This window comes from Triturus cristatus, chromosome 3_2 (assembly GCF_964204655.1).
Source record: "Triturus cristatus chromosome 3_2, aTriCri1.1, whole genome shotgun sequence".
Classification (NCBI taxonomy): Eukaryota; Metazoa; Chordata; class Amphibia; order Caudata; family Salamandridae; genus Triturus; species Triturus cristatus.
The window spans coordinates 611506817-612660249 of record NC_140584.1 but is presented as its reverse complement, the minus strand read 5'-3'; the positions used below and the strand labels follow the sequence as shown (position 1 = coordinate 612660249).

General features: G+C 45.5%; 2 protein-coding genes across 13 annotated transcripts; one reads left to right on the top strand and one right to left on the bottom strand.

Moving 5' to 3' along the window:
- Positions 1 to 282393: 282393 nt before the first annotated feature.
- On the top strand, positions 282394 to 328877 carry LOC146857823 (uncharacterized). Its single transcript, XM_085646849.1, has 7 exons — positions 282394 to 282453; positions 322529 to 322826; positions 322916 to 323446; positions 323922 to 324739; positions 325212 to 326093; positions 326287 to 326807; positions 328678 to 328877. Exons 3-6 carry the CDS (start codon positions 323400 to 323402, stop codon positions 326298 to 326300), a joined length of 1761 nt encoding a protein of 586 aa, XP_085502975.1. The 5' UTR covers positions 282394 to 282453; positions 322529 to 322826; positions 322916 to 323399; the 3' UTR covers positions 326301 to 326807; positions 328678 to 328877.
- A 39105-nt stretch (positions 328878 to 367982) lies between these two features.
- Positions 367983 to 1051409, bottom strand: LOC146857822 (4-galactosyl-N-acetylglucosaminide 3-alpha-L-fucosyltransferase FUT6-like). Of its 12 annotated transcripts, XM_085648492.1 has the most exons (6): positions 1050847 to 1051339; positions 1036652 to 1036819; positions 596226 to 596363; positions 470232 to 470371; positions 469871 to 469935; positions 367983 to 369742 (listed from the first exon to the last, which is right to left on the bottom strand). In XM_085648492.1, exon 6 carries the CDS (start codon positions 369732 to 369734, stop codon positions 368673 to 368675), a length of 1062 nt encoding a protein of 353 aa, XP_085504618.1. In that variant the 5' UTR covers positions 369735 to 369742; positions 469871 to 469935; positions 470232 to 470371; positions 596226 to 596363; positions 1036652 to 1036819; positions 1050847 to 1051339; the 3' UTR covers positions 367983 to 368672. The 12 variants fall into 12 exon arrangements, with proteins under 12 accessions (XP_085504618.1, XP_085504614.1, XP_085504615.1 ...); XM_085648488.1 differs by lacking the exons at positions 469871 to 469935; positions 470232 to 470371 and having other exon boundaries at positions 1050847 to 1051335; XM_085648489.1 differs by lacking the exons at positions 469871 to 469935; positions 470232 to 470371; positions 1036652 to 1036819 and having other exon boundaries at positions 1050847 to 1051335.
- Between the last annotated feature and the right edge of the window lie 102024 nt (positions 1051410 to 1153433).

Sequence of the window (1153433 nt, the reverse complement as noted above, 5' to 3'; positions counted from 1 at the left end):
TGTAGTTTTCTGCTGCTCGAGTAGATTTTTACTCGAGCTTCAGCTTTCTCAACGCGAACTGGTAGTTTCTCATCGCGAGCGGTCGCGAGCATACGTGACCACTCGCAATGAGAAACCTGACCTCCTCGCGTTGGGAATCTCGCCGGGAGGTTTATTTTCCATGCTCGCGATCGCCAACTTGCAGTTGCTGATCGCGAACAAGGAAAAAGTCTCGCCGGGATGTCATTTTGCTTGCTCGCGGTCGCCAACTTGATGTTGAGGACCGCGAGCAAGCAAAAAATGACCGCAGCACTACGCAACACTACGCTACGCGTGTTCGCACTGTGCTACGTGCAGTTCGCGTAGTGCGAAGTAGCGCGAACTTCGCAAACTACGCGAGCGTAGCGTAGTGCTTTGCCCAGGCTTAAAAAAGAGCCTCTACGGCTTGGACATCCACATCCCCCATAGAAACACGAAGCACATTGGGGACATTAATCACTTCCGTGGGACCATGAATTTGAAATTTAACAGCATCCCATACAATCCCATCCAACACAGGTCAGGCAGTAATGTTCACAAAAGTCTGGTCCCTTTTCATGATGTGCGAAGAGGAGTGGGGGGCCAAAGTTCCATCAATTAGTTTTATTGCAGATCTTTCGGTGAGATAGTGTCCATTTACCAGACGAAAAAATACCATCACAAATCCAATGGACATAAACAAAAAAATAGTTATGAGCACCAGCCAAATGTAAGTCCAAGGGGGAATTAAAGAATGTCATTTAAACCAAGCAGCAAAAATAGAAATTTTCGATGGGGCATTGGATATCATAGAGTTAGTGTCAAAGGAAAAACGAGACTGGTCAACTGCACTTGACTGTAAACCAGGCAACGACACATCTGTGGGATAAGTATACTCAGTATCTTCAGTAGGACCACCAGCCGGTGGAGGCAATAAAGGATTAGTAACTGTATGCATCTCAATGGCAATGTCAGGCCTGTTGGTAGCTGCCGGAGCCAAAACAGAATTTCTTAGCATAGCTGGACAAGAGACCGCTGGAGTCATACTAAGAAGAATCGGCCATTCTCTGTAGTTTGCCATTGTCAATGGAGATGTATCTGTTATCCTTGCGACCAGGAAGTGGAGGTAAAATGACTGTTCTTGTACCCTGCACGCCAAGCACTGGAACTGGAGCACGATAAGATGGGCCGAACTCCTTCTTGTTCTCCACCTTCTCATGGACCAGGCCACTAACTCGAGGTAGCCAGCCGACTACCGGAATCTGAAGAGCAGCATCAGTTGTGGAGGGCAAGTGTTCCTTTGCAAGACTGTCTCTGGTCTCTTGTAGATTCTGCAATACAGCACAGTGATCATCTACGTCAAAGGGTGCAGCTGACGCCGCCATGTCTAGACCATCAAGGTCCGGGACAAACATCTTTATGCCAACGAGCATTTTGTTTGGGGTCCGCCCACCCGGAGATTATTAAGTGCACGTTGCACGCTATACAGATGGGCCAACCAGTTTCTGCCAGTACCTAAAACCCTAGCTGTCAGGGATTGCTTTAAGTCACGGTTCATTCGCTCCACAACACTATTGCCCTCAGGCCAGTATGGAGACGAAAATTTGACTTGGACCCCCAAACTTCTCATGGATTCTTTGTATGCCATAGAGGTGAACACAGGACCTTGGTCAGAATGAAGGGTACCGCATGCGAAAATTCCCACAAAGACACGCATATCCCTGATGACAGTTCGAGCATCAGCACTCCGTTGTGGCCAGACCCAAAGAAAACGAGTGCAAGAATCCACCGCAACTAAGATGTACTTATACGCAGTATCATAGGAGAAAGGACCGCAGTGATCTAAATAAACGCACCCAAGTGGTTTATTAGATATGTACAACTGTGTTTGTGGTGGGCGCGCAGCAGTCGAAGGCTTAATCTGCTGGCAGATGTCACAATTAAGAACATAAGCACGAGTCTGTTTATACAATCCGCGCCACCATTAACGTTGTTGTAACAGAGTAACAGTCGCTGAAACGCCGGCATGTGCAGAAGCCATACCTTCGTGAGCCATTGTTATCAAGGAAAGTCTGCAGTCCGCGTTGGGAATCAATCTGTTACCAACGTCGTTAATTCTCACATAGGGAACTTTATCAGGACTTAAATGATAAGAGTATTTAGAAGGGAAACCTCGAGGGTAATCACTTTCTTTCCCTATTGCAGCAATAGCTGTCAAGATGTCATCATCAATCTTACTTTTGGATATTGTAACTGCTGCTACTAGATATGTTGCCACTGCTGTTTTCACTTCTTCATCAGCTAAGCTGTTACCAACAGCATGGACACCAACTCGCTGGTGCCCAAGAGTATGAATTACATTCACCAGAGGCAGATGCTGTTTAAGTTCTGCGACTCGAACCCAAAGCATTTTATGCTTGATTGTGCTACCTTTGGAATCACAATACTCATTCTAAGACCAAAAGAATAAATTGTCTTTGAAAGACTGAACACAGTAAAAAGAGTTACTCACTATAAGAGTAGTAACTCGAGGATCAGCAAACTCCAGTGCAAGCACCAGAGAACGTAGCTCTGACAACTGGGCGGTACAATCACCCAATGACTGCGTGTGCACGACATCAGATTTGAATTCACCATTCACGAAAGTACCAGCCACTATTGCGCAGGCCACTGAATAAGCATGCTTAGAGTCCGTCACCGGTTGCGCTGAACCGTCAGTGTAAATGACACAATGGCAATCCTCAAGCGGGCGCAAAGACAGAGGAGCTGGATGAATAAATTCATACTGCAAATACTCCTGAGTCTGCAATGAGGCATCAAAGATGTAAGTGACATCTGGCGATGTCAAGGAAGTGGCCCATTGTATCCAACGTGGATGCAAAGCTTTTGAATTAGGTACACTGGCTTTTGTTACTGCCTCTAGTGCAGGATACGGTGTGACAACCAACATGCGTTTCCCTTGCGACAGCGCTCTCTCCTTCAGAATCGCCATCTGTACTGCAGTCAAAACTTTCTCGATAGTGGAAAAGCACATTTCAGGCGAAGTGTACAAGTGTGATTTGTAAGCAATGGGGACTGTGTCGCCCTCATTGAACGTTAAGTACGTGAAACCCACTGCGCCAGGCACAATTCTTATTACCAGGTTAGTGTGGTTATCACGCGTCAGTAAGTATTTCGAAGAAAGAAGATCAGTCTGCAAAGATTGCAGGATAGCTGAATGTTCTGGCAGCCAGCTTGATTTGGAAACAGTATGTTGTGCCAAGGCATATAGCGGCTTGATACGCTGGGAATAATCGGGAATGTAAGTACGCCCGAAATTCTAAAAACCCAGCACAGATTGTAGTTTCTTCAGTGTCGTCGGAGCACGCAAACATGCGCACTTCTCCAGGAAGTGAGGTGCTAATCCTCGCCCTTCGTTGTTGAGTTCATAGCCCAAAAACAACACTGTATACTCTGCAATGTGTGACTTTGCAAAGTTGAATTTGTAACCGAAGTCTGCGAACATGACAATGATGCAGTCAACGCGACACAGATACGGCCATAATTCGTCGTCTGTGAGACAGATATCATCAACATACGAGTACGCTTCAGGCTCAATGCTTTCTAACAGAGAGACTACACGTGCGGCAAAGACACCTGGACTGTTTTTATAGCCCATGGCTAGTCTTTTAAACTGTTTTTGTTTGCCGCCTGACGTAAAGGCTGTCCATTGACTACTAATAGAGGACAGATTATGGCTATAAAAGCCATTGAGATGTCAAGTGTGGTCTTAAACCTTTTTCTCACAAGACTATCAACGAGGGCTGAACTGTGGGTATTCTGTATGGCACACGTCCGACAATGAGAGTTCAAATGTCGGTAATCCAATCCAATACAGATCTCTGTACTGGGGTGAATTGATGACATTGTTCTGCATTCTGTCCATCAATAGTTCTTTTTGCATTCGTCACCCTGAGTGGGACGGGTATGCTCAGACGTGAGTCCCGTGCTCTCCATGCCACTGGAATCAAGCTATCCTGGCTGAAAAGAGGTGAAACCCCAAAACCGGTCCTAGGATGCTTGTTTCCAGTCCAGGAAGGACCTGGCCTGGCAGTTTGGGCTGGACTGTTCCCATAGGGCACAGGGTCAAGACTTATTTGCATATGGCTGGGTCCAAACTGGAATGGCATGGTGAGCAAAAAAACAATGGATTTAGGCCCAGATCTCTGTACTGGGGTGAATGTATGACATTGTTCTGCATTTTGTCCATCAATAGTTCTTTTTGCATTCGTCACCCCGAGTGGTACGGGTATGCTCAGACATGAGTCCCGTGCTCTCCATGCCACTGAAATCAAGCTATCCGGGCTGAAGAGGGGTGAAACCCCGAAACCGGTCCTAGGATGCTTGTTTCCAGTCCAGGAAGGACCTGGCCTGGCAGTTCGGCCTGGACTGTTCCCATAGGACACAGGGTCAAGACTTATTTGCATATGGCTGGGTCCAAACTGGAATGGCATGGTGAGCAAAAAAACAATGGATTTAGGCCCAGATCTCTGTACTGGGGTGAATGTATGACATTGTTCTGCATTCTGTCCATCAATAGTTCTTTTTGCATTCGTCACCCTGAGTGGGACGGGTATGCTCAGACGTGAGTCCCGGGCTCTCCATGCCACTGAAATCAAGCTATCCTGGCTGAAGAGGGGTGAAACCCCGAAACCGGTCCTAGGATGCTTGTTTCCAGTCCAGGAAGGACCTGGCCTGGCAGTTCGGGCTGGACTGTTCCCATAGGGCACAGGGTCAAGACTTATTTGCATATGGCTGGGTCCAAACTGGAATGGCATGGTGAGCAAAAAAACAATGGATTTAGGCCCAGATCTCTGTACTGGGGTGAATGTATGACATTGTTCTGCATTCTGTCCATCAATAGTTCTTTTTGCATTCGTCACCCTGAGTGGGACGGGTATGCTCAGACGTGAGTCCCGGGCTCTCCATGCCACTGGAATCAAGCTATCCTGGCTGAAGAGAGGTGAAACCCCGAAACCGGTCCTATGATGCTTGTTTCCAGTCCAGGGAGGACCTGGCCTGGCAGTTCGGGCTGGACTGTTCCCATAGGGTACAGGGTCAGGACTGATTTGCATATGGCTGGGTCCAAACTGGAATGGCATGGTGAGCAAAAAAACGATGGATTTAGGCCCAGGTTTCTGTACTGGGGTGAATGTATGACATTGTTCTGCATTCTGTCCATCAATAGTTCTTTTTGCATTCGTCACCCCGAGTGGGACGGGTATGCTCAGACGTAAGTCCGGTGCTCTCCATGCCACTGAAATCAAGCTATCCTGGCTGAAGAGGGGTGGAACCCCGAAACCGGTCCTAGGATGCTTGTTTCCAGTCCAGGAAGGACCTGGCCTGGCAGTTCGGGCTGGACTGTTCCCATAGGGCACAGGGTCAAGACTTATTTGCATATGGCTGGGTCCAAACTGGAATGGCATGGTGAGCAAAAAAACAATGGATTTAGGCCCAGATCTCTGTACTGGGGTGAATGTATGACATTGTTCTGCATTTTGTCCATCAATAGTTATTTGTGCATTCGTCACCCCGAGTGGTACGGGTATGCTCAGACATGAGTCCCGTGCTCTCCATGCCACTGAAATCAAGCTATCCTGGCTGAAGAGGGGTAAAACCCCGAAACCGGTCCTAGGATGCTTGTTTCCAGTCCAGGAAGGACCTGGCCTGGCAGTTCGGGCTGGACTGTTCCCATAGGGCACAGGGTCAAGACTTATTTGCATATGGCTGGGTCCAAACTGGAATGGCATGGTGAGCAAAAAAACAATAGATTTAGGCCCAGATCTCTGTACTGGGGTGAATGTATGACATTGTTCTGCATTCTGTCCATCAATAGTTCTTTTTGCATTCGTCACCCTGAGTGGGACGGGTATGCTCAGACGTGAGTCCCGGGCTCTCCATGCCACTGGAATCAAGCCATCCTGGCTGAAGAGGGGTGAAACCCCGAAACCGGTCCTAGGATGCTTGTTTCAAGTTCAGGGAGGACCTGGCCTGGCAGTTCAGGCTGGACTGTTCCCATAGGGCTCCGGGTCAAGACTGATTTGCATATGGCGGGGTCCAAACTGGAATGGCATGGTGAGCAAAAAAATGATGGATTTAGGCCCAGATCTCTGTACTGGGGTGAATGTATGGCATTGTTCTGCATTCTGTCCATCAATAGTTCTTTTTGCACAGGTAATCCAAAACTAGGTGGTACGACCCATCAGGTTTGGTTACAGTGAATAAAGGATTATTCATGGGTGACACACATGTTTCAATAACACCTTGATATTCCAATTCTTCAAGGATTTCCGCGACGTGATATCTAGCTTCGCGGCGCATGGGATATTGGGGTTGCGGCTGGGGCATAGACCGTAATGGAATCTCGTGGCTTGGTGACAATTTATCCCACCCAACCTGAGTACGGTACAATGCCGGAGCTAGTACCTGAGCCCACTCTTCTGCAAATTTCTGTGCCTGATCCTTCGGCACGGTGTGCGCGAATTTATTTATTTATTTATTTATTTTTCACATTTATAAAGCGCACTGTTACCCAAAGGTGTCCTGGCGCTGATTGACAGTGAGTGTATGAAACAAGTTATTAGTGTGAGAAGAGCCACGTCTTTAAGGCCCTCCTGAAGGACAAGAGGTCCGGCAGTTGTCTAAGGTGCAGTGGCAGGGAATTCCATGCCTTAGCTGCACCTAGGGAGAAACTCCTCCCACCCCAGCGAGCTTTCCTGACTCTGGGGATGACTACCAGACCCTGCTCTGCTGACCTCAGCAGTCTTTTAGGTCTGTGCCATTGAAAAAGTTGAGAAATGCAGTGGGGTCCCAGGCCATGCAGGGCCTTGAATGCTATGCAAAGAGATTTGAAGATAATTCTCTTGCGAACTGGTAGCCAGTGTAGTTTTACCAGATCCTGTGACACTGAGGCAAATTTAGGTGTGCCTGTGATCAGTCGGGCTGCCGCATTCTGCAAAGTTTGGAGTTTGTTGAGAAGCCCCTGTTGGGCATTCAACAGTAAGCTGTTGCAGTAGTCTAGTCGTGACATCACTAGACCTATGACCACCGTCTTCTTGTATTCGTCAGCAAGAAAAGGCAAAACTTTCCGAATAGTTTTTAGGACGAAGTGAGTAGCTGAGGAGAGTGCATTGATTTGAGGTCTGAAGGACAGCAAATCGTCCATCAGAACGCCCAGATTTTTAACCTTCCAGACCGGGGCTGGGGGGGTGCCCATTTCCTCCGGCCACCAGCACGGGGACCAGAAGTTGTCTCTGGACCCAAAAAGCAACACTTCGGTTTTAGCTGAATTAAGTTTAAGGCAGTTTTGCGTCATCCAATTACTGACTTCCCGCATACAGCCTCTGAACCTTTCCGCGGTGCTGTCTGTTTCCCCCGGTAGTACTGAAACTACTATCTGAGTGTCATCCGCGTATGATGTTAACTTGAAGCCAAAAGATCTGATGACCGGTGCCAGGGTGGAGACGTATACATTAAAAAGGGTAGGGCTCAAGGAGGACCCCTGAGGGACTCCGCAGGGAAGCACGAAAGGGGTAGATTCATAGTCCCCCAGCGCCACCTTTTGAGTCCTGCTGGACAAAAAGGCATTCAAGATTTTGAGCGCATATCCTTGAATGCCACTAGCCCTGAGCCGGTCCACAAGTATCTTGTGGTGGACCGTATCAAAGGCTGCGGACAGGTCCAGCAGGATCAGGGCGGCTCTGCCTCCTGCATCCATCACTGTTCTTACGTCCTCTGCTGATTTGATCAATGCAGATTCGGTGCTATGGCCCGCCCGAAATCCATGTTGAGATGGATCCAGGCTCTGACCTGTCTTCAAGAAGGCGCTCAGCTGCGAGTTTAGGATACCCTCTAGGATTTTTGCTGGAAGTGGCAACCTGGCAATAGGCCGGTAGTTGTTCAAATCGGTCAGCTCCAGATTCGGTTTCTTCAACAAGGGAAGGATGGAAGCTTGTTTCCAACGTGAAGGGAACTCCCCCGTGTCCAGCATAGCATTGAACAGTGGAGTGAGGGCTGCTGCCACAGTCGATGAGGCAAGTTTGGCCACACTGGCTGGGCAGGGGTCATTAGGGGAGCCAGATTTTATCCGTTGAAGACGGTTTTTCACCTCCTCCTCCCTAATGGGGGAGAAGTTCAATAGCCTAGGTGAATTGCTATCTGCCTCTAAGTTGGTTTCTGGAGCGGCCATCTTGGCACGAGTGTCTAATGGAAGGAAGATGTTTTCTACCTTATTCTGAAAGAATTTCGCCAAGTCTTCACATAGTTTGCGACTGGGAGGTATCTCCACTGGTTTGGGGGCCGCCAGGGACGATACTGTGCGGAACAGTTCCCTGGAGGAATTACCGGCCTCCCTAATGCGTTTTGAAAAAAACTCATGTTTAGCTTCTTGTATCGCGAGTTTATACCTTTTCAACTCTGCGTTGAGAAGCTTCCTATCCTCCTCTTTATAATTCTTCCGCCAGAGTCTTTCCTGTTTTTTGCAAAGCATTTTATGGTCCCTGATATGTTCAGAGTACCACGGTGCCGAGGGGTTAGAGCGTGTGGAGTGATACGTTTTAGGAGGGGCTAGGTTAAGGCAGGCAGCCTCCAACCAGCTCGTATAGGCAGTGGCAGCATCTTCCAGGTTGACTGGGAGGGGCTCCATGGAGATTTTAAGCAAGTTTTCTAAGGCCTCTCCATCTATGGTTTTCCACCTCCTGATCACTCTGGGGGGGTTCAGGACTTTACTACATCTGGGAGGCGTGGCTAAGGTAATTTCAAATTGCACCACCGAATGATCAGACCAGGAAACCGGTTGAACTGCAATGAGTTCTAGGTTGGGAAGATTAGAAAAGATCCCATCTAAGGTGTGTCCTGCCCTGTGGGTCGAGCCGGTGACCCTTTGGTTCAGCTCCATACCGTGCATCAGTTCTATTAGGTCTCTTGTGTCCGAGTCAGAATCACACTCCAGATGAAAGTTAAAGTCTCCTAGCAGAGTAAAAGTCTTAGCGCACAGCGCTTCTTCTAACAGACCACTGAGTGCAGGGAGGAACGGGGCTTTGGGTCCTGGGGGCCTGTAGATCAAGCCACCCTTGAGAGTTTGATGGTTGGACAGAGTAAAGTTGTAAATAAGTGATTCGAATAAATCCGTAGTGGCCGACTGGAAGGATCCTCTGATCGAGTTGTGATAAATGATAACAAGACCTGCGAAGGATGGGAGGATTACCTCCTCCCCTCTAGGAGCGGCCAAAACTAAAGCCGGGGGCTAGTCTGCCTCTGCTAACAGAATGTTATATGTAGAGGTCAGATTTTCCCAGAAAATCCCTTTTATTGTACGTTGTATGTCACCTTCAATTAAAAGGACTGTGTCATATAGTCTGTCAGGGGGAGCCACTCTAATATCAGCAGTTTCTACAGTAATAAATGTGCTAGTTGCTGTCGCCTTCAGATATGGACGCAGTGCTTGCCGCACTACTGTAACCTCCGCTGTGCTGTCGAGCAGCGTTAGTGCCCATATTAGGTTCTGAAGCTGCGTTCTCACTATCTGTGGCATACCTCGCTGTTAGTGCAGCAACTTTCTTTCTCTGAAACGGTGGTCTTTGTCGTGCAAGTTCGTCCTGCTTGCCTTTACCGTCAGTTTGGCGGGGCTGCTCACATCCTTGTTGGGCACCCCGACCGTTGTCACATTCACCTCCACCGGACTGTGAGCCCGATGTTTCCTGTGAAGAACGAGGAGAACGTTGTTCTGGAACCTGAAATCTATCAGGAGACCTAATCCTAGTGCGATTGCGCAAATCATATGTGCATTCAGTAGTCGCTTGGACTGGCGACGCGGGACGAGACCCCTGTTTCTTAGTTTTCCAATTTTGTTTAGGAAAAGCTGGACGTTCGTCTTTAGAAGACGTCCCTGTCTTAATTTGCGGTTGCGTAGTTGTTGTCTGAACGAAAGGCTTAACCCCTAAACTATTGCGGCCAATGGTCTTATATGCCTCCGCAATAATCTTTGGTAACTGCCGGGGTTTATCGACGTCGTCGACGAGGCGCAGCGCATTTGACACTTGAAAGTTAACCGCATCTCCCTTGACGTTAGCAAAGATGAGCGTGGCAACTACGTCGAACACACCGACAAGCCTCATACCCAACTCGACTGCCGCCTCCGGACCGTGTTGATCCTGAACACGTTTCATCACGGAGGGCAGTACAGCCATAGACGGGGTGCCGAAGCACTTCGAGTAGACTGCTGCAAATACTTTACCCCAGTTATCACAATCAGCTACCTCTGGGACCAAGTCTTTCTGCAAACTAATGGTGAGAATCCCGTGTTTTTCCACAGGAGTAGAATTCGGAAAAACTGCTTCCAGCTGGTCAAATTTCTCAGCAAGCCAATAAGGCATATCGTCCTTATTTTGGGGGCGCTTGCCCATTACCGAATTAACCATGACGGGACTTATAGTAATCCTGGCCGGGCCAGCTGTTTGCCCCGCAACCACAGGTGCCCCTACCTGGACATTGCGTGAAACGTATTGCACTAAAGCCCAATGTACCGTAATCAGGGCGGTATGGAGTTGACGTAACTCATCCACCGTGGCTTGAAAATAACATGAATGTGGTGTAAACCCGGCCAATACTGGCCAAGTGGCCCCTGGAATGGACAAGGGACCCAAACGAACCGGTGTAAACGTGTGGGGGAGGGCGCCATTGAACCAAATACGATGCTGCCAAGCAGAAATTGGAATTTCATGTGTCCTATATGGCGTGTCATTTGCTGGGACGGCTGTAGGAGTGAATGAGTGAAACGTACCATCGTCTGCATTCACCTCAGGCAAAGTAACCCAAGAGTAAAATAGCTCATAGGGATACGATGCATGAGCACCCACTACAAAGATAATAGACATCCCATCGTCAGGCACCCCGAACTGCGTCAAATGACGGTGGAGAGGTGCGCGACTATGCGCTGCAATAGCGACTTCAGCCATAAGGACACAGAGAAGAAAAACAATCTATATGAACAGTAGCACAAAAAGAGTATAAGATAAAATGTAACCTTTTTAATTGTCAGGCTTGAGAGAACCTATATATTAACTATTTAGGTAGGTTTAAACCCTCACTTCCGCTAACCGGAAACAAGAGTGAGGGTATTGTGGACTAACATAAGCACTACTAAGGCGTCTCAATCATAAGACCAAACGTTAGGTGCGCCATGTTGCAGGGATTCTGCTCATGCACAGAACTATGCGCAGGAAACCAGGACCTCAGTGAATTGCGGTGTACCAAAAACTCACCTCAGTACCCAGAACCCCTATCCGACTAGCATCAGTGTCTCATTCGTTCTCCGTATCATCTCGAAGCTACCAATGATTAGACAACCCAGAACAAGCAACTTAGAGTACTCTCAGGAATGGTGGGAATCAGAAACACCTTTTCGTTAGTATTCTCGTATCAGTCCACAACAAGAGTAATCAGAGACACAGTAAAGTTTAAAATGTTTATTTTTAACTACGTGCCCTAAGGAGCAGTACTTTGGCTAACATAAGCAGACAAATGATTAAAAACAAAACCATCAGCATTGTTACAATACCATAGAAAATGAAGGGAGAAATCATGTTACAAATGATAGTGGAATATAGCCACCCTCCCTTCGCTAGTAAGCTAGTTTTAGAAACTAATAGAAGGTCTCTAGGCTTGAATGGGGAACCCCATACCGTAAATATCAGCTTAGGTGAATCACATCACAGGATCAGCTCTGCTCTGTGTGTGGAAAAGGTTTTCTCCAAGTGCCTGAATCATGCATGCAAATGCAATATTAAAGGCACCCGAGTTTCAGATATTTGCAGCTGTGCGTGTTATGGCTAGAGAGTGGGCTGATCAACATGAATTCAAAAGCATACATTGTTATTTGACCTTGACGGCTTCTGCACACAATGTTCAGAATAAGATCGCGGTGCACGTCTAGGGATATGAACAACAGACCGTTCTCATGTGAAGAAAAAGCAAGCAAGTAGTTTTTCTTGTAATAACAGCTACCTGCAGTGTCGTGTGCAAAAGCAGCAAAAGTGGCAAGATGGCGTTTTACATCTAAGACGCTTATGCTAACATAGCAATGTGTGTACATGGAACTCCGTCTCCACTACAAAACCAGGACCTCAGTGAATTGTGGTGTACCAAAAACTCACCTCAGTTCCTAGAACCCCTATCTGACTAGCATCAGTGTCTCATTCGTTCTCCGTATCATATCGAAGCTACCAATGATTAGACAACCCAGAACAAGCGACTTAGAGTACTCTCAGGAATGGTGGGAATCAAGAACACCTTTTCGTTATTATTTTCATATCAGTCCACAACATGAGTAATCAGAGACACAGAAAAGTTTAAAATGTTTATTTTTAACTACGTGCTCTAAGATGCAGTACTTTGGCTAACATAAGCAAACAAATTATTAGAAATAAAACCATCAGCATTGTTACAATACCATAAAAAACAAAGGGAGAAATCATATTACAATGATAGTGGAAACAGGTCCTATAATACCTTGTGTACCACCCACCCATGGCTAGTAAGCTAGTTTTATATAATAATAGAAGGTCTCTAGGTTTGAATGGGGAACCACATACCTCAAAGATCAGCTTAGGTGAATCAAATCACAAGATCAGCACTGCTCTCTGTGTGTGGAAAGGTTTTTTCCAAGTGTGTCAGAATCATGCATGCAAATGCAATATTAAAGGCACCCGAGTTTCAGATATTTGCAGCTGTGTGCTTGTTGTGTTCAGAGCGTGGGCCGATCAGCCTGAATTCAACAGCATACATTGTTATTTGACCTTGACGGTTCCTGCCTGCAGTGTTCAGACTAAGGCCGCGGTGCACGTCTAGGGATGTGAAAAACAGACCGTTCTCATGTGAAGAAAAAGCAAACAAGCAGTTTTACTTGCAATAACAACTACCTGTAGTGTTGTGTGCAAAAGCAGCAAAGTGGCAAGATGGCGTTAAAATGCTAATGCTAACATAGCAATATATGCAGAGAAAACCCTGTCTCAAGTACACCTCCATTTTATTAAGAAATATCTTCCCTAGTATCAATCAGGGTGTTAGACCTTTCAGTCTTTGGGTGGTCTTCACCTCACCTTTTTGTCTTCTTCCTCAATTTTTTCTGACCTTGTTTTTTCTGGCCTTAGGACTCTGAGCACGTTACCACTGCTAACCAGTGCTAAAGTGCATGTGCTCTCTTCTCTAAACATAGTAATATTTGCTCATACTCAATTGGCATATTTAATGTACTTATACGTCCCTAGTAAAGTGAACTACATGTGCCCAGGACCTGAAAATTAAATGCTACTAGTGGGCCTGCAGCACTGATTGCGCAACCCACTTAATAAGCCCTTTAAAGATGCCTCATGCATGAAATTGCAGAGCCTGTGAGTGTAGTTTAAACTACCATTTCAACCTGGCAAAATAAACATTTTGGTAGGCCCAAACCTTCCTTTTCAATAAATATAAGTCACTCCTAGGGTAAACCCTGGAAATCCCAGAGGGAAGGTGAAATGTATTTAAAAAGCAGGACTTTTACTTTTAAGTTTTGTATGTCCTGGTCCTGAAATACTCTAAAATTCATTTTTTACTATGGCAAGGTCTATATCTCCCATAGAATAACATTGGGATTACATTATTACATTTTATAAGTGTCATTTCCAAATAGGAAGATATAACTGGTTCAAGTTTGCTGTCCCTGGAATCCTAATTAAAAATCCTAACTTATGGTGAAGTCGGATTTTAAATGACAAGTTCTGAAAATGCCACTTGGAGAAAGTTGGTGTTTACTGTTTTTGTGTCTTAACCAGCTAGTTTCTAGTCACATGAGTGGGTGCAGTTGGCAGTTGGGCTTTGTGTATTCCTCAGACAGCCATACACAATGGGAGCTTAGGCATGACTGAGTGAGCCATCACTGGCAGAATCGGAGGGAGGACCTGGGCCCAGCTTCACATACACCTGAATAGGCTGTGTCCTGTATTCACACAAAGGGCTGCATGCCCCTTGTAGTTAGTCTGGTACCAGGTCAGGGAAGACAAGTTAACTGTGCTCTTCAAAGCCGGCCCAACTGTGTATTAAAGAAGGATCTAAGACAATACAACTTCAGTATACTTCTGGACCAGTGGATACTCTGCCATGAAGAAGGACTACTTTGCTGATGAAGGACCGCCACTCAGCTGGACAGCACTCTGCAGGACCCCTGCTCTGCTGTGCTGACCTGGTGTCTGCTGCCCTCTTGCCTCTCTGAGAAGGATTGGACCTTCATCTTTTGAACCCAAAGTGACTTGAAGCGCTAGTTAGCTGGCCGCCTGATCTGAAGTGTCAGAGACATAACAGGCTTACATCCACCTTGCACCAACACCTGGACTGTACCATCTGTGAGTCAACCTTGCCATGTGGTGCTACCCCAGTCCTGGACACTTGGAAGTGGGACTAAGGTGCTTGCCAGAGGAATCAATTAATCATATCTGCTCAGTGACGCATCCCCGAGCAGAACCAACACATCTCCTCAGCTGAGCAGCACATTCCTGATCAAAACTGACACATTGCTGCTGCTGCTGAGTGGATTGAACCAGTTGCAAAAACCTGCATTGCCCATCACAGTCCTTGGGAACTGACACATCACCCTGACAGCACAGCGCATCCACAGTCCAGTTCCTTGTATCCATCATTGATTGTATCCTCGACGCCGGATTCAGCATCGCAGCCTCACAGCTCCTTGGAACTGACTCATCGTCAGTTGTGCATCTCATCCCTGACGCCGGACTTTGCATCACAAGCTCTGTCGGACCAATGCATCGCTTTCGGCTGTGCTGCGGTTCTTCGATCCAGGTAATGCTCTGCAACCAGGATCTAGGTACTCTGTTCAGCTGGCCTAACTTGAATCCTGTAGCCGGCCCACACTCCTTCACAATCAGCCTGAACTTGTGACTTTGTCCTGATCCGTTGAGACCAGTTATACCCAATTGGCACTTTATGGCGCTATTTTCACTACAAACTTTAAAATTAAATATCTCCAGTTCTATAAATTGGATTTTTGTCATTTTTGTCTTGTTTTATTTATTAATCCGCTATTGACTACTTTTGTGGTGTCTTTTCACTGTTTTACTGTTTAAAGTGTTGAACAAATACTTTACACATTGACTCTAAGCTAAACCTGACTGCTCTGTGCCAAGCTACCAAGGGGGTGTGCACAGGTTAATTTAGGGTTTACTTGTACCTTACCCTGACAAGGACTTTGGTTGCTGCTTGACCAGGGCTTAAATCGTAATCAACCAAGAACCACATTTCTTTAATGGGGCAAAAATATCCATGGTTGTACCATCAAGCCTAGGCCCACCAGGTAGATGGGGAGGGGCCAAGAACGGAGTGACTAACGCAGGTTTGGCCAATTCGCCACTTCACCTTAGAATCAAAGAAGGGAATTCAGTGCTTTGAAAGGTTTCAATGAGGAAGGATCAACTATGCTCCCAAAGCCAATGTACAAAACATTCTGGACTTTAAAAGTAGGGCTGTCAAAGTAACAACCTCCCCATGGAGCCATTCAGCAATGGCATGCACACCACCCTAAGCATATATCCTTTTGAAAAAACAAGGTTGCCTCCTCTGCAGAGAAACCACATTGCTCCAAGTCAATGAGGCACCACATGCCGATCCTAGAGCTTTCATGAACACAGCTAATGCATTCTTAAAGTTATGGGGCCCGATTCACAGAACTAATTTAAGACAAAATCCTAAACTTACTACCATTTTCGTTTTCACAGAAGGCACTTACTCATTTTAGTATTCACAGAAGACACTTACTCACTTCAGTATTCACAGAAGTTAGGAGTCCTAACTTTAGGACTCCTAAATGCCTTCTGTGAATAACGAAATTCTTAAAATTAGGATTTTTCTCAGTTTAGGAGTCCTAAAGTTAGGAGTCCTAAATTTACTACTACTAAATTGAGAAAAATCCTAATTTTAAGACTTTCGGTATTCACAAAAGGCATTTAGGAGTCCTAAAGTTAGGAGTCCTAACTATACTACTACTAAACTGAGAAAAATCCTAATTTTAAGACTTTCGGTATTCACAGAATACATTTAGGAGTCCTAAAGTTAGGACTCCTAACTTCTGTGAATACCGAAATGAGTAAGGGCCTTCTGTGTATACCAAAATGAGTAAGTGCCTTCTGTGAATGCCAAAATAGTAGTAAGTTTAGGATTTTGTCTTAAGTCAGTTCTGTGAATCGGGCCCGTAGTCATTTAACTTGTGCTTTCTATAAAGCTTGGCATAACAATTTTGACATTTTGTAAAGCTCATGACAATGGTCATCATTAGTATCCAACTCAATATTGTGCTACTTATCAACCTCATATGGAGGAGATCTAGTAATTAAAGTTGTGATTAGGGGTGGGTGGTGAACTCCACTCCGCCGACAGAGTTCATGGAGCTTCGGCAACTCCACGCTCCGCATGGAGCTCGGTGTTCACCGGCGACCTCACCTATAATTTCTATCGTAGCCTCTAAAATGACTAAAGTTCAATACATGATGTCGCCATAAACGCACAACTGGCTGTTTCCCTAATAGATACTACAAGTGGGCCTTGCATACCTCTCTTCTCTTCTAGATTTTAAGGGTCTGGACTCCTGCTCTCCTGCTCTCCTGCTTTCCTCTTCCAAACTCACCTAGAAAACCTCTAGCTTAACCCCCATCTTGCAGCAGCCGGCAGCACTAGAACCTACATGGGAAGTGTGACAAAGTTCCATCCATATCAACCGACCTTCAGACACACACCTCTATGGCAACCATCTTGGAATAGAGTCAGATATTGACAAACCAAAGACAAATTATACAAACACCTCCAAATTAATACATATCAAGCAATTCTCATTGTCAATCCCATTAGTTTATTAGTTTATGAATATATTTTTCCAATTATGAGTAGCAGTGTTGAAAGTAAGTTGGAAATGTATTTATAAGTACAATGTTGTATTTTGTATTATGTGACTCAAGGTTACAAATGAATATTGCATTGATATTATGATTTGTTTATTCAAATATGTTTTGGTTTTCTGACACAAAACACTTGTAAAACGGTCTATTTAGAAGTTACACACCCAACCACTTCCTTCTTGTGGTTTGCTTTCCCAACAATTTTCATTCACGTAATGTAATGTTCAGCCGTTCAGCTCCTGTTTACCTTTATTTTATCGGTCATGAATTAGGGTGATGGGGGGGGGGCGTAGCCAGTGACCAACCAAGATGGCCGCATTGTAAGGAAGCCCGCCCAAACCCCCCAATATCTCAGTGAAAATATGTGCCGTAGCGCATCAAACGACAATCGGAGGGTCCGGTGATCCTGTAGAGCTGCTCGAGCTAATTTGAGACTTGTGCGTCCAATAGGGGCTGCCGGGCGATGACAGCGTGAGAAGCGTGCGCCGAGGGAGCGATGTGATCCAGCTCCTTAGCGACGCTAAAGGTCAGAGAGAGACCCACGTGGGAAAATAACAATATTTGTGCCGGTGGTGAGAGCAGACTAGTGGAGCTCACCGGAGGCATCGCCGGGCCGTGCTCACCGGAGGAGCCTGCTGGTCGGGCCCATTTGATTCAACGGGGGTCTGCAGGAGACCGCTGGAATGGAGGAAACAATCTGGCCTAAGGTGGTGAGTGATACACAGAAGACGCAGTCGGGAGCCGTCCGCGTCTTTTCTGAGCTGTGAGCATCGCTGAGCAACACTGGGGGCATTGAAATGGTGTGAAAGAGCTGCTTGTTCAGAACTGAACTGGCCTCCGCCACTGTAATCGCAGCAGTTGGGAGTTTCCCAGTGGCATGAAAAGCCACAGTGCTACGCCGACCAGCCCTTTGTGGGAACATGAGATGGACAGCTGAAAACTCAGAGAGCAGAGTAATCCAGAAATAGATCCCTCTAAGGCTGGATGTTTGCAGATAGTGGTCTGTCCACTGACTCAGACCCGGTGAGACAGGTTGAGACGGAGGCATAACGTGCAACATAGACCCTGGTGGTTGTGGTGTGGTGGCAGGAGGCCCTCTGAGGTGGCTGATAGCCGTGTCCAACCTAGCGTTATAAAGGTGACACGAACCCTGGCCAATGTGTGATAGAAAGGTCAATGGCAACCTACAAAGGCTCAAAGATGTCCCAGGTAGCAGAAGGGGGAAAACTGCATCCTAAATCAGGACCAAGTGAAAGTAGCCCCACGCTACAAGATTTGATGGTTGCCATTCAAGGAATTAGTTCAACGCTTGAAGGCAAGATTGACACTGTGTCCACAGAGGTTTCACTGATGCACGCTGACCTGCGGAACTTAGGACCCTGAGTTACAGCCACAGAGGAATCAATCACCGTGCTTAATACTACTACCAAAGACCTTGAGATACAGGTGAAACGGCTTCAGTCAACCGCAACTGCTCTTGAAGGATGATTGGAGGATTATGACGGTCGCGCACGCAAGAAGAACATTCGCATTTTGGGAGTACTGAAGAAGGCGGAGGGCCCGTCAACGGACCTATTTGTGGAAGAACTAATAACGCTGCTCCAACTATTTCACCGGGAGAGTGCCCACTGGGTGCCCGGGGGCACAGCCGCGACTGGGCGTACCCCCTCGCCCCATACTGGCGAGGAGCTTCAATTTTAGGATATTATACTACAGGCTGCCCGCTCCACATCCCCGCTTTGCTACGAGAATGCCACAATCACCCTCTTCCCAGACTTCACAGTTAAAGTCCAGAACCTATGGCGCTCATTCCTAGAGGTTTAGAGGCGGTTGCGTGAGAAATATCTAAAATACACAATGCTCTTTCCTGCCAAACTTCGAGTGGTGGTGGAGGGGAAGACGTGTTTTTTTGATGTGCCTTAGGAGGTGAGCGACTGGCTTAATGGATGGAGGAAACATGGAGACAACAAGAATCACTCCCACAGATGTAGGGAGGAGAAAAAGTTGCACCAGCCAGGACGAAATCACGATGAGAAGGTAGAGATTGCCAACAAGACGTCTATCGAAAGTCAACACCCACCTGACCCCAGGTTGCCGCAGGTGGGCGACGATACAGACAAACACTGACCTGCTGGTATGCACTATTATGGAGGGAAGTCTAAGATTAGACTTAAGAAATTCCCATCAGTACATGCGACGGGCATGGCTGAGAACTGCTAAGCCATACTGAAACGTGTATACTAGCGAACCTGGAACTGACGAAAGCGTGATGCTGGATACAATTTGGCACCAAATTGATCGTAACTATATGAGCATGTTGCAGACATTTATTACTTGTTCGGGGTGGAGTGCGCTCCCCCACTATTGTCGAATGGGGTTTAGGGATTATAGGCGCTCTGCAAAGTTTGGGAGGTGGGCAGTTCTGAGTCCACATTGCAGGGAGGGGGGTGGTGAGGGTTATTTTGTTCTTGGGAAATTTGTATCATTCAGACAGTGCAGACAGCTGAACGGGTCTTACGCCACAATAGTTCAATAGCCACGGTATACATCATTGTCTTACCTGATCTGGAAAAAGACTACAGACCTTAAACCGTTTGTTCCCCTTGGCCCGCTAGGAAACCGACCAACATATGCCATGGGATGGATCTGACCCCCACCACAGTTACATATAGCTTAGATGTAAGACAGTGCAAATAGAGGGGGGCATTTTGGTCAATTGATGATCCTCTCCTGGAATGTAAATGGTTTAGGAGACAAAATTAAGCCGGGAGTGGTGTTGCAATATATCAAACAATGAGCACCTGATATTGTCCTACTACAGGAAACCCATGTACAGGCCACATCTTACTGCACACTTAACAGATGGAGCTACAAACTAGTGGCACATGCAGGGTACACAAGAGGCTCAAGAGGGGTGGGCATTCTATTATGCAAATCTCTGCCACTTACGGTGCAGAAAGTGACGCAGGACCCACTAGGTAATTTTGTGACAATGTCGGAAGTTGGGATGGTAGGCTGCTGCATGTTGTCTTGCTCTATGTCCCCCGCGGCTGCACTCCTCTGTGCTGACTGATTTGGGTGCCCACCTAGTAAAAATTCAGCGGGGTGATGTGCTGATTGGGGAAGTCTATAATGCAGCACTGGGTGGGGAAGTAGATTGTTACCCGGCCAGGCACAGAGACAGTGCAGGTAAAGCACTGGCAGAGTTGCTATCAGCTATTGGCTTTATAGATGTGTGGCGTACATGTAATCCATCTACCCTACAGTATATTTTCCACTCGGGAGTGCATGGGAGCATGTCTTGAATTGACTAACTGTTTTGGTTGGCAGATCAACTGTTGCAATTTAAGGGATCCTCCTTCTTCCAAGGGGTATCTCCGATCACTCTCCAATCGCAGTGACCTATGGAGGCACTCCCCCAACTCGTAGACCCCATATGTCATTTAACCTATGGTTGCGTGTAACAAGAGGGAGAGAGAGGACTAGTTAGCTAGTCCGAGTCCCCGAGGGTTTATATGTGATTAAACAAAAAGGACTAGCTTAAGTTGACCAAAGTGTTACAGTACTCAAATTAGTTCTGTCACGGGCACCTTGTTGGCGTATTCATGAAGCCCTCACCCACCAACCTAGTTGGTGGCATGCTTCATCATCGGGCCCACCCAGTGACACCTAGTATGTCCCGGGTGTGCTACGCCGCCTGATTACAGCGGAGCTGGTATATTGCTGAGAGTGCAGTGAGGTTGGGTGAGTTGTGATTTAAAACGGCTTGGTGGTGGTCCCAGTACCCGAGGGTAAATTAAATTTTAATAACTGGGCCGTCACCAGCGGTTAAAAGTAAGGCTACAGGACGTGTGAGGGTGGCGAGTTACTGCCCCCTGCGTCCTTCAGATGGTCGACATGTTTCAGCCAGTGCCTTAGAGTGTTCTGGCTTTCCTCAGGACTGTTTTTTTAAAAAAGGTGTGGTGAAATAAAACAGACTTAGTGTTACCAGAGGACGGCGGCGGGACAACAGGTACAAGGCAGGCACTGACCAGACAGACTGGTCATCCCCTTACCGCTTCCCTCCAGGAAGCCTTGGCTAATAACCCAAAGCATATGCATGAGAAGGGAATCCCCCTCTCACATATAGAAAAACGCCTTAGTGAGTGTATCACATAGTCTGTACCACAACACTAAGTCTGTTTTATTTCACCACACCTTTTTAAAAAAAACGGTCCTGAGGAAAGCCAGAACACTCTAAGGCACTGGCTGAAACATGTCGACCATCTGAAGGACGCAGGGGGCAGTAACTCGCCACCCTCGTGCGTCCTGTAGCCTTACTTTTAACCGCTGGTGACGGCCCAGGTATTAAAATTTAATTTACCCTCGGGTACTGGGACCACCACCAAGCCGTTTTAAATCACAACTCACCCAACCTCACTGCACTCTCAGCAATATACCAGCTCCGCTGTAATCAGGCGTCGTAGCACACCCGGGACATACTAGGTGTTACTGGGTGGGCCCGATGATGAAGCATGCCACCAACTAGGTTGGTGGGTGAGGGCTTCATGAATACACCAACAAGTTGCCCGTGACAGAACTAATTTGAGTACTGTAACACTTTGTTCAACTTAAGCTAGTCCTTTTTGTTTAATCACATTTAACCTATGGTACCTTAAGATCCCAGATATCAGAGATGATTTATTGAAAACAACAACTAACTATTTTTAAGAAAATGTGGGGTCGGTCGATTTTCATCAAACTCTCTGGGAGGCCTTCAAGGCTATAATTAGGGGACAGGGTGTCTCCCTGGTTTCCGCACACAAGAAGGAAAAGGCAAGGCAGCTTATGGAAATAGAGGAAGCACTTTCACAGCTGGAGTCAGACATGCTGCATGCAGACACCTCTGGAAATACAGCATAAGCTGCAGCTTAAACGGAAGGAATACAGAGACATAGCCGATGACCAAGCTATAGCACTCTCCCGGATGACTTTGCACTGGCTATATGAAGTAGAGGATAGAGCAAGTAAACTACTGGCATGGCTAGACAGGTGGAAGCAGGCCTCACAATGGGTTTTGAGGTCACTTCCGTAGGGGAAGAGCAAATTAAAGACAGGAAGGGAATTGCTGATACTTTGCAGCATACTACCGACAACTGTATAAGTCCTCAGCTCGGACCACCCAAGCAGAGGTGAAGGAACTTTTAGACACCTTTAATATACCCTCCCTCGATAAGTCAGATAGGGATCTACCCACTTCTTCTGGCCCCAAATGCGAAGGCAGTCAGATGGACACTGCAGATCTTGCCAAACTTGCCAGGCAAGTGGCGAGAGAGGGAGAAAGGTCAAAGCTCCTCTCCAACCTTTTCCAGTTATTCGAACACCCTTTGAAAGGGTAGGGATGGACATTGTGGGGCCACTGGATCCCACGACAGCAGCCATGGGCAACAGGTACATACTGGTCTTGGTGGACCATGCCACCCGGTACCCGGAGGCAATCCCTTTCAGGACAACGATGGCACCAGTGGTGGGCCGGGCGTTAATGGGGATCTTTTCCCACGTGGGGTTCGACAGAGAGGTGGTTTCGGACAAGGGGACCAATTTCATATCCAAGTATATGACATCCATGTGGAAGGAGTGTGGTGTAATCTACAAGTTCACCACTCCTTACCACCCACAAGGTAACGGTCTGGTGGAGAGATTCAACCAGACCTTGAAGGGCATGATCAAGGGTCTAACAGAACCCATGAGGCATAAGTGAGATGTCCTCGTGTCATGTCTTCTCTTTGCATACAGGGAGGTGCCTCAGAAGTCTCTTGGGTTCAGTCCCTTTGAGCTCCTGTATGGCCACCCTGTCAGAGGACCTCTGAGTTTGGTGAAGGAAGGCTGGGAGGCAGCTCCCAGGAAAACTCCCCAGGATGTGTTTAGGTACATGCTGGCCTTCAGAACCCAAACTGCCCGCTTCAGGAAACTCGTGCAGGCGAACCTAGAAGCAAGCCAGGAAGAAATTAAGAAGTGGAATGACCAGAATGCCACTCTGGTCGAATTTCAACCTGGGCAAAAAGTGTGGGTCATGGCCCCCTTGGAACCTTGTGCCTTGCAGGACAAATGGACTGGACCATTTGAGGTGGTGGAGCGCAAAAGTAACATCACCTATCTGGTGGATTTGCAGACTCCAAGGAACCCTTTGAGGGTCCTCCACGGGAACCGCCTCAAGCCCCACTTCGAGAGGTCTGAAGTAAGCATGCTCTTGGCGACAGATGATGGGGTGGAAGAGGAGAGTGAGCCTCTCCCTGACCTTCTGTCTACCAAAGAGCACAATGGGTCTGTGGAAGGTGTGCTCCTCTCCCCTACACTGACCCCAGAACAGCAGGAGGACTGTCGCCAGTTGTTGGGACAGTTCGCCCCATTGTTCTCTCTGACCCCAGGTGTTACTCACTGGTGTACCCATGACATGGACAATGGTGACAGCCCTCCTGTGAAGCACAAAATGTACAGGTTGACTTACCGGGTCATGGCCAGCATCAAGGAGGAGGTCTCTAAGATGTTGGCGTTAGGGGTGATTGAACCCTCCAACAGTCCCTGGCCCAGCCACAGGAGGTGGAGCCAGCATTGTGGAAGGCAGGCACAGCCCTATTCAGACCCAGGTGCTACTCCTCCCACCCAACTACATGCAGATAGGTCTATTCAGCCCTGTGCTGACTCACCCTGTCTCCTGGAGTCTCCCTCAGCCCCTGTCACTCACAAAACAGACAGACAATACACAAGCTAGCAGAGGCAGGCTAGATGATGTGGTAAGAAAATACCTACTTTCTAAAAGTGGTATTTTCAAACACAGAATGTTAAAGCCATCTTCCCTAAAAAATGTATTTCATCATTCTGAGTTCAGGCATACTAAACTCGAATTTCTACCATGTTCCTTGGGTCAGTTAGGATTATAGGATGTTATAATCAAACTGCCCATTCTGGCCTATGGGGACAGGTAGCCTTGCAATAGTGAAAAACGAAGTAGGCTGTAATTCACTATCAGGACATGCCACACACACCAGGGCATGTCCTACCTTACACATACAATGCACCCTGCCCACAGGGGTACCTTGGGCCTACCTCAGGGGTGACTAACATGTAGGAAAGGGAAGGTTTAGGAACTGGCATGTGTGTGCGCTAGCCAAGTCGACATGGTAGCCCCAGGCTGCACACAGGCACTGCAATGGCAGGCTAGAGTTACACTTTACGGGCTGTTTGCATGGGTGGCACAATCCAGTGCTGCAGCCCACCAACAGCATTTGATTTATGGGCCCTGGCACTCGCAGTGCACTTTACTAGGGACTGACACATAAATCAAATAGGCCAATCATGGAAACACCAATCCATAACACATTTTACCGCAGGTGCACTTGCACTTTACCACTGATCAGCAGGGTGAAAAGTGCGCAGGATGATTACACCAGCTAAAAAAGAGTCAAACCGGGAGGTCAGAAAGCAAAAACTCTGGGGAAACACGCCAAAAGATGCTAAGTCTAACACCTGGCAACCTGCCTAGCTCTGATAATGCATAAACTGGTCCACCCTGACCAACAGTAGCGGATCGTGGAGGTGGGCCAGTGGGGTGGGGCGGGGAAGGAGCACGGTGGGGGGTAGTAAACTATGGAATACGGCAGAACGGAGGTAAGTAAACAAATAAATAAATAAAACACTTTTGTTTGCGCGCGCTGCATCTCATTTGGCAATGCAGCGTGCGCAATGAAATTTTTTTTAATGTATTTGTTTACTTACCGCTGTTCAGCCGTATGCCGTAGTTTACTACTCCCCACCCTGCTCCTCCCCCGCCCCGCCCCACTGCCCTGCAGCACTCCCTCCACGAGCCGCTACTGCTGACCAATCAGGATTGATGCCGGATAGTAACACTGTGCTCAACCTTAGGCGATTGCATGGCGTTTTGGGGAGGGCAGGGAACATTAGGGAAGAGGCAGTGGTAATATCACTAGATGCTAGGAAAGCATTCGACATGATAGAGTGGCCCTTCTTATTTGCCGTCCTTCAGCAGATGGGCTTTGAAGACAGATTTTTAGCGTGGATCAAACTCCTGTATTCTGAGCCCCTGGCACAGGTGACGGTAAATGGAGGTAGGTCATCCATATTTCAACTTTATAGTAAGGGTGGGCGCAGTGCTACGCTCCGGCCGCGGAGTGTGCGTAGCTTTTCCTACTTCACGATCCGCGAAGTAGGCGTAGGTCAGGCAGGCTACGCACACCCACGGCGGAGCGAGTTGCCCGCCACCCGCCTCCCTCCCGCCCGCTTTTAAAATGTAGTAAGAATGATCCTAAACTTTTAAAAAACAACCATAAAGTAATTTAAATAACTTACCTGAGCTGTGGCGTCCCGGGTCTCCCTCTTCCTTCTCTCGCCGACTTCTTCCTCACAAATGCGCATGCGCGGTCACCCGCGCATGTGCATTTGTCGCGACAAAATGTTGGCGCTCCCAGCTTTATATTTGTTTTACAAAATACACCGTATGTAGTGCCCCCAGGGTATTTTAAGCTGGTGGAGTTGGAATTGAGAGCACTCCTCTAGGATGGTGACAGGCAGTGGATCGCATCACACAAACTGATTAAGCGCTGGTATGATGGGGGGATTGCACTTCCGGCACTGCAGGCCTATTACTAAAACATGGACAGGTACAATATGAGCTCAGGGGGATATCTCAGAGCCCTCTATGGTGGTAAACAGGCTATGCCACCATACCCCCAACAGCATCCACGATCAAGATATGGCACGCCCCATTAAGGGCGTTGCGCTGGAAAGACAAGATAACCTTAGCTATTCCACTATGGGACGGGGGGGATTTGGGATTTCTGGGGCACCACCTTGGTTTTGATAAATGGGATACCATTGGCCTTTCCAGGGTGGTCGACCATTGGACGAAGGGGACAGTTAGACCCTTCGCTGACCTTCAAAAAGACTATGAATTAGCACCCAAAGAAGCCTTCCGATACCTTCAGGTCAGACATGCATTAAACCAGACAATCCCGAGAGGTGCAGAGCTTTAAGCCCCCTCCCCTTTGGAGGACAGACTCCTAGATGATTACCTTAATAAGAAAGCAATTTCACTAACTTACCGGAAGATATTAAACAACTCCCTGGATCGCTGGCAATATTAAGCTCAAGATGAGAGGACGATGTGGGTAGACTAGATGATGGGGATTGGCTGGAGGTGCTAGCGTCGCCCAGAGAGGTGGCGATCCAGCCTTGATTTAGACTGATTCAATTGAAACTGCTCCATAGGGCATACTATACATGTGCTACATTAGTCAAAATGAATAGGCTCGACTCCACACTCTGTCCTAAAAAATGCAACTAAGACGGTACCTTTCTACACTTATGGTGGGACTCTCCTATAATATGTGACTACTGGAATAAGATCGCCATGCACATGCAATGACTGTGTGGCTAGGATCTCGAGGCATCACAGCAAAAGTGCCTACTGAAAGTCTGGGGTACAACAGATCTAACAATGGGGGAGAAACTATGTGCCAAACTGGGCTTTATGAAAGCTAAGCGAAGGTGGGGGGTTGAGTCCAGTCCAACTTTTGACGAGTGGGCAAAAGACATGGATTGGTGCATGCAAGTGGAGAGAGCAGTTTACGAGAGTAGGGGGTGCCCACACAAATGGACAAAGATTTGGGGGAAGTGGAACGAGAGCAGGGGGATGCTTTGCCAACCAGTACGATCTGCAGCCTCAGCTGTGGATATTGAAGGGTGATGCTTGCATTGAGAAACAGAGTACTGTAGCTAAACTAGTAACTCAAAATGAATTGCATATTATAGGGCGTGAGACGCTTGTACTGCACTGTATGTATCATGACACTGGAAGAGATATGTTGATCGTCCTGTTTGCAATTGTCTTTTTGATGTATTGTTATGAAATAAAATCTTCTTTTTAAAATGAATCATGGTGATAGCAGGACTCTCTTGGTGGCAGTGCCAGCGACGCTAAAGCTCCTGTTGTATGCATTCTTCATAAGGTAACGGGGCAGGGTGGGGCTGTGGAATAAAAATGTCATGCCATTAGACCTGCTGTCTTGTGGTGTTAAAACTGACATAGCTCTGATTGCTCTCCAGCATCAGCTCCTTACTTGGGAAATGTTGCTTAAGGAGACTCCATGTTAACGAGCTCTGCTAATGGAGCACAAATACCTCACTAGTGCATTTTCAATTCACATAACAAATTGGATGTGAGTATAAGATTACCATTTTTTGCAAAAGAAAAGCCTAGGACTTGAGAATGCAGTCCTGATCACATAGATTTGGTATGCTTCTGAGGAAGAAGTTGTAAGGGAGGAGAATCTCTCATTTAGTGAATACTGGAACCTGCTGTTTGCAGGCAGGGGTGGGGGTAAAGGGGCTCACTGTAGAGTTGTTGCAGAATTTCATCTTGCCAAGAAGACTGAGGAAGACAGGTCCAATTCAAGCGCAGAATGGCTAACAAACAGGCCAGGCCCTGCTACACTGATTTTACTTCTGTAGCATGACTCAAAAGATTCCTCATTGTCAGTCCTAAACAATCTTTGCAGAGTGTGTCAATGGTATTTCCTCTTAATGGTGGTACCACAGATGGGAGTGAGGATATCAGAATTCACCGGACTAGGAAGGTAACAATGTCATTGAATAGCTGTTCATGGGCGATAAGGCCAAAAAGCATGAGTGGGGAAGGACAATTATGTACCATCATTAGTGAAGGAGACAGCCAGAGCCCTTGGATAAAAGAGGCAAGGAGCCTCTAAAAGTGAGAGGCCAGACACTTTTGCAATGGGATACACTGGGCTCTTGGGCCTAACAGTGGCTCTGAAGAATTTCTATAGGCTATCAAAAAGAAATTATTAGTAGCATGCCACTCCCTGGGGCAAGTTCAGAGCACTACGGTAGACTTTAATGGCAGTCATGTCAAAGCCCACTGGCGAAGAAAGAAGTGTTAAATCCCTGCCACAGCTAAGACAAAGATCTCCAGAACACTCCAAGCAGGTGACAGATACATTATGGTGACAAAGAAAAAGACAAAGCTGCATGAGAGAAGCTTGTTCACTAAAATAAATTCCAGACTGTGAAATTATCAGACATGGACCCAGGGCAAAGGAGAACCCCAGAGGAAAAGAATCCTATCAGAAGAAGAACTTCATTGCCCATGAATGAGTGCTAGTTGACTTGTGGACAGTTTGTATATATTTCCCAGACATGATGGTTGGGAAATATAATCCTAAGTTTAGACAAGTGACAGCTTTAGAAAGGCTAACCCGCTCCCAGGGTTAAAACTGGGAGCACTATCCCTAGAGGCAGACTCACCCAAAACGGAGCCCTCTTGGATTCAGAGGCTTTTTTTATATGTTGCTAAAGCCGAAGACAGAAAAGATGTATTTATTTATTTATAAATCATAATTTGTTGTTTTAAATCACGAGTGAATCATTTACCTTCTTGCTGTTTCCTGCCTGGCCTTACATCCGGCTTTCTTCCCCGGTCCATCGCGGGTCTTCAGTCCCGATTGAGTGGAGGGAAGTAGTCACGTCCGGTTGGCGGTCTAGTGCTCAGCTCGATTACATTATAAATATCCATGCAGAGCGGAGCGCGCAGCGAGCGCGCCGAAGGTGCGCCAACGGCAAGCCCGTCTGCGCCCGTCTGCGCCCGGAGCCAGAGATTCTGGCCAATTTCCCATAAACCACAGCCCTCCTTTGCAAGTAAGCTATACCAGACAAGAGCTTCTTAATTTGCAGACTAAGTACCCCTTATTTGTCAAACGGAGTCCTGGCCATGTATCGAAGGCTCGTTTTCTTGTCGAACATGCCAGTTTCAGGCATCCTCTATCTTTTCAGGTCGAGCTAGTAATTCTCCTGGGGACATCTCACAGAGGGGGTGGAAAAACCTGTTGTGTAACATTAGATCCATGCCCAAACATTCAACTGAGGTATGGGACCTTGTGTCCTCAGCTCAACCAGAACTGGGCTTTCTTACTGAAACTTGGCTAAAGCCCCACTCTGTGCGGCCATCACTTTAGGTATACCAGATGGATATAAAATGACTAGATTGGATAGGCCCAAAAAAACTGGGGTTGGTATCGCCATCGTTTATAAAGATGGAATTAACATCTCAGCCCTAGACCAACGTAGTGATGCCACTATGGAAGTGCTGGTCTTCAGGATAGATTCCCCCTTGCATGTTAGCTGGAAAGGGGCACTAATCTATCGCCCCCCAGGTCCCATAGCAAACTTTTTGTTGCAATTGGTCGTACTACTAACCCCCCACATGAATGTAGGTAATCATTTCCTACTATTAGGAGATTTTAATGTCCATAGTGAATGCCATGCCAATCTAGATGCTCAGACCCTCCTGGCGGATCTGTCTCTACTAGGCCTATCTCAGCTTAATGAAGGTCCAACTCATGTAGCTGGCCATACTTTGGACATTATATACTCAAATTCTTCTAAGTTCAAGTGCGAACCCCCCCCCACAACTTAAGTGGTCAGATCACTCAGCTATTGAATTTTATATTCAGGACCTTACAGATCCTAAAATCTCTAATTCAGCCACATCCTATTTGCGTATGCAGTGGCAGAAAGTCTCTGCTGAGAACTTACAAAATGTTTTCACGAGGCCCCATTATGCTGTATCTGACAATGTTGAGGAAGCATTATCTAAGTACAACTCGGCTATTGCAAAAGCCATTGACCACATTGCCCCTATGAAATCTTGTGTGAGCCGCCCTAATCACCCACAGGCTGTCTGGTTTACGGATCATTTGCGAGCTCAAAAACAACTCTGTAGAAACCTGGAAAGAATATGGCATACCACACATAATGAGATAGACACAGATCAATATCATTCCACTCTGACCAGCTATCACAGAAATATAAAGACTGCACGCAAAACACATATAACATCTCAGCTAACACGGGCTGGTAACTCTTCGAATACCTAGTATCGTATTCTCCAGCCTTTATCAACCACAAGGCATGTGAAAGCCTCGAGGCCCCCTCCCAACAGTTGTGCAATGATATCTCCCTCTATTTTACTCAAAAGATAGAGCTCATCTATGGTAAAATCACGGCAGCAGGCAATCTGCAGCAGAGCCCTATGAACTTGGACCAACCTATAGTGGCTAACCCTCAGTTACTAAAGAACTTCCCATCATCTCTTTGGCTGAGGTCGAAATACTGATCCATAAGATAAAGTCTGGATCCCCTTTCGACCATATCCCAGCCTAAGTTATTCCTTCTCTGGCTAAACAGCTTTTCCCCACGATACAACCTCTCATTAATCTCTCCCTTACAGAGGGTCAAGTCCCACAGGAGTGGAAGGTCGCCCAGGTTAGACCTATCCGTAAGAACTCTAAAACTCCGTGGACGGACCTTTCCAAACTTCGCCCCATCGCACTTCTTGCATTCTTGAGCAAACTACTGGAGAAACATGTTAAAACCCATCTTTCCAAATATGTCAAACTAACATGATGTTTAGATCATTCCCAGTCCGGTTTTAGGCCCAAATACAGCACCGAATCTGCATTACTTGCAGTTACAGATAACATCAGAATGTCCCTGGACAAGGGTCATTCTATGATTCTGGTGCTGTTGGACCTATCCGCAGCGTTCAACACAATTTCTCATAGTGTTTTGCTCAAAAGATTGGAAGAGGTGGGGCTAAGAGAATCAGCCTTGCTATGGATGAAGAGCTTTTTGTCTGATCGCTCTCAGGTTGTCAACCTCGGCTCGTATCGTTCGGCCCCCATGGAACTGACCAAGGGAGTACCTCAGGGCTCATGTTTGAGCCCAACATTGTTTAACATCTATGTTGCTCCCCTGGCCAATCTCCTGAGGACATATGGGTTCATTCCCATATCATTTGCTGACGATACTCAGTTTCTTTTCCCATTTAACAAATTTACGACTGCAGTCCAGCTGGCCTTCTCCAATGGGATGAGGGCCATATCTCAATGGATGGTAAATAATTTCTTACAATGTAACGTGGGAAAGACAGAGGTAATGCTCTTTGGAAAGGCCCCCCTTCTATGGTCACCTGATTGGTGGCCAACTAATCTGGGCCTTCATCCTGCTCCTAAGCTCATAGTTAAAAATCTGGGCTTTCGCCTAGATCAGGCCCTTAGCATGAAGGAGCATGTTGCCCAAACAGCTAGCTCCTTTTTTCATGCAATAGGCCTACTCCGCCGGGTCTTTCCTTTGCTCCCTGATTCTACCCACAAAACTCTACTCCAGGCCCTGGTATTAAGCCACCTGGACTATTGTAACAGCCTGCTGATCTCGGCCAATGATGCCTCACTCAGCAGACTGCAGGTAGTTCAGAATACGGCAGCACGGCTGGTACTGAATGTTCCGCCTAGGACCCCTTCCCACCCCCTCCTTGGAAAGCTGCACTGGTTTCCTATCCGCCAACGGATAGAATTTAAAACGTGCTGCACACTATCAAAAGGTATTGCGCAACCTGGGACCTTTATACCTTTCGGAGAAATTCCTGCCCTAAACGCCCACAAGATCTCTCCGTTCAAGTGTTAAACATCTTCTGGTGGTACCCCGTATAAAAAAGGTTAGACTAGGAGGAAAAGTTCTCTCCTACCTCGGCCCCTGCCTTTGGAATGAGCTCCCTCTCTCTCTCTCTCTAAGACAGTGCTCTGAACATCTGAAATTCAGAAAGTTGCTTAAGACCTTTCTATTTAGTGTCTGTTAATCCTGCCAGGATCCGATGCTTCTCCTCACAGTCTGCTTAAGCGCAGAGAAACCCCTCCGGCGGTCGATTCTGGCGCTATACAAACAAATAAATAAATAAATAAAGATGGTAGGTTTCTAAACCAGTCTGGGAGAATGCATAGAGTGAGGACGTCTTTTACTGCCAATATTCTCTCAGGTCTGATCTGTGTCAGTCAGCTTTAGGGTGTTGGGCAGGGATAGGGCCTCTTGTAATTTAACATGTCCCTGTTTGCCCTATTTTTTCTTCTCAGCAAATAGCTAGGAGAGGGCTGCTACTGTGTTTTAGCCTGTGATGTCTGCATGGATTCGTCTGCTGGCTGCAGCACTGGAGATAAACTGTGTAACCATTATGCATGGTTTTACTCCAGGGAAGGTTCATCTAGACGTTAGGAGAGACTTGATGGAGTGTTCCTGCTGGAGGGAAGGCAAGCAGCTCTTAGAAAATGTAATCCAATTGGTGTTGAGGACGGCCTGGAGCCATCCTTAGCCATGGTGGTTGTGTGCTGAGGATGGCTTCAGGCCATCCTGACTCCCACCTGTGTTCGAAGCGCCCCCCCCCCCAAAGCACCCCATGACATTGCTGCAGTGGGGTGGCAGTGGAAGCACTGCCACTGCCACCTCTAAACTCCCCCTCGGCGAGCTGATGAAGTCAACATGTGTATGGTGCACTGATGTCATCAGATGGTGCCAGGGACACGCACTGGAAGCTATTTGCTTCCAGTGCATTCAGGAGAGAGCACGTGTGAAGGTAAGTCCTTCTGTGGGGGGTTATAGAAAACACAGAGGGAGAAAAGAAAGAGTTTTGCTTTTCCCCTGTGTCTGTCTGTAGTGGAGTTCTGCTCCACGATCGCGGGTGAGGGTGCAGTCGTGGATCAGGAATCCACTCCACTAGACCACCATGGCTTTTTGTTGTTGGGGGTGTGGCATCTTGGGCAAGAGGGGGGCTTGGAGGGGCCATATTTCTTTTTATTCTGCCTCATGAGGGTAGATCAGCAGTTTGTAGGCTGATCTGCCCTTTGGGGAAGGGGGGAGCGGACGTCCACTAGACACCAGGGATTATGTCTACAAGGGGGAGCGACCACTTGGGCAAGGTTGCTCACCATGAGGAGAACATTTTTTTTATTCCGCCCAGCCGATCTGCCCTCTGGGGGGGAGGGCGGATACCCACTAGACATCAGGGAATAATATTTAAAAGGGAGTGACCCCTCAGGCATTGGTCTCTTCCCTTGGGTGGGCTACATATGTTAATATTCCACCCTCCCCAAGAGTAGATTGGCTATTTTTAGGCCGATCTTCCCCAGGGAAGGGGTGGGGGCAGAAGCCCACTAGACACCAGGGATTGCGTTGTGAAGGGGAGAGACCCTAGGGGACCATATTTTATTTTTATTCTGCCTCCCCCAAACCAGATTTGGCATTTTTGTAGGTCGATCTGCCCTCTTGGGGGGTAATGGAATCCCACTATACACCATGGATTTTGCATTAGAACGTCCCCTTGGACCTATTATTTCTGCAATCTGCCCTCCCCCTTGCGGGCAGATTTTTTGGGTTTTTGGTCTTTTCTGAGTGGTTTGGGCCTCAAGGTGGATGGAAACACTTGAGTCACCTTAGAAAAAGGTTCTGTATTTGGTGCAGGTATTTGCTTCTAGGATAAGGTTTGCTTCCATCTGGTGGTATTTTCCCCCCTTTTTCATGTCTGTTGTACATTGGAAATAGTGGCTCGCAAATTGCGAGTCACAAAAGACTCGCAATTTGCGAGGCGCTATTTCCACAGTCGTACATCTGGCCCTACATTTTTAATCTTTTCATCTAATGTGTATACTTAGCATGTTTGTATAATGTTTTTGACTGCTGTACTAATGTTTGAATCTTTATCTTTTTGTTTGATTGTCTTTCAAAGTAATGTATTGATTTGTGCATATTCTATACTGCATTGTGGTATGTGTAAAGTGTTTGTTTCCCATTCCAGTAGGACTTCTTTGGTGCATGCTGTGTTTGTATAGAGTATGTGCAGTTGATCCTCAGTCTTGTTGTCTCTGGCAAGTGAGTGGTATCGTTTTTGAGTATATAGATCTTTGTGTGCTTTGTACTGATTGACTTTTCATTCCAGATGACTATATTCCAGTAGTTTTACTTTCTGCTTGACTTATCTTTTGTGTTACTTTTATTAGCAAGGATAATGGCTAACCACAGGTTGACCTCTGAGCAGGTTGTTGGTTTGCTTTTGGAATCTTCCGAACCCTGGATCTGAGATTGACTTTGCATTTGAGGCAGAGGACGAAGTCCAAGATTCTGACAGTGAATTATCTGTCCAGGAGGGATCATTTGATAATGAAGCCACTATCAGTGAGGAGAAAGGGTCTCTTTTATAGGAGGACACTAGTATGCCGATACTGCAGCAAGAGGAATCTGGATTGCGGCCTAGGGCTAAAATGCTTCCTATTGACAGTGCTGAACTCTGGGTTGCCCCAAACATGGTGCAACCTGTGCTGCCTGCCTTTAGTGGTATTGCAGGGTGTAGAGTCAATATTTTAATCTTTTTGCCTACAAGTTTCTTTCAGTTGATTATGGACAATGTATTTTTGGATCATATTGTTGACAAGACTAATTTGTTTGCTGAACAGTATTTGAGGGACAACAGTGTCAGACTTAAGTCCCACTCTAGAGCTAGCTGGTGGACTCCCACAAACCTAGATGTGTTGAAGAAGTTCTGGGGTTTAACTTTTTTGATGGGATTGATAAGGAAGCCGTCGCTGTCTTTATATAAGTCTACTAGTTCCTTGATGGCAACTGCTATTTTTCCTGCAACCATGAGTTGTGATCGGTATTTGCTTCTGCTTCAGATACTGCATTTTGTTGATAATGCTTCAGCATTGACAGGGGATCACCCTGATTGGGACCTTCTCTACAAGATTCAGCCTATCATTGATCATTTTGTAGATCGTTTTCCAGAGATCTACATCCCAGGAAAAGAAATAGCTGTGGAGGAGTTTTGGTCCTGTTCAAGGGATGTTTGGTATTTAGGCACTTCCTTCCTAGCAAGAGGGTATGTTATACAGTTAAGATGTATATGCCGTCTTAGAGTGCACTGGATATGTCTATAATTTCAGGGTGTACACTGGTAGGGATTCTTCTATTGACACCCCACCGAACCCCCCTCCCCCCCCCCCCCCCGGTTGTCCGTCCACTTTTAGTCAGTGAGAAAATTGTGTTGGAACTTGTAGAGGACTTTTTAACAAAGGTCAGCTTTTATACATAAATAACTTCTACATTGGTGTGCAATTGTTCATGGAGTTGTTTAAAGCCAAAACGGTTGCAGGTGGCACAATCTGCTCTAACCATAAAGGTTACTCTAAAGAGATTGTATGTAAGAAATTTCCGAGGGATCAGTGCAGTGCCTTGTTTAGTGATGAACTTCTAGCTGTGAAATTCAGTCAGGAAAGATGTCCACATGCTGGCAACCATTTACGATGAAAGCACTTCACCTGTGACTGTTTTTTGTCAGATTGCTTAAGTGCGCAAACCTGTGTGATTTTAGACTACAATAAGAACATGGAGGGGTTTAGGTAGAGTAGATCAGAGCCTTATAGTGCTGTTCATAAGTCATACATTTGGTATAAGAAGTTGGCTGTTCATTTGTTTCATTTAGCAACCTTCAATGCTTTTGTTGTATTTAAGGATTGTTCTCCAGATTCAAAGATGACATTTGTTCAGTTTCAGCAGTCTGTAATACGCAGTGTTGTTGTAATTGAGCAGGCAAATGTTTCTAGAGTTGGAGTGGTGGAGGATGTGGCTAGATTGAAAGATAGCCACTTTCCTGACTAAATTTCTGCCACACTCAAAAAACTTTCCCTGTAAGAGATGTAGAGTCTGTGGCAAAAGAGGCATGCGAAACAAGAGTCGTATGTACTGCCCTGAGTGTCCTTCTAATCCTGGGCTATCTGTGCCCACATGTTTTTAATCACACCACGCTCAACTCAAGTATTGGGAGCAACTGTGAGAGCAAAAGTGAATTGATTGATCTGTATACATTTATATTTTTTGGTCAGTTTCACGGTTGGCATTTGCTTGATGTATTTAGTTAGACCTGTTATGTTTGTATCCATAGCAGGTTTTTCATCTCTTCCAAACTGGTTTGTGTTTTCTTGTTTGTTAAAAAAAGTTCTGAGGGAAGGGTGTGTAGACTGGTGCTTGTCTGGTGATGTGCATGGATTGGCGTATGGCTGGCGGTGTGTGCGTGTACTGGTGCTTGGCTGGCTCTGTGTGTAGATGCACTCGGTTGGCGGTGCAGACTGGTGCTTGGCTGACAGTGTGTGTGGACTGCTGCTTGGCTGGTGGTATGTGTAGATGGGCACTTGGGTGGTGGAGTATGTAGACTGGTGCTTGGAGTGGCACTTTGCTGGTGGTGTGCATGGACTGGCATTTTGTTGGCGGTGTGTGTGGCTGGCGGTGTGTGTGGTATGGAAATTGGCTGCCAATGTGTGTGTTATGACCAGCAGTAAGTCACTACACACACACACCGCCACCGAAGCACCAATCCACACATCCCATCAGTTTCTAGGTGGAGTGATTGCTGAGTCTGAACTGGCATTTGGCTGGTGGTGTGTGCTCTGGTGTTGTGTGTGGATGGCCTCCAGCTATTGATGTGAGAGCTGGCATTTCGCTGCCAGTGTGTGTGTGGTGACTTGCTGCTGGTCACTACACACACATTGCCAGACAAACCCCAGCCCATACACTCCGTCAGCTACTAGGCAGTGTGATTGCTGTGTCTGTTCTGTGGGCCTATGAAAGTGATCGGCACTTGAATGGCACTGTTTGTTGTAGTGAGTGTTGTAATGTGCAGGCCCCAAGGCTGGGGGGTGAATGGTTTTGTGTGTGTAATGCATGAACGATGTATGAATGGCCTGTAAAAGTGGTTGGTGCCTTGCCGTGGATTAAGCTCACAAGCTGTGAGTCATTGTTTCAGTATTCTGAACTTTCAATCATATTATTAGCAGTGAATTTCATTTTTGTGAAATCTTTTGTTAATAAAATTTGCATTTTTAACTTTTCACTCACCTTAGTGCCAAGTCTAACCAGCACGTGTGTGTACTTGAGGAGTAGACGGTTGTGCAGTAATATTTGTCTTTTTCATCTTTCCCTGCCAGATTGTACATTGTCTCTAGGGAAAATCTACCAACTCTAGATATTTTTGTAAACTAGACACCAGCAGGAGTCCAGGGCGGCTTGCAGGGATCCCTCAAAGTACTGGGATCTGCTGGGAGGATAATAATTCCTGCACCCAGAGTTCCCATATATCTCCTGATAGAAATGGCACCTGACCTGTATAGGTGTCCCTAGTACCCACAAAATGCCGGGGTCCAATTGCAGTGTGGCAACATCAACAAAAGGGATAGCTGCATTTTTTGGGTCTGGGTTTGGTGGCCACAGAGGAAAACCTACTCGCTCTCGCATTTCTGAAAACTAGAAACACAGGGGAGTACAGTACATTTTTTTCTTGGGAGAATTGGGGGAATGGTAGGTGGTAGGAAAGTAGTTGCTCCATGCAGATTCACAAACTTTCCATCATAGAAATGTGAGGAAAATTTGTTTTTAGTCAAAGTGAGGTTTGCAAAGACCTCCGAATAGGAAAATCTGGTGGCAGTCAAACAAGTCATCTCGCCCTAGATTTTCCAAGGTGTCTAGTTTTAAAAGATCTACAGGGTTTGCTAGGTTTCCATAGGCACTGGCTGAGCCAGGGCCCAAAATCTACAGATAGGCACATTACAAGAAAAGCGTCACTTTTCAGAGGAAAAGTGTGATGTGTCGATGTTGCGTTTTGGCGCCTTTCCTGTCGTGGGTACTAGACCTACTAACACAAATGAGTTTTTGTATCCATTTTTATTGGGAGACTTCGGGGAATAGTAGGTGGTAAGAAAGTAGTTGCTCCCTGCAGATTCCAGATTGAAGAACTCTCCATAACAGAAAAGTGAGGAATTTTTTTTTGTACTCAAAGTTTTAGGTTTGCAAGGGCTTCTGGGTAGGTATACCTGGTGGGAGCAACAAAAGTCATCCCACCCTGGTTTCTCATAGGTGTCTAGTTTTTAAAAATGTACAGGTTTGCTAGGTTTCCCTAGATGCCAGCTAAGCTAGGGCCCAAACTCCACAGCTAGCCACATTGGAAACAAGCATTTGCAATGCAATAGGTCTCGCATTTGTGAGAGTTTGAGCTATTTTTATTGTAGATGACATTGCCTTTTATTTATGTTTTGGTTTTTGAAACATAAATAAAAGCCATTGTCATTTACAATGCCAATAGGTCAAACTCGTGTAAATGCGAGACCTATTGCATTGCAATTGCTTGTTGTTACCGAAAAGCCCTTTCTACAGCGCATACTGGCTCTTTTAACGTTACTTACAAAAACAAACAAGTACAGGTAAAGCACGAGATGGCTTCGTGTTACCAAAAGCCCAATGCTCCAGGACTGGAATTATAATCAACATAGTGGCAGAACTTAAATCCCAATGGCAGGAGTTAGGAGAACACAATGAACATATTAACCAGTAATAATGTGCTAGAATCTGTTGGAGAAATATGGTTAAAGACCAGTGTGCACACTGATGAGAGGCATGTGAGTCTAGGACAGTGTCTCCTATGAAGGAGCAGTGAGGAACCTGAGTAACAGTCTATTAATCGTGCAGTTTTGCCATCTGCACTAGTCCTGTTATCATCTGCGCTATTCTTATTGTTGTCATCGGCACTAGTCTGGTTGTCATCGGCACTAGTCTGGTTGTCATCGGCACTAGTCTCATTGTTATCATCAGAGCTATTTCCTTTGTTGTCATTAGTGTTGTCATCAGCACTAGTCTCATGGTTATCATCAGCGCTATTCTCACTGTTCTCGTTAGCACTAGTCCCACTGTTATTAGCAGAGCTATAGTCATTGTTATCATCAGTGCTATTCTCACTGTTCTCGTTAGCACTAGTCCCACTGTTATCATCAAAGCTATAGTCATTGTTATCATCAGTGCTATTCTCATTGTTGTCATGGTCACTAGTCCCATTGTTATCATCAGTGCTATTCTCATTGTTGGCATCGGCACTAGTCCCATTGTTATCATCAGTGCTAATCTCATTGTTGTCTTGGGCAATAGTCCCATTGTTATCATCAGTGCTATTCTCATTGTTGGCATTGGCACTAGTCCCATTGCTATCATCAGAGTTATTCTCATTGCTATCATCACCACTAGTCCCGTTGTTATCATCAGGGCTATTCTCATTGTTGTCATGGGCACTAGTCCAATGGTTATCAGTGCTATTCTCATTGCTGTCATGAGCAATAGTCCCATTGTTATCATCAGTTCTATTCTCTTTGTTGGGATCAGCACTTGTCCCATTGTTATCATCGGTGCTAGACACATTGTTGGCATTGGCACTAGTCTCATTGTTATCATCAGTGCTATTCTCATTGTTGGCATTGGCACTAGTCCCATTGGTATCATCAGCGCTATTCTCATTAATGTCATGGGCACTAGTCCCATGGTAATCCATGCTATTCTCATTGTTGGTACCGGCACTAGTCCCATTGGTATCATCAGCGCTATTCTCATTGTTGGCATCTGCACTAGTCCCATTGGTATCATCAGCGCTATTCTCATTGTTTTCATGGGCACTAGTCCCATGATTACCAGTGCTATTCTCATTGTTGGCATCAGCACTAGTCCCATTGTTATCATCAGTGCTATTCTCATTGCTGTCATGAGCAATAGTCTCATTGTTATCATCAGTGCTATTCTCATTGTTGGCATCGGCACTAATCCCATTGTTATCATCAGTGCTTTTCTCATTGTTGGCATCGGCATTAGTCCCATTGGTATCATCAGCGCTATTCTCATTGTTGTCATGGGCACTAGTACCATGGTTATCAGTGCTATTCTCATTGTTAGCATCGGCACTAGTCCCATTGGTATCATCAGTGCTATTCTCATTGTTGGCATCGGCACTAGTCCCATTGGTATCATCAGCGCTATTCTCATTGTTGTTCATGGGCACTAGTCCCATTGGTATCATCACTGCTATTCTCATTGCTGTCATGAGCAATAGTCCCATTCTTATCATCACTGCTATTCTCTTTGTTGGCATCGACACTAGTCCCATTGTTATCATCAGAGCTATTCTCATTGTTGGCATCAGCACTAGTCTCATTGTTATCATCAGTGCTATTCTCATTGTTGTCATGGGCACTAGCCCCATTGGTATAATCAGCACTATTCTCATTGTTGTCATGGGCACTAGTCTCATGGTTATCAGTGCTATTCTCATTGTTGGAATCGGCACTAGTCCCATTGGTATCAACAGCGCTATTCTCATTGTTGGCATGAGCACTAGTCCCATTGTTATCATCAGTGCTATTCTCATTGTTGGTATGGGCACTAGTCCCATTGGTATCATCAGCGCTATTCTCATTGTTGTAATGGGCACAAGTCCCATGGTTATCAGACTATTCTCATTTTTGTCATGGGCACTAGTCCCATTGTCATCATCAGTGCTATTCTCATTGTTGTCATGGGCACTAGTCCCATGGTTATCAGTGCTATTCTCATTGTTGGCATTGTCACTAGTCCCATTGGTATCATCAGTGCTATTCTCATTGTTCGCATCGGCACTAGTCCCATTGGTATCATCAGCGCTATTCTCATTGTTGTCATGGGCACTAGTCCCATTGGTCTCATCAGCGCTATTCTCATTGGCATCGGCACTAGTCCCATTGGTATCATCGCGCTATTCTCATTGTTGTCATGGGCACTAGTCCCATTGGTATCATCAGTGCTATTCTCATTGTTGTCATGAGCATTAGTCCCATTGGTATAATCAGCGCTATTCTCATTGTTGCCATCGGCACTTGTCCGGTTATTATCATCAGCACTATTCTCATTGATGCCTTGGGCACTAGTCCCATTGGTATCATCAGCGCTATTCTCATTGTTGGCATTGGAATTTGTCCGATTGTTATCATCAGCGCTATTCTCATTGTTGCCATGGGCACTAGTCCCATTGGTATTATCAGCGCTATTATCATTGTTGGCCTGGGCACTAGTCCCATTGGTATCATCAGCGCTATTCTCATTGTCGGCATCAGCACTAGTCCCATTGGTATCATCAGTGCTATTCTCATTTCTGGCATTGGCACTAGTCCATGGTATCATAAGCATTGTTTTCATTGTTGTCAGGAGCACTAGTCCCATGGTTATCAGTGCTATTCTCATTGCTGTCATAAGCAATAGTCCCATTGTTATCATCAGTGCTATTCTCTTTGTTGGCATCGGCACTAGTCCTATTGTTATCATCAGTGCTATTCTCATTGTTGGCATCGTCACTAGTCTCATTGTTATCATCAGTGCTATTCTCATTGTTGTCATGGGCACTAGCCTCATTGGTATAATCAGCGCTATTCTCATTGTTGTCATGGGCACTAGTCCCATGGTTATCAATGCTATTCTCATTGTTGGCATCGGCACTAGTCACATTGGTATCATCAGCGCTATTCTCATTTTTAGCATCGGCACGAGTCTCATTGTTATCATCAGTGCTATTTTCATTGTTGGCATCGGCACTATTCCCGTTGGAACCATCAGTGCTATTCTCATTGTTGTCATGGGCACTAGTCCCATGGTTATCAACGCTATTCTCAATGTTGGCATCGGCACTAGTCCCATTGGTATCATCAGCGCTATTCTCATTGTTGGCATCAACACTAGTCTCATTGTTATCATCAGTGCTATTCTCATTGTTGTCATGGGCACTGGCCTCATTGGTATAATCAGCACTATTCTCATTTTTGTCATGGGCACTAGTCCCATGGTTATGAATGCTATTCTCATTGTTGTCATCGGCACTAGTCACATTGGTATCATCAGCGCTATTCTCATTTTTAGCATTGGCACTAGTCTCATTGTTATCATCAGTGCTATTTTCATTGTTGGCATCGGCACTATTCCCGTTGGAACCATCAGTGCTATTCTCATTGTTGTCATGGGCACTAGTCCCATGGTTATCAATGCTATTCTCATTGTTGGCATCGGCACTAGTCCCATTGGTATCATCAGCGCTATCCTCATTGTTGGCATCGGCACTAGTCTCATTGTTATCACTAGTGCTATTTTCATTGTTGTCATCGGCTCTAGTCCCATTGGTATCATCAGCGCTATTCTCATTGTTGTCATGGACACTAGTCCCCTGGTTACCAGTGCTATTCTCATAGTTGGCATCAGCACTAGTCCCATTTTATCATCAGTGCTATTCTCATTGTTGGCATCGACACTAGTCCCATGGTTATCAGTGCTATTCTCATTCATGTCATGAGCAATAGTCCCATTGTTATCATCAGTGCTATTCTCATTGTTAGCATCGGCACCAATCCCATTGTTATCATCAGTGCTTTTCTCATTGTTGGCATCGGCTCTAGTCCCATTGGTATCATCAGCGCTATTCTCATTGTTGTCATGGACACTAGTACCATGGTTATCAGTGCTATTCTCATTGTTAGCATCGGCACTAGTCCTAATGGTATCATCAGTGCTATTCTCATTGTTGGCATCGGCACTAGTCCCATTGGTATCATCAGCGCTATTCTCCTTGTTGTCATGGGCACTAGTCCCATTGGTATCATCAGTGCTATTCTCATTGTTGGCATGGGCACTAGTCCCATTGGTATCATCAGTGCTATTCTCATTGTTGTCATGGGCACTAGTCCCATGGTTATCAGTGCTATTCTCATTGCTGTCATGAGCAATAGTCCCATTCTTATCATCAGTGCTTTTCTCTTTGTTGGCATCGGCACTAGTCTCATTGTTATCATCAGTGCTATTCTCATTGTTGTCATGGGAACTAGCCCCATTGGAATAATCAGCGCTATTCTCATTGTTGTCATGGGCACTAGTCCCATGGTCATCAGTGCTATTCTCATTGTTGACATTGGCACTAGTCCCATTGGTATCATCAGCGCTATTCTGATTGTTGTCATCGGCACTAGTCTCATTGTTAGCATTAGTGCTATTTTCATTTTTGGCATCGGCACTAGTCCCGTTGGAATCATCAGTGCTATTCTCATTGTTGTCATGGGCACGAGTCCCATGATTATCAGTGCTATTCTCATTGTTGGCATCGGCACTAGTCCCATTGTTATCATCAGCGCTATTCTCATTGTTGTCATGGGCAGTAGTCGCATTGGTATCATCAGTGCTGTTCTCATTGTTGTCATGGGCACTGGTCCCATTGTTATCAACAGTGCTATTCTCATTGTTGTCATCGGCACTAGTCCCATTGGCATCATCAGTTCTATTCTCATTGTTGGCACCAGCAGTGGCACTAGTCCCATTGTTATCATCAGCACTATTCTCATTGTTCTCGTTAGCACTAGTCCCACTGTTATCATAAGAGCTATAGTCATTGTTATCATCAGTGCTATTCTCATTGTTGTCATGGACACTAGTCCCATGGTTATCAGTGCTATTCTCATTGTTGGCATTAGCACTAGTGCCATTGTTATCATCAGCGCTATTGTCATTGTTGTCATGAGCACTAGTCCCATGGTTACCAGTGCTATTCTCATTGTTGGCATCAGCACTAGTCCCATTGTTATCATCAGCGCTATTCTCATTGTTGGCATCAGCACTCGTCCCATTGTTATCATCAGAGCTATTCTCGTTGTTGTCAGGAACACTAGTCTCATTGTTATCATCAGCGCTATTCTCATTGTTGGCATAGGCACTAGTCCCATTGTTATCATCAGTGCTATTCTCATTGTTGGCATCGGCACTAGTCTCATTGTTATTATCAGTGCTATCCCCATTGTTGTCAGGAGCACTAGTCCCATTGTTATCATCAGCGTTATTCTCATTGTTGCCAGGGGCACTAGTCCCATTGTTATCATCAGCGCTATTCTCATTTTTGGCATTGGCACTAGTCCCATTGTTATAAACAGTGCTATTCTCATTGTTGGCATGGGCACTAGTCCCATTGTTATCATCAGCGCTATTCTCATTGTTGTCATGGGCACAAGTCCCATGATTATCAGTGCTATTCTCATTTTTGCCATGGGCACTAGTCCCATTGTCATCATCAGTGCTATTCTCATTGTTGTCATGGGCACTAGTCCCATAGTTATCAGTGCTATTCTCATTGTTGGCATCGTCACTAGTCTCATTGGTATCATTAGTGCTATTCTCATTGTTCGCTTCGGCACTAGTCCCATTGGTATCATCGCGCTATTCTCATTGTTGTCATGGGCACTAGTCCCATTGGTATCATCAGCGCTATTCTCATTGTTGGCATCTGCACTTGTCCGATTGTTATCATCAGCACTATTCTCATTGATGCCTTGGGCACTAGTCCCATTGGTATCATCAGCGCTATTCTCATTGTTGGCCTTGGCATTAGTCCCATTGGTATCATCAGCGCTATTATCATTGTTGGCCTGGGCACTAGTCCCATTGGTATCATCAGCGCTATTCTCATTGTCGGCATCAGCACTAGTCCCATTGGTATCATCAGTGCTATTCTCATTTCTGGCATTGGCACTAGTCCATGGTATCATAAGCATTGTTTTCATTGTTGTCAGGAGCACTAGTCCCATGGTTATCAGTGCTATTCTCATTGCTGTCATAAGCAATAGTCCCATTGTTATCATCAGTGCTATTCTCTTTGTTGGCATCGGCACTAGTCCTATTGTTATCATCAGTGCTATTCTCATTGTTGGCATCGTCACTAGTCTCATTGTTATCATCAGTGCTATTCTCATTGTTGTCATGGGCACTAGCCTCATTGGTATAATCAGCGCTATTCTCATTGTTGTCATGGGCACTAGTCCCATGGTTATCAATGCTATTCTCATTGTTGGCATCGGCACTAGTCACATTGGTATCATCAGCGCTATTCTCATTTTTAGCATCGGCACGAGTCTCATTGTTATCATCAGTGCTATTTTCATTGTTGGCATCGGCACTATTCCCGTTGGAACCATCAGTGCTATTCTCATTGTTGTCATGGGCACTAGTCCCATGGTTATCAACGCTATTCTCAATGTTGGCATCGGCACTAGTCCCATTGGTATCATCAGCGCTATTCTCATTGTTGGCATCAACACTAGTCTCATTGTTATCATCAGTGCTATTCTCATTGTTGTCATGGGCACTGGCCTCATTGGTATAATCAGCACTATTCTCATTTTTGTCATGGGCACTAGTCCCATGGTTATGAATGCTATTCTCATTGTTGTCATCGGCACTAGTCACATTGGTATCATCAGCGCTATTCTCATTTTTAGCATTGGCACTAGTCTCATTGTTATCATCAGTGCTATTTTCATTGTTGGCATCGGCACTATTCCCGTTGGAACCATCAGTGCTATTCTCATTGTTGTCATGGGCACTAGTCCCATGGTTATCAATGCTATTCTCATTGTTGGCATCGGCACTAGTCCCATTGGTATCATCAGCGCTATCCTCATTGTTGGCATCGGCACTAGTCTCATTGTTATCACTAGTGCTATTTTCATTGTTGTCATCGGCTCTAGTCCCATTGGTATCATCAGCGCTATTCTCATTGTTGTCATGGACACTAGTCCCCTGGTTACCAGTGCTATTCTCATAGTTGGCATCAGCACTAGTCCCATTTTATCATCAGTGCTATTCTCATTGTTGGCATCGACACTAGTCCCATGGTTATCAGTGCTATTCTCATTCATGTCATGAGCAATAGTCCCATTGTTATCATCAGTGCTATTCTCATTGTTAGCATCGGCACCAATCCCATTGTTATCATCAGTGCTTTTCTCATTGTTGGCATCGGCTCTAGTCCCATTGGTATCATCAGCGCTATTCTCATTGTTGTCATGGACACTAGTACCATGGTTATCAGTGCTATTCTCATTGTTAGCATCGGCACTAGTCCTAATGGTATCATCAGTGCTATTCTCATTGTTGGCATCGGCACTAGTCCCATTGGTATCATCAGCGCTATTCTCCTTGTTGTCATGGGCACTAGTCCCATTGGTATCATCAGTGCTATTCTCATTGTTGGCATGGGCACTAGTCCCATTGGTATCATCAGTGCTATTCTCATTGTTGTCATGGGCACTAGTCCCATGGTTATCAGTGCTATTCTCATTGCTGTCATGAGCAATAGTCCCATTCTTATCATCAGTGCTTTTCTCTTTGTTGGCATCGGCACTAGTCTCATTGTTATCATCAGTGCTATTCTCATTGTTGTCATGGGAACTAGCCCCATTGGAATAATCAGCGCTATTCTCATTGTTGTCATGGGCACTAGTCCCATGGTCATCAGTGCTATTCTCATTGTTGACATTGGCACTAGTCCCATTGGTATCATCAGCGCTATTCTGATTGTTGTCATCGGCACTAGTCTCATTGTTAGCATTAGTGCTATTTTCATTTTTGGCATCGGCACTAGTCCCGTTGGAATCATCAGTGCTATTCTCATTGTTGTCATGGGCACGAGTCCCATGATTATCAGTGCTATTCTCATTGTTGGCATCGGCACTAGTCCCATTGTTATCATCAGCGCTATTCTCATTGTTGTCATGGGCAGTAGTCGCATTGGTATCATCAGTGCTGTTCTCATTGTTGTCATGGGCACTGGTCCCATTGTTATCAACAGTGCTATTCTCATTGTTGTCATCGGCACTAGTCCCATTGGCATCATCAGTTCTATTCTCATTGTTGGCACCAGCAGTGGCACTAGTCCCATTGTTATCATCAGCACTATTCTCATTGTTCTCGTTAGCACTAGTCCCACTGTTATCATAAGAGCTATAGTCATTGTTATCATCAGTGCTATTCTCATTGTTGTCATGGACACTAGTCCCATGGTTATCAGTGCTATTCTCATTGTTGGCATTAGCACTAGTGCCATTGTTATCATCAGCGCTATTGTCATTGTTGTCATGAGCACTAGTCCCATGGTTACCAGTGCTATTCTCATTGTTGGCATCAGCACTAGTCCCATTGTTATCATCAGCGCTATTCTCATTGTTGGCATCAGCACTCGTCCCATTGTTATCATCAGAGCTATTCTCGTTGTTGTCAGGAACACTAGTCTCATTGTTATCATCAGCGCTATTCTCATTGTTGGCATAGGCACTAGTCCCATTGTTATCATCAGTGCTATTCTCATTGTTGGCATCGGCACTAGTCTCATTGTTATTATCAGTGCTATCCCCATTGTTGTCAGGAGCACTAGTCCCATTGTTATCATCAGCGTTATTCTCATTGTTGCCAGGGGCACTAGTCCCATTGTTATCATCAGCGCTATTCTCATTTTTGGCATTGGCACTAGTCCCATTGTTATAAACAGTGCTATTCTCATTGTTGGCATGGGCACTAGTCCCATTGTTATCATCAGCGCTATTCTCATTGTTGTCATGGGCACAAGTCCCATGATTATCAGTGCTATTCTCATTTTTGCCATGGGCACTAGTCCCATTGTCATCATCAGTGCTATTCTCATTGTTGTCATGGGCACTAGTCCCATAGTTATCAGTGCTATTCTCATTGTTGGCATCGTCACTAGTCTCATTGGTATCATTAGTGCTATTCTCATTGTTCGCTTCGGCACTAGTCCCATTGGTATCATCGCGCTATTCTCATTGTTGTCATGGGCACTAGTCCCATTGGTATCATCAGCGCTATTCTCATTGTTGGCATCTGCACTTGTCCGATTGTTATCATCAGCACTATTCTCATTGATGCCTTGGGCACTAGTCCCATTGGTATCATCAGCGCTATTCTCATTGTTGGCCTTGGCATTAGTCCCATTGGTATCATCAGCGCTATTCTCATTGTTGGCATTGGAATTTGTCCGATAGTTATCATCAGCGCTATTCTCATTTTTGCCAGGGGCACTAGTCCCATTGGTATCATCAGCGCTATTATCATTGTTGGCCTGGGCACTAGTCCCATTGGTATCATCAGCGCTATTCTCATTGTTGGCATCAGCACTAGTCCCATTGGTATCATCAGTGCTATTCTCATTTCTGGCATCGGCACTAGTCCATTGGTATCATCAGCGTTATTTTCATTGTTGTCAGGAGCACTAGTCCCATGGTTATTAGTGCTATTCTAATTGCAGTCATAAGCAATAGTCCCATTGTTATCATCAGTGCTATTCTCTTTGTTGGCATCGGTACTAGTCCTATTGTTATCATCAGTGCTATTCTAATTGTTGGCATCGGCACTAGTCTCATTGTTATCATCAGCGCTATTCTCATTGTTGTCATGGGCACTAGTCCCATGGTTATCAGTGCTATTCTCATTGTTGGCATCGGCACTAGTCCCATTGTTCTCATTAGTGCTATTCTCATTGTTGGCACCAGCAGTGGCACTAGTCCCATTGGTATCATCAGCACTATTCTCATTGTTCTCATTAGCACTAGTCCCACTGTTATCATAAGAGCTATAGTCATTGTTATCATCAGTGCTATTCTCATTGTTGTCATGGGCACTAGTCCCATGGTTATCAGTTCTATTCTCATTGTTGGCATCGGCACTAGTGCCGTTGTTAACATCAGCGCTATTCTCTTTGTTGTCATGAGCACTAGTCCAATGGTTATCAGTTCTATTCTCATTGTTGGCATCGGCACTAGTCCCATTGGTATCATCAGCGCTATTCTCATTGTTGTCATGGACACTAGTCCCATGGTTATCAGTGCTATTCTCATTGTTGACATCGGCACTAGTCCCATTGTTATCATCACTGCTATTGTCATCGGCACTAGTCACATTGCTATCATCAGTGCTATTTTCATTATTGTCATGGGCACTATTCCCATTGTTATCATCAGTGCCATTCTCATTGTTTTCAGGAGCACTAGTCCCATGGTTATCAGTGCTATTCTCATTGCTGTCATGAGCAATAGTCCCATTGTTATCATCAGTGCTATTCTCTTTGTTGGCATCGGCACTAGTGCCATTGTTATCATCAGTGCTATTCGCATTGTTGTCATCGGCACTAGTCCCATTGTTATGATCAGTTCTATTGTCATTGTTGGCACCAGCAGTGGCAGTAGTCCCATTGTTAACATCAGCACTATTCTCATTGGTCTTGTAAGCACTAGTACCACTGTTATCATAAGAGCTTTAGTCATTGTTATCATCAGCGCTATTCTCATTGTTGTCTTGAGCACTAGTCTCATGGTTATCAGTGCTATTCTCATTGTTGGCATCGGCACTAGTCCCATTGTTATTATCAGCGCTATTCTAATTGTTGGCATCGGCACTAGTCCCATTGTTATCATCAGTGCTATTCTCATTGTTGTCAGGAGCACTAGTCCCAATGTTATAATCAGCGCTATTCTCATTGTTGGCATAGGCACTAGTCCCATTAATTATCATCAGCGCTATTCTCATTGTTGTCATGGCACTAGTCCCATTGTTATTTTCAGCGCTATTCTCATTGTTGGCATCGGCACTAGTCCCATTGTTATCAACAGCGCTATTCTCATTGTTGGCATGAGCACTAGTCCCATTGTTATCATCAGCGCTATTCTCATTGTTGGTATGGGCACTAGTCCCATTGGTATCATCAGCGCTATTCTCATTGTTGTCATGGGCACAAGTCCCATGGTTATCAGACTATTCTCATTTTTGTCATGGGCACTAGTCCCATTGTCATCATCAGTGCTATTCTCATTGTTGTCATGGGCACTAGTCCCATGGTTATCAGTGCTATTCTCATTGTTGGCATCATCACTAGTCCCATTGGTATCATCAGTGCTATTCTCATTGTTCGCACCGGCACTAGTCCCATTGGTATCATCAGCGCTATTCTCATTGTTATCATGGGCACTAGTCCCATTGGTATCATCAGCGCTATTCTCATGGGCATCGGCACTAGTCCCATTGGTATCATCGCGCTATTCTCATTGTTGTCATGGGCACTAGTCCCATTGGTATCATCAGCGCTATTCTCATTGTTGTCATGAGCATTAGTCCCATTGGTATAATCAGCGCTATTCTCATTGTTGGCATCGGCACTTGTCCGATTATTATCATCAGCACTATTCTCATTGATGCCTTGGGCACTAGTCCCATTGGTATCATCAGCGCTATTCTCATTGTTGGCATTGGAATTTGTCCGATTGGTATAATCAGCGCTATTCTCATTGTTGGCATCGGCACTTGTCCGATTATTATCATCAGCACTATTCTCATTGATGCCTTGGGCACTAGTCCCATTGGTATTATCAGCGCTATTATCATTGTTGGCCTGGGCACTAGTCCCATTGGTATCATCAGCGCTATTCTCATTGTTGGCATCAGCACTAGTCCCATTGGTATCATCAGTGCTATTCTCATTTCTGGCATCGGCACTAGTCCATGGTATCATCAGCATTATTTTCATTGTTGTCAGGAGCACTAGTCCCATGGTTATCAGTGCTATTCTCATTGCTGTCATAAGCAATAGTCCCATTGTTATCATCAGTGCTATTCTCTTTGTTGGCATCGGCACTAGTCCTATTGTTATCATCAGTGCTATTCTCATTGTTGGCATCGTCACTAGTCTCATTGTTATCATCAGTGCTATTCTCATTGTTGTCATGGGCACTAGCCTCATTGGTATAATCAGCGCTATTCTCATTGTTGTCATGGGCACTAGTCCCATGGTTATTAATGCTATTCTCATTGTTGGCATCGGTACTAGTCACATTGGTATCATCAGCGCTATTCTCATTTTTAGCATCGGCACTAGTCTCATTGTTATCATCAGTGCTACTTTCATTGTTGGCATCGGCACTATTCCCGTTGGAACCATCAGTGCTATTCTCATTGTTGTCATGGGCACTAGTCCCATGGTTATCAATGCTATTCTCATTGTTGGCATCGGCACTAGTCCCATTGGTATTATCAGTGCTATTCTCATTGTTGGCATCGGCACTAGTCTCATTGTTATCGATAGTGCTATTCTCATTGTTGTCATGGGCACTAGCCTCATTGGTATAATCAGCGCTATTCTCATTGTTGTCATGGACACTAGTCCCCTGGTTACCAGTGCTATTCTCATAGTTGGCATCAGCACTAGTCCCATTTTATCATCAGTGCTATTCTCATTGTTGGCATCGACACTAGTCCCATGGTTATCAGTGCTATTCTCATTGATGTCATGAGCAATAGTCCCATTGTTATCATCAGTGCTATTCTCATTGTTAGCATCGGCACCAATCCCATTGTTATCATCAGTGCTTTTCTCATTGTTGGCATCGGCTCTAGTCCCATTGGTATCATCAGCGCTATTCTCATTGTTGTCATGGGCACTAGTACCATGGTTATCAGTGCTATTCTCATTGTTAGCATCGGCACTAGTCCCAATGGTATCATCAGTGCTATTCTCATTGTTGGCATCGGCACTAGTCCCATTGGTATCATCAGCGCTATTCTCCTTGTTGTCATGGGCACTAGTCCCATTGGTATCATCAGTGCTATTCTCATTGTTGGCATGGGCACTAGTCCCATTGGTATCATCAGTGCTATTCTCATTGTTGTCATGGGCACTAGTCCCATGGTTATCAGTGCTATTCTCATTGCTGTCATGAGCAATAGTCCCATTCTTATCATCAGTGCTTTTCTCTTTGTTGGCATCGGCACTAGTCTCATTGTTATCATCAGTGCTATTCTCATTGTTGTCATGGGAACTAGCCCCATTGGAATAATCAGCGCTATTCTCATTGTTGTCATGGGCACTAGTCCCATGGTCATCAGTGCTATTCTCATTGTTGGCATTGGCACTAGTCCCATTGGTATCATCAGCGCTATTCTGATTGTTGTCATCGGCACTAGTCTCATTGTTAGCATTAGTGCAATTTTCATTTTTGGCATCGGCACTAGTCCCGTTGGAATCATCAGTGCTATTCTCATTGTTGTCATGGGCACGAGTCCCATGATTATCAGTGCTATTCTCATTGTTGGCATCGGCACTAGTCCCATTGTTATCATCAGCGCTATTCTCATTGTTGTCATGGGCAGTAGTCGCATTGGTATCATCAGTGCTGTTCTCATTGTTGTCATGGGCACTGGTCCCATTGTTATCAACAGTGCTATTCTCATTGTTGTCATCGGCACTAGTCCCATTGGTATCATCAGTTCTATTCTCATTGTTGGCACCAACAGTGGCACTAGTCCCATTGTTATCATCAGCACTATTCTCATTGTTCTCGTTAGCACTAGTCCCACTGTTATCATAAGAGCTATAGTCATTGTTATCATCAGTGCTATTCTCATTGTTGTCATGGACACTAGTCCCATGGTTATCAGTGCTATTCTCATTGTTGGCATCAGCACTAGTGCCATTGTTATCATCAGCGCTATTGTCATTGTTGTCATGAGCACTAGTCCCATGGTTACCAGTGCTATTCTCATTGTTGGCATCGGCACTAGTCCCATTGTTATCATCAGCGCTATTCTCATTGTTGGCATCAGCACTCGTCCCATTGTTATCATCAGAGCTATTCTCGTTGTTGTCAGGAACACTAGTCTCATTGTTATCGTCAGCGCTATTCTCATTGTTGGCATAGGCACTAGTCCCATTGTTATCATCAGTGCTATTCTCATTGTTGGCATCGGCACTAGTCTCATTGTTATTATCAGTGCTATCCCCATTGTTGTCAGGAGCACTAGTCCCATTGTTATCATCAGCGTTATTCTCATTGTTGCCAGGGGCACTGGTCCCATTGTTATCATCAGCGCTATTCTCATTTTTGGCATTGGCACTAGTCCCATTGTTATAAACAGTGCTATTCTCATTGTTGGCATGGGCACTAGTCCCATTGTTATCATCAGCGCTATTCTCATTGTTGTCATGGGCACTAGTCCCATAGTTATCAGTGCTATTCTCATTGTTGGCATCGTCACTAGTCCCATTGGTATCATTAGTGCTATTCTCATTGTTCGCTTCGGCACTAGTCCCATTGGTATCATCAGCACTATTCTCATTGTTGTCATGGGCACTAGTCCCATTGGTATCATCAGCGATATTCTCATTGGCATCGGCACTAGTCCCATTGGTATCATCGCGCTATTCTCATTCTTGTCATGGGCACTAGTCCCATTGGTATCATCAGCGCTATTCTCATTGTTGGCATCTGCACTTGTCCGATTGTTATCATCAGTTCTATTCTCATTGTTGGCACCAACAGTGGCACTAGTCCCATTGTTATCATCAGCACTATTCTCATTGTTCTCGTTAGCACTAGTCCCACTGTTATCATAAGAGCTATAGTCATTGTTATCATCAGTGCTATTCTCATTGTTGTCATGGACACTAGTCCCATGGTTATCAGTGCTATTCTCATTGTTGGCATCAGCACTAGTGCCATTGTTATCATCAGCGCTATTGTCATTGTTGTCATGAGCACTAGTCCCATGGTTATCATCAGAGCTATTCTCGTTGTTGTCAGGAACACTAGTCTCATTGTTATCGTCAGCGCTATTCTCATTGTTGGCATAGGCACTAGTCTCATTGTTATTATCAGTGCTATCCCCATTGTTGTCAGGAGCACTAGTCCCATTGTTATCATCAGCGTTATTCTCATTGTTGCCAGGGGCACTGGTCCCATTGTTATCATCAGCGCTATTCTCATTTTTGGCATTGGCACTAGTCCCATTGTTATAAACAGTGCTATTCTCATTGTTGGCATGGGCACTAGTCCCATTGTTATCATCAGCGCTATTCTCATTGTTGTCATGGGCACTAGTCCCATAGTTATCAGTGCTATTCTCATTGTTGGCATCGTCACTAGTCCCATTGGTATCATTAGTGCTATTCTCATTGTTCGCTTCGGCACTAGTCCCATTGGTATCATCAGCACTATTCTCATTGTTGTCATGGGCACTAGTCCCATTGGTATCATCAGCGATATTCTCATTGGCATCGGCACTAGTCCCATTGGTATCATCGCGCTATTCTCATTCTTGTCATGGGCACTAGTCCCATTGGTATCATCAGCGCTATTCTCATTGTTGGCATCTGCACTTGTCCGATTGTTATCATCAGCACTATTCTCATTGATGCCTTGGGCACTAGTCCCATTGGTATCATCAGCGCTATTCTCATTGTTGGCCTTGGCATTAGTCCCATTGGTATCATCAGCGCTATTCTCATTGTTGGCATTGGAATTTGTCCGATTGTTATCATCAGCGCTATTCTCATTTTTGCCAGGGGCACTAGTCCCATTGGTATCATCAGCGCTATTATCATTGTTGGCCTGGGCACTAGTCCCATTGTTATCATCAGCGCTATTCTCATTGTTGGCATCAGCACTAGTCCCATTGGTATCATCAGTGCTATTCTCATTTCTGGCATCGGCACTAGTCCATTGGTATCATCAGCGTTATTTTCATTGTTGTCAGGAGCACTAGTCCCATGGTTATTAGTGCTATTCTAATTGCTGTCATAAGCAATAGTCCCATTGTTATCATCAGTGCTATTCTCTTTGTTGGCATCGGTACTAGTCCTATTGTTATCATCAGTGCTATTCTAATTGTTGGCATCGGCACTAGTCTCATTGTTATCATCAGTGCTATTCTCATTATTGTCATGGGCACTAGCCCCATTGGTATAATCAGTGCTATTCTCATTGTTGTCATGGGCACTAGTCACATGGTTATCAATGCTTTTGTCATTGTTGGCATCGGCACTAGTCCCATTGGTATCATCAGCGCTATTCTCATTGTTGGCATCGGCACTACTCTCATTGTTATCATAAGTGCTATTTTCATTGTTGACATCGGCACTAGTCCCGTTGGAATCATCAGTGCTATTCTCATTGTGTCATGGGCACTAGTCCCATGGTTATCAGTGCTATTCTCTTTGTTGGCATCGGCACTAGTCCCATTATTATCATCAGCGCTATTCTCGTTGTTGTCATGCGCACGAGTCCCATTGGTATTATCAGCGCTATTCTAATTTTTGGCATCGACACTAGTCTCATTGTTATCATCAGTGCTATTTTCATTGTTGGCATTGGCACTATTCCCGTTGGAACCATCAGTGCTATTCTCATTGTTGTCATGGGCACTAGTCCCATGGTTATCATTGCTATTCTCATTGTTGGCATCGGCACTAGTCCCATTGTTATCTTCAGCGCTATTCTCATTGTTGTCATGGGCACTAGTCCCATGGTTATCAGTGCTATTCTCATTGTTGGCATCGGCACTAGTCCCATTGTTCTCATTAGTGCTATTCTCATTGTTGGCACCAGCAGTGGCACTAGTCCCATTGTTATCATCAGCACTATTCTCATTGTTCTCATTAGCACTAGTCCCACTGTTATCATAAGAGCTATAGTCATTGTTATCATCAGTGCTATTCTCATTGTTGTCATGGGCACTAGTCCCATGGTTATCAGTTCTATTCTCATTGTTGGCATCGGCACTAGTGCCGTTGTTAACATCAGCGCTATTCTCTTTGTTGTCATGAGCACTAGTCCCATGGTTATCAGTTCTATTCTCATTGTTGGCATCGGCACTAGTCCCATTGGTATCATCAGCGCTATTCTCATTGTTGTCATGGGCACTAGTCCCATGGTTATCAGTGCTATTCTCATTGTTGACATCGGCACTAGTCCCATTGTTATCATCACTGCTATTGTCATCGGCACTAGTCACATTGCTATCATCAGTGCTATTTTCATTATTGTCATGGGCACTATTCCCATTGTTATCATCAGTGCCATTCTCATTGTTTTCAGGAGCACTAGTCCCATGGTTATCAGTGCTATTCTCATTGCTGTCATGAGCAATAGTCCCATTGTTATCATCAGTGCTATTCTCTTTGTTGGCATCGGCACTAGTCCCATTGTTATCATCAGTGCTATTCTCATTGTTGTCATCGGCACTAGTCCCATTGTTATGATCAGTTCTATTGTCATTGTTGGCACCAGCAGTGGCAGTAGTCCCATTGTTAACATCAGCACTATTCTCATTGGTCTTGTAAGCACTAGTACCACTGTTATCATAAGAGCTTTAGTCATTGTTATCATCAGCGCTATTCTCTTTGTTGTCTTGAGCACTAGTCTCATGGTTATCAGTGCTATTCTCATTGTTGGCATCGGCACTAGTCCCATTGTTATTATCAGCGCTATTCTAATTGTTGGCATCGGCACTAGTCCCATTGTTATCATCAGTGCTATTCTCATTGTTGTCAGGAGCACTAGTCCCAATGTTATCATCAGCGCTATTCTCATTGTTGGCATAGGCACTAGTCCCATTAATTATCATCAGCGCTATTCTCATTGTTGTCATGGCACTAGTCCCATTGTTATTTTCAGCGCTATTCTCATTGTTGGCATCGGCACTAGTCCCATTGTTATCAACAGCGCTATTCTCATTGTTGGGCTGAGCACTAGTCCCATTGTTATCATCAGCGCTATTCTCATTGTTGGTATGGGCACTAGTCCCATTGGTATCATCAGCGCTATTCTCATTGTTGTCATGGGCACAAGTCCCATGGTTATCAGACTATTCTCATTTTTGTCATGGGCACTAGTCCCATTGTCATCATCAGTGCTATTCTCATTGTTGTCATGGGCACTAGTCCCATGGTTATCAGTGCTATTCTCATTGTTGGCATCATCACTAGTCCCATTGGTATCATCAGTGCTATTCTCATTGTTCGCACCGGCACTAGTCCCATTGGTATCATCAGCGCTATGCTCATTGTTATCATGGGCACTAGTCCCATTGGTATCATCAGCGCTATTCTCATGGGCATCGGCACTAGTCCCATTGGTATCATCGCGCTATTCTCATTGTTGTCATGGGCACTAGTCCCATTGGTATCATCAGCGCTATTCTCATTGTTGTCATGATCATTAGTCCCATTGGTATAATCAGCGCTATTCTCATTGTTGGCATCGGCACTTGTCCGATTATTATCATCAGCACTATTCTCATTGATGCCTTGGGCACTAGTCCCATTGGTATCATCAGCGCTATTCTCATTGTTGGCATTGGAATTTGTCCGATTGTTATCATCAGCGCTATTCTCATTGTTGCCATGGGCACTAGTCCCATTGGTATTATCAACGCTATTATCATTGTTGGCCTGGGCACTAGTCCCATTGGTATCATCAGCGCTATTCTCATTGTTGGCATCAGCACTAGTCCCATTGGTATCATCAGTGCTATTCTCATTTCTGGCATCGGCACTAGTCCATGGTATCATCAGCATTATTTTCATTGTTGTCAGGAGCACTAGTCCCATGGTTATCAGTGCTATTCTCATTGCTGTCATAAGCAATAGTCCCATTGTTATCATCAGGGCTATTCTCTTTGTTGGCATCGGCACTAGTCCTATTGTTATCATCAGTGCTATTCTCATTGTTGGCATCGTCACTAGTCTCATTGTTATCATCAGTGCTATTCTCATTGTTGTCATGGGCACTAGCCTCATTGGTATAATCAGCGCTATTCTCATTGTTGTCATGGGCACTAGTCCCATGGTTATCAATGCTATTCTCATTGTTGGCATCGGTACTAGTCACATTGGTATCATCAGCGCTATTCTCATTTTTAGCATCGGCACTAGTCTCATTGTTATCATCAGTGCTACTTTCATTGTTGGCATCGGCACTATTCCCGTTGTAACCATCAGTGCTATTCTCATTGTTGTCATGGGCACTAGTCCCATGGTTATCAATGCTATTCTCATTGTTGGCATCGGCACTAGTCCCATTGGTATTATCAGTGCTATTCTCATTGTTGGCATCGGCACTAGTCTCATTGTTATCGATAGTGCTATTCTCATTGTTGTCATGGGCACTAGCCTCATTGGTATAATCAGCGCTATTCTCATTGTTGTCATGGACACTAGTCCCATGGTTACCAGTGCTATTCTCATTGTTGGCATCAGCACTAGTCCCATTTTATCATCAGTGCTATTCTCATTGTTGGCATCGACATTAGTCCCATGGTTATCAGTGCTATTCTCATTGATGTCATGAGCAATAGTCCCCTTGTTATCATCAGTGCTATTCTCATTGTTGGCATCGGCACTAATCCCATTGTTATCATCAGTGCTTTTCTCATTGTTGGCATCAGCTCTCGTCCCATTGATATCATCAGCGCTATTCTCATTGTTGTCATGGACACTAGTACCATGGTTATCAGTGCTATTCTCATTGTTAGCATCGGCACTAGTCCCAATGGTATTGTGGTAAATAAAATTCCTTTACCTGGACTTAATTTGATACAGAAACATAATAAAATAGCTCAGTAAAATGAGAGGCAGAATCCGTGGTATTAGAGGTTCGGAATGGGCTTTATTCCAATAATCGATTATAATCGGTTGCTCCAAGTTCCATCACCACGGGGGTTCAGGAAGTGAAGTACATACATTATTGACATGAAATGACTTTTATAGATCATACATTACAATGAAGCGAATGCAATAGGCGTAACAATTGATAAGGAAAATGACGATTTATCTGCGTAACCAAAAAATGGGTGTAATAAGGAGTAAAAAGGAACATAATTGGTTATGATGTCACATATAGGTGGATCTATAAGATAATACTTGGCATAGATGCGCGCGCAGCAACATGACGTGTAATTGACGTGTAACTAGGGGGTGAAGGGGACTTGACATTTAGCTCTACATGTGGAGACAAGAAGTCTGGGGAGTCAAGTCAACCTAATCCCAAATCATATCTAACATCCTATGTTTAAAGAACTATGTTATCCACGAAAGAAGGACTCTCGGACAGAATCTATTCTATACTGACTGTGCGTGCGTGTACAAGCGTCTAAGTGTCTACACTAAATGCGAGGGGGTAGAAATATTCCATGGTAACAGGGCTATGAATTACTTGCATGAGGACAGAGAAGCCGGGCCTTTTGCTTGGTAACTGGAAGAATGTTTACTTAAACTACTAGGCAGGAATGCATCGGCTGAGGGGGAAGCAGATAATTCGAAGGTGAAATACAGTTCTTGGCAGAGAATAGGCTGATGTCAGGCTTCGTGAGCCGCGCAGAGAATGAGACATAGTTCATGGTCACAGATGCAGGCTCAGACTGGAGCTTTCAGAGGCAGAAGGCAAGAAGAGTTTGATGACAGAATCAGGGCCTACTTGCCTGGACTGTAAAATGGCATAAGTGAACCATATAAAGCCGGTGGCCTTTCATACTTAGGAATGGAATATCTGGCCTATTCATGGCGGATCTGACAGAGGACATGTTGACGGTGGACGCACATGTATTTGCGTCTTCATAACTGGAACTGGAGGGAACATACATGTACTTGTGACCTGCACATAGAACCGTTGGGGTCCAAGATAGGGGACATAACTGACCAGAAAAATCCATATTTCCACATTCCCTCCTTGTCCCCTACTTGCCCGTTAAGAGATATCAATCTTCATCAATCCATTGATCTGTTCATATAACATCATTTGTTCTTCTTTCTTCTTCCGTGACGAATGAAAATCTTGATGTGGAATGCACGATGTGGCACACAGACCACAGATCGCTGGTCCACATTGTAGACATAGACAGCAACTGAATAGTATGAGAAGGCCAATACCTAGGAAGGATAAAACTCTCCATCCCCAGGCTGATATCACACTCCAAAACCAACTGGACCAAGTCCAAGTGCCTGGGTTCTGGTGTATCTGGTTTACAATCTTATGAAGGCGAGTTATGGCTTTATATACTGATGGCGAATTTTCTGGTATAAATACGCAGCAGCTTGATCCGATGACCCTACAAGCTCCGCCCCTATCAGCCAGGATGACGTCAAGGACAAGACGATTTTGAAGCACAACAATCCGCATAGCAGACTGCTCTTCTGTTAAATTGCCTAGGGCGGAAATAGTTTCATTCACTACTGCTTCAAGGGTTCTAGTTAATCTACGTATCAGTTTACTATTTGTAACAGTACCTATATAAGGAAAGAGACCTTTATTGAAATCTGTGTATTTTTCCCATGCTGTTTCAGTGTAATCGACAATTGGGAGATCTCTCCGCTCTCTGTTGTGTACTAAATGAATATTTCTGTAATAATCAGGAGGAGCTAGGAAAACAGGTGGCAAAAGGAATGCAATGTAGCAGGTACCATCCCAATCTTGAGGTAGACGCATATATGCGGTCTGACCACATATAAAGTAGGAGTGGCGATAAGCTCTAAATGAAGATTTGCCTTGATCACTGAATTCTACTGTAGTAGTGCATTTACTATGGCCCATATGTATGGAACCAACTTTTCTTACACATAATTCACCTTTTGCTGGGAATACTGACATAGTGGGTAAGACTAGTTCAACTTCGGATACGACATTTAGAATCATGAGATTAGGTGTAAAATTACCTAATCCATATACTTCATTTTCTAGATCAGTTCCTGTTCTTTTGGGGCGACCCTCCTTGTCAGGGTAGCAGACCTTGAGTAAAACTAGGTTCAGATTTCCCCATACCCACTGGTCTTGGTAAACGGCTGTATCTGAGTCTATGGAATTTATTAAACTAAACCATGCTCCACAGGAGCCATTATGTGTAAATGGGTGTGGAAAGAATGGCAGGACTCCTTCATAATTCTGATAGGGAGGGAGCCGACCACACACCCAACAATTGGTGGCATTACTAGTCTGATGGGAATGATGTAACATACTAATGAAAGTGTTATTGCGCAGCGCAAGTCTATAAGACAATTCATGCGGCGGTAGGTCACTAAAAGAATGTTCTGCGGTAACATTGTAAACGTTTCTGGCAATAGGGTAATATATGTGCAACAATATACTTGCAGTAATTATTAAAAGACTTAAGGAAAACAAGATTAATAATGTCACTATGCAATGGCTACGCAGTGATTTACAATACGCCTGTCGTTTCATCATTTTTCGCTACTGTCCATGATTCAGGTCTAGAGGATACATGTCAGAGACAAATTCAACCGCTTCACCTTGGAGAGGACTTAAACAATCAAATTGTCTGACGTTCTAGGCCTCAATTTTACTTTATAGAGTTCGGTTTTAGTCTTTTCAACCAAAGGAAGTTTTGAATCAGTCTGTGAGGGAGTGCAGGGCACAATGTCTATATCCGAGGATAGTCCATGAAATTTCTTGATATGACTTGAATGAATCCAGCCCTTGCGGCCCTCGATCTTCACGGCTGTCCTTGTGGTCAGCAAAACCAACTTGGGTGTCTTCCACCTGGGCTCCAGCTGAGTCTTTCGGTCGAAATTTCTCACAAATACGAGATCACCCGGAACTACATCATGGGGTTTCACCTCAGTATTGTCGGGAAAGGCTGCAGCTACCTGTGAACGACAAGATTGTAGTGCAGACATCAAGGAAGCCAAGTAATCTGTCAGCATATTACAGTCAACATCAGTTATTTTGCGTGGTATAGGCGTCCCCCACATATTTGGTGGTCTGCCAAAGATCACCTCATACGGGGATAGCCCTGTTCGAGAGTGTGCTATCATTCTCATGTAAAAGAGTGCAACTGGTAACGCTACTATCCAGTCGACACCTTTCTCTCTGCATATTTTGGACAACCTGATTTTCAGTATCTGATTATGTCTTTCTACGAGACCTGCTGCCTCGGGGTGTCGGACACAGTGGAATTTCCACTGATATCCTAACAGAAGTGACACGTGTTTCATTAATTCGGATGAGAACGGCTGGCCGTTATCTGAGTAGACAACACGTGGTAAACCGTATCGTGGGAAGAATTCTCGAACCAACTGTTTGGCAGTAGTCGGGGCAGTGTAATCTGAAACCGGGTACGCCTCCGTCCAACGGGACAGAGCGCAGACAACTACGAGAACATATTTGAATCCTCGACATCGTTCCATCTGGATATAATCCATCTGGAGCACTTCAAAAGGGTGATCAGGAGGATGAAATCCACCCTGTTCTACGGGAACGCTTTTTCCTGGGTTGAACTGGCAACAGATCATACAGGTACGGACTTTTTGTTTGGCTGCTGCTCGTAAATGTTTATTGAACCAAATGTGTTGAATGCTGTCTAGCATAGCTTTTTCTCCTAGATGTGCTGGACTATGTGTAGTGTTAATTATAACTTGGACCATTGAATCAGGAAGGAACCACACAGACTTTTCCTTCATCATCCATCCTTGGTCCGTTTGGATCCCTCCTAATTCAGTCCATTTCTTTATTTCGTCTGGTGTAGCATGTGTCTGTATGTCAATTACGTCAAGAGTAGGATCTTTAACTGTCATACACTGTGTCGGCATCGGGACTATTGTCTTTGTCATGTCGGGGGTTTGAGTTTGAGCAGTCTGTTTAGCTGTTCTGTCGGCTAGATCATTGCCTTGGGAAATGATATCAGTAACCTTCGTATGAGCCTTACATTTCATAATTGATATTGCAGTGGGTCGATGTATTGCATCTAATAAGGCATGAATGAGGGGTCCGTGCTGAATGTGGGCACCGTGGGAAGTTAAATAACCTCTCTCTCGCCACAGCACGCCGAAGTCATGTACAACTCCGAATGCATAACGTGAATCAGTGTATATGTTGACTTTTTTATTCGTGGCTTGAATACAGGCTTGTGTCAGAGCGATGAGCTCTGCGGCTTGAGCTGACAAAGTATTTATACGATTAGTTTCAATGACTTCAGTATCTGTTGTAACTGCGTAAGCGGCCACTAACTCTCCTGTACTTGTTCTCATACATGAACCATCTACATACAATGTCAGGTCTGGATCTGACAATGGGACATCGGTTAAGTCTTGTCTGGGTTTTGTCGTTATAGTAATAACTTCAATACAGTCATGAGCTAGTGGGTCTGTTCCGGTTACTGGCAAAAGTGTGGCAGGATTCAATGTGTTACAGCGTCTGATTTCTATATGTGGCTGAAACAATGTAAGTTCGTACCCTGTAAGTCGCGCTATAGTCAAGTGTTGTGTTTGCGTTCTATTTACAAGAACCTCAACTGCATGTGGTACTTGAACTGTCAATGGATGTCCTAACACTATGGCATCGCTTTGTCTGATTGCTAAAGCTGTCGCTGCTACTGATTTCAGGCATGCAGGCAAAGCCTGAGCTACGGGATCTAATGTACTAGAAAAATAAGCACATGGTTTGTGTGCTCCTGCTTGTTCCTGTGTGAGTACTGACAAAGCAGTACCTTCGCGTTCTGTAACAAAGAGTGTAAACTGTTTTCTGTAACATGGCGTTGCTAAAACAGGTGCTTGACATAAAACTTTCTTTAGGCTTTCAAAAGCTTGTGTATGTTCCTGAGTCCAAGGGAGAACAGTCGATGTGGCTGCCTCCTGTGTGGTTAACTGAATGAGTGGTTTTGCTAGAAATGCGTACTGAGGGATCCACTGCCTACAATATGAAGTGAGGCCTATGAAAGCCCGTACTTCCTTTTGTGTCTTGGGTATTGGCATGTTAGCTATTAACTGAATGCGGTCGGGTGTAAGCTGCCTTCCCTCCTTGGACAGCGAGTGTCCAAGATAAATAACTCGCTGGACACAGAATTGCAGCTTAGAAGGGGACACCTTGTGCCCCTTTTCGGCTAGAAATTGTAAAACTGTCAGTGATGCTTTTTCACATTCCGGTTCGCTTCTCGCGGTGATCAGCAGATCATCGACATATTGAAGCAGAGCAGTGTTAACTGGCATGTGGATACTGTCTAGTTCTCGTTTCAGTGCTTGGCTATAGATGCTGGGGCTTTCTGTAAATCCTTGAGGTGCGCGTGTGAATTTAAAGCTACGTCCATTTAAACTAAATCCGAACAAATATTGGCTAACCGGATCTATTGGGACGCTGAAAAAGGCATTCTTGAGATCAATTACAGTAAAGAATGTTGCTTCGGAATCAATAGCTGTCAGTAATGACGAGATATCTGGGACCACAGGGAATTGTGGCACAATGCATTTGTTTAACTCGCGCAGATCAATAACCAATCGATAGACTGGCGGGGCCTTTGGATCTGTTCGTTTAAGAATCGGAATTATCGGTGAATTACATACATTGGAGTCGGTTTCCACAACTACTCCTTGGGCAATGAGCTCGTCAATGATTTGTAGTAAAGCCACTACAGCATCTGGTGGTAACTTGTATTGTCGCATTCGTGGTAGTACCACTCCTGCCTTTAATGTGACTCGATATGGTGTAATATTCATACATCCAACATCAGTAGGGCCTTGTGCCCATAGATGTGTAGGTAAAGTCTGCAGTCGGGGATCCATGTCTCTAGACACATAGTGACCTTTAAAATCACGTAAAAACAACCTTACTCCTTCCGGAGAACAACATATTATGGCTCCTAGAGCTTTCAGCGTTTTTATTCCTAATAGATTTTCGGGACATGATTTAGTAAGCAATAAATCTGTAGTTCGGGTCAAAGGTCCTATCGTAAGTGGAAGAGGCTGTGACACTTCATTAACAATAGGCTTTCCTGAAAAACCAAGGGAAATATTCTGAGAGCCTGAGAGGGGTGCCCCTGGAACTTCACTACGTTTTATAGTTGTTCGACTTGCCCCTGTATCAAGTAAAAATTTTCTATCTTGGCCTAATAATTCACTATGTACATAAGGTCCTTCTTGATCTACAGGTATTTCAATAAGGGGTAAGTCAACTTCCCTCTCTAGGCTTTTTCATGCGTAACGCTGGTACTCAGGATATTCATACTGTGCGGTCTGATACATTTGTCGTGTTGTTGTCTGTGTGGCAGCAACAGGCAACGGTGGTGCAGCTGGCACAAACTGTATTGGCTGTTGTGCGGCTGGCATGGCCTGGGCATGCTGCAGAGCTCCTTGTTCATTCTGATCTTGTCTGAGTGGCCGTGGTCTTTCTTGTGTTTTACCTATGGCGATATTATGTTTTAAAACTGGACAGTCGTGTACGTAATGACCTGGCTTTTTACAATAATTGCATGTCCCTTTTACAGGTCCTGCTGAATCGGAATGTGTCATACCCTTTTTATGTCCTTCAGCTGGAACTGTCTGGGAAACTAGCATTTTCATGTTCGTGTCTTTCATGCGTCTGTGTTCATGTTCTTGTTCCTCTCTAATTCTATTGTGATGGTACTGTAACATTTGTAACATTTGTGATGGAGTGTTACCTTGCCAGGTACTCTCGAATTTTAATACTCTATTCTTTACTTGGGGCAGGGCATTTTCTACTAATTTTGTTACGAACAGATGTGGGTATGATTCGCTACTTGCTTTTATGCCACTATTTATACCAAAACATTTTTCAAATCGGGCATAGTAATCACTAGTGTCTTCATCTTGCTTCTGTTTACAGGCTGAAATTGTACCCCAATCTTCCTTTTTCGTAGTTAATAAACGTGGCAGTACCTGTACTAGTAAACCTGGTAATGCCTTAGTTTTATCCCCAAGTCCTGCTCCTGCAGTTCGGGCCTTTTCTTCTGCTTCTAACACTGACCATTCTATCTTTTGGTCTCCTACCTCCCACTCTTTTTCCTTGAGTTTCTCATAAATACCAGCAGGCATCAATACCTTTAATATTGTCATAATGTCGGGATAGGTATACTCTCCCATGAGTAACATGTCTTTAATTTCTCGGTGAAAACCCGCTGGGTCTTTGTCATGACTGGGTACCACTTTCTTCATTTGTAACAATTCTATTTTTGATATGGGCGTATATACAAATACGCGCTTAAACTCGTTGTCCTCGCCCTTTATTGGGTGTACTTCTCGTAAGGGATTCTGTCTATCCATGTGATACGTGGTTCTTTCCTTGACGGGCAATGAGACATGGTCTGAACATACAAAAAGAATATACTGCTTTCTTGATTCTAGAATTTCTTTAATTAATTTAGTACCTGAACCTCTCCATTTATTCATAAGCAATTCAGTCAATATGTCAGGTAAGGGACCAGGATCTGAATGTTGACTCCGATATAGTATAATGAGTTGTTGAATCATATAAATCCCAGCTAACCTCTGTTCATCTGGGGTGAGATTCAAAAATGTGCGTGCTACTGTATCATCACTATATTTTCCAGGACTGTCCACCCAATGGACAGCTGCCCTGGCTAAATCTTGTTCATCCATAGAATCGAGAAAATGATAACCCCTTCGTTCTCGGAGTAGTTTGTCGGCGACTTGGAACGAATGCTCGTTAGACCTTATATGGACTATGGGTGTTGGGAAACTCCTGTTATTGTCTGGACATATCGGACGTATCGGGTCAATAGGACATCTGTTACTATTACAAGATCTTCCTCTACCTACATAGGCTATAGTGTCTGACTGTCCTGTGGGCAGTCCTGATCCTTCCTCCTCGTTTTGTTCGAACTCGTCTACCTCTAATCTCTCTTCGTGTAGGCGTTCTTATTTCTTTACGGATCTTTCGGCACATGGCTATTATACAATTTTGCTTATCATGTCTCCCTTCTGATATATTCTGGCTCCATCTGGTAAGAATTTGCATTGCTTCCGGGTTTACCCCCGGTCGGTCTTGATTTCTGATCACACAATTTATGAGGAAACGTAACAGTTCCCCCTGTATCTCTACTTTCTGGTATTCCATAGCTCTGTTAATACATTCTGGATCTCGCCCTGTTTGGACAAAATGATATATTTTATCTAGATGCGCAGTCATTCCTGGTAACTTCCCTAAATACACTGCGGCTCGTCTGATACGCAATGATGCCAGGGTCATTTCGTCCTCTTTACCGGGCACAGGGTCATATCTACAATCTATAAGAAGTTCCTTCAGCGTACGGGCACTTATGAGTTTGGGTGTACGTGAATGTGCTGACTCTTGAAAAGTAAGTTTATTTATTCTGGGTGGCGTAGAAAAAATGTTACTAGCACCTCCCGTAGCCCCATCTGGGGTGTCGGGTGTGAAAGGATTCGTTGACCGTGACACAGCAACTATAGGTGTGGACACAGCTATAGAAGTAGCTGTAGGAACAGATGCAGAAACAGATGTGCTTGCCGGAACTTGTGACACGATCTGTTGCTGTAGGGATACGGGCACTGGATCTTGGCGTTGAACCTCCCTGATAGGCGGTCTATGTGGGGCAGAATTAGCATACTCGGGAGCTGCGTCATCTAAATATGAGGAAAGGAAAACATCTTCTGCGGTTCTAGGATGCCCCTTAGGATGTACCTTTATTGGAAATAATGGGGGCGGCAAGTCTTTCGGTATTTCTGGAGTAGCTTTAGATAATCCTTCGGCCAGAAGGGGGTACATACCATTCATAAGGGCATTTCTTTGCCTATCTACTTGTTCTGATTTCACTCGGATACCTTCCTCAATTAATGGATTCTCTCGAACTTTATTTGAACTCTCTTTATTCTTTTCTTCCTGTCTACGTGCTTTTTCTGTGCGTCTATGAGATTCTTTACGCCATAACTCAACAGCGTCTTTCTGTGACTGTCTGACTTTCCTTTTCCATAACTCTTCCTCGACTTTCATGATGCACTCTGTATCCCAGGTCCCCGCTGCGGGCCACCTCTGACTTTCTGGTAATCCCTTGGTGTAGTCTACCCATAAATCAAGAAATAATATAGCGTCTAAGCCATGTTTGTGATACATGAAGTGCCCTGGAGTATCCCTAGGAGGAATAGGAACGGCTTCTTCGAGTACCCCTTTTCTTGTAGTGATCTGTCTTAGTTTCGAAAAGAACGGCATATTGAGAACTGATCTGATACTTAATCTTGAACACACTTAGTACAAAAGCACAATAATGAACAACCATTCATACCACAATATGCAGGACGTTTTTAAACACATTAAACATTAAACATTAAACCTTTAACTGAAACAACAATGATGATCGTCTGCATAACTAATCACCAAGCTTAATTCTTGACAATAACTAGATACTTCGGAATACTTGATATACTGCTAAACAGTACAGATACACTGCTAAAACAGTGCAGACCGGATTTGTGTACCCAAACCCGTCTTGACCGGCACAACCTATGTGCACGTCAGAAATGCCTCCCCAGTAATGGTACTCACCGGGTAGCTTCGGAAACGGAAGGCCTCGGAAACTGGACTTGGACCGGACTGGACTCGACTCGACTCGTCGGAAACTGGACTCGACTTGGGACTTCGGAAACTGGTGGGCCTCTGTATACCTCGGATCTTGCTCTCTCAGCTAGGCTCTGGTCGGGATACTTCGCACTTCTCACCGCCTCGTCTGGGTGTTGATCGCAGCCTCAGTCGCCCCCGCTTGACCGGAGGGAGATACAGGAAATCCTGCTGGTACGCGTTATTGTCCGTCCAGCTGTGGCAGAAGACCGGGCCTGCAACTCACCGCCGGCGCGTGAGATGAGAAAGTGTCCCTATTCGGGCGCCATTCATGTGGTAAATAAAATTCCTTTACCTGGACTTAATTTGATACAGAAACATAATAAAATAGCTCAGTAAAATGAGAGGCAGAATCCGTGGTATTAGAGGTTCGGAATGGGCTTTATTCCAATAATCGATTATAATCGGTTGCTCCAAGTTCCATCACCACGGGGGTTCAGGAAGTGAAGTACATACATTATTGACATGAAATGACTTTTATAGATCATACATTACAATGAAGCGAATGCAATAGGCGTAACAATTGATAAGGAAAATGACGATTTATCTGCGTAACCAAAAAATGGGTGTAATAAGGAGTAAAAAGGAACATAATTGGTTATGATGTCACATATAGGTGGATCTATAAGATAATACTTGGCATAGATGCGCGCGCAGCAACATGACGTGTAATTGACGTGTAACTAGGGGGTGAAGGGGACTTGACATTTAGCTCTACATGTGGAGACAAGAAGTCTGGGGAGTCAAGTCAACCTAATCCCAAATCATATCTAACATCCTATGTTTAAAGAACTATGTTGTCCACGAAAGAAGGACTCTCGGACAGAATCTATTCTATACTGACTGTGCGTGCGTGTACAAGCGTCTAAGTGTCTACACTAAATGCGAGGGGGTAGAAATATTCCATGGTAACAGGGCTATGAATTACTTGCATGAGGACAGAGAAGCCGGGCCTTTTGCTTGGTAACTGGAAGAATGTTTACTTAAACTACTAGGCAGGAATGCATCGGCTGAGGGGGAAGCAGATAATTCGAAGGTGAAATACAGTTCTTGGCAGAGAATAGGCTGATGTCAGGCTTCGTGAGCCGCGCAGAGAATGAGACATAGTTCATGGTCACAGATGCAGGCTCAGACTGGAGCTTTCAGAGGCAGAAGGCAAGAAGAGTTTGATGACAGAATCAGGGCCTACTTGCCTGGACTGTAAAATGGCATAAGTGAACCATATAAAGCCGGTGGCCTTTCATACTTAGGAATGGAATATCTGGCCTATTCATGGCGGATCTGACAGAGGACATGTTGACGGTGGACGCACATGTATTCATAACTGGAACTGGAGGGAACATACATGTACTTGTGACCTGCACATAGAACCGTTGGGGTCCAAGATAGGGGACATAACTGACCAGAAAAATCCATATTTCCACAGTATCATCAGTGCTATTCTCATTGTTGGCATCGGCACTAGTCCCATTGGTATCATCAGCGCTATTCTCCTTGTTGTCATGGGCACTAGTCCCATTGGTATCATCAGTGCTATTCTCATTGTTGGCATGGGCACTAGTCCCATTGGTATCAGTAGTGCTATTCTCATTGTTGTCATGGGCACTAGTCCCATGGTTATCAGTGCTATTCTCATTGGTGTCATGAGCAATAGTCCCATTCTTATCATCAGTGCTTTTCTCTTTGTTGGCATCGGCACTAGTCTCATTGTTATCATCAGTGCTATTCTCATTGTTGTCATGGGCACTAGCCCCATTGGAATAATCAGCGCTATTCTCATTGTTGTCATGGGCACTAGTGCCATGGTCATCAGTGCTATTCCCATTGTTGGCATCGGCACTAGTCCCATTGGTATCATCAGCGCTATTCTGATTGTTGTCATCGGCACTAGTCTCATTGTCAGCATTAGTGCTATTTTCATTTTTGGCATCGGCACTAGTCCCATTGGAATCATCAGTGCTATTCTCATTGTTGTCATGGGCACGAGTCCCATGGTTATCAGTGCTATTCTCATTGTTGGCATCGGCACTAGTCCCATTGTTATCATCAGCGCTATTCTCATTGTTGTCATGGGCAGTAGTCGCATTGGTATCATCAGTGCTGTTCTCATTGTTGTCATGGGCACTGGTCCCATTTTTATCAACAGTACTATTCTCATTGTTGTCATCGGCACTAGTCCAATTGGTATCATCAGTTCTATTCTCATTGTTGGCACCAGCAGTGGCACTAGTCCCATTGTTATCATCAGCACTATTCTCATTGTTCTCGTTAGCAGTAGTCCCACTGTTATCATAAGAGCTATAGTCATTGTTATCATCAGTGCTATTTTCATTGTTGTCATGGGCACTAGTCCTATTGTTATCATCAGTGCTATTCTCATTTTTGGCATCGTCACTAGTCTTATTGTTATCATCAGTGCTATTCTCATTGTTGTCATGGGCAGTAGCCTCATTGGTATAATCAGCGCTATTCTCATTGTTGTCATGGGCACTAGTCCCATGGTTATCAATGCTATTCTCATTGTTGGCATCGGCACTAGTCACATTGGTATCATCAGCGCTATTCTCATTTTTAGCATCGGCACTAGTCTCATTGTTATCATCAGTGCTATTTTCATTGTTGGCATCGGCACTATTCCCGTTGGAACCGTCAGTGCTATTCTCATTGTTGTCATGGGCACTAGTACCATGGTTATCAACGCTATTCTCAATGTTGGCATCGGCACTAGTCCCATTGGTATCATCAGCGTTATTCTCATTGTTGGCATCGACACTAGTCTCATTGTTATCATCAGTGCTATTCTCATTGTTGTCATGGGCACTGGCCTCATTGGTATAATCAGCACTATTCTCATTTTTGTCATGGGCACTAGTCCCATGGTTATCAATGCTATTCTCATTGTTGTCATCGGCACTAGTCACATTGGTATCATCAGCGCTATTCTCATTTTTAGCATTGGCACTAGTCTCATTGTTATCATCAGTGCTATTTTCATTGTTGGCATCGGCACTATTCCCGTTGGAACCATCAGTGCTATTCTCATTGTTGTCATGGGCACTAGTCCCATGGTTATCAATGCTATTCTCATTGTTGGCATCGGCACTAGTCCCATTGGTATCATCAGCGCTATCCTCATTGTTGGCATCGGCACTAGTCTCATTGTTATCATTAGTGCTATTTTCATTGTTGTCATCGGCTCTAGTCCCATTGGTATCATCAGCGCTATTCTCATTGTTGTCATGGACACTAGTCCCCTGGTTACCAGTGCTATTCTCATAGTTGGCATCAGCACTAGTCCCATTTTATCATCAGTGCTAATCTCATTGTTGGCATCGACACTAGTCCCATGGTTATCAGTGCTATTCTCATTCATGTCATGAGCAATAGTCCCATTGTTATCATCAGTGCTATTCTCATTGTTAGCATCGGCACTAATCCCATTGTTATCATCAGTGCTTTTCTCATTGTTGGCATTGGCTCTAGTCCCATTGGTATCATCAGCACTATTCTCATTGTTGTCATGGACACTAGTACCATGGTTATCAGTGCTATTCTCATTGTTAGCATCGGCACTAGTCCCAATGGTATCATCAGTGCTATTGTGAGAGCACGTTCTGGTAGGAAGCGTGTCACTCGAATTGCACTCCGATGGAGAAATTAATCAAGCGAAGGTCGCTTTCTGTGTTTCATAGGTTTATTCAATTCACATGAATTTAATCATTCCGTTGAGGAAGTGTCGTTTTCACTGAAGATTATACATCACAAACGAGTATATTGAAATTCATAACTCGATGTAGCCCAATGCATTTCGGGCCAATACGGCCCTTCGTCAGGGGCAGCACTAAAAGGGAGGATACAAGGGAACAGCTTTTACTCAATATAATAATGTCATCAATCTAAAGAGCAAAGTGCAGGAAACATAAATTAACATTCCAAATTAACAAATTAGCTGTAAATAAAACAAGCAGGAGTGTGAGCAGGATTTGAAAAGTGTAATTGAAGTAAAACGATAGTGCATGGACAAATGCATTGTATTATGCCAAAGTTTTTTAAAAAATTATAAATAAACTAAAGTCACGAACGTGGGTGGTGAATCGTGTGAAACGAGTAAAGTGTTTAGAATGGATTGCATGAGGACGAAAGAGAAATGAGCATGAAACCGTGTAAATAAAATTAAACATCGTGAGCGAGAAACGTAGCAAGTGCACGTGATCAAATTAAGACGGGTGCAGAGATAGACCAACTATACGGAAATTACACGAGAGTGAAAGATGAAAGGTGATGGAAGAATTTAGGTGCCAGGTGAAAAAAAGAGCCAAAGGTATATAAGTTAACAATGTAGGCGCAGAACGACACGAATATAGAGAAGCGAGGCGGTGTCAGCGATAGCGTACACTACTTACGTGATGCTAAGTCGATCAGGGCAGAGCGGTCAAAGGTGCCGGTTTCTCAGCAAGTCAGTAGACTATGAAACGCGCGCGGTTTTAAAGGGTGTCAGGTGATCATTATCACTAATCAGATACTGGAGGCTTCATAGCCAATCGCGTGCATTAGTACTAGTCAATGTGTCATCCAACGTGTGAAAAGCCGATAGGTTAGTCATAGATGGTAGAGTCCAATCAAGACAGGAGAATACAAGCCTGTTACGAAGTAACGGCGACTGTGTAGCTGCGTGTAAGAAGTTACGTGAATAGTAGGAAGTGTGTATGGGATCAAAACGTGGTAGTGAAAAGTCAAAAAGGAATGTAGAAAATGAAAGAGTGAACAGACGCAAGTATATAAACAAGTGTAATCTTGAAAAAGGTGGTGAACCCAGTGGCGAAAAGAGTGATGGCAGTATGTTAATACAACTGGTAATAAAGTAATGTGAAGTAAATGTGTGAGAGTGTATGCGGGGTAAATACAGAAACCAAGTAAGAAAGTATAACACATAATACAATGGTAAATGCAAACACACAGTAATACAAAAGTAGACTGAAGGGTACTGGCAAACAATGCTAGTAAATGGTAATAACTAGTGCGATAAGTAACTGGCAAAATAAACAACTAGTGCGATAAGTAACTGGCAAAATAAACAACAAAGGTAGAACATCAGGGAATACAAGGTTATGGGGTCCCGGGTCTCATGGGTGTGTACCCATATGATTCATATCAAGGTGTATTCTGAAAACTGGAAAAAAAGTCAGAATCAAAGAGCATTACAAAAAGCAACCTAGATCATAACGATCATTGAGTCCTTTAGGATGAATCGAATCAAGTTTGTTAATCCAAAAAACTTCACGTTGTAATAGATGTTGGGTATTATTTCGTCCTTTTATGATCGGTACTTGTTCAAGAATCAAGAAGCGTAGTTGACAAATGTTATGTTGTAGACGATCAAAATGGTTAGCAATGGGAGATTTTGGATGGTGAGTACGTATATTGCTCTTGTGTTCGTTCAAACGAATACGTATTTTTCTCTCTGTTTTGCCAACGTAGACAAGCCCACAGGGGCATTTGAGTAAGTAAATAACGTTCTGTGTATTACACGTGGCTGTTACGGATAGGTTTATAGGAAAACCTTTGTGAGGGTGTGCAATCTTATTGCCCTTGATAATAGAGTTACAGTTTCCGCAGTTCAAGCAGGGGATGGTACCTTTGAAATCACTGGTATGGAGTTTTTTGGGCGTGGATAAAAGTTGTTTCAAATTTTGAGATCTTTGGTATGCAAATCTTGGTTGTGAATCAAAAATGTGTCGAAAGTCTGGTTCATTGCTCAATATCGGCCAATACCTTAACACGATTTTTTTGATTTGATGGCTTCTCGTTGAGAATTTAGAGATGAACACGGATCTAGTTTCTTGTTGGACCTGTAGTTTAGGTTGAAGCAAATCCTGTCTGGTAGGAATGTCAGCTTTAGTAATCGTACTTTCCAAGATCGTAAGTGGATAGTTGCGTTTTTTAAATTTGTCTATACAAGAGGTTTTGCTGGATTCGTGAAGTTCATCTGAGCTGGCAATTCTTTTGAGTCGTAGCAACTGTGAGTACGGTAGATGTTTTTTTAGAGAAGGCTGATGGAAACTGTCATAATGTAATAGGTTGTTCCTGTCGGTAGGTTTGGTGTATACTTGTGTGGTGAGTTGATTTCCAGTATTGGTTACAAGTGTATCCAAGAAAGTTACTGACTCATGACTGATGTTATGGGTGAATTCAATTCGGTGATCCACTGTGTTGAGAATTTCAATCAGTTGATCCAGAAGGGTAGTCGGTCCTTTCCAAATGATAAAGATATCATCTATGTATCTTTTGTAAAGAATCAAGTTATTTGTCCAGTCAGCGTTACAGTAAACTCAATTCATGAACCGGTGGGAAGATACTTGGATAAACATTTGCAACCATTAGTCCAATCGATGTCAACATACATCAAGGACACCACCGACTTCCTAAACATCATACAGTCAATACAGAATCAAATCACCCCTGACATCACATTGGCCACAATCGATGTAAAGTCATTATATACATCAATTCCGCATGACAAAGGACTCAAAGCCATTGAATCATTTTTACTTCAGACCGATAAACCCAACAACCTGAATATATTCCTCATGGAACTCATTCATTTTTCACTCTACCACAGTTACTTTGAATGGTCCGGAACTTACTATATGCAATGCTCGGGCACATCAATGGGCAATTGTGCAGCGCCTACGTACGCTAATCTCTACATGTACCGTTTCAAACTGGATCACATTCTCTGTAACGCTGACTGGACAAATAACTTGATTCTTTACAAAAGATACATAGATGATATCTTTATCATTTGGAAAGGACCGACTAGCCTTCTGGATCAACTGATTGAAATTCTCAACACAGTGGATCACCGAATTGAATTCACCCATAACATCAGTCATGAGTCAGTAACTTTCTTGGATACACTTGTAACCAATACTGGAAATCAACTCACCACACAAGTATACACCAAACCTACCGACAGGAACAACCTATTACATTATGACAGTTTCCATCAGCCTTCTCTAAAAAAACATCTACCGTACTCACAGTTGCTACGACTCAAAAGAATTGCCAGCTCAGATGAACTTTACGAATCCAGCAAAACCTCTTGTATAGACAAATTTAAAAAACGCAACTATCCACTTACGATCTTGGAAAGTGCGATTACCAAAGCTGACATTCCTACCAGACAGGATTTGCTTCAACCTAAACTACAGGTCCAACAAGAAACTAGATCCGTGTTCATCTCTAAATTCTCAACGAGAAGCCATCAAATCAAAAAAATCGTGTTAAGGTATTGGCCGATATTGAGCAATGAACCAGACTTTCGACACATTTTTGATTCACAACCAAGATTTGCATACCAAAGATCTCAAAATTTGAAACAACTTTTATCCACGCCCAAAAAACTCCATACCAGTGATTTCAAAGGTACCATCCCCTGCTTGAACTGCGGAAACTGTAACTCTATTATCAAGGGCAATAAGATTGCACACCCTCACAAAGGTTTTCCTATAAACCTATCCGTAACAGCCACGTGTAATACACAGAACGTTATCTACTTACTCAAATGCCCCTGTGGGCTTGTCTACGTTGGCAAAACAGAGAGAAAAATACGTATTCGTTTGAACGAACACAAGAGCAATATACGTACTCACCATCCAAAATCTCCCATTGCTAACCATTTTGATCGTCTACAACATAACATTTGTCAACTACGCTTCTTGATTCTCGAACAAGTACCGATCATAAAAGGACGAAATAATACCCAACATCTATTACAACGTCAAGTTTTTTGGATTAACAAACTTGATTCGATTCATCCTAAAGGACTCAATGATCGTTATGATCTAGGTTGCTTTTTGTAATGCTCTTTGATTCTGACTTTTTTTCCAGTTTTCAGAATACACCTTGATATGAATCATATGGGTACACACCCATGAGACCCGGGACCCCATAACCTTGTATTCCCTGATGTTCTACCTTTGTTGTTTATTTTGCCAGTTACTTATCGCACTAGTTGTTTATTTTGCCAGTTACTTATCGCACTAGTTATTACCATTTACTAGCATTGTTTGCCAGTACCCTTCAGTCTACTTTTGTATTACTGTGTGTTTGCATTTACCATTGTATTATGTGTTATACTTTCTTACTTGGTTTCTGTATTTACCCCGCATACACTCTCACACATTTACTTCACATTACTTTATTACCAGTTGTATTAACATACTGCCATCACTCTTTTCGCCACTGGGTTCACCACCTTTTTCAAGATTACACTTGTTTATATACTTGCGTCTGTTCACTCTTTCATTTTCTACATTCCTTTTTGACTTTTCACTACCACGTTTTGATCCCATACACACTTCCTACTATTCACGTAACTTCTTACACGCAGCTACACAGTCGCCGTTACTTCGTAACAGGCTTGTATTCTCCTGTCTTGATTGGACTCTACCATCTATGACTAACCTATCGGCTTTTCACACGTTGGATGACACATTGACTAGTACTAATGCACGCGATTGGCTATGAAGCCTCCAGTATCTGATTAGTGATAATGATCACCTGACACCCTTTAAAACCGCGCGCGTTTCATAGTCTACTGACTTGCTGAGAAACCGGCACCTTTGACCGCTCTGCCCTGATCGACTTAGCATCACGTAAGTAGTGTACGCTATCGCTGACACCGCCTCGCTTCTCTATATTCGTGTCGTTCTGCGCCTACATTGTTAACTTATATACCTTTGGCTCTTTTTTTCACCTGGCACCTAAATTCTTCCATCACCTTTCATCTTTCACTCTCGTGTAATTTCCGTATAGTTGGTCTATCTCTGCACCCGTCTTAATTTGATCACGTGCACTTGCTACGTTTCTCGCTCACGATGTTTAATTTTATTTACACGGTTTCATGCTCATTTCTCTTTCGTCCTCATGCAATCCATTCTAAACACTTTACTCGTTTCACACGATTCACCACCCACGTTCGTGACTTTAGTTTATTTATAATTTTTTAAAAAACTTTGGCATAATACAATGCATTTGTCCATGCACTATCGTTTTACTTCAATTACACTTTTCAAATCCTGCTCACACTCCTGCTTGTTTTATTTACAGCTAATTTGTTAATTTGGAATGTTAATTTATGTTTCCTGCACTTTGCTCTTTAGATTGATGACATTATTATATTGAGTAAAAGCTGTTCCCTTGTATCCTCCCTTTTAGTGCTGCCCCTGACGAAGGGCCGTATTGGCCCGAAATGCATTGGGCTACATCGAGTTATGAATTTCAATATACTCGTTTGTGATGTATAATCTTCAGTGAAAACGACACTTCCTCAACGGAATGATTAAATTCATGTGAATTGAATAAACCTATGAAACACAGAAAACGACCTTCGCTTGATTAATTTCTCCATCGGAGTGCAATTCGAGTGACACGCTTCCTACCAGAACGTGCTCTCACAGTATTCTTATCCCTACTCAGGGGGATCTACTCGTCTGCACCCATACCCTGTTTACAGAAAGTACACAGATTGAACACGAGTGCGCTTCCTCTCTCTTCATCATCAGTGCTATTCTCATTGTTGGCATCGGCACTAGTCCCATTGGTATCATCAGCGCTATTCTCCTTGTTGTCATGGGCACTAGTCCCATTGGTATCATCAGTGCTATTCTCATTGTTGTCATGGGCACTAGTCCCATGGTTATCAGTGCTATTCTCATTGCTGTCATGAGCAATAGTCCCATTCTTATCATCAGTGCTTTTCTCTTTGTTGGCATCGGCACTAGTCTCATTGTTATCATCAGTGCTATTCTCATTGTTGTCATGGGAACTAGCCCCATTGGAATAATCAGCGCTATTCTCATTGTTGTCATGGACACTAGTCCCATGGTCATCATTGCTATTCTCATTGTTGGCATCGGCACTAGTCCCATTGGTATCATCAGCGCTATTCTGATTGTTGTCGTCGGCACTAGTCTCATTGTTAGCATTAGTGCTATTTTCATTTTTGGCATCGGCACTAGTCCCGTTGGAATCATCAGTGCTATTCTCATTGTTGTCATGGGCACGAGTCCCATGGTTATCAGTGCTATTCTCATTGTTGGCATCGGCACTAGTCCCATTGTTTTCATCAGCGCTATTCTCATTGTTGTCATGGGCTGTAGTTGCATTGGTATCATCAGTGCTGTTCTCATTTTTGTCATGGGCACTGGTCCCATTGTTATCAACAGTGCTATTCTCATTGTTGTCATCGGCACTAGTCCCATTGGTATCATCAGTTCTATTCTCATTGTTGGCACCAGCAGTGGCACTAGTCCCATTGTTATCATCAGCACTTTTCTCATTGTTCTCGTTAGCACTAGTCCCACTGTTATCATAAGAGCTATAGTCATTGTTATCATCAGTGCTATTCTCATTGTTGTCATGGGCACTAGTCCCATGGTTATCAGTGCTATTCTCATTGTTGGCATCAGCACTAGTGCCATTGTTATCATCAGCGCTATTGTTATTGTTGTCATGAGCACTAGTCCCATGGTTACCAGTGCTATTCTCATTGTTGGCATCGGCACTAGTCCCATTGGTATCATCAGCGCTATCCTCATTGTTGGCATTGGCACTAGTCTCATTGTTATCATTAGTGCTATTTTCATTGTTGTCATCGGCTCTAGTCCCATTGGTATCATCAGCGCTATTCTCATTGTTGTCATGGACACTAGTCCCCTGGTTACCAGTGCTATTCTCATAGTTGGCATCAGCACTAGTCCCATTTTATCATCAGTGCTATTCTCATTGTTGGCATCGACACTAGTCCCATGGTTATCAGTGCTATTCTCATTCATGTCATGAGCAATAGTCCCATTGTTATCATCAGTGCTATTCTCATTGTTAGCATCGGCACTAATCCCATTGTTATCATCAGTGCTTTTCTCATTGTTGGCATCGGCTCTAGTCCCATTGGTATCATCAGCGCTATTCTCATTGTTGTCATGGACACTAGTACCATGGTTATCAGTGCTATTCTCATTGTTAGCATCGGCACTAGTCCCAATGGTATCATCAGTGCTATTCTCATTGTTGGCATCGGCACTAGTCCCATTGGTATCATCAGCGCTATTCTCCTTGTTGTCATGGGCACTAGTCCCATTGGTATCATCAGTGCTATTCTCATTGTTGGCATGGGCACTAGTCCCATTGGTATCATCAGTGCTATTCTCATTGTTGTCATGGGCACTAGTCCAATGGTTATCAGTGCTATTCTCATTGCTGTCATGAGCAATAGTCCCATTCTTATCATCAGTGCTTTTCTCTTTGTTGGCATCGGCACTAGTCTCATTGTTATCATCAGTGCTATTCTCATTGTTGTCATGGGCACTAGCCCCATTGGAATAATCAGCGCTATTCTCATTGTTGTCATGGGCACTAGTGCCATGGTCATCAGTGCTATTCCCATTGTTGGCATCGGCACTAGTCCCATTGGTATCATCAGCGCTATTCTGATTGTTGTCATCGGCACTAGTCTCATTGTTAGCATTAGTGCTATTTTCATTTTTGGCATCGGCACTAGTCCCGTTGGAATCATCAGTGCTATTCTCATTGTTGTCATGGGCACGAGTCCCATGGTTATCAGTGCTATTCTCATTGTTGGCATCGGCACTAGTCCCATTGTTATCATCAGCGCTATTCTCATTGTTGTCATGGGCAGTAGTCGCATTGGTATCATCAGTGCTGTTCTCATTGTTGTCATGGGCACTGGTCCCATTTTTATCAACAGTGCTATTCTCATTGCTGTCATCGGCACTAGTCCAATTGGTATCATCAGTTCTATTCTCATTGTTGGCACCAGCAGTGGCACTAGTCCCATTGTAATCATCAGCACTATTCTCATTGTTCTCGCTAGCACTAGTCCCACTGTTATCATAAGAGCTATAGTCATTGTTATCATCAGTGCTATTCTCATTGTTGTCATGGGCACTAGTCCTATTGTTATCATCAGTGCTATTCTCATTGTTGGCATCGTCACTAGTCTCATTGTTATCATCAGTGCTATTCTCATTGTTGTCATGGGCACTAGCCTCATTGGTATAATCAATGCTATTCTCATTGTTGTCATGGGCACTAGTCCCATGGTTATCAATGCTATTCTCATTGTTGGCATCGGCACTAGTCACATTGGTATCATCAGCGCTATTCTCATTGTTGGCATCGACACTAGTCTCATTGTTATCATCAGTGCTATTCTCATTGTTGTCATGGGCACTGGCCTCATTGGTATAATCAGCACTATTCTCATTTTTGTCATGGGCACTAGTCCCATGGTGTCAATGCTATTCTCATTGTTGTCATCGGCACTAGTCACATTGGTATCATCAGCGCTATTCTCATTTTTAGCATTGGCACTAGTCTCATTGTTATCATCAGTGCTATTTTCATTGTTGGCATCGGCACTATTCCCGTTGGAACCATCAGTGCTATTCTCATTGTTGTCATGGGCACTAGTCCCATGGTTATCAATGCTATTCTCATTGTTGGCATCGGCACTAGTCCCATTGGTATCATCAGCGCTATCCTCATTGTTGGCATCGGCACTAGTCTCATTGTTATCATTAGTGCTATTTTCATTGTTGTCATCGGCTCTAGTCCCATTGGCATCATCAGCGCTATTCTCATTGTTGTCATGGACACTAGTCCCCTGGTTACCAGTGCTATTCTCATAGTTGGCATCAGCACTAGTCCCATTTTATCATCAGTGCTATTCTCATTGTTGGCATCGACACTAGTCCCATGGTTATCAGTGCTATTCTCATTCATGTCATGAGCAATAGTTCCATTGTTATCATCAGTGCTATTCTCATTGTTAGCATCGGTACTAATCCCATTGTTATCATCAGTGCTTTTCTCATTGTTGGCATCGGCTGTAGTCCCATTGGTATCATCAGCGCTATTCTCATTGTTGTCATGGACACTAGTACCATGGTTATCAGTGCTATTCTCATTGTTAGCATCGGCACTAGTCCCAATGGTATCATCAGTACTATTCTCATTGTTGGCATCGGCACTAGTCCCATTGGTATCATCAGCGATATTCTCCTTGTTGTCATGGGCACTAGTCCCATTGGTATCATCAGTGCTATTCTCATTGTTGGCATGGGCACTAGTCCCATTGGTATCATCAGTGCTATTCTCATTGTTGTCATGGGCACTAGTCCCATGGTTATCAGTGCTATTCTCATTGCTGTCATGAGCAATAGTCCCATTCTTATCATCAGTGCTTTTCTCTTTTTTGGCATCGGCACTAGTCTCATTGTTATCATCAGTGCTATTCTCATTGTTGTCATGGGAACTAGCCCCATTGGAATAATCAGCGCTATTCTCATTGTTGTCATGGGCACTAGTCCCATGGTCATCATTGCTATTCTCATTGTTGGCATTGGCACTAGTCCCATTGGTATCATCAGCGCAATTCTGATTGTTGTCATCGGCACTAGTCTCATTGTTAGCATTAGTGCTATTTTCATTTTTGGCATCGGCACTAGTCCCGTTGGAATCATCAGTGCTATTCTCATTGTTGTCATGGGCACGAGTCCCATGGTTATCAGTGCTATTCTCATTGTTGGCATCGGCACTAGTCCCATTGTTATCATCAGCGCTATTCTCATTGTTGTCATGGGCAGTAGTGGCATTGGTATCATCAGTGCTGTTCTCATTGTTGTCATGGGCACTGGTCCCATTGTTATCAACAGTGCTATTCTCATTGTTGTCATCGGCACTAGTCCCATTGGTATCATCAGTTCTATTCTCATTGTTGGCACCAGCAGTGGCACTAGTCCCATTGTTATCATCAGCACTATTCTCATTGTTCTCATTAGCACTAGTCCCATTGTTATCATAAGAGCTATAGTCATTGTTATCATCAGTGCTATTCTCATTGTTGTCATGGGCACTAGTCCCATGGTTATCAGTTCTATTCTCATTGTTGGCATCAGCACTAGTGCCATTGTTATCATCAGCGCTATTGTCATTGTTGTCATGAGCACTAGTCCCATGGTTACCAGTACTATTCTCATTGTTGGCATCGGCACTAGTCCCATTGTTATCATCAGCGCTATTCTCATTGTTGGCATCGGCACTAGTCCCATTGTTATCATCAGAGCTATTCTCGTTGTTGTCAGGAACACTAGTCCCATTGTTATCATCAGCGCTATTCTCATTGTTGGCATAGGCACTAGTCACATTGTTATTATCAGTGCTATCCCCATTGTTGTCAGGAGCACTAGTCCCATTGTTATCATCAGCGTTATTCTCATTGTTGCCAGGGGCACTAGTCCCATTGTTATCATCAGCGCTATTCTCATTGTTGGCATCGGCACTAGTCCCATTGTTATAAACAGCGCTATTCTCATTGTTGGCATGGGCACTAGTCCCATTGTTATCATCAGCGCTATTCTCATTGTTGTCATGGGCACAAGTCCCATGATTATCAGTGCTATTCTCATTTTTGCCATGGGCACTAGTCCCATTGTCATCATCAGTGCTATTCTCATTGTTGTCATGGGCACTAGTCCCATAGTTATCAGTGCTATTCTCATTGTTGGCATCGTCACTAGTCCCATTGGTATCATTAGTGCTATTCTCATTGTTCGCTTCGGCACTAGTCCCATTGGTATCATCAGCACTATTCTCATTGTTGTCATGGGCACTAGTCCCATTGGTATCATCAGCGATATTCTCATTGGCATCGGCACTAGTCCCATTGGTATCATCGCGCTATTCTCATTGTTGTCATGGGCACTAGTCCCATTGGTATCATCAGCGCTATTCTCATTGTTGGCATCTGCACTTGTCCGATTGTTATCATCAGCACTATTCTCATTGATGCCTTGGGCACTAGTCCCATTGGTATCATCAGCGCTATTCTCATTGTTGGCCTGGGCATTAGTCCCATTGGTATCATCAGCGCTATTCTCATTGTTGGCATTGGAATTTGTCCAATTGTTATCATCAGCGCTATTCTCATTGTTGGCATCGGCTCTAGTCCCATTGGTATCATCAGCGCTATTCTCATTGTTGTCATGGACACTAGTACCATGGTTATCAGTGCTATTCTCATTGTTAGCATCGGCACTAGTCCCAATGGTATCATCAGTGCTATTCTCATTGTTGGCATCGGCACTAGTCCCATTGGTATCATCAGCGCTATTCTCCTTGTTGTCATGGGCACTAGTCCCATTGGTATCATCAGTGCTATTCTCATTGTTGGCATGGGCACTAGTCCCATTGGTATCATCAGTGCTATTCTCATTGTTGTCATGGGCACTAGTCCCATGGTTATCAGTGCTATTCTCATTGCTGTCATGAGCAATAGTCCCATTCTTATCATCAGTGCTTTTCTCTTTTTTGGCATCGGCACTAGTCTCATTGTTATCATCAGTGCTATTCTCATTGTTGTCATGGGAACTAGCCCCATTGGAATAATCAGCGCTATTCTCATTGTTGTCATGGGCACTAGTCTCATGGTCATCATTGCTATTCTCATTGTTGGCATTGGCACTAGTCCCATTGGTATCATCAGCGCAATTCTGATTGTTGTCATCGGCACTAGTCTCATTGTTAGCATTAGTGCTATTTTCATTTTTGGCATCGGCACTAGTCCCGTTGGAATCATCAGTGCTATTCTCATTGTTGTCATGGGCACGAGTCCCATGGTTATCAGTGCTATTCTCATTGTTGGCATCGGCACTAGTCCCATTGTTATCATCAGCGCTATTCTCATTGTTGTCATGGGCAGTAGTCGCATTGGTATCATCAGTGCTGTTCTCATTGTTGTCATGGGCACTGGTCCCATTGTTATCAACAGTGCTATTCTCATTGTTGTCATCGGCACTAGTCCCATTGGTATCATCAGTTCTATTCTCATTGTTGGCACCAGCAGTGGCACTAGTCCCATTGTTATCATCAGCACTATTCTCATTGTTCTCGTTAGCACTAGTCCCACTGTTATCATAAGAGCTATAGTCATTGTTATCATCAGTGCTATTCTCATTGTTGTCATGGGCACTAGTCCCATGGTTATCAGTGCTATTCTCATTGTTGGCATCAGCACTAGTGCCATTGTTATCATCAGCGCTATTGTCATTGTTGTCATGAGCACTAGTCCCATGGTTACCAGTACTATTCTCATTGTTGGCATCGGCACTAGTCCCATTGTTATCATCAGCGCTATTCTCATTGTTGGCATCGGCACTAGTCCCATTGTTATCATCAGAGCTATTCTCGTTGTTGTCAGGAACACTAGTCCCATTGTTATCATCAGCGCTATTCTCATTGTTGGCATAGGCACTAGTCCCATTGTTATCATCAGTGCTATTCTCATTGTTGGCATCGGCACTAGTCTCATTGTTATTATCAGTGCTATGCCCATTGTTGTCAGGAGCACTAGTCCCATTGTTATCATCAGCGTTATTCTCATTGTTGCCAGGGGCACTAGTCCCATTGTTATCATCAGCGCTATTCTCATTGTTGGCATCGGCACTAGTCCCATTGTTATAAACAGCGCTATTCTCATTGTTGGCATGGGCACTAGTCCCATTGTTATCATCAGCGCTATTCTCATTGTTGTCATGGGCACAAGTCCCATGATTATCAGTGCTATTCTCATTTTTGCCATGGGCACTAGTCCCATTGTCATCATCAGTGCTATTCTCATTGTTGTCATGGGCACTAGTACCATAGTTATCAGTGCTATTCTCATTGTTGGCATCGTCACTAGTCCCATTGGTATCATTAGTGCTATTCTCATTGTTCGCTTCGGCACTAGTCCCATTGGTATCATCAGCACTATTCTCATTGTTGTCATGGGCACTAGTCCCATTGGTATCATCAGCGATATTCTCATTGGCATCGGCACTAGTCCCATTGGTATCATCGCGCTATTCTCATTGTTGTCATGGGCACTAGTCCCATTGGTATCATCAGCGCTATTCTCATTGTTGGCATCTGCACTTGTCCGATTGTTATCATCAGCACTATTCTCATTGATGCCTTGGGCACTAGTCCCATTGGTATCATCAGCGCTATTCTCATTGTTGGCCTGGGCATTAGTCCCATTGGTATCATCAGCGCTATTCTCATTGTTGGCATTGGAATTTGTCCAATTGTTATCATCAGCGCTATTCTCATTGTTGGCATCGGCTCTAGTCCCATTGGTATCATCAGCGCTATTCTCATTGTTTTCATGGACACTAGTACCATGGTTATCAGTGCTATTCTCATTGTTAGCATCGGCACTAGTCCCAATGGTATCATCAGTGCTATTCTCATTGTTGGCATCGGCACTAGTCCCATTGGTATCATCAGCGCTATTCTCCTTGTTGTCATGGGCACTAGTCCCATTGGTATCATCAGTGCTATTCTCATTGTTGGCATGGGCACTAGTCCCATTGGTATCATCAGTGCTATTCTCATTGTTGTCATGGGCACTAGTCCCATGGTTATCAGTGCTATTCTCATTGCTGTCATGAGCAATAGTCCCATTCTTATCATCAGTGCTTTTCTCTTTTTTGGCATCGGCACTAGTCTCATTGTTATCATCAGTGCTATTCTCATTGTTGTCATGGGAACTAGCCCCATTGGAATAATCAGCGCTATTCTCATTGTTGTCATGGGCACTAGTCTCATGGTCATCATTGCTATTCTCATTGTTGGCATTGGCACTAGTCCCATTGGTATCATCAGCGCAATTCTGATTGTTGTCATCGGCACTAGTCTCATTGTTAGCATTAGTGCTATTTTCATTTTTGGCATCGGCACTAGTCCCGTTGGAATCATCAGTGCTATTCTCATTGTTGTCATGGGCACGAGTCCCATGGTTATCAGTGCTATTCTCATTGTTGGCATCGGCACTAGTCCCATTGTTATCATCAGCGCTATTCTCATTGTTGTCATGGGCAGTAGTCGCATTGGTATCATCAGTGCTGTTCTCATTGTTGTCATGGGCACTGGTCCCATTGTTATCAACAGTGCTATTCTCATTGTTGTCATCGGCACTAGTCCCATTGGTATCATCAGTTCTATTCTCATTGTTGGCACCAGCAGTGGCACTAGTCCCATTGTTATCATCAGCACTATTCTCATTGTTCTCGTTAGCACTAGTCCCACTGTTATCATAAGAGCTATAGTCATTGTTATCATCAGTGCTATTCTCATTGTTGTCATGGGCACTAGTCCCATGGTTATCAGTGCTATTCTCATTGTTGGCATCAGCACTAGTGCCATTGTTATCATCAGCGCTATTGTCATTGTTGTCATGAGCACTAGTCCCATGGTTACCAGTACTATTCTCATTGTTGGCATCGGCACTAGTCCCATTGTTATCATCAGCGCTATTCTCATTGTTGGCATCGGCACTAGTCCCATTGTTATCATCAGAGCTATTCTCGTTGTTGTCAGGAACACTAGTCCCATTGTTATCATCAGCGCTATTCTCATTGTTGGCATAGGCACTAGTCCCATTGTTATCATCAGTGCTATTCTCATTGTTGGCATCGGCACTAGTCTCATTGTTATTATCAGTGCTATCCCCATTGTTGTCAGGAGCACTAGTCCCATTGTTATCATCAGCGTTATTCTCATTGTTGCCAGGGGCACTAGTCCCATTGTTATCATCAGCGCTATTCTCATTGTTGGCATCGGCACTAGTCCCATTGTTATAAACAGCGCTATTCTCATTGTTGGCATGGGCACTAGTCCCATTGTTATCATCAGCGCTATTCTCATTGTTGTCATGGGCACAAGTCCCATGATTATCAGTGCTATTCTCATTTTTGCCATGGGCACTAGTCCCATTGTCATCATCAGTGCTATTCTCATTGTTGTCATGGGCACTAGTCCCATAGTTATCAGTGCTATTCTCATTGTTGGCATCGTCACTAGTCCCATTGGTATCATTAGTGCTATTCTCATTGTTCGCTTCGGCACTAGTCCCATTGGTATCATCAGCACTATTCTCATTGTTGTCATGGGCACTAGTCCCATTGGTATCATCAGCGATATTCTCATTGGCATCGGCACTAGTCCCATTGGTATCATCGCGCTATTCTCATTGTTGTCATGGGCACTAGTCCCATTGGTATCATCAGCGCTATTCTCATTGTTGGCATCTGCACTTGTCCGATTGTTATCATCAGCACTATTCTCATTGATGCCTTGGGCACTAGTCCCATTGGTATCATCAGCGCTATTCTCATTGTTGGCCTGGGCATTAGTCCCATTGGTATCATCAGCGCTATTCTCATTGTTGGCATTGGAATTTGTCCAATTGTTATCATCAGCGCTATTCTCATTGTTGGCATCGGCTCTAGTCCCATTGGTATCATCAGCGCTATTCTCATTGTTGTCATGGACACTAGTACCATGGTTATCAGTGCTATTCTCATTGTTAGCATCGGCACTAGTCCCAATGGTATCATCAGTGCTATTCTCATTGTTGGCATCGGCACTAGTCCCATTGGTATCATCAGCGCTATTCTCCTTGTTGTCATGGGCACTAGTCCCATTGGTATCATCAGTGCTATTCTCATTGTTGGCATGGGCACTAGTCCCATTGGTATCATCAGTGCTATTCTCATTGTTGTCATGGGCACTAGTCCCATGGTTATCAGTGCTATTCTCATTGCTGTCATGAGCAATAGTCCCATTCTTATCATCAGTGCTTTTCTCTTTTTTGGCATCGGCACTAGTCTCATTGTTATCATCAGTGCTATTCTCATTGTTGTCATGGGAACTAGCCCCATTGGAATAATCAGCGCTATTCTCATTGTTGTCATGGGCACTAGTCTCATGGTCATCATTGCTATTCTCATTGTTGGCATTGGCACTAGTCCCATTGGTATCATCAGCGCAATTCTGATTGTTGTCATCGGCACTAGTCTCATTGTTAGCATTAGTGCTATTTTCATTTTTGGCATCGGCACTAGTCCCGTTGGAATCATCAGTGCTATTCTCATTGTTGTCATGGGCACGAGTCCCATGGTTATCAGTGCTATTCTCATTGTTGGCATCGGCACTAGTCCCATTGTTATCATCAGCGCTATTCTCATTGTTGTCATGGGCAGTAGTCGCATTGGTATCATCAGTGCTGTTCTCATTGTTGTCATGGGCACTGGTCCCATTGTTATCAACAGTGCTATTCTCATTGTTGTCATCGGCACTAGTCCCATTGGTATCATCAGTTCTATTCTCATTGTTGGCACCAGCAGTGGCACTAGTCCCATTGTTATCATCAGCACTATTCTCATTGTTCTCGTTAGCACTAGTCCCACTGTTATCATAAGAGCTATAGTCATTGTTATCATCAGTGCTATTCTCATTGTTGTCATGGGCACTAGTCCCATGGTTATCAGTGCTATTCTCATTGTTGGCATCAGCACTAGTGCCATTGTTATCATCAGCGCTATTGTCATTGTTGTCATGAGCACTAGTCCCATGGTTACCAGTACTATTCTCATTGTTGGCATCGGCACTAGTCCCATTGTTATCATCAGCGCTATTCTCATTGTTGGCATCGGCACTAGTCCCATTGTTATCATCAGAGCTATTCTCGTTGTTGTCAGGAACACTAGTCCCATTGTTATCATCAGCGCTATTCTCATTGTTGGCATAGGCACTAGTCCCATTGTTATCATCAGTGCTATTCTCATTGTTGGCATCGGCACTAGTCTCATTGTTATTATCAGTGCTATCCCCATTGTTGTCAGGAGCACTAGTCCCATTGTTATCATCAGCGTTATTCTCATTGTTGCCAGGGGCACTAGTCCCATTGTTATCATCAGCGCTATTCTCATTGTTGGCATCGGCACTAGTCCCATTGTTATAAACAGCGCTATTCTCATTGTTGGCATGGGCACTAGTCCCATTGTTATCATCAGCGCTATTCTCATTGTTGTCATGGGCACAAGTCCCATGATTATCAGTGCTATTCTCATTTTTGCCATGGGCACTAGTCCCATTGTCATCATCAGTGCTATTCTCATTGTTGTCATGGGCACTAGTCCCATAGTTATCAGTGCTATTCTCATTGTTGGCATCGTCACTAGTCCCATTGGTATCATTAGTGCTATTCTCATTGTTCGCTTCGGCACTAGTCCCATTGGTATCATCAGCACTATTCTCATTGTTGTCATGGGCACTAGTCCCATTGGTATCATCAGCGATATTCTCATTGGCATCGGCACTAGTCCCATTGGTATCATCGCGCTATTCTCATTGTTGTCATGGGCACTAGTCCCATTGGTATCATCAGCGCTATTCTCATTGTTGGCATCTGCACTTGTCCGATTGTTATCATCAGCACTATTCTCACTGATGCCTTGGGCACTAGTCCCATTGGTATCATCAGCGCTATTCTCATTGTTGGCCTGGGCATTAGTCCCATTGGTATCATCAGCGCTATTCTCATTGTTGGCATTGGAATTTGTCCAATTGTTATCATCAGCGCTATTCTCATTGTTGGCATCGGCTCTAGTCCCATTGGTATCATCAGCGCTATTCTCATTGTTGTCATGGACACTAGTACCATGGTTATCAGTGCTATTCTCATTGTTAGCATCGGCACTAGTCCCAATGGTATCATCAGTGCTATTCTCATTGTTGGCATCGGCACTAGTCCCATTGGTATCATCAGCGCTATTCTCCTTGCTGTCATGGGCACTAGTCCCATTGGTATCATCAGTGCTATTCTCATTGTTGGCATGGGCACTAGTCCCATTGGTATCATCAGTGCTATTCTCATTGTTGTCATGGGCACTAGTCCCATGGTTATCAGTGCTATTCTCATTGCTGTCATGAGCAATAGTCCCATTCTTATCATCAGTGCTTTTCTCTTTTTTGGCATCGGCACTAGTCTCATTGTTATCATCAGTGCTATTCTCATTGTTGTCATGGGAACTAGCCCCATTGGAATAATCAGCGCTATTCTCATTGTTGTCATGGGCACTAGTCTCATGGTCATCATTGCTATTCTCATTGTTGGCATTGGCACTAGTCCCATTGGTATCATCAGCGCAATTCTGATTGTTGTCATCGGCACTAGTCTCATTGTTAGCATTAGTGCTATTTTCATTTTTGGCATCGGCACTAGTCCCGTTGGAATCATCAGTGCTATTCTCATTGTTGTCATGGGCACGAGTCCCATGGTTATCAGTGCTATTCTCATTGTTGGCATCGGCACTAGTCCCATTGTTATCATCAGCGCTATTCTCATTGTTGTCATGGGCAGTAGTCGCATTGGTATCATCAGTGCTGTTCTCATTGTTGTCATGGGCACTGGTCCCATTGTTATCAACAGTGCTATTCTCATTGTTGTCATCGGCACTAGTCCCATTGGTATCATCAGTTCTATTCTCATTGTTGGCACCAGCAGTGGCACTAGTCCCATTGTTATCATCAGCACTATTCTCATTGTTCTCGTTAGCACTAGTCCCACTGTTATCATAAGAGCTATAGTCATTGTTATCATCAGTGCTATTCTCATTGTTGTCATGGGCACTAGTCCCATGGTTATCAGTGCTATTCTCATTGTTGGCATCAGCACTAGTGCCATTGTTATCATCAGCGCTATTGTCATTGTTGTCATGAGCACTAGTCCCATGGTTACCAGTACTATTCTCATTGTTGGCATCGGCACTAGTCCCATTGTTATCATCAGCGCTATTCTCATTGTTGGCATCGGCACTAGTCCCATTGTTATCATCAGAGCTATTCTCGTTGTTGTCAGGAACACTAGTCCCATTGTTATCATCAGCGCTATTCTCATTGTTGGCATAGGCACTAGTCCCATTGTTATCATCAGTGCTATTCTCATTGTTGGCATCGGCACTAGTCTCATTGTTATTATCAGTGCTATCCCCATTGTTGTCAGGAGCACTAGTCCCATTGTTATCATCAGCGCTATTCTCATTGTTGGCATCGGCACTAGTCCCATTGTTATAAACAGCGCTATTCTCATTGTTGGCATGGGCACTAGTCCCATTGTTATCATCAGCGCTATTCTCATTGTTGTCATGGGCACAAGTCCCATGATTATCAGTGCTATTCTCATTTTTGCCATGGGCACTAGTCCCATTGTCATCATCAGTGCTATTCTCATTGTTGTCATGGGCACTAGTCCCATAGTTATCAGTGCTATTCTCATTGTTGGCATCGTCACTAGTCCCATTGGTATCATTAGTGCTATTCTCATTGTTCGCTTCGGCACTAGTCCCATTGGTATCATCAGCACTATTCTCATTGTTGTCATGGGCACTAGTCCCATTGGTATCATCAGCGATATTCTCATTGGCATCGGCACTAGTCCCATTGGTATCATCGCGCTATTCTCATTGTTGTCATGGGCACTAGTCCCATTGGTATCATCAGCGCTATTCTCATTGTTGGCATCTGCACTTGGCCGATTGTTATCATCAGCACTATTCTCATTGATGCCTTGGGCACTAGTCCCATTGGTATCATCAGCGCTATTCTCATTGTTGGCCTGGGCATTAGTCCCATTGGTATCATCAGCGCTATTCTCATTGTTGGCATTGGAATTGTCCAATTGTTATCATCAGCGCTATTCTCATTTTTGCCAGGGGCACTAGTCCCATTGGTATCATCAGCGCTATTATCATTGTTGGCCTGGGCACTAGTCCCATTGGTATCATCAGCGCTATTCTCATTCTTGGCATCAGCACTAGTCCCATTGGTATCATCAGTGCTATTCTCATTTCTGGCATCGGCACTAGTCCATTGGTATCATCAGCGTTATTTTCATTCTTGTCAGGAGCACTAGTCCCATGGTTATTAGTGCTATTCTAATTGCTGTCATAAGCAATAGTCCCATTGTTATCATCAGTGCTATTCTCTTTGTTGGCATCGGTACTAGTCCTATTGTTATCATCAGTGCTATTCTAATTGTTGGCATCGGCACTAGTCTCATTGTTATCATCAGTGCTATTCTCATTATTGTCATGGGCACTAGCCCCATTGGTATAATCAGTGCTATTCTCATTGTTGTCATGGGCACTAGTCACATGGTTATCAATGCTTTTGTCATTGTTGGCATCGGCACTAGTCCCATTGGTATCATCAGCGCTATTCTCATTGTTGGCATCGGAACTACTCTCATTGTTATCATTAGTGCTATTTTCATTGTTGACATCGGCACTAGTCCCGTTGGAATCATCAGTGCTATTCTCATTGTGTCATGGGCACTAGTCCCATGGTTATCAGTGCTATTCTCTTTGTTGGCATCGGCACTAGTCCCATTATTATCATCAGCGCTATTCTCGTTGTTGTCATGCGCACGAGTCCCATTGGTATTATCAGCGCTATTCTAATTTTTGGCATCGACACTAGTCTCATTGTTATCATCAGTGTTATTTTCATTGTTGGCATCGGCACTATTCCCGTTGGAACCATCAGTGCTATTCTCATTGTTGTCATGGGCACTAGTCCCATGGTTATCATTGCTATTCTCATTGTTGGCATCGGCACTAGTCCCATTGTTATCTTCAGCGCTATTCTCATTGTTGTCATGGGCACTAGTCCCATGGTTATCAGTGCTATTCTCATTGTTGGCATCGGCACTATTCCCATTGTTATCATCAGTGCTATTCTCATTGTTGGCACCAGCAGTGGCACTAGTCCCATTGTTATCATCAGCACTATTCTCATTGTTCTCGTTAGCACTAGTCCCACTGTTATCATAAGAGCTATAGTCATTGTTATCATCAGTGCTATTCTCATTGTTGTCATGGGCACTAGTCCCATGGTTATCAGTTCTATTCTCATTGTTGGCATCGGCACTAGTGCCGTTGTTAACATCAGTGCTATTCTCATTGTTGTCATGAGCACTAGTCCCATGGTTATCAGTTCTATTCTCATTGTTGGCATCGGCACTAGTCCCATTGGTATCATCAGCGCTATTCTCATTGTTGCCAAGGGCACTAGTCCCATGGTTATCAGTGCTATTCTCATTGTTGACATTGGCACTAGTCCCATTGTTATCATCACTGCTATTGTCATCGGCACTAGTCACATTGCTATCATCAGTGCTATTTTCATTATTGTCATGGGCACTATTCCCATTGTTATCATCAGTGCCATTCTCATTGTTTTCAGGAGCACTAGTCCCATGGTTATCAGTGCTATTCTCATTGCTGTCATGAGCAATAGTCCCATTGTTATCATCAGTGCTATTCTCTTTGTTGGCATCGGCACTAGTCCCATTGTTATCATCAGTGCTATTCTCATTGTTGTCATCGGCACTAGTCCCATTGTTATGATCAGTTCTATTGTCATTGTTGGCACCAGCAGTGGCAGTAGTCCCATTGTTAACATCAGCACTATTCTCATTGTTCTTGTAAGCACTAGTACCACTGTTATCATAAGAGCTTTAGTCATTTTTATCATCAGCGCTATTCTCATTGTTGTCATGAGCACTAGTCCCATGGTTATCAGTTCTATTCTCATTGTTGGCATCGGCACTAGTCCCATTGTTATTATCAGCGCTATTCTAATTGTTGGCATCGGCACTAGTCCCATTGTTATCATCAGTGCTATTCTCATTGTTGTCAGGAGCACTAGTCCCAATGTTATCATCAACGCTATTCTCATTGTTGGCATAGGCACTAGTCCCATTAATTATCATCAGCGCTATTCTCATTGTTGTCATGGCACTAGACCCATTGTTATCATCAGCGCTATTCTCATTGTTGGCATCGGCACTAGTCCCATTGTTATCAACAGCGCTATTCTCATTGTTGGCATGAGCACTAGTCCCATTGTTATCATCAGCGCTATTCTCATTGTTGGTTTTGGCACTAGTCCCATTGGTATCATCAGCGCTATTCTCATTGTTGTCATGGGCACAAGTCCCATGGTTATCAGACTATTCTCATTTTTGTCATGGGCGCTAGTCCCATTGTCATCATCAGTGCTATTCTCATTGTTGTCATGGGCACTAGTCCCATGGTTATCAGTGCTATTCTCATTGTTGGCCTCGTCACTAGTCCCATTGGTATCATCAGTGCTATTCTCATTGATCGCATTGGCACTAGTCCCATTGGTATCATCAGCGCTATTCTCATTGTTATCATGGGCACTAGTCCCATTGGTATCATCAGCGCTATTCTCATGGGCATCGGCACTAGTCCCATTGGTATCATCGCGCTATTCTCATTGTTGTCATGGGCACTAGTCCCATTGGTATCATCAGCGCTATTCTCATTGTTGTCATGAGCATTAGTCCCATTGGTATAATCAGCGCTATTCTCATTGTTGGCATCGGCACTTGTCCGATTATTATCATCAGCACTATTCTCATTGATGCCTTGGGCACTAGTCCCATTGGTATCATCAGCGCTATTCTCATTGTTGGCATTGGAATTTGTCCGATTGTTATCATCAGCGCTATTCTCATTGTTGCCATGGGCATTAGTCCCATTGGTATTATCAGCGCTATTATCATTGTTGGCCTGGGCACTAGTCCCATTGGTATCATCAGCGCTATTCTCATTGTTGGCATCAGCACTAGTCCCATTGGTATCATCAGTGCTATTCTCATTTCTGGCATCGGCACTAGTCCATGGTATCATAAGCATTATTTTCAATGTTGTCAGGATCACTAGTCCCATGGTTATCAGTGCTATTCTCATTGCTGTCATAAGCAATAGTCCCATTGTTATCATCAGTGCTATTCTCTTTGTTGGCATCAGCACTAGTCCTATTGTTATCATCAGTGCTATTCTCATTGTTGGCATCGTCACTAGTCTCATTGTTATCATCAGTGCTATTCTCATTGTTGTCATGGGCACTAGCCTCATTGGTATAATCAGTGCTATTCTCATTGTTGTCATGGGCACTAGTCCCATGGTTATCAATGCTATTCTCATTGTTGGCATCGGTACTAGTCACATTGGTATCATCAGCGCTATTCTCATTTTTAGCATCGGCACTAGTCTCATTGTTATCATCAGTGCTACTTTCATTGTTGGCATCGGCACTATTCCCGTTGGAACCATCAGTGCTATTCTCATTGTTGTCATGGGCACTAGTCCCATGGTTATCAATGCTATTCTCATTGTTGGCATCGGCACTAGTCCCATTGGTATTATCAGTGCTATTCTCATTGTTGGCATCGGCACTAGTCTCATTGTTATCGATAGTGCTATTCTCATTGTTGTCATGGGCACTAGCCTCATTAGTATAATCAGTGCTATTCTCATTGTTGTCATGGACACTAGTCCCATGGTTACCAGTGCTATTCTCATTGTTGGCATCAGCACTAGTCCCATTTTATCATCAGTGCTATTCTCATTGTTGGCATCGACACTAGTCCCATGGTTATCAGTGCTATTCTCATTGATGTCATGAGCAATAGTCCCCTTGTTATCATCAGTGCTATTCTCATTGTTGGCATCGGCACTAATCCCATTGTTATCATCAGTGCTTTTCTCATTGTTGGCATCGGCTCTCGTCCCATTGATATCATCAGCGCTATTCTCATTGTTGTCATGGACACTAGTACCATGGTTATCAGTGCTATTCTCATTGTTAGCATCGGCACTAGTCCCAATGGTATCATCAGTGCTATTCTCATTGTTGGCATCGGCACTAGTCCCATTGGTATCATCAGCGCTATTCTCCTTGTTGTCATGGGCACTAGTCCCATTGGTATCATCAGTGCTATTCTCATTGTTGGCATGGGCACTAGTCCCATTGGTATCAGTAGTGCTATTCTCATTGTTGTCATGGGCACTAGTCCCATGGTTATCAGTGCTATTCTCATTGCTGTCATGAGCAATAGTCCCATTCTTATCATCAGTGCTTTTCTCTTTGTTGGCATCTGCACTAGTCTCATTGTTATCATCAGTGCTATTCTCATTGTTGTCATGGGCACTAGCCCCATTGGAATAATCAGCTCTATTCTCATTGTTGTCATGGGCACTAGTGCCATGGTCATCAGTGCTATTCCCATTGTTGGCATCGGCACTAGTCCCATTGGTATCATCAGCGCTATTCTGATTGTTGTCATCGGCACTAGTCTCATTGTTAGCATTAGTGCTATTTTCATTTTTGGCATCGGCACTAGTCCCATTGGTATCATCAGCACTATTCTCATTGTTGTCAAGGGCACTAGTCCCATGGTTATCAGTGCTATTCTCATTGTTGACATTGGCACTAGTCCCATTGTTATCATCACTGCTATTGTCATCGGCACTAGTCACATTGCTATCATCAGTGCTATTTTCATTATTGTCATGGGCACTATTCCCATTGTTATCATCAGTGCCATTCTCATTGTTTTCAGGAGCACTAGTCCCATGGTTATCAGTGCTATTCTCATTGCTGTCATGAGCAATAGTCCCATTGTTATCATCAGTGCTATTCTCTTTGTTGGCATCGGCACTAGTCCCATTGTTATCATCAGTGCTATTCTCATTGTTGTCATCGGCACTAGTCCCATTGTTATGATCAGTTCTATTGTCATTGTTGGCACCAGCAGTGGCAGTAGTCCCATTGTTAACATCAGCACTATTCTCATTGTTCTTGTAAGCACTAGTACCACTGTTATCATAAGAGCTTTAGTCATTTTTATCATCAGCGCTATTCTCATTGTTGTCATGAGCACTAGTCCCATGGTTATCAGTTCTATTCTCATTGTTGGCATCGGCACTAGTCCCATTGTTATTATCAGCGCTATTCTAATTGTTGGCATCGGCACTAGTCCCATTGTTATCATCAGTGCTATTCTCATTGTTGTCAGGAGCACTAGTCCCAATGTTATCATCAACGCTATTCTCATTGTTGGCATAGGCACTAGTCCCATTAATTATCATCAGCGCTATTCTCATTGTTGTCATGGCACTAGTCCCATTGTTATCATCAGCGCTATTCTCATTGTTGGCATCGGCACTAGTCCCATTGTTATCAACAGCGCTATTCTCATTGTTGGCATGAGCACTAGTCCCATTGTTATCATCAGCGCTATTCTCATTGTTGGTATGGGCACTAGTCCCATTGGTATCATCAGCGCTATTCTCATTGTTGTCATGGGCACAAGTCCCATGGTTATCAGACTATTCTCATTTTTGTCATGGGCACTAGTCCCATTGTCATCATCAGTGCTATTCTCATTGTTGTCATGGGCACTAGTCCCATGGTTATCAGTGCTATTCTCATTGTTGGCATCGTCACTAGTCCCATTGGTATCATCAGTGCTATTCTCATTGTTCGCATTGGCACTAGTCACATTGGTATCATCAGCGCTATTCTCATTGTTATCATGGGCACTAGTCCCATTGGTATCATCAGCGCTATTCTCATGGGCATCGGCACTAGTCCCATTGGTATCATCGCGCTATTCTCATTGTTGTCATGGGCACTAGTCCCATTGGTATCATCAGCGCTATTCTCATTGTTGTCATGAGCATTAGTCCCATTGGTATAATCAGCGCTATTCTCATTGTTGGCATCGGCACTTGTCCGATTATTATCATCAGCACTATTCTCATTGATGCCTTGGGCACTAGTCCCATTGGTATCATCAGCGCTATTCTCATTGTTGGCATTGGAATTTGTCCGATTGTTATCATCAGCGCTATTCTCATTGTTGCCATGGGCATTAGTCCCATTGGTATTATCAGCGCTATTATCATTGTTGGCCTGGGCACTAGTCCCATTGGTATCATCAGCGATATTCTCATTGTTGGCATCAGCACTAGTCCCATTGGTATCATCAGTGCTATTCTCATTTCTGGCATCGGCACTAGTCCATGGTATCATAAGCATTATTTTCAATGTTGTCAGGATCACTAGTCCCATGGTTATCAGTGCTATTCTCATTGCTGTCATAAGCAATAGTCCCATTGTTATCATCAGTGCTATTCTCTTTGTTGGCATCGGCACTAGTCCTATTGTTATCATCAGTGCTATTCTCATTGTTGGCATCGTCACTAGTCTCATTGTTATCATCAGTGCTATTCTCATTGTTGTCATGGGCACTAGCCTCATTGGTATAATCAGTGCTATTCTCATTGTTGTCATGGGCACTAGTCCCATGGTTATCAATGCTATTCTCATTGTTGGCATCGGTACTAGTCACATTGGTATCATCAGCGCTATTCTCATTTTTAGCATCGGCACTAGTCTCATTGTTATCATCAGTGCTACTTTCATTGTTGGCATCGGCACTATTCCCGTTGGAACCATCAGTGCTATTCTCATTGTTGTCATGGGCACTAGTCCCATGGCTATTAATGCTATTCTCATTGTTGGCATCGGCACTAGTCCCATTGGTATTATCAGTGCTATTCTCATTGTTGGCATCGACACTAGTCTCATTGTTATCGATAGTGCTATTCTCATTGTTGTCATGGGCACTAGCCTCATTAGTATAATCAGCGCTATTCTCATTGTTGTCATGGACACTAGTCCCATGGTTACCAGTGCTATTCTCATTGTTGGCATCAGCACTAGTCCCATTTTATCATCAGTGCTATTCTCATTGTTGGCATCGACACTAATCCCATGGTTATCAGTGCTATTCTCATTGATGTCATGAGCAATAGTCCCCTTGTTATCATCAGTGCTATTCTCATTGTTGGCATCGGCACTAATCCCATTGTTATCATCAGTGCTTTTCTCATTGTTGGCATCGGCTCTCGTCCCATTGATATCATCAGCGCTATTCTCATTGTTGTCATGGACACTAGTACCATGGTTATCAGTGCTATTCTCATTGTTAGCATCGGCACTAGTCCCAATGGTATCATCAGTGCTATTCTCATTGTTGGCATCGGCACTAGTCCCATTGGTATCATCAGCGCTATTCTCCTTGTTGTCATTGGCACTAGTCCCATTGGTATCATCAGTGCTATTCTCATTGTTGGCATGGGCACTAGTCCCATTGGTATCAGTAGTGCTATTCTCATTGTTGTCATGGGCACTAGTCCCATGGTTATCAGTGCTATTCTCATTGCTGTCATGAGCAATAGTCCCATTCTTATCATCAGTGCTTTTCTCTTTGTTGGCATCGGCACTAGTCTCATTGCTATCATCAGTGCTATTCTCATTGTTGTCATGGGCACTAGCCCCATTGGAATAATCAGCGCTATTCTCATTGTTGTCATGGGCACTAGTGCCATGGTCATCAGTGCTATTCCCATTGTTGGCATCGGCACTAGTCCCATTGGTATCATCAGCGCTATTCTGATTGTTGTCATCGGCACTAGTCTCATTGTTAGCATTAGTGCTATTTTCATTTTTGGCATCGGCACTAGTCCCGTTGGAATCATCAGTGCTATTCTCATTGTTGTCATGGGCACGAGTCCCATGGTTATCAGTGCTATTCTCATTGTTGGCATCGGCACTAGTCCCATTGTTATCATCAGCGCTATTCTCATTGTTGTCATGGGCAGTAGTCACATTGGTATCATCAGTGCTGTTCTCATTGTTGTCATGGGCACTGGTCCCATTTTTATCAACAGTGCTATTCTCATTGTTGTCATCGGCACTAGTCCAATTGGTATCATCAGTTCTATTCTCATTGTTGGCACCAGCAGTGGCACTAGTCCCATTGTTATCATCATCACTATTCTCATTGTTCTCGTTAGCACTAATCCCACTGTTATCATAAGAGCTATAGTCATTGTTATCATCAGTGCTATTCTCATTGTTGTCATGGGCACTAGTCTCATGGTTATCAGTGCTATTCTCATTGTTGGCATCGGCTCTAGTGCCGTTGTTAACATCAGCGCTATTCTCATTGTTGTCATGAGCACTAGTCCAATGGTTATCAGTTCTATTCTCATTGTTGGCATCAGCACTAGTCCCATTGGTATCATCAGCGCTCTTCTCGTTGTTGTCATGGGCACTAGTCCCATGGTTATCAGTGCTATTCTCATTGTTGACATCGGCACTAGTCCCATTGTTATCATCAGTGCTATTGTCATTGTTGGCATCGGCACTAGTCACATTGCTATCATCATTGCTATTTTCATTATTGTCATGGGCACTATTCCCATTGTTATCATCAGTGCCATTCCCATTGTTTTCAGGAGCACTAGTCCCATGGTTATCAGTGCTATTCTCATTGCTGTCATGAGCAATAGTCCCATTGTTATCATCAGTGCTATTATCTTTGTTGGCATCGGCACTAGTCCCATTGTTATCATCAGTGCTATTCTCATTGTTGTCATTGGCACTAGTCCCATTGTTATGATCAGTTCTATTCTCATTGTTGTCATAGGCACTAGCCACATTGGTATAATCAGCGCTATTCTCATTGTTTACATCGACACTAGTCTTATTGTTATCATCAGTGCTATTTTCATTGTTGGCATCGGCACTAGTCACATTGCTATCATCAGTGCTATTTTCATTATTGTCATGGGCACTATTCCCATTGTTATCATCAGTGCCATTCTCATTGTTTTCAGGAGCACTAGTGCCATGGTTATCAGTGCTATTCTCATTGCTGTCATGAGCAATAGTCCCATTGTTATCATCAGTGCTATTCTCTTTGTTGGCTTCGGCACTAGTCCCATAGTTATCATCGGTGCTATTCTCATTGTTATCATCGGCACTAGTCCCATTGTTATCATCAGTGCTATTCTCATTGTTGGCACCAGCAGTGGCACTGGTCCCATTGTTATCATCAGCACTATTCTCTTTGTTCTCGTTAGCACTAGTCCCACTGTTATCATAAGAGCTATAGTCATTATTATCATCAGACCTATTCTCATTGTTGTCATGGGCACTAGTCCCATGGATATCAGTGCTATTTTCATTGTTGGCATCAGCACTAGTGCCATTGTTATCATCAGCGCTATTCTCATTGTTGTCATGAGCACTAGTCCCATGGTTATCAGTGCTATTCTCATTGTTGGAATCGGCACTAGTCCCATTGTTATCATCAGCGCTATTCTCATTGTTGGCATCGGCACTAGTCCCATTGTTATCATCAGTGCTATTCTCATTGTTGTCAGGAGCACTAGTCCCATTGTTATCATCAGCACTATTCTCATTGTTGTCATGGGCACTAGTCCCATTGTTATCATCAGCGCTATTCTCATTGTTGTCATGGGCACTAGTCCCATTGTTATCATCAGTGCTATTCTCATTGGTGGCATCGGCACTAGTCTCATTGTTATCATCAGTGCTATCCTCATTGTTGTCAGGAGCACTAGTCCCATTGTTATCATCAGCGCTATTCTCATTGTTGTCATGGGCACTAGTCCCATTGTTATCATCAGTGCTATTCTCATTGGTGGCATCGGCACTAGTCTCATTGTTATCATCAGTGCTATCCTCATTGTTGTCAGGAGCACTTGTCCCATTGTTATCATCAGCGCTATTCTCATTGTTGCCAGGGGCACTAGTCCCATTTTTATTATCAGCGCTATTCTCATTGTTGGCATCGGCACTAGTCCCATTGGTAGCATCAGCGCTATTCTCATTGTTGGCATCAGCACTAGTCCCATTGTTATCATCAGCGCTATTCTCATTGTTGGCATGGGCACTAGTCCCATTGTTATCATCAGAGCTATTCTTATTGCTGTCATGGGCACTAGTCCCATGGTTATCAGTGCTATTCTCATTGTTGGCATCGTCACTAGTCCCATTGGTATCATCAGTGCCATTCTCATTGTTCGCATAGGCACTAGTCCCATTGGAATCATCAGCGCTATTCCCATTGTTGTCATGGGCACTAGTCCCATTGGTATCATCAGCACTATTTTCATTGTTGGCATCGGCACTAGTCCCATTGGTATCATTGCGCTATTCTCATTGTTGTCATGGGCACTAGTCCCATTGGTATCATCAGCGCTATTCTCATTGTTGTCATGGGCATTAGTCCCATTGGTATCATCAGCGCTATTCTCATTGTTGGCATCAGCACTAGTCCCATTCGTATCATCAGCACTATTCTCATTTCTGGCATTCGATCCAGTCCGATTGGTATCATCTGCACTATTCTCATTATTGTCAGGAACACTAGTCCCATGGTTATCAGTGCTATTCTCATTGCTGTCATGAGCAATAGTCCCATTGTTATCATCAGTGCTATTCTCTTTGTTGGCATCGGCACTAGTCCCATTGTTATTATCAGTGGTATTCTCAATGTTGGCATCGGCACTAGTCTCATTGTTATCATCAGTGCTATTCTCATTGTTGTCATGGGCACTAGCCCCATTGGTATAATCAGCGCTATTCTCATTGTTGTCATGGGCACTAGTCCCATGGTTATCAGTGCTATTCTGATTGTTGGCATCGGCACTAGTCCCATGGTTATCAGTGCTATTCTCATTGTTGGCATCGGCACTAGTCCCTTTATTATCAACAGCGCTATTCTCATTGTTGGCATCGGCACTAGTCCCATGGATATCAGTGCTATTCTCATTGTTGGCATCGGCACTAGTCCCATTGTTATCATCAGCGCTATTCTCATTGTTGGCATTGGCATCAGTCCCTTTGTTATTATCAGCGTTATTCTCATTGTTGTCAATGGCACTAGTCCCATTGTTATCATCAGTGCTATTCTCATTGTTGGCATCGACACTAGTCTCATTGTTATCATCAGTGCTATCCTCATTGTTGTCAGGAGCACTAGTCCCATTGTTATCATCAGCGCTATTCTCATTGTTGTCAGGGGCACTAGTCCCATTGTTATTATCAGCACTATTCTCATTGTTGGCATCGACACTAGTCTCATTGTTATCATCAGTGCTATCCTCATTGTTGTCAGGAGCACTAGTCCCATTGTTTTCATCAGTGCTATTCTCATTGTTGGCATGGGCACTAGTCCCATTGTTATCATCAGCGCTATTCTCATTGTTGGCATGGGCACTAGTCCCATTGTTATAATCAGCGCTATTCTCATTGTTGGCATCGGCACTCGTCCCATTGGTATCATCAGCGCTATTCTCATTGTTGTCATGGGCACAAGTCCCATGGTTATCAGTGCTATTTTCATTGTTGTCATGGGCACTAGTCCCATTGGTATCATCAGCGTTATTCTCATTGTTGGCATCAGCACTAGTCCCATTGGTATCATTGCGCTATTCTCATTGTTGTCATGGGCACTAGTCCAATTGGTATCATCAGCACTATTCTCATTGTTGTCATGGGCATCAGTCCCATTGGTATCATCAGCGCTCTTCTCATTGTTGGCATCGGCATTTGTCCTATTGTTATCGTGAGCGCTATTCTCATTGTTGCCATGGGCACTAGTCCCATTGGAATCATCAGCGCAATTCTCATTATTGGCCTGGGAATTAGTCCCATTGGTATCATCAGCGCTATTCTCATTGTTGGCATTGCCACTTGTCCGATTGTTATCATCAGCGCTATTCTCATTGTTGCCATGGGCACTAGTCCCATTGGTATTATCAGCGGTATTCTCATTGTTGGCCTGGGCACTGGTCCCATTGGTATCATCAGCGCTATTCTCATTGTTGCCATGGGCACTAGTCCCATTGGTATTATCAGCGCTATTATCATTGTTGGCCTGGGCACTAGTCCCATTGGTATCATCAGCGCTATTCTCATTGTTGGCATCAGCACTAGTCCCATTGGTATCATCAGTGCTATTCTCATTTCTGGCATCGGCACTAGTCCATGGTATCATAAGCATTATTTTCATTGTTGTCAGGAGCACTAGTCCCATGGTTATCAGTGCTATTCTGATTGCTGTCATAAGCAATAGTCCCATTGTTATCATCTGTGCTATTCTCTTTGTTGGCATCGGCACTAGTCCTATTGTTATCATCAGTGCTATTCTCATTGTTGGCATCGTCACTAGTCTCATTGTTATCATCAGTGCTATTCTCATTGTTGTCATGGGCACTAGCCTCATTGGTATAATCAGCGCTATTCTCATTGTTGTCATGGGCACTAGTCCCATGGTTATCAATGCTATTCTCATTGTTGGCATCGGTACTAGTCCCATTGTTATCATCAGCGCTATTCTCATTGTTGGCATGGGCACTAGTCCCATTGTTATAATCAGCGCTATTCTCATTGTTGGCATCGGCACTCGTCCCATTGGTATCATCAGCTCTATTCTCATTGTTGTCATGGGCACAAGTCCCATGGTTATCAGTGCTATTCTCATTGTTGGCATCGGCACTAGTCCCATTGGTATCATTGCGCTATTCTCATTGTTGTCATGGGCACTAGTCCAATTGGTATCATCAGCACTATTCTCAATGTTGTCATGGGCATCAGTCCCATTGGTATCATCAGCGGTCTTCTCATTGTTGCCATGGGCACTAGTCCCATTGGAATCATCAGCGCAATTCTCATTGTTGGCCTGGGCATTAGTCCTATTGGTATCATCAGCGCTATTCTCATTGTTGGCATTGCCACTTGTCCGATTGTTATCATCAGCGCTATTCTCATTGTTGCCATGGGCACTAGTCCCATTGGTATCATCAGCGCTATTCTCATTGTTGGCCTGGGCACTAGTCCCATTGGTATCATCAGCGCTATTCTCATTGTTGCCATGGGCACTAGTCCCATTGGTATTTTCAGCGCTATTATCATTGTTGGCCTGGGCACTAGTCCCATTGGTATCATCAGCGCTATTCTCATTGTTGGCATCAGCACTAGTCCCATTGGTATCATCAGTGCTATTCTCATTTCTGGCATCAGCACTAGTCCATGGTATCATAAGCATAATTTTCATTGTTGTCAGGAGCACTAGTCCCATGGTTATCAGTGCTATTCTCATTGCTGTCATAAGCAAGAGTCCCATTGTTATCATCAGTGCTATTCTCTTTGTTGGCATCGGCACTAGTCCTATTGTTATCATCAGTGCTATTCTCATTGTTGGCATCGTCACTAGTCTCATTGTTATCATCAGTGCTATTCTCATTGTTGTCATGGGCACTAGCCTTATTGGTATAATCAGCGCTATTCTCATTGTTGTCATGGGCACTAGTCCCATGGTTATCAATGCTATTCTCATTGTTGGCATCGGTACTAGTCACATTGGTATCATCAGCGCTATTCTCATTTTTAGCATCGGCACTAGTCTCATTGTTATCATCAGTGCTATTTTCATTGTTGGCATCGGCACTATTCCCGTTGGAACCATCAGTGCTATTCTCATTCTTGTCATGGGCACTAGTCCCATGGTTATCAATGCTATTCTCATTGTTGGCATCGGCACTAGTCCCATTGGTATCATCAGCGCTATTCTCATTGTTGGCATCGACACTAGTCTCATTGTTATCATCAGTGCTATTCTCATTGTTGTCATGGGCACTAGCCTCATTGGTATAATCAGCGCTATTCGCATTGTTGTCATGGGCACTAGTCCCATGGTTATCAATGCTATTCTCATTGTTGGCATCGGCACTAGTCACATTGGTATCATCAGCGCTATTCTCATTTTTAGCATCGGCACTAGTCTCATTGTTATCATCAGTGCTATTTTCATTGTTGGCATCAGCACTATTCCCGTTGGAACCATCAGTGCTATTCTCATTGTTGTCATGGGCACTAGTCCCATGGTTATCAATGCTATTCTCATTGTTGGCATTGGCACTAGTCCCATTGGTATTATCAGCGCTATTCTCATTGTTGGCATCGGCACTAGTCTCATTGTTATCATTAGTGCTATTTTCATTGTTGTCATCGGCTCTAGTCCCATTGGTATCATCAGCGCTATTCTCATTGTTACCAGTGCTATTCTCATTGTTGGCATCAGCACTAGTCCCATTTTATCATCAGAGCTATTCTCATTGTTGGCATCAACACTAGTCCCATGGTTATCAGTGCTATTCTCATTGATGTCATGAGCAATAGTCCCATTGTTATCATCAGTGCTATTCTCATTGTTGGCATCGGCACTAATCCCATTGTTATCATCAGTGCTTTTCTCATTGTTGGCATCGGCTCTAGTCCCATTGGTATCATCAGCGCTATTCTCATTGTTGTCATGGACACTAGTACCATGGTTATCAGTGCTATTCTCATTGTTAGCATCGGCACTAGTCCCAATGGTATCATCAGTGCTATTGTCATTGTTGACATCGGCACTAGTCCCATTGGTATCATCAGCGCTATTCTCCTTGTTGTCATGGGCACTAGGCCCATTGGTATCATCAGTGCTATTCTCATTGTTGGCATGGGCACTAGTCCCATTGGTATCATCAGTGCTATTCTCATTGTTGTCATGGGCACTAGTCCCATGGTTATCAGTGCTATTCTCATTGCTGTCATGAGCAATAGTCCCATTCTTATCATCAGTGCTTTTCTCTTTGTTGGCATCGGCACTAGTCTCATTGTTATCATCAGTGCTATTCTCATTGTTGTCATGGGCACTAGCCCCATTGGAATAATCAGCGCTATTCTCATTGTTGTCATGGGCACTAGTCCCATGGTCATCAGTGCTATTCCCATTGTTGGCATCGGCATTAGTCCCATTGGTATCATCAGCGCTATTCTGATTGTTGTCATCGGCACTAGTCTCATTGTTAGCATTAGTGCTATTTTCATTTTTTGCATCGGCACTAGTCCCATTGGAATCATCAGTGCTATTCTCATTGTTGTCATGGGCACGAGTCCCATGGTTATCAGTGCTATTCTCATTGTTGGCATCGGCACTAGTCCCATTGTTATCATCAGCGCTATTCTCATTGTTGTCATGGGCAGTAGTCGCATTGGTATCATCAGTGCTGTTCTCATTGTTGTCATGGGCACTGGTCCCATTGTTATCAACAGTGCTATTCTCATTGTTGTCATCGGCACTAGTCCCATTGGTATCATCAGTTCTATTCTCATTGTTGGCACCAGCAGTGGCACTAGTCCCATTGTTATCATCAGCACTATTCTCATTGTTCTCGTTAGCACTAGTCCCACTGTTATCATAAGAGCTATAGTCATTGTAATCATCAGTGCTATTCTCATTGTTGTCATGGGCACTAGTCCCATGATTATCAGTGCTATTCTCATTGTTGGCATCGGCTCTAGTGCCGTTGTTAACATCAGCGCTATTCTCATTGTTGTCATGAGCACTAGTCCCATGGTTATCAGTTCTATTCTCATTGTTGGCATCGGCACTAGTCCCATTGGTATCATCAGCGCTCTTCTCATTGTTGTCATGGGCACTAGTCCCATGGTTATCAGTGCTATTCTCATTGTTGACATCGGCACTAGTCCCATTGTTATCATCAGTGCTATTGTCATTGTTGGCATCGGCACTAGTCACATTGCTATCATCATTGCTATTTTCATTATTGTCATGGGCACTATTCCCATTGTTATCATCAGTGCCATTCCCATTGTTTTCAGGAGCACTAGTCCCATGGTTATCAGTGCTATTCTCATTGCTGTCATGAGCAATAGTCCCATTGTTATCATCAGTGCTATTATCTTTGTTGGCATCGGCACTAGTCCCATTGTTATCATCAGTGCTATTCTCATTGTTGTCATTGGCACTAGTCCCATTGTTATGATCAGTTCTATTCTCATTGTTGTCATAGGCACTAGCCACATTGGTATAATCAGCGCTATTCTCATTGTTTACATCGACACTAGTCTTATTGTTATCATCAGTGCTATTTTCATTGTTGGCATCGGCACTAGTCACATTGCTATCATCAGTGCTATTTTCATTATTGTCATGGGCACTATTCCCATTGTTATCATCAGTGCCATTCTCATTGTTTTCAGGAGCACTAGTCCTATGGTTATCAGTGCTATTCTCATTGCTGTCATGAGCAATAGTCCCATTGTTATCATCAGTGCTATTCTCTTTGTTGGCTTCGGCACTAGTCCCATAGTTATCATCGGTGCTATTCTCATTGTTATCATCGGCACTAGTCCCATTGTTATCATCAGTGCTATTCTCATTGTTGGCACCAGCAGTGGCACTGGTCCCATTGTTATCATCAGCACTATTCTCTTTGTTCTCGTTAGCACTAGTCCCACTGTTATCATAAGAGCTATAGTCATTATTATCATCAGACCTATTCTCATTGTTGTCATGGGCACTAGTCCCATGGATATCAGTGCTATTTTCATTGTTGGCATCAGCACTAGTGCCATTGTTATCATCAGCGCTATTCTCATTGTTGTCATGAGCACTAGTCCCATGGTTATCAGTGCTATTCTCATTGTTGGAATCGGCACTAGTCCCATTGTTATCATCAGCGCTATTCTCATTGTTGGCATCGGCACTAGTCCCATTGTTATCATCAGTGCTATTCTCATTGTTGTCAGGAGCACTAGTCCCATTGTTATCATCAGCACTATTCTCATTGTTGTCATGGGCACTAGTCCCATTGTTATCATCAGCGCTATTCTCATTGTTGTCATGGGCACTAGTCCCATTGTTATCATCAGTGCTATTCTCATTGGTGGCATCGGCACTAGTCTCATTGTTATCATCAGTGCTATCCTCATTGTTGTCAGGAGCACTTGTCCCATTGTTATCATCAGCGCTATTCTCATTGTTGCCAGGGGCACTAGTCCCATTTTTATTATCAGCGCTATTCTCATTGTTGGCATCGGCACTAGTCCCATTGGTAGCATCAGCGCTATTCTCATTGTTGGCATCAGCACTAGTCCCATTGTTATCATCAGCGCTATTCTCATTGTTGGCATGGGCACTAGTCCCATGGTTATCAGTGCTATTCTCATTGTTGGCATCGTCACTAGTCCCATTGGTATCATCAGTGCCATTCTCATTGTTTGCATAGGCACTAGTCCCATTGGTATCATCAGCGCTATTCCCATTGTTGTCATGGGCACTAGTCCCATTGGTATCATCAGCACTATTTTCATTGTTGGCATCGGCACTAGTCCCATTGGTATCATTGCGCTATTCTCATTGTTGTCATGGGCACTAGTCCCATTGGTATCATCAGCACTATTCTCATTGTTGTCATGGGCATTAGTCCCATTGGTATCATCAGCGCTATTCTCATTGTTGGCATCAGCACTAGTCCCATTCGTATCATCAGCACTATTCTCATTTCTGGCATTCGATCCAGTCCGATTGGTATCATCTGCACTATTCTCATTATTGTCAGGAACACTAGTCCCATGGTTATCAGTGCTATTCTCATTGCTGTCATGAGCAATAGTCCCATTGTTATCATCAGTGCTATTCTCTTTGTTGGCATCGGCACTAGTCCCATTGTTATTATCAGTGGTATTCTCAATGTTGGCATCGGCACTAGTCTCATTGTTATCATCAGTGCTATTCTCATTGTTGTCATGGGCACTAGCCCCATTGGTATAATCAGCGCTATTCTCATTGTTGTCATGGGCACTAGTCCCATGGTTATCAGTGCTATTCTGATTGTTGGCATCGGCACTAGTCCCATTGGTATCATCAGCGCTATTCTCATTGTTGTCATCGGCACTAGTCTCATTGTTAGCATTAGTGCTATTTTCATTTTTGGCATCGGCACAAGTCCCATTGGAATCATCAGTGCTATTCTCATTGTTGTCATGGGCACGAGTCCCATGGTTATCAGTGCTATTCACATTGTTGGCATCGGCACTAATCCCATTGTTAATATCAGCGCTATTCTCATTGTTGGCATCGGCACTAGTCCCGTTGGAATCATCAGTGCTATTCTCATTGTTGGCATCGGCACTAGTCTCATTGGCATCATCAGCTCTATTCTCATTGTTGGCATCGGCACTACTCTCACTGTTATCATCAGTTCTATTCTCATTGTTGGCATCGGCACTAGTCCCATTGGTATCATCAGCGCTATTCTCATTGTTGGCATCGGCACTAGTCTCATTGTCTTCATCAGTGCTATTTTCATTGTTGGCATCGGCACTATTCCCGTTGGAATCATCAGTGCTATTCTCATTGTTGTCATGGGCACTAGTCCCATGGTTATCAGTGCTATTCTCATTGTTGGCATCGGCACTAGTCCCTTTAATATCATCAGCGCTATTCTCATTGTTGGCATCGGCACTAGTCCCATGGATATCAGTGCTATTCTCATTGTTGGCATCGGCACTAGTCCCATTGTTATCATCAGTGCTATTCTCATTGTTGGCATCGGCATCAGTCCCTTTGTTATTATCAGCGTTATTCTCATTGTTGTCAATGGCACTAGTCCCATTGTTATCATCAGTGCTATTCTCATTGTTGGCATCGACACTAGTCTCATTGTTATCATCAGTGCTATCCTCATTGTTGTCAGGAGCACTAGTCCCATTGTTATCATCAGCGCAATTCTCATTGTTGTCAGGGGCACTAGTCCCATTGTTATTATCAGCGCTATTCTCATTGTTGGCATCGGCACTTGTCCCATTGGTATCATCAGCGCTATTCTCATTGTTGGCATGGGCACTAGTCCCATTGTTTTCATCAGTGCTATTCTCATTGTTGGCATGGGCACTAGTCCCATTGTTATCATCAGCGCTATTCTCATTGTTGGCATGGGCACTAGTCCCATTGTTATAATCAGCGCTATTCTCATTGTTGGCATCGGCACTCGTCCCATTGGTATCATCAGCGCTATTCTCATTGTTGTCATGGGCACAAGTCCCATGGTTATCAGTGCTATTTTCATTGTTGTCATGGGCACTAGTCCCATTGGTATCATCAGCGTTATTCTCATTGTTGGCATCAGCACTAGTCCCATTGGTATCATTGCGCTATTCTCATTGTTGTCATGGGCACTAGTCCAATTGGTATCATCAGCACTATTCTCATTGTTGTCATGGGCATCAGTCCCATTGGTATCATCAGCGCTCTTCTCATTGTTGGCATCGGCACTTGTCCTATTGTTATCGTGAGCGCTATTCTCATTGTTGCCATGGGCACTAGTCCCATTGGAATCATCAGCGCAATTCTCATTATTGGCCTGGGAATTAGTCCCATTGGTATCATCAGCGCTATTCTCATTGTTGGCATTGCCACTTGTCCGATTGTTATCAGCGCTATTCTCATTGTTGCCATGGGCACTAGTCCCATTGGTATTATCAGCGCTATTCTCATTGTTGGCCTGGGCACTGGTCCCATTGGTATCATCAGCGCTATTCTCATTGTTGCCATGGGCACTAGTCCCATTGGTATTATCAGCGCTATTATCATTGTTGGCCTGGGCACTAGTCCCATTGGTATCATCAGCGCTATTCTCATTGTTGGCATCAGCACTAGTCCCATTGGTATCATCAGTGCTATTCTCATTTCTGGCATCGGCACTAGTCCATGGTATCATAAGCATTATTTTCATTGTTGTCAGGAGCACTAGTCCCATGGTTATCAGTGCTATTCTCATTGCTGTCATAAGCAATAGTCCCATTGTTATCATCAGTGCTATTCTCTTTGTTGGCATCGGCACTAGTCCTATTGTTATCATCAGTGCTATTCTCATTGTTGTCATGGGCACTAGCCTCATTGGTATAATCAGCGCTATTCTCATTGTTGTCATGGGCACTAGTCCCATGGTTATCAATGCTATTCTCATTGTTGGCATCGGTACTAGTCCCATTGTTATCATCAGCGCTATTCTCATTGTTGGCATGGGCACTAGTCCCATTGTTATAATCAGCGCTATTCTCATTGTTGGCATCGGCACTCGTCCCATTGGTATCATCAGCTCTATTCTCATTGTTGTCATGGGCACAAGTCCCATGGTTATCAGTGCTATTCTCATTGTTGGCATCGGCACTAGTCCCATGGTTATCAGTTCTATTCTCATTGTTGGCATCGGCACTAGTCCCATTGGTATCATCAGCGCTCTTCTCATTGTTGTCATGGGCACTAGTCCCATGGTTATCAGTGCTATTCTCATTGTTGACATCGGCACTAGTCCCATTGTTATCATCAGTGCTATTGTCATTGTTGGCATCGGCACTAGTCACATTGCTATCATCATTGCTATTTTCATTATTGTCATGGGCACTATTCCCATTGTTATCATCAGTGCCATTCCCATTGTTTTCAGGAGCACTAGTCCCATGGTTATCAGTGCTATTCTCATTGCTGTCATGAGCAATAGTCCCATTGTTATCATCAGTGCTATTATCTTTGTTGGCATCGGCACTAGTCCCATTGTTATCATCAGTGCTATTCTCATTGTTGTCATTGGCACTAGTCCCATTGTTATGATCAGTTCTATTCTCATTGTTGTCATAGGCACTAGCCACATTGGTATAATCAGCGCTATTCTCATTGTTTACATCGACACTAGTCTTATTGTTATCATCAGTGCTATTTTCATTGTTGGCATCGGCACTAGTCACATTGCTATCATCAGTGCTATTTTCATTATTGTCATGGGCACTATTCCCATTGTTATCATCAGTGCCATTCTCATTGTTTTCAGGAGCACTAGTCCTATGGTTATCAGTGCTATTCTCATTGCTGTCATGAGCAATAGTCCCATTGTTATCATCAGTGCTATTCTCTTTGTTGGCTTCGGCACTAGTCCCATAGTTATCATCGGTGCTATTCTCATTGTTATCATCGGCACTAGTCCCATTGTTATCATCAGTGCTATTCTCTTTGTTGGCACCAGCAGTGGCACTGGTCCCATTGTTATCATCAGCACTATTCTCTTTGTTCTCGTTAGCACTAGTCCCACTGTTATCATAAGAGCTATAGTCATTATTATCATCAGACCTATTCTCATTGTTGTCATGGGCACTAGTCCCATGGATATCAGTGCTATTTTCATTGTTGGCATCAGCACTAGTGCCATTGTTATCATCAGCGCTATTCTCATTGTTGTCATGAGCACTAGTCCCATGGTTATCAGTGCTATTCTCATTGTTGGAATCGGCACTAGTCCCATTGTTATCATCAGCGCTATTCTCATTGTTGGCATCGGCACTAGTCCCATTGTTATCATCAGTGCTATTCTCATTGTTGTCAGGAGCACTAGTCCCATTGTTATCATCAGCACTATTCTCATTGTTGTCATGGGCACTAGTCCCATTGTTATCATCAGCGCTATTCTCATTGTTGTCATGGGCACTAGTCCCATTGTTATCATCAGTGCTATTCTCATTGGTGGCATCGGCACTAGTCTCATTGTTATCATCAGTGCTATCCTCATTGTTGTCAGGAGCACTTGTCCCATTGTTATCATCAGCGCTATTCTCATTGTTGCCAGGGGCACTAGTCCCATTTTTATTATCAGCGCTATTCTCATTGTTGGCATCGGCACTAGTCCCATTGGTAGCATCAGCGCTATTCTCATTGTTGGCATCAGCACTAGTCCCATTGTTATCATCAGCGCTATTCTCATTGTTGGCATGGGCACTAGTCCCATGGTTATCAGAGCTATTCTCATTGTTGGCATCGTCACTAGTCCCATTGGTATCATCAGCGCTATTCCCATTGTTGTCATGGGCACTAGTCTCATTGGTATCATCAGCACTATTTTCATTGTTGTCATGGGCACTAGTCCCATTGGTATCATCAGCACTATTCTCATTGTTGTCATGGGCATTAGTCCCATTGGTATCATCAGCGCTATTCTCATTGTTGGCATCAGCACTAGTCCCATTCGTATCATCAGCACTATTCTCATTTCTGGCATTCGATCCAGTCCGATTGGTATCATCTGCACTATTCTCATTATTGTCAGGAACACTAGTCCCATGGTTATCAGTGCTATTCTCATTGCTGTCATGAGCAACAGTCCCATTGTTATCATCAGTGCTATTCTCTTTGTTGGCATCGGCACAAGTCCCATTGTTATTATCAGTGGTATTCTCAATGTTGGCATCGGCACTAGTCTCATTGTTATCATCAGTGCTATTCTCATTGTTGTCATGGGCACTAGCCCCATTGGTATAATCAGCGCTATTCTCATTGTTGTCATGGGCACTAGTCCCATGGTTATCAGTGCTATTCTGATTGTTGGCATCGGCACTAGTCCCATTGGTATCATCAGCGCTATTCTCATTGTTGTCATCGGCACTAGTCTCATTGTTAGCATTAGTGCTATTTTCATTTTTGGCATCGGCACAAGTCCCATTGGAATCATCAGTGCTATTCTCATTGTTGTCATGGGCACGAGTCCCATGGTTATCAGTGCTATTCACATTGTTGGCATCGGCACTAATCCCATTGTTAATATCAGCGCTATTCTCATTGTTGGCATCGGCACTAGTCCCGTTGGAATCATCAGTGCTATTCTCATTGTTGGCATCGGCACTAGTCTCATTGGCATCATCAGCTCTATTCTCATTGTTGGCATCGGCACTACTCTCACTGTTATCATCAGTTCTATTCTCATTGTTGGCATCGGCACTAGTCCCATTGGTATCATCAGCGCTATTCTCATTGTTGGCATCGGCACTAGTCTCATTGTCTTCATCAGTGCAATTTTCATTGTTGGCATCGGCACTATTCCCGTTGGAATCATCAGTGCTATTCTCATTGTTGTCATGGGCACTAGTCCCATGGTTATCAGTGCTATTCTCATTGTTGGCATCGGCACTAGTCCCTTTAATATCATCAGCGCTATTCTCATTGTTGGCATCGGCACTAGTCCCATGGATATCAGTGCTATTCTCATTGTTGGCATCGGCACTAGTCCCATTGTTATCATCAGTGCTATTCTCATTGTTGGCATCGGCATCAGTCCCTTTGTTATTATCAGCGTTATTCTCATTGTTGTCAATGGCACTAGTCCCATTGTTATCATCAGTGCTATTCTCATTGTTGGCATCGACACTAGTCTCATTGTTATCATCAGTGCTATCCTCATTGTTGTCAGGAGCACTAGTCCCATTGTTATCATCAGCGCTATTCTCATTGTTGTCAGGGGCACTAGTCCCATTGTTATTATCAGCGCTATTCTCATTGTTGGCATCGGCACTTGTCCCATTGGTATCATCAGCGCTATTCTCATTGTTGGCATGGGCACTAGTCCCATTGTTTTCATCAGTGCTATTCTCATTGTTGGCATGGGCACTAGTCCCATTGTTATCATCAGCGCTATTCTCATTGTTGGCATGGGCACTAGTCCCATTGTTATAATCAGCGCTATTCTCATTGTTGGCATCGGCACTCGTCCCATTGGTATCATCAGCGCTATTCTCATTGTTGTCATGGGCACAAGTCCCATGGTTATCAGTGCTATTTTCATTGTTGTCATGGGCACTAGTCCCATTGGTATCATCAGCGTTATTCTCATTGTTGGCATCAGCACTAGTCCCATTGGTATCATTGCGCTATTCTCATTGTTGTCATGGGCACTAGTCCAATTGGTATCATCAGCACTATTCTCATTGTTGTCATGGGCATCAGTCCCATTGGTATCATCAGCGCTCTTCTCATTGTTGGCATCGGCACTTGTCCTATTGTTATCGTGAGCGCTATTCTCATTGTTGCCATGGGCACTAGTCCCATTGGAATCATCAGCGCAATTCTCATTATTGGCCTGGGAATTAGTCCCATTGGTATCATCAGCGCTATTCTCATTGTTGGCATTGCCACTTGTCCGATTGTTATCATCAGCGCTATTCTCATTGTTGCCATGGGCACTAGTCCCATTGGTATTATCAGCGCTATTCTCATTGTTGGCCTGGGCACTGGTCCCATTGGTATCATCAGCGCTATTCTCATTGTTGCCATGGGCACTAGTCCCATTGGTATTATCAGCGCTATTATCATTGTTGGCCTGGGCACTAGTCCCATTGGTATCATCAGCGCTATTCTAATTGTTGGCATCAGCACTAGTCCCATTGGTATCATCAGTGCTATTCTCATTTCTGGCATCGGCACTAGTCCATGGTATCATAAGCATTATTTTCATTGTTGTCAGGAGCACTAGTCCCATGGTTATCAGTGCTATTCTCATTGCTGTCATAAGCAATAGTCCCATTGTTATCATCAGTGCTATTCTCTTTGTTGGCATCGGCACTAGTCCTATTGTTATCATCAGTGCTATTCTCATTGTTGGCACCGTCACTAGTCTCATTGTTATCATCAGTGCTATTCTCATTGTTGTCATGGGCACTAGCCTCATTGGTATAATCAGCGCTATTCTCATTGTTGTCATGGGCACTAGTCCCATGGTTATCAATGCTATTCTCATTGTTGGCATCGGTACTAGTCCCATTGTTATCATCAGCGCTATTCTCATTGTTGGCATGGGCACTAGTCCCATTGTTATAATCAGCGCTATTCTCATTGTTGGCATCGGCACTCGTCCCATTGGTATCATCAGCTCTATTCTCATTGTTGTCATGGGCACAAGTCCCACAAGTCCCATGGTTATCAGTGCTATTCTCATTGTTGGCATCGGCACTAGTCCCATTGGTATCATTGCGCTATTCTCATTGTTGTCATGGGCACTAGTCCAATTGGTATCATCAGCACTATTCTCATTGTTGTCATGGGCATCAGTCCCATTGGTATCATCAGCGGTCTTCTCATTGTTGCCATGGGCACTAGTCCCATTGGAATCATCAGCGCAATTCTCATTGTTGGCCTGGGCATTAGTCCTATTGGTATCATCAGCGCTATTCTCATTGTTGGCATTGCCACTTGTCCGATTGTTATCATCAGCGCTATTCTCATTGTTGCCATGGGCACTAGTCCCATTGGTATCATCAGCGCTATTCTCATTGTTGGCCTGGGCACTAGTCCCATTGGTATCATCAGCGCTATTCTCATTGTTGCCATGGGCACTAGTCCCATTGGTATTTTCAGCGCTATTATCATTGTTGGCCTGGGCACTAGTCCGATTGGTATCATCAGCGCTATTCTCATTGTTGGCATCAGCACTAGTCCCATTGGTATCATCAGTGCTATTCTCATTTCTGGCATCAGCCCTAGTCCATGGTATCATAAGCATAATTTTCATTGTTGTCAGGAGCACTAGTCCCATGGTTATCAGTGCTATTCTCATTGCTGTCATAAGCAAGAGTCCCATTGTTATCATCAGTGCTATTCTCTTTGTTGGCATCGGCACTAGTCCTATTGTTATCATCAGTGCTATTCTCATTGTTGGCATCGTCACTAGTCTCATTGTTATCATCAGTGCTATTCTCATTGTTGTCATGGGCACTAGCCTTATTGGTATAATCAGCGCTATTCTCATTGTTGTCATGGGCACTAGTCCCATGGTTATCAATGCTATTCTCATTGTTGGCATCGGTACTAGTCACATTGGTATCATCAGCGCTATTCTCATTTTTAGCATCGGCACTAGTCTCATTGTTATCATCAGTGCTATTTTCATTGTTGGCATCGGCACTATTCCCGTTGGAACCATCAGTGCTATTCTCATTCTTGTCATGGGCACTAGTCCCATGGTTATCAATGCTATTCTCATTGTTGGCATCGGCACTAGTCCCATTGGTATCATCAGCGCTATTCTCATTGTTGGCATCGACACTAGTCTCATTGTTATCATCAGTGCTATTCTCATTGTTGTCATGGGCACTAGCCTCATTGGTATAATCAGCGCTATTCTCATTGTTGTCATGGGCACTAGTCCCATGGTTATCAATGCTATTCTCATTGTTGGCATCGGCACTAGTCACATTGGTATCATCAGCGCTATTCTCATTTTTAGCATCGGCACTAGTCTCATTGTTATCATCAGTGCTATTTTCATTGTTGGCATGGGCACTAGTCCCATTGTTATCATCAGCGCTATTCTCATTGTTGCCAGGGGCACTAGTCCCATTTTTATTATCAGCGCTATTCTCATTGTTGGCATCGGCACTAGTCCCATTGGTAGCATCAGCGCTATTCTCATTGTTGGCATCAGCACTAGTCCCATTGTTATCATCAGCGCTATTCTCATTGTTGGCATGGGCACTAGTCCCATGGTTATCAGTGCTATTCTCATTGTTGGCATCGTCACTAGTCCCATTGGTATCATCAGCGCTATTCCCATTGTTGTCATGGGCACTAGTCTCATTGGTATCATCAGCACTATTTTCATTGTTGTCATGGGCACTAGTCCCATTGGTATCATCAGCACTATTCTCATTGTTGTCATGGGCATTAGTCCCATTGGTATCATCAGCGCTATTCTCATTGTTGGCATCAGCACTAGTCCCATTCGTATCATCAGCACTATTCTCATTTCTGGCATTCGATCCAGTCCGATTGGTATCATCTGCACTATTCTCATTATTGTCAGGAACACTAGTCCCATGGTTATCAGTGCTATTCTCATTGCTGTCATGAGCAACAGTCCCATTGTTATCATCAGTGCTATTCTCTTTGTTGGCATCGGCACAAGTCCCATTGTTATTATCAGTGGTATTCTCAATGTTGGCATCGGCACTAGTCTCATTGTTATCATCAGTGCTATTCTCATTGTTGTCATGGGCACTAGCCCCATTGGTATAATCAGCGCTATTCTCATTGTTGTCATGGGCACTAGTCCCATGGTTATCAGTGCTATTCTGATTGTTGGCATCGGCACTAGTCCCATTGGTATCATCAGCGCTATTCTCATTGTTGTCATCGGCACTAGTCTCATTGTTAGCATTAGTGCTATTTTCATTTTTGGCATCGGCACAAGTCCCATTGGAATCATCAGTGCTATTCTCATTGTTGTCATGGGCACGAGTCCCATGGTTATCAGTGCTATTCACATTGTTGGCATCGGCACTAATCCCATTGTTAATATCAGCGCTATTCTCATTGTTGGCATCGGCACTAGTCCCGTTGGAATCATCAGTGCTATTCTCATTGTTGGCATCGGCACTAGTCTCATTGGCATCATCAGCTCTATTCTCATTGTTGGCATCGGCACTACTCTCACTGTTATCATCAGTTCTATTCTCATTGTTGGCATCGGCACTAGTCCCATTGGTATCATCAGCGCTATTCTCATTGTTGGCATCGGCACTAGTCTCATTGTCTTCATCAGTGCTATTTTCATTGTTGGCATCGGCACTATTCCCGTTGGAATCATCAGTGCTATTCTCATTGTTGTCATGGGCACTAGTCCCATGGTTATCAGTGCTATTCTCATTGTTGGCATCGGCACTAGTCCCTTTAATATCATCAGCGCTATTCTCATTGTTGGCATCGGCACTAGTCCCATGGATATCAGTGCTATTCTCATTGTTGGCATCGGCACTAGTCCCATTGTTATCATCAGTGCTATTCTCATTGTTGGCATCGGCATCAGTCCCTTTGTTATTATCAGCGTTATTCTCATTGTTGTCAATGGCACTAGTCCCATTGTTATCATCAGTGCTATTCTCATTGTTGGCATCGACACTAGTCTCATTGTTATCATCAGTGCTATCCTCATTGTTGTCAGGAGCACTAGTCCCATTGTTATCATCAGCGCTATTCTCATTGTTGTCAGGGGCACTAGTCCCATTGTTATTATCAGCGCTATTCTCATTGTTGGCATCGGCACTTGTCCCATTGGTATCATCAGCGCTATTCTCATTGTTGGCATGGGCACTAGTCCCATTGTTTTCATCAGTGCTATTCTCATTGTTGGCATGGGCACTAGTCCCATTGTTATCATCAGCGCTATTCTCATTGTTGGCATGGGCACTAGTCCCATTGTTATAATCAGCGCTATTCTCATTGTTGGCATCGGCACTCGTCCCATTGGTATCATCAGCGCTATTCTCATTGTTGTCATGGGCACAAGTCCCATGGTTATCAGTGCTATTTTCATTGTTGTCATGGGCACTAGTCCCATTGGTATCATCAGCGTTATTCTCATTGTTGGCATCAGCACTAGTCCCATTGGTATCATTGCGCTATTCTCATTGTTGTCATGGGCACTAGTCCAATTGGTATCATCAGCACTATTCTCATTGTTGTCATGGGCATCAGTCCCATTGGTATCATCAGCGCTCTTCTCATTGTTGGCATCGGCACTTGTCCTATTGTTATCGTGAGCGCTATTCTCATTGTTGCCATGGGCACTAGTCCCATTGGAATCATCAGCGCAATTCTCATTATTGGCCTGGGAATTAGTCCCATTGGTATCATCAGCGCTATTCTCATTGTTGGCATTGCCACTTGTCCGATTGTTATCATCAGCGCTATTCTCATTGTTGCCATGGGCACTAGTCCCATTGGTATTATCAGCGCTATTCTCATTGTTGGCCTGGGCACTGGTCCCATTGGTATCATCAGCGCTATTCTCATTGTTGCCATGGGCACTAGTCCCATTGGTATTATCAGCGCTATTATCATTGTTGGCCTGGGCACTAGTCCCATTGGTATCATCAGCGCTATTCTCATTGTTGGCATCAGCACTAGTCCCATTGGTATCATCAGTGCTATTCTCATTTCTGGCATCGGCACTAGTCCATGGTATCATAAGCATTATTTTCATTGTTGTCAGGAGCACTAGTCCCATGGTTATCAGTGCTATTCTCATTGCTGTCATAAGCAATAGTCCCATTGTTATCATCAGTGCTATTCTCTTTGTTGGCATCGGCACTAGTCCTATTGTTATCATCAGTGCTATTCTCATTGTTGGCACCGTCACTAGTCTCATTGTTATCATCAGTGCTATTCTCATTGTTGTCATGGGCACTAGCCTCATTGGTATAATCAGCGCTATTCTCATTGTTGTCATGGGCACTAGTCCCATGGTTATCAATGCTATTCTCATTGTTGGCATCGGTACTAGTCCCATTGTTATCATCAGCGCTATTCTCATTGTTGGCATGGGCACTAGTCCCATTGTTATAATCAGCGCTATTCTCATTGTTGGCATCGGCACTCGTCCCATTGGTATCATCAGCTCTATTCTCATTGTTGTCATGGGCACAAGTCCCACAAGTCCCATGGTTATCAGTGCTATTCTCATTGTTGGCATCGGCACTAGTCCCATTGGTATCATTGCGCTATTCTCATTGTTGTCATGGGCACTAGTCCAATTGGTATCATCAGCACTATTCTCATTGTTGTCATGGGCATCAGTCCCATTGGTATCATCAGCGGTCTTCTCATTGCTGCCATGGGCACTAGTCCCATTGGAATCATCAGCGCAATTCTCATTGTTGGCCTGGGCATTAGTCCTATTGGTATCATCAGCGCTATTCTCATTGTTGGCATTGCCACTTGTCCGATTGTTATCATCAGCGCTATTCTCATTGTTGCCATGGGCACTAGTCCCATTGGTATCATCAGCGCTATTCTCATTGTTGGCCTGGGCACTAGTCCCATTGGTATCATCAGCGCTATTCTCATTGTTGCCATGGGCACTAGTCCCATTGGTATTTTCAGCGCTATTATCATTGTTGGCCTGGGCACTAGTCCGATTGGTATCATCAGCGCTATTCTCATTGTTGGCATCAGCACTAGTCCCATTGGTATCATCAGTGCTATTCTCATTTCTGGCATCAGCCCTAGTCCATGGTATCATAAGCATAATTTTCATTGTTGTCAGGAGCACTAGTCCCATGGTTATCAGTGCTATTCTCATTGCTGTCATAAGCAAGAGTCCCATTGTTATCATCAGTGCTATTCTCTTTGTTGGCATCGGCACTAGTCCTATTGTTATCATCAGTGCTATTCTCATTGTTGGCATCGTCACTAGTCTCATTGTTATCATCAGTGCTATTCTCATTGTTGTCATGGGCACTAGCCTTATTGGTATAATCAGCGCTATTCTCATTGTTGTCATGGGCACTAGTCCCATGGTTATCAATGCTATTCTCATTGTTGGCATCGGTACTAGTCACATTGGTATCATCAGCGCTATTCTCATTTTTAGCATCGGCACTAGTCTCATTGTTATCATCAGTGCTATTTTCATTGTTGGCATCGGCACTATTCCCGTTGGAACCATCAGTGCTATTCTCATTCTTGTCATGGGCACTAGTCCCATGGTTATCAATGCTATTCTCATTGTTGGCATCGGCACTAGTCCCATTGGTATCATCAGCGCTATTCTCATTGTTGGCATCGACACTAGTCTCATTGTTATCATCAGTGCTATTCTCATTGTTGTCATGGGCACTAGCCTCATTGGTATAATCAGCGCTATTCTCATTGTTGTCATGGGCACTAGTCCCATGGTTATCAATGCTATTCTCATTGTTGGCATCGGCACTAGTCACATTGGTATCATCAGCGCTATTCTCATTTTTAGCATCGGCACTAGTCTCATTGTTATCATCAGTGCTATTTTCATTGTTGGCATCGGCACTATTCCCGTTGGAACCATCAGTGCTATTCTCATTGTTGTCATGGGCACTAGTCCCATGGTTATCAATGCTATTCTCATTGTTGGCATTGGCACTAGTCCCATTGGTATTATCAGCGCTATTCTCATTGTTGGCATCGGCACTAGTCTCATTGTTATCATTAGTGCTATTTTTATTGTTGTCATCGGCTCTAGTCCCATTGGTATCATCAGCGCTATTCTCATTGTTGTCATGGACACTAGTCCCATGGTTACCAGTGCTATTCTCATTGTTGGCATCAGCACTAGTCCCATGTTATCATCAGAGCTATTCTCATTGTTGGCATCAACACTAGTCCCATGGTTATCAGTGCTATTCTCATTGATGTCATGAGCAATAGTCCCATTGTTATCATCAGTGCTATTCTCATTGTTGGCATCGGCACTAATCCCATTGTTATCATCAGTGCTTTTCTCATTGTTGGCATCGGCTCTAGTCCCATTGGTATCATCAGCGCTATTCTCATTGTTGTCATGGACACTAGTACCATGGTTATCAGTGCTATTCTCATTGTTAGCATCGGCACTAGTCCCAATGGTATCATCAGTGCTATTCTCATTGTTGACATCGGCACTAGTCCCATTGGTATCATCAGCGCTATTCTCCTTGTTGTCATGGGCACTAGGCCCATTGGTATCATCAGTGCTATTCTCATTGTTTGCATGGGCACTAGTCCCATTGGTATCATCAGTGCTATTCTCATTGTTGTCATGGGCACTAGTCCCATGGTTATCAGTGCTATTCTCATTGCTGTCATGAGCAATAGTCCCATTCTTATCATCAGTGCTTTTCTCTTTGTTGGCATCGGCACTAGTCTCATTGTTATCATCAGTGCTATTCTCATTGTTGTCATGGGCACTAGCCCCATTGGAATAATCAGCGCTATTCTCATTGTTGTCATGGGCACTAGTCCCATGGTCATCAGTGCTATTCCCATTGTTGGCATCGGCATTAGTCCCATTGGTATCATCAGCGCTATTCTGATTGTTGTCATCGGCACTAGTCTCATTGTTAGCATTAGTGCTATTTTCATTTTTTGCATCGGCACTAGTCCCATTGGAATCATCAGTGCTATTCTCATTGTTGTCATGGGCACGAGTCCCATGGTTATCAGTGCTATTCTCATTGTTGGCATCGGCACTAGTCCCATTGTTATCATCAGCGCTATTCTCATTGTTGTCATGGGCAGTAGTCGCATTGGTATCATCAGTGCTGTTCTCATTGTTGTCATGGGCACTGGTCCCATTGTTATCAACAGTGCTATTCTCATTGTTGTCATCGGCACTAGTCCCATTGGTATCATCAGTTCTATTCTCATTGTTGGCACCAGCAGTGGCACTAGTCCCATTGTTATCATCAGCACTATTCTCATTGTTCTCGTTAGCACTAGTCCCACTGTTATCATAAGAGCTATAGTCATTGTAATCATCAGTGCTATTCTCATTGTTGTCATGGGCACTAGTCCCATGATTATCAGTGCTATTCTCATTGTTGGCATCGGCTCTAGTGCCGTTGTTAACATCAGCGCTATTCTCATTGTTGTCATGAGCACTAGTCCCATGGTTATCAGTTCTATTCTCATTGTTGGCATCGGCACTAGTCCCATTGGTATCATCAGCGCTCTTCTCATTGTTGTCATGGGCACTAGTCCCATGGTTATCAGTGCTATTCTCATTGTTGACATCGGCACTAGTCCCATTGTTATCATCAGTGCTATTGTCATTGTTGGCATCGGCACTAGTCACATTGCTATCATCATTGCTATTTTCATTATTGTCATGGGCACTATTCCCATTGTTATCATCAGTGCCATTCCCATTGTTTTCAGGAGCACTAGTCCCATGGTTATCAGTGCTATTCTCATTGCTGTCATGAGCAATAGTCCCATTGTTATCATCAGTGCTATTATCTTTGTTGGCATCGGCACTAGTCCCATTGTTATCATCAGTGCTATTCTCATTGTTGTCATTGGCACTAGTCCCATTGTTATGATCAGTTCTATTCTCATTGTTGTCATAGGCACTAGCCACATTGGTATAATCAGCGCTATTCTCATTGTTTACATCGACACTAGTCTTATTGTTATCATCAGTGCTATTTTCATTGTTGGCATCGGCACTAGTCACATTGCTATCATCAGTGCTATTTTCATTATTGTCATGGGCACTATTCCCATTGTTATCATCAGTGCCATTCTCATTGTTTTCAGGAGCACTAGTCCCATGGTTATCAGTGCTATTCTCATTGCTGTCATGAGCAATAGTCCCATTGTTATCATCAGTGCTATTCTCTTTGTTGGCTTCGGCACTAGTCCCATAGTTATCATCGGTGCTATTCTCATTGTTATCATCGGCACTGGTCCCATTGTTATCATCAGCACTATTCTCTTTGTTCTCGTTAGCACTAGTCCCACTGTTATCATAAGAGCTATAGTCATTATTATCATCAGACCTATTCTCATTGTTGTCATGGGCACTAGTCCCATGGATATCAGTGCTATTTTCATTGTTGGCATCAGCACTAGTGCCATTGTTATCATCAGCGCTATTCTCATTGTTGTCATGAGCACTAGTCCCATGGTTATCAGTGCTATTCTCATTGTTGGAATCGGCACTAGTCCCATTGTTATCGTCAGCGCTATTCTCATTGTTGGCATCGGCACTAGTCCATTGTTATCATCAGTTCTATTCTCATTGTTGTCAGGAGCACTAGTCCCATTGTTATCATCAGCACTATTCTCATTGTTGTCATGGGCACTAGTCCCATTGTTATCATCAGCGCTATTCTCATTGTTGTCATGGGCACTAGTCCCATTGTTATCATCAGTGCTATTCTCATTGGTGGCATCGGCACTAGTCTCATTGTTATCATCAGTGCTATCCTCATTGTTGTCAGGAGCACTTGTCCCATTGTTATGATCATTTCTTTTCTCATTGTTGTCATGGGCACTAGCCCCATTGGTATAATCATCGCTATTCTCATTGTTGTCATGGACACTAGTCCCATGGTTACCAGTGCTATTCTCATTGTTGGCATCAGCACTAGTCCCATTTTATCATCCGTGCTATTCTCATTGTTGGCATCGACACTAGTCCCATGGTTATCAGTGCTATTCTCATTGATGTCATGAGCAATAGTCCCATTGTTATCATCAGTGCTATTCTCATTGTTGGCATCGGCACTAATCCCATTGTTATCATCAGTGCTTTTCTCATTGTTGGCATCGGCTCTCGTCCCATTGATATCATCAGCGCTATTCTCATTGTTGTCATGGACACTAGTACCATGGTTATCAGTGCTATTCTCATTGTTAGCATCGGCACTAGTCCCAATGGTATCATCAGTGCTATTCTCATTGTTGGCATCGGCACTAGTCCCATTGGTATCATCAGCGCTATTCTCCTTGTTGTCATGGGCACTAGTCCCATTGGTATCATCGTTGCTATTCTCATTGTTGGCATGGGCACTAGTCCCATTGGTATCAGTAGTGCTATTCTCATTGTTGTCATGGGCACTAGTCCCATGGTTATCAGTGATATTCTCATTGCTGTCATGAGCAATAGTCCCATTCTTATCATCAGTGCTTTTCTCTTTGTTGGCATCGGCACTAGTCTCATTGTTATCATCAGTGCTATTCTCATTGTTGTCATGGGCACTAGCCCCATTGGAATAATCAGCGCTATTCTCATTGTTGCCATGGGCACTAGTGCCATGGTCATCAGTGCTATTCCCATTGTTGGCATTGGCACTAGTCCCATTGGTATCATCAGCGATATTCTGATTGTTGTCATCGGCACTAGTCTCATTGTTAGCATTAGTGCTATTTTCATTTTTGGCATCGGCACTAGTCCCGTTGGAATCATCAGTGCAATTCTCATTGTTGTCATGGGCACGAGTCCCATGGTTATCAGTGCTATTCTCATTGTTGGCATCGGCACTAGTCCCATTGTTATCATCAGCGCTATTCTCATTGTTGTCATGGGCAGTAGTCGCATTGGTATCATCAGTGCTGTTCTCATTGTTGTCATGGGCACTGGTCCCATTTTTATCAACAGTGCTATTCTCATTGTTGTCATCGGCACTAGTCCAATTGGTATCATCAGTTCTATTCTCATTGTTGGCACCAGCAGTGGCACTAGTCCCATTGTTATCATCAGCACTATTCTCATTGTTCTCGTTAGCACTAGTCCCACTGTTATCATAAGAGCTATAGTCATTGTTATCATCAGTGCTATTCTCATTGTTGTCATGGGCACTAGTCCCATGGTTATCAGTGCTATTCTCATTGTTGGCATCGGCTCTAGTGCCGTTGTTAACATCAGCGCTATTCTCATTGTTGTCATGAGCACTAGTCCCATGGTTATCAGTTCTATTCTCATTGTTGGCATCGGCACTAGTCCCATTGGTAACATCAGCGCTCTTCTCATTGTTGTCATGGGCACTAGTCCCATGGTTATCAGTGCTATTCTCATTGTTGACATCGGCGCTAGTCCCATTGTTATCATCAGTGCTATTGTCATTGTTGGCATCGGCACTAGTCACATTGCTATCATCAGTGCTATTTTCATTATTGTCATGGGCACTATTCCCATTGTTATCATCAGTGCCATTCCCATTGTTTTCAGGAGCACTAGTCCCATGGTTATCAGTGCTATTCTCATTGCTGTCATGAGCAATAGTCCCATTGTTATCATCAGTGCTATTCTCTTTGTTGGCATCGGCACTAGTCCCATTGTTATCATCAGTGCTATTCTCATTGTTGTCATCGGCGCTAGTCCCATTGTTATGATCAGTTCTATTCTCATTGTTGTCATGGGCACTAGCCCCATTGGTATAATCAGCGCTATTCTCATTGTTTACATCAACACTAGTCTCATTGTTATCATCAGTGCTATTTTCATTGTTGGCATCGGCACTAGTCACATTGCTATCATCAGTGCTATTTTCATTATTGTCATGGGCACTATTCCAATTATTATCATCAGTGCCATTCTCTTTGTTTTCAGGAGCACTAGTCCCATGGTTATCAGTGCTATTCTCATTGCTGTCATGAGCAATAGTCCCATTGTTATCATCAGTGCTATTCTCTTTGTTGGCATCGGCACTAGTCCCATAGTTATCATCGGTGCTATTCTCATTGTTATCATCGGCACTAGTCCCATTGTTATCATCAGTGCTATTCTCATTGTTGGCACCAGCAGTGGCACTAGTCCCACTGTTATCATAAGAGCTATAGTCATTATTATCATCAGACCTATTCTCATTGTTGTCATGGGCACTAGTCCCATGGATATCAGTGCTATTTTCATTGTTGGCATCAGCACTAGTGCCATTGTTATCATCAGCGCTATTCTCATTGTTGTCATGAGCACTAGTCCCATGGTTATCAGTGCTATTCTCATTGTTGGCATCGGCACTAGTCCCATTGTTATCATCAGCACTATTCTCATTGTTGGCATCGGCACTAGTCCCATTGTTATCATCAGTGCTATTCTCATTGTTGTCAGGAGCACTAGTCCCATTGTTATCATCAGCACTATTCTCATTGTTGTCATGGGCACTAGTCCCATTGTTATCATCAGCGCTATTCTCATTGTTGTCATGGGCACTAGTCCCATTGTTATCATCAGTGCTATTCTCATTGGTGGCATCGGCACTAGTCTCATTGTTATCATCAGTGCTATCCTCATTGTTGTCAGGAGCACTTGTCCCATTGTTATCATCAGCGCTATTCTCATTGTTGCCAGGGGCACTAGTCCCATTTTTATTATCAGCACTATTCTCATTGTTGGCATCGGCACTAGTCCCATTGGTATCATTGCGCTATTCTCATTGTTGTCATGGGCACTAGTCCCATTGGTATCATCAGCGCTATTTTCATTGTTGGCATCGGCACTAGTCCCATTGGTATCATTGCACTATTCTCATTGTTGTCATGGGCACTAGTCCCATTGGTATCATCAGCGCTATTCTCATTGTTGTCATGGGCATTAGTCCCATTGGTATCATCAGCGCTATTCTCATTGTTGGCATCAGCACTAGTCCCATTCGTATCATCAGCACTATTCTCATTTCTGGCATTCGATCCAGTCCGATTGGTATCATCTGCACTATTCTCATTATTGTCAGGAACACTAGTCCCATGGTTATCAGTGCTATTCTCATTGCTGTCATGAGCAATAGTCCCATTGTTATCATCAGTGCTATTCTCTTTGTTGGCATCGGCACAAGTCTCATTGTTATCATCAGTGCTATTCACATTGTTGTCATGGGCACGAGCCCCATTGGTATAATCAGCGCTATTCTCATTGTTGTCATGGGCACTAGTCCCATGGTTATCAGTGCTATTCTGATTGTTGGCATCGGCTCTAGTCCCATTGGTATCATCAGCGCTATTCTCATTGTTGTCATCGGCACTAGTCTCATTGTTAGCATTAGTGCTATTTTCATTTTTGGCATCGGCACAAGTCCCGTTGGAATCATCAGTGCTATTCTCATTGTTGTCATGGGCACGAGTCCCATGGTTATCAGTGATATTCACATTGTTGGCATCGGCACTAATCCCATTGTTAATATCAGCGCTATTCTCATTGTTGGCATCGGCACTAGTCCCGTTGGAATCATCAGTGCTATTCTCATTGTTGGCATCGGCACTAGTCCCATTGGCATCATCAGCTCTATTCTCATTGTTGGCATCGGCACTACTCTCACTGTTATCATCAGTTCTATTCTCATTGTTGGCATCGGCACTAGTCCCATTGGTATCATCAGCGCTATTCTCATTGTTGGCATCGGCACTAGTCTCATTGTCTTCATCAGTGCTATCTTCATTGTTGGCATCGGCACTATTCCCGTTGGAATCATCAGTGCTATTCTCATTGTTGTCATGGGCACTAGTCCCATGGTTATCAGTGCTATTCTCATTGTTGGCATCGGCACTAGTCCCATTATTATCATCAGCGCTATTCTCATTGTTGGCATCGGCACGAGTCCCATGGATATCAGTGCTATTCTCATTGTTGGCATCGGCACTAGTCCCATTGTTATCATCAGCGCTATTCTCATTGTTGGCATCGGCATCAGTCCCTTTGTTATTATCAGCGTTATTCTCATTGTTGTCAATGGCACTAGTCCCATTGTTATCATCAGTGCTATTCTCATTGTTGGCATCGACCCTAGTCTCATTGTTATCATCAGTGCTATCCTCATTGTTGTCAGGAGCACTAGTCCCATTGTTATCATCAGCGCTATTCTCATTGTTGTCAGGGGCACTAGTCCCATTGTTATTATCAGCACTATTCTCATTGTTGGCATCGGCACTTGTCCCATTAGTATCATCAGCGCTATTCTCATTGTTGGCATGGGCACTAGTCCCATTGTTTTCATCAGTGCTATTCACATTGTTGGCATGGGCACTAGTCCCATTGTTATCATCAGCGCTATTCTCATTGTTGGCATGGGCACTAGTCCCATTGTTATAATCAGCGCTATTCTCATTGTTGGCATCGGCACTCGTCCCCATTGGTATCATCAGCGCTATTCTCATTGTTGTCATGGGCACAAGTCCCATGGTTATCAGTGCTATTCTCATTGTTGTCATGGGCACTAGTCCCATTGGTATCATCAGCGTTATTCTCATTGTTGGCATCGGCACTAGTCCCATTGGTATCATTGCGCTATTCTCATTGTTGTCATGGGCACTAGTCCAATTGGTATCATCAGCACTATTCTCATTGTTGTCATGGGCATCAGTCCCATTGGTATCATCAGCGCTCTTCTCATTGTTGGCATCGGCACTTGTCCTATTGTTATCGTGAGCGCTATTCTCATTGTTGCCATGGGCACTAGTCCCATTGGAATCATCAGCGCAATTCTCATTGTTGGCCTGGGAATTAGTCCCATTGGTATCATCAGCGCTATTCTCATTGTTGGCATTGCCACTTGTCCGATTGTTATCATCAGCGCTATTCTCATTGTTGCCATGGGCACTAGTCCCATTGGTATCATCAGCGCTATTCTCATTGTTGGCCTGGGCACTGGTCCCATTGGTATCATCAGCGCTATTCTCATTGTTGCCATGGGCACTAGTCTCATTGGTATTATCAGCGCTATTATCATTGTTGGCCTGGGCACTAGTCCCATTGGTATCATCAGCGCTATTCTCATTGTTGGCATCAGCACTAGTCCCATTGGTATCATCAGTGCTATTCTCATTTCTGGCATCGGCACTAGTCCATGGTATCATAAGCATTATTTTCATTGTTGTCAGGAGCACTAGTCCCATGGTTATCAGTGCTATTTTCATTGCTGTCATAAGCAATAGTCCCATTGTTATCATCAGTGCTATTCTCTTTGTTGGCATCGGCACTAGTCCTATTGTTATCATCAGTGCTATTCTCATTGTTGGCATCGTCACTAGTCTCATTGTTATTATCAGTGCTATTCTCATTGTTGTCATGGGCACTAGCCTCATTGGTATAATCAGCGCTATTCTCATTGTTGTCATGGGCACTAGTCCCATGGTTATCAATGCTATTCTCTTTGTTGGCATCGGTACTAGTCCCATTGTTATCATCAGGGCTATTCTCATTGTTGGCATGGGCACTAGTCCCATTGTTATAATCAGCGCTATTCTCATTGTTGGCATCGGCACTCGTCCCATTGGTATCATCAGCGCTATTCTCATTGTTGTCATGGGCACAAGTCCCATGGTTATCAGTGCTATTCTAATTGTTGGCATCAGCACTAGTCCCATTGGTATCATTGCGCTATTCTCATTGTTGTCATGGGCACTAGTCCAATTGGTATCATCAGCACTATTCTCATTGTTGTCATGGGCATCAGTCCCATTGGTATCATCAGCGGTCTTCTCATTGTTGGCATCGGCACTTGTCCGATTGTTATCGTGAGCGCTATTCTCATTGTTGCCATGGGCACTAGTTCCATTGGAATCATCAGCGCAATTCTCATTGTTGGCCTGGGCATTAGTCCCATTGGTATCATCAGCGCTATTCTCATTGTTGGCATTGCCACTTGTCCGATTGTTATCATCAGCGCTATTCTCATTGTTGCCATGAGCACTAGTCCCATTGGTATCATCAGCGCTATTCTCATTGTTGGCCTGGGCACTAGTCCCATTGGTATCATCAGCGCTATTCTCATTGTTGCCATGGGCACTAGTCCCATTGGTATTATCAGCCCTATTATCATTGTTGGCCTGGGCACTAGTCCCATTGGTATCATCAGCGCTATTCTCATTGTTGGCATCAGCACTAGTCCCATTGGTATCATCAGTGCTATTCTCATTGCTGGCATCGGCACTAGTCCATGGTATCATAAGCACAATTTTCATTGTTGTCAGGAGCACTAGTCCCATGGTTATCAGTGCTATTCTCATTGCTGTCATAAGCAAGAGTCCCATTGTTATCATCAGTGCTATTCTCTTTGTTGGCATCGGCACTAGTCCTATTGTTATCATCAGTGCTATTCTCATTGTTGGCATCGTCACTAGTCTCATTGTTATCATCAGTGCTATTCTTATTGTTGTCATGGGCACTAGCCTCATTGGTATAATCAGCGCTATTCTCATTGTTGTCATGGGCACTAGTCCCATGGTTATCAATGCTATTCTCATTGTTGGCATCGGTATTAGTCACATTGGTATCATCAGCGCTATTCTCATTTTTAGCATCGGCACTAGTCTCATTGTAATCATCAGTGCTATTTTCATTGTTGTCAGGGACACTAGTCCCATGGTTATCAATGCTATTCTCTTTGTTGGCATCGGCACTAGTCCCATTGTTATCATCAGCGCTATTCTCATTGTTGGCATCGACACTAGTCTCATTGTTATCATCAGTGCTATTCTCATTGTTGTCATGGGCACTAGCCTCATTGGTATAATCAGCGCTATTCTCATTGTTGTCATGGGCACTAGTCCCATGGTTATCAATGCTATTCTCATTGTTGGCATCGGCACTAGTCACATTGGTATCATCAGCGCTATTCTCATTTTTAGCATCGGCACTAGTCTCATTGTTATCATCAGTGCTATTTTCATTGTTGGCATCGGCACTATTCCCGTTGGACCCATCAGTTCTATTCTCATTGTTGTCATGGGCACTAGTCCCATGGTTATCAATGCTATTCTCATTGTTGGCATCGGCACTAGTCCCATTGGTATTATCAGCGCTATTCTCATTGTTGGCATCGGCACTAGTCTCATTGTTATCATTAGTGCTATTTTCATTGTTGTCATCGGTTCTAGTCCCATTGGTATCATCAGCGCTATTCTCATTGTTGTCATGGACACTAGTCCCATGGTTACCAGTGCTATTATCATTGTTGGCATCAGCACTAGTCCCATTTTATCATCAGTGCTATTCTCATTGTTGGCATCGACACTAGTCCCATGGTTATCAGTGCTATTCTCATTGATGTCATGAGCAATAGTCCCATTGTTATCATCAGTGCTATTCTCATTGTTGGCATCGGCACTAATCCCATTGTTATCATCAGTGCTTTTCTCATTGTTGGCATCGGCTCTAGTCCCATTGGTATCATCAGCGATATTCTCATTGTTGTCATGGACACTAGTACCATGGTTATCAGTGCTATTCTCATTGTTAGCATCGGCACTAGTCCCAATGGTATCATCATTGCTATTCTCACTGTTGGCATCGGCACTAGTCCCATTGGTATCATCAGCGCTATTCTCCTTGTTGTCATGGGCACTAGTCCCATTGGTATCATCAGTGCTATTCTCATTTTTGGCATGGGCACTAGTCCCATTGGTATCATCAGAGCTATTCTCATTGTTGTCATGGGCACTAGTCCCATGGTTATCAGTGCTATTCTCATTGCTGTCATGAGCAATAGTCCCATTCTTATCATCAGTGCTTTTCTCTTTGTTGGCATCGGCACTAGTCTCATTGTTATCATCAGTGCTATTCTCATTGTTGTCATGGGCACTAGCCCCATTGGAATAATCAGCGCTATTCTCATTGTTGTCATGGGCACTAGTCCCATGGTCATCAGTGCTATTCCCATTGTTGGCATCGGCACTAGTCCCATTGGTATCATCAGCGCTATTCTGATTGTTTTCATCGGCACTAGTCTCATTGTTAGCATTAGTGCTATTTTCATTTTTGGCATCAGCACTAGTCTCGTTGGAAACATCAGTGTTATTCTCATTGTTGTCATGGGCACGAGTCCCATGGTTATCAGTGCTATTCTCATTGTTGGCATCGGCACTAGTCCCATTGTTATCATCAGCGCTATTCTCATTGTTGTCATGGGCAGTAGTCGCATTGGTATCATCAGTGCTGTTCTCATTGTTGTCATGGGCACTGGTCCCATTGTTATCAACAGTGCTATTCTCATTGTTGTCATCGGCACTAGTCCCATTGGTATCATCAGTTCTATTCTCATTATTGGCACCAGCAGTGGCACCTGTCCCATTGTTGTCATCAGCACTATTCTCATTGTTCTCATTAGCACTAGTCCCACTGTGATCATAAGAGCTATAGTCATTGTTATCATCAGTGCTATTCTCATTGTTGTCATGGGCACTAGTCCCATGATTATCAGTGCTATTCTCATTGTTGGCATCGGCTCAAGTGCCGTTGTTAACATCAGCGCTATTCTCATTGTTGTCATGAGCACTAGTCCCATGGTTATCAGTCCTATTCTCATTGTTGGCATCGGCACTAGTCCCATTGGTATCATCAGCGCTCTTCTCATTGTTGTCATGGGCACTAGTCCCATGGTTATCAGTGCTATTCTCATTGTTGACATCGGCACTAGTCCCATTGTTATCATCAGTGCTATTGTCATTGTTGGCATCAGCACTAGTCACATTGCTATCATCAGTGCTATTTTCATTATTGTCATGGGCACTATTCCCATTGTTATCATCAGTGCCATTCTCATTGTTTTCAGGAGCACTAGTCCCATGGTTATCAGTGCTATTCTCATTGCTGTCATGAGCAATAGTCCCATTGTTATCATCAGTGCTATTCTCTTTGTTGGCATCGGCACTAGTCCCATTGTTATCATCAGTGCTATTCTCATTGTTGTCATCGGCACTAGTCCCATTGTTATGATCAGTTCTATTCTCATTGTTGTCATGGGCACTAGCCCCATTGGTATAATCAGCGCTATTCTCATTGTTTACATCAACACTAGTCTCATTGTTATCATTAGTGCTATTTTCATTGTTGGCATCGGCACTCGTCATATTGCTATCATCAGTGCTATTCTCATTGTTGGCACCAGCAGTGGCACTGGTCCCATTGTTATCATCACCACTATTCTCTTTGTTCTCGTTAGCACTAGTCCCACTGTTATCATAAGAGCTATAGTCATTATTATCATCAGACCTATTCTCATTGTTGTCATGGGCACTAGTCCCATGGATATCAGTGCTATTCTCATTGTTGGCATCAGCACTAGTGCCATTGTTATCATCAGCGCTATTCTCATTGTTGTCATAAGCACTAATCCCATGGTTATCAGTGCTATTCTCATTGTTGGCATCGGCACTAGTCCCATTGTTATCATCAGCGCTATTCTCATTGTTGGCATCGGCACTAGTCCCATTCTTATTATCAGTGCTATTCTCATTGTTGTCAGGAGCACTAGTCCCATTGTTATCATCAGCGCTATTCTCATTGTTGTCATGGGCACTAGTCCCATTGTTATCATCAGTGCTATTCTCATCGTTGGCATCGGCACTAGTCTCATTGTTATCATCAGTGCTATCCTCATTGTTGTCAGGAGCCTTTGTCCCATTGTTATCATCAGCGCTATTCTCATTGTTGCCAGGGGCACTAGTCCCATTTTTAGTATCAGCGCTATTCTCATTGTTGGCATCGGCATTAGTCCCATTGGTACCATCAGCGCTATTCTCATTGTTGGCATCAGCACTAGTCCCATTGTTATCATCAGCGCTATTCTCATTGTTGGCATGGGCACTAGCCCCATTGTTATCATCAGCGCTATTCTTATTGCTGTCATGGGCACTAGTCCCATGGTTATCAGTGCTATTCTCATTGTTGGCATCGTCACTAGTCCCATTGGTATCATCAGTGCCATTCTCATTGTTCGCATAGGCACTAGTCCGATTGGTATCATCAGCGCTATTCTCATTTTTGTCTCGGCACTAGTCCCATTGGTATCATCAGCGCTATTTTCATAGTTGGCATCGGCACTAGTCCCATTGGTATCATTGCGCTATTCTCATTGTTGTCATGGGCACTAGTCCAAATGGTATCATCAGTGCCATTCTCATTGTTTTCAGGAGCACTAGACCCATGGTTATCAGTGCTATTCTCATTGCTGTCATGAGCAATAGTCCCATTGTTATCATCAGTGCTATTCTCTTTGTTGGCATCCGCACTAGTCCCATTGTTATCATCAGTGCTATTCTCATTGTTGTCATCGGCACTAGTCCCATTGTTATGATCAGTTCTATTCTCATTGTTGTCATGGGCACTAGCCCCATTGGTATAATCAGCGCTATTCTCATTGTTTACATCGACACTAGTCTCATTGTTATCATCAGTGCTATTTTCATTGTTGGCATCGGCACTAGTCATATTGCTATCATCAGTGCTATTCTCATTGTTGGCACCAGCAGTGGCACTGGTCCCATTGTTATCATCACCACTATTCTCTTTGTTCTCGTTAGCACTAGTCCCACTGTTATCATAAGAGCTATAGTCATTATTATCATTAGACCTATTCTCAATGTTGTCATGGGCACTAGTCCCATGGATATCAGTGCTATTCTCATTGTTGGCATCGGCACTAGTCCCATTGTTATCATCAGCGCTATTCTCATTGTTGGCATCGGCATCAGTCCCTTTGTTATTATCAGCATTATTCTCATTGTTGTCAATGGCACTAGTCCCATTGTTATCATCAGTGCTATTCTCATTGTTGGCATCGACACTAGTCTCATTGTTATCATCAGTGCTATCCTCATTGTTGTCAGGAGCACTAGTCCCATTGTTATCATCAGCGCTATTCTCATTGTTGTCAGGGGCACTAGTCCCATTGTTATTATCAGCGCTATTCTCATTGTTGGCATCGGCACTTGTCCCATTGGTATCATCAGCGCTATTCTCATTGTTGGCATGGGCACTAGTCCCATTGTTTTCATCAGTGCTATTCTCATTGTTGGCATGGGCACTAGTCCCATTGTTATCATCAGCGCTATTCTCATTGTTGGCATGGGCACTAATCCATTTGTTATAATCAGCGCTATTCTCATTCTTGGCATCGGCACTCGTCCCATTGGTATCATCAGCGCTATTCTCATTGTTGTCATGGGCACAAGTCCCATGGTTATCAGTGCTATTTTCATTGTTGTCATGGGCACTAGTCACATTGGTATCATCAGCGTTATTCTCATTGTTGGCATCAGCACTAGTCCCATTGGTATCATTGCGCTATTCTCATTGTTGTCATGGGCACTAATCCAATTGGTATCATCAGCACTATTCTCATTGTTGTCATGGGCATCAGTCCCATTGGTATCATCAGCGCTCTTCTCATTGTTGGCATCGGCACTTGTCCTATTGTTATCGTGAGCGCTATTCTCATTGTTGCCATGGGCACTAGTCCCATTGGAATCATCAGCGCAATTCTCATTATTGGCCTGGGAATTAGTCCCATTGGTATCATCAGCGCTATTCTCATTGTTGGCATTGCCACTTGTCCGATTGTTATCATCAGCGCTATTCTCATTGTTGCCATGGGCACTAGTCCCATTGGTATTATCAGCGCTATTCTCATTGTTGGCCTGGGCACTGGTCCCATTGGTATCATCAGCGCTATTCTCATTGTTGCCATGGGCACTAGTCCCATTGGTATTATCAGCGCTATTATCATTGTTGGCCTGGGCACTAGTCCCATTGGTATCATCAGCGCTATTCTCATTGTTGGCATCAGCACTAGTCCCATTGGTATCATCAGTGCTATTCTCATTTCTGGCATCGGCACTAGTCCATGGTATCATAAGCATTATTTTCATTGTTGTCAGGAGCACTAGTCCCATGGTTATCAGTGCTATTCTCATTGCTCTCATAAGCAATAGTCCCATTGTTATCATCAGTGCTATTCTCTTTGTTGGCATCGGCACTAGTCCTATTGTTATCATCAGTGCTATTCTCATTGTTGGCATCGTCACTAGTCTCATTGTTATCATTAGTGCTATTCTCATTGTTGTCATGGGCACTAGCCTCATTGGTATAATCAGCGCTATTCTCATTGTTGTCATGGGCACTAGTCCCATGGTTATCAATGCTATTCTCATTGTTGGCATCGGTACTAGTCCCATTGTTATCATCAGCGCTATTCTCATTGTTGGCATGGGCACTAGTCCCATTGTTATAATCAGCGCTATTCTCATTGTTGGCATCGGCACTCGTCCCATTGGTATCATCAGCTCTATTCTCATTGTTGTCATGGGCACAAGTCCCATGGTTATCAGTGCTATTCTCATTGTTGGCATCGGCACTAGTCCCATTGGTATCATTGCGCTATTCTCATTGTTGTCATGGGCACTAGTCCAATTGGTATCATCAGCACTATTCTCATTGTTGTCATGGGCATCAGTCCCATTGGTATCATCAGCGGTCTTCTCATTGTTGCCATGGGCACTAGTCCCATTGGAATCATCAGCGCAATTCTCATTGTTGGCCTGGGCATTAGTCCTATTGGTATCATCAGCGCTATTCTCATTGTTGGCATTGCCACTTGTCCGATTGTTATCATCAGCGCTATTCTCATTGTTGCCATGGGCACTAGTGCCATTGGTATCATCAGCGCTATTCTCATTGTTGGCCTGGGCACTAGTCCCATTGGTATCATCAGCGCTATTCTCATTGTTGCCATGGGCACTAGTCCCACTGGTATTTTCAGCGCTATTATCATTGTTGGCCTGGGCACTAGTCCCATTGGTATCATCAGCGCTATTCTCATTGTTGGCATCAGCACTAGTCCCATTGGTATCATCAGTGCTATTCTCATTTCTGGCATCAGCACTAGTCCATGGTATCATAAGCATAATTTTCATTGTTGTCAGGAGCACTAGTCCCATGGTTATCAGTGCTATTCTCATTGCTGTCATAAGCAAGAGTCCCATTGTTATCATCAGTGCTATTCTCTATGTTGGCATCGGCACTAGTCCTATTGTTATCATCAGTGCTATTCTCATTGTTGGCATCGTCACTAGTCTCATTGTTATCATCAGTGCTATTCTCATTGTTGTCATGGGCACTAGCCTTATTGGTATAATCAGCGCTATTCTCATTGTTGTCATGGGCACTAGTCCCATGGTTATCAATGCTATTCTCATTGTTGGCATCGGTACTTGTCACATTGGTATCATCAGCGCTATTCTCATTTTTAGCATCGGCACTAGTCTCATTGTTATCATCAGTGCTATTTTCATTGTTGGCATCGGCAATATTCCCGTTGGAACCATCAGTGCTATTCTCATTCTTGTCATGGGCACTAGTCCCATGGTTATCAATGCTATTCTCATTGTTGGCATCGGCACTAGTCCCATTGGTATCATCAGCGCTATTCTCATTGTTGGCATCGACACTAGTCTCATTGTTATCATCAGTGCTATTCTCATTGTTGTCATGGGCACTAGCCTCATTGGTATAATCAGCGCTATTCTCATTGTTGTCATGGGCACTAGTCCCATGGTTATCAATGCTATTCTCATTGTTGGCATCGGCACTAGTCACATTGGTATCATCAGCGCTATTCTCATTTTTAGCATCGGCACTAGTCTCATTGTTTTCATCAGTGCTATTTTCATTGTTGGCATCGGCACTATTCCCGTTGGAACCATCAGTGCTATTCTCATTGTTGTCATGGGCACTAGTCCCATGGTTATCAATGCTATTCTCATTGTTGGCATTGGCACTAGTCCCATTGGTATTATCAGCGCTATTCTCATTGTTGGCATCGGCACTAGTCTCATTGTTATCATTAGTGCTATTTTCATTGTTGTCATCGGCTCTAGTCCCATTGGTATCATCAGCGCTATTCTCATTGTTGTCATGGACACTAGTCCCATGGTTACCAGTGCTATTCTCATTGTTGGCATCAGCACTAGTCCCATTTTATCATCAGAGCTATTCTCATTGTTGGCATCAACACTAGTCCCATGGTTATCAGTGCTATTCTCATTGATGTCATGAGCAATAGTCCCATTGTTATCATCAGTGCTATTCTCATTGTTGGCATCGGCACTAATCCCATTGTTATCATCAGTGCTTTTCTCATTGTTGGCATCGGCTCTAGTCCCATTGGTATCATCAGCGCTATTCTCATTGTTGTCATGGACACTAGTACCATGGTTATCAGTGCTATTCTCATTGTTAGCATCAGCACTAGTCCCAATGGTATCATCAGTGCTATTCTCATTGTTGACATCGGCACTAGTCCCATTGGTATCATCAGCGCTATTCTCCTTGTTGTCATGGGCACTAGGCCCATTGGTATCATCAGTGCTATTCTCATTGTTGGCATGGGCACTAGTCCCATTGGTATCATCAGTGCTATTCTCATTGTTGTCATGGGCACTAGTCCCATGGTTATCAGTGCTATTCTCATTGCTGTCATGAGCAATAGTCCCATTCTTATCATCAGTGCTTTTCTCTTTGTTGGCATCGGCACTAGTCTCATTGTTATCATCAGTGCTATTCTCATTGTTGTCATGGGCACTAGCCCCATTGGAATAATCAGCGCTATTCTCATTGTTGTCATGGGCACTAGTCCCATGGTCATCAGTGCTATTCCCATTGTTGGCATCGGCATTAGTCCCATTGGTATCATCAGCGCTATTCTGATTGTTGTCATCGGCACTAGTCTCATTGTTAGCATTAGTGCTATTTTCATTTTTTGCATCGGCACTAGTCCCATTGGAATCATCAGTGCTATTCTCATTGTTGTCATGGGCACGAGTCCCATGGTTATCAGTGCTATTCTCATTGTTGGCATCGGCAGTAGTCGCATTGGTATCATCAGTGCTGTTCTCATTGTTGTCATGGGCACTGGTCCCATTGTTATCAACAGTGCTATTCTCATTGTTGTCATCGGCACTAGTCCCATTGGTATCATCAGTTCTATTCTCATTGTTGGCACCAGCAGTGGCACTAGTCCCATTGTTATCATCAGCACTATTCTCATTGTTCTCGTTAGCACTAGTCCCACTGTTATCATAAGAGCTATAGTCATTGTAATCATCAGTGCTATTCTCATTGTTGTCATGGGCACTAGTCCCATGATTATCAGTGCTATTCTCATTGTTGGCATCGGCTCTAGTGCCGTTGTTAACATCAGCGCTATTCTCATTGTTGTCATGAGCACTAGTCCCATGGTTATCAGTTCTATTCTCATTGTTGGCATCGGCACTAGTCCCATTGGTATCATCAGCGCTCTTCTCATTGTTGTCATGGGCACTAGTCCCATGGTTATCAGTGCTATTCTCATTGTTGACATCGGCACTAGTCCCATTGTTATCATCAGTGCTATTGTCATTGTTGGCATCGGCACTAGTCACATTGCTATCATCATTGCTATTTTCATTATTGTCATGGGCACTATTCCAATTGTTATCATCAGTGCCATTCCCATTGTTTTCAGGAGCACTAGTCCCATGGTTATCAGTGCTATTCTCATTGCTGTCATGAGCAATAGTCCCATTGTTATCATCAGTGCTATTATCTTTGTTGGCATCGGCACTAGTCCCATTGTTATCATCAGTGCTATTCTCATTGTTGTCATTGGCACTAGTCCCATTGTTATGATCAGTTCTATTCTCATTGTTGTCATAGGCACTAGCCACATTGGTATAATCAGCGCTATTCTCATTGTTTACATCAACACTAGTCTTATTGTTATCATCAGTGCTATTTTCATTGTTGGCATCGGCACTAGTCACATTGCTATCATCAGTGCTATTTTCATTATTGTCATGGGCACTATTCCCATTGTTATCATCAGTGCCATTCTCATTGTTTTCAGGAGCACTAGTCCCATGGTTATCAGTGCTATTCTCATTGCTGTCATGAGCAATAGTCCCATTGTTATCATCAGTGCTATTCTCTTTGTTGGCTTCGGCACTAGTCCCATAGTTATCATCGGTGCTATTCTCATTGTTATCATCGGCACTAGTCCCATTGTTATCATCAGTGCTATTCTCATTGTTGGCACCAGCAGTGGCACTGGTCCCATTGTTATCATCAGCACTATTCTCTTTGTTCTCGTTAGCACTAGTCCCACTGTTATCATAAGAGCTATAGTCATTATTATCATCAGACCTATTCTCATTGTTGTCATGGGCACTAGTCCCATGGATATCAGTGCTATTTTCATTGTTGGCATCAGCACTAGTGCCATTGTTATCATCAGCGCTATTCTCATTGTTGTCATGAGCACTAGTCCCATGGTTATCAGTGCTATTCTCATTGTTGGAATCGGCACTAGTCCCATTGTTATCATCAGCGCTATTCTCATTGTTGGCATCGGCACTAGTCCCATTGTTATCATCAGTGCTATTCTCATTGTTGTCAGGAGCACTAGTCCCATTGTTATCATCAGCACTATTCTCATTGTTGTCATGGGCACTAGTCCCATTGTTATCATCAGCGCTATTCTCATTGTTGGCATCGGCACTAGTCCCATTGTTATCATCAGTGCTATTCTCATTGGTGGCATCGGCACTAGTCTCATTGTTATCATCAGTGCTATCCTCATTGTTGTCAGGAGCACTTGTCCCATTGTTATGATCATTTCTTTTCTCATTGTTGTCATGGGCACTAGCCCCATTGGTATAATCAGCGCTATTCTCATTGTTGTCATGGACACTAGTCCCATGGTTACCAGTGCTATTCTCATTGTTGGCATCAGCACTAGTCCCATTTTATCATCCGTGCTATTCTCATTGTTGGCATCGACACTAGTCCCATGGTTATCAGTGCTATTCTCATTGATGTCATGAGCAATAGCCCCATTGTTATCATCAGTGCTATTCTCATTGTTGGCATCGGCACTAATCCCATTGTTATCATCAGTGCTTTTCTCATTGTTGGCATCGGCTCTCGTCCCATTGATATCATCAGCGCTATTCTCATTGTTGTCATGGACACTAGTACCATGGTTATCAGTGCTATTCTCATTGTTAGCATCGGCACTAGTCCCAATGGTATCATCAGTGCTATTCTCATTGTTGGCATCGGCACTAGTCCCATTGGTATCATCAGCGCTATTCTCCTTGTTGTCATGGGCACTAGTCCCATTGGTATCATCATTGCTATTCTCATTGTTGGCATGGGCACTAGTCCCATTGGTATCAGTAGTGCTATTCTCATTGTTGTCATGGGCACTAGTCCCATGGTTATCAGTGCTATTCTCATTGCTGTCATGAGCAATAGTCCCATTCTTATCATCAGTGCTTTTCTCTTTGTTGGCATCGGCACTAGTCTCATTGTTATCATCAGTGCTATTCTCATTGTTGTCATGGGCACTAGCCCCATTGGAATAATCAGCGCTATTCTCATTGTTGCCATGGGCACTAATGCCATGGTCATCAGTGCTATTCCCATTGTTGGCATCGGCACTAGTCCCATTGGTATCATCAGCGATATTCTGATTGTTGTCATCAGCACTAGTCTCATTGTTAGCATTAGTGCTATTTTCATTTTTGGCATCGGCACTAGTCCCGTTGGAATCATCAGTGCAATTCTCATTGTTGTCATGGGCACGAGTCCTATGGTTATCAGTGCTATTCTCATTGTTGGCATCGGCACTAGTCCCATTGTTATCATCAGCGCTATTCTCATTGTTGTCATGGGCAGTAGTCGCATTGGTATCATCAGTGCTGTTCTCATTGTTGTCATGGGCACTGGTCCCATTTTTATCAACAGTGCTATTCTCATTGTTGTCATCGGCACTAGTCCAATTGGTATCATCAGTTCTATTCTCATTGTTGGCACCAGCAGTGGCACTAGTCCCATTGTTATCATCAGCACTATTCTCATTGTTCTCGTTAGCACTAGTCCCACTGTTATCATAAGAGCTATAGTCATTGTTATCATCAGTGCTATTCTCATTGTTGTCATGGGCACTAGTCCCATGGTTATCAGTGCTATTCTCATTGTTGGCATCGGCTCTAGTGCCGTTGTTAACATCAGCGCTATTCTCATTGTTGTCATGAGCACTAGTCCCATGGTTATCAGTTCTATTCTCATTGTTGGCATCGGCACTAGTCCCATTGGTAACATCAGCGCTCTTCTCATTGTTGTCATGGGCACTAGTCCCATGGTTATCAGTGCTATTCTCATTGTTGACATCGGCGCTAGTCCCATTGTTATCATCAGTGCTATTGTCATTGTTGGCATCGGCACTAGTCACATTGCTATCATCAGTGCTATTTTCATTATTGTCATGGGCACTATTCCCATTGTTATCATCAGTGCCATTCCCATTGTTTTCAGGAGCACTAGTCCCATGGTTATCAGTGCTATTCTCATTGCTGTCATGAGCAATAGTCCCATTGTTATCATCAGTGCTATTCTCTTTGTTGGCATCGGCACTAGTCCCATTGTTATCATCAGTGCTATTCTCATTGTTGTCATCGGCACTAGTCCCATTGTTATGATCAGTTCTATTCTCATTGTTGTTATGGGCACTAGCCCCATTGGTATAATCAGCGCTATTCTCATTGTTTACATCAACACTAGTCTCATTGTTATCATCAGTGCTATTTTCATTGTTGGCATCGGCACTAGTCACATTGCTATCATCAGTGCTATTTTCATTATTGTCATGGGCACTATTCCCATTATTATCATCAGTGCCATTCTCTTTGTTTTCAGGAGCACTAGTCCCATGGTTATCAGTGCTATTCTCATTGCTGTCATGAGCAATAGTCCCATTGTTATCATCAGTGCTATTCTCTTTGTTGGCATCGGCACTAGTCCCATAGTTATCATCGGTGCTATTCTCATTGTTATCATCGGCACTAGTCCCATTGTTATCATCAGTGCTATTCTCATTGTTGGCACCAGCAGTGGCACTGGTCCCATTGTTATCATCAGCACTATTCTCTTTGTTCTCGTTAGCACTAGTCCCACTGTTATCATAAGAGCTATAGTCATTATTATCATCAGACCTATTCTCATTGTTGTCATGGGCACTAGTCCCATGGATATCAGTGCTATTTTCATTGTTGGCATCAGCACTAGTGCCATTGTTATCATCAGCGCTATTCTCATTGTTGTCATGAGCACTAGTCCCATGGTTATCAGTGCTATTCTCATTGTTGGCATCGGCACTAGTCCCATTGTTATCATCAGCACTATTCTCATTGTTGGCATCGGCACTAGTCCCATTGTTATCATCAGTGCTATTCTCATTGTTGTCAGGAGCACTAGTCCCATTGTTATCATCAGCACTATTCTCATTGTTGTCATGGGCACTAGTCCCATTGTTATCATCAGCGCTATTCTCATTGTTGTCATGGGCACTAGTCCCATTGTTATCATCAGTGCTATTCTCATTGGTGGCATCGGCACTAGTCTCATTGTTATCATCAGTGCTATCCTCATTGTTGTCAGGAGCACTTGTCCCATTGTTATCATCAGCGCTATTCTCATTGTTGCCAGGGGCACTAGTCCCATTTTTATTATCAGCACTATTCTCATTGTTGGCATCGGCACTAGTCCCATTGGTATCATTGCGCTATTCTCATTGTTGTCATGGGCACTAGTCCCATTGGTATCATCAGCGCTATTTTCATTGTTGGCATCGGCACTAGTCCCATTGGTATCATTGCACTATTCTCATTGTTGTCATGGGCACTAGTCCCATTGGTATCATCAGCGCGATTCTCATTGTTGTCATGGGCATTAGTCCCATTGGTATCATCAGCGCTATTCTCATTGTTGGCATCAGCACTAGTCTCATTCGTATCATCAGCACTATTCTCATTTCTGGCATTCGATCCAGTCCGAGTGCTATCATCTGCACTATTCTCATTATTGTCAGGAACACTAGTCCCATGGTTATCAGTGCTATTCTCATTGCTGTCATGAGCAATAGTCCCATTGTTATCATCAGTGCTATTCTCTTTGTTGGCATCGGCACTAGTCCCATTGTTATCATCAGTGCCATTCTCATTGTTGGCATCGGCACTAGTCTCATTGTTATCATCAGTGCTATTCACATTGTTGTCATGGGCACTAGCCCCATTGGTATAATCAGCGCTATTCTCATTGTTGTCATGGGCACTAGTCCCATGGTTAGCAGTGCTATTCTGATTGTTGGCATCGGCTCTAGTCCCATTGGTATCATCAGCGCTATTCTCATTGTTGTCATCGGCACTAGTCTCATTGTTAGCATTAGTGCTATTTTCATTTTTGGCATCGGCACAAGTCCCGTTGGAATCATCAGTGCTATTCTCATTGTTGTCATGGGCACGAGTCCCATGGTTATCAGTGCTATTCACATTGTTGGCATCGGCACTAATCCCATTGTTAATATCAGCGCTATTCTCATTGTTGGCATCGGCACTAGTCCCGTTGGAATCATCAGTGCTATTCTCATTGTTGGCATCGGCACTAGTCCCATTGGCATCATCAGCTCTATTCTCATTGTTGGCATCGGCACTACTCTCACTGTTATCATCAGTTCTATTCTCATTGTTGGCATCGGCACTAGTCCCATTGGTATCATCAGCGCTATTCTCATTGTTGGCATCGGCACTAGTCTCATTGTCTTCATCAGTGCTATCTTCATTGTTGGCATCGGCACTATTCCCGTTGGAATCATCAGTGCTATTCTCATTGTTGTCATGGGCACTAGTCCCATGGTTATCAGTGCTATTCTCATTGTTGGCATCGGCACTAGTCCCATTATTATCATCAGCGCTATTCTCATTGTTGGCATCGGCACGAGTCCCATGGATATCAGTGCTATTCTCATTGTTGGCATCGGCACTAGTCCCATTGTTATCATCAGCGCTATTCTCATTGTTGGCATCGGCATCAGTCCCTTTGTTATTATCAGCGTTATTCTCATTGTTGTCAATGGCACTAGTCCCATTGTTATCATCAGTGCTATTCTCATTGTTGGCATCGACCCTAGTCTCATTGTTATCATCAGTGCTATCCTCATTGTTGTCAGGAGCACTAGTCCCATTGTTATCATCAGCGCTATTCTCATTGTTGTCAGGGGCACTAGTCCCATTGTTATTATCAGCACTATTCTCATTGTTGGCATCGGCACTTGTCCCATTAGTATCATCAGCGCTATTCTCATTGTTGGCTTCGGCACTAGTCCCATAGTTATCATCGGTGCTATTCTCATTGTTATCATCGGCACTAGTCCCATTGTTATCATCAGTGCTATTCTCATTGTTGGCACCAGCAGTGGCACTGGTCCCATTGTTATCATCAGCACTATTCTCTTTGTTCTCGTTAGCACTAGTCCCACTGTTATCATAAGAGCTATAGTCATTATTATCATCAGACCTATTCTCATTGTTGTCATGGGCACTAGTCCCATGGATATCAGTGCTATTTTCATTGTTGGCATCAGCACTAGTGCCATTGTTATCATCAGCGCTATTCTCATTGTTGTCATGAGCACTAGTCCCATGGTTATCAGTGCTATTCTCATTGTTGGAATCGGCACTAGTCCCATTGTTATCATCAGCGCTATTCTCATTGTTGGCATCGGCACTAGTCCCATTGTTATCATCAGTGCTATTCTCATTGTTGTCAGGAGCACTAGTCCCATTGTTATCATCAGCACTATTCTCATTGTTGTCATGGGCACTAGTCCCATTGTTATCATCAGCGCTATTCTCATTGTTGGCATCGGCACTAGTCCCATTGTTATCATCAGTGCTATTCTCATTGGTGGCATCGGCACTAGTCTCATTGTTATCATCAGTGCTATCCTCATTGTTGTCAGGAGCACTTGTCCCATTGTTATGATCATTTCTTTTCTCATTGTTGTCATGGGCACTAGCCCCATTGGTATAATCAGCGCTATTCTCATTGTTGTCATGGACACTAGTCCCATGGTTACCAGTGCTATTCTCATTGTTGGCATCAGCACTAGTCCCATTTTATCATCCGTGCTATTCTCATTGTTGGCATCGACACTAGTCCCATGGTTATCAGTGCTATTCTCATTGATGTCATGAGCAATAGTCCCATTGTTATCATCAGTGCTATTCTCATTGTTGGCATCGGCACTAATCCCATTGTTATCATCAGTGCTTTTCTCATTGTTGGCATCGGCTCTCGTCCCATTGATATCATCAGCGCTATTCTCATTGTTGTCATGGACACTAGTACCATGGTTATCAGTGCTATTCTCATTGTTAGCATCGGCACTAGTCCCAATGGTATCATCAGTGCTATTCTCATTGTTGGCATCGGCACTAGTCCCATTGGTATCATCAGCGCTATTCTCCTTGTTGTCATGGGCACTAGTCCCATTGGTATCATCATTGCTATTCTCATTGTTGGCATGGGCACTAGTCCCATTGGTATCAGTAGTGCTATTCTCATTGTTGTCATGGGCACTAGTCCCATGGTTATCAGTGCTATTCTCATTGCTGTCATGAGCAATAGTCCCATTCTTATCATCAGTGCTTTTCTCTTTGTTGGCATCGGCACTAGTCTCATTGTTATCATCAGTGCTATTCTCATTGTTGTCATGGGCACTAGCCCCATTGGAATAATCAGCGCTATTCTCATTGTTGCCATGGGCACTAATGCCATGGTCATCAGTGCTATTCCCATTGTTGGCATCGGCACTAGTCCCATTGGTATCATCAGCGATATTCTGATTGTTGTCATCGGCACTAGTCTCATTGTTAGCATTAGTGCTATTTTCATTTTTGGCATCGGCACTAGTCCCGTTGGAATCATCAGTGCAATTCTCATTGTTGTCATGGGCACGAGTCCTATGGTTATCAGTGCTATTCTCATTGTTGGCATCGGCACTAGTCCCATTGTTATCATCAGCGCTATTCTCATTGTTGTCATGGGCAGTAGTCGCATTGGTATCATCAGTGCTGTTCTCATTGTTGTCATGGGCACTGGTCCCATTTTTATCAACAGTGCTATTCTCATTGTTGTCATCGGCACTAGTCCAATTGGTATCATCAGTTCTATTCTCATTGTTGGCACCAGCAGTGGCACTAGTCCCATTGTTATCATCAGCACTATTCTCATTGTTCTCGTTAGCACTAGTCCCACTGTTATCATAAGAGCTATAGTCATTGTTATCATCAGTGCTATTCTCATTGTTGTCATGGGCACTAGTCCCATGGTTATCAGTGCTATTCTCATTGTTGGCATCGGCTCTAGTGCCGTTGTTAACATCAGCGCTATTCTCATTGTTGTCATGAGCACTAGTCCCATGGTTATCAGTTCTATTCTCATTGTTGGCATCGGCACTAGTCCCATTGGTAACATCAGCGCTCTTCTCATTGTTGTCATGGGCACTAGTCCCATGGTTATCAGTGCTATTCTCATTGTTGACATCGGCGCTAGTCCCATTGTTATCATCAGTGCTATTGTCATTGTTGGCATCGGCACTAGTCACATTGCTATCATCAGTGCTATTTTCATTATTGTCATGGGCACTATTCCCATTGTTATCATCAGTGCCATTCCCATTGTTTTCAGGAGCACTAGTCCCATGGTTATCAGTGCTATTCTCATTGCTGTCATGAGCAATAGTCCCATTGTTATCATCAGTGCTATTCTCTTTGTTGGCATCGGCACTAGTCCCATTGTTATCATCAGTGCTATTCTCATTGTTGTCATCGGCACTAGTCCCATTGTTATGATCAGTTCTATTCTCATTGTTGTTATGGGCACTAGCCCCATTGGTATAATCAGCGCTATTCTCATTGTTTACATCAACACTAGTCTCATTGTTATCATCAGTGCTATTTTCATTGTTGGCATCGGCACTAGTCACATTGCTATCATCAGTGCTATTTTCATTATTGTCATGGGCACTATTCCCATTATTATCATCAGTGCCATTCTCTTTGTTTTCAGGAGCACTAGTCCCATGGTTATCAGTGCTATTCTCATTGCTGTCATGAGCAATAGTCCCATTGTTATCATCAGTGCTATTCTCTTTGTTGGCATCGGCACTAGTCCCATAGTTATCATCGGTGCTATTCTCATTGTTATCATCGGCACTAGTCCCATTGTTATCATCAGTGCTATTCTCATTGTTGGCACCAGCAGTGGCACTGGTCCCATTGTTATCATCAGCACTATTCTCTTTGTTCTCGTTAGCACTAGTCCCACTGTTATCATAAGAGCTATAGTCATTATTATCATCAGACCTATTCTCATTGTTGTCATGGGCACTAGTCCCATGGATATCAGTGCTATTTTCATTGTTGGCATCAGCACTAGTGCCATTGTTATCATCAGCGCTATTCTCATTGTTGTCATGAGCACTAGTCCCATGGTTATCAGTGCTATTCTCATTGTTGGCATCGGCACTAGTCCCATTGTTATCATCAGCACTATTCTCATTGTTGGCATCGGCACTAGTCCCATTGTTATCATCAGTGCTATTCTCATTGTTGTCAGGAGCACTAGTCCCATTGTTATCATCAGCACTATTCTCATTGTTGTCATGGGCACTAGTCCCATTGTTATCATCAGCGCTATTCTCATTGTTGTCATGGGCACTAGTCCCATTGTTATCATCAGTGCTATTCTCATTGGTGGCATCGGCACTAGTCTCATTGTTATCATCAGTGCTATCCTCATTGTTGTCAGGAGCACTTGTCCCATTGTTATCATCAGCGCTATTCTCATTGTTGCCAGGGGCACTAGTCCCATTTTTATTATCAGCACTATTCTCATTGTTGGCATCGGCACTAGTCCCATTGGTATCATTGCGCTATTCTCATTGTTGTCATGGGCACTAGTCCCATTGGTATCATCAGCGCTATTTTCATTGTTGGCATCGGCACTAGTCCCATTGGTATCATTGCACTATTCTCATTGTTGTCATGGGCACTAGTCCCATTGGTATCATCAGCGCGATTCTCATTGTTGTCATGGGCATTAGTCCCATTGGTATCATCAGCGCTATTCTCATTGTTGGCATCAGCACTAGTCCCATTCGTATCATCAGCACTATTCTCATTTCTGGCATTCGATCCAGTCCGAGTGCTATCATCTGCACTATTCTCATTATTGTCAGGAACACTAGTCCCATGGTTATCAGTGCTATTCTCATTGCTGTCATGAGCAATAGTCCCATTGTTATCATCAGTGCTATTCTCTTTGTTGGCATCGGCACTAGTCCCATTGTTATCATCAGTGCCATTCTCATTGTTGGCATCGGCACTAGTCTCATTGTTATCATCAGTGCTATTCACATTGTTGTCATGGGCACTAGCCCCATTGGTATAATCAGCGCTATTCTCATTGTTGTCATGGGCACTAGTCCCATGGTTAGCAGTGCTATTCTGATTGTTGGCATCGGCTCTAGTCCCATTGGTATCATCAGCGCTATTCTCATTGTTGTCATCGGCACTAGTCTCATTGTTAGCATTAGTGCTATTTTCATTTTTGGCATCGGCACAAGTCCCGTTGGAATCATCAGTGCTATTCTCATTGTTGTCATGGGCACGAGTCCCATGGTTATCAGTGCTATTCACATTGTTGGCATCGGCACTAATCCCATTGTTAATATCAGCGCTATTCTCATTGTTGGCATCGGCACTAGTCCCGTTGGAATCATCAGTGCTATTCTCATTGTTGGCATCGGCACTAGTCCCATTGGCATCATCAGCTCTATTCTCATTGTTGGCATCGGCACTACTCTCACTGTTATCATCAGTTCTATTCTCATTGTTGGCATCGGCACTAGTCCCATTGGTATCATCAGCGCTATTCTCATTGTTGGCATCGGCACTAGTCTCATTGTCTTCATCAGTGCTATCTTCATTGTTGGCATCGGCACTATTCCCGTTGGAATCATCAGTGCTATTCTCATTGTTGTCATGGGCACTAGTCCCATGGTTATCAGTGCTATTCTCATTGTTGGCATCGGCACTAGTCCCATTATTATCATCAGCGCTATTCTCATTGTTGGCATCGGCACGAGTCCCATGGATATCAGTGCTATTCTCATTGTTGGCATCGGCACTAGTCCCATTGTTATCATCAGCGCTATTCTCATTGTTGGCATCGGCATCAGTCCCTTTGTTATTATCAGCGTTATTCTCATTGTTGTCAATGGCACTAGTCCCATTGTTATCATCAGTGCTATTCTCATTGTTGGCATCGACCCTAGTCTCATTGTTATCATCAGTGCTATCCTCATTGTTGTCAGGAGCACTAGTCCCATTGTTATCATCAGCGCTATTCTCATTGTTGTCAGGGGCACTAGTCCCATTGTTATTATCAGCACTATTCTCATTGTTGGCATCGGCACTTGTCCCATTAGTATCATCAGCGCTATTCTCATTGTTGGCATGGGCACTAGTCCCATTGTTTTCATCAGTGCTATTCACATTGTTGGCATGGGCACTAGTCCCATTGTTATCATCAGCGCTATTCTCATTGTTGGCATGGGCACTAGTCCCATTGTTATAATCAGCGCTATTCTCATTGTTGGCATCGGCACTCGTCCCCATTGGTATCATCAGCGCTATTCTCATTGTTGTCATGGGCACAAGTCCCATGGTTATCAGTGCTATTCTCATTGTTGTCATGGGCACTAGTCCCATTGGTATCATCAGCGTTATTCTCATTGTTGGCATCGGCACTAGTCCCATTGGTATCATTGCGCTATTCTCATTGTTGTCATGGGCACTAGTCCAATTGGTATCATCAGCACTATTCTCATTGTTGTCATGGGCATCAGTCCCATTGGTATCATCAGCGCTCTTCTCATTGTTGGCATCGGCACTTGTCCTATTGTTATCGTGAGCGCTATTCTTATTGTTGCCATGGGCACTAGTCCCATTGGAATCATCAGCGCAATTCTCATTGTTGGCCTGGGAATTAGTCCCATTGGTATCATCAGCGCTATTCTCATTGTTGGCATTGCCACTTGTCAGATTGTTATCATCAGCGCTATTCTCATTGTTGCCATGGGCACTAGTCCCATTGGTATCATCAGCGCTATTCTCATTGTTGGCCTGGGCACTGGTCCCATTGGTATCATCAGCGCTATTCTCATGGTTGCCATGGGCACTAGTCCCATTGGTATTATCAGCGCTATTATCATTGTTGGCCTGGGCACTAGTCCCATTGGTATCATCAGTGCTATTCTCATTGTTGGCATCAGCACTAGTCCCATTGGTACCATCAGTGCTATTCTCATTTCTGGCATCGGCACTAGTCCATGGTATCATAAGCATTATTTTCATTGTTGTCAGGAGCACTAGTCCCATGGTTATCAGTGCTATTTTCATTGCTGTCATAAGCAATAGTCCCATTGTTATCATCAGTGCTATTCTCTTTGTTGGCATCGGCACTAGTCCTATTGTTATCATCAGTGCTATTCTCATTGTTGGCATCGTCACTAGTCTCATTGTTATTATCAGTGCTATTCTCATTGTTGTCATGGGCACTAGCCTCATTGGTATAATCAGCGCTATTCTCATTGTTGTCATGGGCACTAGTCCCATGGTTATCAATGCTATTCTCTTTGTTGGCATCGGTACTAGTCCCATTGTTATCATCAGCGCTATTCTCATTGTTGGCATGGGCACTAGTCCCATTGTTATAATCAGCGCTATTCTCATTGTTGGCATCGGCACTCGTCCCATTGGTATCATCAGCGCTATTCTCATTGTTGTCATGGGCACAAGTCCCATGGTTATCAGTGCTATTCTAATTGTTGGCATCAGCACTAGTCCCATTGGTATCATTGCGCTATTCTCATTGTTGTCATGGGCACTAGTCCAATTGGTATCATCAGCACTATTCTCATTGTTGTCATGGGCATCAGTCCCATTGGTATCATCAGCGGTCTTCTCATTGTTGGCATCGGCACTTGTCCGATTGTTATCGTGAGCGCTATTCTCATTGTTGCCATGGGCACTAGTTCCATTGGAATCATCAGCGCAATTCTCATTGTTGGCCTGGGCATTAGTCCCATTGGTATCATCAGCGCTATTCTCATTGTTGGCATTGCCACTTGTCCGATTGTTATCATCAGCGCTATTCTCATTGTTGCCATGAGCACTAGTCCCATTGGTATCATCAGCGCTATTCTCATTGTTGGCCTGGGCACTAGTCCCATTGGTATCATCAGCGCTATTCTCATTGTTGCCATGGGCACTAGTCCCATTGGTATTATCAGCCCTATTATCATTGTTGGCCTGGGCACTAGTCCCATTGGTATCATCAGCGCTATTCTCATTGTTGGCATCAGCACTAGTCCCATTGGTATCATCAGTGCTATTCTCATTTCTGGCATCGGCACTAGTCCATGGTATCATAAGCACAATTTTCATTGTTGTCAGGAGCACTAGTCCCATGGTTATCAGTGCTATTCTCATTGCTGTCATAAGCAAGAGTCCCATTGTTATCATCAGTGCTATTCTCTTTGTTGGCATCGGCACTAGTCCTATTGTTATCATCAGTGCTATTCTCATTGTTGGCATCGTCACTAGTCTCATTGTTAACATCAGTGCTATTCTTATTGTTGTCATGGGCACTAGCCTCATTGGTATAATCAGCGCTATTCTCATTGTTGTCATGGGCTCTAGTCCCATGGTTATCAATGCTATTCTCATTGTTGGCATCGGTATTAGTCACATTGGTATCATCAGCGCTATTCTCATTTTTAGCATCGGCACTAGTCTCATTGTAATCATCAGTGCTATTTTCATTGTTGTCAGGGACACTAGTCCCATGGTTATCAATGCTATTCTCATTGTTGGCATCGGCACTAGTCCCATTGTTATCATCAGCGCTATTCTCATTGTTGGCATCGACACTAGTCTCATTGTTATCATCAGTGCTATTCTCATTGTTGTCATGGGCACTAACCTCATTGGTATAATCAGCGCTATTCTCATTGTTGTCATGGGCACTAGTCCCATGGTTATCAATGCTATTCTCATTGTTGGCATCGGCACTAGTCACATTGGTATCATCAGCGCTATTCTCATTTTTAGCATCGGCACTAGTCTCATTGTTATCATCAGTGCTATTTTCATTGTTGGCATCGGCACTATTCCCGTTGGAACCATCAGTTCTATTCTCATTGTTGTCATGGGCACTAGTCCCATGGTTATCAATGCTATTCTCATTGTTGGCATCGGCACTAGTCCCATTGGTATTATCAGCGCTATTCTCATTGTTGGCATCGGCACTAGTCTCATTGTTATCATTAGTGCTATTTTCATTGTTGTCATCGGTTCTAGTCCCATTGGTATCATCAGCGCTATTCTCATTGTTGTCATGGACACTAGTCCCATGGTTACCAGTGCTATTATCATTGTTGGCATCAGCACTAGTCCCATTTTATCATCAGTGCTATTCTCATTGTTGGCATCGACACTAGTCCCATGGTTATCAGTGCTATTCTCATTGATGTCATGAGCAATAGTCCCATTGTTATCATCAGTGCTATTCTCATTGTTGGCATCGGCACTAATCCCATTGTTATCATCAGTGCTTTTCTCATTGTTGGCATCGGCTCTAGTCCCATTGGTATCATCAGCGCTATTCTCATTGTTGTCATGGACACTAGTACCATGGTTATCAGTGCTATTCTCATTGTTAGCATCGGCACTAGTCCCAATGGTATCATCATTGCTATTCTCATTGTTGGCATCGGCACTAGTCCCATTGGTATCATCAGCGCTATTCTCCTTGTTGTCATGGGCACTAGTCCCATTGGTATCATCAGTGCTATTCTCATTGTTGGCATGGGCACTAGTCCCATTGGTATCATCAGAGCTATTCTCATTGTTGTCATGGGCACTAGTCCCATGGTTATCAGTGCTATTCTCATTGCTGTCATGAGCAATAGTCCCATTCTTATCATCAGTGCTTTTCTCTTTGTTGGCATCGGCACTAGTCTCATTGTTATCATCAGTGCTATTCTCATTGTTGTCATGGGCACTAGCCCCATTGGAATAATCAGCGCTATTCTCATTGTTGTCATGGGCACTAGTCCCATGGTCATCAGTGCTATTCCCATTGTTGGCATCGGCACTAGTCCCATTGGTATCATCAGCGCTATTCTGATTGTTGTCATCGGCACTAGTCTCATTGTTAGCATTAGTGCTATTTTCATTTTTGGCGTCAGCACTAGTCTCGTTGGAATCATCAGTGTTATTCTCATTGTTGTCATGGGCACGAGTCCCATGGTTATCAGTGCTATTCTCATTGTTGGCATCGGCACTAGTCCCATTGTTATCATCAGCGCTATTCTCATTGTTGTCATGGGCAGTAGTCGCATTGGTATCATCAGTGCTGTTCTCATTGTTGTCATGGGCACTGGTCCCATTGTTATCAACAGTGCTATTCTCATTGTTGTCATCGGCACTAGTCCCATTGGTATCATCAGTTCTATTCTCATTATTGGCACCAGCAGTGGCACCTGTCCCATTGTTGTCATCAGCACTATTCTCATTGTTCTCATTAGCACTAGTCCCACTGTGATCATAAGAGCTATAGTCATTGTTATCATCAGTGCTATTCTCATTGTTGTCATGGGCACTAGTCCCATGATTATCAGTGCTATTCTCATTGTTGGCATCGGCTCTAGTGCCGTTGTTAACATCAGCGCTATTCTCATTGTTGTCATGAGCACTAGTCCCATGGTTATCAGTCCTATTCTCATTGTTGGCATCGGCACTAGTCCCATTGGTATCATCAGCGCTCTTCTCATTGTTGTCATGGGCACTAGTCCCATGGTTATCAGTGCTATTCTCATTGTTGACATCGGCACTAGTCCCATTGTTATCATCAGTGCTATTGTCATTGTTGGCATCGGCACTAGTCACATTGCTATCATCAGTGCTATTTTCATTATTGTCATGGGCACTATTCCCATTGTTATCATCAGTGCCATTCTCATTGTTTTCAGGAGCACTAGTCCCATGGTTATCAGTGCTATTCTCATTGCTGTCATGAGCAATAGTCCCATTGTTATCATCAGTGCTATTCTCTTTGTTGGCATCGGCACTAGTCCCATTGTTATCATCAGTGCTATTCTCATTGTTGTCATCGGCACTAGTCCCATTGTTATGATCAGTTCTATTCTCATTGTTGTCATGGGCACTAGCCCCATTGGTATAATCAGCGCTATTCTCATTGTTTACATCAACACTAGTCTCATTGTTATCATTAGTGCTATTTTCATTGTTGGCATCGGCACTCGTCATATTGCTATCATCAGTGCTATTCTCATTGTTGGCACCAGCAGTGGCACTGGTCCCATTGTTATCATCACCACTATTCTCTTTGTTCTCGTTAGCACTAATCCCACTGTTATCATAAGAGCTATAGTCATTATTATCATCAGACCTATTCTCATTGTTGTCATGGGCACTAGTCCCATGGATATCAGTGCTATTCTCATTGTTGGCATCCGCACTAGTGCCATTGTTATCATCAGCGCTATTCTCATTGTTGTCATAAGCACTAGTCCCATGGTTATCAGTGCTATTCTCATTGTTGGCATCGGCACTAGTCCCATTGTTATCATCAGCGCTATTCTCATTGTTGGCATCGGCACTAGTCCCATTGTTATCATCAGTGCTATTCTCATTGTTGTCATGAGCACTAGTCCCATTGTTATCATCAGCGCTATTCTCATTGTTGTCATGGGCACTAGTCCCATTGTTATCATCAGTGCTATTCTCATTGGTGGCATCGGCACTAGTCTCATTGTTATCATCAGTGCTATCCTCATTGTTGTCAGGAGCCCTTGTCCCATTGTTATCATCAGCGCTATTCTCATTGTTGCCAGGGGCACTAGTCCCATTTTTAGTATCAGCGCTATTCTCATTGTTGGCATCGGCATTAGTCCCATTGGTACCATCAGCGCTATTCTCATTGTTGGCATCAGCACTAGTCCCATTGTTATCATCAGCGCTATTCTCATTGTTGGCATGGGCACTAGCCCCATTGTTATCATCAGCGCTATTCTTATTGCTGTCATGGGCACTAGTCCCATGGTTATCAGTGCTATTCTCATTGTTGGCATCGTCACTAGTCCCATTGGTATCATCAGTGCCATTCTCATTGTTCGCATAGGCACTAGTCCGATTGGTATCATCAGCGCTATTCTCATTGTTGTCATGGGCACTAGTCCCATTGGTATCATCAGCGCTATTTTCATTGTTGGCATCGGCACTAGTCCCATTGGTATCATTGCGCTATTCTCATTGTTGTCATGGGCACTAGTCCCATTGGTATCATCAGTGCCATTCTCATTGTTTTCAGGAGCACTAGACCCATGGTTATCAGTGCTATTCTCATTGCTGTCATGAGCAATAGTCCCATTGTTATCATCAGTGCTATTCTCTTTGTTGGCATCCGCACTAGTCCCATTGTTATCATCAGTGCTATTCTCATTGTTGTCATCGGCACTAGTCCCATTGTTATGATCAGTTCTATTCTCATTGTTGTCATGGGCACTAGCCCCATTGGTATAATCAGCGCTATTCTCATTGTTTACATCGACACTAGTCTCATTGTTATCATCAGTGCTATTTTCATTGTTGGCATCGGCACTAGTCATATTGCTATCATCAGTGCTATTCTCATTGTTGGCACCAGCAGTGGCACTGGTCCCATTGTTATCATCACCACTATTCTCTTTGTTCTCGTTAGCACTAGTCCCACTGTTATCATAAGAGCTATAGTCATTATTATCATTAGACCTATTCTCAATGTTGTCATGGGCACTAGTCCCATGGATATCAGTGCTATTCTCATTGTTGGCATCAGCACTAGTGCCATTGTTATCATCAGCGCTATTCTCATTGTTGTCATAAGCACTAGTCCCATGGTTATCAGTGCTATTCTCATTGTTGGCATCGGCACTAGTCCCATTGTTATCATCATCTCTATTCTCATTGTTGGCATCGGCACTAGTCCCATTGTTATCATCAGTGCTATTCTCATTGTTGTCACTAGCACTAGTCCCATTGTTATCATCAGCACTATTCTCATTGTTGTCATGGGCACTAGTTCCATTGTTATCATCAGCGCTATTCTCATTGTTGTCATGGGCACTAGTCCCATTGTTATCATCAGTGCTATTCTCATTGGTGGCATCGGCACTAGTCTCATTGTTATCATCAGTGCTATCCTCATTGTTGTCAGGAGCCCTTGTCCCATTGTTATCATCAGCGCTATTCTCATTGTTGCCAGGGGCACTATTCCCGTTGGAACCATCAGTGCTATTCTCATTCTTGTCATGGGCACTAGTCCCATGGTTATCAATGCTATTCTCATTGTTGGCATCGGCACTAGTCCCATTGGTATCATCAGCGCTATTCTCATTGTTGGCATCGACACTAGTCTCATTGTTATCATCAGTGCTATTCTCATTGTTGTCATGGGCACTAGCCTCATTGGTATAATCAGCGCTATTCTCATTGTTGTCATGGGCACTAGTCCCATGGTTATCAATGCTATTCTCATTGTTGGCATCGGCACTAGTCACATTGGTATCATCAGCGCTATTCTCATTTTTAGCATCGGCACTAGTCTCATTGTTATCATCAGTGCCATTTTCATTGTTGGCATCGGCACTATTCCCGTTGGAACCATCAGTGCTATTCTCATTGTTGTCATGGGCACTAGTCCCATGGTTATCAATGCTATTCTCATTGTTGGCATTGGCACTAGTCCCATTGGTATTATCAGCGCTATTCTCATTGTTGGCATCGGCACTAGTCTCATTGTTATCATTAGTGCTATTTTCATTGTTGTCATCGGCTCTAGTCCCATTGGTATCATCAGCGCTATTCTCATTGTTGTCATGGACACTAGTCCCATGGTTACCAGTGCTATTCTCATTGTTGGCATCAGCACTAGTCCCATTTTATCATCAGAGCTATTCTCATTGTTGGCATCAACACTAGTCCCATGGTTATCAGTGCTATTCTCATTGATGTCATGAGCAATAGTCCCATTGTTATCATCAGTGCTATTCTCATTGTTGGCATCGGCACTAATCCCATTGTTATCATCAGTGCTTTTCTCATTGTTGGCATCGGCTCTAGTCCCATTGGTATCATCAGCGCTATTCTCATTGTTGTCATGGACACTAGTACCATGGTTATCAGTGCTATTCTCATTGTTAGCATCAGCACTAGTCCCAATGGTATCATCAGTGCTATTCTCATTGTTGACATCGGCACTAGTCCCATTGGTATCATCAGCGCTATTCTCCTTGTTGTCATGGGCACTAGGCCCATTGGTATCATCAGTGCTATTCTCATTGTTGGCATGGGCACTAGTCCCATTGGTATCATCAGTGCTATTCTCATTGTTGTCATGGGCACTAGTCCCATGGTTATCAGTGCTATTCTCATTGCTGTCATGAGCAATAGTCCCATTCTTATCATCAGTGCTTTTCTCTTTGTTGGCATCGGCACTAGTCTCATTGTTATCATCAGTGCTATTCTCATTGTTGTCATGGGCACTAGCCCCATTGGAATAATCAGCGCTATTCTCATTGTTGTCATGGGCACTAGTCCCATGGTCATCAGTGCTATTCCCATTGTTGGCATCGGCATTAGTCCCATTGGTATCATCAGCGCTATTCTGATTGTTGTCATCGGCACTAGTCTCATTGTTAGCATTAGTGCTATTTTCATTTTTTGCATCGGCACTAGTCCCATTGGAATCATCAGTGCTATTCTCATTGTTGTCATGGGCACGAGTCCCATGGTTATCAGTGCTATTCTCATTGTTGGCATCGGCAGTAGTCGCATTGGTATCATCAGTGCTGTTCTCATTGTTGTCATGGGCACTGGTCCCATTGTTATCAACAGTGCTATTCTCATTGTTGTCATCGGCACTAGTCCCATTGGTATCATCAGTTCTATTCTCATTGTTGGCACCAGCAGTGGCACTAGTCCCATTGTTATCATCAGCACTATTCTCATTGTTCTCGTTAGCACTAGTCCCACTTTTATCATAAGAGCTATAGTCATTGTAATCATCAGTGCTATTCTCATTGTTGTCATGGGCACTAGTCCCATGATTATCAGTGCTATTCTCATTGTTGGCATCGGCTCTAGTGCCGTTGTTAACATCAGCGCTATTCTCATTGTTGTCATGAGCACTAGTCCCATGGTTATCAGTTCTATTCTCATTGTTGGCATCGGCACTAGTCCCATTGGTATCATCAGCGCTCTTCTCATTGTTGTCATGGGCACTAGTCCCATGGTTATCAGTGCTATTCTCATTGTTGACATCGGCACTAGTCCCATTGTTATCATCAGTGCTATTGTCATTGTTGGCATCGGCACTAGTCACATTGCTATCATCATTGCTATTTTCATTATTGTCATGGGCACTATTCCAATTGTTATCATCAGTGCCATTCCCATTGTTTTCAGGAGCACTAGTCCCATGGTTATCAGTGCTATTCTCATTGCTGTCATGAGCAATAGTCCCATTGTTATCATCAGTGCTATTATCTTTGTTGGCATCGGCACTAGTCCCATTGTTATCATCAGTGCTATTCTCATTGTTGTCATTGGCACTAGTCCCATTGTTATGATCAGTTCTATTCTCATTGTTGTCATAGGCACTAGCCACATTGGTATAATCAGCGCTATTCTCATTGTTTACATCGACACTAGTCTTATTGTTATCATCAGTGCTATTTTCATTGTTGGCATCGGCACTAGTCACATTGCTATCATCAGTGCTATTTTCATTATTGTCATGGGCACTATTCCCATTGTTATCATCAGTGCCATTCTCATTGTTTTCAGGAGCACTAGTCCCATGGTTATCAGTGCTATTCTCATTGCTGTCATGAGCAATAGTCCCATTGTTATCATCAGTGCTATTCTCTTTGTTGGCTTCGGCACTAGTCCCATAGTTATCATCGGTGCTATTCTCATTGTTATCATCGGCACTAGTCCCATTGTTATCATCAGTGCTATTCTCATTGTTGGCACCAGCAGTGGCACTGGTCCCATTGTTATCATCAGCACTATTCTCTTTGTTCTCGTTAGCACTAGTCCCACTGTTATCATAAGAGCTATAGTCATTATTATCATCAGACCTATTCTCATTGTTGTCATGGGCACTAGTCCCATGGATATCAGTGCTATTTTCATTGTTGGCATCAGCACTAGTGCCATTGTTATCATCAGCGCTATTCTCATTGTTGTCATGAGCACTAGTCCCATGGTTATCAGTGCTATTCTCATTGTTGGAATCGGCACTAGTCCCATTGTTATCATCAGCGCTATTCTCATTGTTGGCATCGGCACTAGTCCCATTGTTATCATCAGTGCTATTCTCATTGTTGTCAGGAGCACTAGTCCCATTGTTATCATCAGCACTATTCTCATTGTTCTCATGGGCACTAGTCCCATTGTTATCATCAGCGCTATTCTCATTGTTGGCATCGGCACTAGTCCCATTGTTATCATCAGTGCTATTCTCATTGGTGGCATCGGCACTAGTCTCATTGTTATCATCAGTGCTATCCTCATTGTTGTCAGGAGCACTTGTCCCATTGTTATGATCATTTCTTTTCTCATTGTTGTCATGGGCACTAGCCCCATTGGTATAATCAGCGCTATTCTCATTGTTGTCATGGACACTAGTCCCATGGTTACCAGTGCTATTCTCATTGTTGGCATCAGCACTAGTCCCATTTTATCATCCGTGCTATTCTCATTGTTGGCATCGACACTAGTCCCATGGTTATCAGTGCTATTCTCATTGATGTCATGAGCAATAGTCCCATTGTTATCATCAGTGCTATTCTCATTGTTGGCATCGGCACTAATCCCATTGTTATCATCAGTGCTTTTCTCATTGTTGGCATCGGCTCTCGTCCCATTGATATCATCAGCGCTATTCTCATTGTTGTCATGGACACTAGTACCATGGTTATCAGTGCTATTCTCATTGTTAGCATCGGCACTAGTCCCAATGGTATCATCAGTGCTATTCTCATTGTTGGCATCGGCACTAGTCCCATTGGTATCATCAGCGCTATTCTCCTTGTTGTCATGGGCACTAGTCCCATTGGTATCATCATTGCTATTCTCATTGTTGGCATGGGCACTAGTCCCATTGGTATCAGTAGTGCTATTCTCATTGTTGTCATGGGCACTAGTCCCATGGTTATCAGTGCTATTCTCATTGCTGTCATGAGCAATAGTCCCATTCTTATCATCAGTGCTTTTCTCTTTGTTGGCATCGGCACTAGTCTCATTGTTATCATCAGTGCTATTCTCATTGTTGTCATGGGCACTAGCCCCATTGGAATAATCAGCGCTATTCTCATTGTTGCCATGGGCACTAATGCCATGGTCATCAGTGCTATTCCCATTGTTGGCATCGGCACTAGTCCCATTGGTATCATCAGCGATATTCTGATTGTTGTCATCGGCACTAGTCTCATTGTTAGCATTAGTGCTATTTTCATTTTTGGCATCGGCACTAGTCCCGTTGGAATCATCAGTGCAATTCTCATTGTTGTCATGGGCACGAGTCCTATGGTTATCAGTGCTATTCTCATTGTTGGCATGGGCACTAGTCCCATTGTTATCATCAGCGCTATTCTCATTGTTGTCATGGGCAGTAGTCGCATTGGTATCATCAGTGCTGTTCTCATTGTTGTCATGGGCACTGGTCCCATTTTTATCAACAGTGCTATTCTCATTGTTGTCATCGGCACTAGTCCAATTGGTATCATCAGTTCTATTCTCATTGTTGGCACCAGCAGTGGCACTAGTCCCATTGTTATCATCAGCACTATTCTCATTGTTCTCGTTAGCACTAGTCCCACTGTTATCATAAGAGCTATAGTCATTGTTATCATCAGTGCTATTCTCATTGTTGTCATGGGCACTAGTCCCATGGTTATCAGTGCTATTCTCATTGTTGGCATCGGCTCTAGTGCCGTTGTTAACATCAGCGCTATTCTCATTGTTGTCATGAGCACTAGTCCCATGGTTATCAGTTCTATTCTCATTGTTGGCATCGGCACTAGTCCCATTGGTAACATCAGCGCTCTTCTCATTGTTGTCATGGGCACTAGTCCCATGGTTATCAGTGCTATTCTCATTGTTGACATCGGCGCTAGTCCCATTGTTATCATCAGTGCTATTGTCATTGTTGGCATCGGCACTAGTCACATTGCTATCATCAGTGCTATTTTCATTATTGTCATGGGCACTATTCCCATTGTTATCATCAGTGCCATTCCCATTGTTTTCAGGAGCACTAGTCCCATGGTTATCAGTGCTATTCTCATTGCTGTCATGAGCAATAGTCCCATTGTTATCATCAGTGCTATTCTCTTTGTTGGCATCGGCACTAGTCCCATTGTTATCATCAGTGCTATTCTCATTGTTGTCATCGGCACTAGTCCCATTGTTATCATCAGTTCTATTCTCATTGTTGTTATGGGCACTAGCCCCATTGGTATAATCAGCGCTATTCTCATTGTTTACATCAACACTAGTCTCATTGTTATCATCAGTGCTATTTTCATTGTTGGCATCGGCACTAGTCACATTGCTATCATCAGTGCTATTTTCATTATTGTCATGGGCACTATTCCCATTATTATCATCAGTGCCATTCTCTTTGTTTTCAGGAGCACTAGTCCCATGGTTATCAGTGCTATTCTCATTGCTGTCATGAGCAATAGTCCCATTGTTATCATCGGTGCTATTCTCTTTGTTGGCATCGGCACTAGTCCCATAGTTATCATCGGTGCTATTCTCATTGTTATCATCGGCACTAGTCCCATTGTTATCATCAGTGCTATTCTCATTGTTGGCACCAGCAGTGGCACTGGTCCCATTGTTATCATCAGCACTATTCTCTTTGTTCTCGTTAGCACTAGTCCCACTGTTATCATAAGAGCTATAGTCATTATTATCATCAGACCTATTCTCATTGTTGTCATGGGCACTAGTCCCATGGATATCAGTGCTATTTTCATTGTTGGCATCAGCACTAGTGCCATTGTTATCATCAGCGCTATTCTCATTGTTGTCATGAGCACTAGTCCCATGGTTATCAGTGCTATTCTCATTGTTGGCATCGGCACTAGTCCCATTGTTATCATCAGCACTATTCTCATTGTTGGCATCGGCACTAGTCCCATTGTTATCATCAGTGCTATTCTCATTGTTGTCAGGAGCACTAGTCCCATTGTTATCATCAGCACTATTCTCATTGTTGTCATGGGCACTAGTCCCATTGTTATCATCAGCGCTATTCTCATTGTTGTCATGGGCACTAGTCCCATTGTTATCATCAGTGCTATTCTCATTGGTGGCATCGGCACTAGTCTCATTGTTATCATCAGTGCTATCCTCATTGTTGTCAGGAGCACTTGTCCCATTGTTATCATCAGCGCTATTCTCATTGTTGCCAGGGGCACTAGTCCCATTTTTATTATCAGCACTATTCTCATTGTTGGCATCGGCACTAGTCCCATTGGTATCATTGCGCTATTCTCATTGTTGTCATGGGCACTAGTCCCATTGGTATCATCAGCGCTATTTTTATTGTTGACATCGGCACTAGTCCCATTGGTATCATTGCACTATTCTCATTGTTGTCATGGGCACTAGTCCCATTGGTATCATCAGCGCTATTCTCATTGTTGTCATGGGCATTAGTCCCATTGGTATCATCAGCGCTATTCTCATTGTTGGCATCAGCACTAGTCCCATTCGTATCATCAGCACTATTCTCATTTCTGGCATTCGATCCAGTCCGAGTGCTATCATCTGCACTATTCTCATTATTGTCAGGAACACTAGTCCCATGGTTATCAGTGCTATTCTCATTGCTGTCATGAGCAATAGTCCCATTGTTATCATCAGTGCTATTCTCTTTGTTGGCATCGGCACTAGTCCCATTGTTATCATCAGTGCCATTCTCATTGTTGGCATCGGCACTAGTCTCATTGTTATCATCAGTGCTATTCACATTGTTGTCATGGGCACTAGCCCCATTGGTATAATCAGCGCTATTCTCATTGTTGTCATGGGCACTAATCCCATGGTTATCAGTGCTATTCTGATTGTTGGCATCGGCTCTAGTCCCATTGGTATCATCAGCGCTATTCTCATTGTTGTCATCGGCACTAGTCTCATTGTTAGCATTAGTGCTATTTTCATTTTTGGCATCGGCACAAGTCCCGTTGGAATCATCAGTGCTATTCTCATTGTTGTCATGGGCACGAGTCCCATGGTTATCAGTGCTATTCACATTGTTGGCATCGGCACTAATCCCATTGTTAATATCAGCGCTATTCTCATTGTTGGCATCGGCACTAGTCCCGTTGGAATCATCAGTGCTATTCTCATTGTTGGCATCGGCACTAGTCCCATTGGCATCATCAGCTCTATTCTCATTGTTGGCATCGGCACTACTCTCACTGTTATCATCAGTTCTATTCTCATTGTTGGCATCGGCACTAGTCCCATTGGTATCATCAGCGCTATTCTCATTGTTGGCATCGGCACTAGTCTCATTGTCTTCATCAGTGCTATCTTCATTGTTGGCATCGGCACTATTCCCGTTGGAATCATCAGTGCTATTCTCATTGTTGTCATGGGCACTAGTCCCATGGTTATCAGTGCTATTCTCATTGTTGGCATCGGCACTAGTCCCATTATTATCATCAGCGCTATTCTCATTGTTGGCATCGGCACGAGTCCCATGGATATCAGTGCTATTCTCATTGTTGGCATCGGCACTAGTCCCATTGTTATCATCAGCGCTATTCTCATTGTTGGCATCGGCATCAGTCCCTTTGTTATTATCAGCGTTATTCTCATTGTTGTCAATGGCACTAGTCCCATTGTTATCATCAGTGCTATTCTCATTGTTGGCATCGACCCTAGTCTCATTGTTATCATCAGTGCTATCCTCATTGTTGTCAGGAGCACTAGTCCCATTGTTATCATCAGCGCTATTCTCATTGTTGTCAGGGGCACTAGTCCCATTGTTATTATCAGCACTATTCTCATTGTTGGCATCGGCACTTGTCCCATTAGTATCATCAGCGCTATTCTCATTGTTGGCATGGGCACTAGTCCCATTGTTTTCATCAGTGCTATTCACATTGTTGGCATGGGCACTAGTCCCATTGTTATCATCAGCGCTATTCTCATTGTTGGCATGGGCACTAGTCCCATTGTTATAATCAGCGCTATTCTCATTGTTGGCATCGGCACTCGTCCCCATTGGTATCATCAGCGCTATTCTCATTGTTGTCATGGGCACAAGTCCCATGGTTATCAGTGCTATTCTCATTGTTGTCATGGGCACTAGTCCCATTGGTATCATCAGCGTTATTCTCATTGTTGGCATCGGCACTAGTCCCATTGGTATCATTGCGCTATTCTCATTGTTGTCATGGGCACTAGTCCAATTGGTATCATCAGCACTATTCTCATTGTTGTCATGGGCATCAGTCCCATTGGTATCATCAGCGCTCTTCTCATTGTTGGCATCGGCACTTGTCCTATTGTTATCGTGAGCGCTATTCTTATTGTTGCCATGGGCACTAGTCCCATTGGAATCATCAGCGCAATTCTCATTGTTGGCCTGGGAATTAGTCCCATTGGTATCATCAGCGCTATTCTCATTGTTGGCATTGCCACTTGTCAGATTGTTATCATCAGCGCTATTCTCATTGTTGCCATGGGCACTAGTCCCATTGGTATTATCAGCGCTATTCTCATTGTTGGCCTGGGCACTGGTCCCATTGGTATCATCAGCGCTATTCTCATGGTTGCCATGGGCACTAGTCCCATTGGTATTATCAGCGCTATTATCATTGTTGGCCTGGGCACTAGTCCCATTGGTATCATCAGTGCTATTCTCATTGTTGGCATCAGCACTAGTCCCATTGGTACCATCAGTGCTATTCTCATTTCTGGCATCGGCACTAGTCCATGGTATCATAAGCATTATTTTCATTGTTGTCAGGAGCACTAGTCCCATGGTTATCAGTGCTATTTTCATTGCTGTCATAAGCAATAGTCCCATTGTTATCATCAGTGCTATTCTCTTTGTTGGCATCGGCACTAGTCCTATTGTTATCATCAGTGCTATTCTCATTGTTGGCATCGTCACTAGTCTCATTGTTATTATCAGTGCTATTCTCATTGTTGTCATGGGCACTAGCCTCATTGGTGTAATCAGCGCTATTCTCATTGTTGTCATGGGCACTAGTCCCATGGTTATCAATGCTATTCTCTTTGTTGGCATCGGTACTAGTCCCATTGTTATCATCAGCGCTATTCTCATTGTTGGCATGGGCACTAGTCCCATTGTTATAATCAGCGCTATTCTCATTGTTGGCATCGGCACTCGTCCCATTGGTATCATCAGCGCTATTCTCATTGTTGTCATGGGCACAAGTCCCATGGTTATCAGTGCTATTCTAATTGTTGGCATCAGCACTAGTCCCATTGGTATCATTGCGCTATTCTCATTGTTGTCATGGGCACTAGTCCAATTGGTATCATCAGCACTATTCTCATTGTTGTCATGGGCATCAGTCCCATTGGTATCATCAGCGGTCTTCTCATTGTTGGCATCGGCACTTGTCCGATTGTTATCGTGAGCGCTATTCTCATTGTTGCCATGGGCACTAGTTCCATTGGAATCATCAGCGCAATTCTCATTGTTGGCCTGGGCATTAGTCCCATTGGTATCATCAGCGCTATTCTCATTGTTGGCATTGCCACTTGTCCGATTGTTATCATCAGCGCTATTCTCATTGTTGCCATGAGCACTAGTCCCATTGGTATCATCAGCGCTATTCTCATTGTTGGCCTGGGCACTAGTCCCATTGGTATCATCAGCGCTATTCTCATTGTTGCCATGGGCACTAGTCCCATTGGTATTATCAGCCCTATTATCATTGTTGGCCTGGGCACTAGTCCCATTGGTATCATCAGCGCTATTCTCATTGTTGGCATCAGCACTAGTCCCATTGGTATCATCAGTGCTATTCTCATTTCTGGCATCGGCACTAGTCCATGGTATCATAAGCACAATTTTCATTGTTGTCAGGAGCACTAGTCCCATGGTTATCAGTGCTATTCTCATTGCTGTCATAAGCAAGAGTCCCATTGTTATCATCAGTGCTATTCTCTTTGTTGGCATCGGCACTAGTCCTATTGTTATCATCAGTGCTATTCTCATTGTTGGCATCGTCACTAGTCTCATTGTTAACATCAGTGCTATTCTTATTGTTGTCATGGGCACTAGCCTCATTGGTATAATCAGCGCTATTCTCATTGTTGTCATGGGCACTAGTCCCATGGTTATCAATGCTATTCTCATTGTTGGCATCGGTATTAGTCACATTGGTATCATCAGCGCTATTCTCATTTTTAGCATCGGCACTAGTCTCATTGTAATCATCAGTGCTATTTTCATTGTTGTCAGGGACACTAGTCCCATGGTTATCAATGCTATTCTCATTGTTGGCATCGGCACTAGTCCCATTGTTATCATCAGCGCTATTCTCATTGTTGGCATCGACACTAGTCTCATTGTTATCATCAGTGCTATTCTCATTGTTGTCATGGGCACTAACCTCATTGGTATAATCAGCGCTATTCTCATTGTTGTCATGGGCACTAGTCCCATGGTTATCAATGCTATTCTCATTGTTGGCATCGGCACTAGTCACATTGGTATCATCAGCGCTATTCTCATTTTTAGCATCGGCACTAGTCTCATTGTTATCATCAGTGCTATTTTCATTGTTGGCATCGGCACTATTCCCGTTGGAACCATCAGTTCTATTCTCATTGTTGTCATGGGCACTAGTCCCATGGTTATCAATGCTATTCTCATTGTTGGCATCGGCACTAGTCCCATTGGTATTATCAGCGCTATTCTCATTGTTGGCATCGGCACTAGTCTCATTGTTATCATTAGTGCTATTTTCATTGTTGTCATCGGTTCTAGTCCCATTGGTATCATCAGCGCTATTCTCATTGTTGTCATGGACACTAGTCCCATGGTTACCAGTGCTATTATCATTGTTGGCATCAGCACTAGTCCCATTTTATCATCAGTGCTATTCTCATTGTTGGCATCGACACTAGTCCCATGGTTATCAGTGCTATTCTCATTGATGTCATGAGCAATAGTCCCATTGTTATCATCAGTGCTATTCTCATTGTTGGCATCGGCACTAATCCCATTGTTATCATCAGTGCTTTTCTCATTGTTGGCATCGGCTCTAGTCCCATTGGTATCATCAGCGCTATTCTCATTGTTGTCATGGACACTAGTACCATGGTTATCAGTGCTATTCTCATTGTTAGCATCGGCACTAGTCCCAATGGTATCATCATTGCTATTCTCATTGTTGGCATCGGCACTAGTCCCATTGGTATCATCAGCGCTATTCTCCTTGTTGTCATGGGCACTAGTAACATTGGTATCATCAGTGCTATTCTCATTGTTGGCATGGGCACTAGTCCCATTGGTATCATCAGAGCTATTCTCATTGTTGTCATGGGCACTAGTCCCATGGTTATCAGTGCTATTCTCATTGCTGTCATGAGCAATAGTCCCATTCTTATCATCAGTGCTTTTCTCTTTGTTGGCATCGGCACTAGTCTCATTGTTATCATCAGTGCTATTCTCATTGTTGTCATGGGCACTAGCCCCATTGGAATAATCAGCGCTATTCTCATTGTTGTCATGGGCACTAGTCCCATGGTCATCAGTGCTATTCCCATTGTTGGCATCGGCACTAGTCCCATTGGTATCATCAGCGCTATTCTGATTGTTGTCATCGGCACTAGTCTCATTGTTAGCATTAGTGCTATTTTCATTTTTGGCGTCAGCACTAGTCTCGTTGGAATCATCAGTGTTATTCTCATTGTTGTCATGGGCACGAGTCCCATGGTTATCAGTGCTATTCTCATTGTTGGCATCGGCACTAGTCCCATTGTTATCATCAGCGCTATTCTCATTGTTGTCATGGGCAGTAGTCGCATTGGTATCATCAGTGCTGTTCACATTGTTGTCATGGGCACTGGTCCCATTGTTATCAACAGTGCTATTCTCATTGTTGTCATCGGCACTAGTCCCATTGGTATCATCAGTTCTATTCTCATTATTGGCACCAGCAGTGGCACCTGTCCCATTGTTGTCATCAGCACTATTCTCATTGTTCTCATTAGCACTAGTCCCACTGTGATCATAAGAGCTATAGTCATTGTTATCATCAGTGCTATTCTCATTGTTGTCATGGGCACTAGTCCCATGATTATCAGTGCTATTCTCATTGTTGGCATCGGCTCTAGTGCCGTTGTTAACATCAGCGCTATTCTCATTGTTGTCATGAGCACTAGTCCCATGGTTATCAGTCCTATTCTCATTGTTGGCATCGGCACTAGTCCCATTGGTATCATCAGCGCTCTTCTCATTGTTGTCATGGGCACTAGTCCCATGGTTATCAGTGCTATTCTCATTGTTGACATCGGCACTAGTCCCATTGTTATCATCAGTGCTATTGTCATTGTTGGCATCGGCACTAGTCACATTGCTATCATCAGTGCTATTTTCATTATTGTCATGGGCACTATTCCCATTGTTATCATCAGTGCCATTCTCATTGTTTTCAGGAGCACTAGTCCCATGGTTATCAGTGCTATTCTCATTGCTGTCATGAGCAATAGTCCCATTGTTATCATCAGTGCTATTCTCTTTGTTGGCATCGGCACTAGTCCCATTGTTATCATCAGTGCTATTCTCATTGTTGTCATCGGCACTAGTCCCATTGTTATGATCAGTTCTATTCTCATTGTTGTCATGGGCACTAGCCCCATTGGTATAATCAGCGCTATTCTCATTGTTTACATCAACACTAGTCTCATTGTTATCATTAGTGCTATTTTCATTGTTGGCATCGGCACTCGTCATATTGCTATCATCAGTGCTATTCTCATTGTTGGCACCAGCAGTGGCACTGGTCCCATTGTTATCATCACCACTATTCTCTTTGTTCTCGTTAGCACTAATCCCACTGTTATCATAAGAGCTATAGTCATTATTATCATCAGACCTATTCTCATTGTTGTCATGGGCACTAGTCCCATGGATATCAGTGCTATTCTCATTGTTGGCATCCGCACTAGTGCCATTGTTATCATCAGCGCTATTCTCATTGTTGTCATAAGCACTAGTCCCATGGTTATCAGTGCTATTCTCATTGTTGGCATCGGCACTAGTCCCATTGTTATCATCAGCGCTATTCTCATTGTTGGCATCGGCACTAGTCCCATTGTTATCATCAGTGCTATTCTCATTGTTGTCATGAGCACTAGTCCCATTGTTATCATCAGCGCTATTCTCATTGTTGTCATGGGCACTAGTCCTATTGTTATCATCAGTGCTATTCTCATTGGTGGCATCGGCACTAGTCTCATTGTTATCATCAGTGCTATCCTCATTGTTGTCAGGAGCCCTTGTCCCATTGTTATCATCAGCGCTATTCTCATTGTTGCCAGGGGCACTAGTCCCATTTTTAGTATCAGCGCTATTCTCATTGTTGGCATCGGCATTAGTCCCATTGGTACCATCAGCGCTATTCTCATTGTTGGCATCAGCACTAGTCCCATTGTTATCATCAGCGCTATTCTCATTGTTGGCATGGGCACTAGCCCCATTGTTATCATCAGCGCTATTCTTATTGCTGTCATGGGCACTAGTCCCATGGTTATCAGTGCTATTCTCATTGTTGGCATCGTCACTAGTCCCATTGGTATCATCAGTGCCATTCTCATTGTTCGCATAGGCACTAGTCCGATTGGTATCATCAGCGCTATTCTCATTGTTGTCATGGGCACTAGTCCCATTGGTATCATCAGCGCTATTTTCATTGTTGGCATCGGCACTAGTCCCATTGGTATCATTGCACTATTCTCATTGTTGTCATGGGCACTAGTCCCATTGGTATCATCAGTGCCATTCTCATTGTTTTCAGGAGCACTAGACCCATGGTTATCAGTGCTATTCTCATTGCTGTCATGAGCAATAGTCCCATTGTTATCATCAGTGCTATTCTCTTTGTTGGCATCCGCACTAGTCCCATTGTTATCATCAGTGCTATTCTCATTGTTGTCATCGGCACTAGTCCCATTGTTATGATCAGTTCTATTCTCATTGTTGTCATGGGCACTAGCCCCATTGGTATAATCAGCGCTATTCTCATTGTTTACATCGACACTAGTCTCATTGTTATCATCAGTGCTATTTTCATTGTTGGCATCGGCACTAGTCATATTGCTATCATCAGTGCTATTCTCATTGTTGGCACCAGCAGTGGCACTGGTCCCATTGTTATCATCACCACTATTCTCTTTGTTCTCGTTAGCACTAGTCCCACTGTTATCATAAGAGCTATAGTCATTATTATCATTAGACCTATTCTCAATGTTGTCATGGGCACTAGTCCCATGGATATCAGTGCTATTCTCATTGTTGGCATCAGCACTAGTGCCATTGTTATCATCAGCGCTATTCTCATTGTTGTCATAAGCACTAGTCCCATGGTTATCAGTGCTATTCTCATTGTTGGCATCGGCACTAGTCCCATTGTTATCATCAGCTCTATTCTCATTGTTGGCATCGGCACTAGTCCCATTGTTATCATCAGTGCTATTCTCATTGTTGTCACTAGCACTAGTCCCATTGTTATCATCAGCACTATTCTCATTGTTGTCATGGGCACTAGTTCCATTGTTATCATCAGCGCTATTCTCATTGTTGTCATGGGCACTAGTCCCATTGTTATCATCAGTGCTATTCTCATTGGTGGCATCGGCACTAGTCTCATTGTTATCATCAGTGCTATCCTCATTGTTGTCAGGAGCCCTTGTCCCATTGTTATCATCAGCGCTATTCTCATTGTTGCCAGGGGCACTAGTCCCATTTTTATTATCAGCGCTATTCTCATTGTTGGCATCGGCACTAGTCCCATTGGTACCATCAGCGCTATTCTCATTGTTGGCATCAGCACTAGTCCCATTGTTATCATCAGCGCTATTCTCATTGTTGGCATGGGCACTAGTCCCATTGTTATCATCAGCGCTATTCTTATTGCTGTCATGGGCACAAGTCCCATGGTTATCAGTGCTATTCTCATTGTTGGCATCGTCACTAGTCCCATTGGTATCATCAGTGCCATTCTCATTGTTCGCATAGGCACTAGTCCCATTGGTATCATCAGCTCTATTCTCATTGTTGTCATGGGCACTAGTCCCATTGGTATCATCAGCGCTATTTTCATTGTTGGCATGGGCACTAGTCCCATTGGTATCATTGCGCTATTCTCATTGTTGTCATGGGCACTAGTCCCATTGGTATCATCAGCGCTATTCTCATTGTTGTCATGGGCATTAGTCCCATTCGTATCATCAGCGCTATTCTCATTGTTGGCATCAGCACTGGTCCCATTCGTATCATCAGCGCTATTCTCATTTCTGGCATTCGATCCAGTCCGATTGGTATCATCTGTGCTATTCTCATTATTGTCAGGAACACTAGTCCCATGGTTATCAGTGCTATTCTCATTGCTGTCATGAGCAATAGTCCCATTGTTATCATCAGCGCTATTCTCATTTTTAGCATTGGCACTAGTCTCATTGTTATCATCAGTGCTATTTTCATTGTTGGCATCGGCACTATTCCCGTTGGAACCATCAGTGCTATTCTCATTGTTGTCATGGGCACTATTCCCATGGTTATCAATGCTATTCTCATTGTTGGCATCGGCACTAGTCCCATTGGTATCATCAGCGCTATCCTCATTGTTGGCATCGGCACTAGTCTCATTGTTATCATTAGTGCTATTTTCATTGTTGTCATCGGCTCTAGTCCCATTGGTATCATCAGCGCTATTCTCATTGTTGTCATGGACACTAGTCCCCTGGTTACCAGTGCTATTCTCATAGTTGGCATCAGCACTAGTCCCATTTTATCATCAGTGCTATTCTCATTGTTGGCATCGACACTAGTCCCATGGTTATCAGTGCTATTCTCATTCATGTCAGTGCTATTTTCATTGTTGGCATCGGCTCTAGTCCCATTGGTATCATCAGCGCTATTCTCATTGTTGTCATGGACACTAGTACCATGGTTATCAGTGCTATTCTCATTGTTAGCATCGGCACTAGTCCCAATGGTATCATCAGTGCTATTCTCATTGTTGGCATCGGCACTAGTCCCATAGGTATCATCAGCGCTATTCTCCTTGTTGTCATGGGCACTAGTCCCATTGGTATCATCAGTGCTATTCTCATTGTTGGCATGGGCACTAGTCCCATTGGTATCATCAGTGCTATTCTCATTGTTGTCATGGGCACTAGTCCCATGGTTATCAGTGCTATTCTCATTGTTGTCATGGGCACTAGTCCCATTGTTTTTTTTTTTTAAAAACCTTTATTACAATTTCGAAAAGATACAAGTATGGACCTACAACCAACAGGCCGGCCGCTAAACGCAGTGTAAACCTAGGCACGACTTAACATTCACATCAATAAAGCAACAAAAGAGTTACTAAAGTGCTAATCATCGCAGTCAGCCGCAGCCGCAGTCCATAAACAAACAGGAAAGGTTTCATATTTTTGAAAAACAGAAAACATCAAGCACACAAGGCAGAGGAAGTCAATAACAGGAACATGTGCTTCCCGTATCGAGGGAGAATACCAACCCGGGTAAACAGAGAGGGGGGGGAGGGGGGCAAGGCAGAAGAGACAAATTCGCGTGTCGCAGGAGCATACAGGAATGCGGGGGCTAGGGAGACAGAGCGGCATCCATTTCACGCGTCTGGGGCGGGGCGCAAATACCTCCACGATAGGTGTTCCAGGGACCCCACACCTTAATCCACTTCCCAGGCTTACCTCTCGCCACATACACCGTTTTCTCTCTAAACATACACCAGTCCATGTGTTCCTTCCACTCGGAGACCGTTGGCGGCCTCTGGGAGCCCCATAATTGTGCAATGTCACGCTTCGCTACCATATAGCCTAGAGTCACCCATTGCGTCTGCGTCACATTGTAATCAGTCGGCTCCCAAACATTCAGCAAACATCTTCGTGCCTCCGGCAACAAGGCAACATGCGTGACTTCTTCTAACACCACATGCACTCTGCACCAAAACCGAGTCACCTCCGGACACTCCCACAAGATATGGAGAAACGTCCCCAGTAGCCCACAGCCTCGCTTACACAAACCATCCACCGAATACCCCATGCGCATCAAACCAGGCCCCGTGATGTACACTCTATGTAGTATCTTAAGCTGGACGAACCGCAATCGGGCCGGGATAGCCACCTCTTTCGGGGAGGCCACCGCTGACACCCAATCCTCGTCGTCCAGCTCTAAACCGTCGGCAATCCATGTCTCCCGCAATGAGGCCAGCAAACCCATTCGATCATTGATAAGCTTTTTATAAATCAACGAAATGGTGCTATCCGGCACATAGCCGTCCAATACTCTGTCTTCCAACGGGGAATGCTCCGGAATAGCCGCCACGTCTGAAAACACGGAACACAAGGCATGATGAACTTGAACATACCGATAGTATTCCCTATCATTCAACTGGTATTCCGTTTTCAGCATGTCGAACGTCTTAAATTTCCCTTTCGTCCAGAGATCCCCTACCGTGCTGATACCAATCGTATCCCACTTCTCAAAGCCTTTCGTAGTATACAGATAACCCAAACGCTGGGACGCGTACAATGGCGTAGCCCGAGTCAAGCGATCCCTCCACCCCATCGCCGCATTTGCTGCATGCCAAACCTGCATCGCGACCCGCGTCGGGCCCGTCAACCGCGCATCAAGGAACCCCGAGTATAGTGCTCGATTATAGTCTCCGCCTGGCAGTAGCAATTTGTCCATCTCAAAAGCCGGGTTCAAAGCAGGGCCATACATCCCGTGATTGACGGCAGCCAACTGGGAGGCCCAGTAATATCGTTTAATGTCAGGGAGGGCGAACCCCCGTCATACCACGGTAGGGTCAGTTTGGCAAGAGCAATCCGCGGCCGCCCATCCCAAAACAATTGACGCTGGAGACACTCCACCTCCCGAAAATAACGGGCCGGCACTACGTCCATAGTGTTCTGCAGTGCGTACAAAAAGCGTGGTAGCGACATCATTTTGAACAATGCTGCCCGGCCGAGCGGCGAGAGCGGCAGCCGCCGCGGACCCGCCACATCCGCCCTTAGGCGCTGAAGGGGGGGGGAGAAGATTCCGCTCATACCGGGTCACCGGATTCAGGGTTATAAAAATACCCAAATACGTGAACGCCGACTCCGCAATCTGGATAGGGCACCCCTGCGGAAGGGGGGGGGCCTCCCCAGAGAGAACGTATACACAAGACTTGGCCCAGTTAATTACCAATCCGGAGTTGCGACCAAAGGAGCTCCACACATCCACCAATACAATGAGCGATTTGCACGGAGATGCAAGATACAAGAGGATATCGTCCGCGTATAGGGAAACACGATCCTCGTATTCCGGCGTCCATCTAAGGCCATGTATCGAGGGGTGCCACCGCAACCATTCCGCAAGGGGCTCCAAACAAAGCGCAAAGAGAAGAGGCGACAATGGACATCCCTGTCGGGTGCCCCTGCCCAGAACAAAGGGAGCCGACACCCGTCCGTTGACCACTACCTGTGCCAGTGGGTTGTCATAAAGCAATTTCACCCAACCGATAAACCCCGGGCCAAACCCAAACTTCGCCAATGCCGCCCAGATGTACGGCCATTCCAAGGTGTCAAACGCCATGGTAGCGTCCAAGGACGCCAAGATGGCCGGCTCACGAATGAATGGCGCGCGAGCAAGGACGCCATGCAGTCGCCGCAGGTTCAAAGCGGTATTGCGATGGGGTATGAAACCGGATTGATTCTGATGAATCAGGTCGCCCACAACCCGGATCAGACGATTGGCCAAAACCTTGGCGAGGATTTTGGGCTCCGCGTTTAACAAAGAGATAGGCCTGTAAGAAGTACACCGATCCCGCGGCTTCCCTTCCTTATGGATAACAACAATAGAAGCAAGACGTTGGTCAGAAGGGAGGGAGCCCGCCGCCTGAGCCTCAAGGAACATGTCCCGGAGATACGGGGCAATCGCATCTGGGCGCAGCTTATACAATTCGATGGGAAGTCCGTTAGGACCCATGGCCTTACCCGAGGCAATGGAACGAATGGCCAAAGCAATCTCATCTGGCGATAGGGCCGCATCCATCAATACTTTATCCTCATCAGATAGGGAAGGCAGAGTAATGTCTCGAAGCAGCAGTCGAGAGTCTTCCTCCGATCGCTCTGAGACCGGAGAGTAGACCCCGTGAAAATACTCCGCAAAGCAATCAACAATGTCACCGGGGTCCGTCACACGCACACCATCCACCCTCTCAATCTCTGGCACCACTCGACTCGCTCTCTCCTTCTTATCCAACCAGGCAATCAACTTCCCGGCCTTATCACCCATATTGTACAATCGCCCCTGTTGCTCCCTGCTCATACTCCTAGCAGATTCAGTAACCAGCGCCTTATAGTCGGCCTGCTTAAGCTCCAGCACATGCAATCTGTCATCCGTAATACCTTGCTCCAAATCACTCTCCAACTCAGAGATCTCATTTTCTAGCCGAACAACCTCCTGCGCCTCGCAGTTTTTGGTATGGGAAATGAGGGATAGGGCCTGGCCCCGGAGCACCGTCTTAAAGGCCTCCCAAAGGGAGATGGCGGAAGACACCGACCCCACGTTATCATTAAAATAATGTTCCAAAGACTTAACCAGGTCTGCACGAATCGTGGGGTTCCGGAGGTACCAGGGGTTGATCGGAGCCACCCTCCCCTCCGCCCCCAGGGCGATATCTAGGTGCAGCAAAAGGGGGGAGTGATCAGATATACCGCGCGCCAAATGTCGCACCTCTCCGACCATCCCCGCCTGGGCCGCAGGCACTAGCATATAGTCAAGCCTCGAAAGACTACCGTGGGCCCCGGAGTGGAAGGTATATTGCGCTTGTCCAGGGTGTTTCAACCGCCAGCAATCTATCAGTCCTAGGGTATCCAGAAAGCCCCCCAACCAGTTCTGGGCCCGAGGGAGGTCCCTAGGGGGGTATCGATCCTCAACTCCGGAAACCACCGCGTTAAAGTCCCCCCCCAGTACCAACACCCCCCCCCGGGAGCCTAAGCAGCAGGCGCCCCAAATCAGCATAGGTGGCCGTCTGCAGGCCCGGCGGCACGTAGACCGCGACCAGCAAAATCAACTTACCCTCCCACCTCCCCACCAGCGCAGTGTAGCGCCCTCTGTCGTCGTGGAGCACCTCATCCACCACCAGCGGGAGAGAGGTCCTGACTAAGATGCCCACTCCCCTCGAGCCAGAGGTGAAACCAGAATGGGCCAGGAGGCGATATCCTCGTCTGTTCATGGCATGAAAAGAGTTCCCTATGAGGTGCGTTTCCTGCAAGAACACAATGTCAGGTGAAATACGTTTCAAGAACTGCAGGAGTACCCCCCGCTTTATCCTGTCCCCCAGCCCATTCACATTCCAGGAAAGAAGTCTCAGTCCCCTACCCCCCATCCCTTCCAACACAAAATATCCCCCTCCCGGGGAGCACAATCATAGTAGCACAGCAAAAAATATTACCCCGCCTTGTGAAACAAACAAACAAACCCCAACCCCCCCCATCAACCCCAACAAAACTCCCCCCTCCCTGCACCCCTGCGTGAGCCCGAACAGCCCCCCCAACGTGCAGTGTGCCTGTCGCCCCAATATGAAAGAAAGGACAAGAAAAAACCCCAGAAGGAGGAAAGGGCCCCAGCAAGCCCCCCGCAACCTCCAAATACCACAGGGCAAAGGGTTACAAACTGGAGTCCAGTGCAGCCACAGGTGCAAAACGTTACCAATACAGTCCATCACCAGGATCACAGTTCCATTCCTACTCCGTCAAACCTTCTCCGCTCTCCGCCATCCGACCCTCCCGATCCCGACTCTTGGGCAGGGCATCCAGCCACTCTCCCACCGCCTCCGGCCGGTCGAAGAAGTGGGAGCGACCATCTAACTCGACCCGCAACCTAGCCGGGAATAGCATCGCATACTTGAACTCCATGTCTCTCAAGCGCCGTTTGATGGCCGAGAATCCCATCCGTTGCTTCTGAACCGCTTGCGTAAAGTCTGAGTAAAAGCTAACATTAGAGTTCTCAAATCGTAATGGCCCAGCCACCCTCGACGCCTGCAGGATAGCGTCTCTATCCCGAAAATTAAAAAGTCGGGCAATGATAGGCCGCGGGGGGGCACCCACCTTGGGCGCACCCCCAGGAATCCTGTGGGCCCGTTCCACAGCGAAGAACTTGCTCAGCCCTTTGGGTGCTAGATGAGTCACCACTAGATCCTCCACAAAAAGATCCACAGCAGACTCCTCCGATCGTTCGGGCACGCCGATAATGCGGACGTTATTCCGTCTGGCCCTGCCTTCGGAGTCCTCAAGGCGACGATCGGTCAGGTCACTGGCGAGCTGCAACCTCCGCACCGTCGTCTGCAAAGCGGCCACATCCACCGTTAGGCTCGACGCTGCTTGGGTCAATGAGTCGACCCGGTCATTGGTTTTCGACAGGTCCGCTCTAACCAGGGTGACATCAATCAGCACCGAGTCCAATTTGTTAGCCAGAGTATCCAATTGCTGGTTCACAGTCACCTTCATCTCCCCAATGGCCCCCATGACATCCAACAGGGTCAATTCGGATGATGCGCCCGAGGCCTCCTTGGGCGGCTCAGGCGATTTATGCGATCCACTAGGGGATCCCTTTGGCTGACTAGTCCCATTGTTATCATCAGCGCTATTCTCATTGTTGGCATCGGCACTAGTCCCATTGTTATCATCAGAGCTATTCTCGTTGTTGTCAGGAACACTAGTCCCATTGTTATCATCAGCGCTATTCTCATTGTTGGCATAGGCACTAGTCCCATTGTTATCATCAGTGCTATTCTCATTGTTGGCATCGGCACTAGTCTCATTGTTATTATCAGTGCTATCCCCATTGTTGTCAGGAGCACTAGTCCCATTGTTATCATCAGCGTTATTCTCATTGTTGCCAGGGGCACTAGTCCCATTGTTATCATCAGCGCTATTCTCATTGTTGGCATCGGCACAAGTCCCATGATTATCAGTGCTATTCTCATTTTTGTCATGGGCACTAGTCCCATTGTCATCATCAGTGCTATTCTCATTGTTGTCATGGGCACTAGTCCCATAGTTATCAGTGCTATTCTCATTGATGGCATCGTCACTAGTCCCATTGGTATCATTAGTGCTATTCTCATTGTTCGCTTCGGCACTAGTCCCATTGGTATCATCAGCACTATTCTCATTGTTGTCATGGGCACTAGTCCCATTGGTATCATCAGCGATATTCTCATTGGCATCGGCACTAGTCCCATTGGTATCATCGCGCTATTCTCATTGTTGTCATGGGCACTAGTCCCATTGGTATCATCAGCGCTATTCTCATTGTTGGCATCGGCACTTGTCCGATTGTTATCATCAGCACTATTCTCATTGATGCCTTGGGCACTAGTCCCATTGGTATCATCAGCGCTATTCTCATTGTTGGCCTGGGCATTAGTCCCATTGGTATCATCAGCGCTATTCTCATTGTTGGCATTGGAATTTGTCCGATTGTTATCATCAGCGCTATTCTCATTTTTGCCAGGGGCACTAGTCCCATTGGTATCATCAGCGCTATTATCATTGTTGGCCTGGGCACTAGTCCCATTGGTATCATCAGCGCTATTCGCATTGTTGGCATCAGCACTAGTCCCATTGGTATCATCAGTGCTATTCTCATTTCTGGCATCGACACTAGTCCATTGGTATCATCAGCGTTATTTTCATTGTTGTCAGGAGCACTAGTCCCATGGTTATTAGTGCTATTCTAATTGCTGTCATAAGCAATAGTCCCATTGTTATCATCAGTGCTATTCTCTTTGTTGGCATCGGTACTAGTCCTATTGTTATCATCAGTGCTATTCTAATTGTTGGCATCGGCACTAGTCTCATTGTTATCATCAGTGCTATTCTCATTATTGTCATGGGCACTAGCCCCATTGGTATAATCAGTGCTATTCTTATTGTTGTCATGGGCACTACTCACATGGTTATCAATGCTTTTCTCATTGTTGGCATCGGCACTAGTCCCATTGGTATCATCAGCGCTATTCTCATTGTTGGCATCGGCACTACTCTCATTGTTATCATTAGTGCTATTTTCATTGTTGACATCGGCACTAGTCCCGTTGGAATCATCAGTGCTATTCCCATTGTGTCATGGGCACTAGTCCCATGGTTATCAGTGCTATTATCTTTGTTGGCATCGGCACTAGTCCCATTATTATCATCAGCGCTATTCTCGTTGTTGTCATGCGCACGAGTCCCATTGGTATCATCAGCGATATTCTCATTTTTGGCATCGACACTAGTCTCATTGTTATCATCAGTGCTATTTTCATTGTTGGCATCGGCACTATTCCCGTTGGAACCATCAGTGCTATTCTCATTGTTGTCATGGGCACTAGTCCCATGGTTATCATTGCTATTCTCATTGTTGTCATGGGCACTAGTCCCATTGGTATCATCAGCGCTATTCTCATTGTTGGCATCGGCACTTGTCCGATTGTTATCATCAGCATTATTCTCATTGATGCCTTGGGCACTAGTCCCATTGGTATCATCAGCGCTATTCTCATTGTTGGCCTGGGCATTAGTCCCATTGGTATCATCAGCGCTATTCTCATTGTTGGCATTGGAATTTGTCCAATTGTTATCATCAGCGCTATTCTCATTTTTGCCAGGGGCACTAGTCCCATTGGTATCATCAGCGCTATTATCATTGTTGGCCTGGGCACTAGTCCCATTGGTATCATCAGCGCTATTCTTATTGTTGGCATCAGCACTAGTCCCATTGGTATCATCAGTGCTATTCTCATTTCTGGCATCGACACTAGTCCATTGGTATCATCAGCGTTATTTTCATTGTTGTCAGGAGCAATAGTCCCATGGTTATTAGTGCTATTCTAATTGCTGTCATAAGCAATAGTCCCATTGTTATCATCAGTGCTATTCTCTTTGTTGGCATCGGTACTAGTCCTATTGTTATCATCAGTGCTATTCTAATTGTTGGCATCGGCACTAGTCTCATTGTTATCATCAGTGCTATTCTCATTATTGTCATGGGCACTAGCCCCATTGGTATAATCAGTGCTATTCTCATTGTTGTCATGGGCACTAGTCACATGGTTATCAATGCTTTTCTCATTGTTGGCATCGGCACTAGTCCCATTGGTATCATCAGCGCTATTCTCATTGTTGGCATCGGCACTACTCTCATTGTTATCATTAGTGCTATTTTCATTGTTGACATCGGCACTAGTCCTGTTGAAATCATCAGTGCTATTCTCATTGTGTCATGGGCACTAGTCCCATGGTTATCAGTGCTATTCTCTTTGTTGGCATCGGCACTAGTCCCATTATTATCATCAGCGCTATTCTCGTTGTTGTCATGCGCACGAGTCCCATTGGTATCATCAGCGCTATTCTCATTTTTGGCATCGACACTAGTCTCATTGTTATCATCAGTGCTATTTTCATTGTTGGCATCGGCACTATTCCCGTTGGAACCATCAGTGCTATTCTCATTGTTGTCATGGGCACTAGTCCCATGGTTATCATTGCTATTCTCATTGTTGGCATCGGCACTAGTCCCATTGGTATCATCAGCGCTATTCTCATTGTTGGCATCGGCACTTGTCCGATTGTTATCATCAGCACTATTCTCATTGATGCCTTGGGCACTAGTCCCATTGGTATCATCAGCGCTATTCTCATTGTTGGCCTGGGCATTAGTCCCATTGGTATCATCAGCGCTATTCTCATTGTTGGCATTGGAATTTGTCCGATTGTTATCATCAGCGCTATTCTCATTTTTGCCAGGGGCACTAGTCCCATTGGTATCATCAGCGCTATTATCATTGTTGGCCTGGGCACTAGTCCCATTGGTATCATCAGCGCTATTCGCATTGTTGGCATCAGCACTAGTCCCATTGGTATCATCAGTGCTATTCTCATTTCTGGCATCGACACTAGTCCATTGGTATCATCAGCGTTATTTTCATTGTTGTCAGGAGCACTAGTCCCATGGTTATTAGTGCTATTCTAATTGCTGTCATAAGCAATAGTCCCATTGTTATCATCAGTGCTATTCTCTTTGTTGGCATCGGTACTAGTCCTATTGTTATCATCAGTGCTATTCTAATTGTTGGCATCGGCACTAGTCTCATTGTTATCATCAGTGCTATTCTCATTATTGTCATGGGCACTAGCCCCATTGGTATAATCAGTGCTATTCTTATTGTTGTCATGGGCACTAGTCACATGGTTATCAATGCTTTTCTCATTGTTGGCATCGGCACTAGTCCCATTGGTATCATCAGCGCTATTCTCATTGTTGGCATCGGCACTACTCTCATTGTTATCATTAGTGCTATTTTCATTGTTGACATCGGCACTAGTCCCGTTGGAATCATCAGTGCTATTCCCATTGTGTCATGGGCACTAGTCCCATGGTTATCAGTGCTATTATCTTTGTTGGCATCGGCACTAGTCCCATTATTATCATCAGCGCTATTCTCGTTGTTGTCATGCGCACGAGTCCCATTGGTATCATCAGCGATATTCTCATTTTTGGCATCGACACTAGTCTCATTGTTATCATCAGTGCTATTTTCATTGTTGGCATCGGCACTATTCCCGTTGGAACCATCAGTGCTATTCTCATTGTTGTCATGGGCACTAGTCCCATGGTTATCATTGCTATTCTCATTGTTGTCATGGGCACTAGTCCCATTGGTATCATCAGCGCTATTCTCATTGTTGGCATCGGCACTTGTCCGATTGTTATCATCAGCATTATTCTCATTGATGCCTTGGGCACTAGTCCCATTGGTATCATCAGCGCTATTCTCATTGTTGGCCTGGGCATTAGTCCCATTGGTATCATCAGCGCTATTCTCATTGTTGGCATTGGAATTTGTCCAATTGTTATCATCAGCGCTATTCTCATTTTTGCCAGGGGCACTAGTCCCATTGGTATCATCAGCGCTATTATCATTGTTGGCCTGGGCACTAGTCCCATTGGTATCATCAGCGCTATTCTTATTGTTGGCATCAGCACTAGTCCCATTGGTATCATCAGTGCTATTCTCATTTCTGGCATCGACACTAGTCCATTGGTATCATCAGCGTTATTTTCATTGTTGTCAGGAGCAATAGTCCCATGGTTATTAGTGCTATTCTAATTGCTGTCATAAGCAATAGTCCCATTGTTATCATCAGTGCTATTCTCTTTGTTGGCATCGGTACTAGTCCTATTGTTATCATCAGTGCTATTCTAATTGTTGGCATCGGCACTAGTCTCATTGTTATCATCAGTGCTATTCTCATTATTGTCATGGGCACTAGCCCCATTGGTATAATCAGTGCTATTCTCATTGTTGTCATGGGCACTAGTCACATGGTTATCAATGCTTTTCTCATTGTTGGCATCGGCACTAGTCCCATTGGTATCATCAGCGCTATTCTCATTGTTGGCATCGGCACTACTCTCATTGTTATCATTAGTGCTATTTTCATTGTTGACATCGGCACTAGTCCTGTTGAAATCATCAGTGCTATTCTCATTGTGTCATGGGCACTAGTCCCATGGTTATCAGTGCTATTCTCTTTGTTGGCATCGGCACTAGTCCCATTATTATCATCAGCGCTATTCTCGTTGTTGTCATGCGCACGAGTCCCATTGGTATCATCAGCGCTATTCTCATTTTTGGCATCGACACTAGTCTCATTGTTATCATCAGTGCTATTTTCATTGTTGGCATCGGCACTATTCCCGTTGGAACCATCAGTGCTATTCTCATTGTTGTCATGGGCACTAGTCCCATGGTTATCATTGCTATTCTCATTGTTGGCATCGGCACTAGTCCCATTGGTATCATCAGCGCTATTCTCATTGTTGGCATCGGCACTTGTCCGATTGTTATCATCAGCACTATTCTCATTGATGCCTTGGGCACTAGTCCCATTGGTATCATCAGCGCTATTCTCATTGTTGGCCTGGGCATTAGTCCCATTGGTATCATCAGCGCTATTCTCATTGTTGGCATTGGAATTTGTCCGATTGTTATCATCAGCGCTATTCTCATTTTTGCCAGGGGCACTAGTCCCATTGGTATCATCAGCGCTATTATCATTGTTGGCCTGGGCACTAGTCCCATTGGTATCATCAGCGCTATTCGCATTGTTGGCATCAGCACTAGTCCCATTGGTATCATCAGTGCTATTCTCATTTCTGGCATCGACACTAGTCCATTGGTATCATCAGCGTTATTTTCATTGTTGTCAGGAGCACTAGTCCCATGGTTATTAGTGCTATTCTAATTGCTGTCATAAGCAATAGTCCCATTGTTATCATCAGTGCTATTCTCTTTGTTGGCATCGGTACTAGTCCTATTGTTATCATCAGTGCTATTCTAATTGTTGGCATCGGCACTAGTCTCATTGTTATCATCAGTGCTATTCTCATTATTGTCATGGGCACTAGCCCCATTGGTATAACCAGTGCTATTCTTATTGTTGTCATGGGCACTAGTCACATGGTTATCAATGCTTTTCTCATTGTTGGCATCGGCACTAGTCCCATTGGTATCATCAGCGCTATTCTCATTGTTGGCATCGGCACTACTCTCATTGTTATCATTAGTGCTATTTTCATTGTTGACATCGGCACTAGTCCCGTTGGAATCATCAGTGCTATTCCCATTGTGTCATGGGCACTAGTCCCATGGTTATCAGTGCTATTCTCTTTGTTGGCATCGGCACTAGTCCCATTATTATCATCAGCGCTATTCTCGTTGTTGTCATGCGCACGAGTCCCATTGGTATCATCAGCGATATTCTCATTTTTGGCATCGACACTAGTCTCATTGTTATCATCAGTGCTATTTTCATTGTTGGCATCGGCACTATTCCCGTTGGAACCATCAGTGCTATTCTCATTGTTGTCATGGGCACTAGTCCCATGGTTATCATTGCTATTCTCATTGTTGTCATGGGCACTAGTCCCATTGGTATCATCAGCGCTATTCTCATTGTTGGCATCGGCACTTGCCCGATTGTTATCATCAGCACTATTCTCATTGATGCCTTGGGCACTAGTCCCATTGGTATCATCAGCGCTATTCTCATTGTTGGCCTGGGCATTAGTCCCATTGGTATCATCAGCGCTATTCTCATTGTTGGCATTGGAATTTGTCCGATTGTTATCATCAGCGCTATTCTCATTTTTGCCAGGGGCACTAGTCCCATTGGTATCATCAGCGCTATTATCATTGTTGGCCTGGGCACTAGTCCCATTGGTATCATCAGCGCTATTCTTATTGTTGGCATCAGCACTAGTCCCATTGGTATCATCAGTGCTATTCTCATTTCTGGCATCGACACTAGTCCATTGGTATCATCAGCGTTATTTTCATTGTTGTCAGGAGCAATAGTCCCATGGTTATTAGTGCTATTCTAATTGCTGTCATAAGCAATAGTCCCATTGTTATCATCAGTGCTATTCTCTTTGTTGGCATCGGTACTAGTCCTATTGTTATCATCAGTGCTATTCTAATTGTTGGCATCGGCACTAGTCTCATTGTTATCATCAGTGCTATTCTCATTATTGTCATGGGCACTAGCCCCATTGGTATAATCAGTGCTATTCTCATTGTTGTCATGGGCACTAGTCACATGGTTATCAATGCTTTTCTCATTGTTGGCATCGGCACTAGTCCCATTGGTATCATCAGCGCTATTCTCATTGTTGGCATCGGCACTACTCTCATTGTTATCATTAGTGCTATTTTCATTGTTGACATCGGCACTAGTCCTGTTGAAATCATCAGTGCTATTCTCATTGTGTCATGGGCACTAGTCCCATGGTTATCAGTGCTATTCTCTTTGTTGGCATCGGCACTAGTCCCATTATTATCATCAGCGCTATTCTCGTTGTTGTCATGCGCACGAGTCCCATTGGTATCATCAGCGCTATTCTCATTTTTGGCATCGACACTAGTCTCATTGTTATCATCAGTGCTATTTTCATTGTTGGCATCGGCACTATTCCCGTTGGAACCATCAGTGCTATTCTCATTGTTGTCATGGGCACTAGTCCCATGGTTATCATTGCTATTCTCATTGTTGGCATTGGCACTAGTCCCATTGTTATCATCAGCGCTATTCTCATTGTTGGCATCGGCACTAGTCCCATTGTTATCATCAGAGCTATTCTCGTTGTTGTCAGGAACACTAGTCCCATTGTTATCATCAGCGCTATTCTCATTGTTGGCATAGGCACTAGTCCCATTGTTATCATCAGTGCTATTCTCATTGTTGGCATCGGCACTAGTCTCATTGTTATTATCAGTGCTATCCCCATTGTTGTCAGGAGCACTAGTCCCATTGTTATCATCAGCGTTATTCTCATTGTTGCCAGGGGCACTAATCCCATTGTTATCATCAGCGCTATTCTCATTGTTGGCATGGGCACTAGTCCCATTGTTATCATCAGCGCTATTCTCATTGTTGTCATGGGCACAAGTCCCATGATTATCAGTGCTATTCTCATTTTTGTCATGGGTACTAGTCCCATTGTCATCATCAGTGCTATTCTCATTGTTGTCATGGGCACTAGTCCCATAGTTATCAGTGCTATTCTCATTGATGGCATCGTCACTAGTCCCATTGGTATCATTAGTGCTATTCTCATTGTTCGCTTCGGCACTAGTCCCATTGGTATCATCAGCACTATTCTCATTGTTGTCATGGGCACTAGTCCCATTGGTATCATCAGCGATATTCTCATTGGCATCGGCACTAGTCCCATTGGTATCATCGCGCTATTCTCATTGTTGTCATGGGCACTAGTCCCATTGGTATCATCAGCGCTATTCTCATTGTTGGCATCGGCACTTGTCCGATTGTTATCATCAGCACTATTCTCATTGATGCCTTGGGCACTAGTCCCATTGGTATCATCAGCGCTATTCTCATTGTTGGCCTGGGCATTAGTCCCATTGGTATCATCAGCGCTATTCTCATTGTTGGCATTGGAATTTGTCCGATTGTTATCATCAGCGCTATTCTCATTTTTGCCAGGGGCACTAGTCCCATTGGTATCATCAGCGCTATTATCATTGTTGGCCTGGGCACTAGTCCCATTGGTATCATCAGCGCTATTCTCATTGTTGGCATCAGCACTAGTCCCATTGGTATCATCAGTGCTATTCTCATTTCTGGCATCGACACTAGTCCATTGGTATCATCAGCGTTATTTTCATTGTTGTCAGGAGCACTAGTCCCATGGTTATTAGTGCTATTCTAATTGCTGTCATAAGCAATAGTCCCATTGTTATCATCAGTGCTATTCTCTTTGTTGGCATCGGTACTAGTCCTATTGTTATCATCAGTGCTATTCTAATTGTTGGCATCGGCACTAGTCTCATTGTTATCATCAGTGCTATTCTCATTATTGTCATGGGCACTAGCCCCATTGGTATAATCAGTGCTATTCTTATTGTTGTCATGGGCACTAGTCACATGGTTATCAATGCTTTTCTCATTGTTGGCATCGGCACTAGTCCCATTGGTATCATCAGCGCTATTCTCATTGTTGGCATCGGCACTACTCTCATTGTTATCATTAGTGCTATTTTCATTGTTGACATCGGCACTAGTCCCGTTGGAATCATCAGTGCTATTCCCATTGTGTCATGGGCACTAGTCCCATGGTTATCAGTGCTATTCTCTTTGTTGGCATCGGCACTAGTCCCATTATTATCATCAGCGCTATTCTCGTTGTTGTCATGCGCACGAGTCCCATTGGTATCATCAGCGCTATTCTCATTTTTGGCATCGACACTAGTCTCATTGTTATCATCAGTGCTATTTTCATTGTTGGCATCGGCACTATTCCCGTTGGAACCATCAGTGCTATTCTCATTGTTGTCATGGGCACTAGTCCCATGGTTATCATTGCTATTCTCATTGTTGTCATGGGCACTAGTCCCATTGGTATCATCAGCGCTATTCTCATTGTTGGCATCGGCACTTGTCCGATTGTTATCATCAGCACGATTTCCATTGATGCCTTGGGCACTAGTCCCATTGGTATCATCAGCGCTATTCTCATTGTTGGCCTGGGCATTAGTCCCATTGGTATCATCAGCGCTATTCTCATTGTTGGCATTGGAATTTGTCCGATTGTTATCATCAGCGCTATTCTCATTTTTGCCAGGGGCACTAGTCCCATTGGTATCATCAGCGCTATTATCATTGTTGGCCTGGGCACTAGTCCCATTGGTATCATCAGCGCTATTCTTATTGTTGGCATCAGCACTAGTCCCATTGGTATCATCAGTGCTATTCTCATTTCTGGCATCGACACTAGTCCATTGGTATCATCAGCGTTATTTTCATTGTTGTCAGGAGCACTAGTCCCATGGTTATTAGTGCTATTCTAATTGCTGTCATAAGCAATAGTCCCATTGTTATCATCAGTGCTATTCTCTTTGTTGGCATCGGTACTAGTCCTATTGTTATCATCAGTGCTATTCTAATTGTTGGCATCGGCACTAGTCTCATTGTTATCATCAGTGCTATTCTCATTATTGTCATGGGTACTAGCCCCATTGGTATAATCAGTGCTATTCTCATTGTTGTCATGGGCACTAGTCACATGGTTATCAATGCTTTTCTCATTGTTGGCATCGGCACTAGTCCCATTGGTATCATCAGCGCTATTCTCATTGTTGGCATCGGCACTACTCTCATTGTTATCATTAGTGCTATTTTCATTGTTGACATCGGCACTAGTCCTGTTGAAATCATCAGTGCTATTCTCATTGTGTCATGGGCACTAGTCCCATGGTTATCAGAGCTATTCTCTTTGTTGGCATCGGCACTAGTCCCATTATTATCATCAGCGCTATTCTCGTTGTTGTCATGCGCACGAGTCCCATTGGTATCATCAGCGCTATTCTCATTTTTGGCATCGACACTAGTCTCATTGTTATCATCAGTGCTATTTTCATTGTTGGCATCGGCACTATTCCCATTGGAACCATCAGTGCTATTCTCATTGTTGTCATGGGCACTAGTCCCATGGTTATCATTGCTATTCTCATTGTTGGCATCGGCACTAGTCCCATTGTTATCATCAGCGCTATTCTCATTGTTGTCATGGGCACTAGTCCCATGGTTATCAGTGCTATTCTCATTGTTGGCATCGGCACTAGTCCCATTGTTATCATCAGTGCTATTCTCATTGTTGGCACCAGCAGTGGCACTAGTCCCATTGTTATCATCAGCACTATTCTCATTGTTCTCGTTAGCACTAGTCCCACTGTTATCATAAGAGCTATAGTCATTGTTATCATCAGTGCTATTCTCATTGTTGTCATGGGCACTAGTCCCATGGTTATCAGTTCTATTCTCATTGTTGGCATCGGCACTAGTGCCGTTGTTAACATCAGCGCTATTCTCATTGTTGTCATGAGCACTAGTCCCATGGTTATCAGTTCTATTCTCATTGTTGGCATCGGCACTAGTCCCATTGGTATCATCAGCGCTATTCTCATTGTTGTCATGGGCACTAGTCCCATGGTTATCAGTGCTATTCTCATTTTTGTCATGGGCACTAGTCCCATTGTCATCATCAGTGCTATTCTCATTGTTGTCATGGGCACTAGTCCCATAGTTATCAGTGCTATTCTCATTGTTGGCATCGTCACTAGTCCCATTGGTATCATTAGTGCTATTCTCATTGTTCGCTTCGGCACTAGTCCCATTGGTATCATCAGCACTATTCTCATTGTTGTCATGGGCACTAGTCCCATAGGTATCATCAGCGATATTCTCATTGGCATCGGCACTAGTCCCATTGGTATCATCGCGCTATTCTCATTGTTGTCATGGGCACTAGTCCCATTGGTATCATCAGCGCTATTCTCATTGTTGGCATCGGCACTTGTCCGATTGTTATCATCAGCACTATTCTCATTGATGCCTTGGGCACTAGTCCCATTGGTATCATCAGCGCTATTCTCATTGTTGGCCTGGGCATTATTCCAATTGGTATCATCAGCGCTATTCTCATTGTTGGCATTGGAATTTGTCCGATTGTTATCATCAGCGCTATTCTCATTTTTGCCAGGGGCACTAGTCCCATTGGTATCATCAGCGCTTTTATCATTGTTGGCCTGGGCACTAGTCCCATTGGTATCATCAGCGCTATTCTCATTGTTGGCATCAGCACTAGTCCCATTGGTATCATCAGTGCTATTCTCATTTCTGGCATCGGCACTAGTCCATTGGTATCATCAGCGTTATTTTCATTGTTGTCAGGAGCACTAGTCCCATGGTTATTAGTGCTATTCTAATTGCTGTCATAAGCAATAGTCCCATTGTTATCATCAGTGCTATTCTCTTTGTTGGCATCGGTAGTAGTCCTATTGTTATCATCAGTGCTATTCTAATTGTTGGCATCGGCACTAGTCTCATTGTTATCATCAGTGCTATTCTCATTTTTGTCATGGGCACTAGCCCCATTGGTATAATCAGTGCTATTCTCATTGTTGTCATGGGCACTAGTCACATGGTTATCAATGCTTTTCTCATTGTTGGCATCGGCACTAGTCCCATTGGTATCATCAGCGCTATTCTCATTGTTGGCATCGGCACTACTCTCATTGTTATCATTAGTGCTATTTTCATTGTTGACATCGGCACTTGTCCCGTTGGAATCATCAGTGCTATTCTCATTGTTGTCATGGGCACTAGTCCCATGGTTATCAGTGCTATTCTCATTTTTGTCATGGGCACTAGTCCCATTGTCATCATCAGTGCTATTCTCATTGTTGTCATGGGCACTGGTCCCATAGTTATCAGTGCTATTCTCATTGTTGGCATCGTCACTAGTCCCATTGGTATCATTAGTGCTATTCTCATTGTTCGCTTCGGCACTAGTCCCATTGGTATCATCAGCGCTATTCTCGTTGTTGTCATGAGCACGAGCCCCATTGGTATCATCAGCGCTATTCTCATTTTTGGCATCGACACTAGTCTCATTGTTATCATCAGTGCTATTTTCATTGTTGGCATCGGCACTATTCCCGTTGGAACCATCAGTGCTATTCTCATTGTTGTCATGGGCACTAGTCCCATGGTTATCATTGCTATTCTCATTGTTGGCATCGGCACTAGTCCCATTGTTATCATCAGCGCTATTCTCATTGTTGTCATGGGCACTAGTCCCATGGTTATCAGTGCTATTCTCATTGTTGGCATCGGCACTAGTCCCATTGTTATCATCAGTGCTATTCTCATTGTTGGCACCAGCAGTGGCACTAGTCCCATTGTTATCATCAGCACTATTCTCATTGTTCTCGTTAGCACTAGTCCCACTGTTATCATAAGAGCTATAGTCATTGTTATCATCAGTGCTATTCTCATTGTTGTCATGGGCACTAGTCCCATGGTTATCAGTTCTATTCTCATTGTTGGCATCGGCACTAGTGCCGTTGTTAACATCAGCGCTATTCTCATTGTTGTCATGAGCACTAGTCCCATGGTTATCAGTTCTATTCTCATTGTTGGCATCGGCACTAGTCCCATTGGTATCATCAGCGCTATTCTCATTGTTGTCATGGGCACTAGTCCCATGGTTATCAGTGCTATTCTCATTGTTGACATCGGCACTAGTCCCATTGTTATCATCACTGCTATTGTCATTGTTGGCATCGGCACTAGTCACATTGCTATCATCAGTGCTATTTTCATTATTGTCATGGGCACTATTCCCATTGTTATCATCAGTGCCATTCTCATTGTTTTCAGGAGCACTAGTCCCATGGTTATCAGTGCTATTCTCATTGCTGTCATGAGCAATAGTCCCATTGTTATCATCAGTGCTATTCTCTTTGTTGGCATCGGCACTAGTCCCATTGTTATCATCAGTGCTATTCTCATTGTTGTCATCGGCACTAGTCCCATTGTTATGATCAGTTCTATTGTCATTGTTGGCACCAGCAGTGGCAGTAGTCCCATTGTTATCATCAGCACTATTCTCATTGTTCTTGTAAGCACTAGTACCACTGTTATCATAACAGCTTTAGTCATTGTTATCATCAGCGCTATTCTCATTGTTGTCATGAGCACTAGTCCCATGGTTATCAGTTCTATTCTCATTGTTGGCATCGGCACTAGTCCCATTGTTATTATCAGCGCTATTCTAATTGTTGGCATCGGCACTAGTCCCATTGTTATCATCAGTGCTATTCTCATTGTTGTCAGGAGCACTAGTCCCAATGTTATCATCAACGCTATTCTCATTGTTGGCATAGGCACTAGTCCCATTAATTATCATCAGCGCTATTCTCATTGTTGTCATGGCACTAGTCCCATTGTTATCATCAGCGCTATTCTCATTGTTGGCATCGGCACTAGTCCCATTGTTATCAACAGCGCTATTCTCATTGTTGGCATGAGCACTAGTCCCATTGTTATCATCAGCGCTTTTCTCATTGTTGGTATGGGCACTAGTCCCATTGGTATCATCAGCGCTATTCTCATTGTTGTCATGGGCACACGTCCCATGGTTATCAGACTATTCTCATTTTTGTCATGGGCACTAGTCCCATTGTCATCATCAGTGCTATTCTCATTGTTGTCATGGACACTAGTCCCATGGTTATCAGTGCTATTCTCATTGTTGGCATCGTCACTAGTCCCATTGGTATCATCAGTGCTATTCTAATTGTTCGCATCGGCACTAGTCCCATTGGTATCATCAGTGCTATTCTCATTGTTATCATGGGCACTAGTCCCATTGGTATCATCAGCGCTATTCTCATGGGCATCGGCACTAGTCCCATTGGTATCATCGCACGATCCTCATTGTTGTCATGGGCACTAGTCCCATTGGTATCATCAGCGCTATTCTCATTGTTGTCATGAGCATTAGTCCCATTGGTATAATCAGCGCTATTCTCATTGTTGGCATCGGCACTTGTCCGATTATTATCATCAGCACTATTCTCATTGATGCCTTGGGCACTAGTCCCATTGGTATCATCAGCGCTCATCTCATTGTTGGCATTGGAATTTGTCCGATTGTTATCATCAGCGCTATTCTCATTGTTGCCATGGGCACTAGACCCATTGGTATTATCAGCGCTATTATCATTGTTGGCCTGGGCACTAGTCCCATTGGTATCATCAGCGCTATTCTCATTGTTGGCATCAGCACTAGTCCCATTGGTATCATCAGTGCTATTCTCATTTCTGGCATCAGCACTAGTCCATGCTATCATAAGCATTATTTTCATTGTTGTCAGGAGCACTAGTCCCATGGTTATCAGTGCTATTCTCATTGCTGTCATAAGCAATAGTCCCATTGTTATCATCAGTGCTATTCTCTTTGTTGGCATCGGCACTAGTCCTATTGTTATCATCAGTGCTATTCTCATTGTTGGCATCGTCACTAGTCTCATTGTTATCATCAGTGCTATTCTCATTGTTGTCATGGGCACTAGCCTCATTGGTATAATCAGCGCTATTCTCATTGTTGTCATGGGCACTAGTCCCATGGTTATCAATGCTATTCTCATTGTTGGCATCGGTACTAGTCACATTGGTATCATCAGCGCTATTCTCATTTTTAGCATCGGCACTAGTCTCATTGTGATCATCAGTGCTATTTTCATTGTTGGCATCGGCACTATTCCCGTTGGAACCATCAGTGCTATTCTCATTGTTGTCATGGGCACTAGTCCCATGGTTATCAATGCTATTCTCATTGTTGGCATCGGCACTAGTCCCATTGGTATTATCAGTGCTATTCTCATTGTTGGCATCGGCACTAGTCTCATTGTTATCGATAGTGCTCTTCTCATTGTTGTCATGGGCACTAGCCTCATTGGTATAATCAGCGCTATTCTCATTGTTGTCATGGACACTAGTCCCATGGTTACCAGTGCTACTCTCATTGTTGGCATCAGCACTAGTCCCATTTTATCATCAGTGCTATTCTCATTGTTGGCATCGACACTAGTCCCATGGTTATCAGTGCTATTCTCATTGAGGTCATGAGCAATAGTCCCATTGTTATCATCAGTGCTATTCTCATTGTTGGCATCGGCACTAATCCCATTGTTATCATCAGTGCTTTTCTCATTGTTGGCATCGGCTCTCGTCCCATTGGTATCATCAGCGCTATTCTCATTGTTGTCATGGACACTAGTACCATGGTTATCAGTGCTATTCTCATTGTTAGCATCGGCACTAGTCCCAATGGTATCATCAGTGCTATTCTCATTGTTGGCATCGGCACTAGTCCCATTGGTATCATCAGCGCTATTCTCCTTGTTGTCATGGGCACTAGTCCCATTGGTATCATCAGTGCTATTCTCATTGTTGGCATGGGCACTAGTCCCATTGGTATCATCAGTGCTATTCTCATTGTTGTCATGGGCACTAGTCCCATGGTTATCAGTGCTATTCTCATTGCTGTCATGAGCAATAGTCCCATTCTTATCATCAGTGCTTTTCTCTTTGTTGGCATCGGCACTAGTCTCATTGTTATCATCAGTGCTATTCTCATTGTTGTCATGGGCACTAGCCCCATTGGAATAATCAGCGCTATTCTCATTGTTGTCATGGGCACTAGTCCCATGGTCATCAGTGCTATTCCCATTGTTGGCATCGGCACTAGTCCCATTGGTATCATCAGCGCTATTCTGATTGTTGTCATCGGCACTAGTCTCATTGTTAGCATTAGTGCTATTTTCATTTTTGGCATCGGCACTAGTCCCGTTGGAATCATCAGTGCTATTCTCATTGTTGTCATGGGCACGAGTCCCATGGTTATCAGTGCTATTCTCATTGTTGGCATCGGCACTAGTCCCATTGTTATCATCAGCGCTATTCTCATTGTTGTCATGGGCAGTAGTCGCATTTGTATCATCAGCGCTGTTCTCATTGTTGTCATGGGCACTGGTCCCATTTTTATCAACAGTGCTATTCTCATTGTTGTCATCGGCACTAGTCCAATTGGTATCATCAGTTCTATTCTCATTGTTGGCACCAGCAGTGGCACTAGTCCCATTGTTATCATCAGCACTATTCTCATTGTTCTCGTTAGCACTAGTCCCACTGTTATCATAAGAGTGTCATGCCCCGGGACTCGAACTCTGATCCACAGACGAACCAGTATTTAAGGAGGCTAGGCGCTTACGATCGCGCATAGCGTTCTAGCTTAGTTGCCTGGTTTGGTCCGAGTGTTGAATGCCTGACTTCCGGAAAGATTGTTTCCTGTTTCCGGAGTAGCGTGAACCCTTGCGGGTTCCTTCCGAGCGGTTTTGGCGTGTTTGCAAGACGCCAAAGAATTGCCGTTGCGAGCTCTCCTGTTTCACCTTGGAGCTCGCTTGTGTGTTGTCATTGTTTGTCGTCCATCCCGGGGCAGCGTCATTTCGCGTGAGTGCACGCCCTTTCCCTATCCCAGTGCTGCCCCTCAGTCGCAGCGCGAGCACCTTGGTGGCGGAAGTATATATATATATAGTGTGCTTATTTTTCTTTAACTGTGTCCTCCCCCACTCTGTCCATACGTCTTGTTTCTACATAGTTTTGAGGGTTCAGTTATCCCTTGCACCTTCCGTTCCCTCACTCGACCGTCAATTTCCTTGTTTCCCTTTCTAATGGGAATTTCGCATTCCAACTGCATCTGGAGATCCACGAAGTCCCACAGCAGTCACTCCCATATCTCACAACCCTGATCTATTCCTCCTCCTTAATAAAGGCGGGATTATTCTCCTCTGAGACTGGAAGTTTCACTATACAAGGGGGCTGCTAGCGTGAACCACGAAGTAAGAGCCGATGCACGACTGAAACACGGTAACAGCGCAATGCGCTCCATTTTCTTATGTGTTTACAGTTACCTTAAGTATGAGTGGAACTAATAGTTATCGCCTGCTGCTTTCCCATTAGGTCGTAGCCTACATCCAAATAAGTTCCATTGTACCTGTCATTGGTAAATACCAGGAAGGGGAGTTGGAGTGGTTTCCATGAGTGAGTGAAGGACCTATAGAAGCTCTGATGTTATTGATGTTACCATTACATAATCTCCTCTGACTTATTGCTTATGTGATTTAGGAAAACTGGTCATTCTACACCTGTCCTCTCCTGTGTACCTGGTATTTCCAATAGTGGTGATTCCCCTTCCTGCAAAGAACTCCAGACCCCAGTGGTAGGTGGCTTGCTGGTGTTCATGGTTTACTGTTTATGTGCCAGAAAGAAGAGTGATTAGGTTTTTCTATTACAGTGTGTATCCGGAAAAAACCTACCTCCTTGGATCCTCCTCAACACCTCTGAAGTCACACCCTCCTTCCCTTGTTTTGTTACCCTGTTTTCCCCTGGCGTGTCATCCGGTTCTCTAGGGTCTGATAGAGACGGAAGGCCGCAGGGGAAGACAGAGATATACTCTTCAGGTTCCTGACGCTCCTGCAGAAGATTCTGAGCACCCTTACAGAACGCTAAGCCTTAAACAGTGTGTTCTGCCCGAGCGTCATGGATTTGGGTACAGTAACGTTGGCTGATGTAGCCAATATGATAGGCAATTTGCAAGGCGAAACCCAGGCCTTAGCAGCACGAGTAGATGCCCTGCAGGGCCTACAAAGAGCAGGGTCCTCAGGAGAGAGAAGTACTGGCCAACAACCAGTTATCCATGTAACTACCCCCCAGTCCATTCCCCTAGCCCCGCCGGAGCGTTTTGCAGGAGACGCGGCCCGATGTGCCGCTTTCCTGAGTCAATGTCAACTACACTTCTCGTGCAAGGCGGCCTGTTTTCCCTCAGATCAATCTAGGGTGGCGTTCGCCATATCTTATTTAAGTGGGTCCGCTGCTGATTGGGCTATACCCTTAGTGGAAAGAGACGATCCTCTACTATATAATTATGGAGCCTTTAGGAGGGAGTTCCGTAAACTGTTCGATAGACATGTGTACACCCACGCGGCTGATACAGAGTTGTTAGCCTTGAAGCAGGGTAGTCATGATTTGGTTCAGTATATCTCTTCCTTTAGGAGACTAGTGGTAGAGGCCAACTGGCCGGAAGAAAAACGCGGTACACTCTTCTACAGGGGTTTGCGGGACGAATTAAAGGACGCCTTATCCCAAATAGTAGATTTACCTGAATCTTGTCCTGACCTAATTGACTTAGTGATTCGAATTGATCATAGGTTAAGAGAGCGAAAAAACGAAAAGGGAAAAGGGGAACCGCGATATGGACTGTTCAAGGAGAAAAAGAGTGAGCTGCCAAAGTCCGTGGATGAGAGCGAGCCTATGCAAATAGGGATGGTGCGGGGCCCTTTGACGCACGAAGAAAGGCAGAGAAGAAGGGCCGAGAAACTGTGCATGTACTGCGGTAAAACCGGTCATTTTGTAAGAGTTTGTCCTGTCAAGCCGAGCCCTGTTAACCGACAGGGAAACTAGAAAGTCCGGGGTCCTTCGAGACCAGGCTCCCGGGCAGTTCAGGTTGTACGGTCTCCCCCGCTGATCACGACTTGTCTGCCACGGCACATTTCTATGTTTCCGCTTATATCGCACTTGAACAGCAGGGATTACACGTAAGAATCATGATTGATTCTGGAGCATCAGGGAATTATATGGATGAAGAATGGGCCCGTAACAACCTAATACCCTGTGTAAAGAAAGAGGTCTCCAATAGGGTCTCCACTATTGATGGCAGGCCGCTTGTCTCGGGGCCGGTGACCCATCAAACAGAGCAGTTACACATGAGTATAGGACCTCAGCATCAGGAAGACCTGTCCTTTGATCTGATACATTCACCACCCTGATCCTGCCCTGCCTTTTATTGTGGAGGTTGATGCTTCTCAAGTGGCCGTGGGGGGAGTTCTCAGCCAAAGAGACCCTGTTAGTGGCCTTAATCACCCAGTGGCCTATTTTTCACACAAATTCACCCCGGCGGAATACAATTACGCGGTAGGAGAAAAGGAGCTTCTCGCTATAAAAAGGGCTTTTGAGGAATGGCGTCAGTATTTGTTGGGGGCTAGGCATCAAACAACAGTCCTGACAGATCACCGCAACCTCCAATATTTGAAGTCCGCCAAAGCCTTGTCCTTGCGACAAATACGGTGGTCACAGTTCTTTTGCGAGTATGACTTCTGTATCCACTACCGTCCAGGGCGGAAGAACGGGAAAGCTGATACCTTGTCTCGCTTAGGGTTTGATCACCCCGAAGTACCTTTGGAAGCCCTGACTATTGTTCCCAAGGAAGCCATTCTAGGTGGGGTTCTCTCTGAAGAAATGTTTCTCACCCAGGTTAGGCAGAGCCAGTCATCAGCAGAAATGGGGGGTGTTGTGGGTTCTCAGACCACTACCATTCAGAACGGTTACGTATGTGTACAAGGGGGAATAGTTTTACCCACTAGGGAACTACAGCAACAGGTGTTGGATTGGTACCACTCCCATACATTGGCAGGCCACCCAGGGATTAAGAAGACTACTCAGGCAGTGCGAGAGCGATTCTGGTGGCCGCGCATGCTGAATGACATTGTTACGTATGTTAAGACGTGTCATGTATGTGCCCAGTCCAAAGTCTCCCGCCAAAACCCAGTGGGCTTACTCCTGCCTCTCCCTGCTCCGCCGGGACCCTGGCATACTGTATCCCTTGATTTTGTTGTCGAGTTGCCTGTGACCCAAAACCAGAATACTACCTTGCTAGTGGTGGTGGATATGTTTACAAAAACTGCTCATTTTGTACCCTTGAGGGGGTTGCCTACTGCCAGTGAACTAGCTTCAGTGTTCTTACGAGAGATCGTCCGTCTACATGGAATTCCCTCCGTACTGGTGTCTGATAGGGGGGCCCAGTTTGTGTCCCGGTTTTGGAAATGTTTGTGCTCCTTGCTTGGTATAGATGTCAGGTTGTCCTCCAGTCATCACCCCCAATCCGACGGGCAGACTGAGAGGGTTAACCAATGCTTCGAACAGTACATGAGAACACAGGCCCTGCAGAAACCTGTAGAATGGGATGAATGGGTGTGGGTGGCAGAAATTGCGTATAACAACAGCCCCCATTCCTCTACAGGCTACTCACCCTTCTATAGTTCTCACGGATTCCATCCCAAGTTGTTACCTACTGGAGTGTCCCAGGAAGGCCCTACCCCGGCGGCCAATGAGTTTCTCTCACGGCTACGAGAAATCCATAGTTGCACCCTGGAGAATCTGGAAGCCGCAAAGATAGCGTATAAGGAGGGGGCTGATCTTCACAGACGGTTAGAACCTATCTATGAACCGGGGGATAAGGTGTGGCTTTCCACCAAACATCTGGCACTCCGTGGTCCACGCAAGTTCAACCCTACCTACATAGGCCCCTATAAGGTGCATAGTGTGATCAATCCAGTGGCTGTGAAACTGGAATTACCTGCCTCTTTCAAGATACATCCAGTGTTCCACGTCTCCCTGGTAAAGCCTGTGGAATCTGGCACTCGACTCCCGCGTCGTCCGACTCCAGTCTCTCTTTCAGATCCCTCTGAGTATGAATTAGAATCCATAGTGGATTCGCGATTGGTGAAGAATACACTCCAGTACCTCATACATTGGAAGGGATATGGAGTGGAGGAACGTACGTGGGAGCCGGTCTCTAATGTACACGCCCCTCGCCTTGTACGCCTGTTTCACCTGAAGCATCCTGACAAACCCAAGATGGGGGGGGCCGTTGTGGGGGGAGTGTGCTGTCATGCCCCGGGACTCGAACTGTGATCCACAGACGAACCAGTAATTAAGGAGGCTAGGCAATTACGATTGCGCTTAGCGTTCTAGCTTAGTTGCCTGGTTTGGTCCGAGTGTTGAATGCCTGACTTCCGGAAAGATTGTTTCCTGTTTCCGGAGTAGCGTGAACCCTTGCAGGTTCCTTCCGAGCGGTTTTGGCGTGTTTGCAAGACGCCAAAGAATTGCCGTTGCGAGCTCTCCTGTTTCACCTTGGAGCTCGCTTGTGTGTTGTCATTGTTTGTCGTCCATCCCGGGGCAGCGTCATTTCGCGTGAGTGCACGCCCTTTCCCTATCCCAGTGCTGCCCCTCAGTCGCAGCGCGAGCACCTTGGTGGCGGTAGGATATATATATATAGTGTGCTTATTTTTCTTTAACTGTGTCCTCCCCCACTCTGTCCATACGTCTTGTTTCTACATAGTTTTGAGGGTTCAGTTATCCCTTGCACCTTTCGTTCCCTCACTCAACCGTCAATTTCCTTGTTTCCCTTTCTAATGGGAATTTCGCATTCCAACTGCAAGTAAGAGCCGATGCACGACTGAAACACGGTAACAGCGCAATGCGCTCCATTTTCTTATGTGTTTACAGTTACCTTAAGTATGAGTGGAACTAATAGTTATCGCCTGCTGCTTTCCCATTAGGTCGTAGCCTACATCCAAATAAGTTCCATTGTACCTGTCATTGGTAAATGCCAGGAAGGGGAGTTGGAGTGGTTTCCATGAGTGAGTGAAGGACCTATAGAAGCTCTGATGTTATTGATGTTACCATTACATAATCTCCTTTGACTTATTGCTTATGTGATTTAGGAAAACTGGTCATTCTACACCTGTCCTCTACTGTGTACCTGGTATTTCCAATAGTGGTGATTCCCCTTCCTGCAAAGAACTCCAGACCCCAGTGGTAGGTGGCTTGCTGGTGTTTATGGTTTGCTGTTTATGTGCCAGAAAGAAGAGTGATTAGGTTTTTCTATTACAGTGTGTATCCGGAAAAAACCTACCTCCTTGGATCCTCCTCAACACCTCTGAAGTCACACCCTCCTTCCCTTGTTTTGTTACCCTGTTTTCCCCTGGCGTGTCATCCGGTTCTCTAGGGTCTGATAGAGACGGAAGGCCGCAGGGGAAGACAGAGATATACTCTTCAGGTTCCTGACGCTCCTGCAGAAGATTCTGAGCACCCTTACAAAGAGCTATAGTCATTGTTATCATCAGTGCTATTCTCATTGTTGTCATGGGCACTAGTCCCATGGTTATCAGTGCTATTCTCATTGTTGGCATCGGCTCTAGTGCCATTGTTAACATCAGCGCTATTCTCATTGTTGTCATGAGCACTAGTCCCATGGTTATCAGTTCTATTCTCATTGTTGGCATCGGCACTAGTCCCATTGGTATCATCAGCGCTCTTCTCATCGTTGTCATGGGCAGTAGTCCCATGGTTATCAGTGCTATTCTCATTGTTGACATCGGCACTAGTCCCATTGTTATCATCAGTGCTATTGTCATTGTTGGCATCGGCACTAGTCACATTGCTATCATCAGTGCTATTTTCATTATTGTCATGGGCACTATTCCCATTGTTATCATCAGTGCCATTCTCATTGTTTTCAGAAGCACTAGTCCCATGGTTATCAGTGCTATTCTCATTGCTGTCATGAGCAATAGTCCCATTGTTATCATCAGTGCTATTCTCTTTGTTGGCATCGGCACTAGTCCCATTGTTATCATCAGTGCTATTCTCATTGTTGTCATCGGCACTAGTCCCATTGTTATGATCAGTTCTATTCTCATTGTTGTCATGGGCACTAGCCCCATTGGTATAATCAGCGCTATTCTCATTGTTTACATCGACACTAGTCTCATTGTTATCATCAGCGCTATTTTCATTGTTGGCATCGGCACTAGTCACATTGCTATCATCAGTGCTATTTTCATTATTGTCATGGGCACTATTCCCATTGTTATCATCAGTGCCATTCTCATTGTTTTCAGGAGCACTAGTCCTATGGTTATCACTGCTATTCTCATTGCTGTCATGAGCAATAGTCCCATTGTTATCATCAGTGCTATTCTCTTTGTTGGCATCGGCACTAGTCCCATAGTTATCATCGGTGCTATTCTCATTGTTATCATCGGCACTAGTCCCATTGTTATCATCAGTGCTATTCTCATTGTTGGCACCAGCTGTGGCACTGGTCCCATTGTTATCATCAGCACTATTCTCTTTGTTCTCGTTAGCACTAGTCCCACTGTTATCATAAGAGCTATAGTCATTATTATCATCAGACCTATTCTCATTGTTGTCATGGGCACTAGTCCCATGGATATCAGTGCTATTCTCATTGTTGGCATCAGCACTAGTGCCATTGTTATCATCAGCGCTATTCTCATTGTTGTCATGAGCACTAGTCCCATGGTTATCAGTGCTATTCTCATTGTTGGCATCGGCACTAGTCCCATTGTTATCATCAGCGCTATTCTCATTGTTGGCATCGGCACTAGTCCCATTGTTATCATCAGTGCTATTCTCATTGTTGTCAGGAGCACTAGTCCCATTGTTATCATCAGCACTATTCTCATTGTTGTCATGGGCACTAGTCCCATTGTTATCATCAGCGCTATTCTCATTGTTGTCATGGGCACTAGTCCCATTGTTATCATCAGTGCTATTCTCATTGTTGGCATCGGCACTAGTCCCATTGGTAGCATCAGCGCTATTCTCATTGTTGGCATCAGCACTAGTCCCATTGTTATCATCAGCGCTATTCTCATTGTTGGCATGGGCACTAGTCCCATTGTTATCATCAGCGCTATTCTTATTGCTGTCATGGGCACTAGTCCCATGGTTATCAGTGCTATTCTCATTGTTGGCATCGTCACTAGTCCCATTGGTATCATCAGTGCCATTCTCATTGTTCGCATAGGCACTAGTCCCATTGGTATCATCAGCGCTATTCTCATTGTTGTCATGGGCACTAGTCCCATTGGTATCATCACTGCTATTTTCATTGTTGGCATCGGCACTAGTCCCATTGGTATCATTGCGCTATTCTCATTGTTGTCATGGGCACTAGTCCCATTGGTATCATCAGCGCTATTCTCATTGTTGTCATGGGCATTAGTCCCATTGGTATCATCAGCGCTATTCTCATTGTTGGCATCAGCACTAGTCCCATTCGTATCATCAGCGCTATTCTCATTTCTGGCATTCGATCCAGTCCGATTGGTGTCATCAGCGCTATTCTCACTGTTGTCATGGGCACTAATCCCATGGATATCAGTGCTATTCTCATTGTTGGCATCGGCACCAGTCCCATTGTTATCTTCAGCGCTATTCTCATTGTTGGCGTTGGCACTGGTCCCATTGTTATCATCAGCGTTAATTTTTATTGTTGTCATTGGCACTAGTCCCATTGTTATCATCCGTGCTATTCTCATTGTTGTCATTGGCACTAGTCCCATTGTTATCATCAGTGCTATTCTCATTGTTGGCAATTGCACGAGTCTCATTGTTATCATCAGTGCTATCCTCATTGTTGTCAGAAGCACTAGTCCCATTGTTATCATCAACGCTGTTCTCATTGTTGCTAGGGGCCCTAGTCCCATTGTTATTATCAGCGCTATTCTCATTGTTGGCATCGGCACTAATCCCATTCTTATCATCAGCTGTATTCTCATTGTTGGCATCGGCACTAGTCCCATTGTTATCATCAGTGCTATTCTCATTGTTGTCATGGGCACTAGTCCCATTGTTATCATCAGCGCTATTCTCATTGTTGGCCTGGGCATTAGTCCCATTGGTATCATCAGCGCTATTCTCATTGTTGGCATTGCCACTTGTCAGATTGTTATCATCAGCGCTATTCTCATTGTTGCCATGGGCACTAATCCCATTGGTATCATCAGTGCTATTCTCATTGTTGGCCTGGGCACTAATCCCATTGGTATCATCAGCGCTATTCTCATTGTTGGCATCAGCACTAGTCCCATTCGTATTATCAGCTCTATTCTCATTTCTGGCATCGGCACTAGTCCAATTGGTATCATCAGCGCTATTCTCATTGTTGTCAGGAACACTAGTCCCATGGTTATCAGTGCCTTCTCATTGCTGTCATGAGCAATAGTCCCATTGTTATCATCAGTGCTATTCTCTTTGTTGGCATCGGCACTAGTCCCATTGTTATCATCAGTGCTATTCTCATTGTTGGCATCGGCACTAGTCTCATTGTTATCATCAGTGCTATTCTCATTGTTGTCATGGGCACTGGCCCCATTGGTATAATCAGCGCTATTTTCATTGTTGTCAAGGGCACTAGTCCCATGGTTATCAAAGCTATTCTCATTGTTAGCATCAGCACTAGTCCCATTGGTATCATCAGTGCTATTTTCATTATTTGCATCGGCACTATTCCCGTTGGAATCATGAGTGCTATTCTCATTGTTGTCATGGGCACTAGTCCCATGGTTATCAGTGCTATTCTCATTGTTGGCATCGGCACTAGTCCCATTGGTATCATCAGCGCTATTCTCATTGTTGGCATGAGCACTAGTCCCATTCGTATTATCAGCTCTATTCTCATTTCTGGCATCGGCACTAGTCCCATTGGTATCATCAGCGCTATTCTCATTGTTGTCAGGAACACTAGTCCCATGGTTATCAGTGCTATTCTCATTGCTGTCATGAGCGATAGTCCCATTGTTATCATCAGTGCTATTCTCTTTGTTGGCATCAGCACTAGTCCCATTGTTATCATCAGTGCTATTCTCATTGTTGGCATTGGCACTAGTCTCATTGTTATCATCAGTGCTATTCTCATTGTTGTCATGGGCACTAGCCCCATTGGTATAATCAGAGCTATTTTCATTGTTGTCAAGGGCACTAGTCCCATGGTTATCAAAGCTATTCTCATTGTTGGCATCAGCACTAGTCCCATTGGTAACATCAGTGCTATTTTCATTATTTGCATCGGCACTATTCCCGTTGGAATCATCAGTCCTATTCTCATTGTTGTCATGGGCACTAGTCCCATGGTTATCAGTGCTATTCTCATTGTTGGCATCGGCACTAGTCCCATTGTTATCATCAGCGCTATTCTCATTGTTGTCATGGGCACTAATCCCATGGATATCAGTGCTATTCTCATTGTTGGCATCGGCACCAGTCCCATTGTTATCTTCAGCGCTATTCTCATTGTTGGCGTCGGCACTGGTCCCATTATTATCATCAGCGTTAATTTTTATTGTTGTCATTGGAACTAGTCCCATTGTTATCATCCGTGCTATTCTCATTGTTGTCATTGGCACTAGTCCCATTGTTATCATCAGTGCTATTCTCATTGTTGGCAACGGCATGAGTCTCTTTGTTATCATCAGTGCTATCCTCATTGTTGTCAGAAGCACTAGTCCCATTGTTATCATCAGTGCTATTCTCATTGTTGCTAGGGGCCCTAGTCCCATTGTTATTATCAGCGCTATTCTCATTGTTGGCATCGGCACTAGTCCCATTCTTATCATCAGCTGTATTCTCATTGTTGGCATCGGCACTAGTCCCATTGTTATCATCAGCGCTATTCTCATTGTTGTCATGGGCACTAGTTCCATTGTTATCATCAGTGCTATTCTCATTGTTGTCATGGGCAGTAGTCCAATTGTCATCATCAGTGCTATTCTCATTGTTGTCATCGGCACTATTCCCATTGGAATCATCAGTGCTATTCTCATTGTTGGCAACTGCACTAGTCTCATTGTTATCAACAGTGCTATCCTCATTGTTGTCAGAAGCACTAGTCCCATTGTTATCATCAGCGCTGTTCTCATTGTTGCTAGGGGCCCTAGTCCCATTGTTATTATCAGCGCTATTCTCATTGTTGGCATCGGCACTAGTCCCATTGGTATCATCAGCTGTATTCTCATTGTTGGCATCGGCACTAGTCCCATTGTTATCATCAGAACTATTCTCATTGTTGGCATGGGCAATAGTCCCATTGTTATTATCAGCGCTATTCTCATTGTTGTCATGGGCACTAGTCCAATTGTCATCATCAGTGCTATTCTAATTGCTTCTTGGGCGCTAGTCCCATGGTTATCAGTGCTATTTTTATTGTTGGCATCGGCACTAGTCCCATTCGTATCATCAGCGCTATTCTCATTGTTGTCATGGGCTCTATTCCCATTGGTATTATCAGCGCTATTCTCATTGTTTGCATCGGCACTAGTCCCATTGGTATCATTGCGCTGTTCTCATTGTTGTCATGGGCACTAGTCTCATTGGTATCATCAGCGCAATTCTCATTGTTGGCCTGGGCACTAGTCCCATTGGTATCATCAGCGCTATTCTCATTGTTGGCATCAGCACTAGTCCCATTCGTATCATCAGCGTTATTCTCATTTCTGGCATCGGCACTAGTCCCATTGGTATCGTCAGCGCTATTCTCATTGCTGTCATGAGCAATAGTCCCATTGTTATCATCAGTGCTATTCTCTTTGTTGGCATCGGCACTACTCCCATTGTTATCATCAGTGCTATTCTCATTGTTGGCATCGGCACTAGTCTCATTGTTATCATAAGTGCTATTCTCTTTGTTGTCATGGGCACTAGCCCCATTGGTATAATCAGCGCTATTCTCATTGTTGTCATGGGAACTAGTCCCATGGTTATTAGTGCTATTCTCATTGTTGGCATCGGCACTAGACCCATTGGTATCAGCAGCGATATTCTCATTGTTGGCATCGGCACTAGTCTCATTGTTATCATCAGTGCTATTTTCATTGTTGGCAACGGCACTATTCCCGTTGGAATCATCAGTGCTATGCTCATTGTTGTCAGGAGCACTAGTCCCATTGTTATCATCAGCGCTATTCTCATAGTTGGCATTGGCACTAGTCCCATTGTTATCATCAGCGCTATTCTCATTGTTGTCATGGGCACTAGTCCCATTGTTATCATCAGTGCTATTCTCATTGTTGGCATCGGCACTAGTCTCATTGGTATCATCTGTGCTATCCTCATTGTTGTCAGGAGCACTAGTCCCATTGTTATCACCAGCGCTATTCTCATTGTTGCCTGGGGCACTAGTCCCATTGTTATTATCAGTGCTATTCTCATTGTTGGCATCGGCACTTGTTCCATTGGTATCATCAGCGCTATTCTCATTGTTGGCATCGGCACTAGTCCAATTGTTATCATCAGCGCTATTCTCATTGTTGTCATGGGCACAAGTCCCATGGTTATCAGTGCTATTCTCATTGTTGGCATCGGCACTAGTCCCATTGGTATCATCAGCGCTATTCTCATTGTTGGCATCGGCACTACTCTCATTTTTATCATCAGTGCTATTATCATTGTTGGCATCGGCACTAGTCGTATTGGTATCATCAGTGCTATTCTCATTGTTGGCATCGGCACTAGTCCCATTGTTATCATCAGTGCTATTCTCATTGTTGTCATGTGCACTAATCCCAAGGTTATCAGTGCTATTCTCATTGTTGGCATCGGCACTAGTCCCATTGGTATCATCAGGGCTATTCTCATTGTTGGCATCGGCACTAGTCCCATTGATATCATCAGCGCTATTCTCATTGTTGTCATGGGCACTACTCCCATTGGTATCATCAGTGCTGTTCTCATTGTTGTCATGGGCACTAGTCCCATTGTTATCATCAGTGCTATTCTCATTGTTGTCATCGGCACTAGTCCCATTGTTATCATCAGTGCTATTCTCATTGTTGTCATCAGCAGTGGCACTAGTCCCATTGTTATCATCAGCACTATTCTTATTGTTCTCGTTAGCACTAGTCCCACTGTTATCATCAGAGCTATAGTCATTGTTATCATCCGTGCTATTCTCATTGTTGTCATGGGCACTAGTCCCATGGGTATCAGTGCTATTCTCATTGTTGGCATCAGCACTAGTCCCATTGTTATCATCAGCGCTATTCTCATTGTTGTTTTGGCACTAGTCCCATGGTTATCAGTGCTATTCTCATTGTTGGCATCGGCACTAGTCCCATTGTTATTATCAGTGCTATTCTCATTGATGGCATGGGTACTTGTCCCATTGGTATCATCAGCGCTATTCTCATTGTTGTATGGGCACTAGTCCCATTGGTATCATCAGCGCTATTCTCATTGTTGGCAACGGCACAAGTGCCATTGTTATCATCAGCGCTATTCTCATTGTTGTCATGAGCACTAGTCCCATGGTTATCAGTGCTATTCTCATTGTTGGCATCGGCACTAGTCCCATTGTTATCATCAGCGCCATTCTCATTGTTGGCATCGGCACTAGTCCCATTGTTATCATCAGTGCTATTCTCATTGTTGTCAAGAGCACTAGTCCCAGTCGGACGCACCCAACGCTTTGGATACGTATAAGTGAATGCATTGACATGTACCACAGGTGTAATAAGAATGTGATTCTGCTGGCTTGTGTTGTTGGTTACTGTTTGTAATGTTATGTCAACTTCAATAAAGCTTTCAAAAAAAAAAAAAAAAAGAGCACTAGTCCCATTGTTATCATCAGCGCTATTCTCATTGTTGTCATGGGAACTAGTCCCATTGTTATCATCAGCGCTATTCTCATTGTTGGCCTGGGCATTAGTCCCATTGGTATCATCAGCGCTATTCTCATTGTTGGCATCAGCAATAGTCCCATTCGTATTATCAGCTCTATTCTCATTTCTGGCATCGGCACTAGTCCGATTGGTATCATCAGCGCTATTCTCATTGTTGTCAGGAACACTAGTCCCATGGTTATCAGTGCTATTCTCATTGCTGTCATGAGCAATTGTCCCATTGTTATCATCAGTGCTATTCTCTTTGTTGGCATCGGCACTAGTCCCATTGTTATCATCAGTGCTATTCTCATTGTTGGCATCGGCACTAGTCTCATTGTTATCATCAGTGCTATTCTCATTGTTGTCATGGGCACTAGCCCCATTGGTATAATCAGCGCTATTTTAATTGTTGTCAAGGGCACTAGTCCCATGGTTATCAAAGCAATTCTCATTGTTGGCATCAGCACTAGTCCCATTGGTATCATCAGTGCTATTTTCATTATTTGCATCGGCACTATTCCCGTTGGAATCATCAGTGCTATTCTCATTGTTGTCATGGGCACTAGTCCCATGGTTATCAGTGCTATTCTCATTGTTGGCATCAGCACTAGTCTCATTGTTATCATCAGCGCTATTCTCATTGTTGTCATGGGCACTAATCCCATGGATATCAGTGCTATTCTCATTGTTGGCATCGGCACCAGTCCCATTGTTATCATCAGTGCTATTCTCATTATTGGCAACGGCACGAGTCTCATTGTTATCATCAGTGCTATCCTCATTGTTGTCAGAAGCACTAGTCCCATTGTTATCATCAGCGCTGTTCTCATTGTTGCTAGGGGCCCTAGTCCCATTGTTATTATCAGCGCTATTCTCATTGTTGGCATCGGCACTAGTCCCATTCTTATCATCAGCTGTATTCTCATTGTTGGCATCGGCACTAGTCCCATTGTTATCATCAGCGCTATTCTCATTGTTGTCATGGGCACTAGTCCCATTGTTATCATCAGCGCTATTCTCATTGTTGGCCTGGGCATTAGTCCCATTGGTATCATTGGCGCTATTCTCATTGTTGGCATTGCCACTTGTCAGATTGTTATCATCAGCGCTATTCTCATTGTTGCCATGGGCACTAGTCCCATTGGTATCATCAGTGCTATTCTCATTGTTGGCCTGGGCACTAGTCCCATTGGTATCATCAGCGCTATTCTCATTGTTGGCATCAGCACTAGTCCCATTCGTATTATCAGCTCTATTCTCATTTTTGGCATCGGCACTAGTCCGATTGGTATCATCAGCGCTATTCTCATTGTTGTCAGGAACACTAGTCCCATGGTTATCAGTGCTATTCTCATTGCTGTCATGAGCAATAGTCCCATTGTTATCATCAGTGCTATTCTCTTTGTTGGCATCGGCACTAGTCCCATTGTTATCATCAGTGCTATTCTCATTGTTGGCATCGGCACTAGTCTCATTGTTATCATCAGTGCTATTCTCATTGTTGTCATCTGCACTAGCCCCATTGGTATAATCAGCGCTATTTTCATTGTTGTCAAGGGCACTAGTCCCATGGTTATCAAAGCTATTCTCATTGTTGGCATCAGCACTAGTCCCATTGGTATCATCAGTGCTATTTTCATTATTTGCATCGGCACTATTCCCGTTGGAATCATCAGTGCTATTCTCATTGTTGGCATCGGCACTAGTCCCATGGTTATCAGTGCTATTCTCATTGTTGGCATCGGCACTATTCCCATTGGTATCATCAGCGCTATTCTCATTGTTGGCATCAGCACTAGTCCCATTCGTATTATCAGCTCTATTCTCATTTCTGGCATCGGCACTAGTCCGATTGGTAACATCAGTGCTATTCTCATTGTTGTCAGGAACACTAGTCCCATGGTTATCAGTGCTATTCTCATTGCTGTCATGAGCGATAGTCCCATTGTTATCATCAGTGCTATTCTCTTTGTTGGCATCGGCACTAGTCCCATTGTTATCATCAGTGCTATTCTCATTGTTGGCATCGGCACTAGTCTCATTGTTATCATCAGTGCTATTCTCATTGTTGTCATGGGCACTAGCCCCATTGGTATAATCAGCGCTATTTTCATTGTTGTCAAGGGCACTAGTCCCATGGTTATCAAAGCTATTCTCATTGTTGGCATCATCACTAGTCCCATTGGTATCATCAGTGCTATTTTCATTATTTGCATCGGTACTATTCCCGTTGGAATCATCAGTGCTATTCTAATTGTTGTCATGGGCACTAGTCCCATGGTTATCAGTGCTATTCTCATTGTTGGCATCGGCACTAGTCCCATTGTTATCATCAGCGCTATTCTCATTGTTGTCATGGGCAATAATCCCATGGATATCAGTGCTATTCTCATTGTTGGCATCGGCACCAGTCCCAGAGTTATCTTCAGCGCTATTCTCATTGTTGAAGTCGGCACTGGTCCCATTATTATCATCAGCGTTAATTTTTATTGTTGTCATTGGCACTAGTCCCATTGTTGTCATCCGTGCTATTCTCATTGTTGTCATTGGCACTAGTCCCATTGTTATCATCAGTGCTATTCTCATTGTTGGCAATGGCACGAGTCTCATTGTTATCATCAGTGCTATCCTCATTGTTGTCAGAAGCACTAGTCCCATTGTTATCATCAGCGCTGTTCTCATTGTTGCTAGGGGCCCTAGTCCCATTGTTATTCTCAGCGCTATTCTCATTGTTGGCATCGGCACTAGTCCCATTCTTATCATCAGCTGTATTCTCATTGTTGGCATCGGCACTAGTCCCATTGTTATCATCAGCGCTATTCTCATTGTTGTCATGGGCACCAGTCCCATTGTTATCATCAGCGCTATTCTCATTGTTGTCATGGGCAGTAGTCCAATTGTCATCATCAGTGCTATTCTCATTGTTGGCATCGGCACTAGTCCCATTGGTATCATCAGTGCTATTCTCATTGTTGTCAGAAGCACTAGTCCCATTGTTATCATCAGCGCTGTTCTCATTGTTGCTAGGGGCCCTAGTCCCATTGTTATTATCAGCGCTATTCTCATTGTTGGCATCGGCACTAGTCCCATTGGTATCATCAGCGCTATTCTCATTGTTGGCATCAGCACTAGTCCCATTCGTATCATCAGCGTTATTCTGATTTCTGGCATCGGCACTAGTCCCATTGGTATCGTCAGCGCTATTCTCATTGCTGTCATGAGCAATAGTCCCATTGTTATCATCAGTGCTATTCTCTTTGTTGGCATCGGCACTACTCCCATTGTTATCATCATTGCTATTATCATTGTTGGCATCGGCACTAGTCTCATTGTTATCATAAGTGCTATTCTCTTTGTTGTCATGGGCACTAGCCCCATTGGTATAATCAGCGCTATTCTCATTGTTGTCATGGGAACTAGTCCCATGGTTATTAGTGCTATTCTCATTGTTGGCATCGGCACTAGACCCATTGGTATCAGCAGCGATATTCTCATTGTTGGCATCGGCACTAGTCTCATTGTTATCATCAGTGCTATTTTCATTGTTGGCATCGGCACTATTCCCGTTGGAATCATCGGTGCTATTCTCATTGTTGTCAGGAGCACTAGTCCCATTGTTATCATCAGCGCTATTCTCATAGTTGGCATCGGCACTAGTCCCATTGTTATCATCAGCGCTATTCTCATTGTTGTCATGGGCACTAGTCCCATTGTTATCATCAGTGCTATTCTCATTGTTGGCATCGGCACTAGTCTCATTGGTATCATCTGTGCTATCCTCATTGTTGTCAGGAGCACTAGTCCCATTGTTATCACCAGCGCTATTCTCATTGTTGCCTGGGGCACTAGTCCCATTGTTATTATCAGTGCTATTCTCATTGTTGGCATCGGCACTTGTTCCATTGGTATCATCAGCGCTATTCTCATTGTTGGCATCGGCACTAGTCCAATTGTTATCATCAGCGCTATTCTCATTGTTGTCATGGGCACAAGTCCCATGGTTATCAGTGCTATTCTCATTGTTGGCATCGGCACTAGTCCCATTGGTATCATCAGCGCTATTCTCATTGTTGGCATCGGCACTACTCTCATTTTTATCATCAGTGCTATTTTCATTGTTGGCATCGGCACTAGTCGCATTGGTATCATCAGTGCTATTCTCATTGTTGGCATCGGCACTAGTCCCATTGTTATCATCAGTGCTATTCACATTGTTGTCATGTGCACTAATCCCAAGGTTATCAGTGCTATTCTCATTGTTGGCATCGGCACTAGTCCCATTGGTATCATCAGTGCTATTCTCATTGTTGGCATCGGCACTAGTCCCATTGATATCATCAGCGCTATTCTAATTGTTGTCATGGGCACTACTCCCATTGGTATCATCAGTGCTGTTCTCATTGTTGTCATGGGCACTAGTCCCATTGTTATCATCAGTGCTATTCTCATTGTTGTCATCGGCACTAGTCCCATTGTTATCAACAGTGCTATTCTCATTGTTGTCATCGGCAGTGGCACTAGTCCCATTGTTATCATCAGCACTATTCTTATTGTTCTCGTTAGCATTAGTCCCACTGTTATCATCAGAGCTATAGTCATTGTTATCATCCGTACTATTCTCATTGTTGTCATGGGCACTAGTCCCATGGGTATCAGTGCTATTCTCATTGTTGGCATCAGCACTAGTCCCATTGTTATCATCGGCACTATTCTCATTGTTGTCATGGGCACTAGTCCCATGGTTATCAGTGCTATTCTCATTGTTGGCATCGGCACTAGTCCCATTGTTATTATCAGTGCTATTCTCATTGTTGGCATGGGTATTTGTCCCATTGGTATCATCAGCGCTATTCTCATTGTTGTATGGGCACTAGTCCCATTGGTATCATCAGCGCTATTCTCATTGTTGTCATAGGCACTAGTCCCATTGTTATCATCAGCGCTATTCTCATTGTTGTCATGGGCACTAGGCCCATTGTTGTCATCAGCGCTTTCTCATTGTTGTCATGGGCACTAGTTCCATGGTTATCAGTGCTATTCTCATTGTTGGCATCGGCACAAGTGCCATTGTTATCATCAGCGCTATTCTCATTGTTGTCATGAGCACTAGTCCCATGGTTATCAGTGCTATTCTCATTGTTGGCATCGGCACTAGTCCCATTGTTATCATCAGCGCTATTCTCATTGTTGTCAAGAGCACTAGTCCCATTGTTATCATCAGCGCTATTCTCATTGTTGTCATGGGAACTAGTCCCATTGTTATCATCAGCGCTATTCTCATTGTTGGCCTTGGCATTAGTCCCATTGGTATCATCAGCGCTATTCTCATTGTTGGCATCAGCACTAGTCCCTTTCGTATTATCAGCTCTATTCTCATTTCTGGCATCGGCACTAGTCCGATTGGTATCATCTGCGCTATTCTCATTGTTGTCAGGAACACTAGTCCCATGGTTATCAGTGCTATTCTCATTGCTGTCATGAGCAATAGTCCCATTGTTATCATCAGTGCTATTCTCTTTGTTGGCATCGGCACTAGTCCCATTGTTATCATCAGTGCTATTCTCATTGTTGGCATCGGCACTAGTCTCATTGTTATCATCAGTGCTATTCTCATTGTTGTCATGGGCACTAGCCCCATTGGTATAATCAGCGCTATTTTCATTGTTGTCAAGGGCACTAGTCCCATGGATATCAGTGCTATTCTCATTGTTGGCATCGGCACCAGTCCCATTGTTCTCTTCAGCGCTATTCTCATTGTTGGCGTCGGCACTGGTCCCATTGTTATCATCAGCGTTAATTTTTATTGTTGTCATTGGCACTAGTCCCATTGTTATCATCCGTGCTATTCTCATTGTTGTCATTGGCACCAGTCCCATTGTTATAATCAGTGCTATTCTCATTGTTGGCAACGGCACGAGTCTCATTGTTATCATCAGTGCTATCCTCATTGTTGTCAGAAGCACTAGTCCCATTGTTATCATCAGCGCTGTTCTCATTGTTGCTAGGGGCCCTAGTCCCATTGTTATTATCAGCGCTATTCTCATTGTTGGCATCGGCACTAGTCCCATTGGTATCATCAGCGCTATTCTCATTGTTGGCATCAGCACTAGTTCCATTCGTATCATCAGCGTTATTCTCATTTCTGGCATCGGCACTAGTCCCATTGGTATCGTCAGCGCTATTCTCATTGCTGTCATGAGCAATAGTCCAATTGTCATCATCAGTGGTATTCTCATTGTTGGCATCGGCACTAGTCCCATTGGTATCATCAGTGCTATTCTCATTGTTGGCAACTGCACTAGTCTCATTGTTATCAACAGTGCTATCCTCATTGTTGTCAGAAGCACTAGTCCCATTGTTATCATCAGCGCTGTTCTCATTTTTGCTAGGGGCCCTAGTCCCAATGTTATTATCAGTGCTATTCTCATTGTTGGCATCGGCACTAGTCCCATTGGTATCATCAGCGCTATTCTCATTGTTGGCATCAGCACTAGTCCCATTCGTATCATCAGCGTTATTCTCATTTCTGGCATCGGCACTAGTCCCATTGGTATCGTCAGCGCTACTCTCATTGCTGTCATGAGCAATAGTCCCATTGTTATCATCAGTGCTATTCTCTTTGTTGGCATCGGCACTACTCCCATTGTTATCATCAGTGCTATTCTCATTGTTGGCATCGGCACTAGTCTCATTGTCATCATAAGTGCTATTCTCTTTGTTGTCATGGGCACTATGGTATAATCAGCGCTATTCTCATTGTTGTCATGGGAACTAGTCCCATGGTTATTAGTGCTATTCTCATTGTTGGCATCGGCATTAGACCCATTGGTATCAGCAGCGATATTCTCATTGTTGGCATCGGCACTAGTCTCATTGTTATCATCAGTGCTATTTTCATTGTTGGCATCGGCACTATTCCCGTTGGAATCATCAGTGCTATTCTCATTGTTGTCAGGAGCACTAGTCCCATTGTTATCATCAGCGCTATTCTCATAGTTGGCATCGGCACTAGTCCCATTGTTATCATCAGCGCTATTCACATTGTTGTCATGGGCACTAGTCCCATTGTTATCATCAGTGCTATTCTCATTGTTGGCATCGGCACTAGTCTCATTGGTATCATCTGTGCTATCCTCATTGTTGTCAGGAGCACTAGTCCCTTTGTTATCACCAGCGCTATTCTCATTGTTGCCTGGGGCACTAGTCCCATTGTTATTATCAGTTCTATTCTCATTGTTGGCATCGGCACTCGTTCCATTGGTATCATCAGCGATATTCTCATTGTTGGCATCGGCACTAGTCCAATTGTTATCATCAGCGCTATTCTCATTGTTGTCATGGGCACAAGTCCCATGGTTATCAGTGCTATTCTCATTGTTGGCATCGGCACTAGTCCCATTGGTATCATCACCGCTATTCTCATTGTTGGCATCGGCACTACTCTCATTTTTATCATCAGTGCTATTTTCATTGTTGGCATCGGCACTAGTCGCATTGTTATCATCAGTGCTATTCTCATTGTTGGCATCGGCACTAGTCCCATTGTTATCATCAGTGCTATTCTCATTGTTGTCATGTGCACTAATCCCAAGGTTATCAGTGCTATTCTCATTGTTGGCATCGGCACTAGTCCCATTGGTATCATCAGTGCTATTCTCATTGTTGGCATCGTCACTAGTCCCATTGATATCGTCAGCGCTATTCTCATTGTTGTCATGGGCACTACTCCCATTGGTATCATCAGTGCTGTTCTCATTGTTGTCATGGGCACTAGTCCCATTGTTATCATCAGTGCTATTCTCATTGTTGTCATCGGCACTAGTCCCATTGTTATCAACAGTGCTATTCTCATTGTTGTCATCGGCAGTGGCACTAGTCCCATTGTTATCATCAGCACTATTCTTATTGTTCTCGTTAGCACTAGTCCCATTGTTATCATCAGAGCTATAGTCATTGTTATCATCCGTGCTATTCTCATTGTTGTCATGGGCACTAGTCCCATGGGTATCAGTGCTATTCTCATTGTTGGCATCAGCACTAGTCCCATTGTTATCATCAGCACTATTCTCATTGTTGTCTTGGGCACTAGTCCAATGGTTATCAGTGCTATTCTCATTGTTGGCAACTGCACTAGTCTCATTGTTTTCAACAGTGCTATCCTCATTGTTGTCAGAAGCACTAGTCGCATTGTTATCATCAGCGCTGTTCTCATTGTTGCTAGGGGCCCTAGTCCCATTGTTATTATCAGCGCTATTCTCATTGTTGGCATCGGCACTAGTCCTATTGGTATCATCAGCGCTATTCTCATTGTTGGCATCAGCACTAGTCCCATTCGTATTATCAGCGTTATTCTCATTTCTGGCATCGGCACTAGTCCCATTGGTATCGTCAGCGCTATTCTCATTGCTGTCATGAGCAATAGTCCAATTGTCATCATCAGTGCTATTCTCATTGTTGGCATCGGCACTAGTCCCATTGGTATTATCAGTGCTATTCTCATTGTTGGCAACTGCACTAGTCTCATTGTTATCAACAGTGCTATCCTCATTGTTGTCAGAAGCACTAGTCCCATTGTTATCATCAGCGCTGTTCTCATTGTTGCTAGGGGCCCTAGTCCCATTGTTATTATCAGCGCTATTCTCATTGTTGGCATCGGCACTAGTCCCATTGGTATCATCAGCGCTATTCTCATTGTTGGCATCAGCACTAGTCCCATTCGTATCATCAGCGTTATTCTCATTTCTGGCATCGGCACTAGTCCCATTGGTATCGTCAGCGCTATTCTCATTGCTGTCATGAGCAATAGTCCCATTGTTATCATCAGTGCTATTCTCTTTGTTGGCATCGGCACTACTCCCATTGTTATCATCAGTGCTATTCTCATTTTTGGCATCGGCACTAGTCTCATTGTTATCATAAGTGCTATTCTCTTTGTTGTCATGGGCACTAGCCCCATTGGTATAATCAGCGCTATTCTCATTGTTGTCATGGGAAATAGTCCCATGGTTATTAGTGCTATTCTCATTGTTGGCATCGGCACTAGACCCATTGGTATCAGCAGCGATATTCTCATTGTTGGCATCGGCACTAGTCTCATTGTTATCATCAGTGCTATTTTCATTGTTGGCATCGGCACTATTCCCGTTGGAATCATCAGTGCTATTCTCATTGTTGTCAGGAGCACTAGTCCCATTGTTATCATCAGCGCTATTCTCATAGTTGGCATCGGCACTAGTCCCATTGTTATCATCAGCGCTATTCTCATTGTTGTCATGGGCACTAGTCCCATTGTTATCATCAGTGCTATTCTCATTGTTGGCATCGGCACTAGTCTCATTGGTATCATCTGTGCTATCCTCATTGTTGTCAGGAGCACTAGTCCCATTGTTATCACCAGCGCTATTCTCATTGTTGCCTGGGGCACTAGTCCCATTGTTATTATCAGTGCTATTCTCATTGTTGGCATCAGCACTTGCTCCATTGGTATCATCAGCGCTATTCTCATTGTTGGCATCGGCACTAGTCCAATTGTTATCATCAGCGCTATTCTCATTGTTGTCATGGGCACAAGTCCCATGGTTATCAGTGCTATTCTCATTGTTGGCATTGGCACTAGTCCCATTGGTATCATCAGCGCTATTCTCATTGTTGGCATCGGCACTACTCTCATTTTTATCATCAGTGCTATTTTCATTGTTGGCATCGGCACTAGTCACATTGGTATCATCAGTGCTATTCTCATTGTTGGCATCGGCACTAGTCCCATTGTTATCATCAGTGCTATTCTCATTGTTGTCATGTGCACTAATCCCAAGGTTATCAGTGCTATTCTCATTGTTGGCATCGGCACTAGTCGCATTGTTATCATCAGTGCTATTCTCATTGTTGGCATCGGCACTAGTCCCATTGTTATCATCAGTGCTATTCTCATTGTTTTCATGTGCACTAATCCCAAGGTTATCAGTGCTATTCTCATTGTTGGCATCGGCACTAGTCCCATTGGTATCATCAGTGCTATTCTCATTGTTGGCATCGTCACTAGTCCCATTGATATCATCAGCGCTATTCTCATTGTTGTCATGGGCACTACTCCCATTGGTATCATCAGTGCTGTTCTCATTGTTGTCATGGGCACTAGTCCCATTGTTATCATCAGTGCTATTCTCATTATTGTCATCGGCACTAGTCCCATTGTTATCAACAGTGCTATTCTCATTGTTGTCATCGGCAGTGGCACTAGTCCCATTGTTATCATCAGCACTATTCTTATTGTTCTCGTTAGCACTAGTCCCATTGTTATCATCAGAGCTATAGTCATTGTTATCATCTGTGCTATTCTCATTGTTGTCATGGGCACTAGTCCCATGGGTATCAGTGCTATTCTCATTGTTGGCCTCAGCACTAGTCCCATTGTTATCATTAGCGCTATTCTCATTGTTGTCATGGGCACTAGTCCCATGGTTATCAGTGCTATTCTCATTGTTGGCAACTGCACTAGTCTCATTGTTTTCAACAGTGCTATCCTCATTGTTGTCAGAAGCACTAGTCGCATTGTTATCATCAGCGCTGTTCTCATTGTTGCTAGGGGCCCTAGTCCCATTGTTATTATCAGCGCTATTCTCATTGTTGGCATCGGCACTAGTCCCATTGGTATCATCAGCGCTATTCTCATTGTTGGCATCAGCACTAGTCCCGTTCGTATCATCAGCGTTATTCTCATGTCTGGCATCGGCACTAGTCCCATTGGTATCGTCAGCGCTATTCTCATTGCTGTCATGAGCAATAGTCCAATTGTCATCATCAGTGCTATTCTCATTGTTGGCATCGGCACTAGTCCCATTGGTATCATCAGTGCTATTCTCATTGTTGGCAACTGCACTAGTCTCATTGTTATCAACAGTGCTATCCTCATTGTTGTCAGAAGCACTAGTCCCATTGTTATCATCAGCGCTGTTCTCATTGTTGCTAGGGGCCCTAGTCCCATTGTTATTATCAGCGCTATTCTCATTGTTGGCATCGGCACTAGTCCCATTGGTATCATCAGCGCTTTTCTCATTGTTGGCATCAGCACTAGTCCCATTCGTATCATCAGCGTTTGTTAGACCTGGCACCTTGGCGTGAGTCTCCCTTCCTCTTTTTGTCGCTGTGCCTCATGTGTTTTTATGGTGTTGGCCGCTCAGCGCGCTGTGCCACTGCCAACCAGTGTCGCGGTGCGAGTGCTCCCTATGTAAATTGTATATGTTGGTTGGATTCCATGATTGGATTGTTTGATTTACTGTCAGACCCCAGTAAAGTGCGCCGGGGGCGCCAGGGCATGTAAATGCGAACACCGCTGGTGGGCTTGCAGCACTGGTTGTGCCACCCACAGAAGCGGCCGGTAAAATATGTCTGAGGTCTGCCATCGCAGAACCTGCGTGCAGTCTGGTACTGACATGCTGACCGGCAAGTGCCCACACTTGCCAGTCCCTAAAACCTTCCCTTAGCTGCATGTTAGTCACCCCTCTGGTAGGCCCACGGGCAGGGTGCGTTGTAAGCCTAAGGTAGGACAAGCCTGGATGCGTGGCATGTCCTAGTAGTGAATTACCGCCATCTTGTTGTTCACTACTGCAAGGCTACCCTGTTCTCATAGGCCAGTATGGGCGGCCTGGATTATTACACCCTATGATCCTAACCGACCCAGGGAACATGGTAGAAGATCGAGTTTAGTATGCCTGAACTCGGAATAATAAGGTACATCTTTTCGCAAGGTTTATTTTAATATTCCGGGTTTGCAAATGCCGCTTTTAGAAAGTTGGCCTTTGCTTGCCTAAACCTTTCAGCCGCCTCTGCGTGATGTGTATCTGATGTCTGGCTGGTATGAGTGACAAGGCTGGGGGAACCCAGATGGGCAGGGCTAGGTAGCCTGGTAATGAATAGGACGATCGACAGGTAGATGGGTGGGAGGAGTGCTCCTAGGCTCTGAATAGGACAGTGCTCTGCTACCTCAATGCCGGCTCCGCCCCTGTGGAGCGTCTGATGACTCTGCCCTGCACTCTGAAAGAAGAAGCCTGCATCGAGTAAACAAAGTGCTCAGAAACCGGACTGAACTAGGCAAGGGCCCCCCTGGCCTGGGAGAACAAAAGATTTGCTGTATAAATGGAGGAGCCCTGCTCCTGAGAAACTAGATCCGCTTTTGACCAAGAAGAATCTCTGCCTGAGGAGGAGGCACCGGGAAAGCTGTAGGAGGAAGACTGTCCCTATCCTGGGGGATTGGCCTGCAGTGGTGACCTTGCTGCCAAAGGAGAGAAGAGAAACTGTTGCTGAAGACTTTCACTTTACTTTTACTTTCAAGACTTGTGCTTTTCCAAAACGATCTCCAAGGGCTTGGAACTGAGCTTGCCCCCTGAACTGAGCCCCAGGACCATTGAGCTCTACCTGATCTTCACTCGCCTGCTGCTGGACTGTGGTGTCCTTTCCCTCGCCGGAGCTGTGACCCTCGTGCCCCAGTCCCTCCTTGAGCCGTGACCAGGACTGCTTAGCCGCCCCCACCTTGGGAAGAGCCTCGCTCGATCGGAGCCGCTCCCCCTACGCTGTGCTGGGCTGCCCCGTCACCTCGCTCGTTGGAGGCTCGCTGTGCACCTTCACCCTCCCGCCGGAATCGGCGTTTGTGAGCATCTCCAAGCCTCGGACGGCCCGGATGTATCTGCGTGCCCGGCTGCCCCGCTTTGTTCACCCGCCACCTGCAACACCCCGCTCTTGTCGTGAGCCTGAAGATCAGACATCCTCGTGAAGTGTGGGAGCCCCGGACGCCGCCTCGCTCTTCTGTCGAAGAGCCGCTGAAATCCCGCACCCGCCTTTGCGTCAAGAAACAAGGTACTGTACTTACGAACTCGACCGCGAGCTCGCATCGGATCCAGGGTCCGCAACGTTCTTATTTCCCTGTTATCTGCTGTGTGCTCCCTGGGCGCTGCCTCAGCACGAAGTGCGCTGAGGCCTACAGTTACCTTGTGCCCGCCTAAAGAACTTTCCGTAAAACAAAGAGAACTTGACCGTATTTCCAAGAATTGTGGCCCCATCAGTTCAACGTTACTGGGCCTTGTATTTGAATCTGCTGAATCTACATAAAAGCTTATTTTTATATACTTCCTGAGTGGTGTCCGTTTGTGGTGCATGCAAGGGGTTTACTGTAGGTGTAATTGCATTTGCTTAACCGTGTATGCCTGAGACTTAGCCTAGACTGCTCGCGCCACGCACCTAGAGGGTGAGCAGGGGTTATTCTGGGGAGTCATCCTTCGCCCTGACAAGAAGTAAAGGGTCCCTGCTTGTTGTGGGTTCACACCTGCGTCAACCAGAGCCCCCTCATTTCTAACATTGGTGGCAGCGGTGAGGATTTACGGATTTGCATTTGTGGTTTGCGTATAGTGAATCACTGATCACCACGTAGTGAGAGCAGACCAGTAACACAGCCACAAGACTAGAATTTGTTTTTGTTTTGCCAAGAATCTCCGTTGTTAGAACCATGCCTGGTTCACTTCCCGCCGGAAGGGCAGCTTCTATAATCTCTGGATTTGAGGACATAGATTGGGAAGAAAGCGCACTTCGGAATTATAGCAATGAAGAATTGAAAGGTTTTTGCTCCAAGTTCAGAATTGCCCAAACTGGATTGAAAAACAAGACCCAATTCGTGAAGGCGCTGAGGGCCTGGTATGAGTCAAAGGCACCAGAGAATCAGGTGGAAGTGGTTCCACCAGAAAGTGTCCATGAGTTTGGCAGAGGCCTGTCGCCAGAAGAATTGGCAGACAGGGCAGCAACCCGGGCACACGAGGTGGAGATGGCAAAACTTCATGGGCAGATGGATATGGAAAAACAAAGACTAGCCATGGAAGAAAAGAAACTACAATTAGAGCATGACATGAAGCTGAGGGAACTGGAGCTGAAAGCAAAAAGTTTGGAGCTTAATCCCTCTGGTGGCAGCACACCGCCAGTACCGGCGGAACCAAGAGTTTATATTCCCAAGGATGTAGTGAAGGAGTTCTTCAAGAATGACGACATCGGGCAGTGGTTCAGAGCCTACGAGGTAGCCATGTCTTCCCACCGGGTCCCTGAGAAAGATTGGGGAGCGGGGTTATGGGGACGGTTCCTGAGTGAAGGGCGGGACACACTGTTAGATTTACCTGCTGATGTTCATAATTCTTATGCCCATATGAAGGAAGCATTGATGGCTAGGTATGGGTTGACCCCTGAGTTATATAGACAGAGGTTCAGGGGTTGCACTAAGATTCCCAATAGTACGTATGTGGAGTATGTGACTTTCTTTTGCAGAGCGCTGGATGGTTGGGTAAAGGGTAGTAAGGTGAATGACTATCAAGGGCTTCTTGATTTAATGGCATGGGAGCACTTGTCCAGTAATTGTTTTCCTGAGCTACGCCAGCACCTGATCGATAGTAGGCTGACTAACCCTAGGAAGCTTGCTGAGGAGGCGGACCGCTGGGTCAGTAGAGTACCAGGGTCCACAAGGGTACCGTGGGAGATTCCGCCAAAGGTGGGCAGGGTCCCCAGCAGAAGAGTGGGGGGGACAGGGGTAAACAGAAGCAGTTCCAAAAAGGGCCCCAAAATAGTCCCCAAGGGAACCAAGGGAAGGGTTCTCAGCCTCCCCCACCCCAGAAACCGACCGGGGCCCCGACAGGTCCTCCTGTTCAAAAGGGGCCCGTAAGATGTTACAGGTGTAACAATTTGGGGCATTTTGCCTCTGATGTAAAGTGTCCATTGTTTGGTAAACCAGCACCCACTGGTGCTCCATCCCGGCAGGTGACTAGTGTAGCCTTGGGGGAGGAGAGGGATGTCCAAGGTGGGTGGGGTCCCGCAGAGATGTCCCTGGTCTCGCTAGGAGACCGTGAAGTGGTCCCTCCAACCCAGCTGCCTGAGAACACTAAGAAGTACAGGCAGTGGGTGACCATAAATGGCCATAGAGTGGAAGCTCTTAGAGATACAGGAGCCAGTGTGACAGCTGTCAGGTGTCACCTGGTGTCTCAGGAGCAGGTGGTCCCCAATGCATTCTATCCCGTTGTTGCCGCTGACAACACAGAGAGACACTGCAAGGTGGCTCAGGTTCCCTTTGAGTGGGGGGGGGTCTCTGGTACTCTTCAGGTAGCTGTGAGGCCCGCCATGCCTGTAGACTGTTTGTTAGGGAACGATTTGGAGAGCTCACCTTGGGCTAAGGTGGAGCGGAGTGATCACCTGGAGATGTTGGGTATGCAGGATTGGGCGTGTTTCACCACACGGTCCATGGCAGCGAGTAGAGGTATTCAAGAGGTCCTGGAACCTGAGAGGGAGGCCCAGGAACCGACCTCAGAGAGAAGGAGCAAGGGGCGCGGGAAGCCGGCCCCTGAAGTTCCCACGGTCCAGGAGGAAGCAGACCTTGAGGGGGATGCCCTGGAGCCTACAGGGGAGCAGATAGCTGAACTGGGAGACCTGCCGGAGCTGACCCATTGGCAGCAGGAAGGGGGTCCCACCAGGGAGGACTTTTGCAAGGCACAGAAGGAGTGCCCTTCTCTCGTGGGTATGCGGCAGCAGGCTGCAGACCAGGCCGCAGGTGATCAGTCAGGATCACATTTCATTTACTGGGAGAATGACCTCCTATATACAGAGCCTAAGGTTGCTGAACCTGGGTCAGCCCGTGCGCTGGTGGTACCCCAGGACTTCAGAGCCTTCCTACTGGGGCTGGCTCACGATGTGCCATTGGCAGGGCATTTGGGGCAGGACAAGACCTTTGAAAGGCTTGTCACCCACTTTTATTGGCCTCAAATGCGCAGGAGTTCAGATACTCACTGCAGAACATGCCAGACTTGCCAGGCAAGTGGAAAGAGTGGAAGGAAGCAGAAGGCTCCACTCCAGCCATTCCCTGTGGTCGGTACCCCATTCCAGCGAGTGGGGATTGACATTGTAGGGCCACTGGACCCCAGGACAGCGATGGGCAATAGGTTCATCCTGGTCCTGGTGGACCATGCCACCCGGTACCCGGAAGCCATTCCTCTAAGGACAGTGACGGCCCCCGTGGTGGGACGGGCACTGATGGGAATTTTCTCCCGAGTGGGATTTCCTCTAGAGGTGGTGTCTGACCGAGGTACCAATTTCATGTCCAAGTACATGAAATCTCTTTGGCAAGAGTGTGGTGTAACCTACAAGTTCACCACCCTTTACCACCCCCAAGGAAACGGGTTGGTTGAGAGATTCAACCGAACCCTCAAAGGCATGATAATGGGCCTAGAAGGAGCCATGAGGCGTAAGTGGGACGTCCTCTTACCATGCCTTCTCTTCGCTTACCGTGAGGTGCCACAGAAGTCTCTGGGGTTCAGTCCCTTTGAGCTTCTGTATGGCCACCCAGTCAGAGGACCTCTAAGTCTGGTCAAAGAAGGCTGGGAGCAATCTCCCAGGAAGCCTCCCCAGAATGTAAATAGTTACATGCTGGCCTTCAGGAATCAGACTAGGCGATTCAGGCAACTTGCTGAGGCAAATCTGGAAGCCAGCCAGGAGGAGATGAAGCGGTGGTACGACCAGAATGCCACTCTGGTAGAGCTTCAGCCTGGACAGAAAGTATGGGTCTTGGCCCCCATGGAGCCGTGTGCGCTCCAGGATAAGTGGACCGGTCCCTTTGAGGTGGTGGAGCGCAAGAGTCCTGTTACCTACGTGGTGGACCTGAAGTCTCCTAGGAACCCCTTAAGGGTCCTACACGTCAACCGCCTCAAGCCCCACTTGGAGAGGTCCCAAGTGGGCATGCTCTTGGCAACAGATGCTGGAATGGAAGAGGAGACAGAACCTCTTCCTGACCTCCTGTCAGCCAAGGAGCAAGATGGGTCAGTGGATGGTGTCATCCTCTCTTCCACCCTGACCCCTGAGCAACAGAATGATTGTCGCCAGTTGCTGGGACAGTTTTCTGACCTGTTTTCCCTGGTCCCTGGTGTCACTGATTGGTGCGTCCATGATGTGGACACTGGGGATAGTCCACCTGTGCGGCACAAGGCCTACAGGGTGACTGACAGGGTGAGGACATGCATCAAGGAGGAGGTCTCCAAGATGTTTGCACTCGGGGTAATTGAGTCTTCTAGCAGTCCTTGGGCCAGCCCCGTGGTCTTGGTCCCAAAGGCTGCAGCGCCGGGAGCCACACCCGAACTCCGGTTCTGTGTGGACTACAGAGGACTCAATTCGGTCACTAGGACCGACGCACACCCCATCCCCAGAGCTGATGAGCTCATCGATCGGCTAGGGGCTGCCAACTACCTCAGCACGTTTGATTTAACGTCTGGGTATTGGCAGATCGCCTTGACCGAGGGGGCCAAAGAGAGGTCAGCATTTTCCACCCCAGATGGGCACTACCAGTTCCGGGTTATGCCATTTGGGATGAAGAATGCCCCTGCCACCTTCCAGAGATTGGTCAACCAGGTGTTGGCTGGGCTGGATTCGTTCAGTGCAGCCTACCTGGATGACATCGCAGTGTTCAGCTCCACTTGGGAGGAACACTTGCGTCACCTCTGGGAAGTGTTGATGGCGCTGCGCAAGGCAGGCCTCACGATCAAGGCGAGTAAGTGCCAGATCGGGCAGGGTTCCGTGGTGTACTTGGGACACCAAGTTGGGAGTGGCCAGGTGGCACCCCTTCAGCCCAAAATAGAAACCATCCTGAATTGGGAGGCGCCCAAAACCCAGACGGAGGTGAGAGCCTTCCTAGGTCTCACCGGGTACTACAGGAGGTTTGTCAAGGGGTATGGCAACATGGTTGCCCCCTTGACAGCGCTGACTTCGAAGAAGCAGCCCAGGAAAGTGATTTGGACTGACACCTGTCAGAAAGCTTTTGAGGCCTTGAAAACTGCTATGTGCACGGCGCCCGTGCTCTTGGCTCCCAACTTCTCCAAAGACTTTATCGTGCAGGCAGACACTTCAGAGCATGGTGTGGGGGCTGTTCTTTCACAGATTAAGGAGGAGGGCCTAGATCAACCCGTAGCCTTTCTTAGCAGGAGGTTACTTCCACGGGAACAAAGGTGGAGTGCTATTGAGCGTGAGGCATTTGCTGTGGTCTGGGCGCTGAAGAAGCTAAGACCCTACTTGTTTGGGTCTCACTTCCGGGTTCAGACGGACCACAGGCCCCTCAGATGGTTGATGCATATGAGGGGTGAGAATCCAAAGCTGTTGAGGTGGTCCATTTCCCTACAGGGTATGGATTTCACGGTGGAACATCGCCCTGGTACAGATCACGCCAATGCTGACGGTCTGTCCAGGTTTTTCCGCCTTAGTGATGAGGAACTCCCTGGGGTAGGGTAGTTCTCCCCACTTTTCAGCTGGAGGGGACACGTGTTAGACCTGGCACCTTGGCGTGAGTCTCCCTTCCTCTTTTTGTCGCTGTGCCTCATGTGTTTTTATGGTGTTGGCCGCTCAGCGCGCTGTGCCACTGCCAACCAGTGTCGCGGTGCGAGTGCTCCCTATGTAAATTGTATATGTTGGTTGGATTCCATGATTGGATTGTTTGATTTACTGTCAGACCCCAGTAAAGTGCGCCGGGGGCGCCAGGGCATGTAAATGCGAACACCGCTGGTGGGCTTGCAGCACTGGTTGTGCCACCCACAGAAGCGGCCGGTAAAATATGTCTGAGGTCTGCCATCGCAGAACCTGCGTGCAGTCTGGTACTGACATGCTGACCGGCAAGTGCCCACACTTGCCAGTCCCTAAAACCTTCCCTTAGCTGCATGTTAGTCACCCCTCTGGTAGGCCCACGGGCAGGGTGCGTTGTAAGCCTAAGGTAGGACAAGCCTGGATGCGTGGCATGTCCTAGTAATGAATTACCGCCATCTTGTTGTTCACTACTGCAAGGCTACCCTGTTCTCATAGGCCAGTATGGGCGGCCTGGACTATTACACCCTATGATCCTAACCGACCCAGGGAACATGGTAGAAGATCGAGTTTAGTATGCCTGAACTCAGAATAATAAGGTACATCTTTTCGCAAGGTTTATTTTAATATTCCGGGTTTGCAAATGCCGCTTTTAGAAAGTTGGCCTTTGCTTGCCTAAACCTTTCAGCCGCCTCTGCGTGATGTGTATCTGATGTCTGGCTGGTATGAGTGACAAGGCTGGGGGAACCCAGATGGGCAGGGCTAGGTAGCCTGGTAATGAATAGGACGATCGACAGGTAGATGGGTGGGAGGAGTGCTCCTAGGCTCTGAATAGGACAGTGCTCTGCTACCTCAATGCCGGCTCCGCCCCCTGTGGAGCGTCTGATGACTCTGCCCTGCACTCTGAAAGAAGAAGCCTGCATCGAGTAAACAAAGTGCTCAGAAACCGGACTGAACTAGGCAAGGGCCCCCCTGGCCTGGGAGAACAAAAGATTTGCTGTATAAATGGAGGAGCCCTGCTCCTGAGAAACTAGATCCGCTTTTGACCAAGAAGAATCTCTGCCTGAGGAGGAGGCACTGGGAAAGCTGTAGGAGGAAGACTGTCCCTATCCTGGGGGATTGGCCTGCAGTGGTGACCTTGCTGCCAAAGGAGAGAAGAGAAACTGTTGCTGAAGACTTTCACTTTACTTTTACTTTCAAGACTTGTGCTTTTCCAAAACGATCTCCAAGGGCTTGGAACTGAGCTTGCCCCCTGAACTGAGCCCCAGGACCATTGGGCTCTACCTGATCTTCACTCGCCTGCTGCTGGACTGTGGTGTCCTTTCCCTCGCCGGAGCTGTGACCCTCATGCCCCAGTCCCTCCTTGAGCCGTGACCAGGACTGCTTAGCCGCCCCCGCCTTGGGAAGAGCCTCGCTCGATCGGAGCCGCTCCCCCTACGCTGTGCTGGGCTGCCCCGTCACCTCGCTCGTTGGAGGCTCGCTGTGCACCTTCACCCTCCCGCCGGAATCGGCGTTTGTGAGCATCTCCAAGCCTCGGACGGCCCGGATGTATCTGCGTGCCCGGCTGCCCCGCTTTGTTCACCCGCCACCTGCAACACCCCGCTCTTGTCGTGAGCCTGAAGATCAGACATCCTCGTGAAGTGTGGGAGCCCCGGATGCCGCCTCGCTCTTCTGTCGAAGAGCCGCTGAAATCCCGCACCCGCCTTTGCGTCAAGAAACAAGGTACTGTACTTACGAACTCGACCGCGAGCTCGCATCGGATCCAGGGTCCGCAACGTTCTTATTTCCCTGTTATCTGCTGTGTGCTCCCTGGGCGCTGCCTCAGCACGAAGTGCGCTGAGGCCTACAGTTACCTTGTGCCCGCCTAAAGAACTTTCCGTAAAACAAAGAGAACTTGACCGTATTTCCAAGAATTGTGGCCCCATCAGTTCAACGTTACTGGGCCTTGTATTTGAATCTGCTGAATCTACATAAAAGCTTATTTTTATATACTTCCTGAGTGGTGTCCGTTTGTGGTGCATGCAAGGGGTTTACTGTAGGTGTAATTGCATTTGCTTAACCGTGTACGCCTGAGACTTAGCCTAGACTGCTCGCGCCACGCACCTAGAGGGTGAGCAGGGGTTATTCTGGGGAGTCATCCTTCGCCCTGACAAGAAGTAAAGGGTCCCTGCTTGTTGTGGGTTCACACCTGCGTCAACCAGAGCCCCCACATTTCTAACAGCGTTATTCTCATTTCTGGCATCGGCACTAGTCCCATTGGTATCGTCAGCGCTATTCTCATTGCTGTCATGAGCAATAGTCCCATTGTTATCATCAGTGCTATTCTCTTTGTTGGCATCGGCACTACTCCCATTGTTATCATCAGTGCTATTCTCATTTTTGGCATCGGCACTAGTCTCATTGTTATCATAAGTGCTATTCTCTTTGTTGTCATGGGCACTAGCCCCATTGGTATAATCAGCGCTATTCTCATTGTTGTCATGGGAACTAGTCCCATGGTTATTAGTGCTATTCTCATTGTTGGCATCGGCACTAGACCCATTGGTATCAGCAGCGATATTCTCATTGTTGGCATCGGCACTAGTCTCATTGTTATCATCAGTGCTATTTTCATTGTTGGCATCGGCACTATTCCCGTTGGAATCATCAGTGCTATTCTCATTGTTGTCAGGAGCACTAGTCCCATTGTTATCATCAGCGCTATTCTCATAGTTGGCATCAGCACTAGTCCCATTGTTATCATCAGCGCTATTCTCATTGTTGTCATGGGCACTAGTCCCATTGTTATCATCAGTGCTATTCTCATTGTTGGCATCGGCACTAGTCTCATTGGTATCATCTGTGCTATCCTCATTGTTGTCAGGAGCACTAGTCCCATTGTTATCACCAGCGCTATTCTCATTGTTGCATGGGGTACTAGTCCCATTGTTATTATCAGTGCTATTCTCATTGTTGGCATCAGTACTTGCTCCATTGGTATCATCAGCGCTATTCTCATTGTTGGCATCGGCACTAGTCCAATTGTTATCATCAGCGCTATTCTCATTGTTGTCATGGGCACAAGTCCCATGGTTATCAGTGCTATTCTCATTGTTGGCATCGGCACTAGTCCCATTGGTATCATCAGCGCTATTCTCATTGTTGGCATCGGCACTACTCTCATTTTTATCATCAGTGCTATTTTCATTGTTGGCATCGGCACTAGTCACATTGGTATCATCAGTGGTATTCTCATTGTTGGCATCGGCACTAGTCCCATTGTTATCATCAGTGCTATTCTCATTGTTGTCATGTGCACTAATCCCAAGGTTATCAGTGCTATTCTCATTGTTGGCATCGGCACTAGTCCCATTGGTATCATCAGTGCTATTCTCATTGTTGGCATCGGCACTAGTCCCATTGATATCATCAGCGCTATTCTCATTGTTGTCATGGGCACTACTCCCATTGGTATCATCAGTGCTGTTTTCATTGTTGTCATGGGCACTAGTCCCATTGTTATCATCAGTGCTATTCTCATTGTTGTCATCAGCACTAGTCCCATTTTTATCAACAGTGCTATTCTCATTGTTGTCATCGGCAGTGGCACTAGTCCCATTGTTATCATCAGAGCTATAGTCATTGTTATCATCCGTGCTATTCTCATTGTTGTCATGGGCACTAGTCCCATGGGTATCAGTGCTATTCTCATTGTTGGCATCAGCACTAGTCCCATTGTTATCATCAGCGCTATTCTCATTGTTGTCATGGGCACTAGTCCCATGGTTATCAGTGCTATTCTCATTGTTGGCATCGGCACTAGTCCCATTGTTATTATCAGTGCTATTCTCATTGTTGGCATGGGTATTTGTCCCATTGGTATCATCGGCGCTATTCTCATTGTTGTATGGGCACTAGTCCCATTGGTATCATCAGCGCTATTCTCATTGTTGTCATCGGCACTAGTCCCATTGTTATCATCAGCGCTATTCTCATTGTTGTCATGGGCACTAGGCCCATTGTTGTCATCAGCGCTTTCTCATTGTTGTCATGGGCACTAGTTCCATGGTTATCAGTGCTATTCTCATTGTTGGCATCGGCACAAGTGCCATTGTTATCATCAGCGCTATTCTCATTGTTGTCATGAGCACTAGTCCCATGGTTATCAGTGCTATTCTCATTGTTGGCATCGGCACTAGTCCCATTGTTATCATCAGCGCTATTCTCATTGTTGGCATCGGCACTAGTCCCATTGTTATCATCAGTGCTATTCTCATTGTTGTCAAGAGCACTAGTCCCATTGTTATCATCAGCGCTATTCTCATTGTAGTCATGGGAACTAGTCCCATTGTTATCATCAGCGCTATTCTCATTGTTGGCCTGGGCATTAGTCCCATTGGTATCATCATCGCTATTCTCATTGTTGGCATCAGCACTAGTCCCATTCGTATTATCAGCTCTATTCTCATTTCTGGCATCGGCACTAGTCCGATTGGCATCATCTGCGCTATTCTCATTGTTGTCAGGAACACTAGTCCCATGGTTATCAGTGCTATTCTCATTGCTGTCATGAGCAATAGTCCCATTGTTATCATCAGTGCTATTCTCTTTGTTGGCATCGGCACTAGTCCCATTGTTATCATCAGTGCTATTCTCATTGTTGGCATCGGCACTAGTCTCATTGTTATCATCAGTGCTATTCTCATTGTTGTCATGGGCACTAGCCCCATTGGTATAATCAGCGCTATTTTCATTGTTGTCAAGGGCACTAGTCCCATGGTTATCAAAGCTATTCTCATTGTTGGCATCAGCACTAGTCCCATTGGTATCATCAGTGCTATTTTCATTATTTGCATCGGCACTATTCCCGTTGGAATCATCAGTGCTATTCTCATTGTTGTCATGGGCACTAGTCCCATGGTTATCAGTGCTATTCTCATTGTTGGCATCGGCACTAGTCTCATTGTTATCATCAGCGCTATTCTCATTGTTGTCATGGGCACTAATCCCATGGATATCAGTGCTATTCTCATTGTTGGCATCGGCACCAGTCCCATTGTTATCATCAGCGTTAATTTGTATTGTTGTCATTGGCACTAGTCCCATTGTTATCATCTGTGCTATTCTCATTGTTGTCATTGGCACTAGTCCCATTGTTATCATTAGTGCTATTCTCATTGTTGGCAACGGCACGAGTCTCATTTTTATCATCAGTGCTATCCTCATTGTTGTCAGAAGCACTAGTCCCATTGTTATCATCAGCGCTGTTCTAATTGTTGCTAGGGGCCCTAGTCCCATTGTTATTATCAGCGCTATTCTCATTGTTGGCATCGGCACTAGTCCCATTCTTATCATCAGCTGTATTCTCATTGTTGTCATGGGCACTAGTCCCATTGTTATCATCAGCGCTATTCTCATTGTTGGCCTGGGCATTAGTCCCATTGGTATCATCAGCGCTATTCTCATTGTTGGCATTGCCACTTGTCAGATTGTTATCATCAGCGCTATTCTCATTGTTGCCATGGGCACTAGTCCCATTGGTATCATCAGTGCTATTCTCATTGTTGGCCTGGGCACTAGTCCCATTGGTATCATCAGCGCTATTCTCATTGTTGGCATCAGCACTAGTCCCATTCGTATTATCAGCTCTATTCTCATTTCTGGCATCGGCACTAGTCCGATTGGTATCATCAGCGCTATTCTCATTGTTGTCAGGAACACTAGTCCCATGGTTATCAGTGCTATTCTCATTGCTGTCATGAGCAATAGTCCCATTGTTATCATCAGTGCTATTCTCTTTGTTGGCATCGGCACTAGTCCCATTGTTATCATCAGTGCTATTCTCATTGTTGGCATCGGCACTAGTCTCATTGTTATCATCAGTGCTATTCTCATTGTTGTCATGGGCACTAGCCCCATTGGTATAATGAGTAGGCCTGGGTGGTAAATTTCGTTCCATTCGCGGTATTTGCGGAATTTGGGTAATTTCGCGTTCCGCGGAGAACGCGAAATTGCCCAAAAATCTGCGTTCCGCGACTTCGCGAAATTTTTTGCTTGTTCGCGTTCTTAATATGCGTGTTCGCGAGATATTTCACCCCGAGCACGCAAACAGCGATCGCGAACAGGAAAAAAGTATCGCGAACAAGCAATTCCGCGTGTTCGCGGAATTTCTGCGTGTTCGCGGAGATTTTTTACGGTTTCGCGGAGATTTGCGTCACGCGATTACGCAAATTCCGCCCACCCCTAATAATCAGCGCTATTTTCATTGTTGTCAAGGGCACTAGTCCCATGGTTATAAAAGCTATTCTCATTGTTGGCATCAGCACTAGTCCCATTGGTATCATCATTGCCATTTTCATTATTTGCATCGGCACTATTCCCGTTGGAATCATCAGTGCTATTCTCATTGTTGTCATGGGCACTAGTCCCATGGTTATCAGTGCTATTCTCATTGTTGGCATCGGCACTAGTCCCATTGGTATCATCAGCACTATTCTCATTGTTGGCATCAGCACTAGGCCCATTCGTATTATCAGCTCTATTCTCATTTCTGGCATCGGCACTAGTCCAATTGGTATCATCAGCGCTATTCTCATTGTTGTCAGGAACACTAGTCCCATGGTTATCAGTGCTATTCTCATTGCTGTCATGAGCGATAGTCCCATTGTTATCATCAGTGCTATTCTCTTTGTTGGCATCGGCACTAGTCCCATTGTTATCATCAGTGCTATTCTCATTGTTGGCATCGGCACTAGTCTCATTGTTATCATCAGTGCTATTCTCATTGTTGTCTTGGGCTCTAGCCCCATTGGTATAATCTTTTTTTTTTTAAATTTTTTTATTGTTTCCAAGACAGTTCCACAATTGTAAACATACATAACTTCAAACAGAAAAACAGAACACAAATACTACGATGTACTCATATCATCAGAAAGGAAGTTCATAAGGGCACCCCAGATCAACATGCCTAAACGTTTCTTCCTTGTTCCTTTTAAGGCATATAAATGCAATTCAATTTCATACATACGATACAACTTAGCTCTCCAGAATTCAAAAGTCGGGGGCTCGGGTGATAACCATTCAGTTGCAATACATAATCGAGCGACCGTCATTGCAAGAAATAGAAAATAGGCATGTTCTTTTAAGACCTGATGGCTATATATTTTTTGACATCTACCCAATATCATAAGTGACGGAGAAATCTTTAAAGGACAACCTAATACCAAGGATATAAATCTTTCAACTTCAGCAATAAGGTGCGACAGTTTTCTACAGTTATAAAAGATATGCAACATATCTGCTTCCTGTTCTCCACACCGAAAACATCTACCATCATATTTATCTCCCCAAGTCGCCATACGTTTAGGAGTATAGTATAACCTGAAAATAGTTTTATAAACTTGTGCCTTTAAATTAGCTGCCAAGCAAATTTCCTTTGCGAGACATAAAGATTTCCCTATGTCAATTTGAGGGTCTTCCGGTTGGCTGATCCAATACTGGTTATATTTTTGCATGTCGTCATTCCTGTATTCGTTTAAGATCGCATATAGTGGACCGATCCTTTTTTGAAGACGGATTCCCTCAATTAAATCATTAGGAAGAACCTCAATCTGATTTTTCAAGCAAAAATCGCGAACTTGAAGGTATTTAAAAAAAAACACATGTGAAAGCTGGTATTTATCCGATAATTCAGCATAAGTTATGAATATAGCATTTTTATGATATAAATCCCCAATTTTTGAAATCCCTTTTCTAAGCCATATCTTAGCATTGTCATCCCAAAACACAGAAGGAAGTATTTTATAAGCATCAAAAGGAGTGTAATATGTAATTTTACCTAATTTAATTATTTTCTTGACGCTTCTCCACACTTTAAATGCTGAAGCAAGTACCTTAAATCGTGTGTGTTTGTAATAGTTGCCCTCTAGTTCTTTCAATAAACAGCCTTTCGCCTGTTCTCCTAAAAGTAAAAAGAAAATAGATGGGGTATCCGCCTCATTTTTTGGAGGTTCCCCTGTCAATATATAGCCCATTTTTTGTAAAAAACAAATATAATAATAAGAAAGAAAATCAGGTAGACCACGGCCCCCTCTTTCTTCCGGTAATGTGAGCCATTTCATGGCTCTACGAGGTTTACCAGGAGCCCATACAAATTTCCCACAGATATTTTGTAATTGCTGTCTATATTTAGATGGAAATTCCAGAGGTATACTTCGAAATAAATACAAAATCTTAGCTAATATATTCATCTTGACTATATTCCCCCTTCCGATTATTGATAATTGAAGTCTACTCCATTTATCTAGTGAAAGTTTAATTTGAGCAATAATCGTTTCCCAATTACTTTCAACAATCTCATGCATTTGGGTTTTAATCTGAATGCCTAGGTAGGTTACTTCGTTTGTAACACGAGAATCATTAAGTTGTATGTTCTTTGTGCAGAGAATTTGGGTTTTTTCAGCATTTAGTTTATACCCAGACATAATCCCAAAATTTTTGGCTAATGATTCGATCTCCGCCATAGCCTCCCTAGGATCAGTAGTCACTATGGCAATATCATCTGCATATGCAAATACTGTATATAAAATGCCAGCAGCTGAAAAAGGTTTGATGCATGGAGAATTCTGTAAACTTATGATAAAAGGATGAATATATAAAGCAAAAAGTAAAGGGGAACAAGGACACCCTTGTCTTGTTCCTCTGGTGATATTGATCTTTTCTGACTTTAGACCCATGGCTGTGATTCTGGCAATTGGTGCATTGTATAATACCTGAATTGCCGTTAAAAAAGCACTTCCAAAACCCATCCGTCTCATCACTTCCCACAAATAAACCCATTCTACGCGATCAAAAGCCTTTTCAGCATCAAGAAGTATCAAGGCTAAGTCTCTCTTTTTAACATCTGCATAATCAAATAAAGTAATGACTTTATTAATATGGGAAACCGTTCCTCTTTTTGGTATAAAACCATGCTGATTTATGGTGACTAATGAAGATATAACTTTAGACCATTTTGGAATATAACTTGCTGTCGCAGTTAAGTAAAGATATTGGACGATATGATCCAGGTAGTTCAGGAGGTTTCCCTTTTTTACTGAAGATGACTATGGAAGCATCGTTCCAAGTAGCGGGTGCTGTTCCCAATTGTGCCATCCTGAATGTTGCTAACAAAACATTCTTTAGTGGCTCAAAGAAACATTTATAGACTTCCCCAGGAATAAAGTCAGGGCCAGCTGCCTTCCCATTAGGTATTTGACTAACCGCCTCCTCTAGTTCCTCCATGGTAAAGGGGCTATCTAAAATATCTGCTTCTACCTTATTTAATTGGTTTGTAACGGCAGCATCAGGAATCTGAGCCATGGTAAAATTTGATTGCCGAGTATACAGTTCCGAATAAAATTGTTGGAATACTTCTAAAATTTCCGAAGGGGCTTCCCGAATTATCCCGAGTTGATCCCGTACTCTTGAAATCACCCGAGAAGTGGACTTCATTTTTAGTCTCAAAGCTAAAGAGCGGCCTATAGATTCCCCATATTCATAAATATGTCTTCTATTTGCCAAATATTTATGCGCTATCTCTTCGGCCCATACTCCTGTGATGGTCGCCTTACATCGTGCAATTTTTTCTTCCATAAGCAATATCTGATTTAAATTATCTTTTTTAGTCAAGGCTTTAGCAAGACCTACTTCCGCTGCCTCTAATTGCAGATAGAACCCCCTCATTTGTAATCGTAATTTATTTTGATGATATAATCCAAATTTTGTCGTTTCTCCTCTAAAGCAGGCCTTAAATGTATCCCAAACTATTACAATATTGGCCGAACCTAAATGAATACTATAGAATTCTGTCATCCATTCGGTTATATAATTTCTATATTGTGTATCAAGACAGAGCTTCCTATCAAATGAAAAACTTTTTGAAATATTTATCTCGGCCAGGATTGAACAGTCAATCATAAGAGGAGAATGATCCGAAGTAACTCTAGGAAAAGTCTGTATCCTTGTCTGTGTATGAATGGTTGAAGATATAAAAAAATAATCTAATCGGACAAGTTTCTTATGGGGTGCAGAGTAATACGTGTATCCTGGAAGTGAGGGATATTTTTTACTCCAAATGTCCACTAAGCCATGATCCTCGACTAGATTGTATAAAGCTTTGAAAACGCGTGGTTTTCGTCCCTGATAGTATGCTAGACCTTTCATTAGTTCTGTAGTGCTTAAGTTAATATTCAGATCTCCACATAAGATTAATAGTGCTCTCCAATTAGCTAACTCAATATTTAATGATTCTAAAACTTCAGGCTCGTCCATATTAGATCCATATATGGAGCAGATTGTAAAGATCCGACCCCGCACTATAAGCTCAGCAATCACCCATCTACCCCATTTATCAGCTAGTTTGCGACCCACTGTGCAGTATCCAGGTTTAGATAAGATCATGACCCCTCTGATATTATTGGCTTGTTGAGAAGCTACATTCAACGTATAGCCTAAATCAGCTATTAGAAACCTATTATCCCAAGAGAGATGTGTTTCCTGTAAACAGAGAATATGAGGTTGAATAAAGCGAACTTCTGCTGCTATTTGCCGTCTTTTATTGCTGGAGTTAAGCCCGGATACATTAAATGAACAGATTGGTATAATCAGCGCCATTTTCATTGTTGTCAAGGGCACTAGTCCCATGGTTATCAAAGCTATTCTCATTGTTGGCATCGGCACTAGTCCCATTCTTATCATCAGCTGTATTCTCATTGTTGGCATCGGCACTAGTCCCATTGTTGTCATCAGCGCTATTCTCATTGTTGTCATGGGCACTAGTCCCATTGTTATCATCAGCGCTATTCTCATTGCTGTCATGAGCAGTAGTCCAATTGTCATCATCAGTGCTATTCTCATTGTTGGCATCGGCACTAGTCCCATTGGTATCATCAGTGCTATTTTCATTGTTGGCAACTGCACTAGTCTCATTGTTATCAACAGTGCTATCCTCATTGTTGTCAGAAGCACTAGTCCCATTGTTATCATCAGCGCTGTTCTCATTGTTGCTAGGGGCCCTAGTCCCATTGCTATTATCAGCGCTATTCTCATTGTTGGCATCGTCACTAGTCCCATTGGTATCATCAGCTGTATTCTCATTGTTGGCATCAGCACTAGTCCCATTGTTATCATCAGCGCTATTCTCATTGTTGGCATGGGCAATAGTCCCATTGTTATCATCAGTGCTATTCTCATTGTTGTCATGGGCACTAGTCCAATTGTCATCATCAGTGCTATTCTCATTGCTTCTTGGGCGCTAGTCCCATGGTTATCAGTGCTATTTTCATTGTTGGCATCGGCACTAGTCCCATTCGTATCATCAGCGCTATTCTCATTGTTGTCATGGGCACTAGTCCCATTGGTATTATCAGCGCTATTCTCATTGTTTGCATCGGCACTAGTCCCATTGGTATCATTGCGCTATTCTCATTGTTGTCATGGGCACTAGTCTCATTGGTATCATCAGCGCTATTCTCATTGGTGGCCTGGGCACTAGTCCCATTGGTATCATCAGCGCTATTCTCATTGTTGGCATCAGCACTAGTCCCATTCGTATCATCAGCGTTAGTCTCATTTCTGGCATCAGCACTAGTCCCATTGGTATCGTCAGCGCTATTCTCATTGCTGTCATGAGCAATAGTCCCATTGTTATCATCAGTGCTATTCTCTTTGTTGGCATCGGCACTACTCCCATTGTTATCATTAGTGCTATTCTCATTGTTGGCATCGGCACTAGTCTCATTGTTATCATAAGTGCTATTCTCTTTGTTGTCATGGGCACTAGCCCCATTGGTATAATCAGCGCTATTCTCATTGTTGTCATGGGAACTAGTCCCATGGTTATTAGTGCTATTCTCATTGTTGGCATCGGCACTAGACCCATTGGTATCAGCAGCGATATTCTCATTGTTGGCATCGGCACTAGTCTCATTGTTATCATCAGTGCTATTTTCATTGTTGGCATCGGCACTATTCCCGTTGGAATCATCAGTGCTTTTCTCATTGTTGTCAGGAGCACTAGTCCCATTGTTATCATCAGCGCTATTCTCATAGTTGGCATCGGCACTAGTCCCATTGTTATCATCAGCGCTATTCTCATTGTTGTCTTGGGCACTAGTCCCATTGTTATCATCAGTGCTATTCTCATTGTTGGCATCGGCACTAGTCTCATTGGTATCATCTGTGCTATCCTCATTGTTGTCAGGAGGACTAGGCCCATTGTTATCATCAGCTCTATTCTCATTGTTGTCATCGGTACTAGTCCCATTAATATCATTAGCGCTATTCTCGTTGTTGGCATGGGCACTAGTCCCATTGTTATCATGAGCGTTATTCTCATTATTGGCATTGGCACTAGTCACTTTGTTAACATCAGCGCTATTCTCAATGTTGGCATGGGCACTAGGCCCATTGTTGTCATCAGCGCTTTTCTCATTGTTGTCATCGGCACTAGTCCCATTAATATCATTAGCGCTATTCTCATTGTTGGCTTGGGATTCTCATTGTTGGCTTGGGCACTAGTCCCATTGTTATCATCAGCGCTATTCTAATTGTTGGCATCGGCACTAGTCCCTTTGTTAACATCAGCGCTATTCTCAATGTTGGCATGGGCACTAGTCCCCTTGTTATCATCAGTGCTATTCTCATTGTTGTCATGGCCACAAGTCCCATGGTTATCAGTGCTATTCTCATTGTTGTCATGGGCCCTAGTCCCATTGTCATCATCAGTGCTATTCTCATTGTTTTCATGGGCACTAGTCCCATGGTTATCAGTGCTACTCTCATTGTTGGCATCGTCACTAGTCCTATTGGTATCATCAGTGCTATTCTCATTGTTCAAATCTGCAATAGTCCCATTGGTATCATCAGCGCTTTTCTCAGTGTTTTCATGGGCACTAGTCCCATTGGTATCATCAGCGCTATTCTCAATGTTGGCATCGGCACTAGTCCCATTGATATCATTGCCCAATCTTCATTGTTGTCATCGGCACTAGTCCCATTGGTATCATCAGCGCTATTCTCATTAGTCCCATTGGTATCATCAGCGCTATTCTCATTGTTGGCATCGGCACTAGTCTAATTGTTATCATCAGCGCTGTTCTCATTGTTGTCATGGGCACAAGTCCCATGGTTATCAGTGCTATTCTCATTGTTGGCATCGGCACTAGTCCCATTGGTATCATCAGCGCTATTCTCAATGTTGGCATTGGCACTACTCTAATTTTTATCATCAGTGCTATTTTCATTGTTGGCATCGGCACTAGTCTCATTGGTATCATCACTGCTATTCTCATTGTTGGCATCGGCACTAGTCCCATTGTTATCATCAGTGCTATTCTCATTGTTGTCATGTGCACTAATCCCAAGGTTATCAGTGCTATTCTCATTGTTGGCATCGGCACTAGTCCCATTGGTATCATCAGTGCTATTCTCATTGTTGGCATCGGCACTAGTCCCATTGATATCATCAACGCTATTCTCATTGTTGTCATGGGCACTACTCCCATTGGTATCATCAGTGCTGTTCTCATTGTTGTCATGGGCACTAGTCCCATTGTTATCATCAGTGCTATTCTCATTGTTGTCATCGGCACTAGTCCCATTGTTATCAACAGTGCTATTCTCATTGTTGGCATCGGCAGTGGCACTAGTCCCATTGTTATCATCAGCACTATTCTCATTGATCTCGTTAGCACTAGTCCCACTATTATCATCAGAGCTATAGTCATTGTTATCATCCGTGCTATTCTCATTGTTGTCATGGGCACTAGTCCCATAGGTATCAGTGCTATTCTCATTGTTGGCATCAGCACTAGTCCCATTGTTATCATCAGCGCTATTCTCATTGTTGTCATGGGCACTAGTCCCATGGTTATCAGTGCTATTCTCATTGTTGGCATCGGCACTAGTCCCATTGTTATTATCAGTGCTATTCTCATTGTTGGCATGGGCATTTGTCCCATTGGTATCATCAGCGCTATTCTCATTGTTGTATGGGCACTAGTCCCATTGGTATCATCAGTGCTATTCTCATTGTTGTCATCGGCACTAGACCCATTGTTATCATCAGCGCTATTCTCATTGTTGTCATGGGCACTAGGCCCATTGTTGTCATCAGCGCTTTCTCATTGTTGTCATCGGTACTAGTCCCATTAATATCTTTAGCGCTATTCTCGTTGTTGGCATGGGCACTAGTCCCATTGTTATCATCAGCGCTATTCTCATTGTTGGCATTGGCACTAGTCACTTTGTTAACATCAGCGCTATTCTCAATATTGGCATGGGCACTAGGCCCATTGTTATCATCAGCGCTTTTCTCATTGTTGTCATCGGCACTAGTCCCATTAATATCATTAGCGCTATTCTCATTGTTGGCTTGGGCACTAGTCCCATTGTTATCATCAGCGCTGTTCTCATTGTTGGCATCGGCACTAGTCCCTTTGTTAACATCAGCGCTATTCTCAATGTTGGCATGGGCACTAATCCCATTGTTATCATCAGTTCTATTCTCATTGTTGTCATGGCCACAAGTCCCATGGTTATCAGTGCTATTCTCATTGTTTTCATGGGCCCTAGTCCCATTGTCATCCTCAGTGCTATTCTCATTGTTTTCATGGGCACTAGTCCCATGGTTATCAGTGCTATTCTCATTGTTGGCATCAACACTAGTCCTATTGGTATCATCAGTGCTATTCTCATTGTTCAAATCTGCAACAGTACCATTGGTATCATCAGCGCTTTTCTCAGTGTTTTCATGGGCACTAGTCCCATTGGTATCATCAGCGCTATTCTCAATGTTGGCATCGGCACTAGTCCCATTGGTATCATTGCGCAATTCTCATTGTTGTCATGAGCACTAGTCCCATTGGTATCATCAGCGCTACTCTCTTTAGTCCCATTGGTATCATCAGCGCTATTCTCATTGTTGGCAGCAGCACTAGTCCCATTGGTATCATCAGCGCTATTCTCATTGTTGGCAGCAGCACTAGTCCAATTGTTATCATCAGCGCTATTTTCATTGTTGGCTTGGGCACTACTCCCATTGTTATCATCAGCGCTATTCTCATTGTTGGCATCAGCACTAGTCCCATTGGTATCATCAGCGCTATTCTCATTGCTGGTATTGGCACTTGTCCCATTGGTATCATCAGCGCTATTCTCATTGTTGTCAGGAGCAATAGTCCCATGGTTATCAGTGCTATTCTCATTGCTGTCATAAGCAATAGTCCCATTGCTATCATCAGTGCCATTCTCTTTGTTGGCATCGGTACTAGTCCCATTGTTATCATCAGTGCTATTCTCATTGTTGGCATCAGCACTAGTCTCATTGTTATCATCAGTGCTATTCTCATTGTGGTCATGAGCTCTAGCCCCATTGGTATCATCAGCGCTATTCTCATTGTTGTCCTGGGCACTAGTCCCATGGTTATCAGTGCTATTATCATTGTTGGCATCGGCACTAGTCCCATTGGTATCATCAGTGCTATTCTCATTGTTGGCATCGGCACTAGTCCCATTGGTATCATCAGCTCTATTCTCATTGTTGGCATCGGCACTACTCTCACTGTTATCATCAGTTCTATTTTCATTGTTGGCATCATTACTAGTCCCATTGTTATCATCAGTGCTATTCTCATTGTTGTCATCGGCACTAGTCCCATTGTTATCATCAGCGCTATTCTCATTGTTGGCATCGGCACTAGTCCCATTGTTATCATCAGTGCTATTCTCATCGTTGGCATCGGCACTAGTCCAATTGTTATCATCAGCGCTATTCTCATTGTTGTCATGGGCACTAGAACTATTGGAATCATCAGCGCTATACTCATTTTTGTCATCGGCACTAGTCCCATTGTTATCATCAGCGCTATTCACATTGTTGTCATGGGCACTAGTCCCATTGTTATCATCAGAACTATTCTCATTGTTGTAATCGGCAGTCATCCCATTGTTATCATTAGCACTATTCTCATTTTTGGCATGGGCACTAGTCCCATTGTTATCATCAGCGCTCTTCTCATTGTTGGCATCGGCACTAGTGCCATTGTTATCATCAGCGCTATTCTCATGGTTGTAATGAGCACTAGTCCCATGGTTATCAGTGCTATTCTCATTGTTGGCATCGACACTAGTCCCATTGTTATCATCAGTGCTATTCTCATTGTTGGCATCGGCACTCGTCCCATTGGTATAATCAGCGCTATTCATTGTTATCACGGTAACTAGTCCCATTGGTATCATCAGCGATATTCTCATTGTTGTGATTGGCACTAGTCAAATTGTTATCATCAGCGCTATTCTCATTGTTGTCATGGCCACTAGTCCCATTTTTATCATCAGCGCTATTCTCATTGTTGTCATCAGCACTAATCTCATTGTTATCATCAGCGCTATTCTCATTGTTGGCATTGGCACAAGTCCCATTGTTATCATCAGCGCTATTCTCATTGTTGGCATGGGCATTAGTCCCATTGTTCTCATCAGCGCTATTCTCATTGTTGGCATGGGCACTAGTCCCATTGTTATCATCAGCGCTATTCTCATTGTTGGCATGGGCACTAGTCCCATTGTTATCATCAGCGCTATTCTCATTGTTGGCATCGGCACTAGTCCCATTTGTATCATCAGCGGTATTTTCATTGTTGTCATGGGCACAAGTCCCATGGTTATCAGTGCTATTCTCATGGTTGTCATGGGCGCTAGTCCCATTGTCATCATCAGTGCTATTCTCATTGTTGGCATCGGCACTAGTCACATTGTCATCATCAGTGCTATTCTCAATGTTGGCATCGGCACTCGTCCCATTGGTATCATCAGCGCTATTCTCATTGTTGTCATGGGCACTAGTCCCATTGGTATCATCAGCGCTATTCTCATTGTTGCAATTGGCACTAGTCCCATTGTTATTATCAGCGCTATTCTCATTGTTGTCATGGGCACGAGGCCCATTGTTATCATTAGCTCTATTCTCATTGTTGGCATGGGCACTAGTCCCATTGTTATCATCAGCGCTATTCTCATTGTTGGCATTGGCACTAGTGCCATTGTTATCATCAGCGCTATTCTCATTGTTGTCATGAGCACTAGTCCCATGGTTATCAGTGCTATTCTCATTGTTGGCATCGGCACTAGTCCCATTGTTAACATCAGTGCTATTCTCATTGTTGGCATTGGCACTCGTCCCATTGGTATCTTCAGCGCTATTCATTGTTGTCATGGGCACTAGTCCCATTGGTATCATCAGCGCTATTCTCATTGTTGTGATCGGCACTAGTAAAATTGTTATCATCAGCGCTATTCACATTGTTGTCATGGGCACAAGTCCCATTGTTACCATCAGCGCTGATTGTTGTCATCGGCACTAGTCCCATTGTTATCATCAGCGATATTCTCGTTGTTGGCATCGGCACTAGTCCCATTGTTATCATCAACGCTATATTCAGTGTTGGCATCGGCACTAGTCCCATTGTTATCATCAGTGCTATTCTCATTATTGTCAGGAGCACTAGTCCCATTGTTATCATCAGTGCTATTCTCATTGTTGGCATCAGCACTTGTCCCATTGTTATCATCAGCGCTATTCTCATTGTTGTCATGGGCACTAGTCCCATTGTTATCATCAGTGCTATTCTCATTGTTGTCTTGGGCACTAGTCCCATTGGTATCATCAGCGCTATTCTCATTGTTGTCATTGGCACTAGTCCCATTGTTATTATCAGCGCTATTCTCATTGTTGTCATGGGCACGAGGCCCATTGTTATCATTAGCTCTATTCTCATTGTTGGCATGGGCACTAGTCCCATTGTTATCATCAGCGCTATTCTCATTGTTGGCATTGGCACTAGTGCCATTGTTATCATCAGCGCTATTCTCATTGTTGTCATGAGCACTAGTCCCATGGTTATCAGTGCTATTCTCATTGTTGGCATCGGCACTAGTCCCATTGTTAACATCAGTGCTATTCTCATTGTTGGCATTGGCACTCATCCCATTGGTATCTTCAGCGCTATTCATTGTTGTCATGGGCACTAGTCCCATTGGTATCATCAGCGCTATTCTCATTGTTGTGATCGGCACTAGTAAAATTGTTATCATCAGCGCTATTCACATTGTTGTCATGGGCACTAGTCCCATTGTTACCATCAGCGCTGATTGTTGTCATCGGCACTAGTCCCATTGTTATCATCAGCGATATTCTCGTTGTTGGCATCGGCACTAGTCTCATTGTTATCATCAACGCTATATTCAGTGTTGGCATCGGCACTAGTCCCATTGTTATCATCAGTGCTATTCTCATTATTGTCAGGAGCACTAGTCCCATTGTTATCATCAGTGCTATTCTCATTGTTGGCATCAGCACTTGTCCCATTGTTATCATCAGCGCTATTCTCATTGTTGTCATGGGCACTAGTCCCATTGTTATCATCAGTGCTATTCTCATTGTTGGCATCGGCACTAGTCTCATTGGTATCATCTGTGCTATCCTTATTGTTGTCAGGAGCACTCGTCCCATTGTTTTCATCAGCGCTATTCTCATTGTTTCCTGGGGCACTAGTCCCATTGTTATCATCAGTGCTATTCTCATTGTTGGCATCGGCACTTGTTCCATTGGTATCATCAGCGCTATTCTCATTGTTGGCAACGGCACTAGTCCCATTGTTATCATAAGCGCTATTCTCATTGTTGTCATGGGCACTAGTCCCATGGTTATCAGTGCTATTCTCATTGTTGGCATCGGCACTAGTCCCATTGGTATCATCAGCGCTATTCTCATTGCTGGCATCTGCACTACTCTCATTTTTATCATCAGTGCTATTTTCATTGTTGGCATCAGCACTAGTCTCATTGGTATCATCAGTGCTATTCTCATTGATGGCATCGGCACTAGTCCCATTGTTATCATCAGTGCAATTCTCTTTTTTGTCATGTGCACTAATCCCATGGTTATCAGTGCTATTCTCATTGTTGGCATCGGCACTAGTCCCATTGGTAATATCAGTACTGTTCTCATTGTTGTCATGGGCACTAGTCCCATTGTTATCATCAGTGCTATTCTCATCGTTGTCAAGGGCACTAGTCCCATTGTTATGATCAGTGCTATTCACATTGTTGTGATCGGCACTAGTCCCATTGTTATCATCAGCACTATTCTCATTGTTTTCGTTAGCACTAGTCCCACTGTTATCATAAGAGCTATAGTCATTGTTATCATCAATGCTATTCTCATTGTTGTCATGGGCAGTAGTCCCATGGTTATCAGTGTTATTCTTATTGTTGGCATCGGCACTAGTGCCATTATTATCATCAGCGCTATTCTCATTGTTGTCATGAGCATTAGTCCCATGGTTATCAGTGCTATTCTCCATGTTTGCATCAACACTAGTCCCATTGTTATCATCAGTGCTATTCTCATTGTTGGCATCGGCACTCGTCCCATTTGTATCATCAGCGCTATTCATAGTTGTCATGGGCACTTGTCCCATTGGTATCCTTAGCGCTATTCTCATTGTTGTCATCGGCACTAGTGAAATTGTTATCATCAGCGATATTCTCATTGTTGTCATGGGCACTAGTCCCATTGGTATAATCAGCGCTATTCTCATTGTTGTCATGGGCACTAGTCCCATGGTTATCGGTGCTATTCTCATTGTTGGCATCGGCACTAGTCCCATTGTTATCATCAGTGCTATTCTCATTGTTGGCATGTGCACTAATCCCATGGTTATCAGTGCTATTCTCATTGTTTGCATCGGCACTAGTCCCATTGGTAACATCAGTACTGTTCTCATTGTTGTCATGGGCACTAGTCCCATTGTTATCATCAGTGCTATTCTCATTGTTGTCAAGGGCACTAGTCCCATTGTTATGATCAGTCCTATTCACATTGTTGTGATCGGCACTAGTCTCATTGTTATCATCAGCACTATTCTCATTGTTTTCGTTAGCACTAGTCCCACTGTTATCATAAGAGCTATAGTCATTGTTATCATCAATGCTATTCTGATTGTTGTCATCGGCACTAGTCCCATGGTTATCTGCGCTTTTCTCATTGTTGTCATTGGTACTAGTCCCATTAATATCATTAGCGCTATTCTCATTGTTGGCATGGGCACTAGTCCCATTGTTATCATCAGCGCTATTCTCATTGTTGGCATTGGCACTAATCCCTTTGTTATCATCAGTGCTATTCTCATTGTTGTCATGGGCACAAGTCCCATGGTTATCAGTGCTATTCTCTTTGTTGTCATGGGCCCTAGTCCAATTGTCATCATCAGTGCTATTCTCATTGTTTTCATGGGCACTAGTCCCATGGTTTTTAGTGCTATTCTCATTGTTGGCATTGTCACTAGTCCTATTGGTATCATCAGTGATATTCTCATTGTTCACATCGGCACTAGTCCCATTGGTATCATTGCGCTATTCTTATTTTTGTCATGGGCACTAGTCCCATTGGTATCATCAGCGCTATTCTCATTAGTCCCATTGGTATCATCAGCGCTATTCTCATTGTTGGCAGCAGCACTAGTCCCATTGGTATCATCAGCGCTATTCTCATTGTTGGCATCGGCACTTGTCCAATTGCTATCATCAGCGATATTTTCATTGTTGGCTTGGGCACTAGTCCCATTGTTATCATCAGCGCTATTCACATTGTTGGCATCAGCACTAGACCCATTCGTATCATCAGCGCTATTCTCATTGCTGGTATTGGCACTAGTCCCATTGGTATCATCAGCGCTATTCTCATTGTTGTCGGGAGCACTAGTCCCATGGTTATCAGTGCTATTCTCATTGCTGTCATAAGCAATAGTCCCATTGTTATCATCAGTGCCATTCTCTTTGTTGGCATCGGTACTAGTCCCATTGTTATCATCAGTGCTATTCTCATTGTTGGCATCAGCACTAGTCTCATTGTTATCATCAGTGCTATTCTCATTGTGGTCATGGGCTCTAGCCCCATTGGTATCATCAGCGCTATTCTCATTGTTGTCATGGGCACTAGGTCCATGGTTATCAGTGCTATTCTCATTGTTGGCATCGGCACTAGTCCCGTTGGTATCATCAGTGCTATTCTCATTGTTGGCATCGACACTACTCTCATTGTTATCATCAGTTCTATTTTCATTGTTGGCATCAGCACTAGTCCCATTGGTTTCATCAGTGCTATTCTCATTGTTGGCATCTGCACTAGTCCCATTGTTATCATCAGTGCTATTCTCATTGTTGTCATGAGCACTAGTCCCATGGTTATCAGTGCTATTTTCATTGTTGGCATCATTACTAGTCCCATTGTTATCATCAGCGCTATTCTCATTGTTGTCATCGGCACTAGTCCCATTGTTATCATCAGCGCTATTCTCATTGTTGGCATGGGCACTAGTCCCATGGTTATCAGTGCTATTCTCATTGTTGGCATCATTACTAGTCCCATTGTTATCATCAGCGCTATTCTCATTGTTGTCATCGGCACTAGTCCCATTGTTATCATCAGCGCTATTCTCATTGTTGGCATCGGCACTAGTCCCATTGTTATCATCAGTGCTATTCTCATCGTTGGCATCGGCACTAGTCCCATTGTTATCATCAGCGCTATTCTCATTGTTGTCATGGGCACTAGAACTATTGGAATCATCAGCGCTATACTCATTGTTGTCATCGGCACTAGTCCCATTGTTATCATCAGCGCTATTCACATTGTTGTCATGGGCACTAGTCCCATTGTTATCATCAGAACTATTCTCATTGTTGTCATCGGCAATAATCCCATTGTTATCATTAGCACTATTCCCATTTTTGGCATGGGCACTAGTCCCATTGTTATCATCAGCGCTCTTCTCATTGTTGGCATCGGCACTAGTGCCATTGTTATCATCAGCGCTATTCTCATGGTTGTCATGAGCACTAGTCCCATGGTTATCAGTCCTATTCTCATTGTTGGCATCAACACTAGTCCCATTGTTATCATCAGTGCTATTCTCATTGTTGGCATCGGCACTCGTCCCATTGGTATAATCAGCGCTATTCATTGTTGTCACGGTAACTAGTCCCATTGGTATCATCAGCAATATTCTCATTGTTGTGATTGGCACTAGTCAAATTGTTATCATCAGCGCTATTCTCATTGTTGTCATGGCCACTAGTCCCATTTTTATCATCAGCGCTATTCTCATTGTTGTCATCAGCACTAATCTCATTGTTATCATCAGCGCTATTCTCATTGTTGGCATTGGCACAAGTCCCATTGTTATCATCAGCGCTATTCTCATTGTTGGCATGGGCATTAGTCCCATTGTTCTCATCAGCGCTATTCTCATTGTTGGCATGGGCACTAGTCCCATGGTTATCAGTGCTATTCTCATTGTTGGCATCATTACTAGTCCTATTGTTATCATCAGCGCTATTCTCATTGTTGTCATCGGCACTAGTCCCATTGTTATCATCAGCGCTATTCTCATTGTTGGCATCGGCACTATTCCCATTGTTATCATCAGTGCTATTCTCATCGTTGGCATCGGCACTAGTCCCATTGTTATCATCAGCGCTATTCTCATTGTTGTCATGGGCACTAGAACTATTGGAATCATCAGCGCTATACTCATTGTTGTCATCGGCACTAGTCCCATTGTTATCATCAGCGCTATTCACATTGTTGTCATGGGCACTAGTCCCATTGTTATCATCAGAACTATTCTCATTGTTGTCATCGGCAATAATCCCATTGTTATCATTAGCACTATTCTCATTTTTGGCATGGGCACTAGTCCCATTGTTATCAGCGCTCTTCTCATTGTTGGCATCGGCACTAGTGCCATTGTTATCATCAGCGCTATTCTCATGGTTGTCATGAGCACTAGTCCCATGGTTATCAGTGCTATTCTCATTGTTGGCATCGACACTAGTCCCATTGTTATCATCAGTGCTATTCTCATTGTTGGCATCGGCACTCGTCCCATTGGTATAATCAGCGCTATTCATTGTTGTCACGGTAACTAGTCCCATTGGTATCATCAGCAATATTCTCATTGTTGTGATTGGCACTAGTCAAATTGTTATCATCAGCGCTATTCTCATTGTTGTCATGGCCACTAGTCCCATTTTTATCATCAGCGCTATTCTCATTGTTGTCATCAGCACTAATCTCATTGTTATCATCAGCGCTATTCTCATTGTTGGCATTGGCACAAGTCCCATTGTTATCATCAGCGCTATTCTCATTGTTGGCATGGGCATTAGTCCAATTGTTCTCATCAGTGCTATTCTCATTGTTGGCATGGGCACTAATCTCATTGTTATCATCAGCGCTATTCTCATTGTTGGCATGGGCACTAGTCCCATTGTTATCATCAGCGCTATTCTCATTGTTGGCATCGGCACTAGTCCCATTGGTATCATCAGCGGTATTCTCATTGTTGTCATGGGCACAAGTCCCATGGTTATCAGTGCTATTCTCATGGTTGTCATGGGCACTAGTCCCATTGTCATCATCAGTGCTATTCTCATTGTTGTCATGGGCACTAGTCCCATGGTTATCAGTGCTATTCTCATTGTTAGCATCGGCACTAGTCACATTGTTATCATCAGTGCTATTCCCAATGTTGGCATCGGCACTCGTCCCATTGGTATCATCAGCGCTATTCTCATTGTTGTCATGGGCACTGGTCCCATTGGTATCATCAGCGCTATTCTCATTGTTGTCATTGGCACTAGTCCCATTGTTATTATCAGCGCTATTCCTATTGTTGTCATGGGCACGAGGCCCATTGTTATCATTAGCTCTATTCTCATTGTTGGCATGGGCACTAGTCCCATTGTTATCATCAGCGCTATTCTCATTGTTGGCATTGGCACTAGTGCCATTGTTATCATCAGCGCTATTCTCATTGTTGTCATGAGCACTAGTCCCATGGTTATCAGTACTATTCTCATTGTTGGCATCGGCACTAGTCCCATTGTTATCATCAGTGCTATTCTCATTGTTGGCATTGGCACTCGTCCCATTGGTATCTTCAGCGCTATTCATTGTTGTCATGGGCACTAGTCCCATTGGTATCATCAGCGCTATTCTCATTGTTGTGATCGGCACTAGTAAAATTGTTATCATCAGCGCTATTCACATTGTTGTCATGGGCACTAGTCCCATTGTTACCATCAGCGCTGATTGTTGTCATCTGCACTAGTCCCATTGTTATCATCAGCGATATTCTCGTTGTTGGCATCGGCACTAGTCCCATTGTTATCATCAACGCTATATTCAGTGTTGGCATCGGCACTAGTCCCATTGTTATCATCAGTGCTATTCTCATTGTTGTCAGGAGCACTAGTCCCATTGTTATCATCAGTGCTATTCTCATTGTTGGCATCAGCACTTGTCCCATTGTTATCATCAGCGCTATTCTCATTGTTGTCATGGGCACTAGTCCCATTGTTATCATCAGTGCTATTCTCATTGTTGGCATTGGCACTAGTCTCATTGGTATCATCTGTGCTATCCTCATTGTTGTCAGGAGCAATAGTCCCATTGTTTTCATCATCGCTATTCTCATTGTTTCTTGGGGCACTAGTCCCATTGTTATTATCAGCGCTTTTCTCATTGTTGGCATCGGCACTTGTTCCATTGGTATCATCAGCGCTATTCTCATTGTTGGCATCGGCACTAGTCCCATTGTTATCATTAGCGCTATTCTCATTGTTGTCATGGGCACTAGTCCCATGGTTATCAGTGCTATTCTCATTGTTGGCATCGGCATTAGTCCCATTGGTATTATCAGCGCTATTCTCATTGCTGGCATCGGCACTACTCTCATTTTTATCATCAGTGCTATTTTCATTGTTGGCATCAGCACTAGTCTCATTGGTATCATCAGTGCTATTCTCATTGTTGGCATCGGCACTAGTCCCATTGTTATCATCAGTGCTATTCTCTTTGTTGTCATGTGCACTAATCCCATGGTTATCAGTGCTATTCTCATTGTTGGCATCGGCACTAGTCCCATTAGTAATATCAGTACTGTTCTCATCGTTGTCAAGGGCACTAGTCCCATTGTTATGATCAGTGCTAAAAAAAAAAAAATACTGATATTTGTAAAGCGCGAACAGCTACCTCACGAGGAGGTGTCCCGGCGCTATAGACCGCTGGGGAACCCGTCCTGGCTATCCCTGTGAGATGGTCCCTTTCTGGGTATCTCCAAGGTGAAACCAGGCATCCCCAGCGTCTGTGGGGGGCCGTTGTAGAGATGAGGCAAGCTTAATGCCCAGAGTTGCCGAGTGTGTTCCTGGTTAGAGTAGGTACCGAGGCGAGAATTATCGAGTCCGTTTTTGACCCTGGTCCACAACCCTGCCGCGTCGGGAATTGAACCCTGGTCCCTGGACAATTCTCTGCTTACGGGTCTGCCGCCTCTAACCAGTGAGCCACACCTCTCACATTGTTGTGATCGGCACTAGTCCCATTGTTATCATCAGCACTATTCTCATTGTTTTCGTTAGCACTAGTCCCACTGTTATCATAAGAGCTATAGTCATTGTTATCATCAATGCTATTCTCATTGTTGTCATGGGCACTAGTCCCATGGTTATCAGTGCTATTCTTATTGTTGGCATCGGCACTAGTGCCATTATTATCATCAGCGCTATTCTCATTGTTGTCATGAGCACTAGTCCCATGGTTATCAGTGCTATTCTCCATGTTGGCATCAACACTAGTCCCATTGTTATCATCAGTGCTATTCTCATTGTTGGCATCGGCACTCGTCCCATTTGTATCATCAGCGCTATTCATAGTTGTCATGGGCACTAGTCCCATTGGTATCCTTAGCGCTATTCTCATTGTTGTCATCGGCACTAGTCAAATTGTTATCATCAGCGATATTCTCATTGTTGTCATGGGCACTAGTCCCATTGGTATAATCAGCGCTATTCTCATTGTTGTCATGGGCACTAGTCCCATGGTTATCGGTGCTATTCTCATTGTTGGCATCGGCACTAGTCCCATTGGTATCATCAGCGCTATTCTCACTGTTGGCATCGGCACTAGTCTCATTGGTATCATCAGTGCTATTCTCATTGTTGGCATCGGCACTAGTCCCATTGTTATCATCAGTGCTATTCTCATTGTGGTCATGTGCACTATTCCCATGGTTATCAGTGCTATTCTCATTGTTGGCATCGGCACTAGTCCCATTGGTAACATCAGTACTGTTCTCATTGTTGTCATGGGCACTAGTCCCATTGTTATCATCAGTGCTATTCTCATTGTTGTCAAGGGCACTAGTCCCATTGTTATGGTCAGTCCTATTCACATTGTTGTGATCGGCACTAGTCCCATTGTTATCATCAGCACTATTCTCATTGTTTTCGTTAGCACTAGTCCCACTGTTATCATAAGAGCTATAGTCATTGTTATCATCAATGCTATTCTCATTGTTGTCATGGGCACTAGTCCCATGGTTATCAGTGCTTTTCTCATTGTTGTCATCGGTACTAGTCCCATTAATATCATTAGCACTATTCTCATTGTTGGCATGGGCACTAGTCCCATTGTTATCATCAGCGCTATTCTCATTGTTGGCATTGGCACTAGTCCCTTTGTTAACATCAGCACTATTCTCAATGTTGGCATGGGCACTAGGACCATTGTTATCATCAGCGCTTTTCTCATTGTTGTCATCGGCACTAGTCCCATTAATGTCATTAGCGCTATTCAGGTTTCAGGTTTCAGGTTTTAAGGTCTTTATTTCGATAATAAAATCATAAAAGACAGCAAAATCAACGCATACAGTTTGGACCATGCTTTACAATCACCATATACTGTCCGGTTTACAAATATTTTTTACACACAATAAAAACTATACTTTAAAAAACCCTTGTTAAGCATCCCATTTGTATTTAGACAATCCGTCTATGTATTTTTTTAAAGCATAAAAACAGTAGGTAAAAACCGTCTTAAAGTACTATACAATATCCATCATTAGATAAAATATTTTAAATACAATTCGGATGAGCAATCATTTCTACCTGTTTATTAGCTCTGATAATCCAAACCCAGCCAAGAAATTTCGCTGTGCTCACCACAAACAACTCTGAGGTATTGGTCTTCAATACCCGAATGGCCTCCGCAGACCTACTGCAAGTAAGGCGTTGGAACAGAGGTTTTATCCATTTTCTACGTGGGTCTTGATACATGGGACAGGCAAATAAAAGATGACCCTCAGTCTCCTTATGGCCAGGACACCATTGACAAAATTCGGTTGCTCCAAAAGCCCAATTTTTAGTGAATGAATTCAAGGGCAGAGATCCCACCCGAAACTGATGGTAAAGTTTCTTGTCAAGAGGCCTGGTAATAATATCCCAGTAGTTCTCGCGGGAAAGATCCAACTTGTTAGCCAGGAACCTTCCTGTTAGACTTGTAGAGCTAGAAGCAGACACTAGGGTTTGTCGGACTGAGGCCCAGTACAATGCTTTAAATTCTTGTTTGGTGGGAAACACATTGGTTCCTGGAGACACCCACAGCTGTTCCAATCCCATTTCAACCAAAATGGTTTTTACCGTACGTAGCCATGGAATTCTCCCGGATCCCTCAATGGACCTAACTTCAACAAGTTCGTTAGCAAATATGGCAAGGTCAGGAGTAGTCCAAATCCGTCTCCAAAGGGCTACCAATCTGAACCTTGCCATCTCATTTATTGGATTACATCCTAAGTCCAAACAAAGGGGTATAGATAGAGTAGATTGCGGTAGCCCCACTAGACTCCGCAAGAACTTACACTGTGCTTTAAACAGACTAGAAAGATCCATATACGCCCAGAGATCCGCTCCATATAAAATAGCAGCGTTAATCTTTGCGTCATAAATTTTTAGCGCTGGGTGCACACGTTTGGTGATGGATCTCTTTTGTTCCCTAAGGAGACAGCCAGTTAAGCGTGCCAGTTTTAGCTGCTGTTCGACAACCTGCTCCTTCCATCGCAGGCGAAAGTCTAGGGTCACCCCTAGGTAGGTCATATGATCTACTTGTTCCAAGTTAGCCCCACCCATGCTTACCGAGCTCCGAACCGAGAGGTTCTTAGTAAAAACTATGAACTTAGTTTTGCCCACGTTTACCTTCAAATCGTTGATGACACAGAACTCCTCAAAGCGGTTCAGAGCCCGCTGTAAACCGCTTCTGGTCTTAGAGAGGAGCAGGGTGTCATCGGCGAAGATAAGCATGGGAAACTTCTTCCCGGCCAGGGATGGAGCATCAGTGGGGAAAGCCTTAAAAAAATGTACTACCTGGTCAATAAATAACAGGAAGAGTGTGGGCGCCAGGACGCACCCCTGACGAACCCCGCGTGTTACCGGGAAGCTGTTCGTCACTTGTCCTTGACCTCCCCACCGAACCCTTGCAAAATTGTCCTCATGCAGTTTAACAATTAAATCCAGTAGTTCCAAGGGCAAACCCAAGTCTCTCAAGACACGCCACAGTTTAGCCCTCGGCACCATGTCAAAAGCCGCTTTTAGATCGATAAATGCGGCGAAAATGTTTCCCCCGCCCAACAGCACCACCTTCCAGTAAATTAGACAAAATCTAAACACCTGGTCGATGGTGCTGGTACCGGATCTGAAGCCTGCTTGCATGGGAGACAAAATGCCCTCAGAGACCATCCAACCCTGAACTCTACCTAAGACCATTCGTGCAATGACCTTTTGAAGAGAATCAATAAGGCTAATCGGGCGATAATTGCCCGGATTAGACCGATCTCCTTTTTTGTGGATTGGAAGGATCTCAGCCCCCTTCCAACTCTTTGGGATTCTAGCTCCTTTAGCAATTGCGTTGGCTAACCTGGCAATATACGGTACCCAAAGTTCTTGGTTGGCTTTAAACAGGTCAGCGGGGATTAGGTCCATCCCCGGTGCTTTCCCCCGCTGAGTCAAACCCAGGGCCAATTCAGTTTCTTGTTCTGTGAAGATCAGGACCCCACCTTGATCAGACAGTGTATACTCATTACTTAACATGGTGGAGGATTCCGAGATCTCAGACCTAAATTGGGCAGCATAAAAATACACCCAAGTTCCGGGGGAGACATGATTTGTGGGCGTTTGCGAATCTGGGTCTCTGCCCCACTTTACAAGTTCCCAGAATTTAGTCTGGTTATTGGATGTAGATGCATCCAGAAGATCGGACCAGTGCCTATCTTCCCACTCTCTTTTAGCATCCCACTGGGTTTTTTTATACTGTACCCTTGCTAACTTGACATCACTCATAACCCGAGACTTGACCGCTTTAACTAATTGGCTATAGGCCTCCCTGCATTTCCCATTGTACCATTTCTGACGGGAACCAAGTGTTTTTTAACGGGCCTTCTAAGCATGGAATGGATAAAAGAGATTTAAGCTGCTCAAAACAACATTCGTGAGTCTCGATAACATAATCGAGGCCGACCCCCTCAAACACAGTGGGCATGGGTTCATTCACCGTGTTGGTGACCAAATTTTTAATGCTTTCAAGGAGAGAGGCGTCACCCGCTAACCTAGACCATTGCAGCCTTCTTCGGTCATTGGTCAAGGTGACATCTCCTGTCCTAAGAGTATCTGGATTCCTCAATCTGTTTGTGCCCGGGAACCTTAAACTAAGCGACAAAGGATTGTGGTCGCTTTCTGGGCGGGATACCACTTCCATGTCGATCATATATTGCCAGAATTCCAACTTTAGCAAAATATAATCTATGCGGCTTTTCCTTAAACCATTATCATAGGTATCGCAGGCGCATTGATCTGATATGGAGCGACCATTAACTGCCCTTAAGCCCCTATTCAAGCATAAGGCCATCCAGTTCAAAGCAGCCTCAGTCCCTTTGGCAATTTTATCAATTGATAAGTCCGGAATATTCCAGACTGCATCCTCTGCAGACCCCCAACTATCCCCAGCTGCCTGAAGCGGCTCAAAGGTGCAGTTCAGATCACCCGCTAAAACAAAAAATATTTCACTACCCAACCCATCGAGATACCTGTCCACTACATCAACAATACCAGGGCAGTGACCTCCAGGTAGGCCTCGTGCATAGATGTTAATAATAATCAGATCCCGATGGACAGCTTTACTCAATTTAATACCCAAGAGGTCTTGATGTTCTACAAGTATTTCAGACAGGTGGACTCCCAAAGCCTGCTTCACCCAGATCAATAGCCCCCCAGAAGCGCGCCCTTTGCTACCACTGATTGCAGGTTTGAAAAAATTAATGAACCCAACCCTATGGATTGGGACCGTTGCCCAAGTTTCCTGAAGTAATATGATATCAAAAGTATCTATGAATTCCAACCACTCCTCTGAGTGTAGCCGACCCTTGATCCCAGCCACATTCCAGGAAGCTACCTTTAGTATATTGTGTGGAGTTGTTGCGTTACTTTTGGATAATTGAGCCATTGGCACTGAGGAGGCTGGGTTCTCCACTACCTTCACAGGTTCTGCCCGTATCTCAAAGCTGGGAGTCATACATACACTATCCACCCCCACGATTTCCTCTAAAATATCCTCAACAGACGCTTCGACCATCCCCCCTATAAAATTTAACATTGGACCCCCCTCTTCAGCAAACCCCAAAGAAGATTCCAGCCTTTCAGGCCTAGTTACTACATTCCTGCAACACTCAACAGTGCTGTTCACCCTAATTGGTGGATGTAGTCAATCAACAGCCTCAAGGTCGGAAAGGGGGCCATAGCGATTGAAAAGTAGAGGGTATTGGGGGCGGTAAGGTGTTCTAACAATTGGACGCCTCCTGTCTAGTAATCTCATAGGTGGGGGACCTGGTGGGAATTTAGCATGTCTTTCGGGATAAAAGTAAGCAAGGCCCAGGGTTTGTACATCCCCCATTCTTGCAAACCTTGCTTCCCTTCGAATGGACTCTACCACCCAAGGATCCTTGAACGATACCAAAATGCAATCACCCTCTAAATCTTTGGTCCCAAAACCCACCCAATCTACTCTCCTCACTAATAGAATTTCAGTTGAAGTTGATGGCGGGAGGGGGCGATTTTTATTAAGCCAGAATACTACTTTATTACGTAAGTCCCTGTCTGTCTCTTTAACACCCTCCTTAACGGGTGCTGCCCCAGTTAACACAATAGTATATTGATTTGCTTCTGGGGGTAAGTCAGTACGGAGGTAAGCACACTTAGCAATGTTTCCCCCAGTATAGATAGTGGGATTACGAGTAATAGCTGGCTTTCCTAAAGAAGTCTGGGATGGGGTGCTAGGTGCGACACTTGCCCTGTCATCCGACCTGCCTGCTTGTGCTCGTTGCGCAGTTATCATGGAGGTGGCTTTACTGGATTCCTGCGACAAAGTGCCTACACCTACAGTGCTAACTTTATCCCTGGAACCCACCAGTGCCGAAGGCTTGGTTACTACAACCCCCGTTGCTTTACCAAAGCTAACATTGTCTGTACACTTAATTGGATTTGCCTGAGAAGTGGAAGCCCCCGCTACTAAGGAGGGGACGGATAACTTCTGAAGTAGGCGCATGTTCATTTTCGCGGCAGACTCCAAAGCATCAATTTTAATGGTCATCAACCTAGTTCGCTCCAGGACGGGGAGCAAGAGGGTTTTAATCATGGCCTCCATTTTTACCAACAGCATTTCGTCGCTATTAAGACAAGTAGGGCAAGGATCTGATGAACCAAGGGGGGTTAGAGTGGGGCATAGTGCGTTGGGAAGTACCGGGGGGAGTTGCGTAGCAGTGGGCAGCTGCGAACCAGCTGCACAGGTACTATTAGAAACATTTGATTTAAACGGCTTCTGCACTCCCCCCCCTTGATTGCTCTGGATATTTTTCCTTTTACAGTCTATTTGTCTAAAAGAATCAGTCGCTTCCGGTAGATTCGACACCAAATTATTGATTGTGTCCACTCTATCTGTGCCTCTATCTTGGGCCCCGCTATGCTGGATATCATCTGAGCTCAAATCAATATTGTCTGGAGAATGTAGGGAACCCACCCCTTCTCCCTCAACATGCATTAATACCTCCGTCGTTATTGAATGTAAACGATTAGACGGGGCTTGAGCCACAGGGCTAGAAATAGTAGCAAGGGCACCTAAGGAGGAACGCTTACCACTGACTAAGTCTAGGGAAAGCCTTTTCTCGGTCATTGCTATTTCTTTTTCTAGAATCCCAGTTGCTCGAGTTATAAAAGCATCAAGCGGTCCAGAAACTATTCCCTTAGAAGTTTGCAGTTGAACTGTGCGATCTTTACCGGACCTTAAAGTCATCTTAAAGTATATTGAGGCAAGCAATACCTAAAACAAACCACAATCTGTATTAATAGGTGGATGCCCTCTGCGATAGAAATCACAATAAAGTAGGACGAAAACCCAATAATTGTAGACCAGCCCAACCTCGTCCTATCGCGGACGGCCACAGACTAGTCCCGGGCTAATCCCGTGTGCTCAACGTTGACCTTGTTAACAAGATAGGAAATGGTCATTGGCTGCTCTGCCTTTACGATCTTTAGATGGCAAAACAAGAGACAAAAAAAGCAATTTATCGTAGAAAGGCCGACTGCCGCAGTACTCAACAGATAATCAGCAGGGGAAACTGGGTTAAACAACCAAAAATAGTGCAAAACAGTCCGTTAGGAAGCAAGGACCACAGTACCTTGGGGTGACCAATGATGGTATAGCACAACTTAGAAGGGTTGCCCCGCCCCGTCAGCTCCGGTCAGTGACGGGCAAGGACGGGCCCGCCCTTGGCCCGGGCTTTGCCCGGGCGCTGCCCGCGCGCGTCCCGCGCTGCGGGGGCCCTTGACAGGCTATAAAGGGGTCCGGCGCGGCCGCGTGACGTCACTGGCGTGCGCGGCCGCTACTGCTGCTGGAAAATGTAGGCCGTTCCCCTCACGGCGATGTTCCCTCAGAGAAGCACGAAGGATGGCAAGTCCGCTGTAGTCCCCACAGAGCCGTTCCCCTCACGGCTAGCGAGATTGTGGAAGTCGAAGAAGCCAAGGGCTGAGCGTCCCGCGCTGCGGGGGCCCTTGACAGGCTATAAAGGGGTCCGGCGCGGCCGCGTGACGTCACTGGCGTGCGCGGCCGCTACTGCTGCTGGGAAATGTAGGCCGTTCCCCTCACGGCGATGTTCCCTCAGAGAAGCACGAAGGATGGCAAGTCCGCTGTAGTCCCCACAGAGCCGTTCCCCTCACGGCTAGCGAGATTGTGGAAGTCGAAGAAGCCAAGGGCTGAGCGCTATTCTCAATGTTGGCATGGGCACTATTCCCATTGTTATCATCAGTGCTATTCTCATTGTTGTCATGGGCACAAGTCCCATGGTTATCAGTGCTATTCTCTTTGTTGTCATGGGCCCTAGTCCAATTGTCATCATCAGTGCTATTCTCATTGTTTTCATTGGCACTAGTCCCATGGTTATTAGTGCTATTCACATTGTTGGCATCATCACTAGTCCTATTGGTATCATCAGTGATATTCTCATTGTTCACATCGGTACTAGTCCCATTGGTATCATTGCGCTATTCTTATTGTTGTCATGGGCACTAGTCCCATTGGTATCATCAGCGCTATTCTCATTAGTCCCATTGGTATCATCAGCGCTATTCTCATTGTTGGCAGCAGCACTAGTCCCATTGGTATCATCAGCGCTATTCTCATTGTTGGCATCGGCACTTGTCCAATTGCTATCATCAGCGCTATTTTCATTGTTGGCTTGGGCACTAGTCCCATTGTTATCATCAGCGCTATTTTCATTGTTGGCATCAGCACTAGTCCCATTCGTATCACCAGCGCTATTCTCATTGCTGGTATTGGCACTAGTCCCATTGGTATCATCAGCGCTATACTCATTGTTGTCGGGAGCACTAGTCCCATGGTTATCAGTGCTATTCTCATTGCTGTCATAAGCAATAGTCCCATTGCTATCATCAGTGCCATTCTCTTTGTTGCCATCGGTACTAGTCCCATTGTTATCAACAGTGCTATTCTCATTGTTGGCATCAGCACTAGTCTCATTGTTATCATCAGTGCTATTCTCATTGTGGTCATGGGCTCTAGCCCCATTGGTATCATCAGCACTATTCTCATTGTTGTCATGGGCACTAGGTCCATGGTTATCAGTGCTATTCTCATTGTTGGCATCGGCACTAGTCCTGTTGGTATCATCAGTGCTATTCTCATTGTTGGCATCGGCATTTGTCCCATTGGTATCATCAGCTCTATTCTCATTGTTGGCATCGGCACTACTCTCATTGTTATCATCAGTTCTATTTTCATTGTTGGCATCAGCACTAGTCCCATTGTTATCATCAGTGCTATTCTCATTGTTGTCATGGGCACTAGTCCCATGGTTATCAGTGCTATTTTCATTGTTGGCATCGGCACTAGTCCCATTGGTATCATCAGTGCTATTCTCATTGTTGGCATCGGCACTAGTCCTATTGGTATCATCCACGCTATTCTCATTGTTGTCATGGGCACTACTCCCATTGGTATTATCAGTGCTGTTCTCATTGTTGTCATGGGCACTAGTCCCATTGTTATCATCAGTGCTATTCTCATTGTTGGCATCGGCAGAGGCACTAGTCCAATTGTTATCATCAGCACTATTCTTATTGTTCTCGTTAGCACTAGTCCCACTGTTATCATCAGAGCTATAGTTATTGTTATCATCAGTGCTATTCTCATTGTTGTCATGGGCACTAGTCCCATGGTTATCAGTGCTATTCTCATTGTTGCCATCAGCACTAGTCCCATTGTTATCATCAGCGCTATTCTCATTGTTGTCATCGCCACTAGTCCCATTGTTATCATCAGCGCTATTGTCATTGTTGGCATCGGCACTAGTCCCATTGTTATCATCAGTGCTATTCTCATTGTTGGCATCAGCACTAGTCCCATTGTTATCATCAGCGCTATTCTCATTGTTGGCATGGGCACTAGAACTATTGGCATCATCAGCGCTATACTCATTGTTGTCATCGGCACGAGTCCCATTGTTATCATCAGCGCTATTCTCTTTGTTGTCACGGGCAATAGTCCCATTGTTATCATCAGCACTATTCTCATTGTTGTCATCGGCACTAGTCCCATTGTTATCATTAGCGCTATTCTCATTGTTGGCATGAGCACTAGTCCCATTGTTATCATCAGCGCTATTCTCATTGTTGGCATCGGCACTAGTGCCATTGTTATCATCAGTGCTATTCTCATGGTTGTCATGAACACTAGTCCCATGGTTATCAGTGCTATTCTCATTGTTGGCATCGGCACTCGTCCCATTGTTATCATCAGCGCTATTCTCATTGTTGGCATCGGCATCAGTCCCTTTGTTATCATCAGCGTTATTCTCATTGTTGTCATTGGCACTAGTCCCATTGTTATCATCAGTGCTATTCTCATTGTTGGCATCGACACTAGTCTCATTGTTATCATCAGTGCTATCCTCATTGTTGTCAGGAGCACTAGTCTCATTGTTTTCATCAGTGCTATTCTCATTGTTGGCATGGGCACTAGTCCCATTGTTATCATCAGCGCTATTCTCATTGTTGGCATGGGCACTAGTCCCATTGTTATAATCAGCGCTATTCTCATTGTTGGCATCGGCACTCGTCCCATTGGTATCATCAGCGTTATTCTCATTGTTGGCATCGGCACTTGTCCGATTGTTATCATCAGCGCTATTCTCATTGTTGCCATGGGCACTAGTCCCATTGGTATCATCAGCGCTATTCTGATTCTTGGCATGGGCACTAGTCCCATTGGGATCATCAGCGCTATTCTCATTGTTGGCATCAACACTAGTCCCATTCGTATCATCAGCGCTATTCTCATTGTTGTCATGGGCACTAGCCCCATTGGTATTATCAGCGCTATTCTCATTGTTGTCATGGGCACTAGTCCCATGGTTATCAGTGCTATTCTCATTGTTGGCATTGGCACTAGTCCCATTGGTATCGTCAGTGCTAGTCTCATTGTTAGCATCAGCACTCGTCCCATTGGTATCATCAGCGCTATTCTCATTGTTGTCATGGGCACTTCTCCCATTGGTATCTTCAGTGCGGTTCTCATTGTTGTCATGGGTACTAGTCCCATTGTTTTCATCAGTGCTATTCTCATTTTTGTCAGGAGCATTAGTCCCATTGTTATCATCAGTGCTATTCTCATTGTTGGCATGGGCACTAGTCCCATTGTTATCATCAGCACTATTCTCATTGTTGGCATGGGCACTAGTCCCATTGTTATCATCAGCGCTATTCTCATTGTTGGCATCGGCACTAGTCCCATTGGTATCATCAGCGGTATTCTCATTGTTGTCATGGGCACAAGTCCCATGGTTATCAGTGCTATTCTCATTGTTGTCATGGGCACTAGTCCCATTGTCATCATCAGTGTTATTCTCATTGTTGTCATGGGTACTAGTCCCATGGTTATCAGTTCTATTCTCATTGTTGGCATTGTCACTAGTCCCATTGGTATCGTCAGCGCTATTCTCATTGTTGGCATCGGCACTTGTCTGATTGTTATCATCAGCTCTATTCTCATTGTTGCCATTGGAACTAGCCCCATTGGTATCATCAGCGCTATTCTCATTGTTGGCCTGGTCACTAGTCCCATTGGTATCATCAGGGCTATTCTCATTGTTGGCATCAGCACTAGTCCCATTCGTATCATCAGCGCTATTCTCATTTCTGGCATCGGCACTAGTCCCATTGGTATCATCAGCACTATTCTCATTGTTGTCAGGAGCACTAGTCCCATGGTTATCAGTGCTATTCTCATTGCTGTCATAAGAAATAGTCCCATTGCTATGATCAGTGCTATTCTCTTTGTTGGCATCGCCACTAGTCCCATTGTTACCATCAGTGCTATTCTCATTGTTGGCATCGGAACTAGTCTCCATGTTATCATCAGTGCTATTCTCATTGTTGTCATGGGCACTAGCCCCATTGGTATTATCAGCGCTATTCTCATTGTTGTCATGGGCACTAGTCCCATGGTTATCATCGCTATTCTCATTGTTGGCATTGGCACTACTCTCATTTTTATCATCAGTGCTATTTTCATTGTTGGCATCGGCACTAGTCTCATTGGTATCATCAGTGTTATTCTCATTGTTGACATCGGCACTATTCCCATTGTTATCATCAGTGCTATTCTCATTGTTGTCATGGGCACTAGTCCCTTGGTTATCAGTGCTATTCTCATTGTTGGCATCGGCACTAGTCTCATTGGTATCATCAGCGCTATTCTCATTGTTGTCATGGGCTCTTCTCCCATTGGTATCATCAGTGCTGTTCTCATTGTTGTCATGGGTACTAGTCCCATTGTTATCATCAGTGCTATTCTCATTGTTGTCATGGGCACTAGTCCCTTGGTTATCAGTGCTATTCTCATTGTTGGCATCGGCACTAGTCTCATTGGTATCATCAGCGCTCTTCTCATTGTTGTCATGGGCTCTTCTCCCATTGGTATCAACAGTGCTATTCTCATTGTTGGCATCAGCACTAGTCCCATTGTTATCATCAGCGCTATTCTCATTGTTGTCAGGAGCATTAGTCCCATTGTTATCATCAGTGCTATTCTCATTGTTGGCATGGGCACTAGTCCCATTGTTATCATCAGCGCTATTCTCATTGTTGGCATGGGCACTAGTCCCATTGTTATCATCAGCGCTATTCTCATTGTTGGCATCGGCACTAGTCCCATTGGTATCATCAGCGGTATTCTCATTGTTGTCATGGGCACAAGTCCCATGGTTATCAGTGCTATTCTCATTGTTGTCATGGGCACTAGTCCCATTGTCATCATCAGTGTTATTCTCATTGTTGTCATCGGTACTAGTCCCATGGTTATCAGTTCTATTCTCATTGTTGGCATTGTCACTAGTCCCATTGGTATCGTCAGCGCTATTCTCATTGTTGGCAGCGGCACTTGTCTGATTGTTATCATCAGCTCTATTCTCATTGTTGCCATTGGCACTAGCCCCATTGGTATCATCAGCGCTATTCTCATTGTTGGCCTGGTGACTAGTCCCATTGGTATCATCAGGGCTATTCTCATTGTTGGCATCAGCACGAGTCCCATTCGTATCATCAGCGCTATTCTCATTTCTGGCATCGGCACTAGTCCCATTGGTATCATCAGCACTATTCTCATTGTTGTCAGGAGCACTAGTCCCATGGTTATCAGTGCTATTCTCATTGCTGTCATAAGAAATAGTCCCATTGCTATGATCAGTGCTATTCTCTTTGTTGGCATCGCCACTAGTCCCATTGTTACCATCAGTGCTATTCTCATTGTTGGCATCGGAACTAGTCTCCATGTTATCATCAGTGCTATTCTCATTGTTGTCATGGGCACTAGCCCCATTGGTATTATCAGCGCTATTCTCATTGTTGTCATGGGCACTAGTCCCATGGTTATCATCGCTATTCTCATTGTTGGCATTGGCACTACTCTCATTTTTATCATCAGTGCTATTTTCATTGTTGGCATCGGCACTAGTCTCATTGGTATCATCAGTGTTATTCTCATTGTTGGCATCGGCACTATTCCCATTGTTATCATCAGTGCTATTCTCATTGTTGTCATGGGCACTAGTCCCTTGGTTATCAGTGCTATTCTCATTGTTGGCATCGGCACTAGTCTCATTGGTATCATCAGCGCTATTCTCATTGTTGTCATGGGCTCTTCTCCCATTGGTATCATCAGTGCTGTTCTCATTGTTGTCATGGGTACTAGTCCCATTGTTATCATCAGTGCTATTCTCATTGTTGTCATGGGCACTAGTCCCTTGGTTATCAGTGCTATTCTCATTGTTGGCATCGGCACTAGTCTCATTGGTATCATCAGCGCTATTCTCATTGTTGTCATGGGCTCTTCTCCCATTGGTATCAACAGTGCTATTCTCATTGTTGGCATCAGCACTAGTCCCATTGTTATCATCAGCGCTATTCTCATTGTTGTCATGGTCATTAGTCCCATGGTTATCAGTGCTATTCTCATTGTTGGCATCGGGACTAGTCCCATTGTTATCATCAGTGCTATTCTCATTGTTGGCATCGGCACTCCTCACATTGGTATAATCAGTGCTATTCTCATTGTTGTCATGGGCACTAGTCCCATTGGTATCATCAGCGCTATTCTCATTGTTGTCATCAGCACTAGTCCCATTGTTATCATCAGCGCTATTCTCATTGTTTGTCATGAGCACTAGGCCAATTGTTATCATCAGCGCTATTCTCATTGTTGTCATGGGCACTAGTCCCATTGTTATCATTAGCGCTATTCTCATTTTTGGCATGGGCACTAGTCCCATTGTTATCATCAGCGCTATTCTCATTGTTGGAATCGGCACTAGTCCCTTTGTTATCATCAGCACTATTCTCATTGTTTGCATGGGCACTAGCCCCATTGTTATCATCAGCGCTATTCTCATTGTTGGCATCGGCACTAGTCCCATTGGAATCATCAGCGCTATTCTCCTTGTTGTCGTGGGCACAAGTCCCATGGTTATCAGTGCTATTCTCATTGTTGTCATGGGCATTTGTCCCATTGTCATCATCAGTGCTATTCTCATTGTTTTCATGGGCACTAGCCCCATGGTTATCAATGCTATTCTCATTGTTGGCATCGTCACTAGTCCCATTGGTATCATCAGTGCTATTCTCATTGTTTGCATTGGCACTAGTCCCATTCGTATCATCAGCGCTATTCTCATTGTTTTCATGAGCACTAGTTCCATTGGTATCATCAGCGCTATTCTCATTGTTGGCATCGGCACTGGTCCCATTGGTATCATCTCGCTATTCTCATTGTTGTCATGGGCAGTAGTCCCATTGGTATCATCAGCGCTATTCTCATTGTTGTCATGGGCATGAGTCCCATTGGTATCATCAGCGCTATTCTCATTGTTGGCATCGGCACTTGTCCCATTGGTATCATCAGCGCTATTCTCATTGTTGGCATCGGCACTTGTCCGATTGTTATCATCAGTGCTATTCTCATTGTTGCCATGGGCACTAATCCCATTGGTATCATCAGCGCTATTCTCATTGTTGGCCTGGGCACTAGTCCCATTGGTATCATCAGCGCCATTCTCATTGTTGGCATCAGCACTAGTCCCATTCGTATCATCAGCGCTATTCTCATTGCTGGCATCGGCACTAGTCCCATTGGCATCATCAGCGCTATTCTCATTGTTGTCAGGAGCACTAGTCCCATGGTTATCAGTGCTATTCTCTTTGTTGGCATCGGCACTAGTCCCGTTGTTATCATCAGTGCTATTCTCATTGTTGGCATCGGAACTAGTCTCCTTGTTATCATCAGTGCTATTCTCATTGTTGGCATTGGCACTACTCTCATTTTTATCATCAGTGCTATTTTCATTGTTGGCATCGGCACTAGTCTCATTGGTATCATCAGTGTTATTCTCATTGTTGACATCGGCACTATTCCCATTGTTATCATCAGTGCTATTCTCATTGTTGTCATGGGCACTAGTCCCTTGGTTATCAGTGCTATTCTCATTGTTGGCATCGGCACTAGTCTCATTGGTATCATCAGCGCTATTCTCATTGTTGTCATGGGCTCTTCTCCCATTGGTATCATCAGTGCTGTTCTCATTGTTGTCATGGGTACTAGTCCCATTGTTATCATCAGTGCTATTCTCATTGTTGTCATGGGCACTAGTCCCTTGGTTATCAGTGCTATTCTCATTGTTGGCATCGGCACTAGTCTCATTGGTATCATCAGCGCTATTCTCATTGTTGTCATGGGCTCTTCTCCCATTGGTATCAACAGTGCTATTCTCATTGTTGGCATCAGCACTAGTCCCATTGTTATCATCAGCGCTATTCTCATTGTTGTCAGGAGCATTAGTCCCATTGTTATCATCAGTGCTATTCTCATTGTTGGCATGGGCACTAGTCCCATTGTTATCATCAGCGCTATTCTCATTGTTGGCATGGGCACTAGTCCCATTGTTATCATCAGCGCTATTCTCATTGTTGGCATCGGCACTAGTCCCATTGGTATCATCAGCGGTATTCTCATTGTTGTCATGGGCACAAGTCCCATGGTTATCAGTGCTATTCTCATTGTTGTCATGGGCACTAGTCCCATTGTCATCATCAGTGTTATTCTCATTGTTGTCATCGGTACTAGTCCCATGGTTATCAGTTCTATTCTCATTGTTGGCATTGTCACTAGTCCCATTGGTATCGTCAGCGCTATTCTCATTGTTGGCAGCGGCACTTGTCTGATTGTTATCATCAGCTCTATTCTCATTGTTGCCATTGGCACTAGCCCCATTGGTATCATCAGCGCTATTCTCATTGTTAGCCTGGTCACTAGTCCCATTGGTATCATCAGGGCTATTCTCATTGTTGGCATCAGCACTAGTCCCATTCATATCATCAGCGCTATTCTCATTTCTGGCATCGGCACTAGTCCCATTGGTATCATCAGCACTATTCTCATTGTTGTCAGGAGCACTAGTCCCATGGTTATCAGTGCTATTCTCATTGCTGTCATAAGAAATAGTCCCATTGCTATGATCAGTGCTATTCTCTTTGTTGGCATCGCCACTAGTCCCATTGTTACCATCAGTGCTATTCTCATTGTTGGCATCGGAACAAGTCTCCATGTTATCATCAGTGCTATTCTCATTGTTGTCATGGGCACTAGCCCCATTGGTATTATCAGCGCTATTCTCATTGTTGTCATGGGCACTAGTCCCATGGTTATCATCGCTATTCTCATTGTTGGCATTGGCACTACTCTCATTTTTATCATCAGTGCTATTTTCATTGTTGGCATCGGCACTAGTCTCATTGGTATCATCAGTGTTATTCTCATTGTTGGCATCGGCACTATTCCCATTGTTATCATCAGTGCTATTCTCATTGTTGTCATGGGCACTAGTCCCTTGGTTATCAGTGCTATTCTCATTGTTGGCATCGGCACTAGTCTCATTGGTATCATCAGCGCTATTCTCATTGTTGTCATGGGCTCTTCTCCCATTGGTATCATCAGTGCTGTTCTCATTGTTGTCATGGGTACTAGTCCCATTGTTATCATCAGTGCTATTCTCATTGTTGTCATGGGCACTAGTCCCTTGGTTATCAGTGCTATTCTCATTGTTGGCATCGGCACTAGTCTCATTGGTATCATCAGCGCTATTCTCATTGTTGTCATGGGCTCTTCTCCCATTGGTATCAACAGTGCTATTCTCATTGTTGGCATCAGCACTAGTCCCATTGTTATCATCAGCGCTATTCTCATTGTTGTCATGGTCATTAGTCCCATGGTTATCAGTGCTATTCTCATTGTTGGCATCGGGACTAGTCCCATTGTTATCATCAGTGCTATTCTCATTGTTGGCATCGGCACTCCTCACATTGGTATAATCAGTGCTATTCTCATTGTTGTCATGGGCACTAGTCCCATTGGTATCATCAGCGCTATTCTCATTGTTGTCATCAGCACTAGTCCCATTGTTATCATCAGCGCTATTCTCATTGTTTGTCATGAGCACTAGGCCAATTGTTATCATCAGCGCTATTCTCATTGTTGTCATGGGCACTAGTCCCATTGTTATCATTAGCGCTATTCTCATTTTTGGCATGGGCACTAGTCCCATTGTTATCATCAGCGCTATTCTCATTGTTGGCATCGGCACTAGTCCCTTTGTTATCATCAGCACTATTCTCATTGTTTGCATGGGCACTAGCCCCATTGTTATCATCAGCGCTATTCTCATTGTTGGCATCGGCACTAGTCCCATTGGAATCATCAGCGCTATTCTCCTTGTTGTCGTGGGCACAAGTCCCATGGTTATCAGTGCTATTCTCATTGTTGTCATGGGCATTAGTCCCATTGTCATCATCAGTGCTATTCTCATTGTTTTCATGGGCACTAGCCCCATGGTTATCAATGCTATTCTCATTGTTGGCATCGTCACTAGTCCCATTGGTATCATCAGTGCTATTCTCATTGTTTGCATTGGCACTAGTCCCATTGGTATCATCAGCGCTATTCTCATTGTTTTCATGAGCACTAGTTCCATTGGTATCATCAGCGCTATTCTCATTGTTGGCATCGGCACTGGTCCCATTGGTATCATCTCTCTATTCTCATTGTTGTCATGGGCAGTAGTCCCATTGGTATCATCAGCGCTATTCTCATTGTTGTCATGGGCATGAGTCCCATTGGTATCATCAGCGCTATTCTCATTGTTGGCATCGGCACTTGTCCCATTGGTATCATCAGCGCTATTCTCATTGTTGGCATCGGCACTTGTCCGATTGTTATCATCAGTGCTATTCTCATTGTTGCCATGGGCACTAATCCCATTGGTATCATCAGCGCCATTCTCATTGTTGGCATCAGCACTAGTCCCATTCGTATCATCAGCGCTATTCTCATTGCTGGCATCGGCACTAGTCCCATTGGCATCATCAGCGCTATTCTCATTGTTGTCAGGAGCACTAGTCCCATGGTTATCAGTGCTATTCTCTTTGTTGGCATCGGCACTAGTCCCGTTGTTATCATCAGTGCTATTCTCATTGTTGGCATCGGAACTAGTCTCCTTGTTATCATCAGTGCTATTCTCATTGTTGGCATTGGCACTACTCTCATTTTTATCATCAGTGCTATTTTCATTGTTGGCATCGGCACTAGTCTCATTGGTATCATCAGTGTTATTCTCATTGTTGACATCGGCACTATTCCCATTGTTATCATCAGTGCTATTCTCATTGTTGTCATGGGCACTAGTCCCTTGGTTATCAGTGCTATTCTCATTGTTGGCATCGGCACTAGTCTCATTGGTATCATCAGCGCTATTCTCATTGTTGTCATGGGCTCTTCTCCCATTGGTATCATCAGTGCTGTTCTCATTGTTGTCATGGGTACTAGTCCCATTGTTATCATCAGTGCTATTCTCATTGTTGTCATGGGCACTAGTCCCTTGGTTATCAGTGCTATTCTCATTGTTGGCATCGGCACTAGTCTCATTGGTATCATCAGCGCTATTCTCATTGTTGTCATGGGCTCTTCTCCCATTGGTATCAACAGTGCTATTCTCATTGTTGGCATCAGCACTAGTCCCATTGTTATCATCAGCGCTATTCTCATTGTTGTCAGGAGCATTAGTCCCATTGTTATCATCAGTGCTATTCTCATTGTTGGCATGGGCACTAGTCCCATTGTTATCATCAGCGCTATTCTCATTGTTGGCATGGGCACTAGTCCCATTGTTATCATCAGCGCTATTCTCTTTGTTGGCATCAGCACTAGTCCCATTGTTATCATCAGCGCTATTCTCATTGTTGTCATGGTCATTAGTCCCATGGTTATCAGTGCTATTCTCATTGTTGGCATCGGGACTAGTCCCATTGTTATCATCAGTGCTATTCTCATTGTTGGCATCGGCACTCCTCACATTGGTATAATCAGTGCTATTCTCATTGTTGTCATGGGCACTAGTCCCATTGGTATCATCAGCGCTATTCTCATTGTTGTCATCAGCACTAGTCCCATTGTTATCATCGGCGCTATTCTCATTGTTTGTCATGAGCACTAGGCCAATTGTTATCATCAGCGCTATTCTCATTGTTGTCATGGGCACTAGTCCCATTGTTATCATTAGCGCTATTCTCATTTTTGGCATGGGCACTAGTCCCATTGTTATCATCAGCGCTATTCTCATTGTTGGCATCGGCACTAGTCCCTTTGTTATCATCAGCACTATTCTCATTGTTTGCATGGGCACTAGCCCCATTGTTATCATCAGCGCTATTCTCATTGTTGGCATCGGCACTAGTCCCATTGGAATCATCAGCGCTATTCTCCTTGTTGTCGTGGGCACAAGTCCCATGGTTATCAGTGCTATTCTCATTGTTGTCATGGGCATTTGTCCCATTGTCATCATCAGTGCTATTCTCATTGTTTTCATGGGCACTAGCCCCATGGTTATCAATGCTATTCTCATTGTTGGCATCGTCACTAGTCCCATTGGTATCATCAGTGCTATTCTCATTGTTTGCATTGGCACTAGTCCCATTCGTATCATCAGCGCTATTCTCATTGTTTTCATGAGCACTAGTTCCATTGGTATCATCAGCGCTATTCTCATTGTTGGCATCGGCACTGGTCCCATTGGTATCATCTCGCTATTCTCATTGTTGTCATGGGCAGTAGTCCCATTGGTATCATCAGCGCTATTCTCATTGTTGTCATGGGCATGAGTCCCATTGGTATCATCAGCGCTATTCTCATTGTTGGCATCGGCACTTGTCCCATTGGTATCATCAGCGCTATTCTCATTGTTGGCATCGGCACTTGTCCGATTGTTATCATCAGTGCTATTCTCATTGTTGCCATGGGCACTAATCCCATTGGTATCATCAGCGCTATTCTCATTGTTGGCCTGGGCACTAGTCCCATTGGTATCATCAGCGCCATTCTCATTGTTGGCATCAGCACTAGTCCCATTCGTATCATCAGCGCTATTCTCATTGCTGGCATCGGCACTAGTCCCATTGGCATCATCAGCGCTATTCTCATTGTTGTCAGGAGCACTAGTCCCATGGTTATCAGTGCTATTCTCTTTGTTGGCATCGGCACTAGTCCCGTTGTTATCATCAGTGCTATTCTCATTGTTGGCATCGGAACTAGTCTCCTTGTTATCATCAGTGCTATTCTCATTGTTGGCATTGGCACTACTCTCATTTTTATCATCAGTGCTATTTTCATTGTTGGCATCGGCACTAGTCTCATTGGTATCATCAGTGTTATTCTCATTGTTGACATCGGCACTATTCCCATTGTTATCATCAGTGCTATTCTCATTGTTGTCATGGGCACTAGTCCCTTGGTTATCAGTGCTATTCTCATTGTTGGCATCGGCACTAGTCTCATTGGTATCATCAGCGCTATTCTCATTGTTGTCATGGGCTCTTCTCCCATTGGTATCATCAGTGCTGTTCTCATTGTTGTCATGGGTACTAGTCCCATTGTTATCATCAGTGCTATTCTCATTGTTGTCATGGGCACTAGTCCCTTGGTTATCAGTGCTATTCTCATTGTTGGCATCGGCACTAGTCTCATTGGTATCATCAGCGCTATTCTCATTGTTGTCATGGGCTCTTCTCCCATTGGTATCAACAGTGCTATTCTCATTGTTGGCATCAGCACTAGTCCCATTGTTATCATCAGCGCTATTCTCATTGTTGTCAGGAGCATTAGTCCCATTGTTATCATCAGTGCTATTCTCATTGTTGGCATGGGCACTAGTCCCATTGTTATCATCAGCGCTATTCTCATTGTTGGCATGGGCACTAGTCCCATTGTTATCATCAGCGCTATTCTCATTGTTGGCATCGGCACTAGTCCCATTGGTATCATCAGCGGTATTCTCATTGTTGTCATGGGCACAAGTCCCATGGTTATCAGTGCTATTCTCATTGTTGTCATGGGCACTAGTCCCATTGTCATCATCAGTGTTATTCTCATTGTTGTCATCGGTACTAGTCCCATGGTTATCAGTTCTATTCTCATTGTTGGCATTGTCACTAGTCCCATTGGTATCGTCAGCGCTATTCTCATTGTTGGCAGCGGCACTTGTCTGATTGTTATCATCAGCTCTATTCTCATTGTTGCCATTGGCACTAGCCCCATTGGTATCATCAGCGCTATTCTCATTGTTAGCCTGGTCACTAGTCCCATTGGTATCATCAGGGCTATTCTCATTGTTGGCATCAGCACTAGTCCCATTCGTATCATCAGCGCTATTCTCATTTCTGGCATCGGCACTAGTCCCATTGGTATCATCAGCACTATTCTCATTGTTGTCAGGAGCACTAGTCCCATGGTTATCAGTGCTATTCTCATTGCTGTCATAAGAAATAGTCCCATTGCTATGATCAGTGCTATTCTCTTTGTTGGCATCGCCACTAGTCCCATTGTTACCATCAGTGCTATTCTCATTGTTGGCATCGGAACTAGTCTCCATGTTATCATCAGTGCTATTCTCATTGTTGTCATGGGCACTAGCCCCATTGGTATTATCAGCGCTATTCTCATTGTTGTCATGGGCACTAGTCCCATGGTTATCATCGCTATTCTCATTGTTGGCATTGGCACTACTCTCATTTTTATCATCAGTGCTATTTTCATTGTTGGCATCGGCACTAGTCTCATTGGTATCATCAGTGTTATTCTCATTGTTGGCATCGGCACTATTCCCATTGTTATCATCAGTGCTATTCTCATTGTTGTCATGGGCACTAGTCCCTTGGTTATCAGTGCTATTCTCATTGTTGGCATCGGCACTAGTCTCATTGGTATCATCAGCGCTATTCTCATTGTTGTCATGGGCTCTTCTCCCATTGGTATCATCAGTGCTGTTCTCATTGTTGTCATGGGTACTAGTCCCATTGTTATCATCAGTGCTATTCTCATTGTTGTCATGGGCACTAGTCCCTTGGTTATCAGTGCTATTCTCATTGTTGGCATCGGCACTAGTCTCATTGGTATCATCAGCGCTATTCTCATTGTTGTCATGGGCTCTTCTCCCATTGGTATCAACAGTGCTATTCTCATTGTTGGCATCAGCACTAGTCCCATTGTTATCATCAGCGCTATTCTCATTGTTGTCATGGTCATTAGTCCCATGGTTATCAGTGCTATTCTCATTGTTGGCATCGGGACTAGTCCCATTGTTATCATCAGTGCTATTCTCATTGTTGGCATCGGCACTCCTCACATTGGTATAATCAGTGCTATTCTCATTGTTGTCATGGGCACTAGTCCCATTGGTATCATCAGCGCTATTCTCATTGTTGTCATCAGCACTAGTCCCATTGTTATCATCAGCGCTATTCTCATTGTTTGTCATGAGCACTAGGCCAATTGTTATCATCAGCGCTATTCTCATTGTTGTCATGGGCACTAGTCCCATTGTTATCATTAGCGCTATTCTCATTTTTGGCATGGGCACTAGTCCCATTGTTATCATCAGCGCTATTCTCATTGTTGGCATCGGCACTAGTCCCTTTGTTATCATCAGCACTATTCTCATTGTTTGCATGGGCACTAGCCCCATTGTTATCATCAGCGCTATTCTCATTGTTGGCATCGGCACTAGTCCCATTGGAATCATCAGCGCTATTCTCCTTGTTGTCGTGGGCACAAGTCCCATGGTTATCAGTGCTATTCTCATTGTTGTCATGGGCATTAGTCCCATTGTCATCATCAGTGCTATTCTCATTGTTTTCATGGGCACTAGCCCCATGGTTATCAATGCTATTCTCATTGTTGGCATCGTCACTAGTCCCATTGGTATCATCAGTGCTATTCTCATTGTTTGCATTGGCACTAGTCCCATTGGTATCATCAGCGCTATTCTCATTGTTTTCATGAGCACTAGTTCCATTGGTATCATCAGCGCTATTCTCATTGTTGGCATCGGCACTGGTCCCATTGGTATCATCTCGCTATTCTCATTGTTGTCATGGGCAGTAGTCCCATTGGTATCATCAGCGCTATTCTCATTGTTGTCATGGGCATGAGTCCCATTGGTATCATCAGCGCTATTCTCATTGTTGGCATCGGCACTTGTCCCATTGGTATCATCAGCGCTATTCTCATTGTTGGCATCGGCACTTGTCCGATTGTTATCATCAGTGCTATTCTCATTGTTGCCATGGGCACTAATCCCATTGGTATCATCAGCGCTATTCTCATTGTTGGCCTGGGCACTAGTCCCATTGGTATCATCAGCGCCATTCTCATTGTTGGCATCAGCACTAGTCCCATTCGTATCATCAGCGCTATTCTCATTGCTGGCATCGGCACTAGTCCCATTGGCATCATCAGCGCTATTCTCATTGTTGTCAGGAGCACTAGTCCCATGGTTATCAGTGCTATTCTCTTTGTTGGCATCGGCACTAGTCCCGTTGTTATCATCAGTGCTATTCTCATTGTTGGCATCGGAACTAGTCTCCTTGTTATCATCAGTGCTATTCTCATTGTTGTCATGGGCACTAGCCCCATTGGTATTATCAGCGCTATTCTCATTGTTGTCATGGGCACTAGTCTCATGGTTATCAGTGCTATTCTCATTGTTGGCATCAGCACTACTCCCATTGGTATCATCAGCGCTATTCTCATTGTTGGCATCGACACTACTCTCATTGTTATCAGTGCTATTCTCATTGTTGTCATAGGCACTAGTCCCATGGTTATCAGTGCTATTCTCATTGTTGGCATCGGCACTAGTCCTATTGTTATCATCAGTGCTATTCTCATTGTTAGCATCGGCACTAGTCCCATTGGTATCATCAGCGCTATTCTCATTGTTGTCATGGGCACTTCTCCCATTGGTATCATCAGTGCTGTTCTCATTGTTGTCATCGGCACTAGTCTCATTGTTATCATCAGTGCTATTCTCATTGTTGGCATCGGCAGTGGCACTAGTCTCATTATCAGCACTAATCTTATTGTTCTCGTTAGCACTAGTCCCACTGTTATCATCAGAGCTATAGTCATTGTTATCATCCGTGCTCTTCTCATTGTTGTCATGGGCACTAGTCCCATGGTTATCTGTGCCATTCTCATTGTTGGCATCAGCACTACTCCCATTGTTATCATCAGCGCTATTCTCATTGTTGTCATGGGCATTAGTTCCATGGTTATCAGTGCTATTCTCATTGTTGGCATCAGCACTAGTCCCATTGTTATCATCAGTGCTATTCTCATTGTTGGCATAGGCACTTGTCACATTGGTATCATCAGCGCTATTCTCATTGTTGTTATGGGCACTAGTCCCATTGGTATCATCAGCTCTATTCTCATTGTTGTCATCGGCACTAGTCCCATTGTTATCATCAGCGCTATTCTCATTGTTGTCATGGGCACTAGGCCCATTGTTATCATCAGCGCTATTCTCATTGTTTGCATGGGCACTAGTCCCATTGTTATCATCAGTGCTATTCTCATTGTTGGCATCGGCACTAGTCCCATTGGTATCATCAGCGCTATTCTTATTGTTGTCATGGGCACAAGTCCCATGGTTATCAGTGCTATTCTCAGTGTTGTCATGGGCATTAGTCTCATTGTTATCATCAGCGCTATTCTCATTGTTTTCATGGGCACTAGTCCCATTGGTATCATCAGCGCTATTCTCATTGTTGGCATCGGCACTAGTCCCATTGGTATCATCAGCGCTATTCTCATTGTTGTCATGGGCATTAGTCCCATTGGTATCATCAGCGCTATTCTCATTGTTGGCATCGGCACTTGTCCCATTGGTATCATCAGCGCTATTCTCATTGTTGGCATCGGCACTTGTCCAATTGTTATCATCAGCGCTTTTCTCATTGTTGCCATGGGCACTAGTCCCATTGGTATCATCAGCGCTATTCTCATAGTTGGCCTGCACACTAGTCCCATTGGTATCATCAGCGCTATTCTCATTGTTGCCATGGGCACTAGTCCCATTGGTATCATCAGCGCTATTCTCATTGTTGGCATCAGCACTAGTCCCATTCGTATCATCAGCGCTATTCTCATTGCTGGCATCGGCACTAGTCCCATTGGTATCATCAACGCTATTCTCATTGTTGGCATCGGCACTAGGCTCATTGTTATCATCAGTGCTATTCTCATTGATGTCATGGGCTCTAGCCCCACTGGTATCATCAATCATCATCGCTATTCTCATTGTTGTCATGGGCACTAGTCCCATGGTTATCAGTGCTATTCTCATTGTTGGCATCGGCACTAGACACATTGGTATCATCAGCGCTATTCTCATTGTTGGCATCGGCACTACTCTCATTTTTATCATCAGTGCTATTTTCATTGTTGGCATCGGCACTAGTCCCATTGTTATCACCAGTGCTATTCTCATTGTTGTCATGGGCACTAGTCCCATGGTTATCAGTGCTATTCTCATTGTTGGCATAGACACTAGTCCCATTGGTATCATCAGTGCTATTCTCATTGTTGGCATCGGCACTAGTCCCATTCGTATCATCAGTGCTATTCTCATTGTTGGCATCAGCACTAGTCCCATTGGTATCATCAGCGCTATTCTCATTGTTGGCATCGGCACTAGTCCCATTGGTATCATCAGTGCTATTCTCATTGTTGTCATGGGCACAAGTCCCATGGTTATCAGTGCTATTCTCATTGTTGTCATGGGCATTAGTCTCATTGTCATCATCAGTGCTATTCTCATTGTTTTCATGGGCACTAGCCCCATGGTTATCAGTGCTATTCTCATTGTTGGCATCGTCACTAGTCCCATTGGTATCATCAGTGCTATTCTCATTGTTCGCATCAGGACTAGTCCCATTGGTATCATCAGCGCTATTCTCATTGTGTTCATGGCCACTAGTCCCATTGGTATCATCAGCGCTATTCTCATTGATGGCATCGGCACTAGTCCCATTGGTATCATCGCGCTATTCTCATTGTTGTCATCGGCACTAGTCCCATTGGTATCATCAGTGCTATTCTCATTGTTGTCATGGGCATTAGTCCCATTGGTATCATCAGCGCTATTCTCATTGTTGGCATCGGCACTTGTCCCATTGGTATCATCAGCGCTATTCTCATTGTTGGCATCGGCACTTGTCCGATTGTTATCATCAGCGCTTTTCTCATTCTTGCCATAGGCACTAGTCCCATTGGTATCATCAGCGCTATTCTCATTGTTGGCCTGGGCACTAGTCCCATTGGTATCATCAGCGCTATTCTCATTGTTGGCATCAGCACTAGTCCCATTGGTATCATCAGCGCTATTCTCATTGTTGCCAGGAGCACTAGTCCAATGGTTATCAGTGCTATTCTCATTGCTCTCATAAGCAATAGTCCCATTGCTATCATCAGTGATTTTCTCTTTGTTGGCATCGGCACTAGTCCCATTGTTATCATCATTGCTATTCTCATTGTTGGCATCGGCACTAGTCTCATTGTTATCATCAGTGCTGCTCTCATTTTTGTCATGGGCTCTAGCCCTATTGGTATCATCAGCGCTATTCTAATTGTTGTCATGGGCACTAGTCCTATGGTTATCAGTGCTAATCTCATTGTTGGCATCGGCACTAGACACATTGGTATCATCAGCGCTATTCTCATTGTTGTCATGGGCACTTCTCCCATTGGTATTATCAGTGCTGTTCTCATTGTTGTCATGGGCACTAGTCCCATTGTTTTTATCAGTGCTATTCTCATTGTTGTCATCGGCACTAGTCCCATTGTTATCATCAGTGCTATTCTAATTGTTGGCATCGGCAGTGGCACCAGTCCCATTTTAATCATCAGCACTATTCTTAGTGTTCTCGTTAGCACTAGTCCCACTGTTATCATCAGAGCTATAGTGATTGTTATCATCCGTGCTATTCTCATTGTTGTCATAGGCACTAGTCCCATGGTTATCAGTGCTATTCTCATTGTTGGCATCAGCACTAGTCCCATTGTTATCATCAGCGCTATTCTCATTTTTTTCATGGGCCCTAGTCCCATGGTTATCAGTGCTATTCTCATTGTTGACATCGGCACTAGTCCCATTGTTATCATCAATGCTATTCTCAATGTTGGCATCGGCACTCGTCCTATTGGTATTATCAGCGCTATTCTCATTTTCATGGGCACTAGTCCCATTGGTATCATCAGCGCTATTCTCATTGTGGTCATCGGCACTGGTCCCATTGTTATCATCAGCGCTTTTCTCATTGTTGTCATGGGCACTAGGCCCATTGTTATCATCAGCGCTATTCTCCTTGTTGTCATCGGCACTAGTCCCATTGTTAGCATTAGCGCTATTCTCATTGTTGGCATGGGCACTAGTCCCATTGATATCATCAGCGCTATTCTCATTGTTGGTATCGGCACTAGTGTCATTGTTATCAACAGCGCTATTCCCATTGTTGTCATGAGCACTACTCCCATGATTGTCAGTGCTATTCTCATTGTTGGCATCGGCACTAGTCCCATTGTTATCATCAGTGCTATTCTCATTGTTGGCATTGGCACTCGTCCCATTGGTATCATCAGTGCTATTCATTGTTGTCATGGGCACTAGTCCCATTGGTATCATCAGCGCTATTCTCATTGTTGTGAGCGGCACTAGTCAAATTGTTATCATTAGCGCTATTCTCATTGTTGTCATGGGCACTAGTCCCATTGTTATCATCAGCGCTATTCTCATTGTTGTCATCGGCACTAGTCCCACTGTTATCATCAACGCTATTCTCAGTGTTGGCATTGGCACTAGTCCCATTGTTATCATCAGTGCTATTCTCATTGTTGTCAGGAGCACTAGTCCCATTGTTATCAACAGCGCTATTCTCATTGTTGGCATTGGCACTAGTCCCATTGTTATCATCAGCGCTATTCTCATTGTTGTCATGGGCACTAATCCCATTGTTATCATCAGTGCTATTCTCATTGTTGGCATCGGCACTAGTCTCATTGGTATCATCTGTGCTATCCTCATTGTTGTCAGGAGCACTAGTCCCATTGTTATCATCAGCGCTATTCTCATTGTTGCCTGGGGCACTAGTCCCATTGGTATCATCAGCGCTATTCTCATTGTTGTCATGGGCATTAGTCCCATTGGTATCATTAGCGCTATTCTCATTGTTAGCATCGGCACTTGTCCCATTGGTATTATCAGCGCTATTCTCATTGTTGGCATCGGCACTTGTCCGATTGTTATCATCAGCGCTTTTCTCATTGTTGCCATGGGCACTAGTCCCTTTGGTATCATCAGCGCTATTCTCATTGTTGGCCAGGGCACTAGTCCCATTGGTATCATCAGCGCTATTCTCATTGTTGCCATGGGCACTAGTCCCATTGGTATCATCAGCGCTATTCTCATTGTTGGCATCAGCACTAGTCCCATTCGTATCATCAGCGGTATTCTCATTGCTGGCATCGGCACTAGTCCCATTGGTATCATCAGCGCTATTCTCATTGTTGTCAGGAGCACTAGTCCCATGGTTATCTGTGCTATTCTCATTGCTCTCATAAGCAATAGTCCCATTGCTATCATCAGTGCTATTCTCTTTGTTGGCATCGGCACTAGTCCCATTGTTATCATCAGTGCTATTCTCATTGTTGGCATCGGCACTAGGCTCATTGTTATCATCAGTGCTATTCTCATTGATGTCATGAGCTCTAGCCCCACTGGTATCATCAATCATCAGCGCTATTCTCAATGTTGTCATGGGCACTAGTCCCATGGTTATCAGTGCTATTCTCATTGTTGGCATCGGTACTAGACACATTGGTATCATCAGCACTATTCTCATTGTTGATATCGGCACTACTCTCATTGTTATCATCAGTGCTATTTTCATTGTTGGCATCGGTACTAGTCCCATTGGTATCATCAGTGCTTTTCTCATTGTTGGCATCGGCACTAGTCCCATTGTTATCACCAGTGCTATTCTCATTATTGTCATGGGCACTAGTCCCATGGTTATCAGTGCTATTCTCATTGTTGGCATAGACATTAGTCCCATTGGTATCATCAGTGCTATTCTCATTGTTGGCATCGGCACTAGTCTCATTGGAATCATCATTGCTATTCTCATTGTTGGCATCGGCACTAATCCCATTGGTATCATCTGTGCTATCCTCATTGTTGTCAGGAGCACTAGTCCCATTGGTATCATCAGCGCTATTCTCATTGTTGGCATTGGCACTAGTCCCATTGGTATCATCAGTGCTATTCTCATTGTTGTCATGGGCACCAGTCCCATGGTTATCAGTGCTATTCTCATTGTTGTCATGGGCATTAGTCCCATTGTCATCATCAGTGCTATTCTCATTGTTTTCATGGGCACTAGCCCCATGGTTATCAGTGCTATTCTCTTTGTTGGCATCGTCACTAGTCCCATTGGTATCATCAGTGCTATTCTCATTGTTCGCATCAGGACAAGTCCCATTGGTATCTTCAGCGCTATTCTCATTGTTTTCATGTGCACTAGTCCCATTGGTATCATCAGCGCTATTCTCATTGTTGGCATCGGCACTAGTCCCATTGGTATCATCGCGCTATTCTCATTGTTGTCATGGGCACTAGTCCCATTGGTATCATCAGCGCTATTCTCATTATTGTCATGGGCATTAGTCCCATTGGAATCATCAGTGCTATTCTCATTGTTGGCATCAGCACTTGTCCCATTGGTATCATCAGTGCTATTCTCATTGTTGGCATCGGCACTTGTCCGATTGTTATCATCAGGGCTTTTCTCATTCTTGCCATGGGCACTAGTCCCTTTGGTATCATCAGCGCTATTCTCATTGTTGTCATGAGCACTAGTCCCATGGTTATCAGTGCTATTCTCATTGTTGGCATCGGCACTAGTCCCATTGTTATCATCAGTGCTATTCCCATTGTTGGCATCGGCACTCGTCCCATTGGTATCATCAGCGCTATTCATTGTTGTCATGGGCACTAGTCCCATTGGTATCATCAGCGATATTCTCATTGTTGTGATCGGCACTAGTCAAATTGTTATCATCAGCGCTATTCTCATTGTTGTCCTGGGCACTAGTCCCATTGTTATCATCAGCGCTATTCTCATTGTTGTCATCAGCACTACTCTCATTGTTATCATCAGCGCTATTCTCATTGTTGGCATTGGTACAAGTCCCATTGTTATCATCAGCGCTATTTTCAGTGTTGGCATCGGTACTAGTCCCATTGTTATCATCAGAGCTATTCTCAGTGTTGACATCGGCACTAGTCCCATTGTTATCACCAGTGCTATTCTCATTGTTGTCAGGAGCACTAGTCCCATTGTTATCATCAGCGCTATTGTCATTGTTGGCATCAGCACTAGTCCCATTGTTATCATCAGCGCTATTCTCATTGTTGTCATGGCCACTAGTCCCATGGTTATCATCAGTGCTATTCTCATTGTTGGCATCGGCACTAGTCCCATTGGTATCATCATTGCTATCTTCATTGTTGTCAGGAGCACTAGTCCCATTGTTATCATCAGCGCTATTCTCATTGTTGCCAGGGATACTAGTCCCATTGTTATTATCAGCGTTATTCTCATTGTTGGCATCAGCACTAGTTCCATTGGTATTATCAGGCGCTATTCTCATTGTTGCCATCGGCACTAGTCCCATTGTTATCATCAGTGCTATTCTCATTGTTGGGATCGGCACTAGTCCCATTGTTATCATCAGTGCTATTCTCATTGTTGGCATTGGCACTCGTCCCATTGGTATCATCAGTGCTATTCATTGTTGTCATGGGCACTAGTCCCATTGGTATCATCAGCGCTATTCTCATTGTTGTGAGCGGCACTAGTCAAATTGGTATCATCAGCGCTATTCTCATTGTGGTCATCGGCACTGGTCCCATTGTTATCATCAGCGCTATTCTCATTGTTGTCATGGGCACTAGGCCCATTGTTATCATCAGCGCTATTCTCCTTGTTGTCATCGGCACTAGTCCCATTGTTAGCATTAGCGCTATTCTCATTGTTGGCATGGGCACTAGTCCCATTGATATCATTAGCGCTATTCTCATTGTTGGTATCGGCACTAGTGCCATTGTTATCATCAGAGCTATTCTCAGTGTTGACATCGGCACTAGTCCCATTGTTATCACCAGTGCTATTCTCATTGTTGTCAGGAGCACTAGTCCCATTGTTATCATCAGCGCTATTGTCATTGTTGGCATCAGCACTAGTCCCATTGTTATCATCAGCGCTATTCTCATTGTTGTCATGGCCACTAGTCCCATGGTTATCATCAGTGCTATTCTCATTGTTGGCATCGGCACTAGTCCCATTGGTATCATCATTGCTATCTTCATTGTTGTCAGGAGCACTAGTCCCATTGTTATCATCAGCGCTATTCTCGTTGTTGCCAGGGATACTAGTCCCATTGTTATTATCAGCGTTATTCTCATTGTTGGCATCAGCACTAGTTCCATTGGTATTATCAGGCGCTATTCTCATTGTTGCCATCGGCACTAGTCCCATTGTTATCATCAGTGCTATTCTCATTGTTGGGATCGGCACTAGTCCCATTGTTATCATCAGTGCTATTCTCATTGTTGGCATTGGCACTCGTCCCATTGGTATCATCAGTGCTATTCATTGTTGTCATGGGCACTAGTCCCATTGGTATCATCAGCGCTATTCTCATTGTTGTGAGCGGCACTAGTCAAATTGGTATCATCAGCGCTATTCTCATTGTGGTCATCGGCACTGGTCCCATTGTTATCATCAGCGCTATTCTCATTGTTGTCATGGGCACTAGGCCCATTGTTATCATCAGCGCTATTCTCCTTGTTGTCATCGGCACTAGTCCCATTGTTAGCATTAGCGCTATTCTCATTGTTGGCATGGGCACTAGTCCCATTGATATCATCAGCGCTATTCTCATTGTTGGTATCGGCACTAGTGCCATTGTTATCATCAGCGCTATTCCCATTGTTGTCATGAGCACTACTCCCATGATTGTCAGTGCTATTCTCATTGTTGGCATCGGCACTAGTCCCATTGTTATCATCAGTGCTATTCTCATTGTTGGCATTGGCACTCGTCCCATTGGTATCATCAGTGCTATTCATTGTTGTCATGGGCACTAGTCCCATTGGTATCATCAGCGCTATTCTCATTGTTGTGAGCGGCACTAGTCAAATTGTTATCATTAGCGCTATTCTCATTGTTGTCATGGGCACTAGTCCCATTGTTCTCATCAGCGCTATTCTCATTGTTGTCATCGGCACTAGTCCCACTGTTATCATCAACGCTATTCTCAGTGTTGGCATTGGCACTAGTCCCATTGTTATCATCAGTGCTATTCTCATTGTTGTCAGGAGCACTAGTCCCATTGTTATCAACAGCGCTATTCTCATTGTTGGCATCGGCACTAGTCCCATTGTTATCATCAGCGCTATTCTCATTGTTGTCATGGGCACTAATCCCATTGTTATCATCAGTGCTATTCTCATTGTTGGCATCGGCACTAGTCTCATTGGTATCATCTGTGCTATCCTCATTGTTGTCAGGAGCACTAGTCCCATCGTTATCATCAGCGCTATTCTCATTGTTGCCTGGGGCACTAGTCCCATTGGTATCATCAGCGCTATTCTCATTGTTGTCATGGGCATTAGTCCCATTGGTATCATCAGCGCTATTCTCATTGTTAGCATCGGCACTTGTCCCATTGGTATTATCAGCGCTATTCTCATTGTTGGCATCGGAACTTGTCCGATTGTTATCATCAGCGCTTTTCTCATTGTTGCCATGGACACTAGTCCCTTTGGTATCATCAGCGCTATTCTCATTGTTGGCCTGGGCACTAGTCCCATTGGTATCATCAGCGCTATTCTCATTGTTGCCATGGGCACTAGTCCCATTGGTATCATCAGCGCTATTCTCATTGTTGGCATCAGCACTAGTCCCATTCGTATCATCAGCGGTATTCTCATTGCTGGCATCGGCACTAGTCCCATTGGTATCATCAGCGCTATTCTCATTGTTGTCAGGAGCACTAGTCCCATGGTTATCTCTGCTATTCTCATTGCTCTCATAAGCAATAGTCCCATTGCTATCATCAGTGCTATTCTCTTTGTTGGCATCGGCACTAGTCCCATTGTTATCATCAGTGTTATTCTCATTGTTGGCATCAGCACTAGGCTCATTGTTATCATCAGTGCTATTCTCATTGATGTCATGGGCTCTAGCCCCACTGGTATCATCAATCATCAGCGCTATTCTCATTGTTGTCATGGGCACTAGTCCCATGGTTATCAGTGCTATTCTCATTGTTGGCATCGGTACTAGACACATTGGTATCATAGGCACTATTCTCATTTTTGATATCGGCACTACTCTCATTGTTATCATCAGTGCTATTTTCATTGTTGGCATCGGTACTAGTCCCATTGGTATCATCAGTGCTATTCTCATTGTTGGCATCGGCACTAGTCCCATTGTTATCACCAGTGCTATTCTCATTGTTGTCATGGGCACTAGTCCCATGGTTATCAGTGCTATTCTCATTGTTGGCATAGACACTAGTCCCATTGGTATCATCAGTGCTATTCTCATTGTTGGCATCGACACTAGTCCCATTGGTATCATCATTGCTATTCTCATTGTTGGCATTGGCACTAGTCCCATTGGTATCATCTGTGCTATCCTCATTGTTGTCAGGAGCACTAGACCCATTGGTATCATCAGCGCTATTCTCATTGTTGGCATTGGCACTAGTCCCATTGGTATCATCAGTGCTATTCTCATTGTTGTCAGGAGCACTAGACCCATTGGTATCATCAGCGCTATTCTCATTGTTGGCATTGGCACTAGTCCCATTGGTACCATCAGTGCTATTCTCATTGTTGTCATGGGCACCAGTCCCATGGTTATCAGTGCTATTCTCATTGTTGTCATGGGCATTAGTCCCATTGTCATCATCAGTGCTATTCTCATTGTTTTCATGGTCACTAGCCCCATGGTTATCAGTGCTATTCTCATTGTTGGCATCATCACTAGTCCCATTGGTATCATCAGTGCTATTCTCATTGTTCGCATCAGGACAAGTCCCATTGGTATCTTCAGCGCTATTCTCATTGTTTTCATGGGCACTAGTCCCATTGGTATCATCAGCGCTATTCTCATTGTTGGCATCGGCACTAGTCCCATTGGTATTATCGCGCTATTCTCATTCTTGCCATGGGCACTAGTCCCTTTGGTATCATCAGCGCTATTCTCATTGTTGTCATGAGCACTAGTCCCATGGTTATCAGTGCTATTCTCATTGTTGGCATCGGCACTAGTCCCATTGTTATCATCAGTGCTATTCCCATTGTTGGCATCGGCACTCGTCCCATTGGTATCATCAGCGCAATTCATTGTTGTCATGGGCACTAGTCCCATTGGTATCATCAGCGATATTCTCATTGTTGTGATCGGCACTAGTCAAATTGTTATCATCAGCGCTATTCTCATTGTTGTCATGGGCACTAGTCCCATTGTTATCATCAGAGCTATTCTCAGTGTTGACATCGGCACTAGTCCCATTGTTATCACCAGTGCTATTCTCATTGTTGTCAGGAGCACTAGTCCCATTGTTATCATCAGCGCTATTGTCATTGTTGGCATCAGCACTAGTCCCATTGTTATCATCAGCGCTATTCTCATTGTTGTCATGGCCACGAGTCCCATGGTTATCATCAGTGCTATTCTCATTGTTGGCATCGGCACTAGTCCCATTGGTATCATCATTGCTATCTTCATTGTTGTCAGGAGCACTAGTCCCATTGTTATCATCAGCGCTATTCTCGTTGTTGCTAGGGATACTAGTCCCATTGTTATTATCAGCGTTATTCTCATTGTTGGCATCAGCACTAGTTCCATTGGTATCATCAGGCGCTATTCTCATTGTTGCCATCGGCACTAGTCCCATTGTTATCATCAGTGCTATTCTCATTGTTGGCATCGGCACTAGTCCCATTGTTATCATCAGTGCTATTCTCATTGTTGGCATTGGCACTCGTCCCATTGGTATCATCAGTGCTATTCATTGTTGTCATGGGCACTAGTCCCATTGGTATCATCAGCGCTATTCTCATTGTTGTGAGCGGCACTAGTCAAATTGTTATCATCAGCGCTATTCTCATTGTTGTCATGGGCACTAGTCCCATTGTTATCATCAGCGCTATTCTCATTGTTGTCATCGGCACTAGTCCCACTGTTATCATCAACGCGATTCTCAGTGTTGGCATTGGCACTAGTCCCATTGTTATCATCACTGCTATTCTCATTGTTGTCAGGAGCACTAGTCCCATTGTTATCAACAGCACTATTCTCATTGTTGGCATCTGCACCAGTCCCATTGTTATCATCAGCGCTATTCTCATTGTTGTCATGGGCACTAGTCCCATTGTTATCATCAGTGCTATTCTCATTGTTGGCATCGGCACTAGTCTGATTGGTATCATCTGTGCTATCCTCATTGTTGTCAGGAGCACTAGTCCCATTGTTATCATCAGCGCTATTCTCATTGTTGCCTGGGTCACTAGTCCCATTGGTATCATCAGCGCTATTCTCATTGTTGTCATGGGCATTAGTCCCATTGGTATCATCAGCGCTATTCTCATTGTTAGCATTGGCACTTGTCCCATTGGTATTATCAGCGCTATTCTCATTGTTGGCATCGGCACTTGTCCGATTGTTATCATCAGCGCTTTTCTCATTGTTGCCATGGGCACTAGTCCCTTTGGTATCATCAGCGCTATTCTCATTGTTGGCCTGGGCACTAGTCCCATTGGAATCATCAGCGCTATTCTCATTGTTGCCATGGGCACTAGTCCCATTGGTATCATCAGCGCTATTCTCATTGTTGGCATCAGCACTAGTCCCATTCGTATCATCAGCGGTATTCTCATTGCTGGCATCGGCACTAGTCCCATTGGTATCATCAGTACTATTCTCATTGTTGTCAGGAGCACTAGTCCCATGGTTATCTGTGCTATTCTCATTGCTCTCATAAGCAATAGTCCCATTGCTATCATCAGTGCTATTCTCTTTGTTGGCATCGGCACTAGTCCCATTGTTATCATCAGTGCTATTCTCATTGTTGGCATCGGCACTAGGCTCATTGTTATCATCAGTGCTATTCTCATTGATGTCATGGGCACTAGTCCCATGGTTATCAGTGCTATTCTCATTGTTGGCATCGGCACTAGACACATTGGTATCATCAGCGCTATTCTCATTGTTGACATCGGCACTACTCTCATTGTTATCATCAGTGCTATTTTCATTGTTGGCATCGGTACTAGTCCCATTGGTATCATCAGTGCTATTCTCATTGTTGGCATCGGCACTAGTCCCATTGTTATCACCAGTGCTATTCTCATTGCTGTCATGGGCACTAGTCCCATGGTTATCAGTGCTATTCTCATTGTTGGCATAGACACTAGTCCCATTGGTATCATCAGTGCTATTCTCATTGTTGGCATCAGCACTAGTCCCATTGGTATCATCTGTGCTATCCTCATTGTTGTCATGGGCACAAGTCCCATGGTTATCAATGCTATTCTCATTGTTGTCATGGGCATTAGTCCCATTGTCATCATCAGTGCTATTCTCATTGTTTTCATGGGCACTAGCCCCATGTTTATCAGTGCTATTCTCATTGTTGGCATCAGGACAAGTCCCATTGGTATCATCAGCGCTATTCTCATTGTTTTCATGGGCACTAGTCCCATTGGTATCATCAGCGCTATTCTCATTGTTGGCATCGGCACTAGTCCCATTGGTATCATCGCGCTATTCTCATTCTTGCCATGGGCACTAGTCCCTTTGGTATCATCAGCGCTATTCTCATTGTTGTCATGAGCACTAGTCCCATGGTTATCAGTGCTATTCTCATTGTTGGCATCGGCACTAGTCCCATTGTTATCATCAGTGCTATTCCCATTGTTGGCATCGGCACTCGTCCCATTGGTATCATCAGCGCAATTCATTGTTGTCATGGGCACTAGTCCCATTGGTATCATCAGCGATATTCTCATTGTTGTGATCGGCACTAGTCAAATTGTTATCATCAGCGCTATTCTCATTGTTGTCATGGGCACTAGTCCCATTGTTATCATCAGAGCTATTCTCAGTGTTGACATCGGCACTAGTCCCATTGTTATCACCAGTGCTATTCTCATTGTTGTCAGGAGCACTAGTCCCATTGTTATCATCAGCGCTATTGTCATTGTTGGCATCAGCACTAGTCCCATTGTTATCATCAGCGCTATTCTCATTGTTGTCATGGCCACGAGTCCCATGGTTATCATCAGTGCTATTCTCATTGTTGGCATCGGCACTAGTCCCATTGGTATCATCATTGCTATCTTCATTGTTGTCAGGAGCACTAGTCCCATTGTTATCATCAGCGCTATTCTCGTTGTTGCTAGGGATACTAGTCCCATTGTTATTATCAGCGTTATTCTCATTGTTGGCATCAGCACTAGTTCCATTGGTATCATCAGGCGCTATTCTCATTGTTGCCATCGGCACTAGTCCCATTGTTATCATCAGTGCTATTCTCATTGTTGGCATCGGCACTAGTCCCATTGTTATCATCAGTGCTATTCTCATTGTTGGCATTGGCACTCGTCCCATTGGTATCATCAGTGCTATTCATTGTTGTCATGGGCACTAGTCCCATTGGTATCATCAGCGCTATTCTCATTGTTGTGAGCGGCACTAGTCAAATTGTTATCATCAGCGCTATTCTCATTGTTGTCATGGGCACTAGTCCCATTGTTATCATCAGCGCTATTCTCATTGTTGTCATCGGCACTAGTCCCACTGTTATCATCAACGCGATTCTCAGTGTTGGCATTGGCACTAGTCCCATTGTTATCATCAGTGCTATTCTCATTGTTGTCAGGAGCACTAGTCCCATTGTTATCAACAGCACTATTCTCATTGTTGGCATCTGCACCAGTCCCATTGTTATCATCAGCGCTATTCTCATTGTTGTCATGGGCACTAGTCCCATTGTTATCATCAGTGCTATTCTCATTGTTGGCATCGGCACTAGTCTGATTGGTATCATCTGTGCTATCCTCATTGTTGTCAGGAGCACTAGTCCCATTGTTATCATCAGCGCTATTCTCATTGTTGCCTGGGTCACTAGTCCCATTGGTATCATCAGCGCTATTCTCATTGTTGTCATGGGCATTAGTCCCATTGGTATCATCAGCGCTATTCTCATTGTTAGCATTGGCACTTGTCCCATTGGTATTATCAGCGCTATTCTCATTGTTGGCATCGGCACTTGTCCGATTGTTATCATCAGCGCTTTTCTCATTGTTGCCATGGGCACTAGTCCCTTTGGTATCATCAGCGCTATTCTCATTGTTGGCCTGGGCACTAGTCCCATTGGAATCATCAGCGCTATTCTCATTGTTGCCATGGGCACTAGTCCCATTGGTATCATCAGCGCTATTCTCATTGTTGGCATCAGCACTAGTCCCATTCGTATCATCAGCGGTATTCTCATTGCTGGCATCGGCACTAGTCCCATTGGTATCATCAGTACTATTCTCATTGTTGTCAGGAGCACTAGTCCCATGGTTATCTGTGCTATTCTCATTGCTCTCATAAGCAATAGTCCCATTGCTATCATCAGTGCTATTCTCTTTGTTGGCATCGGCACTAGTCCCATTGTTATCATCAGTGCTATTCTCATTGTTGGCATCGGCACTAGGCTCATTGTTATCATCAGTGCTATTCTCATTGATGTCATGGGCACTAGTCCCATGGTTATCAGTGCTATTCTCATTGTTGGCATCGGCACTAGACACATTGGTATCATCAGCGCTATTCTCATTGTTGACATCGGCACTACTCTCATTGTTATCATCAGTGCTATTTTCATTGTTGGCATCGGTACTAGTCCCATTGGTATCATCAGTGCTATTCTCATTGTTGGCATCGGCACTAGTCCCATTGTTATCACCAGTGCTATTCTCATTGTTGTCATGGGCACTAGTCCCATGGTTATCAGTGCTATTCTCATTGTTGGCATAGACACTAGTCCCATTGGTATCATCAGTGCTATTCTCATTGTTGGCATCAGCACTAGTCCCATTGGTATCATCTGTGCTATCCTCATTGTTGTCATGGGCACAAGTCCCATGGTTATCAATGCTATTCTCATTGTTGTCATGGGCATTAGTCCCATTGTCATCATCAGTGCTATTCTCATTGTTTTCATGGGCACTAGCCCCATGTTTATCAGTGCTATTCTCATTGTTGGCATCAGGACAAGTCCCATTGGTATCATCAGCGCTATTCTCATTGTTTTCATGGGCACTAGTCCCATTGGTATCATCAGCGCTATTCTCATTGTTGGCATCGGCACTAGTCCCATTGGTATCATCGCGCTATTCACATTGTTGTCATGGGCACTAGTCCCATTGGTATCATCAGCGCTATTTTCATTGTTGTCATGGGCATTAGTCCCATTGGAATCATCAGTGCTATTCTCATTGTTGGCATCGGCACTTGTCCCATTGGTATCATCAGCGCTATTCTCATTGTTGGCATCGGCATTTGTCCGTTTGTTATCATCAGCACTTTTCTCATTCTTGCCATGGGCACTAGTCCCATTGGTATCATCAGCGCTATTCTCATTGTTGTCATGAGCACTAGTCCCATGGTTATCAGTGCTATTCTCATTGTTGGCATCGGCACTAGTCCCATTGTTATCATCAGTGCTATTCTCATTGTTGGCATCGGCACTCATCCCATTGGTATCATCAGCGCTATTCATTGTTGTCATCGGCACTAGTCCCATTGGTATCATCTGTGCTATCCTCATTGTTGTCAGGAGCACTAGTCCCATTGGTATCATCAGCGCTATTCTCATTGTTGGCATTGGCACTAGTCCCATTGGTATCATCAGTGCTATTCTCATTGTTGTCATGGGCACAAGTCCCATGGTTATCAGTGCTATTCTCATTGTTGTCATGGGCATTAGTCCCATTGTCATCATCAGTGCTATTCTCATTGTTTTCATGGGCACTAGCCCCATGTTTATCAGTGCTATTCTCATTGTTGGCATCAGGACAAGTCCCATTGGTATCATCAGCGCTATTCTCATTGTTTTCATGGGCACTAGTCCCATTGGTATCATCAGCGCTATTCTCATTGTTGGCATTGGCACTAGTCCCATTGGTATCATCGCGCTATTCTCATTGTTGTCATGGGCACTAGTCCCATTGGTATCATCAGCGCTATTCTCATTGTTGTCATGGGCATTAGTCCCATTGGAATCATCAGTGCTATTCTCATTGTTGGCATCGGCACTTGTCCCATTGGTATCATCAGCGCTCTTCTCATTGTTGGCATCGGCACTTGTCCGTTTGTTATTATCAGCGCTTTTCTCGTTCTTGCCATGGGCACAAGTCCCATTGGTATCATCAGCGCTATTCTCATTGTTGTCATGAGCACTAGTCCCATGGTTATCAGTGCTATTCTCATTGTTGGCATCGGCACTAGTCCCATTGTTATCATCAGTGCTATACTCATTGTTCGCATCGGCACTCGTCCCATTGCTATCATCAGCGCTATTCATTGTTGTCATGGGCACTAGTCCCATTGATATCATCAGCGATATTCTCATTGTTGTGATGGGCACTAGTCAAATTGTTATCATCAGCGCTATTCTCATTGTTGTCATCAGCACTACTCTCATTGTTATCATCAGCGCTATTCTCATTGTTGGCATTGGTACAAGTCCCATTGTTATCATCAGCGCTATTCTCAGTGTTGGCATCGGTACTAATTCCATTGTTATCATCAGCGCTATTCTCAGTGTTGACATCGGCACTAGTCCCATTGTTATCACCAGTGCTATTCTCATTGTTGTCAGGAGCACTAGTCCCATTGTTATCATCAGCGCTATTGTCATTGTTGGCATCAGCACTAGTCCCATTGTTATCATCAGCGCTATTCTCATTGTTGTCATGGCCACTAGTCCCATTGTAATCATCAATGCTATTCTCATTGTTGGCATTGGCACTAGTCCCATTGGTATCATCAGTGCTATCTTCATTGTTGTCAGGAGCACTAGTCCCATTGTTATCATCAGCGCTATTCTCGTTGTTGGCATCAGCAATAGTTCCATTGGTATCATCAGGCGCTATTCTCATTGTTGCCATCGGCACTAGTCCCATTGTTATCATCAGCGCTATTCTCATTGTTGGTATGGGCACTAGTCCCATTGTTATCATCAGCGCTATTCTCATTGTTGGCATGGGCACAAGTCCCATGGTTATCCGTGCTATTCTCATTGTTGTCATGGGCACTAGCCCCATTGGAATTATCAGCGCTATTCTCATTGTTGTCATGGGCACTATTCCCATGGTTATCAGTGCTATTCTCATTGTTGGCATCGGCACTACTCCCATTGGTATCATCAGCGCTATTCTCATTGTTGGCATCGGCACTACTCTCATTGTTATCAGTGCTATTCTCATTGTTGTCATGGGCACTAGTCCCATGGTTATCAGTGCTATTCTCATTGTTGGCATCGGCACTAGTCCCATTGTTATCATCAGTGCTATTCTCATTGTTGTCATGGGCACTAGCCCTATTGGTATTATCAGCGCTATTCTCATTGTTGTCATGGGCACTAGTCCCATGGTTATCAGTGCTATTCTCATTGTTAGCATCGGCACTAATCCCATTGGTATCATCAGCGCTATTCTCATTGATGTCATGGGCACTTCTCCCATTGGTATCATCAGTGCTGTTCTCATTGCTGTCATGGGTACTAGTCCCATTGTTATCATCAGTGCTATTCTCATTGTTGTCAGGAGCATTAGTCCCATTGTTATCATCAGCGCTATTCTCATTGTTGGCATGGGCACTAGTCCCATTGTTATCAGCAGCACTATTCTCATTGTTGGCATGGGCACTAGTCCCGTTGTTATCATCAGCGCTATTTTCACTGTTGGCATAGGCACTAGTCCCATTGGTATCATCAGCGGTATTCTCATTGTTGTCATGGGCACAAGTCCCATGGTTATCAGTGCAATTCTCATTGTTGTCATGGGCACTAGTCCCATTGTCATCATCAGTGTTATTCTCATTGTTGGCATGGGTACTAGTCCCATGGTTATCAGTGCTATTCTCATTGTTGGCATTGTCACTAGTCCCATTGGTAACATCAGCACTATTCTCATTGTTGGCATCGGCACTTGTCTGATTGTTATCATCAGCTCTATTCTCATTGTTGCCATGGGCATTAGTCCCATTAGTATCATCAGCGCTATTCTCATTGTTGGCCTGGTCACTAGTCCCATTGGTATCATCAGCGCTATTCTCATTGTTGGCATCAGCACTAGTCCCATTCGTATCATCAGCGCTATTCTCATTTCTGGCATCGGCACTAGTCCCATTGGTATCATCAGCGCTATTCTCATTGTTGTCAGGAGCACTAGTCCCATGGTTATCAGTGCTATTCTCATTGCTGTCATAAGAAATTGTACCATTGCTATGATCAGTGCTATTCTCTTTGTTGGCATCGGCACTAGTCCCATGGTTATCATCAGTGCTATTCTCATTGTTGTCATGGCCACTAGCCCCATTGGCATTATCAGCGCTATTCTCATTGTTGTCATGGGCACTAGTCCCATGGTTACCAGTGCTATTCTCATTGTTGGCATCGGCACTACTCCCATTGGTATCATCAGCGCTATTCTCATTGTTGGCATCGGCACTACTCTCATTTTTATCATCAGTGCTATTTTCATTGTAGGCATCGGCACTAGTCTCATTGGTATCATCAGTGTTATTCTCATTGTTGGCATCGGCACTATTCCCATTGTTATCATCAGTGCTATTCTCATTGTTGTCATGGGCACTAGTCCCTTGGTTATCAGTGCTATTCTCATTGTTGGCATCGGCACTAGTCCCATTGTTATCATCAGTGCTATTCTCATTGTTAGCATCGGCACTCGTCCCATTGGTATCATCAGCGCTATTCTCATTGTTGTCATGGGCACTTCTCCCATTGGTATCATCAGTGCTGTTCTCATTGTTGTCATGGGTACTAGTCCCATTGTTATCATCAGTGCTATTCTCATTGTTGTCATCGGCACTAGTCTCATTTTTATCATCAGTGCTATTCTCATTGTTGGCATCGGCAGTGGCACTAGTCCCATTGTTATGATCAGCATTAATCTTATTGTTCTCGTAAGCACTAGTCCCACTGTTATCATCAGAGTTATTGTCATTGTTATCATCTGTGCTCTTCTCATTGTTGTCATGGGCACTAGTCCCATTGTCATCATCAGTGCTATTCTCATTGTTGGCATCGGCACTAGTCCCATTGGTATCATCAGGGCTATCTTCATTGTTGTCAGGAGCACTAGTCCCATTGGTATCATCAGCGCTATTCTCATTGTTGTGAGCGGCACTAGTCAAATTGTTATCATCAGCGCTATTCTCATTGTTGTCATGGGCACTAGTCCCATTGTTATCATCAGCGCTATTCTCATTGTTGTCATCGGCACTAGTCCCACTGTTATCATCAACGCGATTCTCAGTGTTGGCATTGGCACTAGTCCCATTGTTATCATCAGTGCTATTCTCATTGTTGTCAGGAGCACTAGTCCCATTGTTATCAACAGCACTATTCTCATTGTTGGCATCTGCACCAGTCCCATTGTTATCATCAGCGCTATTCTCATTGTTGTCATGGGCACTAGTCCCATTGTTATCATCAGTGCTATTCTCATTGTTGGCATCGGCACTAGTCTGATTGGTATCATCTGTGCTATCCTCATTGTTGTCAGGAGCACTAGTCCCATTGTTATCATCAGCGCTATTCTCATTGTTGCCTGGGTCACTAGTCCCATTGGTATCATCAGCGCTATTCTCATTGTTGTCATGGGCATTAGTCCCATTGGTATCATCAGCGCTATTCTCATTGTTAGCATTGGCACTTGTCCCATTGGTATTATCAGCGCTATTCTCATTGTTGGCATCGGCACTTGTCCGATTGTTATCATCAGCGCTTTTCTCATTGTTGCCATGGGCACTAGTCCCTTTGGTATCATCAGCGCTATTCTCATTGTTGGCCTGGGCACTAGTCCCATTGGAATCATCAGCGCTATTCTCATTGTTGCCATGGGCACTAGTCCCATTGGTATCATCAGCGCTATTCTCATTGTTGGCATCAGCACTAGTCCCATTCGTATCATCAGCGGTATTCTCATTGCTGGCATCGGCACTAGTCCCATTGGTATCATCAGTACTATTCTCATTGTTGTCAGGAGCACTAGTCCCATGGTTATCTGTGCTATTCTCATTGCTCTCATAAGCAATAGTCCCATTGCTATCATCAGTGCTATTCTCTTTGTTGGCATCGGCACTAGTCCCATTGTTATCATCAGTGCTATTCTCATTGTTGGCATCGGCACTAGGCTCATTGTTATCATCAGTGCTATTCTCATTGATGTCATGGGCACTAGTCCCATGGTTATCAGTGCTATTCTCATTGTTGGCATCGGCACTAGACACATTGGTATCATCAGCGCTATTCTCATTGTTGACATCGGCACTACTCTCATTGCTATCATCAGTGCTATTTTCATTGTTGGCATCGGTACTAGTCCCATTGGTATCATCAGTGCTATTCTCATTGTTGGCAGCGGCACTAGTCCCATTGTTATCACCAGTGCTATTCTCATTGTTGTCATGGGCACTAGTCCCATGGTTATCAGTGCTATTCTCATTGTTGGCATAGACACTAGTCCCATTGGTATCATCAGTGCTATTCTCATTGTTGGCATCGGCACTAGTCCCATTGGTATCATCTGTGCTATCCACATTGTTGTCATGGGCACAAGTCCCATGGTTATCAATGCTATTCTCATTGTTGTCATGGGCATTAGTCCCATTGTCATCATCAGTGCTATTCTCATTGTTTTCATGGGCACTAGCCCCATGTTTATCAGTGCTATTCTCATTGTTGGCATCAGGACAAGTCCCATTGGTATCATCAGCGCTATTCTCATTGTTTTCATAGGCACTAGTCCCATTGGTATCATCAGCGCTATTCTCATTGTTGGCATCGGCACTAGTCCCATTGGTATCATCGCGCTATTCTCATTGTTGTCATGGGCACTAGTCCCATTGGTATCATCAGCGCTATTCTCATTGTTGTCATGGGCATTAGTCCCATTGGAATCATCAGTGCTATTCTCATTGTTGGCATCGGCACTTGTCCCATTGGTATCATCAGCGCTATTCTCATTGTTGGCATCGGCACTTGTCCATTTGTTATCATCAGCACTTTTCTCATTCTTGCCATGGGCACTAGTCCCATTGGTATCATCAGCGCTATTCTCATTGTTGTCATGAGCACTAGTCCCATGGTTATCAGTGCTATTCTCATTGTTGGCATCGGCACTAGTCCCATTGTTATCATCAGTGCTATTCTCATTGTTGGCATCGGCACTCGTCCCATTGGTATCATCAGCGCTATTCATTGTTGTCATCGGCTCTAGTCCCATTGGTATCATCTGTGCTATCCTCATTGTTGTCAGGAGCACTAGTCCCATTGGTATCATCAGCGCTATTCTCATTGTTGGCATTGGCACTTGTCCCATTGGTATCATCAGTGCTATTCTCATTGTTGTCATGGGCACAAGTCCCATGGTTATCAGTGCTATTCTCATTGTTGTCATGGGCATTAGTCCCATTGTCATCATCAGTGCTATTCTCATTGTTTTCATGGGCACTAGCCCCATGTTTATCAGTGCTATTCTCATTGTTGGCATCAGGACAAGTCCCATTGGTATCATCAGCGCTATTCTCGTTGTTTTCATGGGCACTAGTCCCATTGGTATCATCAGCGCTATTCTCATTGTTGGCATTGGCACTAGTCCCATTGGTATCATCGCGCTATTCTCATTGTTGTCATGGGCACTAGTCCCATTGGTATCATCAGCGCTATTCTCATTGTTGTCATGGGCATTAGTCCCATTGGAATCATCAGTGCTATTCTCATTGTTGGCATCGGCACTTGTCCCATTGGTATCATCAGCGCTATTCTCATTGTTGGCATCGGCACTTGTCCGTTTGTTATTATCAGCGCTTTTCTCATTCTTGCCATGGGCACAAGTCCCATTGGTATCATCAGCGCTATTCTCATTGTTGTCATGAGCACTAGTCCCATGGTTATCAGTGCTATTCTCATTGTTGGCATCGGCACTAGTCCCATTGTTATCATCAGTGCTATACTCATTGTTCGCATCGGCACTCGTCCCATTGCTATCATCAGCGCTATTCATTGTTGTCATGGGCACTAGTCCCATTGATATCATCAGCGATATTCTCATTGTTGTGATGGGCACTAGTCAAATTGTTATCATCAGCGCTATTCTCATTGTTGTCATCAGCACTACTCTCATTGTTATCATCAGCGCTATTCTCATTGTTGGCATTGGTACAAGTCCCATTGTTATCATCAGCGCTATTCTCAGTGTTGGCATCGGTACTAATTCCATTTTTATCATCAGCGCTATTCTCAGTGTTGACATCGGCACTAGTCCCATTGTTATCACCAGTGCTATTCTCATTGTTGTCAGGAGCACTAGTCCCATTGTTATCATCAGCGCTATTGTCATTGTTGGCATCAGCACTAGTCCCATTGTTATCATCAGCGCTATTCTCATTGTTGTCATGGCCACTAGTCCCATTGTAATCATCAATGCTATTCTCATTGTTGGCATTGGCACTAGTCCCATTGGTATCATCAGTGCTATCTTCATTGTTGTCAGGAGCACTAGTCCCATTGTTATCATCAGCGCTATTCTCGTTGTTGGCATCAGCAATAGTTCCATTGGTATCATCAGGCGCTATTCTCATTGTTGCCATCGGCACTAGTCCCATTGTTATCATCAGCGCTATTCTCATTGTTGGTATGGGCACTAGTCCCATTGTTATCATCAGCGCTATTCTCATTGTTGGCATGGGCACAAGTCCCATGGTTATCCGTGCTATTCTCATTGTTGTCATGGGCACTAGCCCCATTGGAATTATCAGCGCTATTCTCATTGTTGTCATGGGCACTAGTCCCATGGTTATCAGTGCTATTCTCATTGTTGGCATCGGCACTACTCCCATTGGTATCATCAGCGCTATTCTCATTGTTGGCATCGGCACTACTCTCATTGTTATCAGTGCTATTCTCATTGTTGTCATGGGCACTAGTCCCATGGTTATCAGTGCTATTCTCATTGTTGGCATCGGCACTAGTCCCATTGTTATCATCAGTGCTATTCTCATTGTTGTCATGGGCACTAGCCCTATTGATATTATCAGCGCTATTCTCATTGTTGTCATGGGCACTAGTCCCATGGTTATCAGTGCTATTCTCATTGTTAGCATCGGCACTAATCCCATTGGTATCATCAGCGCTATTCTCATTGTTGTCATGGGCACTTCTCCCATTGGTATCATCAGTGCTGTTCTCATTGCTGTCATGGGTACTAGTCCCATTGTTATCATCAGTGCTATTCTCATTGTTGTCAGGAGCATTAGTCCCATTGTTATCATCAGCGCTATTCTCATTGTTGGCATGGGCACTAGTCCCATTGTTATCAGCAGCACTATTCTCATTGTTGGCATGGGCACTAGTCCCGTTGTTATCATCAGCGCTATTTTCACTGTTGGCATAGGCACTAGTCCCATTGGTATCATCAGCGGTATTCTCATTGTTGTCATGGGCACAAGTCCCATGGTTATCAGTGCAATTCTCATTGTTGTCATGGGCACTATTCCCATTGTCATCATCAGTGTTATTCTCATTGTTGGCATGGGTACTAGTCCCATGGTTATCAGTGCTATTCTCATTGTTGGCATTGTCACTAGTCCCATTGGTAACATCAGCACTATTCTCATTGTTGGCATCGGCACTTGTCCGATTGTTATCATCAGCTCTATTCTCATTGTTGCCATGGGCATTAGTCCCATTGGTATCATCAGCGCTATTCTCATTGTTGGCCTGGTCACTAGTCCCATTGGTATCATCAGCGCTATTCTCATTGTTGGCATCAGCACTAGTCCCATTCGTATCATCAGCGCTATTCTCATTTCTGGCATCGGCACTAGTCCCATTGGTATCATCAGCGCTATTCTCATTGTTGTCAGGAGCACTAGTCCCATGGTTATCAGTGCTATTCTCATTGCTGTCATAAGAAATTGTACCATTGCTATCATCAGTGCTATTCTCTTTGTTGGCATCGGCACTAGTCCCATGGTTATCATCAGTGCTATTCTCATTGTTGTCATGGCCACTAGCCCCATTGGCATTATCAGCGCTATTCTCATTGTTGTCATGGGCACTAGTCCCATGGTTACCAGTGCTATTCTCATTGTTGGCATCGGCACTACTCCCATTGGTATCATCAGCGCTATTCTCATTGTTGGCATCGGCACTACTCTCATTTTTATCATCAGTGCTATTTTCATTGTAGGCATCGGCACTAGTCTCATTGGTATCATCAGTGTTATTCTCATTGTTGGCATCGGCACTATTCCCATTGTTATCATCAGTGCTATTCTCATTGTTGTCATGGGCACTAGTCCCTTGGTTATCAGTGCTATTCTCATTGTTGGCATCGGCACTAGTCCCATTGTTATCATCAGTGCTATTCTCATTGTTAGCATCGGCACTCGTCCCATTGGTATCATCAGCGCTATTCTCATTGTTGTCATGGGCACTTCTCCCATTGGTATCATCAGTGCTGTTCTCATTGTTGTCATGGGTACTAGTCCCATTGTTATCATCAGTGCTATTCTCATTGTTATCATCGGCACTAGTCTCATTTTTATCATCAGTGCTATTCTCATTGTTGGCATCGGCAGTGGCACTAGTCCCATTGTTATGATCAGCATTAATCTTATTGTTCTCGTAAGCACTAGTCCCACTGTTATCATCAGAGTTATTGTCATTGTTATCATCTGTGCTCTTCTCATTGTTGTCATGGGCACTAGTCCCATTGTCATCATCAGTGCTATTCTCATTGTTGGCATCGGCACTAGTCCCATTGGTATCATCAGGGCTATCTTCATTGTTGTCAGGAGCACTAGTCCCATTGTTATCATCAGCGCTATTCTCATTGTTGGCATGGGCACATGTCGCATGGTTATCAGTGCTATTCTCATTGTTGTCATGGGCACTAGTCTCATTGTCATCATCAGTGTTATCCTCATTGTTGTCATGGGTACTAGTCCCATGGTTATCAGTGCTATTCTCATTGTTGGCATTGTCACTAGTCCCATTGGTATCATCAGCGCTATTCTCATTGTTGGCATCGGCACTTGTCCGTTTGTTATTATCAGCGCTTTTCTCATTCTTGCCATGGGCACAAGTCCCATTGGTATCATCAGCGCTATTCTCATTGTTGTCATGAGCACTAGTCCCATGGTTATCAGTGCTATTCTCATTGTTGGCATCGGCACTATTCCCATTGTTATCATCAGTGCTATACTCATTGTTCGCATCGGCACTCGTCCCATTGCTATCATCAGCGCTATTCATTGTTGTCATAGGCACTAGTCCCATTGATATCATCAGCGATATTCTCATTGTTGTGATGGGCACTAGTCAAATTGTTATCATCAGCGCTATTCTCATTGTTGTCATCAGCACTACTCTCATTGTTATCATCAGCGCTATTCTCATTGTTGGCATTGGTACAAGTCCCATTGTTATCATCAGCGCTATTCTCAGTGTTGGCATCGGTACTAATTCCATTGTTATCATCAGCGCTATTCTCAGTGTTGACATCGGCACTAGTCCCATTGTTATCACCAGTGCTATTCTCATTGTTGTCAGGAGCACTAGTCCCATTGTTATCATCAGCGCTATTCTCGTTGTTGGCATCAGCAATAGTTCCATTGGTATCATCAGGCGCTATTCTCATTGTTGCCATCGGCACTAGTCCCATTGTTATCATCAGCGCTATTCTCATTGTTGGTATGGGCACTAGTCCCATTGTTATCATCAGCGCTATTCTCATTGTTGGCATGGGCACAAGTCCCATGGTTATCCGTGCTATTCTCATTGTTGTCATGGGCACTAGCCCCATTGGAATTATCAGCGCTATTCTCATTGTTGTCATGGGCACTAGTCCCATGGTTATCAGTGCTATTCTCATTGTTGGCATCGGCACTACTCCCATTGGTATCATCAGCGCTATTCTCATTGTTGGCATCGGCACTACTCTCATTGTTATCAGTGCTATTCTCATTGTTGTCATGGGCACTAGTCCCATGGTTATCAGTGCTATTCTCATTGTTGGCATCGGCACTAGTCCCATTGTTATCATCAGTGCTATTCTCATTGTTGTCATGGGCACTAGCCCTATTGATATTATCAGCGCTATTCTCATTGTTGTCATGGGCACTAGTCCCATGGTTATCAGTGCTATTCTCATTGTTAGCATCGGCACTAATCCCATTGGTATCATCAGCGCTATTCTCATTGTTGTCATGGGCACTTCTCCCATTGGTATCATCAGTGCTGTTCTCATTGCTGTCATGGGTACTAGTCCCATTGTTATCATCAGTGCTATTCTCATTGTTGTCAGGAGCATTAGTCCCATTGTTATCATCAGCGCTATTCTCATTGTTGGCATGGGCACTAGTCCCATTGTTATCAGCAGCACTATTCTCATTGTTGGCATGGGCACTAGTCCCGTTGTTATCATCAGCGCTATTTTCACTGTTGGCATAGGCACTAGTCCCATTGGTATCATCAGCGGTATTCTCATTGTTGTCATGGGCACAAGTCCCATGGTTATCAGTGCAATTCTCATTGTTGTCATGGGCACTATTCCCATTGTCATCATCAGTGTTATTCTCATTGTTGGCATGGGTACTAGTCCCATGGTTATCAGTGCTATTCTCATTGTTGGCATTGTCACTAGTCCCATTGGTAACATCAGCACTATTCTCATTGTTGGCATCGGCACTTGTCCGATTGTTATCATCAGCTCTATTCTCATTGTTGCCATGGGCATTAGTCCCATTGGTATCATCAGCGCTATTCTCATTGTTGGCCTGGTCACTAGTCCCATTGGTATCATCAGCGCTATTCTCATTGTTGGCATCAGCACTAGTCCCATTCGTATCATCAGCGCTATTCTCATTTCTGGCATCGGCACTAGTCCCATTGGTATCATCAGCGCTATTCTCATTGTTGTCAGGAGCACTAGTCCCATGGTTATCAGTGCTATTCTCATTGCTGTCATAAGAAATTGTACCATTGCTATCATCAGTGCTATTCTCTTTGTTGGCATCGGCACTAGTCTCATGGTTATCATCAGTGCTATTCTCATTGTTGTCATGGCCACTAGCCCCATTGGCATTATCAGCGCTATTCTCATTGTTGTCATGGGCACTAGTCCCATGGTTACCAGTGCTATTCTCATTGTTGGCATCGGCACTACTCCCATTGGTATCATCAGCGCTATTCTCATTGTTGGCATCGGCACTACTCTCATTTTTATCATCAGTGCTATTTTCATTGTAGGCATCGGCACTAGTCTCATTGGTATCATCAGTGTTATTCTCATTGTTGGCATCGGCACTATTCCCATTGTTATCATCAGTGCTATTCTCATTGTTGTCATGGGCACTAGTCCCTTGGTTATCAGTGCTATTCTCATTGTTGGCATCGGCACTAGTCCCATTGTTATCATCAGTGCTATTCTCATTGTTAGCATCGGCACTCGTCCCATTGGTATCATCAGCGCTATTCTCATTGTTGTCATGGGCACTTCTCCCATTGGTATCATCAGTGCTGTTCTCATTGTTGTCATGGGTACTAGTCCCATTGTTATCATCAGTGCTATTCTCATTGTTATCATCGGCACTAGTCTCATTTTTATCATCAGTGCTATTCTCATTGTTGGCATCGGCAGTGGCACTAGTCCCATTGTTATGATCAGCATTAATCTTATTGTTCTCGTAAGCACTAGTCCCACTGTTATCATCAGAGTTATTGTCATTGTTATCATCTGTGCTCTTCTCATTGTTGTCATGGGCACTAGTCCCATTGTCATCATCAGTGCTATTCTCATTGTTGGCATCGGCACTAGTCCCATTGGTATCATCAGGGCTATCTTCATTGTTGTCAGGAGCACTAGTCCCATTGTTATCATCAGCGCTATTCTCATTGTTGGCATGGGCACATGTCGCATGGTTATCAGTGCTATTCTCATTGTTGTCATGGGCACTAGTCTCATTGTCATCATCAGTGTTATCCTCATTGTTGTCATGGGTACTAGTCCCATGGTTATCAGTGCTATTCTCATTGTTGGCATTGTCACTAGTCCCATTGGTATCATCAGCGCTATTCTCATTGTTGGCATCGGCACTTGTCCGTTTGTTATTATCAGCGCTTTTCTCATTCTTGCCATGGGCACAAGTCCCATTGGTATCATCAGCGCTATTCTCATTGTTGTCATGAGCACTAGTCCCATGGTTATCAGTGCTATTCTCATTGTTGGCATCGGCACTATTCCCATTGTTATCATCAGTGCTATACTCATTGTTCGCATCGGCACTCGTCCCATTGCTATCATCAGCGCTATTCATTGTTGTCATAGGCACTAGTCCCATTGATATCATCAGCGATATTCTCATTGTTGTGATGGGCACTAGTCAAATTGTTATCATCAGCGCTATTCTCATTGTTGTCATCAGCACTACTCTCATTGTTATCATCAGCGCTATTCTCATTGTTGGCATTGGTACAAGTCCCATTGTTATCATCAGCGCTATTCTCAGTGTTGGCATCGGTACTAATTCCATTGTTATCATCAGCGCTATTCTCAGTGTTGACATCGGCACTAGTCCCATTGTTATCACCAGTGCTATTCTCATTGTTGTCAGGAGCACTAGTCCCATTGTTATCATCAGCGCTATTGTCATTGTTGGCATCAGCACTAGTCCCATTGTTATCATCAGCGCTATTCTCATTGTTGTCATGGCCACTAGTCCCATTGTAATCATCAATGCTATTCTCATTGTTGGCATTGGCACTAGTCCCATTGGTATCATCAGTGCTATCTTCATTGTTGTCAGGAGCACTAGTCCCATTGTTATCATCAGCGCTATTCTCGTTGTTGGCATCAGCAATAGTTCCATTGGTATCATCAGGCGCTATTCTCATTGTTGCCATCGGCACTAGTCCCATTGTTATCATCAGCGCTATTCTCATTGTTGGTATGGGCACTAGTCCCATTGTTATCATCAGCGCTATTCTCATTGTTGGCATGGGCACAAGTCCCATGGTTATCCGTGCTATTCTCATTGTTGTCATGGGCACTAGCCCCATTGGAATTATCAGCGCTATTCTCATTGTTGTCATGGGCACTAGTCCCATGGTTATCAGTGCTATTCTCATTGTTGGCATCGGCACTACTCACATTGGTATCATCAGCGCTATTCTCATTGTTGGCATCGGCACTACTCTCATTGTTATCAGTGCTATTCTCATTGTTGTCATGGGCACTAGTCCCATGGTTATCAGTGCTATTCTCATTGTTGGCATCGGCACTAGTCCCATTGTTATCATCAGTGCTATTCTCATTGTTCGCATCGGCACTCGTCCCATTGCTATCATCAGCGCTATTCATTGTTGTCATGGGCACTAGTCCCATTGATATCATCAGCGATATTCTCATTGTTGTGATGGGCACTAGTCAAATTGTTATCATCAGCGCTATTCTCATTGTTGTCATCAGCACTACTCTCATTGTTATCATCAGCGCTATTCTCATTGTTGGCATTGGTAAAAGTCCCATTGTTATCATCAGCGCTATTCTCAGTGTTGGCATCGGTACTAATTCCATTGTTATCATCAGCGCTATTCTCAGTGTTGACATCGGCACTATTCCCATTGTTATCATCAGTGCTATTCTCATTGTTGTCATCGGCACTAGTCTCATTGTTATCATCAGTGCTATTCTCATTGTTGGCATCGGCAGTGGCACTAGTCCCATTGTTATCATCAGCATTAATCTTATTGTTCTCGTAAGCACTAGTCCCACTGTTATCATCAGAGTTATAGTCATTGTTATCATCTGTGCTCTTCTCATTGTTGTCATGGGCCCTAGTCCCATTGTCATCATCAGTGCTATTCTCATTGTTGGCATCGGCACTAGTCCCATTGGTATCATCAGGGCTATCTTCATTGTTGTCAGGAGCACTAGTCCCATTGTTATCATCAGCACTATTCTCGTTGTTGCCAGGGGCACTAGTCCCATTGTTATTATCAGCGCTATTCTCATTGTTGGCATCAGCACTAGTTCCATTGGTATCATCAGGCGCTATTTTCATTGTTGCCATCGGCACTAGTCCCATTGTTATCATCAGCGCTATTCTCATTGTTGGCATGGGCATTAGTCCCATTGTTATCATCAGCGCTATTCTCATTGTTGGCATGGGCACTAGTCCCATTGTTATCATCAGCGCTATTCTCATTGTTGGCATGGGCACTAGTCTCATTGGTATCATCAGTGTTATTCTCATTGTTGGCATCGGCACTATTCCCATTGTTATCATCAGTGCTATTCTCATTGTTGTCATGGGCACTAGTCCCTTGGTTATCAGTGCTATTCTCATTGTTGGCATCGGCACTAGTCCCATTGTTATCATCAGTGCTATTCTCATTGTTAGCATTGGCACTAGTCCCATTGGTATCATCAGCGCTATTCTCATTGTTGTCATGGGCACTTCTCCCATTGGTACCATCAGTGCTGTTCTCATTGTTGTCATGGGTACTAGCCCCATTGTTATCATCAGTGCTATTCTCATTGTTGTCATCGGGACTAGTCTCATTGTTATCATCAGTGCTATTCTCATTGTTGGCATCGGCAGTGGCACTAGTCACATTGTTATCATCAGCACTAATCTTATTGTTCTCGTAAGCACTAGTCCCACTTTTATCATCAGAGCTATAGTCATTGTTATCATCCGTGCTCTTCTCATTGTTGTCATGGGCACTAGTCCCATTGTTATCATCAGTGCTATTCTCATTGTTGGCATTGGCACTAGTCCCATTGGTATCATCAGTGCTATCTTCATTGTTGTCAGGAGCACTAGTCCCATTGTTATCATCAGTGCTATTCTCGTTGTTGCCAGGGGCACTAGTCCCATTGTTCTTATCAGCGCTATTCTCATTGTTGGCATCAGCACTAGTCCCATTGTTATCATCAGCGCTATTCTCATTGTTGGCATGGACATTAGTCCCATTGTTATCATCAGCACTATTCTCATTGTTGGCATGGGCACTAGTCCCATTGTTATCATCAGCGCTATTCTCATTGTTGGCATGGGCACAAGTCCCATGGTTATCAGTGCTATTCTCATTGTTGTCATGTGCACTAGTCTCATTGTCATCATCAGTGTTATTCTTATTGTTGTCATGGGTACTAGTCCCATGGTTATTAGTGCTATTCTCATTGTTGGCATTGTCACTAGTCCCATTGGTATCATCGGCGTTATTCTCATTGTTCGCATCGGCACTTGTCCGATTGTTATCATCAGCGCTATTCTCATTGTTGCCATTGGCACTAGATCCATTGGTATCATCAGCGCTATTCTGATTATTGGCATGGGCACTAGTCCCATTGGGATCATCAGGGCTATTCTCATTGTTGGTATCAACACTAGTCCCATTCGTATCATCAGCGCTATTCTCATTGTTGTCATGGGCATTAGCCCCATTGGTATTATCAGCGCTATTCTCATTGTTGTCATGGGCACTAGTCCCATGGTTATCAGTGCTATTCTCATTGTTGGCATCGGCACTAGTCCCATTGTTATCGTCAGTGCTAGTCTCATTGTTAGCATCAGCACTAGTCCCATTGGTATCATCATTGCTATTCTCATTGTTGTCATGGGCACTTCTCCCATTGGTATCTTCAGTGCTGTTCTCATTGTGGTCATGGGTTCTAGTCCCATTGTTATCATCAGTGCTATTCTCATTTTTTTCAGGAGCATTAGTCCCATTGTTATCATCAGTGCTATTCTCATTGTTGGCATGAGCACTAGTCCCATTGTTATCATCAGCGCTATTCTCACTGTTGGCATGGGCACTAGTCCCATTGTTATCATCAGCGCTATTCTCATTGTTGGCATCGGCACTAGTCCCATCGGTATCATCAGCGGTATTCTCATTGTTGTCATGGGCACAAGTCCCATGGTTATCAGTGCTATTCTCATTGTTGTCATGGGCACTAGTCCCATTGTCATCATCAGTGTTATTCTCATTGTTGTCATGGGTATTAGTCCCATGGTTATCAGTTCTATTCTCATTGTTGGCATTGTCACTAGTCCCATTGGTATCGTCAGCGCTATTCTCATTGTTGCCATCGGCACTTGTCCGATTGTTATCATCAACTCTATTCTCATTGTTGCCATTGGCACTAGTCCCATTGGTATCATCAGCGCTATTCTCATTGTTGGCCTGGTCACTAGTCCCATTGGTATCATCAGGGCTATTCTCATTGTTGGCATCAGCACTAGTCCCATTCGTATCATCAGCGCTATTCTCATTTCTGGCATCGGCACTAGTCCCATTGATATCATCAGCGCTATTCTCATTGTTGTCAGGAGCACTAGTCCCATGGTTATCAGTGCTATTCTCATTGCTGTCATAAGAAATAGTCCCATTGCTATGATCAGTGCTATTCTCTTTGTTGGCATCAGCACTAGTCCCATTGTTACCATCAGTGCTATTCTCATTGTTGGCATCGGAACTAGTCTCCTTGTTATCATCAGTGGTATTCTCATTGTTGTCATGGGCACTAGCACCATTGGTATTATCAGCGCTATTCTCATTGTTGTCATGGGCACTAGTCCCATGGTTATCAGCGCTATTCTCATTGTTGGCATTGGCACTACTCTCATTTTTATCATCAGTGCTATTTTCATTGTTGGCATCGGCACTAGTCTCATTGGTATCATCAGTGTTATTCTCATTGTTGGCATCGACACTATTCCCATTGTTATCATCAGTGCTATTCTCATTGTTGTCATCGGCACTAGTCTCATTGTTATCATCAGTGCTATTCTCATTGTTGGCATCGGCAGTGGCACTAGTCCCATTGTTATCATCAGCATTAATCTTATTGTTCTCGTAAGCACTAGTCCCACTGTTATCATCAGAATTATAGTCATTGTTATCATCTGTGCTCTTCTCATTGTTGTCATGGGCACTAGTCCCATTGTCATCATCAGTGCTATTCTCATTGTTGGCATCGGCACTAGTCCCATTGGTATCATCAGGGCTATCTTCATTGTTGTCAGGAGCACTAGTCCCATTGTTATCATCAGCACTATTCTCGTTGTTGCCAGGGGCACTAGTCCCATTGTTATTATCAGCGCTATTCTCATTGTTGGCATCAGCACTAGTTCCATTGGTATCATCAGGCGCTATTCTCATTGTTGCCATCGGCACTAGTCCCATTGTTATCATCAGCGCTATTCTCATTGTTGGCATGGGCATTAGTCCCATTGTTATCATGAGCGCTATTCTCATTGTTGGCATGGGCACTAGTCCCATTGTTATCATCAGCGCTATTCTCATTGTTGGCATGGGCACATGTCCCATGGTTATCAGTGCTATTCTCATTGTTGTCATGGGCACTAGTCTCATTGTCATCATCAGTGTTATCCTCATTGTTGTCATGGGTACTAGTCCCATGGTTATCAGTGCTATTCTCATTGTTGGCATTGTCACTAGTCCCATTGGTATCATCAGCGCTATTCTCATTGTTGGCATCGGCACTTGTCCGATTGTTATCATCAGCACTATTCTCATTGTTGCGATGGGCACTAGTCCCATTGGTAGCATCAGCGCTATTCTCATTGTTGGCCTGGGCACTAGTCCCATTGGGATCATCGGCGCTATTTTCATTGTTGGCATCAGCACTAGTCCCATTCGTATCATCAGCGCTATTCTCATTTCTGGCATGGGCACTAGTCCCATTGGTATCATCAGCGCTATTCTCATTGTTGTCAGGAGCACTAGTCCCATGGTTATCAGTGCTATACTCATTGCTGTCATAAGCAATAGTCCCATTGCTATCATCAGTGCTATTCTCTTTGTTGGCATCGGCACTAGTCCCATTGTTATCATCAGTGCTATTCTCATTGTTGGCATCGGAACTAGTCTCCTTGTTATCATCAGTGCTATTCTCATTGTTGTCATGGGCACTAGCCCCATTGGTATTATCAGTGCTGTTCTCATTGTTGTCATGGGCACTAGTCCCATGGTTATCAGTGCTATTCTCATTGTTGGCATCGGCACTAGTCCCATTGTTATCATCAGTGCTAGTCTCATTGTTAGCATCGGCACTAGTCCCATTGGTATCATCAGCGCTATTCTCATTGTTGTCATGGGCGCTTCTCCCATTGGTATCATCAGTGCTGTTGTCATTGTTGTAATTGGTACTAGTCCCATTGTTATCATCAGTGCTATTCTCATTGTTGTCTGGAACATTAGTCCCATTGTTATAATCAGCGCTATTCTCATTGTTGGCATGGGCACTAGTCCCATTGTTATCATCAGCGCTATTCTCATTGTTGGCATGGGCACTAGTCCCATTGTTATCATCAGCGCTATTCTCATTGTTGGCATCGGCACTAGTCCCATTGGTATCATCAGCGGTATTCTCATTGTTGGCATCGGCACTATTCCCATTGTTATCATCAGTGCTATTCTCATTGTTGTCATGGGCACTAGTCCCTTGGTCATCAGTGCTATTCTCATTGTTGGCATCGGCTCTAGTCCCATTGGTATCATCAGTGCTATTCTCATTGTTAGCATCGGCACTAGTCCCATTGGTATCATCAGCGCTATTCTCATTGTTGTCATGGGCACTTCTCCCATTGGTATCATCAGTGCTGTTCTCCTTGTTGTCATGGGTACTAGTCCCATTGTTATCATCAGTGCTATTCTCATTGTTGTCATCGGCACTAGTCTCATTGTTATCATCAGTGCTATTCTCATTGTTGGCATCGGCACTAGTCCCATTGGTATCATCAGGGCTATCTTCATTGTTGTCAGGAGCACTAGTCCCATTGTTATCATCAGCGCTATTCTCGTTGTTGCCAGGGGCACTAGTCCCATTGTTATTATCAGCGCTATTCTCATTGTTGGCATCAGCACTAGTTCCATTGGTATCATCAGGCGCTATTCTCATTGTTGCCATCGGCACTAGTCCCATTGTTATCATGAGCGCTATTCTCATTGTTGGCATGGGCATTAGTCCCATTGTTATCATGAGCGCTATTCTCATTGTTGGCATGGGCACTAGTCCCATTGTTATCATCAGCGCTATTCTCATTGTTGGCATGGGCACATGTCCCATGGTTATCAGTGCTATTCTCATTGTTGTCATGGGCACTAGTCTCATTGTCATCATCAGTGTTATCCTCATTGTTGTCATGGGTACTAGTCCCATGGTTATCAGTGCTATTCTCATTGTTGGCATTGTCACTAGTCCCATTGGTATCATCAGCGCTATTCTCATTGTTGGCATCGGCACTTGTCCGATTGTTATCATCAGCGCTATTCTCATTGTTGCGATGGGCACTAGTCCCATTGGTATCATCAGCGCCATTCTCATTGTTGGCCTGGGCACTAGTCCCATTGGGATCATCAGCGCTATTCTCATTGTTGGGATCAGCACTAGTCCCATTCGTATCATCAGCGCTATTCTCATTTCTGGCATCGGCACTAGTCCCATTGGTATCATCAGCGCTATTCTCATTGTTGTCAGGAGCACTAGTCCCATGGTTATCAGTGCTATTCTCATTGCTGTCATAAGCAATAGTCCCATTGCTATCATCAGTGCTATTCTCTTTGTTGGCATCGGCACTAGTCCCATTGTTATCATCAGTGCTATTCTCATTGTTGGCATCGGAACTAGTGTCCTTGTTATCATCAGTGCTATTCTCATTTTTGTCATGGGCACTAGCCCCATTGGTATTATCAGTGCTGTTCTCATTGTTGTCATGGGCACTAGTCCCATGGTTATCAGTGCTATTCTCATTGTTGGCATCGGCACTAGTCCCATTGTTATCATCAGTGCTAGTCTCATTGTTAGCATCGGCACTAGTCCCATTGGTATCTTCAGCGCTATTCTCATTGTTGTCATGGGCGCTTCTCCCATTGGTATCATCAGTGCTGTTGTCATTGTTGTAATTGGTACTAGTCCCATTGTTATCATCAGTGCTATTCTCATTGTTGTCTGGAGCATTAGTCCCATTGTTATAATCAGCGCTATTCTCATTGTTGGCATGGGCACTAGTCCCATTGTTATCATCAGCGCTATTCTCATTGTTGGCATCGGCACTAGTCCCATTGGTATCATCAGCGGTATTCTCATTGTTGGCATCGGCACTTGTCCGATTGTTATCATCAACTCTATTCTCATTGTTGCCATTGGCACTAGTCCCATTGGTATCATCAGCGCTATTCTCATTGTTGGCCTGGTCACTAGTCCCATTGGTATCATCAGGGCTATTCTCATTGTTGGCATCAGCACTAGTCCCATTCGTATCATCAGCGCTATTCTCATTTCTGGCATCGGCACTAGTCCCATTGATATCATCAGCGCTATTCTCATTGTTGTCAGGAGCACTAGTCCCATGGTTATCAGTGCTATTCTCATTGCTGTCATAAGAAATAGTCCCATTGCTATGATCAGTGCTATTCTCTTTGTTGGCATCGGCACTAGTCCCATTGTTACCATCAGTGCTATTCTCATTGTTGGCATCGTAACTAGTCTCCTTGTTATCATCAGTGCTATTCTCATTGTTGTCATGGGCACTAGCCCCATTGGTATTATCAGTGCTATTCTCATTGTTGTCATGGGCACTAGTCCCATGGTTATCAGCGCTATTCTCATTGTTGGCATTGGCACTACTCTCATTTTTATCATCAGTGCAATTTTCATTGTTGGCATCGGCACTAGTCTCATTGGTATCATCAGTGTTATTCTCATTGTTGGCATCGGCACTATTCCCATTGTTATCATCAGTGCTATTCTCATTGTTGTCATCGGCACTAGTCTCATTGTTATCATCAGTGCTATTCTCATTGTTGGCATCGGCAGTGGCACTAGTCCCATTGTTATCATCAGCATTAATCTTATTGTTCTCGTAAGCACTAGTCCCACTGTTATCATCAGAGTTATAGTCATTGTTATCATCTGTGCTCTTCTCATTGTTGTCATGGGCACTAGTCCCATTGTCATCATCAGTGCTATTCTCATTGTTGGCATCGGCACTAGTCCCATTGGTATCATCAGGGCTATCTTCATTGTTGTCAGGAGCACTAGTCCCATTGTTATCATCAGCACTATTCTCGTTGTTGCCAGGGGCACTAGTCCCATTGTTATTATCAGCGCTATTCTCATTGTTGGCATCAGCACTAGTTCCATTGGTATCATCAGGCGCTATTCTCATTGTTGCCATCGGCACTAGTCCCATTGTTATCATCAGCGCTATTCTCATTGTTGTCATGGGCGCTTCTCCCATTGGTATCATCAGTGCTGTTGTCATTGTTGTAATTGGTACTAGTCCCATTGTTATCATCAGTGCTATTCTCATTGTTGTCTGGAACATTAGTCCCATTGTTATAATCAGCGCTATTCTCATTGTTGGCATGGGCACTAGTCCCATTGTTATCATCAGCGCTATTCTCATTGTTGGCATGGGCACTAGTCCCATTGTTATCATCAGCGCTATTCTCATTGTTGGCATCGGCACTAGTCCCATTGGTATCATCAGCGGTATTCTCATTGTTGGCATCGGCACTATTCCCATTGTTATCATCAGTGCTATTCTCATTGTTGTCATGGGCACTAGTCCCTTGGTCATCAGTGCTATTCTCATTGTTGGCATCGGCTCTAGTCCCATTGGTATCATCAGTGCTATTCTCATTGTTAGCATCGGCACTAGTCCCATTGGTATCATCAGCGCTATTCTCATTGTTGTCATGGGCACTTCTCCCATTGGTATCATCAGTGCTGTTCTCCTTGTTGTCATGGGTACTAGTCCCATTGTTATCATCAGTGCTATTCTCATTGTTGTCATAGGCACTAGTCTCATTGTTATCATCAGTGCTATTCTCATTGTTGGCATCGGCACTAGTCCCATTGGTATCATCAGGGCTATCTTCATTGTTGTCAGGAGCACTAGTCCCATTGTTATCATCAGCGCTATTCTCGTTGTTGCCATGGGCACTAGTCCCATTGTTATTATCAGCGCTATCCTCATTGTTGGCATCAGCACTAGTTCCATTGGTATCATCAGGCGCTATTCTCATTGTTGCCATCGGCACTAGTCCCATTGTTATCATCAGCGCTATTCTCATTGTTGGCATGGGCATTAGTCCCATTGTTATCATGAGCGCTATTCTCATTGTTGGCATGGGCACTAGTCCCATTGTTATCATCAGCGCTATTCTCATTGTTGGCATGGGCACATGTCCCATGGTTATCAGTGCTATTCTCATTGTTGTCATGGGCACTAGTCTCATTGTCATCATCAGTGTTATCCTCATTGTTGTCATGGGTACTAGTCCCATGGTTATCAGTGCTATTCTCATTGTTGGCATTGTCACTAGTCCCATTGGTATCATCAGCGCTATTCTCATTGTTGGCATCGGCACTTGTCCGATTGTTATCATCAGCGCTATTCTCATTGTTGCGATGGGCACTAGTCCCATTGGTATCATCAGCGCCATTCTCATTGTTGGCCTGGGCACTAGTCCCATTGGGATCATCAGCGCTATTCTCATTGTTGGGATCAGCACTAGTCCCATTCGTATCATCAGCGCTATTCTCATTTCTGGCATCGGCACTAGTCCCATTGGTATCATCAGCGCTATTCTCATTGTTGTCAGGAGCACTAGTCCCATGGTTATCAGTGCTATTCTCATTGCTGTCATAAGCAATAGTCCCATTGCTATCATCAGTGCTATTCTCTTTGTTGGCATCGGCACTAGTCCCATTGTTATCATCAGTGCTATTCTCATTGTTGGCATCGGAACTAGTGTCCTTGTTATCATCAGTGCTATTCTCATTTTTGTCATGGGCACTAGCCCCATTGGTATTATCAGTGCTGTTCTCATTGTTGTCATGGGCACTAGTCCCATGGTTATCAGTGCTATTCTCATTGTTGGCATCGGCACTAGTCCCAATGTTATCATCAGTGCTAGTCTCATTGTTAGCATCGGCACTAGTCCCATTGGTATCTTCAGCGCTATTCTCATTGTTGTCATGGGCGCTTCTCCCATTGGTATCATCAGTGCTGTTGTCATTGTTGTAATTGGTACTAGTCCCATTGTTATCATCAGTGCTATTCTCATTGTTGTCTGGAGCATTAGTCCCATTGTTATAATCAGCGCTATTCTCATTGTTGGCATGGGCACTAGTCCCATTGTTATCATCAGCGCTATTCTCATTGTTGGCATCGGCACTAGTCCCATTGGTATCATCAGCGGTATTCTCATTGTTGGCATCGGCACTTGTCCGATTGTTATCATCAACTCTATTCTCATTGTTGCCATTGGCACTAGTCCCATTGGTATCATCAGCGCTATTCTCATTGTTGGCCTGGTCACTAGTCCCATTGGTATCATCAGGGCTATTCTCATTGTTGGCATCAGCACTAGTCCCATTCGTATCATCAGCGCTATTCTCATTTCTGGCATCGGCACTAGTCCCATTGATATCATCAGCGCTATTCTCATTGTTGTCAGGAGCACTAGTCCCATGGTTATCAGTGCTATTCTCATTGCTGTCATAAGAAATAGTCCCATTGCTATGATCAGTGCTATTCTCTTTGTTGGCATCGGCACTAGTCCCATTGTTACCATCAGTGCTATTCTCATTGTTGGCATCGGAACTAGTCTCCTTGTTATCATCAGTGCTATTCTCATTGTTGTCATGGGCACTAGCCCCATTGGTATTATCAGTGCTATTCTCATTGTTGTCATGGGCACTAGTCCCATGGTTATCAGCGCTATTCTCATTGTTGGCATTGGCACTACTCTCATTTTTATCATCAGTGCAATTTTCATTGTTGGCATCAGCACTAGTCTCATTGGTATCATCAGTTTTATTCTCATTGTTGGCATCGGCACTATTCCCATTGTTATCATCAGTGCTATTCTCATTGTTGTCATCGCCACTAGTCTCATTGTTATCATCAGTGCTATTCTCATTGTTGGCATCGGCAGTGGCACTAGTCCCATTGTTATCATCAGCATTAATCTTATTGTTCTCGTAAGCACTAGTCCCACTGTTATCATCAGAGTTATAGTCATTGTTATCATCTGTGCTCTTCTCATTGTTGTCATGGGCACTAGTCCCATTGTCATCATCAGTGCTATTCTCATTGTTGGCATCGGCACTAGTCCCATTGGTATCATCAGGGCTATCTTCATTGTTGTCAGGAGCACTAGTCCCATTGTTATCATCAGCACTATTCTCGTTGTTGCCAGGGGCACTAGTCCCATTGTTATTATCAGCGCTATTCTCATTGTTGGCATCAGCACTAGTTCCATTGGTATCATCAGGCGCTATTCTCATTGTTGCCATCGGCACTAGTCCCATTGTTATCATCAGCGCTATTCTCATTGTTGGCATGGGCATTAGTCCCATTGTTATCATGAGCGCTATTCTCATTGTTGGCATGGGCACTAGTCCCATTGTTATCATCAGCGCTATTCTCATTGTTGGCATGGGCACATGTCCCATGGTTATCAGTGCTATTCTCATTGTTGTCATGGGCACTAGCCTCATTGTCATCATCAGTGTTATCCTCAATGTTGTCATGGGTACTAGTCCCATGGTTATCAGTGCTATTCTCATTGTTGGCATTGTCACTAGTCCCATTGGTATCATCAGCGCTATTCTCATTGTTGGCATCGGCACTTGTCCGATTGTTATCATCAGCACTATTCTCATTGTTGCGATGGGCACTAGTCCCATTGGTATCATCAGCGCTATTCTCATTGTTGGCCTGGGCACTAGTCCCATTGGGATCATCAGCGCTATTCTCATTGTTGGCATCAGCACTAGTCCCATTCGTATCATCAGCGCTATTCTCATTTCTGGCATCGGCACTAGTCCCATTGGTATCATCAGCGCTATTCTCATTGTTGTCAGGAGCACTAGTCCCATGGTTATCAGTGCTATTCTCATTGCTGTCATAAGCAATAGTCCCATTGCTATCATCAGTGCTATTCTCTTTGTTGGCATCGGCACTAGTCCCATTGTTATCATCAGTGCTATTCTCATTGTTGGCATCGGAACTAGTCTCCTTGTTATCATCAGTGCTATTCTCATTGTTGTCATGGGCACTAGCCCCATTGGTATTATCAGTGCTGTTCTCATTGTTGTCATGGGCACTAGTCCCATGGTTATCAGTGCTATTCTCATTGTTGGCATCAGCACTAGTCCCATTGTTATCATCAGTGCTAGTCTCATTGTTAGCATCGGCACTAGTCCCATTGGTATCATCAGCGCTATTCTCATTGTTGTCATGGGCGCTTCTCCCATCGGTATCATCAGTGCTGTTGTCATTTTTGTAATTGGTACTAGTCCCATTGTTATCATCAGTGCTATTCTCATTGTTGTCTGGAGCATTAGTCCCATTGTTATAATCAGCGCTATTCTCATTGTTGGCATGGGCACTAGTCCCATTGTTATCATCAGCGCTATTCTCATTGTTGGCATGGGCACTAGTCCCATTGTTATCATCAGCGCTATTCTCATTGTTGGCATGGGCACTAGTCCCATTGTTATCATCAGCGCTATTCTCATTGTTGGCATCGGCACTAGTCCCATTGGTATCATCAGCGGTATTCTCATTGTTGGTATCGGCACTATTCCCATTGTTATCATCAGTGCTATTCTCATTGTTGTCATGGGCACTAGTCCCTTGGTCATCAGTGCTATTCTCATTGTTGGCATCGGCTCTAGTCCCATTGGTATCATCAGTGCTATTCTCATTGTTAGCATCGGCACTAGTCCCATTGGTATCATCAGCGCTATTCTCATTGTTGTCATGGGCACTTCTCCCATTGGTATCATCAGTGCTGTTCTCATTGTTGTCATGGGTACTAGTCCCATTGTTATCATCAGTGCTATTCTCATTGTTGTCATCGGCACTAGTCTCATTGTTATCATCAGTGCTATTCTCATTGTTGGCATCGGCAGTGACACTAGTCCCATTGTTATCATCAGCACTAATCTTATTGTTCTCGTAAGCACTAGTCCCACTGTTATCATCAGAGCTATAGTCATTGATATCATCCGTGCTCTTCTCATTGTTGTCATGGGCACTAGTCCCATTGTTATCATCAGTGCTATTCTCATTGTTGGCATCGGCACTAGTCCCATTGGTATCATCAGTGCTATCTTCATTGTTGTCAGGAGCACTTGTCCCATTGTTATCATCAGCGCTATTCTCGTTGTTGCCAGGGGCACTAGTCCCATTGTTATTATCAGCGCTATTCTCATTGTTGGCATCAGCACTAGTTCCATTGGTATCATCAGGCGCTATTCTCATTGTTGCCATCGGCACTAGTCCCATTGTTATCATCAGCGCTATTCTCATTGTTGGCATGGGCATTAGTCCCATTGTTATCATCAGCGCTATTCTCATTGTTGGCATGGGCACTAGTCCCATTGTTATCATCAGCGCTATTCTCATTGTTGGCATGGGCACTAGTCTCATTGGTATCATCAGTGTTATTCTCATTGTTGGCATCGGCACTATTCCCATTGTTATCATCAGTGCTATTCTCATTGTTGTCATGGGCACTAGTCCCTTGGTTATCAGTGCTATTCTCATTGTTGGCATCGGCACTAGCTCCATTGTTATCATCAGGGCTATTCTCATTGTTAGCATTGGCACTAGTCCCATTGGTATCATCAGCGCTATTCTCATTGTTGTCATGGGCACTTCTCCCATTGGTACCATCAGTGCTGTTCTCATTGTTGTCATGGGTACTAGCCCCATTGTTATCATCAGTGCTATTCTCATTGTTGTCATCGGGACTAGTCTCATTGTTATCATCAGTGCTATTCTCATTGTTGGCATCGGCAGTGGCACTAGTCACATTGTTATCATCAGCACTAATCTTATTGTTCTCGTAAGCACTAGTCCCACTTTTATCATCAGAGCTATAGTCATTGTTATCATCCGTGCTCTTCTCATTGTTGTCATGGGCACTAGTCCCATTGTTATCATCAGTGCTATTCTCATTGTTGGCATTGGCACTAGTCCCATTGGTATCATCAGTGCTATCTTCATTGTTGTCAGGAGCTCTAGTCCCTTTGTTATCATCAGTGCTATTCTCGTTGTTGCCAGGGGCACTAGTCCCATTGTTCTTATCAGCGCTATTCTCATTGTTGGCATGGGCATTCGTCCCATTGTTATCATCAGCACTATTCTCATTTTTGGCATGGGCACTAGTCCCATTGTTATCATCAGCACTATTCTCATTGTTGACATGGGCACAAGTCCCATGGTTATCAGTGCTATTCTCATTGTTGTCATGTGCACTAGTCTCATTGTCATCATCAGTGTTATTCTCATTGTTGTCATGGGTACTAGTCCCATGGTTGTCAGTGCTATTCTCATTGTTGGCATTGTCACTAGTCCCATTGGTATCATCGGCGTTATTCTCATTGTTGGCATCGGCACTTGTCCGATTGTTATCATCAGCGCTATTCTCATTGTTGCCATGGGCACTAGATCCATTGGTATCATCAGCGCTATTCTGATTATTGGCATGGGCACTAGTCCCATTGGGATCATCAGCGCTATTCTCATTGTTGGCATCAACACTAGTCCCATTCGTATCATCAGCGCTATTCTCATTGTTGTCATGGGCATTAGCCCCATTGGTATTATCAGCGCTATTCTCATTGTTGTCATGGGCACTAGTCCCATGGTTATCAGTGCTATTCTCATTGTTGGCATCGGCACTAGTCCCATTGTTATCGTCAGTGCTAGTCTCATTGTTAGCATCAGCACTAGTCCCATTGGTATCATCATTGCTATTCTCATTGTTGTCATGGGCACTTCTCCCATTGGTATCTTCAGTGCTGTTCTCATTGTGGTCATGGGTTCTAGTCCCATTGTTATCATCAGTGCTATTCTCATTTTTTTCAGGAGCATTAGTCCCATTGTTATCATCAGTGCTATTCTCATTGTTGGCATGGGCACTAGTCCCATTGTTATCATCAGCGCTATTCTCACTGTTGGCATGGGCACTAGTCCCATTGTTATCATCAGCGCTATTCTCATTGTTGGCATCGGCACTAGTCCCATCGGTATCATCAGCGGTATTCTCATTGTTGTCATGGGCACAAGTCCCATGGTTATCAGTGCTATTCTCATTGTTGTCATGGGCACTAGTCCCATTGTCATCATCAGTGTTATTCTCATTGTTGTCATGGGTACTAGTCCCATGGTTATCAGTTCTATTCTCATTGTTGGCATTGTCACTAGTCCCATTGGTATCGTCAGCGCTATTCTCATTGTTGCCATCGGCACTTGTCAGATTGTTATCATCAACTCTATTCTCATTGTTGCCATTGGCACTAGTCCCATTGGTATCATCAGCGCTATTCTCATTGTTGGCCTGGTCACTAGTCCCATTGGTATCATCAGGGCTATTCTCATTGTTGGCATCAGCACTAGTCCCATTCGTATCATCAGCGCTATTCTCATTTCTGGCATCGGCACTAGTCCCATTGATATCATCAGCGCTATTCTCATTGTTGTCAGGAGCACTAGTCCCATGGTTATCAGTGCTATTCTCATTGCTGTCATAAGAAATAGTCCCATTGCTATGATCAGTGCTATTCTCTTTGTTGGCATCGGCACTAGTCCCATTGTTACCATCAGTGCTATTCTCATTGTTGGCATCGGAACTAGTCTCCTTGTTATCATCAGTGCTATTCTCATTGTTGTCATGGGCACTAGCCCCATTGGTATTATCAGCGCTATTCTCATTGTTGTCATGGGCACTAGTCCCATGGTTATCAGCGCTATTCTCATTGTTGGCATTGGCACTACTCTCATTTTTATCATCAGTGCAATTTTCATTGTTGGCATCGGCACTAGTCTCATTGGTATCATCAGTGTTATTCTCATTGTTGGCATCGGCACTATTCCCATTGTTATCATCAGTGCTATTCTCATTGTTGTCATCGGCACTAGTCTCATTGTTATCATCAGTGCTATTCTCATTGTTTGCATCGGCAGTGGCACTAGTCCCATTGTTATCATCAGCATTAATCTTATTGTTCTCGTAAGCACTAGTCCCACTGTTATCATCAGAGTTATAGTCATTGTTATCATCTGTGCTCTTCTCATTGTTGTCATGGGCACTAGTCCCATTGTCATCATCAGTGCTATTCTCATTGTTGGCATCGGCACTAGTCCCATTGGTATCATCAGGGCTATTTTCATTGTTGTCAGGAGCACTAGTCCCATTGTTATCATCAGCACTATTCTCGTTGTTGCCAGGGGCACTAGTCCCATTGTTATTATCAGCGCTATTCTCATTGTTGGCATCAGCACTAGTTCCATTGGTATCATCAGGCGCTATTCTCATTGTTGCCATCGGCACTAGTCCCATTGTTGTCATCAGCGCTATTCTCATTGTTGGCATGGGCATTAGTCCCATTGTTATCATGAGCGCTATTCTCATTGTTGGCATGGGCACTAGTCCCATTGTTATCATCAGCGCTATTCTCATTGTTGGCATGGGCACATGTCCCATGGTTATCAGTGCTATTCTCATTGTTGTCATGGGCACTAGCCTCATTGTCATCATCAGTGTTATCCTCATTGTTGTCATGGGTACTAGTCCCATGGTTATCAGTGCTATTCTTATTGTTGGCATTGTCACTAGTCCCATTGGTATCATCAGCGCTATTCTCATTGTTGGCATCGGCACTTGTCCGATTGTTATCATCAGCACTATTCTCATTGTTGCGATGGGCACTAGTCCCATTGGTATCATCAGCGCTATTCTCATTGTTGGCCTGGGCACTAGTCCCATTGGGATCATCAGCGCTATTCTCATTGTTGGCATCAGCACTAGTCCCATTCGTATCATCAGCGCTATTCTCATTTCTGGCATCGGCACTAGTCCCATTGGTATCATCAGCGCTATTCTCATTGTTGTCAGGAGCACTAGTCCCATGGTTATCAGTGCTATTCTCATTGCTGTCATAAGCAATAGTCCCATTGCTATCATCAGTGCTATTCTCTTTGTTGGCATCGGCACTAGTCCCATTGTTATCATCAGTGCTATTCTCATTGTTGGCATCGGAACTAGTCTCCTTGTTATCATCAGTGCTATTCTCATTGTTGTCATGGGCACTAGCCCCATTGGTATTATCAGTGCTGTTCTCATTGTTGTCATGGGCACTAGTCCCATGGTTATCAGTGCTATTCTCATTGTTGGCATCGGCACTAGTCCCATTGTTATCATCAGTGCTAGTCTCATTGTTAGCATCGGCACTAGTCCCATTGGTATCATCAGCGCTATTCTCATTGTTGTCATGGGCGCTTCTCCCATTGGTATCATCAGTGCTGTTGTCATTGTTGTAATTGGTACTAGTCCCATTGTTATCATCAGTGCTATTCTCATTGTTGTCTGGAGCATTAGTCCCATTGTTATAATCAGCGCTATTCTCATTGTTGGCATGGGCACTAGTCCCATTGTTATCATCAGCGCTATTCTCATTGTTGGCATGGGCACTAGTCCCATTGTTATCATCAGCACTATTCTCATTGTTGGCATGGGCACTAGTCCCATTGTTATCATCAGCGCTATTCTCATTGTTGGCATCGGCACTAGTCCCATTGGTATCATCAGCGGTATTCTCATTGTTGGCATCGGCACTATTCCCATTGTTATCATCAGTGCTATTCTCATTGTTGTCATGGGCACTAGTCCCTTGGTCATCAGTGCTATTCTCATTGTTGGCATCGGCTCTAGTCCCATTGGTATCATCAGTGCTATTCTCATTGTTAGCATCGGCACTAGTCCCATTGGTATCATCAGCGCTATTCTCATTGTTGTCATGGGCACTTCTCCCATTGGTATCATCAGTGCTGTTCTCATTGTTGTCATGGGTACTAGTCCCATTGTTATCATCAGTGCTATTCTCATTGTTGTCATCGGCACTAGTCTCATTGTTATCATCAGTGCTATTCTCATTGTTGGCATCGGCAGTGACACTAGTCCCATTGTTATCATCAGCACTAATCTTATTGTTCTCGTAAGCACTAGTCCCACTGTTATCATCAGAGCTATAGTCATTGATATCATCCGTGCTCTTCTCATTGTTGTCATGGGCACTAGTCCCATTGTTATCATCAGTGCTATTCTCATTGTTGGCATCGGCACTAGTCCCATTGGTATCATCAGGGCTATCTTCATTGTTGTCAGGAGCACTAGTCCCATTGTTATCATCAGCGCTATTCTCGTTGTTGCCAGGGGCACTAGTCCCATTGTTATTATCAGCGCTATTTTCATTGTTGGCATCAGCACTAGTTCCATTGGTATCATCAGGCGCTATTCTCATTGTTGCCATCGGCACTAGTCCCATTGTTATCATCAGCGCTATTCTCATTGTTGGCATGGGCATTAGTCCCATTGTTATCATGAGCGCTATTCTCATTGTTGGCATGGGCACTAGTCCCATTGTTATCATCAGCGCTATTCTCATTGTTGGCATGGGCACATGTCCCATGGTTATCAGTGCTATTCTCATTGTTGTCATGGGCACTAGTCTCATTGTCATCATCAGTGTTATCCTCATTGTTGTCATGGGTACTAGTCCCATGGTTATCAGTGCTATTCTCATTGTTGGCATTGTCACTAGTCCCATTGGTATCATCAGCGCTATTCTCATTGTTGGCATTGGCACTTGTCCGATTGTTATCATCAGCGCTATTCTCATTGTTGCGATGGGCACTAGTCCCATTGGTATCATCAGCGCTATTCTCATTGTTGGCCTGGGCACTAGTCCCATTGGGATCATCAGCGCTATTCTCATTGTTGGCATCAGCACTAGTCCCATTCGTATCATCAGCGCTATTCTCATTTCTGGCATCGGCACTAGTCCCATTGGTATCATCAGCGCTATTCTCATTGTTGTCAGGAGCACTAGTCCCATGGTTATCAGTGCTATTCTCATTGCTGTCATAAGCAATAGTCCCATCGCTATCATCAGTGCTATTCTCTTTGTTGGCATCGGCACTAGTCCCATTGTTATCATCAGTGCTATTCTCATTGTTGGCATCGGAGCTAGTCTCCTTGTTATCATCAGTGCTATTCTCATTGTTGTCATGGGCACTAGCCCCATTGGTATTATCAGTGCTGTTCTCATTGTTGTCATGGGCACTAGTCCCATGGTTATCAGTGCTATTCTCATTGTTGGCATCGGCACTAGTCCCATTGTTATCAGCAGTGCTAGTCCCATTGTTAGCATCGGCACTAGTCCCATTGGTATCATCAGCGCTATTCTCATTGTTGTCATGGGCGCTTCTCCCATTGGTATCATCAGTGCTGTTGTCATTGTTGTAATTGGTACTAGTCCCATTGTTATCATCAGTGCTATTCTCATTGTTGTCTGCAGCATTAGTCCCATTGTTATAATCAGCGCTATTCTCATTGTTGGCATGGGCACTAGTCCCATTGTTATCATCAGCGCTATTCTCATTGTTGGCATGGGCACTAGTCCCATTGTTATCATCAGCGCTATTCTCATTGTTGGCATGGGCACTAGTCCCATTGGTATCATCAGCGGTATTCTCATTGTTGGCATCGGCACTATTCCCATTGTTATCATCAGTGCTATTCTCATTGTTGTCATGGGCACTAGTCCCTTGGTCATCAGTGCTATTCTCATTGTTGGCATCGGCTCTAGTCCCATTGGTATCATCAGTGCTATTCTCATTGTTAGCATCGGCACTAGTCCCATTGGTATCATAAGCGCTATTCTCATTGTTGTCATGGGCACTTCTCCCATTGGTATCATCAGTGCTGTTCTCATTGTTGTCATGGGTACTAGTCCCATTGTTATCATCAGTGCTATTCTCATTGTTGTCATCGGCACTAGTCTCATTGTTATCATCAGTGCTATTCTCATTGTTGGCATCGGCAGTGACACTAGTCCCATTGTTATCATCAGCACTAATCTTATTGTTCTCGTAAGCACTAGTCCCACTGTTATCATCAGAGCTATAGTCATTGATATCATCCGTTCTCTTCTCATTGTTGTCATGGGCACTAGTCCCATTGTTATCATCAGTGCTATTCTCATTGTTGGCATCGGCACTAGTCCCATTGGTATCATCAGTGCTATCTTCATTGTTGTCAGGAGCACTTGTCCCATTGTTATTATCAGCGCTATTCTCATTGTTGGCATCAGCACTAGTTCCATTGGTATCATCAGGCGCTATTCTCATTGTTGCCATCGGCACTAGTCCCATTGTTATCATCAGCGCTATTCTCATTGTTGGCATGGGCATTAGTCCCATTGTTATCATCAGCGCTATTCTCATTGTTGGCATGGGCACTAGTCCCATTGTTATCATCAGCGCTATTCTCATTGTTGGCATGGGCACTAGTCTCATTGGTATCATCAGTGTTATTCTCATTGTTGGCATCGGCACTATTCCCACTGTTATCATCAGTGCTATTCTCATTGTTGTCATGGGCACTAGTCCCTTGGTTATCAGTGCTATTCTCATTGTTAGCATTGGCACTAGTCCCATTGGTATCATCAGCGCGCTGTTCTCATTGTTGTCATGGGTACTAGCCCCATTGTTATCATCAGTGCTATTCTCATTGTTGTCATCGGGACTAGTCTCATTGTTATCATCAGTGCTATTCTCATTGTTGGCATCGGCAGTGGCACTAGTCACATTGTTATCATCAGCACTAATCTTATTGTTCTCGTAAGCACTAGTCCCACTTTTATCATCAGAGCTATAGTCATTGTTATCATCCATGCTCTTCTCATTGTTGGCATTGGCACTAGTCCCATTGGTATCATCAGTGCTATCTTCATTGTTGTCAGGAGCACTAGTCCCATTGTTATCATCAGTGCTATTCTCGTTGTTGCCAGGGGCACTAGTCCCATTGTTCTTATCAGCGCTATTCTCATTGTTGGCATCAGCACTAGTCCCATTGTTATCATCAGCGCTATTCTCATTGTTGGCATGGGCATTAGTCCCATTGTTATCATCAGCACTATTCTCATTGTTGGCATGGGCACTAGTCCCATTGTTATCATCAGCGCTATTCTCATTGTTGGCATGGGCACAAGTCCCATGGTTATCAGTGCTATTCTCATTGTTGTCATGTGCACTAGTCTCATTGTCATCATCAGTGTTATTCTCATTGTTGTCATGGGTACTAGTCCCATGGTTATCAGTGCTATTCTCATTGTTGGCATCGGCACTAGTCCCATTGTTATCGTCAGTGCTAGTCTCATTGTTAGCATCAGCACTAGCCCCATTGGTATCATCATTGCTATTCTCATTGTTGTCATGGGCACTTCTCCCATTGGTATCTTCACTGCTGTTCTCATTGTTGTCATGGGTTCTAGTCCCATTGTTATCATCAGTGCTATTCTCATTTTTTTCAGGAGCATTAGTCCCATTGTTATCATCAGTGCTATTCTCATTGTTGGCATGGGCACTAGTCCCATTGTTATCATCAGCGCTAATCTCACTGTTGGCATGGGCACTAGTCCCATTGTTATCATCAGCGCTATTCTCATTGTTGGCATCGGCACTAGTCCCATCGGTATCATCAGCGGTATTCTCATTGTTGTCATGGGCACAAGTCCCATGGTTATCAGTGCTATTCTCATTGTTGTCATGGGCACTAGTCCCATTGTCATCATCAGTGTTATTCTCATTGTTGTCATGGGTACTAGTCCCATGGTTATCAGTTCTATTCTCATTGTTGGCATTGTCACTAGTCCCATTGGTATCATCAGGGCTATTCTCATTGTTGGCATCAGCACTAGTCCCATTCGTATCATCAGCGCTATTCTCATTTCTGGCATCGGCACTAGTCCCATTGATATCATCAGCGCTATTCTCATTGTTGTCAGGAGCACTAGTCCCATGGTTATCAGTGCTATTCTCATTGCTGTCATAAGAAATAGTCCCATTGCTATGATCAGTGCTATTCTCTTTGTTGGCATCGGCACTAGTCCCATTGTTACCATCAGTGCTATTCTCATTGTTGGCATCGGAACTAGTCTCCTTGTTATCATCAGTGCTATTCTCATTGTTGTCATGGGCACTAGCCCCATTGGTATTATCAGCGCTATTCTCATTGTTGTCATGGGCACTAGTCCCATGGTTATCAGCGCTATTCTCATTGTTGGCATTGGCACTACTCTCATTTTTATCATCAGTGCTATTTTCATTGTTGGCATCGGCACTAGTCTCATTGGTATCATCAGTGTTATTCTCATTGTTGGCATCGGCACTATTCCCATTGTTATCATCAGTGCTATTCTCATTGTTGTCATGGGCACTAGTCCCTTGGTTATCAGTGCTATTCTCATTGTTGGCATCGGCACTAGTCCCTTTGGTATCATCAGCGCTATTCTCATTGTTGTCATGGGCACTTCTCCCATTGGTATCATCAGTGCTGTTCTCATTGTTGTCATGGGTACTAGTCCCATTGTTATCATCAGTGCTATTCTCATTGTTGTCATCGGCACTGGTCCCATTGGTATCATCAGTGCTATTCTCGTTGTTGGCATCGGCAGTGGCACTAGTCCCATTGTTATCATCAGCACTAATCTTATTGTTCTCGTAAGCACTAGTCCCACTGTTATCATCAGAGCTATAGTAATTGTTATCATCCGTGCTCTTCTCATTGTTGTCATGGGCACTAGTCCCATGGTTATCAGTGCTATTCTCATTGTTGGCATCAGCACTAGTCCCATTGTTATCATCAGTGCTATTCTCATTGTTGGCATCGGCACTCGTCACATTGGTATAATCAGTGCTATTCTCATTGTTGTCATGGGCACTAATCCCATTGGTATCATCAGCGCTATTCTCATTGTTGTCATCAGCACTAATCCCATTGGTATCATCAGCGCTATTCTCATTGTTGTCATCAGCACTAGTCCCATTGTTATCATCAGCGATATTCGCATTGTTGTCATGGTCATTAGTCCCATGGTTATCAGTGCTATTCTCATTGTTGGCATCGGGACTAGTCCCATTGTTATCATCAGTGCTATTCTCATTGTTGGCATCGGCACTCGTCACATTGGTATAATCAGTGCTATTCTCATTGTTGTCATGGGCACTAATCCCATTGGTATCATCAGCGCTATTCTCATTGTTGTCATCAGCACTAGTCCCATTGTTATCATCAGCGCTATTCTCATTGTTGTCATGAGCACTAGGCCCATTGTTATCATCAGCGCTATTCTCATTGTTGTCATCGGCACTAGTCCCGTTGTTATCATTAGCGCTATTCTCATTTTTGGCATGGGCACTAGTCCCATTGTTATCATCAGCGCTATTCTCATTGTTGGCATCGGCACTAGTCCCTTTGTTATCATCAGCACTATTCTCATTGTTTGCATGGGCACTAGCCCCATTGTTATCATCAGCGCTATTTTCATTGTTGGCATCGGCACTAGTCCCATTGGAATCATCAGCGCTATTCTCCTTTTTGTCGTGGGCACAAGTCCCATAGTTATCAGTGGTATTCTCATTGTTGTCATGGGCATTAGTCCCATTGGTATCATCAGTGCTATTCTCATTGTTCGCATCGGCACTAGTCTGATTGGTATCATCAGCGCTATTCTCATTGTTTTCATGAGCACTAGTTCCATTGGTATCATCAGCGCTATTCTCATTTTTGGCATCGGCACTGGTCCCATTGGTATCATCTCGCTATTCTCATTGTTGTCATGGGCAGTAGTCCCATTGGTATCATAAGCGCTATGCTCATTGTTGTCATGGGCATGAGTCCCATTGGTATCATCAGCGCTATTCTCATTGTTGGCATCAGCACTGGTCCCATTGGTATCATCAGCGCTATTCTTATTGTTGGCATCGGCACTTGTCCGATTGTTATCATCAGCGTTATTCTCATTGGTGCCATGGGCACTAATCCCATTGGTATTATCACCGCTATTCTCATTGTTGGCCTGGGCACTAGTCCCATTGGTATCATCAGCGCCATTCTCATTGTTGGCATCAGCACTAGTCCCATTCGTATCATCAGCGCTATTCTCATTGCTGGCATCGGCACTAGTCCCATTGGCATCATCAGCGCTATTCTCATTGTTGTCAGGAGCACTAGTCCCATGGTTATCAGTGCTATTCTCATTGCTGTCATAAGCAATAGTCCCATTGCTATCATCAGTGCTATTCTCTTTGTTGGCATCGGCACTAGTCCCGTTGTTATCATCAGTGCTATTCTCATTGTTGGCATCGGAACTAGTCTCCTTGTTATCATCAGTGCTATTCTCATTATTGTCATGGGCACTAGCCCCATTGGTATTATCAGCGCTATTCTCATTGTTGTCATGGGCACTAGTCCCATGGTTATCAGTGCTATTCTCATTGTTGGCATCGGCACTACTCCCATTGGTATCATCAGCGCTATTCTCATTGTTGGCATCGGCACTACTCTCATTGTTATCAGTGCTGTTCTCATTGTTGTCATAGGCACTAGTCCCATGGTTATCAGTGCTATTCTCATTGTTGGCATCGGCACTAGTCCCATTGTTATCATCAGTGCTATTCTCATTGTTAGCATCGGCACTAGTCCCATTGGTATCATCAGCGATATTCTCATTGTTGTCATGGGCACTTCTCCCATTGGTATCATCAGTGCTGTTCTCATTGTTGTCATCGGCACTAGTCCCATTGTTATCATCAGTGCTATTCTCATTGTTGGCATCGGCAGTGGCACTAGTCCCATTATCAGCACTAATCTTATTGTTCTCGTTAGCACTAGTCCCACTGTTATCATCAGAGCTATAGTCATTGTTATCATCCGTGCTCTTCTCATTGTTGTCATGAGCACTAGTCCCATGGTTATCAGTGCTATTCTCATTGTTGGCATCAGCACTAGTCCAATTGTTATCATCAGCGCTATTCTCCTTGTTGTCATGGGCATCAGTCCCATGGTTATCAGTGCTATTCTCATTGTTGGCATCAGCACTAGTCCCATTGTTATCATCAGTGCTATTCTAATTGTTGGCATCGGCACTCGTCACATTGGTATCATCAGCGCTATTCTCATTGTTGTCATGGGCACTAGTCCCATTGTTATCAATAGCGCTATTCTCATTGTTGGCATGGGCACTAGTCCCATTATTATCATCAGCGCTATTCTCATTGTTGTCATGGGCATTAGTCTCTTTGGTATCATCAGCGCTATTCTCATTGTTTTCATGGGCACTAGTCCCATTGGTATCATCAGCGCTATTCTCATTGTTGGCATCGGCACTAATCCCATTGGTATCATCAGCGCTATTCTCATTGTTGGCATCGGCACTTGTCCCATTGGTATCATCAGCGCTATTCTCATTGTTGGCATCGGTACTTGTCCAATTGTTATCATCAGCGCTTTTCTCATTGTTGCCATGGGCACTAGTCCCATTGGTATCATCAGCGCTATTCTTATTGTTGGTCTGGGCACTAGTCCCATTGGTATCATCAGCGCTATTCTCAATGTTGCCATGGGCACTAGTCCCAATGGTATCATCAGCGCTATTCTCATTGTTGGCATCAGCACTAGTCCCATTCGTATCATCAGCGCTATTCTCATTGCTGGCATCGGCACTAGTCCCATTGGTATCATCAACGCTATTCTCATTGTTGTCAGGAGCACTAGTCCCATGGTTAACTGTGCTATTCTCATTGCTCTCATAAGCAATAGTCCCATTGCTATCATCAGTGTTATTCTATTTGTTGGCATCGGCACTAGCCCCATTGTTATCATCAGTGCTATTCTCATTGTTGGCATCGGCACTAGGCTCATTGTTATCATCAGTGCTATTCTCATTGATGTCATGGGCTCTAGCCCCACTGGTATCATCAATCATCAGCGCTATTCTCATTGTTGTCATGGGCACTAGTCCCATGGTTATCAGTGCTATTCTCATTGTTGGCATCGGCACTAGACACATTGGTATCATCAGCGCTATTCCCATTGTTGACATCGGCACTACTCTCATTGTTATCATCAGTGCTATTTTCATTGTTGGCATCGGTACTAGTCCCATTGGTATCATCAGTGCTATTCTCATTGTTGGCATCGGCACTGGTCCCATTGTTATCACCAGTGCTATTCTCATTGTTGTCATGGGCACTAGTCCCATGGTTATCAGTGCTATTCTCATTGTTGGCATAGACACTAGTCCCATTGGTATCATCAGTGCTATTCTCATTGTTGGCATCGGCACTAGTCCCATTGGTATCATCAGTGCTATTCTCATTGTTGGCATCGGCACTAGTCGCATTGGTATCATCAGCGCTATTCTCATTGTTGGCATCGGCACTAGTCCCATTGGTATCATCAGTGCTATTCTCATTGTTCTCATGGGCACAAGTCCCACGGTTATCAGTGCTATTCTCATTGTTGTCATGGGCATTAGTCCCATTGTCATCATCAGTGCTATTCTCATTGTTTTCATGGGCACTAGCCCCATGGTTATCAGTGCTATTCTCATTGTTGGCATCGTCACTAGTCCCATTGGTATCATCAGTGCTATTCTCATTGTTCGCATCAGGACTAGTCCCATTGGTATCATCAGCGCTATTCTCATTGTGTTCATGGCCACTAGTCCCATTGGTATCATCAGCGCTATTCTCATTGTTGGCATCAGCACTAGTCCCATTGGTATCATCGCGCTATTCTCATTGTTGTCATGGGCACTAGTCCCATTGGTATCATCTGTGCTATTCTCATTGTTGTCATGGGCATTAGTCCCATTGGTATCATCAGCGCTATTCTCATTGTTGGCATCGGCACTTGTCCCATTGGTATCATCAGCGCTATTCTCATTGTTGGCATCGGCACTTGGCCGATTGTTATCATCAGCGCTTTTCTCATTCTTGCCATGGGCACTCGTCCCATTGGTATCATCAGCGCTATTCTCATTGTTGGCCTGGGCACTAGTCCCATTGGTATCATCAGCGCTATTCTCATTGTTGGCATCAGCACTAGTCCCATTCGTATCATCAGCGGTATTCTCATTGCTGGCATCAGCACTAGTCCCATTGGTATCATCAGCGCGATTCTCATTGTTGTCAGGAGCACTAGTCCCATGGTTATCTGTGCTATTCTCATTGCTCTCATAAGCAATAGTCCCATTGCTATCATCAGTGCTATTCTCTTTGTTGGCATCGGCACTTGTCCAATTGTTATCATCAGCGCTTTTCTCATTGTTGCCATGGGCACTAGTCCCATTGGTATCATCAGCGCTATTCTCATTGTTGGTCTGGGCACTAGTCCCATTGGTATCATCAGCGCCATTCTCAATGTTGCCATGGGCACTAGTCCCAATGGTATCATCAGCGCTATTCTCATTGTTGGCATCAGCACTAGTCCCATTCGTATCATCAGCGCTATTCTCATTGCTGGCATCGGCACTAGTCCCATTGGTATCATCAACGCTATTCTCATTGTTGTCAGGAGCACTAGTCCCATGGTTAACTGTGCTATTCTCATTGCTCTCATAAGCAATAGTCCCATTGCTATCATCAGTGTTATTCTATTTGTTGGCATCGGCACTAGCCCCATTGTTATCATCAGTGCTATTCTCATTGTTGGCATCGGCACTAGGCTCATTGTTATCATCAGTGCTATTCTCATTGATGTCATGGGCTCTAGCCGCACTGGTATCATCAATCATCAGCGCTATTCTCATTGTTGTCATGGGCACTAGTCCCATGGTTATCAGTGCTATTCTCATTGTTGGCATCGGCACTAGACACATTGGTATCATCAGCGCTATTCCCATTGTTGACATCGGCACTACTCTCATTGTTATCATCAGTGCTATTTTCATTGTTGGCATCGGTACTAGTCCCATTGGTATCATCAGTGCTATTCTCATTGTTGGCATCGGCACTAGTCCCATTGTTATCACCAGTGCTATTCTCATTGTTGTCATGGGCACTAGTCCCATGGTTATCAGTGCTATTCTCATTGTTGGCATAGACAATAGTCCCATTGGTATCATCAGTGCTATTCTCATTGTTGGCATCGGCACTAGTCCCATTGGTATCATCAGTGCTATTCTCATTGTTGGCATCGGCACTAGTCCCATTGGTATCATCAGCGCTATTCTCATTGTTGGCATCGGCACTAGTCCCATTGGTATCATCAGTGCTATTCTCATTGTTCTCATGGGCACAAGTCCCATGGTTATCAGTGCTATTCTCATTGTTGTCATGGGCATTAGTCCCATTGTCATCATCAGTGCTATTCTCATTGTTTTCATGGGCACTAGCCCCATGGTTATCAGTGCTATTCTCATTGTTGGCATCGTCACTAGTCCCATTGGTATCATCAGTGCTATTCTCATTGTTCGCATCAGGACTAGTCCCATTGGTATCATCAGCGCTATTCTCATTGTGTTCATGGCCACTAGTCCCATTGGTATCATCAGCGCTATTCTCATTGTTGGCATCAGCACTAGTCCCATTGGTATCATCGCGCTATTCTCATTGTTGTCATGGGCACTAGTCCCATTGGTATCATCTGTGCTATTCTCATTGTTGTCATGGGCATTAGTCCCATTGGTATCATCAGCGCTATTCTCATTGTTGGCATCGGCACTTGTCCCATTGGTATCATCAGCGCTATTCTCATTGTTGGCATCGGCACTTGGCCGATTGTTATCATCAGCGCTTTTCTCATTCTTGCCATGGGCACTCGTCCCATTGGTATCATCAGCGCTATTCTCATTGTTGGCCTGGGCACTAGTCCCATTGGTATCATCAGCGCTATTCTCATTGTTGGCATCAGCACTAGTCCCATTCGTATCATCAGCGGTATTCTCATTGCTGGCATCAGCACTAGTCCCATTGGTATCATCAGCGCGATTCTCATTGTTGTCAGGAGCACTAGTCCCATTGTTATCATCAGCACTATTCTCGTTGTTGCCAGGGGCACTAGTCCCATTGTTATTATCAGCGCTATTCTCATTGTTGGCATCAGCACTAGTTCCATTGGTATCATCAGGCGCTATTCTCATTGTTGCCATCGGCACTAGTCCCATTGTTATCATCAGCGCTATTCTCATTGTTGTCATGGGCGCTTCTCCCATTGGTATCATCAGTGCTGTTGTCATTGTTGTAATTGGTACTAGTCCCATTGTTATCATCAGTGCTATTCTCATTGTTGTCTGGAACATTAGTCCCATTGTTATAATCAGCGCTATTCTCATTGTTGGCATGGGCACTAGTCCCATTGTTATCATCAGCGCTATTCTCATTGTTGGCATGGGCACTAGTCCCATTGTTATCATCAGCGCTATTCTCATTGTTGGCATCGGCACTAGTCCCATTGGTATCATCAGCGGTATTCTCATTGTTGGCATCGGCACTATTCCCATTGTTATCATCAGTGCTATTCTCATTGTTGTCATGGGCACTAGTCCCTTGGTCATCAGTGCTATTCTCATTGTTGGCATCGGCTCTAGTCCCATTGGTATCATCAGTGCTATTCTCATTGTTAGCATCGGCACTAGTCCCATTGGTATCATCAGCGCTATTCTCATTGTTGTCATGGGCACTTCTCCCATTGCTATCATCAGTGCTATTCTCTTTGTTGGCATCGGCACTAGTCCCATTGTTATCATCAGTGCTATTCTCATTGTTGGCATCGGCACTAGGCACATTGTTATCATCAGTGCTATTCTCATTGATGTCATGGGCTCTAGCCCCACTGGTATCATCAATCATCAGCGCTATTCTCATTGTTGTCATCGGCACTAGTCCCATGGTTATCAGTGCTATTCTCATTGTTGGCATCGGCACTAGACACATTGGTATCATCAGCGCTATTCTCATTTTTGACATCGGCCCTACTCTCATTGTTATCATCAGTGCTATTTTCATTGTTGGCATCGGTACTAGTCCCATTGGTATCATCAGTGCTATTCTCATTGTTGGCATCGGCACTAGTCCCATTGTTATCACCAGTGCTATTCTCATTGTTGTCATGGGCACTAGTCCCATGGTTATCAGTGCTATTCTCATTGTTGGCATAGACACTAGTCCCATTGGTATCATCAGTGCTATTCTCATTGTTGGCATCGGCACTAGTCCCATTGGTATCATCTGTGCTATCCTCATTGCTGTCAGGAGGACTAGTCCCATTGGTATCATCAGCGCTATTCTCATTGTTGGCATTGGCACTAGTCCCATTGGTATCATCAGTGCTATTCTCATTGTTGTCATGGGCACAAGTCCCATGGTTATCAGTGCTATTCTCATTGTTGTCATGGGCATTAGTCCCATTGTCATCATCAGTGCTATTCTCATTGTTTTCATGGGCACTAGCCCCATGGTTATCAGTGCTATTCTCATTGTTGGCATCGTCACTAGTCCCATTGGTATCATCAGTGCTATTCTCATTGTCCGCATCAGGACTAGTCCCATTGGTATCATCAGCGCTATTCTCATTGTTTTCATGGGCACTAGTCCCATTGGTATCATCAGCGCTATTCTCATTGTTGGCATCGGCACTAGTCCCATTGGTATCATCGTGCTATTCTCATTGTTGTCATGGGCACTAGTCCCATTGGTATCATCAGCGCTATTCTCATTGTTGTCATGGGCATTAATCCCATTGGTATCATCAGTGCTATTCTCATTGTTGGCATCAGCACTTGTCCCATTGGTATCATCAGCGCTATTCTCATTGTTGGCATCGGCACTTGTCCGATTGTTATCATCAGCGCTTTCCTCATTCTTGCCATGGGCACTAGTCCCATTGGTATCATCAGCGCTATTCTCATTGTTGGCTTGGGCACTAGTCCCATTGGTATCATCAGCGCTATTCTCATTGTTGGCATCAGCACTAGTCCCATTCGTATCATCAGCGCTATTCTCATTGCTGGCATCGGCACTAGTCCCATTGGTATCATCAGCGCTATTCTCATTGTTGTTAGGAGCACTAGTCCAATGGTTATCAGTGCTATTCTCATTGCTCTCATAAGCAATAGTCCCATTGTTATCATCAGTGCTATTCTCATTGTTGGCATCGGCACTAGTCTCATTGTTATCATCAGTGCTGTTCTCATTGTTGTCATGGGCTCTAGCCCCATTGGTATCATCAGCGCTGTGAGAAGTTGGCCTGATATGTAGTGCTCACTATTCTAGTGATCACTGTGCATCATTCCAAACAACCCTTATTGATGATTGGTTGTAAGTCAACCTTGTAGACCAGCTTTCCTAGTAGCGTGGATAGAGCAGTCTTAGGCTAAACTCTAGAGGGCGTGTTAAGCCAGCTGTTTACCATCACATATACCCCTTGAACACCAAGTGAAAAGACACCACACAAGTTGTTATGAAAATAAAGGATATTTATTTATAACAAGACTACCCTGGCTCTTTATGAGTCAGGGAGCTAAGCACAATACAAAACTCTTAGGAAAATACTTCTGATTGCACAATTTACACAAATGCCCGAGGGCACGAAACCATTACACTGTAAGTGGAAGGGGGGAAGTTAGAAAGTCTAAAGTTACTGATTCCGGAGTGATCCGATCAGTGGGACTAAACGAAAAAGGAACTGGACACTTGTAAAGCGAACCTGCGATGGAGCAACGAAATGCTCGAGTTACCTAGCCCAGAGGCTGCGACTGTGGAAGGTTCGGCAAGATGTCGGAAGTCCTCGTTGTAGTCTCAGGAGCCTGAAAGAAGAGTTGCTGGCAGGCGACCAGTGTCGATGTTCAGCGAGATCCAAACCTGGATCGGTGATGAAGGAAACCTGAAAGCAGAGGGGACTCATTTCTCAACCGCTAGCCAGCGATCGTGTGGGCACCAGGGGGGTACCGGCTGAAGTCACCTCGACCAGGTGAGTGGATGACGTCGGACTCGGCTGTTCCTCGGACCAGGAGGCGCGGCGGCGACCAGGATGGAGGGCGAGCTGTCCCACGCAGGTGTCTGCTGTCGATGATGCTGGGCCCAGGAACGGGGCAGCGGATCTTGGCAGTGGCAAGCCCACGCGGTGGAGGCAAGATGGCGTCTGGAGTGGACCAGGAGGGTCCGAGGTACTACTCTGTTGAAGGGGAGCAAGGGCCAGTCTGGAGCAACCAGACTAGTGATGAAACAAACGTGGTGCGTCGTGAAGAGGGCCACAAGCCGGTCGGCAAGTGGTCGAACAACGCGGTGAACCTCAAGGAGCGGAAGGGCCCCCACGCAGATCTCGTGGATGCTGGGGAGGCGGACTTCGGTGCTGGAGCTGCTCAGGGTTAGGGCTTCTCAAACCCTAGGTGCACTCACTCGAGGGTCCCTCGGTGGGCGTGCTAGATAAGCGTTGTGCAGGTTCTGAAGATGGCCGGTCCCGCAGGTCTCGTCACACCTACGACTCTCAGCTGGGCTGATGAGGTAGGTAAAAGGTCAGAGATGGCAGGGAACTCGGGTCTCGTCGAGCTGGGCAGTCTTGATCCGTAGGAGAGACTTACAGCAAACCGCAAGCGCTTAGGTGGTGCCTGCTGGTGCAGGGTGGCTACTCCTTAGCCACAAGGGAGAGTCTTCAGAAATAGTCAAGAGTTCCTTTCGTGGAAAGTAGTTCAAGATTCAGAATTATCCAATTTGGGAAGGGGACTCGCTCCTACCTTTATTCTAAGAAAAGGGGCTGGCCCGTGACTAGGTTCTACCTATGGGTGGAGCCAGGAGGGGGGTGGTTACACCCCTATCCTTTGTCCGGCTTCGCCCCAGCTCAGGGGCTGGTGTGCCCCCGAAACTGGTTTGAGCCGGGCTATGCACAGTGAGCACCGGGGTGCCACTGGCAATCACCTTCCTTTCAGCCCTGCCTACCTGGGATACACAAACCCTGTCTGTGATGGTGCTAACTCCGCCCTCGACAGGAAACCCTTTGTCCAAGCTCCCCTCACTGGAAGGTCTCCCAGCAGCAGGAGGTCAGACTTGTGTCTGGTGGCAGCATCCATTTTGTGATGCTGAGGCTTGAGTCAACTTTAACCGGGGTTCAAGGTTACTTCCATGTCGTGCCCCTCTAAAAGGGGGGAATGCTAACCCCGTCGCCAGAACTGGCGAGGGGTTCGTATTCCGATTCGTATGACACCTTACTCGACATGTGTAGGTGATGCGATGCCAAAGTTAGCAAATAACCGCGAGGATTATAATGCATTTAAAAGTAGTTGGCCCGCGTCACCATGGAACGGCTATTAGGACTTGGTTCCGCAAGCCGTCGATGGGCTCAGCTCGCGCCAGAGCACCGTCCCACATGATTCCCTGCACTCTGCCTTCAGGATTGATAAGGCCTGCCATAGGAGTGACTGATAGGAATCCATGTGCCCATTTTAGGGTTAGGTGTAGGAATACTACACCTACAGCAACGGGTGATTACACCACGTTGCCCCAGCTGTTGTGCAGCCAGTTGTGTCAGATTTGGGCGGCCATTCCAGGGGTGGCATAATACATGCTGCAGCCCCTGGTAGGCCCTGGGTACACCGATGCCCTGGATACCTGTGGTATGCTGAGACAGGGACTGACAAGGCGGCCCAGTTCCAACTGGTGGATGCACCTAATGTACATGTGTTTAATTTCGAGAGAGAACAGCTAGGCTGTGGGTCTGATTGGCAGGCCCACAGCCGGGGAAAGTCATAAACAAATGAAGCAAAAGCAAAATCTGGGTGATCATAGGATTGCAGACCCTACTCTCCTACATGACCCCCCCCAAACTTTGGGACAATAAGCTAACCTTGACCAGGTGAGTCTTCTTGCTCTAAGTGGAAATACCTGGAGAGCCCAACTGCATTGCCATGATCAGTGCCAGGTCTATGCTCCACTGTGAAGTCCATCCCCTGTAGGGAAATGGACCACCTAAGTAGTTTGGGGTTTTCACCCTTCATTTGATTTATCCACAAGAGGGGCTTATGGTCGGTCTGAATCTTGAAGTGAGTGCCAAACAAGTATGGCCTCAACTTCTTCAGGGCCCAAACCACAGCAAAGGCCTCCCTCTCAATAGCTGACCAATTCTTCTCTCTGGGGGTCAGCCTCCTGCTAATAAAAGCTATGGGCTGGTCATGACCATCAAAATTCAGTTGAGATAGAACAGCTCCCACACCCAGCTCCGAAGCGTCTGTTTGGACAATGAATGGTCTGGAGTAGTCTGGACTCTTTAGGATAGGTGCTGTGCACATGGCCTGCTTTAGGTCATCGAATGCCTTCTGACAGCTTGCTGTCCACTGAACTTTTTTTGGCATCTTTTTACTTGTCAGGTCGTTTAGCGGGGTCACAATGGATCCATAATTTCTGACAAACTTCCGGTAATAACCAGTCAGGCCCAAGAAAGCTCGAACCTGAGTCTGGGTGGTTGGAGGAGCCCAGTCCTGGATGGCCTGTATTTTGCTCTCCAATGGTTGAACCTGGCCTCCACCTACAAGGTGGCCCAGGTATACAACCTATGTCTGCCCTATCTGGCACTTAGTGGCCTTGATAGTGAGGCCTGCCTTTTGCAGGGCCTCTAACACTTTCCTCAGGTGGACCAGGTGATCCTCCCAGGTGGAGCTAAAGACAGCGATATCGTCCAGATACGCCGCGCAGAAGTCGTCCAACCCAGTGAGAACTCGATTCACCAGCCTTTGGAAGGTGGCAGGTGCATTTTTCAAACCAAAGGGCATTACCACGAACTGATAGTGCCCACCCGGGGTAGAAAATGCTGTTTTGGGCTTGGCCTCCTCAGCTAACCTGATTTGCCAATACCCAGCTGTCAGGTCAAACGTACTTAAGTAGCTGGCCGAAGCCAACCGGTCGATAAGTTCGTCTGCTCTTGGTATGGGGTGGGCGTCAGTCTTAGTGACTGCATTGAGACCTCTGTAGTCCACGCAAAACCTCATCTCTTTCTTACCGCCCTGGGTGTGAGGTTTCGGCACGAGAACTACGGGACTAGCCCAGGGGCTGTCCGAGGGTTCAATGACTCCCAGCTCCAACATTTTCTGCACCTCCGTCTTGATGCAGTCTCTGACATGATCAGGTTGCCGATAGATTTTACTCTTTACGGGCAGACTGTCCCCAGTGTCGACCTCATGGGTACACCAATTGGTCTGACTGGGCGTCAGAGAGAACATATGTCGAAAGGATTGAAGAACCTGTTTACAATCCTTTTGTTGATGTCCAGAGAGGCTGCCACAAAAGACAACACCATCTACTGACCCATCGTCAGGGTTCTGAGAGAGCAGGTCCGGGAGAGGGTCACTCTCCTCCTCCTGTCCCTCGTCTGTGGCCATGAGCAAGCCCATGCCCTCCCTGTCGACATATGCCTTGAGCCTGTTTACATGGAGCACCCTGTGGGGGCTCCGGGGAGTTCCCAGGTCTACCAAGTAGGTGACCTCTCCCTTTTGCTCAATGATCGTGTGGGGCCCAGACCATTTGTCTTTGAGTGCTGCTGGGGCCACCGGCTCCAGCACCCACACCTTCTGTCCAGGCTGGTACACAGTCAGGACAGCCTTTTGGTCGTGCCAAGCTTTCTGTAATTCTTGGCTCGCCTCAAGGTTTTTAGACGCCTTTTCCATGTACTCCGCCATCCGCGAGCGGAGACCGAGTACATAGTCCACAATGTTCGATGCCGGCTTTCTGAGAGGTCTCTCCCATCCTTCCTTTACCAAACAAAGGGGTCCCCTTACAGGATGTCCGAACAGAAGCTCAAAAGGGCTGTAGCCAACCCCCTTCTGCGGGACCTCTCTGTAGGCGAACAAGAGGCAGGGTATCAGGACATCCCATCTCCGCCGAAGCTTTTCAGGTAGTCCGTGAATCATCCCTTTTAGGGTCCTGTTGAATCTCTCAACAAGCCCATTGCATTGTGGGTGATAGGGTGTGGTGAACTTGTAGTTGACACCACACTCCTTCCACATTGCAGTCAGATATCCCGACATGAAGTTTGCACCTCTGTCTGAGACGACCTCCTTAGGGAAGCCCACTCTGGAGAACACTCCAAGTAGGGCCCGTGCCACCACAGGTGCTGTAGTGGTCCTAAGTGGAATAGCTTCAGGATACCTAGTGGCGTGGTCCACCACCACCAGTATAAACTTGTGCCCTGATGCTGTCTGGGGTTCCATTGGTCCGACAATGTCGATCCCCACCCGTTCAAAGGGTACCCCCACCACCGGTAGTGGTATGAGGGGGGCCTTTGTCGTGCCACCTGACTTACCGCTGGCTTGGCAAGTGACACAGGAGCGGCAAAACTCCTTCGTATCTTCGGACATGTGGGGCCAGTGAAAGTGTGGAACAATTCTGTCCCAAGTCTTATTCTGGCCTAAGTGACCTGCAAGGGGAATCTCGTGGGCCAAGGTAAGAAGGAAACCTCTCAGAGACAAGGGGATGACCAGCCTCCTGGTCGCACCAGGTTTGGGGTCTCTTGCCTCGGAGTACAGGAGTCCATCGTCCCAGTACACCTTGTGGGTACCTGTGGCGTTCCCTGCAGCCTCAGCAGCAGCCTGCTGTCTGAGGGGTTCAAGGGAGGGGCAGTCTAACTGTGCCTTCCCCAGGTCTTCCCTGGAGGGTCCCCCTGAGCCCAGAAACTCAACCTGACCAGGTTCAAGCTCTTTCGGCTCAGTTTCCCTCAGTTCTTTAAGGTCAGCCTCCTCAGAGACTTGATCCACGACCTGGGGCAAGGGGGAAGGCGAAGCCTTACCCTTACTGCTCCTCTTCTTGGAAGGTGTCTGGTCCGTTCTTCCAGGATCCAGCACCTGTTCAGTGGGGCACCTTTTGGCCTGTGACCTGGTCACAGCAAGGACATGTGCTGGCAAGCCTAACATTTCCATGTGAGTCCTCTGCTCCACTTCTGACCATTGTGACGTTTCCAAATCATTGCCCAACAGACATTCTACGGGGAGGTCTGAACTAACCACAACCTTTTTCGGGCCACTTACCCCTCCCCAGGAGAAATCAACAATTGCCATACTGTGATTGGTAGTGACGTTGCTGGCATTGGTCACTAGGTAACTGGTACCTAGCATGATCTGTCCAGGGTCCACAAAGTTAGGCGTCACCATGGTGACACTGGCACAAGTGTCCCTGTAGGCCTGAGCCACTTTTCCATTAATCAAAGGTGTCTGTCTGTATTTGCCCAAAGTATTGGGACTGGCATCAGGGGACATATCCATATCCCCTGTACAGACAAGGACGGCCTGAGTGAGTGTGCCGACTAAGTCGTCACTCCCCTCGGTTCCCAAGGTTAACCCAACTAATGCCTTGGGAGGCGCACTACCACTGCTGACTGTACTAGGGGGTGCAGGTGCCTTAGGGGCTGCAGTGGTAGGAGTTTGCCCTCCTTTCTTGGTGCACTCACTAAACCAGTGAGTCTTACTTTTACAGTATTGGCACCACCTTTTTGACTGGCCTTCTTGAGTCTTCTTCTTCTGTGAAGCCTGACCCCCACCCTCTTTGGTTTGTTGGGGACCTGTCGAAGACTTCTGGTCATTTTGTTCATTCTTGTTACTACCCTTCTGGTCTGCTTTCTTCTGACCACCCTGGTTCTGGTTCTGGTTCTGCTTGACCCTTGTTCTGACCCATCTGTCTGCCTTCTTTCCCAATTCTTGGGGAGAGGTCAGATCCGAGTCGACAAGGTGCTGATGCAACAATTGGTTCTGACAGTTGTTTAAAATCTGTTCTCGCATGATAAGATTGTACAATCCTGTGTAATCAGTAACCTTGCTACCCAGCAACCAGCCTTCCAAAGCCTTAGTGGCACAATCGACAAAGTCAGTCCAATCCTGAGACTGAATTTTCTGGGTGTCCCGGAACAGCACCCGGTACTGTTCCGTGGTTAAGCCGAACCCATCAATCAGTGTGTTCTTCAGGACTTGGTAGTTGTTAGCATCCTCAGCTCTAGTAGTGAGGAGCTTGTCCCTTCCTTTACCTTCAAAGGAAAGCCACAGTATAGCTGCCCACTGACTTGGGGGGACGCACTGGACAGTGCAGGCCCTCTCCAAGGCAGTTATCCACTTGTCGATGTCGTCCCCCTGTTTAAAGGGGGGCACTATTTTACTCAGGTGTCTAGTGTCTATACCCCTGTCTTTCTCTCTATTGAGAATGCTGCCACCAGTGGGATCTAACCCACTTAATTTCTGCTCTCGGGCCAGGGCCAGTCTTTCTTTGGCGAGGGCAAGTTCTTCCTGCTCGATCCTCAGATTGACTTCCCTCATCTTCGCTTCATGCTCCCTTCTCTGAGGGGACGTCATTCCTCTCTGAGAAGATGCCTGAGAGACATGTGTGCGAACCGATCTGCCAGAGCCTCTGGAGAGAGACCTAGCTCGTCCGTTCCCAAGGTTAGGCCTGCTTGAGCGTAGGTCCGGGGCTCCCCCAGTTCCATTCTCATGCCTGCTTAAGTTGGTCCTTGTAAGCCTGCCGACTACCACTGGACCTTTGTCTGCCTCGTCTCCTGATAACTCCTCCTCGTCCTCCTCCTCTGTGTGGAGGTCGAGGTCTGGGTCACCGAGGGTTCCCTCTAAGGGAGGCATGTTCCCATCAGCACTGGGGGGACCTGTGTTAGAGGACCTCCTAGCATCGTACACCTCTAAGAGACCTATCAGAATTGCGATGGTAGGGTTAGAACCCTGGTTTAGCTTCCTGGAGGCGCACAGTTGTCGCATCTCCTTGAAGCTAAGAGCTGCATATCGTGACACGACCTGTGGAGGGTCACCGACCACTAAGGGAGTCTGCGAAGACTCTCCGTGGACCGACATGCTTTTCTAGTGAGGGGTAAGTGATGCACCTACCTACACTATGTGTTTACCTACTGATCCCTTGCTAAGAGTTGTAGTCAGGGTGTGCTAAGCCCTGTTACACTACAACAGCCGGTTCAGTAGAACTCGGAGTATTCTAAGTTAAGTTATATGTACCTGGGTACTTATGTGATCTTTCACTGCGATATTCTTAGGATACGTGTGTGGTAAAACAACAGCAAGCTCAAATCCCAACCGCTGCTCACCAATGTGAGAAGTTGGCCTGATATGTAGTGCTCACTATTCTAGTGATCACTGTGTATCATTCCAAACAACCCTTATTGATGATTGGTTGTAAGTCAACCTTATAGACCAGCTATCCTAGTAGCGTGGATACGAGCAGTCTTAGGCTAAACTCTAGAGGGCGTGTTAAGCCAGCTGTTTACCATCACATATACCCCTTGAACACCAAGTGAAAGGACACCACACAAGTTGTTATGAAAATAAAGGATATTTATTTATAACAAGACTACCCTGGCTCTTTATGAGTCAGGGAGCTAAGCACAATACAAAACTCTTAGGAAAATACTTCTGGTTGCACAATTTACACAAATGCCCGAGGGCACGAAACCATTACACTGTAAGTGGAAGGGGGGAAGTTAGAAAGTCTAAAGTTACTGATTCCGGAGTGATCCGATCAGTGGGACTAAACGAAAAAGGAACTGGACACTTGTAAAGCGAACCTGCGATGGAGCACCGAAATGCTCGAGTTACCTAGCCCAGAGGCTGCGACTGTGGAAGGTTCGGCAAGATGTCGGAAATCCTCGTTGTAGTCTCAGGAGCCTGAAAGAAGAGTTGCTGGCAGGCGACTAGTGTCGATGTTCAGCGAGATCCAAACCTGGATCGGTGATGAAGGAAACCTGAAAGCAGAGGGGACTCAGTTCTCAACCGCTAGCCAGCGATCGTGTGGGCACCAGGGGGGTACCGGCTGAAGTCACCTCGACCAGGTGAGTGGATGACGTCGGACTCAGCTGTTCCTCGGACCAGGAGGCGCGGCGGCGACCAGGATGGAGGGCGAGCTGTCCCATGCAGGTGTCTGCTGTCGATGATGCTGGGCCCAGGAATGGGGCAGCGGATCTTGGCAGTGGCAAGCCCACGCGGTGGAGTCAAGATGGCGTCTGGAGTGGACCAGGAGGGTCCGAGGTACTCCTCTGTTGAAGGGGAGCAAGGGCCAGTCTGGAGCAACCAGACTAGTGATGAAACAAACGTGGTGCGTCGTGAAGAGGGCCACAAGCCGGTCGGCAAGTGGTCAAACAACGCGGTGAACAGCAAGGAGCGGAAGGGCCCCCACGCAGATCTCGTGGATGCTGGGGAGGCGGACTTCGGTGCTGGAGCTGCTCAGGGTTAGGGCTTCTCAAACCCTAGGTGCACTCACTCGAGGGTCCCTCGGTGGGCGTGCTAGATAAGCGTCGTGCAGGTTCTGAAGATGGCCGGTCCCGCAGGTCTCGTCACACCTACGACTCTCAGCTGGGCTGATGAGGTAGGTAAAAGGTCAGAGATGGCAGGCAACTCGGGTCTCGTCGAGCTGGGCAGTCTTGATCCGTAGGAGAGACTTACAGCAAACCGCAAGTGCTTAGGTGGTGCCTGCTGGTGCAGGGTGGCTACTCCTTAGCCACAAGGGAGAGTCTTCAGAAATAGTCAAGAGTTCCTTTCGTGGAAAGTAGTTCAAGATTCAGAATTATCCAATTTGGGAAGGGGACTCGCTCCTACCTTTATTCTAAGAAAAGGGGCTGGCCCGTGACTAGGTTCTACCTATGGGTGGAGCCAGGAGGGGGGTGGTTACACCCCTATCCTTTGTCCGGCTTCACCACAGCTCAGGGGCTGGTGTGCCCCCGAAACTGGTTTGAGCCGGGCTATGCACAGTGAGCACCGGGGTGCCACTGGCAATCACCTTCCTTTCAGCCCTGCCTACCTGGGATACACAAACCCTGTCTGGGATGGTGCTAACACCGCCCTCGACAGGAAACCCTTTGTCCAAGCTCCCCTCGCTGGAAGGTCTCCCAGCAGCAGGAGGTCAGACTTGTGTCTGGTGGCAGCATCCATTTTGTGATGCTGAGGCTTGAGTCAACTTTAACCGGGGTTCAAGGTTACTTCCATGTCGTGCCCCTCTAAAAGGGGGGAATGCTAACCCCGTCGCCAGAACTGGCGAGGGGTTCGTATTCCGATTCGTATGACACCTTACTCGACATGTGTAGGTGATGCGATGCCAAAGTTAGCAAATAACCGCGAGGATTATAATGCATTTAAAAGTAGTTGGCCCGCGTCACCATGGAACGGCTATTAGGACTTGGTTCCGCAAGCCGTCGACGGGCTCAGCTCGCGCCAGAGCACCGTCCCACATGATTCCCTGCACTCTGCCTTCAGGATTGATAAGGCCTGCCATAGGAGTGACTGATAGGAATCCATGTGCCCATTTTAGGGTTAGGTGTAGGAATACTACACCTACAGCAACGGGTGATTACACCACGTTGCCCCAGCTGTCGTGCAGCCAGTTGTGTCAGATTTGGGCGGCCATTCCAGGGGTGGCATAATACATGCTGCAGCCCCTGGTAGGCCCTGGGTACACCGATGCCCTGGATACCTGTGGTATGCTGAGACAGGGACTGACAAGGCGGCCCAGTTCCAACTGGTGGATGCACCTAATGTACATGTGTTTAATTTCGAGAGAGAACAGCTAGGCTGTGGGTCTGATTGGCAGGCCCACAGCCGGGGAAAGTCATAAACCAATGAAGCAAAAGCAAAAAATCTGGGTGATCATAGGATTGCAGACCCTACTCTCCTACAAGCGCTATTCTCATTGTTGTCATGGGCACTAGTCCTATGGTTATCAGTGCTATTCTCATTGTTGGCATCGGCACTAGACACATTGGTATCATCAGCGCTATTCTCATTGTTGTCATGGGCACTTCTCCCATTGGTATTATCAGTGCTGTTCTCATTGTTGTCATGGGCACTCGTCCCATTGTTATCATCAGTGCTATTCTCATTGTTGTCATGGGCACTAGTCCCATGGTTATCAGTGCTATTCTCATTGATGGCATCGTCACTGGTCTCATTGGTATCATCAGTGCTATTCTCATTGTTGGCATCGGCACTAGTCCCATTGTTATCATCAGCGCTATTCTCATTGTTGGTATCGGCACTAGTCCCATTGGTTTCATCAGCGCTATTTCTCATTGTTGTCATGGGCACAAGTCCCATGGTTGTCAGTGCTATTCTCATTGTTGTCATGGGCACTTGTCCCATTGTCATCATTAGTGCTATTCTCATTGTTGTCATGGGCACTAGTCCCATGGTTATCAGTGCTATTCTCATTGTTGGCATCGTCACTAGTCACATTGGTATCATCAGTGCTATTCTCATTGTTGTCATGGGCACTAGTCCAATGGTTATCAGTGCTATTCTCATTGTTGGCATAGACACTAGTCCCATTGGTATCATCAGTGCTATTCTCATTGTTGGCATCGGCACTAGTCCCATTGGTATCATCTGTGCTATCCTCATTGTTGTTAGGAGCACTAGTCCCATTGGTATCATCAGCGCTATTCTCATTGTTGGCATTGGCACGAGTCCCATTGGTATCATCAGTGCTATTCTCATTGTTGTCATGGGCACAAGTCCCATGGTTATCAGTGCTATTCTCATTGTTGTCATGGGCATTAGTCCCATTGTCATCATCAGTGCTATTCTCATTGTTTTCATGGGCACTAGCCCCATGGTTATCAGTGCTATTCTCATTGTTGGCATCGTCACTAGTCCCATTGGTATCATCAGTGCTATTCTCATTGTCCGCATCAGGACTAGTCCCATTGGTATCATCAGCGCTATTCTCATTGTTTTCATGGGCCCTAGTCCCATTGGTATCATCGCGCTATTCTCATTGTTGTCATGGGCACTAGTCCCATTGGTATCATCAGCGCTATTCTCATTGTTGTCATGGGCACTAGTCCTATGGTTATCAGTGCTATTCTCATTGTTGGCATCGGCACTAGATACATTGGTATCATCAGCGCTATTCTCATTGTTGTCATGGGCACTTCTCCCATTGGTATTATCAGTGCTGTTCTCATTGTTGTCATGGGCACTCGTCCCATTGTTATCATCAGTGCTATTCTCATTGTTGTCATGGGCACTAGTCCCATGGTTATCAGTGCTATTCTCATTGATGGCATCGTCACTGGTCTCATTGGTATCATCAGTGCTATTCTCATTGTTGGCATCGGCACTAGTCCCATTGTTATCATCAGCGCTATTCTCATTGTTGGTATCGGCACTAGTCCCATTGGTTTCATCAGCGCTATTTCTCATTGTTGTCATGGGCACAAGTCCCATGGTTGTCAGTGCTATTCTCATTGTTGTCATGGGCACTTGTCCCATTGTCATCATTAGTGCTATTCTCATTGTTGTCATGGGCACAAGTCCCATGGTTATCAGTGCTATTCTCATTGTTGGCATCGTCACTAGTCACATTGGTATCATCAGTGCTATTCTCATTGTTGTCATGGGCACTAGTCCAATGGTTATCAGTGCTATTCTCATTGTTGGCATAGACACTAGTCCCATTGGTATCATCAGTGCTATTCTCATTGTTGGCATCGGCACTAGTCCCATTGGTATCATCTGTGCTATCCTCATTGTTGTTAGGAGCACTAGTCCCATTGGTATCATCAGCGCTATTCTCATTGTTGGCATTGGCACTAGTCCCATTGGTATCATCAGTGCTATTCTCATTGTTGTCATGGGCACAAGTCCCATGGTTATCAGTGCTATTCTCATTGTTGTCATGGGCATTAGTCCCATTGTCATCATCAGTGCTATTCTCATTGTTTTCATGGGCACTAGCCCCATGGTTATCAGTGCTATTCTCATTGTTGGCATCGTCACTAGTCCCATTGGTATCATCAGTGCTATTCTCATTGTCCGCATCAGGACTAGTCCCATTGGTATCATCAGCGCTATTCTCATTGTTGTCATGGGCATTAGTCCCATTGGTATCATCAGTGCAATTCTCATTGTTGGCATCGGCACTTGTCCCATTGGTATCATCAGCGCTATTCTCATTGTTGGCATCGGCACTTGTCCGATTGTTATCATCAGCGCTTTTCTCATTCTTGCCATGGGCCCTAGTCCCATTGGTATCATCAGCGCTATTCTCATTGTTGGCTTGGGCACTAGTCCCATTGGTATCATCAGCGCTATTCTCATTGCTGGCATCGGCACTAGTCCCATTGGTATCATCAGCGCTATTCTCATTGTTGTTAGGAGCACTAGTCCAATGGTTATCAGTGCTATTCTCATTGCTCTCATAAGCAATAGTCCCATTGTTATCATCAGTGCTATTCTCATTTTTGGCATCGGCACTAGTCTCATTGTTATCATCAGTGCTGTTCTCATTGTTGTCATGGGCTCTAGCCCCATTGGTATCATCAGCGCTATTCTCATTGTTGTCATGGGCACTAGTCCTATAGTTATCAGTGCTATTCTCATTGTTGGAATCGGCACTAGACACATTGGTATCATCAGCGCTATTCTCATTGTTGTCATGGGCACTTCTCCCATTGGTATTATCAGTGCTGTTCTCATTGTTGTCATGGGCACTCGTCCCATTGTTATCATCAGTGCTATTCTCATTGTTGTCATGGGCACTAGTCCCATGGTTATCAGTGCTATTCTCATTGATGGCATCGTCACTGGTCTCATTGGTATCATCAGTGCTATTCTCATTGTTGGCATCGGCACTAGTCCTATTGTTAACATCAGCGCTATTCTCATTGTTGGTATCGACACTAGTCCCATTAGTTTCATCAGCGCTATTTCTCATTGTTGTCATGGGCACAAGTCCCATGGTTGTCAGTGCTATTCTCATTGTTGTCATGGGCACTTGTCCCATTGTCATCATTAGTGCTATTCTCATTGTTGTCATGGGCACTAGTCCCATGGTTATCAGTGCTATTCTCATTGTTGGCATCGTCACTAGTCACATTGGTATCATCAGTGCTATTCTCATTGTTCTCATCGGCACTAGTCCCATTGGTATCATCAGCTCTATTCTCATTGTTTTCATGGGCACTAGTCCCATTGGTATCATCAGCGCTATTCTCATTGTTGTCATGGGCACTAGTCCCATTGATGTCATCAAGGTTAAGCCCATTTACTTAGAACAGGTCTTGAAAACACTGAAATGTGGTGCCTGTTGCGGTTGCCGGTGGCTTCCTGCAGATTTTGAAAAGCCCTTGCTGTTGACTTTACTTTAAGAGCTGATCTGCCTTCCGAGGAATCGGACACAGTCTGGGTATCTGCTACAGGTGATTCTGGAAGGCGCTGACCAAAGAAACCTCCATGGGTGACAATGTATATGCTATGAATGTTGTCTGCTGCGAAGCTTAACGATTTCACCGTCTGCCAACCACATAAAAATAGGTAGACTTTGTTTTATAAACATCGCTATCCTGGGAGGTGTGAAAGTGGTGCCGAACAAAACACAGCTTCTTTCATTTAGTTGCTTCACTGACAAATGGATCCCAAAAAAAAGAACAAGCCCGCAAGTGGTTTAAATTATCGCGCCCGTGTCTGGGCACGATAATTGAAACCACATGACGGCCAGTGCGCGTAATAGACACCAATAGGCCATGAGCAGAGCAATGCGCCTGCCTTTGGCCTATTGGTGCCGTCTTTGTGAAAAACACGCACGCAAAGGCCAATCGCGGAAGCCAAAAGGAAAAGCACACACACAAGCGTGTGCGATTCCAGGCTCCGTTTTGAAACCCCGGATGAAAGGGCTCTCGCTGCGCGAGCAGGTCTGCGGACTGCATTGCTAGGCGCGAGATCTAAAAAGGGTCAGTTTTCAGTGGAAAAATAGTGATGTTGCCATGTTGCGTTTTGGGACCTTTCTCTAGAGGGAATAGGTCTGCCCACACAAGTGTGGCAACATTTTCATTGGGTGTCTTAGGGGAACACCGAATAGTAGATTATGTTTCTTACCAATTGTTTTGGAAAATCTAAATCAGTGTGTAAGAAAGAAGACATTTTGAGAAATTCCCTCAATTCACATGCATGGTATGGATACCCATAAACAGTGAGATGTGCAAATAACCACTGTTTCTAAACTCCATATCTTGCTCCCATTTCAGAAATACCTACGCTTCCTTGATACCTATTTTTCCATCTTTATATTTTACCATATGAATTGCTCCATACCCAATAAACAATGAAAAACCATTGCAAGGTGCAGGTCAGTAATTAGCTCTGGGTACCTTGAGGTCTTGGAAAACCTACAAACCATATATATCCCTGCAATCAGAACGGTCTAGCAGATATAATGGTGTATTCTTTTTGTAAATTGGCCATCGTGACAAAACATTACAGATAAAAACTTTGGGGCCGATTCACAGAACTAATCTGAAATAAAATCCTAAACTTACTACTTTTGGTATTCACAGAATTCATTTAGTAGTAGTAAAGTTAGGACTCCAAACTTTACTACTACTAAACTGAGATAAAATCCTAAACTTACTACTTTTGGTATTTACAGAAAGCATTTAGTAGTAGTAAAGATAGGACTCCTAACTTTACTACTACTAAATGCCTTTTGGGAATATCTAAAGTCGTAAAGTTAGGATTTTGTCTCAGTTTAGTAGTAGTAAAGTTAGGAGTCCTAACTTTACTACTACTAAATGCCTTCTGTGAATACCAAAAGTAGTAAGCTTAGGATTTTATCTCAGATTAGTTCTGTGAATCGGCCCCTTTGTCACAAAGGACATTTTTCCTACTAATTTTTGAATTTTTTTTTTTTCAACACTGAGTTTTTTTGGGAAGCCATTGAAGGATCTACACAAATGACCCCTTCCTGAATTCAGAATTTTTACACCTGTTTCCAGTAAAAACTGGAAGGGGGTTAAAAGCACAAAAAATAGGAGAAATGGCCAATCTCCCATTATAATGTCAAAACTGTGGTTTTCTGTATCGGGTCTGCCTGTTCCTGAAAGCTGGGAACATGATGATTTGCAAACCGCAAGCCTTTTGTTGATGCCATTTGCAGGAAAAAAACAGACACTATCTTCTGCAGCACTAATTCCCAATTTTTCCACCCAAAAACAAAATGTAGCTATGTTTTGACTTATTTTTCAGTCCCCTCCTGTGGAACCCACAAACCCTGGGTACCTTTAGAATTCTGAGGATGCTGGAAAAAAGGGATGCAAATTTGACGTGGATAGCTTTTGTGGAAAAATGTTATGGAGGCCTAAACGCAAACTATATCCAATAGCAAAAAAAGGCTTAGCACCGGTGGAGGCAGGGGTGCGGTGAAAGCCTAGCAGCGAAAGGGTTAAAAGACGACTAAAGACTCTAAAAAAATCGATTGGTTCAGTTTAGTTGCCCTTGTGTATTTGAACAGATAAAGAGATAGTAATTCTATGCAAATTGATGTAGATATTTGTAAAATGGTAAACTCGTCAGGTTAGGAGATTTGTAGGGAAAAAGGCAAGATGGACTCATCTTCCTTAATTTAATGTTTTACTGTGCCAACTGACCTGAATCTCTTACAGCTTTCCCAGGTCTCAGCAGTTGATACTCACCATGTAGCCTCAAAATGGTGTCTCGGACCACCAATCTGTGCTCTCGGCTTCTTAAGCTCAATAGTTGGTGAGTGCCCTTCAAAAGAAGGGGACACAACTGATTACATAAAAACATTAATACGCCTGTGAGACCAGGGTGGATAAGGAGAAAGTGAACACAAGGGTTTCCCCTACACCTGCCTTCTGTGTATGATATATATGCTTTGCATAATTCCTTCTGTGTTTTAGGTGGTTTATTATATGCCTTTTTATAATTAACTTTATTTAGCAAGTAGTGTCTCTTCTATCACATTGTTGCTTATTAGCTTATGCTGTACAAATTCCAAGGGGCGTCTGGTACACATTAGGCATATTTCAGTGATTCATGTCGCTCCCCCTCATTTACTGTGCATACTTACAGACAGGGCTCGAATCTGTGGTAAATGAGGGTAGACAGAATCCACCCACTATTTTCACCCTGCCAAGAAGTTGGGCCCCAGAGAAATATATTGAACTTAGTGTAATTTGAAGAAACCACAGCACTTTCAGCAGGCCTGCATGTTGCCTGCTTTCCATTCCCAGTAGGAACTTGCAGGCAGTGATGGGGCTTTTTTGTTTTCACCTCCAGCTGGGCCAAATATAAAGGCCGAAGTGAAGGGGCCATCAGGCCTCTTTTTGATCGAGTATTGTGACTGGATGCAGTCTGGAGCCTCACACTCAAGTGCAAATGCGACAGAGGGGAAACGAAAGCACATAGCTTATCGTTTCACATGTGTTAGACCTGGCATCATTGGCATGGGTTTTCCCTGTACTTTTGACTTTGCCTCCTGTTATTTTGCTGTGTGTTGGACTTCATTTTTGCTGGTCTAGATGCTTTGGGCACTTTCCCACTGCTGTTCAGTGCCAACGTTCAAGTGCTCCTTGTAAATTGTTGTTATGGATTGGTGATTCCATGATTGGAATATTTGGTTTACTAGTCAGTCCCTAGTACAGTGCACTGTGTATGCCCAGGGCTGGTAAATCAAATGCTGCTGGTGGATCTGCAGCACTGCTTGTGCCCCCCACATAAGCAGCCTGTAAATGTAACTGAGACCTGCCACTGCAGTGTCTGTGCGCAGTTGTGACTGCCATGTTGACTTGGCAAGTGCAGCCACTTGCCAGTTCCTAACCTTCCCTTTTCTTACATATGAGTCACCCCTAATGTAGGCCCAAGGTACCCTTGTAGGCAGGTTGCAGTATATGTGAAAGGTAGGACATGCACTGATGTGTGTGGCATGTCCTGATAGTCAACAAAAGAAACAAAAGAGGGACCCTGAGGTAATTAAATAGGTGGGGAAGTCAGCAGGGAAATCACAAGTATCAAACAACAAAACACTTCCCTCACACTAGTACATCGAATGTAGGAAACTAGTCCATTAGATTAAGTACACCCACAGACCAAAATTGAGTTTATAAAATATTTTTTTGTTTCATTTATTTATAAAAAAATAAATGTTTTCTCTTAATAGTTATATATCCATTTTTGTTCATTTTCATTCACGATACACAAAATATAACACAGACATTTGAAAAGAGACATAACCTGAGCACAGCGAACAGAATAATAAGAGAGCCAATCGGCGAAAATGCATATACTCATCCAAGTCAGTACATGAGAAGAGCCACAAAAATAGCTAACAAAGCAAACTTAACAGAACAATGAATGGCACAATACAATAAAGCATACAGAAAATAAAAAACAATAAACAAAGAAGAAAGCGCTGACGCGCGTTTTGGAGATCCCATGTACCTTACCCTCGGGCTGTTCTTGATTTTGATGCATTCCAAGGTACTTTGTGTGAAAAGTGTCACATCTGCAAATTGCTTTGAACATGAACTGATTCTACATTTTGAAAGTCATGTTTTTATTACTGTATTGTAGATTTTTGTCGTTTTGGTCTTCTTTGGTTTAGATAAAAATTACTTATTTTTCTAAACTGGTGTGGTGTCCATTTGTAGTGTTTTCACTGTATTACTGTATGTGTTTGCAAATGCTTTACACACTGCCTCTGAGATAAGCTTGTCTGCTCATGCCAAGCTACCAAGGGGGTGAGAAGGGAGTAGGGTTCCTACATTGACAATGGGGCAAACCGTTGCCAACTAGAGACCTCCAGGTACTTGAGAGAGGCTTGCTTTTGACTTTGTTCCGTCTCTGTATTTAAGTGTATGCACTGAAAGAATATCAGATGTGTTAATCTGGCCCAGTATTTACATAAATAATAATTTGTATAGAACACTTTTATTTCTTTTATAGCGCTGCGCATCCCAATGCAGGGTGTCAGAGTGCTTTACATAACATACACATTATGCATTGACAATAAATCATGTAAGTGTGTAAATCATCCGCGGCCCATCCAGGTAAGAGCGGTGGGGCCGTGTGGGGGGTATTTCGACAGATGATGACGAGGGAAAATTAATTATTTATTTAATTTTCCTTCGGCATTGTCCGTTTTAATACCCCCCACATGTCCCCACCGCTCTTACCTGGATGGGCCGCAGCAAGTGTATATCAATGTACAAGATGTTACATAGGACAGTAAGGGTTACAAAGTGTATGAGTCACATATCCTTCATAGCTCACTATGCTATATTAGAAGGATTATAAATTATGAACTGCAAGTAACAAATAAATCTGTGTGCTGAAAGCAGTAACCCACTTGCATATCTACATAAAATAAAAATCTGTCTTCTGCATGTTTAACAATGGGCTTTGCAGGAGACTCATTAACTCTCTATGCTACTTTGACTCAAATCTGGGACTATATAAAATACAGATCTCTCCAGCAAAAGTGTTACCCTCCTGAGTTAACGTACCATTATTACTATTCCTTAGGTTTACCGGGCACACAAAGATCTCTACTGCAGGTGCCTTAACCGTGTAAGATATTTTAAAATGCACCACTTTTTTGACACAACCCCAAACCAATATCCAATTTGTTAAATCTTGTAATGCGATTAAATCTACTTACGATATACCTGATAAACAAATGTGTGAGGTCTTAATTTCTGGTGTCACTTCTTGTGATGCCACATCCAGTCAGGTAACTTCCTGTGATACCACATGCGATGTCATGCACCGTGATGTCATGCACTGTGATGGCACATGCCATGATGTCAGTTGCATACCGCCTGACTTGGTTGGTCCCCCCACTTTTGTTTTTTAGGACTTATGCCCTGCTTACAGGTAAAATGGCTTGAGAAAGCGCACTCACCCACAGATTATACACCATAGGTTGGGGCTATCTTAAAACAGGCCGTTGATCTCCTTGTAAAACGCAGCAATGTTTGGTGCTTTTATTGCACAGGAATAACGTGCACCTATGCCCGATCTTTGGACATGGATCGCTGCAGTGTTAACCGCATGAAATGAATACATTGATGACTTACTTTGCATACCCTTATTTACTAGAGCATGAGGCATCTCGCTACAGAGAAGTCCCGATGAAGTAGACTTGTCAGGCAGGAGTTTAAGTTAGGAGGAACCCTCTCACAGTACTGTGCTGCACGTTGGGTGGTCTGGTCTGGATCCACACAACTGTTCCAAGCAGGAGGAAATCAATTTACATGACCATAAACAGAAAGGAAAGAAAGGGTCCCTTGGTGAATTGTAGATATTCCTTCAAGCCCTGGGGGCAATTCATTAAAATCAATTTCTCTTTTGGGGCATACCAGCTCATGCAAACAAGATTGACGTAGCTTGCAAATTGCCGTGAGCATCATTCCAAATCAACATATGAGATGGTCATAAAGCAAAGACGTTGTGTGTGGTAAAAAAAGGAGAGGTTGGGATCTTTGGGGACATATTTACTAATCTTTCATGCAACGCAGTGTAACAAGGCAACTTGCTTCGCTGTGAAGCTTGAAAGGGAGAGAGTACAAATGTGCCAAATCTATGATATGATGCACTTCTCTCTCATGCCGCTGGTGCACTTCAGGCAGCCTAGCGCCAACGCAGGCAGCCTCCTGCGTTACTAAGAGAATTGTTTTTGTGCAGAAAGGGAAACACAAAAACAAGCTCTTGAGCCGTTTTCCACCTTCTATGTGTGCTGCAGATTTCAGGACACATACAAAGAGGAAATAACGAGGAGGAAAAAAAAATGGCTCTACGAGGTGTAGTGATTTCACACAATCCCAGGTTTACAAACCTTTGTAAATCTTGAATTGAGTAATATCCATGGGTTGATGCATTGGAACGCCCACTTCCCTCCTATGGAATGCCCCCAGAATTAAATATAAGGCAGTGCAGCGCATGCCGCAGCATCGCGTTACATTTTTTTTTATAAAGCCACACAAGGCACCACAAACAGCCCCTTGCGTGGCTTTGTAAATAATTTACAAGCAATTTGCGTCATGGATGCACCACCAAAGTAGTGCAACCATGCAAAATGCAAAATGTTAGTACATCTGGCTCTTAGTTCCTTGAAGTTGGGGGGCCATCAGCAGTGAGAGGTACAGTGTAGTGTCTGCCTGGGGCTGACCCGAGACGTTTTAGGCATCCTTTTGTTGTTCAAAGAGTGTCCCTGGGGTTGTCCTGAGATGTCCGAGGCACTTTTGTGTTGTTCAGACAAAGAGCCTTTTCTGTGGTTGTCCTGAGGCATTTGAGGCACTGCGGTCCAGAAAAATTGCCCGCCTGGGTTCGTCTGGATGCTAATTCAGTCCATCGCGTTATTGCATAGAGCTGCCCTGGTTCCATGTGAAATCAATGTAGCTCTTTGCGATCCCTGGACATCCTCATCATGTCAGCAAAAAAAGAATCTTTCAGACTCTATACAGCTCTGCAAGGGTGGAATTTGAGAAGGAAATATTTGAAGTGACTTGACTGAGGCTTCGGAGGTAAGGTGAGGGGTGGCAGTTAGAATGTACTTAAGTAACTAGTAGATCATTGATTAATGTGTTGACATATGCACTGAATAAAGGCTTTGAGAGGGACCCTGTGTGGTTTTTTTCATTTTGGGATACCCCACCACTTTTCTATAATTGTGATAGTTTATATTAAAAACATTATCCAATGACCGCCCGTGTCTGTTCCGCAACTCACCATTGTGAAAGATCAGGTAATACATCACACCAACATTCTATTCGGTGTTGGTATCTAAGCAGATACCATAATTGATACCATAATTAATCCAGTGTCTTCTAATTTCAAGTAGCCAGAGAAACATATTTAGGCACTGTTTTACTATATTCTACTCCATTGTGTATTATTTTGTTCTGAATAATGATGTATAAGCCTCTGTAGAACCAGAAGTACTTTGCTACAACAGCTCCTCCTTGCATATTTTGCTGTTTCATAAATTGAAAATCCAGCTATGTGAAAATAACATTTTAAAAAAGTGGATGGTCAATGAGAGCCTAATTCAATCACTGTCCTTATAAAAGTAAAACGGAACTACATTTTGTTATAAGTGAATATAGATCCTTGGTAGGTTGTATGATGTAGGTTTATCTAAGGGGTACCACTTAGTTACAGGTTACAGATTTAAGGTAAAGCCCCACTAGGAGCAGCATCTTTGCTGCTCACCCCACTCTCACCAACTGACATGCACACCAACCAGGCACTCATCAACTTCCATGACCTCACACGGGCTGAGCAGCAGGAAGCTAGAAACTATGGAGAGGATGCATAACAACCATGACAAGTCATAATACGTCTACGCCCTTAAAGGAACAATTGAAAATGTAAATAAACAATCGGCCAGTCCAATAAAAATTTATTCTCATTAAACACCAAATAAAAGGACAAAAGACGTAAAAATTATCAATTGGTCCAATGACTATTAAACTCAAAAATCATCAACAAATAGATCCAATTTACCCCCACCGCACACTATTCCCTTAACAAGGACATTAGTCAACAACAGGGTGCAACACACATGCCTCTACAACACATCGTCCTTAACCACATCAGGGTGCAACACACATGCCCCTACAACACACCCTTAACCCCTTAGGAAGGACATCAAGCACATCAGGATGCAACACACATGGCCCTACAACATGCCTTAACCCCTTCGGAAGGACACTACAAGACCCCCTTAACCCCTTAGGAAGAACACTAAATTCAACCCCAGAACACAGTAAAAATAACAAAGGGTGTCTTTCAACCCTCACTCATCCCCACACACAGGACATCTTGTGAAAATAACAATTGGTGTCTTCCAAATGCTCGCAGAATGAAATACAGCAGGCTCAATGCACATTTAGAGCAAACACCATCTCCCCAACGTCAACTTATAGACTACACTCACTCCCCTACGCGGCCAGCTGCATTTACTCAAAATCAAGCACAACCATGACCGCTGGACTCTTCACCCAGTATTACTCCGAAGTTACAACACAACATTAGACTTCAGAATACAACATACATAATCACATCTGCAAAATCCAGTATAACAGCATAGAATAATACACTCAAGCAATGTATGGTATCAAGTAAAATGCATGTGACAGTATATCTAAAGTGAGATTATTCTCTGCAGAATACTCAAATCCTCCACACCGATGAGCGACTTCTTACCCAAACACATTGCCACTGCATATTTTATTCAATTGAAGAAGCACGCACAGTTCTTTACCCTCCAACAAAAAATTGGCACACAATTTCTTCCTGCACACGAACTGTTCCCATTTGCCAGGTGGATGCTCTAGTCTTCCTCTCAGAAAACGTCCTTCAACATATCAGGTTTATCATGACCTCTCTTGCAGAATAAGGAGTGGAGCAACTCTGCAACCCAGTCAACCGGAAGAATATATTTCACAGGGTAAACCTATTCTCTCTACTTGTTATTTATTTTTCCAAATTCCACACTTGTACACAAGGTTCGATAAGCCTTCATTTTTCTTTTTTTTTAACAACTTTATTTTTTATTTTTCCTTGTGGTTACAACAAGAAAGAGAAGAGAAAAAAATAGGTGAAGAGACAAAACCAAAGAAAGATAATCAAAACAACAAAAAGCCTCAGTTCAGCACAGTCAAAGCAATTATTTACATTTGCATTCCATCGCAAAGATTACTAAATAAATTACAGCAAAGTATAAATTAATAAAGACAAATAAATAAGAATGCTTCCATCTTTAGGAAAAAAAACATTATATACCATTATGCCACATTGCTGAAAAGCCTAGTGCTTAAATTAGGTAGAACATCAGCTATTGATCTATCCATGCTTCAAGTGGGGCCCAAATATTTTTACCAAAATCCTCCCTCTCCAGTCAATAAAGGTAGGTGACACCGGGCTTATCCACTCTGAGGTGATACAAAGGCGGACCATAGCCATGGCTATTAGCAAGAAAGCTGAGGAATAGCGGGGCCTGATATGCTCACTATTACTTTGATACCCACGAATAACTAACTTGGGGGAAAGAACAGCAGGAATCCGAAGGTTGACATTGAGGAACTGCTCTACTTCCTTCAAAAAAGACTTCAGCTTTTGACATCCGAAGAACATGTGGACATCATCCGCCGCCATTAACCCACATCTTGGGCAGCTGTGCCCCTCACATCCCGCCCACTTGGATATCTTGACCGGCGTATAATATAGGTCAAACATAGCCATGTAGCACTGAGATCGTAGACTGCCAGAAATAAGGACCCTACCTGCTACTTCCAAGGAAGTAACTATGTCAATCCCTGTTACACCAAATTTGGCTTCTAGTTTTATTGTAGACGCAGTAATGTCATCTGGAAGCCTTGAAAGTAAGTGCCTATAGATTACCCCAATTTTAGAACGTTTTACGATAAGTTCGAACAGTATTATCTTCCCAAATAATGCTTCAGGCTTCAATTTACTTTTCTCTATAAAACTACGTAGCTGTAGATATTTAAAGAGATCAAATGTATTAAGCAGATGCCTCTCCTTAAGACATGTAAAAGAGGCCAGCCTCCCTTCATGTCCAAGGTTGCCAAGTACTGTTATTCCTAAAGCTGACCAGTTAAAGGTAACTTGATCCTGGAAAACTGCTGGTAAAAGCCGGGCTGCGGAGAAGGGTGTATAAAAGTTGATGTTAGGAACTAAGAATTTGCGGCGAACCTTGCGCCATACCAAAAACATAGACCAAATGACCTTAAACCTAGTTCTTTTATAATAGCTTGGTTCTAGAACCCGGACTAAAACTCGCTTAGCATCTTCTCCCAGCCCAATTTCAAAGATTGAAGGCCTGAGGGCCAAAGAGGGGGCGGCGGCATCTCCGAACAATGGTAGCCCAAAATATTGGATCATTGACGACCAAAAATAGAGTAATAAGCTGGGAACCCCCAGCCACCACGTGAACAAGGCTGGAGCATCCATTTAGCCGCCCTTCTAGGCTGCTTGTAACCCCAAAGAAACCTACTGCAGATTCTATCTGCCAGTATTAAGCTGGATTGAGGTACCTCTAAGGGTACTGTTCTAAATAAATATAGAAATTTAGGCAAAATCAACATTTTAAGAGCATTACATCTACCATAAAGTGAAAGATGAAGGTTGTCCAGCCTAGCCAGTGTTGTTTTTTCTGAGTTAATTATGGGCAAAATGTTTAAATCTGGGATGGTATTAACATGTGCTGTGATATATACCCCCAGATATTTTGCAGACTGCACTATCGGGCCATCCGAGGGACCCATAGCTGCAGATTGAATCACCTGGGTTTTAGCAGCATTGAGTTTATAACCTGAATAAGCCCCATACTGATCTGCTATAATTTGGACAGCCTTGTAAGCAGACGAAAAATCCGAGGTCAGAACGACTATGTCGTCAGCATAGGCTAAAACCTTATAATCAGTTGAATGGATCGTGACTGGGTGAATGTCCTGCGCTTTCTCGATTAATTTAAGAATGGTTCAATATACAGCGCAAAAAGCAAAGGAGAACACGGGCAGCCCTGACGAGTGCCCCTTCCGACTATGAATGGCTTAGAAACTAGCCCAGAAACTGAGACTGTAGCTTTAGGAGTAATATATAAAGATTGGACTGCGTGAATAAATTCAGGGCCAAGGCCCTTCCAATCGAGAACCGCCCAGAGAAATGGCCAGGCGACCCTGTCGAACACTATTTCAGCGTCCAACAGGATTGCCCCTAAAGGTGATGATGTTGCCTGGGCCCAATCCAATAAAGCAACTACTCGAGATACATGATTTGCTGTGTCTCTGCCTGGGATGAAACCATGCTGACGTAGCGAGACCAGGGGGGTGATTATAGCTGCTAATCGGGATGACAGGATCTTGGCAAAGATTTTATAATCAGAGTTTATAAGTGAAATAGGCCTAAATGAAGCGGGATCCAATTCGGGTTTATCTTTTTTCTTAAAAAGAATAATATTGGTCAGGGTCCAGGACTCAGGAATACTTCCTGATTGTGCTGCCCTAAGGACTGAGAGAAGAGCTCGGCGGATCTCCTGAATAAACATTTTATAAAACTCTAGAGGGACTGCATTAGGACCTGCTGCCTTACCATTGGCCAGTGCTCCGATTGCTGTCTCAACCTCCTCCCACTCTATAGGTGCCGAAAGAGCGCTCTTCTGTTGATCTGTGGGTTGAGTAGTTGGAATCCTGGCCAAGAAGGCTGCGACCTGCTGGTCTGAGTCTAAGACGTCATTGCTGGCTTCATTATATAAGTTTTTATAAAACTGTTGAAAAACCTCAAGAATCCCTTCTGGAGTTTCGAGCAGCTGACCATGTGAGTTCTGTATCTTAGTGACACGATTGGCCAGCCCCTTCTGCTGAAGTCTCTTTGCCAGAACCCTGCCTGATCGCTCTCCCATTTCAAACATCTTGGAGCGATATTGCAAATATTTAGCGGCTAGATCCTGTCCGAAGAACTCCAGCAGAGAGGCCCTTGTCTTAGCTATATTTGGATTTGGATTTGCGCAATATCTCTACCTTCTCTTACAGCTTCAATCAGTTCTGTCGCTGCTGTACTTAACTCTGCCAAACGCTCATAAACTTGTCGCTGGGCTAATTTTCGATGAAAAAAGGAAAAGCTCTTCGTTTCGCCCCTCATGGCCGCCTTGAATGTATCCCATACCACATTTTCAGAGGCTGAGCCAACATTAAAATCAAAGAATTCCCTGATCCAACACCTCATATGATCAATATAAGCCTGTTCAGTCAGCAGTTTCCTTTCAAACGTCCAAGCCCTAAATTCTGGTGCTTTCTGTGGCAGAGTATATTCTACAACAAGTAAATTATGATCGGATAATACCCTTGGGTAAAGTAAGATGGAGGAAGACATAACCAGCTGTTCGGACATAAAAAAATAATCTAACCGAGACATTTTGTTATGCGGGGCTGAGTAAAATGTAAATCCGTCTAATAATTGGTTATGAAAGTACCAACAATCTATCAAAAAATGTTCTTGTACCAAAGCTTGTAATGCCCGGAACACCCTGGGCTTTTTCCCAAAATAAGGTTGGTCCACCGATAAATTAGCACTAGCCTCCAAATTGATATATAAATCTCCGCAGAGAATGGTAGGGTTTGGATACAAGGCTAATTCGGTATTCAAATGGTGCAGGACTGCCGGGTCATCCAAATTTGCCCCATAGACTGTACAAACTGTATAAGACCTAGAATTTAAGATTACCTCAACAATCACCCACCTGCCTGCACTATCTTGACTAGTCCTTCTACAAGTACACAAGCCTCGTCGTGCCAAAACCGCCACCCCCCTGATCTTGGATGTTTGGCGTGAGCAACCGATTAATTCGAATCCAGGTATGTGAAGCAAGCCCCGCTCATTCCAGGCAATGTGGGACTCTTGAATACAAATCAGATCTAGCCGTAAGGCCGAGATCATCTTTGAAAATAGGGCCCTTTTCCTCCCATTATTTAACCCACAAATATTACAGGAAGCTATCCTAATCTTTGCTTGTGCCATTCAACATAGATACGAATACCTGCACGATGATAATAGACATCTGACTTTGTGCCAATACCAACAAATATCTTTCCTGTATTTGATCCAGCATAGAATGCTAAACTACACACAATTAAGTTGAACCACAAGCTTTTTTTAAAACCAAAATGAACCCACCTCCACCCAAAACACCCCCAACCTGGGTAAGAACCCCGACAGGGCCGTACTCTGACGCACACCCCTAACCCCCCCCAACCCACCACCCCCAACCCCTACATAAGGCAACAGGGCCTAAGCCCTTGCGATGGAGGAGCCGGTGAGACTCACACTCCTGAAGGTTCAATAAGCCTTCAATCGAGTTTGCCAAGTTCCAAGTTCTTGGGTATGCTGAAGCAGATAAACTGCTGAATTCTGTTTTGACATATTTACCGATTTTAGACACTTTGAGAAGAAAACGACAAACGTGCATAAAAGGTTCTAACTATACATTGAAGAGACTTAGAAAACGATGCTGACGAAACTTAGTTACTGCATCGTAAAAGCATGCAGAAGAGTGTAGAGAGAAATGCTTGTTTTACTAACATAGGTTTGCGTTATACCAAATTGCAATGTTATATTTATTTAAACGTGGAATAGAAGTGTGAACATGATAACTCACGTTATCGAGAGTTCATTAACCATCCTAAATTAAAAATATTAATGTGTGAAAGATTTAACAAGACTAATGCAATTTAAGTAATATAATATGTATTTTAGGAGGCTTGTTTTAATACTCCATGTTTTGTTTATGTGAAAAATGTGCACCATGTGAGTAAAGAGAAACAGGTGCTACACGTTTATACGAATTCCAATTTTACTGAAACTTTCAGAGAATAATCTTCCTCAATGTACTAATGAAAATTTCTAAAAATTATTTAGTTTACCATTTTTTTTTAATGTACGTCAGTATTTGGATGCTTATATTCTTGATTATATTTGCCTAAATTCAAATAGGCCTATCTGATTTTCATGCATATTTTCTCTTTTTCCTCTTGCTTGACTAAGTCTCCGTGAGAAAATATCTTAGTATCTCAGATGTATTGCAACTGTATCCTGTCTCAGAGTTTCCTAAGAGTTTACAAGGACCACTGGATACAAAATGTGTTACACCAGGAACATCTATCTGGGAAGCTGCCCTTTCCAAGTTGTTCATGGGTCTTGTTAAAGAGTCTTTCTTTAAAGGTCCAACTCTACTGAATGGTCCGATCATTTATATAACCTGAAATGCCTATTTTCCCTTAAATTGTGTCTTCTTTATGCTCATGACAATCACCCTGTATGCTCATGACAATCACCCTGTATTTGTATAACATAATTCTAAGGGTTATATACATGAATCTAATTAAGAGTTTGTAGGTCAGTTGTCCATTTTTTGGTCCTCATTGAATAACAGGAGTGGATCCTCTATAGTAAATAAACAACAGGAGAGGAAGGGTAATAACACGACTAGTCCCCTCGAGGGAAAGGCTACAAAACAACGAAGTCAGTGTGATATGAACAAGGCACTTTTCATCATAAAGGCATGGGTCTACAAGCTCGGAACCAACCGATATGTTGTTGAGAGGGACGCAGACCTATGTAGATAATACAAGTTATGTATAAAGCCCTCACTCACCAACCTGGTTGGTGACATGCTTCATCATCGGGCTCCACTGGGTATGGCCGAGTGCCATCCCAGTGTGCTACAACGCCAGGTTACTGCGGAGCGGGGTTCATGTGAAGTGACAGTGAATTTAAAATTTCCAATTGAGTCAAAAAGGTAAATTTAATAATTTTGCTAATTGGAAGAATTAAAAAGGAGTGGAGGTCAAAAAATAAAAGACCTGATTCACTCCATGGCGGTCAACAAGTTTCTGCCTTAATGTGTGTTCAACAGGCTTTCGTCAGGACCAGAGTGGGAGTGCAAAGCCCCGGTGGTATGAACGCGCTAGGGTTCACCCTACCGTGGGCTACTGTGTGAAAAATATATACAGTGAAAAATCCGCCAAGTAATACCGTGGTGGAGAGAAACGAGTTTATTTACGAGGCATAACCATTCGAAGCCTCAGGGATCCCGGGGTGGGGGTGAGAGTGCTCGGCACCCGTTCGGAACCTGAAGCGCCTCAAGCCACTCTGGACCCGGTGGCTTGAGGCGCTTCAGGTTCCGAACGGGTGCCGAGCAGCGAGGGCAGTGTGCCATATTGCTCTCACCCCCACCCCGGGATCCCTGAGGCTTCGAATGGTTATGAGAAGACGCATTCCCTTGATCAAATTTCACTTGGCAACACAATACGCTTAGCCACACTTGAAGAGCCCAGCACCTCCACGCTCCCTCTATAAACGCACCTTCTATGGCAACGCACTTCAGTTGTACAGTTTTCATCTCGAACGCCCACACAGCCACGGGCATCTGAAATGCGTGTATCCTCAGCCGTTAGTCGATGGGGTTCAAAGTGGCAGCAGACTCACAATTAGCAGCTCGTTCGGATAAACGCACTTCTCTAAGGCTCAATAATTGCCTCTGACTCCAAGTTGAAAGGTACACACTTCAGGTTTCTTCATACCCCGCTAACGACTCATCACACGCGCCAGGCACTGTCTTAATGGTATAATCCTCCTGGTGCCGGCACCATTAAAAAAAAACCTCTTAAGTCTCATGCCCTTAAGCCTACCAACACAGGTAGTAAAAATGTTAGTGCAATAAGTGCCATTCAGTAAGTGCAGTTCAGCAGGCTATCTTATGGGAGGTGACACTGGTGGGTCTCAGGGTGTTCACTTTCAATTCATGCAGCTCTTGTTTTCTTTTTAAGGCTTTGCTCACTTTGTTTGTGCAGTAGACTTTCTCTATAGTCTCTTTTTTCATGTAGATTTGTTCTCGAGTCATTGCCAGTGTTATGAGTAAAGATAGATCCTTTGTAATATATATGATTATGTTTATTTAAGGAGATACCACTTAGTTGCGGTATACAGGTTTGAGGTAACTCTCCACCAGGAGCAGCATCCTTGCTGTTTAGCCCACTTTAAGCAACTGACATTCACACCAGCAAGGCACTCATCAACATTCCTTGAACTCACACACCGGCTGAGCAGCAGGGAACTGGAAGCTATGGAGAGGATGCATAGCAACTATGACAAGTCATACCACATTTGACATCAGCTTGAATGGGTATTCAGACATAATGTTAATTTAGAAATTGATTTTCTGAGACTGAGGCTTTCATTATCTGATGCATAAAAATTCATATGTGATCTACAGCTCTACAGCTCCCTCATGAATTTTTCATCCCTACTGATTTAGACTTTTCTGCAGTCCCCCTTCTCCCATGAAACCACCTGGCCAAACCTCGAGATATATTTGTCAATTTGACTAGAGCTTGAGCCTTTTTATGGATCCTGATAAGGGAGATTTGGTGAAAGATCATCTTCAGGTCATAATAGTAGTGAACAAGGTTAGTAGAGGATGTTGGTGGATGTCTCGAACATATTCATTAAATATCTATCATTTCTTTTTTGAGTTGGTCAAATGTTTCAATTGCTCTGCGCTCATAGTAATTGGGCCCTTTCTCTAATTGTGCCAAATCCTTCTCAATTCCACAATGTGTTCATTTGTACCACTGAGCCACACTGCGGATGGTCTTGTAGTTTTTGTTCTGTATCATGTATCGACAGGCTTTGCAGTAATGAGTGGTCCAGCTAGTTCCACCTACAACACGAAGCCGGCGTCGCCATTCAAAATATTTCTGGTACTTCGCATCATTGGAATCCAACAGTTTCAGGTAATCTGCCATTTCCTTGACAGTATGAAAATCGTCCACATGGATGAAAGCTTCCGCGGGAAGGAAACGTTCATAGTTCTCCCGGGTGGTGCCGAGAACGATGGGCACCGTTCCTGAGAGCAGTGCATTACTCCAAAGTTTTTCTGTAATGTAGTCTTCGTGCTGCGAGTTCTCAAAGGCCAGGTAGAACTTGTACTGCGAAACGGTGGAGAATTTCTGGTCCTTAGGCAGAGGGAGGTGCCCCCGCCCAAAGACATCCACAGTTATGTGATTCTGCAGCTCCTGAAAATACCGCACACGCTTGGACGATGGATTCCAATTACTGACCACCCAGGACACCAGCTTGGACTTGGATGGGATGGTGAAGTTCTGAGGCTCTTCCACTGTTTCTACCCAACCATAGGGAGTGAAAATGTCAGAGTCTCGTCTGTAGGACATGGTGTTATTAATGAGGCCATCCATCAGGCCCAGATTTGGGCTGTGGCTGGGTGACTCCAAGTTGAACCAAAGCCAGTGCTGATTTGGAGGTCTTGGATCCTGTGGCAGCTGCTTGATAGAATTGCACACATCTCTGTGATGTAAAACAACAGCATCTGCCTGCCCGTACCAGCTCCTGTTTGCTGTCAGGTAACAGCCTGAGATTCCATACAGCTCCTCACATTTGTTCAGGATAAAGTGTTCCCCAAAAGGCCAGGTCCAGAGGAGGATGACCACATTGTTTTGGGATTCATCGAGAAGCTCAGGTGCTGTCTCAGGACATATGATGATGCTGGTGTCGTCGTAGATACGAACATAGCTGAATATACCAAAGCCAACCAAGAACTGCATGAAGAAGATGAAGAAGATATGTCTGGTCGAAGGCAGATGCGGCAGTATCTTGGACTCCATGCCAGCGCCTGGAGAGGAGGAAGACGAAGGAGGTTAGTCAGTGAAAAGTAATATCAATAAAGAGCAACAAAGGGAAGAAGCACTGATGGCCCAGGAGAGTGACAGGACATGGGGAAGACATTAGTACAGGCACTGAAGAGAGGCGACAATGACAGCACTCCCAGGCAGACACATTTCAACACATGAGCAAAGCGAAGTCTAGCAGAGGGCACAGCTCTTTAGGGTCTCCCGATGACTGTGCACCTCTCAGGCCCTATATGAACATGCTGAAGTTCACTGACTTGCTGTGACCAATAATATATCTGCAGAGACAACTGTCAGTTTCGGAGACAGGTCACCACGAGCCCTGCACACTGACTCTAGCTCTTAGAGCACGCCCCTCTCTTCTTCATTTTGTTTCTCACAGCCAGCAGACTCTACAGATAATTATCTCATTCTCTGCACAGGGAGTGGGACTTCCATGGGCTGAGAAGAGAAAGATGGGCATGATAAAGGGAGATAGAGGAGCCATAAGAGCCAACTCAATTTAAAAGGCTGCTTGTCAGTAGTGAGGTTTACAGAGGAAAGATCAAGGAAACCAGGAGGACTGGCACGCATCTTATGTGGTTATGTATGTGCTTGTGCACGATAGCTCACAGCTGCCCTCTGCAGAGACTGAGTGTGAATTAAGGAGAATTTCTCGTGTCAACACAGTGGTTTTGAATGTATGTTAAATTCCTCCTTGTTAGTGTTGCATGGTGGATGTCAATAGCTAGTACCTTCCATTCGGCTTTCTATGAAAGGGCAAGTCTCATTGCATGTACCTTGTAAGTGAGAAGCTGATGGCATCTTCTGTGTGTCCTGTAGAAGGAAATAGATGATGTGGCTTCTTCTCTGTCTCTGGTGGATGAAAATGATTGGTCGAGCTACTTCTGTGCATTCAGAGTATGTAAATGATGCATAGCTGACTCTTATGAACAGCAATTATGAATGGTCGACCATCCCCCATGCGTGTACTATAGACATGAATGGCTACTGGCTTCCTCCATCTGACATGTTATAGACCTGCGGCTGGTCTTGTGGTTACCTTTATGCTCCTGATAGAGTACAATATACTCTGCCAAAGCAGTTTGATCACTAAAGGTGGGTGAGTCGCCTTAATTCACTAATCATTCATTATTAGTCTAACAATTACCACCCTCCTTACAAAATAATGGGTGTCGAACAGAATCCAAACCCTGGTCACCATCACTATTTACAGACCATCTAATGTTTGGACTGCTTTCATCAAAGAGTTGGCTTCTTTCATCTAGAAAGTGGTCCTGCCCAAATTCATCAACTGGCTTAAGGAGTTCTCTATTCACAAGGCAGGGATTTCCTTAATACAGAAGACTGCCTTTGATTTCATAAATACTGCAGAGGCTGAAGGCATTACAAGCAACAGTCGCTCAATGGATTATTCGGCTGAAACAGCAGGGCTTCCCATACTACACCTCAAGTGGGGTTTGACCAGCACTTCCTCTCATTCTCATTGGTCGACATTTGCCCCAATACTTCACTAAAACCTATTTACAGTCTGAGAAATGGTGTACCAAATGGTTTCATATCTTCACGAAACTGGACCTGCTTACTCTCACCTTCATTTCCCCAAGCTAGCACAATCTTTAGAACTAGTAAATGGTGAAATCTTTTTATGAAAAAGGCCCAGCATACATTGAATGACACTCACAAAGTCTTCGAAGGAAAATCAGATGAATCAAATATGCAGACAACAAATGATCAGCTACGAACAAACACCACTCAACAAGGAAAGAAGGGGCATTTACAAGCTCATATCACCAAAGTTCCGTCACTTTTAGTGACATCGATATGGGCTTCGCCTAATTTACAAGGCAGCATTAAGCCACTTAACTTGGCTTAACCCTGCCTTGTAAAAAAGGCACCCTTTCACGTTATACTTAGCATGAACTGAGAGAGCAATGGGTGTTGCTGTGGGCGCTCCACCGCAACACCCATTGATTTTGACGCTGCCCCATATTTACAAGGTTCCCCTAATATTGGGCAGTGCCAAAATTATGACCAGGAAAACCTGGTCTTACCCTGGCAAAAAGAGTAGAAATATTTAATTTCTCCTTGTTTTTTCTGTTTCCTTGTGTGCTGCTTTGTGCAGCACAGATAGAAACACCAAATTGCCAATGATTGTTTATGTGTAAGAAGGTCTCCCTTCCTTCACATAAACAATCGTTTAATGATATTTTGCAACTTCTATGTGTGCTGCATTGAGCAGTACACATTGAAGTTACAAAATACCATTTAAAGATTGTTTATGTGCAGGAAGGGACACCTTCCTACACATAAACAATCTTCTCCTGCTGTGCAGGCTCCTTTGCACTAGGGTGCCTGTATTGGCGCTAGGCTTTTAAATTTAGCACCAGCGCAGGGGAAAATGGAGGGCTGAGCCATGTTCTTGTAAATATGGTGCAGCCTTGCGTTTCTAAAGTGACGGGGCATGTTGTTAGCTTTCTTGGCTTAACAAAAATCTTCGACACTTTGCCCTAAAGTGTTCTTGAAAGACGATGGAGATCATCTGTAAGCAATTCCATTTTAAACTCATGCCATATAAACAATAGAGATGACCATAATCCCTTACAAGGCAAAATAAACACTATATTACACAGAGCTGATCAAAAATGTCAAAAACAGCACATATGAGCTATTCAAAATCTCTCAATAAAAATAAACAGTAAAGACCTCCCTATGACCTGAGCCATCTCTAGTCTAACCTTATCTCCCATTTTTCTATAAAAATAGGTACAATTATTACTAATGTGTAAGACCCATTTCGTCAGCTCTTATGATAGCCTGAGTTCAAACCATGACATCAGATATTACACACAAAATAGAGTATCACTGGTGCGAGGCATTGTGTCACGAGTTTGCAAACAAGCCAATATCACACAAATCATTAAAAAAATCAAACCATGATGCAACAGATTTGTCAAATAACAAATCTGTAACTAACCTCCATTGCCTCCACTGAGACCATAGAGCGAATGACCTCCAAACTGTTCCATTAAAAACGTTTCGTCAAACATGGGCTCAAACTGACCCATCACCCTCGCAACTAGTCTTCCTGTCTCGGCCGAAGATCAGACTCTGACCAGCTGGAACACAGTGTTGGCTGGTATTTAACGGCGGTGGGGGGCGGTCGTGAGGGGGAGAGGGAAGGGAGTGAAAATAAAAATATACTTCCCCGTCTGCCGCTGGTGACACCTCCCCCTCTCAGTCCTCTTCTTCGCCCACTTTGAGGGCAGGAAGCTGGAAGCCCCCAGCTCACAGCCTCCCAATAGCCAATCACAATGTTGCATTGCAGTGTTGTGATTGGTGTGAGCGCCGTGGATCGGTGCATAGCCAGAGAATAAGAGGCTGGGCATATTCTCTATGCAGGCTGTAATGCAGCTTGCATCGAGAACATACAAAGTGTGCTTGGCGGTTAGGCCGGCCCGAGATTTCCGGCCAAAGCTTCATGATGATTAGGAGTGGGCAAACCACTCCTTCCCTGCACTGCTTTGTGTGCAGAGCAGCCCCGCCCCAGCTGACCAAGGACGTACAAATAAAATGATAGTAACAATGATTTATTATCAATGTATTTTTACTTTTTTGACCTTCTCAGTGGGGCAATGCTCCTCGGCCTTAGCAGAGGAGCCGGCACTGGTGGGACACCATCACCACAGAAGAGACCGTCACAACCATGAAGTTAATCGTCTGGAGTCACATCAGACCTTTGCGCACCAAGCTTTCAACAAAGGTCTTACCAGCACCAGCGAAGTTCACACACATATCCTTAACAAGTGCATCAACGCAGCCACTTTCTCAGAAGACTTGAAGCAGCCTGCTGTCACTGCCCTGCTGAAAAAACCCTCTACGAACACTGCCAATCCTACCATCTACCAACCGATCAGCATTTTACCATACTTGGCCAAAGTACTTGCAAAAGCAATCAACAGATGCCTAACTGGCCAACTCACCAACCACCAGCTCCTTGACATCACACAGTCCTGATTTAGACCCAACCATAGCAAAGAAACTGCAATCATCACAGCCATAGACAACTTCTGCAAGATCTTAGACGGAGTAGAAATAGCAGCAAGCATCCAACCGGACCTTTCAAAGGCATTTGACATAGTATCCTCACCACACACCTTCATGAGAACGGCATGGAAGGACCTGCCCAACAATGGATCTTTTCTTTCTTGATGGAAAGAACTCTAACAGTCAACCTAACACCATACTCTTGGGAAACCTGAAAACTAATTTGCGTAGTACCTTCAACATGTACATGACCCCACTGGCCAAAGCAACCCAAGCCCACAACATCAACATCCTCCCCTTTGCCGATGATACACAGCTTAAACTGTCCCTCAGGACAAAACCCCCAATGCGAGGAACAAATTCACTTCCTGTATGATGGAAGTAGCCGCCTGGTTGAAGTCCAACTGTCTTAAAGTCAACTCTGGCAAGATAGAAGTCGTGATCTTTGGAAAAAACACACCTCCCTATGGGACTCAACCTGGTGGTCAGCTGACCTAGGACTCTGACGCTCAGATCGCACACCACGAACATAGGGATTATCATCAACAACTTGCTAGACAGGTCTGCCCCATTCAACACTGTCACTGCTTCTTGCTTCCACACCCTGAAGATTCTGAAGAAGATCTTCAAATGGCTCCTGAACAACAGCAGCAGAAAGACCAGCACCCATGTACTTATCACCAGCAGGAACTCTCTCTATGCTTCAGTGTTTCAAGTTTTATTTTTATTATGATAAGGAACTCTTTATGAGGTCCACATAAAACAACATATACATACAAAACAAAAAAAATACATAAAATATTATTCCATCACAATTCCACGAAACATCTTAATACAGGTCCAAAAAACATTTAAAAAAGTTGTACAGTTTAAAAGCAAACATTTCATTGGGTGGGTTAATCAAGGCTGCCTTAAATGAAGAAGCAGATAATAGGTTGAGGTGTAAGCAAATTGGTCTTAACCATCTGCGCCTGCAAGACATCAGTGCAGGACAAACAAACATGACATGATCTAAGTCCTGATCATACAATTGACAAAGATCACAGCATGCCGAATGACCATACCAGCTGGCATGTAGAACTTTCAGGGGAAGCAAATTATGTCTTAATAAGAACACAAGGCGTCTAACGCCATGGGAGATGTTCCAATACATATACGATTGAGCTTTCCGCAGGGTATAAGATTCGATAACAGGCGTACCACCTTTTTTCGCTAAACAGAAGTCTCTATCCTGACAAAACCCCAATTCCCAGGAGGCTGACTTCAGAACAGTTTTTAATTGATGAGAGGATAATAAAAATAAAGTCTCCTCATCCAATTTCAATTGCAACACGGCAAATCTGAAGTTTTTTACAATCAGGGAGAAATCATTAAAAGATCCTAATAATTCATTTTTTATAAGATCTCTTAAGGTATTAGGTTCACCTTTAGATAAAGCTACTACCCAACGTATGATACTTGCCAGACCTTGAACCCAACTGCTACGTAAACCCAATTCCTGTCTCAAGGAAGCAGTCGAATTTGCTGTACCTACAGACATTAAACTGCGTAAAATTTTCCCTTCCGCAGAGTTTAAAAAACTCCACTTTTTTACATCAATTAACTCAATTCCGTACAACAGGGAGGCCGGAACTTTCGCTCTGAAAACATCTAAAAGAATAGAAAAATGCCTTCTACCTGTGGCTTTATACAGGGAAACTAAACTCTTTCCCTGAGAAATAGCCTTCCGAGAGTTATTGTCAATGTGTAATTTGTCACTTAAATTATAAGTGACAATTTTACCTAGGAAGGTATAAGATTTCACACATTCCAGTTTTTTCCCCCCCACAACCCATGGATAATTAAGGCATTTAGGCTTCTTTCTACCAGAAAAGCAAATCACTTTGCTTTTTGCCGTATTTATTGATAAGAAATGACTTTCCGCAAATTCAGAGAGTGCTTGCAACCGATTGTTCAGGCCCTTTGGGGTGAGATCCAAAATCAGGATGTCGTCTGCATACATAAGGCATGCAATTGGAACTCCACCCAAGGACGGGGCAATACCGGCGCAAGCAGAAAGTGTGACGGGTAAATCAACAGTATATAAGGAAAATAGCAATGGAGCCAAAAGGCAACCTTGCTTCAACCCATTGGAAGTGGGAATTAATTTAGATACACCACATTCACCTCCAAGTAGAACTCTGCACCAGGTGTCAGAATAAAGGGCGCGAATTAACTTGATCAGGAATGGGGGCATACCTAAGTTAAATAACTTTCTCCACAGCAAAATTCTATCTACTTTATCAAAGGCGGTGGAGAAGTCAATAAAGGCGCCATATACCTGACCACCACGGATTTTCACATATTTTTCATTGATAACTTGCAATGCAGTCAGGTTGTCTAAAGTTCCATGATTTTGTCTGAAACCTGTTTGCTCCATGGGAAGGATTTTATGTTCAGATACCCATTGATTCATTAAAGTAAGCACACATTTTGCGAAAACCTTACCAATGGCATCAAGCAAAGCGATTTGACGGTAATTTTGCGGTAGATCTCTTGCCCCTTTTTTATATAAAGGGACAATAATACTTCCTTTCCAGGAGGGGGGGACTGTTCCACTAGAAAAACAAAATTTAAACACTGGAAAGAGTATTTTACTCCAAAGTTCACTCTGGTGTTTTAATACTGAAATTGGGATTTTATCAGGACCCATCGCACCAGAGGAACGCATATTCTTAATGGCACATTCAATTTCCTTTTCCGTTGGACAGTCAAGTATACGTGAGACATTATCAGATTCAACATTAAAAACTTGAGAATTATTGTTACTGTACAACTTCTCGATATAATGAACCCACACCTGTTCCTCAATGGCAATAGGCGTAGGACTGGCTCTGGTACCACAACCTTTGCCAATTAAGGACCAGAATGTCTTAGCTTGGCCATTATAAGAAGCTTCCCTCAGTTGAATCCAGAGGGCATCTTCCTTAGAACGTTTTAAACGGGCCTTAAGTCTAACTCTCCTTCTTTTTAAAATAAACAACTTAGACTTAGCTTCTTGGGTAAAGAATAAAAATTGTCCCCTTACCACTTTGTTTATTTCTCTATTTATAGCCCGTAAAGGATGAGGGACTACGAGGGATTGTTTCACACCTGGTTTCTTTTTTGCACTAGCAGTTACAGAATCTAAAAAATTAATAAAACTCAACAGCTCTCTCCCTTCCCAGAAGGGTAAATTCTCAACAGTAAAATACAAAAGAGGCACCACATTTTCAACAGTACAAGGGTTCCTAAAACATTTCCCTCTCTCTATGCTGGAATAACCAAACATGTCACCAGAAGGTTACAAACCACTGGAAAAAAACAGCAACTAGACTCAACCTCAACCACATAGAACAAATATATCACACAACACCTGAGGGAGCTCCACTGGCTTCTGATACACAAGCACTCACAGTTCAAACCATTCCCCTCAACATTCAAAGCACTACACAACAAAGTGGCAACGTACCTTAACAACTTCTTCCATCTCTTTCCATCCACCTGCCAGGCACCTCTTCTCAGTCGAACTCCTACTCACATACATTCAATGCATATACAGGGTAAGAGCTAGAGGCTGAGCCCTCTCATACATTGCTCCCAAAGCGTGGAACACCCTCCCTTTAGACATCAGAGCCTTCTCCTCATTTCTTACGTTCTGCAAGAAGCTAGAAGCTAAAGACCATGGTTTTCAAATGATTCCACTCTTGAGACACAACTCCACACCTGCACAGTTCCAGGGTACCCTCTTGGGTGAAAGCATGCTCTACAAACATAAGTAACATACTATAATATAACAAACAAACCACTAGACAAACATGCTTCTGCCACTCAATATTGTCATGAAAACAGATTATGAGATGTTCATACGGATCCGCTACTCACCCTTGACAAAAAATCACTAGGAGTCCAACTCTACTCCACTCCAGTGCTGTATTTCAGACTGTAGATCATCTCTTTCTACGTTGATGTCTATGGCTAAATGTAGGAAACACAAAATCTGCTTTGCCATAGCTACAATCTCTCTTAATTGACTGTTTATATGAACAAGTTGGATAAAATAATCACTGTCTAGCAATATGTGTTCCAGTAAGGTCGCCCTTATTCTTGTATTCTTCAATCCATACATGATACCCATGCTAATATAATTCACAGGCATGAAGTTGTATACTACATGTATGATAATGTTTTTTCCTTGCACATCAAATTGAACAATCACCAAAATATCTCTGCAACTATTTTGCCTTGCCTTGAGTGTGTCCTATTATAGGTGCTTGAAAAAAACCTTGCACTTCATGGATCAAAATATTACATTCTCCCAGGTAGGCTTCAAATGAACCCAAGGCCTTCTCTTAATATTCGCTAGTCCCTACTGCTCCACAGTAAAAGACAAAGGAGTTTTGTAAGACAACAATCTTTTCCCCACCCCCAATTCGAATCAATAATCTAAAGCACAAGCTACCAACGTGCCCCGACCAAAGATAAGGTTCAAAATGCATCTGGTGCAGCATCCTATAGAATTATCCATCGATCAGCATTTTAGAGTTGCATCCCTCCCTATTTATGCTGGCAATTTATTGAAACCAGAAACATATCCCAAGTACTCTGCATCTGCAGTAGAGTTTTTAGAAGAAGCGGTCTTTTTTATTTGCACTTCAGAGTTTAGCACCATATGCCATTGAGTTCACTGTGATCATGTTCTCTATCATTGTCCACAATCCCATTATCTAGCAAGCCAGAGTTCAAAGGAAGTCACTGAGGTACTGTTGAGCTACTTAGTGGAATTACTTACTCTAACATCTCAAGAGTTTGAGGGACTTGAAGCCATTCAAGCAAAACTTAAAGATGCTTCTTTTTAGGTATTTACTACAGCGGTTAGCTAACCTCTGGGGTTAATTTTAAGCTGATATGCCTTGTCTGTAGAGCACCGTGAAGCAGCCTTTGACAGCAATAGTTCTACATAAATAAATAAAAACAAATACAATTCTCCTTGTGCATATTACGGTGATATATTTTATCTGTCTCTGAATGGTGGATCTCTGCCCTTGGGGGCTCATTTATCCGAGGCCAGTTTGGCAAGCTCAACTACACCAAAGAGGTACTAATTTTGCAGCTAGGAGTTGAAAGGAGACCACCACCATCACCACCTACGCACCCACCACATTGGCAGCGCAGGAGAAGAGAGCACGTTTTTCACCAGCAGAGTTTCCTCATTGACCTCATGGAGAATGAGATCATCACATACTACCAACTCAGGAGGGAATCCATTATACATTTGCTGACCCAGATAGCTCCAAGGCTCCAGCCACCAACTACCAGCCCACCAACATCCCTCTGCAGGTCAAGCTGATGGCTGGCCTCCATGTGCTGGCATTTGGTTCATTCCAGATCACAACAGCCAGAGTTGCAGAAATATCACAGCAATCTTTTTCTGCCTTCCCACCTTCTTCCCTGGATACCATCATTTGCCTTACACCCCAGTACCTCCTCTTCCCCAATACACAACAACAGCAGCTGGACACAAAGCAAGGTTTTTATACCATTGACAGATTTCCACAGGTGCTGGGTGCCATGGATTGCACACATTCACAACTGGTTCCCCTTGCAGCAACATCACATCTGTACAGGAACCAGAAGTACACACGCTATCTCAATGCCCAGGCCATCGTGGACCATAGACAGATGTTTACAAATGTGCTTGCAGAATACCCAGGAAGTGGGCATGATCTCTACATCCTCAGGCACTCTGTCATCTATGACCACTTCCAGAATGGCCAATAGGGGAATGGACTCCTTGTTGATAAGCAAATCTGAAGTACATAACAGACCTACTAACAGTAAGAAGTGGATGACCTAATAGCCACCTCTGTGTCTGTTGATGGAGATAGGACCATATCTATGAGGGGTGTGCCTCATCCCTGCACAATGCATCATAGTACATGTGCAATTTAGACCCACAAATGACACATGTTAAGACAGGCAAAGCCACTTTGAGTGCCTTTGAATGGTGTAAAGGTACAGAGCAATGCAGCGCTAGCCAAAATGCAGTGTAGCATCACTGTGTGCAAGGGAAGTGTTCCATGGGTGTTATGGTGGTGCCTCCATGCAACTTCCATGGTTCATGAGGCATGGCATGTATCTCATACAGGGTAACCTTAAGAATGTGACAAATCAATAGGTTTCCTCAGGTGATGTATAACAAGGAAAATTAACTGAACTCATCCAAGTCACTCCCACTTATGTCTGCTACAGTCTGTGGAAAACATACATAGACGATCATGGCTCCCAGGGTTCATTATGTACAGGAATGTGCCCCCTCCAGCACAAAGACAATCCTGCATGCAGTGTAGGGACCCGAGTACCATGAAGCAAGTATGCCTGTGTTTGTGCTATGGTATGTAAAACAGTAAGGTTCTACTGGTGCTCAAACAATGAAAGATGTAACATTTAGTTTGCAATGAAGGCAAGTGAAAAACAAGATCAACAAAATGAGTGAATCACATAAAATGCTGAGTCAAACAATCACATTAAATGTTATATATCAAAAATACCTTAATAATACATTAACAAAACAAATCATTAAGGTACTTTCATGGTGGTTGCTTCAAATATAGAGAAAAGAAAAGTGTTTATAGTGGTGCTCATGTGTGCAGTGATCAGAGAGTAAAGTAAGGAAGGGATGAATCATGATTCACAAAATAATCATAGTTCAATAGCTGTGGCAATGAGGAAATCCAATTTAGCCAAGGCCAAGTACTCTGTCGAATGTGACTTGTTACTACGCGAGTCATTACATCACAAGGCATTACAACGCAGTCATTACAACGACCGCCTTGTTACCACGCAATGCCATTACTACGCTAGTCATTACATCGACTTGCAGTAGATAGAGTGCTGACATTAGAAATATATAATTTCCTATTCCAACTCCAGCCTACGCAACAGTAGGGAAGGTGTTGGAATAGTAAACTATACTATTCCTGATTTTAGCGCGCCATCTACTGCAAGTCGATGTAATGACTTGAGTAGTAATGGCATTGCATGCTAATAACACGGTTGTTGTAACAAAAGCATTGTAATGGCATTGCGGTGTAATCACCGCGATGGAAAGGTCGTTTCCCACCCTGTGTGAGGGATTCGCACAATCTCTTTTTTTCTCCTTATTCAAAAAGGGAATGGTGTTTAACCTACACCGCACAAGGGTATCAATATTAACTCCAGGCTAGGTCATTTAGTATTGTCTTTTTTTTAACAATACTTAACTGCTCCATCAAAACCGCCATCTTCCTCAATTATTGGAAACATGCTGAGATCAACCCCCTGAAGAAGAAGACATCTGCCAACCCATGTGTCATGGTACAGTGGACTCTGCACTTATGCTGCCCAGAATAACCTAATTATTCACATCCTTGATGCATACTCCAGGCATGTCATGATGCTCTGAAGTCCACCATCCAACCTGCTCAGGCCTACAAATGGACTAGATGCGGGCAATGAGCTGGGCATTTTGTCATATGTGTGTTTCTGTGGTTGTGCACTTCTGAAATACTGGGATCGATTAGTTTATTTAATAAAAATGTTAACATGTGTTAAAGTAATTTCACAATGCTACGTCCTCTTTCATGTCTCCTAGGCAGACATCTTCCACTCTCATGGGGAGAAGTGCAATCAGTCCAGGACCTCAATGCCACCAGTAAGTGTAATTAGTACATGTATGTACCATTTTGATGTTTGTGTATGGTCTATGAGTAACTGATCAATTGTGATGTGTAGTGGGAGGTAACACTCAGCTACCATCAATGAGCTGTCAGTCTGTGTTTCAGTACAGAACTGGCCCAAAGTTTGTTCATGACTGCTGACAGCCAAACAAATTTGAGTCTGTCAGGTATATGCAAGCAGACTCCCAGGAAGTAGACATATTTTAATATGTACTTAGAGTGGCACATCTATAGTCATGGTGCTTTGGGAAAAGTGAGCATCATCTGGCACACACCTGGAACAACAAATGACACAAACCATAAGATCTGGAGTCAACATATGTCGTATCACTGTGAATTCTGTTTTGATTAGCATGTCTGGGCAGGGATCCATTTCTAAAGTCCCTCTTTGTGCATGAAGCTGGGCCAGATGATGTGCATTATTTCTACACAGCCATTGTTAAGAAGCATGGACAGGAGAAATGTTGTGCATTCAGATTCACACACATTGTGATCATAAAGCATATGTCCCAAATTAAATCAGCATCATGGGTGCAGACATGCACCTTTTATTTTAGGGATCTCCAGATGAGATATTTAAGTTTCACTGATTAAAATGATGGCCAGGCTTACCAGGTGTGTTACTGAGTAAATGTTCTCAAAAACCATTACTGTCTCTGTAGCAGTATGACAAAATGGATGCAGGAATGTGTCAACATATATATCAGTGACACCTGAGCTGTCATCACTATGTAAACATGATAGAATATGGTAGTTGCAGCATATATTTCATGTGATGGACCTAGATCTTTATATGTAATGAGTTTGTGCCATGACTGACAACCAATGACATGCCTACATGCCTCTCTGTTCATGTGTTTGTGGATCATTAGGCAGGACATTAAGATATTCAATGTGTTAGTCTACCAAGACGTATGTCTGTTGTGATCCAGCCTCAGTGGCCTCCCTCATAGTTATGGAACAAGAGTGCATATAACATATCAAATACATGATTCCGCCAGATGACTGATCCGTTAAACAGACACACACACATGAGATACCATGTTTGTTTAATGATGTTTGGCTCCAAATGCAGCCTTAGGGTGATATGTGTAAATGAGCATGTTTAAGCATGGCTCATCATGATTTTCTCCACAAGTCTGAAGCTGGAGATAATGTTGACATTTCTGCAGTATGCCTGTGGGCCAATGTTATTAATATCCCCCAAGTATGTTTTACAGGGGGTACATAACAACCCGATATCCATGTATTGACTATCTGACACTGAGTGAGTGAAGGCAGCAACGTGTGCATCCTTGTAATAGTCCTGATGAGGTATGCAGAGGCCAGCCACATGGCCTGTACTTTTTCACCTTATCAACTTACAGCTATGTTCAAGATCAATGATGTGCATATTTGAAGGACGCAACTCTAAATCCCAATTTATGGTAATCAGGCCCATGTGTTGAAATGTAGATCAGGACATCTTCCTGAGTGTGAATATTTGTCCTGTATGATATGGTATCCATCTCATTGTGAGTACTGTTACATTTTATGCACCCACGCAGAAGGCACTTGACTCAGTTTTCCAGATTCAAGCAGGGAATGTCTATGAAGTGACAACATATTGGTCATATATCTATACCTGTTGCTGGTATAGGTTTGGTCACAAACATTTGATATGTGTTACAGAGTGAGAGTTTGTATCTCAGATGTCATGTACATGTACTGACAGTGCTAACTAATTCTTTCTATTTACACCCTGACAACATGACAGCTGATGAGACCTGCACCTTTAAACTTTGCTGGGAACGTTACCATCTTGTTAGGAACGTAGCAAAGGCATTGAAAAAATGCAAACACTGTATGTGCATGCTAAATCAGCGGGGCCCTGGAACATTGCCCAACTAACCACACCTGTAGTGCAAGCCTCACCCACTTGCCAGGACAAACCAACCCCAAACCAAGCCAGAGCAGGGCCAAGCTAGCCCAGAGTAGTTCCAAGCAGGCCACAATCTGCCCAAAGTGTTTCTACACCAGCTCCACCCAGCAGCCATACAACGTCTGGCCACACGTTCCAGGAGGCAACCTCATAGAGAATCAGTGTTCCACTACAACTTTTTCAATGAATTTAGTAAAAAGAACCAGAAACGGGACAACGTCCGTGAGGAGCAGGGACAGTAGAGCATCTGCCCGAGCAACATAGAGGAGGCTGCTGAGCAGATATCACAACTGCTGTGATCATTTATTTGTTTGTATATTTTTCTCTATATAGTAGTATTTTAGTTGTTTATTAGATAGTATAGGTTTAGATAAGATGGCTTTTAGCATTTTAAGAATTTTTTTATAGCTTTTATATTTTATATTTTTATAAGGTGGTCGTGGGTAGGGGGATAATGTTTAGTCTTTGTTTGAAAAATAACAAAAATATACATATTTGTTTAGAATTTAATGTGAAATCAGTTTATGTATAGGTGGAGTTTATGTTTGTATTGTGTGACTTTGTGTTAGGGGGTGGGGGTTGATATTTAACATGTCTGTTATGGTAAATGTGTAGCATAGATTAACTTAAGTTTAGCTAGGTTAAGGTAGTGTTAAGATCTATTAGTGTAGGATAGGTACGTTAAATTCAGACAAAGTGCCAGTTCAATATGATCAGCCCCACCTACATTGCGCTACACTACCAGGGGCCCACCTGGCTCATACACAATCTATTCTTACAAGACAGTACAGCTGTGTGCAATGTTGTTTCACGCTAGTGATTGTAGATGTGACTCTTTGCATTTTCCTATGTGTTAATACTTCACATACCCCACACCTGAACCCCCTCTCAGAAGAAGAGTTAATCCTCTGGCAACCTCATTCCATTCTATTGCTTTACAGTCCAAATTTGTCTGCATGGCCCCAAGACAGATACACTAGCCTCATGGTGCAAGTGGCCCTGCATTGTCAAAGTCAGGGTGGGCAGGATTCCAGAGTCCATGCATGATGTGGTGTTCCAGTTCAGCTTTTTTACTTTGTATTATGGGACTTTGGAGTCCTGGTAAATCATGTTATACATTCCACTACAGGTATCGGTATACAAAGGCGAAGCTGGACCAGTGCTGCACATCACACATGGACTAGACAAAGTTCACAGAGCAGGACTGGGCAGTGCAACATGTAACTGGGCAGTTTGACTTACATTTATATGCTATATGACTGGACATGTAAGCAATTTCATCCATTTCCCCTATAGTCAGCACAGGAACGTAACTTGCTGCATTGCAGATATCATGTGTGTTGCATTGCAGATCTCTGGGGAGTGAGTTCCATATCCTAGGTGCATTTCCAGAAAAAGTGTGAGTGACTGTATATCTTCTTTTTAGTTTGGGAGATATGAGAAGAAATCAATTTGAGCTTCTCAGGGTTCTCGAGCTTCCTGCTTTTGAAAGTTTGTTGTGTAGATAGTTGGCTGATCATGTTTTTTGTAAGCCTGGGCAAAGCACTACTCTACGCTCGCGTAGTTTGCGAAGTTCGCGCTACTTCGCACTACGTGAACTGCACGTAGCACAGTGCGAACACACGTAGCGTAGTGTTGTGTAGTGCTGTGGTCATTTTTTGCTTGCTCGCGGGCCTAAACGTCAAGTTGGCGACCGCGAGCAAGCAAAATGACATCCCGGCGAGACATTTTCCTTGTTCGCGATCAGCAACATCAAGTTGGCGATCGCGAGCATGGAAAATAAACCTCCCGGCGAGATTCCCAACGCGAGGAGGTCAAGTTTCTCATTGCGAGTGGTCGTGTATGCTCGCGACCGCTCGCGATGAGAAACTATCAGTTCGCGTTGAGAAAGCTGCCGCTCGAGTAAAAATCTACTCAAGCAGCAGAAAACTACAGCTCGCACTGTGCAAGATGCCATTTTCAATGATTGCACAGTGCCGGTTGCTTGTCCGCACTGTGCAATCATTGAAAACGACATCTGGCACAGTGCGAACAAGGTACTACGCAGTTCGCGAAGTGCTACACGTAGCTCGCGTAGTGCGAACTGCACTTTGCGTAGCTTCGCGAAGTGCTACGTCGCGAACTACGCCCAGGGTTAGTTTTTTGTGCACTAAATTACTAGGTTTGACCCAAAGGTTAAAGAGATCCTGGGTATACTATGTTTATGCCATAGAAGCAGAGTCTTCCCTATTGTAGAAGGTTATGTAATTTGTTCAGCTTAGTTTGTTCTTTATTCAGCACCAATTAACTTAGCAGAGAAAAGAGATCATTGTACAAAACGTTATTATTGTATTTGAGACAGTGCACACAAGGAGATAAAACACATGCTTTCATTAAAACAAAGTGCCCATAATTCTTATTTATCTTTTCAAAATCACATCTGTAAAGTCATCCTTTATCATTTCCCGTTTAACCTTTTAAAGATAATGTACATACACCCTATTAAAAACACATTAATCTATGCAATTTTCTGAATATGGTGTATGTAGCTCTATCTGTAATCAGTCCTTTGTCATGCAGATACATGTAAACATAACTTGCTTGATCATGTTGCTTTTTCACATTTGATGAAATCATCATATAGCTTCCACTAGTGTTGACGTTTTGGTTTCAATCACAATATTCTGAAAGCTTAGCTTTTGACAAACATATGTTTTGCGAGGAGATGAAATAAATCCCCAACATTCTAACCTCTGGGTATATGTAACACTACACCAGTTTGGCTTTATATCTTTGTCCAGCATATATAAACCTAGGGGCTTATTTACAAGCCAATTGTGCCCGGTGCCTCACTATTTTTGATGCACCTGCGGCCAAGTGTGCCAACCCATATTTACAAGGAAATGTAAAGCCACCCTGCATGTCTTTTCGTGGCCTTGTAAATATGGACCCCTTTCACACATTACTCTGCATCAAAGAGGAGTTCCATGGGTGTTGGATGATGCTGCGGGTGTTTCCAGGCAACATCCATGGAACCTGACACATTCCCAGATTTACATGGTTTTGTAAACCTGGGAATGCGTCGGATTCGTATGCCTCCCAGGGGAGGCATAACGAAGGCACTACGAGGAGCAATACTTTTATTTCTCTTAGGTTTTTTTTCTATATGTGCTGCATTTTGCAGTACACATAGAAATATGGAAACATCTTGTGATTGTTTTTGAGCAGGAAGGTGTAAGTTTCTGCACAAAAACCATCACCTCTACAACACGGACAACCATGCATCATGGTGCAAGAGTGCCTGCGTTGTCGCATGGCAGCACATTGTGCACCAGAACAGGGGAAAATGACAGGAATGTGTCATATCTTGTAGATATGGTGCATTCCTGCCCTTTTCTTTTGACGCACGGCAGCGCAGCAGGAAGGCTTGCTGCGCCGCTGTGCCTCAAAATATTGTAAATGAGGCTCTTACTGTTTTGAGTTGTCTATTCCAAAGAAGGATACCAACCCTCCTCAGTATATTGATATGAACAGTTTGAATATATGCTATTGGTAGTTCCCTTGTGAAACCATATTTCCAATAGTGTTTCTCTTCCTCTTACATTGATTGCAACAGAAAGGCTTTTAGTTCATTTTGTATAATCTATCAAAGACTATTTTCCAATTTACCGGGGGTGGTTGCCCTTATGATAGGCAATCCATGTGATAAATGTGTCCATGTTTCAACCGCAATGCTTGCAACAATTGCATTTGATGTTACTTTGAAATGTTGTGCAAAAATGACACACCGAACCAATGTTCAATATTTAATTTGAGTGAACTACACCACAGACTCCAACAATAGGTCCACTCACAGACGTTCTAAGGGACTTAGCCAGACTGCCTTGGGATTTTTGTACCCTTTAGTAGAATATATGCACTCCCTCATTATACATCGGAAATTCCCAATGGGCAGAGGTTCCAAAACTGGTAGACTTAAGGATTTCTTCAATCTGCAACACCATTTTCCTTTGTCTGCATTGATTATCCATATTCATTCATAGCTAGTGATTTCCCTCAGCATACCCAATTTGCATGTCTCGCAAAAACACAACCAGGCCCATTAACGCTTTGCTCACAACAACATGCATGACATATCATATCAATAATGACACCACCGAAGAAATCATTCAAATCACCTTTGGCAACCAATTTCAGCTCTGAATATGTCTTTAGTTTCATGTTTGTCTGCTACAGAAATAACATTATATATTTTGTATGACAATCATATGTCCACCTATAATAGGCCGTATATCAACGCTTAAAATGTCAATTCTACCGTTATTAATATTTTTATTTTCTAAAGTTCCGATGAAAGTTCATAATAGTGTTTTTCAAGCACTAGAGTTAGTAATGAGTAACCCTGGGCGTAGTACTACGCTTTGCTCGCGGAGCGTGCGTAGTTTGCGCTCCTACACGAATTGCACGTAGCACAGTGCAAAAACGCGTAGCGTAGCGGGCATTTTTTGCTTGCTCGTGGTCCTCAACGTCAAGTTGGTGACCGCGAGCAAGCAAAATCAACATCCCGGCGAGACTTTTTCCTCGTTCGCGATTAGCAACATCAAGTTGCCGATCGCGAGCGTGGAAAATAAACCTCCCGGCGAGATTCTCAACGTGGGGAGGTCAGGTTTCTCATTGCGAGTGGTCGCGTATGCTCGCGACCGCTCGCGATGAGAAACTACCAGTCCGCGTTGAGAAAGCTGCAGCTCGAGTACAAATCTACTCGAGCGGCAGAAAACAACCAGTTGCACTGTGCAAGATGCCGTTTGCAATGATTGCACAGTGCGGACAAGCATCCGGCACTGTGCAATCATTGCGAACAGCGTTTCCCTACCGCACTACGCAGTTCGTGTAGCTACGCGTTGCGTGCGTAGTGTGAAGTGCACTTCGCGTAGTGCTACTGCGCAAACTACGCCCAGGGTTAGTAATGAGGAGCTTTATATGGAAAAAAAATTGGCGAGGTTTAGGCTATCGATTTTACAACTTGATAAATCACAAGGTGGTTTGGCATGTCCCAATAATCATATTTACTATCAGGCAGCATTACTCGATGTACTGTCATCCTATTTAAATCAGGGCAATCCGGTAGACAAGTTTTTTTTTTAGAGAGAATGATATCAGAAGCAGACACGAGTTTATCAGTTTTTATAAAAACAGCGAAACAACCAAAAAAACTAGGCACAAAGTTCTTCGAGATATTGGTGGCCGAATTAATTAACTGGGAAAAGTCTATGAAACTCCTTTTAATGTTTCCCTAGTCCAGCTTCAGGAGAGCAAAGATATGGGTTTGCCCCTTGCAGAACAGGAAATTAGATATTGGTACTCTGTAGGTTTTAAAATATTTGCCAACTTTTTTATACAATCAAAAATGATTTCATGGAAGGAACTACGAGCGCGGCGCGGCCCACAATATGTACAACATTTTTTGAGCTTTAATAAGATTACACAATTTCTCCAGGTTCAATGTAATGATGCAAATCCAGCGACTCACTCGATAAGTAGAGCACTTGTAATAAGCCAATTATTGGGAATTGGCAATTGGTATAGGTTTCTTCAGAATTTCGTTGCCAAGTCGCATATACCTACTTTTTTATCGAGGCTATTTGAAAAAAGTCAATGTAGTGTCTCAGAAAGCGACTGGCAAGTAATTTCGGAGAGAGGAAATAAATCCCTTTGGGTGGCCAACTATAAAAGAATGGCATTCCTTTCAAGATGGCTATCGTATTATACACCCGGGCATCTCCATAAGATGTATCCCACGGTACCAAATAATTGCTTTCGCTGCCATCAAGCAGGCCAAGGTGGTTGGCTTCATAAGGTTTTTAATTGTGCGCACCTAACAAATTCATGGAGTCAAGTATTTATAGCTATTAATAATGCTATAAATCATCTTATTCAGCCTGAAGCAACATTAGTTTAATTTGGTGCTTCTAAAGCCAGCCAATCCTTAACAAAAACTCAGCAATATTTAGTTTCAATAGCTCTATCCATCGCTCGCTCCCTTATTCTTCAGAATTGGAAATCTGGAAAGATTTTTTTCGTTAGCTCAATGGAAGAATAAACGCGCAGGGGCTAAGAATACATGTAACAACATCTGGCAACACTGGCACTAAGCAGGGAGGGGTTTGAGCAACTATTTTTGTGCGGCCTGTCGCCCCAGGTTAATACACAACACTTTGTAGGGGTAAATTATGTTTTCGATAAAGGGTTCCCAGCTCTAGCAATGGACTAGTAAACGAGGTCTCAATAATTGTATACAGTAGATAAGTACTGCACTTTTTTTGTTTGCCTTAGGCCCTCCCAAGGCTCTCGCTATATTGGAAAGATGACCGAAACTTAAGTTCATCGAAATAAAATTACTTAGCAAGGGCTAAAAGTCAAAGAGGAGGAAGAGAGGGAGAAGGAAACAGAGGAGGTGGCGAGGGAGAGAGATATGGGGGGTTAGTATAATTCCATAGCACTTTCACTTATGAATTGATTTATTCTCCCCTCTTCTCTGAATAGCACTTTATAATATAAAATCTATGCGAGGTTCTAGAAAAAGCTATTTATTGCATGCTTTCTTCCCCCGTTTTTCTTTTTTTCTTTCTATTTTATCTTATATCCCTCCTCTTCACTATGTATAGTGAGTTGCCAGTCTTTAAGTCAATGTATAACACTTCGTTGGTTCTGATCATAATGTGGTGGTTAACTTTCTGTGATTTTCTCTGCTCAATAAAAATTTAAAAAAAGACAATCAGATGTCCACAAGGAAGATTTTGATTTAGAGATTTAGGTATTATAATGATGGAAGGTCAGTATGTTGACAGAGAAACCATCTAGACGTCAAACCTGGTAAGACATGTTGATATAGATCACACAGGAACGTAACATAGACGGCATTTAGAGGATATGTACATGATCTCCGTTGAACAAAAGCTTTTAGTAACCTTTTATTTGCAGTGCAGACAAAAGTATCCCTAATCAGGAGAATACAGGGAGTGATGCTAATGGGACATGTTTGGTTCGTTTCAGCTTTACTGACACAAGTAGTTGGGATTCTAATAGTCTTTTGAACTCTACTAGAGAAGGTAGTTTATACTTTGTGTGAGCGGGAGGGTTATATATAAGAGGGGCAAACCATCAGACAGCTCTAAGCCTAGAAGGTACAGAATGGTGGCTAAAACACTTTTAGGAGGCAGCGATTAACACATCGTCGCGAGCGAGGCAGCATCTGTGGAGAGAGACTTTGGAAAAGGTAAGTAAGGGTTGTTTCATTAATTGCTTTGAAAAGCAGGACGAAAAGTTTGAAAAGCTGTTTCTCTCCAGTTTATTCTATTCGGAATTCATAACTATGACAATAAACCATGCACTCAGCATGCGAGTGACAAGTGTAGGAAGAAACATAGAACATCCGGTTATGAGGAACAATTGAAAGTGAATTGGTGTCTGAGAGTAGTGCAAGAGTGAGTACTATAAATTATGGAAGGATAGAGGCAACAGGGAAGAATTCCTTTATAAATGAGTGGGAACCAGGGAGCTGACAACGCCTGACAGCACTTCTGTGTGGGGGGACTGCAAGCCCCTTACTTCCTAGCGCCGGGAGGCACCAACGCTTTTCTTTTCGCGCCCGGAGGCGCTTGAAAAGCATTTTGCGGCACCCGCTACGCAGGACACGTGCGGGCGTGCCTGGGCCGTGCCTGGGCTGGGCCCGGGCAAAGGATAGGCCAGTGGAGGCTGGGCTGGGCCCCCTTCTAACATCTAGTCCTATGGAGAGAGAAACTTCCAGCCTTCAGGTACTGTGTTATCTCTATTGACTACCATTATTCCCCTAAGATGTATTGATGTCTAAAATGAGCAATGCCCCTACTGTACAGGAGTAGCAGGAACTTTGGATGCCTTCATTACAAGGGCTGAGTCAATGCTTAGCATTGAGATAGAGCTAACAGAGCGGCGACTCTCACTGGACCCACTGACTTTGCAGAGACGCTCATCGTTAGGCTCCCAAAATGTGGGCACCATCCTGCTAATTACCCCGCCTACTCCAGCGCAAAGCCTGTCTCTGCCTCACCATGTACTAGATCTGGACACCCCCCTCTGATACTCCAAATAGGCCCAGCACAGGAACAAGGGGCCAGGTTTCCAAGTCTCATAATGATGACAACACGAATGAACCGCCAGTAAAGCGAAGGAGGGGCGCTGGGCCACATAAGCATAAACCCACAAAAGGGTCTCATTTGGCTAAACCTGGTGAACCTGAAGAGGGACTCATTTCTGACCCACTGACCACTGACCGGGCAATGTTGCCCTCCCAGTTGGGTGGAAAGGAGTTTTGGAAAAGAATGGAGACCCTGGTCACGGTGTTACTAACTCCCCTTCAGCTTAAACTATCAGAGATTGAAGAGAGACCAGCTAATTTGGAGGGCTTGGGTAACCGGGACACCTTCATACACAACATTCCCGCGCTGGTATGGAAGAAGAACAGTTGACTTATCGTGAGACGAAGGAGGGCTCAAGAGTACCGATAATTGCAGGAGATAATCCATCTCTGCTACCCCAACGGAAACCGCATCATAATACGAGCCTGAGTACCTTAGTCCTTGTTCTCCACCTGCATGGGCACACCACCATAGAGCAAAGGACTGGAAACACTTCTAACTTGAGGGAACCTATATCCACTTCCCTCTTCCCTCCTAGTAGTGTCTCAAATAGGCCGCCAAGTAATTTACAGACACCTAGAATACCGGGCGGCATTGCTGACATCTCAAAACGGGAAAAATGTAGAGGGGCAGGCCCACAACAGGTCCCAATCGCTGCATTCACCACGTTTAGCGGCACCACTTGTATTAGTTCTTGGAAATGTTCCCATCTTGAGGGAGGGCCAGTTTGAAACCACGACTCAGATAATCGATAAATCTCTTCACTGGCTGACTGCTCACACAACAGGCCTGACAAGGGGAGGATCTCGGCGAGCCAGACAAATTATGATGACAAGAAGGGTAGTGTGGGTGGGACCGAGTCAAAAAACCCTGGGAGGCGACTGTGTGGTACTCAATTTCAATAATCCATCAATATCGCGATCCCTCCTGTTTCAATTACACAGAGCTCCACCTAGGGGGACCCAGATCTTAGCACTTCCTCTTGGCCATTTCTATACCCCTTCCCCTCAAATAGGTCAAGAACCAACCTTTTACCATAGAGTGGACTAAGCAAACTCTATCCATTTGGGCAAATCAGGCTTACATCTCACAAATATTAATGCCCCTCTTTGTGGTATGGAACACTGTGACTGACTGCACCCATGGCTAGCCGATGGCCCTCCCTCGTGGAAAGTAGTACTGCCTGACTTCATTGAGTCCCATAGGTCCATCGTGCGGACGACGAGGCAGAGTTCTCCGAGGCATATTAATCACCTTCCTATGGGAAGCATGGACTTAAAGGGCAAAGGAACTTGACCAGAGGATTTTACAGCGCTATCGGCAGCAAATTACCCCGCGTCTAACACGCAAATAGAGGGTCTTAGTATTGTTTCATGGAACATCGCGGGCCTTCGGTCCAAAATTGATAATCCTGATTGGAGAGCTTTGCTTGAACAATATCATATTGTTTGTTGCCTGGACAATGGATCCTTTGCATGTTGATGGTTTTGCCTCCTATCATTTCCCTCTAGAACTGGTAGAGCAAAAAGGGGCTTGGTCACTTTCGTATCATTGGCACTGACAGACATCCCAATAAGAAAACTGTGTAAATCTCAATACTATCAGTTGCTTCTAATTATGACATCAGAGTTGTTTGATTTGCTTTTAATTAATTTCGATTATAATATTTTTGATCCAACTGTGACAAATATTGTAGATGACTTAGAGGATGCTATAACCGATGCCCAGAAAAAACATAGAAAGGATCTGCAAATAATTTAGGCGGGGGATTTTAATATAGGAACTTGTGATCCTAGGGTCCAGGCATCCTGTGGCATTTGTGACGAGAGGGATCAGCCCCTGAATCATTTTAAACATACTCTGTATGGGGATACACTGAATAGAGTTACCACCACTAGGGATCTGAAATTTGCACAAGATTTGAATGCGACTATGACCCCCCGATCCCAACATATGTAGGTCCCTTATCAACTTCAACTATTGACCATATTTTAATTAGTAAAGATCTAGTACCATTTTTTATGGGATGCGTAATCAAGGCAAGTTGTTTGAGTGACCATAACCCCATTGTTTTAACCTTAAATCTACAGGTGTTAGAAAAAGAGAGGGACAAGGAAAAACAACACAGGGTTATATATACTAGAAATAAGGGCCTTAGTATCAAATGGGAAAAGGTTGATAAGGAGGTCTTTTTTTATAGACCTTATACCAAATAACAAGGCAGATATAGAGACAGTACTCTCAGATCCTGCCCCCGCCCCTCCCCCCCCCAGAGAACGTCATAATGGCCTTTACAAACCTTAATAGCTTCATGGCAGATAAATTGACCAAGTGCAGTAGAAAAGCCCCTGAACACCCAAGGTGGTTCACTAAGATCTGCTCCAAAGCACATAAGGTGCTATGGGTGGCATTAAAAAAGACTCCGAGAAATAAGGATGAAATAATAAAAGCAAGGAAGGATTATAGAGAGGCAACTGGAGAAAGGCAGCGCTTCTTGAAGGACAGGGCTTGGGAAGATTTAAAATTTGCATCGTCTTAAGAAGTGTCCCGTGCTTTTTGGCAGGTAGTTAATTCTGTTCCCATGTCTGCTGATGGAACGTCTAAAATAGACACCGTAGTTCCAACCGAAGCTTGGGTTACCATTTTTAGGGAATTTTTTCCCCAGAGCCAAGGAAAGTTAACTTATCGCTGGCCACAGAAATTCCTTGTTATATAGGAGCTGTCCTTGCCCTAAGTAACTTAATGGAGGTGAGCGAGGTACTATTAGCTATAGAAAATAGTCGCCCAGACAAAGCCCCGGGACCGGATAGAATTCCTGGGGACCTATAAAAGTATTTACCAGACTTTTGGGCCCCATTGATTACAAATGTTTTAAAAGCTGCAATAGTGGGCCCCCTAGTCCAGAACTGGCAAAAAGCCAATATAGTGACGATTTTTTAAAAGGAGGATAAAACCAAACCCCACTGTTATCGCCCAATTTCCCTGCTCGATAATTCGGTTAAAATATTGGGCAGTGAATTTTGGCTAATTCAGAACTTTGGGCACTGGAACATCAGGCCCTTTCAATCTACCAATTTGGTTTCCGTCCAGGACTTGGAACTGTAGAACAATCTTTAAATCTGGTTTAAATTGTTCAAAAGTACACTAAAGCACAAAATGGCTGTGTCCACTTAGCGTTTATAGACCTAACCTGTGCTTTTGACACAGTGAATTGCCGCCAATTATGGTCCATTATAATAAAAATGGGGAGAAATGGAACAATTGTCTCCTTGCTCAGTAGGCTTCACAAATATACCTCAGCCTCAGTACGCTATAACAATCAGGGAGATTTGACTGAAGGATTCTCTTCAGATATTGGGGAAGACAGGGCTGTGTCCTGGCCCAGTCCTCTTTTTACTATACATTAATGGGCTCGCAGACCAACTATGTATGGTGGGAAACGATATACCAAAATGTAATATGTGCCAAATCCTCGTTCTCCTATATGCTGATGATGCTGTTCTGATAGCCAGGACCGCAAATGGTCTACAAGTGTTGTTAGATTCATTTAATGATTTTATGAACAATCTAGGGCTAAAAGTAAATCGCACAAAATCTTTCATTATGAAATGCGGCCCAAAAAAAGCCAAAACAAGAAATGTTCTACTGGGGGCGAAGAAATTGAGAAGGTCCCATATTTTACCTATCTGGGGGTACCATTTGATGCTGATTTTAATTGGAAACATGTTTTAAATATTAGAAATATGCAATTTCAGAAATCTATTGATGCTATTTTTAGATTTGCTAAAAGACTGGGACATAAACCGATTAAGGACATCTTATGTATCTACAAGAGTAAAATTCTTTCTGATGTAACCTTTGGGGCTGGGGTGTGGGGACACGTAAATTGCAAATCTCTCCAAGTAGCAGAGAATACGTTTCTAAGAAGACTTCTCTCAGTGCCTCAGTGTTCTGCCGTTTTTCTGTCACAAGAAAGTTGGTATGACTTATTTGAAAGACTATATAGCGATTCAACCGTTGTTGCTCTGGTCAAAAACCTGGAAGAATTTAGGGAAGGCATGGCTTGGCAGTTCGGGCTGGACTGTTCCCATGAGGCAGAGGGTCAGACTGATTTGCATATGGCCATGTCTGAACTGGGGTGGCAGATTGGGCTAAAGAACGGTGATGGATCAAACCCGGATCTGTTGACTGGGTGTGAGTGTTTGATTGGTTCTGATGCTCCGTCCATCACCACCCTCTTTTGTACCGCTTTGGAAGAATCAGAGGCTGCCCTCTGCAGAACAATACTGACAGACTGCATGAACTGGATAATAGCTTAGACATGCCCTAGCTTAGGTATGTTACAACGTGTTTTGCTAAAATGGGTGTCCCAGAGTATTGTTCAAACCCGGATATGTTAAAAAATGTTTCACTGGTCACTATAAAGTCACTTTGCTATTAAAGCTATGTTGGGACTGGCCCTATATTTAGTATGACTGGTCAGCCAGAGCGCCTCTCACAACTACAGAGAGAGCCTGCCCTGTACTTGCAAATTGACTTAAACGAATGAAGGAAATTTTTGTTGGCGAGGTTGCGTTTAAAAACTGTACATTTTTAGCCACTTTTCCTATCCAAGGCACATGGTTTGCCTCACTCTTTAATCTCTTTTGTAGACTTTACATCCCCCAGAGGAAACAGTTTATTTGTCCTTTATTACTTGCTGCACGGATTATGAATTACAAATTGGCAATGGAGTTTATACTCTCCCTAGGAACAACTGAGATCATATATTGTATTTTAAATTACCTTTTTACTGCTTTTAAGATCCGTAGTAGATACTGATCATTTTAAAACCTGTACATTTTGTGTATGTGGATGTGCTATTTTCAAATGAAATTGCATTTGTTCAGCCTTTTATGGCTCTTTTGGAGTTGAAATAAAGTATTTCTGACTGAGTAGGAGACAACCACTAAAGAGAAATGTCTTACATCTGTAAAGCACATGGAAAAATGAAGAAGGTTTGACAAAAAGAAAAAAAAAAAACTTTGTGGAATCACATTAGAAAAACTACCTGTAGAGACAAGAATCAACAACAATACGTATACGGTAGAGAGGAGAAGAAATTTTAATGAAAAAAGGTCCACACTAGATAGAAAACCCCAACGTAGAACTGGAACAAAATGCAAATCTTTTGGAAGCCTTCTTAATGTATCACCATTGGCATTTTGTCTTCAATTTTGTAATCGGCAATGATATACATGAAGTGTTGCCAATGATGATACCACCATATGTGATGGAGTCAATAATGAAATTAATATAATTTCTTATATGATACAAAATAGTGTGGCCAATTTCTTCTGCAAGATGTATGGCGAGTTGAAGTTAGCATTATTCATATTTATGAGAATGTTAAGATTTTTCTTTTGTTCCCAGAGAAGTCTTCATTTCAGAACAACCCCTGTTTTATCAGTAAGTGTCAAAGCATCATCCTTAAGAATTACTATGCAAGTGTGGATCTAGGGAATACAAACCATTCATAATGTATGTGGTCTACGCCTCAGTAAGGGGATGAAGGGAGAAGCGTTGGTGAACCCTAGCTTGTGTCTGTTATGCAGTATATTATGTTAAGTAGTAGAGAGTGATGATTGCCAAGTTAAGGCCTCTCTACTCTGGAGACTAATAAGAGATATGGCAGAGCAGAAAGACCACTTAGTGGCTTTTCCCCATTGCCCTCTCCATAAGGTGTCAGAAGAGGAAATGAGTGAACACTGGTCCTTACTAAGAGGTGGGACAAAGCAAGAGATCACTGGATAGGTGCTTAATACTACAGGTAAGTGTTATAAAGACGCATGGAACATGTAGGTGAGGTTTCAGTAACTCTATTTCGGCCTCGACTCCGGAACCTCTAACACGTAGCGCTCACAGCAGAGCAGCCAACCAACTCTGCCAGTCAGGCTGCTCTTGTCAACATTCCAAGGCAGACTCTGGCTCAACTGTAGGAACATTCCAAGTGGTGGAAAGAGGGAGGGGGCAGAGAGAGGTAGAGGGAGAAACCACAATGGGTAAGAGGAAATACAATAATGTAAACCTAGTAAAGTAAGGAAATTATAACAGTAAGCACTTGAAGCGTCAAGGATGACACATCACAAGTTTCCAAGGTGTAGAGGGGCTAACTCCTCGCGTGGTACCTCAGGTGCAGCTCAGAAAAAAATGCACGATGAGGTCAAAAAGTATCCTTTATGAACCAGAGCACAAGGACTCATTTCTGATTGCTCCAGATTCTTGTTTGAAACTCTGCCTTGGAGATTCTTCCTTTAGGACTTTTTGACTCTTACGTGATAACCATTATTTTTCAGTAGAACTTTAAATTGGATTACATATAGGAAGTGCTTAGAAAAGAGGATCTCCTGCCTTTCACATAACCTACCGGGCTCATTTGCAAAAGCAACACTGTAGTAAACTGTAATGTAAGGAACAGATTAAAACAAATGGGTCACAGTGAACTTTTCGCATTTATGAGGAACAGAAAAAAACATAAGTAAATGGTTTTGCAACAAAGAGATTGAAATCAACCTTCCTGAGTTTTCTCCATCCTCCGGCCTATTAGGTCACAATTCCTATCTGCGTGGAGGTTTGTAATTGTCATGATGGATTTCATTTTTGCTGGGTTGCTCCATTTCGAATATCTTTCTCTGAGGCTTTGTCTCAAGATTTAGTGCAGGGCCACATTTCACAATTATTCCAGGCCTTTTTCACCAACAGTCGCAAGGGCAGGTGGGGTGTGTGCCCTCGAGTGTCGATATAATCTGTCTGGTTGACTCTGGAGTCCCTGTAACCTCTGCATTTCTTTTTTCATTGCACCTCCCCACAGACAATACTGCAGAGACTGAAGGGCACCAGTATCTGATCTGTGCTTAACTTCACCTGATACTTCGTCTACATTAACAGCAGAGCTCTACTTCACCCAGTGGGAAATGGGTCTAAATCCCTGTGTTACCTTGTCGTGATACCAGAGGCCATCATGACATTGGCTGTTGATCTGTCACTTTTTCTGGAGACTGGTGACAATGCTGCCCACTCTCCTTTGCTAGGAGTATTACATAGAAATTGAGTAGCAGACAGAGAGCGAGAACTCTTGGGGGATGCTGCTCTGAAGAGCAGGTGATGTGAGTTCAGATCTGTTGGTTTTGGCCAAAATCAAATCCATTGTACGCATGTGTGTGTTACTATAGAAAGATGTTCTGCTCAACTATGTAGGGTGCAGAGAAGTAGCTTACTGAATTCCATAATTCTTGGTTATCCTACCTCATTGAGAAGTGGGGGAAAGGTTTAGTTTCTGATACTGAAGGCTCAGTTAGGTACACCATCAAAGCTAACCTGCTGGAGTGCCTTCTGCTTCACAACTGCCATTGCCATGGCACTATAAGCACTACCCTATTAGGGATGTCTCCTGAGACTGATTTTCCTGCCGGGGTCTGGCAAGCAAGTTTTGATGGTGCAACAAAGGTTAAAAGGAACAATGGCCTTGATGAGCTGGGGGGTAAACTTTAAGGAATTATGTATATTGCTTTATTTCAGAAGTAAAGGCTGCTTTGGACCCCAAAAAATACAATTGGCCTTTTTTTGTTTTCTCTGTTAGCTTTCCTTGGGGTGCGGTGTTCCACGTATACTATCTGCCATACCCTCAAAAACAGCCATCAGATACCAGTACTGTCCAGGGAAGAACATTTTGCTAGCACCATGTGGCCTTTTCTCTACACTGGTAGGGTTTGGGATAGAGGAAGTGGATGCAAGAACTTGTTGAAATGCTCCTGAGTGTAGATCAGAAGTCTCAGAATGCAGCCAAACATGAACAGCTTCCTCCCAAGGGCTGGAAGAAATGGCTACTATGCCTTCTTCTCTTGCCTTGACTGCCAGAAGAAATTAGACTCCACAGTGTTGCTTATGGTCATAGATCAATATACAATGTAATTGGTTTTTCCAAAGAAGGCTCATTAAAGGAAGAAATAGCCAAATTGAGATAAAAGAATTAATTGCATTGGAAAAGGCAGGATTTGATAGACGAACTCTGGTTAGTGCATTGGTGAAGTGACTGAAAACGGGATCTGAACTTTACTAAATTGCACCTGGAAAAAAAACATGGAATAAAAAATTAGGGGCGATTAACATGTAGAAAAATATTAGTAGTGGGAAACAGAAAGTTGACTATTCCAGGTTTTCAGAGGGCCTTCCCACATGCAGCAAGATGTGTCGCTGCATTTTTTTTTTCTTTTTTTATTAACATTTTGGAAATGCAGCCAACATTTCAACATACAAAGAACATTTAGGTCATGATACAGTAGCGGCCGTCCTCCAGGCCCACAGTGGCCTCTGGTGCCCACCGACACAGTAAATTTAAGCAGTACTGCCTTACAAAAGTTTTCAACTCACAATCACTCAATCGGGCAAAGTTGTAGATAGTCAATAAAGTACATCCAATAATCTCTAGGCCTCGACCCTCCAGGAAGCTCCTCCTCATACGTTTTGAGAGTGTCTTTGCAAAATGTTAAGGCCTTAATCCATTGCTTAATCGTAGGAGCTTGTTTACTATTCCAACATAGCGATATTTGCCTTTTGGCCACCAGCAGTGCAATCACAGCAAATTTACACTTTGTAGATCTCAACTCAGGCAGAATCCCCAACAGACATGTCCTTTCTGAACATTCCAGCTCCAACCCCACCATTTCGCCCACCATCTGCACCCCCTTTTCCCAGTATTTCGCCACTGCCGCACATCTCCAGGCCAGGTGACTGAAATCCGCCCCCTCTGCTCCACAGCGGCAGCAGCGCGAGTCCTCCCTTAATCCATATTTACAAAGTCTGGCCGGTGTATAATAGGTCTGGTGCAAATATTTATAGTGCAGCATTCTAAGATTACCATTTGGCGTTAACAACTCAGTCAAAGAACAGGCTGTTCCCCATTCTTCCAGCGTCAGCGGGTCAGCTAACACACTATTCCATTTTTCCAGCGATTTATGCGTATTGCCCGCTATATCCTCTTGTAGTTTACCATATAATCTCGACACCAATTTAGTGGCGGTGGGTGTTGTGATCACAAACTGTAAAGCGAGTAATGGTGATGGTTCCTCAGGAAACGAAGGATAAAGCACCGTGCAATCTATGATATGTGAATTTGAACAATAATGTTTGGTTACTAATAAATGTAAGCTCGCTCAATGTCTGAAACATCCCATTGTTAAACAGATCCCCCATTGTGGTTATGCCGACCTGCCTCAAAAGTCCCATCCCCACCGTCTCCTGCGTTACTGACAATTCTGGATGGTGTAATAGCGGTAATGCTGGCGCGTATAACGGCAATTTGTGTGCTTTTTTCCCCATTACTCTCCACGCCCTATTTGTCGTATCTATTGTATTTATATCTCATTCATGCAATGGTGCTCTCACATGCGTAACAATTGCCGGCAGTGGAATTGGTGCTGCATCCCCCTCCTCTATGGCAGTGTGCGTCAGGAACGGGATCGGGTGGTACCAATAGTGCGCAAATTGCGCTTGCGCACACAGATAATATAACAGAAAGTCCGGCACTCTGAAACCTCCCTGTGCATATGGTAATGTCAATGCTCGCAACTCAATCCTGGCTTGTTTACCTGCCCAAATCAACTTAAGGACCATTGCCGATATTCTACGGAACACCTCAGCCGGTGGCTGTATCGGAATATTAGTGAATAGATACAGTAACTTGGGCAAGATGACCATTTTCACGATGGCCAATCTATCTGCCAGGGATAGCGGCAGCTTTATCCATCTATCTATTTTTCCTTCCAACGCTCCAATAGCCCTGCCATAATTAGTGTGGATCACCACCTCCGGGTCTCTATGATACCAAACTCCCAGATAGCGCACCGGGTCTGTTTGCCATTCAATTGGATAGTCCATCTGGTGCGGAAGAGTGGTGTCCGACAATGGCACAGCGACCGACTTTGCCCAATTAATTTTAATCCCAGACTTCTGTGTGAACCGAACATACTCCCGCAGCAATGCATTTAAATTCGACTCTGGATCTCGCACATACAGCAGCATGTCATCGGCATTTAACGAGATATGCAGCGGCCTCTGTGGAAACTGCAGCGCTGAATAGTGATGGCCTTGCCGTATTTTACACGCCAATGGCTCCATTGCAAGCGCGAATAGTAAAGGGGACAACGGGCAGCCCTGCCTCGTTCCCCTTCGAATAGGCATCGGTGCAGATACATATTTATTAACTCTGATACGGGCCGTCGGATCCGTGTATAGTAGCTGTACCCATTGCAGATACCGCAACGAAAATCCCATCCTGCGGAGTACCTTGTGGAGATACGGCCATTCTAGCGAATCGAATGCTTTCGCCGCATCCAGGAGGACTGCGGCCGCCTTAGTCGAAGGTTGCAAGTAGTGCGACAGAGCAAATAGTGTTCGCGTGTTGTGCGTTGTGGTTCTAGTGGGTATAAATCCCGACTGGTCCGGTAATATCAACCGGGTCATCAGCGGCTGCAGCCTCTTAGCCAATAGTTTGGCAATAATCTTCGCGTCAACATTGATTGGCGACAGAGGCCTATAAGACTCGCAGTACTCGGGGTCTTTGCCTGGTTTCAATAGCGCAATTATAAGTGCTTCACGTAGCGTGGGTGGGAGCAACATCTGATCGTGAGCATGTCCATACATTTCAACTAAATGAGGTGCCAATGGGACAACGAATTCTTTGTAAAATTCGCACGTGAACCCATCCGGGCCTGGCGCTTTTCCGTTCGGCAGTGATTTAACCACCTCTGTCACCTCCTCCACTGTTATAGGTGCCGCTAAGTACTCTCTGTGCGCATCTGACAGCCACGCTATCGCTACCTCCTCTAGATAATCCCCAATCTCCTCTTCCGACGCTGCCTGTTGCGACTCGTACAGTTTTCCATACGTAGAACTAAATTCCCCTAGTATATCTTGTGCTCCAAATTGCATGTCCCCCTTTTCATTACGCACCCCTCTCACTATCTGCGGCGCCTTCCCCGCACAAATTTTAGCTGCTAGATTTTTACCCGGCCTACCGCTTTCACCATAGGCCCTGGCTGCCTGGCGTTTCGATACGTAGCTCATCTTCTGCGAACGTTTGGTAATCAGATATGATATGTCTTATGTCGCCTAATAGTTTGGTATTGCGAGTCCTCTCGTATTCTCACTCAATCTCTAATTTTCTCCTCCCATCTCACCAACTGCTGACGAATATCTTTTAGTATGCCTGCACTAGTGCCTATACAAATCCCCCTAATGTTGGCTTTAAACGCCTCCCACAGCAACCCAGGGTCTTCTGTCGTTGGCGCATTCAGCTCAAAATACTCCGTAATGGCCTTACTTATTGCTTCAGCATATAACGGGTCAGTCAGTGCCCTTGCATTAAAACGGCAACTAAACGGGGGAGGTACATAATGCGGAAGTTCAACTGTTAGTTTAACCGGATTATGATATGATAATGTCCTAGGCAAATGGCTTACAGACCGTGTCCATAGTAGTACTTCCGCAGTTCCCAACCAATAATCTATCCTGGACCAACTGTTACTAACCACTGTCGTGTGTGTCGCCTCCCTACTTTCCGGGTTCCGTGCCCGCCAGATATCCTCAAGTCCCCTGTCAGCCATGATAGCCTGTAATTTTCTCCTGGCCTTAGTATGGGGTTCAGTCGTGGTACCTGATCTGTCTAACCCATCCTGCAGCGCTATGTTGAAATCCCCCCCACAAATCAATGGAATATCAGGCAGTTCACTAATTTTATGCCACACCGCATGATAGAAATCCGGGTCGTCTACATTTGGACCATACGTGCTAAGCAACGCTACTTTATGTCCCCGCAATCTTCCCGTTACTAAAACAAATCGTCCTACCTCATCCTTGACCGTATTTTCAACATCAAACTGTACCCCCTTTCTAATCAAAATCATAATCCCTCTAGAATACGAGGAGTACGACGAGCAGTGTACTGTCTCTGCCCACTTACTCCCAATAAACATAGGTGCTGCCGGTTTTAGGTGCGTCTCCTGCAACAAGGCAATATCAATGCGATGGAGGTCTAAGTATGCCAAGACATGCCTTATTTTCTTGGGATTGTTCAGCCCTCGCACATTCCACGTTAAGAATGACAGCTGTTTATTACGCAACGTACTGTCGCCCATCTTTCAGCTGGTTCTCTCGTACTTCTACGACAACTGGCTGGCAGCGACTACCACTGCATGCAGCCCGGACAGTCCTCTTCTGATTGTGTGCCCCAATCCCACCCTGTACAGCCGGAACACATCTTTCGTACCACAACCCACATAACAATCCCCAACTCCCCTCCAACCACCCCCCACCCACTTCAGCAACCCAACTCTGCCAAAGACAATCCCCATTACATTGCAACATCTCAACCCAACTTGGTTTGGGGAACACCCGTGTGGGAGATCCACCAAGAGCGCACAACTCCATCCAATCTAATGCATGTGGTCGGTTACTCATTCGGTATACATGCGAAGTCCCAGTATCTCCCTGCGTAGTCAGGCCAGCAAGCATATACCCCAACACTGGCTTTACATATGGTGTCTCGTTATACATTGCGTCAAAATGGCACCTGTTCCAGCAATCCCAGCACTCCTCCCTTCACCCAACCCACATTATCGCGTGTCACGAAGCCCGTGGGAGAGAAATCTTATTTACTAGTGGGGCGGCAGAGGCTACATCACACCCCGCATGCATGTGCCCTCGGTCAGTTCATGCCCCGTAGGAGCCAGTCTCCCATAACAGTTACTTCTGGTGCAGCAGCGGCAGCGTCCAGCGAACCCCCCGCTTCATAAGCTACAGCAGCAGCCCTCCAATTCTGCAATTGCATACTTGTTACCCTCACTCACAGCAGCTCTCAGTCCGAGTCCTTGCCTTGATCCATTCATCGCTGCTCCTTACGTCTGGTAGTGATCCGTTTGACAAAATCTTGTGCATCCTTAGGCGTCTGGAGAAGCGCCGTTTTCCCGTCATATGTTACCTTCAGTCGTGCTGGATAAATCATAGCATACTCAATCTGCAGTTCTCGAAGTTTCTTTTTGACTGGATTGAACTCTTTACGTGCCATCTGCACTGACACTGTAAAGTCCGGGTAGAACTCCAGCTCGTTTCCCTGATAGCTAACCTTGCGTTTTTCCCGGGCCATGCGGAGGATGGGATCGCGGTCTCGATAGTTCATAATCGGTGCCACTATCGGTCTCGGAGGCATGCCAGGCTTTGGTCTCGGGACTAGTGTTCTGTGCGCGCATTCCACCAGGAAGATGGCCGAGAGGGACTCTGTTCCAAACACGGTCCTGATCAGGTCCTCAACATAGGTTTCCATCTTTGCTATGTTTGTGGATTCCAGAATACCCGCGATTCGTACGTTATTGCGGCGGGAACGCGCCTCCAAATCCTCCGCCTTGTTCTTAATAACATCGAGCAGCCTCTCCATATCTGTACATTTTCGGGCCGTGGCGTGCGATTCATCTTCCACCGCTGAGATACGGGTCTCAGCTTCCACCAGTCTCTCCCCGTGCCCATCCAGCTTCGCCGCCATGTTGTCCACCCGCAAGGTATTGGAGTCTAGCTTGCCATGAATATCCTGCAAGCTTTGCTGTATAGCCTGCAGGGCGCCCTCCATACCCACTGATGCCACCTGCGCGGTCTCCGCACCCTCCTCAAGCGCCTCCGACAGTGCTTTCGTGGACTTTTTCGCATCAAAATGCAGTTTTGACTGGACTCTGTCGTCTTTTCCCATTACGACGTTCCGAGTCACACGACCGTTTAGCCACTGCTCACGCGCACTTCACCTTGCAGGGTGTCGTCTCGGACCTTTCACCACCACTCCACTGCAATACCCGCTGCCTGATCCATGCCACCGGGCCCTACACACTGTCACTTTACCTCCGGCCCCGTCAGTGCCCCGAGAACAGCTGGGCGCGCTCTTGTCCTCTTTTCATTCGTCCACCTCACAATCCGCTCGCCAGTTACGGCTGCCCACCGGATCAGCCCTCACCAGGACCTCACGATCACGCCGTTCAGCAGCCCAGCAGCCTTCGCATGCACCTCGGTGCTATATTCGAACGTTCTCCAGCCACGCCTGTTCCCCAGTCGCATCAGCAAGAGCAAAGGATGCCACTCACAGGTCCCGCAGCTGTCATGCGTCGAGCGCACAGCCCGTCTCCCAGTTCCGCCGTGCTCAGTCGCGCTCTCGCGCCTTTCTGAGTTTCACCGGCCGCCGATAGAGCGGGCGCCATTTTGTGCCCGGTGCTGCCGATACAGCCGCGCTCCCACCCTCGATCTTCCTCAGGGTTGCTACCTGGCATCCACGCTAGCGATTGTCACCACATCCTGGGCGCCGCCACAGCCAGTGTTCTCATCTGTCCTGCTCCGGCAGCTCACATCCGACGATCCCATCTCAGCTTGGAAGCCGCGCCGGGCGCCGCCATCTTGCCCGACTCCGAGCCGGCCGAGCGAGTCCAAAGTTCAAATCGCGTTTCGGCACCTTCCCTCTGTAGTTGCAGGCCACCACTGCCTTGCCAGATCATGCCCAGCCGTTCCGACGTCCCAGGATTGCGTTTTTATGTCGCTAGGACCTCCGCATGTCGCTTTGTTGCGCTATTTCAGGTTTCCGACCGGCGGAGCCGTCTTAGCAGGCGGCCATCTCGCCGTGCGCCCTCTAGCGGCCCCGTGTCGCTGCATTTTTAGTAACTTTTGGACTGTTTGAGATAGAAAGCAATTTTGTTGTTAAAATCTGTAGATTATGCAGCAGCTGAGGGATTATGTGGCAAATCCGTAAAATGCATAATTATGTAGAAATCCCCGCCACCGCACAATCGCATAATTCCAGTGGCCCAGCCTAACATGCAGCATCAGACTGGGACAGAAAATAGTCCTCTGTACCAAAATAAAATGGGCCCCCATTAGGGAGTTAGCTAGAAAAGTGTCCCATGTTTGCAAACTAGGGCAGTTTTAAACTTGTAAAGACATGCTGTATAAGTTTCTTGTGAGGTATGAAAGGACTGCACTGATTTGAGTTTGATGCAAGCAATGTTTGCTTTATTATCATAAAAATCAACAGTAAAAACCGGGTCACCTGACCATGAAGCAGGTCAACAACTATCCAAAAAAACGGCCTACATACTGACCTGAGAGCAGGGCTTTAAGTGGGTTGAAAAACCTGTCATTGCCTCCAGATAAATATTACAAGTAAAATTACGCCAGAACTATTGGCTTTGTCAGTGGTTATTAGTGGTATAAGATGAATAAGCAGCATCTACAGCTTCCTTGCATATAATATTGGAAATGCTCCAGTTCTGACATGATGAGACTGTGAAAGAACTATAACGAGTCTCACTGAAGTTGCATTAAAGGTAGCGAAGGCTGGCACTGCTGCAGAGTTAAGATGTGTTTTTTACCTCTGAGGGTAAGGGCAAAAATGGAGAGCGGGCCCGTCTCATCACCTGCTTTTCAGAACTTTCATTCATAGTGCAGACACTGGATCAATGTTTTTGCAGGCAAAGTTAAGGACAGGAATATAGGGCCCCTTTTCAATGTCCAATTTAATTAACTACCAAGTCTAAGACTTGAGTGACCCAGCAGACTTTAAACCCTGCTCCATACACTTTTGCATGCGGATTCTGCTCCTCTGCCTGCACCTCTTGTCTCAATGCAGTGCACACACCTATCTGCTCCTCCCCACTGTATTCCATTTGTCTTGCCCCTTTTATTCGCCTCTCTGCTCCCTTTCCACTTGTCCTCAGTGAGCAGTTTCCATTTTGATGCGCCGCCATCGCCACTCTATCCTTTGCTGTGCCCCTGCAGGATATTCTGTCTTTTATTCATACAGGGGCAGGGCCACTTCACAGGCATTGGCACTCAAATTACCTGTCTGATTGCTGTCATCAACATGCGGATGCAGCCATTAGAACCACGGAGACGGGCCGGCACGGGAGATTGACATAAAAAAGAAAATTATAAACCCTCAGGGGGCCCCTTGGACCTCGGAACTTCTGAAGTCTTTAAAGGTGCATGGCCCCATGGCTGCGAGCAAGCGCGGGGCCCTGGGCAGCTGCCCACGCTGCCCAAGCCTAGCGCCAGCAGTGAATGCAGACCCCCCACCGCTAAACTCATACCGCACAGGAAATTCACAGAAACCTTGATGAAATGTGGAAGCAAATTGAGAGACACCTTGTGAATGCAGCCATGTGACATTCTTTAAACTGGACCACTAAAGCCTCAGTGATAAGCCTGGATTGGCACAGCTCTGCGCCTATGCCTTCTATAGCACAAAAGGATATAGACCGGTAACATGGGAAAGTGAATCGACACCCGGTGCATTAACCCTCTACCAAAGATGTCAGTTGGTTAGTCACTGTTTATTTTTGAGTCAGAGCATTATATTTTGAATTGTTGCTAATTCTGGATATGGATTTTCTCTAGATCATGGCGAACTTGTGTTAGGAGAATGCTGTGTTCCGGTGTATTTATGTTTTCTGTTGCCCCATTGTGGGCGTGCACGCCTCCTTGACCTCCGCTGTCAGCGTGTTTTGTCTCTGGAATCTTCGTAGGTCTGCTAATAGGTCTTGTGGTCTACATTTCAACTCCGCCCTCAAGAAGGATTGTTCAACTGCCTCTTGCTCACACCACCTACTTGAAAGAGGTGCATCACAAAAATGTGGATGAACTACATTCTGCCCCCCCCTAACATTCTTCTATCTCTTTTCCTGTACTAGGAATGTCTCCACAGGTCAAAAGGTTGCAGGGTGAGAGCACACGCTCTTTCAAAAGTCCAGGAGATAACATTTCACACTAGTCAACAGATGGACTCAAGTGTCAGGCAAAGAAGTCGAACTGGCTTGTCTGTCTTTTCACAGAACTTATCAAAACTCAGTTCTTGCTCTGTGCAGCATTGCAAACAATTCCCCTTTGTTCTAGTCACCTGACCCACCCACTCTTTCAAGCACCCGCAATCATTTTAAGTTTTCCTGAAGCTGTCTTACATGCCTTGCTTGAAAACGGACTAACATGAAAGTTGTTTTCTTTTCAATTGTATTTGTTTCATAGTTGTTTAATAGATCGCAAACTCCACGGATTTCAGTGTAGAGTGGTGCGCAGTAAGTGCAACATGATAGAACCAGTCGACTAAATAAAGGTGCTGTATTCTTCTGGATACCCATTTAAGTTTACAGTGTACGGTATGACTTATTGTCAGAAATGGTTAGACTTAGGAGATTTGACCTGAAATGACTATCTTTCTCGTTCCTGAAATCCTGTTTATTCAGATCTTTTTGACAGCTGTTTAGTTCTTTTCATATTGTCTTTCTCATTTAAATGTTTATTCTCTATGAACTTTCTTTTGTCCATTATAAACTATTATTATTTTTTCTTCCTTGGTTGCTTTTTTTATGCTATTTGTTTTTCTGTAAATTTTATTGCCCCTTTCTTGCCTGGTATTTTTTAATATTGTGTGTAAGTTATTTATTAGGTTTTTAATAATTAATTCTATAATTCCTTCTATTTTTGTATTCGACCTTTCTTTTATAACTGAATCTATTTAGCTCTTTGTAAAAAAATGCAAGTGGGATTGTGATATGAAAATGATTTGGTCACCGAAAACATAATGAGCAAAGCTGTGCTTCACACATTGCGACCAGCCATATGTTAGGGCGAGTCCCAGTATGTACTATGCAGAAGCGTCTTACATCTTTTTTAATAAGAGAAGTGTGATTTGTTTAATATCACATTCATGTATGCCATGAAAAACTCCTATCTACCTAAGTGGCCAGATGTTCCCCCTACCACACCTGGCAGCTTAGATTTAAAGCAGTGTTAGCTGTTTAAAATTATACAACGAAACTGGTTTCACTCTTTTAACTCCTGCCTGTCAGTTTCTGATTTTTTTAATGCATCTTCCCTTCCGAATTTCTTGGTTGGATAGTTAAAAATATGCCCCTTTAAAACTCCCTGTAGAAAGCACACCACCATTGAACCACCCTCATCTGCACCATTACATGGCGAATCTCCCTTACTAGTAACATCAAGACATGGTCGTAGGTCAGAGTACCTAATGCTGTTTAGGGTTGGACATCTGTATGGGCTCACTGCCCCATCTCGAAAGTTAACAAACCCTCGTTCTACAATCTGAATTATTCCCTCTATCTTTAACACTAAACAATGAATTAAGGACTCTTGAGACTAGCTGACCCCATTGTTGACGGATTTCCTTTGAGGGAAGCATTCCTTTCGTGTTGTGTGTTGCCTCCACTGTGTCAGACTCGCTCCGTGCGCTCCTGCCCTGCCTTGTGACAACTTGTTTGACGTGAAATTGCTTTCAGCTCTTAAAAGTCTATACTAAGACTGCAGCAGAGTTCTATTGATCAGCGTAGATATCACAGATTATGATAGCTACAACTTGCTTTTATACAGCACGTATTCACCAATTGATGTAGTTTCTAAACACTGAAAATGTAGATCATTTTCAGCGCGGCTGGACCAATACATGAAATGCACCCCTGAACCCATTCATTTGCCAGGGTACTGCTGCCACTGGGCACAGATGGGAAATGCTCGCCCTTTTGAGAATGCTGTGGTCATTGCCTTCTAGTGTGAAACCGAAGCAGTCGGGAAATCGGGCTTTACGTTTCCACTAGAAAGGGCTCGGCCAGTGCGCCGCCCTGATCCAATGTGAGAGACTCTGTTCCCCAGACCAGCAATGGAAACGTTTTGTTTCAGTGAGATATCCAGGTACGTTTTCATCTGGTTTTGTTCTATGCATTCAAACGTCTCGTAATGAGTTACAAATGAATAAGTCATGGAGAATGGACAGCTGATGCTTGGAGGAGGTCAATGGATAACTGTAAGAAATTGGGAGAAGCGTCATAGCACTATTTTACCTGACTTTCAGCCACGGTGAACAGCAGCTATGCTCCTACACAACACGGCTAAATGACATTGGGCCTTATTATGACTTTGGCAGTGTAGCAGAAGGTTGCCACGCCGGCGCCCCGCTGCCACACCGCCAAAGTCATAATGAGACCACCCGCTGGATTCCGACTGAAATCCTGGTCGGGTGGTCGTGCTGAGGCTGGCCCACAGCGGTGTAGTGCTCAGGCTCATATGTGAGCCTTAGCAAAGCACCCCAATGGGAACGCCATCCCTGTTCCTGCAGGACATGGACTGTCAAGTCCATGCCCTGCAGGAACTGGGGGTGCATGCATGCAGGGGGGCACACCATGTGCCCTCCTGCATGTATCCCTTGGCACAGAGAACAGGGGGCCTTTTAGGGCCCTGTTGGGCTTGGCCCTTTTTGGCAGGTTCACACCTAAACTTTTTTGCCTTTACTGTGACCTGGTATTGGTGGTCCAGTGTTAAGTGCGTGCTCTCTCTGAGTGAATGTGGTGAGATTGGCCAGACCTCCCATAGGAATGCATGGGGGATATGTGTGTCCATGGTAATTCCTGGTATGAGGGGAGTGCAGGGTCGAGTTTAGTATGTGCGAACTCGTGAGAATAAATGCTGCGCAATGGTGTGCGCAGCTTTATTGTGATTGGTGGAGAAGTGCCACTTCTAGAAGTTGGCATTTCTGTGTACTGTGAGTCTGCCTGCCTGAAGTGGAGTGCATGTCTGGCTTGTGATTGACCGGAGCTGAGAGCGCTGGGGAATTCCAGGAGCCAGGGCGAGTCTGCCCAGTGGTGAATGGAGAGATCTGCATGCAGATGGGAAGGAGGAGTTGCACCTGGGACCTGAATAGGGCTGTGCCTTCACTCCACAATGCTGGCTCCGCCCCCTGTAGTGCGTCTGAGCACCTAGCCCCCACCTGAGAAAGGAGAGAGGAGCTGAGCACAACAAAGTGCTCCAAAGCTCCCCTAAACCAGTTCTGACTGGTACCCCCCAAGCCCTGTGCTGTGACACAAAGGAAAAGGGCATATAAATATATGGGCTGTGACCCCATGAGTGTTCAGTCCTGTTCCTGACGGAGGGGGGCTTGCTGCTGGTGGGGCCCAGGAGGGACCGCCATGGGGGCTGCCTGCCTGCTAGAGGGCCCTCTGTGCTGGCCCCTGGGCCCTGCATTGCCCCTTCCTTTCTAAAGACCTCTTTGCTGGGAGCTTTTTGCTCTATTGCTTTATGCCTCCAGGACTTTACAAAGACTTTATGCAGCCCTTCTGCGCACTAGGAGCGCTTTAACTTACTTTCTCCCCAAAGGAGGAGAGCCTGGGGGCTGCGCCCTGGGCGAGGGAGTCCCCATCGTAGGGATTCCCCCCATGATGCCTTAATTGTGGGTGCCACCCCGCTTATGTGTATTTTAATTTGTGGCTGCCCAACCCGCTTTATTTTTTAATTTAGGCGGGTGCCCACCCCGCGTTCTATTGCTGGGAAAGGTTCACCGCCGCTGGCCCGATCGATAACCGGAAGTCAGGCAGCCCGATGCCTGGAGCAGGGCGGGACTTCCGCTTGAGGAAAGGAAGTCCCGCCCGCCGGAGAACGCAAGAAGGAGGGAGTGCGGCCCAGAGCCTCGGAGGCTCCAAGACTAAGCCCCGGGTCCCAGGAGAGGGCCCTGGTGAAGTAAGAAGTGGCGGCTGAGGTCGCCGATGCCTGTGCAGGGCTCCCATGTGGGAGAGAGAGCTCCGTGTGGTGATGGCAGGCCGCAAGAAGGAAACGGAGCCTGCCTTGCCCCACGTGCAGTCTGGAGCCGACCGAGAGAGCAGCGCGAAGAGTCCTGCCTCCGGAGAACAGCCCGGTGAGTGGTGCTGCCTTGGGGGGGGTGGGCACGAGATCAAGGCACATGTGCCAGTGCTCAGCGGCCACACTTGACAGTGAGCCGCTCCAACATGCCCTCTCCCATGAGTGTGCCGGATGAGGCACAGAGGAATCTATGTCGTCATCCCGCAGTCTTTTTCCCCACAGGGAATCACAACGTGGTCGTTACAACGACCGCATTGTGATTCCGCATACCATTACTCCACAAGTCAGAGCAACGACTTGCGGAGGGAGGATGCTGGATGTTGGAATAGTATAATTTACTATTCCAACTCCAGTCTGTCCGGACACTAGGGAAGGTGTTGGATTTTAAATCAAACACCCCCCCTCCCTCCGCAAGTCGTTTCGACTTGCGGATTAATGGTATGCGGAATCACAACGCGGTCGTTGTAACAACCGCGTTGTGATTCCCTGCGGGGAAAATGTTTCACGGTAAACGTTGTTTACCGGCACAGAGTCCGAGCGGCCCCGTCTGTCAGCGGGCCTCTCCAACGTGGGCATAGGTTTTCAGAGCCTACATGGCTCCAACGATGGGCGCATTTATTTTAGACGGGCCCAGAGGGACCCAGGCTTTTTCCCCTGTTGTGTGGCCATCCCTCCACAGCTGCCCCGCTTGCTAGAGGCCAGCTGCGACTTTAGTTGTGGCCATGAATGTTTTAGATCCCCGTGTGGCTCCAACTTGGGCATATTTGTTTAGAAGGTACAGTGGGTGCCCAGGGCCAACATTTGGTCCTCCCAGCTGCGCAGCAAATAGTGCCAGCTGCACCGTTTACGTTACAGTACTTTGGGGGCAAGTCCTTTTACAGTTAGGCGTGAGATGCACTCCATTTGCCCCCCTTTTCTTCACAGGTGCGCAACACTTCGTGCCAGCTGCTACGTTTAGGCCTGCGCAAAGTGCGCACCCTTGACTTTCGCTGCTTAGGCAGCGCGCCCTTACTCTTGGGACATAGGGCATTTGAGGGGGACTGTTAGGATTGTAGGGCACCAGGCCCTAATGTGATTATGTGGTGCTAGGAAATGTAATTCATGTAGTATGATTTACGCACCCTGTTTTATACCTCAGTCTAAATGTGGTTCTGGTGGTTATGAGGTTGTTTTGCATATTATGGTTTATGCTAGTGAGATTTATTTCCTAATGTAGTTAATGTAGGGTTTAATACGTTTAGACTTCTGAGAGAATTGCATAATGTGTTTATGCTGGTGAGGTTGACGCAGAATGAATTTGAGCCTAATGTGATACTGTGCATAATGTGGTTTATGTTACAGGCTGATGCTGAGTACAGTGGTTACCAGTAGTTACTGGTTGTGTTCTATGTTTATGATAAGTTCTACATCTACTAAGTTCACTTTGTGATGGTTCTGACAGTGGTCCAGTTGGCCCTGTCAGGTGTAAATAATCCCTTGTTAATATAATCTAGTGCCAGGTGGCACCGTGTATAATATGTGTTTACTATTCTAATGTGTTATGATAATACAAAGGCTATTTTTATATATAACCTTGTGTGGAGTTCCTTTTGTAGTGTGCCTGGGATGTTGTTGCTGTGTGTGTGCGCAAATGCTTTACACATTGTCTCCGGGATAAGCCTGACTGCTCGTGTCAAGCTACCAAGGGGGTGAGCAGGGGTTATCTTTGGCGTGTAACTCCCTTGCCCTGATTGGAGTGGTGGTCTCTGCCTAGGTTTGGCGCAAGCCTTAGCCAACCAGAGATCCCATTTCTAACAGGCCCCCTTTGTTTCCTCACTGCTACACTTTTCAAGGCAGGCTCACTGCCATAAAAACTGTAGCAGTGAGGAAACTCCTAATATGCTTGGCTGTGCCGCAGAAGCTCCACCATCATATTTGGGGCCTCAGACCGCTCGCTGCAAGACCGCCATGGATCGCGGATGCCTTGCTGCAGCAGCGGTCTCATAGTAGTCTGACTGCCCAACTTGTAATAGGGTGGCTGGACCAACGGTGCAGTGGGAGCGCACCGCCACCATGGGTTTGACAGTTCATCGAACCATCAAATTCAAAACGAGGTCCATTCTCATTGATATAGTCAATAGCTCTTCCATTGCCGAGACCTATTGGCTTTGCCAATGCTTCTTTCTCCAGTCACCGATTTCAACATTTGAGCCAGTCGGTCCTACACGAGTCAAGAAGTAGATATTATTCATGGTTGTGAAACCTTAATGCCAGTCTTTCAGGGCTTGGTTTTGAAATCTCGTGTGAGTCAGACATGCTTTATTTCACCATCAGCTGGTGGTTCAATCTAATGTTCTTGTAACTGCATGTTTTGCAATGATGCTATAAATCATAATTACCTCTATGTTAAGCCCCAAATCCAGGGCAAGCTCCCTTTGGGCTGGCCTCAGGTTTCTGAACCAGTGATGCTAGAACAATTTTCAGAGTCGGTGTTCTGGCATCAATGTTACATCACAGAAATCACAAGGACTGTGGGAAAACCAAGGCCACACAAGGAAGCAAGGAAGTGCAGCAAATGAACCACACCCCTTTGCAGGAGAGTAGTAAGGGTGTAGTATGTGTCAAGTGGTGCATTTTGGAACATACTGTCACAAGTATACTACAAAAACATGGTGTGGTAGTGCACTGTCATTTATGAATAGCATATTGTTCATTGAAATGGGCACAAAATTTGCTCAGACATACAGTCTTAATGATAAAACAATTAGATAACAAATGATAATATATAGAAAACAGATTTCAGCAAAAATGTACGATTTGCGCATCACCAAATAAAGTGTCTTGATTTGCTTTGATCCTATTAAAATCTTTGTTTCCATCATTCTTCAAAATTAAAAATGTGTCTCATTTGTGCTTTCATTGCTGGTGATACGTTTTGTAATATTGGTCAGCCGCGGTCCGTGCAGGTAACAGCGGTGGGGCCGGTGAGGGGGGATTTTGAAGGACGATGCAGAGGGAAAATTAATTATTTATTTAATTTTCCCTCTGCATCGTCACTTAAAAGCATCCCCCACTCAGCCCCAGCGCCCCACCACTGTTACCTGCACGGACCGCGGCTGCTATTGGTACAGTACATTTACAGGTATTTAACTTTTGCTTTGTGTTAGGAAAAAAATAAAAATCCTACAGCTTCTCTTTTCAATCTTTTTGTACCTTAGCAAGATTTCTAATTTTTCACTTTAAAAAATCCTCTCAATTTGCAGTGAGAAAAAGAAATGTAAACAGCCATACATATTCTGACATTTGAGCCTTGTCTTTGAAGGCATTGCTAATGAGACAAGATGTAAACAAATTGTAAAGGCATCTTTTTTGCTCATCCGCTTTCTGAACTACAGCATGGTTATTTTAGGGGTGCTGCATCACCCCTCTGCCCCCAACCCCGGTTCCATGACTATGTACTGAACGCTTGGTGGAGTGAGGTACACCCATGTGACATATGCATGTATTATTGTACTTGTTTTACTAATTTTCAAAAACTGAAAGGTGGAGCACCAACCATCTAGATCCTGGGCCTACTCATTCCAGACAGACACTAATCAAGGACACAGTCTTTTGAGGACATGAGAACATCATCATCACAATAATAATTGTTGATTTCAGACTTTATGCTATTGCATTCTACCAACCTGCCACCAAAATCGTCTTTGAAGTCCTTGACTCGTTCCTTGATTGCATTGTTGCCTCCACCCCTCATGATCCGCTGTGATTTTAACTCTGACATGAAGTAATGTCTATAGGCCACTCAATTCAACCAGGATCCACTTGGCAGCTCCGCTAATGGCAACGTGCTCATACTAGCACCTTTTTGAACTTGAGCACCCCGAAACATGAGAATCCAGCCCTAAAATGTCCGCTACTCCTGTCCTAGATCAAACAAGACCCTGACACCAGATTGTACATAATATACATTTCGGTAAATGTATGTGATTTTTGGATGTAACATGCTGTATGGATATATGCCTCATTATTCAACCATCAGCTCTTTACATTACCGGCCACCTTACCTCTAATACAGTTATCATTATTAGCTCTGCTCAGCACTTCTGATGACAGGGCTACCTCAATAAACACATTTCACTTTGATGTTGACAGCATTTTCTAGTGTTTGTAACCTAAATGTACACAAACCGTCCATGCACACACCCAATCATTACACCTTCATTGTGTGATTCCCATGTTGTGGGCTGAAGCAGAGGATTATCTACCCACTTTGCAACATTTGTTGCCCAGCAGTGCATGTGTGCTGCTCCTGCAATCCCAGCAGTCAGTCCTAAGTGAGGAGTAAAAAAACATCAAAGTGAGGAGCTACTCAGAAAAAAGATATGTGTAACAGAAGAAAGAAAGAGATGAGTTATTCTCAGCAGTTAGCACAGAAATCCATCAACCCAGGAGGATTTAGGCAAATATAAGTGTTAGTTGGGGGCCAGATCCAGAGTGAAAACAATTGTTTGCATTTATGATGAGGAGTGGAGACCAGGGTGATGCAGAAAGGTATAGAAGATGGCCCCACACAAGCAATTTGTGCACTAGGGCTTCTATGTAAAGATTGTACCCATTTACAGAATCAACCACTAATGTCGAAGCCAGCCATTGTTGCCAGAGGCCCTTCCACACCATGTAGTCAAATGTTTTCTCAGCTCAAAATAGTCCATTCCCATATTGAAACCCTATTTCTCTGCCACATCAAAGGTGGCAACAGAGGTGTTGACCTGATAGGTAGTGTCCCACCTGGGAATAAAGCCATGCTGCTGTTGCAACACAAGCCCAGACATAAGGGGAGCAAGATGGACTGAAAGAATCTTTGCCAATACTTTTGCATCTGCATTAATAAGAGATATCGGGCGATATGAGCCTCATTCCTCCAGTGGCTTACCTTTCTTTAGACAAAATGACTATATTAGTCATATTCCAAGAAATTGGCACTTCTCCACCAACCACAATATATTCAATGACTTTAATTAGAGGAGAAATGACAAAGTCTTTGAAAATTTTGTAAAATTCTAACAATATTGCATCATCGCCTGCCATTTTGCCTGACGGAAGTGCTGATAAAGCTACCATAATTTCATTTAAAGTAATATCTTCCTGAAGAGTAGAGACATGCATCTCAACAAAAGTAGGCAATCCATCAACCCAGGAGGATTTAGGCAAATATAAGTGTTAAGTGGGGGCCAGACACAGAGTGAAAAAAATAGTTTTCATTTTTATCAGGAGTGGAGACCAGGGTGATGCAACAAAGCTGTACATCATTTCAGTGGGGTAGCTCAGGAGAGGGGTGGCATCTCCTGCTTGTGATTTCACGATTGAAGGGAATGGTGACTTCTCCAATTGCCATGCAGAGAGCATCTTGGTCTCATTAAAGAGAACGTAGGCTATCATTATTCAATACCCTTTTTTTGCTTCCTCAACTGCAGCCCCTTAAAGAACTTAAAACATCACAAATCAATAAGTTCCATTCTGGAATCATTAACAGAGTATATAGGCCCATGTCACACAGCTACATTCGCCTTCAGGTTCTGATGCAACAACTTAGAACATCTTAAAACTTCTCAGTCGTTCCCACAACAACAGACTCCTGTTATGGGTTGATTCTTGCAGAGAAAGAAAACAATTAGGAACTTCTTCCACAAATCAGTCCAAAAGAGCAGAATTGAGGACACAATATATAATTGATTTGAAACAAATTGAACTATTCCATATGACGAATTTAATATTCTCACTGCTATTCGCAATATTTAAAAAAAGCTATACATTTAAAATACTTCTTCCCACATTTTAAAAAATAGAACCTTACTAATTTACATTTTAGGGAGAGGTTGATGGTATAATGATAGCCTCCATTGTCTTTGATTAAATCAAGATTCTCTCTGCATGTTAATTGGAGAATCACCATTTCATCACTAGACTGGAGGCTTTCATCATGCAATTTTAAAGCTTTCCACAGCTAAACTGCTCACAAGCTTCACCGCTCTCAGATAAAAGTTTGCAAACGCAATAGCATTTGACCAATCAGCTGCCTTCAAAATCTCTGTAAGGGTTCCACTTGTCCACTTGCTAGCCATGGCTTCCTTAGCTATACCTGCTTCACTCATAATTGATCTATCCCATCTCAATATTGCAGCGGTCGATACAGCTTTATAAGGTCTGACATAACAGATCAACAATTTTACTTCACCCTTAGGTCTGAAATCCAACATTCATTATTCATACACTTTCATACAACTAACCATCACAGCTTCATGCAGTCGTGAAATGATGGATAAAAAATATTCTCAGACATGGTCTTAGTTCTCTTCCAAATATCAAAGTGTACACCGTCTGTGGAATAGAACCTGTTACAAGTCTCTAAAGCTTTTACATCTAATACCCTTCTAAAGGATATTAAACACAGAAAAGTTGCTAGCTTTTGAGATATCTGTTTTAATAAAAGTCAAGTGTTTCCTGGCCAAGATACAAATAGGTTGAAAACCAAGTTTACATCCCAAAAAGAAACATAACGGGCCCTGGGTGGGCTTTAAATCCTCATTTCTTTTATCACCCTATGGATTAAAGTATCACTTCCAACAGCAGTATCAGCCATCAAAGCATGACCAGCTGACACACCCGACCTGTAGCAATTAATGGTCCTGTAAGAAAAACCTGACTGAAATAATTTGGCTCAGTAATTTGCCATCTCTCACACTAGATCCTCCAAAAAGTGTTCTTCCCTTTTGGACTTACCAGCAAATCCTGGTAAACTGGTATCATACAAGGATCTTCTACAGTAAGTTCCATTCCTCCTGGAAACCAAACTTGTGACACCCAAAACGGAATCAGAAGAATAAACCTGCACTTCTCTTTCTGAACCTTCCATAGCTCTCTCTGAATCATTGCAAACGGAGGAAATGCGTAATCCTTGTCTACTGACCTATAAACAGAAACATCCAATGCTGTGGCCCGTGGGTGTGGTCTGCAATTGAAACATCGCGCTACCTGACAGGTAAGTCTGCTCTGAAACAAATATACCTCTATTGGTCCCCACAGTGCGTGGACCCTCCTGAAAAAGATCAGACTCAATTGCCAATCTCCGAAATCCTTGAGATGCTGTGAATTCCAATCTGCCCTCTGATACTGAATACCTATATTATGATCTGCTTTCAAAATAATTTTGTATTCCCAACAAAAATACCATATCTCTTTTGCTAAATCTGCCAGCTGCTTTGACCATGAACTTCCCAGACGATTGATAGGAGAGAATGCTGAAAGATTGCCCATACAAAATAACACTACACTGTTCGACAGAAAGTTCTTTAAACTCCTCAAGGTGTTTAGGCCTTCCATCATCTCCAGACAATTTATGTGTATGTACCATGCATCCCATGGACTGTCTCCCTCCTATTTCTAGGTTGTTCAAATGTGCTCCCCAACCTAAAATAACAGCCTCTGTCTCAAAGTAAATTCTGGAACATTCTAGAATATAGCTTTTCCATTCCATATCTCTAGATTATCCAACCTCCATGCGAAGTCCCACCGTGCCTCCGGGGACAATGTCATGGAATCTGCATACCAAAAACCTTTCCTAAACCCCACAGTCTTTAATCTCGGAAGAGCCTTGTAATGTAGATGCCCAAGTGACATTGCCTGAATGGATGAGGATAGTAGGCCAATTGTCCTTTCTATGTCCAAGAGTTAACACATTTTTTCCTAAGATACACCTCACCTCCTTCCTTATTTTCTTTATCTTTTTGTAAGGAAGAAACGTTTGAGTTGGCAAAGTGTGCACGTGAAACCTAAAAACTCTATTATCGGTCTCGATTCTAGCACTGACATTTCTACATTCACAATGAAATCCGGGTCTTCAACTGAAAATGCTTCGATAGTTCTCTTTTGTTTGAGATATTAACAAAATGTCATCCAGGTATATAAATAAATGGACACCTCTTTCTCTTAAGAAGGCAACAACTGGACGTGAAATGTTGGTGAAACACCATGGAGCAGAAGATAATCCAAACGGGAGACAAAAAAACTGATACAATGTTCCTCTGCATCTGAAATGAAAATATTTCTGCAAGTTCACTTCCATGGGAATCGTGAAATGTGTATCCTTCAAAAGCTGTTTTACTAGGTAGTCCTTTTCTTAAAACACATCTTGAAAAATATGAATTTCTTCCATCTTGAAATGCCAGTAAACTACAGATTTGTTAAGTTACCTCAAATGTATTACTGAGTAGCATCCCTTGTCTTTCTTCTTTACCAAGAATTTTGCACTTACAAACCTGTCCTGTGACTGTGGGATTTCTGCTATTGCTCCTCTGAGCAACCTCTAAATCTCACCCTCTCCTTGTCTAAGAATACTTCCCTTGCGCAGAATTCTCAAAGTGAATTTCACAAAAATCTATTTTGAAGCCTTCTATTGTCTACAGAACCCAAGGATCATTTGTTATTGATGGTCACTTGTGCGTAAAAGTCTTTAGTTTTACACCCACCTATGATGGGGAAAAAGCAGTACAAGCATTCATACTCACCTTCATTTCCTGTTTCTTGTGATCTTAATTCACCATCTCTGGGATGCTAGATTACCCTCTTTGCTGAAAAAATCTGTTTGAGGATTGGAAATTTCTTCCATATCCTCTTTTTAATTTGGTAGTAAAAGTGGGACCATTGGATTCTTTGGCTGACAGCCAGTCCCCTCCTGTCGGCCCTGCCAAAAACTCTTGATCCAAAAACATGTCTCATATTAGATTTAGCCTTGCTCAGGGTTGTTAAAGTTGAGACATATTTACCCAGTGATAATAAAGTCCTGTCCAAAAAGGAGGCCGTCTAGATAGACCTCTGCTTCCTTATTGGCCAATCTGGCCAACTTGGGGTTCATACTCATAAGGACCACCTTTTTTCCCTTCTGTTACCAGACTACATTCGCATTATTAAGCATGCAAATTGCACATTGGCTCTAACACCTCAACAATTCTATGTTAATCTCTGTGTCCTTAAAATGTGCTTCCTCAGTCTTATCTGAAATAGTGCAAGAGGGTCCAGGATATCCAGTAATATATCTTGGCATTGCTTTAGGGACAGTCCAGTACTCTTCCTTGGGTCCTTCCCTGACTTAAAAAGGAAGGTAATCTATTTTATACCCAGATTAGGAGTATTACAGGCTTGATTTTCAAAAAAGGGTTTAGGGCACTCTGCCCTCATAGGATTATGATTTTGTCTGTCCAGGGGTTCCCTCAACCATTGTTTTATAAATTTCCCAACATGAGACAAGGGCCACCACTTGGAACTACAAGGATGCCTTATTGAGTCTGGATTATGAATGTCCTCTGCAAGGGGATCTTTAATAGGTTTAGAGGTTGAGGGCGATGAAAGTCGTCATCCAAACTACCTAGCACCACTAAGCTTTCCTTGGGGTCAATATCATACTCATCAAACCCCATTTCATCATTTTCATTCAGGTCACCATCTAGACTGATGGATTCGTGACCATCTTTTGTGCTGCTAAGGACGCCACTCTTTTTTATTTTGCTGCTGCAGATATCACAATCTGTACCACTCATGAAAAAAGGTTTGTCCCTCCTTACGCCTGGTACAGCCAATTTCTCAGCGACTCTGGCAAGATGTCTTGTCTTTTTGAATGCCTCTCCTCCCTTTTTGTTAAAAACAGGTATCTTATCCTGAGAAACTGAGAAATCTCTCCCTATGAAGGATTATTTCTCTTTCGTTTTAATATCAACAAATTAATTAACCTGCAAATCCTACCATGTGACATGAAATAATACTGGTAGGGGACACACGTTAGTTTATTCCATTACTGTGGATACAATATGTGCTATAAATGATACCTACCTACCAACATTGTCTAGGGCTTTCCAAGACTACTTAGAATAGCACATTTTAGATCACTTCAAAATGAACAGAGAAAATAGACAGCATCTCCCAACCAATTGTTTCTCATGAATAAAGACATATGACAAATAGCATAGTAATAAGATGGTCTAAATACCTAAAAATGTATTTGGTCAGTGCATACATGCACTCTGGGAGATCTTGTGGTGCTATGCAGACTACGGACAGCACACATGTAGTGAGTATAAATTCAAAACAGCCATGCCTCTTCCCTTTTTCTGAATTTAGGGTGAATTGTGATTGCTTTTAAAGAACAAGAGATGGGATTCCACAATTTAGGGCTGCATATTCTACATTCTGGATTTGGAAACTGTCAACCATTAGTAAGAACTAGAACGCAAAATAGTGACATTCCATGAGCTATGAAAGGCAGGTGTGCAAGAATTTCTTTTTTTTGCTCAAGGTACAAATGTAGTCATTTAGAGCACTGCAAATGGTCCACCTTGCCGGTGAATGTTTTCTGGGCAGCATACTGCCCACCATACTTAGAGATCCCTGTCAGCACAGCCGGATAGTTTTGCCAAAAGGAAAATGTTACGCAACTGCCTTAGTTTGATTCAAACTTGTTAAGGCAAGAACTGTTCTCAGCAATCTGAGTAATGGAAACCAGTTTCAAAAGACTAATGAAATTTGGTCAGCTATAGTGAGGTCAAAGTGTATTTGGATGCCTAAATTACTCAAGGACTGATACAGGCGCTCATTGAGTAAGGCCATATGCAACTATCTGAATGGTGGAGGGATCACAATACTGAGTCCACAATGTTGTCAAGGTCAGGAGCTGTGGAGTTGAGAAGAGTAAATCAATATTCCCATACATTTACTTACTTTCACAATGCAGTGGTGGTTATCACGGTTGACTGGATATGTTGCAGGCTGATCTTGCTCAAGTCAGTACTGTGACATATAACCAGACAAGCATTAAGAGCATTTGGTGCCAAGAGAAACTCCCTGTTTGAGGGATTTAACTAGAGAAAGTTGGTATTCATCCACAGGTTAAAGATTGGATGATAATTTGAGACTCCTAGAGCCTTCCATTTCCGAATTACATTCAATAAAATCTATGAGCTCAATTAACAATTAACAAAGGGGCTTACGACTTGTAAAGTTACGAGTGCTAAGTCTCTGCACTCGTGGCAGAATCTCCGCGCTCCGGGCGGAATCTCCCTACTGAGCACTGCAGTGCGAAGATTCTGCCTGAGTGTGGGTATTCCGCTTTTGTAACTTTACAAGCCGTATGTCTCTCTGTGTATTGCGCCCTATGTGGGTTCTACATACATGAATGAGAAAGCCACTTCTTCGTTTGGTAGATGAGTCAAAGTGTCATTTATAAATTAAATAAGAGTGGGTAAGAAACCACCTTCGTGCAACACACTTTGGGGCTCCTCTCTAAAAGTTGAGGTAAGAGAACCTAACTGGACAGCTTGCTGATTGTCTGATAAAAAGGACCAAATCCAGGGAGGCGCGTGCGGCGGCAAGATGGCCGCAACCTAAGGCGCTCCGGCGCATCGAGCTTCTCTTCTCGCCGAAGGAGCCTCTGCACAGCAGCGCCGATGCTCGCAGACGAAGGGAAAACGCGTCGGAAACTGCCAGGAGCACGCGGGCATGTTTCCGACCGCTTCCAGCAGCAATTAATCTTCTTCTTCCCCGCATTATGATCTCCTCAGCGACGGCGACTGTAATTTTGCGCAAGTAAGATATAGCGCGAATTTGCTTACTGCTTCACAGCGGATTCTGAACCTTCACCTCCTGCTACTTTTCCTGCCAGCTAATCTATGTTTTTTTTTCTTCTTTTTGCCAAAAGAGACTCCTTTTTTCTGCAGAATAAAGGGCTTGTTTTCTCTTACAAATACAATTACGGACTTGGGCAGTTCTACTTTGTTTCTCCTCAGCACCATGCCAGCTTTATTATTCTCTTCGCTGCAGCTCCAGTTTCTAGATACTTTTTTATCTTTTTATACTGCCAATGTTTAATGCATCTTAACTGCCTGAATATATTTAGCGTTTCTGCGCACCGACAGTCTAGTCCAGCATTTTACTGAGTGCCACTATTCATTCTCTACAGTTCTAATATATTTAATAGACATATACGCCTGTTGGTTGCTTTGGCTCCTGCTTGTATATCACTTGGTGGCGTTCTCTGTGAAAGACGACTGTCTTTTCTCTTGTAGTAGCTTTTTGTCCTTATCTTGGTGGTATTCATATTTTGTGCTCGTATTTCGTCACATTGATCTTACGTCATGGATCATTTGCAAACCTCCAAGCCCCAGGGTGCATCAGGGGTTGGTTCTGGAGGTCGCAAAGATACAACGAACTCTGACAAACGACTCAAAAAGAACCTCTGTTCTCTGCCCATGTCACCTCCTCCCCTCACGCTGGAGGACATTATGGAAGAATTACGCCTGATTCGTCCCTTTATGTTTGATACCACCGCTACTCTTCAAAGGATTGAGGAAAAATGGCCTGGCCTTGATTTAAGACTGTCTGATGTTGAGCAGAAGCTGACTGATGCGCAAGATGTCCTTGCTAAAGTCGACACCCTCACTAAAGAAGTTACCCAACTTAAGAGAACTGCAGAGGATTTAGAAAATCGAAATCGGCGTAACAACTTTACGCATTTATGGAATTCCGTAAGGTTCCGACGGTTCTGACATGATTTCCTTCCTGAAAACCCAAGTTTTACAGATTGCTGGCCTCCCTTAATCAACAGATTTTAACATTCAAAGGGCGCTCAGATTAGGGCCTAAATCTGCTTCCTCCTCTACTAAACCAAGAGGCATCATCGCATATTTCCTGCAGTATTCTGATCTTATGGCGCTCCTCAACGCGGTCAAGCAACACAAACAGATGCTATGGTTCGGACATAAAATCTTTAACAGTCAAGACGTCTCTAAACCAATAGCTAAAGACGTAAGGAATTTCTTGATTTCAGACCAGCTCTCAAATCCATGAATGCTTGCTATGGCCTCCTACATCCCTGTTTCTTTAAAGTGACTTACAAAGATAGAACATTTTCCTTTGAGGATCCAGCTGACCTTCGGAAGTTCATTCATTCTCATCGAGGAGAACTCATGGAACTTAGCAATCATTGATTGTTTAGTTATTTGACATATATGTTTGTCTTTCTCTCTGAGACTTAATATTTGTTTGTATGTCGTATTATTTATTTCGATTTTGTCTATAATTTTTTTTTCTTTTGTTTTCCATGTTTTCCAGGTTCCCTCTTCTTGAGGATTCATTCCTGCATTCTCCTTCTGTTTATCAAGTCCGGTTCATCCCGTTGCTTTGTCCTTTATTGTTTGGTAAGTCTCCTTCCTCCTTGTTGCATTTGCCTATTATTGTATGTTTGGATTTTTTTCTCCCTCATTTTTTATCTATTTCCTATATCAGTTTTTATTTTCCTCTCGATGTTTCGTCTCAATGGAGTGGTCGTCTTGGTTCTTGCCGCCCCCCTCCCACACTATTGTTTTGTTTTCTGTGGATTGGTATGGCTAAAGCCACTTGGCTTTTTGTCATCTCTTTTTTCCTATCTTATCCCAGTCATCTTCTTTTCCCTCTTTCATCGTTTCTCTGGCAACACTTTCCTTCTCTATTTTTGCCTGTATCCTTTTCTCTCCTTTCTCAGCTCATGGCTCCTTATGGTTTCCTTATTTTGATTACTTCCTTTTTACCTCAGCTTATATTTCTCTACTATTCTCTCAACCTGCTCTGGTTCCTATTCCTGTGGGGTTCACTTGGTTCAATTTCTTCTCTTTTTACTCTTCTTTGCTATCTACATCTTCTCAACCTCTTCCTACCCTTATTCTTTCTTCTCCTACTCCTTTTTGAAATCTCTTCACTTTTCCGCCTACTCTTATCCAACTTCCTGAGATGAGTGGTCTTCGTGTTATCTCTTGCAATGTTAAAGGTATTCGCAACCCTGTTAAAAAACAACGTGTTTTATCTCATTTAGCGAGATTAAAATGTCAAGTTGCATTGTTGCAAGAAACGCACCTTAAACTGCAAGATCTATCTTTACTGCGTAAACAATGGGTAGGAGAAGCTTTCTGCTCTCTATCAGTGAACAACAAAAATGGTGTTATTATTCTGTTTCATAAGTTGTTGAGCGTTCAGTTACAAAATGAGTTTCATGATAAAGATGGTTATTTTTAGATGCTACTGTTAACAATATACAACTTTCCTTCTGTAATGTTTATGGCCCTAATGGCATTGATTTAACCTTTTGGAATGACTTTTCCTCACTTCTTTCCTCACATGCGACTGATGATTTGATTGTGGGAGGTGACTGTAATCAACTCATGGATCCCTTCTTAGACCGGAAATCACAAACCAGATATGTTCCAAATAAGATGCAAAAATCTTTTTACAAAACCATCTCCTCCAGAGGTCTCATAGACTCCTGGAGAATATCCCACCCTGACACACTAGAATTCTCCTTCTTTTCTCCAGTCGATGCATCACACTCCCGTATTGACTATATTTTTCTCACTCAACACACCTTCCAATTCAGGACTAACTCAGAAATAGGTTCTATTCTTATTTCAGATCATGCACCCGTTATTTTAGACATAGATTACCCCTCACCTACTCCCACTTCTCGGCGCTGGCGCTTTAACAATTCTCTCCTCTTAGACTCCCAGTTTACTGAGCACTTTATGCTTTTTCTGGAAGAATTCTTCCATAATAATCTTCACTCTACTTCTCAATTTCACTTTATTTGGGATGCTTTCAAGGCTGCCGCTAGAGGATTCATTATTGACTTTGTTTCTTGAAAGAAGAAAAAAGCCCTTTCACAGTCATCTCACATTCTTAAACAGATTAAAGAACTTGAACAACTTTTCTTCACCACAAACTCCTCTGATACACTATCTTCTCTCAAAGCAAAAATGCAATATAACAAGCATTCTTGGGACTCTGCATGTAAAAATCTTCTTAAATTCAACGCTAAAATGTATGGAGGGTGAAATAAGGCAGGCAAATCCCGTGCAAACTATCTCAAACTCAAAGAGCAAAAGTCCAAAATCATAGCTATTACTGATACACATGGAAACACATGGAAACCGTCAGTCCACTGATGATAAAATCCTTGATTGTTTTGTTCAATATTACTCTTCCCTTTATACTCCGGAATTCAATCCTTCTTCCGCACAAATGGACTATTTCTTTCAATCTATTCCCAAATCCCCTGATCATTTTACAGACCTTTCATCCCTCGACACTCTTATCTCAGAAAAAGAAATACTCAATGCTATTACTCTTTTACCCAAAGACAAAATACCCGGCCTGGATGGCTTCACTGTTCACTTTTATCTCCACTATAAGAATTTTCTAATACCACACTTACTTTCACTGCTCAACTATTTTCTTACCGAAGGTGAATCCAGAGGTTGCTTTACACAGGCAATGTTATGCCTAAGACCCCTCCCTATGCAAAAATTATCGGCCCATTTCTTTGATAAACACAGACTGTAAAATGTATGCCAAAATTTTGGCAACCCGTATTAACAAAGTAATTCCCTATCTTACTTATTCTGGGTTTGTCAAAGGTAGATCCATTACTGATAATTCGAGAACTCTACTCAACATCATCCACTTTGCCTCAAAAATGGACTGCCCAATCGCAGCTATCACATTAGATGCTGAAAAAGCGTTTGATAGGGTCAGCTGGGACTTTATGTTTAGTGCGCTGAGATGACACGGTTTCAGCCCTCCCATTATTCAATACATTCAATTGTTGTATTCTACCCCCTCTACGTCTATTTGGGTTAATGGTTCCCAATCTAATTATTTTTCTCTCCATAGAGGCACCAGACAAGGCTGTCCCCTTTCCCCTCTCCTTTTCATTCATGCTTTAGAACCTTTCCTGGAAAAAATTTGCCGCTCATCATCATACACCGATTTCAAATTTCAGGATATTAATATTAAATTTACTGCTTATGCAGACGACATCTTACTCTATAGCTCTAATCCGTCCACTTCTTTACCCTCACTTTTCTATTTCTAACAAGAATACTCCCTAGTCTCCGGTTACAAACTGAATATAGACAAATCGGAAGTCCTACCGCTCAACAAATTTTGCCTTTCGCATATGTTTGATGGTTCTGGCTTTGAATGGAACCCCAGGAATATTAAATGTCTCGGCATCCTTTATACTAATACTATTAGAGAAACTATTAAACTCAACCACAAGGACATACTTAAAAAGATCTCAGCACTCATAGACGGCTGGTCTCCTCTTTTCTTATCCTGGTGGGGGAGGCTAGCAACTATCAAAATGATGCTCCTTCCTATCGTTAATTTTTATCTTTCAATGCTTCCTATTGCTCTTCCTCTCTATTTCTTTAAAACAATAAACCGCTTTCTAACAAAATTCTTATGGAGCAATCGCAAAGCAGGATTTCTCTCTCTCGTCTCCAACAACCCAAAGACTTCGGTGGTATCAACTTTCCTAACCTTACTCAATTTCACTCAGCCTTCACTTTAAAACAAATTTGGCCCTTTTTAACTGACTTGCTTTCTTCTCCCTTAACAGCCTGGAGTACAATAGAGCTTGCGCAACTCTCACCTTTTTCATTTCTTACAGCTACTCGCTTATCTCAGCCTCTGAAGCGATTTCTTACTCCCACATTTAAACACTCCAAAGTACTTGCTCTCTCACTGTTTTGCTCCTCTCTCTCACAGGCTGACTTTTTCTTCCTTACTCCGATTTGGTATAATAAATTCTTAAAGATGAATAACAGAGCGCTTTTCTGGAAAGAATGGGTTGATAAAGGCATTTTCACTTATGATCATTTACTTAAAGATAACTCCTTGAGGGATTTTTCAGACATCTGTGAATCATTTAAGCTTTCCAACACATACTACTCCCAATACCCTGCGCTTGTAAACGCCCTAACCTCTATTATTTCTCAAAATAGCTTCCTAACCACTACTACCCCGTTCCCCTCACCTCCACCAGACTTTTCTACTCCTCTCAAAGCTGCTGCCATTTATAAACTACTTTCCCATCCCATTGCTGATAGGCTCAAATCTAAACTTGAACTCCTATGGCAAAAGGATCTAGTTCAGGATTTCTCCCTCCAGGTCTGGGGTTCCGTTTCACGCTCTGCCAGCACCACACAGACCTTATATTTCTTTTACAACAGACTCTTTTTTACTCCTTCTGATTTATATAAATTCAAGTTACTTGATTCCAAGAAGTGTTGGTCCTGCTCATATGCTGATAGTGACTTTCTTCACATGTTTTTTCATTGCCCGTTGGTAAAATCCCTCTGGTCTCGTATCTGGTCAAAACTAAATGACATCTTAGACACAGACTATCCTTTTGAGGTTGTACATATTTTTGGGGGAGGTTCTTCATCCATTTGGGATGTTCAACGTAATGTTCGTACATTTATAGAACTGTATATAGCTATTTCCTTTCAGATTATTACAACCAACTGGAAAGATACTTCGAAGATTTCATACAGTGCTTGGTGGAACCTGCTATGTCATCACCATAGGCTTGATCGTGCCTTTGCTACTACTGTACCTTTATTGATCAAAAGAGATTTGTTATGGTTGCCTTTAACTGATTTCCTTTCTAGACATACTCCTTAATTTTACCTCGTACCCTTTTACTTCTCCACTTGTAATAATTATTTAGCTTTTCACTTTTTTTTCTATTTATGGCAATTTATGATATTGATTGTGTATTTCTGGTTGCCCTTCTTTTCTTTTCCCCCCTCCCCCTTTCTCTCTCTCTCTTTCTTTTTCTGTTCTCCCCTTCCACAAACAAATACCTTTAAAAAAGCTTTTTTCCTTGGTATAGTATCTATATCCCTTTTTGGGACTGCAATGTATACTGTTAATTTTAATAACATTTTACCTCCATCGTCATATTTTCTTGCAATTAAGTTTTACTTTGCCTATTGCTTTTTCAATAAAGCTTTCTAAAAAAGGACCAAATCCAGCCAAGCACTGTTGTGCTTGTCTGCAATTGACTACGAATCAAGTAGCCAACATTTTGAAAGGCTGCCAACAAGTCTGATAACATCATGAACCTGACAATGCCCTGACCAACAACTAACGTGTTTCATCCGAAACCAAAGTTACCAAAACCACTTACACTAGTCTGACAGCCAGCCTAGAAAGGATTAAGAACAGCATTGGACTTATCAAACTCTTGTCACTTATCAGCAATAGTCTGAAGTTCAAGGTAGCAGAGATAGAGGACAAAGGTCAGCAGGGTTAAATGTGTTCAGTGCAGGGATGGTTCCTCCCTAAGGGAGGAGAAGCGTCGCCCCGCCATCTGCCAGCGCAGCAGAAAATCAACAAGTAAATTAATAAAATGGTGTTAACAGCATCATTACCATGCCATGCCACCGGCGAGTGTGATTCCTTGATTGGCAGCAGCCTGGATGACATGAAAAGTGCGGAGTGTGCATGTACGATTAGCCAGCTTTCTTGGGACGGCCAGCCTGACATGCGCACTTCTTCCTACATCAATCCAGCAGCTGTGTTACCAGCTGTGGGAATGCAGACACAGGCCCCAGGTGAAATGGAACGCTGGGTTATCCTGCTCCATCTAATCCTGAGGTCGCTCTCATGCTAAACAGCATGAGAACAGCTGCAGGATTGATTAGATTTGCGTTAGCAGCATGACCAATCACCAAACAGCAGCCTCGGAGGTAGCAACGGCTCGAGGGAGAAAGACTGACTATCATGACCAATTGGTTGCAAGCTTTGTATGACTGAAATTTGAGGAACAAGTGCTGCACAGCGCAAGATGAGATGGAAGTTAAGTAAGTTACTGTATTGTGTTTTGATCACTGTGTGTGCGCCGGTTTGCATAGGTATTATTATTATTTTTTTTTTTACTTGTTTTTAACTTAAATGAGATGTTGGATTTTGCTTAAAATGCTTTTATGATCATATTGATCGAAATAAAGTTTTACATGGCATAGGTATTGTAGCCTCATAAGGTGCTTTAAACATCGTAATATTCATTTGTTTGCTGTGACCGACGTCTTTTTGTCTTCCATTGCCCATTCTGTGTGCACAAAAAGGTGCAACTAGTATTTTAAATAGTAACCTGGAGAGCCGACAGGTTGAGAATTCTCCGAAAACTCATTTGGCAGCTTTCCCTCTCGTTCCGGGCCTCACGCTCTCCATGACGGCTTTCTTCCAGCAGAAAGCATCTGATAGGGCGGAATTATTGTGGACAATCAGCCTGTCTATCGTGGCCCAAAAAATCCTATTTCTTGCGTCTTTTGTTGGTGTTCATTTTTCCCTCCTCTTTGCTGCGTGTTAATTATTTCGGCAGTCGTCTCTGCTGAGTGAAAAATAAATGCCCATTTGCTTGCTCCACTACTTGTAAGATACTTGTGAAAATTTGCTCACAAGACAGTTATAACGTGTAAAAGTATAATTTCTGAACGTTTTTTTTTTAACACGGACATGTTTCAGACAAAAAAAGGTTCGCTGTGTTTTATAAATATGCAGCAGATTTCCTCAGATTTTGTACTACAACTTTTTAATTGCTCTCACTGTCCGGTATCCAATAGGGGCTCCCATGCCTCTTGCAAACAGCTGCTATTGGGGGGGAGGTGAGCTTTTCAGAAAGAGTGAATTATTGTCTTTATCCTGTGTATGTGCGAGAACACCTGTGGTTTCATAATCTTAAAAGCATAATGGTGTTGTCAGTTAGGCCAGATAGATAATCACATTTATTGGGAGAAGAGTGTATGTGTGTGGGGGGGTTTGGAGCCGAAGGCCTCCTGCTGCTAACCAAGCTGACATGATTAAGGATAAAATAAAAGAGCTAATTTCATTAACAGTGATGTGTGCTCGGCAGCTTTCTGTTTCGTGCCAAGGCCAAGGCGATTGAGAGTGCGCAATGTGATTTGTTTTATTTATTTATTCATGTACTTACCTCGGTTCGGCCGTATGCCGCAGTTTGGGCCATATAAGGGGGGGCAGCACAGACCACAGGCTAGCTTGTTGGTGTGAAAAAGGCCGCTTTATTGGAAACAGGTGCACCTTACATAAAAAAATACCTTGGCCTGTGCCGTACAAAACTAATCCTCACTAAATATAGCTGGCCCGATTCACAGAACTAACTTAAGACAAAATCCTAAACTTACTACCATTTCGTATTCACAGAAGGCACTTACTCATTTTGGTATTCACAGAAGACACTTACTCACTTCGATATTCACAGAAGTTAGGAGTCCTAACTTTAGGACTCCTAAATGCCTTCTGTGAATACCGAAAGTCTTAAAATTAGGATTTTTCTCAGTTTAGGACTCCTAAAGTTAGGACTCCTAACTTTACTACTACTAAACTGAGAAAAATCCTAATTTTAAGGCTTTCGGTATTCACAGAAGGCATTTAGGAGTCCTAAAGTTAGGAGTCCTAACTTTACTACTACTAAACTGAGAAAAATCCTAATTTTAAGGCTTTCGGTATTCACAGAAGGCATTTAGGAGTCCTAAAGTTAGGAGTCCTAACTTTACTACTACTAAATTGTGAAAAATCCTTATTTTAAGACTTTCGGTATTCACAGATGCCATTTAGGAGTCCTAAGGTTAGGAGTCCTAAATATACTACTACTAAACTGAGAAAAATCCTAATTTTAAGGCTTTCGGTATTCACAGAAGGCATTTAGGAGTCCTAAAGTTAGGAGTCCTAACTTTACTACTACTAAATTGTGAAAAATCCTTATTTTAAGACTTTCGGTATTCACAGATGCCATTTAGGAGTCATAAGGTTAGGAGTCCTAAATATACTACTACTAAACTGAGAAAAATCCAAATTTTAAGACTTTCGGTATTCACAGAATGCATTTATGAGTCCTAAAGTTAGGACTCCTAACTTCTGTGAATACCAAAATGAGTAAGTGCCTTCTGTGAATACCAAAATGAGTAAGTGCCTTCTGTGAATACCAAAATGGTAGTAAGTTTAGGATTTTGTCTTATGTCAGTTCTGTGAATCGGGCCCAGCCTTCCTATCTGGCCCCCCACCCCCTCCCCTAAAATGGTTTCCCCCCCTGCAACAATCATAACACAACTTACAATTCCTAACTTTCCTACCCTACCTAACTAGGTAACTTCTTATGTTCTATCCCACTGTAACCATAGCTCAGTATATATCCCCAATGACCTAGGAAAAACGCCATCCAAAACATAGCGCACCACACCAGCACCTGTTCCAGCGACAACCCCGCGCAAAGCGTACCCCCTGATGCACCTTTCCCCAAGAAAACCACCCCGACTGACAAGCCGAAACCGAAGCCCCACCCAACTCAAAGAGGGGGGGGGTGCCCGCAACCTCTTAGGGAGGGAGGGCGGGACAACGCTCGCGCCAAAAACCCAGCCGGCCGCTGTGTCACGATCCACCAAAATGGTGGATCGCCATACAAAATGCCCAGCTAAATAGCCCCCAGCCCAAAAGGAGCCCAACCAGAGCCCAACCCGCCCAAGTAGCCCAAAACCAGCCCAATCCACCCCCGTGCTCCGGCTGCCCCCCAGCACAAACCCCCCCCCGAGCCTCCCGTTGGTCGGCCACCCCCACAAAGCCCTATTGGGCCATATAAGGGGGGCAGCACAGACCACAGGCTAGCTTGTTGGTGTGAAAAAGGCCGCTTTATTGGAAACAGGTGCACCTTACATAAAAACATACCTTGGCCTGTGCCGTACAAAACTAATCCTCACTAAATATAGCCTATCTGACCCCCCACCCCCTCCCCTAAAATTGTTTCCCCCCCTGCAACAATCATAACACAACTTACAATTCTAGCTTTCCTACCCCACCTAACTAGGTAACTTCTTATGTTCCATCCCACTGTAACCATAGCTCAGTATATATCCCCAATGACCTAGGAAAAACGCCACTCGAAAGTCGGTGCTGCTGGCTTTCGACCCCCCTTAGGCCTCCTGATGCTTCGGGTATCTGCACACACCCAGGGCCCTGTCCAACGCCTCCTTCAGCTGAATAATATATAACTCCATGCCATACCGAGACAAATGCACCTCGTCTTCTCTAAAGAAGTACACTGCCGCATAGCGTAATTCCGGGTGTTCCATCCTACCTATCCCTTTCCTGTCACAAAAAACCCGCATGTCTCTATTAATCTTCTGGCGAGCCCAATCTATGGCCGCCGGGCGCTCAGCCCCCCTCCAAATTCTCAGTGGAATGAATTCTGACCAAATGACGTAGCAACCTGACCACTGTGTCCGAATCTCCAGCAAATCCCGTTTCATTTGCTTCAACAACGCCAGGCCTTTGCATTGCACCAAATCATATTCCCCTAAATGTATGACCAAAACATCAGGACACACTCCCCCCTTGACAGCCCTGTTCAGCACCGGAAAAAGCTCATGCAATCTCATACCCCCCTGTCCCTGCCACTGACATCGAAACAACCTAGGATCCAATTCTAAGTTAAGATTCCTGCTCTTGTCCCATTCATAACGCTCTGCTCGCTTCACAAAAGAGTGGCCCGTGATGAGGATGGACAACCCGGCCACGACCGGCCCCGCCACCGCACCTAGAAAGAGATACATGTCAGCACAAAGGAAGTACTCTGCCTACTTCCTCCCCACCCCTGAAACCCTGCAACCGAACGTATGTCTTGTAACAGTTCGACTTCCACCTCCCCATATGCACAATGTCCTCCCTCCCCCACCCCAGGCGAGCCACATCTGTTGCCACACCTATCCAAAAGGAATGCGTCCCGAAAAATTTGGGCTTCTCGCCCATGCCGAGCAGGGCGTGCCGCAGAACCCACAGCAGCTGGGCCCCCGTCACCCGATCCCCCGCGACCTGGCAAAATATTTCCCCTTCCACCGACCGCAACCGGGATGCCAACTGCCCCCCCCACTCCGCCGGGCAGATTGCCTGATCTGACGCGGGCCCCAGAAACACCCAGGTCCCCACACCCCGCATGTCCGTCTTCGAGCACTGCAACCAACCCGCCACCTCCCTGGCCCGCAACTCCACATTGAACCCCAGGCTTTCCCCTCTGCCCCACCAGCTCGGACACCCTGAAGGCCCCAAAATACATCAACGACATAAGAGTGGAAAACAAAAGAATCTCTTCCCAATTACAGCAGAAACTAGGCAGGCGCTGTATCACACCACGTAGGATGTGTGCTGTGATGGGACGACGCTGACGAGCCGTGGCACCTCTTTCTCGCACCCAACCCTCCACTAAGCGTGCACCCAACTCCGCCGCTGACGGCGCATAGCCCCACCATTACTTCCCCATAAATGCTATGGCCGACAACTTACCCGCGATCGTCGCCTTCGACATACCCTTATCCATCAATGCCAACATAAACTGTACTACCTGCTCACACCGCACCCCCCGATCGCCCTGCCTCCCCGCCCCACTGTCTAAGAACTCCCGACATCGCCTGCTCGTATGCCCTCCACGTTGACCTGGCCACCAACCCTCTTACCAGTTGTACAACCCTTTTATCTCCTAACGACCACATCCCCGCTGGCACTGGCGTCTTGTGTTCGTCCGCCTCCGTGGCAAGCCCATGGAACCTCTGCCACTGTGAACGAGACACAGCATCCGCAATGTCATTGTCCACCCCCGGCACATGCCATGCTTGAAACAAGATGTCGTGCTCCAAACAACGCTACACCAACACCCGCAACAACTTGAGCACCTGCGGGTCCCTAGCGGACTGCCGATTGACGACATGGACCACTGACATATTGTCCACCTTGAAAATCACACGTTTGTTCGCCAGCTCCCGCGCCCACACCGTCACAGCCACCAACGGGAACAGTTCCAAAAATGCGATGCTCCTCCCTCCGCCCTGCCAGTGTGGCGGCCAGTCCTCCGTGCACCACCTCCCTTGCCAAAATAGCCCGAAACCGCCCACCCCCGCCGTATCCGAAGAGATGGTGACATCCCACTCCCAATCCTCTGGGGGAGCCATCGGGATCCCGTCAAAGCGCACTAAGATCGCCCGCCACATACACAGATCCTCTTTTGGGCCTGCCGACAATCGCATATGATGGTGCGGCAATGTGCCCCCCGCCAGGGCGCGACCCAGTGCTCTACAAAACGTACGCCCTGCCCGCACCACCCGGCAGGCAAAATTCAAATGCCCCAAAAGCACCTGTACCTCCCGCACCGTCACCTTCCGATGCCCCAGCATGTAGTCCACCAAACCCAGCATGCATAACTTTTTCTCCTCCGGTAACAGAGCCTCCATGGCCCCCAGAGTCTAGCTCAATGCCCAAAAATGACAGCACCGTGCTGGGACCTTGTGTCTTCTCTGGTGCCAGGGGCACACCCAGGTAGCCCATGAGCTCTGTAAAACTGTCCACCTGTTGCTGGCGGTCCGCCGAACCGGGCAGTTCCACCAGGAAAACGTCATCCAGGTAGTGCGTCATCGTCTCCTTCCCCGTGCACCATGAAAACGCCCACTGTAAGAAGGTACTGAAGCGCTCAAACGAAGCACAAGAGATCGAACACCCCATGGGCAACGCTTTGTCCACAAAAATGGCGCCGGCAAACTGTATACCCAACAGTTGATAATCATCAGGGTGGACTGGCAACAACCGGAACGCTGACTTGATATCGCACTTCGCCATGAGTGCGCCCGGCCCCACCGCCGTCACCAAACGCCGCGCCACGTCCACCGACGAGTACGATACCGATGACAACTCCGCCGCAATGTAATCGTTGATCGATGCCCCTTCCGGCCATGACAGATGCTGAATCAGGCGAAACTGTTCCTGCTCCTTCTTTGGCACCACTCCGATGGGTGAGATCCCGGATCGGTGCCTCCCCAAACAGCCCCACCATCCGCCCCTCCCGTACCTCCCTGTCCAATTTCTCCCGGACCACTGACTTATGCGCAGCGACCGATTTCAAGTTTTCGGCCCACCGGGCGATGCGTGGACCCTCGTAGCCCAGCAGGAAACCCTCCCGGAACCCCCGCCGTAGCAGCCCCGCGTCTTCGGTCCGTGGATAAGACGCCAGAAAGGGTTCCAACCGATCCTGTCTAACCGGCATACGAGCCCTTTCCCACAGTCCCCTGTCCCCCCGGCCTCCCCGGCTTCCAGACTGCTGTCCCCCCGGCGCGGACTGCTGCCCTTGGTTGCCTCCCATCCCCCAGCATTGCACCACCGGGTGACGTTTCCCGCATCTGGAGCATTCATGCCGGAATTATCAGTATTGTCGTGCACAAAAACCTTTGTTGAAGTCCCAGCACGCTCCCACTGGGGACCACCCGGTATTGTCACCTTGCCCCACCCCCCATGGGTGGGGCGGCTGAGAAAGGGGCGGGGCGCGAGTGGCAGCCCACTTGCCGTTTAGATTGTCTTGCCAAACTTCGCCCCCCCCATGGTCTGCTGGTACAGATCCTAATCGATCTCCCCCCATTTCGCCTCCGGATCCCAGGCCAAACGCGCCCGACACTCCTCATCGTAGTGTGACCACGCGTATCCCCCATAGGTAACCTGTGCCCTCCGGACCACATCCATGTACTTAAAAAGGGCGACGGACCGTTCCGGGTACTTCTCGCAGTATACACTGGCGAAAATCAAAAACCCAGCGGACCAATTCTCTATATTCAGGGGCACCTGTTCCTCCTCTTTGGACCCCTCCTTCGCCGTCAGCTCCCTATGCAGGAGCTTCAAGATGTCCAAGTAATCCCCTTTCCAAATCTTTTCTTTAGTGGCCAACGACAAGTGCGCCCCCAAAGGTTTTGTAATGCCCATATAGGGCAGCTTGCGCACCGGCAGCTCATGGCTCTCCTTCCCCTCCTTCCTGCCCTTCCCCTTCCCCATCCCCATCCGGGGCTGCGGAGCCCCCCCCCCCGCAGAACCCACCCCATCTGGTCCCACCCCCACGTCGCGCACATACGTGCCCTTATTCAGCCGCCCGGACCCCTCCCTGCTCCGCTCTCCGCTTTACCTGGCGTCAAGGTCGGCGTCCGCACCGGATCCCGCCGCCTCACCAGTGGAACAGGGGGGGCCGTCACTCTCGCTGCTTTGCTCCGACGGGGCGCCTCCTGTAAGGTACTAGCAAAAGCATTGCTCCGCTCCCCCAACCCGCTCCTCCCCAGTCCCCCTCTCGTATTTCCCCTTCCTCTTCGCTCTCCTCATCATAATCCAGTGGCACTCCCCCATCCTCATAATCTACGCCCCCGTGGTCCTGCCATAGGACGCCCTCCGCAGGCTCCAGCCTGCTCAACCCAGCCCGCTGTCTACACGTGTGCAACAGCTCACTAAGATCCACACTCTCCCTCCGCCGCTTGGTGTGACACTCTTTGGGGTCCCAATCTGAGCGGACGGACCTCTGCCCCCGTCCCCCAGTGGCCGCATCGACCCGTCGGGGTGGGGCTGGCGGGGACTTACCGCCCGCCTTTCGTGTGCCACCGCTGCCAGGTCCCTCACTGGAGCGCAACCGCCCGCATAAGGCAGACCCGGCCCAACCCCTCGGTGGATTGGAGCCACATGCAGCTCTCCCGAGCACCTCGCCAGCCTTTCCTGTGGAAACAAATAGGTGGAGTCCAACATGCCGGGGTTAAAGTGGCCTGCTGCCGCTCCCCACCCTCCCGCATCCCCCCGCGCTCCCCCGCCCCTCCCGACCCAGGACGAATGACCCTCATGATGCAAAGGAGTCGACTGCCATGCCCCCGCGTCCCACCCCTAACCCCAAGCATCCCATCCCCCTGCCCCCCACCCCCCGCACCCTCCTCTCCCTTGCCACTCCAGGGAATCCAATTCCCGACGTACTGCCCCACCCCCCCAGGCCGCACCCAGCCCCCCCACTCCACCCCCGGCACCCGGCGTCCCCGCTGGCACCCCCAGGCCTCCCCTGTGTGCCCCCTTTCTGCCCCCGTATCCCTCCCTGCCCCACCTGACCCCCTGCGTGGCACCTCCAAGTCAGCACCCCCCAAACCCACCCCCCCCTCTGCCACTGCCACCCGCCCCTCCCGGCACCCCCCGTCCTGCCCCTCCCACCCGGGCTCCGCGATCGTGCCACCTGCGCACCCCCCGCTGACTGCAGGGCTCCCCCCTTCCCCCTCCTCCAAGCTCTCGATAAGTAGTGGCGAGGACCCACCCTCACAACCCACTGCCTGTGCTCCCCCCTCCCCACCCTGCCATAAGCCTTTGTCCTAGACGTCTCCCCCCACCTGCACTGCCTCTCCTTCTTCTACTGCCAAAGTCTGCCCCCCTCGCACATGGTGGCCCCCCTTCACCCCCACAAACTGCAGCATGGGCCGCGGTGCCCCGCCCTGCCTCCCCCCTGCCTCCGCCATGCTGGCGCCGCCGCTGTCCCAATGCGGCTGCGGCCCCCCCCCCCCGCCGCCACCTGCTTCCCAGCACGCAGGGGCTCGCACGCGAGAATCACCACGGCGACTCCGCTCGCCGCACGCCGCTGAGGCCTCACCTTTGCATCGGGCCGCAACAGATCCGTGCGGCCCGCTTCAGCAAGTAGGCGGAGGGCCTCCACCACCCTGGGGTCGTCTGGGCGCGCCATACCGCTGCCTCACAACAACCGCTGACACACAATCCTCCGGTTACAAAGCACCCGCTGCCTCAGGATAGCCGCCCAGAATGTCGCTCCGCCACTCGCAGGAACCGCCACACGGATTACAAGAGGCCACGACGAGCAACGCTTGTGACCACAGGCCCACAACGCTCGCGCCAAAAACCCAGCCGGCCGTTGTGTCACGGTCCACCAAAATGGTGGATCGCCACACAAAATGCCCGGCTAAATAGCCCCCAGCCCAAAAGGAGCCCAACCAGAGCCCAATCCACCCAAGTAGCCCAAAACCAGCCCAACCCGCCCCCGTGCTCCGGCTCCCCCCCCCCCGGCCCAAAACCCCCTACCGTCCCCCGGGGCGAGCATCCCGTTGGTCGGCTGCCCCCCCAAAGCCCTATTCTACTCGGTGAACACCCTAAATATCGATTCCAATTTATCAATTGCCCAGAATATCGAAGTTTAAATATAGAGTGGACAGAATATCGAATTATCAAAATATAGATAGGTCAGAATATCAAAATTGGGGTACAAAATATCAAATTCCATAATATAGAATTTAAAAATATAGAATTCCATAATATCGAATTTTAAAATATAGATTACCATAGTATCGAATTTAAAAATATAGATGTCTATAATATCGAATTTTTTTTAGTGTTATGTATGGTAGTATATGTGTTAAAATTATGTATTATTTTTGTAATGTATGTTTAATTTATTTAAACTAATGAATGTTATGTAATTTAATTTTTGCGTAATTTAATTCTGTAGCGGGTTGTGGGTTTATAGGGGAATAGGATGGGAAGTAATTTAATTATGGTTAATAAATATTAATTATATTTATATGTTTTGATAATTAATCGATTGATAATTATTAATTGGTAATGAATTATTATTAATTGGTAATTAATTTATATTAATTGATTAATTGATAATTATGTTAATTGTATTATTTATTATTAGGAGCGGGTTGTGGGTTTGTAGGGGAATTGGGTGGGAAGTAATTTAATTGTAATAAAGTAGATAATGTTTTTTTTATTTATGTGTATTGATAATTAATTGATAATTAATTATTAATTGGTAATTAATTTGTATTAATGGGTAAATAATTTGTATGAATTGCTAATTAATTTTTATTAATTGCAAAATTATTTTTATTAATTGATTAATTGATAATAATGTTAATTGTATTTTTTATTATTGGGAGTGGGTTGTGGGTTTATAGGGGAATTGGGTTGGACGTAAATTACTTGTAATAAAGTAAATATTACTTTTTTTATTTATGTGTATTGATAATTGATCATTAATTATTAATTGGTAATTTTTATTAATTGATAATTAATATTTTTCAATGGTAATTGTTATGAATTGGTAATTATTTTTAATTAACTTTTTATTGGTATTGATAATTAATGTAATCTTATTTTAAATTTAAATCATTACTTTCCCTACTTTTGCACTCTCAGGCGTGGGGATAGTATTTTTTACCCTCCGCTATCCAACTCTTTCCCTACTGTTACACTCTTTGGAGTGGGAATAGTAATTTGTACCACTACGCTATCCAACGCTTTCCCTACTGTTGCACTCACTGGAGTGGGAATAGTCATTTTTCTCTTCCTGCTATCCAATGCTTTCTGTACTGTTGCACTCTCTGGAGTGGGAATAGTAATTTTAACCCCTACGCTATCCAATGCTTTCCCTACTGTTGAGTCACTGGAGTGGGATTAGTAATTTTTCCCTTCCCGCTATCCAACTATTTCCCTACTGTTGCACTCTCTGGAGTGGGAATAGTAATTTTAACTCTCCCGCTATCCAATGCTTTCCCTACTGTTGCACTCTTTGGAGTGGGAATAGCAATTTTCACCCCAACGCTATCCAACGTTTTCCCTACTGTTGCACTCTCTGGAGTGGGAATAGTAATTTTTACCCCTACGCTATCCAACGCTTTCCCTACTGTTGCACTCACTGGAGTGGGAATAGTAATTTTTCCATTCCCGCTATCCAACGCTTTCCCTACTGTTGCACTCACTGGAGTGGGAATAGTAATTTTTACGCTTTCACTATCCAACAAAATCTCTACTTTTTTTACATTACTTTTATTATGTTTACATTTTAAGCTGTTTTATATTATATTATGTATGTTTTATTTAATTGTTTTTAATATTTAATTACCTTTATATTATTTTTAACACATTTAAAAAAAATCGATATTTTAGCTAACTATATTTTAACATTCTATATTTTGGAATCGATATTTGAGTACTTACCCGTTTGTAGATAGGGAGTCGATATTCTGTCCTTCTATATTTTGGCGTCGATATTTTGTGTAGTCGATATTTTGTCTTTTGATATTAAGTCACTGAACCTTCAAGGTATGACTTGAAAGCTGCGACAGTCGCCGGCTTCCAGTCATACTCCTAGGAAAGGTGTGACTGTCTTACACATTTTTATTACAATAATGTGGAAGTGTATGTACAAAATAATTCTGCACATTGGAAAACCAGTGCCTATAAGGTATGCAATTGCACATTTCTTCCCCGTATTTTTTTTTGCATATAAAAACCACTTTCCATACACCTCCTTTGGGGTGCTCTCTTCTCTGCGGCTTTGCAAGGTGTGCGTTCCAGTCATTGACTAGTGTAAACGAACAACCATATCCAAGGTAGGACAAAGAGGCGTTCGTAAATGCTCACAACCAGCGAGGCTAATCACCACTTGTAAGACACACTACCCATGCTCTGCATGGGAGTTAACCCTTTGTAACCCTAAACAGTTTTGGTGCAGGCGGATATCCAGACATTTGTTTTTTTGCCTCATGTCTGCTGACAGTGCTTTTTATTTGCATCAATCTCTGTACGTGTTACTACTGGATTCCAAATAGGTGTATTTTCAGAAGCACCGAACGACACAGCAGATTTCAATGAACCAGGTGCCTCTGATTAAAAAACCCATGATGGAAAATATAATTAAAACCTAGCACTTTACCCACTCATAGATTCAGGCCAACCAATACACACGATTCACCAACAATCGGTTCTCACACGGGTCGAAATTGTGACTGTCCGTGCCATGGACGTCAATTCACTAAAATGTCTGGGGTAGCATAAGTGACATCATACTTTGAACCAGGAAGAGCAGCGCAGGCTCGACTTTCCATCACTCGCAGCTACTTCAGAGCCCTTCATTTTTTAGGTCTCGTGAGCCAAAGGCTCGAAGAGACATTTTATATCTGGGCTTTTCAAAGTGCTGCCGTGGCCTAAAGCTACAGTGCACGTGAACGTGCACGCGCGCAGCGCCATGTGTCTTTCCTCCATAGCGATCGTAAATTCGTAATCACGATCACTTTCACTTTCGCGGGCTCCTCTGTTGCTGGCATTCCCCCCTCCCTTCTCGCCCAGCCCTTCTTGTTCTCTCTTCGTTTCCCTTTCGCTCCTCATTCTGCTTTCTATATATTTGTATTCTTAACCAGGAACACGGAGGACATCTGCCTGCGTTACAAGTTAATAAGCAATGTTGTGTCATGAGAACCTAATTCCATATATTTCCAATGCATTGCACTTACGAAAGGCACCAAGTCTCACTAATAGTGAATGGGACTAAAAAAAACGGAGGTTGTCTTTCTCTCACTGACAGATGCTAAATATCACACATAGTGAGGAGGTGTCGAACCTAAGACCTTAATCGTAAATGCGACTCCTTGTACAGCTCCTTTGTGTCCACTCGGCTCGATGATTACCGCGCACTGATGTTTGCCACGGGGCCGCGTGCGCACCGGAGCTGCACTCAATAGGTGAGTGCCAGCTGCTCATGCGTAATGTAGTCAGTGTTGTGCACTGACGCTGCTGCTGGCCACTCTCACAGTGACTTCCCTTCAGTGAGAAGGTAGGAAAGTGTGCTGTGTGCATCGTAATTCCTACAGCGCTGCAGCTTCTGAGCTCATCTGGCCACTGTCGTGCTTCCTCCAAGGCAGCTTTACTTTCACAGATAGCATCAGAGAAGTCTGTAGGCGAGAAGGCAGGGGTGTCCAATCTCCTCTTTTGAAGGGTCCAGTGTTTGTTTAAAATTTTAAAAGGGATGTTTGTATTGCTGTAACGTTACTGTTTTTCAGAAGTGTACAAGCCGCAGCGTTTTCTTTCTCACGATTTCCTCTATAGTCAGTTCTAAACGCCTCTCTATTATAACGCGGTGTCGCTTAAATATAATAAAGTGAAAACGTTACAGCCGCAGCAATACGAAAACACGTCATGCAGTGAAAAAAACAAAACACAAGACTTCTGGCACGAGTTGTCTGGGCATCCCTTCACTTCAGACTTCTCCTGTCCTCCTCATCTGCTCACAAACCTTGATAGTGTTGTCATATTTCTTAGAAGAGCTCGGGAGGAGATGTGGCCAAAAGGTCAGAACTGCCAACTTTGCAATCGGGGAACCAGCTTTGCTGCAAATTCTGGCGTCAGCTCAACATCCGGTGAATCTGGGCAATTGGCACACAAATTAGCCTGCTTTGTAGATGCTCAGCGAGATCACGTGGTGCACAGGTCTTCATGGTTTAATCATTTTCCTGCTCTTACTTTCTTAGCCCTAGAAATATGTGCCAGGTATTCAAGGTAATCAATACTAGTGGCAGTAGCTGTACCAGCGAGCAGTTTAGCATAATTATGTGGACGCATGCCTCTTTTTCTTCCACCACTGAAGTTTAGTAAAAAAAAAAGGAATTTGGTTATGGTTCACAGATCATGCATATGTATGCCCATAAATTATCCCCTTTGTATTGTAAAGCAGCAACCTCTAGTTGTCCCATGACAGATGTGAGTCCTGTTTGTATCCGGTGTTTGTAGTTTTGCTTTTCCTATTGTAGATGCACAACTACAAGTCCCATAATGCAACACTTAATGATTAGCTAGACTCACCAAACAATGCAAGGTCAATCTAGAGGTGTAATGAATGATTTTATTGTTCACTTAAGTGGCCCAGGATCCTTCTTCAATGCATCCATTGGGTATATTTCTCTTTTCATATTGGTAGCTCTCCCAAAACATAAATATACAGACCTATTTGTTATTGGAGTCTTTGGTGGTTCACAAATAGGGTTTCCAACTGAAGTACTATGATTCGGCCAGGGACATCCAAGCATGCAGGGCCTAGGGGTCTCTGGGGTTTGGGGGATGGGTGGTAAAATGCACAAGTTTTAATTAGGCAGACGGTGGCGCTAGGTGACCTTATGGGAATTATTGCAAACAGATGAATTGTGATCAGGTCAAAGGCAACAGTGTAGGCAGTTCGTGCCGCTGGGGATGGCCATTGGTTTTAGGGTATTTACACTCGTTAATTTAATTGATTATATTACCTGGAAGAAATACTGCTGTTGTTGAATGACATTTCTCTGCTTGGATGGGTGACTATGCTTGTGATAAAATGTCACATACAAGAACTGCAAATGTCACACATGGAAATGGGACCCCTAAGCAGACCGGAATGAGTACATTTGCCATCTTTATTCGAAAAACACTAGCCATTTGTTCATATTATGAGACTATGGAAGGGTCTGTAACTGGTACTTAAATATCAGCAGGTGTAAAACCCACTGTTCTCTAACTTGGCAATTTTGATTATGTTTGCTTTAACAATTATTTAAGAGTAACTTAGAAGACTGTAAAGTAACTTAAAAGTGATTTTTCTTCCTGTACGTGATGTTTTAAATTTATATTTTCAAAGGGAAAAAAATTCTAGCTTTTTAGCCTTTCACTGATATTCCCAATTTTCATTTCAGTTATGCCAGTAAAATACTAGCCAGGTGTCTTGCTACCTTTTACTTCCCCTCCTTATATCTCAACGCTTATCTTTAAAGAGTGCCCAAAACCTTCTGCCATCTGCGCTACCTGAGGATAGTAACAGATAATGAAACTACTTTACTGACTTACCGAAAGCAGTCTTGGAACGATAAAGAACTTGCCAGTGGGCTTGTACAGTAGCCTCATTGTCCGGTGAAAAGTAAGATGTGGGAAGGAAAGAGCTGAGGGGAGGGAAAGATGCTCTTTATAGGGGCCCCTTGTCAAGTAAGTATCCAGTCTTGGGATTTATGCTGCTTCCTGGTATGTAAAGGTTTGCATAATGAATGGGTCTGACTATAACTACAAGTGCAACAGTGAACTTGAACTGGAGCATCCGCTGACACAGGCACACGCACAGTTGCAGAATCTGAGCTACCAGTTCTGTATAGAGATACCTCAAATACATGCTGTCAAATCGCATCAAGCAAACATTAAGTTCACCACCTTAGTTATTTGCCGCACTTGATTTCTTAAACTCCAACTGCACTTTAACACTTTAAAAAAATTAACAAATCCGATCCGCCTTAGCTCCCTGGACCTTCTAGCAATGTGATGGGTGATTTGTACTTCATAACACAAAAAATTCCATGAATTAATTAGGAAATTTTATCGAGGATACCCAGATTCTGCAACTGTGCGTGTGCCTGTGTCAGCGGATGCTCCAGTTCAAGTTCACTGTTGCACTTGTAGTTATAGTCAGACCCATTCATTATGCAAACCTTTACATACCAGGAAGCAGCATAAATCCCAAGACTGGATACTTACTTGACAAGGGGCCCCTATAAAGAGCATCTTTCCCTCCCCTCAGCTCTTTCCTTCCCACATCTTACTTTTCACCGGACAATGAGGCTACTGTACAAGCCCACTGGCAAGTTCTTTATCGTTCCAAGACTGCTTTCGGTAAGTCAGTAAAGTAGTTTCATTATCTGTTACTATCCTCAGGTAGCGCAGATGGCAGAAGGTTTTGGGCACTCTTTAAAGATAAGCGTTGAGATATAAGGAGGGGAAGTAAAAGGTAGCAAGACACCTGGCTAGTATTTTACTGGCATAACTGAAATGAAAATTGGGAATATCAGTGAAAGGCTAAAAAGCTAGAATTTTTTTCCCTTTGAAAATATAAATTTAAAACATCACGTACAGGAAGAAAAATCACTTTTAAGTTACTTTACAGTCAATACAATAGGTCTCGCATTTACGCAAGTTTAAGCTATTGGCATTGTACATCACAATACCTTTTATTTATGTTTTGTTTTTTTACAACATAAATTAAAGGCATTTCATTTACAATACCATTTACAATACCAATAGCTCCAAAACTCGCAGTTGCGAGACCTATTGCATTGCAAATGCTTGTTTAAAGAGGTTAGAGGAAGGGCGCAGAGAGGAAACTATAGCAATTTAAAAGGGCTCCAAACAGTCCCGGATCCAGGATTCTCATCCTGTGACGGCCATGAAAACACATATGCATGGGGGAAACAGGCAGAATCAACTGGGAAGGGGGCATTGCTGCGCCAGCTATATAAAACAGCCTCATGCAAGTTCCTATCTAACTATTGACTAATGACATTCATTTATGTTGAAATTGTCACATCTTTTACAAACCTAGTTGCACACCAACATCTTTTGCTATTTTTAAAATAGGCTTCCTTGATGGTACAGCAGACAACATGTTAGCACTGCATATGGTTGCAAATATTTTAATGCTGGAAAACTACTGTATGCTTGCTTCATGAACTTTAAAACAACCTTTTTTGGAGTTGATAGAAACTTATCGTAGAATAAATGTACTAACTTGGGAATTGCATACTGCCACAAGTTATCTGGAAGCTATACAGTGGAATTTCAGTTCAACTAAAGCTTAAAAGCACCTCTGATTTATCTAGGCTCTGTTTTTATAGGGGGTTGACACAAGGTGGAGTACTCACCCTTATCTTTTTCAGCCTCTGTGTAGCAGACTTAGGGACTGCTTTGGCCAATCATAAATCTTGATCCCCAAAGCAGGAGTGGAATGTGACATCAACAGGGGCAGCCCCTTCGCAATGGCGGAGGAGTTTCGCCCTACTGTCTCAGAGCTAGCAGCAAAAAAATAAAACGGTATTTCAATATCATTTTTTTTTAAGCCACTGGCTCATCCAGCGTGTACAGGGAAGGGTGGGGCCAAGGCATGGGTGGGGGAGGAAGAGTGCTAGGTGCACACCCTAAGTGCTCATGTGTGTTTCTGCTGGCCGCGTAGGTCCGACCAACACTCACCTGTGCACTTAGGTTTCTGCAGCCCAGCTGCATTGAGGAGCCAAGCTGTAGAAACCCCACAGACTCTCTGTTCTGAGCAGGGCATCTTTCTAGCATACTCAGGCCAATCCCCGTGCTGCTCTGCAGCGCAGGGATTGGGCAGGGAGTCTGTGACAAAGTCACAGTGTTTCTGCTGGGACAAGGAAATCCCAGCACTGAGGCGCGAGCGAGAGGCGGCCAGCAGCAGGTAAGCGTAACTTTTTATTTTTTGATATTATTATAAACACCCCCCCGCACATCCTCCCGTGCCACCTTCCATGCTCCCTCCCACCCCCTCCCACCGCTCCTCCTCTTTTTGAATATGGTGGCCGCCACTGGTCATCGAAATGACAGTATTCAGCTGACCTAATCAAATTGAAGCAAATTAGTATCGGCCTGTCGCATTAATTAAGTGTCCTTCACATGAACAGCGAAAACAAGACAGCAGTATAAACAACACATACAAATGATTTCGTAATTGGCAAACAAGTTTTGAACCAAGGACGATGGTGTATGAATAGTCAGTCATGTATTTTCGATATTACCAGCCTACAGATACCATGGCTTGGTTCAATGAAAAAGGCAGGCATATATTAACAAAATATTACAATCTCTAAATAGAACACAGTGCAAACATATCATAAACAGGGGAAAGAAGCAAAAAATGAAGAGGAAGGGGGTGGAAAAGGGGAAGGGAAGAATGCAACAAATGGTACAACAAAACTATGCAATTAAAATGAGCTTTGCCAAACTTGAAAGCTGCTTTTAAACATGTGTTGCACGCATTATTTACTTACCACGAAGGTCCAACTGCAAATACAATCCCTAGATACAGCAAGGGTTCTATTTCTGTGGCCTGTTTAGCAGTGGCAAAACTAGGGAAACTCTCGCACAAGATTGGACACTGAACTATATAGTTTGCTGTGATCATTCAGGTTACCTAATTCCCCCACCCTCTTCCCTCCTTAAGATCAGTCTAATCAAGTCTAACCGGTCTAACCAAGTACATTTGGGAATGAAGCTTGCTTTGTTCTGATTTGGCACAATAGCTGAAATTCAAAGAGCTTTCCTCATATTCCCGTGGTTTACATTCATACTTGCATAATAACATCAATAGGTATGAAGGAGTTATTGCAAATTGGATTGCCACATGGTGTATTTAAAAGGACACTGACAAAATATCTCAATTACAAACCATACTGAGTAGAACTAGCTAGTTGCTAAAAGAATACATGCTGAGCTAAGGCCGACCATCTTCTTACTCCTGCAGTAAGCTGTAGCAAATGTGTTTATCGGCACGGTGCAGGGTAGAAGATGTAAGAGGTGGTTGGGAATGCCGGGTGTTTACCCCTTTTTTCAGAAAAAGTAGGAACCGCTATGGATTGCTCGACATTTAAGTACACCAAGCATTTGTTTTACAGCAAATGAAAAAAGAATAACCCTTTACGAATGATCTGTGTCCACGGTTTAAACGAGCATTTCCAATGTCAATAGCGTATGCCACAAAATTAAACAAATAGAAAAGAGGCCATCAACTAAATGGGGTAACCTTATGCTTGCTACAAAAATGTTAAAAACACATTCGCGAAAGTGGCTGTTTTATGACGGATCATTTTATTAGAAAAAAAATCCTTTCAGGTGTGCTATGCATTTGCACTATTATTTTTTTGAAAGCAAAAAGAAGCAATCACAACTCATCCAAGCACTCAAATTGCAGGCAGCTGCAATGTCACTTAAACAGCTTTAAAAAGAATAAAATAGCTAAATCCCTGTGTAGTGGGAAATCTGAAGTGCAGGAACAAATAGCCTTTTTTAATGATAGTATACTAATATATAATTTAAAAAGCAGACTTTGGAGAGCTTTGTCGCTGAAGAGAATGGAGCTATTTTAAAGCAGATGTGCACAATGTGCACAAGCTTTGTGAGGTTACTCCAAGTGAAGGAAGCCAATTTGTAGATCGGGCTGACCCATTGCCCCATGTTGTTGATGTAGTGGGATGAACCAAAATATGAATGACAATTCAACAGACCAATGGATGAAAACCTGATGACCAAAAGCACCTTTGTCTATGTATTTTATGTATGTATTTATTGGAACACAATAGTCTAGCAAAACAGATAAAGTTGTTTTAAGAGCCAGACCTATAAGTGTACTGCCCTTTTCAAAAGGCTTTTAACCATAAGAAATGTGCTTAATGAAAACGTGTTTACGCATCACAAATAAGTAAAATATACTAAATTTAGAATTTGGGGTATTTCTGATTAACTGTTTTCACATTTTCACTTTCCAGTTTAAGACGTATTTTCAAATATATCCATTTATACGTAATCATTCAAATGATTTTTTTTTTTTTTACATTTGCTTTCACATTTTTCATTCATTTTAACCAGTCTCAAGAGGCTTCACTTAACACAGATGCCTTAGCATGTTGAAAATAGTGCACATTTGTTATTTCTTTAACTACTTTTTAGCTTTTGTGGCTAGATACAAATGCAGGAAAATTAGCTAAACACTTGCAGTGACGTTTTTTTAAAAATAGGATGGAAGGCTGTTTTCCATTGACTCTGGCAGAGCGCCATAGCATGAAATGTATCAGGGGATGTTTGACGCTGTGAAAGCCTTCCTGGTGTACTAAATATTATGGGGCCAATTCACAAAAGCATTTACGAGTAGTAAATCGGCAGTACTATCTATGAGTATTTGAAGAGTACTACCTCGCATACTCAGAAATGCCTGTGTGAATTGGGTTCAAAGGAGCCAATTCACAAACTAATTTATGAATATGGGAAGTGTTACTACAGGGGTACTCTTGTATCTACTTTTACAGGCCTTTGGGAATTGGTCCAAAACATCCAACTCCATATTAGTGACAGTGCAAAGAGGGACAATTATTTTCTATTTGTTCTCACTGTATATGAATATTCCCTGAATATCCCCATTTTATTTCCATTTAAGAAGTTTTGGGACCAATTCACTTCATAGGCCCATTTACAAAAGCATTTATGAGTATGGAAAAGAGTACCACATGACTACTACTTTAAATGCAAAATGCTTTAGTGACAAAAGGACCGATTTAGACTTTGGCGGAGAGGGCACTCCATTGCAGCAGTGACGGAGTACCAACGGATTACCCTCTCTGCCAAGGCGAAGTTCCACCTGCCTCATTTAGAGTTGTGCGGAACTTCGGTATGAGGACAGCAGAGACTACTCCCTCTCTGCTGCCTACATGCACCTTTGATGGCCTGACAAAGGGCCGTCGGAGATTTAGCCATTTGTCCACCCACCCTATTTAGAGTAGGCGAACACATGGCCAGTTTTCACAGTCTGTCACTGCCAGGTAAAACGTGGTAAAAACAGGCAGTGGAACCTGCAAAATGACCCCCACAGTGGAAGAAATCTCCCATGGTGATGAGGCTCATTGTTTTTTTTTTTTCAAAATGAAGATACTGCTTTGGGTTTTTGAAAATAAAAAAAGTTGAAAGATTGACATTTGGCTCAGTCATGTTGATGGAGCGTTCATCAAACTTTCAGTACATTTACAGGAACCACCATGACGGCAGTTTAGGAAATGCAAGAGATGTCTGTTGGACCAGCAGGCATCTCGAAATTTGGAGGGCAGGTACTCCCTCAGAGTACTATACTCTTCACCCTGACGTAATAAATTCCTGTCCAACAAACTGTACATCCCGCCCTTGGCCTCTAACGGTTTATCATCAAGCGGTAGGATGGATTAAAAAAAACTCTCAGTGGGGAACACTGGTTATAAGGTGAACTTGTAGCAACCAGAAAAAAGGTAAAATTCTCAAAGTTTCAGGAGAAGTGCTTTACAAGAATCTGGTCTAGTACATTTGCAACGTATGCTGGTGCCAATAAAACTAACAAGAGTAAAACTGTGCTTTGGGAATTTTGACAAGACAAAGAAGAAACTCGTTTTCCTTATGACAGGACAAACATCTGGCAACTCCAACAACACTGGCACATGAATGAGGTCACTTATAAAGTGCAACTATCACTCACATGGAGCATCTTGGTGCTAAGTGGTGGGTAGATGAGGTGTCGAGGAGAGTGGTGCCATTATCAGATGAGAGATAGGGCCAGGCTATCTGGGACTGCGAAGATCCAGGTGGTTTTCAATCTTTTATTAAACATGGCATCTAACTGCATGAGTCTCAAAAGGCTGGGCAGGTAGTTCCACGATTTTGTTCCAAGGACTGCCATTGACTTTCCTCCTCTGGACGTGAAGCGGACCCTAGGGGGTATTAGCAGATTTTCTGTGGAGGATCTCAAAGGACGTTGCGTTACATTGGGTTTAATTCTTGTCCTGAGATCTTTGGGTCCAGTTTGCTTTACCGTTCTAAAAGTTATAACGAGAATCTTAAAAAGTATCCTTTTTGTGTATAGGCAGCCAATGGAGGGTATGGAGAGCCTCAAAGGCTGAGGACCCCCTTGGTAATTTCAGTACCAGCCGAGCCGCTGCATTTTGCACAGTCTGCAGTTTTTTCAGAGTGGTCTTCTTTACTCCTGCGTAAAGGCTGTTACAGTAGTCTAGGCGCGATAAAATTAATGCCACTGCCATGGTCTTACGAGCTGTAGCTGAAAGGAGATCAAAGAACTTTTGGGGGACAAAATCTAGTACCCAGTAAATTAGAGGCATAACCCAAAATGGGGTAATAATGGTGACATGGCCAAATTAAAAGAGCTGTTCGGGCTGGATTAACAAAGCTATTTGAGTGTGTCTATTTAATTAGAAATGCACAAATAGCCTTTTTACTAGAGTAAAACCACTCTTAAAAGGATTTACTCACCAAAACATTTTCATCTACATCAGTGTATTTTCAGTGGTAGGGAATTAGCAGAAAGTCGAAATTGCAGGGCTGGAACGCCTTGAAAATGTGTTTTACTCCTACAAGCCCACACATGTATAGGTATTCACAAACTTACCTATTACACATTCTCACTCTGGTGAGGGATATACTGCTGTTAAAGGCAGGAGTACATCTATATCCCTTGTTATAATGAGAACAGAATGCCCCAAACACAGGTGGGAGCGTAGGGGTGGGAGGTTCTCAACTCGGAAAGATATTTTTCCGTTGGAGAAGAAAATGCCGTTGTAATACTGGAGATCGTTGATAGAACTGCAACCACATACATCAAAGAAAGCATTGTACTTTCAGGGTTCATTGTGGAGTGTAGTCAAATGAGGTGCTTTTAGCTTTTACAAGGATATGCCATGTACAAAGAAGACAGGGATGCTAAGGATCAGACAATCCAAGAGGATAGGCAGGCATATTGCCATCTTCGACATTACACCTAAACAACCACCACAAGTTGATGCCTGCTACACCTTCCCCTTCTAGACCCATTTTGACACTTTCTTTGCCATCTGCCCCAGTCCTTCGAGCTGGCACCACAAAAATGAATCTGTCTGGCTGCATTTCTCTCGTCCTAGCTATGTAACTCTGTTTATCTTTCCAGTTATCCAGTTATTGTGGCCCTACCTACTCTCATCCTACATTGTAAGGTATGCAAATGTTTGTTAAAAGCTTAGTCTGGCTTACAAAAAGTTTCCTACATCATAATGCTCTCCGTAATGCAAAAGTGATACCCGGTCAACAGCTCATCTCCACTTGTCCCTTCTGGATAGTCTTGACTCTGACTGGATGATAACAAGCTCAGGATTGTCCCAATTATGTGAATTGATCTTTCTCCTTTATCCAAGGCCACTTTCAGCATGACACAATGTTTGTCCCTGAGCTTATGTGCTTTATCAGCACGCCAGCACACTATGGACATGTCAAAGTGCGCTTGCTGCCAGTTTCTTGTGTACGGTTCAACCTTAAATCCTCACTTATGGCTAGTTATAACAGTTGTGGCTGCTAGGTCTCAAACTACCCGGGAGCAGATGGTCAGTACCAGGATACCTTCCAGAGTAAGTTGTGGGCAATACAAATACACATAATATAACATGGTATTTTGTGAAGAACAAAAAACGTGGAGTGCAGCATATGTTTGGGCTGCAAGATGTGATTAAATGAGAGGGAACATTGCTAACAGTGCAACCACAACTGGACTATGAAGAGAAACCAGACCTGGCAATTCCACTTGCCATGGTCAGTGTGACTGCTCTCCCCCTGTGCAGCTACACGACTAAGTGCTGCCCCCTGAACCCCTGAGTTTGTTTACAAGGTGGTTGAGGTCCTCCTTCACCAGCAGGCTCCTTCTTGCACCTTATCCCTGGTGGTCCAGTGGGAGAGCTCTTCTGCTATTCCGCCTCTCTTGGTATTTTTTCTCTGTGCCCTCTTTTCTTTTTTTCTCTCTTTAGGCTCTCATTTCTCTTTTTTTTTCTCTATTCCCTCTTTTCTCTCTCGCACTCCCAGCCACTGCTTGTCCCCGTGGCCCCTCCCCCTCCAGTGGGTCCTTCCCGTTCCTGCTTCCCAGCTGACCACCCTCCCCTGCCCCAAAGGCGCATGACTTCACAGAAGAGCAGCTGGATAGGGAGGAGGTAATAAAGGCAACAAAAGTTACATTTTAATTTGGATTGTGCACAATTCACAATTAGCTTTTGCATAATTACGTCAAATTCAAATCCATCACTTTTTGCTATATTTTAACGTAAAATGCCTCCTTGCATCTGTTTTTGGGACGAGGATGCATATATGACAATTGAAGAAAAAATCCTGCTGCAGCACATGAAGTTTTATGCCATAAACGTCACCTTTAGCCCATTCTTTATACTCCAAAAGTGTTTCAGATTAGCCATTGTCTGGTTCAGAGGGGATGTTGACGATTGTGGAACGAAAAAAGCAATAGTTGCTGTAAAAATAGGAGACACCTCACATAAGCTAACCGAGACAGCTGCACTGGATGTTTATTCCATTGGCACAGGCTTCTCATCATTGGTGTGCTTCTATGCATAGAGGGATAAAGGGCTGTTGAGCTGATCACCCATTACACACATCAAACCATCTGTCCCCAGACGGTTTGTGGTGTATAATGGGTGATCATTTGGTTCTCTGGTTCTGATAAATTTGCCACAAGGAGTTTCAGCAATGAAACACATTAGCCAGACAAAACCCACAGGTTGTGACATGTACTTCTATGTTTTAACCATGCGCCTAGGCCCTATATGTTCTTAAAGTTTGGATGGCCCCTGGGACACAATTTTAACTTTCATGAGACTGACTGTATGTTGGATGAATCTCTGAACAGAGGACCGAATAGGATACATAATTTCTGAGGAGAGTATTGAAGAAGCTAAAACCATCCAAAAGATTCTGGAACACTTTGCATTTATCTTTAATGAGAAATGTGGTGCTAGGTAAGATGATAGTATTGACTCGCTGCCTGTTTATTTTTCAGGGAAGCTGATACGAGATCCCCAGGAAGGTGGTCATAGAACTGGATAAACTAATTGTTGAGGTAGTATGGGCGTAAGGCAGAAAATGTGTGGTCCTCTTTACACTTAAACATACCTAGGGCCTTATCACTAATAGCTAACAAATGTAAGCAGAGGAAACAACAACTCGACCTCTGCTTCATAGACCTAAAGGCAGCATTCGATAGCGTAGACGTCACCTCCTTTGGAAAAAACTGCGAGCCTGAAAGGTTACTACAAGGAATACAGCAATTCTACTCTAACACATGTATTAGAATCAAGATAGGAGATGGCACCAGACTATCGAGAAAGCTGATTAGGACTAAAGGCCTCAAACAAGGTTACGTATTGGCCCAGTATCTTTTCAATTTGTTCATGTCCGATCTTGCACAGAGGCTAGACCGCGCTATTTGCCATTCGCCGAAACTTGGAAAGCTAGTACTCACACATCTCTCGTACGCCGACGATGTGGTGTTAATGAGTCTAACTAAGATCGGTCTTCAAAGAGTCTTAAGTGAAATGTCAGACTACATCTCGTCCAATAAATTAGAAATAAACACATCAAATACCAAAACACTGTTGATTGGAAATCACCAGAGAAGCAAGCTGAACATCCGGCTCAATGGCAACCATTTAGAGGAAGTAAAAAACTATAAATACTTGGGATTTTATAGACAATTTACAAAATCATTTAGAGCAAAAAACGTACATGACAGAGAACTAGTGCTCTCACATTCGCATTTAGTCAACTGACAAACAAGCTGAATGGCCCATCATATAAACCACTGCTAGCGGTGATGGCGGCAAAAATCATACCAACGATAACATACGCCAGTCCCGCGTTACATGGCAAAGACTCAGAGCTTCAAAAAAATATGAAATAGAAAACCTCTAGGCTGGCCCTTATATTTAAATAGCTGATCTGATTAGATTCTGCATTGCCAAAGTAACATGCCAAATATCATTTCATATTATGCCATTATTTTCATAAATACACTAACAGTCCGTTTATATTTTTTAAGACCAAAGGATTTTTTTATTATTATTTCTTTTTTCTATGCCATTTGTGAATTACACATTATTTTAAACAAAGTAATTTTTGCTTTTTTTCACTTATAATTTTGGTGCAGACATGTTATATAATTCATATAGTCAAAACGACATCCTAGACATCAAGGACATAAGAAATCATTCACTAACCATTCATACTTGCATTCATTCAAAAAGAGTAAAAGACATATATATCCAATGGAAAAACTGGGGGAAGGAAAGCGAAAGACCCTTGACTTGGTCAGATTTTTTCAGATTGACACGATGGAGACTATCTGTCTTCAGTATCACTGTGTTGGAAAAATCGCGGTCAACGCGCGTTTCAGTGGAAGACCACCTTCATCAGGGCCAACTGCAAATTGTTAAAAACTGAGATATGTACAAGGAATGTCTGGATGTCTGCAAGAGAGACAGAAAGAAATGGTATTGGCAAGTTGAAAGGCAATGCTATTAGTTTCAAGAGGAGAGTACTTCCTTAGTAAGTTAAACTGCGTTGTGTATAATTAGTTTCCTTGGGTGCTAACAGTGCTCATAAGGGACTGTCAAAGAGAAACTGTGTAGGCCATGCAGCAGAAGGTGATACACGAAGCATAGTCCAACTGTAATAGTGCCCATTAGTATTACTAAATTGGGAATGGTGACAACTGGAGGCCAAAAAGGTATAGTGATAGGTTAGTGCATGCATACCTAGATACAGATATTTATGGCAGCTAACCTATAAGTCAGAGAGCAAGAAGCACATAGTGCGCCGTCAGGACCATCTATGCAGTGCGCTGCAGCGGTATCGGTTTGTAAAGGGGGGAAATTATTTTTGTATATTAAGGCTATTCACTGTGAAGCTCTCATAATTGGAATTAATGCGTGGGCAATAATACCTGAAGCGGCTGGAGTAGGAAAATAAGTTCACAAATTGAGATTTATTTTATATATCCATATATAATTCTTGGTTGCAAAATGCTGTAAACAAAAAGAAAAGATTTTTTATGTTAACCTATAGATGGAATCCAAGGGTAACAAAGCCATGATTATAGCAGAGACTCGATTACCTTTGCAAGACGTGTAGATGTTCAAGGGCCAAGATCAAAATAGATTTTCTGTATTCCTAAACTGATTTCTTTTTATTTGTAGTAGGTGAAGTTTATCTCATCCAGGTTTGTCTGTAAAATATGAGGAAATATTTGTTGTAACAGTGGTGATGTGCTTAATAGAATACTGCACGCTGCAAATTACAAGGTCGAGTTTTAAAGACCTTCCTGATAAGATTTCCTTATCGTTTAAACTTACGAGTATGTACCGAAAACAAAACACACCGTCTCATAATCTCGCGAGAAAATGACTACTTAAAAATACGTTGGATCCGTATTCCGACTTCTCGGCTGTCTTTCCGGTTGATTTCTGGCAAGGATTCCAAGTAAACAGGTATGAATCTTCACGTCGTGATAGGGATATTTTTCGTTTGACTCTAGTTTAAACCTCCAGCCATTTCTAAGCCTTTGTTAGTCCATAGTTGATATGTTTTACAAGTATACTTTCCCCAATAGAATTGATAAAATTATAAATGGCCTTTCATCTGCATAGGAACTTTAACAACACTCCGTTTAAACTTACGACCTTAGAGCCCTTGATTATAATGCATGCAGGCCACAATATACAGAGAATCGATCTAGGTTTTTCACCTAAACAAGTTCGTAGTCTCATTAAACGAGTACTCGTTCGCAGTTTCACTAAAGCAGTACTCCTATAAAGCTAATCAAGCTGCATTATTAAACCGACACGTGTCTCCATAGACATAGGATGCTTTTAATATGATAAACTTTTGAAATATTTTAGGGCTCTCTACAACTTCCTCTACAGGAAATCTTATCAGGAAGGTCTTTAAAACTCGACCTTGTAATTTGCAGCGTGCAGTATTCTATTAAGCACATCACCACTGTTACAACAAATATTTCCTCATATTTTACAGACAAACCTGGATGAGATAAACTTCACCTACTTTCAAATAAAAAGAAATCCGTTTTGGAATACATAAAATCTATTTTGATCTTGGCTCTTGAACATCTACACGTCTTGCAAAGGTAATCGAGTCTCTGCTATAATCATGGCTTTGTTACCCTTGGATTCCATCTATAGGTTAACATAAAAAATCTTTTCTTTTTGTTTACAGCATTTTGCAACCAAGAATTATATATGGATATATAAAATAAATCTCAATTTGTGAACTTATTTTCCTACTCCAGCCGCTTCAGGTATTATTGCCCACGCATTAATTCCAATTATGAGAGCTTCACAGTGAATAGCCTTAATATACAAAAATAATTTCCCCCCTTTAGAAACCGATACCGCTGCAGCGCACTGCATAGATGGTCCTGACGGCGCACTATGTGCTTCTTGCTCTCTGACTTATAGGTTAGCTGCCATAAATATCTGTATCTAGGTATGCATGCACTAACCTATCACTATACCTTTTTGGCCTCCAGTTGTCACCATTCCCAATTTAATAATACTAATGGGCACTATTACAGTTGGACTATGCTTCGTGTATCACCTTCTGCTGCATGGCCTACACAGTTTCTCTTTGACATTCCCTTATGAGCACTGTTAGCACCCAAGGAAACTAATTATACACAACGCAGTTTAACTTACTAAGGAAGTACTCTCCTCTTGAAACTAATAGCATTGCCTTTCAACTTGCCAATACCATTTCTTTCTGTCTCTCTTGCAGACATCCAGACATTCCTTGTACATATCTCAGTTTTTAACAATTTGCAGTTGGTCCTGATGAAGGTGGTCTTCCACTGAAACGTGCGTTGGCCGCGATTTTTCCAACACAGTGATACTGAAGACAGATAGTCTCCATCGTGTCAATCTGAAAAAATCTGACCAATTCAAGGGTCTTTCGCTTTCCTTCCCCCAGTTTTTCCATTGTATATATATGTCTTTTACTCTTTTTGAATGAATGCAAGTATGAATGGTTAGTGAATGATTTCTTATGTCCTTGATGTCTAGGATGTCGTTTTGACTATATGAATTATATAATATGTCTGCACCAAAATTATAAGTGAAAAAAAGAAAAAATGATTTTGTTTGTTTAAAATAATGTGTAATTCACAAATGGCATAGAAAAAAGAAATAATAAAAAAATCCTTTGGTCTTAAAAAATATAAACGGACTGTTATTGTATTTATGAAAATAATGGCATAATATGAAATGATATTTGGCATGTTACTTTGGCAATGCAGAATCTAATCAGATCAGCTATTTAAATATAAGGGCCAGTCTAGAGGTTTTCTATTTCATAATTTTTTTTTTGCTCTCTCCCTCCTCCAGGGCCTAAATTTACTTAGGGAGAACCTTTGTTCTAATAAAAGACTCAGAGCTTCTAAATCAATTAATAGTTTCAATTTATAAAAATGTTTTCCATCTACAACGGTCAGCTTCTCCAGCACAGGTTCGTCTTGAATTCAGCCACACAAATGAAACAATTGGGAGAATGTATACCACATTAAAGCTTTGGTATTGGCTGAAACGGAGCGCGGCGACCTCACCAATTAATAGAGCCCTTTGGAAAGTAGACGATGATAGAAAAACACCTTATAATCAATACCTTCACAAATCCTTGTCAATAACCTCAACAAACGACTTATGGAACAAAAACCTGCCATACCAGTCCTTCAAACAAGCAATAAACAAAGCTGAAAAAACTCATTCATTACAGTATGATAAAAACATCTTCAGGTTAAGGTCTCACGCTTGGATTGTGATTAATAATTAAAAGTTACTTGCACCAGCCACTTACTTGAATATGACATGCTCTATCTTTTTAAAAAGACAATTAATGGCAATACGGTTTGGAAAAGTACCAACAACAGCGGATCAACCTACCAGGATGCACATAGGGCCAAAATCATGTCGACTCTGCGGTTAACAGAAAAAGGACTTTATCCATATAGTCTGTATATGCAACAAACTCTACAATGCACGAGTCACACTACTGAGACAATTTTTTAACGTTAGAGGCATCAGGTCTTGCAGAGCTGCAATAATCGCGTGCCTAAATCCATCTGACCCGCAACTGAATTGTAAATTGATTAAATTCCTTAAAGACTTTGACCAGGCCCTCGAAACTGATTTTATAAAAAGCGACACTGCAGGCGGTAACGCGTGAAAAACAAAACAAACAAAAAAATACAAGCTTGTTAATATGGCTTGAACTCTGACAGTGCAAATGGACAAGACTTTGACAAATAATTTTTAACCATGTATGACATTTTATGAGTTTCTTATCGATGCAAAGTGAACCATTTTTAAATATTGTTCTTAAAATGATGATTTTTTTTTTTAATTTTTAAACATCTTTCTTAAAAAGCCTTCCGTTGTTAAGGTTTTAATTGACCAAACAATAATATTTACCTTACCTTACCATACCTAGGGCGGGGGATACCTGGAACTACCCTCTTTAGAACTCTACTATTTTGCTGCACAACTACAACATGCATTTCATTGGTTTGATGACAATGAGAACTGGGAAACCCGATTACTTAGGGGCACCTGTGGAGACCTTTCCTAAACTGAGCTCTTAACGATGGGCACCAGAGTCCCTTCTGTAGTGCCAATCATAGTTGAGCAGATATGTCTGAACTGGGAACGAGCAGTTAAAGGGGTACTGCGTCAAGCGCCATTCGCATTTGATATGCCTATTTGGGCACTCCGACTCTTCTCTCAGTTTGCCAGATCGATGTCTGTAGCTGGGTGGCATGAGGGGAGATGCAAGACCCTGAGAGACTTGTGCCCAGAGGACCAATTTTTTACATTAGCTGACGCTATGCCAATATGCCAAAATTTCTATGACAGCCTTTGCAATTTGTAAGAACACGAGGGAACCACATTCCGATTCCCATTAAGCTGCACAACCTATTAGAATGAATCCAATGAATTAAATCCATAATCAACTGTACTTTTCTTCCACTGTTTTAGTCCAGTAATATTTTTCCTTTATTTCTCCTTCATTTTCTTCAATCCATTATACTCATTCGCTTTTCTTTTGCTGTTCATTAAAACGCAGGAGCATAACTGTTTCCACATGTCACGCTTTTATTAAAATCACCCAATGCATTTCGGGAATAATCCCTTCTTCGGGGATTTCGTGACACATTCTGTTAAAACGGCTTGGATGAATCTCCTGTTTCATTTTGTTTAAATGCCTCTCAATGAAGCGCCCATGCGCTATTCCCTTTCCTCTCGATAATGAAGACTGCAATTTGGCCATCCTTTGCGGAGATGCCTCCATAATCCTGGATCCTGGGGACCCTACTGAACTTGGGAGGTTGACGTAGACTGCTACCCCACATTTACAGGGCACTGAGAGAGAACCTGCCGACTGCTGAACTTCCTGTGGGGAATAGATGGCAGAACCTGCTGGATACTCCATTATTGCCGAAAGACTAGGTCACTTTACATGAGGCGGCCAGTACGGTGTCGTCTAATGCCCACTTTAAATTGATTCAATTTGATGTAATATACCAGGTGTATTTATCCTCCATAACCTTGCACACCACATAGCCCACTCGATTCTCCTCCTGTCCCAAGTGTAATCATGTGGATGCAGACTTCATGCTTATGATATGGGACTGCCCAGACATAATTGAATATTGGTACGAGATCCTGGCCTCCTTGGGGAGGGCTGCTGGCTGGGCCATGCCTCCTAGGACGGGTCTCATTTAAAAAGAAAATAAGTTAAGCAGGGAGTTTTTAGTGTTGTGGCACACATTGGCCAAACAAAGGTTAGCTATACGATGGTTGTCCTTAAGGGACCCCACTTTTACTGAGTGGAAAAGAGACATGGCTGAATGAGCAACTCGCAGGGATGATAAACTTGGAGATGATTTGCGGCCAAGTGTTGCGATGCTTACCGAGCTGTGGACCCCCAGGACACTCGTCCTACATGAGCTGAGCTAGCTGTGAAGGTTGGCCTATGTGTGGAGAGAGGTGGAGATTCAAGGGTCCCCGGGCCTTGGGGTAGGGGCATGGGAACAGGCTTGGTTTCGCTAAACTGACATGTTTAGTCCCTCATTATGCTGTAGTGCGACCGTATATGGGTCGTGGAGCTCTAGGTGGGTGGGAATTTATTTTGCTGCTGAATGTACATTGCTCTGTTTTTATCCTGTCATCATGCTGACCTGTGATACCATATTGTCTTGCTAATATTAAATGCCAATGAAAACCTCTACTTTAAAAGAAATAGACACTGAGTGGCTGATTTAATATTTGGGACAGATTGTACTCCGTCACGGCGACAAAGTAAATTACTCCATCGCCCTGATGGGAGTACCCACCTGCTACATTTAGGCAGCCAATCTGTCACCCTGACTGACATTTTTACCATTCACAGGAACCGCTGCAAAGGCAGTTCCTGTCAGTGTATTGAAACTTTTCCCGTACGGCTCCATTAAACCTGACCATGGCCCAAAGTAGGCTTTTGTTTGTGTAAATAAAGCAAAAACAATGCCCTCCTCACCCGGAGAGTCATCTCCAATGGGGATGGGGAATTTGTCATATTTTTACTGTCTCTTACCACAAGGATTTTTCTGCTGGTGATCTAAATATGGTAAATGGACAAATATACATATCCCTGCATTTGGCCACGGCATAGACATAATAGTCTCTGACATTGCCAAACTATGGTCCGTCCGCATAAAAACTTGGCAGGTGGACGATTATATCGGCAGTAAGAATACTCTGTCACGATGGAGCATGCTTACCACAACATATAAATGTGGATGTTAATTACTTAGGGATGTAGTCTGGCCAAAGAATAATTAGGGACAAAGCTAATACATTAGAGCTGAGGCAAGGTCGATCGAACATCCCTTCATCCCTGCAGGCATAGAAGCACACTCACTTAGATGAAGTGGTTCCTATTTTTATAGCAAACACTGCTGTTTTAGTTCCAGAATATGTAGCATCACCCATGAACCAGATGATGGGTGGTTTGAGTCACCATTGGAGCATAAACAATGGGCAAATGGTGAGGTATATGATATAAAACATTGGGTACTGGAGCAGGGGGTTTTCTTAGGGGTGGGCGTAACTCGCATCATTTGCTGGAGCTAATGTTGAGAGATGACATCAAAATTACCTACTGTTATGCAGAATTACGCAATTAGCATAATCGAGCATTTAGTGCAAATTATTTTAGAGCAAAATGCACCGTAGAGTCCAAATTGGATCCAAGGATGCATTTAGTGCTAACAAGAATAGCGCTAAATTAAACCAAACATGAACAACAGCAACCAACAGCCACCCACACTTACTAAAGATATTGTTTCTGTGCTATTGTGGTAGGGTTTTTGTGCCAAGTTACTAGTAATTATGCAAACTGCTGTAATCACATAATTTTGCATCAGAAGAGAGAAACACAAAAATTACCAAAATTACTCTGCTTAAACCAGCAAAATAAAAATTTGCTCGGGCGTAGTTTTATTTTGATTGTCAGATTATATGAGAGTACTAATGCTCAACAACAGCTCCAACATTTTGTGTTCAAGACAAAAGTGAGGCACTCCTAAACACCATTTTTATTTAATAGGAGCTATTGAATTTAACACCTTTTCTGAAGAGCATTGAGATATTAAAGACGACATGAAACCAGAGGGTTACAAATGTGAGGGTTGGAGTGTTCTTTTTGTAATTTAAGGCATTATCTATTTTTGAAGAGATGGAAAATATTTAAAGCGAATGAGACGTCTGCATAAGTACAGCATCCCCTTTCCACATCTGTTTACTCAGCCTACCTTCTCAGTCACTCTCTAATTTTAAAATAGTAACATTTTGATAGACAAATGTTTAAATATACAAAGCATTACAATATGCTGAGATATACAAAAATCTACAATGACAGTGCATAAACACATGCACAAACAGATGCAAACACAAAATATTCAGGGGATAATTTACAAGCCCCTTGCGCCGCCGGAATGTCACTTTTTGTGACGCACCGGTGGCGCATTTTACTGCCCATATTTACAAGTGTCCTTGTAAATACGGCCATTTTTCACGCAGCACTTTGCGTGAAAGGGGTGTGCCATGAGTGTTGCAGTGGATTTTCCCATGCGTAACAAGGACAAAGTTTTCATTTCTCCTCGTTTTTTCCTCTTTCTATGCTCTCTGCAGCACACAGAAAGAGGAAATCACCTCTTATGTCCCTTCCTGCAAAAAACCATCTCCCCTAAAATGCAGACAACCTTGCACCATGGTGCAAGGGTGCCTGCATTGGCGCATGGCAGTCAATTGTGTGGCAGCACAGGCGAGAGCACAGGGTTCATCATATCTTTGTAGATATGACTCATCCCTGTGCTTTGAAAGTGACTCAGTGCGGTGCAGCAAAATGGCTTGCGGCACCACGCTGAGTCACTTTCTTGTAAATAAGGCCCTGAGTTTACAAGAGCACTCTATCTTTAAAATTACACTCTTGCTCATTTCAATGTTTTGATGCACAGGTGACTATTTATCTTAGGGGTTTAATTGAGAATGCACGCCTGATTTCGATGATCCCCAAATGATTTTACATGTTTTTCGAGGTGATTAAGATTTAATGTCTGCTTGATTCTCCATTCCCATAATGCACTTTAGTTCTCTACAATGGGGTATTAAGTACAATGTAGATACAAGTACAATTCCTTGTGAGGACCATTTATCAGGTCTGGCCTAAGACTGCTTTAATTTTTTTGCCAGTCACATGTTTTAAAAAAAAATACATACATATACATGGGCTCACAATCAACACTCTTTCACCATTGATCTGTTGATGTGGCACTCACATTATACTCCCTCCTACCCCAGCAAAAGGTATAGGTCAACAAACCAGCCATCCCACTCCGGCCACTGGATGATTTCACGTTGAATGACTGCATTTTGCTGTTGCAGTTATACACAAGCACCTAACAAATTCTTCCCCGAAAAATAGAAGTTGTTAGACACTTACACTTTCAACTGACTGATAGTCATTAATTATTTTGGGGCTGCATCAACTATTTTCATAACTCTTAAATGCATTTATTGTAAATTACAATGTCCAGTCCTCACTCAAAACCAGCTTTGGTATATTTATTTATCCTACTGAAAATTAGCACATCATTAGAGTAGCTAGGTTTACGCAACACTCCCCACAGGATTGTGATTGACATTTCAATCACTTGTATAGGATTTGAGAGAGCCCTCTATTAGCTACTTGTGGAACTGCATCTCCCCTATTGGAGTGTTGTGTGAGCACTATGCAATAAACAGTCTTCTCAAATCAAAGCCAAAACTTATACCCTCCAAAACATAACAGACTGCGACAGATAGACACCTCGTAAGGGATTATGGAACTGCAGCTTCATGAAAGAATTGCAATGCTTTTCCATTCGACTTTTGAGGGACATCTAGTGATGACTGGTGGAAATGCAGCTTGATGTAAGAATTTCAATGCTTTTGCATTTGACTTGTGAGGGACATTTAGTAACAACTTGAGTAGCTGCAGCTTCAAGTGAGAATTTAAATGCATTTGCATTTTTCTTTTGAAGGACACACAGTAACACATAGTGGAATTTTATCTTAATGAAAGAATTTCAATGATTTTGGATTTGACTTATGAGGGGCACCAATTAACGACGTGTGGAACTCCACCTTCAGGACAGACCATCAAAACACTTGCATTTGACTTGAGAGGAATACCTAGTAATGACTAGTGGAATTGCAGCTTCATGAAATACCTTCAGTGCGTTTGCATCTGACTCGAGAATGAGCTCCATTAACGCCTTGAGGTACTGCAGCTCTGGGAAAGAATTTTGAAGATGAAGCATTTGACTTGAGACATAAGGCAGTGGGCATTTCACTGGGGCATAAATATAGTGCCACTCAAAAAAACAGTTTACCAACAATACAGTAGATGGAATTTATCTTAACCAGTGATTCCTAGTACCTATATATACTAGGTAGCCTTTTAAAGTGTTCCATATTAATCAAAACAATTATTGAAAGTTACAATATTAATTCATCAGCATATACCAACATTGACACATTCAGTGATCCTCTTGAAATCAAACACCATTTATTAGAGTAGTAAAAGAGGATATGTACATTTTTATGTTGAAGTCATACCCCTCAACATTTTGAAGGACTTTTGAAGCCTTGTTCATCTTACCCAAGAGGAACATTTATTAACAACGTGAGTTATTGCAGCTTTGTGACAGACTTCTTAAGAACTTGCTTCTGACTTGAAAAAGACATCTAGTGACGATTAGTGGAACTGCAGCTTCATATAAGAATTTAAAAGCTTCTGCATCTGACTTGATAGGAACACCTAGAAAATACTAATGGAACTGCAGCTTCATGTTAGAGTTTCAAAGCGTTTGCATTTGACTCAAAAGTGGCACCTAGTAATGACGTGTGGACTGCAACTTCATGGAATAATTTCAAAGCTTTTGCATTCGATTTTTGAGGAACACCTAGTGAGGACTAGTGGAACAGCAGCTTGATGTAAAAATTTCAATTCATTATCATTTGACTTGTGAGGGACACCTAGTAACAACTAGTGGATTTGCACCTTCACAAAAGTATATCAATGTATTTGCATTTGACCAGTGAGGGACATCTAGTACAAATAGTGGAACTGCAGCTTTGTGTAAGAATTTCAATGGCACTGGGTATTTATAGTTAGGTCAGCATTTCCATAGGAAATGCCTTTTTCTGTTTTGCTAAAAACTTTGATGCCGTTTGACAAATCGTCACAAAACGTTTCAAACAAGTGCTGCTTTATGCCTCGTTTATGCATGGAATGTTTTGGGGTGATCCATCAAGTGGGGCCCGAGAAAAAGTGGGTGTCCCAAATTGCAAAATCCCTATGCATTTCCTTAGACTTTTTGGAACGCAATATCGCACAATCTTCTGAATGAAATTACCCCAATTTTGTCAGGAAGCTCAATTTTTGACCAGAAAGTGTGTTTCCGTGAAATTATGGATAAAATATATTTGCATATTTGAGCAGTTGATTTCGAGGGACTCACACAAGAGTCTCTCATAACCAATCAAAAAAAACAGATTGTTCTTATTGAACCAGGTAGCTTTTTCCCCCTTGTGCCTACTAGCTCCCACGGAATTAAGGCATTCGCGGGTAAGGCAACTATAGCTTGTGTCCTTGCCATGTACAGCAAATGATCCCACATATTACATCACTCATGACATGTTCTATGACATCACTGATAATCTCACTGCAACATGTTAAATGGCAATATTGATGACAAGACTATGCATGATGGGGGCGCGAGTGATAGTTAAGTGCTAAGACACCTCATAAGGGGTAGTAAGCGCTATATAAATGCAATTCCAACACAATACAATTACAATAGTTACCTAGGGACACAAGTTATAGTTAGTAGAGATAACTCTAACTTGTGAAAATTAGTATTTGTTTGAGTTTAAAACAGTAGGTTTTCACTGAACATTTTGCCTAACTATAAATCACATTAAGCTTTGGTTTTTCAGTGTTTAAAGAACTCTCCAGGGCAACTGCTTGCCTGAAGCCTAGTGGCAACGTGCAGCCAGTCGGCTTCAGGCAAGCAGTTGACCCAGACATTTTAAACAAATCTGTGTTTTATCTTGCATCCTGTGCAGTTTTATTTATGTAATTTGATAGAGCACTCTTACCTTTGGTTTCCTTCTGGATTTCTGGTCCTCCACAGCTTGAGGTGTTTGTGAGGAGAAAGCCTACAAATTTTTCACTTCCTGTGTGTTGCTAGTTAGCGGTCAGCCAGCGCATTTCCGGCAGGCTATTTAGTCTTGAATCTGGCAGCGATGTGTGGCTGGCGCGCGCAGAGGGCGCACTCAGCGGGCGTACTGATGGCACGTTTAAAGGAAGCCCATCTGTGCCCTCCACGCTTGGTCATCACCAGGAGCCAGAACCCCTGCCTGTTCCACATCAGACGCACGGTATCTCACTAAAATGACCTACTCTTCTGCGGCATTGCATAAAATGTATACCTCCATTGGGCCTGTGTCCCCTTTGAAACTTCCTGTAACAGGTCTTTCCCAATTGCATTAGAAGGCAGGGTAGCTTGTTCACACTGTAGATTTCAATGTTCGCAGGAGGCTTTAAAAGACTTGAGTAAACCAACTAGGATTACAGATGTCCTTGGCAACTACCAATCTACCCATCTTTCTTCACCCGAAATTTCAACTCCCCAGGGCTTAGATGGTATTCTCCTCAATGTTAGGTCATTACATGAACATGCGATTGAACTTTGGGACTTGCTCTCTTCAATGCTTGGTTGAGCACAGCCTCCTCCTCATTACAATGGCCCTCCCAATAAATTATTCTATGTTTATGTTGGATAGGGAGGGCAGGATAGGGGGAGGTATTGATATTATTGTCAAAAATACGATTAAATTGTCTATTATAGAATCTGATCCGGTAGACTGGGCAGAGATTTGCATATTCAAACTTTCATCCAAGGACCGCTGGAAAGGTGCCTTAATATATCGAAAACCGGAGTTTAAAAATGAGTTTATTCAGTGCCTAATTGAATTTATTGCTCCACATGTCCAGGTAACAAAACAGTTTCTTTTATTAGGTGACTTTAATTACCATGCAGAAGACCCTGATAATGTGGAGGCGAGCCAGCTTATTGAAGACTTAGCCACTCTCGGACTGCATCGAAGAGTTAACAGGCCTACGTATGTAGCAGGGTATACATTAGATCTATTTTTCACCAACTCTGTTCCTCTAGACTTTGAACAACTACAATCTTTACTTTGGACGGACCATTCCTTGATCAGCAAGAAGGAGCAATGCCAGCGGTATCCCTCTAGGACAGCACCGGATTATCAGTTAACCCATTAAGTTAGTTGGTGATAGTTCAAATTCACCCTATGTGTGCGCTCTTGAGTAGTACCCGCTGACACAATACTTCCCCAGACACTGAGGCAAAGTAAGAAATAAACAGCAAAAGGCGCACCACTTATACGAATGTAAGTAATGTCAAATTAGTCCATATACATCATATGTTTTCTTTTTCAAAAGTTCTTCTTTATTGTTCATTCGTTAAAGTGACATTTAAGAACAGACAAAGCAGCCGACGCGTTTCGTCCAACTTGGGACTTCTTTAGGGCTGCAAAATGCATATATAAAACAATATATAAAAACAACGAATAACCACATCTAATATATACAAACCCAACAAACATGATTAGTGACATAAAACAAGTTCACAAGCGTTTTACAAAAAGAACAAACGTTACTTTTGGAAATACATAGAAGACATAAACGAGCTAAAAACAGGATTTGTCAATGAATTAACAGTTGTTATGAATTCATATTCATCATTTATCAGATAAGAACAACCTATCAACATATCAACATATTTCTGATTAAATAACAGTTTAAGAGCGTATATTTATAGAAAGCAGTTGATTTCTTAACCCTAGGCTCAATCCTCAACCAAATTTGCATTGACCGTTTCCGATTTTAGTCAAAGAAAGAGCGAGTTTGTGAACAACATCGTGTTGTAACCTTAACTGACTCAATAAAGGTTTAAAAGAAAAGCAACAAGAGAAAAGAAAGACCCAAGAGTATACCCACCGTGAAGAGCAGTAAGTCGGTATATGTTTGTTTTCTGGGGATTTCTAGAGCGTCAGTCAATGTCACTAGGAGAAGTCAAAGTGAGAAGGCATTAAGCAGAGGAATTTCTAATGTCTCTAAAGATCAAATTAACGTTAATATGTCATTAGTTATGATGACCTTAGTCCTGACCGGAAGAAGTTAACAAGCAAAATAAACGTTGAAGAAGCATAAAAGATGGTTTACTGATACGCATTAGTAAGCGTATTTGTCCTAAGTCGATATTCCATATATATCCCTAACAAAGCGTTTTTGTAAAAAGACATTTTTATAAACAAGAAAGAAAGGGAAAAAAGCCCACCCTGCGGGTATATGTACTTACATTTATGAGATAGAGAATAAGTCGATTAGGATGCAGATATATATTAGACAAATGGCAATCACTGGTCCCGTCTTTTTAGTATAACACCGAGTCAAACGTTTTTCCAATGATAAGGATAAAGGTCAAAGTCTTTAAAATTCCTAAAAATAAAGTAAAGAAACAACAGTCTAATACTCCAAAATGAGTCAAACTACGTTAGGTTATTTAGACACACTCACTCATTCATTATGTGTTGGTAAACTCATATTATAAGCTCAAAAGAATAGTCTAATAGGTCAAAAAAGGAGGTATCTGGTCAAAATGATTATAAACAAACTAACAGTATAAGAGCGAATGGTCCCATTATCACCATCACTGATGTTTAAGATTAGAGGTAATGTATGCAACTAAGCCCTAGTGCTAACATAGAGGTTCAGGGTGATGTCGCTTTGACATCCAGAAATGTTATTTAAATACCACAGGCCCTTAAATATTAGCTAAATAAAAATAAAAATAAAAATTTGTTGAAATAGAAAGGAAAAGAAAAAATTAGGTCAGCTCAATTCCAAGAAATAAGACACAAACAAAATATTTCAAAACCTACCCGATTCCGCATATTCAAAATCCGGGACGGGACCCAATCCGTCAGTGGTCTGTAACAAATAAACACTGCGCTCCCGTGTTTAAATAGTGTTTGACCCAGGGGTTGTGAACTTAAAACACCTGAGTCGCCTGCCTCGCTGCCGGGAATTGACATCACAAAAGGTCAGAGAAAAGACCGAAGCACGCTCGGTTGCCATGTTGGAAGAGTGAAACGTGTGCATTAGTCTTAAGAGAGTTCAAGTACACAATAGAATATTTCATGAGCGGGTGCACGCCTGGGGCCGACATGCCTCCACATGGATGGAATATGTACTTTTCTGGGGCAGGTACATTGATGATGTCATCATCATCTGGAGTGGACCTGTCCCTGAATTGATGAGTTATTTCCATTTTCTCAATGACAATCCGTACAACATAAAATTTACGATAAACTGGAGTAAGGAGAGGATTGACTTCCTGGATATCCAGTTTTTTGTACATAATAACTCAGTACAGAGTACAGTTCACCGCAAGAGCACTGCCTGTAATAGTGTATTACGCTATGACAGTGCTCATCCCCGACATGTTGTTAACAACATCCCCTTTGGGGAAATGATAAGAATGAGGAGGATTTGTAGTACCCAGGAGGGATTTATCCAAAATGTGACAGAAACCAAGAAGAGATTCATTAATAGAGGTTACCCTGTGCCCCTTATGAATAAGATTGAAAAGAGGGCCCTGAAGGTGAAGAGAGAAAGCACCTTGGAGAAAAACACACCACGAGTAGGATACAGTAAGCAATCCACCACTGCCCTTGTTACCACCTACAATAGAGACAGTGGTAGGATTTATAATATCCTTAGAAAACACTGGAGATTACTCTGTGAAATACCGGGTTTAAAGGATGAAATTCCTAGGACACCCAGGGTCACCTACAGACGAGGCCACAATTTGAGGAATCTATTATGTCCTAGTTTTGTAACGTCCCCCAAAACCCCCAATTGGCTGACAGGGGGTCAAGGTTTTTTTTTCACATGTATGAAATGCAATGTGTGTAAAATGGGAAGAAATAGGACACGAACGTTCCAATATAATACTGGCAAAACTCACAAGATCAAACACACCATTACGTGTAAATCCAATTTTGTAACATACATATTGGGCTGCCCGTGTGACATCATCTATGTAGGCAGCACCAAAAGGGAACTCAAAGTCAGGATACAGGAACACCTGAGAGCGGCCGTGAAGGGTGACACTAAGTATCCCCTTACCACACATATTCAGGACAAAGGGCACAAGCCCAATGAATTGTGGTTCTTTGGGATAGACCATATACCACCATCACCTAGAGGTGGAAATAGAGAGCTGGAATTAAGACGGAATGAGGCAGGCTGGATATGTAGGCTTCGATGTGTGGAAATGGGGCATAACACCGAATCCGAAATGCATTACTTTCTTTAAAATATACCTTATGAAAGACTGATTCAGGTTTATTGTATGTCATCATATGAATCTTCTGTATCCATTCACCATCACTGCCTACTAACCTTATTATCCTTGACTGTTACCTTGGTAATACCAATGCTTTGATATTATGTACAATTTTGTTGGATTCTTGGGTCCTTGTGTATGAACTTGTAGCGGAGCAAACTGTTTTTTGCTACGCCCCCTGCATCCATTTACCATTACTGCTTACTAATCCCACTATCCTAGAGTGCTACTTTGGTAATGCTAATGTTCTGTCATTTATTTACAACTATTTTGGATCCTTTGGTCCCTGGGTATGAATTTGAAACAGAGTAACCTGTTATTCACTACAGCTATTGCTTATCAATCATTTGCTAATGTTCATAACAGTGTTTATGTTGTCTCTTCTTGATACGTCAACCTATTATTCACTACAGCTATTGTTTATCAATCTCTTGCTAATGTTCACAACAGTATTTATGTTGTCTCTTCTTGGTACGTTAACCTGTTATCCACTACAGCTATTGCTTATCAATCTGTTGCTAATGTTTATAACATTATTTATGTTGTCTCCTCTTGGTACGTTGAGTTATGCCAATGGACTCGTTGAACTTTAATGGGTGATTGGCAACAAAGTAACTCATCACTAATGATGTTATACAGTTATTGTTTATTAATCTCCTGTTTATGTCCATAACAGTAATTATGCAGTCCCTCCTTGGTGCGATAGGCAATGTAACTAGACTCGTTGAATTTTGATGGGTGATCGGCAACAAAGTAACTCAACATTAATGATAGCTATAACTCGCTTTGATCCTCATAACCATAAGTATAACATCTGCTCTTTTCACACGATTTATGACATACATATACTCCAATGCAATCCATCACGAAACTGTAGTTATGAGTTGACACTTTAAAATGTTTCCGCATGTATATTTTTTTCCTTATCTGAGACATATGATTAGTGCTTATGAGTCAATATGGTGTACTTTACTTCTCCAACATGGCCGCCATGTTTTTAGTTTCCGCCGTTACAGGATGCCCGTGCCATGTAAAAAACTTAAAAAGCATTCCATCTACATCAGTTGGGCTTCTTATGTCTATGTACATTTTTTCCCTCATTCTCTGAAACGTTTGATTATTCTTTAGCGCTATTATGACGTTCTTCACCTTACTTAACATGGCCGCCAGTCTTGACTTTCGCCGACATACGAAGCCCGTGCCATGTAAAAACTCTAATTATATGTTATTGCTTTATATTTATTCTGTTGACGAATTAAGATATCATTTTGCAAATTTGCCTACCCAAAAAGTCGATACCACCAATTATACCTTTTCAAGCATGGTCGCGGGGATGCTTGCCTTCTGACTCATTACAGAGTTGTGACATGTCTGTGCCAAAACACCACCGATGGGCTGTCATCTGTCTAGATATTTAGTGCTTTCAACATTCTTTGATCGCTGATCTCTGGTGTGTTTTTTATTCATGAAATATTCTATCGTGTACTTGAACTCTCTTAAGACTAATGCACACGTTTCACTCTTCCAACATGGCAACCGAGCGTGCTTCGGTCTTTTCTCTGACCTTTTGTGATGTCAATTCCCGGCAGCGAGGCAGGCGACTCAGGTGTTTTAAGTTCACAACCCCTGGGTCAAACACTATTTAAACACGGGAGCGCAGTGTTTATTTGTTACAGACCACTGACGGATTGGGTCCCGTCCCGGATTTTGAATATGCGGAATCGGGTAGGTTTTGAAATATTTTGTTTGTGTCTTACTTCTTGGAATTGAGCTGACCTAATTTTTTCTTTTCCTTTCTATTTCAACAAATTTTTATTTTTATTTAGCTAATATTTAAGGGCCTGTGGTATTTAAATAACATTTCTGGATGTCAAAGCGACATCACCCTGAACCTCTATGTTAGCACTAGGGCTTAGTTGCATACATTACCTCTAATCTTAAACATCAGTGATGGTGATAATGGGACCATTCGCTCTTATACTGTTAGTTTGTTTATAATCATTTTGACCAGATACCTCCTTTTTTGACCTATTAGACTATTCTTTTGAGCTTATAATATGAGTTTACCAACACATAATGAATGAGTGAGTGTGTCTAAATAACCTAACGTAGTTTGACTCATTTTGGAGTATTAGACTGTTGTTTCTTTACTTTATTTTTAGGCATTTTAAAGACTTTGACCTTTATCCTTATCATTGGATAAACTTTTGACTCGGTGTTATACTAAAAAGACGGGACCAGTGATTGCCATTTGTCTAATATATATCTGCATCCTAATCGACTTATTCTCTATCTCATAAATGTAAGTACATATACCCGCAGGGTGGGCTTTTTTCCCTTTCTTTCTTGTTTATAAAAATGTCTTTTTACAAAAACGCTTTGTTAGGGATATATATGGAATATCGACTTAGGACAAATACGCTTACTAATGCGTATCAGTAAACCATCTTTTATGCTTCTTCAACGTTTATTTTGCTTGTTAACTTCTTCCGGTCAGGACTAAGGTCATCATAACTAATGACATATTAACGTTAATATGATTTTTAGAGACATTAGAAATTTCTCTGCTTAATGCCTTCTCACTTTGACTTCTCCTAGTGACATTGACTGACGCTCTAGAAATCCCCAGAAAACAAACATATACCGACTTACTGCTCTTTACGGTGGGTATACTCTTGGGTCTTTCTTTTCTCTTGTTGCTTTTCTTTTAAACCTTTATTGAGTCAGTTAAGGTTACAACACGATGTTGTTCACAAACTCGCTCTTTCTTTGACTAAAATCGGAAACGGTCAATGCAAATTTGGTTGAGGATTGAGCCTAGGGTTAAGAAATCAACTGCTTTCTATAAATATACGCTCTTAAACTGTTATTTAATCAGAAATATGTTGATATGTTGATAGGTTGTTCTTATCTGATAAATGATGAATATGAATTCATAACAACTGTTAATTCATTGACAAATCCTGTTTTTAGCTCGTTTATGTCTTCTATGTATTTCCAAAAGTAACGTTTGTTCTTTTTGTAAAACGCTTGTGAACTTGTTTTATGTCACTAATCATGTTTGTTGGGTTTGTATATATTAGATGTGGTTATTCGTGGTTTTTATATATTGTTTTATATATGCATTTTGCAGCCCTGAAGAAGTCCCAAGTTGGACGAAACGCGTCGGCTGCTTTGGCTGTTCCTAAATGTCACTTTAACGAATGAACAATAAAGAAGAACTTTTGAAAAAGAAAACATATGATGTATATGGACTAATTTGACATTACTTACATTCGTATAAGTGGTGCGCCTTTTGCTGTTTATTTCATTCCTTGATCAGCTTTAGGATTCCCATGACAACAGAAATGCACAAAACATCTAAAGTAGTTAAAAACCTATTTAGACATTGGCGAAGAATCACTCCAGAATCCTTTGATAAGGCATTCAATCATCCTGGCACAGATGGTATTTCAGATGTGGAATAAGCGTTTTCAGAATATCATAATACTTTAAATAGTGCCTTTGATAAGATGACCCCTCTCCAAAGGGGTCATAATCACACACATGCTACCCATGCTCCCTGCTCTACGCTGGCTCTTAGAAGGGAGAAAACATCATGTAAAAAATTAGAAAGACAGTGACGGCGCTCTAATAATGCCTGTGATAGGGAGATGTATAGAGCAGCTCTAACGTGCTACCACCAAAACATAAAGGCTGCTCGGAAACTATGCATCCCAGATCAAATTTCCCTTGCTAAAAACTGGTATAAAATGTTATTTAGAGTTCTAAATTACTTTGTATATCCTAGAGCATGCACTTTCAGTCGTCTCAGCCTCTTTGTGATTCTTTGGCTAATCACTTTGAAGAAAAAGTTAATAAAAACTATCAGAACTTCCCCTACCACCCAGAGGAGACCAGGTTTTCCTTACCTCCCCCTGCCCATTAAGTTCCACACCTGGGAAAGTTCTAGGAGTTTTCCTTGGAGGAAAATAGGTGTCACTAGCTTCAGCCAAATCAGGATTTCCTTTAGATATTTGTCCTTCCAAGATTTGCGTTGCTCTTTCCAATCAGTTGGCCCCTGCCATTCATTCGTAATTCAATCTTTCACTTAAGACTGGAAAAAATCCTGCCATATCATCCAATCTTGTTGCTGCCTTTATTGGGTAAGCTCCCGGAAGGCTTAATTAACAGGCGACCTTTACAGTACCTTGAGGTTAACAAAATCCTGGATCTCATTTGGGATTTAGACCATTACATAGCACTGAGACAGCCTTGGTAGCGGTCACCAACCATATTAGAGGTTCTCTATATGCCAATATACCATCTATGGTAGTGCTGCTTGCCTTGTTGGCAATGTTCGATTCAGTGTCTTATCCCAAGTTACTCTATAGGTTACAAGAGGTCATAATTCATGGGATAGTGCTAAATTGGCTTGGCCATTTCCTGTCCAACAGAACCCAAACTATTATTTCAGGCTATTTTAAATCTTGCACGATGTTGCTGGACAAGGGAGTGCCCCAGGGCTCCTGTCTTAGCCCTCTGCTCTTCAATATATATTTTGCACCACTCATCAAGATTGCAGGAGCTTTTGGCTTTGAAATTATATTATATGAAGATGAAGCACAACTTATAATCTCCTTTGAGAAAGATCTAGCCAAAGCTAAACAAAGCTTTTCAGCCGCGATGACAGCAATTGCCACATGGATGACAGAATACTGTCACCAGTTGAATGCAGAAAAAACAGAGATTATGCTGTTTGGAAAGGCCCAACAACTATGGACTGGTGGTCTGCAGAACTTGGTATTGCACCCACACCCAAGCGGGTGGTTAAGAACTTGGGAGAACGCCTTGACCAACCTCTTACCATGAAAGAACAGGTGATGTCAACAATTGCCACCTGTTTCCAATTCATGCGCTTATTGAGAAGAGTCTTCCCCTTCCTTCCTCTCTTAGCATGGAAAACGATGGTCCAGGCTCTTGTGATTAGCCACTTGGATTATTGCAATGTTTTGTTGGCTTCAGCAAACGAGACTTTGTTATCAAAATTGCAAGATATACGGAACACTACAGCTGCAGCATGCTTCATTGGCAATTTGCTATCAGGGGCTGCCTCAGCTCCCCTTCTACATACATTGCATTGGCTCCAAGGATGGAAGAGAATCATTTTTAAAATGTGTTGGCTTACACATAAAGCCCTAACTGGAAATGGCCTTGTTACTTAGCAACTAAACTTAGACACTACTGCCCGCTGAAACTCCTGAGATCAAGTGATAAAGCATTGTTAATCATTCCTTGCGTTGAAAACGCTAGTTCTGGCACAGGTCTTTTTCTTACCTGGCTCCTTATTACTAGAAAAAATTGCCACACCATATATGAATCTGTTCACTCTCGTTTTAGGAAAGTACTTAAGACAATCTTGTTCAGATATAGCTGCTCTTGTTGCTTTGTCTTTTGGCTGCGCTGAGATACCCCTCGGGGTGATTCGAGCACGTAACAAATTAAATTAACATACCATAACAGTGAATATATGACGAATCTGCCTAAAACTTTGCAAACATTTAGCTTTTTCTACATTGGCAGATGATGCAAAGTTTTGCCGTAATTGGTCAAGGGGGTACAAAGAAAAAAGGAGGAACCCAAAATGCATTTTCCCACCCATGCATTTTCCATAGACCTTGTACTCACTCATAGCTGTTAAATGGCCAGTTAGATTTCTAAGAAATTTGGCAGGATTATAAAATATGGTGATTAGATGATCCTTTTTGGCACCAAAGGTAAGTAGGGATAGTATTTTTAAAGTTATAAGGTATATTTACTTAGTAATATCTTTGGCCGTTGAAGTTTCACACAATTTCATGAAAGTACTGTGGTACATGCTGATGTCAAGGCATTATGTGATGGTCTAACGACTACCTTTACAAAGGTTTAAGGCAGTGATGTTGTTAAGTACACTTTGGCTGTATTCTAGGTTAGGGCCTTAGATATTGGTACGTATTTGCTTTTATATTTTTTCAATACCTAATATCACTTTACTAAAGTGGTAATAGGTGGGGAACATTATTTAAATTTTTCCATATATTGTTTTTAAAATATACAGAGTACCAAGGTACTTTCTAGGAAGTACTGCAGTATTTAAACTATCTTTTGAAAAAACAAATATCTAAAATATTTTTTAATTCACTGTACAACACTATATTTCAAAATATAGTGTACTACAGTGTATTTTCAATCTTCCACACATTTAAATCTTTTCAAAAAGTCTATGGGTTGCCACAGTAATGCATACAAATTAACGCAGTACTTGAAACGTTTTTAAAAAAATTACATTTGTTAAAAAATTATAAATACACGTTACTACTCTAATTTTTGTCATATTGTGTACCGCAGTGTATTTTTTATTTTATATATATATCTTTTTTTTCCTGTGATTACCACAGTACTTTATTGGTACTAGCACGGTTTTCCATAAACTTTTTAAAAAATATATAGAAAAATATAAATACATTTCACTACCTCTTATCACTTTAAAAAAAATGGTAAAGGGTAGGTAACAACAATGAAACCTACCACTTACCTATATCTAGGGCCCTAACAGGATGCAGCCAAAGTGTGCTTCAAACTACACGACTGCCTTTAACATTTTCTAAAAACAACCATTAGGCAATTATATGCTGCCTTGTTATCAGCACTTACTGCGGTATATCAGAAAGGTACCGCAGTATACTGCGGCACAATATATAACTAAGTATTTTCACACTTATAACTTTAACACAACTTAAACAATTTACACCACCTGCAAGAAACTTTACATTTCAACCCCATAACCTATATTCCTACCACATTACATGTACACCCGTTCACCCACTTTCATGCTGTGTGTTTAAATGACTATACTCCACTCTACACCACTCCATTCTATACCACTCCACTCTCTTCTACTCCACTGTACACTATTCCACTCTATGCCACTCTACTCTACGCCACTCCATTCTATGCCACTCCACTCTACACCACTCCACTGTGTGCTATTACACTCTACACCACTCCATTCTAGGACACTCCAGTATATTTCACTCCACTCTTTGCCCCTCCACTCTACGCCACTCCAGTCTAAGCCACTCAACTCCACGCTGTTCTACTGTATGCCGCTTCACTCAAAGCCACTCAACTCTACACCACTCCAATATATGTCATTCCACTGTACAAAACTTTACTGTATCCAATTACACTATACATCACTGCACTCTATGCCACTCTATTCTACACCACTTCATTTCCTGCCACTCCACTCTACACTATGCTACTCCACTCTGTGCTATTCAAGTTCTACTGTATGCCACTCCACTGTATGCCATGACACTCAACGTTATTCCAATCTACAACACTCCATTCTAAGCTATTACGCTCTATGCCACAGCACTCTACCCCATTCCAGTCTTCGCCTCTCCAGTATACACCACTTCACTGTGCCCCACTCTACTGTATGCCACACTCACTCCATTCTACATCACTCCCCTCTACACCGCTACACTCCACGCTATTCCACTTTAACCCTACTCCATTCAATTCCACTCCAATCTACATCACTCAGCTGTATCCCACTACACTCTATACTACTCCTCTCTATGCTTTTCCACTGTATGCAACTCCACTCTGCGTCACTCCACTCTGTGCTAGTTCACTGCACGCCACTCCACTCTATGCCTCTCTACTGTACACCACTTCACTGTATGCTATTCCATTCTATGGTTTCCAGTCTACACAGTTCCACTATACACTACTCCACTCCATGCTACTCCACTCTATGCCATGCCCCAGTACACTCCACTTAACCCCACTCCACAGTATGTCATGCCACTCCACACTACACCACTCAACTTTATGCTATTCCACTGTATGCAACTCCACTTTATGGCACTTCACTTTACGCTATTCCATTCTATGGCACTCCAATGCACACCACTCCATTGCACATTATTCAACTGTACACCTATCCAGTGTATGCTTCTCCACTCTATTCCAATCTACTCTATGTCATTCCAATCTACAGCACTCCACTGCACACCACTCCACTGTATACTATTCCATTCCACTCCACTTCGCTACTCTACTCTATGACACTCCAGGCTATGTTATTCCACTCTACCCCACTACACTGTACCTCACTCCGCTCTACGCCTCTCCACTCTAAGCAATTCCACTCTACGCCAGTCTACATTACTTAGTTTCATTCTACACCACTCTCCTCTATGTCACTTCACTATAAGCCACTCCACTGTACACTATTGCACTGTATACGACTCCATTCTACCGTACTCCACTCTACACCGCTCCACTCTACACCGCTCCACTCTACACCGCTCCACTCTACACCAGTCCACTGTCCGCTATTCCACTCTACGCCACTCCACTGTCCTCTGCTCAGTGACATTGTACCCCATTCAACAGCCTATGCCTCTCTACTATACCACATTATTCTCCACTGTACAACAATATACTTCCATGTATGCCAGTCTAGAACACTCAACTTTACCCTGCCCCACTGTATGACAATCTCTTCAAATGTAAAAACTCGACGTAGCTCCTTCTATGATGCTCCACCACACTTTACTTTACGTTACACTATGAGCCGCTATTCAACTGTACTCCACTACAGCACTCTACACCCCTCCAGTGTATGTTACTCCATGCCACTCAACTCTATGACAGCCTATTCCACCCTATTCCACTCCACTCTAGCATGATGCTCTGCACTCTACTCTACTCCACACAACTCCACTGTACAACACTGCAATCCACTTTGTGGCTCTCCACTAAACTCCACTCTAGGACAGTTGCCAACACTCTTCAATACACCAGTTCACTCCACTGTATGACTCACTACACTCTAAAATACTTTACTCCACTGTATGCTATGCCAGTACACTGACTTCCTCTCCACTCCATGCCACTCTACTCTACAATACTTTGCTCCACCCTACGCTATGCCACTCCATTGGACTCCACTTCACTCGACTTCACTGTGCAACACTTTACCCCACTCAATGCCACTGTATGACACTCCACTCTACACCTCTCTATTCTACCACACTCTACTTAACTCTACTACACTCTGTGCCACTATCCAACATTGTATTCCACTCTATGCCCCTATACTACTCAATGCAACCCTCTACTCCACTCTATGCTACTACACTTCCCTGTACAACACTCCACTCCACTTTCCAATACTTTCCAACACTCTGTGACACACCTCTCCACTGTACTGTACAAAACGCAACTCTAATTCATGAGTGTACTCAACTGTACTCTACGCATCTCCACTTTACTGCATTCCACGCAATCTTAATGTACAACACACTACTTCACTCTATAACAATTTACGCAATTTAATTTAAACTTTATTCGGCAATAGAAGTCATAAACGCTGTACACATTCAAAAGCAATTTCGCAGATTCGATCATTGACTATGAAGACCAGGTAGTTTAGAAATTGAGACAGAAAAATATATGTTAAAATATTTTAAAGACTTAATTAAGTTACAAAACCTATACACAGTATTATTGTTGATTAAGACAAATTAATTATTAACACTTTAAAAAGTCCCAACAGAGCTAAATATATGGTGATATTGACATTTATAATGTCTATGCTACAGGGCTTAGTGGGAGACGTAAGTCGGAAACAATCTCTGGTCTAGACGAACTTTTGCATAATACCTCCTGGGCAGCATCTGTAATTTTAGGGGGACATTAACACAACTTTTGAGCCCCTCGATAATGGGGACTCAATCTACTGGGGGAGGAAGATGAGCAGAGGGGCGCATTCTTCACCTGGAAATATCCCCAATCAAACGATGGACAGAGGCAGCATTACAGATGAAGGCTTTAAGTCTAGAACAAGGCTTAAGGGAGGTTAATGGAAAAATAATATCTGACAAGAAAGAGGCTCATACGTATAGTAACGGCCACCACTCGAGCCTTATCGACTATCTGTTAATTAAAAACTCTGGCATACCTTACTAGATATGGTCGTGACAGATAGAGTCGAGAGCAGCCATAATCCCTTATGTACCACATTCATGTTCAGGGACCTACAAAAGCAACCACAAACCTCCAATTCATCCTCTACAGGAGAACTTGTAGTGTCTAATGATATGCGCCACCTTAAATGGACAATGATAATCGAACAACCAGAAATATTATCAGCTATTAATTCTGATGTGGCACACACTCTTACTGAGATGGTGTCCTCTCTACATGAAATTAATTCACTAAAAGAACTAACGCTATTACATACCACTTTATTTGAAAGAATGCGCTTACACTTCCAAATAGGCCCAAGGAGAGGCGAAAGCAGCATCACCTTGAATGGTATAATAGGGAGTGCTAACAAGCTTGCAGAGCCCTGGGGAAGAACAGGTGACCAGTTTAGAGTACAACATGCTAGGAAGCATTATAAGAAATCGATGGCCTGGGATGAGAAAAAAATGGCAGGATTTAAAAGAAGCTAGCTGCGAGAGAAATATGCAATGCTTCTGGAGCCTTGTAAAATGGGGAGTAGGAGGAGTAGTGCAATCGCCCCAAAACGGCGTGGAACCTGACCAGTGGGTAAAGTTTTTCTCAGAGCAATATGCAGACCAGGATATTGAGAACTGAGACCATTTTTTGGTTCATTTTTATTCGTCTGATATAGTTTTTAACCTAGCTGAAGTAAGCACTGCGTTGAGCGTAATCACTAGTGGGAGAGCCCCGGGTATTGATAATGTGCCTGCCGATATCTTCCTTTAAGACAAGGCTAAATGGAGCCACTATATAATGCTCCTAGCTAATATCATCGCCCATGGTGCCCCTATTCCGGACACATGGGTGATAGCATTCGCTAGGAGCATTATATACTGGCTCCATTTAGCCTTGGCTTCCCAGGCGGACAGCAAGAATGTCATTGCTCTCCGTTTGGAGCTCCTGTATGTTAAGGCACTTGACACTTTACTCCACTGTACGCTATGCCTTTGAGCTCTACTCCACTCCACTCCACTTTAATCCCCTCTACAACACTACAGTCAATGGCATTACAGTCTACAAAACTGCCCTCCACTATACTGTATGACACTCCACGTAACGACACTGGACTCCATGATTTGTAACATATTTTTATTAAACATTCTATGAAAAACCCAAAGGTTAAACCTTAGTTATAGTTAGGAAATCTTTATTTATTCTCTCTCTACAAACCAAACTTAAACTACACAATACAAATTCCAACATTATAGTTATACCACAGCCACACCTGTATCCAATCCTTCTTGCAAGCAGCTGCCTCCAGCTGTGCACAGCGGGGGTTGGCCACATTCAACCCCCGGGCAGACAGCCAACCCACACTGGGTTGGCCTTTGAGCAGCAGAGATCCCATCCACCTGGGCATTTTTTTAAAGGGGTAGGTGGCTCATGGCCCCCTTTCCCTGAGGCTTAATAGGCCCTGAGGATCCCCTCCCCTAGGGCTGCACATTACCATAAAGGGGAGGGGGCTGAGTGCCCCCTCCTCAAGCCTATTGTGGGCTATGGGACCCCATTCCCGTGGTTTCTCTAAATTATAGCTGGGTGCCCCGGTGCCTACCCATGGCACATACCAAGCACCACATTGAGGGTCTCAGGGAGAACCGCAGGACCCCCTTGGCCCCAGGCAGCTCCTTGCATACAGCAGAAGCTGGCATTGCTCCTGCCTGGAGGGAGCAGCTGTTTTGTGCATGCTCCCGCCGGGCAGGAGCAATATCTTTTTCCCTGCCTGCATCAGTGGGAGCAGAGAAAAAGAAGTCTGTTCCCACTTGGTGGGAGTATGTTTAAATACGCCGCTGGGTGGGAGCAGAATTGTCTTCTCTACCTATGCTGCTGCAGGCAAGGAAGGCATATTTGCTCCAACCTGATGGGAGCTTGAGAAATGCTCCTGCCAGACAGGGAGAACCATATGAAACTACTATGTCCCTGGGGTGGGTTCCCTGGGAAAGAGTACTTGTGCCGGCCCCGGGTTTCTGGTTCCTGGGGACTTTAAAGGCTTGGAAGGGGAGGGTGCATGGCCTCCCTCCCCTTTTGGGTCAATTTAGCCCCAGAGGATGTGGTCCCCGGGGCCATTATAGGCTTGGGGATGGTGGCCATGCAGTCTCCCTACCCTTTATTCATGCATTCCGGCCTTGGGGGGTGGGGACCCAGGAGTCTAAGAAGTCAATGGGCGGGGCGCTGCGCACCACCCTCCCTTCATTTTTACCCTCAGACCAGGGATATTGGGTCCCTGGGGCCTCACTGAGGCTCGGGTGGGGGGGGGGGGTCACATGCCATACTCCCCCAAAAAAACAATTTGCACGACTTCACCAGGTCCTGGCCCACACGGATTTATTTTAAAAGTACGCGCGGAAGCTCATACTTTTTTTTTTTGCTGTGGATCCTCCATAAATTTGCATACTTTTTTTTTTATTGTGGCCCCAGATGGGGTCCCTCTGGGAGGGGTCAGTGTATCCCTACCCTGCCACCCATGTCTTTTTGCAAGTTTTTTAGGACTCAGGGCTGAGTCCCCAGTCCTAAGATGGTTGTTGCCACATTGTTGTTGATGTGGTAGTAGCAAATCAGATCTCTCTAAGAGATCTGCCGGGTCCATTGATTGTCCATGGTGTAAAATATACGTTTGAGAATTACTTGCTTAACAACTACTGAACAGATTTACACCAAATCACAATGTGTACTTTTTCTGGATCAACATCTATCTTTCTGCGAAATTCGGTGCAAACCCATCATGCAGTTTAGGATGTAGCTGTGTCTAAAGTTCCTATGGCAAAATGAATTGGCACTCGTTTTGGGACCCCCCTCCTTTTTTCTCAGCCCCTCTTGATGGATCATCCAAAAACTTTTAATGGGCAAACTTGTCAAAAAGTAACACTTTTTGGGGAAGTTTTGGGGCGATTCATCAAACCTCGCCAAAGTTATTATTAGCACAAAAAAGGCATTTCTCAAGGAAACACGATTCACGATTCTAACTATACCTACCCTAGGGCGACTTGAGAGGGACATCTAATAACGACTAGTTGGAATGCAGTTTCACATATGAATTCCAATGCTTTTTATCTGACTTGATAGGAACACCTAGCTATGACTAATGAAACTCCAACTTCATGTAAGATTTTTTAGGCTTTTGCAATTGACTAGAAAGGACTTATGGAACTGCATCTTCATGAAAGAATTTCAATGCTTTTGTGTGCAACTTTTGAGGTACAAGAACTGAGACTTGATGTAAGATTTACAATGCTTTTATATTTGACTTGTGAGAGACACCTAATAACGACTTATGGAACTGCTCCTTCTCGAAAGAATATCAATGCATTTGCACTTGACTTGATGGACACCCAGTAATGACTAGTGGAACTGCAACTTCAAATGAGAATTCAATTCATTTACATGTGACCTGTGAGGGACACCTTGTAAAGACTTATGGAACTGCACCTTCACAAAAGACAAGGCATGGATGGCACTGTGCTAATTGTATGCCTAAAAACTTTGCTAGAAAAACAGACCTTTGAGGTGAGCAGATTCAGAGTGTTACTGGTGTGGTAGGGTGCTCTATATAGGGCCTGCCCTCCATCTAAACGTAGGAACTACCCAGAGTTCTCTGCTTTGATTTTTGCATAATTTAAGTGGCACTCTCAGCCTGAAAGGGCATTGTTTTGACTTATAGTGGACGCTTCCTTGTGTCTGGACAAAGCTTAACCCCACTGAAGAATTATAGTGACAGTGAAACACTTGCCAGGGGTTGCTTTTATTCATTCCAGGATATCGGAGATTGTGTTTTACCAATCCAAAGTTGTAATACTGTGCCTGGAGTGATGTGTCTGGGGTTGCTTTTATTCATTCCAGGTTAGCTTGGGTGGCATTTTACTAATTCAAAGCTGTAATACTGTGCCTGGAGTGGTAAAGGGCTTATGTAATTTTACAGCTCGGCATGGATGGCACTAGCTAATCCTATGCTTAAAGACTTTGCTGTAAAAATGGCAAACGTTTTTGTCCCTTTCTAGCTCAGCGTGGATGGCACTGTGCTAATCCTATGCTTAAAACCTTTTTCTAGAAAAATAGACATTTGAGGTGAGTAGATTCAGAGTGTCACAGGTGTTGTACAGTGCTCTTCATAGAATCTTCTCTCCACCTAAGCTGGGATTTACCATAATATGTAAGGCGCTCTAAGCCTGAAAGGGAATTGTTGTGATCAATCTATCTATCTCGTCGATAGATAGCACCAGACCCTGCGACAGCCCTCTTCATGCATGTAACCCCATACTGTGCACTGCTTTTGGATGTCCTCAGTGGGGGATTGGCCTCAAGGTCTGTCCTATGGTAAGGCCCTGTGGCCAACCTCCCCAAAGGCAGCCAATCCGTGGGCCCTCTTATCGGGCAAATTTTGGTCCCAGGGAATCCAGCCCATGGGGCCTGGTGCACTTTTTGAGGGGACGTGGCAGGCCCCCTCCCCTCCCTGTGCTTCTTTTGGCCCCAGGGACCCACACTCCTGGGGCCTGGTCACATATTTCAGGGGGAGAGGGGCACTCAACCCCCTCCCCAGGCTGGTTTCAGCCCCCCGGGGCTTACACATTTTGTGGGAGAGAGGGCACGCGCATGAGTGGCTGTGTGGGTCTGTGAGTGGGTGTATGTTTTTTTTCCGATCTGGATCCACCTAAATCCAACCGAATCAGGAAGGATCCCGGGTGGATCTGCAGATCCTTGTGTGCTAAAAAAAAATTCTGACAATGTCTTGCTCATGATGGGTGCCTCAGAGACCCCTTAATCTGTCCCAGGGGTCAGAGTACCTCTACCCTGATCCCTTTCACCACTTTTAAATTTCAGTTTCACCACTGGGAAACGAGTCCCGATTAACAAAATGGCAGCTTAAGCTTTCCTCTTAGGTTGTGTCCAGCCAATCACGGCATTGCTGTTGGCATGTTTGCCAAATGGCGCCAAAGTTATTAACATTACCACATGAACCATCATGTGCTCCATAATTTTCAGAGCTCAAGAAGAAATATTACTAGCTGCTCAAACTGAAAATGGATACCATGTATATAGGGTGAAACATTGCCTCTGACACCTTACGAAAGATAACCAGTCAATTTTTAGCTTTTGATTGAGGTATACAGAGATTAAAGAGGAGGCCATATGGTTCAAATGGTGTTAGCATCCCAAATTAATGAGCTGGAGTGGGAGGGAACTTCATCTGAACCTGGAAACGAGTTCTTAAATTTTCTTAATTATCTGGTAGCCCAATGTGCATCGTCACTTTTGCTACCAATTTTCACTCCAACCTATGCCTGCCCAGGACCATAAACTTTAAACAAAGCCTCTCCGAATGGACATCTCAGTGTAGTAACCAGCTAATTAGACCATGAACATAAGAAATACTATTAAGAGAGCTGCTAGAAGCGTCCAACATACTGCAAACTATAAACCATGCATGTCTGTCTCATACCTCTTCATTAATCCCACTGCTAAGGGATGCCCCTATAACATGATATCTGAACCTCAACATCATGCGCAATGTGGAAACTCTTTCCATATAGGATAAAAACAAAGACAGCACACTGCCACCAAACACCGTACATGGTGCAGTGTGCTACTCATGTAGGCAAACGCTTCAGCCCTCTGCATGGGGGTAGTAAGCGCTATATACATTTTGCAATACAATAGTACCAAAAATACTGCTGGCATGGTAACATTAGAGTCAGTCAGCACACAAGTGGTATGACGTCATAGGAGCCACTTTAGGGTGCCATAACATGTTCGGTGTGACAAACTCACTTTGTTTTAAAAGATGAACACCCAATTTCTTGTGGCTTGTAAATATTTTCTCAGTTTTCGATAGTCGGTAGTGGATGTGTAACGGCCGAATTTGTAACTGGGTACCAGGTTCAGTAGCGGTGCGTCCATTAGGGCATTGGGGCGTAGCCCCCCCGCCCGTAGCGTCGCCCGTAGCGTCGCCCGTAGCGTCTTTGAACTTAAGTAAACTGAATCAGTTTACTTAAGTTCAAAGAAGCAGAGGGAGAACTGACAATCATGTTAGTCAGCATGACGTCGGACCGCCGGTGAGCGGTCCAGCGTCATGTTGACTGACATGATTGTCAGACGACCAGGCAGGGGCAACAGGCAGCAGCACAAGTGCGCATGAGTGGGGACGGAGGGCGAATTTTCGCTCCGTGCCCAGTCATGCGCACTAGTGTCTGCTCTGGCTGGCGCATGCCGATTAGGAGACCGAGGGTTGAGCAAAGGCTCAAACCTCGGTCTCCTAATGGGCAGGCAGGCGAGCAGTAACCGTGCCCTAAGCCAATCCAGGCGCTGCTGGCCTGAGAGGGGCTGTACCGCTGTAGGCGCCAACAAACGGACCAGATGCGGCGCGGACGTGCTCAGGACCTCAGCAGGTAGGATAAGGATTTTTCTTAATTTATGTTAACACAGCCCCCCGGCCCCCACCCCCATGCGACACTCCCCCCCCCCCCCCCCCCCGAAATCACACATTGCTGAGCTGTATTTCCATGATGCGCCACTACCAGAGAACGTCCCGTTTCTGCAGGTTCATGTCTATGAAGGCACATTGGCCATTGCCCAGGCACTGTATGCAGGATGGTAGCCACTTGGGAAACTTAGTTTTGAAATTTTGAAAAGCTGTCCGGGTCCCCTGTAGACTAATTCACTCTTGCTGGGAGTACTGGAACACTTGGTTCTGTTTTACCACTTGTTGGGTTTCAGTTTGTTCCGATTTGCATGATTAATTAAAATCATAGAAAACAATACAATAAAAACATCACCCGAATATTAAGAGTGTCCTGCAGATTATAAAAAAGACCACTAACAAAAAAAGCATACACTGTCACATGATTAACAATTTAAAAAGTAGCAGCCACGGCCCCGTTCACATAGGTAGCAAGGGGAGATCGCAAGGATACCAGAACAAGTGTATCGTGCAGATTAAAAAAGATATCACTGTACATCAAAGTATAAAAGCGGAAACTTTATTTGGGGCACCAGGCTTGGTGCAGACTTTGTCAGACTGGTACAATCGGATGGGAGAGCTCAGAGGGCAACTTCTAAGCTCACATAATTATTTGCCATCCAGAATGGTAGTTCACGTCGAAAAACAAAAGTTTGTGAATATTAAATAAAAATTATGACGTTGCCTTGGAGGTCTGTCCATGGAAACATTATGCCAAACTTACAAAACTATAAATGTATCCGAAATCCAGTTGACATAATGTGCTGTATGTTTAGGCCAATCTCAGCCCATATAATCTAAATAAAGGAGAGCAGACAGCGTGAGGCACAGGAACACCTCACAAGGATACTCGGAGTGGAATCTGAGCACACCCTGTACGGAAGCCGACATGGGTTAAAGAATTGGCCTCTTCATGCAAAGCACCACCTGTTGCAGCTCCGCTTTTGGCAGGGAACGTCACGGGTCCTGTTGGACAACATTCCACCTATCCTGGAGCGTGAGTGTTGTTTGTGTGTGGCCCAGCCCCCCATCCTGGAGGGTGCACTGACTCTGGTGCTTGGCCCAGCCCTCCATCCTGGAGGGTGCACTGTCTCTGGTGCTTGGCCCAGCCCCCCATCCTGGAGGGTGCACTGACTCTGGTGCTTGGCACTGTCTCTGGTGCTTGGCCCAGCCCCCCATCCTGGAGGGTGCACTGACTCTGGTGCTTGGCACTGACTCTGGTGATTGGCCCAGCACCCCATCCTGGAGGGTGAACTGACTCTGGTTCTTGGCCCAGCCCCCCATCCTGGAGGGTGCACAGACTCTGGTGCTTGGCCCAGCCCCCCATACTGGAGGGTGCACAGACTCTGGTGCTTGGCCCAGCCCCCCATCCTGGAGGGTGCACAGACTGGTGCTTGGCCCAGCCCCCCATCCTGGAGGGTGCACTGACTCTGGTGCTTGACCCAGCCCCCCATCCTGAAGGGTGCACTGACTCTGGTGCTTGGCCCAGCCCACCATCCTGAAGGGTGCACGGACTCTGGTGCTTGGCCCAGCCCCCCATCCTATTGAGTGCAGTGCAGCTAAGTGTTAGAAATGAGGGGGCTCTGGTTGGCGCAGGTAAGTACCAGCGAAAAGCAGGGACCCTTTACTTCTAGTCAGGGCGAAGGAGGACTCCCCAGAATAACCCCTGCTCACCCTCTAGGTGCGTGGTGCGAGCAGTCAAGGCTAGACCTCAGGCGTACACGGTTAAGCAATTGCAATTATACATACAGTAAACCCCTTGCCTGCACCACAAATGGACACCAATCAGGTTGCATACGAAAATAAGATTTTTATACAGTTTCAGCAGATTCAGTACAAGGCCCAGTAATGGTGAAACGGTGGGGCCACAATTTCTTTAAATACGGAACAAGTTCTCTTGATGCGGTAAGTTCTTATGCGGGCACAAAGGTGGCTGCGGGCCTCAGCACACTTCGCGCTGAGGCAGCAACCGGGAAGCACGCGGTAGATGACAGGGAAAACAGAACGTTGCGGACCCTGGATCCGATGCGAGCTCGCGGTCGAGTTCGTAAGTACAGTACCTTGTTTCTTGTCGGGAAGGCGGGTGCGGGGTTTCAGCGGCTCTTCGTTAGAAGGGCGAGGCGGTGTCCGGGGCTCCCACACTTCACGAGGGGGATCTGATCCTTCAGGCTCACGGCAAGAGCAGGGTGTCGCAGGTGGCAAGTGAACAAAGCGGGGCAGCCGGGCATGCAGTCTGCGTACGGGCCGTCCGAGGCTGGAAGATGCTCACAACGCCGATTCCGGCGGGAGGGGTGAAAGTGCGCAGCGAGCCTCCGGCGAGCGAGGTGACGATGGGCAGCCCAGCACGGAGTCGGGGGAGCGGCTCAGATCGAGCGAGGCTCTTCCCAAGGCAGGGGTGGCCAAGCAGTCAGGTCACGGCTCAAGGAGGGGCTGGGGGGCACAAGAGTCACGACTCCGGCGAGGGCAGGAACACCACAGTCCAGCGGTGGGCGAGTGAAGGTCAGGTTGAGCCCAATGGTCCTGGGGCTCAGTTCAGGGGGCAAGCTCGCTGCCAAGCCCTTGGAGATTGTTTTGAAAAGCACAAGTTCTTGAAAGTAAAATAAAGCAAAGTCTTCAACAAAAGGTTCCTCTTCTCTCCTTTGGCAGCAAGGTCACCACTGCAGGCCAGTCCCCCAGGATAGGGACAGTCTTCCTCCTTACAGCTTTCCCGGTGCCTCCTCCTCAGGCAGAGATTCTTCTTGGGTCAAAAGCGGATCTGATTTCTTAGGAGCAGGGCTCCTACATTTATACTGCATTTCTTTTGTTCACCCAGGCCAGGGGGCCCTTTCCTAGTTCAGTCCCGTTCTGGAGCACTTTGTTGATGCGATGCAGGCTTCTTCTTTCAGAGTTCAGGGCAGAGTGATCAGACGCTCCACAGGTGGCGGAGCTGGCATTGTGGTGGCAGAGCACAGTCCTATTCAGAGTCCAGGTGTACTCCTCCCACCTATCTACCTGACAATCTTTCTATTCACCACCAGGCTACCTAGCCCTGCCCATCTGGGTTCCCCCAGCCCTGTCACTCACGCAAGCCAGACAGCAGATACACATCACGCAGAGGCGGGCTGAAATGGTTAGGCAAGCAAAGGCCAACTTTCTAAAAGTGGCATTTGCAAACACAGAATATTAAAATAAACCTTACGAAAAGATGTACCTTATTATTCTGAGTTCAGGCATACTAAACTCGATCTTCTACCATGTTCCCTGGGTCGGTTAGGATCATAGGATGTAACAATCTTAACCGCCCATTCTGGCCTATGAGAACAGGGTAGCTTTACAATAGTGAACAACGAAAATGGCGGTAATTCACTATTAGGACATGCCACGCACATCAGGGCTTGTCCTACCTTATGCTACAATGCACCCTGCCCGTGGGCCTACCATAGGGGTGACCAACATGAAGTTAAGGGAAGGTTTTAGGGACTGGCAAGTGTGTGCACTTGCCAGTTAGCATGTCAGTACCATACTGCACGCAGGTTCTGCAATGGCAGACCTAGACACATTTTACCAGGCCGCTTCTGTGGGTGGCACAACCAGTGCTGCAAGCCCACCAGCGGAATTTTTATTTACACGCCCTGGCACTCCTGGTGCACTTTACCGGGGTCTGATAGTAAACCAAATAAGCCAATCATGGAATCCAACCAACATATACATTTTACATAGGGAGCAGTTGCACTGTGGCACTGTTTGGCAGTGGCACAGTGCACTGAGCGGCCAACACCATAAAAACACATGAGGCACAGCCGCAAAAAGTGGAAGGGAGACTCACGCCAAGGTGCCAGGTCTAACAGGTGTCCCCTCCAGCTGAAAAGTGGGGAGAACTACCCTACCCCAGGGAGTTCCTCCTCACTAAGGCGGAAAAATCTGGACAGACCGTCAGCATTGGCGTGATCTGTACCAGGGCGATGTTCCACCGTGAAATCCATACCCTGTAGGGAAATGGACCACCTCAACAGCTTTGGATTCTCACCCCTCATATGCATCAACCATCTGAGGGGCCTGTGGTCTGTCTGAACGATAAACTGTTTGGAGAAGTTGGGAGCCAAGAGCACGGGCGCCGTGCACATAGAAAGCTTTTGAGGCCCTGAAAGCTGCTGACAGGTGTTAGTCCAAATCACGTTCCTGGGCTGCTTCCTAGAAGTCAGCGCTGTCAAGGGGGCAACAATGTTGCCATACCCCTTGACAAACCTCCTGTAGTACCCGGTGAGACCTAGGAAGGCTCTCACCTCTGTCTGGGTTTTGGGCGACTCCCAATTCAGGATGGTTTCTATCTTGGGTTGAAGGGGCGCCACCTGGCCACTCCCAACCTGGTGCCCCAAGTACACCACGGAACCCTGCCCGATCTGGCACTTACTCGCCTTGATTGTGAGGCCTGCCCTCCGCAGCGCCATCAACACTTCCCAGAGGTGGCGCAGGTGTTCTTCCCAAGTGGAGCTGAACACCGCGATGTCATCCAGGTAGGCAGCACTGAACGAATCCAGCCCAGCCAACACCTGGTTGACCAACCTCTGGAAGGTGGCAGGGGCATTCTTCATCCCAAAGGGCATAACCCGGAACTGGTAGTGCCCATCTGGGGTGAGGTAGTTGGCAGCCCCTAGCCGATCTATGAGTTCATCAGCTCTGGGGATGGGTTGTGCGTCAGTCCTGGACCGAATTGAGTCCTCTGTAGTCCATACAGAACCGGAGTTCGTGTGTGGCTCCCGGCGCTGCAGCCTTTGGGACCAAGACCACTGGGCTGGCCCAAGGACTGCTGGAGGATTCAATTACCCCGAGTGCAAACATCTTGGAGACCTCCTCCTTGATGCATGCCCTCACCCTGTCAGTCACCCTGTAGGCCTTGTGCCTCACGGGTGGACTATCCCCAGTGTCCACATCATGGGCGCACCAATCAGTGACACCGGGAACCAGGGAAAACAGATCAGAAAATTGCCCCAGCAACTGGCGACAATCATTCTGTTTCTCAGGGGTCAGGGCGGAAGAGAGGATGACACCATCCACTGACCCATCTTGCTCCTGGGCTGACAGGAGGTCTGGAAGAGGCTCGGTCTCCTCTTCCATCCCAGCATATGTTGCCAAGAGCATGCCCACTTGGGACCTCTCCAAGTGGGGCTTGAGGCGGTTGACATGAAGGACCCTTAAGGGGTTCCTTGGAGACCGCAAGTCCACCAACTAGGTAACAGGACTCTTGCGCTCCACCACCTCAAAGGGACCGGTCCACTTATCCTGGAGCGCACAGGGCTCCACAGGGGCCAAGACCCATACCTTTTGTGCAGGCTGAAGTTCTACCAGAGTGGCATTCTGGTCGTACCACCGCTTCATCTCCTCCTGGCTGGCTTCCAGATTTGCCTCAGCAAGTTGCCTGAATTGCCTAGTCTGATTCCTGAAGGCCAGCATGTAACTATATACATTCTGGGGAGGTTTCCTGGGAGATTGCTCCCAGCGTTCCTTGTCCAGACTTAGAGGTCCTCGCACTGGGTGGCAGTACAGGAGCTCAAAGGGGCTGAACCCTAGAGACTTCTGTGGCACCTCACGGTAAGCAAAGAGAAGGCATGGTAAGAGGACGTCCCAATTACGCCTCATGGGTCCTTCTAGGCCCATTATCATGCCTTTGAGGGTTCGGTTGAATCTCTCAACCAACCTGTTTCCTTGGGGATGGTAAGGGGTGGTGAACTTGTAGGTTACACCACACTCTTGCCAAAGGGATTTCATGTATTTGGACATGAAATTGGTACCCCGGTCGGACACCACCTCTAGAGGGAATCCCACTCGGGAGGAAATTCCCATCAGTGCACGTCCCACCACGGGGGCCGTCACTGTCCTCAGAGGGATGGCTTCCGGGTACCGGGTGGCATGGTCCACCAGGACCAGGATAAACCTATTGCCCATCGCTGTCCTAGGGTCCAGTGGCCCTACAATGTCAATCCCCACTCGCTAGAATGGGGTACCGACCACAGGGAATGGCTGGAGTGGAGCCTTCTGCTTCCTTCCACTCTTCCCACTTGCCTGGCAAGTCTGGCATGCCCTGCAGTGAGTGTCTGAACTCCTGCGCATTTGATGCCAATAAAAGTGGGTGACATGCCTTTCAAAGGTCTTGTCCTGCCCCAAATGCCCTACCAATGGCACATCGTGAGCCAGCCCCAGTAGGAAGGCTCTGAAGTCCTGGGGTATCACCAGCGCACGGGCTGACCCAGGCTCAGCAACCTTAGGCTCTCTATATAGGAGGTCGTTCTCCCAGTAAATGAAATGAGACCCAGACTGATCCCATGCGGCCAGGTTTGCAGCCTGCTGCCGCATACCCACGAGAGAAGGGCATTCTCGTTGCGCCTTACAAAAGTCCTCCCTGGTGGGGCCTCCTTCCTGCTGCCAATGGGTCAGCTCCGGTTGGTCTCCCAGTTCAGCTATCTGTTCCTCTGTAGGTTCCAGGGCATCCCCCTCAAGGTCTGCTTCCTCCTGGACCGTGGGAACTTCAGGGGCCGGTTTCCCATGCCCCTTGCTCCTTCTCTCCGAGGCCGGTTCCTGGGCCTCCCTCTCAGGCTCCAGGACCTCCTGAGTACCTCTACTTGCTGCCATGGACCGTGTGGTGACACACGCCCAATCCGGCATACCCAACATCTCCAGGTGAGCACTCCGCTCCACCTTAGCCCAAGGTGAGCTCTCCAAATTGTTCCCTAACAAACAGTCTACAGGCATGGCGGGCCTCACAGCTACCTGAAGAGTACCAGAGACCCCCCCCCCCCCATTCAAAGGGAACCTGAGCCACCTTGCAGTGACTCTGTGTTGTCAGCGGCAACAACCGGATAGAATGCTCCTGGGACAACCTGCTCTTGAGACACCAGGTGACACTTGACAGCTGTCACACTGGCTCCTGTATCTCTCAGAGCTTCCACTCTATGGCCAATTATGGTCACCCACTGCCTGTACTTTTTAGTGTTATCAGGCAGCTGGGTTTGGGGGACCACTTCACAGTCTCCTAATGAGACAAGGGACATATCTGTGGGACCCCACCCACCTTGGACACCCATCTGCGCCCCCAAGGCTACACTAGTCACCTGCCAGGGTGGAGCACCAGTGGGTGCTGGTTTAACATACAATGGACACTCACATCAGAGGCAAAATGCCCCAGGTTACCACACCGGCAACATTTTAGGGGCCCCTTCTGAACAGGAGGACCTGTCGGGGCCCCGGTCGGTCTCGGGGGTGGGGGAGGCTGAGAACCTTTCCCTTGGTTCCCTTGGGGATTACTTTGGGGCCTTTTTAGGAACTCCCTCTGGTTACCCCTGCCCCCCCACTCTTCAGCTGGGGACCCTGCCCACCTTTGGCAGAATCTCCCACGTGACCCATGTGGACCCTGTGTTCTGCTCGATTTTCCCGGCCTTCTTGTGTTAACAAGTGATTGAATGTGACTTCAGTCTCTTACCATTCAAGCCTAAGGGTTAGAGTAGTGAATGGAGCCTATTTACTAGGCACTTCGACATGATTCTGTGCTCTTCCCCATAGATCAGGGCTTGCACACATAGCCTAGGGGATAGATTTGTTAGTATTAGGGATAACCTGTCCTGTAGTGAGGGTATTTCATGGAGCTGTGCTGAATTCAGGCCTGGTAGGCCTCAAACGGGAGAGACTCCATCTTTCTTTCTGCTCCGGCAGCTTGGGATTCTTCTAGGTCAAGAGTAATGTTTTAGTTATGAGGTGTTATTCGCTTGGAGAGAACCGGTTCAGGCCGGCCCTTATCGAAGGATTGTATTTTTCTTCATGCCGAAGACACTACATCAGGCCGGCCGGCTGGGAACGTGTCCTTGGTACGGGGAGGTACAAGAATTTGGTGGGCGGCAGGTTACGGGCCGCAATTTTCCATGAGGAAATGCACCTCTATATTAGTGAAAGTCTGAGGCAGTTACATGTTCAGTCCGTAGGCGGCATCTAGCCGTTAGCAGTAAAGCTACTACTTATTCCAGGGAAGACAGACGCCATCTTCAAGGCGGAGAAGAACTGAGAGAAAGATGCTTTCCTAACAGAATAGCCAGAGAGGAGAGAGTAGCCGATAAGGAAGAGGTCCCAGTGACTCGGAGAAGGGTGATTCCAGGCGAGCCGAGGCACAGACGAGAAGGGAGCCTAGATGACCACTGAGTGCAGGCTACATACTACTAAGGTGATGTCGACCCTTTCTTATTAGAGTGTACAACTTAATCTTTCACTTTTCTTTGCAGGTTATGTGTCATATCGTAATGTTATGTGATTGTGTATGCAATGAGTAATAAAGTATCCAGTTTGTAGTGAACCAACATGTGCTGCGTGTTCTTGTATAAGAGGGTAGCCTATTCTTCTAGTCAGCTGTGGCTACATGAACAGATGTTAACCCTGATCAGGTAAGTGGTAACTGAATAAGGGAAAGAGGAGCCCCTCAAACCTGAGAACAGGCTATGCCCGAACTGGCAATCCTTGTGTAATCTGATGAATAGTGAGACTGATTCCCTTTTTGTATGTTATGATGATCATAGGATGAACTGTCGTATGAGACTGCCGTCTAGGTAGAGAGGTCTGGATTCGTAGGGGATCGCGAGGCCGCCGATTGTGCTGATACTGTCGTATGGGCAGAGAGGTCTGGATTCGTAGGGGATCGCGAGGCCGCCGATTGTGCTGATACTGTCGTATGGGCAGAGAGGTCTGGGTTCGTATGGGACCGCGAGGCCGCCGATTGTGCTGATACTGTCGTATGGGCAGAGAGGTCTGGGTTCGTATGGGACCGCGAGGCCGCCACTTGTGATACTGCCGTATGAGCAGAGAGGTCTGGATTCGTAGGGGATCGCGAGGCCGCCGATTGTGCTGATACTGTCGTATGGGCAGAGAGGTCTGGGTTCGTATGGGACCGCGAGGCCGCCACTTGTGATACTGTCGTAGGGGCAGAGAGGTCTGGATTCGTAGGGGATCGCGAGGCCGCCGATTGTGCTGATACTGTCGTATGGGCAGAGAGGTCTGGGTTCGTATGGGACTGCGAGGCCGCCACTTGTGATACTGTCGTATGGGCAGAGAGGTCTGGATTCGTAGGGGATCGCGAGGCCGCCGATTGTGCTGATACTGTCGTATGGGCAGAGAGGTCTGGGTTCGTATGGGACCGCGAGGCCGCCACTTGTGATACTGTCGAATGGGCAGAAAGGTCTGGATCCGTATGGGATCGCGAGGCCGCCGATTGTGAGATCTTGGTATGCATAGTAGGAATCCCCTGTCCTTAGGTGATAGATATATGTGGTTGTAGGATTGTAAATAGGTTCTAGGGAGGGGGTAACGTTCTGGCTGGGTTAGTGAGGCTCTGATGAGCGGGTTCTATCTGATCCGAAAACCCAAGCAGAACACCCTGGTACTGACCCAGCGGTCCGCCTCCTCAGCAAGCTTTCTAGGGTTAGTCAACCTACTATCAATCAGGTGCTGGCGTAGCTCAGGAAAACAATTACTTGACAAGTGCTCCCATGACATTAAATCAAGAAGCCCTTGATAATCATTAACCTTGCTACCCTTTACCCAACCATCCAGTGCTCTTCAAAAAAAGTCACATACTCCACATACGTACTATTGGGAATCTTAGTGCTACCCCTGAACCTCTGTCTATACATTTCAGGAGTTAACCCATACCTAGCCATTAAAGCATCCTTCATATGGGGGTAAGAGTTATACACATCTGAGGGCAAATCTAGCAGTGTGTCCCGCCCTTCACTCAAGAACCGCCCTCACAACCCCGCTCCCCAATCCTTCTCAGGGACCCGGTGGGAGGACATGGCTTCTTCGTAGGCTTTGAACCACTGCCCTATGTCGTCATTCTTAAAAAACTCCTTAACCACATCTTTAGGAATATATACCCTTGATTCCGCCGGCACTGGCGGTGTGCTGCCACCAGAGGGATTAAGCTCCAAACTTTTTGCTTTCAGCTCCAGCTCCCTCAGCTTCATCTCATGTTCCATTTGGTTTTTTCTTTCTTCCATGGCTAATCTTTGTTTGTCCATATCCATCTGCCCATTAAGCTTTGCCATCTCTACTTCATGTGCCCTGGTTACTGCCCTGTCTGCCAACTCTTCTGGCGACAGGCCTCTGGAGAACTCATGGATGCTTTCTGGGTGACCCAATTCCACCATATTCTCTGGTGCCCTTGACTCATACCAGGCCCTCAGCGCCTTTACAAGTTGGGCATTGTTTTTCAATCCAGTTTGGGCAATTCTGAACATGGAGCACAAACCTTTTAAATCCTCATTTGTGTAACTCTCAAGTGCGCCTCCTCCCCAATCTACATCGTCCATTCCAGAGACTATAGAGGCTGCCCTTCCTGCAGGGAGTGAACCAGGCATGGTTTCTCAAAAGTGGAGATTCTTGGCAAAGCAAAAAGTCAATAGTATTGTGGCTGCGTTACTGGTCTGCACTCTCTGTGGCGATCAATGATTCACTATATGCAAACTACAAATGCAAATCCGAAAAGCCTCACCGCTGCCTCGAATGTTAGAAATGAGGGGGCTCTGGTTGGCGCAGGTAAGTACCAGCGACAAGCAGGGACCCTTTACTTCTAGTCAGGGCGAAGGATGACTCCCCAGAATAACCACTGCTCACCCTCTAGGTGCGTGGCGCGAGCAGTCAAGGCTAAACCTCAGGCGTACACAGTTAAGCAATTGCAATTATACATACAGTAAACCCCTTGCATGCACCACAAACGGACACCAATCAGGTTGTATAAGAAAATAAGATTTTTATATAGTTTCAGCAGATTCAGTACAAGGCCCAGTAACGGTGAAACGGTGGGGCCACAATTTCTTTAAATACGGAACAAGTTCTCTTGATGCGCAAAGTTCTTATGCGGGCACAAAGGTGACTGCTGGCCTCAGCACACTTCGCGCTGAGGCGGCAACCGGGAAGCACGTGGTAGATGACAGGGAAAACAGAACGTTGCGGACCCTGGATCCGATGCGAGCTCGCGGTCGAGTTCGTAAGTACAGTACCTTGTTTCTTGTCGGGTGCGGGATTTCAGCGGCTCTTCGTTAGAAGGGCGAGGCGGCGTCCGGGGCTCCCACACTTCACGAGGGGGATCTGATCCTTCAGGCTCACGGCAAGAGCGGGGTGTCGCAGGTGGCAAGTGAACAAAGCAGGGCAGCCGGGCACGCAGTCTGCGTCCGGGCCTCGAACATGCTCACAACGCCGATTCCGGTGGGAGGGGTGAAAGTGCGCAGCGTGTCTCCGGCGAGCAAGGTGACGGGGGCAGCACAGCACGGCATCGGGGGAGCGGTTCAGATCGAGGGAGGCTCTTCCAAAGACAGGGGTGGCTAAGCAGTCAGGTCACGGCTCAAGGAGCGGCTGGGGGGCACAAGAGTCACGACTCCGGCGAGGGAAGGAACACCACAGTCCAGCGGCGGGCGAGTGAAGGTCAGGTTGAGCCCAATGGTCCTGGGGCTCAGTTCAGGGGGCAAGCTCGCTTCCAAGCCCTTGGAGATCGTTTTGAAAAGCACAAGTTCTTGAAAGTAAAATAAAGCAAAGTCTTCAGCAAAAGGTTCCTCTTCTCTCCTTTGGCAGCAAGGTCACCACTGCAGGCCAGACCCCCAGGATAGGGACAGTCTTCCTCCTTACAGCTTTCCCGGTGCCTCCTCCTCAGGCAGAGATTCTTCTTGGGTCAAAAGAGGATCTGATTTCTTAGGAGCAGGGCTCCTACATTTATACTGCATTTCTTTTGCTCTAACAGGCCAGGGGGGCCCTTTCCTAGTTCAGTCCGGTTCTGGAGCACTTTGTTGACGCGATGCAGGCTTCTTCTTTCAGAGTGCAGAGCAGAGTGATCAGACGTTCCACAGGGGGCGGAGCCGGCATTGTGGTGGCAGAGCACAGTCCTATTCAGAGTCCAGGTGTACTCCTCCCACCCATCTACCTGTCAATCTTTCTATTCACCACCAGGCTACCTAGCCCTGCCCATCTGGGTTCCCCCAGCCCTGTCCCTCACGCAAGCCAGACAGCAGATACACATCACGCAGAGGCGGGCTGAAATGGTTAGGCAAGCAAAGGCCAACTTTCTAAAAGTGGCATTTGCAAACGCAGAATATTAAAATAAACCTTACGAAAAGATGTACCTCATTATTCCGAGTTCAGGCATACTAAACTCGATCTTCTACCATGTTGCCTGGGTTGGTTAGGATGTAACAATCTTAACCGCCCATTCTGGCCTATGAGAACAGGGTAGCCTTACAATAGTGAACAATGAAAATGGCGGTAATTCACTATTAGGACATGTCACGCACATCAGGGCTTGTCCTACCTTATGCTACAATGCACCCTGCCCGTGGGCCTACCATAGGGGTGACCAACATAAAGTTAAGGGAAGGTTTTGGGGACTGGCAAGTGTGTGCACTTGCCAGTTAGCATGTCAGTACCATACTGCACGCAGGTTCTGCAATGGCAGACCTAGACACATTTTACCAGGCCGCTTCTGTGGGTGGCACAACCAGTGCTGCAAGCCCACCAGCGGCATTTGTATTTACACACCCTGGCACTCCTGGTGCACTTTTTCTGGGGTTTGATAGTAAACCAAATAAGCCGATCATGGAATCCAACCAACATATACATTTTACATAGGGAGCACTTGCACTGTGGCACTGGTTGGCAGTGGCACAGTGCGCTGAGCAGCCAACACCATAAAAACACATGAGGCACAGCGACAAAAAGTGGAAGGGAGACTCACGCCAAGGTGCCAGGTCTAACACTAAGGGTGAAGGGTCATCCCTGAACTTTTTGCCATCCTCCTATCCTTTTTCTGACCTGTTCTTGGCTGTTTTATGACCCTGGGCACTTTACCACTGCTGATCAGTGCTAAAGTGCATATGCTCTCCCTATTGTAAATTGAAGTATGTTTTGTTTTGTGATTCCATGATTGGTTGGTTTGGTTTACTTGTCAGACCCTAGTACAGTGCACCAGGAGTGCCCAGGGCTTGTAATCCAGATACTGCTGGTGGGCTTGCAGCACTGGTTGTGCCACCCACAGAAGCAGCCTGTAAAAGTGTGTCTAAGGTCTGCCATTGCAGAGCCTGCGTGCAGTCTGGTACTGTCATGCTGACTGGGCAGGTGCACCCACTTGCCAGTCCCTAAACCTTCCCTTTTCTTCGTATCAGACACCCCTATGGTAGGCCCAAGGGCAGGGTGCATTGTAAGGATAAGGTAGGACATGCCCCGGTGTGTGTGGCATGTTCTAATAGTGAATTACAGCCTTTTTCGTATTTCACTTTTGCAAGGCTACCTGTTCTCCATAGGCCAGAATGGGCACTTTGGTTATTACACTTAATAATCCTAACTGACTCAGAGAACATGATAGAAATTCGAATTTAGTATGCCTGAACACAGGATGATAAAATACATCTTTTAGTAAAGTTGGTTTTAACATTCTGTGTTTGAAAATGCCACTTTTAGAAAGTAGGCATTTTCTTGTCTAACCATTCAAACCTGCCTCTGCTAGGCTGTGTGTATTCTTTTGTCTGGAGTTTGAGTGACAGGGCTGGGGAATTCCAGGAGACAGGGTGAGGTGCCCCAGTGGTGAATAGAGAGATCTGCATCTAGATGGGTGGGAGGAGTTGCACCTGGGACCTGTATAGGGCTGTGCCTGCCTTTCACAATGCTGGCTCGACCCCCTGGGGAGCGGCTGATGTCTCTGCCCTGCACAGTGAATGAAGAGAAGGAATCCTGTCAACAAAGTGCTCCAGTGCTGTACTTGCCTTCCACAATGCTGGCTCCACCTCCTGTGGGGCGTCTAATGTTTCTGCCCTGCACTGTGAAAGGAAAGAAGTCTGGTAAACAAAGTGCTCAGGAACTGGTTTGGACTGGGCAAAGGCCCCTCTGCCTTCAGAGGACAAAGGATTTCTGGGTATAAATATTGGGACCCTGATCCCAAGAATTTAGATCACTTTGGGAAAAAATGAAGAACCTCTGCTGAGGGAGGAACCAGAAGAAGCTGAGGAGGAAACTATCCCTGAAACTGGGGGATTGGCCTGCAGTGGTTGCCTTACTGCCAAAGAGAGGAGAAAGGAACTGAGTGTGTACTTTTGCTCAACTTGTGAAGGATCTCGAAGGGCTTGGAAATGAGCTTGCCTCCTGCTGAAGTCTAAGGAACAACAGACTTCAACCCCCACCTCCCCAGAATTCTTTGGAAGTGCCTGCTGCTGTTGTTGGGCCTTCTGAGGGACTGCGTGTCACAAGGAGCTGGAAGCACGACTCAAGAAGGAGAAGCGTGCTGCCGTCGGAGCTGTTGTCGTCGCATCTCGTAAAGTGTGTCACCGCTGCAGCATCGCATCGAGCGGAATCGTCTCGCATCATCCAGGAAGTGTCCCGCAACGCCGAAGAAGCGTTTCGCCATCGCACCCATCATAGCTGACGGATTGCACCGCATCAAGAAAAGTGCCTCGCATCCACGGAGCAGCGTAGCGCCATCGGGGCTGCTGTCGTTGCATCGTGTAAAGGGGTGTCGCCGCTGCAACATCGCATCGAGCGGAAGAGTCTCGCAAACGTTGGAGAAGAGTGTCGCTGCCAAGGCCGCTGTCGTTGCATCGCGTAAAGGGTGACGCCGCTGCAGCTGACGCATCGAGTCGAGTCTTCTCACAACATCGGAGAAGCGTGCCGCCTCTGGAAGATCTTCACGTCTTTATTTCTTTGCACCAAAAACTTCATCGCATCAACATCGTTGCAACACTTTCGTTGCCCTGCGTGTCGCATCTAAAAGGTACATTGACTTAAAGTGTCGCATGTAAGAACTTAAGAGAACTAAGCAAAATTCTACTATCTAAAGTAACAGTATTGTGTGTTTTTGTCGTTTAATGGTCTTGTGGTAAATCTATATAAAGAATACTTATTTTTGATATAAAGCCTGTGTGGTGTCCATTTGTAGTGTTGTCACTTGGTTACTGTATGTGTTCACAAATGCTTCACACACTGCCTCTGAGATAAGCCTGTCTGCTCGTGCCAAGCTACCAAGGGGGTGAGCAGGGGTTATTTTAGGAGTGTACCCCCTTACCCTGACTAGAGGCGAGGGTCCCTATTTGTCACAAGTGCATACCTGTGCCAACTAGAGACCCCCAAGTCTAACACAGGGAGAGAGATGTATCTGAGCAAGTGCAAAGAGACTTGTCTGGCTACTCCCAGAGATGTATTCGCTAAGCCACCTCTTTCTCAAATTTGCTTGAGAATGCACCATTTGCCCACTCTTTTTTTCAAAATGTTCTCGAACACCCCGTAGGTGGTTCGGCCTCGCTCGCTCGCCACAGTGCAGTATTTACGCCCCACCACTTTCAAATGCCACCAGCCACCCCTGGCTTTACCTCACCTCAGACCCCGGGGGTCTCGGACAGCTGCCCCGCTCTGCAGCCCGAGAGAGGCCGGACAGCGTGGAACCCAGAGACATAAAGTGCAGGAAGCGCCCCTTACCTGATGGTACATTCTGAGCACCTGTTTCTTTTACTTTCCTCCCCAACGTCCCCAGTAATTGGAGGGCACCTGGAGCGGATTTTTACAGTGGTTTATGGGACGAGGTTTGTCCAGATAAAAGCGAACGACCACGATTTAATAAAGTAAATAGTTAATCATGTGTTCATATTTTCGCTGTGACCACATAATATTTTAGATAGGTGCCAAGCGCAAGAATGCGGCCACATTACTAAAAAAAACAGATGCGCCGCCGCAAATATTTTTTATTATGCGGTTATGCTCATATGTGTGTATTTGGCACAACATTCTATGTTTTATCGGAAACTTCTCTAACTATAATTTGATTTTATGTTCAAAATACGCTATGCTTTATATAAAACAAACGCTTTATTGAATCGTAATCATTGAAGAAACGTATCTTTGCGTGGGCTGCCAGGTCAATGGAAGTCAAGTGCCAAATCTCGCCCACCATGACCCAGAATATTTTTAGAAAACTATTCCAAGCACAACAAAACCAGCCCATGAGAACTGCCTCACATTTCAATACATTGATAGAAATATTAAATCCATTTGTCAGCCGAAACAAGTTTAACATTTTGGCCAACATCTGTGGGGCGGCAGTCTAACATAGCATCAGAGCCTGCCGTAGCGGGCTCTACTGGCCATTAAAGGCCCACTCCAGTGTAAAAGGTCTGTGCCGGAGGTGAAGTTGTGAACAAACCATGGAATGTTGATGCTCTGGGCTGCTACCTGCCATTAGAAGTCCGGAGCACACCATTGTCTTCAATGGAGCGCTCAACATTCCAATGTTCGAATAGGAATTCTTTTATCCTTTTCTTCAAGGCAGTGTATAAGGTTGTTGCAGCACCCGAGAAGGATTGCCTGAGTATTTATTGCATTTCAGGATTTCCACAGCATTTCCTTTTTTTAAGAATTTGTTTTTACCTAGGACATTTTCTGCTTGTGCAACAGTTTTAAAGATTTTTGGGGCAATATTATCAAATGTACCCCAAGTTTCTAAAGAGCGAGGGCACAGGATTTATTATGCACCCTTGGAGCACTTTGGTATTACAGAATGAGCCAAAGATCCTTGACCCCTCTCTAATAATACAGATTGTGTGCATTATGTACCTCTTGCGTAATCGCAACCAGGTGTTTCCTCATTTGCATGCACAGGGCCGGCTTTCGTGCTGGTGGCGCCCCATGCAACAATGTTTGTTGGTGCCCCCAGTGACCTCCTTCTCCATGGATTCCCTCACTACCACCCTTTAACAGTGCCCCTTAAGACTCCATAAACACTCTCTCTCGCTTGCATTTCTTTTGTTTTATAGCGCCACTCGTAACAGTGTATGGTGTCAGGGCATTTTACATCCCACACATTGCACAGAGACAATCAATCATACATGTGTAAATCAATGTATAGAAGAAGCTACATAAGACAGAGGACTACAAGGTGTAAGAGTCACATGTCTACCATAATGGTAGGCAGTATAGTTTAAGAGTGCTTGGTCTGAAGAAGCACAAACTCGGAATTTAAAATGTAACATGATAGTTGGGGGTTGCCTTTCATAATAAGAATTGATTTCTACCCAAATGTACCCTTTTGGCAACATTAGGATAATGAAAGACTAGGGAAAAAATCATAACTCTCTAACTTATACCTTGCAGTTTGCACACAGCTCTTTGATGACACTTAACTGACTGTTCTATGCTAGGATTCTAATTTATCACCTGCAAGTAACAAAAGGATCTCTCTGACAAAGGCAGTAACCCACTGAACTAGCCACATAATTTGCACTTTGTGATCTTCTTGGTACAAGTGCTTTGCAGCGGGCATATTCACCCTCTGCGCTACCTTATGATGATTCATTGATGCCACTAGCTAATACTGCAATCGCTCTCCAGGAAGAACATTAATCAAGTTATTTTTATACATTTGTTGTTGCCTGAAAATTGCTGGAGGCAAGGAACGCGGCAGCAGGTGCTTTAAAAAATATAAATATACTTGAAAACACAGCGCCTCTCAAAGACAGCGCCCGGTGCGGTGGCACTGGTCACACTGCCCTAGAGCTGGGCCTATGCATGGGGCTTGACACCTGTGCAACCGGTGCAGAGGCAAGGAAACTGTCATGAGGCGTTCTAACCGTGCACCACAAAGAAGTGGTGCCCAATCAGTACACCCACAAGGAATGGGGAAAGGAAGGTCCTTTAAACCCCCCTGCCCCCCACAGCCCCGTGCAGTTGGGTACAGTCACTCACTACACCTGCGGGCAAGGGGATTTCTCCTCCCCTTTGAATGTCAGGCCAGTTGTCACCTGCACAATGAAAGGAGGATCAGGAGCTTCAGACAGCTGGACCCATTTCACTAATGGGCTGTCCCAAGGGCGAGAGTGACGAGATTGAGCCTGTGCCGGGGTCAGTGCATTTCTTGTGATAAGGGGCACCATAGTAAAGAGTGAGGCAGTGTGCCCTATCTGGAATATCGACCCTGGTGTAGGGCTTTATAAGTAGTGCATGCAGTTTTAAGAAAGCACCGTCTGTGCATCGGAAGCCAGTTACGTGATTTTAAAACCGGTGAGATGCATTGCATCTTTTTTCGGTCTACCTTACCGTACAGTCGTGTGCTGCCTGGAGAGACATTGTGGGCTTACCAAGAACATACAGCGGCTTGGAGCCGACCCATTGATTACCATTGGTTGGCTTATCTTTCTCCCTTTTTTGCTTGCTTTTTATTCGTCCATTGTATGTCTGTCACCCGCCCCCCCCCCCAGTATTTCCAATTTCCTTGTGTCCTACTTTTTTCTTTTGTCTGAAACACTCCAAAAGACTGCATGTTTTTCCATCTGTCATTTTAGTGTGCTTCTTTTCCCCCACCTCCGTGCTCTGTGTTGCTCTCTTTTGCCCATGTGCTTCACCCCGCCTGCTCCATGTTTCTCTTGCCCATTGCTTCTCCTCCCCACCCAGCTCTCCATGTTGTTTCCTCTGACTGTGCTCCCCTCCTCTCTTGCCGTTGCCTCTGCTCCCCACCACAAACTATCCATGCCCCTGTTTGCTCACCTGTGTGCTTCTACCCCACCCTCTCCATATTGCTGTCTTGCCCGTTGTTTCTATAACCACACTTGCCCTCCATGTTGCTTCCTTACACCTGCACCCTCCTTTTCTCTCATCTGTTACTTCTCCTTCCTATCCCCACCCTCTGTGATGCTTCCACCCCTTGCCAGCGGGGGGGGGGGGGGCCGAGCTGCAGGTGACCGTATCAGCACAGTACTTTTGCCCGAGAGTTCCTGATAAAATTTGGAGCGGGCCCCCCCATGCATCTTGCAGGGGGGCCCCCTCAAATTTTGTTACGCCACTGTCCCTCGCGTGTTGCTTCGCCCCCACCACAGCTCTCCGCGGTGCTTCCCAACACTGCCCTCTGTGTTGCTCAACCTCCCACAAGATCTTCAATAAAGAAAAATAATACTTGCATCATTTCGTAGGCGTGCATGAGTGGTGGGCACACTTATAAAAAGATGCACCTGCTACGTCATGGTGCCTTTAAAAAAGAAAGGTTATTTCCTTCAGCCAGACTGTGCAGCATCGAGGTTGCTATTCAGTATGGCTAAAAATCATTGTCAAAGCCAATAGCTCCCATAGGCAAAACCTATTGGCTTTACCAATGCTTGCTGCTAAATAGTATTTAAACAGTAGCATGAATTGGGACTCATGGCGAATCAGATGTACCTGGATATGTAACATTAAAGAATTGTTTCTAGCGTGTAACATTTGCCTCCATTTTTGTTTAAGTTTCCCATTATTGTTTAAATCAATCTAATTGTCCTCAGTTGCATGTGTTTGCTAAGGGCTCTTCTGTTAAATACTCTCAATAAATGCACATAATATTGATCATAAGTATATATTCGAACTACTAAGGAACAATATGCCATGCCAAGCAGGCCATGTTCCAGAATTCTGGATTTAGAAAGGCCATGGGCAGGATGGGGAAAATCAAAACAGGATTTTGTCAAATCTAGTGCCTTAGACACCGAGAAAGCATGCCCACCTTTGAGCATGTCTAAGAAGCAAGTTATGTACCATTGGCCACGCTGCTCCTAGAAGATACTGCGGTTTCTGCTGCCAAACTAGAATCCCTGAACATTTTCTGCTCTGTACAGGGAAACCAATTTCACCCAAGTGGTTGTAGAAGTCTGGTGACACGTAGGCCTGGGCCAAAATTCCGTTCCGTTCACGGAAATTGCGATAATTTGGCATTTTTGCGTTCCGCGGAAAGCGCGAAAATGTCAAAATTTCCGCATTCCGCAGCTTAGCGATAATTTGTTTCTTGCTCGCGCTGTAAAATAATACATTCTCGCGTGCGCGCGATCGCCTTACCTGAATCTCCGCGTTCGCCGACAAGTTTTCCCGACCCGGTCGCGTTCTCCACGAGATGTTGGACTGTTGGTAGCCATTTGCGCTGTCTCGCGATAGTTCGCGTCCGCAGTAACGTCATGCGTTGCGCGATCACGTCTTTCTTCTCGCGATCATGCACCGCGAGACAAGTGAAAACAAGATGGCTTTGCCCGCGAGCAACCGCATGGGTACGTTGGCGAGCCGCGACCACGCAGAAAATACCGCGAACGGGCGGGAAAAAAACTTCCATCTTCGCGATATTTCCGCGTGTTTGCGGAGATTTTTAACATTTTCACGATAATTTGCGAAAGTGAATTTCACAAATTCCGCCCACCCGTATAACTCCACACACGTTCTTGACAAAATTTTATTGTATGACTTGATGGCTGGAATTTGATTCAAGGATATTTCCCCTGACTCTAACTATGGCTCTGTCCAATCTGCACGAACTGCAGGAATCTTAACAGGCCTTATGCATAGATTTTCTTTGTTTTACTTGTATGTAGGGGCTGGTCCAATATTTACTCATGAGCGTTAGTAGTGGGGTGCGAAATTCGTGTGATTAGCTTTCACTTAATTATGCAAAATGTTTTGATAATTCCACCAAATACAAATCTGTCTTCTAGCACCACATGTTAGCGCCAAATATGTCCTCACGTCAAATTTTGATGCAAGGCTGCTTTTCGTTGTAAAAAAAGGCACAAAAACATAAGTGACGTGAGCAACATCAACTGGTGCTCTGGCCATTCCCATGATTCCCATGCATTCGCAGACATTTTTTCCCGTTAACTATGTGTAATTATGACCTGGGAAATTACGCATTTCTGAAATTGTGCAATTACGCTGGCATATTTCACTTTCACATGGGCCTAGCCTCAAGTAAGCACTGGCGCTCCCAGGTGAGAGGCCTTTAGCAGAGCGATGACTTCGAATTCAGAGACTAAATGAACGAATGCTTGCCATGAGCTGTGCTACTTTGTGATTGGATGGCTTCACCAATAGACACTCTATCACAAAGCAGCTCACCCGACTCTAGCAAGAGTGAGAAGGAACCAAGCAGGAGGCTGCCTGTCTGTAATTCACTTGTTGCAAATTACACCAGCCTCTGCAGTGGTTGTTTGGCATTAATGAGGCATATAACCTTACTCAATATAATAGGCACAGCCTCCAACTCAGGATTTTTAACCTACAAATCGTTACTGGTGGGTTAAATGGGATTATTTCACTGCTAGCAAATTAATCCTACAATGCCCAGAATGCAGTAGCTTGTCACATAGAAGGCCGGGACTGGAAACCAGTGCTTAATTTGAGCCAGTGGTTGCATGTGATGCCCATCCACCTTCTTTTTTAGGGACTGGCACTTGTTTCTCGTTTTGAGCCCCAGCAAGAGGGTGAAGAAGGAGGAAAAGAAAGATGGAACTACAGCGAAAAGGGGAGGAAACAGGAACCTGCATGAGTGAGATAAAAGACCAGGAAGTGTCAGGTAGTGGATTCAGGGGCATGGGGTAGAATCAAGACGGCGCAGCTTTAGTATTAGGCGTGCTAACATTCAATAGCGCCTTAATACCCTCAAGGGTGATTAGCCTTGCTCTACAAATTGAAGCTGATCGAATAGCGCTGCCCGCTGGCTTCCGAGCAAAACCTTGGACCCTGCCACTTATTCTTTTACAAATAAAACGCTATCCATGATGACCTGGAGTGAGGTGGCCACCCTAGCATTACCTTATGCCTGTTCAGGTTGGCTATTTGTTTGTTGAGTAGGGAACGGAGCGTGAATCTTGATTTTGTTGTTGCAATGAGTACATGGGAATGTTGGTGCTATCACTATGAGGAGATGGGCACCTTGGCACTGATGTCACATTAGAATGGGAATCTTGATCCTGGTGGCAGAGTAACAGATAGCAGCACCAGTGGATGGGAAGCTCAGTGGTGACGTCACTTTGAAGAGACGGGATTAGAGGTCAGATGTTGCTGCTACTACAGGGAGTAGGTTGGATCAGTGGCGGCTTTTACGCTAAGACAGAGCAGCATCGCCCCACTGCTTTGTAGCAGTGAAATAAAGGATCAATAAAATGATAACAACTTGAGGTTATCATTGTATTTATTCCTGTTGCTGCAGTTTTGCAGGCAGGGCAGCTCTGATGACAGAGGAGCAGTGGGAGAAGTGGTGGCACACTAAGTGCGCATGACTGTTTGGCCGGCCGTCTGGTGCCCACCAAACAGTCATGCACTCTTTGCATGTTCTCCACCCAGGCTGTATTATGCTATCCTGGGGCTCCCAAATGCATTAACATTCTCCCTGCGTCCCCTTTGGGGGGAGGCAGATGGCCCTGGCACTGAACGCAGCTCATCAGGTTGTACTCTCTTTTTGGGGCACTGACAAAACACCGGATCACACTGCGTGGTTGCACCAACTGTGGCTTATGCTGGGGATGGAGAAGCCATCCTTAGCGGTCACTCCTGTATGTTCCTCCTACTCCGACCTTTGGGCTCCTTTTATCTCAATTCTTTCTAAGGAATTTAGGGAGCTGTCCTGCCCATCCTATCTCTACATTTTACGCCTGATTCCAGACACTTCCTCTCTGAGCGTTGATGGGCACTTTTCAAAGTGGCCTTGATGGGGTCTCGGGTTGGGGGGCTACTAGGCCTCTGCTTGTCTCCCCCTCTAGAAGCAGTTTGAAAGGAAAGAGGGTGGGGGGTGGGCTGTGTTTCCTTTTGTTTGGTTTAATTGTTGTAATCAAATCTCAGTCTCTCCTCGCGATATACACTTATACTGCCGACCAGTGATTTACAAAAATTAATGAACGTGGCCGGCCCTGTTGGGTTGTAGGTCACATGCTGTGTCCTTTTTTGTGGGGACCGTTAATAAACAGAATCGATCCTAAAATATAGTGCCAAACATCAGCTTTGCCTTCCCCATAATAATGTGCAGTTTTACCAGAAAACTCGCATATTTACGCGACTGCACATTGCATGCCTTTTAGGCACCCCTGCAAATCCTGGCACAACTTCTGAATGTTCTCAAAAAGGATTACAAGTCTGGTGCAAATTTGCTCTCTAACAGCACGTCAAACCTTGTGCAAATGAGAGGAGAAAAGAGTAAACATGACCTTTTGCACACATCGGAACGGCTATGGCATGTTTTTCTGCATTCCAAGGAATGGGGTATTAGATGAGCATCTGCTTATTTGTCCACCCCGTGCTAATGCTAATGAGTCTGTGCACAATTTACACATTCAGTGTGCAGGCCTACTGCTGTCATCGAGCCCATAGCGTTCATATTGCAAAACTGATAAAACCTTGAGTAGGCCATGAAGCTTAAAAGCGCTATCAATCTGCACGCGTTGACTAGCACGTAGAACGTTCTACCGGCCACCGTAACCTTCTCGCCACATTGCAACCACGCACATTTCAACCGTGTGTAAAACGAAATATGATTGAGCGATTCGAGGCTGCAAAAGTGGCCGCAGTGCGCTATACAAATGTTCAGTATAAAAAAAAACACACACACACAATTAATTGGCCTGTGGTTTCCCACTGAAAGATGCGTGTAATAGTGCGGATTTCTTTGAACGAGCGTTGTCCGTCCGTAGGCATCATTCTGGGGACAGGTGAAAGAAATGTAGGTGCACATTCCAACAAATGACAATTTGCACCCTTTTTTGCTGCTTGTCCAGCGTTTTAAGAGGAAGCTTGTATATTTGGTAGAAAATATACGTTTTTATGGTACGGCTATTTCCTTCATGCTTGGCCTGTTCTGCCAACCTCTGAATCTACGCAGGTCAATGTAGGCTCGAGCTTGAACCAATCGCATTAATCTCAAACGTGGACGGGTTCTGAAGAAAGCCCATATATGGATGTCTGGTGACGGTTGGTTACTGAAATTCAAGGAGAAAAAAAAATTCCAGGCGGTTTTTCACTTCTGCCTTTCTAATTGACTTCCCGGCTCTTACTATGCCCTGGATGTTCACATGCGCAGCTCTCGAATGCCTGGCTCTGCAGACCACCTAGCCACTCACTGGCAATCGCCACTTGAAGGAGCAGCGCCATCAAAGAGAGTGTTCACTCAAATCAGGACAGGTTGCCACCCATGGGTGTTATAACTGACTCGGTATTGTCTCTCTGCCTCTTCAGTTCCTGCTGGTTAAGTTAGCTTGCAATCAAAGATGCGCCACTGAGTGCGCGGTCGAGCAAAGCATCAAGGCACACATATGTCGATCATGTCGATGTTTAAAACTCTGCAAATGAACCCATTTTTAGGTCTCGCCTGGCCCAGCGCATGCGCTGGTCTGGCGAGACTTATTGAGAGGGCTCCAAAAAGTTTTTTGCTGCTTGTCCAGCGTCCAAAAAGTGCTACCAGGCTAGCCTAGAGCTACAGTGCATGTGCGTGGGCGCGCGCGCCGCTCTTTACTGCGATTACTTTCACTTTCGCGGCCGCGCGGCCGCACGGCCGCTTTGATTTTTGATCGTGATCGCCATCGCTATCACTCTTACTTTCGCGGCCGCACGGTCGCTCTTAATAGCCAATAGGTCTCGCTTCTGGGACCTTATAAGTATTTAGTTATGCAACTGTTGCATGGCTAAACACTTATAAGGTCCCAAAGGCGAGACCTATTGGTGCTTGTTGTAAGCTTGCCAACTAGCATGCAAAAAGAACCGTGTCTATCGATCTTGTATTTGTGTGTGTGGCAGAGAGAGGTGGGGTGCGGGGTAGGAGTCGGGAAGCTATGGAAACCACCTGTTACTATGGAACAGTGCTTCATAACCGCACCAGCGCAGTAATAACTGTCAAAATCATTCAACTTTTTAATGCAGTTTTACATAGCTCGATTTCACCCAGAAGGTACTGGAGTGATATACATGACCAGTGACACACCAATTGCGTTACACGTTGACACATTCATGTTTTGTTTAGGCACAGGGAGATTAAGAAATCTGCCCAGCAGAATCACAGGATGTTAAGATGACGCCGAGATTCTGCAGCCCGCCTCGGTTCAGACGGGTGCCGGCCGCGGGATGCACAGTCTGGCCGCGCCTCCCCTCTCCTCCCAGCCTCTACTACAGACCCGCGCCGCGCCGCGGGTACCTGTCCCAAACCGGCAGGACCGGTTACATAAAGAATTCAAGTCCCGGCTCTTAGGTAACTACTACTGGACACCTGAATTTGAGAACGGCCCGTCGCCCCTGCTAAAGGAGCGCGAGACCAGGCTCCTCTCCAAGAAACGAAGCCAGTTGATACTAGTATCTTTTGTAGATTTTGCACGGACGATAAGAACGGAACACTGAGGTGGAAAAAAGTTCTTAGTGTACACGCGCCTTTTAAGAAAGCCCAATGATTTATCTAAAAAGAGAGCGACTTAAGATTACTAGGAATCCTCTCTGGTGCAGGTGGCCTCTGTAATTAAAGGTGTGGTTTGAAAAAGTTAAATTAAAATCCTGTACATCCCGTAGTGTGCCACCTGCCCAGGATTTTGATGCCTCGCTGTCACTGAGCTTTCTGCTAATGCATCCAACAATATTACCAGGGCAGCTGGAATTAAGTGATTGTACAATAAAAAAAATACTTTCCTGTTCGCATTGCTTTCAGTCCCATGCTGGGATCTGATAGCACTATAAATGCGCGTTACTATTCCCCACGGTTGCACCCATGATTCATTTCTGGGACTGGTTACACACACACACATTTACAGTGATCACAACATTTCAAAACGTAAAAGAAAGGGAGAGGATGTGGCCTAACGGCTAGGATGGTCGACTTCGAAGCTGAGAAGTGTTCGAGTCTTGGCATACCTTGTGATTCTGGGTTAATATCCCGTGCCAAACAAAATTAATATGACCGTCTCTAAGGTAACTGGTGTTCATGTAAAGCGCTCCGATACATTCGGGTCGAGTTCCCTTCATATAAAACTCGCCCCAAACTAACCCCCCCCCCAAAAAAAAAGTATTTACCTTGCATTTATTGTTCATTTAAGGTGTGTATTATATGTATTTACATGAAGGTAGTGCAAGCCAACACAATAATAGCATAATAGGCTGCTCTTTTTAGCCGCTTTTTGTCCCCCTCCCCCCCCCCAAACACACATTGCTCATTTTTTTATTTATTAAATGACCATTGTTAAGCACTGCATGTGATGTTAGAACTTCTTTACTTAAATCGGGCGTTGTGTGCTCACTGCTCTCACGCTTGAAGTCGTCGCTTCCCATTTTAACGTCCTGCTCCAACACATCACCCGGTGACGTAGTAGGTTTATTATAAAGCCGAGTTGTGCCCCCTGCGCCCCAGGGAGAGGCGTTCTCCTGCGAGGGCAGAAGCAAACAATAGCCCCGGCGGTGCGTGACTCGTCAGGCAGGTCGCTGAGTGGGTGCCCACAGGAATCATGCGAACCAACATGCTAAGGCGTTTGCACACATTTTATGTAACTGCACAGCTCGCGTCTTTCCGCTCATCACCACTGCGTGTGCAATGAGTGTGAGATGAGAAGGGATCCTGAATGGGGATCTGGGTGCACATTTTCATCACGCTCAACATGAGTCTAAAAGCTTCTGCTTAGCAGCGACTTTGCATCTCGGGTCCTGCTCCTGTGGACCCCGGCATCCCAGGTGGAGGGGCGTCGGGCCATGTGCGGGCCTCGGGGAGAAAGGCATGGTTACCATGAGAACCAGCAAGCAGCAAGGGGGCTAGGGTCCTAGTTAGAAGCGAACAGGAAGGGGGCAGTGGCCACCGTGATCCTCACTCTCGTCGGCCCACCCCTGCACTGTGCCATCTCTTGCAGTGGACGGGGAGAGGCAGTATTGCTGATGGCTGTTAATCCACTGCCTGTGCTGTCCAGGATAGGAGTGGGGCAGAAAATAGGTCTGGGGAGTCACACTTAAAGCGGCCCCATTAGCAAATCAGAGAGCTAAAAAAAGAGGCCCACATTTGCAAATCCTGCAGTTTTGAACTTGTAAAGACACGCTGCATCGGTGTTTTGCAAGGTATGGCACTTGCTGCAGGCACTGTTTATGTAAAAGCAGGAACATCAACAGTAAAAACAGGCCCATCTGATCACAAAACAGGCTCACAACAGCCAAAAAACGACCCACACAGTGCCCTGTGACTCAGACCAACCTTTCTTACGCTGCCAGCTTGCCCTACAGACCAGTCTGACCCTAATATTACCATCGCAGACAGTTCCGGGGGATTGTGTTGTTGCCTGTGGTGTCCCTTCTTTGAGAAGGGAATGTTAACAATGGCAGTATTTCTGAAAACCCCGGTAAAGTGTCCAGGCATGTCCCCGCATGTCAGGGGCATTCCTACGTCTGGTGCTAGCCAAAACCGTTTGATTTTACCCCAAATACCCATATAATATACTAACCTAAATGGGCTTTTACCCAGGCCTCTTCCTTCATTGGCCTGCAGTAGCGTGATTCACTTTGCTTCGGCCCATCACAACTCATTTCGTGGGGCTGTGTGCCAGCCCGCTTGAGCTATTGGTTTCTTTCTGTGCGAGTCGCGACATTCTGCCCAAGCAGGGATGTTTCCTGTACAGAAACTACTTACTTTCACTGTCAAGGCATGGTGGACCAACGTGCTTTTTTGAATGGGTAATCTACTTTGCTTTGTTGTATGTTTTTGCAATAAAGGTTTACAAAACACAGAACAAAATAAATTGGCAAAGCCAAAAAACTGGTAGTCAAAACCAGAACGTATGGCTTTGCCAATGCTTGTTAATGTGGGTCCTGGCCAGAGACAATTTTAGCAGTCCATTTTGCTAGCCCACATTCATACTCGCGGTCCCCCATGCTGCCACATTCATTTTCCCCATAACAGGTTCCCCTCGTGCATCCGACTATTTGCTCTTTCAGTGGTCCTAGATTGTCCCTGGTTTCAGCTTTGGTTCTTGAAGCAGGGTTTATCTTGTCCAGTATATCAATGCGATTTACTCCTCACTTTACAAAGAGCCATGCCTACTAAACAAAAGAATCTATATGGACTGAGTTAGCTTTCCAGCATAAAGATGCGTCATTTGCTGCTAAAGGCCAAAGGCTGTTGTCTGGCCCTGCACGCACACAAACTCCCTTTACCTCACTTTCTGTAGAGATTAACGCCTCACACAACTCCCTTAAAGCCAGAATTCTTGAGGGGAGCAAAGACACTATGATAGCTCCCCTGCGAGACATTGGGAAACAAATTCAACGGCTTTGAAGCTGGATGTCAGTAGAGCTGCTTGCATCCTGCTTACTTGGTTGTGTGCATTTTGAGGTTTACTACTGGTAGTTCGTGTGGATGATTGCTGTTTACTGCAAGGTGGCTTTCTTCCGTACATCTGCTTTTGTTGCCCTTCCAAACTCACTTCGCTTCTCCGCTGTTTCTTTTTATTTTCTGATATTGGTTACTGTAGAGCGTTCTCTATTAATAATTACTACTAAGCAGAGTCTAGCACTGTGAAGTGTCCACTTCCAGAGGAAGTCCAATATTCAGGGCGCCTTGAAAGAATAAAGTTCAGCATTCATTGTGCCTTGAAAAAACATGAAGTCCAACATTCACTACACCCCATTCACTACACCTTGAAAGAATGAGGTCCAACATTCACAACGCCCCATTCACTACACCTTGAAAGAATGAGGTCCAACGTTCACTACGCCCCATTCACTACACCTTGAAAGAATGAGATCCAACATTCACTACACCCCATTCACTACACCTTGAACAAATGAGGTCCAACATTCACTACGCCCCATTCACTACACCTTGAAAGAATGAGGACCAACGTTCACTACACCCCATTCACTACACCTTGAAAGAATGAGGGCCAACATACACTACGCCCCATTCACTACACCTTGAACGAATGAGGTCCCCCATTCACTTCGCCCCATTCACTACACCTTGAAAGAATGAAGTCCAACACTCACTACGCCCCATTCACTACACCTTGAAAGAATGAGGCCCAACATTCACTACGCCCCATTCACTACACCTTGAAAGAATGAAGTCCAACACTCACTACGCCCCATTCACTACACCTTGAAAGAATGAGGCCCAACATTCACTACGCCCCATTCACTACACCTTGAAAGAATTAGGTCCAACATTCACTACGCCCCATTCACTACACCTTGAAAGAATGAAGTCCAACACTCACTACGCCCCATTCACTACACCTTGAAAGAATGAGGCCCAACATTCACTACACCTTGAAAGAATTAGGTCCAACATTCACTACGCCCCATTCACTACACCTTGAAAGAATGAGGCCCAACATTCACTACGCCCCATTCACTACACCTTGAAATAATGAAGTCCAACACTCACTATGCCCCATTCGCTACACCTTGAAAGAATGAGGTCCAACATTCACTATGCCCCATTCACTACACCTTGAAAGAATGAAGTCCAACACTCACTACGCCCCATTCACTACACCTTGAAAGAATGAGGTCCAACACTCACTACGCCCCATTCACTACACCTTGAAAGAATGAGGTCAGACATTCACTATGCCCCATTCACTACACCTTGAAAGAATGAGGTCCAACATTCACTACGCTTTGAAAGAATGAAGTCCAGCCTTCATTGTGCCTTGAAAAAAAGAAGTCCAACATTCACAACACCCCATTTGCCACACCTTGAAAGAATGAAGTCCTACATCCAAATCCAACATTCACTGAGCCTTGAAAGAATGAAGATCAAAATTAAATGCACCTTAAAAAATAGAGAACACCATTTAGGGTTCCTTGAAAGAACGGATCCCCACATTAGCTATGCCTTGAAAAATGAAGTCCAGAGTTTCACTGCACCTTGAAAGAATGGAGTCCTACATTTACTACACCTTGACATAATGGAGTTCAGCATATATTGTGCATTAAAATAATTAAGTCCAACTTTTACTATACCTTGAAATAAAGGAGTCCAACATTAACAGTACCTTGAAGGATGCCCGTTTGATAAATAAAGTTAATTTTACGCTAAAACCTTTCCTCCCTCCTAAGGGACGGTGGACGACTGAAAACAAGGTGACGTTTAATCATAAAGAACAACATCTCAAGGGATAGGCCTGTGGACAAGTGTGCATGGGGAAACAATATATAATTATAGGTAAATATGTAGTACTCTATTTTTTTTTAGTACATGTGTTTATGTTCAGTGTTTGTGGAGTTTATTGGACCACTAAGCCACCGTAAAGATAGCCCTGTGAGGGATTTGGTGCTAGCGTATCAGGAAGGGTTTGTGGATGTGGTGTGAAACCTGTTGCTCCTGGTCTTTGCGGGGCAGCTGACACAGCATAGCTTGATGTGTTCTGGAATCCCAACTGCAAGCTCTGCATTCTGGGTGATTTTATAATGTAAACATTGATTAAAAAGCATTGACAAGTCCAGTAGTTAGGGAACTGGTTAATTGAAGAGCTTTTCTCAAGCTTCACTAATGCAGAATAGGTACATGATGCGTGGCCGCCACACAAGAGGTAGAGCATGAGCAGTAGAAGTGCAAGTTGCCCAACCTAGGCATATTACTAAAACAGCAGTGCACATTGCCCTCACAAACAGAACAAATACAACCAGACAACATTAGTGCAAGCTTCCTCCATTCACAGAACTGATAGAGCACTGGCAGCACCAGTGTAGGAAGGTGGAGTATTATGTGGTGATGATGGTTAGGCTCCACCACACAATACTCTCACACATCCCAAAGATGGTCCTTGGATTCATAATACTAAATCCTTAGCTCAGTCCTGGTAGTGTGGCAAAGAGCAGTCAGGCTTTACTAGAGGAGCACGTGCTAAGCATTTCAGGGTACCAACATGGACGATAAGTAATTGACATGACTCAATAGAAATCCTACACTAATTTATAAAAATAAAGTGTATTTTTATTTTAATTTCGACACCAAATTGAACATGATCAGATACATATAAATGGAGTTATGGACTTTAGAAGAAATATAAATCTAAGACATTTAATACTACAGAACTTTTGCATTGCAGTCAATGGGAAAAAAGTGGTAGTGCCATTTGGTCACTTACAGGTTGAGTTACATGGTACTCAAGGAGGGTAGAGGTGATGCAGGTCCTTGGACCAAGCCACAACAGTCAGTTCAATTTTATCTGGTCCGTGGAGCCTGGGTGCAGAGTTGTCCTAGCTGTCCTTGGCACGAGATCCGGCGGGGGAGCTGCTTTTTACCGTTTACACTGTGCTGCGAGGAACAAGATGCAAAAACACAAGAATGGGGCTCTTTAGGTGCAGAATCAAAGTGCAGGGGTCAGTTGCTGGACTGGCGATCAACTAACCTTGGCACCGGTAAGCACAGCAGATGGTTGCTTTTATGTCCGGGTGTCCTGGGGAACACAATAGCTGCCTGTAACTTTGTGGAAGGCAGGACTACAGTTCCCACAATGCACTAGCAAAAAGAACAAATGATGACAGAATGCAGAACAATGTCATACATTCACCCCAGTACAGAGATTTGGGCCTAAATCCATTGTTGTTTTGCTCACCATGCCATTCCAGTTTGAACCCAGCCATATGCAAATCAGTCCTGACCCTGCGCCCAATGGGAACAGGGTCAAGGCTGATTTGCATATGGCTGGGTACAAACTGGGGTGGTGTGGTGAGCAAAAGAATGATGGATTAAACCCAGATCCTTGTGACTGGGGTTGAATGTTTAAAATGTTTTAGCACCCCGTCCATCATCTTGTTGTGTTTGCTATGTTCAATCTAGGTGGCCAAGGGTATGTATGCCCAGACGTGGGTCCCTTGCTCACTGTGCTACTGGATTCAAGTTAGCTTGGCTGATGAGATGATACCCTGAAACCATTCTTAGGAAGCTTATTTCTGGTCCAGGGAGGACCTGGCCTTACAGTTTGAGCTGGGCTGTTCCCATGAGGAGCAGGGTGAAGACTCATTTGCATGTGGCTGGGTCTGAACTGGGGTGGCATGGTGAGCAAAAGAACGATGGATTTATCACAGATCTCCTGACTGGGGTTGAGTGTTTGTAAAGTTTCAGCAGTACATCCATCATCTTGTTGTATTTGAGAAATTCAAGTTTTTATGTCAAACTAGATTGAGTTGACGTATGATTATTTTAATTTGGATGCCCATTCTCACATGGATAAGTAAAATTACAGTTTTCATTTGGTTAATTAAAATGTTTTCTCTGCGCTCCACACATGGTAAAATCTGTACCTGCAGGGTTTTGTCCTTCTTTTTATCTGTGATATATTGCTCAGTTGCCTTCTGTCTCATATTTACTCTTATTCACCACCTTGCTGAAATGTGTAATGAATCCGTCACGCTTGGCCAGTTCCCCCCCACCCTCCGCGAGGCACTGATCACACTTAGGCCATCCGTCCTGGTGGCGGTGGTGGAAAACCGTAATCTGTTCTGCCCCAGGTGAGGTCATTGTGACCACCAAATCACAATGGACCTACAGAGGCCATTAATCGTCCGCCGCAGACTTTCATGCTTGGAGCAAACAGAGCAGGACCGGCGTGCAGAAACACGTTCCATCCGCCAACTAGATCACGATTTTGCAGACAGCCCTTCCCACTCCGAGTAAAAACCACATTACGGATGGCGGAAACACAACAATAAAGAGGAAGAGCCGAAACAGAAGTCATCTAAACCCCAGGAGCCGCCATGGATCCTGCGCCACAGGCCTTCCCGCTGCACTACCTGCTGCACCTCTGGCAGACAAGACGCCGCTGCGCTCAACAGCAGAGGTACATACCAAACATCTCCATGCATGCAACCCCTGAACAACTACAACTCCCAGCAAGCGTTGCGGCACCATGAATGTGGCAACCTGCCAAATGCAAAGTACGAGGCCTACCCAATCCCCATGAGTGACCCGCGGTGCTCCTGAAGGCAATTGGGGCCAATGACGAGCCCCGCAGTTGCAGAGCGGGCACACCACAATATCTAAATATGTATGTCGTAGGCTCCCATTGGCTGATGGCTCATCCGCATAGTGTGTGCCACACCCTGGCGGCCCGGAAGCTGCGACCGCAACCCTGCATCTTTCAAGTGGGGCCAATGCCTGTCATCGCTGCAGATGCCAGCTAACGCGCATGCAAAAACATACTGCATTTGCGCCCTGCGAATTACATAACATATCACAACTCATTTGCCTAAAGTGATTGGTGCACCCCATGTGTAATGTTGTGGGGCACAAGGCCCCCATGCATTTAAAGTAACCACACAGACACCGTACATGTATAGGAGAACTGGCCCAGGGCATGTGTTTCTGGCCCCGTTTGTTGGCAGGGTCACAGGTCCAGTGACGCCTGTGCTGGGGGGCTGTGGGGTGAGGGGTAAGCCAGCCCGCTGGGAGTGCCTGGTACATCAGACCAACTAGAACAGAGACCAGCTGGTCACTACACTGTGAAGGGATGAGAGAATGTAACCCATGAGTCAAGTCTTCACACACATGGAATGTCCAAGGAAAGGAGTGAATTTACATACATAGTCATGCTTCATAGCCAGATGGACTTAAATGAGGGAAGGAGTCAAAAAGGACAAAGGTCTCTCGCACTGTACCAACGTTGTCTAATGAAACATCCAACCTGTGAACCCCACTTGAATCTCCCTTGACATCTGACTGGCGTCTTTTGGCCAGGAGTCGTCTTGTGAAGGGTAAGTGATGTAGGCAGACAATCAGAGGTGTCCATTATCTGCAAATCAGACATACGTGTAATCCCTAGCACTTCCAACACACGTACTGGTGTGGCGTGCAGTGTACCTTGCTGCCATTGCCTGTAAATATTCCCACACACGTCCTGAGTCAGTGCTTCTCCAGACCAAATGCCCTAAAAAATCCTGCCCACCAGTATGAATGACATGTGATTACCACCCCCTGTAATCCTCATTAGCCTTCGTGAAATTCCCTGTAGACTGATGTACTGACATACTTGCATGAGGAATTGTCTCTGTATAATGTGTGCGTGATGTAAAGTACTGTCACACCCTACACTGATATCAGTAGCGCCATACAACAAATGAAATGCACATGAGCGAGTGGCTATGGAGAGATGAGGGGTGCAGAACGAGGGTGGCAGAGAGGGAACCCGGGGAGGAGGGCATGAGTGAGAGCATGAGAAGTGTCACTTGCCTGATACTTCCACCTCAGGAAACCTCCTCCTCCTATTAGGAGGATCTTTTATGGAAAAAACACACTTCTTGAGAGTGATAACCTCATGCTGGTACTGTTCTAAGACTAGATATCAAACTGTATAATTGAATGCATACAATGTAACATGCCTTGTTCCCAACAAAGTTAAAAAAAAAAACAAATTCAAATGATTGTGCTGCTATTGTACTGTTATCAAGTTGATTTTATATATAAAAGAGAGCCATCGTTTGTATATTTTTAACTTGTAAATTTGATACAAAATGGCCGCTCTTTCTGTGCTCGTTTGAAACTCATTGGAGAACAGTTCTACTGAAAGCCAGTGTTACTCAATAACCAGTTTAGAAAATCGTATTGTGACTATGAAAATGGGCAGTCTCCAACATTTAATTACATGATGGGAAGAAAAGGCAAAGTCCTTGGCTCGGCGCGGAAGACGTCACACAACGGTATTCATTACAAGCTTCCATTGTACAGTATCTGTAACTTGTTTCTGCTTGTTCACAGCAAAAGCATTCATGCATGCAGTGCCAGTAAATAGCATTTACAAATGGCTTGGGCTCACATAAATTGTCACATTAAATCCCGAACTATCGACTTTGTAAATGCCTGTTTTTTTGCTTACAATCTTGTCTTGCAGCCACTGGAACATCTTTTTAGGCCCCTTTTCGTATGGCGGGAAAAGAGAGGCTTACTCTTACCGTCCAACCTTTTATCTGCACCTGTAGGTTTGAATGCTGATTTTTTCTAGAGATGGAAGTGTGATACAAGCAGCAGAGAACATTCGAGAAGGAGATGTTTGCTGGTCCGGTATACATGCTGTCCAATTTAATGCATAATCTCATCTAGAAATGTGTATGTTGCAGATATTCACCTTTCATGCAAGTACAACTATTGATTCTTGATAAATACCACCTGTTTTTGTTGAAGGGTTAGTTCTGTTTTTGAGAGTAACTATCCCATTAAAAAGAATGCCTTGGTGCCCTATTATGATGTTTAGCCATTCAGAGAGAGCCCTGGAGTTACACCTTAATGAAAAAAATATGCAAAAACCGTATCATGGCCTCATTATTTCAATCACTCTTACGCCATATTGTTCCATGTTGGCCAACCACTAAACATACAATTTGTACTTACTCCAAATAGTAAACTGGACTTAAAAGATTGTTTACCAGTCTGTATAAAGATATTGTGTAACCATTTCAAATATAACCAAATTGAAATATTTAACAGGCTTGCACAGAATTTGCTAACAGTGATAACCGTTCTAACTATAAAGATGGAAATGACATCCTGCGCCCTTTGACACCTAATAATGTTGGAGGGTTGACTCCTTGTCCTGTCCTTATACTTTTAATAGCCTTCTGTTTGCTGCTAAAGAGCTATGGGGAGCAGAAACTCAAATTCTGGTCCCCACTCTACTTTTATGGTACCTAGAAGAAATAACAAGCATTTGCAATGCAATAGGTCTCGCATTATTAAAGTTTGAGCTTTTGGCATTTCTAAGAGACAGCAGAGAGAGCGATTTTATATATATATATATATATATCTATATACACTTTTTACAGTTTTATATAGCACGAACTTGATCCGAAGGTATCAGAGCGCTTAACATGGACACCGGTTGCATTACAGACGGACACATTAATTTTTAGGCACAGGGATATTAAGTGATTTCCTGACATCACAGGATGTTTCAGCCTCCGGCCATACTTGAACTTGATTCCCCAGCTTCAAAGTCGGCCGCCCTAACCGTTAAGCTACACCCTTTCCCTCAATTTCTTTGCTGTGTGACACTACAGCGCTCCCTTGCACAGCGTCTGCAACGTGACCCGTTTAAACCTTTGCGCTGGGTCAGCTGCGACCCTACAGTCCAATGTAAATGGACCGTGACAAGCACTCACAGAACGTTTCCCCAGTTTCCTCAGTGGGCTGTAGGCCAAGTGCTGCTACCACGTGGCCATACACAATAGGCCATGGATCAGGCCCTTTTGAAGGTCACCGGATCAGCTACCAAACATGATCCTGTTTGCAACCTGGCACCCTATTTCGTAGCATGCAGAATTGGCATCAACTACCCTCACCAGCACCAAGGAATAAGAACCAGCACTTAGCCTGTAATACAAGGGCAGAAAGAATGTCAGTGAAAAGCGCAAACAATCTTGCACCGGCTCAGCCACTACGCCAATAACGTGAGTGAGTTGGTTAAATTGTGCTCGAACTGCGAAAAAAAAGCTCATGCGTACACCGCAGGGTGTGCCAGTGCCCTAGGATTAATTAAGGTGAGTACCCATAACCAGCTATGCTGTCAGGCACAAGACAATATACCTTCTAAGTGTTTCTCCTTACCCCCACCAATTGCATATGTCAGGAGGGAAGCCAGATGAAGCGTGAAAGGAAATGTGTGAGGTTAAAAGAGACTGTAACAGAGAAAGCCAGTGAGGACAAAGCAAATGAAATGTGAGGTAGGGGAGAATAATCAATAGGGCGTGTATGTTTAGCTGAGGGAGCACAGCCCATGGAGAAACAGAAGGAAAAGGAAGTCTGCAAGGAGAGAGGAAATAAGTTCAGTGAGTGAAAGGAGTTAAAAGACGAAATGTATAAGGGAGGATAAAGAGAAAAGTTTGTGAGGGGGAGAAAATGAGAGGTGAAAGTGAGCGATGGGAGACACGAGACCAAGGAAAGTGTTGAGGGTGAACATGGGAACCCCAGGGGCATGAGGATGCCTGCGAAGGGAGAATGGGGGTGGAGGGTGGGGGTGAGGGTTTACAAGGCACCTGAGAAGAACTGCAAGGGGGGACCAACCACATGAAGTTTATGAGGGGAGATGTTACTGCGGGGCAGTCTGGGGGAACCAATGAAGTAGTGTCAGGGTGTTGGGGACTTTGAAGCAGGGAAACTTAAGACTGGAGAGAATAGAGGATCCCCGGGGGGTGGCAGTGGGGCACCCGAATCCTGCGAGTAGCGCGACTCAGGAGGGTGTGTTCGTGCGGGCAGAGGAAGTGGGTGAAGGGGAGCGAGCGCCAGTAAGAGGAGAGTGCAGAGGAAGCATGTGAGGGGAAGAGGAAGCCTGCGAGGGAGGGAGCCCGTGAGGGGAGAGAGAAGGGGGAGGGCCAGGAAGCACGATGGCAGCGGCAGAGGAGGAGGCGGCGCTCACACACTGCGCCACTGGGAGCACCGTGCACGGCAGACGGTCAGTTTTTAAAGTTTGGAGTGAATAAATGTTGCGATTCCTCTTGGAACCCCCCTTCAGAAACTGACCCTCTAATTAAGAGTTCTCTCTCACGTAGCAGTTGTTGCATTTGTGTGTGTTTTGAGGTTGCAGTATAATGTGTAAACTGTCAGCGGTCCTCCTGGTTAAACACTTCCTGTTTTAATTTTCTTAGTGTGTTAACCCACTGTTACCCTAATCTTATCTGTGATTTAAGGTTTCACATATTTATTCTTCTCTGCCGAGGCAGAGAGCATGCTCAATCGTGAAAGTGAAAGCGATCGCAAGCAAAGAAGCCCGCGAGTGGTGCGCACGCCATCGCGAACCATGTAGTTTCACTTATCGCACCCGTGTCTGGGCACGATAATTGAAACCACATGATGGCCGGTGTGCATAATAGACACAAATAGGCCATGGGCGGAGCAATGCACCCGCCTTTGGCCAATTGCGTGATGTCTTAAATAAAAACACGAACGGAAAGGCCAATTGCGTAACATAAAAGAAAAGGCACACGCACGAGCATGTACAGTTTCTAGGTACATTTTCAAACCCCTTACAAAAGGTCTCTCACTGCGCGAGCAGTGCTGCACACTGCAACGCTAGGCACAAGACCTAAAAAGGGCAGTGGTAACTATACAAACTATGTACACCAGGCTAACAATTGCTCCCTCTGGATTGCACTATTTCATGCCTATAGTTACCTACAAGAGTTAAACAAATCCCTGTTTGCAAAACTTATCCATTTATTCTTGTGGGCATGTATTATCTTATTACTTTTATGGCAAAACTGAGTCATCACACTCCATTACACATATTCAGAGGTTGATGAAAAAGCTTTGGCACAGTTTTTCCCTTTATTGGAATTTATTCAGTTCATTAGTCAGATTTTTGCAAATGACAATGATGTCATCAGTATTGTAATCAATAATGTCATTTAAGAAGTAATGAGTGACATAACATATAAGCAGGGCTCGAGTCGGGGTACCACGCGGGTGGACGGCGTCCCCCCACTTATTTTACCAGGTTTTAACGGGTGGATGCCGTCCCCCCTGCCCAAAAGCTGGACTTCACTCTTTGGCATCATTGCGGGGCCCGTTGCCAAGAACAGCACAAACATGACCAACAATGTAATGCCGGACGATTTGTTTTCGCCAGTCGCGAAAGCAAACTGTCACCAAGGAAGCCGTTCCACAAACGGCAAGATCTCCTGACATACTGCAGAGCTCGAACGAGCAGCTACACGAAGAAGTATTGGGCCTGACATCTGAGAGACACTCCCACTGCAGGGGGATTAAACGCAGCCTCCGCGAGGTAGGGTGCAGACCACCTTTCATCTAAAGGCATATGAATACCCATGAGATTCCTGTTGTGACGTCACTTCCGGTGACAGCGTCCCCCCACTTCTCGTCACTTCCGGTGACAGCGTCCCCCCACTTCTTTTTTTAGGACTTGTGCCCTGCATATAAGACAATAAGCAGTGTATGGCGGGGTTGAAAGTTATAGGTATCTCAGTAAAATATAACTTTTGAATTTAACCTTTGTTTTTTTAAGTTAATTTCTGTGTATTGTTTTTGAGTTAAGTTATGGTAAAATGTGATTGCCATACCTTACCACAATATCACGTTATCCTTTGTTTTTTTTCAGTGAAAATGTATTATTTATCATATTCAGTCAACTCCCCTGCTGCGCACAGCCTTTGGCCATGCACAGTGGGAGGTAGGCTGCAGGGTCTGGCTCAGTAAACTATTACTGTTGAGGTTTAGTGTTATTTTTGTTTTAAAATATTTATTTTTATCTTATTTCAATGCCTTAGTCTAATGTTCCTTTAAAAAAAATGTTCAGTGAATTTCTGTTTTCTTTTTAACACAAGGTAAGATCTCATTGCAACCTATCTATAAGGTCAAGGCAAAGGGGGGGGGGGGGGGGTTAGACCCTATGGTCAGGCCTCCGGCCAATTCCTGCAGCCACCACAGCCTCCGGTGGCGAACCGCCATATGCACATGGAATTTGGCCATGTACAGTGGAAGGTTGGTTGCAGGAACTGGCCTCTGGCCAAGCACGGTCCCCACCCTCTGCGGACACCCAAACCACATTCACCTAAAGTACCTGCCACTCAAGTTTCAGCCCCATGATAACACAGTACAATGCAAGCTTCTTTGGAGAAGCTATCACAGTACCATAGGGTAATGGCGAGAAAATTGAGCAGCAGATTCAACAGGAGTATTGGAGTAAATCATGGGGGCTCCTCTATCCTGCCACCTTACACTACTTTTTAAAAAACAATTTCAGGACACTGAGACAGAGTCTCTGAGTCCTGTAATGCTGGCCCCACCATTTGTATCTGGGTTGTGCCAGCCAATCAGATTGTTCCTGCAGCACCAAAATGGCCGATGGGAGAAAAAGCCCTCTAGCCAAAGAGAGGGCCCTATTTTATTCATTTACAGTACCATGGGAACAATTGTCAAGATACACTTAACTTTTTAACCCCTTCTTAACCATCCTAAGCACCTCTATAAATGTGAATTTCTTGAACGTGCCTGAATGAATTTACCTCAAATAATGAAAAGCATGCTTTCTGAGTAAATTTCTAACTTTCTGCCAAATTAGATGTTATTACATTCAAAGGTTTTTCTGTGGCGATGAGCAATATTGGGAATTAACATGGGAAATCAATGTTTGGGACACCTCCCCATTTTTTGGTCGAGCCTAGGCAGCGTGCATGCGCTGTCTGCAAGACCTGTTGTCTTCAGTAAATGAATTTGCGCCCTGCTGTTGCTTACCGTTGGTGCAGTCTAGTGTATATCTTCTTCACAGCCTCCTAAGTGGTTCACATAGCAATACCTCACTTCCGTTTTTACTCAGTAGAGCACCACCCAACTACATTTTCATTTCCCTTACATTCTTTATCTGTTATTGGGGAGAACTCTTTTTTTTGTAATTGTTAGGTTTATCTTCAAGTATGGAAGACGAGCCTTTCTTTTGTTTAACATGGCACAGCTCGTCCACGTCTATTTTTAATAACTGTAAACATTTTTTACCCGTCAGCACAGCACCTGTTCCACGAGCGCCAAGCTTTGCTTTACTTTATTGTGTCATATTTTCTTCAGGTGCTGAATCTTGCTGTGAAGTGCCCTCCCTGGGGCAGGGGGAGCTGTGTCGAGTTCACACCCCTGCCACAAGAACTTTCTATTCCTGTGTCTTCTCCCCGGTTCCCCAATCCCTCACACTGCTGGTCGCGCTCTGAGACAGAGGACCTTTCTCCATAAACAGGCCTGTAAATCCTTTTTTGCATTTATAGGCTTTGTATTTAGCTACTCCTTTCTTTTGTTCAACATGGCGCAGCTCTCCCAGCTTTATTTTTAATAGCTGTAAACATATTTTAACTATCTGCACAGCACCCGTTCCACTAGGGCAATGCTTTATGTTTTACTTTCTCGTGTCAGCCACTCTTTATAGGCTGGAAGTTTCAGCTTATATTTGACACTGTTAAAAGCAGAACTCACCAGAGTGTACCGGTGCGGTGCTCAGTTGTACGAACCTTTGCTTGAATGGCTTTAAGGTTCTCCATTTACTCCTTGGGCTCAATTTTTTGTTTCCTGGTGGACTGGATTCTACCTATTGAATATTTTTATTACTTCTATGTTTGCAGCCATTTTTATAATAATGAGGTGTTTCATTCTAAGGTATTTTCGGAGAGTGCAGTGTGCCCTTTTTTCTGTCTTTAGCTGTAATTCTGTTCAGCTGACATAGGTGATGCTGTAGCAGTTTCTTTTTGAAAACAGCTCCAGGTTTAGTATAGTTTATCAACGGTTAGAAGTCAGAGTAAGTCGTATTCATTTCCAATAGCTTTAGGAGAAGCACAGCTGGACATGTTGTAGTTCTGTACTCTACACAGGAAGGCTGTACAGCCGAAACAACTTTACTAGCTACGAATTTAAATGGACAAAAAATGCCTAGATCTTAGTTGTAGTGGGGGGGTTGATTTCAATCCAGGGAGACATTAAATAAGAAGTTATGTGGAGAGCCCTTAGTGAAGAATACTTTTACGCAAACTGGCAGTGCGACAAGTGTGTGCAAGAGGTTGTCTCATGTGGGCTTCCTCAGTACCGTCTAGTCACCTCCGTGTGTCTCGTCGCCCCCCTCACTCCCTCCAAACAGCCACCTCCCAGGCTCCAACCATTGTCACTTTTTTTTTTATTGCCCCCAGATTGATTGCCTTGCAAAATTGCAGGACTTGTTCTTACATTCAGAGGCCAGCGCCTTTAGAACATTTACCTAAGGTCTGCGCATCCTGTATGTGCTGTGTGTGTTTCAGGAAAGCTTCCACTGCAGCTCCCAATATGTCTTTGTTTGTCAGTGAAGCATATGAATGTATTTCATTATTCCAAAGCCCAACCGATTGGATTTGTTACCGCTTGTTTGGCAAATCCTTCACAGCGCAATGTGGAATTTTGCTGGCTGAGTAGATGTTAGCGTTTATTTCACTTTTAGTCGGATTCACTGGCTTTTTATCCAACAGCATCTTTTGTGCTGAGCATAAAAAAGTGTAGTGTGCTGAAGACTGGAAACTTGAGCCAAGGTGTTAAAGTACACCAGTGACACAGACATTATGGCACCTATTTATGAACGGAAGGTGGTGCAAGAGTGAAGCAAGTCTCAAATTAGAATTATGAAGCCAAACAAAGCCAGTTTGTGTGGCCCTGAGTGGCCTCATAAATTTTAAGTAATGAAACACAGCGCGATGCCATGGGCATTGCGTGGGTGTTCCTACGCAACATCCATGGATTTTGATGCATTCCCCGATTTACCAAAAGTGGTAGACCTCAAATATCGCCAAAAGGCTAGGCCTTCCCAGATGAGGCATAACGAGGAAAGATAGAGGAAAAAGCCTCAGGGGATTGTTTATGTGCCAGAAGGTATGCCTCTCCTGCTCTCTTCCTGTGACGCAATGCAGTGCAGCAATTTTGGCTGCTGCACTGCGTTGTGTGCCACCTTTGAGAATCTGGGCCTAAGGGCCTGACAAGACCCTGTGCTCTGCTGCAATGTCACTTTAATTGATGTTCCGGCTGTATAAATTGCAGTGTCATATCTACAAGGCCACATAAAGCTACCCTGTGTAGCTATTCATGGCCTTGTTGATATGGTGTGAGGCAATGCAGTTCAAGTCGCTGTGTTGCACCATACTGTGATGGGGAGGTGTGCCATAGGCGTTACAGTGGGTGTTCCCACTTAACACCCATGGCATTTGACACACACCCAGATTCAAAACGTTTTGTAAACCTGAGAATGCGTCAAAAGCTTCCGCCTCCCCAGGGAAGGTGTAGGGAAGGCGCAACAAGGAGAAATAACTTAACTTCTCCCTATTGTTTCCTCTTTCTATGTGTGCTGCATTCAGTAGCACACATAGAGAAAGGAAATTGCCTCCATTGATGGTTTTTGTGCAGGAAGGTGTCTCTTCCTGCAAAAAACAATCATTCCCACAATGAAGACACCCTTGCACCATGGTGCAGGCATACCTGCATTGGCGCATGGCCACCAATTGAGCACCAGCGCACGGAACATAGACAGGAATGCGTCGTATCTGATAGGAATAGCGCATTCCAGCCCTTTTCATTTGCCGTGAGCTACTCCGCAGGAAGGCTTGTGACGCAGCCTATGGCAAAATATTGTAAATGAGATCCTAGGTTTCAAGGCAACTAGTTTAGCCACCAAAGTTTACCCAGGTATCAATTTTTTGTATAGTGAACAACATTTACATCCAAAAGGTTATTTCGAGGCAGCCTGACTCAGTTTACACTTTGGGCCGAAGCCACTTCTTTACGACCTTATTTGACTAATTCAAAAGTGCCTTTATGAGGGGTTTTATGGTATTTATGGAAGGTTCGAAACATCAAAATGTTTTCTTGAAAAACTACAACTAGACCACGCGGCACTAGTACATTTGTAAGACAAATACAGCTCTATAAATGTGCTCACAACCATTCTTACTGCACTGGAATTCTGAAGCAGTTTTGTGATAATCATTATTACAAGGAAGCTTGTTACGATCCAGTAAAATGTGTGCAAATGCTTAACTGACAGTGCTTTGATGAGGGTCAATAACGAAGGGATCCCACACCCACGGGTTTGTCTAAACAGAAACATTTCTAGTTTCCCATCCTGGAAGTCCCTGGTCCCACCACCTCAGCTGAAAGTCACTTATTAACCATTGCACTAGTTAGTTGATTTGTATTTAAATCATCTGGTTAGTGACTGGAAATAATTGCTGAGTGATGCTAGTGCATTTTCAAGCACATTGATTCACTTCAAATATTAAAGCAGTCATCTTTAGATCGTTGAACAAGGAATGGAGCAAACGTGAAGACAAAGGGAAAAAGAACAGAGGGACAGTGAAAAGACTGGCTAGGAAGGAAGTAGGAATGTATACAAGAGGAGGAGGGGAAATTGGCTAATAAAGGAGGAGAGAAAGAATGGGGAAGGGAGGTGTTAGACTTGGATTTTTCAGCAGGTTCACCCCCACATTGTTTGCTTTTTGGCCTCTCATTTTTTACCTATTTTTTATTGGTTTTAGGAATCTGGGCACTTTGCTACTTCTAATCAGTGCTAAAGTACAGATGCTCTCCATGTAAATTGTATTTATGGATTGGTGTTTCCATTATTGGCTTATTTGATTTACTACTAAGTCCCTAGTACAGTGCACTGTGTGTGCCCAGGGCCTGTAAACCATATACTACTAGTGGGCCTGCAGCGCTGGTTGTGCCACCCACACAAGTAGCTTTTCAAAGGTGTCTCAGACCTGCCACTACAGTGTCTGCGTGCAGTTTTTAACTGCCATGTCAACCTGGCAAGTGCCCCCACTTGCCAGGCCCTTCCCTTCCCCTCCCTGTTCTTACATCTAAGTCACCCCCATGGCCAGGGCTCTGTGTATTTAAAAGGTAGGACATGTAGTGGTGTCTTTTTGGATGTCCCTCGTCTGGCTTCAGAGTGACAGGAGCTGGGGACGTGCATTCACTCTAGACAGACACAAGGTGGGGGGGGGGGGGGTTTAAGGTATGTCCTGACTTTACAGGGTGACTCATAGCCAGGCTGAATAGACCTGGCTACATTTAGAGTAGTAGGAGGAGTTGTTGCTTGCACCTGAATGGACTGTGACTGCCTCTCACAAAGCTGTCTCCCCCTCCTGTGGTGAACCAAAGGAACTTCATTTGTACCAACATCAAAGGAAAATGTGGTATAAATATTGGGACCCTGACCCCACAACTAAGGAACCTGCCAGGAAGGAGACCTGAAAGTGCTGCCAGAAAGAGTACTGCCCCTTTGCTGTGGCTTTGTTGGGTTGGCCTGCAGTTGCTGCTTCTGTCTTGGGGAGGGAAAGGACTGGACTGCTCTTTCTGCATTCTAATATATTTCCAAGGGCTTGATGTGGAGCTTACCTCCTGTTGGAAGTCTCAGGGAAATCAAAGCCTTCAACATCTTCTGGGTACTTGCTTCTGGAACTGGATGTTTCAGCTGCCACAGAGGAATAAGCCAACCAGACACCGTCAATGATGTCGCTGCCGGCTCTGTGACCTGAAGGCACCACAGAGGGCACTGCCGCACTTCACACTGCAACCCTGGTATCCCCAATTATGCCACTTCACCTCACCGATGCCACTTGCACCGTGACCTGTGGACACCGCTTTTGTAGAACACACAGCACTGTCCCACTTCGCACCGCAGCCCAGGTCTCCCCCATGTCTTCTCAAAGCTGACACCAACGCCGTTGCCTGCACCGTTGTTTGCAGGCACTGCTCGTAAGTTACACGTTGCTGCGACCCATCCAGCACCCCAGCCTTGGTCCACCATCGCCATCGACTTCAGATCATCAAACGATGCTGCTGCTTGTATCGTGACCTGTGGGCCCCACACAACACACTCCCCCATCTCGCATGCAGCCTTGGGTCTACCGATGACAGCACTTCAGCAACAATGATGCCGCTACCTGTCCCGTGACCTGTCAGCACCGCAACAAGCACATCTCAACTTCGCACCACAGCACTGGTCTCACCGACGTGGCTGGACGACCGTCACTGAGCCGCGACCTGGGGGTACCACATGTCGCACCGCTCCACTTTACACCACAGCAATAATGCCTGCCGACGTCCCTCACTACAAGCTCATGGAGTTTGACCAGCAACGCATGTGACTTCAACAGCCCGATGACTCCTGCACCTACTTCCGAAACCGACATCTGCTGATGCCTCACCTCTGGAGCTCACCGCAAGGTCCGATGCCCTGCATCTCTAAAGGTACTGTTTTATGGGTCTCCCCGACACTGTAGCTGGGCCACGTCCGGGCGGAACTGGTGGATCTGTTTGCTCACGATGCCATGACAGCCCCAGATGGAGCTATCGACTGCAAGGATCTGTATATTAAGTCTATTTTTGCTTTTTTGGTATCCTGGATTACTGTGTGATGGATTTTTGTCATTTTGGTCGTTTACACAGAAAAATATTGGATATTTTATTAAACTGGCCAGGTGTCCTTTTGTAGTGTTTGCACTGTATTACTGTTTGGTGACTGCTCATGTCAAGCTACCAAGGGGGTTATTTCGATGTAATCTCCTTATCCTGACTAGAGTGGGGAAGTCTGCCTGGCTTAAGTTCATAGCCCAGCCAACCAAAAAAAAACATTTCTAACAGGAGGGGATGGCAAGGAAGGAAGAGAACGGTGAGAGATTGAGGAAAAGATGAGGAGGCAGGTCTGGGAGGGTGATATTGGGAGAAAATATGGAGGAGAGAAATGGAGGAGAGGAGGAGGTGAGGGAGAATGTGGATGAGGAAGCAGAGACAAGGAGGAGACCTGAGCAAAAGAGAGTGATAAAGAGATAGGAGAAGAGGAAGGAGAAATGGTTTAGATGACAGAATTGAGGGGAGAGTGAGAGAAGGATGCAGAAGGAAAAATAGATGGGGATAAGTATGGAAGAGAGGGTAGGCTGAGGGAAGAAGGAGGGAGTGACAGCATTTGGGAAGGTGGGAAGGATGAGAGAGAGTGGAGAGGAGAGAATAGGCGGAGAGGAGGATAGGGAAAGGGAGTTAGAACAGGAGATAACTAAAAGTATAAAGGAGCCTGGTGAAGGTGATAGGAGGGAAACGTTGGGAAGCATTGGGAAGGAGGAGATGGAGGAATGGGTTGTGGAGGGGAAGGGTGCAATTAATTAGAAAGGTGAGAGATCAGGGTTGGGGCCGGAGAAAAGAAAAGAATAGAGAGGCGAATGAGAGGTAGAAGAGGCAGACATAATAGAGCAATGGGGTTGGGTAACAGTAAGGGGTCAGAGTAGTCTGCAGTTTAGAGGTAGCCAATACAAGAGTGTTATTTACTTATATATTTATTTGTTGATGTGTTAAATGCTAATTATAGCTCTCATGCTACTTGCCTTTACCAATAACTTAAGTGTACATCTACTTCTCGCAGTTTCCAGCACAGGCTGTGCAGATTTTTTTCTGACAATGTTATGTGAAATTCCTGATTTCCACCCCTAATGAATCTATCAAATTTTCCTTCTTTACCGTTGTCTTCGCCCGACCAAAGTTTTTCTGTGTGTTATAGGCCTTTTTTTAGCACATAGCGTGATCATTTTCACACTAATTGAATCCAGCCAACCCGGTAAACGTGTACAGGTTTTTCTCCTGAAAGTTTACTTTTTGCTGAGCTATTCTATGCACAACCGCAAATGTCTGCAGATTTTTCAAAGCCTTGAAGCATTTTTGCCTATAAGATTGATTTTTACAGACCCTGTTTGGCGATGGAAGTCTTGCAGCCATTTGGGAAGCCATCTGAGAACTTTCAAAATTTCTACAACACAATAATAAAAGCTGAAGATGGCCTGGATGAGTGCCAAATAACTATAGCGATAATGGCATGTGCACACAAGAAGTGGTAGCCCATCTCCTATACTTGGTAATGAAGCTAGGGCGCTGGCTTCTGAGAGTGAGGGAGAGGAGGCAGGAGGGAGCGAGTTTGCAAGTTTATTTTAGTTTTAAAAGCAACTGCTGCTGTGTTCCTTGCCTCTAGCAATGCACTGTCAAAGATAAATAGTCAAGCTAACTCTGGTGATTAATGTTTTTTTCCTGGAGGGAGATCTGAGTTTTGTGTAGTGGAAGTTGTAACTCATCTTAAGGTAGTGCAGAGGGTTCATATACCTGTTGCAAAGAATGTGTACCATGCAGATCACACAATCCATAAAATGTAAATAGTTCAGTTGGTTACTGCTTTTGTCAGAGAGATTCTTTTGTTACTTGCCGTTTATATAATAAAATCCTAATTTAGAACAGTGATCTATTCACTGCCATCGAAGACCTGCATGCAAACTGCAAGGCATAGATTAGAGCGTTATGGTTTTTCCCCCAGTCTTTCATTATTCTAATGTTGTAAAATGGGTTCATTTGGGTGGAAATCAATACATATTATTTAAAAGATCCCCTGAACATGGTGTTATATTTTTAATTCCGAGTTTGTGTTTTTCCAGATTAAGCACTCTTAAACTATAGTGCTTACTAGTATGAATGACATGCGACTCCTACACCTCGTAATATTCTGTCTTCTGTAACGTTTCCTATACACTGATTTACACATGCATTATTGGTTGTCTCTGTGCAATGTGTGTGTGATGTAAAGTGTATTACCACCCTTCACTGATATGAGTGGCGCTATAAAACGAATTAAATGCATCTGAGAGAGAGTGGTTATGGAGGTTTGAGGGGCATTGTTAAAGGGTGGTAGTGATGGAATCAGTGGCAAAGGTTGGCATAGGGGGTGCCAACAAACATTGACACACTAGGTGTCACCAGCGCTAAAGCAGGCCCTGGTTGACATAGAGAGCTATGATGGCTTCTTCTATGTGGCCTTATTAGAGAGCTTTTAGGGTAAAATAACTAGCAAAAGGTTGTTTTAGTATAACCTTTTTTAGCTCCATTTTGAGTCCACAGCCACTTATATACACATTTCCGGTTACATTGAGTAGATAAAAACAGGCTTGAGAATGCCGCGCCCCCTATGTTGGCTCGGATGCATGGCACTGACCATGCTTGGGGCTGCTAGAAAAATGGTGATTGATCAATAATTAGGATATGAGCGAGAACAGGTATCCTAAATATCCGCTTGTTGATGCGTTTAGCCATCAGGGACCTCTAATAAAGGCTCTTAGTTAACCTGCATGTAATTTTGTTTGACTACAGGACCGAAGACAGGTGGGGCTATATTTGCACAACAAAGGGCATTATTCCCATAAACAGATTTCCCTCAAGAAAAGAAACCGTTAGGATAAGCTGAATTTTTGCTTGTCCAACAAGGAGCAACCCTGATGATGTAGCATGCCACTTAAGTGGGTGAGGATTTTGCATCCAGTAAATCGGAACTGAGCATTGAACATAGTTGAGTATTTTTTTTTGGGTCAAATGTAGATGCAGTAATGACGATACTCGGAACGTAGAGGGAGGGTCCGTTTAATAATTAACGGAGAAGTCTTTATGCTACTTCCACAACAGCAGCACAAATTAGTTATGCATACCCTATACGATCTCCTTCTCCAAGTCGTGTGCAAACACCACACCGTATGGAGAAGGATGAAAGAGAGAAACATGCAAAACAATCCTTCATGCAGGTCCAAGAAGTAAAGTGTCCTGTTCCTTTTTCTGAAGTATGAGGAAACGTCGGATAACAACATACACTCTCTTATTCAAAAGAAGCATTCGATAATAAGGAAAGGAGATTTGTTGATAAGTCGTTCCTCCAGCGCGGAAGACAGATGACTATGCAGAAACAGCAGGTGCACAATTTGCTTGTCTATTCAAATCAGGGACATGGGGTCAGAGTGAATAGTTGGGGGCCAGTATTCTTGTTAGCAATGTTGGAAGCCAAGTGGCCCTAATTCCGTTTATCCTTCGATATGAGTCTGCTAAGCATGCAACATGTTTCATCGCAGACCCACAGCATCCGTTACCAGCTGCGCCCTGCATTATTACCCAGGCTTGCCTTCAAACTGTCCTTAGCTGAGAACTGGTCTCACCTACGACCAAATGAAAGCTGCACTTCTCAAAGTTAAATAGGAAATTATAATAAACTCAAATGTTTCTGCCCTTCTTCAAACCTGGTATCTGGGCGTCGAATTCTTCATCGAAGCAGGGCTCTATGATAATTCCAATCCTGTACCCAAGTGTGTAGAACCTTCACAATATTCTTGTCAATAACAGTGCTGTGGATGGAGGAGATGAATGGCCAATGCTTGCAAAGGCCTGGCTCCTTGCAAGTTTTTTTTGTAAAGGAACTGTGATTTGTGTATTGCTTAGGGCCTGATTATGACTTATCAGTACGGGGACAGGCAGCTCACCACTGAACCACCAAGAGTCGCTGCTGTCCAGCTGCCAGATTACATGTGTTTGTAACCTGGCAGACGGGTGGCGTGGTGGTTCAAGCTGTGGTGCCCTTTCAGAAGCGGCAGTGCCTTTGAAAAAGGCAACGCAATAAGAACGCTGCACAAGATTTCTGCACGGCATGGACTGTGAAGTCCATGCCTGCATGAACTGGGGGGCACAGAGCACCAGGGTTTTAATGGCAGAGGTTAAACTCGTAACATGCTTGGCAGGACCACATGGTCCCGCCAAGCATACTGTGGCCTCTAACAGCCACACCACCGCAAGAGAATGGCGATCCCCTGGCGGCGGTCCCAGGGCTGTCCAACCGCCCAAGTCGTAATGGGGCACTCGGACCGTTAGTGCGGCGGTGGCTGCTACTGTTGCCCCATCATGAGTCTAGGGGTCCTCGGACTACCAGACTCGTAATTAGGCCCATAGTGTTTCTTCAGTCACCATTTTATGCAGATTTTTCGTTCGCCTTGACGGTGTTGTGATGAACTTCGTGGTGTATGTAATTTCAGTACATCCTACAGGACGCCCGTTATTCTGGGGTTCAGCATGATGAAACCTGCAGCTGAAGTTAGCCATATGCAAATAAACTGTATCATATCTATAGAATGTGTGTGGATTCCTTTCCCATGCGAACCTAAGAAGCGGCAGTGAGGGATTAAAACTCACCACCTCATCTACGATCTGCTTGTGAAGCAACACCGCACATTGGCTACTGCCACAAGTCTGCAAGGGTATAAAGTTGTGTACGGGGTGGTGGTGCAACTCTAGCTACAGATATTTACAGTGCAAATATTGACCTCAAGTCAGGAAAATTGAGAAGGTGTCTGCAAGACGTTGATTCTTGGATGTTGTACAATCATCCAAACGTTAATTCTACCACAGCTGAGTCCACTGTATTCAGTTCTTGCTGTGATTTAAAGTCCCAGGAGCTCGAGCCTTCGAAGGGAGTTTATCAACTTCCACCTCGAATAGTACCACACCTGAATATTAGATACACATCTGCTTTTTGCCCTGTGTCATCAATGAGCTCCTGGCGCTATTTAAGAGCACTTTGTCAAATCTTTAAATGCTACGTTTCTTTCAACCATTAACAGCCAGTTGGACCCTGTCTGGTTTATGCCCTTAAACAGGAAGCACAGTGTCGAAAATGCTGTAGCTCACATTCTTTCCAATTAGCCGTACATAACATCTGCTGCAAAGACCAACTCAGATCCATTATTTTCATTTCTGATATTTTTTTGTTTTATGTACACTTTTAACACAACTCTGCGAGTTAAGCACTTGCTTCTGAGATCTGTGGGCAACTTGCACTTGACAGATTTGAGTTTTAGCATGGCTGACTCTATTTTTTACATTTTGAGCCCAGTTGCACAAGTGCCATTTAGTTGATTACTATCAACAACTGCTCCTTCCAGCACTGTGAACTGCCAATTGACCCTAGTTAATTGCCTACTCAATGGAACATATATACACAGGAGATGCTGGCACCTCTGGTGCCCTTTGGGTCACTTCAAAGTTAGGGCATGGTTTCTGGAACTGGGGACCAAAACTAGGAAAGGATTTAGCCCCACAATGTGTGAAACAAATATTCATGAGTGGTTTAGTGACACAGGGCTAGATGTTAAAGACGCAGTTAGAGCATTATGTAAGACACCATATTTGACCTGATGTCACGTGGGTACATTAGGCCCGGTTAAGAAACACCATTCTACATATCTAAACACAATGACATTTGACACACATTAATTTGCATGCACATACAGTATAATATTCTTCGAACTCAGTTTTGCTCACACTACCTCTTCGTAGGCACTCTATCAGAACACCTTGAACATTCTGGGCAAGGGCTAATTTAATTGCACAAGATGTTGTTATTTGTTTTGACTGCTCGGCGACAGAGCTATCACAATAGAATAAACAATAGCATCCTGGCTTGGGCTTCCGCATGGTAATATGGAGGATGTTATTATATATATATGACATCAAGCGTTTGGTTAGACAGAGGAGCATTTTGCTGGCACTGAGAGTTTGATCCATACCAGGTTTCCAGCTCAGTTTATTCCTGTTTACCTAATTCAAGGGATGCAGTCAAGCTCTACACCATGACGAGCAGCTGGACGACAGTAAACCACAGGTAATGGGGAGTTAGATCACCCTACGTGGATTTGGCAGATTCACTCACCCTCAATTTGATAGGTTCTGATACGCTAAGTAGTAGTACAATATATTACAGTACTTGTATGAAAGCATATATTCTCTGTAATAAGTAAAAATGTTTCAATTGTTATTCTTTTTCACCATTCTTGTAATGCTTATCACATTATTCTGTTTCTTTCAAATGATTATTCCAGTGCAAGTATTTTACTCAAGAATCACAATGCTTCAATGAAAATTGAAACACTGTACTGTGTATTTCTTGTTTATCTCTTTCAGTATTAATAAGTAACTAAGCAAAAGGGTTCTAAATCTTTTACCATGATTTCCCTGGGAAGTCAGTGTTGTCATGTTATGAGATCACACATCCATTTGTTATCCCTTAAGGTTAGGGATACAGATGGTGCACTGTGAGCTGGCAGGACTTCAGCCAGCATTTTTGGAGGGTGTGCATGGAATAAGTATCTCACAGTTCTGATGGTTATGTTGTTCAACAAACACACAGTTTTATTTGGGAATATATGAGAAAGTACAAGCTGTAAGACACTGAAGCTGGAATTTTTATTGGGTGTGTTCATCAATCATCCTGTAATTGGAGCCAAATATTGGGTTTACTGATTTGCTTTCTTTTGAGCATGTGTTTCACTAGGCTTTACTCCTGATGACAGCTAGAGAGCTTACATGAGGATTGTGACCAGCGATGTGAAGCAGCCCATTGCGTTAGTAGTTACTTAACACTACATTGAGCTCCATCGCCTAACTAGTTTTTAGATGATTTCTATTTATGTTTTAGATACTTTATTATTTAGGATTCTAATCATTCTTATAACATTACAAAGCTGCCTGTGTCCATTGTTACTAAGTATTTTACATGTGTGTCTTGTCTTACAGGCTAATTTTGAGATTTGTTTGCGAATTTTACTCTGTGTGATCCACGTCTTATGCCATACTGGCAGTAAGCATTTGTCACCAAGGAGACTAAAGTTTCTCCACCAAATTGGCTTCCTCTGCTGCTGGAAGAGCTGCTCTGGAGTAACCTCCTTTAGAAATCACACATTTGCCCTTACAAGATGGCGGAATTCTATCATTAAATGTTAGTACTGGAAAGGTACCCCCAAGTAGGAATGAACATGGTAGTTCCCACAAATCTTTCTTAACATGCTCGTGGGTGTATGCCAAATTTTCATGACCTTCTCCCACCCCACCCTTTCCAAAATCCGATTTCCGCCAAACATAGTGGGTCTATGAAACTCCACCATCTTTGGAAAAGTTGTCACTGCACTTTGCGACTGATGTCATGACTCTAAATGAGGCAGCTAATCATTGCAGGTGGTGCAAACAGGATCTGATATTCTTTGTAGGTTTTTTCTCAACTCTCTCTACTCATCAAGCCCCAAGTGCAATTTGATGCTCTCTGGGGAAAAGCATTTGTGGACTTTCTGCATGTCCTTTCTTTTATTTCAAAACATTTTTCATTCAATGTTCTATTACCTTATTACTGCAGATCACCAATGTATACTGTGCGTTTGTAAAAAATATGTGGTTTTAATTAGAGGTGTGTGAATTTACAAAGTCTTTGGATACATTACTTTATATAATTTTTTGGGGAAAAATTGCAAACTTTGCAAAGAGCATTTTTCTGCAATTAGTTTTGCCTTTCTGATAAGATTGTGTAGGTAAGTATGGTCTAGCATCAGCACTATCTCACGGGGGCCTATACGTATCTAAATAATCATCTAGTTCATCCCACATGTGATGCGCTAAGATACACTAGCCATATTAGAATAGTACAAAGTTTGCTCACACTTTTTATATAGGCTATCCGTTCCCCCAGTACATATATGGAGATGTTGTTGTAGGATGTAGGTGTTACCTAAATATGATTTGAAATTCTCCAGTATGATGGATTGGTTTGTCGAATATACATTTTCATTGAAGTCTTTAAAGACTTTAGCAATCATGTTTTGGTTTGTGTATATCGCACGATTCGTATCTGTGATTTCAGTCATGTATGGTATGATTTGTTTGCGTTTTAAGTAGTTTACTAATTCACAAACCTTTAGCGCTTCTTTCCTAACAAAGAAACATGCTCTGTTGTTTAATGTCTTGTTGTATTAATATTTAAATTTCCTTATAGAATAAAGCACACAATTATGGCTGCCTTGTCTAAGTTTATAGTCTAATCGTTGTATTTTTATTTCCAATTCCTCTAAATTATGTTTTTCTCTTTATTGTGTTTAGACTGCTGACTTGTCAGAAACCCTCTGATGTGGGATTTCTGGGTGTTCCATAATATCGGAGATGGAATTTCTCGTTCATATTAGAGATACCCCATTTTAAACTCATTTTGATCACCGCATGGTCCGAGATGAGAATTGGTTCAATGTTTGTGTTAGCTAGATGGTGAAGTTGGCTTTATAAAAGTAATAGGAATAAATCCTTATCACTGGTGTGGTGAGGAGAATAATGTATATTCACAAGTGTGGTTGTCTCCATATGTTACTCAAGCTTAGATTCTCATACCTACTGCACATTATTTAGTGTGCTTTGACGGGTCAAAGACTTACAACATCAGTGCCTGTTAAAGATGACATTTGGTGGCAAGTTGAAATTGCCCCTAAAATGATCATAGCTCCCTGTGGAGTGGTCTTTAATTGTGAGAAGATAGTTAGATAAAAGATGGTCATTGAACTTCTCACCACCTTTGGTGTTGGGGAAGGAAGAGGCACATCAAACTCCTTGTGACAGTAAGCTCATTTGATTGTGAGGGTTACCACCAAATCCAAGATGTGCTAACTCAAAGTGTGCAATACCTGCCAAAACAATTTCCATTGGATTTTAATTGGCCCAAATCATTTGACCAGGTGTTCAATTTATGCCCAGATTATAATCCCGTCCTGTAGTGGGATTGGCTCCATATGAAGAAAGAGGGCCACACTTTATAGCATTTTATTAATAAATTGGCCTTTTGTTTGTAAAAAGAACTATATACAAGGACACAAGTAAGAATTTTTCAGCATATATTATTATGAAGAACCCTTGGCCACTTGATCTCGCGCTAGCAGATGTTATCAGCGCCTGATAATAAAGTAAAACACAAGAGGGTGACAAGAACTATCCACCCGTACCAGGGAGTATAGTATTGAAACATCCTTAATCAACGAGGACACTAGGATCGGATTTGAAAATACCTGCAAAAAATTATTTTAAGGATATTAAAAAATCCATCTCAGAGAGAATTGAACCCTTAGTTTATCCACCTTCCAGTCATAGAATCTAACTTATGCCCTGAAAGTTAGGGCTGGTCCAGACAGATTTAAGTAGGGAGAGATTCGGGACTAGACAAAGCGAACAATATCCTTCCAGCCTACAACACTCTCTTTACCCGCCACATCAGAGAAAAGAGGATGTTGCACATGAAGCCAGGTATTTCACCTTTAATGTTCTTCACGGAAAACAAACTGAATATTTAATAAAAGGCGCTCTATCTTGTGTATGAATAAAGTACAGAGGACAGTTCATGCGTAAGCCTTCTTATGTAAATGGCACAGTCGTTTCCTGGTGACTTTTGCCCAATACAAAAGCAAACAGCAGCTAGTGCTGTTTACATGTCTGCAAAAAATACAACCAGGTTGTTCTCCTAAATAGACATAAAAATGGAAGCAGGGTGAGTATTTCAATGTTGTTGATTAGTTATTTGATGGTATGCGGCCACCTTCATTCGGATGTACATTTCACATTGTCACTATTTTAAAGCCGCTTAAAAAACATTAGTGATGCTGTGCATAATAACTGATGAAGTCTGGCTTCACTCTTCAAATTTACTTTGCGGAATTCCACATAGTCATTTAAAAACTCTGGGGATTCCGCGGAGTTCCGCACAACGGCGGAGCAGTGCAGATGATTAAATGCTAACCCTGGGCGTAGTTCGCGTAGTAGCGCTATGCGTAGCTACGCTAAGTGCACTTCGCACTACGTGAGGTACGTGTAGCACTACGCAAATGGCGTAGTGCAGTAGGAAATGCTGTTCGCGATGATTGCACAGTGCTGGATGCTTGTCCGCACTGTGCAATCATTGCAAACGGCATCTTGCACAGTGCAAGCGGTCGTTTTCTGCTGCTTGAGTGGATTTGTACTCGAGCGGCAGCCTTCTCAACGCGGACTGGTAGTTTCTCATCGCGAGCGGTCGCGAGCATACGCGACCACTCGCAATGAGAAACCTGACCTCCCTGCATTGAGAATCTCGCCAGGAGGTTTGTTTTCCACGCTCGCGATCGGCAACTTGATGTTACTGCTCGCGAACGAGGAAAAAGTCTCGCCGGGATGTCATTTTGCTCGCTCGCGGTCACCAACTTTACGTTGAGGACCGCGAGCAAGCAAAAAAAACCGCTACGCTACGCATGTTTGCACTATGCTACGTGCAATTCGCGTAGTGCGAAGTAGCGCAAACTTTACAAACTATGCGAGCGTATCGTAGTACTTTGCCCAGGGTTATTAAATGCACAGCCCACTACGCACCCACCACAATGCAGACATGCATGAACATAGACAGGAGCCCCATCCTTACCTCCATCTTGTACCCACTGGAGGCAGATTCCAGATTGTGATGTTTCTTTCTCCTCCATCCAGGCGTCCCACCTGGCTCAGCTTCGGCAGTACCAGGCGGGGTTGATAGGTGAATCCATCCAGGCAGGGGTAGAAGAGCCAGAGCACTCACTCTATCTAAGGAGGGGATCTTGTGACGCTGGTCCCGTTGGTGACGAGGAGGCAGGCAGCAGGCTCCACTGGAAGTCTACTGTGTTCCGGGAGAGCAACGTGGGGCTGTAAAACCAGCACCTGCCTCCTACCAGCTCCTCTCATGGGTTTTTCAAAAGTTTGTAAAGGCAGAAGGCAGCTGGAGCTCCCGTCTCAGTCCCAGCACACTGTCTGCGTGTGACTACACCCTCCCTCACAGGACCTGGTAGGGTTGACTGACTAAAATCCCCACTATTCTCTACATGGTGAAGCAACGCCGTGGATGCAAGCGTGAGGCTAAGGCTATTATCAATGTACCTAACTTGTTCTCGCTTAACCAATCATGTATGAACTACAATCTCAATTCACTCTGATTGGTTAAGAAAGTTAACTTTGATGAGCCTGTCATCAAAGCTAACTTGTACTTGCTGAACCAATTAGCGTGAATTGAAATTGTAGGGACCGATTCACAAAAGTAATCTGAGACAAAATCCTAACTTTATGACTTTCGGTATTCACAGAAGGCATTTAGGCGTACTAAAGTTTGGATTTTGTCTCAGTCAATCTTAAGTTTTGCTTTTAAGTTAAACTTAAGAGAAACTTAAGTTTCACTGAGACAAAATCCTAACTTTACGACTAGGATTTTATCTTAGTTAAACTTAAGTTTCCCAGATAGTGAGAAACCTCGCAAGGATGAGCAAGATCACATTGTATTGAAATGCAGTGGGTGGGTTGTGTTTTCACCAAAGGTTTTGAAAGATTATGTGTAATATTTTTGTTGTATAAAGGTACTTTGTTTTTCCTCTTGAAGTTGAGTTTTAAAAAAAAATCTAAAAGGGGAAGATGTGTGGTATCTATGTACTTTTGTATGAATGTATGCTTAGTGTTATGTCTAGAGTAGTAAATCTTCTTTAAAGAATATAGAACACAGTAGGTAGAATGTTAGTGGGAGAATTAAAATAGCAGTTGGTTCCTGGTGGTGTGGCGGCTGGGACGTTTCTTGTATTCTGCTTACTTAACTAAAATATTTAAATTGGATCATTCCCCTATGCGTGTGGCCATCTTCATCACACGGATCCTCCTCTATGAGTCATGTGATCAAGATATAGGGTATGGAGGGGCCAATAACAGAGGTTATAACATATGGGTGAGATCTGTGTACACGGAGCAGTTGATCAATCCATAAGGACTGGGATGAGGAAGACCAGCAGCAGCTCCTCCGCTAAAGCAGAGGTGCATCGCTCCACAAGAAAAATAAAATTATAATAACGTAGTGTTATTAGCATTTTATTTTTAAGGTGCTTGTCAAGTTCTGTTTAAGGGCGGGGCTGGGCTGTCAGCCAGCAGGGGGAGGAGTGGTATGTGCACTTAAGTGCGCATGACGGTTTGGCTGGCAGTTTCAAGCTGGCCAAACTGTCATGCGCACTTTACATGCTCTCCCTCCAGGGTGGAGAACATGCCCAGGCTTCCACTGCCACTGAATTCCAAACCATGGCGCCCAGATCAATCACGATGCTTCTGTCAGCAGTGTCGTGATTGGCTGGGGGAGACTGAGAGCATGGGTGCTTCCTGTTCCTGTTCCTGTTCCGATGGAAGAATGGAGGAGATGCGCTGGCCAGGCAAGTGTGATTTCCTTTCATTTTTTTAACCCCCTTCCTCCCTGCCTTCCCTGCCTACCTCACCACCACGGCCCCATAACAGCCGCCACTGAGGAAGACTCCCGACTGAGGTAATGGCAAGGGTAACTATTGGTGCAATGTAATGAAATGGAACGTTATGTTACAAGTCCTTGTAAAGCACGTTGTCAATTTCACCTTTGCTTAGTCCTCCCTGAAAGGCTGGATCACTAAATGGGCAATGGGGACGTATTATTAAAAATAAAATGTAGGCTTAGCTCTATCTTTTCAGTAAATTTCTGTTGATATGCAAAAATAACATGAGCCAGAGTAAAAAATCTCTTTCATCTCATCTCTTATTTATTGCTTAATGTATTATTTAGTCACTACTTTAATCAGTTGTTCTCCAACAGGTTTTTAATACATCCAGCAGTGGTGGTTTCTTTATTGGGATGTGGGGGACATTGCCCTCCTGTTTGTTTTGTTGCCCATAGGCCCCATGTTAAATGTTTTGATTGATTCCATTTTTAGCTGCAGTGTGAGCGCACTGCTTTTATTTTAGCATGGCCTGGGCAGAGTTTGCCTTTTTACATGAGTGAGGGTAGGCACGCTGGTTGGAGGGGTGGAGTGTAATTGAATAATTGACACACCGTTTGAGCTCAGCTTTGTGGTGAAGTGTGCATGTCTAATTGGATGGGTGTCTTCCTGTGACCAGCCTGACATGCACACTTGAACCCTCTCCTACCTGCTCAGTATTGGGAGCACTAGGGGATTACAGCCACAGCCCTATGTCTTCTAAGGAGCACTGGCCGCCTGGTCAAGCCAGTCCTCGCGCTCCTCTCATGCTTTTTACTAACAAACAGCAAAGGAGCAGCATCTAGATTGGCTCGGGAGATGCGGAGTCGGACTGTGAATTGCCGGACTGGTCACAACTTCCATGAATGCACTTGGGCAGCTCAAAGTCACACGTCTTCTCCCCCTTTTTAGATCTGAACAGGAGCCCTCAGAGGTGGTGTCAGAGTGCAGGCCTGCCAGCGCCATTAATAGACACTTCATTAGGTCTCGCCTGACCCAGCGCATGCGCTGGTCTGGCAAGACATTTTGTGAGGGCTCCAAAAAGTGCTACCAGGCCAGCCTAGAGCTACAGTGTATGTGCGCGGGCGCGCGCGTCGCGCTTTACCGCAATTACTTTATCTTTCGCGGCCGCTTTGATGTTTGATCGCGATCGCGATCACTTTCGCGGCCGCTTTGATGTTCTCCGTGAGGCTTCAATAGCAGCAGTTAAAACAAGCATTGGCATAGGCAATAGGTCTCGCTTTTGGGACCTTATAAGTGTTTAGCTATGCAACTGTTGCATGGCTAAACACTTATAAGGTCACAAAGGCGAGACCTTTTGGCTTTGCCAATGCTTGTTTGACTTGCAGCAGGGTCATGAGTCCACTCACTCACATCTCGATCAGTGGGGACTGTGAAATCATGTGGTGCCCACACGCTGACATATGGAGGCAGCCGAACGCCTGGCATCTATCACACGGTGCATTGTGATGAAGGCGTGGCTAAGCACGGGCCCCCCTTCTGCGACATCTCGAAGGAGGGCCTGGTCACAGCTCGGAATGCTGCTATGCCAGTACAACTTTCGTGCACGCTTGAAGGGAGACGTGGCCGCCTGAAAAGGGGTCTTGAGTGGACAAAAGAAGGACACTGTGACGGACGCGGAGTCACTATTGGAAGGTGTGAGTGCAGAGGTGGTCTCAGTACAGGGTTTAATGCAGTGTGTCTACAGTGCACACATCACAAACATCACTTATTGAACCAGGGCTTCCGTGCTTTATATCTCTCACCATAGTTAAAACTGATGACCCCAGAAGAGCTTTTGCTTCATCAGAATGGAGCTGAGATGTTTATTAAGGGCAGGGCCTGTAAAGCGTCGCTTGGATGACGTCCCCGCACCCTGCTTTACTTCTCAGCAGTGGTATTTCGGCTCACTTATTAACTTCTATTTCCCCAAAAATATGTTTTTCCATTCCGTGAACATAAAAGCCATTTCCGTCTGCATGAAAGGAAGGCTAGCGAGGGCATTTTTTAATCGCTGGGAGCAGGTTTATGGCCTTAACTCAAGGCCCTCATTTTATTTTCTCTGCTGTAAAGAACAGTGAGTCACTCATCGAAGTTGTGAGTCACTTACACTGTGAAATCACTCCAAGGCCCCTCTGCAGCACAGTTGTACACCTCACAGGACCCGTTTCTAAATTTTCAGTGAAATAGTGCTGACAAATGAGGGCTACACAGCTCGATACAGTAATGATTGTTTCCAGGAACAAGTGACATGTGATCTTTGCATTGGTTGGATGCACCTGTTGTTTTGGGGCAGATGATATAGGAGAGGGGCTTCGAGTCAAACACTTTCTCTGGAAAAAAGGCACCAACCATGTTATCCTACTGTGAGCTGCAATAAGCAAGATACAGTGTGTCATGATGTACACACTGAAAAGCTGTGCTTTACATGCCAAATCCTCCAGAGAAATTTGCAATTACCTAATTGGTAATTGCAAATTAGGTAATGCAAAACCAATGGTGCCCATGTTCCCCCTGAAGCAGCCCAAAATAACGATCACATGCAAAGCACATAAATGCCCTTTTTAGGTCTCGGCCTGACGTAGGCAGCGCATGCGCTGCCTCGTCATACGAGGCTTCTTGGAATCGATACGATTCCAGAAGCCTCGACCCAGCTCCGCCTTAACTTTTGATTCGTGCGCGTTGTATTGCGTCACAAATTGTGCCAAAGGCAGTGCAATGATTGCACTGCAGGCATGTCACTCCCTTATTGTTGCCACCCTGTCTCCTTTTATCTATGCCCTGCAGGATTGGATCTTTTACCCGCGGCGTTACACTAGTGCCTTTATTTACTGGGGAAGCACTATTTGTTTCCCCTTCCGTCTGTCTCTCTGAGACACAGCTGCTTGTTTACAGCGGCTGCCTGGCCAATCTGTTTTTTCTGCCAGGGTGTGATTGAGTGTGTGTGTGAGATAGAGAGCATGTTTGTGTTGGCGTCAATGTATGTGTTTCTGGTCTGTGGTGTTCGTGTGAGAAGTGGCGCGATGTCTGTGCGTGGAACGGTCACACATTGCGACCCATGTGTCTCTTTGTCTGTAGCTGCATGTTGAAGCCTGATGCCACAGGCCTCCTCTCTGCCATGTCAGTGCCACGGAAGATCTGAATTGGAAGGGCTTAGACATTATTTAAATGCCAGGATTAATATGTCGCACATGCCTTTATTTGGGCATAGTTTAAGAAAGAAATCAGTGGATTTACATGTACCGTATAGGACACAGCTGAGCCAGAGTAGGAGGTGTTAAATCAGAGCTCAGTACACGCGAGGGATTGGCGTGTTGAAAAAGTCTTCTTTTATGACAAAAGTGCAGCGAATCCCGACTTGGGATCTGACATGGTCCGGTGACTTGATTGCTCTGGCCTTATCTGGGTTTTACTATATTCCTCCCCTCACCTCACTTGTCCACATGGCGTGATCCTCTGCCGTTAACTCTACCTTTCTGGACCTCATTTCTGTCATCGATCTGAATTGGAAGGGCTTATTTATATGCCAGGATTAATGCCCTGATGACAAACTCAGGTTTAAATCTGCGATCAGGAGTTTGCGCAGGGATTGTAGTGCATAGCTGTGCGATGATGATCCCACTCCAGATGTTTTACCCTGGCAGATTTCAGCATATCTAAACTAATGGAATTTAACAGGGGAAAGGGCCTTGAAAAAAATAATAAACAAATGGAATTTCGCACTTTAAACACCGATTCGGAGTGTGGAGACTCATTTCCAAATCAAAAACATGGAATAGGAGGTATTAATCATACACAATGCATACCTCAGCCCGGGCAGTATTTTTTTACTGGGGAGGTAAATACGGTACAGCCCACTTCTATTAAGGGTGTCAGTGTCTTCAAAGTACTCATTCTCTACTACTCTCTACTACTCACTTTCTCCTACTCTCTCCTGCTCACTCTCTCCTAACTCTCTCCTAACTCTCTCCTAACTCTCTACGACTCACTCTCTACGACTCACTCTCTACGACTCACTCTCTACGACTCACTCTCTACGACTCACTCTCTACGACTCACTCTCTACGACTCACTCTCTATGACTCACTCTCTACGACTCACTCTCTCCTACTCTCTCCTGCTCACTCTTTCCTACTCTCTCCTAACTCTCTCCTAACTCTCTCCTAACTCTCTACGACTCACTCTCTACGACTCACTCTCTACGACTCACTCTCTACGACTCACTCTCTACGACTCACTCTACTCTCTACTACTCTCTACTCAACTCTCTACTCTGCTCTCTACTAGCTCTCTACTACTCACTGTCTACTACTCTCTACTCACTCTTTACTACTCACTCTCTACTACTCACTCTCTACTACTCACTCTCTACTACTCTCTACTCACTCTCTACTACTCTCTACTCACTCTCTACTCACTCTCTACTACTCTCTCCTACTCACTCTCTCCTACTCACTCTCTCCTACTCATTCTCTACTACTCACTCTCTCCTACTCACTCTCTCCTACTCATTCTCTACTACTCTCTCCTACTCACTCTCTCCTACTCACTCTCTCCTGCTCACTCTCTCCTACTCACTCTCTCCTACTCACTCTCTCTTCTACTCTCTACTCACTCTCTACCACTCACTCCCTACTACTATCTCTATTACTACTCTACTACTCACTCTCTATTACTACTCTACTACTCACTCTCTACTACTCTCTACTACTCACTCAACTCACTCTACTCTCTTCTACTCTCTACTACTCACTCTCTTCTACTCTCTACTACTCACTCTCTACTACTCACTCTCTACCTCTTACCTCTCACCTCTCTGCCTCTTACCTCTCTGCCTCTCTCTCTGCCTCTCTCTCTGCCTCTCTCTCTACCCCTCTACCCCTCTACCTCTCTACCTCTCTACCTCTACGCCTCTCTCTGCCTCTCTCTCTGCCTCTCTCCCTCTCTACCTCTCTACCTCTCTCTCCTACTCACTCTCTCCTACTCACTCTCTCTTCTACTCTCTACTCACTCTCTACCACTCACTCCCTACTACTATCTCTATTACTACTCTACTACTCACTCTCTATTACTACTCTACTACTCACTCTCTACTACTCTCTACTACTCACTCAACTCACTCTACTCTCTTCTACTCTCTACTACTCACTCTCTTCTACTCTCTACTACTCACTCTCTACTACTCACTCTCTACCTCTTACCTCTCACCTCTCTGCCTCTTACCTCTCTGCCTCTCTCTCTGCCTCTCTCTCTGCCTCTCTCTCTACCCCTCTACCCCTCTACCTCTCTACCTCTCTACCTCTACGCCTCTCTCTGCCTCTCTCTCTGCCTCTCTCCCTCTCTACCTCTCTACGTGTACACATATGCACACATATATAATGTATATATATATGCATGTATATATATGTATGTGTATGTATATATACATACATACATATATAAACATATACATACATCTGCATATCTATATAAATACAAATATAAATGCATGCATACATATACATATATGCATACATGAAAAGATGCAGAGCCCAACTCCGACTTCTGTCCAAGCCTGACATTTTATTCGTCTGCATTGCAGCTTTTAAAACCACTCATTATCCTTACGCGTTTCAGCGTTTACCGCCTTGCTCACAGGTGAGTGTCATTAAGTCCTAGTGGTCACATGGCCTTGAGAGCAACTACAGGCCCCATGATGCACCAACATCCAACTTCGATAAAGTGACAAGGTAAAATAATAGAATATTGCTGAAATAACGTTATTTACTTGCCAAATGTCATGAACTGAAATGTCATTATTAAAGGTGCAAACATGAGTTCGTTTTTGCAAAGTGCATGTTGCTGCTGCCGTGCTTTTAATATTTGCAAAGTGCATGTTGCTGCTGCCGTGCTTTAATACTTGCTTGAATTGCGGAGTTGTCAAAGAGAGGGATCTCCTCAGATACTTTCACATATTGCGGTGTTTTGGGATCTCTTCTCTCGTCTCCCTTTCTCACTCGCGTTTACCCAGTAGCCGTGGCAATCCAATGGCAGGTACGCTCGTAAAGCGGGTCATGCCCCCTCAGTTTAATGTTCCACAAAGAAGCTCCATTTTACCGGGGGGCCCCGACCCCGCAGGGCGGACTCTGTAGACAGGAACGGAGAATCCTGTTTAATGCAGCCAAGAAAAGATGCAGAGCCCAACTCCGACTTATGTCAGGCTTGGACAGAAGTCGGAGTTGGGCTCTGCATCTTTTCTTGGCTGCATTAAACAGGATTCTCCGTTCCTGTCTACAGAGTCCGCCCTGCAGGGTCGGGGGCCCCCGGTAAAATGGAGCTTCTTTGTGGAACATTAAACTGAGGGGGCATGACCCGCTTTACGAGCGTACCTGCCATTGGATTGCCACGGCTACTGGGTAAACGCGAGTGAGAAAGGGAGACGAGAGAAGAGATCCCAAAACACCGCAATATGTGAAAGTATCTGAGGAGATCCCTCTCTTTGACAACTCCGCAATTCAAGCAAGTATTAAAGCACGGCAGCAGCAACATGCACTTTGCAAATATTAAAAGCACGGCAGCAGCAACATGCACTTTGCAAAAACGAACTCATGTTTGCACCTTTAATAATGACATTTCAGTTCATGACATTTGGCAAGTAAATAACGCTATTTCAGCAATATTCTATTATTTTACCTTGTCACTTTATCGAAGTTGGATGTTGGTGCATCATGGGGCCTGTAGTTGCTCTCAAGGCCATGTGACCACTAGGACTTAATGACACTCACCTGTGAGCAAGGCGGTAAACGCTGAAACGCGTAAGGATAATGAGTGGTTTTAAAAGCTGCAATGCAGACGAATAAAATGTCAGGCTTGGACAGAAGTCGGAGTTGGGCTCTGCATCTTTTCTTGGCTGCATTAAACAGGATTCTCCGTTCCTGTCTACAGAGTCCGCCCTGCAGGGTCGGGGGCCCCCGGTAAAATGGAGCTTCTTTGTGGAACATTAAACTGAGGGGGCATGACCCGCTTTACGAGCGTACCTGCCATTGGATTGCCACGGCTACTGGGTAAACGCGAGTGAGAAAGGGAGACGAGAGAAGAGATCCCAAAACACCGCAATATGTGAAAGTATCTGAGGAGATCCCTCTCTTTGACAACTCCGCAATTCAAGCAAGTATTAAAGCACGGCAGCAGCAACATGCACTTTGCAAATATTAAAAGCACGGCAGCAGCAACATGCACTTTGCAAAAACGAACTCATGTTTGCACCTTTAATAATGACATTTCAGTTCATGACATTTGGCAAGTAAATAACGCTATTTCAGCAATATTCTATTATTTTACCTTGTCACTTTATCGAAGTTGGATGTTGGTGCATCATGGGGCCTGTAGTTGCTCTCAAGGCCATGTGACCACTAGGACTTAATGACACTCACCTGTGAGCAAGGCGGTAAACGCTGAAACGCGTAAGGATAATGAGTGGTTTTAAAAGCTGCAATGCAGACGAATAAAATGTCAGGCTTGGACAGAAGTCGGAGTTGGGCTCTGCATCTTTTCTTGGCTGCATTAAACAGGATTCTCCGTTCCTGTCTACAGAGTCCGCCCTGCAGGGTCGGGGGCCCCCGGTAAAATGGAGCTTCTTTGTGGAACATATATGCATACATATGCATGTTATGTACATGAAAGTTTGAAACTACTAAAAGCAAAGCTAAAAAGCCACCTAATTACAAACAGAATTGCTTTAACCTAAACGAGGGCGAGGCCTATTGCATTTTCAATGCTTGTTTTAAATTGCTTCCAGTTACCATCAACTTGGAGTCAATGGTAATAGCATTTCCTGAATGCTAAGTTTCCATTTAGAAAATGCTTGGTACATGTGCTTAGGAAATCATAAATTAGGATTCCCTATTTGTAGTCTCAATTTTAGGTAATCGCAATTTTAGCATTTACATAAAATTGCAACTACAAATTCTTTCATATACCAAGAACGGCTATTTTGCATTTACAAATGGTCAAATTTAGCAATTTGCAATGTTTGAAAATGAAAAATGGTTTCATACATGTGGCCATTAGTTCCTGTTTATATTTCACGTTCTATTTAACTTGCATTCCTCAAGAGTGCTCACTATTTCCAGGATGCTGTTCTTCTGTATTTTTTTGTGTACCATTTTTTTCTTGCACTGTGCATACTTTGAACTGAGTTACGCTCAGGCATCTTGAATGGGCCACCATTGAGAGCTCCGGAGCAAAGGTTGAAGGCGGTGTGAAGTTTTCACAGTGCCTGTCAGTGAGTCAAAAAGGTGTTCAGAATACTTGGTCATCCAATCCTTGGCCTCTCTGCTGAACAATCTGAGGAATGGTCACTTATTCCAGTTACAATTGTGATTCCGTGCAACTGTGTGCGAAGGATGTACACAGCTGCCAAAATATTGAGAAGGCCAAAGTAAATGAAAATTCAGTGCTTACATGTGAGTCACTGCGTTGTGTGTATGAGGGTTGTGAAGTGAAGTGGTCTGGTTATACTGAATAAGCAGCTACCTACCTCATTATCATATGAAATTTCTTTATTGATGTCATAGCTACACTTTCACAATTACTTTATTAACCTTCTCGATTCATTATACATTTTCTTGAAAATTCTCAAATTGCCTACCCTTTTTTCAAAATTTTCCTGGAGAGAGAACTCTTTTTAAGCCAAAAAAGCGGAGATAAAGCCCTTGTTAATATGCCCATAAATAAGTAAATAAACAAACACGACATGTTTGGGCTCATCAGGTAGGAAATAGCATGGCGAAGATATTCTTATAACAATGCTTTGGCTGTAGTGATGACTGAAGTGATTACGAGGAGTTTGCCCTTAATGCTGCCCGGGTGGATAGAGATGAGTGAGCCAACAAATTAACAGGTCGAGCTGAACAAGAGCCGAGCCAAGAGCCTGGTTTGGCTCTTAGGGCCCGTACATGAGTGGAGCCCCGAAAATGTTTTTCATGTAAGGCATAAAATATACAACACAGAAAATATGATAAAGTCTCTTCAAAATCCAAAAAAGTGAATTTTTTTAACATGTGGAGGCTTTAACATTAATATGTCACATTATAGCACTGCACTGAGATGTACTTATTAAAGTGATAGTTTTTCAACATAAACTTAGAACCATTATTGTGCCCTCCCCACCCTGGCAACAGTACCATTGGTGAACTAAGAGGCAAGACGGTTGTCATGTGAACCCTGTATGTGGCCCAATTCTTAGTGATAGAGCAACATTATAGTCTATTAAATCCAACACAATATGTTTTATACAGCTGGCATTCTGAACTCAATTATTTGAAAGTGTTTTTACATGTGGTGATATTGAAGAACAAGCATTTGCAATGCAATCAGTCTCCCATTTGTGAAAATTTTAGCTAATGCGTTGTAAATGACAATGTTTTTAACCATGTTCTTTTCTTTCCAGTTGAGCGATCATTTAGAAAAAGAAGTGCACACCGCGCTATACCATAATATAAGCTTTCACAGCAACTATGCAGTAAAGCAGCTTTGTTTTGTATTGAATCATTGACAGTGAGGGAACGGATTGAAAAGTGTTCACTCCGGAACCCTTAGGAAAGGTCGAGAGGGTGATGCACTCAGGGGGTTCCAAGGGTGTACTCAGGACACTGAAGCAAGGGAATTAAAAGGGTGCATTAAGGGACGATGAAGGCATAGAAGGACACGGAGGGAATTGGGAAAGGAAGGCACAGTCAAGGACACTGAGGAAGGAGAGCAGAGAATGCCCTCAGTGACCTAGAGGGAAGGGAGTAAGGAGGGGTTAGTCCGCTTACTCAGTGAAACCAAGACAAGAGGCGATGTGGCGCACTTCCGATGTGTCCGCAGTAAAAGTACTGGGCTCCTGAAATGTCTTACATGGGATCTGATTGCTTCGAAGTATCGAAACCTGACATAAGATAACCCTGTTCACTTCTTAGGGGCATATCACCAAGGAACGGCGATGAATAACGCAAAGCACGCTTAGCGCTTTGTTATTCATGGCCATCTATCTCTGGAATTTATCCCCCTGGTAGCGTGTTATTAACAACGCGTTGCTCCAGGGCGATAAAAATTCCAGAGATAGCGGGGGAAATCGACGTTTTGCAGGGAACATCGCTGGTTTTCAGCGATGTTCCCTAAAAAGGGAGATAACCTTGCTGATACGACCTTCTGGTCGTAGCAGCATAATCCACCCTCTATGTTAGGGATGGGTAAGTCAGGATTTTAGTAGATGTTAGTTTTTGGAGAAAACAGCGGTTTTCTCCAAAAACTAACGTCTGCTAAAATGCGTGGGCCTCCTTGTAAATATAGCGATGGGCACATCAGCGATATTTGCAAGGCTGTACTGCCCAGTGACACCCACTTTTCATCTCATTAGAGATGCAAAGGGAGGCGTCGGGAAAAAGGGTGCCAATATGCGATTATGCATGTTAGTACCCTCTTGTAAATAGGGCGATAGTTTTATCTCTGCTTTTTTGGCTTTTAAAGCCAAGAAAGCAGAGATAAAGCCCTTGTTAATATGCCACTTAGTTCTCAGGGGAGTGCCAGTTTGCTTGACTGTTTAACAGAAACAGTCTGTGTTTGCCATTTGTGAATTTACACATATTGACATAATTATATTGTGCTACGGAGCTTGGAACAGAGCAACATGGGGACTGTTTGTCAGCGCACTGCTTGCTGCAGAATACGGGGGTTGTTTGACCCAGGGGATAGAGGGGAGAGGGTTCACAGGAGAGAGGGTATGAGAAAGGAAAGAGCAGAATGAGAAAAGAAGGAAGCATAAGCATATGAGAACAAGGGAGATGAAAAGGGAAGGAAGGGAGAAGAAAGAAAGGAGAGGTGGCGGGAAGGGGGCAGAATGGAGGAAGAGAGGAAAGAAAGAAGGGTTGAATAAAGGAGCAGTAAAGGGACAGAGGGGAGGAAGTAACAATGGACTAAAAGGAGCAACAGGAAGAGTGAGAGCACGGTGGAAGAGAGGAACAGAGTGAGTGATGGAGAGAGGAGAAGGGAATGCATGAAAGAGGAAAGGATTTGGATGAAGACAGACATGCATGAATGTTGGAAGAGAGCCAGAAATAGAAACTCAGCCAGAGCCTGAAAATCTCGTGAATGGGCAGGTGAAGGGGTCGATGGATGTTGAAATTAAATTAAAATTGAAAAGATTTGTATTGCGCAGTGAACTAAGCACAGTCAGGGTCCCAGTAAGAAGACTCTGCCCTGTGGTGGTGGTGGCTGGGTTAGCGGAATGCATAGCACATGCCCGACCCTACTGCCACACTACAATACCATATATGCAATCGCTCTGACAGCAGGATGTCGTGGTGAAAGAGGATGTCACGTCATAACGCAGGGGCGCTGAAAGTCATGATTTGAAGGCACCGGGTAATCTGAGAAGCAAGCCAGGAGGACACCACACAAGTTAAAGGGACGGTGAGCTGGTGACAATCAGAAAGCCAGAGACTGATGTTCTAGTAAATGGGTCGTGGGAGAAGGGTTTCATGGACGTACAAATGAAATGAATGAATTACTGCAAAAAAACATAGAATGTGTTAAATGTTGAGTTGGGCGAACTGCGCAGAACAAAAGAAAGGTGCACGGCACAACCAGATAATACTTTAAAAGTTGAGTTAAGCGAGCCGCGCAGGAGCAAAAGAAAGGCGCGCAGTCGCCATTGTGAAAAATAAAGCGCATCATGGCTCGTTGCAACAAAAAAAAACCATAGAACGATTTAAAAGTAGAGTTGGGCAAGCCACACAGAGTAAAAGAAAGGTGCATGCTGCCATGGTAAAGATGACTCGTCGATTTTCTTTTCACTGTACCAGATGAGGGTACTCACATTTGTAGTTAGCTTATCAGATATTGCCTGACGCAAGTGACGATGATTGTGGTTTGGTGCCAAGCCTGGAGAGCGTGAGAGCTGAAAGACAGTAGCTTCTTAGGTATGGTTAACAAAAATAGTTGCTCCCACAAGGGGTGCAGGGTCATCGGCTCATGGGCTGGCACACTCAACACTGGATACTTCCCTGTAGAGCAACTGTAAAGACTGGAAGGTGCTTCGTTAACCAATGTTTTTCATGACACCCCCGTTTTAGCCTTACACAATGTTTGACTTAGTTAATGTTCATGGTTTGGCACACATCTTATCAGCAGATCTTCAGCAAGATTGTACATAATCGTGAAATGGGTTTCCGATTTGGTATTAGGATTGGGTATGTTAAGGGCATCCCTTCCCAATAGCGACTTGCAGTGGTATGTGTGAATGTTTTGTGACTGAAATGCGATTGGAAAACATTTGCATTTTACCACTGCCCAGGTGGTGACCCATTTGCAAACGGGAAGTGGTCCCCAAGGGATCATTTCCTCTTTGAGAATATTTGTAAAAATGTTTTTTAGGAGCAGGCAGCAGTGGCCCCACGGACTTTTACGTATTGTTTTTGAAACGCATCTTGTTTTTCTGAAAGAAAATGAGCTGCATTAAAAAAAAAGCTTTATTTAAACAAAATCAGAGACATGGTGGTCTGCTGACCCTAGCAGGCTACCATCCCTATGATTATAGTGATTCCCAATGGGTAGCAAACGAAGACCTACCTAATGAATATTAATGAGGTAGGTCTATTTGTGACCCACTGGGAATTGCTATACATGAAACACACTTTTGTACATAGCTGTCTGCGACTTGAAATATAGCCAGAAACTTTTGGCTGACTAAATCCCACATTATGTAATTACAAAACATACAGGCATAACACCAAAACGGTGCTGTATGTATATTTACTTTTCTTAGAATGCAGATGTTTTGCAGCTAGAGTGTTTAACAGGAGTGGTATCAGGGAGTAGGTATCCTTGGTCCTGATGAAAGGCATTGGGATAGGGCTTGAAACATGTAGACCCTTAGAAACTCAGAAACATAATTCCATTGAGTCTTGTTTTTCCTCGTTTTTTAACCATACCGACTAGAGGTGCGAATAAAGAATACTGTTTCTATTAGGAAAGTATTTCTAAATTTCCACAGCTCCCCGCCCCCACAGTCCTAGTCTTTACATCTATATTCATCTACTATATTACACCTATAAGTGCGTCCACGTAACCATAGGTCAGAGAAAGCCCTGTTCCGAAACGGAACAGGAAGGACCCAATGGTGAAACATGCAACCAAGGAGAAACCCTGGAGGGTGAGGGTTGTCTAAATGAAACATTCTGTTTTCTAACCAGATTTGGAGTAGGGGTGGGCAGTAAATTCCACTCTGCCGGTGGAGTTCAAGGAGTTTTTGTCACTCCACACTCTGCCTGGAGGGTGGAGTTTAGCGAGAACTGTGCATACACCATGCAGCAGAGTTTACCGGCACCCACCACTACTTCCTGATATTGAAGGTGAACACTGGGATGGGAGCGAGGATGCTGCTACAGTCCCACTGGCAGCGTAGAGCTGAGGCTGGACAGTGGTACCCGATGCTTGTGATAGCAGTGAAATGCATGTGGCACAGCTGCAGTAAATGTTAAGGACTCACAAATGTGGTGGCAGGAGTGGGTGGAAAAAGCAAGGTTGGCATCGCCAAACGAGGGCGCTCTATGTGAGCAACTAGCAGCCTTGAAATGGTGAACCGTAATTACTGAACCCCACATGTAGAGGTGACACTCACTGCCCAGCAGCACCCCACACCTGAGATGTGACTGAGCGCAGGTGAGGAGGACCCGCTGCGGGCGACTGAGGGGGGTCAAGAAAGGCACGAGCTGCGCTCCCAGTACTCACGTATCGCAAATCTGCATTATGGTGTCCTAGGAGCAGAGCGTGCTCAATCGTACCATGGGCGAGGTCTGGCAAAGGTCCACGTGCCAGTTAATACTTCAACATTAGGTCAGGGATACAAATACACACACAATTCACTTCACACATCCCAGAAAACAGTGAGTCAGAACAAGATTAATGAGCAACCTAAAGCTAGGACAAGGAGGAGAGGTGTGCACGATACTGCGAGGCAGGCATTGTGGAGTTGTTAACACAACAAAAGGCCTCTGTCATAGAAGCTGTGAATGTGTGCGGTGCTTCTAATCATGAAAGCTTCATTGACAGCCATTTCAATGTGTCAGCAAGGCCTGGAGCCTTTACATAGGCCATTGCACCGACCAATCGGCACACGGGCTACGCCACTTGGCGTTTTCAGGGTTGCTGAACCCGGCCAGAATGTTTAAGAAGAACTACTCTTCAAAAACCTGTTTTTCTAAAATGTTTGTATCTACAAGTTTCTCAAAATATAATAGGTCTTCAAAATAGAGGCATCACACAAAATAATCAGGATATAGTTGTGAAAAGAGGTTATTAGACATACTTGAGAAGAATATAGTAACCGTATTGTAAGCATCAATTTCAGAGTAAATTATTTGCATCCTGTTCTAGGGACAGCAGAAGTTGAAGATTCCACACATTTAATTCCAGCAGCATGGCGCAAATGGATGCTTTGCTTTTGTTCTATCAGCTAAAAAACAGTTAGCATTCTAGCTTCTTTCTAAAAAGCCTTTGAGCAATCGCTAAATCCAGGGCTGGGCGAGTGGAGCAACTCTGTCCGATCGCCGAACTCTGCGTCATTCCACTGAGTTTTTATGCAACTCTGCAGAATTCCACGTAGTGCAACTCTGCGAGCTCCACCCACCCCTAATGTGGAGGTCAAGTCGATGATTGATGGATGGGCTCTCTTTGTTTGTTGACAATATTGATAGGAGATCGAGCCCCTCTGTCTCTTTCCTCTACCTCCCCCTTTGTTCCGAAATGAGAATGGGACTTAGATACCCAGCTAAAGTAACAGACAGGGATAGACTAACACTGGGCCTTAGACACACAGGTTCAGTAACCGGTGCGGATGCACAGACAGTGGGACTTAGATATGCAGGCACAGTAAAAAGCAAGAATTGACTGACACTTGCACTTAGACACACAGGTACCATAATAGTGGTTCAGAGTACAGAGGCATAGAGTGGTGCAGAGTAGACTGTAGTGCCTTAGAGTGCAGTAGCATACAGTGCATTGGCATGAGTGGAGTGCTGCAGAGTGAAATGGCGTAGAGTGAAGTGATGCAGAGTACAGTGGCATAGAGTGTAGTGCATAGAGTGCAGTAGCATAAAGTGCATTAACAAATAATGCAGTATTGTAGAGTAGAGTGGCATAGACTTCAATGGCTGTAGGGCAGTGTTGCAGAGTAGAGTGCAGTGGTGTAGAGTGGCATATGGTGAAGAAGTGTAGATTGCAGTGACGTAGAGTGGCATAGAGTAGAGAGGCATAGAGTAAAATGGCGCAGAGGAGAGTGGCGTAGAGGAGAGTGGCATAAAGTGGTGCAGAGTAGAGTGCAACAGCATAGACTACAGTGGTTAGAGTGAAGTGCAGTGACAGAGCGCATTGACATAGAGTGCAGTGGCATAGAGTAGATTGTTTCAAAGTAGAAGGAAGTGGGGTAGAGTGGAGTGGTGCAAGGTGGAGTGCAGTGGCATAGAGTAGAGTGGAATAGAGTGATGGTGTAAAGTGGTGTACAGTGCAGTGGGATAGAGTGCAGTTGTGCAGAGTAGATTAGAGTGGCGTACAGTGGAGTGGCATTGGCATAGAGTGCAGAGGCGTAGAGTGGAATGGTACTGAGTAGAGTGCATTGGCATAGAGTTTATTCGCATAGAATGCAGTTGTGTAGAGTGCAGTGCTTTGGGGTGGCATAGAGTGGAGTGACATAGAGTGGAGTGTGCAGAGTAGAGTGAAGTGGCCTAGACTGGAGTGGTATAGAGTGCAATGGTGAAGGGTGCAGTGGTGTAGAATAGAGTGACTTAGAGTGCATTGGCATAAAGTAGAGTGGTGCAGAGTAGAGAAGAGGGCTGTAGAGTGAAGTGGCTTAGAGTGTAATGTTGTAGAATGGAGTAGTGCAGGGTGTAGTACAACAGCAAGGAACTTTTCACCCTCGTCAAGGAGTTTAACAAACCCATCAGCGAGACCACAGAAGTCCCATCCTCCCAAGACCTCTGAAACAAACTCTGCACCTACTTCCACTGCAAGATCAAGCAGATCTATGACAGCATCGACACCCAAGACTCAACGATCATGCCTGCCACCACCATGAGCGATGAGGACGCCCCCCCCAACAGATTATGCTCACCTGGTCCCCGCTAACCAAAGACAACACCCTCAAGACCATGAAAAACATTCACTTTGGGACCACAGAGCCACCACCGCCATTGCCCCACCATCAACTGCTCCATCAAGACTGCCACCTTCTCCAATGCCTGGAAACATGCCAAGATCGATACCCTGCTAAAGTAACCATCAGCTGACCCGACAGACCTCAAGAATTTCAGACCTATCTCCTGGCTCCCCTTCCCAGCCAAAGTCATCAAGAAGGCCATCAACGCACAAATCTACAAGTTCATTGAAGCCATCTACATCCTGGACTCCTTTAATCAATCTTCCGGAGCAATCACAGCACCAAGACTTCCATCTTCACTACCAACGATGACATTTGTGCCCTCTTTGACTGGGAAGAAATAGCAGCCCTCATCCTCCTGGACCTCTCAGCTGCTTTCGCCACCATCTCTCACCGCACCCTAAGCATGAGACTCCAGAACACCGGCATCCAGAACAAAGCACTGGACTAGATCTGTTCCTTCCTCCCTGGTAGAGCACAATGAGTCAGACTTTGAAATTGCCTCTCAGAAGCCATAAAGATCAGCTGCGGAGTCCCTCAGGGCTCTTCCTTGAGCCCCACCCTCTTCAACGTCTATATGGTCCCGCTTGCTGCCATAGTTCGGAACCAAGGACTCAATATTGTCTCCTATGCCTATGACAACCAGCTGATCCTCTCCCTCACCAACGACCCCACAATCGCCAGAAACAACTTACACGACGGAATGAAGGTCATCGCCACCTGGATGAGAGACATCTGCCTCAAGCTCAACTTGGACAAGAATGAAGTCCTCATCCTGGGGCCCAACACCTCTGCTTGTGAAGACTCTTGGTGGCCTCCCATGTTAGGAACCCTCCCACACCCACAGACCTCACACAAAACCTCTGCATCATACTGGACTCCTCGCTCACTATGAACCATCAGATCAAGGCCGTCTCCTCATCAGGCTTCCACTCTCTTGGTCTGCTTCAAAAAACCTTCAGATGGATCCCCACTAAGGTCAGAAAGATGGTCACCCTGCACTCATCAGCAGCAGACTTGACTACGGCAACACACTCTATGCAGGCATCACCCAGAAACTCCTAAGGAAACTAGAGAAAGTTCAAAACACAACAGCTGGACTGATTCTCAACATCCCCCGATGGGAAGTCACATCGCCGAACACCTATGAGAACTCCACTGGCTCCCAGTCAACCAAAGAGTCACCTTCGATCTCTTAAAACACGTCTACAAAGCCCTACACAATACTGGATCTGCATACCTGAACTACCGCCTCTCATTCCACTACCCACTAGACACCTCCACTTTGCCCAACTGACTCTTGCCACCATCCCTCGGATCTGCAAGACCCAGACTGGAGGGAGATCCTTTTTCTACTTCGCCGCCAAAGCCTGGAACACCCTGCATCTCCACCTCATGCTATCCCCGTCGCTGACCCAATTCAGAAAGGATCTCAAGTCCTTGCTCTTCGATGGAACCTCAGCGACCCAGTTAGACCTGCAGCCCTCCCCAGTGCCTTGAGACCCCCACGGGTGAAGGGTCATGCTTAACAAGTACAGATTGATTGATTGGTCGATTGGATGAGAGTGCAGTTGCACAAAGTTCTGGGGTATTGTGTAAAGTCAAGTGGTGCATAGTAGAGTGCAGTGGTGTGGAGTGGTGCATAGTAGAGTGGTGTTGCGTAAAGTGGTACATACATGGTGAGGTAACACACTCCCATTACAGACAACACATTTTCAATTGAAATCACCATTACATTTGTACAAACATACAGTTTCACTGATAAAAGTATACAGCGCTCAACTGATAATGTTATCAGCTAGTGTACTGATTTGTTTTGATCATTTTAAAATATTTGTTTCCACCACCCTTAAGAATTACCAAAAATGTGCTTCATTTGGGCTGCTCCAATTCTGAAATACTTGCACAGTTCATTTACAGACATTAACATTTTGGTGTGTGCTAGAAAAAAATAACATTGTGCAGCCTTCCTCAAGCACTCCCCAGAGCCAGCACGATTGTCACATAAATCCTTCCACTTTGCAGTCAGAGAAAGAAAAGTAAACACCAAGCTCCCTGGAAGAGAGAGACTGACATTTGACCTCTGTCTTTGAAATCCCAAGGCCTGTTTACAGAAATCGATCACTGATGGACGAATACAGCAAATAGGGTTTGGGCAAGGGAAGGAACAAAATCGAGCTGGACAGGCTAAAAAAACATAGCCAGCAAATAGAAAGCAAGCAAATATGAGTACAATCAACACAGCCAATGGTAAACAACAGGCAGAATGCATTCCCAGGGAAACTTTCTGGGTTTGAAATGCAATAGGTCTCAAATTTACAAGAGTTTGAGCTTTTGGCATTGTAAATGACAATGCCTTATATTTATGAGTTGTTTTTAGAACAGATAAATAAAAGGCATTGTCATTTACAACGCCAATGGCTTAAACCGTCACAAATGCTAGACATAAACTTGCGGCGTCTTCACGGCGCCCTTGCCAGGGCGGAGCTCCTCTCCGAACCGGCCGTGCTGGTTTCTTTGGATGCCACGATGGCTTTTGACACCATCGAGTGGCCATTCCTCTGGGCTGTCTTGGCTAAATTTGGCTTTGGGGAAGGATTTATTGGCTGGGTGAAGCTTCTTTACACTGGACCCATGGCTCAGGTGGTGGTGAATGGGCGGGTCTCTCGGCCCTTTGCCCTCGGCAGGGGCACGAGGCAGGGATGCCCGTTGTCCCCTTTGCTCTTTGCTCTCGCCCTGGAGCCACTCGCGGCTTGGCTCCGCTGGGAGCCCTCGCTTAGAGGGATCCGGTGGGCCCCGGGCTTTGAAGATCGGGTTTCGCTGTATGCGGACGATATTCTCCTATACCTCACCTCGCCGCGGCAGTCGCTCAACGTCCTCTTTGACGTTTTGACTTCCTTTGGGAATAATTCGGGACTCACGATCAATTGGTCTAAATCCTGCGTCTATCCGATCTCCGGTGGTCCTCCTCTCCTGCCGCCTCGGCTTCCGATCCAGGTATCTCTGAGCGGCTTTAAGTACCTGGGGATATACGTTTCGCTGGACCCGGTGGCTCGCTATGAGCGGAATCTCCTGCGTCCGCTTCGGCGATTGCGAGAGGACACGGCCCGGTGGTGCAGGCTGCCCCTGTCCCCGCTGGGTCGGGCCGCGCTGTTCAAAATGATGTCCCTTCCCAGGTTCCTCTATGCACTCCAGAATTCCTTCGACGTCATCCCAGTGGCCTACTTTCGGGAGGTGGAGAGCCTGCAGAGGAGATTGGTGTGGGACGGGCGGGCGCGTATTGCTCTTGCTAAGCTTACTCTCCCCTGGTACGACGGGGGCATCGCGCTTCCCGACATTCGCAGGTATTATTGGGCCGCGCAGCTTTCGGCCATCAACCATGCCACGTATGCGCCCGGCCTGAATCCGGCGTATGAGATGGACAAGTTCCTGCTTCCCGGCGGGGACTATAACAGGGCGCTTTACTCCCGCTCGGCTGGCCGGACCCTTACGGGTCCTACTAAGATTGCGGTGCGGACCTGGAGGGCTGCCACTGCGGCCACGGGCTGGAGTGAGCGACTGACATGTGCTACTCCTTTGTTTGCCTCCGATCGCCTGGGGAGCCTCTGGACAACGAAGGGGTTTGACCAGTGGGATACGATTGGTATCAGCAGAGTGGGAGACTTGTGGCATAAGGGCGCGGTTAAGACTTTCGCGGCTCTTCAGGCCGAATATGAGCTTACGGACAGGGAGTTCTTCCGCTATGCCCAAGTTCGACACGCCCTGCTTTCAGTTTTTGGAGAAGGGACCAAGATCCCGGTTTCTTCGCCCCTCGAGGACCGCATACTTGACGGACATGTCCCTGACAGTACTATTTCTTTAATTTATAAGAAACTGATTAATCATCGGGCTGACCTCTTGGTGCGCCTTCGGGAGGCTTGGACGGGGGATGGGGTGGAATTGGACGACGAGGACTGGCAGTCTACACTGTCGTCCCCCAAGGAGGTCGCCATTCCGGCCCGTCTCCGGTTGGTACAGCTTAAGATTCTTCACCGGGTGTATGTGACGGGTCCTCGCTTAGTCTCGATGGGATATTCCGATGATGGGCTCTGTAAGCGGGGTTGTGGGCTCAGCGCCACCTTTCTCCATATCCTGTGGGAGTGCCGCGAGGTGGCGGACTACTGGCGCCGGGTACATACGGTTATGGGACAGGTCACTGGGGTTGTGCTGCTGCCGGAGGTGCGTCGCTGTGTCCTGAATGTGTGGGAGCCCAATGATTATAGCGCAGCTCAGACTCGGTGGGCGGCCCTGGGGAACATGATTGCCAAGAGAGATATAGCGCAGCTTTGGGGTGCCCAGCGGCCGCCCACAGTGTCAGTATGGAAGGAGAATATGGACTGGTGTATGTTCAGGGAGAAGACTGTGTATGTTGCCCGTGGTAAGCCGGGGGCATGGGGCAGAATCTGGGGGCAATGGAATGCATATCGCGGGGGTATCTGTACGCCCCCCCTGGTAGACACCGATATCACCATGTCCCCCTGACCCTTGACGGTTCCGGGCACCTTTTGGAATGACCACATATGGGCGTTCATTTCCCTTGGCCCCCCCCCCCCGTCCCCAGCCTCCCGGTACTCCTTCCTTTCGCGTGCTGCTTAATGGTCTGAACTGGAGTTCCCCGGAGGAAGCCTGACCTGCACTGTTTGTCTTTATGCCTCGCCTTTTGTCTTTCTTTTAGTTTTTTGTGTTTGTTGGACTCAAGTCTCCTGTTCCTTTAGAACTATCCGGAGTCACTACGGGGCCGAGCCCCGGGAACCGACTGCAGCTTTGATAAATGTATATTTTATTCTGTACTTAGCGGCCGGCCCTGGTGGTTGTAGGCCCGTGCTTGTAATCGAATTATTGTTCAATAAAACTTTTAAAAAAAAAAAAAAAAAAAAAAAAAATGCTAGACATATTGCATTTCAAATAGCTTGGCGCCAGTGCTGTGAAATGTTTTAAAATAGCGTTAGGAGAGACGGTGTCCTGCCAGCAACAGCAGGCAGGACAAAGCTATTTGAGAAAATAGTGCTCGGTGGCTCTAACCAGGGCCGTTTCTAGGTGTTTTGCCGCCCTAGGCGAGAATTGAAAAATGCCGCCCCCTCCCTTTTACTACCATCACTTTCTCCCCCTGTCATCCAGGCTAGAAGAATTAATGCATTAGATATAAAAGAACTCCCCTCCCCCTTTTAACTTGGGTCCAAGCCACTGGGATGACCCCAGTTGAAACTCTTCCCTAGAACCTTTAAGCAGGTAGCAGTATACGACGACCGTTGATGCACATCTGCAATAATGTGTAATAACTTATAGGTACTGTCGAACATCAGGCATGCCAAGCTTCACCTCCCATGGCACCGGCGGTACCACTTCATAATCCTGTCCGATTCCATGTGTAAAACCTGGGCTCCATCCATCCATCCGATCCTCACATTTCACAAACAGCATCTGCCATGACACATCGCAAAAAACAACCCCCACCCCCATGACAAGTAATATGGAGGATGCCATCTATTTTCAGGTCATAGGACACTAGGGAAGCCACTAGCCACACCTGACCCTTTCTATTAAACTACAGTCTAAATATATTATAAACAGAACCTTACCAACAGGGATAGAAATGTCTATTCTACCTGAAAATTGTTATCCTATGACTCCTGAACTTAATTTGACTTTCCACAGAAGCCTGGTATAATTGATGGTGTCGTGACTTGATTCCACACGACCCCTCCATCAGCTCCTCAACCAACCCACTAGCTCAAATGCATAACCAGCAGGCCCCACCCACGGCCACCGCTCCACCAAAACACTTCAAGTAAGTCCCTGCACCAACTCCTGAAGGGCCTCTGACAAATGGCATCCTGCTTTGGGTCTGTCCCAGGGGCACATCCAATACCCCAACCTCTTCCTCCAAACATGGTGCCCTAGGTTCAACAAATGTGAGGGTCAAAAACTCCCCCGAAAACCAACTCTCCTCATCCGGGCCACCACTCCAAACCACAGGCCACTAACGCGAAGCACGCACGTCCCTCCCTGTACCCTTTACAATGAGTGACACACATTCAAATGATGGATATAGACGTGCAATGAATGAGTGACCTTCTATTAGTTCACATGTGATCCCATTGAAAGAGATGGTCTTCAAGTGAGTGAGAAAGTCTTTTGGTGAGTGAGATGGCCTTCTAGTGATTTAGATGGCCTCCCTTTGAAAGAGACAACTGACAACCTTCCAGTGAGTGAGATGGACCACACATTATTAAAATAGGCTTCTATTAAAGAAGAAGACCTTCCATTGAGTGAGATGCATGTGTGGAGCAGTAGTAGTCCTTTTAAGCAGTGTGACGTTCTTTAATAGGATTTTCTCCCTCTGAGTTAAACATACTACCAGTGATTGAAATGCCTATCCCTTGAGACAACTTGCCAACGAGGCATGGGAAGTCAGCGAGAGACGTGACCTTCACCTTCCTCAGAATTCCTTGTAAAGAGTGAGTTTCATATGGTCCGTGCGGTGGTTTATAATGGTTTGGTTTGGTTAGGAAAATTCAGATCGAGTGTATGTTTTACAGTCCTGCCAAGTATCACGCATCAGGCGTTAGACTAATGCATTTCAGTGTGGTGCTCCGCATCACCGCACTGAAATGCATTGTCACGCATATTTGCATGATATGATTGCTGTCACTAAAGCCTGCAAACCTGTATGTAGTAGCAGACAGCGCATCACCCCCTGTCTTCTGCTAGACAGTGCGCTGTGAGGTCCAAGAGCATGAAGGCCAGCAGCAGCTCAGTGGTTTGCGGGTGGCGCTACCAGCCACAACCATTACGGTGCTCCCGGCTCTGCTCGCATTGTTCTAGTGCTGTTTCCAGCAGTGCTGAGTGTAGTGCTAGCACTGGCTCGACTTCCCGCAGACAATTCAGTATTGCTGAGGCCGATCAGGAGAGTACAGTGTAGGGTGTGGTCAGAGTGATGACCTATGACTGGCCGTCACGCGTCTAGTTGTTTGCAGCAGCTGCCAGGATAGGACTCGGACAGGCTGCCTGAATTCACAGGCACCAGCGACAAACCGAAAATGGTTGCCGTGGGAGGTGGCACGAGGCAGCACTTAGCCTGCTGCAGAGTCAATGGCCGAGGCCAGACACACAGCGCTACGGCTGCCTGGATGAAGATCAGATCACCAAGAACAGAGTTAAGTAAAGTAAGTTTTGTCACCCCCACCGGAGTATCTGTAAGAGTACTAGATTAGTGCCCTTCAATTTCTGGTACTGTGCAGTACGTTTAAAATATTCTTAGTGTGTCTCCTTGCTGAAATTGGTGCATTTTCTGATATTTATGTGCTTCTCTCCTCTTTATGTTGCTTGCCAGAAAGTGTCACTCATAGTCCCTGAAACGTCACTCATAATTACACTGAAAATATGCAAATATCACATTACACATAGCATTAACAAGAAATCAGCCATCCCAGGTATAGAATGATGTCTAATTATCTCTGCAATTAGTGTAATCCTAATGTATTAACTCTATACAAAAAGCATATGTGAAGGGTATACATACAGATGATGTCTATTACCATTGTTGAGTGCGGAGAGGGACCGTGACTCTTGAGAAGTGAAGCCTTGACTCACCATTATTTAATATATTTTATTGTGGTGCCTTTTACAGCAAAAGCGCTACACAACACACATATGGAATAAAAGGATCGAGTAAAAATAAGCACAAAGACGCTTTCAAACCTATATAAGCAGTTCATCAAAACGAGGCAGAATGATGATAGAAATGTGCCTTCAATAGTGGGGCTGAAGCACAAGGAGGTAAAAGAAGAGGTAAGTAAAAGAAGAGGTAAATCAAGTGAAGTAGCAGATCGAAGGGCACAAGGTTAGTGTGTAAAGAGACCAAAGAATACCAACAAGAAGAAAGATAATGTACTCCTTGAGTTTACAAGCAAAAACAAGGATGCCTAGGTCAAAAGGATCCTGTGAATCTTAGCCTAATATTGAGAAATGATTGAGTGATACAGTATTTGTAGAGTAAAAAGGTTCTATTGAAAAAAATCGGTATCACAGCATGTAGATTATAAAGGATTTAAATCTCTTGTGAAATAATAATTAAGCCCGGAATGTCATTTAAATGCCTCCGCCTTTCTTCAAGGTATTGAATAAATAAATAGTATAATTTATTCTATTTTTGAGAAATTGATGTTTTCATATTACGTGAGAGGTTGTGCATTCTTTGCTGTGTTTGAAAAAAACATTTTTTGTTAAATTTAATAACTCACTTTTAAAATTAGTAGGAAGCATAGACATTTCCTGGGCCTTCTCAAGCATTACCAACTTGCCTTAGAATCTGGAAGAGCTGCAGTGTTTATTATAACAGTTATTTACAAATTCCAATGTAGTTCAGTATTTAAGTATTTTAAAATAACTATGATCTACCTGCCTGCTGCAGCCGACCCGGATCCCACCCCGGCCTACCCCGGTACCTGATATGCAGGCCTGCAGGCCGCAGTGGGAACTCTCTCTACCTCTTGCCGGCCGCGCGCGCACATCCTCCGTCCGTGGCGCCGAACGTGACGTGATGTCACGTCGACGGTGGAATTGAAGGCGCTACGTTACCTGGCCTCACGGGAACTATACTGGGATTGCACTTGAGAAAGTCATGGATGCAAGAGTTAATTATTGATGATAGATATGGGGAGAAAGCACACCTGCCCAGCATCGACCGAGCTCACTAATTTTTGGGGCTGATTAATGCGTTACTGAATTTGAGCTTCAACTCGGGCACGCACCTGCTTTATTTATATCTGTAAGTGCTTTCTGACTGTTGAGGTTGAATTTTTTTGCCGCGGCCACCGGCCGCCCTCCACCTTTTGCCGCCCTGGGCGGCTGCATAGGCCTGCCTAGTGGTAGAAACGGCCCTGGCTCTAACTAAAGCCTACTGAGTAACAACACACAACAGTGGGTGTCACCATGGGATGTTACAATTTGAGACAAGGTGGTACAAAGCAGGGACTACTAAGCCTATTGACCAATGAACAGCCACAGTTTACAGTGGACATTGACACATGCAAATTAAAAATATGGGTGGGGAATGGGCTGAGCTTCTAGTCCCTATCTGAAAACAGCATGCTCCGCCGAGCAGCGCATGTGCTACGTAGGCTCGACCTAAAAACGTAGTGCAGGAAAAATGAATGGATGTTATTTAAAGTTATTATAAATATTAAATAAAATTTAAGACGCTTTGAACTAGCTTTGCCATTGAGGAGAAATTAGCTATATTTAGTCCGATTTTAATGATATAGGGATGCTTTGTGCGGTTACTCAAAGTGAAGGGAGCCAATAGGTAAAGTGAGCTGACCCATTGGCCCATGCTGCATGCTGTTGTACATGGAAGTGACAATTTAATGACAATTTAACAGGCAACCTGCTGACCATAAGCCCTTCTTTGCAGGTAAATTATGTATGATTTTTTGGGAGAAACAATAGTCTGGCAAGACACCTAAAACTGTCTCAGAAACCTGACCTAATGAAAAGACGAAAATCCACTACAGAATATGTGGATCACATAACACATGGGGATACCACAGATAGATTCTCCTCTGTTAGGGTCATGTGCAGCAAATAATCCTGCACATGGGACAAAAGTGAAAATAACCATGCACATGCATTAACAGCATACGCACACTTTCCATATAGAATAACATTCAGTAAGTAGCTACTTTATGGATCGTATAGCGTGAAACACTCTACCAAAGCAGTAATAAACCAAAATAACTATACCCAGACACGAGAAGCGCGGTGGCCACTAATCAAATAACCTAAGATAAAGAGTGTTGCAACTGACCATCATGTGAAGATATGGGGTTATTTTGAAGGATTCTCCTCAACCCACCCGCTCCGCTTAGAAAAAAGTGTTACATGATGCAAGAGGTACATGATTCAGAGTCCAGTGCTATATTTTAAACAAGAAAAGGTATAGGTTGTCCAGGCTGCCATTTTCATGAAATATTCTGATACCTATGGCTTTGATATGGATCCCAGACGGATTATCTCCATAGACATCATGCATGTGCCAATGAGATAAAAACAAGAATCCAATAGAACTCTGTCTGGAAACACTGAGCTTGTTCTGAAGTTCAAATGTAATATTTTAACTAACTGCTAAGTAAAGTAGTGGTCGAAATGTTGACGCGCTCACCTGTTCACTGGCACTCACCGTAATCTAGTCTGAGCCATTTTCTTTAAAGAGTCGAATTACCATCCAGGGCACAGTGTTGTTTTTTGTTTTCGTGAATAGCACGAGCACCCTATTTTTCACTTGTATCTCTATTTATTCTTTTCTTGGAACACCTACCAATAGGTTGTTTGTACGTTGGAAAATAATACACAGAAAATAAAAACGACTGTATTTTCAAGTTCGTATATTGGCAGATGTGTTATGCCAAAGAAGCTGAAGCTCATGGCTTCCTCCACGGTAAGCTTTGTTGTCGAGATATGAAGCAAGTTTCTTGTTGCCCCCACATCTTAGATCTAGCGAGATAAGGGCGAGTAGAACTTCTGCTTCCTCTGTCCTTTAATTTTTCTTAAGCCTTTTCCTTCGCTGTATAGTACCAAGCTACCACGAACCCTGTACTTTAAAGTGAAATTCAAAGTACAGGGAGATAAATGATTCATAAACAGCTTTCACAATTCTTGGAAGAAAATGTACTAGTCACACAACGCCATTTGGGTTCTGCCCCGGTTTCAGTACGGAAACTACTGTACTTGAGGATTCATTTAGTTCAGGGCTCATCTGTGGTATACCGACTTCTTCCAAATTATCATGGGACATGGTGCCACCACAGACAATTCCTAAAATCCTTAAAGTTAGAAGAGGAGGACATTCCTTCTCCTACCTGGCGACCAAACTCAGGAAAGATCTACCCACCAAGCTATGGAAGATAACAGTGTAAAAGGACTTTTGAAAAGAGCTGAAAAATTCTTGTTCCAATAGAGACTAGCTTTTCACATCTGACAATTACAGCAGCGCCAGGACACTTCGGTGGAAGCAGCTTTGCGCTATACAAAATATATTCATTTATTCATTCATACAAAAGTACCGATGAGACTTGATACCAAACCTATACTGTAACACAAAGGCGAATATTTACAAGAAAATGCTGAAGTGTGGTGTTCTGCAAAATTTGGTAACGCCGCCCTCCGACATTTACAAAACGCAAGTTTGATCCATATTTACAAAAATTCAGTGCACCCCTGCATTTCCCATAGCGCTGGTGCTAAAAAAGCTGCCTAGCGCCAGCACAGGCACCCTTGGGCAATGTTGTATGGGTGCCTGCACTGCAGGGGCGAATGTTTATGTGCAGGAAGGGACACCCACAGCAACACCCATTGCCCGCCCCTTTGTCCTAGAAGAATGGGGGGAAGAGGCATATTTACAAGGTGGCATTAAGCGACGTTAAGTGGTTTAGTCCCACATTGTAAATATGGGGAATGGTGCAACACCACCGGAGCATCAAAAAACGTCCCGGTGGCGTTAGGGGCTTGTAAATATGCCCCTCAGTCTGCTACCCAACAAAACACATTTTACCTTTCAATAGTGAACTGTTCGAAAAATCTGTGTAACATTATGAAATATGTAGCCAACACCCCCTGACTAGAAAGTCTAAAATAATTCTAATTTCTATCAAACTCTTTTCAATGTATTAACAAAATTCCAAGTGCATGAACTAGCAACTCCCTCTTCATACCCACACCACTCAGTATGGATCAGTGCAAATGTGTACATTTATGTTTGTGCATCTATCCTGTCCTAGGATTATCGTCTGTCCTCGCCGTCCACATAAAAGCACTTGCATCCACACCAAAATGATACCTTAGGTTGATGTACACCACCCTGCCATCCTTTAATCAGTTGTTGTATGTAACCTATTTAATGTTACTAATGCACAGTGATTCTGCTCAAAATTCTGTTGCAAAATACTTAAACATAAAATACTTTAAAAAAGCATACATGACTCCGCCATGGAAAGGTATGCGGGAAATCCCCTGGGGGGGGACCATTGCGGGCCCCCGGGGGTGGGGGAGTGGGTGGCTGCACTAGGGGTACCCCCCATCATTGCCTTGCACAAGGTGGCAATGCACAACATGGGCATGAACATTGCGGCGGGTGCTGCTTACAGCACCACCCGCCGCAATGTTAATGTCGAGATGCACCCACCAGTGTGGCGGGTGCATCCTAATTTGCCTGGCGTGACCGCCGCAACTGCGGCGGTCGGTCCAGTGCCTCGTTGCAGATGCGGGCGGACAAAATCCGCCCGCCATCGTAATAGGACCCTTAGTATTGACGCTTGTGGGGGTTATTTTTCATTTAAACGGGTGCTTCCGATAAACCTTGTTTTCCTTGGCTAGAATGGTCAAATATAATCCCAATTTCACTTGAAATGTTTCAGTATAAACAATTCATTGCATGCATACATTGCTTGCAAGATAAGTGTATAAAGTAGTATTGGAGTTGTCCAACTCAAACTGAACATACTTTTACTCTTATTGACAAATTAGGTAGGTGTAAGGGTATTCCTGCATAACACATTTTCAGGACTACTATTGCACCTGTCATGTGACTTTTTTAAGGATACCTATACCACCAGTGTGGAATTGTACATAGTGTTCAATTCACACAGTAGGATTCGACAGCCAAATCAGGGCCGAATTGGCTGCCGGGTCTTTCTAAGTATAGAATGCAAAACCAAATGGTTTTAAAGTATGCTTTAAAATAATTTGTTTTGCTTTCTTCACTTAAAAGCAAATGCAGATCCCCATCAACACAAATCAGCGCCCTCGGCAGTAAAAAAAAGGGCCCCAGCTTGGCGGCTGACCAAAATGCCCGGTAGCCAGTCTGGCCCTGAGCCAAATGTGTGCAAATGCACATTTGTTTCCTTCCTCCGCCTCCATCCCTACCCCTCTGGCATAGCAATAATTTTTCTCATGGAGAAAGCCCTTTTCATCCACCCACAGAAAGTCTGATGGAGGATGCATACCCCTTCTGTTAGAAATTGGGTTTCTGGTTGGCAGAGGTATACACACTCTACAAGCAGGAATCACAATCCTAGTCAGACTAAGTAAGAAACACACTTTAAATTTAACTTGTGCTCACACACGGTAGCTTGGCACAGAGCAGTCACGCTTAACTTAGCAGAGTCAATGTGTGAAGTATTTGTGGAACACTTCAAATAGTAACACAGTGAAAACACCATAAAAAGAGTCTACACCAGTTTAGAACCATAGCTTATATTATTTTTATGAGTAAAACAAGACTAAAACACAAAAATCCAATAAGTAGCAGCTACATTATGATTTTTAAAGAATAAACTGTTTTGTAGTACTTAGAAACAAATAGTGCCAACCAGAGCTATCTGTTCGCACTTGACTGGGTCAAATTCAAAAGTTCAGGCCGACCGTGATGGAGCCCGGGTCGGATACAGGGACCCGCCTTGGTCCGCTGAACAGTACCTTGGATGCATTGATATGTGTTATTTGCCATTTCATGGCGGTTCCATGCGGTCGGCTTTGGTGTCATTCTTTGGGTTTGTCTCTGTCTGCTATATATGCCTCAGTGTGTGGCTGAACCACTGTGCTGCTGTTGTTACCACTCTCTTTCTCAGTGGCTGGCTATGGCTGTCTCTCATTTGTGTCATATCTGGGTGCATTTAGCTTTGACTGTCTCTGCCTTTGATTCTAAATCCCCGTCCTGCTCCCTGACCCCCTTCTGCTTCGGATTAGCTCTATGATGCACTCTCCCTCTGTGATTGACTCTGCATAACACCCTACTGTGGCTGCCCCTGGGCATCTCTGTGACTGCAATTGAGCCCCTCTCTCTCTTTCTCTCTCCCTGTCTACGTTGGCTTTCTATGTATAACTCTTTCTCTGGAGGACCCTCTATGTGGCTTTCTCTTGGGGTCTCTTTTTTAGCTGCTTCTCTGTTTCACTGTGTGAGTTCCTCTGTGCTGATGCTTCTTATTCATTCTCTGTTCAGCTGTCTCTGCCACTCTCCCTAGCTTTTGCCCTCTCTTCCTGTGTCTCCATCTCAGTCTCTTCCTGTCTCTGCATGTCTCAGTGTCAGGGCGGAAGGTCTCGCCGCCAAGGGTTTGGGGCCACCCTCTGCATGACAAGCTGAACCAAATAAGAGCAGCCTGCAGAGATTGTTGTGTACACTGCATTTTACAGGGGATAATTCCAACAACAGCATGATAGCTCTGGTGGTTAATTCACCTGATGGAGAGATCTGAGATTTATCTAGTCACAGTTTTGACTCACGAAAAAGTAGCATACAGGGTTTATGCCCTCAGAAAAAAGAACAGGTGACGTGCAGATCACTGGATAGTATTCTATGTAGATAGTTCACTGTGTTATTGCTTTTGTCACATAAATCCTTTTGTTACTTGGTGGTCATAAATTACAATCTCTAATACAGCTCATTGAGCTATGAACTGGCATCAACGTGCTACATGCATATTGAAAGGCATAGGTTTAGAACCTTATTGTTCTTTTCCCCTCAAACTTTTCTTATTCTAAGGTTGCTAAAATAAAGTGAATCTTTGTGTAGTTATACATTTTTGTATTAGTATGACACCTCAATCATTGGAAATCCTGAGTTAATGGGGTGGATTTACTACTACTAAGCACCTGGTCTGCATCAGAAAAGCAATGCAAACCTGGTGCAAAGTGTTATTTTGGGGTTTACTTTGTAGAGTAAATTCTGAATTGCGTTTGACAGTAGCCCCACCATAACTAAAAACTACATCACGAAGGCATATCATATGTGATACATGGACGTTTCCATGCGCTAACTCATGGAATTTGACAGTAACCACTATCTACTAACTGTGATAAAAGGGATTTGAATGAAAAAATTCCACCTCTTTGTGGTGTAAAGTTGTAGAATAGATTTGTTTTCCTCAAACCTTTGCAACTTTTCATGTGTGCTGTAGCGTACAGCACATACACAAAGTGTTAACGTTTTAAACTTTGTCAACGCATAGACTTTTGCCTGGAAAGGTACCCTTCCAGAATAAAACCCTATGCCTGACATCATGCACACACCCTTGCACTAGTGTGCAAAGGTATGTGCATTGGCACAAGGCAGTTTTTGATATGCCAGCACTAGAGGAGACAGCAACAGCACCATATTTTAGCAGATATTATGCTGCTGTGCTCTCTCCTTTTCACGCATCGCAGCATAGGCTCTTTTGTCACTGTGCATTGTAAAAACGTACTCAATTTGCCCCTTTGTTTCTAAAGACCAAGCGCCTATCAGGTACACTAGCATGGATGACATGCGACTCTTACACCTTGTAATCCTCACTCTTCTAAGTAACATTTCCTGTACTTTGTTTGAAACACTTTTATGACACTTTGACTCGATACAATATGTTTGTAATGCAAAGCGCTCTGAGAGTACCGTTGGGATGAGCAGCGCCATAAAAATAAATACATGCAAGAGAGGGGCGAAGGACAAATGAGAGGCACCATTGGAGGGTGGTAAAGAGGAATCGACGAAGAAGGAGGTCATAGGGAGAGAGTTCATTAAATAACTGTCTCAACCTGCGCCACCAACACTGAAGTCAGCCCTGCTGTCTCTCACTCTCTTTCCTTCGGGTTCTCTTTCTATACTGTCAATCTTTGCGGCTGCCTCTGTAGTTATTCCTTTATTTTTGGGGGTGGGGTCATGGTGGGTTTGTCTGTAGCTTGTGATTGTCTCTCATTATGTCTCTTGGCACATTTCTCTCTACTTCTCTCTGCTATCTCTTAATGTCTAGTACTTTCACCGGGAGAATCGTTCTGTTGTTTTGCGTGAATATCTTTGATTGCACCTGGGTGACCCGTGCTGCCTCCAGGTGTCTCTCACTTAGGTTATCTCATTGTGCCTTTCCATATATTTCCATCTATGGCTATGTATCACTGTCTCTGGCTGCCTCAGTCTGCGCAACTGTCTCTCTCTCTCTCCCTCTGACCGCATCATTTTCTTTGTCTCTGGCTGTCACCTTCATCCAGTCTGTGGCCAGGGTCGGATTGGGATCACAATTTGGCCCGGGCACTGACAAAAAAAGTGGCCCACATTTGCTTGGCGTGGCCCACATTCGGGGGGTGTGGCCCACATTCGCGGGGTGTGGCCCACATTCCCGGATGTGCCCTTTCATGAAACACACAAGGAATGTAAGTGGGAGGATATTGTTCTTCGGAAAGACACAGGACCAAGGTGACAATGTCCTACAAGCTGAGCAACCTGAAAAACAGTGAGGCGACTTTCTCTTAAAAAATTATTCCCCAGCCCTCCAGCGCAGGAGCAACTGAAAAACAGTGTGGCCCCTTTCTCTTAAAAAAATTATTCCCCAGCGCAGGACCGCCTGAAAAACAGTGAGGACCCTTTCTATTACAAAATTATTCCTCAGCCCTGCAGTGCAGGAGCTCCTGTAAAACAGTGAGGCCCTTTTCTATTACAAAATTATTTCCCAGCCCACCAGCGCAGGAGCACCTGAAAAACAGCGAGGCCACTTTCTATTAAAATATTATTCCCCAGCCCTTCAGGGCAGAAGCACCTGAAAAGGAGTGAGGCCCCTTTCTATTATAATATTATTTCCCAGCCCTCCAGCACCTGAAAAACAGCGAAGCCTCTTACTCTTAAAATATTATCCTCCAGCGCAGGTGCACCTGAAAAACAGCAAAGCCCCAGCTATTTGTGAAATGCTCAACCCTCCCCAGCCCTTCACTGCCTCAGGGCAATGGCCTGGCAGGAGAGGGGATAAAGCAAAAACCACAGCTGCTGGGCCATCCATGGGAGTGGGGGGGAGGCTAAAGTGAAGATGGTGCGGGTTCCCAACATCACCTGGCCCCCACAGCGAGACCCATTCTTCCTCGCCCACTGTGCCCTGAATGAGAAGGGCAGTGGAAGAGGTGTTAATGCAAACACTGTTTCTGGGCTGCCTGGGCCCCAGGGGGGCAGAGGTGAAAATAGCTCAAAGACCTGAGCAACACCTTGCCCCCAAGGAGGGCACACAATCACCCCTCCCCAGCCCACCATCAACATGATTGCTTGGCAGGGGAGGGGGTGAAGGAGAGACCACGGCTGATCATCACTTAACCGCCACCCAGCGAAGCTACTATCCTCTCCCTGACAGTGCTCTCTGTGGACTGGGAAAGGGGAACAAAATGGCCCACAGAGTGCACTGAGACCCAAGTGCCCACCCACCCCTGTCTGTGGCTGTATCTATATGTATCTTTCTGTGGCTGGCTGCAAAGTTGGATGTGTGTATGTCTGTTTCTGAGTGTCTCTCCCAATGGCTCTTTAAGACTGTCTATATCTAATATAATCTTTCTCGCTCTCTGCCTCTCATTGATTGACTTTGGTTGTCTGTCTGTGGGTGTCTCTACATGTCTTTCAGTTCAGTTCATTTCATAAACTTTATTTGGATAAGCATTGTATCCATAAAAGTACAAAACAGTAAAAACAGTATGGATGACAAGAGAAGAGTAACGATACATATTAATAAAAATTCAATTACAAAACACAATATTACAAACTGGAGGTTGTAAGTGAATAACAATTTTTAGACTTAACCATTCATGTATTAAAAACTCGGGGATTAAGCATTGTTTTGGGAGCCCTGGTAGCAATTCTCAAGAATGAACTTAAATGGAAGACCAGCTCTTCATCAGTCAGGACAAGCATGCTTGAGTAGGCAGAATCCAAACTAATAGGCCTGCTCCTGCTAAAAAAGGGGTAAAGAAGCCCCTTACTGTATTTAATGTAATATTTACAAAAAAGCAGGAAATGAAGAGTAGATTGGCCACTCACCCCGTCACATGGACAGGGTACTAGATCAAGTTTCGGATGGAAGCCAAGAGGAGAGCACAGGGCGAATTTGACTGTCCCTGCTCTCAAACGGAATAAAAGACTCCTTTCCCACTGACTCATAGGTAGAACAAGATAATTTGGTAGAGGATGGCAGGGCCGCTCCAGTGACATAACTGGAAACAAGAGATTTCTTTGATTCCAGCGCAGTTCTTTCAGTGCTATACAACAAGTAAAAAGCACTTCTGAGGTCTCTTTTGTGCAGAGTTTTAGCTTTACAAGGATTTAAAAAGATGCAGCCTTTATTAATGCTGCATAAACTCTGATATACCCCAGATAGCCAGGGGATATCCATCCCCTTATCACACTTCAAACAGTCAGTAATAATGTCTCTGGTAAGAGTAGCTGCCTCATTCTCCCAAATCGATAGCCAGAAAAGGTCTGGTCGGGCACGTATAAAATCAGTTATATAATTTAAATTTAGTTCTTTGTGGCAAACATATTGTGGGCTAGAGATTGGGATGCCCAACAGCTTTCTACAAAATCTGTTTTCTTCCTGCTGAATGCAGGTACTGTTCGCAATGCCCCATATCTCAGTTCCATAGGTGGCCACAGGAACACATTGCATTTAAAATTGCTAAAATGGCGCCTGTGGTCTTTGGACGGGGGAAACTTAAAATTGAATTGATTGTCTTTCAGAACTTGCTCCTGGAGTGAGTAAGATGCTCAGTCCAGGAGCCGTTCGCAGCAAAGACCACCCCAAGATAGGAAAATTTACAGTTGCTTATCAATTTCTGACTGCCAACAACAATGGAACTGAGCTGGCGTCTATGAGGACCACAGGACATTAAACATGATTTACTAAAATTAACTCTTAGGTCCAGTCTGTTCATATATTTAACAAAAGACTGTACTAAAATACGCAAAGAGTTAGGGGTGCGGCATAAAAGAACCGAATCATCAGCGTATAATAACACAGTGAGGGGTTTCCCATTAATCATAGGTACATCTTGGGACATGGATACTAATGATTTATTCAATCCATTAATATATATAATAAAAAGAAGGGGGGCCAAGACGCAACCCTGCCTGACCCCCCTTCCGACCTTAATTGGCCCCGAGACCTCACCATCTCTGCCAATCCTCACTTGTGCCTGAAGGTCTTTATGGAGGTATGCCAGGAAATGCTCATCCAGACCACAGGCCAACAGGATAGCCCACAGCCTTGACCTATTTACAAAGTCAAAGGCTGACGACAAATCCATGAAGGCCAAATAGACTGGAGAATTCCGTGCGATGGTGTATTTCCTGATTACGACACTGAGGTTGAGGCATTGTTCATTAGTGCCGACCTTGCTGCGGAAGCCTAGCTGGCAGGGCTCTAGAACGCTACATTCCTCTGACCATTCCAGGATCCTATTATATAAGACTCTACCCAATATTTTAAGAGTATTTTCGATCAGAGAAATAGGCCTATACTTACTCGATTGTGACCGGTCCCCCTTTTTAGGTCTCGCCTAGCTATTGCGTAGCAATCGCTATGCGAGACTCTAGTAAGGGGCTCCTAAATGTGCTCCCAAAAGTGGATTGCAGGGCGAGCACGCGCACAATCACGTGCATCGTGCCGCCATGCAATCCACTTTCGGGGAAGCGCTTCAGCCCACTGGCGCGTGCACTGGCGACGGGCGTGCGGTTACGCGCACAATGACGAGCAGTGGCGCCATATGGCTTTCCTCTCTCGTCATGTTGCGCGCACATCGCACACCACTCGCCAGCCAGCCTGCTTTCACTTTTGCGGGTTTGTGTTTCTAAGTAGTTTCGTGTGATTTCCGCACCACTCGCGGGCTTACCTCCTGCTCCCCCTCTCTCTTCACGTGGCCACTCCCCTTCCTGTATGCGAGGCTCGCCGGGGCCGCGCTTGTTATTAAACCCACCTCTACTGCTGGCTGCTTTTTCAACGCACCCATGTTTAAATACAACCACAAATTCCATACAGTGACTGCACCACATATCTGGATCCAAAAAGTGTTTCACAAACACAATTGCATTGTTTGCTAGCCGGAAGAGGACGTTCAACAAACGCTGGCGCCGTGCACGTAGTTTGCAGTTTATAGGGTTTCATATTATCCCTGCTTGCCTGACTCCATCAAATACTCACTGCCTGACATATCCTTCCGCCTCTAGGCAAGCTCTTCCCAACACGCCTCGTCAATCAAGCAAGCAGCCCCGTAATAAAAGTGCACGAGGGACAAAACCAGAACTGCTTTCCGTTACCAGACGCTGTTCTCGGGACAACCATAACTTTTCCTGGCTGCTAACAAAACTGAGTGAAGAACAACGTGACTTCAACAACAAAGGCGGGGCCTAATTATGCCCCCGCCCCACTGGATGCTGAACAGGGCCCGCCTTTTCAGCCCCTCTCCTAGTGCTGCAACTTTCGCTCCTTGCAGCCGCCTTTCAATTTCGTTATATCGCGTGAGACAACTTAACAGCGAGCTTTTGAGGCATGACGGCAGGGCTTTAAGTGGGATGGAAAAATGAGGGGGGTCTCTCTCAAAGGGGCGTGGCCAATGTAATTAAGGGCGTGGCTTAAAAACACAAACTAAAAGTCTGTGCTTATAATAGTGTGCCGCCCGACTTGTATTTTGCTGTTTCGGTCATTGCATCTAGATATATAACTCAACAAGTAACATCGTACCTACAATAAGTCAGGACTATTGGCTTTGTAAATGGTTGTTAGTTGCATAAGATAAATAAACAGCAACTATGGCTCGTATATAATATTGAAAAAGCTTCCACCGAAACCCGGTGACACCAGGACAATGTTCCTGCTCCCGAGTTTCAAAAAGACAAGGGAAAACCAGAGAGAAAATGACTCTTTAACCCCTTCGATGCGAGTGACGGAGCGGTTCCGTCATGCGCGACGGTTGCGCTGTGCGCATGACGGAACCGCTCCGTCACGGCGCCGCCCGCGCACGGAACCTTCAGCACGGCACGGTAATCCACGCCGCGCTGAAGGGGTTAAAGGCATGAAGTAATGCCGTAACTTCTCCACTAGTGAGTAGTGTGTGAGCAGGTGCGTATTCGATGTGCCTTCTGTCACTGCAGTCCGGGAAAAACGGAACGCCTGTGCCAGGGCACAAAACAGAGCCCGATAGAGACCCGTTTGGAGGCCCCCTTTAAAACAAGCATTGGCATAGCCAATAGGTCTCGCCTTTGGGACCTTATAAGTGTTTAGCCATGCAACAGTTGCATAACTAAATACTTATAAGGTCCCAAAAGCGAGACCTATTGGCTATGCCAATGCTTGTTAAATATAGGGACGATAATACTCTTCGCCCAGGTGTCAGGTAACGGGGCGTGCGTTAGGTTATTAAAAACATTCAGAAGAAGTGGTGCCCAAAATTCCGAATTCCATTTGATTAAATCTATTGGTAGCCCATCAGGGCCAGGGGCCTAATTCCCAATACTCTGCTGAATAGCTTCTTCTACTTCAGAGAGGGATATGTGAATGTTCGTAAATGACCCATATTCGTTCTGGTCGGTCGCTGAAGAGGGAATAGCATAGATTTTAGAAAAGTGGGATTCCCAGGATTGGCTAGAGATGGTGCAACTAATGGGAGTCAAAAACTGTCCCATGGATCGGAGATCCCTAACAGCAGACCAGAATAATTTCCCCCTTTTATCAGTAGCGGCCTGCGATAGGGTTTCCCAACGGTCCCGAAGAAGTACTTCCTTCCGGTTGGTAATTGCCAAATTGTACTTCCGCCTGGCCAATTTCACATCTGAGGCACACCTAGGTTCAGCTGACAACACCCTATGCAAGTTCCTATCAGCCTGGGAACATTCATCATCAAACCATCTAGGGCCATGCTTACTCAGAGATGCGGGTTTCGACAAAAGGGATTTAATAACCAGACAGAGTTTAGAAAAGTCATGAACTGCCTCTGGATGTGGGATTTGAAATGACAGACAAGAATTAATGAGGGGCAAGTTATCCTTAACTAATGACTTAAACAAATCCTCGTTGTCAATGGCCCTCCAAGTTAATCTTAAATTGTCAGTCGATGGTATTAGATCTCTTGATCAGATAAAAACGTGGGTCGTGAAGCCAATCTCAATGCTATTTTAATAGGGTTGTTAACCCCGTGAATAGTAGCAACGACCTCTGCATTAATAAAAGTAATCCACGATCAGGGGGGAAATGAAAACAAAATCTATCGTAGACGAATAGCCCCTACCTCTGAATGTCGGCTGATAATTATTAATCTCATATAGTGTACCCGTCTGGTTCATAACGTTGACCAGGTTATGGGAACTCAAAAACACTGCTAGCTCGGCACCCCTGCGGTAAGAAGGACCCAAGTTGTGTGACTCAGCACCTGGGTGCGTGTCATTAGGTTTTGCGTTAAAATCACCTCCTAAAATGATCCCAATCGGATTGCCCAAACGTTGTTGGTAGTCCAAGTTATAAATGAAATCGAAAAGCTCAATAAAATTCTTATTGGGAATAGAATGGAAGTCATTATTCTAAAAATTTACCAAATAAAAAGAAACTCTTCTCGTATACAGTACAATTTGGAAATTGCAATTATTAGTTGGAAGTATCTTAAAACTTCCTCCAGCTGCTACATTAAGCCCAATAAAAAGGCCCCCTGATGGTCGGCCATGTTTGTGTCGAGAAGCCGCAACACTGATGCATTGAAACCCCTCGATATACAGGTCAAGCAATGCCCATGTCTCCTGAAACATTACTACGTCTTGTTCTTTAACTAAACGCAACCAATCCAGGTCATCAAGCTTGGACTGTAGCCCTGCTACATTCCAACTAAGAATGTTCAGGTCTACTCCTCTATCAGCTCTAATTGGAGAGTGATCATCATAGTCATTTTCAATTATTACAGAAATTTTAGAGGGATTCTCCATGTGGGGCTGCTGGTACTGATGGACAGCCATCAAAGGTGCTTGTCAATCCTGTGCATCTAAGGTAGAGAGTACATTAAACCTATTGGTTATCAAAGGCAAGACGTGGGCGTCCATAGGTGGTTTAGGGGGAGGCTTATAGAAATAACCCAGGGGGAGCGCACTAATGCAGGTATTTAGCGTGGGGAATTCCTCAAAAATACTCAGCAAGAGACAAACCATGTTGGGTCTGTGAAAATTGAGAACACAATCACCAATTATATTCTTAGCAGAAGGACCAACACATCCTACTCTTTTGGCCATAAGGATATCGTTCATATTAGAGGGGCAAAACCCTTATGTTTGCAAAGCCAGTCTACAGACTTGTTACGCAAATCTGCACAGGACTCCCTTTGATCCCCAGCTTAATAGGGAACCCCAGCCAAGACTAACACATAAGGGCAGGAAGCAGGCGGTAGACTTAATACGTCAGTGTTTCCTCTCGGGCAAGCAGTCCAGGGACAATTGGAGATGTCCCTGCTTACACTTGTCTCTCTTACAAGGGCACTAAGGCTTTGTTGCGCGAGGCGGCTTCTTCCTAATATTGGGTTTAAATTGGCTGTGTTTCCCAGAAGGGCACCCTGAATATCCCTCTTTCTGTAGAGGTCACAGAGGGGTTGTGCCAATAGGTGGATGGGTGCCCCTGTTTTTGTGAGTGTCGCTCCCCTTGGCTCGATGAGGAGTCTATATCTAAGGTAATCTCTATAGATGGATGTATGCAACTATTTCGGTGAGGGTCTTTCTCTATGGCTCTCTATATCTAAAATGATTTCTCTCTTTTTTTTTTTTTTTTTGCAGTTTTATATAGTGAACTTGACCCGATGGTATTGGAGCGCTTCATATGAGCACCAGTTACGTTACACAAGGACACAATCATTTTTGGTAGGCACGGGAGATTAAGTGATTTGCCCAGAATCACAGTATATTGAGCCAACGCCGAGACTCGAACCTGGCTCACTAGCTCCTAGTCGTCTGACTAGGTGCTTCTCTGGGGGAGTGCATCTCTTTATCTGTCTGTCACTGTATCTAGAGAGCTATCCTTTTGAATGTCTCTGTGGTACCTATATTTGTCTGTTACTGTATTTAAGATTCGTCCCTGTAATGTTCATTAACAAGGACTCTATGCAAACAACATCCATTTAGGATGTGTAAAACTGTTCTTTCGCTTTCCAAGTTCTGCCCCGTTTCTAATTTTTGCCCTTTGAGTAGGTTGCCGTGCTGCAGTTTTTCCCCACACAGGGAAATATTTTTTCTGTGCATAACATGATCATTTTTACTTTAATGAAATCCGGCATAGTTTAGGAAAATATAGAACTTTTTTACCAGCAAATTAACCTTTTTTGCAGCGCTTGTATGCTCTCAATTGGAAATGTATGCACAAATTTCCTCCTTAGGGTTGCCTTATGCTGAGCTTTTCGATGCACATTTGCATCGCGCAGGAGAAACAGTTAGTGACCTGATGTTTATCTTATGCAAAATCCCTTTTGGTGACGTTCAGCAAAGATATATACAGCATAAATTGCGGAAAACTCTTTTCCATAAAGCAGATATTTGTGAATGTTGAAAAAAAAGTTTTTCACCCATTTAAGAAGTATCACAGGCGGATATTAGGTACCCAAAAAGTACAGTCTGTGAGGAGCACCAAGCCAATGAATACAGCTTGAGAAAAGTAGCCAGCTGCAAGGTACTTCAAGCGAATAGCAGCCATCTAAAAAGTACCCCTTGCAACATCAGGCACCCTTTAAGTTCTCCACGGAAGTATCAATTAACCAACAAGTACTCCCTGTGAAAAGCAGCCAGCCATGAAATACAGCATGCGAACAGCAGCCAGTCACAAAGTACACCATGCAAATAGTAACCGCTCAGGAAAGACCCCATGCAAATGAGAACCACCTAAGAAGTACTCCCTGTGAAAAGCAGCCAGCCATGAAATACAGCATGCGAACAGCAGCCAGTCACAAAGTACACCATGCAAATAGAAGCCGCCCAGAACAGACCCCATGTAAATAAGAACCACCTAAGAAGTAGTCCCTGTGAAAAGCAGCCAGCCATGAAATACAGCATGCGAACAACAGCCAGTCACAAAGTACACCATGCATATAGCAGCCACCCAGAAAAGACCCCATGCAAATGAGAACCACCTAAGAAGTAGTCCCTGTGAAAAGCAGCCAGCCATGAAATACAGCATGCGAACAGCAGCCAGTCACAAAGTACACCATGCAAATAGCAGCCACCCAGAAAAGACCCCATGCAAATGAGAATCACCCAAGAAGTACTCCCTGTGAAAAGCGGCCAGCCATGAAATACAGCATGCAAACAGCAGCCAGTCACAAAGTACTCCATGCAAATAGCTGCCGCCCAGAAAAGACCCCATGCAAATAAGAACCACCCAAGAAGTACTCCCTGTGAAAAGCAGCCAGTCATGAAATACAGCATGCGAACAGCAGGCAGTCACAAAGTACCCCATGCAAATAGCAGCTGCCCAGAAGAGACCCCATGCAAATAAGAGCCACCCAAGAAGTAGTCCCTGTGAAAAGCAGCCAGCCATGAAATACAGCATGCGAACAGCAGCCAGTCACAAAGTACACCATGCAAATAGCAGCCACCCAGAAAGGACCCCATGCAAATAAGAACCACCCAAGAAGTATTCCTTGTGTACAGCAGACAGACATGAAGAACGGCATGTGAACAGCAGCCAACAGCCAAGTATTTCATGCAGTGAATAGTAGTCTATGGAGGCAGGTAAATAATATATAGAATTATAAAATGGCAGTGAATATTTTGAGCCGGTGGTTGCCGGGGGGAGGCAACAAACTTATTTTTGCAGACCAACAGTTATTTTTCTGTATCAGATCTTTATAAGAGCAAGAGAAGGAAAAACACACGGATTGGAAAGATGGCACAACTGTCACAAACAGAAAGCAGGAACCTGCAAGAGTGTGAAAGAGGGGCACGGGGTATATGGTAGTGAATTAAAGATTAGCGGACTTGGTATTTGGTGCGCAAATGTTCAATTACACCAGCCGCTGGCTTTTGAGCAGAGATTCAGGTACACCAGCACTCTTTCTATCACAAATTAAGCACTGTAAGATGGGTAACAGTGAATTAAAGTGATAATTTTCACTGTTTTTTTTTTAGTAACATCAAATAGACAATCAGAGCAAAGTTCAGGCTATCTATGTCTCTCAGAACCCCAAGGTGAAAAACATCACCATAATTCATTTTATACCCATGTTTTTCCTGTTATGTATAGGTCCCCAAATCATCTACCTCAGATTTCAACTGCTATGCAGTGGCAAAGGAGTGAAAATGGGGATCGGTACATAAAATGGCCTCTCTTCCCTTGCCCAAGTGTGGAAAAAAACACGTAACTTCCATCTTTAACCAACCGCCACAACCTCCGCTGCCTTGCTTCCCCCTCATGCAACTGTGCTTCTGCTTTCAGGCAAACCCGAAAAGCAGGTTTTGTAATCAACCGTTGCTACATCATTGTAGTGAATTGTCAGATTAAAAATCTGGTGTTCACGATAGAGGCAGAGATGTTTTAAGGCATGGACAAAGTGGGCTTTGGCCTTAGCCTTATGGGGGGGGGGCTGATTCAGCTCTGTTCACCACACAGTCCTGCCTTGAAGACCTTGAATGATTCTTAAACATAGATTGTTTTAAATACCATTTTCTTTGAAATAATTTAAAGAGGAGTGAAGTAAGGGGGTCTATTACAGGCATTTTCCAGAGAAGTCTTGTTGTTAGGTGTATCAACACCATGCAACATCCATAACAAGTTAGATCAAAACATGACCTCACATATGAGAAATGGCAGAGGGCAGCAGAGATTATTTGCAATAATATTCTTGAGCTGCTGCTATATTACAATATTGAAAACACACATCAATATCCCTGAATATTAGATGGAAATACATTTAGAATTTGGACCAGCATGTCTGTACAGTGTCAGTGACATAGCCAAAGAGGGCATGAAAAAGCGGAGGTTGGAACATAAATTCAAAGCTGTTCAAACACAAGCCCCCAAAATACGTTTGGCCCATGGCTCTCAAAATTCTTCAAATGCCCCTACAGAGAGGTTTGCTATGGAAGCTGAGCATAACATAAACTGTTTGGAAAATTCCTAAGACTTAGGAGAAACTGCAGGAAACCCATCTCTTTTATGGACGAAATGCATGGAGCATCACTAAAATGTAAGTTAAGGGGCTATTCTGCACACCATTTAAAAGATTCGAAAAATAAAAACTGAAATAGTGAAAGAATGCACTTGTAACTACCAAAATAAAATAATGCCACTAGTAAAAAATACAGAATATGGGATACAAATGACGCCTTTTTCTGCCAGAAAGGCACTGCGGGTGAACGTTTAAAATTTATCTTAAAGCAAACTCCTAATTTTATAATGTAAAATAATACCTTACGCCGTATTCCCATGTACCAATCCCAGATTGCTTCTCTAAACATGTGCACGTGGAACACATATACGTAGAAGTAGCACAAGTTGATTACGTGACTTTTGCGATTCACCCTGACTAGGATTGTTGCTTGAGCAGGGCTTTCACCCCCGAATAACGAATAACCAAATTTCTTTCAGTTACAAACTGCACTCTTGGAGGTCCAGGGACTCCTTGTGAAGTTGCACTTGTAATATAAGTCTTTTGAGTCTCGGATAAGTCTCTCAATAAAATAATCCGTGATTTGTTATGGTGGATCAAGTCTTCCTGTTCTATGTATGCAAGGGAATTGATATAAAATTAATATAACTAGAACGCTCATTAAAAGTAAAGTGGAGTGGAAGTGATTTAGAACTGTGTAAGAAAGTGGGTCGGGAAGCGGAACTTCACATCATAGGTTAGTCCATGGAGAGAAGAAGTTAGGAGTTTCCATACCGTTGACACGTTAGGAGCTCCTTGGGGGGACGAGTTTTCAACCCTTTTCAGAAGTGTAAGAGGGATGAACAAGGCCTCGTCTGTGGTTGAAGGTTGCTCTAGATCCTTTGTGTCTAACTTAAGAAGGCTTGTCTTCTGGTCTTTTATTTTGTACGTTATCAGTCAAAATGATGTATTCACTCGAACGTATCCCTCTACATAGAAATATCATCTATATATGGGAGGACGAGGAGATTTATGGTCCAGCATACAGTCTCCTCTAATCTTGAATCATAAAACTGTCGGCTATACTGATCCACACTGACTATGGAAGACTCACAGTGGAGTCTGTATGTAGTCACTGCGAGCATGCTCTCATAGGAGCAAGTGCCCTCACTCACTTGAAGGTGGCATGCTTCATCATTGGGTTTGCTCTTTGTTGGGCTGGCGCTGCAATGTCCAATGAGACCCCCGATAGGGCACTTTATCGGAGATCTTTTAATCACCAGTGGATGACTGGGGGTTTGAGTGTATTTCCAGTCGGTGGGTAAGAAGATTGGAGAAATGTGAACTAAAATCATCTGTAGACCTCATTTGGCTATCAATTTAATAAGGTTCTGAGTCTATGTCGAGGTTAATAGCAGAGAGAGAAACTAAGAGACATAATGGTAATAAACTCTTCAATGTAGAGGTATAATTAGTGATGTAAGATCTAGTCAGTATATCTAGATCTTAGTCTATGGTCCACTCTCAAACCCCAAGTCACTCACTGGTGATTAAAAGTTCTCGAATAAGCACCCTCTCAAGGGGCCCATTGAGCATTGCAGCACCAGTCCAATCTGGAGCAAGCCCAATGATGAAGCATACCACCTTGGGTGAGGGAACCTGTTCATATGAGCAAATGCTCCTGGTGACTACTTACAGACTCCACTGGGAGTGTGCCATAGTCGGTATGGAGCAGTATACCCCTCATTTTATGGTTCTACATAGAAATACTCAGCTTGTTCAGATCAGTACTGAATGAATTAGTTGTCTCCTTTCTTAGTTCAAAAGAAAGTTTATTGAGAGAACATAGAATATAAATATACATTAATACAATCATTAGGAAATAATCATGTACGAGAATAATTCAACATTATATATAGCGTTGCTTGAGAGAGAATACCAAATATACATGACTGAAATGGTATGCTTAGATGAGCAGAGAAAAATAATCACATTATTCAATAAATACTTCAACTTGGTTCAAAATATATAAGAATGTTATGAACAAATGAAAAATAATGTTATGAGAAGTTAAGTAATGTCATGGAGGTTGGGTAACTTCTTGTTGTATAGGGTCATAGTGAAAGACCGTCTAGCACTCATCTCAATATGTCTTGTGACAGGTGACCATAAAATTAAGCGTTTTGCTGCAAAATGAATAGGATGAACAAGAGCTGTATCTAGTCTATGGTTGTAACATACGGCATACCACCAGGCTTGAAAGGATAACTTAGTTAGGTCTTTCCAGTTTTTGGTGATTTTCTGGAAGGCAACTGCTATCAACAAATCTACAATCTTAACATTAAAAGTATATTTTTCCGAGACCAGTGATGTACTTCCTAAAAATAGGTTAACAATGGAAAATGATATTTGAGTGTCAAAAATTAAATTAATTTGAGACCAAACCTTTTTCCAGAAAGTGTGCACATGTGAACATGTTAAGAGTAAGTGTTTTAAATCAGCAGATGGGGATGAGCAAGTCCAACAAGTATCAGGGACATTAGGATATCTCGTGTTAAATGACTGGATGAAATAAAAGTCTATTATAAATAAAAAATAATGTCTGTGTGGTATTTGCTGCTCTAGAAGATTTCCTAATTTTAGACCATATTTTGTTCCAAAAGGAAGATGGCCAGTCAATCTCCAGATCCTCTTCCCAAGATGTTTCTATTTTAGTTTTCTCTCTATCAGTGTGTAAATTGCTGAGGTAAGTGTAGATGGAAGATGCTTTGGGTCAGGAATATAAAGTATGCAGCCTATTAACCGAGTGAGGTACGTGATGATTATGAGATATAAGTTGAGAATAGGCAATCATTAAGGCTTGTTTTAGGAGTGCGTATTTAGGTTTGTAAGGTGATGGAAAATCAAAAAGATGACTAGCCTGTGAAAAAGATATAATTTCATTTTGGATAAAAAGCTGATGTATCCACATTAAGCCTTTCCATCTCCATGGATTTCAATAAAAAGGTTTACCATGAATCAGTAAGAAATGATTGTGCCAAAGTGAGGAGCTGAGAAAAGATTTTAAATCTGTGGGAGGCGTCTTGTGGTTGGATTCCAGAGGCTTACAGGAGTGCTTAAGTACAGGAGTAGAGACAGAGTGTGGTTTGCGGGTAAAGAAAAGATACTCTTTAAAGGAGAAAGGAATGCTCTTTCAAGTTCCACCCACAGAGGGCAGTCCTCTTGAGGGTCGGAAAGCCATCTTGAAGATTGGCGAAGTATGAAAGCTTTAGGATAATTGGGGAAATTAGGAAAAATAACCCTAGCCTCGGATTTTGGTTTTATGAGTCTCAGTAGTGACATACAAGGTCTTTTAGTGTTCCATAAAAAAGATGACAAAATGGTATTTATTTTCTTAAAATATTTTGAAGGGATACATATTGGAATATTAGAAATCATATATAACACTATAGGGAAGAGCATCATTTTAATGGTATTAAGGCGTCCCCACCATGACAGATATAGGGGATGCCATTTAGAGGTTAATGAGGAAATGCTCTGTATACAACTATCTAAACATAGAGCAAGAGTTGTTGAGATTGAGGGAGCAAAAAGTAATCCCGTGTATTTTATGCGCTTGGAGTTCCAGGTGAAATTTGAAGCAGCAAAATCCTCTTTGAATGTGTATTTAGTTAAAGGTAGTATTTCACACTTATCTAAGGCAAAAAGTTCCACCTCATGTGAAAAGGCAGGGATAGAGGATTGTGGATTGGATATAAATAATAAAATATCATCAGCATAAGCTACCACTTTAATGTGTTTATTATTAACATTAAAGCCCTGGATATCATACTTCTGACGGATTTTGGATAAGATGGTTTCCAAAGCCAAGTTGAAGAGAAATGGGAAAAGTGGGAAGCCTTGGCGTACGCCTCTTCCCAAGTAAAAGTAAGGGGATGTGTTACCATTTACAATTTCTGCAGCTAGAGGATTAGAATATAAGAGTGAAATCAGAGATATGATTCTTGGACCAAAACCAAACCATGAAAAAGATATGACCAGTTAACACGGTCAAAAGCTTTCTCTGCATCTAGTGCTATAGCAGCTAGTGAATGAGGTATGTGAGAGGATTTAGATAAAAGGTCAAAGAAGAGACGAGTATTGTTTGAAATGAGTCACCCCTTTATAAAACCAGATTGTTCTGCACCTCATAACTGAGGAAGGTAGGATTAAAGATGTATCGCTAGGGATTTAGAAAAAAAATTGTAATCAATGTTGACTAAAGAAATAGGTCCATAGGTTTTGCAGTGCTTCAGATCTTTACCCTCTTTCAGAATTAAACATATTAATGCTTCTAGAAAAGATCCAGAGGATTTGCCAGATTGCAAAAAGGAATTGAAAAGAGTATGCAACTTGGGAAGGAGAAGTGATACGCAGTGTGTAAAAAATTCCACTGTAAACCCATCTGGTCCTGGAGCATTATCCTTTTTAAGTGTCTGAAGTGCATTGAGGAGTTCTTGTTGTGAGATATCAGCTTCTAGAGGAGCAAAGTCCAATTGAGGATCAGAGGTACGGTGAATGTCTGCAAGAAACTGGGAAATATCAGGATCTGAGAGTGTGAATTCTGGCGTTTATAAATCTTTGTAAAAAAGAAGGAATTCATCCATGATGTCAGTATCTTTAAACCTTAGTATGTTTTGCTTGTCAAGGATTGATTCAATGTCGAGTTTGTTATTTTTAACCTTTGTTATTTTTAACCTTTAGATAGTTTACCAAGAGCTTACCAGCCTTATTTAGGCTTCCATAAAATTTAGCACACAACTTTAACAAGTAGAGTGAAGTATTGTCAGTTGAAACCTTTTTAAATGGGAATTTGGCTTCGACAAGCTGTACCAAGCTGTCTTTAGATTTCAAAGCACAATAGGAATTCTCCAGTTTCTTTATTTTTGCCAAGAGATTTTTAGTGGTTTCACAAGACATTTTACGCTTTTTAGACACAAAACCCATAATAAAATCCCTAGCAGCTGCCTTAAATGCATCCCAAATGACAGAGGGTATCGGTCTGATTTAAAGAAAAATATTTTATTAAAAAATTGATATAGGAGGAGGGAAAAGTCTGATCCAGAAGGAGAGAGTTATTAAAATGCCATCTCCTGGGTGTGTTGGGTTTTAATGGAAATAGGAGCATGGTCAGATATTAAAATTGTCCCAATCTCTGCATTCCTCAAAAACTGAGATATATATTATGAGCCACAAAGAAATGGTCTATTCAGGATTGTGTTCGGTGAGGGGGAGAATAAAAAGTATGTTCTCTTGAAGTACGGTTGCAGATTCTCCAGGCATCAATGAGCTTATACTGTTGAATAACATGTTTAAAAATGTATGGGTCTTCTGTGATTTAAATGAGGCTAATGAGTTATGATCTATGAAAGGATCAACAATTTGGTTACAGTCTCCAGCAAGAATAAAATTATCGTCAATACAATACGAAATTTGTTGGGAGGGGTAGGACCAAAACTAAGGGTCACCATTAGTGGGAGCATGTATATTAAGCAAAGAAAACTGAGCATTGCCAATCTGCAATATAGTAAATAACCATCTTCCATCTTCATCAGATAATTGAGAAATTCGTTTGACAGAGAGTGATTTATGGCATAGGGTTACTACACCATTTTGTTTACCATCGCCTGGGGAAAATAAACCTTCCCCTACCCAATTTCTTTCTAATTTTAAAGATTGAGACGCCGTTAGGTGAGATTCTAGTATAAAAGCTATATCAGCTTCTAATTTAGATAAATGAGTTAAAACACGCTGTCTTTTAATGGGTGAATTCAAACCTCGAACATTCCATGACACAATTTTCAAAGACATAAATGTAATGATATGAGTGTATGACGAAGATAACAATCTAGACAAACCAACCAACAGTATAAAGTGACTGTAATAACAACCAAGTAATGTGTGAGTATAATATGATTATATGTAAAACTTAGAAGAAAGCAGTTCAAACATGAATATGAAACATCTAATTGATTGAAGAAGAAAAAGAAGAGAAAGGATAGAAAAGAAAGAAAAAGAAAAAGAGGAAAGGACAAGAAAAAGATGAGGAGAAGAAGGGAGAAGGCACAGCAATAGAAAAAGAGCATTATGATCAAAAGTTTCATTGACAAAGATCAGAATGAAAAAGGAAACATAGAAAGGAAGAACAATACAAAAAGAACATAACAAGAGAACATACCTAAGGATCCAATTAGGAGTGGGGGGGGGGACCACAAGGAGTAGATGAGATGCCCAAGGACGACCAAGGGGAAAACGAAGAAGGGTCACGGCTCACAGAACAGAGAGAAGGACAAAACAGGAACAAGCATGAATGGACCTGTAAGAAGGGGAGGAAAGAAAAAGTTAATCAGCCCAAACATTCAAGTTACAATTTGCATCAGCTTAAGAAAAACAACACTGCAATAGGCAACAATATCGCACCTGGAACAAGAATATAACTGAGCGACTGAAAAGGACATAAAAAAGGTTCAATGCATTATGCAGGACAACACAGCCCGGGATGTAGAAGCTTCAGAAAAGTCCATAGTTTCTATCTTTAATGAGTTAATAAAACTTTTAAGTTTGATCGGATCTTCATAAGTTGTTGTTTTATTCTTGTAGGTGACTTTAAATAGAAAAGGGTGGAAAAGACCATAGCGAGCTCCAAGGGATCTCAGATCGGATCTCAAATTGAGAAATTCCCTTCGCCTGTCAGCTGTGCTTTTAGCATAATCTTGAGAAAAGTATAGATTGTTGCCAGACCAAGTGATTTGCTTAATTGATCTAGCTGCTGAGAGAACTTTAAGCAAGTCAGTGTATCCCAAGAAATAAAGAATGATTCCTCTAGGGTGTCATACATTGGTAGAGGAAGCATCCTGGTGCCCTAGACAGTGAGCACATTGAATATTAAGAGAAGTCTCAGCTGACATGTTTAGAGTCTTTGGAATGAAAGATTTGAAAAAGGTGTGAGAGTAATTTCCTTCTACGCCCTCCGGCAGTCCATAAATGCGTAAATTGTTACGCCTCTTTCTATTTTCAAGGTTCTCGACTTGCTTCTGAAGAGAGGCTACTTGAGATTGGAGAGTGTTAAGTTTGCCATCCGCAAGACCCAGTGAGGATACATTATGCTCCACCAAGGTTAGCGTTTCATCCATTTTTTACCAATTGTCTGTGAGGAATTGTAGTTTGGCGTTAGTTTCTTCCATGAATGGACGCAAGGAGCGAATCTCTTCAAGCAACATGTCCAAAGAGACCGGTGAGGATGACTTCGGAGGAGACGGCGGGTCTTTTTTCAAACGTTTTGTGGAGGCTTTCCCTGCAGCATTAGAGGGTAATGTTAAAGAAGTGGAACAGTTAGTTAGCGAAACTGAAGAGTCTTCCATCTTGGATAGTTTTGAAAAGACTGAAGAGTTCTTGACAAATGGTTGCGTAAATCGAACCGGTGAGGGACTCCCTTTTTCAATCGTCCCATAAAAGAGAAATAACAGAATTATGGGACGGCTCCAGAAGAACTAGGACCAAGTCAACCCACCAGCCTCCACGTACACCAAGATACAAATGAGTGTAGGTAACACTTGAACAATCCTGTTATGTGTAAGCCACACCACAAAATTAGAGCATAACCAAAATGGCAGACCAGGGCGTAGTTCCAAGGCAGTGGAACTTCAATGACAGAAGGCTGCGCAATGTCTCTTCAGAGCAAGATACCAAAAGTTATGTAAATAATTAGCTCAGGAAAATCATTCTAGAAAGGTTGAGGAGGAAATAACCTTAATTTTAAGGCACTTTGTGAAGAGCGCCTCACAAGAAAATATCTCGCCTAAAATGGCACGCGTACGATGACATATATTAGTGTAATTCCAAGGCATTAGGATTTCAATGACAAAAGGCTATGTAGCGCCGCATCAGAGCAAGACATCAGAAGATAAAAGAGAAATTAGTTCGAAAAAAAAAGTTGAGGAGAAAAAAATCTCCATTTTAAGTCATTTTGTGAAAAGCACCTCACAGAGGAATATCTCACCCAAAATGGTGGCTGCATCTATTGTGGAGCAAAGACAGGGCTATAAGTGGCGAAAATGGAGTCTCGGAGCCTCGAAAACAGCCGCAAAAGCGGTTTTGTTGGTCAGACACACATTCTATTTTGGAATCATCCTTCCAAGTCGGAGAATGGAAGAGGGTCCCATGCGACCCGCTGCTTCGACCCGCGGAGCCTCACTCGAGTGCTGCCATCTTCTCCGCGGTCAAGCCACGCCCCCTTTAGTTGTCTCCTTTCAAACTGCAAAATGGTAGAACTGCCTTCCAGTGTGCATCAGACATACTCATGACTGCCTTTGTTTCCATAGAGTCACCAAAACATGGCTGTTCTCAAACACAACACCTCATCTCCAAAAACATCTTGGAGCACCTAATATGTTTATTGCATCAAGTCCTGATATATATCACAAGTTGATTTCTACCAGTGCTGGTAAGAACTACGATAGACTATGTTCTTTCCTTTTAGTTATGCTTTCTGCCTACTGTGCTATGATTATAGTATAGCCATGGGCTGCATGTACATTACCTACATGGATACTTAGCTCATCCTCTGTATCTATGTGGCCAGTTTCTGCACTGTTCCTCACAATCCCTCCCTCTGACCTATGGCTTTTTCCTTGGCATTGCCATCAACATCATTTCAATTACCTCCCATTATGTTTATTGCACTATGACAAGCCAGTAGAATGCCGATCAAAGCATATTTGAAGCTACCAACCACCACCTCCATACACTTTTTATATGGGTTGGATCAATCAACATATTTTCCGTCAATACATACGTGCACATGCAAAACCTTCTGACGGTGAGGTAATGGTGCTTTGAAGGCATGTGCTATATATATGATAATGACTGTTTAGTTTAAAGTCTGATGATTGAAAAGCTTCATCTATTGTCTTGGCTTATTCAATTTTAAAGGCAAGAAGGATTATGTGTTGGCTGTTACTGAATTGCAGGTGATTTCACAGGTCCTGAACATTAAGGGAGCATATAGGATCAGCCAATGTGATTCCATTAAACTCGAAATGATGAGGTCCGGCTTCTTTTGGGCTTTGGTGTCTTGAGATTTGGTATACAGAATGCTTACCAGTGGAGTAAGAGAAGAATTAAAAACATTTGCAAGTAGGATAGTGTCATAATGCAGATGGTAAACGATCGGGATTGGACAGTGGCTTTAAAGGTACACTTTTTTTTATTGGAAGCAGAAGGTAAAGCTCCTACAAGGCCATTTGAGTTTTCTTACAATGTGAGTTCCATCAAGAGAGGTTATTATCAATGGTGAATCCAAGTGATTTTGTGATTGTGGAAAATATGAGTGTGAATTCAGCTAACTTTATGCTCGAGGCATTGTTGATTCTGGACTTGCTTTTTGCTGTTGGCAATAAGGGTAAATTCAGGCTTTGCTGAGTTCAGTTTGAGACAGACTTGATATCCAAGTTTGGATGAGCATCATGCACTGTTTTAGCGGATCAATGGAGGTGGAACTGTGGATAATATTTAAATAGTGCTGAGTATTGTTAGAGTACAGATGGGTTCATATTCTGTGGCTGGGCTGGATGATTCTGGGGGGTCTGTGTAGAGGTTGAAAATCATGTAGACAAAAGGTATCATTGGGGTTCTTTAAATCACCAGTAGCAAATGGATTGGAAACTGGAGGTACCTGTATGGATGAGCTGGTTTTCAATACTGTTCATCCATATGTGATGGGTCGGTTGTTGATTAGATGTTTTGGGTTGATGTTTGTGTTATCACTGATTGAACAAGCTGTCAATTTTGAATGCACCAGGGAATATACCTCACATGAGAAGTGCTCAAGAGGAGTACTTCCACAGGGAGGGATTTTACAATCAGGGGTCGGACGATTTTATCCTCGAATCTAGTGACTTTGATTCTGGTGGGAATGTCCGCATGATATGCATTTGTGAGCAGTTTGGACGTAGTCATCTTGATGTATTGTGTGGGATGATGAAAGAGGTAGAAGTATTTGGCTTTGTGTGGCAAGTGCTGTGCCTGAACCTGCATATTGCTGCAGTGAAAATTGAATTATACTGCTACATTTGTGTGTTAAATGAGGTATTGTGGGACTTGATACAGGATTGATACAGAGCTTGAGAGCTTCGTTAGGGTTCTGCTCCAGTAAGAGGCAAATGCAATGGGCGTAATAATTGGGTTTGCCTGTGGTGGTGATTTTTCTACCCAAGGAGCAGAAAGTTTGTGTTTGATCTGGATAGTGTATTATTTCATGTCTTGTTAGTAAATAACTTGTATGATTTCACTCAGTTGTTTGGTGTTCTATTGTGTGGAGAATTTTATTTTCATAGAGTGCCTCGATGTGTTTTAAGGGGAGATTGAGTGAATTGAGGTGTGAGTTGATATAAAGTTGTGGTATCATTTGCGATTGACTCAGTGATGAGATCTTGTTTAAGGATGTAAATGGGGAGGGCCTTTAAGGAGTGACAAAGTTGTTTTGTGGGTTTTGCTTGACCACAGAAGGTGATAATGACTGGGATGAGTAGTTACTCTGATTAACCTTGAGGCATGGGGAGTGTTGCATTTAGGGGATTGCATAGAAGCAAAGACCTGATCAAGAATACTGGCTTGCTGAAGTCATTTCCTGCATGGTTTAAGTCCTAGAGAAGCATCTTGTGATGGAAGAGGTGGTGATGAAGTCTAAGATTTCTGTGAAAAAGGTTTTGCCGGAACCAAGTTATTTGTAGATCGGGTGGCCAATGACTCGCAAAAAGTTGGAAGCAGCAGAAGCAAAGCGCCACTGATTTGATAGTTATTTTGTTCCTGGTGAGTGCATGGACTTGTTGAAGACCACAAGCCCAATCAAAGTTCCTCTGTATGCACTGCATGTGCTGCATGCTATGTCAGTCCTGAAAGGTGAACGGGCAAAGGACAGGCTGAGGTTGGCAGTGTGATTTTCAGCCTTCAGTTTGATTCTTGTGAATATGAGCATAGCTATGTTTGGGGAGCATGAGATCAGGTAGCAATTGTCAATGATTGAAATTATTGGTTGTGTTGCCAGTCAGCTGGGATCTAGCTTCACATTTCAGTTGGGACTGTTGCAATAGGAGCAGGATCAAGGCGTATTTGCATATGGCTGGCTCCTATCTGAGGTGGTATGGTGGACAAAAAAAATGGACTGGATTCCAGCCCAGATAAATTAACAGTGGGTGAGATTAATTCAAGCAATCCACACATATGTTTTTTGTTTTATTTATTGCAATGTTCTAAATCCAAGGGCTGTGCCTAGACGTGGGTCCCATGCTCAATGTGCCATAGAACACAAGCTGCACCCTACTCATGAGTCCCAAATAGGCTAAAGCCTATCTGGGGTTGCTTGTGTTCCAGGTCAGGGAGGACCTGGCCTTGCAGTTTGGGCTTGATAGTTCCTATGAGACCAAGACTGATGTGGTGTGGCTGGCTCTAGTCTGTATTGATGTGGTGGGCAAAAGAATGGACAGTTTTGCAGTCCAAAGTAATTACCGGTGGTTGAAATTAATTCAGACAATCTACCAACTGCTTTTTTGTTTTCCCCAATTAAATTAGGTGATGTACATGAGCCAGGGTGCACTTCTATTGCACAGCAGCTATGTAATTTGAAAATAAAAATAAAGCACATTGCATCCTGCAAAATGACGTATAGTTATTTTAAAATGGTATGGGGAATATGTCAATCCAAATGTTACCTTTTCTCCTATTGTATTTGTAATTTAAAATAAAGAAAATAACTCTACTGCTAGTTTAACTGCCAGACTGAGGCCTCATACCATAAACTGAGACGTTATAATATTTTGCGAATCTATCTTTTGCATGTTGATCTATGGAGCTTCTTCAAAATAGTTGTGTGTACTAAGCGAGTGAAGACAAGTGATGGCAAGATATAAACTTCCTTGTAACTGATTAATCAAGTTACTTATAGTTAGATTGTTTCTGATCTGAACAACAAGCATTTTTGAAGTCCAAGTCGTGTGCCAGAGTGACTTACACTAATTTTGCTGATCATCTTTTATTCACACTGGTTTACCAGTTTTGTTTCTGGCTTTCTGAAAACATTTCATAATCATTGCCAGGTAGATTTATTATGTGATTTCTATTCTTCGCAAATCACTTTTCTTGAACATTTTTAAATTCATGTACTAATTTAAATCTGAAAAATAAAATAAATGCACAAAGCAGTCACCATTCTAGCAAAATGACAGACAAAAGGAAGTTAAACTCCCCTGTCTAAGCTAAAGACTGTGGGCCCGATTTAGATCTTGGCGGATGGGTTCCTCCATCACAATTGTGATGGGTATCCCGTCCGCCGACATATAAATCACAAAGCATATAAAGGGATTTATGTTTCTGCCGATGGGATAACCATCGCCGTTGAGAGTGAGTAACCCATCCGCCAAGATCCAAATCAGGGACTGTGTGTCTGGAAAAGATGGCCAGAAATCAAGGATTTGGCACTTTGTCAAATTATGTAATCCTAGGCAAACAGCTTTACAACACGATACCTGACAGTCCTTGTGTGCAAAATGTGTGATGAACAATAATAGTCAGCCACCTAGAAAAGCAAAAGTCATTCAAATATAATTTATTGAAGTGGGGTGTTGCTAAATATATATTAGTATTGCCTATACTTTGCCCACCACAGATGTAACCGTTTTATAGCCCATGCAAGGCATCCCAAAGTCTTATAAATTTTCTCTAAGAAACTCCAAACTGTAATTAATATTCCTTGATGCATTAATCTAAACAAAGTATTAAATTGAAGTATAATTTCGAATTTTACCATGCAAGAAATTCAAAATATTTCTTGAAATTGTGCCATACATAATGTTACATACATTTTGTATGTGTGGTTTATTCATGAAGAAAAATTACTCATTGGGGCATTTTCTCCTCAAACCTGGCTATTTTTGTGGGTACAAGTCAAATAACTTTTATGCAAAGTGTGCACTCATGATACAAATGTTATGTGAGATACCTGCAAACCACATTTTTCTGAGATCTTTTCAAACATTTCATGAAAAAAGAAGATTGTGACTTTGCACCCCCATATTCAAAAGACAAGGGACCTATTTACAAGCGCCTATTGCCACCACAATGTCACTTTTAGCGACATTGAGATGGTGATAGGGGCTTTGCCTTAGTCACAAGGTGGTGTTAACCCACTTAACGTAACTTAACACCGCCTTGTGAATAGGGCACCCTTTCATGATATATTTACCATGAAAGGGGCGGGCAAAGGATGTTGTGGTGGGCGTTCCACCGCAACACCCATTGATTTTGATGCTGCCCCATATTTACAAGAGTGGCGTAGATATGAGGCAGCGCCATAATTAAGATCAGGGAAAACCTGGTCTTACTCTGGAGCTACAAGGAAAAATGTTGAATTTCTCCTCGTTTTTGCTGTTTCTGTGTGTGCTGCGTTGTGCAGCACAGGTGTCCCTTCCTGCACATAAACAATCTTTTTTTTAAAATGACATTTTGCAATGTCTATGTGTGCTGCATTAAGCAGCACGCATAGAAGTTTCAAAACGCCATTTCAGATTGTTTATGTGCAGGAAGGGACACCTTTCTGCACATAAACAATAACTCCCCTCAACGTAGGCACCCTTGCACTATGGCGCTAAGTAGCTAAATTAGCATCATCACAAGGGGAAACGCAAGGGCGCACCGCTCTGGGCAAGTCTGATGTGGAAAGGTAAGTACTGGTCACCAAAAATGAGTGATTGTGGGCACCACTTGCAATCATTGGCTTAGATTAAGCACTGGGCCTGCCTCTTTAATACAATCTCACATGGGTGAATATTTATATATTTTGGAAACTCACAAAGCTTTCTAGAAGTACTATCGGAAAGTTACAACATATGCAGGCTTCCAGTCACACTCCTACAAAACATTTGTGAATTCCTTTTCCTCATGAGCAAAATATACACATTATCCCTAGCTGAAATGGGTTTAATTTTTGCAGTAATTATGCAAAATGTCCTAAAAATGTTGAGAAATGATACACATACTGACCTAGCTTTTTGAGCAATATTTAGTGTGAAATACATCCTTGTGTCTATTTTGGACATGAGAACACACTTCACAGTACAAAACAATAGTGCAAAATTCCAACAGTCGCTCGTGTTCTGTTCATTCATGTTTTCCCCATACTCCCTTAATCATTTCTTATCAGAAAATCATCTTAATTACTTGACATTGTGCAATGGCACAATCTCAGACATATGAGATTATGCCAGCATAAACAAATCTTTTCCTGGGCCTAATACACTTTTTAGGTTGAGCCTAGGCAGTGCATGCACTGCATGTGCTGTCTCTTCGAGACGTGCTGTATTTACAATATGGGCTTTGAACACCTCCCATCTTTTTGATTGGTTCCTGTTAGTGCTCTTCAAAAGGGCCTGCTTCTGCTTGGTAAATTGCTTGATTAGTCCCTCCTTTTGGTGTTTTGGAACCTCCCATGGAGACTGCCTCCGTTACATGTGGTCCTACTCTTTTTATTATTTTTGTTGCTTTGTGTGCACAATTTTTTTTAGTTCTAGCCTATGCAGCAGTGACTCTGCTACTGTTGATAAAGGAAATGTTTGCTGCCGCTTTATTGGCCACACTTCAATAGGCATGTAGTGGGGATATGGAGGAGGATGTTTATTATTGGAAGTCATGATTAGCTTATATTTCCCCTGAGGCAAAACTCCTTTCTTCCCGCTCACTGCAGTAATGTCACCTCCCTTTGCGTGCAGGGAGGACCAGCTGGCAGAACTCGGGTCACTGCAAGAATGTCTCGCAGAGTGTGACTAATCAACCCCCACAAGGCGCCCTGTTGTTAATTCAACTAGATTCTTCTGGCTCCTATCAAAACACAGCAGCCTCCAAGACCAATTCATCTCAATTTTATGAATATCAAAAATGTGGTAAGGAAGGAAAAATGCCTCAGTAAATACTGCCTCTTTCAACGCAGGATCCTTCAGTGACTAACTGCTACCAAAAGCACAAAAGGGCATACTGTGTGAACAAACCAATAAACAAAAAAATCAGACATTTTACCTCCTCCCACACTCTGCACCAAAATAGCTAAATTGCCAAGATTTTTGGTTTCAAAAGGCTTGTCTAATTTCTACAAGTAGAGGATGGTTCATTTAAATTATATCTTCATTGTACATTCCTGTAACCCACAGAGATGTAAACAATAGCCATGTCTCCAGTCACCCCTCCCTTCACCTTTACAACCTAGCCAGATATATGGAATGTCTCTTTAAGACGCGCATGAGGCTCACGAATACATGCATCTAATGCGCGAGTGTATTTCTCAAAGAAGGGAAAAATGCTCACCATGTACCTAAATTAGTTTGATGCATTACATCAGCCAGATGCCCCCATTATATTGCTTTATGAGTGTTAGAGAGGCTTCTGTTGCCATCAAAGAATATTCTCAGTGAAAGCGTTCGGCTGCTTCTTGGTGTTAAGTGTGTGTGTGATTCTACGAAATCTAACCATCAAAACATACACAGTTTTTGTGCAGGGCTGGGTACCCATGACCCCTTCGCCACCTCTAAGATTCAGATAAGATCTATTTGCTTGTGTTTGTGTGTGCACACAAGTGAATAAGAGTGTAACAGGGAACGGGGAGGGGATGGCGTCTTTTAATACAAGTCCTGTAGCTAGATTCTGCAGAAGGCAGCCACAATAGATTGATGCAGCCAGGAAGAGGGAATTGTATACTGCCACTTTTGGAAAAGTAAATGTCACTAGGTAAGTTTCTCCACCCTCACAAAGGTGATAGTGGCAATAAAAATGCATATTTATTGTTACAGGGGATAAAAAGCAGTGACAGTTGATATTAGCACTTGAAAAAGCAAACGGAAATTAAACCTGGCTAAAGAATCACCAGCAGGGGAGGAGTGCACAGAACACCACCAGAGAAAATATATTGTATTTTCCATTTTAAAATGTAGACGCAAACAATAATCATTTGTAATTAAATAATTTTCCCGAACTGCAATTTGAATCCCTGAATCTTTGGTCACTCTTGTCACTTACAAAGAAAGCTTTATTTTATTTTTTTGCTTTGTTAAGGTGTTTTTTTTTCTTAAGGTGTTGCTTTGCCAACGTCAGGGGCAAATGTTCCATTAGTGCAGCAGGTGCAGTGGCACTGTGGGTCTTGAGTTTTATAATTAAAACTCATATCAAGGTTCATTTTACTTGCTTGTTTTAAGGTCAATGGACCTCATTGTTGCCCTTTAGCATCACTTCTACTATACTTCCAAACATAATCTCAGTGACTACTAATGCAACATGGAGTAGAGTTTTGGCAAGGAACCTGTTTTGTCTTACCTCAAAGGTAGTAACAGCCATGCACAGAATTGTAGCCTGACAACCCATGTTTATGCGTACCACTGTACCATACCACAGAACTTGGCGCGACTCAATAGTTCACTGTGGGAAACTGGGTTCTTGTTGCATGTTCCCCCATTTTTGCCTGGTTTTTGATGCAACTTTGAATGTGGTGTGCTGGGTCCCTGCTAACTTGGGTCCCAGTACTAGTGGATTTTCTCTAAAAATGTACCACAATTGGTACAACTTAAGCAACTCCTATAAGTTCCTAGTAAATGGTGCCCTTGTGAACTAGGACTTTGAGACTGAATTAGGTCCTAGAGCTGCTGCACATATTGTGCCACCCTAGAGACCCCTTACCAAGACCATGCAAACTGCCATTGCAAGCTGTGTGTCTTGGTGCAGAGAAAACTGAAGAGTCAACATGGCACACATCCCTGTGTGTCATGCCTACAAACACTGCATGAGATATAGGTGCATCGCCCTTAATGCAGGCCATACAGCCCTAAGTCAGGGTGCACTATGTCCATTGTGTGTTCATATCTGCATGCCACTAAATTCTGCAGCACACCACATAATTAAACACCACTACATATTACTCCACAAAACACAATACCAATCCACATACTTACACTCCATACTCAATACCACATAAATGCTATCCACATAATTCCACTGCGCACTATGCCACATATTTCTACTACACAAATTGACTCCACACCACACTATTCCATGCATTCCATACAATTCCACAGCTAACCATTTCAATCCATCCCACATAATTCTACTTCAAACCACATACATCCACCTCATTCTTTAGCACATGGGTAAAAGACATTGTCATTTACAACACCAATAGCTCTAACTCTCGCACTAACTCTTCCTGCCTCTCTCATGTGGTTGACTTCAGAAATTCGAGCACAGTTTCTTTCTTGTGCCTTTTCAAGGTTTCCATCTCTCAATTCCATGCTCTCCTCCTCTTCTTGGGTTGTCTTCTGTGTACACAGGTGATGCCTCTTTATGCTTTTTTCGCCTGCTCTCTCCTTAATTCTCTCTTTCTCACACACACTTTCTGGTCCTCTGTCTGGAGTTCATTGAGTACTTTGTGCACAAATGACCCACCCCTCTGTGTCTATCCATTCTGTGCAGCTCCCACCCCTAATTATCCACCATGCCACATAATTCCAATACACAAATCCACTCCATACCACACACCACACAATTGCACCACTAACAATTCCAATCCATCCTACATAATTCCGCTCCACACCACTTATATCCACTCCACTTAAAACCAAAATACTTGGGTAAAAGACATTGTAATTTACAACGCCAATAGCTCTAACTCTAGCAAATGTGAGACTTATTGGCATTGCCAGTGCTTGTTTGCTATTGCAAAAGTCTGCCCAGTAAGTGCAAATGCACTATGCCCATTGCAGGCCCTTCATTTAAGAAGCCAGCACATTCTGTGTGTTCTACACTAACAAACACAATTGGACGGAAATTCTATGTTCCAATGATTTGTAGGAGGAACACACTGTACTGAAATGTGCCACCTCATCCAAGATTGCCTTAAGTCATATGGTCTCCTTACCCAGACACTCTGTCAAACAAAACCATTTTGTAGGCTGCATACAGCTCTTACATATTATGCCTTGCTGATGGGGTGTGGGATACACACAATTAAAATGGCTAAGGGACGTGTCATGTTGCAGTCCTCCAGCCCCATGCCTATACCATAGCTGTGGTTTCATATCTGGAGTTTTGAGAGGCATTGGGGTAGTAAAGGAGTTTGAGGTTACTACCTAGTCTTTTCTTCCACTGGGACCAGCCCAGCTCAATTTACCTTTTATTGAGCACTTCTGCAGTGGTCCATCCTGTCTCGAACCCATTACCCCTCAGTCTGCATTCTGCACGTTGCCCCTTCAAGAGAGGGGCATCTTGTGGGACATTTCTGTACCTTAACATTTGCCTCCCTTTTAAAATTTGGAAAAAGATCTAGAGGTGTAGCAGGAACTACAAGTTCTTGTTAACTCTGTTTCATGATGTGTGATCTTGGTACAAAGGTATAACATCTTGTGCTGCGGCCCTATAAAGATACATTCTTACATTCTGAGAGCAAGTATTAAGCAGCAAATATAACAGGACATTTATGCACATAATGTAATGCATTTTTGGTTGAAAATCAAGCAAATATTGAGCTATTGAGTAGCCTGGCTCCTACCCATTCTCCATGTTTTATTTTGATTTATATCTTGCAACACGATGAGTGCACTGAGGTTAGGGTGTCCAAGAGCATCTTACTAATATAGATGAATGTCAGTGCCTTGAAACCACACTGCAGTGAAGCGGGTATCCAGGTTTGTTGTTCTCAGACATCAAGCAAAAATACTACTGTCTCTCGGCCCCTGCTCTGAACTGACTAATATGGTGGAAGAGGGTCTGTGAAGATGGAAATGCCCATCCAGAGCGACTCATGGTCCGTGGTTAATCATGGCCATGTTTGCGTTCCAAATACAAACTTATATGCCCAACATGGACCGCGGCATTGGAAGCAAGCAGTGGCTTGGTGTACCTCAACTATGCCAAAGCAGAGTGAAGAATGACATCCTTCCACCACCCTTTCCCCAGCCTCCCCCAGCCCCTAAACACACAAGAAAATCATGAGGTTCGAAAGAGCGAAGAAAAGTCATCCGAGTGCACACATTCATAATCTCTTCATTGAGGCCATTAGACGGCAGCCCCATGTCCACGTCTCTCCTGGAGGTGAAAGAGCAATTCCAGTGTCGCTTAACACCTAGGCTGCGGAATACCAAGGCTGCTCAGTCTCGATTCTACTTCATACCTCTTTTTTCCATCACCCTACATTCAATATCTGTTCATTTCACTCTTGTGTGTCCCTTTTTTACCCCTACGTTTTCCCTTTCTCGCTGTCTTCCTGCCGTTCACTTCCCTCTTTCCCCCTTCTCTCTCTCTTAAGCTGAGTCAAAGTCTGATGATACGACATAAGTTTTGTTTCCCAGAAAAATGCTGCTAGAGGCCTGTTGGTGGCTGCTTCGGATGACCCTTCCCTGGCTGCCTATCCCGCAGAGAACACACAAGTATTATCGCTGAAGTCAGAGCTTTAAATGGGAAACAATAAGTGCAGGTACTCATCAACCTAAGCGAGGGGGTGGGCAAGGGGCGGGTCTGGGGGCGGGCATGATTATATAAAGACACTACTGCCATCTGTCAAGTTTTCATTTTGCCCTTGGCTTGAATTACCCCTATTAATAGTTTCAAATGTCCTGCATGTGCAAATTCCTTCTGCATCTGTGGGCAAGGCATATGTAGAAAATTAATATCCTGTCTCCCACTATGCCTCTTTCAAATGCGTAAGCCGCATATTACCCTGAAAGGAACATGCTATGTTACTAGTGAGAAGTGAGCAAATTGAGCATGTGCACCTCGACGTGCTTGCTCTCACTGCAGTCCACAAAAATACAGCCTGCCTGTGCGAGGCCAGAAAACAGAGCTCGACAGGCACCCGTTTCGAGGCCCCCTTTTAAAAACTGCCGGTGCTCAGCACCAGTGGGACCCGGCCCACTTAAAGCCCTTGTGGAAATCTGAAATATTTTCTGTTACCCTGAGCTGAAGCCATCTTGGTTATGGCATCCATTTTGTTGGCTTTGTAATTCTTCCATCCCTGCTTCTCGTCTTTTTCCCTGCCTGTGCTATCTATTTTAGTTGACTTTATGACCAAGCTAAAAGCAGTATGCATACTAAAGAGTTTGTAGCTGCCAGAACACCTGGTCTCAGACTCAATTGTCAATCTCTTAGTGCTGCCATAAGCACTCCTGCTCCCCCTCTCACTTTGCTGATTAAGTGATCTCTCATCTGCCTATGTTTGTTGGCAGTCATTGCTGTGTATGCTTGTACTTTCTATTTGCATTCTTGTGTCCTCACTCAACACCTATTTCATTTGTGGAAGTAAAGGTTATTACCACCTACCTATTGGGTGGTTAGGAAGCTGCTTTGTGTCCTTTTTACTTCCACCTGTGTATTTGGCACCTGCATCCTACCATAAAGACTATAAACTGTATAGTGACATTTCTAAGAGCTGATTCAAGAGGACAATACAAAATGATGAGGTGGATCAAACTGATACTGCACTACAGCAGTATATTGACTTTAATTTGGGACTATTCTTCTTTGTTGGTGCGGCCTTAAACAGCAGAAAGATCCGACGTTTGACACGTGTTGTAGAGGCTGTAACCAATCAGACAGCAATGGCGCTTGGAAATATCACAGAAGAACTACAAATTGCAAGAATTGTGGTGCTCCAAAATAGGATGGTGCTTGATGTCATCCTAGCCGACTGTGGTGGAGCATGCCGCATCATTGGGAGCAGTTGTGTGTACATCCCTGACCACACCCCTTCAGTTTTTGAAGCAATTTACAAGATGCACAAAATAGCCACTGAAATCCATCAGGATTTAGGGACATGGACTTGGACTGGATGGCTATGGAACATATTTTCTGTATGGGGATGGAAGCTGTTATCAGCCCTATGCATATTTCTTGCGATTCTTTTCACCTGTTGCCTATGTATCCAATGTGGCCCGATGCTCTGTTCCCTTTGCATTTCTACCTGTACCTCATGTATACCAGCTAAACAGAATGTCAAGAATGTTAATGCCCGCCTAGCAATGGACCAGGAAATTAATGAACTGAGAATAGATGTACATGATATCTTCCATGCTCCTTCCAAATCATAGAGATGTCTTCAGCCAATGCTAAAAGGGCCGTCTGTGGAAATCTGAAATAATTTCTGTTAGCATGAGCTGAAACTATCTTGGTTATGGCATCCATTTTGTTAGGATACCCTACAAAGGTTTATAGAGAGTAGAGTAGTAGAGAGTAGTAGAGAGTAAGCAGTAGAGAGTGAGTAGACAGTAGTAGAGAGTAGTACAGAGCAGTAGAGAGTGAGAAGTAGAGATTAGAGAGTAGTAGAGAGTAGTAGTGAGTAGTAGAGAGTAGTAGAGAGTGAGTAGTGGAGTGAGTAGACAGTAGTAGAGAGTAGTAGAGAGTGAGTAGTAGAGAGTAGTAGAGAGTGAGTAGAGAGTAGAGTAGTAGAGAGTGAGTAGTAGAGAGTAAGTAGTAGAGAGTGAGTAGTAGAGAGTGAGTAGTAGAGAGTAGTAGAGAGTCAGTAGTAGAGAGTCAGTAGTAGAGAGTAGTAGAGAGTGAGTAGTAGAGAGTAGTAGAGAGTGAGCAGTAGAGTGAGTAGACAAGTGGAGAGTAGTAGAGAGTATTAGAGAGTGAGTAGTAGAGTGAGTAGAGAGTAGAGAGTAGCAGAGAGTAGTAGAGAGTGAGTAGTAGAGCGTGAGTGGAGAGTAGAGTAGTACAGAGTAGTAGAGAGTGAGTAGTAGAGACTAGTAGAGAGTGAGCAGTAGAGAGTGAGTAGACAGAAGTAGAGAGTAGTAGAGAGTATTAGAGAGTGAGTAGTAGATAGAGAGTAGTAGAGAGTGAGTAGAGATTAGAGAGTAGTAGAGAGTAGTAGTGAGTAGTAGAGTAGGTGGTAGAGAGTAGTAGAAAGTGAGTAGTAGAGAGTAGTAGAGAGTGAGTAGTAGAGAGTAGTAGAGAGTAAGTAGTAGAGAGTGAGTAGTAGGGAGTAAGTAGAGAGTGAGTAGTAGAGAGTCAGTAGTAGAGAATAGTAGAGAGTGAGTAGTAGAGAACAGTAGAGAGTGAGTAGTAGAGAATAGTAGTAGTGAGTAGTAGAGAGTAGTAGAGAGTAGTAGAGAGTAGTAGAGAGTAGTAGAGAGTGAGTAGAGAGTGAGTAGCAGAGAGTGAGTAGCAGAGAGTGAGTATCAGAGAGTGAGTAGCAGAGAGTGAGCAGCAGAGAGTGAGCAGTAAAGAGTGAGTAGTAGAGAGTGAGTAGTAGAGAGCAGTAGTAGAGAGCAGTAGAGAGTGAGTAGACAGTAGTAGAGAGTAGTAGTGAGTAGTACAGAGTAGTAGAGAGTAGTAGAGAGTGAGTAGTAGGGAGTAGTAGTGAGTAGTAGAGTGAGTGAGAGAGTGAATAGTAGAGAGTGAGTAGAAAGTGATTAGTAGAGAGTGGGTAGTAGAGAGTGGGTAGTAGAGAGTGAGTAGTAGAGAGTGAGTAGTAGAGAGTGAGTAGTAGAGAGTAGTAGATAGTGAGTAGAGAGTAGTACAGAGTAGTACAGAGTAGTAGAGAGTGAGTAGTAGGGAGTAGTAGAGAGTGAGTAGAGAGTAGAAAGTAGTAGAGTAGTAGAGAGTTAGTAGCAGAGAGTAGTAGAGAGTGAGTAGAGACTAGAGTAGTAGAGTAGTAGAGACTGAGTAGTAGAGTAGTAGAGACTGAGTAGTAGAGTAGTAGAGACTGAGTAGTAGAGATTCGTAGAGAGTGAGCAGTAGAGAGTGAGTAGAGAGTAGTAGAGAGTGAGTAGTAGAGAGTAGTATAGTGAGTAGTAGAGAGTAGTAGAGAGAGTAGTAGAGAGTAGTAGAGACTAGTAGAGACTAGTAGAGACTAGTAGAGAGTGAGCAGTAGAGAGTAGTAGAGAGTGAGTAGTAGAGAGTGAGATGTAGAGAGTAGTAGAGAGTAGTAGAGAGTAGTAGAGTGTAGTAGAGAGTGAGTAGTAGAGAGTGAGTAGTAGAGAGTAGTAGAGAGTGAGTAGTAGAGAGTAGTAGAGAGTAGTAGAGAGTGAGTAGTAAAGAGTAGTATAGTGAGTAGTAGAGAGTAGTAGAGCGAGTAGTAGAGAGTAGTAGAGAGTAGTAGAGACTAGTAGAGACTAGTAGAGACTAGTAGAGACTAGTAGAGAGTGAGTAGTAGAGAGTAGTAGAGAGTGAGAAGTAGAGAGTAGTAGAGAGTAGTAGAGAGTAGTAGAGTGTAGTAGAGAGTGAGTAGTAGAGAGTGAGTAGTAGAGAGTAGTAGAGAGTGAGTAGTAGAGAGTAGTAGAGAGCAGTAGAGAGTACTAGAGAGTTAGTAGTAGAGAGTGAGTAGAGAGTAGTAGTGAGTAGAGAGAGTGAGTAGTAGAGAGTAGTAGAGAGTAGTAGAGTAGTAGAGATTTGTAGTGAGTAGTAGAGAGTGAGTAGTAAAGAGTAGAGTAGTAGAGAGTAGTAAAGAGTAGTAGAGAGTGAGTAGTAGAGAGTAGTAGAGAGTAGTAGAGAGTACTAGAGCATAGTAGAGAGTGAGTAGTAGAGAGTGAGTAGTAGAGAGTAGTAGAGAGTGAGTAGTAGAGTGAGTAGTAGAGAGTGAGCAGTAGAGAGTGAGTAGACAGAAGTAGAGAGTAGTAGAGAGCATTAGAGAGTGAGTAGTAGAGAGTGAGTAGTAGAGAGTGAGTAGAGATTAGAGAGCAGTAGAGAGTGGTAGTGAGTAGTAGAGAGTAGGTAGTAGAGAGTGAGTAGTAGAGAGTGAGTAGTAGAGAGTAGTAGAGAGTGAGTAGAGAGTAGAGTAGTAGAGAGTGAGTAGTAGAGAGTAAGTAGTAGAGAGTGAGTAGTAGAGAGTGAGTAGTAGAGAGTAGTAGAGAGTCAGTAGTAGAGAGTAGTAGAGAGTGAGTAGTAGAGAGTGAGCAGTAGAGTGAGTAGACAAGTGGAGAGTAGTAGAGAGTATTAGAGAGTGAGTAGTAGAGTGAGTAGAGAGTAGCAGAGAGTAGTAGAGAGTGAGTAGTAGAGCGTGAGTGGAGAGTAGAGTAGTACAGAGTAGTAGAGAGTGAGTAGTAGAGAGTAGTAGAGAGTGAGCAGTAGAGAGTGAGTAGACAGAAGTAGAGAGTAGTAGAGAGTATTAGAGAGTGAGTAGTAGATAGAGAGTAGTAGAGAGTGAGTAGAGATTAGAGAGTAGTAGAGAGTAGTAGTGAGTAGTAGAGTAGGTGGTAGAGAGTAGTAGAAAGTGAGTAGTAGAGAGTAGTAGAGAGTGAGTAGTAGAGAGTAGTAGACAGTGAGTAGTAGAGAGTGAGTAGTAGAGAGTAAGTAGAGAGTGAGTAGTAGAGAGTGAGTAGTAGAGAATAGTAGAGAGTGAGTAGTAGAGAATAGTAGTAGTGAGTAGTAGAGAGTAGTAGAGAGTAGTAGAGAGTAGTAGAGAGTAGTAGAGAGTGAGTAGAGAGTGAGTAGCAGAGAGTGAGCAGTAAAGAGTGAGTAGTAGAGAGTGAGTAGTAGAGAGCAGTAGTAGAGAGTGAGTAGACAGTAGTAGAGAATAGTAGTGAGTAGTACAGAGTAGTAGAGAGTAGTAGAGAGTGAGTAGTAGGGAGTAGTAGTGAGTAGTAGAGTGAGTGAGAGAGTGAATAGTAGAGAGTGAGTAGAGAGTGATTAGTAGAGAGTGGGTAGTAGAGAGTGGGTAGTAGAGAGTGAGTAGTAGAGAGTGAGTAGTAGAGAGTGAGTAGTAGAGAGTAGTAGATAGTGAGTAGAGAGTAGTAGAGAATAGTACAGAGTAGTAGAGAGTGAGTAGTAGGGAGTAGTAGAGAGTGAGTAGAGAGTAGAAAGTAGCAGAGTAGTAGAGAGTTAGTAGCAGAGAGTAGTAGAGAGTTCGTAGAGACTAGAGTAGTAGAGTAGTAGAGACTGAGTAGTAGAGTAGTAGAGACTGAGTAGTAGAGATTCGTAGAGAGGGAGCAGTAGAGAGTAGTAGAGAGTGAGTAGTAGAGAGTAGTATAGTGAGTAGTAGAGAGTAGTAGAGAGTGAGTAGAGATTAGAGAGTAGTGGAGACTAGTAGAGACTAGTAGAGAGTGAGTAGTAGAGAGTAGTAGAGAGTGAGTAGTAGAGAGTGAGAAGTAGAGAGTAGTAGAGAGTAGTAGAGAGTAGTAGAGTGTAGTAGAGAGTGAGTAGTAGAGAGTGAGTAGTAGAGAGAAGTAGAGAGTGAGTAGTAGAGAGTGGTAGAGAGCAATAGAGAGTAGTAGAGAGTTAGTAGTAGAGAGTAGTAGAGAGTAGTAGAGTAGAAGAGATTTGTAGTGAGTAGTAGAGAGTGAGTAGTAGAGAGTAGAGTAGTAGAGAGTAGTAAAGAGTAGTAGAGAGTGAGTAGTAGAGAGTAGTAGAGAGTAGTAGAGAGTACTAGAGCATAGTAGAGAGTGAGTAGTAGAGAGTGAGTAGTAGAGAGTGAGTAGTAGAGAGTAGTAGAGAGTGAGTAGTAGAGTGAGTAGTAGAGAGTGAGTAGTAGAGAGTAGTAGAGAGTGAGCAGTAGAGAGTGAGTAGACAGAAGTAGAGAGTAGTAGAGAGCTTTAGAGAGTGAGTAGTAGAGAGTGAGTAGAGATTAGAGAGCAGTAGAGAGTAGTAGTGAGTAGTAGAGAGTAGGTAGTAGAGAGTAGTAGAGAGTGAGTAGTAGAGAGTAGTAGTAGAGAATAGTAGAGAGTGAGTAGTAGAGAGTGAGTAGAGAATAGAGAGTAGTAGAGAGTAGTAGTGAGTAGTAGTGAGTAGTAGAGAGTGGTAGAGTAGTAGAGAGTAAGTAGAGAGTGAGTAGCAGAGAGTGAGTAGTAGAGAATAGTTGAGAGTGAGTAGTAGAGAATAGTAGTAGTGAGTAGTAGAGAGTGAGTAGTAGAGAATAGTAGTAGTGAGTAGTAGAGAGTGAGTAGTAGAGAGTGAGTAGAGAGTAGAGTAGTAGAGAGTAGTAAAGAGTAGTAGAGAGAGTAGTAGAGAGCAGTAGAGAGTGAGTAGATAGTAGTAGAGAGTAGTAGAGAGTAGTAGAGAGTGAGTAGTAGAGAGTGAGTAGTAGAGAGTGCGTAGTAGAGAGTGAGTAGTAGAGTGAGTAGTAGAGAGTGAGTAGTAGAGAGTAGTAGAGAGTGAACAGTAGAGAGTGAGTAGACAGAAGTAGAGAGTATTAGAGAGTGAGTAGTAGAGAGTGAGTTGTAGAGAGTGAGTAGAGATTAGAGAGTAGTAGAGAGTAGTAGTGAGTAGTAGAGAGTAGGTAGTAGAGAGTAGTAGAGAGTAGTAGAGAGTGAGTAGTAGAGAGTGAGTAGAGATTAGAGAGTAGTAGTGAGTAGTAGAGAGTAGTAGAGAGTAAGTAGAGTGAGTAGTAGAGAGTGAGTAGTAGAGAATAGAGAGTGAGTAGTAGAGAGTAGTAGAGAGTGAGTAGTAGAGAGTAGTAGAGAGTAGTTGAGTAGTAGAAAGTAGTAGAGAGTAGTAGAGAGTAGCAGAGAGTGAGTAGCAGAGAGTGAGTAGCAGAGAGTGAGTAGCAGAGAGTGAGTAGACAGTAGTAGAGTAGTAGTGAGTAGTAGAGAGTGAGTAGTAGAGAGTAGAGTAGTAGAGAGTAGTAAAGAGTAGTAGAGAGTGAGTAGTAGAGAGTAGTAGAGAGTAGTAGAGAGTACTAGAGCATAGTAGAGAGTGAGTAGTAGAGAGTGAGTAGTAGAGAGTGAGTAGTAGAGAGTAGTAGAGAGTGAGTAGTAGAGTGAGTAGTAGAGAGTGAGTAGTAGAGAGTAGTAGAGAGTGAGCAGTAGAGAGTGAGTAGACAGAAGTAGAGAGTAGTAGAGAGCTTTAGAGAGTGAGTAGTAGAGAGTGAGTAGTAGAGAGTGAGTAGAGATTAGAGAGCAGTAGAGAGTAGTAGTGAGTAGTAGAGAGTAGGTAGTAGAGAGTAGTAGAGAGTGAGTAGTAGAGAGTAGTAGTAGAGAATAGTAGAGAGTGAGTAGTCGAGAGTGAGTAGAGAATAGAGAGTAGTAGAGAGTAGTAGTGAGTAGTAGTGAGTAGTAGAGAGTGGTAGAGAGTAGTAGAGAGTAAGTAGAGAGTGAGTAGTAGAGAGTGAGTAGTAGAGAATAGTTGAGAGTGAGTAGTAGAGAATAGTAGTAGTGAGTAGTAGAGAGTGAGTAGTAGAGAGTGAGTAGTAGAGAGTGAGTAGAGAGTAGAGTAGTAGAGAGTAGTAAAGAGTAGTAGAGAGAGTAGTAGAGAGCAGTAGAGAGTGAGTAGATAGTAGTAGAGAGTAGTAGAGAGTAGTAGAGAGTGAGTAGTAGAGAGTGAGTAGTAGAGAGTGAGTAGTAGAGAGTGAGTAGTAGAGTGAGTAGTAGAGAGTGAGTAGTAGAGAGTAGTAGAGAGTGAACAGTAGAGAGTGAGTAGACAGAAGTAGAGAGTAGTAGAGAGTATTAGAGAGTGAGTAGTAGAGAGTGAGTTGTAGAGAGTGAGTAGAGATTAGAGAGTAGTAGAGAGTAGTAGTGAGTAGTAGAGAGTAGGTAGTAGAGAGTAGTAGAGAGTAGTAGAGAGTGAGTAGTAGAGAGTGAGTAGAGAATAGAGAGTAGTAGTGAGTAGTAGAGAGTAGTAGAGAGTAAGTAGAGTGAGTAGTAGAGAGTGAGTAGTAGAGAATAGAGAGTGAGTAGTAGAGAGTAGTAGAGAGTGAGTAGTAGAGAGTAGTTGAGTAGTAGAAAGTAGTAGAGAGTAGTAGAGAGTAGCAGAGAGTGAGTAGCAGAGAGTGAGTAGCAGAGAGTGAGTAGACAGTAGTAGAGTAGTAGTGAGTAGTAGAGAGTGAGTAGTAGAGAGTGAGTAGTAGAGAGTAGTAGTGAGTAGTAGAGAGTGAGTAGTAGGGAGTAGTAGAGAGTGAGTAGTAGGGAGTAGTAGAGTGAGTCTGAGAGAGTGAATAGTAGAGAGTGAATAGTAGAGAGTGAGAAGTAGAGAGTGAGTAGTAGAGAGTGAGTAGTAGAGAGTGAGTAGTAGAGAGTGAGTAGTAGAGAGTAGTAGATAGTGAGTAGAGAGTAGTAGAGAGTAGTACAGAGTAGTAGAGAGTTGTAGAGAGTGAGTAGTAGGGAGTAGTAGAGAGTGAGTGGTAGGGAGTAGTAGAGAGAGAGTAGAGAGTAGTAGAGTAGTAGAGAGTTAGTAGCAGAGAGTAGCAGAGAGTAGTAGAGAGTGAGTAGAGACTAGAGTAGTAGAGTAGTAGGGACTGAGCAGTAGAGAGTCGTAGAGAGTGAGCAGTAGCGAGTGAGTAGTAGAGAGTAGTAGAGAGTGAGTAGTAGAGAGTAGTAGAGAGTGAGTAGTAGAGAGTAGTAGAGCGTAGTAGAGAGTGAGTAGTAGAGAGTAGTAGAGTGAGTAGTAGAGAGTGAGTAGAGAGTAGTAGTGAGTAGAGAGAGTGAGTAGTAGAGAGTGAGTAGAGAGTAGAGTAGTAGAGAGTAGTAAAGAGTAGTAGAGAGTGAGTAGTAGAGAGTAGTAGAGAGTGAGTAGTAGAGAGTAGTAGAGAGTAGTAGAGAGTAGTAGAGAGTGAGTAGCAGAGAGTGAGTAGCAGAGAGTGAGTAGCAGAGAGTGAGTAGCAGAGAGTGAGTAGACAGTAGTAGAGAGTAGTAGTGAGTAGTAGAGAGTGAGTAGTAGAGAGTGAGTGGTAGAGAGTAGTAGAGAGTAGTAGTGAGTAGTAGAGAGTGAGTAGTAGAGAGTAGTAGAGAGTGAGCAGTAGAGAACAGTAGAGCGTGAGTAGTAGAGAGTGAGTAGTAGAGGGCAGTAGAGAGTGAGTAGATAGTAGTAGAGAGTAGTAGAGAGTAGTAGAGAGTGAGTAGTAGAGAGTGAGTAGTAGAGAGTTGATACTAGAGAGTAGTAGAGAGCAGAAGAGAGTAGTAGAGAGAGAGTAGTAGAGAGAGTAGTAGAGAGTGAGTAGTAGAGAGTGGGTAGCAGAGAGTGAGTAGCAGAGAGTGAGTAGCAGAGAGTGAGTAGTACAGAGTAGTAGAGAGTGAGCAGTAGAGAGTGAGTAGACAGAAGTAGAGAGTAGTAGAGAGTATAAGAGAGTGAGTAGTAGAGAGTGAGTAGTAGAGAGTGAGTAGAGATTAGAGAGTAGTAGAGAGTAGTAGAGAGTAGTAGAGAGTAGTAGAGAGTAGTAGAGTAGTAGAGTAGTAGAGAGTAGTAGAGAGTAGTAGTGAGTAGTAGAGATTAGTAGAGAGTGAGTAGTAGAGAGTGAGTAGTAGAGAGTGAGTAGAGAGTAGTAGAGAGTAGTAGTGAGTAGTAGAGATGTGTAGTGAGTAGTAGAGAGTGAGTAGTAGAGAGTAGCAGAGAATGAGTAGTACACAGTGAGTAGTAGAGAGTAGTAGAGAGTGAGTAGGAGAGGGTGAGTAGTAGAGAGTGAGTAGTAGAGAGTGAGTAGTAGAGAGTGAGTAGTAGAGAGTGAGTAGTAGAGTAGTAGAGAGCAGTAGAGAGTGAGTAGTAGAGAGTGAGTAGAGAGTAGTAGAGAGTAGTAGTGAGTAGTAGAGATTTGTAGTGAGTAGAAGAGAGGGAGTAGTAGAGAGTGAGTAGAGAGTAGTAGAGAGTAGTAGTGAGTAGTAGAGATTTGTAGTGAGTAGTAGAGAATGAGTAGTAGAGAGTAGCAGAGAATGAGTAGTACACAGTGAGTAGTAGAGAGTAGTAGAGAGTGAGTAGTAGAGAGTGAGTAGTATAGGGTAGTAGAGAGTGAGTAGAGTAGAGAGTAGTAGAGAGTGAGTAGTAGAGAGTGAGTAGTAGAGAGTAGTAGAGAGTGAGTAGTAGAGTAGTAGAGAAGAGTAGAGAGTGAGTAGTAGAGAGTGAGTAGAGAGTAGTAGAGAGTAGTAGTGAGTAGTAGAGATTTGTAGTGAGTAGAAGAGAGGGAGTAGTAGAGAGTGAGTAGAGAGTAGTAGAGAGTAGTAGTGAGTAGTAGAGATTTGTAGTGAGAAGTAGAGAGTGAGTAGTAGAGAGTAGCAGAGAATGAGTAGTACACAGTGAGTAGTAGAGAGTAGTAGAGAGTGAGTAGTAGAGAGTGAGTAGTATAGGGTAGTAGAGAGTGAGTAGAGTAGAGAGTAGTAGAGAGTGAGTAGTAGAGAGTGAGTAGTAGAGAGTAGTAGAGAGTGAGTAGTAGAGTAGTAGAGAAGAGTAGAGAGTGAGTAGTAGAGAGTGAGTAGAGAGTAGTAGAGAGTAGTAGTGAGTAGTAGAGATTTGTAGTGAGTAGAAGAGAGGGAGTAGTAGAGAGTGAGTAGAGAGTAGTAGAGAGTAGTAAAGCGTAGTAGAGAGTGATTAGTAGAGAGTAGTAGAGAGCAGTAGAGAGTAGTAGAGAGTGAGTAGTAGAGAGTGAGTAGAGAGTAGTAGAGAGTAGTAGAGAGTGAGTAGTAGAGAGTGAGTAGAGATTAGAGAGTAGTAGAGTAGAAGTGAGTAGTAGTGAGTAGTAGAGAGTGAGTAGTAGAGAGTGAGTGGTAGAGAGTAGTAGAGAGTAGTAGTGAGTAGTAGAGAGTGAGTAGTAGAGAGTAGTAGAGAGTGAGCAGTAGAGAACAGTAGAGAGTGAGTAGTAGAGAGTGAGTAGTAGAGGGCAGTAGAGAGTGAGTAGATAGTAGTAGAGAGTATTAGAGAGTAGTAGAGAGTGAGTAGTAGAGAGTAGTAGAGAGTGAGTAGTAGAGAGTTGATACTAGAGAGTAGTAGAGAGCAGAAGAGAGTAGTAGAGAGAGAGTAGTAGAGAGAGAGTAGTAGAGAGTGAGTAGTAGAGAGTGAGTAGCAGAGAGTGAGTAGTACAGAGTAGTAGAGAGTGAGTAGTAGAGAGTGAGTAGTAGAGAGTGAGTAGAGAGTAGTAGAGAGTAGTAGTGAGTAGTAGAGATGTGTAGTGAGTAGTAGAGAGTGAGTAGTAGAGAGTAGCAGAGAATGAGTAGTACACAGTGAGTAGTAGAGAGTAGTAGAGAGTGAGTAGTAGAGGGTGAGTAGTAGAGAGTGAGTAGTAGAGAGTGAGTAGTAGAGAGTGAGTAGTAGAGAGTGAGTAGTAGAGTAGTAGAGAGCAGTAGAGAGTGAGTAGTAGAGAGTGAGTAGAGAGTAGTAGAGAGTAGTAGTGAGTAGTAGAGATTTGTAGTGAGTAGAAGAGAGGGAGTAGTAGAGAGTGAGTAGAGAGTAGTAGAGAGTAGTAAAGCGTAGTAGAGAGTGATTAGTAGAGAGTAGTAGAGAGCAGTAGAGAGTAGTAGAGAGTGAGTAGTAGAGAGTGAGTAGAGAGTGAGTAGAGAGTAGTAGAGAGTAGTAAAGCGTAATAGAGAGTGATTAGTAGAGAGTGATTAGTAGAGAGTAGTAGAGAGTAGTAGAGAGTGAGTAGTAGAGAGTGAGTAGAGGGTAGTAGAGAGTAGTAGAGAGTGAGTAGTAGAGAGTGAGTAGAGATTAGAGAGTAGTAGAGTAGAAGTGAGTAGTAGAGAGTAGTAGAGAGTGAGTAGTAGAGAGTAGTAGAGTGTAAGTAGAGAGTGAGTAGTAGAGAGTGAGTAGTAGAGAATAGTAGAGAGTGAGTAGTAGAGAATAGTAGTAGTGAGTAGTAGAGAGTGAGTAGTAGAGAGTAGTAGAGAGTAAGTAGAGAGTGAGTACTAGAGAGTGAGTAGTAGAGAGTGAGTAGTAGAGTGAGTAGTAGAGTGAGTAGTAGAGTGAGTAGAAGAGAGTGAGTAGTAGAGAGTGATTAGAGAGCAGAAGAGAGTAGTAGAGAGTGAGTAGTAGAGAGTGAGTAGAGAGTAGTAGAGAGTAGTAGTGAGTAGTAGAGATTTGTAGTGAGTAGTAGAGAGTGAGTAGTAGAGAGTAGCAGAGAATGAGTAGTACACAATGAGTAGTAGAGAGTAGTAGAGAGTGAGTAGTAGAGAGTGAGTAGTATAGGGTAGTAGAGAGTGAGTAGAGTAGAGAGTAGTGAGAGTAGTAGAGAGTAGTAGTGAGTAGTAGAGATTTGTAGTGAGTAGAAGAGAGGGAGTAGTAGAGAGTGAGTAGAGAGTAGTAGAGCGTAGTAGAGAGTGATTAGTAGAGAGTAGTAGAGAGCAGTAGAGAGTAGTAGAGAGTGAGTAGTAGAGAGTGAGTAGAGAGTAGTAGAGAGTAGTAGAGAGTGAGTAGTAGAGACTGAGTAGAGATTAGAGAGTAGTAGAGTAGAAGTGAGTAGTAGAGAGTAGTAGAGAGTGAGTAGTAGAGAGTAGTAGAGAGTAGTAGAGTGAGTAGTAGAGAGTGAGTAGTAGAGAGTGAGTAGTAGAGAGTGAGTAGAGAGTAGAGTAGTAGAGAGTAGTAAAGAGTAGTAGAGAGAGTAGTAGAGAGCAGTAGAGAGTGAGTAGATAGTAGTAGAGAGTAGTAGAGAGTAGTAGAGAGTGAGTAGTAGAGAGTGAGTAGTAGAGTGAGTAGTAGATAGTGAGTAGTAGAGAGTAGTAGAGAGTGAACAGTAGAGAGTGAGTAGACAGAAGTAGAGAGTAGTAGAGAGTATTAGAGAGTGAGTAGTAGAGAGTGAGTTGGAGAGAGAGAGTAGAGATTAGAGAGTAGTAGAGAGTAGTAGTGAGTAGTAGAGAGTAGGTAGTAGAGAGTAGTAGAGAGTAGTAGAGAGTGAGTAGTAGAGAGTGAGTAGAGATTAGAGAGTAGTAGTGAGTAGTAGAGAGTAGTAGAGAGTAAGTAGAGTGAGTAGTAGAGAGTGAGTAGCAGAGAGTGAGTAGCAGAGAGTGGGTAGCAGAGAGTGAGTAGACAGTAGTAGAGTAGTAGTGAGTAGTAGAGAGTGAGTAATAGAGAGTGAGTAGCAGAGAGTAGTAGAGAGTAGTAGTGAGTAGTAGAGAGTGAGTAGTAGGGAGTAGTAGAGAGTGAGTAGTAGGGAGTAGTAGAGTGAGTCTGAGAGAGTGAATAGTAGAGAGTGAATAGTAGAGAGTGAGAAGTAGAGAGTGAGTAGTAGAGAGTGAGTAGTAGAGAGTGAGTAGTAGAGAGTAGTAGATAGTGAGTAGAGAGTAGTGGAGAGTAGTACAGAGTAGTAGAGAGTTGTAGAGAGTGAGTAGTAGGGAGTAGTAGAGAGTGAGTGGTAGGGAGTAGTAGAGAGAGAGTAGAGAGTAGTAGAGTAGTAGAGAGTTAGTAGCAGAGAGTAGCAGAGAGTAGTAGAGAGTGAGTAGAGACTAGAGTAGTAGAGTAGTAGAGACTGAGCAGTAGAGAGTCGTAGAGAGTGAGCAGTAGAGAGTGAGTAGTAGAGAGTAGTAGAGAGTGAGTAGTAGAGAGTAGTAGAGAGTGAGTAGTAGAGAGTAGTAGAGAGGAGTAGAGACTAGTAGAGACTAGTAGAGAGTGAGTAGTAGAGAGTAGTAGAGAGTGATTAGTAGAGAGTAGTAGAGCGTAGTAGAGAGTGAGTAGTAGAGAGTAGTAGAGTGAGTAGTAGAGAGTGAGTAGAGAGTAGTAGTGAGTAGAGAGAGTGAGTAGTAGAGAGTGAGTAGAGTAGTAGAGAGTAGTAAAGAGTAGTAGAGAGTGAGTAGTAGAGAGTAGTAGAGAGTGAGTAGTAGAGAGTAGTAGAGAGTAGTAGAGAGTGAGTAGCAGAGAGTGAGTAGCAGAGAGTGAGTAGCAGAGAGTGAGTAGCAGAGAGTGAGTAGACAGTAGTAGAGAGTAGTAGTGAGTAGTAGAGAGTGAGTAGTAGAGAGTGAGTGGTAGAGAGTAGTAGAGAGTAGTAGTGAGTAGTAGAGAGTGAGTAGTAGAGAGTAGTAGAGAGTGAGCAGTAGAGAACAGTAGAGAGTGAGTAGTAGAGAGTGAGTAGTAGAGGGCAGTAGAGAGTGAGTAGATAGTAGTAGAGAGTAGTAGAGAGTAGTAGAGAGTGAGTAGTAGAGAGTGAGTAGTAGAGAGTTGATACTAGAGAGTAGTAGAGAGCAGAAGAGAGTAGTAGAGAGAGAGTAGTAGAGAGAGTAGTAGAGAGTGAGTAGTAGAGAGTGGGTAGCAGAGAGTGAGTAGCAGAGAGTGAGTAGCAGAGAGTGAGTAGTACAGAGTAGTAGAGAGTGAGCAGTAGAGAGTGAGTAGACAGAAGTAGAGAGTAGTAGAGAGTATAAGAGAGTGAGTAGTAGAGAGTATGTAGTAGAGAGTGAGTAGAGATTAGAGAGTAGTAGAGAGTAGTAGAGAGTAGTAGAGAGTAGTAGAGAGTAGTAGAGAGTAGTAGAGTAGTAGAGAGTAGTAGAGAGTAGTAGTGAGTAGTAGAGATTAGTAGAGAGTAAGTAGAGAGTGAGTAGTAGAGAGTGAGTAGTAGAGAGTGAGTAGAGAGTAGTAGAGAGTAGTAGTGAGTAGTAGAGATGTGTAGTGAGTAGTAGAGAGTGAGTAGTAGAGAGTAGCAGAGAATGAGTAGTACACAGTGAGTAGTAGAGAGTGAGTAGTAGAGGATGAGTAGTAGAGAGTTAGTAGTAGAGAGTGAGTAGTAGAGAGTGAGTAGTAGAGAGTGAGTAGTAGAGTAGTAGAGAGCAGTAGAGAGTGAGTAGTAGAGAGTGAGTAGAGAGTAGTAGAGAGTAGTAGTGAGTAGTAGAGATTTGTAGTGAGTAGAAGAGAGGGAGTAGTAGAGAGTGAGTAGAGAGTAGTAGAGAGTAGTAAAGCGTAGTAGAGAGTGATTAGTAGAGAGTAGTAGAGAGCAGTAGAGAGTAGTAGAGAGTGAGTAGTAGAGAGTGAGTAGAGAGTAGTAGAGAGTAGTAGAGAGTGAGTAGTAGAGAGTGAGTAGAGATTAGAGAGTAGTAGAGTAGAAGTGAGTAGTAGAGAGTAGTAGAGAGTGAGTAGTAGAGAGTAGTAGAGTGTAAGTAGAGAGTGAGTAGTAGAGAGTGAGTAGTAGAGAATAGTAGAGAGTGAGTAGTAGAGAATAGTAGTAGTGAGTAGTAGAGAATGAGTAGTAGAGAGTAGTAGAGAGTAAGTAGAGAGTGAGTACTAGAGAGTGAGTAGTAGAGAGTGAGTAGTAGAGTGAGTAGTAGAGTGAGTAGTAGAGAGTGAGTAGTAGAGAGTGAGTAGAGAGCAGAAGAGAGTAGTAGAGAGTGAGTAGTAGAGAGTGAGTAGAGAGTAGTAGAGAGTAGTAGTGAGTAGTAGAGATTTGTAGTGAGTAGTAGAGAGTGAGTAGTAGAGAGTAGCAGAGAATGAGTAGTACACAGTGAGTAGTAGAGAGTAGTAGAGAGTGAGTAGTAGAGAGTGAGTAGTATAGGGTAGTAGAGAGTGAGTAGAGTAGAGAGTAGTAGAGAGTGAGTAGTAGAGAGTGAGTAGTAGAGAGTGAGTAGTAGAGTAGTAGAGAGCAGTAGAGAGTGAGTAGTAGAGAGTGAGTAGAGAGTAGTAGAGAGTAGTAGTGAGTAGTAGAGATTTGTAGTGAGTAGAAGAGAGGGAGTAGTAGAGAGTGAGTAGAGAGTAGTAGAGAGTAGTAAAGCGTAGTAGAGAGTGATTAGTAGAGAGTAGTAGAGAGCAGTAGAGAGTAGTAGAGAGTGAGTAGTAGAGAGTGAGTAGAGAGTAGTAGAGAGTAATAGAGAGTGAGTAGTAGAGAGTGAGTAGAGATTAGAGAGTAGTAGAGTAGAAGTGAGTAGTAGTGAGTAGTAGAGAGTGAGTAGTAGAGAGTGAGTGGTAGAGAGTAGTAGAGAGTAGTAGTGAGTAGTAGAGAGTGAGTAGTAGAGAGTAGTAGAGAGTGAGCAGTAGAGAACAGTAGAGAGTGAGTAGTAGAGAGTGAGTAGTAGAGGGCAGTAGAGAGTGAGTAGATAGTAGTAGAGAGTAGTAGAGAGTAGTAGAGAGTGAGTAGTAGAGAGTAGTAGAGAGTGAGTAGTAGAGAGTTGATACTAGAGAGTAGTAGAGAGCAGAAGAGAGTAGTAGAGAGAGAGTAGTAGAGAGAGTAGTAGAGATTGAGTAGTAGAGAGTGAGTAGCAGAGAGTGAGTAGCAGAGAGTGAGTAGCAGAGAGTGAGTAGTACAGAGTAGTAGAGAGTGAGCAGTAGAGAGTGAGTAGACAGAAGTAGAGAGTAGTAGAGAGTATAAGAGGGTGAGTAGTAGAGAGTGAGTAGTAGAGAGTGAGTAGAGATTAGAGAGTAGTAGAGAGTAGTAGAGAGTAGTAGAGAGTAGTAGAGAGTAGTAGAGTAGTAGAGTAGTAGAGAGTAGTAGTGAGTAGCAGTGAGTAGTAGAGATTAGTAGAGAGTAAGTAGAGAGTGAGTAGTAGAGAGTGAGTAGTAGAGAGTGAGTAGAGAGTAGTAGAGAGTAGTAGTGAGTAGTAGAGATGTGTAGTGAGTAGTAGAGAGTGAGTAATAGAGAGTAGCAGAGAATGAGTAGTACACAGTGAGTAGTAGAGAGTAGTAGAGAGTGAGCAGTAGAGGGTGAGTAGTAGAGAGTGAGTAGTAGAGAGTGAGTAGTAGAGAGTGAGTAGTAGAGAGTGAGTAGTAGAGTAGTAGAGAGCAGTAGAGAGTGAGTAGTAGAGAGTGAGTAGAGAGTAGTAGAGAGTAGTAGTGAGTAGTAGAGATTTGTAGTGAGTAGAAGAGAGGGAGTAGTAGAGAGTGAGTAGAGAGTAGTAGAGAGTAGTAAAGCGTAGCAGAGAGTGATTAGTAGAGAGTAGTAGAGAGCAGTAGAGAGTAGTAGAGAGTGAGTAGTAGAGAGTGAGTAGAGAGTAGTAGAGAGTAGTAGAGAGTGAGTAGAGATTAGAGAGTAGTAGAGTAGAAGTGAGTAGTAGAGAGTAAGTAGAGAGTGAGTACTAGAGAGTGAGTAGTAGAGAGTGAGTAGTAGAGTGAGTAGTAGAGTGAGTAGTAGAGTGAGTAGTAGAGAGTGAGTAGTAGAGAGTGAGTAGAGAGTAGTAGAGAGTAGTAGTGAGTAGTAGAGATTTGTAGTGAGTAGTAGAGAGTGAGTAGTAGAGAGTAGCAGAGAATGAGTAGTAGAGAGTGAGTAGTATAGGGTAGTAGAGAGTGAGTAGAGTAGAGAGTAGTAGAGAGTGAGTAGTAGAGAGTGAGTAGTAGAGAGTGAGTAGTAGAGAGTGAGTAGTAGAGTAGTAGAGAGCAGTAGAGAGTGAGTAGTAGAGAGTGAGTAGAGAGTAGTAGAGAGTAGTAGTGAGTATCGAGAGTGAGTAGTAGAGAGTAGTAGAGAGTAGTAGTGAGTAGTAGAGATTTGTAGTGAGTAGAAGAGAGGGAATAGTAGAGAGTGAGTAGAGAGTAGTAAAGCATAGTAGAGAGTGATTAGTAGAGAGTAGTAGAGAGCAGTAGAGAGTAGTAGAGAGTGAGTAGTAGAGAGTGAGTAGAGAGTAGTAGAGAGTGAGTAGTAGAGAGTGAGTAGAGATTAGAGAGTAGTAGAGTAGAAGTGAGTAGTAGAGAGTAGTAGAGAGTGAGTAGTAGAGAGAAGTAGAGAGTGAGTAGAGAGTAGAGTAGTAGAGAGTGAGTAGTAGAGAGTGAGTAGTGGAGAGTAGTAGAGAGTGAGAAGAGAGTAAAGTAGTAGAAAGTAGTAGAGAGTGAGTAGTAGAGAGTAGTAGAGAGTGAGCAGTAGAGAAGAGTAGAGAGTGAGCAGTAGAGAGTGAGTAGAGATTAGAGAGTAGTAGATAGTGAGTAGTGAATAGTAGAGAGTAGTAGATAGTGAGTAGTAGAGAGTAAGAGTGAGTAGTAGAGAGTAATAGAGAGTGAGTAGTAGAGAGTGAGTAGAGAGTAGTAGAGAGTGAGTAGCAGAGAGTGAGTAGTAGAGAGTGAGTAGTAGAGAGTAGTAGAGAGCAGTAGAGAGCAGTAGAGAGCAGTAGAGAGCAGTAGAGAGCAGTAGAGAGCAGTAGAGAGAGTAGTAGAGAGAGTAGTAGAGAGTGAGTAGACAGTAGAAGAGAGTAGTAGTGAGTAGTAGGGAGTTATCGGTAGAGAGTAGTACAGAGTAGTAGTAGAGAGAGAGTAGTAGAGAGTGAGTCGGAGAGAGTGAGTAGTAGAGAGTGAGTAGGAGAGAGTGAGTAGTAGAGAGTGAGTAGAGAGTAGTAGAGAGTGAGTAGCAGAGAGTGAGTAGTAGAGAGTAGTAGAGAGTAGTAGAGAGGAGTAGAGAGGAGTAGAGAGTAGTAGAGAGTAGTAGAGAGTAAGTAGTAGAGAGTGAGTAGTAGAGAGTGAGTAGTAGAAAGTGAGTAGAGAGGGAGTAGTAGGGAGTAGTAGAGAGCAGTAGAGAGCAGTAGAGAGCAGTAGAGAGTGAGTAGTAGAGAGTGAGTAGAGAGTAGTAGAGAGTAGTAGTGAGTAGAGAGAGTGAGTAGTAGAGAGTAGTAGTGAGTGGAGAGAGTGAGTAGTAGAGAGTAGTAGTGAGTAGTAGAGAGTGAGTAGTAGAGAGTGAGTAGAGAGTAGAGAGTAGAGAGTAGTAGAGAGCAGTAGAGAGTAGTAGAGTGAGTAGTAGAGAGTGAGTAGAGAGTAGTAGAGAGTAGTAGTGAGTAGAGAGAGTGAGTAGTAGAGAGTAGTAGTGAGTAGAGAGAGTGAGTAGTAGAGAGTAGTAGTGAGTAGTAGAGAGTGAGTAGTAGAGAGTGAGTATAGAGTAGAGAGTAGTAGAGAGCAGTAGAGAGTAGTAGAGTGAGTAGTAGAGAGTGAGTAGAGAGTGAGTAGAGAGTGAGTAGTAGAGAGTGAGTAGAGAGTAGCAGAGAGTGAGTAGCAGAGAGTGAGTAGCAGAGAGTGAGTAGACAGTAGTAGAGAGTAGTAGTGAGTAGTAGAGAGTGAGTAGTAGAGAGTGAGTGGTAGAGAGTAGTAGAGAGTAGTAGTGAGTAGTAGAGAGTGAGTAGTAGAGAGTAGTAGAGAGTGAGCAGTAGAGAACAGTAGAGAGTGAGTAGTAGAGAGTGAGTAGTAGAGGGCAGTAGAGAGTGAGTAGATAGTAGTAGAGAGTAGTAGAGAGTAGTAGAGAGTGAGTAGTAGAGAGTGAGTAGTAGAGAGTTGATACTAGAGAGTAGTAGAGAGCAGAAGAGAGTAGTAGAGAGAGAGTAGTAGAGAGAGTAGTAGAGAGTGAGTAGTAGAGAGTGGGTAGCAGAGAGTGAGTAGCAGAGAGTGAGTAGCAGAGAGTGAGTAGTACAGAGTAGTAGAGAGTGAGCAGTAGAGAGTGAGTAGACAGAAGTAGAGAGTAGTAGAGAGTATAAGAGAGTGAGTAGTAGAGAGTGAGTAGTAGAGAGTGAGTAGAGATTAGAGAGTAGTAGAGAGTAGTAGAGAGTAGTAGAGAGTAGTAGAGAGTAGTAGAGAGTAGTAGAGTAGTAGAGAGTAGTAGAGAGTAGTAGTGAGTAGTAGAGATTAGTAGAGAGTAAGTAGAGAGTGAGTAGTAGAGAGTGAGTAGTAGAGAGTGAGTAGAGAGTAGTAGAGAGTAGTAGTCAGTAGTAGAGATGTGTAGTGAGTAGTAGAGAGTGAGTAGTAGAGAGTAGCAGAGAATGAGTAGTACACAGTGAGTAGTAGAGAGTAGTAGAGAGTGAGTAGTAGAGGGTGAGTAGTAGAGAGTTAGTAGTAGAGAGTGAGTACTAGAGAGTGAGTAGTAGAGAGTGAGTAGTAGAGTAGTAGAGAGCAGTAGAGAGTGAGTAGTAGAGAGTGAGTAGAGAGTGGTAGAGAGTAGTAGTGAGTAGTAGAGATTTGTAGTGAGTAGAAGAGAGGGAGTAGTAGAGAGTGAGTAGAGAGTAGTAGAGAGTAGTAAAGCGTAGTAGAGAGTGATTAGTAGAGAGTAGTAGAGAGCAGTAGAGAGTAGTAGAGAGTGAGTAGTAGAGAGTGAGTAGAGAGTAGTAGAGAGTAGTAGAGAGTGAGTAGTAGAGAGTGAGTAGAGATTAGAGAGTAGTAGAGTAGAAGTGAGTAGTAGAGAGTAGTAGAGAGTGAGTAGTAGAGAGTAGTAGAGTGTAAGTAGAGAGTGAGTAGTAGAGAGTGAGTAGTAGAGAATAGTAGAGAGTGAGTAGTAGAGAATAGTAGTAGTGAGTAGTAGAGAATGAGTAGTAGAGAGTAGTAGAGAGTAAGTAGAGAGTGAGTACTAGAGAGTGAGTAGTAGAGAGTGAGTAGTAGAGTGAGTAGTAGAGTGAGTAGTAGAGAGTGAGTAGTAGAGAGTGAGTAGAGAGCAGAAGAGAGTAGTAGAGAGTGAGTAGTAGAGAGTGAGTAGAGAGTAGTAGAGAGTAGTAGTGAGTAGTAGAGATTTGTAGTGAGTAGTAGAGAGTGAGTAGTAGAGAGTAGCAGAGAATGAGTAGTACACAGAGAGTAGTAGAGAGTAGTAGAGAGTGAGTAGTAGAGAGTGAGTAGTATAGGGTAGTAGAGAGTGAGTAGTAGAGAATAGTAGAGAGTGAGTAGTAGAGAATAGTAGTAGTGAGTAGTAGAGAATGAGTAGTAGAGAGTAGTAGAGAGTAAGTAGAGAGTGAGTACTAGAGAGTGAGTAGTAGAGAGTGAGTAGTAGAGTGAGTAGTAGAGTGAGTAGTAGGGAGTGAGTAGTAGAGAGTGAGTAGAGAGCAGAAGAGAGTAGTAGAGAGTGAGTAGTAGAGAGTGAGTAGAGAGTAGTAGAGAGTAGTAGTGAGTAGTAGAAATTTGTAGTGAGTAGTAGAGAGTGAGTAGTAGAGAGTAGCAGAGAATGAGTAGTACACAGTGAGTAGTAGAGAGTAGTAGAGAGTGAGTAGTAGAGAGTGAGTAGTATAGGGTAGTAGAGAGTGAGTAGAGTAGAGAGTAGTAGAGAGTGAGTAGTAGAGAGTGAGTAGTAGAGAGTGAGTAGTAGAGTAGTAGAGAGCAGTAGAGAGTGAGTAGTAGAGAGTGAGTAGAGAGTAGTAGAGAGTAGTAGTGAGTAGTAGAGATTTGTAGTGAGTAGAAGAGAGGGAGTAGTAGAGAGTGAGTAGAGAGTAGTAGAGAGTAGTAAAGCGTAGTAGAGAGTGATTAGTAGAGAGTAGTAGAGAGCAGTAGAGAGTAGTAGAGAGTGAGTAGTAGAGAGTGAGTAGAGAGTAGTAGAGAGTAGTAGAGAGTGAGTAGTAGAGAGTGAGTAGAGATTAGAGAGTAGTAGAGTAGAAGTGAGTAGTAGTGAGTAGTAGAGAGTGAGTAGTAGAGAGAGAGTGGTAGAGAGTAGCAGAGAGTAGTAGTGAGTAGTAGAGAGTGAGTAGTAGAGAGTAGTAGAGAGTGAGCAGTAGAGAACAGTAGAGAGTGAGTAGTAGAGAGTGAGTAGTAGAGGGCAGTAGAGAGTGAGTAGATAGTAGTAGAGAGTAGTAGAGAGTAGTAGAGAGTGAGTAGTAGAGAGTAGTAGAGAGTGAGTAGTAGAGAGTTGATACTAGAGAGTAGTAGAGAGCAGAAGAGAGTAGTAGAGAGAGAGTAGTAGAGAGAGTAGTAGAGATTGAGTAGTAGAGAGTGAGTAGCAGAGAGTGAGTAGCAGAGAGTGAGTAGCAGAGAGTGAGTAGTACAGAGTAGTAGAGAGTGAGCAGTAGAGAGTGAGTAGACAGAAGTAGAGAGTAGTAGAGAGTATAAGAGAGTGAGTAGTAGAGAGTGAGTAGTAGAGAGTGAGTAGAGATTAGAGAGTAGTAGAGAGTAGTAGAGAGTAGTAGAGAGTAGTAGAGAGTAGTAGAGTAGTAGAGTAGTAGAGAGTAGTAGAGAGTAGTAGTGAGTAGTAGTGAGTAGTAGAGATTAGTAGAGAGTAAGTAGAGAGTGAGTAGTAGAGAGTGAGTAGTAGAGAGTGAGTAGAGAGTAGTAGAGAGTAGTAGTGAGTAGTAGAGATGTGTAGTGAGTAGTAGAGAGTGAGTAATAGAGAGTAGCAGAGAATGAGTAGTACACAGTGAGTAGTAGAGAGTAGTAGAGAGTGAGTAGTAGAGGGTGAGTAGTAGAGAGTGATTAGTAGAGAGTGAGTAGTAGAGAGTGAGTAGTAGAGAGTGAGTAGTAGAGTAGTAGAGAGCAGTAGAGAGTGAGTAGTAGAGAGTGAGTAGAGAGTAGTAGAGAGTAGTAGTGAGTAGTAGAGATTTGTAGTGAGTAGAAGAGAGGGAGTAGTAGAGAGTGAGTAGAGAGTAGTAGAGAGTAGTAAAGCGTAGTAGAGAGTGATTAGTAGAGAGTAGTAGAGAGCAGTAGAGAGTAGTAGAGAGTGAGTAGTAGAGAGTGAGTAGAGAGTAGTAGAGAGTAGTAGAGAGTGAGTAGAGATTAGAGAGTAGTAGAGTAGAAGTGAGTAGTAGAGAGTAAGTAGAGAGTGAGTACTAGAGAGTGAGTAGTAGAGAGTGAGTAGTAGAGTGAGTAGTAGAGTGAGTAGTAGAGTGAGTAGTAGAGAGTGAGTAGTAGTGAGTGAGTAGAGAGCAGAAGAGAGTAGTAGAGAGTCAGTAGTAGAGAGTGAGTAGAGAGTAGTAGAGAGTAGTAGTGAGTAGTAGAGATTTGTAGTGAGTAGTAGAGAGTGAGTAGTAGAGAGTAGCAGAGAATGAGTAGTAGAGAGTGAGTAGTATAGGGTAGTAGAGAGTGAGTAGAGTAGAGAGTAGTAGAGAGTGAGTAGTAGAGAGTGAGTAGTAGAGAGTGAGTAGTAGAGAGTGAGTAGTAGAGTAGTATAGAGCAGTAGAGAGTGAGTAGTAGAGAGTGAGTAGAGAGTAGTAGAGAGTAGTAGTGAGTATCGAGAGTGAGTAGTAGAGAGTAGTAGAGAGTAGTAGTGAGTAGTAGAGATTTGTAGTGAGTAGAAGAGAGGGAGTAGTAGAGAGTGAGTAGAGAGTAGTAAAGCATAGTAGAGAGTGATTAGTAGAGAGTAGTAGAGAGCAGTAGAGAGTAGTAGAGAGTGAGTAGTAGAGAGTGAGTAGAGAGTAGTAGAGAGTGAGTAGTAGAGAGTGAGTAGAGATTAGAGAGTAGTAGAGTAGAAGTGAGTAGTAGAGAGTAGTAGAGAGTGAGTAGTAGAGAGAAGTAGAGAGTGAGTAGAGAGTAGAGTAGTAGAGAGTGAGTAGTAGAGAGTGAGTAGTGGAGAGTAGTAGAGAGTGAGAAGAGAGTAAAGTAGTAGAAAGTAGTAGAGAGTGAGTAGTAGAGAGTAGTAGAGAGTGAGCAGTAGAGAAGAGTAGAGAGTGAGTAGTAGAGAGTGAGTAGAGATTAGAGAGTAGTAGATAGTGAGTAGTGAATAGTAGAGAGTAGTAGATAGTGAGTAGTAGAGAGTAAGAGTGAGTAGTAGAGAGTAATAGAGAGTGAGTAGTAGAGAGTGAGTAGAGAGTAGTAGAGAGTGAGTAGCAGAGAGTGAGTAGTAGAGAGTGAGTAGTAGAGAGTAGTAGAGAGCAGTAGAGAGCAGTAGAGAGCAGTAGAGAGCAGTAGAGAGCAGTAGAGAGAGTAGTAGAGAGAGTAGTAGAGAGTGAGTAGACAGTAGAAGAGAGTAGTGGTGAGTAGTAGGGAGTTATCGGTAGAGAGTAGTACAGAGTAGTAGTAGAGAGAGAGTAGTAGAGAGTGAGTCGGAGAGAGTGAGTAGTATAGGGTAGTAGAGAGTGAGTAGAGTAGAGAGTAGTAGAGAGTGAGTAGTAGAGAGTGAGTAGTAGAGAGTGAGTAGTAGAGAGTGAGTAGTAGAGTAGTATAGAGCAGTAGAGAGTGAGTAGTAGAGAGTGAGTAGAGAGTAGTAGAGAGTAGTAGTGAGTATCGAGAGTGAGTAGTAGAGAGTAGTAGAGAGTAGTAGTGAGTAGTAGAGATTTGTAGTGAGTAGAAGAGAGGGAGTAGTAGAGAGTGAGTAGAGAGTAGTAAAGCATAGTAGAGAGTGATTAGTAGAGAGTAGTAGAGAGCAGTAGAGAGTAGTAGAGAGTGAGTAGTAGAGAGTGAGTAGAGAGTAGTAGAGAGTGAGTAGTAGAGAGTGAGTAGAGATTAGAGAGTAGTAGAGTAGAAGTGAGTAGTAGAGAGTAGTAGAGAGTGAGTAGTAGAGAGAAGTAGAGAGTGAGTAGAGAGTAGAGTAGTAGAGAGTGAGTAGTAGAGAGTGAGTAGTGGAGAGTAGTAGAGAGTGAGAAGAGAGTAAAGTAGTAGAAAGTAGTAGAGAGTGAGTAGTAGAGAGTAGTAGAGAGTGAGCAGTAGAGAAGAGTAGAGAGTGAGTAGTAGAGAGTGAGTAGAGATTAGAGAGTAGTAGATAGTGAGTAGTGAATAGTAGAGAGTAGTAGATAGTGAGTAGTAGAGAGTAAGAGTGAGTAGTAGAGAGTAATAGAGAGTGAGTAGTAGAGAGTGAGTAGAGAGTAGTAGAGAGTGAGTAGCAGAGAGTGAGTAGTAGAGAGTGAGTAGTAGAGAGTAGTAGAGAGCAGTAGAGAGCAGTAGAGAGCAGTAGAGAGAGTAGTAGAGAGAGTAGTAGAGAGTGAGTAGACAGTAGAAGAGAGTAGTGGTGAGTAGTAGGGAGTTATCGGTAGAGAGTAGTACAGAGTAGTAGTAGAGAGAGAGTAGTAGAGAGTGAGTCGGAGAGAGTGAGTAGTAGAGAGTGAGTAGGAGAGAGTGAGTAGGAGAGAGTGAGTAGAGAGTAGTAGAGAGTGAGTAGCAGAGAGTGAGTAGTAGAGAGTAGTAGAGAGTAGTAGAGAGGAGTAGAGAGGAGTAGAGAGTAGTAGAGAGTAGTAGAGAGTAGTAGAGAGTAGTAGAGAGTAAGTAGTAGAGAGTGAGTAGTAGAGAGTGAGTAGTAGAAAGTGAGTAGAGAGGGAGTAGTAGGGAGTAGTAGAGAGCAGTAGAGAGCAGTAGAGAGCAGTAGAGAGTGAGTAGTAGAGAGTGAGTAGAGAGTAGTAGAGAGTAGTAGTGAGTAGAGAGAGTGAGTAGTAGAGAGTAGTAGTGAGTGGAGAGAGTGAGTAGTAGAGAGTAGTAGTGAGTAGTAGAGAGTGAGTAGTAGAGAGTGAGTAGAGAGTAGAGAGTAGAGAGTAGTAGAGAGCAGTAGAGAGTAGTAGAGTGAGTAGTAGATAGTGAGTAGAGAGTAGTAGAGAGTAGTAGTGAGTAGAGAGAGTGAGTAGTAGAGAGTAGTAGTGAGTAGAGAGAGTGAGTAGTAGAGAGTAGTAGTGAGTAGTAGAGAGTGAGTAGTAGAGAGTGAGTAGAGAGTGAGTAGAGAGTGAGTAGTAGAGAGTGAGTAGAGAGTAGCAGAGAGTGAGTAGCAGAGAGTGAGTAGCAGAGAGTGAGTAGACAGTAGTAGAGAGTAGTAGTGAGTAGTAGAGAGTGAGTAGTAGAGAGTGAGTGGTAGAGAGTAGTAGAGAGTAGTAGTGAGTAGTAGAGAGTGAGTAGTAGAGAGTAGTAGAGAGTGAGCAGTAGAGAACAGTAGAGAGTGAGTAGTAGAGAGTGAGTAGTAGAGGGCAGTAGAGAGTGAGTAGATAGTAGTAGAGAGTAGTAGAGAGTAGTAGAGAGTGAGTAGTAGAGAGTGAGTAGTAGAGAGTTGATACTAGAGAGTAGTAGAGAGCAGAAGAGAGTAGTAGAGAGAGAGTAGTAGAGAGAGTAGTAGAGAGTGAGTAGTAGAGAGTGGGTAGCAGAGAGTGAGTAGCAGAGAGTGAGTAGCAGAGAGTGAGTAGTACAGAGTAGTAGAGAGTGAGCAGTAGAGAGTGAGTAGACAGAAGTAGAGAGTAGTAGAGAGTATAAGAGAGTGAGTAGTAGAGAGTGAGTAGTAGAGAGTGAGTAGAGATTAGAGAGTAGTAGAGAGTAGTAGAGAGTAGTAGAGAGTAGTAGAGAGTAGTAGAGAGTAGTAGAGTAGTAGAGAGTAGTAGAGAGTAGTAGTGAGTAGTAGAGATTAGTAGAGAGTAAGTAGAGAGTGAGTAGTAGAGAGTGATTAGTAGAGAGTGAGTAGAGAGTAGTAGAGAGTAGTAGTGAGTAATAGAGATGTGTAGTGAGTAGTAGAGAGTGAGTAGTAGACAGTAGCAGAGAATGAGTAGTACACAGTGAGTAGTAGAGAGTAGTAGAGAGTGAGTAGTAGAGGGTGAGTAGTAGAGAGTTAGTAGTAGAGAGTGAGTAGTAGAGAGTGGGTAGTAGAGAGTGAGTAGTAGAGTAGTAGAGAGCAGTAGAGAGTGAGTAGTAGAGAGTGAGTAGAGAGTAGTAGAGAGTAGTAGTGAGTAGTAGAGATTTGTAGTGAGTAGAAGAGAGGGAGTAGTAGAGAGTGAGTAGAGAGTAGTAGAGAGTAGTAAAGCGTAGTAGAGAGTGATTAGTAGAGAGTAGTAGAGAGCAGTAGAGAGTAGTAGAGAGTGAGTAGTAGAGAGTGAGTAGAGAGTAGTAGAGAGTAGTAGAGAGTGAGTAGTAGAGAGTGAGTAGAGATTAGAGAGTAGTAGAGTAGAAGTGAGTAGTAGAGAGTAGTAGAGAGTGAGTAGTAGAGAGTAGTAGAGTGTAAGTAGAGAGTGAGTAGTAGAGAGTGAGTAGTAGAGAATAGTAGAGAGTGAGTAGTAGAGAATAGTAGTAGTGAGTAGTAGAGAATGAGTAGTAGAGAGTAGTAGAGTAAGTAGAGAGTGAGTACTAGAGAGTGAGTAGTAGAGAGTGAGTAGTAGAGTGAGTAGTAGAGTGAGTAGTAGAGAGTGAGTAGTAGAGAGTGAGTAGAGAGCAGAAGAGAGTAGTAGAGAGTGAGTAGTAGAGAGTGAGTAGAGAGTAGTAGAGAGTAGTAGTGAGTAGTAGAGATTTGCAGTGAGTAGTAGAGAGTGAGTAGTAGAGAGTAGCAGAGAATGAGTAGTACACAGTGAGTAGTAGAGAGTAGTAGAGAGTGAGTATTAGAGAGTGAGTAGTATAGGGTAGTAGAGAGTGAGTAGAGTAGAGAGTAGTAGAGAGTGAGTAGTAGAGAGTGAGTAGTAGAGAGTGAGTAGTAGAGTAGTAGAGAGCAGTAGAGAGTGAGTAGTAGAGAGTGAGTAGAGAGTAGTAGAGAGTAGTAGTGAGTAGTAGAGATTTGTAGTGAGTAGAAGAGAGGGAGTAGTAGAGAGTGAGTAGAGAGTAGTAGAGAGTAGTAAAGCGTAGTAGAGAGTGATTAGTAGAGAGTAGTAGAGAGCAGTAGAGAGTAGTAGAGAGTGAGTAGTAGAGAGTGAGTAGAGAGTAGTAGAGAGTAGTAGAGAGTGAGTAGTAGAGAGTGAGTAGAGATTAGAGAGTAGTAGAGTAGAAGTGAGTAGTAGTGAGTAGTAGAGAGTGAGTAGTAGAGAGTGAGTGGTAGAGAGTAGTAGAGAGTAGTAGTGAGTAGTAGAGAGTGAGTAGTAGAGAGTAGTAGAGAGTGAGCAGTAGAGAACAGTAGAGAGTGAGTAGTAGAGAGTGAGTAGTAGAGGGCAGTAGAGAGTGAGTAGATAGTAGTAGAGAGTAGTAGAGAGTAGTAGAGAGTGAGTAGTAGAGAGTAGTAGAGAGTGAGTAGTAGAGAGTTGATACTGGAGAGTAGTAGAGAGCAGAAGAGAGTAGTAGAGAGAGAGTAGTAGAGAGAGTAGTAGAGATTGAGTAGTAGAGAGTGAGTAGCAGAGAGTGAGTAGCAGAGAGTGAGTAGCAGAGAGTGAGTAGTACAGAGTAGTAGAGAGTGAGCAGTAGAGAGTGAGTAGACAGAAGTAGAGAGTAGTAGAGAGTATAAGAGAGTGAGTAGTAGAGTGTGAGTAGTAGAGAGTGAGTAGAGATTAGAGAGTAGTAGAGAGTAGTAGAGAGTAGTAGAGAGTAGTAGAGAGTAGTAGAGTAGTAGAGTAGTAGAGAGTAGTAGAGAGTAGTAGTGAGTAGTAGAGATTAGTAGAGAGTAAGTAGAGAGTGAGTAGTAGAGAGTGAGTAGTAGAGAGTGAGTAGAGAGTAGTAGAGAGTAGTAGTGAGTAGTAGAGATGTGTAGTGAGTAGTAGAGAGTGAGTAATAGAGAGTAGCAGAGAATGAGTAGTACACAGTGAGTAGTAGAGAGTAGTAGAGAGTGAGTAGTAGAGAGTGAGTAGTAGAGAGTGAGTAGTAGAGAGTGAGTAGTAGAGTAGTAGAGAGCAGTAGAGAGTGAGTAGTAGAGAGTGAGTAGAGAGTAGTAGAGAGTAGTAGTGAGTAGTAGAGATTTGTAGTGAGTAGAAGAGAGGGAGTAGTAGAGAGTGAGTAGAGAGTAGTAGAGAGTAGTAAAGCGTAGTAGAGAGTGATTAGTAGAGAGTAGTAGAGAGCAGTAGAGAGTAGTAGAGAGTGAGTAGTAGAGAGTGAGTAGAGAGTAGTAGAGAGTAGTAGGGAGTGAGTAGAGATTAGAGAGTAGTAGAGTAGAAGTGAGTAGTAGAGAGTAAGTAGAGAGTGAGTACTAGAGAGTGAGTAGTAGAGAGTGAGTAGTAGAGTGAGTAGTAGAGTGAGTAGTAGAGTGAGTAGTAGAGAGTGAGTAGTAGAGAGTGAGTAGAGAGCAGAAGAGAGTAGTAGAGAGTCAGTAGTAGAGAGTGAGTAGAGAGTAGTAGAGAGTAGTAGTGAGTAGTAGAGATTTGTAGAGAGTAGTAGAGAGTGAGTAGTAGAGAGTAGCAGAGAATGAGTGTTGGAAGGCAGACCCCGAGGAGTCGGTGAGACCACCAAGGGGGGGGGGGCCCTCTCACTGCACGAAGTAGCCGAGCGCTGCCGAGAAGTCTCCTGAGAGATCCTTCTCCTATCCCGTACTAGCACAGTAACACCACCACACCGGACTCAAGGAGGTTGTCTCAAGACAAGCAATTCTTTATCATCAATAAAAGGTTACGAGTTCAATATTTACACGAAGGGATCGAGGGATCCACCAAAAGTCTCAATGTCTCTTTGGAAGGGTAGGGGTAGCGGGACAGTCTTTGGCAGGAATGTGGTACGAGGGTACCTGGGGCCCAGTTCTTATCCTCAAGCTGGAGGGCCTCCGATCTCGGAGGGGTCGAGCCGCGACGGCGTCAGCAGGGCTCTGGCGTACAGTTCGTGGAGAGCCGCGATTCAATCAGCAGGGCTCTCAAGATGGTTTCTGCTCAGCTCGAGCCGCGACGTCGTCAGCAGGGCTCCGAGGAAGGTTTCAGCGAGGTTGGGCCGCGACAGCGTCTGCAGGGCTCCGATGTTCCAGGTGGTTCAGAAAGGGTTCACAAGAGGGAGCCGCGACGCAGTCAGCAGGGCTCGTGATGGTTCCGGCAAGAGTTCTTCTCCGTAGGGTCAGCTGCGATTCGATCAGCAGGGCTCTCGACTCCGGGATACAACTGCCGAGCTGTGGTGGGGTCGCCCCAGATATAGGTCTGGAGCCCTTTGATGTCCGGACCTATGCGCCCGAGGGGGCGGAGTGGCCGGGTGGAGGTGGCCAGACGCCCAGCAGGAGAGGCGCCAGGCCCATGGGAGTTGCAGGGTGATCACACCTCGAGAGGGGAGGACAGTTGGGGGTCCCATCGATACTGTCCTCCGCCGGGGCGATGAATGGTTCCTGCGGCACCCCCTGGCCAGTTCGTGGTGCCTCGATGTCGGGGCTTCGCTGGGGTCGAGGCCGGGTTGAGCGGGGTCGCGCCGGCTGGGGCACGGTGTGACGTGGATGCCAACAAGATGGCGGAACCACGAGGAGTATGCGACCACGTGCAGCTCCGGGTGAAGGGCCTTGGTGCAGTCCAGACGGGTGGCCCGTGACGGCCGGGGCGGGGAACGGCCACAATCCAGGGGGTTAAGGACCACGCCACGAGGCCAGGTCCAACAGGCGTCCCCCCCAGCCGAAGGCATGGAGAGTCACCCATCTCCTTGGGGATTCTCCTCGTCAAGGCGGAAGAAGCGGGACAGGCCGTTGGCGTTGGCGTGGTCATTGCCGGGCCGGTGTTCGACGTCAAAGTCCATCCCTTGTAGCGAGATGGACCATCGCAGCAGCTTGGGGTTCTCGCCCCGCATTCGCATTAACCATTGCAAGGGCCGGTGGTCGGTCTGGACCCGGAAGTGGGCGCCAAAGAGGTAGGGCCGGAGCTTCTTGAGGGCCCACACCACAGCGAAGGCCTCGCGCTCAATAGTGCTCCAGCGTTGCTCCCGGGGCAGTAGTCGCCGGCTGATGAAGGCTACTGGTCTGTCGAGCCCCCTTTCGTCAGTTTGGGAGAGGACGGCCCCGATCCCATACTCGGAGGCGTCCGTCTGTACCACGAACTCCTTCTGGTAGTCCGGGGCTTGCAGCACCGGAGCAGTACACATGGCCGTTTTGAGGGTGTCGAAGGCTGTTTGGCAGCGGGGTGTCCAGTGTACCTTCTTGGGCTGTTTTTTGGACGTTAACTCTGTGAGGGGGCCAACAATGCTCCCATAGTCCCGGATAAACCGCCGGTAGTATCCGGTGAGGCCCAGGAAGGCCCGGACAGCGGTCTGGGTAGTGGGGGGTTCCCAGGTCTGGATGGCATTTATCTTCGCTTGGAGGGGGGCCACCTGCCCGCTCCCCACTTGATGGCCCAGGTAAGTCACGGATCCGTGGCCGATTTGGCATTTGCTGGCCTTGATTGTGAGCCCGGCCCGCTGGAGGGCAGCCAGGACGGCCTTCAGGTGGAGGAGGTGCTCGGCCCAGTGGTTGCTGTACACGGCAATGTCATCTAAGTAGGCCGCGCTGAAGGCCTCAAGCCCGGCCAAAACCTTGTTCACCAGTCTTTGGAAGGTGGCCGGGGCGTTCTTCATTCCGAAGGGCATCACCCGAAAGTGGTAATGCCCATCCGGAGTCGAAAAGGCGGATCTTTCTTGGGCGCCGGGGGTGAGCTGGATTTGCCAGTACCCGGCGGTGAGGTCCAGCGTGCTCAAGTAGCGAGCGGCCCCTAGGCGGTCGATCAGTTCGTCGGCCCGGGGTATCGGGTGTGCGTCCGTCTTGGTTACTACATTCAGGGCTCGGTAGTCCACGCAGAATCGCAACTCCGGGGGGTGACCGGGAGCTGCGGCCTTGGGCACCAGGACGACAGGGCTGGCCCACGGGCTGTCGGAAGGCTCGATGACCCCCAGGGCCAGCATCTTCGCTACTTCGGCCTGGATGCAGGCCCGCACTCGGTCAGGCACCCGGTAGGCTCTGTGTCGTATGGGGGGGTTCTCCCCGGTGCCGACGTCGTGGACGCACCAGTGGGTCACCCCCGGGGTGAGAGAGAAGAGGGCTGCGTAGTCCCGCAGTAATCGCTGGCAGTCGTTGCGCTGCTCCGGGGTCAGGGACGAGGCGAGTTGGACCCCTTCGATCGATCCATCGTGAATGTCGGATTGCAACAGGTCGGGCAAGGGCTCGGAGTCGTCCTCGCCCCCCTCGTCGGTCGCCAGCAGCAGGCTCAGTTCGGTCCGGGCGAAGTGGGGTTTTAGCCTGTTCGCATGTAGGACCCGGAGGGGGTTCCGGGGGGACTCCAGATCGACCAGGTAGGTGACGGGACTTTTCTTCTCCACCACCTTGAAGGGCCCGGTCCACTTGTCCTGGAGGGCGCCGGGTTCGACCGGGGCCATGACCCATACTTTCTGACCTGGCTCGAATTCTACAGTAGAAGTGTTGCGATCGTACCACCGCTTCATGTCCTCCTGGCTGGCCTCGAGGTTGGCTTCGGCTATGGCTCGGAACTTGCGGGTCTGGTTTCGGAGGGTCAGGAGGTATCGGTAGACGTCAGGAGGGGCGCCTCGGGGCTTCATCTCCCAGCCCTCCTTGACCAGGCTGAGTGGTCCGCGGACCGTGTGTCCATACAATAGTTCAAACGGGCTGAACCCCAGGGACTTCTGCGGGACCTCCCGATAGGCAAACAGGAGGCAGGGCAGCAGGACATCCCATTTCCGCCTGAGGGGTTCTTCCAGGCCCTGGATCATCCCTTTCAATGTTCGGTTGAACCGCTCAACCAGTCCGTTCCCCTGAGGGTGATATGGGGTCGTGAACTTGTATGTGACCCCGCATTGTTGCCACAGGGACCGCATGTACCTGGAGATAAAGTTCGTGCCACGGTCGCTCACCACTTCGCTGGGGAATCCCACTCGGGAGAAGATCCCCATCAAGGCCCGGCCTACCACAGGGGCCGTTATAGTTCTGAGCGGGACCGCCTCCGGGTACCTGGTGGCGTGGTCCACGAGGACCAGGATGAAGCGGTGGCCCAGGGCGGTTTGGGGGTCCAGGGGTCCCACAATGTCGATTCCGACTCGTTCAAACGGGGTGCTGACGGCGGGAAAGGGCTGGAGGGGGGCCTTGACCCGACCCCCCGTCTTTCCGCTGGCTTGGCAGGTCTGGCAGGACCGGCAGTGGTTGTCCACATCTCTCCGCATCCGGGGCCAGTAGAAGTGGGTCACCAGACGACTGTACGTTTTGTCTTGCCCCAAGTGTCCGGCGAGGGGCACATCATGGGCCAGGTTGAGAAGGAACTCCCGGAAGCGGAGGGGGACCACCAACACGTGGCCGGCCCCGAGTTCTGCTACTTTCTGTTCACTGTACAACAGGCCCTCGGCCCAGTAGATCCAGTGGGTGCCGGTCTGGTCACCGTTGGCTTGCGCGGTCGCCTGCTGTCGGACCCCTTCGAGAGAGGGACAGGACTGTTGCTCTTGCTGGAACTGCTCTCGGGTGGGGCCCCCTTCATGTTGCCATTGCGTCAGCTCTGGTAGGGCGCTCGGAGAAGCCATCTCTTCGGGGGAGGATTCGCTGGGCCCAGGGTCGGTGTCCGCCTCCTCCTCGCTGCTGGCGGGAGGGGGTGTGAGCCCCTCGGGTCGGGCAGTCCCGGAGGTCGAGGATGAGCGGGGGGCCTGGGCGGTCATGGACCGGGTGATGGCGCAGGCCCAATCAGCCAGTCCCAACATTCGGAGGTGCTCTCGTCGTTCTACTTGAGCCCAGGGGGAACTCTCCAAGTCGTTCCCCAGGAGGCAGTCGACCGGGGCGTCGTCGCGCACTGTCACCTTCAGCAGGCCCGTCACCCCTCCCCACTCGAAGGGGACCAGGGCCATCTGGCATAGGCTTTCACTGTTGTCGGCCGTCCGTACAGGGCACAGCACATTCGGTAGAATCTGTTCAGGGGTCACCAGGTGGCAGCGGACAGCGGTGATACTGGCGCCGGTGTCGCGAAGGGCTTCGGCCCGTTGTCCGTTGACCGTGACCTGCTGCCGGTACTTCTGGGTGTTGGTTGGGATGGGGGTGCAGGGTACCATCTCTCGGCTACCCAGGCAGACCAGGGACATGGCTGCCGGCTCCCACTCAGTGTTTTCTCGGTCGAGGGCCTCTTCTTCCTCTTCTCCCCCCAAGGCGGCGGCTGTCAGCTGCCGGGGCGGGGGCCCGCCGGCCCCGTTTCTTCGGTTCAGGGGGCAGGCCGGGTCGCTGGCAAAGTGTCCGGTTTGTTGGCAGCCATAGCAGGTCACTGGTGGCCGTGGTCCGGGTCGGGCCGGGCCCACCCTTCGCGCTAGGCTCGGGGAGAGATGTGGCTGCGGTGGCCCTCGAGGGGGGCTCCTGGGGGCCCCAGCGGGAGGGTCTCGGTTCCTGTTCGGCCCTCCCCCCCCACCGCGCTGGCGTGGGGGTCCGTTGGGGTTCCTCTGGTACTCCCCCATTGAGCTCCGGGGGACCCGGGAGTTGACCCATCGATCGGCCTCGACGGCAAGTTTTCGCGGGTCGGTCATTTTGCTGTCGAGGAGGTGCTGTCTCAGTTCCACGAAGCAATTGTTGGAAAGATGTTCCCAGACGATGAGGTCGACCAGTTGCCCGTAGGTGGTTACTTTGCTGCCTTTGATCCACCCTTCTAGGGCCCGACTGAAAAAGTCCACATATTCCACCCATGTGGTACCCGGGATTTTCTTGCAGTCTCGGAACCGCTGGCGGTACATCTCCGCTGTTAGCCCGTAGCGGGTGAGCAGGGCCTCCTTCATGTGATCGTAGGAGGTCATCACCTCCTCCGGTAGCTGGAGCAGCGTGTCCCGCCCTTCACTCAGGAATCGCCCCCACAGGCCTGCGCCCCAGTCTTTTCAGGGCACTCGATGGGAGGTCATGGCCACCTCGTAGGCCTTGAACCATTGTTGGATATCGTCATTCTTGTAATACTCCTTGACGACCTCCTTCGGGATATGCACCTTGGCCTCGGGGGGCGGTAGAGTGTCTCTAGTACTGGGGGTGTTGGTCCCTCCGTTCTTGGCCTTGATCTCGAGCTCCTTGAGACTGCGCTCGTGCTCAAGAGTTAGTTTCTTTTCCTCCAACTCCCGGTGTCGTCTCTTCTCTTCTATTTCTTCTTGAAGGCGTAGCTGCTCGAGGGCCAGTTTCTTTTCTGCCAGCTGGAGTTCGCCGTCCAGTCGCAGTCGGGCGAGCTCTAGTTCGTGGCTCCGGACCTTTTCCCGCTCTCGTATTTCTTCCTCGGAGAGGCCGGTTTCTAGGCTCTTTCTTCCTCCGGTTGCCGGGGTCAGTGCGGTTGCTGTGGTCTCCGTCAGGGGCAAGGGCCCTTCTTCCTGGGAGGGCCCTGCCCCAGCCTCCAACAATGCCCTCAGAGCTTTCTGCATCTCTTCCTTGGTACCGAGGCTGGTGGTTGCAATGCCTTTGTCTCTGCAGAACTGTTTTAATTCTTTGTGCGTATATTCTTCCAGCCGTTCGGGCTGGAACTCCATTGTCGCGTTGTTTTCCTGGCTGCTCATGATGCTATTCGTTTGGATGGGTAGCTAGTGGGTACTGGCTGGTACGTACTGCGTTCGGCTCGGATCCCGTCGCTGGCCACCAAATGTTGGAAGGCGGACCCCGAGGAGTCGGTGAGACCACCAAGGGGGGGGGGGGCCCTCTCACTGCACGAAGTAGCCGAGCGCTGCCGAGAAGTCTCCTGAGAGATCCTTCTCCTATCCCGTACTAGCACAGTAACACCACCACACCGGACTCAAGGAGGTTGTCTCAAGACAAGCAATTCTTTATCATCAATAAAAGGTTACGAGTTCAATATTTACACGAAGGGATCGAGGGATCCACCAAAAGTCTCAATGTCTCTTTGGAAGGGTAGGGGTAGCGGGACAGTCTTTGGCAGGAATGTGGTACGAGGGTACCTGGGGCCCAGTTCTTATCCTCAAGCTGGAGGGCCTCCGATCTCGGAGGGGTCGAGCCGCGACGGCGTCAGCAGTGCTCTGGCGTACAGTTCGTGGAGAGCCGCGATTCAATCAGCAGGGCTCTCAAGATGGTTTCTGCTCAGCTCGAGCCGCGACGTCGTCAGTAGGGCTCCGAGGAAGGTTTCAGCGAGGTTGGGCCGCGACAGCGTCTGCAGGGCTCCGATGTTCCAGGTGGTTCAGAAAGGGTTCACAAGAGGGAGCCGCGACGCAGTCAGCAGGGCTTGTGATGGTTCCGGCAAGAGTTCTTCTCCGTAGGGTCAGCCGCGATTCGATCAGCAGGGCTCTCGACTCCGGGATACAACTGCCGAGCTGTGGTGGGGTCGCCCCAGATATAGGTCTGGAGCCCTTTGATGTCCGGACCTATGCGCCCGAGGGGGCGGAGTGGCCGGGTGGAGGTGGCCAGACGCCCAGCAGGAGAGGCGCCAGGCCCATGGGAGTTGCAGGGTGATCACACCTCGAGAGGGGAGGACAGTTGGGGGTCCCATCGATACTGTCCTCCGCCGGGGCGATGAATGGTTCCTGCGGCACCCCCTGGCCAGTTCGTGGTGCCTCGATGTCGGGGCTTCGCTGGGGTCGAGGCCGGGTTGAGCGGGGTCGCGCCGGCTGGGGCACGGTGTGACGTGGATGCCAACAAGATGGCAGAGCCACGAGGAGTATGCGACCACGTGCAGCTCCGGGTGAAGGGCCTTGGTGCAGTCCAGACGGGTGGCCCGTGACGGCCGGGGCGGGGAACGGCCACAATCCAGGGGGTTAAGGACCACGCCACGAGGCCAGGTCCAACAATGAGTACTAGAGAGTGAGTAGTATAGGGTAGTAGAGAGTGAGTAGAGTAGAGAGTAGTAGAGAGTGAGTAGTAGAGAGTGAGTAGTAGAGAGTGAGTAGTAGAATAGTAGAGAGCAGTAGAGAGTGAGTAGTAGAGAGTGAGTAGAGAGTAGTAGAGAGTAGTAGTGAGTATCGAGAGTGAGTAGTAGAGAGTAGTAGTGAGTAGTAGAGATTTGTAGTGAGTAGAAGAGAGGGAGTAGTAGAGAGTGAGTAGAGAGTAGTAAAGCGTAGTAGAGAGTGATTAGTAGAGAGTAGTAGAGAGCAGTAGAGAGTAGTAGAGAGTGAGTAGTAGAGAGTGAGTAGAGAGTAGTAGAGAGTAGTAGAGAGTGAGTAGTAGAGAGTGAGTAGAGATTAGAGAGTAGTAGAGTAGAAGTGAGTAGTAGAGAGTAGTAGAGAGTGAGTAGTAGAGAGAAGTAGAGAGTGAGTAGAGAGTAGAGTAGTAGAGAGTGAGTAGTAGAGAGTGAGTAGTGGAGAGTAGTAGAGAGTGAGAAGAGAGTAAAGTAGTAGAAAGTAGTAGAGAGTGAGTAGTAGAGAGTAGTAGAGAGCGAGCAGTAGAGAAGAGTAGAGAGTGAGTAGTAGATAGTGAGTAGATATTAGAGAGTAGTAGATAGTGAGTAGTGAATAGTAGAGAGTAGTAGATAGTAGTAGAGAGTGAGTAGTAGAGAGTAAGAGTGAGTAGTAGAGAGTAATAGAGAGTGAGTAGTAGAGAGTGAGTAGAGAGTAGTAGAGAGTGAGTAGCAGAGAGTGAGTAGTAGAGAGTGAGTAGTAGAGAGTAGTAGAGAGTAGTAGAGAGCAGTAGAGAGCAGTAGAGAGCAGTAGAGAGCAGTAGAGAGCAGTAGAGAGAGTAGTAGAGAGAGTAGTAGAGAGTGAGTAGACAGTAGAAGAGAGTAGTAGTGAGTAGTAGGGAGTTATCGGTAGAGAGTAGTACAGAGTAGTAGTAGAGAGAGAGTAGTAGAGAGTGAGTCGGAGAGAGTGAGTAGTAGAGAGTGAGTAGGGGAGAGTGAGTAGTAGAGAGTGAGTAGAGAGTAGTAGAGAGTGAGTAGCAGAGAGTGAGTAGTAGAGAGTAGTAGAGAGTAGTAGAGAGGAGTAGAGAGGAGTAGAGAGTAGTAGAGAGTAGTAGAGAGTAGTAGAGAGTAAGTAGTAGAGAGTGAGTAGTAGAGAGTGAGTAGTAGAAAGTGAGTAGAGAGGGAGTAGTAGGGAGTAGTAGAGAGCAGTAGAGAGCAGTAGAGAGCAGTAGAGAGTGAGTAGTAGAGAGTGAGTAGAGAGTAGTAGAGAGTAGTAGTGAGTAGAGAGAGTGAGTAGTAGAGAGTAGTAGTGAGTGGAGAGAGTGAGTAGAGAGTAGAGAGTAGAGAGTAGTAGAGAGCAGTAGAGAGTAGTAGAGTGAGTAGTAGAGAGTGAGTAGAGAGTATTAGAGAGTAGTAGTGAGTAGAGAGAGTGAGTAGTAGAGAGTAGTAGTGAGTAGAGAGAGTGAGTAGTAGAGAGTAGTAGTGAGTAGTAGAGAGTGAGTAGTAGAGAGTGAGTATAGAGTAGAGAGTAGTAGAGAGCAGTAGAGAGTAGTAGAGTGAGTAGTAGAGAGTGAGTAGAGAGTGAGTAGAGAGTGAGTAGTAGAGAGTGAGTAGAGAGTAGTAGAGAGTGAGTAGTAGAGAGTAGTAGAGAGTGAGTAGTAGAGAGTGAGTAGTATAGGGTAGTAGAGAGTGAGTAGAGAGTAGAGACTAGTAGAGAGTAGTAGAGAGTGAGTAGTAGAAAGTAGTAGAGAGTGAGTAGTAGAGAGTAGTAGAGAGTGAATAATAGAGAGTAGTAGAGAGTGAGTAGTAGGGAGTCTCCCCAGACAGGCACAAGCACCTCTCCCCCACCCCCACCTCAGCCCCCAAGACCGCGTGGGTACTCTGGCTGACACTTTCCAAAATGCCAGTGGTTTTATAACTTCTCAGTTAAGCACCTGGTAACTCGAGGTCCGAGCAGTCATTCCCCATTTCAGCGGGGAAAAAACTTGTAATAGCTGGACTTCCAGGGGAAATACCAGGTGGTAATATAGATTCCGGCACCCGGGTATATCCGCACCAAAGTCAGTCCCAGTCATAATGAGTGCCTTTGGGGCAGTCACTTTATCAAGCATTAATAATAGCTGTGATCTACGAGATACACGTGGCCCAGCAGCACGTGCTGAGCCTCCTGGGCTGTCTTATGTGCCTCTCGCATTTCTAAACAAGCGAGGGGCGCGCATGCTGTACCCCTGGGATGGAAGCAGGCTGTCATCGCCTGCCAAAAACAAATAGTGGAACTTTCTAATCTATGTCCGAATTTCACGCATTTCATTTAAATTATGCCAAAGTTTTACTGCAAAGTTTTCTGTTCGGTAGCATCCGAAAGTCTGCAACATTATATATTATTGTAATCAACCATGTCGTCTATGTACGCGCTGCCTTTGAGAGTGGGAGCACTGAGCACGAGGCCTTCCCATCACAGCTCCGAGTTGATGCCTCCTGCCTGCCAGACCTTAGCGCCCTGCCGGAATCCTGCATTTGAGGGCTAAGCATGCCTGCTGCTGCATGTCAGCAGGACTGTAGCAGGTCAAATTTTAGATCTCAGCATGACTTCTATACGCCATTCACCTGCACGTCACCAGCACTTTAGAACAAGGTGGCCAGATAATGCCTTCAACTGCAGAAACATATCTATGTAAAACCACAATAATATAACTCCACAAGACCCCAGTGGAGTCTTTGCAGTCTCTCATGTGTGTTTTTTTAGACATCACAGTAGTCCAAGAGGCCAATTCCCATGGATCTATGGAACTCCACCTTTCTTCGAATGCTCAGTCCCAAAGAGATATCTAAGGAAACAGCAAAACCATTCAACTGCGAGACAAGTAAGTCACGTTGCACACCTGGATAATACAACGTACAGACAGAACCTCAACAACGTGGACTCTAGATGGGAAAAAATACACAGAGTCAAGAAAGCGCAGCAATCTCATAAAGCGCTTAAAAAGCAGAAAAAGAATAGTTGCATGGGAGCATAGAAGCCAGCCAGTCAAGAGATTGTTAAGCAGCAATACACAGACAGTAAAGAAGCTGATCGCAGCAAAAACACAGAAGTGGATGCCTGCTTGTGCCCCGGGGGAACTGCAGGACAGCTGATCGCAACAAAAACACAGAAGTGTGCCCCGGGGGAACTGACAGCAAAAATAAAAGCAAAGCACACGCGAAGCGGCATTTTCGTTGCTATAGCAACAAAATGGCGTGGGACTGTCCACAGTCCCTACGGACATGCGCATGCTGTCTGCTATGGACAAATGGCAAGAGCAGCCATGGTTGTCCATGCAGGCGCGTGCATAAAAGCCCTCGGCAGAATCAATACCAAAAGGTACTCGCAATAGCGAGTGCAGTGCATGCGCTGCTTTCGTTAGGCGAGACCTAAAAAGGTGCACAAGTCTTACATCTTGTTTTTCAACCTAAGCACTGCTCCGCCCCTCACCTTCTGAGCAGTTGATAGATTACCCCCCTCACCCCTCCTTACCCACACAAAGTCACCATGCCCTTGAAAGTTTGAGGTGCGAGGCCAATACACAACTCGCTTTCAAGTAGCGAAGGGATGAGGGAGGGGCACGAGGCCACGAGCTGCAAGCTGCATGAGTAGAGACAGGGCCGGCTCTAGGGCGGTGCGATCGGTGCCACCGCACCGGGTGCTAACTTGGGATGGGGGCGCCATGTTTATTGTTTAAGTAGCACCAGATGTCACGTTCCTTGCCCCAGCAATTTTGAAGCATCAATAAAAATGCCACGATAACTGCGGAGATTAATGTTATTCCTGTAGACAGACCGGAGCTTTGTCTGGTAGAGAACGTTTTGACTCATAGCACAGAAGGTTAATATGCATGTTGCACAGAACGTGTCCCATTCAGATCACAAACTACATACACTATAAATAGGTCAGTGGGTTATCGCTTTGTTACCTACAGTTTAAAAGTTAAAATCTGAATATAAGAACAGTGAGCTATTAACTGTCCTCAAAGGGCTGCATGCAAAGTGCAAGGAATATACTACAGCTACGTTTTTTTGCCCAGTTTTCCTTATCCTAATATTGCGAAAAAGGTGCATTTGGGTAGGAATCAATTCTTATTATTAAAGATAACCCCTAACAATGGTGTAACACTTTAAATTCTGAATTTGTGCCAGACCAAGCACTGTTAAACTATACTGCCTACCAGAATGGATGATATGTGACTCCTACACCTTGTGGGCCTCTGTCTTATGTAATATCTCCTATACACTGATTCACACATGTATGTCTCCGTGCAATGTATGTGTGATGTAAAGTGCTCTGACACCGTGCACTGGTATGAGGGGCGCTATAAAACGAAATTAATTAAGGGACAGTGGTTATGGAGACTTGATGGGCATTGTCAAATGGTGGTAGTGAGGGAATCCGTGGCAAGGTGGTCACGGGGGAGGGGGGGGGCGCCAACAAACATTGTTGCACAGGGCGCCACCAGTACTAATGCCGGCCCTGAGTTGAGAGATACACCCGAGAAGCCTGTTGGTGCGGTGAGCGCGGGGCCCTGGGCAGCTGCCAACACTGCCCGTGCCAAGCGACGGCCCTGATACAAAATCAACATGCAAATGCACCGACACACGGAAAATGACACCGCACCATGGCAGGCGCAGATCCGAGAGCAGCACTCACAGAGTAACAGGCAGAGACAATTTGGCTGACCAAACACGTGCTACGCCCCCACTTTATGGCTTACACGGAACGTGGAACATTAGTTGTTCAGATAACTAGTTTACTCTTTCACCTGTTAATGTATCTCTGCATTGATTATAGCGTTATTTCATTATGGGTTTCTTATCGCTGATGTTATATTTATTTATTCTAATGTGAACACAATACCAATTTTAGATGTTGGTTCCTAGAAGCTTATTTTTCTGGCACAGTTGTTCTTTATAAATAAAATAGAGCTATGTGGCACAAAATATCAAACAACTCTGCCGACAGACATAAATTATAATTTTACACGGAGAAAGTGCGTAATTTGAGCTGGTGCTCCCAGTGGTAGGGGGCACTTATTTCCGCATCAGATGTTTACTGAGTGTCAGAGAGGGAAAAACACAAAGATCGGAAAGACAGACTAAGTCACAAACAGAAAGCAAGGACCTGCATGAGCGAGAGAATGGACCAGGGCACATGGGCGTCCGCAGGGGGGGGGGCAAGGAGAGGCGCTTGCCCCCCCCTGGAGTGCTCCTCCTTGCCCCCCTTGCGGCCATCCATGCTTTTATGGACGCCTTTTGTCCGTAATTACGGGCCCTGCAGGGAGCAGAGCTGTTCCCTGCCAGAGACCTCAACTCCCTGATCAGGCGCCTCGCACTCCTCCTCGCAGCCCCTCCCGCCCATTGTCATGCTGTCTGTGGCTGATTATCACAAACAGAATGACAATGGCCAGTTTGAGCTGCGCGCCACAAGCACGAGTGGTAAGGTCTGAACACAAAGACCTCCTTTTAACCAGTGCTTAATTTGCAAAAGCAGAAGTGCCGGTGCCGAAAATGTTTCCAAGGAGGCCATAGCCCACTTCTATCTCTGGTGTGCCCCACCTTCAACACTAGCACTGCCTCAGTCTATCTTCTAACCTTGCTCTGATGTTTGTCCCATAGGTCTTTGCTCTAAGAGTCTAGCCTCTCACCTCTCTAATCATTTTCTATCGTCTTTGTCACACCTGGTGTGTTACCTAGCTCCCTGTATTTCTGATTTGCCCTCTATTCCTTATGCATTCTACCCATGCCCGTTTTCATCTTCCTTTTTATCCATATTCTGCTTTCTCTCCCCTCGATCTTGGCTCTTTACTTTCACTCTTCTAGCAGTGATTAGCTGTATCTCCGTTTTATCCTTTCTCTGCTCTTTTTTTCTCTCTGTCATGTCCTGTCCTCTACATCCTTTCAATCTATCTTCTCTCTTCTATCACTGCCTGCTGCGCACCATGTCTGCCTTCTCTTTCTCTCTGTATCTGATTTGCTCTCCTCCTTTTCTTCTACTCTGCTGTGTTTTATCCCTCTCTTCTCCTTGTTTCTTTCCCCTCTTTGCTCTCTCTCATCTTTACTAGTGCTCTCAGCCCTGTCCCTAGCCTGTACATGTCCCTGCTATTTTGTCATTCCTAAAGAAGGGCAAGGTGACATGTATTTTAATTCTTTATCTAAACCGACACGACACGAGTGCAAAAAAAAGAAATGCACACCAAAATAAAATGCTTTTTTGCACATATTAATCAGTGCATTGCGGAACAGGCGGCTGCTCCAGCACAGCAGGTTAGGTCAGTGCTAGTGCCTCCTGCAATTAGTAGGTCCAGGGGTGACAACGGCATCGGCATCCAATGCTGAGCTTGCTGTGACCCTGACTGCTACAGCACAAGCATTGTCCCCGACCGTAATGCTGCCAATGCCGGTGTGTATGGCTGTGGCGCCTGCTGGACTCACGCGCTGAACAATTAGCATGCTGGGGGGCAGCGCACAAACAGGTGACTCCATGGCGCACAAAAGTTGTGCTCGGCCACAGCCGTATTGAGCACATTGCGGATAGCAGCAATGTAGGGCTGCCATCTATACCACTCTGGTCACGAAGCAATTTAAAAATGCACACTTAATTTAGTTTATTCTTCCTAGTGACCTCACTCCCAAGTTCCAAATGAGCTCTCGGAGCTTCCTTGCCTGAAATCCGTCATGAGCTAGCCCCCACCTACAATTAGCCAATGGGAGGCTCAGGCAATGGCAGGGTGCAACAGACTCGGGGAATCGAACGCAAGCCATTTTTTGACGATGACTTCTTGAATTCGTGACAGGTGTGATGACATCATCACTAACGTGGTTATACACAATCATGCCTGCCTGAACCGGTGTATGCCTGCCTGTGAACACATACCAGCCAGTCACCATGGCAAGGTATGTTATACTTTATATTTTGGAATGGAATAATTAATATTGAGACGACCACCTGCAGGTTCAGAAATCATAGCCCCGGCCCTGTGAAATAAGTTCCGGTGCTGAGCGCCGGAAAGCACCGGCTCAAATTAAGCACTGCTTTTAACACAGTGTAGCTTGAGAGCAAGAGGTCTTCTGAATGAAGTTCTGGGGGGGTCGATGCATTATTCTCCCAAGTCAAAAATTGAGGTTGCGCCATAGCCCAGATTTCAGATCCCACCAAAACGTACACAGACTCGTGTCAATAACATATCTATCTGCCAGTATGCACCTTATCATGTCTGGCAGGACATGCTGACCCTGTGTTTCACTGCCTCCTATCCCCCTGCACCCCACTCCCCACTGCCTCATATCCCCCTGTACCCCACTCCCCGCGCTCAGGGCCGGCTCTAGGGCGGTGCGACCGGTGCCACCGCCCCGGGTGCTGACTTTGTGTAGGGGGCGCTAATATGATTTTAAAAGCACCTGCTTCTTTCCTGGACTCCTAGAAATTTTCAGCCACCAATAAAAATGTCTAAATGACTGCAGTGATTAATGCACTTCTTAGAGAGGGAGAGATCGAAGTTTTGTGTAATGGAAGTTTCTACTCACCCTAAGGTAGCGCAGAGGGTTACTATGCTTGCTGCAAAGAACGTGCAGCTCACAAAGTGCGTATAATGTAATGTAAATAGCTCAGTGGGTCACACTTTTGTCAGAGAGACCATATTGTTGATAACTCTTTATGAGTTAAAATCCTAATGTGGAACAGTGAGCAAGTAACTGTTATGAAAGATGCATGCAAACTGTAGGGTATGGGCTAGAGCGTTATGATTTCCCCCCAGCTTTTCATTATCCTAATGTGGCAAAATGGGTTAATTTGGGTAGAAATCAATTCTTATTAATAAAGGGAACCCCCCATCCATGGTGCTAGGTTTTAAATTCTAGGTTTCTGATTCTCCTGGCCAAGCCCTCTTAAACTATCCTGCCTACCTGTACGGATGACCTGTGACTCCTACACCTTCTTGTCCTCTCTCTTATGTAACATTTCCTATGCACTGTTTACACACTTATGATTGTTTGTCTCTATGTAATCTGTGTAATGTAAAGTGTTCTGACACCTTACACGGATAGGAGCGGCGCTATAAAATGAATTAAATGCACCTGAGACTGAATGGTTACGGAGGCTTGAGGGGCGCTGTGAAAGGATGGTTATGAAGAACCTGTAGTGGAGGTGGTCATTGGGGGTGCCAAAAAGCATTGTCGCACTGGGCGCCACGAGCGCTTAAGCCGGCCCTGCCCGCGCTTACTGCCTTATATCCCTCTGTACCCCACACCTCGCGCTAACTGCCACAACATATCCCTCTGTACCCCACACCTTGCGCTAACTGCCACAACATATCCCTCTGTACCCCGCACCTTGTGCGCACTGCCACAACATATCCCTCTGTACCCCGCACCTTGTGCACACTGCCACAACATATCCCTCTGTACCCCGCACATCACGCTCACTGCCACATATGCCTCTGTATCCCACTCCTCACACTCACTGCCTGATCGCTCATTTTACCCTGCCATTCATCTTCTACGTGTTCTCTCCCCTTCCACTCGTTCTACCTCTGTTCACCCCCTTACTTCTTTTAGTGCCTTACATCTTTCTCAATATCTCTACTTCTTTTCCTCTTCAGTAACATCTGTGGCACATCTCTGCACTTCCATTATATCAACGCACCCCTCTACCTCACCTGTCTACCTCAGTCTTTATTATTCCCTCTTCCTCAGCTGTCTCTACATGTCTATGACACACCTCTCCCTCTCTCTACCTGGCCCCCTCACGTTCTACGACTGCGTTATTCTCCCCTCTCCAGCTTTGATTTACCTGTCACTGCTCCTGAATCTTTTTCTTCTACACCTCACTTCTTTGTCTACCCTTCACCCCTCGCTACCCTTCTGTTTGCCTTACTACGGTCTTTACCCGACCCACCTTTCAGTGCCTCTTCCCATTTCGCCTCACTCCCTCACAGCGCTCTCCTAGCATGCATCTGTTTCTCCCCTCACCACCATGCCTGTCTCTACCCCTCCTTATCTTTCTAACCAGCCTAACTTTCTACCTTCCTGTTATTCCTGGTAGCGAACCTTTCATTTCACCCCTCCGGTTGTGTTACCTATGCATTCAAATTGAGTAGGTCATTGCTGTGCTCCCAACCAGACATCGAGACCCAGTCCCCTAGCCTCTCAACATGCCCAGATATAACAACAAGCATTGGCATAGCCGATTGGTCTCGCCTTTGGGACCTGCTGCAGAACTAAATACTTATACTGCCGGCATCATACTTACCCAGCGCCAAGACGCCTCGGCAAAAGTGAGCTATATAAGTTCTTCAGTCAGTGAGTCAGTCATAAGGTCCCAAAGGCGAGACCTATTGGCTACGCCAATGCTTGTTTTTCTCAGGTTGGCCTGAACATTACCCGATCCTGATTGTCTGCCATTTTAGCCCCGCCCCCATTGATTAACATTAGCCACGCCCCTTCATTTGCCAGGTTCGCCCCCCCCCTGGAAAAATTTCTGCGGACGCCCATGCCAGGGCAGGGCTTTAAGTGGGATGAAATAACTGGGGGGGAGGGGGGGGTCTTCTCAAGGGGGCATGGCCAATGTAATCAAGAGCGTGGCTTAAAAACAGTACGTTAAAAATCTGTGTTTAGCATAGTGTGCCCCCCAACTGTTTCTGTCATTGCATCCATATATGATACAACAAGTAACATCATAACTACAAGCCAGTACTATTGGCTTTGTCAATGGTTGTTAGTTGCATAAGATAAATAAGCAGAAACTATGGCTTGTATAGAATATTGATAAAGTTTACACTTAAAGCCCCGGTGACACCACGACAATGGTGCTGCTCCTTAGTTTCAAAAAGAAAGAGTTTCCCTTCCCCCTACAATGCTCACCTGGCATGACGTCATGCCGTAACTTCTCCACTTGTGAGTAGTGTGAATAGAGTACATCGATGTGCCTGCTGTCCTGGCACTTTTTTCCGGACTGCTGTGACACTCCAGTCCGAAAAAAACCGGACTGTCTGTGACAGTGCACAAAACAGAGCCCGATAGAGACCCGTTTCGAGGCCCCCTTAAAAACACTGCCGGTGCTCAGCACCGGTGAGACCCGGCCCACTTAAAGCTCTAGGCCAGGGGGTGCCTGGTAGTGAATTAAAAACTAGCGTCCTTGGGATGCTGCGCCCCGACGTTTAATTGCACCGGCCGCCGGCTCCTCCTGAGCAGAAAATCGGCACCCGCACTTTTTTCTTTCACAGATTATGCACTGCACAGAGATTGCATAACAAATCACACTCTACACTGGGAAATGAGCCAGTAATTAACCTATATAGCATATCCTAACAAAGAACACAGCACGAGGCGTAATAGCAAACCCTCAACCCAAGCCAAAATATAACGCACATTCATACTGATGGTGTGAAACAAATCAACCTACCCTTACTTCTGGCATACTATAGCCGGTGACCGTACTCAACAGTGCACTCAACCGCGGACAAGGGGCAACAGAGTGAACAATGAACTATAAGGAAACATCAAGCAAATATACCTAGTCAGGAGATAACACGCAGGAACAAAACCAACACAATCGCTACACAAGACAAAACTCTTCCGCAGTAGAATTACACAAAATGAATAACTATTCCAGGGCAGGAATCCAACAGCTGTCGAGGCATAAATGTTCACACAAGCACACATTGGTGGTCACCTCGACTAGAAAGGGTTAAAGGGACTTTCATTCTTGGGTCTTGGCTGCCCACCCAGCTCTGAAAGCAGTCCTGTGGCCAGGGCCGGACGGGTCCTAGAGGGCACAGGGTGTTTCCTCGGAGGCTGAAAGGGTGGGGACCGGTTTTGGAGTGGTGGGGGCTGGTTTTGCAGTGATGCTGCAATTTCAGCCCAAGTAACAAAAGCAGCACTGTTGGGGCCGGTTTATTGAGGCAGCAGTGCTTCGCACTTGCACACTCGCCCACCCCTTGGAACCCCCCCACCCCTCCCACCCGTCCGATAAAATTCCCACTGCTGCTTTTTGTTCTCAGTCCGCCCTGCCCATGGCCTGCAGGCCACCGGGGGATTATCAGAAAGACGGTATGAATATAGCTGCACCCTACCTTAAACAGTAGCTTATTGCACCCGAGAAGTACTTCACTTTTATCACCCAGCAATATCCAACCTCACAACACAGAGCATCAATGCACAAACAGCTCATCACAGGAAGGAGGCTATAACCATGGAAAGGCTGCCAGAGAGGACCCCATCACACGCGGCATCAATACAATGCTGGCTGACCGACAAAGTCACCGCAGGGGACCCTCATAAGAGGGCGGCCCCTTTAGTGCCACAGGATGGCACACTGGGCAGCCTAGTGTCCAGAGACCCCTTTGGGGTCCCGCTCGTCACTTCCGGCCGGGGACGGGGAGAGGCATAAATTCCACCCCCGCCCACCTGGCGGCCTCTTTGTCCCCTCACCCTGATGCTGTTTCCCTCCATACACCTTACCCGGCGTACTCAGGGTGGGGGGGGAGGATGTTTTAATCTTTTTATTTGTGTTGCAGGTGGAGTTACAGGGCGATCCAGAGGTGGAAAGGTACTCAGGGGTACCCTCTTCAAGAGCACAAAGTGTGCTGAGGCCAAATATCCCAAGGAAGTCTTTGCGGTGGACCCTGAGGTGCGACGGCGCCCCGTCTGTCCTATGGGCAGCTGGAAACCTGTACAACCGGGGGTCACTTGAACGCTCCGCCCCACAAGGGGGGGCGCGAGTAAGAGGGTGGACCGATGGTTCACCAGAAGTGGGAAGGGCTATCCCCTCACCACAACCGCTAAGCACCGATTGGCTAAGGCCACGATGCAAGTTGGCCCATCAGGTGGTAGGCCGCGAGGGGCGGCTTGCCTTTGGATCACCTGTAAGATAACCCACCATGTTGGCATATTTGGTATGCTAATAAACCTGCAGCAATTTTCTCCACCAAAAAGTTGTCTTGTCTGCTTATTTATGCTACCTGTATGTTGCTGCGGGAGGGCTGGTGAGTGTGGCCGATATTGGCACTATGAACTCTGCCTCCCACAAGCCCCTCACATTAAGTGTGGCGCACACCACATACAGCTAGTAATAAGAACATGCTTACTTCTTGGGGGTGAATTGTGGGTATAGGTTCTGGGTGATTCTTAGTACAAATACAATCAGGGATAGACTGCCTCTGTGGCACCCCCGAGTAAGGGATCAAATATATCGCCTTGACCTGTCGAGAACTGGTGCCGGAATAAAGCGCTAAAGCCCGGGAGGTGCTGCACCGGTGGAGGGGGAGTGGTCCTCCCAGGGTGGAACAGGTAGAGGAGACGCAAGGCGAGGCGCCCTGTGTTTTTTCACTTCTTCTCTTTTGAGAGATGTAGGGGGCAGGCCCGAAATTTTACTGTACAGGACATACAAGATCCTCACGCGCACTGAGGTAAGTATAATAGGTATTTCGTTGCGAGCGCTCCATCGCCATATGCGATGCAGCACGGGCAATGAAATTCATTTTATTTTATTATTTGTATACTTGCCTCAGTTCGTCCATAATCCAGGGTTGACTACCCCCACCCTGCCCCTCCCCCGCCCTGCGTCACCGCCCGGCAGCACTCCCTCCAGGAGCCGCTACTGCGAGTCACCAGTACTGAGTGAAGTACCTGGCTTGGGAACTGAGGGATGCAGCAGAGGGGTGATCTGAGGGTCGGGATGGTGGAGTGGCACACCTGGTCGGAAGGGAGGAGCAACTAGTAGATGCCAATGCAGGACAGAAGGTAGAGAGACTCGAGGCCCTGTCTTCAGCATGTCATAAAATGACTGCACAAGGCAGCGTTTGGTGGTGACTCTAGTAATGAGAAATAAGGCAGTGATGACTGAGAGAATATTGAGGCTGCCCAGCCCTGCACCTGCTAATGGAAACGCATAACTGAACTATTGTTGCCGGAGGATGATGGGTGTTGCAGCGTGAAGGGGGCGCTGATGAGCACGTTCCATGTTCAGGCTGGATGGCCGGTGAAGCAGAGCTGGGAGAAAAGTGAATGCATAGCCAGGGCTTTAAGTGGAATGAGAAAACTAGGTGGTCTCTCAAAGGGGCGTGGCCTATGTAGTTATCAGCGTAGCTTTAACATGTAAGCTAAACATCTGGGTTTAGCATGGATTGCTGCCTAACTGGCATTTTGCTGCCTTTCTCTGTTCCAGATACAATACAACCTCTGACATATGCCTAGCTTTTATAGAAAATTGCTGACATGAAGTATTTTCGATTGACATACACCTACAACAAGCTAAGACTAATAACTTTGTCCAAGGTTGTTAGTTGAATAAATTAAACAATGGCTTTGTTGTATACAATATTACAAAGTCTTCAGTTCCAAAATGATGAAACTATGAAATAACTATATAAAGTGTCTTTGAAGTTGCATCAAAGGCCAGTGAAAGGTGGTAATCTGCCGAATGAAAACACTTTTGTTTTCACTCCGACTGTGAGGGGAAAAATAGGGAGCCTGATAGGGACCCGTCTCAGCACCAGGTTTTTAGAACTGCCAGTGCTCAGCACAGGCAGGACCCGGCCCACTTAAATCACTGTGCATAGAATCCCTGTGGCATTCAAGGTCCCGCCTTGCACAACTTTGGAACACAGGTAATGGGAAAAGTAGTAGATCACTGGTCAAGAGACCAGAGACGGTTGGCTTGGAAAGGGGGGAGGGGCGTGTTAAAGGATGGGAGTACGCACAAAGGGGTGGTGAATGGACATTGGAGGGGTGTGCCAGACAAAGGAATATCCAAGGGGCTATATTACCAGCGAGGACAGACCACCAGGAGTGTGGGAAAGGCCTTCTTCATGGCTTCTTCTTCAGTGACTGGGAGAGCCAAAGATCATATTTGGATGGACCTGGCCCCCCCGACCTCCCACCTGCTAGAACCGGGCCTGCCTACAATGAGTCCGCGATTTGATACCATACCGTACTTTGAGCGTCTCTTCCAAATTGCAGTTCAGTAGTATCCATAGTTTGCCACCGACAATCCGGTCACAAAGCATAAAAAAGTTACTAACAGAAACCACTGCCATTCTCACTGAAATGTTTAAAAAATGAAAACGTATTTTTTTTTATTTTAGCTCCTTGCCTTTTGAGGACATTAGACTGCTTTTTAAAATTAAGATATCCAATTTTTTAAATGTTTTTTTGAAGAAAATACAAATTTCCATAAAGAAAAGTATCAGAAAATTATCTCAATTACATGACATTGTGCAATGGCATAATCTCAGGCAAATTAGATTATTCTGGCATAAACACATTTTTGCCAGGGCCTAATACATTTTTTACGTTTAGCCTAGGCAGTGTATGCACAGCATGCGCTGACTCTTCGAGACATGCTGTATATACAGTATGGGCTTTGAACACCTCCCATCTTTTTGATTGGTTCCTGTTAGTGCTCTTCAAAAGTGCCTGTTTCTATTTGGTGAATTGCTTAATTAGTCCCTCCTTTTGGTGTTTTGGAACCTCCCATGGAGATTGCCTCTGTTGCATGTGCTGTTACTCTTTTTATTATTTAGGTTACTTTGTGGGCACTCTTTTTTTAGTTCCAGCCTATGCAGCACTGACTCTGCTGCTGTTTTTGTTTGGATTGTAGTGATAAGTGTTTGTGTTTTGTATACTTTGTGTGCCTGGTTGATGAAGGAAATGTTTGCTGAAGCTTCATTTGCCATGCTTCAATAGGCATGTAATGGGGATAAGGAGGAGGATATTTATCATTGGAAGTCATGATTAGTCTTATATATTCCCTGAGGCAAAACTCCTTTCTTCCTGCTCACTACAGTAATGGCACCTCCCTTTGTGTGCAGGGAGGACGAGCTGGTGGAACTCCGGTCACTGCAAGAATGTCTTGCAGAGTCTGACTAATCAACCCCCACAAGGCGCCCTGTTGTTAATTCAACTAGATTCGTCTTGTTCCTATCAAAACACAGCAGCCTCTAAGACCAATTCATCTCCATTTTATGAATATCAAAAATGTGGTAAGGAAGGAAAAATGCCTCAGTAAACACTGCCTCTTTCAACGCAGGATCCTTCAGTGACTAACTGCTACCAAAGGTACAAAAAGGCATACTGTGTGAACAAACCAATAAACAAAAAAAACAGACATTTTACCTCCTCTCACACTCTGCACCAAAATATCTAAATTGCCAAGATGTTTGGTTTGAAAAGGCTTGTCTAATTTCTACAAGTAGAGGATGGTTCACCTAATTTATATCTTCGTTGTACATTCCTATAACCCACAGAGATTTAACAAATAGCCCCGTCTCCAGTCACCCCTCCCTTCACCTTTACAACTTAGCCAGATCAATAGAATGTCTCTTTAAGAGGCGTGCAAGGATTATGAATACATGCATCTAATACGCGAGTGTATTTCTCAAAGAAGGGCAAAATGCTCACCATGTACCTAAATTAGTTTGATGCATTACATCAGCCAGATGCCCCCATTATATTGCTTTATGAGTGTTAGAGAGGCTTCTGTTGCCATGAAAAATATCCTCTGTGAAAGCCTTCGGCTGCTTCTTGGTGCCTGGTGTGTGTGTGTGATTCTACATAATCTAACTATTAAAATATATATCGTTTTTGTGCAGGTCTGGGTTCCCTCGACCCCTTCGCAACCTCTAAGAATCATATAAGAACTATTTGCTTGGATTTGTGTGTGCACATGAGTGAATAATAGTGTAACAGGGAGCGGGGGAGGGGAGGGCGTCTTTTAATACAAGTCCCATAGCTGGATTCTGCGGAAGGCAGCCACAATTGATTGATGCAGCCAGGAAAAGGGAATTTTATACTGCCACTCTTGTAAAAGTAAACGTCACTATGTCAGTTTCCCCACCCTCACAAAGGTGATGGTGGCAATAAAAATGCATATTTATTGTTACATGGGGTAAAAAGCAGTGACAGTTCATATTAGCACTTGAAAAAGCAAACGGAAATTAAATCTGGCTAAAGAATCACCAGCAGGGGAGGAGTGCACAGAACACCATCTGAGAAACTATATTGTATTTTCCATTTCAAAATGTAGACGCAAACAATATCATTTGTAACTAAATAATTTGCCAAAACTGCAATTTGAATCCCTGAATCTATGATCACTCTTGTAACTTACAAATAAAGCTTTATTTTATGTTTATTGCATTGTTAAGGTGTGTGTTTTTTTCTTAAGGTGGTGCTTTGCCAATGTCATGGGCAAATGTTCCATTAGTGCAGCAGGTGCCGTGGCACTGTGGGTCTTGAGTTTTATAATCACATCTCATATTGAGGTGCATATTACTTGCTTGTTTTAAGGTCAATGACCTCATTGTTGCCCCTTTAGCATCACTTCTACTATACTTCCAAACATAATCTCTGTGACTACTAATGCAACATGGAGTAGAGTTTTGCCAAGGAACCTGTTTTGTGTTACCTCAAAGGTAGTAACAGCCATGCACAGAATTGTAGCCTGACAACCCATGTTTATGCGCACCACTGTACCATACCACAGAACTTGGCGCTACCCAATGGCAGCAGTAGTTCACTGTGGGAATCTAGGTTCTTGAGGAAGGGTCGAGGCAGACCTTTTGTACACAGAAGGGGGTTTATTGTGTTCAAGGAAGACCGGACGAATCCGTCCTTACAGGGGCCCAGAGATAACTGCCTGTCGTCGAATCTCTGCGCCACGAGTTCCACGACAGAGCAGCATTCCAAACACACATCACCACACATCTCCCTTTTTCCAAATTAAAGACTGATCAAACAGGAAAAACGAAATAAATAAATTAGCCTAAAAATGATACCATAAAGAATATCATAACAAACTATAATAACAACACGCTCTCCTCCCCTCTAACGGAGAAAGACGCTAGTCACAAATAAAGTCTTGGTATTTGCTGGGGATGAACTTAGGACGGACACTTCTTCTCACAGATCCATCATCCGATTGTGTAGGTTGACGATAATGAGAGACGTCTTGTTCGTTGGGAGTAGGACCAGGATTGGGATCAAGAGCAAGACGAGAGATGTTCCACCAATTTCCATCTGAAAGTTTAGCTGCATTTTTCTTGAGATCTAAAATTTGCAATGGTGCCTTGAATTTAGAGAAACCTTTACCAACATGACACGGGTTTTTCACTCGAACCCAATCACCAAATTTCAGTTTGCTGCAATTCGAGTTGTCATGAATTCTTTTTGCACTTGAAACATCAGAATTGTATTTTGCTGTGTTCCAAGAATCATTGATATCCACATTTTTCCTCAAACTCGAGGTTATCCAAAAAGGGCAAAGATCAGTTGCAGCTTTTCTTCCCAAAAAGGGCAAAGGTCAGTTGCAGCTTTCCTTCCTCGCATAAGTTCAAAGGGAGTTTTTGTCGTGACACTGTGAGGTGTCGTTCTGTAACTCCAAATCAACTCTTTCAAAGCAGTCTCAACGTTCATGTTGCACTTTATAGTAGACTGTATACATTCAACTAAGATTCTATTGAATCGTTCTACCTTACCATTGCTTTGGGGGTTGTACAAAGGTGTTTTGATATGCTTAATATTACATTTTTCTAAAAAAGATTTCATTTCAATGGAAACAAATTGAACACCATTATCAGTTAAGATTTCACCTGGAATACCTTCTCTTGCAAATACATCTTGCAAAAAATTGATGACATTTCTTGTAGTAGGCTCCATTACTCCTCTAACTTCTACCCACCTAGATAAATGGTCAATTAAAACAATAAAATATCTCATGTAGTTAGGTAAAGCATGATAGGGTCCTAAAAAATCTACCCCAATACGTTGCCAAACTCTTTCAGGACAAATGGTGGGGAATTCAACAGACCCTTCAGTTCTTAAAACTTTATCGCTAACTCTGCATTTAGTACAGTCGTGCACATATGAATCTATTTCATGATCCATACTAGGCCACCAAAAGTTTTCTCTTATTCTTCTTTTTGTGAAAGTGGATCCCAAATGACCAGAGTGGGCAAGTTCAATAATGTGTCTATGTAACAAGTTGGAGGAATGAGTTTATCACCACGCATTTATTTATTACATTCTAAAGATAGTTCATCAGAAATTTTCCGAAAAGGTTGCAATTTATCGGGTAAACTCTTTTCTTTCGGCCAACCGGAAGTAACCATTTGTACAACATCCTTTAGAACAATATCATTGTATAGTTCTTTCACCCACTCATGCTCATCTTTACAAATGCTTGAATCGCCAATGTAGGCGATAAAACATTCTTCAATCTCTGACTCCCATTCAAATTCATCACAGTCCTTGATTGGAAGTCTAGAGAGACAATCTGCTCTAGAATTTTTCCCACCTGGAATATATTCTACAGAAAAGGAAAATTCTAAAAGCCTCGTTGAAAGTCTAGCTATGCGGGCAGTGGTGTGTTTTAACTTCCTTCCTGATAATATATCTACCAAGGGACGATGATCAGTTCGTAAGGTAAAAGGCCTTCCCCACAAATATGCTCTAAACTTCTCTACGCTCCATACACATGCTAGGAGTTCTTTCTCTATAACAGAATATTTACGTTCAGGTGAACGCAAAGTTCTGGAGGCAAAGCCAACAGTTGTTTCATGAGTAGTGTTGAGTTGTGTTAAAACCGCTCCTAAACCATATTCTGATGCATCTACGGTAACAAAAGTATTTCTGCCTTCTACGAATGGTTGAAGGGCTGGTGCTGAAGTAATATCTTTCTTAATTTTCTCGAAAGTGTGTTGGCATAAGTCTGACCATACAAACTTCTCACCTTTTTTAAGTAAAACCTTAAAGCATTCAGTGACTGTAGCAAAATTGCGCATGAATTTTGCATAAAATTCGCAAAGGCCTAGAAAAGACAACAACTGCTCTCTATTCTGAGGAGCGGGTGCGTCTACAATACTTCTTACCAAACTAGGTTTAGGTTTTATACCTCGCTCCGAAAACACATGTCCAAGGTATTCAATTTCTTTTGTTTTGAAAGCGCACTTATCTTTTCGTAGTGTGACACCTCTTTTCTCTAAAGTCTCCAAAACATTGTTTAATGATTGGTCATGTTCTTTCTCATTGACAGCAAATATTAAAATGTCACCTTGAAAAATTGCAACATGTTCATTACCAGTGAACATGTCTGACATGAGTCTTTGGAAGACCGCAGCTGCAGAAGCAATGCGAAATGGCATACGACAGAATTGGAAAACTCCATCAGGAGTTACAAATGCGGTCAAATGGCGGTAACTTTCATCTAATTCGACTTGGTGGTATGCCGCTCTTAAGTCTAATTTGCTAAACCACTTAGCATGACCAATTTTAGTTATTAAATCTTCAATTCTAGGTAGGGGGTAGTTATCTATCCAAATAGCTTAATTCACACTCCTCATATCCACACACATGCGTAATTCCCCATTCCTTTTCTTCGCTAAAACAATCAGAGATAACCACAAAGTTCCATCCGTTTTCTCAATAATACCTTGTGAACACATGTCATTAAGCATGGTAGAAAGGTCATTTCTGACACTTACGGGTATATTGCGTAGTTTATGCTTTACGGGGACAACATCATGTTTAACCTTAATGCAATAGGTAAAATCTGAGATTTTGCCTAACTTATCTTCAAAGACTTTGCTAAATTTTTTTATCCATATGTTGTCAAGATCACATATTGAACTTAGCCTTTTTTTTCAAAGGAAATGGGTTGTTCTAGACCTGGTCTAATCGTAATACCAAATTCAGCTTAGTGAATTAAACCCAAAACATTGATCCCTTTCTTTGCAACATATACTTTACCATGGATTGATTCATTTGCAATCTTAATGTCGGCCCAAAAAAACCCAATAAGATCTACTTTGCTTCCTTCAAATGCTACAGTAAGGATATCTGGGGGAAGAAAAGTTCTGTTGATCCAATATTTTTCAAAAATATCATTAGAGATGATGGTTATACGTGCACCTGTGTCAACTAACAGTTGTATGGCATGACCTTCAATAGAAACATTAAGATTTGGATCAACTACTAAATTTTCATCATTTGAGTTAACACATCTAACACCTAAGAGTAATTCTTGGTTACTTTCCAGGTTCTCCTCATCAAAGTTGTTACCAAAATCATTTAAAACACAACGTATATTAGTAGGTTTGCCTGTTCTGCACATTTTATGAAAGTGACCAATTTTACTACATTTCTTGCACTGTTGACCCAATGCGGGACAAAATCTAAAGGAAGAAACATGGGTAGGAGAACCACATCTATAACAAAATATCTTCTGAAATTGCTGAACAGACACATTTTGCTTAAATAATGAAACTTGTTCTAAGGTAGAATAAGCAAAACTTCCATAAGTTACTTTCTTAAATAAACGTATAAATTGCTGCAGTATTAATTATGTGCTTTCATTGTGTCTCCTTTTTTCCTCTTCTAGAAGACATGTGAATTTCCACACGAGAAGTCTTCTTTCTATTCTATGCAATTGGACGGAAGTCCCATTTCTATTCTACTGAATTGAAGGTCCCACAATGCATTGCAGTACTCCAGGAAAGAAAGTCTCTGTAGTATCCGAGTTTACTTGTCACTCGTTTTTCAGGTAAGCGTTTGAAAGTTTAAATCCTTGTTCTTCAGCATACACTAAGCAAACATGCGTGCCTGTTTAATTAAATGCAACGCACGGTTCTATTTTCGTCAGAGCGCATGGTGGCCATGGAAACAAGGCTTGTCCATGCGCGTGCAGGGCTCGTTCCGACTCGCGCCGTCAAACGCGCTGATTAGAGTCCGATATTTATAATTAAAAATTGACATTGAAGGAGAAAAAATAAAATTATCTCCGCCCTCACCTCGTGAGGAGCGACTCCGATAACCTCGTTCTCCGGACCCTGTTCAAACAACTTGTCTTCCTTGTTGTGGAGAGGCTCTTCTTCCTCGAAGGTCCGTGTGCTCAGGTGTCGATCCCATCCTCGTCACCAAATTGAGGAAGGGTCGAGGCAGACCTTTTGTACACAGAAGGGGGTTTATTGTGTTCAAGGAAGACCGGACGAATCCGTCCTTACAGGGGCCCAGAGATAACTGCCTGTCGTGGAATCTCCGCGCCACGAGTTCCACAACAGAGCAGCATTCCAAGCACACATCACCACAGTTCTTATTGCAGGTTCCCCCATTTTTTGCCTGTTTTTTGATGCAACTTTGAATGAGGTGTGCTGGGTCCCTGTTAACTTGCGTCCCAGTACTAGTGTACTTTCTCTAAAAATGTACCACAATTGGTACAACTTCAGCAACTTCTATAAGTTCCTAGTAAATGGTGCGCCTGGTAACTAGGATTGCTGCACAAATTGTGCCACCCTAGAGAACCCTTACCAAGACCATGCAAACTGCCATTGCAAGCTGTGTGTTTTGGTGCAGAGAAAACTGAAGAGTCAACGTGGCGCACATCCCTGTGTGCCATGCCTACAAACACTGCATGAGATATAGGTGTGTCACCCTTAATGCAGGCCATACAGCCCATAGGCAGGGTGCACTGTGTCCATTGTGTGATCACATCTACATGCCACAAAATTCAGCAGCACACCACTGTTAGACCTGGCACCTTGGCGTGAGTCTCCCTTCCACTTTTTTGTCGCTGTGCCTCATGTGTTTTGCTGGTGTTAGCTGCTCAGAGCACTGTGCCACTGCCAACCAGTGCCACAGTGCAAGTGCTCCCTATTTAAAATGTATATGTTGGTTGGATTCCATGATTGGCTTATTTGGTTTACTGTCAGACCCCAGTAAAGTGCACCAGGAGTGCCCAGGGCTTGTAAATACAAATGCTGCTGGTGGGCTTGCAGCACTGGTTGTGCCACCCACAGAAGCGGCCTAGTAATATGTATCTAGGGTCTGCATGCAGTCTGGTACTGTCATGCTGACTGGGCAAGTTCACACACTTGCCAGTCCCTAAACCTTCCCTTAACTTCATATCAGTCACCCCTATGGTAGGCCCAAGGGGAGGGTGCATTGTAAGCATAAGGTAGGACAAGCCCTGATGTGTGTGGCATGTCCTAATAGTGAATTACAGCCGTTTTCGTTTTTCACTATTGTAAGGCTACCTGTCCCCATAGGCCAGAATGGGCTGTTAAGATTGTTACATCCTATGATCCTAACAGGCCCAGGGAACATGGTAGAAATTCGAGTTTAGTATGCCTGAACTCAGAATAATAAAATACATCTTTTAGTAAAGTTTATTTTAATATTCTGTGTTTGCAAATACCACTTTTAGAAAGTAGGTATTTGCTTGTCTAACCATTCCAGCCCGCCTCTGTGTGATGTGTATCTGCTGTCTGGTTTGTGTGAGTGACAGGGCTGGGGAAACCCAGATGGGCAGGGCTCGGTAGCCTGGTGGTGAATAGGAAGATTGGCAGGTAGATGGGTGGGAGGAGTGCACCTGGACTCTGAATAGGGCTGTGCTCTGCCACCACAATGCTGGCTCCACCCCCTGTGGAGTGTCCGATGGCTCTACCCTGCTCCCTGAAAGAAACAGCCTGCCTCACAACAACAAAGTGCTCAAGAACTGGTTTGGACTGGGCAAAGGCCCCTCTACCCCCGAGGAACAAAGGAATTAGGGGTATAAGTATTGGGACCCTGCTCTCAAGAAATTAGATCAGATCCTGCTGAAACAAGAAGAACCTCTGCCAGAGGAGAAGGAACTGGGAAAGCTGCCGGAGGAGTACTGTCCCTGACCTGGGGGATTGGCCTGCAGTGGTTGCCTTGCTGCTGAAGGAGAGGAGAAAGACTACTAAAGACTTTGCTTCAACTTGTGCTTTGAAAAGATCTCCAAGGGCTTGAACTGAGCTTGCCCCCTGAACGAAGTCCCAGGACCAGTGGACTTCACCCCCAGCTTCCCAAAGACTTTTGGAAGTGCCTGCTGCTTTGGTTGGGCCTTCTGAGGGACTGCGTGTCGCAAGGAGCTGGAAGCGCGACTCAAGGAGGAGAAGCGTGCCGCCGTCGGAGCTGTTGCCGTCGCATCTCGCAGAGAGTGTCGCCGCTGCAGCATCGCATCGAGCGGAAGCGTCTCGCACCATCCGGAAGTGTCTTGCAACGCCGAAGAAGCGTGTCGCCATCGCAGCCATCGTAGCTGACGCATTGCACCGCATCCCGAAAAGCGCCTCGCATCCACGGAGAAGCGTGCCGCCGTCGGAGCCGCTCTCGGAGCATCAGCAGAAGGGGTGTCGCCGCTGTAGCATCGCATCGAGCGGAAGCGTCTCGCAACGTCGGAGAAGGGTGCCGCTGCCAAGGCCGCTGTCGTCGCATCTCGCCAAAGGTGACGCCGCTGTAGCTGACGCATTGAGTCGAGCTTTCTCGCAACATCGGAGAAGCGTAACGCATCTGGAAGATCCCGTCTTTATTTCTTTTGCACCAAGAACTTCAACGCATCTGCAACGCTGCAACACTTTAGTTGCCCTGCGTGTCGCATCTAAGGTACATTGACTTAAAGTGTTGCATTTAAGAACTTAAGAGAACTAAGCAAACTTCTACCATCTGAAAGTAATAGTATTGTGTATTTTTTATCGTTTAATGGTCTTGTGATAATCCTATATAAAGAATCCTTATTTTTAATATAAATACCTGTGTGGTGTCCATTTGTAGTGTTGTCACTTGGTTACTGTATGTGTTCACAAATGCTTAACCTAAACGCTCTGAGATAAGCCTTGTCTGCTCGTGCCAAGCTACCTAGAGGGTGAGCGGGGGTTATTTTAGGAGTGTAACCCTTACCCTGACTAGAGGAAAGGTTCCCTGCTTGTCACAAGTACCTACCTGTGCCAACCAGACAACCCGGATTCTAACATTGGTGGTCAGCGGTGAGGATTCTGGACCTGCATTTGTGACTCATGTACAGTAATTGGTGAACACTACTTAGTGAGTGCAGACCTTAAACGCAACCAATACTTGTTGGTTGATTTCTTTTGGGACTGTCTATTTTTGAGCACTGCCAAGCTTAACCATGGTGGAGAAAGCAGCATCCATAGCCTCTGTGAATACAGAATTTGAATGGGAAGAAGAGAAATTGGATAGCTACACTGCAAAACAGCTGAAATTCTTTTGCAAGAAGTTTAAGGTTTCTACAACAGGATGTAAAAACAAACCAGAGTTCTACAAGGCGCTGAGGGCCTGGGTAGAAGCAAGGAATGCCAGTAATGATGAGAATGCAGATGAGCAACTGGATGAGCCAGTGGGTTTAAGAGGAAGGAGATCCCCTTCCCCTGCAATTAGCAGTGTTTCTGGCAAAAGTCTATCTCCAGAGGAGCTGGCAGATAGAAAAGAGTGTAGGATGCATGAATTGGAGCTGACCAAGCTCAAGTTAAGTGGGCAGTTAGAATTTGAAATGCAAAGTAGAAAGTTAGCCCTAGAAGAAAAAAGGTTACAGTATGAACATGAAACAAAGTTGAGGGAATTAGATCTGAAAGCTAAGAGTTTAGAGTCTACTCCCTCTGGTGGCAGCAGACCGTCAGTGCAGATAGAATCAAGGGTGTACATACCCAAGGATGTGGTTAAAGAATTCTTCAAGAATGATGACATAGGGCAGTGGTTTAAGGCCTATGAGGTAGCCATGTCTTCCCACCGGGACCCTGAGAAGGATTGGGGAACGGGGTTGTGGGGACGGTTCCTTAGGGAGGGGCGGGATACACTTCTGGATTTGCCTTCAGATGATTAGAATTCCTATCCCCATATGAAGGCTGCTTTGATGTCTAGGTATGGGTTGACCCCTGAGTTGTATAGGCAAAGGTTCAGGGGTTGCACCAAGATTCCAAACAGTACGTATGTTGAGTATGTGACTTTTTTTTGCAGAGCACTGGATGATTGGGTGAAGGGTAGCAAAGTTAATGATTTTCAAGGGCTTCTTGATTTAATGGCATGGGAGCACTAGTCTAGTAATTGTTTTCCTGAGCTACGCCAGCACCTGATTGATAGTAGGCTGACTAACCCTAGGAAGCTTGCTGAGGAGGCGGACCGTTGGGTCAGTACAAGGGTCCACAAGGGTCAAGTGGGAGATTCCGCCAAAGGTGGGCAGGGTCCCCAGCAGAAGAGTGGGGGGGACAAGGGTAAACAGAGGGAGTTCCAGAAGAGGCCCCAAAGTAATCCCCAAGGGAACCAAGGGAAAGGTTCTCAGCCTCCCCCACCACAGAAGCCGACCGGGGCCCCGACAGGTACACCTGTTCAAAAGGGGCCCATGAGATGTTACAAGGGTGGTAACCTGGGGCATTTTGCCTCTGATGTGAAGTGTCCATTATTTGGTAAACCAGCACCCACTGGTGCTCCATCCCGGCAGGTGACTAGTGTAGCCCTGGGGGAGGAGATGGGTGTCCAAGGTGGGTGGGGTCCCTCAGAGATGTCCCTTGTCTCATTAGGAGACTGTGAAGTGGTCCCCCAAACCCAGCTGCCTGACAACACTAAAAAATACAGGCAGTGGGTGACCATAAATGGCCATAGGGTTGAAGCTCTGAGAGATACAGGAGCCAGTGTGACGGCTGTCAAGCGCCACCTGGTGTCTCAGGAGCAGGTTGTCCCAGGAGCATTCTATCCGGTTGTTGCCGCCGACAACACCGAGAGTCACTGCCCAGTGGCTCAGGTTCCCTTTGAGTGGGGGGGGTGGTCTCTGGTACTCTTCAGGTAGCTGTGAGGCCCGCCATGCCTGTAGACTGTCTGTTAGGGAACGACTTAGAGAGCTCACCCTGGGCTAAGGTGGAGCGGAGTGCTCACCTGGAGATGTTGGGTATGCCGGATTGGGCGTGTGTCACCACACGGTCCATGGCAGCGAGTAAAGGTGGTCAAGAGAACCTGGAGCCTGAGAGGGAGGCCCAGGAACCGGCCTTAGGGAAAAGCGGCAGGGGGCGCGGGAAACCGGCCCCCGAAGTTCCCACGGTCCAGGAGAGAGCAGACCTTGAGGGGGATGCCCTGGAACCTACAGGGGAACAGATAGCTGAACTGGGGGACCTGCCTGAGCTGACCCATTGGCAACAGGAAGGAGGACCCTCCAGGGAGGAATTCTGCAGGGAGCAGAAAGAATGCACTTCTCTCGTGGGTATGCGGCAGCAGGCTGCAGACCAGGCCAACGGTGATCAGTCCGGAACTCATTTCATTTACTGGGAGAACAACCTCCTGTATTCTGAGCCTAAGGTTGCTGAGCCTGAGTCAGCCCGTGTGCTGGTGGTACCCCAGCGCTTCAGAGCCTTCCTACTGGGGCTGGCTCACGATGTGCCATTAGCAGGACATTTGGGGCAAGACAAGACCTTTGAAAGGCTTGTCACTCACTTCTTTTGGCCCCAAATGCGCAGGAGTTCAGACACTCACTGCAGAACATGCCAAACTTGCCAGGCAAGTGGGAAGAGTGGAAGGAAGCAGAAGGCTCCACTCCAACCATTCCCTGTGGTTGGTACCCCATTCCAGCGAGTGGGGATTGACATTGTAGGGCCACTGGACCCCAAGACAGCGATGGGCAATAGGTTCATCCTGGTCCTGGTGGACCATGCCACCGGTACCCGGAAGCCATCCCTCTGAGGACAGTGACGGCCCCCGTGGTGGGACGTGCGCTGATGGGAATTTTCTCTCGAGTGGGATTCCCTCTAGAGGTGGTGTCTGACCGAGATACCAACTTCATATCTAAATATATGAAGTCCCTTTGGCAAGAGTGTGGGGTAACCTACAAGTTCACCACACCTTACCACCCCCAAGGAAACGGGTTGGTTGAGAGATTCAACCGAACCCTAAAGGGCATGATAATGGGTCTTGAGGAACCCATGAGGCGTAAGTGGGACGTCCTCTTACCATGCCTACTCTTTGCTTACCGAGAGGTGCCACAGAAGTCTCTGGGGTTCAGTCCCTTTGAGCTACTGTACGGACACCCAGTGAGAGGACCTCTAAGTTTGGTAAAGGAAGGCTGGGAGAAATCTCCCAGGAAACCTCCCCAGAATGTATATAGTTACATGCTGGCCTTCAGAAACCAGACTAGGCATTTCAGGGAACTTGCAGAGGCACACCTGGAAGTCAGCCAGGAGGAGATGAAGCGGTGGTACGACCGGAATGCCACTCTGGTAGAGCTTCAGCCTGGACAGAAGGTATGGGTCTTGGCCCCAGTGGAGCCCCGTGCACTCCAGGATAAGTGGACTGGTCCCTTTGAGGTTGTGGAGCGCAAGAGCCCTGTCACCTACTTGGTGAACTTGCGGACTCCAAGGAACCCCTTGAGGGTCCTTCATGTCAACCGCCTCAAGCCCCACTTGGAGAGGTCCCAAGTGGGCATGCTCTTAGTAACAGATGCTGGGATGGAGTAGGAGACCGAGCCTCTTCCTGACCTCCTGTCAGTCAAGGAGCAAGGTGGGTCAGGGGATGGTGTCATCCTCTCTTTCACCCTGACCCCTGAGCAACAGAATGATTGTCGCCAGCTGCTGGGACAATTTTCTGATCTGTTTTCCCTGGTTCCCGGTGTCACTGAGTGGTGCGTCCATGATGTGGACACTGGGGATAGTACACCTGTGCGGCACAAGGCCTACAGCGTGACTGACAGGGTAAGGGCCTGCATCAAGAAGGAGGTCTCCAAGATGTTTGCCCTTGGGGTAATTGAGTCCTCAAGCAGTCCTTGGGCCAGCCCAGTGGTCTTGGTCCCAAAGGCTGCAGCGCCGGGAGCCACACCCGAACTCCGGTTCTGTGTGGACTACAGAGGACTCAATTCGGTCACTAGGACTGACGCACACCCCATCCCCAGAGCTGATGAGCTCATAGATCGGCTAGGGGCTGCCAACTACCTCAGCATGTTTGATTTAACGTCTGGGTATTGGCAGATCGCCTTGACCGATGGGGCCAAAGAGAGGTCAGCATTTTCCACCCCTGATTGGCATTACCAGTTCCGGGTTATGCCCTTTGGGATGAAAAATGCCCCTGCCACCTTCCAGAGGTTGGTCAACCAGGTGTTAGTTGGGCTGGATTCGTTCAGTGCAGCCTACCTGGATGACATCGCAGTGTTTAGCTCCACGTGGGAGGAACACCTGCACCACCTCTGGGAAGTGTTGATGGCGCTGCGGAGGGCAGGCCTCACGATCAAGGCGAGTAAGTGCCAGATCGGGCAGGGTTCAATGGTGTACTTGGGACACCAAGTTGGGAGTGGCCAGGTGGCACCCCTTCATCCCAAGATAGAAACCATCCTGAATCGGGAGTCGCCCAAAACCCAGACAGAGGTGAGAGCCTTCCTAGGTCTCACCGGGTAATACAGGAGGTTTGTCAAGGGGTATGGCAACATTGTTGCCCCCTTGACAGCGCTGACTTCGCGGAAGCAGCCCAGGAATGTTATTTGGACTGACACCTGTCAGAAATCTTTTGAGGCCCTGAAAGCTGCTATGTGCACGGCGCCCGTGCTTTTGGCTCCCAACTTCTCCAAAGAGTTTATTGTTCAGACAGACGCTTCAGATCATGGTGTGGGGGCTGTTCTGTCACAGATTAATGAAGAGGGCCTAGATCAACCTGTAGCCTTTATTAGCAGGAGGTTACTACCACGGGAACAGAGATGGAGTGCTATTAAGCGTGAGGCATTTGCTGTGGTCTGGGCACTGAAGAAGCTAAGACCCTAACTGTTTGGGTCTCACTTCTGGGTTCAGACAGACCACAGGCCCCTCAGATGGTTGATGCATATGAGGGGTGAGAATCCAATGCTGTTGAGGTGGTCCATTTCCCTACAGGGTATGGATTTCACGGTGGAACATCGCCCTGGTACAGATCACGCCAATACTGACGGTCTGTCCAGATTTTTCCGCCTTAGTGATGAGAACTCCCTGGGGTAGGGTAGTTCTCCCCACTTTTCAGCTGGAGGAGACACGTGTTAGACCTGGCACCTTGGCGTGAGTCTCCCTTCCATTTTTTTGTCGCTGTGCCTCATGTGTTTTTGCTGGTGTTAGCTGCTCAGAGCACTGTGCCACTGCCAACCAGTGCCACAGTGCAAGTGCTCCCTATTTAAAATGTATATGTTGGTTAGATTCCATGATTGGCTTATTTGGTTTACTGTCAGACCCCAGTAAAGTGTACCAGGAGTGCCCAGGGCTTGTAAATACAAATGCTGCTGGTGGGCTTGCAGCACTGGTTGTGCCACCCACAGAAGCGGCCTAGTAAAATGTATCTAGGGTCTGCCATTGCAGAACCTGCGTGCAGTCTGGTACTGTCATGCTGACTGGGTAAGTGGACACATTTGCCAGTCCCTAAACCTTCCCTTAACTTCATATCAGTCACCCCAATGGTAGGCCCACGGGCAGGGTGCATTGTAAGCATAAGGTAGGACAAGCCCTGATGTGTGTGGCATGTCCTAATAGTCAATTACAGCCATTTTCGTTTTTCACTATTGTTGTAAGGCTACCTGTCCCCATAGGCCAGAATGGGCTGTTAAGACTGTTACATCCTAGGATCCTAACAGGCCCAGGGAACATGGTAGAAATTCGAGTTTAGTATGCCTGAACTCAGAATAATAAAATACATCTTTTAGTAAAGTTTATTTTAATATTCTGTGTTTGCAAATACCACTTTTAGAAAGTAGGTATTTGCTTGTCTAACCATTCCAGCCCGCCTCTGTGTGATGTGTATCTGCTGTCTGGTTTGTGTGAGTGACAAGGCTGGGGAAACCCAGATGGGCAGGGCTAGGTAGCCTGATGGTGAATAGGAAGATTGGCAGGTAGATGGGTGGGAGGAGTGCACCTGGACTCTGAATAGGGCTGTGCTCTGCCACCACAATGCTGGCTCCACCCCCTGTGGAGTGCCTGATAGCTCTACCCTGCTCCCTGAAAGAAACAGCCTGCCTCAAAACAACAAAGTGTTCAAGAACTGGTTTGGACTGGGCAAAGGCCCCTCTACCCCAGAGGAACAAAGGAATTAGGGGTATAAGTATTGGGACCCTGCTCCCAAGAAATTAGATCAGATCCTGCTGAAACAAGAAGAACCTTGGCCAGATGAGAAGGAACTGGGAAAGCTGCAGGAGGAGTACTGTCCCTGACCTGGGGGATTGCCTGCAGTGGTTGCCTTGCTGCTGAAGGAGAGGAGAAAGACTACTAAAGACTTTGCTTCAACTTGTGCTTTGAAAAGATCTCCAAGGGCTTGAACTGAGCTTGCCCCCTGAACGAAGTCCCAGGACCAGTGGACTTCACCCCCAGCTTCCCAAAGACTTTTGGAAGTGCCTGCTGCTGTGGTTGGGCCTTCTGAGGGACTGCGTGTCGCAGGGAGCTGGAAGCGCGACTCAAGGAGGAGAAGCGTGCCGCCGTCGGAGCTGTTGCCGTCGCATCTCGCAGAGAGTGTCGCTGCTGCAGCATCGCATCGAGCGGAAGCGTCTCGCACCATCCGGAAGTGTCACGCAATGCCGAAGAAGCGTGTCGCCATCGCAGCCATCGTAGCTGACGCACTGCACCGCATCCCGAAAAGCGCCTCGCATCCACGGAGAAGCGTGCCGCCGTCGGAGCCGCTCTCGGAGCATCAGCAGAAGGGGTGTCGCCGCTGTAGCATCGCATCGAGCGGAAGCATCTCGCAACGTCGGAGAAGGGTGCCGCTGCCAAGGCCGCTGTCGTCGCATCTTGCCAAAGGTGACGCCGCTGTAGCTGATGCATTGAGTCGAGCTTTCTCGCAACATCGGAGAAGCGTAACGCATCTGGAAGATCCCGTCTTTATTTCTTTTGCACCAAGAACTTCAACGCATCTGCAACGCTGCACCACTTTCGTTGCCCTGCGTGTCGCATCTAAGGTACATTGACTTAAAGTGTTGCATTTAAGAACTTAAGAGAACTAAGCAAACTTCTACCATCTGAAAGTAATAGTATTGTGTATTTTTTATCGTTTAATGGTCTTGTGATAATCCTATATAAAGAATCCTTATTTTTAATATAAATACCTGTGTGGTGTCCATTTGTAGTGTTGTCACTTGGTTACTGTATGTGTTCACAAATGCTTAACCTAAACGCTCTGAGATAAGCCTTGTCTGCTCGTGCCAAGCTACCTAGAGGGTGAGCGGGGGTTATTTTAGGAGTGTAACCCCTTACCCTGACTAGAGGAAAGGTTCCCTGCTTGTCACAAGTACCTACCTGTGCCAACCAGAGAACCCGGATTCTAACATTGGTGGTCAGCGGTGAGGATTCTGGACCTGCATTTGTGACTCATGTACAGTAATTGGTGAACACTACTTAGTGAGTGCAGACCTTAAACGCAACCAATACTTGTTGGTAGATTTCTTTTGGGACTGTCTATTTTTGAGCACTGCCAAGCTTAACCATGGTGGAGAAAGCAGCATCCATAGCCTCTGTGAATACAGAATTTGAATGGGAAGAAGAGAAATTGGATAGCTACACTGCAAAACAGCTGAAATTCTTTTGCAAGAAGTTTAAGGTTTCTACAACAGGATGTAAAAACAAACCAGAGTTCTACAAGGCGCTGAGGGCCTGGGTAGAAGCAAGGAATGCCAGTAATGATGAGAATGCAGATGAGCAACTGGATGAGCCAGTGGGTTCAAGAGGAAGGAGATCCCCTTCCCCTGCAAGTAGCAGTGTTTCTGGCAAAAGTCTATCTCCAGAGGAGCTGGCAGATAGAAAAGAGTGTAGGATGCATGAATTGGAGCTGACCAAGCTCAAGTTAAGTGGGCAGTTAGAATTTGAAATGCAAAGTAGAAAGTTAGCCCTAGAAGAAAAAAGGTTACAGTATGAACATGAAACAAAGTTGAGGGAATTAGATCTGAAAGCTAAGAGTTTAGAGTCTACTCCCTCTGGTGGCAGCAGACCGTCAGTGCAGATAGAATCAAGGGTGTACATACCCAAGGATGTGGTTAAAGAATTCTTCAAGAATGATGACATAGGGCAGTGGTTTAAGGCCTATGAGGTAGCCATGTCTTCCCACCGGGTCCCTGAGAAGGATTGGGGAACGGGGTTGTGGGGACGGTTCCTTAGTGAGGGGCGGGATACACTTCTGGATTTGCCTTCAGATGATTAGAATTCCTATCCCCATATGAAGGCTGCTTTGATGTCTAGGTATGGGTTGACCCCTGAGTTGTATAGGCAAAGGTTCAGGGGTTGCACCAAGATTCCAAACAGTTGAGTATGTGACTTTTTTTTGCAGAGCACTGGATGATTGGGTGAAGGGTAGCAAAGTTAATGATTTTCAAGGGCTTCTTGATTTAATGGCATGGGAGCACTAGTCTAGTAATTGTTTTCCTGAGCTACGCCAGCACCTGATTGATAGTAGGCTGACTAACCCTAGGAAGCTTGCCGAGGAGGTGGACCGTTGGGTCAGTACAAGGGTCCACAAGGGTCAAGTGGGAGATTCCGCCAAAGGTGGGCAGGGTCCCCAGCAGAAGAGTGGGGGGGACAAGGGTAAACAGAGGGAGTTCCAGAAGAGGCCCCAAAGTAATCCCCAAAGGAACCAAGGGAAAGGTTCTCAGCCTCCCCCACCACAGAAGCCGACCGGGGCCCCGACAGGTACACCTGTTCAAAAGGGGCCCATGAGATGTTACAAGGGTGGTAACCTGGGGCATTTTGCCTCTGATGTGAAGTGTCCATTATTTGGTAAACCAGCACCCACTGGTGCTCCATCCCGGCAGGTGACTAGTGTAGCCCTGGGGGAGGAGATGGGTGTCCAAGGTGGGTGGGGTCCCTCAGAGATGTCCCTTGTCTCATTAGGAGACTGTGAAGTGGTCCCCCAAACCCAGCTGCCTGAGAACACTAAAAAATACAGGCAGTGGGTGACCATAAATGGCCATAGGGTTGAAGCTCTGAGAGATACAGGAGCCAGTGAGACGGCTGTCAAGCGCCACCTGGTGTCGCAGGAGCAGGTTGTCCCAGGAGCATTCTATCCGGTTGTTGCCGCCGACAACACCGAGAGTCACTGCCCAGTGGCTCAGGTTCCCTTTGAGTGGGGGGGGGGTCTCTGGTACTCTTCAGGTAGCTGTGAGGCCCGCCATGCCTGTAGACTGTCTGTTAGGGAACGACTTAGAGAGCTCACCCTGGGCTAAGGTGGAGCGGAGTGCTCACCTGGAGATGTTGGGTATGCCGGATTGGGCGTGTGTCACCACACGGTCCATGGCAGCGAGTAAAGGTGGTCAAGAGAACCTGGAGCCTGAGAGGGAGGCCCAGGAACCGGCCTTAGGGAAAAGCGGCAGGGGGCGCGGGAAACCGGCCCCCGAAGTTCCCACGGTCCAGGAGAGAGCAGACCTTGAGGGGGATGCCCTGGAACCTACAGGGGAACAGATAGCTGAACTGGGGGACCTGCCTGAGCTGACCCATTGGCAACAGGAAGGAGGACCCTCCAGGGAGGAATTCTGCAGGGAGCAGAAAGAATGCACTTCTCTCGTGGGTATGCGGCAGCAGGCTGCAGACCAGGCCAACGGTGATCAGTCCGGAACTCATTTCATTTACTGGGAGAACAACCTCCTGTATTCTGAGCCTAAGGTTGCTGAGCCTGAGTCAGCCCGTGTGCTGGTGGTACCCCAGCGCTTCAGAGCCTTCCTACTGGGGCTGGCTCACGATGTGCCATTAGCAGGACATTTGGGGCAAGACAAGACCTTTGAAAGGCTTGTCACTCACTTCTTTTGGCCCCAAATGCGCAGGAGTTCAGACACTCACTGCAGAACATGCCAAACTTGCCAAGCAAGTGGGAAGAGTGGAAGGAAGCAGAAGGCTCCACTCCAACCATTCCCTGTGGTTGGTACCCCATTCCAGCGAGTGGGGATTGACTTAGTAGGGCCACTGGACCCCAAGACAGCGATGGGCAATAGGTTCATCCTGGTCCTGGTGGACCATGCCACCGGTACCCGGAAGCCATCCCTCTGAGGACAGTGACGGCCCCCGTGGTGGGACGTGCGCTGATGGAAATTTTCTCTCGAGTGGGATTCCCTCTAGAGGTGGTGTCTGACCGAGATACCAACTTCATATCTAAATATATGAAGTCCCTTTGGCAAGAGTGTGGGGTAACCTACAAGTTCACCACACCTTACCACCCCCAAGGAAACGGGTTGGTTGAGAGATTCAACCGAACCCTAAAGGGCATGATAATGGGTCTTGAGGAACCCATGAGGCGTAAGTGGGACGTCCTCTTACCATGCCTACTCTTTGCTTACCGAGAGGTGCCACAGAAGTCTCTGGGGTTCAGTCCCTTTGAGCTACTGTACGGACACCCAGTGAGAGGACCTCTAAGTTTGGTAAAGGAAGGCTGGGAGAAATCTCCCAGGACACCTCCCCAGAATGTATATAGTTACATGCTGGCCTTCAGAAACCAGACTAGGCATTTCAGGGAACTTGCGGAGGCACACCTGGAAGTCAGCCAGGAGGAGATGAAGCGGTGGTACGACCGGAATGCCACTCTGGTAGAGCTTCAGCCTGGACAGAAGGTATGGGTCTTGGCCCCAGTGGAGCCCCGTGCACTCCAGGAAAAGTGGACCGGTCCCTTTGAGGTTGTGGAGCGCAAGAGCCCTGTCACCTACTTGGTGAACTTGCGGACTCCAAGGAACCCCTTGAGGGTCCTTCATGTCAACCGCCTCAAGCCCCACTTGGAGAGGTCCCAAGTGGGCATGCTCTTAGTAACAGATGCTGGGATGGAGTAGGAGACCGAGCCTCTTCCTGACCTCCTGTCAGTCAAGGAGCAAGGTGGGTCAGGGGATGGTTTCATCCTCTCTTTCACCCTGACCCCTGAGCAACAGAATGATTGTCGTCAGCTGCTGGGACAATTTTCTGATCTGTTTTCCCTGGTTCCCGGTGTCACTGAGTGGTGCGTCCATGATGTGGACACTGGGGATAGTACACCTGTGCGGCACAAGGCCTACAGCGTGACTGACAGGGTAAGGGCCTGCATCAAGGAGGAGGTCTCCAAGATGTTTGCCCTTGGGGTAATTGAGTCCTCAAGCAGTCCTTGGGCCAGCCCAGTGGTCTTGGTCCCAAAGGCTGCAGCGCCGGGAGCCACACCCGAACTCCGGTTCTGTGTGGACTACAGAGGACTCAATTCGGTCACTAGGACTGACGCACACCCCATCCCCAGAGCTGATGAGCTCATAGATCGGCTAGGGGCTGCCAACTACCTCAGCACGTTTGATTTAACGTCTGGGTATTGGCAGATCGCCTTGACCGATGGGGCCAAAGAGAGGTCAGCATTTTCCACCCCTGATTGGCATTTCCAGTTCCGGGTTATGCCCTTTGGGATGAAAAATGCCCCTGCCACCTTCCAGAGGTTCGGTCAACCAGGTGTTAGTTGGGCTGGATTCGTTCAGTGCAGCCTACCTGGATGACATCGCAGTGTTTAGCTCCACGTGGGAGGAACACCTGCACCACCTCTGGGAAGTGTTGATGGCGCTGCGGAGGGCAGGCCTCACGATCAAGGCGAGTAAGTGCCAGATCGGGCAGGGTTCAATGGTGTACTTGGGACACCAAGTTGGGAGTGGCCAGGTGGCACCCCTTCATCCCAAGATAGAAACCATCCTGAATTGGGAGTCGCCCAAAACCCAGACAGAGGTGGGAGCCTTCCTAGGTCTCACCAGGTAATACAGGAGGTTTGTCAAGGGGTATGGCAACATTGTTGCCCCCTTGACAGCGCTGACTTCGCGGAAGCAGCCCAGGAATGTTATTTGGACTGACACCTGTCAGAAATCTTTTGAGGCCCTGAAAGCTGCTATGTGCACGGCGCCCGTGCTTTTGGCTCCCAACTTCTCCAAAGAGTTTATTGTTCAGACAGACGCTTCAGAGCATGGTGTGGGGGCTGTTCTGTCACAGATTAATGAAGAGGGCCTAGATCAACCTGTAGCCTTTATTAGCAGGAGGTTACTACCACGGGAACAGAGATGGAGTGCTATTAAGCGTGAGGCATTTGCTGTGGTCTGGGCACTGAAGAAGCTAAGACCCTAACTGTTTGGGTCTCACTTCTGGGTTCAGACAGACCACAGGCCCCTCAGATGGTTGATGCATATGAGGGGTGAGAATCCAATGCTGTTGAGGTGGTCCATTTCCCTACAGGGTATGGATTTCACGGTGGAACATCGCCCTGGTACAGATCACGCCAATACTGACGGTCTGTCCAGATTTTTCCGCCTTAGTGATGAGAACTCCCTGGGGTAGGGTAGTTCTCCCCACTTTTCAGCTGGAGGAGACACGTGTTAGACCTGGCACCTTGGCGTGAGTCTCCCTTCCATTTTTTTGTCGCTGTGCCTCATGTGTTTTTGCTGGTGTTAGCTGCTCAGAGCACTGTGCCACTGCCAACCAGTGCCACAGTGCAAGTGCTCCCTATTTAAAATGTATATGTTGGTTAGATTCCATGATTGGCTTATTTGGTTTACTGTCAGACCCCAGTAAAGTGTACCAGGAGTGCCCAGGGCTTGTAAATACAAATGCTGCTGGTGGGCTTGCAGCACTGGTTGTGCCACCCACAGAAGCGGCCTAGTAAAATGTATCTAGGGTCTGCCATTGCAGAACCTGCATGCAGTCTGGTACTGTCATGCTGACTGGGCAAGTGGACACACTTGCCAGTCCCTAAACCTTCCCTTAACTTCATATCAGTCACCCCTATGGTAGGCCCACGGGCAGGGTGCATTGTAAGCATAAGGTAGGACAAGCCCTGATGTGTGTGGCATGTCCTAATAGTCAATGACAGCCATTTTCGTTTTTCACTATTGTTGTAAGGCTACCTGTCCCCATAGGCCAGAATGGGCTGTTAAGACTGTTACATCCTATGATCCTAACAGGCCCAGGTAACATGGTAGAAATTCGAGTTTAGTATGCCTGAACTCAGAATAATAAAATACATCTTTTAGTAAAGTTTATTTTAATATTCTGTGTTTGCAAATACCACTTTTAGAAAGTAGGTATTTGCTTGTCTAACCATTCCAGCCCGCCTCTGTGTGATGTGTATCTGCTGTCTGGTTTGTGTGAGTGACAAGGCTGGGGAAACCCAGATGGGCAGGGCTAGGTAGCCTGGTGGTGAATAGGAAGATTGGCAGGTAGATGGGTGGGAGGAGTGCACCTGGACTCTGAATAGGGCTGTGCTCTGCCACCACAATGCTGGCTCCACCCCCTGTGGAGTGCCTGATAGCTCTACCCTGCTCCCTGAAAGAAACAGCCTGCCTCAAAACAACAAAGTGTTCAAGAACTGGTTTGGACTGGGCAAAGGCCCCTCTACCCCAGAGGAACAAAGGAATTAGGGGTATAAGTATTGGGACCCTGCTCCCAAGAAATTAGATCAGATCCTGCTGAAACAAGAAGAACCTTGGCCAGATGAGAAGGAACTGGGAAAGCTGCAGGAGGAGTACTGTCCCTGACCTGGGGGATTGCCTGCAGTGGTTGCCTTGCTGCTGAAGGAGAGGAGAAAGACTACTAAAGACTTTGCTTCAACTTGTGCTTTGAAAAGATCTCCAAGGGCTTGAACTGAGCTTGCCCCCTGAACGAAGTCCCAGGACCAGTGGACTTCACCCCCAGCTTCCCAAAGCCTTTTGGAAGTGCCTGCTGCTGTGGTTGGGCCTTCTGAGGGACTGCGTGTCGCAGGGAGCTGGAAGCGCGACTCAAGGAGGAGAAGCGTGCCGCCGTCGGAGCTGTTGCCGTCGCATCTCGCAGAGAGTGTCGCTGCTGCAGCATCGCATCGAGCGGAAGCGTCTCGCACCATCCGGAAGTGTCACGCAATGCCGAAGAAGCGTGTCGCCATCGCAGCCATCGTAGCTGACGCACTGCACCGCATCCCGAAAAGCGCCTCGCATCCACGGAGAAGCGTGCCGCCGTCGGAGCCGCTCTCGGAGCATCAGCAGAAGGGGTGTCGCCGCTGTAGCATCGCATCGAGCGGAAGCATCTCGCAACGTCGGAGAAGGGTGCCGCTGCCAAGGCCGCTGTCGTCGCATCTTGCCAAAGGTGACGCCGCTGTAGCTGATGCATTGAGTCGAGCTTTCTCGCAACATCGGAGAAGCGTAACGCATCTGGAAGATCCCGTCTTTATTTCTTTTGCACCAAGAACTTCAACGCATCTGCAACGCTGCAACACTTTCGTTGCCCTGCGTGTCGCATCTAAGGTACATTGACTTAAAGTGTTGCATTTAAGAACTTAAGAGAACTAAGCAAACTTCTACCATCTGAAAGTAATAGTATTGTGTATTTTTTATCGTTTAATGGTCTTGTGATAATCCTATATAAAGAATCCTTATTTTTAATATAAATACCTGTGTGGTGTCCATTTGTAGTGTTGTCACTTGGTTACTGTATGTGTTCACAAATGCTTAACCTAAACGCTCTGAGATAAGCCTTGTCTGCTCGTGCCAAGCTACCTAGAGGGTGAGCGGGGGTTATTTTAGGAGTGTAACCCCTTACCCTGACTAGAGGAAAGGTTCCCTGCTTGTCACAAGTACCTACCTGTGCCAACCAGAGAACCCGGATTCTAACATTGGTGGTCAGCGGTGAGGATTCTGGACCTGCATTTGTGACTCATGTACAGTAATTGGTGAACACTACTTAGTGAGTGCAGACCTTAAACGCAACCAATACTTGTTGGTAGATTTCTTTTGGGACTGTCTATTTTTGAGCACTGCCAAGCTTAACCATGGTGGAGAAAGCAGCATCCATAGCCTCTGTGAATACAGAATTTGAATGGGAAGAAGAGAAATTGGATAGCTACACTGCAAAACAGCTGAAATTCTTTTGCAAGAAGTTTAAGGTTTCTACAACAGGATGTAAAAACAAACCAGAGTTCTACAAGGCGCTGAGGGCCTGGGTAGAAGCAAGGAATGCCAGTAATGATGAGAATGCAGATGAGCAACTGGATGAGCCAGTGGGTTCAAGAGGAAGGAGATCCCCTTCCCCTGCAAGTAGCAGTGTTTCTGGCAAAAGTCTATCTCCAGAGGAGCTGGCAGATAGAAAAGAGTGTAGGATGCATGAATTGGAGCTGACCAAGCTCAAGTTAAGTGGGCAGTTAGAATTTGAAATGCAAAGTAGAAAGTTAGCCCTAGAAGAAAAAAGGTTACAGTATGAACATGAAACAAAGTTGAGGGAATTAGATCTGAAAGCTAAGAGTTTAGAGTCTACTCCCTCTGGTGGCAGCAGACCGTCAGTGCAGATAGAATCAAGGGTGTACATACCCAAGGATGTGGTTAAAGAATTCTTCAAGAATGATGACATAGGGCAGTGGTTTAAGGCCTATGAGGTAGCCATGTCTTCCCACCGGGTCCCTGAGAAGGATTGGGGAACGGGGTTGTGGGGACGGTTCCTTAGTGAGGGGCGGGATACACTTCTGGATTTGCCTTCAGATGATTAGAATTCCTATCCCCATATGAAGGCTGCTTTGATGTCTAGGTATGGGTTGACCCCTGAGTTGTATAGGCAAAGGTTCAGGGGTTGCACCAAGATTCCAAACAGTTGAGTATGTGACTTTTTTTTGCAGAGCACTGGATGATTGGGTGAAGGGTAGCAAAGTTAATGATTTTCAAGGGCTTCTTGATTTAATGGCATGGGAGCACTAGTCTAGTAATTGTTTTCCTGAGCTACGCCAGCACCTGATTGATAGTAGGCTGACTAACCCTAGGAAGCTTGCTGAGGAGGTGGACCGTTGGGTCAGTACAAGGGTCCACAAGGGTCAAGTGGGAGATTCCGCCAAAGGTGGGCAGGGTCCCCAGCAGAAGAGTGGGGGGGACAAGGGTAAACAGAGGGAGTTCCAGAAGAGGCCCCAAAGTAATCCCCAAAGGAACCAAGGGAAAGGTTCTCAGCCTCCCCAACCACAGAAGCCGACCGGGGCCCCGACAGGTACACCTGTTCAAAAGGGGCCCATGAGATGTTACAAGGGTGGTAACCTGGGGCATTTTGCCTCTGATGTGAAGTGTCCATTATTTGGTAAACCAGCACCCACTGGTGCTCCATCCCGGCAGGTGACTAGTGTAGCCCTGGGGGAGGAGATGGGTGTCCAAGGTGGGTGGGGTCCCTCAGAGATGTCCCTTGTCTCATTAGGAGACTGTGAAGTGGTCCCCCAAACCCAGCTGCCTGAGAACACTAAAAAATACAGGCAGTGGGTGACCATAAATGGCCATAGGGTTGAAGCTCTGAGAGATACAGGAGCCAGTGAGACGGCTGTCAAGCGCCACCTGGTGTCGCAGGAGCAGGTTGTCCCAGGAGCATTCTATCCGGTTGTTGCCGCCGACAACACCGAGAGTCACTGCCCAGTGGCTCAGGTTCCCTTTGAGTGGGGGGGGGGTCTCTGGTACTCTTCAGGTAGCTGTGAGGCCCGCCATGCCTGTAGACTGTCTGTTAGGGAACGACTTAGAGAGCTCACCCTGGGCTAAGGTGGAGCGGAGTGCTCACCTGGAGATGTTGGGTATGCCGGATTGGGCGTGTGTCACCACACGGTCCATGGCAGCGAGTAAAGGTGGTCAAGAGAACCTGGAGCCTGAGAGGGAGGCCCAGGAACCGGCCTTAGGGAAAAGCGGCAGGGGGCGCGGGAAACCGGCCCCCGAAGTTCCCACGGTCCAGGAGAGAGCAGACCTTGAGGGGGATGCCCTGGAACCTACAGGGGAACAGATAGCTGAACTGGGGGACCTGCCTGAGCTGACCCATTGGCAACAGGAAGGAGGACCCTCCAGGGAGGAATTCTGCAGGGAGCAGAAAGAATGCACTTCTCTCGTGGGTATGCGGCAGCAGGCTGCAGACCAGGCCAACGGTGATCAGTCCGGAACTCATTTCATTTACTGGGAGAACAACCTCCTGTATTCTGAGCCTAAGGTTGCTGAGCCTGAGTCAGCCCGTGTGCTGGTGGTACCCCAGCGCTTCAGAGCCTTCCTACTGGGGCTGGCTCACGATGTGCCATTAGCAGGACATTTGGGGCAAGACAAGACCTTTGAAAGGCTTGTCACTCACTTCTTTTGGCCCCAAATGCGCAGGAGTTCAGACACTCACTGCAGAACATGCCAAACTTGCCAAGCAAGTGGGAAGAGTGGAAGGAAGCAGAAGGCTCCACTCCAACCATTCCCTGTGGTTGGTACCCCATTCCAGCGAGTGGGGATTGACATAGTAGGGCCACTGGACCCCAAGACAGCGATGGGCAATAGGTTCATCCTGGTCCTGGTGGACCATGCCACCGGTACCCGGAAGCCATCCCTCTGAGGACAGTGACGGCCCCCGTGGTGGGACGTGCGCTGATGGAAATTTTCTCTCGAGTGGGATTCCCTCTAGAGGTGGTGTCTGACCGAGATACCAACTTCATATCTAAATATATGAAGTCCCTTTGGCAAGAGTGTGGGGTAACCTACAAGTTCACCACACCTTACCACCCCCAAGGAAACGGGTTGGTTGAGAGATTCAACCGAACCCTAAAGGGCATGATAATGGGTCTTGAGGAACCCATGAGGCGTAAGTGGGACGTCCTCTTACCATGCCTACTCTTTGCTTACCGAGAGGTGCCACAGAAGTCTCTGGGGTTCAGTCCCTTTGAGCTACTGTACGGACACCCAGTGAGAGGACCTCTAAGTTTGGTAAAGGAAGGCTGGGAGAAATCTCCCAGGAAACCTCCCCAGAATGTATATAGTTACATGCTGGCCTTCAGAAACCAGACTAGGCATTTCAGGGAACTTGCGGAGGCACACCTGGAAGTCAGCCAGGAGGAGATGAAGCGGTGGTACGACCGGAATGCCACTCTGGTAGAGCTTCAGCCTGGACAGAAGGTATGGGTCTTGGCCCCAGTGGAGCCCCGTGCACTCCAGGAAAAGTGGACCGGTCCCTTTGAGGTTGTGGAGCGCAAGAGCCCTGTCACCTACTTGGTGAACTTGCGGACTCCAAGGAACCCCTTGAGGGTCCTTCATGTCAACCGCCTCAAGCCCCACTTGGAGAGGTCCCAAGTGGGCATGCTCTTAGTAACAGATGCTGGGATGGAGTAGGAGACCGAGCCTCTTCCTGACCTCCTGTCAGTCAAGGAGCAAGGTGGGTCAGGGGATGGTTTCATCCTCTCTTTCACCCTGACCCCTGAGCAACAGAATGATTGTCGTCAGCTGCTGGGACAATTTTCTGATCTGTTTTCCCTGGTTCCCGGTGTCACTGAGTGGTGCGTCCATGATGTGGACACTGGGGATAGTACACCTGTGCGGCACAAGGCCTACAGCGTGACTGACAGGGTAAGGGCCTGCATCAAGGAGGAGGTCTCCAAGATGTTTGCCCTTGGGGTAATTGAGTCCTCAAGCAGTCCTTGGGCCAGCCCAGTGGTCTTGGTCCCAAAGGCTGCAGCGCCGGGAGCCACACCCGAACTCCGGTTCTGTGTGGACTACAGAGGACTCAATTCGGTCACTAGGACTGACGCACACCCCATCCCCAGAGCTGATGAGCTCATAGATCGGCTAGGGGCTGCCAACTACCTCAGCACGTTTGATTTAACGTCTGGGTATTGGCAGATCGCCTTGACCGATGGGGCCAAAGAGAGGTCAGCATTTTCCACCCCTGATTGGCATTTCCAGTTCCGGGTTATGCCCTTTGGGATGAAAAATGCCCCTGCCACCTTCCAGAGGTTCGGTCAACCAGGTGTTAGTTGGGCTGGATTCGTTCAGTGCAGCCTACCTGGATGACATCGCAGTGTTTAGCTCCACGTGGGAGGAACACCTGCACCACCTCTGGGAAGTGTTGATGGCGCTGCGGAGGGCAGGCCTCACGATCAAGGCGAGTAAGTGCCAGATCGGGCAGGGTTCAATGGTGTACTTGGGACACCAAGTTGGGAGTGGCCAGGTGGCACCCCTTCATCCCAAGATAGAAACCATCCTGAATTGGGAGTCGCCCAAAACCCAGACAGAGGTGGGAGCCTTCCTAGGTCTCACCAGGTAATACAGGAGGTTTGTCAAGGGGTATGGCAACATTGTTGCCCCCTTGACAGCGCTGACTTCGCGGAAGCAGCCCAGGAATGTTATTTGGACTGACACCTGTCAGAAATCTTTTGAGGCCCTGAAAGCTGCTATGTGCACGGCGCCCGTGCTTTTGGCTCCCAACTTCTCCAAAGAGTTTATTGTTCAGACAGACGCTTCAGAGCATGGTGTGGGGGCTGTTCTGTCACAGATTAATGAAGAGGGCCTAGATCAACCTGTAGCCTTTATTAGCAGGAGGTTACTACCACGGGAACAGAGATGGAGTGCTATTAAGCGTGAGGCATTTGCTGTGGTCTGGGCACTGAAGAAGCTAAGACCCTAACTGTTTGGGTCTCACTTCTGGGTTCAGACAGACCACAGGCCCCTCAGATGGTTGATGCATATGAGGGGTGAGAATCCAATGCTGTTGAGGTGGTCCATTTCCCTACAGGGTATGGATTTCACGGTGGAACATCGCCCTGGTACAGATCACGCCAATACTGACGGTCTGTCCAGATTTTTCCGCCTTAGTGATGAGAACTCCCTGGGGTAGGGTAGTTCTCCCCACTTTTCAGCTGGAGGAGACACGTGTTAGACCTGGCACCTTGGCGTGAGTCTCCCTTCCATTTTTTTGTCGCTGTGCCTCATGTGTTTTTGCTGGTGTTAGCTGCTCAGAGCACTGTGCCACTGCCAACCAGTGCCACAGTGCAAGTGCTCCCTATTTAAAATGTATATGTTGGTTAGATTCCATGATTGGCTTATTTGGTTTACTGTCAGACCCCAGTAAAGTGTACCAGGAGTGCCCAGGGCTTGTAAATACAAATGCTGCTGGTGGGCTTGCAGCACTGGTTGTGCCACCCACAGAAGCGGCCTAGTAAAATGTATCTAGGGTCTGCCATTGCAGAACCTGCATGCAGTCTGGTACTGTCATGCTGACTGGGCAAGTGGACACACTTGCCAGTCCCTAAACCTTCCCTTAACTTCATATCAGTCACCCCTATGGTAGGCCCACGGGCAGGGTGCATTGTAAGCATAAGGTAGGACAAGCCCTGATGTGTGTGGCATGTCCTAATAGTCAATGACAGCCATTTTCGTTTTTCACTATTGTTGTAAGGCTACCTGTCCCCATAGGCCAGAATGGGCTGTTAAGACTGTTACATCCTATGATCCTAACAGGCCCAGGTAACATGGTAGAAATTCGAGTTTAGTATGCCTGAACTCAGAATAATAAAATACATCTTTTAGTAAAGTTTATTTTAATATTCTGTGTTTGCAAATACCACTTTTAGAAAGTAGGTATTTGCTTGTCTAACCATTCCAGCCCGCCTCTGTGTGATGTGTATCTGCTGTCTGGTTTGTGTGAGTGACAAGGCTGGGGAAACCCAGATGGGCAGGGCTAGGTAGCCTGGTGGTGAATAGGAAGATTGGCAGGTAGATGGGTGGGAGGAGTGCACCTGGACTCTGAATAGGGCTGTGCTCTGCCACCACAATGCTGGCTCCACCCCCTGTGGAGTGCCTGATAGCTCTACCCTGCTCCCTGAAAGAAACAGCCTGCCTCAAAACAACAAAGTGTTCAAGAACTGGTTTGGACTGGGCAAAGGCCCCTCTACCCCAGAGGAACAAAGGAATTAGGGGTATAAGTATTGGGACCCTGCTCCCAAGAAATTAGATCAGATCCTGCTGAAACAAGAAGAACCTTGGCCAGATGAGAAGGAACTGGGAAAGCTGCAGGAGGAGTACTGTCCCTGACCTGGGGGATTGCCTGCAGTGGTTGCCTTGCTGCTGAAGGAGAGGAGAAAGACTACTAAAGACTTTGCTTCAACTTGTGCTTTGAAAAGATCTCCAAGGGCTTGAACTGAGCTTGCCCCCTGAACGAAGTCCCAGGACCAGTGGACTTCACCCCCAGCTTCCCAAAGCCTTTTGGAAGTGCCTGCTGCTGTGGTTGGGCCTTCTGAGGGACTGCGTGTCGCAGGGAGCTGGAAGCGCGACTCAAGGAGGAGAAGCGTGCCGCCGTCGGAGCTGTTGCCGTCGCATCTCGCAGAGAGTGTCGCTGCTGCAGCATCGCATCGAGCGGAAGCGTCTCGCACCATCCGGAAGTGTCACGCAATGCCGAAGAAGCGTGTCGCCATCGCAGCCATCGTAGCTGACGCATTGCACCGCATCGTGAGGAGAGTCTTGCATCGATAAGGAAGTGTGTCGCCATCGCAGCCATCGTAGTTGTCGCATTGCACCGCATCCCGAAAAGCGCCTCGCATCCACGGAGAAGCGTGCCGCTGTCTGAGCCGCTGTCGGTGCATCTCGCAGAAGGGGTGTCGCCGCTGCAGCATCGCATCGAGCAGAAGCATCTCGCAACGTCAGAGAAGGGTGCCGCTGCCAAGGCCGTTGTCGTCGCATCTCGCCAAAGGTGACGCCGCTGTAGCTGACGCATCGAGTAGAGCCTTCTCGCAACATCGAAGAAGCGTAACGCATCTGGAAGATCCCGTCGTTATTTCTTTTGCACCAAGAACTTCAACGTATCTGCATCGCTGCAACACTTTCGTTGCCCTGCGTGTCGCATCTAAGGTACATTGACTTAAAGTGTCGCATTTAGGAACTTAAGAGAACTAAGCAAACTTCAACCATCTGAAAGTAATAGTATTGTGTATTTTTAATCGGTTAATGGTCTTGTGATACTCCTATATAAAGAATCCTTATTTTTAATATAAATACCTGTGTGGTGTCCATTTGTAGTGTTATCACTTGGTTACTGTATCTGTTCACAAATGCTTAACCTAAACGCTCTGAGATAAGCCTTGTCTGCTCGTGCCAAGCTACCTAGAGGTTGAGCGGGGGTTATTTTAGGAGTGTAACCCCTTACCCTGACTAGAGGAAAGGTTCCCTGCTTGTCACAAGTACCTACCTGTGCCAACCAGAGAACCCGGATTCTAACAACCACATACCACTCCACAACACAAAATACCAATCCACATAATTAAATTCCATACTCAATACTACATAAATGCTATCCACATAATTCCACTGCGCACCATGCCACATAATTGTACTACACAAATCGACTCCACACCACACTATTCCATGCCTACCACACAATTCCACAGCTAACTATTTCAATTCATCCCACAGAATTCCACTTAAAACCACATACATCCACTTTATTCTTAAACAGATGGGTAAAAGACATTGTCTTTTACAACGCCAATAGCTCTAACTCTCACAAATGTGAGACTTATTGGCATTGCACCTGCTTGTTTGCTATTGCAAAAGTCTGCCCAGTAAGTGCAAATGCACTATGCCCATTGTAGGCCCTTCATTTAACCCCTTCCCCACTCATGACGGAACAACTCCGTCATGAGCCACGGTCGCCGTGTGCTCATGACGGAGTGGTTCCGTCATGCTGCGGCCGTTGGCGGCCGCGCCGCCCACGCGGCGCTAATTCCCCGCCTGTGCGGGCGATTAGCGCAGTGGGCGGAGTCATGACGGAACCACTCCGTCATGAGCACAGCTCAACCGCGGCTCATGACGGAGTGGTTCCGTCATGAGCACCGCGCTGCCCCCAAACCCCCCCCAGCGCTGCGGCGGAATTCCCGCCGCAGCGAAAGGGTTAAGAAGCAGCACATTCTGTGTGTTCTACATTAACAAAAGCAATTGGACTATATTCCAATGATTTGTAGGAGGAAAACACTGGACTGAAATGCGCCACCTCATCCAAGATTGCCTTAAGCCATATGGTATCATTACCCAGACACTCTGTCAAACAAAACCATTTTGTAGGTTGAATACAGCTCTTACATGTTATGCCTTGCCGCTGGGGTGTGGGATACACGCAATTAAAATGGCTAAGGAACGTGTCATGTTGCAGTCCTCAGGCTCCATGCCTATACCATAGCTGTGGTTTCATATCTGGAGTTTCTAGAGGCATTGGGGTAGTAAAGGAGTTTGAGGTTACTACCTAGTCTTTTCTTCCACTGGGACCAGCCCAGCTCAGCTCAATTTAACTTTTATTGAGCACTTCTGCAGGGGTCCATCCTGTCTCGAACCCATTGCCCCTTAGTTTGCATTCTGTGCGTTGCCCCTTCAAGAGAGGGGCATCTTGTGGGACATTTCTGTACCTCAACATTTGCCTCCCTTCTAAAATTTTGTCTAGAGGTGTAGCAGGAACTACAAGTTCTTGTTAACTCTGTTTCTTGATGTGTGATCTTGGTACAAAGGTATAACATCTTGTGCCGCGGCCCTATAAAGATACATTCTTACATTCTGAGCGCAAGCATTAACCAGCAAATAAAACAGGACGTTTATGCACATAATGTAATGCATTTTTGGTTGAAAATCAAGCAAGTAGCGAGCTATTGACTAGCCTGGCTCTTACCCATTCTCCAGGTTTTCTTTTGATTTGTAACTTGCAATATGAGGAGTGCACTGAGGTGAGGGTGTCGAAGGGCTACTTTCCAATTTTGGATGAATGTCAGTGCCTTAAACCGCACAGCAGCGAAGCGGGTATCCTGGTTTGTTGTTCTCCGACATCAAAAATGCTACCGTCTCTTGGCCCCTGCGACCTTGGGGTCTTATGAACTGACTAATATGGTGGAAGAGGGTCTGTTAAGATAGAAATCCCCATCCAGAGAGACTCGCGGTCTGCGGCTCCTCAGGGTCATGCTTGCGTGCCAAATATAAACGTATATGCCTAGCATGGACTGCGGCATTGGATAGAAGCGGTGCCTTGGTGTACCTCAACTATGCCAAACCACTTGGCCCTTTTTGCACGGTCATCCCTAAACTTTTTGCGTTTCTCCTAGGAGATTACCTGAGAGCATAGCTGTCAAGGTTTTAGATTGCTATGTGTGACATTTTCATAATTTCTGTGTAATTGTGAGTGTCATTAGAACCACTATGAGTTACACTTTTCTCACCAGCAAAATCAACCAATAAAAGATGAGGAAAACATAAATATCAGATATCTTACCCATTTGAGCAACGAGAAACTCTAAGATCTTAAAACTGCTGAAAATTCATGAGGTGGCCGAGTCATAATTACAACAAAATTATCAAAATATCATACATAGCAATCTGAAACCTTGGCAGATATGAAAGAGGGCGAGCATCACTTCACATGACATAGCATTGAAGACCATGCCCATACTTCTGTTCTTGACACCGAATCTTGTTTACTTAAATATTTCATAAAAGTGATAGGAAGTATGTGTTTTATTCTATTGCTATTTTATTGCTTCTCTTGTACAATACTGATCACATTATAAACTTGTGAATTTTGGTTGGCATAATCTATTGACTAATAAGAATAAAAAAGCAGAAGCAATGCCAATTATACAAAAATAAAAGAATAGGAGCATGGTAAAACAACGAGAATAAAACAAATCACTTTTACCAGGTGGTGGTCATGGCAGCATGGTGCTGGGCAAGCCTCAGGAGAGGCTGGGAGATGCACACAGCGTTCATAGCAGGCTGTATTATTTCAAAATGTAACACCAGTGAAGTCAGCAGTCCAGAGGTCTGGCGCACCACAGCTACACAATTCACTTATTTGAATGAGTCAATAAACTAAGAGAACTGCATGTACTCTGTAGCAAAGAGAAACCTTTTAAGTCATTTTTAGGTCTCGCCTGAGCCAGCGCATGCGCTACTCTGGCGAGACATTTCGTAAGTGGCTTCGCGAAGTGCTACCAAAGCGTCCACCAGCTTACGGTCACGCGCACAAGCATGCGCGCCACGTTCCACCTCTCCAATAATTGCTGCACACGCATCCCTTGCGTGCTTTGCACAGAGCGCGTCATCACGATCACTTTCGCCGCGATTGCGATGACTTTTGCTTTCACGGTTGCGAGGCATTACTTTTACGGCCGCGTGGCCAATGCTTGTTCTATTTTGCTTTACCGCGTGTTGTCCTGTGGGATATAGTATCATTCAGCACACAATCTGCCCTTTGGCATGGGAACACATGCTTTGCTTTGGTTGCTGATCAATTTATCAGCACAGATACAGTTATTAATTCAGAAATCTACCACAAACCTCTTTAAGACGTACTTATGACATCTTAGTTCAGGTAGAAGTAAGTGATGAGTGGCATGGCAATCAGGGACACTGAACAAAACATTCTCCAGGCAGGTTTTATCTTTTAGGCTGAGGATTTCGTGCCTCAAACACATACCTTTTTGAGTAAATTAACACTCCAAGTCCTCGCCTGGATGTGAACTATACTGCAGTTCAGCAATCTCATATTTCTACTTATCAACACAACCCACTTGAGCGTGTTCTATGATTAGGGTGAATGATAAATGCATGATAGCTTTAGATATTTCAAGCATGTCACTTATACATCAAAAATGAAATGTTCAGATGCAAGGGCTCTAGCAGGGAATTACACTCTTTAGACCCCCCCCCTCAGTTTCTACCGCAGAGAAAGTGGGCGATTGTAGTTTCCACAGGATGTTTCCCCTTGGGTGGAAAGCTCAGCACCACACATGTGAAATAACAGCAGGTACACATGAGGTCACCAGCCCACACTGTGCACCTATCCCTTATTAATGCACAATTACAAAGAAGTGTTTTCGCGTTGGGGGGTGAGTGGGCCCGTGCTGTACACACTACGGCTATGCTTACCTCGGTGGTATCTAATAAAAACTGAAACGTAACTGCCAGTGTTCCAGTTTTTGTAACTGACTCCAGAAACATTAACGGCACAATAAGAAGGGTGTTTCAGTTCTTAATTCATACATGTTCGTGAAAAAGGTCTTGTGCCAAACCACTCAAAAGAAATAGCTCAAGAGGAGCAGGATTCTTTGGCTCTGCAGTGTGGATGCAGCCGGGAGCATGCTCGGTGCAGCTCTGCTCCGCACTGCATTACTCCTTGATAGAATTATATTTCTGTGGTAAGCCTGTGAAACACACACACCCACAGCTGAGGCCTGAAGCACAACACGATCAACTGGGAGATTGGGAGATTAATTCTTACACCCCAAAGTAATCAGGTTTCTGCACAAAGATGTAACTGTAACTACCTCTTGTACAACACCTCTCCAACATCTGGGCAGTCGTTCAAAGGGTTAATGTTAATGTTAATAAAAATTTATAGAGCGCACTTACACCGGGTGGCCTCATGGCGCTAAAAAGGCTCCAAATGCTGTCAAATAGGGACATAGAATCTAGCTTTGTGCAAATAGCCGGGTTTTCAGTGATTTCCTAAATTGCAAAAGGTCTGTACAAGACCGAATTTCCAACGGGAAGGAGTTCCACAGTTTGGGGGCAAGAGAAGCAAATCTGCGGCCTCCTTGACGTGCCCGTTTAAACACCGGTGTGGAAAGGAGGGAGAGATGGGCAGACCTTAAATTGCACATGGGAGTGTGCCTGAGTATTAGGCTATTAATAAACGTAGGAGTGATGCCATGCAAAGCTTTAAAAATGAGAAAGCCAGTTTTAAAAACACAGCGCTGGGAAATGGGGAGCCAATGCAGTTTCCTCAACAGTGGGGTTGCTGGTTGCCATCTAGGTAGTCGAAAGACCAATTGTGCTGCATGGTTCTGGACCATCTGTAGACGTTTGAACAGGTAATGTGGCATGCCTAAGTACACAGAGTTAGCATAATCCAGGTGTGATAAAACAGTGGCTATTATGAGCTGGATCAGTGCGTCCTGAGTGAGAAAACAATGTATTTTCCTGATTTTGCGCATTTGATAAAAACACTTGGACACAACCGCGCCAACCTGGGTTTTCAATGACAGGTCACTGTCGACAGAGACTCCCAATGTTTTGGCCGAAGTGGAGGGAAGGGGATCCTAGCTCCAATGGCCAATAGTGTGGGCCCCAGAATTTATGGCTATCCCCAGTAAGAACAATTTGTCTTACCGGGGTTTAATTTAAGATGGTTATGATCCATCCAACGCTGGATATGCAGCATGGTGGCCTGGAAATCGATAACAGAGCTGTGCAGGTTGTCAACTTTAAGGACAAGTTGTAAATCATCTGCATAGTTGAAGACCGACACCTTCCTGTCTTTGAGAGACTGGATCAGGGGGGCCATATAAAGATTGAATAGATGGGGAGAGAGAGCCAAGCCCTGAGGAACACCGGAGGTGGTATTGCGAGGGGGGGCAAGAAATGTCCTTGGCGGACGGCCTGTGAGTGGTCCTCCAAAAATGAGCTAAGCCAGCATGCTGTCGATCCCTGGACACCTGCTTGTTTGACACAGTCGGCCAAGATGGTATGGTCGACCGTGTCAAAGGTGGCGGAGAGATCCAATAACACCAGTGCCTGAGGGGAGCTTCTATCAGCGTTATCCCAGAGAGTATCCAGGACAGCGAGGATCACGGTCTCGGTGGAATGGGCAGGCCTAAAACAGGCCTGATGGGAATCCAAATATTTCGACTCCTCTAGAAGGTTGGAGAGGTATTTAGCTACGTGGCCCTCTAGGACCTTTGCCAGAAAGGGGAGCAGGGAGATCGGACGATAATTAGATAAGAGCGTGGGGTCGGCTCCAGATTTTTTCAGGAGGGGTACCACTACGGCCTTCTTAAAAGCCAAAGGGACTATGCCAGATGAGAGTGACTCATTCAGGAGGGCAAGAGCGGGGCCGGAGTGGATTGCGAGGCAGTCCTTGAGTATATGTGGAGGGCAGCAGTCGGAAGGGGAGCCTGATTTGACTTTAACTAGGTGATCTTGGAAAATCTCATTGCTGATATTAGGAAAGCAGCTAAGAATATGGTTGTTTCTATGCAAGACAGGCGGGTCAAGGATGGCCGGGTGGTTGGGAATACTGGCCTTAATGGTAGTAATTTTATCAATGAAATAATCATTTAATGAATTACACAGTTCTTGGGAGGTTGTGGCTTTCAGGAGGATTCGCTCAGGATTAGCTAATTCATTGATTATGGTAAAAATGTCTTTAGAGTTTTTATTGCAATTAATAATGCGTGTGGAAAAGTGGGCAGCTTTGGCAGTGAAAATGCTCTTCTTGTAGTCTTTCCGGGCAGTGATATACAGTAGTTTTTTTTCAGGAGAGTACTTCAGACGCCGCTGCCTCTCCAGATGGCGCAGGGCTAGCTTCTGATCTTGAGTTCATTGGAGAACCATCTCTGTGCATCCGCACGACGGGCTAGTTTGACTTTTTTTAGAGGTGCATGCTTATTACTGGCATTGTATAGCCATTACGATACCTTCCTTTCCGTGATATTAACATTGCTGCCAGGGCATGGGGCTGTATTGGATAGAGTGTCAAAGAAGTCTTCTTTGTTAATAGAGTTCCATTTCCTAGCAAGGCCTCCTTTGACCGTATTAATTTCCTTGATGGGCGGGAGTTCCAAAGTGAATTTTAGCAAGTGGTGGTCGGACCAGATGCAGTGCGTAATTGTGATAGTAGAAATAGACAGGCCATAAGACCAGACTTGGTCGAGTACCCGCCCTTTCAGATGTGTGGGCGATAGGACCTGTTGGGAAAAGTTTAAGTTACTGAGAAGATCAGACATCTCAGCTGATTGTGGCCCTTCATGGGGCTCATTGTACCAATAATTAAAATCACCCACCAGAAGAACCTTGGCATGCTCAATCACGAGTTTAGCCATCTGTTCACTGAATGATAAAGGAAAATGCCACATCTGATACGGTGGTCTGTATATTACAACACAGACAAAAGAGTCGTTAGCTGATTCAAGTTTTATGACTATCTTCTCCGTCTCCTTGAGAGGAAGGCAAGTCAGGGAGCAGAACCTATAGTCAGTATGAATGATGGCTGCAACCCCCCCCCCTGCTTTGCCAGGTAGACGATTGGCATGAATAATATAGTAATTGGGGGGCAGTGCCGCCAACATATGTGGAGCAGAATCATCAGTGAGCCAGGTTTCAGTCAGTAACAGGATATTAGGTTTATCAGAGAGCAAGAGAAGAAAAATATCCAGTTGATGTTTTACAAAGGAGCGGGTGTTATGGTAATATACAGATATGGGTACATCCCCAAATGTAGCTTGCCTCTGAGTGCTAAGCTTGGGGGTAGTGAGGGTCTGAATTTCAGGGAAGGAGCTACGTTTAATAAAGATTTCCTGAGCCAATATGGGGGGCCGAGCTTCTAGCACGAGGCGCAGGTGAGTAGAATGCATCGTTTTCAGTGTATCCGGTGAATAAGTAATGAATCGGGCATGGAGACTGGCCCCTGGGCGCAGTCGGGCTTGCCTCTGGCGCGCCTTTGGCGCGCCGCTGGTTGTCCCGCGCTACGTACTGCATTTACTTCCGTTCCCGGCCCTCAGCACCGCCCTCTTGCAGCGTGATTGGCTGCTACCGGGGGAGTCACTAGGAGCACTGGGGAAGCAGGAGACCAGGCGCCTTATGCGTGAGAACAGTAAGCAGGGCAACAAGTTTGTTGTTTTTTAAAGTGCAGATTAAATTTTAAAATTCTAAAAACAGTGTTAAAATAGTCACAATGCAATTCTATCTGGCCTAAAATACGTTCCGATTCGAGCGGCAGGAAAAGCCTAATGAGAAGCTCCCGCGCTGCATCTGCTTTTACCTCCGTTCCCAGCCCTCAGCTCCGCCCTCTCGCAGTGTGATTGGCTGCTACCGGGGCAGTCACTAGGAGCACTGGGGAAGCCGGAGACCAGGCGCCTTACGCGTGAGAACAGTAAGCAGAGCAACAAGTTTGTTATTTTTTAAAGTGCAGATTCAATTTTAAAATTCTAAAAACAGTGTTTAAATAGTCACAATGCAATTCTATCTGGCCTATAATACGTTCCGATTCGAGCAGCAGGAAAAGCCTATGTGTATGTGAACTTCAATAGAGAACACATGTTTTTAAAGCAAACATTTATAAGGGCATCGGTTAGCTATCAATGGTGAAGGAAGTGGTCTGGCACCGGGTCATATGGGTGTGCGGGGCCCACAGCACCCCAAAGATGCTGATTTTTTTTTTACTAACAACAAACCACAGGATGGCGGCCTAGGCATTAGGGGCCACTTGCATTAGGAACTCTGGCACCCTTTCTATGCTACCTACATTAACGGATCTTATTTGAAATGTGAGAGCTATATAGGCACAAAAATCTTGTGGACATAATTGTATGCATCACGTGGTACATCACTAGCTTGAATATTTTGAGTATCCTGAAAGCAGAGTGAGTCTTGCAGGAAGGTGTCCCACCGAGCCTGGATTACAAAGGCCATACAGATCATAACACAACACATACCCATAAAATACTGCCATGTACTGCAAAACCATAGCATGCTGACTCTACTGAGCCCAGACTACAACCCTCTTTGTAAAAAAACATCTAAACACTATGAAAACATTTTGATTTCTCCAGTCAGTCTAAATCTGTTTCAGATTTATAACCGAGTTACATCAGTCAGTAGTTTAAGAAGACCGAATAAGACCGAATAAATCTTATAAAAGCATCCTAAGTTGCTGCAAGAGAAAGCTGTGTGCCTATGAGAGCACAGAAATAACAAGCATTGGTATAGCCAATAGGTCTCGCCTTTGGGACCTTATAAGTGTTTAGCCATGCAACGGTTGATATTGTTGCACCAAGGATATTGTGCTGCATAACTAAATACTTATAAGGTCCCAAAAGCGAGACCTATTGGCTATGTCAATGCTTGGTAAAACATACTTACTGCATATTTGCTATGCCGTGGGTTTTAGAACAAGCTGTGGACGTTTCACCCTGCAGCAGAGCCTCTCTTCCTACTGCAGAGTACATCTTCTTGCCCGCGCTGTGACCTGGGAAATGTCTGGGAGCCCCAAGAGATTGTCACATACAGGAGACTGGTCGGGCCAGCAGAGGTAGGGGATACGTTTGTACTCAGCAAGGAATGTTCGAGTACTTAAATCTCTGATTTTTTTAATTAAATGCCGGATGTTTATTTTCCAGTGTAAAAAACACTTAAGCCGCTCTTTTTAACAAATGGATAAACCTTTCCTCTTGAAGCAATATCGTGATCGGAACAAGAGGACAATACTCACTGGGGCGCACAATTGAAAATGTCTGAAATCAGTTCTTAAGTGTGTTGGATTGCTCAATTTTACTTAGCCCACATGTATGGAAATAGAGAATTTTCATATTCTGCAGCGTACATTGAAATGATGGTTCCGAGAGGGACAGTTTGATTGTCTTGAAAATAAATTGCTGCAAAGTCATTTTGTTTGGAGCTCTGCTGCCCTCTTGTAGGCTCTGTCGGCACTGACATTGGCGCGGCGAATAAGGGAAAGCCGGAGAGCATACATTTTCTTTCGTCTAATTGCTGAACCGCTGATGTGGTCCCATCTACAGGGTAGGTTATATAATGTTGTGACCCTAAAGCACTACGTGAAACAGATTAGAGTAATACCAACAAGCACTGGCAATGCAATAGGACTTGCATTTAAGCAAGACCTATTGCATTGCAAATAGCACTGCGTGCGGGCGACGAGGCACGAGGTGGGACGGCAGCAAGAAGGCATTGGACTGCGGGAGGGGGGCACAGGAAGAAAGTAGTCTGTGCTGTGAAGGGGCCAGTAGCCGTGGAAGGACACAAATGACTGACATGGCTGTTATGAGGAGGGACTAACAAGCTTAAAACCAATCGGAAGGCATATTTAGAACCTAAGCCAATTAAGAAGATGGGATGGAGAGTGGGCGGAGCTTCCACAAAGCTTCCCCACTATAGTGTATACTCCATGCCTCACAAGCGATTGCAGCGCATTTGCGCTGCAACGCTAGGCGAGACCGAAGAAGAAGAAAGTAGTCTGTGCTGTGAAGGGGCCAGTAGCCGTGGAAGGACACAAATGACTGACATGGCTGTTATGGAGAGGGACTAACAAGCTTAAAGCCAATCAGAAAGCAGCTTTTAGAACCTAAGCCAATGAAGAAGATGGGCTCCAGAGTGGGCGGAGCTTCCACAAATCTTCCACACTATAGTGTATACTGCATACCTCACAAAGCGATGGCAGCGCATTCACGCTGCAACGCTTGGCGAGACCGAAAAAGGTACACAAGTCTTACATCTTGTTTTTCAAACAAAACACTGCTCTGCCCCTCACCGCCTGAGCAGTTGAAAGATCACCCCCACCCCTCCTTAGCCACGCAAAGTTGCCATGCCCTTGAAAGTTTGAGGTGCGAGGCCGATACACACCTCGCTTTCAAGTAGCGAATGGATGAGGGAGGGCCACGAGGCCACGAGCAGCAAGCAGCGTGAGTAGAGAGATACATCCGAGAAGCCTGTTGATGCGGTGAGCGTGGGGCCCTGGACAGCTGCCAACACTGCCTGTGCCAACCGACGGCCCTGATACAAAATCAACATGCAAGCACACCGACACGCGGGAAATTACGCTGCACCATGGCAGGCGCAGAACCGAGACAGCACTCACAGTGTAACAGGCAGAGATGAACAGGCTCACCAAATACGTGCTACACCACCACTTTATGGCTTACACGGAACATTAGTTGTTCTAATAACTAGACTACTCTTTCACCTGTTAATGTATGGCTGTAATGATTATAGTGTTATTTCATTATTTCCACGGGTTTCTTATCGCTGATGTCATATTTATTTATTTTAATGCAATGCCAATTTTAGATCTTGGCTCCTAGAAGCTTATTTTTCTGACATGGTTGTTGTTTACAATTAAAATACAGTCACGTGGCGCAAACAACTCTGCCCACAAACATAAGCTAGCAGTTATAATTTCACAATGAGACTGTGCTTAATTTGAGCCGGTGCTCACGGTGGTAGGAAGGGGGCACTTACTTCTGCATCTTATGTTTACAGAGTGTCAGAGAGGGGAAAACACAAAGATCGGGAAGATGGAGGAACTCAAAAACAGCAAACCCCGTCCTAAACAGAAATCAGGAACATGCAAGAGCGAGAAAAGGTGCCAGGGGGTGCCTGGTAGTGAGTTTAAGATTAGCGTCCTTGGGTTCCTGCACCTCGACGTTTATTTGCACCGGCCGCCGGCTCCTCCTGAGCAGAATTTTGGCACCGGCACTTTTTTCTTTCACATATTATGCACTGCACAGAGATTACATAACAAATCACACTCTACAATGGGAAATAAGCCAGTAATAAACCTATGTGGGATATCCTAACAAAGAACAACACAGCACGAGGCGTAATAGTCAGCAAACCCTCAACCCAAGGCAACATATAACGCATAATCATACTGATAGTGTGAAACACATCAACTAACCCTTATTTCTGGTGACAGAAATCAACAGAGCACTCAACCGCGGACACGGGGCAACAGAGTGAACAAGGAACTATAAGGAAATATCGAGCAAATAAATCTAGTCAGGAGATAACACTCAGGAACAAAACCAACACAATGGCTACACAAGTTAAACAACTCTTTACGAGTAGAATTACAGAGTGAATAACTATTCCAGGGCAGGAATCCAACAGTTGTCGAGGCATAAATGTTCACACAAACACACACTGGTGGTAATCTCGACTCGAAAAGGGAAAATGGGGCTTTCATTCTTGGGTCTTGGGTCTTGGCTGCCCACCCAGCTCTGAAATCAGTCCTGTGGTCAGGGCCGGACAGGTCCTAGCGGGCACAGGGCGTCCGCCCTGCCCGTGGCCTGCAGACCACCGGGGAAATATCAGAATGACGGTATGAAAATAGCCGCACCCTACCTTAAACAGTAGCTTATTGCACCAGAGAAGTACTTCACATTATTCACCCAGCAATATCCAACCTCACAACGCAGAGCGGCAGTGCACAAACAGCCTTTCACAGGAAGGTGGCGATAACCCTGGGAAGGGTGCCAGAGAGGGCCCTATCACATGCGGCATCAATACAATGAACTCTGCCTCCCACAAGCACCACACAGTAAGAATGGCGCATACCACATACAGCAAGTAAAAAGAAAATGCTTACTTCTTGGGGGGGTGAAATGTGGGTGTAGGTTCTGGGTGATTCGAAGTACAAATACAATCAGGGATAGACTGCCTCTGTGGCACCCCCGAGTAAGGGATCAAATATGTCGCCTTGACCTATCGAGAACTGGTGCCGGAATAAAGCGCTATAGCACGGGAGGTGCAGCACAGGTGGAGGGGGAGTGGTCATTCCAGGGTGGAACAGGTAGAGGAGACGCAAGGCGAGGCACCCTGTGATTTTTTCACAGCGGCTTCTCTTTCGAGTGATGTAAGGGGGGCAGGACCGAAAGGTTACTGTTGGAAAACGAGGCAGCATCTGTGAGGCCTGCACAAATAACATGACTACATTTGTCCTTCACTGGGACCCAAACACCCAATTGTAGCGCCTGACTCTCAGAGGGTAGCGTTGCAGAGCAGTCTGAGGCTTACTCAAGGGAGGTGGTGTGGGTTAGTAATCGCCATTTGCAGGTGCACAAAAATAACACTCAATAATTGATTGTCCAGTCTGTACTTTGCTTTATAAAAGTAAGAGTACATTTATTAAACACACACACTACTCAGTACTATGCACCAATTTACAAATATACATAAGCTGTTGGAATTACTTCGTGACATTGCATAACATCTCCAAACCTCCCGCAGGGGGGGTGGGGTCTAGTACCACCACTCCCATGTATGCACATAAACTTGCCCCAATGCAGTTAGTTGAACATAACCTGGAGTGAGGGCCCTGCGCACTGGCACCATCCCAGTGGTGACACACCCCATTACCTCAACAAGCATTAAAAAGGGGTAAACCTGCCTTGGTGACACATGACCCTGACTGAGCATCTCCTACTGACCATAAAGTATGCACCTCTATATCTTAAGGGCTAGCATTCTGGGGTCTTCACCTAAGCGCAGCAGCAAGAATCCATGTTTACGCACACATTATAATGACAGTACTTGTAGGAGAGTAGGGTCTGCTATCCTATAGTCACCCCAAATGTTTGCTTTTTGCTTCACTGGTTGTATGACTTAGTGTGGCTGTGGGCCTGCTAATCAGACCCACAGCCCTGCTGCTCTCTCCCTAAATTAATGCCAATGCACACTAGGTGCATTACCAATGAGAACTGGTTCACCTTATCAGCCCCTGTAACAGTGTACCCCAGGTACCCAGGGCATAGGTGTATCCAAGGCCTACCAGGGGCTGCAGCATGTATTATGCCACCCCTGGCCTGGCCTCACTATTTGACACAACTGGCTGATCACTCAGCTGGGGTAAGTTGGTGGAATCACCTCTTACTTAGATATAGTATACCTATATCTAACATATATGGACACATGGTAACCTATAAGTCACTCCTATGGCAGGCCTTAACAATCCTGGAGGCAGAGTGCTTGGTTTCATGTGAGATGGTGCTCTGGCATGAGCTGAGCCTGTCTGCAGGTTTCGGAACAACATCCTTTAGCTGTTTCATGATATTGCCATACCATATACTCTTAAGTGCATTATGGACCTCGCGGTCAAATGCTAACTCTGGTTTGGCTTTATCAAAACATGTCGAGTAAGGTGTCATACGATTTGGAATACGACCCCCTCGCCAATTCTGGCGACGGGGGTAGCATTCCACCCTTCTAGAGGGATACGACATGTACCTAACCTGAAACCTGGGTAAAGTTAGACAGAGCCTCAGCATCACAAAATGGATGCTGCCACCACAGACATAAGTCTGCCCTCCTGCTGCTGGGAGTCCTTTCAGCTTGGGAGGTTTGGACAAAGGGTTTCCTGCCAGGGGAGGTGCTAGCACCACCCCAGACAGGATTTTGTGTAGTGGGTTAGGGAGGGCTGAATAGATTGAGACAGGCCTGGGGCACACAAGGTGTCCCTGTGCATATGCCAGTTCAAACCGGAGCTGGGGCTCTCCAGCCCCAGTCCTGGCGTGAAACTGGACAAAGGAAAGGGGGTGTAACCACCCCCCTTCCTGGTCCCACCCAGAGGAGGGACCTAGCAGGTAATCCGGCCCCTAGATTTGGAATAAGAGTAGGAGCTGTGTCCCCAGACTTCAGATCATCCTGAAACTCGACTTTAATAAGAAGAACTACTGGACTTCGACGTTCTGCTGCACAGAAGACTGAAGAGAATCTCCCTTGTGGCCAAGGAGTGACCACCCTGTGAACACAGGCACCATCCAGCAACTCAACGACTGCTTTGCGCCGCCTCCTGACGGAGACCGAGCCCAGAGCCCGACAAGACCCAGACTCCTAGACATCTCTGAGCCAGATCCACAGTCCCTGCAAAGAAGAGACCCGTGGAGGCACCGAGAGATGTGGGACCGGCCATCTTGGAACATCCACGACAAGCTGACTGCGCAGCACCTAAGGCATCCTCAATTCTGTGCTTTGGGCCCTGAGAAGCCCCAACACCGAGCAGCATTTGCACCAAAGACCAGCCCTCCAGCATCCACGAGATCTGCGTGGGGCCCTTTTGCTTTTTGCCACTCGACGCGTCATCCCGGTTACTGGCCCGTTGGCTAGTGGCCATCTTGGCAACGAAAACTACAACTAACACTGCTGGTCTGGTTGCTCCAGACTGGCCCTTGCTCCTGTGAAAAGGAGCAGCCCCTCTGACCTTGCTGGTTAGAGCACCAAGCTTTCCTCGATTCCTGCGTGGCTTGCATTAGCCAAGGCCTGTTTGCTCCGATCAAGAAGCCGACACCGCCATCAGCTAGAGCCTTTGTGGGACAGCTCGTGAGTGACTGCTGGACGTCATCAACCTCTTCACTTCCACGTGGCTGTAGAGACAAGCTTCCTTTCTTCACCTGTTGGCACCTGACATCGCCTGGTTCCTTCCTGGTTCCACGCCAGTCACTGGCTAGTGACTTTGAACATTGTCCCCTCTGCTTGCAGGTCGTCTACTCTTCAGATCCACCTTTGGATCCACCGGAACTCTTCCTGCCTGGCTGCCTGCAGCATCTTCATCCTCAGGCTCCATAGACCTGCATGACGAAACCCGATGCACTTTGACCCCTATGCACCCACTTCCTGTGGGTGAGGTAACGCTCAGAGTACAGCAGGTCCCTCAGGAGCAGTGGGCAGCAATCTTGTGGCTCTCCTTTGAAGGTAGAGGCAGAGACAAGCTCCTCACAGTTAGTGATGAGGATGCTAGAAACTACCTGGTCCTGAAGAGTGTTCTGATTGATGGGTTAGGCTTAACCACTGAACAGTACAGGTTAATGTTCAGAGACACCCAGAAGACACAGACTCAGGACTGGTCTGAATTTGTTGAGTGTGCCACTAAGGCTCTGGAGGGCTGGTTGCTGGGAAGTAAGGTTGCAGATTACACAGGGTTGTATAATCTAATTATGAGAGAGCAAATCATAAATAATTGTCAGAACCAGCAGTTGCATCAACACCTGATTGACTCAGATCTGACCTCTCCCCAAGAATTGGGAAAGAAGGCAGACAAATGAGTTAGAACCAGGGTTAAGCAAAAGAACCAGAACCAGGGTGGTGACCAGAAGAAGGCAGACCAAAAGGGTGGGGAACAGAAACCCAAAGACCAGAAATCTTCACCAGGCCCCCAACAGAATAATGAGGGTGGGTCTCAAACTTCTAAGAAGAAGAAGAAAGAAGGTCAGAAAAAGCCATGGTGTAATGTCTGTAAAAACACCTCTCACTGGACCAGTGATTGTAAGAAAACTGGAGCCCCCATCACTGCAGCCCCTAATACAGTTGGCAGTGTTGGTCCTCAGGCTAAGGGAGTAGTGGGGTTAACCTTGGGTACTGAAGGAGATTCTGGCCTAGTCAGAACTCCTACACAGGCTGTTCTGATTTGTGAGGTGGACATGGATTTGTCCACTACTGTGAGTCCTAGTAATCTAGGCAAGTACAGACAGACACCTTTAAGTAACAATAAAGTGGCTCAAGCATACAGGGACACTTGTGCCAGTGTCACCATGGTGACACCTGGCTTTGTGGACCCTGGACAGATAATACTAGGTGATAATTACCTAGTGACCAACGCCAGCAATGTCTCTACTGCACATAGTGTGGCAATTGTTAATTTCTCCTGGGGAGGGGGAAACTGGCCTCAAAAAGGTTGTGGTAAGTGCAGACCTCCCAGTTGAATGTCTGTTGGGCAATGACCTAGAATCCTCTCTACGGTCAGAAGTGGAGTACAGGACTCATGCAGAGATGTTAGGGATTTCATCACATGTCCTTGCTGTGACCAGGTCACAGGCCAAAAAGTGCCTCACTGAACCTCAGGTCTTGGAGCCTGGAACAATGGACCAAGTACCCACCAAGAAGAAGAACAGAAGGATCAAGGCTGTGCCTTCCCTCCTGCCTGAAAGTGAAGATCAGTCTGCTCAGGAAACTGATTTTGAGACCCCTGAAGGAACTGTCCCTGAAGAGCTTGAACCTGACCAGGTTGAGTTTCTGGGGACAGGGGGACCTTCTAGGGCTGACTTAAGGCAGGCTCAGTTAGACTGTTCTTCACTTGAACCCCTAAGACAGCAGGCTGCTGCTGAGGCTTCTGGGAATGCTCAAGGTACCCATAAAGTATATTGGGATGATGGGCTCCTTTATTCAGAGGCTAGAGACCCAAAACCTGGTGTAACCAGGAGGTTGGTTATACCTCTGCAATTTAGGGGCTTCCTTCTTACCTTGGCCCATGATATTCCTTTAGCAGGACACTTAGGCCAGAACAAGACTTGGGACAGGCTTGTCCCTCACTTTCACTGGCCTCACATGAATGAAGATACCAAGGAGTTTTGTCGCTCCTGTGTAACCTGCCAAGCCAGTGGCAAATCAGGTGGCACAACAAAGGCCCCCCTAATACCACTACCTGTGGTGGGGGTTCCCTTTGAAAGAGTGGGGATTGATATTGTGGGTCCCATGTATCCCCCCCACTGCATCTGGGCACAGATTTATACTGGTGGTAGTGGATCATGCCACCAGGTATCCAGAGGCAATTCCCCTTAGGACCACAACAGCTCCTGTTGTGGCCAGGGCCCTACTTGGAGTTTTCTCCAGAGTGGGGTTTCCTAAGGAGGTAGTATCTGACAGAGATGCCAACTTCATGTCAGGATACTTGACAGCTATGTGGAAGGAATGTGGTGTCAACTACAAGTTCACCACTCCTTACCATCCACAATGCAATGGGCTTGTTGAGAGATTCAACAAGACCCTAAAGGGTGTGATCAAAGGATTACCTGAAAAGCTGAGGCGAAGATGGGACATCCTTCTACACTGCCTTCTGTTTGCTTACAGAGAGGTCCCACAAAAAGGAGTTGGCTACAGCCCCTTTGAATTGTTATTTGGGCACCCTGTAAGAGGACCCCTATGTCTGGTGAGGGAAGGATGAGAGTTACCTCTCAAAAAGCCTAAGCAAGACATAGTGGATTATGTACTTGGTCTCCGCTCCCGGATGGCTGAGTACATGGATAAGGCAAGCCAAGAATTACAGAAAGCTTGGCATGACCAAAAGGCTGTTTTGACTGAGTACCAGCCAGGACAGAAGGTATGGGTGTTGGAGCCAGTGGCCCCAGCAGCACTCCAAGACAAATGGTCTGGACCCCATACAATTGTTGAAAAGAAGGGAGAGGTTACCTACTTGGTGGACCTAGGAACTCCCAGGAGCCCCCACAGGGTGCTCCATGTCAGCAGACTCAAGGCATATGTTGACAGGGCAGACATGGGCTTGCTCATGGCTACAGACGAGGGGCAGGAGGAAGAGAGTGACCCTCTCCCAGACCTGTTGTCTCAGAACCCTGAAGATGGCTCAGTTGATGGTGTGGCCTTAGGTGGCAGCCTCACTGAACATCAGCAACATGACTGCAGACACGTTTTACAGTCATATAGACATATGTTCTCCTTGACACCCAGTCAGACTAACTGGTGTATCCATGTGGTGGACACTGGTGACAGTCTTCCTGTGAAAAGCAAGATTTGCAGGCAACCTGACCATGTCAGGGACTGTATAAAGACTGAGGTGCAGAAAATGCTGGAGTTAGGCGTCATTGAGCCTTCAGAGAGCCCCTGGGCTAGCCCAGTGGTTCTAGTCCCCAAACCTCACACACAAGATGGAAAGAGAGAGATGAGGTTCTGTGTGGATTACAGAGGACTCAATGCTGTCACCAGGACAGATGCACACCCAATTCCAAGGGCAGATGAGCTCATAGATAGACTGGCTTCTGCCAAGTTTTTGAGCACATTTGATTTGACAGCTGGCTATTGGCAAATCAGGTTAGCTGAGGAGTCTAAGGCCAAAACAGCATTCTCAACCCCAGGAGGTCATTACCAATTTGTGGTGATGCCCTTTGGTCTGAAGAATGCACCTGCCACTTTTCAAAGGTTGGTGAACCAAGTCCTCACTGGGTTGGATGACTTCTGTGCAGCATATCTAGATGATATTGCGGTCTTTAGCTCCACCTGGGAGGATCACCTGATCCACATGACAAAAGTACTAGAGGCCCTGCAAAAGGCAGGCCTCACTATCAAGGCTACTAAATGCCAGATAGGGCAGAGTAAAGTTGTATACTTGGGCCACCTTGTAGGTGGAGGCCAGGTTCAACCACTGGAGAGTAAGATCCAGACCATCAAGGACTGGTCCCCTCCAACTACCCAGACTCAGGTCAGAGCTTTCCTGGGCCTGACTGGGTACTACAGGAAGTTTGTTAAGAACTATGGGTCCATAGTGACTCCTCTTAATGATCTGACATCCAAGAAGATGCCCAAAAAGGTTCAGTGGACAGTAAACTGTCAAAAGGCATTTGATGACCTGAAGAAGGCCATGTGCTCTGCACCTATCCTGAAGAGTCCTGACTACTCCAAAGAGTTTATTATCCAAACAAAAGCTTCTGAGTTGGGGGTGGGAGCTGTGCTTTCACAATTTAATGTAGATGGTCAAGACCAGCCCATTGCTTTTATTAGCAGAAGGCTGACCCCTAGAGAGAAACGTTGGTCAGCTATTGAGAGGGAGGCCTTTGCTGTGGTGTGGGCCCTGAATAAGTTGAGACCATACTTATTTGGAACTCACTTCAAGATTCAGACCGACCATAAGCCCCTCTTATGGCTAAATCAGATGAAGGGTGAAAACCCCAAACTACTCAGGTGGTCCATTTCCCTACAGGGGATGGACTTTACAGTGGAGCACCGCCCAGGGACTGACCATGGTAATGCAGATGGTCTCTCCCGGTACTTCCACTTAGAACATGAAGACACAACTGGTCAAGGTTAGTCTAATGTCCCTGCGTTTGTGGGGGGGGGGGGGTTGTGTAGGAGAGTAGGGTCTGCTATCCTATGGTCACCCCAAATTTTTGCTTTTTGCTTCACTGGTTGTATGACTTAGTTTGGCTGTGGGCCTGCTAATCAGACCCACAGCCCTGCTGCTCTCTCCCTAAATTAATGCCAATGCACACTAGGTGCATTACCAATGAGAACTGGTTCACCTTATCAGCCCCTGTAACAGTGTACCCCAGGTATCCAGGGCATAGGTGTATCCAAGGCCTACCAGGGGCTGCAGCATGTATTATGCCACCCTTGGCCTGGCCTCACTATTTTACACAACTGGCTGATCACTCAGCTGGGGTAAGTTGGTGTAATCACCTCTTACTTAGATATAGTATACCTATATCTAACATATATGGACACATGGTAACCTATAAGTCACTCCTATGGCAGGCCTTAACAATCCTGGAGGCAGAGTACTTGGTTTCATGTGAGATGGTGCTCTGGCATGAGCTGAGCCTGTCTGCAGCTTTTGGAACAACGTCCTTTAGCTGTTTCATGATATTGCCATACCATATACTCTTAAGTGCATTATGGACCTCGCGGTCAAATGCTAACTCTGGTTTGGCTTTATCAAAACATATCGAGTAAGGTGTCATACGATTTGGAATACTACCCCCTCGCCAATTCTGGCGACGGGGGTAGCATTCCACCCTTCTAGAGGGACACGACATGTACCCAACCTGAAACCCGGGTAAAGTTAGACAGAGCCTCAGCATCACAAAATGGATGCTGCTACCACAGACACAAGTCTGCCCTCCTGCTGCTGGGAGTCCTTTCAGCTTGGGAGGTTTGGACAAAGGGTTTCCTGCCAGGGGAGGTGCTAGCACCACCCCAGAAAGGATTTTGTGTAGTGGGTTAGGGAGGGCTGAATAGATTGAGACATGCCTGGGGCGCACAAGGTGTCCCTGTGCATATGCCAGTTCAAACCAGAGCTGGGGCTCTCCAGCCCCAGTCCTTGCGCGAAACTGGACAAAGGAAAGGGGGTGTAACCACCCCCCTTCCTGGTCCCACCCAGAGGAGGGACCTAGCAGGTAATCCGGCCCCTAGATTTGGAATAAGAGTAGGAGCTGTGTCCCCAGACTTCAGATCATCCTGAAACTCGACTTTAATAAGAAGAACTACTGGACTTCGACGTTCTGCTGCACAGAAGACTGAAGAGAATCTCCCTTGTGGCCAAGGAGTGACCACCCTGTGAACACAGGCACCATCCAGCAACTCAACGACTGCTTTGCCGCCGCCTCCCGCCGGAGACCGAGCCCAGAGCCTGACAAGACCCAGACTCCCAGACATCTCTGAGCCAGATCCACAGTCCCTGCAAAGAAGAGACCCGTGCAGGCACCGAGAGATGTGGGACCGGCCATCTTGGAACGTCCACGACAAGCTGACTGCGCAGCACCTGAGGCATCCTCAACACTGTGCTTTGGGCCCTGAGAAGCCTCAACACCGAGCAGCATTTGCACCAAAGACCAGCCTTCCAGCATCCACGAGATCTGCGTGGGGCCCTTTTGCTTTTTGCCACTCGACGTGTCATCCCGGTTACTGGCCCGTTGACTAGTGGCCATAATGGCAACGAAAACTACAGCTAACACTGCTGGTCTGGTTGCTCCAGACTAGCCCTTGCTCCTGTGAAAAGGAGCAGCCCCTCTGACCTTGCTGGTTAGAGCACCAAGCTTTCCTCGATTCCTGCGTGGCTTGCATTAGCCAAGGCCTGTTTGCTCCGATCAAGAAGCCGACATCGCCATCAGCTAGAGCCTTTGTGGGATAGCTCGTGAGTGACTCCTGGACGTCATCGACCTCTTCACTTCCACGTGGCTTCAGAGACAAGCTTCCTTTCTTCACCTGTTGGCACCTGACATCGCCTTGTTCCTTCCTGGTTCCACGCCGGTCACTGGCTAGTGACTTTGAACATTGTCCCCTCTGCTTGCAGGTCGTCTACTCTTCAGATCCACCCTTGGATCCACCGGAACTCTTCCTGCCTGGCCGCCTGCAGCATCTTCATCCTCAGGCTCCATAGACCTGCACGACGAAACCCGACGCACTTTGACCCCTATGCACCCGCTTCCTGTGGGTGAGGTAACGCTGGCACTCCGGTGCTCCTGGGTAGAGAAACATCTCTAGTGTCTAGGTTTCAAGTTGTTAAGTTCTGGTCCATCCAGAAGACTCCTTTTCCTTTAACTTTGTGACTTTTACGCACCCATTGTAATCAATAGGCGCACGCGTGTAACTTTAACACTGCACACGCATCCTGTGGGCCTCCTGGTCACTAACTACAGTTAGCTCCTTGTTGTCCCAGCGATTCCCAAGGCCCTAGGCCTTCTTTCCTTTCTATTTGTGGTTCTTATACCGCTATTTTAGTATATGGTTTAGCTGGCCACCTAGCCCATCCATAATTGTGCAACTTTTGTATATTTAAACACTGCCTTGTTTTAACGAATGTGCTTCTGTGCTCATAAAGAGTATAGGGGATACTTTTAGTAAATAAATACATATATATTTTGAATATATATCTGTGTGGTGTCCTTTCATTTGGTATTCAAGGAGGTTGCATATGGTAAAACAGCTGGCTTCACATGCCCTCAAGAGTTTAGCCTGCAGACTGCACTGTCCACGCTACCACTAGGATAGCTGGTCTATCAAGGTTGACTTCAACCACCACCATAAGGGTTGTTTGGCATGGTACAAGGTGATCACTAGAATTAGTGAGCAGCATATACCAGGCCAACTTCTCACAGTACTCATCACCTTGATTGATCATTTGAATGCGTTGCAATTACAGCCCCTAAAGTCATCACAGATGAAATCACAGGATTACGCATATACAGCCAGACACCATAGCAGGACTGTCTGGCAACATAACCCCACTTGGCTTATGACATCTCCTTACACATGTGACTTACAGTCCCTTCAAAAGAAGTACTCCTGGCAACTACACTTCTCCTGCAGTGCACCTATTCACTTTAAAAGGAATCACAGGTAAAAGCATGGGATTAGGTAAATACAGCCAGACCCCCTAGCAGGAAGGTCCAGCAACATAAGTCCATTTAGCTTAACATCACCTTACACAGGTACTTCACTTTACACATGTGACTTTCAGTCCACCTAAAAAGAAATAACCACTAGTAAATGCATTTTGGTGCAATTACACCACTTCACCTCCAGGGGATGCACGTCTCCACACATCCCCAACTCAGCCCTTCACTCCATGATGCCCTTCTCCATACACCCTCAGCTGTAGAACAAAAGTTCCAGCTTAGAAGGTGTTTAAATGCTAGCTGAGCCCATGAGGGGTAGTTTCCTTTAGGTCCCCATGACACTGAGGGTGGGACTTTTCTTCGTGCTGGGGTGGGGGGGAAGACTGCGCTTCTCCAGCAGCTCCCCCCAGCATCTTTTCAAAAGTGAGGGTGACCCCCCTCGTCTGGGGGCCACAAAGCACCAAAACGGCTGATTTCCAAATGCCTGGCAAGGCATTATGGGGCGCTTCATGCTCCTCTTTACCAGCCCCAGCCACTGGGAACACTCTCCTCCACCCTCGGGGTCTCTGACAGGGTGGATTCAGCAGGGAGCTGTCTTCACTGGCTCCCTGCGCCACAGCCTTTCGCCTGGCTCTCCTCCTTGGCCTCTCTTCTCCCTGCGTAGAGGCCACTGCTCCTGCGCACCGGTCCTGGGCTCTCCTTCTCCTCCGCCCTCGGGGTCTCTGAGAGGGTGGATTCAGCAGGGAGCTGTCTTCACTGGCTCCCTGCGCCAGCCTTTTGCCTGGCTCTCTTCCTTGGCCTCTCTTTTCCCTGCGCAGAGGCCACTGCTCCTGCGCACCGGTCCTGGGCTCTTCTTCTCCTCCGCCCTCGGGGTTTGTTCAAAATGGCGTCGTCCAGTGTCTCTGGCCACATGTCTCGGAAGCCCCTTCCCCTCACGCTGCCTTCCCTCCTTGGTGCAGCCTGGTGCCTGGCACCCAGCGACAGCAGTTGATGGATTAGCCTGTAGCTCCACCGATCTTCTCTTCGTGGAGAGGAGGCCCTAGCTTGTGGAAGAAAGTTTATCAATCCATCCAGCTGAGGTCAGCCCTCAGCCTGGGTTTGGTCATGGCTGGCTCAGAGAAATATGACAGTTCTGGATGACCCAAAAGCAGTACAAATATGACTTTGGACTCTGCAGAATACTTCTTTTCACATTCGCTATATTGGACTTAAGTGCGTGTCTGGAATCTGTTGGCCTAATGGAAGTTAATCTAGCCATGGGCTCCACATCCCCATAGGGGAATAATGAAGTGAAAACACAGTAAAACACACTGACTTTCCCTGGCATGTTTCTTTCCAGTGTATAAAGCCTATTCCATGTCACCACCCAATACGGCATAAGTCCTGCCACACCATTCACTTTGTAGCTGCTCCTGGACTGCGCATGCTAGGAATCTCCCCCGCGCAGCCCGTACATGTGTGCACACGCATGTATACATGTGTCTGCATGTAACCAGCCCAGTGTACCTTACTCCAGCTGCTGCGCAGTGGCCTGGTCAAGCCAGAGGAACACTAGTAAAATCCCCATGCAGTCTCTTACATCCTGAGTTCACTGTGGGTGAGTCCCAACTTATGAGGCTCCCCCACAGTAAAAGCTCAACAATTAGGTGCTCAAAAAGCGAAATCTCCGGGCGGCCCATAGTGTCAGAACCACATTCTAACAGTTACTGTACAGGACATACAAGATCCTCACGCGCACTGGGCCCTCGCTCGCTCATTTGCCACTTCATCCACACCTGATGCACTTCCTCGTCTTTGGGACCAGGCGCCTTTAGACACTGATGTGTGATATTGGCGGTGGGTGTGGGGCGCTGCCACTGTGCCGTCTTCGTGGCACGGTGACCCAAGGCAGCGGCGTGAACACGGTGCTGTATATTTCCGTGGGTTGTGCGCGATTCCATTAACTGGGTGGATGCTGCCTGCCGGCACACCCTGCGGTGCAATTTCAGGACTCAGGGAGCGAGCGGCACCAGCCAGCGTCCAACAATCGCATCGAACCCTTGGATGCAGCTCAGGAGTTCACCATGCCGCCACCCTGCCCCCCTCACCTGTCCCATCCCAGCTGATGACCGGACTCTGGAGCCCTGACCGAGGTCAAACTCACCAGCCTCTGCGTCGGCAACTCCATTCTTTTCTCTAACACATCACTTCTCATTGCTTAAAATAATTGTAAAAAAATTACTGTTGGTGTTCGCAGCTCTGCTCAGAAGTCCAGGGCTAGTGAAGTTAAATATAGGAGCAGTGAATACAAAGGTTGAGTAGTCTTACATCCACTTTATGTCTCTGTACCTTCCTTTATCTCGTTCTGTTTTTCTTTCTCCCATATTTCATGCATCTTTCTTCCGTACCTGTCCGCGTTCTTACTTTATGCCACTGTATCTCTACTATTGCATTTTACTGTTTCTCCAGTGAATCCTGCTTTCACATTCTGTAAAGATCGTTTATTTCAGTGTTGCATCAAATATTTATATATAATCAAGTTGTTCATTCCTTTTGTTTATTCACACTTGTAGGTTATTCCACACTATGCTTTAGGGCAGATTTCCAAGCCCCTTGCGCTGCCAGTCGTCACTTTTTGTGACGCACTTGCAGCGCATTTCCCTGCCCCATATCTACAAGGACAGGAAAAGCCACTCTGCCTGGTTTTTCCTGTCCTTGTAAATATGTCCCCTTTACACGTAGCACTTTCCATGAAAGTGGCGTTCCATGGGTGTTGCTGTGGGTGTACCCATGCAACACCCATGGAACCTGACACATTTCCAGATTTCCATGAACCGTAAATCTGGAAATATCTAGGTGGAGAGAAACCTGAAGAGTCAACATGGCACACATCCCTGTGTGCCATGCCTACAAACACTGCATGAGATATAGGTGCGTTACCCTTAATGCAGGCCATACAGCCCTAAGGCAGTGTGCACTCTGTCCATTGTGTGTTCATATCTGCATGCCACTACATTCTGCAGCACACCACAGAATTAAACTCCATACTCCATACCACATAAATGCTATCCACATAATTCCACTGCGCACCATGCCACATAATTCTACTACACAAATCGACTCCACACCACACTATTCCATGCTAGCCACACAATTCCACAGCTAACTATTTCAATTCATCCCATAGAATTCCACTTCAAACAACATACATCCACTTCATTCTTAAAAAGATGGGTAAAAGACATTGTCATTTACAACACCAATAGCTCTAACTCTCGCAGGCACTCTTCCTGCCTCTCTCAGGCGGTTGACTTCAGATGTTCGAGCGCAGTTTCTTTCCTGAGCTTTTTCAAGGTTTCCATCCCTCAATCCCACGCTTTCCTCCTCTTCTTGGGTTGTTTTCTGTGTACTTCCGACCGCGGCTGACACAGGCGATGCCTCTTTATGCGTTTCACGCCTGCTCTCTCCTTCATTCTCTCTTTCTCACACAATCTTTCTGCTCCTCTGTCTGGAGTTCATTGAGTACTTTGTGCACACACGACCTACCCCTCTCTGTCTATCTATTCTGTGTAGCTCCCACCCCTAATTATCCACCATGCCACATAATTCCAATACACAAATCCACTCCATACCACACAATTCCACTCCACACAATTCCACCACTAACAATTCCAATCCAACCGACATAATTCCACTCCACACCACTTATATCCACTCCACTCAAAACCAAAATACTTGGGTAAAAGACATTGTAATTTACAACACCAATAGCTCTAACTCTCGCAAATGTAAGACTTATTGGCATTGCGCCTGCTTGTGTGCTCATGCAAAAGTCTGCCCAGTAAGAGCAAATGCACTATGCCCATTGTAGGCCCTTCATTTAAGACGTCAGCACATTCTGTGTGTTCTCATTTAACAAAAGAAATTGGATCGAAATTCTATATTCCAATGATTTGTAGGAGAAAAACACTGAACTGAAATGCGCCACCTCATCCAAGATTGCCTTAAGTCATATGATCTCCTTACCCAGACACTCTGTCAAACAAAACCATTTTGTAGGCTGCATACAGCTCTTACATATTATGCCTTGCTGATGGGGTGTGGGATACACACAATTAAAATGGCTAAGGGACGTGTCATGTTGCAGTCCTCCAGCCCCATGCCTATACCATAGCTGTGGTTTCATATCTGGAGTTTCTAGAGGCATTGGGGTAGTAAAGGAGTTTGAGGTTACTGCCTAGTCTTTTCTTCCACTGGGACCAGGCCAGCTCAATTTACCTTTTATTGAGCACTTCTGCAGGGGTCCATCCTGCCTTGAACCCATTGCCCCTCGGTCTGCATTCACTGCGTTGCCCCTTCAAGAGAGGGGCATCTGGTGGGACATTTCTGTACCTCAACATTTGCCTCTCATAAAATTTGGAGAAAGATCTAGAGGTCTAGCAAGAACTACAAGTTCTTGTTAACTCTGTTTCATGATGTGTGATCTTGGTACAAAGGTATAACATCTTGTGCCGCGGCCCTATAAAGATACATTCTTACGTTCTGAGCGCAAGCATTAAGCAGCAAATAAAACATGACGTTTATGCACATAATGTAATGCATTTTTGGTTGAAAATCTAGCAAATAGCGAGCTATTGACCAGCCTGGCTCTAACCCATTCTCCATGTTTTATTTTGATTTGTAACTTGCAATATGAGGAGTGCACTGAGGTTAGGGTGTCCAAGAGCTACTTTCCAATTATGGATGAATGTCAATGCCTTAACCGCAAAGCAGCGAAGCGGGTATCCTGGTTTGCTGTTCTCAGACATCAAAAATACTACTGTCTCTCGGCCCCTGCTCTGAACTGACTAATATGGTGGAAGAGGGTCTGTGAAGATGGAAATGCCCATCCAGAGCGACTCATGGTCCGTGGTTAATCATGGCCATGTTTGCGTTCCAAATACAAACTTATATGCCCAACATGGACCGCGGCATTGGAAGCAAGCAGTGGCTTGGTGTACCTCAACTATGCCAAAGCAGAGTGAAGAATGACATCCTTCCACCACCCTTTCCCCAGCCTCCCCCAGCCCCTAAACACACAAGAAAATCATGAGGTTCGAAAGAGCGAAGAAAAGTCATCCGAGTGCACACATTCATAATCTCTTCATTGAGGCCATTAGACGGCAGCCCCATGTCCACGTCTCTCCTGGAGGTGAAAGAGCAATTCCAGTGTCGCTTAACACCTAGGCTGCGGAATACCAAGGCTGCTCAGTCTCGATTCTACTTCATACCTCTTTTTTCCATCACCCTACATTCAATATCTGTTCATTTCACTCTTGTGTGTCCCTTTTTTACCCCTACGTTTTCCCTTTCTCGCTGTCTTCCTGCCGTTCACTTCCCTCTTTCCCCCTTCTCTCTCTCTTAAGCTGAGTCAAAGTCTGATGATACGACATAAGTTTTGTTTCCCAGAAAAATGCTGCTAGAGGCCTGTTGGTGGCTGCTTCGGATGACCCTTCCCTGGCTGCCTATCCCGCAGAGAACACACAAGTATTATCGCTGAAGTCAGAGCTTTAAATGGGAAACAATAAGTGCAGGTACTCATCAACCTAAGCGAGGGGGTGGGCAAGGGGCGGGTCTGGGGGCGGGCATGATTATATAAAGACACTACTGCCATCTGTCAAGTTTTCATTTTGCCCTTGGCTTGAATTACCCCTATTAATAGTTTCAAATGTCCTGCATGTGCAAATTCCTTCTGCATCTGTGGGCAAGGCATATGTAGAAAATTAATATCCTGTCTCCCACTATGCCTCTTTCAAATGCGTAAGCCGCATATTACCCTGAAAGGAACATGCTATGTTACTAGTGAGAAGTGAGCAAATTGAGCATGTGCACCTCGACGTGCTTGCTCTCACTGCAGTCCACAAAAATACAGCCTGCCTGTGCGAGGCCAGAAAACAGAGCTCGACAGGCACCCGTTTCGAGGCCCCCTTTTAAAAACTGCCGGTGCTCAGCACCAGTGGGACCCGGCCCACTTAAAGCCCTTGTGGAAATCTGAAATATTTTCTGTTACCCTGAGCTGAAGCCATCTTGGTTATGGCATCCATTTTGTTGGCTTTGTAATTCTTCCATCCCTGCTTCTCGTCTTTTTCCCTGCCTGTGCTATCTATTTTAGTTGACTTTCTGACCAAGCTAAAAGCAGTATGCATACTAAAGAGTTTGTAGCTGCCAGAACACCTGGTCTCAGACTCAATTGTCAATCTCTTAGTGCTGCCATAAGCACTCCTGCTCCCCCTCTCACTTTGCTGATTAAGTGATCTCTCATCTGCCTATGTTTGTTGGCAGTCATTGCTGTGTATGCTTGTACTTTCTATTTGCATTCTTGTTAGCGATCCGGGCTTTGTGCTTGTCTGACAAACATGACAAAATATTGAGCAATGTCTAACGAGCGTATAAGCAAATGCCAAAATTATGCCAAATAATAAAAGCGCATGTTTTGGTTCAACGAAAGGCAAAGGGGTCATCTGTTAGAACAAGCAAATAGGTAAAATTTGCAGAAAAATAATCTGGCACACAAGTGAGGAAACGCCCCTTTGTCGAAAGGGTTAAAGTTCTCGCCCATAACATAACAAAATATGATGGCATACACAAAGAAACCCGTTTATTAACTGGAAGTTCCCTGGTCACTTTGTTTTTAAATTAATTGTTATTACATCAATATTTGTAGTGTTAAATTCTTTGGAAAGGCAAGTTGCCGAAAGCATTTAAAATAATTCTCAAATGTCTAGCTTTTATAAGAATACTCTTAGTAGAATTCTTCCTTTTTTTGGACACTTCTTTTAAGGTACGTTTACAATTGCAGTGGTCCGTGCGGCAAGAGAGCTTGCCAGATAACTTCACGATAGGGGTTTGTGATGGATTACTTCCACCCACTGCGTTTGTATACACATAATGGTTTGGTCTCCACAGAAACAAACACTGGGATGAACAGCTTATAAAAGAATATTTTGGTATTTTCTTTGAGGGTGAAGCTAAGTTTAGTTGACATTCTGACATGTTCTCTTGCAGTCTTGCTATAATACTATCAGAGAAAGCGTCCCACACAGCAAAAAAAAAAAAAAAAAAATGCGGACTCTCTCGCATGCATCTGCTTTATATGCCTGTACGTCACACAGTTCCTGGTAGCACCTTATTACCAGGCCAGACCTTTGACACCGCATGACTCAGATCCCAACAGCCTCACACAGTTCCTGTCATTCCGTTTCGTCTAATCGTCGCACTTTATCTGGTTACACAACTGTGTCTTACTCACAGGTTGCTCCTGTATGCCCTCATGCGCAACATGTGCTGTTCTTGTGCAAAGGATGGGTTTCTTGACCAATACCAATACGGCTAAAAACTGTCAGCACACAGTGCTCGTCGTGGAGCCTAACAGAACAAGTAAAAGAAAAAAGTTTTAAAGCTGCAACTCACAGCCAACCAGCCCTACATCCTTTATGTAGAGCCATAGCACGGACTAAAACAACTTTGTATTGTCACGTCAGAATCACAGTAAGTGTGTGAGAAGCAATCCAAGGGAAAGGTTTAAAACTGTGAATATGTTGGCATTTTATCTCCTTACTTACACAAATAAGTGCCGCTGAAACATGCCCCCAAAACGTGATTGTGCACGCTGCTTGTTGAATAAAAAATCCTTTGCAATGAGAGTACAATGATTTAAAACCATACACCAGCAAAGTCTTGAGGCGTCCATAAAGTTAACAGCACATAGGAATATGCTATGTTCGTTATTATGCCAGGTTGGCACACAGAACAAAAAGAGGCAAAAGGCGCGTAATTTGGTGAAAGTGACAAACCTAAAGGATCATGACACGTCTGAGGACAAAGACGATCTAATGTTAACCTTTGAATCCCACCATGCCAGCCCATGATATTGTCATTATTTAGAGGGTGTGGTGCATATACCAACTGCTAGAAAGTCAAGCTTCACTCCTCAATGCTGGCACAAAGGGCCACTTGCATCGAGATACAGAAAGGCAGCAATTACAGGCTATGCCAAGCGGCCATAGGGCCACAAAGTGATCGCGATTGCGATCAAACATCACAGCGGCCGTGCGGCCGCGAAAGTGAAAGTAATCGAGCAGAGCATCAAAGGGCTGGGTGAGAAGGGAGGGGGGAATGCAAGGAGCAGCTGTGTACGTGCACGCCATCTTACGCTGTCTCAGCGAGACCTAAAAAGGTGCAAAAGTCTAACATCTTGTTTTCAAACCAAGCACTGCTCCGCCCCTCACTCCATGATGCACTTCTCCATACACCCTCAGCTGTAGAACAAAAGTTCCAGCTTAGAAGGTGTTTAAATGCTAGCTGAGCCCATGAGGGGTAGTTTCCTTTAGGTCCCCATGACACTGAGGGTGGGACTTTTCTTCGTGCTGGGGTGGGGGGGAAGACTGCGCTTCTCCAGCAGCTCCCCCCAGCATCTTTTCAAAAGTGAGGGTGACCCCCCTCGTCTGGGGGCCACAAAGCACCAAAACGGCTGATTTCCAAATGCCTGGCAAGGCATTATGGGGCGCTTCATGCTCCTCTTTACCAGCCCCAGCCACTGGGAACACTCTCCTCCACCCTCGGGGTCTCTGACAGGGTGGATTCAGCAGGGAGCTGTCTTCACTGGCTCCCTGCGCCACAGCCTTTCACCTGGTTCTCCTCCTTGGCCTCTCTTCTCCCTGCGCAGAGGCCACTGCTCCTGCGCACCGGTCCTGGGCTCTCCTTCTCCTCCGCCCTCGGGGTCTCTGAGAGGGTGGATTCAGCAGGGAGCTGTCTTCACTGGCTCCCTGCGCCAGCCTTTTGCCTGGCTCTCTTCCTTGGCCTCTCTTTTCCCTGCGCAGAGGCCACTGCTCCTGCGCACCGGTCCTGGGCTCTTCTTCTCCTCCGCCCTCGGGGTTTGTTCAAAATGGCGTCGTCCAGTGTCTCTGGCCACATGTCTCGGAAGCCCCTTCCCCTCACGCTGCCTTCCCTCCTTAGTGCAGCCTGGTGCCTGGCACCCAGCGACAGCAGTTGATGGATTAGCCTGTAGCTCCACCGATCTTCTCTTCGTGGAGAGGAGGCCCTAGCTTGTGGAAGAAAGTTTATCAATCCATCCAGCTGAGGTCAGCCCTCAGCCTGGGTTTGGTCATGGCTGGCTCAGAGAAATATGACAGTTCTGGATGACCCAAAAGCAGTACAAATATGACTTTGGACTCTGCAGAATACTTCTTTTCACATTCGCTATATTGGACTTAAGTGCGTGTCTGGAATCTGTTGGCCTAATGGAAGTTAATCTAGCCATGGGCTCCACATCCCCATAGGGGAATAATGAATTGAAAACACAGTAAAACACACTGACTTTCCCTGGCATGTTTCTTTCCAGTGTATAAAGCCTATTCCATGTCACCACCCAATACGGCATAAGTCCTGCCACACCATTCACTTTGTAGCTGCTCCTGGACTGCGCATGCTAGGAATCTCCCCCGCGCAGCCCGTACATGTGTGCACACGCATGTATACATGTGTCTGCATGTAACCAGCCCAGTGTACCTTACTCCAGCTGCTGCGCAGTGGCCTGGTCAAGCCAGAGGAACACTAGTAAAATCCCCATGCAGTCTCTTACATCCTGAGTTCACTGTGGGTGAGTCCCAACTTATGAGGCTCCCCCACAGTAAAAGCTCAACAATTAGGTGCTCAAAAAGCGAAAAATCCGGGCGGCCCATAGTGTCAGAACCACCTTCTAACAGTTACTGTACAGGACATACAAGATCCTCACGCGCACTGGGCCCTCGCTCGCTCATTTGCCACTTCATCCACACCTGATGCACTTCCTCGTCTTTGGGACCAGGCGCCTTTAGACACTGATGTGTGATATTGGCGGTGGGTGTGGGGCGCTGCCACTGTGCCGTCTTCGTGGCACGGTGACCCAAGGCAGCGGCGTGAACACGGTGCTGTATATTTCCGTGGGTTGTGCGCGATTCCATTAACTGGGTGGATGCTGCCTGCCGGCACACCCTGCGGTGCAATTTCAGGACTCAGGGAGCGAGCGGCACCAGCCAGCGTCCAACAATCGCATCGAACCCTTGGATGCAGCTCAGGAGTTCACCGTGCCGCCACCCTGCCCCCCTCACCTGTCCCATCCCAGCTGATGACCGGACTCTGGAGCCCTGACCGAGGTCAAACTCACCAGCCTCTGCGTCGGCAACTCCATTCTTTTCTCTAACACATCACTTCTCATTGCTTAAAATAATTGTAAAAAAATTACTGTTGGTGTTCGCAGCTCTGCTCAGAAGTCCGGGGCTAGTGAAGTTAAATATAGGAGCAGTGAATACAAAGGTTGAGTAGTCTTACATCCACTTTATGTCTCTGTACCTTCCTTTATCTCGTTCTGTTTTTCTTTCTCCCATATTTCATGCATCTTTCTTCCGTACCTGTCCGCGTTCTTACTTTATGCCACTGTATCTCTACTATTGCATTTTACTGTTTCTCCAGTGAATCCTGCTTTCACATTCTGTAAAGATCGTTTATTTCAGTGTTGCATCAAATATTTATATATAATCAAGTTGTTCATTCCTTTTGTTTATTCACACTTGTAGGTTATTCCACACTATTCTTTAGGGCAGATTTCCAAGCCCCTTGCGCTGCCAGTCGTCACTTTTTGTGACGCACTTGCAGCGCATTTCCCTGCCCCATATCTACAAGGACAGGAAAAGCCACTCTGCCTGGTTTTTCCTGTCCTTGTAAATATGTCCCCTTTACACGTAGCACTTTCCATGAAAGTGGCGTTCCATGGGTGTTGCTGTGGGTGTACCCATGCAACACCCATGGAACCTGACACATTTCCAGATTTCCATGAACCGTAAATCTGGAAATATCTAGGTGGAGAGAAACCTGAAGAGTCAACATGGCACACATCCCTGTGTGCCATGCCTACAAACACTGCATGAGATATAGGTGCGTTACCCTTAATGCAGGACATACAGCCCTAAGGCAGTGTGCACTATGTCCATTGTGTGTTCATATCTGCATGCCACTACATTCTGCAGCACACCACATAATTAAACTCCATACTCCATACCACATAAATGCTATCCACATAATTCCACTGCGCACCATGCCACATAATTCTACTACACAAATCGACTCCACACCACACTATTCCATACTAGCCACACAATTCCACAGCTAACTATTTCAATTCATCCCATAGAATTCCACTTCAAACAACATACATCCACTTCATTCTTAAAAAGATGGGTAAAAGACATTGTCATTTACAACACCAATAGCTCTAACTCTCGCAGGCACTCTTCCTGCCTCTCTCAGGCGGTTGACTTCAGATGTTCGAGCGCAGTTTTTTTCTTGAGCTTTTTCAAGGTTTCCATCCCTCAATCCCACGCTTTCCTCCTCTTCTTGGGTTGTTTTCTGTGTACTTCCGACCGCGGCTGACACAGGCGATGCCTCTTTATGCGTTTCACGCCTGCTCTCTCCTTCATTCTCTCTTTCTCACACAATCTTTCTGCTCCTCTGTCTGGAGTTCATTGAGTACTTTGTGCACACACGACCTACCCCTCTCTGTCTATCTATTCTGTGTAGCTCCCACCCCTAATTATCCACCATGCCACATAATTCCAATACACAAATCCACTCCATACCACACAATTCCACTCCACACAATTCCACCACTAACAATTCCAATCCAACCGACATAATTCCACTCCACACCACTTATATCCACTCCACTCAAAACCAAAATACTTGGGTAAAAGACATTGTAATTTACAACACCAATAGCTCTAACTCTCGCAAATGTAAGACTTATTGGCATTGCGCCTGCTTGTGTGCTCATGCAAAAGTCTGCCCAGTAAGAGCAAATGCACTATGCCCATTGTAGGCCCTTCAATTAAGAAGTCAGCACATTCTGTGTGTTCTCATTTAACAAAAGCAATTGTATCGAAATTCTATATTCCAATGATTTGTAGGAGAAAAACACTGAACTGAAATGCGCCACCTCATCCAAGATTGCCTTAAGTCATATGATCTCCTTACCCAGACACTCTGTCAAACAAAACCATTTTGTAGGCTGCATACAGCTCTTACATATTATGCCTTGCTGATGGGGTGTGGGATACACACAATTAAAATGGCTAAGGGACGTGTCATGGTGCAGTCCTCCAGCCCCATGCCTATACCATAGCTGTGGTTTCATATCTGGAGTTTCTAGAGGCATTGGGGTAGTAAAGGAGTTTGAGGTTACTGCCTAGTCTTTTCTTCCACTGGTACCAGCCCAGCTCAATTTACCTTTTATTGAGCACTTCTGCAGGGGTCCATCCTGCCTTGAACCCATTGCCCCTCGGTCTGCATTCACTGCGTTGCCCCTTCAAGAGAGGGGCATCTGGTGGGACATTTCTGTACCTCAACATTTGCCTCTCATAAAATTTGGAGAAAGATCTAGAGGTCTAGCAAGAACTACAAGTTCTTGTTAACTCTGTTTCATGATGTGTGATCTTGGTACAAAGGTATAACATCTTGTGCCGCGGCCCTATAAAGATACATTCTTACGTTCTGAGCGCAAGCATTAAGCAGCAAATAAAACATGACGTTTATGCACATAATGTAATGCATTTTTGGTTGAAAATCTAGCAAATAGCGAGCTATTGACCAGCCTGGCTCTAACCCATTCTCCATGTTTTATTTTGATTTGTAACTTGCAATATGAGGAGTGCACTGAGGTTAGGGTGTCCAAGAGCTACTTTCCAATTATGGATGAATGTCAATGCCTTAACCGCAAAGCAGCGAAGCGGGTATCCTGGTTTGCTGTTCTCAGACATCAAAAATACTACTGTCTCTCGGCCCCTGCTCTGAACTGACTAATATGGTGGAAGAGGGTCTGTGAAGATGGAAATGCCCATCCAGAGCGACTCATGGTCCGTGGTTAATCATGGCCATGTTTGCGTTCCAAATACAAACTTATATGCCCAACATGGACCGCGGCATTGGAAGCAAGCAGTGGCTTGGTGTACCTCAACTATGCCAAAGCAGAGTGAAGAATGACATCCTTCCACCACCCTTTCCCCAGCCTCCCCCAGCCCCTAAACACACCAGAAAATCATGAGGTTCGAAAGAGCGAAGAAAAGTCATCCGAGTGCACACATTCATAATCTCTTCATTGAGGCCATTAGACGGCAGCCCCATGTCCACGTCTCTCCTGGAGGTGAAAGAGCAATTCCAGTGTCGCTTAACACCTAGGCTGCGGAATACCAAGGCTGCTCAGTCTCGATTCTACTTCATACCTCTTTTTTCCATCACCCTACATTCAATATCTGTTCATTTCACTCTTGTGTGTCCCTTTTTTACCCCTACGTTTTCCCTTTCTCGCTGTCTTCCTGCCGTTCACTTCCCTCTTTCCCCCTTCTCTCTCTCTTAAGCTGAGTCAAAGTCTGATGATACGACATAAGTTTTGTTTCCCAGAAAAATGCTGCTAGAGGCCTGTTGGTGGCTGCTTCGGATGACCCTTCCCTGGCTGCCTATCCCGCAGAGAACACACAAGTATTATCGCTGAAGTCAGAGCTTTAAATGGGAAACAATAAGTGCAGGTACTCATCAACCTAAGCGAGGGGGTGGGCAAGGGGCGGGTCTGGGGGCGGGCATGATTATATAAAGACACTACTGCCATCTGTCAAGTTTTCATTTTGCCCTTGGCTTGAATTACCCCTATTAATAGTTTCAAATGTCCTGCATGTGCAAATTCCTTCTGCATCTGTGGGCAAGGCATATGTAGAAAATTAATATCCTGTCTCCCACTATGCCTCTTTCAAATGCGTAAGCCGCATATTACCCTGAAAGGAACATGCTATGTTACTAGTGAGAAGTGAGCAAATTGAGCATGTGCACCTCGACGTGCTTGCTCTCACTGCAGTCCACAAAAATACAGCCTGCCTGTGCGAGGCCAGAAAACAGAGCTCGACAGGCACCCGTTTCGAGGCCCCCTTTTAAAAACTGCCGGTGCTCAGCACCAGTGGGACCCGGCCCACTTAAAGCCCTTGTGGAAATCTGAAATATTTTCTGTTACCCTGAGCTGAAGCCATCTTGGTTATGGCATCCATTTTGTTGGCTTTGTAATTCTTCCATCCCTGCTTCTCGTCTTTTTCCCTGCCTGTGCTATCTATTTTAGTTGACTTTCTGACCAAGCTAAAAGCAGTATGCATACTAAAGAGTTTGTAGCTGCCAGAACACCTGGTCTCAGACTCAATTGTCAATCTCTTAGTGCTGCCATAAGCACTCCTGCTCCCCCTCTCACTTTGCTGATTAAGTGATCTCTCATCTGCCTATGTTTGTTGGCAGTCATTGGTGTGTATGCTTGTACTTTCTATTTGCATTCTTGTTAGCGATCCGGGATTTGTGCTTGTCTGACAAACATGACAAAATATTGAGCAATGTCTAACGAGCGTATAAGCAAATGCCAAAATTATGCCAAATAATAAAAGCGCATGTTTTGGTTCAACGAAAGGCAAAGGGGTCATCTGTTAGAACAAGCAAATAGGTAAAATTTGCAGAAAAATAATCTGGCACACAAGTGAGGAAACGCCCCTTTGTCGAAAGGGTTAAAGTTCTCGCCCATAACATAACAAAATATGATGGCATACACAAAGAAACCCGTTTATTAACTGGAAGTTCCCTGGTTCACTTTGTTTTTAAATTAATTGTTATTACATCAATATTTGTAGTGTTAAATTCTTTGGAAATGCAAGTTGCCGAAAGCATTTAAAATAATTCTCAAATGTCTAGCTTTTATAAGAATATTCTTAGTAGAATTCTTCCTTTTTTTGGACACTTCTTTTAAGGTACGTTTACAATTGCAGTGGTCCGTGCGGCAAGAGAGCTTGCCAGATAACTTCACGATAGGGGTTTGTGATGGATTACTTCCACCCACTGCGTTTGTATACAAATAATGGTTTGGTCTCCACAGAAACAAACACTGGGATGAACAGCTTATAAAAGAATATTTTGGTATTTTCTTTGAGGGTGAAGCTAAGTTTAGTTGACATTCTGACATGTTCTCTTGCAGTCTTGCTATAATACTATCAGAGAAAGCGTCCCACACAGCAAAAAAAAAAAAATGCGGAATCTCCCGCATGCATCTGCTTTATATGCCTGTACGTCACACAGTTCCAGGTAGCACCTTATTACCAGGCCAGACCTTTGACACCGCATGACTCAGATCCCAACAGCCTCACACAGTTCCTGTCATTCCGTTTCGTCTAATCGTCGCACTTTATCTGGTTACACAACTGTGTCTTACTCACAGGTTGCTCCTGTATGCCCTCATCCGCAACATGTGCTGTTCTTGTGCAAAGGATGGGTTTCTTGACCAATACCAATACGGCTAAAAACTGTCAGCACACAGTGCTCGTCGTGGAGCCTAACAGAACAAGTAAAAGAAAAAAGTTTTAAAGCTGCAACTCACAGCCAACCAGCCCTACATCCTTTATGTAGAGCCATAGCACGGACTAAAACAACTTTGTATTGTCACGTCAGAATCACAGTAAGTGTGTGAGAAGCAATCCAAGGGAAAGGTTTAAAACTGTGAATATGTTGGCATTTTATCTCCTTACTTACACAAATAAGTGCCGCTGAAACATGCCCCCAAAACGTGATTGTGCACGCTGCTTGTTGAATAAAAAATCCTTTGCAATGAGAGTACAATGATTTAAAACCATACACCAGCAAAGTCTTGAGGCGTCCATAAAGTTAACAGCACATAGGAATATGCTATGTTCGTTATTATGCCAGGTTGGCACACAGAACAAAAAGAGGCAAAAGGCGCGTAATTTGGTGAAAGTGACAAACCTAAAGGATCATGACACGGTCTAAGGACAAAGACGATCTAATGTTAACCTTTGAATCCCACCATGCCAGCCCATGATATTGTCATTATTTAGAGGGTGTGGTGCATATACCAACTGCTAGAAAGTCAAGCTTCACTCCTCAATGCTGGCACAAAGGGCCACTTGCATCGAGATACAGAAAGGCAGCAATTACAGGCTATGCCAAGCGGCCATAGGGCCACAAAGTGATCGCGATTGCGATCAAACATCACAGCGGCCGTGCGGCCGCGAAAGTGAAAGTAATCGAGCAGAGCATCAAAGGGCTGGGTGAGAAGGGAGGGGGGAATGCAAGGAGCAGCTGTGTACGTGCACGCCATCTTACGCTGTCTCAGCGAGACCTAAAAAGGTGCAAAAGTCTAACATCTTGTTTTCAAACCAAGCACTGCTCCGCCCCTCACTCCATGATGCACTTCTCCATACACCCTCAGCTGTAGAACAAAAGGTCCAGCTTAGAAGGTGTTTAAATGCTAGCTGAGCCCATGAGGGGTAGTTTCCTTTAGGTCCCCATGACACTGAGGGTGGGACTTTTCTTCGTGCTGGGGTGGGGGGGGAAGACTGCGCTTCTCAGCATCTTTTCAAAAGTGAGGGTGACCCCCCTCGTCTGGGGGCCACAAAGCACCAAAACGGCTGATTTCCAAATGCCTGGCAAGGCATTATGGGGCGCTTCATGCTCCTCTTTACCAGCCCCAGCCACTGGGAACACTCTCCTCCACCCTCGGGGTCTCTGACAGGGTGGATTCAGCAGGGAGCTGTCTTCACTGGCTCCCTGCGCCACAGCCTTTCGCCTGGCTCTCCTCCTTGGCCTCTCTTCTCCCTGCGCAGAGGCCACTGCTCCAGCGCACCGGTCCTGGGCTCTCCTTCTCCTCCGCCCTCGGGGTCTCTGAGAGGGTGGATTCAGCAGGGAGCTGTCTTCACTGGCTCCCTGCGCCAGCCTTTTGCCTGGCTCTCTTCCTTGGCCTCTCTTTTCCCTGCGCAGAGGCCACTGCTCCTGCGCACCGGTCCTGGGCTCTTCTTCTCCTCCGCCCTCGGGGTTTTGGTCAAAATGGCGTCGTCCAGTGTCTCTGGCCACATGTCTCGGAAGCCCCTTCCCCTCACGCTGCCTTCCCTCCTTGGTGCAGCCTGGTGCCTGGCACCCAGCGACAGCAGTTGATGGATTAGCCTGTAGCTCCACCGATCTTCTCTTCGTGGAGAGGAGGCCCTAGCTTGTGGAAGAAAGTTTATCAATCCATCCAGCTGAGGTCAGCCCTCAGCCTGGGTTTGGTCATGGCTGGCTCAGAGAAATATGACAGTTCTGGATGACCCAAAAGCAGTACAAATATGACTTTGGACTCTGCAGAATACTTCTTTTCACATTCGCTATATTGGACTTAAGTGCGTGTCTGGAATCTGTTGGCCTAATGGAAGTTAATCTAGCCATGGGCTCCACATCCCCATAGGGGAATAATGAAGTGAAAACACAGTAAAACACACTGACTTTCCCTGGCATGTTTCTTTCCAGTGTATAAAGCCTATTCCATGTCACCACCCAATACGGCATAAGTCCTGCCACACCGTTCACTTTGTAGCTGCTCCTGGACTGCGCATGCTAGGAATCTCCCCCGCGCAGCCCGTACATGTGTGCACACGCATGTATACATGTGTCTGCATGTAACCAGCCCAGTGTACCTTACTCCAGCTGCTGCGCAGTGGCCTGGTCAAGCCAGAGGAACACTAGTAAAATCCCCATGCAGTCTCTTACATCCTGAGTTCACTGTGGGTGAGTCCCAACTTATGAGGCTCCCCCACAGTAAAAGCTCAACAATTAGGTGCTCAAAAAGCGAAAAATCCGGGCGGCCCATAGTGTCAGAACCACCTTCTAACAGTTACTGTACAGGACATACAAGATCCTCACGCGCACTGGGCCCTCGCTCGCTCATTTGCCACTTCATCCACACCTGATGCACTTCCTCGTCTTTGGGACCAGGCGCCTTTAGACACTGATGTGTGATATTGGCGGTGGGTGTGGGGCACTGCCACTGTGCCGTCATCGTGGCACGGTGACCCAAGGCAGCGGCGTGAACACGGTGCTGTATATTTCCGTGGGTTGTGCGCGATTCCATTAACTGGGTGGATGCTGCCTGCCGGCACACCCTGCGGTGCAATTTCAGGACTCAGGGAGCGAGCGGCACCAGCCAGCGTCCAACAATCGCATCGAACCCTTGGATGCAGCTCAGGAGTTCACCGTGCCGCCACCCTGCCCCCCTCACCTGTCCCATCCCAGCTGATGACCGGACTCTGGAGCCCTGACCGAGGTCAAACTCACCAGCCTCTGCGTCGGCAACTCCATTCTTTTCTCTAACACATCACTTCTCATTGCTTAAAATAATTGTAAAAAAATTACTGTTGGTGTTCGCAGCTCTGCTCAGAAGTCCGGGGCTAGTGAAGTTAAATATAGGAGCAGTGAATACAAAGGTTGAGTAGTCTTACATCCACTTTATGTCTCTGTACCTTCCTTTATCTCGTTCTGTTTTTCTTTCTCCCATATTTCATGCATCTTTCTTCCGTACCTGTCCGCGTTCTTACTTTATGCCACTGTATCTCTACTATTGCATTTTACTGTTTCTCCAGTGAATCCTGCTTTCACATTCTGTAAAGATCGTTTATTTCAGTGTTGCATCAAATATTTATATATAATCAAGTTGTTCATTCCTTTTGTTTATTCACACTTGTAGGTTATTCCACACTATGCTTTAGGGCAGATTTCCAAGCCCCTTGCGCTGCCAGTCGTCACTTTTTGTGACGCACTTGCAGCGCATTTCCCTGCCCCATATCTACAAGGACAGGAAAAGCCACTCTGCCTGGTTTTTCCTGTCCTTGTAAATATGTCCCCTTTACACGTAGCACTTTCCATGAAAGTGGCGTTCCATGGGTGTTGCTGTGGGTGTACCCATGCAACACCCATGGAACCTGACACATTTCCAGATTTCCATGAACCGTAAATCTGGAAATATCTAGGTGGAGAGAAACCTGAAGAGTCAACATGGCACACATCCCTGTGTGCCATGCCTACAAACACTGCATGAGATATAGGTGCGTTACCCTTAATGCAGGCCATACAGCCCTAAGGCAGTGTGCACTATATCCATTGTGTGTTCATATCTGCATGCCACTACATTCTGCAGCACACCACATAATTAAACTCCATACTCCATACCACATAAATGCTATCCACATAATTCCACTGCGCACCATGCCACATAATTCTACTACACAAATCGACTCCACACCACACTATTCCATGCTAGCCACACAATTCCACAGCTAACTATTTCAATTCATCCCATAGAATTCCACTTCAAACAACATACATCCACTTCATTCTTAAAAAGATGGGTAAAAGACATTGTCATTTACAACACCAATAGCTCCAACTCTCGCAGGCACTCTTCCTGCCTCTCTCAGGCGGTTGACTTCAGATGTTCGAGCGCAGTTTCTTTCCTGAGCTTTTTCAAGGTTTCCATCCCTCAATCCCACGCTTTCCTCCTCTTCTTGGGTTGTTTTCTGTGTACTTCCGACCGCGGCTGACACAGGCGATGCCTCTTTATGCGTTTCACGCCTGCTCTCTCCTTCATTCTCTCTTTCTCACACAATCTTTCTGCTCCTCTGTCTGGAGTTCATTGAGTACTTTGTGCACACACGACCTACCCCTCTCTGTCTATCTATTCTGTGTAGCTCCCACCCCTAATTATCCACCATGCCACATAATTCCAATACACAAATCCACTCCATACCACACAATTCCACTCCACACAATTCCACCACTAACAATTCCAATCCAACCGACATAATTCCACTCCACACCACTTATATCCACTCCACTCAAAACCAAAATACTTGGGTAAAAGACATTGTAATTTACAACACCAATAGCTCTAACTCTCGCAAATGTAAGACTTATTGGCATTGCGCCTGCTTGTGTGCTCATGCAAAAGTCTGCCCAGTAAGAGCAAATGCACTATGCCCATTGTAGGCCCTTCATTTAAGAAGTCAGCACATTCTGTGTGTTCTCATTTAACAAAAGCAATTGGATCGAAATTCTATATTCCAATGATTTGTAGGAGAAAAACACTGAACTGAAATGCGCCACCTCATCCAAGATTGCCTTAAGTCATATGATCTCCTTACCCAGACACTCTGTCAAACAAAACCATTTTGTAGGCTGCATACAGCTCTTACATATTATGCCTTGCTGATGGGGTGTGGGATACACACAATTAAAATGGCTAAGGGACGTGTCATGGTGCAGTCCTCCAGCCCCATGCCTATACCATAGCTGTGGTTTCATATCTGGAGTTTCTAGAGGCATTGGGGTAGTAAAGGAGTTTTAGGTTACTGCCTAGTCTTTTCTTCCACTGGTACCAGCCCAGCTCAATTTACCTTTTATTGAGCACTTCTGCAGGGGTCCATCCTGCCTTGAACCCATTGCCCCTCGGTCTGCATTCACTGCGTTGCCCCTTCAAGAGAGGGGCATCTGGTGGGACATTTCTGTACCTCAACATTTGCCTCTCATAAAATTTGGAGAAAGATCTAGAGGTCTAGCAAGAACTACAAGTTCTTGTTAACTCTGTTTCATGATGTGTGATCTTGGTACAAAGGTATAACATCTTGTGCCGCGGCCCTATAAAGATACATTCTTACGTTCTGAGCGCAAGCATTAAGCAGCAAATAAAACATGACGTTTATGCACATAATGTAATGCATTTTTGGTTGAAAATCTAGCAAATAGCGAGCTATTGACCAGCCTGGCTCTAACCCATTCTCCATGTTTTATTTTGATTTGTAACTTGCAATATGAGGAGTGCACTGAGGTTAGGGTGTCCAAGAGCTACTTTCCAATTATGGATGAATGTCAATGCCTTAACCGCAAAGCAGCGAAGCGGGTATCCTGGTTTGCTGTTCTCAGACATCAAAAATACTACTGTCTCTCGGCCCCTGCTCTGAACTGACTAATATGGTGGAAGAGGGTCTGTGAAGATGGAAATGCCCATCCAGAGCGACTCATGGTCCGTGGTTAATCATGGCCATGTTTGCGTTCCAAATACAAACTTATATGCCCAACATGGACCGCGGCATTGGAAGCAAGCAGTGGCTTGGTGTACCTCAACTATGCCAAAGCAGAGTGAAGAATGACATCCTTCCACCACCCTTTCCCCAGCCTCCCCCAGCCCCTAAACACACCAGAAAATCATGAGGTTCGAAAGAGCGAAGAAAAGTCATCCGAGTGCACACATTCATAATCTCTTCATTGAGGCCATTAGACGGCAGCCCCATGTCCACGTCTCTCCTGGAGGTGAAAGAGCAATTCCAGTGTCGCTTAACACCTAGGCTGCGGAATACCAAGGCTGCTCAGTCTCGATTCTACTTCATACCTCTTTTTTCCATCACCCTACATTCAATATCTGTTCATTTCACTCTTGTGTGTCCCTTTTTTACCCCTACGTTTTCCCTTTCTCGCTGTCTTCCTGCCGTTCACTTCCCTCTTTCCCCCTTCTCTCTCTCTTAAGCTGAGTCAAAGTCTGATGATACGACATAAGTTTTGTTTCCCAGAAAAATGCTGCTAGAGGCCTGTTGGTGGCTGCTTCGGATGACCCTTCCCTGGCTGCCTATCCCGCAGAGAACACACAAGTATTATCGCTGAAGTCAGAGCTTTAAATGGGAAACAATAAGTGCAGGTACTCATCAACCTAAGCGAGGGGGTGGGCAAGGGGCGGGTCTGGGGGCGGGCATGATTATATAAAGACACTACTGCTATCTGTCAAGTTTTCATTTTGCCCTTGGCTTGAATTACCCCTATTAATAGTTTCAAATGTCCTGCATGTGCAAATTCCTTCTGCATCTGTGGGCAAGGCATATGTAGAAAATTAATATCCTGTCTCCCACTATGCCTCTTTCAAATGCGTAAGCCGCATATTACCCTGAAAGGAACATGCTATGTTACTAGTGAGAAGTGAGCAAATTGAGCATGTGCACCTCGACGTGCTTGCTCTCACTGCAGTCCACAAAAATACAGCCTGCCTGTGCGAGGCCAGAAAACAGAGCTCGACAGGCACCCGTTTCGAGGCCCCCTTTTAAAAACTGCCGGTGCTCAGCACCAGTGGGACCCGGCCCACTTAAAGCCCTTGTGGAAATCTGAAATATTTTCTGTTACCCTGAGCTGAAGCCATCTTGGTTATGGCATCCATTTTGTTGGCTTTGTAATTCTTCCATCCCTGCTTCTCGTCTTTTTCCCTGCCTGTGCTATCTATTTTAGTTGACTTTCTGACCAAGCTAAAAGCAGTATGCATACTAAAGAGTTTGTAGCTGCCAGAACACCTGGTCTCAGACTCAATTGTCAATCTCTTAGTGCTGCCATAAGCACTCCTGCTCCCCCTCTCACTTTGCTGATTAAGTGATCTCTCATCTGCCTATGTTTGTTGGCAGTCATTGCTGTGTATGCGTGTACTTTCTATTTGCATTCTTGTTAGCGATCCGGGATTTGTGCTTGTCTGACAAACATGACAAAATATTGAGCAATGTCTAACGAGCGTATAAGCAAATGCCAAAATTATGCCAAATAATAAAAGCGCATGTTTTGGTTCAACGAAAGGCAAAGGGGTCATCTGTTAGAACAAGCAAATAGGTAAAATTTGCAGAAAAATAATCTGGCACACAAGTGAGGAAACGCCCCTTTGTCGAAAGGGTTAAAGTTCTCGCCCATAACATAACAAAATATGATGGCATACACAAAGAAACCCGTTTATTAACTGGAAGTTCCCTGGTTCACTTTGTTTTTAAATTAATTGTTATTACATCAATATTTGTAGTGTTAAATTCTTTGGAAAGGCAAGTTGCCGAAAGCATTTAAAATAATTCTCAAATGTCTAGCTTTTATAAGAATATTCTTAGTAGAATTCTTCCTTTTTTTGGACACTTCTTTTAAGGTACGTTTACAATTGCAGTGGTCCGTGCGGCAAGAGAGCTTGCCAGATAACTTCACGATAGGGGTTTGTGATGGATTACTTCCACCCACTGCGTTTGTATACACATAATGGTTTGGTCTCCACAGAAACAAACACTGGGATGAACAGCTTATAAAAGAATATTTTGGTATTTTCTTTGAGGGTGAAGCTAAGTTTAGTTGACATTCTGACATGTTCTCTTGCAGTCTTGCTATAATACTATCAGAGAAAGCGTCCCACACAGCAAAAAAAAAAAAATGCGTAATCTCTCGCATGCATCTGCTTTATATGCCTGTACGTCACACAGTTCCAGGTAGCACCTTATTACCAGGCCAGACCTTTGACACCGCATGACTCAGATCCCAACAGCCTCACACAGTTCCTGTCATTCCGTTTCGTCTAATCGTCGCACTTTATCTGGTTACACAACTGTGTCTTACTCACAGGTTGCTCCTGTATGCCCTCATCCGCAACATGTGCTGTTCTTGTGCAAAGGATGGGTTTCTTGACCAATACCAATACGGCTAAAAACTGTCAGCACACAGTGCTCGTCGTGGAGCCTAACAGAACAAGTAAAAGAAAAAAGTTTTAAAGCTGCAACTCACAGCCAACCAGCCCTACATCCTTTATGTAGAGCCGTAGCACGGACTAAAACAACTTTGTATTGTCACGTCAGAATCACAGTAAGTGTGTGAGAAGCAATCCAAGGGAAAGGTTTAAAACTGTGAATATGTTGGCATTTTATCTCCTTACTTACACAAATAAGTGCCGCTGAAACATGCCCCCAAAACGTGATTGTGCACGCTGCTTGTTGAATAAAAAATCCTTTGCAATGAGAGTACAATGATTTAAAACCATACACCAGCAAAGTCTTGAGGCGTCCATAAAGTTAACAGCACATAGGAATATGCTATGTTCGTTATTATGCCAGGTTGGCACACAGAACAAAAAGAGGCAAAAGGCGCGTAATTTGGTGAAAGTGACAAACCTAAAGGATCATGACACGGTCTAAGGACAAAGACGATCTAATGTTAACCTTTGAATCCCACCATGCCAGCCCATGATATTGTCATTATTTAGAGGGTGTGGTGCATATACCAACTGCTAGAAAGTCAAGCTTCACTCCTCAATGCTGGCACAAAGGGCCACTTGCATCGAGATACAGAAAGGCAGCAATTACAGGCTATGCCAAGCGGCCATAGGGCCACAAAGTGATCGCGATTGCGATCAAACATCACAGCGGCCGTGCGGCCGCGAAAGTGAAAGTAATCGAGCAGAGCATCAAAGGGCTGGGTGAGAAGGGAGGGGGGAATGCAAGGAGCAGCTGTGTACGTGCACGCCATCTTACGCTGTCTCAGCGAGACCTAAAAAGGTGCAAAAGTCTAACATCTTGTTTTCAAACCAAGCACTGCTCCGCCCCTCACCTCCAGAGCAGTTGCTAGATCACCCCCATCCCTCCTTAGCCACGCAAAGTCGCCATGCCTTTGAAAGTTTGAGGTGCGAGGCCGATACACAGCTCGCTTTCAAGTAGCGAAGGGATGAGGGAGGGGAACGAGGCCACGAGCAGCAAGCTGCATGAGTGGAGAGATACACCCGAGATGCCTGTTGGTGCGGTGAGCGCGGGGCCCTGGGCAGCTGCCAACACTGCCCGTGCCAAGCGACGGCCCTGATACAAAATCAACATGCAAACGCACGGACACGCGGGAAATGACGCCGCACCATGGCAGGCGCAGAACCGAGAGCAGCACCCACAGAGTAACAGGCAGAGACGAACAGACTGAGCGCTTGCGTTCTACGTCACCACTTTATGGTTTACACGGAACGTGGAACATTAGTTGTTCAGATAACTAGTTTACTCTTTATTAATGTATCTCTGCATTGATTATAGTGTTATTTCATTCTTTGCACGGGTTTCTTATCGCTGTTATATTTATTTATTCTAATGTTAATAAATGCCAATTTTAGATGTTGGCTCCTAGAAGCTTATTTTTTTGCACAGTTGTTCTTTATAAATAAAATACAGCTATGTGGCTCAAAATATCAAACAACACTGCCGACAGACAAACTAACAATTATAATTTTACACGGAGAAAGTGCTTAATTTGAGCCCGTGCTCCCGGTGGTAGGGGGTGAGGGGCACTGGTTTCCGCATCAGATGTTTACCGAGTGTCAGAAAGGGAAAAACACAAAGATCGGAAAGACGGACTAAGTCACAAACAGAAAGCAGGAACCTGCATGAGCGAGAAAAGGGGCCTGGTAGTGAGTTTAAGACTAGCGTCCTTGGGATCCTGCCCCCCGACGTTTAATTGCACCGGCCGCCGGCTCCTCCTGAGCAGAACTTCGGCACCGGCACTTTTTTCTTTCACAGATTATGCACTGCACAGAGATTGCATAACACATCACACTCTACACTGGGAAATGAGCCAGTAATGAACCTATGTAGATATCCTAACAAAGAACACAGCACGAGGCGTAATAGTTAGCAAACCCTCAACCCAAGGCAACATATAACGCACATTCATACTGATGGTGTGAAACACATCAACCTACCCTTGATTCTGGCATAGCTGGTGACCGTATTCAAGAGGGCAACAGAGTGAGCAAGGAACGATAAGGAAACATCGAGCAAATACACCTAGTCAGGAGATAACACGCAGGAACAAAACCAACACAATGGCTACACAAGACAAACAGCTCATCACGAGTAGAATTACACAGAGTGAATAACTATTCCAGGGCAGGAATCCAACAGCTGTCGAGGCATAAATGTTCACACAAGCACACACTGGTGGTCACCTCGACTAGAAAGGGTTAAAGGGACTTTCATTCTTGGGTCTTGGCTGCCCACCCAGCTCTGAAAGCAGTCCTGTGGCCAGGGCCGGACGGGTCCTAGAGGGCACAGGGTGTTTCCTCGGAGGCTGAAAGGGTGGGGGCCGGTTTTGGAGTGGTGGGGGCTGGTTTTGCAGTGATGCTGCAATTTCAACACCAGTAACAAAAGCAGCACTGTTGGGGCCGGTTTAATGATGCAGCAGTGCTTCGCACTTGCACACTCGCCCACCCCTTGCAACCCCCCCACCCCTCCGACCGGTCCAATAAAATTCCCACTGCTGCTTCTTGTTCTCAGTCCGCCCTGCCCGTGACCTGCAGACGACAGGGGGAATATGAGAAAGATGGTATGAAAATAGCCGCACCCTACCTTAAACAGTAGATTATTGTACCTGAGAAGTACTTCACTTTTATCACCCAGCAATAACCAACCTCACAACGCAGAGCGGCAGTGCACAAACAGCCCTTCACAGGAAGGTGGCTATAACCATGGAAAGGCTGCCAGAGAGGACCCCATCACACGCGGCATCTATACAATGAACTCTGCCTCCCACAAGCCCCTCACAGTAAGAATGACGCACACCACACACAGCAAGTAATAAGAACAAGCTTACTTCTTGGGGGGGGGGGGTGAATTGTGGGTGTAGCTTCTGGGTGATTCGAAGTACAATCAAGGATAGACTGCCTCTGTGGCACCCCCGAGTAAGGGATCAAATATATCGCCTTGACCTGTCGAGAACTGGTGCCGGAATAAAGCGCTATAGCACGGGAGGTGCTGCACCGGTGGAGTGGAAGGGGAGTGGTCCTCCCAGGGTGGAACCGGTATGGGAACACGCAAGGCGAGGCTCCCTGTGTTTTTTCAGGGCGGCTTATCTTTCGAGAGATGTAGGGGGCAGGCCCGAAAGGTTACTGTACAGGACATACACGATCCTCACGTGCACTTGCCCTCGCTCGCTCATTTGCCTCTTCATCCACACCTGATGCACTTCCTCGTCTTTGGGACCAGGCGCCTTTAGGCACTGATGTTATTGGCGGTGGGTGTGGAGCGCTGCCACTGTGCCGGCTTCGTGGCACGGTGACCCGAGGCAACGGCGTGAACACGGTGCTGTATATTTCCGTGGGCTGTGCGCGATTCCATTAACTGGGTGGATTCTGTCTGCCGGCACACCCTGCCCTGCACAGTTTCAGGACTCGGGGAGCGAGAGGCAGCAACCAGGATCCAACAATCGCATCGAACCCTTGGATGCAGCTCAGGAGTTCACCGGGTATAGCGGCCCCGCGCCGCCCTGCCCCCCTTAACTGCCCCATCCCAGCCGATGACCGGACTCTGGAGCCCCGACCGAGGGCAAACTCACCGGCCTCTGCGTCGGCAACTCCATTCTTTTCTCTAAAACGTCACTTCACAGTGCTTAAAATGATTGTAAAATAATTACTGCCGGTGTTCACAGCCCAGCTCAGAAGTCCGGGGCTAGTGAAGTTAAAAATAGGAGCAGTGAATACAAAGGTTGAGAAGTCTTACATCCACTTTATGTCTCAGTACCTTCCTTTATCTCGTTCTGTTTTTCTTTCTCCCATATTTCATGCGTCTTTCTTCCGTACCTGTCCGCGTTCTTACTTTATGCCACTGTATCTCTACTATTGCATTTTACTGTTTCTCCAGTGAATCCTGCTTTCACATTCTGTAAAGATCGTTTATTTCAGTGTTGCATCAAATATTTATATATAATCAAGTTATTCATTCCTTTTTTTTGTTTATTCACACTTGTAGCTTAATCCACTCTATGCTTTATGGCACATTTACAAGCCTCTTGCGCTGCCAGTAGTCACTTTTTGTGACCCACTGGCAGCGAATTTCCTTGCCCCATATTCACAAGGACAGGAAAAGCCACCCTGCCTGGCTGTTCCTGTCCTTGAACTATGTCCACTTTACACGCAGCACTTTCCACGAAAGGGGCGTTCCATGGGTGTTGCTGTGGGTGTACCCATGCAACACCCATGGAACCTGACACATTTCCGGGAATCAAAAATCTGGAAATGCGTGTGAATGCAACGAGGAGAAATGTATTTATTTCTTCTCCTTTTTGTTTCCTTTTTCTGCATTCTGCATCAAGGAGGAATCACCTCTAATTATTGTTTTTGTTCAGGAAGGGTTCCCTTCCTACACATAAACAATCTCCCCACAACGCAGGCATCCTTGCACCATGGTGCAAGGGTGCCTGCGTGGGCGCATGGCAGCAGTTTGTGCGCCTGCGCAGGGGAAAGCACAGAGATGCGACATATTGTAAATATGTCACATCACTGTGCTCTCCAAACTAACGCAGCGCAGCGAAATGACTTGCTGCACCGTGCTGCATTAGTTTATTGTAAATGTTCCCCAAAGTTTTTAATTTCTTTATTGGAGCTTCAGCTTTACCTTATTGTTTGAATTACACTACTTTTTTGTATTTTTTTTTTTAGAGTTTGATATAGCGCTAACTAGACCCGAGACACCGGGTGTAAAAGAGCTTTACATGAGCACCAGTTTCATTTTTGTTAGGCACAGGGAGATTAAATAATTTGCCCAGAATCAAAGGATGTTTTGAGCGTCGTCGTGAAGACTCGAACCGGTTCCCCAGCTTCGAGGTCGACCGCTCTAGTCGTAAGGATTCATCCTTCCCCACTCAAGTCTTCAATATATTTCCATGTGTCACCGTCTTATTTGTCCCTCCGTACTTTCGATCATTTTGCTTTCTGCGCACTCTCTCTTCTGTTACTTGATTTCAGACTTCTTTTCCCTGAATTTATCATGTTTAACTCTCACTTTGTTTTATTTTACATCGTGTTCCACTTGTCTTGCTGTCCTGCGGGCTTTCGTTCATGTCGTCATTTCTCTTTACTGTATTCTTTTTAAAGGCACTACTTTCTCTCATTCCCTTCCCATTGTTTTTACATTCCTTCTTTTTCACTTTTATTTCTGCGTTTAGCTTTGCCCATTTCCTCGCATTCCATCCATTTCTTTCTATTCCTTCCGAAATTTCATTGGACTGTACACTTCCCACCTCTGTAGGTCAGCGTGCCTTTATGCAGCTGGTGTGCGCCTATCGCCGCACCCTCCAACACACACCCAGGGGGCGCACCTCCGCACCTGCAACTCACTACACCAACGGTAATATCTTTCCTGACACCGTGACCCCATACTTTTTGTTTATATAGTGCTCAATTTTAAAAGGTTATCGCGTGCCTCAGTCTGCTTAATCGCACAATTTAGAGGTCAAAGCAAGCTTCACTCCGTTTGGTGGCGTTACTTATGCGTTTTTAGTTTCCGTCATTCGAAAGGCAGGCAGCTTGGCTGAAGGGCCCAGCAGGCAGAAACAGAAGAACCGTGAGCCCCAGGCCAAATCGCACTCTGTGGGACTGGGGAGTCAAGGGTGGGCGGTGGAGGAGGGACGGTGGCCTGAACTTTTGTCCTAATAGGCTATAATTTTGACGCAATTTAAAGTTGTAGGTTTGGGTCCATGTTTTCCCGGAGGTCAGATTCAGAAATGCTTTTGGGTTCGCGTTTCGTTTAAACCCGTCGCTTCGTTCCGGATCCAAAACAGTTCTAAACATTTTTGGACACTTTCTCTCTGACGTATCCATACAAACGTATTCAAGTAAAATCTCGCAATTGTAATCTTGAAGTAATTAATCATAATTTAACTTATATATTTATAGAGCACAATTTATTTAAAAACAATGTTATTACTTTTAACATCAAGTTAAAAATGATTTTTTACCTCAAATTAGTTGATTTAAAAACCAAATATCTAAATGAGTGGTGTCAAAGGAGTTGCTGTTATAACCACAACAGGTGTTGTGGCATCAGGGCCCAGAGGTGTGAGGGTATCACTGTACACCAAATTATGGCTCTCTTTTATCACCCAATCATGGTGTAGGCGTCCATTTTCTTTCCTTGCATTAGGTCCCCGGGCACCTCTACTGACGAGTAAAGTCCAACCGAATCCACTATTCCTCTATCCAAGTCATCAGCACTGAGTGAAGTACCTGGCTTGGGAACTCCGGGATGCAGCAGAGGGGTGATCTGAGGGCAGTGGCGTAACGAAACGTGAGGGGGGCCCCCTGCAGGATACGTGGAAGGGTCCCTCCGGTTGACCTCTTCATGTAGGACTTCCACAGGGTACATGTCTTGGGGGAGGGATAGGCAAAAGGTCTGCCTACGCCACTGTCTGCAGGTCTGCTTCCGAGGCTGTCGGTGCTTCTTCAAGGGTTGTGGTCTGTGGGTTCAGGTGAAGGATTATGCCCTTCGAGTCTCTCTCCATCACTTCCTCTCTATCACTCACTCTCTTCTGTTTTTGCCCCATGACACAATAACCTGTCTCTCTCCCTCCTTCACTCTGTTGCTCTATCACTCACTCTCCTCCCTGCATGTCTCCATCAGACAATCTCATCTGTGTGTATCTCCAACACTTCGCCCCATCACTCACTCTTGTCTGTTTGTGTCTCCATCACACAATATCCTGGTTCTCTACATCACTCATTCTCTATCACTCACTCTCCTCTGTGTGCGTCGCAATCATATAATATTGTTGTTGTTTCTAATCATCACTCCCTCTGCCCCCTGCGTCTCAATCAAATAATGTCCTCCTTGTCTCCATCATCACTCATTCTCCATCACTCACTCTCCTCCCTGCGTGTCTCCATCAGACAATCTCCTCTGTGTGTATCTCCAACTCTTCCTCTCTATCACTCACTCTCTTCACTCACCTCCCTGTGTCTTCATCATATAATATTCACTTTGTATTTCTCATCACTCATTCTCTATCACTCACTCTTCTCTTTGTGTGTCTCCATCATACAATATCCTCGTGGTCTCTCTCTCCCCATCACTCTCTATCACCCACTCTCCTCCCTGTGTGTCTCCATCAGATTATCTACTTCAAGTCTCTCTCAATCACTCACTCTCTGTGTGTCTCCATCACACAATATTGTCGTTGTCTCTCTATTCATCACTCCCTCTCGTTACTCAGTCTCCTCCCTGCGTGTCTGTAGACATTCTCCTCTGTGTCTGTCTCCATCACTACCTCTTTATCACTCACTCTCCTCCCTGTGTCTCCAACATATAATATCCTCTTTGTCTCGCTCATCACTCATTCTCTATCACTCACTCTCCTCTGTGTGTGTCTCCATCACACAATATCCTCACTGTCTCCATCACTCATTCTTTATCTCTCACTCTCCTTTGTGTGTGTCTCATCATATAATATTGCCCTTATCTCTATTCACCACTCCCTCTCTTCACTCAGTCTCCACCCTGTGTCTCCATCATATAATATCCTCTTTGTCTCCCTCATCACTCATTTTCTATTACTCACGCTCCTCCCTGTATGTCTCCATCATACAAGATCCACAGTGTCTCTCTCCCTCCATCACTCTGTTGTTCTATCACTCACTCTCCTCCCTGGTGACACCATCAAACAATCTCCTCTGTGTCTGTCTCTATCACTTCCTCTCTATCACTCACTCTCTTCACTCTCTCTCCTCCCTGTATCTCCATCATATAAAATCCTCTTTGTCTCTCTCATCACTCATTCTCTATCACTCACTCTCCTCTCTACGAGTCTCCATTAGATGATGCCCTTTGAGTCTCTCCATCACTTCCTCTCTATCACTCACTCTCCTCTGTGTCTCCATCACAAAATATCCTTGCTGTCTCTCTCCATCAATCATTATCTATCACTCACTCTCCTCTGTGCGTGTCTCCATTAGACAATATTGTCGTTGTCTCTCTTTATCACTCTCCTCCCTGTGTCTCCGTCATATATTATCTTCTTTGTCTCTCTCATCGCTCACTCTTTATCACTCACTCTCCTCCCTGTGTGTCTCCATCAGATCATCTCCTTCGAGTCTCTCCATCACTTCCTTTTTACCACTCACTCACTCTCTTCCGTGTTTCGTGCTTTGTCGTTTCCTTCCCCTTTTATCTTTATCTCTCACACTCGTTCCTTCTGTTCTCGACCACACAAAGGTCTCTTCACCATCACTTATGTCCACTCCTGTCCCCATCATTCTCTTTCTCTGTTGCTGCCTCTCTCTGTTCATCACTCCCTCTAGTCCATCTCCTCCACCCACCCTGTACTCACTCGTCTTTTTCTCGATCACTTCCTCTCACGCTCCCTGTTTGTCTCCATCCATCCCTCTCCGTCTCTCTTTCTGAGTCCTTCACTTCTCCTTGTTCTCTGCCCGTCCCAATTCTTCGGTGCCCTTGCTCCTGCAGTCTTTTATGTAATTCCCTCTATCTGTAGTCTTAGTCCCCATCTCTTTCTTCTTCCTGTGCACTCTCTCATCTGTGCCATCTCTTCTATCTGTTTCTCCTTTATCCGCTCTCGGGTGTTGACCTTTATTTCTCTCTCTGTCCTTTCTACAACACTCTCTTCACTTTCTCTGCACATCTTTCTTAAGTATCTAGTTTTATTCTTCTTCGCCGATCTCCTTCTTCGGCGCCTCGTCAGGGGTAGTAAGCGCTATATAAATACAACTACAGTTACTTCTGTAATAGTCAGCCGCTCTCTCTCTCTTTCTGCTTTGCTGTCTCCTCTCCACCTCTCTCTCCTCGCCTCTCTTTTCCTTCTCGTTCTACGTCAATCAACTCCTTCATGCTCTTCAGGACCTCTCTTACCTGCCTTCTGTTCACTGATCACCCTTCCCAGTCTGTCTCTTTCACAATCACCTCCTCGCCCCTCTCAGACTTTCCCATCCTTTTCTCCCCCTCTAAGGCTTCACCCCGATCTGTCTCTGCCTCTCGTCCTCCCCACCTGGCTCATTTCAGGACGTGTCCACCCGCTCTACCCTCCTCACAGCACACCGCTCGAGCAGTGGCGTAATGAAACTTGAGGGGGCCCCCTGCAGGATACGTGAAAGTGGCCCCTCCAGTTGAACTCTTCATTTAGGACTTCCACAGGGTACATGTATTGGGGGTGGGGGGGTGGGGGAGGTAGGCAAAAGGTCTGCCTACTCCACTGTTCGCAGGTCTGCTTCCGAGGCTGTTGGTGCTTCTTCAAGGTTGTGGTCCGTGGGTTCAGGTGACAGATTATGCCCTTCGAGTCTCTCTCCATCACTTCCTCTCTATCACTCACTCTCTACTGTTTGTGCCCCATCACACAATATCCTGTCTCTCTCCATCACTCATTCTCTATCACTCACTCTCCTCTCTGTGCGTCTCAATCATATAATATTGTTGTTTTCTCTATTCATCACCCCCTCTCCCCCCTGCGTCTCATATATATAATATCCTCTTTGTCTCCATCATCACTCATTCTCTATCACTCACTCTCCTCCCTGTGTGTCTCAATCACACAATAACCTGTCTCTCTCCCTCCTTCACTCTGTTGCTCTATCACTCACTATCCTCCCTGCATGTCCCCATCAGACAATCTCATCTGTGTGTATCTCCATCACTTCGCCCCATCACTCACTCTCGTCTGTTTGTGTCTCCATCACACAATATCTCGTCTCTCTCCATCACTCATTCTATATCACTCACTCTCCTCTGTGTGCTTCTCAATCATATAACATTGTTGTTGTCTGTATTCATCACTCCCTCTCCCCCCTGCGTCTCAATCATATAATATCCTCTTTGTCTCCATCATCACTCATTCTCTATCATTCACTCTCCTCCCTGTGTGTCGCAATCAGACAATAACCTGTCTCTCCCTCCTTCACTCTGTTGCTCTATAACTCACTCTCCTCCCTGCGTGTCTCCATCAGACAATCTCATCTGTGTGTATCTCCAACTCTTCCTCTCTATCACTCACTCTCTTCACTCACCTCCCTGTGTCTTCATCATATAATATCCACTTTGTATTTCTCATCACTCATTCTCTATCACTCACTCTTCTCTGTGTGTGTCTCCATCATACAATATCCTCGTGGTCTCTCTCTCCCCATCACTCTCTATCACCCACTCTCCTCCCTGTGTGTCTCCATCAGATTATCTACTTCAAGTCTCTCTCTATCACTTACTCTCTGTGTGTCTCCATCACACAATATTGTCGTTTTCTCTCTATTCATCACTCCCTCTCGTTACTCAGTCTCCTCCCTGTGTGTCTCCAGACATTCTCCTCTGTGTCTGTCTCCATCACTACCTATCTATCACTCACTCTCCTCCCTGTGTCTCCATCATATAATATCCTCTTTGTCTTGCTCATCACTCATTCTCTATCACTCACTCTCCTCTGTGTGTGTCTCCATCACACAATATCCTCACTGTCTCCATCACTCATTCTTTATCATTCACTCTCCTTTTGTGTGTGTCTCCATCATATAATGTTGCCCTTATCTCTATTCACCACTCCCTCTCTTCACTCAGTATCCACCCTGTGTCTCCATCATATAATATTCTCTTTGTCTCCCTCATCACTCATTCTCTATCACTCACTCTCCTACCTGTATGTCTCCATCATACAAGATCCACATTGTCTCTCTCCCTCCATCACTCTGTTGTTCTATCACTCACTCTCCTCCCTGCGTGACACCATCAAACAATCTCCTCTGTGTCCGTCTCCATCACTTCATCTCTATCACTCACTCTCTTCACTCTCTCTCCTCCCTGTATTTCCATCATATAATATCCTCTTTGTCTCTCTCATCACTCATTCTCTATCACTCACTCTCCTCTCTATGAGTCTCCATTAGATGATGCCCTTTGAGTCTCTCCATCACTTTCTCTCTATCACTCACTCTCCTGAGTTCCGTGGGGGAGCTTGTCTCCTCCCCCACGCACATAAAAGGTCACCTTCTAGACCCTGTCTTCAGTAACTGCCCACAACTAGCAATCGGCACTCTCAGCCGCCTCCCATGGACTGACCACTTCTTGATTCCACTCACTTGGACTACGCGCAAGGGCGTTCCACCCCCCCATATCCCCACAGAATGAGGGACTGGTCCAAACTCTGCCTGGATAACTGGGCCAACGACCTTATTAAAACCAGGCCTGTACTCAACAGCGACCCCTCTAAAGGCAACAACGAGTATGACAATTGGATCACAAGCTCTCTAGACTCCATATTACCTTTCCGCACTATTAGCCCAAAAAGACACCACAAAACAGCTCCCTGATACTCAGAAGAACTTAGAGAGAAAAAACGCACCTGTAAGAGGCTGGAAAGGAAGTGGCGCCTGAGCTATGCTGCTACGGATAAAGCCACGTACAGAGAGGCCATTAGAGCATATAAATTAGCAATAAAACGGACCCAATCGGCTTACTATGAGGATAAAATAATGTCAGCCAAGTGCAAGCCCAAAGAAATGTACCAAACGGTAAAAAGCCTAACTACGCTTCCCCCCCCTGCCGGTCGCCAACCCCAATGAGCACCCCCGATGTGATGATCTAGCTCATTTCTTTTTCCTCAAAATAAATAAAATCTATACATCTTTTCTGAATATTGATTCAGACCTTCCCTCCCAAGGACCCCTCCCAGCAGCTGAAGCAGAGGATTCGCCTCGTAACACCCTAGTCCACTTCCCACAGCTAGACTCAGCAACACTAGAGTCCCTAATGCGCCAAATGAAATCCGGCTCATCCTGCAACCCCGCCCCACCGAACACACTGATCTCGGTTAGTCAGGTAATTCTTCCCACATTACTGGAACTGTTGAACTCCTTGATAGAGACCAGCACAGTCCCACTAACATGGAAACATGCCAGGGTCCATGCACTCTTGAAAAAACCAAATCTCGATCCTGGCAACCTCAATAACTTTCGCCCCATTTCACTACTCCCCTGGGCAAGCAAAATCCTCGAAAAACACATTAACACCTCCTTAACCAGGTTTTTCTAGAGCAACCATCTGCTTGATATCACCCAAACGGGCTTTCGTCCCAAGCATGGTATTGAGACGGCTCTGGTGGCAGTCACAGAGGAAGCAAGGCGGATCCTAGATCAAGGGGGATCAGTGGCAGTGATCCTCCTTGACCTGAGTGCCGCCTTTGATACGGTGAATCACAAAATCCTCCTTCACCGCCTCCTGAACTTGGGAATATCAGGAGAAGCCCTAGCCTGGCTTAAGTCCTTCCTAAAAGATCGTACTTTCCGAGTCTTTGAAGGAGCCTCAGTCTCCTCAAGTAAGCCTCTGGGGTGTGGGGTGCCACAGGGCTCTTCACTTAGCCCCACGCTTTTCAACGCATACATGAGACCACTGGCAGAGATTGTTCGTCCACATGGCATTAAGATCGTCACTTATGCGGACGACACCCAGCTAGTGGTCTCCCTTGCGCACAAGGACAGTCAGCAATCACAGACCAACTTGATTCCATGTCCAGAGCAGGTAAAGAGCTGGATGACGAAGTCATGTTTAAAGCTTAATGGGGATAAAACCGAGCTGATGCTCCTCGGCCCCTCAGCCCCCTCCACCTTAGAGCTTTTGTGGCCCCCCAGCTTTGGCGCCCCCCCTGCACCCAAAGATAACATAAAAAGCCTTGGAGTATGGCTAGATAAATCCCTGACATTTACCACACAAGTCACCAAACTGTCAGCAACATGCCTTGGTCTGATCAGGTTGATGAAAAAAATCCTTCCACTACTCCCTTTCGAGGCAAAACAGGTAGTCATCCAGGGCCTAATTCAATCCCGTATTGACTACAGCAACGCCCTGTATTTAGGGGCCCCTGAACACTGCCTAAACAAACTTCAGCGGATCCAGAACTGCGTAGCTCGCACACTTCTTGGAATCCCCCGCAGAAACCCTATAGGGCTTGGTCTAAAAACTTTGCACTGGCTCCCTGTTAGGGAGAGAATTAAGTTCAAGGCCATGTGCATCACCCACCAAGCCTTCTGGATATCTGGGCCTGCGATCAATTATTCCCTTATCACCCCCTACCACCCCAAGAAAGAGTTTCGCTCCTCCAAAGCCTTTCTAGCCGTTGTTCCACAGATACGAAGATCTAGATCAGGAGGTCGCTCTTTCTCCTACAACTCATCCAAACTATGGAACTCTCTCCCCCTTCATTTAAGGTCCAACCCCAACTTATTAACCTTTCGTAAACAATTGAAAACCTTCCTCTTTAACTAAAAAATAATAATAACTCACCCCCCTTAGTGATCTACCTCAGCAGAAGGTTCCTTCTAGTCACTAGCGCCTGGACGCCTCAGGGCAGCTGTTTGCGCTTTATAAAAATTCTTTTCATTTCATTTCATTTCATTCACTCTCCTGTGTGTCTCCATCACAAAAAATCCTTGCTGTCTCTCTCCATCAATCATTATCTATCACTCACTCTCCTCTGTGCGTGTCTCCATCAGACAATATTGTTGTTGTCTTTCTTTATCACTCTCCTCCCTGTGTCTCCATCATATTATCCTCTTTGCCTCTCTCATTGCTCACTCTTTATCACTCACTCTCCTCCCTGTGTGTCTCCATCAAATCATCTCCTTCGAGTCTCTCCATCACTTCCTTTTTATCACTCACTCACTCTCTTCCCTGTTTCTTGCTTTGTCATTTCCTTCCCCTTTTATCTTTATCTATCGCACTCGTTCCTTCTGTTCTCGACCACACAAAGGTCTCTTCATCACTTATGTCCACTCCTGTCCCCATCATTCTCTTTCTCTGTTGCTGCCTCTCTCTGTTCATCACTCCCTCTAGTCCGTCTTGTCCACCCACCCTGTACTCACTCATCTTTTTCTCGATCACTTCCTCTCACGCTCCCTGTTTGTCTCCATTCATCCCTCTCCGTCTCTCTTTCTGAGTCCCTCACTTTTCATTGTTCTATCTTCGTCCCAATTCTTCTGTGCCCTCGCACCTGCAGTCTTTTATGACATTCCCTCTATCTGTAGTCTTATTCCCCCATCTCTTTCTTCGTCCTGTACACTCTCTCATCAATGCCATCTCTTCTATCTGTTTCTCCTTTATCCGCTCTCGGGTGTCGACATTTATTTCTCTGTCTGCCCTTTCTACAACACTCTTCACTTTCTCTGCACATCTTTCCTAAGTATCTATTTTTATTCTCTCTCCCCCGATCTCCTTCTTCGGCGCCTCGTCAGGGGTAGTAAGCGCTTTATAAATACAATTACAGTGACTTCTGTAATGGGCGGCCGCTCCCTCTCTCTCTCTGCTTTGCTGTCTCCTCTCCACCTCTCTCTCTCCTCGCCTCTCTTTTCCTTCTCGTTCTATGTCAATCAACTCCTTCATGCTCTTCGGGACCTCTCTTACCTGCCTTCTGTTCACTGATCACCCTCCCCAGTCTGCAACCGCGGTCGGTAGTAGGAGTAACTGCAGGGAGGTGACGTGGGGAGGGGGAGGGGCAGGGTGGGGGGTAGTAAACTATGGATTACGGAGGTTTACAGGTAAGTTAACATATAAATTAATAAAACAAATTTTGTTGCGTGCACTGCATCGCATTTGGGGATGCAGTGCACACAACGAAATTCGTTTTATTAATTTATATGTTAACTTACCTGTAAACCTCTGTAATCCATAGTTTACTACCCCCCACCCCGCCCTCCCCCTCCCCACGTCACCGCCCTGCAGTTACTCCTACTAGTACTACCGACCGTGGCTGCCAGTCTGTCTCTTTCCCCATCACCTCCTCTCACCCTCTCAGGCTTTCCCATCCTTTTCTCCCCCTCCAAGGCTTCACCCCGATCTGTCTCTGCCTCTCGTCCTCTTCACCCGGCTCATTTCAGGACGTGTCCACCCGCTCTACCCTCCTCGCAGCCCCCCGCTCGAGCTCTCAGATGAGAGTACTGTGCTGAGGGGGCCCCCTGCAGCTCGGTAGCCCCAAGGACCACGGGCGAGGGCCTGTTTTACGCCCATGTCTGAGGGGTCGGGATGGTGGAATGGAACACCTGCGGGGAAGGGTAGTGCCGATGGGGTGGGGGGGAGGGAGGGGCATCCAGTTGATGCCAATACAGGACGGAAGGCAGAGCGACTCGAGGCCCCGTCTTCAGCGTGTCCTAGGACAACTGCACGAGGCAGCGTTTGGTGGCGACTGTAGTGATGAGAGATAAGGCAGTGACGCCTGAGAGAATATTGAGGCTGCCCAGCCCCGTACCTGCCAATGGAAACGCAGAGCTGAACTATTGAAGCTGGAGGATGGTGGATGTTGAAGCGTGCAGGGGGCGCTGGTTAGCACGCTCCATGTTCACGCTGGGTGGCTGGTGAAGCAGGGCTGGGAGAAAAGTGGTTGCCTAGCCAGGGCTTATAGTGGGATGAGAAAAAAGTAAGGGGTCTCTCAAAGGGGCGTGGCTTATGTAAATAGGGTCATAGCTGAAACAGGTAAGCACAACATTTCTGTTTAGCATGGTGTGCCGCCCGACTGGCATTTTGCTTCCCACAAGCACCACACAGTAAGTATGGCCACACCACATACAGCAAGTAATAAGAACATGCTTACTTCTTGGGGGGTGAAATATGGGTGTAGGTTCTGGGTGATTCGAAGTACAATCAAGGATAGACTGCCTCTGTGGCACCCCCGAGTAAGGGATCAAATATGTCGCCTTGACCTGTCGAGAACTGGTGCCGGAATGAAGCGCTATAGCACGGGAGGTGCAGCATGGGTGGAGGCGGAGTGGTCCTCCCAGGGTGGAACAGGTAGAGGAGACGCAAGGCGAGGCGCCCTATGTTTTTTCAGGGCGGCTTCTCTTTCTAGTGATGTAAGGGGGGGGCAGGCCTGAAAGGTTACTGTACTGGCCATACAAGATCCTCACGCGCACTGGGCCCTCGCTCGCTCATTTGCCACTTCATCCACACCTGATGCACTTCCTCGTCTTTGGGACCAGGTGCCTTTAGACACTGATGGCGGCGGTGATATTGGTGGTGCGTGTGGAGCGCTGCCACTGTGCCGTCTTCGTGGCACGGTGACCCGAGGCAACGGCGTGAACACGGTGCTGTATATTTCCGTGGGTTGTGCGCGGTTCCATTAACTGGGTGGATTCTGTCTGCCGGCACACCCTGCCCTGCACAGTTTCAGGACTCGGTGAGCGAGCAGCAGCAGCCAGGATCCAACAATCGCATCAAACCCTTGGATGCAGCTCAGGAGCTCACCGGGGACAGCGGCCCCGCGCCGCCCTGCCCCCCTTAACTGCCCCATGCCAGCCGATGACCGGACCCTGGAGCCCCGACCGAGGGCAAACTCACCGGCCTCTGCGTCGGCAACTCCATTCTTTCCTCTAACACATCACTTCTCAGTGCTTAAAATAATTGCAAAATAATTGCTGCCGGTGTTCACAGTTCTGCTCAGAAGTCCGGAGCTACTGAAGTTAAATATAGGAGCAGTGAATAAAAAGGTTGAGTAGTATAAAATTCACTGTATGTCTCAGTACCTTCCTTTATCTCGTTCTGTTTTTCTTTCTCCCATATTTCATGCGTCTTTCTTCCGTACCTGTCCGCGTTCTTACTTTATGCCACTGTATCTCTACTATTGCATTTTACTGTTTCTCCAGTGAATCCTGCTTTCACATTCTGTAAAGATCGTTTATTTCAGTGTTGCATCAAATATTTATATATAATCAAGTTATTCATTCCTTTTTTTTTGTTTATTCACACTTGTAGCTTAATCCACACTATGCTTTATGGCACATTTACAAGCCTCTTGCGCTGCCAGTAGTCACTTTTTGTGACCCACTGGCAGCGCATTTCCTTGCCCCATATTCACAAGGACAGGAAAAGCCACCCTGCCTGGCTGTTCCTGTCCTTGAACTATGTCCACTTTACACGCAGCACTTTCCACGAAAGGGGCGTTCCATGGGTGTTGCTGTGGGTGTACCCATGCAACACCCATGGAACCTGACACATTTCCGTGAATCAAAAATCTGGAAATGCGTGTGAATGCAACGAGGAGAAATGTATTTATTTCTTCTCCTTTTTGTTTCCTTTTTCTGCATTCTGCATCAAGGAGGAATCACCTCTAATTATTGTTTTTGTTCAGGAAGGGTTCCCTTCCTACACATAAACAATCTCCCCACAACGCAGGCATCCTTGCACCATGGTGCAAGGGTGCCTGCGTGGGCGCATGGCAGCAGTTTGTGCGCCTGCGCAGGGGAAAGCACAGAGATGCGACATATTGTAAATATGTCACATCACTGTGCTCTCCAAACTAACGCAGCACAGCGAAATGACTTGCTGCACCGTGCTGCATTAGTTTATTGTAAATGTTCCCCAAAGTTTTTAATTTCTTTATTGGAGCTTCAGCTTTACCTTATTGTTTGAATTACACTACTTTTTTGTATTTTTTTTTTTTAGAGCTTCATATAGCGCTAACTAGACCCGAGACACCGGGTATAAAAGAGCTTTACATGAGCACCAGTTTCATTTTTGTTAGGCACAGGGAGATTAAATAATTTGCCCAGAATCAAAGGATGTTTTGAGCGTCGTCGTGAAGACTCGAACCGGTTCCCCAGCTTCGAGGTCGACCGCTCTAATCGTAAGGATTCATCCTTCCCCACTCAAGTCTTCAATATATTTCCATGTGTCACCGTCTTATTTGTCCCTCCGTACTTTCGATCATTTTGCTTTCTGCGCACTCTCTCTTCTGTTACTTGATTTCAGACTTCTTTTCCCTGAATTTATCATGTTTAACTCTCACTTTGTTCTATTTTACATCGTGTTCCACTTGTCTTGCTGTCCTGCGGGCTTTCGTTCATGTCGTCATTTCTCTTTACTGTATTCTTTTTAAAGGCACTACTTTCTCTCATTCCCTTCCCATTGTTTTTACATTCCTTCTTTTTCACTTTTATTTCTGCGTTTAGCTTTGCCCATTTCCTCGCATTCCATCCATTTCTTTCTATTCCTTCCGAAATTTCATTGGACTGTACACTTCCCACCTCTGTTGGTCAGCGTGCCTTGCTGCAGCTGGTGTGCGCCTATCGCCCCACCCTCCAACACACACCCAGGGGGCGCACCTCCGCACCTGCAACTCACTACACCAAAGGTAATATCTTTCCTGACACCGTGACCCCATACTTTTTGTTTATATAGTGCTCAATTTTAAAAGGTTATCGCGTGCCTCAGTCTGCTTAATCGCACAATTTAGAGGTCAAAGCAAGCTTCACTCCGTTTGGTGGCGTTACTTATGCGTTTTTAGTTTCCGTCATTCGAAAGGCAGGCAGCTTGGCTGAAGGGCCCAGCAGGCAGAAACAGAAGAACCGTGAGCCCCAGGCCAGTTCGCACTCTGTGGGACTGGGGAGTCAAGGGTGGGCGGTGGATGAGGGACGGTGGCCTGAACTTTTGCCCTAATAGGCTATAATTTTGTCGCAATTTAAAGTTTTAGGTTTGGGTCCATGTTTTCCCGGAGGTCAGATTCAGAAATGCTTTTGGGTTCGCGTTTCGTTTAAACCCGTCGCTTTGTTCCGGATCCAAAACAGTTCTAAACATTTTTGGACACTTTCTCTCTGACGTATCCAAACAAACGTATTCAAGTAAAATCTCGCAATTGTAATCTTGAAGTAATTAGTCATAATTTAATTTATATATTTGCAGAGCACAATTTATTTAAAAAACAATGTTATTACTTTTAACATCAAGTTAAAAATGATTTTTTTACCTCAAATTAGTTGATTTAAAAACCAAATATCTAAATGAGTGGTGTCAAAGGAGTTGCTGTTATAACCACAACAGGTGTTGTGGCATCAGGGCCCAGAGGTGTGAGGGTATCACTGTACACCAAATTATGGCTCTCTTTTATCACCCAATCATGGTGTAGGCGTCCATTTTCTTTCCTTGCATTAGGTCCCCGGGCACCTCTACTGACGAGTAAAGTCCAACCGAATCCACTATTCCTCTATCCAAGTCACCAGCACTGAGTGAAGTACCTGGCTTGGGAACTCCGGGATGCAGCAGAGGGGTGATCTGAGGGCAGTGGCGTAACGAAACGTGAGGGGGGCCCCCTGCAGGATACTTGGAAGGGTCCCTCCGGTTGACCTCTTCATGTAGGACTTCCACAGGGTACATGGCTGTCGGTGCTTCTTCAAGGGTTGTGGTCTGTGGGTTCAGGTGAAGGATTATGCCCTTCGAGTCTCTCTCCATCACTTCCTCTCTATCACTCACTCTCTTCTGTTTTTGCCCCATGACACAATAACCTGTCTCTCTCCCTCCTTCACTCTGTTGCTCTATCACTCACTCTCCTCCCTGCATGTCCCCATCAGACAATCTCATCTGTGTGTATCTCCAACACTTCGCCCCATCACTCACTCTTGTCTGTTTGTGTCTCCATCACACAATATCCTGGTTCTCTACATCACTCATTCTCTATCACTCACTCTCCTCTGTGTGCGTCGCAATCATATAATATTGTTGTTGTCTCTAATCATCACTCCCTCTGCCCCCTGCGTCTCAATCATATAATATCCTCCTTGTCTCCATCATCACTCATTCTCCATCACTCACTCTCCTCCCTGTGTGTCTCAATCAAACAATAACCTGTCTCTCTCCCTCCTTCACTCTGTTGCTCTATCACTCACTCTCCTCCCTTCGTGTCTCCATCAGACAATCTCATCTGTGTGTATCTCCATCACTTCGCCCCATCACTCACTCTTGTCTGTTTGTGTCTCCATCACACAATATCCTGTCTCTCTCCATCACTCATTCTCTATCACTCACTCTCCTCTGTGTGCGTCTCAATCATATAATATTGTTGTTCTCTCTATTCCTCACTCCCTCTCCCCCCTGCGTCTCAATCATATAATATCCTCTTTGTCTCCATCATCACTCCTTCTCTATCACTCACTCCCCTCCCTGTGTGTCTCAATCACACAATAACCTGTCTCTCTCCCTCCTTCACTCTGTTGTTCTATCACTCACTCTCCTCCCTGCATGTCTCCATCAGACAATCTCATCTGTGTGTATCTCCAACACTTCGTCCCATCACTCACTCGTGTCTGTTTGTGTCTCCATCACACAGTATCCTGGTTCTCTACATCGCTCATTCTCTATCACTCACTCTCCTCTGTTTGCGTCTCAATCATATAATATTGTTGTTCTCTCTATTCCTCACTCCCTCTCCCCCCTGCGTCTCAATCATATAATATCCTCTTTGTCTCCATAATCACTCATTCTCTATCACTCACTCCCCTCCCTGTGTGTCTCAATCACACAATAACCTGTCTCTCTCCCTCCTTCGCTCTGTTGTTCTATCACTCACTCTCCTCCCTGCATGTCTCCATCAGACAATCTCATCTGTGTGTATCTCCAACACTTCGTCCCATCACTCACTCGTGTCTGTTTGTATCTCCATCACACAATATCCTGGTTCTCTACATCGCTCATTCTCTATCACTCACTCTCCTCTGTTTGCGTCTCAATCATATAATATTGTTGTTGTCTCTACTCATCACTCCCTCTCCCCCCTGCGTCTCAATCATATAATATCCTCCTTGTCTCCATCATCACTCATTCTCCATCACTCACTCTCCTCCCTGTGTGTCTCAATCATACAATAACCTGTCTCTCTCCCTCCTTCACTCTGTTGCTCTATCACTCACTCTCCTCCCTGTGTGTCTTCATCAGACAATCTCATCTGTGTGTATCTCCATCACTTCACCCCATCACTCACTCTCGTCTGTTTGTGTCTCCATCACACAATATCCTGTCTCTCCCCATCACTCATTCTCTATCACTCACTCTCCTCTGTGTGCGTTTTAATCATATAATATTGTTGTGGTCTCTATTCATCACTCCCTCTCCCCCCTGCATCTCAATCATATAATGTCCTCTTTGTCTCCCTCATCACTCATTCTCTATCACTCACTCTCCTCCCTGTGTGTCTCAATCACACAATCTTATCTGTGTGTATCTCCAACTCTTCCTCTCTATCACTCACTCTCTTCACTCACCTCCCTGTGTCTTCATCATATAATATCCACTTTGTATTTCTCATCACTCATTCTCTATCACTCACTCTTCTCAAGTGTGTGTCTCCATCATACAATATCCTCGTGGTCTCTCTCTCCCCATCACTCTCTATCACCCACTCTCCTCCCTGTGTGTCTCCATCAGATTATCTACTTCAAGTCTCTCTCTATCACTCACTCTCTGTGTGTCTCCATCACACAATATTGTCGTTGTCTCTCTATTCATCACTCCCTCTCGTTACTCAGTCTCCTCCCTGCATGTCTCCAGACATTCTCCTCTGTGTCTGTCTCCATCACTACCTCTCTATCACTAACTCTCCTCCCTGTGTCTCTATCATATAATATCCTCTTTGTCTTGCTCATCACTCATTCTCTATCACTCACTCTCCTCTGTGTGTGTCTCCATCACACAATATCCTCACTGTCTCCATCACTCATTCTTTATCATTCACTCTCCTTTTGTGTGTGTCTCCATCATATAATGTTGCCCTTATCTCTATACACCACTCCCACTCTTCACTCATTCTCCACCCTGTGTCTCCATCATATAATATCCTCTTGGTCTCCATCATCACTCATTCTCTATTACTCACGCTCCTCCCTGTATGTCTCCATCATACAAGATCCACATTGTCTCTCTCCCTCCATCACTCTGTTGTTCTATCACTCACTCTCCTCCCTGGTGACACCATCAAACAATCTCCTCTGTGTCTGTCTCTATCACTTCCTCTCTATCACTCACTCTCTTCACTCTCTCTCCTCCCTGTATCTCCATCATATAATATCCTCATTGTCTCTCTCATCACTCATTCCCTATCACTCACTCTCCTCTCTATGAGTCTCTATTAGATGATGCCCTTCGAGTCTCTCCATCACTTCCTCTCTATCACTCACTTTCCTGTGTGTCTCCATCACAAAATATCCTCGCTGTCTCTCTCCATCAATCATTATCTATCACTCACTCTCCTCTGTGCGTTTCTCCATCAGACAATATTGTTGTTGTCTCTCTTTATCACTCTCCTCCCTGTGTCTCCATCATATATTATCTTCTTTGTCTCTCTCATCGCTCACTCTTTATCATTCACTCTCCTCCCTGTGTGTCTCCATCAGATCATCTCCTTCGAGTCTCTCCATCACTTCCTTTTTACCATTCACTCACTCTCATCCCTGTTTCTTGCTTTGTCGTTTCCTTCCCCTTTTATCTTTATCTCTCACACTCTTTCCTTCTATTCTCGCCCACACAAAGGTCTCTTCTCCATCACTTATGTCCACTCCTGTCCCCATCATTCTCTTTCTCTGTTGCTGCCTCTCTCTGTTCATCACTCCCTCTAGACCCGTCTCCTCCACCCACCCTGTACTCACTCGTCTTTTTCTCGATCACTTCTTCTCACACTCCCTGTTTGTCTCCATCCATCCCTCTCCGTCTCTCTTTCTGAGTCCCTCACTTCTCATTGTTCTCTCTCCGTCCCAATTCTTCGGTGCCCTTGCACCTGCAGTCTTTTATGTCATTCCCCCATCTCTTTCTTCATCCTGTACACTCTCTCATCAGTGCCATCTCTTCTATCTGTTTCTCCTTCATCTGCTCTCGGGTGTCAACCTTTATTTCTCTCTCTGTCCTTTCTACAACACTCTTCACTTTCTCTGCACATCTTATCCTAAGTATCTATTTTTATTCTTTCTCCCCGATCTCCTCCTTCGGCGCCTCGTCAGGGGTAGTAAGCGCTATATAAATACAATTACAGTGACTTCTGTAATGGGCGGCCGCTCCCTCTCTCTCTCTGCTTTGCTGTCTCCTCTCCACCTCTCTCTCCTCGCCTCTCTTACCCTTCTCCTTCTACGTCAATCAACTCCTTCATGCTCTTCGGGACCTCTCTTTTCTGCCTTCTGTTCACTGATCACCCTACCCACTCTGTCTCATTCACCATCATCCCCTCTCAGACTTTCCCATCCTTTTTTCCCCCCCCCCAAGGCTTCACCCTGATCTGTCTCTGCCTCTCGTCCTCTCCACCCGGCTCATTTCAGGACGTGTCCACCCGCTCTACCCTCCTCGCAGCCCCCGCTCGAGCTCTCAGATGAGAGTACTGTGCTGAGGGAGCCCCCTGCAGCTGGGCCCCCCACCCCGCACTGCGGGGGCTGTGGGGGCCTGTGTTACGCCCCTGTGGTCGAGCTCTCAGACGAGAGTACTGTGCTGAGGGGGCCCCCTGCAGCTCGGGCCCCCCCCCGGACCACTGGTCCTGCGGGGGCCTGTGTTACGCCCCTGTTTGAGGGGTCGGGATGGTGGAATGGAACACCTGGGGGGAAGGGTAGTGCCGAAGGGGGGGATGGAGGGGCAGCCAGTTGATGCCAATACAGGACGGAAAGCAGAGAGACTCGAGGCCCAGTCTTCAGCGTGTCCTAGGACAACTGCACGAGGCAGCGTTTGGTGGTGACTGTAGCAGCCGTGGTTTTGCACGCCCACTTGCAAGCAGTCAGTGATGTGTGCGTGGCTGTTCCCGAGTGTAGGCGCCATTGCGCCAACGGACCCGTCACCCGAGGCAGCGGACCGACCTGCTCAGGTAGGATTTTTTAATTTTATTTCAAAACTCCCCCCCCACCTCCGCGATACACTCCCCCGCGACACCCCACGAGCCGCAACTGCGACGTCTGATTCCAAAGTGCACAGTGTGTATATCCACCACCGCATGAAGATCTGCTGTCAATATTTATATGGCTATGGTTTTAGCAACGGACAAGTTACTGAAGCAACCTTTCCCCCAGCACAGTTTTTCTTAGCCCCCCTTCCACTCACACTTCCACTGCACACCATTTGCCAGCGACTACACTCCGCCTGTCACAAACACACTGTTTAATTAAAAGTTTCCAAGGGAGGCTTGTCCAAATGGCGGCAGGAGGTGTGAGAGTCAATCGCGCGGGAACAGTGTTGGCCTTTCACGATGGTTTTTACAGGAGCGGCCGCAGCATTGGCGCGAGGCGGCCCATACACTGACGGCACTATAACCTGCCGTCAGAGTGTGGGGCCAGCGGGGAGCTCCTGGGCCACAGAGCCGCTCTTTATGAAGATTACGGAAAATACACATATTTGGGACACATTTCCATTACACGCTCATGTGTTTCTGAATGACCGTATTTTCCTTGACGACATTGAAAGGATGCACGTAGTTTAAAATAACAGGCATACAGCCTACGCGTGACACGGGAGAAAGTGTGTAACTGATTGGTGTCAGCACCCCCCACATACAGGTGAAGTAGAGGGTCTGTGATTAGTATGTGATGCTGAGCGTGTAATTGTGTATGGACGAGAATCCCCTTTATCATTCAAGCCGCGCCTGTAGTGTCATAGTATTTCTGACCAAATAACACGTGGTTTCTGGCAGGACCTAAAGTAAAATCAGATAACATGACAACTCTGTAAAGCCAGCAGGGCAGGGGTAGAGTCACCACTCACCACCCCTGCAGTTGCAACCTTATAATGAGGTCAACCCTCCCCCACTCCTATTAGAAGCATGGACTGGCCATGTGGCTGACTGTGCTTCTGACCATTTAGCAGCAGCGCCTTTTTGAGAAAGTCCCCCAAATTCCTGCCAAATCAATTTGACAAGAAAGACCAGGAAGTATATTGTTTAACGTTTCAAATAATGCACTATGAGGCCTTGACATACGAAATAATAGATTGAGCAATGTCTCACAACCAAGGGCATAGCTTGGCCAGTAAGAAATGGGGGGTTTCGGGCGTGTGGAGGGAAGAAGGGGGGGAGCTTCCGATTTCCCGACAATCACGCTGTCATATAATGTTAAAATACATTATAGGACAAGCAGGCTGCAGGAGATGGGGATATGGATCAGAGGAAAGGGAGAGGATTGCTGATTGGAATGAGTGCTAAGTGAGAGAAACATAATAATTTGTAAAATCAAAATTTTTTAGGACTTCCAAAACATAGATGAGAGAGAGTGTGTTGTGTTTTTGTCAGTGTGTGCATGAAAAAATCCCAGGTGAAATCCAACAGACACCTCACCGCACCCGACTGAAAGCACTCCCCTTAATGCTGCTTACATTCCCTCCGCTCCACGCTGTAATCTCCGGATTTTTTTTAAAGAAGTAAATTGTCTTTCAAAACTAGCGTGCGTGCTCCATGGATAGCAATATTATTCCATGTATGTTAAAGACGAGTCGGTAAAAACACTGTACGGGGAATGCTGTAGATGAAAACGTTCCCCGCGCTTCCCATACGCATGCAACTTTCTGCATTCCTGGAATGGTAAAGAGGTTGGCAGATGTTGGCCTGCAGCAGTTCCAAGAGTTAACACTACGGCCCACATTTGCATAGTTTTGCACGAGCGCCCACAGGGCTTTAAAGCATATAGTCGACGACAGCGCCCGTTTGCATTGCTTTTCTTCAAAGAACGCCTACGCAAAACCTTAGTACATTTGGGCCCAGGAGAGAGAGTGTAGTCTTACGGGTGTGTACTGTTTATTTTTTTATATTCATTCTTTATAGGAAGCCGCTACCGAGTAGTAGGATGAGATTAGAGTTCTAGGCAAAGGTGTCCAAAGTGGTTTCAGGAGGGACGTTTCAGCGTGATTTTTCAGAATAACCCATGAACATGTTGATCAAGTCCACTGAGGTTCGTTGTATGCAGATGCGTGTTAAGTTGGGCAGCCCTGATGCAGAGCAGCGGTTACAAGCATCATTTTCATGGAGAGCAGCGAGTGAGCTGGATGGGCCTCCGAGTGGTGGGGCAGCCGTGCCTGGGACGCACTGAGTGCTGAGAAATACCCTTGTCCATGACAGTTCAAAGTTCGCGTGCATGTGATCTACTGTGCGTGTAGTTGGAGACGGCTCATTTGGGTGTAAAGGTGATGCGCTGAGATAGCGAGAGCAGTGGAGGCCACCTCGGTCACTCAACATATCTCAAATGTTCAGGTACCTGGGGTGTCTTATCTAGGGACTGCCCACACTGCTCTTAAGCAACGGTTTACAATGGGAATGGTTGCTTGGTTCATGGACATCTTAAGGGATTTGGCGGCCTTGTGTCAAACGTATTTTACTCTTAGAGCTGAGATTTCCATGAGTCTTACAGTCTGAATTCAGCACCTGAGCATAATAGGACAGAATGTATGAAGCTCTGTGGTAATACTGAATAAGCAGCTACCTATGTTATGCCATCTATTAATGTAATAACTGCACTTTCACAATTGCTTTATTAACCTTCCTGCTTTCTCAAATTTGCTTGAAAATGCACGATTTTTCTTCTTTTTTTTCAAAATTTTCTTGGGGGGGGACCCCCTCAAGCCCCCCCAAGCCCCCCTTTTGGGGTTCGGGCTCGCAAGCTGCACTCGCTCGCTACGGTGCTGTATGCTAATTCGTTTGCGCCCTACCACTTTAAAATCTCACCCACCGCCCCTGGACTGTAGTGATGAGAAATAAGGCAGTGACGCCTGAGAGAATATTGAGGCTGCCAAGCCCCGTACCTGCCAATGGAAACGCAGAGCTGAACTATTGAAGCTGGAGGTTGGTGGATGTTGAAGCGTGCAGGGGGCGCTGGTTAGCACGCTCCATGTTCAGGCTGGGTGGCTGGTGAAGCAGGGCTGGGAGAAAAGTGGTTGCCTAACCAGGGCTTAAAGTGGGCTGAGAAAAAAGTAAGGGGTCTCTCAAAGGGGCGTGGCTTATGTAAATAGGGTGACAGCTTAAACAGGTAAGCACAACATTTGTGTTTAGCATGGTGTGCCGCCCGACTGGCATTTTGCTGCCTCTCTCTGTTCCAGATACAATGTGACATATGCCTAACTTTTCTGGGAAAATGCCGAATTAAAGTATTTTTGATTGACATACACCTTCAACAAGCCAAGACTATTAACTTTGTCAGTAGTTGTTAGTTGCATAAATTAAACAATGGCTTTGTTGTATATAATATTAAAAATCGTCAGTTCTGAAATGATGAAACTATGAAATAACTATATAAAGTGCCTTTGAAGTTGCATCAAAGGCCAGTGAAGGGTGGTACTCTGCCGAGTTAAAATACTTTTTTTTTTCTTTTCGAGTGTGAGGGGAAAAATAGGGAGCCCGATAGGGACCCATCTCAGCACCTGGTTTTTAGAACTGCCAATGCTCAGCACAGGCAGGACCCGGCCCACTTAAAGCCCTGTGCATAGAAGTTCTGTGGCATTCAAGGTCCCACCCTGCATCCAGTGCTTAATTTGTAAAATATTAAGTGCAGGTGCTCAAAGGTTTTTAGAAGGCCACACCCACTTACCCCGGCTCCACCTACTCCATCCACTGGCTCCACCTACTTCTCAATATGTTCTGTCCACACCCACATCTGGCACTGCTGAAAGCCAGATGCAATACCTGATCTGAATTTCAGCCAGCGAGCCTTCCCCATGTAAGGTTTTGATAGGAGCCCCACTTCCTCGAGAAAAGAGAGAGTTTTGAAATAAAATGAAATCAAAAAGTGCATTTGAAGCACAAATTTGGCATACATTTTCTAATACTAATGCACTGAAAGGGAATACATAAAATATTACAGTACTTAATGTGCCGATTTGGGGAAAGGAGAATACTGGGTTATATCCTGTTCCCTATATCATAGCAGTCAGCCTGAACTTATGCATTTCCCCCGTTCTTGCACAACTAGATGGTGGTGTGTAGGCTTACCTTAAATCTTTTAAATTGCTCATCTTCGGTTCTAATAATGTGATATTTGTCCTTTTGGTGTCAAATAGTTTTTTTACATTTTATTCTTTTTCTCCATTGGTGTACGTTGGTGTGGAATTTTACTTGTGTTGTGTTTTCAAATATTAATATTTGTGTGCTGCATAAATACTTTACACATTGCCTGTAATTTAAGACTGCCTGCTTTTGTGCCAAGCTATCAGAGGGTTAAGCACAATTACATTAGTAAGTTTTAAGGTTAACCCTGACAGGGATTGTGACTGTTGCTTCTGAAGAGCTCACACCCTTCCCCCTCAATCAATAACCCAATTTCACACCACAGCCATATGACTTTCATCTTGTGCATACACTGCACTACGACTTTGGCTGTGACTGTGGTCAGTCTCACCAGGGAATGTGCAACACCGTCTTTTACAAAGCAGAGCAAAACCTCAGAGCATGGAGAAGGGACAGGATAGAAAGAAGGTACTGCTGAGAAGAGAGGGGCAAATGAGAGGGAGGGGATAAAAGAAGGCTATACTGAGAACAAAGCTTACAGGGGGAGTGAGAGAGCAGGTGTTGCTGAGGAGCGAGGGGGCAACAGTAGGAAAAGGGATGAGAGCAAAAGGTTTGTAGGCAAGAGGTTTGGGAGAAAAAGAGAGAGCAATAACTGCTGAGGAAAGAATGTCCAGGCAGGAAGGGAATAGAGAGAGTGAGGTCAAGCTCTGCTGGGGAGAGACGGAGTAGAGTGTGGAAGGCTGAGAAAGCAGGCATTGCTGGGGAGAAACTGGAAATCAGTGAAGGCCTGACTCCCACACAGGGGCATGCATTGCGCTTTCCCTGCCCTTCCCCTTCTCCTCCTGAGATATCAAAAGAGGGAGTCACCAACCTAATGAATATTAAACAGGTTTTTCCTTGTTTCATTGTCTTTTCTGTGTCAAAATGTGTAATTGGTCACACCTGAAATATACATTATGACAACTTTTATTTGTGCTCCCAGTCATTTGAGAAAATAGTTTCCATTGGACTATAGCATCCTCTCTCTAATCAGCTACCCTGCCCTTCCTCGCCCACATGTTTCCTGCTGCCATTTGCCTTCCTCGGTTCCTGCTGTCTCTTGCTCTGCATGCGGAGTACAGAGAAGTGTTTGTGCAAGTGATGGTTTGTCTGTATTGACGGACAGATTAGCACAAGAATGCGAGTGTTACCCATAGACACTATTCAACATAATCACACCAATTGCCTTTTCAGCAATCACCAGTCGGCGGGGCGCCTGTAGATCAAATCGTTGCAGGACAGCCGGTGAATGTCAAAGGGCGTTTCACAAAGGGACACCCACTCACACCTTGTAGCTCGGGCTAAAGTGGGTTTTTTGTGTGCTGAATATGTTACGTCCTCTGGGTACAAGGTTGTATTTCCATACATATACTAAGGGGCCGATTCCGATAGCCGGTCGCGCAGCTGTCCGTAGCCGTACCGTGCGACTGACACGTACCCGGAGCCGGTCCGCCCTGTAAAGTAAGCACGAGGCGCACAACTGCCAAAAACCCGACCGACACGTAGGCTGTGATTCAAGCTCCATTCTCCGTCCGAGCCGTAACTCCTAACACTGAACCGAGTCGCCCGGAAGCAGTAGCCATAGCAGTTTCTGGCATGATAAGTACGATGCGTACTTCCTACGCGGCGTATTGGTCACCACGTACGGCACGTCACAGCATCCGGAAAACAAGCATATCAGCTACGATTCGTGCCACAACTCAATATACGGCTACGAGACGGACCAGCTTGCAGCGGGTACGAGACGGCGCATCAAGCAGCGTGTACGACACAAACACATCATGAATCCCATCGCGCAGGTCATACCAGTACTCTACATCTATGACCGGATCAGGAACCGAAGCCGACGGCGCAGGCGGTAAGTCAGACACCTACCACATAAACAAACGACACATACCCGCAAAATGGCACACACACACAGGGGATCCACATCCTAGTCACTAACAACAGCCCACCATAGGGGTTGCATGGCCAGCACCACTAACACCCCCACCCATAGGGCTGATGTTGCCCATCACCCCTTCCACCCCCAGCCATAGGGCTTATGTTGCCCATCACCCCTGCCACCCCCACCCATATGGCTCATGTTGCCCATCACACATGCCAACCCCAGCCATAGGGCTTATGTTGCCCATCACCCCTGCCACCCCCAGCCATAGGGCTTATGTTGCCCATCCCTACTGCCACCCCTACTCACAGGGGACCTGTTGCCCATCACCCCTGCCACCCCCACTCATACGGGACCTGTTGCCCATCACCCCTGCCACCCCCAGCCATAGGGCTTATGTTGTCCATCACTACTGCCACCCACACTCACAGGGGACCTGTTGCCCATCACCCCTGCCACCCCCCACTCATAGGAGACCTGATGCCCATCACCCCTACCACCCCAGCCATAGGGCTTATGTTGCCCTTCACTACTGCCACCCCCACTCACAGGGGACCTTTTGCCCATCACCCCTGCCACCCCCAGCCATAGGGCTGATGTTGCCCATCTCCCCTGCCACCCCCACCCATAGGGCTTATGTTGCCCATCACCCCTGCCACCCCTACTCACAGTGGACCTGTTGCCCATCACCCCTGCTACCCCCAGCCAAAGGGCTTATGTTGCCCATCACTACTGCCACCCCCACTCACAGGGGACCTGTTGCCCATCACCCCTGCCACCCCCACTCATAGGGGACCTGTTGCCCATCAACCCTGCCACCCCCACTCCTAGGGTACCTGTTGTCCATCACCCCTGCCACCCCCAGCCATAGGATGAGTGATGCGCAACACATCCAGCATACTCCACCATCAGGTATGTCCGCAAAATACATCCCACCTAACATCATGTCAACAGTGTGTAGTCTGTGACAAATGCCCACAACAGTGATTATGGCTACGAACATACAATGTAAGTAACAGCACATGTGTGACCAACACATGAGTGTGACATACACACTCACAGGGGACCTGTTGCCCATCACCCCTGCCACCCCCCACTCACAGGGGACCTGTTGCCCATCACCCCTGCCACCCCCAGCTATAGGGCTTATGTTGCCCTTCACTACTGCCACCCCCACTCACAGGGGACCTTTTGCCCATCACCCCTGCCACCCCCAGCCATAGGGCTGATGTTGCCCATATCCCCTGCCACCCCCACCCATAGGGCTTATGTTGCCCATCACCCCTGCCACCCCTACTCACAGTGGACCTGTTGCCCATCACCGCTGCCACCCCCAGCCAAAAAGCTTATGTTGTCCATCACTACTGCCACCCCCACTCACAGGGGACCTGTTGCCCATCACCCCTGCCACCCCCACTCACAGGAGACCTGTTGCCCATCAACCCTGCCACCCCCACTCACAGGGTACCTGTTGCCCATCACCCCTGCCACCCCCAGCCATAGGATGGTTGATACGCAACACATCCAGCATACTCCAACATCAGGTATGTCCGCAAAATACATCCCACCTAACATCATGTCAACAGTGTGTAGTCTGTGACAAATGCCCACAACAGTGATTATGGCTACGAACATACAATGTAAGTAACAGCACATGTGTGACCAACACATGAGTGTGACATACACAAGGCAAGCATCACCATAGCACTGTGGCAATGTAAAAAGAACAGCCCCTCACTGTGTAGAACAGAAGTTAAGTGTGGGCTTCCAAAATGCAGCAGATGTTGAGCATTGTGGTGATGGGGACTAACCCCCCCCCTCATCACAGTAACCAAAAGGTAAGTGTCATCATGGCCAAAGCTGCAAATAACAAACAGCATGTATGATCCCTGCTCCCAACACATTAAACACTTCTGGGGCAAACTAGTGGTTGTGTCCCATACACACAGAGATGTGGTGAGGCTAACAGTGCTGTGAAACCATAACACACTCTCGGCCATATGCAGACAAGCACCACACATGGGGGCTGACAATACATACAGTGTACAATGACACAAGAGCAGAAGTGACCATCACCAAGCATGCACACATCTCGAAAATAGACACACCAATCAAAACAACATGTGTTGTCTGTAGGTGTCAGCTCACAAACTCACATTCCATGCCAGCAATGGCACCTAACAACCAGGATGAATGTGCACAATGATGTGATTCACAGGGACAGCATGCAAAATCACAGAAACAGCATCCAGACAAAGGCCCGCAACAGTAATACCAATGCACTGGTGCAGATGCACAAACACAAACAGGCAAACTCACACTGCACATCTGACACAGCATGTGTGTGTGTGTGTCACACTATCCCCAGGCAACTACACAACACATGAGGGGGGCTGAACCACAGTGAGACAGATGTGGACACAGTGCCATACAAAAGTAAACCATCATTGGGACACCCCCAGTGGGCAATCAGGCATTGGGAGATGAGAGGGAGCACAACAGACACACGTGACACAAGCTGGAATGAACACCAACTAACACAGCAAGAGACTGACACACAACAGCACTACCCCGAGGGACCAGACATTGGGGTGACACAAGCATGCATGACACCTCCACTGTGATGACAAAGGCAGATGTCGTACAAACTGGGAAACCCAGACATGTGTCCTGTTCCACAAATGTACACCACACATACACAAACACAAATCACTCAGCATGGCCCCTCATACATGGACAAACGGGAGCTAGGGAACCATCCATGCAAACATTCACACCAGTCCACCCTCAACACCACACACCCTGAACTGCAACAATGTGTATCTGTGAAGCCCACATGGACAGGTGACATTGCACATGCACCCATGACAAACATAGGAATGTTGGGAGGAACTAAGGTGCACAGACACATCACACAAGAACAGTTTACAACCCTGGGGAATGACAGACATACTGCACAGTATGCGGTACATGGCCATGACCTCAAAGCTCACGTAACCTCCAGAATCCCTGCCACAGTCCCAGGACAATGCAAAAGCCAAGGAGAACCACAAGGCACACATGCTGACACCTGCCAGAATTGCAGCCATGAACCCGACAAGTGGGAGCAGTCACACACACATACAAATGTCTCAATCACTGAAAAGTACCACCTAGGGACAACTACATGATTTAGCAAATAAACAGGTGCCCTGAGGAGCCCTGACTGTGTCCCATCTGTGTCTGACAACATCATCACCACTCAGAACTGACAAATCCCAATGATGATACACCAATAAACAGTAGTGTGTCATGCACCCACACATCTGGTAGCCCATTGGAAAAGTAGTGGGATGAACCCATTACCACTCAGCAAGCATCAACAACCGGAACATATCAAGGGAACACTGTCTGTGTATGAAAAGGGATGTGGACACACACACATGCTCATACAACACACACCATGGGCCCAGGCCATGTCACTGGACAACACACTTACTTGAGGGGACCCAAAGCACAGCTGTGCCAAACATATTCACCGCAAGTCTCACTCATGTCTGCAGAACACTTGGTCAGTCAGCCATCAGTTACCACACAATATAGGCTCTGGTCACAACAGCCTGGGTACGGGAGTCTCCCCTAAGTCATCTGCACATACCCAAAACATATGTCTAGCAAGTTGCACAGAGGACCCAGTTGCTCCTATTACAATGATGCCCAGACCTGTAGGTCCAGTGTTGATGAGCACAAAGTATGTGAAAGTGACAAATTGGACAATGGGAAACACATCATATGTGCATGGGTGCAAGCCAGAGATGTGACCATGCAAATGAAATGCTCACTGAGAGATGTGCACAAATAGTTGATCCTGACACACCCAGGTAGCTGCAAAGGATGACATGGATACCCACCAGAATAGGATGCATATCTCATGGACCACAGGGAGTACCTCATAGCAACACATCAGTATTCAACATTGTAAACAAAGCATCACAGGTGCAAGGGCATGTTAAACATCATCGACATAATGTACAGCTAAATCTAGTTAACAGGGAGAAAGAAAAAAGCTTTATTCTGCATTTTAAAAGTTAAACGTCTGTGCAAACAAAAGGCCAATGGCCGGTCCATGTCCAAATGCCAAGGAGTAAAGTAAAGTGACAACTGTCACATCTTGCTTGCCTGCACTGCTAAGGACCGGGGTCATCCCCTCGGAGGGGCATACATGGGGGCAGGCCAGGCACCGTAGGGACAGGATCAGGGCGCAGCAGAAGGAGGCAGTGAAGAGGTGGGGGATGCAGGCGAGACGCTCGCAACTGCAGTGGAGCTGACTGAAGTGGTGGGTGCTGTCACAACTGTGGGGCACAAGTCAGATGGTGTGGATTGGCTCACCACTGCAGTGCCCAAGTCAGAAAGGGTGGTTGTGGACTCCAATGCAGTGCTTACATCCATGGGAGCGGAATGGGGGACAGGTGAGGTCAGCAGGGCACATCAGTGGCACTAACTGTCTGACCAGGTGTGGAAGAGCAAGTGCTGGGGGGATGGCCTTAGCATTTTGGGGATGGTGTATCTGTGGGTGGGGGATCTCGGGGCTGGGAGTGGCGGGGGAACCTCTGGAGTGGTGGCCTGGGGGATGGAGGATGGAGACTTTTTGCCTTGGAGCAGCGTGGTGGCGGGGGGTCTTGCTCTTCTGGCGCCGGGGGGACTTGTGGGTGGGGGTCTCTGTCTGACTGCGTCTGGGGGAGGGTGTCCGGGTGTGAGGGGCACTCCCCTCTGTGTGTGAGGACTTCTTCTTCCCCTTGTAATCAGGATCTGCAGGGTCGGTGGGGAAGAGGCCAAGGTCGCAGAGGAAGAGCTTCTGGGGAGATGGGGTTGCAGGTGTGGCAAGGTAAGGGGGCTGGGAGGGAGAGGTCTCGAAGGACTGCGGAGTGGTTGTGGATGACTGTGTGTGTGTCTGCAAACCAGCCCCTGTGAGTGTGGTATCAGTCCCCTGCGCTTGCTTGTGTGCACGTCTAGACCTTGGTTTAGGGGTTTCTGTGCTTGGGACAGGTAGGGTGCTAGGAATCGTGGGTGGTGCAGGGGTAGGAGGGGTGCGGGACTGTTGGAGGAGGGACACTGCTGCTGTCAGGGAGGAGGCCACAGACTGATTGGTCCTCTGTAGGGCAGACATGCCCGAGGAAATGCCCTCCATGAATGACACCAGTTGTGTCAACAGACCTGTGTGTGCATGGAGGACCTTCAGCATCGACGTCTGCCCTACATGGATCTGTCGAAGTAAGTCCACAGACTCCTCACTCAGAACAGCAGGGGACACAGGGGCAGGGGGTGCGGTGCCTGGCACAAAGGAGACTTGCTCACGAACACGGGAGCCCACAGGGACCTCTGGGATGGGAGCCAATGGGAGGGTGGTGGTGGTGGCGGGGACAGCCTCACTAGCTGGGGTTTGGTGGCTGCTGACACCCGCCTCCACAAGGGAGTCATCCTCAGAGCTGTTGTGGCCCTCAGCTGGGGTAGATGGTGCTGACGACACCTCTGTGTGGCTCCACTCGCCCTCCGTGCCACTGGGTCCACCCGACTCCTCTCCTTCTGTCCCTGTCAGGCTCTGTGGCTCTTCCTGATCCGTGGAGCTGTCCACTCCTGTGGCCGTGGATGTATCTGGATAGGAATAGGAAGTAAGAGAACAACATCAGTCACCTGCACCGACTGCACACACCACAGTGAGTACATCACATCACAGGGCAAGCCCTAGCATCATCATCTGAACACAGCTCAAAGTGCCAACACTGTTTAGAATAAGACAATTGTCATTCTCAACATCAACCATGGCAAAAATATCCCTCCTTGACTTTCACACATATGTCCGTTGCTTGTTGGATGCTAACACCCCAATGTGCCTACATGCACCACCCACACATTAGTTGTACATGCAAGTGAACATGTAGGAGTATGTCAGTATACACACAGCACAGCAAAAAAAAAAAAAAAGGTCCAGCAGCCGAAGCTACCGGGTAGGTGATCCGGAGCACAGAAGAAGAGTACGAACTGCCTTCTCTGGTTCTCGGCGAAGCTGACGAGGTCTATCCTGGAAAGAGGGAGGGCCACAACTAGGGACACGCTAAGACGACGTGTCCCTTATTTATCTACTCTACAGTATCTCCTATATTTAGGACTCATGGGTTTATAGGGTGTTTCTTTCCCAATTCCCATTTGATATACCTCACTCTCTTGGTCCTGATGAAGCGCTCCTAGATCCATTAGGGACTACTTATGGCGCGAAACATGTCGACCCCTTGACACACTTATACGATTCACCACACGGGTGAGAGAAGAGGGATTATATTTGTTTCATTTTCCCCTCTCACACAGGCAACTGAGATTGCTTCTCCATCCCCGTGATATATTTTTAACCAGACCCCTAGGACATCCTGAATAAATTGAAAGTGTCCTTGGGCTCTTTTTAGATTTCACTCACTACCACCACCACCACTTAGTCCCACACACCCCCATGCACAAATGTGGCAAACTCCTTAAAGATCTCCGACAAAGAGCCCCGTCAAACGGGCCCGTGAGGGACTGCAGCGCCACCCCCACGAGGAGCACCAGCACAATGATGATGCTATACACCTGTTAGGGTGTGTGAGGGCACTTCTAGATCCACACAGGAGTACCTTCACTCTTTCTCGGCACACTCAAACCCACTTGGAGACACTTCACATTTTTCCACAGCCCTATTGGCTGTCTGACTCCCTCCTCTTTTATTCATAAGGAACTGTTACCATCTTACTGCTATTGCAATTAATTTGGGAGCCTTGGTACAGGACCTTTTCAAAAAAGCTCCTCGTCCCCCCTCTTATGTTGATATATATTACAAACAGCACACCTCTTGCTACTGACTCAGTACAGGTGTCTGGATGAAGGGATGGGCAGAGACTCATTTCACATGCTTGTGATGCATGCCAGCAACACACACTATGATGTACCCATGTCCTGATGGGCAATGCCACAATGGGGTGCATGGTGCACACTTGAACACAATGCAGGATCACTCATAGCAAGTTCAATGCCATGGCACTGGGATGCCCTGAAAGTCAGTCAACACTGTCTCCTGTCACAGGGGCAAGGCATCCAGACAACAACAATATGCACTGACTCACAATCCTAGCTCAGGGGTAAAGCTAACTCTGCAGATGACCGGCGCACTTGCCCATCCCATGCAAACAACATATCCAGGACCCAGAAGACCCCACATCATGCAAATCATACATATGAGTCTCTGCAAACACAAATCCCTGTACACTAACACATCACATTCTGCCATGCATGTAACCCAGCTGCATGAACGACACAGTTGCATACACCATTGTGCGCTGTCAGATGATCACACACCTATATGTCACACATGTCTTGTCTCTCACAGTCACATCTCAGATGTCATGTTGACACTGTAAATCATGGACACCCCAGTTGTACATAACAACAAGCCACACCCTAATGACACCGAGGCAGACACCTGAGGGCACATGCCACTAAGCAGAACCTGCAATTTCATACACAGGAGTGGGATTACAGAGTGTTTCGAAATGCCCTTGAGGAGCCATGACCGGCCAGGTCTACATGAAACAGTGTTTGGCCCTGGACAGTAGTCAGGTGGCTAAGCAAGTGTGACATACTTGATATACATACTCCTGAGGCCCCAAAATTGGAGTCCCCTGCTGCATGGGTTTGTTTGGAATACCCCAGCCACATGTTGCGAGTCAGACCAGCAATTGGTACACATCTCAAGGGCCCACACAGATCACATGTCAGATTTCAGGCATTGTGTAAACAATTGACCCACCCATGTAAAACACAACAGAGTCACAGGACCAGATGCTGACCGGTAGCTGAAGCATAGCTGACTGCAGGGACACAGTGCCCTAGTGACACAAGCAACACCAGGGCCACACCTGTGGAACAGATGAGGAGGGTGCATCTCACAATTGAGGGACCTAAGTATTGGACTACAAGACCTACGTAATGTGGAAGTGTGACCAGGCCAAAAGACTGCAATTAGCATGTCAGACATAGTACACAGATAAGGCATGGACTTACCCCCTTCCTGCTGCTGTCTGGCCTGCAGCTGCCTATCCAGGTCTGGGAAGACCACTGCCAGTATCCGGAGCATGTTGTGAGTCAGGGTCCGGTGTCCGCCCCTCCTGCGTGGAGGTGACAGCTTCAGCTGGACTCTAGCTATCCTCCGGGTCCAGCCCGAAGGTCCTGCCACCTCTGCTGGCAGTTGCGGATCCTGCGCTTGTAGACCCCCACAGAACAGACAGCCCGGGCGATGGTCAGCCAGATCTCCTGCTTCTGGTGGGCATCAACCTGTGAGGATGACAAAGTGAAAAGTACATTAACACACATTCCCCAGATTTGTGCAGCACACATTTGGATATACATGTCATCATCACAAAGGGAAATGAATTACACAGGTAGTGCAACCATGAGGAAGGAAAAATCACCTGAATGTCTGACATGTTAAAATGCCTGGATAGTTTAAGCTTGCAATAATGCACTTTAGCAGCAGGAAACCTATTCATTACATGTACCCACACACTTTGGGGGATGAAAGTAGTCATTGAGAATGCTTGCCACTGGTGTACACACTGCTAGTACTGCTAGTCAGCCAACATGCATAATTAGGAAGTCAGTGGACTGCACACTCACCTGCTCCCCTGGTTTCCCATAGAGCTTGCTGTACTGTGGAGGGTGCCCGTCCAGCAGGGCCTGGTTCTCCTCCTCAGTGAAGGCTGGGGCCCTCTCCAGAGTACGTGCCATAGCAGGAGCCGGAGGATGCAGAGACAGCAGCAGTGGTAGCAAGGATGTGGTCCAGTAGCATGTAGTGCAGGCAAGTGATCTCCCTGGGGGCCAGCCACCCTTATATATGTGCTGCAGAGGCAGAATCTGTGCCATGTGTCCCAAGTGATAGGTCCAACACGGTTGCATTCTATGAATCTGGCCAATCCATTTAAAAGTACGACTCGTACACGCCTTCCACATCGTTCAAATCTTCACCTTCATGGAACACTTGAAATTGCAACATTGTTGTAGGCATCCAACTGAATTTCCAGTGCACAACTCGTACAAGTTTTGAATCCACATCCGTCTCCATGACAGTCAAGAGCCAATAGGTGCGCCCGGCTCGTTCAACTGACTTTACAACTCGTAATTTAAATATACACATGCACCCGTCTCCATACGATTCAATGGCCAAGGCGTACGCCTGTCTCGGACCATGCCTGTCCGACGCATATACATGATAGTCACCCGCGTCAGTCCTCATTGTATTCAATGACAAAGCGTACGCACGGCTCGGACATGACCCGTGCAATGGTTACGCATTGTCACCCGCGTCGGACCTCATTGCATTCAATGACAAAGCGTATGCATGGCTCGGACATGACCCGTGCAATGCGTACACATTGTCACCCGCGTAAGACCTCATTGCATTCAATGACAAAGCGTACGCACGGCTCGGACATGACCCGTGCAATGCATATGCATTGTCACCCGCGTCGGACCTCATTGCATTCAATGACAAAGTGTACGCACGGCTTGGACATGACCCGTGCAATGCGTACTCATTGTTACCCGCTTCGGACATCATTAGTGTGACTATTATACGGATGCAACACACATATACTGGCCAGGGACACCTGTGCACACCTACCACACTACAGCATTGGCCACACAGTGTCCCATAACATGTAAGGCTGCATTCCCTGTGTGTTTCGGGGGGCCACATCTGTTTTTTTGGCTGGCACTTTGTGCAGCCACTCCCAGGACGTGCACGTGTACATGGGGGCAGAATCCTTTGTGTGTTGTGCACATTACCACTGTGATGTGCAATTGGACAGTAATGGGCATGAGTCACGGACACAGTGTCAGGTTGGATATGTTTAGGACAGGTCACATACACCCTGAGTCCTGGCGGTGATGGCATGTACGTCACAGTGATACCTGTAGCCACAATACTGATGTGCACCCACAGCCTGTGTGCATGTTGTGTCTCAGATGTGTCTGATCAAATGTTCCCAATGGGTGACAGTCTCCACATACATGTGGTATATGCATCAACCTTGATGGGGTGTGTGTCTAAGAGACGTACATGTCGGGCCGGCAGGAACAACAGTGGCCACTACCTGTGGGACTAACGATTGCCTTGTGGTGTGTACGTGCTAAGCCATGTCCATTGCTGTGTTGATGTGGCAATACAGGGAGCCTGGGTTTCTGCATGGCAAAGATCTGTGATGCCTGGGAGACATGAGGCCTCAATTGTCACTGTGGTGTGTGTTTGGAACGTTGCAGCAGCATATAGGTTGGGTGACACAGCCAGATGATTGGCCATTGCACTACATGGGACTCATGTGGAAATGTGGAATTGAGATGTGAGGTGGTGGTCTTGTAGGTGACATATGTGTCCATGACCAACAGCACACACCTCAGTACATTGTGTAATGCCATGAGCTAGCATGTGATATTGATCGTGGTCATGGCCACATGGGTGGATGAACTGACAATCTTCCTTTGTGCATCTCTGTACTGCAGGGCACCAGCTGTCCATCGGCCGTTCCCAGACCTTGCAACCATGCAGGAACGCGACTGCATCAGACGGTGCCGCTTCACCAGGCCAGTGATTGTGGAGTTGGCGGAGCAGTTGGCGCCACAGCTGCTACCTGGCCAGACATACCCTACAGCACTGACCCCAGAGGAGAAGGTGATGGCAGCCCTGCACTTCTTTGCTACTGGTACCTTCCAGTACACTGTGGCTACTGCTGGTGGGATGTCACAAACTATGTTTAGTCGGGTGCTACGCGATGTCTTGGAGGGGATGTTGCAATTCCTCGACCTGTATATCAAGTTCCCGAGCCCAGCTGAACTTCCTGAAATAAAGGATGCCTTTTATACACTGGGGAGGATGCTGAACGACATCGGATCTATTGATGGGACAAATGTTGCCCTGATACCACCACAGGCATATGAGCAGGCATACCGTAACAGGAAGCACTACCATTCAATCAATGCTCTGGTGGTCTGTCTTGCTGACATGTCAATCACACATGTGTGTGCACGGTTCCCTCGTTCTGCGCACGATGCCTACATTATGAGTAGGCCTGGGATAAAATTTCGTTCCGGTCGCGGAAATTGCGATAATTTGACATTTTTGCGTTCCGCGGAAAGCGCAAAAAGGTCAAAATTTCCGGATTCCGCAGCTTAGCGATAATTTGTTTCTTGCTCGCGCTGTAAAATAATACATTCTCGTGTGCGCGCGATCGCCTTACCTGCATCCCCGCGTTCGCCGACAAGTTTTCCCGATCCGGTCGCGTTCTCCATGAGATGTTGGATTGTTGGTAGCCATTTGCGCTGTCTCGCGACAGTTCGCGCCCGCAGTGACGTCATTGGTCGCGCGATCACGTCTTTCTTCTCGCGATCATGCACCGCGAGACAACTGAAAACAAGATGGCCGCGCCCGCGAGCAACCACATGGGTAAGTTGGCGAGCCGCGACAATGCAGAAAATACCGCGAACGGGCGGGAAAAAACTTCCGCATCTTCGCGATATTTCCACGTGTTTGCGGAGATTTTTGACATTTTCGCGATAATTTGCGAAAGTGAATTTCGCAAATTCCGCCCACCCCTAATTATGAGGAGTAGTCGCATTGCATCGCTGATGTCACTAATGCCAGCTCAGCATGCCTGGCTTGTCGGTGTGTACTGACTGTTTCTCATTGTGTGTGTTTGTCAATGTTGTATTCTGCACTCCTACAAAACTCAGCTACTTGTTCCTTTTTGTGTGTGTAGGTGACTCCGGATACCCCAACATGCCGTGGCTGCTGACACCCCTCAGGAACCCTGTGACACCAGCCGAGCTGCGCTACAATGAGGCACATGGTCGGAGTAGGAGGGTGATTGAGCGGACATTCGGCCTCCTGAAAAGCCACTTTTGCTGCCTGGGCAAGACCGAAGGGGCCCTCCCATATGAGCCTGCAAAGGTGTGCAAAATAATCCTTGTCTGCTGCATGCTACACAACATGGCGGTGTGGAAGGAGGTGCCTCTCATTCAGGATGACGATGGCCAACGTCCGGCACCTGTGGAGGATCCCGGCCTGGGCCAAGATGCCCGTGATGATGAAGATGATGGTGACGTCCGCTCACAGCTCATCAACAACTTCTTCACCTGAATGTGAGTTTCCATGGTTGTTATGTGAATGTATGGAGGTAGCCTGGAATGTGTTGTGCCAGCTCTGTTGCTGTCTGAGTGATTTTGTGTGCCACTTGACTGGATGCGTGCTGTGATGTGTCCATGAGGCAAACAGAACTCCTGAGGCGGAAGCCGGGAGATAGCGAAATTCGTATTTCTTTTAAAACTGTGATAACTGATTGTATTTTATTCACTCACCTCCCCCTCCTGGGCACTTGCACATTAAACTTATAAGGTCCTGGCATTCCCGCGCAACTGATTGTATAGCTGCAGCGGTGCCACAACATCAACGCCGCCATTCTCCAGAGGCCGCTGGCCATGCCCCCCTCCAACAGGCCACGCCCCCCCGCCGAAGCCTTTAAAACGCGCTGAATGCGAGCGCGAGGCAGAGGCAAACAGAACTCCTGAGGCGGAAGCCGGGAGATAGCGAAATTCGTATTTCTTTTAAAACTGTGATAACTGATTGTATTTTATTCACTCACCTCCCCCTCCTGGGCACTTGCACATTAAACTTATAAGGTCCTGGCATTCCCGCGCAACTGATTGTATAGCTGCAGCGGTGCCACAACATCAACGCCGCCATTCTCCAGAGGCCGCTGGCCACGCCCCCTCCAACAGGCCACGCCCCTCCCTTACTTTCCATCCTACAAATAATGTGCTTTCCCCGTACGCGCAGCGGACGGGCGCAGCGGGCGCGCCTAAGGCAAGCCCGTCTGTGCCCGTCCGTGCCCTTCCGGGCCCAGGGGCCATACCCCCTGGTCAAACGGTATGCCCTCGTTTGTGCTATGACGCTGCTCAGATCCTCGCTCTTAGTTCTAAATTGAACCATCCAACAGCTACTCTTAATATGCTAGATCAATTCCCACTATGCTGCCCCCACTGCTCCTTCCATCTGGAGACCCCACAACATTGTCGTAGTCTAGCTTCCCGAGCAGTAACACACTCTCCTTCAAGCTACACCTTCCTCAGCTTGAACTGCTGTTCCCTACCCAAACACAAACGTGAGATTTTCGATCTCCTCACGGATGAATCTCCTGACGCACTCTTCATTACAGAGACGTGGCTCCGTGATAGTTCCGGACCAGATATTGCAGAAGCTCTTTCTGCTCAATATGCAATTGTAAGGCATGATCGCCCCAAGAAAATTGGTGGCGGTGTAGCAATAATCTTCAAAAAAATACCTACAAATGCCATCTGGATCCTGTTCCGTTATACGGCTGTGAGGCAGCGTTTTTTAAGCTGGCTCTCCAACCCAAAATCACTCTTTCAGGTCTACTAGTGTATCGCCCTCCAGGTCTTGGCAACGCCTGGCAGTTACAGCTCTCTGAACTCATAGCCTCGGCCTTATCTACATCTAGCAACTTCTTCGTCATTGGCGATCTGAACGTTCATCTGGACGATCAAAATGACAATTTGGCCTGCAACCTTATTGCAGACCTTGCTTCCATGAACCTCAGCTTATCCAACAAGGGCTTCACTCATAAAGGCGGTCACCTCTTAGACCCAATTTTCTCCAACAGTATCCATGTGAAGTGTTCCGCGGCGGTGCCAATCATCTGGTCTGATCATTTCTTAATCAAATTTACCGTCACAAACTATGTGAACACACCCACTTACAAACCTGATCCCTACTCACAGAAAAGGGATTGGAAAAAATTCGACCCTGCTGCTTTCAACAAAATTCTATCTGATCTTAAGCCAGAAAATATATTTGCGTCCAATGATATGGATGGGTTGGCCAGTGCTGCTAACGACTGGCTCTCTGAAGCCTTAAATACCTGTCTTCCCACTACCCACAAGAAAGGCATTATTCACAAAGCCCCCGCGCCTTGGTACAATGAGACGCTCCGTCTGCACAAATCAAAATGTAAGAAATTAGAACGCTTATGGAGGAAAGACTACTCACTTACATCGGGTACAGCTTATAAAACTGAGCTGAAATGCTATCATAAGGTGTGTGCTACAACCAGAGCCATCCACGTCAACAAATCCATAAACGAAGCAATAAACAAATCAAAAACCCTATTCAACGTGGTGAAAGAGCTCGCTGGTTCACAGACAACGGCAACACCTCCCCAACTGTCCAACACAAAATGCGATGAGCTTGCCCAGTACTTTATTTCCAAAATTACAAACATACATCAGGACATTCTCGCTCAAAGCAAAACCCAAGTTTCCTCCATTTCCCCTCAGACTAGTAACGTGGCCATGAACTCCTCTGGGTCATCTTCACCTCTACTGCTAGCTTAGCCTCATCTCTGTCCGATAACTCTTTCAGAAACACTGAGCAAAATCAAGTCAGGATCCCCGCTGGACCCTTTGCCCGCCCCGATTTTACGCTCTCTGAACTCTTCGCATTTAGCCACCATCTGCAAAATGCTAAACAACTCACTGGATACTGCTATCGTTCCTAGCTGTTGGAAACATGCCATGGTCACCCCGCTTTTGAAGAAGCCACTAGCCGATCCCAAAATATCCGCCAATTACCGTCCCATTTCTTTACTATCGGCATTTTCAAAAATTTTGGAACGTCACATCCATGCCCATCTTTCAAAATTTGTAATAGACAACAACCTGTCACATCCTTCCCAATCGGGATTTCGCCCCGGAGACGACCCTACTGGGCATTACGGACAACCTGCGTCTGCTCTTGGATCGAGGAGAAACAGTTGCGCTGATCTTACTCTCAGCGCAGCTTTTGATACTGTGTTACACAGTATCCTTCTCAAATCCCTCGCTGACATTGGCATTGGAAACAAAGCATTGGACTGGCTTGCATCCTTCCTGTCTGACCGCACTTTTCAAATTTTCTCCAAGTCATCGTCCTCTAAGAGCTACCCCTCATGGGGTACCCCAAGGGTCTATCCTTAGCCCTCTTCTTTTTAATTTATATGTCACACCTTTTGCTTATGTTGCACAATGTTCTGGATTAAATCTTTATTCTTATGCCGACGACTCACAAATTGTTTTCTCACTGTCTCAAACTTATCCCACAACTCTCTCTCCGTTACAAACTGGACTCAGCAAAATATCTAAATGGATGAATAACAACTTACTCAAGTTAAACGGCGGAAAGACGGAGGTCCTGATTTTTGGCAACAAACCTGATCTCTGGAACCTGAGTCACTGGCCCACTATCATGGGTCCCCTTCCAACTCCATCTGAACAAGTGCGTAACCTGGGTGTAATTATTGACAGGGGACTATCCATGAAAGATCAGGTCAACAGAGTCACAGCCACCTGTTTCACCATTCTACGATGGCTGCGTAAAATCCTCTGGATGCTCCCCAAAAACACCCAGAGATCTGTTGTGAATGCCTTGGTGACCTCCAGATTGGATTACGGTAACGTGCTCTATCTGGTGTCCTCAAAGGCCGTCACACGGCACCTTCAGCTGGTACAAAATGCTGCAGCTCAGCTTCTCTGTGGCTGTCATAAACGTGACCACATTACAGAACGCCTGAGAGAGCTGCATTGGCTTCGTGTTGAAAACCGGATAAAATTTAAAGCTTTGAGCTTTATGCATAAGATCAAAATCCGATCAGCACCCCTCTACCTTCAGGCCCTTGTCAGCCCCTATCTTCCTACTCGGGCTCTCCGTTCTTCATCCCATCATCTTTTTAATGTACCTAAGTTCAAACTTACCAGAATGGGCGGTAGTTGCTTTGCGAACTTAGGACCCAGACTGTGGAATTCACTTCCGCTGGCCCTACGGATGGAAAACTGTCACATGCGATTTCGCAGAGCGGTGAAGACCTGGCTCTTCGATCTCTAAATCTTCTGCCTGATGTTGTCGATCTGTCTCTTAGCGCCGGGAAACCCTCAGGGGTAGCTGTCGCGCTTAATAAATTCAATTAATAAAAAAATAAATAATAAATTCAGGTGGTGTGTACTCCACAATAGGGTAGTACTGCTAACTAGTGTTTGTGTAGGTGTCTTGCAACATGTTTTGTGCATGTGTATTGCATTTCTCTCCTGTTCTTCTGTGCTTTTGACTGTATCTTGTCTGTCCTTCCCAGGGTACTTTGCCTGTTGTGTGGTCAACACTGACCCCCAACACCCAGAAGCTAACACCAGTGTGGAAGTTGACAGTTCCCATCAACTGATGTACCACACATCCCTGGACTTCCATTCTCCCAACACATTGGGAGCGTGTGTCCACTGTTACGTAGAATTACCGTGCAACTAGTGTGAAATAAACGTGTTGCTGATGTGTAATGAACCTGTGCTATGCTTTGTTATGTGCATTGTCTGTCTTCCCACATCTGAGTGACATCTGCTTACCTCACCTGTGGACATGTTACCATTGACTGGGGTTGGTGTTGTGTCTGTGCATGCCAATGCGTTTCAGGTCAACATCATTGTGTGTGATGAGTAACATGGCCATGGTGAGTATGTTTTGTGTTGCCATAGTGGTGTATCTCCCTCACATGTGTCACATCCCCATGACTCACCTTACGTTGGTCACATTGTTGTAGCATTTGGCATGCACTGTGTTGTGTAGCAGATCGACATCTCCCTGAACATGACAAGTTGGAATCACAACAGAGGCAAGTATGGTGTACTGGTGAGTTTATTTACAAACATGTGTGATGGAAGTGCACAGGATGGTGGGTGCTGTACAGTGGTTTGGGAATCCAAAGTTCACATTGGAGTTGGAAGTGCTGGTAGATGAAATGTCCAGAGTAAAGTCCACAGTCATCTGATACATTGGCCCAACATGAACCCTCCATGTCATGTGGGCGAGTTGTGTGCGATTGGACAAGGTGAATGGGTTGCGCACAAAGAACATTGTCCAGAACAGGTTTAGAGGCCCTGGGGGATGTGCTGGGACATCTGCCTCTCACATGTCCTTCTTCGGGCGACCCCTCTTCTTCCGGGGGGGGGGATCCTCATGTGCAGGCCTCTGCGGTGCAGTGTCCTCCTCCCTCCCTGTGGCGCTGGCAGATGGTGTTGCGACAGATGTTGTGGGCACACAGGGGGTGTGGACAGGTTTCTGTTGATCTGGCGGAGGCAGTGTAGTATGTCACAATGCACCGCAGTAATGTCATCCCACTTGGCCTCCATGCGGGCATGGTGGGCGACCTGCTCGTGTTGCATGTCCTTGAGGATCCCCTCTACCTGGCCAAATCCTCCGGTGCTATCCTGGTACGCATTTAAGATGCGTGCCAGGTGGGGGTCATCATGCAGTCTAGACCCCTCTGCAAGGTGCGCCCTGTGCCTCCCACCCCTCCCAGCACCCCTTTCCACACAGGCAGGACCAGCGGAGGGACGCACAGGTGACACTGGGACCCCTTGGGTGGTGTTGCTGGTGGTGTTTGCTGTAGCTTCCAGGGGGTCCTGTGTCCCTGTGCTGTGGGTGTTGATTGGCCTTGGTCTGTCCGTGTTGGCGGGAGTGCCCTGTTGGTGTCCAGATGCTGGAGGCGTGGGTACAAGGGGGGCAGATGTTGATGGTGCTGCATGATGGCTCACACCGGAGGGGCCAGGATGGTCGTCGTCATCCGAAGAGGACAGTGAGAGAGTCAGACCAGAGAGCTCAGTGTCCACCAGAGTCTGGGACTGGGTATGCCCAGCACCACCTGTGTTTGGAAGAGACACACAATGTGATTTATGTTTCTACATGCATCGTTGGTTCACAAACATGAAATTTTCTACTCTTCGAACAGATGCCTGCCTGTACACTGCTTTTTCCCAGCTTGTCACGGACAGAGTTTGATATTGTTGTTGGCCATTTCCCAGCATGGCCTTGTGCTCCCCACAACAGAGCCCAGTGTCAGACATCTTGTCAGTCCCTTCCCACTCCCTGTGAGGCGAGTATGGTTCAGTTTGATCTTGCTGGGCCATGTGGGTGAGTGTAGGTTGTCTGTGACTGTGAGTCCCACCATACTCTTGGCTACACCCCCCTTCCCAGTATGCCCATATTTCCTCCCTCTTAACTCTGCTTCCCTGTGAGGGGGTGTGACAGCAATGGCAAGATGGCTGACTGTGAAGTCCTGATGTTTGTTGTTGGCCATTTCCCAGCATGCCCTTGTGCTCCCCACAACAGAGCCCAGTGTCAGACATCTTGTCAGTCCATTCCCACTCCCTGTGAGGCGAGTATGGTTCAGTTTGATCTTGCTGGGCCATGTGGGTGGGTGTAGGTTGTCTGTGACTGCGAGTCCCATCATACTCTTGGCTACACCCCCCTTCCCAGCATGCACATACTTCCTCCCTCTTGACTCTGCTTCCCTGTGAGGGGGTGTGACAGCAATGGCAAGATGGCTGACTGTGAAATCCTGGTGTTTGTTTGGCTACAAGTCCAAAGTGAGCCCCTGTACTTCACACAGCAGCACCCAGTACGGGGTATCTTTTGCTGATATTTCAATGAGGTGTGTGTCAATGCATTGTACCCGGTGAGTTGTGTGGAGTTTGTGTTGAGGGGGGATGTCTCCCCATGCTGATAAGTATGGTCAGGGCTGTCAGTCCTCCTTCCCATCATGAAACGTGCTTCCATTGTAGGGCGTGCAAGTTGTCTTTCAGGATGTCAGTCAGTGGTGTCCTGCTTCTGATTTGCACACAAGCCCTAGCAGGGCCTTGTGCTCCCAACATCAGGACCCAGTGTCAGCCATCTTGTCAGTCATTTTCCACTTCCTGTGATGTGGGCATGTTTCAGAGAGGTCTTGATGGGCCAATCAGGAGGGGGAGAATTATCTGTGACTACAGGCCCCATCATGCTTTTGTCTACACTCACTTCACCTGCATCCCCACTATTCCTTCCTGACAGTCAGCTGCACTGTGAGGTGGTGTGTTTGTGGTAGCAAACTGTCTGGCAGGGTCTATTTGGCTTAGTGCCACTGGCTTGCTCTATTTGTTTGTAGGTTGGTGCATGTCATGACACAGTTCTCAGTCACTCTGAGATGGCAGGTATTGTGTTTGTCTGACTGGCATACACATCTTGGGATGATTATCTATTGGTTACTGTAGCTTTGCTTGCGGTGCATGGTTTCACTGTTCCCTTGCCACACAATCTTGGGTATGTTGTTTGTGTATTCACCAGGCTCTGGGATGTCTGTTAGGCCATGGACGCTCTCTGGTGGTAGGATGTCCCGCACCTTCTCCTCCCAGGTCCTGAAGTAGACTGGTTTTGGCAGGAGGGCCACCGCCGGTGCACTGACTCAGGGCGTGATCTTTTTCTATGAGTTTCTTGACCCTCCTGCGCACGTCATACCATCTGCTCTGGATATCGTCCTTTGTGCGCCTTGCTGGTGCTTGGGCGTTCACCTTGTTCACAATCCTCGCCCACATCTTGGTTTTCTGTGAGATGGGGGTCCTTTGGACCAATGTACCAAACAAATGTGGCTCTACTCTGATGATCTCGTCTACCAGCACTTCTAACTCACTATCTGTGAACTTTGGATTCTTCTTTGGGGGCATGGTGATGGGTGGTGGAGGTGAGTGATGTGTGTGTGAGGGTGCAAGTGATGGTGGGTTGGTGTTGGTTTTGCTTGGTGTATGTGTGTGTGCTTTTGTATGAAGTGCTGATGGTGTGTGAGTTGTGTGATGGGTGAGTTGTGAGTGTGTCTGTGGTTGCTGTGTACTGGTGTTTGCTGCTGGCTGTGTCTCCTGTTTGCAAGGGATGATGGTAGTGATTGTAGTCCTTTATATAGCTGGAGTGGTGGGTGTGTCTTTGTCCCAGGCAAGATGGCGGTGGGGAGGCAAGATGGCGGTGGGGAGGCAAGATGGTGGTGGGAGGCAAGATGGCGTTGGGGAGGCAAGATGGCGGTGGGGAGGCAAGATGGCGGTTTGCTCTAAACCGTAGTGCACACGATTGATCAGAGCTCCCATGGTAAACTGAATTGAAATGCTGTTCAGGACCTAAGGATACTAAGGAACTTACTGTGAACTAACAGCAAAAAAAAAAAGAATCGCTGAGAGAAACGTCGGAAATTATAAGAGGTAGTAGTCCTAACCGGAGTGCAGTATTTAATCTACCACAGAATCAACTAACCACCTTGGGGACAGTGATCGGTCTGACCGTTCTCCGATTTATGTGGAAAGCGCTGACAAGAGAAAGGAGCGTTGGAAAAACTTACAACTGTGAAGGTGCAGGTATAGGAGCAACTGGGTCCTCTGTGCAACTTGCTGTACATATGTGTTGAGTATGTGCAGATGACTTAGGGGAGACTCCCGTACCCAGGCTGTTGTGACCAGAGCCTTCCTTGTGTGGTAACTGATGGCTGACTGACCAAGTTTTCTGCTGACATGAGTGAGACGTGCTGTGACTATGTTTGGCACAGCTGGTCTTCCACAGGAGTTGGGTCCCCTCAGGCTATGTCACGGATGTGTTGTTCCGTGACATAGCCTGGGCCCATGGTGTGTGTTGTATGAGCATGTGTGTGTGTCCACATCCCTTTTCATACACAGACAGTGTTCCCTTGATATGTTCCTGTTGTTGATGCTTGCTGAGTGGTACTGGGTTCATCCCACTACTTTTCCAATGGGCTACCAGATGTGTGGGTGCATGACACACTACTGTTAATTGATGTATCATCATTGGGATTTGTCAGTTCTGAGTGGTGATGATGTTGTCAGACACAGATGGGACACAGTCATTGTTCCTCAGGGCACCTGTTTATTTGCTAAATGATGTAGTTGTCCCTAGGTGGTACTTTTCAGTGATTGAGACATTTGTATGTGTGTGTGACTGCTCCCACTTGTCAGGTTCATGGATGCGATTCTGGTAGGTGTCAGCATGTGTGCCTTGTGGTTCTCCTTGGCTTTTGCATTGTCCTGGGACTGTGGCAGGGATTCTGGAGGTTACGTGAGCTTTGAGGTCATGGCCATGTACCGCATACTGTGCAGTATGTCTGTCATTCCCCAGGGTTGTAAACTGTCCTTGTGTGATGTGTCTGTGCACCTTAGTTCCTCCCAACATTCCTATGTTTGTCATGGGTGCATGTGCAATGTCACCTGTCCATGTGGGCTTCACAGATACACATTGTTGCAGTTCAGGGTGTGTGGTGTTGAGGGTGGACTGATGTGAATGTTTGCATGGATGGTCCCCTAGCTCCCTTTTGTCCATGCATGAGGGGCCATGCTGAGTGATTTGTGTTTGTTTATGTGTGATGTACATTTGTGGAACAGGACACATGTCTGGGTTTCCCAGTTTGTACGACATCTGCCTTTGTCATCATAGTGGAGGTGTCATGCATGCTTGTGTCACCCCAATGTCTGGTCCCTGGGGGTAGTGCTGTTGTGTGTCAGTCTCTTGCTGTGTTAGTTGGTGTTCATTCCAGCTTGTGTCACATGTGTCTGTTGTGCTCCCTCTCATCTCCCAATGCCTGATTGCCCACTGGGGGTGTCCCAATGATGGTTTACTTTTGTATGGCACTGTGTCCACATCTGTGTCACTGTGGTTCAGCCCCCCCTCATGTGTTGAGTAGTTGCCTGGGGATACTGTGACACACACACATGCTGTGTCAGATGTGCAGTGTGAGTTTGCCTGTTTGTGCATCTGCACCAGTGCATTGGTATTGCTGTTGTGGGCCTTTGTCTGGATGCTGTTTCTGTGATTTTGCATGCTGTCCCTATGAGTCATATCACATCATTGTGCACATTCATCCTGGTTGTTGGGTGCCATTGCTGGCATGGAATGTGAGTTTGTGAGCTGACACCTACAATCTACACATGTTGTTTTGATTGGTGTGTCTATTTTCGAGATGTGTGCGTGCTTGGTGATGGTCACTTCTGCTCTTCTGTATGCATTGTCAGCCCCCATGTGTGGTGCTTGTCTGCACATGGCCGAGGGTGTGTTATGTTTTCACAGCACTGTTAGCCTCACCACATCTCTGTGTGTATGGGACACAACCACTAGTTTGCCCCAGAAGTGTTTAATGTGTTGGGAGCAGGGATCATACATGCTGTTTGTTATTTGCAGCTTTGACCATGATGACACTTACCTTTTGGTCACTGTGATGAGGGGGGTTTAGTCCCCATCACCACAATGCTCAACATATGCTGCATTTTGGAAGCCCACACTTAACTTGTGTTCTACACAGTGAGGGGCTGTTCTTTTTACATTGCCAGAGTGTTATGGTGATGCTTGCCTTGTGTATGTCACACTCATGTGTTGGTCACACATGTGCTGTTACTTACATTGTATGTTCGTAGCCATAATCACTGTTGTGGGCATTTGTCATAGACTACACACTGTTGACATGATGTTAGGTGGAATGTATTTTGCGGACATACCTGATGTTGGAGTATGCTGGATGTGTTGCGCATCACCCATCCTGTGGCAGGGGTGATGGGCAACAGGTCCCCTGTGAGTGGGGGTGGCAGGATTGATGGGCAACAGGTCCCATGTAAGTGGGGGTGGCAGGGGTGATGGGCAACATAAGCCCTATGGGTGGGGGTGGCAGGGGGGATGGGCAACATCAGCCCTATGGCTGGGGGTGGCAGGGGTGATGGGCAAAAGGTCCCCTGTGAGTGGGGGTGACAGTAGTGAAGGGCAACATAAGCCCTATGGCTGGGGGTGGCAGGGGTGATGGGCAACAGGTCCCCTGTGAGTAGGGGTGGCAGGGGTGATGGGCAACAGGTCCCCTGTGAGTGGGGGTGGCAGTAGCGATGGGCAACATAAGCCCTATGGCTGGGGGTGGCAGGGATCGTGGGCAACAGGTCCCCTGTGAGTGGGGGTGGCAGGGATGATGGGCAACATGAGCCATATGGGTGGGGGTGGCAGGGGTGATGGGCAACATCAGCACTATGGCTGGGTGTGGCAGGGGTGATGGGCAAAAGGTCCCCTGTTAGTGGGGGTGGCAGGGGTGATGGGCAACAGGTCCCCTGTGAGTGGGGGTAGCAGTAGTGATGGGCAATATTAGCCCTGTGGCTAGGGGTGACAGGGGTGATGGGCAACATAAGCCCTATGGGTGGGGGTGGCAGGTGTGATGGGCAACATAAGCCCTATGGGTGGGGGTGGTAGGGGTGATGGGCAACATCAGCTCTATGGGTGGAGGTGGCAGGGGCGATGGGCGATGGGCAACATCAGCCCTATGGCTGGGGTGGCAGGGGTGATGGGCAAAAGGTCCCCTGTGAGTGGGGGTGGCAGTATTGATGGGCAACATAAGCCCTTGGCTGTGGGTGGCAGGGGTGATGGGCAACAGGTCCCCTGTGAGTGGGGGTGGCAGGGGTGATGGGCAACAGGTCCCCTGTGAGTGGGGGTGGCAGTAGTGATGGACAACATAAGCCCTATGGCTGGGGGTGGCAGGGGTGATGGGCAACAGGTCCCCTATGAGTGGGGCTGGTAGGGGTGACGAGCAACAGGTCCCCTGTGAGTGGGGATGGCAGTAGTGATGGGCAACATAAGCTCTAGGTCTGGGGGTGGCAGGGGTGATGGGCAACATAAGCCCTATGGCTGGGGGTGGCAGGGGTGATGGGCAACATGAGCCCTATGGGTGGGGGTGGCAGGGGTGATGGGCAACATAAGGCCTATGGCTGGGGGTGGCAGGGGTGATGGGCAACATCAGCCCTATGGGTGGGGGTGTTAGTGGTGCTGGCCATGCAACCTCTATGGTGGGCTGTTGTTAGTGGCCAGGATGTGTATCCCCTGTGTGTGTGTGTCATTTTGCGGGTACGTGTCGTTTGTTTATGTGGTAGGTGTCTGACTTACCGCCTGCACAGTCGGCATCGGTTCCTGATCCGGTCATAGATGTAGAGTACTGGTATGACCTGCGCGATGGGATTCATGATGTGTTCGTGTCGTACACGCTGCTTGTTGCTCCGTCTCGTACCCGCTGCAAGCTGGTCCGTCTCGTAGCCGTATATTGAGTTGTGGCACGAATCGTAGCTGATATGCTTGTTTTCCGGATGCTGTGACGTGCCATACGTGGTGACCAATACGCCGCATAGGAAGTACGCATTGTGCTTATCATGCTAGAAACTGCTATGGATACTGCTTCCGGGCGACTCGGTTCAGCAATAGGAGTTACGGCTCGGGCGGAGAATGGAGCTTGAATCACAGCCTACGTGTCGGTTGGTTTTTGGCAGTTGTGCGCATCGTACTTACTCTACAGGACGGACCGGCTCTGGGTACGTGTCGGTCGCACGGTACGGCTACGGACAGCTGTGCGACCGGCTATTGGAATCGGCCCCTTAGTATATGTATGGAAATACAACCTTGTGCTCAGAGGACGTAACATATTCAGCACACAAAAAACCCACTTTAGCCCGAGCTACAAGGTGTGAGTGGGTGTCCCTTTGTGAAGCGCCCTTTGACATTCACCGGCTGTCCTGCAACGATTGGATCTACAGGCGCCCCGCCGACTGGTGATTGCTGAAAAGGCAATTGGTGTGATTATGTTGAATGGTGTCTATGGGTAACACTTGCATTCTTGTGCTAATCTGTCCGCCAATACAGACAAACCATCACTTGCACAAACACTTCTCTGTTCTCCGCATGCAGAGCAAGAGACAGCAGGAACCGAGGAAGGCAAATGGCAGCAGGAAACATGTGGGAGAGGAAGGGCAGGGTAGCTGGTTAGAGAGACGATGCTATAGTCCAATGGAAACTATTTTCTCAAATGACTGGGAGCATAAATAAAAGTTGTCATTATGTATATTTCAGGTGTGACCAATTACACATTTTGACACAGAAAAGACAATGGAACAAGGAAAAACCTGTTTAACATTCAATAGGTTGGTGACTCCCTCTTTTGATATCTCAGGAGGAGAAGGGGAAGGGCAGGGAAAGCGCAATGCATGCCCCAGTGTGAGAGTCAGGCCTTCACTGATTTCCAGTTTCTCCCCAGCAATGCCTGCTTTCTCAGCCTTCCACACTCTACTCCGTCTCTCCCCAGCAGAGCTTGACCGCACTCTCTCCATTCCCTTCCTGCCTGGACATTCTTTCCTCAGCAGTCATTGCTCTCTCTTTTTTCCCAAACCTCTTGCCTACAAACCTTTTGCTCTCATCCCTTTTCCTACTTTTGCCCCCTCGCTCCTCAGCAACACCTGCTCTCTCACTCCCCCTGTATGCTTTGTTCTCAGTATAGCCTCTTTTATCCCCTCCCTCTCATTTGCCCCTCTCTTCTCAGCAGTACCTTCTTTCTATCCTGTCCCTTCTCCATGCTCTGAGGTTTTGCTCTGATTTGTAAAAGACGGTGTTTCACTTTCCCTGGTGAGACTGACCACAGTCACAGCCAAAGTCGTGGTGCAGTGTATGCACAAGATGAAAGTCATATGGCTGTGGTGCGAAATTGGGTTGTTGATTGAAGGGGAAGGGTGTGAGCCCTTCAGAAGCAACAGTCACCATCCCTGTCAGGGTTAACCTTAAAACTTACTAATGTAATTGTGCTTAACCCTCTGATAGCTTGGCACAAAAGCAGGCAGCCTTAAATTACAGGCAATGTGTAAAGTATTTATGCAGCACACACATATTAAGTTTTGAAAACACAACACAAGTAAAATTCCACACCAACGTACACCAATGGAGAAAAAGAATAAAATGTAATAAACTATTTGACACCAAAAGGATAAATATCACATTATTAGAACCGAAGATGAGCAATTTAAAAGATTTAAGGTAAGCCTACACACCATCATCTAGTTGTGCAAGAACGGGGGAAATGCACAAGTTCAGGCTGACTGCTATGATACAGGGAACAGGATATAACCCAGTATTCTCCTTTCCCCAAATCGGCACATTAAGTACTGTGATATTTCATGTATTCCCTTTCAGTGAATTAGTATTAGAAAATGTATGCCAAAATTGTGCTTCAAATACACATTTTGATTTCATTTTATTTCAAAACTCTCTCTTTTCTCGAGGAAGTGGGGCTCCTATCAAAACCTTACATTGGGAAGGCTCGCTGGCTGAAATTCAGATCAGGTATTGCATCTGGCTTTCAGCAATGCCAGATGTGGCTGTGGACGGAACATATTGAGAAGTAGGTGGAGCCAGTGGGTGGAGTAGGTGGAGCCAGGGTAAGTGGGTGTGACCTTCTAAAAACCTTTGAGCACCTGCACTTAATATTTTACAAATTAAGCACTGTGTACCGGGCCTGCCCAACAAGAGAAAAAAGAACCCCTGCCTTCTTGTCTTCACTTGTTTCTTCTGCTGTGGGGTGAGGGATACGACATCTGGCGACAAGGATGGGCAAGTACTAATGAGTTCAAAAATGGGAAGCGTGATCATATGCACGTGCTCTTAATGAGGCAGTGGAACAAGACAGAAAACAAACAAAGCCACAGAGCTATAATGCAGCGTGTATGAGCGCTCCGGTCGACTCACTTTATTAAAGCCTCAAAATACTCCAAAAGACACAGCTCAAACGCACCTGCTGGTGCAGTGCAAATGTGGGGCCAGGAGCATCCCAGAAGCAATTGCAGCTTCCCTAGAAAGGCAGGAAGGCAAATGAGATCTCACAAAATACTTCGGGCCATCTTGAAGTAGGGCAAGGCCCCATTGATACAAATAGGAGTAGCCATGTTGGCGGTAGGCCTGTCGGAGACTCCATAGAAACCAGCAAACTTGGCCATTTTGAGGTAAGATGGGGACGATCTATCTATAGAAGTCAATGAGATTTGCCATTTCAAGGTTAGGCAATCCATTGTAATGATGAGCAAAGCATGTAAGAGCCAATAAAGGAGGACTACGGAGCTAGGACCAGTACTATGTCTGAAGAAAACATCCCTAGCTCCATCTTTCGATGCCCTCTGCCTTTTGACCTTTCTGACTCTCAGATGAAGCACGCTAGATAGAAAAAGTGGATTAGGCACTTTCAACGCCATCTGTGAGGATCTGCTTGTAACATTCCCACCTGAGTCAATAACAACGTACAAGGGTTTGATCAAATGTCTCACAGACAGCTGTGACCCCCAGTGAAATGTTGACTATAAACGCTACACGTTTAATACCCCATGCAAAGGAGAGGTTGAATCCCTAGCTGATTTCACAACTCATCGGCGAAAGCTAGTAACATTTTGTGAATTCGGCAAATGAGAAGGCAATTGGACTATGTAACTTTGAAGGGTGCTATGCAACTGGATTTCAAAAACGATCCTTAAAGAAAAGTTGACATTGGACAAGATACTGGCCATAGCAAGAAAGGATGCCAGGGACACATCGCACGCCATCAATATGGAAAGTGGCAGAACAAGAATGCTGGAACAGATTCACTGCATGGTGGGAAGCAGCAACAACCACGATAAACAGACACTGCCACTGGCCAAGAATGAGAGCACATGCTATTGTTATGGACTGGCCTACCCACACATTGCTACTATGGGACAGAAATTCAACAGAGCTAATCATTTTGCAAGTGTTTGCAGGGGCGGATTCATACAGACAGAAAGAGGTTGATTAGATAGACTGAGCCACTCCGAGTCATAATGCACCTCATGCAGAAACAGGCAATCGCAGCCACCCGCGGACTCTGATGCCACCTCAGTACGAGAAACAAATGAACACCTGTACCTTATGGCAGATGGTGTGGTGTCAGAAACACAATCAGAACACATACAGCTGGTGGATAAACAAGACATCAAGAAAACAGCAACGGTGGACCTCAATGTAGGAGGTCAAGCAGTACAGTCTGTGCTTGTGTGCTTGACAGTAGATTCACATGCAACATCATAATTCGATAAAATGAACCCCAAGCCACACCTATCACCATTCATGGTTGACGTCTTCAGATGGGGTGGAAAAGACCCAGTAATAAACCTAGGCAAATTTGCGGCGACTCTCACATACAATGACACATCAAGAGCTACATGTCTTATGGGTTGACATCCCAGCATCATGCTTGCTAAGCAATGTGACGGCACAAATAATGGGACTGCTGGCAATGACATACCTTGTGTCAGAGCATCACAGGATTTTGAAGGACTAACCATCCCTTTTCAGAGGGCTTGGAAAGCTAAAGGACACATAGGTCACTCTTCATATTAATGAAGCAATAAAACCTGTAGATCAGAACTATCGTTGTGTTCCAATACACCTTCAACCGCAGATGGAGGAAGAACGCAAGAGCTTACTAGCACAGGATATAATTGGACCGGCAGGATGGCCAACTCCGTGGGTGTCACCAATTGTTCCCATGCCAAAGAAAAACAGACAAAAAATACGCATCTGTGGGGACATGCGTCTGCCAAACACAGCCATAGAAAGGGAGACACCCAGGTCCTCACTTGAATTATATTATCAGCTGCCTAAATGGAGCTTGCGTGTTTTTCAAATTAGACCTCTTCAAAGGCTACCACTAGTTGGAACTTGACTTGCAGTCACAATACATCACCATGTTCTTCACACACTTGGGCCTGTTCCACTACAAGCGCCCAAGCTCTGGCTTGTCATCTGCAGCTGAACATTTTCTGGAGATTGTAAGGAGAGTAATAAGGCCCATTAAGAACTGTCTGAACTACAGTGACAACATTCTGGTATTCAGCTGCACGAAGGAAAAGCGCAAGTATGTAGTCAGCTGGAAAAAGCTTGACTGACACTAAATGAAGACAAATTTGAGCTGGAGAAGAAGGAACTAATCTTCTTTGGGCACATTTACTCCCAGAAGGGAATGCAGCCAGATTCAAGCAAAGCCAAAACACTGGGCACGACACAGGCCCCCGCGGACGTTGCAAAAGTGAGATCATTTCTAGGTTTAGCGTGCTACTGCACTCAGTATGTCAAAGATTTTGCCACTGTGAGCACTCCACTTTGAGAACTCAACGAACAAGGGCAACCCTTCATCTGGACCCCAGAGTGTGAAAAAGCATTTGTGGACATTCGGAATGCTGTCACAGTCGTGGATCACCATGCCTACTTCAATGCTTCCCTCTGTACTGAGCTCACCGTGGATGCTAGCCCAGAGGGGCTAGGAGTAATTCTAGTGCAACGCAAGTCTGGGCACGACTCACCAAGGTGTATCATTGTGTATGCCAGAAGAAGCCTAACAGACATGGAAAGGGTGTACTCTCAACCAGAGAAAGAGAGCCTAGCCATGGCATGAGCATGCAAGCATTATCACATGTTCATATATGTTCAGCCATTCACAATTGTGACTGATCACCAAGCTCAGCTTACAATATATGGCAACCCAAATCCAAACATTCCACCACGCATCGAGAGGTGGGGGATACTTTTTATGGACTATGACTTCAAAATCAGTCACAAACCAGAGAATGACCTCAGCCCTGCTGATTACATGTCGAGACTCCCTCTGTAGAGTACAAACACACACCTTCTATAGCTGAAGAATACATCAATTTTGTGCTAAGGCAAAACACTCCAACTAAGATTACAGTGGAGGACCTGATACAAGAAACAATTAAAGATGTACTGATTGAAGCAGTAAAAGTCATTATGAGACAACAGATGTTGAGACACATGAACAACAATTGCCAAGTCAGTGGAGGGGTCAATAAAGAGGAAGTGCATGCATTCAAATACGTACAGGAAGAAATGTCTGAAATGTAGGGAGGGATACTTCTTCAAGTCACTAGAAGAGTACTTCTACAGAGCCTTCGCTGACAGTCAGTCTCACACACGAGAACCACAGAGGAGTGATGGCAACAACAAAAAATGCTGAGTGAAAAGTTATGGTTCACAGGGCTTGACTACCTGGTAGAGGAGATGAACTTGACCTATTATCTCTACCAGACCATAGGGATGCCATCTAAGCCAGAGCAACTATGCATGTCAGACCTATTGATTCCATCGATGCCCGATGTGGTCAACACTGGCCGCTGACTTCTATGGACCATTAGACACTGGGGGATACCTACTTGTCATATTTGATGAGTATGTCCGCTTCCCTCTAGTGCGCCAGGTGTCGTCTACCACAGAAGCAGCCACACTACCCATCCTGGATGAGATATTTGCAGACTGGGGAGCTCCCCTGATGCTCAAGACCAACAATGGATCCCAATTCTCACTGTGGCCACAAGCCAATGGCATGATAGAGCATTACATGGGCCACATAAAAGAAGCAGTCCAAAGAGTCACGTTGACCCAAATATCAGTTGGCTAAGTGCTATGCTAAGTGCTGCTGGACTATCGTAACACCGCACAAAGTCTCATGGGGCGATGCTCGGTGGAATTGGTGCTAGGAAGGAAAAGCAGAACGCTTTTGGACGACAAGGCCTCACCAAAACACAGTGCCACCGTTTCCTATGACCAGGAGGCAAAGAAAAAACTGAAATGGCTGGCGGACACACGACGTCACGAGACCACCTCCTGGCTCAAGCTTGGAGACCTAGTCCCTATGTGCCAGCATCAAACACGGAAGTCAGATAGACCATTCACCAGCCAGCCACTGATGATAATGAGTGTGAAAGTGACAAAGATCACAGCGGGGGCAGGGCCCTATTCCATAACCAGGAATAGCTCTCACTTCAGTCTGATGTCTTAAAATGATGAAGCGGAAGGGTGCAAGGATACTTCAACACAGACACGGAGCGGCACCACCCTACAAGTGAAAAGATCGGCTCCATCCAATGGTGGTAGCTCAATTCATGACAAGGAAGTGGAAGACAGGCCAGGCAGTTGGTGACACCCGATTGGAGAACGCTCATGTCCACCGCAAGTAATTTGGAAGCCCAAATGACAAGTTCAAGAAATGTGATGTGCAGTTATGGGACTGAACCAGCTTTATTCTCTCTCTCTCTTTCTGTCTGTATCTCTCTTGGTTTTATTTGGGGGGAGATGTTGCAGTGACGGAATTAAGCAGGGCACTAGGAGCCTGCACACCCTGCTCACTGTGATGGACACCGGACAGTGCTTCCAGTCAGCGAGGGCGGAGCAGGATGTACATGCGCACCCTGGGGGAAGGGGACACTTACTGTATGCAGGGCAAGAGCAGGATGCATGCCAGGGGACTCCAAAAGCCATGCACCGGGCCTGACCAACAAGAGAATAAAGAACAGTCACCCCTGCCTTGCTATCTTTGCATGTTTCTTCTGCTGTGAGGCGAGGGGTACTACAGGACGGGAAAGATTGTCAACAAGAACTCTGCAATAACTAATGGCATTATGATGAACTGGTATGACTTTGACGAATGCCTCATTTGGATTTTGGGACTGGTTTGACCATCATACCTTTTCCCGGTAGCCCTACCCTTGGGGCTTCTCACCCGAAAATGTTTAAGCTGTGCAGAATGTGGTTTGACGCAGCCATGAGACTCCCCCTCCCCTACGTTGTGATAATTACGACTAAGATATGTTGTGTCTTTGCCACAGTGTTTGAAAATGTGTGAAGTTGTCCAATAATTTTCGATGATATCTACTCAGCTGTACAGTAAGGATGGAGAGTCAGAGTTTCCTGTTTGGAAGTCGCCACTGTCCTGCGAGTCTTTGCAGCTCTTCCAAGTACACAGTTCATGTATCTAAGCACAGCGCCTCAGTTTGTTGGGCTTCTTATCCACTGCCAGACTCTTCGATGTTTTACAATAAACACTTACAAATGACCTTTTCGGTTTTACGGTTTTATGACCAGCATGCATAACTGTTTTTGTGCAAAATCTGGACACCAATGACTTTAGTCAAACTTCAACTGACCACTTTAAATACTTAGAACTGCACAAAAGTAAACTTCTTTGCACTCAAGTGTGATACAGGTTTACTTTGCCTGGTGAATATGCAAAATGCAAGATTTGTCAGATTTGCCCAAGATCATATAGGGTGACAATAGTAGCACTGGCGGTGTATGTTGTGTGGGGGATGTATGACGTTACAACGCACACTTTTACAACGCATGCACTTACAACGCATTTTTTACAACGCATAATCCATTACAACGCATGACATTACAACGCATGACACTACAACGCATTTTTAAAAACTACCTTTACAACGCATTTCCATTACAACGCATAATACCTTTACAACGCATACCATTACAACGCATAATATTAAATTGCATTTAAGGTAAGTATTAGATAGTATAGGGGTAAAAGTTACTTTTCTAACTCCAGGGGGTGCAACAGTAGGGTTAGTGTTGGATAGTATAGGGGTAAAAATTACTATTCTAACTCCAGGGGGTGCAACAGTAGGGTAAGTGTTGGATAGTATAGGGGTAAAAATTACTATTCTAACTCCAGGGGGTGCAACAGTGGGGTAAGTGTTGGATAGTATAGGGGTAAAAATTACTATTCTAACTCCAGGGGGTGCATCAGTAGGGTAAGTGTTGGATAGTATAGGGGTAAAAATTACTATTCTAACTCCAGGGGGTGCAACAGTAGGGTAAGTGTTGGATAGTATAGGGGTAAAAATTACTATTCTAACTCCAGGGGGTGCAACAGTAGGGTAAGTGTTGGATAGTATAGGGGTAAAAATTACTATTCTAACTCCAGGGGGTGCAACAGTAGGGTAAGTGTTGGATAGTATAGGGGTAAAAATTACTATTCTAACTCCAGGGGGTGCATCAGTAGGGTAAGTGTTGGATAGTATAGGGGTAAAAATTACTATTCTAACTCCAGGGGGTGCAACAGTAGGGTAAGTGTTGGATAGTATAGGGGTAAAAATTACAATTCTAACTCCAGGGGGTGCAACAGTAGGGTAAGTGTTGGATAGTATAGGGGTAAAAATTACTATTCTAACTCCAGGGGGTGCAACAGTAGGGTAAGTGTTGGATAGTATAGAGGTAAAAATTACTATTCTAACTCCAGGGGGTGCAACAGTAGGGTAAGTGTTGGATAGTATAGGGGTAAAAATTACTATTCTAACTCCAGGGGGTGCAACAGTAGGGTAAGTGTTGGATAGTATAGGGGTAAAAATTACTATTCTAACTCCAGGGGGTGCAACAGTAGGGTAAGTGTTGGATAGTGTAGTGTAATATTATGCGTTGTAATGGTATGCGTTGTAATGGTAGTATGCGTTGTAATGGAATGCGTTGTAAAGGTAGTTTTTAAAAATGCGTTGTAGTGTCATGCGTTGTAATGTCATGCGTTGTAATGGATTATGCGTTGTAAAAAATGCGTTGTAAAGGTAGTGCGTTGTAAAAGTTGCGTTGTAAAGGTTGTTCCCCTTGTGTGGGCAGGTAGCACAGTTTTTTGCTTCAGCGGAACCACCTCACCTCTCAGTACTTATTTTGTTATCCTTCACCCATCAATATCCATCCAGTATGTGTGCAGCATAGGTAGGATTTCCTATTTTCAGTTTCGGTTTTTGGTAAACTCTGGTGTTTTTTTTCAGTGTTTTTAAGTGATTTCAATACCTTAAAAAATAGCGGTTATCAATGGTTACATATTTTCGCACCATTACAACAGCAGAAACAGTGTTCTTACAGTATTTATGGAACTTTTTGCTTATATTATTGCTTGCTCTCTGCACTGATAGTGCATGGTGTATAGACAGTTTACATACAGAGTTTATGAGGTCCAAATACATTTTTACAAATCAAACTTATTGTGGCATGTGAAATTTACATTTTTGTCTGTTTTTCGTGTTTGATTGTGCTTTGGAGATTTTTACATGGTAGTATGGAGTGATGTAGGCAATTGTGTGATCTATTATATAGATTGATGAGTGTTTTAGACAACTGTAATTTTTTCTGAATTTTGCTTTAAACCGCTGACTGAAATCAAAGTTTCATTATCATGCATCCTGTGAATCACTGACCATGGGCATGGATCACACCTTGGGTACACAGGGCTTCCTTTACAATATTTTCCGTAGGTAAGTGCTGCAAGCCTTCCTGTTGCGCTGCCCTACGGCAAAAAAATAGGCAGTATCTTTCAGATATGGCACATTCCTGTCTTCTTTCCCTGTGCTGGCGCTCAATTGGCTGCCATGCACCAATGCAGCACCCTTGCACAATGGTTCATGGGGGTCTGCATTGTAGGGATGATTGTTTTTGTGCAGGAAGGGACACCTTCCTCCAAAAAAATATAAATGGAGGCAATTTCCTCTTTCTATGTGTGCTGCTGCATAGAAAGAGGAACAAAATGAGGAGAAGCCCTGTACCCTGCCGGACCGTCACTTTTTGTGATGTTCTGGTGGTGCACTGTACTTAGCTATCTATACAAAATGTATGGTAGACTCAGATATGCACCCTAGCACTATGGCGCTAAGGTCTGTGCATGGCGCAGGGCAGTTTAAATCAGCACCAGCGCTAGGGAAAAGGGATTAGAGAGCCATATCTCTGAGAATATGGCTCTCTCCTGCTTTCTTACTGCCAGGCAATGCAGGGCAGAAATGTTGGCTGCTGCACTGCTTTCTGTGACACCATTGAGAATCTGTGCCTAAGGAGCTTATTTACAAGCTCCTGTGAGCTGCCACAACGTCACTTTTGTTGATGTTCCAGTGGCGCAAATTGCAGTGTTATATCTACAAGGCCAAATAAAGCTACCTTGCGTGGCTTTTCATGGCCTTGTAGTATTGTAGTATAGCCTATAATATTGTGTAAGGCAACACAGTTCAAGTCACTGCGTTGCACCATACTGCGGTGGGTCTTCCCACATAACACCCATGGTATTTGACACACTCCCAAATGTATTACGTCCTGTAAATGTCTTCCTTGAGGGGGTGTAGGGGATGCGCAATGAGGAGAAATAAATTTGGGCCTCATTTGCAAGGCCCCTGCTCCGCAGGAGCGTCACTTTTAATGATGCTCTGGCATCACACATTGCATATCTACAAGTCCGCGTAAAGCCACACTGCATGGCTTTTCATGGCCTTGTAGATATGGTGTGAGGAAATGCAGTGCAAGTTGCTGTTGCACCGCACACTGCGATCTGGAGGCGTGCCATGTGCTTCACGGTGGGTGTTCCCACATACAACCCATGGCATTTGACACATTCCCAGATTTACATTTTTCTGCGTTAAATGCCTCCGCCTCCCCAGGGGAGGAGTAGGGGAGGTGCAGTATGGAGAAATACCTTTATTTCTTCCCATTGTTTCCTCTTTCTATGTGTGGTGCATTCAGCAGCACACATAGTGAAGAGATCGCCTCCATTGATTGTTTTTGTGCAGGAAGGTGTTCCTTCATTCCCACAATGCAGACACCCATGCAGGCGCATGGCAGCCAATTGAGTGCCAGTGCAGGGAAAGAGGACAGGAATGTGCCGTATCTGATTGATACGGCACATTCCTGATCTTTTCTTTTGCAGTAGGGCAGCACAGCAGGAAGGCTTGTGGTGCTGTCCTATAGCAAAATATTGTAAATGAGGCCCTTGCTTTGCAAGACAACTAGTTTAGCCACCAAAGTTTACCCGCGTAGCAATTTTTTGTATAGTGAACAAAATTTCCATCCAAAAGGTTATTTCGAGGCAGCCTGACTCAGTATACTTTGGGCCAAAGTCACTTCTTTACTTCCTCGTTTGACTAATTCAAGAGTGCCTTTATGAGGGGTTTTATGGTAATTATGGAAGGTTCAGAACATCAAAAGTTTTTTTTGAAGAATTACAACCAGATCCTGCAGCAGCAGTACATTTGTAAGACAAATGCAGCTCTATAACTGTGCTCACAACCATTCACATGGCACTACAAATCTGAAGCAGTTTTGTGATATTCATTATCACAAGAAATCTTGTTAGGATCCAGTAAAAATGGGTGCAAATGCTAAACTGGCAGTACTTCGATGAATGTCAAACACGAAGGGATCACACACCTATTGGTTTATCTAAACAGCAATGTTTCTAGTTTCCCAACCTGGAAGTCCCTGGTCCTACCATCTCAGCTGCCAGTCACTTATTAACCCTTGCACTGGTTAGTTGATTTGTATTTGAATCCTCTCGTTATTGACTGGAACACATTTATTCACGTCAAATATCAAGCAGCCATCTTTAGATCGTTGGACAAGAAATGGAGCAAATGTGAGGACGAAAGAGGAAAGAACAGAAGGACAGTGAAAAGATTGGCTGGGACGGAAATAAGAATCTGCACAAGAGGAGGTGGGGAAGGTGGCAAATGAGAGAGGAGACAAAGAATGGGCAAGGGAGGTGTTAGACTTGGCCTTTTCAATGGATTCACCCCACAGATTTTTAGGTCGAACCTATAGCGGCAGCTCGCATGCGCTGCTCGCTTTGCGAGGCATGCAGTATTCAGTACGGAGTGGAAGCTTTGAGGAAGCTCCGCCCAATCTCCACCCATCGGCTTGTGTCTTTGTCCTTCGTAAATGCTGTCTTCTGATTTATTTTTAGCCTTGTTAGTCCCTCCTTGTGACGGCTATGTCGTCATTTGTCACCTTCCACTGCTACTGGCCCCTTTACTTCGAGTGTTACACCGTACGTGGACTGTGAGCACTCCTTTGTGCCCCCTTCTCCCCCCACCGGCACTCCCGTTGTCCATGCCTGTGCCCCCATCCTCCCTCCCATTGTCTGTGATGCAATAGGTCTTGCGTGAATGCGAGTCCTATTGCATTGCAAGTGCTTTTCTTTGGTTGGAAGATCTTTGTATCAGCGCAGCGCCCTTTCACGATCGACACGCTGGTTGAGCTTTATTTGTTGTGTATTTTCGCTGTTCTCTTATCCCAACCTCTCTGCTCTTACTACACCCTCCCTTCTCCCCCTTCCTCCTCCCTTCTGGTCTCCGGGCTCCAGCTTATATTTTATTGTTATGAGCTCTTTGAGAGTATTACGTAAAAGTCTTTCAAGCGGGTCTGTCCAGATTAATGAACAACAAATAACAGACTTTAGGAGAGAACAATATGCTTCTAAATGTACTCTATATTCAGGTAAGGTTAGACTTGATTCCGGTGGCAAGCTGCGCTTGCTGAAAAAAGATTAAAAGCTTCTTTATGCAACAGTTCAGTAACCGCAAATTTTGCACCGCAAAACTTTAAATTGCAAGTCTCTGCACATCCGCCAAACTATAACCAGGTCCGAAAAAAATATCACTATCCTTTCTGATTCCTGCTGGGGCATTTCTCTCATCCGGGGGTTTTCCACTTCAAAGTTTTTTAATTAAACCGTACCTATGCATTTACCAAAGAACAGAAGCAAGCATATTCAGGTTTCCGACGAGTCATGTCTGCTCTAATGTATATGATGACTGAAGCCTGAGCTACTGTTCACCAATACATCCTCAAAAACAGCATTGTTACAGACAGCCCAGGGACAAAACACTACCCTGAAGGCAGGCTGTATAAGGAACCACACTACTGCAGATCTAATTCATGAGGGAAAAATAAATACCGTTATTACTAATCTATTACACAGTAGTCTTTACTTCCAGAATACCGTGCTACTCCCTGCAAAGTGCTTCAACGCATCCTCGTGGGTAGTAAGTGCTATATAAATGCAAATTTCCTTTTTTGCAGTCGTTGCGCTGGTTGCGCTTTATTTGTTGTGTATTATCGCTGCTCCCGTATCCCACCCTCTCTGCTCTTATTACACCTTCCCTTCTCCCCCCTTCCTCCTCCCTTCCGGTCACCGGTCTCCAGCTTTTATTTTTTGCTATGAGCTCTCTGAGAGTATTACGTAAAAGCCATTCAAGCGGGTCTGTCCAGATTAATTAACAAAAATTAGGGAATATAGGAGAGAACAATATGCTTTTAAAGTTACTCTACATTCAGATAAGGCAAGCCGCGCCAGCTGAAAACCATTAAAAGCTTCTTTAAGCAACAGTTCATAATAATAAATCTCGCACTGCAAAACTTTAAATCACAAGTCTTTTCACATCTGCCAAACTACACCCAGGCCAGAAAAATATATATCACTATCCTTTCTGATTCCTGATTGGACATTTCTCTCATCTGAGGGCTTTCCACTTATGCATTTAACAAGGAACAGAAGCAAGCGTAATCCGGTTTCCGACAAGCCATGTCTGCTCCACTGCACATGACGGAAGCCTGAGCTACCAATACATCCTCAACAAGCATTTGCAATGCAATACGTCTCACATTTTCGCAAGTTTAAGCTATTGGCATTGTAAATGACAATTCATTTTTTTACGTTTTAAAAACCAAAGCATAAATAAAAGGCATTGTCATTTACAATGCCAATAACTCAAACTAGCGTAAATGCGAGACCTATTGCATTGCAAATGCTTATTTGCTTTTTGGCTTTTCGTTTTTGACCTAATTTCCATTGGTTTTAGGACTCAGGGCACTTTACCACTGCTAATCAATGCTAAAGTGTATGTGCTCTCCATGTAAATTGTGTTTATGGATTGGTGTTTCCATAATTGTCTTATTTGATTTAATACTAAGTCCCTAGTACAGTGATTTTCAAAGGTGTCCCATAGACCTGCCACTGCTGTGTCTGTGGCCAGTTTTTAACTGCCATGTCAACCTGGCAAGTGTACCCACTTTCCAGGCCTTACCATTCCCTTTCCTTACATCTAAGTCACCCCTAAGGTAGGCCCAAAGTAGCCCCATGGGCAGGGTGCAGTGTATTTAAAAGGTAGAACATGTGGTGGTGCATTTCTGCATGTCCTAATGGTGAAATACTGTGTATTTAATTTATTTTGACTGTTATTTAAAAGGTAGAACAAGTGGTGGTGCATTTCTGCATGTCCTAATGGTGAAATACTGTGTATTTAATTTATTTTGACTGTTAAATGGCTATCTCTCCCATAGGTTGACATGAGAGCATCTTGGTAACACTTTACAATGTAGCTTGCCAATGGGAGTTGATAGAAACATGGAGTTTAGTATGCCTGAACTCAGGATTTAAAAATACATCTTTTAGTAAAAATGATTTTTATATTGTGTGTTTGAAATACCCCTTTTAGAAAATGGATATTTCCTTGCCTAACCACGTATGTCACTCTGCCTGTTTGTGTATCCCCAGTCTGGCTTCAGAATGACGGGAGCAGGGGACGTGCATTCACACTAGACAGACAGAAGGAGGGGGTTGAGGTGTGCCCTGCCTTTCTTGGATGACTCATAGGCAGGCTGAATAGACCTGGCTGCATTTAGAGTAGCGGGAGGAGTTGTTACTTGCACCTGAATGGACTTTGGCTGCCTCTCACAAAGCTGGCTCCACCTCCTGTGATAACCCTGGACTGAGCCAGACTGAACTGGTTTATGTGTACCAGAGGAACTTTGATTGTACCATCTTCAAAGGAAAATGTGGTATAAATATTGGAGCCCTGACCCCAGAACTTTAGATTACTGCTGGACTAAGGAACCTGCCAGGAAAAATACCTGAAAGAGCTGCCAGGAGGAGTACTGCCCCTTTGCTGTGGCTTTGTTATGTTGTTCTGCAGTGGCTGTTTCTGTCTTGGGCAGGGAAAGAACTGGACTGTACTTTCTGCATTTTAAGTATCTCTAAGGGCTTGATGTAGAGCGTGCCTCCTGTCGGAAGTCTCAGGGATATCAAAGACATAATCATCTTCTGGGTACTGATTTCTGGAATTAGATGTTTCAGCTGCTGCAGAGGAAAACGTTAACCTGATGCCGTCAATGACGCCGCTGCTGGCTCGGTGACCTGAAGGCACCCCAGCATTTTGCTGTCTCACTGACGATGCTGTCGCCGCCGTCACCGAGCTGCTGCTTGCACTGTGGCCTGTGAGCACCGCACTCCATGCCGTCTCGCTTCACACTGCCCCCTAGTATCCCCAACGATGCTGCGATATCGTCACCGATGCTGCTGCCTGCACCGTGATCTGTGGACACCGCTCGTGTAGAACACAGAGCACCATTGCGCTTCGCACCGCAGCCCTCGTCTCCCCAATGCCTTCTCCATGCTGACATTGATGCCGCTACCTGCATCGTGGTTTGGGGCTCCGCTTATAAGTTACACGACGCACCGCCCCATCCCACACCACAGCCTTGGCCCACTAACACCAGTGCCATCCACTCCAGATAATTAAACGACACCTCTGCTTGCACCGCAACCTGAGGGCCTGGCATGATGCACTGCCCAGTCTCGCACCGCAGCCATGAATGTACCATTGAAAGCACTTCAGCAACACTGACTCAGCTGCCTGACCTGTGACTTGTCAGCATTGCAACAAGCACCGCCCTGCTTCGCATCACAGCCCTGGTCTTACCGATGCTGGACGATCATCACCGACCTGCTACCTGCACCGCGACCTGAGGAGACCGCACGTCGCACCGCTCCACTTCACACTGGAGCCCCGATGCCTGCCGACACCCTTGACTTCAAACTCTCAGAGTACGACCTATAACGCAGGTGGCTTCAAGGGCCAAACGACTCCTGCACCGACTTCTGGAATCGACGCCACTCCTCTGGAGCTCACAACAAGGTCTGACGCCCTGCATCTCCAAAGGTACTATTTTATGGGTTCCCCGACACCATAGCTGGCCCGCGATGCCACGACCGGCCAGAACTGTTGAATTTGTTTGCTCACAATGCAATGATAGCCCTTGACGGAGCTATCGACTACAAGGAACAGTATATAAAGTCTATTTGTGCTTTATTGGTATGGTGGATTACTGTACGTTGGATCTTTATAATTTTGGTCTTGTTTTACACAGATAAATATTGGATATTTTTCCAAAACTGGTGTGGTGTCCTACTGTCCTTATGTTGTGTTTTTACTGTATTACTGTTTTTTATATAAGTAAATGCTTTACACATTGCCTCTGAGATAAGCCTGACTGCTCGTGCCAAGCAACCAAGGGGGTGAGCAGGGGTTATTTTAGACATGTAATCCCCTTATACTAACTACAGCAGTGGAATCTGCCTTGCTTAGGTGCATACCCTAGCCAACTAGAAAACCCATTTCTAAGAGGAGGGGATGGCATGAAAGGGAGGCAAGGGTGAGAGATTGAGGGAAAGATGAGGAGACAGGTCGGGGATTGTGAAATTGGGGAAAATATAGAGGAGAGAAATGGGGGAGAGGAGGAGGTGAGGGAGAATGTGGTTGAGGAAGCAGAGTCAAGGAGGAGAGCTGAGCAAAGGAGAGTAATAATATGATAGAAGGGGAAGGAGAAGTGGTTGGGTGACGGAAATAAGCGGACAAGCAAGAGAAGGATGCAGAAGGGAAAACGGATGGAGGGGAATCATGGAAAAGAGGGGAGGCTAAGGGAAGGAGGAAGGAGTAACAGTGTGAGGGAAGGCGGGAAGGCTGATAGAGAGTGGAGAGGAGAGAAAAGGGGTAGAGAAGGAGGATAGGAAAAGGGAGTTGGAACAGGAGATAACTAAAAGTAAAAAGGAGCCAGTTAAAGGTGGTAGGAGGGAAAAGTTAGGAGGTGTTGGGAGGGAGGAGATGGAGGAATGGGGTGTGGAGGGGAAGGGTGGAATTGGTAAAAAAGGTGATAGATCAGGGTGGGGCAGGAGAGAGGAAAGGGATAGAGAGACAGAGGAGAGGTAGAAGAAGCAGACATAATAGAGCATGGGTGTGGGGTAACAGTAAAGGGTGAGAGTAGTCTGCCGTTTAGAGGTAGATATAAAGAGAGTGTTATTTACCTATTAATTTATTTATAGATGTGTGTTAAATGCCAGTTACGGCTCTCATGCTACTTGTCTTCACCAATAACATCAATGTACATCTACTTATTGTATTTTCCAGCAAAGGGTGTATACACTTTTTTTTACAAAGTTTTGCGAAATTCCTGATTTCCACCCTTAATTAATCTATCAAATGTTCCTTCTTTACCATTGTCTTCACCCGTGCAAAGTTTTTCTATGCATTATAGGCCTTTTTTTAGCACATGGCGCGATCATTTTCACACTAATTGAATCCAGCCAACCTGGTAACTGTGTACAGGTTTTTCCTCTGAAAAGTTTACTTTTGCTAAGCTTTTCTATGCACAACCGCAAATGTATGCAGATTTTTTATAATGCCCTGAAGCATAACTTGCTTAAAAGATTGATTTTTACCGACCCCGCTTGGCGATGGAAGTCTTGAAACCATTTGGAAAGCCATCTGAGGACTTGCCAATGTGCTAAAACACAGTGATGAAAGCTGAAGATGTCCTGGATGAGTGCCAAATAACAAAAGTGATTATGGCATGTGCACACAAGAAGTGTTAGCCCATCTCCTAATTGATGATGAAGCAAGATTGATAATTGTAGTGTTGTGTGATTATGTGCAGTAGGATCCTTGTGGTCCTAGGCGGACTCCTTACAAAGTTACGTAATCAGTTGGGAGGTATTTGTGTGTGTCTGGGTGTGCTCAATAAAGCCTATGATGCAGTACATTCAGTTACCGGTTGCTTGCCAAAGACTAAAGATGTGTATTACTGAGCTCCTTGTGCCGTGTAGTCATTTGTGTGCTCCAGAGCTGGGGTGGATGCTACAATAATCCAAGCTAGAAAACTGGTCACCTGTCCAGCAAGTAGTGTAGTCAAGGAGGGGGTCAGGAAAGCAGCGATTAACAGCTTGTAAAAGGAAAATGTAGCACCTAAATAGATTGAAAAGTTAAAGCGAAAATGTGTCACAATAACGCAAATTGTGGTTTTCAATGCTGGTAGGTGCTTTTTAATTCAATATTCCTGTAGTCTCTATGGTGCTTTAGAAGGGAGAGGCTCTGGTTTGAGCGCTGGCTAAAAGGGAAGGGTTATTTAAGTACAACAATAAAACCTGCCTATCTTCTCTGGTTTATATTTTTGGAAAAGTGCCTTTTCTAGGAAGAACTGGAATAGAAATCTCCAAATGTGCTGCAAACTGCTGACACTAAAGTGCTGCACTTGACTTAATCAATGATCCCTTTTATATTTATCTAGCATCAATAACTGAGTGACTTTCTCGAATATGTGTATAACTGAGCGAAAGCAGTATATGGGCAATTATTGATTGCTAGTCTGAGGAGTTTGTTACTGGATGTAAAATATTATGAAGCAGATTGTGATTTTTGAGTATTGTGGAATCAGAGCCTTATTTCATAGGTGCAGGTGTCCAGTAGTGCTGTGTGATGTTGACACCAACGCCAGTGCTAGGGGGCTAGGGGGCTAGGGTGCTGACTTCTGGGGGGGAGGGGCTGGAGGGAGCATGTTTGCAAGTTTATTATAATTTTAAAAACAAAAAGCACAAATGTCCCCTGCACACGCTTGTAGCTATTAACTGTCATCAAAGAGCTGCATGCAAGCTTTAAGGTGCTGCTTGACTTATCTGCAGCCTTTGACACAATTTCCCATCAGACCCGGCTCAGGAGACTCAGGGAAATCGGCCTCAAGGGGAATGCTCTAAAATGGATGTCGAATTTCCTGTCTGATAGAACTCAGACCATTAATCTGGGCCCTTTCCGCTCTAAGACCACATGACTGACCAAGAGAGTACCTCAGGGCTCTTGCTTAAGCCCTACATTATTCAACATATATGTTACTCCCTTAGCAGGATTACTGAGGAATTTAGGATTCATCCCGATTTCTATGCTGATGACACACATCATCTATTTTGCTTTGATAAAAACAACCCCAATGTTCAGTTCAAGTTTTCGGAGGGTATGACGGTCATCGCTGGCTGGATGAGGGATAACTTCCTCCAACTTAATGTGGGAAAATTGGAGATCATGCTGTTTGGAGATGCAGCGGTGAGGTGGTCCCCAAGATGGTGGCCAGAGGAACTGGGCTCCGCACCAATTCCTAAACAGGTGGTCAAAAACCTAAGAGTCCGTTTGGATCATAAATTAACATTGAAAGAGCATGCCACAACTACTGTTGGGGCATGCTTCCACGTACTTAGTCTTCTCCGAAGATTATTCCCTTTCTTACCTCTAACTACTCGGAAAACTCTGATACAGGCACTTATTTAGCCACCAAGCAAAGATGGCGGTGATGTTAACCCTGAACAATCAAGGTTTTCTCTATGCGGGCGGAGTCACGATCGCGTGATCGGACCTGCAATTTTGCGGGTTCTTTTGCACAGTTTAAAACACGAGACGGATTCCAGCGTCTTTTCACTTTTTCGGTGTACCACTTGGACGAGAAGGCTGATCAGCACAGTCTCCCTTCGGTAAGCACGTTGTTTAGTCGCACTGTTTACGATTCAGGCATTCTGCCTGTTTTTACACCGACTAGGTTCGCTCCTTTTTATTGATGTTTTCGGTTCTTTTACTTTGTTGTTTTCCAGTCTCCGTCCTTTTGTTCTGGACTTAGCCAGGTAATCATTGCTGTCACGCTTTTGTAGCATGCTCCCTATTACACCTGAGCTTAGATGTACCAACTTTAACATTTACTATCTACCCGTTCATGGTTTTCTTTAGGTTGATTTACGTTCCTGTAGTTTACCTTCTGGGCAGGACCTCATTAAAGTGTGGCAGTAAGTCGATACTACCGCATTATGGTTTTTTTTTTTAGACTACCACTAACTACCACCGCCGCGAGCACATGTACGTTTTCATTTCCTCATAACACTTTGGCCATAGCTAATCTATGATGGGTTACTTTTTTGTTGGTGAACGCCACTTTCCGTTTTAATGTCACTGGTGGGTGCAACTGTTGAAACGTCGTTTTCTGTCAAAATCAACTTACTACATTCCTTTAATACATTCTGGTAGGAGCTGGTCGCTTCTTCTTGTTGAATCATGCTCCCAGCTGGGGGTGTCGAATTGCATGGTAGCAATGAACTTATTGTTCTCAATTTTGTAGCGGTAACATTAGATTTTTTTGTTTACAGCGGCCCCTGAAGAAGGGACGATGTGTCCCGAAATGCATAGGGCAGCACACTTCTGAGCTGTGAATCCAGATCATTGTATTTCAATTCATGAACATGGATTATGATCAAAACTATGTTATTTGTATCATGGAACACAAACTAAATCGTTGTTTTTGCATTTAATTTATGTGTATTATAATATAATGAAAACATTATGTCAAACAATTTTTGTCTATATGGTTCATTTGAGTGTATTGTGAATGTTTCGTTTAAATTGCTCAGTTAAATAAACATTTCTTTACATATCACTAGTCCTAAGCCTCCTGGACTACTGCAATGCCCTGCTGATCTCAGCTAATGAAGTCTCCTTAAATAGATTGCAAGTAGTCCAGAACACCGCAGCTCGTTTGGTCTCCAATGCTCCTCCCCGAACGGCCTCCCTCCCTCTTCTGCAACAATTGCATTGGCTTCCGATGCGGACGCGGATCAGATTTAAGATCTGTTGCATTCTGCACAAATCTCTAGTCTAAATGGCCTAGGCCCCAGTTATTTATCAGATAAATTTACCAAATATCTGCCATCTAGGTCCCTTCGATCAGGCTCCAAATCTCTACTTCTCACTCCGCGCTACAAAAAATCTTGCTTGGGTTGTAAAGCTTTTTCCCACCTAGCCCCTTACTATTGGAACCAACTGCCCATCCACCTGCGTCACTGCCCAGACTACTTGAAGTTCAGAAGGCTGCTAAAAACCTCACTCTTCTGATTCGCTACTGTTCCTGGTTGGCTGTAGTAACTATAGCATGGAGATACCCCAGTCGGGGTGATTCAAGTGCTTTATAAATTAATAAATATCAAATATCAAGGTATATATTATGGGTAGAAATCAATTCCTGTTATTAAAAACAACTCTGATCATGGTGTTATATTTTAAATTCCTTGCTTGTGTTTTTCCAGACCAAGCACTCCTAACCTATATTGCCTTCCAGTATGAATGACATGTGACTCCCACACCTGTAGTCTCCTGTCTTATGTAATATTTTCTATACACTGATTTACACACATATGATAGATTGTCTCAGTGTAATGTGTGTGTGATGTAAAGTGCGTTAACACCCTACACTGGTATGAGTGCCGTTTTAAAGCAAATTAAATGCATTTGAGAGAGACTTGAGGGAACTTGGTTATGGAGACTTGAGGGGCACTGTTAAAGGTGGTAGTGATTGAATCCATGGCAAAGGTGTGCTTTGGGGGGCGCCAACAAACATTGTCGCACTAGGTGCCACCAGTGCTAAAGAAGGCCCTGGTTGACATAGTGTTATGATGGCATCTTCTTCTATGTGGCATTATTAGAGAGCTTTTAGGGTAAAAGAAATATCAAGAGTTGTTTTAGTATAAACTTTTTTAGTTCCATACAGCATCCACAGCCACTTCCATAGACAGGCTGGAGAATGCCCCGCCCCCTTTGCTGGTCCTGATGAATGCCAGTAACCCTGCTTGGGTCTGCTAGAAACATGGTGATTGATCAATAATTAGGATATGAGCGAGAATAGGTATCCCAAATATCCGCTTGTTGCTGCGTTTAGCCATCAGGGACCTCTAATAAAGGCTCTTAGTTCACCTGCATGTAATTTTATTTGACTACAGGTCCCCAGACAGGTGCAAAACAAAGGGCGTTATCCCCATAAGCACGCTCAAGAGCTCCTGTGAATGAAGAGAACCCATTGGGATAAGCTGACTTTTGGCTTGGCCAAAAAGGAGCAACCCTGATGATGAAGCATGCCACTTAAGTGGGTGAGGATTTCGCATCTAGTAAATAGGAACCCCTTGGAGAATTACTCCATTACCTTCCTTTGGTTTGAGTAAAGAGACAGCACATTGAAGCCTCTCCTCTTTCCAGAAGCGTCATATCTTTGGTTCTTTGGAATGTTCGTGTGTAATCAGGGGGTTGCTGGGAGCTAGGGCACATAGTTGAGTATTTTTTGTTTGTCAAATGTAGATGCAGTTATGATGATACTCGGAACGTAGAGGCAGGATCCTATTAATAATTAACAGAGAAGTCTTTATGTTACTTCCGCAACAGAAGCACAAATTAGTGATGCATACCCTAGACGATCTCCTTCTCCAAGTCGTGTGCAAACACCACACCGTATGGAGAAGGATGAAAGAGAGAAACATGCAAAACAATCCTTCATGCAGGTCCAAGATGTAAAGTGTCCTGTTCCTTTTTCTGAAGTATGAGGAAAGCGTCGGATAACAACATACACTCTCTTATTCAGAAGAAGCATTCGATAATAAGGAAAGGAGATTTGTTGATAAGTCGTTCCTGAAGACAGATGACTATGCAGAAACAGCAGGTGCACAATTTGCTTGTCTATTCAAATCAGGGACATGGGGTCAGAGTGAAGCCCAGGCTCTGCTGGAATCACTGAGCCCTGCTCAAGGAATAGTTGGGGGCCAGTATTCTTGTTAGCAATGTTGGAAGCCAAGTGGCCCTAATTCCGTTTATCCTTCGATATGAGTCTGCTAAGCATTCAACATGTTTCATCGCAGACCCACACCATCCGTTACCAGCTGCGCCGTGCATTATTACCCAGGCTTGCCTTCAAACTGTCCTTAGCTGAGAACTGGTCTCACCTACGACCAAATGAAAGCTGTACCTCTCAAAGTTAAATAGGAAAACACAAATAAACTCAATGTTTTTGCCCTTCTTGACTCCCATTGAATTCTTCATCGAAGCAGGGCTCTGTGATCATTCAAATCCTGTACCCAAGTGCGAGAACCTGTACAGTACCGGGATTAACCTCAACTCAGGTAAATTCAGAAGTTGTCTGCAGGGCTTTGATTCTTGGATGTTGGACAACGATCCAACCCTGAATCCTATCACAACTGAGACCATTGTATTCAGCTCTTGCTGTGATTTAAAGTCTCAGGACCTCGGGCCTTCTAAGGAACTTTGCCAACTCTTACCTCCAGTAGTACCACACCCGGATATTAGATAAACATCTGCTCTCTGTCGCATGTTGTCAATGAGCTCTTGGCGCTATTTAAGAGCACTTTGTCACTTCTTTAAATGCTATGTTTCTTTCAACCATTTACGGCCACATTTACCCTGTCTGGGCTTTGCATATGGCATTCCTGATTATGCCCTCACCAGGAAGTGCGGTGTCCAAAATGCTGTTGCTTACATCCTTCCCAATTAGCCTCCCATAACATCTGCTGCAAAGACAACCTCAGACCCATTGTTTTCATTTCTGACATTTTTTTGTTTTATGCACACTTTTAAGACAGCTCCGTGAGGTAAGCACTTGCTTCTGAGATTTGTGAGCAACTTACACGTGGCAGATTTGAGTTTTAGCATGGCTGATTCAACCTTCTACATTTTGAACAAAGTTGTACAAGTCCCCTTTAGTTGATTACTAGCAACAACTACCCCCTCCAGCACTGTGACCTGCCAACTGCCTCTAGTTAATTGCCTACTCAAGGGTTCATGTTTACCCAGGAGACAGGGGCACCTGTGGTGCCTTCAGGGTCACTTCAAAAATTAAGTTAGGGCATGGATTCTGGAACTGGAGACCAAAACTAGGCAGGGCTTTAGCTTTGTGTTTGATATTTAAACTCTTGCCCCATAATGTGTGAATCAAATATTCATGAGCGGATTAGTGACACGGGGCTAGATGTTAAAGACAGTTAGAACCTTACGTACGACACTGTACTAGACTTTATGTCACGTGGGTACATTAGTCCTGGTTAAGAAAGGGCATTCTACATAGTCACATTCTTAAGTTGCCTTCCCTCCTTAAACACGATGACATTTGACACACATTCATTTGCGTGCACATACAGGATGATATTCTTTGAAATAAGTTTTGCTCACACTACCTCTTCATAGGCATTCTATCAGAACACCTTGAACATTCTGTACAAAGGCTAAGTTCATCACGCAAGATGTTGTTATTTGTTTTGACCGCTCTGCGACAGAGCTATCACACTAGAATAAACAATAACCTCCTGGCTGGGGATTCCACATGGTAACATGGAGGATATTATTATATATATATGAGATCAAGCTTTTGTTTATTCAGAAGAGCATTTCGCTGGCACTGAGAGAATGATCCATACAGGAATTCCAGCTCAGTTGATTCTGTTTACCTAATGCAAGGGATGCTGTCCGGCTCTACACCAAGACGGGCAACTTGATTACACTAAGCCACAGGTAACGGGGAGTTAGATCACCCTTCAGGGATTTTGCAGATTCACTCACCCTGACATGATAGGTTCAGATGCGCTAGGTAGGAGTACAAAATATTACAGCACTTGTAGTCAAGCGTATATTCTCTGTAAGAAGCAACTGTTATTATTCTTCACCATTCTTGTAATGCTTATCACATAATTCTGTTTCCTTCAAATGATTATTGCAGCACATGTATTGAACTCAAGAATCGCAATGCTTCGGAGAACCACGCCTCCGGATAGCCATAGGTGACCCGCGGCCTCACCCCTGGAAATGGCGGATCGTACCTGGCCAGCGTCTTAGTGAAGGTTGTGGTCTGGGGTACGCGATAAGGCGAAGCGTCATGGTTGCGGATATTTTTACTGCTGAAAGCGCTTCCCCTACGGCGCCCGAGGTGCGGCGATAGTGGAAGTGGAAGCTGATTTCGGAGTCAGACGGCAAGGTGTGTCCACTTAAAGCTTCGGAGTGCTGATGCCGCACGAAGCTTAGGGAAATCCTTGGATTTTGTGGAGAGCCCTCCGGAGCAGTGAATGACGTTTTCTGCTGTCCTGGCAGCGGCGCGGAGGAGGTGAGGTGGAGGCGCACATTAGCTTCCTAAAATTGTGTTTTTTTCTGGCAGTTGCCTTGCTGCTGACTCTTGTGATTTCCCCGCTTGTGGCCTGATTTGCTTGGCTGTGGTAATGGACTGAGGAGGACTGCTGCTAATTGCCTTCCGCCTCGGGTTGTGAGGCCGCCGGTGAAATAGAAGGAACATATTAGTTGATGGGGGCATCTGCAGGGATGGCTTTTGAATATATTGGGGGTACAAATAGACTTAAAGAGAACGCTTTGTGGAGCCTTTTTTCCGGAAGGACACATCTGATGGAGCAGAAGATTTAAAGGGTAATTATCAGATGAGGAGGAGGATCTCTCTCCAATGCCAGAAGAGAAATAGACGGCGAGGGCTCATTGAGGGTCATTGAGGTGAGGAGGGGGTGTGTGCCTTCCAGCAACGGCCAGGACAATCAAGAAATGTGTTGGAAGATCATTATGAGCCCGGCTTCAAAGTGCTAAAGAGACTTTGCTGGCTATTTTTAATTTTTTTGTGAAAGAAAAAAGAAAAAAAAGAAGGAAGAGAGGAGAGGGTTTCTATCAGGACTTCCATTATGTTTGGCTAAGAGGGGAGGGGAAAAAAGTAGAGTGAGAAAACAATAAGCAAGGAAAAAGAAGCTACTTAAAAAAAAAGAAGAAAAAAGAGAGGAAGGAGCAACAATGGGCAAACCCCAGAAAGATGTAGGTATGGCAAATAAATCCAGTAAAGTAGACGCTGTGGCAGTGGCCCGCCTCAAAATCAAAACACGTCAGGCTCGGGCAAAAAAAGCTGCGCTTCCGGCCAATAAGGAGAAAGAAAAGGGAAACAACGCTGGTCCCCCTGATCTTAACAGCACCCCCGAGACTTCTGAAGATGAGTCTTCCATTACTGCCTCCCCACAATGCGAGGGGTTGCCCGAATCAACGTCCGAACAGGTATGTGTTATACCGGAGCAGACTGAGGCTGCCGTTGCTATGTCTTTACAAGGCAGCCCGACGCAGGATGGCTTAAGAAATAGTGCGAAAGGAGTGAGGGATTTTCCGCTGTTTATAAAGAAATCCACTTTACAAATGTCACACTGTCCCTCACCAACTGCGACTTCAGTCCCCAAACCATCAAGTGCTCTGCTGTTGGAGTCAGGACTGGTTTTAATAGGACCACAAGAAGAGCTGACTCCCAAGGATCAGAACGTAACTATAACTCAACGAAATTTGGAATTGGATCTCATGGGAGTCCGGCATCCACAGCAAGTTTTAATTCCAGCACAAACATTGCCAGTACTCTCAACATCTTCAACATCTTCAAGCCCCATGAATTCAATGGGAAAAACCACGCCAAGGTTAAGTTCCTCCCAGGCTCAATTCCAACCTCAACTTCAATCTCAACTTCAATCTCAGTTGAGATCTCAGGGGCAATTGCCGCCAGAAGCTGTACCGGCTCTGCTCGATGTAAGGGCAGAAGATACAAGCACTAGAGCCGACGGCCGACTGAGCAATCATGGTTTGGATGTGGAGACTGGGGGGGTTCTTCAGTGAGATATCAAAGAAATGCGAAATGAAAAAAACGCAACACATGGAAATCGCTGCTCTGCATCAGAGACTGGGGAAAATTGAAGAGGTGATGTTGGGATTTCCTGCCAAGCTACAGGAAGCAGAAGCTAGAATATCGGTATTGGAGGATCAGATGACCATGGCCATGGGAGAGGTAAAGGAAGTAGCCAAAAGGAAGCACTACCTCGAGAATAAACTGGAGGAGCTTGAAAACCACTCACGGAGGTCCAACCTCCGGATTGTTGGAGTTCCAGAGGGGATTGAAGGTTCCCAACCCATCATTCATTAAACGGCATGTCCTTCCCGAGTTTGAAGGGGACCTTACGATTACAAGAGCCCACCGAGTCCCAGCGCAACCCGCCCCAAATTCTATGATACCAAGAACCATCTTGCTGAACTTTGCGGATTTCCGAATAAAGGAGAGGATTTTATCAAAAGCTATCCAGCAAAGACAGTTTTCCGTGAATGAAACTAATAAGTGTTGCATATTCTCCGATATTACTGCTGTTGCTGCACGCAGGAGAAAAGAATTTGTAAAAATGTTGCATTTGTTTAAAGCTCACGGCGCGCAAGCTTCAATTGCACAACAGTCAAAACTCAGAGTTCTAGTCAAGGGAAAGTTCGTTATGTTTTCAGACCTCGAAGAGGCTCAGGCTCTGTTAAAAGAAATTTCATCAGGGTCTGTCGATTGAATATAGACATGTATGGGGAGCTACTAAAACTAATGATAACATGTAGGGTTCCCTTCCCCAAAAGATACAAATTGGGCTGGATAGGGAAAATATAACTATCATTATTAATTGAAATGAAGAATATTTTGCTATTAGCTCGTATTAAGATAAATACTTTCGGAAATTATAGAGGGTCTCTCTTATACTCTTTTTACAGACCTAGGAAGTCAGATGGGATATTTAAAGGGAAAAGAAAAAAAAACAAATTCTCTTTTTGATTACTTTGAAACGTTTTTGTGGGGGGGGGTTCTTGGGTCGGCGGGGGTCACCTAGGGTGTAATTTCATGACACCCATGAGGGTAGCTGGGTGGGGCGAAATGTGGTTAGCGTGGTTGGAAGGGGTTTCTCCACATTTCGGGGTGTGGATTGTTTTTTTTTCAGGGTGGTAGGGTGGGGGAGACGTAGGGTTCACTGCAGGGGGAAAAAGAAAAAAAGAGCCAGAGCGTAAGATACTGAGAATGTACTATTGAAAACGTCAGTAGAAAAATATAATAATGGAAACCAGTAAATGTAAGATCCTATCAGTGAATGTAAATGGAATTTTGAACAAAAAGAAGTATGGTGCTTTGATAAAATGGTTGACATCTTTTAACCCTCAAGTTCTATTTTTCCAGGAAACACATTTAAAATCTAATTCTCCTAAATTATTTGTTCCCAGGGTTTTCTCTAATGTTTTTTTTGCATCTGCAGGTCTTGCTATGAAAGGAGTCGCTATTTATTTTTCTAAACAACTTCCTTGGGAATTTTTACAAATACATAGGGACATACATGGCAGATGGATTTGGGTAGTAGTAAGGCTGCAAGATTTTTTTTTTAATTTTATAAATTATTACGGCCCTGTCTCTGATGATACCTCAGCATTGGTCAAGATAAAAGAGCTTATGTTAGGGGCTCCTGGGCAGTTTATTTTTGGTGGGGACTTCAACTTCATACAGGACCTGAGAAAAGACACCTCTAATAAAAATAAAAAACAATTGAAACCTAATACTAAAAAGATAGTGGAAGCCATTAGAACAGAGTATCAATTGATAGATCCATGGCGGGAAATGAATCTTGATAAAGAATATTTCACTTGTTATTCGCACCGTTTTCGATCAGCATCGCGGATTGATTTTTTTCTTATGTCTAGATCTTTTCAAGTTCTTAAGGCAGATATTGGGTGTAATCCTTTTTCAGATCACGCGTATGTTGGCTTGGAAATGGTACTTTGGGGTGAACGTAGTGAGCGGCCCAGGTGGCAGCTGGACCGTCTCCTCTTACAGGATCAGGACTGGGTCAAGGAATTCAGAAAGTGGATATTTGAATACTTTGACATCAATGAGAACACAGCAGAGCCCTTTGCAGTTCAAGGCAGCTGCCCGCGGTCAAATAAATGCTTTTACGGCCGCTCAAGCTAAAACCCGGAGGCTAAAAATAGCTGAACTACAACTAGAGGTGGAAAAGGGATATGCTCTTCAACTTCAGTTGCTTCCTAACCATCTAGAACCAGCAAGAATAGCACTGAGGGATTTTTTTGTTTTGGAGGAGATCTGTAGCTCACAAATGTTTCAACAAAGGGTGTATGAGGAAAGCCAGTTAGGAGAAGATCCAGGAGTATTTCTTAAATATGGATATTCCTAAATTATCAGAAAACAGGAAGGGTTTAGTTGGATCACATATGGAATCGGATGAGATTTTGGCAGCCATTAAAGCAACAACGGGGGCTAAAGCATGTGGACAGGACGGATTCCCTATTGAATTCTATAAGGTTTTCTTAAGAGAGCTGATCACTCCTTTGAAAAAATTATTTAACTACGTAAAAGGAGGTGGCCTAGTTCCAACAAGCTTTAAGGAATCAATTATTGTATCTTGTTAAAAAGATAAAAACCCGGTGGATGTTAATTCATATAGGCCCATTAGTCTTCTGAATTCAGATTATAAAATACTCATGAAAGTCTGGGCTAAGGGTTTTTTATCTGCAGCTCAAGAGACTATTGACCAGACCGGGTTTATAGCGGGCAGATTAATGACGGCGAATACCCAGTTCCTAATACAGGCTTTGGATTTCTTTAATATGAATTCAACCCCGCCCTGCATCGTTATGCTCGATGCAGAGAAAGCGTTTGACTTTGTGAACTGGAGAACCTTGTTTTTCATTCTTGAGCGATTTGGTTTCCCGGTACAGGTGGTCAATATGCTTTGCAATATATAACAGGGAGCCACGGCCCAGGTAGTCAATAATTTAAAACAAGCTGGGACTATAAAAATAAATCGTGGGACTAGACAGGGCTGCCCAATTTCGCATTTGCATTTTACTTTTTTCATCGAGCCACTTGCAATTAAAATACGTAATAATATGGCGATTAAACCTCCAATTACTGGCATGGCTAAACTGAAACTCTTTGCAGACGATGTCATTTTATACATGACCGCAGATAAAGACAATTTCGAATTGGTTTTAAGGGAATTTAAAAGGTTTGAGTTAATCGGTGGCTATAAAATAAACGCTAATAAAACAGAAGTTCTTGCCCTCAATGCAGACTTAAGTTCTCTTCCACCTTGCTTGAGGAGGCAAGCAAATAAATCGGACCAAATTAGATATCTCGGGATATATGTTTCTAGACAATATCATCAGCTATTTAGTTTGAACTATTTAAGGATGAAGGAGAAAATTAAGAAATTCTGGGAACAATGGCTTTTATTTCCCTTATCGATAGTAGGAAGAGTTTGTTAATTAAAATGTCTATACTCCCGTTACTCATATTTCTTTTTACTAATGTTCCAATTAGGATAAATATGTCCTTTTTTAAAGAACTAGAAATTCTATTTACAGAATTTGTTTGGGGAAAGAAAGTACCAAGGGTCAAAATGACAGCGGTTCAACTCTCTACTACACAAGGAGGCTTAGCCTTGCCTCATTTAAGAACGTATTACGAGGCAGCCTTCATAGATTTAATTTCGGGACTCATGGGATCTAAACGTATTAAAGATAGCTTTTTTTAGATAAAATGATTCAAAAAAGTGACTCGCAAATTCCAGTATTTTTAAAAACCTCTAAGCTTCCAAAAAAAACAGTTATAAGACTTTGAAGGATGTGGCTTATAGACTCCAGTCATTTTTAAAAAAGACGGGTTCCTCGGGTTTCCAGTACTTAAAATTGAGAGAAATTTCCAGCTGTGGTCTCCAACTTCGATCTCGACATACCAGAAATTGGGAAAGTTGTGGATTATTCGAGTTAAGACATTTTATAATTAAAAATCGGGTGATATCTTGGCAAGTGGTAATGGCCCGGGCAGAAAGCTATCGAAAAAAATCGTCCACTTTAAAAAAAAAAAAATGAATGGTGTCTTTGACACCCCTGATCAATTGATGGTAGCTTTATGTGGGGCCAGAGTGAGCGGGGTGGGCAATTGGTACCGGCTAATATACAAACAGGGCCAAATGTCCGTGTCGAGTCATTTAGCTAAAATAGATCGCGAGACCGGGTGTACCCTTTCCCCAAAGGACTGGGAGACGATATGCCATCTAGGAATTAAATCTTTGCGTGCGGCGAATTTTAACAGGATGGCTTTCCTTTCGCGATGGCTCTCCTATTTAACTCCGGCCGTTCTAGAAAAAAGATTTCCAGGAGCTGAGAATAAGTGTTTTCGTTGCCAGGCAGATGGGGAAGGTGGGTGGCACCATATTTTTTTCGGGTGCCCTTTTGGGAGGGAATTTTCGCTGAAATTGAGTCAGCAATCGATAATCATGCTCCATTCGAGGCAGAGGACGCGCTATTTGGAATATGTCGAGATGGAACAATCTTATCGGAGGCAGGGAAAACTTTTCTATTTATTTCTTGTACTATAGCTCGTTCATTAATTCTCCAGAATTGGAAATCTAGTGAAGTCCCCTCGATTTTGAAATGGTTTAACAAAATGAAAAGGACTCCGGAATTTGAAAAAGCTTATGCCAGACGGGTTGGGGCATTCAGGAAATTTGAAAAGAATTGGAAGTTTTTAATTGATGTAGAAAAATCGAAGGCGGGATTGTAGTATTCACTTTTTATATCGATGCTGTAGCAGTATTATATTGTACTGTAGAAGCACTTGCACTTTATATTGTTGCACTTTATGGATATTTTTCTGGAACATTTGCAAGTTCACTGGTTATTGCACTCTAGAAAAGTTTGAAGAGGGACTGTAGTACTTACTTTGTACACTAATGTTCTAGTTATATTGTATTGCACTTTAGTAGTATTTGCACTTTATATAGTTGCACTTTTTTCGTATTTTAGGAACATCTGTAAGCTTATTGCTTATTTTACTTTAGAAAAATTCAGAGAGGGACTACAGTACTCACTTTTTATATCAATGTTCTAGCCGATTCGTATTGTACTTTAGAAATATCTTGCACTTTATATTGCTGCATTTATTTAAATTTATTTACACTTGCAACCGTATTGATTATTGTACTTTATCTTAAATGATTTGCACCAGATCAACACTGGACGATGATGATATTTGCTGTTGCCATCGAATACTAATCTTTCTTATATTCGAAGTTTTATTTTTGAAAATGAAAGCTATCAAATTGATTATGTATTACTGGATTTTTTACCTTTTTTCCTTCTCAGATTATGTAACCATGAACTTATGTATCCTAAGCTCTGCTCAATAAAAAATTTTTTTTTAAAAGAATCGCAATGCTTCAATGAATATTGAAATGCTGTACTGTGTATTTCTTGTGTATCTCTTTGGGTATGCATAAGTAACTAAGCGAAAGGGTTCAAGATCTGTTGCCACGATTTCCCTGAGCAGTCAGGGTTGTCATGTTCTGAGGTTGCACATTCATTTGTTACCCTGTAAGGTTAGGGAAACAGATGGTGCAGGACTTTATCCAACATTTTCGGACAGTGTTGCATGGAATCATTCTAGCACAGTTCTGATGCTTATAATGTCCAACAAACGCACAGCTTTACTTGGGTAAGTATGGAAAAGTATAAGTTGTAAGTCACTGAAGCTGCAATTTTCTTTGGGTGTTTAACAATCATCCTATAATTGGAGCCAATTATCTGGTTTTCTGAGTTTTGCTTTATTTTGAGCAGGTGTTTCACTAGGCTCTACTCATGATGAGAGCTGGAGAGCTTGCATGAGGCTTGTGACTAGCGATGTGAGGCAGCCCACTGAGCGATTAGTTACTTCACACTGCATTTAGCTCCATCGTCTAACTATTTTTGGGACGATTCCTATTTATGTTTTAGATTCTTTATTATTATTTAAGATTTTAATCATTCATATAACATTACAAAGCTTCCTGTGTCTATTGCATTTAAATATTTTACATGTTTCTGGTTTTACATGCTAATTTCGAGATTTGTTGGCAGAATTATACTCTGTATGATCTATGTCTTCTGCTACATTGGCAGTAAGTATTTGTCACCAAGGAGACTAAAGTTTCTCCTCCAAAGTGGTTGTCTCCGCTGCTGGATGGATGCTCTGGAGGAACCACCTTCAGAAATCACGCAATTGCCCTTACAAGATGGCGGAATTCTACCATTAAATGTAAGTACTGGAAAGGTACCCCCAAGTACGAATGAACATGGTAGTTCCCACATATCTTTCTTACCATGCTCATGGGTGTTTACCAAATGTTCATGACACTCTCTCACCGTTTCCATAATCCAATTTCCGCCAAACATAATGGGTCTATGAACCTCCACTATCTTTGGAAAAGTTGTCACTGCACTTTGTGATGGATGTCAGAGCTAGAAGGGTCTTGCCTTGTGAGGGCCTCAACCATGGCTTTAAATAAGGCAGCTAATCATTGCCGGTGGTGCAAACAGGATCTGATATTCTCTGTAGATTTTTTCACAACTCTCTCTTCTTATCCTGCCCCAAGTGCAATTTTATGCTCTTTGGGGAATTAACGTTTGCGGATTTCCTGCATGTCCTTTCTTTTATTTCAAAACATTTTTCATTCAGTGTTCTATTATCTTATTACTGCATATCACTGATGTATACTGTGAGTTTGTAAAAAATATGTGACTTTAATTAGAGGTGTGCGAATTTGCAAAGTCTTTGACTTATTACTTAATATTATTTTTGATAAAAAAATGTTCGCGCTTTGCAAAGAGTATTTTTCTGCAATTAGTTTTGCCTTTCTGATAAGATTGTGTAGGTAAGTATGAACTACTAACAGCAGTGTCTCACGGGGGTCTATACTTATCTCAATAATTATCTAATTTCTCCTACATGTGATGTGTGGTAAACATGCGCTGAGATACGCCAGCCATATTAGAGTAGTGCAGTGTTTCCCCACACTTTTTATACTGGATATCTGTTCTCACAATGCATGTATGGAGATGTTGTTGTAGGATTTCTAGCTACAGGGTATTGATTTGATACCTAACTTGAGTATTAGGTAATTATCTGTATGTCTGGCTTATTCAGATTCTGAAGTGTTTTGGTACTGCAGAGGCACAGGGCAACATTTTTGTACTCTAAAGATGTGGGGACATGGATCATTTTCTTCATACATTATTCAATAACTTTTCCAAAGATATTTGGGAGAGGGGACTCAAGGAAATGTTTTGTATATATCCAGTTTCCTTGTTGCAATTCCAGCATTTGTCTCTATCCTGAAGTTTTAGTCTGAATAATTTAGTAGGGGTCCAAAAGTACTAATATATCATCGGCATATGCAGCCATTTTGCATGGTGTATTCTTAAAGATCCCTTCTTTGATTAGGAAGTTTGATCTTATAAATTAAAGTAATGTTTCAATTAGCAGGATAAAGATTTCAGAAGATAACGGGCAACCTTGTCTGCTGGAGATTAAAGGAATCAATGATGGCTCCTGCTGTTACGACTTTTACCCTCGAATTTACATAAACAGCCATGACCTCTAGCTACATTTTACCCTGCAAAGTCACATTTGTCTAGGGATGCATGCAAAAAAGGCCACACAACTTTTTTTACGCCTCCTCTGCGCCCAAATCTATGGCGGCAGTAGGTGAGTTCAAAAGTTTAGCTTTCTGTAAGATATGCCAGTATAGGCGAGTGCAATACTTGGAGAAGGAATTTATCATAAACCCTGTTTGCCAGGAGGAAATGATTTAGCCTGATACCAAAAATGTTGGCATAGATTTTGCAATTTGTTGTTCTCAGTGATATGAATCTTTTTCGATTTCTTACTAATATGAACCAATAAGTTTTGGGCAGATTATTTTCTTTCCCTTTTTTGGGTAAAACAACTATCAGGCCTTCTACTGCGGTACCTCATATTTCCCCAGAGGTTTGGTAGTGTTTGAACAGGTTTATAAGTAGAGGAATTAGCTGTTCTGCAAGTATCTTATAAAAGTGAGCTATGAAGCTTTCTGGGCCAGAGGCTTTGCCGGTTTTTTATGCCTTAGACAGCCATACAAATTATATTACTTGTAATGGGTTTATCATGAGGCGTCCTCTGATAAAGTGGGAATTAGGTGTTAGCTAAATATGATTGCAGTTCTACACACTGCTGGATTGGTTTCTTGAGCATAAATTTACATTGAAGTCTTTAAAGACTATCAATCATGTTAGGTTTTGTGTGTATTGTTCGATTATTATCTTTGATTGCAGTAGTGTAACGTATGGTTTGTTTGCGTTTTAAGTAGTTTACTAATTCACAAATCTTTAGCGCTTCTTGTTTTCTAACAAAGAAACGTATTCTGTTGTTTATGGTCTTTTTGTATTAATATGTACATTTCCTAATAGAATAAAGCAAACAATTATGGCTGCTTCTCTAAGTTTAGAGTCTACGGGCCATATGTAGATAGCTAAATACCGGTCGGTAACGGCCGAAAATCGGTAATTTTCCCATTACCGACCGGTATTTAGCCCTTTCCAATGTAGGAGGCAGGTTTTAAGGATTCGGTAATTTACCGAATCCTCAAATCCTATGTAGGGAGCACTCAAGTGAGTGCTTTTTTGTTTCAAGGATTCGTTATTTACCACCAACTACAGGTTGGTGGTAAATACTGAATACCTGTTAAAAAGCACTTTTGTGCTTTTCTAGATATGCCATGTGGCAGACATACATGCCCTTAGGGCATGTATGTGTGCCACATGTGCACACATGCACGATTCAGGGGTGCAACAGGGTGTCAATGTGACACCCTGCCACCCTTGAATCTGCTCCCCCTATTACCGAATCGGTATTTACCGAATCGGTAATAGTCAATGGCTTCCCATTCATTCCTATGGGCCTCCAGGCCCATAGGAATGAATAGGAAGGTATTCCTTATTACCGATTCGGTTAATACCGAATCAGTAATACCGAATATTACCGAATCGGTAAAATTTACCGATTTTTTACCTACATTATATTTACCGATTCATAAATACCGAATCGGTAAAATTCGGTATTTAAGAATCGGTAAATATAAATTACCTACATATGGCCCCAATTGTTTTATTTATATTTCCAATTCCTCTAAATTATGTTTTCTTTCTTTATCGTGTTTAGACTGCAGACTTGTCAGAAACCCTCCTATGTGGCCTTTCGGAGTGTTGCAAAATATTTGAGCTGGAACTTCTCGCTCATATCAGGGGTACCGCATTTTAAACTCGTTGTGATCACCGCATGGTCCGAGATGAGGATTGGTTCAATGTTTTTTGTCAGCTAGATGGTGAAGTTTTGTCAAAAATAGTAGGCATTTAATCCTTATGACTGGTGTGGTGAGGAGAATAATGTATATTCACAGGTGTCGGCTGTCTCCATATGTGGCTCAAGTTCAGATTCTCACACAAACAGCACATTATTGTGTGTGCTTTGAAGGGTCAAAAAGTTACAGCATCAGTGCCTGCAAAAGATGAAATTTTGTGGCAAGTTGAAATTGCCCCTAAAATAATCATAGCTCCCTGTGGAATGGTCTTTAATTGTGAGGAGATAGTTAGACAAAATATGTTCACTGAACTTCCCACCACCTCCGGGGGGAGGGCACATCAAACTCCTTGTGGCAGTAAGCTCATTTTAATTGTGCGGGTACCCACCAAATCCAAGGTTTGCAAACTCAGAGTGTGCAATACCCGCCCGCCTAATTTACATCGGATTTTTATTGCCTCATGTGGTCAAAGACCAACAGGTGTACAATTTATGCACGGATTACAATCCTGGCCTGGAGTGAAATTTGCTCCCTATATAGAAAGAGGGCCACACTCTTTAGCATTTTAATCATAAATGTGCCTATTCCATAAGGAACAGGGTCAAGACTGATTTGCTTATGGCTGGGGTGGCGTGGTGAGCAAAAGATCAATGGATTAAACCCAAATCTTTGTGACTGGGGGTGAATATTTGCATTGTTCAGCGTTCGTCCATCAATTGTTCCTTTTACATAATTCCAGTCAGCATAATTTCACTCAAATCAACACCACACATTTCCATTACACACCACATAATTCGACAACAAACCACATAATTAAATTCAACAACACGGGAGGAGCCTAGCGCGCATCCAAGATGGTCGCGTGAGCACAGGGCTCCCCGGACCCTCGCTGCTCCTCGGAATTTATCCTGAATCTATCCTGACTCGGTTGATGGAATCTGGGAGACGAATGCTGGCTGAACACTAAACTCCTTTCGGAAATCAAATCGGACCTGGCAATCCGGAGTTATGGTGGTTTGAATTTTTGAGGCCCACCCTACGGCAGTGCCCGATGCGAGGGTGATCTGTGGAGCCGGGGCGTAGTTGAACAACAACGGCAGCGGAGCGGTGCCAGTGGCCGTCACATCACTTTCGGTTTCACTTTTGGTCTTTGAGGGGCTGGACTGTGGACTTGCTTGGTGCGACTGGGCTTCCATTTTGCCTTCGCTTGATGCCGGTGGCTTCGTCTGCTGCCAGTGTGCTCATTGACGGTGGTCCCTTCGCTCCGCCATATTGCGGCCTGTGGTGCGACACGCGTCTGCCTGGCCTGTGCCACCTCGACGCTTCCTCGGTGGTCCCCTTCGGCGATCGAGGTTCTCATGGGAGGCAAGGGAGACCCCGAGAGGCGTAAGACCAAGACATCCCTACGTGGGGGACCGGTCCGGACGAACAACATGGACCGCTACACTCAGGGTAAAGGATCCCCCGGGACAGCCAATGTCCCCCCGGAGGACACCAGTGGTGGCCCGTCCGTTTCTCCGGATCTGTCCCTGCAGGACATCATGGGCGCCATTACGGGCATCAGAGAGACCATCGCTACACAGTACGAGGCCTTGGCCCGTAAAATCGACACGGTGGCCATTGACATTACCCTAATCCGGGCGGATCTCTCTAAGACCAACGAGAGGGTTCAATCGCTGGATGTGCGGACGTCCTCCCTTGGGACGGACGTGTCGGACCTGCAGGCCGCTCTCGGCGATCTCAAGTCGGCCAATGATCTGATGGCCCGGCGGCTGGAAGACTTCGAGGGACGGGCTCGCCGCAATAACATCCGCGTCATAGGCGTTCCGGAGACCTCCGATAACCGCCCGGTTGATCTTCTGGTCGAGGAGCTCATCCTCGAACATCTTGCTCCCGCTGGCCTGAGTAAGTTTTTCGCTGTGGAGCGGGCCCATCGAGTCCCAGGTGGCCGGCCGCGACCGGGTGCCCCCCCGAGGCCTATCGTTGCAAGACTTTTCCATTACAGAGACCGAGACGCGATTCTGCAGGCCTCACAGGTTCATGGCCCGGTCCGACATGAGAACTCGTCCATTAACTTTTTCCCGGACTTCACCCAACTTGTCCAGAAACAGCGGATGGGCTTCCAGGGGGTGAAGCGGCGTCTCCGGGACCTCGGTCTCAAGTACTCTATGCTTTATCCTGCAAGGCTCCGAGTGGAACATGAAGATCGGACTACCTTTTTTGACTCTCAATTGAGACTGTGAGTGACTGGCTGGATTCGCTGCCAGACCGGGGTGACCGGACTGGGCCCTCTGCCGGTACCGAGGGTGGTGGGTCTCCTTTGGAGTGACTTATGGTCCTGGACTCTGCCAGGTTGTACTGTTCGGCTGGGTTCTACTTCTTTTGTGCATTTTGTTTCACTATGTTGTGTGTGGGGAGCGGGCGGGGACGGGTCCCTTCCCTCCTCCGGGGTCTTTTCGTAGAATGGGGTTTGTAGGGCGACAGGCACACTGCAAGTTGGGGTGGTTTTTTGGACCGCAGGGGTGCAGGGTGGGGGTTGTTGGAGTTGGGGGGGGGTTGGTGGGTGGGTGGGGTTGTTTGCATTTGTGTTTTTTGTTTTCAAGGCGAAGTATTGGCTATGGTTCATCCTTGGGTGTTGAGCTCTTTGCTAGGGGGCCCTTGATCTACTGGATGGGATGGGGGGGGACGGGTTGAGATTGATGTCTTGGAACGTCAATGGATTGGGGGACCGTATCAAACGGGGTGTTGTGCTGCAATATCTGCGTCGTCTGACTCCTGATGTGGTGTTCTTACAGGAGACGCATCTGGTTGGCAATGTTTGTCGGGCTATGAACAGGGGGGGATATCGACTTGTGGCCCACTCTGGTTTCACCACTGGTTCGAGAGGGGTGGGCATTCTCTTGTGAGCTTCACTTCCGTTGGAGATCACCAGGGTGGTCCCAGACGATAGAGGGCGCTATGTGGCTCTGACTGGGAGGTGGGAGGGGCAGTCCCTTTCCTTGATCTCAGTCTATGTTCCCCCGGGCCTCCAGAACTCCACCTTCTCAGACTTGGGTCGTATGTTGCTTGGGCTTCCTGACAGTCTTTTGCTTATGGGTGGGGACTTTAATTCGGTTGTCTCGGGTGACCTGGACCGTCATCCGCCCAGGGCCCTCCCTGCTGCCCAGGCGTGGCTGGGCGGGCTCCTGGAGACCTTCGGTCTGGTGGACTGTTGGAGGTTAATGCATCCGACACAGTGTCAGTACACCTTTCACTCTGGGGCCCATGGGAGTCTCTCCAGACTGGACTATTTCCTTATGCCCGCGGCCCAGGCTGCTCGGATTCGAGAGGTCAAACACCTGGCCAGGGGTATTTCTGATCATTCCCCACTGTGGTTGCTTTTTGACACCGGGTCGCGGTCCGCTGGGCGGATCGCTCCTATTAACCCTTGGTACCTGCGAGACCCCAAGATCCGTGATAGCCTGATTAAGTCGATTGATCAATATTTTTCTGAGAATGAGGGGTCTGTGTTGTCCTCGGTGTCCCTGTGGGAAGCTTTCAATGCAGTGCTCCGCGGGCATGCCCTGTCCCAGATAGTGGAGGCCAAGAGGGTCAAGAGAGAGGCGGTTGTGACGCTGGAGACTGAAATATCGGGGCTGGAGGCAGCCTTGGAGGTGGGTGTCACCCCGGATGGGCTGCATGCCCTCAGCCTGAAGCAGTTTGAATATAAGTCTCTCGTCACTGATGCTGCCAAGACTATATATAGGGAGCAGCAGGGCAGGTTGTATGACGCCGGAGACAAGGCGGGTAAGCTGATTGCCTGGTTGGACAAGAAGGAGAGAGTGAATCGTGTGGTCCCGGAGCTTCGGGTGTCGGATGGAGTGTGTGTGACTAAGCCTGGTGAGATTGTTGAGCGTTTTGCTGACCACCTCCGTGCAGTGTACTCCCCGGTGTCCGATAGAGATGAGGACGACTCTCGTCTTCTGCTTCGGGATATTGCCCTGCCCGGCTTATCCGTCGATGACCGCGAGCTGATGGATGCCCCTTTGTCTGTCGAAGAGATAGCTACTGCGATTCGCTCCCTCCGCTCGGGCAAGGCTATGGGCCCCAACGGCCTGCCGATTGAACTATATAAGTTGCGCCCGGATAAAATCGCGCCTTTCCTCCGTCATATGTTTCAGGAATCGCTCGAGAGGGGTTCCCTTCCTGACGACCAGCGTCTGGCTACTATAGTAGTGATTCCCAAGGAGGGTAAGCCACGTGACCGCTGTGCCTCCTATAGGCCTATTTCCCTGCTGAATGCCGAACCCAAAATCCTTGCTAAGGTCCTCGCTAATCGCTTGCTGAGCGTTATATGTGACTTGATACATCCGGATCAATGTGGCTTCATCCCACATCGTAATACCGCTCTCAACTTACGGCCTCTGCACGGCGTCCTTGCTAGGGCTGAGTACTTGGCTGAACCGGCCATATTGGTTTCCCTAGACGCCACGATGGCCTTTGATACCATTGAATGGCCATTTCTTTGGGCCGTCTTGGCGAAGTTTGGGTTTGGGGAGGGGTTCCTTGGCTGGGTGAAGCTCCTTTATGCTGGACCAATGGCTCAGGTGGTTGTCAATGGGCGGGTTTCTCGGCCTTTCGCTCTTGGGAGGGGAACTAGGCAGGGGTGCCCGTTGTCCCCGCTGCTCTTTGCTCTCGCCCTGGAGCCGCTCGCTGCCTGGCTCCGTTGGGAGCCCTCGATTAGAGGGCTCCGGTGGGCCCCGGGCTTCGAGGATCGGGTTTCATTGTACGCGGATGATATTCTCTTGTATCTCACCTCACCGCGGAAGTCGCTCAATGTTCTCTTTGATGTCCTTACTTCCTTCGGGAAAAACTCGAGTCTGATAATCAACTGGTCCAAATCTTGTGTGTATCCTATCTCTGATGGTTTTCCTCTCTTGCCGCCTCGGCTTCCGCTCCAAATATCTCAGTCCGGCTTTAAATACCTGGGGGTGTACGTTTCGTTGGATCCGGCGGTCCGCTATGAGCAGAATCTCCTGTCTCCACTCCGGCGTTTGAGGGCAGATACGGCTCGGTGGTGTAAGCTGCCCTTGTCTCCGCTTGGTCGCGCGGCGCTGTTTAAAATGATGTCCCTTCCCAGATTCCTTTATGCACTCCAGAACTTCTTCGATGTCATTCCTGCGGCCTACTTTCTGGAGGTGGAGAGTTTGCAGAGGAGACTGGTTTGGGACGGGCGATCGCGTATCGCGTTGGCCAAGCTGACTCTTTCCTGGTATGACGGGGGCATCGCGCTTCCTGATATTAGACGGTATTATTGGGCCTCCCAGCTGTCTGCCATTAATCATGCTACGTACGCTCCTGGTTCGAACCCGGCATATGAGATGGATAAATTCCTGCTCCCCGGCGGTAACTATAACAGAGCGCTTTACTCGCGGTCTGCTGGTAGGGCCCTTACGGGCCCTACCAGGATTGCGGTCCGTGTATGGAAGGCGGCTAACGTTGCGATGGGCTGGAGTGAGCGTTTAGCGTGCGCCACTCCTCTATTCGACTCAGACCGCTTGGGAAACCTCTGGACAACGAAAGGCTTCGAGCGCTGGGATACGATCGGCATCAGCAGAGTGGGGGACCTGTGGGTTAAAGGTGCGGTTAAATCCTTCGCGGCGCTTCAGCGCGAGTATGAGCTTAGTGACAGAGAGTTCTTCCGTTATGCACAGGTTCGGCACGCCCTGCTTTCGGTCTTTGGGGAGGGGACCACGGTCCCTTCTTCTTCGCCTCTCGAGGACCGCATACTCGACGGTCACGTCCCCGACAGTACTATTTCCCTGATTTACAAAAAACTGATAAACAATCGGGCTGACCTCTTGGTGCGTCTTCGGGAGGCATGGACGGGAGATGGGGTGGAGCTGGACGATGAGGACTGGCAGACTGCACTGTCATCCCCTAAGGAGGTGGCCATCCCGGCCCGTCTCCGCCTGGTCCAGCTTAAGATTCTCCATCGTGTATATGTGACGGGCCCCCGCCTGGTCTCGATGGGGTTTTCAGACGACGGACTCTGTAAGCGTGGCTGCGGGCTCAGTGCTACTTTTCTCCATATCCTATGGGAATGCCGCGAGGTGGCGGAATACTGGCGCCGGGTGCATGATATTATGAGACGAGTCACCGGGGTCGCTCTGCTGCCGGAGGTGCGTCGTTGTGTGCTGAATGTATGGGAGCCCAATGACTGCAATGCGGCTCAGGCTCGGTGGGCGGCCTTGGGGAACATGATTGCAAAGAGAGATATTGCGCAGCTTTGGGGTTCCCAGCGGCCTCCCACCGTGTCCGTCTGGAAGGAAAACATGGACTGGTGCATGTTCAGGGAGAAAACGGTGTATGTGGCCCGTGGTAAACCGGGGGCTTGGGGTAAAATTTGGGGGCAGTGGAACGCGTATCGTGGGTCTATCTGTGCTCCCCCTTTGGTAGATACGTCCGGGGTTGCCTCGTCCCCCTGATCCTTGAGGGTTCCTTGTGCATCTCGTACTTCGGAGTACAGATTTGGTTCTCTCGTTGCCCCCCCTCCCTCTCAGGTCTTCTTTTATTGACCGCCCTCGGGTGGTTGGGTGTTGACTCCCCCGGCTGGTGTTCGCCGCCCTTCATAAGTCGTTTCGCCTTGTTTGTTGTATTTTTGTATTTTTCTTTTTTGTTGTTATTTATACTAAAAGTGTGTATTCTGATTTCCTTTATGTGCAGTCTGATTTACTGTGATAGTGCGGAGCCCCTGTGGGCTAGCCATTGTTTTTTGATATGCTGGAACACTTTGACTACTAGCGGCCGGCCCTGGTGGTTGTAGGCCCATGTTTGTAACCCTTTTATGCACAATAAAATCTTTAAAAAAATAAATAAATAAATAAATAAATTCAACAACACAATTACACAACACACCACATGCATCCAATCCACACCACAGAATCCCATATCATGCCACAAAATTCAACAGCACACCACATAATTAAACACCATTACATACAACTCCACAACACAAAATACCAATCCACATAATTACACACCATACTCAATACCACATAAATACTATCCATATACTTTCACTGCACACCATGTCACATAATTCTACTACACACATCCACTCCACACCGCACTATTTCATGCCTGCCACACAATTCCACAGCTAACAATTCCCATTCTCTACACATTTTAGATGCATCACCACATTAGTCAATAGTTCAAATATGAAAAGGCAAATTCCAGGAACCTCCTAACTTCCAGTGTTTCATAAGCATCCCATGTTTTGTATCCTGTTTTTGTCCGGCGCCACACATCTGCCCAAACCGCTCATCCATGCTGATCTCGCCAGAGCTATTGGTCTTTCTTAGCTCATAGCTATGTTGTGTGTATCCTCCCACCACGGCCAATGAGGTTAAGATCTTTACATACCCTGTGATTATTTCCTGGAGCACCAGCGTGGGGGTAAATTCCAGGCCTAACTCTAAAATTGCAGATACTGTGCCTTTCATATCATACCAGACATTTTTAACAAATCTGCAACTGAATACTGTATTTCCAAAGTCCACCTTCTTGGTTAGGCTTCATGGGTAATTCCGTTTTTCACCCCACCCCAAATCCCTAGTGTAATACAGATGGTTTAACAGGACTAGGCAGTATCTTGAGAATATGGGCAATTCTCTTGGACCCCATAAGGACTCCGGAAATCCTGTGTTAGTCTATTATTTCTCAATGCTCCACATGCACAGATTTCACCCATACGTTAAAACCTCTGTTTTTGTTCCCTCCGTACCACTTGTCATGATCACATGACCGATAAAGGAGAGGCCATAACTCAGCACTTCTTTAAATTACAAAGCAACACAATACTACAAAACACCTACAATTTTTCACCAGAATCCAACATACCCCAAGAGAGTGGAGGGGGAGAAGTGGGACTGTGAGCAGGAAGACTTTGACATGAAGTAATGAAGTAAGTAACTGTTTTATATCTTAGTTAGGCCCATGAAAAAACACCATCTTTTACTGTGAACATGTTCCTTACATTGACTACCCTTTCATACAATAACCTTTTACATACATTTGTGTGCGTGACAATGTTGGATTAGTTTATCTGAAACTGCTTTGGTTACACATTCAGCTTTGCTGAACATTATCACGACTCCTTGAACACATGTACAAGGCCTCAACACATTGTGCAAATTTCGTTCTATTTCTGATCCACGGGGATGTGGCTATCTATAGACCATAACAATGCTGGCTTGCACAGGACTCACAAGGATGCTTTTCATTATAAATAAAAAAGCATTTCCAGGAATACTTTGCTGTCATTGGTAAAGTCTCTACATGCTGAAGTTTCAGCCCAGCAGCTTGCTGATATCTCAGCACGGGTGTCCAGCTCTTGACCAAGACGGGGGCCTACATTTTTTCCCTTCAGGTAAAGAGGGCTAAATCATCCGGTACGGGGATTCTTGGCAGGACGCATACACACGCTCTAGACACTTAGGTTAGGGACTGCATAGTAGAAGTACGCCAGATTTCTAGATTCTTTTCTAGTCCTACATATATACACTGTATTAGCACAATGTTGGAACTTTTTATTCTGTTCACTGTCATGAGACTTCTAATAACTTTCATCTTCTTCTGTCTATTGCAGCACATTCATTCTATATAGAAGAATCTTGTTGGTTCAATAAACATTGAAAATGTCCTACTGTGTATTCCTTGTATATTTCTCTGAGAATAAGCAAGCACGAGTGACTGGGTAAAAGGGTTCTAGCTCTGTTACCACGTTTCCTGGGGGGATCTGGGTTGTCATCTGCAGTGGTTGCCAGAACAATTTGCTGCTAGCCTAGGATTAGGGGTACTTATGGTGGCACTGTGAGATAGCTGGCCTATAGGCCAACATATTGTGAAGGGGTACATAGAATCTGTCTGGCGCAATCCCAATGGTTATGCCGTCCTCAAATGCGCAGTTCTTACTGTAGGGTGAAAACTACATGACATAACCCAAGCATTACCTTCCTTGCCCATCTTCCTCATCCCAGTTCCTCATGGACTGAGCGGATATACCCAAGCCAAGTAAAAAATTGTCAGCACATTGCAAATAATAGGTATAAACATATTTATTAACTGTGACAACAAAAATTACTATGCTGTGAAATAAAAGTGTTTGGGGAAGTCGCTGCAACACAATATCCATTAAGGAATCCCCCTCGAATGCTGCCCATGAAGAGGATACGGTTCTGGTAAAACAACCCTGAATCAAGGCAGTAATAGGAACATTAGCATTCTGATAAGCCAAAGAAATCATCATTTTGATACATCTACTGAGGGTTGACGTACAAGTGTGGTTGCCCTTCTTTGCCAATCTAAAAGCTACAACAAGAAAGTCTATTGTCTGAACTGAAGCAGTTCTCTGTAGATAAATGGACAGTGCTCTATGAACATCAAGATAATGCCAAAGAAGTTCCTGATCATTGGAAGTAAATGGAAAAAAGACAGGTAAAACCAAATCTTGGACTAAGTGAAAAAAAGATGGGACCTTAGGAAGAAAAAAGGGTCTGGTCTAATAACCACCTTGTCCTAAAAAAACACTTTAAAAATGTTCAATAATTGGAAGGGCCCCATCTCACCTAGTGTACGTCCTGATGAAACAGAAGCAAAAAAGAAAAACCTCAAATTCAGAGACGTTAGTGATACTGAATCTAAGGGTTCAAACAGAGGAGATTGGAGTGCTGAAAGCACCAAGGGAAAATCTCACGCAGAGGCAGGAGAATTCACCCCCTGTTTTTGCAGAAAAAACTTCTCAGCAGCCTAGCTGCTAGCATATTAAAAGCATTCAAGTCATAAACCCAAAGGACCCTAATTGCTGACCACAGGCTGGCAAGGTGGAAACAGAGAAGCGCAATAGGAATTCATTTCTCGAAAAAAACAGAATGAGTCATCCCTGGCAGGATGCAGCATCATAACCCTTTGAGACATAGTGTTAAAGCATTTAACTTCCTGGACTTCTAGATCTAAAGGGCCACTTGTGAAGAACAACCTATGGATTCTAATCTTTGCCTTTCAAGTGCAAGCATTCTGGGGAGAGAGAACCTTAGAGGAAACTGAGATGTTGGAAGAATGCACATTTTCACAGCCAACTGAGACAACAGAGGAAACCATGGACACCGGGACCAATGTAGAGCCACCAAATGAACCTCCCCTTGTTCCTCCTGATTAAGATATTGGTCAGAAAAGAAAAAAGAGGGAAGGCAAACAGAAGCCCTTGGACGACATGAAACTCACTGCATCCCACCCCAAGCCAGAGGAGGTGGAAGGAGAGAGCAAAACTGTGGAAAAAGAGCATTGTGAGGGGGAAGCAAACTAGTCTAATCAACGCTTTCTCATTTTGCATTGAATTTTTAGAAACTCTTGGGAACATAAAGACATGCACCAAGGATGGGAATGGGTGACACATTTTGTCAGTCTCAACACTCTCCCTTCCTGGTAGACAAATCACTAAAAGAGAGGTGAAATTGGCCCCCATCCAGCTGCCAATGAGCTCTGCCAGACAGGCCAATTGTGAAACCTTCATGCTTCCCATATGGTTCGCATATGCCCTCCCCACTTTATTGTCTGTGTGGGGATTTTGGCTGCATGACCAATAAGGAAGGGAGCTAAAGCCACCAGGGCCTTACATACTACTGAGAGTTCCTTTCAGTTGGAAAAATGATTCTGTTCTTCCTTGGACCAAACTCCCTGGACTGAGTGAGTTTTTATGGTTGCCCCCAACCAAGACTGCTGGCCTCTTTGGTCACTGTTACATGAAGGGGAGAAGTAAAAGACACCCCCTTGTTCAAGTTGCAGGGAAGCAGCCACAAATGCAGCTTGGTCACTGTCTACTGAGAAATGGGAAGCACAAGCTTGTAGTTCTTTGACAATGGATTCCAGATATCCAGAAGATAATCCACAAAATGATACAGGGAACCAGATACAAAGAAGCAGCCGTATCTATGGGAACTGTCAATTATGGTCTAGCTGGAACCTCCCTGTAACTGAAGAGATGAGTCATTCAATTTATCAGATTTTTTTTTGCCTCTCAGGAGTGAGGAACACTCTCCCCACATTCGCCATTAAAACGGCTCTAATAAATTGCAGTCTCTCTACAGGCTGAAGATGAGGCTTGGCTTTGTTTAGAAGGAACCCATGAGATTAAAGAACTCTGCAGACCAGCTGAACTGCTTCCTGTTTCTTTGGTAGGGAAAAGTAAAAAGACCTAAAGCATGAAGGTTACTCACCAGAGATGCAAGAATCTTCATGAAGACCATTGGATCCAAGGCCAGTCCAATTGGCAGGATACAACATTGAAAGTGATCTCCAAAGACACTGAACCTTAAAAATGTCTGAGAACTGTGATGTATAGGTATAGGAAGATCTGCACCTTGGAGATCCAGAGAGGCTAGGTACATTCCTGGAGATAATAATGGAAGGATGTATTGCAAAGTCATCATCTTGAATCACTGGTAAGGTATGAACCATTTTTAAAATTCAGGATGGAAGTTTGCTGATTGCTTCTATACAAGGAACATTATTGAATAACATCCGAGACCAGGGTTCGCCAACCTTTTCTGTAGTAAGAGCTAAATATGTTCAGTGAAAATTATCCTGAGCTACTGATATTATTAGTGTTGTAATATTGATTATATCAGACACAATAGTGGCCACCCCATAAACAAATACTGTCACCAGTGATCACCACAGTGCATCAGCCAGTATTGCCAGCAGTAATATAAAAAAGGCTTGATCAATTTGAATGTCTCTACATGGGTAATGCATAAGAGACATAGCTGCAATGCCCCTAGGACCAAGGTAATGATTTGAATAATAAGCCTCTCCAACGCCACATGATTTTCTACTTATATCACCTTTAAATATATTTTGCAAGTTCATCCATTTGTTTCCAAACACTAGCTTCTGAAACTGTTCCTGAAAAAACACACATTTTTATCTTTAATATACACTTTTCAATGTTAGTGTATATATATATATTAATTAAACAAAATTCAAGAATCTAATTTAATAGACTTGACTCCACACAGGAGATCTACTTATGTCCTGTGTTTTCTGTATGGGCCATTGTAGTTCACCATATGTTAGCCTAACTGCGCACATTATTGCCTACTTTTCTTTTGCACACATTACTATATAAACATACGGGCTTTTGTGCCACATTGTATTTTTACATGGAACCTGCATATGTTTTTGCGTTCTGTTCTTTTCCCTTGATTTTGTCTGAACATCATAGACAAGTCAATCAACAATTTCCCTTGTTATTCTTTCTGGCCAGGCACTAGCACTTAGACTTAACACAGAAATGCAGATGTTGTTTATGTACACATACGTTTTCTCAATTTTTTTTTTAATTCAATAAATCTTTATTCAGCCAATATAGGCCATAAAAGCATATGAAAACGCCTATAAAACAGATCAGGTCACAGCTGTACATATACATAGCTGTTCCAGCGCAGAATCCCTGCAACACTTACAGGTAGCTGGAGAGTTATCAGTAGTTCACAAGATACTTGTGGAGAAGCCTGTCCTAGACCATTCTCATGTTCAAGTACTGAAATAATGTTATCCTTTTTGAGGAGATCCATAATTCCCTTCTTTAATCCTTGCCATATTAGAGGGCATCATGGTGTAAGTGTACATAAGAAGAGATCCCCTGAAGAAAAGTGAATTTGGTAGCTTTCCTGAATAACCTAAAGGACCAAGGCATCTGAGACGTCTGCTTGTCATTCTTTTAGGAAATCCCACCTTCTTCGGATAGTCACTCTTTTTGATACAAAACCCTTAGCACACAACAGAAATAACATCATAGTGTTCTGCATATCAGTATTCCCAAAAACACAATCAATTCAGAAAGAATTTTTTGATGCAAGACTTGTTCTTATTGGTTTTCTTCTAGGTCCTTCTTTAATAACAAGAACTGTGATTCGGTAGAAAAGCCAATGCCAAATGCCAACACGTGTTTCGTCGCCTTCTCAATTTACATGCGACTTTTTCAAGGCTCGTACTCGAGGTAACCGGCGTGAGGTTGAGCTTTCTTTTCCAGAAGAGGACGTGTTCTCGACGCGTGACATTACTGTTGACTGTACCTGAATCTAATTAAGCCATACTACTCACGCCGGAGGACTGTGTGGGTCAGAATTAACACCACACGTTAATTATACTGATCGAAGCCGATACAGCCTTGAAAAAGTCGCATGTAAATTGAGAAGGCGACGAAACACGTGTTGGCATTTGGCATTGGCTTTTCTACCGAATCACAGTTCTTGTTATTAAAGAAGGACCTAGAAAAAACCCAATAAGAACAAGTCTCGCATCAAAAAATTCTTTCTGAATTGATTGTGTTTTTTGGAATCCTGATATGCAGAACACTATGATGTTATTTCTGTTGTGTGCTAAGGGTTTTGTATTTATGTGTGTACTGTAGCTTCTAACCACAGTCTTGTTGGAAGAGTTTGGTGGTTCTCCTCTCCCCTTTTGGCACCACACCAAACACCGATCCATAATAGATATTTGGAGTGAAATTTTCCAGTCGCGCCTTTCCTATTGTAAAAAAATACCACCATCTTTGTAATTGGTCACTCTTTTGGAGCTTCTGGAGGATTGGATGTGGTTGCAGGCTGTTGTCAGGCTTAATCAGTGGACAGACCTCCCCAGCCATGTCCACTGCCATGAAAGGGCTGATCTGGTGCTTTGGAGGGGGATTTAACAAAAGCACGCTTATAACCAAAACCTCAAACTTTTCCAGCAGAATAAACGGAACCCAGGGGTTTACAGTCTTCTGCTGATTATAATATAAGTTGCTCTAACTGAGTACCAAACAATTTGCTACCAACAAACAGGAGGAAACTTTAGATAGATTTTTGGTGGTTGTCTGCTCTCCCGGAAGTCACCCAGATGCGCCGCCTTGCTGCCACTGATGAACCTGAAGCCAAAACAGCTACACACAGGGAATAGAAGGATATGTCTCATTGAACCTTCTGTTCTGTTTATGCCAAACTTGCCCTAAATTCCTCTCCTTACGGAAGATCCTCTTCTCAGGCATGAAAATCTTGAACAAGTGACTAGATAGTATAGGTTGCATAAGCCTCAGCACAAATGGCAAAGTTGGAGTCAGAATAGGCTCTCTTCATAGCTTCTACTTTTTATCGGTCGGATCGACCTGAGGCACTTGCTCTGAAATAATGGACCCAATGGAAAAATGCCATGCCACTAGAGAGTCAACTTTCACATTCAAAGGAAATCACATTGAAATTGATCAAGAGGACAGTGTTTTGAAAAGAAACATGAAAAGCTTTAACTTCTCCACATCAGACCATTCTCTGGCAAATAATCCCCTGGTACTCTTTTCAATAGGCAGCACCTCTAAATTGTTATATTGAAAATGAGAAAAACAATCCTGTTCCTCTCCCTGGGAAGAAGAAGGCAAAGAGAGGTTTTGCCCCAGTTGAGCCAAAACCTCGTTGAGTTCTGAACCTTGATTATAGCTGCCCTTTTAATATCCTTCCTCATCAGAGACATCAATGTCCACAGATAACTTTGTTTTCTTCGGGCAGAAAAGACACCTCTAGCCACAAAAGAAGCAACCACTGCTTTGTTGATCATTTTCTGCAGGATATTTAAATTAGGCTGGATAGGCTCATGGTCAGGGACCTGCGGCAGGTCCTGTTCTGAAGAGACTACTACATTTTGCTTTCTGAAGCGTGTTTTTTTTGAGGCTCCACGATGAACGAAAACACCAGCCACAAACCTTCCAACACAGTCATTAATAACAAATGACTTCAACAAGCTGCTTTGTTAAATACCTCCTGCATTCCTGTTGCCTAGCAACTGAAGCGTGGGAGAATGAAGAAGAAAGTTCCAGAGGACCTGAAATTTTCAACATTGAAACACATGGGTGTTTCAATGTTGTAAATTTCAGGTCCTCTGGGGTTGCTGGAGCAGGCCTATGTCAAATTAGTGTACATTAAACAAATTGAATAAACAATTCAGTCTGGTCAAGCTCCTGCGAAGGCTGGCACAGTAAAGAAACTGGAAATTCTAAGTTACGGCCTGTGGCATCTACATACTTTTGTATTAACCAATGCTTTGTGTAATGTCTAGAGCACTGAATATTCTTTAAAGAATGTAGAACACAGTAGGTAGAATGTTGTGGGAGAACTGAGGTGACAGTTGGTTGCTGGCTGGTGTGGTGGCTGGGATATTTCTTGTATCCTGCTTACTTATATAAAATATTTAAATTGGATCATTCTCCTATGTGTGTGGCCATCTTCATCACATTAGCAACAGATTTGGTGATGATTGTGAGAACCACACAACGCCTGCCACTTGTGCAGATTTGGTTACTACAGTCAAGGAAAACTAAGGTACGAGCAAACGTTTCAACACCTACATAATTAGACTTTTCAACAAACTTAAGGTACTTTCTCAGTTGCTTTACTTGCCTAGATGTGCTTTGGAAATATTCTTATTATATGCTCATGCCTTCAGCTTCAGCGAGTGTGCAGAGACAGTTTAGTGTGATGGAGAAAGGCATGAGGCTGTTCAGCGTGTGTTGGAGAGGTGTCAGCAGAGAATGTTCAACATGTGGAGGATAGAAGTGCGTGCTGTGACTACTATCTCCCTGGCATGTACTCTCTCTCCTCAAGGTGCGTGTTTCTGGCACAGCACGAGGCACATTGAGAGGGTTTGAAGTGCTGACAGCTCTACACCTGGTGCACACTCCTTTAGCTTAACCAGTGTCGCCAGATTTTGAGGCCAGTCCCAAGCCCAAAGCGGCTGAAGTATAAGCCCAAATTCAGCCCAACGTAAAAGTTTCAGCCTAAAAACCAGCCCAAAGTAGCAACTTTCAAATTATGCAGAAATAGTCATCAGAAACCATTTGAAGGATGAATATACATTCTATTCAATATACAGATAGTGGGAGAAGGTTAACTGTGCACCTGTCTTAATGCCACTGGTTAAAGTATATGTACTGAATGAAGATAATCAGCAAATGTAATGTTAGAAATGGCTTGTCTAAATGCAGAAATCACGACATGAAAGAGTCAGAATATATGAAGTAAATAAAAAATCCAAGACCTTGTCCTTTCATACACCTTGACTTCTGTGACCAAAAGAAATTGACTGAACCACCTGTCTACTAACCCCTAGCCTTGGGCAAGAATAGACTCCAAAGTCCAAAAGGTAATGTGAATTAATTTTGCAAGAGCTACTTCTCAGAATGATGTACAAATAGTTATTCGGTTTCCTACTCAGGGTTTCAGATTGTCTGTAACATTAGCAGATGTGCCTTTAAAAGTGTACGTTAGTTTCTATTTGTGAATTGCCAGGACTCGGACAGAAACATCCATGCAACCACTGGAAGACACCAACCAGGGCACATGTCTAGGGTACACGCAGATACACCGCGTCCACTCACTATTTTCATAGGGTGAACGCCGTCCACCCTACCAAGAAGTTGGGCTCCACAGAAGTATGCTGAACTTATCCCTGTGTCATTTTCAGACACCGGGACACATTCAGCAGAACCTGTACGTTGTCTGCTTTTCATTCCCATCAGCAACGCACAGGTGGGCGGTGGCTTTGTTATTTTCACCTCCAGTTGGGCCAAAGATCATGGCCAAGTTAAGGGGCCATCAGGCCTCCTTTTGAACGAGTATCCTAGCTTGACATGGCCTTGAACCTCGCACTTAAATGCAAATGCGACGGAGGGGAAACAAACATACACAGCTTGTTATCTCTTCACAGGTACTTAAGAGAGGCATGCTTTTGACTTTGTTCAGTCCATTTATGTAACTGCATGCATTGTAAGAATGTGTGATGTGTTGGTCAGTATTTACACACGTCATTTAAATAACACTATTTTATTTCTTTTATAGCACTACTCATCCCAATGCAGGGTGTCAGAGCGCTTTACACACCTTTCACATTGACAATAAATCATGCAAGTGTGTAAATCAATGTACAAGATGCTTGCATGCGTCAGTGAGGGTTACAAGGTGTAGCAGTCACATTGTACATAGCTCACTGTGCTATATTAGAAGGCTTACAATTTATGAACTGCAACTTACAAAAGGATCTGGGTTCAAAGCAGTAACCCTCTTACCTAGCTACATAAAAATCTGTCATCTGCATATTACATGATGTGCTTTGCAGGCACATCAACCTTCTATACCACTTTGATTCAGATCTGCGACTACACAAAACACAGATCTCTCCAACAAATACTTTAACCTCCAGAGTTATTTCACCATTATTATTATTCCCTGACATCTACTGGGCACCTCAGTAGCAGATCTTAACCCCATAAAATATATGAAAGCTCAGACTTTACAACCAATTACACATAACAGATCTCCTACCATGCTTCTCCTTGTTGCCAGTTTCTTTGGGCAGGGTTTTAAAAATGAGTTGAGGCCCAGATTTTGCGTCAGGATTGCGCCACTTTTTTAGCACAACCCCAAAGCAAAATCTCATTTGTTAAATCTCATAATGCTCTTAAATGTACTCAATGATATATCTAGCAAAAACACATCAAAAAGATCTTAATATCTGATGTCACTTCTTGTAATATCACTTACTGTGATGCCACGTCTGAGGTCATGCATTATGACATCATGGGTTGTGATGGCACATGCCATGATGTCACTTGCAAACTGACTAACTTGGTTAGTCCCTCCACGTGATGGAACAGCAAGAAACTTTTAGCTTCAAGACGTTCCAGTTTGGGAAGGAATAATTTTACCCAATAACGAAACCTGCTTTTCCAACTTTTCCCCAAAACTACCCCCTATTACTTTCAAGAGAAAAAAATACAAAGTACATATTTCACCATTTAATGCATCTGCAAAGGAAAACACATGTTCAATGGAAAAAGGCACCGTAAAGTACACAGCTGAGCAGGCAGTTTCATGCTTTCATTCACATGCCTTCCATAGGCCTGCCCCATGCCTCCAGGTAACTTCAGGTGGAGATACAACAATCAACTAGACTTATTTACTGGCCACCACACAACGGGATGACTTGAATACTGCAGTGATATGAGACTCCTTTGAAAAGCACCAGAGGCCCCAGGTTACAAACTAGCGGTCTGTCCAACTTTCACCCATATCTGACTGACAATGGGACCAGATAACTTAAACCGCCACCCTTAAGTTGATTAAAAAAATATGAGGGGGCATGTGGACAGGAATGCCTTAATCAGAGCACCCGGGTAGGTAAGACTGTGCTGACTGCATTACCCTCTTTGGCAGCATAAATTCACCTTTCAGACAGTTCCTACTGCTGTGCAGGTAGACGTATTAACTTAATTAACTTACTTTGATAAAGGGGGGTGTGCTTCTTTTCGCTGCGGCCGGGCCCACACCTGTCACATGACTTACGATGCCTCAAGGTGAAGGGCGGGGCCACAGCAGCACAGGGCTGGGCCGCATGCACCACCACCACCAGGCCACCTCAGGCCGGCCCTGGTCTCCGTCAGAGTGAATGTGTACTGTGTGACTCCCTCGGAGACGGTCAGAGTGAGTCAGTGACACAGAAGTCACAGGCCATGGCCTGGTTGTTGGTCTCGGGGCTCGTTGCCACTTTCCACGTTGGTGGTGATGGTCCCAACACACTCCTAGTTTGCAGTCACTCAGTGCCGGTGCTGAGAGAGTGTGGTGCGCGTGACCACAGTTATTTCCATCACAGCGCTGGGGCTGTCCAAAAATTATGCCCATGGCCATCATTGATAGCACTTTCGTACGCTATAAGATTGACGGCCCTGGGACCCACATACACCCATGCGCCACAGTGGCATTGCAAGCACACGCACGTTGAGTTGCTGCAGGTGTGCTTGCACTTATACACACGTGCGTTGGTGGCTCAGCAGCGTGTGTGTGGGTGGTATTACTAATAAATCATCAGCACAGTCCAATCATCCCCCAGCTATCAGCGCGCTTTGCGCACTCATTGACCAATGCTGTGAATGTCCTTGCCAGTGCGCCACAGTGATAGGCGTGGACTCGTCAGCACCGCCCCAGCCAGTATTTTTGCTCACAATGGGCTAATATCCGCCCAAAAAGTAGCCACTCGCCAGATGTGGTTTCTTTTCCTCACAAATGGGAAAAATATCGCCCATTTGTGCGGGAACGAGCCCAATCTGGTAACATTGTGCTCAACGGGGAAGCCACTGTGCTGCGTACAACTTACTACAATGTAATTCAGCATCTAGTCCCCACGGCAATGTCTCTACATGTCTATACGCGGCGGCCATATTGGTTGGTGCACATTATCACTGATCAGCACAGCTTCATTTGAGTGCTTCAAGTTAATTACCTAACAGATTGGTATGTTTACTTACGGGCATGCCCAGCTCAAGCCTTTTTAGTTCAAGTACAGTCCGCTCTACACTGATCCACAAAGCAAATGATTTTATTGCTGATCTGCACAGCTTCATTCATGTGACGTGGCACATTACCAAGTAGAGTGTATACCTTATTTTCGGATTTGCACAGGTTCCTTCTTGCAACAAGGTGCAGCGGATTGATACATGTGCAGTTATCTTTTTGTGATTCGCACAGCTAATATTCAGTGTCTTATGAAACTTTAATTATGGACAAAGTAACAATTTCTATTCACTGATCTGCACAGCAGAAGCAATTCGGGAACGTGCAATGTGCTCAACACCTCACTGCATGGAGGTGGGTAGGTCAGATGGCAATGTCCAGAGCGCCTAAAAAGGTTCCCTCAATTTGACCGGGACCCTCCATCTCACCTAAGGCCCATTACTCCACCTCTTTTGAGGTGGAGTCGTTGGCCGGCAACCATTCAGGGGTAGGCCGGTGAACTTGGTTGGGCCATCCTTTATTAGAATGGAGACCCGAAGCCCCAGATAGGGGCACAAACTGACTGTTTTTCTGGTCCTGATGAAGTGCTGCCTGATTCTCCTGATTCTTGGGCTCTCAAGGCACGAAACATGTAGACCATATCTCACTAGTAGCTATCCTGGTACTTGAAGACCATATGATAGCCCTACTGTTGTCTTGGTACCCTTCTCCTATAAATATTTGTTTTTAGGATACCAGAGCCTATTTTGGTCACTACTCACTTATCTCACTCACCTAGCCCATTCACTTGCACTCATCTATACGGCGTCTTCAGCTCAAACGTTCTCCAACAAAGAAGCCCCCAGGCCCGTCAGGCATTGCAGCGCCGGCCTGACGAGGAGCTCCTAATGATGAAGCATGACACCCTAACAGGTGTGTGAGGGCACCAAGATCTGACCTCCAGGTCTTCCTGCGACATGAGTAACAGCTACCTGGTTCAACCCTTGGTGACCACTTGGCACTGGAGGAACTACCCTGTTCTTGATAATTAGTGAGCTGTCTCTTGGGAGGAGCATGGGCGTAGGACCTCTATAAAATATCTCACTCTTCCTTCCCTCTGTTCATTAAGAGCTGCAATTTTCTCCACATCGGATTTGAAAGCAGCTTATCACCAAATTCAACTGGACAAAGCCTTAATGGCCCTGACTTCCATTATCACACCATTTGCGGTGTTCAAATTCATTCGTTTGCCAGTCGGTCTTAACTCTGCAGCATCCGTTTTTCAAAGAGCAGTGGAGGATGTTTTACAGAATATTACCAGAGTGAAAATTTATCAAGATGATGTATTTATTTATGGATCCAATCAACATGAACATGTTATTGGTTCTCTTAGAGAGATTCAGAGAGAAAGGACTAACTCTAAAAGAGTGTAAATGTAAGTTTAATCACTCTAAAATTGAGTCATTGGGCCACAGGTTGGCCAAAGATGGAGTGAAGCCGAGAGAAGAGTCAGTTCGTAACATGGAAGATATGTGTGTTCCCAGTTATAAAAAGGAATTAATAAAATTCCTTGGTATGGCTTAATATTCTAATATATCTGTACCAAGCTTTCCCAATCATACACATAATCCAAGGTCTCTTTTGAGAAAGGGAGTGAAGTTTGTTTGGAATTCTCAATGTGATAGTAAATTTCTAGAGGTAAAAGGGGCTCTAAACAATGCCCCAGATTTGATGTCTCCGATCACATTATCCTAGTCACTGATGCAACCTCCAAAGGGTTAGGTGCTGTACTCAAACAAGAGAAAGATGGAGTGGAGATGAATATTATGTTCATTTTCAGGGTTTGGTGGGTGCTGAAAATAGGTACTTGAAGATTGAACGTGAAACATTGTGTATACTCTGGGCCGTTAAAAAACATTAAAAATGTATCGGGGAAAATATTTTGAGATAAAGACAGACTACAAGCCACTGAAGGATGTGCTTTGTTATACAAGTTTAGATGTGATCTCAAGGCAAATCTGCAAATGTGTAGTGTCTTTACAAGATTATATGTTCAAAGTGAAATACATCCCCAGGGCAGAAAATTAAGTTGCAGATTGTCTGTCACATCTGGTTCCTAATCAAGGCATGTTTTGAGCGTGAATGAGAATGTGATCTCTGTAGTTTAGGGTTGTGGGATACTGCAGCATGCTACAGATGCTCTGAACAGAACACAGGATTCATGCATGTGGCATGTCACTGCCAAGAAGCACTCTCCTTCTGGAAGAAGGTCACACTAGAACTTAGTGGGTACAACACTGGAGATGGACCCCCTCCTAGTGCTGCTAGGTTATAGTAAAAAGATAAGAAAGGTAGATCGTGAATTGACATCTATTGGTATGCTACTGGCAAAATGTCGGGTGGCGATGAGAAGGGCAAGAGACCCAAAATCTACCCTAGAAGCTTGCAACAGCGACATGATATACTGCAAATACCCACTCAGAGGCATATAGCGAACTACTCCCGCTACAGAATAGACAAAAGAACATCTGGGAAACTTATCAGACATATTTAGTGGGCAAAGAAACAGGAAAACCAGAGGGAGACGTAGGTTCCCCTATGTAGAGTACACCAGGCATAGTGAAGCAACAATCCCATCAGAGTCTACACACTAAAGAGATAATAGAAGATATATTACTGTACTGATCACAAAGGTACAAATAGGAAAAGCAGTCAGACATAGAAAGAACGGTGAAGTTTGTCTCATATATGTTACGTATAAGAAGACAATATTCATCATCAAGAAAACTTTATTTCAGTCGTTTTGACCATAAAGGTACATGTGCAAATACAAAATATTACATTAAAGAGGAAAAAAAAGGAACCTGTCGATCTGAACATGTGCCAAAATTGCTCACAAAAGTGCATGCACATCACATTAACATTCCATAAGAACAATCTATAATGACACATGCTTAAATCCAATGACCTAGGATTGGCCTACCAATACAGGGCTCATTAAAGTGCGTATGCAATACATGAGCAATACAATAGGGGTAACAAGAAGAGACAAGCACAATGCAGTCCACATAAGCACGAGCTCGAGCCCCATAGCCCTCCATTGTGATTGCTTGCAAAAAGTGCATGTGCCTTACATCATTTCATGTATGCAAACTGCATAAACATGCACCCTTGTCCAGACACCAGGATTCAAATTGCTGACATCGGGGGCCATCATTTCCTGGTCAGATTAAAAAGTTTGCACGGATATAAACTATTCATGAAACCAAGTATACATAATATTATAATTTAAAAATATTTGTTAAGAATCATAAAAATTATATACAGGTGAAAAATATTCCAGGTACAATTAAAAATATTATAGGGTGGTTGACCAAAACCTATGGGCTAATCTTCAGGAGAGCTCTACGTACGCACCACTTAGAGAATAAAAAATGTGATACTGAAAACACAATAGGCAGGTGGGTGTCATATTTCAGTATCCTAAAAGCCTCTGTGCAGTGCTTAGTTCCCAGGTTTCTACATAAGTGAATCAGCCACCGGTGGCTCGCCTTCTCATAGCCTGGACAGAAAAAAATTACGTGATATTCCGTCTCTGCTGCGTTACTACAGGCCGGCCAACCGAAAACGGGTGAGCGCGCCCATTTGTTTGTAAAAGCATGCAACAGGAGTACACCATACCAAAACTGCAGGTTTAACTTCTTTGCAAAGGCCTGTTGGATATCATCCAGTACAGGCTCTAGTCTCTACTGATCTTTCATTTCTAAACACACTGTGGTCAGAGTGATAATTGTAGAGCTTCCTGAAGACAGGCACGTTTATACTTCCTATGGCTCCATAACAAGTCTTTCCTAGATATTGTAGGGCAGGTTACTTCTACATTGTGCCACAGATTGCCCTTTCCCATAGACACAAATGTGTCCCAGATGAAAGCCAACCACAGTAGCTTACCCACACCCTGTAAACTCAGCACCTCTCTCAGTTCTTCCCTGTATGCAGCCAGTTGTGGTGTAACCCACAGATGCCGCCAAAATAAGAGGTGTCTGAGGGTGACTTTGTCTGCAACTGGTCTAACCACAAGGTCCAGATGAAGGGGTGTAATGGGGGAGCAAGGGGGAAGGCCAAATAGCTGCCTGGAAAAGGTGTTCTCAGTTTTTACTATATTGCCAGATGGGCGGTGGCCCCAGATTTCAGCCCCATACAGGACAGCACCCATAGTTTGTACTTTGTATATTTCAACCACTAGGCCAACAGGTTTATGGATGGAATTCCTAAATGTCTGGGCCAACTTTAGGCTGGCTATTTTTACTTGTGCACCCAGTCCATTTTTTCCATAATCGTATTTCCAAGGTACTCAAATACGGACTCCCTGTCCAGGGGTCTGCCTCTAAGCAAAGATTTGGCCGAGTGCTATTGCTTGCATTAAACACCATATATTTGATTTTCAGTAAATTAATCTCAAGCCCCATATTCTTGCAAAAAACATCAAAATTGTCATGGGTCCTCTGTTTGCCCGTAGGTGTTTTTGAAAGCAAGAGCAGCAAACATCAAAGCCGGTACTTTGCTGCTCGCCAACTTAGGGGCATCTATGTCCTTCCCTGCAATCAAAGCCTCAACTAGATCATTTATAAAAAGACAGAAAAGGGTTGGAGCAAGGACACAGCCTTGTTGAGCACCTCTATCTACTGGTATGGTAAGTGAGTTCTCCATGTTTACCAACCCTGATTTGAGCGAAATTGTCTTCATGTAGTGGTTTCAGCAGGTGACAAAGATAAACTTTGGCCCCCAGGTCCATTAAAGTTGCCCACAGTTTGTCCCTCGGCACCAGATCAAAAGCGGATTTTAGGTCCACAAATATTAACTAGAGACTGCAGCCCTCTATACACACCGTTTCCAGTGTAAAAGTTGGAGCCTAAAAATGTGATCTGTTGTGGACATCTTCTCTCCAAACCCGGCTTGAAATGGGCTAAAGACATTGTGCTCCTCCATCCAGCTCTAGAGTCGTCCCAGCAGCACGCAGGAAAATATTTTTGGGCTAACATCAATGAGGCTTATGGGTCTATAATTTAGAGGAAGGAGTGGTGAACCCTTTTTATAAATTGGTAACATTTCCGCACCTGCCCAGGTAGCGGGATTCACCATTCCTTGTAGGATGGCGTTAAACAAGGTCCACAAATAAGGAGCCCAAGTAGTAGGTTTACTGTGAAAGATCTTATCTAGCCCTGGAGCATTAGGTGGTGCTACTTTGCTCAGGCCATCAGTTATCTCCTTAAGGGTTACCCTTGAATAGAGGGACTCAAAGTGAACCTTCCACACATCCGCCCCTATATTGGGTTCTATTGCCTGTTTACCTTCAGAGCAACCCATGTTTACTGCATTCCAAAAGGTCCTTATATCATGGGTACATAGGGCTTTTCTCAGGGTATCCCATTTGTCACATTCCCATCTTTTTTTTGCCTCGTCCTTGGTGCTTTTGTAGGCCGCCCTTTTTTCTTGGATTAGCAGCCTATCCTTGGCCTTGATAGCAGAAATAAGAGCTGACTTAGCCATGCGGCAACTATCGCTATACCAGGGGTGTTGGGTTTTTTGTGTTCCCTTATTCTTTACTTGGGGCGAAAAATATTGGCCATAGTGGTTGTTAATGCTTTATAGTTCTCGGCAACTTTTGAAAGAGAGATAAAAGTACCATTTGCCAAAATGGATTGATTTGCAGCCATAAGGAGCAGAATGATGGTTTGATATAGAGAGTACAGCTTTTCCTGAGATTGACAAATATCCACCCATCTAACTCTCTTCCTACAATTAGTGAGTGTTAGTCTAGTATCAGGTGGAGATTTTGAATCAGATGCACTCTCAGCACATGGCATGACCACCTCTAAAATCAGAGCATTATGGTCACTAACATGACGGGGGACAATTTTAAAATCTATCACCCTATGCCAAGATTTTGTATCTACCAGGACATAATCTAGGATGAAGCCATGTCCTATTCTATTAAAGGTGTAAATCCCCAGTGAGTCAGATTTTGTTCGACCATTACAAGCTCTTAGTGAATGATTCAATGTAAGAGTGTTCATCTGGAGCACCAATGGAGTCCAAGCCCTGGTTGATGGAATATTGGGCTCTGGGATGGCCCAGTGTAGATCCTCTTCACTGGGGTTATCTCCATTCAAGCCATCCAAGGGCGTGAACTGACAATTAAAATCACCACCAAGAATCACCAAAAAGTTATTCGGGATGGTGGATAAAAAGGTGGTCAACTGATTAAGAGTCATTGACTCTTGACTATATCCAACCAGTCGGGAATAAACATTAACCAGGGCAATTCTGACCCTTAAAGGAAAAATCCGAAAAATACATAGAATATCATTTGAGGATGTCTCGTTCTGTTTTGCTACACAACCCAAGAGCGCAGGTGGCGGCTGTACTGAATGTCATATAACCTAATCTATGCAAGTCCACCCTAGCCCAGCTTTCCTGGAACATGCAAACCTCATGATGATCTATAAAAACCCCCCGCTCAGGGTTATCCAGTTTGGTGGTGAGTCCAGCAACGTTCCAAGATAATACATGCAGCCTGGATGGGCCTGAACAGTTATCTGAGTTTAGGAGCTGGCTAGCTGTCGTTAGTGAACCAGATGCCTGTTGGAAAAGGCTAGTCCTCTTCACCCCCATTGACCTTGAACCAATACTAACAGCACTTTTGACAAGTGTGGGGAATGAGGATTGTGAAGCAGCCAATATAAATGAGTTAAAGGCCTGTAATATCTTGTGCGGTGGATTAGGCGAGGGTCAGTTTATTGTAGCCCTATGCTAATAATCCCTATCAGCTCCTTCCATTTCATCAGCGCGCACCTTCCCATGGTCCACGACCCGCCTGAGTGGCACACTCTGTTGAAAGAATGCCCCTTGTTGTATAATTCTCCCCTGGGGCTCACTTTAATGGTGGAATTTCTCAACCTGTTGCCATGCAGGATCGAGTCAATCAACTGACTCTAGGGCCCCAAATCTGTTTGCTAGTGGTAGGTTAAAAAATAACGGTCTGGGCTTATCCTGACACATGCTAATAGGTTGATGGTTCTGGTTCCACATCCCCACCTTGTGTCCATTCTGGTTTCTGGTTTGCAGGGCTTGCCCTAGAGGATAAAAATAGCACAGAGAAAAAGACCTTATACCCCTAACCTGCCTGTGATGGTTTCTGTTTAGGAGAACTTGGGTGACCAATGGGTTTCTAAAGCTGATCACTATGCAGTACCCTTGCACATTTTTTGGTCTCCGACTCACCCAACCAACCCTGCGTGTCAAGAGGATCTCGCCTGCATCTTTATAAGAAAATTGCCTTTGCTTGGCCAGCCAAAACATACTTTTATTCTTCAATTCATGATGTGATTCCCTTTGCCCCCTTTTGAGCTCTGGTACTCCTGTTAGGACAATGACATACGGGGTTGAGGCAGGTGGAAGATTGATACATGGCAGGGCTGGCCTCTCTTTGCTAGCTTCAGTGCATGGGACGAGCCCCTTCCCCTCCCAGTGACTGGGACCCTGACGATGCATGTCATGTGCTATCGGCATTGTTGGATTAGCCCTATTTTTGTTTATGACCCCCTGATTAACCTGGGGTTGTAATGGGAATCAATTTGTTCGCGGGTAGGGGGTCCAACCTAGTACTGGGGGGAGCAGCTTGCATTACCTGGCAACTAGCAGACTCCGTCCCCCTTGCTGTTGCTTCTGGATTGCCACCCAGGCCTCAAACAATGTTGACAGCTTGTCCACCCCTGCTATCAAAGAACTAAGCTCATCCTTCACAATGGCCCTAACTTGGACCTGTAAATCCACCACCAGGTTTGTCACCCATGCTGGGTGCTCTATGGCTATTGGTGAGCAACCAACTGCCCACCCCACCCCGATGACTCCAGTGACCGATGTCTCTTCTACACACTTCTTGCGTTTTACCCCAGATCTTAAAGCTGGTTTAGATTTCCCTTTTTTAGCGGGGTCTGGGGGAGTAACCCCCGGATGCAGATCAGCGCTAGATGTGTCACAAACGATTGCACAGCCCCTTGGCTGAGCCTTGAAAGAGTTAATGGCAGAAGCTGGTGAGGTATGTGAGGCATCACTATCTGTCAAGGGAAAGTCTATGTCCGGGGTTAACGATGGCCGCCTTTCGGTCAATTCAATTTCGGTGGCCCCCACCCTATGGCCCTCTGAAGCATTCTGTCAATAGAAGTTGGTTGCAATGTTGATGAGGTTTGGGGAAGTGGCATTTGTTTTTTTTCAACACAGGTTTGCTTCCCCATTATTATATTTATATATAGCACGTTGGGGTAGATCAGATCTCCTTCACGTCTGGTGCTCTTGTTCTGCCCTTCACTCACTGCAAGTATAAACAGCAGCCCAATACGGAGGAGCGAATGTCAGCAGAAGCAAAAACTAAACAGGACTTGAGTAGGCCACAAAGGGAAAAAGAGTAAAAGAAGGCGCGACGGAGGCTCAATAGCAATATGTGCGCTCTCAGGTAAAAGAACACTAACCTTGAGTCCAGCGATGGCTAAAAGTCAAGTCCAAGAGACTCCAGTGACAGGTCTCAGAGGCCCAGCTCAGCCTCTTCCCGTCTCTGACGGGCACAGACAGGTCCACCCGTACAATATTGGTAAACACTGAACCCCTGCATTAAATGAATATAACTAGAAGACTAAAGATGCTGGTTATACATCTTAATTAATGTAAATGCACATGATATCTATAACAAAGTTGTAATGTAATCTAATAAAAAAATGGTAACTTCTACATTTTACAAATAAATAATAAAAACAAAACACTGTCTACTCACTTTGATAAAAAGGGATTTGCGTCAAATAGGTTTTTTCTCCAAACCTTTGCAACTTTACATGTTATGTTATGTTATGTTATGTTATGTTAGCCGGATTTATAGAGTGCACAGATGCCCCAGCAAAGGGGCGTCCCGGCGCTACAAAGGACAAAATACCGTACATAAGCAATACCAGAGACAGGAGCATAGCACTAAGAATCCTGAGGGAAGAGAAAGGTTTTAACGGCCTTTCTAAAGACCAAAAGTTCATCAGTTGCGCAGATATGAACCGGAAGAGAGTTCCAGAGCCTAGCAGCAAGCACTCTAAAAGAGCGGCCACCGGCCCTAGCCCTCTTAAAGCGTGGAACTGTGACCAAATGAAGTCCAGAGGACCTTAGAGAACGCGAGGGTACATAGGGCAGAATAAGATGCTCCAAGATCTGAGGAGAGGAGTGCTTCAGGAATTTAAACAATAGGCACAAAGACTTGAACTTAATCCTTTGAGCAACAGGAAGCCAGTGGAGTCTGCTGATGTTTTTTTTGGCCGAACAATATCTCGGTAAGCCAACCAGAGCCCTGGCGGCAGCGTTTTGGACGCGTTGAAGTCTAGAGAGTTCGGCCAGGTTAGCTCCTAACAGAAGAGAGCTCGCATAGTCCAACCGAGACAGAATCGTAGCTTGTACAATAAGCTGTCTGGTTGGGGCATCAAAAAATTTGAAGGTAGGTCTAAGCCTTCGAAGGATCCCGAAACACGTGGCAGCGGTTTTCTTTGTGTGGGGAACAAAGCTGAGTCTGGAATCCAACCAAATCCCAAGATTTTTGACCTCAGTGGCAGGGAGAGGAGTTGGACCAAGCTCCTGTGGCCACCAATGATCACCCCATAGATGGCTCTGCTTGCCAACAATGAGCACTTTGTTTTTTTTAGCGTTCAATTGCAGGAAATTATCTGTCATCCAGTGGGCTACTGAACTAATTCCCTCACGGAACTTAGCAGCCTTGAGGTCGGAAGCCCCACTTAGTGCAACCGCCAGCTGCGTGTCGTCAGCATAGGACACCATAGTCAGGTTCCAACGTTTGGCGACAGCAGCCAGCGGCTGCACATATAGATTGAAAAGTGTGGGGCTGAGAGCCGACCCTTGCGGCACACCCTGGGCACGCCCTGTGCAGCACATACACAAAGTGGTAAAGTTTTAAACTTTGTCAAAGCATAGAATTTTGCCTGGAAGGGTACCCTTCCAGTATAAAACCTATGCTTGACATCATGCACACATCCTTGCACTATTGTGCAAAGGTATGTGCATTAGCGCAAGGCAGTTTTATATATTCCAACACTAGAGGCAAGAGAACCATATCTTAGCAGATATGATGCTGTTGTGGTCTCTCCTTTTCATGCAATGGAGCATAGGAACTTTTGTTAATGCACATCGTAAACAAATACTTAATCTGCCCCATTGTTTCTAAAGACCAAGCACCTATCATGTACACCAGTATGGATGACATGTGACTCTTACACCTTGTAATCCTCACAGTTCTAAGTAACATTTCCTGTACATTCATTTAATGACTTGTATGACTCTTTGCCTCTATATAATATGTTTGTAATGCAAAGCAGTCTGAGAGTCTACATTGGGACAAGTAGGTAGCACTATAAACTAAATAAATGTAAGGGAGGGGCTAAGGAGAAATGAGGGGCACCATTGTAGGGTGATAGTGAGGAATCCGTGAGGAAGGAGGTCATGGGGAGAGAGTTCATATAATAACTATCGCACCGTGCGCCCCCTACGGTAAAGTCAATCCTGCTGTCTCTCGTCCTCCTTCCTTTTGGTTCTCTTTCTATACTGTTAATCTTTGTGGCTGCCTCTATAGTTATTCCCCAATTTTTTGGGGGGTGATGTCGTGGAGTGAGCTGTCTGTAGCTTGTCATTGTCTCTCATTATGTCTCTTGGTTCCTATCTGTGTCCACATCTCTCTCTCTGTCTACTTCTTTCTGCTATTTCTGAATGTCTATTGCTTTCACCGGGCGTCTCGTTCTGTTGTTTTGGGTGACAATCTCTTTGACTATCCCAAAGTGTCCCTGGCTGCCTCTCACTTAGGTTGTCTCTCTGTGCTTTTTCCATATGTTTCCATCTATGGATATGAATCACTGTCTCGGCTGCCTCGGCCTGCAAAACTGTCTCTCTCGCGCTCTCTCTCTTTTTGACTGTATCTTTTTCTTTGTCTCTGGCTGTCACCTCCCTCCATTCTCTAAATTACTTCCTCTGTCTGTGGCTGTATCTATATGTATCTTTCTGTGGCTAGCCCCAAAGTTAGATGTATGTCTGTTTTTGAGTATCTCTCCCCATGGCTCTCTAAGATGATCTCTCTTGCTCTCTCTCTCTCTCTCTCTCTCTCTCTTTCTCTCTCTCTCTCTCTCCCCTGTTGATTGACTCTCGTTGTCTGTCTGTGGTTGTCTCTACATGTCTCTTTCTGTAGCGATTACCGAGGGGTCGTGCCTATAGATGAATACGTGCACCTGTTTCTGTGAGTGTTTCTCCCCCTGAGAAAGGCTAGAAAAAGCAAACAAACTAGCCAGGTATCCAATTTAATCCTAGCATCGTCCGCTCAAGACAGGAACCAACGCGAAGACTAAGTAATTAGAAACACCTTGGAAGCAGCAAGCATCAAGGTGCAACTGATTGTATCACCTAATTTGTTTGCCATCCCTAGAAGTCCAAACCATAACACAAGGGAGCAATCCCAGCCAGAAAAAATATACAGTTTATTCAAACCTCCTGTAAGGAACTAGAAACACAATTAAAAAATCCAGACCAAACAAATTGCGAAATCTACATTAATAGCAGGGAGCACCACGACTTTAATCAAGACAACTTGCCCGAGTGAGGTCAACTTGGCCGAAGAAAATGTTAGAGAAGAAAGACGCAATCCGGAAATACCTCACAGCCAAAACCAGGGAGGCAACGCAGGTACCTATCTAAGGGATAGCGTAAATTATTCACAGCTAAACACACACACCAAATGGGGCATTGAGTTAAAAAAGATAGTCCCTCCCCATTATCCCAGCCTGCTACAACCACCAATTCACACAGAGGGTCTGCTAAAGGGAGCAAAAGGCCCAGACCAACATAGCCCATTAAAGCGTACAGAGCACACGGCCAGGAAAATTACTATCACCTTTGAACATCCAGAAGCTATTAAGCCTTCGGGTTCCCGGCACTTGAATATGGCAGACACATCCTTCGGAATGGCATGAACAAACTCCACAATAGCTCCAAATTCATATCAGGGTTGCAACATCTGTTATTGGAATGTGTAAGGCCTGAGCACGAAATTAGAAGATCCCGACTTCATTTAATCTGTCACACAGTATAACATCCTTCTTTTCCAAGAAACCTGGCAGAAAATCCCCTCACCAATAGTTGGCTATATGGAATTCCTGAGCCCGGCCATTAGATGCCACAAAACATGGAAGAGCCTTCATTTCAACAGACATTCCATGGCATGCTTCTTTTATAGACTTAGATTGTTCCTAGTTCCTATGCGTCAAACTTGACGCCTCGCCATTCAACAGTCTGCTAATACTTAACATTTACATTCACCCGGCATCTAAACAAAAGAGGCTAAGAATTGAACAACTAATGACATCATTAGTAACATTAAAACTTGCCTATCCCGATTCTAACATCATATTGTCGGGTGACTTCAACATGAACTTACAGTATGACAGAAAAAAGGGCACTATAGCGCCCACATCAGTCTCTAATCGACGCGATACACTCGGTAAGAGATGCGCCGCCCGTCTGGATGATCTCTCAATTTGTGTACTTAACAGTCGAAGCCTGACAGATTGACCTACAGAATACACAAGGGTTACCCAAAAAACACGCTCAACCTTCGACTACACCTTTACGGATCACGATCTTCTCCCATACATTGTGAATTTTCAAATAATAGATAGGGCGGAAGTGATCATCAACCGCAATCTTTCACGCTATTGGGAACCTTCGCAATTCCAGCGAAAGCTAAGGCAATGTCTCTTCAAACACAATGCTACAACCTAAAATGTGTCTGCTGGAAAAAGGATAACATTCAGGATATCACCGTTACATACACCAGTCTTTTGGAGAGATTCAACGTGGAGCCATTGAGCATAAAGGCCTGGGAGTCTTTCATACAGGAAGTAAATACAAAATTCTCAAATCATGCTTATCGCCATAAAGCAGGAAGATCAAAAGGGGCTTGGTTCACCCAAAGTCTAAGGAAACAAAAACAACAGTTAAACAAGTACTTAAGACAACTACGAACCCGGGGCACAGAACCCCCCCAGGAACTCCTGCTCTTAATATTTAAAACAAGAAATTAGTTAAAAAGGGATACTAAGAGGGGGCGTGGTCAAGATGGCGACTGAGTTGGACGTGCCTGCTCGTCGCTCTGACCCCTGGCCTGGGCCCAAGCTACATAGCTGCATCCAGCATATTCCCAGCCGCCGTTTCGGACTCTGTTTGCGTCCAGGGAGGCCACGAGGCAACGGACCTGCAGCCAAGCCTGACTCTCTGGCTGGTGCCCTTTAGCTGGTGGGTGCCCTATCCTTTGTTGCACGGAGCGACGCGCCAGCCGCTGTGCAGGCGAGAGGCCCTGTTAGGAGTTGCAGAGCTGATCGGGACCCCTACGGGAACTCTCCGCTGGGTCTACGTTCGGACCCGAAGACCATTTCCAAAGAACGCACGCCTGTCCTGCAATCCTTGTCAGAAGATTCAAACACCACAGACTGAAACACATTGGCTGAAGTGATGTCATTTGCAACTTTACTGGGATCCATTTTGATTTATTTGATTGGGCCCTGGGTGGGGTGGGGGCGGCGGGGAGCTCCTGCCATCCATCTCGCACCTCTCCACAGGGCAGGTTGCCAGGGACATTTGTGGACTTCGCAAGTAAATGTTTCCTGTTGTTAGTTCTTTGTTGTGGGTTTTTGGATTCTCTCCTCCACCTCCTAATTCCGCTGGATTGATGTTACTTATTACTAACACTTCCTTTCCGTCTTCACTGACCGAGGGGCAACCCTCTGTAGCACACCCAGGGACTCTCCCTTATGTTTTCTGACATTAATATTTTGTCCCTTAACGTCTAGGGGCTGAATAATGCTACCAAACGACGGGCCATCTTGTCCTATCTCGAACAGTCGGATGCTCATATCTGCCTGCTTCAGGAAATGCATCTACTATCCACTGATACCCACAGACTGAGGTCCAGGGTCTTTCCTTACCAGATGTTCTCCTCTGGTACCTCTAAGATGGCGGGGTGGTGATCCTAGTCTCCACTAAATTTCCGGGCTAAATAGGTAGCAAACAGGCTGAGATTAGGGGTAGGCTCCTGGCACACACCTTTACTCTGGGCACCCGCACATTCACGATTGCTACAGTGTACGTTCCCAATGGAGGGCAAGAGAGCTTTATTAGGGAAGTCATACATGAGCTCGCTGGTCTCCCGGACAAAACTATGCTTCTAGGAGGGGATTTTAACCTGGTCTTTGATGGCGCGGCGGACCGGTCGGGGCAGCCCTGGGGGCAGTCTAGGGCCCGTTCGGGGGATGGGAAGTGGCTTCTGGCAGAGGCTGGACTCACAGACATTTGGAGATTGTGACATCCAGGGACCAGGGAATGCACCTTTTACTCACATCTTCACAAGACGTACGTCAGAATTGACTATGTTCTCACCTCTGATTACCTGATGCAACAGACTCGGGACATATAGATCCTTCCCTGCCCCTTATCTGACCACTCGGCGGTAAGAATATCCCCGTCCCTGCACCACTGACAGCCCTCTCGCAGGTTCTGGCGTCTATGTGAGACCATGTTGCAGTGCCCCTCGGTGGTACAGCAAATCCAAAAGTGCATGATCGATTACCTAGATCTTAACGACTCCCATACCATTTCTATGACGACTTTATGGGAAGCACTGAAAGCGGTGGTTAGGGGAGAGTTTTTGGGCATTGCGGCGGCCGATAATAAAGACAGAAGAGAGAAACGGGAGCTCTTAACGGGGGAGGTGACCGAATTGGAGCACATTCACCAGAGGACAGGGGCGCCCAGAGTTTGGAAACTACTTAAGGCAGCCAGGGCTCAGCTGGCAGGACTGGACGTTGATCGGGCTGAGTACGCAGCCCTCCGCCTGAAACATGCATTCTATGTGGGGGGTGATAGGTGCGGTCGCCTCCTCGCTAATCGGCTCCGTGCGCAGCGACAAGCGTCCCGAGTCACCGAGATCCGGGACCAGCAGGGAAAGGACTGTGATACCGAATTACCGATCCTGAGATCATAGATACGTTTCGGCAATTCTATGAGACCCTATATGCGGCTCAAACTCTGCCCGAGGGTGGGCCAGCCCACTATCTTCAGGGAGTCGCCACAGCTAAACTCTTACCACACCAGGCAGAAGAGCTTGAAGCTCCCATCCAACTGGAGGAGGTCATCTCTACAATCTCCCGTTTGAAACTCAATAAGTTGCCAGTCCTCCTCCATTTTTTATAAAAAGTTCTGCACAGTGCTGGCTCCACTGCTGGTACAGGTTTTTAATTCGATTGGGTCTATCCCTGCTTTCTCCCTCCCGCCCTACATGCTAGAAGCGTTGATAACGGTAATACCCAAACCGGGTAAAGATAAGCGCCTCTGCGGTTCCTTTCACCCTATATCCCTTCTTAACGTAGATTTAAAGATCTTTACCGGTATCCTGACGAGCAGACTCTCTCGTCATCTCCCCGGGCTGATTGATCTGGATCAGTCCGGGTTTGTCCCCGGACGCCAGTGCTCCGACAATACCAAACGGCTTCTCCATCTAGTAGACAGGTCAGAATGCTTTCTAGCGGAACGAATACACAAGGGTTACCCAAAAAACACGCTCAACCTTCGACTACACCTTTACGGATCACGATCTTCTCCCATACATTGTGAATTTTCAAATAATAGATAGGGCGGAAGGGATCATCAACCACAATCTTTCACGCTATTAGGAACCTTCGCAATTCCAGTGAAAGCTAAGGCAATGTCTCTCCAAACACAATGCTACAACCTAAAATGTGTCTGCTGGAAAAAGGATAACATTCAGGATATCACCGTTACATACACCAGTCTTTTGGAGAGATTCAACGTGGAGCCATTGACCATAAAGGCCTGGGAGTCTTTCATACAGGAAGTTAATACAAAATTCTCAAATCATGCTTATCGCCATAAAGCAGGAAGATCAAAAGGGGCTTGGTTCACCCAAAGTCTAAGGAAACAAAAACAACAGTTAAACAAGTACTTAAGACAACTACGAACCCGGGGCCCAGACCCCCCCCAGGAACTCCTGCTCTTAATATTTAAAACAAGAAATTAGTTAAAAAGGGATACTAAGAGGGGGCGTGGCCAAGATGGCGACTGAGTTGGACGTGCCTGCTCGTCGCTCTGACCCCTGGCCTGGGCCCAAGCTACATAGCTGCATCCAGCATATTCCCAGCCGCCGTTTCGGACTCTGTTTGCATCCAGGGAGGCCACGAGGCAACGGACCTGCCGCCAAGCCTGACTGCCTGGCTGGTGCCCTTTAGCTGGTGGGTGCCCTATCCTTTGTTGCACGGAGCGACGCGCCAGCCGCTGTGCAGGCGAGAGGCCCTGTTAGGAGTTGCAGAGCTGATCGGGACCCCTACGGGAACTGTCCGCTGGGTCTACGTTCGGACCTGGAGACCATTTCCAAAGAACGCACGCCTGTCCTGCAATCCTTGTCAGAAGATTCAAACACCACAGACTGAAACACATTGGCTGAAGTGATGTAATTTGCAACTTTACTGGGATCCATTTTGATTTATTTGATTGGGCCCTGGGTGGGGTGGGGGCGGTGGGGAGCTCCTGCCATCCATCTCGCACCTCTCCACAGGGCAGGTAGCCAGGGACATTTGTGGACTTCGCAAGTAAATGTTTCCTGTTGTTAGTTCTTTGTTGTGGGTTTTTGGATTCTCTCCTCCACCTCCTAATTCCGCTGGATTGATGTTACTTATTACTAACACTTCCTTTCCGTCTTCACTGACCAAGGGGCAACACTCTGTAGCACACCCAGGGACTCTCCCTTATGTTTTCTGACATTAATATTTTGTCCCTTAACGTCTAGGGGCTGAATAATGCTACCAAACGACGGGCCATCTTGTCCTATCTCGAACAGTCGGATGCTCATATCTGCCTGCTTCAGGAAACGCATCTACTATCCACTGATACCCACAGACTGAGGTCCAGAGTCTTTCCTTACCAGATGTTCTCCTCTGGTACCTCTAAGATGGCGGGGGTGGCGATCCTAGTCTCCACTAAATTTCCGGGCCAAATAGGTAGCAAACAGGCTGAGATTAGGGGTAGGCTCCTGGCACACACCTTTACTCTGGGCACCCGCACATTCACGATTGCTACAGTGTACGTTCCCAATAGAGGGCAAGAGAGCTTTATTAGGGAAGTCATACATGAGCTCGCTGGTCTCCCGGACAAAACTATGCTTCTAGGAGGGGATTTTAACCTGGTCTTTGATGGCGCGGCGGACCGGTCGGGGCAGCCCTGGGGGCAGTCTAGGGCCCGTTCGGGGGATGGGAAGTGGCTACTGGCAGAGGCTGGACTCACAGACATTTGGAGATTGTGACATCCAGGAACCAGGGAATGCACCTTTTACTCACATCTTCACAAGACGTACGCCAGAATTGACTATGTTCTCACCTCTGATTACCTGACGCAACAGACTCGGGACATATAGATCCTTCCCTGCCCCTTATCTGACCACTCGGCGGTTAGAATATCCCTGTCCCTGCACCACTGACAGCCCTCTCGCAGGTTCTGGCGTCTACGTGAGACCATGTTGTAGTGCTCCTCGGTGGTACAGCAAATCCAGAAGTGCATGATCGATTACCTAGATCTTAACGACTCCCATACCATTTCTATGACGACTTTATGGGAAGCACTGAAAGCGGTGGTTAGGGGAGAGTTTCTGGGCATTGCGGCGGCCGATAATAAAGACAGAAAAGAGAAACGGGAGCTCTTAACGGAGGAGGTGACCGAATTGGAGCGCATTCACCAGAGGACAGGGGCGCCCAGAGTTTGGAAACTACTTAAGGCAGCCAGGGCTCAGCTGGCAGGACTGGACGTTGATCGGGCTGAGTACGCAGCCCTCCGCCTGAAACATGCATTCTATGTGGGGGTGATAGGTGCGGTCGCCTCCTCGCTAATCGGCTCCGTGCTCAGCGACAAGCGTCCCGAGTCACCGAGATCCGGGACCAGCAGGGAAAGGACTGTGATACCGAATTAACGATCCTGAGATCATAGATACGTTCCGGCAATTCTACGAGACCGTATATGCGGCTCAAACTCTGCCCGAGGGTGGGCCAGCCCACTATCTTCAGGGAGTCGCCACAGCTAAACTCTTACCACACCAGGCAGAAGAGCTTGAAGCTCCCCTCCAACTGGAGGAGGTCATCTCTACAATCTCCCTTTTGAAACTCAATAAGTTGCCAGTCCTCCTCCATTTTTTATAAAAAGTTCTGCGCAGTGCTGGCTCCACTGCTGGTACAGGTTTTTAATTCGATTGGGTCTACCCCTGCTTTCTCCCTCCCGCCCTACATGCTAGAAGCGTTGATAACGGTAATACCCAAACCGGGTAAAGATAAGCGCCTCTGCGGTTCCTTTCACCCTATATCCCTTCTTAACGTAGATTTAAAGATCTTTACCGGTATCCTGACGAGCAGACTCTCTCGTCATCTCCCCGGGCTGATTGATCTGGATCAGTCCGGGTTTGTCCCCGGACGCCAGTGCTCCGACAATACCAAACGGCTTCTCCATCTAGTAGACAGGTCAGAATGCTTTCTAGCGGAACGAATGATTCTCTCTGTCGATGCTGAAAAGGCGTTTGATAGGGTCCACTGGCCGTACCTCTGGGTGACCCTGGCCCACTTCGGCCTTCCAAGCCGTTTCATCGACTGGGTATTTGGTAGCTTCGCAAATCCTACGGCCACAGTGCGGGTGAATGGGATGGCTTCGTCGACCTTTCCCATTTGCAGAGGGACAAGGCAGGGGTGCCCGCTGTCTCCGTTCCTGTTCGCCCTTTATATGCAACCCATGGCTCAAAGGGTTCGAGACGATCCCGGTATTAGGGGGGCGCGTTTTGGGGGGTCAGAGCATAAACTCTGCTTATATGCGGATGACGTAGTGGCTGCGTTGGAGCACCCTAGAGAATCCTTACCAGCTCTCCTGGACGAACTGGACAGGTTTGCACTTGCCTCTGGCTTTAAGATTAATGTGCACAAGTCACAAGCCCTAGATCTTTCCTTAGGGTCTGAGACACTGGGGATGCTACAGCGTTCTTACCCGATCCAGTGGGCCCGCGATTCCATTTCCTACTTAGGATTGCAAGGCTCCGCTATTATCAAAGCCACCAGAATGACAAACTACACGGCAATCCTGCAACAAGTCTGTGATTTCCTTAGGAAATGGAGACCACATTCTCTTTCATGGTTGGGCCGTATAGCGGCTGTGAAAATAGTGAGATTGCCCCAAATTCTCTACCTGTTTCACACGCTTCCACTGGTGCTACCGACAGGGGTCATACGTTCGTTGCAACGAGACATAGAGCACTTTGTCTGGCGGGATCAGAGGGCTCGGTTGCATTGGGAGCTTACCTATAGAGACCCGGTGGAGGGGGGTTTGGGAGTCCCTGTCCTTCTAGCTTATTGGCGAGCGGCCCAAATGAGAGCACTGGTGGAGTGGTCCCGTCTGAAATCTGAGAAACACTGGTTATTTATGGGTAGGTCCCTTGCTGGCCAGCCTCTATGGGGAGTCCCCTCCTCGTTTGCGCGGGGTGACCTCGCAATTTGTACCTCTCTGAGGTGACTCGCCCTATTCTGTTGGCCTGGGACAAGGCTGCAGTTTCTGGGGGGCTTACGATGTTCCCGTCCCCGATCATGCCTATAGCACAAAACCCTGATTTCACACCAGGTCTTGACCCCGGGAGGTTTCACCACTAGACCAAAGAAGCTTGCCGCTCCATAGGTCATCTTTTTGACCTTTCGGGACCCCGCTCTTTTTCTGACCTTCGTAAAGATCAAGGCATTCCGGAAATGGAGCGTTATCGCTACCTGCAGATCCGACACAGCGATGTGCGGGAGGGTGCGGAGAGACCCCTTACTCCGTTTGAGATGTGGATGCTCACACGACATAGTGACATACGTTAGACGTCGGACTTATATAAATTTACCAGATGCACTTCTGACACTGGGAAGACTCCCGGCCAACTAAGATGGGAAGGGGAGTTGGGTAGGGCTCTGACGCAGAAAGAATGGACTGATATCTATTATAGGGCCCGACGCACAGCACGTAACGTAGCCTCCATTGAGACTGCCACTAAAGTGGCCACTTATTGGTACCTAACTGAGGTAAGACTCCATGGAGGTACCCTTCCCGAAGCCCACAGTGCTGCCGCTCCTGTGGTTCACTGGACACCATTACCCATCTGCTGTGGGAGTGTTCCTTCCTGGGGGCATACTTGCAGCAGATCCTTGATGACGTGGACACCCACTTTGACACCCAGATCCCCAGATTCCCGGTCTATGTTCTTCTGGGCCTTCCTAAAGCCATCACCTTTCCCCTTAAATCCCGGAGGAGTAAACAAATGGCACTCGCCCTAGGGGCGGCGGTACAAAACGTTCTGACTCACTGGGGCACCAAGACAGTTCCTACATGCCTAGGATGGCTTCATAGGTTGTGGGCCATTTTGGGAATGGAAAAGATCTCTCTCTCTTTGACTCTTTGGCTTCCTTTCACGGTCTGTGCGCAACCTTTCTCATGTTATTGACATCAGAGTTCACGGAGCTCACCTGCCCCAAATACTTGCGACTACAGAGACTTGCGGACCCCCCTAGACTGCCTACCCCAACACTTCCACTATCTAGCATACTCCATATGGATCTTTCCTAGATTGTTCTTAATATTCTCATCTCATAGAGGTGTGTTCTTTCTCGGGGAGGAGGAGGGTGGGGAGGGAGGGGGTGTTTCGTTTCTTCGACTTTGCCTTTGATTGACCGAATATAGTAATACGATTGCCAGGTTGCACCCCGATGACCATAGAGCACACTGGCTCGATCGTTATTTTCTCTGTGTTGGAAATCAATAAAAGAAATTTAAACACCAAAAAAAGGGATACTAAGGCGGCCAAGAAAGAGTTCCACGAACACATCTGGGTGAAGCTTCTCCATGCCTGTAAACTAAGGGATTCCAAGCTCTTCTGGGAACACATCAACCAGCTACAAAACAGCAGGCACCAACATCAGAACTCGGACATAATGGAGGCCACTTGGAGAGCCCATATTGAACTCTTATGTAATGAAATCCCACTCTCAAACACCCTGAATAACGAAACACCAAAAGGGAAGGGAGTTGTTGGTGCGGGACTAGTCAATAACATCTTGACTCACAAATTACCTGAAGTCTCTGAGCCGATTCCACAAGAACAAGTTCTAAAAATTATTACAAATTTAAAATCAGAAGGTGCTCTAGGGCCCAACAGTTTACCAAATGCTCTGTTTCAGCATGAGCCTTCATTTTGGTCTGTCTCCTTACACCCCTTTTTACCCATGCTATTGCCTCCAGTCTGATCCCTGAGTCGGGGGGCCCGATTCACAGAACTAACTTAAGACAAAATCCTAAACTTACTACCATTTTGGTATTCACAGAAGGCACTTACTCATTTTGGTATTCACAGAAGGCACTTACTCATTTCGGTATTCACAGTAGTTAGGAGTCCTAACTTTAGGACTCCTAAATGCCTTCTGTGAATACAGAAAGTCTTAAAGTTAGGCTTTTCTCAGTTTAGGAGTAGTAACATTAGGACTCCTAACTTTAGGACTCCTAATTGCCTTCTGTGAACACCGAAAGTCTTAAAGTTAGGATTTTTCTCAGTTTAGGAGTAGTAAAGTTAGGACTCCTAACTTTAAGACTTTCGGTATTCACAGAAGGCATTTAAGAGTCCTAAAGTTAGGAGTCTTAACTTTACTACTCTTAAACTGAGAAAAATCCTAACTTTAAGACTTTCGGTATTCACAGAAGGCATTTAGGAGTCCTAAAGTTAGGAGTCCTAACTTTACTACTCCTAAACTGAGAAAAATCCTAACTTTAAGACTTTCGGTATTCACAGAAGGCATTTAGGAGCCCTAAAGTTAGGACTCCTAACTTCTGTGAATACCGAAATGAGTAAGTGCCTTCTGTGAATACCAAAATGAGTAATTGCCTTCTGTGAATACCAAAATGGTAGTAAGTTTAGGATTTTGTCTTAAGTTAGTTCTGTGAATCGGGCCCTAGGAGAGGAAGCATTCTAAATCCAATTCACAAGTCGGGCTCCCGCTCTGATCCATCCAACTATAGGCGATTGCATTAATTGATGTGGAGGCAAAAATATTCGCATCGCATCTCTTGGTGGACCTAGAGGACTGGGTTAGTCGAACCAACCTGACCCTTACACACAAACCGGATTTCAAGCAGGGATGGGCACCCTTATTAACATCTCTGCGGTTACTCTCCTAGCCAACCAAGCCTTTGCAAAATCTAGGCCCTTGTACGCATGCTTTATTGATCTTAAAGCGGTCTTCGATAAAGTTTAGAGAGCTAAGTTATGGGCAAAAATGCAAGGCTGGGGGGTACCAACCAAACTCTTGAAGGCTATAATCGATCTCTACTCTCACACGTGGGTTCAAATTAAGAAAGGAGATGGGCGCAGGTTAACCAACAAGATTCCAAAACTCAATGGGCTAAAACAGGGTTGTGTGTTAGTGCCCTGCCTATTTAACATTTACATCTCAGACCTTGATAAGCACCTTTGCTTAATTCAAGCCGACCCCCCAAAATTTGCCAAAATACCGACACTGTGTCTCCAACATTGTTTTGCTAGCACAAACTCCTGTAGGCCTGCAGAGACTGATTACGGAATTAGGAGCTTACACCACCCTGGCTCAATTAATAATCAACCATCAAAAAACAAAGGTGATGTGTTTCTCTAAACACAATAAAACAACGAAAAAGCGTACATTTTCCTGGAAATTGGAAGAGCAACCACTGACCAGGGTAGTTTCGTACAAATACCTAGGTTTCCAACTAGATTGCAATCTCAACTTTAAGCTACATCTGGACCAAGGACGCACGAAAGCAAAACAATTGCTGTTTGCATTTAAAAAAAAAAATTTAAAAGCTTACAAGCTGTTCTACTGGTCACCTGCTAAAAGTGATTGCAGAAAAATTCCTTCCCTCCTTTTCTTATGACTTATGACAGACACAAATGCGCCTTGAATATGGATTAAAAAATCAAATCCCAGCCAGACAAGGTGCACTAGTAAAGTATTACTGGAGGATGTGGGAAGCAGAAGACAACACCTTAGCTCACCACTGTTGGGTGGAGATTGAAAATCAAGCAAGACTAGTCAACTCAACCACAACAGTTTTGAAGGAATCCCTCTCGGCATTACAGCTAGAGGAGGCCTGGTTTACCCCTACAACGCACCCCGGATTTAAATCTGTTGTAAATATTGCCATCAAGCGGATATCCTTATTAATGGATAATACTGCCTTTTTGAAAAAATACCATGCTTGGCCAGTGATGCATGCCTATCAGACGCTGAAACCACAACCGTACCTGTCCGAATACTTTTCTCATCAGAAAAAGCACTATCTGATGCTGCTGCGAATGGGCTCATTTCCCTCGAAGGGTCTGACCTCGAAATGGAAATACACATGGCCATCCAAGGAATGGCGCCTTTGCTGATAAGGGGACGAGTCATTATTACATCTATTATGCATTTGCCCTTTACTATTAGAAACTCGAAAAACTGTCCTTCGGGAGGCCTTTAGGAAGGAACAAATAAGAACATGCAGAGTAGCAGTAATCAAGGGCCTCATGTAGGTAGCCCAATACCGGTCGGTAATGGCCGATTTTCGGTAATTATACCGTTACCGACCGGTATTTAGGCTTTTGATATGTAGGGGGATCATTTCTGTATTCGGTAATTTACCGAATCGGTAAAATTACCGAATCAGTAATTTTACCGATTCGGTAAATACCGAATACAGAAATGAGATGTAGGGGGAGTGTGTGGTGGGTGTGGGGATTCGTTATTTACCACCAACTGAAAGTTGGTGGTAAATGACGAATGACTCAGTTAATGCATTTCTTAGCCCTTAGATGTGTGCAATGTGGCAGACACACATGCCCTCAGGGCATGTATGTGTGCCACATGTGCACACATGCAGGAATCAGGGGTGCAACAGGGTGTCAATGTGACACCCTGCCACCCTTGATTGAGCTCCCCCCATTACCGATTCGGTATTTACCGATTCGGTAATGGTAACTGGCTTCCCATTGATTCCTATGGGCCTCCTGGCCCATAGGAATCAATGAGATACAGGTTACCATTACCGAATCGGTAAATACCGATACTAAAATACCGACACTTACCGATTCGGTATTTTTTTACCTACATTACATTTACCGATTCATAAATACCGAATCGGTAAAATTCGGTATTTAAGAATCGGTAAATGTAATTTACCTACATATGGCCCCAAGTGTCTAGGAGGGTCGTCGATTCCTCTGTCTTGCAGAGCCATAAAATTCTGGAAAATTGTGGCAAAAGAACTGGACAAAAAAGTAATTTAATTTAAGTAGCCTAAAAAATTTGTAAATACATATTTTCCAATTGCACTAATACACCGGGCAATACTTTTATTTAATCAGTTACCTTCTGTCTGTGGTCATGACCTTGTGGTCTTTTTAATAATATGTTTTTAAAATGCATACTTAAAGTATCATGTTCCACGGTGGTTCTTCCATCCTTTTACGATTTTTAACGAAATCAAATAAAAGTATATTTGACTGACTGACTGACTGTGAGTGTTTCTCCCCAAGGGTGTCTATATCTAATGTGATCTCTCTTTCGTTGATTGTCTGTCTGTTGCTGTTTCTACATGTCTCTTTCTTTAGTGGTTACCAAGTGTTTGTGCAGAAATGGAGTACGCAATTGTTTCGGTGAGTCTTTCCCCATGGCTCTCAATATCTAAGATGATTTCTCTTTTAATTTTTATGTTTTTTGCAGTTTTATAGAGCGCAAACTTGACCTGAAGGCATTGGAGCGCTTTATATGAGCACCAGTTACATTACACAAGGACATATTTGCTGTTGGTAGGCAAAAAGAGATTAAGTGATTTGCCCAGAATCACAGGATGTCGAGCCGACGCAGACACTCAAACCTGTTTCCCTAGCTTCAGTCGGCAGCTCTGTCCCTTTGATGAATACAAGCCCCAGCTAGGCCCGCGAGAGACAAGGGTTCGCTCTTCTGTAACGAAATCTATAAGGAAGTTGGCACGGAAACTGCAAAGTACAAAGACAACGTTTATTAACCCTTAAGGGTGGTCCTACAATCCACACAACACTCTTCAGTATTGCAAGGAGTAGCACACCGAACTTGCGTACACAGTCCCCTTTTATACACAACAGAGGGGCTCATGAGTGGGTGGATACCACATGGAGTCAAAGAACATTACCATTTAGGGTCATTCTCGATACCAAATCAATACATGGGCGGAGTTAACACACTCCTTAGGCCCGTGAGAACACATGGTCAAGCAAAGCTAATTATAACAGATGTGGTCAAGTCTGGGCATGCGCCAGATGGACAAGAGAGAGCTATTTATAACTGTTGCTAGGCAGATTACAAGAGCAACTAACACAGAGGTCGGACTCTCCTCGTGGTGAACACATGGCAGCATGTCAATACAAAATGGAGTCCGGACTTCGGCCAACATAAGGAGGAAAACACGATAAAGGGGAAACATTAATGTTTTCAGTAAATGCTTAATCACATTCTGCCTTAATTTACAACAGACGACCCTTTCAGCATTTACTGAAGACATCTGGCTTCCAAGAATAATCATCGTATATGTCAATTATCATCATTCCTTTAACCTCTTTAACTAGACCCTTCTGGCGGGCAACTTCGGCAATAGCTTTCTTGTCTGGAATGCAGAATGAAATGCATACAGAACAGCACAATGGTCCACATTGAATACACATACAAAGAAAGAACAGAATTGCTATAATAATGCAGAGACCAGTTAGAACCTTCCAACCCCAGGCAGTAACCAACGCCCAAAACCATCCAGAAAAGGACCAAGTGCCGTTTTCCGTGTGGATTTCAGCTGCTATTTTATGCAGCTTATTAATGGCGTTATAAACGGATGGCGTATGATCAGGGATGAACACACAGCAGCTACTTCCAATAATTTTACAGGCTCCTCCTCGATCAGCTAGCATCACATCCAATACCATACGATTCTGCAATGCAACAATCCTGGTTATCTGTAATTCTTCCGTAAGATTCCCAAGAGCAGCAGCAGTCTGATTAGTCACAGCTTCTACCACTCTCGTTAATCTCCGGATCTTCCTACTATTCAGAGCGGCTCCAACAAAGAAAAACAGTCCTAAGTTGAAATCAATATACTGTTGCAAACTAGTATCGGTTTGATCCACCTCATTAATAGATAGAGTACGTTTATATCTATTTACAGTCACATTATTCAGCAATTTCAAATCCTTATGGTATGACGCGGGTGCTAGAAATACAGGAGGTAATAGGAATGATACATAGCATACCCCAGACCACCCAGCCGGCAAACGGTAATAACCTTTATTTCCACATACAAAATAGGTATTATGGGATGCTAGGAAGGTGCTATTATTTAACCCATCAATGTTTAACACAGTTATACAATCACTGACACCAACAGGGATAAAACCCACACTCTGGACACACAGGTCCGCTTGGGCTTGGGCCACTTGGATCACAAATTTTTCCTTTCCCACAGTGTCTCTGGTATTCGTGAAGATGTAGGGAATGGATTCATTGTCCGGTCGGTACTCTTCCCATTCCCAAATTGTTCCATTTGCTTGTGGATATCCATTTCTGTCCTGATGACATTCTTTATTAAGTCTAAAAAGCAATCGTCCCACTGTCGGTTTTCGAGTGGCAAACAACAGAGTGTACCATGCTCTACAAGAGCCATTGTGAGAGAAAGGAAGGGGTATGAATGGCGTACCTCCTTTCTTCTGATGGGCTGGCATCATCCCACATATCCAACAGTTCGTAGCGTTCGTAGCAACGTGGGTGTGATGCAGCATCTGAATAAAAGTGTTATTCAAATAGGATTGTCGATGCTTCAACTCTTGGTATGGCAATGTATAAAAGTAGTGCTCCGCAGGCACTGGAGTCGTCAACACAAGTGTCTCTCGGGCAGGAGTTGCCTCCTCCACAAACCATGTGGTTATACCAACGATAGCTACTGTTAGTATGAACCCCAACGCACAAATGATTTTCTTCTTTTCCATGTCAAAGGAAACAATACCCTGGTATCTTCCTGAAACTAAAAGTCTGTCAGAACTCTTCCCCTTGGGCAGCGGTTGATTTCTTCACCAGCGGGCCAAGACGGGTGTCGCTACACTAATGCAGGGCTGATCCCCCCCCCTTGCCTCATCGGCTCTCCGTTTCACTAACCCAAGGGCCGTTCTGACAGTATGTCCCGGTACTGGAAACCTCACTTCCTTGGTCGCAGATGATATCGCCTTCCTCCAGAAGTCGTGTGGTCCGAAAAGAGCTCCTCCGTGTCGTTTGGCTCTGCAGCACGGCCTGTCTCTGCTGCTAAGATGTCTCGTTGATCGGTCAGCACGGCAGATTCCACCAATCCGGGCGGTACCTTTCGACAGTGCAAGGAATGGATCCAATTCTTCCTGTTCGAGACTCGCACTGCCGTCCTCGTTGCAAGAAGAACTTGCTCAGGTCCGACCCATCTCGGCTCCAAACTGTTCGTTCTGTCGAAAACCTTCAGCATGACATGATCCCCAGGCCGGAGACCATGTCCTTCACCGGTAGACCGATCAGGGAGCGCCTCTCGGACCTGTTGATGAATAGAAACCAAGTTATCCGTTAACTGTGCCAGATAATCACTCATCATCACACAAGGTACATCATACACAGCCTTAGGTCTTGGTGGACCCCAAATATTCATTGGGCGTCCAAACACAATCTCATAGGGTGTAAGGCCGGTTCGAGAGTGTGGCACCGACCAAATTGACAATAACGCCAGTGGCAAGGCGTCTGGCCAAGTCAAAGATGTTGAAGCTTGAATTTTGGCGATCTTAAGCTTCAGTGTACCATTATATTTCTCGACTAGTCCTGCAGACTGAGGGTGGAACACGGCGTGGAACTTCTGGGTGATGCCTAGGCCCTTCAAGACATACCTTATAACATCCGCTACAAAGTGAGGGCCATTATCACTCCACAGAAGTCTACAGACGCCGTATCGGGGGAAAAACTCTTTCAGCAATAGCTTCGCTGTAGTCATTGCAGTATTGTCTTTCGCAGGGTACGCCTCGACCCATTTACTAAAGGCGCAAACCACTACTAGAACATACTTCAAATTGTTACAGCGCTCAAGCTGGATGTAATCCATCTGCAGAACCTCAAAGGGTGCAGTGGGTGTCGCAAATCCTCCTGCTGGAGTTCGCGTGCCTTTCCCTGGGTTATACTTCAGACAGATCATACAGGTCTGCACCACCCTCTTTGCCGTGCTAGCAATTTCTGGATGCTCCCAGACTTGGGTAAGCAATTTCACAATCGCGGAAGCTCCAACATGTGCTAGCCCATGTGCCATCTGGACCATAGGTTGTACAAAAGCCGTGGGTAATTTCCATCTATCCATCTGCTTATTTCTCCAGCAACCCTCGTCATCCAGTTCTCCTTCGCTAGCCCATTGTTCCCGCTCTTTGTCAGAAGCGGTCTTTTGTATTTCTCGCACTTCCTCCTTCGCATCATGCCATCTCTCCACCTGTGACTTCACTACATACATGGCAGTAGTACCGGGCTGCATCGCAGTCTCCCGTGCTACTCGATCCGCTAACGCATTCCCTTCTCCAACCTTATCAACCACTTTCCTATGGGCGCTACACTTAACAATGGCAATTTTCTTTGGGTATGTCAATGCAGTTAAAAGATTGTGGACTAACTCCCCATGCATTATCTGCACCCCATGTGACGTTAGAAACCCTCTCTCCTTCCAGAGTAGGCCGAAATCGTGCGCTACTCCGAAGGCATAGCGGCTATCTGTGTAAACATTCACACACAATCCTGTGCTGAGCTCACACGCTCGTGTTAACGCTATCAGTTCCGCTGCTTGAGCTGATTTCTGTGGTATGCGTGCTGTCTCCACTATCGTCCGCAACGTGGTAATTGCATACGCTGCTGAAGCCGTACCATCTGGTAGCTTCAGACATGATCCATCCACCCACAATTCTCCATCTACCTCTAAAAAGGGCGTATCCTGGAGATCAATACGACCCTTTGTTTGTTCCTCAGTCACAAGAATACAATCATGCGCTTTCTGTGCCTCAGGCTGGGTCTCGGGATATGGCAACAATGTGGCCGGGTTTAATGTCACGCACCTTTTTAACGTAATGTGAGGAGCCAAAAGCGTCAGCTCATATCCCGTTAAACGGGCACTGGTCAAATGCTGCGTCTTTGTTTGATTAAGCAGGGCATCCACAGCGTGGGGAACTAACACCAACAATTTATGGGACAACACAATTCCTTCACTTTGGCGTATTGACACAGCTGTCGCCGCTACCGAGCGAAAACACCCCGGCAATGCTCGGGCGACAGGATCAAGTACAGCCGAAAAGTATGCACAAGGGCGCTGCTTATCACCGTGCATCTGTACTAAGACTGACAATGCACATCCATCTTTCTCATGCACATACAACGAAAAGGGTTTTGTATAATCAGGGGTCCCTAACACTGGTGCTGAACAAAGGGCCTGTCGCAATTGCTGAAAAGCAGCATCACACTCATCTGACCAAGGGATTGGGATAGGCGTGTCTTTTGTCAAGAGCGCTAGTAATGGCTTAGCTATGTGTGAAAACCCCAATATCCACTGTCTACAAAAAGAAACGAGGCCCAAAAATGCACGCACATCCTTCTGCGTGGATGGCCTCGGTGTGTCCAAGATTACTTGGATACGATCTGGTGTGAGTGCACGCCCCTCCTTAGACAAAAGGTGACCCAAATAAGTCACCTTTGGTCTACAGAATTGCAATTTCTTCCTAGAGACCTTGTGATTGTGGGATGCTAAAAAGGAAAGTAAGGCTATCGTGCTTTTCTCGCACAACTCCAGGGTGTCAGCCGCCAACAGGATGTCATCGACATATTGAATGAGGGCGACCCCCTCGAGTAAAACAAAGGAATCCAACTGTCGCTTCAAGGCCTGACTATAAATACTAGGGCTTTCTGTATAGCCTTGGGGAATTCTACAAAAACGATAAGATCTATTGTTTAATGTGAACCCAAAAAGAAATCGGCTATCAGGGTGAATGGGAATAGAAAAGAAGGCATTTTTCAAATCAATCACTGAGAACACGGTCGCCGTAGGCGGGACCAAGGTAAGCAACGTCGTGATATCGGAAACCACCGGGTACTGAGGTATCACGATCTTATTTACCTCCCTCAAATCAATTATAAACCGATAGACTTTTGCATCCGTGTCCTTTTTCAGAATAGGGAGAATCGGACTGTTACAGATATTATAGGGAACTTCTTCCACTACTCCTACTGCGATCAAATCCTGTACAATCTGTATGAGAGCTTCCTCGCCCTCCTGGGAAATACGATACTGTGGGAGGCGTGGTAGCACCGCCCCCTCCTGGACACTAATGTGGACCGGAGGAATCACCATTTGTCCCACATCTGTGTCCGAAGTCGCCCATAAAGCTCGGGGGAGGGTAGCCAACAATGCATCCTCTGATATCGTACACATCCGCCCAGACCTGGGATAATTGTCATTTAAGATCACCCTCACACCCTCAGGGGAGCAGCGGATTGTAGCCCTAAAGTACTTTAACATATCAAGGCCCATAATGTTATCCGGTGTGTACGGAGCAAGCAGAAACGGACAAGGCGCAGAAAAACAATCAACTTTAAACGCAAGGGGCTGTGAAAGAGGGCTTCGGGAGAGTGTACCGTCAAACCCTACCGATGTAACTATTGAGCCGGATGGGGGAGCCCCCGGAACCAAGTACCTAGACAATGCACTACGTGTCGCTCCTGTATCCACTAGGAACTGATCAGTAGAACCTAAAACCTCAGCCGATACATAAGGACCCGTCTGATCGACCGGCACCTCAACTGATTCGGACCCCCATCCTACGCATTCCTATGCATGCTGAGAATCGTGATATCCCAATCGATCGCTGTCCGATACATGATACTGATGCTGGCGATCGAAAACGTTTGAGCTATCTCGGTGCTGCCCAGCAGTGCCGAAACGGACATCAATGTTAGAATTTCCTCTAAAGTTCGAGAAGCCCCCTCTACCTCTCTGGCCACCCGGAGTGTGCCCCTGCCGCGAAGCACGCAACTCTGGGCAATCCCTGGCCCAATGACCCAACTGCTTGCAATACGCACACTGGTTCCTATTCAAATCAGATCGGCCCGAAGGGGGACCATAAGATCCGCCCCTTCCCCTATTATTATTACCCCGGCGGGGCGGGCCATATACTTGTGCTAACATCACTTTGGTTTTGAGATCTTTCGATTTCTTCTCCTCCTGGCCCTTCGCCTCGTGCTCCTGACGCTCATAATACTGAGCGATGGTCAGAAGGGCCGTCGGTGTCGCGGAGGACCAAGAACTCTCACTCGCTTTTAACCGGGCCGCAACTGCCGGCAGCAGATTGGCCACATATTTGTCCGCGAAAAGGTGGCGGCCTGTGTCGTCGGTAAGCGACTGGCCACTAAAGTCATGGAACGTTTCTTCGAAGCGCGTGAAGAAATCTGCAACTGACTCATCAACTTTCTGCTTACATGCCGCTAACATATTCCAGTCAATCTTTTTAGGGGGGATTATTGTTTTCAATTTAGCCACAATAGCAGCAGGGAGATCTAGAATATTCTGGGGTGGTTTCTGTGCAGGCTTCCGTTCCCTATCCTCATCCTCAAGGTCGGACCACCGGGCCTTGAAGGCAACCGCATCATCTACCTTCCGGACAGAGCGCCACGTATCCGGCGGTAGGATAAGGCCAAAGAACAGGTCTATATCCGCTAAGGTCATAATGCAAGAATTCAAGGCCCCCTCGACTTCTTCATAGAAGGCCGCTGGATTCTTGCGGGGGTCAGGCAATGCATTCTTTAACGCCATAACATCGGCCCTATGCCAAGGAGTATAAACCCAATTATACACAAATTATCCCCTAGCATCGGCAGAATTAATGTCCGAGCTAGTCCCTGCTCCTTTCGGAGGGACATACAAAGGTGCCGCCTCTCGCATCGGTTTAGCATGCACTACATTATCCTTATCTGACTGGGAGGTGGATGAGTGGCCCCCTTCCGCAACTGAATCCGACCGCTTCTCCTCCTCCGCTCGTTGGCGTGCTTTCTCTCGAAGGGCCAGCACCTCGTCCCGCAAGGCGAACAGCCGCCGAGCCGCCTCAGGAGCCTTAGAGGGAGAAAAAGCACCGTTACGTATTGCTCTGGCATCCGAAGACACTTCGTCAGGCTCAAAAACATGAGAATATTTTCGGAAAGCATTAATCACTTCATCCGCGAAATGACCCAGAAAATACACTTTATCTCTCTCCTGCCATGGCCCCCAAATTTGAAATAAGTCCTCCATGGATACCTTGCCTTTAAGCGCACGGAAGGAAATTTGCCGAAGCTCAGCCATTTGCTCGGCCGGCAGCATGGACCGTGTGTCTACCTTACCCAAAGCCGGGTCAGAATCTTGCGGCCGCGGAGCGGATGCGCCAACATAAGGGGGCGGAGAGCGATCTAGCAAATAAAAATCATCATCAGGATTATTAAGGACAGGATAAAGCGGCTGGCGAACAACATATTGACCCGAAATTTGTAGCCTACGCTCTTTCTCTTGTCTGTCCGTTTGCTCTTTGTCCTCCCGATGCTTCGCTTCCTGCGCTCGCATATGATCATTCTTCCGTTGCTCTTTATCAAACAGCGCTTTCTCACGCTTCTCTCGCTCACGCACTTCCTTCACCCATAATCGCACACACTCAAACATATCCTGACGAGCACGTCGCTTACACATACACTGTTCCACATACTCAATCTTACGTATATCAAACGATCCATACAAAGGCCATCGCAACTCAGGATCCTTCTTGGTATATTTCCTCCACAACGTGCTGTACATTATGGAAGAAAGACCATGCTTCACATACATATCCCTATTAGGAGTCCCCTCTGGGGGAGCTGGAGCAGATTCCTCGAGGTTCAACCGGTTACCCAAACAGCAGCACCACTTACGGAGTGCGCTAAAAGCAGGCATGCTAGGAATAATGCAAAATATGCAATATTATCAAGTAAAAATGGCACTTAATCGTTGCGCCGTTCCAAGTTTACACAGCTCCGGAGAAATTTCTCCACATTACCTGCCTATATGTGTTGCAACGCATATATTTTCACAAAGACAAATTCAAAATATGACTAGTCACCATCAATCAAACTCAAATAGCCAGACCAGGCTTCAAAACTCGGAGCAAGTACCGTACAACGGTTCTTACCAATCAAGAGTCCAGGTTCCAACTGCCAAGCTCCACAATCGCCCAAACGGCTCTCACGGCAGGACCGACAGAAGAGGTCTCAGTCGATGACCGGCGCCACCCAGACGGTCAGCTCGGAAGGGAAGGAAGAAAAACCTCGGGATGCCAGGGCTAAGACGCCGCTGGCAGTGATCACGTCCCCGGCCAAACTCCTCACCTTCGTCGCGACCAATCCTTCGAGCATCCGAGTCGCCGATGAGCCCCACGTGACGGGCGCCAATTGATGAATACAAGCCCCAGCTAGGCCCGCGAGAGACAAGGGTTCGCTCTTCTGTAACGAAATCTATAAGGAAGTTGGCACGGAAACTGCAAAGTACAAAGACAACGTTTATTAACCCTTAAGGGTGGTCCTACAATCCACACAACACTCTTCAGTATTGCAAGGAGTAGCACACCGAACTTGCGTACACAGTCCCCTTTTATACACAACAGAGGGGCTCATGAGTGGGTGGATACCACATGGAGTCAAAGAACATTACCATTTAGGGTCATTCTCGATACCAAATCAATACATGGGCGGAGTTAACACACTCCTTAGGCCCGTGAGAACACATGGTCAAGCAAAGCTAATTATAACAGATGTGGTCAAGTCTGGGCATGCGCCAGATGGACAAGAGAGAGCTATTTATAACTGTTGCTAGGCAGATTACAAGAGCAACTAGCACAGAGGTCGGACTCTCCTCGTGGTGAACACATGGCAGCATGTCAATACAAAATGGAGTCCGGACTTCGGCCAACATAAGGAGGAAAACACGATAAAGGGGAAACATTAATGTTTTCAGTAAATGCTTAATCACATTCTGCCTTAATTTACAACACCTTGATTGACTCGGGGCTGTGCCTCTCTTGATCTGTCTGTCACTGTATCTAGTGAGCTAGGCCTGTGGTTGTCTCTGCTTTCTTTTTTAGGTCTCGCTGAGCCCAGCGCATTCGCGCTGGCTCAGAGAGACATTTTGTATGTGAGTTTTCAAAGTGCTGCTGGCTGGCCTAGCGCTTGCGTTCACGCGACCGTGCACGCGCGAGCCGCTAGTCTTCAGGAGCACTTTGAAAACTCGTGTGTCATCGCGATCACTTTCGATTTCACAGCGATCGCGATGACGCACGCTTTCAATGCTTGTTTACAGAGCAGCACTGTCAATGTTCAGTTTCCTTTCGCTGGAATTCATGATGTGTTGTTTCAGAGAACCATTTCTTTTCTAATTAGTTTACCATGCCAAGGCTTTTCTTCAGGTATGGCAACGCGCCTTTCTTTTGTCAGGGACATCGGGGCTTGCTTTCAGTTCAAACACATTTTCACTGTCAGCGCGGTGCTCTTGAAACGGGCGCTGCGCTTTGCACTCCACGATGGTTCTGTGTCCCTTCACCCTGTGGTGTATGTCTTCCCCACGGCTCATGGCAAACTCCGAGCACCGGCGTAGCAGCATTTTAACCCCCTGCTGGTGTCCCAGGTCTGTATGGGAAGTTTACGTGATTTGCCCAAAGTGACACAGTATGTTAAGCCGATGCCGCGACTCAAACTTGGGTATGCTATATTAAAGTCGGCAGCTCCCGGTATGCAGCGGGGATAACTCAGAGTCCACAGCTCCAGCTGCTACTCTGATACAGTGTAGTATTTAGAAAAGCCCCACACGGCCTTGACACATATGTGAGCCGGACATGATGACTCGCACACTGAGATAGCCAAGGCGGGACTTCAGTTTATCATTAGACAGTTGCAGGCTGCATTCATTGGCAATGGCAGCGCTGCTTGTGCGTGTGCACATTACATTAAATGCAGATGCCGTGACCCGTAGACCCACTGGCTGCTGAATGAACCGCGGGAGTCATTGCCGCCTTGAGGCTGACCATCACGGAATTGTTTGCCGGCCTCGCTAAGTGAGTCAGTTCCTGGTGATAACATTTTCTTTTAAATTAATAGAGGAGTCACAATAATCATCTTCAGCTGCCTGCTGGTCTGTTTCAAGCAGGAACGTGCCAGACAGCGACGTGTGATACTAATCTATGCAGCATGGGCGAAGTTGTAAACACAGTTTTCAGAGCCTTTGTGTAGGTTTGATAAAAACCTTACATCTTGGCAAGAATTGCACATATTTCCACTTTTTTATTTCTCTTACAAAGTTATGACTTTTACGACAATTTAAATGGCACATTTACTCAGTTACCATTAGCAAATCGATCCGGGGCTCATGTCAAACTCCAAGTGCCTGCACAGCAGCATTTGAACCCCCTGCTAGTGTCCCACGTCAGTATGGGGAGATTACGTGATTGTTTACCACAAGAAGCCGCTCCTAGTGTGATAACCCAAAACGAGTTACAGGAACGTCGTAGGTGTGGGCATCTCACAAAAAGTTGCGGACTGGTCTCACACACCACCTGGTGTCATGCTTCATCATTGACCAGTCCTCGCCCTCTAAAACCTTCGTTTGATAGAGGGCGGGCATACACTTGACGACAAGGATGCACTTTCTAAATGGTTAAGTGGGGGCCCGTGAGATTGTGAGTGGGGTTAAAAATCATTATAGTGGTCAAAAGTGATTTTAATGTGATTGACAACTATATGATATTAAAAATTATGTGTGACGGTATATAGGGTATTTAGTGTCCCCTAACCGTCCTATGTGTGGTCAACATGTTTCTGCCATAATGGCCCTATAGGGTCCGCGGCATTCATCAGGACCAAGGTATAAGTGAGGGCTCCGTTCTTACCAGATATCGGTAAGATACTACCACTGCGTGAGTGTAGCATAGGCCACACTTCACTTCCTATGGTGCTTCCAAAGGTGAAGCCTATGAAACAAAGTAAAAAACAGAATTTATTTAAAACTTGTTGATGCGAACGTACCTGTAAACGAAATGAGAAAAAGAATACAATGCATGCATTGAACTCTAAGGGTGAATAAAGTGTTTGTGACTCTGTGACACACTATTTGTGTACACTTTTTGTGTTCAATTGCAGCCTGGGAGCAGTGTGTACTGCTACCAAACTTACCCTAATCGGTCAGACAACTTGTCCCAAGGGGGGAAGAGGGACGGGGGAAATCCACCGTAATGTTACTTCTGTAGGAAGAAAAGCACATAGCCTAGTACTTAATCAATGCTTCAAGAAACATGCTTTAAGAAAAATGCTTTAAGAAAAATCGACACACAGACAGGAAGATGGTCTATCATTCAAGCGAATCCCCAACCGAGTTGAAAGGAACATTAAAAGTGGCCAGCATGTATGATGCAAGGTAATCATTAATACACACTCATGCTACTTAGTCAGTAAGAGGGTGGATGATGTGAATGACTAAGTAGCATGAGTGTGTATTAACTCGGTTGGGGATTCGCTTGAATGATAGACCATCTTCCTGTCTGTGTGTCGATTTTTCTTAAAGCATTTTTCTTAAAGCATGTTTCTTGAAGCATTGATTAAGTGCTTTTCTTCCTACAGAAGTAACATTACGGTGGATTTCCCCCGTCCCTCTTCCCCCCTTGGGACAAGTTGTCCGACCGATTAGGGTAAGTTTGGTAGCAGTACACACTGCTCCCAGGCTGCAATTGAACACAAAAAGTGTACACAAATAGAGTGTCACAGAGTCACAAACACTTTATTCACCCTTAGAGTTCAATGCATGCATTGTATTCTTTTTCTCATTTCGTTTACAGGTACGTTCGCATCAACAAGTTTTAAATAAATTCTGTTTTTTACTTGTTTCATAGGCTTCACCTTTGGAAGCACCATAGGAAGTGAAGTGTGGCCTATGCTACACTCACGCAGTGGTAGTATCTTACCGATATCTGGTAAGAACGGAGCCCTCACTTATACCTTGGTCCTGATGAATGCCGCGGACCCTATAGGGCCATTATGGCAGAAACATGTTGACCACACATAGGACGGTTAGGGGACACTAAATACCCTATATACCGTCACACATAATTTTTAATATCATATAGTTGTCAATCACATTAAAATCACTTTTGACCACTATAATGATTTTTAACCCCACTCACAATCTCACGGGCCCCCACTTAACCATTTAGAAAGTGCATCCTTGTCGTCAAGTGTATGCCCGCCCTCTATCAAACGAAGGTTTTAGAGGGCGAGGACTGGTCAATGATGAAGCATGACACCAGGTGGTGTGTGAGACCAGTCCGCAACTTTTTGTGAGATGCCCACACCTACGACGTTCCTGTAACTCGTTTTGGGTTATCACACTAGGAGCGGCTTCTTGTGGTAAACAGTTATAGTGGAGGCTGCCAGCTCCTAGAACCCCTGTGCCTCTAGTTCCCTCCTCCACAGATCCAGTGGAGACTTTTTGTGTGTTAACGTGAGATTACGTGATTCACACAGTATGTGGAGCTAACGCCGATACTCGGACTTGGTTACCAGGTTTTCAAAGTCGGCAGCTCTGGTACCACTGGTCTGTTATTCACGTTACTCCCACGCACCAATGCTACAGCATAGGGCAATTGGACAAACATCCCACCTATGCCATTGCCTCCCTTCACTTTAAGTACCAATATTTTGCCAGAGTATATTATGCTCCCTGCCTTACAAGTAGTTGTAATGCAATACAAATACAAGTAGTTCTCTTCTTTTTATTTTCAATGCCTTTTTAATTTCTTTGATTCTTCGTATTTTCTGTTTTATTGCCCTCACTCGAATAACTCTTTAAAGCTTTACTTTAATGCTCGTAGCAGTCCTGGCAGCTTCTTTTCCCCTTCTCTCCTCCTTTCGCTTTTCCTGTTGGTCCCGGCATCTTCTCTGCCCCTCTCCCCTCCCCCTATGATGGAAGTCACAACAGAGTTTCTGCATTCTTTCTTTATTACACATGTTAAAGCTGCAGCTTGCACCATTGTAAATCCACCTACAGGTTGCACCGACAATCTATGCAACGTTTTAATTTTTAAATGTATTTCGTGGTGTTGTATTCCCCCAGCCTCTTAGCTTGTCTCCTCCCTGCTCTCACCCTCCCTTCCACTGAGTAGAAAACAGCCCTGCTCCTGACAGAACTTTCTTATAGTATGAAAGAATTTTAGTTAATTTATATACTTAATACAATGTTGCAACATAAATATAGACAATTTAGAAATTGTGTTCGGTAATCTTATGCTATTTATATAGTATTATACAATATTGTTTTTTTTCTTTGTTGTTTTGGAGTTTTATATAGCGCAAACTCGACCCGAAGGTAACAAAACGCTTTACATGAGCACCGGTTGCATTTTTGTTTTACTAGAAGTGTTTCCCAGCATTTTTATTGACAGCTGCCTATGTGTGCCTGCAAACGAATGAATACTGGAATTTGATAGTTGTATGAGAATTGACACAAAGAAAGGCCTCTGGATTTGATCAAATATGTTTTGAAATATTTATAGAATAACTTTTACTACTGGATAGGCTTTGCACTGCAATAAAGACGTGGTTCAGACAGTTCTGGAGAGGGCCTTTGACATAAAGAGGGAAGGTATGTTTACATGACAGACAGAGGCCTTGGCATCTGCAAGTCTGTTTTTAGGAGCTGTATGTGTTGCCAGAAGTATGCCTGAAGCATAGCTTAGATTCACTTCATGGAAATCAACAAAGTGACTATACACGCTTTCCTCACTCAGAAGTAACCTGCAATTATCTCAGGGTCTGTGTAAATCTCAGCAGTGTTGGCTCAGCCTTTAATCCTTTGGATGCTGATAACTTGAATAAGATGTAGATGTAAGCTGTTCTCAAAGACAGTACATTTGTGGTGGTGTCGATGAAAGAACACAAGTATTGCAGATCTGCTCTGTGTCCCAGAAGGCCTGCTTTAAGTTAAGGACCGGCACAATACATTTAAGAGGAAGCAGAAAAGGCACTTTACATCCCTCTTCGCAGCAGGTGAGGGGCGTCCTCCAGGAGTCAGTACAGTCCTTGTACCCCTCCTTGATGTCCTACCCACAGCCCCTTACCCTCATGCGCACAGCCCCCCTCGGGCAAGAGGCTCAGTTTGACAGTTCAGCCTCAGCTGAGAGCAACAACAGAGGCCAGGGAGTGACCTAACAAACGACACAACAGCAGGAGGATGTGGGAGGGGAGGGGACAACAGGCAATCAGGCCGAAATTTAGAGCTTGGATGGAAACAGATACCCTGCTCTCCGGAGACCACGCAGGGATCCCGGAAGAGAGAGAAAGTACGCAGGAGAGTCATCTGCCACAACATTACAGAGGGTAGTGGTGCTACCCAAACATGGGGCCGCAGGGTGTGCTCTAACGCTATCTCGTGCCCTCTCCTGCCACCGCCTCTTCTCTTATTTAAGGAATTCATGGAGCGCGCCACATGCTCAACGGGTTTTATAGTGTGTTATTGACAAGGTCGTGGGGCGCACAGGGCCTACTGGATGCAGGCGTGTCTTCAAAAAGCCACATGTGGGCTGGGGACTTTCAGCAGAGAAAGGTGAGGCATGAATGTCACTAGAACATCAGAGACTGGCAGGTACACCCCTCCTGACCTGCACTGCCAGGCAACCTGGCAGTACTAAACAAACACAAAATGATCAGCATTTCTTACTCCTCGAAAAGTGCTTTTGATGCCTCATCAAGGGTACCGAGAGCTATATAAATGCAAACCCCTCCCTCTTCTATCCCTCCACTATCCTTTTCAACCCAAATAACAGACTTGCATGTCCACTGCTCAAATTCATTTAATTTTTCCCTATAAAAACTCACCACTAATCCTTGTTGCTACTCGCCGAAAAGCGCTTTGACACCACGTCAAGGGTAGTAAGCACTATATAAATACAATTACAATTACACTGGGACCGATCCACAAAAGGATTCATGATTGCAGGAAGTAGTGCTATCAGAGTACTCTTTTACATACTCTTTACCTACTCCAAGCATTGGCATAGCCAATAGGTCTTGCTTTTTGGACCCTATAAGTATTTAGTTATGCATCAGAATATCCTTGGTGCAACAATATCAACTGTTGCATGGCTAAACACTTATAAGGTCCCAAAGGCGAGACCTATTGGCTATGCCAATGCTTGTTTTTGTATGTTACTGTATCTAAGATTCGTTCCAAGTTGTTCTTTCGCTTTCCAAGTTCTGCCCCGTTTCTATTTTTTGCCCTTTGAGTAGGTTGCCGTGCTGAAGTTTTTCTCCAGACAGGGAAATATGTTTGCTGTGCATAACATGATCCTTTTTACTTTAATGAAATCCGGCATAGCTTAGGAAAATATAGATTTTTTTTACCAGCAAATTAACCTTTTTTGCAGCGCTTGTATGATCTCAATTGGAAATGTATGCAGAAATGTCCTCCTTAGGGTTGCCTTCTGCTGAGCTTTTCGATGCACATTTGCATCGTGCAGGAGAAACAGTTAGTGACCTGATGTTTATCTTATGCAAAATCCCTTTTGGTGACATTAAACAAAGAAATGTACAGCATAAATTGAGGAAAACTCTTTTCCATAGAGCAGATATTTGTGAATGTTGAAAAAACCTTTTTCCACCCATTTAAGAAGTATCGCAGGCAGATATTAGGTACCCAAAAAGTACAGTCTGTGAGGAGCACCAAGCCAATGAATACAGCTTGAGAAAAGTAGCCAGCTGCAAGGTACTTCAAGCGAATAGCAGCCATCTAAAAAGTACCCCTTGCAATATCAGGCACCCTGTAAGTTCTCTACGGAAGTATCAATTAACCAACAAGTACTCCCTGTGAAAAGCAGCCAGCCATGAAATACAGCATGCGAACAGCAGCCAGTCACAAAGTACACCATGCAAATAGTAGCCGCTCATGAAAGACCCCATGCAAATGAGAACCACCTAAGAAGTACTCCCTGTGAAAAGCAGCCAGCCATGAAATACAGCATGCGAACAGCAGCCAGTCACAAAGTACACCATGCAAATGGCAGCCACCCAGAAAGGACCCCATGCAAATAAGAACCACCCAAGAAGTAGTCCCTGTGAAAAGCAGCCAGTCATGAAATACAGCATGCGAACAGCAGCCAGTCACAAAGTACACCATGCAAATAGTAGCCGCTCAGAAAAGACCCCATGCAAATAAGAACCACCCATGAAGTAGTCCCTGTGAAAAGCAGCCAGCCATGAAATACAGCATGCGAACAGCAGCCAGTCACAAAGTACACCATGCAGATAGAAGCCACCCAGATAAGACCCCATGCAAATAAGAACCACCCAAGAAGTAGTTCTTATGAACAGCAGACAGACACGAAGAGCAGCATATGAATAGCAGCCAACAGCCAAGTATTCCATGCAAGGAATAGTAGTCCATGTATGCAGCTAAATAATATGTAGAATTATAGATGTGAAATTAATAATTAGAGCCATTGGTTGCTGGTAGGAGGCACCGGCTTTATTTTTGCAGACCAGTGGTTATTTTTTCATCAGATCTTTACGGAGAACAAGAGAAGGAAAAACACAGAGATCAAAAAGATGGAGAAAGTAAAAGATGGCACAAATGTCACAAACAGAAAGCAAGAACCTGCAAGAGTAGGAACAAGCATTTACAATGCAACGGTCTCGGCATTGTTAAAGTTAGAGCTATTGGCATTGCTCATGATATTATTTTTGTTTATGTTTTTGTTTTTAAAACATTTAACCCCTTCGGTGCTCATGACGGAATGGTTCCGTCATGACCCACGGTTGAGCTGTGCTCATGACGGAACCATTCCGTCATGACCACACCCGCGCAAGATTCCGTCAGCACAGCGGCGGAATCTGCGCAGCATCGAAGGGGTTAAAGAAACGGCATTGTTATTTACAATGTCAATAGCTTAATCACTCTCAAATTAGTATGGACACTCCCTTGAACTAAGCTGAGCAGGCGTTTTCCAAGCCAAATGATGAGGATTGTAATCGTCCCAGTTTCCAGTCGACGAATAATCTTGAATATTTGTCGCCCCCCCACCCGCTTCCAGGAGCCCAAAGTCACACGTGCATTGCGTGATATGTCCAGGCCCTGTGAGGTTACAGGCTGCTTACTGTAGACACCTTCCCCCCCCCAATATATTCTGTTTTTTGTCCTCGGGGCAGGACACCACCCACGGCTGGGCCAGCAGTACATTTGCACCCCGAAAAGACCAATTACCATCGCCCCTCCACCCCCAGCCAAACATTTAAGGAGCATAAAGCGCTAAACCTGGCTCAATCCACTACCACTTGTTATTCCGACCCGGTGTCTGCACTAATTTACAGCTGAGATTCACACAAAGTGTCAATGTTGTTTCTGGTGTAACCGAGAATCCAGACCGATTCTAGGGCTAGTAGCACACAATGTGTCTGCGCTTAATATTGCAGAGGCTCACACAATGTGTCAGTGCTTTTTCTGGTCTAAACGAGAATCAGACATAGTGCTGTGTCCTCACCGATTCTAGATCGAGTAGCACAACATGCGTCAGGGCTAAATATGAGCAGGGATCACAAAACGAGTGGGTGCTGTTTCCTGATGAATTAGGAATCGGACCAGGTATCAGGACTGATTCTGGGGCGATTATCACCCGATATGTCAGTGCTCAATATGGTACAACGTCAGAGTTGATTGTAAAGTAATGGAAAAATCAGATAAGCGGTCAGCGCTGATTTTAGAACACCCCAAAACGCCGCCCCTACAGGTTACTAAAAATAACATAATTGAGGTACAGTGGGCCTCACACAGTAACACTCCAAAGCCCGGTGCAACTGCGCCTGTTGCACCAATGATAGCTAGGCCCCTATTACGTTTTTTGTGTGAGAATTCCTGCTTCTCGCAGTGTGCCAGGCAACATCCCTCTGCTACCTCTGCATTCTAGTTATTGTAAACATTCATTTCGCCACAAAAAAATAAATAACTGCGCAGACTGAAGAGATGGGGTCCAAAAATATCTCAAAAGTAATGAGCGAGGGAGAACTGGAGGCCGGGGATTGAATAGTAAAGTTTCAGATCACAACCGTACCAAAGGGCAATCAAGTTAGCTTTTAGAGAGGCCCGAGCTTCCGAGCTTCCGACCATGGTTTTCTTGAAACCAGGCTTTACTTGAAAACAGATGACTGGACTCTCCACAGCTACCCCGGCGTGACGCGCCTCCGCGTACTCCCGCGTGACCGGGGCTGGCAGCATCCGAGAGGGCGTGGAGTCCACAGGAGACCAGCCAGCCTACACACATCCTGACTCCCTCCCATAGCCACTGCCGGACACACAGGAGATGCTGCAAGCCATGGGTGGGTGGCGTAACACACGCCGAAGTACAGCGTGGCAAGCTGCAGCCACGGGAATTCTTGTTCTACATAAAATGAAATAAATTGCGATTGCTACGTGATCACGCAGGGGAATGTTTTGATCCTCCGAAACATCGCAGCCTTTCAAAGCAGTCGATAAGTAGAGTCACTTTTCCGTCATGTCGTTTAATGTTAAAAGCATGACACTGGGAAGAAGCAGGCGTGGCTTAGTGAAACTGGACTTTTTCTCTGGCGGTCATCGCCTCTAAACGGCAGGTGGGTCTGGGGATGAGTGCGTTACAAGCAGAGTCGCTTATGTGACTGGGCACACAGGTGGTTCACACGCTCCAGCATGCCAGAACATCTCTCCACAGACCAGCCCACTTCTTCCTGTGAACTTTCCTCCACATTAGTCACATGATCTAGGTATGCATTTCCCTGCATGTTCCAGTAGGCCACATGTAATCCCTTTCCTAATTAATTAAAACATTGTTATACACATTTGCAGTTTAAAACAAGAACCGATAGAATTACCTCACATCCTGCAGCAGACATATCTTGTCGGCTCCTGGGACATTTAAAGGGCCAGCACGGGCCTGGCACAGTTCACCCCTTCTTGAATCCGTGCTCTCGTCCCCCCATTCCAGCTCTCCTTGCTGCTGTCTGGTGAACAGCGGAGACAAATGAGCATTCCTGCCCCTGATCTCACGGCAACTAAGAAAAAAACCCCGGGACCAAAGGGGGCAGGGGAGGCCCTTCCTCCTGCTCTTTCATTTCTGCCACTCAAGCATGCTGCTGCCTCCTGGGGCTGCTGGCGTTACAAGCTTATTGTATTTGCATAAAACAACACAAAGCTTCCATCTGTGCTGGTTCTGCGGCCTCCGGCAAACACAGCCTGCAGAAAACCACATGCCAGCAAGGAATCAAACTGGTATGGCCCTGTCCTGCGCTCACCTCTAGAGGGGATTCACAACGCAGCGCATCTTTCCATAAACCGCAACTGTTATCCCGCGTTTGTTGCTTAAAAAAAATATTAAAAAACAATGCTTGACCATGACAAACTACTGGGTCTCTCCCAAAGACCCCTCGAATGTAGAGTCCCTTCCCCTCCCCCTGAAACGCAGCATCGTTTTCGGATTTGGGGGCGTGTTAAACACACCCAGAGAAAGAATCGAAAAAAACACGCCCCCGAATCCGAAAAGGACGGGGCTTGTTCATTGGCACCAACTGCTTCCCCACACAAGTAATTAGCTTCTAATTAAGGAAAGCTGATTTAGAAAATTCAAGCATGACAAAATTATCTTTTTATTTACAAAGTGGAAAATAGCAAAAAAAATACTAAAAAACAATGCTTGACCATGACAAACTACTGGGTCTCTCCCAAAGACCCCTCGAATGTAGAGTCCCTTCCCCTCCCCCTGAAACGCAGCATCGTTTTCGGATTCGGGGGCGTGTTAAACACGCCCAGAGAAAGAATCGAAAAAAACACGCCCCCGAATCCGAAAAGGACGGGGCTTGTTCATTGGCACCAACTGCTTCCCCACACAAGTAATTAGCTTCTAATTAAGGAAAGCTGATTTAGAAAATTCAAGCATGACAAAATTATCTTTTTATTTACAAAGTGGAAAATAGCTTGTGCTCTGCGATTAAATATGTCACTTGATATCTCTTTTTTCACGGTTCTCGGAAGTGTGCGAAATAGTGACTACAATAATGTGCGCATTCTCGCCTTCAAAAGTAATTACATAGCTCTCTCCTTGACGGCACCTCACAGGAACAACGCAGCGTACCTACCAAAGAAGTACATTACGACCAGACACGGGAGCCGACAGCAGGGTGAGAGGACGCCAGGAACACCACCGCCTTTCTCCGAGGCGAAGCTGAAATGCCTCGGAGAAAGGCAGCGGCGGTTTCGGATTCGGGGGCGTGTTTTTCTTTTCTCTCCTCTTGCCATTGGCTGGAGGAGATAATGAGAAAAGTAGCAAAAAACACGCCCCCGAATCCGAAAAGGACGGGGCCTGTTCAGAGAGACAAACCTCTTCTCCAATGGCTGGCCAGCATTCAAGAGGCCAGCCAATGGAGAAGAGGGGAGAAGAGGGGCGGGTTCAAGCCCCTCTTCTCCAAGTCATTAAATCTCGCGAGCGAGACTGCGCAAGCGCAGCCTTCGCTAGCCGAGACCTAAAAAGGGCAGGGAGTATCTGGTAGTGAATTAAAGACTAGCAACCTTGGTATTCGGTGTGCAAACGTTTAATTGCACCAGCCGCTGGCTTTTGAGCAGAGCTTCGGGTACACCAGCACTCTTTTCAATCACAAATTAAGCACTGTAAGATGGGTAACAGTGAATTGCTGGGATAATTTTCACTGAAGGGTTTTGAGTGACATCAAATAGACAATCAGAGCAAAGCTCAAGTTGTCTATGATGTCACTCAGAACCCTAGGTGCAAAACATCCCCACCATTTATTTTTACCCATATTTTTTCTGTTATGTATAGTTCCACAAATCATCTGCCTCAGCTTTCAACTGCTATGCAGTGGCAAAGGAGTACATTGGGATCAGTACATAACATGGTCTCTCTTCCCTGGCCCAAATGTGAAAAGCAAAACCTTAACTGCCATCTTTAACCAACCCCCACAACCTCCCCTGTCTTTCTTCCCCCTCATGCAACTGTGTTTCTGCTTTCAGGCAAACCCGAAAAGCAGCACTGCTCAGACAGGCTCTTATGGATGCCTGGATGCCTTACCTAGAAGGGTTTATAACATAACAGTGGGCAACAGGTTTTGTTATCAGCTATTGCCATGTCATAGCAGTGAGTTGCCAGATTTGAAATCTGGTGTACACGATAGAGAAAGAGATGTTTTAAGGCATGGGCAAAGTGGGCTTTGGCCTTAGCCTTACAGGGGGGTCCCTGATTCGGCTCTGTTCACCACACAGTCCCGCCTTGAAGAACTTGAATGATTCTTAAACGTAGATTGTTTTAAATGGGACTTCCTTTGAATTAATTAAAGTAAAGGGGTCTATTACAGACATTTTTTAAGAGAAGTCATGTGTTTAGGTTTATCAACACCATGGAACATCTATAAAAAGTTACTTTTAGATGAAAACATGATCTCACATATGAGAAATGGCAGTGGCTGGCAGAGATTATTTGCAATAATATTCTTGAGCTGCTGCTATATTACAATATTAAAAACACACATCAGTATACCCGAATGTTAGATGGAAATACATTTTAGAATTTGGACCAGCGTATCTGTGCAGAGTCAGTGACATAGCCAAAGAGGGCAGAAAAAAGCTGACATTGGAACATAAATTCAAAGCTGTTCCAACATGGGCCCCCAAAATACGTTTGGCCCACGGCCCCCAAAATTCTTGAAATGCCCCTGCATAGAGGTTTGCTATGGAAGCTGAGTATAACATAAACTGTTTGGAGAATTCATAAGACTTAGGAGAAACTGCAGGAAACCCATCTCCTACGGACGGATGCATGGAGCATCACTAAAATGTAAATCAAGGGGCTATTCTGCACACTATTTACAACATTCCAAGAATAAAATCAGAAATATTGAGAGAATGCACTAGTAACTCCCAAAATACACGGAGGGAGACTGACTTTTACATGCTTTATTTCATCCCCAAATCTGATAACGCCACTAGTACAAAATACAGAGGGGCATATGTTCAAGGAAGTGGCGGAGTGAGGCGTTAGCCGTCATGGCTTAACGCCTCACTCCGCCACTTCAGAAACACAAGGCAGCACCATATTTACTACGAGCCTTGCGTTTCCCCCTGCGCTGGGACTACACTTAGCAGTGTAGCGCCAATGCAGGCACCCTTGCACCATAGTGAAAGATTGTCTGCGGGCCGGGGAATGATTGTTTATGTACAGGAAGGTCCGCCTTCCTGTACATAAAAAATCTTTGAATTACATTTTGTCCCTTCTATGTGTGCTGCTTATTGGGCACAGATGGAAGTCTCAAAATGGCAATTTTTTTGTCAAACTTGTTTTTATTAACTTTTTTAGATTCAGGAAATAAACATGGCAATACATCAAATATATTGTACTCTTTTGCATCTACTGTAACTCTAGTTCCGGGATCAGATTCTGACGGATAGTCCGAGTCATTTTCGTCCTTTTAGTCTCTTCGTGTATTACCATTAAAGACCCATATTGTAAATGGGAAGAACATAAACAGTAAAATTAGATAATATAGTCTCCTAAAAGACCTCCCTTCCTTCACTCCTTAGCCCTCCCCCCCACCAAGTCTTATTCAGACAGTCTTGCTTATATTGTTGCTTTCATTTGCCTGTAAGGGAAGGAGAGCAACTGGGTTATCTCTTCAGGTTAAGCCTGATGAACTGGGTAGACCTGATTTACATATAACGTGGAGAACAAATCCACGGCAAAGATTGATACAAATAAGAAACCAGAAAAAAAAGAGAAAGGGAAAGACAGAAAAGGTGCGAAGGGAAAAGGAAAACAGAGACAGAGAGGGAAAAGCCTAACTATCTAAGACCTTAGGGAGCCTGGGTGTCCTAGTCGTTCTGGGAACTTTATGGAGAGTGTTCTGCTGGCGTTGAGAACATTGGGTTAGAATTGGAACAGGTGTAGAGCTCTTACTCTTGTGGGGCTGGTTGTCAGCGGAGGCCTTTCGACAGAAATTTAACCAGTGGACCCCACGAGTATTCGAGGTTTTTGAACTCATCCCTGTAAATGTCACTCATCGGGTCCATGGTTAGCGCTTGCCATAGTCGGGAATGCCATTGTGTAAGAGACAGTGCTTCAGTTTTTTTCCATTCGGCCGCGATTGTCGTTTTGGCGGCCCGAGACATAACCACACTATGGCCTGGTCTGCTTTTGTTTGTAATTTCAATTCTGAGTCTCAGAGGCCAAGAAGTGTAAAACTTAGGGATGTGGGGATGGGATAACCTAGTGTCTCTTTGATTTGCGCAAGGATTCAGACCAAAAAGGATGGATGGTTGGGCAGTCCTCCCATATGTGGCGGAAGTCTCCTATCATGCCTCATTCTCTCCAACAAAACTCCGACGTGTTAGGGAATACTTTTTTAGTTGTGTGGGGTAAAGGTACCAATCATATAGTATCTTATAATGAGCCTCACGTTGACCCAGCGAGTGATAGTGCCTTTTTATGTCTCTCCAGAGGGCCTTCCATTGTGTGTCTGAAATTTCCTGGTCTAATGTATGTTACCAGAATTCAAGGTGTCTCGGATGTCTATAAGATAGTGTGTGCAGTAGAAGAGAATACAAAAAGAAAATCACGCCATTCACTGTGTTTGCCCCTTCACAAAACGCTCCAGCATTGTGAGTTCTCTCGTCGCCCCTTCTCTAACCCCGACTGAAAAGCCCAGTGTCGTATTTGCATGTAGTGACGAAATTCTGTATTGGGTAGGTGGAATTTTCTTTGGCAGTTCCCAAATGTTAAAATATCCCAATTATGGACAGTATCAGTCAGGGTAAGACAATCCCCCTCCCTCCACGTATCGAACAGGTCCGGTTCCAATGCAGGTGGGAAGACAGGATTGTAATCAATGGGCATAAACGGCGAGGGGAACAAAGTCCACTTGGTCTGCTTGAGAACATTATCCCACATTTTAAGAGTCGTTTTGGTGGGGGGGCTTATGTAGGCATTAGCCAGACGGTCCGCCTTTGGTTTCCATAATAAGTCCCATATCACCCTACCCGCGATTGCACGCTCCATATGTAACCAATGTTTGTCCGATTTGCGTTGGGACCATTCAATATGACATGGAGCTGCTCCGCTTTAAAATATACGGTGAAATCTGAGAGCGCCCCCCTCGTCATTGGGCTTCCTAAGGAGAGTAAATGGTAATCTTGGCCTTTTATTTTGCCATATAAATTTCTTTAATATTGAGTGCGCATCTTGTAGGAAGTCTCTCTCTACCTCAATAGGTAGACTATGAAATAAATGTAGGAACTTTGGGAGGACCATCCTCTTGACAGCATGGATTTTGCCTATCCAGGAGAGATAAAGGGGCACCCATCTCTTACGGTCGGCTCGAAGCTGTCGCAGGAGGGGGGGATAGTTAGCGGAAAATAATCCTGAGATTTTGGGGATCAGTCTTATCCCTAGATATGGTAGGTCTTTCTTGGCCCATTGGAAGGGCGTGTACGCCACCAATCCCTCCATTACCTCCTCTGTGAGTGTTAAATTAGGCAGGAAGGAGTTTGTTAAATAAACGCGTAGGCCCGCTACTCCTTCAAAACAGTCCAACTCCCTTAGCAGGGTTGTTAGGCAATGTTACGGGTCTGATAATGTCATAAGTATATTGTCCACGAACAATGACATTTTATGTTCATCTTGGCCAAATTTTATCCCCTTGATCTCTTGATTTTCTTTGAGTTTTGTGGCTAATGGTTCAATGCTGAGCGCAAAAACAAACGGGCATAGGGGGCACCCCTGGCGTGTTCCTCTACCCAGAATAAATGGTTCGAATGCTACTCCATGGACCAGAACCCTGGCCATCGGGGCTGCAAAGTTGGCTGCAATCATATTTATGAAAGAATCACAGAAGCCAAATTGTTGAAGGGTCCAAAAGAGAAAACTCCAATCTATTTGATCGAACGCTTTTCTCGGCGTTTAAGCCTAATAGCACTGAGGGGATTTGTTTTTTGGAGGCTTTCTCTATAAGATGAATCACTCTACGAACATTGTCGTTTGTTTACCTTTTTTAATACAAAACCCGATTGGTCCGGATGAATAGTATCCGGCATCATACTCTCCTAGTGGCCAATATCTTAGAATATAGTTTGGCATCAAGGTTAAGCAATGCGATGGAGCGGTAGGGACCGCAGTGTTGTGGATCTTTCCCTGCTTTGTGTATAACCGTAATAAGGACCTCCCTCATGGACTGCTGTTTAGTGCTCACTATGTGGTTATAAAGAGAAGTCAACTGAGGGATTCATTCTGCACTAAAGATTTGAGCGGTTAGCCCATCAGGTCAGAAGACTTATGTAGTTTCAGCCCCCCTAATGCCTGTCATACTTCATCCTCTGTTCTGGGTTCCTTTAAGCGTTCATTCTGGGTTGTTGTTACTTGTGGGAGATCTACTGTGTCAAGATATTCTGATTGGGCTAACGGGTTGGATGGGTCAGCCGTGTATAAAGATTTATGGAAGTCTTTGAAGATTTTTGCCTTCCCAGCTTCATCTTGTGTCGGTACCTTTCTAGCGTCCTTTATGTTCCCAAAATACTCCTATTCTCTTTTCACCCGTAGTTGTCACGCTAGATGTGCCCCCACTTTATTGCCCTGTGCATATGAAATCTGTTTGAGTCTCAATAAGTTCAATTCTGCCCTTATTAGAGTATTTCGCATGCAGTTTCCCCTTCCAAGCCGTGACTTGTCTTTGAAGCATGAGCGAGGGATTAGTCTTGTGTGTTCGTTCTAGTGCTTTAAATTCCCCCTCTAGTTTGAATCTTTCTGCAGTCCTTTCCTCATTTAGGGCTGCCATGAGGATCACGTATTGGCCTCTTATCACAGCTTTAAACGCGTTCCAGTTATATGCCTGTGTCGTGTCTAGGGGATTGTTTATGTCAAAAAAATCCCTAATTGCAGTTCGCAGTGCATCTCGTATTGTAGTGTCGCTAGTTACGGCAATGGGACCATCTCTTAAATTTCGGTTCAGGGCAAGCCCAGTTCAGGGAGACCTGTATTGGGGCGTGATCCGAGATTATGATGGGATGTATTTTGGCTTCTCCTACTTGTCTGTTTAATGTGTGACTCATGAAGATGTAATCAAGTCTCGAATAGGTGCGATGAGAATTTGAAAAAAACATATAGTCCCTCTCTTCCAGATGAGCCTCTCTTCAGGTGTCTCTGAGCCCCAGAGCATGAATGGTGTGTTTCAGGTTCTTAGGAAACTGCCTGTGTGGGTGTGTGCTATCTATCCTAGAATTCCAGGTCAGATTGAAATCCCCCATCAGGATTATATCCCCTTCTGCGAAACCCCCCAGGAGAGACAAGGTGTTGTGTAGGAATCCCGCTTGGTTGTTGTTGGGTGCGTATATTGCCACAATGGTACATAGTCTCCCTAGTATCCGGCCTTTCACTAATAGTGTTCTCCCCTCCCTGTCAGTTTTGTAGTCCTCTGGTTGGAACTTAAGGGAAGCGTGAAAAAAGAAGGGCGACACCATTATGTTTTCAAGTGAAGGATGGTTTATGTATCAATGGGTATATCTTATGTTTTATTCTGTGATCCTCTTATCTCTTGAGGTGAGTTTCCTGGAGTGCAACAAGATCATAATGTTGGTCGGTGAGATATTTCCAAATCTTTAGGCGTTTGGCTGGGGCATTCATCTCTTTAACATTCCACGATAATGTGGTGATTACCCTTGTATCTGTGCATGCTTGTACTCTCGCTCTGGACCGTACCCCGCCTCCCGTCTCCCCATTCCCTCCCCTTCTCATCCCCACTTGTGGCCATGTCCTCCCATTTGTTCGAAACCACGCCTCCGGTGTATATAGCCTCTCTGTGTATTACACCTGTTACCTTGGTCACCCAGGTCCTCGCTAGTAAAATAGAAAAGAAAAGAGAAAAAGATAGAAAATGTCAATAGCGGATAGTATACATATTTTAGCTCCAATAACATTGGGGCAACTAGCCCCTGAACTTTACCACTATTGTGGCTAATCTCAAACATTTGAGGCAAATCAGACCATTGTCTACTACTGTAGTCTATCTTGTGTAGTAATTTAATGATATGAGATCGTTTCTTCGTGGATGTGATTGGTGGCACTAGTTTTTGAGGTATCGTCGAAGGATCATCCTCAGGCGTTTCAGGGCCGCCTTTGACCTACAACCTATTAGTATTTCCTTTTAATCTTCAGTGGAAACGACGAGTTGTGATGGCACTCCCATCTCTTGGAATTTTCTGGCGAGACCAGCAAATTTTTATTTTTTAAAGTGTGAGGGGTCTCAGGTCTCTTGTGGTACTTCCAGGGTTCCCTGTTTCTTCTATCCTCTTGGTGAGCGACGACTTTGCCATTGTTTTCCTGGTTCTGCTCCAGTTGAGTAGCCTTCATGGATTTCACTGTTATTATCCTCTGGATTGTTCTCTGGCAATGGAAGGCCCAGAATGGAAAAGGCTTCTTTGATCTCTGTGACATTGTGCGTCTTGTTGCGATATTCAAACCCTTCGCCAAACGGATAGGTCCACCAATATCTAATATTGTCTTTTCTGAGCATCTCCGTGACAGCCCTGAGAAGTTGTCTGCGTGCTAGTGTGGAAGGAGCTACATCTTGGTAGAGATCACATGAGAATCCCTGAAAACGCACTAAGTCCATTTTCTTGGCCGCTTGCAATATGGTCTCTTTTGTCTTGAAGGAGTGCATTTTTGCCAGGATGTTGCGTGGTCGGCACTTCTCTCCTTGGGATTGTCTTCCTACTCTGTGCACACATTCTATTTTGATTTTAGGTGCTGCGCTGACTAGGATTTCCGTAAAGAGGCCTTTCACAAAGGCTTCACAAAGGGTCCTTCCTCCCCTTCCTTTAAGTTGGGACTGCAAATGTTCTCACGTTGTGACCTATTCTATAGATCTTCGTTTTTCATAAGCATTGTTTGCAATTGAGTTTGAAGTTCCCACATGAGCCATGCTAGGTTTTCCGTCCGTCATGCCAAGGTATCTGTTTTGGATTCGAGGTCTATCACCCTAGAGCACGGTGAATCGACATCTTGCTGCAGGGTAGACAATCTGCTGCTGAGATCAGATCTTAATGAGTCTAGTGACTGAGTCATGTCGGCCTTTAGTTCCTCTAGTAATTCCTGCTTAAACTCTCTCAGGGTGGCAAGCAAGTCCTCTTTAGATATTGCCATGGTGGTCCCCCGTCCTGCGGGTGCCGAGGGCTCTTTGGCGGGTGTGGCATTAAAGTAGGAGGAGACTCTATTGTTTCTTGTTTTTTTGGGAGGCATAGGGGACCCCTCAACTTCCTCTGGGATGGTTGCGCTGACTTTCTTATCCTTTTCAGGCTTGTGATTTCTGGACCCCCTCACTTCTTTTCTTGTCTCTCTGTACTGAGAGATGCTCTTCATATGGGGAGGCCTGGCAAAGTAGCCTCTCAGTGTTCCTGGTGCCCAGCTGGGGGTCGCAACCCTGCTATGCTTGTCTCCTCTTTTTTGACCCCACTTGTCGCTCTTTGTGGTCTCTTATGCCCCTTCGTGGTGCTCCCCTTTGTGTGGTGTGGCTAAGGGGACCTGGCTTGAGTCTATGGGGGAGTGATTCACATCTACTCTGATCCTAAGGCTGAGTGGCTCTTGTGGGGCATCTCTCCTGTGTTCTTATTGGAACGGCTTGTGTCTGTGGCTTTGCTGCTCCTTCACCTCATCACCCAAAATGGAGCCTGTGTGCTTAACATGCAGAGGATTGTACCGACGAGGCACCATCTTGGAGACAGGCAAATGACTCCTCCGTGTATGACCTTTATGTTGTGGGCCCCTCCCCACTGGCTTTTCTTCACGCTGATCAGGTGTATATTGCTCATATCAGCGCGCGTTGTCCCCGAAATGCCTCAGCTATATTTAGTGTGCCCTCCGCATTGCTTTCCAGGTGGACGCCACAGGAAGTGTCTCTGGTGCGCCACTCGTGGCTCGGACTCACCTCCTACCCGAGGGGGCCGCACTCCTGTTTGATGGTGATTATCCTTGGGGAAAGGCTCACTCAGCAGCTCCGGTACCTCCCACTGGGCAGGGCGTCCCCACTGCTGACTTCGTAGGCTTGGCCACTGTGGTTGCGGGCTTCCTCACGGGCCAAAGCCACGCCGCACCTGCCCCAACACAAACAGATCCATGCTGGTCTCCTCTCCCCGAATCTTGTAGGTTTAGCAGCTCACTGCCAGCACTAGGCATTCACCAATATTATTTCTTCAGGTTTGTGTGCGGTGCTGGCTTTATCCCATCCTGACGGGACTACAGCAGCGGAGCAGGCGTGGATTAATTCCACACGGCCATCTTGGCTGCCCACGACCCTCTGCATTTTGTTTTCAAGATTGTTTATGTGCAGGAAGAGGGAACTGTACATAACCAATCTTGAAAAAAAAGGCAGAACGCATGGAAAAAGCAAAATCTAGGAGAAATAATGCTCCTCGTTTTGCCAACTTAAGATGAGGTTTTCCCTGGTCTTAATTTTAGCGCTGCCTCCTATTTACGCTGCCCTTGTAAATAGGGGGCAGCTTCAAAATCAATGGGTGTTGCAGTGGAACTCCCACCGCAACACCCACCACCCACCCCTTTCACGCTAAGCATAGCGTGAAAGGGGGCCTTATTTACAAGGCAGCGTTAACTGGCTTAAAGCTACCTTGTAAATAAGGCGCAGCCCCTATCACCATCACAATGTCGTAAAAAGTGACGATCCTTTGGCGATAGGGGCTTGTACATATGCCCCAGAATATGGGATAAAAAATGACACCTTGTTCTGACAAAAGTGACAGTGTGGGTGAACGTTTAAGATTAATCCTAAAAGCAAACCCCGAATTTTATAGTGTAAAATAATACTTTACGCCGTATCTCTCTGTACCCATACCAGATTGCTTCTCTAAACACGTGCACGGCTCTCCTACTTGGGCACACCAAAGAAAAAAATAATTCCAAAACAACGTTCCAAAGACATAAGTTTGTACTCTATTAATTGTCGAGCTGCCTATACGGGACACATCTAAGGATGTAGGGGGCCATATAATGGTGGAAGGCAACCCTCGAGAAACAACAAAAGCAGGAATCCGAAATAGTTAAATGATTATGCAAAGCAAGAAATACACAAAGGCAAAACATTCGAAGGAAATCGTGCTATTTACCGCATATTTAAGCATTTTAATACTGTTTACTCCAAAGGCTGTCAGTAAACTTCTTGCTGAGTAAACAAATGTGATATATTAATGCAATCATGGGAGGACATATTTATCTTAAGACAGAGAAAGACATCTATAGTGTTATTTTTCATTTTAATAAGGCATAAACAAAAGTGTTTCATGTGAACAAAGGCAAAAGGCAAGGATTTCAATACAACAACATAAGCTACAATAAATAGGCCTTGTAAGTAATAACTATGTTGGTATAAAGTAATTGTAACAGCAATCTGTAAGGTAGTGAGCAGCGTTTCTCTATTTAGCTAGGTTGCACTATGTTAATACCATTGAACCCGACTTTCACAGTAGGCAATAAATGAGTGAAAATATATTTTTTATTTCGCTAATTACAGATAACATTCGCGGGAGACGCAGCGCCAAGGATTGTGATCGTCAGCGGTGCTCAGGACTTACTATTTTGAGCAGGGAGGAGACGGGGAGCAGCGCGAGAGCCACCAGCGCTACCCGGCCACGCCCCCAAACACCGGGCCATTCAAATTGACCTCGCGCCTCCCGCTCCGTGGGAGACGCAGCGCCAAGGATTGTGATCGTCAGCGTTGCTCAGGACTAACTATTTTGAGAAGGGAGGAGGCGGGGAGCAGCGCGAGAGCCACCAGCGCTACCCGGCCACGCCCCTAGGAACCGGATATAGCTGGCAGCTCTTCCCCGGACGTGGGACGCTAAGCCCGGGCAAAGGGCGGGCCGTCTGTGGCCGTCAGGGGCCGAGGAGGGCTGGGCTGGGCCACCCCCCTAACCTTCTGAAGTTCCGTAAGACGTTTTGGGACATTGTGTTAATGCTAACCCATTGTAGTTCTTTATTCCCTGTTAAGTACATTGGTGTGTATTCTATTAAATGGCAGGGAAAGGGAAGCGTACAGGGGGGGTGGGACAGTGACCGGTACTTTAGATCAGTTCATAACCAGAGCTGTTTCGGTCCTAGAACACGAAATCGCTATTACTGAGCGGTGCCTTTATACTGAACCAATGCATGCCAGACGCTCATCTATTGGCCCATTAGCATTAGTAAAATCACCTATTAGGCCAGTAGGGCATGGTATTGGTGATTTGCTCCAGCATGGGGATACTGAGGTTAGTCCCATTATTTTACAGGATAGTACGAGGACTACGGAGGCCTTCAGTGTGGCTGCCTCGGTAACCGAGGGTTCTTTAAGATCTGAAGTAGCCTATCCCCAGACAAGGGCTAGTAAAAAAGTAATAAGATCTACTAATCCAAAGAGGAAAAGAGGAGGGGATACCCAAGGTGTGAGGAAGTTGAAAATACCTAAAACTATGAAAAATACTTCCAAATTGCCTGGTGCTCTATTAGTTGATGACTGTCTGGTTCTGGGCGAGGCAAATAAACGTCTCTCTGACCAGCCACAAACTGGAGAAACGATCTCCCAGATTGAGCAGGTGGTGCGATCATTAATACTCCCCCTCTTAGAAAGGGTAAAACTGGTTAATTAAAGAATTGAACGCTTGGAACAAACGATCCTTGATAACTTTTGTTCATTAAAAAATGTTGTCAAATTAGCAACTAAAGATAGAGCAAAACCTAATTCCATATCCTTTGACACATCCATGATTCCTGCACCCATTCCCATTGTTGATCCTGTTGTGATAACTAAGGTCAGTCTAGGAACTGATCCACAAAAGGTTTTGCCCAATGCCAACCAAATCAATTGAGGGGCAGGCCAAAAAAGTAATGTATCCGGGGGTAACACTAACAAGGAAAATAAGGGAGTGAGAGAAGACGTAAATCCAGAGATCCATGATAAATCTATTAAATCATCCATGGTCCATTTTCATCTTCCACCAGATTCTCTTCCTTACGTTGCCGTATTAACTGGTGTCCCCGAAATAAAAGGCGGCAAATCTGAATCCTACCAACTTAAAAATAAAGTGACATTCTGGTTCAATAAGAACAGACCAATTGCCAACAACATGAACGGGAAGATCTTATTTGTTAGAAAGGTCAGTGTGGGATCCAGACCAAAAGATGTTTTGGGTGACTCCATTATTGTCAACTTTAAAGATAAGCGCATAGAGCGTTTTATCTGCGATTGTGCATTCCCTGGGGACTGGTCAGGGATTGGGGTGCATGACCTAAATTATTTTTATAATCCGGCCCCCAATCGAGACGGAAGAATTAGACAGGACTGGGTAGGGAGAGGAATAAATTCTGGGTTTACCATTCCCTCCCCTGATCACTACAATGGTTTGCGTAATCTAGATGACCTGGACTGACCGGTGATGGAAGGGCCGAATTTAATAGTCTCTAGGGATGCCACTGTAGCTGGAGATGCGTCCATGGGTGGAGCAGATGTAGTCCATCTTGCCTCACCCAGGACGCCTAACCTGAAAAGGGTCCCAAATTTAAATCTGAACAGGGAGAACTAGAGGTAATACGAAGTAAGCTCCAATACTACCCATCAGGTTAAAACGTCAGGATCAGGGGTGGGTACAATGATTTCTTGGAATGTTGCTGGCCTGAAGGTAAAAATGGTTTCTCCTGAATGGGTTGAATTCATCGGTAACTTCGATGTCTGCCTTTTTCAGGAGACCTGGTCTTGCGAGCCACAGTTTTTGCTGGGATATTTGAACTTTCATGTTCCAGCAACAAAGGGTCCCAAAGGGCGCCCTATGGGTGGCCTAACAACCTGGGCTCGCCAGGATTTATTTCAGATGGTTAGTGAGATACCAACAGGGTCTCCTGACATCCAACTAGTCAGGTTAGCCCTGGGCCCCTTGGGCGATCTGGACATCTATAATCTGTATCTTAGAGGGACCAAGGGGACAAGGTCACGGGTCGTGGCCAATTTGGATTCCCTTATAGACGAGCACTCGAGCGAGAGGGGAGTGCTCGTCGCGGGGGATTTGAATGTAACTTTCGAACCCCTCCTGGATCCAGACTCTGAATGGGGTCTTGATCCTGAGGAAGATCGGCTTTGGGGTATACCCGGACTTGATCTTGAACCAATCAAAAGGTGGTCAGAGGCTGTAGTCCAGGTAAATGCTCTCTGTTACAAGAAAGGACTGAGGGCATTGAATAGCAGGACGCTGGGGGACAAGACAGGAGGTAATACATTCGACAATGGCCGCTCTAAATGCAGGATCGATTATGTCCTCTGTAGCATGAAGCTATGGCAATTTGTAAAAGACATGGTGGTCGAATTAAGAGTTGAGAGCGACCATAATCCTATTTGTGTAACGCACTGGTGGTGGAAGAGTGCCCAAATAAAAGAAGAGGCGATGAAATTCGAGCCACCTGAAGTTGTCCCCTCTAATGATATGCGTAGACTCAAGTGACGCGAGGTTAAGACTAACGAAAAGGCCATTGTTAATATTGACAATGAGTTAGCCAGAGTTATATTGGAACTTGAGGGTGCTATGGCCACCGAGGAAGGTAGTGCACAAGCCACTGGACTACATGAAACCTTTTTTGAGGGAATACGTAGGCACTTTCTGAAACCAGCAAGAAAAGACAAAAAGGCACCACTTAAGCGGTTACGATGGTACGATGGCGATTGCAGGACAGCCAGAGCTGATCTGGCTGCAGCCCTTTCTAGTGGTCATAATGATCGTGTCCGAAAGGCTAGACAAACATATAAAAAATGTGTTGGACAGGCTAAAAAGAAATGGGACGAGCTTTATTGGCAAGATTTGAAGGGAGCAAGTTATGCTAGGGACTCAAGATTATTCTGGAATGTCATTAAGTGGAATAGAGGTGGTCTGCCTGATAGACCTTCAAATCATGTCACTCAAGAGGAATGGTTAAAATATTTTAAACCCCAATACGCATGTAACTTTATACCCAATCCCACTAGGGAGACATCTTATGCTTTTTATTGCCAAGGTCCTTTTACTACCGAAGATGCCTTAACGGCTTTGGGATCCGTAGCAAGTGGGTGAGCTCCGGGACCAGATGGGGTTCCATCTGATGTCTTTCTCCACAACAAAACTTGTTGGAGCAAGTATATCACACTATTGGCCAATGCTGTGGCCGAAGGTGCCCCACTCCCTAAATCATGGGGGGGTGCAGTTATAATTCCAGTGTCCAAGAAGGGAGATAAGGCACTACCAGGTAACTACAGACCAATCAGCCTGATAGACACAATCCAGAAGATTATCTGGAGGATGGTTTTGAACCTGATATTAGAGTGGATTGAAGTTAACAGAATCCTGTCCCCTTTCCAAGCTGGTTTTCGTAAACTAACTAGTACAGTGGATCAGGTTTTTCGTTTTGTTCAGCTCCACTGGAAGGTAGACACCCTGGGAAAAGGCAGTCTCTATGTCGCTTTCGTGGACTTAAGAGGTGCCTTTGACCTAGTGCCCCGCCCGCGGCTGTGGGCAGTGTTAGAAAAGCTAGGGCTCCCCGTAGAAATTTTGACCCTGGTAATGAGACTGCATGAGTCTAATTTTGCCAAAATACAGTGGGGAGGCCCTGGTGACGTTACTTCTGAGTTCCTGGTAGAGCTTGGTGTGCGTCAAGGTTGTACCATGGCCCCCACGCTCTTCTCATTATACATTAACGGGATAGTAGAATGTATGCTTAGCGTCAATACAGATGCCCCAAAGTTGGCCGGAGTTACTACTCCGATATTGATGTTTGCGGATGATACACTTATCGTATCAAAAACACCGAGTGGCCTGCAAAGAGCTTTGCTAGTGTTTGAAGATTTTTGTCTTGGTCATGGTTTGGAGGTAAACGTGGCCAAAACGAAACTCATGGTTTTTAACCCACATTTAAGCTATAGAGGGAAAAAGTTTTTTATGAACGGGCAACCGTTAGAAATGGTTAATAACTTTGTCTACCTAGGTATGCACGTAACAAAAGATAATAAATGGAGTAAGCATATAGAGATGGCCTCCTTGAAATTCAGACAAATATCGGGAGCCTTATCTAGTGAGCATAAAAAATCTTTTACTAAAGCAATAAAACCAGTGCTCCAAGTTTTTGAGGCCAAGGCCCTAAGTTCTGTGTTGTATGGGGCAGAGCTATGGGGGTTTGACCAGTTAACCTCTTTAACTGTAGCTGAAAACAATTGTTTTCGTAGCATAACTGGTCTCCCAAGGGTACCCCTTTAGTACCTTTGAGATACGAATTAGGCAGGAAGGCCATTATGGATATAGCTAAACTTCGTCCGGTTTTATACTGGCGGAGGCTTTGGACCACTCCGGAGCTCTCCCTTTATGCCAAAGGTCTCATGGATGTTATAAAATCTGATGTGTTCCATAAGATTGGATTGTTGAGGAACCTCCGTGAGACCTTGATAGAATTGGGTATGATGGGGCTGTGGAGTGATCCAGCGGCTGCTCTGTTCCCTTCAAAGAAATCTTTGAGAATGATATATTGGGAACGAGTTGAATATCAAGTATGGAGTAGAGCAAATTCCTCTGGGATGACCGGTTGGTATCTGGAGGCAAAAATTATACCCGCTCTAGAACCTTAATGGGATTTGATCACCAAACCTGGAGACAGGAAACTTTATTTTCAGCTTAGAGCTGGTTCTTTACCACTTAGGTCTCTCACAGGAAGATGGTCTAGTGTATGTGAGGAAACATGTCCTGCTTGTGGGCTGCAAGCAGAATCAATCGCCCACTTTCTGTTTGTTTGCCCTGTACTTGCTACCCCAAGACGTGTCTTACGCACAAGCACTTTACCAATCATCTCTATAGCACTAGCTAAATATTTGGGCTGGGCATGGATCTTAAGGAAAAAAGCCTTTAAGTAAATACCTGAAGCACTCCTATGAAACTATATAAACGCTGGGATGTGGGTTCTTCCTCCTGTATTATGATATGAACCTTGTTTAATTGATATTTTTTTCTTTTTTTTAGATGTAGTTGATTTTTAAATATTTAAATTTTAATTCTGTAGTCTTCTGATTTGTTTAATGCTTTTTAATTTTTTTTATAGTATTTATTGATGGATTCCAAACATTTTAATGGGCACTAGATGCCATATCTTGTTCTTTGTTTGTGTCTTTTATGATCTTTTAAAATCGAATAAAGACTATGATGATGATGATAACATTATTTGGGCCATATTTACCTTCACTGACATGGAACACCTCTATGTAGAAGTTGCACAGGTTAATTAGGTGACTTTTGAGGTTCACTCTGACAAGTATTGTGGTAGTTGCTTGGTAGAAGTACTTGGCTTTGTGTTGTCAGTGCTATGTTGCAGTGAAAATTGAATTATACTGCTAAATTTGTGGGTTAAATGTAGTATTGAGGGATTGAAGACAGGATGGATACAGAGCTTGAGAGCCTCGTTAAAAGTTCTGCTTCAGTAAGTGACAAATGCAACGGTTGTAATAACTGGGTTTGCCTGTGGTGGTGAGCTTTCTACTTAGGGAGCAGAAAGTTTGTGTTGGATCTAGATTGTGTACTAGTTCATGTCTTGCTTGTGAATAACGTGTTTGATTTCAGTCAGTTGTTTGGTGTTTGTTAGACCTGGCACCATTGGCGTGGGTCACCCTTCCATTTTTGTCTGTGCCTCAATGTGTTTTGTGTTGGTGTTAGCTGCTCAGGGCACTGTGCCACTGCCATCCAGTGCCACAGTGCAAGTGCTCCCTATGGTAAAATGTATTATGTGAATTGACTTCCACGTTTGGTTTATTTGGTTTACTATCAGTCCCTAGTAGAGTGCACCAGGGGTGCCGAGGGCTTGTATATCCAAATGCTGCTAGTGGGCTTGCAGCACTGGTTGTGCCACCCACCGAAGCGGCGGGGTAAAATGTGTCTAGGGTCTGCCACTGCAGACCCTGCGCGCGGTCTGGTACCGTCGCGCTGACTGAGCAAGTGTCCCCACTTACCAGTCCCGAAACCTTCCCTTAACTACATGTTAGTCACCCCTCTGGTAGGCCTGAGCGCAGGGTGCATTGTAGGTATAAGGTAGGACATGCCCTGATGTGTGTGGCATGTCTTAATAGTGAATTACAGCCATTTTCGTTTTTCACTATTGAAGGCTACCTGCTCTCCATAGGCCAGAATGGGCTGCTGGGATCGCTACACGCTGTGACCCCAGTGGACTCAGAGAGCATGGTAGAAAGTCATGTTTAGTATGCCTGAACTCGGGATAATAAAATACATCTTTTAGTAAAGGTTATTTTAATATCCCGGGTTTGCAAATGCTACTTTTAGAAAGTTAGCCTTTGCGTGCCTGACCATCTCAGTCCGCCTCTGCTGTGTGTGTGTGTTCTGCCTAGTAACAGTACAGGAGCAGGGCTGGGGGATTCCAGGAGACAGGTTGGCTGCCAGGTGGTGGGTAGAGAGATTACACCAGGATGGGTGGGAGGAGTGCACCCTGACTCTTGAATAGACCTGTGCTCTGCCACCACAAAGCCGGCGCCGCCCCCTGTGGAGCGGCTGATGTCTCTGCCCTGCTGCTGAAAGGAACAAGCCGAGTCACCACAACAGAGTGCTCCAAAACTGGACTGAGCCAGGCCCAGGCCCCCTGGCGCTAAGGAACAAAAGAATCCCTGTATAAAAGTAGGAGCCTGGCTCCTAAGAAATCAGATCCAGATTGAACCACAAAGGAACTCTGCCCGACTAGAAGGACCTGGAAGAAGCTGAAGGAGGAGTAACTTTCCCTGACCTAAGGGACTGGCCTGCAGTAGGTGCCTTGCTGAGGAAGGAGAGGAAAAGACTGAAAGAGACTTTGCACTTTGTTCTTCAACTATCTCCAAGGGCTTGGAAGAAGAGCTTGCCCCCTGAACTGAACCCCAGGACCAGTGGGTTCACCGTGTCTCCGCTCGTCTGAGAATTCGAGCCGTGTGCTTTCTCCCGCCGGAGCGCCCTGCGCACCTTCGCATCCCTCCTAGGGCCGTGACACCCAGAAGCCTGGCCGCCTCCACTCGCCGAGAGCCCCGCTCTACCTGAGTCGCTCTGGACCCATCGAGTCTGGCCGCCCCGCTTCCCTGTCACCTGCCTGCTACTGGAGCGCGCTTGGTGCCCTCTCGCCCTCCCGCCGGATTTCTAGTGGGGAAGTGAAATCCAGCCTCGGACGGCCGCCCGTACGTCGTAACGTATCCGGCCGCCCCGCTTCACCTCCCAGCCTGAGTCTGACCGTGCCGCCCTCCGCAGTGACCTCCCGCACAGTCCGTGTCGGAGGCCCTGGGCCGCACCTGTCTACCGAGAGCCGCCCGCTGAATTCTTGATCCGGAAGACCCACGAGGTGCAGAACCTGCATCTCCCCTGAAGACTCGTCCAACCACATCGCACGTTCCCAGGTACAGTGAACTCTCTATCGGACTCGGGGTCCGCAACGTTCTGATTTCCCCGTATCACTGTATCCCGGGTACGCTGCGCATCACCGTGACTGGACCGACTCAACCGAGCCCTGTGAAGCGCTCGTGAACGAATAAGTTACCAAAGACAAGAACAGTGCCTAATCATCATCTCGTGGCTTCCCTTTCGCGACCGTTATTGATGGTCTTGTACATGCCTGCGTAACAAAGAATCTTTTATATAAAGCATCCGTATTTTTGATACAACTTACGCTTGGTGTCCGTTTGTGGGGGATCGTTGTGATTTACTGTGTGTTATCATAAATGCTTAACTGACTAGCGCCCTGAAGTTTAGCCCTGACTGCTCGCGCCACACTACCTATAGGGTGAGCAGGGGTTGTCCTGAAGGGGTAATTCCCTCGCCCTGAATAGAAGAAGGGACCGCTGCTTGTCACAAGTACCTACCTGTGCCAACCAGAGGTTCCCCATTCTAACATTGGTGGCAGCGGTGGGATTTCGAATTTGCATTTATGATTTACATACAGTGAATTATTGATCACCACGTAGAGCAGACCTATAACGCAGCCACAGATTGATTGACAGTTGTTGCTAAAGAAAAATCTCCACCTTAAGAAACCATGCCTAGCTCAGTCAACGGAGGCGGAGCGCCCTCTGTATTCTCTGGAGTGGATGACATCGATTGGGAGCCCGAGGCACTGAGGAAGTGCACAAATGATGTCCTGAAGGGGTATCTCTCCAAGTACAGAATCAAGCAAAGTGGACTAAGCAACAAGGATCAGTACGTGACAGCACTGAGAGCCTGGCACGAATCAAAGTTCCCAGAGAATGCCCGGGAGGTGATACCCCCCGAAGGTGTGTTTGAGCCTAGCAGAGGCCTGTCGCCAGAGGAGTTGGCCGACAGGAGTGCCGCCCGAGCACACGAGGTGGAGATGGCAAAACTGCAAATGGAGAGAGAAAGGCAGAAACTGGCCATGGAGCATGAGGTAAAAATGAGGGAGTTGGATCTCAAGGCCAGGAGTTTAGACAACTCACCCTCTGGTGGCAGCAATTCAACAGAGTCAAGGGTGCACATTCCTAAAGATGTAGTCAAAGAATATTATAAGCAGGATGATATTGGGCAGTGGTTTAGGGCCTATGAAGTAGCCATGTCCTCCCACCGGGTCCCTGAGAAGGATTGGGGAGCGGGGTTGTGGGGAAGGTTCCTAAGTGAGGGGCGGGACACTCTGCTAGACCTCCCCTCTGATGTCCACACATCCTATCCACACATGAAGGAGGCTCTTATGACAAGGTATGGGTTAACTCCTGAACTGTACAGACAGAGATTTAGGGATTGCACCAAGAAACCTGGTACCACGTATGTAGAATATGTGACCTTTTTTTGCAGAGCGCTGGATGGTTGGGTGAAGGGTAGCAAAGTGAATGATTACCAAGGGCTGTTTGATTTAATTGCATGGGAGCACTTGTCGGATAATTGTTTTCCTGAGCTACGCCAACACCTGATCGATAGCAAGCTGTCCAACCCGAGGAAGCTTGCTGAGGAGGCGGACCGCTGGATCAGCACCAGGGTCCACAAGGGTCCCGTAGGAGGCCCCGCCAAGGGTGTTCAGGGTCCCCAGCAGAAGAGTGGGGGGGACAAGGGTAAACAGAGGGAGTTCTACAGAGGGCCCCAAAGTAATTCCCAAGGGAACCAAGGGAAAGGTTCTCAGCCACCCCCACCCCCGAAGCAGACCGGGGCCCCGACAGGTAACCCTGTTCAAAGAGGGCCCCTCCGATGTTACAAGTGTAACAACCTGGGGCACATTTCCGTGGATCCCAAGTGCCCCCTGTATGGCAAACCAGCACCCTCTGGTGCTCCACCCCCCAAGCAGGTGAATAGTGTAGCCTTGGGGAGGGAGATAGATGTCCAAGGGGCGGGGGATCCCGTACAGATGACCCTAGTCTCATTAGGAGACAGTGAGATGGTCGCTGAGGCCCAGCTGCCCCCCAATACCCAAAAGTATGGGCAGTGGGTGACCATAAATGGCAAGAGGGTGGGAGCTCTTAGAGATACAGGAGCCAGTGTGACTGCTGTCAAGCAACACCTGGTGTCTCAAGAGCAGGTTGTCCCGCACGCGTTCTGCCGTGTTGTCAACGCTGACAACACAGAGAGTCAGTGTCCAATGGCTCAGGTTCCCTTTGAGTGGGGGGGGGTCTCTGGTACTCTGCAAGTGGCTGTGAGAGAGACCATGCCTGTTGATTGTCTCCTAGGTAACGATTTGGAGAGCTCCCCTTGGGAAAAGGTGGAGAAGACGACTCACCTGCGGATGGTGGGCTTGCCTGATTGGGCGTGTGTGACCACCCGGTCGATGGCAGCCGGTAGGGGTGTTGAAGGAACCCTGGAGCCTGAGGGAGAGGCCCAGGAACCGGCCTTAGAGAGAGGGCAAGGGAGGCACGGGACTCCGGCTCCTGAAGTTCCCACGGCCCAGGAGGAAGCAGACCTTGAGGGGAATGCCCTGGAGCCTACCGGGGAACAGATAGCCGAACTGGGGGACCTGCCTGAGCTGACCCATTGGCAGCAAGAAGGAGGCCCCACCAGGGAGGAATTCTGCAGGGAGCAGAAAGAGTGCCCCTCTCTAGAGGGTATGCGGCAGCAGGCTGCAGCCCAGGCCAATGGTGATCAGTCCGGAACTCACTTGATCTACTGGGAGAACGACCTCCTATACTCAGAGCCTAAGGTTGCTGAACCTGGGTCAGCCCGTGCGCTGGTGGTACCCCAGAAGTTCAGAGCCTTCCTACTGGGGCTGGCTCACGACGTACCGTTAGCAGGACATTTGGGGCAGGACAAGACCTTTGAAAGGCTTGTCACCCACTTTTATTGGCCCCAAATGCGCAGGAGTTCTGACACTCACTGCAGGACATGCCAGACTTGCCAGGCAAGTGGCAAGAGTGGAAGGAAGCTGAGAGCTCCACTCCAACCTTTCCCTGTGGTCAGTACCCCATTCCAGCGGGTGGGGATTGACATTGTGGGGCCACTGGACCCCAAGACAGCCATGGGCAACAGGTTTATCCTGGTCTTGGTGGACCACGCCACCCGGTACCCTGAAGCCATCCCTCTGAGGACAGTGACGGCCCCCGTGGTGGGACGGGCACTGATGGGAATTTTCTCACGAGTAGGATTCCCTCTAGAGGTGGTGTCTGACAGGGGGACCAACTTCATATCGAAATATATGAAGTCCCTTTGGCAAGAGTGTGGTGTAACCTACAAGTTCACCACACCGTACCATCCCCAAGGAAACGGGTTGGTTGAGCGCTTCAACCGAACCCTGAAGGGCATGATTATGGGTCTCGAGGAACCCATGAGGCGTAAGTGGGACATCCTCTTACCATGCCTTCTCTTTGCGTACCGCGAGGTGCCACAAAAGTCTCTAGGGTTCAGTCCCTTTGAGCTTTTGTACGGCCACCCCGTACGAGGACCTCTTAGTCTGGTCAAGGAAGGCTGGGAGCAATCTCCCAGGAAACCTCCCCAGAATGTATACAGTTACATGCTGGCTTTCCGGAACCAGACTAGGCGTTTCCGGCAACTTGCTGAGGCAAACCTGGAAGCCAGCCAGGAGGAGATGAAGCGGTGGTACGACCAGAATGCCACTCTGGTTGAGCTTCAACCTGGCCAAAAAGTGTGGGTCCTGGCCCCTGTGGAGCCTTGTGCACTCCAGGACAAGTGGACCGGACCCTTTGAGATTGTGGAGCGCAAGAGTTCTGTCACCTACTTGGTGAACTTGCGGTCTCCTAGGAACCCCTTAAGGGTCCTACATGTCAATCGACTGAAGCCCCACTTGGAGAGGTCCGAAGTGGGCATGCTCTTGGCCACCGATGATGGGACGGAAGAGGAGTCCGAGCCTCTTCCTGACCTCTTGGTAGCCTCAGAGCGAGACGGGGCAGTGGATGGAGTTAACCTCTCACCCACCCTGACCCCTGAGCAACAGGGTGACTGTCGCCAGCTGCTGGGGCAGTTCCCTGACCTGTTCTCCCTGATTCCTGGTATCACAAATTGGTGCGTCCATGATGTAGATACAGGAGACAGCTTACCTGTGAAGCACAAGGCCTACCGGGTAACTGACAGGGTCAGAGCCTGCATCAAAGAGGAGGTCTCGAAGATGCTTGCCCTAGGGGTGGTTGAGTCCTCCAGCAGTCCTTGGGCCAGCCCAGTGGTCTTGGTCCCAAAGGCTGCAGCGCCGGGTGCCACGCCCGAACTCCGGTTCTGTGTGGACTACCGAGGACTCAACTCAGTCACGAAGACTGACGCGCACCCCATCCCCAGAGCTGATGAGCTCATCGATCGGTTAGGGGCTGCACGGTACCTCAGCACGTTTGACTTAACGTCTGGGTACTGGCAGATCGCCTTAACTGATGGGGCCAAAGAGAGGTCCGCATTCTCTACACCAGATGGGCATTACCAGTTCCGGGTGATGCCCTTTGGGATGAAGAATGCCCCTGCCACCTTCCAGAGGTTGGTCAACCAGGTGTTGGCGGGGCTGACCGAGTTCAGCGCCGCCTACCTGGATGACATCGCAGTGTTCAGCGGCACATGGGAAGAACACCTGCAACATCTCTGGGAAGTGTTGATGGCGCTGCGCAAGGCAGGCCTCACGATCAAGGCAAGCAAGTGTCAGATCGGGCAGGGTTCAGTGGTGTACTTGGGACACCAAGTGGGGAGCGGCCAGGTGGCGCCCCTCCAACCCAAAGTTGAAACCATCCTGGCTTGGGAGCCCCCAAAGACCCAGACGGAGGTGAGGGCCTTTTTAGGACTCACCGGGTACTACAGGAGGTTTGTCAAGGGGTATGGCAGCATCGTTGCCCCCTTGACAGAGCTGACTTCGAAGAAGCAGCCCAGAAAAGTGATATGGACTGACACCTGTCAGAAAGCCTTCGACACCCTGAAAACTGCCATGTGCACGGCGCCCGTGCTCTTGGCTCCTGACTTCTCCAAAGAGTTCCTGGTGCAGACGGATGCATCAGAGCATGGTGTAGGGGCTGTTCTCTCACAGATCACTGAGGAGGGCTTTGACCAACCCGTAGCCTTTATTAGCAGGAGGCTACTTCCCCGGGAACAAAGGTGGAGTGCGATAGAACGAGAAACATTCGCTGTGGTCTGGGCGCTGAAGAAGCTAAGACCCTACTTGTTTGGGTCTCACTTCCGGGTTCAGACCGACCACAGGCCCCTCAGATGGTTGATGCAAATGAGGGGTGAGAACCCAAAACTGTTGAGGTGGTCCATCTCCCTACAGGGTATGGACTTTACGGTGGAGCATCGCCCTGGCACAGATCACGCCAATGCTGACGGTCTGTCCAGGTTTTTCCGCCTTAGTGATGCAGAACTCCCTGGGGTAGGGTAGTTCTCCCCACTTTTCAGCTGGAGGGGACACGTGTTAGACCTGGCACCATTGGCGTGGGTCACCCTTCCATTTTTGTCTGTGCCTCAATGTGTTTTGTGTTGGTGTTAGCTGCTCAGGGCACTGTGCCACTGCCATCCAGTGCCACAGTGCAAGTGCTCCCTATGGTAAAATGTATTATGTGAATTGACTTCCACGTTTGGTTTATTTGGTTTACTATCAGTCCCTAGTAGAGTGCACCAGGGGTGCCGAGGGCTTGTATATCCAAATGCTGCTAGTGGGCTTGCAGCACTGGTTGTGCCACCCACCGAAGCGGCGGGGTAAAATGTGTCTAGGGTCTGCCACTGCAGACCCTGCGCGCGGTCTGGTACCGTCGCGCTGACTGAGCAAGTGTCCCCACTTACCAGTCCCGAAACCTTCCCTTAACTACATGTTAGTCACCCCTCTGGTAGGCCTGAGCGCAGGGTGCATTGTAGGTATAAGGTAGGACATGCCCTGATGTGTGTGGCATGTCTTAATAGTGAATTACAGCCATTTTCGTTTTTCACTATTGAAGGCTACCTGCTCTCCATAGGCCAGAATGGGCTGCTGGGATCGCTACACGCTGTGACCCCAGTGGACTCAGAGAGCATGGTAGAAAGTCATGTTTAGTATGCCTGAACTCGGGATAATAAAATACATCTTTTAGTAAAGGTTATTTTAATATCCCGGGTTTGCAAATGCTACTTTTAGAAAGTTAGCCTTTGCGTGCCTGACCATCTCAGTCCGCCTCTGCTGTGTGTGTGTGTTCTGCCTAGTAACAGTACAGGAGCAGGGCTGGGGGATTCCAGGAGACAGGTTGGCTGCCAGGTGGTGGGTAGAGAGATTACACCAGGATGGGTGGGAGGAGTGCACCCTGACTCTTGAATAGACCTGTGCTCTGCCACCACAAAGCCGGCGCCGCCCCCTGTGGAGCGGCTGATGTCTCTGCCCTGCTGCTGAAAGGAACAAGCCGAGTCACCACAACAGAGTGCTCCAAAACTGGACTGAGCCAGGCCCAGGCCCCCTGGCGCTAAGGAACAAAAGAATCCCTGTATAAAAGTAGGAGCCTGGCTCCTAAGAAATCAGATCCAGATTGAACCACAAAGGAACTCTGCCCGACTAGAAGGACCTGGAAGAAGCTGAAGGAGGAGTAACTTTCCCTGACCTAAGGGACTGGCCTGCAGTAGGTGCCTTGCTGAGGAAGGAGAGGAAAAGACTGAAAGAGACTTTGCACTTTGTTCTTCAACTATCTCCAAGGGCTTGGAAGAAGAGCTTGCCCCCTGAACTGAACCCCAGGACCAGTGGGTTCACCGTGTCTCCGCTCGTCTGAGAATTCGAGCCGTGTGCTTTCTCCCGCCGGAGCGCCCTGCGCACCTTCGCATCCCTCCTAGGGCCGTGACACCCAGAAGCCTGGCCGCCTCCACTCGCCGAGAGCCCCGCTCTACCTGAGTCGCTCTGGACCCATCGAGTCTGGCCGCCCCGCTTCCCTGTCACCTGCCTGCTACTGGAGCGCGCTTGGTGCCCTCTCGCCCTCCCGCCGGATTTCTAGTGGGGAAGTGAAATCCAGCCTCGGACGGCCGCCCGTACGTCGTAACGTATCCGGCCGCCCCGCTTCACCTCCCAGCCTGAGTCTGACCGTGCCGCCCTCCGCAGTGACCTCCCGCACAGTCCGTGTCGGAGGCCCTGGGCCGCACCTGTCTACCGAGAGCCGCCCGCTGAATTCTTGATCCGGAAGACCCACGAGGTGCAGAACCTGCATCTCCCCTGAAGACTCGTCCAACCACATCGCACGTTCCCAGGTACAGTGAACTCTCTATCGGACTCGGGGTCCGCAACGTTCTGATTTCCCCGTATCACTGTATCCCGGGTACGCTGCGCATCACCGTGACTGGACCGACTCAACCGAGCCCTGTGAAGCGCTCGTGAACGAATAAGTTACCAAAGACAAGAACAGTGCCTAATCATCATCTCGTGGCTTCCCTTTCGCGACCGTTATTGATGGTCTTGTACATGCCTGCGTAACAAAGAATCTTTTATATAAAGCATCCGTATTTTTGATACAACTTACGCTTGGTGTCCGTTTGTGGGGGATCGTTGTGATTTACTGTGTGTTATCATAAATGCTTAACTGACTAGCGCCCTGAAGTTTAGCCCTGACTGCTCGCGCCACACTACCTATAGGGTGAGCAGGGGTTGTCCTGAAGGGGTAATTCCCTCGCCCTGAATAGAAGAAGGGACCGCTGCTTGTCACAAGTACCTACCTGTGCCAACCAGAGGTTCCCCATTCTAACAGTGTTCTATTGTGTGGAGAATTTTGTTTTCATGGAGTGCATTGACGTGTTTTAAGGGGAGGTTGAGTGAATTGAAGTGTGAGTTGATATAAGCTGTGGAATCATTTGCAATTAAGTGATGAGGTCTTGTTTAAGTATATCAATGGGGTGGACTTGAAGGAGTGACAAAGTTGTTTGGTGGGTTTTGGTGGGTGATTATGACTGGGATGAGTGGTTACTCTGACTAACGTTGTGGCATGGGGAGCGTTGCATTTGAGAGACTGCACAGAAGCAAAGACCTTATCAAGAATACTAACTTGCTGGAGTAATTTCTTGTGTGGTTTAAGTTCTGGAGAAGCATCTCGTTGAAGGATTTTAGAGAAGAAGTGGTGATGAAGTCTAAGATTTCCGTGAGGAAGGTTTTGTCAGAACTAAGTTATTTATAGATTAGGTGGTCAATGACTAGTGAAAAGTGGAAGTAGCAGAAGAGGAGCTGCACTGAGGTGATGGTTATTTTGTTCCTGGAAAGTGCATGGACTTGTTGAAGACTACAAGCCCAATCAGAGTTCTTCTGTATGCACTGCATGCACAGCGTGTTATGTCGGTTGTGTACGCTGAATGGGCAAGGGAATGGTTGAGCTTGAGATTGTGATATTCAGCCTTCAGTTTGATGCTTGTGAATATGAGCACAGTTGTGTTATGCTATGTTAGTGCAATTTGTAACGCGCACGGCTACTCAAAAAGTGTCCCGGCGCAAAGCCAATGAGGAGAGAAAGAAGAACCACTAGATGAAAAGAAGAGTCTTCAATCTCTCCCTGAAGAGTTTGGGGTCCTGAATACTGATGAGATCCAGGGGATTATACAAAAAATGGGGCGACCCTGTGTCCCTCAGAACCTGGGTATAATATAATATTTAAAAAATGGTTCTGTCGGGTTTCAAAGTAATTCAAACATGCGCATTTAACATGTCACTAGAGTATCTCAGAATGCCTAGATAAAGATAATACCTTTTTCAACAATACTGCACAAAACTCAGATTGCTGTATGATGCGTACGTTTTATCCAAATGTTAGCCTTCACATTCTTTACACATACATTGAGGGCTGTCAATAAGATAAACAATTGAAAAAAGGTGGTAGCGACAATAGTGCTCAGTGAACAGTGCAATATGTACAGGGTGGTGAAAGTATTTACATGGCCGGATATTACAAGGGAAAAACAATAGGACTGTCGGAAAGTGATTCTTTCCTTGGGCAGCACCTTTGGATAATCCGGGCCTAGTCTGGTTGTCGACGTTTCAACCCTGTTATGCTCCATTAGGTAGTCAAGAGCGGGTCTTCATCAGGACTGGAATGGGGGTAGAGGAACAGCCCTAAAAAGACCAGGAAGAATCCTGGAACAGGTACAAGTGGCACGATTAGTGAAACCACTGGCGGTGGTGATCTTGAGAGGCGGCTGTAAGCGAATACGGAGCTCGACGGGAGAGTGTAGGCAATCATCCTAGGGCAGAACCATTTTTTGAATATGAGATCCAGGGGAAGCAGAATCCAAGCAGAGGCCGCCATAAAGGCAAGAGATCTTCCTCCAATTCTCTTGGAGCAAAAATGCGGGACATGAGCAAGAAGCTGTGTCACTGAATGCAGCTGTCTTGCAGGAACATAAAGCCTGAATCGCTTTCTCATATAGGTCGGACCATATCCGTACAGAGTTGAGTGAGCCAGAACAAGGGCTTTGAACTTGACTTTTTCTATCACAGGTAACCAATGAAGATCCCGTAGGTGATGCCTTACGCTGGTTCTTACAGTGATATTGAGAAGAGTCCTAGCTGCTGCATTCTGGACTACCTTCCGTCTGTTCAAAAGGTGACCCGGAAGGCCTACATACAGGGCATTGGCATAGTGAATGCGTGAAAGAATCAAAGCACGGGTAACCATTTCCCTGGCTAACCTAGGGAGAAGTGGTAAAAATTTCCTAACAGATTTGAGTGTGCCGAAGCACTGGCGGGCAGGCTTCTTTATCTGAGTGGAGAAGAGTAGATTCTCATCACACCATATCCCTAGGTTTTTGGTGGGATGGCCCACGGAAGTGGGCATCGGTTATTCCGCAGGCCAGAATGATTCCTGGAAATGAGGAGTTAAGCTCCGAAAAAGAAGGATCTCTTATTTATCCTCATTGCACTTCAATTGTGCAGAGGAAAGCCATTGGAAGACAACTTTTGGCTAGAGAGGTAGAGGAGTCGCCCTTCTTCCATGTAAAAAGGAGCTGGGTGTCATTGGCATAAGCTATAATCTTAGCTCCAAGCTCCCCAGACAACTGGACCAGGGGAGTGACGTATATATTAAAAAGAAGGGGGCTCAAGGTAGACCCTTGCGGCACTCCTGTGGTCACAATTTGAGAGGAGGAAGAAAAAGGAGGGAGCCAGACTTGTTGCATTCTGCCCTCTAGAAAAGACTTCAGCCATATTCAGGCTAACCCTGATATTCCAATATCCTAGAGGCGGGCCAGAAGCAAGGAGTGCGGTACAGTGTCAAATGCCGCAGATAGGTCCAGAAAAATCAGAGCCGCTCTGCCGCCTGAATCTAAACATTCATGAATGGCTTCCGTGACTTCAGCAAGAGCCTTCTCGGTGCTATACATGGCCCTAGTCTGTAACCTGATTGGGCCGGATGGAGCAGGCCGTGATCGTCGACATAGCTAGAAAGTTGTTTATTTACCACTTTTTCGCAGACTTTCACCATGCCTGGAAGGAGAGAGATGGGATGATAGCTGACCAGGAGTAAATGATTCAAGGAGGGTTTTTTCAAAAGTGGCAGGATATTGACCTGTTTTCAAGCTGTGGGAACCGTAGCTTCCTGGAGAGACAGATTGATTAGTCTGTTAACCTCAGGATTAACCATCTCTGCAACTGAGGAAAGCAGCCGACCGGACAAGGGTCAGTCGGAGAACACGATTTCAGAGACTTGAGGGCCATCAGAGAGTCTAGCTGGGCAGTAGGTAAGAAAGCCACCAGAGAGGATAATGGTTAAGAGGTAACAATCGGCCCCAACAGAGACAGGGTCCTTGTGTCACGATGATTGTTGGTGCTTAAATTCGCATACAGAGCTTGGATCTTATCTATAAAGAAGCTAGAAAGTTTCTCGCACCATACAGCCGAACAGGAAATGTAACTGTCGCTGCTCTAGGAGAGAGAGAAAGCTTTGAACAATGGAAAGAGGAGAATGAGATCAGGATTGAAATGTAAATTATTGACTTTATTGGTTAAGTTGCTGGTCAGCTGGGATCTGGCTTGACAATTTCGTTTGGACTGTTACAACAGGAGCGGGATCAATGCTTTTTTGCATATGGCTGGCTCCTATCTGAGGTGGAATGGTGGAGAGAAAAATAGACTGGATTGCGGCCCTGATAAGTTAACAGTGGCTGAGATTAATTCAAGAAATCCACCCATCTGTTTTTTGTTTTATTTATTGCGATGTCCTAAGTGCAAGGGGTGTGCCTAGACATGGGTCTCATGCTCAATGTGCGGTAGAGCTCAAGCTGCACCCTACTCATGAGTCCCAAATAGGCCAAAACCTGTCGGGGTTGCTTGTGTACCTGGTCAGGGAGGACCTGGCATTGCAGTTTGGTCTTGATAGTTCCTATGAGACCAAGGCTGGTATGATGTGGCTGGTTCTAGTATTTATTGATGTGGTGGGCAAAAGAATGGACTGTATTGTGGTCCAGAGTACTTACCGGTGGTTGAAATTAATTCAGACAATCTACCAACTGCTTTTTTGTTTTCCTCAAATAAGTGCCGTTAACGAGCCAGGGTGCAGTCCTATTGCCCCACAGCTATGCAATTTTAAAATTAAAATAAAGCACATGGCATCCTGCAAAATGACGTGTAGTTATTTTAAAATGGTATGAGGAATAATTCAATCCAAATTTTACCTTTTCTCCTATTATCTTTGCAATTTAAAATAAAGAAGTCTACTGCTAGTTTAACGTTAAACTGCCAGACTGAGGGCTCATAGCATGAACTAATAAATAAATATATATATGAACTGGGACGTTATTATATATTGCTAATCTATCTTATTGCCTCGATCTATGGAGCCTGTTCAAAATAGTTTTGTGTAGTAAGCGAGTGAAGACACATGATGGCAAGATATAAACTTCCATGTAACTGATGATTCAAGTTCCTTATAGTTAGATTATTTCTGAGGTGAACAACAAGCATGCTTGGAGTCCAAGTAGTCTGCCAGAGTGACTCATACTGATTTTTGCAGATGATCTTTTATTCACACTGGTTTACCGATTTTGTTTCTGATCTTCTGAAAAGATTTATTAATCTTTAGCAGGTAGAATTATTATGTGATTGCCATTCTTGGCAAATCGCTTTTCTTGAACATTTTTAAATTCATGTACTAATTTAAATCTGAAAAATAAAAAAAATGCACAAAGCAGTCACCATTCTAGCAAAATGACAGACAAAACGAAGTTAAACTCCCCTGTCTAAGCTAAAGACTGTGGGCCCGATTTAGATCTTGGCGGATGGGTTCCTCCATCACAATGGTGATGGGTATCCCGTCCGCCGACATATAAATCACAAAGCATATAAAGGGATTTATATTTCGGCTGACGGGATAACCATCGCCGTTGAGAGAGAGTAACCCATCCTCCAAGATCCAAATCAGTCGCTGTGCGTCTGGAAAAGTTGATTCTGCACAACTTATGTGATCCTAGACAAACAGCTTTACAACACGATACCTGATTGTCCTTGAGTGTAGAATGTGGGAAGAACATTAAGAGTCAGCCGTCTAGAAAAGCATGTCATTCAAATATAATTTAATGAAGTGGGGTGTTGCTAAATATATATGAGTATCGATTATACTTTGCCCGCCACAGAGGTAACTGTCTAATAGTCCATGCGAACCATCTGAACGTCTTCTAAATGTACTGTTAGAAACTCCAGACTGCATACGTTTTTGTATGGGGGCGGTTCATTCATGCAGAAAATGACTCCTTAAGGCATTTTCTCCTCAAACCTGTCTCTTGTGGGTACAAGCCCAAAAACTTTTATGGAAAGTGGGCACTCATGATACAAATGTCATGTGAGATACCCGAAAACCACATTTTGCTATAAAAGTTTAAATATGTAAAATATTCAGAGACTTTTCAAAACACTTCATGAAAAAAAAGGTTGTGACTTTGCACACTCCTATTCAAAAGACCAAGGGACATATTTACAAGCCCCTACAGCCACCAAAACGTCACTTTTTTCAATGTTGTGGAGGTGATAGGGGCTTCGCCATATTTACAACACCCATTGATTTTGATGCTGCCCCATATTTACAAGGTTGGCGTAAATATGGGGCAGCGTCAAAATTAAGACCAGGGAAATCCTGGTCTTACCCTAGCGCAACAAGGAGAAATATTTAATTTCTACTTGTTTTTGCTGCTTCCATGTGCGCTGCATTGTGCAGCACACATAGAAACAGTAAACTGCCATTGATTGTTTATGTGCAGGAAGGTGTACCTTCGAAGGTGTACCTTCCTGTGCATAAACAATATTTAAATAAAAGATGACTTTTTGCAACTTCTATATGTGCCGCATTAAGCAGCACACATAGAAGTTTCAAAACGCCATTTCAGATTGTGTATGTGCAGGAAGGGACACCTTCCTGCACACAAACAATCATTCCCCTTAACGCAGGCACCCTTGCACTATGATGCAAGGGTGCCTGTGTTGGCGGTAGCCGGCTAAATGAGCACCAGCGCAGGGGGAAACACAGGGCTGCACCGTATTCTTGTAAATAGGATGCAACCCTGCATTTCAGAAGTGGCTGAGCGTGGCGTTAAGCAAAGAAGGCTACACAGCGCTCTACCACTGCCTTGTAAATATGCCCCCATATTTCATGAGGAACTACTTCTCATGATAAATTGATGACCTTATAGCTTGGCATGAATTGCTCTGAGTTGCATGTTGCTCCACACAAACAAAGAGGGCCTTATTAATGCTTAATTTCTAAAATAAGAAGTGAAGGCACTTTTTCCCATAAGCCTGCAGCCAGCTTTGACAAATTTTGTGACTGCTGACTACCAATGCTGTAGTGTTGATCCCACACCATGCCTATTTCTACCACCAACATATACCCCCTGTCCTTTATTTCTCTCTTGCCGGTTGTTTTTCAATCATTTTTTTTTTTGCAGAGTTATATAGCGCGAACTTGACCCGAATCCGAATCGGGTATCAGAGCGCTTAACATAGCACCAGTTACGTTACATGAGGACACACATTCATTTTTTGTTAGGCACAGGGAGATTACGTGATTTGCCCAGAATCACAGGATGTTCAGCGTCATTACTGAGACTCGAACCCAGTTCCCTAGGTCCGAGGTCGCGCGCCCTAGCCATTAGGCCAACTCCTCTCCCCAATCATGCTTCACCCTTTGCCACTCTTTTCCTACTTTCTATTCCTCCTCCTTTCTTCCTTTTGTATTTTTTTCTCTCTTGCTCTGGGCAAAGTCTGATGTGGAAAGGTAAGTACCGGTCCCCAGAAATGCGTGCTGCCGGGCACCACTTGCAATCACTGGCTCAGATTAAGCACTGGGTCTGCCTCTTTAATACGATCTCACATGGTTGAATATTTATAACTTTCAGAAACTCACAAAGCTTTCAAGAAGTACAACCGGAAATTTACAACATATGCAGGCTTCAAGTCACACTCTTACAAACTTTTTGTAAATTCCTTTTTCTCATGAGCAAATATACACATTAACCCCGGATGAAATTTGTTTAATTTTCTTTGCAGAAATTATGCAAAATGTCCTAAAAATGTTGAGAATTTATGCAAAATACTGACTTAGCTTTTTGAGGAATATTGTAGCATCCTTGTGTCAATGTTGGATGTGAGAACACACGTCACAGTACAACACACTAGGACAAAATTCCAACAGCCACTCGTGTTTTGTTTATTCATGTTTTTCCCAAACACCCTCAATCATTTTTTATGTGAACAACGTCTCAATTACATGACATTGTGCAATGGCATAATCTCAGGCATTTCGTGTAAGAAACATAAAGCAAAATCAGGGAAATTACATGAGATTATGCCAGCATAAATACATTTTTGCCTGGGACTAATACACTTTTTAGGTCCATCCTAGGCACCGCATGCGCTGCATGCGCTGTCTCTTCGAGACATGCTGTATATACAATGTGGCTTTCGAACACCTCCCGTCTTTTTCATTGGTTCATGTTAGTGCTGTTCGAAAATGCTTGCTTCTGTTTGGTGATTTGCTTAAGTAGTCCCTCATGTTGGTGTTTTGGAACCTCCCATGTAGACTGCTCCTGTTACATGTGGTCTTAATTTTTTTATTTATGTTACTTTGTGTGCACTGTATTTTTAGTTCTAGCCTAGCAAGTGCTGACTCTGCTTGTGTTTTTGTTTGGATTTTAGTGATACGTTTTCGTGTTTTGTTTTCTTTGTGCACCAGGTTGATAGAGGAAATGTTCACTGCTGCTTCATTTGCCACGCTTCAATAGGCAGATAATGGGGATAAGGAGGAGAGTTTATGTTTCCCCTGAGGCAAAACTCCTTTCTGCCCACTCACTGCAGTAATGGCGCCTCCTTTTGTGTGCAGGGAGGACGAGCTGGCGGAACTCCCGTCACTGCAAGAATGTCTCACAGAGTGTGACTAAACAACCCACCAAAGGCGCCCTGTTGTTTAATTTAACTAGATTCTTTTGGTTCGTCTCAAAACACAGCAGCCTCTAAGAACAATTCATCTCCATTTTATTAATATCAAACATGTGGTAAGCGAGGAAAAATGCCTCTGTGAATACTGCCTCTTTCAATGCATGAGCCTTCAGTGACTAACTGCTCCCAAAAGCACAAAAAGGCATACTGTGTGAACAAACTAACAAAAAAAAGACAAACATTTTACCTCCTCCCACACTCTGCACAAAAACGGCTAAATTGTCAAGATGTTTGGTTTCAAAAGGCTTGTCTAATTTCTACAAGTAGAGGAGGGTTCACCTAAGGTATATCTTTGTTGTAAATTCCTGCAACCCACAGAGATGTAACAAATAGCCCCATCTCCAGTCACCCCTTCCTTCACCTTTATAACTTAGCCATATCAATGGAATGTCTCCTTAAGAGGCGTGCGCAGCTTACGAATACATGCATCTAATGCGCGCGTGTATTTCTCAAAGAAGGCAAAATGCTCACCATGTACCCAAATTAGTGTGATGCATTACATCAGCTAGGTGCCCCCATTATCCTGTTAAATGAGTGTTAGAGAGGCTTCTGCTGCCATGAAAAATATTCTCTGTGAAAGTGTTCTGCTGCTTCTTGGTGCTAGGTGTGTATGTGATTCTATATAATCTAACCATTAAAATGTATATAGTTTTTGTGCAGGGCTGAGTTCCCATTACCCCTGCACCACCTCTAACAATCAGAGAACTATTTACTTGTGTTTGTGTGTGCACATGACTGAATAAGAGTGTAACAGGCAGCGGAGGAGGGGATGGCGTCTTTTAATACAAGTCCCGTAGCTAGATTATGCAGAAGGCTGCCACAATGGATTGATACTAAAGTAAATGTCACTATATCAGTTTCTCCACCCTCTCAAAGGTGATAGTGGCAATAAAAACGCATATTTATTGTTAGATGGGGTGAAAAGCAGTGACAGTTCATATTATCACTTGAAAAAGCAAACGGAAATTGAACCTAGATAAAGAATCACCAGCAGGAGAGGAGTGCACAGAACACCATCTGAAAAAATATATTGTATTTTCCATTTTAAAATGTAGACGTAAACAATATAATTTGAAAATGTATAATTTGCCAAAACTGCAATTTGAATCACTGAATCTTTGGCTACACTTGTAACCCACAAGTCACACCAGTGAAGCTTTATTTTATTTTATTGCACTGTTAAGGTGTTTTTTTTCTTAAGATGTTGCTTTGCCAATGACAGGGTCAAATGTTCAATTAGTGCAGCAGGTGCAGTGGCACTTTGGTTCTTGAGTTTTATAATTAAAAGTCATATAGAGGTACATTTTACTTGCTTGTTTTAAGGTCCATGACCTCATGGTTACCCCTTTAGTTTCACTTCAAATATACTTCCAAACATAACCTCTGTTACTAATAATGCAGCATGAGGTGGAGTTTTTCCAAGGAACCTGTGTTGTGTTACCTCAAATAAAGTAACTGCTGTGCACATAATTGTAGCCTGGCAACCCATGTGTATGCGTTCCACTGTACCATACCACAGAGCTTGGTGCAACCCCATGGCAGCAGACGCTCACAGTGGGAAACTGAGTTCTTGGTGCAGGTTCCCCCATTTTCTGCCTGGTTTTTGATTTAACTTTGCCTGAGGTGTGCTGGGTCCCTGCTAATCAGGGTCCTAGTGCCAGTGTACTTTCACTAACAATGTACCACAATTGGCACAACTTCAGCGACGCCTATGTAATGTAATGTAAGTGCCAATTTGTATCGTGCGGCAATCGCTCCAAGGAGCATCTAGGCGCCCAGAAAGGACCACCAGATGTTAGGTAGTCCCTATGCTTACTTGACCGAGAACCCGAATTACACTAGGCTTCTGGCAGTTATATCTTGGAGATTAAAGATCCAGGTTTTTAGATGTTTACGGAAGTCTATTTCTTTATCCAGTAATCTCAACTGGGGGGGAAGAGTATTCCATGCTTTTGCTCCCAGTACCGCCAGGGATTTGCCCCCTCGAGTTTTGAGTCTAAACCTCGGGACGGTAAGCAGGTTGGCCGTTGAAGAACGCAGTGCTCTGGTTGGACAGTATCTGCTGAATTTTTTCCTCAGATAGGACGGGCCTAGGTTGTGAACAGCTCTAAAAGTAATTAACAGTACTTTAAACAAAACCCTTTTTATAATGGGCAGCCAATGTAATGCCTTGAGGGCTTTGGTTGCAGATGATCTTTTCGGCCATTTTAGAACCAGCCTCGCTGCTGCATGTTGCACCATCTGAAGTTTGTGTGTGACAACTTTATTTGTACCAGCATAGAGGCTATTGCAGTAATCGATGCGCGATGTTACAAGTGCAACCGTAACTGTTTTCCTTGCTTCAAGGGGCAAAAGATCAAAGAACTTTCTCAGTCCCTTTATTACCCCAAAGCACATGCCTGCCACTCTAGCTGTTTGTTGTCTAAAAGACAGGTCAGAGTCAAAATGCACCCCCAGATTACGGGCCGAGTTGGTTGTATGAGGTGGTATTTCAGCTTTTTCTGGCCACCATAATCGTGGGGTGAACTCATTTTTTGGGCCTATAGGCATGATCTCTGTTTTACCTGTGTTGCATTTCAGGTGATTTAGGCGCATCCATTCAAAGGTGGCCGTTAGGCAACCTTTGAGCTTATCCTCCCAGGCTTGGTTATCCTTATCCATTACCAGGATAAGTTGTGTGTCATCGGCATAGGCTATAGCGTCTATGCCAAATGACGATATTAGTTTTATCAGGGGTGCAGTATAAACATTAAACAGGGTCGGGCTCAGGCTCGAACCCTGCGGAACTCCCGTCAACAGCGATTTTTCACTGGAGCAGAATTCCCCCAGGGTCACCACTTGCCTCCTGTCACTTAAAAAGTTTCTTATCCACTCAAGCACTGTCCCTGTGACACCAGATGTTATTAACCGGTCTAATAGGATGGCATGTGAGACCGTGTCGAAGGCCATCCTATACATCCCTAGTAAATGGTACCCCTGGTAACTAGTGCATTGGGACTGAAGAAGGTCTACTAGGGCTGCTGCACATAGTGTGCCACCCTATGGATGCCTCACTAAGTCCATGCAAACTGCCATGGCAAGCTGCGTGTCTTGGTGCAGTGAAAACTGAAGAGTTGACATGGCACACATCCCGGAGTGCGATGCCTATAGACACTGCAGGAGATATAGATATGCCACCCTTACTGCAGGCCTTGCAGCCCAAAGACAGGGTGAACTTTATCCCATGTGTGAGCAGATATGACCCCATAATATCTAAATCCATTCTTGGATATTTTAAGTCCACAGGGAAGTCATTGAGAGTACGTGGGCAAGATACTTGTCATCAAGATTTCCCTAGCTCCTTGATGGCTTCACTGTTCCCTAAGATGTTTGGTACCAAACATCTCATCTTAATACATACTCACTGATGCCAGTTTTGGATTTAATAATAAATGCACCAAGGGGACACCTTAGAGGGTCCCTCAAAACCTACCAAGCACTGGTGTGGTTTCTGACTAGTCTTAGCCAGCTTGCCATCACCATACATGTTTCTGGACTCATGGTGGGAGAGCCAGCGCTCTCAGAGGCCAGAAACAAAGGCTGCTCTGGGTGGAGGTGCTTCATTCCTCTCACAGGCCACGATGGCCTTCCAGGCCAGAAGCTTCAACGGTGATGCCGCCTTTAAAATGCAATCGAAGCAGCTCCAGCTAGTGGAGGATGCCAACCCCCCTGTCCAGCTCCACATTTGGTGGGAGGACAGGTGGGAAAATTAGTCAGATTTGGAGGTGTGGCCACATCCAGCCAGCACCACCCCTAAAGTGGGGCAGGTGATGTGGGCACAACTTTTTGCAATCCCACATTTTGTGAGGGTGGGAAATCAACCTATCAAGGCTAGGGTAGTGTCCCTTCACACAGGAAGTGGTCACTGAGATGTCACCCCCGTTAACACCCCTAAATTTGGTATTTAAGTGACACCCCTCAACCCTGAATGTTATATTTGACTGAAATAAAGAAGATGCGGACAAAGAGGCGCTGCTGACCTGAGAACAGAAGACCTGCTGCAGACATTTGGTGCAAAACCCTGCCTGCTGCTTTCAGGGCTCAACAATCATGGTGTGCTGTCTTGTCCTGCTGCTGTGAGGACTCCAAGAACCCTGGAGCACCCCAGCCCTTTGCTAATTGCCAAAGAACTCCCTTGGGGCAGAGGAACTACTCCCCTGCAGTCTGCAGGCACTGAACCCACAGAGTCTGGTTTACTGACTTGCTGCTGCCTGACGACTCTGACACAGCATCCAAACCAAAAGAGGTACATCAGCTCCGAAGGGTCAGATCTGTCTCCCCACCTAGTATGGAAAGTCCAGGACCTACTAGAGCCTTGCTGCACCAATACCCAGGGTACCAGACCACCTCCAGCATACACTGAGATGAAGAGTCCAATCCGGACTCCAACTCTCCAGGAAGCTAGCATCCACCAAGGGATGTCAATACCTCTGAGACCCACTTTGTGAGTGGCCCAGTTGCCCCTAAATCACTTTTACAACCTGACTGCCACTGACCGCGAAGATATCTTGAAGTACGTCGCACAGCTGACCAATCTGCTCTCCACCCAGCCTGCCGGCCTAGGTACTGACGAACCAGCTGTGATCCTGTGATCCTTAGGCCCTTGAAACCTGCTCCCTTGAGTGGGACCCCTGGGACTTACTTTTAAGACCCCTTGTGCAGTGTGTTTTAATGTGGCCGCTTCTTCGTAGGGCACCAGATACCAATGACCTCAGCACATTGCTCTTGGCCGTATCCACGATGCTCCCGAGAATCTGCTGATGGAACATGGGACCTGGCCGTGCTACACACCTAAATCCAGAAGGGAAACCTCAAAATCCAACTTTGTGATTTCTTATGCATTTTTCAATTTTCTCACATTGACTTCAATGGTGCATATTTGCGCACAAAAGGGATTTCTTTTGCAAACTTGAGAAATTTATACCTTGAAAAGTACTTACTGTTGAATGATATTCTTGGTCTGAAAATTAAATAAAAATCTGTGTTATTTTTGTAAATTGGTCGCAGATTTATTCTTGAGTGTGTGCCATTTATTTCCTTTTTGAGTGCAAATTTTTAGCACTGCCCTGTGATAAGCCTAACTGTTCACCAACTCTACCACAAATAGACCATTAGTAATATCTACTTTTGCCTCTGTATAGCAATCTGGGTCTCTCTGGACTCTCTGCATAGTATACTTCGTTTTAGTACACTATATAGAGAGCCAGCTTCCTACATTCACATTCCCAGGCATCCTGGCACACCCATTTTTCATCTTTCCTGTTTTGAGAAAATACACAGGGCCATGTGTCAGCCTAAAGTAGCAATCATTTTTATGCAAATTTAGTATTTCGAGTTGGAAGACTCGTTTGTTTGTTTTGTAGCTTAATACTAAGCATAATGTGTGAGAAAATAACTATTGCGTGGTGCCTACTGGCTCTTGAAGGGGTGGTAGAGAAAGGGGGTGAAACATGACTCATTTCTGTGATGTTATCAGGGGTCAAAGATTGTGGATTTTACTTGTTGGCATTTTGGTGAACTAACCTCTGCACAAGTGTGCACATTAATAACCCTTGCACTTTCATGTTCTAGTTTCCTTAGCTCTGGAAACCTCTATGGTGACTTAAAAGTTGTTACAGCTGCAGATCGCTCTACTAAGTACCTGCAAGCTTTTCTGAGGCTTCTTATATGGACACATTTATGTGGCATTGTGCAAACTTTAGATGTTTACGGTTTTTGTTCTTAAGTACCAGTCAGCCATCTTGGAAATATAAATAAAAGTTTTAAAATAATATGCCAAAATGGCAGTCACTGCATAACAATATAGTTGCACACAAAGACACACATCATCAGACATATATGCATTTGATTTCTTAGAAAACATCTGGAGCTTACATTTTTGACTGTGGAACCAGTAGACTTAGATTTTAATACCGACTCTCTCACTTGGCTACATTGGGTAATCTTAGGCAAATCTGGTAATCTTCTTTGAATCTTATTTGAATAGTCTGAAGATACGAAATAAACAGATTCGCTCCACTCTCCTGGGTACCTGGTGGCATACCTGGAAGTTTAGTGTGTCATACAATATCACTCAGTTCCTCACCACACAATTTACTGCCACACAATTCAATACCACCCAACATAATTACACTCCATATAGTACCACTAAACGTAACATGTTTCAACTCCATATAATTACACTCTACTCAATACCAGATAAATACACCCCACATAAAACCACTCTATGCCACATAGCAACAATCCCCATAAATACAGTCCACACCATGCCACATAATTCCAGTCAGCATGATGTCACTCAGCACCACACAATTCAACGCCACACATTTCCATTACACACTACATAATTCGACAACATACCACAAAATTCAATTCAGCAACAGAATTACACAACACACCACATGCATCCAATCCAAACCACAGAATCCCATATCATGCCACAAAATTTAACAACACATCACTACATGTCACTCCACAACACAAAATACCAATCCACATAATTGCACTCCACACTGATATCACATAAATACTATCCACATAATTCCACTGCACACCGTGCCATATAATTCTACTACAGAAATTCACTCCACACCGCACTATTTCACGCCTGCCACATGATTCCACTGCTAACAATTCCAATCCATCCCACATAATTCCACTCCAAACCACACACATCCACTTCAGTCTATAACACATGAGTAAAAGACACTGTCATTCACAACGCCAATAGCTCTACTCTTCCGGCCTCTCTCATGCGTTTGACTTCAGGTGTGCGAGCACAGTTCCTTTCCTGTGCCTTTTTAAGGTTTCCATCCCTCAATCCCATGCTCTCCTACTTTTCTTAGGGTGTCTTCTGTGTACACGGGCGATCCCTCTTTACGATTTGTTTTCACCTGCTCTCCCCTTCGTTCTCTCTTTCTCACACACTCTTTCTGCTCCTCTGTCTAGAGTTCATTCAGCACTTCGTGCACAAACTACCTATCCCTCTCTGTCCTCCTGTCTATCTGTTCTGTGCAGCTCCCACCCCTATCTAGCCACCATGCCACATAATTCCACTACACAAATCTACTCCACACCACACAATTCCAACCCACGCAATTCCACCACTAACAATTTCAATCCACCCTACATAATTCCACTCAACACCACATAAATCCACTCCACTCAAAAGCAAAACACTTGGGTAAAAGACATTGTAATTTACAACGCTCTAACTCTTGCAAATGCGAGACTTATTGGCATTGCCAGTACTTGTTTGCTAGTGCAAAAGTCTGCCCAGTGAGTGCAAATGCACTATGCCCATTGTAGGCCCTTCATTTAAGAAGCCAGCACATTCTGGGTGTTGTATATTAACAAATGCAATTGGACTGAAATTCTATTTTCCAATGATTTGTAGGAGGAAAACACTTGACTGAAATGTGCCACCTCATCCAAGATTGCCTTAAGTCATATGGTATCCTTACCCAGACACCCTCTCAAACAAAACCTCTTTGTCGGCTGCATACAGCTTTTACCTATAATGCCTTGCTGATGGGGTGTGGGCTACACACAATTAAAATGGCTAAGGAATGTTTCATGTTGCAGTCCTCCAGCCCCATACCTATACCACAGATGTGGTTCCATATATGGGGTTTCTAGAGGCATTGGGGTAGTAAAGGAGTTTGAGGTTACTACCTAGTCTTTTCTTCCACTGGGAACAGCCCAGCTCAATTTACCTTTTATTGAGCACTTCTGCAGGGGTCCACCCTGTCTTGAACCCATTGCCCCTTGGTCTGCATTCTGCACGTTGCCCCTTCAAAAGAGTGGCATCTGGTGGGACATTTCAGCACCTTAACATTTGCCTTACTTATAACTTTTGGAGAAAGATCTAGAGGTGTAGCAGGAACTACAAGTTCTTATTAACTCTGTAATGATGTGTGATCGTCGCAAAAAGGTATAATATCTTGTGCAGCGGCTTTATAAAGATACATTCTTACATTCTGTGCCCAAGCATTAAGCAGCAAATAAAACAGGAATTTTCTGCACATTATGTAATGCACTTTTGGTTGAAAATCAAGCAAATAGCGAGCCATTGACTGGCTGGCTCCTATCCATTCTTCATGCTTTATTGTGATTTGTAACTTGCAATATGATGAGGGCACTGCGGTTACCCAGGTCAATCAGGATTACTTTAGAAGTCATCCCAGAGTCATTGGATGATCAGCCAACTACTTTAGAAGTCATTTTCTCATCATCCAACATCATCAAGCTCTTGAAGTCATCAGCAAGTTTCCCTGATGATTTGAGGATGACTTGAAAATGACCATCTGAATACTTTAGAAGCTGAGATCTTCCTGATGATTTTAGGATGACTTTGAAATGAGTATATATATGATGACTTCACTTGACTAGTTTATTTCTGATGATTTGAAGTTTGTTTGAAAATGAGCCCCCGATTACTTTTCAAGCACTAACAAGAAAATGTGTTCCTGATTTACACATGATGTGCTGTTTATACACATGATGTGCTGTTTATTTCATGATTGTAAGCGTTTTCTTTAGTTTCATGAAAAAAGTTCAACCATTCAAACTATTTCAGAATTATGTATCAATTAGTGCACATACAACTCTATTTAGATATTGGATTAATTATACATCACATAAGATATCAAGTACTTGCTGAAGTACATTGTGTGCATATTGCTGTGACTAAATAGAGGGCCTAGGTTGGAGGCCGAATCCCTGTTAATTTTCTGCACTCCTGAGCTAAAGGAAGCCTGAGGTATCATTAACCCTGGCAGTGCAGAATTAACTCTCCCTACACCAGGCATTCATAATGAGAACCATAATGACAAAGATGTTTAAAAAAATAAAATACCTCCTTAAACTGTGCAACAGTCTAACACACACCTCGGCAGATCCTTGAACACACTCAATTACCCACACACAATACTCCACACGCCTGGAGTAAATTGCACATTATAAACCGAGTGCATCACGATTTTAACGAAACCTGCGATTTTAGATTTGGGACGCACATAGTTTGCACCTGATTTGAAACTGATAGCAGCACTTAAAATTAGCCTGTGTTTTCTAGAAGTTACCGTTCTAGTATTTAAAGGAAAATAAAAGGCTTTGCTGAGCACCTGACTGGCATCCGAATATTTCCATGGTGTTGGCATGATTACTTATTTTTTTGTATACAGTGCGAACTCGACCCGAAGGTATCAGAGCACTTGAGCACCAGTTGCATTTCAGACGGACACATCCATTTAAGGCACGGGGAGACTAAGTGATTTGCGCAGAATCGCAGGATGTTTGAGCGTCCCAGCCAAGTCTTGCACCCTCTGAGGTTTCAAGGTCAACCTCCCTAGCCGTTAAGCCGTACCCTCTCCCTCTAAGATAGGTAAGTAGACTAATTACCTGCCTTAAGTAAGGAAACATGTTACAGTGTTTGAAAAACCTAGGTTGTGCTCTTGTGAATAAAGATGTTTGGTTTCAACCACTATTTAATTGTTTCCTCAAATTCTTGTTGCATTGGGTGATGAGTTGGGGTTTAAAGGTCCCTGACACATTCTTACAACTCGGAGCATATGTCAGGCACAAATGCTCCTTTGTTAAAACGTGACTCATCCCTGCATTGCTTTACATCGCTAGGAAGTAACTCCGAAGAGATGGGTGTGAGTAGTGGCTTTGCCTGGCCGCCGGAGAAGCTAAAGTTGAAAAAGTTGACAGGTATGTTTATGGTCTGGAAACAAATTGACAGCTTTAGACTCAGCCACCGCTTGATATGGGTTTAAACCCTCGGTCGTTGTTCTTTGCAGGGCTGCACGTTACTGCATGGGGAACATTTGGTTTGAAGACGTGAGGCTCCTCCTCCTTGCACTCAATAGGTCTCGCCTAGACAGCGCATGCGCTGTCGCAAGACCTATAGTAAACACAAATATGGAGGGTAATTTCTCCTGTCGCTTGCCATAGATTGATTCTGGCATTGGTCTTCTTATCTGGCTTATGGTTGGCTTTCGTTTTGCCTCCGTTTTGCAGGAAGCAGCACTGACCAACTACAGTTTAGTTCCGCTGCTGGCTGTTATCTATTCATTTAGGGACTACTTGTTTTCTTTGCTGCTCCCGAAGTTTGCACACTGCCGCCGCTGGCACATCTGCCAGCTTTCTGTCCTCACCCGACGCCTTGCTCCATTGCTCTGTATCCGGGACCGACTCTTTGCCACTCCCAGCACTACTCCCGGACAGCCGCCTCAAATGCTTGTATGTTGTCGGGTTGATAACAAATTAGCGCAATAAGTAAACAACACATTGCAGTTCGTATCGGCTTGAACATCAAACCCGTCTTCCGAAAGCTCCAGCGGTATCGTGAAACCTGATACCTCTGGTGGAAGCTGAAGACATATTGGATGTGCCTGCCCTCACCCGACGCCTTGCTCCACCGCCCTCTACCCGGGCCCGATGCTGCAAGGCTATGAGGCATCGATGTCTCGGCCCTTGCCCATATAAGGGGATGATGGAACGGCAGCCGGGACACTGCTGCCTTCTTCATAGGCATTAATAATCTCTCTCTACAGCCCCTCCCTTCAAGCTCCTCTGTGCGTTATACACTTCTGGGGATACTCCTTGCTTATTACCATGACGGCCGCTTCACAGGCTGCCACACGCCTAATGTTTATGTGCACGGGTGCCACGCTTTGTTTAAGCACGGCGCCCGCATTCATATTTTACATTTTGATGTTTATGTATGCTGTACAACATGTAAGACCGTTATGTACTAGGCAAAACCTGTGATAATTGCTGCTTTAACTTGTTTCTTCTGTCAGTCTGTAGTGTAATAGAGGACAAACCTATTATGCTTGTTCTTCATTGTGTTGTGTGTGTGTCCCTAATAAATGTCTCCCGGCCCTGGATTTAAATTCATCTTAAAGTCCAGGAAAACCGCAGCCTCTTGATAGAGAAATTGCATTTGCACTTTATTTAACCACTTTTCACAGGCAATTCGTAAAGAAAAAACTATTACCACACTCCCAACCCCCACCGAGCACTACGATAAATTCTTCCTCACATCAGTCCCTAAACCAACAACAGCTGAATTCTGTAACTTTTCTCCCATCCGAGGTCCGAGTGTTTTTTCAACACAGCTATGTCCTTCCCGGGCTCAAACTCAAGCTGTGCAGGAAGATTAACATTCCTTTTTTTGTTTATGTGAGTAATGTTAAACAACAAGCATTTGCAATGCAATAGGTCTCGCAGGTTTGAACTTTTGGCATTGTAAATGACAATGGCTTTTATTTATGTTTTAAAAACCAAAACATAATTAAAAGGCAATGTCATTTACAATACCAATAGCTCAAATCCGCGTTAATGCGAGACCTATTGCATTGCAAATGCTTGTTTTTGAATTGGTTCGGAACCTCCTGCGTGATATGCAGCATGCGCTATGATGCATGTGGAGCAGGCGCGCAACGCTCATTGGACTCAAAGGGCTTCAGCTCCCCCCGTCGTGTGTGGCAGCCCGGGCTGGGAATGCGTCCCACGCACACACACAGCTGCGCCTGAGTACTTCACAGGTCTTTAAAGAACAATATGCTTGTTAATGAGGCTTTGTTCTTTTTCATCCCTTCTTAGAGCCCCTGCTGCTCCACTTGCTTGAAGAATTAGCCCCCCCGACATTTTTTCTTAACCCCCCCCGAAATTTGGCTCTAGTTGCACCTCTGATGTGGAGAATCAATTAACCAAGTTTATTTAAGTTCACAACAAGAACATGGTAATATTGTTTCTAGACTTAATCTTCCACATAAAAAGACACTCTGAATGCTTGTTGCATTCTGGGTGTTTGAGTCCGTAAGAGTAAAGCTACGGATTGTAATGTATTGTAGGCAAACTGTGAGGCATGGGCGCTTATCAGATCGTATTGCTGCATCGCTCGCCAATCACTCAGTTTTCCTTTTTTTGACCCAATTACACCATTCCTGTGTACCCCACGCAAGGCACAAAACAATAGAAATAGCGTAGACATTTCAAAAACAGTCGAGAGAAATAAATTAGCGCATTAACTTAGTAGAAGTAAGGACATTTAAATGTAACCCACATAAAGCAAGAGTACTTTAGAGGCTTTGGTGTTACGGTCAGCGATGCCGGCTTTGGAATAATAAACCAAGGGGCATATCAGCAAGGCGAGGCGATAGAATTATCGCCGCTTTTGCGGCCGTTTTCGGCCGAAAAGCGGCGATACTTTTATCGCCTAATTAGCAAGCTCACGCTAACATGTGAAAACTTGCGTTAGCGTAGGAATTCCTAACGCCCAGCTTTGCATCTCTAATGAGATGCAAAGTGGGTGTTCCTGACCTGACATGACAGGAGAAATTTCGCTAAGCGACATTTCTCCTATCATCAAGCCCCACGCTATGAAGCATAGCGGCAAGAATAGTAGCGATAACCCCTGTTATCGCTACTTTCCTTACGCCTGCTTCAGGACTGACTTAGCCATGATATCCTATGGAAGGTAGATATCATGGCTAAGTTTGTGAGGCCCTATCAACAAGCTAACGCCACATTTCATGAGATTATCGCTGAGTTTCCAGCGATAATCTCACGTTAGGCAGTTAGCATGAAGATTTTTATCGCTTTTGAGATAAGCGCTGCTAATGGCACGCTATTTCAGCGATAAAAATCCACGCTAGCCGGCGATAATTACCCTAGCGCTAAGTGTACTTGGCGATAATTATCGCCGGTTGTTGCTGATATGCCCCCAGGTAAGTCTCCGTATCGACTCAATGTCCTGTTATTCTGTGCAAATCACACTCCCCCTCAGGCCTGGGTTTAGCGGGTGGGCCTGGCCCACCCAAACATGAGCCTGGCCCACCCAAACATTATGAAGGCCAACAGAAAATGGCAACTGAAATTTAAAACGTTCTTCTGAACTTTATTTTTCTTCTTACTCTAGGAGTTGCGTGATTGGTCCTGGGCTCTTTCTCACGGGCACCCTCAATCACGCATCTCCTTTTAGAAAGTTAGGCTGTGTCCCCTCCCACTCCTGCAGGTACAATAGGGGCATGGCGGAGGGGACAAATCCTTTTCTTGGTACCTGGTAACGGGCTGCGTGGATATTTTCTTCTCTATTCATCCCTGGAGAAAAGGAGTTTGTTTATCCTGATTCACCTTTCCTGACCCCTTCAGCTGCTCATCAGATTGGGCTGTGAGACAGAGTTCCAACAGAGCAGGTAAGAGAATGTGTGGCTATTCTGTTTTTTTTTTTTAAATATGCAAAGGCCCAGCAAGTTACATACTGCTTCGAGAATGTGTGGCTATTTGTTCATGCACATACTTCATGTATGCCGTGTATATTTCATTTAAATCATTTGTATCGTTTTCATGACTGACTCTGCCACATATGCAAGACAACAGTAAAAATGTCCAGATAACTCTGGTGATTAATGATCCTGCTGGAGAGCAATCAATCCTTGCTCTGTTGGTAGTTTTGAAATGCAGATAAACTGTAGTTTATGTGGCTAGCTCAGTTGGTTACTGCCTTTGTTACAGAGATCCTTTTGTTACTTGCAGTTCAGAAGTTACAATCTTAACAGGATAGTGACCTATGAACTCTCATCAAAGAGCCGCATACAAACCTGAATGGTATAATTAGAACTTCTGTTTTTTGTGTGCTGCGATAAAGTTAATATCTCCCCAGTCTTTCATTATTCTAATGTTGCTATAAAGAGTTTGTTTGGGCAGATATACATTTTAATCAGTAAAGCCAACTCCCTCCTGCCCCACCACCACAGGGGTATGCTTTAAATCCTGTGTTTGTGCTTCTCCAGACCAAACTCTCTTAAAACATACTGCCCACCAGTATGGCTGACATGTGATTCCTACACTTGGTAATCCCCATTGGCTTATGTGACATTCCCTATAGGCTGATTTACATACTTGTATGATTCATTGTCTCTGCATAATGTGTGCATGATGTAAAGTACTGACACCCTACACTATGAGTAGCGCTATGCAAAAAATGAAATGCATATGAGAGAGGGACAACGGAGAGATGGAGGACACTGTTGGAGGGTGGCAATGAGGGGAGGGACTATGGAGCGATGTGGGGCACTGGTGGAGAGTGGCAATTACCAAATCCGAGGAGGAGGTCAATAGGGGAGAGTCTATACAGAGATGAGGGGCACTGTTGAAGGGCAGCAGTGAGGAGGAGGAGGTCATGGGGGGCTAAGGAGAGATGAGGGGCGCTGGTGAAGGGTGGTAGTGAGGGATTCTGAGGAGGAGGAGGACATGCGGGGAAGGGGCTATGGAGAGATGAAGATCACTGTTGGAACGTGGCAGTGAGGGCATCCAAGGAGGAGGTCAATAGGGGGAGAGGCTACGGAGAGATGAATGGCACTGGTGGATGGTGGTAGTGAGGGAATCCGAGGAGGAGGTCATGAGGGGATATGCTATGAAGCGATGAAGGGCACTGGTGGAGGGTGGCAATGAGGGAATCCGAGGAGGTGGTATGGCGTGGTGGGGGAGCTACGGAGAGATGTGGGGCACTGGTGGAGGGGGTAGTGAGGGAGTCTGAGGAGTAGGTTATAAGCTGGTGGGGCTACGGAGAGAAGAGGGGCACTGGTGGAGGGTGGTAGTGAGAGAGTCTGTTGAGGAGGTCTCCTGTTTTGCATTACAGATTAATGCTTTATCTTTCATAATTTGACTATTTTATCACATGAGAAAGGAGCTCACGGCAAACCTATGTATAGATGAGTTTGTGAGGGATTTTTCAATGAATAATTGAAGGTTACCTCTATGACTGGAACTGCTAGTTTTGAAATTGTCAATGTGAAAACTGCTGGCAGTTTTCAAAAACTACTCCTTTCTCTTTTTTCAAATGTGTTACTGTTTTTCAAGAATTGGTATCTTTGAAAGTACATCTCCAAAAGAATGACAAGAAAGTAAAATGTATCAGGTTAAATTTGTGCTGAGAAATAAGTGTTGAACAAATTGCAACAAGTAAATAGCCAGCCTTTTTAGTACAATGATGTCAAGGCTTTCGTGTGATAATAGGGACTTCCTTAATCTTGAACTATTATATTATGCTTGGCATTTGAGTACTTGTATTGAAGCCTGACCTGCTGGAATTCGTGGGTTTGCAGTTAGGTCCAGACATTGCTCTTACTTTCAAATAACTCTCCACATGCTCTGTATACACACAGAAGTAATCCATTGTATCATGGTGAATGTTTGCAAGGAGATATGATGTAATCTAGGGCTTGTAGGCTACCTCCAGAAGCAACAAATTGGGCCTGCAGTGCAGGGGTAGCTCCTACATTGGGGTGGAGGAGCATGGCCCTACTGCTTTCTCACAGTGCGAGAAGCAGAAACTTAAAATGGTAATAACATTATTACCATTTTATGTTTGGTTGCGGGTGGGCAGGGCTGCTCTGTGAGCAGGGCAGGGGAGGAGGTGTGTGCCCATTCCTGAGTGCGCAAAGACTGTTTGGTCGGCCCTCTGGGGCCGCCCAAAGCAGTCATGTGCACTCTGTCCTTCTCCAAAAGCCCCTGGCTGGGCGCGTCCCGAACACCCCCCCACCCCGAGTGATGCCGGCGTGACTGCTGCAGTGGCCCACCCGAAAGCACCCTTGGCCCACTCAAATAAAAATTCCTGGAGCTGGGCCTGCTCCCCCTGCTTGCAAAAATTAATGTGGTCTTTTGTAATGTAAATGGTTGTTAATGCAAAGCACTACAGTATCTTAAGGACGAATTTGCGATACATAAAACTGCACCAACATACATTTTAGTCAGTGCTAGAAATGGAAAAATAGAAGTGCAGGTACTGTGTACCACAATACCTGCTTGTTTCTGAAAATTGCTGGTACTCTCCAATTAAAAGTAAAATGTTTCTCTTGGGAAGTGCCGGTACTCTCTCTCTCTCTCAAAATAAACAAGCCAATAAGTCTCGCTTTCGGGACCTTATAAGTATTTAGTTATGCAGCACAATATCCTTAGTGCAACAACATTAACTGTTGCAAAGTTAAACACTTATAAGGTCTCAAAGGTGAAACCTATTGGCTATACCAATGCTTGTTTTAGATCTTGCCTAGGGATAGCTTTATTGTTTTCACCGAATAATGTTTTGTAAAGTAAGGCACTGCAAAAACATTCTTATATTAAGCTGCATGCTTTTGATGGCTTATATCGGCCATATTTCATATTACTTACGACTTAGGCTGTCCCAAGGTAGATAATACAAACATGCAAGCGCCAGTATTTCCAAGGTTGCAGAGGTTGAAAGACTGTATCGTTGAATCAAATTGGTCTCCCGTAGCTTCTGCAGATGCATGCATCAAGCGCCGACTCCACATTATCTGAAGTCGCGTGCCAACAGTTTCCTTCAGTCGTCTTTAAAATTGATAAGCGAAACGAGCTCACAATTGGTAATAGGGAGATAGCCTTTATGATTTGCATCTTTGAGTAACATGTCAATCATGTTTCATTCATGGCTTCATGCTACCAGGGGGAACAGTAGTACCTTGTCTGCCCGTCTTTCCTAAAAGCAAACTTTTGTGGGAATCCAGTCACCTCACATATGCACCTCTCTAGTTCCACCCAGTGGCCGCCTGAGGAACACTTGTACATGTACGCGCAAGATTCAGCATTCGGTGTTGCTTAAAATGTGGCACAGCGAATGCAGCAGCCGTTTTGGGAAACAACATCATGCTGCAGGAAAGAGTATGTTTCTCAACTCCAAACAATATGAAATTTTAAGTTTATGAGTATAGTTTTAATACCGAGTTTCAAAAGAAAGAGTTGCGACATGAAATCAAGACTGCTGGTTTCGAAGGGAGCATCCTCGTCACTAGACTTTACCTTCAGGCAGTATGTGTAGAAATGCATAACATATTAAAAACAAGTGCACGCGCCTCAAGTTGAAAAAAAGCACTTAATGAGCCATGACGGTTCGTAACTGTAAAAAAAAAAAAAAAAGGAGGCATGTCTGCTGGCGAGTGGTGTGCGCACCATGATGAGAAAGGAAAGCCAGATGGCGCCTCCGCTCATCATTGTGCAGGTAACCGCACGGTCTATGCCACCCAAAAAGCTGTGGTCACATTTCTAAAGCCCCCACTCACTAAATGTCTCACCAGACCAGCGCATGCGCTGGCTCAGGCAAGACCTAAAAAGTGCCAGTACTCCGTACCAGACATTACCTGCCATTTAAAACACTGGTTTTAGTGAAAAAAACGGAATTCCCGTGGTTTAAATAGGAGCGCTGCATTCTAGCATCTCTGTCCTTGCAGCGCGAGTAGCAACTGAACCATACCAGAAATTGCGTGCAAGCATGCCTGTAAATCCCTTTCGTTGCACATTCGGTGGCGCAGGAAGTTACGTCACCTACTAGTGCCAGCCAACATCTGTGGGCACACGCTGGATTATTATGGGTAATCAAAGAGGACCGTGAAAAAGAGAATAGTGATGTTTCTTTACACTTTACAGCGTGCAGACTACTGCAAGATCAAGTTTTATCAGTCCATGCTGACCGTGAGATTCTACTAGGTAAAATCGTCAGCACCAAATTGATGTTCTGTAGGGCGCATCGGGTAATGCTTGTGTGTTGTTTTGGAAATACGTTCCTTTTAAATAAATATTGTTTCACTCCTGAGCAAGAGAGGACTAGTGATGTATCTGTATTACTCCACATTTAACAAAACCTGTGCGTCTTTCACTTTTTCGAACTCCCTCTTCTGTAAACGGATGCTGTCCAAGGGAAACAGATTGTCTGGCAGGTTAACTCGCAGTCAGCAGTCAAATAGGGAGCAACAGAGGGGAATATATAACCAGGTTGCCCTCCACTCACGTATTTCACTAAGCCTGATTATGGAGAACACATAATATTAGCAGAAAAGATTGTATATCATGCGTATGGTGTATTACTCCTTGGTGAGCTATGCTTACTTCTCTAGTCATGTCCACCGCCCCACCCATCTGTGTTCCTCGTTATTAAAATAATCATCTCCCACCCATCCCAGGTCACACACCCATCAATCAATAGTGTCAAAGAAAAAATTGTGAAGTGGGTCAGAGAGTGCCTCAAGTAAGCACCATCCATGGAGCTACTGGTTGGTACCAACCAGTTTGCTCGTTCTGTCATCATCGACACTTTCTTGACAGAAACAGAAATGTGACCTGACCCCTTGGCTAATATAACAAATATACAGGGGTGAAAGAGTGAGGTGTAAACAATAGTGCCACCCATCTACCATCTTTACACTTCGAGGGGCTTTCTGACCCACTTCACAATTTTTTCTTTGACACTTTTGATTGATGGGCTTTGTTGTTCTGTGAGGTTAACTCGCAGTGTCTGTATACAGGCTTAACACAAACCTGCCCATGCTACTAATTTAATAGGCATACCTGCATTTTTTCGGTAATCACCTCGCAAACTATTTTCGCAATGGAGTGTTGTGGCTTTTTTCTAGAGCCGGAATTGCTGCCCTAGAAAAAAGCGTTTTTGCATTAAACCTTCTGATATAGCCAGCCTGTTTCCCTGTTTCTCACCTGGCACAGGCTGCACCCTCGGCAAAGCCACTCCTGGATAGCTGTTGGGTCTGTCATCAGACCGGGACCTACGTGGCATTATGGGACCACCAGCAATAAATCTGGTCAGTAATGGCGCAAAATTGGGTATGATTTTCCATTTGTTCCGTCTACATCTGGTATTTCAGTTTTTAAAGAGCTATGTGCAACTTTTTTTATCTTATTTTTTGCAGTTTTATATAGTGCGCGCGAGCTTGCCCCAAAGTCATTGTAGCGCTAACATGAGCACCAGTTCAATTCATTTCTGGTAGACACAGAGAGATTAAGTGATTTTCTCAGAATCACAGGATGCTGAGCCGAAGCAGAGGCTCGAACCTGGTCCCCCAGCTCCAAATTCTGCAGCTCTGGCTGTTACTCCACATCGTTTTAAACTAAACTGATGTGATAAATTACAGAAGGAAATTAGGTTCTTGCTCCCCACTCAAGTCATTTGTCTCCAAGACATGCTGTTTTTCAATCTTGCTGCTGGTTTTGGAGGCAGGGGGCTGACCTCAGTCACAGGCTCCTGTCAGTTCCTGCAGCCCCAGCTCCAGCGGCGTAGCTAGGGGGGGGCGGTGGGGGCGGTTCGCCCCAGGCGGCACTGTTTTGCGGGCGGCAGCAGCCGCGCGGCACTGGCCCGTTGTGGCGGCCTTTATAATTTATTTGGGGACACTGACAGTCAGTGTACCCAAATAAATTATAAAGGCCGCCGCAACGGGCTTGTGCCGCGCGGCCTCCGTTTCACGTACAAGCACTGCTCACGTGCTTGCAAAAAAGCAACAAGTTGCCGCCTGCAGCACACGCACCACGTTGCCAGATTAGGCTATTTGGGCGCGCGGTGAAACAAGCTCCGCCTCCAGCGCGTGCACCGCGACGTCGAGCAGCCCACAACTTCCGGTGCAGCCAGGGAGAGCGTGTGCAGGGGTTGGGATGGATTCCTGCACCCCACCACCATTCCCCGATGACGTGGATGAATCGGCTATGGATCCTGACACCCCTGGATGGGACCCGTTTACCAATATAAAGTGTACTTTTACTTTAAAGGTAAGAGAGCACAGTGTGCGTCTGAATGGGCAGTTTTTCAAACTGGAGTGTAGTGCAAGCCCGGTTCTAGGGGGTGGGCCTGGGCAATGGCAATGAATCTGCAACCGATGTACAACAATAATAAAAAATGTTCAGATAACTGGTGATTTATGATCTTGCTAGAGAGCAATCATTTGTCTGTTAGTTTTTAAATGCAGATAAACTGTATTTTATGTGGGTAGCTCGGTGGGTTACTGCCTTTGTCACAGAGATCCTTGTGTTACTTGCCGTTCAGAAGTTACAATCCTAAAATAGGACAGTGAACTCAAGACTGTTATCAAAGAGCTGCATACAAACTTCACCTTTTTAGGTCTCGCGAGCCAAAGGCTCGAAGAGACATTTTATATCTGGGCTTTTCAAAGTGCTGCCGTGGCCTAAAGCTACAGTGCACGTGAACGTGCACGCGCGCAGCGCCATGTGTCTTTCCTCCGTGGGCGTATGTACCGCTTGTAGGCGCCGGATGCCCAACGCCCTATCCCCTTGATTACCCCCCCGCCCGTACCCAGCTCTGCCGCCGTGGTGGCCGCCCCAATTCTGAATGAGTGTGATCCATATTCCCGGGCCGGAAACCCCAGAGCGTCCAGGGCCTTCCTCATAACTGCTATGAACTGAAAGCGGCTGAGGAACGACCCATCCCTGTGTTGAAAAAGCGGCCCCTTCCTCCCTTGGCTGCTTTCTAGGTGACTTTTTAGTAGACAAACTGGGCAGTGCTCTGCCTCCGTTGTGCACCGCAATCTGGTCCATAACCCCTTGCCTGTCTGGTCCGTCTTGGACCTCCGCAGCAGCATGTCCATGTGCTCCTTCTGCATGTTTACATCCTCTCTATGTATGCATGCCGCTCCTGAGTCCATCACTGACGGAGCTACCACCTCGCTAACTCTGTATGCCCCGAAGAATGCTACTGCGAATGCTGCCCGGAACAGTGTGATTTCGTGCCGCGATGAGCATATCCCGGCAAGAGTCCCTATCATTGCTTGCAGTAATTTGAAGTGGATGGGGCGCCTGGCGTCCCCTGGTGCCCGCTGTAGCCTACCCCACCCTTTCATGGCCATCCGACACTCGAATGCCCTTGTTGGGTCCTCCCGCCCTGCCATCTTCGTGTAATGCGCTATTGCGCTTAAATGCGCCTGTGTCCAAGTTTTTGACTTCCCATCCCGGAAAGCCCAATCTATGAATCCCAGTATGTCCTTCTTATGGGCCCATTGCCCCTTCTTTAGCCCTGCCCTGCCCCTAAAAGTCTCCCAGCACTTCCTGTAACGGCTGTTGGTCTTAGGGGCCAGTGCATTGTCCAGTAACCATTTCAACCCGGTTCCACCCATGACCACGCCTCCTCTGGCATCGGGGTCATCCGTCTGTCTGCGCCTGGGGCCAGCTTCCTGAACTTCTCCCACTGGAAACGAGAAATAGCATCCGCCGCTAAGTTTTCCACACCCTGAATGTGCCTCGCCCTTAGCGCCATGTTGCCCCTTAATTGGCAGCCCACTAGTTTCCGCAGGAGGGTCCCTACCGCTGGGCAACGCGCAGTTCCTGTGTTGATTGCCTGCACCACTGCGTGGTTGTCTGACCATAGCGTGATTTGTCTATTTGCCAGTTGGGGGGCCCAGATGTAGAATGCTACCACTATGGGGAAAAGCTCTAGCAGTGATATGTTTGTGGTCAGCCCGGATGCGTGCCATTTTTCCGGCCATTCCCCTGCCGACCACGCCGTCCCTAGGATTGCCCCGAAGCCGTACCCCCCTGCTGCGTCAGTGTAGAGTTCCAACTCGCTAGCCGGGACCCAGGGGGCCCGCCATATTAGGGTGCCGTTGAAATCCGTCAGAAAACTCTCCCATTGGCCCAGGTCTTCCCTCACTCCCTGTGTGATGCGAACCCTGTGATGCCTCTGTGTTAAGCCCCTCGTGAGCCAGGCCAGCCGTCTGGCGAATGGTCGCCCTGCGGGAATTACCCTTAGGGCAAAGTTCAGTTTCCCTAGTAGCTGTTGTATCTCTCCCAGGGTCGCCTTCCTTTGCTGCTTCAGCCTCCTTATGTCGCCGAGCATGCCCTCCACTTTCTCGGCTGGCAGCTTGCATGTCCCTGCCACTGAGTCTAGCTCTATCCCCAGGAACGTCAGTTTCGTTGTGGGCCCCTCGGTTTTGTCCTGAGCTATAGGGATGCCTAGCTCCCGCGCCAATGCCATGAAGTTATTGAGGAGGGTGGCACAATCCCCCGTGTCTGCCCTCCCCACAAACAGGAAGTCATCCAGGTAGTGTACTCGCCCCCCTCTGGGAGTCCGTTGGCCCAGCTCCCATTCCAAAAAACTACTGAAAGCCTCAAAATGCGCACAGGAGATCGAGCAGCCCATTGGGAGACATCTGTCGTAGTAATAGCCATCCTCCAATTTAAACCCCAACAGATGGTAGCTGTCTGGGTGCACTGGCAACAGTCTGAATGCTGATTCTACATCTGACTTGGCCATTAGGGCCCCCATCCCTTCTTGCCTAACCAGGTCCACCGCGTCGTCAACGGATGCATATGCCACCGAGCATGCCCCCTGCTCCAACCAATCGTTGACTGATTCCCCCTCTGGGTATGAAAGATGGTGAATCAAGCGGAATTTGCCTGGCTCTTTTTTGGGTACTATACCCAGCGGGGATATTACCATGTCTTTTAGTGGAGGCGTGAGAAAAGGGCCCGCGACCCGGCCCAGCGCGACTTCCTTTGCTACCTTTTGTTTTGCTACCTCGGGGTTGTCCCTGGCTGACTTCAGGTTCCTACTCTCCCGTGCACCTCTGGGGCCGTTGTATGGGATTGGGAAACCCTGAGTGAACCCCTTCGCTAGTAAATTCCCATCTGCCGTCTTGTGGTACCTGTGTAACAGGTGTAGCAGTCTGCCTGTTTTTATGGGTGTTGGGAGCGCCTGTCCTCCGCCCCCTTCTCCCTTGGCCCCTCCTGCCGGGGCCCGCTTTTCATTTCTTAGGGGCCGCCTTTGGTTTCTCTGCCGCTGGCCCTGTGGTTCGCCGGCATCGTATCGCAGGGTGGTTCCCCCCACATGACCCGCAAGCGTGCTTGAATTTGCATGCATCTCCCCACCTACACTCGTCTTTATCGAACTTCCAGCACGCCTTGGTGGACTTGGTGGTTGGTTGGCCCCTCCCTTTGGGATCTTTTCCGTGCCCTTCAAACTTGCCCTTACTCCCGTAGGGACGAAAAACACTCTCTTTTGCCCCAACCCCTTCCCTGGCTGCCACCATGTGTTTGGAATAGCCTTCCATGTCTTGGCAGTCCCAGCCTATTGTCGGCCACACCTGCATTTTTTCCCTGAAACCCTCGTCATATTGCAGCCATGCATCCCCTTGAAACTGCTGCTGCGCTTCGTGCACCTTTTGCTCATACAAGATCAGTGATGCTGCAGTCTGTGGAAATTTCTCAATAAAAACACATGCTAGTGTCCTAAAGGCTTTAAGCCAGTTCTCTATACTCCTGTCCACCCTGGGTTTCCTAGGGCCCCTCCTGTCCTCGTCTTTCTTGTCTTGGGTGGTGAGATCTAATCCTGCCTGCCGCACTTCCAGCAGGGAAAATATGTCTATAAATTCCTTCCTCCAAATTCTCTCCTTTATTGGGAGCGGGATAAGGTTGGCCAGACCCAGTAACCTTGTTGTCGTAGGGGGGTCGCTAGGGGACGGGCGCATGTACTCGCTCGCTGGCTTGCCCTCGCCCGCCCCGGTCGTAGCTGAGCCCCCCCCTACCGTGGAACCCGTGCACTCCTGTTGCACCGGCTCCGCACTGGTTCCATCGCCCTGGCCTGCCCGGCTTAGCCCTGAAGGCCCCTGGTCCTCCGTCCTGGCTGCCTGTGCCCCTGCGTTGGCTGTTCCGTCTAATGCTGGGCTCTTTGCGGGGCCCCCTGTGCCCCAAATAGCGTTCCCTGGGAACGGGACCCCTCCTCCTGGCCACTGCCACCATGGTAACCATGGTGGAGGTTGCATCGACCCTTCTGGCCAAGCCTCCCCCTGAAAGCTCAGTCCCCCTTGTCCTGCGCCTGTGTGCCAGGGAGATTGCGCGTGCCACGGCCCCTGTAATGCCGTGTCCGCCTGTGGCCCCCTTCTGCTCTGTGGCCCCACACCCTTTTTGCGCCCCTGCGTGCTTTGCGGCAGTCCCTGCTTACCCCGGGTGCTCTTCTGCTGTCCTTCCTGGGGGGCCGCCGTGCTGGCTACAGACCCCTCGCCGTCACTGCTCCCGTCCGAATCGGAGCTGGCCGCCTGCTCTGCTGCCGCTGGGGTCTTTCGCCTGGTCGCCTGGGGGGGGGGTCTCCTGTCGCCTGATTGTGCTTTTTTCCTGCGGGGGGCCGCCGTTTTGGCTGCAGGCCCCCCCTTTGGCGCTTTCTTTGGTGGTGGTGGTGCTGGCGAATCCCGGCGTGCCCGTTTCTCATTCCCATGGTACCCTTCCCTGATTTGCTGGTCCACCCAGCTCCGGCCTTTCAAAGCCACCAGAGCCCTTGCCTGCTCCAGCATGTCCTGCAGGTCGTCATCCAGGTCGTTCTCCTTTCGCTTCCTCTGGTCTGCCTTCGGTGTGGCTGTCTTCTCCTGTGTCTCCCTGAAGCGGGCCGGGGGTTGTTTCCTCCTTTCCGTAGCCCTTTTCCTGGTCGCCATCTGTAACCTACTCCTCCGTCCCCGTGCGTGCTGGTAGCCTGGTTACGACTCAAAACCGGCGCCAAGCAAAAAAGGGGGGGGGTCCTGTCCCTTTAAGACGGCGCGTCCCTCACCAGCGCGCCTCCCCCTGCTGGCCGGAAGCGCCGATGGCAGAGGAGAGGCGGGCAGAGCACGGCTGTGTCTCCTGTGCGTGTGGCCAACGGCCCTCGGTAGCACTTGCAATGGCTAACTCCCCGCTCCGTCACCCAGGCACCTGCGGGTCGCTGTGTCCTTCCCTGTAACCGCCGCGGTCACGACTTGATCTTCCCGCTTTCTGCTGCTTGGCGCCGATGCGGTACCTGGTCGCAGGATCTTCTTCCTTCGTGCCTTCCGGCGGCGGAGCGAAGGTGGCGCTGAGCCGGTGCCCTCCTGGTCTTTCTCCGCTTGTGCTCTCTGCTGAGGACGGCGTCCCTGGCAAGCGTGGGCTTTAAAGTCGCTGGAGCCTGCAAGTTCTTGGACGCGCTGGTGTTTTGGCGCCAATTCCCCGATGGTCGCCGCTGGTCGCCGCTGATCGTCTCCGGGTGAGCCCACGTCTTCTCCTTCTTCGTCCTCAGCTCGGGGAGGGGGGGGATTTGTGGCTCCACTGGCCCCTGCATCCCTCTTTATCCCCCCCCCGGCCCCTATGCTCGCCCCCTGATTGGGGGGGTGCATGTCCGTGCCCCCCGGGCCAATCCTGGCTGCGTTGGCTTAGCCCCCGCATGCAAATTCCCGGAGGGGGTTGGGCGGGGGAGGGCCGCCGCCCCCGGATGGTGTTCTGACCCGGGCCTCTAATGGGTCCGGCTCTGCCTACCCGGCCCGGGTTCTCTTTCCTCCGTAGCGATCGTAATCACGATCACTTTCACTTTCGCGGGCTCCTCTGTTGCTGGCATTCCCCCCTCCCTTCTCGCCCAGCTCTTCTTGTTCTCTCTTCGTTTCCCTTTCGCTCCTCATTCTGCTTTCTATATATTTGTATTCTTTCACCTTCTGTCTCTGCCCGTTACTCTTCCTCACTCATTTCTTGTTCTGTCTAACTCACTTCTCTCCTTTCTTCATCTTGTATCTATTTCTCCACACTTCCTTGTTTGCTTTGGCTCGTGCCTTCGCAGTGCATGAAGCAGTCCTGCTGACTTCCGCCTGGTGTCGTTTTCCCTTTGAGATAGTAACTCACTGTGTATTCCTGTTGCAATGTAAGACAGTGATCTGTGATGCCATATTTCTGTTGTAGTGTTACGCAATTTTCTTTGATGTAGCGATCTTGATGTTGAATTTCAGCAGTCATGTGGCGCAGTGTTCGGAATTGCCGTTTTACATTGTGATGTGATGTATTTCTGTTTCAATATGACAGCAGGATATGTCAAACTGAAAGGAGCGACGGAAATGGTTTTGATGTCACGGTGCAGAGCCCTGCCGCACACAAAGGGACCACGGTGGTTTGATGACATCACAGCGTCAGCTCATTGGCATCATGGTGACAGGGTGTTGAGAAGGGCAGCACGGGTGAATGGTGGTAGTTTGTTGATGACACAACCTCAGTGCATAGACATCACGCTGACCCAGGGCTGTGTAAGGCTGACATCATGATGACGGAAGGTTGTGTAGTACCATACGGATGGACGGTGGTAGTTGCTGATGCCACGGCCTCAATGCATTACTTCTCATCGGCGCTCCTATGACCTCTTCACTTGGACTGGGGGCAGTGAGCCGTGTAAGACCCCCCAGAGAGGCGGTCGGACGGCGTGACTCATGCGGCGATGCTACCCTTTGGATCACGGTGACGCTCCGCGGCCCGGGGAGTCTGACTTCACCCCGCTTGATGGATAAATTACAGGCTGCAGCATCTTTTTCCGCGCCGCCCTCAGATTGCTGCGCCAACCGAGTGGTCCTGAGCCCCCATTGCACATAAACATAGCCACAGCAGGGCAAATTCAGCATTAGCATACGTCCATGGGGATCCGGACCAGATATTGGTACTAGAACCAGTTTCCGGCGAGTTTCCCCTACTTTCCAGCACTGGTTACCACCCTCCTGTTGGTGTCGAATGTGTGGCTCGGGGAAGGAGAAAAACAGCTAGCGCCACGCACGGTGAATCTTTCAGAAGTTTCCCAAACAGGCCGCTTTCATGAACACGCCATGATGTATCTGAAGTTCATGTGTAGACGAGTTCCTCCACGACCACAATCGGTAAGAGTGTTGCATACCACTGGAACTATCTGGAAAGTTCATTTAACTGGCAAGTGTTGCTTTAACCATTTCACTTTCGGAGGAATCCTCTGTTGTCAGCGGTGGAACTTCACTCTGTAGAAAACATAAAATAAATCTCTCGAGTGCATGTAAAAGCACCTTCGTGCACTGGAGCTGTGCTGTGAAGGTGTGCGCGTGTGTGTGCAGCAGTGGTGTGCACACTTGCCTGCCTCTCCCTCTGTATACACGCTCGGGTGTGTGTATTTCTCTGCATGTTTCTGTCTGGGTGTGTGTGTGCATGTTTCCAGGTGTGTTTTGTGTGCACCAATGTATAAATATGTTTTGTGTGCCCTAATTGCGTGTGTGCACGTGTCTGCTAGTGAGTGGTCCTTCGTCTTCTGGGTGTTTGTGTGCCTTTGTGTGCTCGTGGGTCCGTTAGTGTGTGCATGCATGTGTGCATGGGTGCGTGCATTTGTGTGTGTGTGTGTGTGTGTGTGCGTTCATGCGTGTGCCCGCATACATCCCTGTCTCTGAACCAGGAAGCAGCATTTCATCTCTCAGCAGCCAGTGTGAAATTATGGGATGCCTGACGTAGAAACAGATGTTCATGGGGCACAGCTCGCAGTGCCAGCGCCAGGTACGTGCCCCGCGCCCAGTAAGTACACAGACACCTCTGGTGCCAGCAGCTGCAGGGCACAGGTGAGTGCCCGGGTCACGTGCTGCAGACAGACAGATGCCAGGGCTCACAATAAAGCCAACCCTACGATGGTGCCAGGGACTTCTTGCACGAGAAGTCACCAGTGCATGGCGGTGGCACACGCAGTGCTGCTGAATGGTGCTAAACCTGGGCAGAAAGGGTCACATCTGCACAGAGAGGCCCCCATCTCATTGCATGTGCTCGATGGCACGTCAGACGAGCCTGTGCTGTGCACCTTGAAGCACAGAGCACACAGGGGGCACCGCTGGTCTAGAAACACCAGTGCAATACCGTTCCAATATCGTGAGCAGGGATTTCAAATAGTCTCTCACTGGACCTACGGCCCATTACACCTCCAAGAGAGTCTCAGTGCTGCAAACTCTGCTGAGCATCACACCCAAGCACCACCGTGACTCTGTACATTACCAGTGCGTCACTCCCGCTGAATGTCTAAGAGGGTCTCACTGCTGCAACCTGTGTTAAGCACAAATTCTACATGTGTTTAAATCTAATATTTATAGGTACTGATGTGTGTTTTCAGTATTCTACGTTATGAACTCCTTTTGTGAAAAAAAACAATAACAACATTTTAATAAATATCTGACATGATGTTAACATGCCTCTTGTTCTTTTTGGTTAAGCACTCCATGAGGGCGCAAGCTTTTTCCAACTGTACCCCTCGTGTACTTCTATTCCGAGGTGCTCCGTGTTGACTCTGTCATCATGTGCTTTTCCCCACCCTCTCGATGTAGCACTTCTCCTTGTGTACTTCCCACCCATGCGTTCACACCTGTGCACTTCTCCCTGCCTGCTTGAGGTTAATTTTTCACCCAATGTTTCTCCTCACCCGCATTCTCCTCTCTTGCCCATTGCTTCTCCACACCCCTGCGACGTCTCTACTGCCCGCTTCACATTGCTCTGTCCCATTGCTTCTCCTCACCCATTTAAAAAAAAAACGCTTTCACTTAGATATTTTCATTTCAATTACTGATTAAAACTCGGATCAATAACCAAACAGAACAAGCATTTACAGTACAATGGGTCTCGCATTTGCGAGAGTTTAAGATTATTGGCATTGTAAATGACAATGCCTTTTATTTATGTTTTAAAACACATAAATAGAAGGCATTGTCATTTACAATGCCAATAGCTGAAACTCTCGTAAATGCGAGACCTATTGCATTGCAAATGCTTGTTTTGTGTTGTGATATAGTTAGAACTTCTCCAGTCTTTCATTATTCTGATGTCGCTAAAAAGAGTTTGTTTGGGAAGTCATACATTTTTATCAGTAAAGCCAACCTCCAACCACTGGAGTACTCTTTAAATCCTGTTTGTGCTTCTCCAGACCAAAGCCTAGTAAAATATATTGCCCACCAGCATGGATGACATGTGACTCCTACACTTGTAATCCTCATTGGCCTATGTGACATACCCCGTAGACTGATTCATTCTCTCTGTATAATGTGTGCTGTTATGTAAAGTACTGTGACACCTTACACTAATATGAGTAGCGCTATACAACAAATGGAATGCATATGGGAGAGGGGCAACAGAGATGAGGGGCACTGGTTAAGGGTGGCAGTGAGGGAATACGAGGAGCTGGTCATGGGGTGGGGCAACTACCGAGAGATGAGGGGTACTAGTGGAGGGTGGCAGTGAGGGAAGCCAAGGAGGAGGTCATGGGGTGGGGGGGGGGGACACTACAGAGAGATGAGCGGCACTAGTGTAGGGTGGCAGTGAGGTAAGCGAGGAGGAGGTCATGGGGTAGGGGGGCTACGGAGCGATGAGGGGCACTGGTGGAGGGTGGCAGTGATGGAGTCTGAGGAGGAGGTCATGAGGGGGAGGGGCTGCGGAGAGATGAAGGACACTGTTGGAGGGTGGTAGTAAAGGTATCCACGGAGAAAGAGGTCATTGTTAGGGCCCCAAAAAAGACTTTTGCACCAGCACTAAATCCAACCCTGTCATGGCCTTTCTGTTTTCGTATATTTAATTAACAGTCGGGTGATTAGGAAAACTGTAAAGTGCATGCTAATTACATTTACTGCTATATTCAATGCTTCAAGTTTGAAGGTGATTTTACTAATGTTTTTTTGCCAGGAATAATGAAAATGCAACTGGATGGTGGCTCATGTGGGGCTGGGGCCCAAGGTCAGCTGTGAGATAAGATGCACTGAAGAGGGGTGGTAGAAAAGTGGATAAGCAAGCCTGTAAGGGAGCACGCTGCAGAGTCTGGGGTCAGGTGGAGGTAGTAATGAAGAGGGATTCTTCCTGAAGGTCGCACGGAGGCAGCCTGAGTAGTGTCACTTGCCTGATACTTCCACCTTAGAAATCTCCTCTTCCCATCAAAGGGACATATCATGGAGAAAAAAAACACTTTTTGAGAGTAATAACATTTAGAAAGAGATTTGGAAAAGAGTGTGTTTTACTGGGCCTTGGTAGACTAAGAAGAGCTAAAGGAGGGCTGGAAGCAGGCCTGGCTAGACATATAAGCGACAAATCGGGCCTGTAGTGGCCCACCCGAATGCACCCTTGGCCCACCCAAATAAAAGTTCCTGGAGCCGGGCCTGGTGTAGTGTGTGAGTTTTGGTGATATAATGTGAGGGTAGAAGGAGTAATTTAAAGGTTGGATAGTTTAAATATAGGATGGGTTAATAAAAGGCAGAGGTAGTAGGAGTATGGAGTAGTTTGGGTGTTGAAGGGGTCATTATGTTTGTGTGCATTTACTGATCTAGCACGTTCTAAATTCAGTACACTTGTGAGCAGATTTACCAAGATTCACACTATGCAACTATGTGCAATAGTCTCCCTTACACAACCAAAATTAGCATTGCATTGTATTTACTGCGCATTGTGCCACAATGATGGCATCAGCCACACACATGCAAATAACTCTGTTATTTGTGACAAATATGATTTTTAATTTATGCAAAGACAGAGAAACAATACTTTGTATGAGTTTTGTGTTTTGAGTAAACCCTCGAATGTAAATCTGTTGTGCAGACAGACTCCTAAGGGTAAATTAGGCACTGTGTGTAATTTTAGCAAATATCACACCTAATATGCTTTGAAATATTTTGGCATTTCCCATTGTCTGTTGTTTGTACTGGGCTACGCTAGTTTGTATGGCTTTAGTTAGGTTGATAAGGCTTTGTTTGGAGTTCTAGGCCTGTTGGTGTGGTTCCTACCCCATTACACCCACTTTACAAGAATTCTAAGGGGTTTTGTGCTACGCGACTAGAATTAGATTACTCAACATTATGTTGTTACATATATATTATAATTTATGGAATAATAAAATGTAAGAGGAGAGAGGGTGAATTTCAATATCAGTAAATAAGCCCAGTTCTAGAAATCCTTGGTATAGTGAAAGGGAAGGGGCATGGGGTATTGAGGCTGACTTTGTGACATCGAAGATTTGCTCAGGTAAAATGGGTCATGCTGAGTGCGCAGGGTAAGTTGATACTGGGAGACTGAGTATAGGAGTAGTAGGAAGTGGGGACAGTTTGAAAGTTGGAAGTATTTAGAGGTCAGGAGGGATGTGACAAAATATAGGGTAGCTTCGGTGCTGGGGAGGAAGTTGGAAGGGAATACTTTACAACTGGAGGTAGTATCAGCATTGGAGGGGTAGTTTGAAGGTGGAGTTCGCATGAAGGTAGGGGTAGTTTGTTTGAAGGGGTGACTTTGTTCTAGAAGGTAGTAAGTGGAGATACTCTGACTGTAGGCAGAGTTCTTTGACAATAGGAAGTAGTTTGAGTGGAGAGGTAGTCTAAAAGTATGGGGTAGAGAGAAGATGGGGTGGTTTTGGTGTTGGAGAGGTTGTTTTGGTGCAGTTTGGGTGAAGGAGGTTAGGTTGAAAGGGGGGGATCATTTGAGCATAGAAGTGCTAGATTGAAGGTAGAAGGGGACAGTGTGAGGGAAGATTGGGATATCTGATGGTTGGGATAGTTTAAGGGGAAGTATCGGGTAAAAGTGCATTAGCCCTGGCTGTGTATTAGTGCCATTTAAAATTAGTTTTAGCCACACTGCAAAGCATCTGCAATGCTGTACAGCATGGCTACAAAGCATTGCCAAATCAATAGCTCTCAGAAGCAAGACCTTTTGGCTTTGCCAGTGCTTGTTTTTGATTACAGTGTCAGCTCAGCAAAGTAAGTCTGTGCTGAAGTGGACATTTACAGCTGAAGAGTGAATGTGGCAAGCAACGGCTGCGTGTTCTTAGTAACACACACAAAAAGAGCGCGGGCGATATGAAAGTGCAGAGACCTTGGCTTTACTCATGTGCTAACAAGAGATGTTTGTGAGGACTGGCACATACCATGATATCAGGACTCACATTCAATTACTTTCCTTTCTAAACTTTCAGGAATATTGAAACGAGGCACCTTGGGTGCAATTCATTTTAATATTACATTGGGAAACTAAACTGTTATTAGTATACATTGCCACGGTTCCTTCTGCAGATTCCGTGGGTTGTCTCCTCCTAGTATACCCTTTTCCCCCTACAAAAATAGGAAAATATTTCTATTGATTTTTACATCTTTTTTGCGGGCATGGGGCTGTCTGTAGTGACAGGTGCAGGGTCAAGGCTGTCTCTACGCTGGGCCACGGGTCAGATCCCCCTTCTGGCCTGGTAAAAACTGAATTTTTCACATTCTACTGCATTCTCTGGCCTGACACTCCAGCTTGTTGAAATGCTTTCGGAGCACTGACAGTCTTTAAAAACTCACATTACTATACTGTAGTGACCGTAGGCGACCCTGAGTTGGTGTTGAATGCTCTCTGTTTGGCGGGAGGGAGGAGTAGAATGGTTACACTGCTCTCTCCTGGGATGGGTGGGGTCAGGGTATGTAGTTCTTCTGCGGCTGGGGCAGTGGATGGCTCCACTGCTCTCTCCTGGGAGGGGCACGTGGGATGGCGTCTACTGAGCTCTCATGGGGGGCTTGGGTGGAGTGAGAAGGCTTTCACTGCAGGGCTGGTACTGCCCCAACTACAGAACTCAAGTTAGTCTAGTGATCAGGTGCATTGTACTCACCTGTAGTATCCTGGAGGTCCTGCCAGGGGAATCGTGGTCAAACCCAGTTTGGTGGACCGGTCTGCAGACATTGCTGAGGTCACGGACGGGGTAGATAGGGGACAGGGGACAAGGGTCCTGCACAAGCTGTGATTTTATGAGTGAGATGTCACAAGCAGAGTAGGTAGAACTGATGTAAGTTTTGGGTTTCCTTCTGCTTTTCCTTCAGCGGCGTAGCTAGGTGGGGGCCGTCCGCCCCAGGCGGCAATATTTTGGGGACAGGGGCTGTCTAGCCCTGGACCGTGTCATGTATGTGCATGTAACTTGCATGATTGAGGTAACTATTAGCGGCGATACTACGTGTGTCTCTGACCTCTTTCAGGTGCTCGCCCTCCTTTTTCTCCAGCACCCCCCCAGGGGGGCAGCAATCTGAAGGATAGCCCCGGGCGCCACAAGCTCTAGCTACCCCTCTGCCCAGCTCTCTTTTCACAAAATAGACCAGGCAGCTGTTTGTATCCCACCATTTCTGACGTGAAGTATTTAAAATGACAACTGTACCAAAATACTTCCATTGAAAACAGTTATGTAAGTGTTGAAGTGGTTTAGAAAAAAAGTGTTTGGATATTTTTAGACGTGTACACAATTTTGGGCCTTTTCGCCTAGTATTCTCACAACTTGTTATTTCTCATCTTCATATTCTTACTACACTTTCTATTAGTCATATCTTATAAGCGACTTTTACTTAGAGGTATAGTCAAGGCCACTGGAATTAGGTGAATTTACGCCTGCATTATTTTCTGTATAATTGTAGATTTTCCACATATGCCAGCAAACCATCATCTATTTAAAAACTTACAGATATTACTGAACAATTGCTTCTAGATCAATAGTTACTAAAACATGCCAACATGTGTTGCCGTCCAACAGAAAGCACTTTGCAGATGTTGAAGGTTACTTTTCTGTTGCTCAGTGATGCATTTGACAACATATCTGGGGGTGAGTGCTAATATCTTTTCTCAGTCAGGGTCACTGATATGGGCACCTAGAGGTCCAGGACCGCCACCCATCCCCCCTCTGAGGTAAGCAATGTTAGTTTCACAAGCGCTATCCTCATCCTTTGGGGACTCCAAATGAGCTGCAGGAGCAATGTATCAATGCACCGGAAGATTGTTCGGTTTATCGATATTGAGAGGGCTGTAAAATAGTACAACAGCCTAGGGAGGAGGACCCTCTTCATCAGGGCCACTCTGCCTAATAATTATAGAGGGAGTGCCTGCCAGAACTTGATGAATTGCTGCACAGAATCTAAGGCCGCCACAATGTTACCATCTAGAAGACATTCTTCTATTAGCTAAATGCTGACCCCTAACTATCTAATTGTGACCAGTTCTGGCTGCAAGGAGTCAGTCTCTTAATGCTTCAGGCTTGCTCCCTCCACAGGGTCCAAGATGGAATACACACATGACTTCTCACAGTAGACCCATAGGCCTGAGATTGCACCAATCTGTTCCAAGGCTCTAACAGCCCTCCCCACCCCCGCTCATCCTCTGCCATGCCTCTCATATATAGCATGATATCTTCAGCATATAGTAAAGGATGCAGGGAGACATCATTAAGAGCAAGCTTTTGACAGTAAGCACCCTGAAGGAGGACATTGACCAGTGGTTCTAGTACTATCATGAGTAACACAGCTGAGAGTGGGCAGCCCTGCCTGGTGCCCTACCCACCGTATAACTGTCAGAAATGACGTCGCCCATTTTCACTCTGGCAGCCGGGTTTGTGTACAGCAGCTTAGTCCATTTGATCAGGCTATAGCCACAGTTGGACATAATTTACTGTTTCTTTCTTTCTTTCTTTTTTATTTTTTCCTCTCTATGTTGGATTTCTCTTTGGCACTAGGTGGAACATTACATTATAACAGTTTGTTGGAATCATTTAGGTTCCCAGCAGCATTATATCTTCCTTTTCAAGGGGGAATAAACTTTTTCCATGTAAGACAAAAAGAAATGAGTGATGCCGCTCATGCTACCCCTTACATTTTGGTGAGTCGACAGCCATGGCATAGTGGTAAGTGGGAAGTTCGTGTGCACAAGTGTGCAGGGGAGGTACAGGAGGCATGGAATGCACAAGAGGGCAAGGAGAAAAAATGAAAATGGACTGTGAAGAAACTGCCAGGAGGAACTTGGGACTGGTTCAATTGAAATAATTGTCCTTTCTCATAAATATTGACGCACCTGGTATCAAGGTTGGGGTGCCATGGGGCTTGGATGTGTGTTGTGCCTACATGTTGTGCTTCCAAACACACACTAGTGATCTGTAGACTGCAGGACCAGAGTATAGCGGGAAGAACCAGAGTATAGAGGGAAGAAAGTGGCAGTCTGTGGCTCCAATAGAAAAGGGGGAACCCCCAATGGCGAGATAAAGAACCGGTAAACAAGGGGTAAAAGGCAAAATACTTCAGAAAAAGAACACGACCGGTTCAATAAATATGTAATGTGGCCTACTGAATAGGTCCTTGATGAAAAACAAGACAAAACTGGAACAGAATTAGACAAGAAAAAGATCAAAAATACTCATAAAGAATTATAGGTAAAAAGATAAACCTTTCATGTTTATTTTACTTTTTTTTGTAGAGGAATTCATTTTTCAATTTATACAATTATGGTTCATCATAAGAAAAACATATATGAATATAATACAAACAGTCACAATGCATCAATATATATAAATCAATCAAAAAGAAAAGTGAGTGCCCCACTTAGAACCTCAACTCAATCATACATACATTCAAAAACCACATTCATAACATCAAAACAAATTGTGGGTGAACACAAGTAATCCTTGGGTATTCAAATGGATGACTTGATTGTATCTCATCCAAATGGAGCCAGATGGTACTTCAGAAAAGAGAAGGTCATCGAATCAAGCGCCAACGCGCGTTTCGGTATAGGGCCCACAAGGGAGCCCCACCTTCATCAGGGCGTAGACCAAGGATAATGGGGGGCAGACACACGATTAAAAAAAAACGTCTTGGGAAGGCCATGGATGATTCACCTCCAAGATACAAAGGTAACATGAAACAGTGTCCTTTAGGAGCGTCAGATAAGGCTCACTGTTAACAATGGTTTTCTTTTTTTCTCTAATGGGGAACAGGCATAGTAGTGGCGCTTAAGTCATGTGCGCCAGAAATGTGTATTCAAAGTGAATCCAATGTAAGCGCAAACCCGGAATACTCCAATAAAGTTCTTCGAAGGATAAAAGTATGTCGAACTGCAAAGTTTTGACAGCGACAAACAGAGAACTAATGGTCCATGTCCAGAGATATGTTGGCATACATTAATAAAGTTTTGGTTCACAAATGGTTTGAAACCCCAAGATAGTCCATGTCATAGGTTCGGGGAAGAAACGGCGTCTCAGTCTCCCTCACGATCCCGTGGCTCCACTCTCATGCCGGGTATGCAGCCCAGCCCTGCATGCACTACTTACTTTTCTTTTTACGTCTCAGCTAGATAGCGCTTGCACTGTGTCTTCGCGGCATATTGTTTACAATCAGTGGGCTTACAGACCTGAAATGCAACTGGCTTTGGGTGGTCAGTTCACATGAGTCAAAAAATATCCAACTGAACCTGGGAGAAAGAGCATAAAGTGCATAGCGGCACTGGGGGCAAGTAAACACTCTCCATGCAGAGACTGGGGACAAGGACACTAGTCACCTCGCACTCCCCACCTATACTTCTTCAAAAAGTACAATGCCTTTTTCAGTTGTGACACTCCACATTTTTGTTCGTTTCCACTTTTCCCATTGGTGTATGCAGAGACATTAAGATAACCCAGCCATGCACTTGTGTGTTTTTTTGTGTGGCATTAGCAAGGCTTAAGCCATTGAAACATTGATATGAGCAGCTGCTTTGCAAAAAAAAAAGCAGCAATGTGATGTAAAGTGAGTATGCGAGGGCTGCACATACTTCACAATGCAGACCAGAGCAAGATTACCTACCACAGCAAACCCCCGTTTTGTGTGCTTTGTACCACCGTCCTGCCAAAAAAAAAAAACCCTATGACTCGGCCAGAAATGGTCTCGTCATATCACTTTTTTCCATGATTTCAGCCATTCTGAACAGCAGCTCTGCTGCTATGCAACATGGCTAAGAGACATTGACAACACCAATAGCTCTCGCTTTGCTGAGACCTATTGGCTTTGGAATGTTTGTTTGCATATGGTCAGTATCAGCCCCATCCCTACCCCCCTCAGGAACTGGCACCATAGGCATCTACTTAGTATTAGCTTGTAACCTGGCAACAGTAAAATGTATAGCTTGAAATGTGTGATAAAGTTCATCTAAAAGACTTCAAAGGTTCAATGAACTTTGTATCAGCCGCATCATTTTGTAGGCAGAGGAGCCATGCACTTCCTGTTCGCAAATGATTTGACTCCAATTTGGATTTGGTGAAAAAATATTCATGTTCATACATCTCTTAAAGATTCGGTATTTGGGAGGGATGCCCTTAAAATGTCACTTCCAAATAGCGATTCAAGATTGTTTACCTAACCCATATATAGAGTTGGGTGAAATATCTGCCAATCGCTGCGTGGCACACCAGGCTCCAGAGCGGTAGGTTGGTGAGCAAGAGTTGATGCTCACCAAAGAGATTTCCAGTCGCTAGGGGGACATGCGGTGGCACTTCCATAACACGGGCGGTCGCAGGCAGTTGCAAGTGTTTGCAATCTAAAGGCTGCCACTTGAGTAGAAAATTGACTCGAACAGCAGTAAAATCAACTTGAGTAGCTGCACCCTCTGGCGCACAGCGTGGTGCCATTTGTACTATTCTTTTGCACTGGGAGCGTGTTAACTGCACTAAATCACAGTACAACATGCCTATTTACACCCATTGCGAGACTCGGTGGAATCTCACAGATTTTTTTCGTACCTCAGCGTATTCAAATTTTGTGAGTTATGCCCACCTCTACCCATTTATTGATTTGAAAAACCTTTTTGAATTGTTACTTTGATTTAGTAATTTACAAAAAGTGTTTTAGAGATTACATACCCTCAGATTTCCCAAGGGCTGCCTCCATTTCTGGTTCTCTTCGCAACCTTCACTGGCTCAAGGTGGAGAATCTTATCAAATTCAAAGCCTTGAGCTGCATGTTTAAAATCAAAACCGGTTCAGCCCCTCAATACCTGCAATCTTTAGTTTAACCCTACGCTCCTTCACACCCCCTCCGTTCTACAACTCAGATTAAATTTGCCGTCCCTAGAATCAGATTGACGCACATGGGCGGGCGATCCTTTGCCTACCTAGGACCTTTCCTATGGAACTCTCTTCCCATGTCACTACGGAAAGAAACAATTTATGAGAACTTTCGTAGATGTCTGAAAACCTGGTTGTTTAACCAGTAATCCCCTTTTCCGGTCTTTCTTTTCCTTTCAGGCTGGCGCCGGGAAACTCCTTGGGGTAGCTGTGGGCCTTATAAACTCAATTAACATACCATAACATAACAGAGGGGAATATGACAGAAGAAGAAGAAGGGATGGATCGTTTGAGTATATGGTTCTTTTTTTGTAGTTGTAATTCTTTAATAACAGTCTTTAGGGATTTACATTGTAAAAGGATAAATAGCATCAGCCACTCAGATACAATGGCCAGAATAATAGACGTAATGAGAACTTGAATGGCGCGTGAGCATCGTGAAAAAGAGGAAGTGTGTAAAGGGTAGAGGGTGGGGGTGAGAAACATCCTTAACATCGAAGTTTTTATAACGACTTACCTAAACAATGAATCCTGAACAACGACCAATCCCTAACAACGACAATTCTAAACCACGACTTTCCTTAAGCACGACTATCCTAAACCACAAGACTCTCCCCTCCCCTTCGCCCCCTCTTGCCTGACATGCTCATGGCCCCCTGGCATGACTCACTCAGCACTTCTATCACCAGGAAGGTGGGCTCTGATGAACGTGGGGAAGCAGCTAGCCTTCATCCTGCCAGGTAGGTAATACGTGGCACATATATCCGTTCCTGTTACCAGCATCTCCAAAGTCATCTGAGCTAATAAAAAACAATTGAGTGGATCTCATAATTTATGCAGATTGTTCGTAATTTGTCATCAAAGACAGACGGCAGATACAAACTGTCGGCCTGCGTGCCGAGAAGGTCAGGCCGTTGGAAGCAGAGCAATAATTGTGCGTGATCTGTGCTTTGAACTGGCACGGGAGTACGTCACCGGAGCATAATCGATAATTAATCTCTGAAGTGCACTGAGATAGAGAGCAGGAGGACAGAGGCCGCAGGTTGGGTTTACCTGGTATTACAAAATACAGGGTGCCGACCAATCATTCACTTTGCCGTTTAACGGCATCACATTAAGCATTAGTAAAAAAAAAACCATGTCGATGCATACAAGTTTGAACTAAATTTAGATCTGTGCAGATGCAAAAATTTCCCCGAGATAAAGTTTCCACTTGTACAGCGTGTAGAGGACGTTGGCTACACAAATCTTCTTCCCCGCAAGCAGAGCCACCCATAACACTATCCATGGCTGTCCGTTCCAACCTGCCCTCCTCTCATCTGGTGAGGTGCGAATTTTTTTTTTTTAATAACAAATTTTATTGTATCAAATGTCTCATACGGTGCAGTGCTCCTTAAACCAGGAAACGATGCCACATCAAACATTACAAGTTAATATATTTGACTGTTTGTTTATACATTATTATCAACAAAATCATAAAACACAACATAACATGAGCACCCTGAACCCCCCCCCCCTTTGCCCTATCCTATTGCTGCAGTTCGGCTATCACCACTACACCCATATCAGCGAATCCTTTACTTTGACACCCATCCAGTCCCTTACCTCAGCGGCCCACAGATCAGGGCAGGTACAGATGCGCCCAGTGGGGGCACTGGGTCTAATTCCAGGCCTCGGTATTCCGCCCATCGCATCAAAATTTTGGGGTGTTTTTGCGGGCACCCCCTGGCTTTGAATATCGGAATCTCTAACCCCATGCTAAAGTTCAACCCGTACTTCCAGGCTGAGAGAGAGGGAGGGGCTGTTGCCTTCCACAGCCTTGCTTTATGTCTTTTGGCCAAGATCAGCCCAGTAGTAGTAAATGCCTCTTATATATGTTGCCACCTACACTCTCCATAATATGCAGAATTGTCAGTCTTGGTGAGGAGGGGAGCTCCCACCCCAACACCTCCGCCAAACAGGCCAACACCCCTCTCCAAAATGTTGTGAGCGCCGCACAGTGCCAGATAGTATGATTCACCAAACATTTGCATGATGTGGAGGAGCCTTGGTCCTGTCCTATTTATGTCTGTGAAGAACATCATCTGCATATAAGGCAATACGGTCCGAAAGCCCTTGATCCCACTCAAACCCCACCTGCGTGTCAATTGGTACCCATGCTGCCAACGGCTCCATCGCTAGCGCAAATAAATATTGCGATAGAGGACACCCCTGTTGAGTGCCTCTGCCTACGGAAAAGGTAGAGGACACCGATTCCGCCACCCGCACAGACGCTGTGAGATCTGTGTAAAGCAGTTTTAAATATGCCAAAAAGCACGGGCCTATATTAAGGCGATCAAGGAGAGCGAATAAATGTACCCAGTTGAGGGAATCAAATGCCCTATCCATATCTGCCAGCAAGAAGGCAGCCGGCACTCCTCTTTCCTGAATAGCTGCTATGGCATCATGCACCCACCGGATATCGTGGCGCGTGGCCCACTGGGGCATAAAGCCTGCCTGATCTGAATGGACCAGTGTAGTTATGTGGGGCTGGAGGCGATTGGCCAAGAGTTTGGTCAATATCTTGGCCTCTACATTTAAAAGTGAGATGGGGCGATACGAGGCATGTTGGTCCGGAGGCCGACCTGGTTTGTTGAAAACGACCACTTCCGCATGTCTCCAGTCCCTCGGCAGACATCCCCATATTCGAGAACTTGGTGATAATGCGCCCCTATCTGAGAGAGGTATTTCTTAAAGAATTCACATGGGAACCCATTCGGACCCGGCACCTTTTCCGAATTCAATCCCCCAACTCAGTGCAAATCTAATCCTCAGTAAATGGAAATTCCAGATCTGCTCACGCATCATCAGAGAGGGGGCAGGGTGCTAGGTCATCTAGAAAGAGATGGATCAACCTGCAGGAGCTCTCTAGGGGCATAAAGCCCTGCAAAATACTGTGCAAAACTTTCAGCTATAAGGGCCGTATGTCCGGGCCAGGTATACTCAGGAGAACCTGGGGCTGCAAGGTCCACTGGCACAATCTATGCAGCAATTTACTAGATTTGTCGCCCCATGGTAAATTCTGCTACGGGATGCTAGCCATGCAAGATGGGCCTCCTCCATCAGGGTATCAGCATGAGTTTGTCGCGCCAGCACCAGCTGTCGGTGCACTAAATGTCCTCCTTCCTCCCTACTACGCTGCTCTAGTTCCACCAAGTGGGCCTTCACCCGCAGCAAAGCCTCCCGGTTAGTGCGACGTGCTGCAGCACAGAAGGAAATGTCCACTTCCCGCAGGGCGGGCTTCATGGCCTCCCACAACATCGCGGCCTCGTCTACCGTCCCCACAATTGTTTCTAAATAGCATTAAATTGCCTGCCCCATATGCCCCTGATATTTCCCGCCGTGGAGAAGCCATGAGGAGAGACGCCAACGAAAGGGCGGTTTCTCAGGACCCAATTGCACCGTGAGAACCACTGGGGAATGATCGTATAAGCCTCTTGGAAGCATCTCTGCAGCCTTCACCCTCTCGACAGCTCTTAAGGGCACAAAAAATAGTCAAGACGGGAGTACGAGTCATTTGAGGTCGAGAAGTAGGAATAACCCAGTTCCATTTGATCCAGCAGATTACCAGCTTGGGGTTACACACACACCATATACTCACCTGGGCCCATTAACATTCAAACAATAAGCTAGTAGTTCCACCGGAGTCAATTTTGTTTTTACCTGCAAGATTTTGTTATCTTTACCCAAATCTTAACATTCCAATCTCTTTATCAATAAATTTCCTCTGGTCAATGAATCTAGTAGCTATTAGAATAGGTAAAAATTAACATTTAAGGTTTTCTCCAATAATCACAGACCCAAAGAGTTTTAAAAGTTTTATCTAATCAAATTGAGCGAGTCAAAGATCAAATACATGTTAACATTGGGTTAATTCAAGGAAGAAATCAAGTTTAGTTCAATATAAGTCTCATAAAAAATCGTGATGACAGTACCTGGAGAGGGAGGAAAAAACAGCAGGTACAAGGAAAGACTTCACAGAATTATATTTACCTAAGTTGATAGATGAACCCAACTCCTTGATGATGGGTCAGATGAAATCCACCAGGACAGGTGGAAGATAAAGGATCAGGACAGGTTCAGGACCGGGAAGGTGACCTCTTCTTAGTGCAACGCCAGCGTCGCACCCCTCTCTGGCACTACTCTCATCTTTCTTCCTCAATTCCCCTTCTAGATGATTGGATTATCGATCAGTATTTCGGTCTCTCGAGCAGGATCTCTGGCATCTGCAGGGTCTGAGACAGCATCTCAGCAGCCGCGGTCGGTAGTAGGAGTAACTGCAGGGCGGTGACGTGGGGAGGGGGAGGGGCAGGGTGGGGGTAGTAAACTATGGATTACGGAGGTTTACAGGTAAGTTTACATATAAATTAATAAAGCGAATTTCGTTGCATGCACTGCATCCCCAAATGCGATGCAGTGCACGCAACGAAATTTGTTTTATTAATTTATATGTAAACTTACCTGTAATCCTCCGTAATCCATAGTTTACTACCCCCACCCTGGCCCTTCCCCTCCCCACATCACCGCCCTGCAGTTACTCCTACTACCGACCGCGGCTGCATCTCAGACAGCGTCTGTGGCAGCATACGGGTTGGGTCGGATTCAGGACCAGAGTTCGCTAACTAACTAACTTACCTCAATTATACTATTCTGTGTTCGTGTACCACCCCCAAATGTTTCAATATCGTGTTTTCCCCTATTTCTGATTGGACAGGGCAAGGAGGTGAGTTCATCACACCACGCTAAATGTAATATTTTACTTTAAGCTGTTTGTTCTATGTTTCCACCCCTTAATTTACTTTCCCAAAGCTTTATTCCCATCCACATTTCACATTATACTTAATACAATTTATACTATCTGTAACATATGTTGCTCTTGTCTGGGTCTATGGGTTAAGTTCCCATGTGCTTCTCGCCAGCTTGACCTTGGCTGGGTTTCAATGGTGTCATCATAGTTCCAGGCAGGGTCTAGTGCACGTGTGCACAGGTCAGGTGGGTTAGGGATTTCAGTCACCCTCCAAGGCCCAAATACGAACTAATAATAAAGTCATAAAAAGACCCGTTAGAAAAACGGAAATAAATGAATTCACTGGATACCACTTATCTCTATTCTATCCCCATTTACTTATATAAATCTTTTGCATTAGTATTTAGTAGAACTTATGAGGTTTAGTTTAAGCAATAGCATGTTAATTTAACATGTGAGTTTCAAGTGGCCATTTTAGAAGCTATTGCGCAGCTGCAAAGGTTTCCCTCCAAGCATGGAAAATGTGATACTACGTAGATGCAGTAGACACATGCGCAGTGAAATTCCCATGTTTTGTTGTCCATTTTAAGACACTCGGGTTACTGGTTAGTAATACACATATGAAAGCATCCTCTAGATACGATATATTTTGTGTAATGCAATATTAGTATTTACAAGACAAATTGATTACGGCATTATACGTATTTGAAAGGATTGCATCCAAGCAAGTTTCTTCTTTACAAAGTCTTGCTTCATCAATCCCCTCTCTGATGGCTTTTTATGCCATCACCAATTTCTATTTACTAATTCAGATGCCAACTTTAGCACTTTTCTATTTCGATTTCTTCTTCAACTCTTTCATTTCTTTCTTTTTCCCTTTTGTGTTGTAAACCCCTTATTCTTTTGTAAAAATCACCCTTTATTTCTTCCAGCTGTATTTCTTCGTATTTTCTTTTCTGTCCCTTTTCATTCACTCCATACTCCTTTCTTTTCTTGCAACATTTGTGCCAAAACATAATTGCTAAAACTAATAATGTTATTCCCATTATTGGCATTATTATTTGACTTAAAATACCTTTACCTATATTAGAATGCCAACTGCCTATAGTAGAAATGCTATTTGTAAATTTCTTCCATACACTGTCAACTTCCAGTGGTTTCAAATTCTCTTCTAATTTCGTAATATTTTTTATATATCCTCCGTTTTCAACACTTTTATCAGGAATGTAAGACACAGACCTTTTTTGCCAAAAATATATCAAAAGCAAGTAGATTTTGCAAAACCATAGATCTGATCGCAACCAATTCTGTATTGATCATCAAGAACCCTCCAGTAGTGTCAGTAGATAACCGATCCACTACTGTAGACAACTGACAAATTTTACGAGAATTCAGAATTACTCCCACTGTAGGTATCAATGCACCAAAAACGTCACCTACTATTTCAGAAAAACTAGCTCTTTTTATACGTGTTGGTTCTTTTGCGTCTTCATTGCTTCCAGTGATTCTTTTTACATGATACACTTTTGGAAACATTATTCCAAAATAGCAACTCCCGTACCAATGATCAGGCAATCTGAAATAAGCTTTATTGCCACATACATAATAAATTCCAGGAAATACTGGATCTGTTCCACCTTTTAGTCCCCATCCCCCAATTATGTTCGCATTCACTGGAACCAGAAACACATTGTTATATTCAGTCTTTAATCTATGGGGGCAGATCTTCCCTTTCTTTTCAAAGTCCAATGACATAGCAGCATGAGTCTTGCCAGTTTTATAAATGTCATCTTTCTCAGCCCACTGAGTTATCTGGTTTCGGTTCAGAAGCCCTTCTCTGGAAGTCCTGTCTCCTTTGCTCAACTAAATTCAGAAATATATTTTCATCTTCATGTAATTTACGTGTTAAATTGTGCTTATGCGCTTCAGCTATATCTATTGTCTTCATTGTCAAAAAATATTCTCTCATAAACTGTGATTCTCTAGTATTAAGAACTGGGTTCATGCTCTTTCATATAGGAACCTCGAAAAAAAATCACATCTACATTAGAATAATAATATTGCTGTTTTCCTGTTCTATAAAATAAACTTGCTAAAACACAACAAAAGATACCATATGTTAATGGAATATGATGATACGTCACACCTTCGGCTACTGATGCCGGTAACTTCATACACACAGAACAATCACTAACTTCCATAGTATCTACGTATTGCACTAATAATTTTGTAAATACTTTTAAAGCAGTGTCATTGTCTGTTACTGTGTGTGATAAGTCTAACTCATCTGGTACTTCTAAATCTACTTTGTCTTGTCTTGTCTTATTCTCATCTGGTGCTTCTAAGGCTACCCTATTTCTTTTAAGCTACTCTCTCATGTGTGTGCGTGTTATTCTTTTCTACTGTATCCATTATATAAGGAATAGCAACTGCTAGTGCTAACCAAATTACAAGTACTAAAACATGCTACATATTCTACAATATTTCTTTACACAATTGCGTTTCGATTTTCCAGCAGCTCTATTGTCAGCCATTTTCTTTGGGATAAGAAGATTTACTCTTCTTTAATTTGGAATTTCTACTCTGCGATGGTATCTTTGGGTAAACAATTTATCTTTCAGGTTGGTCTCACTTCTTCGTCAATTTGCTCTGCATTTAATTCTTCATCACTTCCTACATTTATTTCTAGATTCTCGAAGTCTTCAAGAATAACGTACGTCGAGGAGGAGCTTCGCGCGCATCCAAGATGGTCGCGTGAGCACAGGGCTCCACGGACCCTTGCCGCTCCTCGCAACTTATCCTGACATTATCCTGGATTTGTGGACGGATTCTGGAAGATGAACCTTGGCTGAATCCATAACTCTTCTCAGAACCAAAATCGGACTGGGGAGACCTGAAATACAGTGTCTTGCATTTTGGAGGCCCACCTGGAAGCTGTGCCCGGTGCTTTGGTGAACCGTGGGGCCGGGGAGTAGTTGAACAACAACGGCATCGGAGCCTTGCCAATGACCGCGCACCCACTTTCAGTTTCGCTTTTGCACCTCTGCATGTCCTGATCGAGGAACTACTTTGCACGGCTGGGGCGTCCTCCGGCATTGGTACTGGACTGATTTGTGCCTTTTTCTCAACTCTCCCGAGCGGGCTCTCGGACAGTCTGTGTCTGATCTGCTGGTGCCCCTTTGCTATCGGTCCGGGCGGACCCCACCGGCGAGCATCGCCCAACATGGGGGGCAAGGGGGATCCCGAGAAACGGAAGGCCAAGACATCCCTGCGTGGAGGACCAGTCCAGAGTAACATCATGGATCGCTATACCCAGGGTAAAGGGACCCCCGGGCCGGCGGGTGCCGTCGTGGAGGACTCCGGCGGGGGTCCGTCCGTCCCCACGGAATTGTCGCTGCAGGACGTCATGGGCGCCATCAACGGCATAAGGGAGACCATCGCCCAGCAGTACGAGGCTCTGGCCCGTAAAATTGACACGGTTGCCATTGATGTTACGTGAATCCGGGCGGATCTCTCTAAGACTAACGAGAAGGTTCAATCGCTGGACTTGAGGACATCCACTCTTGTCACGGATGTATCAGACCTCCAGGCAACTCTTGGCGATCTAAAGTCTGCAAACGACGCGATGTCCCGGCGGCTGGAGGATTTTGAAGGTCGGGCACGACGCAATAATATCCGTGTCATAGGTGTACCGGAGACTTCCAACAATCGTCCGGTGGACCTTATGGTCGAAGACCTCATCCTCAATCATCTTGCTCCTTCAGGCCTGAGCAAGTTCTTCGCCGTGGAGCGTGCCCATCGTGTCCCGGGCGGTAGGCCTCGACCAGGCGCTCCCCCGAGGCCTATCATTGCAAAACTTTTTCATTACAGAGACCGGGATGCGATCTTGCAGGCCTCGAGGGTGCACGGCCCAGTTAAATATGAGAATTCCTCTGTCAACCTCTTCCCGGACTTCACCCAACTCGTTCAGAAACAGAGAATGAGCTTTCAGGGGTGAAGCGTCGTCTTCGAGATCTGGACATCAAATACTCTATGCTTTTCCCTGCCAGGCTTCGTGTGGAATATGAAGATCGGACTCTCTTTTTTGAACGCCCCGACACAGTGAGTGACTGGTTGGATTCCCTGCCGGAACCGGGAGACCGAACTGGGCGTACTGGCGGTGCTGAGGGCGGTGGGCCTCTGCAGGAATAATTCTTGGCTCTCCACTTTGACATTTCCTTCTGTGCTCAGCCAGGTTCTACTTCAATTGTATATTTTGTCTATTAATGTTTTCGACTGGGTGTGGGCGGGGACGGGTCCCTTTCCTCCTCTAGGGTCTTTTTGTAGCATGGGATTGTTAGGGCGACAGGCACACTGCAAGTTGGGGGGGCTGTATAGTCCGCAGGGGTGCAGGGTGGGGGGGGGTGGCAATGGTGTGGGGGTGGGAGGGTGGCAGTGGTAGATGGGTTGTGTGTTTTTTCTTTTCAAGGCGGTGTTATTGTTTTCCTTCAGTTTCAGGTGTCTGGCTGCGTGCCCGGGGACTCCAGCTTCTTGTGTTGGGATGGGGGGGACGGGTTGAAACTGATGTCTTGGAACGTCAACGGATTGGGGGACCGTATCAAACGTGGGGTTGTGTTGCAATATTTGCGTCGATTGGCCCCTGATGTGGTATTTCTTCAAGAGACGCACTTGGTGGGAAATGTGTGCCATGCTATGAACAGGGGGGGCTACCGACTGGTCGCACACTCTGGCTTCACCACTGGCTCCAGAGGGGTGGGCATCTTGCTGCGCTCTTCCCTTCCACTTGAGATTGACAAAGTTACTCTTGATGATAGAGGGCGCTATGCGTCTTTGATTGGGCGATGGGAGGGGCAAACTCTTTCATTGGTTTCGGTCTATGTTCCCCCGGGCCTCCAGACCTCCACTTTCTCTGATGTGGGTCGTATGTTACTTGAACTTCCTGATAGTCTCCTGATTGTGGGTGGGGATTTTAATTCCGTGATTTCTGGCGAGCTAGATCGTTACCCTCCCAGGGCCCTCTCTGCCGCCCAGGCGTGGCTCGGCGGGTTCTTGGACACTTTCGGTCTGGTGGACTGCTGGAGGTTGATACATCCGACACAGAGTCAGTACACATTCCACTCCAGGGCCCACGGGAGTCTCTCCAGACTTGATTATTTTCTAATGCCCGCGGCCCAGACCACCCGGGTCCGGGAGGTTAAGCACCTGGCCCGGGGCATTTCCGATCATTCCCCATTGTGGCTCCTCTTCGATACCGGGATGCGATCCGCCGGGCGGATCGCCCCCATTAACCCCTGGTACTTGCGTGACCCCAAGATTCGCAAGGGTCTCATTAAGTCGCTTGATCAGTATTTTCTGGAGAATGAGGGGTCCGTCTTGTCCTCAGTGTCCCTGTGGGAGGACTTCAAAATGGTCCTCCGAGGACACGCCCTATCCCTGATCGTGGAGGCCAAGAAAGCTAAGAACGGGGAGGTGGTTGCGTTGGAGGTGGAGATATCGGGGTTGGAGGCTGCCTTGGAGACGGGTGTCACTCGGGACGGGCTCCATGCCCTCAACTTGAAGCAGTTCGAATATAAGTCCCTTGTTACGGATGCTGCTCGGACACTGTATAGGGAACAGCAGGGTAGACTGTATGATGCTGGGGATAAGGCGGGTAAATTGATTGCTTGGCTTGATAAGAAGGAGAGAGTGAATCGAGTGGTCCCCGTGCTTCAGACGTCGGAGGGAGTGAGTGTGACTGACCCTGGTGAGATTGTGGAGTGTTTTGCGGACTACTTCTGTGCTGTGTACTCCCCGGTGTCTACGAGAGATGAGGCTGACTCTCGTCACTTGTTGAAGGATATTGCTTTGCCCTGCTTGTCGGTGGAGGAGCGTGAGCAGATGGATGCCCCACTTTCGGTCGATGAGATTGCAACCGCGATTCGTTCCCTTCGCTCAGGCAAGGCTATGGGTCCCAACGGACTCCCGATTGAACTCTATAAACTGCAACCGGATAAACTTGCGCCATTTCTCCGTCGTATGTTCTCGGAGTCGCTTGAACTCGGCTCTCTCCCTGATGACCAACGCCAGGCCACTATAGTCGTGATTCCCAAGGACGGTAAGCCTCGGGACCGTTGCGCCTCGTATAGGCCTATTTCTCTGCTGAATGCAGAGCCGAAAATCCTTGCCAAGGTTCTTGCGAACCGCCTGCTTACTGTTATTTGCGATCTGGTGCATCCGGACCAATCCGGTTTTATCCCGCACCGGAATACGGCCCTTAACTTGCGGCTCCTACATGGCGTACTTGCAAGGGCGGAATATCTTTCAGAGCCGGCCATCTTGGTTTCCTTGGACTTTGATACGATAGAATGGCCGTATCTTTGGGCCGCCCTGGCAAAGTTTGGCTTCGGGGCGGGATTTATTAATTGGGTTAAACTCTTATACGCTGCCCCGCTGGCACAGGTGGCCGTTAACGGGAGGGTTTCCCGGCCCTTTGTTCTTGGGAGGGGCACTAGGCAGGGGTGTCCGTTGTCTCCTCTGCTCTTCGCGTTAGCTTTGGAACCGCTCGCTGCTTGGCTCCGTTGGGAACCGTCGATGAGAGGGATCCAGTGGGCCCCCGGCTTCGAGGATCGTGTTTCGTTGTACGCGGACGACATTCTCTTGTACCTCACCTCACCACGTAAGTCACTCAATGTGCTCTTTGACATCCTCACTTCCTTCGGCAAGAACTCTGGTTTGATCATTAACTGGTCCAAATCTTGTGTCTATGCTATATCCGGTGGCTTTCCTCTCTTGCCTTCTCGTTTTCCCATTAAGGCGTCCAGCTCCGGCTTTACGTACCTGGGGGTGTATGTCTCATTGGATCCTGCTGTCCGCTACAAGCATAATCTCCTTTCTCCACTTCGGAGATTGAGGTTAGACGTGGCCCGTTGGCGTAAGCTTCCCTTGTCTCCCCTCGGTCGTGCAGCACTTTTTAAAATGATGTCTCTTCCCCGATTTCTTTACGCACTTCAGAACTCCTTTGATATTATTCCGGCGGCTTACTTCCGGGAAGTGGAGAGCTTACAAAGGAGACTTGTTTGGGGCGGTCGTGCACGTATTGCTCTTGCAAAGCTGACTCTCCCCTAGTACGACGGGGACATCGCGCTCCCGGACATCAGGAGGTATTATTGGGCTTCCCAGCTATCTGCTATTAACCATGCAACGTACTCACCTGGTCCGAATCCGGCTTTCGAAATGGATAGATTTTTGTTGTCTGGCGGCAACTTTAACAGAGCGCTTTACTCCCGATCGGCTGGGAGGACCTTAACCGGTCCCACCAAGATTGCAATACGCTTGTGGAAGGCTTCGAATGTGGCCATGGGCTGGAATGATCGCTTGACGGGCGCGACCCCCTTGTTTGCGTCTGAAAGATTGGGAAGCCTCTGGATGACGAAGGGGTTCGAGCGTTGGGACACGATTGGCATCAGCAGAGTAGGTGACCTTTGGGTGAAGGGTGGGGTTAAATCCTTCGCGGCGCTGCAGAGTGAGTACAAATTGAGTGAGAGGGAGTTCTTTCGGTACGTTCAGGTTCGCCACGCATTGCTCTCGGCCATCGGGGCGGGGACTGCAGTCCCTGTGTCTTCGCCACTCGAGGACCGCATACTCGACGGTCACTTGCCCGACAGTACTATTTCCCTTATATATAAAAAACTAATAAACATTCGGGCGGATCTCCTCGTGCGTCTGCGGGAGGCGTGGATCGGGGATGGGGTGGAACTGGACGACGAGGACTGGCAGTCTGCGCTGTCCTCCCCTAAGGAGGTGGCCATACCCGCGCGTCTCCGTCTTGTCCAGCTTAAAATTCTCCACCGTGTCTACGTGACGGGCCCTCGTTTAGTTCTGATGGGTTTCTCTGAGGACGGACTCTGTAGGCGCGGCTGTGGGCTCAGCGCCACTTTTCTCCATGTTCTCTGGGAGTGCCGTAAGGTTGCGGAGTATTGGCGCCGGGTGCATGCTGTCATGGAATGTGTCACTGGGGTGGCCCTGTTGCCTGAGGTTCGCCGCTGTGTGCTGAACGTGTGGGAGCCTAACGATTATAATGCGGCTCAGACTCGGTGGGCGGCCCTTGGGAACATGGTTGCTAAGAGGGACATCGCACAGCTTTGGGGCTCCCGGCGGCCTCCCACCGTGTCAGTATGGAAGGAGAACATGGACTGGTGCATGTGCAGAGAGAAGACTGTGTATGTGGCCCGGGGTAAGCCGGGGGCGTGGGGTAGAATTTGGGGACAGTGGAACGCGTACCGTGGGAACATCTGCACACCCCCCCTCGTGGACTCATCTGATGCTGCCTTGTCCCCCTGATTCTGAGGTTCCCGGACTATTGCATTTCACCTATGGATGGTTGTGGCTCTCCCGTCTCCCCCACCTCCCCCTTGATCATCCTCATTGACCACCCGAGGGTGGAGTTGGTACTGTGTGGTCCCCCAGCCGTGGTTAGACGCCTCTTTTTCAATGGTTTCCGCCTTGTCTTTATGTGTTATTTTATTTTTCCTTTTTTGTTTGTATTTCAAAAATGTATGTATCCGGATAACTTCTGAGGTGCACTCAATACTTTGTCAATTCGGCTGAGCCCCAGGGGGCCCATTGCTTCCTTGATGTTGTTGAACATGTATATATTAGCGGCCGGCCCTGGTGGTTGTAGGCCCATGTTTGTATTGAATTTTTCGGTGCAATAAAGGTTTTTCAAACAAAAAAAAAAACAAAAAAAAAGAATAACGTACGTCCATTCAGGACCTTTGAATTTATTGGTCAGTATTTTTAATCTTGGGCTTCTTCGTTTGTTGTTTTCAGTGGATTGCTCAGTCTGACTGGATACCTAGTTTACTTGGTCCAGTTCCTCATTTATTGTTTTGAGTCGGTATCTAACTCTCTTGATAACACTAGGCAGATTATCACCTTTTCTGATTCTTTTGGCTTGCACTGCACTTTCACTTTCTTCAAGTGTTCTTTTGTTTTCATTAGTTTATGGCACAACTTGGTTATTTTTGTCTTCAGAATTTCTCTCTATCTGACCTTGTCCAGGGCTTACTGTCCTACTATTATCTGCCTGGATGCGTTCTTCTTCCCTAATCTGACCCTGTTCAGGTTTTATTTCAATTTGTTTTTCTTTTCTTCTCCCTGAACTCGTTTTTCTTTTCATGTCTGGTCCTGATCAGGTCTTACTGCACTTTGGCTTTCTGCCACCTGAACGCATTCTTCTAAGCCTATCTGTCCCTCCTCAGACTCAGGAGCTGTGGTTTCAGTTTCTTCCGTCTGAGTAGATTGTTCTCTCCTTGACTGGTCATGCTCAGGTTGCCTAACTGTTGTATTTTCACTCTCCTGAGCTTGTTCTTCTGCTCCTATCTGGTCCTCACTCTTTTCTTGATTAACTAATTTGGTTTGGCTTCTTGTTCTTACAATTACTTCAGGTATTTCTACTATTGGGATCCAATCATCCTGACTGGTGCTCAGTTGTTCTTGGTCAGCTACTTCAGGATCTATTATTCTGGATCCTTCAGCTGTACAACCTTCAGCATCCCCAATAGGCCTGGGCAGCAAATTCCGTTCCGTTCGCGTAATTTGCGGAATTTGGGTAATTTCGCGTTCCGCGGAGAACGCAAAATTGCACAAAAATCTGCGTTCCGCGACTTCGCGAAATTTTTTGCTTGTTCGCGTTCTCAATATGCGTGTTCACGAGATATTTCACCCCGAGCACGCAAACAGCGATCGCGAACAGGAAAAAAGTATCGCGAACAAGCAATTCCGCGTGTTCGCGGAATTTCTGCGTGTTCGCGGAGATTTTTTACCGTTTCGCGGAGATTTGCGTAATGCGATTACGCAAATTCCGCCCACCCCTAATCCCCAACTGCTTGAGTCAGTTGAGGTCCGTCTTTGTCAGGTGCTGGTACTCTTTTAGTATGGCTTGCATGAATCCAATTAGGCAAGCCCGCACATTTTACTGCTGTCGTTGTGACCAATATAACCTGATGTGGTTTTCCCCACCTTGGTGCTAGGCACAATTCTCAAATGTGATTCTTCACCACTACCCAGTTGCCGGGTGTTCGAACTGGGGGTCTCTAGTTGGCAGAGGTAGGTACCTTTGACCAAATAGGGACCCTTGCTTCTAAGTCATGGAAAGGGGATTACACTTCTGCATAACACCTGCTCACCCCCTTGGTAGCTTGGCACGAGAAGACAGGCTTATCTCAGAGGCAGTGTGTTAAGCATTTGTGAACACATACAGTAATACAGTGAAAACACTACAGGTAGACACCACACAGGATTTATAAAAATAAGTATTTGTTATATAGACTTAACACAAGACCACAAACAACAAAAATCAACAATACTGTACTCAAAATTGACTTAAAGATGGTAGAAGTAACTTAGTTCAAGTTGATGGTAAATGCGACAAAGTTCTCACAAAAGTACCTGGATGCGTAACACAAAATAACCAATAAGGCTCGCAGCGTTGGAGATGCATCGGTTCCTTGCTTCGGGGGAGACGATGCGTCGCACCTCAATGCTTGCGCAGAGTAGGGGATGCGTCTTGATCCTTACCGGAGAGGAGGTGATGCGTAGATTCTCATACTGCGGCCCGGTTGCGATGCGGCAAGATGGCGCCTCGATGCGATGCGACAATCCGGTGCGATGCGATAAGATGGTGCCCTTGATGTGACGACGTGTAGACGATGCGTGCACGCTCGGTGGCCGTGTGGTGACTCTCTAACTTGGGAGCCGCGACAGGCCCTGAGACACGCTTCTCTGGTGATGAGACGGCGACCTTTGCGACGGCGTCACGCTTCTCCGGTGATGCATCGGGTGACAGCTTTGCCGAAGATACGCTTCTCTGGTGATGCGGCGATGACCTTTGCGGCGGCGACATGTTTCTCCAGCGATGCGACGGCAACAGCTGCGACTGCAACGCGCTTCTTCTCGTTGAGTCGAGCTTCCAGCTCCCACCGACACGCAGGCTTCTGCAGACAGAATTCCCAGCAAGGAAATTTAGAGGGGAGCTGGTGGTGAAGTCTTTTGTCCCTGAGATTTGAGCAGGAGGCAAGCACAACTTCAAGCCCTTGGAGAAATATTCTGCAAGATGATGAAAGTTCTCTAATAAGCTTCTTCTCCTCTCCTTGGCAATAAAGACACCACTGCAGGCCAATCCAACAACACAGCACACTGGCAGGGGGGTGTTGTAGATTACTTGTTAGCTTTTCTCTACTGCACAGCTCTGTTGGAGTTGGAATGTTCCATGAACTAATGGACCCCTGTACTTCTTTATAACAGTGGGCAGTCCAACTCCTACAGCTTCCTTGGTTCTTCTGCTTGGCAGAGGTTCGTCTTGTTGTTCCAGAAGTGATCTAAAGTCTTGGGGTCTGGGTCCCCATATTTATACTACTATTCTCTTTGTTCTTTTTTTTTTTATTACGGGAGGCTTATAAAGCGCTTGGTTACGCTAGGAAGCGTGTCCCCGCGCTACAACTGAAACACTCAGAGCAGTAGTGAGGAGTGAGCCCGATTATCTTGAAAATAGGTGTGTTTTTAAGTTCTTCCGGAAGCTGGATTCCGATGGGTCTAGGCGGAGATTAAGAGGCAGGGCGTTCCAGCGCTTCGCTGCCAAATGGCGAAAAGAGCGTCCACCCATGCGGGCCCTGCTGACCCTAGGGACCACAAGTAGACCTCCGTGTGAAGAGCGCAGAGCGCGTGATGGTGCATACTTGGTAACTAGGTTCTGAAGTGGTGTAGGCGCTTTCCTAGCAAGAATACGGTGACAGGTACAGAGGGCTTTAAATTCCACTCTGCTTCTCACTGGCAACCAGTGGAGAGTCTGAAGGGCAGCTTTAGGATCCGATCTTTTGGGGATTTTTAGGATGAGGCGGGCTGCCGCATTCTGCAATACCTGGAGGCGGTTTATTGCCTTGCAGGTGGCTCCCAAGTACAATAGGTTGCCATAGTCTAGGCGCGATGTCACGAGGGCATGTACCAGCGTTCTCCGGGCGGACATAGGAAGGAGAGTAAGGACCTTCCGTAGGATTTTTAAAACGCTGAAACAGACACCCACCACTCGGTCTATTTGGGGTCCAAAAGACAGGTCAGCATCGAGCCATACACCAAGGTTTTTGACTTCCTGACGGGGCATAGGTGCCTCACCTAGGCATGGAGGCCACCATGCCGACGACCAAACAGATGGACTCCCCCCCACCACGAGCACCTCGGTCTTGTTGCCGTTTAATTGAAGGCAGTTGGTGGACATCCAGGTTGCAAGATCTTGCATGCAATCCCTGAAACTGTCCATAGCAAGTCCGGGTGCACGTGAGAGGGAGATAACCAACTGCGTGTCATCAGCGTATGACACGATGTTCAATCCATAACTCACGGCAATCGAAGCCACTGGGGAGACATAAAGATTAAACAAAGTTGGGCTCGGGGACGATCCCTGGGGAACGCCCTGTCCCAATCCTATGTCTCTAGAGTAGTGATCACCCTGGCGGACTTGGAAGCTTCTCCCAGTCAGGAAGGATTGGATCCATTGGAGTGCAGCTTCAGATATTCCTCCGTTATTCATACACTGTAGCAAGTTGGCGTGAGCTACAGTGTCGAATGCTGCACTCAGGTCCAATAGGATGAGGGCCATGGTGTGACCCTCATCCGCCCCCTGACGTAGGGTCTCCACCGCTGTTAGGAGTGCAGACTCTGTAAAATGACGGGGACGGAAGCCGAATTGAGTATCGTGTAATAAGGCAGCTTTTTCCACGAAGTCCATCAATTGCAGATTGACCGTTTTTTCGGCTACTTTGGCCAGGTATGGTAGGAGTGAGATTGGACGCAGGTTCTCTAGTTTCTCAAAAGTGATGGTTGGTTTCTTCCTTAGAGGTAGAACCACCGCCTTTTTCCAGTCTTTAGGTACTGTCATGGTACTAAAAGACACGTCCAATAGATGTCTGATGTAAGGTTCTAATACCACCAGACTATCTGCCAGACGTTTAGGTGTGGTAGGGTCCCGTGGAGAACCCGACCTCACGGATCTACAATTTTTTAGGAGATCTTCTGGGGGCGGGATAACAAAGTGGGTCAGTCTATGTCTATCTCCCCATTCCCTAGGGCTTTCGACAAATTCTGTCCCAGTTATAGGCTGCGTTGGGAACGCCGAGTAGATTTTGGCTATTTTCTCTGAAAAAAAGTCTGCGATTTTATTGCACGATTCGGGGGAACAATCGTCTGGGACAGTGGCTGATTTTCCGCTCGAAAGAGTTTTGTAGAGCGAAAACAGCTCTTTCATTGAATTACCAGCTTCACTGATTCTAGACGTATAGTATGCTGTTTTGGACTTTCTAATTAGGCCATGGTAAAGTCGCCTCTCGGTCAAGTAGGTGACTCTAGATTCTTTGGAGAAAGTCCTGCGCCATTCTCTTTCGGTTCTCTTCAGTGCGGTTTTCAAGGCTCTTAATTCATCGTTGAACCATGGGGCCGTTTTTTGAACACGGCCCCCAGATTTGGTTTTTAGAAGAGGAGCTGTACAATCCAGTGCCTCATTGATGCGTTTGCAAAGATTAGTATTGGCCGTGTCAGCGTCATCCCCCCCAGGGCTCCCCCCTTTAGTCAGTGCCTCGTAGAATTTAGGCTGGGAGAAAGTAGCCCATTTCCGCCTGAGGTGATACAAAACTGTTGGCTGCGGGGGTTTACTTCCAGGAATACGAATAACGAAAGGGACTAAATAGTGATCCGACCAGGGGATGGGTATAGGGGTCGTGGCTTCTACTTCCCCCCAGTTGACAAATATGGGATCCAGCAGGTGACCCAACTGATGAGTTGGACCGCTAAAAATTTGATTCAGTTGGAGGGCTCCTAATGCCTGACTGAAATTCTTACTAACGCTGTCTAAGGGGTTATTAAGATGTAAATTAAGGTCTCCAAGTACCAAAAATTTGTCTTTGCATAAAGCGGTCTCCATGATGCCTTCAACCAGACTTTCCTCAAACTTGGCTATAGGGCCTGGGGGTCTGTAGATTAGCATGCCCTTTAGCGTGTAGCTATTATTCACTTTAATAGTGAAGCTCCCTGCCTCACTATCCAGGATAGGAGAGCTGTCAAGTTGGCATCGCAAGCTTTCCCGGATTACAATTGCAATGCCCCCTCCTCTGCCTATGGGTCTGTCCTGTCTGTGTATTGTATATCCTACTGGAAGTGCCTCAAGGGCATCAGATGTAGAATCATTATCTAACCACGTTTCTGTTAGAAACACAAGATACCATTTTCTCTCAGTGAGTAGATCATATAGGTCTAACTTGTGTTTCCTTAATGATCGTACATTAAGCAGTCCGCAGTGCATAATGTAGTCCGTACTGTTCGTGTTCCTACCAAGGTCATAGGAGAAGTGACAGTGTTCGCAGCCTATGTTGTCTTCTACTCGTAGATTATGCTTGCATGACTCATCAACATTGCGGCGTAAGGTAAGTAATTCCTGCTTACTCCACCGTATGTGGTCATCCCGAGGGGCATGGGGTATGGCCCTGGACCGCGTACGATCGCGGACGGGCGCAGACGGGCTTGACTTAGGCGCGACTTCGGCGCGATGACAGCGCGCCCGCTGCGCTCGCCCGCTGCGTGTCCGGGAAGGGCACATTGATATAGGGGCAGAAGGCGTGGCCTCGAAAGTGGGCGTGGCTTGAGGGTCGAGCGCGCGATGGCGGCAGCGCGGTTCCTCACCTGCAACAGCGCTAGAATCCGCTGTGCTAGTGCTTCCCCAGCTGCAACCAGGTCAGAAAGGTGCTCAAGTAAGTGCAAAGTGCTTTTAAAATACACAAAGTACAAAATTACAGTTTTAAAATTATCGAGCAGAGTTCTCCCGGCTTTCCGCCTCAGGAGTGTTTCAGAATGAACAGATGAACAACGGAAATAATGTCTTCTTGATACACCAAGGTAAGTTCACACGTATTGATCGTCTCAAAAATGAATAGAAATAAAGATTCCATAACTAATTTGTTACTTCTACGGATGTCTCTTTTGGATAAATTGTATCCCATTTATAGGATCCTTACGAGTTCATAAAGTCAGTATTTGATTTGGCAACATCTCATGTTCAGGGGCTCTTCTGGCATCCGTCCCAGATTTGTCGTCATGGTCATGGCTTTTCGGTTCACCACGCAGGCAAGGTCACAAGCAGCGCGAAGCCTTCTTGTAAAATTTCCATCAACTCAAATGCAGGCTGCGGGTGGTGGCCATTTTATGGCAGGCCACAATGGTCAACGCAGTTTTCTTCTCTTTGGAGAGACTCTGGGGACGCGTCATCCAGATCCTGGCGAGTGAAGATCCTTCATCTGTGCTATCTTTCCTTTCACAGTGTAGGCCAGGGACATCAGATGCACCACAGGAGGTGGAGCCAGCTTTGTGGAGGGAAGGCACAGCCCTATTCAGGTCCCAGGTGCAGCTCCTCCCAACCATTTACATGCAGATCTCTCTTTTCAGCTCTGTGCTGACTCACCCTGTCTCCTGGAAGCCCCCAGGGCCGGAGTGGCCGTAGCGGGCACCGGGCAGTCCCCCCGGTGTGCCACATGGGTGGGGGCCAGTTTTGGGCCCCTGGGGACCAATTTTGCTACAGGGCCGGTTTTGCAGCATAGCCGCAAAATCGGCCCTGTAACAAAATCGGCCGAAAACCGGCCCTGGCAAAGAGCTCGGCGGCACCCGCAACCTCCCACAGGGGGCGAGGGCGGCCGAGCACTTTGCCAGGGCCGGTTTTTGTTCCCAGTCACTCAAACTCCAGACACACAATACACAACCTAGCAGAGGCAGGCTTGGACAGTTAGGCAAGAAAATACCTGTTTTCTAAAAGTGGTATTTTCAAACACAGAATGTTAAAACCAACTTCACTAAAAGATGTATTTTATCATTCTGAGTTCAGGCATACTAAACTCGAATTTCTACTATGTTTCCTGGGTCAGTTAGGATTATAGGATGTTATAATCAAACTGCCCATTCTGGCCTGTGGGGAACAGGTAGCCTTGCAATAGTGAAAAACTAAAATGGCTGTAATTCACTATTAGGACATGCCACACACACCATGGTATGTCCTACCACATGTGTACAATGCACCCTGCCCTTGGGCCTACCTTAGGGGTGTCTGATATGAAGATAAGGGAAGGTTTAGGGACTGGCAAGTGGGTGCACTTGCCAAGTCGACATGACAGTCAGAGACTGCACACAGGCTCTGCAATGGCAGGCCTGAGACACACTTTACAAGCTGCTTCTGTGGGTGGCACAACCAGTGCTGCAAGCCCACCAGCAGCATTGATTTACAATCCCTGGGCACACATGGTGCACTTTACTAGAGTCTGACAAGTAAATCAAAAAACCCAATCATGGAGTCACTAATCAATACATCAATTTAACATAGGGAGCACTTGCACTGTGGCACCGAATAGCAGTGGCACAGTGCTCAAAGCATCTAAACCAGCAAAACATATAAAAAACAGAGGGGGCAATCAGAAAAAAATGGAAGGGAGACTAAGGCCAATGGTACCAGGTCTAACACCGGGGTTCAGATCATGCACTTGGGTCGGCTGCCTGGCGACTGCGTCTTCTCCATCCTGGTGAGAGATAGAACACACAGGGTCAGCCAACTCTTCGCAACACTCTAGCACCAAATCATCAAATATATTCAACAGCTTGTGTCCTGGTATGCATGCTTGTCTCATTGCTCTTCCCATGAGTATTTCATGGGGACTCAATCCTGTATTCTTGTCCGGAATACTTCTGAGTCCCATCAGAACAAGAGGTAAAGCATCAGGCCACTCCAGTGGGGTGGATGCACATAGGTTTCCCAATCTTGACTTAATTGTGCCATTCACTTGTTCTACCACTCCAGAAGCCTCTGGGCGGTATGCGCAGTGTAGCTTTTGTTCAATTTTAAATGCTTTACAAATTAATGAAATTATTTCATTATTAAAATGAGACCCGCTATCTGATTCAATAGTTACTGGAAACCCGAATCGAGGAATGAGTTCTCTCAATAGGAGTTTGGCCACTGTCAGGCTGTCGTTTCTTCAGGTTGGGTATGCTTCCACCCATTTTGAAAATAAACAGACTATGACAAGTACATATTTCAATCCTCGACAAACAGGCAACTGAATGAAATCTATTTGAAGCCTTACAGATGGACCTTTTGCCTTTCCAATTCTTCCCATACTGACTATGGTTTTCTTTCCTGGATTCATTTGTTGACAGGTTAAGCATCTCTGGCAAAGACTCTCTGCGACATTCCTGAACTTTGCATTAAACCACTCTTGTCTGAAAAGTCTTATCATTGCATCTCTGCCTAAGTGGGTGTCTCCATGATACATCCTAGTCATGGATGCAAGCATACAATCTGGCATTACTGGTCTGCCATCTAAATATACCCATACACCGTCTTCTGCACTTCTCTGACAACCAACTTTTTCCCACTCCTCTCTTTCTCTTGTTTCCACCTCATCTTGTAGTTCTCTTACTTCTTTCCATGGTTCTAATCCTGAAAGCAGCATAAATTTGCAGCTGAATCCACATGTTTAAATTTTTCTGTTCACTGCCATTTTATATTTGGTGCAGTGTTTGGCAACCTGGTCAGCATATCGGTTACTTGCCGTCACATGGTCATTTCCTGACTGATGTGCAGCACACTTGACCACTGCCACTTATATTGGTAATTGTATAGCCTCAAGTAACTCTTTCACAAAATTTCAATTTTTAATGGGAGACCCTGAAAAAGTCAGGAAATCTCTCTGCATCCAGAGCTGGCCAAAGTCATGCACAACCCCGTAACCATACTGACTATCAGTGTAAATGGTTACTCTCCAATTTTTCCCATTTTTGCAAGCTTTAATTAAAGCTATCAATTCAGCTACTTGTGCAGACTTGACTCCTGGTAAATGGGATGCTTAAACTATTCCTACCAATGTACACACAGCATAAGTAGCACTTAGTCCACCTTCCTCATGACGCATACACGAGCCATCTACAAAGAGCTCATGTTCAGCATTCTCCAAGGGCTCATCCTATATGTCAGGATGGGGTTTGGTACTGAGCTCTGTCATGTCGAGACATACATGTTTGACTTCATCCTTCACTTCTTCATTGTATGGATCTGGTAACAAGGTAGCTGGGTTAAGAACAGTACATCTGACTATGGTCACGTTTTCAGCCCCTAGGATAATTCTTTGGTACTTTGTCATTCTACTTGGGGTAAGATACTGAGTTTGGGTTCTTGTTAACAGAATTACAACTGCATGTGGGATGTACACTTTTACAGGGTGTCCCATCACAATGGACTCGCTCTGTTCCAAACTCATACACGTTGCAGCAACAGCCTTTAGGCAACCAGGCAATGCAGATGCCACAGGGTCCAAGGTAGCAGAAAAATATGCCACCGGACGTCGCATTTGACCATGTCTCTGCGTTAAAACTGAGAATGCACAATTATCTCTCCCAGAACAGTGCAAATTCTTTCGAATAGTCAGGCTTACCCAAAGCAGGTGCTTCACACAAACATTTTTGTAATTTTACAAAGGCTTCCATGCTTTGATCATCCCACTCTATTTGGTCCTTTGCTCGCTTCTTTGTCACGTGTATAAGTGATTTTACCAATAGGAAAAACCCTACAATCCATTGTCGGCAATATCCTACAACACCAAGAAACATCCTTATTTCTTTTTGGGTTTGTGGCAATTTCATTTGACTTATTAATGTTATTCTCTCAGAGGTCACTTTCCTTAGTCCTCGCTGTATCTGATGTCCCATATATTTAACTGTTGCTTGGAAAAACTGTAATTTCTCTGAGGACACTTTATGTCCACCTTTTGCCAGATGGTTCAATAAGGCAATGGAATCAGTAGCACAGTCGTCCCTTGTTTTCGATGCGACCAACAGGTTATCAATATACTGTACCAGGACTGACTCCCTAGACAACACTAATGTTTCGAGACACTTTTTCAACATTTGGTTAAAAATCGAAAGCCTTTCAGTATACCCTTGAGGAACGCGATTCCAAACATAAATACGATACTCAAATTTGAAAGAAAATAAAAACTGACTATCAGGATGCAATGGAATGGAGGAAAAGGCATGGCACAAATTAATTACGGTAAACCATCCTGCCTTCCATGGTATCTGGTACAAAATCACTGCAGGATTAGGTACTATAGGGCAACATGGCACAATAATCTTGTTTATCTTTCGTAAATCTTGTACTACCCTATATTTCCCATTAGGTTTCTTGATGCCAATTATAGGTGAATTACAGGGACTACTCATTATTTCCTTTAAAATGCCTTGTTCAACCATTCGATCAATTTCTGCTGCAACACCAGCTTTTTTTTCAGGACTCATTTTGTATTGTCGTGTATTTGGATAAACTGCATCTTCTTTTACAGTCACTTTTACGGGATCTACATTTTTCATTAACCCCACTTCTTTTCCTGTAAAATCCCACACTTCAGGATTTACTGTTGCTTTGGCCTCTTTTGGTAAGTCCTCTTTGGTCATTACAGAATATAATTCATCTACTTCTGTTCCTTATTTTGCTAGCATGATTTTGTATACTCCGTCTTCGTCTGGGGTCTGAATTGCAACACCATCCGGTGTGCAAAATATGGTGCAATTCATCTTGCACAATAGATCCCTTCCAAATAAGTTCACAGGACTGGAGTCACACACTACAAACTTATGCATCTCTTTGAATTTGCCAATACATACTTCCATTGGTTTTGTAATAGGGGTTCTAATTTGTTTATTAGAAACGCTCACTACTTGGATCGATTCTCCCGAGAGGGGTAGGTTTGGGATGTCTGCTGTTCTCACAGTAGAATAGGTAGCACCAGTGTCTAATAAAAAGGTAATGTCATTTCCTTTCACCTTACCATCAATATATGGACCTGACTGATCTACCGGCAAGGATGCGCCAAGTACGCACTCCTCTTCCTCCCCCCCTCAGGCACCGTCATAAGGTGCTGTCCTCAAAATAAGAATCCTGCAAAAGAAACTGCTATGTTACAAAAATGTTCTTACCACTTCCTTTTTTAAATCCTGTGTCCGTACTGTACTTGGCTTGACTCACAAAATTTGGCATCGGGGCAGGTGGCAATTGACTCTGTAGGTTTACAACCTGCTGCGGTTGACTCATTATCACCTCATTCTGCATCTGTGAATTTAAATTTTGATTTGGGCTATTATTATTCTGTATACTTTTACACTCGTTTTTCCAATGCCCCAATTTTCTGCACCCATGACAGGGAAACTTTTTCTTTGCCTCTTCTCTGCTCAATCGCTCTTTTGGTTTACCCACATTATTTTCCCCATGACCTTGCCCCATTCCTGTATTTCCTGCCTGAATCTGTAGCTGGAGTTCTTGCTGTTCTGCTAATTTCACTTGAGCCCACATCACTTTCTCCTCTAAATTCTTTTGTCTAGTGGCAATTTCATCTTCACAATACTTTGCATATTTTAAGATCTCATCTATAGGCTTAGCTTGCCAGCACAAATTGTGCTGCCTAATCATTTGAGATATCTCTTGCCAAAACCCTGACACAAACCGATACACAAAATGAGTCATGCTCGTATCTCTGATATTTTCAAATCCACTATACTGCTTGAACACCTGTAAAAGGCGCTCATAGTAAGCAGGTACAGACTCATCTTTTTCCTGAGTTGGTCTATCTATCTTTATCCAATCTGTTTCTTTTGGGGGAATTTTCCCTTTTAAGAAAGTGATTACTTGGTGATATTTCTTCATAACCTCTTCTGATGGGGCTCCTGTCTTTTCCTCTCTCGGGTACTCATCACTAGGCCAATCATCTGTAATTTTACATTCTGTCCACAAATCAGCAGGTACCACTATGTCAAATAAACCATCCAAATCTTTCAACAAAACCTTCACAAATCTCTCAACTTGCCTGTACCATTGCACTGGTTTTTCTCTCAACTTAGGGAAATCATTTGTGAATGATACAATATCCTGTCGGGTCCATGGAATATGTACATATCCTCCTCCTGGAACCTCTCTCATTGGGTACAATCTTTCAGCCTTCTCTGTTTCTTTCATAAAATATTCAGATGTTGATCGATTTGTCTGTGCTTCCTCTTTTTTCTTTGTCCATCTAACTTTCCATCTATCTAAATCTCCCCATTTTTGTAATATTGTCATCAACTCCTTTATCTGCAACTTTCTGCCCGACATATTCATGTTTTCCAAATTTTTATCAGAAAATTCTGCTCTATAGGGTTTCTGCAACACCTTGGATCTCCCTATTTCAATCCCCATTTCTGAGGCCAAATTTGTCAATTTCTCATGAAATAATTTTGTATTTCTAGTTTGCTCCTGCAAATAAACAGCAACTCTTCTTCACTATAGGTGTTTAACCTATCCAGTCCTACATTTCCAGCTATCATTTCTTCTAATTCAACCCTTAATTTGAAAATGTTTAATACTTTCGGTGGTGGATTAGGTTTCTCTTTTTCTTGTGCCCATCTTTCTATTTCTTCTGGGGTTACTATTGTGGCATTTTTCGTTCCTGTGGATGTCTCTATTCGTACTTCTTTCGAGCAACCTGGGGTGACTCCTCTGGGTGTGTCATTTATTTGCCCTCTTATCAGTAAGTCCATTAATGAAATCACTAACTCACATTCACTACTAGCTTGGTCATCAATTATTATTTTCTCGGTTCAATGATGGGTGTAGTTATGATGGGTGTTTTAGGACATTTTGATGTATCTCCATACAATGGGACTACAGGACCTATAGTCGCTGGTATAGTCAGAGCTTCAGGATGCGTGTTTAACTGAGAAATGTTCTGTATTAATTCACTTCTATTTTTATCAATCGCTTCTTTTTCGCTTTCTTGAAGTACCCTCTCCATTGTTCTTTCATGTAATACCTGAGGAACTAAAGGTATATCTAGAGTTGGGACACTCGGGATAGTTCTATTAGATCTTTCTTGATAAGGCAGAGGATTTTTCATTAAAATATCTTCTAAATAATCATCTTCTGAGTCTCCACTACCTGCCATTATTAAGTGCTTTGTTTTCTCTGTGCATTTTCCTCCTGTCTGTTCCTCAGCCATCAATACAGGCTATAATCCTTCTGTTACCATGGCTTGCCTCCACTGTTTCATCTGCCTAGCTCGGGTTTCGCATGGAAATTTGGGATAAAATCTACTCAAGTTTCTGTCACTTCTTGCTCTATCACGCTCAAATGCTTTAGTCTCCCATTCTTCTAATGCCTCATACTGTGTTAATCTGGGTCTGGGTTCTAATTCGTTCATTCTAGTGCGTAAGTTATGTAAGACTCTCCCATTAAATGTTCCAAACTCTGAGAAAGCTAGTATTCCATCATTGTTTGTATATTCTATCCAATTTTCTAACCATACACAGGTATGATAGCCTCTTTCCATCATCATGTAAGATGCAGGCGTTTTCGGGGGAGGGATAATAATTCCTTCTCTAGTTTTAATAGGTTTATCCTTTTTAAAATAATTTTTAATTTTCTGCATAAATGACATTTTCCTTTTCACTCTGTACATTTTTTGAGATCTTCCTTTTATGTACTGTTTGTGGGCAAATCCTAAGTACCTCCTATCTGGACGATTCCCTATCAAAGTAGGATCGTGTCGCCAGATGCAAGACCCACTGTTAATTATTATTATGGCTTCTGTTTTTCAACTAATTAAATGTTTGCTTTTACTTTAGCAATTGACAAATACCAGCGCGACTTCTTATTCTTCTCACCAATCGGATTCTGTTCTGCTACTTGTTTAGCCAATACTAGCGTGACTCTCAGTGACATCAGTATCACTCCTTACTACTGACCCCTTCTTTACAATTCTTCGTGTCAGTCACACGCCCGCTGTTCCAACCAATCCCAGCGTGGCCCACTGTGACGTCAGTGCAGCACTCGCAACTGACCGCTCCTTTACAAGGTAATGTGAAAACTTATTTTCTTCAATTTACGTGCAGTTTTCATTAATTAACAACATAGAAACATTCGCTACTTTGTCTAATCCTCTAAATTCAAAGAATAGTCAATTTCTTTTGCTGCAAATAAAACCTTTCCACTTACTCTTCACACACTACGAGTAAAATCTTTCTGCTTACTCTTCACTCAAGCATCAGAGAACCTGCTACTCCTTCAGTATTACCTTTCTAGGTAATATAAGACCAAAGTTTCACCAGCGAACTCTTTTGCTACCAATTACTCTCACTTTTATACGAAAGAAAATAATGCCTAAATCAGTGCTTCTAGTCCTGCATAACTTTCAGCACCTTCTTGATCCAGACAAGTAACCTCACTGCAGTGTGGCTTCCATTCACCAACCGCTATTCAATATTCCCGGTAATTTCCAGACAACATAGAACAAAGTACATAAACGAATAACGGGTGTAAATGCATAAATCAATATTTCAATCCACAATATTTTCTACCTAACTAACTAGAACCCTAACCATAGCTCTGCTACCAAGCAATACTGATTCAGCGGATTACCAGCTTGGGGTTACACACACACCATATACTCACCTGGGCCCATTAACATTCATACAATAAGCTAGTAGTTTCGCCGGAGTCAATTTTGTTTTTACCTGCAAGATTTTGTTATCTTTACCCAAAAATTACCATTCCAATCTCCTTGTCAATAAATTTCCTCTGGTCAATGAATCTAGTGGCTATTAGAATAGGTAAAAATTTACATTTACGGTTTTCTCCAATAATCACAGACTCAAAGAGTTTTAAAAGTTTTATCTAATAAAATTTTGTGAGCAAAGATCAAATACATGTTAACATCAGGTTCATTCAAGGAAGAAATCAAGTTTAGTTCAATAAAAGTCCCATAACAAATCATGATGACAGTACCTGAAGAGAGAGGAAAAAACTGAGAGCAGGTACAAGGACAGACTTCACAGAATTATATTTACCTAAGATGATAGATGAACGCAACTCCTTGATGATGGGTGAGATGAAATCCACCCGGACAGGTGGAAGACAAAGGATCGGGACAGGTTCTGGACCGGGACGGTGACCTCTTCTAAGTGCAACGCCAGCGTCGCCCCCCTCTCTGGCACTACTCTCCTCGATCTTTCTTACGCAATTCCCCTTCTAGATAATTGGATTATCGATCAGTATTTTGGTCTCTCGAGCAGGGTCTCTGGCATCTGCAGGGTCTGAGACAGTGTCCTGGACAGCGTCTGTGGTAGCATACGGGTCGGGTCGTATTCAGGACCAGAGTTTGTTAACTAGCTAACTTACCTCAATTACACTATTCTGTGTTCGTGTACCACCCCCAAATGTTTCAATATCGTGTTTTCCCCTATTTCTGATTGGACAAGCGAAGGAGGTGAGTTCATCACACCATGCTAAATGTAATATTTTACTTTAAGCTCTTTGTTCTATGTTTCCGCCCCTTAATTTACTTTCCCAAAGCTTTATTTCCACCCGCATTTCACATTATACTTAATACAATTTATACTATTTGTAACATATGTTGCTCTTGTCTGGGTCTATGGGTTAAGTTCCCATGTGCTTCTCGCCAGCTTGACCTTGGCCGGGTTTCAATGGTATCATCATAGTTCCAGGCAGGGTCTAGTGCGCGTGTGCACAGGTCAGGTGGGTTAGGGATTTCAGTCACCCTCCAAGGCCCAAATACGAACTAATAATAAAGTCATAAAAAGACCCGTTAGAAAAACAGAAATACATGAATTCACTGTATACCACTTATCTCTATTCTATCCCCATTTGCTTATATAAATCTTTCGCATTAGTATTTAGTAGAACTTATCAGGTTTAGTTTAAGCAGTAGCATGTACATTAACATGTGAGTTTCAAGTGCCCATTTTAGAAGCTATTGCGCAGCTGCAAAGGTTTCCCTCCAAGCGTAGATGCAGTAGACGCATGCGCAGTGAAATTCCTGTGTTTTGTCGCCCATTTTAAGACACTTGGGTTACTGGTTAGTAATACATATATGAAAGCATCCACTAGATACGATGTATATTGTGTTATGCAATATTAGTATTTACAAGACAAATTGATTACGGTAATATACGTTATTGGAAGGATTGCATCCGAGCAAGTTTCTTCTTTACGAAACCTTGCTCCATCACATTCCATGCAGCCGCTGCCAAGAATCTACTCACCCCAGTCCTGTCGCGAAGGAGCTCAGTTTAGTACTGTGATGGACAGCGGAGTAACCCCCCCGATCTCCACCTGTCAACCGCTGGGTCCATTACGTCATTCCAATCGCCCCCTATTATTGCCAACCCCTCTGGCATATCCGCCCACAGAGTCATCAGATGCTCGACCAGAGCCCATTGTAAAAGAGTGGGAGCATACACACAACGCAGAACTACCTGCTCCTCATAAATGTTGCCTTCAATAAAAATGTATCTCCCCGGTGGGTCCGTCCATGTCTTAACATGTTTATATGGGACTCTACGATTCAACAAGATGGTGACTCCACGCGACCCCCTGGTGAAGCCTGAATGAAACACCTGGACATAACCATAGCGGAGGAGACACAGTGCTTTGGAACCCATTAAATGCGTCTCTTGAAGAAACAGAACATCCGCTCGATGCCGTTTAGCTTGTTGGAGAATAGACTCTCTCTTAACCGTCTCCAGAGCCCCTCTGATATTCCAACTCATTATTCGGAGGTCGCCTGCATGGGTATTTGTTGCGCACTATAAATTTCATTAACATTAACATTAACATTAACATAACATATTATTCCAAGTTGAGGCCTCCTACCTTCGTTCTTTTCCCGATTATACATCCCATTGGATGGGCTTTCAACCTGCACAAATGCTAACAGTTAAACTGCAGCGACTTTTTTCTTTTTACCAAAAACAATCTGATGTCGTTTAGAGGCGGGCAGAAATAAAGCATTTGCCAAAAATTGGCAGATGTCCCATGCTGCGTTCCTGATGGTGAGACAGGTGCAGGTTTACCCAAAGTAATTGCACCGGAGTGGCTTCTTTGATACTTTAGCTGCTGCCATCTGTTCAGTTTGGGACCAGGGTCAGATGGGCATATTGGGCAATCTGCCAGAGCCGGATGGGTGAGTCTGACAATTCAGTTTGTGGGCCGGATTTATGGCAGTGTGTGGGCTGCCTTCTTCTCATTAGTTTGCTTCACACACAGAAGTATTGTTATTACAATAGTGCCATCTATTGGCGAGTCACGACGTGTTTTTTTCTCGTGGTTTAGGAATTTGTTGTAAAAAATGTAGTGGTTTGGCATTGCTCGTTGTTTAGCCTTTGTGGTTAAGTAATTCGTGGTTTAGGCAGTAGTTGTTTAATCATATATCCGGTGGGAATGTGGGGGGAGAGGTTAGAGGGAGTGTGTGCCCATAGCGTGGGAAGCATGCAGGTGGTAACATCTCATGTGGTAGTCACCCCTCTGAGGGGGTGGGGTAATCCTGAAGTATGGGCGGGGTTGCAATCTACGCTGAGGGCTATGATAGCGTTTAGGAGAATGAAGCTGAGGTGACCCTATGTCTGTTGGTAGCACTGGGGGGGTATGCCTTGATCAGGAGTGGTGTAGACTTCACAGGGGGGAGTAGGGGTACGGGGAGTGGTGGGGAAGGTAGAGCTGTACGATATCATCTATGGACTGTCTTGTCTCAGGGGTCATTAGCCAGAGGTCCGTGGGGCTAGTTAACTGTGGGGCCGCGGTGCCAGGGGGAGTGGGGAGGGGAGTGGGAGAAGGGAAGAGAGGTGGAGAAAGGGCGAGGGGCCCAGGGGAGAGAAAGAAAAAGCCAGGGACGAGGTTATATGAGAGGTGTGATTGCAGAGGATAGCGCAGAGGAAGAGGAACATGTGGATAGAGGGGTTTGGAGGGCCCATAAACGGGGCGAGAGAAACCTTAGTGATTGCATTACATTGGGGGGCAGACTATTTAAAGATGGAGGGGGGAACAAAGTATGTTGTACGTGTTCAGTCTTTGCAGAGTATATGTGGAAGAGGGAGGAGGGGTAATGTCACGTAGCTTGGTAGGACCGCGGGGGAAGAGCCCCAGTGCGTGAGGTGACCTCATGTGTCATGGTTTATGTGTCATCATCAGTCGTCGTTGCTGTTGCCAGGACCGGGTTCTCTATTGTAGGATTCTGTTTGTTACTACTCTCTGTGCGCATTAAGGGTGAGTATATGGTTCTTGGAAGAGGGTGAGATTAAAGGGTATTGGATTGAAAGACTGGTGGCAGAACGTGGTAGTTTGATTGACAGAAGTGGACAAGGAAAGAGTGGCATTGGATAGATGTTGGGAGAACTGTTAATAGAATGTACCTGGGACTGGTCTCAGTAGAAGCAAATCCTAGATAAGCGAAGGAATGAGTTGACATTGCTTAGTCTGAGAAAATGGAATCAAATTGGAAAGGGCTGTGAATTCAAGACATAAGCCCAAGAGGCAATCAGGGTAATGGCCATATATTAAAATAGATGCAAAGGGTGTGATGTAGCTGATGGTTGACAGGCGCTGAAAGGAGATATGTGACAGATGGGAGGCGTAGTGGACAGCTGACAAGAAAGGATACAGGACTCATGATGGGGAATGTTGAGAATAGGAATAGAAGGGAGGAGTTGATACGGGGCAGCTGAAAGAGGAGCTGGGTGACATGACAGGGTACAAGAAGGGATGGGTGTCAGGAGGGGACACATATGTTTAAAAGGGAAGTGGTTTTGCGCCAAGACAGGATCACAGAATGGTGACCAACCTAAACATATCCTGAAGTCCTTACAGGTAAGTATAGGTACATTTTATGTGGTAAGCTAAATTGAATTCCAAGCCAAGTCTGCATTTTCTGGTTTACTTTTCTGTTTTCTGTGAACACATAAAACAGTGAACTGAAAGTATCCCATGGTAATCTATTAACTACTAAGGTAATACCTGTCAATCCCTTTAATTACAACCTGTGACTGGAAGACCAATGACAGTGCTAGGGTAAATTATTTCCTACAAGCCAATCAGAAGGGTTTAACCACAGCCATCTCTTAAATGATTTCAGAATTATTGCTTTCAGACGATTCCATTAGTTCCCTTTGGTTGTACTTTTCTGTTTGCATGCTGGGTATCAGTCTAAAGTAACAATGGGCAGCGCGTACCCCCATACAACAGCTTACGAGTGCTTTTCTTCTGTTCACACAAAGAATGCACTTTATACTTATAGTCGTTGCTTACGAGAAACAAGGCTGGCAATAACTGCATCTCTTTTACTGCCAGCCATGCTTTTCGTAAGCAAGGCCTATAAGTACAAAGTGCATTTTTACGCACCGCTTGCAGGTTTTCAAAATACATAAAAGGCATTGCCATTTACAGTGCCAATAGCGCAAACTTTCGCAAATGCAAGACCTATTGCTTGTTTAAAAGTGCCATCCTACTATGTTTAGCCCCTCCCACTAATCAATCCCTGGCAGTAGAACATGCTCTGGGAATACAGACATTTTAAACATCACAAATAATACTGCCTACGAAAAGTCTAACAGAAACAAAACTAACAATTTATTGGAAAGTTATGTGACTATGATAATGTCTTTTACCCGTGTGTTTTGGATTGGAGTGATTGTAGTGGTGTAGAGTGGAATTATGTGGGTTGGTTTGGAATTGTTAGTTGCTGAATTGTGTGTGGTGTCTACTTGTGTAGTGGAATTATGTGGCATGATGTGTAGTGGAAATATGTGGATAATAATTATGTGTTATTGAGTGTACTGGAATTATGTGGAGTGGTATTGATTGCCATAGAGTGTATTTTTCCAGAATGAATGAGCTCTTCCTTACCTAAGAGGTACATTTTTGTTCTCAGAAAGATGCCATTAGATGCCCGTTGGTTGCAGCTTTGGATGACCCTTCCTTGGCTGTCTATCCGGCAGAGAGCACACAAGTATTATCGCTGAGGTCAGTGCTTTAAATGGGCAAAAATAGGTGAATGTACTCATCAAACTGAGCTAGGGTCCGGGCAAGGGGAGTGGCGTGATTATATAAGGACACTACTGCCATCTGTCAAGTATTCATTTTGCCCTTGAATTACCCTGAATATTAGTCTCAAATGTCCTGCATGTGCAAATTCCCTCTGCACATGTGGGCACGGCATATGTAGACAATTAATATCCTGTCTCCTGCAATGCTCCTTTCAAATGGGTATGCTGCTTTTAAAGAGACATGTTTTGTTTGGACTATGCTTTCGATGCCGCAGGATTCTCAGTACAAATTTACGAGGTTTAGAACTGCGCATATTGACCTACTCAGTGTGATATTAGGATTGCCGTGACCTTGGCCAAGTATGGTTTGATCTTGGGCCCCTCTGTTTGATCATGGACTAACACGCCATCCGGAATGATGTATGGAGTACTCTCCGCTCGAAGAGGCTGAACAATACGTGGTCTAATCTTTACTTTGGGAAAGAAGGCAGAAAAGAATTAAGGAAAGATATAAAGATTTGATGCTCAATGTTGATTTGCGAAGCCCTGATGAAGTCAGTGATCTAAAAACATCGTTTCTGACGAAACACGAGTTGGCTTTATCGGCTATATCTGAAGATGAAAACTTGTGAAACAGAAGAATTATGATGAAATAAATCAAATTGGAAACAAGAGAACTCAGACATTTTTGTATTCTACACTTGTTGGTGCTCAGGAAATTTTGTTGAATTGATCATGGACTAGCAGTGTTTCATTCTATGCTGCGCTGTGCATTGTTAAGCCAGAGCTGTATGATCTTGCACTTGTGTTGAGTAAGAGTGGGTAGGCACCAGGCATGACTGAGCCAGTACTATGTTGGATTGATTTAGTGCTTTGAGACCTTGACTCAGTCATGCATGATCTTGATCACCAGTCTGGGATCTTGCCTATGCTCTGCCTCGTCTTAGGCCATCAAGTAGTGGATTTTGGCCAAGCAGTGTCTGGTATTGGCTCAGTACTGTGTGAGCTTGACTCACAGTGTGTGATCATAGGCCAGTAATGTGTGTTCTTGGCTCAACATGATCTTAAGCCATCCTGGCCTGATCTTGAGCTATTGGTGTGATATAGGCCAATACTAGACTATATCTTGTTCGAGTCCTGTGGGGTGTTGGCTCAGTCCTGTCTGATCTCAGCTAAGTCATTTCAGATCTTTGCCCAGTGCGTTGTCCCCCATTGAGGCACAGCCTATGAAGAGATAAGGGTGAGCTTACGGAGAGCAGCACTTGGTTCTGAATGGCACAACTCATGATGTAGGTGAGAAATGTTTAGTGTAAAATTATGTTTTAACGTTTTCATAATTTCCCATTCATTCTGATGAGAGCTAACTGGAAAATAAAATGATAGAAATGTAGGCCATCTTTAAAACTATTCCCAAGTATTCCCAATATAATGCCATGTGTACAATGGGCTCTGTACTGTGAGGTGTCATGGTCCTCCCACCTATCATTATTACTACTGGCAGGGGGTGGCAGGGTCAGTTCCTACAGAACAGCTACAACACACACACTGACATCACTGCTTTGCCAAATTTGTAATTTTCATTAGGTAATACCTGTACACTAGGTAATATCTGTACAGTTGTGGGCACCAGCCCTATCTACACCACCGCTTTCAAGTGGTCCATACTGGAAGGGCTTCATCCTCATTATCTCTTGTACACACTGGGCATACCATATTCACGCAGTTCGCTGTGTGTATGGGGATGGACCACACCAGACCAGGTGAAAGGATCCTCAGAATCAATTTGACAGATTAAGAACTGTGCACAAATCACTGTGGGTGATGTTGGGTTAGGCCTGCACAATATTGTAGGCCAGCATATGTGTCCACAGGACTTTGGGATATTGGGCGTTGGCGAGATGGTTTGTGAAGTTTGGGCCATTGATATATATTGAATGAATGTTGTTTCATAATGTGGCTGCGTTTGAAATACCGGCCTGCAACTTGTGATAGAGCCACAACGCTGTGTGACCTTGGCCTGTGTATTTAGATGGACTGGGCGAGCATGGTGTACTGAGGTTGGTGCTTTTAATACACCAACATTATGTACAAGGAATTGTCCATACATCTCGTTAATTGCTGAAAAGAGCCACTTTGATTACGAGCACAACTCTGCTCTATTTGAAGAGAGCCTTTGTTCTTTCACGGTTAATTCCAAATAAAGAGATATTATGATTACTGTTTGTGCACATTTCCTATACAGTAACATTCTATAGACAATATATATGAATGTAGAATATTTCAGGCCATAATTGTATACCAAGGAACAGTGGTTCCTGTGGGAAATGTATATAATATATAATAATCTATGGCACAATGACAATTCACCTGGGTAAATTCTAGGCTTGGATTTTCCTCCAACCCTGCTCAATACATGGTGTTATACAAATCTGTCTGAGTAAGATGTCAGATAGAGAAGCCCCATTATACAAAGATGAATACATAGCCAAGATTATTAGTGGGCCATCACTGTTCTCAGCACAACAAAACAAAGCAGTAAATCCAAAACAGCTAATTTTGGAGAAACTTGAAAAAGTGAAGAAAAAGCATATAAGAACCGAACTGCATGCACGGATGCTTATAGAATACCTTAAAGCAGGAATTATACCAGGGGCTACAAGTTAGGAACATACCAGGAATTTTTAGAGAAGATCCCAAATTTAAAGGTGGTGTCAGTCATATCTCCACTACCTGGCGCTACTGGATGGTGCTAGGAGTAGAAACTGAACTGGATCACGCAAAAGCAGAACTTAAATAAATAGAAGGGTTAGAGCAAGAACTTCTAGGAGGTGATGGAGTGACAGAAGCTAAAGCACTCCTTGACAAATTTAACAAGAGCATTGAAGAGTTCAATTCATTTGAACCTAAGAAAAAGGCAGACAAAGTCACCAAAGGCATTAAACTCTTCACTAAAGAAAAAGCATATCCCTATCAGAGAGAAGACTATTACATGACTATAACCAATCAAAATAGAAAGAACACTTGGGGTAGGTTCAAAAGAAACCAACTCATTACATTCTCTGAGTCTTCAGGTGGATCGGACGATTCAGACACACTGCCTGGACCCAGTCGCACAGACACCCACCTAGGACAGCCTTTTTTAGAGAGAGTCCCACGGGGTAAAGGCAAAACATGGTATCAATACCCGGGAGAACCAGGAGTAAACACCACCAATGGGGACAACAGTCATATTAGAATCCAATATACAAGAAATACCAATTTTTTATTTATCACAACATCAGCTCTCATCTGCAGAAATCTCACTGTTAAACAAAGGCCTATCCTTTGTCATCACGGAAAAGACTCATTTTTCAATTTAAAAACAGAATTATTCCAATTTCTCTGCAAAACATGATAAGAACTTCTTTTTAAAGACAGGGAATTGCCTACACAAGATTCTGTGACAGGTTTAAGATCAGCATCTATTTTCTGTCAATCAAATGCAATAATGCCACCCGAACTACTCACTTTTGAAAAGATAATTCTGAGTGGCCTAGACAACTTAAAATCCACCAGGTACTCTGTTCCCTACAACATTACGTTAGCAGAAAGAAAAGCTGTATAAGATCTCAAAAATGACAAAAGCCATAATTCTGAAGCCGGCTTACAAAGGGGCTGGAATTGTGATACAAGATCGTAAAGATTATGATGTTGAGATTCATAAACAAATAACAGATGGTAGACACTAAAAGAAATTGACTTCTAATCCTCTACCTAAAATAAGAAATGAAATTCTTAAAGTTACCATGGAGGGGAAAAATCAGGGATACATTACCAAAAAAGAATTTGAATATTTGAATTCTGAAAGCCCTCACACACCAGTCATATATACCGTGCTGAAGTTTCACAAAAGTGTACCAATCCACCAGGCTGGCCAATCTTATCTGGTTGTGGTTCAGCTTTAGAACCCATTGGCCGCTATACTGATTTTTTTATCAGTGACTTTGTCTCGATACAAGAGACCTATGTGAGAGACAACATGTTTATGATTAATCTTGTAGACAACATTCTTTTCAACACGGATACTGACTGGCTAGCGACTCAAGATATATCATCACAGTACACAAATATATCCAGGAAGACAGCATTGTGTTGCTAGAAAAACTCTTAGACACACAAGCACAGCCTGTCCAAGTCCTAACAAGTTTCATTATCTCTTCACTGAGAATCTCCTTACTATACAATGACTGTGTATAAAAAGGGAGCTACTACCAACAATGCTCTGGAACTTCACTGGGAGCAGTTTTTGCTGTCAATCTAGCCAACATTTACATGGACTTCATCGAACAAAGATACGCCCTTTCCATGCACAACACATATCGTTCCAATATTAAATGTTGGAAAAGGTACATTGACGATATTTTTCTAATCTGGTCTGGCCCTCAATGTTATTTCAATGACTTTGTTACATATCTCAATGATGTCCAAAAACACCTTACATTGACTTCCACCATACATAATTTAGAAATTGCCTTCCTAGACTTGACCATTAAGCATCAGAAGGGTAAACTGGACACCAGCCTCCATAGAAAACCCACAGAAAGAAACACTCTCCTATACTACACAAGCAACCATCCTTGGGTCTTGAGGGATGGCCTGCCCTTCGGTCAATTTCAACGTCTCCGTAGAAATTAATCCTACAAAGCGGATTACATGAGAGAAACTCAGATTTTAAAAGTAAAATTGGTAGCCAGAGGCTATCCGAACAAAATAGATAAAAATTCACTCAAACGTGCTTGGTTCTGCCTAAGAGAGGAATTACTCATCACCAGAAACATAACCACACTAGATAAATTGATCTGTGTTACCACTTTTGGAGAACACACTAACGAGATTTGTAACCCATTAAAAAATAAATGGCATCGCATTAGAAATATTGACTCCACCAAAGAACGCCCTATGTTTGCATTCAAACGTGGTAAAAATATCAAGGACCACCTAGTGCATTCCGCTACACAAGGTAACACAAGACAAAAAGTCAGAACACTAAAATCAGTATGGTGCCTCCCTGAAGTAAAACGTCATTTCAAATGTGATAATTGTGTTGCATGTACTTTCTCTTTCGACACAGATATATTTGAACGTGGTGACGTAAGACAAAACCTTAACTTTTTTGCGAACTGTAACACACAAAATGTTGTCTACTGCATCTGGTGCCCATGTGAACTACCATACATTGGGCAAACCTCGCAACCCATTAAGACACGAATCTGCCAACGCCGAAGCAGGATAAGATGCTCTTTATTGAATCCTCCATTAGTTGCCCACTATGTTGTAAAGAATCATACAGCAGATGATTTGAAATGGCATGTCATTGACAAAGCGACGATTCCGGAAAGAGGAGGAGATCTATCACAGATCCTACATTGGAATGAGAATGGATAGAACACACTAACTCCATTGCGCAAGGCCTTAATACAGCTGAGGAATGGCGAGGATATGTGGCTACCTTATCTAATTGACTATAGACCCTATACGGCTTTGGAGCACTAATACAGGCAGACCCACAAACTGTACCGTCTATTTATGGCCTGCATAGCATCACTACAATTTAACCACATTGTTTTTTTACATATGAATGGTTTTAACATGCTACACGCTCCCGTTTCTATAGCCTCGGTAGCTATTGTAAAGATTAGACACGCGTACATTCCCGTTCTCTCCACATGTAGAACTGACTCATTGGTCACGGACCTACATTGACACCTACATCGCAGTTCTTTCTCTTCCTTGTGCCCTAGGTACTTTCTTCTAACTGCAACCAACCTAGCCATTGTTGACTTGCACGCATTTCATATTTGAAACCTAAGACGCAGCATATATCGTATACAAGTATTTTAGATTTTCACCTGTGTAAATGCTTCGCAGGTCACAGACCTCCAGTGTATAAAACATAATTATGTAAACATACCCACCGCTGTTTTTTTACTTTATCCTCTTTGTGTCAAGTGGACATTCTTCTAAATGGAGCCACTAGTCCACCAAAATGTTGAAACACACTTTCTGTCCACTCGTACCACATGCCTTGATGGCAAGCTACACGAGCAATGGACATAGACAACAGCTCCTTAAGATATTGTGCAAATCTTCCGTTTTTTTCCCTTTTTTTCATTGCCATATTGCACAATTTGCATTGAGTAATCCAGAATTATTGCACACATTCTTTATGAACGTGGTTTGCATCTTGTGGGTAGTTGAACATGGTTCTGTGCCGGGTTCCATGATCAGAAAGCCATGTCTGCCACGTTAGTGAACTTGCAGCCACTATGGCGCGCATAGTACGCGGACAGTGAAACACTCAGTCCTCTCCACTTCTGACACCCCTCAGCGCCCACGGGGCCCAAGAATATTCAGAATCAGTTATGTTGTCCAAGGTGTAGACTTTTATTGACATTAATCATATAAATCTACACTACGGGATTGGATTAAGCATTATTTGGATATATATCAATATTCATAGCACCAGACTTTGCGACATACACAAGTCAAAGGCAGTAAAAAAATTAGGCATAACTTTATTTTATATTAGCTTTGCGATACACATGTACTTATAATTTTTGGCCGACTCGGCTGACCCACTCAGCTGCGCACAATGTGCCGGCAGGCCCCAACGCGCTACAGCAAACATTGCATTACTTGAAATACAGGGCACCGCATAGCGCACCGGCCCACCGAGGTACCTGAACACAGTCATCCTCCCAAATAGTCCACACAGTCCATATGTTGCTGGATAGGGCAGTAGAGACAGGACCACCGGCAGGTCAGTCCCCTCCCAGTGCCTACCCTCGGCAGTAGAGTCCAGGACCACCTGCAGGTCAGTCCCCTCACCGCCTATCCAATGCTCAGTTCCATCGTACCCCCTATTGGGGTCCATCCAATCGCTGAACCTCCATTGCTGCGCAGGCCCCTTTTGGTGTTAACTTTCAGCGCTACGCCACAGGGTGAGAAGGTCCCTGGCGCACTTACCCTCCCCCCTCACCTGGCACGGACTGTACTCAACAATAGCCCCCAGTATAGTGTGGATAAAGATCGCCATCCCCTTGGCAGACAGATGCACCCCATCCTCATGGAACAACTCTCTCATCCCAGGATGTAACAATTTGTGCCTAATAGTGCCCATGGAGGAATTTGCTAAAATGCTCTTTATGCAATGGTTCAACTTTTTTATCGATTCGTTCATGGCTTTTACCAAAACCCCACTGGCCCAGGTCGTCCGCGGTATCACTTCCAACCACAATATTGCTGCCTTCGGTAAACCTTGTTGAAACTTAGCCATGACTGAAAACAAGGCCTCTCGCGCCCCACGGCTGCCCATGGACACCATATCATTGCTGCCAGCGTAGATGACTAACATGTCAGGGTAGAGAAATGCTCCAGATCGTAACGCTTGTTCAAAATGACCAAAAATATCCCGCAATTTTAGACCCCTTATCCCCAACCAATGGTGCATAAACCCTGCAGCCTTTTGTGATTCCTCCAGATTGGACCCACGGAATTGCTGCTCCGCTCTGCCAATCAAGGACTGCCACACCAACATATGTGTCCCGGACTACTGGCATCAACTGAAAGAACAAGAGAATTGCTGTTATCAACAAATTGTTGCGCCCTCTGGGCATTTCTCTCCTTCTACATGAGATTAGGCCTCACGTGTTGCTGAAAACATGCTGACTGCCATCGACCCCCCATTTAATTGCTTCTGTTGGCAGGCCAATTGCCGCCGCAGTGGTGGCTACCCCTATATGAAAGGAATGGGAAGAAAATTGAGAAGCATCCTCCCCCAAGCAGGCTAACGCCCGCCTTCACACTTTAGTGAATTGGTATCGCGTCACTGGCATCCCATCCTGGTGTACTAGGAACCTGGCTGAGGTCACCACTGGGCGCCCTCTGAAATAATCGTTTGCCAGTGCCACTGGACAACCTGCGGTGTTGTGCACCGCGAGCAGTTTCACCCAAGTGCCTTTCCCCGACTGATCCGTATTTGACCTCCGAATCCTGAGATAAAGTGCCTCTACTTCAAAGCGGACATCCGTTACATCGAACCCCCCTTCAGCCATTGCTGACTGTGGAACCAGAAATGCGGAGGGCCCCAAAGAAAGCCAGCACGTAGGTGAGACTGAATAACTTAGTATTGGGGCAGCACGTGCACTGCTGTGATTTGATGTGGGTAAATGTGGTTGTTCCGTGCTCCAGAGTATCACCCTCTGAACAGGGTGTAAACGATATCACTCCACTAGCATCCCCCACATGTATGGGGAATGTCCCCCGGGCACAGGATTAGTCCTCGTGAAAGGTTTCAACTGTTTGAATAACTGAGTTCCATTACATTGATCCTTTAGTTCAAGTGGTTTTTAATATTGATGTTCTCATCACAAGCAATATTTTCAAAAAAACTTACATTCCCAAAATGCATCATTCCTGGTGCTTGGTTTAACATTCTTTCAAGCTTTCACTCCCAATGCATTTCGGCCAGTAGATGTAAAATCGCTATATACGGCCATCCCACACCACCTGGGAATAGAGGCTGTGGAACACACTTTGTTGAACACAGAATATGAAGATAACACAAAGGTTTTCCTTATGGAACTTTTAGAATTTACACTATTCCACAGTTAATTTAAGTGGCAAGATACGTGGTACCAACAAAAGACTGGTACATCCATGAGCAATTGCGCAGCACCCTAGTACGCAAATATCTTCATGAACCGATTTGAAGAGGAAAACATCTTGTCAAATGATACCTGGAAAACACATCTGGTATTGTTTTTACGGTTTATCAACGACATATTTATAGTGTGGAGAGGTACCGCAACAGTTCTACAGGAACAACTCAATAATTTAAACTAGATTGATCAGCGCATACAATTTACATTTGAAATTCAGGATGAATCTATTACAATTCTGGATGAAAAAGTCACTAAGACCCAGCAGGGATTTGATACTGATTTGTACAGCAACAATATTCTTCTTTTTGACAGTTTTCATCCTCAACCCTTAAAACAACACCTACCTTATTCGCAACTATTAAGAGTAAAGAGGATTGTCAATAACCTTGAGAGCATGGAAACACAAACCAGTAACATGATCGAAAGATTCAAGGCACGTGGATACCCAGACCATATTCTGATCAAGGCCAAGGAACAAAGTTCTTTGAAAACAAGAGAAGAACTATTGAAACCCAGTCAGAAACCGATCAAGGAACGCACGACCGTAGTTTCAAAATACTCTACGATGAGCATTACATATAGAAAAACATACAACAACACTGGCCTATCCTGAGACTTGAAACAGACTTTAATCGGGTGTTTAAAGAGGAACCGATGTTCGCTAAGGCGGCGATAATTTTATCGCCAGGCTTGATAATATGCCCCCATGATCGTTACTGAGACCAGGAGGGCAAAGATTACCGCATAGCTGGGAGGAACCTCGAGCTGCGTCTTTCCTGTAACGGGCGTGCCCTCCCTTCCAGCGCAGCCCACAAAAACCTTCCCTGTGCGCTCTCCCTCATGTCCATGCGGACCTTTGATGGGTGCGGCTCCCGCTGTGGCGCGGCCCCCCATCTGTTCACCACGCGCCTTTACTACCATAGGAATGCACGCAAAACGGAATGCACTTAAACAGTGCCAGTTACGGACTTCTAAAGGGGCGCAGCCCCCACTGTGGCGCGGCCCTCCCAATCCTTCACCGCGTGCTCGCCATTTGAAAAACTTCTCTATGCGGCTATTTAACGGGTGCGACAACAGTGATTCATCAACCGCTCCTTTAATTGCAGCCCATATTGCTGCTCGAAACCGGTTTCCTCCGGATTGAAGTCAACCGCCCTATCAGCTGAGCCACACCCCCTACAAAATATGGGCACCGCCTCTTACCCGCAATGCAGTTGCACAAAATTGCAAAACTCCTTGACATATTAATAAATAATACTGATCCAGATAATAGTAAACAACTGCATTACATTTAAAAAACATAATAATAATACCGCACCACCATTAACAAATATTTGTTTTTCCCGCCTACGCTGATGCTCGCAACCGGGTTTCCCAGGCCGAAGGCGAGCGCTCTGACAATTGAGCCACACTCACATATGGGCTCAACCTCATCCCTACGGCCTCTTCTCGCACCTACTACTTGACCAGAAACGCCGCTCAACTTGCGATAATTAAGCCATCACAACACTACACGTGCGGCTGCATGTTCAGACAAGTTAACCCCATTTACCACCATGCCCCCCCCCCCCACCCCCCGCCCCCGCAGCTCCTTACCGCTATGCATGGCGCGAAGCGAGTTTATTTAAAACAAACAGCTTGCAGACCATCGCCGCCGCTCTGAGAACTAGAACGATTCTACCGTATCAATAAGGCGAAAAAGGCACGCATCGCAACCGCAGCAGGATCGCCCCCGGAACACCGCGTTATGCAAAGGTGCACCCGCTAACTTACACTGAAGGCTATCCCATAGAACAAAAGAACTATTATTATTAATTATTATTATTTTTTTTAAACCAGATCGACACCGGGAACCTAACCCCGCCTGCCAGCGCCGACGCACCGACCAGGGGAGCAACGCCGACGCGCCAATCCTAACCATGCCCCCATCCCGCCGAACACAACGCGGCTGCCCCATAACTTCCTCAAAACCATTTCATGCATTCTATACTCGAAGAGCAAGTACCACAAGGAAACCAAATTTGGAATATAATGCAATAAAACGGTTTTATATTATTCTAATTAATTATATTAAATATATATATTTTTTTAACCATTAAATGGAATCGAATCCGACCACAAGTTACCGACGCTAAAGTCCTACGATCGCTGCACTGAGCTGCGAGCTCTTGCAATGCTACGCCAGTACTCCCTAGACCCACCGTGCCACAAGCTTCGCAGTTTCCGACGATCACGTGGCTTCCCTGGGTCCAAGGAGACAAAGAGGAGACCCCAGGGAAGCCGCCTTATATAAACATATTCATGTAAGTTTCGGTTTCTAAACGTGCGCCCAAACCTTATTGGGAATCTGACCATCCAAAAGGAGCCCCTCTGACTAAAAGGCTCGGTTTCATGGCGCGACTAAGGGCGCCCCTCCTCTAGGCGAGGGGGGCGCCTACTCATTCTCACCATAAATACACAGCGGCTACCCGTGCCGTGTCATCTCCAAGCTGAGACAGACTACGGCGGTTGTCGCTTTCAATCCTCTTACTTATAATCAGATGCGAGGTCGACTACGGCGGCCGCGAGCATTTTATTATTCACGAAGATCTGGTAAAACAAGCGCGAGCTATCTAAACAATCGGCTGCTTTTCCTTGTATCTATTTTTCGGTCTGCTCATTTATGTGTCCACACTGTTTTTCTCCTAGAGTTACCTCTAATTAACACGGATTGTCGTGTTCTTACTAGGGGTGGGCGTAATTTGCGTAATTGCGTTACGCAAATCTCCGCGAAACGGTAAAAAATCTCCGCGAACACGCAGAAATTCCGCGAACACGCGGAATTGCTTGTTCGCGATGCTTTTTTCCTGTTCACAATTGCTGTATGCGTGCTCGGGGAGAAATATCTCGCGAACACGCATTTTGAGAACGCGAACAAGCAAAAATTTCGTGAAATCGCGGAAAGCAGACTTTTGAGCAATTTCGCGTTCTCCGCGGAACGCGAAATTACGCAAATTCCGCAAATTCCGCGAGCGGAACGGGATTTACCACCCAGGCCTAGTTCTTACTCCATGGATACTGTGATTTAACCGCGAGTACGCCAAAACACTGTCAGCTCTCCCCTCACTGGGGTAAGTTTTTTATAGTATCAAAACTACATCACTGCTCCTCGCAGCACCAGAATGTAGCTCACATGTTACTCTTTATTTTTTCCTTCCCAAACCAGTGCCTGGCTGGGCCCCATGTGAGTAACTCTTCTTTATTTACACATCCCTGTGGTGCACACCTCACACCTTGACAGTAGATTCTTTAACCCAGGTACCACTACCAGCCCATACAGCCACCTTGTTGTGCTCTTTCCCTTGGCCTTCTACTGATCCATTGATTATCATCTTTCAGGTGTCCCTTTATGTTAGGTCCTTAAGAGACCCCCCTATTGACAAAGTGGTCGAAACGCCGTTGACAAAATTCAAAAGCGAACTATTTGTTAGCCCCTACCATTGTACTAGAAGGCTGCTACTAATTATTGACTATCCCTGTTTTTAGTTTTTTTTAAAAATATTTGAAACCTATTCGTATGTCACAATTGTCACCAATGTTTTTGTAGGCTCCATGTTCACTTGGGACACCATGCACTTGCGTTAATCAATTTAAAAAGTGCATTTATATGAATTACTTATATTCAGCAGTGTCTTGTTGTATATGGCCGTTTTGTCCCTCTCTGACATCTCTTTACCCATGTGTATTGTCATTGTGCTATAGATTACTATATTTTATATACAAGGTCCACAGGAACCACTGTTCCTTGTTACACAATAGATACCCTGGTTTCATGTGAGTAGGGTGGCCCTTGTTTCCTCAATTGTATACCAAGCATAGATAGTGTGATAAAAGAAGTTATTTTTGAACCAGATGTGGATGCACATCTATCCTCATGACTGAAAAGCATTTCAGTTAACCAGATGCACTGATTGTAAAAGTGATTGTTATGAACTTACAATATAACTGGCATTATAATGCGTTAGTTCATTAAAAGTGACTAAAAATGCATTACTGGTTCTTTGGTTTTTGAACAGGCACGGCCGGTCCTTTGGGGTTGAGGGGCCACACCTCTCCACCTTTGGCCCCTCACGCGAACAGTGTCTGTCAGACTGCACAAATGTCAGCCTTACAGACACTGTTCACTTTCAGTTCAAGCAGCCAGGAGCCACACATGCGCAAAATGTGCGGGCTCCTGGCTGCTTGAGCTGAACTTTGCTGGGCTGAGGAAGCTTAGCAAAGGTCCCTGAGGCCCTCCCCTCAGTGAAGAGGGGTAGTTTCACTGACTGCCTCACACCTGGCCATTTCAGTTTTAAGCCGTGAAGCGCCCATGGTTGAGTGCCAATCAGTGACACTTCTTCACAGAATGGGGTGGGGTCAGCAGTCTCTCTGACCCCATCCCACTCTGATAATGTTTGGACTTCTGCCTTCCCTCATTGGCTGACCTTAGGTCCCAAGCCTCCTGGAACCTCCTGGTACCTCCGAGGCAGAGCTGGCTACAGGTAAGTGTGTTTTGTTTTCTTTTAAATTATTGTTTGGTGCGTGCGTGTGTGTATGTATGAATGTTTGGTAAAGAGTGTTGTGAATGGATGTGTTTGTATGTGCACATGTGTGAATGCCTGGCTGTGAGTGTTATGTGTATTTGTGCATGTGTGTCTCACCACCCTCCCTCCAAAACTTACCAGCCACCATGGTTGTTGAATTTAAAATCATCTTGTAGGGGTGGGCCAAACTGTTCAAAAAGAAGGTTGTAGCAACACATTCTGAATAAAGTCTGAAAGAATGCCTTTCAGGACCCAACCCTTCTTTACACAGTGACATGGAGAATGGTTTAACTATAGATATGCTAAAGAGAGGTGTGAAGACCTGCTGGGAAGAGGCCCCGACCCAGACAAGAAGGAGCCACCCAACCTTCAGTGCAGCCAAACCCTCCCAGCAATAGCACTATTAGCACTATTGAGGTAAGGGTCAGCCATCTCCAAGACTTAGGATTAGTAAAAAACATATGTGTTATAGCAGTTTCAGCACCTACCAAAATACATGATAAATGTATCAACAAAAAAGTGGTTATCTCTTTACAAAAATGAAGTGAAGGTCAAATAATATGTTATGCCTTAGTTTCTGCGTTTTTTTTTTACATTTGCCGCCTCTGTTATTTGTTTTTATTAGAGACAACATTCCAACATGCTCCCATGAGCGGGTGCTGACACATAGACACAAGAACAAACAGACTGCACCCACAAAGCATTCATCACATTTCCTTTAAAATACCTTCAGAAAATGTCACGATGCTCTCTGTTTTGCTTCTGCTCAGACACACAAAAGCAGACATTCACTAGCACAAGAGGCTCACAGTAGAATTAAAAACATTGTAATTATTAACTCTCATAGCTTTCTTCTGTCAGACTCTCAGTCGGCTGCCTGAACTTTCAGTGCCAGCACAACTTCACACCTGTGATTTACAGTGCATGGTTTGATTGGACCCTGTTACCCACAGCATGATACTGACCTTGCTAGCACCTGCCACACTAACATAATGTAAATAAGCCACTGCTGGGTAATTCAGCAGTGGCACAGGGCTATGATGGCACTTTGGCTGTGAGAGTGGTGTTCAGACCGCCTCATCCTCAGCAGCACAAGCAGCGCTTTAAGTGGGCCAGGTCTCACCAGTGCTGTAGACCAGCAGTTTTTCAAAGGAGGCCTCGAAACGGGTCTCTTTTAGGCTCTGTTTTGTGCCCTGGCACAGGCGGTCCGTTTTTTTTCCGGACTGCAGTGACAAAAGGCACATCCAGGGCTTTAAGTGGGCCTGGTCTCACCGGTGCTGAGCACTGGCAGTTTTTGGTCTCGCTGAGCCCAGCGCATGCGCTGGCTCGGAGAGACATTTTGTATGTGGGATTTTCAAAGTGCTGCTGGCTGGCCTAGCGCTTGCGTTCAAGCGATCGTGCACGTGCGCAGCCGGCCGCCAGCAGCACTTTGAAAACTGTGCTTTAGCGCGTCATCGCGATCACTTTCGCTTTCAGAGCGATCGCGATGACTTTCGCTTTTATGGCCCCGCGGCATTACTTTTACTGCCGCGTGGCCAATGCTTGTTATTTCTATGTGGCCCTTGAAGATCCCTGAAAATGTGCGACAACAGCTGGGGCGTTTTGCAAGTACGTGCAACATTTTACAATACCTCTCTTTTGTGCATTCTTGCATGTCGGTTTAATCGTTAATGATTCTTTGTACCCGCTGCCCCAATCAAATTATTAAAGCAGCCAACGTTGTCTGCATTACTCAGGACAAATGGAGCAGGCAGGTTGCGCCTAAAATAAATGCACCGCTGTAATGCAGCTACCTCGAAAAACAATTGTGCACTCGGAGCCGGACCCTTAATCAGGACGGCTCTGTACCTTGTTCTTCTGCAGTGAATTGTTCTGTGTTTGTTACTCTGCCCACCTCGAGATGCATACATTCTAAATGAGAACACAAACAACATTCGGCTGCATAACGTGAGCTAATGCTCTCAAAGTACTTGGTTGTTGGCGGCTCTCAATAGAAGAGTGTTTACACGAGCCCAGTTCTTAGGTGCTCTCTGTGCTGTGAAGCGGAAGATTTCTGACTGAAGCAGAACATGCTGGCCCTGTGGGGTGGGACAGCCTGACTGCGTTGCAGAAGTGGCTGTACCACAACTGGCCTTTAAAGGGTCCTGATTGGTGCTGCATTGAGATGTGTTCAGCAGCAGACATGCCATTGGCACATTACCAGGGCCCACCCGGGTTCACCCACCCCTGCCGGGGACCGCATGGGCCGGACCAGCTGTTGGAGGAGGGAGGCGAGAAGCGAATGCGAGTTGGAATACTTCCGGTTCATCCATGTTTCCAGCGAACTTATACGGCCCTACAATGAAATCAAGCTTAAACAAAGGCACCAGCTCACGCTTTATAGTATGTATGTAGAGACTTGCATGTGAAGGTATTAACATAGAAGAAGGCAACATTTGTGGGTTCGTGCATCGTGCCATTGTTATTACAAAAACACGTGTTTTACACAGTTTTATTTATTTATTTATTTTTTAAACTGCAATAGTTAAAGCAGTATTTATTCTTAAACATTGTTTGGAAAGTATTTAAAATGTGCAAATATTATGTAGATATTGTGGTGGGATACATTAAAGGTTTGCATGATTCTGTAGCAAAAGGTTTGCATGAATCTGTATCAAACTATTTGTCTATGTAGAAAGTGCGTTTGTAGAAAGGGCATTTCATCCAAATTGGAAAAGATATGTTTAGAAGCTTTTCTCAAACTTGAGTAGCAGTAGCCAATGCTTGTTTCACACATGGGCAATCATGTTCTGCTGCTCTACGTGTTCTTGTTCTCCAACTGTAAGGAAGCTTACATTTCTCTAGGAGAACTTATACATTTTCCATTGCTCTGCTGCTGCCAAATCTGTGCCAGTATTTTTGTATTGGTGAAACTTGGTGAATACTTTTTCACTCTACAGAGCCAAAGCGATAGGCACTATAAAGGGATGTGTGTAGGGTACTAATTGCTGAGAGGAGAGGAGTGATTGCTTTGTGTAATAAGCATAGGTAAAGTCAATAGGTTTCACCTATGCAATAGCGATGGCTTTGTCAATTTGTTTTACATGTTGCACAGTTGAGCTGCTGTGCAATATTGTTTACAAAAAAAAAAGTGCTATGATGCTGTCTATGCTGGCTGCGTCATAGTATTTTTTTACTTTAAGCCATGTTGCAACATGTAACAAGCATTGGCATAGACAATAGATCTCGCTTTTGGGACCTTCTAAGTATTTAGTTATGCAGCACAATATCCTTGGTGCAACCACATCAACTGTTGCATGGCTAAACACTTATAAGGTCCCAAAGGAGAGACCTATTGGCTATGCCAATGCTTTGTTTAAACGGGGGCCCAAAAGGGGTCTCTATCGGGCTCTGTTTTGTGCCGTGGCGCAGGCGGTCCGTTTTTTTCTGGACAGCAGTGACAGCAGGCACATTGATGTGTGCGTGCTCACACTGCCTATGTCTCACTAGTGGAGATGTTATGGCAGGAGGTCATGCCAGGTGAGCATTGTAGGGGAAGGGAAATCCTTTAAGGAGAGTCACTTTCTCTCTGGATTTCCCTTCTCTTTTTGAAACTCAGGAGCAGCAACATTGTGGTGGTGTCACCAGGGCTTTAAGTGGAAGCTTTTTCAATATTATATACAAGCCCTAGTTGCTCCTTATTCATCTTCTGCAACTAACAACCAATGACAAAGCCAATCATCTGGACTTGTTGTAGGTTTGATGTTACTCTATTATATCTGGATGCAATGACATAAACAGCAAAATACAAGTCGGGCTGCACAATATGCTAAGCAGCACAGATTTTTAGCTTATGTGTTTTTAAGCCACGCCCTTAATTACATTGGCCACGCCCCTTTGAGAGACCCCCCCCAGTTTTTTCATCCCATTTAAAGCCCTGGGCACATTGATGTGCGCTGCTCACTTCTCACTAGTGGAGAAGTTACGGCACAACGTCATGCCAGGTGAGCGTGGTAAGGAAAGGGAAATCCTTTAAAGAGAGTCAGTTTCTCTCTGGATTTCCCTTCTTTTTTTGAAACTCAGGAGCAGCAACATTGTTGTGGTGTCACCAGGGCTTTAAGTGGAAACTTTTTCAATTTTATACACAAGCCAAAGTTGCTGCCTATTATTCTTATGCACCTAACAACCATTGACAAAACTAATTGTTCTGACTTGTTGTAGGTATGATGTTACTAGTTGTATCGTATATCTGGATGCAATGACAGAAACAGCAAAATACAAGTCGGGTGGCACACTATACTAAGCCCAGATTTTTAGTTTACGTGTTTTTCAGCCATGCCCTTAATTACATTGGCCACGCCCCTTTGAGAGACCTACCCCCAGTTTTTTCATCCCACTTAAAGCCCTGAGCACAAGTACCACTGAGCATACCAGTCATAAGTACCTGTACGCTCTTTGGCAATGAAAAAGTGTTCAGGAGTCTAAAAATAAAAGGTGCTGGTATTCAGTATCGGTGAGTACAACAAGTAACAACAAGTGCTTGGACTCATTGTGCATTCTGCAAGCCTGATCTCTGCTTCAGTAGCTCTCTACTGCACCAGACCCTTGAAGACCCCAGCCCCGGTTTCTAGGTGGAATGTGGGTCGCTTCAGTGATGAGATTTTCAAAACCAACAAACGCAACATACCATAAACATAGAAGTAGGATTAGAATGTTCTACCGTCCGCGGAGCACAGAATTCCTTGACTGACAGGGCTCACTAATATCGAAAATATGGACATTGGGCACTAAAATGAAATTAAAAGTAACTTATACATCTTGTTTTTTGAGAAGGGCTGCTCACTAATCTTACGTTGGTAGACACGAAGATTTGCCACCCTCTGGAATTACCCGGACTTCTCTAAAAATCTGGGCTTGTTAAATTTACTGGAAATTCCGGAGCAAATGTTGAAATTCCGGGACTGTCCTGGCCAAACCAGTACGTCTGGCATCCTTATGCTTTCTCTTGTTTGTGGGTGTGTTTGCCAGGCATGTAAGTCCTCTCTGGAAGGGTCACTGTGGCGAAGTCTAGTGGGGCTGGTGCCCCATCGCTAAATTTACTGACCCCCACCATGCCCCACCACTGTTTACCCCACTACAGGCGACAGCTGAGCAAGCAAAAACGGACAACATCTCAGTGCCAGAGAGAACAAGCATTTGCAATGCAATAGGTCTCGCATTTACGAGAGTTTGAGCTATTGGCATTGTAAATGACAATGCCTTTTATTTATGCGTTGTTTTTAAATCATATGCATAAATGGCATTGTCATTTACAATGCCAATAGCTTAAACTCTTGCAAATGCAAGACCTATTGCATTGCAAATGCATTTGGCGCCTGTACTATAAAAACTTTTAAAAAGCATTAAGAGAGAGCGTGTCCTGCCTGTCAGAGCAGGCAGGACACAGCTATTTGAGAAAATAGTGCTCGGAAGCTGTAATTAATGCTTACAGAGTAAAACACATGTAATAGGGGGTGTAACCCCGGGAGGTTACAAAATGAGACAAGGCGGTTCTAAGGAGGGACTACTAAGCCTATTGACCGATGAACAGCCACAGTTTACAGTGGACAATGATACAAGCCAATGAAAAATATGGGTGGAGAGTGGGCAGAGCTTCAAGTCCCTACCTGAATACAGCATGCTTCGCAGACCAGCACATGCGCTGCCTAGGCTCGACCTAAAAAACAAGAGACAGCAAAACAAATCGACCGGAAAAACAGGAAACTATTATTAAAGTAGTTCAATGTGGTATTTTAGAACCAAACAGGGACATTTTCAGCTAGGATTTATACACTGCATTGCTTGGGTGAAATTATAAAAAGCTTTGAGTTATGCCATTAACCTTTTTTCGACAAAAGAAATTGTGGGTTTAGTTAAAGTAACCGGCCAACACAAATATCCTTCTGCCCCCACTGTTTGAATACCCCATCACTGCAACTTCCCTAAAGGTACACCAGGTGCTCTGAAGAGTGTATGAAGTTTGCAAGCGAATAGTAATGAAGTAACATTTAATTTAGTGAATATGATGATTTTTTAGTCGAAGGCTTTAGCCATTATTGTACATTGATGTCCCGCAAATGTGGTTGATATGACATATTACTTGAAGGTGACAGACAAGTAGCCCTACTACAAGTAAGTAGAAAAACACAATTGATGAATCCTTCCCAGTTTGCGACTGCACATTTTGAAATGAGGTATCTGGGTTCTGGAACACGTTAATCTCCTAAGTGAGACATAAGCTAAGCATGCCAATGCAAGCGCTTAGATACTGCTCTCATGCGGGCTCTTGGGTAAGTGCTGCATTGTCACATTTCAAGATGGCCGTAGGCCGTGCTGACTACAGCTGAACACAGCTTCCGCTTCCAAAGTACGGAAGCCTGAGGCACCCTGGTAACAGAGGAGGATGTAAACTTCAGACCAGAAATATATCTGACATGGGACTCTGACAGTTGTAAACAGGAACAGCAGCACATTATTTACATCACATGTTAGCTCTATCAATGGCTGGGTGGTTGGCGTTGTTTGCAGGAGACGAAAATATATACATTTTTTAAACTGGCTTGGATAGGATCAAAAATTGATCCTTCCCTGAAGGTACTGCGGTTCGCTTCAATAGCAAAACAAAGTTATCTCTTAAAAATAGCATTTACTACTTCTTTACCACAAAAGGATTTGTGTTATTTAATTCAAAATGGTATCACCTCTGCGGTTTTCTGTCCAGGAAACAGTTTCTGCAGTCTGCCAAAAACAGGCTCTCCGGGCTCTGGAACAGGTATTTCATTTGCATGCCAGCGTGGAGCAGTACTTCCTGAGCCTAGTTTGGGCCAAACAGGGGGCAGCACAGACCACAGACTAGCTTGTTGGTGTGAAAAAGGCCGCTTTACTGGAAACAGGTGCACCTTACAAACAACATCCCTTGGCCTGTGCCGTACAAAACTAATCCTCACTAAATATAGCCTTCCTATCCTCCCCCCACCCTCTCCCCTAAACATGTGTCCCCCCTGCAACAATCAAAACACAACTTACAATTCCTAAATTTCCTACCTTACCTAACTAGGTAACTTCTTATGTTCTATCCCACTGTAACCATCCTCATTATATCCCCAATGACCTAGGGAAAAAACGCCCCCCAAAGCATAGTGCACCACACCAGCACCTGTCCCCAAGAAAACCACCCACGGGCTGATAATCCAAAACGGGGGCCCACCCACAGGGGGGGCGCCCAAACAACCTCTTAGGGAGGGTGGGCGGGACAACACGAGACACAAGTGCCCTCGACCGACTGTTGTGTCGCGACCACCAAAATGGTGGATCGCCACACAAAATGTCCGGCTAAATACACTACTAGCCCAAAAGTAGCCCAACCCCAGCCCAGCCAGCCCAATGCAGCCCAAATAGCCCAACCAGCCTCACGTTTTCCGGCTGCCCCCGGCCCAAAACCCCCCGGGGGGGCAAGCCTCCCGTCGGTCGGCCACCCCCCCAAAGCCCTATTGGGCCAAACAGGGGGTAGCACAGACCACAGACTAGCTTGTTTGTGTGAAAAAGGCCGCGTTATTGGAAACAGGTGCACCTTACAAACAACATCCCTTGGCTTGTGCCGTACAAAACTAATCCTCACTAAATATAGCCTTCCTATCTTCCCCCCACCCCCTCCCCTAAACATGTTTCCCCCCTGCAACAATCATAACACAACTTACAATTCCTAAATTTCCTACCTTACCTAACTAGGTAACTTCTTATGTTCTATTCCACTGTAACCATCCTCATTATATTCCCAATGACCTAGGGAAAAAACGCCACTCGAAAGTCGGGCCTGCCGGCATTCGACCCCCCCTTAGACCTCCTGATGCTTCGGGTATCTGCACACACCCATGGCCCTGTCCACAGCCTCCTTCAGCTGAATGAGATATAACTCCATGCCATACCGAGACAAATGGACCCCGTCTTCTCTAAAGAAAGACACCGCCGCATAACGCAACTCCGGGTGTTCCATCCTACCTATCCCTTCCTTGTCACAAAAAACCCTCATGTCTCTATTGATCTTCCTGCGCGCCCTATCTATGGCCGCCGTCCGCTCAGCTCCTCTCCAAATGCTCCTTGGAATGAACCCACGCCATATGACATAGCAACCGGACCACTGTGTCTAAATCTCCAGCAATTCCCGCTTCATTTGCTTCAACAAAGCCAAGCCCTTGCATTGCACCGGGTCATTTTCCCCTAAGTGTATGACTAAAACGTCGGGTCACACTCCCCCCCTGACTACCAGTGCCAGAAACAGCTCATGCCACCTCATACCCTCCTGTCCCTGCCACTGACAGCGAAAAAACCTAGGATCCCCTTCTAAGTTAAGATTCCTGCTCATGTCCCATTTATAACGTTCTGCTCGCTTCACGAAAGAGTGGCCTGTGATGAGGATGGACAACCCGGCCACGTTCGGCCCCGCCACCGCACCTGGAAAGAGACACATGTCAGCACAACGGAAATACACTGCCTACCTCCTCCTCCCTCCCGGCACCCTGCAACCTGATGTACGTATTGTAACAGTCTGACTTCCACCCCCCCAAGCGCATAAGGTCCTCCCTCCCCCACCCCTGTCTGGCTGCATCCATCGCCACACCAATGCGAAAAGAATGCATCCCGAAAAATTTGGGGTCCTCGCCCATGACGAGCAGGGCGTGCCGCAGAAGCCACAGCAGCTGAGCCGCTGTCACCGGTTCCCCATCGACCAGACGAAAAACCTCCCCCGCCATCGCCGTTAACCTGGACGTCAAAAATCTCCCCACTCCGCTGGGCATAGCGCCCCCTCCGACGCAGGCCCCAGAAACACCCATATCCCCGCGCCCCGCTGATCAGTCTTTGAGTGCTGCAACCGAACCGCCACCTCCCTGGGCCGCAACTCCATGTCCCCCCATTGTATCCCTGGTTTTCTCCTCTGCCCCACCAGCTCGGACACCCTAAAGGCCTCAAAATACATCCACGACATAAGAGTGGAAAACAAAGTGGTCTCTTCCCAGTTGCAGCAAAAACTGGGCAAGCGCTGTATCAACCCGAGCAGGATATTCGCCGTGATGGGAAGACGCTGAAGGGCCGTGGCACCTCTTTCTCTCACCCAACCTTCCAATAAACGTGCGCCCAATTCCCCCGCCGACGGCGCATAGCTCCACCACAATTTCTCCATGAACGCTACAGCCGACAACTTGCCTGCGATCGTCGCCTTTGACATCCCTTTGTCCATCATTGCCAAAATAAACTGCACTACCTGCTCACTCCTCACCCCCCGATCGTCCTGTCACCCCATCCCACTGTCCAAAAACTCCCACCATGCCTGCTCGTATGCTTTCCACGTGGACCCTGCCACCGACCCTCTTACCAGTTGTACGACCCTTTCTCTCCTACCGACCACAGCAACGCTGGCACTGGTGTCTTGTGTTCTTCCGCCGCCATGGCTAGCCCATGGAACCTCTGCCACTGTGAATGAGACAAAGCATCCGCAATGTCATTGTCCACCCCCGGCACATGACGTGCTTGAAACAAGATGTCAAGCTCCAAACAGTGCAGCACAAACACCCTCAACAACTTAAGCACTTGGGGGTCCCTAGCTGACTGTCGATTGACGACATGGACCACTGACATGTTGTCCACCTTGAAAATCACCTGTTTGTGCGCCAATTCCCGTGCCCACACTGTCACTGCCACCACCAACGGCAACAGTTCCAAAAAGGCGATGCTCCTCCTGCCGCTCTGCCAGTGTGGCAGCCAGTCCTTCGCGCACCACCTCCCCTGCCAGTACAAACCAAAACCGCCCACCCCCACCGCATTCGAGGAGATGGTCACATCCCACGCCTAGTCTTCCAGGGGAGCCATTGGGATACCATTAAAGCGTGCTAAAAAAGCCCGCCACATGCACAGATCTTCCTTCGTGCCCGCCGACAAATGCATATGATGGTGCGGTAGCGTCCCCCTGACAGGGCCCGACCAAGCCGTCTGCAAAACATGCGCCCCGCCCTCACCACCTGGCAGGCAAAATTCTAATGTCCCAAAAGAACCTGCACCTCCTGCACCGTCACTTTCTGTTTCCCCAGCATGTCGTCCACCAAGCCCAGCATATGCACCTTTTTCTCCCCCGGCAAATGGGCCTCCATGACCACTGAGTCTAGCTCAATGCCCAAAAATGACAGCACCGTGCTGGGACCTTGTGTCTTCTCTGGTGCCAGGGGCAGACCCAGGTAGCCCATGAGTTCTGTAAAACTGTCCAGCTGTTGCTGTAATGTAATTTTAGGCAATGTGTTCACACATCCTCACACAGGCATAAACATCAAACTTCGCCATACCTCAGACTGCAATACAGAATGAGTAATCTATGCTATCAAGTGCCCATGCGGTCTTGTATACGTAGGGAGGACAAGTCGCAAGATCAAAACTAGGATCATAGAACATAAGAGCAGAATACGCAATAAAAACATGAACTCTTCTCTTGTTACACATTGGATCAACACATCGCACACCATTCCTCAATTGCGTTTTACAATTCTTGAACATCTCCACATGCAGACTGACACTGACATGAATAATGTTCTTTCATGTAGAGAAACGCATTGGATCAAATACCTAGGAACGGTGATTCCGGGTGGTTTAAATGATCACTATGAATTATTATGTTTCATCTGAAATGCAATGTCAGTGTTGATTTTAACTTTCCTCTGTAAAGGATTTGCACTCGCATTGAATTTTTCCTTCATTTTATACTAGTTATATCTTCTTTTCACTCTTGCTCGTATCACCATTATCTGCTTTTTTTTATCTTTTTTTATCTTTTTCCTTCTAAATAACCACCACGTCATATACTATGCTTTTTTCTTCCGCCCGCCAGTCACGAGCAAACTTTAATCGACACCTTGGTTTTACACTTAGCATTTCCAGACACATAGTCCTATTTCTACTCGTCTCATTTCACCGTTAGTCCTCTGTTCATGCCGATTGTTTTAGAACGTAACGGCTCTCTTCATAAACCTCCCTTCACATGGCCAACGCTCACGCTCACCTGAGCCTGCTAATGCCGGAAGCACTTTTGAAGACACATAGATCTTTTTTGAAGGTGAGACGCAGTAATTAAATCTAGTCATGCAGCCTTCGGCAGCCAATTTCAATTAACCACGCAGCGTACTAGTTATTTCTGGTGCTTGTATTACAGGCACGGTTCGCGTAGATTACGGTGAAGTCGAATTACTGTTTATGACACCTGACAACGGCGACGGGTGAGTTTTCATAACATCATGTAGTTTCCAGGATTTTAGATAACACAGGCATGATTTTCTTGGCGGCAATAGCTTATAGTTTACATTTTGTCCACAGATGGTTCTTTAACCAACCACTTGAGCACTTCGTTTTATACAAGGCTCGTCTCCATTGTGGTAAGCGGACAACCATCTATGAGGACGTTTGTTCAGCCACTTTATTTTCACTTCTCGAACACTCTTATGTTTTTTCGTACACCTTTCGGTGATTCTTAACAGGATTGATACTGTTTATTTCCTACAACTATCGGTATCTAGGGTCATTGACTTTCTCTTTTCCTCGAGTGCAAATTCTATATATCCAAACATGTACTCCGATCATTACTAATTGCACAATATGTGCTTTTATTGTAGTTCCCGCAGGAGGTCAACTAGACGAGACAAAAAGAACCTTGAATACATCTTACTGTGATTTCATTAATCTCCTGACGAAGGGTTTAACCCGAAATGCATTGGGACTTTTTATGTAACATTGTATTTGATTTAAGGTTACTGTAATGTATGTAATATATCAGATGAATTGTGACGTTAACAGTACATCGATATTTGAGTATTTCAATACATTCAAGCAAACAGCAATTTATCTTTGTATCTTTTCTTCAATTTTCACAATGAACTTTATTGCAAAGAATTCTTTCTAACACAGTTTTTTGATATATGTTGTACCTTGTGTTTAAATTTGAAGAGACCTTTTGGTCCTAGCTGTGATTCACGTAGGAACTGGTTTTTCCAGAACCTCTCTTATTTCAGTCTGCCAAACCGGGCAGTCCCACCAGGAAAAAGTCATCCAGGTAGTGCATCACCGTCTCTTTGCCTGTGCGCCATGAAAATGCCCACTGCAAGAAGGTACTGAAGCGCTCAAACAGAGTGCACAAAATCAAACACCACGTGGGCAACGCCTTGTCCACAAGAATGGCGCCGTCAAAATGTATCCCCAACAGTTGGTAATCTTCCGGGTGCACCGGCAGCAACCGGAACGCCGACTTGATGTCACACTTCGCCATGAGCGCGCCCGTCTCCACCGCCGTCACCAATCGCCGCGCCACGTCCACCGAAGAGTACGATACTGACGACAACTCCGCCGCTATGTGATCATTGACCGACGCACCCTCCGGCCATGACAAATGCTGAATCAGGCGAAACTGTCCCTGCTCCTTCTTCTGCACTAGTCTGATGGGCGAGATTATCAAATCCTGAATCGGCGCTTCCCCAAAAGGGCTTGCCATCCGCCCCTCCCGTACCTCCTTGTCCAATTTCTCCCAAACCACCGTCTTATGTGCAGCGGCCGATTTCAGATTTTCGGATTCGCGGACCCTCGTATCCCAGCCAGAAGCCCTCCCGAAAACCCCGCCGTAGCAGCCCCGTGTCTTCGGTCCATGGATAAGACGCCAAGAGGGGTTTCAGCCGCTCCTGCCTAACTGCCGTAAGAGCCCTTTCCCAAAGCCCCTTGTCCCCCCTACCTCCCCGGATTCCTGACTGCTGCCCCCAGGCACAGACTGCTGACCTTGATTGCCTCCCGTTCCCCAGCATTGCACCACCGGGTGACATTTCCCGCATATGGAGCATTCATGCCGGAATTTGCAGTATTGTCGAGCACAAAAGCCTTTGTTGAAATCCCAAGCAAAACCAAAGGAAATGATGGACGGAGTGTTGAACGTTGCAAGCACTCACCCCCAGTCAACTGATCTGGGTTTAATCCATCACCGTTCTTAAGCCCACTCTGCCACCCCAGTTCAGACATGGCCATATGCAAATCAGTCTGACCCTGTGTCTCATGGGAACAGTCCAGCCCGAACTGCCAAGCCATGTCTTCCCTGGACCGGAAACAAGCTTCCTAGGACCGGTTTCTGGCATTTCAGCCGTCTTCAGCCAGGCTTGCTTGAATCCAGTGGCAAAGTGAGCAAGGGACTCACGTCTGAGCATACCCTGCCAATTTATGGCGAACAAAGCAAAACCAAAGGAAATGATGGACGGAGTGTTGAACATTGCAAGCACTCACCCCCAGTCAACTGATCTGGGTTTAATCCATCACCGTTCTTTAGCCCACTCTGCCACCCCAGTTCAGACATGGCCATATGCAAATCAGTCTGACCCTGTGTCTCATGGGAACAGTCCAGCCCGAACTGCCAAGCCATGTCTTCCCTGGACCAGAAACAAGCTTCCTAGGACCGGTTTCTGGCATTTCAGCCGTCTTCAGCCAGGCTTGCTTGAATCCAGTGGCAACGTGAGCAAGGGACTCACGTCTGAGCATACCCTGCCAATTTATGGCGAACAAAGCAAAACCAAAGGAAATGATGGACGGAGTGTTGAACATTGCAAGCACTCACCCCCAGTCAACTGATCTGGGTTTAATCCACCACCGTTCTTTAGCCCACTCTGCCACCCCAGTTCAAACATGGCCATATGCAAATCAGTCTGACCCTGTGTCTCATGGGAACAGTCCAGCCCGAACTGCCAAGCCATGTCTTCCCTGGACCGGAAACAAGCTTCCTAGGACTGGTTTCTGGCATTTCAGCCGTCTTCAGCCAGGCTTGCTTGAATCCAGTGGCAAAGTGAGCAAGGGAACAAGCTTCCTAGGACCGGAAGAATGTATGCATTGGCAGCATTCCGTCCATCATTTGTTTGTTGTAACGCTTTTCGCCCTAAGTGGGATGGGTATTCCCAGACGTGGGACCCGTGCTCACTACGCCACTGGAGTCAAGCTCTCCTGGCTGATGACGGCTGATAGCCAGAAACCGGTCCTAGGATGCTTGATTCCGGTCCAGGGAAGACATGGCTTTGCAGTTCGGGCTGGACTGTTCCCATGAGGCACAGGGTCAAGACTGATTTGCATATGGCCATGTCTAAACTGGGGTGGTGTAGTGGGCAAAAGAACGATGGATTTAACCCAGATCTCTTGACTGGGGGAGAATGTATGCGTTGTCAGCATTCCGTCCATCATTTGTTTGTTGTAACGCTTTTCGCCCTAAGTGGGATGGGTATTCCCAGACGTGGGACCCGTGCTCACTACGCCACTGGAGTCAAGCTATCCTGGCTGATGACGGCTGATAGCCAGAAACCGGTCCTAGGATGCTTGATTCCGGTCCAGGGAAGACATGGCTTGGCAGTTCGGGCTGGACTGTTCCCATGAGGCACAGGGTCAAAACTGATTTGCATATGGTCATGTCTAAACTGGGGTGGTGTAGTGGGCAAAAGAACGATGGATTTAACCCAGATCTCTTGACTGGGGGAGAATGTATGCATTGTCAGCATTCCGTCCATCATTTGTTTGTTGCAACGCTTTTCGCCCTAAGTTGTGGAAATTTAGCGTGCAAACTGAACATTATCTGCGCCATCTTGCCTCTCCCCAGCACCACGCACCGCGAATGCACGGCCGCCATTTTAGGCACCCCACTCTCTCCCCGCTCATTTTCGATCACCAGCGCTTTCCCCTAGCGCTGCGCGCATCCCCCGCGCGCCGGCCACCCCTGCTCTCTCATACAGGCCATAAACCCTCTCCTTCTGCGCGACCCTGCTACGGAACCACATCCGACCGACATCCCATACATGGTCATGCCTCTCCTTTGATAAACCCCCTTCCTCTGCGCCCCCTTGTCCGAACTGGTCCCAGGCCATCACCTAGCCCTGCGGATGCAGTTTATTGCCCCTACTGTAAGAGAAACACCCCGCATCAAAGGGATTACAGTAGATCAAAGCCCCTACCCCCTGAGACCCGGCCGGTTGCACACACCCCCGGGAATTAGCGGAATTCCCTGCTGCGCGATAGCCATCTCCCACTGCGGGTAGGGTGGGAACCTCTGCTGTAACTATGTGTGGGATCGGATCTGAGCCGGGGCTTCAGGGGATGTTCTTTCATGCATCGAGAGAATCTCAAGAATGTACTATATGCAATAAAGCAATAAACCGGTGTATAAGAGACCAGGTCTAGATCGCGCACAATTGGGCTATGTTATTTTTCAGATTGCACAGTAACCTCCTTGTGCTCGTCATCAGATTGCAAATATGTACAAACACTCCAACGAAGTAGTATAGTTATAACATTTTAATAACTTATAGGATATAACAAACACACCAACAGGGTAAACAGGTTAAAACACGTTTTAAAACAAATATTTACATGACAGTCTGCTGCAACCTCCATCCCAAAGCCTTAACGTCCACGTGACACCGTCCTCGCCTCTCCTTCCTCGAAATTGCAACATTGGCCTGTTTTGGGCGGTTCTTTTAGTCGGCTTTGGGCTATAAAAGCCATGCAAAAATCCATCGACCTCAGTGGCGGACGACTGTGCGAATAGGCCGGAGGCTATACGAAGCGCCGAAGTTCTGGCAACCCCAAGGCGGAGCCCGCCACGCTGTGCGGGCCTTTCCGCTTTCTCTTCTTCTTTCTTTAATGAGGGCTGATGCCCTGGCGGGGGGAGGCGACGCAGACGGGCCTCCCCCACCTCCCCAGGTGGAGGCTCGCCAGGCACCCCAACCATCTTTTTCATCGGCCTGCTGAATTTCACCCTGGCACGCTGTGCGGATCTTCCCATTCTCTTCTTCCTCCAATAACGGAGGGGTGCCCTGGCGGGGGGAAGCGACGCGGACGGACCTCCCCCACCTCCCCAGGTGGAGGCTCGCCAGCAGATGAGGGCACCCCAACCGTCTTTGACTCACCGGCCAGCTAAGCTGCACCCAACCGTCTTTGACTCACCGGCCAGCTAAGCTGCACCCAACCGTCTTTGACTCGCCGGCCAGCTAAGCTGCACCCAACCATCTTTTTCATCGGTCTGCTGAATTGCACCCTGGCACGCTGTGCGGACCTTCCCATTCTCCTCTTCTTTTAAGGGCTGACGCCCTGGCGGAGGGAGGCGACGCGGACGGGCCTCCCCGCCTCCCCAGGTGGAGGCTCGCCAGCAGACGAGGGCACCCCAACCGCATCTTTCACACGTCAGCCAGCTGAGTTGCGCCCTGCCACTTCATTCGCCGTTCGGCTGAGCCGGCGCCCCTGCACGCAGCCGCCAGGCGACCACCCAAGCACCGGGTTCACCAGGACTGCGGCTAGCACCCGACGTGAGGAGTGGGCCCCCGCAGCAAGGTAATCGGGGACCCACCCCGGTGGTGATACCATCCAAACTGCTGTCGTCACTGCTACTGGAATCACCCCGGTGGCAGTACCATCCGAACTGCCGCTGTTACTGCTGCTGACTCCTCTCCGGTGACTGTACCGAAGAGCTGCTGCTACTGCTGCCCTTGAACTCCGGCGGTCGACTCCTCCGGATCCAGGCCTAAAGCCCACCGTGAGACAATTCTGGACTCGAAAGCTTGTCTGCTTGGGCATGGGCCCCACCCTTGACAAGATGCTCCCCTCAGCCTTGCAGAATCGGCTGGAGTCATTTGACACTCGACTCCCGCGGACTTCCGGTAAGGACAAACCGCCGCCATTGCTCTTTGCCCCGGACGGCAGCCACCTTGCCTCCGCTTAGTGCAGTGAGAAAGACTGGTTCGAAGCGTTGGCGGAAGAACCCGCCTCCTGCCCCGCCCCAAGAACGAACCATGGCATTTCTACGGGGTCGCAGTGACGCCATGCTGACGCAAAATTGACGCTAACGAAAGTTCTCGAACTACTGAAAGGGATTCTGGTCCAACAGCAAATTCATGGAAAGACTTAGACTGTACTCTGGCCCGACTTCGCCCCAAGATGGCGCCGATGTAGGAGAGGCCTACACACCCTTGTGGCGTCCCAGTCACGTGACATTTGTGTTAAACAGATATATATATATATATATGCGATGCTTCCACACATGATGGTCGGGGAGGGGCGGCAAGGGAACCGATTTTATGCCGTAGTAGCGTTGCTCATGACACTCGACGCCTCCCCACCACGTGGCCGGCCTGAACGGTTGTAGGCCCGTATCTTGTATGCTGACATTGTTTTAAATAAAGGGTCTCTTGAAAGAATTACGGAATCAGTGCCATGACTAATCACATAGGTTGATAGAGATCTCTTCATTTGAATAAATGATTGTTACCCCCAAGCAATAGAAAACAGATAATGCAGTCCCCATTTGCCTGAATCTTTTTTATTAACGGAATTTGTACCCATCACACCTATCTTTTCCAAGAGTTGTTAAACCATGGTCAACCATAGCTCAGGGTATATGCCGAACGCAAGGTATGGTATCTTGCACCCTAATACACGACCGATTGAGAAATGCATATATGACAAGGGAACCCGAATTTAGGAAATGAAATAAATTAGAGCATCTTTGTCTCGGACAAAGAGAATAATAGGTCTGTGGTATCACCCATTCCTGCGACTAGCTTGGTACGTGGTAAGTAGAACTTTTTCGTGTCTGCGCGCGCTGGGGTACTTTGAATACTGCACATCCCCTCCCCTCTTTTTTCCCCTCTATAGGTCACAACGAAGTTCCGACTGAAGAGTGGAATGGACATGGACCACACCGAGTTCAATATCAGGGAAAAACATAGACAAACGTTGTGAGATAGTGCGTAAAGTTACAGACCACCATTAGGAACATGAAAAACTGTATGATATGATTGTGCGTGTGTACTACGATTATACGGCATGAATGTGTATGCATTTTATATTTGGGTCACTTGAAGAGAGCGTCACTGTATGATTGAAGCGCTCGTCCACCGATCAAAGGGAGGAGAATAAAGGGTCCGACACCCCCTAGGATGAACTACAAAATACTGAAAGTACGCAGCATTGAAAAAGAGGACAGGAAAGGAGAGGTCCCCATACTCAACGTAGCCCTGAGTCTCCGTCTTGCATACATGTACCGTCACACCCTACCCGGCATTTGTGTGTACGTGATCACCGAATTTATGTCTTTTCCCCGCTTGTGTTTTCTTACATGGAACAGACCCATGCTACTCCATGTTGTGTGTGCACCAAGTGGCCTATTTTCTTACCCATGTCTCTCTCGTTTTGTGTCGTATGTATGCCAAATAGCCTACTTGATGCACATCTCTCTCTCTCTCTCTCTCTCTCTCTCTCTCTCTCTCTCTCTCTCTCTCCCTCTCTCCCTCCCTCTCTCTCTCTCTCTCTCTCTCTCTCTCTCTCTCCCACTCCCTCCCTCACTAAAAAGCCTTCTTACCCTCTTTTCTGTTTGAATAAATTAACGACACATACCTTTTCGGTAAGTGTATAATTGGCCTGAACACGGTGGTGTTCGAACAAATTGACAGAAACAAAATGACCATACTTTACCACGTTACTACCTCTCCTTTTTGCAAATGTTGAGCCTAATCGGCTGAGAAAGAAAGGACAGGTAAGACGACTGATGTCCCCCAATCTGACCCTCAACACGGGGACTATATGTCAGTGGTTTTTGTTTTTAAGGGACACCATCTCCGCCCTCCCAAGATAACCCCAGCCCTATATTAGCCGCCTCACTAATAATACATCGCCTAAACTGTTAAAGGGTTACCTATTGTCGCCAGCAAAAATAATGCTTAGCCTATGTTCCTCCCCGAAATGGATACTCATGAACCCGTGACAGTAGCACCTCGCACTTTCTTTTCATAAACTTAGCAGTCCTCGGAAGGAAATATATATTAACAAAACTTGTGTTGAGACGAACGAGCCTCTGCCGGAGAAGCCGGTTCGAATTTTTAATAGACTAGAAGGTTGACAGATGTCAGGCTTCCTGCAACCAGTATCGGGCGCAGGAATCGGCACCTAGGGGGCCAGACGATGGACAGAGACACCCACAGAAACTTGCACCACAGCAATGATTAATAGATTAGTAACGCACACACTAACATCAGAGTTAAAAGACACCAATCATGCAGCAACCGATAAAAACATGTCCGCAACTACTCGGTGGTTGGGAGAGAGGATGAAGTATGTAAATGTCTTCCCTGCCAACTCTCTAAGACTTTTGTTTCTTGTACCCATTTAAAGATAACGTGCTGCCATCGGAAGGGAGGGGTCGGACGTGACGCACAGCCTGGCTGCAGACCTTGGAACATCTATGACATCAACCAAGGGGGAGGCTACGAAGCAAAAAGGGCGTGGGACGAGACACCATTTTCAGGATGATAAGCGCGAGGGGCTACATCGAGACCCCCTGCTCACCGACCAGCGTGCCTGAAGTCCCAACCCGTCGGGCCCGAGTGATGGGCCCAGTGCTGGAAGATTCTGCTCCCCTTGGTCCACATTTTTGATCTGATCCCACTCCACCCCCTCTTCCCTCGGCGTCCCGAAGCACGTCACACCCTTCTCTCTCTCACCATCTTTTATATGGATTATGAATCTGACCTACCCACAGAAGAACAAAAGGCAGGTACCCTGTCTCAAAGTACCTATGGTGAACTGTGTTAAGGAACAGGGCTGTGATCGGAGAACAATGAATGATCACACCCTGCAACGTGAGAAATTGGATTTGAGCTGGACCTTAGCTCCACCGCCGGTGCTCAACAGTGCCAACGAAAGAAGAACAACAATGAGAGCTTACCAGTGATAGCTCTTTATCAAAAGGACACTGGAAAGAAGAACCCATGTCAAAGTCGAAAATCCTCTCCCAACCACCTTTTTATACTAACTATCTTCTTATCAAGTTTTTATGGTGTTGCATCAATCACTTCCGACTGTACACTGAGAAGTTAAGGAAATGTAACTTTGTATAGTAACATCCATACAACACCAGCCATGTACACGACTACACTATAACTCTGTATGTACTACCTCCTCGCCTACTTTATCACCTGTAAGTAACTATAAGCAAATGTGTCAGATTACTCCTGCATGCCCTAAAAACTCTGTATCTTTAAGGAATGTACGAAAGACATTAACGATTTTATAGCTGAAGGTTAACGAAGAATAAATGACGGCCAGGCAAGCTGGCGAGATATGTTAAAAGGGAGGACTGTGGAAATTTAGCGTGCAAACTGAACATTATCTGCGCCATCTTGCCTCTCCCCAGCACCACGCACCGCGAATGCACGGCCGCCATTTTAGGCACCCCACTCTCTCCCCGCTCATTTTCGATCACCAGCGCTTTCCCCTAGCGCTGCGAGCATCCCCCGCGCGCCGGCCACCCCTGCTCTCTCATACAGGCCATAAACCCTCTCCTTCTGCGCGACCCTGCTACGGAACCACATCCGACCGACATCCCATACATGGTCATGCCTCTCCTTTGATAAACCCCCTTCCTCTGCGCCCCCTTGTCCGAACTGGTCCCAGGCCATCACCTAGCCCTGCGGATGCAGTTTATTGCCCCTACTGTAAGAGAAACACCCCGCATCAAAGGGATTACAGTAGATCAAAGCCCCTACCCCCTGAGACCCGGCCGGTTGCACACACCCCCGGGAATTAGCGGAATTCCCTGCTGCGCGATAGCCATCTCCCACTGCGGGTAGGGTGGGAACCTCTGCTGTAACTATGTGTGGGATCGGATCTGAGCCGGGGCTTCAGGGGATGTTCTTTCATGCATCGAGAGAATCTCAAGAATGTACTATATGCAATAAAGCAATAAACCGGTGTATAAGAGACCAGGTCTCAGAGATGCGGTTAGAGCACCTCGTGACGATACCTTGCTGTCTGATCTGATGTGTTCTGCTCCGACGGAATAAAACTTTGTTTCCTGCCTTCCAGTCTCCGGCGCCTGCCTCTTTCATTGGTAAATTATCGAGTGGTATAAGAGGCGATTACCGCCGGGCAAATACTTGAAAGGTTATCGACTGAAACTGCCGCTACCATTTAACAAAGTGGGATGGGTATTCCCAGATGTGGGACCCGTGCTCACTACGCCACTGGAGTCAAGTTATCCTGGCTGATGACGGCTGATAGCCAGAAACCGGTCGTAGGATGCTTGATTCCGGTCCAGGGAAGACATGGCTTGGCAGTTCGGGCTGGACTGTTCCCATGAGGCACAGGGTCAAGACTGATTTGCATATGGCCATGTCTAAACTGGGGTCGTGTAGTGGGCAAAAGAACGATGTATTTAACCCAGATCTCTTGACTGGGGGAGAATGTATGCATTGTCAGAATTCCGTCCATCATTTGTTTGTCGTAACGCTTTTCGCCCTAAGTGGGATGGGTATTCCCAGACGTGGGACCCGTGCTCACTACGCCACTGGAGTCAAGCTATCCTGGCTGATGACGGCTGATAGCCAGAAACCGGTCCTAAGATGCTTGATTCCGGTCCAGGGAAGACATGGCTTGGCAGTTCGGGCTGGACTGTTCCCATGAGGCACAGGGTCAAGACTGATTTGCATATGGCCATGTCTAAACTGGGGTGGTGTAGTGGGCAAAAGAACGATGGATTTAACCCAGATCTCTTGACTTGGGGAGAATGTATGCATTGTCAGCATTCCGTCCATCATTTGTTTGTTGTAACGCTTTTCGCCCTAAGTGGGATGGGTATTCCCAGACGTGGAACCCGTGCTCACTACGCCACTGGAGTCAAGCTATCCTGGCTGATGACGACTGATAGCCAGAAACCGGTCCTAGGATGCTTGATGAATTGTCAGCATTCCGTCCATCATTTGTTTGTTGTAACGCTTTGTTGAAATCCCAACACGCTCCCACCAGGGTCCCGCCGGTATTGTCTCCCTGCCCCACCCAACCCCCCATGGGTGGGGCGGCTGGGAAAGGGGCGGGGCGCGATTGGCAGCCCGCTGGCCTTATAGATTGTCTTGCCAAACTTCGCCCCTCCCATGGTCTGCTGTTACAAGTCCGAATCGATTTCCCCCCATTTCACCTCCGGATCCCAGGCCAAACGCGCTCAAAACTCCTCATCGTAATGCGACCACGCGTAACCCCCATAGGTGACCTGCGCCCTCCGGACCATGTATTTAAAAAGGGTGACTGACCTCTCCGGGTACTTTTCGCGTATACACTGGCGAAAATCAAAAACCCCACCGACCAGTTCTCTATATTCAGGGGTACCCTCGGTCGCTTGGCTAACTCCCACTCCTCCTCCTTCGACCCTTCCTTCCCGTCAGCTCATGGTGCAGGAGCTTCAGAATATCCACATAATCCCCTTTCCGTATATTTTCCTTGGTGGCCAACGACAAGTGCGCCCCCAAAGGTTTCGTAATGCCCATATATGGCAGTTCACGCACTGGTAGCCTATGACTCTCCTTCCCCTCCTTGCCGCCCTTTTCCTTCCCCCCAGCCGCGTCTGTGTCCGAGGATCCGACCCCCCCTGAGCCCGCGACGTCTGGTCCCACCCCCGTATCACGCACATACGTGCCCTTATTCAAACACACACACCCATCCCCTCCCCCCACATCCATGCCGACTGATACCGTAACCCGCGGATCCCCGCCCAACCAACTCCCTGCCCCATTCCATGTCTTTCCTGGCGTCAAGGTAGACATCCGCACCGGATCCCGCTGCTTCACCAGTGGAACAGGAGGGGCTGTCACTCTCACTGCCTTGTGTCGTTGGTGCGCCTCCTGTAAGGTACTAGCATAAGCATTACTCCGATCCCCCCAACCCGCTCCTCCCCCGCCTTTGCTCCCGTATTTCCCCCTCCTCTACGCCCTCCTCATCATAGTCCAATTGCACTCCCCCTGCCTCATAGTCTACACCTGTGTGGTCCTGCCATAGGCCGGCCTCCGCGTACTCCAACCTGCTCAACCCAGCTCGCTCCCTACAAGTGTGCAGCAGGTCTCCTAGATCCACACTCTCCCTCCTCCGCTTGGTGTGCCTCTCTTCTGGGTCCCGATCGGAGCTGACGACCTCTGCCCCTGTCCCCCGGTGGCAACATCGACCCATCGGGGTGGGGCTGGCGGGGACATACCGCCCCACCTTCCGCCCCACCTTCCACATCCCTCGCTGGAGCGCAACCGCCTGCATTAGGCAGAGCCGGCCCATCCCCTCGGCGGATTAGAGCCGCATGCTGCTCTCCTGAGCACCTCGCCACACTGTCCTGCTGAAACACATAGGAGGAGCCCAACATGCTGGGGTTAAAGTTATCCGCTGCCTCGCCCCAGCCCCCCGCGTTCCCCCGGGGTCCCCCCTCCCGATCCAGGACGAATGACCCCTGTGCCATGAAGGAGTCAACTGCCATGCCCCGGCATCCCACCCCCCACCCGAGCGCCCCCGCCCCCATCCTCCTACCCCCTCCTCCCCGTCACTCCACATGAGGGAGTCCAATACCCGGCGTACCGCCCCATCCCCCGGGCCTCCCCCAGCCCCCCCACACCGCCCCCGGCACCCGACGTCCCTGCTGGCGCCCCCCAGGCCTCCCCGCCTGGTCTTCGCCTGTGTGTGCCCTCCTGCCCCCGTGCCCTCCACCCCTGCCAATGCCATCACGGACCCCCAGTGCGGTAACTCCAAATTAGCCGCCCCCTGCCCCCCCAAACTCCTCCCCCCCTCTGCTACCTCCATGCACCCCCCCGTCACCCACCTGCCCTGCTCCTCCTCACCCCCGGGCTCCGCGACAGGGCCGCAACCCCTGCACCCCCAGCCCTTCCGCATGGCCCCCCCAAACCCCAACACGCCCTGCCTTCCCCCTCCCCCCTTCCCCCTCTTCGGAACTTTCGATCAGCATGGGCCATGACCCACCCTCACTGACCACTGCCGGCACGTCCCCCTCCTCGCCCTGCCGCATAACCGTGCCCTGCTCCCCCCCCCGCTGCACCTGCTGAGCCTCTCTTCCCCTTACTGTCTTTGCCTGCCTTCCCCCCACTTGGGTGGCCCCCCGCGCCTTCTTTAAATTCCAAACCGGGCCTCCGGGCCCCGCCCCGCTTCCCCCCTCGCCGATGCCGTACCTGCGCTGCCGCTGTCACCATACGGCCACGCCCCCCCGCCGCCACCCTTTTGCCAGCTCGCGGCAGCTCGCAAGCTAGGATTGCAGCAGCGACGCCGCTTGCTGCATGTCGCTGGGGCCTCACCTTAGCATCGGGCCGCAACAAGTCAGTGCGGCCCACTTCTTCCAGGAGGCGAAGGGCCTACCGCACCCTCTGATCGTTGGAACGCGCCATCGGCAACCACCGTGTCCGTCCAAGCTCCCGCTGCCACTGACTCGCCGCAAATCACCACCGCGTGACTACCGCAGTAATCCAACCAGCCACCTAATGATATCCCGAACACCAACCACGACAAACGCATGGGACAACGCAAGAGACCAGTGCCCTCAACCGACTGTTGTGTCATGACCACCAATATGGTGGATTGCCACACAAAATGTCTGGCTAAATACACTACTAGCCCAAAAGTAGCCCAACCCCAGCCCAGCCAGCCCAATGCAGCCCAAATAGCCCAACCAGCCTCCCGTGTTCCGGCTGCCCCCCGGCCCAAAACCCCCCTGGGGCAAGCCTCCAGTTGGTCGGCCGCCCCCCCAAAGCCCTATTGTATACCCATTGCTGTTCGTACCGGTTACTGCTACTCAGCAATATATTACATTATGTAATAATTATAGTTAACAACATTTTAATGGCATGTGATATTTGCCTTGAAGTACATTAAATGCTTTTACATTGTTTACTACACCAATAAACGTTGCTTTTTGCCACTTCACAGCATTCTTCTACTTCATATGCAGAGAACTTATAATTAATTTTATCAAGCAAATTAATACTACAGGGTTTGCACTTCTACAATCCAACGAAATGAAAGGAAAATCGAGCATGTCAGCTTCCCTGGGCGGGAGCTGGAGAAGGTAATAGAATTATCTAGTCCTTAACCAAAAATTGACTGAGAAATATGTTAAGCTGAAGTTTGTTTACTCTAAAACTGTAATCGCAATTAAAAGCCAAAGCATACTGAATGTAGTACCACAATATGCCCAGAATTCCTTTTGCTGAATGTCCACATTGCAAGGTAGTTCTAAAAATATTGGGGCATTGGGTTTGCCAGCACATAATGATTAGTGTGTGTCACACACTCTGCCAGACTTCTGTCTGTCCTTCCTCAACAGACAGGCTCTACCCACATCAGTAGCAGAAGGTAACTGGAACACTAGTCTGGCAACTTTCCTGCAACTAGCTATCACACGGCAGCGAACAGAGCCCACACTCTTGGTGCCTGGCCAGCCATTGCTTGGAACCCCAAACTGTTCAGTGAGAATGAGCTCCCAGGCCATGCCTGCCCATGAGCGAATACCAGTCTGAGGAGGCTCAGGGTCTGGGGTCTTGGGAGGTGAGAGGCCGTGATGTGTAGAGGTTATGTCTCACCTTTGTGGCCTCCTTTAATAGAACTCCATCAGTTCTCTCCTCAAGTTTTTACAGATCTCGTTCACTAAGCCACCCAGAACTTTGCGACCAACACCCACAGCTCCTCTGGACTCAGGAGCAAATGCAATGTCTCCCATCTCCTGAAAAGAAATGCTTTGCTAGTCTGAGATTAAAACCAGCCCAATTGACAGCAGAAATGTGATTCAATCAAACCTTAACATGGATTTATGTTGTCATTATTGAGGCTCTGCAAGCAAATACTACAAACACAATGACCTGTTACAAACACAAACGCTCTGCTCGGTGGGCAGCAGCGAAGGAGGCAGAACCAAGGGGAGCAGATGGAAGCTGGCAGTGAAGGCCGTTCTCAAGGCTAGAAAGGAGGAGCAAAACTGGATGCAAATGGGAAGCTTTTCCAGGACCTAGAAACAAGCGAAGTATTTTAACAAAAATGAAGAGCCAGCATCATGTCATGCGTAATAAAGTAAATACAACCCTCTCGCTAATTAGTATATTTAAAGTCGTCACTGTGAAGTTTCATGACCTCACAAAAGCACTTGGCCAATGCTCATATCTTTTTTTCTATGATCAGGAAATTCTCAAGAGGCTTAAACTTTTCCAGTTATTTGAAGGATACGTTTGTCAAAATTATGAGCTTTAACGATGTGACCAGGAAAGTCTGATGAAGCAACTCAAGAATAAAATGCGTTGCTGGACTGTTTCGAATTAGGAAGCAGTGTTTGCACAATCTTTGGTAAATCTAAACATGATTGGCAGAGGCACAATCAAATATCCATCTGGTAAACTGTACTGGCTATACTGTGAACTCTAATACTATCAAATACTAGTATCAAAGCTTGAAAAGTGCACAATGCAAGCTGGTAAAAACAAAATCCAAAAATACAACGCAAACCAAAATAGTGGCAGGGAGGTAGAGTGTTCCCAATGCTGACCGAAGTGTGCCCACCTTTAAGTAATAAAGCTTCACACATGGCCATGGTGGATTTTGACAAGAACAAGTCTTGGAAATTCATCTTTCTGTGTCGGAGAGTGTATACTACACAGCTGCTCAAATACAGTGCACACGATCTACAAGTTGGAAATATTTCTGCCCATGCTTTCCCCCACTCGGCAAGAGTCCATAAAACAGCTCATAAGGCACGACTAACAAAGCGGGTCAGACAAATAGCCGAATCAAACCAACACATCCATAAATCCAAACGCAGGCAGATTTACTATGCTTTCCAGTCGGCCTGCTGTCTCTAATTGGAAGCATGGTGCGTTTATTTACCGTTCTGCATTCTACCAAGAACGGTTTTCACTAGATTAGTTAGCGTGGGCTTCTTGCTGTGCAAACGACGCACAGGCAGATTTACTGTGCTTTCCAGTTGGCCTGCTGTCTCTAATTAGAAGAGTGGAGAGCGTGCTCACGTCCTAGGACCAGTTCAAATAGCATAGCATAAAAAAGTGCTTACCGACTATATGAAGGAGACAAGAAAATGCCACAAGTACAAGATCGATTCCGGATGGGCAGGGCCTAAAGGAGACAGGGCAGTCACCAAAAAGCCTCACTTTCAAAATCGTCTCGATCACAAGAGGTCTTGCAGAGCGAGCAGGGTATGCGCTGCAACACTAGGCGAGACCTGAAAACACAAAAGGAGACAAGCATTTGCAATGTAATAAGTCTCGCATTTTTGTGTCAGCTAGAGCTACTGGCATTGATAAAGACAATGTCTGTTGAACATGCGTTTTGTTTGGGAGTGGAGTGGATGTATGTGGTGTGGAGTGGAATTATGTGGGTCGGATTGGAATTGTTAGTTGTGGAATTGTGTGTGGTGGAATCGTGTGGTGTGGAGTGGATTTGCATAGTGGAATTATGTATATGGTGTGCAGTGGAATTATGTGTATAGTAATAATGTGGTATTGAGTGTAATGGAATTATGTGGCATAGTATTGTGTGTCATGGAGTTTAATTATGTGGAATGGTATTTTGTGTTGTGGAAGAGTGTAACGCCCTGAACGTCTCAGGATCGTTTAACAGACACGACAATGAGGACGCAACCACTTGTGAAGGGTTAGTTCTTTTAATGAAGGCAAATAAAATACAAAGAACAAACAAAAGTTATAGTCACTGGAATCCTCCAGGCTAAGTACGTTACCAGCCCACAGCACGGATGGTCCTAACCGTCCTCTGCATATACGCCGATCCCGGCGTATGCCAACAGAGGGCAGAAATGAAATGGCCGACAATGCCAATCGGTAGGCTGTGAGGGGCACGAAGAGTGTTGGGGAGAATCGAGGAGTCAGGGAAACACCCAGCCGGGGTCTCTACCTGAAGGGAGCAGCCGCTCAACCTCTTCCTCAGACTGCACCGGGACGCGGAGTCACCTCCTGGTGATGCGTCACCGATACCCCAATCACAAGCAAGAAGACTGAACCGAGAGCAGCCGCTCGATCGATCCTGTGGACTTCCGAGTCTGTAACGCGGCAAACACCTCCTGGTGTGCGTTACAGCTGGCAGTCCCTGTGTCTCTGGTCGGGCTGGGAGTTACGACTCCAACCAGCAAAAGCGCCACTGCGCTTGGACTCAGCCGAGTCAAAAAGCGAAGCTCAATGGTTGACCGGTAGAGCTTCCGGGTCCTTCACAGGTGACGATGGGGCAAGACACGGCCCAGGGAGTAACGACTCGACCTACCTCCGTTCTTGCCTTACTGGAGCACCACTCCGGAACACTGCTCTTCACGAAGCAGGTACGTCGGTGTAAACACAATATCCGACAGCCTTGTACCTCCCGGTTCCTCCCTTTATAGGGCGTGTTTTCCTTGAGTTATGTAACAGCTCTCCTGTTTACATAAGGGCGTGTTTCCCTTGAGTTATGTAACAGCTCTCCTGTTTACATAAGGGCGTGTTTCCCTTGAGTTATGTAACAGCTCTCCTGTTTACATAAGGGCGTGTTTCCCTTGAGTTATGTAACAGCTCTCCTGTTTACATAAGGGCGTGTTTCCCTTGTATGACAGGAATTCTTGACAGTACATCCTCCCTCTCAGCGGCTCCCCACGGGTCCAGCGCTGGCAGGAAAACGCCGATGGAACAAGGAGACCAAGCGCGGAGCATGAACCCCTTCAGCCGGTTCCCATGAATGCTCCTCCGGGCCATAGCCTTTCCACGCAACCAGGTACCACAGCTTCCCCCTGCGCCATTTGGACGCCCGTATGCCCGACACTTCATACTCCACCTCCGACTCCACGCATACCGGCCTAGGTGTCCCAGACGGCTTGGAGGGTGCTGTTTTGAGCAATGATACATGAAAGACAGGGTGTATCCGCAATGACTGGGGCAAGCACACCTTCACGTTCACGGGACCCATACACTTGGTAATTCGATAGGGGCCCATGTACTTGGGATGGAACTCACTGTTCTTTCGAAACCTCATGTTTCTTGTGGATATCCAGACGTAGTCTCCAGTGCGGTACAGTGGCCCGGGCCTTCTCTTCCTATCTGCCGCAGCCTTGTATCTTCTCTTGGCCTCTATTAGGACAGCCCTTGAGCGCATCAACGTGTCTTTTATGTGTGCCACCCTGTCCGCTGTGGCGGGAATCCTGTCCTCTCTGAACGGATGTAGAAATGGCAAGAACCTGGGATGTTGGCCATAGTTGCTATAGAACGGAGATGACTGTGTGGAGCTGTGAGTGGCGTTGTTATAGGCTATCTCTGCAACCCATAGCAAGTCGACCCATTCTTCCCTGCCCTGGTCCACAAAACATCGCAGATACTGTTTGAGCGTTTGGTTCAGGCGCTCGGTTTGGCCGTCCGTTTGAGGGTGGTAGCTGGTGGACAGGGCGGTCTTAACATGCAGCGCAGTGCACCAAGTCTTCCAGAATTGCGCAGTAAACTGCGACCCCCGGTCCGACACGATCACCCCAGGTAATCCATGCAGTCGTACCACATTCTTTAGGAGTAGTGACGCCAATTCCCCGGCCGTAGGGACTCTCTTGCAGGGGATGAAGTGCCCCATTTTCGTCAAGTAATCCACCACCACCAGTATTGCCGTCATCCCCTGGTCTACCGGTAGGCCCACCACGAAGTCCAGTGATATGCTATCCCATGGTCTATCCGGGGTCGGAAGTGGATGTAAGAGCCCTTGGGTTCGGCCATGGTCGGCCTTCATGGTAGCACACGTAGGACACTCCTGTCCCCACCTCCTGACATCCACTCTCATGGTTGGCCACCAGAAATGCCGTCCCATGCTAGCCACCGTTTTTTCAAAGCCCAAATGACCTGCGCATGGAGAGTCATGGCACCAGATGAATGCTTGTTTCCTTAGCCTAGGCGTGGGTATCAATAGGCACCTGCCCTTCAGGGGTATCCCGTCCTTCAGCTGCCATTCTCTGTGACTGAGGAGCCACCTCCGCCATGCGAATGACCTGATCCCTCTCTTTATTCCCCTCAGGAAAGTATCCGGTTGGATAACCCCCAATACCATCCTCGGGGAAATGATGGAACGCTCGGTTGCAGGCAATGGTTCCTTAACTGCAGATTGACGGGACAGGGCGTCCGCCTTCCGGTTTTCCGTCCCCGGCCGATATGTGATGCGGAAGTTGAACCCCGCAAAGAAGATCATCCACCGCAGCTGCCTGGGAGAAAGGTGTCTAGTGGCCGTCATGAACTGTAGGTTCCGATGGTCCGTGTACACTGATACCACATGTCTTGCCCCCATCAACCAATGCCTCCATTCGGTGAAGGCGTCCTTGATTGCGAGAAGCTCCTTCTCCGCAATATGGTAGTTGCGTTCGGCGTCGTTGAGTTTGCGGGACATGTACGCAACGGGATGAAGCACCCCTGTGTCGTGGTTGCGTTGGGACAAGATAGCCCCCAGCGCCACATCCGACGCGTCCGCTTCCACCACGTAGGGGAGATCCGGATCGGGGTGAGCCAACACCGGCGCCTTACCAAAGGCGCTTTTCAGGGCCTCAAAGGCTTTGATCGCTTCAGGGGACCAGACAAACTCCTTGGACTTCCTCAGTAGCTGTGTGATTGGGGCCACCACTCCTGAAAATCCATCTATAAACCGCCTGTAAAAGTTGGCGAAGCCAATGAAACTTTGGACGTCCTTCACGCTTTGGGGCACCGGCCATTCTTTCACCGCCTTGATCTTTCGTTCTGCCATCTCCTGTCCCTCTGGACTCAGCATCACTCCGAGGAATTCCACGGATGTGACGTGGAAGTCACACTTGCTGAGTTTACAAAACAGCATGTTTTCCCTCAGCTTTTGGAGCACAGCTTTGACGTGGTGTACGTGCTCCTCCACACTGGACGAATAGATGAGGATGTCGTCGATATATACGACCACGTAGATATCCAACTCCTCTCTGAATACCTCATTCAAAAAGTACTGAAAGGCTGCCGGGGCGTTGCACAGACCGAACGGCATGACGAGGTACTCAAAAAGGCCGAACCTGGTCTTAAAGGCGGTCTTCCACTCGTCTCCGTCCCTCATGCGCACCAGATGGTATGCCCCTTTCAAATCCAACTTGGTGTAGATACGAGCTTTCTTGACCTGTTCCAGAAGTACACTGATGAGAGGCAAGGGGTACCGATTTTTTATGGTTATCGCATTCAATGCCCTAAAGTCCACACAGGCTCTCAGCTCCCCATTAGCCTTCGGGATGAAGAAGAGTGGCGAGGCGGCCGGAGACTTGGACGGGCGGATGAATCCTAGCTTGAGGAGTTTATCCAGGTACCCCCGGAGATGCACGTTTTCAGGCTCCGTCAGGGCATACAGCCTGCCGCTGGGAACGCTGGCCCCTGGCACCAGGTCGATCTGGCAGTCAAACTGTCTATGTGGTGGTAGCACTTCCGCCTTCACCTCATCAAATACATCCTCAAAACTGTGATAAGCCTGGGGGAGAGCCACATCTTTTTCTGCCGCTGTAGCCACCGTCTGACTCCCGCTCTCATCTGCGTCAAGGGATTCCGTTCTTATTCCACAATGCAGGATGCAATACGGTGACGTCATTTCGATGCGATGTGTTGGCCAATCCACAAAGGGGTTGTGTTTCTGTAGCCACGGCAATCCCAATATGACGCCATATTGGGGCGCTCGGATGATGTTAAAATCGATTTGTTCCAAATGGTTCCTCCCATATCTCATCGGAAGGACCCCCGTGTGCTGTCCGATGGGCCCCGTCACCAATCGCCTTCCGTCTACCGCATAGACGTCTTCGGGTACTGCTTTGGGAAGAAGCACTAGCCCTAGCCTGCATGCCTCGTTGTGGTCCATAAACATGCCAGTGGCCCCTGAATCCACCATGGCCACAACGGGTATCCACTGGTCATGCACTCCCACGTGCACCGTGATAAACAGGTGTCGTTGTCCCTTAGTGACCGAGTTGGAAAGTGAAGGGATGGATGAGTGACTCCGAGATGCCCCTTCTCTGGTCTTGGAGTCCTCTAGTTTTCCGCCGGTATGTCCACCACGGCTGTTACCGACCGGTTGGCCCGATAACGTGACGTCTTCGGTTTGGCAGGGCATTCACGTACGTAGTGGCCTTTTTTGCCACAATATAGGCACAATCCTTGTTTACGGCGTGACTCTTTCTCCGTGGCTGTGAGGCTCGCTTGTATTGCGCTGATGTCCATGGGTTCTCCCTTGGATGCGGTGGAAGTTTCAGGACTTCCCACCGTCACATAGGATGGAAGGGATTTTCCTTTTCTCCCATGATCCCCCTTTCTTTCACTTAGCCTATGTTCCAGCCGTAATACCAGGTTGATAAGGCCCTCACATGTCTTGGGTTGAGGGTCAATATGAGCCACGGCGTCCTTGAGCTCATCGCACAGCCCTTGATGGAAGAGCGCCGTCTGTTTAGCAACAGGCCACTTGGTTTCCGCAACCAGCCTTCGGAACGCGTTGAGATACTGCACCAGGTCGTTGGATCCCTGTCTCAACTCAAGCATTTCACGGTCCGCCGTGTACGAGTCAGCCCTTCTGTCGAATACCTTCAGGAATTCCTCGCGAAAAGCACCCCAATCACATAAGAGGGGGTCGTCCCTGCTCACCAGAGGTACGGCCCATTGTGCCGCGTTTCCAGCCAAATAGGATATAAGGAAAGCCACACGAGCCTGACTCGTGGGGAACGCCTTTGGTTTGCACGATAAATGTAGCGCCACTTGTGTGAGGAATACCTGCACTGTGTTAGGATCCCCACTGTACCTCTCTGGTGTTGCCAAGGGGATGGCTACCGGCATTTCCACTACTACCGCAGGGGTCTGGTTCGTGAGGGAGGTGCTGGGCGTGAGCGGGTCCAATTGGATAGCATCCAGTCTGGCTTTTACATCGGCTGTTTCTTGCCTAGAGGCAGCCACTTCAACTTGCATGGCCGCTAAAGCAGCCAGCACATCATCAAGTGTTGCCATGTCTGTTATCGACCGGGAGACAGTTAGTGGTATTAAGGTCGGATATTTTGTAACGCCCTGAACGTCTCAGGATCGTTTAACAGACACGACAATGAGGACGCAACCACTTGTGAAGGGTTAGTTCTTTTAATGAAGGCAAATAAAATACAAAGAACAAACAAAAGTTATAGTCACTGGAATCCTCCAGGCTAAGTACGTTACCAGCCCACAGCACGGATGGTCCTAACCGTCCTCTGCATATACGCCGATCCCGGCGTATGCCAACAGAGGGCAGAAATGAAATGGCCGACAATGCCAATCGGTAGGCTGTGAGGGGCACGAAGAGTGTTGGGGAGAATCGAGGAGTCAGGGAAACACCCAGCCGGGGTCTCTACCTGAAGGGAGCAGCCGCTCAACCTCTTCCTCAGACTGCACCGGGACGCGGAGTCACCTCCTGGTGATGCGTCACCGATACCCCAATCACAAGCAAGAAGACTGAACCGAGAGCAGCCGCTCGATCGATCCTGTGGACTTCCGAGTCTGTAACGCGGCAAACACCTCCTGGTGTGCGTTACAGCTGGCAGTCCCTGTGTCTCTGGTCGGGCTGGGAGTTACGACTCCAACCAGCAAAAGCGCCACTGCGCTTGGACTCAGCCGAGTCAAAAAGCGAAGCTCAATGGTTGACCGGTAGAGCTTCCGGGTCCTTCACAGGTGACGATGGGGCAAGACACGGCCCAGGGAGTAACGACTCGACCTACCTCCGTTCTTGCCTTACTGGAGCACCACTCCGGAACACTGCTCTTCACGAAGCAGGTACGTCGGTGTAAACACAATATCCGACAGCCTTGTACCTCCTGGTTCCTCCCTTTATAGGGCGTGTTTTCCTTGAGTTATGTAACAGCTCTCCTGTTTACATAAGGGCGTGTTTCCCTTAAGTTATGTAACAGCTCTCCTGTTTACATAAGGGCGTGTTTCCCTTGAGTTATGTAACAGCTCTCCTGTTTACATAAGGGCGTGTTTCCCTTGAGTTATGTAACAGCTCTCCTGTTTACATAAGGGCGTGTTTCCCTTGTATGACAGGAATTCTTGACAAAGAGTATGTAGTGCAGTTGTGGCCGGCAGGCTCACGAGTTGGGGGGCGGGCGGGGGGTTGCGTTGGGGACGGCTGAGTGGTCGGCAGGGAAGGGGGGCCGCACGGGAGGGGAGGATTTAAATAATAAATATTTAAGAAACATACCTACTTTCCCGGGTCCCATGTCTTCGGTCAGCTCCTGCTTTCCTGCCTCTGCAGGAACAGGAAGCATGCAGCCTCCCTCCCTTAAGCCAATCAAAATGCTGCAATGGCAGCTTTGTGATTGGTTGGGACGCCGACCACACAGGCGTCTATGGGGAGGCCATTTTCTCCATGCAGCCTACATGGAGAAAAGGAAGAGTGCGCATGACTGGTTTGGTCAGTCCCTGAGGGCCGACCAAACAGTCAGGGCCCACAACATTGGACTAGCCACTCCTCCCCTGCCCTTGAACTGACCCGCCCACTTGCCCGCCCCCAATCAAACCCCTCTGCTTTCTTGCAGTGCGAGATGCAGAAACATAAAATGGTATTTAGAATACCATTTTATGTTTCCGCTCTGGGCCATTGGGGCGAAGCTCCTCTGCCCACATGGAGGCGCCGCCCCTGATGTAGTGGAGTGCAATTATGTGGTGTGGTGTTGAATTTTGTGGCATGATGTTGAATTCTGTGGTGTGGATTGGATGTATGTGGTGTGTGGTGTAATTGTGCTGGTGAGTTGAATTCTGTGGTTTGTGTACACATGGATTGCTAGACAGTATGAGTAAACGGCCACTCGTGTCATTTGCTCCACATATAGCACCGCATGAGCTCTAAAAGTGGAACAAGAATCTGCACTGGACTGTACTATAACACAGACCAAACTGCTTGAAGGGAATATAAAGAGCTCTTCACAGAATGGTGCTGTGCAAAATCGCCTCGCACTCTCACATACCAGTGCACCAGTCACTTTATATCCAGGTGTGAACTACTCTAGTTGATCAATGTGACACTTAGCCCGTCCTGACAATCCTCCATGCTAGTGAGAAACAAGGGGACTAGAAATGCACAATGGCAGTTTTCCGACTAAAACAAGTGCCCTTCCAACTTAAAGCTATAGATTAATCATGAGCTCAACTTCTAACCACGTAATTACTTTATTAATACCAAAAATGTATTTGACTTTACATATCTTCATTTAAGGAGTAATTGTGGCTAACACCAGCTTAAGAATGGTTTGTGCCTAATGAAAGCATTGTACGGGGTCTGCTCGGAGAAGTGAACATTTAGTCTGCCAGCCAAACAATATAAGCTTTCTGCTTTAGACATGAGCTGTCCACTTTCTGAACAGTAGATGTCTGGCGGTTTTTGCCAAGCACTCAACGAAATGCAGGAAGGACAATTTTCGCATCGACTACCTAGCTAATACATTCGGTGATAGTAAACAGTGTAATGTACAGCTTAGAAAGAACCAGTGCAGCGGGGACATATACATTGCTTTGACCTTTAAGTTCAAAACAATGAAAAGTGTGGAGAGGCTGAAGAGCTGTCAATGGGCTATAGTAAAAATATCATTTAAATAGAACACCCCCACCCCATTTTCTCGTTTTTGCACTGTTAGAAATGGGGGTCTCTAGTTGGCAAGGGCTTACACCTTTGTCCATATAGGGACCCTTCTTCCTAGTCAGGATAAGGAAGTTACACTCCTAAAATTACCCCTGCTCACTCCCTTGGTAGCTTAGCCTGAGCAGTCAAGCTTATCTTAGAGGCAGTGTGTAAAGCATTTGCACATAACCAACGGTAATACAATGCAAGCACTACAAAAGGACACCACACTAGTTTGGAAACATAGCCGATATTTTTATATACTTAAAACAAGACCAAATACGATAAAAATCCACAATACAGTACTTTAAAAATAGCTCGTTCGCAAGATGTCTTTAAATTGCAAAAATACGTTGAAAACACAGTTCGCACGAGTCGTTAGCTCGGTCCGAGCCTAACGCGTTGCTGAAAACAACAGAGTCTCGCAGTTTCAGCTGACCATGTCGGTACGAGCCAACAACAGCGTGAACAGACTCGGTAACAGTACCTTTCTTATTGCGGCTTACACGGAGGTGCGAAGAGCCATTTCCAACATGCACTATGTGAAATATTTGGAATATGGTAAATCTAAGTGCTATTAGGCCTGACTGAGGGGCTTCCTTCCCTGGACCTGCATAAATCATGGCCTGGAGGCACAGGGAAGGTGGGGCCTCTGGTGCCTCCCAACCACAATTCCTAAGACAATAAAAAACAAGCACTGGCATAGCCAAATAGGTCTCGCCTTTGGGACCTTATAAGTTTTTAGCCATGCAACAGTTGGTGTTGTTGCACCACGGATATTGTGCTGCTTAACTAAATACTTATAAGGTCCCAAAAGCGAGACCTATTGCCTATGCCAATGCTTAGATGCAAGTCGGAGGGGAGAAAGGTGCAAGGCGGAGGGGAGAAGGGTGCAAGGCAGAAGGGAGAAGGCAGAGGGAAAAGGGTGCAAGGCAGAGGGGAGAAGGGTGCAAGACAGAGACGGGTGCAAGCCGGAGGTGGAAAAGGGTACAAGGCAGAGGGGGAGAAGGGTGCAAGGGGGAGGGCGAGAAGGGTGCAAGGCAGAGGGGAGAAGGATAAAAGGCGGAGGGGAGAAGGGTGCAAGGTAGAGAAGTGTGCAAGGGGGAGGAGCAGAAGGGTGCAAGGGGGAGGGGGAGAAGGGTACAAGGCAGAGGGGGAGAAGGGTGCAAGGCAGCGAAGGGTGCAAGGCAGAGGGGGAGATGGGTTCAAGGTGGAGAAGGGTGGAAGGCGGAAGGGGAGAAGGGTGCAAGGCGGAAGGGGAGAAGGGTGCAAGGTGGAAGGTGGAAGGGGAGAAGTGTGCAAGGTGGAGGAGAAGGGTACAAGGTGGAGAAGTGTGCAGGTTGGTGGCGGAGAACGGTGCAAGGCGGAGAGGAGAAGGGTGAAATGCGGAGGGGGAGAAGGGTGCAAGGTTGAGGGGGAGAAGGGTGCAAGGCAGAGGGGGAGAAGGGTGCAAGGCGGAGAGGGGTGGAAGGTGGAAGGGGAGAAGGGTGCAAGGCAGATGTGGAGAAGGGTGCAAGGCAGATGTGGAGAAGGGTGCAAAGCGGAGGGGGAGAAGGGTGCAAGGCAGAGGGGGAGAAGGTGCAAAGCGGAGAGGGAGAAGGGTGCAAGGTGGAGAAGGGTGCAAGGTGGAAGGGGAGAAGGGTGCAAGGCAGAGGGGGAGAATGGTGCAAGGTGGATGGGGAGAAGGGTGCAAGGCAGACGGGGAGAAGGGTGCAAGGCAGAGGGCTAGAATGGGGCAAGGCAGAGGGGTAGAAGGTTGCAAGGCAGAGCATGAGGAGCATCTAGCAGCACCAGGCCTGTCACCAGTATTTATGGACCCCTATACAAACAGCTATGCAGGGCCCCAAGTCACAAGCGCCTGTTTCGAAGTTTAAGAATAAAGTGTTATGGGAAAGAGAAAACACAGTAGCTCCAGTCTCCGCCACCAACTAATGATTTCAAATGAGTCAGCTGATATGAAAAAATACAAAATGCTAGCTTCAAAACCTATGCATAGATTTTATAGCACAAGCACCGGTGCTGTCAAAGCGCAGGGTCTGAGGAAAAGAGTCCCTTTGGCAGTCCTTGAGTGTCTGTATCAAGGTGTGACTGCATCAGTGCTCCCTTTACACGCGGTATCGCAATCAGCGGCTGTCTCCTCCCGCGCGCGGTGGTGTCTGGGGCCTCAGAATATATTATGATGGTGTTGAGGCCTCTAAACAGCAGCAGGCTCGGTATTAGCGAGAACATGCTCTGCATACAGCGTGGACCCGTTCTCATCAGAGCTGCGCGAGCCAGACACGCCTGGGGCTAGAAGCTTCTCATCACAGACAGCGTGTTTACCAAGGAGACGTGTGCTTGGCAACCACTGGCCCCAAATTCATTCTCTGCAGGTCTCACTAGGGAAGTAGCCGATCCCGAGCTGGCCGGGGCCCGAGGGGCAGCCGCACAGGGCTAAAGTCAGAGGGGCCCTTATGAGGGCAGTAACTTCTGCTGGTAGCGAGAGGAGGGGGGCGGGGGGTGCACAGCGAGGGATACAGGTGAGAAGTGGGTAGAGTGTAGAGGGATAGAAGGGACAGAAGGTGAGAAGGGGTGAGAGTGGGCACGAAAGGAGGAAGGGTGCAGAGAGATTCAAAAAGGGGCTCTGGTGAAAAGGGGCGAGCAGGAGGGTTTCAAGGTGGGGAGGGGTGAATGTAGCAGAGAGAGGAAGAGAAACAGGAGACAGAGGGGGGCTAAGTGAGTGGGTGAAATGGTTAGAAGGTGGAAGGGGAAGCGGCGAAAAGGAGAACAGGTGGGAAAAAAGGAGCTCAAGGAAATCTGATGCTGGAGGGGAAAGAACGACAGATGTAGAGAAGCGCTGGGTGAGACGGGGTTGAAGGGAAGAAAAGATCAATAGGAAAGAGTTGTGTAGCAAGAGGAACGGGAGGAGAGGTGGACGAAAATGAGGGAGGAAGAAGAGATCACAACGGAGCCATGAAAGAAAAGTGAGATAAGAAGTGCAAAAAGGAGGTAAAGGGGAGGGGCGTGGTGAAGAGGAAGAGGTGTGGCGCCGCAGCCACGGCGGCCAGGTCGACTGACTCCGTAATCTGGGGATCACGGTTCGATCGCCGGCGGCAGATTAGCCCATCACCATGTCACTCTGGGCAATAGCTTGCTTAATCTTCCCGAAGGACCTCAGCGCCTAGAGACCCTTACGGGTGATTGTTCGCGCTTTACAAATGTGTATTATTATTATTATTCACAAAGCAGCGGAGAGACACTAAAATGTTATGAAAGACGGTGTGCAGGAAGAAAGTGCAGGGGGTGGGATAAAGGTGAGAGAGAGGGATGATCACAGGTTAGGAGAGATACAGAGAACCAAAGAGGATGGAGAATAGAAAGACAAGAAGAAACGGTGTGCCGCTCGTGCCAGGGATAACCGGAGGAGAGGTACAGATAACACGAGGAGAAGGCGCACGGCCGTAAAAGTAACGCAAAAATACTGGCTCACTGAGAACAGCGAAGCGGCCGGGAAAGTGAAAGTGATCGCGATCAAGCGTGGCGAGCGATGCGCTTAATGAGCAGGACGAGGAAAGCCATATGGCGCCTCCGCTCGTAAGGGCGCGTCCGCCCGCGCACATGCACGTAAGCTGTAGGCCGGCAATGGTAGCATTCATTTAAGCCCTTTCTAAAAGTCTCGCCAGGCCAGCGCATGCGCTGGATCAGGCGAGACCTAATGAGTCCCTGGGAGCCACTGAAAGCACTCTGGTTGACTGGAACCGGCTCCTAAAAAGGGTACACAAGTCTTACATCTTGTTTTTCAATCCAAGCACTACTCCACCCCTCACCTCCTGGGCTGTTGATGGATGACCCCCCCCCCTCCCCCCCCGCTCCTCCCTCCTCCGCAAAGTCACCATGCCCTTGAAAGTTTGAGGTGTGAGGCCATTCCACACCTCGCTTTCAAGGAGCAACAGATGACGGAGGGGGCACGAGCAGCAAGCTCCGTGAGTAGAGATATACACGCAAGAAGCCTGTTGGTGCGGTGAGCGCGGGACCCTGGGCAGCTGCCAACACTGCCCGTGCCAAGCAAGCAACGGCCCGGCTGATACAAAATCAACATGCAAACACGCAGGAGATAACGCCGCACCAAGGCAGGCTCTGAACCGAGAGCAGCACGCACAGAGTAACAAGCAGAGACGAACAGGCTGACCGCTTGCGTTCTACGCCACCACTTTATGGTTTACACGGAACGTGGAACATTAGTTGTTCAGATAACTAGTTTAGTTTTTCACCTGTTAATGTATCGCTACATTGATTATAGTGTTGTTTCATTCATTGTGCGGGTTTCTTATCGCTGATGCTATACCTGTTTATTCTAATGTTAATGCAATGCCAATTTTAGATGTTGGCTTCTAGAGGCTTCTGGCACGGTTGTTCTTTATTAATAAAATACAGTCACGTGGCGCAAAATAACAAACAAGTCTGTCCACAAACATAAACCAACAAATATAATTTTACCCAGAGACGGTGCTTCATTTTCGCCGGTGGTCTGGGTGGGGGCGGGCACTTATTCCCGCATCAGATGTTTACCGAATATCAGAAAGGGAAAAACACAAAGATCAGAAAGACGGACGAAGACAAAGATGGCAAAACCGTCCTTAACAGAAAGCAGGGACATGCAAGAGCGAGAAAAGGGGCCAGGGTTGCCTGGTAATGAATTAAAGAGTAGCGTCCTTGGGTTCCTGCGCCCCGATGTTTCATTGCACCGGCCGCCGGCTCCTTCTAAGCAGAAATTCGGCACCGGCACTTTTTTCATTCACAGATCATGCACTGCACAGAGATTACATAACAGATCCCGCTCCACGCTGGGAAAGAAGCCAGCAATAAACTATGTAGATATCCTAACAAAGAACAACACAGCACGAGGCGTAATAGTTAGCAAACCCTCAACCCAAGGCAACATATAACGCACATTCATACTGATGGTGTGAAACACATCAACTAACCCTTACTATGTACTGGCATACTATAGCCGGTGACCGTACTCAACAGTGCACTGAAGCGTGGGCAATATGGTGAACAGGAAACTATAAGGAAACATCCAGCAAATATACCTAGTCACAGGATAACATGCAGGAACAAAACCTACACAATGGCAATACAGGCCAAACAACGCTTCACGAGAAGAAGAACACAGAGAAAATAACTATTCCAGGGCAGGAATCCAAAAGCTGTCAAGGCATAAATGTTCACACAAGCCCGCACTGGTGGTGAACTCGACTAGAAATTGTTAAAGGGGCTTTCATTCTTGGGTCTTCTCTTGGCTGCCCACCCATCTCTGAAAGCAGTCCTGGGGCCTGCAGACCACCGGGGGATATCAAAATGGCGGTTTGACATCCGTCCCAAAAACAACGCACGCTACCATAAGCAGTAGATCATTGAACCATGGACGTATTTCACTTGTATTACCCAGTAATATAGAAAGAAACGACGCAGAGCGGCAGTGCACAAACAGCCCTTCACAGGAAGGCAGGGATAACCCTGGAAAGGCTGCCGGAGAAGGTCCCATCACACGCGAAAGGAATAGAATGAACGCAGCCTCCCACAAGCAACAAGAGGTACAATGTTTCGCACACCACATATAACAAGTAATAAGAACATGCTTACTTCTTTGGGGGGTGAATTGTGGGTGTAGGCTCTAGATGATTGGAGGTACAATCAGGGGTTGACGGCCTCGGTGACACCCCCGAGTAAAGGTATCAAATATGTCGCCTTGACCTGTCGAGATTTGGTGCCCCAATAAACCGCTATAGCACGGGAGATGCTGCACCGGTGGAGGGGGAGTGGTCCTGGGAGTGGAGCAGGTAGAGGAGACGCAAGGCGAGGAGACCTGTGTTTTTTCAGGGCGGCTTCTCTTTCGAGTGATGCAGGTCCGAGAGGTTACTGTATAGTACATACAAGGTCCTCACCCGGTCATTTGCCACGTCATCCACACCTGATGCACTTCCTCGTCTTTGGGACCAGGGGCTCTTAGTCTTTAGACACTGAAGTGTGATGTTCGCCGTGCGTGTGGAGCACTGTCACCGTGCATGCTCCGTGGGGCGGTGCACCGAAGCACGGCTTGAGCATGTGCTCCTCACAGTGCTGTTTATGTACTTGAGTCGTGCGCGGTACCATCAATTAGTTGGGTGCGGCCGACACACCCTGCCGTGCACAGTTTCAGGACTCGGGGAGCGAGTGACAGCAGCCAGCGCCCAACTATCGCCTGGAACCGTTGGATGCAGCTCAGCAGTTCGCCGGGGACAGCGGCCCCGCCCTGCCTCCCTCACCTGTCCGATCCCAGCCGATGACGGGAGTCTGGAGACGGGGCCGAAGCCCGAAGGCAAAGTCGATGGGCGAAGAAAGTGTGGGGGATTTATCCCCCCAGATTTTGCAGTGGATGGGACTGGGGAGGAGGGGTCAAGTTTCAGGGGAGGGGGGGTCATAAAAATCTCCTGTGCCCTTTCGCTGTTCTCAGTGCCATTAGAGCCTTAAAACGCTACATTTGACGGCCCTGCCTTTGATCTGCTTCCGCCAGGGTCGGGTGTACATGGTGGGTTATTCGCTGGCTGGTGGACAAACTACTGAAGCCAGATGTAGGCCGTTTCTTTCAGGTTTGCGACAGGTTTCCTTCCCAACTGTTGGCGGGGCCAGGCCGGCCATTGCCATTCCATACAGAATGACAATCATCAGCCGGGCAGGCGCATATGTGGCGCTTCTCCTCCTATCCTGGGATAAGGACGCAGCAGCGAGGCCTGTGCCGCAGCTTTTGAGTAGGAGGGTTCACGCCCCCTGGCAAAGGGAGGTGCTGGGGGCTATATAAGAAGTTATTCTTTGATCCCCACAGTGGGTGGCCACCTACACATTCACAGTGGTCAGGTGAATCATATTTTTATACAACCTACCTAAAAAAACAGCAATAAACGCAAACCCATCCTGTTCTCACCTATTTATTTCAGATTTGTTACTTAATGGAAGTGCATTGGCAACAGATGCCCTGACTAATGTTTTTGCCGTGCCTTAGTCTAACCTTTCAATTACTTTAGTCCAGCAAGAGGTCCCCAAGAAAGTTTTTCGGATTACTCACACAGATAAAATGTTTGTTCATGTACTCCTTTTTGGGGGGAAAAGTGAAAGTGAAATTGTTTATGTTCCGCAGTTTAAAAGTTAAGAGATCACTCTGATTTAAGTGTTTTCTGCTGTAGTGTTGGCAGGGTTGGACTGGCCTGCAGGGCAATCTGGCAGTGCCAGAAGGGCTGCCCCACAGTTCAGTGTGAAGCTGTTTTTGTGGCTGTTTGTAGGCCACTGTATGATCTGGTGGGTTTGTTTTTACTGTTGATCTACCTGCTATTACCACAAACATTGGTTGTAGCAAGTGCCCATGCATGCAGTCTGCCATATCGAGGGCCACTGGAATTAAGCGATTGTACCGCTGCAGAGTTTTTAAATAATTATCCATTTGCCACATTTGCCACATAATCCATCATCTGCTGCATATTCTGCATATTTTAATGAAAACAATGTATTTCCAGCTCAAACAGAAAGTTTCTAAAAACACAACGAGGCGTGTTGTCGTACAGTGGAAAGCCCTTTGCGAAAGTTGACTGGCCTCCCTTCTGTTGCTTGCTGCTGTATTTCGATATTAAACTAGTTCTAATGATGTGTAACCAATGCCCAGACAGTGTTAACAAGTGTAAAAATGACAAAATAATGAGGTAATACTTTTACAAAATGTGTTGCATTGTGCTGCATTAGTGTCTTTTTCTTGCCACATAATTTACTGAACTCTGCCACATAATTTGGCCCTCCACTGATGGACCTCCAGTGGCCCTGGCAATACCTTGCAAAACTCCTACGTGGTGTGTCTTTAGAAGGGCAATCCTGCCCTAATTTGTAAATCTGGGCCACTTTTTTAGCTACCTGGTTCATTACTCGGGCCACTATTATTTTGCTGCCCGCACTGTTTTCTTTCCAAGTCCGACCCGGCCTCCAGTACTTATGACTGCCTTGTGGGTCTCACAATGAGACTTCTGTCACAAAGGTCCCCCTAAAGGGACAACAATGCTATTTTGTGCATAGAAAAGCTAGGTGATCCTGAGTACAATGTGGAGGCAGGGTCAGAGATGTGACTACAAAGGGATTGCGCCCCTATTTCCGCATAACTAGAGAAAACCAGACACTTTCTACCAGGCACCTTCTTTGGGTCTCCCAGTTGCACTTCAGCAGCCCCAGCAGGGCGCATACACTTTCTATCTATAAATGCCCAGGGCTAGCCCCACTACTCAACAGAAACCATTGTAAGGAACAAGCAGATAGGCCAAACAACTCCACTGATTCCCAACACACACCATAGTGGCATTAAACAATGCCCCCCTTTCTTGATTGCTCCACTTCATGGATCACAGACCTGACTGCCTCACTCAGTTTGTAGCAGACTTGTGTGCAACATGATGTGCATCTGATCTGATTACCCCAGTCTGTGGGAAAGGAAAGCCCATAGAAAGGAGGAGATATATCTGTTTCAAGGCTCTGGGTGTGGCTTAGACACATTTTTTTCGGATCTCTCTGTTGCCTCTCTGCTTTGAAGCCATATATAGTACATCTTTTGTTTAATATCCAACACGCCTTTTCAACCACTTCAGAGCATTTTGACACAATAAATTTGGATTATCAGCGCACACTCAGATGAGTTAGATGTATCCTTCTGACCATAAATCCAGTTAGGAGAGCTACATGCTTCTCAACATACATTGCATAGTATTTTATCAAAGGGAGAGGATGTGGCATTATGGCCAGAGATGCGGACTTTGAAACTGGGGAACCAGGTTTAAGTCTTGGTATGGGCTCAACATCATGTGATTCTGAGCAAATAACTTAATCTTCCTGTGCCTAAAAAGACAAAAATGAAGAAAAGTGATCTTGCATATTGTTACCCATGCTCAGGTCTCCAATTTGTTTGGGTCGAGTTCCCGCTACATAAAACTGCAAAACATAAAAAAAATAGTACTGCCTCTGCTATGAAGTGCTTCTAGCCATGTTCTCAAGGCCTAATAGAACTGAAAATTACAGTGGTTAATATTATACTATCCCATTAGCACTCTCTTATCAACCTTGGAAGGATGAAAATGCCTTTGGCAGCGGATGCCTCCCTGCGCTACCGTTTATTAGGCTGTATTTGATTAAACCACTTTTGAACTTTATATAAAAAAAGAAAATATTTTAATTTCACTTCAAAACTCTATGATTATATGGGTTTATGGGAACCAGCGGCTTAATGACCACAGGCAATTTGTATTGGGTTCTCGAGGCTTACCCTGTCCCCTCCAGAAATTTAGTGCCTCCTACGCCACCGGCAAAGTCACCATCTTTTCTTTAACAAGTCACTTCTCAGTGCTTAAATTGTAAAATAATTATTGCCGGTGTCCAAAGCTCTGCTCAGAAGGCGGCTGGTGAAATTAAATATAGGTGCTGTGAATACCAAGGCTGAGAAGTCTTAAATCCATTTTATTCTTCTTTACCTTCCTTTATCTCGTTCTGTTTTTCTTTCCTACTTATTTCATGCATGTCTTCCTTTCGTATAATCAACTTGTCCATTCATTTTCCTCAAGCTGTTTTGTTTATTCGCATTTGTAGTTTATTCCACATTATGCTTTGTTTTTAATTTCTTGGTCGTAGCTGCGGCTTCACCTTATTATTTGTATTACATTGGTTAAGACTTTCATAAATTTCCATGTGCCGCCTTCTTATTTCTCCCTCTGATCTTTCAATCATTTTTCTTTCTGTGCACTCTCTCTTCTGTTCCTTGATTTCAGACTTCTTTTCCCTGACTTTATCATGTCTAACTCTCACTTTGTTTTATTTTACACCGTGTTCCCCTTGTCTTGCTGTCCTGCGGGCTTTCGTTCATGTTTTGTCTTTTGTCTTTGCTGTATTCTTTTTAAAAGCTCTTATTTCTCTCATTCCCTTCGCATTGTTTTTACATTCCTTCTTTTCCACTTTTATTTCTGCATTTAGCTTTGCCCATTTCCTCGCATTCCATCCATTTCTTTCTATTCCTTCCAATATTCCATTAGACTCTACCCTTCCCACCTCTGTTGGTCAGCGTGCCTTGCTGCAGCTGGTTTGTGCCTATCGCCCCACTCTCCAACACACACCCAGGGGATGGCACCTCCGCACCTGCTACTTACTACACCAAAGGTAACTTCTTTCCTCACACCCTATATTTTTTCTTTATATAGTGCTCAATTTTAAAAGGTTATCACGTGCCTCAGTCTTCTTAAACGTACAATTTAGACGTCAACGAAAGCTTCATTCCGTTTGATGGCGTTACCTACGCGTTTTTAGGTCTCGCCTAGCGTTGCAGCGCATTAGCTGCTCGCTCTTCGAGACCTAAAGTAAGAGAGTATATTTCAGAAGGGGACTTGAAGCCTCACCCATCCTTTTCATTGGGTCGCGTCAGCATTTATGCTAAATGCTGGCTTCCCATTGAAAAGAATGCTTTTGGGCCACTGCCCTTTATCCCTTTTGGATGGCCCATCTGGACTGGGTCGTCTGCTTCACGGCTTCAGTGTTCCTAATGTGCTTTAACTAACTTTTGTGTTAGTGTTTTTTTTTTTACATTAGCTTTCACTTTTGTTAGTGAGCTTCACGTGCCCGGGGTTGTTTTTCCCCATGCAGTGCAGTTGCCGGCTCTGAGGGTTTATCACATCTCGGCGGGCAGTCTAATATTGTTTATTTGCTAGATGGATTGCAGCTGGGTTAGATACCCCTCCTCCCCACACACACGCACACGCGCACACACATACACATACATGTGTTACCATCCTTGTGGGCAGCAGCGGTCCGTGGAGGGAGTTCCGTGGGGCGGAAAGGCGGGGCGGGGGAGGGGCAGGGTGAGGGATACTAAACACCGGAATATGGATAATTGGAGGTAAGTAAACAATTAAATAAATAAAACGAATTTCATAGCACACGCTGCACCGCATTTTGTGATGCAGGGCACGCTACAAAATTCATTTTATTTATTTATTTGTTTACTTACCTCCAATTATCCATGTTCCGGTGTTTAGTACCCCCCACCCTGCCCCTCCCCCGCCCTGCCTTTCCGCCCCACGGAACTCCCTCCTCGGACCGCTGCTGCTTGTGGGGTCTATGTGTGAACACCTGCCTTGTGGGGACTAACCTATCCAAATGTTTTAAAAATATACCAATAACAGAACAATCTTAAGAAAAAATTCATTATATAGGATCCTGCTTCAACTCTGCAAAGATATTGGTATTTAATCGCGTGCACCGGAACATCTTTGTGGGGACTTCAAAACATGCTAACATCCTTGTGGGGACTTACTCAATAATTATAATTTGTGATTAAATACATTAACAAACACATGGCTTAATGTTATTTTCCAGTGCTTTACCTATATTACAAGATAGTTTAGGCATATTTGAATAGCTCTTTCTCTCCTAGGAGCATCCAGGAAATGGATATTGATTCTAATGCATTTCACAGTACACAACTATAGTACATAAAGTCCATGGAAAGGGATTCACAGATATCTAGTCTATTACTAAGTTCGCACAAACATTAAGGGATAAGGATCCAACAAATAGTTAAATTAATGTAGATGCCAAAGAGCATGCAATTTGTGTGAGATGGGAAAGTCAATTTGAGAATATCTAGGTTTTTTTGCATCAACTTCACTGGCGTCTTGGTATGGTTGTACAATAATAGTCCCCAAAGATACGGCATGCGATTATAGTAATGTTCTAGTGCTGACATAGGGAGTGTGTTGCGATTGTCATTTTCAAGCCCCCACAGAGATAGTGCATGATTATATTGATGTCCAGGTTCCTACAGATATAGTGTTTAATTATAGTCACACTCAAGTCCCCATAGACAGAGTGCGATTATATTTATGTGAAAGCCCCCGCACAGATGATGTGTGATTATAATAATGCTCAATTCTCTGTAGAGATAGTGTGTGATGATAGTTATGTTGAAGTCACATGAGACATTGTGTCGGTAGGGTGATGCCCAGGTTGCCACACAGATAGCAAGTCATTATAGTCCTGGTCAAATCCTCCAAAAGATAGTGTCTGATTATTATAGCAATGCCCAGGCCCATAGAGATATAGTGCTTTGTTATAGTCATGTTTAAGTACCCTTAGTGATAGTGTAAAATGATTGTCACGCTGCAGTTCAAGCAGAAACAGTGTGTTATTTCAGTGTTTCCTAGGTCCCCACAGAGATGGTGTGTGATTATAGACATGCCCAGGTCCCTGCAGAGATAGTGTGTGAATATAGACATGCCCCGGTCCCCACAGAGATAGTGTGTGATTATAAAGATGTCCAGGTCCCCACAGAGATGGTGTGTGACTATAGTATTACCATAGTCTCCAAAGAGAATGTGTGTGATTATAGACATACCCAGGTTCCCACAGAGATACTGTGGGATTAAAGACATGCCCAGGTCCCCACAGAGAAAGTGTGTGATTAAAGATATGCCCATGTCCTCACAGAGATAGTGTGTGATTATAGGGATGCACAGGTCCCCACAGAGATAGTGTGTGATTATAGGGATGCACAAGTGCCCACAGAGATAGTGTGTGATTATAGACATGCCCCGGTGCCCACAGAAATAGTGTATCATTATAGACATTGCCTAGGTCCCCATAGAGATTATGTGTGATTATAGACATGCCAAGGATCCCACAGAGATAGTGTGTTATAATAGACATGCCCAGGTCCTCACAAAGATTGTAATGTAATGTAAGTGGTGTTTGTATAGCGCAGGTTACACTCCACGGAGCATCTTAGCGCTTCTGAGTGTAAAAGAACCAGGTGACTTTGTTCTTGTGGTGTATCATGGTTGGAGTGTTATATCATGTTTTTACATTGTATATCGGATAGGGTGTAGATCCAGGTTTTAAGGGTCCTTCTAAAAATGGTTTCTGTAGGGATATGTCAGAGTGGGGGCGGCAGTGAATTCCAGGCTTTGGACCCCAAAACTGCCAGGGCTTTGCCTCCTCTGGTTTTGAGTCTAAACTTGGGGATGATAAGGAGATTCTCACTTTGGGACCTCAGACATCGGGAGGGGACGTAGCGTTGGAACATGTTTTCGATGTATTTGGGTCCTGTTTTGTTAAATGCCCCAAAGGTGATTAGCAGGATTTTAAACAGCACCCTTTTTTAAATTGGCAGCCAGTGCAGGGTGCTCATAGCTGTTGAGGCTGAGGTCCTTCTTTTCCATCCCAACACTAGTCTGGCCACTGCATGCTGCACCATTTGTAGTTTATGGCAGACTGTCCTATTTGTTCCTGCGTATATGCTGTTGCAGTAGTCGATGCGGGAGGTAATGAGGGCTACAGCCACCATCTTCCTCGCTGCAAGAGGGATTAGGTCGAAAAATTTCTTTAGCCCTTTTATTATGCCGAAGCAGGTGCCTGCCACTGCTATTGCTTGTTGTTGGAAGCTCAGGGAAGGGTCAAATTTTATCCCCAAGTTTCGTACTGCGTTGGCTGTGTTTGGGGGGACGGTAGCATCTTCTGGCCACCATAGTCTTGGGTTGAATGAGTTATCTTTTCCAAAAGGTAGGATCTCAGTCTTCCCCGAATTGCATTTAAGGTGATTCGTGCTCATCCAATGGAAAATGGCCTTTAGGCAGTTTTTGAGACTGACTTCTGCTTCGCTGGTTTCATCCTCCATCACTAGGATGAGTTGTGTGTCATCAGCATATGAGATGGTAGCTATGCCGAAGGCTGACATGAGGGTAATCAGGGGGGCCATATATACATTGAAGAGTGTCGGGCTCAGGCATGAGCCCTGAGGTACACCTAAGTTTAGTGGGATCTCTTCTGATCTGAAATGGCCCAAAGTGACCACTTGTCGTCTGTTTGTTAGAAAACTTTTCAGCCAGCTCAGTACCTTTGCAGTTATCCCTGCCGCGGCTAGTCGATCTATCAAGATGGTGTGGGACACCGTGTCGAAAGCCGCGGACAGGTCTAAGAGTATAAGGACTGCTTTTTTGCCCTGGTCTAGCGCTGCTCTGAGTGTTTCCGAGGAAAAAATTAGAGCTGACTCCGTAGAGTGTTTTGCTCTGAAGCCAGCTTGGTTTGGGTGCCAGATATTATTTACCTCTAAAAAGGTGGTGAGCTGTTGGTTTACTTCCTTTTCTGTGAGTTTACAAAAGGTAGGGAGCAGGGAGATTGGTCGTAGATTTGTGAGGGTGGTGGGGTCTGGTGATGGTTTTTTTTGTAGGGGTCTTACCGCTGCCAGTTTCCATTCCTCAGGGACTACTCCTAGGGAAAGCGAAGAGGTAATAATATTGTTGATGATGGGGTTTACGATCTCCACCATGGTGTGGAGAACATAGGGGGGGCAAGGGTCGAAGGGGGAGCCAGATCAGATTTTTAAGATTTTTCTCTGTGATTCTTCCAGGCTTACTGCCTTAAAGGAGGCTAACTGGTTTGTTGCGCTATTCCTATTTGTTTGAGACTCTTCCGGGGGGGGGGGGGAGTGTGGAAAATCTTTAGTGAGCGTCTGTATTTTCTCATGGAAAAAGTCCGCGATGTTGTTACACAGGGTTTGGGAGGGGGGAATGTCTCTCTGCATGTTCTTTGGGTTGGTGTAGGAGTTAACGATATTGAAGATGTCTTTTTGTTTGTTGTTGCTATTAGTTATGGCATCGATGAAAAAATCCTTTTTGGCTGTTTTTATCATCCCATGGTAGTGTCGGCGAGCCACTTTATACCTGGACTGGTCAGTAGTGTTATATTTTCTGCGCCAGGTCAGCTCTAATGCTCTAACCTTCCTTTGTTCTTCCTTTAGGGTTTGGGAAAACCAGGGGGCAGAGGTTCTATGTTTCTTGTTGCACCTTAATCTTGGTGTTGTTTTGTCATTTTCCGTAGATAGTGCATCTTTCCATTCCCTGAAGGACTGACTATCCTTCTCAGGGTTCCCTACTAATGATGGTCTAGTTTCTAGTGCCTTGGTTAGAAACCCCGGATTTCCTATCAGGTTCTTCCAGTGTGGCCCTCCCTGGGGGGCGCATGGCTTAATCCCTGGTTTATGTTTAATTATTCCTTGAAGTTCAAAAGGGATATAGCTGTGATCGGACCAGGTTAGTTCCTGGGGGTTTTTTACAAGAAGTGTGTCCAGGTTTGAACAGATGCAGTCAAGGATCTGACCTGCATTTTGCGTGGGCATGGTGGTGAGTATTTTAAGGCCGAGGACCTTCATTGTTTCCGTGAAACCTAAGGTGGCGCGGTCTGAGCGGGAGTCTAGATGTATATTAGTGTCTCCTACGATCGTGTAATTTGCGAATTTCAGCACTAGGTCTCCTACTGCTTCTCCTATACTATTCGTGAAGTCAGTGGGTGTTCCCGGAGGTCGATATATTAATGCTCCTGAGAAGGTGAAGGAGTCATGTACTCTTAGGGCGAAGCCTATACTTTCCGCACCTTTGATACCTGGGAGTGGGAAAGTCATGCAACTCAGTGAGTCCCTGTAGACAATTGCTATTCCTCCGCCCCTCTGGAGGGGTCTGTCTTCTCTGGCAATGAGGTACCCCTGCGGGAGAGCGGTCGTCACATCCGGGTTGCTATTTTGGGTGAGCCAGGTTTCTGTCATGAAGAGACAGTCCAGCTCCCTTTCCAAGATTAAGTAAAAGAGATGTTGGGCGTGCTTGCCCATGGACCTGACATTGACAAGGCCACATTGTAGGTTTTCCATTTTGTTAAGGCTTAAGGGGCTCTTTGTTTGAATGTCACCGAAACTGTTTGTGCATATATTGCACCACCATGGTCCTGCCCAATTCTCCATGTTAAAGGAAGGAGTGCAGGTAGATGTTTTAGTATTTAAGCCTAACAGGGTATTTCTGGAATACTGTATGAGTCGTCCGGGGGGTATGGCCCTGGGCCCGGTCGTGGCGCGGACGGGCGCAGACGTGTGTTATTATAGGGATGCAGAGGTCCCCACAGAGATAGTGTGTGATTATAGGGATGCACTGGGATAGCACACAGAGATAGTGTGTGGTTATAGTTGTGATCAAGTCCCCACAGAGATATTGTATGATTACAGTGATGTTCAAGATCCCACAGTCATAGTGTGTGATTACAGCTATATTCAAGTCTCCACAGTGATGTGTGTAATGATAGGGATGTTGAAGAACCCATACAGATCATATTAGTCTAGTGGCTTATTAAACTAATTAATCCACTTGAGGGATGTGTTTGACCTCTCTCACACGTGTTTGAATGTCGGTGCTTCCACGCAGCCTTTCATCCTTCCAAGGTTCATACAATAAGTACTATTTACTTGGATGGCAATAAACATAAAGGGCCCGATTCACAGAACTAACTTAAGACAAAATCCTAAACTTACTACCATTTTGGAATTCACAGAAGGCACTTACTCATTTCGGTATTCACAGAAGGCACTTACTCATTTCGGTATTCACAGAAGTTAGGAGTCCTAACTTTAGGACTCCTAAATGCCTTCTGTGAATACCGAAAGTCTTACAATTAGGATTTTTCTCAGTTTAGTAGTAGCATAGTTAGGACTCCTAACTTTAGGACTCCTAAATGCCTTCTGTGAATACCGAAAGTCTTAAAATAAGGATTTTTCTCAATTTAGTAGTAGTAAAGTTAGGACTCCTAACTTTAGGACTCCTAAATGCCTTCTGTGAATACCGAAAGCCTTAAAATTTGGATTTTTCTCAGTTTAGTAGTAGTATAGTTAGGACTCCTAAGTTTAGGACTCCTAAACTGAGAAAAATCCTAATTTTAAGACTTTCGGTATTCACAGAAGGCATTTAGGAGTCCTAAACTTAGGACTCCTAACTTCTGTGAATACCGAAATGAGTAAGTGTCTTCTGTGAATACCAAAATGAGTAAGTACCTTCTGTGAATACGAAAATGGTAGTAAGTTTAGGATTGTGTCTTAAGTTAGTTCTGTGAATCGGGCCCATGGTGTTCAGCACCAAGATACTCCTAGGTGTGAATGTGTATAATGTATATACACATGAGATGATGTGATGTGATAATAGTGGTACTCAAGCCACGGCGAAAGATAGACTGGAAGGATCCCATATCTATTAATCCCACTTCAAACGCCGCATTAACTGAGTTAAACTGTGTACATCCATGAAGGTCCATGCTTCCTTAAAAATCCAAGTATCTGAGTTCTCATTCTCTTTTTTAGCCACCATTTAATGAACTCTAGTCTCCATAAGGAAGATAACTGTATTGTTTGATTGCAACAAACTCCCTATGCTGATTCATTATGACCGTTTAAGATTATTACAGTAGAGAAATAGATTTAAGAACTGACACATCTTTATAATTATTTCTCTATAATTTGAGAAAGTAATGTTCCTCTCCTCATAAAGCTCTTCTTTCTCTCAAAGTATTTCTTCTACCTGCTCTTGGGGCTCTTTCTTGTTACCCAGGCTCACACCCTATAAATACCTGTATATATGTACATAAACCTTGTTTAACAAACATAAAACATTTATTGTGTTTTGGAGCACAAATTCTATAAGTGGATTTCCAGAATGGGGCTAGCTGTTTTTTGTGCAGGAGTAGAAAAAAATCATTTTGGCAGTGGTACATCCACCTTTTTATGTGAAAAGACACATTCTCAAAATGTGCCCAGTTGAAACATGGGAAACGTTCACAAAGTTAAAAAACATCCATTTGAGAACCAACCTTTTATATTTGAAGTGTAGAATAGTTATTCTTAAACAAGGCTTGTGATTTTTTGTACAAGAGTAGAGAAAGATAGTTAGGGCTTGTGGTGCAACACCATTTTTTCATGAAAAAAAGCATATTCTCAGAAGTGACCTTCTCAGCATTGAAGGTCTTGTTATTTGAAGGCCAAATGATATACAACCTTACAAACTGTATTCCTGAAGTGAGCTAGTATGCTCATTGTGTAAGAGTAGAGTAAGTGACTTTGGCTGACATGCAGGTGGCTTTTTCATGGGAATAAAAACATCAGAATGTGCCTACTTTAAGTATAGGAGTCCTTTGCAATGGTAACAAAAACATTTTTGAGCAGTGAGGCCAAATGTTGTACATTGGTGTGTATGGGGTATACAAACAGGCTTCCTAAGAGGGGCTGGTGAATCCTTCGAGACCAATTAGGATGGCGGGCGGACGTACCATATCGGAAACGGGACCGGCCGACTAGCAGTCAGCGGTCCCACCATAGGGGATTACGGTGCGACCGCCTGCAAGGCGGTTGCAGCCTGTATTCTATGCATTGCGGTGGGTGCTGCTGGCTGTAGCATCTGCCGCAATGCAAAAGATGCACCCTGTACATATTCCTGCACTTCCTGGTAGGCACCACGTGGTGCCTGCCACGTGGTACAGGGATATGTAGGGGGGCACCATAGGTGCCGCCCAGTGCCTACATCAGAGGGGGAAAGGGTCACCCGCAATGGGCCCTCAAAGTCCCTTTCTGCCTGCCTGTTCATGGCGGGTTAACCGGCATGACAGGCAGGCGGAAAGGGACATCGTAATCCCTATGGTGGTGCCTTGTAGGCACCATCACCATTGTAGGGAATACAGCCGCCTCCGCCGCACAGGCGGGCTCAAGGAGCCCGCTGGATGAGTGGCGGTCAGTCTTTCCGACCACCACCCATCCGCCCACCATTGAAATATGGCAGGCGGATAGGATGGGTCCAATGGTGGTGAGACCGCAACCGACGGGCTGTCGGTGGCATCCCACCGTCATCCTAATTGGGCCCTTTGTTCAGGAATAGAGAAAGACAATTTGATAGTCATGCACTAGCTGTTTTTGTGTGAGAATAAACCTTAAAATGTGCCTCTTTTAAAGATGGGAGTCGTTCACAAAGTTGAACAAAATGTTTTTAAGCAGTGGGCATTTTGGAAATAGAGTCTTAAGCACAATTTTTACAATTAGGTTTGTGGTCCCTTTGAGCCGGAGTAGAGAAAATCACTTACAGTTGTGTAACTACACTTTTCATATGGAAAGGGACGTGTTCAAAATGGGCACATGTTAAATATTGTGAATAAAAAAATATTGATTCCAAAATATCATGTGACACAAATATGTTGTTAAAAATACCAGCACTGCAAAAATATAGTGGAATAGAATATCAAAAGTAAGAATACAGTTCTTATTGTATACAATATCGTTTATAAGAAAATTGTTGTACTTTAATATAGTTGTAATAAACATTGATTTTAAATAAATATATATAAAATAGTACTATTAGTATATTTGTCTTCTTTTTTTTATTTAATTGTTAAAATGTAATTAGTATTTTATCAACTAGTAGCAGGATATTGGGTTTGTAGGGGAATATCGTGGGAAGTTAATAACATTTTAAAGAATTGCTTTTTAATGTTAAGTAATATAAGGTAAATTAAATATTTAATTGGTTATTATGTATATGTTGTAATTGTTTAATTGTTCTTTCATTTATTTGGGTTTAATTTTCGAATTGGATTTCTAATTTATATTTTGTATATTATGATTAGTCATCCATAATTTAGTATTGTGTTGTTCGCTTTGTAGGGGAATACGGTGAGAAATAGTTAAATTAAAATAGCTCTCTTTATTTAAACATTTAATTAATAAATAATTATATATTTTTTCCTTGACTATTTTATATGTAAAATTGTTGTTTGATTTAGGCTATGTAAGAGATAGTTAATAATACTTATAAACAAGTTTATATTTATCATTTTTATATGTTTCATTTATTTATTTTTATCTTATTATTGTTTTATTTATATTTTAATTTATCTTCTTGGTGGGTTTTTTTCAGTAGTAGCAAGAGAAGTGAATTCTATGCATGTACATTTCAATATTTCATTTATTTATACATTTATTCTGTATATTTATAATACATTTAGCATTTTATTAAATGTATACAATATATATATTTTTTAGTTTAAATATGGTTACTCATTTTATGTTTTTAGGTATTCAAATATTTTTTGATGACTGTGGTGGAATGGTATATGTAACCTTTTTGAAGTCCAAAACTTTCCCTACCGTTCCTTAGATTGGCGCGGGAGTAGTAAATCTAGCCCATCCAATTCCAATACTTCCCTTATTGTTACTTAATCGGAGTGGGGATAGTAAATTTAACCCTTTTGAAGTCCAACACTTTCCCTACTGTTGCTTAGGATGGAGTGAGAATAGTAAATCTAACCCCTTTGAAGTCCAATGCTTTTCCTTCTGTTGTATATATTGGGGTGTGAATAGTAAACATAACCCCCTTGAAGGCCAACACTTTCCCAGCTTTGGTTATTTTGCAGTGGGAATAGTAAATCTAACCTCTCTGAAATTCAACAGTTTCCCTGATTTTGCTTAGGTTGGAATTGTAATTGTAAATTTGACCGCTCAGATGCTGAACACATTCTCTACTGCTGCTTTGAAATAGTGGAAATAGTATATTGAACCCCTCTGAAGTCCAACACATTTCCTACTGCTGCTTAGATTGCAGTGAGAGTAGCAAATCTAACCTGTCCAGAGTTCAACACTTTCCCTATCTGTTGCTTATACTGGGGTGGGTATAATCCCTCCTAAATCCAACACCTTCCCTACTGTTGCCTAGATCAGAGTGAGAATAGAAAGCCCAGCCCTTCTGAAGTTCAATACTTTCCGTACTGTTGCTTAGATTGGAGTGGAATAGTAAATGTAGCCTCTCTGAAGTCTAACTTTTTTCCTTGGGTTGCTTAAATAAGAGTGGGAATAGTAAATGTAACCCTTCCCTCAGAAATCCAAACCATTAGATTGGAGTGAGAATAGTTAATCTAACTCACGCATCTGAAGTTCAATATTTTACCTGAGTTTATTTAAGTTGAAGTGGGAATAGTAAATGTAACCCCTTTCAAGGGTAATACTTTTCCTGCTTTTATATTAATTAGAGTTAAATACATTATTTTTGCTGTTTCTTTTAATTGCTGGTATATATTTTAAAGTATATCTTTTTATGGTTACTTTTTATAAAAAACAGTTTTTATTTGAAATGTCTATTATTATATTATTTTTATTCATTTACCTAAGTATGTTTCTAATATATTTTTTACAATAATGAACAATTATCGCACTACTACAAAAAAAGTGCAATTTACCCTAAACTGCTATAAAAATATGTAAATAAAAATCTACACCTATTGATACTTGAATAAAATAATAATAGATAGTGAACAACAATAAAACCTAATACTTACCTATAAGTAAGACCCTAACTCAGCATGCAGCGAAACACAGACCGCAGAAAGCAGCAAAACTATGATAAAAACAACATGGCTGCCCATTTCCTTTGGTAAACAGAGCCATTAGCCAATCACATATTCACTTCTCAGCCGTATGTACCATGGTATGCCAAAAACATAACACGGTAGAAAGTGGTACACTATATAAGTATATTTTGTAAAAGTTATAAGTTTAACACTACCTACGCTATTTACGGTTACTACCAGCAATGAACATTTACACATCATAATGTATATTTCTGCTACATGACATTTACATTAGTTCTCACACTTTCACACTACGTCTGTTTCAATTAACACATTTCACTCTATGCCTCTCCATTTTATGACACTTCACTTTATGCCACTATACTCTATGCTGTTCCACTCTACGCCACACACCTTTACATCAGTCAATTATTCCCCACAACATTGTACGCTAATCCACAGAACCCCACTCCACTGTACTCCACCGCACTCCACTCTAGGCACTACCAAAAACGAACATGTGCACATAATAATGTATATTCCTGCCACATTAAATTTACATCCATTCACACACTTCCACGCCACATCTGTTACAATTAAGACACATCACTCTATGCCACTTCACTCTATGAACCTTCACTTTACGCCACTCCATTCTATGCTATTCCACTCTATGTCACTCCACTTTACGTCAGTCCATTATATACCACTACACTGTATGCTAATCCATTGTATGCCACTCCACCTCATTCCACTCTAGGGCACTCCACGCTAAACCACTCTACTTTATGCTATTATACTGAATGCCACTCTATTCTATTACACTCCAGTCTATGTCACTTCACTGTGCCCTCTCCAATGTACACCTCTTCACTGTATGCTATTTCACTGGATGAAACTCCACTCTATGACACTCAACTCTACGCTACTCTACTCTATGCCATTCCACTCTGCACCACTTAATGGTACACCACTACAATCTATGCTATTCCACTAGATGCCACAACACTATGTCATTTTATTTTCATCAACTGCAGAATATGCCACTCAACTCTACCACAATCCACTGCATGGTATTACACTGTACAACACTACAATGTATTCCACAAAACTCTACGCCTTTACAGTCTAAGCCATTCCATTGTTTGACCCTCTACTCTATGCTATTCCACTATATACCACTCCACTGTACATAAGTAGACTTAATGCCATTAAACTCAACATTATTCCACTCAACACTACTCCACTGTACTCTACTCCACTGTACAGCACTCCACTATAGTCTATGCAATTACATTCTTCCCCACTCCAGTGTACACTGTTCCGCTGTACGCCACTCTACTCTACACTATACGACTTTATGCCAGTACACAGTACCTCACTCCACTAGATGCAAGTCCACTCAACACCATTCCACTGTATGCCTCTATGCTCAATGCCACTCCAGTCTACGTTGTTCCAGTCTACGTCACTGCACTGTCTGCCAGTCTACTCAACCATAATTCACTGTACACCACTGAACTGTATGCCATTCCAGTATACACTATTCCAATGTATACCACTACACTGTACAACACTCTACACTATTCCACTGTATAGAACTCCACTGAACCACTCTCCTCTGTGTGCTATCCCAATCTATACCACTACACTGTATGCCACTAAACTTTATGCCACACAACTATACGCTATTCCTTCCTACATTGCTCCACTGTACGCCACTCCACTGTACACCCCTCTACTCTATTCCACTTAACTGTTTGCCACTCTACTCTACTCTATGCCACTCCACACCACTCAGCTCTATGCCATTCCGCTCTATGCCACTCCAGTCTATACTACTCAAGTGCACCTCATACCACTCTACTCCACTCCACTCTCCGACACTATACTGTATGACAGTATACTTTACAACAGTATCCTCCACTATTTTGTACCACCCTCCATTTAATGACTGTGAGAAGTTGGCCTGGCATATGCTGGTCACTAGTTATAGTGGCCACCTTGCACCAGTCCAAATCGACTCTTATGGTAGATAGGTTTAAGACAACCTTTTAAAGAAAGCTATCCTACTGGTAGCTGTGGAGAGCAGCCTTCAGGCTAAGTCTCAGAGGAATGTAAAGCAGCTTGTTTTACCTTATAATCTCTTGAATTACCAAATGAAAGGACACCATACAGGTATATATATCAAATATATATGTATTTATTTCTAGACACACTCTACTAATCTCTTTATGAGATTAAAAGCCAGATACACATTCAAAATTCAACGTTTCTCAATAAATTAAGCACAAATATGGCTGGGGCCCTAGGGGCGTACCAGACCCTATACTAAAAAAATGGTATAAGAAGGTCGACTTGCAAAATGACAAGGCCTAGGGCCGGTAGAATCGCTGGGGCTTCACCACTGCAGTGAAAGCAGGTAAGTAGTAGACCCACGGGAGACGCATGCAGTGTGTGAACACAGCCAGGGGTTCTCTATTGATTATAATGGAGTAAGTTGCGGTTTGATTTTTATAAAGTTTTAGGGTACTTCGAAGAAGTCTACAAGCAAGCCACTTACAAGGTAAGTAGTTCGAGGGCCAACACACACTAGGGCACTCGAGTGCACGAGTTACCTCACCCAGGGAAGCCGGGTGCATAGGTGTCTTTTGGTGTCGGGTCGCATCGCTGTTTTCTATGGAGACCAAAGAAGATTTGCTGCTTGCGTCGACTGAAGAAGTGTCCGGTGGAATTCAAGGGTGGATTCAAGATGCTGAAGACCTGAAAATTGAAGGGACAGTGTTCAAAGTCACTTGCCAGTGACCGGTGGCCAGGAAGATGGATGACCACAGATGCCGTGTGATTTCAGGTCATCAATGGTATTTTGACTCTTCACTCACGAGGTCCATGAGAGATCGACAATGACCAGCAGCTGGATTCAGAATGTCCCACAACGTTTGCAGCTGATGGCAGTGTTGGCAACCGGATTGGAGCCAACAAGCCTTGGCAACTGCAAGTCTCATGTAGAGTGACGAAAGTCGATGGTGCAGACCAGCAAGGTTTGAGATACTCACCCAGCAAGGGTGAGTGAAGGCAGGCCTGCAGCAATCAGGGGAGCCCTTTGAGTTGATAGGAAAGCCTTCGGGGGACCAGAAAGCCAATGGGCAAGGGATCGCAAAGATGCCTCTTCAGGAAATGCTTCACAGGAGCCTACGGTCACTTGGGATGGGGTAGGCCTCTGATTTTCACTGCAAAATCTGCTGGAGGCTTGGGCCACAAATGGTCCAATGCACAAGTTTGTAGAATGTCGTGAAGGGGTTGCACTTGACAATACTGCATGGTACCTGGGTATTGCTGTTCCTCGTCACTCGTCGGGTCCACTCACCACAGCTCTGCTGGGGACTCACAATGGCTGTCGAGAAGTCAGGAAATCCACTTCTGGGGCTGCAGGGACTTTGGACTCTAGCGGGAGCGAGAACGTTTGCAACTGTTGATTAAGGTTTTTGGTTCCTGCCAAGCAGGGGAGTCACTCCTTGACTCCAAGGGAGATTCTTCTGTCTTCCAAAGGTAGTGGAACATCGAAGGGCCAGGATTCTTCTTTGTAGAGGGGCGTCCAGGGTTATCTGCTTTGCAATGGCAAAGTTTGCTATCTTATAGTGAAGGTAGGGGAGGGACTAGCTCTAAGACCACTCCTCTAGGAGGGTCAGGGTAGGGGGTGGTTACACCCACTTCCCTTTGTCCAGTTTCATGCCAGAGCAGGGGCAGATAGCCCCTGAACCGGTTTGAGCTGGCATATGCACAGAGGAGCCTACTGCTCCCCCAGTGCAGGACTTCAAAGCACTCTAGAAGTGCACCCACCCAGCTCCAATACACTAAATCCGGTCTGGAAGGTGGTGACACCTCCCTGTGACAGGATGCCTTTTGTTGGGCTTCCTCCACTGCGAGTTTCAGTAAGCAGCAGGAGGGCAGCCCAGTGTCTGTGCTGGTGGCATCCATTTTGTGATGCCAGGCCTCTTTCAGATTTCTGTCGTTTTACATGTCGTCCCCCTCTAGAAGGGTGGGATCATGCTCCCACATCATGGACTGATGTGGGGGTATGTTTCCAAGTTGTTTGACACCAAACACGACATGTTTTGATGCAGTCATTCCAAAGTTAGCATTTATAATGCACTTATGAGTATATGGTTTAACCGCATCCACAAACAGCCATAGAGAATAGAGTCTGGTAGCTGCAGAGGGGCCCTGCTCAGGCAGATGCACCCCCTCACATTGTAAACCAAGCACCCTGCCCTCAGGATTGATAGGGCCTGCCTTAGGGGTGACTGATAGGTTTATATATGTGTGTATGGTGAGATATAGAAACCTATACCTCAGTGAGGAGTGCTAACACTAACCCACCCAGGCTGCAGTAGCAGGCCTGTGGTGTCAGATTTAGTCTGCTTCCCAGGGGTGACATAATACATGCTTCAGTCCCTGGTAGGCCAGTGAAGTGCCTATGCCCTTGGTACCTAAGGTACCATGTACTAGGGGCTCATAAGGTACCACAGTATCCAATCACTAGTGCATCTAGTATGCACTCAAAGTTGTTTAGAGAGAACAGAGAGACTGAGGCCCTGATTAGCAGAGACCCAGCCAGACTATAGCCAGAAACCAGTGTATACATCAGCAAAAAAAGTGGGGGCAACATAAGTGCAGATCATACTCTCCTACAATAACCCTCCACTCGACAACAGAAAACTGTATGATTATATTCCACCACCATCAGACCCTGCATGTCCGCCTGCCGCATTATGATGCCGGGCGGATGGAGGGAGGGTGAAGAGACTAAGCCCGTCGGACCGACCGACGGACTTGAATTCCTACAATGGTGGCGGTGCTTGCTCAGGCACCGCCGTAGGGTTTACAATGTCCCTTTCCACCGGCTAATTTATGACGGATAACCTGCCATGAAAAGGCTGGTGGAAATGGACTTGGTGGCCCATAGCGGGTCCCCCTTCCCCCCTGACCCTCCAACATGGGCCTAGGTGCCCCCTACATATCCCTGCACCATGTGGCAGGCACTGCATGGTGCCTGCCATATAGTGCAGGGATATGTCTGATGTGTTTATTTTGTACTGCTGTGTGTGCTGTAGCCAGCAGCACACGCTGCAATACACATTGCGACCACCTTCAAGGCAATCGCATCCTAATTCCTATGGCGGGACCTCCGACTCCTAGTCGGGCGACCCTTGGTCCACCCGACCGGTTTCGTAATGAGGCCCATAGTGTTTGTGCTTAAAAGATTATATTCAAGTCCCCACAAACATATTGTGTGATTATAGGCATTTAAGCTTCTGCATAGTGTGTGATTATAGTGGCTCTCAAGTTTCTGCTGGCATATTGTGTGGAGATGATCATGGTCATGTCCATACAGTGATAGCCATGCTACCCTCCCAGGTGATAGTGGGCTCTGCAAATCTGCATAAATAACATAACTTGAAAATATAATGATATTCAAGTCCTCACAGAGGTATTGTGTAGTTATTGGGTTGCTCACTACAGTTACTGGGATGTTCACTACAGGGATAGTGGGTGGTTACTGAGATGTCCAAGTCCTCACAGTGATAGTATGTAGTTATTGGGATGTTAAAGATCTCGCAGAGATGGTGTGTGAAGTTAAGCATGTTCAAGTACTCACAAAGATAGTGTATGGAAATAATGTTCAATTCTCAACGCTGCTAGTGTGTGAGATTATGATGGTCAAGTCCCACTATAGGCTTGTTCAACAACCCTCATTGTGTGTGATAATTGTAGTGTTCCAGGCCCTATTTGTTTAGTGTGTGAATATTATCATGGTCATGTTCATACAGTGGTAATGAATACAGATAGTGATATATTCAAGTCCACCACAGAGATAGTGTGTGATTATAGTCATGTTTAAGCCTTCACATAGCATATGATTATAGTTGTGTTCAAGACTCTACCAACATATTTTGTGGAGACTATCAATATTAAGTCCCTACAGTGATAGCCAGGATACCCTCTCTGGTTATAGTGCACTTTACGTATCTGCATAACAGAACACAGTGTGAAAAAATAATGATATGCAAGTCCCACAGAGATAGTGTGTGATTATAGTGATGTTTAATTCCCCACAGAGATAGTGTGTGATTATTGGAATGTTCAAATCCCCACAAGAAAAGTGTGTGGTGTCTGAGGTGTTCTAATCTTCACAGCGATAGTGTATGGTTATTGGGTTGTGCAACACCTCTCAAAGATGGTGTGTGAAGATAAACAGTTTCAAGTTCCTACAAAGTTAGTGTGTGAAGGTAATGAAGTCTCCACAGAAATAGTGTGTGACCATGGGCATGTTCAAGAATCTGCATAGCATGTGATTATAGTGATGTGCTAGTCCCTACCAACATAATGTAATATTTATCAAAAAGTCATGCAGTGCAGCAATTCACCTTGCAGCGCTGCATGACAGGGAAAGGGGAGGAATGCACTGCATTTAACATAATATGGTGCATTCCTGCCTTTTCCCAGTGCTGGTGCACAATGTGCTGCCTAGCACCAATGCAGGCACCCTTGAACCATATGCAAAGGATACCTACATTTGTAAGCTGGATTTTTTTGTGCTGGAGGGGGCACCTTCCTGCACAAAACAATACTCTGAGGCATTTTCCTCATCCTATGTGTGCTGAAGAATTCAGCACACATAGACCAAGGAAACATCGAGGAGAAATAAACATATTTCTCCTTGTTACACCTCACCTGGGGAGGCGTAGCCATTTTGGCACATTCTCAGGTCTAACACTTATGGAAGAACTGGGAATGTGTCAAAATCCATGAGTATTGCCTGGAAACACAGACACACCACCCATGGAACACTTAACTGAGTAACACAACACAGTGATTTGCGCTGCATTGCATTACTTTGGATTTATCAAGCCACTCAAGGCCTTGCAAGGTGGCCTTGCATGGCTTGATAAACTACTCTTAAGGGTTGCGTCATGCATGCACCCTGTTGCAAAAGTGATGAAACCGTTTGAGGAATATGACCCATAGTGCCTAGAGATTATCATGGTCAAGTCCATACAGATAATGTACAGATAATGTTTGTGATTCCACACAGATAGTTTATGAAGGTAATTATGTTTAGAGAGTGATAGTGTGTACAGATGATGTTCGAGTCCCCGCACAAATAGTTTCTGAAGATAACAATTTTCAAGTTAAAACAAACATTGTGAGTGACCGACTGGGGTTCAGGTGGCCTCAGAGATAAAGTGCACATTTTAGGGATATTCAACTCAAACAAAGATGGTGTGTAAAGATCATCAAGTTTAAAGATAGTGTGTGATTATAATGCAGTTCAGGTCTCCCCAGAGTTAGTGTGCAGTTTTAATGATACAAATTAAGCTCCTCCAGACACTTTGGGGCCTATTAGGATGGTGGGCGGATGAAACCCTCGCGGTGCTAGGACCAGCTGCCAGTGGTTCGGCGGTGCCACACCGGCAATTAGGATGCCACCGGCACGGTAGCGGTGGCATCCCCCATCCACAACATTGTGGCGGGTGGTGCTCACAGCACTGTCTGCCACAATGCTGTAGATGCACCTTGTGCATTTGCATGCACAATGTGGCAGGCACAGCACGGTGGAGGGTACCATAGGTGTGCACCCCCACCCCCGAACACCCTGGTGGCCCGCAATGGCCCCCCCCCCCGGTCAGGAACCGCATGCCTTTCCATGGCGGCAACGCCACCATGGAAAGGCACTTTCCCGCCCACATACTAATAGACCCCTTTGTGTTACGGTAGTCATGTTAAAATTCCCAAAGAAATAGGGCTCAATTCACCAACTGCATTCGTGGTACATAAAGTAGTGCTACAGTTCACAAACCTATAAGTCATATTCACAAATGTAAACTTATCTACAAGTGTAAGTTTGATCTTACACGTTTCAGTAACTTTTACTTCAGACTGTTCAACATTTATAAGTGTAAAGATACTGAAAGTGTACCCTTATGTGTCCCTACCCCCTGAATTCAGGGGCAGGAGCCTAATTTATGAGTTTGAAGTTACTACATGTCACTTTCCACACGTTGGCAAGGATCTCCACCACAAGGGCAGAAATCTCTCAATGGTAAAGTATATGGAAAGGTTTAAAACTTTATTAAAGTTTGAAATACATGAAAAATATATAATTCTGTTCATTATTAACGTTAATTAATTTCATGCATTATTAACTGAATTTTAAATAAAAAAAATATTTGGTTCTATACCATTTAAAACAAAATAATTTAGCTGAAGGGTAATTAGAAAGAAACATAAAAAATATATATCAAAATTCTACAACTGGCACTGTGGGCTAAGAACAAGGGCACACTGGTGTAATATCAAGATAATTCCATCCACACATTTCCACACTTAACTTCATGCGCTCCCACTGCCCCTGGGCTATGGTAATGCAAAGTTCAACTTTTGAATAAAAGGAGCGTGTAAAAGTCCACAAATAATTTTCTTTCCAAAATTCAAAGAATTCATTCCATAGCCCTAGTAGACATCTACTAGATGGATTCATTTGGTGCAACGTTTAGGAGGTCACGAGGAACAAAGTCCATGGACTGACAATACGAGCTCAATGAGAACAAGGATTTACGCCATTTTGTGAGTTGGGCTTCACCCTGACATGTACTACAGAAGGAGTTAACCGAATCTTCTGAATGAAGCATGATTTTGAGCCCTGATGATATCAGTAGGGACGAAACGCGTTGGCTGGGCTGCGTTAACTGCTTCTAATGAAAAACAATGATTGATTGAAATTTGGATCAACGTTAAGCAACACAAGACTCCAAAGTGATTATTTGTTCAATGAGGGCTGAAAAGGGTTATGGAATAAAGATTACTATTCTTTGAATTTTGGAGAAAAAAATTATTGGTAGACTTTTACACGCTCCTTTTCTTCAAAAGTAAAAAATATCTATTTGTATTAAGTATTCAAAATTATTAAAAGTGAAATATAGAATGAACAGTAGTTTGATTATTTTTAATAAATATTAATGCTAGATTATTTTTTATACTTACTAAAAGATTAATAAAATGGAACATGAATAATTATCTATTCGTTTTAGAATTTTTTAAATAATAAATTAATTCTAACTATATATTTTAACACTTTACATAATTGAATAATGTAATTTATTTTAACATTAGGCCTATGAGATTTTATTTTAAATCCCTACCTTCAATATTTTTATGGGAGGGTACTGCAATACCTGTACCAAAAGAAGTGCCATTTCATTTTTGCAACAGGAGAGGGTCCGCTATTAGTACGCACAACACCCCTCAACCAGAGATCAGATCTGCAGGTATTCCCCAAGGTAATGTCAGCAGTCTTGCAGTACTTGAGAGGCCCTAGGTTTGCAAATATACAGCTGCCAAAAATATTGGCTTTGGAAGTGTGTCAATCCCTTAGCATGCCTCAGGTTCCCCTCACCAGGTGATATCATTTGTCTTCAACCTCACTGTCTTGGCAAACAAGACACAATCTATCATATTCAAAGGTAACATACTACCCTTTATTCTGGAGTACATTAGCTTCGAAGTTGGGAAGGAATTCCCCCATCTCCACCTGGTTGAAATAAAAAAAAAAACTGCCAGACTTTCATATGAATCTGGAAATCTTTCAATCTTCTTCTCAAATCTTTGTCTACGGAGTGATTCCTTCACCATCTGGGTATCAACACTTCACTTGGATTATGATCAGATCAAGTGTGAAAGCATGAAATAAGCTTTTGTTCTAGATGAAACAAAAATTCTGGCAGACAGGCCATCCTCTATTGCCTGCTTGGATTTCATTTGAAATCTTACACAGGTTGGGTTATGCTTCCTTGGGATCGTATTCACATAACCAGGGGCAACAACAACAAGCATTTGCAATGCAATAGGTCTCGCATTTATAAGAGTTTGAGCTATTGGCATTGTAAAATTACAATGCCTTTTATTTATGTTTTGGTTTTAAAACAAATAAAAGGCATTGTCATTTACAATGTCAGTAGCATAAACTCGCATAAAAGCAGTGTGTGGAGTGCAGCAGTGCAGCAGTGTGCAGCGTGCAGCAGTGTGCGGCGTGCAGCAGTGTGCGGCGTGCAGCACTGTCCGGCATACAGCACTGTGCGGCGTGCAGCAGCGTGCAGCAGCGTGCGGCGTGCAGCAGTGTCGTGCAGCATGCAGCAGTGAGTAATGCTGCAGTGTGCAGCAGTGTGCGGCGTGCAGCAGTGTGCGGCGTGCAGCAGTGTGCGGCGTGCAACGGCATGCAGCAGTGTGTGGCGTGCAGCAGTGTGCGGCGTGCAGCAGTGTGCGGCGTGCAGCAGTGTGTGGCATGCAGCAGTGTTCAGCAGTCTATGGCGTGCAGCAGTCTGTGGCGTGCAGCAGTGTGCAGCAGTGTGTGGCGTGCAGCAGTGTGTGCCGTTCAGCGGTGTGCGGCGTGCGCCGTGCAGCAGCGTGCGGCGTGCAGCAGCGTGAGGCGTGCAGCAGCGTGAGGCGTGCAGCAGCGTGAGGCGTGCAGCAGTGTGAGGCATGCAGCAGTGTGAGGCGTGCAGCAGTGTGTAATGCAGCAGTGTGTAATGCAGCAGTGTGTAATGCTCAGTGTGTGGTGTGCGGTAGTGTGCGGCGTGCAGCAGTGTGCGGCTTGCAGCAGTGTGCGGCGTGCAGCAGTGTGCGGCATGCAGCAGTGTGCGGCATGCAGCAGTGTGCGGCGTGCAGCAGTGCAGCAGTGCAGCAGTGTGCGGCGTGCAGCAGTGTGTAATGCAGCAGTGTGTAATGCAGCAGTGTGTAATGCAGCAGTGTGTAATGCAGCAGTGTGTGGCGTGCGGTAGAGTGCGGCATGCGGTAGAGTGCAGCGTGCGGTAGAGTGCGGCGTGCAGCAGTGTGCGGCATGCAGCAGTGTGCGGCATGCAGCAGTGTGTAGCGTGGTTTGTAAACAACAAGAAAAGCGGACATCAAAGGAAGGGTGGGAGGGAACGAGCATATGGGATGTGAGTTATAACGAAAGTTAATTGTTGTAAGAGGGGATGCAGGAAGTAAGGCAGAGCGCTCGCTGGCGAAAGCAGTCTGCTGCTTTCAAGTCCGATGCCAGATGCCAGCTTCGCGCTTGAATGCCTCACATGCACTGGACATAAATCGCATTCCTAAGGTCTTGTGCCCCTTACTAAATCTCTCTGAATGCGTGATGCGGCGCACGCGCAGGAAGTAGCTGGTGGCAAATGGAATGCGCGTGGTTGTGCGCGTAACTGCCACCTGATCTGCCTGGGAAGCCTTTTGGAGCATTTTCTGAAGCCCCTACTTAAGTCTCGCTGTGCGATCGCTTACGCGATAGCCAGGCGAGACCTAATGAGGTGGTGAAATGTTTCCTGGCACCGGTGGTGACAACCTGCAGATAGCGCTCTTGGAGTGGTTGGTGAAGGATTTATTTTTGGGGTACTGTCCAGTGCATGCTGGGGCCCGCTGTAGAGATGAGGAACCAAAAGGCGATTCAACAGTAGACCGGGACCGCGGTCTGATAGTGGTGCTCTGTGAAGGAGTGGGCCATGAGAACGAGCCGGGGAGGGGCTGAATTCACCAGAGGCTGTTGAACTTGAGATATTTGATTCATGGACCAACGATGATGTGAAACCTTATGGTTTCTGCCAATAAAAATATTTTGGAAAAGTAAGTCTATGGAGGAAAAATGTTATAAAATTGTATTAAAATTAAGCTATCCTGCTAAAACCCTAAACATGCAGCCGGTATTAGCAAATGCACTGAAGTCTTTCAGCCCTATCAAATGTTCCTGTTGCAGGTTAGTGTCTGAAAGGGCAAAGAAGATACACTGAAGCAAAACATGAGGCAATGTATTGATATGAATTATAACAATGAGCATAATGCAATGAAATGGGACTGCAAAGCTATCAAGTAGTGAACTGGATGCAATTCTGATATAATAGAATAACTGCAAAATATAAGAACCAACACCTGGATGCAATGAGAGTCAAGAAGGAGAGAAATTAAAGACACACACACAGACCTCATGGAGCATCAGCCACCCAAGACCACTGTGAGCTCCCTCGTTTCCTCTCTTGATCCTTCACCAAAGGGCAAGACATCTTTCTACTCCAACCATTCCCCCCAAAAACAACAGTAGTCCTGAGACAACTGTGCAGCAAGAAACACACTCAACCACTCCAAGAAACACAACTTTTGCTCTTCATCACATTGAGTGTTGTACTGCAACTGGAAGAGACCCCACTCTCCCAAATGAACCGGCAGCAACAGTCCACCTGGCACCGTGACACTCCTAAGACAAGTCCTGCAGCCTCTATACACTCTCCTTTACCACAGCACCATCTTAAAAAGTCGTCTACTTGCAGCACAATTAAAAGGATACAGTTTCATGAGCATTCACCTAGACATAATTAAACAAAATTAAATCTTAAACTACAAATTTTAACAGGAAGAACTCTAAATCATAAAAAACAGAAGAGAGGTTTTCAATCAACCCTGAATTATTTGCCACGGAAAATAAAACTAGACCACAATCCTTACATTAATATAAAATACAAACTTATGCTGCTGTGCAGACTTCAGCTTGTTCCATCCACCTCTCACCACTCTCAATCACTTGTGGCCATACTCTCCAGAATCTTAAATAGAGAAGCAAGACTATAGTTGGATGGTAACACATTATTTTGTGCAAACGGAGCAAGTACCATCACAAGTTGGCTAAGCAGAACACAACAAGCACCGGCAAAGCCAACAGGCTGCGGCTTATTAACACCGGCAAAAAGTATCTGAAAAAAAAGGCAAATTGACACAGTCACGTCTTTCCCTAGGTGGAGGCCTCACCATGCATTTGTGCTCCTTCTAAACGGTGTGGCCGTTCTTTATTTTCTTTACCAATCCAGAATGGCAGACGTCACATGCATTCTCATTGAGCACTTAAATAGAAAAACATATTTTTCTAAATCTGAGCAGTGGAAGAAATAAGTCAGCCAATCAAATGGGTGGCAAAGAGACAATGTATCAGGGAAGGGCTAAACACAAGAAGAGAAAAGCAGGCCATTGAATAAGAAACAAGTAAATTAGAGGGACAATCAAGCAAACTAATGGTAAGCAAAGGGTAGGCTGTAAGCCCACTGCAAGTTTTGGTAAGCCCCCAAAAGGTCTTTCGCAATGTCTGGTAGCTGAGACCTGTAAACAAGACTAAAAACACAAACATTAAAGTAAAACGGCAGCACCAGTACATCCAAAGTAGTGCTTTTGCATTGCCAAATTGTCTCATAATAAGCTCTATTGCTGTAAGCTGTACATCTTCTAAGAAGTCAGACCGCAGAACATGTCGTTGAAAATTAAGGAAAAATACTTATACAGCAAGTAAAATTTATAGGCATAGCGATCTGCATACAAAGGGTGAAAAAGAAGCCCAGGATAGCCATTTATAGAAAAAGGATTTTCCTGAATTTAGGAGTCTTCCCGGTGTGTGGCCTCAGGAAATTTCAAGTTTCATACGGCAGGAAACTTCACATTTCCCCGGTTCAACAAAGCATCTATTTTCAGATCTTGTGCGTAGCTCAAAAGACGAACTAAATGCAACCACTTTTTTTAACGGTCATGGTTAGACCTCACCACACAAATTATATCACATCCCAAAAATTGGAGAACCATAGCTGGACATTAAGGACTGAATAAAGTTAACCCTAATACAAGTCGTACTAACCGCCAATACGGCAAAACAAAAACCTGATGAACCTTGCATCAAATACAATTTTAGCAAAAAATAAAGCAAACATAAAGCTGCGGAAATAAAGCTGCGACCTGGTCCGTTTATACCAGACTGACCTGCTAAGTGAAAGAAGACGGAGGAAAGCTTAAATAGGTAAATAGAAAGACAATTGTTAGGAAACAAGGAAGAAGATATAAACTAGGAAAAGAGCAACATACAGGAAAGACGAACTGTAGAGAAGCTATAGTGAGAAAAGGTAGACAGTGAAAACAGAGAGGTAATGTGCACTTGCGTTGACATGCTGGTATAAGGATTTGTAGAAGCGGGGATGTAGGGAACCAGAGCCAATGGTGGGATCGAGTAGATGCGTGCGCAGTGTGTTTTCTTTTCTAGGTAGAGGCTTCCAGGTCTTTAGCAGCTGTCTGGTCTCATCTGAAAGGGAAACAAGAAGGGCTGGGCGAGAAGGGAGGGGGGAATGCCAGCAACAGAGGAGCCCGCGAAAGTGAAAGTGATCGTGATTACGATCGCTACGGAGGAAAAACACATGGGGCTGCGCGCGTGCACGTTCACGTGCACTGTAGCTTTAGGCCACGACAGCACTTTGAAAAGCCCAGATATAAAATGTCTCTTCGAGCCTTTGGCTCGCGAGACCTAAAAAGGGTGTGCCTATGCTAAGCCAGTGATTAGCAGCATGAGCATCTGTAAGTAATATAGAATGTGGATACATGTGCTAAGCCCAATTCATTTTATAAACACTGTGGTTAGATTTATTTTAACACTGTGGTTGTTTAGAGCTAATGATACAAATTGGTGGGCCATGTTTGAAATTTTGTCCGATATACTCTTGGACCCTTCACGTGAGCCCTTTGGGGTTGGAATGCATAGACATCTTATCTGCATGGAGGAAGAGGTTATTGGGGTGTAGGAGTGAATGTTTGTTACTGATCTTAGTGATTCTTGTATTTCTATAACTAGACTCCTTCTTCATCTACTAGAACTTCCTGCAATCCCCAGTCATCATCTCTGAAAACCAAAGTATTGGACGGATGGGTTCATAGCTTATGCTGCAGGTGTCACATTGGAAGCAACAAAGCCTATTTTTTAGCAACTTAACATTTTTTAAATCTCACCAGCTGGTATGGTTTTCATTTTATGAAAGCAGAATTAAATGCAAACGTTCTTCATGCTACTCATGTCTGTGGTCAATGGTTTCAGACGGGCAATGCAACAAAGAGTACCCAAAAGTAAAAGTACCATGGTGTGCTTCCTGGCAGAGGGAAATACTAACCCCATAACTTGCCAGAAAGTGTTTCTCGACTTTCATCCAGGACTGCCTAATGACAAAGTAATATCCTGCAGCCTCCTGTATCTGTGAACTTGTGGTTGCATTAACGAGAATGGGGAAGATCTTTAAGGAGTCAACTTTTTTAATTTGCATGCCTTTCAATAAGGTTCAGCAGTCACTGAGGTAAATAAGCTTTGCTTACCTGATGACTCTATGCTGAGACGCCCATCCACTTCACGGTTTAGTTTAGCAAATCGTCTCATTTTTGAAAGTTTAATTTTGATTCAATTTACCAAACTGGATTAATACATCTGATAACAATGATTTTTGAAAGTGAGGCTCAGACCTAAAATCTTGAGTCCTGGCAATGAACCATTGAGTTACCCCAAAGTAATAACTTCCTCACAGTGCCTATACATTTCTCCCAGATGTCTCTCTATTTTATTCCCTTAATTTCTCATACTGTTTCAGATTTCATAAGGTTAATAGATGAATTCACGGTGTCAGGTAGCCAAGATTTTTTTTTTTTTGTAGTCCTGTACCTTCTAATTTGAAAAAGAATCAATATATTCTGGTATTTGTAGTCCTGGGTCTGGTCCCTTTAAATGACGTAGTGGCATTGACTCAAGAAGTTGTTTCCTGGTAACATGGAATCATGTAGCAATTCATTTTCTCCGATGTAGATTTCACCTTTTGCTTCAGATTTCACTATGTTGTCTCCTACAGATAACCGCAGGTTCTCACTATACAGAGATGATTCAGTTTCATCATAAAGTTTCCAGATGGCTTTGTCACCTGGGGCATCTTCTTCTACTCCTGAGCACTCATTAAACATCTTCTTAATATCTTCATGGAGCTGCAGTGCATATTTGCTTCAATTCAATATTGTGCACCAGAAATCTGGATTACAGTGGTTTATTGAAAGAAAATCTGAACTTGAAAATCATGTCCCTGCTGAGATTGGGTCATCCATTTTCCCTCCCTAAGATTTCCTTTCCAAACCCCACCTCCAGTTTTTGCCAAAACAGAGACTTTATTACTTCATCCACAGATCTACCATATTCATAGATGACAGCTCTCTATATTGGTTGCTATAAAAGGTGATATCTTTCCAGTGTGTTCTCTCTTTAAACATTATGCACTGTGAAGTTCAATTCACCTTTACGTCTCATTCTTAGTGACACGACTTTGTTCATGCAGATGTGAGCTTCCAATTATGCCTAGAATACAATTCTCTTCCACAATATGTGGGGTCAGATTAGGCCCAGGTTTCACTTGAGTCCTCTCAGATGCAGGGAGAGATTCTGATTTAAATAGACTTAGATTAAGAGAGACAGTGTCGGGGCAGCAGGAGGGGAGTAAAAAAAGAGAAGCTAGCAGAGAGACAGGGGTACAGAGAGAGAGACACAAACAGTGAGAAAGACAGTGTGACAGCGACATGGAGACAGAGATAACAAGCATTTACAATGCAATGGTCTCGGCATTGGTAAAGTTAGAGCTATTGGCATTGCTCATGACATTATTTTTGTTTATGTTTTTGTTTTTAAAACATTTAAAGAAACGGCATTGTTATTTACAATGTCAATAGCTTAATCACTCTCCAATGCGAGACCTATTGCATTTGCACCCACACACAGATTAAGCTATTGACATTGTAAATAACAATGCCGTTTCTTTACATTTTTTAAAAACATAATCAAAAATAATGTCATGAGCAATTCCAATAGCTCTAACTTTAACAATGCCGAGACCGTTGCATTGTAAATGCTTGTTATAATGATCCCCACAATGCAGAGAAAAAAACTTGGGTTGGAACAGTTCATCATGCATGCATGGGAAGCTTGGCAGGGCAGAGGGAATTGACCCTGTTCTGTACCAGTGATTTGGGCAGTTTCTGTGTACACAATCCCTGTATTTACAAAACTGTAACATAGTTTTTATGCGTGTCATGTCCTCTGCTATGAACTGTCATTAAGGGTGCAAGGCTGTTGTCCTGGGTTTGCATTTAAAATCTTTTGAATTGCATTCTGGGAGTTGTAGTCCTAGATCAGTTCACTGGATACAAGTGACTGCACAAACTTTGAAACTGTGATTTGTAAAAGAAAAGCCCTGGACTGCAGCAGCACGCCCTTGAATATACCCAGTCGCTCGGTATCCTTAATTTCCACATCTTTCCCGCTGGCCCCATGTCCGGTGTGTGACTTTCAGCCATCCCGCGCTTTTCACTTCAGGCATCACAAAGAAGCATGCGTTGGTGCAGTTGTGTACCAGAATGGAAGTGGCTGATGGACACCATGTGAAGGGGGTGGCGGGGTGGGGACAGTGGTGCTGGAATAATCTTCAGAGTGCCTGTGCTGTCATCAATGTTATGTCAATCTGGGTAAATCATTTAATCTCCCCAAGCCCATTGACGGTGCATGGATACCCTCACGGGTGACAAGCCGCACTATATAAATCCACAAATGAATTATTTATTGAAATTACGAGAAGGGTGAGGTGGGGAGAAGTGAAGGCGTAGCAGAGAGATGGGAGGGTAATTGGGTTAATAAGGAGGAAGCAAGAGGATGGGTAGTGAGAACAAAAGGATAACTGTGATGGGGAGAGAGGAGGGCAAATTGGAAAGACAGAAAAGAGTAAGCAAGAGTGAGAGGAGGGCGAGGAACAGAGAAAAGGGTGAGGAAGAGAGAGATGGGTTAAGTGGAGAGAGAAGAGTGAGGTGGAGAGAGAAGAGTGAGGTGGAGAGAGAAGAGTGAGGTGGAGAGAGAAGGGTGAAGTCTAGTCAGAGTAAATTGAGGCACAGTGAGAGGTTTGCGAGTTCAGGAAAGCGAGAAAGTAGGACAAGGTGGAAAGAGAGGAGGATGAGGTGAGAGGTAGATTAAAGGGAAGTGTAGAAAGTGAAGAGACGTACGGAAACAGGTGGCTAAGACGGAGAGTGAGTTGGATGATGTAAGGAGAGAAGATAGTAGGGTGAGAGGAAGAGCGTGCAGTGAGCAGGAGAGCAAAGTGAAATGAAGAGAAAGAAGGGTGAAGTCGGAAGAGAGGGAGTGACACGGAGAGAAAATAATGTGATCTGGAAACTGCATTAGGGATGAAACCAGTAGGTGTAAACTTCTAGCAATGCTCAATGAAAACTAGTAGTCAGAACCCGGTAATAGGTATGGTATGCAGTTCAAAACCGTACAAGACCACCCAACATGCACACACCAAGCTCAAAGACACCTGGGGGTCTCTGGAGAACCCCGCTTATCTTTATGGCCTATCCATTCTTCTTCTTGGCCCACCCAGATCCCAAAACCTGGAGCCAGGCCTGATTTGCAGTTGATAGTGACATGCGGATGGCCCGACTTATCTAAATAGAGGACAAACATCTGCAGTCGGGGCAGTCAATTCTAACAGCAACTTATTTGGACAAGCTATGGGAACACCAAGTTATTTGCATCGACGCAAATAACATCACGAGCCAGTGTAGGAGTCAAAGTGCAAGTGCCGGGAGCGTGGGAACAAGTGCCAAAATTAGATTTCAGAACAGATATCTTTCAGGTAAACCGTAGGGAGCATGAAGGCAAGTGGGGGTACTACTATTACCCAATATCTCAGGATGCTTGTCTTGTGCAGTCAGCACACACACCAGTCTCAATGGAGGCTAATATTTGATGCGGTTTAAACTGTCAACGCCCTTGGGTTGGAGATTCTCACTTGTTACTGAGGAAATGTGGCCTCGAACACACAGGAACACAAATAACTGGGATAAGAGCTCCACGATGTGCCAGCCCTGGGCTGACACCCATCAACTGGGTGCTACTGGCATCCTTTGCAGAGGAGACACACATGCCCAGCATCCCCAGGGCCGCGTCCTTGAAGTAAAAATAAATATGTCACCTACCAGACAGCAGCAAAGTAAGGAGACACGAGGAGCGGCAGGAGGTAAAGAAAAAAGAAGAAATAAAAGCACGACCCAGGGACGGAGAGGAGGGAGCGGTCCCGTTAGAGCAGCGTACAGATAACCGCCCTTCTGAATGCAGCTCTTCCTCCTCTCAAGCAGTTGCCGGCCGCTGCTAGGAAAAGCTGCCGGCGCGCCTGTCAATCGTCTCGCAGGACCCCTCCCACCATCTTTACCTTTTGTCCGATAGGAGGCGCAGTAGCGTCGCCGCGTGACTCGCGGGGTGAGTTCTGGCCCTCGAGTTGATTGGCTGAGGTCAGGTGGGATGTTCAGTGTGGAGGCGGTGGGGGTCGAAACTCGGGAAGGAAACGAAGGGAGGCTGAAAGCTTAACGAGGCGAGTTAGATTTCGAGGTGTAGGCTGCTCTTGTTACCTCGGTGGCCGTGACGTTCCTTAGGAGCTGTAGTACATGATGGAGCACAAAGATTGTTTAAGGGGAAACACTGGAAGAAACACTGAGCACAAGTGCGACGTAGCCAAGACCAGTGCGAGTCCTAAAAAAACACGAGGGCACCGAAAGACACCACCGCCTTTCTCCGAGGCACAGCAGAAATGCCTCGGAGAAAGGGAGCGTCCTTTTCGGATTCGGGGGCGTGTTTTGCTGTTGTCTCCTCCCTGAGACTTTTCGCAAAAAACACGCCCCCCGATCCGAAAAGGACGGGGCATGATTGGAGTGACGGGACCTCTTCTCTAATGGCTGGCCAGCATTTACTAGGCCAGCCAATGGAGAACAGGGGAGAAGAGGGGAGGGTTCAAGCCCCTCTTCTCCCAAGTCATTATCTCTCGCGAGCGAGACTGCGCAAGCGCAGCCATCGCTAGCCGAGACCTAAAAAGTGGATATCCATAAGTAAAGATAAATAGATAGACAGACAGACAGACTGATAGATTTTTAGTAATGCAGATTGAGTTCCAGGTGTGCATGTCTCCTCTCTTCTCTTCCATCTCTTTCCTCTTGTCATTTCTGTATATTTCCTTATAACTTTATCACCCTGTTTCTCTGTGTGTCTGCATGCGTTTCTCTCTCTCTTTTGCTCTCTTTTCTCTCCTTGACTGCACCATTCTGCCTTTACCTGTATCTCACTTCCATTTTCTCTCTGCCTTTGCATATACTCCTCGGTCTTTATTTTTCCCTTGCTGCTTCTCTCTCGCTGTCTCTCCTGCTCTTTTTCTCTCCGTTTTTCTCTTCCCCAGTTTCTCCATGTCATTATCTTTGCCTATCTTTTTCTGTCTTTATCCGTCCTCCCTTTCACAGCATCTCTCGTGGCTTTTCTCTAGCTCTCATGGTTTTCCTCTATATAACTATTTACATTTCTACACCCTCTCTGTATTTTGTCCTAACTTTCACTGTCTTTCTCTGTGTTTCTCTGTCTGCCTTTATTTTTCATTCCCTGTCTCTCTCAGTGCATCCTTGTGTTTTACTGGCTCTCCTCCAGGAGTTCTCTGTCTTTATATGACTGGCCAGATCTTTCTCTCTCCGCAAACATTTCTCTCCTCTATCTCTCCCAAACATTGTTTTTGTCGGTCTCTTCCTGTCTTTCTATATTTATAGTTCTCTCACGTTCCTGGAACTCTCGCCCTGCCTCTTTCTATCTCCTGCTCCACATCCCTTCCTGTCTTTCTTTGACTTTATAAGTCTCTCCTTATCTTTGTCTTTCTTTCTGTTTCTCCCCATCACTACTGTAGCTACTGTGTCATGAGCCCTGGTTCAAAGGAGGAAATATACCTACTGGATGCTGTCTGAATTATGAAATTCAGATATAATCATGGTTCAGTGTGCCCCTCAGTCTTTGGGGCCCTGGCGCACTACAGCTGCTGTACCAATGGAAACTATGCCTCTGCTCCCCATCTCTATCTGTCCTGGTGCTTTCTTATTATCTTGGACAAATTATAAACAATCAGGTGCCCAATGCATTATTTTTGTATGTTATGCAAACTGAAACGCTTATAAATTATTTGATTGGTGATGGTTCTTCATAATAATTCCTGGTGTGACCAGTGTAGGGCATATCTGCGGGGGCATGAGTCTTTCTTAAGTGCACTCTCTCTTCACATCTGCGTGAACAGTAGCATCCCTCTCCCTTCTCTAATTACACAAACTCGCGCTATTTCTTCCTTTTCACGCATTCCTTATACCAGACCCCTATCTCGTTCTCTCCCTTATCCCATTTCCACCTGAGCTCTTTCATTCTGTAATTCGTCAGATCTGTCCATTTCCTCCCTCGTCTTCCTTGTGTTAATGACGTCCTATGTTTTTTCTTTGCTCGTATTAAACTTCAAACTCTCATTTCTTAGATTCCTCAAAGTTCAACGTGCTCCCTCTCTTGCCCGAGTCCTGCCATTTTGCCCTTCCTCACATCCCTTCATGTGTAATGCACATTATCTTCAATGTGAATATGTGAAGAAAAAGCCAACAAAAGCTAAACAACCAGTTTTTGTGAAGAGATCAAGATGTTTCTCACTTTCACTGAGTACAAACCCATGGACAGAAGGAAGTTTCTGTTAATTACAATATGCATAAGACAAATACCAGCGCATTAAAATGTACTATGCAATTTAAAATTACAACGGTTGTTGTTAAAGTAGCTCCAAACTCGAGTCTAAGATGAGAGACGGATCTCTTTTTAGACTCCCAAGCCCCATCCTTGCTGCTGTTCGGCTGTCAGCTCCGTGGCACCTTTCTTTCTGGAAAGGTGTGTTCCTCGAAGGAGGGCCCATCCCCCAGATGCAACCTGCCAAGGCCATCGCGCCCCAAAGGTTGCTCCAGAACATCTTCATCCCTTCCTCGGATAGATGCACCCCATCCTTGCCATACAGCTCCTGGCGCCCCAGGTGAATCAAGCCATGTCTGATTGACTCCATGCCGTTGGCACTGCAAAATTTGTGCATGGCAATGTTCAGTTTCCTTCTGCTGTTCTCTACTGCTTTATGGGACTCTGCGCCCCTCCAGTGACCCCTGCTGACTATTTCTGACCAGATGATGGTTGTTCCCCCGAACGCCGCCGATGCCCTTACGAGGTCGTCCTGCATTGCGTGGCTTAACACTCTCCTCCCCATGCGTGTCAAGTCGTTACCCCCGAGGTGGATGATCAGTATGTCTGGGTGCCATGCTGCATCCGCCAGGAGATGCTCGAGCGTCGTCGTCAGCCTGCTCCAGCTCATCCCTGGTTGTCCCAGCCACCGGATGCACGTGTCTCTGGGCCTTTCCGCCAGCCTGTGGCCCGTCTGCCGCCACCAAGTACCCATCCTGGCGACGAACGAGTGGCCCACTACCCATACCAGCCGAGGGCGTTTTCCTGTTGAACAATGGGGCGCATATCAGAATATCAGATCATCATACAGTCTCTCCTTTTTTTTTTTTCTTTTTGGTTTGGCATTCCTGTTGCGTGCCACCCTGCCGTGCGGCATCCCAAGGTGGCATGCTGCGCGCCACTGACCCTGCCGTGCGGCATCCCAAGGCGAGTGGCGCGACCCTCTCCGCAGGTTTAAAGCAGCTGCGGCCTGATATACGTTTTGTAGGCCCTGGACCGCCATCGGCCCATTTCTTGGATTCTCGCCTCCGGCATGCCGTGTTGTGCTGCTGCCGTTGCTGCGCCGATCCTGAACGAGTGAGGAGCGAATGCTCGCGAGGGCAGCCCTGCTTTATCCAGGGCTTGGCGCATCAATGTAGTAAACTGAAACCTGCTCAGGTTACTACCATCCTGATGCTTGAACAGCGCTCCCCCGCCTGTGGGGCGAGCCACCATGTATTTCCGCAGGCAGCACACTGCGCATGACCTGTTGCTCTGGATGCACCTCAGCTCCACCACCGCGCCCTTTCCCTCTTGGTCGGTTTTTGACCTTCGCAGCTTTATTTGCACTGAGGCTGGTCCGGGCTTGACGTCCTCTGCTTGGATGCAGCGCTCGGCAGGCCCCTGCCTCCTGGGCGCCACTAGCTCGCTAATGCGGAAGGCGCCAAAGAACGCCACCGAGAATGCTGCTTGTAACAGGAGTAGCTCAAAGGCATCCTTCGTGCACCATGATAATGCTTCCAACAAACTGCCTAATTTCTCAAAATCTATGGGTCTCCTGCTGTCCACCCTTTTTCCTTCGGCCCGTCTCCACCCTTTCATGGCTGCTTTGAGGTACAAGGATGCTGTCGGGTCCTCCCCCGTATGTATTTTTGCGAAATGGGCCATGGCTGCAAGATGTGCCTGTGCCCAGGACCTTGTCTTTTTGCTGGCAAATGGCCACTGTATAAAGCGCAGAAACCACGTCGGTGCGCCGCTCTCCCTGCTCCCCGAAGTTAGGAGCTCCCTGGGAGAGCGGCCCCTTATATCTCTCATTCTCTTTTCCCGCCGATCGTGCCTGCCCCCCCATTGGGGGGTTTGCATCTTGTCTCGCCCCCCCATTGGCTGCGGGGGGGAGTGGTAGCCGCGAGGCCAGCGCGTGGGCAGGAGGGGCTACTGATCGCCGCTTTTGGTCGCCAAGGGCGCCCAAAACCGGTTCCTTCTTGTCACCTTCGGCGCGGCGAGGGTTATGGCGCCGGCCCCTGAGCCTCTCCCCCCCTACGGGGAGGAACGGCGGCCTCTGCAAAAGTAGCTCCAAACTCGAGTCTAAGATGAGAGACGGATCTCTTTTTAGACTCCCAAGCCCCATCCTTGCTGCTGTTCGGCTGTCAGCTCCGTGGCACCTTTCTTTCTGGAAAGGTGTGTTCCTCGAAGGAGGGCCCATCCCCCAGTCTGGGAAGAAAACCGACTTCACCAGATTCCAGCACTCGGGCCTCTTGACGTGCTAAGGGCCCTTTTGTTATGCAAAGGTGCATCTGCATGGATGTGGCTGGCATCCTGTATGGGTTGCCTTCCCCAGTTCCCTCTCAAGCCAGATGAATTTAACATTCAGGCTGGTGGACGGCGGGGGAGGTTTTATTTACAGGACGGGGAAAATAGATTTAGCTTAAATTGCTCCTCAAACGCAATGTGAAAAATGTTTCCTTCTTACTCTTGTGCATTTAAGATAATGTTACATGCAAAGGAGTGATTAGTTTGCAGGCACTTCTGAATCTGTTAGTTATTTCAAGAGTGCATTCAGATTACAATAAATAATTATGAAACAGAAAAAAGTTAACTCGAATTTTAAAATAATACCTATTTTATCACATCTCTTTGAAAGGATGTGCGGCTTCAGTGTCATGGAGCCTCCTAGTGAAACAATTAAATATGTAATACCAAATGTGTCTTAATGGAAATAGGTGCATCCAGGGCTGGATAGCATGAACACAGGATAAACTCAAGACGCATTTTTAAACAGGAATAGGATGTTTCAGAATTAAATAAGCTCACATTTTATCACAGGTAGGCATGTTTTCCATGTGCAACATCAATGTTTTACGAAAACGATTGTAATCTGAGAGGTACTAAGACCAGCATTAATTGAATGGTGTGCATGTAAATGCCAGCATTTGTACAGCGCACAGCTGGTGCTGGGGGCCGCCAGGAAGATTAAGCGAGCTATTGCCCAGAGTCACATGGTGCTGGGCTGATCTGCCACCGGCACTGGGGATTGAACCGTGAACTCTGTGGTATGGAGTCAGGCACCCTGGCTGCTGCTCCACGCCTCTTCTTTACCGTATAAAATGCTGTTTGTGTATCACATACAAGAAAACCCATTCTTTTGAGCAGAATTTGCTGAGTATATAAAGTGGATTTTTTATACACACTAAATTGTGTTGCAATGTCAAAATTGCTAAATAATGAGTCCACAGAATGGGCTGCATAGTTTGCCTTGAACTGCATAATATGCCTCATTTTTGTTGCTGCATTATTTGCTTTTCATGGCGCATAATTTGGTGAACCCATGATGCTCCACGTGTCCAATAAGGAGCTCGTCTATCAGAGCAGCATTCGACAGAACTTCATACTGAATTAATGAGCACAGTGTAAAGAGCATATGATCAGGGCCACCGAAGAAAAGGTACTGTGCTCATCAATTCAGTATGAAGTTCTGTCGAATGCTGCTCTGATAGACGAGCTCCTTATTGGACACGTGGAGCATCACATCAGGCCTTTGACACATCATATTAATTGTAACACAGAAAATATAACACATCCTGACTGTCCCACTGGAAACACGTTTAGCCACAAGCTAACATTATATGATTGTACTGTAAAGCACACAATACAAACTAAATGTTGTTTCACTTTAAGGAACATTTTACGGCTAGGAAGAGGAGGATCTGAGTGGCACAAGCACAAGAGAAGGCTACAACCAATCCGGCAAATATCCTGGAATTATTTATGTGATAAGCAACAGAAAATGTTTTTGTGTTACTTGATGCCCTGACCTGTTTTGGGTACATTAAGACTTCTGGCTGTAAAATACCATGGAAGTGCCCCAAGAGTTCTCCCAGTGATAAGATGGGCGCGTAGCTCAGAAGACTGTCAATGTCTGCAGTAAGGAAATGCAAACATTATAACAGAGAGGCTTACAAGCTGGACAAATAAGTAGACTTTCTGGCTCTAAAGAATCTGAGGTAACAAGGGACTTCTTGACAAAAGCCACTAGGTCTGTGAGACTGACAATCACCCATAAGAGCACTGAAGGTCTGTGACAGACTGATGCTCTGGTTTGACATCTGAAGCCCTGCTCCCCCTGGAGTATGAGCCTGAGTTCAGATTGCACAGAAGGCCCCATTCAGTTTTACATTTTGAACACCATTGGAATGAGGCTAGTGTACCTTGAATCACACTACTTTAATAGTCTTTTCTCTCGCCTCATCCCAACAATTGAATGAAAATTGAAACTGAAGTTTGGATTGGTTATGGGTTTCTTCTGGGCCTAATATTGAGTGGTGCACATTCTTTTTGCTGATGGTGAGGAAATACAAAGATAAAAACATAATGACTTTGCAAAGTTTGTTGATTTTGACAGCGTTGGGAAAAATGCAAATATTTCCACCAAAACAGTTGTAGAGCTATAATTATATGGGGAATCATTTTCCCAGACGAGAGGGTTTGCATAAAAACATTTTTGGCATCAACGTCGCCAGCTATAGTAGGTTTCTAAAGGATACAGCTCTGTAGATTTCTTACGTGAACTCTCCCAAGACAACAGAGTGGATTTCAAAATATTTTTGTAGCGGAGTGACGTCCTAAAGAAAGTCTTGTGACTCAATGGAAAGTGACATATATTAGGTATAAAGGACACTCGGCCGTTGGTGAAATAAGGCCTTTTTTTCATGTCTCTGTTGACTAAGGTTCTGAAACTAACAATATTTCGTCAGTCCTATTTTTTTATCTTTTTACTTCAAATTTGGGGACATGTCCAATTCAATGTCTTTGGACTTCAGGGCCTGTGCCACCGCTCTCCAATTATGGATCTGCAGTAGGGGGCAGATCTATAATTTTTTCATTAAACACAACGGAGCAAGACACCTTGTGGAAGTGAGAGGGCAGGAATGTGCCATATCTATCAAGATATGGTGCATTCCTGTCCTCTTCTTGCACTGGCGCACTCAGTGGCGCCTATCACCAATGTAGGCACCCTTGCAACATGGTGCAATGATTCCTGCTTTACAGGCAGCATTATCTTTGTGCAGGAAAGGACTCCTTCCTGCACACAAAAAAAATGCTTAGAGGCAATTTCCCCTTTCTAAGTGCGCTGCAAAACTTTTGGAAAGAGGAAGAAATGAGGAGAAAGGATTATATTTCTCCTTGTCACACCTCTGATGGAAAGGTGTGCAATTCTGATGCATTCCTAGTTGGTAAACCTGGGAATTTGTCAGAACTCATCAGTGGATACATGGGAACACCCACGCCCCACTCATGGAATGCTGCCACCATACAGTGCAACACAAGGCAGCGACTTGCACTGCCTTTCATTACACTAGATCTACTAAGCTGTGCAGTGCCACGCAGGGTGGCCTTGCATGGCTTGGTAAATTTGAATCTAGGTTTGGCGTCGCCCTGCGTCTCCATGCAAGGGCAAAGCAAAAAATTGCTAAATCTGCACCTATGAGTGGATTCTGCATCTTGAGTACCGTCATATTGCCTCAACTGTTCTTTCAGATCAGATCAGACTTAACTTTATTTATTTTGGGTTTCAACCCAACCCAAGCCTAGCAACAACATACATTCATTATATAAATCAATTTCAACCAAAAAGGAAATAAGAGCAGTTGTTTACATGACATTCTGATAGGCTTTGATTACAGAAGTTAAAAAGATTATTAATCACCATTTGCTATTGATAATCAAAAATATACAAAAAGCATTAATAATTTAAAAGCAAAAACATTTTTTCTGGCATCCATTAAAGTAAAATATGACATACATCCTGATTTTAAACAGGGGTGGGCATACCTGGCATAACCCAGCGTAATTACATGTAATTACCACAAAATTACTCATTGGTATGAGTAATTAGGTGAGAGGTGTAATCCAGCATTTAGTGCTATTCTCTTTGCTCAAAGTGCACCCTCGTGTCTAAAATGGACCAGCGGATGCATTTTGCACTGAGATAATAGCACTAAACTACTTGACGCAAACATCAGTAGCCAACAGCTGCTTGCTCCATCTTAATTCGCTGTTCCTGTGCTCCTGCGGTAGTCATTTTGCCCAAACTTGCTCTTAACTACTCAAGCTGGCATGATGGAGGAATTTTGCACTACAAGAGTAATGCATAATTACTGATATTACTCTGGCGTAATTAAAATTTTGCCCAGGCCTAATTTGAAACAGAAACTTTAATACAGAACAATCCCTTTCTTTCATTTTTAACTGCTAAATTGATAAATTGCAGATTAATTGTTAGTATCCCTGAATATTGGAACAGAAAAAGTGCAAACAGTGGGAAGGAAAATCAATAGAACATGTGACTGACCAAAAGACTTTGTGAATAGCCTCTGAGAGGCCCAGGGCTTGTGGGTGAGTTTAAAGAACAAATAAAGAATTCTTAGAGCTGCAGAAGGTAGGATAGTATTGCCCTAGCATCCAAATGGGAGGCATTGAAGGCTTAATCATGGGTAATTTAATAAGATTTTCTATGCCCACTCCAACATAAGCAATAGTGGGGAAAGTTTTGTAGTTTAGAGGGGTCGGATATACTTTTCCCATTCCAATCTAAGCAACAGTAAGGCAAGGTTTGAATTTTCGAGGGGTCAAATGTACTATTCCCAGTCCAAAGTAAGAAACAATAAGGCAAGTGCTGGACTTTGCAGGTGTCTGATTTACTATCCCCACTGTAACCTGAACAACGGTATATAAAGTGTTGGACTTTTGAGGACTCAGATATATTTAGCCAAGTCCAACCCGAGGAACAGTAGGGAAAGTGTTGGAGATTGGAGGTGTGAGGTTTACTAGTCCCACTCCAACCTAAACAACAGTTGGGTGAAGTTTGACTTTGGAGGGATGAGATTTACTATTCTCACTCCAACTTAAAATACAGTAGGGGAAAAAGGAGTTTGTTGGAGGGGCCAGACCTACGATTGCCACTGCAGTGTAAGCTCAGGTTTAACTTTCCCTCTCTTAAACTAACAAAAAATAAATTTATATAAAATAAAGAAACATAAAATACATGACCACAAATCTATAAAAAATAGAATGTTTAATTTTGTATAACTTATGTAACTAAAAATGAAATAAACACTACATTGCCAATTTAAATAATAAATGAAATTATATTAAAATATTTTTATTGATTAAAACATTAATACATTGATTTTTTTTTAATTCCCGCCCTATGACCCTAATGTTGCCACACCCACAAAAATAAGTTAAAATAATATTAGAGGAAAATACATTACACACAATTAAATTATTATGTAAAAGCATAATATAAATAATTAAATCCACATTATTAAAAACATTTACACACTTTACAAAATCAAATATCTAATTAACATTCAACAACTAACAAAATGAATATGATTTTTTGTTAAATTATTCATTAAGCAATACAAAAAAATCGACATAATTACTAATCAAATTAACAAATTAAAATGATAAAATAAATACTCAATTCAAAAAATATTTAAAACACCTTTCACTCTATTCCACTACAAAGTCAAAAACCCACCAATAAAAAATGTATGTAAATAACATCAAAAGCCTTTTAAATCTACTCCCAGATCACAAAATACACTACAAATAAAAACACTTAACATAAAAAAATAAGATACAATTATGCACAACTTAAAAAAAAAAACTTAAAAAATCGATATTCTTATCTTCCATATTCTGTCCCATGATATTCCTGATATCACAATATTTTTGTCAACGGATATTTTTTAAAGAAAATGTAGGTGGAATACCTCACCAGTAATGAAAATCTAGAGACAAATACCTTAAGGAATTACAGTAGATCTGAGAGCATGTTCGTGGGCAAGGGAACCGTTGGGACGCAAAAGTCCAATGCATGGTAAGAGACATGTACCTCTGCCCTTTGTGCCCCTTTGTCATTGGCGAAGTCGGATCATGCGTGTGCATAATGACATAGGCCTCTCTCATGGATTGCCTTTTTGTTGGACTGGGAGGGTCGCCCAAAGACCTACCCGAATAGTACTGTAAGGCTACTTTCATTCATTCATTCATTCATTCATTCATTCATGTCCTCAAAAAATGCTTACCCACCCATTCACCCTCACACAGGACCCCCTATAACATTTGTCTTAAGGATTATCCCAATAATGACTTCAATTGACCCCCACAAAGGGGACAATAAACTACAAGTGAACCAGCCCCCACTAATGATTCAGTTCTTCTCAATGTCTTATCAATATTTTAGCTAGTGTCATTCTCAATGTTAGATCAGCAATTAAAAATACATTTGGTATCCATGATCTTACCACATAGTGTCCATCTCAAAGTTAATGTTCAATCAAACTTCTGCACCTTCACTTCATTTAGAACACTGTAGTCAAGAAGAGAGCTGGACAGAGGAAGCAGTGGTCCATCCCATATGTCGAACGTACTAAAAGAGTTACATGGTCCATCATTTGTCTCATCAGTCACTCAGTATCTGATAAGCATGGCAGTCACCCAAGTGGTGTAACAAAAGCTTCAGCATCCCCTGCGGTGCGGGGTGTCCCCGAACTTCAGGTGCCTCCTCTGGCCCTGGCAGGTCCCTAGCCTGCGAGCTCCAGACTGGGTCTGGAGCATGGGGAACCCCTGCATGTACTTTGCAAGGTGGCCCCCTCAAGTTTCATTACGCCACTGCAGTCACCTACTCATGCCTGCCTTTATCATTGAGGTGACCTACCATTCTCATAAAGAGTGCCATACCACCTCACATTTCTGAGCTTCTAGATCTTAGAAAAAATCCAAACCAATTTAGATGAGTAGATGAAATTTAGGAGGTGGTTGATGGTGATTGCCTGAGGCGCGGTGGCAAGGAGTTACAGGTCTTCGCAGTGAGGTAAAAGAAGAACTTCCACCAAATGTGCTCTTGCGGATCCGGGGGATGCTGGTCAGGGCCAGTTAGGCAGAGCGGAGATATCTGTTGGGAGTGTAGAAGGAGGGGTGGTGATTGAGGTATGCAGGTCTGGCGTTGTGGAGGGCTTTGTAGGCGTGCGTGAGGTGCTTGAAGGTAATTCTTTTGTTGACAGGTAGCCAGTGAAGGTCTTTCAGGTGGCCGGTGAGGTGGCTGCAGCGTGGGATGCTCAGAATTACTCTTGCAGAGGCATTCTGGATGTTTTTCAGTTTCTTAAGGAATTTCTGGGTTGTGCCGGCGTGGAGTGCATTGCGGTATTCAAGTATCCTGCTGCCAAGCATGTGGGTAACCATTTTCCTGGACTTCGTGGGAGTCCACTTAAAGATCTTATGAAGTAAGCAGAGCGTGTGGAAGCAGGAGGACGAAACAGCGTTGGTTTGATGATGGCAAGGATTCATGTGTGGTCCGTGGGTGTGAGGGGTTCCGAGCACTGCGGGACACCCGGAGTCATCCCAGGCAGAGGGGGTGGCTCCACAGGATGAGGACTATCGCCATTATGAGTGGTTGATATTGTGTCTGTCTCTTACCCAGTATTGGGCTTACAGGTTGACCCTTGGCGGTTATTGTCTTCTCAAATAGGTAGAAGGTGGTACAGTGGTAGTCGGTGCAATCGCAAGGTATGATGGATTTAATTTGTATGGAGTTCTCTTTTGCAATGATTAAATCTAAAGTGGCTCCTTTGTTATGAGTCTAAGTATTGCATGCTTGGTTAAGGTTGATTTCCTGGAGGAAGGTTTTAAAGCTGTTTACGAGTGGATCGCTAGAGTTGTTCTAGTGGACTTGTGGCTGCAGAAAAACTCTGGGGAGCAATCTGAATGTTTGGCGGAGCAGCAACACTCTTTGTTGGATCGGCTGGGCAGGTTAGTCCTTGTCGTCCAGAGGTTCTTGAAGTCAAATGCTTTCTAATTCCCAGGTCTAAGTAGATGATAAGAGTAGTACTCTTTGACACCAGCCAATGGTCCAGGAACTTGGGGACAGCATTAGAGGGTCAAGACTCACTTCAGCAGAAGCCTGCAACAGGTTCCAGGGATGATCCAGTTGAAACTGGTCAGATGAGCAATTGCAGGAAATGCCTCTTTGTAGCTTGTTGTGTTCCTGTGAAGTGTAGTTCCTATAGTACCCTTCATGCACGACCTGCACTGTTTACGGATAACATATACTGTGGGTCTGGTGGCAAACTGACTCGGTACACCTCCGCCGAATATGTTAGCCTGTGTTTTGCATTAGCTAGCTTTGCAGTGCCACTGGAATCTCCTTTTATCAAAGAGATTATTTTTTAGCAACCTCGGAACACAATAAACCCTGATTCCTCATACTCGTGGAAACAATATACTACTTTTCACCCAGTCACTCGTGCTTGCTTGTTTTGCTCTCAGAGAGATACACAGAAGAAACAGTCCAGCATGTTTACAATAAGAATTTATTGTACAGTTGTTCTTCTCATGTAAAATAAATGTGCTGCTACAACTGTGACACAGTAGCTGAGATAAAGAACCAGCAGTACAGTGAATAAAAAGGAATAGTATTGTTCTACCATTTTGCAATAGTCATGAACAATTACATGAATATAAAATGCATTTATAAAATAAAGAAGCTTGTCTAGATGTACCTAAGTATACCTACCATGTGAGTAGGATCAAAAGAGCCTAAGCCTAAGTACCTAGGGGCAGATTTATGACGACTGGCGCATCCCTGCATATCAGCAGGGATGCGCCAGTTATTATGCGCCACTGCTGCGGCACCATGGATGCGCCGCATTTATAATGCGGCGCACCATGGGGCAAAAACGGCACAGATGCGTGACGCATCTGTGCCGAAAAGTGGCGCATTGCTGGAGTTGCGTCGCAAGCGCGACGCAGCTCCAGCAATGATCTGGGGGGCCCTATCTTTACAATGCTGCGTCAATCCTTACGCCTGCTTCAAGCCGGCGCAGGGTTTTGACGCAGCATGGGCCTAAAAGTGACTGAGTGAAATCTTGTAGATTTCACTCAGCCACTTTTAGGAGGCGTTCCTGCGCCGGAACGCCCCCACCTGCCCTGGAACGCCTACATGTGGCGCAGGGCTTTACAACGTGACGCATCTCCCAGATGCGTCACGTTGTAAATACCCCACACCATGGCGCAGGATTTGCACCGCTGCTGCGTCACAAAAGTGACGCAACGGCGGCGCAAAATTGACGCAAGTGCAACATAAATCTGCCCCCTAGAATCTAAGAGCCAAGAATCTAAGAACCGCTAGGATTTAGTAGAACCCCCATACCTGAACAGTGAGAGTGTGGGACTTCATCCTGGTCTTGAGTTGGACACCCCGCAAGGGATGGTTAGGCCACCATCAGCTGGAGCGATTGCATGTCGGAGCCGCAGCGTCTCTGGTCAGTGTTTTGGCCTTGAAGTCTCAGTTCCCTTCGTCTACTGATAGCAAGAGGTGCTGTATTTATACAGTCTATGTGCGTGTGTTAGCCGTTGTTCAGTACGAGGATGACGTTGGGGATTAAACCTTGTGCGTCAATGGGAGAGGTGAAGTATGCTCCCTGGAGAGTGTACTCATAAATTATTCATATGTGTCAAGGATGATGTCTTAGCAATATCGATTGGGAAAAACCCACCCTCGGCATGGAACTAGGTGAAAGGTTTAATCCATAAAAGGCTAAAGTCCTTATAAGGCGTGATATCCCTATAAGGCATTCTGTCCTTATTTGGAGTTATGTCCTTATAAGGCTTGTTCATATAAAATGACGGGGAGGCGATGTAGGGAAAGCGTACGATGTTCCCTGGACCTATATTAGGGTACAGATATGAAATATAACACCGGTAACATGAATAGGAGGTCAGCCTAATGGCACTTGAAGTCCACTTCGTTGTCCTGGCTGCAAAAGGGAGAGGAGGTTCAGTTGTCTAAGTTCATAGACTGCATATCCAATCCTCTTCTCCTCCAAGTCCAGAAAGTGTTCTGAGGAGGGTACTGTGGAAGCCACATTCATACCTGGTACCAGCCTGTGGGTAGGTATGGCTCCTAGTAGGGATGGCTCCTGGTCCCTCCCCTCCCAATGGGGAAAAGTTATCAGGGGCAGCCCTGCACACTTTTGCAGCATTTACTGTGTGCCGTACTGCAAATAATCCCATAATGCCCCTCTCTACCTAAACCCAGGATGGCAGAACCTGTTTTTAATTTTGCAGGGCTCCTGTGCGCACCGCAGAAGGTGGCCATAGAATTTAGCAGCTCTTACTCTAAACCAGTTCTGTGAGATGTAACCCTCCCACTGGAATCGGTGCTTGCCTGACTAGGGGGGCAAATGGAAGGGGCAGCCCAGGTGTTAGCTACATCTGCCTGTAAGAGGGTAGGCTTCTTTGAAGATAATCAAGTTCATGGGCCCGGCTCACAGACTATCCTGTCAAGGAAACAACAACACCTCCCACATCCAAGGTGTTTTCTCCCTGCTCTTGCAGCAAGTTCACAACTCATCAAAGGGGATATTCAGCTGCCAGGTGATAGTTGGAGCGTATGCAAATGGGCTTCTAGAGGTTTTAGGCAGGAAAAAGCTAGCTTTCTAAAAGTACCTTTTCATTAATATTTATTGCAAATTCTATCTTATTGTTATGTTGAATTTGAAATAAATAATAAAGAGTCTGAATTATATTTCTGTTTCCTACCCAAAATTAGCATTAATTTATTTAATAATGCAACCCAGTGCTTTCCTGTGGAACAGCCAGACATGTTACAGTGAAAATAGCTTTTAGAGCTTTTTCACTGTATGAACATGTGTAATATTAAACTTTTGCATGTCCTAATTTTAAATACCATGCATCTTGCCTTATGGGCAATAAGGCCTACTTAGGAGGGGCGAGTTATTCATATTTAAAAGAAAGGTTTTGACCTGTCAAAAACGGTTATTCTGACAAGCCTAAGTAGCAGTTAAAAATGGCACAGCCAGGCTACAAATGGTAGGCCTGCAGTTATGTTTGCACTGTCACCGCAGAGGGTTGCACAATGGGTGCTGAGTTCCGCTGGTGAAATTTAACCTACAGGCTCTCTGAACACTTTGTACCATATATTAAGGCAGTGGTTTCCAAACTTTTTAGAACCACACCCAACATTTTAGAATGCAAACCTTTGCGACTCACCGAGCTTTAACAGACATGAGGCAGGGCGATTTTTAAATGTAACTAAAGCATCTTGTTGAAGTGTATTGTCATTAACAGGCAGCACATTTTGCATTGAAATGGCTACTAAATTTGAACAGACATACAGTTTTACTGATGAAAATGTATTTGTTCCTCAAACTTTCGAGAACCACCAAAAGTCATTGCATGACCAATATTGGGCTGCGACCTGCAGTTTGTTAAACACTGTAGTAGGAAATCATATGTAATTAAAATATACCAATTAGGGTGCCGATTCCGATCCGTTAAAAATATTTTGCGTACGACCCGTATCCGTATTTTTTTACGTACGAGTCGTGCAAGTACCGTACAAACGGGCAAGTACTATTCGTATGTGAAAAATAACTACGAATAGCGTCAGGAAAAGTGTACGAGAGTGCATCGGATAGTTTTTACGTCCGAATATCGTCGGGAAAAGTGTACGAGAGTGAGCCAGACATTTTTACGTGCAAATCGTAAAACACAAGTCCGAGTGCGCAAGTACGATCCCGACCGTCCGTCCGAATACACAATCGCACGTAAAATGGCACGTATGGAGCCAACGCTGTGGCACACATGTACACGGGTAAACTTATGCCTGTGTACGAGCCGTACAGCCCCCCCACCCCCAAATATGTCAGCACCGTACACCACCCTGTCCGCACTGTACCCCAGCTCCGCAACTGAACGCGCCATACCCCCATGTACGCGCCGTACCCCCCCATATATGCACCTTACCCCCCCTGTCCGCACTATACCCCAGCCCCACACCTGTACGCGCCGTACCCCCCATGTACGCGCCTTCCCCCCATGTACGCGCCTTCCCCCATGTACGCGCCTTACCCCAGCATGTACGCACCGTACCTCCGCATGTACGCGCCGTTCCCCAGGCCCGCACCTGTACGCGCCGTACCCCCCTATGTACGCACCTTACCCCCCATGTACGCACTGTACCTCCGCATGTACGCGCCGTACCCCAGGCCCGCACGTGTACGCACCGTACCCCCACCGCATGTACGCGCCTTACCCCCCCATGTACGTGCCGTACCTCCGCATGTACGCGCCGTACCCCAGGGCCGCACGTGTATGCTCCGTACCCCCACCGCATGTACGTGCTGCACTCCAACAACGTACCCCAGCACCCTCACCCAGCATCGCGTTGGTACGGATCGTACCTACGCAAAAAAGACTCTTACAGAACCAGGACACTGTAAACCAGCACAAGGAGGGTCAATTCGACTCGCACAACACCACAAAACACGTCTACATGACAAAATACATCTCAATGACTGACCTGGCACATCCAAACAGGCAAACAGAAGCCCTAAATCACAACCACCTCTTATAACACACCCACCAAAATTCAAACAAAGCCACACACAAAAATGGACCAATAAAAAGGGCCCACACACACAACCCATGAGCCTTTGCAACAGACCCACTGCTGCCAGAGCCCACAGAGAAACAACTCTACATTACTCTTACCTTCACTACACCTTCACTCACACACCTTCACACAACCTCCTTCACAAACATCCCCCTCTTCACATTCACGCAACACACCGTCACATTCACACCCACACACCCACAACCATCCACACCCACACCCCACACCATGCCCACACACAAGAATCCAAAGTTCACAACGGCGGAGCTGGACCTCCTTGTCAATGAAGTCATCAGAGTCGAGCCACAGCTGTTTGGAACATTGGTCAGACAGACCAGCATATCTGAAAAATCTGCCATGTGGCAGAGGATTGTCGATAAGGTGAATGCTGTTGCGCCCATCCGAAGGACCAGGCATGAATGCCAAGCCAGGTGGTACGATCTGCGCAGGGCGGTCAAGAGGAAAATGAATGAAGAATATGCCCAGAGTAACATCACTGGAGGTGGGCCGCCCGCAGACCCGTACACTACCATCCCTGGGAAGAGAAGGTGATGGCCCTGCTACCGCCGGTGGGAGTACACGGAGTTGAAGGAGTCGCAGAGCCTGGTGAGTACACAAACAACTTACGTAAACATGGGGGCAATGCGGTCCACACCACATATACACCAAATGCTCGCAACTTCCCCCAAGCACTCACCGCACACAACCGCACTCAAAAACCAAGCTCATGCCACTAACGTCACCATGCACCCTTCACAAATCAAGGCAAAGCCTTATCCAAGGCTACAACAACCACAAACAGAAGACTGGATGTCAGGGAGGCTGGGAGGGTGGGCCCCACACAACACATTGTGAAAATGAGACGCAGACACCAATGCCCTCAGCCCATATGTCATAGGTACATACCCATGCACAATGCACAGGGACTCGCAAAGTACTGACAAGGTAGCTGACACTTGGCCCTGCTGTATGCAGCACAACGCCCTCCTGGGACCACTGTACACTCAAACACCAACTCCACAAGCACAGGTATCTAGCACAGGAACTCACACTCACTGTAATGCCAGCATGCACCATGAGGGGACAGACACATCACCTGGGAGACCCAATGACACCTCACAATACACACAACAGCAGGCCCGGTCACACCCCCCCCCCTCCCCCCCTAACACAAGCACACATCCCCGGGGCAGGCAACGGATTTACACACTCCCACAATGGACATGTGACACAACAAGACCAATCCATAGCCAAATAAGCATCATAGCCAACAATCTACAGGTCAAACACTCAGGAGAACATCCCAATCTGTCAACATACCCATCCCCAAGTGGACATTGAGAGGAATGCTAGGCAGATCCAACTACCTGGAGGAACTGTGTCAACTTGAATATGTATGAAACATAGATGTCGCATGAAACACCATTAACATTGTCACTCTCTCACACACAGGGCAACGTCGTCGATCTCCCCCCAACACTGGGGGGGAAGAATCACAGTCCCAGGCTCCGCATGACGATGATCCCACCGGCAGCGACGACTCTCACCACTCCGTGGATGACCCCGACCAACCTGGACCCTCTTGTGCCCAAGCCCCTGCAGCACCTGCGTCAGGTACATCTTTGCCAACCACCAACCCCATTCCTGCCACATCCCAGGACACACCCAGGAGCCCTGCTCGCACTGAACAACAGAGCCAGTCTGACCAGGAGGGACAAGGTTCTCCGGGCACCCAGGAGGAGGCAGGCAACCCTGCAAATGCCATCCCTCGGGGTCCCGTAGACCCGATGTGCCCACAACGGCAGGCCAGGCTCAAGTGGGCAGGGGTGGTGGGAGTGGAGGCAGGCGGAGGCGCGATCCTGACCAGCCAGCTCAAGACACCGGTATGTCACACATACGCAACATCCTGGACTCATACTGGCGTGACACCAGAGGCATCAACCAGGTCGTGTCCAGACTCTCAGAGATGCAGGGGACCCTCGATGAGATTAAGAACCTGCAGGTCGAGCATCATGCCTGTCATCAACAACACCAAGGACGGATAGAGGCAAGACTGGCTGAGCTCCTGGCGGTGCACAGGGACATGAGCCAATCACTCCGTCAGATCGCCCAAAGCATGGGCAACCCTCCCTGTGCCACCAGGCGTAGACCAGCACCAGACACAGGGAGGGAGGAGGAGGAGGAGGAGGATTCATCTTATGGAGTGTCCCAAGCATCGTCAAGGCCTGCATCTGAGGGTCCCCGTAGGAAGGTGGGTCATCCACGGAAAAGACCGTGAGAGTCAGCGGACCATCCACATCTCCCAGGTCACCTGGCCTGGCACCTGGCCCTCTGGCGCAACAGCAGCACCTCATCCAATGACATTTTCTGCCACATGGACTTGCTGGTCATAGTCTGACCAATGATGACCAACACTGTGCCCTGGACTCTGATGACTTCCAATGCCAAGGATACCATCTCCCCCTGTGAACTTTGGATTCTATTCCCCCGGTAGAGCACCTAATTTCATCTACCAATACACGTACCCCACCGCAAATAAATATTTTACTTTGGTCATGAGATGTTCCTGTCATTTTGCATTATTCAACCACATATGTGTGTGGAAATGTCAAACTATGTGTTGAACTAACTCCAGCCATCCATACCCTGGGATCAGAGTCTGGTACAGGACACACATGTGTCACAAGGTATCATTCAATGTAGGCATGGAGCACAACACTCACCTGTGATGGCCTCTGGCTGCTGAGGGGGGGCTTGCTAAACTGTGCGGACAGACCTATTTGGGAGAGTATCATCAAGGCGTAGAGGTCATGGCTCATGTGGAGGTTCCCGGGGAGGGAGTCCCAGGTATGTGTGGCCAGGTGGGAGAACAATGTCCTGTATGCTGGAGTACGGTGGATGTGAAGAACGGTGACCAGGGCAAGGTTGGATTCACGGAGATGGCCCAACGGGATCTAGGATGACAGACGTACAAGGTTGGATTGGGGTTGGGGTTGTGGACTGCCTCCTGAGTGTGGGTGGGGAGTGTGGAGGTCATCCTGCAGCAGACAGTGATCCATTGCAGCTATCTATGGTGGACGGTGAGGTGGCTGGGGCGCAGGGTGTTGAAGCTGAGGTGTGCAGATGCACCCTGGATGTAGACAACTTTCCTGGGAGTTTGGATGTACTTGCTCCATAGAGGGCAGGCCAGTATTTGACATGGATGTTGTCTTGGACCTGGGGGATGGTCTGTCTTTTCTTGGAGTGGATCTATCTGTGGATCATGTGCTTAATGCAGAGGGCGTTGCAGCATGAGGTACAGATGCTGTGGACTAGCATGGCAAATGTGAGCGAGCCAAACATTATGCATACCATCTTGTGTGTGTGGCCACTGGGTGCTTGTGCAGGGCTCTTGCGGGTGGGACACAAGCACTTGACCCAGCTGGAAGGGGACAATCCTCAGATAATCACCCCAGGCCTGTACAAGTCCAGCCTCAGGTGGCTCGTGTTCAGCCATTCATCAATGGATCTCATGCATACTTCAATGATGGAACTGCCAATGTCTGTGTCTTTGTTGAGGGTGAGGAGCACCTGGCTGTCAATGGCATACGAGCTGATGATGAGGTGCTGTGCACATGTGATGGTGGAGAGGGGGGTCCTGGACACTCTGTAGATTGACATGCTGAGAGATGATACCTGTGCCATGTCCCAGACGATGACACCATACTACATGTTCAAGCCTTGAGCCCCACTCCCATGCCCTTGCTGGGCTACAGAGCCGGTGGGGAGTATTAGGGACGTGACCTGGTTGGTGTGACAGGGCCTGGATGCGGGGCAGCGCAGTGTAGGCAGTTGGAGTTGCACACTCAGCATGCAAAGGTGTTGTGTGAGTGCCCAGGGTATGTCTGACAGCAGGCGTTAGATGTGCGGATGGACATAGCTCGGAGTGTGGCTGCTACATCAGACTGTAGTGTGATGTGGGTTATGCAAGGACAGGATGGTGGTGCAATGTGCACCTTGCATGTGCTGATGGTCCAGCCTTTGGCACCGCGTGGCGGCAACAGTGGCATAGACAAGCTGAGGACAGCCAAATGAATGGGTGGAGGGAGGAAGTGAGGAGCATCTTGGAGGCGTGTGTGTTGCCAAATCAGGATACTCTGTGGGCCCTTGCTGCAGGGGCCGCAGCAGCAGGCGGCATCTCCTTGCAAAATGCCAGAATTTGCACACAAAGACTAGGATGTCAGAAGGACAACTGCAACAGGCGCGAGTGTAAAGTAAAGAGTGTCCAGTGTCACATGGCACACCCAGAGACAATGCATGCACAATCACCAAAGAAGCATGACACCGGATCAGGAAACTGAAGGCCGACCTGCGCACAGGAGACACACCCTCAGCAGCTGTTGATGGCCCATTGTATGGACCAACATGCAAAAAAACATACACGACTATGTACTTCATGCCCAATAGGGAGCCCAATCCATGAGCAACTGCATGCATGTTGCTAAACTACACATGGACTCCTATGCATAATCTTCCACAACTTTGCCAGATATGCCGCATGCAAAGTGGAAAGAGACCTGCATTGACAGAGATGAGGCACCTTGGAGTGTGACGAACACCTTTATTACTCAGCCTCACACTAAGGGAAATGCATCAATTGGAACAGACTCACAGGTCATTTGGCTGACCATGTGTGACCTACACTGGACACCCCCTTCAACACACAGATGTGGTAAATCCTACTGAGCTGGCACACAAGTGAAGGGGTTGAGCCTAACATCCATTGCTGCATACGGAGAGTCTGCAATTCCCCATTGAGCCTCATATGGGTATGTCCCACACTATGTCCACCATTAGCAACCCGTATGTTCCTGAGGGACGTTTTACACACATTGATGCCTTCATCAGAATCCACAAACCATTGCAGATGACTGTCAGGAAGGGTGACTATCAATTCATGGGAGCCATGCAACACGTCATGTGGCCCATGGTGAGTCAACATGTATGCATGGTAACACAACATGCACAGGAGCAGTCCCCACATATCACAAACACGTACCACCCACAAAATGCCATGCTGCACTCCTTACCCCAAATGACTTTTCACCATGTCTGTGCATGTAACTCTGATCCAGCACACGTTGCAATACTCATGAGGAATAGCAGGAGGGCAATGATGACATGAGCAGACAACAGCCGCAAGAACCTGGGGAGGACAGACACACAACAAGTCAGCGAAGAGCTAGTAATCCGCAGACATGTACATGTACTCTACAGGAATGATCTTGTCACCATGCTCTTAATAAATTTAGGGCCCGATTCACAGAATTAACTTAAGACTAAATCCTAAACTTACTACTTTGTGGTATTCACAGAATGCACTTACTACTTTTGGTATTCACAGAATGCACTTACTACTTATGGTATTCACAGAATGGATTTACGACTACTAACTTTATGTCTGCACTCGGGCCGGAAATTCCGGCCCGGAGGCGGGGCTTCTGGCCCAGAGGTGGAGCTACCGGGCTGGAGGTGGAGCTTTTGGGCCAGAGGCGGAGCTTCCGGGCCAGAGGTAGAGATTTCGGCCATGGCTAAATCTCCGCCACTGGCCAGAATCCCCACCTCTGGGCCGGAAGCTCCGCCTCCGGCCTGGAAGCCCTGCCTCCAAGCCCCGCCTCCGGGCCGGAAGCTCTGCCTCCGCGCCGGAAGCTCCGCCTCTGGGCTGGAATTTCCGGCCCAAGTGCAGACGTAAAGTTAGTAGTCGTAAATCCATTCTGTGAATACCAAAAGTAGTAAGTGCATTCTGTGAATACCAAAAGTAGTAAGTGCATTCTGTGAATACCACAAAGTAGTAAGTTTAGGATTTTGTCTTAAGTTAGTTCTGTGAATCGGGCCTTTAGTGTCCCAGCTAAAATGTGTGGAATGACATCATCACTTGAATGACACATCAGAACACAATTCCAAGTCACTTAGCACACAGTCAGCTGGACACACACATTGCAACACATGCCACACAAGGCTCAAAGCGTGCACACTCAGACACAGGGACTCACCATCATGAGAAGAAGTTGCGGATAAGCTGACTGCGGATGTCCTCATCCTCATCCTCACTTGCCCCGTGCCCAAGCCCTTCATCCTCCACGGGTGGATGATCCTGCTCATCGGGATCCAGGATGAGTGGCACGGCCTTCTCCACTGCCATGTTGTGCAGCATGCAGCACACAATGAAGATTTTGCAGACCTTCACCGGGGCATATGGGAGGGCGCAGCCGGTCTTGTGGAGGCACAGGAATCTGCTCTTCAGGAGTCCAAACGTCCTCTCAATCACGTGCCTAGTCTGCCCATGGGTGTCGTTGTACCGGTGTTCTGCGGCTGTTCTGGGGTTGCGGAGAGGCGTCATCAGCCATGGTATGTTGGGATAGCCAGAGTCCCCTACATGGAAACATCATGTGAAGAAGTGGGTCAGGAGATGCCGTAAGATACAAAGATAGCGCTAAACACAGGACTAACAGAGTATACCCACCAACAAGACATGCTCGTTCCGCGTGCAGCTGCAGCATCATTTCTGGCACCCTGCTATGCCTCATGATGTATGCATCGTGTGCGGACCCTGGAAAACGGGAACAGACATGGGATATCAGCATGTTAGCAAGACACACCACAAGGGCATTAATGGAGTGATAATGTTTTCTGTTTCTATAGGCTACCTCCCGTGCCTGTGGTGGTACCAAAGCCACACGTGTCCCATCAATGGCCCCAATTACATGAGGCATCCCTCCCAGGGCATAGAACTCACCATTGACATGTGTCAACTGCTCACGAGTGGGAAAATGTATGAAGTCATCCAGGTGCACCAACATGGCTTCTAAAACATCATGCAGGACACGTCTGAACATTGTCTGGGACATGCCACCAACATCAGCTATGGTCAATTGAAACGTGCCGGTGGCAAAAAAATGTAGGGCTGCCATCACCTTCATCTTGGGGGTCAGAGCTGTAGGATACCTGTGTTGTGGTTTGAGGTGTGGTGCAAGCCGGTGGGTCAAGTCCTCTATCAACTCTTGCGAGAAGCGGTATCTGCGTATGCAGTCATGTTCACGCATGGCATCCAGGTCTGGCATTCGTCTGGGGAGAGGCGGTGCCCTGCAGAGATTTAGAAGGAATAACGAAGAGTGAGTACATTACCACACCAATGTCACTGAGGTGAGCACATGTTCAACAGCTAATACACATCTGCTTAATACAGAGTCTGGCCTGTGCAATGCATCTGGGACACTTAGGCCAGCCAGGTGATACTCCTATGAAGAGCCAGCCACAATAGTTGCATGGCAATGTTGACGTGACATGCCATTAAAATAGCTGTGGGCCAGTGTAAGTGACAAGCCAGACACATTACATGAGTGACAGACATCCACATATCAGCATTTGAAGGATGTCATCTCATAGAGACAGCTGGCGGGAGTCTAGACGCACAGGTCACATGTCATCTGAAAAAGGACAGATAACACACATTTCCATGAAGGGGTGCATGTCAAAAACTGATGACACAGACATTGAGAGAACGCAGATATTGCCTCATGTCAGGAAGTCATCTTCGAACCATCATGACACATGTAATGTCTGAGTCCACATGTGGCATGGTGTGTGTATATGTGTGTCATGCACATATGCACACAGACACATGTTGGATGCTGCAACAGCAGATGGAGTTGACAGAACACCAACGGCAAGCTCATGGGAACACATGACACACACATGACAGTCACATCGTGGCACGCTGGTATTCGTTTCGTTTTTCGTTTCGTTAGTCTTTATTATCGATGTATTACATCATGAAAGACAATTACAATACATAAAAAAAATACATAGTTTTAAAAGTACATAGTTTAAAAAGAAGAACATGAGCAGAATACATAAAAATATTTCAGTACCCTAATGCCTCTTGGTTCTAATAAACCAAACCCAAGCCAAGAATTTGGCAACAGCAATAGCAACATATTCGCTAGGCTCAAATCTCAGCATTTCAAGTGCTTCAGACCCTCGTCTGGTGCCCAAAGTTTGACATAATGGTTTGAGCCATTTAGCTCGGGGTGCAGCGTAGGCAGGACAAACAAAAAAGATATGTCCGACAGAATCTATACAATCAAAACAACTTTTGCAGGAGTCGCTGGTCATGCCCTTCCATTTTTTGGTGAAAGAGTTGGTCGGAAGTGTGCCTACCCTAAATTGGTGGTATAGTTTCCTGTCACAAGGTCTGGTGATGGTGTCCCAGTAAGCTTCGAGGAGTGGGATTTTTTTGTGGGCTAGGAACCTTCCTGACAAGGACTCTGCAGTAGCTGAGTTAAAATGTTTCTGCTGTACCATTGACCAATAAAGGCTCTTAAAATCTTTCTTAGAGGGAAAGGGGTTATTGGCTGGATCGGACCATAAATTGCCCAACCCCATAGATTCCAGGAGTTGTTTAGTCTGTTTGAACCAGGGAATGTTGCCAGCCCCCAAGATGGATCGCACATCGAGAAAGGCCTTAGCATAAAGGTCCAACTCAGGGACTGTCCATAAACGCCTCCAGAAAGCCAATGGTTTGAACCTTGCAATATCTTCAAACGAGTGACAACCAAGGTCCAACAGGAGGGGTTTGACAGGGGTAGAACAAGGAAGCCCCGTGAGCAATCTGAGAAATTTATATTGCGCTTTAACCAGAAGAGAAAGATCTGCAAAACCCCAAAGTTCAGCGCCGTAAAGGATCGCCGAGTTGATCCTTACATTGAAGACTTTAATGGGGGGACCTATCATTCTCGACTGGGATTGCTTATGTTCTTTAACTAGGCAACCAGAAAGCTGAGCAAATTTTAGGGATAAAACATCAATTTGCGGCCTCCAATCCAACTTGTTTTCAAAAACTACCCCTAAATAGGTCATAACATTAGTGCGTTCCAACAAGGCTTTGTCCATACAGACATAGCCCTTTATACCTCTCCCTTTATTAAAAACCATGTATTTGGTTTTGGACACATTGACAGACAGATCAAAATCAAAGCAGAATTTCGTAAAGACGTTGAGTGCCACCTGTAATCCAGACAGGGTCTGGGAAAGAAGAAGGGTGTCATCGGCAAACATAAGGAGTGGTATTTTAGTACCTCCCAACGTTGGGGCGTCCGTCGATGTGTTAGAATAGTACTTAACAACACTATTAATAAACAATAAAAACAAGGTAGGAGCAAGGACGCACCCCTGCCTGACACCCCGATTGACCCTGAACCGGTCAGTAACCTGGCCCTGTTTCCCCCAGCGAACTTGTGCAAAGTTGTTGTCATGGAGCCTAATGATGATATTCAGGAGATCGGGAGGAAGCCCTAGCTCAGCCAATACGCTCCAGAGTTTCGTCCTATTGACTAGGTCAAATGCTGACCGAAGGTCTACAAAGGCAGCATATAAAGTACCGCCACACAGATAGACCGTTTTCCAGACAATTAGTTGGAATTTAAGTGCCTGGTCGATGGTACTGGTACACGGTCTGAAGCCAGCTTGGAGGGGAGAGATGATATCCTCCTGCTCAATCCAAGCCTGAATTCGTGCCAAGATCATTCTAGCGATAATTTTCTGGACCGAGTCAATAAGGCTGATTGGGCGGTAGTTCCCCGGGCATGAGCGATCACCTTTTTTAAAGATGGGGAGGATCTCAGCCCCCCCCCCAAGAGTCAGGAATATCGGCCCCTCTGGCTACAGCGTTGGCAAGGTGTGCAATATAAGGCACCCAATTCCCTAGGTCAGATTTAAAAAGATCCGTAGGTACACAATCCATACCAGGCGCCTTACCACTTGGAATCTTACTTAAGGCCTTTTCAACATCGACACTGTCAAAAGTCAAAGTCGAGTAGAGGGAAAGATCCCTGATTATGGCTGGAGCAAAACCCTCAACCAGTGGGGAAACCGAGAACTGGGATTCAAAATGAGTCACCCAGGCGTCCGGAGGGACATGATTGGTCGGAACCTGACTGTTCTGGGAGTTACCCCACTTGACAATATGCCAGAAGAGGGTTAGATTCCGGTGCTTGCTGGCAGCCAAAAGATTATTCCAGTGATCGTTGTCCCACTCTTGTTTGGCCTTGGCTTTAGCCTTATTGTAGATTTTCCTAGCCAGTCTGGTATTAACTGGATCGTTGATAGCAATAGCAGATTTTAAATTGCTAAAAGATTCACGGCACTCTTTGTTATACCAGGATAATGGCTTTAAAGTGGCAGATTTCTTAGCCTTACAGGGCTTAGAGAAAAGAGATTTGAGGCCAGTGAAAAGATGGTCATGAACACGTGTGGTTTTACCAACAACATCCTCGATACTCTGGAGAGACTGTAAATCAACCAGAGCACCGGATACCTTGGAGCTAATCACTGACAATAATTCGACATCGATTGCAACCTTGTCCCAGCGTACGCGCCGTCGATCATTAGTTAAAACGGCTTCCGCGGTCGCTATTTCGGTGGGTTTGGATCTATGTGCTGGGCAAAATAAAAGACTTAAGACCAACGGGTTGTGGTCACTCTCTGGACGGTCTAATACCGCCATATCACTTAGTGTGGACCAGAACTCGATTTTAACAAGGGCATAATCAATTCTGCTGTTACAACGTCGGCCATCTGAGAAAGTCATCTTTCCACCCTTATCGGAGGTGGTCCTCCCATTTGCGGCCCTAAATCCCCGCTCCATACATAATCCCATCCACTGGGTGGCAGACTCAGTCCACCTCTTGATAGGAGGGAGATCAAGAGGGGGAATATTAAAAATCGCATCCACTTCCCCAGTTAGTGGGTCAAGAGTAGAAAGCAGGGGTTCGAAACAACAATTTAGATCGCCCACAATATAGACATTGGTGTAAATATTAATGGTGTCCAGAAACCCATCTAATAATAAAAAGGTGTTAGTACCACGTCCACCAGGGAGGCCTCTGTTATAAACATTTATAATTAAAACTGCGGGATCGTTGTTATGTTGCAAGGAGATAATTAATATGTCGGGGCTGTCAATAGCTAATTCCTTGAGTGAATACCCAAGGGATTGCTTAACCCATATACAGAGCCCGCCGGACGGACGGCCCCTGGTGCCACGAATGGCCCCCTTAAAAAAGTTTACAAACCCAGAAAGATAGATCGGATCCACCGCCCAGGTTTCTTGGAAAACCAGGATGTCGTGGGTGTTTACCCAGCCTACCCATTCTTCAGAAGTTACCCTACTACTAAGGCCCGCAACATTCCACGAGACCAGGGTCAAAGGCATGGAACTAGATGGCATGGCACATAGTGCTGCGGAGACGGGACCATTAGTGACTGGGGTTGATACAATATTAATGGGGCCCCTAGTCTCACTTTCGAGTAGACGAGAATCAATGAGAGGGGAAAATAAACTAATTGGTTGAGGAGGCGGGGTGCTGGGAAAGAAAGTAACCAAACCAGCTTGACCACCCCGAGAGCCACCACTCCCCTTGTGCACTAAGTTAACTGGACCAAGGCAGCCTTCCCACGAAATACTAGAATTTTCCTGATAAGATAACTGTCAATCAACCCCATCTAATGAATTCAGGGGTGCATAAAAATTTGACAGTGGGAGATGAAAATCCGGCCTTATCAGACGGTGGGAAGTCCTATTAACCCTTTCCCAAGCAAAAGACATGTCACGTATTGTGGCAGAGGGTTTTTGGGGATAAAAGTATGACAAGTCCACTGTGGATATGCCGGACCCTCTCAAAATATTGGGAAAGGAACAAATATGCCTAACAGCCCTGGGGTCACGGAAGTTAATAATCACACAATCACCCTCCACCTGTTTAACACTACTGCCCAACCAACATACCCTACGAACAGTCATTATTTCAGCCCCTAGACCAGCTGGTAAAGGCCTGTTGGTATTTAACCAGTGTGAGACTTTGTTCTTCAGCTCACTATGACACTCGGACTTTGTCTGAGGGAGCCGAGGAACACCCACCATTATGACAGTGTAAGGCTGGGACTCGGGTGGAAGATTAATAGATGGAAAATTGTGGGGGGAATCAACTTCCTCTAAGTTGGGCTTACTGGTAGAGATAATGTTAGAATTGATGGCGGTGTTGGTGTGGCGATCTGTTTCTCTCGGGACCTCAATATGGGCCTATATTAGGTAAAGCTCCATCCAAAGATGTAATGGCCGTGGAAGCAAGCCTAGATTTGTCAGCAATGTCTAAGTTAGAAGAGGTTACATGATCGGTAGGAGACACTGCAATCTTTTCCAGTAAGGACATATTGGCTGATACCATACCCTCTAACTTCCCAAGCGACGTAGCGAGACGAGTGACTCGCTCTAATAGTGGGAGGAGTAGTGATTTAAATAACTTCTCTACAGGCTTGAGAAAGTCGGAGGTAAAAGAGTCTACATTGGGTTGAACAGAGGGAGGGTGCAGGGACTTTGAGCTATCAGATGCCAACTGGGAACTAGCAGGCGTGGTAGGGTTGGGAGCTTCGCAGGTAGTTACAGATTTATGAGGGTTAGACACTTTAGAGGTTTTAACACGTTTCCCCTTGGGAGGGGCTCCCGTACGTTTCCTTTTACTCGAAATGTACCTGGGCTTGTGGACCTGAGTCGTCACTCCAGTAGATGGCTGGTCGAAGGTGGACTGTTGGATACAAGTGCCATCGATGGTTAGGTTGCCGCTAGTAACTGGGGTACTAATTGTCTCTTGAAAGACCACCAGCGGGCAAAAATCAACAGTGACTGGAGGTACACTTGAGGTATTACCTGACATATTAGAAGGAGGTTGGGGCTGGCTATTGTCAGACGAAACCGCTGTCATGATGTTGCCAAGGGATGATCTTTTAGCAGATAGTTCCAGGGACAGTCTTTTTTCTGTTAATATAATCTCGTGTTCAAGAACACGAGCAGCTCTGGTAATAAAGTTGTCAAGGGTCCCTGTTATTTGACCCCCTATACTGCCCCGGGCCACCTTCCTGCCAGACCTTAAAGAGGTCATGGTTTAGGGAAAGAGCAAACAAACAAACAAACTCAGAAGGTGGTAAACGGATAAACCTCCAATGGTTACAAGAAAATTAAATTGACTAGAAATGTCCAGAACTCATTTCATTGGTTTAAGGGCAAAATATAGGCCACCAATACTGTAAAACAGTTCACCAGACAGCAAATGCGATTATACTCACTGCGCCAGCAAAATATATATAGTTCATATATGGCGGCAGGTTTAAGGGAGGTGGCCCGCCCCGACCACGACCGACCACGAACGGCCTCAAACGGCCCTGTCTTTGCCCAGTCTTAGCCCGGGCTGCGTCCCGCGCTGCGGGAGTAAAATGTTGTTTTAAAGCCTCAGGAGGGCGGGGGGCGGTGCAGCAGGGAGAGCGGACCGGAAGCTCGTCGTCGGTCTGGCAGGGACTTCTGGGAAATGAAGTCCCCGCACGCTCGCAGCCCCGCTGCAACCACACGCCTGATGCCGCTATGTCTCCTCAGGACTCCTCCCAAGCGTCAATTACGGTCCTCTCCTCGGGACGGGCGAAGGGGCACCCGCGAAGCGGGTGCGCCGAGTGGTGGTAGGGCGCCAAGTAAATAACAGGTAAGCCAACGGTTGGTAATGCAGACTCCTCCGCTTAGATCCTCAACAAATCGAGCAAAATGTCCCGCTTGTTTCACGGCAATCAGGTGTTTTAAAGCCTCAGGAGGGCGGGGGGCGGTGCAGCAGGGAGAGCGGACCGGAAGCTCGTCGTCGGTCTGGCAGGGACTTCTGGGAAATGAAGTCCCCGCATGCTCGCAGCCCCGCTGCAACCACACGCCTGATGCCGCTATGTCTCCTCAGGACTCCTCCCAAGCGTCAATTACGGTCCTCTCCTCGGGACGGGCGAAGGGGCACCCGCGAAGCGGGTGCGCCGAGTGGTGGTAGGGCGCCAAGTAAATAACAGGTAAGCCAACGGTTGGTAATGCAGACTCCTCCGCTTAGATCCTCAACAAATCGAGCAAAATGTCACATGTCATCTGAAAAAGGACAGATAACACACATTTCCATGAAGGGGTGCATGTCAAAAACTGATGACACAGACATTGAGAGAACGCAGATATTGCCTCATGTCAGGAAGTCATCTTCGAACCATCATGACACATGTAATGTCTGAGTCCACATGTGGCATGGTGTGTGTATATGTGTGTCATGCACATATGCACACAGACACATGTTGGATGCTGCAACAGCAGATGGAGTTGACAGAACATCAACGGCAAGCTCATGGGAACACATGACACACACATGACAGTCACATCGTGGCACGCTGGTATTCACATGTCAGGTGTAATTACCCGTGTACCTGGCATCAGGGGACAGTTGCGGGTGTTGCTGACTGTGCCATACCAGTGATGCAGTGCTTTACACGTGTGTCCTACATGCACACATGTGCAAAGTGTGAAGGGCAGGTGTGCCACGTAGTGCCCCATCACACATGGCATGTGTAAACAGCTCATCACACATCTATAGTGCCACAACATGAGGAGACATGTGCCACATCACTGCCTGACACACCTAGGCCCTGCACATGAAGGACTGCACTGACAATGACTTGATGTCCAGCCTTGTGTGAGTCTGACATCTCCATTCCTTTCGTGTGCGCCTCCTATCACCAGTGTAAGCTGTGAAACGCAGTACACATGCTCTGAGGGCGTGTGTACGGCCCGTACTCACGCATGAGTACCTGCCGTACACGCGTGAGTACGTGCCTATCACTATAGTTGTGTTACTGTAGGTCCGAGTGATACGGCACGTACTCACGCGTGTACGGGCCGTACACGCGTGAGTACGTGCTGTATCACTAGGGCCTACAGGACCCCCAACTATAGTGATAAGCACGTACTCACACGTGTACGGCCCGTACATGCGTGAGTACGTGCCGTATCACTAGGGCCTACGGTACCCCCAACTATAGTGATAGGCATGTACTCACGCGTGTATGGCCTGTACACGCGTGAGTACGTGCCGTATCACTCGGACCTACAGTAACACAACTATAGTGATAGGCACATACTCACGCGTGTACGGCCCGTACACGCCTGAGTACGTGCCGTATCACTAGGGCCTATGGTACCCCCTACTATAGTGATAGGCACGTACTCACGCATGTACGGCCCGTACACGCGTGAGTACATGCCGTATCACTAGGGCCTACGGTACCCCCAACTATAGTGATAGGCACGTACTCACGCGTGTACGGCCTGTACACGCGTGAGCACGTGCCGTATCACTAGGGCCTACGGTACCCCCAACTATAGTGATAAGCACGTACTCACGCATATACAGCCCGTACACGCGTGAGTACGTGCCGTATCACTAGGGCCCACGGTACCTCCAACTATAGTGATAGGCACGTACTCACGCGTGTATGGCTCGTACATGCGTGAGTACGTGCCGTATCAGTCGGACCTACAGTAACACAACTATAGTGATTGGCACATACTCACTAGGGCCAATGGTACCCCCAACTATAGTGATAGGCACGTACTCACGCGTGTACAGCCCGTACATGCGTGAGTACATGCCGTATCACTCGGACCTACAGTAACACAACTATAGTGAGACCGGCCGTACTCCCGCATGTACGGCCCGTACACGCGTGATTACGTGCCGTATCACTGTAGTGATGGTGCCCTAGGGGTACGTGTGAAATGCGCCGTACCTGTGTGGGGATTTAAGAATTACAATGGGGACACATGAGGGACAAGTATTAGGGCCTAAATGCATGCTGGTTGTCATGGAAACCGAGTTTCAAGTTCAAAATTTAACATCATGTGGTCTGGAAAAAGCAGTTGCCCACATTATACATTGTTGCAAAGTGGTTGTTGACTTGACATGATGCTGCAAAATCGAAAGATGCAAAGGCTGTCACTGGTGTATGTTTGAAGGGATTGGAGGAAACGTAGGACGCAAATGAGTCTGACCAATCACTCTGTACTCCTGTTAATGAAATAGGCCAGCAAGGCAGATATAAGGCAGGCAGAACCAATGAGAGGGCACTTGCCTGCACAACATGTCAGTCGAAACCATTGCTGCTGTATTGTCTCCCTCTGGCACCATGTCAAGGACTGTGGAGAGGGCCCAGCCTTTCACCCAGGAGGAGAACGAGGCCCTGCTGGATGTGATCCTCCCACGGTACCCCATGCTGTATGGTCGACCAGGGGAGCAGGTGAGTGCTGACTCCACTACCTTTGCCTGTGCACCTTTATTATGTCTGTCACTTCTGGCATTGTGTCCAGGTGTGACAGACATGCAAGGTTGGTTGGAGTGGGTCCCAGGGGGGGTGGATGGCTTATGTCTCTCATGCAGGGCTTGATGTAGTTTATGTGTGCACTCCTCACTTGCATTGTGCTTACTGTGACATTCACAACATAGTGCATGGCACATTCAGGCAGCCTAATCCTCTTGGGCATTCTTGTTCTATTGTCCTGCGGTGATTCAGTGGTCACCCCGGTGTGACAGGTGCCTGCACCCACAGATGTGTGTGAGAGCTGAGTGGAGCTGTGGTGAGAGTGGTGAGAGTGTCCAAATGATGTGTACGCCCCCTGGACATTGATGTGTGTGAATGTTTCTTGTCATGTGGGTGAGTGTCTATGTGGAGTGTTGCACCACAGCTGCATAGAGGAGGCAACTGCTCAATCCATCTGATGTGTGAAGTAAGCCGTGCTGTGTGTCTGACTTGCTGAGCTAGCCCCACACCTGTGACCCCCCCTGGCAAGTGGCAAATGTGCAGAGTGAGGTTTGCATCCGCTGTTGCCAATGGCAGGTGAGTGATGTGTGCCTGTGTGTGTCTGTGTACTCTGCTGAGGTTTCGTCAGTGGCCTGGGGCATGTGACTGCTTTGCGGTGCTGTCCATCAGCCTTGTGTTGCTTGGGATGCACAGTGTGTGCCATGATCAGGGATTGTTTCGCACCCCTCATGCCACCTGTGTACTTACTATGCCATGTAGTGCATTGGTGCGTCCCCAGTGGAATAAGTCCCTATGACTAAGGTGCTCTTACTTGCCAGCATACTATGCCCTGTTCAACAAATCAAAGATGTTCAAATGTGTGTCTCTGTGACATGGTGCAGGTGTAGTGATGTTGTCCCACTTTGTCATCCACACAGGTAACCGCCTACCAGAAGGGGAAGATCTGGAAGGATGCCGTCAAGGCCGTGCAATCGGTGGAGGGTCGCAGTCAGCGCCTGCCACAAGTGAGGAAGAGATGGCAGGACATCCGGTGCTGGACCCGGAGGATCACCCGGGTCATGCTGAGGGACTCACCTCCTTGCAAGCATGGCGGGCGCCAGCACCTGACCCACCAGATGAAGCGTGTCCTGGCGGTGGTCTTCCCTGACCTGGATAGGCGGATACAGGAGTTACAGCAGCAGGAAGGGGGTAGGTACATGTGTGTTTGTTGTGTGTCGCCAGCTTTTGTAGCTGCTCAGTCGCCTGGATACACAGCCAGGCTATATATGTGCAGTGCATATCCTGTTCCCCCAAGTCAACCTGTGCTGTTCCTCCTCCCTTCCCCTCCTTGACATGTGTTACCTGGTCTGTGTGTTATCACTATTGCACATGGTCATCTAGGCTGCCAGTTAATCAAGGTGCACACTGCTTTCAGCATCATGTGTGGGGGTGGTCTGCCTGTGCCCTGTCCTGTTCAGTCATTTGGAGGTGCATAATTGTTGCCACTGATGCTGAGTCTCAACATAGGAGTGTGAGGTTTCAAATGAAAATACTCGCAGCATGCATTACCAATGTTGTGGCCTCAGACATGATGTGCATGAGTGGGATATATGCATAGTGCCGGGACGGTTGCGCCTTTTACAGTCAGCTCATTCCAGGACCATGGAGCAGTGTGCCCACTACAGTCCCCTGACACAGCCTGCCCTCCTACTCATGTGTGTCATCCAACACTGCACATTCACTGTGGGTTCAACATGTCTCTGCCTCTGTGGCATTGTTTCCTGGCCTAGGTAGTATTTTTCACATGTGTGATACATTTGTCCACTGGACAGGGATACACCAGTTTGCTTGTGCATACTCACACTGGCCAGTGCCTGTGTGGCTATTCACAACAATCTGTTGATGTTTGTTTGTGACCAATATGTTTTGGCAGCCATACAAGGTGATGTCGTGTTCATGAAGCCAGTTTTCAAGCACAGTTATTGTAACCCTGAAAAAGAGGTGTCACTTCTCGATTGGTATCAGTCACATTGACTCAGGTGTAGGTGGGTGTGTGCGGGAGGGGCGTACATGTTCAACCCTGATGTTTCATTGCCAGTTCTGACTTGTGTGTGATGATTCGCAGTACAGAAAGTCATCGTGCAGTGCCCCCGTGTTGTTGGCCAGTGCTTAATGTTCGTGCTTCGTAGCCTGGGTCAGTGTTTGACAATCATGTATCCTGCTTGTACATTTTTTGCACCTGTGTGTGGTTCAGATGCTACACAGTTGTGACTTTGTGTGCTGACATCTGTGGGTACATTCTGGCTTGCCATGAGGGTGTCCCCACAATACAGCTAGGCTTTTTTACAAAACAATTGCAGGCCCATTAGCTTATTCGTTGTCCTGGGTGTGGACATGTGTGCCACTCCAGATGACAGTCAGTAGCCAACTGTGTAATCAGGTGACGGATAGCCATGTGACAAATGACATTATTCAAGTTGTTACTCAGAGAAATTGTCCCTTGGCAATCACTACACCTGTCAACATCTCTCAATGTTTCATATGCTTGACGTTGTTGTTTTGTTGTGAAGGACAATAATGTGCCTGCATGACAGATGTCTCCCAAGGAAGTGCACAAGACACCACCTTTACACTTTCCTGGGAGCCGCTGGCACATTTTAAAGTAAGGCACAGTTTGAACAAAACTTGTTTAGAGTTCATACATATACATGTTCCCACAGTGTGGTTGCATTTGGGTTAGTTCTTGGTTGTTGCCGATACCAACTTACGAGTGTCAAGTCATCCAGACCACCGTGGTGCCATGTATATGTACTTACTGATACCCCATTTCTAGCTAACAGTGGCTTATTTGAATGAGTCTGGCAGCTCAGACAATGACTGTGTACATGTAGTTTGGTGTGCACCTCCTTGTGTGACTTCTGTTATACAGACACATGTGTGTTCTGTTCACAAAGTGGCACATTCACACATTCTAGACATGTCCATTGTGTAAAGGGCTGTGATTCTCCAGGAATCACAATGTGTTCCTTTGGGGTTTCCTAAGTACTCACAGGTCTCACAGTGTGGGGACACCTTCTGCATTGGCATGTGGTATTTGGCCTTGGGTGCAACATTACTGTTGGGTTCACAGTGAAGAAGAGGTGGCATGCCTTCATAGTCTTGCTGTGCTCAACTGATCCCAGACACTAGCTTCTCAGGATCTTGGGATTTCAAGTTATTTTCTGTTGTGTCCTAATGTTCATTTTTTCCAAGTGGCATGGTGGGTCAACCAACTGAGGAGTGCAGGGCTTACATATGTGGGGAGTATTCTAGATGTTACTCATGATGCCTTTCCTGTTATGCACTGTTGCCTATTTTGTTTGGACTCATGTGTCAGATGTATACAGGTGACTGATTTTTTCCTGTCTCTTCACCTTGCCCACAGCATCATCGGGGGACACAGAGGGAGACACCGGCATGGACATGGAGGAGGGATCGAGCACTGGTGCCACCACTGCTGAGGAGTCGGCAGAATCTAGTGGCACGGAGGGCGAGGGGAGTGAGGCGGAGGACCTGCCCAGTACCAACACTGACTACAAGGCTGACGGGTCCGAGGCTGAACTCCCTGAGGGAACGGAGGCTGCTCAACTCAAACAGCTGGCAGCAGCACTCCATCCGTCACCACCCCCTCCATTCCCATCACCGCCCTCCCACATGCTCGGGTCCCTTCTGTCCGTTCTAGGCGATCACATGTCTCCTTCGTGCCAGGCACCACACCACACCCCCTGCCCCTGTCCCCCCTGCTGCCCTCGCTGCCGAGTCTGTGGACATTCAGCGGCAGTTGCAAGTTGGGCAGACATCGATCCTGACTGTCCTCCATGGCCACATCAGACTGCTGACCCAGATGTTGTCGTACATGGAGGGCATGTCATCAGCGATGTCTGACGAACGGATGTTGCTGAGGTCCCTGGACTCGTCACTGACGGCAGTAGTGAGTCACCTGCAGCGCTGCGTCCCCCCCTACCCCTGCCCCATCCACAAGTCCCACACCCATGCCTGTCCCAAGCACACCAAGACATCCACACACACGCACCCCACCAGACAAAAGCAGCACACCACCACGTAAGGGAAAGCGCACACCTCATGACACGCAAATTCAGGGGGAAGCAGGCACACCCACTGGGTCTGGGGCACACAGGCAGGCACACAGCCACAGTCCTCGTCCACATGACTCACTCCCCAGTCCCTCCGATGTCACTCCCCTTGGCTCCCCTGCCCCAGATTCGGAGAAGGAGGCCCACTTTGCTGGGATGGGCCTCAGCCCCACTAGTTCACCTGGCCGGAAACGGTCAAGGCACTCCACGGGTAGGGGAGTTAAGTCCCCCAGCCTGTCCACCACCTCCCCCAGTAGCACTGCAACCCATCCCTCCGACCCCCCCCCTCCTTGGGGCTTGTTGTTTCTCCGGGTGCAGGGGAGACGCTTGAAGAACTGGCAGAAGTGTGCAGCTCCGTGCTCACCTCCACCTTTGGCGCTGCCCCACCCCCTGTGGTGGAGTCGTCCGTCCCTGCACCCACCACACCTACCCTTCCCCCTCCTGTCCCTGCGGTGCCTGGTCCTTCCCCACATGATGCCCCCCCCCAGTCGACGACACAGAGTCTTCTATTGTGCAGACAAGCTAGGGGAGACGCATGGCCATGTGTCCCCCCCCCCCCAAGGACTGATGATATGGACTGGCCATTGGCCTTTGTGAATAGTCTCGTTTACACATTATTATTTTCATGCTGAATAAAGCATTTTCTATTTTCGTTAGAAAAGTCTTGCATTTCAGGTATTGATGTTGATGCTGATGCTACAGGAGTTGGGGTTGTGGGCATGTGTTATGTTTCAGGGAAATGTTGTAGTCTGCTGCTCATGGGGTGGAACCTGGTATCTGCGTGCCATCACAAGGTCTCTGCAAATATTCTTTGTCGTGTATGCTCTTTGTGTTTGGAGACATTGTCCCAAGGAGTGTTCCTTCCTCTGTGGCACATGAGATCTTTCCTGCAGAGAGATGCACAATTGTTGTGTTGCCCTGTGTCTACATTTCCTTTGTTGGTGATGGATCCCTTCAACTCTGGCCATGCCTGCTCAGCAATGTCTCCGGCTGCATCATCTGTGCCATCCTTGGTACTCACTGTACTTGTGTATAGAGTATTTTGCCATGCCTTCATGGAGAAATTGTCCCTTTTCCGCACAATGCATGTGTGTAATCCCAGCCTAGCACACATATGGGACTTGTTCTGCTGGGTATTTGTACACCTGACTCACAATTGTGGGCATTGTATCTGTGGGAACTCCACCCTATTCCTTCCATGACAGACAACATCTTGGTGGCTGGCCCAGCACCTGAACATTCCTATCAGTCCTGGGATGTGCGTGACAGTGTGTGTTCTCTTTGGCTCTCTTAGTTTAGTAGGCAGTGACATGACTATACAGTCTTGTGGCATGATCTCAGTGTGTGTATTGTGCTGCATCTGCCAGGGGTGGGTATGCATGTGTTATTTGTCCTCACACCCACATGTGGTGTGTCATGCAGTGGGGGAAGGACATCCATCCTCCTGGGAGTGGGACACTGCTGTCAGTGATGTGTTGTTATGGCACTATCATCATTGTCCAAGTTAGGGATGCGTACATACACCCATGGAGTTGTGGTCATCTGATAATGATGTACACACCCCCATGTTCCTGTCCACTGCTGGGAGTCCTCTGCACCCACCCCCATGTCTCTGTCCACTGCTGGGAGTCCTCTGCACCCACCCCCATGTTTCTGTCCACTGCTGGGAGTCCTCTGCACCCACCCCCATGTCCCTGTCCACTGCTGGGAGTCCTCTGCACCCACCCCCATGTCTCTGTCCACTGCTGGGAGTCCTCTGCACCCACCCCCATGTCTCTGTCCACTGCTGAAAGTCCTCTGCACCCACCCCCATGTCCCTGTCCACTGCTGGGAGTCCTCTGCACCCACCCCCATGTCTCTGTCCACTGCTGGGAGTCTTCTGCACCCACCCCCATGTCTCTGTCCACTGCTGGGAGTGATGGGCACCCACCCCTCACATGTCCCTGTCCACTGCTGGTATTCCTCTGCAACCACCCACCCACCCACTTGCGCCCTTGCTGTGGTACACTGCTGTCCTGGGCATACACCACCCCCAATTTACAGCTGATGTGCTGCACCAAGCCGTACACCTACATCCGTGGCGTGTGTACGCCTTGTATCCATCATGTAATGGGGCTGTAGGGGTACGCGTGGTACGGCCCGTACCCATGCTCTGGGGACATGGGTATGGGCCGTACCACCATTGTGGCGGTGACGTAGGGGTACGCATGGTACGGCCCGTACCCATGCTCTGGGGGGCGTGGGTACGGTCCGTACCACCATTGTAGTAGTGATGTAGGGGTATGCGTGTACGGACCGTACCCACACTCTGGGGGCGTGGGTACGGTCCGTACACGCGTACCCCTACATCACCACTGCAATGGTGGTACGGCCCGTACCCATGCTCTGGGGGGCGTGGGTACGGGCCGTACCACCATTGTGGCGGTGACGTAGGGGTACGCGTGGTACGGCCCGTACCCACGCTCTGGGGGCGTGGGTACAGTCCGTACCACCATTGTAGTGGTGAGGTAGGGGTACGCGTGTACGGACCACACCCACGCTCTGGGGGCATGGGTACCGTCCGTACACGCGTACCCCTACATCACCACTGCAATGGTGGTTCGGCCCGTACCCACGCTCTGGGAGACGTGGGTACGGGCCGTACCACCATTGTGGCAGTGACGTAGGGGTACGCGTGGTATGGCCCGTACCAACGCTCTGGGGGGCGTGGGTACGGTCCGTACACGCGTACCCCTACATCACCACTGCTATGGTGGTACTGTCCGTCGCGTACCGGTGCTCCTTTTTCGCGTCGTCCTCAATTGCCTCTGCCAAAGGCTTGACCATGGGATGAGGTCACATGACAAGTGCCTTTCTTTTATGTTTAGCACGTGTTCACTTCCTGTTTTATTTAAACTAGTGCATTGTGGTTAATGAAGTGTATTAAAGTAAAATATAAGTTGTGCTTGTTGTCAAGTGAAATTAATCAAATTATTTTTACACAATCAGACTTCTGACAATTGTCTTATTTGTATTCGGGTGTACTTTTTTTCATTTGTCATCTATTATTAGTTGCCTTATTTGTTTTACTGTCTTTCTTTTACATTTCTCCTTGTGATTTCTTTGATGGTGAGAGAGTTCCTCATCCTGTTTGTAGATGGGTTCCTTATTCGCTCTCTGGTGAGCTTTGTATTTCCAGTTGCTTGTAAAGGGAATCGAAAATTGTTCTTTATTTATAGGTGAACATAAAGTTCTTCGTTTTGGTTCAAGCCTCTTGGATCCAGGTTTCTGAATGCGAGAATGTGTTTCGATTCTTTTTGTCAGAGGATTTTCAGCCGATCTCTTCCTCTTTCTGATGTAGGTAACTGTTCCAGAGCCCAGTATCTTAAGGTTTCCCAGTCGCCGTTGTGACAGTTTTCCATATGTTTCGTGACTGAATTTGTTCGGTCTTTGTGGATCGTGGCCCGGACATGTTCCAGAATGCGTTTTTTGACTTCAAAGATAGTACTTCCTATGTATTTCTTATGGCATGGACATTTAATCATATATATCACATAAGAGCTTTTACATGTGAGATGTTGTCGTATCTTCCAAGTCATGCCCTTTTTGATATCAACTTCCCTCAGGGGTGTGGCGATTTTGCAGACCTTGCACTGTTTACATGGCCAAAAGCCTTCCCTTTGTAACCATGTTTTTTTCGGTGCTTCTTGGAAGTGACTGTGGACAATTTGGTCCCCAATGTTTCTCGCTCTTTTGTATGATATTTCAGGGTGGTCTCCTATGATGTCCGCCATTGTTGTGTCCAATTTTAAAATGCCCCAGTGTTTTCTGATAATTTTGATCAATTTTTTATTTTCTGCACTGTATGTCGTGATCAGTCTGATTTTTTGATCACTATTTTTTTCTTTTTTTTGGGATAGAATAGTATTTCTATCTCGGCTTAGTACTCTGTCCAGGCACTTTGTAACTACCTTCTTTGGATATTTTCGAGCTAGGAAGCGGCTGCTTGCATCTTCACTGGTCCTGATGAATTCCTGATTGTTTGAGCAGTTGCGTTTAAGTCTTAGGAACTCCGCATATGGGATGCTCCATTTCAGATTTTCATCGTGGAAGCTTTCCCCATGTAGTGTGGCGTTTGTTGCAGTGCTCTTTCTATGCAAGGTGGTTTGTAAGGAGTCATTTTCTATGTATATTTCTGTGTCAAGGAATATTACACTTTCCATGCTTATGTTGTATGTGAACTTCAGGTTAGTAGAGGAGTTATTCAGTTTGTCAAAATATCTGACAAACTCTTCTTCAGTCCTGTTCCAAATGATCAGGAGATCATCTATGAATCTTAGCCATAGTATGATTTTATTTTTCCACTCATAGTTTGCCGTGTTCCAAGCTAGATTTTGCTCGAACCACCCCATAGTGAGATTCGCGTAATTTGGTGAGAATGAAAATCCCATTGCACATCCCCTTATCTGTCTGTAGATCTGTTTGTTGAACAGGAAAATGTTGTTGTTTAGACACAGTGAGATCATTTCATTCAACATCTCATTATGTTCTCTATATTGTATGTTACGTTTTCCCAAGTAATGTTTGCAGGCTTCTATTCCGATGGAGTGTTCAATGTTGGTGTATAATGATATCATATCCATTGTGATTAGTTTGTAGCCTGATCTCCATTGTACTTTTTCTAGTTTCTTGAGCAAGTCCGTTGTGTCCTTTAGGTAGGATGCCAGATCTTTCACTAGGGGTGACAAAAAATGATCGATGTAATTGGATATTGGTTCCAGTAGGGAGTTGTTTGCACAGACTATAGGTCTTCCCGGTGGTTTCTCTTTATTTTTGTGTACTTTTGGAAGACAATAGAAAGTAGGGAGTGTTGGATGTTTCTTATCCAAATATCTATATTCATCCTCATCAATCAGGCCCTTGTGATGCCAGTCTGTGAGGAGCTTATTTAGTTTGCTTTGTAGTTCTATTGTCGGGTCGTTGTTTAGTAGTACGTAGCATTCCACGTCTGACAACTGCCGTTTTACTTCATCAATGTATTCAGTTTTATTAAGGATGACAATGTTACCCCCTTTGTCACCCGGTTTTATTTCAATCGTTTTGTCATCTTGTAAGTCTTTCAATATCTCTTTTTGTTTTGCGTTCAGATTACTCTTACTTGTGTTTGGTGTTATTCTATACAATTCTTCCACTATTGCCTCGTGGAACAGATCTATTTTGTTACCTGGGGGTAGGATGGGGTTGAATTTCGATTTCAATTTAAGCCCACTCTCACTGGCCCCTTCCATGGGTAATGTGTTTCGCAGTTCTAATATAGCTTCTGTTTCTTGAGAGGCTGAAGTGGCTGCCATCGTCATTAGTGTTTCTAAACCTTGCATATCTTCTGCAAGCAATTGATTCTGTTTTTTGTAAATGTTTTTTGGGAAGGTTGTTTTGCTATTTTCTGCATATATTTTTGCCAATTTCAGCTTCCTTGTGTATTTGTATAGGTCTATTCTTGTCTCTGCTATATTTAGGTGTGATGTGGGGCAGAAGTTTAGGCCTTTTTTCAAGACTTCATTTTCTAATGGAGTCATGGTTCGTGATGATAGATTAATTATATTAAATTCTTTGGTATTCTCCTCTTTTCTTTCTATTTCCGCAGCTGTCTCATTCTGTCTCTTGACCAAACATTGGTTTTTGGTTCTCCCCTGTCCTCTCTGGCCTCTTCGGGTTTTCCTCTTCCTCCCTTCCTCTTCCTATATATATATACTTAGAGCAGAAGAAGATCCTCGCCCTGCCTTGAAATTGTGTTGCTTACTTGCTTTCACCACAAATGCCCCAGCAAGTGTGTCATCAATTATTAGTGTAAATTTAATTTAGTCACACCTCAATAAATCACACAGCCCAGGGTAACAGGGTTAGGGTTTGATGACTGGTTGGGAAGGGGTATTTGAGGGAAAGGTTTGACAAAGACAAACACTACACATGGACAACACACAATCTTGGCAGACAACCATCATAATCATAAATATGTTAAGGGAGAAAAAGGAAATGCATGCATGAGGTGGTTAATGATAAGTAGTACTAAGTAGACTAGTAGACAGTACAGGGCAGCAGTATATTATTTAATTATGATTATTATGCATTTGCCTTGCCTGTCTGCCCTCAGAGAGACCCAAATTATATACATTTTATTTATGTTCTGTTGTACCGGGCTTACTTTTAAAGCTAGCAAAGAAATTTAAAAAATAGCTGTAGAGATATAAGCAAGGACTAAGAGCAAACATAATAAACAACAACCCACAGTCGTAATGATCAAAGAGAAAAATGAATCAAATTAATTGAAAGATGATGAATCATACTAAGTATGTTATCATCCTGGTTAAATTGGGAAGTTGCATCTCGGTATTCCTCTTGGTCCGCCCTTCCATGGACGCTCCGTCCATCAATCTTGGGTGCCACTGCCTGCCTGGCGGATGCAGATTGGTAAGTTAAATGTGAGTTATTTTTCCCAGTATAGCACAGGGTAAAGGCCAGCCTGTAAGTGTAGATGTAAAAAACAAAAGGGATATTGAAATCAAGGAGAAAACAAATGCATGAATTACGGAGGAGTGCAACAAGAACACTTTCAGAGGCGGCATGGCTATATCATGTCTACTCTGTTTCCAGCATTAACCAATCTACAACAACAACATGACAGAGCAGGCCCACGGCACCCACCCAACCTCCACTTAGCTTAAATTTTGACTGAGCCAGGCAGAGCACACATATACAGCAGCGTAGCATTTTCAAAATGAAGTAACTAAATCACTGCACCGCTGTCAGTCATATCACTACACTTGACTCCACCACTACACAGACATGTAGGTCTGCTGTGGTTGTTGTTGACTTGTTTACCTGTTATGCCACTTCATGAAACAACCGAGTTATTCTATCAATCATCTCCGATCCTACTGATTCACTGCCAACAGTATAGTATGTGGTCATGATCATCATGGTGTCCAACTCAGTCTGGAGTATACCGAGCGAGTCCAGATTCCATATTAAAAGATGCAATGGATCGACCTGTAGTAAAAGTACAATTTTGTTATTAAACAACAAGAAGGGAAACATTGACTTGAGTCACTTTTAGTGCGTAGATAAAATACTAGTAGACTTCTCAACAACAACACCAACACCAATCACTCAGAGTCAGCGTCCAATGCATGTCATCATAACCTGTTCTCATCTTAAGGGGCAGTCCCTCTCGGCTCGAAAAGGAGGATAGCTATAGTCATGTTCTTTTGGAGGGACTCGATGAGGCAGGTACACATTTCTTGTACTAGTCTCTCCATCCAATATCTGGCTTGAGGGAAATGGATGTAGGGTGAGTCAGGATGGATGGAGCAGGACTCGGAGGAGTGGACTTCTTTAATAAATACACACAGTTGCAACTCCAATATGGCAATAAAAAGACAAGACAGTGGTGATGGATTTGTTGTGACGATTCAAAGCAGAAAGACAGAGACACACAGAAATAATAAAAGTAAATAAGGAAGAAAGAAAGTAACAAGTTGAAAGCCTAGTTGTTAAGGAAGTAGAGCTTGTCCTCAAACTCTGGTGGTTCACCCAGAAGTAGGTCATCTACCACATTACTTGCATCACCTAAGTCACTGTCCTCCTTTTTCTGTTGTGCTTCAGGTATGGTGTAATCCGGTGGTATGAACTGCTGATTCATGTTGATCATGGTTAACCTCTTCATGTTTTGGGGCAAGAGACTGGTCCTATTCACTGTTACAATGGCACCAGCAGTACTGAAAACACGCTCAGAAGAGACACTTGCGACAGGGCAAGCCAGATAGTTTATCGCCAGCCTGCTGAGCACTGGCCAATGGTGACTTTTCCCATACCAATACAGCAATGGGTTTTGATCAGTGTAGACCTCTGGGTCATCCAGATAGGCCTGGACCATCTGCCAATGCTCAAGGGTGCTCCGCTTTGCCCGGCCTCTTTTGCCTTTGCATTTGCATCAGCACTGGAGCTAACAATCCCTTGTTGTAGCAACCATTCCTGTGCCGATTTTACTGGGGATGATGATCCTGTTCTTGCTGTTGTTAATGTTTGTGGTTTTGACTGCTGTGAGCCAACCACACTGCCCTCAGGCTCTGAAGTTGAACTTGATGCCAGCTGACCTGCAGTACTTATTGTGGACTGGAGTAGTGTGCCTCTAATTTCCAGCCGGTCTTTTTCAAAGCGATTGGCTACCGCAGCTATCCACGTTTTGTACTTGGCAGCATCCACTTGTGAAAAAGGAATTAATGTGTTAGTGTTCAGTACTGCTTTGTTCCGTGGATCCAGAATTGTGGTAGAAATGTAATGGTTGGATGGCACAATCTCAGTTTGCACCCTTGTATTTTTAGCTAAGCAAGGGATAAGCTCTCCATCATGTCATATGCTTCTTTTTTCCTCCACACCTGCGTACATTGCAGACACCCCCTTCAGCTATTCCTGTAGCATGTGCAACAATGGGATAGCTTGGCCCATAGTACAATCCTCCTTGATGACTTCATGTGTGAAGAGCTCGAACGGAAGTAGCATCTCTGTCAGGCATTTAAGTAGGCCCCATTCGTCCATCACAACGGTCATGCCTTTCACAGAAGCATCCCCTAGTCTTTGCATGACATATTCATTGATTGGTCTGTACTGCTCAAACAGACGGTCAAGCATGTAATAGGTTCAGTTCCAACGTGTTGGCTCCTCCTGGATGAGTGCTTTAACTGGCACTCTATACTCACATTGAATGATCCTCAGCTGCTTCTGGGATTTAAAAGAATGGCTGAAATAAGTGCATATTCTTCTGCAGGTGGTCAGTAAGTTGCTGACTAGGAATTCTTTTTTCAGAAACGCTTGAACAATGATGTTAATGCAGATGTAAATGCAGTGTGCCAAACACAGGACCCTGAAATAGCCACCATCGCCCATGGCCTTAACTATATTACTGCCATTGTGCATGGCAACAAAACCAATGTTAAGCCCTCTTGGGTGCAGCCATTCAAAGACCTTACAAAATGTTTGCAGCAGTATGAGATTTCTCCATGGCGAACATGGCTACAGTTGCATGTTTCCGAGTGGCATTAAAAATCTCAGCAGTGTCAACACCTTCAGATATATTTTTCTCTAACCCCCACAAAAGAGATCCAGTGTGCAGTGATGCACATGTAATCAGTGGCTTGGCAACTGGTCTACATGTCTTTTGTCATGTGGATACTGTGAACAGCACACTGCCGCAAAGCTTGTCCAAGAAATTCTAGCACGTCGTGATGTAGTGATGGAACAGCAACTCTAGCAAAATAGGACCGGCTGGGAACCGTTCCATTTTGGGCAGATGGCTGTCACAAATTCCCCTTCCAGAAAAGAAAAAGGGAGGAGGTCCAGCGCTAACGTTTTAGCCAGCTTCTCATTGTACAAATGTGCCATTGGGTGGTTGCGTTCGTACTGCCCCTCCGACCTAAACATGCTGAGAATGATAGGCTCGATTTCTTTCCTTTCTGATGCCACTGATGCAGGTGACTTCTTGACGCCAGATGTTGTTAGGCTCAACGCTGCACTTTTTTTCGTTGCAGTACTCTGTTGCCTTGGTGTCTCACTCTCAGCCTGACTCTTACTCTTGTGCCACTGAGATGTTGCTGAGGCTGATGAGGATGTGGGCAGTACCACTGCACTGCTGGGGAAAGGGCCACTTTGTGTTCCAGAGAAAATGTCTCCCTCTTGTTCACCTTCCACCGCAATTGTATCTTCTACTTCTTCATCACCACCAACAGCAATGGGTGCAGTTTTACATTTTTTGCCTTTGAGGTGTTCCTCCCACTGGATCAAGTGGTGTGTTTTCAGATGGGTTGTTTGGCCTCCGGTACCATAGTTTGTACCAAGCTTACCCCGACTAACACCTTGTTTACAAATGGAGCATATAGCAACAATCTCTCCTTACTGCTAACCGAAAAGAAGTCCCAAACTGGGGAGGTGAACTTTCTGGAGCTGCTGGAGGTACCACTTCCAATGCCGGATGACCTGGAGGGTGGCTGTGGAATTTGACTTTGTGCACTACCACTACCTACTTCTACTGAGGTGGTTGTGCTGGATGTAGGGCGCTACCGGGCCTTTGAAAATGCAAATATGGAAGCTGGAGGTGGGGTTGGTGTTACCTGTGTTGGTAGTATCTGTGCCACATCCCTCACAGCAATTTGGGATGGGGTAATGTCGGTTTCCACTGGGGTGGGACTGATGTCAATGATGACTGGCTCATCATCATCCTCCTCTTTTACATCTACCTCCATAACTCAAAGGCTTTCTGGAACCTTCCTTTTCCCTTGCCTTGTCATGTGGCGTCTCTCAGTCTTAGACTGAGGTGGTGGCTTCCAAGTGGCATCTAGACCATCAGAAGTGGGCTTGCAGAAGAACTTGATGGACTAACCCGCCTTTTCCTTGATGAGGATCTGGAAGGCAATGGATCTTCTGAAAGACTGGCTTGCTGTTTTTCCTCTGCAGGAAGCTCTATTTCCTGAACTGCCCCTACTTTGGGAGGGACAATTATTATTGTGGGTGGTGGTTGCGGCTGTTGTTGTACACTTATGATTGATTGATTGATTGAGGTACTTATAGAGCGCAGCTATCACCCTACGGGCATCTTGGCGCTTGCATTGGGAACCCGTCCTGGTTTTTCCCTGTAAGATAACCCGTACTGGGCATCCCCAAGGTGAAAGCCAGGCATCCCGCCGTGGGGGGCTGTTGTGGAGATTAAGCAGGCTTGTTGCCCAGAGCTGCATAGTGTGAACTCGTGCTTAGAGTGGGCACCAAAGCGAGAATTATCGAGTCCGTGGACAATTGGGTTCTGCGACCCTGCCGCGTCGGGAATCAAACCCAGGTCCCGGGTCTGATCTCTGCTTCAGGGTATGCCTCCTCTAACCAGTGAGCTACACTTCTCCACTTATCCGAGTTTCCTGTGTTGATTGGGTAATACTATGCGATAACGATAAGTCAATTTCAACATCACTGCTCGTTGGCGTTGTCGTGATGAGACTTGCTGCCTCTGCGACAGACATGGGCTGGGTTGGTGGGGTCGGTCCACTGATGCGGGGGTGCTGCTCCCAGATTGATCCCCGGACACCGCTGCTGCAGGCGCAATTTTTGGTTTCCCAAAAAATCCTTGGTCGGCACACCAGAAGTGGTAAGTGGCACTTCCTTCGTCTCACTGGCAACTTTATTGGTACTGGAGGACCTGGTACCTTTCTTTGGGGCCATCTTCTTTAGATGTCAGCAGCATGCAGTGGCACAAGTTGAAGAGAGGTCTGTGGTCACACGTCACATGATGTTGTGTGCAGCAGGAATTCTGTCTGGCAGTACAATGGGTGATGACGCCTCCTCCTCTTTTGAGCACCTAAATGCAAAGAAGCAAGAAGAACATCAGTGAAACGTGGCATTTATTGTTGTGGTTCAATTTACTACTGTACAAACAATCAAATATAATGTATAACTTAGTGAGTGGTCACACTTGTTAGTGTTATTAATATTATTAAATTGTATTAACTCATTTATTTAAAAAAACATAACAACAGTGTAGCAATTTGTGAGACTTGGACAACAAGGGCTTTCATGGTGTACTGTGTACACTCAGAAAGGATAGGAAAGAAGAAGAACAAAAACACAAATGTAATAAAACTTGTTTAGCATTGTGAATGTGATTGTGCATCACATGGGATGCAGCATCATTCAGGAAGCTGCAGCTGGCAATGGGGATGAAAGCAGTAAGCCAAGAGGAACAAAGGAAAGACATTCAGGTCGATGGCAAAAGCAGCACTCTAACCTACCACCACAAAATGGCCACCAGCCACATGGTCACTCATACAACAACAAGCAGGAGGCCTGTAAAACAATGCACTCAAGCAGGCCTATATGGCCAGACAAAGGAGGCATGCTAAACAACACAGCTTTAATGCAACAATGCAAACATGAAAATCCACAGGGCTAAAAAAGGTTTGCAAGTTACACAACAACCACACCACACACATCCAACAAAGGCATTTATTTAACACACACGAAAAAAGTGAAATACCCCAAAACAAACACATTTTGCAATTCACTCTAATGCCATCCATGCCCTAAATGATGTTTAAATTCAACAGACACCACAGAAACAGTTGTTTCATGCACACATGAGTAGCTCTGGGACTACTGGCTGAAAGGCCTATTGGCAGACTACTGGGCTAGTGAAATAAATAAATGTTGCAAATTGATTGCAAAAGTTGGAGAAAATATAGTGAACTTTGCAACATGTTTGCTTTATATAAGAAAACTAGTAGAAAAATTACATACAAAGAAAAACAACTAGGCCCTTTTTGAAACTACAGGCCACCCACAACAATAATTTTTTTTAAAAACCAATGAAAAATACAAAAAAATGTAGGTGCAGTGCCCAAATCAAACAAACAACACCAATTTTCCAACTTACTTGTACAATCTCAAATCCAAAAGGCCTCAAATCTAATATGATATATGATGCAGCAGAGACAAAGAGTGATCCTTCCAGATCCAAATCCAAATGAAAAGTGAACAGGAAATGGACAAAGCACTGGAAGGAGCCTGCTGGACAGGAACAGGAAGTTGGAGACTCTGGGGCACTTCCTCCCTCTTAAAAAAAAAAGTAAAAAAAGAAAAAGGACTCCTTGCACAAAAAGTACTGCCAAATGTCAATCTGAAGATTTTTTTCATCCAAATCATCATTTCGAGAAGGTTTTATGCTGCCCGTGAAATATTCTTCTCCAGCTTGCAAATTCTGCGTGTTTGGCATCGCAATCTTCACGGAACTTCCGCCAGAAGTCCGATGGCACGTCCGAATGACGTGTTTATGATCGCACACTCTCGCGTGACCGTGAGGCCGGCTACCAAACCTCGTGGCGCACGCGAAAGGATAGTAAATCTCGTCAGCGAACGCAGGCATCCCAGTAAGTCGCTCCTGCGCACGCGAAAATGCATTTTGAATGCGCAACTGAAAAAAAAACTCTGCTCCATTGTGGAGCGTGGAGTTTTCGGTAACTCCGCGTTCAACGTGGAACGTGGAGTTGCCAAAAATCTGCAAACTCCGCAAGCGGAACTGAGTTTTCCACCCAGGGTTAGTCGCACACAGCATGGGGTTGGCTGAGTGCGGAGTGGGGGCTTGTGGCCCTGTGGCCAATGCCCATCTGCAGACAGCCAATCCTATGCTGTGCATGGTCTTTGGCCATATACAGTGGAGTGGTTGGCAGCCGCAGAAGGCATTATGTCTTTACACTCGAAAACTGTCCATGGCAGGGCCACTATTTATGTTTACCTTATGGAACTAGTTGTAGTTACTTGTCATAAGTATAACTATGACAGGTACATTTCTGTGCTTTTTGGAGTTTAAAATGTTATGTTGTTACTTAACATTTCCCCTAACTATAATGTTACTTCAACTTTTGTTTATTCAGTGAATTTCTAGTTAAAAAAAAAGTATAATAATTTTTTGCCATACGTAAAGCCAATCCCCTACAGTGCATGACATTCAGGAGTGCGTGGCAGGGGGTTGGCCGTAGGGCCTCAGGCTAACCCCTGCAGACAGTCAACCCCATGCTGTGAAGTTGGCTGAAGTGTCTGGCCCTGTGACCAGGCCCTTTGGCCAACCTCACCACAGGCTGCCAACCCCATGCTCTGCATTGACGGAAGCTTGACAACGGCCAGGCCTTGAAGCCACCCCATACAGAGTTAGCCTGCCCCACACTGTGCACTGACTTTGGAAAAAGGTTAGTCACAGGACCTGGCCCAGGCCCTGTGGCCAACCCCCTGCAGGCAGCCAACCTCATGATTTACACATCCTTCAACCATGGGCAGTGGGGGGTTTGCTGCAGGGCCCTGTAGCCAACCTATGTGAAAGCAACCAACACCACAATGTCTTTGTCAATGCACAGCGGTGAGCTGGCATGGCCAACCCACACAAAGGCACCCATCCCCCGTAGACCGTGAACCCCATGCCATACACAGCCTTTGGCAACGCGGCATAGGGTTGGCCTTCAGGCCCCAGGGACCCCATCCCCTGGGTCTAAAATATTCATATTAAAGGGAGGCAGGCATGCAGACTCCCTCCCAAGCCTTAATAGTCCCAGGGGCCCCATTCCATGGGGCCAAATTGAACAAAAAATGGGAGGGGCCAAGTGGCCCTCCCCAGAGCCCTACTAGGCCCCGGGGACCTTATTTCCCACTGCCAAATTCTAAGGAGAGGGGGCATGCAGCCCCTTTACCCACACCTTAATAGGCTCCATGGACCCCTATCTACCGGGGCCAAATATAATTAAAAAAGGGGAGTGGGACTGCGTGGTCCCTCTCCCTGAGCTTTATCAGGCCCCAGGCACCCCATCCTTGTGGCACAGCATATTACTATAAGCGGAGGGGAGGGGAAAGTGAGGCCTTCTTAGGCCATGGAGACCCCATCCACTAGGGCCAGAGGTGGATGCCCTGGTGCCCAGCCAGGGCACCCGCACACTACATATTGGGGGCCGCAGGAGTAGACCCAGGGCCCAAGTGGCCTCAGCCAGCTTCCAGAATGGTGTGACTATTTGCTCTATTTATGGCCGCTATTTATGCTGCTCCCTCCTGGCGGGAGCAATATGGGTTCTCATTCCTTGTCTGCATCATTGCGTGCAGAGAAAAAGAAACAAGTCTGCAGGAGCATTTTTAAATCTTTAATCTTGCACCAGCAGAAAGCTGACTTAGTGTTTGCTCCTGTTTGGTGGTAGATTTAAGATGCCATCACCAAACTACGTGAAAACTACTGTGTTCTGGGGGTAGGCTCCCCTGTACACAGTGAGTAATCTGGCCACTGGGATGGGATACTCGTGGGCCTTTAAAGGCTCAGCGAGAGGGGGCATGTGGCCCCCTCCCTTTTAATTAAAGTTACACCCCAGGGATGGTATCCAAAGGACCTTTTCAAGGCTAGGAGAAGGGGAGCTGCATGGCCCCTCCCCTTTTTGTCACATTTTGGCCCTGGAGATAGGGTTCCGGGCCTAAGTAGGCTCAGGAAGGAGAGCTGTGTGTCCTCACTTTTAAACAAAATTGGCCACAGGGATGGGGCCACCATCGGCTTGCGAAGGTGGCCACATGCCCCCTCCCCTCAAATATACTGGGCCCCATGGGATGAGATCCCCAAGGCCTGAAATGGTCTGGAAATGGTATCCCTATTGACACCCCCTTTCCCATATATGTATTACTAAATGGTGCTGTCATTTTATTTTTGCAGCAACCCCGCAGAAGACTCCAGTGGGTTCGAGGCAGAACATGCACATTTTTGTAAATTTTGGCCCGGCTGCTGAGGGTCGTTGGAGGCCAAGAGCCCCTATTGTTGCCACAAGTAAGACCCTCACAGCGGGATTGCTCAGAACTCATCGGAGGCCTCACCTCCTTTCTCAACCACTCTGCAAAGGGGCTACCTGGCGTACAACTAGTTGGGGGATGAAGTCCCATTGGCTGCTGAGGACTGCTGGGGGTCAAAGGTTACAGAGATGTTATAGTTAGGATCTGATTTCACTGATACAAAACCATTGAAATTCAACAGTTATCGTTACCTGAGCTAACTATAACTTATGCCCCCGCAACGCACTGCTTATGACCTCACGTATTACATTACTCATGACATGGTCAGTGACATCATCAATGACATCATTGATTACATCATAGTTCTATTTCCTAACTAAAGCGTCTCTGTTACCTTTGTTTTTGAAATGAATATTGGGATAATGGTGAAAACATGACACCAGACTTTTTGAAAACATTGAATGCAGTGTCACTTGGAATGCTGCTGCAAAAACGTTTTACCATGTTTAACAATGATTGGAGTGATATTGTTTGTATTTGCAGTGTTTCAGGTACGTATATGGAAAATTTGTATGATGACCTGTCAAAATTGATACCTGAGCTGAAGTGCTTTCCTGTAAGAAATCCTTGCCGCTTACTGGATGGTATGCTAAAAGCATCTTTTCAATATTCAGAGTGAATGAAGAATGCTATTGACTTTGTATTCCATTCTGGTGCACTGTTTCATTATACATGGTAACTAAAACGTGAATATTTCTCATTTTGTACTTTGTTTTGCATCAAAAAGAAGAGTCATCCAAACTGTGTCATTTAGCTAGTAGTTCTCAGTCTTAGAGGCCGTGAATGATATCTAATCCATATGAATTTCTGCTTAGTGATGATGACAAAGGCAACACTTGTGAGGTTCTTCGATCTCATATTGATAGTGATATAAAAAAAGTACATTCTACTGCATTCTTAGATTTTTACACGAAAACATGACTGCTGTAGTGGACATAATCAAGAAAACACCCTTGTCTACTAAGTGCTCAGCATAATTGGTGTAGATGTGAAACATCTCCTTGAGAATAGGCTGGGTGACACTTTTAGTGACTTTGGCACTGCAACATATTCCATGTTAGAAAGCATGCCACTTGGTAAGCAAAGAAATGTTAAGGAGCAATTCAGCACATTTTATTTTACAATGCACGTGAAATGGCTTGCAATGATGCATAGAATTGTACCTTCATCAACCATGGCATTTGAAGTTAATGAAGCCTCATTGTGGTACTCTGCACAACTTCTAGATCCCTTCCGTAAAGAGAATCGTAATCTTCAGGTGCCCCAGTATTGGTATGGAAAGCTATGTCAGTGGCCAGAGTTAGCAAATTGTGTACTGACTGTTTTGGCATTGCCCGTCTCAATTGCCAGTTTTGAGAGGGCCTTTTACAGATAAAAGTTTACATGGGAAGGAAAGAGTGAGCGCATTTGACCAAAGACACACCTAAGAAGGATTGTATGGTGTACTACAATAGGTTTGATTTGTAAAAATATGTTTGGACCTCATATACACTGTACGTATGCTGTCTATATACCATACACTATCAATGTAGATAGGAAGCAATAATAAAAGCAAAATGTTCAATAAACAGTGGAAAAACACTGTTTCTGGTGCTTTTAATACCGCACAAATGTGATAACCACTGTTTATTTAAGGTATTGAAAACACTGGAAAACACTGAAAAAGCTTCACCAGAATTTACACAAAATAGAAGCTGAAATATATATAAAAAGCAATGAACACACAGGCTCTCTTAAAAGACACCCTCTTGCCCAAAACTAACCCTAGGCGAAGTACAATACGCTCGCGTAGTTTGCGCTACTTCGCACTACGCGAATTGCACGTAGCACAGTGTAACGTATCATCACGGTAATTTTTTGCTTGCTCGCGGTCCTCAATGTCAAGTTGGTGACTGCGAGCGAGCAAAATGACATCCCGGCGAGACTTTTTCCTTGTTTCCTCGTTCGCGATCAGCAACATCAAGTTGCCGATCGCGATCGTGGAAAATAAACCTCCCAGTGAGATTCTCAACGTGGGGAGGTCAGTTTTCTCATTGCGAGTGGTCGCGTATACTCGCGGCAGAAAACGACCGCTTGCACTGTGCAAGATGCTGTTTGCGATGCTTGCACAATGCGGACAAGCATTCGGCACAGTGCAAGCATCGCAAACAGCATTTTGCACAGTGCACTACGCAGTAGCTACGTGTAGCGCTACTACGTAAACTACGCCCAGGGTTACCCAAAACTCAAGTAATTTTTTGTTTAAATCCATTTTGTAAAAAAAATATTTTCCGGAGATACGCCCCGTTGTGGATTCACAAAGCAAAAGCAAGAATTCAATGTACAACAACACATTTAAGATTTATAACGCTTATTTTCACTCTTTACATGTTAAAATGTCTCTCTGAGTGGATCTGAGAGGATGGATGTCAGAATGAGTCTTTGAGTGTGGGCCTGAATATGTAACTTGGTTGGAGAGTGCATGAGTCTTTGAGTGGATCTGTGAGAGGGTGTATCAGTGTCTGAGGGGGTCTGATAGTGGGTGTGTGAGTCTCTGAGAGGGTCTGTGAATGGGTGCATTATTGTCCGAGTGAGAGTATGAGTATCTTAGTGGGTCTGTGAGTGTATGCATGATGCTGTCATTTGGTCTGTGAGTGGGTGCATGAGTCACTGAATAGGTGTGTGGCCAGATGCATAAGCCTTTATGGTATGTTACGGTGCTAGTAACAGTCAGGTGGAAAAACCACAAGAAAGGCAAAGGGACCTATAGTGAAGGGAAGAGATGAGTCTTAGTTGCCTTACTGAATGACAAGTAGTTATTTAAGCTACAAATAGACAGTGGGAGAGAATTCCAAAGTTTGGCGGCCAGTGTGCAGAAAGCGTGCCCCCCAGCCCGTACTCTCCTTACCCTAGGAACAACCGCCAAATGTTGGCCCATAGAACGAAGTTGGTGGGAGGGAATGTAGGGCGAGAGCAGGGTGGCCAGAATGCCAGAGGAAGAGTTCAAGATTTAAAAATCGATTAAACTCCACACGTCTGCCCACCGGCAACCAATGTAGTCGGTGAATGGCAGCAAAGGTAGAGCAAGTTCTCGGGAGGCCAAGAAGAATTCTAGCCGCCGCATTCTGAACCCTCTGTAATCTCAAGATCCCTGACTTGTTGGTGCCCAAGTAGAGCGAGCTGACGTAATCCAATCGCGACAAAATGGCAGCCTGGATGATAACCTGTCGAGTGGACCGATCAAAGTAACCTAACAATGGTTTAAGCCCCCGCAGAATACCAACATAGGTCCATGCCACTTTCTTAGTTTGGGCTTGGAAGCTGAGAAGTGCGTCCACCCAAACACCCAGATTTTTTTACCATCTGTTTGGGGTGGGAGCACAGCCCAAGTTTGTAGGCCACCAATGCTCACTCCTCAGCTCTCCATCCCACCCAACCCACAGGACTTCATACTTGCTTGCATTAAGCTGCAGACAGTTGGCAGACATCCACTCAGCAATAACCACAAGATCGCTTCAGAACGTGGGGGCATCCTGCGCTGAGTTACCAGAGAGTGCCACTACCAACTGTGTATTGCCGGCATACAATACTAATGTCAGGCCTCTACTCCTAGCCACCGCTGCTAAAGGTTGAGCATAAAGGTTAAACAGCGTAGGGCTCAGTGCTGAGCCCTGTGGCACCCCTTGTTGAATAGTATGAATCCAAGAGCAAAAAGGGGGAGCTGTCACCTGAAAGTCTGCGAGTGGGTGCCTGAGCATCTGAGTGCAGGTGTGACTGATTGTAAGAGTGTCTGAGTGAGTCTGTGAGTGGGCGCATAAGTCTCTGATTAGGTGTGTGGATGGGTGCATAAGTCTCTAACTGGGTGTGTGAGTGGGTGTTTAAGTCTGTGAGTAGATCTCTGTGTTGGTGCATGACTGTCTGAGTGGGTCTGTGAGTGGGTGCATGAGTGTTTGAGTGGGTCCGTGAATGGGTACATTACAGCCTGAGTTGGTCTCTGAGTGGGTGCATAAGTCTCTGAGTGGGTCTGTGAGTGAGTGAATAAGTGTCTCAGTGGGGCTGTCAGTGGGTGCATGAGACTATGAGTGGGTCTGTGACTTGGTGCATGAGTCTCTGAATAGGTATGTGAGTGTCAGAGTGGGTCACTGAGTGGGTCTCTGAGTGGGTGAGTTACTATCTGAGTGGTCTGTGAGTGGGTACGTGAGTCTTTTAGAGGGTCTGTGAGTGGGTGCATGTGTTTGTGAGTGGGTTTGTGAGTGGATGTATGAGTGTCTGTGTGACTCTGTGAGTATAACCATCACTGTGCGAGTGTGTGTTCAAATGTATATCTTTTTATTTGTTTCAGCGAGGTCCGCAACTCCACTGCAACATTACATGGGGGCCGCACTGAGCACCATAGGGTCTCAACTCCATCCAAAACAGATCTCACCATTCTAAAGTTCATAACGAATTCCTGAGAGACTCATACAATATACCCATGGGGTCAGAGTACTCCTACCCTTATCCCTTCTATACTTTTTTATGTTTATTTCTATCCCCCAGGACTGTCTGTATCTTCATAAAATGGTGGCCACAACTTTTTAGACAGCTTGCAGCCAGCCAATTACTGCACTCCTTCTGGTGGATAGGTTCACTTAGCACCACGTTGGGACTGCGGATCCTCGGCATCTCTATATATACAAATTTGAATTTCTTTTAAAAATTCCACAACCTCTGAATGAGTTACACCAAATCACAATAAGGCACTTCTTGGGACCAATGTGTACCTTTCTGCCAAATTTGTAGTAATTCCATTCAGCATTTCGCGCTGTAGCTGTGTCTAAATTTCCTATGGAAATTAACATGGGGCAAACACTTTTTGGGACACGCCTTTTTACTCAGACCCTGCTTGAAGGATCACCACAAACCTTTCAAGACAGCAGCTTAAGTGAGCTTCGTATTAGTTAGGCAAATTTCGCAAGGATTTGTCAAATGATGCCCAAATTATAGGCAAGTCAATAAAAGCTTTTCCTATTTAAACTAGGCCCTAACTATAACTACCCTCTGGTGAATATATATATTTATATTACCTACTGGCGGTCGCCAGTAGGTAGTTATAGTTAGGACCTATTTTCCCTGCGAAATCCGCAACATTCTATTCCCAATAAGTCTGGCGCCGGTTTACGAATTTTCCACACTTTTGGCCAGCTCCGCTCCGCTCCTACCCTGAAAGTTTTATGGTGATTCATCAAGCGGGGGACGAGAAAAAAGGTGGGTCCCAAAACGCGTTCTCCCCATGCAATTTCCGATAGGATCTGTTGTCGCAGCTACAGCCCGAACCGCTGAACAGAATGACACCAAATTTGGCAAAGAGGTAGTCCTCAGTTCAGACTCGTGCCTTTTGCATAAATGGTGTGAATCCGTTCAGTAGTTCCTGAGAAAATTAGAGTTAAAAGTACATAAATATCTATGGCCGTGGAGGATCCGCGGACCGTACACGCACCGTACGCGCACCCTCCCCGAACCGAGCCCGCACCTTCCGATCGTGCGCTGAATGCTAATTGGCTGTCGAGTGTCTCTCTACATTCGAAACCAGGAACTGTTGGCGGCCATTTTCTGCCTCGGTAGAAGCGAGGCTGAAGAAGCAAGGGGAAAAAGTGTGTAAAACATATAAAGGGGACAGAGTGGAAATACTCTGACCCTCTAGAGGTGCTTAGGGGGTCCCAGAAGGACCCCCTGGGGCCCCCCTTTTAAAAAAAAAAAAACGACGAAATGCGCGCACGGTGCACGCATCCTATCGCGTTGGATGCACGGATTCTCTCGCGGTGGGTTCGCGGATCCAAGGGAAAAAAATTAAATTGTTGGGAGATAAAGATTAAGCTTAAGTGTTTTGTTCTTGAGTGGCTCTAAAAAGAGCCGTTGTGTTCATTGAGAGTTTTTGGTACTTATAAGTAAGTACCTATACAGAGTCTAAAGTTGTTGAGGAAGACTCTGTTTCCTTCATCAGTAAAGTGTACTCCATCTCTCCAATACATCTCTTGCATATGAAAGCACAGATTGTTATTGTAAATGGACCCCATTCTGTAGTCTCGGAGAAAAGCAGAAACAGATTTATTCACATGTTTCCTAGCTTTCTCAATCTGAGGACAAAAATGATCGGACCAGTTCCATTTCTGCCTTTGGCATATGTTAGAATACACAAAGGCAGTTTTAGGGAAAAGTGAAATCAGTTCTGCAAAGGTTTCCTTCATAAGCATTTCCAGACCTACCCCAGTCAAAGTGCCTAGGTTATTGCCACCACAGTGCATTATTATGAGGTCATGGTGTTGGATTTGCATGAAGGATTTCACCAATGGCATCAATTGGTGCCACTTTAACCCTCTCTGTCCAATCCATTTAATGTCTACATTTGGCAAACCTAGGTCTTTGTGAATGCCTTTGTTTTCTGCATACCTTTGGCTCCAGAAAATGTAGCTGTGTCCCACAATCCACACTCTAAGCATCTTGTAAGGAGGTCTGGATGCACTCAGATGGTCTCTGTAAATGAAATGGCAGTTTGGAAAGTAAGATGTTTCTAAAATGGTGGCTAAGATGCAATTTTGAAAAAAGACAAGAAATCATTGGTTGTTTGACAACCTTCTACACTGAAAGGTAGGGTGCATATTTCTGTTTTTTAAATGCATGATTCTTATTGGTTAACAAAAACTGATTGTAAGGAACATTATATATGATAAGCTGATATGTTGAGAAGTCAAGCACACTTGCTGTCTTGATTAGCAACATTGTGTGGGCTGAACTTGTGACCTGTGTGCTCAGTACAGTGTTCCATGACCTGTTTCTATGGTAACGGGCAGAAGGCAGATTGGGGGAAGGGTTGAAGTTTGTCATTTGGAAACAGTTGAAATGTTTAACCTATAGAAATGTGCGTTTGCTTTTGAATTTATGTGGGAAGGAATGTGATTTGATGTTTACATGTATATGTGTGGAAAATGAGAGGGAAACTTTGCCATTCTTAGGTTCTGCTGACAGGTGCACAGTGCAGAGATTCTGTATAAGAAAATCTGGTGTGTGACTGATATCTGGTGTGTGACTGATATACTTCTTAATCTACAAAACATCTTTTTTTTTTTCTTTGTCCTCATTTGCCTGCCCCACAATCCCAAAAAGAGACGCCAATCACCTTGGATGTCGTCTGGAACTTGATATAATTATCTCCCAGACCCGAACACCAGTAAAACACAGACCGGCGAAAGACGTTCTGCAGGATATTATAGGGGGAGGAGAAAAATAAGAGGGCACACCAATCCCCTCACTACTCCATCTAGACTTAGAAAGCCTTTCAGTAGGAACCACCAAGGAACCTTAGAGTATGATGGCATAATCATCGGACCCGGGGGAATTTTTTTTTTTTAAAAACCCCGGAAGGTCTGCCGAGCCTTTCTACCTCCACTGAACCGGCAAGTTCCAAAAGGTGAGGTTACGTTGGCCACATGATCTGGCCAAGTCCATCTTAGATGTGTCATATAGGGACATTAGCCAGCCTGCGTGTGATGGTGCCTTCTGGTCAACCCAAAATTTGCAAATCTGCAGTCTGGCCAGCAGAATTGCATAAAACAAGAAACACTTTGCCTGCCCCGTGATATTGTCGTCCACCCCAAATATTATTAACGGCAATGTAACAGATATGGATATCTTAAGAATAGAGTCCAAAGTGTTCTTTACTTCCTGCCAAAAGGTGTTAATAAGTGGACAATCCATAAACATGTGGACATCGGAGGCTGCAGGGAGATTGCAGTAATTACAACATTTTCCAATCTGAAATTTAGATAGCCTTTGAGGGGATAGATAGGCTCGATGAACAGTAAACAAGTGATTCCGCCTCAGCCAAGCCGGCTTAACCACTTTATACAGGAGAGTGAACGATCTTATCCATAGGTCCTCACACTGCATACCCATGACCCCTCCCCACTGCTCATCGGGTAGAGTGAAGTCCCCATCCACCTCCTCCTGAATTGCCCAGTACCAAAAGACTGCCTCTTTCCCCCCCTCTTGTCTCTCTACCAACTGTTCTTCCAGGATACTACTCCTCCCCAAATGTACCCTATTCCTCAACAATTCCCGAGACCAGCTAACGAGCTGCATATATTTAAATCTCGATAGTGTTGGGCCAACCTTCTCATATAACTCCTCCCAACCTACCAGTGCCCCTCCCACTAGCAGATGTCCCCATCTTACTATCCCTGCCTCCTTTATGGGAGTTGCGAGACTATCCCTCAAGCAGGGAGGGAGCCCCGGGGAGTCCCAGATTGGAGCGAAACTTGAAAAATAGGGCAACCCTACTCTTTCTCTAATCAACTTCCAAGCTTTTGCCAGTGATTGTAGGGTCTTTAACCTCACCTTCTTGAAGAACTTCCGGTCCCCGAATTTAAATAGAAAGCCATCAGGGGGCAGATCCTCCCCAATCAACATAGCCTTGAACATTTTACCGATTAATGCACTTGATGGAGATTTCAGCAACATCCTGGAGTATGACAGCTGAAACGCCCAGGTATAATATTGTATGTCTGGAAGTGTGAGCCCCCTTTCTCCCTCCTCCTTCTCAATTTTTTCCAGGCCAATCTGGTTGATTTATAGTTCCACACAAATGAATTTATATCTTGCTGACACTTTTGAATTTGCTTAGACTCAAAAGCTAGAGGGATAGTATTGAAAATAAATGTATACTTGGGGAGGATGGACATTTTTACTAAGCTAACTTTCCCATATATTGTCAATGGGAGAGAGGCCCAAGCTTTTAATAGCGCCCGACATTCTCGAAAGACCTGGTCCAAATTAATATGAGCTATGTTACCAATCTCCTGGGTTATCCTGATTCCCAGGTAGCGCATAGATGGAGTGACTACCAACTTCGGGTTTTGGATATTCCAAGTCATTACCTCTGTCTTTCCTTCATTGATTTCATACCCCGAAATCTGCCCGAATTCTTTAGCCCTTTTGATGATAATGGGAAAGGCCTGCACAGGGTCAGTTGTATAGTTGAGAATATCATCCGCATAGAGTCCTATCCGCTTGACCCCTCCTCCAAACTCAAAAGAGGGGATGTTGTACTCCTCTCTCAAGATTTGAGGGAACGGTTCAATATACATATTGAACAGGAGGGGAGAAAGCGGGCAGCCCTGCCTGGTACCCCTCGTAATCTTAAAATGCTCAGTAAGAGCCCCATTAACCAGGAGTCTAGCCCTTGGATCCTTATAAAGAAGCGAGATAGCTCAACAGAAATTATCCCCTAAATTAAACCTTTTCAATACCGCGGCCAGATAGGGCCAATTAACCCTATCGAATGCTTTGGTAGCATCCAGGGTAAAAATGGCCAGAGGAAGAGAGAACGTAGCAGTTATGTCTATCGCTCCAACCAGATCGTGGGTGAGATCTGCCAACTGTCGCCCCCTTATAAAATCCTTCTGATCCTGGTGGATTATCGAACCAATCTCATTCCCCAACCTTCCCGAAAGGATGGCCACAAAGATTTTGCAGTCGTTATTTAGGCGTGAGATTGGTCTGTAGGACCCGCAGTCAGCTGGGTCCTTACCGGGTTTGGGGATCAGCACAATTGTTGCCTCATTCCACGATTCTGGCGGGGCCATGCCTTCAAAAAATATGGCTTTAAAGAGGGCAGTCAGAGATGGAACTATAACTGGACCTAATGCACCATACACCTCCCCTGGTAGGCCATCCGGGCCTGCCGCCTTCCCTCGCTTCAGTTGTTTAGTGGCGTTAGTAACTTTAACCTCTGATATTTTGGTCTCCAAATGGTCACGCTGTTCTGACGAAAGGGTGGGGAGATGAGCCTTATCTAGCCATGCCTCCCTAGCCATTGGATCGTCCACAATGTCATCCTTATAGATGTTTTGGAAGAACTCCTGAAAGGCGATCCCTATTTCTGAGGTGGAGGATCTGGCCTTAGCTTCCCCTTCCAGTTTTATCTCCTTAATGTATTTTTTGGCCTGATCTGCTTTTATTTTCCAAGCCAAAATTTTACCTGCCGCCTCTCCATATTCAAAATGTGACAACTTACTTGCCTCCCATCTCTTGGCCACCCTTTCCTGAAGTAAGCTTTCAAGGTCTGTCTTCAACGCTGCCCGCTTCTCCTGATCCTCTACCGAAACTGAGCCACATTTCTGCTCTGCCTGCCTAAGTTCCTGCACTATGTTGGTAATTGCAGTTCTGTAAGCCTTGCATCTATATGAGGCTCTATTTGTTATGCAGCCTCTTAGGAAGGCTTTTAGTGCTTCCCATACAATGGCTATCGAGGCCAAGTTTAGATTAATTTTCAGAAATGACTGAGCTTACCTCAGAGACGAGGAAGCAGGTTTCTTCCTCCTCAAGCAGGATCGTCCGGTCAAAAGACCAAGAGGTATGCCTGGTCTGCTGGTGATATAATAGGGTAAAAGAGATGGCCAGTGGTCAGACAGATGAGAGGGGATATATGTTATCTCCTTCAGATCATCTTTCAGCTTATGACTAAAAAAAGCATAGTCAATTCTTGACTTATGTTTATACTTAGAGTTGTGAAAAGAAACCCCTAGTATATTACCTGATCTCTGCCTCCATTCATCTACCAACCCCAGATTCAACATTATTGCTATGAGTGTTTGCCTGGATTTGGAAGAAGACAATGCTCTTGAGTTGCACGATTTGTCAAGCTTGGGGTTTAAGACTATGTTAAAGACTCCCACCCACACTACGGGGTCTTGGCATTAAATCAGATGGTTCTGAATTTTATTTAAAAATGACGGGTCGTCTTGATTCGGGCCATAGTAACCCACTAGAGTATACACTTGCCCTTCTAACTGTACTTTCGCAAGTAGCCATCTTCCGCTAAAATCTTCCTTCTGTTCCAGAATCTGGGCTTTGATCTGCCTTTTAAATATTATGAGGATCCCACGTATGTTGGCATTGTGGTCCGTACAAATAAATGTGCCCACCCACTTCAGATTCTTAAGCATATCCCTCACCTCAAGCTTGAGTAAATGTGTCTCCTGGATGACAATGACCTGCGCGGGGGAGTCTTTCAAGTATTGTAGAATTCTATATCTCCTGGCCCTCACACGCAGGCCATTGACATTCCAGGATAAAAACTGCAACCCAATCATGATACATTATCGCTTCCTATCCATCCCGTCCTTCCGCCTATGGAACCAGTCTCTCTAACGTGAACCAAACGATATCTCTTAACTTGAACATATTCAACAACTTTTTTACAAGATGTAGGGAAAACTAGGACAAACTTATGAGGACCTTTTAACTCTTCCCCCCCTCCCCCCCTGGAAAACCCTCCCTCACTAATACTGGCCAGATGTATCGCCAGTTTCCATGAGAAATGAAACATCCCCTGAACCCCCACATTGCCTTTTAGAAAGAGGAACCGGCTTGCCGCCACCTCAAAATCAAGTTGGCTACTGAAGCCAAAGGGATGGCAGAGAAAGCATAAGGGATATCAGAGTGACAAGGTGGAATCGAGGCGGGGGGAGCACTTCTCCATGATACCCAAATTAATTTAACATTTATGTTTTTTTTTCCTTCCTTTTTTCTTCCTTTTCCTTTTCTTCCTATATTAAGACTTTTTGGGATTTTTTTTTCTTTTTCCTTCTCCTTCCCCCCTCCCCATTTCCTGACTTTTTTTCCCTTCTCCCCTTTCTTCCTCCTTCTTCCTCTCCTTTCTTTTCCATATAGACCTTTCCCCCCCTTTATCTCCCCTCTCCCCTATTTTGCGTTGTTTTCTCTTGTGACTTCTCCCTTTTCCCTTGGTTATCTAGGTATTGCGACCCCCACATCATGACCTTCAGTTGACTTGGCGGCTTTATAAGACTGACCCTTTTAGATTTTTTTGTTGTTTTTCTTTCCCTTTCCGTCAAGCCTTCTTGTTTTCGTTTTAACCCGAGTTTTAACCCGAGTATTGAGCCTAAGACCCTAAGGCCCTAAGGGGGTGGAGAAAGAAGAAAGGAGAAGAAGAAAGACCCCAATTCAGAAACCACTCAGTACCCTTCTCATGAGTGCTGACTAATGGAAGCTATTAGCTCGTCTGCCTCCTGAGGGGATCGGATATTATGCATTTTGTTGTTATACATCACCCTCAGGAAGGCAGGGAACCTCATCTGTATTGTTGCCTCTACTGCTCTAAACTTGTCCGTTTTTTGACCTAGCTCCCACTGTCTATCTAACGTGGTTTTTGAAAGATCTGACCGGATTTCAAAAGAAAAATCTGTAGCTTTTACCGATTTCACTTTTAATGCTAGGTTAAGAATGTTTTCCTTGGGGGAATATGTGAGAAATACACCAAGATCTTTCTTGGTTTCACTCTCCCGGGGTTGAGGCGGAAAGGATCTCTATGTATCCTCTGTATGTCCCGCTCGAGAAATTCTGTCGTTTCATCAAGGTTGAATGAGTCTTTTATTAGGGCAACCACAAATGCCTTGATGCCGCTGCCCTCCTTCCCCTCTGGTATTTTCAGAAGACGGAGATTGTTTCTTCTAGAGTAGTTTTCCAAGGACTCAACTCTCTCCTTCTTAACATCGCCTTCCGTTAGCAGGGATTGGATCTTATTCTCCGCCGACTCCAGACTAGATTCTAGTCGCCCTACGGAGTTTTCCAGATGCTCTGTTCTTTCAGAGAGAACATCAACCTTTTTCTCGAGAGTCTCACATACAGCCCTAATCTCACTCTGATTATTTTTTGATTCCGCAAAGCCGCACCTTATCTCCTCCCGCATAGCATTCAAAAGGACCTCAAATGCGCCGCCAAATTCTTTTCCCTCATCAGTGGGATCCCCGTTAGTAGTGTTAGTTGCGTTGGCGTTGACGGGCCCCCCAACTTCCGCAAGGTGGCCAAAGCCCCCGGGGTCCAGTAAGGACCTCACACACTCTACTAAGACATCCATTGTGGGTCCTGGACCAGGGGGGTTGGCCAAGCTAATTGTATCCTCACTGTTGGCCGTATCGGGCTTATTATTGCTGCTCATAGCTCCAACCAGGGTTTCACTGAGGTCACCAACTGCCTCTAAGCCTAGTTGGATATCTAAAATTTGAGGCCGTACCCTGAAATATGACAGTAGCGAGGGAGTTATGCGGATCGTACTTTTACGTATCTCTCTTTTGCTATCTCTTCCAGCTAACTGGGAGCTGGTGTTGGCCTTGAGAAGTATAGCCCCTTTACCTCTTTTTTTCTCAGATGCCTCTGAAGCCTTTAAAGCCTCTAAGGTAGTTTGTTGGGGGGCCTTGAGGCCGGCTCTTTGCTTTCCTCCGGGGGCGCTGCTCGTGGGACCCATCCCCCTCCTTCTACTCTTGCGTCCCCTCTCTGGGAATGTACCACTGGTAGGTTTTTTGGCCTTTGGCGACCCAGCCCCCCAACCTGTGCCCCCTCCTTACTGTTCAATCCTGTGTTATCCGGGAACAAGCGGAGGTCGCCAGCTGCACTTACAGTCTCTCTGTCCTCTGTGTCTTCTTGTGGCTCCTTGGGCTCCTTTAGGAGAGCTTCGCCTCGCAGACCCCAAGAACTCCCTCTCAGGAGCCCAAGAGCCGCCGCCCTGCATCCACACCTCAGCTCCACGGCTGCCTGCTTCCACCGCAAGGTAGAGGCGGGTGGGGCCTCAGGCTCGAGCTCACACACATCAACGAGTCAGGCGATCCGATCCTTGTGCCGTAGTAGATCCGAAAGATGGGCGGCAAAAGAAAGAGGGAGAAGAGAACGTTATCGATAAAGTACTTCACGCTGAAAAGACCTCCGTATCAAGGCAAAAGAAAGAGAGAGAAGAGAACGTTATCGATAAAGTACTTCACGCCGAAAAGACCTCCGTATCAAAGAAACGCCGTCGAGCCGGTAACTGCAGACTTTCTCCATGGAGGCTCAGACACGCGCACCGCCTAACCTGCGGACGCCATGTTTTCCCCCCAGGTGAGTTATTTAATTGTGAGGGGATGTATGTAGACTATTTTTATTTTAATCAGACTAATGTATTTCTTCTGCTAAAGTGTAGGGAGTACTTTTTTTTCTCTACAATCTTATTGACCGTGTGTGTGCATGTAGAAACCATTTTGTGATCAGGATTTGTTTCTTTCATGTGTTTGTAGACAGATAACTATGCAGTTTTTATATATTGGTAGAATTAGAAACCAGTCATTGTTTATGAATTTGTGAAATGAGTTATGTTTCTGCACTAAAATGTAGTACTCCTTGTAGATGAAGAAATGTGTTTTGGTATAGTGCAAGGGATAGTGTTGTTTGTATAGAATCACACAGAGAGCCTGTGTGCATTTGGGAACCACTGTGAGAGAAGCATTTAGTAACATCTTGTATTTGCTGACAGATAACTCTTTTAAAACCTGTCATGTTGTCAAGTTTTAGTAGTATTAGAAGCCAGTCTTTGCTTATGCGTTGATTAAATGAGTCAGGCTTTGACAAAAAAGTGCACTTTTGAAATATGCACATTGTGTGCAGTTCCCTTACCACTTCCATAGTAGTAAATAAGTTTTGGTAATCTCCTAGGGATAGTGGTTGTTGTCTAGAATCACACTGTGAGTCTCTGTGCATTTGGGAACCAATGTGAGAGAAGTGTTTGGTAACATCGTGTATTTGCTGACAGATAACTGTTTTAAAACATGTCATGTTGTCAAGTTTTAGTAGCATTAGAAGCCAGTCTTTGCTTATGAGTTGATTAAATGAGTCAGGCATTGACACTAAAGTGCAGTCGTGAAATATGTAGATTGTTTGTAGTTCGTTTACCACTTCCACTGTAGTGAATGAGTTTTGGTAAAGTTCTAGGGATAGTGGTGCTTGTCTAGAATCACACCGAGTCTGTGTGCATTTGGGAACCACTGTGAGGGAAGCGTTTGGTAACATCGTGTATTTGCTGACAGATAACTGTTTTAAAACATGTCATGTTGTCAAGTTTTAGTAGCATTAGAAGACAGTTATGGCTTATGCTTCCATTAAATGAGTTAGGTATTGACAGTAAAGTGTAGTCGTGAAATATGTAGATTGTGTGCAGTTCCCTTACCACTTCCAGTGTAGTGAATGAGTTTTGGTAAACTCCTAGGGATAGTGGTGCTTGTCTAGAATCACACTGTGAGTCTGTGCACATTTGGGAACCACTGTGAGAGAAGCGTTCGGTAACATTGTGTATTTGCTGACAGATAACTGTTTTAAAACATGTCATGTTCTCAAGTTTTAGTAGCATTAGAAGCCAGTCTTTACTTATGTGTTGATTAAATGAGTCAGGCATTGACACTAAAGTGCAGTCGTGAAATATGTAGATTGTGTGCAGTTCCCTTATCTCTTCCACTGTAGTGAATGAGTTTTGGTAAACTCCTAGGGATAGTGGTGCTTGTCTAGAATCACACTGTGAGTCTGTGTACATTTGGGAACC

Excerpts from the sequence above, each read along its gene's own strand:
- LOC146857822 (XM_085648484.1), bottom strand. The coding sequence starts at position 873,354 with ATGGAAAAGAAGAAAATCATTTGTGCGTTGGGGTTCATACTAACAGTA.
- LOC146857823 (XM_085646849.1), top strand. The coding sequence starts at position 323,400 with ATGTCCCATGGTTATCAGTGCTATTCTCATTGTTGTCATGGGCACTA. Across the intron at positions 323,447-323,921 it reads CATTGTTGTCATGGGCACTA|TCCCATTGTTATCATCAGTG; the intron begins GCCTCATTGTCA and ends CATCGGCACTAG. Across the intron at positions 324,740-325,211 it reads CATGGGCACTTCTCCCATTG|GCGCTATTCTCATTGTTGCC; the intron begins GTATCATCAGTG and ends TGGTATCATCAG.